We start from the raw sequence: 1,153,433 nt of genomic DNA, 5'->3' as shown, positions 1-1,153,433 counted from the left end.
TGTAATATTCGGTGTTCTCCGCATATAAGAGCGTGCTCTCTCAGTAATAATTTCTTTCCATTTTGTGACTTAATTCTGATTAAGAAACGAAAGATAAAATTGTTGCAAGTGAAACAACAAGCAATAACATTTATATTCCTTCTTGCCACAAATATTTGACCGCTTCTTCCCAATATGTCGCGATTTCCGTGGGTGTGTTTAGGCTGGAATCTAAGAGTACAGTTTAAATGTTTGCAAGTATAACGAGCATTAGTGATAAAATATCACCCATCACAAATATTGGGTTGTTTATTTTATGCTGTGTTTCGATTTCCAATGGTGTGTTTAGAAGCGAGTCTAAGAATACAGTTTAAATTTCTGCGGGCAAAACAAAGAACATTCATGTTTATAGTCTTTCTTGTCACCAATACTTTGCTGTTTATTCGGAATATGTCGCACTTTACGAGTACATTCTTAGGTAAGAAACTAAGAGCACAGTATAAATTGCTGCGAATGAAACAGGCAGCAATCGTATGTACAGTCTCACTCGTCACAAATATTTAATCAAATGAAAATATAGTTCCAGACACCTTTTCAAGTTTCGAGCACCTACGATATATACACGCAGACTGGAGCAACGAATGAAAATGTGTACGAAGGCTGGAATTCGAATGCGGGTCTTGTGCTCACTAGGCAGATGTCCTGGCCACTGTACCACTCTGTGTCAGCGACTTTACACAACTGCTTGGACTACCCTACCACACCTCACATCTCAACCCAAATTCCCATTCACATCTCAGCCCACTTGGTATTCCACTTAAACTCGAACAGCATTGTAGAGGCTCTCCAACTGTTTTGGAAACGCACCTCACCATCGAACGAAAAGGGGGAGCCTCGCGAAACCCAGGCGTTACGCCTTAATAAAATTAAACTATATTATATCACAGACGTTTTTAAGTCTCAGATCTCTGTGATGTTTATATGCAGACTCAAGCAATGAATGAAAATATGTGCACGTCCGGTATTCGAACCCAGGTCTCCTGGTCGCTATGTAGACCAGATGGCGCTATGGTTGTCCCGCTAGATGGCGCTCCCATAGGTCAAACGGATATCAACCGCGTTTTTTAAAATAGGAACCTATACTTTTTATTACATATTCGTGTAGTACGTAAAGAAATATGAATGTTTTAAATGGACTACTTTCTTCGATTTGTGATAGATGGCGCTGTAATAGTCACAAACATATGGCTCACAATTTTAGACGAACAGTTGGTAAAAGGTAGGTTCTTTAAATGAAAATACAGGTACGTTTGAAAATTTTATTTCGGTTGTTCCAATGTGATACATGTACCTTTGTGGACTTATCATTTCTGAGAACGCATGCTGTTACAGCGTGATTACCTGTAAATACCACATTAATGCAATAAATGCTCAAAATGGTGTCCGTCAACCTTAATGCATTTGGCAATACGTGTAACGACATTCCTCTCAACAGCGAGTAGTTCGCCTTCCGCACATGCATTGAAAATGCGCTGACGCATGTTGTTAGGCGTTGTCGGTGGATCACGATAGCAAATATACTTCAACATTACTCACAGAAAGGAATCCGTGGACGTCAGATCCGGTGAACGTGAGGGCCATGGTATGGTGCTTCGACGACCAATCCACCGGTCATGAAATATGCTATTCAATAGCGCTTCAACAGCGCGCGAGCTATGTGCCGGACATCTATCATGTTCGTTCAAAAATGGTTCAAATGGCTCTGAGCACTATGCGACTTAACTGCTGAGGTCATCAGTCGCCTAGAACTTAGAACTAATTAAACCTAACTAACCTAAGGACATCACACACATCCATGCCCGAGGCAGGATTCGAACCTGTGACCGTAGCGGTCGCCCGGCGCCAGACTGTAGCGCCCAGAACCGCACGGCCACTCCGGGCGGCATATCATGTTGGAAGTACATCGTCATTCTGCCATGCAGTGAAACATCTTGTAGTAACATCGGTAGAACATTACGTAGGTAATCAGCATATATTGCACTATTTAGATTGCCATCGATAAAATGGGGGCCAAATATCCTTCTTCCCATAATCCCGCACCACACATTAACTAGCCAAGGTCTCTGATGTTCCACTTGTCGCAGCCATCGTGGATTTTCCGTTGCCCAATAGTGTATATTATGCCAGTTTAAGTTACCGCTGTTGGTGAATGACACTTCGTTGCTAAATAGAACGCGTGCAAAAAATCTGTCATCGTCCCATAATTTCTCTTGTGCCCAGTGGCAGAATTGTACACGAGGTTCAAAGTCGTCGCCATGCAATTCCTGGTGCACAGAAATAATGTACGGATGCAATGGATGTTGATGTAGCATTCTCAACAGCGACTTTTTTGAGATTCCCGATTCTCGCGCAATTTTTGCATAGAAATATGGTACGGGTGCAATGGATGTTGATGTAGCATTCTCAACACCGACGTTTTTGAGATTCCCAATTCACGCGCAATTTGTCTGCTACTGATGTGCGGATTAGCCGCGACAACAGATAAAACACCTACTTGGGCATCATCATTTGTTGCAGGTCGTGGTTGACGTTTCACATATGGCTGAACACTTCCTGTTTCCGTAAATAACGTAACTATCTGGCGAACGGTCGGGACACTTGGATGATGTCGTCCAGGATACCGAGCAGCATACATAGCACACGCCCGTTGGGCATTTTGATCGCAACAGCCGTACATCAATAGGATATCGACCTTTTCCGCAATTGGTAAACGGTCCATTTTAACACGGATAATGTATCACGAAGCAAATACCGTCCTCACTGGCGGAATGTTACGTGATACCACGCACTTATACGTTTGTGACTATTACAGCCCCATTTATCACAAACCGAAAAAAGTGGTGCATCTAAAACATTGATATTTGTGTACGTACTACACGAATATGTAATAAAAAATGGGGGTTCCTATTTAAAAAAAAACGCAGCTGATATCCGTTCGACCTATGGCAGCGCCATCTAGCGGATCAACCACGGCGCCATCTAGTTTCCCCCTTCAAGCTAGACGAGTTTTTTCGTTTGACGCTAATTTCGTGAGATATTCGTTATATATATATATATATATATATATATATATATATATATATATATATATATATATATATATATATATATATATATATATATATAGGGTGAGTCACCTAACATTACCGCTGGATATATTTCGTAAACCACATCAAATACTGACGAATCGATTCCACAGACCAAACGTGAGAAGAGGGGCTAGTGTAATTGGTTAATACAAACCATAAAAAAATGCACGGAAGTATGTTTTTTAACACAAACTTACGTTTTTTTTTTAAATGGGACCCCGTTAGTTTTGTTAGCACGTCTGAACATATAAACAAATACGTAATCAGTGCCGTTTGTTGCATTGTAAAATGTTAATTACATCCGGAGATATTGTAACCTAAGGTTGACGCTTGAGTACCACTCCTTCGCTGTTCGATCGTGTGTATCGGAGAGCACCGAATTACGTAGGGATCCAAAGGGAACGGTGATGGACCTTAGGTACAGAAGAGACTGGAACAGCACATTACGTCCACATGCTAACACCTTTTTATTGCTCTTTTTCACTGACGCACATGTACATTACCATGAGAGGTGAGGTACGCGTACACACGTGGTTTCCGTTTTCAATTACGGAGTGGAATAGAGTGTGTCCCGACACGTCAGGCCAATAGATGTTCAATGTGGTGGCCATCATTTGCTGCACACAACTGCAATCTCTGGCGTAATGAATGTCGTACACGCCGCAGTACATCTGGTGTAATGTCGCCGCAGGCTGGCACAACACGTTGTTTCATATCCTCTGGGGTTGTAGGCACATCACGGTACACATTCTCCTTTAACGTACCCCACAGAAAGAAGTCCAGAAGTGTAAGGTCAGGAGAACGGGCTGGCCAATTTATGCGTCCTCCACGTCCTATGAAACGCCCTTCGAACATCCTGTCGAGGGTCAGCCAAGTGTTAATTGCGGAATGTGCAGGTGCACCATCATGCTGATACCACATACATCGACGCGTTTCCAGTGGGACATTTTCGAGCAACGTTGGCAGATCATTCTGTAGAAGCGCGATGCATGTTGCAGCTGTTTGGGCCCCTGCAATGAAGTGAGGAGCAATGAGGTGGTCGCCAATGATTCCACACCATACATTAACAGTCCACGGCCGCTGTCGCTCTACCTTTCTGAGCCAGCGAGGATTGTCCACGGACCAGTAATGCATGTTCCGTAGATTCACTGCCCCGTGGTTTGTGAGACCCGCTTCATCGGTAGACAGATAGAGCTGCAACGCTTTCTCTGCTAATGCCCATTGACAGAATTGCACTCGATGATTAAAGTCATCACCATGTAATTGCTGATGTAGCGACACATGAAACGGGTGAAAGCGGTGACGATGCAGTATGCGCATGACACTACTTTGACTCAGTCCACCGGCTCTCGCAATGTCCCGTGTACTCATGTGTGGGTTCATGGCAACAGCAGCTAACACACCAACTGCACCCGCTTCTCCTGTGACTGGCCTGTTACGGACCCGTTTGCGTGCTACGACCATACCTGTTGCGTACAGTTGGCGGTAGATGTTTTGTAATGTGCGGCACGTTGGATGCTCTCTGTCCGGGTACTGTTCTGCATACACCCTGCAGGCTTCAGCTGTATTTCGTCGACACTCGCCATAGGTGAGTATCATCTCCGCCTTTTCAGAGTTCGAGTACACCATGGTCACAGTTCCTACACCACTACACTATCACAGACGTCTGGTAACACGGTGCACTACAGTTGGTCTGCATGCGGAGACGAATGCAGAATAACAATAGCAGCAAGCGCTACATGCGGACACTGCGACAGCTAGACCAAACCACAACAGTGCACTACAGCCACACTCGTAAACACGGTCGTCATCGTAAACATGTCCCTGCAGATGCTGCTCGCCGACCGTGGCCCGTGTTTGTTACAACAAGCAACTGAACGTCGAAGGTTTCAAGCGTCAACTTTAGGTTACAATATCTCCGGATGTAATTAATATTTTACAATGCAACAAACGGCACTGATTACGTAATTGTTTATACGTTCAGATGTGCTAACAAAACTAACGTGGTTCCATTTGAAAAAACGTAGGTTTGTGTTAAAAAACATACTTGCGTGCATTTTTGTGTGTTTTGTATTAAACACTTACACTAGCCCCTCTCCTCACGTTCGGTCTGTGGAATCGGTTCGTCAGTATTTGATGTGGTTTACGAAATACATCCAGCGGTAACGTTAGGTGACTCACCCTGTATATACAGGAAGCGTTCCGGACAAATCCGAGTCCTCCCCCGGGCATGGGTATTTGTATTTTTCTTAGCATGAGTTAGTTTAAGTAGTGTGTAACTCTAGGGACCAATGACCTCCGCAGTTTGGTCCCTTAGGAATTCACACACACATTTGAACAATAAGGCAATAATTAAGTATACAACTCTAAAACCGGCAGTATATTTACGATGGGCAGCCGATGTTTTTGTATGACTGTACTTCGATATTTCCTCCATTCGAATGCCGATATACCGATACGTGTTTTCTCATATACACTACTGGCCATTGAAATTGCTACATCACGAAGTTGGCGTGCTACAGACGCGAAATTTAACCGACCGGAAGAAGATGCTGTGATATGCAAATGATTAGCTTTTCAGAGTATTCACACAAGGTTGGCACCGGTGGTGACTCCTACAACGTGCCGACATGAGGAAAGTTTCCAAGCGATTTCTCATACACCGGCGTTGCCTGGTGAAACGTTATTGTGATGCCTCGTGTAAGGTGCAGAAATGCGTACGATCACGTTTCCGACTTTGATAAAGGTCGGATTGTAGCCTATCGCCATTGCTGTTTATCGTATCGCGACATTGCTGCTCGCGTTGGTCGAGATCGGATGACTGTTAGCAGAATATGGAGTCGATGGGTTCAGGAGTGTAATACGGAACGCCGCGCTGGATCCCAACGGCCTCGTATCACTATCAGTCGAGATGACAGGCATCTTATCCGTATGGCTGTAACGGATCGTGCAGCCACGTCTCGATCCCTGAGTCAACAGATGGGGACGTTTGCAAGACAACAACCATCTGCACGAACAGTTCTACGATGTTTGCAGCAGCATGGACTATCAGCTAGGAGACCATAGCTGCGGTTACCCTTGACGGTGCATCACATACAGGAGCGCCTGCGATGGTGTACTCATCGACGAACCTGGGTGCACGAATGGCAAAACGTCATTTTATCGGATGAATCCAGGTTCTGTTTACAGCATCATGGTGATCGCATCGGTTTTTGGCGACATCGCGGTGAACGCACATTGGAAGAGTGAATTGTCATCGCGATACTGGCGTATCACCCGGCGTGATGGTATGGGGTGCCATTGGTTACACGGTTCGGTCACCTCTTGTTCGTATTAACAGCAGTTTGAACAGTGGACATTGCATTTCAGATGTGTTACGACCCGTGGCCCTACCCTTCATTCGACGCCTGCGAAACCCTACATTTCAGCAGGATAACCGGATGTTGCAGGTCCTGTACGGGCCTTTCTGGATACAGAAAATGTTCGACTGCTGCCCTGGCCAGCACATTCTCCAGATCTCTCACCAATTGAAAACGTCTGGTCAATGGTGGCCGAGCAACTGGCTTTGTCACAGTACGCCAGTCACTACTCATGATGAACTGTGGTATCATGTTGAAGCTGCATGGGCAGCTGTACCTGTACACGCCATCCAAGCTCTGTTTGACTCAATGCCCAGGCGTATCAAGGCCGATATTACGGCCAGAGGTGGTTGTTCTGGGTACTGATTTCTCAGGATCTATGCTCCGAAATTGCGTAAAAATGTAATCACATGTCAGTTCTAGTACAATATACACTCCTGGAAATTGAAATAAGAACACCGTGAATTCATTGTCCCAGGAAGGGGAAACTTTATTGACACATTCCTGGGGTCAGATACATCACATGATCACACTGACAGAACCACAGGCACATAGACACAGGCAACAGAGCATGCACAATGTCGGCACTAGTACAGTGTATATGCACCTTTCGCAGCAATGCAGGCTGCTATTCTCCCATGGAGACGATCGTAGAGATGCTGGATGTAGTCCTGTGGAACGGCTTGCCATGCCATTTCCTCCTGGCACCTCAGTTGGACCAGCGTTCGTGCTGGACGTGCAGACCGCGTGAGACGACGCTTCATCCAGTCCCAAACATGCTCAATGGGGGACAGATCCGGAGATCTTGCTGGCCAGGGTAGTTGACTTACACCTTCTAGAGCACGTTGGGTGGCACGGGATACATGCGGACGTGCATTGTCCTGTTGGAACAGCAAGTTCCCTTGCCGGTCTAGGAATGGTAGAACGATGGGTTCGATGACGGTTTGGATGTACCGTGCACTATTCAGTGTCCCCTCGACGATCACCAGTGGTGTACGGCCAGTGTAGGAGATCGCTCCCCACACCATGATGCCGGGTGTTGGCCCTGTGTGCCTCGGTCGTATGCAGTCCTGATTGTGGCGCTCACCTGCACGGCGCCAAACACGCATACGACCATCATTGGCACCAAGGCAGAAGCGACTCTCATCGCTGAAGACGACACGTCTCCATTCGTCCCTCCATTCACGCCTGTCGCGACACCACTGGAGGCGGGCTGCACGATGTTGGGGCGTGAGCGGAAGACGGCCTAACGGTGTGCGGGACCGTAGCCCAGCTTCATGGAGACGGTTGCGAATGGTCCTCGCCGATACCCCAGGAGCAACAGTGTCCCTAATTTGCTGGGAAGTGGCGGTGCGGTCCCCTACGGCACTGCGTAGGATCCTACGGTCTTGGCGTGCATCCGTGCGTCGCTGCGGTCCGGTCCCAGGTCGACGGGCACGTGCACCTTCCGCCGACCACTGGCTGTAACGGATCGTGCAGCCACGTCTCGATCCCTGAGTCAACAGATGGGGACGTTTGCAAGACATCAACTATCTGCACGAACAGTTCTACGATGTTTGCAGCAGCTTGGACTATCAGCTAGGAGACCATGGCTGCGGTTACCCTTGACGCTGCATCACATACAGGAGTGCCTGCGATGGTGTACTCAACGACGAACCTGGGTGCATGAATGGCAAAACGCCATTTTATCGGATGAATCCAGGTTCTGTTTACAGCATCATGGTGATCGCATCGGTGTTTGGCGACATCGCGGTGAACGCACATTGGAAGAGTGAATTGTCATCGCGATACTGGCGTATCACCCGGCGTGATGGTATGGGGTGCCATTAGTTACACGTCTCGGTCACCTCTTGTTCGTATTGACGGCAGTTTGAACAGTGGACATTGCATTTCAGATGTGTTACGACCCGTGGCCCTACCCTTCATTCGACGCCTGCGAAACCCTACATTTCAGCAGGATAACCGCATGTTGCAGGTCCTGTACGGGCCTTTCTGGACACAGAAAATGTTCGACTGCTGCCCTGACCAGCACATTCTGCAGATCTGTCACCAATTGAAAACGTCTGGTCAATGGTGGCCGAGCAACTGGCTTTGTCACAGTACGCCAGTCACTACTCTTGATGAACTGTGGTATCGTGTTGAAGCTGCATGGGCAGCTTTACCTGTACACGCCATCCAAGCTCTGTTTGACTCAATGCCCAGGCGTATCAAGGCCGATATTACGGCCAGAGGTGGTTGTTCTGGGTACTGATTTCTCAGGATCTATGCTCCGAAATTGCGTAAAAATGTTATCACATGTCAGTTCTAGTACAATATATTTGTCCAATGAATACCCGTATATCATCTGCATTTCTTCTTGGTATAGCAACTTTAATGGCCAGTAGTGTACGTAGTTACGATAAAGATATATATTTTTTTATATAGATATATCGGATTCCCGATGTTTTTAAAAAAATCAACAGTCCTAGTGCTAACCACTGGACCACCTTGTTCGGGGCTGCGATCGAGTCCTGAACTACGGTTTCCTAAAAATTTGTCAGTCAAGGTAAAGATCACACCACACGAGCGAGCACGCCACGTGATATTTTTCCAATTTCGACCGAGTGACAGACGAATTTCCAATTTTTAGTCACTCATTATGGCTGGATGGGGCAGTGGTGGTTGGAAAGGCAAAAGCGGCGTCGGCGGCGGCGCGCTGCGGCCCGAGGCGCACCCAGGCCAGGCGGCCGCGCGGCGCGCACACACCCCACCGATCCCCGCCGGCTGCGGCCCACTAACTTTATTAAACGGGGGAAGAAGGCGCGGGATTCCGGGGCCCCGGCCGGGGATGAATTCCGGCAAATAAATCTCTTAGCGGCAGAACAGAACGGAACGGAAAGAAGAAAATAACTTGCCGCTTTAAAAAGGCGCGGGGACAGCGAAAGAAAGGAGAGGCAATCTGCCGGCCTGCGCGCCGCGTTCCGTTCCGTTTCGCTCTTTCCGCGTCGCGCGGCCAACCAGCCAGGCCAGCGCCGCCGAATCTGGTTTGAGGCCCGTAACGCAATTATCTGTCATTTCAAAAATACATTACCGCGGAATATTTTGTTACGCGACTAAACAGATTAAACTGCCTAACTCCGCGGCCGGACCGGCGGAGGTGGGTTCAGCCGAATGCGTAATCCACTTTGTGCATCCCGTAACCGGCTACTCCACGCCGTCGCCCCCCACTCCTGCCTACGCCTGCTCGGTGGGCGCGTCTTCTCACACGCGTCAACACGCCGCAGCGTCAGGTTTCTGTTGCACGTTTCTCGCTCCCTCACACGGACACTTGTGCATTGCGAGAGGTACTAGTAAAATTTTATTTCTCACCTCGAAAGAAGTGACATTTGCGCATTTATGCAATATCGTCTCAGTTATGCGACTGGATTCGTGATTTCCTGCCAGATAGGTAGTAACTGGTGGAAACTCGTCGAGTAAAACAGAAGTCATTTCTGGCGTTCCCCAAGGCATTGTTGTAAATTCTCTTCTGTTCCTTATCTATATAAACGATGTAGGAGACAATCTGGGCGGCCGTCTCAAGTTATTTGGAGACGATGCTTTCGTCTATCGTCTAGTAAAGTCACCAGAAGATTAAAGCAAATTTCAAAACGATTTATAAAGGATATCTGTATGGTGCAAAAATTGGCAATTGACCCTAAATAATGAAAAGTGTGAGGTCATCCATATGAGTGCTAAAAGGTATCCGTTAAACTTCGGTTACACGATAAGTCAGTCAAACCTAAAGGCCGTGGCTCTAAGCACTATGGGACTTAACATCTGAGTTCATAAGTCCCCTAGACTTAGAATTACTTAAGCCTAACTAACCTAAGGACATCACACACATCCATGCCCGAGGCAGGATTCGAACCTGCGACCGTAGCAGCAGCGCGGTTCAAGACTCAAGCGCCTACAACAGCTCGGCCATCACGGCCGGCCTAACGGCCGTAATTTCAACGAAATTCCCAGGAATTCCAATTACGAGTAATTTAAATATTAAAAAAAAACACACACACAGAAAATGTTGTGGGGAAGGCGAACCAGAGACTGCGTTTTATTGGCACGCACTTAGAAAATGTAACAGATCTACTAAAGAGACTACCTACAATTCGATTTTCGAGTACTGCTGCGCTGTCTGATAGAATTTACGGAATACGTTGAGGAAATTCAAAAGAGAGCAGCACGTTTTGTATTATTGCGAAATAATGGAGGGAATGTCACTGACTGATACAGGATTCGGCGTGGAGATCATTAAAACAGAGGCGTTTTTCGTTGTGGTTGGAAATCTCAATCATCAGCTTTCTCCTACGATGGGAAAATATTTTCTTGACGCTGACCTACATAAGTAGAAACGATCATCATAATAAAATAAGGGAAACCAGAGCTCGCACAGTAAGATATAGGAGTTCGTTTCTTCTGCGAGCTGTTCCAGATTGGAATTATAGGGAACTGTGAAGGTGGTTCGATGAAACCTCTGCCAGGTACTTATGTGTGATTTGCAGAGTATACGTGTAGGTTTACATTGTGACACTTATTGAACTATATGAAATAAAATCGTCATTACTTCTGAAGGTTGGCGTTAGGACGTTCAAACTGCACTCTTGGCCGGAGGGCATGGTAGGAATTAGTTTGCGCATACATGGTTTGTTTTAGCAACGAAGCCCACTTTAATAGGATGCACAACTGGTCCATTTGGGGACAGACAATCCGCATTTCGCGACCGAGAAGTCTCTTCATTCTCAACGGGTGACTTTGTGGTGTGTAATATCCAGTCACGGAATAGTCGGTGAGACATTCCTTGCTGGCACGGTGACTACTGAACGGTACGTGAAGGTTTTAGAAGATGGTTTCATCCTAATTATACAAATGACCTTAATTTCGACAACATATGGTTCACACAAGGAAGAGCTCGATCCCATTGAAGCAGGAGACTATGTCCTGCAGGAGCACTTTAGGGACCGCATTCTGTCTCCGAGGTACCCAGAGGTCGCTGGCATGGGCCGGGATTGGCTGCCATATTTTCCGGATCTGAACACATGTGACTCCTTTTTGGGCTTTGTTGAAGATAAGGTGTACAGCAATAACACCAAAATCATTACCGAGCTGAGAACAGCCATTCAGAAGGTCATCGACAGCATCGGCGTTCCGACACTTCAGCGGGTCATGTAGAATTTCGCTATTCGTCTGCGCCACAACATCGCCAATGATGGCAGGCATATCGAACATGTCATAGCCTAAATCCGAATGTCTGTAGTGACGTTTAGATGTTGAAAAAACTGTGTGCACGCCGTAGTTTGTAACTATTTTACGTTTTTTTTTCATACGGTTCATGGTGTGGGTTCCTGTAGTCATGTCCTAGTTCATGAACCACGGGCAACGTATGAGTGGCCAAGTAAGTGGTCCCGACAGTCGGGATACCAGTTACTTTGGAATAAGGCTGGGCATCTCGGACATATTCTGAGTCGTGGTCACCTTTGTGCTCATACGGCAAAGACTACCAAATCCACCGGTTAGTCCCTCAGCCGTTAGGGGTAAAACCCAATGGGACTCGGGGCAAGTAAGGCTAGCAACCTGCTTCCCTGGTACTTTAAATATGATGCTGGCAACAATCAGAGCAAAATGCCTCGGACCTTTGGAGGTGACGGAGTCCCACCTCTAACTGACAAACCAGGGACTCCTAAGATACGACTTGGCAAACAAATGGTAATGAGATGGGGAGCTATTAATATCAATGGGGGCTACTCTGGGAAGAAGGTAGAGCTGGCAGAGGCTGCAAGTAAGATGAGGCTGGACGTTTTAGCTGTTAGTGACATTCGGGTAAGGGGTGAGAAAGAAGAGGAAGTGGGAGAATACAAGGTCTACCTGTCAGGAGTCAAAGCAGGAATAGCACAATGGGGTGTAGGGCTATACATCAGGAAAGAAATGGAACCCAGCATAGTTGCAATAAGGTATGTAAACGAACGACTGATGTGGATAGATTTGACAGTGTCTAGCAAGAAAATTAGGATTGTGTCAGTATATTCGCATTGTGAAGGGACAGATCAAGATAAGATGGATAGTTTTTATGAGGCATTCAGTGATGTAGTTGTTAGAGTAAAGGACAAGGACAGTGTTCTGCTCATGGGTGATTTTAACGCCAGGATTGGAAATCGAACAGAAGGGTATGAAAAGGTTATGGGTAAATTTGGAGAGGATATGGAGGCCAACAGGAACGGGAAACAACTCTTGGATTTTTCTGCCAGTATGGGCTTAGTAATCACAAACTCCTTTTTTAAACATAAGAACATTCACCGGTATACTTGGGAAGGCAGGGGAACCAGATCTGTCATTGACTATATAATAACAGATCAGGAATTCAGGAAGGCTGTGAGGGACACGCGCGTATTCAGGGGATTCTTTGATGACACTGATCATTATTTAATCTGCAGTGAAATTGGGATTGTGAGGCCGAAAGTGCAGGAGATCAGGTCCATATGTAGGAGGATAAGAGTGGAGAAACTTCAGGATAAGGAAATCAGGCACAAGTACATAACAGCGATCTGAGAAAAGTACCAGTTAGTTGAATGTTGTCAATTACAGTCATTGGAAAAGGAATGGACAAGGTTCAGGGACACAGTACTAGAAGTGGCTAAAGAATGTCTTGGAACAGTAGTGTGTAAAAGTAGGATGAAGCAAACAGCTTGGTGGAATGATACAGTCAAGGCAGCCTGTAAAAGGAAAAAGAAGGCGTATCAAAAATGGCTACACACCAGAACCCAGGTAGACAGAGGAAGTTATGTTGAAGAAAGAAACAAAGCCAAACAGATAATTGCAGCATCCAAGAAGAAATCGTGGGAAGACTATGGAAACAGGTTGGAGACTATGGGTCAAGCTGCTGGAAAACCATTCTGGAGCGTAATTAGCAGTCTTCGAAAGGGAGGTAAGAAGGAAATGACAAGTATTTTGGACAGGTCACGAAAACTGCTGGTGAATCCTGTGGATGCCTTGGGCAGATGGAGGGAATATTTTGAAGAGTTGCTCAATGTAGGTGAAAATGCGATCAGTAATGTTTCAGATTTCGAGGTAGAATAGTATAGGAATGATGATGGAAATAGGATCACATTTGAGGAAGTGGAAAAAATGGTAAATAGACTGCAGTGCAATAAAGCGGTTGGGGTGGATGAAATTAAGTCGGAATTCATCAAATACAGTGGAATGTCAGGTCTTAAATGGCTACACAGGATAATTGAAATGGCCTGGGAGTTGGGACAGGTTCCATCAGACTGGACAAAAGCAGTAATCACACCAATCTTTAAACATGGAAACAGAAAAGATTGTAACAACTACAGAGGTATCTCTTTAATCTGCGTTGTGGGTAAAATCTTCTCAGGTATTGTTGAAAGGAAAGTGCGAGAATTAGTTGAAGACCAATTGGATGAAAATCAGTGTGGGTTTAGTGCTCTTAGAGGTTGTCAGAACCAGATCTTTAGCTTACGGCAAATAATGGAGAAGTGTTATGAGTGGAACAGGGAATTGTATCTATGCTTTATAGATCTAGAAAAGGCATATGACCGGGTTCCTAGGAGGAAGTTATTGTCTGTTCTACAAGATTATGGAATAGGAGGCAAACTTTTGCAAGCAATTAAAGGTCTTTACATGGATAGTCAGGCAGCAGTTAGAGTTGACGGTAAATTGAGTTCATGTTTCAGAGTAGTTTCAGGGGTAAGACAAGGCTGCAACATGTCTCCACTGTTGTTCATATTATTTATGGATCATATGTTGAAAACAATAGACTGGCTGGGTGAGATGAAGATATGTGAACACAAAATAAGCAGTCTTGCATATGCGGATGACTTAGTTGTGATGGCAGATTCGATTGAAAGTTTGCAAAGTAATATTTCAGAGCTAGATCAGAAATGTAAGGACTATGGTATGAAGATTAGCATCGCCAAAACGAAAGTAATGTCAGTGGGAAAGAAATATAAACGGATTGAGTGCCAAATAGGAGGAACAAAGTTAGAACAGATGGACGGTTTCAAGTACTTGGGATGCATATTCTCACAGGATGGCAACATAGTGAAAGAACTGGAAGCGAGGTGTAGCAAAGCTAATGCAGTGAGCGCTCAGCTACGATCTACTCTCTTCTGCAAGAAGGAAGTCAGTACCAGGACTAAGTTATCTGTGCACCGTTCAATCTTTCGACCAACTTTGTTGTATGGGAGCGAAAGCTGGGTGGATTCAGGTTACCATATCAACAAGGTTGAGGTTACGGATATGAAAGTAGCTAGGATGATTGCAGGTACTAGTAGATGGGAACAATGGCAGGAGGGTATCCACAATGAGGAAATCAAAGAAAAACTGGGAATGAACTCTATAGATGTAGTAGTCAGGGCGAACAGGCTTAGATGGTGGGGTCATGTTACATGCATGGGAGAAGCAAGGTTACCCAAGAGACTCATGGATTCAGCAGTAGAGGGTAGGAGGAGTCGGGGCAGACCGAGGAGAAGGTACCTGGATGCGGTTAAGAATGATTTTGAAGTAATAGGTTTAACATCAGAAGAGGCACCAATGTTAGCACTGAATAGGGGATCATGGAGGAACTGTATAAGGGGGGCTATGCTCCAGACTGAACGCTGAAAGGCATAATCAGTCTTAAATGATGATGATGATGATAATGATGATGATGGTTCAAGAATTGTTGCCCTGTAGACGTATATGTTTGCAGGCACTTATCTGTAGGCCTGGTACATACAGGGGTTTTACGCTTCTTATTACACGCTGCGATGGGTTGTAGAGGGTGCTCAATTGATAGAGTTTTGGTAAGAAACCCACGTCCGCAATTGTGCGATTTATACGTAAAATAGCTTTAAAGATAGGATCACTTTCAAATCTCCTGCTTCACGGTATGGAAAGCCGTACAGCAGAGGCAATGATCTCTGAGCTGTGTGCTCTGCAGGAGCCGATCCACATGTCAGCTCTGCTGTTCGTTGCACCAGATGTATCTGCAACGCATGCTTTCGTTGACACGGTCCTCAAACTCTTGTGGGCGTCCGAGGAGCACCAATCAACCGTCCCAGCTGCTATCGAGCGAGGTGGTGCAGTGGCAAGCAAATGGGAGCCACTTTCGGGAGGACGACAGTTCAAATTCTCATTCGGCCACGCAGGCGAATGGTTCTTTTGAAAGTGCACGGCCGACTGTCTCTCCCAATCCGTAATCTGAGTTTGTGCTCCGTCTCTAATGAGCGCGCTGTCGACGGGACGTTAAACTCTAAACTTTCTTCCTTCCTTCCTTCGTTGCTAGCCGTAAACGCAGTTTCTCGCAGCCGCTGTAGTAGTCGTCGGGAGAAAAGGTATTTGATGTACTAAGGCAAAAGGGAAAACTATATCTAGGCCCGTGTTGTGCGTCTAAAATTACGTAGTGTACCATTAACCCTTTGAATACTAGTGATTTCAAACTGAAACTACCATTTTAATAATTTTTTTTGAAGCATCAATGTGTTAAGCACGAATCCGTCCGCGCTCTTGCAAGACAAGAGACATCTTTGTACACTTAGGTACTCCTACTAAACTAGTGCATCGTAGCAGCAACTAAGTGGCTCAAATAACAGTCGGTGCGGTGATTGTGCTACTGAGATCATTTCAGTTTGTACTGTTGCTTTTACGAGAGTTTTCGAAATGAAACCACTGGGGCAGGTTATATTTTCGATACAAAACGTATTAAATTTTAGGTCCATTTTTGCTTGTTATTTAGCACGATAATTTGCTCTAGACAACATGAATCCATGGAGGTTTCGAGATGTGGGATCGTACCCAGGAAAAATGTGAAATTGATGTTAACTATATGCCATGAAATGGTGGGTGGTTAAAAATAGTATGTCCTAGTAGAACTGATTGTTTCTTTTTGCCGACTTCAATTTGTGAAAAAAAATTAAAATTATATTCCCAACGAAACCACCTTCTTAAAGCAATTAATTTTTCAATTTTGCTCAAATGGCTCTGCGTACTATGGGACTTAACATCTGAGGTTATCAGTCCCCTAGACTTAGAACTACTTAAACCTAACTAACCTAAGGACATCACACACATTCATGCCCGAGCCAGGATTAGAACCTCCGACCGTAGCAGCAGCGCGGTTCCAGACTGAAGCGCCTGGAACCACGCGGCCACAGTGACCGGCTTACTTTTTACCCATTTCATCTTATGTTCGTTGCTTACTATGATAATAAAGATTGATTACCAGAAAAATTATAAAAATTATGTGTTTTTTCGTGTTGGGAAAGAAATATTTGAAAGAAATATTTGAATGTGATCCGATTTTCAACCTTATTTCTGGACATGTGTTCGTTATCAAAACTTCGTCTACTAAATCTCCTCTACAACCCCTAGAAGTGTTAATAGCAATTGCGTAACCCCCTTTATTGACATTCCCGTTTCAGAGTACTGTAGCATTTTGAAATAAAATGCCACAGCTCACAAATAAAGCGGGTATCGTGCTGTAATTTGTTTTCTCCATTTGAGCAGGAATCACTCTGCAACGAAATTGCATCATATGAGACAGCAGCTAGGTAGCGCTGACGTTTAAAGTGTGGTTAAACAATCTCGAATGACGAACAACAAAGTGGCTGGCCATCTCTCTGTGGAGAACCGGGAGTCTAATAAGATGTCCCTGGTGTTCAGAGACAGGCGTATCACACTCGTGGCGGTAGTAGAATATTTGAGAACCAATTATGGGTCAGTTTTCAACAATTTGTACGATATTTTTAACATGACAAAGATCGCCAAGCTCTGGGTTCCCGACTCCCGACATTCATTACACACCCTGACACAAAAACCCGACGCACAGAGAAGGAATTGTTGTTGTCGTCTTCAGTCCTGAGACTGGTTTGATGCAGCTCTCCATGCTACTCTATCCTGTGCAAACTACTTCATCTCCAAGTACCTACTGCAAACCTTCATTCCTTCTGAATCTGCTTAGTGTATTCATCTCTTGGTCTCCCTCTACGATTCTTACCCTCCGTGCTGCCCTCAAATACTAAATTTGTGATCCCTTGATGCCTTGGAACATGTCCTACCAACCGATCCCTGCTTCTAGTCCTCTTCTCCCCGATTCTATTCAATACCTCCTCATTAGTTATGTGATCTATCCATCTAATCTTCAGCATTCTTCTGTAGCACCACATTTCGAAACCTTCTATTCTCTTCTGATCCAAACTATTAATCGTCCATGTTTCACTTCCATACATGGCTACACTCCATACAAATACTTTCAGAAACATCTTCCTAACACTTAAATCTATACTCGATGTTAACAAATTTCTCTTCTTCAGAAACGCTTTCCTTTCCATTGCCAGTCTACATTATATATCAACTCTACTTCGACCATCATCAGTTATTTTGCTCCCCAAATAGCAAAACTCCTTTACTACTTTCAGTGTCTCATTTCCTAATCTAATTCCCTCAGCATCACCCGACTTAATTCGACTACATTCCATTATTCTCGTTTTGATTTTGTTGATGTTCATCTTATATCCTCCTTTCAAGACACTGTCCGTCGACTCTTACAACTGCCATCTGGTTTCTGTACAAATTGTAAATAGCCTTTCGCTCCCTGTATTTTACACCTGCCACCTTCAGAATTTGAAAGAGAGTATTCCAGTCAACATTGTCAAAAGCTTTCTCTAAGTCTACAAATGCTAGAAACCTAGGTTTGCCTTTCGTTAATCTATTTTCTTTAGGTAAGTCGTAGGGTCAGTATTGCCTCACGTGTTCCAACATTTCTACGGAATCCAAACTGATCTTACCCGAGGTCAGCTTCTACCAGTTTTTCCATTCGTCTGTAAAGAATTCGTGAATTTTCACATCTGTCAACACCTGCTTTCTTTGTGATTGGAATTATTATATTCTTCTTGAAGTCTGAGGGTATTTCGCCTCTGTCGTACATCTTGCTCACCAGATGGTAGAGTTTTGTCAGGACTGGCTCTCCCAAGGCTATCAGTAGTTCTAATGGAATGTTGTCTACTCCAAGGGTCTTGTTTCGGCTTAGGTCTTTCTAAGCTCTGTCAGACCCTTCACGCAGTATCATATATCCTATTTGATCTTCATCTACATCCTCTTCCATTTCCATAATATTGTCTACGTCCTTTCCCATTTCCATGATATTGTCTTCAAGTACATCGCCCTATTACAGGCCCTCTATATACTCCTTCCACCTTTCTGCTTTCCCTTCTTTGCTTAGTACTGGGTTTCCATCAGAGCTCTTGATATACGTACAAGTGGTTCTCTTTTATCCAAAGGTTTCTTCAGTTTTCCTGTAGGCAGTATCTATCTTACCCCTAGTGAGATAAGCCTCTACATCCTTACATTTATCCTCTAGCCATCCCTGATTAGCCATTTTGCACTTCCTGTCGATCTCATTTTTGAGACGTTTGTATTCGTTTTTGCCTGCTTCATGTACTGCATTTTTATATTTTCTCATTTCTTCAATTAAATTCAGTATATCTTCTGTTACCCAAGGATTTCTACTCGCCCTCGTCTTTTTACCTACTTGATCCTCTGCTGCCCTTACTATTCATTCCTCAAAGCTACCATTCTTCTTCTACTGAATTTTTTGCCCCATTTCTGTCAGTTGTTCCCTTATGCTCTCCCTGAAACTCTATACAACCTCTGGTTTAGTCAGTTTATCCAGGTCCTATGTCCCTAAATTCCCACCTTTTTCAGTTTCTTTTTCAGTTTTAATCTACAGTTCATAACCAATAGATTGTGGTTAGAGTCAACATCTGCACCTGGAAATGTCTTACAATTTAAAACCTGGTTCCTAAATCTGTGTCTTACCATTATATAATCTATCTGATACCTTCTAGTATCTCCAGGTGTCTTCCATGTATACAACCGTCCTTCATGATTCTTGAACCAAGTGTTAGATATGATTAAGTTAGGCCCTGTGCAAAATTCTACCAGGTGGCTTCCTCTTTCATTTCTTACCACCAATCCATATTCACCTACTACGTTTCCTTCTCTCCCTTTTCCTACTCTCGAATTCCAGTCACCCACGACTATTAAATTTTCGTTTCCCTTCACTACCTGAATAATTTCTTTTATCTCATCATACATTTCTTCAATTTCTTCATCATCTGCAGAGCTAGTTGGCAGATAAACTTGTACTACTGTAGTAGGCGTGGGCTTCGTGTCTATCTTGGCCACAATAACGAGTTCACTATGCTGTTTGTAGTAGTCTACCCTCAAACCTATTTTTGTATTCATTATTAAACCTACTCCTGCATTACCCCTATTTGATTTCGTGTTTATAACCCTGTATTCACCTGACCAAAAGTCTTGTTCCTCCTGCCACCGAACTTCGCTAATTCCCACTATATCTAACTTTAACCTATCCATTTCCCTTTTTAAATTTTCTAATCTACCTGCCCGGTCAAGGGATCTGACGTTCCACCCTCCAATCCGTAGAACGCCAGTTTTCTTTTTCCTGATAACGACATCCTCTTGAGTAGTTCCCGCCCGGAGATCCGAATGGGGGACTACTTTACCTCCGGAATATCATACCCGAGAGGACGCCATCATCATTTATACATACAGTAAAGCTGTATGCCCTCGGGAAAAATTACGGGCGTAGTTACCCCTCGTTTCAGACGTACGCAGTAGCAGTACAGCAAGGCCGTTTTGGTTAATGTTGCAAGGCCAGGTCAGTCAATCATCCAGACTGTTGCCCCTGCAACTACTGAAAAGGCTGCTACCCCTCTTCAGGAACCACACGTTTGTCTGGCCTCTCAACAGATACCCCTCCATTGTGGTTGCACCTACGGCCATCTGTATCGCTGGGGCACACAAGCCTCCCCACCAACGGCAAGGTCCATGGTTCATAGGGAAGAATCTGATGCGATAGATCATCTAAATTTGGAGATGCTTGCAGGGCCGTGCGCAGAATGCTCCAAACGTTCTCAATTCGGGAGAGATCCGGCGACCATGCTGGCCGACATAGATTTCCAAGCACAAAAAAAAAAAAAAAGGTAGAAACACCCATAGTGCACGGGTGGGCATTACCTTGCTGAAGTGTAAGCCTACGATGGCTTCTCATTGAGGGGAACGAAACAGGGAGTAGAGATTCGTCGACGCACCGCAGTTCTGTAAGGGTGCAGCAGATAGCAACCAAAGGGGTTCTGCTAGGAAAAGAAAAGGCACCCCAGACCACCAATCCTTGTTGTCGGGGCGTACGTAGGACGACAGTCAGTTTGATATCCCACCACTGTCTAGAGCGACTCCAGATACTTCTTCCCTGATCATCAGAGTCAACTGGAAGAGAGAATCAACACTGAAGATAATTCTACTCGAGACGATGAAATTCCAGGCCGTAGTCGTGCCTGGAGACGCCCTGGACGGCAGAGGGATACCGTTCTGACAGGCACCACATGGCCTGACAACCAGAAATGATTGTCTGACATTTCATTTCACAGCACCACCTGTTCGTTTGTCATTCGCTGCACCCTTACAGCACAGTGGTACGTCTACGATATTCTACGCCCCGTTTTGCCGCCCTTCACAAGCCATCCTGAGCTTACATTTCAGCAAGCTCCCACACGACGAGAGTTTCTACTGCTTTCTTAATGCTTGTTAAACCCTGTCTTCACCAGAAAGATCGTCAGATCACTTCTGAATTGAGAACGTTTGTGCCATTACGGACAGAGTCATCTGCCATGATATCGCTCAGGAGCATAGCCAAAAACTCTGCCAATCAATGCCAAGCCAAATAGCTGCTTGCGTAAGAACCAGAAGTAGAGGAACGAGTTTTTAACTCGTTCAATTTGTGAAGCTCTTTCTATTGAATAAATCGTCCAATTTTTCTGAAATTGTAATAATTTGTTTGTCTATATATGTACATCACGTCTTCCACTTTCCGCCCCATTTGGATCATTTCTTCGTGGTGATTCGTTTCTTTTGTCTCAGAGCAATTGATTGTCGTAGCTGCGCCAGACCAGTTCCGGTGACTACTGTAGCCGCGTAATCACAATGGATTAGCACTGGATATATCACTGTGGTACCCCAGACAATGGAGCAAAGGATGCAATGGAACCTTTAGTTTCACCACTGCCAAAGAAGGCGAAGGCGCAATCGTCGTCGGGAATGTTAAATATTTATTTATTATAATCATTATTTTTCTTTTGGAGTAGCATAGAGTTGCGATAGCGTATTATAGTCGTAAGGGGCAAACTAGCTGAGGAGCATACTACCGAAATCTACATCTATATCTACATGGATACACTGAAAATCACATTTAAGTGCCTGGCAGAGGGTTCATCGAACCACCTTTGTAATTTTCTACTATTCCAATCTCGTATAGCGCGGGGAAAAAAGAAGTACCTATATCTTTCCGTGCGAGATCTGATTTGCCTTATTTCATTGTGGTGATTGTTCCTCTCTATGCCTGTAGCCATCAACAAAATATTTTCGCATTCGGAGGAGAAAGTTGGTGATTGAAAGTTCGTGAGAAGATTTCACCGCAATGGAAAAGGGCATTGTTTTAATGATGTCTATTGTTTTAAATCAGAATAACACAATAACATCCAAAATACTTTTTTATGTTCACAACAATACAGGTTAACAATAGCACTTCACAATCCGTAGCAAGTACACAAACCAAGGAACTCCAGTTCACATCCGAGATAGTTGAGACAATATCCTAAGTTCCACAGGCTTCCTAGTACATGCGTTCACTGGTAACAAGTACGAGCGAGGCCAGGCGTAAGTCTGGCTCTACGATTTTTTTTAATTGGAGGGGGGTGGGGGGTGGGGTGGCTGACAGCAGCGTAATATGCCGCTCTTCAGCCAACAGAAGAGTTAAAAACATAATGAGGAAATAACAAAACAATAAAAACAGGCGATAAAACGGTGACTGTTTAAAACTGTAACATGGCGAAAAGTTGCGAAGTGAAAGTGTAAGAAAGAAGGACTGGTAATGCTGATGAAAACAAATAGTAACTAGACAGGCACAATTAAAAAACACGGCGACAGCCCGGTTTCATGTTCGCAAGAGTTAAAAGAAAACCACCGAGCGACAGCATGGTGTCTGTTCGCAACATTTAAAAAGGGGGTGCACAACACTGATCAGAGAGACGGCATCATCCAGGAGGGAGAGTTGACGGAAGCTACATTGGGAAAGGAGATGAAGGGTGTAGAGGTGGAGTAGGGGGGACACAACGGTGAAGGCGTGGCAGCGGGCGAGGTTGGAGGTGAGAGGAGCAACCAGGGGATGGGGGGATCAACTTGGCGGGAGGTGGACTCGGATATGTTCGAGGAAAGGGAGCACTTGGGGGAAAGGAATCAGGTCATAGAGGATCGTGGGCGACCAGAGGCGTATACGGAAGGCGAGGTGGAGTGCATGGCGCTTGGGGGGGGGGGGGGGGGCAGACGGAGGTGGTTGTGGGCTTTGCATTGGATAGAGCAGAGATGAGGGATCCAGGTGAGGTGACAGTCAATGCAATGGTGAGTCGAAGGTAGGTGAGGGAGGGGGATAGGCGGACAGGACGGGCGTAGATGGTAAGGGAGAAATCTAGGAACCGGAAGGAGTGAGTTGTACGACCTATAAGGATTGCCCGGGTCTTGGAAGGATTGATTTTGAGGAGCCAATGGTTACACCATGTGACAAAAAGTTCAAGGTGATTCTGGAGAAGGCCTTGGGACCATTGAAGGGTAGGAGCGACGGCAAGGAAGGTGTTGTAATCGGCATATTGCAAGAGGTGTACTGGACGGGGGGGGGGGGCATGTACAGGGGTAGAGGAGAGGGGAGAGGAAAGATCTCTGGGGCATACCCACGGAGGGTAGAAGGTGTGGGAATCAGCATTATCGGTGGTAAGAGGGGCGGCTGGAAGGAAAGGAGCTGTAGAGTGCCGTTGCAGCGGCCTACATTCCGCCCAGTACGGGAATACGGCGTGTGGTGGCGCCAGAGGCCGAGTTAAGACTCGCTTTCATCTCGCGACTCGCGTCCTCTAGTGCTCATCTCGAAATGGATTACGCGACCGGTCGGAGAATCCGCGCTTTGCGCACGTTGACGCCCGTTACTGTCGGCCTGTTTCTGAGTGATGGCGGATACCACAATGTTCACCCTAAATCCTGTATCATTTCAGTGACACTCTCTCCCCTATTTCGCGCAAGCTGCCCTTTTATGAACTTTTTCGATGTACTCCGTCAATTCTATCTGGTAAGGGACCCACACTGCCCAGCAGTATCTCTCTAGTAGATCTCACGTTTTCTAAGTGTACTGCTAATACAGCCACTCCCACAACATTTTATGTGTGTTCTTTCCAGTTTAAGTTGTTCGTAATTGTAATTCCTAGATATGCAGTTGAACTGAAGGCCTTTAGATTTGACTGATTTATCGTCTAACAGAAGTTTAACGGATTCCTTTCAGCACTCATGTCGATGAGTTCACTTTTTTAGTTATATGTCTGTTGCCAATTTTCGCACCATACAAATACCTTTTCTAAATCGTTTGGCAAATTGTTTTGATCTTCTGGTGACTTTACTAGTCGAGAAACAACACGGTCGTCGGCTAACAACCGAAGACGGCTGCTCCGATTGTCTCCCAAATCGTTTATGTAGATAAGGAACAGCAAAGGGCCAATAACACTCCCTTGGTGAACGCCAGAAATCACTTCTGTTTTACTCTATGGCTTTCCTTCAAGTACTACGAACTGTGACCTCCGACAGGAAATCACGAATCCAGTCACATAACCGAGACGATATTCCATAGGCATGCAATTTCACTACAAGTCACTCATGTGGTACAGTGACAAAAATCTTCCGGAAATCTAGAAATACGGAATCCGTTTGAAATCCCTTGTCAACAGCACTCAATACTTCGTACAAGTAAAGAGCTAGTTGTGTTTAACATCAACGATGTTTTCCAAATCCATGTTGACTGTGTGTCAATAGTCCGTATCTTCGAGGTAATTCATAATGTTCGAACACAATATATGTTCCAAAATCATGCTACATATCGACTTTAATGGTATGGGGCTGTAATTCAGTGGATTACTGCTACTACCATTTTGAATATTGGTGTGACTTGTGCCACTTTCCAGTGTTAAGTACGAGTCTTTCGTCGAGTGAACGGTTATGCTTTGTTGTTAAGTATGGAGCTATTGTATCAGCATACTCTGAAAGGAACCTAACTGGTATACAATCTGGACGGAAAGACTTACTTTTGTTAAGTGGTTTAAGTTGCTCCACTACTCTACGTTACTTACGTTGGCAGCTATTCTTGATTGGAATTCTGGAATATTTATTTCGCCTTCATTTGTGAAGGAATTGCGGAAGGCTGTGCATTGACAGTACTGTCTTCGATAGTGTCTCCATTGTTATCGCGCAGTTGAGGCACTGATTGTGTCTAGCCAGTAGCATACTTCACGTACGACCAGAATCTCTTTGGATTTTCTGACAGGTTTCGAGACAAAGTCTCGTCGTGGAAACTGTTATAAGCATCTCGCATTATAGTCCGCACTAAATTTCGAGCTTCTGTAAAAGATCGCTAATCTTGCAGATTTTGCTTCGGTTGAAATTTGGCATGTTTTTTTCGTGGCTTCTGCAACAGTGTTCTGAACTGTTTTGTGTACCTGGGAGGATCAGCTCCGTCATTTGTTAATTTATTTTGTATAAACCTCTCAATTGCTGCTGATACTATTTCTTTAAATTCAAGCCATATCTAGTCTACACTTGCATTGTTAATTTGGAAAGAGTGGAGATTGTCTCTCAGAAAGGTGTCAATTGAATTTTTTTCTGCTATTTGAATAGGTACATTTTTCGTTTATTTTTGGAGGATTTGGAGGTTACAATATTCAGTCTCGCTACGACAACCCTGCGTTCACCAGTCCCTGTATCCGTTTTGAACCTCATTATTAGCTCAGTATTATTTGTCGTTAAGAGGTCAAGGGTGGTAACATTAAGAGTGCAACGGAAATTTCGTTGTCAAATGCAGAGGAGAGAGCGGATAGACGGAAAGGGTACACGAAAGGCCTCTATGAGGGGGAAGATTAATGTGATGGGATAGAAGAAGAAGCAGGAGATCGATTTAGAAGTGATAGGGGATCCAGTATTAGAGTCAGTCTGTAAGAGAAGCTTTGGAGGACTTTAGATCAAATGAGGCAGAAGGGATCGACAACATTCCATCAGAATTCTAAAATCATTAGGGGAAGTGGCAACAAAACGGATATTCACATTGGTGTGTAGAACGTATGAGTCTGGCAATATGCCGTCTGACTTTGGGGATATTATCATCCACACAATTCCGAAGACTGCAAGAGCTGACAACTGCGAGAATTATTAAAATGGTTCAAATGGCTCTAAGCACTATGGGACTTAACATCTGAGGTCATCAGTCCCCTAGACTTAGAACTACTTAAACGTAACGAACCTAAGGACCTCACACACATCCATGCCCGAGGCAGGATTCGAACCAGCCGCGTGCTTCCGGACTGAAGCGCCTAGAACCGCTCGACCACAACGACCGGCCTGAGGATTATCGCACAATCAGCTTAACAGCTCATACATTCAAGTTGGTGACAAGAATAATTTACAGATTGATGGAAAAGAAAATTGAGGATGTGTTAGCTGATGATCAGTTTGGCTTTAGGAAAGGCAAAGGCACCAGAGATGCAATTCTGACGTAGCGGTTGATAATGGAAGCAAGAGTAAAAAAAACTAAGACACGTTCATCGGATTTGGCAACCTGGAAAAAGCGTTCGATAATGTAAGATGTGCGGAATTCTGAGAAAAATAAGTGTAAGCCATAGGGAGAGATGGATAATATACAATATGTACAAGAATAAAGAGGGATTAATGAGAGTGGACGACCAACAACGAAACATTCAGATTAAAAAGGTTGTAAAATAGGGGAGAAGAATTACATGATCTATTGAATGGATGAAACGTCTAATGAGTTCAGAATATGGACTGAGAGTAAATCGACGAAAGACGAAAGTAATGAGATGTGGCAGAAATGAGGATAACAAGAAACTTATCATGATTGATGGTCACGAAGTAAATGAGGTTAACGAATTCTGCTAACTCGGTGTTTTAATGTTGAAAACTTTTTACCAAGATGATACTATGGGAAAAACTCAAGTGTACGAGTGGTTTGCTCGATCTTTTATTTATTTATTTACATATCAAGTTCCGTAGGACCAAATTGAGAAGCAAGTCTCCAAGGGCATGGAACGTGTCAGTACATGAAATTGCAATATAAAAGTGATAGCAGATAAAACTAAACGCTTATGAACTATAAAAATGTCAGTCCATAAGTAAACGCAATCAACAATACAACAAGGATCGGCTTAAATTTTCCAGGAACTCCTCAACAGAATAGAAAGAGTGACCCATGAGGAAACTCTTCAATTTAGATTTGAAAGCGTGTGGATTACTGCTAAGATTTTTGAATTCCAGTGGTAGATTATTGAAAATGGATGCAGTAGTATACTGCACACCTGTCTGCACTAGAGCTAAGGAACTCCGATCCAAATGCTGGTTTGATTTTTGCTGAGAATTAACCGAGTGAAAGCTGCTTATTCTTGGGAATAAACTAATATTGTTAACAAGAAATGACAGCAAGGAATATATGTATTGAGAGGCCAATGTCAAAATACACAGACTCGTGGACAGCGGTCAACAAGAGGTTGGTGAACTTGCACCACTTATTGCCCGAACCGCCCGTTTCTGAGCCAAAAATATCCTTTTACAATGAGAAGAGTTTCCCCAAAATATAATACGGAAGAGAATGAAAATAATCAAATTAGACTAATTTTCGTGTCAGACTATCACTCGCTTCAGATACCGTTCAAATAGTAAAAATGGCAGCATTAAGTTTTTGAACAAGATCCTGAACATGGACTTTCCACGACAGCTTACTATCTATCTGAACACCTAGAAATTTGAACTGTTAAGTTTCACTAATCATATGCCCATTCTGTGAAACTGAAACGTCAGGTTTTGTTCAATTGTGTACTGAAGCTGTAAAAACGTAGTCTTACTGTGATTTAGCGTTAGTTTATTTACTACAAGCCACGAACTTAGGTCATGAACTGCATTATATAAAACCGAGCTAATGTTTCCCACAACATCCTTTACTACCAAGCTAGTGTCATCAACAAACAGAAATATTTTAGGGTTACCCATAATACTAGAGGGCATATCATTTATATAAAAAAGGAACAGGAGTGGCCCCAACACTTATCCCTGGGGCACCCCCCCCCCCCCACTACTTGACTGTACCCCACTCAAATCCCAGATCACAGCCATTCTCAATGTTGTGAATAATGACCTTTTGCTGTCTGTTGCTAAAGTAAGAAGTGAACCAATTGTGAGCTACATCACGTATTCCGTAATAGTCCAACTTCTGGAGCAATATTTTGTGATCAACACAATCAAATGCCTTAGTTAAATCAAAAAATATGGCAAGCGTACCAAACCTTTTGTTTAACTCATCCAGTACCTCACAGAGAAAAGAGAATATAGCATCTTTAGTTTTAAACGACTTCTAAAGCCTTTTCAATAACTTTTGCAACCACTGATGGCATAGGAATAGGTCTAAAATTATCTACATTATCCCTTTCTCCATTTTTATAAAGCGCGTTTACTACTGAGTACTTTAATCATTCAGGAACCTGACCATTCCTAAAGGAAAAATTAAAATGTCTCTGAACACTATGGGACTTAACTTCTGAGGTCATCAGTCCCCTAGAACGTAGAACTACTTAAACCTAACCAACCTAAGGACATCACACACACACATGCCCGAGGCAGGATTCGAACCTGCGACCGGAGCGGTCGCGCGGTTACAGACTGCAGTGCCTAAAACCGCTCGGCCACGCCGGCCGGCATATCACATACTCTTTGCCTTGCTAATGACATTTTTAAACACAATACCGTTTGTAATGGGCTACTGTAGCTTGATTGTGACTACTTCTAACATCTTAATATAATTCCCGCTTTGTTCCACATGATATCCTTATCCTAATACTCAGCCACCCGGGCTGCCTATTACTGATAGTAGCCGTTTAGAACGTTCTAATGGAAAGCAACCCTCATAGAGCACGAGAAATGTGTTAAAGATTGTGACATGGCGATTGATGAAAAACCTCGTTCTCGACGTCCATCTGCTGCTCGAACCGACGAATATATTGAAAAAGTTCGGGAGCTTGTGCTCATAGACCGTCCACAAAAGTTTTAAGAAGACTGCGCAACATTGGTCGTCGAAAAAGACCCGATTTGTGGCAGACAGGAGACTGGTTCTTCCACCACAAAAACGCACACAGCCATCTCTGTTAGACAGTGTTCGTGTAAAAATTGCTTTGTTCCGATGACCCACGCACCTTACACGCCTGATCTGACTCCGTGCAAGTTTTTCTTATTTCTACGCATGTAAAGGGGCGTGAAGTGACACCGATTTGACAACACTGAAGAGTCAAGAAAAAGACGAGGGATGAGCTATCAGCCATTCCTAAAGATGAAATGTTTCGAACAGTGAATTTGAAAATACATAGCTTTTAGAAATAAGTACTCCCTCGCAGTATGTCTTCTATTACTTCGTGCTTAGTGTAAATAAATTTATAGGGCTATTACAAATGATTGAAGCGATTTCAGAAATTCACTGTAGCTCCATTCATTGACATATGGTCACGACGCACTACAGATACGTAGAAAAACTCAAAAAGTTTTGTTCGGCTGAAGCCGCACTTCAGGTTTCTGCCGCCAGAGCGCTCGAGAGCGCAGTGAGACAAAATGGTGACAGGAGCCGAGAAAGCGTATGTCGTGCCTGAAATGCACTCACATCAGTCAGTCATAACAGTGCAACGACACTTCAGGACGAAGTTCAACAAAGATCCACCAACTGCTAACTCCATTCGGCGATGGTATGCGCAGTTTAAAGCTTCTGGATGCCTCTGTAAGGGGAAATCAACGGGTCGGCCTGCAGTGAGCGAAGAAACGGTTGAACGCGTGCGGGCAAGTTTCACGCGTAGCCCGCGGAAGTCGACGAATAAAGCAAGCAGGGAGCTTTCGTACCACAGCCGACGGTTTGGAAAATCTTACGGAAAAGGCTAAAGCAGAAGCCTTACCGTTTACAATTGCTACAAGCCCTGACACCCGATGACAAAGTCAAACGCTTTGAATTTTCGGCGCGGTTGCAACAGCTCATGGAAGAGGATGCGTTCAGTGCGAAACTTGTTTTCAGTGATGAAGCAACATTTTTTCTTAATGGTGAAGTGAACAGACACAATGTGCGAATCTGGGCGGTAGAGAATCCTCATGCATTCGTGCAGCAAATTCGCAATTCACTAAAAGTTAACGTGTTTTGTGCAATCTCACGGTTTAAAGTTTACGGCCCCATTTTCTTCTGCGAAAAAAACGTTACAGGACACGTGTATCTGGACATGCTGGAAAATTGGCTCATGCCACAACTGGAGAGCGACAGCGCCGACCTCATCATTCAACAGGATGGTGCTCCACCGCACTTCCATCATGATGTTCGGCATTTCTTAAACAGGAGATTGGAAAACCGATGGATCGGTCGTGGTGGAGATCATGATCAGCAATTCATGTCATGGCCTCCACACTCTCCCGACTTAACCCCATGCGATTTCTTTCTGTGGGGTTATGTGAAAGATTCAGTGTTTAAACCTCCTCTACCAAGAAATGTGCCAGAACTGCGAGCTCGCATCAACGATGCTTTCGATGTCATTGATGGGGACATGCTGCGCCGAGTGTGGGAGGAACTTGATTATCGGCTTGATGTCTGCCGAATCACTAAGGGGGCACATATCGAACATTTGTGAATGCCTAAAAAAACTTTTTGAGTTTTTGTATGTGTGTGCAATGCATTGTGAAAATATCTCAAATAATAAAGTTATTGTAGAGCTGTGAAATCGCTTCAATCATTTGTAATAACCCTGTACTTACGTTTCTTTCCATTTAATAAATATTTGGAGTTTCCCTGATTGACTACGCCATCTCTAACCAGCTACGGAGACAACAGAAAGATTAATATATGGAGAAGGTCTATACCGTCAGTAATTTTAAAGGTCATACATTGGTTTTTCCCTGAGGAGATTGTTAATAATGGTACGGTAACATTGCCTAATGACTGCAGTCACAGTGAAATCATTGCCATTATATTCCTCTGTCGATAAAAATACAAGGACGGGGAAAGAGGCATGTGTGTGTGTGTGTGTGTGTGTGTGTGTGTGTGTGTGTGTGTCTGTATGTGAACATTGGTAGAGGGTAAGCGACAAGTGACAGACGACCCATTGGATCGAGTTACCCTAGGTACGGAGTGACCAATAATTTTCTTACCACAATCAAACTTCTGAGATTCAATATTACCTGAATACCTCGTCCTCTTTGCAACGTAACATTCCAGTACTCGTGGTGGTATAAGACCACCTAAGTAGGTAGATTACCGTCGCTTTGACATGTCCTACCGCTCCTGCAAGCTACTGTCTGTAGTAAATGGTTTCTTAAATTCATGTGGTCCACGAAATTACTGGCCCCTGCGAGTTATTGCTGGGTATTAATAATTTATGGCGGAAGGTTTTAACGAACCGGTAGAAATTTGAACGCAACAGATAACTCATTTTTTTGAACCACTACAGAAGGCACCTATACAGGGCTTAATAGCTTTTAATTGCTTTCATGACCTAGAATTCGACTGTGGTACTGACTGCCACCTATTCTTTATGATGGAAGGAGTAAATAATCAGTCGAGGGTAGAGATTAATTGATATTTATTCAGTACCGATGGTATTTCAACAACCAGTCGTGTTTCTCTTGCAATGTACATCATCAAAACCGGTCTCTAGTTAACATGGTTCAGTTACGCCACGTAATTATGGAGTGGGACAGAGGAGCGCAGACCTGGCTTCAATGTAATTCTATACAACCGCACAATTATACCTAAACCATCGGTTATTATATTCAGTTACTATAGACTATTCAGAACAAGTTCCGCAAAGACAATACAAGCAAAACTAGGTCAGGGTGGAAGAGTATTGCGCAAATCTTTATCAAATCAGTGGGCATTAAAATCCGATACTTTTCCTAGTGGCACGAGTATTTTACTTAACGCACAACATCGCCAACAAATCAACTCGTTATGGGGGCGCACAAGAAACATCAATGTTGTTCAACCCACATGGCCAAGTTTCAGTAGCCAACAGAAACCCAGAAAAATATGAAAACACACGATTATTCCTTCCCTATTTTACACTCACTCACTATCGTATGATTTTTCATCGTGTACAGTATATTTTCAGACCGAAACTACAATTTATCAACGCGGCGGTTGCTCCATTCGACCACGTGGCGCGAAAGCAAGTTCACAAAGAAAACATATGGAAAATAAATAAAAACCCCCAAAATATTATTGTAAATGGGAGAGCAGATTAAAATACATTGAATGAGTGAATTTCCGTTAAGCACAGAGTAATAACGTGACTGTGAGCTTAACGCACATGGTGCGTTGCCTGAACAAGGCACTAACGCAAATTCGAGTAAATTAAGAAAATCAATTCCCTTTTGGGTTTCAGTGGTAATTTCGCGCCTGATTTCAACATCTGGACTTCACTACAGAGCAGATTTCAGACAATCTAATACCTATGTTAACTTTACCAAAACGAGAGCTGCGTCTCCATGTCTGTCCAGCACCACGACCCAGGAACAAGAGCTCCTCTAACCGAATTCGCCTAACCGTTCCGCTTACAAACGTGGTGGGGGTGGCGCGCCAACCTGACAGAGCCAATACGCGCGCCTTCGTGTCATCTTTGACCTGACCTGCAAACTTGGTCACTGCTAAACTTGTTCACGCTTGGGGGGTTGGTACAACCCTACCCCAGGACGACCATTCATGCAGTGTTACAATCTGTGCCTAAAGCTTTCTGCTAGTTCACACACTCACTCATTTATACCGTCCAGGCCGCGCAAAGGAAAGGAAAATGGGAAACATGGTACACAACAGAAAAAAATACGATAAATAACACTGTTTAGTCCATTCTCTCCTATGGACACCAGCTGAGGTATTACCTGCAAGAGAAGAAACTCTTGCTAATAATTTCTGCGTGCTAGCAATTTAATAAAACATTGGAACGGTACAACAAGTTCCGGAACGGCACAACAAGTTCCGTTTCATCTTTATCTAAAAGACCAGATTATTGTGAGTTTAGTTTACAAGATATTGTTATGTCGTTTACGTACGCATTAAAGTGGCGCTTTACATTTCCTTCAGGACCCAGATGACGTACATCACTGATGATTCTCCATATATTGAGACACTTTTCGTATTCACAGGGGAGAGAGCCGCTTTACATGCTGTCCACTTTTTACCACTATTTAGATAAATTTGCTGGCGGTATGAATGTAAATTATTTACCTGAGGTCTCCAGTCACACAGTAGATGCAGATTTATTCAGAATGGTAAAACTGATAGTTTCTAAACCAAATCTTCTGGATTACTGCTAAACACGACAACTCCATGCCCTACTACAGTATCGTTGGAGGCATCCGTAACTTGTTCATTAATCTTTAAGTTTGTGCTGATTCTGTGACTGACGGTAATGTGTCTTGTGGTTCAACACACGGATCTGTTCGGAGATTTCTTCAAAACAATACAACGTTGTAACCTGCTGTCGGAACTCCCCATTACCAGCGGATGAAGAATGTTAAAATACTGCCACCAAATGTAAATTTATTACATTATTACAATTCCTCAGCAAATAAAAAAAAATGAATGGCTGCACTTTTTGTCCTTTCATTGGAAATAAATACATAAAAGTTATTCACTGATGTAACAGAAGTTTCGGTAAAGTAGTTATAAGTTATAAGTGTTTTCAGACGTCTATGATCATTTTCTAGGCCATTTCAGTGTTTTTGCTCTGATGAGGTAAATTTTCTCCTCTTGGATAGTGTTCATGTTTATTGACATCTAGGGGTAGAAAATCTTCAGTATTTCTTCAATAGCTACAGATACGGAAGAGAATTACCTGTAATGGAATCACGGAAAAATTGTGTGATAAGTAGCATACAGATGTCGCTATATGTGTTAAAGATGAACGTTTTGTCTAATCCTTCTCTGAGAGGTGTGAAGTGGATTAGTTCAATTACCTTCCGCAACACTGTCTTCTGAAAATCGCCTATGAAAGTGCACCATAAGTAAATTGTGTCCTTCATAGAAATTATTATTTAATTCTTTTCTTGTGGGACTTATGCTGAAAAAGAGGCATACCGTTCCAAATCTACTTCCAAACTGCAACTCTCAATCTGCAACTGTCAATACTAGAATCATACTTCACTAGACATTTTCGAATATTTATGTTGTTTCATCAGAGGTCGGCCCTGGACTTAGACATTTAGTCTATATGTGACAGATGAAGCTCATATTGTCTCACGATACGCCCTTCTTTTTCGCAGTCCCAGCATGAACAGTTCCCCAATAGCATTTCGTCTCCTCACCACGTCGATGTGAATAGAAAAACCATTTTGTGCAGACACATATCCCTCTTAAATTTTTGTGCTCACTACTTACACTTACAAGTTTCTTTGTTGGTTCCTGCGACATCATCATTTCATATCACGCTTCTTAACTGCTCGCATAGAACTCAGAATTCAGCAATTCCAGGTCACTACCGCGTTCCTAGAATTACATATTCTGTCTGATGCATCTGAACGATCCGTCTAGAGTTATGTACGCAGTATTTCTTCTGGGCCCTATTTTATTCCGAGAATTCCCCGACGCGACAAGTGAATTATTACCAGCGTATCCGACCATTGCTATGCTTTCTCTCAGTCAGCGCAGAACTGCTGTATTGCTTCAATGGTCACGTCCCAGAAGATAGGTTCGGAAACTGAGGCCGTTAGGCTCTTTGCCGTTGAATTTACGTAATACGCGGTGTAGCCTGTCAGTCACGATTAACTGTCTGCAAATACTAGTCACTTGTACAGAGCTTAAAAATCGTCACGTTGCTTTAATCTATCGAAGATAGAGGGCCAAGAAGGATTACCAAATGAACAATCATTATTAAATAAGCTTGCTACCACTTATTTCAAAGTGTTGTAATTGTCATTAAACAGATGGCGGTATTTATAGGAACCACTAACTATTGATCGATGACGGCATGTGATTTTCTGTGCGTTTTAGTCTTCAAATGCGCTATGCAGTAACTTTTCTAATGAATGACTAAGGAAATGCATTACACATATTGACTAATAAATACGAGCCGCATTTTTAAGTTTTTAGAAAACTTGATACTTGAATTTTGTTAGTGAGGGTATTCTGATATTTGGAAGCAACCTCGAAAGACTTCAAAATCTTAAGAACTGCACTATCTAGGATTGGATATGGCTAATGCTTTTTCCATGACTTTCTTGTCGGGGACTAACATTCCTGTCGGGGGCTACACGTAAAAACACTCTAACAGCTCCGTTCCACAAAGTGAAAAAAGTGGTCCATCTAAAACATTCGTGTTTCTTTACGTACTACATGAATATGTAATAAAAAATGGGGGTCCCTATTTAAAAAAAACGCAGTTGATAACCGTTTTACCTATGACTGCGGCATCTAGCGGGCCAACCCTAGCGCCATCTGGTTCCCCCCTTCAAGCTAGACGAGTTTCGTTCTTTGTAGTTTTTTCGTTTTATGCATATTTCGTGAGATATTTGTGCGCGGTCACTATCAATGGACCACCCTGTGTAACGTTGCACTGTCGTGCATGACTCTGCAAGTCGGCAGCCCGGCTTTATAGGACCGTCCCTGTTGTTTATGACACTGATTAAACTTTAGCCTAGAGGCCAGACGGTGCATCTGCAGGCCGCAGTGTCCAGTTAAGAGCAAGGAAATCATTTAAGGATACATCTCTGATATTTTCGTATGATCACATTTTCTGTGCAACTTCGTACAAACGATTGCTAGAACTTAGGTGTGAATCATTTTGCTGCCTACCGGAAATGCTATAAGTAAGATAGCACTGATTAAAACGACAGGGGTATACCTGCAGCCTCTCTGAACCCTCGTCGAAGCAGGCGACACGTGGTGGGGGAGTAGTCGTTACCTATGAATGGCGTTGTTGCTGCTGACACAATAACTGCAACGTGGCAGCTGCTGAGGCCACATTTCAAGACACTTCGTATGCTTCTATTAGCACTAAATGCACGATAGGATCAGTTCCTGTCACTACATTTCTGTTCACTCCAAACACGAAAGAATACGAGGTGTGGCTATAAAGGGACGGGACAGATGCTGTCACAGAGTAAGTACGTATGCGCCAAAGATGAACGAGCAATAGCTCTGAAGCGCGAACGAAACTTTCTCAGTCGATTGCGGCATCTGTGGTACCTGTAGACAAATCAGTGTGACCGGGATCTCCGTTTGTGTAAGGGCTGCCTTTTTATTGTGCCAGAGAAAATAATAAGTGTAGAGAGTGTAGAGAGTAGCGAATTCTGGTGAAGTGTCACTGAAACTTACAAAAATTGCTACTGAAAAATATCTTCTAGTAAAAGAAGTGTATGACTTTACCACGTACGCAAGTTTCTGAGTGGCTGAAGCGTTTTCAAGAGAGCCGAGAAGACACTTAAGATGACTCACTCCTGAGACGCCGTTCAACATCAAAAACGAATGAAAATACCGAAAAAGTAGGTAATCTGATTCGATCTGACAGCCGATTGAATATTCGATCGATTGCTGAAACTACAGGAATTGACGAAGAATGCATAAGAAAAATTTTATGTAACCGGTTTAACATGAGAAAAGTGTGTGAGAAACTGGCGCCGAAAGTTCTCACGATCGAACAAAAAAAAAAAAAAAAAAAAAAAAAAAAAAAACTCGTGAAAACGTTTGAGTGACACTTTGAATACCAATGTAAATTATACTCATTTCTTGGAAATAATGATAACATGTGACAGATCTTGGAATTTTACGAGTGCTCCAGAAGCTAAGCGTCTGTGCATGCACTGGTAGGGCCCCAGCTTCACAGAGAGCGATAAAGCTCGAATGAGCAAATCAAGATTCAAAGCGATGATGACTGATTTCTTTTTCGATGTTCCTGGAATTTTGTATCTTAACCTTGTTCCTGAAGGGCAAAGTACTAACCAGCACTATTACCTAGAGGTCCTCGCTTAATTCCGTGAAAAGATAAGAGGAAATGCCACGACTTTTGGAAGAATAAATAATGGGTTCTGCATTAAGATAACGCACAGGCTGATACGACATTGCCTGTTGAGAAATTTCTAGCGAAGTATATCATTCCAGTGTTAGACCACCCACTTATACGCCTGACATAGAACCAAGTAACTTTCATCTATGCCTCAGGGTCAAATCTGCCTTAAAAGGATCAAGATCACAGTACGTTAAAGCAGTGAAAGGAACATCGGCACGCAGCATCAAAGAGCTCGCAGAGGAAAACTTCCAGCACTGTTTCCGTCAATAGAAAACTCGCATAGAGCGTTGTATGGATAGAGCAGGGGCGTATATTGAGTTGACAGTAACTAAATACGTATGTGTTTGAAATGTTTTACAGCAATAGCCTTGTGGTTTTATAGCTACAACTCGTAAGCCGTAAACGAGCAAGAATCACCTTTAACTGCGCATTGTACACATACCAACAGCGAAAACCAGACAGTCTAAAAACGAAAACTGAGTCATTGTAAGCGCAGCGATAATGCAGTACACTGAGCACTACATACGGAATGAACGAACCACCGGGCCGGCCGGGATGGCCGAGCGGTTCTAGGCGCTACAGTCTGGAACCGCGCGACCGCTACGGTCGCAGGTTCAAATCCTGCCTCGGGCATAGATGTGTGTGATGTCCTTAGGTTAGTTATGTTTAAGCATTTCTAAGTTCTAGCGGACTGATGACCTCAGAAGTTAAGTCCTATAGTGCTCAGAGCCATTTGAACCATTTGAACCAACTACCGGGGCTGTCCCTGTTAACGGCGTTACCCAAGTGATTCGCCACGCTCTCGTCTGCCAGCCAGGAGCGGCGGCTTCCCTGCAGCCAGCTTGTAGCCTCTCCGCGTCACCGTTATTATGGACACCTGCCATAGGCGGGCATATTAATCCGGGAGAACTGGAAAGAAAGAGAATCGTAATGCGTGAGATGTACTGTTACAGAAGGATGTTGAAAATTATGTTGACTTATAAGGCAGATGAGGAGGTGCATGAGTAGGCAAGGAAACAAATATATGGAAAGTACTGACTATACGATGATAGGATATGTCTTTAGACATTGAATAACTTTCATGACGTACAAGGGACCTTAAAAGGCAAAAAATGTAATGGAAACTAGAGATTGAGACACATCCGCCAATGAATCGAGGACGCTGGGTGTGGGTGCTACTTCGAACTGAAGAAGTTAGTGCAGGTGAGGAAATCTTGGCGTACCTCATCAGACCACTCATACGGCTGATGATACAAAAGGAAAAAATCTACTACAGGTATTTACTTTTGTGATCAGTGGCTTCTGGCTAGGAGCATGAACGTGGAAATCTGCAAGTCACCCGCCAACTGTTAGGAAACATTTTTTTTAATGACATTTGGATATGTGAGCTCGCAATATGTAACAGCGTCACGAATGTATTTAATAGTAGTGACATATAAACGTGTCAGCTCATTTTAAGTTGAAATGGCTTAAAGCCACAAAAATCTGCACTTGATAATGGCCTCAGGCCGAAATTGCAATCGTGAAATAAATAAAGTGTTACAGTCACTGGCGTAAATATGATGTCTTTTATAATGTTGGGAACAGATGTCAGCCATATATCACACAGCAAGTGTTACTGACTGTCGGCTTTCTCAGTTAGGGTTTTAGGTGTAGCATAGCAGTTGAAAGGTGGCTACACTGAGCCACAGCGCCAGAGATCGCGCCAGAGAGCATTGTTCCGCCGCCTCCACTGGCAGTGATTATTGAGAAGTAGCGGCAGGCAGTTCTTGCCGAGAAGTTGTGGTGGGCACTGCTTGTCGTGAAGTCGGAGTGAGATGTGGTAGTGGAGAGTGTTGTTCCATGTTTTATGCAGTGGTTTGATGGGAGAGATAGCAGATGTTGTTCCAATGGACATATTGTAATGATCTGAGTGCTTTTCGTCAATATATATGAAGGTAACAAATTCCCTGTTTTTTCTTTTTAATATTTCTGTATCTCAAATAATGCATCATTACAGGTTCAGTCAACAAAGCATCTGGCTTGTGTTCTTGTATTAGAGTGTAATTCTGCTTTCCTTACGCAATTATAGTATTTCTAATTTTCTTTTATCACGTCAGTATAATTGGTATTTAAAAATTCTTGTCTTGTTGAAGAAGAACCGTGCCAGATGTGCGTTGAGTCATACTACCACACACAGAACAGCTACACTTGTGCTTTGTTGGCTTCGTAGATTTTATAGTTGCTGGGGACTTAATTAATTAACTGTGTTAACGAAAATTTTGTTTCATTGTTTGTTGTTATTCTATGCAGTCAGATTGCGTAATAAAACTAGTCAGGGCCAGCCGTTTACGAGACTTGCGTAATCGGACTTACAGCTACTAAAAATATTTGCATTTTATTTAAATTAAGCACCCATGCACGTGGCGACCGCTGCTTCGGATCGTCCCTTGGAATTCTTCTGATTGTAAAAATAGTAGACAGTAGTATTGTTGTAGTAATTTGTAGTTTAGTAATTGTAGTCTATTTTGCATGTGTAGATATGGTAATTGGCATTCTTCTAATGGTATTTTTCAAAATTTAATTTTTATTGCCTTGTATACGCGTTTGACACTTTAGTGCAATTATTTCAATTGTTCGTTAATCGTGTTTGAAGGAAACATTTCGTGTGAATGGTATTGTTGGAGATAGAGAGTCATTGTGTGTAATTTTCGTACAGTGACGAGTTTTGTATATTTTGTAAATGATTACGCGATCAATGAAAAAGGCAAAAATGATGAATAGTGAGAATAACGAAATTGTTGACATGGCGAACTCGCCAACACAGGACAACAGTATGATGGATAATGAAGTGGAAAACAATGTAATAAGTCGGGAAAATAGTCCGGAACCATTTCAAAATTTTTCGCAATCAGAAAATTCACAGAATCCGAGATTAACGACAGAAGATTCTGGAACAGTATCGAACACAGATAGCTTTACGGCTATGACGAGGGAAACTGGTTTTGCGGGAAATGTTAGGGGCGAAAAGAATTTTGAACAAGTTAACACGGAGAAGTTGATGAGTGCAATATTAAATTTGGGATCTCGGTTAGACTCACAAATGGGAACAATGGAGCAGTTACGAACTGAATTAAAAACAGATATAGGAACAATTAAAACTGAGATAGGCACAATTAAAACTGATATGGGAACTTTGGGATCTGAATTAAAAACTGATATGGGAACACTGGAAACACGGTTAGACTCACGAATAGGGGCATGTTTCAAAAATATGAAAGATGAGTTAAAGAAAGAAATCAGAGAAGAAGTACAACCGATTTTGGATTCTCACAATAATAGATTAATTGCAGTAGAGATTAGACAAAGGGAACAGGATAGAGAACAGGAAGAAAGAGATCGCGTGATAGTACAAAAATTTTCAGAGTTAAATTTACAACGTGCACACGATAAGAAAGAAATATTTGAGAGAATCGAGGAATTCGTACCAAATGATAGAATAAATAATCTAACACAACAATATGAACAGTTAACTACCAAATGTGTCAATACTGAAACCCGAGTCGCGACACTTACGGAAGACGTAAATAAACAGAGAGAAAAAATAGGTGATTTAGCGGAAACAGTTGAGGAGATATCAGATAAATTGACAAATCTTAGTTTACATGGGGACAAAGATTCAGATGATACAGCACCATTGCCATTTGCAGAAACCGAAGAGTATCAGAACATAAATAAGCATGTTGAAAATCAGGGAAAATTTAATGAACGCGTGAAAAGGGAAGTTGAGGCATTAAAAAAGCAAGTCAAACAAATTGAAGGCGAAATCGTAGGAAAAGACAGCAGAAGAAATTTAGAATCACAGATAGCAGAGGGCTTTGAAGAAAGTAATTTATTTAATTTACAGGATGCAACAAGAGAGCGCCAGGCGCGCGAACTTGACAATAATCGACATTCGGGCTGGAACAGACGCGGTAGGTCTTTGTCGCCACGAGGCGAAAACTTTGACTATAAACACTTTTTGACTGTTAGGAAATTTAGGATCTTTCGCAAATCTAAGAATGACATACATCCATGTTCATGGTTAGCTCAATTTCTGTACGCACTTCCGCCAAATTTGCCACTAAGTCACAAACTGAAATTTATGTGCAGCTATTAATGTCCTCAGGGGATTCACTACTCTAAGTGAATATGTGCCGTAGCGAGCATAGGGCCCCGAGCTGTAGTAGTGCTATTTCCCCTTTAGTTTTCTGCACCGCTGCCTACTCTTTCACTATTCTTTGCATCTGTCAAAACAACTCTTCGACTATCAATCTATCTAGACAGTAGTAAACAATAACCTGATATGACTATTTTACCTAAGAGTGATTTCGTAAATTACCGTTTGGACTTAATGTACCTTCAGCAGCATTCATTCGTAGCTTAAATGAAATTATTACCTGTTTATCTTCGTGACAATATTACTTCATATGTTGACGATATTCTTATTGCTAAACGTTCTTGGAGTGAGCATAACAAAATTTTGTCTTCATTATTACGTATTTTTGCAAGAGTTGGCATTACTGTGAACTTAGAAAAATCTGAATTTGGTCGTTCTCAGGTGAAATTTCTCGGTCACATTATTTCTACAGAAGGTATTCTTCCTGATCCAGAAAAACTAGACACTATTCGTAATTATGCTGTTCCTACCACAAAACGTGATGTTCGTAGTTTTCTTGGTGTCTGTAATTTTCTTAGACGCTTTGTTAGATTGGACGATTTGGCCACACCTCGTTTATGTGAACTATCTGGAAAGAAATCTAATTGGTGTTGGGATGAGGAAGCTCAGTCAGAATTTGAACAACTTCGTGATGCTTTAGTTGCTGCTCCACTTCTTTCACACCCGGATTTATCTAAAGATTTTTGTTTGGCGACGGACTCATCATACAAAGGCCTAGGTGCACATTTATTTCAAGAGATAGAAGAAAACGGCGTTGTAGATCAGAAAACTATTGCATTTGGAAGTCGTGTTCTTTCTAAATCAGAAAAGAATTATTCGATTACGGAACTTGAAGCTTTGGCTGTTGTTTGGGCTTTTACAAAATTTCGCACATTTTTGTTTGGCAGACATACTAAGGTTTACACCGATCACCGAGCTCTGGAATTTCTTATGTCCACAAAATTAACTCATGGCAGATTGTCACGATGGGCGTTGTACCTACAGGAATTTGACTTTAGTATTGTTTACATACAGGGTTCTTCAAATATTGTTGCTGATGCTTTATCACGTGCACCTATGGGTTTGAAACAAAGTGCTGAAGAGGACTGCAAGGAAAACAATTATTGTTTGATGTATATTCAAGGTGTTGCGTTTGAGAACTTTATTTCGTCTTCGCTCCAGGACATCGCTAAGGAGCAAAATAAGGATCCAATCTGGAAGGACATTAAGGAGAAGTGGAGGAGAAAGGAAAGCGTAGCGATTAGACAGCATTATTTAGTTCGCAATGACATTCTTTTTAAACAAAAATCGGTCGACAACTCTGTTTGGTTAGTTTGTATTCCTGATGAGTGGGTTAATAAGCTGATTTGGTATACGCATTTCAGTTATGCACACTTTGGTCCCAGAAAATGCTTTCATAAATTACGAGAAAATTGCTACTTCAATAATATGGAAAAACGTATTCGATCTGTTCTTGCCAAATGCAAATTATGTCAAAAGGCTAAGCCGCCAACAGTTTCTCGCACAGCACCGTTGTTTCCTATCATTCCAGCGAAATTAAAGGACATGGCTCCAGTCGATTTGTTCGGTCCAGTGGTTCGATCTACTAATGGTTTTGCGTACATTTTCGTAGCAGTGGAGTTGACATCAAAATATGTGTGTTTTACACCGTTACGCAAAGCAACAGCTCGTTCCGTATCTAATGCTTCCATTAACCATTTCTTAAAGAAGTGGGTCATGTTGATAAGGTTATATCAGATAATGGATCACAGTTTCGTTCTAAAATTTGGCTTCGTACTCTACAGCGTCGTAAAATTAAACCAATTTTCATTTCACTTTTTCACCCCCAATCTAACGCTTCAGAGAGATGGATGAAGGAAATCAATAAATTGTGTCGTCTTTATTGTCATCAGAATCACAGAACGTGGGATCAGTATCTTCATTTTTTTCAAAACATTCTGAATGAACTCCCTAATGATTCAACTTCTTTACTGCCTACCGACAAATCGCATATCTGAAATTGTTCCTTTTCCGCCTACATGGAAACTGCGGCATTCTGAAGTTGTCAACCTGGCTCTGCAAAATATTGCATCTGCGGCTGCTAGAAGAGAGAAATCAGCGAAGCGTCCTGGTCGTTTAAAAATTTTGTCAGTTGGTCAAAAAGTGTTAATTAAGTCTCACCGTTTGTCTCACAAAGGAAAAGGCTTGTGTCGCAAATTTTTTCTGCTTTATAACGGTCCATATAGGATTTGCAGAATTATTCATGATAACACTGTTGAAGTAGAAACTCTTAAATCACGACGCTCTAAAGGAATACATCATATATCTAACGTTAAAATTTTTGTGGAATGATATACTTTTGAAAAATTTTTGTAGAATGACATACTTGTGAGAAACTAACAGCTACATGTAAACACGCAGAGAGTACAAGGATACCGCACTGTGTTTTGGCGGCGGCATATACTCAAAGCAACAGTCAAGTCTGCGCGCCGCACAGGGCAGTCGTTGACCGCAAACAATCACATCCTACGTCACGCGCCTACAGCTGATCGAGCGCTCAGTGCGAATGCACTGACAGCCGTAAACAAATACACAGTCTAATTTCTCCTATTAAATTCAGTATAAAGCTATAGTGACTTGATGAATTATGTTATTAACATTCAGTATTTTTCAGGATACGGTTCTATAAAATATTTAAGAACTTCAGGTAAATTCTGTGCGTGTCCGACGTTAAGAGGACTTGCTATCGAGAAAATTTCAGAAAGAATGTAATTTCCAAGAAGAAACTAATAAATTAAAAAGGTAACTATTAATTGAGTTCATTTTTCAGGTAACATATTTCCACTTAGGTACGTACTTTAGACGTAATTTGCTGCTCGCTATTACGTGATTCATACTTTGTGCTAATTTCATGTTCTATGAATTTACTTGTGAAGCGACGTGCTTGCGTACGTTAACTGATTTTGACAATGATTATTAATGAACGGGGTTGTAACTTGTGTATATTATGCATCGCTTGGCTGCACTGCTTTTTCACTGATGTCACTTTTTTTTTAATTATGTGCCTGCTGTGCTTATTTATTTAAATTATAATTGTCACCTGATTAGTCGTGCTCATATGGTTATGTATGTAAGATATACTTTGTGATTTATCTGCTTGCGCCTTCATGTTTACTTATTAAGATTACATATGAACATTTATTTGCTTATGCTGATATAATGCTAATGACCTGTTTATTACGTAAGATATATGTTTACTGCTATGCGTATGAATTGCATATTTATACATTTCTGTTTGTCGTCACAACTACTCTTTAATTTGGTATATAGCAATGCTGATGTACAGTGTACGGACATGGAGTTTGGGTTACGCTGTGGTATGGGTTATGGATTGTTCGCTTGGCGAAGCCTCGTTGTAGAAATTGTGCTGCATCCACTTGTTGACATTCTGTTCACTACTGGTATATTTACTCGCTGTTGCTTGTTTTGCTTACGCTCAGTGCTTTATATTTTAACATAAGAAAATGAACTGCAGTAATTCGACGAGCGACTTTAGTACAAGAAACGTCATAGAAGTCACATGAGCTGGAGGTTTTATGGAAGCTGTATAAATTTATGCTAATAGGAAGGAAGCTAACGATATGACATACCAAAACTAGGTTTAGACCATTGACAGTTATTACACTGCATTTTTCGTGAGCAACTGAAATAGGAAGTGACACTTGACACAAGAAATACTCCACATGTTTGCTTCTGTTTGCCATAATTCTTGAAGTGGTGTCCACACTGTGAAAAATTAGGATCATTCACACTCCGTAATTGTACTTAATTACTGAGAGTTATTCGAACTAAGTCTGTTAGAGGTCATATATGCATTTCTTTTGTTTATAATTCATAATGAGTAGAAGATTTTGGTCAGATGGATTACACAGAGGTTGTGTGTTGACATTGTGTCTTCAGATTGTATGGGATGATGAGGTTTGCATTAGGATTTTATCTGTACTTGTTCGAGGAGACTGACTAGAGGAAAGAGTTGTTATGGAAGTGAAATGATATTGGTAATAAGGTTTATATGTATTGATGATTGAAGAGGTATTATTGAGGTATTGAGATTGTATGAAGTTGATGATTATTGGAGTTTTGGTGGATAAGAGGTAAAGTAAGTGAGGTGCATATTTTTTTTTGTTGGTTTATATGGAACAAGGAAGATGAAGATGGCAGACTAGAACACTCAAGTAGAAAGAAGATTGTCTACACACACACTTTGTTAAATCACTAAGCAGTATATATTTTTTTTTGGAGAGAGGAAGTATTTGCATATCTTGGCACACTGACAGTTGTTAACGAAAATTTTGTTTCATTGTTTGTTGTTATTCTATGCAGTCAGATTGCGTAATAAAACTAGTCAGGGCCAGCCGTTTACGAGACTTGCGTAATCGGACTTACAGCTACTAAAAATATTTGCATTTTATTTAAATTAAGCCCCCATGCACAGTGAATGCATTTACTGTTTCTCTCGCGTTTTCATTTCGTTGTAACATGGCGAAAAGTGAGTATGGACACTCATAACAAATCTGAAATCTCTGTGACCGAATATCCAGATTTTTGGACCGACATGCCCCAATTTTCTTCTTTGCGCTCACGTACTCTCAGTCTGACGTCACACAGAACGCATTCAGTCGATTCTCGCAGATGTCTAATTGCAAAGTGTACGTTTTGAGATCTCCAATCACGGCAGTATCACAGTTTTCTTAGCTATATGTCTGTCTTGTCGTTTCTTTTCCACGCATTTACTGATTCGAAGCTCAGTGTTGTAACACAACGGAAAGTCTCTTTCCCGAGGTTGCCCGCAGCTTCCTATGTAGGAAATTGGTGACCCCAACGCGTACGTTTGACGTGACAGAGGCTTCTAGCAGAACTTTTAAGGGAAAAATTTACAGTTGTTGGTAATATTTCATAATGTGTCGGTAGCGTAGCAGAAAAATTTCAAGTAGCACGCTACAGTAATACTCTGTAGTGACAAAAGTCATGGAGTAACTCCATATATCGTGTCGGACTTCATTTTGCCCGGCATAGCGTAGAAACTCGACGTGGCACGGACGCAAGTCGTTGGTATTTTCCTGCAGAAATATTGAGCCAAGCTGCCTCTATAGCCGGAAATAACCACGAAATAACTACGAAAGTATCTTCGGTGCAAGATTTTATGTACGAACTCACTTATCGGTTATGTCCCATAAATGTTCGATACGGTTCATGCCGGGTGATCTTGGGTGACCAAATCATTTGCTCGAACTATCCATAATGTTCTCCAAACCAATCGTGATTAGTTGTAGTCTGGTGACATTGTGCAGTGTCATCCATAAAAATTCCGTCGTTGGCATCATGAACTCTATGAACGGTTGAAAATCGTCTCCAAGTAGCCGAATGTAACCAGAGGATCCAGTCAATTTCATGTAAACGCAGCCCACACCAGCATGGAGCCACCAGCACCTTGCACAATGCCTTGTTGACCAGTTGGGTCCGTGTCTTCGTGCGGTCTGCGTCTCATCGAATCATACCATCAGCTCTTACCAGCTGAAATCGCAACTCATAAGTCCAGGCCGTCGTTTTCCAATTGTCTAGGGTCCAACCGATATGGTCACGAGCCCAGGAGAGGCGCTGCCGGCGATGTTGTGCACTTAGCGAAGGCAGTCGCGTCGGTCTTCTGCTGCCACAGCTTATTAACACCAAATTTCGCAGCACTGTCCTAACGGATACGCTCGTCTTACATCTCATATCGATTTCTGAGGTTATTTCAAGCAGTGTTGCTTGTCTGGTAGCACTAACAACACTGCGTAAACAGCGCTGCTCCCAGGCGTTAAGTGAAGTCCGTCGACCACTACGTTGTCCGTAGTGGGAGGTAATGCCCGTAATTTGGTATTCTAGGAGCACTCTTGACACTGTGGATCCCGGAATACTATATTTCCTAACGATTTCCGAAGTGGAATGTCCCATGCGTCTAGCTCCAACCACCATTCGCGTTCAGTCAGTTAATGCCCGTCGTGTGTTGATAATGACGTATAATCACGTCACCTGTTCATGTGAATCCACTTAGTACAAATGACAATTTCGCAAATGTTCTGCCGTTTCACACCTTGTGTAGGCGATATTACCACCATCTGTGAAAAAGCGTATCGCTATCCTACTGGACGCCTCAGTGTAAGTAATAACTTACAGAGGCGATAATCGTATAGCTTAACGTGCAGCACATATCTTGTGGGGCGGATTAACGAGCGGTGGTCTGGTAGATAGTCCAGCTAGAGAGCGTTTTACAGGTGGTTTTCCACGCTAGTTAGTCAAATACTTGGCCGGTTCCCAATCCCCCCCCCCTCCACTACTACGATACACAAATAGTTCAAATACAATAACGTAGACAGCATTGTTTGCACGATGCGCTGACAAATGACGCAGCACGCTATTTTCCTCCCTTAGGTTATCGTGACGTCTGCGTCGGCAGCAAGCGAAGAGCTAAAATAAAAATAAAGTTGTCAAATCATGAAAACTGTGGGCCTCGTACTACGTAATAAATGCCAGGAAAAGAGGAGAATGACTTAGGAACGTTACGAAATATTTTGACGGCTGTGGATGGTAGAGAAGGGAGGTTGTGAGGGGGAGAGGGGTGTTGAACTTGGCCCTTGTACACTTGTTCGGTGTATTACCACTACATCGTTTCTTAATTTTTTTTAATTTGTGGTGCAGTGCCTAAGACGCTGTTGTCATACCGGTTGAAGACTGAATCTTCTTGTCCGGAAATCTAATTTTCTGTTTACAAGAGCTTCTAAGTCATTTACAATAAATGTCCCGACTGATTCCATCCGTAATTCTCATGCTGCTTAAATTCGTCTCTACTATCCTCGACATCTACGAATCATAAACCTTTAACCCTGAAGTCTTCCTGAACAGTCCCATTTTCCACGTGTGTACCAACAAAGTAGGCACTAATCTCACGTTTTATATACAACCCTGTTTAATATTCAAAAATATGGGCCGCAACGATACATAAAAGCATTGCACGTACCACACTACCGCTAGTACCAGCTAAGTTATTCATGTTTGTTTTGCAAACCAATGTAACTTTTCAGCAAGTTATTGTCTATATCTGACAGAATCTTCTCGTACCTGTTCCCTCTACGTTGTAGGACTAGGGCATCTAGTAAAACAGGCAGGGTGATGAATGACTTATGAAAAGTCTGTTTAGTGAGCCATTACCTGGCGTTTCACACTGTCCTTCGCTCGAGGTACACTATTCTTTTTTAATATCGTGAGTGAAGGTCTGCAGAATTTCAGTTTCTAAATGTAATCAAAAGTTGTAATTTTGCCAACCAAGCGAACTCAGTTAACTCATAGGGTTAAAATGTTACGTGCAAAGCGCCCAGTTACTGGCGCAGTTTTATTTTCTCATAAAACTTTGACGAACCAGCGTTCCCATCCAAGCGTCTCCGTCGAGTCTATTACGCTAAAAGTTAATTAATTTATATTGTTTATTAACTACTGTTTACTGCAAAATGCGCCCTCTAGCATTCAGAAGCGGATCGTAATAATTCACAATAGAACCACGCTAAAAGCCAATTTATTTATTTAAATCAATTATTACCAACTTTTAATTGCAAAATTCCATGCTGTAATGTTCTCAAGTGGTTCATAATGACTTTTAATAATTTTTTACTGCATGTACAAAAATTTCTCAAATTCTATATTAAATTTACTACCATTTTCAATTATAACTGTCCAACTACTCAGCGATATTGGTATCTGAATTTTCTGAGTCTGACTGACACCGTACTTGAACACAACACAGGTCAACCACATTCATTTGAAACAAATTAGGTCATACAGATATAAATAAGCTCTATTTCGAATGGTCCACGAGATAACATAGCCTAAACGTTTTCACAAATATGAAATGTTTTACTTGTTAACTATTATTCCTCACTTTTCAGCTGATAAATTTACAGCTCATCTTTACGACCAGGTCTTTGCTGCTGCCGTGTCCTCGCATATCCGATCCTCCGTGAACTCCGCCCAGGCGACTTCGTTAGTCTTCTGGACCTCACGTACGAAGTCTCGTGCTAGACACAGGAGAACACTTTCAGATCCGATCCTCGGTATGCTCTGCTATGAAAGCTATGTTACAAGAATTATATTACACAGTAATATTATGTGGAGGAAACTCGTTCGTTAGCATCTTCTTACTACTAACCCCAAGGGATGATTTCAGTTGTTTCAGAAGCCTTGATGCAAGGTAAGGTGCGTAGTGGCGTACTAGAATGCTCTGCCAATATTTCTTGCCCTTGAAAAGGATGCTTTTTAAGGAGACAGAAAGCAAATGAAACATTACATCTCCACATATTGAGGAAAGCTGCAGCTTCTTGTTCGTCACTTTTGTCCCGCTCTTTTAGCTTGCGATGTTGTGGTTCCGATGTTGTGGTCCCCCAGGATGCAGGCCCGCTATCTTCTAAATCTGCTCTGGAAACCACCGTGAGATGCATGGCAAAGGGTATGTCCCTTTGTACCAGTTGCTAGGATTTCTTCCTGTTCCTTTCACGTATGGAGCGCTGGAGGCGTGATTGTCTGCATGCCTCTGTACGTGCCATAATTACTGCAATCTTATCCTAACGACACCTGTGTGGTTGTAATAATTTGTAGAGTAATTATTTAAAGCCGGTTCTTGAAACTTTGTTAATAGACTTTCTCGGGAGAGTAAACGCCTATCTTTCAGACTCTGTGACACTTCCGAGGTGCCGGGGCAAGCAGTGTATTTAACACTAAATTCTTCTAGAATCTCCAAATGTAAATGATGCTCTAAGCCCCCCCTATTCTAACTCCGACTTTTGCTGTTGCACATGGATTAAAAAATATACGCGAACTGAATGTAATCAACCCTGCAAGTGGAGTAGAAAAGAGTTTGGCACCTGCAATAATTTAATTTGATAAATAAGTTAAATAAAGGAAGGTTTCATTTACGTAGTGAGAAATGATGGGTTGCTGTACCGATTAACAGAATGAAAGTTCTGTCCAAAATAACAATATGATTTATTAAGACTAAACACAAAATAATAAACAAAAACACATGAAACATTTACAATACATCAAATTGGCTCAAATTGGATTTTCAAACAAACGCTATGAAGGTGAAGTTGTCCCTAAACTAGATTGTGAGGTTTAAGACGAAGTGGTATGTGGAGCCAATTCCTTGCCACTCAAATCTTAAGAGAGACACACAGCTAACCCAACATTAATTGCTGCTACTCAAGACAGATCAAAGTTAGAAAAAGACGAACAGGCGCGCTCTGCTGAGCTCTGATTATCACCTAGGAAAATCCCTATCTGCCGGTGCTGCGGACATTCATTACCAAACTGTCTTCTTAACTGCCAGAACACGATCTGGCGTACCGGAGGCGCTGGCTGGTTGCTTCGACGTCCTCGACCGAAAGGCGAGAGCCGACTACCTAGAGCACCCATACAGGCCGAACACACAACATTCCCGCCCCCACGACAGTGGCCGTGGTTAAACGTTCCAATCAGCAACTCGAAAACTGGCGGAAAATTCCACTCTATTGCCAGAGCACTACCATTCCACCAATGGAGATTCTTGGCGCCAATTTCTGCGCTGATTTTGCTACGTCACGGAGCTATGCCCTGAGCAAGCCAATCACAGTTACTATTTTGCAGAAAGCGCGGGAATTTTCCCTCCACAACTGCCTGGGTACACAAGTCATTCCCACGCCTCGCTGGTAGCCCGCCAGAAAGTGTTTTCGCTAAGTTTCTGCAAAGTAACGGAACCTCTAGCCCAGCCGCTACTTCAGACCCCTCCGGGCGTGTCTTTTGACAATGTCGGCGTCTGCAAAGCATTCAATCGACTTCCTCACACCCATCGGCTTGACGCTTTCCAGATCAGCAGAGCCCGCCTGTTACCGGACCACCTGGGTGACGAGAGACGCTGCGTGGGAAGTCCGCGTGTGAAGGAATAGTGACTTTTCACTGCATGCAATTAGAGAGGAAAATCGTAAGATAGAAATATGAGAGGGGGCTCATGCCACCTCTCACACTCTCCCATGGATTAAAGAAACCTGTTGAGTCGTGGTGTTGCTGGCGCGCCAGCGTGTTTGCAAGTACCTCATCTTCACGCTCTTATCTTTGCTTGTGGCGCGTACTCAGTTTTGGTTGCCTTATACTTGCCGTACGAGTTAACTGGAGGGTCTCGCCAAGGACAGGAACAGTTGGCGTTCGATGCTACCTGAGGCTGGAGTGTGCTTATAGTGGACAGGGAACCGACCACGTGTGTGGGGCAGCTTGGTGGAGAGCCTTTCCCGTGGCCTGGGAGGAGGCTTGTCGCTGCCTTGGGTTGCGTGCTGCTGGTTCGGGACACCGCTGTCTACGGTCGTCCGCTGCCTTATTGCCGCCTGCTGTACGCGACGCAAGCCATATCGGACGTCCACCGAAAAGTTGAGTGAGATTGTACTTAGGGCATGTGTGTGTAGGTGTTGAGAGCTGCTACCTCACTTCTGGTAACTGTAAGCGCATGGATGTTACCATGGAAGTAAAGGTGTGCCCAAGAAGAGTTCATGGAATTTAAGACAGGTGTTAGAAATTAATATAATGCACGAGCGTGCCTCTTCGAAGCTCGTGGGAAATTGTTGTTTGTTGTAATACGTAATCAGCTGCAAGGGCGTAATATGTTTATCAAATATATGGCATTCGAGTGTTTGGTGGCCTTAGCACAGCGAGCCCCAGTAAAGCTTATAATGAAATTTTCAGAACTGTACTCCTTACGGTTTTCACTGAACAGTGGTGCATAAGAGTTCACATAATTTAATTGTGACTAAGAATGGAGTGCCCACTGGAGTTGTTAGTAACTGTAAGTATTTTTTAATATCTTAATAGCAGGCAATTCTCCTTAAGGTTATTGATAATATTTGCGCTGTTGGTTGTACCTTGCTTGTGTAGTTCATTCGTAGTGGGGCAAGGGCAGTGTAGCGTTTTATTAAAAAAATGGCTCTGAGCGCTATGGGACTTAACATCTGAGGTCATCAGTTCCCTAGAACCTAGAACTCCTGAAACCTAACTAACCTAAGGACGTAACACACATCCATGCCCGAGGCAGGATTCCACCCTGCGACCGTAGCGGTCACGCGTTTCCAGACTGAAGCGCCTAGAACCGCTCGGTCACTCCAGCCGGCCGCAGTTTTATAATTTAATCTGTTATTTAATAGCTTTTGGTGATTCTTTACACTATCCCTGCGTACCTGTTCTGTGCGCCTGTTAGATGTTACAGCTGGCTGGCTGGCTACCTTTCCACCTGTGGATACCGGGGCTGTGAAATCCTGGGTAGCGGGAGGTGACTCCGGGTCGAAGCTCGAGAAGTGGGTCTTGTACGAACTGCCGCTTTCCGCCTCTCGCCTTGGCTTCTCCAAGTTAAGTTTTGGTTCTGCCTTCGAACGACGTGGCGTCACTCCTCGCTAATTAATTCAGCTTCTAATCATATTTACTTGGGTATTTATTATTTTTATTTAAACTGGCCTCAAGAGCAACATGCAATTGTGAAGGGTTGTTGCTGTGCTACTCTTAGTAAGACACCGCGCTGACTAATTGTGTTACTGGGCCTTGGAACCGAAGTTCGAAATCATAGTAAGCCTTAGTGATACTGATTGACTGTTGTGGTCTAGCGGTTCTAGGCGCTCAGTCCGGAACCGCGCGGCTGCTACGGTCGCAGGTTCGAATCCTGCCTCGGGCATGGATGTGTGTGATGTCCTTAGGTTAGTTAGGTTTAAGTAGTTCTAACTTCTAGGGGACTGATGACCACACATGTTTAGTCCCTTAGTGCTCAGAGCCATTTCAACCATTTGATTGACTGTTGAGTATGAAACAAGTGCTTTGTATTAAATTCATCCTGCTATTTATTGGGTGCATCTCTGGCAGGTTGTTATTTAGGTAAATGTTTTTGAGGACATCAGTTCTCAGTGCCAGAAGACTAGTTAGAAATGTTGTGTGCCTTAATTTAAGCCGTCAGGTGCATAATTGTCAGTAGTTTTAAAATTTTCTTATATATGAGATAGATTTTGTTTCATAAAAAGATATTGGTAGCAGATTCAATAAATTCTTGTGACTTACTATACTTATTACTTAAATTAATCAGGATTAAGATATTGTTGTTTTAAAGGAATTTGTTGATATGATTGTTAAATAAAACGAGTCATAACGAAAGGGGTCCAGTCCTTCCTATTGTTTCCATATTCCCTAGTAGAAGAGCGTTTGACCAGTGATCAATCGTGCTGCGCTTCTATGTATACGTCCAATCTTCTCTGTTAGCCCTATTGTTACGGGTCCCACACACTTGAGCAATATTTTATGTGCGGTCGCACGCATAATTTGTAAGCAATCTCCTTTATACTGTAGATTGACTACACTTCCCCAGAATTCTACCGACAAATCGAAGTTTACCATGTGCTTTACTTGATGTCACTACGGTCGCAAGGTTCGAATCCTGCCTCGGGCATGGATGTGTGTGATGTCCTTAGGTTAGTTAGGTTTAACTAGTTCTAAGTTCTAGGGGACTGATGACCACAGATGTTAAGTCCCATAGTGCTCAGAGCCATTTGAACCATTTTTTTACTTCAGGTCTATGTGAAGGGAATCCAGTCGATTTCACAATAGGTCGTTTACTATCGACTTTCAACGGCAACCTGCAGTTTCCTATTGCACGAGGGGCCTTCAGAAACTAAGTTACACATTTTTATAACAGGCCAAGTATCTTTTATTGAATGCTGCACTACACTTCAAAGGGGCAGAGATACATGACACACTATTTTTCAACGTAGCCTGTCAACTACGATCGGAACGTTGTAACAGTCGCTTAGTTCCTTCAGGATAGAAATTCACTTCTTATACGTCTACGTACAGACTCCTGCAGCCACCATCGTGTGCTCGGCGGAGGGTACCCTATAGTACTACTTCCTTTCTTGTTCCACTCTTAAATAGAGCGAAGGAAAAACGACCATCTGCATGCCTCCGTATGAACCCTAATTTCTCGTATCTTATCTTCGTGGTCATTATGTGAAATGTATGTTGGTGGCAGTACATTTTATCTGCAGTCAGCCTCAGATGCCAGTTCTATAAATCTACTCAATAGTGTTGTTCGAAGAGAATTTCGCCTTCCCTCCGGCATTTCCATTTGAGTTTCCAAAGCATCTTCATAACACTTGCATATTGTTCGAACCTACCCGTAACAAATCTAGCAGCCGTCCTCTGAATTGTTTCTATGTTTCCCTCTAATCTGACCTCGTACAGATCCCAAACACTCGAGGAGTAATCAAGACTAGTTCGCACCGGCGTCGTATATGCCGTCTCTTTTAAAGATGAGTACTGTTTCCCAAAATTCTCCCAATAACTCGTAGTTCCCTACCACAATCCTCTCATGCTGTTTCCAATTTATATCGCTTTGCAGCGCTATGGCTAGATATTTAAACGACGTGACTGTGTCAAGCAGGACAGTACTAATGCTGTATCTGAACATCACGGTTTGGTTTTCCTTACTCATCTGCATTATCTTACATTTTTAGACATTTAGAGCTAGTTGTTATTCATCGAACCAACTACAAAATTTGTCTATGTCAATATGTATTCTCTAACAGTCACTCAACTTGGACACCTTACCATGCCTCGGGTTTCACATCTTAAGAGGAAGCAGCTGCGGTGTGAATCAAAGATTCTTGGCCTGCCTATAGAAGGTGGCCTCCCAAAATTTGTAGCCTCGTTGTGCGCAGCGGTCGACAGTCCATTCGGCCTTTCTTTGGACATCATTGGAGAGACAGGTGCCTCTCTTCCTATTACGAGGGTTGTCTAGAGAGTAAGTTCCGATCGGTCACGAAATGGAAACCATAGTGAAAACCAGAAACGTTTTATTTGCAACAGTTAGGTACACCTTCCACCTACTTCTCTACATAGTCGCCGCTCCAACTTCGAGTTCTGTCGTAGAGTTGTATCAACTATCCAATATCCTCGTCATAGAAAGAAGCCACCTGTGCTTTCGGCCAGTTATCAGCACTGGTCTGCAGATCGTTGTCTGTGGAAAAATTTTGTCTTCATAGCCAGCGGTTCTTGTGAGCAGAGATGAGACTCAGGGGGAGCCAATTACGGACTGTATTGTGGGTGATCAAACACTTCCCATTGGAAACGATGCAGGGGCGTCTTCATTGCCCCTGCAATGTGCGGCCGAGAATCGGCATGAAGAAGGAACTGCTCGACAGTTGTGTTATGTGGGCTGCATGACACAGGCCAAATCTCTCACCACGCCCTCATACTGGGTTGGAGACGCTATTCCCTACGCATCTTAACGTGCTCACTGTTCACTCAAAACTGAAAAGAGCGACGCGACACGATCGACGAGCCCAACACATCTGTTCAAAGCTTTACCGGATTTTCCTTGTGGTTTCCATTTCGTGACCGATCGGAACTTACTTTCCGGACAACCCTCGTATTTCAGCCGCGTTAGATGATGTTGCAACGTAGTGTTGAAAGGGTACAGTACCGCCCGACATTCACAATAGGTACAACATTTTTCGTTATTCTAGTCAATACAACATATTTTTTCTAATAATAACTCAATTTCAATTAATACAGCGAAGCCGGATACCAGTGTGGGAAAGAATGACAATTTATTTATTTAATTGATCACATGTGCACCCCCACAAAATAAATCCCTACATCCTGTTTGGTGAGATCTGTGAAATGAATGAATGTATCGTCGTCTGCTAACCGCAGATAGTGAATGTGAATATATGATCATCTTTGAGACGATCTTTTGGTCGCCTTTGGTGGAACCAAAGAGATGAAATTTACCGGAGCTTTGAGCGCCTGAAATGTAGCTGACCAATGGGTAGCATGGTCTTCCCCCACCTCGACGGAGGTGCGAGATGATCTGAAGAACGGCCATGTTTCAGCACTCTGCCGCTGGATCTAGTGTTGGTAAGACCTGTCTTAGGTGTGCTCCGTAAAGACAAAAGAGTGGAGACATGGTATGCATGTGAAATACTTAAGAGTAGTTTGGAATAATAATTTCTCTATTTCAGGAACTTTTGTAGGGAGAATTAAATGTCAGGCAGGTATTATTAAGGGGATCGTAGTAATCTTCGGCGTCCTAGCGATTGGGGCGAGTTAACACCGTTGACCGTTGGGCTACGTGGGCATGCATTTTCCTGCATCGATGACCATTGCTGTCGGCGACTTTCTTGGGCGAAGAGCGGCTCTCGTAGCGTGCGACCTGGCTGCGACGTGCATCAGTCAGTCATGGTGTGCTAAATACGCCGAGATGTACTCAACAACGTGTTAGCAGCAGGGCACTATTATCCGGTGCCTACCTGGAGTCCTGAAGCTACTGTCTTCCTTGGCATTTGTTTGAAGGTATCTATGAAGACTGTTAATACTGCCCGGTGTGATCTGGCCAGGAATTAGGACTGTTGATACTTTTAAAAGTATCAGGAATCCGATATATCGCTATTTAGAGAAACCCCATTATCTGCCCTCGAAATACCGAAAAGATATGAGTACATATGAGTATATCGACATATGATTGAAGAAATATCGGCGTACCTGCCTGTAAAAGTATTGGGTACACATTGTAAACATACTGCCAGTTTTAGAGCTATATATTTAAGTACTGATTTATTACTAGATATCCTGTACACCAACAAGCTAGGAGGATGCCTACCACCCTTAGAGAACGAATTGAAAGGAAAACGATGCACGTTCACGCTGGGCAACAACCACTTTGCCAACAATTGTAACTGTATGTAAGTGACTCAATAAAATGTTCCGATGGGTTCGTCGTTGGTTTCGTCACATATTGGATTTCCCCGGAACATTCATGTCGACTTCCCCATTTTTCATACCTGACAACGGCATTGACCTAGCAGGTAAACGTTCCAGTTTCTGCTGGTAGCACCGAGCGCCTATTACGTTACCATTTTCTCTCGCACTCTTCGCCCACCAGAAAGACCAGTAATGTCATTTAGATTTTTCTCGCTCATTTTCAGCAACTGTTTTTAAAGAATGCCGACGTGACGAAGTGGGACGCTAGTTGCTTTAATAACCGTTTCCTTTAATGCAACAGTAGTGTTATTTCTTCACATTTGATATCTTGTTATTCCATTCTCACTGCCAGACCTCCCCCCCGCCCCCCTCCTCCGCCATCCCCCTTCCCAGTGCGTTCGGACTTGATCTTCTTTTGTGGCCACATACACATACTTCACACAGTCAAAGTGAAAGATCGAACGTGATGAAAGCTCAAAACGTAGTAAGACTCCTACAAACAGTGAAAGTAAAATTACATTCTACCATTAATTCAAAGGAACATGATAAGTGATTCCTTAATCGTACCACACTATATCTTAATTACCATAAAAGAGTAAACGGGATGGAATCATGGTTGGTAGTCACAATTTGTAATTAAGACAGTTTATTGACAATACCTCTTTAAAAAATAGACAATTACAAATTGTGGACTAGCCACTGGATAAAACTTTGCAAATACAGTTTGAACCCATAGTACTCAGTCTCTAACAAACAATTCCAAATTAAGAGAATATGGTTTCTGACAACTTCAAACTCCTATATCGGACTTCCCTCAAAATAGATACAATGAGAACAATTACAGGTAAAGGGTGACTTAATAACACTTGAACACTAGTGCCAAGCTAAGATGCCATTACATGATAGAACCACTTAAATAAAAAAAACTACAACAGAAACACTGATCTTTAAAAATATAAATGTTCACGTGCTCAGACGTGTTAATAAAAAAAATGCGAAAAAAAAGCTGCACAAGGAATTCTGCAGATGCTATGCAGTTTAAGGTTTAGCCGGATGCCGGTCCCTAATATTTAAGAAAACAAGATCATATACAAACAGCTTACATACAATATGTACATCTACCAGCTTAACCTGCCTTGACGGAAGGAAGAAAAATACTAAACTTTGGAAGGCGATATGTGAACAACTCCGGTAGAGGTCAGGTTCTTAAACACTGCCAGGCCTAGACCTCGGATGACATTTCACTCCCCGCCAAGGCGCTGGCACAATCAAGAGTTTCTGCGCGAATCACAAACACATTCCAATAACTCTGAAACGTAGAAACACTCGGCAAAACCTTTGACTCACTTACATATGGTCAACGGTATTAATAGAGTGCAGGCTTTAAAAACGGAAACACAAATTCAATTGATGAGACATAAAGCACTAGTAAAACATCAGAGAAAATTTTCAAATAACTGCCACCATTTAAATAGGCCAACTGAACTCTTCCACACCGTCTTAAGGTTCGACTGTGAAAGTCTCACCATAATAATATAATTTAAAATCTCTGAGTGCGTCGGTGAACAAACACAATCACGACGACTTACTCCATATCAGGTACACGATACGAGGAATCAGGCTCCACAGCTTGACCGCTTCCTTGCAAATTTTGTTCTCACCGAAGTCGCAGAACTTGTATCTCCAAGCTGCCCATGTCGGCAAAACGCCCAACCGATTTCACACCACAACGGGCAACGGTCATCACGCTCGTTCGGCAGCCGTTGACACTCGTCTCCCCGCGAATGTCACGAGATCTCCAGGGTTACCCATCGAAGACTGCACCTTCCAGTGTGACAACAACGTGGATTATCCTTCCTGACCTTAAACTGCACCCAAAAACGAAGTGCAGCCCCGTGGCCTGGCTACTGGGACACACAGCCTGCGCCATTTTTGAATTACAACTCATTGACGCCGTGCAGTACATGGCCTACCTGTGGGAATGTCATCAACGATTACAAAGTTCACCGTAGTACCGCGAACATTTTGCCAACACTTTATCGGTTGCGTTACTGTACGGATATCAGAGGAACGCTTCACTTACAGCGAATACTCTCGCTAGAAGTATCCCTTTTGTTTCTCTTTTCTCATTAGAGTTTTCCATTTTCTCTTAGTTTCTTACCTGATACACTTAATTCAAATTTTGTTTATATTTCAGAACTCATATTGATTATTTTTAGAATTGTTACTAAAAGCTCTCTGTGAATGACTTGTCATACATTTCAGTTGTATTTATTTCTGTTCTTAAAGGATTTCGACTATGTGAAATATTGACTAACTATTCACAATTACATTTTTCTGTTCATGTATTGTTGTAACGATATTATGTTCATAAATAAATTAAAAAAAATGCGCGTCCCTCGGGCGCATAATTTTTGGTAGTCGGGATTGTGTTTGCGCTGCCCTGACTAAATCTAGAATTTTAAAAAAAGAAAAAAAAGCTAACAACTTACCCTGAAGATAAGACACGCGAAAGCGAAGATAGATCAACTATAATCGATCTCTACGATACATGAACAAAATAACACTGGCGCCAGCTCGCCACGGCACAGAACAACTTCAAATATTTACCGAAAATAGAAAAAAGAAATATAATATACAATAAGAAATATCGACACTCGGTATTATGACTTTGATATTGATGCACCGAGGAGATAGATAGCTGATACATATCGATATATTTTGGAAAAGATATCGATATAACCCATATCGTCATTTTGTTAACAGCTCCACCAGGAATACAGTTTCTTCATGTCTTTCGGTTACCCCTTTGGGGCTGTGTGTCTCAATGTGGAGGCTTCTGTATGCGCCGAATTAGTATTCTGTAATGTTAATCTGGTACCTGAAATCATGGTTTGTTATTATTGAGTCTTTGATACTAACTTATGTGTCGACAGAAGTGCCGACACAGTGTTATTTAGAAGGGCCGAATAGGCACGCTATCAGCTCACCCAGAATATCGTGAAGTCTGAAACAGGATGCTCAATGAATGCTAATAAGAAAAGTACGTTGCTTTGGGAATACTTAACTTTAATCCATCCTTTTTGGTATACATCGCTTATGGTGAATACAAGTAAGACTCTCTCCAGATATGGTTAACTGCGCCTTGCTAGGTCGTAGCTATGGACTTAGCTGAAGGCTATTCTAACTGTCTTTCAGCAAATGAGAGGAAGGCTTCGTACGTCTAGTCACTAGCAATGTCGTCCGTACAACTGGGGCGAGTGCTAGTCCGTCTTTCTAGACCTGCCATGTGGTGGCGCTAGGTCTGCAAGTGCTGACAGTGGCGACACGCGGGTCCGACACGTACTAATGGACCGCGGCCGATTTAAGCTACCACCTAGCAAGTGTGGTGTCTGGCAGTGACACCACACTAACGATTGCAATTTCTGTTTGTTGCAGACCTCATAGCCGTTCCTGGGGCGAGTTATTGGATTTGGCCTGTAACTAAAGTCGTGTGCAGTCAGCCTAGCGGCACGTATGTGTGGGTCATGTGCGTGTGCGTGCTTGGAAGTATTTGCAAACTCTCTTACTCCGTACTGAGGAGCCCTTCGTGGTATACTTGTAGAGTTTAACCAGTTACAGAGTTTAAGCAGCTCTTTACAGTGTTTATTAGCCCCTGATGTGATAGAAGAAGAAACAGGAGTCGATTTAGAAGAGATAGGGGATCCAGTATTAGAATCGGAATTTAAAAGAGCTTTGGAGGACTTACGGTCAAATAAGGCAAAAGGGATAGATAACATTCCATCAGAATTTCTAATATCATTTGGGGAAGTGGCAACAAAACGACTATTCACGTTGGTGTGTAGAATATATGAGTCTGGCGATATACCATCTGACTTTCGGAAAAGCATCATCCACACAATTCCGAAGACGGCAAGAGCTGACAAGTGCGAGAATATCGCACAATCAGCTTAACAGCTCATGGATCGAAGCTGCTTACAAGAATAATATACAGAAGAATGAAAAAGAAAATTGAGAATGCGCTAGGTGACGATCAGTTTGGCTTTAGGAAAAGTAAAGGGACGAGAGAGGCAATTCTGCCGTTACGGCTAATAATGGAAGCAAGGCTAAAGAAAAATCAAGACACTTTCATAGGATTTGTCGACCTGGAAAAAGCGTTCGACAATGTAAAATGGTGCAAGCTGTTCGAGATTCTGAAAAAAGTACGGGTAAGCTATAGGGAGAGACGGGTCATATACAATATGTACAACAACCAAGAGGGAATAATAAGAGTGGACGATCAAGAACGAAGTGCTCGTATTAAGAAGGGTGTAAGACAAGGCTGTAGCCTTTCACCCCTACTCTTCAATCTGTACATCGAGGAAGCAATGATGGAAATAAAAGAAAGGTTCAGGAGTGGAATTAAAATACAAGGTGAAAGGATATCAATGATACGATTCGCTGATGACATTGCTATCCTGAGTGAAAGTGAAGAAGAATTAAATGATCTGCTGAACGGAATGAACAGTCTAATGAGTACACAGTACGGTTTGAGAGTAAATCGGAGAAAGACGAAGGTAATGAGAAGTAGTAGAAATGAGAACAGCGAGAAACTTAACATCAGGATTGATGGTGACGAAGTCAATGAAGTTAAGGAATTCTGCTACCAAGGCAGTAAAATAACCAATTACGGACGGAGCAAGGAGGACATCAAAAGCAGACTCGCTATGGCAAAAAAGGCATTTCTGGCCAAGAGAAGTCTACTAATATCAAATACTGGCCTTAATTTGAGGAAGAAATTTCTGAGGATGTACGTCTGGAGTACAGCATTGTATGGTAGTGAAACATGGACTGTGGGAAAACCGGAACAGAAGAGAATCGAAGCATTTGAAATGTGGTGCTATAGACGAATGTTGAAAATTAGGTGGACTGATAAGGTAAGGAATGAGGTTCTACGCAGAATCGGAGAGGAAAGGAATATGTGGAAAACACTGATAAGGAGAAGGGACAGGATGATAGGACATCTGTTAAGACATGAGGGAATGACTTCCATGGTACTAGAGGGAGCTGTAGAGGGCAAAAACTGTAGAGGAAGATAGAGATTGGAATACGTCAAGCAAGGACGTAGGTTGCAAGTGCTACTCTGAGATGAAGAGGTCAGCACAGGAAAGGAATTCGTGGCGGGCCGCATCAAACCAGTCAGTAGACTGATGACAAAAAAAAAAAAAAAAAAAAATTTGCCCCCAGTAAAGGTATACCTTAATTTTTTAAATCTTGTTGGAATTATTATGTAATAATTTTTTAAGTGATCTTGTACATTGCTTCTTGTTATTGCTGCGAAGGTTAACTTGGAATGTTATGAGCGAGTCACTCCCGTACTGAAGTCTTAATAGTTGAATTTTCTGTTGCAAGTTTAAATATTACGGTGTATCTTAATTTTTATCAGACTTGTTTCGCTGCCTGTTGTCTGGTATATGTTGACAGTCTTGCATCGGCAGTGACTGACGCGTTGCTGTTCTGCTGGTCGCGGGCAGGGACGAGTTTTCCTTCTGCTTCTGCTGCCTTCCCGTCATCGCACTAGGCCTACGTGTTGGCAGGTCACACGCGATTCTGCGGCTCTTCCGAGCCAGCCTCAAGTTGAATAGTTCGTTGTTACGCTTTTGGTATCGTGCTACGGCGGGGGTGTCGCCGGCTTAGGAAGAAATTGACTCTGTATTTCTGTTATTGTTGTGAGGCTTTTGTGGGAGCGTGATGAAAGTCTCTTGGGAAAGTGAGCACTGAGTTTCTTGAATTCTTTAAAAAATTAAGGGCTTCATTGTCATTATCATTTTAATTGTGTTTTGGGTCCCGGTAGTTTATTCAAGTACTTAACGTGATTTATGTGGAACAGACTTGCGGCCAATCAGTGAAATACTGTACTACTGTTGCTTCGGTCTTACATGTGGGTGGCGTTTGGGCACAATAACTAGTCCAGATATATGAATTTTAATTTTTTTTATTTTATGTTTGTTGAACTTATATTCAAATCTAGTTGTGGGATGAGCCCATAGTTTATTTCATTAATTACCAGTCTGTAGTCGGGCCACCGTACACATTTCTTGAGTACTATTTGTAATTTTATGCATAATGCAAATGTCCTTATATATAGAGAATTTAATTTAAAAATCTTAACTATTTGTATGTGTTTCGCAAGAATATTGGTAACTGTCTGTTGACTCATGACTGAATTGTTATTAAATACAAATATTTGTTTGAGAATGATAAATGGCGCACCACGTTGAGCCACCCTTCGACGTATTCTCCTTATATTAATTCCAATCCTTGTTCTTGGTCTCAACTACTAGCCTGAGACGTGGCTACGTTCTGTTTGGCAGTGGGTGCTTGAGTTATCTACTCTTTGCGTCATTTGTCATTTCTTTGAGTTATTGTGCTAATACTTTTGTCATTTATTGACTTATTATATCAGCACTTTTGATTGTTTTTCAGAAAGTCACCTGTCATGGATTCCAGGGGATGTCTCGGGATTTCGCATCTTAAGAGGGTGCAGCTGCGGTGTGAAAGATTCTTGGCCGGCCTATAGAAGGTAACGCCCCAAAATTGGTAACCTCGTTGCGCGCGGCGGTGGACAGTTCATTCTGCCTTTCTTTGAACATCATTGGGAAGACAGGCGCCTCTCTTCCTATTATTTAGAGGGCCACTGTGGCCGAGTGGTTCTAGGGGCCTCATTCCGGAACCGCGCAGCTGCTACGGTTGCAGGTTCGAATCCTGCCTCGGGCTTGGATGTGCGTGATGTCCATGGGTTAGTTAGGTTATAGTAGTTCTAAGTTCTAGGGGACTCATGACGTCAGATGTTAAGTCCCATAGTGCTTAGAGCCATTTGAACCATTTTAACCTATTATTTCAGCCACGTTAGGTGCTGTGCAACGTATTGTGTCTTTCGTAGAGGGCAGCCAACCCACCTATAACCAGTTTTGTGAGATCCAGGCGCACCTAACTCATTGGGGGAATCGCTTAAAGTATTTTAGTCACGAAGGAGATTTTCACTCTGCAGCGGAGTGTGCGCTGGTATGAAACTTCCTGGCAGATTAAAACTGTGTGCCGGACCGAGACTCGAACTCGGGACCTTTGCCTATCGCAAAGTGCTCTACCAACTGAGCTACCCAAGCATGACTCACAACCCGTCCTCACAGTTTCAATTCTGCCAGTACCTCGTCTCCTACCTTCCAAACTTCACATAAGCTCATCTGCTAAACTTGCAGAACTAGCACTCCTGGAAGAAAGGATATTGCGGAAACGTGGCTTAGCTACAGCATTGGGGATGTTTCCAGAATGAGATTTTCACTGTGCAGCTGAGTGTGCGATGGTATTAAACTTCCTGGCACACTATTTTAGTCATACTGAAATTGAGTATTGTGAGAAGCAAGAGATTAAACAGTTACTTAATCGGGTACGGGCCTTAAGAGCAGCATCCCTTCGTGCAGAGAGCGAGGATGAGGGGTCAGAACAGGAAGTTTTAAGTCGTAATCAGCTCCTTGATGATAAGCGCTGCGGTGCACGAGGTCTTGGTAGTTTTGCCTCTGATCACTTCGCCAAATTGCGCAATCCGATTATGTGCCTCGTTACCGGTATATTTCCGTTGCCTATTGATGGACTGCATCAGGTACAACAAGTGCTGTGGCCGATTCTCCGGTTCGAGTCTCCTGTTAATGCCTTGCACATACCGAACCATGTGATCCTTTTGTTGTTTTATCTATTAACCAAATGGACACTGAGTATCTTGGTCTCTGAAACCATGGGACATCAGGATTCCGTAGGACAGCTCAGGGCTTCAATTATTCACAGAAAGTTATTGACGCGTATACGCAATGAGCCTGAGCGGAAGTATTATTGGTTCAAAATGGCTCTGAGCACTATGGGACTTAACATCTTAGGTCATCAGTCCCCTATAACAAGGGGAGGCCGCCAATTGTGAAATTCAGATTCGATTCATACTGCGCATAATAAAAGCTCATGGCCAGAGGTGTAATGTGGCAAAGCACCAAGATGCACTTCTCAGCCGTTGTCGAGCAAATCGACAGTTAAAAGAAACCGTTGCGGTGAAATACACTCTACGATTAATGATTTTGTACAGTCTTGTGGTGCAGCGGTAAGCGCTCGGGTTCGTAATCCGAAGGTCTCTGGATCGAATCTCGCGCCATACAACCCTTTTTTCAGTATTTGTTATATATATATATATATATATATCGAACATCATTATGTTTTCCGCAAACAAAGTTGTATTTCACAAATGTTATTAATTGTCTTCATAACGTTAACCACGTATAGTTAACGGAAGACGTAGAAACGATATTCCGAAACGAATACGTATAGCGTAAGTCACACGTTCGAATTAGAATAGAGACCCCACGAACACAAATTTGCTGTGGCAGGTATGAAATATAAACTACGTTACTCGCTCGTTACACTTGAAGGACAGATGTTGAATGGGCCGAAACGAGCCGCCGCATAACAGCGTAGTTGCCTGCTAACTTCGAAAGAAGGTAGATACGGTCCCTAGCGCAACTTGTAACATCATCGAAAATTAGTACGGACGGGAGAGCTTTGGTACACCCTGTTAAACAAACGGAAAAATGGAGGCGGTACAATTGGAGAGCGATCCGCCGTCACCAACATGCATAAGCAATTCATTAATAGTTTATACATATATATTTGAATTACAAAAAACTAATAATAAAAAAAAATTGCCTGGCGCGAGATTCGATCCGGAGACCTTCGGATTACGAACCCAAGCGCTTACCGCTGCGCCACGACGCTGTAGAAAATTATTAATCGTAGAGAGTATTTCACCGCAACGGTTTCTTTTAACTGTCGATTTTCTCGACAACGGCTGAGAAGTGCATCTTGGTGCTTTGCCACATTACATCTCTGGCCATGAGCTTTTATTATGCGCAATATGAATCGAATCTGAATTTCACAATTGGCGGCCTCCCCTTGTTAGAACTACTTAAACCTAACTAACCTAAGTACATCACACACATCCATGCCCGAGGCAGGATTCGAACCTGCGACCGTAGCAACCCCGCGGTTTCGGACTGCAGCGCCTAGAACCGCACGGCCACCGCGGCCGGCAAGTATTATTTGCGGGTGCAAGCCTCTTCCGAGACACTGAGCCAATATGTTGAACGAGTGCGTATGGCTGTCTCAGATCTCGATATGGGGGTAATCGAGTCTGACGGAATCTCCAATATTTTAGAAGGCATGCGCCCAGAGGATGGGTCTCGCTTGGTGTTTTAGCGGCGCCTGATTAATTTCGATGAATTTCGATGAATTTCGATGACTGCTAGAGTCAGTTGAAGCACTGACCTTTCCTGACGAGCATCGTGGCGAAGATGGAAGTGTATCTTCGATGCCTTTTATTCCGCGGGGCTACAAACTACGATTCGAATCTGACTAGTCCGGTCGCTAGCGTTTTATCGCTGCGGTGCCAGTGACAACCTTATGCACGAGCGCCTTGTTGTGAGAAGCCCCAGACCTAGTAGCTGACGCCATTGAGGAAGTATAATGTGTCACAAGAGGTGCCGGTTTCATTGTACGCGTATTTGTGCTGTGGAAATATCTTTCCTTCCTTACTTTTGTGCCTGGGTGGGCAGGAACCAGTTTGCGCGTTATTGATCTCTGGTAGTTCGGTCTCCTTATTTGATTACTAACGGTATCAGGTGTCTGGCCACTTGTGTAAACAGTCCCCCGTGCGCTCGTCTTCTCAGAGATGTCGCGCGGCCAACGAACAACAGTTGCCCCTGGTTGGCGAGGTACGCCGTGGTTTATCGTGGTTTATCCGTTTGTAACTTCTCATGACAGGTCACACTTCTAGTAGTTAAAGTCTTGGGCCTCACCTTATTGTTCGGCTGCTATTTTATTCGATGGACCGGGCTGGTCCTTGACTTTGGGAATGGTAGCTTGTCCTTTAAATTTTCTTCTTAGGAGAGCGCAGTCCTCAGCTCTTATTGCAGCCCGAACCTCATTAATTCTGAAAATTGCGAAACCGCGAAGTTTGCGGTCGGTCATCTTTATCTGGAACAGTCGAGACTGTTTTAGGACCCTTTGCGGGAGTTTCTGGATCTACTGTCTGACAAATATGATGTTATTAATTTTATGTAATATAATATTCGTCTTGCTGATGATGTTCCTAGTTGGTCAGGCTTCTTGTCGTCTTTTCCCACCAAAAACGAAAATTTTGAGGCAGAAGAACATTGCTGTGTAGCGAGATGGGGCAATCACGCCTTCCACTTCTCACTAAGCTTCAGCAGTACTCCTTGTCGCTTAAGTTCAGAGACAGGACTATACGCCGGAAGTTGATTACAGGTTCCTAAACGAGAAAGTCATTTTGGACTCTGTCCGCCGCTCGTGGTCTCGCGGTAGCGTTCTCGCTTCCCGAGCACGGGGTCCCGGGTTCGATTCCCGGCGGGTCAGGGATTTTCACCTGCTTCGAGATGACTGGGTGTTTGTGTTGTCCTCATCATTTCATCATCATTCAGGACAGTGGCGAAATTGGACTGAGCAATGGTTGAGAAATTGTACGGGCGCTGATAACCACGCAGTTGAGCGCCCCACAAACCAAACATCGTCATCATCATCACATTTTGGAATCAGTCCCCATATCTGATCTTCACAACTGTTTTACGAGGTTTCCTGGTTCTAGTTGCTTCACTGTGCTCAATTTGAATCAAGCGTATTGCCCGATTCTCTTGACCGAAGTATCTAGGCGTGTCACGGACTTTCGCACGGACTGGAATCTATAAGAGTTTAGTAGAGTGCCGTTCGGTTTGCCAACTGGAGACACTATTCTTTCTCGTTTACCGAATAATGGTTTGGTGGATATGAAATTTGTGTGTGTTTACAACTACCTTGATGATGTGGTTGTCTTTAGCCGTTTGTTCTAGAAACACCCTTCTCCCCTTGGTCAAGTGTTGTCCAGACTTCATTTTGCTGGATTAACAGTGAAGCCATTCAAAATTACCCTTGCCAGGTACCAGATCTGGTTTTTGGGTCACCTCGTTTCAGGTGACGACATTAGGATAGATAAACGGACCTGAAGAAATTTCTTCCATCTAGGAGCAAGACGGAGATGGCTAGGTTCATAGAAAAGGCACTAATCCTCGGCTACCGGCTGTGCCTAGTTTCGAAAAGAGATTTATTGTCCAGACTGACGCTTCGAACGCTGGCGTTGCCGCGGTTTTGGGATGTGGGTGGAAGATGTTCTTCAGCTTTTGCCTCAAGGAGATTGATGGGTCCGGAACTTATGTACTTGGTGTATGAGTTTGAAGCCCTAGCCGTTCTATGCGCCCTTGAAAAGTTCAAATTTTATTTTGAACACAGAGAATTTGATTTAGAAACCGACTATCAGGCGCTGGGTTGGGTTCTGGCTAGGACTAGGAAAACTGGCAGGATTGCGACATGGACTGTCCTCATATCGTTTTAAGGTACTCCATATTAAAGGCTCCGACAACCAGATAGCAGACGCGCTAAGTCGCATGTTTGCACAGGAGGATCCGGGAGCTGAAGAGGAGGCTAGGGAGCCTCATAATATTGAGTGCGGTGTGTCAGCCGAAGTATCGCAATTGTTTGGCAGCCTTAATGCCAAAAAGAATGAGGATCCATCGTGGGGACCTATTAGGAGGAAATTGTCTGGAGGCTGTGTCCCGAAGTATTTGTTAAAGGATGGGATTTTTTGTAAACAAACAGATGAACTCGGCGAGCCAAGGATTTGTCTCTCTGTTCAGTTACTTCCCTCCAACTTTCATTACTTCCATAACTCCCTGGTGGGTGGTTATTTAGGTCTTTAAAAAATGTTGGAGAAGGTACGCGCTCATCTCACGCGATCTTCGTTGTACAGTGGTATTCAAGGTTTGGTTAATGAGTGTAAGTCTTGTAAGAGGGGTAAATCGAACATTAACTCACCTATGGGACTGCTACAGTCTGAGCGAGAGCTGGATAAACTCTTTATCGTTTCGTAGGACACCTTCCCCATACTACGAGAGACAACCGTTACATCTAGGTTGTTGCCGATGCGCTCTCTATGCTTGTTTGGCTGCTCCCTAGCCAAGGGGTTACAGCCGCCATTACCATTCATCACCTAAATAACATCATTTTGTGGTTTGGCCCATCCAAGGCCCTTGTGAGCGATAACGCCCTCGCCTTTGTCTCCAGGTAGTTTAGACAAATCTGTTTCCACAAAGCCCTTAGGCATTTACCACCACGCCATATGATCTTCAGGCGTCCTTTGCGGAGAGGATCAATCATAATCTCAAAGCGGTCTTAATCACTACTCTGGCTTGACGACCATTTGTGGAGTCGAATAAACATTTTAACACCGTTGGGCTATACGGGTCAGCGTTTTCCTGCAGGGTTAACGGTTGCTATCGGTGTGTGTAATGGGCAAGTAGCGGCTGTCGTTGCGTGCGACCTGGTTACGACGTGCATCAGTCATTCGTAGTGTGCTAATACGCCCAGATATATTGAACAGCCTGTTAGCAGCCACGAGCAGCGGGGTAATACAGTATTATCCGCTGCCTACCTGGAGTCTTCAAGCTATTGGCCTCCTTGGTATTTGTTTGAAATTATCTACGAAGGCTGTTTAGTAAGTACCGTACTTGAAGACCGTTAATTCTGCCCGGTTTGAGCTGCTCAGGAATCCAGCTTCTTTATCCTTTTCTCTGATCCTTTGGGGCTGTGTGTCTCATTCTGGGTGTTTCTGTATGCGCCAAGTTAGTATTTTGTAATATTAATCTTGTACTTCAAACTTGGTTTGTTCTTATTGAGCGTTTGATAGTACTGATTGTAATTTATGTTTATTGTGGACCTCATAGCCCTTCCTGGAAAGAGTTATTGGATTTGGCCTGTAACTAAAGTTGTTGCGCTCGGCTTAAGGGTATGCAAGTGTGGGTCATGTGCGTGTGCATGCTTGGAAGTATTTGCACACTCTCTTACTCCGTATTGAGGAGCCCTGCGGGTTATAGTTGTACAGTATAACCGAATATTTGCAATTTGGTGCATATACCAATTACAGTGTCTATTAGCCCCTAAGAGGCCGCGGTATAGGTATAGCGTGATTTTAAAAATTTTGTTGGAATTATTATGTAATTATTCCTTTAAATGACTGTACATTGCTTCTTATTATTGCGGGGAAGATTAACTTGCAGTGAGCGGGCGGCTTCCACACTAAATTTTAATAGTTGAACTTTCAGTTGCCCGTTTAAATATTGTTGTTGTTGTGGTGGTCTTCAGTCCTGAGACTGGTTTGATGCAGCTCTCCATGCTACTCTATCCTGTGCAAGCTTCTTCATCTCACAGTACCTACTGCAACCTACATCCTTCTGAATCTGCTTAGTGTATTCATCCCTTGGTCTCCCTCTACGATTTTTACCCTCCACACTGCCCTCCAATACTAAATTGGTGATCCCTTGATGCCTCAGAACATGTCCTACCAACCGATCCCTTCTTCTGGTCAAGTTGTGCCACAAACTTCTCTTCTCCTCAATCCTATTCAATACTTCCTCATTAGTTATGTGATCTACCCATCTAATTTTCAGCATTCTTCTGTAGCACCACATTTCGAAAGCTTCTATTCTCTTCTTGTCCAGACTATTTATCGTCCATGTTTCACTTCCATACATGACTACACTCCATACAAATACTTTCAGAAATGACTTCCTGACACTTAAATCTATACTCGATGTTAACAAATTTCTCTTCTTCAGAAACGCTTTCCTCGCCATTGCCAGTCTACATTTTATATCTTCTCTACTTCGACCATCATCAGTTATTTTGCTCCCCAAATAGCAAAACTCCTTTACTACTTTAAGTGTCTCATTTCCTAATCTAATTCCCTCAGCATCACCCGACTTAATTCGACTACATTCCATTATCCTCGTTTTGCTTTTGTTGATGTTCATCTTATATCCTCGTTTCAAGACGCTATCCATTCCGTTCAACCGCTCTTCCAAGTCCTTTGCTGTCTCTGACAGAATTACAATGTCATCGGCGAACCTCAAAGTTTTTATTTCTTCTCCGTGGATTTTAATACCTACTCCGAATTTTTCTTTTGTTTCCTTTACTGCTTGCTCAATATACAGATTGAATAACATCGGGGAGAGGCTACAACCCTGTCTTACTCCCTTCCCAACAACTGCTTCCCTTTCATGTCCCTCGACTCTTATAACTGCCATCTGGTTTCTGTACAAATTGTAAATAGCCTTTCGCTCCCTGTATTTTACCCCTGCCACCTTCAGAATTTGAAAGAGAGCGGATTCCAGTCAACATTGTCAAAAGCTTTCTCTAAGTCTACAAATGCTAGAAACGTAGGTTTGCCTTTCCTTAATCTTTCTTCTAAGATAAGTCGTAAGGTCAGTATTGCCTCACGTATTCCAGTATTTCTACGGAATCCAAACTGATCTTCCCCGAGGTCGGCTTCTACTAGCTTTTCCATTCGTCTGTAAAGAATTCGTGTTAGTATTTTGCAGCAGTGACTTATTAAACTGATAGTTCGGTAATTTTCACATCTGTCGACACCTGCTTTCTTTGGGATTGGAATTATTATATTCTTCTTGAAGTCTGAGGGTATTTCGCCTGTTTCATACATCTTGCTTACCAGATGGTAGAGTTTTGTCAGGACTAGCTCTCCCACGGCCGTCAGTAGTTCCAATGGAATGTTGTCTACTCCGGGGGCCTTGTTTCGATTCAGGTCTTTCAGTGCTCTGTCAAACTCTTCACGCAGTATCGTATCTCCCATTTCATCTTCATCTACATCCTCTTCCATTCCCATAATATTGTCCTCAAGTACATCGCCCTTGTATAGACCCTCTATATACTCCTTCCACCTTTCTGCTTTCCCTTCTTTGCTTAGAACTGGGTTTCCATCTGAGCTCTTGATGTTCATACAAGTGGTTCTCTTATCTCCAAAGGTCTCTTTAATTTTGCTGCAGGCAGTATCTATCTTACCCCTAGTGAGATAAGCCTCTACATCCTTACATTTGTCCTCTATCCGTCCCTGCTTAGCCATTTTGCACTTCCTGTCGATCTCATTTTTGAGACGTTTGTATTCCTTTTTGCCTGCTTCATTTACTGCATTTTTATATTTTCTCCTTTCATCAATTAAATTCAATATTTCTTCTGTTACCCAAGGATTTCTAAGAGCCCTCGTCTTTTTACCTACTTGATCCTCTGCTGCCTTCACTACTTCATCCCTCAAAGCTACCCATTCTTCTTCTACTGTATTTCTTTCCCCCGTTCCTGTCAATTGTTCCCTTATGCTCTCCCTGAAACTCTGTACAACCTCTGGTTCTTTCAGTTTATCCAGGTCCCATCTCCTTAAGTTCCCACCTTTTTGCAGTTTCTTCAGTTTTAGTCTACAGGTCATAACCAATAGATTGTGGTCAGAGTCCACATCTGCCCCTGGAAATGTCTTACAATTTAAAACCTGGTTCCTAAATCTCTGTCTTACCATTATATAATCTATCTGATACCTTTTAGTATCTCCAGGGTTCTTTCATGTATACAACCTTCTTTCATGATTCTTAAACCAAGTGTTAGCTATGATTAAGTTATGCTCTGTGCAAAATTCTACCAGACGGCTTCCTCTTTCATTTCTCTCCCCCAATCCATATTCACCCACTACGTTTCCTTCTCTCCCTTTTCCTACTACCGAATTCCAGTCACCCATGACTATTAAATTATCGTCACCCTTCACTATCTGAATAATTTCTTTTATCTCATCATACATTTCTTCAATTTCTTCGTCATCTGCAGAGCTAGTTGGCATATAAACTTGTACTACTGTAGTAGGTGTGGGCTTCGTATCTATCTTGGCCACAATAATGCGTTCGCTATGCTGTTTGTAGTAGCTTACCCGCATTCCTATTTTCCTATTCATTATTAAACCTACTCCTGCATTACCCCTATTTGATTTTGTGTTTATAACCCTGTAGTCACCTGACCAGAAGTCTTGTTCCTCCTGCCACCGAACTTCACTAATTCCCACTATATCTAACTTTAACCTATCCATTTCCCTTTTTACATTTTCTAACCTACCTGCCCGATTAAGTGATCTGACATTCCACGCTCCGATCCGTAGAACGCCAGTTTTCTTTCTCCTGATAACGACGTCCACTTGAGTAGTCCCCGCCCGGAGATCCGAATGGGGGACTATTTTACCTCCGGAATATTTTACCCAAGAGGACGCCATCATCATTTAATCATACAGTAAAGCTGCATGCCCTCGGGAAAAATTACGGCCGTAGTTTCCCCTTGCTTTCAGCCGTTCGCAGTACCAGCACAGCAAGGCCGTTTTGGTTATTGTTACAAAGCCAGATCAGTCAATCATCCAGACTGTTGCCCTTGCAATTACTGAAAAGGCTGCTGCCCCTCTTTAGGAACCACACGTTTGTCTGGCGTCTCAACAGATACCCCTCCGTTGTGGTTGCACCTACGGTACGGCTATCTGTATCGCTGAGACACGCAAGCCTCCCCACCAACGCCAAGGTCCATGGTTCATGGGGGGAGGGTTTAAATATTAGTGGTATGTTTAAATATTAGTGCTATGTAAATTTTTATCAAACTAGTTTTGATATTTTGTGACCAGTGCTTCGGCTCGCGTTGGTGCTGTTTGTAGGTTTCCTTCCTCTGTTGGAGGCCAGACGGTATCGTTTAGTTGGCATGGTTGCGGTTGATTGTCTTCTTCTATGTACATTAGAAATAGATAACTCCATTACACATACACACATAATACATATGTATGTTTTATGAGGAAAGGACAAGTGGTCAGCTGTGGCCATACTGAAGTCTGAAATTATTTAGGAAAACCAAGGAAAATCTGAAGAAGGCTATCATGAATATCAGTACCTGACCTGTGTGCATATCAAAATGGGTGCGGGGTATAGGGTTATGCTCAACTCATCCAAAAGCCAAGTGGTACTGGTTGGCCATTCTAGACTCATTAGCCCAAAATATAGGTAGTCCCTACCATCTTTAACCCTGAATGGGATAGAAATCAACTTCTCTCCCTCAACAAAGAGTCTAGGAGTAATAATAACAATTGAAAATCTAAATTGGACTCAGCACAAATCCGCAATGTGCTAGAAGGCATCAATATCTTTCCTCGCTGTAGAAAAATATAAAAAGCTGTACCCTCTTGATCTGAAAAAGAAACTTGTACAAACACTCATACTTCTAATTCGCCGGCCGGAGTGGCCGAGCGGTTCTAGACACTACAGCCAGGAACCGCGTGACCGCTCTGGTCGCAGGTTCGAATCCTGCCTCGGGCATGGATGTGTGTGATGTCCTTAGGTTAGTTAGATTTAAGTATTTCTAAGTTCTAGGGGACTGATGATCTCAGAAGTTAAGTCCCATAGTGCTCAGAGCCGTTTGAACTTCTAATTCGGCACCAGGAAGTGGTCGCAAATGCCTTTGTTCATTATATCTCTGATATTCATATGTCACCATGATATGCACAGCTGCCCCAGCCATGTGCAGGCAAGGTGTGTAGAGATTTCCAGACCCTCTGCCTTCTATACTATATAAGCAACATACACTTGTCTGTCATATCTCTCCTTGATCTTAAAGCTCTTGTCTGAACAACATGGCAGAAACACCCTTTCCCTTCAGAGCAAAACCTTCTGTCCTCCTCCATCATTCAGTCACTTTCTCGAATTTCTTCTCAGTAAGAGGGACCTTACTCTGGAATAACCTCCTGCATTATATTAGAGAACTATATAAGTCTCTAGCTTCAGAAGACAGATATAACATATATCATCATCATCATCTTCTTCATCATCATCATCAGCAGCAGCATCAGGAGTAGTAGTAGTAGTAGTAGTAGTAGTAGTAGTAGTAGTATTGTCAATATTATCTTTAGTAGTTCTTAGCATTATTTACTTGCATTGTCACTACAGACACTCAAGTTAGTTTAATATTATTTGTCATGTTATAATTGTTATTTTTTAGGTAACTGCAATGTAAAAAAAGGTACTGTATGTGTGAAACTCTGGTCCAATGAAAGAGAGGGCCTGATGGCACTAATCAGATCAGGTTAAATAATATATAAATAAAAATTAACAATAATAAATACTAATAACAAAATAAATGAATAAATAAAAAATCAGGATACCAGACAGCTAAAACTCCATTCCCCTGAGTTGTCATCATAATAACTGCATTGCCACATTTGGTTGGCCGTTAGTGGCAGCAGCGTCGGTTATCGGTATGTAGTAACTGTTGCCCTATCTTTGGGGCGACGTCGTTGTTTTGCCGGATCGTGTAAGCGGCGAGTTCGGTTGGGGACTGAGGAAAAGCCAGGTAGGTGCAGTGCGCGAACACACCGGGACCGCTGGCAGCATGCATGGACTGTCGGATAGAAGGGCTGTGGTCACGAGGGTGCACGACTTCGTTGTAAACCGGATCCAGCAAGCTTTAAGATAAGTGCATTTCAATCCAAGTAGAGAAACCTTCACCATTGTGATATCCCACGATTCTCCAGTGACTTGGGTTCGTGTTGCTGTTCGTAGTGTCGCCAAGGCGAAGAGCAGCGAGTGGAGTGCTTGGGGAGGGCGGATCTGATTAGCTTTCCTATACTTCTTACTATTTACTGCGTTCAACTTGTTACAATTTGTTAAGTTCAATCAGCAGTAATATTTCTTGCCTGCTGCCCCAGTTACCTGCACTTTTGGTTAGTGTATGTAAGGGCAGTGTACATTTCCTCGCCTTGCCGCTGCTGTCCTGTAAGGGTTGTAGTTTTGACAGCTTTCTTGATTGTAGGTCAGTTGGTGATTACTCTGGTGGTAATAATTCCTTTCTCGTTGCAGGGGTTCTGAACACAGTATTCTGAACGTAGTGCAGACTGCCGGTTCCGTCTTTGGCGTGCTCTTCCATCGTTGCATTATGTTTATCGGATGTCAGGTAGCTTCAACAAGTTTATCATTAGTCATTCGTTAGACCGCCACTAGTCTGAGTTACCATCTTGAGAAATGAATGCAAATCTTGGGCCTATCTCATCGCTTGCGAACGTGTTTGTTGCCAGACCTACTCGGATGTCGATTCCTGGAGCACCGTCTGGATCAGTTGCTTGTTTTCTTAATTAACTTTCCTATTGTATTTGTTGTTTTACAGCAGGTTTCAAAATTTTTTATATTATTGTCGTTCCTGGCCTTCAGCCGTGATTGTGGTCAATTGCCTTAAAATTTTAATTTGGTATTTGTGTTTTAGCAGTAAGCCTTAAAACCTTATTTACTGCCATTCCTGGCGCCTGATGCCGTCTGCTGCGTTTGTGGCGTGTTTTTGGACTTGTAGTCCGGGGTGATATGTTACAATACAGCATCACCGCTCTATTGCGGTCTAACTGTGTTGGTGAGGCAGTAAATTTCCATTGGGCAGTGACTGCGTCACTGCAATTCACTTTGGAGGTGTGGCGGTGGGACTTGTAGTCCCGTACCACCCTCTGACGGTGATAGTACTACATGAGTCAGGCAGAAGATTGTGCCTAACATGGGCAGGTGAAGGTGTGGCGGTGGGACTTGTAGTCCCGTACCGTGGATGGCGACTTGCCTTTAGTATTTCAATACCTGTAATTTGTAAGTTGCAGCGAGTTTTAAACAATTCTTAATTTATTACCATTCCTGACGTGTAAGGCCTTGTGGCCAGATCACGGTGGCTTGTTTTTAAAACATTATCTGTTGTATCTGTATTTAATGGTGATTTGCTAAATTGTAACTCACTGGAAACACTATTATTTACACTGTTGTTTATTCCTTCATTAATAACGTGTGGTATTTTTTTATTTATTGTTGATTCTGGAAGTACTGGTTTAAAATAAATTGTGTGTAATTGTAAAAGGCAACCAATAGTAACTGATTAAGGCCCCGTCCACAATCGTAACCGAATCCAGTCTTCCCTTGACTACCACCAGGTTTCATTTTGTGTATGTTGACAGCCTTACATTGGCAGTAGTTGACGCGTTGCTTTGTGCTGGTCCGGGTAGGGACGCGTTTTCCTTCTGCTTAAGCAGTCTTTATCGCACGAGGCCTAGATGTTGGTAGGCCACATGCGATTCTGCAGACCTCCAGTTCCAACCTTAAGCTGACTAGTTTGATGTTATTCTTTTGGTTTCGTGCCACGGCAGGGGTGTCGCCGTCTTCGGAAGTTATTGACTCAGTATTTCTGTTATTATTGTAAGTTCTTTGTTCGAAGTGATGAAAAGTCTTTGAATTAATAGTCTGTTGTCGAGCCACCATTGTGTTGCACGGTGGTAATTTCTGGTATAATGTAAATTTTCTTATTCATTTAATTTATTTAAAAAATCTTAACTATTTGTATGTATTTCGCAAAAATCCTTGTAACTGTCAGTTGGCTCATGATTGAATTGTTATTAAATATGATTGAATTGATATTAAATAAAAATATTTGTTTGTGAATGGTGAATGACGCCTCAAGTTGGGCCACTCTTCCACGTGTTCTCCTTAATCTCAATCCTTATTCTTGACCTCACTGGGTTATATTACTTAAGAAGTCTTCGAGCCCCTTCAATATCTGAGAACCTGCTTCATGTGGTCGTACCTTCGTTAGCAGTCTGCAGTGGGGCAACGAGTCAAATACTTCTGGTACATCTAGAAATACCGAATCTGCTTGTTGCCCTTCATCCATAGTTCGCAGTATACCATGTGATAAAAGGGGCAAGCTGAGTTTCGCACGAGTGATGATTTCTAAAATAGTGCTGGATCGTGGTCGTACGCTTCCTTAGTCACGGAACCATCCGAGGGCCGCTGTACAAACATCCTCATCATTCTAAAATCAGCGATAATTGGAAATGATTTTCTCGACTGTCTGCGGTTGACGTCGACAGTCTTTATTCTACACTCATGCTCATAAATTAAGGATAATGCTGATACATTGTGAAACAACGCCCTGGTCGGGGGTTTCCGGGTTTAAATCACCTCGGGGTATGACCATGCGGTGCATTTGACCTATTTGACTTGTGGTCGTCGCATGGTGGCGCTGGCAGCAGACCACATACGCAAAGGTGTGTTGGTGCATCTCAGAGTACGGTGCAACGAGTAAGTGTGCAGACGTTTTGATACGTGTTAATGGTGACTGTGAGTTGAAAATGGCTCAAAGAACACATATTGATGACGTTATGAGGGGTAGAATACTAGGACGACTGGAGGATGGTCAAACACAGCAGGTCGTAGCACGGGCCCTACGTGTGCCACAAAGTGTGATATCAAGATTATGGCAACGGTTCCCAGAGGCAGGAAAAGTGTCCAGGCGCTACAGTACGGGACGTCCACCGTGTACAACACCACAAGAAGACCGATGTCTCACCATCAGTGCACGCAGACGGCCATGGAGTACTGCAGGTAGCCTTGTCCAGACACACAGTCTACAGAACACTGAACAGACATGGGTTATTTGCCCAGAGACCTACAAGGTGCATTCCACTGACTCCTGGTCACAGGAGAGGCCGTAAAGCCTGGTGTCAAGAAAACAGTACATGGTCATTGGAACAGTGGTCCCAGGTTATGTTCACGGACGAGTCCAGGTATAGTCTGAACAGTGATTCTCGCCGGGTTTTCGTCTGGCGTGAACCAGGAACCAGATAACAAACCCTTGATGTCCTTGAAAGGGACCTGTATGGAGGTAATGGTTTGATGGTGTGGGGTGGGATTATGATTGGTGCACATACACCCCTGCATGTCTTTGACAGAGAAACGGTAACAGGTCAGGTGTATCAGGACGTTATTTTGCACCAGGATGTCCGCCTTTTCAGGGGTGCAGTGGGTCCCACCTTCCTCCTGATGGCTGATAACGCACGGCTCCACCGAGCTGCATTGTGGAGGAGTACCTTTAAACAGAAGTTATCAGGTGAATGGAGTGGCCTCCCTGTTTTCCAGACCTAAACCCCATCGAGCACGTCTGGGATGCTCTCGGCCGACTTATCGCTATACGTCTTCAAGCCCCTACGACACTCCAGGAGTTCCGACAGGCACTGGTGCATGAATGGGAGGCCACCCCAACAGCTTCTCGACCACCTGATCGAGAGCATGCCAAACCGTTGTGCGGCCTGTGTACATTTGCATGGTGATCATATCCCATACCAATGTCGGGGTACATGCGCAGGAAACAGTGGCGTTGTGTAGCACATGTTTTTCGTGACGGTTTTCTCAACTTATCACCAATACCGTGGACTTACAGACCTGTGTCATGTCTGTTCCCTATGTGCCTATGCTATTAGCCCCAGTTTTGTGTAGTGTCATGTTGTGTGGCACCACATTCTGCAGTTACCCTTAATTTATGAGCATGAGTGTAGACCAGCATCACATGCGGCTATGTGGCTTCTGTCATACAGCTGGCACCTTTTCACTAGGTGAGGACGCGACATTGCATTTGGTCCGTATATCGCCAGAATTTCACTTTGAATATGTGTGCAATTTAGACATTTTGCCCACAAGAATCGTCCTGCTCCCCGCGTACTTGAACTTTGGGTTAAGCTTCCAGCTGCTCCGCCGATTCATTCGCAAACTGTCACGCATCTGTTAATCTTGCCACAGCAGAACTGTCTCTTCATGGAAACCACGTTGCGCAATGCTTTTACCTTTCGATGAGAAATGTAACATACTTTTCGGAGTCTGCTCGAAGTACCAGGTGGTTGTAATTACAGTGGAGCTACTCACAAAGATCCAGTGTCGCCAGTAATTATCGTACAGTAGGCAAATTTGGTGAACATGATGATGCGTCAATGAGGAGCTGATTAAAGCTGGAAAATAAATAAGTACTATTTTTGACTACCATGTATAAATCTGGTGCTGTAAGCTGTTTGCGCGAAGGCTATGACACCCACGCTGTCATTTGACAAATCATAACGTGAGTGATGACGATCAGTTTGGCTTTAGGAAAGGTAAAGACACGGGAGAGGCAATTTTGACGTTGCGGTTAATAATGGAAGCAAGACTAAAGAAAAATCAAGACACTTTCATATGATTTGTAGACGTGGGAAAAGCGTTCGACAATGTAAAATGGTGCAAGATGTACGAAATTCTGAGAAAAGTTGGGGTAAGCTATAGAGAGAGACAGATCATATACAATATGTACAACAGCCAAGAGGAAATAATAAGATTGGACGACCAAGAACGAAGTCCTCGTATTAAAAAGGGTGTAAGAGAAGGATGTAGCCTTTCGCTCCTACTGTTCAATCAGTACATCGAGGTAGCAATGACGGAAATAAAAGAAGGGTTCAGGAGTGGAATTAAAATTCAAGGTGAAAGGATATCAATGGTACGATTCGCTGATAACATTGCTATCCTTAGTGAAAGTGAAGAAGAATTACATGATCTAATGAACGGAATGAACAGTCTAATGAGTACACAGTATGGATTGAGAGTAAATCGAAGAAAGACGAAGAAATAGTAGAAATTAGAACAGCCAGAAACATAACATCAGAATTTATGGTCACGAAGTAGATGAAGTTAAGAAATTCTGCTACCTAGGCAGTAAAATAACCACTGACGAACGGATCAAGGAGGACATCAAAAGCAGATTAATACTGGCAAAAAGGGCATTCCTGGCCAAGAGAAGTCTACTAATATTTTTAAATATCGGCCCTAATTTGAGGAAGAAATTTCTGAGAATGTACGTCTGGAGAACAACATTGTATGGTTCAAATGGCTCTGAGCACTATGCGACTTTCTGAGGTCATCAGTCGCCTAGAACTTAGAACTAATTAAACCTATCTAACCTAAGGACATGACACACATCCATTCCCGAGGCAGGATTCGAACCTGCGACCGTAGCGGTCGCTCGGTTCCAGACTGCAGCGCCTAGAACCGCACGGCCATTCCGGCCGGCACAACATTGTATGGTAGTGAAACATGGACTGTGGGAAAACCGGAACGGAAGAGAATCAAAGCAAAAAACAGTGGTTCTACAGACGAATGTTGAAAATTAGGTGGACTGATGAGTTAAGGAATGAGAAGGTTCTGCGCAGAATCGGAGAGGAAAGGAATATGTGGAAAACACTGATAAGGAGAAGGGACAGGATGATAGGACATCTGTTAAGACATTAAGGAATGACAACCATGGTACTAGAGGGAGCTGTAGAGGGCAAAAACTGTGGAGGAAGACAGAGATCGGAATACATCCAGCAAATAATTGAAGACGTAGGTTGCAAGTGGTACTCTGAGATGAAGAGGTTAGCACAGGAGAGGAATTCGTGGCGGGCAGCATCAAACCAGTCACAAGACTGAAAAAAAAAAGAAAAGAAACAGGAGTGAATAGCATGGTAAGCGAGAAGAGAGACCATGCGCTCTGAGTGAAAATGTCTTACGTAAACGGCAGCAATTACATTGACAAACTGGCTGTTGGCTTCTGTGTCGGGGGTTTTTCGGCCGACGTTTGTTTCATGATTTTTCTGACGATTCGCCAGCACGAGTGGCTGGCATTGTTAAAGCTTCACCCTCCACGGGTAGTCGTGGACTGGAGCCGAGCTCGCCGCCGCAGACTGTGCCTGGCGCGCCTACGTCCAAGGGCTTTTCCACAGGCGTTCGACTTGGCAGGTAGCAAGAGGAAAACCGCACCAGAAACGACGGCGGAAAAGCCTTTGGACGTTGGCGCACCCAGGTACATCCAGTCCACCACCAGCAACCAAAGGTGAAGTTCTGGCAGTACCACCTAGCCGTGCTGGTGAAACGTCACAAAAATCGTCAGACAAACGTCGGCCGAAGAACTGGGACAGAAACCAACAGGCAGTTTGTCAACAAGTGGTCTCGAAGGTCTTAACATTTAGCAATTGCAGTGCTGCATTGGCAGAGTACCGCAGACTGAGAAGTCCGAGGGGAAGACCGATGTCAAAAAATGGTGAAAAGAAGACGGTAATGAAATTCGGAAACACGTGGCACCTGGAAGAGGTTCAAATGGCTCTGAGCACTATGGGACTTAACATCTGCGGTCATTAGTCCCCTAGAACTTAGATCTACTTAAAGCTAACTAACCTAAGGACATCGCATACATCCATGCCCGAGGCAGGATTCGAATCTGCGACCGTAGCGGTCGCGTGGTTCCAGACTGAAGCGTCTAGAACCGCTCGGCCACTTCGGTCGGCTCCTGGAAATTACAGATGTAACTGACCAAGCAACACTTGTCCCGGGTAGTGCAAGTGCTCGTGGAGTTTCATGAGAGTAGTCCATCCCGTGGTCAACAGTACATGAAGTTTTGCGGTCTATTTTACACTGGTAGCTGCACAAGATCCAGACAGTGCACCAACTGAAACCTCATGATCTGCAGCAAGGCTCTGAATATGCTCTCCGATTTCTCACACGTATCGTAGTTGACGACATGTGGGCAGGAAATATTCTAGGGAGTGACGAGGCATGTTTTACACTACAGGCTGCAGTGAGTACACATGCACGTAGGCTGTTTAGGTTTTTGTGTTGGTAACGCCAAGTAGCGCTCTGTTTGAAAACCACTGTGCTGTGTGCAGTCTGTGGTTAGTTGGACTCATTGTTGGAATATTCGCTTGTGTAGTGTTGGGCAGGAACAGCGCGTAGCGTCGGGCAGTTGGAGGTCAGCCGGCAGCAGTGGAGGATGTGGAGAGAGAGAGATGCCAGAGTTTAGAGAGGTTACTATAAGCGGACGATCTGGACGTGTGTCCGCCAGAAAAAGGAAATTTGTAAAGATGGATGTCATGAATTGATATATATATATATATATATATATATATATATATATATATATATATATATATTGACTTTTGAAAATTATTAAGGTAAACACATTGTTTGTTCTCTATCAAAATCTTTCATTTTGCTAACTATGCCTATCAGTAGTTAGTGCCTTCAGTAGTTAGAACATTTTCTTTAGCTGGCAATATTGGCCCTCGCTGTATTGCATTAGTTCGAGTAACGAAGATTTTTGTGAGGTAAGTGATGCATGAAAGGTATAGGTTATTTTTAGTCAGTGCCATTCTTTTGAATGGATTATTGAAAATCAGATTGCGTTGCGCTAAAAAATTTTGTGTGTCAGTTTAGTGATGATCAGAATAAATAAACAAAAAATGGTTGAAATGGCTCTGAGCACTATGCGACTTAACTTCTGAGGTCATCAGTCGCCTACAACGTAGAACTACTTAAACCTAACTAACCTAAGTACATCACACACATCCATGCCCAAGGCAGGATTCGAACCTGCGACTGTAGCGGTTGGGACGTTTAGCTCTGGGTATATCTGAAAGAACACATTGACCAGGGACGTTATCTGAAGTCCACTACAAAGGAAAACGTTGCTCACATTCCACGGGAATTGCTGTGAGCAACTGTTTAACACGTTGTCTTATGTATGCAGCGTCTAGTCGATGTCTCCGGTGCTCATAATGAACAAATTGTGTAAGTTGCAGTCAACAATAAAATCAATCTTACATCTTTCTCACTTTTATACCCACGTCTCATTTCCTAATGCATTACGTCTTCCTTGCATTCACAGCGCCACTTCTGCACCTGGTTGCCAAAATTGGAACTTTTTTTCAGCATTAATCGGTTCCGCATGGACACATCAGAATATCTTCAAAGTTTCTCTACCATACGATAGTTACCGCTCACAGACTAGACCTCAGTGAGTAGCGCGCTTAAAATACACTGAAGCGCCAAAGAAACTGGTATAGACATGTGTATTCAAATGCAGAGATATCTAAACAGGCAGAATACTGCGCTGCAGTCGGCAACGCCTTTATAAGACAGGTGTCTGGCATAGTTGGTAGATCGGCTGCTGCTGGTACAGTGGCAGGTTATCAAGATTTAAGTTAGTTTGAACGTGGTGTTATAGTCGGCCCACGAGCGATGGGACACAACGTTTCCGAGTTAGCGATCAGGCGGAGATTTGCCAGTACGATCATTCTACGAGTGTACCATGAATATTAGGAATTCGGTCAAACATCCAATCTCCGACATCGCTGCGGCCGGAAAAAGATACTGCAAGAACGGGGCCAACGACAACTGAAGAAAATCGTTCAACGTGACCGAAGCGCAACCCTTCCGCAAATGCTGGGCCATCAACAAGTGTCAGAGTGCGAACCGTTGAAGGTAACATCATAGATATGGTACCCTTGATGACTATACGATACAAAGCCTTACGTCTCACCTGGACCCGTCAATACCGACATTGGACTGTTGATGAATGGAAACAAAGTGCCTGGTCGGACGAGTCTCGTTTCAAATTGTATCGAGCGTATGGACATGTACGTGTATGGAGAAAACTTCATGAATCCGTGGATCCTGCATGTCATCAAGGGACTCTTCAACCTTCAAAATGGTTCAAATGGCTCCGAGCACTATGGGACTCAACTGCTGTGGTCATAAGTCCCCTAGAACTTAGAACTACTTAAACCTAACTAACCTAAGGACAGCACACAACACCCAACCATCACGAGGCAGAGAAAAACCCTGACCCCGCCGGGAATCGAACCCGGGAACCCGGGCGTGGGAAGCGAGAACGCTACCGCACGACCACGAGATGCGGGCTTCTTCAACCTGCTGGAGGATCTGTAATGGCGTGGGTCTTGTGCAGTTTGAGTGATATGGGACCTCTGATAAGTCCAGATACGACTCTGACAGGTGACACGTCAGATCACCTGCATCCATTCATTTCCATTGTGCGTTCCGATGGACTTGGGAAACTACAGCAGGACACTACGATATTGCACACGCCCAGAATTGCTACGAAGTGGCTCCGGAAACACTCTTCTGAGATTATACTCTTCCGCTGGCCACCAAACTGCCAGACATGAACATTATTGAGAATATCTGGGATGCCTTGCTACGTGGTGTTCAGAAGAGATCTCCACCCCCTCGTATTCTTATGAATTTATGGATAGCTGCGCAGGATTCATGGTGTCAATTCCCTCCAGCACCACTTCAGACATTAGTCGTGTCCATGCCACGTCGTGTTGCTCGCGGGGACCCTACACCATATTAGGCATGTGTACAAAGTTTCTTTGGCCATTCAGTGTATAATCACCTGGTACAAGAGTAGTTGACTTTCCCTCATCTCCTCAAGAATATGTGCCACTTCGTACTGGCTGGCTACTTCGTCATCAGTCACGTGATCACTAAGGGCGAAAAGAGCTATGGTGTTCCGTCTGTTCTGAAAACCTCTTAGGGCACTGAGCCCTGTGCGGCTCCCGTTCTTGCCGTTCTTAACTTGATGTCTTGTTATAGCGGTAGTGGCGTCTCGTTTCCTTCTTCTCTTATTGGCGCCACAGAGTTTGCTAGTATTGTTTGTCCGCGCATGGCAGCAGCAGCGGTTATCGATAGCCAGTACTATGGTACTATCTTTGATGCGACCGCGGGTATTTCCGGGTCGTCGTGTGTGTCAGGCTGTTCGGCTTCGGACGGAGCAGCGAGGAGTTCTGCAGCGCGAGGGCAGGCCGGGACCGCTGGTGGCGTGCAGGCACTGTCGGATCCAGGGGCTGTAGCCGACGACCGAACCCAGGACGTTTGAAGTTGAGTGAGCCTTATCCAGCAGTGAAACCTCCACTGTTTGAGATCTCGCTGTTGTTTGCATTTACTGCTCCCAGGGTTGGTGAGACCAACCGCAACATGTGGAGTCTGTCAGGTTAGCGGAACCTATTAGCCGCCTTTGGCTGCTTGATATTAGTTTGAATTTGGTGTTGTTTTTGGTGAAGTGCAACCAGCGGTATCTTACTGCCTAGTGGCTGCTGATACCCCAGATACCTGCCCTGTAGATTAGCGTAATTTGCAGTAGTGTACTTTTCCGCGTTTTGCCGATGCTGTCCGGCATGGTGTCTAATTTGACAGCTTCCTTGCTTGGGGTATGGATACTTGTTTTCCTTGTCTATCTTGGTTATAGTGGTTCCTTCTACCTTTTGGTGTTTTAAACACCGGATTCTGGAGACGCACTGCTGCCTCTTACTTCGACCTCGCCTGAATTATTCCATCGTTGTACTGGTTATCTGGCGTTAGGTGGATCTGGTAAGAGAGTTGATCGGCGTTTAAACAGTCTCTTGTTTAAGTTGCCCTCCTTAGGTGATCATTACTCTTGGCTGTCAGTCTCACCCTTTGCACAGCTGTAGTGACCTTCCTCAGGTCGATCCGTGGAGCAGTCTGTGGATCACTCCATCTTATTTGATCAAGTTGTTATAATTGTTTAAAATTTACCTTAATATTTTAACATGTAATTGCCTTCCTTACTTGTAATTCAGGCTTTCAGTCGTTAATTATTTGTAACATTGCTTGGGGCCTTCAGCCGACAAATAATTTTGAACTCTTTCTTAATCAGGCCTTCAGCTGTTTATTGTTTGTAACATTGCTTGTGGCTTTCAGATGACACATAGTTTTCAAGTCTGTTGATAAGGCCTTCAGCTGTCACTATAGCTTGTTACAGTTTGTTAAGATTGTTTACAAGGTTTTAGTATTTTCTACATGTAATTGCCGTCCTCACTTGTAATTCAGGCCTTCAGCCATTAATTATTTGTAATATTACTTGTGGCATGCAGCTGACAAGTAATTTTCAATGCTGTCTTAATAAGGCCTTCGACCGTCACTATAGCTTGTTACAGTTACTGAGATTGTTTTAAAAGGGTTTTAGTAGTTTAAGGTGTAATTGCCTACATTATTTGTAATTCAGACCTTCAGCCGCTCAGTATTTCTGAAATTGCTTGTGGCTTTCAGTTGACAAATAATCTTGAATTCCTTCTTAATCGCCGGCCAGGGTGGCTGAGCGGTTCTAGGCGCTACAGTCTGGAACCGTGCAACCCCAACGGTCGCAGGTTCGAATCCTGCCTCGGGCATGGATGTGTGTGATGTCCTTAGGTTAGTTAGGTTTAAGTAGTTCTAAGTTTTAGGGGACTGATGACCTAAGAAGTTAAGTCCCATGGTGCTCAGAGCCATTTGAACCATTTGAACCTTTCTTAATCAAGCTTTCAGCTCTTAATTGTTTGTAGCATTGCTTCTGGATTTCAGCCGACAAATAGTTTTCAGTTCTGTCTTGATAAGGCCTTCAGCCGTCACTGTAGCTTGTTACAGTTTGTTAAGATTGTTTAAAAATGTTTCAGTATTTTTAACGTGTAATTGCCTTCCTAACTCGTAATTCAGGCCTTCAGCCGTTGAGTATTCTGAAATTGCTTGTGGCCTTCAGCCGACAAATAATTTTGAATTTTTTCTTAATCAGGCCTTCAGCCGTTGATTATGTGTAACACTGCTTGTAGCCTTCAGCCGGAAAACAATTGGCAATTCTTTCTTAATAAGGCCTTCAGCCATTACTATAGCTTGTTACAGTTTTTTGATTGTTTAAGAAGAAAATATTTTAGCATTTGTTAACGTATAATTGCCGTCCTCACTTGTAATTCAGGCCTTCAGCTACTGAGTATTCTGAAGTTGCTTGTGGCCTTCAGCCGACAAATAATTTTGGATTCTTTCTTACTAAGGCATTCAGCCTTCAGTGTAGTAAATTCCTTTAAAATGATTGTTGAAAATTATTTCCTCAAATAAAGTGTATGTGTTTACTGTAGCCAGCTGTAGATGATTACAGCCCCATCCACAATCGTTGCCTTATCCTGTCTCTCCCTGACTAGCAGGTCACAGGCACCGCCGTACGATATCAGCTTTGTCGGCAGGACCAAACCGGCAAATTAATGTCAGTCTGCTGCGTCAACGTAGCTGCCCCCACCTCTCACCGCACGTCAGAGACAAGTCAGAGCGCGTATTTTGCAGCTAAATCAGTTGCAGCGTGGGGCAGTTTTTCTGCGTTGCATTACACGCTCCGTAAATTTTATTATGAGTTTAACTGCTCGTCCGTTTAATTCCTCTCACATTTTTATTTTTTATTTTGGGGGCGCGTGTGGCCAGTCTTGTTTGCAGTGGGCGTCGACGCGTGTAATCTCCGGTGACGTCTGCAGAGCGCACCACCTCTGCACCGAGCTTTCGCTCTTCCTTTTTTTTTCTCCTTTTTTTTTTTTTTTTTTTTGACGAGGACACACGCCGTCATTTTAAAAGCGTGCCGCTGCCGCAGCCGATGGATCGAAGCGAAATGTTTGCCAGTGCGATGTTTAATAGTCGGCGTAACATTGTGTGGCCACGTGCATAATGCATAGTGCATTTTCGCTTGTAAAAGAGACAAGAGATAACAGCCCGAGACCGGAGATAATCTGTGTTCCTTTTTTTGTGTGTGTTTCGCCCCTTTTTTTGTTAACCGTCGTCAGTGTCGGAATGAATTATGAGGAGCGGGCGCTTCAAAAAGCCGGCGCTCTTTGCCGCAGCCGGCAATTATTACGCTTAATGGCGCTGCCCGCCGGCAGCTCTTCTCGCAATTTATGTGCTGGGGCGGCCGCACGCACGCAGCACGCACCCCGCACGCAGCCCAGCGCTGTGTAGCCACACGCACTGCGGCGCGCGCCAGAAGCGTGAACTGCGGGCTGGGTGGTGCGAGAGCCACTGCAGGGGCGCACCGACTAATAAGGCTCTGCTTAGCTCTGTCGTTAAACGATAAAATGTTTGACCATGTCTACGTTTCTGTCTCAGCGTCGCCCCTAATAACACTCTTATACTACACTGAAGCTCCAAAGAAACTGGTATAGGCATGTCTTCAGTCCTGAGAATGGTTTGATGCAGCTCTCCATGCTACTCTATCCTGTTTAAGCTTCTTCATCTCCCAGTACTTACTGCAACCTACGTCCTTCTGAATCTGCTTAGTGTATTCATCTCTTGGTCTCCATGATTTTTACCCTCCACACTGCCCTCCAATGCTAAATTTGTTATTCCTTGATGCCTCAGAAAATGTCCTACCAACCGTTCCCTTCTTCTTGTCAAGTTGTACCACAAACTCCTCTTCTCCCCAATTCTCTTCAATACCTCCTCATTAGTTATGTGATCTACCCATCTAATCTTCAGCATTCTTCTGCAGGACCACATTTCGAAATCTTCTATTCTCTTTTTGTCCAAACTATTTATCGTCCATGTTTCACTTCCATACATGGCTACTCTCCATACAAATACTTTCAGAAACGACTTCCTGACACTTAAATCTATAGTCGATGTTAACAAATTTCTCTTGTTCAGAAACGCTTTTCTTGCTATTGCCAGTCTACATTTTATATCCTCTCTACTTCGACCATCATCAGTTATTTTGCTCCCCAAATAGCAAAACTCCTTTACTACTTTAGCAAAACTCCTTTACTACTTTAAGTGTCTCATTTCCTAATCTAATTCCTTCAGCATCACCCGACTTAATTCGACTACACTCCATTATCCTCGTTTTGCTTTTGTTGATGTTCATCTTATACCCTCCTTTCAAGACACTGTCCATTCCGTTCAACTGCTCTTCCAAGTCCTTTGCTGTCTCTGACAGAATTACAATGTCATCGGCGAACCTTAAAGTTTTTATTTCTTCTCCATGGATTTTAATACTTACTCCGAATTTCTCTTTTGTTTCCTTTACTGCTTGCTCAATATACAGATTGAATAACATCGGGGAGAGGCTACAACCCTGTCTCACTCCCTTCCCAACCGCTGCTTCCCTTTCATGTCCCTCGACTCTTATAACTGCCATCTGGTAGGCATGCGTAGTCAAATACAGAGATATGTAAACAGGCAGAATACTGCGCAACGCCTATATAAGACAACAAGTGTCTGGCCCAGTTGTTAGATCGCGTACTGTTGCTAAAATGGTAGGCTATCAAGATTTAAGTGAGTTTGAACGTGGTGTTATAGTCAGTACATGAGCGATGGGACACAGCATTTTCGAAGTAGCGATGAAGTGGGGATTCTCCCGTACAATCATTGCACGAGTGTACCATGAATATCAGGCCAATTATTGAAAATGACAGTCACAATCGCATTATTTATTTTGCCGCCAACCTGTTTCAACCTGCGATGGGGTCATCTTCAGGGCAATTTACAGCATTTGGTCGCTCGCTGGAGTCGTCACCCTGCCTATGCACAATTGGTAACTTCACAGGCAGGGTGACGACTCCTGCGAGTGACGAAATGGCGTAAATTGCCCTGAAGATGACCCCATCGCGGGTTGAAACCGGTTGGCGCCAAAATAAATAATGCGATTGTGACTGTCATTTTGAATAATTGATTATAAGTAAATTGATCGCTGTTATCTCCACACAACTATGTTGTCTAAAAATTTATGAATATCAGTATCCGGTAAAACATCAAATCTCCATCATCGCTGTGGCTGGAAAAAGATCCAGCAAGGACTGGGCCAACGACGACTGAGAGAATCGTTCAACGTGACAGGAGTGGAAGTCTTCCGTAAATTGCTGTAGATTTCAATGCTGGGCCGTCAACAAGTGTCACCGTGTGAACCGTTCAACGTAACATCATCGATATGGGTTTTCGAAGACGAGAGCCCACTAGTGTACCCTTGATGACTGCACGACACAGCTTTACGTCGCGCCTGGGTCCATCAACAACAACTTTCGGCTATTGATGAATGGAAACTTGTTGTCTGATCTGACGAGTCTGGTTTCAAATTTTATCGAACGGATGGTTGTGTACGGTATTGTGACAACCTCATGAATCCATGAACCCTGCATGTCAGCAGGGGACTTTTCAATCTAGTGGAGGCTCTCCAGTTGCTGTGTTATGGGACCCCTGATACGTCCAGATAAGACTCTGACAGGTGACACGTACGCAAGCATCCTGTCTGATGACCTGCATCCATTCATGTCCATTGCGCATTCCGACGGACTTGCGACACCCTACACGTACAGAATTGATACAGTGTGGCTCCAGGAACACTCTTCTGAGTTTAAACACTTCCGCTGGCGACCAAACTCCCTAGACAAGAGCATTATTGAGCATATTTGGGATGCCTTGCAATGAGCTGCTCAGAAGAGATCTCCACTTCCTCGTACTCTTACGGATTTATGGACAGCCCTGCAGGATTCATGGTGTTAATTCCCTCCAACGTAACTTCAGACATTATCCGAGTCCATGCCACGTCGTGATGCGGCACTTCTACGTCCTCGCGGGGGCGCTACATGATACGAGGTGCATTCAAGTTCTAAGGCCTCCGATTTTTTTTCTCCAGACTGGAAAGAGATAGAAACATGCGCATTGTTTTAAAATGAGGCCGTGTTCATTGTCAATACGTCCCAGATATGGCAGCACCTTGCGGCAGACGGAATTTTACCGCCAGCGACGAGAATGAGAACTGTTTTATATACTTAAAATGGCGATGTTTTCCTTACTTGAACAGCGTGCAATCATTCGTTTTCTGAATTTGCGTGGTGTGAAACCAACTGAAATTCATCGACAGTTGAAGGAGACATGTGGTGATGGAGTTATGGATGTGTCGAAAGTGCGTTCGTGGGTGCGACAGTTTAATGAAGGCAGAACATCGTGTGACAACAAGCCGAAACAACCTCGGGCTCGCACAAGCCGGTCTGACGACATGATCGAGAAAGTGGAGAGGATTGTTTTGGGGGATCGCCGAATGACTGTTGAACAGATAGCCTCCAGAGTTGGCATTTCTCTGGGTTCTGTGCACACAATCCTGCATGACGACCTGAAAATGCGAAAAGTGCCATCCAGGTGGGTGCCACGAATGCTGACGGACGACCACATGGCTGCCCGTGTGGCATGTTGCCAAGCAATGTTGACGCGCAATGACAGCATGAATGGGACTTTCTTTTCGTCGGTTGTGACAATGGATGAGACGTGGATGCCATTTTTCAATCCAGAGACAAAGCGCCAATCAGCTCAATGGAAGCACACAGATTCACTGCCACCAAAAAAATTTCGGGTAACCGCCAGTGCTGAAAAAATGATGGTGTCCATGTTCTGGGACAGCGAGGGCGTAATCCTTACCCATTGCGTTCCAAAGGGCACTACGGTAACAGGTGCATCCTACGAAAATGTTTTGAAGAACAAATTGCTTCCTGCACTGCAACAAAAACGTCCGGGAAGGGCTGCGCGTGTGCTGTTTCACCAAGACAACGCACCCGCACATGGAGCTAACGTTACGCAACAGTTTCTTCGTGATAACAACTTTGAAGTGATTTCTCATGCTCCCTACTCACCTGACCTGGCTCCTAGTGACTTTTGGCTTTTTCCAACAATGAAAGACACTCTCCGTGGCCGCACATTCACCAGCCGTGCTGCTATTGCCTCAGCGATTTTCCAGTGGTTAAAACAGACTCCTAAAGAAGCCTTCACCGCTGCCATGGAATCGTGGCGTCAGCGTTGTGAAAAATGTGTACGTCTGCAGGGCGATTACGTCGAGAAGTAACGCCAGTTTCATCGATTTCGGGTGAGTAGTTAATTAGAAAAAAAAAAATCGGAGGCCTTAGAACTTGAATGCACCTCGTATTAGGCAGGTGTACCAGATTCTTTGGCTTTTCTTTGTATAGCGAGACAGTGATATTTTAAGCTGCGCTTAATTTTGTTTTACATTGGTGAATTTGGCTGTGAACTATGTGAAATTACCGCTTATGCCAGGGGTGGAATGATACGTAGCAACGTTAATAAAAGCGAGAGGGGGAATATTTTCCCCTTTGTCTTCCAACACTGACAGCTCACGAGCGTGCGCTACTAGCACCGATCAGCTCTATGGTATAAATGTCATACAGAAGTATCGTGAATTCGTGAATGCGCGATATAGAGGCCTCCAACTCCAAATGTGATTCATGTTTATAGCATGTCATAGGTAATCAAATTAGGTCTGTTGAAATACAACGCAATAAGTGAAAGGAAAATGACGTTCAAAACATTTATTTAACATTTTTGATAGTGTCTCATATTGAAATTACTGTTATTAATTAATATACCTGAGACCTGATGCCAAGGAACCCAGGTTTGGGTTACGATTGTGGTCGGGGCCGTAATCAATTGCAGTTCGTTAGTTTATTTTTCAGTCACGTACACTTTATTTGGAAACAACAACAAATAATAGGTGATAATAAATTAACAAGTGTTCCACGGCTGAAAGCCTTAATGACAACAAGTTCAACTATTTCTCGGCTGAAGGCCCCTATAATAATAAGTTAAAAACTATTTCAAGGCTGAAAGCCTAAGTAGCAATCCTTTAAGAACCAGTTAAACATCTTGAAATAACTGTTATTAAAATTTAAAAAAAAGAAACAATCATCAAATCTGACCCAACCAAGGAGATGGGGGGAATGGGGGGAGGCGCAGACGTTGCTCCGAGAATCGACTTGGGAAAGTCCCTCAAAACTTCGCAAGCGATGAATCAGGCAGCCAAGAGTTGCATTCACTTCAAGAAATGGTAACTCAGACTAGCGGCAGTTTCAACGCATGACCAATAATCATTTGCCGAATCTACCTAACGGCCGATGGTCAATGCAACAAGCTGATAACACACCCAAGCTGGAACCGGCGGCCAGCACTACGTCTTCAGACTCCGGTGTTTAGAGCATCTGGAAGCACAAAGGAACCACTACTAACAGAGTAGGAAAAAAAAAAAAACACAGCACCCGTCCCACTCATCACGGAAGCTGTCGAACTACATGCCTTACCAGACAACAGCGGCAAGGTGAGGAAACGTACACTGTCGTAGCATACACTAAGCTCCAGGGCAGGCATTTGGGGCATTAGCGGCCACTAAGCAGGAAAAATGCCACTGGTTGAACTTAACAAATAATAACGTATAGAATGCAACAATTAATAATAAGAAGTGGAGGAGGGCTAATAAGGTTCGCCTTCCCCAAACGCTCCACTCGCTGCTCTTCGTCTGGGGCGCACCACTAGCAACAACACACCAGCAAATGGCGAGATCTCACAATGATGGAAGTTTCACTACTCGAATGAAGGTCCACTCAAACTTCCTGGGTCTGGTTGACAACGAGGTAGTACTCCTCGCGACTACAGCCCTTCCATCCGGCAGTGTAGGCGTGCCGCGAAGTTGTCCCGGCGTGTCCTCGCGCTGCGCCGACCTGGCTGCTCGCCCGTCCCCAACCGAACTGCCCACTCACACCACAACGTCGCCCCAAAGATAGTACCATCGTTACTAGATATGGATAACCGCCGCTGCTGCCACTAGCGGACAGACAACGCTTGCAAACGGAGTGGCGCCAATGAGCACTGGAAGACGACGACAACCGGAAGTATACCATCTAAATGATGCCAACCTAGCAACGGCACCAACGCGAGCCACAACACGCCTGAATACCATACGAATCTATGAAGGTTACCAATTAATAGTAAGATTAGTAGAGGACAACGTGGCAAAGTGGCTGGGAGAGGAAAAGTGGTCATTGCATAATTCTTGCCCTGTAAAGCGCTGCTGCCTGCCAAGAAGTGGTCAGACTATAATAGTCCTAATATACATGGTCATTGTTGTCAGAGAGATAATCAGATGAACCTTGTTCCGTTCTTTTCCAGCAGCAACTTTTTTGTTTTTGAGTTGTCTGATATAAGTTCAAATGGTTCTGAGCACTATGGGACTTAACATCTGTGGTCATCAGTTCCCTAGAACTTAGAACTACTTAAACCTAATTAACCTAAGGACGTCACACACATCCATGCCCGAGGCCGCAATCGAACCTGTGACTGTACCGGTCACGCAGTTACAGACTGAAGCGCCTAGAACCGCACGGCCACACCGGCCGGCTCTGATATAAGTGATTGATCTTATTCTTATAACCTCACTTCTAGGGAAAGCTACAAATTTTTTAAAAAATATCAGTGTTCAAAAACGTCGTTTGGCATACTAATGTACTTCGTTGTCATTTGTTTCAGTTTTGATAGTTTTTTCCGTGGATCAGAAAAAGTGGCCAGCCTGCTCGTCTTGAAATGTGGCCAAGGTGTTTACGCCAATAAGAGTTACTTCCAAAAAACACGCATAATACAACAGATAAAACTGACTTCCAAGCCCTTTTGCATGCAAAAATATCTTCCACAATTCTACCCCTTTGTGACAATGTTGAATTGATTTATATCGTTTAAAATCTCCTCTGTTATATTTGCCCTAATACAAAAGTTCGATTGAAAACGATTTGCTGCAGCCGCTTGGTGTTCTTTCAGATACTGGTGCCTGCAGATGCTTAGAAAATGTGCCTGGATATCAAAAAAAGAAACCTGGGATGCTGTTTCTATGGCACTGCTCACTGTACGCTCCTTGGTAAGGAGAATTGATCTTCAGGAAAATACTTATAGTTCCTGTATATTAATCCCTTTTTCCCTTAAAAACTGAATGTGTGTTTCATTGGCCACTGTCCCCAGACTTGTCTCCCTACAATTCCAATATGGGCTCTTAAGCAAATAAAGTTTGACGACCTCTAGTTTATAAGCATCGACGCAACGATGATTCGTGACGCCATCAGACTACTGGTTAAGATCGCGGAGTTGCGGTAACGTGTGTATTGGAGTATGCAGAGGAGAAGTGTTGGCACTGTCCATTTTATTTAGCACTAAGGCCTTCAATTTGTCTAATCTAAATCCTTGTGCTTTTCTGTTAAAATTGCTTCAGCAATTTTTAATTTCCATGACCCATCTGTAAATCCAGGAAATGTAGTGATTGGATCTTAATAAAAGTGATAGTAACGGAGGAACGAATTTTGTGGTTCCCTGGTTCCAGTGAACAAACTGCTACTGCCAATTTATTCACGTTTGCTCTTGTTCTCCTCATTGATCGTAAGTGCAACGTCAAGTGTGTCTCACGGGTGCACAGGGATAAGAGTGATCAAGTTTTAATATGTTAATTGTCAACGAACCACATCTGCTTCGATAGTAAGGGCAAAACGCAAAAGATACAGCTTCTCACTAGGTACTGGTACAGAGACTTTACAGAGCTGATATCACCTGACTGTTTCTAGTTTATAGTAACACCAGAAGGAGCTTTGTAAGAAAATATACCTGTAGGGAAGACCTGAAAATGCTGACCTGATTCAGTCCAACACAGGCACAAAACGTTAATCTTTAACACATTCAAAGTCCACAGCAGAAGCAAAGATGAAATCTCAGAACAGCGGCATTGGTCCCTGCGATGGGCCTGTAGAGTGTCCTGAGATGATGAGGTGAGTAGGACCAGCCCGCAGGCCAGCAGAGGCTCTTGAGACCGGAAGAACTGTCTTGTGTAGTCCTTGCGCCGTCCTTTATAGCTGACAGTGGTGGAATGCACTTGATGCTATTCTCATGTCACCTGTTGTGCACTGGCACTGCCACCTGATGTCCGGTCATGACTGCGAAATGGAGAGCTCACGATGCTGAAGCATGCAAGGACCATGTAGACTGCAAGAGTGCTCCAGGTGCCCGAGCGGATGCCACCTCCTTTTGTATGTTGTCGTTGTGGTCTTCAGTCCTGGGACTGGTTTGATGCAGCTCTCCATGCTACTCTATCCTGTTCAAGCTGCTTCATCTCCCAGTACCTACTGCAGCCTACATCCTTCTGAATCTGTTTCGTGTATTCATCTCTTGGTCTCCCTCTACGGTTTATACCCTCCACGCTGTCCTCCAGTACTAAATTGGTGATCCATTGATGCCTCAGAACATGTCCTACCAACCGATCCCTTCTTCTAGTCAAGTTCTGCCACAAACTCCTCTTCTCCCCAATTCTATTCAGTACCTCCTCATTAGTTATGTGGTCTACTCATCTAATCTTCATCATTCATTTGTTGCACCACATTTCGAAAGCTTCTATTCTCTTCTTGTCCAAACTATTTATCGTCCATGTTTCACTTCCATACATGGCTACACTCCATACAAATACTTTCAGAAAAGACTTCCTGACACTTAAATCAATACTCGATGTTAACAAATTTCTATTCTTTAGAAACGCTTTCCTTGCCATTACCAGTCTACATTTTATATCCTCTCTACTTCGACCATCATCAGTTATTTTGCTCCCCAAAGAGCAAAATTCCTTTACTACTTTAAGTGCCTCATTTCCTAATCTAATTCCCTCAGCATCACCCGACTTAATTCGACTACATTCCATTATCCTCGTTTTGCTTTTGTTGATGTCCATCTTATACCCTCCTTTCAAGACACTGTCCATTCCGTTCAACTGCTCTTCCAAGTCCTTTGCTGTCTCTGACAAATTTACAATGTCATCGGCAAACCTCAAAGTTTTTTACTTCTTCTCCATGGATTTTAATACGTATTCCGAACTTTTCTTTTGTTTCCTTTACTGCTTGCTCAATATACAGATTGAATAGCATCAGGGAGAGGCTACAGCCCTGTCTCACTTCCTTCCCAACAACTGCTTCGCTTTCATGTCCCTCGACTCTTATAACTGCCATCTGGTTTCTGTACAAATTGTAAATAGCCTTTCGCTCCCTGTATTTTACCCCTGCCACCTTCAGAATTTGAAAGAGAGTATTCCAGTCAACATTGTCAAAAGCTTTGTCTAAGTCTACAAATCCTAGAAACATAGGTTTGCCTTTCCTTAATCTTTTTCCTAAGATAAGTCGTAGGGTCAGTATTGCCTCACGTGTTTCAACATTTCTACGGAATCCAAACTGATCTTCCCCGAGGTCGGCTTCTACCAGTTTCTCGATTCGTCTGTAATGAATTCGCGTCAGTATTTTACAGCTGCGACTTGATAAACTGATTGTTCCGTAATTTTCACATCTGTCAATACCTGCTTTCTTTGGGATTGGAATTATTATATTCTTCTTGAGGTCTGAGGGAATTTCGCCTGTCTCATACATCTTGCTCACCAGATGGTAGAGTTTTGTCAGGATTGGCTTTCCCAAGGCTGTAATTAGTTGTAATGGAATGTTGTCTACTCCCAGGGCCCTGTTTCGACTCAGGTCTTTCAGTGTCCTGTCAGACTCATCACGTAGTGTCATATCTCCTATTTCATCTTCATCTACATGCTCTTCCATTTCCATAATATTATCCTCAAGAACATCGCCCCTGTATAGACCCTCTATATACTCCTTCCACCTTTCTGCTTTCAAATCTTTTCTTGAAACTGGGTTTCCATCTGAGCTCTTGATATTCAAACAAGTGGTTCTCTTTTCTCCAAAGGTCTCTCTAATTTTCCTTGTAGGCAGTATCTATCTTACCCCTCGTGAGATAAGCCTCTACATCCTTACATTTGTCCTCTAGCCATACCTGCTTAGCCATTTTGCACTTCCTGTCGATCTCATTTTTGAGGCTTTTGTATTCCTTTTTGCCTACTTCATTTACTGCATTTTTGTATTTTCTCCTTTCATCAATTAAATTCAGTATCTCTTCTGTTACCCAAGGATTTCTACTAGCCCTCGTCTTTTTACCTACTTGATCCTCTACTGCCTTCACTATCTCATCCCTCAAAGCCACCCATTCTTATTCTACTGTATTTCTTTCCCCCATTCCTTTTGTGTAGATCTATGGCAACACCCCCCACCCCCCCCCCCCCCAATCAGAAAGGGATGCAACGCTGCAGCCTATCTCGACGTCCATATCAAGCAGGTGGTGCAATATCCACATCCATGGGAATGACTTCTGGTGGCACTGTTATGGAGGTTGGGATCTTGCCCTGGGTCGCGATTCCATGTCCTGTACAGTGGCTTCGCTGTCGGTCATCTGTCCATGTGACAGCAGTGTGTTTGGAACAGAAGCTACAGTCGGCCCATCTGGACTGTGGCGATTTTAGAACTTGTTTATGTGCCTCTAGCACGCTACACCTCCAGCCAAAGTAACCTCTGCCATAGCCTGGCCAAGGAGTTGGGAGATTGTGACAGGGAGACATTGTCGTCGGCCTCAAGAAAATGTCAGGACACACACAAGGTCTCAAATGGCAAAGTTATGACGATGAGGGCGCTGAGCATCTTTGGTGGTGGTGTGAGGATGATGTGACAGAGAGAGCTGGGACTCGTGAGGACGTCCATACAGCTTGTCTGCAGGGGAGGAGTTCAAATGGTTCAAATGGCTCTGAGCACTATGGGACTTAACTTCTAAGGTCATCAGTCCCTTAGAACTTGGAACTACTTAAACCTAACTAACCTAAGGACATCACACACATCCATGCCCGAGGCAGGATTCGAACCTGCGACCGTAGTGGTCGCGCGGTTCCAGACTGTAGCGCCTAGAACCGCTCGGCCACTCCGACCAGCAGGGGAGGAGTCCCTCAGGGGTGTGAATCTATATTATTCCAGGAATAACAGTGTGTCTTCCAATGGATGGTGCATGCAGAGCTTGGTAATTTGGGTCCTGAAAGTCCTGACAAACCTCTCAGCCATGCCTTTGGAAGTAGACACTGCAGCGCGTTAGAAAAGCTTTCAGCACCCACCATGGCTGCACATCAGTACACTTCAACGGTCAACGTGTGATTCAGAAAAGGCAGCGAGCTTGTGCAGTGCGTCACAGATGAGACCAAAAATAAGTTTCAGTGATGAACGTTTATACCAACGTGTTGTGCTGTTTTATTCAGGCCCTGTACCAGTGCGTGTAATGGAAATAATTCTTAATCCCTTGCCTCCTTCTTTCTGTCGCGTTGTAATAAACGCTCTGGATGGCTCGTACATAAATAGTTAATTAAGCTCATCAATTTTACATGTGCCAATTACTACGTTTTTGTATAGCTTGTAAAAACGATTCTCAGTGATTTTACATCCAGCTTTAGGACTGGCAACAATAATGCAAGACTTACGAGCAATAAATTGTTTTATTGCAACATCGGACGAAATGAACTCTTTTCCACATTCCATTTCCTCTGTTTTATAGTAAGTGCTGTGTTATTGCAGCACCTCGTGCGCATTGTAAAGACAGGGTTTCCGGCGATCGATTGCAGCCCTTTACGCATCTAGTACTCTATTCAGAGCGAATGTTTTAGTGACCGTGGTCTTATGGCTCAAACCAAACAGTCAGGAAATTATAGTCCTGAGAATGGCTAGTAAAAAATAAAAAAGAATTGAATTAGAAGTTAACCCAAAAATCTGAAATGTGGTATCTTTCATCTTTATCCGAGTGCGGAATGCATACATTGAGGCACATTAATGTGAGTAATTTCATTTATTCGGTTCAGCACGAAAAGTAGGTTACACTGACATGTCAAAAATAGTAGGCAAATATTTGCTAACAAATAAAGATAATATCTGTGCCCACGTAATGGCGGAGGATAGTTAGTACAGCTGTTTGTCGCCCGCCTCTTCTGTTACAGTCGAGAATGGAGCGCGGGGGAAAGAAAACGGCTTCCTGTATTCTTGCGTGAGCAGTCTGATCTCTCTTATGGTCTTTACGCAAGATATACGACCGATACAGTAGAAAATCGTTCTGAGGTCTGGCTCGGCTGTTCATTCTCCAAACTTTGACAATGGCTTTTCGCGTAAAGAAATCCGTCTTTCCTCCAAAGATGTAGGTGTCTCACTCTTGCATTTCTTCTCATTTTCTCGAAACGAGAAAAACCGCAGAAAAAATATCGCTACAAAGAATAAAGGTCCAATGATTATTAAGCTAGAAATGTAGGGAAGCCATAGAAATTCAGAAAAATCAAAATAATTCAACAAAAATCAAAAATCGAGAAGGACTGAAATTAGATAAATTATTGGCCTTAGTGATGTGCAAAGGGTAAAGAGAAAACTCCACTTCGTTGCATTGTTGTGGCGATACTGTTGAGCAAATGTGTTTTTTCACGACTGCTGTACGTTTCCCATGTATTTTCTATCTTTTCCAAGCGACAAAAAGTTATAAAAGTGTATTTTGCATAATATCACTACAACAACTTATCATTCGGTATTATTTTTTTAATGGCATTGCACCAAACACAGTAACATAACTCTCCAGATTTTCGGACTGTCGAAACTGTTCACTGGAATATAAAAGGATCCTACAATTCATTTTTTCTCATAGATAGTGGCTAAGAACAATCGTCTTGTAAAGGGGGATGTTACAATGCTATTACCTCTTCATACTAACACTGAATTAAATTTTAGGTTTCATGACAGTAGAAGTATCCACACACCCCAGTGTAATGCGGAATTAGCTATTAGAGGCTGACTGGCCAACATAAAAGGAGGTGTGTGGTATTGCGTTGTCAGTACAGAAAGAGCAGCAGCAGAATGAGTCCGTCAGGAGAGTTCAGTGACTTCTACAGTGGTCTAGTCATTGGATGTCACCTGACATTAAGGACATTTTAAGCCCTTATGTACTGAAGGACAGGTAACGATCAGCAATGCGTAGAGTGGTTATAACAACCGTATAAAATCAGTGGAAGGAATAACTCCTGAGTTCCCAAGTGCTACCAGCAATGCAACACGAAATGAGTGTGCGCAGGGAATTAAAAGTAATGGCTCCAATGATCGAGAAACTCCTCGTAAGTCACACGTTTTTGTAGTCAACGCTAAGGGACAATTGTGGTGGCGTAAAGAGCGACGCCATTGGACAGTGGATGACTGGAAACAGGTGGCTTGGACCCAAGAATGAGGCTACATCCAGAGGCAACCCGATCGAAGAGTTTGGGCTTGAAGAATATCTAGAGAACGGTACCTGCCATGATAATGCCATCAGTACATTATAAAGGACGTGCTGTTACAGAATGAGGGACTTTTAAGTAGTTACCCTGCGGTCACCTTGTAGAACTTATAAAAACGCTTAATGCCGAAGGACATGAATACATTTTACAGCACTGCATATTTACAATAGAGGAACAGTTTGGAGACTATGACTGGATCACAATGCGTATTGCCATACCATAAGACAACGCAATGGAGCACCGTTAAGATGAGTCAAAACGTCGACTTCATTCCAGACTCCAGCGTCCAACATCACAACCTCTTGATTCGCCTTTGAGCAAGAATGGGCTTCCATTCCTCCAGACACATTCAGACATCTCATCGAAAGCGTCCTCAGGCGATTTCAAGCCACCACAAGGGCAAAGGTTGCACACATCCCATATTAATGTCAATTATTCAAAAACACTGTTAATGGCATTTATTATTATTATACCGCCAACCGGTTTCGACCCGACGTAGGGGTCATCTTCTGGGCGTTTACACTGTGAAATTATAGATATCCGTCAGAAAGAGTCAATTATACAACAGCTAAAATTACGTAAATTTAAAATATATTACCCATTGGTCGACTGCTGGTGGTGTCACTCCTGTCTACATAACGGCAGTAAACTATGCGAGGCTAACCCTTCGTATGGGCTTAAATAGCGTGCTGAGATCACGTGAGTAGACGGCAACACCCCCAGCGGCGATCAACGGCATTAAATACAGTTTATTTTATGTAATTACTAGTCACTTTCGTTTAACATAAATTTAAGTGACAGTAAATAAGAGAAAACGGAAACATTCCATTTAAAAAGAGCTACAATTATAGCGTTAATTATAAAATAAAAACAAATGTTCCGTAGCCATCTCGTAAAATTCGTAAAATTATATTACATTTGAAACGTCCCCTTAGAACAATTATACACGACCGTTTTTAGCGCAACGCAATCTGACTTTCAAAAAATCCCTACAAAAGAATGGCCCTGACTAACATTAACCTATACCTTTCACAAATCACTTACCTCACAAAAATCTTCGTTACTCAAGCTACAGCAATACAGCGAGCGCCACTACTGCCAGCTAAATAACAGATTCAAACTACGGAAGGCACTAACTACTAGTAGGCATAGTTAGCAAATGAAAGATTTTAATAGAGAACAAACAATGTATTTACCTTAATAGTCATCAAAAGTCATAATATATACAGCAGTTCATGACATCCATTTTTACAAATTTCAGAACTCCGCCATTTCTCTCCCCACATCCACCACTGCTGGCGGCTCACCTCCAACTGCGCAACGCTACGCGCTGTTAACATCCAGCTGCCGCTACCCAACACTACAATGGCAGACAACAATGCAAACTAGCCACAGACTGCACACAGCACAGCCAGTGATTTTCATACAGAGAGCGCTACGTGGCGGTGGCGTTACCAATATAAGAACCTAAACAGCCTACTTACACATTATGTGCCATAGTATAAAGTAAAACAATTCGTGACACACAAAAACTGGTGTCGTCTTGTATTGTAATATATCTGTTCGTACATTTACGCAGAAAACATTTGAGTGAATTTACTGAGACGGCTAATATGCAAGGACTACAAAGCCCTCTGCTCCTTATGGTGAGGACGCCGTTGCCGTGGATTATAAAGCGTATATCAGGCGCCCTCTAGTCTGTGTAGCGAGGACGCCGTCGTCATGGTAGCAGCTGGTGTGTTCGTATGGTGTTTTCTTTGCCGTTGATCACCGCTGAGGGTGTTGCCGTCTATTCACGTGATCTCAGGACGCTATTTAAGCCCATACGAAGGGTTAGTCTCGCAAAGTTTCCTGCCGTTATGTAGACAGGAGTGACAACGTCAGCAGTCGACCAATGGGTAACATATTTTAAATTTACGTAATTTTAGCTGGTGTATAATCGACTCTTTCTGACGGATATATACATAATTTCACAGGGTAAACGCCCAGAAGATGACCCCTACGTCGCCTTGAAACCGGTTGGCGGTATAATAATAATAAATGCGATTAAGACTGTTTTTGAATAATTGATTAATCATAGTAATCGCTGCTTCATCTCCGCAACCATGTTGTCCAAAAATCCATATTAATGTTCCTAATAGGTGTCCACATATTTTTGATCAGATAGTATGAAATCCTTTCTGCCACATCAGAGATCTATGCAAAAGGGAGCAGCAACCGTTCGGGCACCTCGGGCACGTCTGCAGTCTACAAGGCTCCTGCAGCCCTCACCATAGCAAGCTCTCCATGTCGCAATCGTGACTGGACACCAGCTGATGGTACGAGCGCTGGCAGACGCCACCACTGCCAACGGATCTGCACGTGAGAGCCGGCCGGAGTGGCCGTGCGGTTCTAGGCGCTACAGTCTGGAATTGCGAGACCGCTACGGTCGCAGGTTCGAATCCTGCCTCGGGCATGGATGTGTGTGATGTCCTTAGGTTAGTTAGGTTTAAGTAGTTCTAAGTTCTATGGGACTGATGACCACAGCAGTTGAGTCCCATAGTGCTCAGAGCCATTGAACCATTTTTTTTGCACGTGAGAACACGCGACAACAACACGTGACACGTGACAACAAAATAGTATCGCATGCAATCCGGCACCGGCAGCTACAAAGGGCAGCGCATGGACTACACCTACCAATTCTTCCAGCTTCGAGAGCCTCTCCTAACCTCCGTTTAGATACTACACACATCATCGTCGCAGGACGCTCTCGAAGCCCACGTGGGTACCGACGCCGCTGTTCTCAGCTTTCGCCTTTGCTTTCTGTAGTCAGTATTAAGGATACACTTTTTGTGCCTGTGTTGGACTTAATCGGGACAATATTCTTGGGACTTGTGTCCATTTCCCTGCAAATGTATTTTCCTATGATGCTGCTAGTTGTGTTACTACATAGTAACAGTCAGCAGTTCTCCAAAGCCTCTTTGCCAGGAACTAGTGAGACGCTCTATTTCGTGCATTTTGTTTTTACCGTCGAAGCAGCGTTATTTCGTTGTCAGTAAATGTGTTGAAACTGGATCGCTGTTTCCCCTGTATTCTCGTGAGGGACTCTTCAGCTGGCGACAAGGTGAAGTAAGAGATATTTAGTGTCGCTTGTTTCTTCCAATCCAGTGCTCACACGCTTCAACAGAGTCGCTATTGCACCTCCATCATGGCAGAACACCTAGATCTCTTACATAAACTTCCAGTTGTCCTCCAACAGATACAACGAAATGTGGAACTATTATATGAACGTGTAACTGTGGATGTCCTCACACAGCAATATTTCTGCAGTCACTTGACAGCTGCTTTGTCCACAGTCTCTGGACTTCGACCAGCGCCTACTGCTTTCCAACCATTTGATAATATGGTGGAGCCATAGCCAAACTACATTGTCAGGCTGGAACCGTGTTTCATAGCCTACGACATACTGGGGACGAACAACAGAGCGCTTATTTTCTCGCCTTTGTCAGACGAGACATTTTCCACTTACTCAAGCAGTTTAAACACTGTAGCATAGCCAATTCGCTCGGTTATTTGCAACTGAAGTCCATTGTTCCGGAATACTTCGACACACAAGTGGGAAGTTGCGGTCCATTCATCACAAATTATTTATTACTTCACAAAAGTTCAACAATATTTTATTACGCAGACAGACAGATCAACTGCCTGACAAAACACATTTCCACTGAATCTTACCTCAATACATTTAGAGCATTGTTCAAACAAATTAAAAGGGGAACTCTTCAACTCAGATTTAGAGGTAAACAGAAGAATAGATTCAATATAAATGAATAAAAAATTATTTGTAACTGTGGCCAAAGGTAACTCGCAATTAAGAAAACATTTGATCAATCAGAGAAGGCTACCTGGCAAAACACGTTTCTTCTGAATATTTTTACTCCATCTTACCAGCAAAAATATACAGCATTTCTCAAACATACGTTAAAAATGGAAACTACTGAATTCAGATTTACAGATAAATAGCGCACAATGGGTTCTATATAAATAAATAAAAAAGATAAATTTCCTACAACCCTGGCCAAAGTGGATCACTTAATTTGAGAACATATTTGATCGATCTGGGAAGGCTACCTGGAAACCACGTTTCTTCTGAATTCCTTTACTCCGCCCTACCACCATAAATAAGGAGCATTTCTCGAACATACATTAAAATGGAAACTGTTCTGTTCAGACTTACACATAAACAACGCACAATAGGTTCAATGTAAATAAATGAAAAAGATAAATTTCTTACAACACTGCCCAAAGTGAATCAATTCTGAGAAATTCAATGAATAATAATAAAATATCATTTAACACCTGAGCGTTACAACGACATTAAAATTACTACGTTAGAAAAACCAGACTCCAGACAGGGGAGGGTGATGTGCGGCAGACCAGGTCTGAAAAAAAAAAGAAGAAAAAAAAGAAAGGGCACAACTGGGTAAACTAATGGCCGTTAGCTACGAGATGTAAACCAACTTATAAAGGGTGCCGTAGCAAACCAAGAGGCCGTAACGTCTCAGAGGCTGCGGTGAGACGGGAAGCGGTACGCCGCCCTCGCCTACGCACACAGCCGACAAGGACAGGCAGCGCCCGGCGAGTAACGAATAAGACCCCAGAGGAGCGCCTCCAAACGCTACGAAGAGACCGGAAGGCCGAGAGAAAAAGAGCAAACACGTAAATCGTATACAACACTCATGGAACATATGAAAATGTTCACACCAACACCAAAGCTCAACGTGAGCGTGGCCCCAAGTCCCGATCAAACTTTAGATGTAACAATCAGAATTTTACCAAGAATTATTAATGATTAACCGGTTAATCTTACAATAAAATATAAAAATTTAATGTAATAATGACACACATCCCTTAGTGAAATTAACTGGCTTAGAAGGTAACCGACTAATCTTCAGTGCTAGCACTCAAATAACTACAATCGTAGTCATATTCGAAACAAATATTAATTTTTGAAATGGTAAATCTCACCAGAGTAAAGGAACCCAGTTACGCAAGGAGCCAAGATTCACTGGCCGGTAGCGTTTGCTTACCACAGCTGTAGGCAGTTTTATAGTCGCTACATCAGTCAGGGAAGCAACAACTTCCATTACAAATCAGACTAAATTTCGACCTCAGTGGTCACTAGCACAACATATGACGGTTTCAGATGCAGCTGACAAATAAGCAGACATTGAACAAGTTGTAATTAAAGGCAAATTTTAAACACACAAATGTGGCCGGCCGATGTGGCAGAGTGATTCTAGGCGCTTCAGACTGGAACCGCGCGACCGCTACGACCGCAGGTTCGAATCCTGCCTTGCGCATGGATGTGTGTGATGTCCTCAGGTTAGTTAGGTTTAAGTAATTCTAAGTTCTATTGGACTGATGATCTATGATGTTAAGTCCGATAGTGCTCAGAGCCATTTAAACCATATTTTTGAACACAAATGTGGCACTCAAATAATGTGAAACAGAGGCACCAAAAGGTAAATTCAGTTGTTGAAACAGAGTGATGGGGAAACACAGGCAATCCAGCGTAACGGTAGCAAGTTCAGCACAGGAGCGCCTGCGGCAGTCAAGTAATAACTACCTAACCCGCAAGGGCGGAACAGACGGCATTATAAAATTAACAGCACTCCAACGCCCATATCAGCAACAGTGCCTCCTTAATACAGGTTAGATCGGATGCGTCGACTTTATGCCCAAGTATTGCCGACTAACACGACTTTAATGACGACCAGCCGCTTAGACAATCGAGCGCCCGTGATCTCCTTGCACAGCTGGCCGTATGTCACACGTGCCACTACCACTCTACTTGACTGAGAAGTAGCGGCACAGGCCACGAAAACTGTCAACTGCTGTGAGAGCAGCACTTTCCTTCCGTATCCACAGTTGATGATGCCTAAGGGTGACACGGCGTTCGGTCAATACCGTTGGACTTTCAAGGCCTATTCGGACAGTGTCTGTTTCCTTTAATTGTACAATACAATTGAAAGGATTCATGCATGCCTAATGCCCTCTGTCACATGGGCTTTGGTATGTATTTGTTTATAAATAAGTACATCGATATAGCCTTATTTTCCCTCCTTAATTTTCCTACCCGCTTCCATCAGCCATTGCTAATTTTACTTCCCCCTCCCCCCAACCTCTCATTTTTACTTTTAATAGTTCTGCTTTTATGTTGTAACACCCCACCCATCACTTATCTGGTTTTGGCGTGTGTTCACCCCAGGCAATTGACTACAGATCAACAGAGAGTGCAAAACTGCCACTATGTTGGATAATGCAAAGAAAGTAATAAGGCCCTGTGACTCCTGATTGAACTGCGGTGGCAGTGTTGACATTAATTGTTTCAGAATTGATCCCTTTTAATTAAAAAGGGGTGCACATTGATGTTATATTCAGCTATTGAACACCGGATGCAAATGTTGAACGTATAATTAATTAAGAAAGTGACTTGGGATTTCGACTACTTGATAGAAAACAGATGCAGTCGATTAGCACAAATCTGTTTTAACTTACGACCTTCAATCATCGCATTACATGACTCTCCTAACAGGCAGTGGTAATAAATTGCGTTTGCGTGGAGTAAAGCGCGATAAATGAAAAGTAATTCCTATCAAATGACCCAGGCGTAATGCGAAGTGCGAGAAGAATTCTACAATACACGGCCCATGAAACCCTCGTGGAAACTTTGCCGACGTCATCCAACAAATTAATCAGTGGCCAGAGCGGGCGCAATATCACCGAATACAGCGTGGCGGGGCGGTGTTGTTGTGTGGACGTTGGTCAACCTCGTGGTGCTGCAAGGCTACGCTCGTCTATTTACTCCTAGATATCTTGCTCAGTACATAGTTGAACCAAAACTTTCTATCTCCAAGTTCAATCGTTCCGTTTGCTAAGTCCTAAACTGCAGAGATGCTCACGCTCTCTCAGGCAAGCTGAGTAAAGAACGCCACGTCCGCACTCTAGGCAAGCTGGGAACAGAAGACTTCTATGGAGAGTTCTGCCAGTCCGCTCTTCACCTCGGTTCTCCTCCAGCAAAATCACTTACTCCAATTGCAGCGCAAGTCGTGTTAATTATGCGTCGCTTCCCAGTGCTGACCAATGCCTGCTATGGGAAGTGAACAAAGTCCCACAAAATTTCCCTTCCTCTCAACTTCTGCTATTTAACTCCTCCCAGGCCACCCATCAAGGTTAGCGTCTGCACCTAACTCCAATTTTTCTGGAATTCTGACTCTCAGGAGAGTACTTCAAATTCCTTGGTCCTACATTCCCATCGGAGGCCGGCATATTTCATTCTGTCGCACTTCACCTGATTTACTTCAGACTCTGCGGACTGTGAATTCAGCGTGAAGTTGCTATAGTCACAAACGCACATATTTTGGCCTCTGTTGACCGCTCCACCGTTTCATTGCACGGCTTTCTCGCATGTTTCACTGAAAATAGGACAACAGACATTTATCAACAGGCGTACAAGTTCTCCGTCTGCTTCCCAGTACACCAGCATGGGGTCAACCACCGCCTTCACTGTCACTCATCTTAAGGCAGCTGGGGGTTGAGCCGTCCTAAGCTGCCTATTGACGCTTCCCTTCGCCACTCCCCAGCCTGACCGTGGTCAACTCTGAATACTTCCTTGGGATAAACTAGCCTCCAGTAAATCGACGCATTTCCACAAAGTTTTCATGTCATGTGAATTACTTTAAAACCATCACCCAATGTTAATTATTCCAATACCTCCATACTATAGCCTCTACAAGATGCATTGTGCCTTATCAGTCATTTTTGTTCAGCCCTACTGTTCACTCAACATGAGTTCGGTGATCTTTAATGACTTCATGTAAGGGGCATAGTTCTTGCCATCTTACAATGTTGAGCCGTGGCAAACTGGCGCCAGTGTTATTTTGTTCATGTATCGTTGAGATCGATTGTAGTTTACATAAGCTATCTTTGCTTTTCGTGTGTCATATCTTCTGGGTTGGCGGGCAAAGCAAGTTGCTAGTTAGTCTTCAACGGGTAACCCTGACTGCGACCAACTGACTGCCAATGTCATCAACAAACTGCCCAAGGAACTACAACCAAAGACTTTAAGAGAGGCCACCAAGGCGCCACCTGGCGTATAGCCAGAGGCAGACCGCGCCATCAGGCAAGGATGCAAGTCGTAGAAGAAGCCAACACAGCTCAAGCAGCAACATAAGATTGTCTTCCAAAGGTCTACGCCTCAACCGGACCGGTGGAATAATGCCTTGTCAGCAGCAGAAGGCTGGTGCACGCTCGTCTCGTAGCATCGCCAGTACAGCGAAGCGTCACTTGGCGTCTGTTTCGTCATGGAGGGCTGTCGACCCTCCAACTCCGGCAGCCTGCAGCTCTACGAATCGTTCTCCAAAGTGCACTAGTTGATGTCGAAGATTTTTACTCAGGACTTGAGCCCCAGGTCCACCTAAAGTACTCGTTGTCACACAGGTGTCGCCTCAGCTTCCGTTTAGGAAAGAGGGAAGGAGGAGCCAGCAGCATAGGTGTCTGCCACAGGAACGGAATGAGCAGCAGCGGCACTCAACCACTCGAGGCAAGACGACGGACACCATCCAGGTCACACAGGTCAAGCCTCCAGCAGGCCTGCAGTGTGACTGCGGCCTTCGTGCCCTGTCAGTGTCGCCTCCGAAGTTGGCAATTACTTACCCTCCCCTCTCACTGGGACTACACACCAGGCAGTTAGAAATCAGGAATCAGCAATGACATTTGTTAAAAAGGATGGGGTATTTGTGTTGACGGTGTGGATGGTTATGAGCTCACGTGTCCTGGTTTTTCCTTCGCTGTCAGCTATTCCTATGTCTTCACCTTTCATAACTTCACCTTTTATTATTCTGCTGGATCAATCACTAAATACTTATAGCTGCACTGTACTTAGCCTTTCTTACGAAACTCTTCTACTCTTTCACACTTCCACCCACTTCAGTGAGTGGAATGGCTAGGATGAAGTGGCTGTGACAGTCATTTAAGACAACATCCATTTATTACAATATTAAAAACCAACAAACATTTCGTTAAGATAATTTTAAAAATATCAGCTCTTAATTTCTGTGTTAGAGTTCTAAACTCTCAACGTTCCAAGCAGTTTATTTTAATGACCTCTCACGAAATAATAATAATAATAATAATAATAATAATTACAATGAATTTAAAAATACTTAAGATAATTTCTCACACAACAGTATCAGTAATAAGGCAGATTTTCAGAATGCTTAAGTACAAATAATTTCTCACGCAATTATAACGAGGCATAGCCCAAAACAAAACAAAACAAAAACTGATAGAAATTTATGCCCCAGGCTTGCAAGCAATGATTTTGAGAAAGCAACCCTTTTACAACATAAATTTTAACTGAACAGCACACAGCCATATACTCAATTTATGGGGTACGTGCCTGGATAACGATAGTGTGAGGCACGCACATAACAATACCTGTCTAATTTACCAAACGAGAAAACATTACAGCTCATCACCATTAGTAGTTACCAAAATATGTTTTTCTGTGGTAACTTCTAGCATCTAGAACTCAGTCAAGATTACTTGCTTCATGATAACATCAGCCTCTCTTTATGTTCCATAGCGAGTGCAGTGGCCACACATACACATCTCATGACATTTGGTATATTTATACTCAAGCACACTTGGTATAGTCTTATGTTCCCACCTTTAGTTATATTGTACAATTACTGCAGGTATAAAAAGTAGAATAGTCAAACATACTTTAATTGAACTAAATACACAAATTAAGTAGTTCATAAAAGGATTAAACTTGCTTTATACAGAACAAGAAAAAGTACAAAACATTATATCTCATATAATATGAATGTTAAAGTCATGTATGGGCATAGAAGGGGAGGGACAGGAGACGGATGGGTTGAGGGAAGGACAAGTAAAGTGTAGTATTATAGGGAAACATCATAAAATATGGAATGTGTGGTGAAGCATAAATTATCCACAATAATGACAGCAGTATAGCCAGGGAGAAACATGGTGAAAATAATAATTTAATAGAAGGAAGTATAAAATTACATAGTTCATGTAACAAAGTCATAATGCTATAGTATGGAAGCTTATCTCAAACATGGAAATATATACCGGTTCATCAGTACTACAATTTGCTACGTTATGAACTGCGTGACTTACATATTTAGTTCAAATAAAGTAAGTTTAACTGCTGCTTTACTTATTTTATGCCTTAAATAATTGGATGGGTCACTGTCTGGGCCTCCCGAGTGCTGTTGGCAAGCGGGTTGCATTCAGCATTTGTGTGGCCAGTTGAGGAGCTACTTGATTGAGAATAGCGGCACGGGTCACGAAAATCGTCAACTGATGGGAGACTGGTCTGCTGACCACTTGTCCTTCGTATCTGCACTTGATGATGCCTAAGGGTCATACGGCGGTCGGTCGGTATCGTTGGGCTTTCAAGGCCTTTTCAGACAGTGTTTGTTTTCTTTAATTGTACAATATAACCGAATGGATTGAAGTATGCATAATGCCCTCTGTCACATGGCATCTAGTATATATTTTTTTATATACAAGCACAGTTGATATAGCCTTGTGTTACCTCCTTAACTTTCCTACCCGCTTCCATCGGCCATTACTAATTTTACATCCGGTGCTTATCGAATAGTTCCAACTCCTGTAATTACTGCTTCCCTTTTATAATCATGTCGCTGCATTTTTGCCCCTCCTTCATCTTCCCCTCCCCCCTCCACCTCACCCAGTCGTTAGGTTTCATTTCTTTGACATCTTTTCCACCGCTTATCTGACATCTTTCACACCCATATCATGTCTGATTCTGTTTCAACCCCCCCTCCCCCTCGAACTCTCAGTTTTCCATTTAATAGTTCTACTTTTATGTAATTTACAACTTTCCCACCGCCTCCCTAGTCCCATTCCTACACGTTTTATTCCCGATTCCATTGCAACCCCGCCAGCTACTCCTCCCCTCTACCACCCTCCGTATTTATAAACACCCGATCACTATGTAAACCGAGCGAGGTGGCGCAGTGGTTAGACACTGGACTCGCATTCGGGAGGACGACGGTTCAGTCCCGCGTCCGGCCATCCTGATTTAGGTTTTCCGTGATTTCCCTAAATCGCTCCAGGCAAATACCGGGATGGCTCCTTTGAAAGGGCACGGCCGACTTCCTTCCCCGTCCTTCCCTAATCCGATGAGACCGATGACCTCGCTGTTTGGTCTCTTCCCCCAAACAAACCAACCCAACTCACTATGTAAGTTTTGCACTTAATATTTTATATTTTATGCATTTTGTTTACAACACATAATATATTAAGCCCAAACTTTGGTAATTTTGTTTACTATGTTCATATATGGCACATAGACCCATTTTATAGTATGATTCGACAGATGGTTGTTTTATCATGGTTATACACTGCAGTTATGTATGGCAGTTTCTCGTTTAAACTAGTATATGCTGTAGGGTTTTCGGAATGATGTCATATTTTCGTGCTATGAGCGTATTGCTTTCGCCTTGTATTCAGCCGCGCGCGCTAGCCGCGCGATCTTAGGCGCCTTGTCACGGTTCGCGCGGTTCCGCCCGTCGGAAGTTCGAATACTCCCTCGGGCACGGGTGAGTGTGTGTCGTCATTAGCGTAAGTTACTTTAAGTTAGATTAAGTAGAGTGCTGACTTCAGCAGTTTGGTCCCATAGAAGCTTACCACAAAGTTTTACCTCGTATTCACACATAACACTGGTTTCCAAATATCTATTCACAGGTAATACTGTTCTTTCAAAAATGTATCAATGAATTTAACTTTATGTACCATCTTCGTGTAATCATATAATATGCAACACAGACTTACAACCTACGCTATTCATCTTTGACCACCTGTCAATCAGTGACTTCGATAGTACATATTCAGACCAAATTCACATCAGATGTAACGACTGTATTGATGTTTATTTTGTGGCTCAGTTGTGCCATGGTTGGAAAACATCTTCGCTATCTGTTTTCCACATGTTATTATGAGTTTGTACTTATCTACCCCCAGGGACATTCAGGTCAATAGATCTTGTCGAAGACTTTACAAAGTCTAGTTCTACCCAACATGTAAACAGTATCACTCTGATAATTTTGAACCTGACACTGGAATGGCATAATGATATTAAGTTTTCGTCCTTCTCAATTACTATTCATTTCCACAAATATATTTTCAGTGTTGTACTTTATAATAGTTTAAGGCCGAAATCGTGATAATAATATAAAATAGAGAAATTTGCACAGTCAAATGGAAATATCATTCAGACAATATGTTTTTTTATAATGACTCTCTCTTACCAATCACGATTTTCTTTTATTTGTGTTTTACACGACGCGTTTCGGGAAATGATACTCATTTTCGAGTGTGTATTTTTTTGTATTATGCCATACGCACTTGAAAATGGGTATTATTTCCCGAAACGCGTCGTGTAAAGCATAAATAAAAGAAATTTGGCATATAAACTTGTACTAGTGTGGTAGGCTCGTGCTTCGTGTCTACTTTTGCTACAACAATGCGTTCGCTATGCTCTTCGCAGTAGCTTACCCGCGCTCCTATTTTTCTATTCATTATTAAACCTACACCTGCATTACCCCTATTTGATTTTGTATTTATAACCCTGTATTCACCTGACCAGAAGTCTTGTTCCTCCTGTCACCGAACTTCAGTAACACCCACTATATCTAGCTTTAACCTATCAATTTCCATTTTTAAATTTTCTAACCTACGTAACCGATTAAGGGATCTGACATTCGACGCTCCGATCCGTAGAACGCCAGTTTTCTTTCTCCTCATAATAAGGAAACCATAAGCCATGTATGTAGAAAAATGCATATACAAGCCATGTATACAGGGATGTGAATATACATACAAGTTTAAAGAGATCGTAACAGGCGACCGTCCATGGTTGTGCTAAAGGAACCATCTCGACACCTGCCTGAAGTGATTTAGGAAAACCACATCAAGCCTAAATCAGGTCAGCCAGACAGAGCGTCAACCTCCACCCTCAAGAATATGAGGTCAATCTATTTACAAATGTACTGCCTCAGTTTGTTGTATGTAACGTACAATGCTCTTACGTTTGTACATAACTGCAACAAGTTATCTTGACAACGCAGAAAATAATTATGCATTGTGCATTTAACCTAATAACATAATAAATAATAATGCAGTTTTCATTTAGACTTTTCGCCGTCCACAATGCCACACACATGTAACTCACTTTAGAAACGCGACCACCCTACTATGTCTCTTTTACCTGTCTCAACGTCTTCATTTCTACCAGCCTGGAAAACTGATTCAATATCTTTTTTATGTCCAGCCAGTATTAAAGTAAAATTTGATCTATCTGATCAATGGTTTCCGAACATTGGACATTGGACATTATTACGGGATCTGAATGTCTGTGGAGGAGTAGAAGCCCCTTGTTTCTGAAGAGCCGAAAGAGGAGAAGGTGGTGATGTTAGACACTGGGTCTGGAAGGAAGTCGACGTTCTAGCTCATCCCAAAGTTGTTCCATTGGGTTCAGATCAGGACTCTGGGAAGGCCGGTTCGTTATTGTCCACAAACCGTTGCCTCAGGATGCTGCTATGTGCCAGGGTGCATCTCCTGTGACAATTTCATCTCATAGTATCACTTGAAACCTACGTCCTCAATTATTTGCTGTATGTATTCTAATCTCTGTCTTCCTTTACAGTTTTTGTACTCTACAGCTCCCTTCAGTACCATGAAAGTCATTCCCTGATTTCTTAACAGATGTCCTATCATCCTATCCCTTCTCCTTGTCAGTGTTTTCCAAATATTCCTTTCCTCTCCGATTCTGTGCAAGACCTCCTCATTCCTTACCATATCATCTTACCTGATTTTCAACATTCGTCTGTAGCACCACATCTCGAATGCTTCGAACCTATTCGTTTCCGGTTTTCCCACAGTCCATTTTCGCTACCATAAAATGCTGTGCTCCAAACGCACATTCTCAGAAAATTCTTCCTCAAATTAAGTTCCATGTTTGTACTAGTAGACTTCCCTTGGACAGGAATTCTCTTTATGTCAGTGATAGTCTGCTTTCGATGTCCTCCTTGCACCATCCATGATTGGTTATTTTGCTGTCTCTCGCTGTTCTCATTTCTGCTACTTCTCTTTCTTCGATTTACTTCCAATGTTTATACTCTACTCATTAGACTGCTCATTCCATTCTTCTTGACTTTCGCTCAGTATAGCAATGTCGACAGCGGATCGTATGACTCATGTCCTTTCACCTTCAATTTTAATTTGACCCCCGACCGTTTCTTTTATTTCCACCGCTGTTTTTGCGATGTCAGATTGAACTGTAGGGACGAAAGACTACATCCCTGTCTTACATTCTATTAACCTGAGCACTTTTATTTGGTCATCCACTATTATTATTCCCTGTTGGCTCTTGTACATATTGAACAAAAAATCAAAAAAAGTTGTACGTCACCTTGGTTCCGAGATTTCCGGAACCTGTACAGAAAATTGGAATAGAGATCGACATAAACATCATTTACATCCTTTTTATTGCTCATGAAAACCACACATTGCATGTTGTACCACCATACAGCGAGACCTTCAGTATTGGTGGTCCAGACTGCTGTACAGACCGGCACCTGTAATACCCAGTAGCAAGTCCTCTTGCACTGATGCATGCCTTTATTCGTCGAGGCATACTAGCCACAAGTTCATCAAGGCACTGTTGGTCCAGATTGTCCCACTTCTCAACGGCGGGGCGTAGGTCCCTCAGAGTGGTTGGTGGGTCACGTCGTCCGCAAGCAGCCCTTTTCAATCTATCCCTCGCATGTTCGATAGGGTTCATTATGGAGAACATGCTGGCCTCTCTAGTCGAGCGATGTCGCTACCCTGAAGGAAATCATTCACGAGATGTGGACGATGGGGGCGCGAACTGTCGTCCATGAAGACGAATGTCTCGGCAATATGCTGCCGTTATGGTTGCACTATCGGTCAGAGGATGGCATTCACGTGTAGTACAGATGTTACAGCGCCTTCCTTGACCAGCACCCGCGTACGTCGGCCCCACATAATGCCACCCCACCCCTAAACAGCTGGGAACCGCCACCTTGCTGCACTCGCTGAACAGTGTGTCTAAGGTGTTCAGCCTGACCGGGTTGCCTCGAAACACATCTCCGACGATTGTCTAGTTGAAGGCATATGCGACACTTATCGGTGAAGAGAATGTGATGCCAATACTGAGCGGTCAATTCGGCATGTTGTTGGGCTCATCTGTACTGCGCTGCATGGTGTCGTGGTTGCAAAGATGCACCTCGCCATGGACATCGGCAGTGAAGCTGCGCATCATACAGCCTATTACGCATAGTTTCAGTCATCACACGACGTCCTGTGGTTGCACGAAAAGCATTATTCAACATGGTGGCGTTGCTGTCAGGTTTCCTCGGAGCCATAATCCGTAGGCAGCGGTCATCAACCGCAGTAGTAGCCCTTCGGCGGCCTGAGCGAGGTATATCATCGACAGTTCCTGTCCATCTGTATCTCCTCCAAGTCCGAACAACATCACATTGGTTCTCCTAGACGCCTGGACACTTCCCTTGTTGAGAGCTCTTCCTGGCACAAAGTAACAATGTGGACGCGATCGAACCTCGGTATTGACCGTCTAGGCACGGTTGAACTACAGACAACACGAGCCGTGTACCTCCTTCCTGGTGGAATGGCTGGAAATGATCGGCTAATAGGCGCTGCTCATGCATGATTGTTTACATCTTTGGGCTTGTTTAATGACATCTCTGAACAGTCAAAGTGACTGTGTCTGTATCTGTGATATAATATGCACAGTCAACGTCTATCTTCAGAAGTTCTGGGAACCGGGGTTATGCAATTTTTTTTATGTGGGTATATTAGCCGTCGCTCCCTATATCTTTCTGCTATTTTTCTCAGAATTTTGAACATTTTGCACCATTTGACAATGTCTAACGCTTTTTCCTGGTGGACAAATCCTATGAACGTCTTTTGATTTTTCTTGCTTCTACTATCAACAGCAGGGTTATCTTAAGCGCAATGACAGGGCTCAAACCACAGAAACACCGCCGGGCCCTGTGACCGAGCGGTTCTAGGCGCTTCAATCCCGAACCGCGGTGCTGCTACGGTCGCAGGTTCGAATCCTGCCTCGGGCATGGATGTGTGTGATGTCCTTAGGTTATTTAGGTTTAAATAGTTCAATGTCTAGGGGACTGATGACCTCAGATGTTAAGTCCCACAGTGCTTAGAGACATTTGAACAGAAACACCCCCATACTGTAACACCACCTCATGTGCACTTCTCTGTTGACAATCATCATGATGGCCACAAGCCCCAGGGCTTATCTCTTTACACCACCTCGAGCGTCGCTCAGAACTACAGAAATGTGTGTCTCATGAGGAGCTGCTCTACAGTTGTGCCCTATTCTTCTTAATTCCTACGTCCAGTCATTGTGCTAGCTGGACTACTGGTAGCACTTTGGAACAGAAGAGATTCCTTCCGTTGATTTAATGCGATTTTTTGCAACCAACCTCCTCAATGGTCGAGGGCCCCTTTCGATCAGCACATGAGTTCTGCCGGGTCGTGGTTTAGTTGTGAGAGTTCCTTTGCGTTCTCGTTTCAGGGTCAACTCACGAACAGTCGACTTGGGGAGTTTTAGAAGGGTTTAAATACCCCTGATAAATTTATTACTCAGGTAACATCCAATGACTAGTCCAATTTCAAAGTCAGTGAGCTCTCCTCACCGAGACATTCTGCTGTGTATAGGAAAGCCACAGAAATTCGGGAAAACTGTAATGGAAATTAAGCACGTCTGAAATTGGATAAGTAGTTAGTATTACTGCCGTATAAAATATCCAGAGCCAAAATCTTTGCCGTACGAGCTTGCAAAATTTCCCCTTGGTTATATTAATGTAGCGATTATATTGAACTAAGGTATGCTGTCACGACTACCATACTTAGACCATGTCTTTTCTAGATTCGACAAGGAATGAAATGCTACAAAACTTCTTGTTTTCGTAATAGCACTACAATAGTTTGTCAATCTGTCTCCCTTTTGCTATGGCAGACCACCAAATACAGTAACATAACTCTCTCTTGTTGTAGATTAAAAGCTTATTGAACAGATCAAGGCACGTTTTCTCTTATAGTCTGCCAGTGAAATTAAATTCCTTTATGTCTATATCTGTCCATCTGGATTTCCCAAACTGCATTCCGAGAAACGCTAGTGGTTCGTGGGAAGTGAATAAGTGCGCCGCAGAAAACTATTAATAATGTGGATTTCGTTTTTTGACTTTTTGACGATACTAAAATTATAATCACATTTTATTATTAGTTGTGATTTAGAATTGATGTAATCACTGATTAAAACAAGCTTGCCCCATTTTTAAAAATTTTATTAACCTTAAAACTAAACAAGGAGTCCCATGAACGATCCGCCAGAGGAAAATTTTTGAGCCCAGGCGTCTATCATATAACGGTAGCACACAGAAAATTGTCCCGTAATGGCGATAAGCCCACAGAAAACGTCTCTGACTCCTTTTAAATGTTCTGAGATGAGTGATGGAAGGTCTGCAATGGTAACCGCACAGACCCTTGCGGTTAACAGTGTAGAAGAAGAAAGGTCTAGGGAATCTTGAAACACGTATTCCAGCACTCAAGAAATATCAGACTGTCGCATTTAGTGGCCACCCCCAGGTAGCTGTTTATAAAGAGCTTGGCCGGGTCTTGGGAATTAAATTAACTTCTCCTCAGTGGCAACTCTTAAAGGCACCAGCTTTGTGCCTACTCGAAAGGGGATCCTGATTAATCAGGAGAATTAGGGAGGAAGGTAGGGATTACAATTCGAATTCAAAGGCAAGTTAAAAATTAACAATGAGATATATTCTAATAACAGAAAGTCACAAACAGGAACCGATAGCAGCCTCGTCTGACGTTTCACAATACAGAGTCTAACGGTGTACAGTGGATCTCAATCAGAGATTAAAAACATCTACATGAAAGACGGAAAGTCGTTTATAAACCGAACCAACACTAGTACCTGCTGTGCTTGGAACAGAATGCGTGAATGAATCCAGTGCTGCTAGAGAGAGAGAGATAGTACTTAATAATGCTATATCGACCGTGGTGACAAAGGGGACGGTCGCGGTGATTTCTTGCCACATGGATGGCGCTGTCGGTGCCCGGCAGAGGTGTGAGAAAGTAGCGCACACAGAATTTGAATGCGAGCGACATTACGATGTTCTGTTTAGTGCAATAAACAGGCAAAATGTGACTGGGTGGGAGGCGGCGCGTGCCAAGAGCAAAGCGCTTCCACGTCGCAGCGACTCGCGGCGGTCTTCGGGCCGGATGCAAGTAGAGTGAACTCTGAGTTATTGTGGCCTTGGAGTCAACGCATTTCGGAAGCTTCCGACCCCAAAAAATTGAACCGCTACCAACTACGCAGTGCAGCAGTGGTAAAGGACTATCTGCTGTCACACAGGGAACTGTTCACGTCATTTGGGGACAGAAATTTCACATTCCGCATGAGTTCCAATCGTCGAAAAACGGTCGTCGCTTTATTCCTGTGCCTCCACGAGGAAAAAGAAGGAACCATTTGAAAGTATGCACATTTTTAACAGTTGCGGCCACTTTGAAAAAGTTATAAACTTTTGTCAAAATGACAGTAACTGGAATGTAAATCCGGAATGCAGTTTCTAAGTACATCAGAGATCAGTTTATTTCGCAATTTGTGTTAAGGGATTGATGTGTAGTTGAAATTTAAGAAAGCTCTAAATAAAAATATCAGCTCAGAAACGGATTCACCCGTGGCTTGGTGACTAGGGAAGATCTCGGAATCTGTAATTAGATGGGTGGGTTATTAAGTGTCTCTCTCTTAGTTTGAGGCCTTCATGCTAGAGCACACTTACGCATTCTGAAAACTCTCGAGCTTTGGGAGGTCATCTTGGGCACCGACTTCGACACACTAGACAACAGCGCTGAAAGACAAATCTCAGCTTCTCAAGCAAAGTTTAGCTTTGTAAATATTAGCAGAAAAAACATTAAGTATTATTCATTGTTCTACTCAAGAGTATAACAGAATAACAGAAGCGACTCAGCAGTAAGTTAGAAAGTTAATGTGGTTGTTGGGTTTTGCTCGAATTACTGACGCTATTATTAGCTATATGCTAGGTCGACTGGTGGCTGTTGTTATTTGCTAAGCTGACAATTGGCAGTCGGATGCATTACTTACTTTCAGCCGTGGTCCCTTCGTTCCATTATATGAGGGTGGCTGGCATAACTGCAGAACAGAAAATAAGTGAGCACGAGAACAACGGCTTCAACATACTAACAAAATAAGAAACCAGACGTGTGGAAGACAACAGGACGGTTTATTGTTTAATAAATGATGAGACTGAAACGGAGAAGACATCGTTAAAAAGCTGCTGCATCATAATGGTTCACGGTAATCATCAACAGACAATGTAATGAATAGTTTGAAGTAGATTCTGTCACTAGCAAAAGCAAGGTATCTCGCACAACAATCGTGGATTTCGCCCCTAGCCCGCTACCGACTTGAACAACATACTTTAACACATTGTAAGACTAATACCGGAAGGCAAAGTATTGGTAAATGGTTGGAAAGAGCAAGAAGGTGCAGCAGGGATGAGAACTATTGTGGAGAAATGAACTGGATCGGCTGAAAATTCTAGAGAGGAAGCGGCGATATCTGGCGTAGCAGCAGATGCGCCGGCGGTTAATTGCTAATAACATAGCGATATGATTAGCGAAATTAATATTCTGTAACACACGACTTAATGCACAGAAGAGTATTTGACTTCCTCGGCTCGCCAACACTTGCTAATCATTTCTGCATCGGAAAGAGACCAAGATGGACGCCCTAAAATGGATCTGAGCACTATGGGACTTAACTGCTGTGGTCATCAGTCCCCTAGAACTTAGAACTACTTAAACCTAACTAACCTAAGGACATCACACACATCCATGCCCGAGGTAGGATTCGAACCTGCGACCGTAGCCGTCGCGCTGTTCCAGACTGTGACGGACGCCCTAAGCTAACGGCTGTTGTCCTAACGGTCCATCATCTCTCCCTATACACGACGACTAGCTTCACCAAGATTAGATCCCGACAAAACTTAGGCACAGAATAAGGGTGACGCGTGGTGAACTCGCAGATTTATTAACCCGGATTGTGATAAACAAGAGACTGCCTAAATCCGCATGTTACTGTTTAGCGAAGATGGTTCCTGCGCCCATACACATCCCCTGAACGCGGGAGCGACCAATGACATTCAGTTCGCATTTTTGATTAGTAAAAAAAACGTTCGGGGTCCCGCATTCCAATCCACCATTTTCTTTCATTTTGATTTAAAATTGTCAGCCTCAGAAGACTTCCGGCGTAAAAAGTACTCTCGTTCTGCCAACGACCTTGTCAAAGAGATTGGAAGAATTAACGTTGCTCAGACCATGGGATGGCTGCTTCTCATTCGCCACAATATTGCTAATTTTATTTAAACAATCAGTTGCTGAAGCCATCAATCTGAAATTTTGGGTACAGTGACTCCTGCACTTGGGGTTTTTATAGACAGCTCTGTTTCCTCGGACAAACGTAATTAAACACACAAAATTCGACCAAAGAATTTTAATAAATCTAAACCAGTCATAATACTAAAAATATATTGTCTACAGTAATTTCATTACTTAAATTATTACTAAATTAAATGATATGATTCTTTAAGGGAAGTTCTCGATATTTGATGTTCTACACTACTCTCCAACGACAAGTCAGTAGATTAGTTCTCTCTCACACTTTTCTAGTTGCAGTTCTGTGATGATATTAAACGTTACTAACTTCACGATATCTTCCCAGTCCAGTGCTTAGCGAGTCGACCCCACAAGACGACGCCCTCAAGATGTTGAAGTCTTTGATTTAAATCGGTAGTGTTAAACCTCTTCATAACGGTATAGCACTTGCAACCTACGTCCTCACTTATTTGCTGGAGGTACTGAAATATCTGTCTTTCTCTACAGTTTTTACCCTCTACAGCTCCCTCTAAAACCATGGAAGTTATTCCCTGATGTTTTAAAGGATGTCCTATCATCCCGTCTCTTATTCTTGTCAGTGTTTTTCATATATTCTTTTCCCCGCCGATTTTCTGGAGAATCTCCATTCCTCACTTACCAGTACACCTAATTTTCTGTAGCACCACGTCTGAAATACTTCGATTATATTCTCTTCCGGTTTCCCCACAGTCCACGTTTCACTACCATACAATGATGCGCTCCAAACATACATCCTCAGAAATTTCTTCTTCAAACTAAGACCTATGTTTAATCCGAGTATTCTTCTCTTGGTAATGAATGCCTTTTATGCCAGTGCTATTCTGCTTTTGATTAGCTCCTTGCTCCGTTGGTGATTGGTTATTTTGCTGCCTAGGTAACAGAATTCCTTAACTCCATCTACTTCGTGACCATCAACCCTGATGTTAAGTTTCTCGCTATTCTCATTTCTGCTACTTCTCATTTCTTTCGTCTTACTTCGAATTTGTCTCAAACCATATTCTGTACTTTACTGGACTGTTCGTTTCATTCAACTTATACTGTAATTTTTCTTCACTTTCACTGAGGATAGCAATGCCATCAGCTAATCTTATCATTGCCATCCTATCATCTTGAATTTTGATTCCACTATTGAAACTTTCTTTTATTATTCCCTCTAGGTTATTGTTCATCTGAATATGACCCGTCTTTCCTTGTAGCTTACCCCTACTTCTCTCAGAATTTCAAACATCTTGGACCATTTGACACTGTCGAACGCTTTTTCCAGGTCGACAAATCGTATGGACGTCACGATTTTTCCTTAGTTTTGCTGCCATTATTAACCGCATCTTCAGAACTACCTGTGTGATGCCTTAATATTTCCTGACGCCAAAATGATGGTCATCTAACACATAGTGAACTTTCTTTTCCATTCATTTGTATATTATTCTTGGCGGCAACTTGGATGCATAAGCTGTTAAGCTGATTGTGCGATAATTCTCGAGCATGTCGGCTCTTGTAATCTTTGGAATTGTGTAGACGATGTTTTTCTGAAAGCCAGACTTTATGTCGCCAGACTCGCACATCGTACACACCAACTAGAAAAACCGTTTTGTTGCCACCTCCCTCAATGACTTTAGAAATTCTGATGGAATGTTGTATATCTTTTTTTGCCTTATTTGATTTCAAGTCTTCCAAAGATCTTTCAAATTTTGATTCTAATAATAGATTCCCTATATCTTCCCTATAGAATCATGTTTCTTCTTAAATCACGTCATCGGCCATATCCTTCCCCGTCATAGAGGCCTTCAGTGTACTCTTTCTACCTATTAGCTCTCTCCTCTACATTTAACAGTGGAATTTCCATTGCATTGTTAATGTTACCATCCTTGCTTTTGGTTTCACCGAAGGCTTTATCCTCTTTTCTACATGCTTAGTCAGTCCTTTCGCGTATCATTTCTTATTCGACTTCTTCACATTTTTCATGTCTTGGATTCTCTACACTTCCTATTTATTTCATTCCTAAGTGACTTGTATTTCTGTATCTCTGAATTTTCTTCAACATTTTTGTACTTTCTTCTTTCTTCGATCAGCTGTAGTATTTCTCCTGTAACCCATGGTTTCTTCAGCGTTACCATTCTTGTACCTACGGTCCAGGTGATATAACCCTTGAGTATTAGTGAATGCTGCTGGAGTCTTGGAAAGGATCACCTGGCGTGACTGATTGCTGTTGGCACTATCAGCGGATGAGGCGAACTGTAGTATTGTCCCGCTACCTCGTGCTTCGTTCCGCTCTGAATGACGACATTCTGCCTTGTGACATAGATGGTTTCTGCTGCGTTAGTACCACCACTGCCCCCCTGAGAAGCGTTGTGATTGGTTACTTTTGGAACTGATCTTTCCTTTAATGAATTAATGTACGTTGTGGTTCATGTTCTAACAAAAGTCTTGTATGTTACTTCTTTCATAAATAAATCATTATATTATGGGGTTTCAGGTACTTCTATTATGCAAACAGCTGTTCTGTTTAATGCCCAAACATGCTTCAGCACCTTTGTACTCACCAACTGGTACTTTTATTTAGTCGTTATATTCTAGATGTTAGGTTCACGAGGATCAAATTGTTGTATAGCTTTCATCAGTAAAGTTATTTTCGTAGTCTCTGTTCTCATCTGCCTGCTCGTCTGTTGTGGAAATACAAGCAGATACAAGGTGCATGATTTTGGAGAGCTACACTCGCAACTATCACTGTTGAATTTCATAATTAACAAAATACACAACATTTATGTTGCAGCCACTGATTCTTATAGAATTCCTCATGAAATTTTTTAAAGTGATGGGGTGTGTCGTTATGGGGAAAACTCTGTTCTCGACCCACAGCGCAAAAAAAAAAAAAAAAACTGATCTTGACGTTTCAGGTGTTTTCTCACTTCACTCATCTTCACGAACAGTACCACACGACCTTAACCGGAAATTCTCAATCAGCTCATAACATTCATAAAACGAAATTTTGCTGATAGAAGTGTGAAGCCGGACGGTGTGGGAGAGCGGTTCTAGGCGCTTCATTCTGGAACCGCGCGACCGAATACTCATGACATTCCGCTGTCGAACACCTCATCTGTGGAATTGGAAGACGACCAACTGCAACTCCTCATTGAGTTTGCTTTGTTGAATTCTGCCTCGTATGTCTGAAGCAATGACCATGCCAGATGGGGAAACAGAGAAAGAGGACATTAGTTTCGGCTGTGAGGCTGCTACACCGTCTGCTGTAACAGAAGTCGCTCAATGCTCTGCAGAAGGACTCAGATACGTGGTCAGTTATACTGCACCTCGCGCTGCGAAATATGCTGACACACTGGGGACATCGTCGACTGAATTACTTCGCCCTCCTCCATCGTCCCTCTCAGAATACGGATGGACAGAAATTCCATTACAAGGTTTGTTAGTGTCGTCTAACAAATGGATGCGACGGATATCAGAATTTGAATTCCTTTTCAGCGAGGCTAAAGGAAAAATATTTCTTGGTGATTAGCCGACGTGATTTCTCAGAACTATCCTCAGGTGGTGTCAGAGACAATTAAAATATTCTTACGGACTGGAATTTTTATTAGAGCACGGTACCTCAAAATGAAATTCAATAGAGAGAAAGCAGCAGCTCCACACAGGTATAAATTTCCTCAGCGGTATTCCTCAGCAGTCGGAGGCATCTGACGAAGTAACCAGCTGCCAATAAACAATGCATAAATAGTAAATCTTGTATGTCGAGTAGCCTTGTTTGTGACGGAGCAATACAGCTTCGCGCCCCTCGCTCGCAGTTTGCTTCGACGCTGACGTTATTCCAGCGGCCAATAGATGGCCGTTTCGCTTCGGGCGCGACCGTTAGAGAATAACGTTGGCTGCAGCGACCTCGCGGCACCAGTGGCCGAAGCTGCGATACCTTTGGTGTTGTTAGCAATCCCTTAGGAATCCCCCTGTGGCTGAGACTTCCAATGCACGATATCTGACCAGTTTGTCCTTCCTAGAGGGTAAGTGGCGGATAGTGGTGGGTCTGCGTATCTCAGAGCGGTAGGCGAATGTGTAATTCGCCGCGAGGCTGCCCCCTTACGTCGTAGCAACAGGTACAAGCACTGCCCAGTGTTGATAACACAGCTGAGCCAGCACGGTGCGTCCTATGTGTTGTCAAGCACGGACAACTGCAAAGGGTGTGTATGCTTGTCATTAAGAGCTCCAAAGTTATCCTGGTAATGGTGCCCCGCAGAGATAGAGCACTCAGAAAATATAGCTCGGTATGCTTGCTTGGAGGTTACATCCGAGATGTCGAGGAGGTTCTGCTGCCTGCCGTGGAGGCCATAGGCTGCAAATCCTAGCTCATTTCGACATGACTGATGGGTGCCGCATGGGTTTTGAGACCATCCATGGTCCCTTTATGCGGTTGGATAAAATAGTGAAGGTAACAATAACTGCACTCGGAATGCAAGCTCCACTCACTGTCTGTGGCATCGTACCCAGAGTCCATTGCTTTTAGAGCCGAGTGGAATATCTAAACAAGATGCTTAGACGATTCTGCGACAGTCACGGAAGCAAATTTTTCGAGCTCCGCCGTCGGGTGGAATATTGTAGGACTGCGATACACAAAGGAGAGGAACAGAGTACATATAGTGGAAATGCGTGTTTTTGTAGGTTAGAGGAACTTCTCCTTGGTGTCAGTGATGAATTATCTGCCAAACTCGAAGACAGGCCAGCCACATAAGTACGAGGTGTATTCAAGTTCTAAGACCTCCGATTTTTTTTCTCTGGACTGGAGATAGAAGCATGTGCATTGCTTTGAAATGAGGCCGCGTTCATTGTCAATACGTCCCAGAGATGGCAGCACCGTACAGCAGATGGAATTTTACCACCAGCGGCGAGAATGAGAACTGTTTTAAATACTTAAAATGGCGACGTTTTCCTTACTTGAACAGCGTGCAATCATTCGTTTTCTGAATTTGTGTGGTGTGAAACCATTTGAAATTCATCGACAGTTGAAGGAGACATGTGGTGATGGAGTTATGGATGTGTCGAAAGTGCGTTCGTGGGTGCGACAGTTTAATGAAGGCAGAACATTGTGTGACAACAAACCGAAACAACCTCGGGCTCGCACAAGCCGGTCTGACGACATGGTCGAGAAAGTGGAGAGAATTGTTTTGGGGGATCGCCGAATGACTGTTGAACAGATCGCCTCCAGAGTTGGCATTTCTGTGGGTTCTGTGCACACAATCCTGCATGACGACCTGAAAATGCGAAAAGTGTCATCCAAGTGTTTGCCACGAATGCTGACGGACGACCACATGGCTGCCCATGTGGCATGTTGCCAAGCAATGTTGACGCGCAACAACAGCATGAATGGGACTTTCTTTTCGTCGGTTGTGATAATGGATGAGACGTGGATGCCATTTTTCAATCCAGAACAAAGTGCCAGTCAGTTCAATGGAAGCACACAGATTCACCGCCACCAAAAAAATTTCGGGTAACCGCCAGTGCTGAAAAAATGATGGTGTCCATGTTCTGGGACAGCGCGGGCGTAATCCTTAGCCATTGCGTTCCAAAGGGCACTACGGTAACAGGTGCATCCTACGGAAATGTTTTGAAGAACAAATTTCTTCCTGCACTGCAACAGAAACGTCCGGGAAGGGCTGCGCGTGTGGTGTTTCACCAAGACAGCGCACCTGCACATCGAGCTAACCTTACGCAACAGTTTCTTCGTGATAACAACTTTGAAGTGATTCCTCATGCTCCCTACTCGCCTGACCTGGCTCCTAGTGACTTTTGGCTTTTTTCAACAATGAAAGACACTCTCCATGGCCGCACATTCACCAGCCGTGCTGCTATTGCCTCAGCGATTTTCCAGTGGTCAAAACAGACTCCTAAAGAAGCCTTCGCCGCTGCCATGGAATCATGGCGTCAGCGTTGTGAAAAATGTGTATGTCTGCAGGGCGATTACGTCGAGAAGTAACGCCAGTTTCATCGATTTCGGGTGAGTAGTTAATTAGGAAAAAAATCGGAGGCCTTAGAACTTGAATGCACCTCGTATATCAACCTCCTTGCAATTTGAAAAGAGAATAGGTTAATCTAACATTGGAAACCCACAAAAGCATCCATCGTTAGGTCACGGCTTTTATTAAAGACGATAATGCCCAATAGTATCAGGAACAGAATGTTAGAGAGAACCGGAAGTAAACAGCAACGAAACCTTAAATTCAGATTGCAATATATATTGCAAGAATAGGTTAGACAGCAATGGCGAAGGCATATTTACCTCCGTAAGGAATTTGGTAATGCCTAGGGATGCTAAAGACGGACACCTAATGTGAAATAATCTGGGTGAAGTTATCAAGGGCGGATCATGCAAGGTAAAAGGAATGCTTTGTAGACCACGTGCGTCAAGACCTGTTGTAGCATAGTGCTCCAGAGACAACTTGCAGAATATCGTAAGTTTCCTGTTCATGCTACTGTTATTGGAGAACACTTCAATTTGAAGGGTTTACAATGGGAGAGTCATGTGATTGAAACTGCTGTCAGAGACAGGAATTCTGCCAGAGAGAGAATTTGAAGCAGATCGTACTGACTGTCGGAAAACTACTTAGAGCCAATAATAGGAGAACCAACTCGTGAGAGCAATACCGTGGACATCCCAATAACTAGCAGACTCGAATTTTTCGGATCATTTAGTGTAGAGTAGGGCTTTGATAGGAGCAATGACTACAGGTATTACAAGCAGTGTTTAAGGAGATACGAAAACATTTTAGCAAGAGTGACAGGTGACAGGATGCAAACTGCGGAGTATCTGAGTCGTCTACATCAAATATTCAACTCTGAGGGCGAAGAATGGACCAAAAATGGATAAAAATAAAAAGTGTAGCTCAATAAACCTTCGACCGTTTGTACTGAGCAAGGTTTTAAGGGGTAGGTATGGCCCACCATGGTTCAATAGCTGTTTTAGGTAAATCACTGCAGAAGCAAAGCGAGATTCATTACAGATTTAAGCGAAGTCAAAGATTAACCGACAAACAAAAGGAGGACGAAGAGAAAATTAGCGTGATGATGGAAATCAGAGGAACATTCAAAGTATATGAAAGTAAAATTTTGTCAACGATTTGATTAAAAACCATGATATCTTTAAATTTTACCTAAAATCAGTCGCTCAGTGACTATACTATCGTGAAAACAGAAGATGGCCGAGGCCGAAACTGTTCTACCGTGAGATAACGTAATATTGTTCCCCCTTCCATTCATTGGACGATTGCCAAAACAGCAAATATTGAGACAATCTATCGCGGAACAGAAAATTAAATAAAACAGTCAACAGCGGAAAGGCAGATGGACCGAAAGACAAACTTGTAACGATCCGTAGAAATGTTGCGAAATAAATTGCTCCTCATTTAGTAATCGTTTATCGTCGGTCACTGGAGCAACGAAGATTAGCAAGTGACTGGAAACAAGTGCAGGCCATTCCAGATTTCAAGAAGGGTCGTCGTACAGATGCACAACATTGTAGGCCTGTATCCCAAAATGTCGGAGATATGTGGACAACAGGGTTTGACGGAGATCTTCAGACAGTACCTGTGCCAGGTAGTTCAGGCACCATCATGTGACAGGGAAAGCCTTCCTCAAGCTGGGAGTTTCCACAAATCTCCGGTTTCAAGTTCTCTTGTCTGCGTCTTTCCCGACACCGTCAGGACATAAGGGGCCTCCTCGCATTCAGTACTTAGTAAAAATGCTATATTGTCAGTCCTTCAGTACATTGAAGCTGATATCAGCCGATCAATATTTTCATTAGGCAATGCCATTTCAAGATGCGAAGTTGTAGATTCAGTTTTTTTATATTTTAGACGTAATAACTATGTCTGTAAAAAAAAAAATAACGAAAGGAAAAGTGGGTACGTGAATGGTTGAGAATTAAGAACGAAATAGTCTATGTTAATTTGCTCGCTGAAATCCTATGCCTCCTGCGGCTTATGAAAAATTATTAGTGATGTCACGGAACACAATAGAGGTAGAAAACACGGTACTTTGATAAGAAATTGCATTTGAAGAAAGGTAATTGAAATTTCTGGCGACAGCAAGGTTATTTGACTGGTATGTCTGTAAACGTGAGGAGTACAGTCTGTCACAGAATTTGTAAGACCCCTCACCATATCTTTATGCTCAACTGCACAGCATTATTGTCTCTTACACAGTGTAACATGCAAGGAGCCGAAGTGCTACCGACATACTGTCCACAGGTGTGAAACTATTCGATGATTGTCAGACTGTTTTAAATAAAGTGGGAGACGATATTGCTCCAAATTAATTTATCTCGTATGTTTGTCTGTTGTGTTCCGTAAACAACAATGCACATATGCAGAAAATGAAGGCATCAACAAGTGTGCAAATTTTTCGCTTTTAGATATACAGGCTGCAGAATCAAGGTAGTGACAAAACTTATGGGTTAGATCGCTTTAGTGTTTGTCGATCTGCCTGCCAGCGGCTCCTTTATAGAAGAGGTAAACGTTTTGTCTCAGAGAGATTAGAGTCGGAAACTAACACAGTTTTTTCCTTGATGGACGAACACTTTACCGCTAAGCTAGCATGCAACTTAGCAACCACAGCTCCCTAGGTACCCCAATGATGGCTGTGACGGAAAATACGCAACGTATGTGGCGAAGTAAACTGCAGTTTCCGTTGAACGACATTCCTGGACTACGAAAATAAATAAATAAATAAATTTGCTACCTCTATATCATTCCTTAAGTTGAGGATGACATGAGGTGTTTGCTAGTAACTCTTCAACCCAATCACACAGCTAATCTGATACTCCGTACGCTAGTATTTTGTCTATCAGGCTGCAGGGTGGACCTGCTGTAATTAGGCAGTTTATGTTTTCTTATTGGCAACGTTACGTAGCGCTCTGTATGAAAATCACTGGCTGTGCTGTGTGCATCCTGTGGCTTGTTTACATTGTTGTCTGCCATTGTAGTGTTAGGCAGCGGCAGCTGGATGTGAACAGCGCGTAGCGTTGCACAGTTAGAGGTGAGCCGCCAGCAGTGGTGGATGTGAGGAGAGAGATGGCGGAGTTTTGAAATTACATATATTGTGACTTGTGACGATATTAAGGTAAATACACTGTTTGTTCTCTATTAATATCTTTCATTTGCTAACTATCTCTATCAGTAGTTAGTGCCTTCCGTAGTTTGAATCTTTTATTTAGCTGGCAGTAGTGGCGCTCGCTGTATTGCAGTAGTTCGAGTAATGGAGATTTTTGTGAGGTAAGCTATTTATTTCTACAAGGACTACAGTGGGTCTGCACCTCTGGTGGCCCACCAATACTCTCTACCAGGATTGCAGTGGGTCTGCTCTGTGATGACCTACCTACCAATATTCGTCAGAACTTCGAATGACTCTGCTGTGGGTTGGCTCTGTTGTGGCCCATTACCTGTCAGCATGTCAAGAGTCAGCACAGTCTTTCCGTTGGAAGGACAACACTACTTCTTCACGACTGCATGGAAATCCACTACTTCCGTGTGCATTGTCTTTTACTGCTCAGACTTTGATAAAAGAAACGGCAGTTTTACTGTGATGAATGATCAGGACTGTCTTTATGGACTGTGAGAAAATTTTAGCTTTTGACCAACATTGTATAAATAAATGTGTGCATTTGATATCTTTGTTATTGTAATTATGAAAAATTTTTTCAAATCATTATTGGCCACTGCCCAAAAATATTTTGTAAAATTTTTTGTGAGGAGCATGGGGGCTATGTAAGTAGGCTGTTTATGTTTTCTTATTGGCAACGTTACGTAGCGCTCTGTATGAAAATCACTGGCTGTGCTGTGTGCATCCTGTGGCTAGTTTGCATTGTTGTCTGCCATTGTAGTGTTAAGCAGCGGCAGCTGGATGTGAACAGCGCGTAGCGTTGCACAGTTAGAGGTGAACCGCCAGCAGTGGTGGATGTGAGGAGAGAGATGGCGGAGTTTTGAAATTACATATATTATGACTTGTAATGATATTAAGGTAAATACATTGTTTGTTCTCTATTAATATCTTTCATTTGCTAACTATCTCTATCAGTAGTTAGTGCCTTCCGTAGTTTGAATCTTTTATTTAGCTGGCAGTAGTGACGCTCGCTGTATTGCAGTAGTTCGAGTAATGAAGATTTTTGTGAGGTAAGTTATTTGTAAAAGGTATAGGTTAATGTTAGTCAGGGCCATTCTTTTGCAGGGATCTTTGATAGTCAGATTGCGTTGCGCTAAATAATATTGTGTGTCAGGTTAAGCACAGTCTTGTATAAATTTTTCAAAGGGGACATTTCACTGCGTCTAACGCCATCTGGAATGGGAATACATCTACCTGGGTCCCCGCTTTATGGGTCTCATGGACGAACAGAGCGAGCTAAGTTTCACACGATTGTTGCTTTCTGAACCCATGAATCCGGGAGAGGAGATGTTTGCTTTCTGAACCCATGAATCCTGAAGAGGAGATGTTTGGCCTCCACAAATTTTATAATACGCGAGCATAAAACATGTTTCAACAGAGCAACGTCAAAGATACAGGCCTATAGTTTCGTGCGTCTACTCAACGACCCTTTTTGAAAACAGCAATGGCCTGTGCTTTTTCCTAATAATTAGGAACGCTTCGCCTATCCAGAGACCTACGGTACGAGGTCTGTTCAAAAAATTCCGGAACTTTGCCCACAAAATTTTTTTACCATTACCTCTTACTTGTTGTGCATGGTCTTCTTCGAAATACCCTTCTCGACAATTGATACACCGCTCCCAATGCCATTTCCACTTCCGGAAGCAGTCTTGGTACACCACATGCTGGGTCGCGCGAAGTGCCGCCTGCACCTTTTATTCCGTCTGTCGTCGCCAATCTTCGTCCTTTCAACGGGGTGTCCAGCTTTGCAAATAAAAAGCGTCCCCAGGGGGCAGTTCTGGAGAGTACGGAGGACGACGCAGCACAATTATTTCGTTTTTTGTGCAATAGTCATGCACCAACAGGGATAAATGAGCGGGTGCGCAATCGTGATGCAAGAGCCATGCATTTCTCTCCACATTTCAGGCCGTTTCCTTCTCATATTTTCTCGCAGGCGTCGCAAACACGTCACGCTATTACCATCGATTAACAGTTAGTCAATGTGACACGAATTCGTCATACGCTAATCGTTCAAAGTCAAAGAAAACTATCATCATGGCTTTGACCTTTCACGTCATACGCTAATCGTTCAAAGTCAAAGAAAACTATCATCATGGCTTTGACCTTTCACGTGATCTGACGAACTTTTTTCGTCTTTGAGAACCTTTCCCGACCCACTGTGAAGACTGAACCTTGGTCTGAACATCACAGCCATAGTCACACGTCTCGTCACCAGTTATGAATCTCTTAAGGAACATGTAGTTCTCATTTGTGCGATTTAAAATCTCTCCACATATTACGAGCTGAAGGACATTCTGGTTTTTACTCATGAACCGTGGCAACTAGGTGGCAACACGATGCATTCCAAGATATTATGTCAGGATTTCATGACATGGTCCAACTGAAATGTTACATTTTTCTTCACAGTCTTCGATTGGCACGCACAATTTCGTTGACGTTCCTGACATGAGCGTTGCTGGTAGACGTCGAAGGGTCTCCTGAACGACGGTCATATTTAACTTCCGTCCAGCCCTTTTTTAAACGAGTGAACCATTCGTAACACCGAGTGTTGCTTAAGAACCCATCACCGTGGGTACCCTGCGTCATTCGGTGTATTTCTGTAAACGTTTGCTTGAATTTCACGCAAAATTTAATGCAGTCGCGTTGCTCCTCTAACTTTGCCATCCCGAAATTCGTAAACTGTGTAACACAAGGCTCTACTCAATACAGCACCGAACTATAGCTAACAGACATACGTCAATGATACTTCCAAGACTTACATATTATACACAGGCGTGTGCAGGGATGCCAATCGTATTACGCTCCATTACACCATTGGCGCGAAGTTACGAATATTCCGGAATTTTTTTAACAGGCCTCGTATTTTGCCACTAGAAGTTGGGCAAGCTCTTTCGCATGTTCTACATGGAATCCAACTGATATCCCGTCAGGTCCAGTGGCGACCCCTCTGTTGAGCGATTTAAGTAGTTTTTCTAACCATCAGTCGCTCATTTAGACGCCAGTCATTTTGTCGTTCGTACGACGATTTGAAGGAGGAATTAAGGTGCTATCTTTCTGTGTCAAAGAGTTCTGGAAAGATTCGTTTGGTATTTAGGACTTCTCTGTGTCACCCTCCGCTTCAAAGCCATTATATTCACAGAGCGTCTGGATCGATGGTTTGATCTGTTTACTCATTTAACGTAAAATACCCCAGAATTATCTGTCAAGTCAGTAGATAGAACTTTGCTTTCGTATTCGTTCAGCGCTTCACACACGAGCTTCCTTACGGTAACTTTAGTTTTTGTTTGTCAATGACGTCCTGGTTACGTTGAAAGTTGCAGTGAAGCTCTATTTGGTTTCGTAGCAGCTTTCTAACACGGACATTTTGCATCATTTAAAGCTTTGCTCTGCAGGCGATCAAGAGACAGAGCGATTCGCACTTCTGAGGACGAGGATGTAGACGGCAGGTACTAAAATGACGAGGAAAATGTTTGCAAGAAGTGCCCGTGCAAGGTGAAGCAGCGAACAAGCCTGATAAAATTTCAGTTTCTTGTCATTACTGTGCAACTGTGCTACTGTAAACAAGCAAATTTGTAGAACTAAAATTGATCAGATTTTCATGTTTTGGGGTTCAGGGTGACTGCATAGGGACTGGCGTCTGTCAAAAAGCGAAGTACAGTAATAAACCACAGTGCCTCAACAACTGTACCTCCTTCCCTTCAACCAGCAACTATTCTTAAGTACTGTTGCAGGATTTGGGATCCCTACAAAGTGACTCGAACAAATATGTATTGCTGTTGTTAAGGCCTATCGTGACGAAGTGTTCCATAGAAGCTAAAAATGAATAAATAAAACAAAAAATAAATAAATAATAAAAAAATTAAAATTCTCAGATATCAGCAACCAGTCACTTGCCTACGAGATGTTCCATAGAGGTGCAGCTTCACCATAAGGTGGATTTATTGAAAAGAAATAGCACAACAGATGATACGAATGTGGAAGTCTGAGTTATCTGTGAGTTGTAGGTGGCCACCGGCCGCTGGTCTGTGGTGTGCCCTCACTAAATCTTTCACTTTCTGTGAACTAGCCTATACAGCGCTTTGTTTTCTGTAAAAGTCAGTTAATGAGAAGTGAAGCGCGTAATACGGACACGATCTGCAAACGCAGCCTGTGACTACTGCTGACTGACATGTTTTCGGTTTACAGACGTCGAAGTTTTGTAAATCGATGCAATTTTCCAACACTTTAGCAAAGATATTGCATATCAGAACAAGCGAACGTGTTCGTATCACCTAACACCAGAATATTTATTCTATCGTAACTATTAAGGTAAATCATTGAAGAAAGCTAACGTAATGTTGTTTACATCACCTGTGCTCGATCCAGTTCAATAATTTACTGTCTCTGTCTTAGTAGCCTGCAGTTTTGTCAACATGAAAATGTGAAGCAATGAATAAAATGTGGCATCGTTTGCCACCTGCAGCAGAGCGCGTCTTAAAAATTGTATAGCTTTTTTGTTTTGATCAAATTATCTTTCATTAATTTCATTCTAACAAATGTTACCACTTTCCTTACCTGAGATCATAATGGCAATTAGCAAAGCGATTTCCTGCCAAGAGTGCTTGCACAATGAATCGCTTAAAACGTAAGTATCTCTGTATGGATTCAGAACATCATGTACATGAAAAGAAATGACATATGCAATTTTTTTATTTAAATTTGTTTTGACAGTTACCAAGTATGTAACAATTAGAAAGTTACAACATGCATTTGTATTCTTGAAGGGAACTACTTCTAAAAACTCTATAAAAGGATTTTTTTCTTGTGGTATCATGTATGAACTGTTATACCGGAGCCAAGTTAGCCACTGAGGTCCGGCAACCCATATTACACCTTAGAGGACGACGTTGTCTATGCCTAAGGTGTACCAAAAGCATCATGGTAAACACCGGATATTTACATACAAAATAATGGAAAGAGATATTTCGAGCACTACTTCCTGCAGAGGGAGCTCGAGCCACGGCCTGCAGGAAGTATCACTACCCCAAAACCTGATTGATTGAAGACAGCTATATAGGGGGCCAGAACCAGCCCTGAAGTTCAGTTCAGGCCTGATGCCGACCTCGTGTACTGCGACCGTTGAAGATTGCGTCTTCGTCTCGGAATTGGACTTTCACTAGCGTGTGAGTGTGTTACCATGAACCTTTGTCGAAAATTATAAGTGAAATTTTATTTGCCTCAATTAGGAGGCTTTTACTGGCATCGTTATTGTTACCTTTCGTTTGTATGTTCAGTCATCAGCCTTGTGAACTTACATCAATAAAAATTGTGTTCCTGAAAAATTGACAATTGTCAGTCACAACATGAACGATGACTTTTTTTCAGTATCTCGGTACTACAATACTACCTGAACTCAAACAACTGCTACAGACTCGGCACATGGGCTGAATGCCCAAGCCAATCTTACTGTGTACAACGCACTTGTAGTAACCACACAACTGTGGTAGCCGGTTTTACAAAAGTGACCCTACTCTTATCACGGCCCTTAATCCTTGACCCCATGATTGTCATCCGAAAGGAACAAAATAGTCTCACTCACCCCACTCACCATGCTGTAGGCTGGGGTTTGGGGTCGCGCTGCGGGGATTGTACACACTCTACTGTTCAATGTGGCGACGTCAGCACCTCTGATACCACTCTGATGAGTCAGAGGGGTGAGTGGTGGGGTGGACGATCTAGTGGAAACACTGTTGACAGTGAAGAATGATTTTGTTAACTCCAGTACATGAAGGGTCAAAAAGGAATAAATAATCTCATCGTAGTCTTTGTCAAGCATGTCAACTGGGAGAAGCCAGCTGTCACAGTGTACCAGGAAACCTCGCCTATATGCAATTCAATAAAGCAGAAAAAATATCACTAACTAAAATGAAGTAAAAAGTACTCTGCTCATCAGTACTGACAAGTCTTTATTGCTGAGCTGTTGTTTAACACAGTACAAATAACGTAACCTCTAGACGATGCGAGAGAGCCGCGAATACTAGCGTTCGAAATGAGTGTAACAGAGGGTTGTCTGATTATGTTTGCCCTTTCTGTGCGCACTTGCGGTGGTTGCGACCGATGGGCGATGTTACAGTATTTTCGCGATGTTCCTTCCTTAGTGATCGGTGTCGACAGTCTTGTATAAGAAAAGCCTATCATCATTCGAGAGCTGGAATACAGGAGCTGATACGTCCATTATCGTGCGCGCACTTATGCGTAGCAGTTAAATCTTGCTACAGTTCTTTCTCTATTTCAGTCATAAGACTCTCGAATAAACTGCCCGCTAACCTACGTTTGATCCAAAACCGCACCACATTCAAGAGGAGATTAAAATGTTCTATATTATTATCGGTGTAACTTTCCTCTTGGTGTACTTCAGACATTTTTCTTACATCGAACAGTAATCACTAATCTTCTTTCATATTTTGTCCGAGGTCTTTTCATCTCTATTGTTTCCTGTTTGGTTGCTTCCATATTATCTGTTACTTCAGTTCTATCTCCTTCTTTTTGAAATAGTCAACGTCTCTAGATTTGATTCTTTACTAACGCTCCGCGGTGGCCGAGCGGTTCTAGGCGCTTCAGTCCGGAACCGCGCGACTGCTACTATCGCAGGTTCGAATCCTGCCTTGGGCATGGATGTGTGTGATGTCCTTACATTAGTCAGGTTTGTTCTAAGTTCTAGGGGACTGATGACCACAGATGTTAAGTCCCTTAGTGCTCAGAGCCATTTGAACCATTTACTAACGCTGCTATGCGTTTGTGTTAATGTTGCATTGGACTACTTCTATTTGACAGGAAAGTTGCGACATGAGTAAATTACTTAACACAGTTCTCATAAACCAGACATTACTGTAATAACATGTATTCATTGTATACCTATTTTTATTGTATTACTGGTTTTTACCGGCCACACATTGCTGTGGCTCAGTCCGGTTAAATGGAAAAGAAAGAAAAGAGAAAGTACACAATTCTAACCTGTTCGGCAATTGGATATACGTCCTAATCTCCTTTTATCCACTGTCTCTGTCCATCTCCGCCTCCCCCGTCTTTTATCCGTCTTCTCATCCTACCTCTTCTCCCTGTCCTTCCCCTCCCCCTTCTTTCTCCGTCTCCTTCCACCTCTCTCTCCCCCTCCCTGTCCATCACCTCATCCCCCTTTTCTCTGTACATTTTCTCCGCCCTCCTGTTTTTCCACCATCTGCTGCTCCTGTCTGCCTCCCTCTCTCTATCACTTCTAGCCTTTCTACACCCATCTCACCTCACCCTCTCTCTCCATCTTCTCCTGCTCCCTCTCACTGTCCATCTCCTCCTTTCTGCTTCCTATCTGTATTTTCTCCCTCCTCTCTATCTCCTCCCTGGCATCCCCCCCCCCCCCCCCAGTCTCTTTGACCTCGAACCTTGTTTATTGATAATGCATATTCAGACTCCGTAGTGGTATTTTAATCAAAATCGACCACCTATAAATAAAACTTTTCTGTTTGATAATCACGTTTCTCTATTATAGTTATATTGGACAATTGTTGCAGCATTATCAATCAGAAGGAGAACAGTTTATGAAAAGGACTGTTGCACTTGTTGAAACTTGGGTACGAGATTTTGAGCCCGAATTGAAGTCTCGGTCTTCACAATGGAAATATACATATATATATATTGAAAATATGACGCCTATGTCTGTCCGAAAATTCATTAGAGTATTGCGTAAAATTTTTTAAGTATGTCGTTCAAGAGCTTTCTGAAAGTTTTTGCTAATAACATTTCCCATTTATATATTGTAGATTTAGTTATATATTATAAAGATCAAAAATAGATGTACAAAAACACACGCGTATTCGGTTGCAACGATTTGTCAAAATTTCAAAGCAATCGGTGAAGAACTTTCGCAGATTCAAGATTTTGAACGAACGAACTTGAGAGTTTTGCAAACAAGATTTGTATACCACATGGCGCTCCAGTAGGTATATAAAAACACTGCATAATCGAAAGCAAAGTTGTAACAAAATGTAAAAGCAATCGGTGAAGAACTTTCGGTGGTGTATGATTCTGAACAAACGAGCATTTCAATTTTTATTTACGTGTACAGATTCTGTACAGCTTGTATCAAGTATACAAAACGGTATAACACACTTGATGCGAAGGGATAAATGTAACAGAGGGCTTAGCATAAGAAATAAATACACAAATATCTTACGATAATGCATTTATAAATATTTGTTCTGCGTGAAGTTTATCGCTGACCTATTTTCCAGAGTATTCCATGCCGCATTTGTTTATAATTTTTCTTCCTAGTATCGTCATTTCTAAACAGGAATACACCTCTTACAAACGCTAGATGAGCCTGCGTCACCTGCTGCAATTCCTGTTGTAAAACCGGTGTTTTCGGAATCGGAAGAATTCTGCGAATCAATTATCGCGCTGTGTCGGTAAACTTTCTGCGCTGTGGCTGCAAACGTTTTTTGGTTGCTAAAGCAAGGCTGCACAGATCAAATTTGACTCGTTATAAACTTCATTGATTACATTGCCTTGTGGCGAAAGAAAAAAAAAGTGTATGTGCTGTGAAGCATCGCGCAAACTTGTCCGAACGTTTTAACAAAGTAGACACAACAGAGTGATCATCTGGCCGTTACTGGGTCGCCCCTAATGAACTCGCCGACACAGTGAGACTACCACGAAAGCAGACACACCTAAAGTTTGAGCAACAGTGTGCGCCCGACTACATGTCATGCAACGAACGTTAGAAGTTTGTCGTCATATCGGATAGGACGTTACACGCATGGCATCGTGACTTATTCGTGCATGTAGTACTGCAAATATTGTCCACGGCGCCTTACATATAAATTGCCACACATTTTCGCAAACGAAAATTTGTAGTATTAGCATTCCAATTATCGAAGTGATGGACGTTACTGCAATATGATATACGAGCACCGTAATATCACCGCATCGCAAGACAAAGCGGCGATATAGAGTTTCTGATCAGCAGACTGTACGCAAACGTTATCAGTTAAACAGCAAAGCTTCTTGAATAGTGTTGTGGAGTGGGATAGTAAAATATCGGAATCATTAGGTCTGATGAGATGCAAGTTCTCGAGTGATAACAGTAACACTGTGTCACCTTCGCTTTAGTATTAAAATTGCTCTGTGACAGACTCCTGCGGACATGTACTTTATCAGACAAATTAATAGATGCTGTTTACGAGCAATTTCTGTCTGACCAACTGACCGTGACTTTGGAGAACGTGGCCCTTGCAGAGAAACAAACGATGAAGTTTATGCAAGACTGCCTATTGCCCCATTTTCTACACTTTATAAGACTGTACCAAATATGGACGCGCAATGAGCTCTGCAGTAATACAGAAGGTCAGATCGCAAAGCCTTCCTTTCACCTGAGGTCAATACCTTACAAGGGGACCGCCCCTACTAGTAATCGTCGATTTCGTCCAAATTGTCTTGGCCAGAACTGACGGTGGCGGTAGTGCGAACTCCAGAATGTTTAGAAAAAATGCATTTTTGGGGTGGGGTCGGTAGTTTCCAGCGTTTAGTACAGTGGAACGAGTTCAGGGCGGTAATCTGTGCGTCGTACGGTCAACTCTCTCTGCGGACTTCAGTTTTTACGATACTTACTCTGCAAATAATCCTAAATGTCTCATTACACTGTATTTAGGAGGGTGGACCCAAAAGTAACCGGAATCGTAATGCTGCATATCGTGTACTTGTAGTAGCAGGTTGCGCCGCCAGAGGGTTGTAGTAGGAGCTCTGCTGAGTCATTCTGCCACGCGGCGTCGCCCAACAGTGAGAAGTGTGGTTTCTTTGGCAGTTCATTGAGTGTGCGTACAGTGCAGACGTGACACGAGGAAATGGCTAGTTCTAACGAACAACGTGCAGCAGTGAAGTTTCGTTTCTTGCTCGGCAAGAATGCAGCACAAAGTGTTGCGATGATTCAGACAGCGTACAAAGACCATGCTCTTAGTAAAACGCAAGTGTACGAATGGTTTTCTCGGTTTAAAAAGGGAGAAATGGTGGATGAAGATCAGCCCCGTTCCGGTCGACCTTCAACTACTCGAAGCGAAGACAACATCGACAAAATCCGTGATCTCATCAGTGAAGATCGACGTAGAACAATCGACCAGTTCGAGAACTTGTCCGAGTTGTCCTGGAGCTCAATTCAGCGCATCTTGACCATCGATTTGTGGATGCGAAGAGTGACAGCAAAATTCGTGCAGAAGCTTCTTACCGGAGATCAAAGGGAGCATCGCGTTCTAGCCGGTCCCGAAATGAAGGATGCGTTCAAAGATGATCCACATTTTTTCAACAAAATCATTACAGGTGATGAGTCATGGTGCTATGAGTACGATCCAGAAAGTAAACAACTGTCCGCGAAGACATCAAGCATGAAGGGGTGTAGGTGGTTGGCAGATGACACCGGGTCTATGATTATTACCATAGGTCCCATGCAAGCTCAGAATAATGTCTCTCATAGCATAATACTGTCCCACAAGCCCGCGTCCGAGGTGGGTTGCATGCATCGCGCCGCCTTTCACCTCGATGGCGGTGTTTCTGACGACGACCTAGTGTAGCAAAACTGTGATTCACCCGAGAAGTCGACACGTTTGTATTGATCGACGGTCGAATCCGGATGGCTCCGTGCCTATTACAATCGTAATTGACGACGTCATTGGGCCCACATGTGAACAGGTAGTATTGGTCTGCTGCGGAACGCCGGCCGGGGTGACCGAGCGGCTCTAGGCGCCACGGACTGGAACCGCGCGACCGCTACGGTCGCAGGTTCGAATCCTGCCTCGGGCATGGATCTGTGTGATGTCCTTAGATTAGTTAGGTTTAAGCAGTTCTAAGTTCTAGGGGACTGATGACCTCAGAAGCTAAGTCCCATAGTGCTCACAGCCATTTGAATCATTTTTTTGCTGCGGAGCTCCATGTTGAATAACGTACAATGAACTATGTGCTATGGAATAGTTGTTCGTTCACCAGCATTGTGCTGGCTCGGTAGAGATACCACAGATCACCATCTATCCTACTTTACAGAGCAGACAAGCCTCAGAACCCCACGTTCTGTGCTTGGACATCCAACCATTTAGCGCCTAGTGGTAATTTTACTGTCGTCCTATCTCTTTCCGTATAGATGCTCAGGGCAGTAACACGTGAACATTCGACTACCTTCGCCGTTTCCGAGATACTCGTTCGCATGGTCTGCATAATAATAATCTACCCTTTGTCAACGTTGTTTATCTCAAGCGATTTCTCCGTTTGCAGCCCATACTTCGCTAGGGTGATTTCCTGCCCGTCTCTGCTCCGCTCATGTACTTTTGTTTCAGCTTCACGTGCCCGCAGCGCCGTCAAGCGGCATCCAACGTCGTGATGGGCAGGGGTGATAATATTTTGGCTTATCAGACTATACTGAGCATTACTTCGGTTTGTTTGCAGTGTGAGTAATGTAAAAATTGAAAATAAAACGAGTTTCCAGATATGCACTCTGTGCCAGCCGCTGTCTTGAAACCATCATGACTTAAATGGTTCATGAATCGTCCGACCTGCGCCAAAAATGCTATTTTTTCGAAGCGCTTGATTATCTGGAGCTCCTGCTTCTGTCACTTTAATTTCTGGTCAAGCCCTTCATGTTGTTGTTGTTGTTGTTGCGGTCTTCAGTCCTGAGACTGGTTTGATGCAGCTCTCCATGCTACTCTATCCTGTGCAAACTTCTTCATCTCCCAGTATCTACTGCAACCTACATTCTTCTGAATCTGCTTAGTGTATTCATCTCTTGGTCTCCCTCTACGATTTTTACCCTCCACACTGCCCTCCAATTCTAAATTTGTGATCCCTTGATGCCTCAAAACATGTCCTACCAACCGATCCCTTCTTCTAGTCAAGTTGTGCCACAAACTTCTCTTCTCCCCAATCCTATTCAATACCTCCTCATTAGTTACGTGATCTAGCCACCTTATCTTCAGCATTCTTCTGTAGCACCACATTTCGAAAGCTTCTATTCTCTTCTTGTCCAACTAGTTATCGTCCATGTTTCACTTCCATACATGGCTACACTCCATACAAATACTTTCAGAAACGACTTCCTGACACTTAAATCTATACTCGATGTTAACAAATTCCTCTTCTTGAGAAACGCTTTCCTTGCCATTGCCAGTCTACATTTTATATCCTCTCTACTTCGACCATCATCGGTTATTTTACTCCCTAAATAGCAAAACTCCTTTACTACTTTAAGTGTCTCATTTCCTAATCTAATTCCCTCAGCATCACCCGACTTAATTTGACTACATTCCATTATCCTCGTTTTGCTTTTGTTGATGTTCATCTTATATCCTCCTTTCAAGACACTGTCCATTCCGTTCAACTGCTCTTCCAAGTCCTTTGCTGTCTCTGACAGAATTACAATGTCATCGGCGAACCTCAACGTTTTTACTTCTTCTCCATGAATTTTAATACCTATTCCGAATTTTTCTTTGTTTCCTTTACTGCTTGCTCAATATACAGATTGAATAACATCGGGGAGAAGCTACAACCCTGTCTTACTCCTTTCCCAACCACTGCTTCCCTTTCATGCCCCTCTATTCTTATAACTGCCATCTGGTTTCTGTACAAACTGTAAATAGCCTTTCGCTCCCAGTGTTTTACCCCTGCCACCTTCAGAATTTGAAAGAGAGTATTCCAGTTAACATTGTCAAAAGCTTTCTCTAAGTCTACAAATGCTAGAAACGTAGGTTTGCCTTTTCTTAATCTTTCTTCCAAGATAAGTCGTAAGGTCAGTATTGCCTCACGTGTTCCAACATTTCTACGGAATCCAAACTGATCTTCCCCGAGGTCGGCTTCTACCAGTTTTTCCATTCGTCTGTAAAGAATTTGCGTTAGTATTTTGCAGCTGTGACTTATTAAACTGATAGTTCAGTAATTTTCACATCTGTCAACACCTGCTTTCTTTGGGATTGGAATTATTATATTCTTCTTGAAGTCTGAGGGTATTTCGCCTGTCTCATACATCGTGCTCACCAGATGGTAGAGTTTTGTCATGACTGGCTCTCCCGAGGCCATCAGTAGTTCAAATGGAATGTTGTCTACTCCGGGGCCTTGTTTCGACTCAGATCTTTCAGTGCTTTGTCAAACTCTTCACGCAGTATCTTATCTCCCATTTCGTCTTCATCTACATCCTCTTCCATTTCCATAATATTGTCCTCAAGTACATCGCCCTTGTATAAACCCTCTATATACTCCTTCCACCTTTCTGCCTTCCCTTCTTTGCTTAGAACTGAGTTGCCATCTGAGCTCTTGATATTCATACAAGTGGTTCTCTTCTCCCCAAAGGTCTCTTTAATTTTCTTGTAGGCAGTATCTATCTTACCCCTAGTGAGCCAAGCCTCTACATCCTTACATTTGTCCTCTAGCCATCCCTGCTTAGCCATTTTGCACTTCCTGTCGATATCATTTTTGAGACGTTTGTATTCCTTTTTGCCTGCTTCATTTACTGCATTTTTATATTTTCTCCTTTCCTCAATTGATTTCAATATTTCTTCTGTTACCCAAGGATTTCTATTAGCCCTCGTCTTTTTACCTACTTGATCCTCTGCTGCCTTCACTACTTCATCCCTCACAGCTACCCATTCTTCTTCTACTGTATTTCTTTCCCCCATTCCTGTCAATTGTTCCCTTATGCTCGCCCTGAAACTCTCTCCAACCTCTGGTTCTTTCAGTTTATCCAGGTCCCATCTCCTTAAATTCCCACCTTTTTGCAGTTTCTTCAGTTTCAATCTACAGTTCATAACCAATAGATTGTGGTCAGAATCCACATCTGCCCCAGGAAATGTCTTACAATTTAAAACCTGGTTCCTAAATCTCTGTCTTACCATTATATAATCTATCTGATACCTTTTAGAATCTCCAGGATTCTTCCAGGTATACAACCTTCTTTTATGATTCTTGAACCAAGTGTTGGCTATGATTAAGTTATGCTCTGTGCAAAATTCTACAAGGCGGCTTCCTCTTTCATTTCTTACCCCCAATCCATATTCACCTACTACGTTTCCTTCTCTCCCTTTTCCTACTGACGAATTCCAGTCACCCATGACTATTAAATTTTCGTCTCCCTTCACTACCTGAATAATTTCTTTTATCTCGTCATACAATTCATCTATTTCTTTATCATCTGCAGAGATAGTTGACATATAAACTTGTACTACTGTAGTAGGCATGGGCTTTGTGTCTATCTTGGCCACTATAATGCGTTCACTATGCTGTGTGTAGTAGCTAACCCGCACTCCTATTTTTTTTATTCATTATTAAACCTACTCCTGCATTACCTCTATTTGATTTTGTATTTATAACCCTGTAATCACCTGACCCAAAGTCTTGTTCCTCCTGCCACCGAACTTCACTAATTCCCACTATATCTAACTTTAACCTATCCATTTCCCTTTTTAAATTTTCTAACCTACCTGCCCGATTAAGGGATCTGACATTCCACGCTCCGATCCCTAGAACGCCAGTTTTCTTTCTCCTGATAACGACATCCTCCTGAGTAGTCCCCGCCCGGAGATCCGAATGGGGGACTATTTTACCTCCGGAATATTTTACCCAAGAGGACGCCATCATCATTTAATCATACAGTAGAGCTGCATGTCCTCGGGAAAAATTACGGCCGTAGTTTCCCCTTGCTTTCAGCCGTTCGCAGTACCAGCACAGCAAGGCCGTTTTGGTTAATGTTACAAGGCCAGATTAGTCTATCATCCAGAATGTTGCCCCTGCAACTACTGAAAAGGCTGCTGCCCCTCTTCAGGAACCACATGTTTGTCTGGCCTCTCAACAGATACCCCTCCGTTGTGGTTGCACCTACGGTACGGTATCGCTGAGGCACGCAAGCCTCCCCACCAACGGCAAGGTCCATGGTTCATGGGGGGAGGAAGCCCGCCATATACTATAAAATTTGCACTAAATCAGTGATGAGGAACAGGCGCTGTCCTCTCGTTAGATTTCTGGGAATGGGGACATTAAAAGCACAAGTGTATTCTGCAGTGAGAAAGTGCACACGTTACAGTATTGCGGGTCCAAAAAATGACTCTGAGCACTATGGGACTTAACATTTGAGGGCATCAGTCCCCTAGAACTTAGAACTGCTTAAACCTAACTAACCTAAGGGCATCACACACATCCATGCCCGAGGTAGGATTCGAATCTTCGACCGTAGCGGTCGCGCGGTTCCAGATTGAAGCGCCTAGAACCGCTCGGCTACACAGGCCAGCCAGTGTGGGTCCCACGTATGTGAGGGATCTGCAGTATTTATGTCGACAGTACACGACGCTGCCATCTCCCCATTCCAAGGTCAGCAGAGTATAACAATACCAGACTGGCTGCCAGCGGGCGCTTTCGTACGCTCTAGAATCTCCGTCACTCTCCGCAGCTCTATAAGGGGATAGAGGTCCCTGGCACCGTCCTCAGTGCAGCTGACAGTATTCATCCGCAGCAGCCTCGGTCACTCAGGAATCAGTCGATCGCCGATCGGCGAGCTTGCTCCACCGTCATACCCATCGGCTGCTCAACTTATACGACCAGAGCAAAGCCGGGAGGAACCCCGAGTATGACAATCGGGCAACGGCCATAGTCTTTGAGAGGCCCACGACACACCCACATACGGCCGCCGCCGGCGCCCGTAACGATATTTCTCATCAACAAAACTATTTGAACACGAGCAGAGCAACATGCGTCCGAATCGGGCGGGTAAACAACTCAGATGCTAACCGCTGTTTCGTCGATCTAAGCCTCCCCATGGTGGAGGACAACACGACGCAACCCGAAAACGACAAAAGAATGGGCTTCACAACAGAGAATATGAGAGGCCTCGGTGCAATCCTCGAAACCATACTCTCTGCCACCTGCTGACTCCTTTCGAGAGCAGCTGCAGGAGGAACCGTTCCCTGATGATGACCACCAGTCACACACGAGGACCACTTTACCACTGTCCAGTACAAAAGGCTCCACAGGTGGAGCGCAGAAGAACCACAAAACCCACGCAAACGACGCCTTGACGAGATGATCACCAGTCGATTGCACCACTAGAGACACCGCCCAATTAGGTGGTACCATCGATGACCATTTACTATACACAGGATTGCCTTGAACTCAAAAGTACTCAGATCGCATCTCGACGTCGGTCTGAAGGCCGTTTTTCATTAGGACAGAATGGAACACCTCTTCGACACATTCGCAGACCAACAAAAACCCATGTCGCTAACCACAACATCAATTGCACCAACTTCCGGAGGATAAGGAGCTCAAATGTTGATCAGGGAACATGTTACACTCATACCTATTGTTACCAACACACAGTATAACTCGCCGGCCGCAGTGGCCGAGTGGTTCTAGGCGCTTCAGTCCGGAACCGAGCTGCGAACCGAGCTGCTGCTACGGTCGCAGGTTCGAATCCTGGCTCGAGTAGGGATGTATGCGATGTCCTTAGGTTAGTTAGGTTTAAGTAGTTCTAAGTCTAGCGGGCTGATGACCTCAGATGTTAAGTCGTCACACTTTGACAACGAACAACAAAATGAGTTGTAATCAGAATAAATGGAGAGGAGCCGTGTTGAAGTGTCTTCGAAAAACATTCAGAGCTGGAAAAACCGTCGACATGTAATACAACAACTGCCAAACAGATATTATCGAAATTGTGAGCGTTCTCTAACTTGAGCCTGTTACAATTTCTGCACAAAAGCGGACGAAAAGCGTATTGCGCGAGCAGAGCAGCGGATGATAGAAGCTGCCGAAGATGACCACCATGGCCACGAAGAAGATTATAGGAGCTAGTTATTATCGATCTGGAAGTATTTTAACTACAAAGGAACTACTGTAAGCTAAAACTTCAAAAGCGTTTTGTAGAAATTGAATTTTTCAGATTGGCTGGAAACAAAACTTGAAAACGGTACATACGGTTTTGACTGGAAATGGATGCCCTAACCTAAACTGGGTTCTGTATCACCGTACGCAGCCGTTTCACGTTATCTTCAAAAGTCTGTTTTCGGTGCACGCTTTTGTCTCGATTTTCTGGTCTTAGAAAATGAAATTTGTTTCAACACGTCACCATTTTGTTAGAATTTAATATTGTTTTCAATTATCCTCTCTCTGCTGATAGAAAAATATTGAAAATGACTTATACAAAGTTGTTTTGTCACAGGTGTAACATGACGGCTTCGGAAATTCCTGCCGATGAGCTATGTTCTGGCTGCAAGGGTCCTTCCACCTGTGGAGTCAGTTACAGGGATTGTCTGATGTCGACCAAGACGAATAAAACTATATCATCAAATTTAGCATTACTTTTGATTTAACTCGAAGAAAAAAAAAGTCACTGAAATCAACTATTTTTCTTGCGTTTCAAGAGGGATACTCCCTTAAGACGAAAAAAAAATGCGAATTATAATGATTGCAATACCTGGAGAAACAGCGGGGAACATAATCTCGCGTGGATTTGCCACTGCTCCGCTGCATATGGCAGCATCAGCCACATTATTCTGTCTTCAGTCTGCGTATAAATTTAAAAGCTATTACGCGAGATTGGATGTCGGCTACCTTTGAGTTCCGAAATAATATTCTCTTTAACTGAAGTCATTCTCAATTCTACTGCAATGAATTTTCTAAAACCATCTTGTGTTGTGGGATTCCATCAGTAGTGTTACAAGAGGCTAAACTGAAAACTGGTTCTACCTCATGCAGAGAGGCTACAGGGGTCAGTGGTAGTAAGTGGCCATATGCCCGATCAGTGAGGTCCGGACTAGCAAGGATACATGGGAAGTTCAGTCTTTCTTAGACGAGACGGACAACAATAGATGCACAAGGGACATCCTGGAGCCACAGCATCATCTTCAGTGAGCAATGGTGCATTGGATTCACTTCATGTACGATGCCATGGTAGTAGTAGCGAAATGCTATGAGTGAGGGAGATTTGGCCGATGTGATTGGAACTGCGCGGTAGCGGGTTGCTGATCAAAGGGACTACTTTTGACATAGTGAGACTAACATTCCACCTTCCAGAAACTATCACGACTCAGCCATTGTCGTACTGGCCAGATACGTCGTTAGGGACACTCCCAGCACGAAACCTGACCTGTGTCAACAGTACTTTAGAACTTGGCCGCATCTTCTCCTTGAACAAATTCATAGCAACCAAGGAGAAGTACAGGATGTTTATAAAGGAATATCGGGGTTTTAACTCTTTCTAATATTTATTATATTAAACTTACAGTTATAAATGATATGTCAAATGAAAGAGCAACTCAAACACTTTTACCAAGAACCTTATAAATGTTCATTGTGAGCACCATTAGTCACATGGCACACATCAAGTCCATAGCCGAGTTTTTTCCCCAAAGTTGATAAGCAACAGCTGCTTCAATCCGGTTTCTTAATTCAGGGAGGTCTGCTGGTAGTGGAGGCATGTACACACGATCCTTGATGAAGCCCCAAAGGAAAAATTCGCATGGCTTTAGGTCGGGTGAACGAGGAGGCCATGCAAAGCAAGCCCTGTCACTGGGCCCCTTGCGGCTTATCCAGCGCTTGGGTACAGTGAAGTTCAACCAATCGCGTATTGCGCTACACCAGTGAGGTGGCGCACCATCTTGCTGGAAAATGAAGTTCTCTGGCTGATCTTCTTCCAACTGAGGGAAGAGCCATTGCTCTAGTGTATCAAGGTAAGAAGTGCCAGTTACAGTAGGTTCACCAAAAAGAAAGGCCCATAAACTTTCTTCCGGGATGTGGCACAAGAAAAAGTCACTTTAGGGGAATCTCGTTGCATTTTCTGTGCCCCAGATGCGCCCATTGTGAGTGTTGACATGTCCACTAAGGTGAAAAGGTCAATTCATCTCTGAAGACAACATGATCCAGAAAATCTTCATCGTCATGAAACGACATTTCGTTTGCGAAGTTGGCACGTAATCCATGGTCTGCCGGCTTTAGAGCCTGCAATAAGTGTAAACGGTGATGATGTAGTTGTACGCGTTTTCTTAAAACTTCCCAAACAGTCGACTAGGCAACTTGTAATTCACGACCAGCCTTCTGGACTGCTTTTTTTGGGCTACGAGTGAACGACTCTCTCACTCGCTCAACAGTCTCTTCACTGACTCTTGGTCGTCCTTTGCTCTTCCCTTTACAATGGCAGCCGGTATCTTCAAATTACCGTCTACGAATGTTATCATCACGTGGAGGATCACAACGGAACATCAGCCGGAACGCACATTGCTCAGTAACTACAGATTCCGTCTTTGCAAACTGCAAAACACAAAACGCTTTGTGTTCACTAGTCCCCAAATTCGCTACTATCGCTGTGTAGAGGATTGCGGCGGATACATTGCGAGCTACGCATTTGCACTGGTGCCAGACACAACTGTTTGAGTTGCTCTTTCATTTGACATATCATTTATAACTGTAAGTTTAATGTATTAAATATTATAAAGTGTTAAAACCCCGATATTCATTTGTAAACACCCTGTATATTTCTGCAGAACAGAAACTTGGATAAACGAAGTCGTAATATCAACAGGCTACCGTCGAGCGTAGGGTACAAATAAGTGGGAAACGAGATGTTGCGAGTATTTGAGCAGATAGACAGGATTTTCCAGCGATGAATTCGTTTGTTATGTATTAACTGCGGTTGATGGCAGAAATATGTATATCTACGATTAAGGATAGTTTGCAGATGACTCTGCACATTATTTGGATATTCTCAGTGATTGGAAATTACACTGAGCAGTTTAATGGTTTAAGCGATTTTTTGTGCGATGCTTAGTAAGGGATGTAAGCAATTCAAGGCACTTCGAGTAGTTGCATGTGGTATGTGGAATAGTAGGTGTCAGTGCAACAGTTGCAGCTCGCTTTGTTTAATTTTATAGGGAATCTTTTATGACAGTTTACTGTTGAGTAGATATTAAGGGATGTTGAATTGGGGAGAAGAGTTTGTTAGTTGATAGGTAGTCAGTGCCAGACATTTTATAAGATTTCTAACTTATTTTGGTAATCGATGAGAGTGATGTGAGTTTTCTTTTTATTCGATGAGTCATACTTCGTACTTGTACACTGGACACTATTTCAGACAGAAATCTTTAATAGTAGATGTGTTACGCCAGAGAGGTTCTGAGAAGCAATGCGATCTTTCGTTGTCAGTATTTTGTCATTGCCTGTGTATTAAGTGAGAGAATCGGTGTTGGTTGTGCTCTTGGAAATAACTTCCACGACACAAAGGTGCATACGAAGAGGATGTTGATTTCTGGAAGAACGATTTTGTAAATACTGGTTTGAGAAGTGTGAAGATATCCTGATAATGGTGTCGCCGCACTGGTTGCTTTGAGTGATTTACGATCATTTTCAGAAAGATAAATTTTCGAGGTGATTTTTCTTTATTGATTCGGGTCAGTTAGTTCCATTCTCGAGACGACATTAAGCAAACATATGTGCCTGAATGGCTTGAAATCAGAGTTATAGGTTCACCAATCTTTACCATTCCATTAAAGAATTAGATAGCAAAGTAATATTTTTTTATAAGGAGTGAATTTTGAGAATATTCATAAATTTCTGTTTCATAATACAGTTCTTAAACGCGTCTTTTCTGTATCAATCAGCAAGTTTCTTGCATCATCTCCTTACTAAAGTTTTTGTGGTGTCACCGCCAGACACCACACTTGCTGGGTGGTAGCCTTTAAATCGGCCGCGGTCCGCTAGTATACGACGGACCCGCGTGTCACAACTGTCAGTGATTGCAGACCGAGCGCCGCCACACGGCAGGTCTAGAGAGACTTCCTAGCACTCGCCCCAGTTGTACAGCCGACTTTGCTAGAGATGGTTCACTGACAAATTACGCTCTCATTTGCCGAGACGATAGTTAGCATAGCCTTCAGCTACGTCATTTGCTACGACCTAGCAAGGCGCCATTATCATTTGCTATTTATCTTGTGATGCATGTACCGTCAGACCGATGTTCACCAATTATGGATTAAAGTTAAGTATTCCAGAAGCTACGTACTTTTCTTCCTACTATAAACTCCTATAACTGTTCCAGACCTCACACCAGCCTGTGTGAGCTTAGATGCGTGCCCTTCGGCTACCAATCATAGTGGCTTGGCTGTCTTGACAAGTCACAACAGTTTGGCGACGAGGATTTTGCGATCGTCTTGATTTTCCTGATTTACTTGTGTCATGGCTTCGCCATAATCTCCAGATGTACTGTCCGAATTTTATCGCTTGCAGCATCAGCAGACGCAGGCCTTATTGGATGCCCTTGGACAGCTCATCCAACGTGCACTGCAAAACGATGCGGCAGCCGCCGCTCCACTGCTCACGCAGCCACAACATGCAGTTGCACCACCTTTTCGTCCTTTTGATGCGGCACTGGAAAGCTGGACGGAGTGATCACGCCAATTTGGATTCCATCTTGCCGCCTACAGAATTCAAGGTAATGAGCGGCAGCCTTTTCACCTTTCCGCCGTAGGCGTCCAAACGTACCGTGTGATAGCGAAATTGTTTCCCCGACGCGACGTAGCAACTCTGTCCTACGACGAAATTTTGTCTGCATTAGATGCATATTTCAAAGAATCGGTCAATGTAGTTGCCAAATGGTATACATTCTTTCGTACAAAACGTACTGCCGGTCAGACTAATCGGGAGTGGGTTGCAACTTTGCAAGGCTCTACTAGGGATTGTGCTTTTGAGTGTGAATGTGGACTCCCTTATTCAGATACTGTGGTACGTGATGCTATTGCACAGAACGTTTCTGATGTTCGTATATGGGAACAGATTTTGAAACTAGTCAACCCCTCCCTTCAACAAGTGATGTACATATTGGATCGGCAGGACACACTTGACTTTGCTCAGGAATCATTTGAAACTTCGCCACCTGTGTGTCACGTTAAGCGGCCCGCCGGGCGAGCTGCACGGAACAGTGAACAGTCCTCGCGCCCGGCCACGCCAATGCCACCTGGCTCTCAGCCACGTGTCCTGCATCGGCAAACAAATGCAGCGAAATCATGCCCGCGGTGTGCTACTAGACATTTGCGTGAGAATTGCCCGTCACGCCAGGCTATTTGCTTTTCCTGTAATAAAAAAGGCCATGTTCAGAGTGTTTGCCAGAAAAAGCTCAGATCGGACACTCACAACCATTCCAGGCCCTTTGCTTCACGCCGGAATTGGAATAGAACCAAGGATTCTCTGGCTCGTGCAACTTAGCCTATGGAAATTCATGTAGTTCATTCCACTCTGCCCAGTGCTACTCTCTCTAACAGTGACTGTGTTCGTCTCACAAATAGTGTGCGTCGACATCGCCGGAAATCCCGTCAAGTCGCAAGTGATTCTGTACCAGTGTCAGTTCCCTTTGCACGAGACAGTCGCTCTTGTGGTCAGCAGGACAATAAAGTTTTTGTGGACTTGGACATTAACGGTAAAGTGATACTGTTCCAGCTCGATACCGGAGCTGCAGTTTCACTACTCAATCATGACACGTACAAACAGCTGGGCACACCTCCGTTGCGTGCCGCAAATGTTAAGCTAACTAGTTATTCCGGACAGGCGATCCCTGTGTTAGGACATTGCAGCCTTCTTGCAACATACAAGGGACAAACAAAACTTGTGTCATTTTACGTCCTTCGTTCTTCTGCTGCAGTGAACTTGTTTGGTTTCGATTTATTTCAGTTGTTTAACTTGTCTATAGTGAATCAGGTCCTATCACTGGACCAGACTGTGCCTTCAGACAGTGTTTCTCGTCTCTGTGAAGAATTTGCAGACATTTTTGCGCCGGACCTTGATTGCGCTAAGAACTATAAAGCACATTTGGAACTGAAAGTCAACGTGCAACCGAAATTTTTCAGAGCGCGCAATGTTCCCCACGCATTGCGTGATGAGGTCGCAAGAACATTACACGATATGGAATCACAAGGTGTACTTGAACGTGTGCAGGCTTCCCTCTGGGCATCACCCTTAGTAATTTTGCACAAACCTTCCGGAAAATTGAGACTTTGTGTGGACTTCAAGGCAACAGTGAATCCACAACTAGTGACTGCCACTTTTCCTTTACCCCGCCCGGAAGATAGCTTTGACAAACTGTGCCCGGGTAAATATTTTTCGAAGTTGGACCTAGCAGATGCGTACTTGCAAATACCGGTGGACGAAGAATCCCAGCGCGTATTGGTGGTTAACATGCATCTTGGTTTGTACCGATTCAAACGACTGTCATTCGGGTGTGCCTCCACCCCTGCATTGTTTCAGCAATATCTACAAACTGTTTGTGCGTCGGTCCCTACTGCAGCAAACTATCTGGACGATATTGTGATCTCCAGAAAGACGGAAGAAGAACATTTAGCCAATCTCAGAACATTATTTCAGATCTTGCGACAAAATGGTCTTCGCTTGCGGAAGGACAAATGTGTGTTTTTTGCTCGTGATTTGCCATATCTGGGACACGTACTCAATGCCCAAGGCATACATCCCAGTCCAGAGCACCTCCGTGCCATACAAGACTTGCCTTCGCCGCAGAATTTGACGCAGATACAGAGTGTGCTGGGAAAAATAAATTACTATCATCGCTATGTGCGCCACGCCTCTTCCATTTCAGCTCCGCTTCATCGCTTACGCCGTAAAGGTGTTCCGTTCGTCTGGACGACGGAATGCGAACGCGCCTTTCGCCAGTTGAAATCGGCGTTGCTTTCCAATACTTGCCTTACGCCGATCGATCCCCAGAAACCCCTTTTGTTGATGGTGGATGCATCGGATTTCGGGATCGGTGCTGTGCTTGCGCACAAAGATGGATCGCATGATCGCCCTATTGCCTTTGCGTCCAAATTGCTCTCGTGTGCGCAAAGAAATTATTCACAGATCGAGAAAGAAGCATTGGCTCTCGTATTTTGTGTTACTAAGTTTCATGGTTTCTTGTATGGTCGTCACTTTACCATCATCACAGACCACAAACCTTTGACATCGCTTTTTCATCCGAACAAGCCTGTACCTCCACGTACAGCGCAGAAATTCATTCGCTGGTCTATTCTCCTCTCGCAGTACCGCTACGATATCTTGTATCGGTCCACTGCTAAGCACGGAAACGCCGATGCGTTGTCCCGTTTGCCTGTTGCTGAGGATAGAGCATTCGATTCCTCCGAACTTGCTAGCATGTTCATTGATTCGGAAACCGATGACGTGGTCTAATCGTTTCCGATTGATTTTCGTCGTGTAGCTACAGCCACAGCTGCTGACCCTGTCCTTGCTACCGTTTTGCGTTTTGTTGCTACGCAATGGCCCTTGTCTAAGTCAAGGATAGGAAATCCGTTGGTTCGCCGATTTTTTGCTCACAAGGAGAGACTTTTTGTACAACGTGGTGTTTTGCTGTTGCGTTCTGATAATGATCAGTCCAGGGTCGTGGTCCCACGTTCGTTACAGTCCTCTGTCTTACAGCTTCTCCACCAAGGACATTGGGGTGTAGTGAGAACGAAACAGCTTGCTCGTCAGCACTGTACTTGGTTCGGAATCGATGCTGCGATTACGAATATGTGCTCTTCTTGCAGGGTGTGTGCCGAACAACAATCAGCACCTCCGCGGAAATTCTTTGCATGGCCAAAAGCCACTTCCCCTTGGCAACGCTTACACATCGATTTTGCTGGTCCATTCTGGAATGCTCGATGGTTGGTTGTGGTCGATTCCTTCAGTAATTTTCCTTTTGTTGTCCGGATGTCTTCCACGACGTCTTCTGCCACCATCCAAGCGTTATCCGCTATCTTTTGCATTGAAGGTCTTCCGCAGACTATTGTTTCCGACAATGGCCCACAATTCATATCCACCGAATTTCAGTCATTCTGCAAGGCCAATGGTATTCAACATCTGACGTCCGCGCCCTTTTCGCCACAGTCAAACGGTGCCGCTGAACGTTTGGTCAGGACTTTCAAGTCACAGATGTTGAAGTTGAAACAGTCGCATTCTCTGGAGGACGCGTTATTGCTCTTTTCGTCCTCGTATCGCTCTCAGCCCCGAGATGGTCGCTCGCCGGCTGAGCTGCTTCACAGTCGCCCTCATCGAACCTTGATGTCTTTGCTACATCCACCGCATCAGGTTCCTGTGCACCGGCAGACACCTGCTTTTGCCCCAGGCGACGTTGTATACTATCGCAACTATCGAGGTTCACGGCGTTAGCTCGCAGGGCGCATTCTCCGCTGCCTCGGCCGCGCTATGTATCTGGTTTTGGGGGCCTCTGGTGAGGTGCGTCGTCATCTCAATCAGCTGTGCCTCTGTCGTCGCACGGGATCTGCCGCTCCCCGTCTGCTTTCAGCGACGGTGCCGTCCGGTCAGCGCCCTGGGGACCCATCTACTGACGCGCCTCAGCCCCAAGTGTTACCGACGCTGCCTTCCATTTTTCCCCATGGCGACGCGCCGCCACCGCCGCCGCCGCCTGTTCTCTCGCCGGCGACGCCCGCAGTGGACGCGTCGCTGCAACCGCCGGGCGCCTCCCTGGGTCACGCGCCGCCGATCGCTTCCCGTGACCAGTGGTCCTCTGCCATGAAACTCTTGCCCGCTCCGGACCACATGGCGTCTTCGCCCGTCGGGTGCTCCGACCCGATGGAGGTCGACCCTTCGGCCGCTCCTGTCTCTCTACGGGCGCGTATACCGCATGTTGGCGTGCACCCTGGACTAGGTTTTCAAGCGTTTCCTAGCTCCCCTCGGACCGAATGGCAGGGTGCGTGTGGCACAGCCTCGCCTGTTGTTAGGCTCCCCACCTCGTCGCATACGTCAACATGGGGTCCTCCCCACGGCGGGCGGAAGCCTTATGCCACAACCGTCCGCCGATTTGCAGGGGGGGGGGGGGGATGTCGTGTCACCGCCAGACACCACACTAGCTAGGGGGTAGCCTTTAAATCGGCCGCGGTCCGCTAGTATACGACGGACCCGCGTGTCACAACTGTCAGTGATTGCAGACCGAGCGCCACCACACGGCAGGTCTAGAGAGACTTCCTAGCACTCGCCCCAGTTGTACAGCCGACTTGGCTAGAGATGGTTCACTGACAAATTACGCTCTCATTTGCCGAGACGATAGTTAGCATAGCCTTCAGCTTCATCATTTGCTACCACCTAGCAAGGCGCCATTATCATTTGCTATTTATCTTGTGATGCATATACCGTCAGACCGATGTTCACTAATTATGGATTAAAGTTAAGTATTCCCTAAGCTACGTACTTTTCTTCCTACTATAAACTCCTATAACTGTTCCAGACCTCACGCCAGCCTGCGTGAGCTTAGACGCGTGCCCTTCGGCTACCAATCATAGTGGCTTGGCTGTCTTGCCAAGTCACAACAGTTTTATTTTGTAATCCTGTGTCACCTCGTTGCACTTAGTGGTACACGGTTGCTCAAGCTTAAAGTATTATGAGTTTGGCACATTTGCTTTTCCTTGCAATGTACTTGAGCTACGTTTTTCTTTAAAACGTTTGCTACGGCGCTGCATTTTAACTTTCGTCACATTCAAGCAGTACCGAGTTTCCGTTGCCACAAGGAAAGTGACGAAGGTTTGTTAGGGCACTAACTTCATTGTTAGTACAGAATAAAATCATTTACAGGCAAGCATTGCATTTCAAAATTATCATCAGTGTGAGTTTACCTGAAGTTCAGTTCAGGCGTTGTTTCTTTTGTCCGATATTCTCACTCTTATAGTTCACCGGTACATGTTCGGAATTTTACCTCGTCAGTTTGGATATATAAATTTGCAGGGCATTTTAACAGGAGCATTTTGGGCATTTATTTTTTTAAAGTTAGGTTTGGAACTTTTTGCAGGATTTTATTCTGTGTTAATTTTGTATGCTGGAATAGCAAGACACTTAGGTGTGACGTCAAACATTGTAGCACTGTTCAATGCTCTGCACACTGCAGAATTTCATATGATACAAAATGAAATGATCGTATGGCATTGCTGGCCGGGAGGTCACATCCGTTGAAGATCGGCAGCCGAGTGCAAGTTTTCATTTATCGTTGCTTTTCTTGTCTGGTTGAGAATATGGAATAACAAACAAGTAATAATAAGTAATGATAATGATATGTGATCAGTTTATACAAACATTGGCCGCTTGACATTGACTTTTTGCGTAAGGTCCTTTCATTGTAAGTTTGACCGTGAGTGATTTTTCTGAAAGTATTTCTTTATCGGACTTCGTAAATTGAATAATTACAAATCCTTGGTTCGTACTGGACCTTTAATATAATTTGCAACACGGAACCTTTAGCCTTGCCAAGGCGCCGTTTAATTGGAACAATAGCTTGCAACATAAATGAAAAAAAAGATTAAATAATATCACTGTATTCACAAACTATTATACTAAATTAAATTACATAGACACTTACATTAATTCTGTTGCTGTGTGCAACTATGAGTGCGCCTGGTAAGATTGCGTCTCATAGGATAATGGTCGTGTGCCAAATAATTATCTGCAGCTGCGGCAGATTTGCGTCCGATGAGGGTGGTTTCCAGAACAAAAAGGTGTCCTCTTCTCGGCAAGACAACTGAACTGCGTAATTATTCTAATGTTACAGCGGTTTCACGCCACAGTCGATACAGCCGCTTAGACTAATTAATATCTTAAGTACTCCTTTATTTATATTCTGAACTTTATGTTTTTGCTGTGTATCCACGCCCCTCCTGCAAATGTGCCTTTTTCTGTCGACGCCACATTGGGTGACTTGCGTATCGGTGATGAAGATGAAATGATGTTAAGAAGAACACAACACCCAGTCCACGAATGGAGAAAATTGCCAGCCCGGCCAGGAATCGACCCCAGGCCAACTGCATGAGAGGCTAGCACATTACCACTCAGTTAAGCAGGCAGACTTCATATGATAGCTTCAGTTTTAGGTTTTCTAATTATTTTTATTAGGAGTTAATTGGAATACAGTTATACAATTACAGAGGGTGGAACGGTCTACTTAACATCTGTTTTGTTTAACCTTTAAATCTAAAGGGGGTGGAAGGGCTGACACAATAAAGTGAACATTTCAATTCCAAAGGTTTTGTTAACTACCCAAGACAATCTCGGATACAATTTGACAGGCGCCACTCGGGCAAGATTATTTAAGAGACATTCATAACATAAGTTATAAGCAAATTAATAAATAACGTTAACAAACAACTCTAGCTAAGACACATTATTTAATACCCTTTCAGTTAACATTACATGTAGCTCACGATTTTCCACCAAAATTGACAGAAGCCACTGAGGCTGAATTTAACCATAACTTCAACAAACAGTTCTAGTTAAGACACATTATTTAAGACCCTTTCAATTAAAACCTTACATTAAATGTAAAATAACATTTCACACACATCCTCACTTCAACAGGAATACTTAAAACATACTTATTACTTGGTCAATCTTACAGAGCGACATCGAAATTCTTCAAACGCCCATTGACTTGAACTTTTAGGGCATAGAAAGTTACAACCTTGTACAGTGATAAATATGTAATAACAGAAGCAAGGTCAAAGCTTGTAAGGTCGAAGTTTAACCACGAGCGGTGGAACCGATGGAGAGAAGTAACACTTAAATAGAAAGTTGTCGCTTTTCAAGGCGCGTCAATTCGAATAAAATCCTCGAGCTTTCGATGACCATCTCCGCCATCCTCGTCTGGAGTTCACAACGCCTGACGCCGATGCCGGAGACGGTCATCGAATGCTTGACGATTTTATTTGAATTGACGCGCCTTGAAAACCGAGAACGTTTTATTCATATATGCCGTCGTGAAAGACTCCGAGGACAGAAAGTAATACTTAACTTCGAACCGAGACATGGCTCCGTTTGCAACCCCACGTCGAGTAGACCAAAATGTGAACCAAACAAACGCTACTGGAGAGGAACATCCGAGCTCAAGCGAAGTCCACCATCCGAAATCCAAACCTGTAATCTATAGGGAACCCCTGCGCTTCGGTTGCCCGCTGCCGCAGCTCACTGAAACACAGACCATACCCGACAACAGAAGGCAGAAAAACCTTTCTTAACCTTAACATTTAAGATTGATCAGTAAATTAACTCTATAAAATCAAGGCTAAGCAATAACCACTTTCATGAGGAAGTGTTTCCATTAATTGAAACAGTACTTGATAAACAGACATTAAGAGTGGGAAATGATCTGGCTCACAAGAATCGGCACTCACTAGAACTTAGTGACACACATCTGGAAATACATCGCCGGCAAGAGTGGCCGAGCGGTTCTAGGCGCTACAGTCTGGAACCGCGCGACCGCTACGGTCGCAGGTTCGAATCCCGCATCGGGCATGGATGTGTGTTAATGTCCTTAGATTAGTTAGGTTTAAGTAGTTCTAAGTTCTAGGGGACTGATGACCTCAGAAGTTAAGTCCCATAGTGGTCAGAGCCATTTGAACCATTTTTTTTGCAAATACATAAATATTATGCGGAAACAGAGTACACGCTTAGTAGGAGGCGTCAAATGAAATGGAACAAACATAACATCACAAGTCGTGCAACGTCTTACTTTACCAAGATCGATCACAATCACAGTTAACTAAGCGGTCTTAGTAATTAGCGTACCTAACTGGGTGTCTTGATGCTGGGGCGATTTGCGAAGATGCCAGACTATAACTTCGAAAGACCATAACAGCGTGTCCCTCCAAGGAAGCAGGCAGATCCACAGCTCACGAGGTTGCCGGAGAATGCACAGCGCCGGCCAACTCCTGCCGACTCCAGTACCATCACGTGACAACCGCCGCCCGGCCTCAGGCACGCCGTCTTCGCTTCTGTCCACCAACCAATCGCCGACTCGCGCACCGCCGCGTTCCGTTCTCAAGTGTTGTGTCCTCTCTCTACTCGTGGTCGGCACTGCCTTATATCTCGAGCTGACCCAAGCCCAAAGACAAACATCTGCACTAGGAAATCGATCGTACTCATGTCAGCGATACTATTGGCGCCGGTCCCGCCACGGCTCAGATGGTTTTGGAGACTCACTTCATCACATCGCGTTTACGTAAGCATGCCACTTGCAATGTTCAATTTGTAGAGCGTCCACATTACAACACACACGCGAAAGTTAAGAATACACGACTAGTACAGAAAAAAACACTTACAATGTGCGAATGGGAATCCAGTGAGCTAGTGTTGTAGGTGGAATACGCAGTCGAGAAAACCTTTGACAGAATTACTCGACTTAAGAGCAATGTATTGTGCCCCATTATCAGTGTGGAAATGTATGTCAAGTCTTCGCAAAGTTGCCCTGAGGTAAGAAGCACGGACAGAATCTGCCAGAGGCGGGAGTTACGTTTATTCTTCGGCTCTACGGAGCGACCATGCTGCGCTGCCACTGTTGTTGTTGTAGTCTTCAGTCCTGAGACTGGTTTGATGCAGCTCTCCATGCTACTCTATCCTGCGCAAGCTTCTTCATCTCCCAGTACATACTGCAGCCTACATCCCTCTGAATCTGCTTAGTGTGTTCATCTCTTGGTCTCCCTTTACGATTTTTACCCTCCACGCTGCCCTCCGATACTAAATTTGTGATCCCTTGATGCCTCAGAACATGTCCTAGCAACCGATCCCTTCTTCTAGTCAAGTTGTGCCACAAACTCCTCTTCTCCCCAATCCTATTCATTACCTCCTCATTAGTTACGTGATCTACCCATCTAATCTTCAGCATTCTTCTGCAGCACCACATTTCGAAAGCTTCTATTCTCTTCTTGTCCAAACTAGTTATCGTCTGTGTTTCACTTCCATACATGGCTACACTCCATACATATACTTTCAGAAACGACTTCCTGACACTTAAATCTATACTTGGTGTTAACAAATTTCTCTTCTTCAGAAACGCTTTCCTTGCCTTTACAAGCCTACATTTTTCTACTTCGACCATCATCAGTTATTTTGCTCCCTAAATAGCAAAACTCCTTTACTACTTCAAGTGTCTCATTTCCTAATCTAACTCCCTCAGCATCACCCGACTTAATTCGACTACATTCCATTATCCTCGTTTTGCTTTTGTTGATGTTCATCTTATATCCTCCTTTCAAGACACTGTCCATTCCGTTCAACTGCTCTTCCAAGTCCTTTGCTGTCTCTGACAGAATTACAATGTCATCGGCGAACCTCAAAGTTTTTATTTCTTCTCCATGGATTTTAATGCCTACTCCGAATTTTTCTTTTGCTTGCTCAATATACAGATTGAACAACATCGGGGAGAGGCTACAACCCTGTCTCACTCCCTTCCTGACCACTGCTGCCCTTTCATGTCCCTCGACTCTTATAGCTGCATTCTGGTTTCTGTACAAATTGTAAATAGCCTTTCGCTCCCTGTTTTTTACCCCTGCCACCTTTAGAATTTGAAAGAGAGTATTCCAGTCAACATTGTCAAAAGCCTTCTCTAAGTCTACAAATGCTAGAAACGTAGGTTGGCCTTTTATTAATCTAGCTTGTGAAATAAGTCGTAGGGTCAGTATTGCCTCACGTGTTCCCATATTTCTACGGAATCCAAACTGATCTTCCACGAGGTCGGCTTCTACCAGTTTTTCCATTCGTCTGTAAAGAATTTGCGTTACTATTTTGCAGCCGTGACTTATTAAACTGATAGTTCGGTAATTTTCACATTTATCAATGCCTGCTTTCTTTGGGATTGGAATTGTTGTATTCTTCTTGAAGTCTGAGGGTATTTCGCCTGTCTCATACATGTTGCTCACCAGATGGTTGAGTTTTGTCAGGACTGGCTCTCCCTAGGCTGTCAGTAGTTCTGATGGAATGTTGTCTACTCCCGGGGCCTTGTTTCGGCTTTTGTCTTTCAGTGTTCTATCAAACTCTTCACGCAATACCATATCGCCCATTTCATCTTCATCTACCTCCTCTTCCATTTCTATAACATTGCCCTTAAGTACATCGCCCTTGTATAGACCCTCTATATACTCCTTCCACTTTTCTGCTTTCCCTTCTTTGCTTAGAACTGAGGTCCCATCCGAGCTCTTGATATTCATACAAGTCGTTCTCTTTTCTCCAAAGTTCTCTTTAATTTTCCTGTAGGCAGTATCTATCTTACCCCTAGTGAGATAAGCATCTACATCCTTACATTTGTCCTCTAGCCATGCCCGCTTAGCCATTTTGCACTTCCTGTCGATCTCACTTTTGAGACTTTCGTATTCCTTTTTGCCTGCTTCATTTATTGCATTTTTATATTTTCTCCTTTCGTCAATTACATTCAATATTTCTTCTGTCACCCAAGGATTTCTACTAGCCCTCATCTTTTTACCTACTTGATCCTTTGCTGGCTTCACTACTTCATCCCTCAAAGCTACCCATTCTTCTTCTACAGTAATTCTTTCCTCGATTCTTGTCAATTGTTCCCTTATGCTCTCCCTGAAACTCTGTAAAACCTCTGGTTTAGTCAGTTTATCCACATCCCATCTCCTTAAATTCCCACCTTTTTACATTTTTTTCAGTTTTAGTCTACAGTTCATAACCAATAGATTGTGGTCAGAGTCCACATCTGCCCCTGGAAATGTCTTACAAATTAAAACCTGGTTCCTAAATCTCTGTCTTACCATTATATAATCTATCTGACACCTGTTAGTATCTCCAGGGTTCTTCCATGTATACAACCTTCCTTTATGATTCTTGAACCAAGTGTTAGCTATGATTAAGTTGTGCTCTGTGCAAAATTCTACCAGGCGGCTTCCTCTTTTATTTCTTACCCCCAATCCATATTCACCTACTACGTTTCCTTCTCTCCCTTTTCCTACTACCGCATTCCAGTCACCCATGACTATTAAATTTTCGTTTCCCTTCTCTATCTGAATAATTTCTTTTATTTCATCATAAATTTCTTCAATTTCTTCGTCATCTGCAGAGCTAGTTGGCATATAAACTTGTACTACTGTCGTAGGCGTGGGCTTAGTTTCTATCTTGGCGACGGCAATGCGTTCGCTGTGCTGTTTGTAGTAGCTTACCCGCATTCCTATTGTTTTATTCATTATTAAACCTACTCCTGCATTACCCCTATTTGATTTTGTAGTTATAACCCTGTACTCACCTGACCAAAAGTCTTGTTCCTCCTCCCACCGAACTTCACTAATTCCCACTATATCTAACTTTAACCTATCCATTTCCCTTTTTAAATTTTCTAACCGACCTACCCGATTAAGGGATCTGATATTCCACGCTCCGATCCGTAGAACGCCAGTTTTCTTTCTTCTGATAACGACGTCCTCCTGAGTAGTCCCCGCCCGGAGATCCGAATGGGGGACTATTTTACCTCCGGAATATTTGACCCGAGAGGACGCCATCATCATTTATCCATACAGTAAAGCTGCATGCCCTCGGGAAAAATTACGGACGTAGTTCCCCTTGCTTTCAGCCGTTCACAGTACCAGCACAGCAAGGCCGTTTTGGTTAGTGTTACAAGGCCAGATCAGTCAATCATCGAGACTGTTGCCCCTGCAACTACTGAAAAGGCTGCTGCACCTCTTCAGGAACCATACGTTTGTCTGGCCTCTCAACAGATACCCCTCCGTTGTGGTTGCAGCTACGGTACGGCCATCTGTATCGCTGATGCACGCAAGCCTCCCCACCAACGGCAAGGTCCATGGTTCATGGGGGGCGGTGCACTGCCACGGCTGGTAGAAAAGGGCCGTGGAAGTAGGCGAGCGCAGAACTGACCAAAACATCAAATGCAGTAATACGACCGGCTTCTTTCCACACAACAGGCCGAAGGTTACACCCACAATACCGACGACGCACCAGAAAGGCAGGGTGACCAAGCAACGGCTGGCCAGTAGCCACAACGCACTTTTCTAACAATATGTGTGACTGTTAATGATGCTTTCTATTAGCCACCATTCATCTACATCCTGACGGCAACAGGGCACCCAATTCAACCTTGCTCCTGGAGAGGCCACCCATCTCGGGCCTCTACAGAACATTACAGGCTGGAAAAGGACATCGGCTGACCGCACATGCTGTAAGTAACAAGCCTGGCATGGTTTTTGAATCCACAGGGAGAACTGGCAAATCACTGGGAGGTGGGCAGGGAAAGACGGAAAAGTGAAAGACGCTTCACTAAGAAAAAAAAAAGCAGAAAATCTGGCTCCCCGAATGTAGGCGGCAATGAGTGAAATACCAGCTCACTTACATGGTCACGTAGCCACAGTCTGCAGATCTGTGTTCACATGGATAGTGCTAGTGAGATAATAATAATAATAATAATAATAATAATAACGACTGTGTTATAGTGCCTGTGCTATTATGGTTAGCATGTAACGTTTCTTTGGAAACGCATGCATGTCTAAAGGTCGTAGATGCGTGGCTGACGACATATAGAAGTGTGGGTGTGGCCTTTGAGTCCTACACGGATAGCGTCTGCAGTGTCTTCCTTAACCCATATAAATAAACGATGTTCATTGCGCCTCTGTCGCACGGTCCCTACGCCTTCCTTGGTTCCTGGAGGGTGGGAACGGGACATTGTGGCCAGGCCTCGGGTTGCGACCCCTGCCCACTTTGCTCTGACGCCTCCCTTTGGAGCTGAATGGTCTCTATCATAAAAATGGTTCAAATGGCTCTGAGCACTAGAACTTAGAACTACTTAAACCTAACTAACCTAAGGACATCACACACATCCATGTCCGAGGCAGGATTCGAACCTGCGACCATAGCGGTCGCCCGGTTCCAGACTGTAGTGCCTAGAACCGCTTGGCCACACCAGCCGGCCAGTCTCTATAATAATAATAATAATTACAATAATAATAAACTGAGTGAAAGGATCAACAACGAACTTTATCGGATGTCATGTGACATCCGCTTCGACCAAATACAACAAGCAATAAAACAATGATAAGGCGACTGCTTGCGATAAGCTTGAGATCCGGGTTCGAGCCCCAGTCCTGCACAAATTTTCATGGTCGTCATTCCGTCATTCCATTATACAGTTGATGGTAGTCCTTTCGCGTAATTGTGAGTTCATTTTGCGTGTTATAACAATAACTACATACGACCGTTTTATGTAGTATAAAGTAAGAGACGGTCTAAGTTGAGAGTTCAGTTGCATGATGCACGTACTTCTGTAATTATTTCAGATCAAGCTGTCGCTGAATAATACTTTTCTTGGAAGCAGCCGGATCCTCTAGTGAATATGAGGTAAAATTCCAGCTGTCCACCTGACCGTTATCTCCATCTGAGACGTTGGTTGAGCCATGGTCGGCTCGCGCTAATGCCGTTTTTCCTTTTGGGAATTTTGTCACTATCGAGTGGCGTCTTAATCCTCCCTCATTTACTATCTGAACGAGTTGCTCACTTGCCTCCGTCAGTGGCAGCAGCCGCGTTTATCGATACTAGTACTGCCGTAACTTCTCTCGTGTGGCAGTTATGTTTCCGTGTCATGGTGTGTGTGGGGCAGTTGGTCGGTTGCGGTGGAGCAGCGAGAAAGCTTCTGTGGCCTGTGATCAGGCCGAAGTTGTGTAGCACTAGCTGCGAGAACTGCTAAGTTCGTCGCCCACCGCGCCTGCATACTGGAGTTGAGTAATCTGTGAACCTGTCATGAAAGCTCAACCGTTATGACATCTCTTCGCTGATTGCTGGTTGTTGCATCCTGGGCTGTCCCCGCAAGCAGCAACGTGATGGTGTGTGGAGTCGGCAAAGTTCTGCAGCAGTCGCCCTGTATGGTGTTTAACCTTCCAAATGATCGTAACCTATTGCTGCATTGCACCAGCGATATCTTCTGCCTTGTGGCCGTTAACGTTCCTGTTACCAGCCCTAGTCGTTTGTGTAGTTTTGCGGCAGTGTGTTTTCTTCGTCGTGTTGATGCTGTCCGGCGCGGCGTGTAGTTCGACAGCTTCGTTGTTCTCCTTTTCTCTTTGAGTGTTTATTGTGCCTTTGTAACGCCGGAAATGCATATCCTCCTATTTCCATTTATTGTACTATAAATTTGTTTTCCTTATTTTTGATACCTGAATATATAACATTTCTGTGTCTTCGTATATTGTAATTGTTTTACTATTTGTATATATATATATTTATGCATTTATGTCGATGTATAATTGGTTTGTTTCGTAAATATTATTTGTATTTTTACGCTGGGTCTTGCCTAGGGAAAACTGCTATCGAACGATTACATCGATAGGTCGTGTGAAGAATCAAAGTGTGTAGGATCTTTGGTAGTGTTAACTCTGCCGCGTGGAGCGCGGGCAGAGCAGAGAGAGTCTGGCTGGAGTAGCGAGTGGAGCAGGTGTGTTGTGTGAAGCTCCCGAGAGTTGCCGCGCTTTCGGGGTTTGGCAGCATGTAATTGCGCTCGACTTGCGATGATAGTTTCTGACATGGTGTCGCGGACGGGAAGCATTAGCTGGCGCACATCAAGAGCCCGTTTCGTCTGGTGACCGTGTCGAGAAGAAGGCGCGCCAACATCCAGCTTCTGCAACAGCGACGGCCGACAATGAGTGACTGTCGCCACCTCCTCGATCGACGGCATCGAACCTTCAATCAACCAACAAGGAAGACTGGAAGCACGTAAAGTTTTAGAACTGTATGGCAGACCTCAGCTTTCCAAACTGTACCATTTTCGTAACTATAATTACAGCAACTTAGCGTGAACATTTGTTGCTCATTGTCCCAATTGCATTACCAATCAGGGTCCCTCCCTTTTCCGGAATGAACCCGAGTGTCGTTGAAATTCAAACGCCAGCATCATTAGATTTCTCTGCTTTAATTTCAATGTTCAGTTAAGGTATTCATAGCTGGCTAAAATATTTAGATTACACAAGCACGAATTAAGAGTGCGAGTTTTGTTACCGTATTTTAGCTTACCTGTGACTGCAGCTCAGCTTGGTACGTACTAAATTTTACTATTGTTAATTGTTCAGAATCGTTTAGTTCAGGTTCAAAATTAAATCTCTTCTTTCTAAATTGCGTAGATTCAAGTAGCTTTAGTGATGATTGTTGAGGTAGTCCAAGACTAACTGTATATTACTGAATTTCGATGTGCTTCAGAAAGAAAGCTCACTATTAACTTCAGTCACTAAATTAACTTTCAATTTTCCTGTTTTATTAATTCTTTTGCTAAATTAAGTCAGAGTGTAGCGAAATTTATTACTTCTGACAAACTTTCAGTTTTCACACTGCACGTGTCAACCTTTAGTTGCCACGCTTCTAGTGCTAATTATATGTGTAATAACCTTTTTTTTCAGTTACTATAGTAATTGTCCTTAGGACTGGCGACCGTAATTTCCCCCAAATCTCAAATATCTAATTACCGCTAATTGATTGTTAACGTAACGGCCGCACATTTACTTTCTTTATTAACTTTATCCCTTTTCCAAAATTAATTTCCACCAGTTCCATTTCCATTTTTCCTTTCATTTAGATGTAACCCTTTCCTCCCTCTTTACCGACAGATTGACTTCGGTGACGATTGCTTTTCCAAAATTCCCATTAGGTACACGCGGTTTCATTTTTCACTGTCATTAAGGTCGATAAGAGAGGGGGAGGTTACACCTTGACTGTGTTTATACGCCAATTATTAAGACATAATCCAGCTGCGATCCTCGTCTTCGCTGATACCTTTGGTTGTCGTGCTGATTGTCGGGTGGAAGGGAATTGATTAGGCGGTTGGTTTGTTCGTCAGCTGTCCGTAGGTCATGCTGTAACCCGATTGTTTAGGGTTACGCCTTGGCTATCTGTCTCACCTAAACTGTGGTTAGAGTTTCCTCCCCAGGCCGACCTTTGGAACACTTCTGAACACCACTGTTGTTGTTTCTGATTGTCATTTTATTGGGTCGCAGGTACTGTGCCAGACCTCCAGCCATGTATTAAAAATGGCTCTGAGCACTATGGGACTTAACAGCTATGGTCATCACTCCCGTAGAACTTAGAACTACTTAAACCTAACTAATCTAAGGACGTCACACAACACCCAGTCGTCACGAGGCAGAGAAACTTCCTGACTCCGCCGGGAATCGAACCCGGGAACCCGGGCGTGGGAAGCGAGAACGCTACCGCACGACCACGAGCTGCGGACCCATGTATTAATATTGTCTGTTTTATGTTTAGTATATGGCCTTTAGCCGAACTTCATAACAACTATGAGATTAGGCCTTCAGCCGTGTTTCATTTAAAATTCTTGTTTCTCTGTTTGTTTCAGAATCTGTGGCTTTGATATGTAAATCCTTGTCCGTAAGGTTTCTCTTTAATTATCTTGAATTCTTGAAACGGCCTTCAGCCGTGTTCTGTAAATATTTATCTTAAGGTTGTATTTAATTATTCTTGAGTAACTGTTTGGGCCTTCAGGCGACAAGATACTTCAAGTTTTCTTAAGATGTTTTTTGTTGTACTGTGTAAAAGCTTATCTTTAAAGCCTCTCTTTTATTATGTATAGAAATATTTTTAAATTGGACTTTCAGCCGAAGAATTAACTTGAATTTTCCTTAATATGACCTTTAGCCGGAATTTGTAAATGCTTGGCTTTTAAAGAATTTCGTTAACTGATCTGAAATATTATTTCGGCCGAGAAGATCTCGTAATTTTGCTTAAGTAAGGCCTCCAGCTGTTACTCTAAATCCTGGTGTTTTAAAAGTAATCATCCAAACTTATTCTGGGGAAGTTACTTGGGCCCTCATCCGTGAATTGATCTTTGTTGTTTTAAAGAGAAAACTGTGCATTGGTTTGAGCAATAAAGTTGTGTGTGTTCTTGAATAGCTAACACTAATTGACCTTGGCCCCTTTCCACAACCTGATCCACTCTGTCCTGCGAAACCAGATTCCATTGGTGTTGCTCACTCTCGTCGAACTGTGGAGGACAGGTCTATGGAACATCACTGCCACGACAAGATTAAACATCAACCTAACGCTGAGGAACGGACAGTGAAATATAACCAGGCGCAGGTGGATTCTGAAGTTTCTCGTTACTGGCATCCTGTTCCGAAAGAATCCATTACAATTATACTCGCATATTGTAGATTCCATGTTCCTAAACTTCTGAAAAGTTTTTGACATGGTGCCCCACTGCAGTCTGTTAACGAAGGTACGAACGTATGGAGCAGCTTCCCAAATATGGGGATGGCTCAATGAGTTTTTAAATAACAGAACACAGTACATTGTTCTCGATGGCGAATCTTTAGCAGTATTTTCAGGTGTCCCCCAACCTGGTGTGATAGGACCGATCTTATAATCTATATGGCAGGTGCCTGAGAAAAGTAATGAGACTTACTATCTATAAAACGTTTTGTGTTTTTCAAACCAAAATATTGTCCCCTTCAAAGTAGCTCTCTTTGGCATTCATAACCTTTAACACGTCGATTTTTACATTATTTTAAATGTTCTCCAGATTCCAAACCGAAGTCATTTTAAGACATTTTTCAATTTATGGAAAGGAATAAAACTAGCAAAGACACCGATCAAGTGAAGAGGGCCGCTGTGAAATAAAAGGAATGCTCTTTGAGATCAAAAATTCCGTGATGGAGGTGGCCGTGTGATATGGGGCATCGTCATGTTGCAGCATTCACGGGTCTTCCACGTCAAGTCTCACTCGTTTCACCCTTTTCTTGAGCCTTTCAAGGACATCTTTGTAAAACGCTTGGTTGACAGTTTGTCGTGGATGAACAATTTCTTTATGGACAATAGTCCTATCGCCAATAAGGCTAATCAGCATTGTTTTGATCTCTGATATGCTCATTCGAGCTTTTTACGGTCGAGGAGATGTCTCAGTGTTCCACTCCTGACTTTGCCGCTTTGTCTCAGGATCGTACTCAAAAGCCCAGCATTCATCACCTGTGATCATACGACTGAAACATTCGTAGTCATTGGCAGTCCTCTCAAGAAGACCAATGCACACCTTTCTTCGATTGCCCTCGTGCTCAGTTGGGAGGTTTTTCTGTTCCATTTTGGCACAAACATTTCGCATTTTGAAATCTCCGGGAAACATTTAATTTTCTTATTGTTAATCGTCGGCCTGATTTCACAAGGGCACTTACACGTTCGATGTCTGCGACGGTTTTTGATACTGAAAGTCTCCCTGAACGAGGTCCGTTTTCAACGTGTTCTTGGCCTTCCAAAACTGATTTGTGCCAGCGAAAAACTCGTCTTCTTGATAAGGAATGTTCCTAATAGTCCTGTTTCATCTTTTCAAAGCTCAGACTCACCAATCCCCCAAGGATAATAAAAAACTTCATTGTATATCTTTGCTGTAAATTCTGCTGTTCCATTTTCACAACACACAACAACAACACAACTTCCCTGATGGCGCTCTCAAAAATAACTTGGTGGCTCTACGGTGCTGAAACTTGGACTGAACACCTACACAGGCAAAATAACACAGCATTACCAGATCGCTCGCAGAGCTGTCAGTCTCATTATTTTTCTCACACACCTCGTACGTAAATGATCTGGCAGACACAATGGGCAGCAATGTGTGGCTTTTTGCTGAAGATACTGTGATGTAAGGGACGGTTACGTCGTTGAGTGACTGTATCAGGTTGCAAGATAACTTAGAAAAGATTTTTAGCATGTGTAATGAATGGCAGCTGGCTCTGAGTGTTGATAGATAGGAAAAAGGACCCCTTATTGTTAGAATACAGCATTAGTGTATTTCTCGACATGGTCACGCCGATTAACTATCTTGGTGTAACATTTCTAGTTGATGTGAAATGGAATGTCACATATGGATGGTAGAAGGGTAGGCAAAGTGTCGAATTCAGTTTATTGGGAGAATTTTAGGGAAGTGTGGATAATCTATAAAGGTGAGTCACGGTTTTTGGTGTGCAACTTGCCGAAGTCAACAGTTGTCCAATGATACCTGTTATAAATGTAGACTCGTCAGTAAATAAAATCAAATGAATAAATGTGTCATCCCTCTGAATCTGAAGTTGAGACCATCGGAAGAATTCAATGCGACGCATACAATCCGTACCAGTTACTTCTTGGTGGAGACTGATATTGTGAGGATGATATCTACGGCGATTCAGAACACGAACTACACTACTCTGGCTCATCCAAGATTCCCTTGAGATTTGACACGTACTAACACAAGGATCTCGAATCACAGTGGCAAGAGCACTAATTTCCGTTTCCTCGTTAGTAACTTTCCTTTCCCGGATATGTTTCCGCTGCGTTAAAAATTCAGTTGTTCTCAATTTATCAAACACAAATGTACGACGTGTAGGGTGAGTACGTTCGGATATCTTTCAGCGTATAAGTCTCTAGCTCTCACTGAATTTCGTTGGCATTCTCCGTAAATAAAAAGCATATCGACTTGTTCTTCGAAGGAATACAACATCCACATTCGCTTGATTCCACGATACTACTCTTACCGTTCCTATTACTGTCGGATTGCGAAACCGTCGAATGGTGTTTACATGTCAATGGCACGTTAGATCGAAACGCCGTACTCGGCGAGTATTTGCTACACTACTGGCCATTAAAATTCCTACACCACGAAGATGACGTGCTACAGACGCGAAATTTAACCGACAGAAAGAAGATGCTGAGATATGCAAATTAGGACACCCGGGGGCCACTTGAAAATACTGCTAAACATTCGCCATCGAGAACAATGTACTCATTGAGCCATCCCCATATTTGGGAAGCTGCTCCATACGCTCGTACCTTCGTTAACAAACTGCAGTGTGGCACCATGTCAAAAACTTTTCAGAAGTTTAGGAACATGGAATCTACAATAAGCGAGTATAATTTTCAGAGCATTCACACATGGTTGGCGCCGGTGGCGACACCTACAACGTGCTGACATGAGATTAGATTAGATAAGATTAGTTTTTCGTTCCATAGATCCGTGCTGAGGAGAACCTCGTGGATGTGGAACATGCAAAAAAAAAAAAAAAAAAAAAAATATATATATATATATATATATATATATATATATATATATATATATAAAGCTGAAATAACAATACTAATAGTACGAATATGTACAATACATCTTTTGTTTCTATTAAAAAATTCGTCAATGGAGTAGAAGGACTAGGCCACTTGTAAGTCTGTCAGGCTCCTTTTAAACTGATCTTTATTTGTAACTAAATTTTTTATTTTTGCTGAGGAAAGTTTCCTACCGAATTCTCATACAGAAACAGCAGTTGACCGGCGTTGCCTGGTGAAACGTTGTTGTGATGCCTCGTGTAAGGAGGAGAAATGCGTACCATCACGTTTCCGACTTTGATAAAGGTCTGTTTGCAGCCTATCGAGATTGCGGTTTATCGTATCGCGACACTGCTGCTCGCGTTGGTCGAGATCCTATGACTGTTAGCAGAATATGGAATCAGTGGGTTCAGGAGGGTAATACGGGACGCCGTGCTGGATCCCAGCGGTCTCGTATCACTAGCAGTCGAGATGACAGGCATCTTATCCGTATGGCTGTAACGATCGTGTAGCCACGTCTCGATCCCTGAGTCAACATATGAGGACGTTTACAAGACAACAACCATCTGCACGAACAGTTCGACGACGTTTGCAACAGCATGGACTATCAGCTTGGAGACCATGTCTGTGGTTACCCTTGACGCTGCATCACAGACAGGAGCACCTGCGATGGTGTACTCAACGACGAACCGGGGTGCACGAATGGCAAAACGTCATTTTTTCGGATGAATCCAGGTTCTGTTTATAGCATCATGATGGTCGCATCCGTGTTCAGCGACATCGCGGTGAACGCACATTAAAAGCGTGTATTCGTCATCGCCATACTGGCGTATCACCCGGCGTGATGGTATGGGATGCCATTGGTTACACGTCTCGGTCACCTCTTGTTCGCATTGACGGCACTTTGAACAGTGTACGTTACATTTCAGATGTGTTACGACCCGTGGTTCTACCCTTCATTCGATCCCTGCGAACCCCTACATTTCAGCAGGATAATGCATGACCGCATGTTGCAGGTCCTGTACGGGAATTCTGGATACAGAAAATGTTCGACTTCTGCCCTGGTCAGCCCATTCTCCAGATTTCTCACCAATTGAAAACGTCTGGTCAATGGTGGCTGAGCTACTGGCTCGTCACAATACGCCAGTCACTACTCTTGATGAACTGTGGTATCGTGTTGAAGCGGCATGGGCAGCTGTACCTGTAGAGGCCATCCAAGCTCTGTTTGATTCAGTGCCCATGTGTATCAAGGCCGTTATTACGGCCAGAGGTGGTTTGGGTACTGTTTTCTCAGTATCTATGCACCCAAATTGCGTGAAAATGTAATCACGTGTCACTTCTAGTATAATATATTTGTCCAATGAATACCCGTTTATCATCTGCATTTCTTCTTGGTGTAGCAATTTTAATGGTCAGTAGCGTATTTGTGCGATATACGAGAGAGAATAGTCAGAGCATGTGCTTAGATAAGTGCTGAAGTGATAAGGAATACCACTCAATCCATGATAAGAAGATTGCAGCACTGTACTGATACCAATGGTCATCACTTTCTGTAAATGGACATTCATGTCACCTTTGTGCCCATCGTTGACCTTCAAAGACCTTACTGTTACTCATTATTGGATTCGTCTCGATAGCCGCTATCAGAAAATAAGTACCAGACTACAGCATCCCATTTAAAAAAAAAAAACAAAGTGGACCTTCATATCTCTGAAGCGACTCCACCTAGCAACAAAAAACCGAAGTCACATTATGTCTCCCATTGTCCCATGAAACATCTGTCCCACAAACTTTTCAGCACGTATCGTACATACAGAGTTATTCTTTCCAAGAATCCAAAAAAAAAAAAAATATAGCCCAGCATTGCACGAAGCTGTGCCGAAAAGTTTTTACGTAAGAGCAGATATATTCGCAGTTTTTATTGAGGTAAGAATTTTTCCTTTTTTTATTCAGAATACAGGGCCGAGGCGCAGCGCTACTGTCGTCATAAAATTTACCAGGTTACTGAATTTTTTTTATGATTTCCTGGTTTAGGAATTGAATTTTGTGGTTACATTAAATTTGAATGCATTTTTGCACAGAGATTATAAATGGGAGCCAATTTTGTTCAGAGGTTACAACATATAAAATTCATTTAATTATTATTTTTGTGCGGAGGCTACACATGGTTCATTTAAAATAATTCTGTGCGGAGGTTACACTTGGTTCTTGGTTTCTAATTTAAAAATATTTCTGTGGGGAGGTTACCCTGTCTTAACGGACCGTTCGTCGTACGTCCCACATTCATTTCTTCGGTTATTTCGCCCAATATTGCTTTTCTGTTAGCACTGACAACTCTACAGAAATGCCGCTGCTCTCGGTCATTAAGTGAAAGCCGTCGGCCTCTGCGTTGTCCGTGGTGACAGGTAATGCCTGAAATTTGGTATTCTCGGTACACTGTCAACACCCTAGATCTCGGATTATTGAATTACTTAACGACTTCCGAAATGGAATGTCCCATGCGTCTTGCTCCATCTACCATTCCGCGTTCGAAGTCTGTTAATCTCGTCATGCGGCCATAATCACGTCGGAAACCTTTTCACATGGATCACTTGAGTACAAATGACAAGCTCCGCCATCTGTACATGTGCCTACCGCTATAGCGTGACTTGTCACCTCAGTGTTGATTGGCCAGTACACTGCTGCTATGGGCGAGAGTAAAATGACACATACGCCATTCACATCAGAACTGTCCACCACTCCAATAGCAATGGAACAGTGGGCGATAAAGCATAGCAGGTTCGTGTAAAATGTCTTTGTCCTACGAACTGAGACAATCGTTGAAACACGGCGGTTGTTTCGTCCCAATTTTAACAGCGCAGCTCCTAGTCACAGTGCAACCCTACGAAACCTTCGGCTTTTTAATGAGACAACCGCTACCTGTTTATGTAAGTTCAAATTATTTTCAGTTCAAATAATTTTCCTTTCATTTACGTAATGATTGTATTACACACTGTTTTTACAGCTGCTCATTGTCTGTTGTGATCCAGTGTGCTTGCAGGTGTAAACTAACGCGTTGTTTGATTTATTACTCTGAAACATTTGTTAGCTGCTGATTTTCTTTGACTGCTATAAATAACCACTGCCGTCTAACGATACCAAAATCATGTGTTAAGAAAATTCACGGTAACAGTTTGCACTTCATATATACATTTTTCTTTTGTGTGTAACATGTTATACTTTATGTGATCTGGCACCACACCACTCTCAGTTCCTTATTACTTACTATTTTCAGTTTAAAATGTTACTAAAAATTCCAAAAATATGTTAGCCCTCTGTAAGTTTTAGTGTAGAAAATGATGAAGTACTTTCCAAAAGAAAATTGTTACCATTCTTCAAAAAACATGAAAAGTAACATTAGAAGCATTTCAGCAAAGGATCTTTCGTTTTTACTTCTAGCTGAGGAAAAATAAAAGATATAGATGCGCTAACACATTTCGAGTTAATATATAAAGTTCTTATTTTCATGCAATACATAGGTTATAGAGAAAATATAAAAGTATTTCAAGATACAAAATAAAATACCGTAACCTTGGTGTTGTACCAAATATGTTTGTATTGTTTTGTGAAATTGGGGTTTCGTCCGTATGAACCACAGATCTGCAGTCCTTTACATGTACAAAATCAATAGTCCACAAAAATGTGACAAATGTGGAGGCAATTTATCTTAACAGATTTGCGTTCATTGTTAAAATTTATGAACGTATAATTGATGTGTTTTAGACGGAATGGACGTTTCCGTGCCCTCAGACTTAATTTTGTGTTTTAGCTGGACACAGACTTTAATGCCCATAAGATACTTTCCTCTATTGCACACTTCTAAAGAAGTTTGTTTGATTAAATCTGCTTTCCCATTTGTATCTCTGTGATGGCAAATGGAAGACATCACTCATACCTACAACCTCCGATGAAGTTAAGATGCTATTAATATGTTCCTCTGGTCCGTCTGTGACTCCACATATTTCTGTCATCAGTTTCTGTGCTTAGAGCGACGTTAATGTTCTGTCTAGCTTCTTCATCATGAGAAAATTTGTTGAAATATATTAGATATCATAAATTTAGTTTGCTTTCTAATGTCCATTCACTCTAGCACAAACTATCTGTAGAGCAAAGTAAGTTCATAGACCAAAGTGAAACCAACCACACAGAAGTTGCGAACTGGATCGACTGATCAGCTGGTGCCTGACATGGCAACATTTGTGAGCCAGTGGTGATGCATGTCAGTCATAAGGGGCTGGAAAGTGCATATGACTCCTGAACAACACTTTCGTGACAGCAGCTATAGTCGGAATAACGAAGGATGGCAATCCATGCAAGCAAAGGCGCACACGAGCTCTGTAGCTTTGCAGGTTCCACAGTTCTCTGCTTCGTGTTTGAAGAAAGCATATCCTGTAAATTATGTATAATTTATTAGATATAATTTGTCGCTTACTACCATCATCAGCCCTGACAACTCGCAACAAATGGAATGAAAATTCACTAAACAACTTACTACGATTATGTTAACGCTCGTATTGGTTACGACGTTCAGAGCCAAGCGCTCAGAAAGCTCTTGAACCTTGCTTTGCTGTCAGAGAATGCGTGATTTCAAGTGTGTAGAACGAGCATAAACTCGACCTTCGGTCGTTACAGTGACTCTACATCCAAGTGACCAAGATAGTTCGCACTATGACCAGGTTTAGAGTTGGTATGCCACGCAGAGTACATTTTACCCTACCGTCGTATTTTCGTGGCCTAACACCTAGGTCAAGTGCGGCCTTTGTTTCCGTGTTGGAACTCTGGTACCAGGATTCCCTATGAAAATCGTGGACCGTGCCTCCTTTCCTTTTCCTGATCAATTACTAAATAACAACAAATAACGTCAAGATAAGATCTGAAAGTAACATATGTACCCACTGACGTCATATTTCCTGACACTTTACCACAAAAACCATACTAAAATGATGCGTTTTTGATAGATATTAACTACAGTGTGTATTAGCTTTTGAGAAGCCATAACTTTCTTCGTATTTTCAACTCGGAACTAGAGATGTTTAATGTTTTTTCGTGTTACTTCATCTGTGGCATTTATGAGAATGCTTGACGAAAAAGTGATATTGTGTGATGATATAGATCCTGTACTGTGACTGACTGATGCAAATCGAACAGCTCCCATGCTGATTTAAATATTTGCGAAGCTGATATGCACTATTTCATAGTTTTATTATTTGTGCTTGCGTACTGCGATACTATGCTCTTTAAGTTATACACTGCAATAAAAGCTCTCTCCAAAACGCGTCGTTTTAGTAAGGTTTGCCATGCTACAGCGTTGAGAAATGTGACTTCAGCAGCTAAACATGCTGCCCTATATTACTCCATTGAAATTACCTGGGATGTTTTCGAACCCGGTTATTCACAAGCAAATAAGACTCACAAGAAATATGGCACAATACGTTCATAACTTGCTAATGATCTACATCTACATCATACTCCACAAGCCACCTAATGGTGTGTGGTAGAGTACTTTCGATACCACTATCTGGTACCTCCAATCCTGTTCCACTCGCGAATAGTGCGTGGGAAGAATGATTGTCGGTAAGCCTCTGAACGGGCTCTAATTTCTCGAATTTTCTCCTCGTGGTCAGTACGCGAGATGTATGTGGGGGAAAGCAATATGTTGTCCGACTCCTCCTGAAAAGTGCTGCCCCGAAATTTCAATAGTAAATCTCTCCGTGATGGACAACGCCTCTCTTGTATAGCCTGCCAGTGGAGTTTGTTTAGTATTTCCGTAACGCTCTCTCGCCAGCTAAACGATCCCGTGACGAAACGCTCTTATTCTGCAAACGTCGTCAGCAGGCTAGGAAGTTCTTACTAACTAAATGTGGCGCTCGCTGTATTATTCGGTGGTTTGGTATTTGACTAATTTGTAAATTGAAATGATAATCTTATTTTATTACATTGAGTAATTACTAAATAATTTTTCTCCCGGCTAAAGATTTGATCAAGTTGCTAAAGAACTCCAAGTTAACGTCGTGTTAAAGTGTTGTCTGTAAGTTGTGTAAGTGTCACTAAATCACAGTTCGTACAACAAAGTCTATACAACTATGGATTATGATGGACACAGTTATCTTCAGCAAAATGATCATTAAAACCAGAGAATATCAGCCGCGCACAACACTGACGTATGTTACCTGAAACAATATTCTTCGCAACTCGTACGTAATTAATTTCGGCTCCATACATTAGCTAGAAAAGTTTTGTTATATCGATCGTGCTATGAGCACTGTTTTTAAAGAACCAATCTGATTCGAATTATTTTCATTAAAATGAGTTCGGGACCCCCGGTGCACATTTATTTTTACACATTTGTATGTCTGCAGAGTTGCGTAATTTCAATTTGCCGCTGAGATAATTGTTAAGATGTCGGCAGACAATTGATAGAGACTTTCTATTGTTAGACCAAATAAGTAAGTATTTGAAATGATTATTAAATTCTATAAACTATACTTTCATATTGTGCACTATTTAGACCACATCAAGCAAACATTTGATTTGTTTCTAAGGAAAACACAGACAAGAACGTGATACAAATCGCTACATCAATGGCTGCGCTCCTTGCAGCGGAAAGAAACAATTAACACAGATAATGCTTACTGAGAGAGGAAGTACAGTTACAAATAATTATTCATTCATGTTTATAATAATAATGAACTCTATTTTCAAGTAATAATTAACAAATAATTACAATTTCTTAACAGACCTCAGTTTGAATGCGTCTTGCGTACTGAACCTACAAAAGCCAACCAACAAAAGGTAAAAACAAAGGAAGACAAACGCAGATCATAAAAGGAATTTACAATTATCTTACTCTTTGTATGATACTCATCGATATGTCTAATTACATCATAGAATATTATACAAATAATTAATTCACTATTTTTTCATATGCCGAATAGATAATGTTTATAACTGTTACAGGCATAATTTCCTCTCGTCGCACTGTAGCCCAAAATTTATCACGTGGATGTTACATAAAGTAACGGGACGTATTTCACCCGCTTTTTTCCTCCAATCATTCGTGAAACTGTTGCTAAGTGTTTCCGTATTCTAATGAACTCTAACGAGACATCGAAAGATTAGCATTACTTTCCTACAGTGAATTAAATTGCCAATGTCAGAAACAAAACAACTATTTTCAACACTATCAAAATAATAACTTAATTGTCGATTCATGAAGCGTTTAAAGTTCTTATTTTTATTTTCTCTATTATTTAATGAGCGTTTTATTAATATGATTGCGCATTATTATTAATAGATTTTTATTTATGTTTTGGTTTAGCGATTGCTTTTGTTGTTTGCTCCTTTTATTTAAGTTGGGTCCTTTTAATTATGTTTGTGGTAGTTATGAAGTCTATATTGCTTACTGTTCTCCGTAAGTTAAAGAATACGGCAATACCATATGCGTTTCGCAGCAGCAGATCTCGTTGTGTCTCCTTGCTGGAATTTTGGGTCTAGTTTAGCAGGGGATACAACCATAGAGTAAATATCTCTGGAGTGAGCATTGCGTTCTGCGCATGTTGTCAACAATTAAACCAGCATTGTCATGTGTTTTCGGGACTTCGCTGTGCGTGTGTACTTTCTGCAGCGTTTGAAGTTTATAATACCAAGAGTTTTTGTTGTGTTTCACCGTTTGTTGATAGTGTAATAGCGATGGTGAATTACTGTTGTTGCTACGGATGCAAAGAAAAATATGTGAAAGGAGGGATAGTTCCTTTTCATGGGTACATACCATGTAGCTCTATTTATAGTTATCATATTAATAAGAGACACTGTGTATGTTTAAAAATTTCGAGACGCATTGTAATTAAGGCTTGATTCTGTAGACCTATTTTTCTATGATTTTATGACTATGTAATAGATATTACGACACGCACAAAAGCTTACAAACAATCGCTTTCTCTCGTGAATTTGCTAGTGGAACAGGAAAGGGAATGATTAGTTGTTTCAGCAAATACTATCCTCCATGCATTTATCAGTGACTCGTCGATTATGTATATAGATTACTCACTCTACTATTTATTTAATAAACTGATAGCAAGTATGCAAAATGCGTTAAATAAATACACTCCTGGAAATGGAAAAAAGAACACATTGACACCGGTGTGTCAGACCCACCATACTTGCTCCGGACACTGCGAGAGGGCTGTACAAGCAATGATCACACGCACGGCACAGCGGACACACCAGGAACCGCGGTGTTGGCCGTCGAATGGCGCTAGCTGCGCAGCATTTGTGCACCGCCGCCGTCAGTGTCAGCCAGTTTGCCGTGGCATACGGAGCTCCATCGCAGTCTTTAACACTGGTAGCATGCCGCGACAGCGTGGACGTGAACCGTATGTGCAGTTGACGGACTTTGAGCGAGGGCGTATAGTGGGCATGCGGGAGGCCGGGTGGACGTACCGCCGAATTGCTCAACACGTGGGGCGTGAGGTCTCCACAGTACATCGATGTTGTCGCCAGTGGTCGGTGGAAGGTGCACGTGCCCGTCGACCTGGGACCGGACCGCAGCGACGCACGGATGCACGCCAAGACCGTAGGTTCCTACGCAGTGCCGTAGGGGACCGCACCGCCACTTCCCAGCAAATTAGGGACACTGTTGCTCCTGGGGTATCGGCGAGGACCATTCGCAACCGTCTCCATGAAGCTGGGCTACGGTCCCGCACACCGTTAGGCCGTCTTCCGCTCACACCCCAACATCGTGCAGCCCGCCTCCAGTGGTGTCGCGACAGGCGTGAATGGAGGGACGAATGGAGACGTGTCGTCTTCAGCGATGAGAGTCGCTTCTGCCTTGGTGCCAATGATGGTCGTATGCGTGTTTGGTGCCGTGCAGGTGAGCGCCACAATCAGGACTGCATACGACCGAGGCACACAGGGCCAACACCCGGCATCATGGTGTGGGGAGCGATCTCCTACACTGGCCGTACACCACTGGTGATCGTCGAGGGGACACTGAATAGTGCACGATACATCCAAACCGTCGTCGAACCCATCGTTCTACCATTCCTAGACCGGCAAGGGAACTTGCTGTTCCAACAGGACAATGCACGTCCGCATGTATCCCGTGCCACCCAACGTGCTCTAGAAGGTGTAAGTCAACTACCCTGGCCAGCAAGATCTCCGTATCTGTCCCTCATTGAGCATGTTTGGGACTGGATGAAGCGTCGTCTCACGCGGTCTGCACGTCCAGCACGAACGCTGGTCCAGCTGAGGCGCCAGGTGGAAATGGCATGGCAAGCCGTTCCACAGGACTACATCCAGCATCTCTACGATCGTCTCCATGGGAGAATAGCAGCCTGCATTGCTGCGAAAGGTGGATATACACTGTACTAGTGCCGACATTGTGCATGCTCTGTTACCTGTGTCTATGTGCCTGTGGTTCTGTCAGTGTGATCATGTGATGTATCTGACCCTAGTAATGTGTCAATAAAGTTTCCCCTTCCTGGGACAATGAATTCACGGTGTTCTTATTTCAATTTCCAGGAGTGTACTTCAAAGTGTCACCACTAAGAATAATTCTGCTTTAGGTCGCAAAAACGAGAAAATAAATACGCAGAAAAAAGGACAAATTAGCAGGGATATAATCGCTAATGTGTGGCAAATTCTGTGTTTTCCACACTGGCAAACGTACTAGCGTGCTGTCAAGTCGTTTTGCAAGACTATCACTGAAAAAATGTACGTCAGGCTCTGTAATACTATAAAGTGCCGTATCATACCGAAAACTACCAAAATTCGAGTGCATCTGAACTGTGACACCTATCGCAAAGAAGCAGGATGTAATATCACTTGCCCTTAAAAGTTACGTAGGTGGTTTATTCTCGGTATCAAATGGATACTGTTAAAATGTCTGTGCAACATATATAAATAATCCAAGACACGTACGAAAAGCATCCGTCTGTACTAGGGATGTAGTGACATTCTAAATATACAGGGCGCTATACGGACAAACACACGACGTCCTGTGAACACGTGACCAGGCCGGCAATGTATGTTGACAACACAAAATCTGTTCTGCGCATGTGAATGCTCACTCCAGAGATATTTACTCTATGGATACAACCACCACCACCGTGCCGGCGCGCTCTTGTGACGTCACGCAAAGCGGGCTAGGGTTGGCTTGGCGCTGCGCTTAAAGAATCGAGACGCACGGCCTGCAAATCTTTGTCTTTCTAGAACCTATTCCGTAAAAAATAATTAATTTCTGAAATACTTTTAGCTTTATATGGCAGCTTCATGATGAAGTGCCAATCATTTCGATAATGGTCATAACTATTGTGGTATTTCACAGATGAGTATCAAATTTGAGAACGTTGCCATCAAAATTAGGGATCGCTATGAATTTGTGTTTGATGCATATTACACATTATATTGCTGAGTATGAAATACAGATGCGATTTTGAAATTTTCGTAAAACTTTGGATCAATATCTGCTTCCAATCTCGAAAAAATTGAGCATCTGCAGCAACTTCACTTCCGATCGCAACGCGCGGGAATGAAATATTCATAACGCCTGTCATATCTCGTAAACCGCTGGAGATAACGAAACGAGATCTTGGCAAATGATACCACGCAAAGAGGAGAGTACTTTGCCGAATGGTTAAAATAAGTAACTTTATCAATCGCGATATAGCAGAAACTATAGTTTATAATTCTTTTTTACCGGTAATGTAATTGCATAAGACTTATCAATAGCCAGTGAAAACGTACGAGTGCGGGATGTAAATAATATTGCGATATACATGATAAAACAAGGTACATTTGTGAAAAATGCACTGTGATAAAGTACATTCTTTCTGGACCAGACAACTATTATTTACACTCACTTGAAAAATTCTGCACTAATACAGTGTATAATATTAAATTCCTCTGCCTTTAGTATCCTAAATACGTATTGTGTAGCTGTTTATAGAGCTCCCTCAGGAAAGCTGAGTACATTCCCCAAGCAAACAATCACTTTTAACTCACCTCACATAAACAATTATGCATTGTTATTGTAATGTAAATTTTCTTTCCTGTAAAGATATGGCAGATTTTGAGCATAAGTCAACAGTGAAAATCTACAAAACTTGAGCAGACATTTACAGCAGTTGGAATGAGACAATGTGTCAAGCTAAAAACGTCAATAACAAATTTAACCTATTTCTAGATTAATTTGTTCCATTGTTTGACACATCGAAAAATAAAACAGATATGCTTCATACAGAGAGATCGCTTTTAAACATGAAAACAGCACTTTCAACATTCGTTAGCACTCATGCTAACTAATGCGAGAGTGAAAAACAACACCCACTCACAAATAGAAAATAAAGCGTAACGGTAATGCGTAACAAAATACTAACTGCAGAGAAATTTAAACACGAATAAAAAGTAACACGAGCCACAAATTTATATTTTTTTTTTCAAAATCAAAATGAAGCCACTTGATAACGAATACTACGCCTATTTACTGCGAACTTTTGCTCACAATTTTAGTCAAATGTATCCAAAATGCAAGATATTCCACCAGAAAAAAATAATAATTGTACTAGGTATATAGTTTTTACGTACCTTCGTGTGCTCAGTGGGTTGGAAATTGCCCCGATGAATCGCCGAAAGACATTTCCAACGCAGATTCGCATCTTTCGGAAAGGAAAACAACATTACTTTCGGTCTAGTTCCGTAATTCCCACGACACCTTGGCACACTACACTTGTAAACCATGTTCACAGTAGCTTCACTACACGTAAACACTGTAATCGCTAGTTTTAAGCACGAATATAGCTCTCGATCCAACAAACGTGTAGATAAACAAACGCTTCGAAACACAACATGGTGGCCCGCTTGGAGTGACGTCACGACCTGCTATGAATTTCGCGCCGCGGCCTTGTCTCTAGGTGGTGGTGATACAACCCGTCGGCTTTGACCAATGACGTCAGAATTCGCCAGAGAGCATGCATTACAAAGATGAAGGAGCTAAGAAGAATGTTCAGAAACAAAGGAATGCGAGAGATAAAAACTGTATTTCACATATGTAAGGGCCAGTAGTATTTTCACGTTAGCGATATCGAGTATTTATATCTTAGTATTTCTCCGCAAAATACATGGAAAGAAATGAATGAAATATGTTACTAGCAAAGAATACGTCACGTGAGATGTATGTCAGTGGTATCCCGAAATTCTTTCGAACTATATTGCTTAAGTGCAGTACGGGATACAAGTTTAGCGTACGTCGATTTCTTAGTTTTAAGTAGCATTACTGTCCTGTTGTTCACCTGAACTATGTATCGCCTGTTTCACTAAACTGTAAATGAAACACCAGATACAAAATAAAAGCTCATTCGAAGTGTGTTGCCTAAGAACAGTACGGAATACGAGAGTGTTGTAAGTCGATTTATTCGTTTTCATTAGCAATACTGTTGTGTTCTTCACTTGAACGATGTATCCTCCGCTTCAGGAAGCCCTAAATGAAACACGGGATACAAATTTTAGTTGTGACGGGGGTTTCGCAAGTACACATTCGAAAATGTCGAACTGATACTAGAGCTGGAAAACGAAACAAGATCGACAGCTGTCAAATATCTGTTACGTACTTCACAACACGAAAATACACATATTGGTGGAATAAAACAGTGAAATATGGCAAAATAGTGAAATACATGGAAAGAAGCAAATGGAAAAGTGAACTTACCGCATGGAAATATCGAGGAATAACGGAAGCTCGTCTAGACAGACAGTAACGAAAATCGCATACCCACACTCACAACAAACACAACATTACGAAACCTCTCTCTCTCTCTCTCTCTCTTCCACACACACACACCAACACACACACACACACTCTGTCTCTCATTCACCAACCCCCTTCCCCCCCTCCCCCCCCCTCCCTGAAATTAACTGAGATGTTTGGGACGGTACATTTTGCCAACATGTTTAATGAAACATTTAAACGGGCAATATGTCCGCGGAATACTTTGTCTCCACGAATACTCATCTAGATGGCTTTGAAGAGTTGAAATCTGACGTTTCCCTTTCCCTATAAGAGATTTTACCGCTGACCAGTACCCTTCTGTGCTGTTAGTGCAGGCGCCTGTCGATAGAGATCTAAATTCAATGTTGTGGTTTACTACTAGATGTTGATAACCCTATCCCCTAAATCCGTATACGAAGAAAACCTGTCTGAAATAATAATAGAACCCTCTGCAACCTCATCTTCAATTAATCTAACCAAAATTTCCTCTCTTCTATTTGGTACTACTCTGAACACTACATCGTCACAATGCTGACCTGAAACTACTGCCCCCCACACCCATAATCCCACCGGAGGTTCCCCCCTATTGCATTTCCTTTTCCCAAAATGCGATTCGTAAGACCCGCCCCCCCCCCCAACGGCCCACTATATTTCATATATTCCCCACAAACTTCCCTATAAAACGAGTACCAGTCTACTACCGTACGATTACTCACACACAGAGCCACACAGGTAAACACCAATAGTATGCGATTTTCATTATGTCTCTCAGGGCGAGCTTAGATTTCTCGAACCACATTCCCCTCCTAATAGAGCGCCATAACCGGTCTCTGCTGCACCTCCATACAAATAAGTCGTGAGTACGGCTACTTGATACACTCGTGAGGAGCATATGTTCGCCGTACTCACGACATTGCAAGTATTCCGCAATGAGACCACACATTTGCAAGAAGCAAATTGTGGTCAACATGTCTTGGCCCATGGCTTCTCTTAAATCCTATAAATGAAAATAAAGCACTAAAAATTGTTCTACAATAAAAAACTAATAGTCCACATTACCTCAATATCATTACGAAAAATATTAAGTCCCGTCTGAATAAGAAACAAACAATTAACTTATTTAAATCATATGTCTAATAATTTAATGAATATCAAGCGATCGCTTTTAGATTCACATTCAATTATTTTAATGATAGCGCTTATTAGAACACAGAACTGTTTTATTATCTATGCCTCGAAGTGAAGACATTACTATCTATGACTAAGGTATGACGTCATTGGTCGAAGCCGACGGGTTGTATCCCCTGCTTCACTAGACCCGGAATTTTCTCCACCTGAAATCGCTGAAAATAATTTATAGCTCTACGAAAATCGATCGGTCGTAAAGCCAAGTGCTATGCTGTGTCATGTGTATGGAATGTGGCGTACTTTATTTCGTGAAGTTATTTAGGTCTTCGGAGAAATATTCTCGACGAATTCCAAAACAGTGTAAAACTGCAGGTTCGCGCCATCAAACAACACAACATTTCCGAACAACTTGCGTCTTTATAAGCACCGAATATTTCTTTTGAAATAATTATGGCCTATGAACTCTACACACCTGATACTCCTTCTGTGCTTTTATATGTAATTATCTTCTTCAATACCATAAAACATAGAATCCTACCTTAATGGCGGCTTCCAACAATCTCCTCTCAATCCGACATAGAACATCCAACATGGAATAATTATGTCTTCGGCTCTTTGCCGTAGCTTAATATAGTCTGTATGCCTTTGTTGTTGAGTTCGCAAGGGGATGCTTAAATTCCACAGAGTATTTATCTCTTGCGCAGGTATTTTACATTTATCGTCGTATTAATACTCAAATGGTTCAAGTATCTCTAAGCACTATAACACAGAAGCCACTAAAACAGCTCGGTAACAGCGGCAGGCATTAAGAGTCCGTCGCGCTTTATTTATGGGATTTTGCATCACGAAACGCTAGAAGCGTCAGGGTATAACAGAGATATGCAGACAGGGTTTTTTTTTTGTAAACGTCAGGTTAACACGAACGCAATCACGACTTCCAAAAATTATGCGCCTGAAGGACGCGCTTTTTTCGTAATTTATTTATTTATTAACATTACATCATTATAACTTCTTTAGAACAGTACATGAACAGAAATGTAATTATGAGTAGCAGGTAAATATTATACAGAATCGAAATCCTTTAAAGAAAACAGAGAGAAAACAAAATCATTTGAAATGTGTGACAAGTTATTCACAGAGTGATTTTGGTAACAATCCCAAAAGAAATGTGTATGAGTTGTGAAATTTCAACAAATTGAAATAATTGTATCATGTAATAAGGTAAAAGAAAATGGAAAAATTTAATGAAAAATAGGAAACAAATGGATACTTCTAGCAAAGATATCACTGTAATTGAAACATCCTCTGATAACCATACAATAACGCAACTGATAAACTGTTTGCAAAATGTTCGCTGTACTTCGGTGAACGGTTCAGTCGTTGATGACATTCCCACAGGTAGGCCATGTACTGCACGGCGTCACTCTGCTGTAACTCAAAAATAGCGTTGGTCTTCGTTCTTGGGTGCAGTTTGAAGTCAGGAAAGAGAATCCACGTTGGTGTCACACTGGAAGGTGCAGGTTGGTTGATAAGTCCCACCATAAATTGGCATAGCTCCCATACTTGCCACACGTAGCGGCACTCTATACGGTGGTCTCTAGTGACAGCATCCGCATCTCCACACTGGCTGCATTCGTTCGTCTGACTAAGACGAATGTCTGCCAGTCACTGCTTAGTCGGATAGGTGTATTTGACGACTCGGTACCACAACGAACTGATGTCCGATGGCAGGAATGGGTTGTTAATATTATCCCATACCTGCTTCCAGACGACCGTTGGCATCCGTATTTCCAGTTTGTGCGCTGGTGGACAGACTAGGAGAGCTTCATGTATCCGTCGAGTCGACGTATTCCGATTTGTAGCCGCCTCCAAGAGGTAACTGCGTGAGAGGTAAAATTCCCTGAAGTAGGACATCTTAAAAGGGATGCCCACTATTGAAATTGGAGCGTTTGATGTCAAAGGTTCAGCCTCTGCTGATTTCGTTTTGTTGCAAGAAGCGGAACGAGAAAATCGTATGAACAACTGGTAAACTGTAAAGCAGAGCCTTTTTCTCCTTAAAAGCCATGACCCAGACTACTAGCACTTCGGAAAACGTGAATCCATATCAACAGTTCCAAAAAAGTGTACTATAATTGTTGAACTCCCTATCGGAAATTTGTCAATTTAAATTCTGCAATCCATTTGCTGAGAAATATACGCTCGAAGACAAGAAACGATGCATGTAACAGAAACTGATATTGGTATATGTGATGTGCAATGTACAGACAAGGAAATGATTACAATTTAAGAAAAAGTGGATGAGTTATTGAAGAGAAAGCGCATCAAAAGTTGAGCAAGACATTATCACGTTGCTCCAGTTCCGATCGCTATGCAAGCAGTTCTTGGACTTGGTATTGAGTGGTGAAGTTGTTGGATGTGCTCATTAGGGATATCGTGCCATATTCTGTCCAAATGGCGCGTTAGATCGGCAGAATCCCCAGCTGGTTCGAGGGCTCTGTCCAAACATTCTCAATTGTGGAGAGAGCCGGCGACCATGTTGGCAAAGATAGGGTTTAGCAAGCACGAAGAAAATCAGCAAAAAATCTCGGCGTGAGCGTGAGGGCATTGTCGTGCTGAAATGTAAGCGCAGGGTGGCTTGCCACAAAATAGGACGTAGAATATTGTCAACGTACTGCTGTACTGTAAGGGTGCCGCGGATGACAACCAGAAAAGTCCTGCCTTGAGAAGAAATGGGACACCACACCATCGCTCCGGTTGTGGGGGTGTATGGTATCCCAACGCAGTCCGGAGTGTCTCCAGATTGGTCTTCGGCCTGGCATTCATTCACTGGAGTACAACAATTATCTTTAGTGATGCGTCACTAACTTCCTGCCTTACTTGCCCATGAGCAACAGCAGCAGCGCGTATCGATAAGTGCACTATCGTACCATCTGTGGAGCGACCGATAGTATTACCGGGTCGTCGTGTGGCTGGCAGTGAGTTCGGGGCGGAACAATAGTGCATTCGGGTCGCAGCAGCAGTGAAGTCGAGGAAGGAGCGTCGGTGAGGAACCGACAGCCAGTGCTCGCCGACCGCTGGTGACACACATGAGCTGTCCGACGGAGGGAGATTGGAGCGGGACGACCATTGGGTGGTTCGGTTGGTCGTCTCATCTGCCGGCGTGTATTTGGTCCTTTCGCCATTTCCGGCTCTGGAGAGTTGGTCGGATGGCGTGGAGCAGCGAGGACAACTCCGCGGCGCGTAGTTTGGCCGGGCCCGCTGCCTATGTGGTGTTGGAGTGTATGGTGCTGTTCCCATTGCTACGAGGCTCGTGGCTCACCGATCGTGGACATCAAAGTTGAGTTTTGACTTAATCTACCAGCAAGTTACGACTGTACAAATTGTGTCCTTTGAATTTAGTTCTGGGCTATTGGGATATTCCAGCGAGTAACAACGTGTGTTTTCAAGTTGGCAAATTTTAGCCACCCCCTAGTGGAGTTTAACTGCACTTGGTTATTTGAATTGAAGTGCACCAGCGGAATCTTCTGCCTCGTGGCCGCCAACGTTCCGGTTACCTGCCCTGGCCGTTGACGTAAATTCAGGCAGTGTATTTTCCTCATCGTCTTGTCGTTGTCCAGCACGGTGTGTAGAGCTCAATCTATAATTGGTTGTGGGCGCCAATACCTCCTACGTTGTTCCATTGAACTCCCTGTTGCGTGCTGGTCGGGTGAAGTGGAGGATAGCTTGTCGGTGGATCCCTTGACTGTCAGTCGGTGGGGTTGTCGTCGGATCGAGAATGGTTGGGCCGACTGCATGTCTCACCTAAGCGAGCGTTAGTGTTTGAATTCCAGACCGACCCTCGGAGCTTCTGAGCGCCCTTGGGTGTACTGCCTTTTCTTATTTGTTCTTGTTGTTGGCACTTGTATGGCTTCTATCCGATTATTAGATTAAGGTTATTTATCCCTTAAGGCGTCAGATGGTCTGGGGCTTCAGCCTAATTTAAAAACTGTTTTTCGTAAAGCCTTTGGCAATTTTAAAATTAATGTTACTGAGTCTTAAGTGTTGGGCCTTCAGCCGATTTTCAACTTAAGTTGTTTGCTCTTAAAGTGTCAGATTCTTTGAGCCTTCAGCCTAATTAAGGAACTGTTTTAAGATAAGGCTTTGCCTTTTAAATTTCTGAATTTGGTTGAGCTTTAAGTTTCTGGCTTTCGGCCGTTTTTAAAGTGGTTTTGCCCTTAAGGCATGAAATTGTACGTCCCATTCAGCCGCTAATTAAGTTCCAAAACTAAAGCGTTTTTTTTGTTAAATTTTCTGGGATCTCTTAATGTTTGGTCAAATAAAAGGTTGTATGTTCGAGTGTAACTGACAGTCGTTTATTTTGGCCCCTTTCCACAACTTAAACTGCCTGTCTTGCGGATTTAACAGGGCGTCTGAGACGATATTCTGCGTCCCATTTTGGTGAACATCATGCAAAGCAGTTCTGAGCTTCAGTTTAAGCAAGGTAATGGCGGCCCACAAACGGTGAAAGTTTCTGCTCCTTGTCTTCGTGGCTGCCAAAACCTAGCTAGTCCAACAAGGTCGCTGTACTCTTCCGAAGTGAGAACTTTCGTAGCATTATGGGCAGGACCCTCTAACCATCTCGGGAGTTTGATGATCTAACGCTCCAACTGGACAGAATTTGGCACGATGACCCTCAGGAGGGCGTCCATCAACTCTGTCAATTAATTCCAAGCCGAATAACTGCTTGCATTAGGGCCAAGGGTGGACCAACGCGTTATTGACTAGCTCAGTTCATATGTTCATATGTTCATATGTGTGTGAAATCTTATGGGACTTAACTGCTAAGGTCATCAGTCCCTAAGCTTACACACTACTTAACCTAAATTATCCTAAGGACAAACACACAAACCCATGCCCCAGGGAGGATTCGAACCTCCGCCGGGACCAACCACACAGTCCATGACTGTAGCGCCTTAGACCGCTCGGCTAATTCCGCGAGGCACTGGCTCTGTTTATAAAGCTATTTATCTTGATTGAATCATCGAATTCTTCTGAAATTGCTATCAATTGCTTTTCTTTACATGAACATCACCTCTACCGATTTCCAACGCATTCAGATGATTCCTTCGTGGTGCGTCGTGTCTTTGTCTTAGAGCGTATTTTAATACGTCTTTTGGGCAGCTGCACCTCGTCTCGTCTAACTGCAAGCCGCGACTCGCCACGATACAGGTTTGTTTCCCTCACTCCCGCTGCTTTGTGTCCTCTGCTGGCCAGTCCACGGCTCTTTCGAGCCCGCCCCCCTGCTTCTGCTGGGACGTACGGCGAGTGCTAACGGGCCGCTCCGCCCGCCTGGGACCGGCCGTCGGTCATAACTCAGCTGTTCACGGCCGGGGCTGGGTAGCTTACGGCCCGAAAAGGAAGACACACCGTCGACTTCAGCCACTGGCTGCCATACTGCTTCTTCCTGGCCCGCCGCAGTAGACGAGAAACAGGGCCATGCGTTCCCCAATCACCCAAATTTACCTTTTCTGAAAACCACCTGTCAAATTTAATATGGTTGCTCATAATATTTTCATTATTATCCTTTACAGACGAATGGAAAAACTAGTAGAAGCCGACTTCGGAGAAGATCAGTTTGGATTCCGTAGAAATACTGGAACACGTGAGGCAATACTGACCTTACGACTTATCTTAGAAGAAAGATTGAGGAATGGCAAACCTACGTTTCTAGCATTTGTAGACTTAGAGAAAGCTTTTGACAATGTTGACTGGAATACTCTCTTTCAAATTCTAAAGGTGGCAGGGGTCAAATACAGGGAGCGAAAGGCTATTTACAATTTGTACAGAAACCAGATGGCAGTTATAAGAGTCGAGGGACATAAAAGGGAAGAAGTTGTTGGGAAGGGAGTAAGACAGGGTTGTAGCCTCTCCCCGATGTTATTCAATCTGTATATTCAGCAAGCAGTAAAGGAAACAAGAGGAAAATTCGGACTAGATATTAAAATCCATGGAGAAGAAATAAAAACTTTGAGGTTCGCCGATGACATTGTAATTCCGTCAGAGACAGCAAAGGACTTGGAAGAGCAGTTGAATGGAATGGATAGCGTCTTGAAAGGAGGATATAAGATGAACATCAACAAAAGCAAAACGAGTATAATGGAATGTAGTCGAATTATGTCGGGTGATGCTGAGGGAATTAGATTAGGGAATGAGACACTTAAAGTAGTAAAGGAGTTTTGCTATTTGGGGAGCAAAATAACTGATGATGGTCGAAGTAGACAGGATATAAAATGTAGGCTGGTAATGGCAAGGAAAGCGTTTCTGAATAAGAGAAATTTCTTAACATTGAGTATTGATTTAAGTGTCAGGAAGTCGTTTCTGAAAGTATTTGTATGGAGTGTAGCCATGTATGGAAGTGAAATATGGACGATAAATAGTTTAGACAAGAAGAGAATAGAAGCTTTCGAAATGTGGTGCTACAGAAGAATGCTGAACATTAGATGGGTAGATCACATAACTGAAACGTCCCCTTAGAACAATTATACAAGACTGTGCTTAAACTGACACACACTATTTTTTAGCGCAACGCAATCTGACTTTCAGAAATCCCTACAAAGGAATGGCCCTAACTAACATTAAACTATACCTTTCACAAATAACTTACCTCACAAAAATCTTCATTACTCGAACTACTGCAATACAGCGAGCGCCACTATTGCCAGCTAAATAAAAGATTCAAACTACAGAGGGCACTAACTACTGATAGGGATAGTTAGCAAATCAAAGATATTAATAGAGAACAAACAATGTATTTACTTTAATAGTCATAATATATATAGCAGTTCATGACAAATTACAAAACACCGCCATCTCTCTCCCCACATCCACCACTGCTGGCGGCTCACCTCCAACTGCGCAACGCTACGCGCTGTTCACATCCAGCTGCCGCTGCCCAACACTACAATGGCAGACAACAATGCAAACTAGCCACAGGCTGCACACAGCACAGCCAGTGATTTTCATACAGAGCGCTACGTAACGTTGCCAATAAGAAAATATAAACAGCCTACTTACACAACTAATGAGGAAGTATTGAATAGGATTGGGGAGAAGAGAAGTTTGTAGCACAACTTGACCAGAAGAAGGGATCGGTTGGTAGGACATGTTCTGAGGCGTCAAGGAATCACCAATTTAGTATTGCAGCGCAGCGAGGAGGGTAAAAGTCGTAGAGGGAGACCAAGAGATGAATACACTAAGCAGATTCATAAGGATGTAGGTTGCAGTAGCTACTGGGAGATGAAGAAGCTTGCACAGGATAGAGTAGCATGGAGAGCTGCATCAAACCAGTCTCAGGACTGAAGACCAACACAACAATCCTGAAAAGGTAAAGTTGCAAAATTAATCTTTTGTTTCCAGAAAGAAATTTTCAGTCTGCAGCGGAGTTTGAGCTAATATGAAATTTCCTGGCACAGTAAATCTGTGCACCGGACAGAGACTCGAACTCGGAACTTTTACCTTTCGCAGGCTAGTGCTCTACCAATTGAGCTACCCCAACACGACCCAGGACACGACCTCACAGCCTTAATTCCGCAGTACGTCGTCTCCTACCTTCCAAACTTCACAGGTGCTCTCGTGCGAACCTTGCAGAACTAGCACTTCTGGAAGAAACGAGTTGCGGAGACAGGGCTCTGTCAGAGCCTGGGGAAGGTAGGAGACGAGGTACTGGCGAAATTAAAGCTGTGAGGACGGGTCGTGAGTTAGTAGCGCAGTTGGTAGCCGGCACGGTAGCTTAGCGTGTTTGGTCAGAGACCTGGATGGTCTCTGGAAAAAAAAAAAAAAAAAAAAAAAAAAAAAAAAAAAAAAAAAAAAAAAAAAAAAAAAAGCTCAGTGAAAGTATCAACAACGAACTTCAACAGATGTCATGTGACGTACACTACGACCAAACACAACGAACAATAACGAACAAAATGCGTGGACAAGAAAAAAAAGAGGGAAGTTGGTAGAGCACTTCCTCTTGAAAGCCAAAGGTCCCAAGTTCGAGTCTCGGTCAGACGCACAGATTTAATCTGCCAGGTTGCTTCGTATCAGCACACACACCGCTGATGAGTGAAAATCTCATTCGGGAAACATCCCAGTCACACTGAAGTAGTAATTTACTAAGAGAGAAGTGAAACGGTGAATTCCAATCGAGAGTACTGAACTAAAGGAGTAGATAACTACACCAGTAAATTTTTCACTTATTCCACAAGTAAATTTATTCCTGGATAACTGATAGAGACCACTGGCAAAGAGTAAGCTACTACGTTAGTAACTTAAGGACGAAATAAGGCAAAAATTTACTCCTAAGCAGTAGTAGGAGTAAAGCTAGAGAGTAAGATGTTTTATTTGCTTTCTGCATGTTAAATACCGAAATCTGTAGATTACCTGGATCTCGAAGAATATGTGGAGATAATCAAAGAGCGATTTGGGTTTCGTAAAGAGTCTTTTGAGTCGCTGCTTCCTATGCTGAAGCAGTTATTGCAAAAAAAATTCTCACAAGAACCATGCTGTGTCTCTTCGGCTGCAATTCTTTGCGGACCGCGAACATTTTGTACTGGCACTTTTCAAATCGTTGCAGCGGCTCTTAAAAACCCACCGTACTACTGCTAGAACAACTCTTAATAATGCGATAAACAGTTTAATTGCCTTAAGGTCACTGTATGTGTCTATGGCAGAGTACAAAGATAGTATAGCAAGGAAGAAAAGGAAATTATATCGAACTGGCGCATTTCCAAGTGTCATAGCGACCACAGATTGTGTGCATATACCTTTACTTGTCTTTCTGGATAACAAGCAGAACCAACACAGTAATCGCAGCAATTTCATTCTATGAAGCCACAAAGTTGGCCGGGTTCCACGCATGATGCACGTGTTTGTGGCTACAGTAGAGTTGCAGCAGAATTTGAAAATGGGTAACATGATGGGTTGCTTGTTTAAGATGGTGGATATGCTCTCTCCAAACTTCTTATGACTCGTGTATTTCGACCCCACACAGTAGCCGAAGGGCGTTACAATAGAGCCCATATTGCTACCAGATTTATAATAGAGCGTACATTCGGTGTTGAAGAGAACCGTTTCCAAATTCTCACTAAAACAATGCGGTACAAACAAAAAGTAGAAGTGTTACTGTGGCTGCTGCAGTTCTGCACAACTTTAGAATAGGAGATGTGTTTCAGCCTGATGCTGTGGAGGTGAATGACATCGACCAACATGACTTTCAGTCAAACACAGATGCTGCAGGCTAAGCATTCAGAAGTGCTATTATACATAATGATTTTAATTACAATTGCACCTAATTTACTACTAAAATAACAAGCTTTAGTGAGTAATTTTCCTTCTAAAATGAAGAAATAACGCACTAGGTCGTCACGAATGCAGTGAAATGTCATCCATTTTAGTTAAGGGTAATTTTATGGTAAGGTTCCTCTCTCTCTCTCTCTCTCTCTGTCTCTTTCTTTCGTTCCCTCTCTATGGTTCAACTTGAAGATTAACAATTTTTATTTTATTTCTTCCACCAGTAGACAAGTTATACAGTGAAGTTAATTTGATAATTTCTAAGAAAAGCAAGATGTCCAATTTTATAATTTTTCTAGAAAAAACAATTTTACAATATTATAATATTGCTGAAATAACAAATAGAAATTAAATGTACCGGTGCTGAAATAACAAACACAAATATTATGCCATGTAAAAAACAGGGATATGAACCAGTGGAAAAAAGTATCACGAAAGTAAAATATGTTTTATGCATACAGAATACGTTATATTCCTTTACAAAAACTTAAACTTCTCGAGCAATTTGCATTAGAATCGAAGCCTGAAATTTACTTCCTTTCGTTCTTGAACTTATTCATAATTCCCATTTTGAGGTTATGCTATTCTTCCACGATTTCTCTCTATCTTTCAGTTAACAACATTTTTGCATTATATTCCTCTCGTATTAAACTTATTTTTAATGGATGAAGCTCGTCTGTTTTCCAACAACTCCTTGTTCGTCTGTACAGCCGCATGTTCTCTGCCTTCTTTCATGGGTGCGTCTTCTGCTAAGCTCCCACCAGAGAATGAAAGCCAAGGTTCATGACTATGGGATAAAGTTTCACCTTCAGCACTGTAATTGCCATCTTCACAATAGTTATCATCATAGGTGTTGCTTAAAAGTACCACATTATCTTTATTTGTGTCACTGTCGCCAACTCCAGTTCCCTCCGAAAACTTTTGGGATCATTGTTCCGGCGTATCGATAAGCGCCAGCACGAAGACAAGAGATCGCAAGAGCAAAGAAGGCGGTGAGACGACGTCAGCCAATAGCCTACTGGCAAGGACCGCACCACAACTGGAGCGCCCTCTAGCCGAAGAGAATATAAGCGCAGCTCCTGCCAGCCTCGGCTGGACAGCATTAGTACAGTACTAAGAGAGCACCACTATAGCAGTAACGTGTGATCCATACCAGTTGCTTACATGGACCTTGTATGCAGCAAAAGACTTTTATTGTTTGCATGTCGCCCCTCGCTTGCGACACCACTATCGTCTTTTTTGTAATAAACTATTAATGTGATTTGCTTGAATTGTTGTATAGCATTCCGAGAACGCAGCATCCTGTACGATACAAGTGGGCAGGACGCCACAATCATATCAACAACGATTTGACTTATATCGTCTATTATCACCTCAACTACCCCAACACCACTTTGGAATTGTTGTCAACTACGTTTAGCTTTCATTTACTTTGTTTTCGCTTTCATGATCTTCCAAATTACTTTAAAATGTATTACAAATGTATCTACTCATAGTTACATGTCACGAACTATAAATCTTATTTCGTGGCAATATGTGCAAAATTGGAAATCTAAAGCTTTGAGGGCCCACCATGGCCTGCTAAATGGCTCACGAGTCTGGTATGTGGGCCGTGTGCGGGCTGAGGTGCGGCCTGTCTCGGCTTTTTCGATACTCCTCGGAAGTATCCACTACTGCACAATATTTCATGCAGTATTGCAGTGAGGCATCTTTCAGTCGGCACAACCTTCTTTAGTTCGGCAGAGTCATGGTGTCAGTGCATTTTACCCTTCGTTAATTGATTGTGGTATGAAGGACGTTCACAAGTCAAGTGGCTGTTTGCACAAAATGAGAAAGTGTAGCAACGTATCATCAGAAGCCTTTAAAACTGAATGGCAATGACAGAATAGGGAGATAAGAATATTTATTATGCAGTTGCGAATTTGCTATGAAACGACAGTACAGTACTGTGCAGAAAGAATTTAAAGATTTATTTGACAAAGAAAGAGCAAAAAGTTGTAACAGGATTCTTTTTTCTGTACATCAAGAAACACTTTATGCTAAATTTGCAGGCATGGAACATGTGATACTAATAGTATAATTTCTGAAGTTGCACGCATTATTCCACCGTCAGATGCAACAATTTTCTATGGAGTTGAACGAAGAGTATGCAGACTCTGATAATTTGCGTACTGCTTTGTACACGATGGTAAAGAGAGGTGAGCTACAGAATGGTGCAGCAGCTGTCATTGTAGGGAAGGTGGACCGGAACAGAAATGATCAGCAGACACGTAAATACAGTAAACAGAAGTTTTACAGTTTAAAACTGAACTTTACTGTTGTAAATAAACTTCACGAAAAGCACAATTGGCAATAAAGACCAACTATTAGAAGAGTGTCATTCACTGTGAGGTTCCCACTAGTATGGCACGAGCAAACTGTTGAAGGCTGACCATATCTGAAGACTGTCGAAAATTACGACTGAGACTGCTTTATGTGGCTACTGCCGGCCATCCTACCTTGTGGCAGCAGAGGGTGCTCGTAGTGGGAGTCTCTGAACCGTGGATCAGCGGGTGTGCGTCTTTGGGTGTGTCAGGTCCCCATCCCCCACTACGGACGTCTGTTGGAAACTTGCATTTCCATTGTCAACTGTGAGACGCTGGTTGAGGCTGTTTGGATCTATGATATCACAACCCTCCCCCCCCCCCTCCATCCCCCACCCATACCTCTTCACCATCGTTACGTAATGTGGGGAGGGGAGCTGCTGCAGGTGACAATGAGGAAACAGAACGAAGGCTGGTGCTGAGCTCTCGCTAACGCCCCTGCATAGGCCCTGAGTCTTCCAGGGACAGCCGAAGAGGGTGTGCGCATCCACATCTAGAGATGGGGCATCCAATGAAGATGACTGCAGAGGGACCCGACACGGAATGTTGGACAGTCACCAGAAAGAGGAGCTCATCCCTCAGCGAAGGTGGCTGTCGAGATGCCGACACCTGAGGTACTTCCTTCGGCTCCAGGACCAGATGCAGTTACGGTTGCTGTGTCCAGTCTGGCACAGAATCTGAAAGCATAAAGCCTGTGACAGGACTGTCCCATTCATACGGGCGAGTTGGATTGTGTTGGCGATGCAGCAAACCTCTCGATCCCTGCAGTAAAACCATAGAACATCCAAAAAGTCGTGCAATGGTACCTCACTTCCAATGCCTCCATCGACCATACAATCTGTAACAGACCGAATTGTTAGTGTGATACTTTGCTTGACTGGGTAAAGTGGACACCACCAGCCATGGTGGGTGCCGCAACTGAAGCAAGTTGAGGTTAGCTGGGAGTTGTAGGAAGACAAGAACAACAATGATCCCATGTGTGGGAGGCACATAAGTTCATCCATGTATCGCTTAAATGTTTGTACAAAGTGCTCAGTTTCGCTGTTGGATGGCAGATGGAACAGTGGCCTCAAGTTATCTTTGATGCTGGATGGAGTGCAAAACCATTCGAAGTCGCTGGTAACAAACTGAGGTCTGCTGTCTATCACAGTCACTTCAGGCACTTCCACAAGGAAGAAGATCGACAGTGACAAGGCAGGGACTGTGGAATGAGCCATTTAAGTGTGCGCAGGAACGACGAAGGGTCATTTTCTTAAAACATCAATGGCAAAGAGCCATTGCATATTCCAGTAAAGACCCATGAAACGAAGAACAGATTTTGGCCAGGTGCTTGAGGTTTTGGCCATTCGAAAGGAATATCACGAAGCAAAGCATCTTTCAGCTTATGGAAAGCATACTGACATTTTGCGATCAAACAAGAGGAACATTCTTCCTTAAAGAAGATTGGTAGTTACTGGCTGGTATGAGGCATTGTTGATGAATTATGTCTGTATGAAATCGTAAAAAAGTTATGCAAAAAATTTTCAAGATAAGTTTCCATTTTTTCACAACGCTGTTTCATTAAACGCTAACTGCAATCAAACTACATGCTCAGTTTCTGAACTACCAGTCTTCGGCAATAACAAGTGACGAATTTTAAAACGATAGTAATATCACATCTCAATATCGGCATTCTGGGGCTCTCGTTACAGGGGCGTCACTGCGATGCCGTTATAAGTTGCTTTTTTGTGTTGCCTGGAATTAATTTGGTTGGTGGATAATAACACCTTGCGGCGACAGCAATTTGCGTATCCATTATTCTGCAATAACATTGGAAATAATTAGTAATTCGATACTGGAAATTGCTAGGCGATACTTCATTATACTAAACTAGCTGGGACACATTATGCAGAAACCTACTACAGAGTTCTAATTAAGGGCACCAGGACTTTGAGGACTTGTTCATCAGCACATTCCATCGAAAATTAGCACCACGAAAGTATTTGGAGCGTGCAGAAAGCTCAAAATTGCTCTGAGCACTATGGGACTCAACATCTTAGGTCATAAGTCCCCTAGAACTTAGAACTACTTAAACCTAACTATCCTAAGGACATCACACACACCCATGCCCGAGGCAGGATTCGAACCTGCGACCGTAGCAGTCCCGCGGTTCCGGACTGCAGCGCCAGAACCGCTAGACCACCGCGGCCGGCGTGCAGAAAGCAAAGCCACTGTTAATCTGCACATTCCGTCAAAAATTAACATCTGCAAAAGAATTTGGAGCGTGCAGAAAGCAAAGCCAACATGTTTTCTGCAACTGGCTAGCTTGATTCTGTTGAAACATTCAACAAGACTAGCTTTCTATTAATAAATTGTCGCGCAAACTGTAGGTTGTATCTCGTAGTGCTGTAGTTGTGCGAAAGTTGAACCCTGTAGCTCTTGGTCAATATTGCCCTTCTTCCCAATACAAAGTCGCTACTCTATGACTTCTACTATCTACGACTAGTCTATGACTACTCTATGACGATGCAAAGTCGCTACTCACACTACCATACGAACACGCAGCCTTATGAGCAACAACACCCGGCATATTTATCTGAATGCACTCCCCGTTAACCCTAGTAAAGGACTGCATGAACGTTATCTCTAACGTGTAATTTAACTATGATAAAAATAGGTATATAGGTAGAACACCTAAGGGCTGTCTAAAGATGATAAATCAGTACCACCAATAAATAATACGCTACATCTACATGCATACTCCGCAACCTACCTTAAAATGCATGGCGGAGGGTACCCTGTATCTCTTCTAGACATTTCCTATCCATATTTGAAGATGGTATCTGTTCTTTCGGACATGTCCGAAAGAACAGATACCATTGCTCATCTTGCAGCTCTCGAAGAATGAAATGATAATGAATCCAAGCCACTAGCTGCTTACAGGTGTTGATAAATATCATCGGGGACAGTGAAAATGTGTGCTCAGACCGGGACTCGAACCCGAGAGGGGGGGAGTGCATACATGGGAGACGCTCTATCCGACTGAGTCATTGGGGACACAGAGGATAGTGCGACTGCAGGGACTTATCTCTGGCACGCTCCCCGTGAGACCCACATTTCCGACTTGCTGTCCACAAACTACATTTGTAGTGCTCCTGCCGACCACACTCATTACTCGCGGAAGTCAATCTACCGATTAACGTAAGGTGCAATGTGAGCGCATCCGCACTGTCGTGGTTGCAAAGATGGACCTCGCCATGGACGTCAGGAGAGGAGTTGCTCATCATGCAGCCTATTGCGCACAGTTTGAGTCGTAACACGACATCCTGTGGCTGGACGAAAAGCATTATTCAACATGGTGGCGTTGCTGTCGGGGTTCCTCCGAACCATAATTCGTAGATAGCCGTCATCCACTGCAGTAGCAGCCCTTGGGCGGTCTGAGGAAGGCAAGTCATCGGCAGTTCCTGTCTCTTTGTATCCGAACAACATCGCTTTGGTGCACTCCGAGACGCCTGGACTCTCCCCTCGTTGACAGCCCTTTCTGGCGCAAAAGTAACAATGCGGACGCAATCTACCCGCGGTTTTGACCGTCTAGGCTTGGTTGAACTACAGACAACACGAGCAGTATTAAAAAAAAAAATGGTTCAAATGGCTCTGAGCACTATGGGACTTAACATCTGAGGTCATCAGTCCCCTAGAACTTAGAACTACTTAAACCTAACTAACCTAAGGACGTCACACACATCCATGCCCGAGGCAGGATTCGAACCTGCGACCGTAGCGAGCAATATTCCACCTTCCTGGTGGAATGACTGGAACTGATCAGCTGTCGGACCCCCTCCGTCTAATAGGCGCTGCTCATGCATGGCTGCTTCCATCTTTGGGCGGGATTAGTGACATCTCTGAACAGTCAAATGAACTGTGTCTGTGATACAATATCCACAGTCAACGTCTACCTTCAGGAGTTCTGGGAACCGGGGCGATGCGAAACTTTTTTTGATGTGTATAGATAAGGATCACCGGCCAATGATCTTCTTCAGTGCGGATGCACTCATATGGCTGAAAATCTTACGGGAATCAGTAAACTGACTGCCGCTAGTAATGAGTATAGTGGGCAGGGGCACTACGAATGTAGTGTGTGGACAGCAAGTTGGAAGCGTGGGTCTCACGGGGAGCGTGTCAGAGATAAGTCCCTGCAGTCGCACTATCCTCTGTGTCCTCGATGGCTCAGTTCCTCTTCGAGTGCCGAGCGGGAAGGTTCTTGTTTATTTCACTTGCCGCAGCGTGGCTTGTGTGAAGTTCTCCTCGTTAGTGTTGCTTGCCGAGCAAGTCATAGCGCCTCTTCTCCGCCTTACTGATGTGTTCGTCTACTTGCGGCGGCGTCGGCCGTTCCGTTATGGCTACCGTGGTTTCCCCGTGTTTTCCACGAAAAGGTACTGTGAGCTTTACTTTCGATAAAACAACGCGACATGTGCAACCCGGGTCTCTAGAAATCCACGATTGGATTGTCGATACAATTCATGTGAACTCTGATCAGGTCCACACCGCTTATTTTGACGCAGACGAGTACGCGTTTTATGTGAAATTTATGGATCCCCTTCACGTTGATAGTTTACTGTCGGGACATCGTTCTCAAGTCCTGTTGAAGCATCGCGATAATTCCGTTAGTATGGTGTCACTCGCAGATGCTGAAATTGACTATACCAATGTTCGAGAGTTCAATCCCCCGCCGGATGTTGATGACAACTTTCTAAAGGACATGTTGACTCCTCATGGTAACGTGAAAAGCGTCCGTCGTAAACTTAAGGCTACTCAACACAAATTACAGTGTTATAGCGGAATTCGTTCCTTGGAAATGCATATCAAACGCAACATTCCATCACATTTACTGGTGTGTGGTTATTGCGTTGTTGTCATGTATACAGTCAAGAGGGAACCTGCTTTCTATGTAATGAAAGAGGACACGTTTGGTCTAATTGCGCGTGGACGGTTCTTGTATTAAAACCGTAATTAATTCAGCGTCGTAAATCGACGGTTGCTGGCCTTACTCCTTCCACTCCCGACGTGGGACCTGCTTCTGCTTCAGCTAATAATGAATAAAAATTCAGTTCTGATAATGATGTAACTGAATTTCCGCCTTTACCTCAGCGACAGGTTCAGAATCCTATTTCCCCCAGGATAGAACCCGTAACAGTGACAAACAAGCGACGTTGCACTCAAGATGGTGAGGATGAGGAATGGCTGTGCCTTCTGCCCCAACCTCCTCCACATAGATTGTGTCCCCTGCTCCTCTCGATGCTACGATACCTCCCATCCGTGGTACGGTGAGTGGCGAAGAAGTTATCTCCAGCATCCCTACTCCTCGCAAAGTGGTTCCTCCTGAGCTGCCTATGTGCTTAGAGGGAGCAAATTCCCCCCCTAACCTTGTGTCCTCCGTTACAGTCTGAGACAACGCAATGTCCTCCTGCTCCTTCGCCTTCAGACGCCGACGGTTTCCCGAATTTGCCGCCTACAACAACTCCTGAGGAGAATAACTGTTGTATTGGTAAATCCACAAAATGCTTCCGCCTTAGTGACAGGACCTGCAGTAAATGGCCCTTGTTCTGAGGGGCAGGAGGCTGTGCCTATAACCCCTCCCACACCTTCGTCTGCAAAGCCCGCCATGTCACGTAGCCGACAGAAACAGCGTATACAACCTGACCGTGCGGTGGCACGTAATAAATCCAAGAAAAGAGGTTGTGATGATGGGGGTTCTGGTCCCCCGATGTCTGATTCATCTGCGGACTCCGAAATGGACCTTGACGCTCCGTTGTCTACATAATTCTGCTCAACATATTTCGTACATCTCTGTAGAGCTGTGATTAATAACCCAAACCTACACGTTCCTTTCCTTAAATGTTAATCGCGTGGAATCAGAACTGCGTTTGGCTTCGATGAGTCCATTTATGATTCATGTGCGGACATTGTCTTCTTACTGGAGTGTTATTCAGTAATTTCTCCTTACCCGGTTTTCGTATGATCTATAATGAACACCCGAATATTCTACAGGGACCGCCTTATTCTTTCGCGAAGGAATTCCTATTGCTGAGATGGAAATGTTGGATTCTGGCCGGGGCAGAGGTTGTCAACTTCTTAATTTTACCTTGGTTCTTTTATATGCCCCTTTCTGGCACTGGTCACGCAATGGATCTTTCTCGTTTTTATTAAGAGAATATTGTTTATCTGTTTATTAAGAATCCTCCGGGTATTCTGGTTAGGTGGCGATTTTAACTGTGTATTGCGTCCTGCAGATCAATCTCCAAATTTTAATTTCTCTCGTGAATTACATGAATTGGTCCGTTCCTTGCGCCTAAAAGACGTCTGGATACGTAAATGCTCGACGTTAGTTAAATTTACCCACTTTACTTCGACTTCTAGTAGCAGGTTCAAATGGCTCTGAGCACTATGGGACTCAACTGCTGTGGTCATAAGTCCCCTAGAACTTAGAACTACTTAAACCTAACTAACCTAAGGACATCACACACATCCATGCCCGAGGCAGGATTCGAGCCTGCGACCGTAGCGGTCGTGCGGTTCCAGACTGTAGCGCCTTTAACCGCTCGGCCACTCCGGCCGGCAGTAGCAGGTTAGATAGGCGTTACTTATCAGACTGCCTGAGCGATAGTATTCTTAATGTAGAAGTCATCCCAACTTACTTCATGTATCACTGTGCTGTGTCCTTAACTTTCAACCTTGCATGGCAACCAGTCGAATTGTTTCGCCCTCCGTGGATGTTAAACGTCGCTCACCTAGCTGACACCTCTCTCGATGACGTGATGCGAGTCGTGTGGGAGCGTACTCTACGGTCCACTGGGAAATACTCTTCCACACTTGCCTGGTGGACTTAGCTAGCAAACCCGAGGCTCAGGCAAACTTTGATACTTTTCTGTGCTACCAAATCGCCTGACTTTCGGAGAACTTATGAATATTACTATTCCATTCTGCGTGAACTTTATGCTGCTTCGGATCACACCCCTCTGCAAATTGCGGATGTTAGGTGAGTAAAGGCAAAATTATTGACCTTGAAGAGAATACAAATGGAAGGTTTGAAAATCCGATCGAAGCCGCGTTCATTGGTGACGGAAGAACTGACTTCCTTATATCATTTGCTTCGGCACCAGACCGTCGCCATCGCGCTTGTATTCATTCTCTCACGACAAATGTTCTACGTATCGTAATGACGCAAGCTGTTATAGTGCGTATCTTACGCCAGTACTACGCCATCGATGAGTCCACTGAAATCTTTTTACGATCCACTTTTCAGCATCTTGGATACGATGATTACATTTGAACATAATGCAGCTGCCTTTCAGCCTGAGGAAGTTTACAAACTTATTATGGGATCGCCTTCTCAAAAGTCCCCGGGTCTGGATGGACTTCCCAAGGAATTTTATGTGCGATTTTGGCTTTGTTGTGTGCTACCTTCACCTTCCTTTTGATTGAAGTGTTACAGGGTAGAGTAGTGCCGACCTCGTTCAAAATGGGAAAAATTGTTTTAATCCCGAAACGCAATGGACCGGCTGCTCCTGATAGCTTTCGTCCACTTACTTTGTTAAACTTTGATTATAAGACTGAGGCGAGGGCAGTTTATAGTAGGATGTCGGCAGTGATGGAGACGATTGTTGCAAAACATCAAAGCTGCGTACCTGGTCGTACCATTCTACTCCTATAGTCGAGTGTCGTGAGGCAGTTGGTTTCACTGTTGACACACGGCGAGTGCTCTCAAATCTATTTACGGGTATTTCGGCTTCGGTGGTCGTTAATGGTCAACTGACGCCAGCAATAAATATCCGTAGTGGAGTGCCTCAAGGAAGCCCGCTGTCAATGACTTTGTTTATATTGTCCCTGGAGCCCCTACTTCGGATGCTAGCATATCAGGTTATCATTGATATCCCTTCACCCTGAATTTTAATCCCACTTTTGATCTTTCCTTTTGTTTCTGCCGTTGCTTGTTCTCTGTACAGACCGAACAATAAGGGTGATAAGACTATCCTTTTCACTCCAAGCACATTGTTCCTTGGTCTTCCAATATTACTGTTCCACTTTTTTTTGTGTATACTGTATGTTACCCGTTGTTCCTCGTAGCTTACTGCAATTTTCTCAGAATTTAGAACGTCCTGCACCATTTAACACTGAGGTACGCATTATCCAATCGACAAATCCTACGAACGTATCTTCATTTTCCTTCAATCTTAATTCCATTATCAAATGCAACGTCAGCAGTGCCTTTCTAGTGCTCTTAGCTTCCTTAAAGCCTAACTGATCGTCCTCTACTGGATGCTCAATTTTCTTTTCCGTTCTTCTGTTTATTACTCTTGTCAGCAACTGGGATGCAAGATCTGTTAAACTGATTGTGTCATAATTGTCGGACTTGTCAGCTTTTTCAGTCTTCAGAATGGTATGAACGATACTTTTCTAAAGTCAGATGGTATATCGCCAAATTTATAGGTCTTACACACCAACTCGAATGGCCGCTTCTTGCCAATTACCCCAAAGATTTTCGAAATTATAATGGAATGTTATCCATCCCCTCTACCTTCTTCGATCTCAATACTTTCATAGCTGGTTTAAATTCTGACTATTATACTGGATCCCCTATCTCTTCATAATAACTGCAATTTCTTCTTGTATCATGTCATCAGACAATTCCTGCCCCTCATATAGGCCTTCAATGTACTCTTTCCATGCATCCGCTTTCTCATCTGCTTTTAACAATGGGATTCCCATTGTATTCTTAACGCTGGGAATCGAACCCTCTCGCCATCTATGCACAGATATATTAGTTACATAATACACGCGTAAAACTTCTCTTGCGATTTTCTCTGAATTGCCAGAGTCGTGCGACCTACGACTTACACATTATGTTGTTATATTAGTCTACAAAATGTGTACAAAGTTTGAAATAAATGTAAGACCCCAGCATCATGGCCTACCCTTGTTAGATAACATCGTGGTTAGACAGATATTTCGAAATAAAATACTGGATGGTAATGCTTACCCAGGAGCAGATACAGACTCAGATCACAAATCAGTAATGATGAAAAGTAGGCTGAAGTTTAAGAGATATGTGAGAAATAATCAGTGCGCAAGGAATGAAGAGATGTTCTTGAGTACTCTTGAGGTTTCGGATACTGCGATAAGCATTAGCTCAGTAGGCAGTAAGAGGACTGCACATCTTAAAAAGGGAAATTACAGAAAATGGAAAGCAAACCACAGGTACAAAGAAGGTAACTGCGAAGAAACCATGGCTAACAGGAAAAATACTTCATACGATCGATGAAAGAGGGAAGTACAGAATTGTTCAGTGGAATTCAGGTTTACAGATAAGTAAATAATAAGTGCAAGGAAGTTAAGGTGAAACGGTTGGAAGAAAAATGCGGAGAAATGGAAAAAGAAATGACGTGGGAAAGACTGATTCAACAAGTAGAAATATTCGGTGAAATCAAAAGCAAGGGTGGTAACATTAATAGTTCAGTGGGAATGCAACTGTCAGACGGAGAGGAGAGAGCGGATAGGTGGAAAGACTACATTGAAGGCCTTCATGGAGTGGAAGATATATCTGAAGACGTGGTAGAAGAAGAAATAGGAATCGATATAGAAGATATAGGGGATCCACTACTAGAATCAGAATCTGAAAAGTCTTTGGAGGACTTAAGATCGAATACGAAGGAAGGGTTGGATAACATCCCATCATAAAGTCTAAAATCACCAAAATCACTGCGAGTTGTGTGTCAACAAAACTACTGTTCATGTTGGTGTTAGAATGCATGATTCAGACGATGAAGCCTCTGACTTTCGGGAAACATCATCCACACATTTCCGAGGATTGCAAGAGCCAACAAGTGCGAGAATTATCGCACAATCAGCTAACAGCTCATGCATCAAAGTTGCTGGCAAGAATAGCATACAGAAGAATGAAAAGAAAGTTGAGGATGTGCTAAATGACGAACATTTTGGCTTTTGGAAAGTACCAGAGAAGCAATTCTGACGTTGCGGTTAATAATGGAAGCAAGACTGAAGAAAAATCAAGACGCGTTCATAGGACTTGCCGACGTGGAAAAAATGTTCGAAAATGTCAAATTGTGCAAGATGTTTGAAGTTTTGGGAAAAAGAAGTGTAAGCTTTTGAGAAAAGACGTATGCTATACAATATGTACAAGAGCCAAGAGGGATCAATAAGAGTGGAAGACTAAGAACGAAGTGCTCAGTTTAAGAAAGGTATAGGACAGGGATGTGTGTACTGCGTGAGTGTATTGGACTGGGGACCTAGAAACGATGGAGAGGCTTCGTCCCCGCTGTAGCCCTCAGTGACCAACAGGCCACAGCAATCCACCTTCCACATCGCCGCCCCACACCGAACCCAGGGTTACTGTGCGGTCCTATGTGCTAAAGATCCCGCCGCGCAGCGGTAATCTAAAAGAGGACGGACAAGCGTAGACAGTCTCCTTAGTAGATCTGTTACATTTTCTGAGTATCCTGCCAATAAAACGCAGTTTTTGGGTAGCCATCCCCACAACATTATCTATGTGTTCCTTCAAATTTAAGGTATTCGTAATTGTAATTCCTAGGTATTTAGTTGAAATTACGGCCTTTCGATTTGACTGATTTATCGTGTAACCGAAGTTTAACGATTCCTTCTAGCACTCATGTGAATGACCTCACATTTTTCGTTATTTAGGGTCAACTGCCAATTTTCGCACCATTATGATATCTTTTCTAAATCGTTTTGCACTTTGTTTTGATCTTCTGATGACTTTATTAATCGATAAACGACAGCGTCATCTGCAAACAACCGAAGACGGCTGCTCAGATTGTCTCCCAGATCGTTTATATAGATACGGAACAGCAAAGGTCCATTAACACTACCTTGGGGAACGCCAGAAATCACTTCTGTTTTACTCGATGGCTTTCCGTCAGTTACTACGAACTGTGACCTCTCTGACAGGGAATCACAAATCCAGTCACATAACTGAGACGATATTCCATAAGCACGCAATTTCACTACAAGCCGCTTGTGTGGTACTGTGTCAAAAGCCTTCCGGAAATCCAGAAATACGTAATCGATCTAAAATCCCTTGTCAACAGCACTCAACATTTCATGCGAATAAGGAGCTAGTTATGTTTCACAAGATCAATGTTTTCCAAACCCATGTTGACTGAGTGTCAATAGACCATTTTCTTCGAGGTAATCCATAATGTTCGAACACAATATATGTTCCAAAATCCTGCTGCATATCGACGTTAATGATATGGATTACTCCTACAACCTTTCATGAATATTGGTGTGACCTGTGCAACTTTCCAGTCTTAGGTACGGATATTTCGTCGAGCGAACGGTTATGTATTGTTGTTAAGTATGGAGCTATTGTATCAGCATACTCTGAAAGGAATCTAACTAGTATACAATTTAGACGGGAAGACTTTCTTCTGTTAAGTGATTTCAGTTGCTTCACTACTCTACGCTATTCATGATGGCAGCTGTTCTTGATTCGAAATCTAGATTATTTACTTCGTCTTCGTTGGTTAAGGAATTGTGGAAGGCTGTGTTTAGAAACTCTGCTTTGGCAGCACTGTCTTCGATAGTATCTGCATTGCTATTGCGCAGTGGAGACGTTGTGCCTTGCCACTAGCACACTTTATGTACGACCAGAATCTCTTTCGATTTTCTGCCAGGTTTCGAGACAAAATTTCGTTGTGGAAACTGTCATAATCATCTCACATTGAAGTCCGCCATAAATTTCGAGCTTCTGTAAAAGATAACCAATTTTGGGGATTTTGCGTCTGTTTAAATTTGGCATGTTTTTTTCGTTGTTTCTGCAACAGTGTTCTGACCCGTTTTGTGTACCAAGGAGGGTTAGCTCCGTCGTTTGTTAATTTATTTCGTGTAATGTCTTAATTGCTGCCGATACTATTTTTTTGAATTCGAGCCACATCTGGTCTACAATTATATTATCAATTTGGAAAGAGTGGTGATTGCCTCTCAGGAAAGCGTCAAGTGAGGTTTTGGGGGTACAATATTCAGTGTCGCTACGACAACCCAGTGTTCACTAATCCCTGTATCCGTTTTGATGCTCGTTATTAACTCAGGATTATTTGTTGCTAAGAGGTAAAGTGTTTTTTCACAACCGTTTACTATTTGTGTGGGAACACGAACTAACTGCTTGAAATAATTTTCAGAGAATGCGTTTAGCACAATTTCGGATGACAATTTATGCCTACCTCCGGAATTAAACATGGATTTTACGGCAACATATCGAGGATACAGTCACCACCAACTACAATCGTGTGAGTCGGGTGCGCGTTTGAAATCAAACTCAAGTTTTCTTTGAACCTTTCAGCAACTGTATCATCTGAATTGGGAGGTCGGTAAAGTATCCAATTATTATTTTATTCTGGTTGCCAACAATGACCTCTGCCCATACTAACTCACAGGAAGTATCTACTTCAATTTCGCGACAGGTTAAACTACATCTAACAGCAAGAAACACGCCACCGCCAACTGTGTTTAGCCTATCCTCTCGGAACACCGTTAGATTCTCCGCAAAAATTTCGGCTGAGCTTATATCTGCCTTTAGCCAGCTTTCAGTGCGTACAACGATTTGAGCATCAGTGCTTTCCATTAGCGCTTGGAGGTCTGGTACGTCTCAACGCAGCTACGGCAATTTACAACTGTTATACCAATGGTTCCTGTATCTACGTTCTTCCTGTGTTCGTCCTGCACCATTTGTGACTCAGTCCTTCTTGTGTTTTCCCGAGACCCTCTAACCTAAAAAACTGCCCACTCCACGCTACACAGCCCCTGCTACCCGTGTAGCCGCCTCCTGAGTATAGTGGACACCTGACCTATTCAGCGGAACCCGAAACCCACGACCCTTTGGCACAATTCGAGGAACCTGTAGCCCACACGGTCGCAGAACAGTTTGAGACTCTGATTCAGACCCTCCACTCTGCTCTGTACCAAAGACCGCAATCGGTCCTGTCGACTATGCTGCAAATAGTCAGCTCTGCTTTCATCTTGCAAGCAAGCCTGGCACCCTTTACCACTTCTTTTATCCGCTCGAAACCAGAGAGAATCTCTTCTGATCCAAAGTGACACGCATCATTGGTACCGACGTGAGCAACCACCTGCATTTGGCTGCACCCTGTGCTCTTCATGACATCTGGGAGGACCCGTTTCACATCTGGAATGACCCTACCTGGTACGCACACGGGGTGCACATTGGTTTTCTTTCCCTTCTTCGCAGCCATGTACCTAGTGGGCCCCATAAAGCGCCTAACGTTGGATCTCCCAGCTAGCGATAGTCCCACCCTGTGTGATTATCCAGATCTTGCAGGCTAAGAGGTTTCCTCTGAAACAGAACAGGCGATAGCATCTGGTTCAGCGACAGTGTCAGCCACACACAGCACCTGGAGCTGTTTGTCAGACAAACTGCGGAAGCCTTACGTGCGGCCGCCTGCGAAGTCTTCCACCGTCTGCTACGCCCCTGGGCGACCTTCCACTCGACCCCGGGTGAGGGGTCAACCCCAGTGCGAGCGATAACTGGGCTGACCACCGGTGAGGGCCGATCGGAGGACTCGGACGTCGGGACGTCCGTTGGATCAAAATGGTTCAAATGGCTCTGAGCACTATGGGACGTAACATCTGATGTCATCAGTCCCCTAGACTTAGAACTACTTAAACCTAACTAACCTAAGGACATCACACACATTCATTCCCGAGGCAGGATTCGAGCTTGCTACCGCAGCAGCATTGCGATTCCGGACTGAAGCGCCTAGAACCGCTCGGTCACAACGGCCGGCTCCGTTGGATCCCCACGCCGGCCCATAACAATGGTGCCCATACAATGCATCCTCAAGCTGTGTAAACGAAGCCGTCACAGCCTGAAGCTGAGAGCAAAGTGTCACCAACTCGGATAGCATCTGCACACAACAATCGCAGCCCCTGTCCGTACTAAAGACCGTGGAAAACTAAACTATGCAGATAAACGGACTATCAGGACGTTCTGCGCAACTCTACTGTAGACCCTGACGAAAACGCAGGAACTGTATCTAATAAATTAGATTAATACGCAAAGATTCAAAAGCCTAGCTACCGAAGCACTCAGGTGAAACTTAATAATTCGCCCCTGATTAGGAACCTGTAATATGTCACAAAATGGAATGAAGAGTCTAATTGGTACAGGATATTCATTGAGAATAAATCGAAGAAAGACGAAAGTAATGAGTGGTAACAGAATGAAAAAGCTTAAGAAGCATTTACAGCCGAGAAAATAAACTGGTTTGGGATTGCATTTATCAGAAACGGGTCATTTTTAGGAAGCATCGAAAGAATGTGCGTGTTCTTCATAAGGTGGAAAACGGCTATGCTCTTGACTTGTTAGAATAGCGTGAAGTTTAGAAAACGAAAAAAAAACAAGAACTAGTAATGGGCAGGGTAATTTTGTACCTAATGCCTACGATGCTACCTTTAACAATGTTCTACTTCCGTCATCTTTTAATCTTTATGTTATTTCATCCCCCCACCCCCACCCCATATGAGCAGCGGCTGGGCTGTCAGCAGGCACAAGTTGCTGCTCTTCAATCACATGAGAGTCAAATATTGAAAAGCATCGTATAAAAACTGGACATGGCGTTTGTAAAAAATAAACGTTTTGTACGATGAAAAGACAGATCATCAGTTGCGTAAGTTAACTTATAAAAGGTTTAGTGAGTGATTAATTAAAATATAGTCGCAGATGAATGAAAAATGAGTGTTGCCGGCCGTTGGTGGCCGAGCGGTTCTAGGCGCTTCAGTCTGGAACCGCGCGACCGCTTCGGTCGCAGGTTCGAATCCTGCCTCGGGCTTGGATGTGTGTGATGTCCTTAGGTTAGTTAGGTTTACGTAGTTCTAAGTTCTAGGGGACTGATGGCCTGAGATGTTAAGTCCCATAGTGTTCAGAGCAATTTGAACCATTTGAACCAAAAATGAGTGTCACACGTAAAGACATAAAAACAGATAGGCAAATGCATAAAGTAAAACAGAAAGACCGATGTTTAACTTATTAATATACATGGATGAGGGAAGAGATGAATGGAAATATACCGCCAGGGAGATGGGCACCAGGAGAATGCAGCATTTAAAGGTAGTATGTCGGTGGGCGTCTGCAGGTGGATGTTTGGAGAAGGGATGAAGGAAGTGTGGAGAGGGATGCCAAACAAAGATTTAGGAAGAGAGTGGAGAGGATTGGAGGGGAAGGAAACCCTGCCAAGGGAAAGGTATATATCATGGTGGATTCCATGGTCAGGTAAGGCAAGGTGATTAAGGTTTCGTTGAGGACGATGTGCAGGGTGTGGAGATGTAGTGTTTGTTGAGTGTGGTGGTAGAGGAACAGCAGAGTACCAGGATTAGTAAGTCGTGGGAAAACTAGGGGATGGGTAACCGAGGATGTTTGATGATGTTCAAAGTGGAAGAGTAGGCTAGGGAAATTGATAGGTTGGTACAAAATACAGGTGAGGGAGAGTAAGGGGATCCGAAATTCTAGGTGAAGTGCCTGGTGTATGTGGATCTGTGGGGCATGATGAAACGAGGGAAGAGGGGAACATGTCGCATTGGCATAGCAGAGGATGGGTAGGGTTAGGGCTTTGTAGGTGTGGAGGATTGTGGAAGGGTGCAATCCTCATGTTCAGCCAGTTAGTAGTTTTGGTAATTTTAGAGCATTGCGGGCTTTCTGTTGTCTGGTTAGTAGACGAGGCTTCCATGTCAGTTGGCAGTGAAGTGTTAGTCTGAGATATTTTAGTGTGTTAGTTGAGTGGATAGGACAGCTATAAATGGTGAGGTAAAAGTCATAGGGGCAGAAGTTGGGGATGGCTTGGCCTACAATTATTGCCTGCATTTTGGTAAGATTGATTTTGAGGAGCCACTGCTTGCATCAGGAGGTAAATGGAAATGAGCATTTGGCGTCATTGGCCGAGAGGCCCATTACGGGGCAGGTCCAGGCGCTTTGGCGCAGGTCTTATTACATTCGACGCATTGGACGACGTGCGCGCAGGATGGAGATGAAATGATGATAACACAACACCCAGTCCCTGAGCAGAGAAAATCCTCGACCCAGCCGGGAATCAAACCTGGACCCCTTACGACGGCAGTCTGTAACGCTGACCATTCAGCTACCGGAGCAGACGTCATCAGGAGATGAACAGATTCAAATGGAGCTGTAAGGATCATCGGGATTTCTGGAGGGTAGGGCAGAGGGCGAGGAAAGCAGTGTCTCTGGTGTACTGGAGGAGATAAACAGGAGGAGGGGGTTGGGTGTTTCAGCCTCATAGAGGTCTTACAGCAGAGGAGAGAGGACAGAACCTTGTGGCACACCTGCAAAAGGGTGGAACATATGGGATTTGATGCTGTTGATAATGACAGAAGACAGGTGGCTAGAGAAAAAATAGGTGACAAGCAGGACATAATTTATTAAAAGTGCTTAGATATGGAGCTTAAAGAGGAGCCTAAATGCTATACATGGTTATAATATTTCTCAAGATGTAGGGACAGGAAAATGGCGAACTTACAGTTGTTGATTTGGTAGGACAGGAGATGAGTAAAGTACAGAAGCTGATCATCAGAGGAAAAATTGGGATGGAGGCCACATTGATGGTCAGGAATGGATAGGTGTTGTTGAAGATATTTGTGGATATGTCAGGATAGAATGGGCTCAAGGACTTCGCTAAACACAGAGGTACGAGTGATGGGACTGTAGGCGGAGTTGTCAGTGGCAGGTTTATTAGCTTTGAAGAAGAGGAAGATTCGACAGGATTCCATGGCCCAGGTTAGAAACCTGTGTGTAGGAGTACATTGTAAAGTGTGACTAGGAATTCCAGGAAGCAGAGGGGGAGTTCTTTCAGGTGTCTGTAGGTGACCCAGTCGTGACCAGGAACCATGTTGCGTTTGTGATAGACTGTCTGTTGAATGTCTTGTGCTGTTATTGGAGTATTGAGTTCTGTCTGTGGGATTGTCGAGGTACTGAAAGCTGGGAGCAAGGGACGAGAGGGAGGTATTGATATGCTCATGGACTGTAGGAAATAAGGAGTTATCGAAGTGGGGGTCATCTGCGATGGTGAATATGTCAGAGTGGTAAGACGCAAAGTAGTTGGCTTAGTTTTTCAGGTGCAGTATGGAGAGAAGTGAAGAGGGTTTTTACCAGTAAGGCGGTGAAATGTCTTCCAGTACCTGGAAGAGTTTGTTGGTAGTGTGGCAATGAGGTTTGTACATGTTTGAAGCCAAACGCGGCGTTTCTTTGTGTTCAGCATATTTTGGATGTGTCAGATATGCCATGTAAGTGTGGCTCGGTCATGGGCCTGCAGGAACGATCGGTAAGTCGATGGGATATATGAAGTAGGAGAGTATGTGGACGGAGTGTGGGACGGTGTGGAAAAATGGGTTTCGTCGGAATGTGGTGAGTTTTGGCGTTTGGCAAGGTCTGCTTTAGGAAGGTGGCAGCATGATGGATGTCATGGGTGTCTTCGAAGGATAAGAGATCGCTTCCGAGTTCATCAGGAATTAAGCCCATGTAGGCATTCCAGCTGGTATGAGAGTAATCCTGGATGTGTTTGGAAGAGGAGGAAGAGTGGATGCATCGGTAGGGTGTGTGGTCTGGGGGATAACGAGTAGGACAGGGAGATGGTTGCTTCTGATGGGATCGAGCACCACTGCTGTAACGCTCCGAAGGAGGTTAGGAAAGGTGTGGACTAGATCAGGAGTGGAATTCCTTTCAGGGTGGGTCTGTAGTGGGAGGGGGCCATATCATCACAGAGAGAGTAAACTGATGCCACTGCTGGAATTCATCATAGTAGTGGCTATCAATGTTAAGGTCGTCAGCAATAATATAGGCTGAAAGGATACGATCTGTGTGGATTAGGATGTAGTACAGAATGGTATGATGTGGTCAGGTATAGATAGTGGCAAAATTAACAGTTATGATATCGAGGAAGAGAGTGAGAATGAAGTGTTTGGTAGGAGTGTTGTAGAGGTGTTGGGCCGAATGGAGAGTTTCTTGGTTGGCCAAAAGCAACTCCACCTCAAGCCATGAAGAGCGAATTATCTTTTCAGTGGACTACGTATGATGAAATATGGATAGTGTGGTGAGGTTGGAAGAAGGTTTCATTCAGGATGAAGGAATCAGTATGGTTTTGAGAGAGGGTGTGCATGAAGAGGTCTTTGTTGGCTGAAAAGGAGCAGATATTGTGGAGAAGGATATTGTAGTGCTGTGGCACCATGATTTAGGGAGGGAAATGGTGGTGGGGATAGGTGGCTCCGGTGGATTTAAACTAGGATGTCGAGACAGGTGAAAAGAAAGTGGACCTGGTTGTGAGAATATCTGGTCTGCGTGTTTAGGTGGAAGACAGAGTAGGCAGCAACGGGAAATTTGGTGTAGGGTGTGTGGCGTTTGGAAAAGATGAATGTTTTGAAAAACTATGGTCATAAAGCGGATTGTGTCTTCAGGTGGAAGATGGATGGAGGAAGCCGTTGGGGTACAGGCCATTGTCAATAGGTTTGATGGGAAATGTCAGATCATGTTTCGAATGTGGAGGTTGAGCCTTGTACTTGGAAGAATAGGTCAGATGGGGCAGGTTACCAGTATTATATGAGAAAAATGTAGCGATGTTAGGATATTGCTTGAGAAAATGGCGGAATTTGCAATGGGTGTAGGTTGGATGGTTTTTGTAGTCAGCCACATGGGGTAGTCGTGCGGTCAGAGGCGCTTTGCCACGGTTCACCCGGCTCCCCCTGTCGGAGGCTCAATTTCTCCCTCGGGCATGGGCGTGTGTGTTGTCCTTAGCGTATGTTAGGTGAAGTAGTATATGAGCCTAGGGACCAATGACCTCAGCAGTTTGGTCCCATAGAAATTACCACAAATTTCCAGTTCAGAAGTCAGTTGTTAGGTGGTCATTATAGGTTAGGCATCTTTGGCAGCAATAGGACTGAGGATTCGGTATGGAAGGCTCAATGGTGAGTTGTCTTTTGTAGATCAGGGCCCCGTGGTGGAGAAAGTGGTCGAATGTGGATGGGGATTCAGTGAAGATGCGACATTGAAAGTCTGCTTCGGTCACTGTGTGTGTGTGTGTGTGTGTGGATGTGGGTGTCTGCGTGCGTGTCTTTACCTAGTAGAGAGTGCTTTACATAGCTACTTCGTTTTCTTACGCTAGTTGTGCACTGAAGAACCAAAGAAACTGGTACACATGCCCAATCCCATGTAGGGCCCCACGAGCACACAGAAGTGCCGAAGCACGACGTGGCATGGACCCGACTAATGTGTGAAGCAGTTCTGGAGGGAACTGACACCATGAATTCTGCAGGGCTGTACATAAATCCGTAAAAGTATGACGAGGTGCAGGTCTCTGAACAGCACGTTGCAAGGCATTCCAGATATGCTCAATAATACGTCTGGGAGTTTGGTGGCCAGCGGAAGTGTTTAAACACATAAGAGTGTTCCTGGAGCCACTCTGTAGCAATTATCGACGTGTGGGGTGCCACATTCTCCTTCTGGAATTGCACTAGTCCATCGGAATGCACAATGGACATGAATGGATGCAGGTGATCAGATGCTTTACGTACGTGTCACCTGACAAAGGTGTATCTAAACGTATCATGGATCCCCTATCACTCCAACTGCACACGCTCCACACCATTGCAAGGTCTCCATCAGCTTTAACAGTCCCCTGCTGACACGCAGAGTCCATTTATTCATGAGGTTGTCTGCATACCCATGCATGTTCAACCACTCCATACAATCTGAAACGAGACACATCCGACCAGGCAACATGTTTCCAGTCATCAATAGTCCAATGCCGGTGTTGACGGGCCCAGGCGAGGCGTAAAGCTTTGTGTTGTTCAGTCAACAAGGGTACAAGAGTGGGCCTTCGGCTCCCAAAGCCCATACCGATGTTGCTCCGTTGAATGGTGTGCATGCTGACACTTGTTGACGGCCCAACATTGAAATCTGCAGCCATTTGCGGAAGGGTTGCACTTCAGTCACGTTGAACGAGTCTGTGCAGTCGTCTATGGTACCGTTCTTGCAGGACCTTTTTCCGGCCGCAGCGATGTCGGAGATTTGTTGTTTTACCGATTCCTGATATTCAGTGTCCACTTGTGGAATGGTAGTACGGGAAAATCCCCACTTCATCACTACCTCAGAGATGGTGTGCCCCATTGCTCGTGCGCCGACTATAACACCACGTTCAGACTCACTTAAATCTTGACAACCTGCCATTGTAGCAGGAGTAACCGGTCTAACAACTGCCAAACACTTGTCTTATACCTATAGGCATTGAGGAGCGCAGCGCCGTATTTTGCTTGTTTACATATCTCTGTATTTGAATACGCGTGCCTGTACCAGTTTCTTTGGCGCTTTAGTGTATTACTCTCGTGTTCGTCCCTTCTCTGTGTAGAAATTATGTTTCATTTACTATATAATCGTGTTAACTGACTGGTACGGTGTTTTATCATTCTTTTCTTAGAATGACGCGTCGCAGTGTACGAGGGGTCCTCTGATGGTTAAGTTCCCATGATCACTTCTCACCTATGCGGCATTCTGGCAATCACGCCAACAGAAAGTGCTGATTACCTGCTACAGTCTGTTTTCATTCATTTGGGTTCATTCCCTATTTATTTGTCATTTTAAAGTTATTCTGTGTACTACGTAAACTCGTTCTTATGTATGACAGTATATTTTTATATAAGATTTGCAATAAGAGTGTACCCTTTTGAACAATTTTATTTTATAATGACTTTCACACCTGTTAAGCTGGCTACAGATTTTACCAACTGTGTTCTTCTTTTTATTCTATATCGTATAATAATATGACTGAAAAATACGTGTTCGTCTACATTAGTGACATCTAACGAACTTAGGACAGGCATTTCCGGCTACTGCAGAGCAGTTTGTTATGAACAGTAGCATTGTTAACAAAGGGACCATAGTGGGTACCGTATTTTATAAGGGTGATTCAAAAAGAATACCACAACTTTAGGAGTTTAAAACTCTGCAACGACAAAAGGCAGAGCTAAGCACTATCTGTCGGCGAATTAAGGGAGCTATAAAGTTTCATTTAGTTGTACATTTGTTCGCTTGAGGCACTGTTGACTAGGCGTCAGCGTCAGTTGATGCTAAGATGGCGACCGCTCAACAGAAAGCTTTTTGTGTTATTGAGTACGGCAGAAGTGAATCGACGAGAATCCGCGGGAAACAACTCAGTATGAACGTGACTCGCCTAAGGTGAACGTTTTATGTGACATTTCAGCCAATAAAGTTTTTGGTCCCTTTTTCTTCGAAGGTGCTACTGTAACTGGACTACAGTATCTGGAGATGTTAGAGAATTGGCTGTTCCCTCAGCTCGAACTCAGCTCGAACAAGAAGCACAACAATTCATATTTCAGCAGGATGGAGCGCCACCACATTGGCACTTATCTGTCCGTAACTACCTGAACGTCAATTACCCGAGGCGATGGATCGGCCGCCAGGCAGCCCGTGACAGAGCACTTCATCACTGGCCTCCAAGAGGCCCTGATCTTACCCCCTTCGATTTTTTCTTATGGGGGTATGTTAAGGATATGGTGTTTCGCCCACCCTGTTAACGCCTGATATGCTACAGAGAGTGTGGAACGAGTTGGAGTATCGGGTTGATATTGCTCGAGTGTCTGGAGGGGGCCATATTGAACATCTCTGAACTTGTTTTTGAGTGAAAAAAAAACTTTTTTAAATGTAATGATGTATAACAGAAGGTTATATTATGTTTCTTTCATTAATACACATTTTTAAAGTTGTGGTATTCTTTTTGAATCACCCTTTATATGTGAGACGATGCTAAGCTGATTTTGTGCTTATCTTTTAACGGTGTCAATATGGCTCTGTCATATTATGACATGTTTTTAAAACATGTAGCCTCCCCATATTTCAAGCACATAATTTTCACATGTATTTCAGTACTACTTTTTATTACGGTCTACTTTATTGTTTTAAGCTGCAGACAATCCACTAGTTGTATGTGCGTTATTTTTATGTTAGCTGCAGATGAGAAGATGATCATTGCTGACGAAAACCGGTGGCATGGGGACCAAAAAAATTTGTGATCATAGACGGAAATAAAAAAAAATTCATCCTATAAATGACATCAACCAGAATCGTAATATTAAAACTGGTGATCATGAAGTAGATGAACGCAAGGAATTCTGCTACCTAGGCAGAAGGATAACTCATGACGGACGGAACAAGGTGGACATTAAAAGCTGTCTAGCACAGGCAAAAAGGGCCCTCCTGGCTAAGAGAAGTCAACTGGCTTCAAACATAGACATTAATTTGAGGAAGAAATTTCTGAGAATGTACGAGGGTCGTTCAATAGGTAATTCTCCATGTTTTTAAAAAGCCGTTAATATATATAGACAAACGTCTTTCTTGGTGCTTCACGTTTGGTGTTTGTTCCGTGCGCCGGTGAAGTTTCAGACGGTTCGGTTGTACAGCGTCAAAATATCGTCAACATACGACTCGCGTTACAAGCAGCGTGCTGTAACTGAATTATTGTGTGCAGAAAAGGAAACCGTGGTGAACATCCATAAAGGTGTGTGTGCAGTGTATGGCGCTGCTGCAGTTGATAGATGTACAGTTGAACAATGGGTAAAGAAAGGTACAGCCTCAGGGAAGAAGAAATTCAAGGCAACCCAGCCCCCCTCATCATCTGCCGGAAAAGTCATGGCGACAGTCTTCTGGGATTGTGATGGCGTCATTCTCGTGGATGTGATGCCAAGCGAGTCAACCATCAATTCAGAGGCATATGTGAAGACTCTGAATAAACTCAAGAACCGTTTCCGACGTGTTCGACTGAACAAGAATCCAGCAAAAATGTTGCTCCAACATGATAATGCACGCCCACACACGAGTCTGAGAACCCAAGAACATATCGCCAAATTGGGTTGGACATCACCCACCGTACAGTCCAGACCTGCCATCTTCGGACTTCATCTCTTGGGGCCGCTTAAATATTCTCTATGGGGAACACACTTTGAAGATGACGGAAATGTCCATCATGCAGTGAAAACATGGCTACGCCTGCAGAACAAGAGCTTTTGCCAACAGAGAATACATGCTTTTCCAAAACTTTGGCGTACGGCCATAGAATGTGATGGAAACTACGTAGAAAAATAGGACACGGACAAGACATGTTGATGTATATTGACACCCAATTCTGGCTCTTAACAATAAATATGTTGTGAGAAAAAAATGTGGGGCATTACTTTTTGAACGACCCTCGTACTTTTAGAGTGCAGCATTCTCTGGCAGTGATACGGAACAGAAGAGAATAGAAGCAGTGGAGATGTCTTGCTACAAAATGTTCAAATGTGTGCGGACTTCTAAGGGACCAAACTGCAGAGGTCATGGGTCTCTAGACTTACACACTACTTAAACGAACTCAACTTATGCTAAGAACGATACACACACACACACACACACACACACACACACTCATGTCCGAGATAGGACTCGCACCTCCGGCGGGAGGGGCTGCGCAGCCCGTGCATGACGCCTCTAATCGCGCCGCCACTCCGCGCGGCTCGTGATACAAAAGAATCTTCAATAAAATTCTTCAGGGTATCAGACCACATCGACATGATTTAAAATGCGCCAACGTTTCGGCCAGCGTTGGCGCATTTGAAATCATGTCGATGCGGTCTGATACCCTGAAGAATTTTATTGAAGATGACAACGGCCGCGGAAGCCTACGCTTACACTACAAAAGAATGTTCAAAATTATGTGGACTGATAATTAAAGGAATGAGGAGGTTCTCCAGGGAATTGGTGAGGAATATGTGGAAAATACTAGCAACAAGAAGAGACAGGATGCTCGGACATTTCTTAAGACAGCACGGGATAACCCTAACGGTACTAAAGTGAGCTGTAGAGGATATAAACTGTAGATGAAGACAGAGATTGGCATATATCCATCAAATAATTCAGTATGAAGGTTGGAAGTGCTACTCTGAGATTAGAAGGTTAGCACAGGAGAGCGTGGCGGATCGCATCAAACCAGCCAGAACACTGATGAATGGAGGAAAAAAATACCATTATGTTGAATCAGTTCTTTCGAAGATCATTTCTTTTTCAGTTTCTTAACCTCTTCCCTACAGTCGTTTGGCCTTGGTTTCTCTGTAGTACCTATTTATTTCATTCATAAGTGACATATACACTCCTGGAAATGGAAAAAAGAACACATTGACACCGGTGTGTCAGACCCACCATACTTGCTCCGGACACTGCGAGAGGGCTGTACAAGCAATGATCACACGCACGGCACAGCGGACACACCAGGAACCGCGGTGTTGGCCGTCGAATGGCGCTAGCTGCGCAGCATTTGTGCACCGCCGCCGTCAGTGTCAGCCAGTGGCATACGGAGCTCCATCGCAGTCTTTCACACTGGTAGCATGCCGCGACAGCGTGGACGTGAACCGTATGTGCAGTTGACGGACTTTGAGCGAGGGCGTATAGTGGGCATGCGGGAGGCCGGGTGGACGTACCGCCGAATTGCTCAACACGTGGGGCGTGAGGTCTCCACAGTACATCGATGTTGTCGCCAGTGGTCGGCGGAAGGTGCACGTGCCCGTCGACCTGGGACCGGACCGCAGCGACGCACGGATGCACGCCAAGACCGTAGGATCCTACGCAGTGCCGTAGTGCCGTAGGGGACCGCACCGCCACTTCCCAGCAAATTAGGGACACTGTTACTCCTGGGGTATCGGCGAGGACCATTCGCAACCGTCTCCATGAAGCTGGGCTACGGTCCCGCACACCGTTAGGCCGTCTTCCGCTCACGCCCCAACATCGTGCAGCCCGCCTCCAGTGGTGTCGCGACAGGCGTGAATGGAGGGACGAATGGAGACGTGTCGTCTTCAGCGATGAGAGTCGCTTCTGCCTTGGTGCCAATGATGGTCGTATGCGTGTTTGGCGCCGTGCAGGTGACCGCCACAAGCAGGACTGCATACGACCGAGGCACACAGGGCCAACACCCGGCATCATGGTGTGGGGAGCGATCTCCTACACTGGCCGTACACCACTGGTGATCGTCGAGGGGACACTGAATAGTGCACGGTACATCCAAACCGTCATCGAACCCATCGTTCTACCATTCCTAGACCGGCAAGGGAACTTGCTGTTCCAACAGGACAATGTACGTCCGCATGTATCCCGTGCCACCCAACGTGCTCTAGAAGGTGTAAGTCAACTACCCTGGCCAGCAAGATCTCCGGATCTGTCCCCCATTGAGCATGTTTGGGACTGGATGAAGCGTCGTCTCACGCGGTCTGCACGTCCAGCACGAACGCGGGTCCAACTGAGGCGCCAGGTGGAAATGGCATGGCAAGCCGTTCCACAGGACTACATCCAGCATCTCTACGATCGTCTCCATGGGAGAATAGCAGCCTGCATTGCTGCGAAAGGTGGATATACACTGTACTAGTGTCGACATTGTGCATGCTCTGTTGCCTGTGTCTATGTGCCTGTGGTTCTGTCAGTGTGATCATGTGATGTATCTGACCCCAGGAATGTGTCAATAAAGTTTCCCCTTCCTGGGACAATGAATTCACGGTGTTCTTATTTCAATTTCTAGGAGTGTATTTCTGTATTCCTATCCTTCCTTGAGCATTTTTGTGCTTCCTTCTTTCGGCGATCAATTGAAGTATTTGCCAAGGTTTCTTAGACGCTACCGTCCCTGTATTAATGTTTGTCAGTCCAAAATCTGTGACTGGTCTTTTTAGGGATGTCCACGTCTGTTCAACATAACTGCCTAGTGTGGTTTTCTTATCGCAGTCTGCACATGTTAAGCGAAGTTCAAACGCATCACAGCGTTCTTCATTACCCCAGTGCTTCCACACTGGTTCTTCCGGATGATTCTCTTAAGCTTGAATTTACTTACCAATATTACTAAATTCTGATATGAGTCTGTTTCGTCTCCTGGGTACGCTTTTCAATCCAATATCTGATTTCGGATTCTTTGTCCCACCATGATGTAATACAGCTGGAATCTTGCAGTTTTTTCGGGGCTTTTCCAAGTATACATTTCCTTTTGTGAATCTTGAACAGATTATTCGTTATTACTAGCTGAAATCTATTGCAGAACTCAGTTAGTGTTTCTCTTCTCTCATTTCTGCTAACAGGCCCACATTCTCGTGTAACTGCCTCTTCTACTCTTTCCCCTACAGCTGCATTCCCAATCATCTCCTTTCGCATACTGAATTACATGTTCAGTATCTTAATATACTTTCTCTATCTCTTCATGTTCTACTCGCGACGTCGGCTTATAAACCTGAAATATGGTGTCAGTGTTGTTTTTCTATCGAATCTGATGACAACAATCCCATTACTGACGTGTTCACAAGCACTCAATCTCTGCTCTACCTTCCTATTCATAATGAGTTTCACTTCCGTTGTACCGTTTTGTGCTGCTGTTGATATTACCCTCTGTTCTTCTGATCACATAGATTTGTGTTCTTTCAGTTTCACTTCACCGATCCCCACTCTCTTCAGATTGAACATTTGCGTTTCCCCTTTCAGATATTCTACCTCCCCTACCACGTTCAAATATCTGACAGTCCACGCTCCGACATGTAGAACGTTATCATTTCGTTGGCTACTCCATATCCTTTCCTCATTGTCATCTCCCCTATGGCAGTCTCCTCCCGGAAATCCAAATGGGGAACTGATCCGGAATCCTCTGTCAATGGAGAGATCGTCATAACACTTTTTCAATTACAGGCCACATGTCCTTTCGCTACAGCTTATGCATCTTTAATCACTGGACTCGCATTCGGGAGGACGACGGTTCAATCCCGCGTCCGGTCATCCTGATTTAGGTTTTCCGTTATTTGTCTAAATCTACATCTACATCCACATCCACACTCCGCAAGCCACCTGACGGTGTGTGGCGGAGGGTACCTTGAGTACCTCTATCGGTTCTCTCTCCTATTCCAATCTAGTATTGTTCGTGGAAAGAAGGATTGTCGGTGGGCTCTAATCTCTCTGATTTTATCCTCATGGTCTCTTCGCGAGATATACGTAGGAGGGAGCTATATACTGCCTGACTCCTCGGTGAAGGTATGTTCTTGAAACTTCAACAAAAGCCTGTACCGAGCTACTGAGCGTCTCTCCTGCAGAGTCTTCCACTGGAGTTTATCTATCATCTCCGTAACGCTTTCGCGATTACTAAATGACATCGTAACGAAGCGCGCTGCTCTCCATTGGATCTTCTCTATCTCTTCTATCAAACCTATCTGGTACGGATCCCGCAGCGGTGAACAGTATTCAAGCAGTGAGCGAACAAGTGTACTGTAACCTACTTCCTTTGTTTTCGAAATTCATTTCCTTAGGATTCTTCCAATGAATCTCAGTCTGGCATTCTTTACCGACGATCAACTTTATATGATCATACCATCTTAAATCACTCATAATGCGTACTCTCAGATAATTTATGGAATTAACTGCTTCCAGTTGCTGACCTGCTATATTTTAGCTAAATGATAAGGGATCTTCCTTTCTATGAATTCGCAGCACATTACACTTGTCTACATTGAGAATCAAATGCCATTCCCTGCACCATGCGTCAATTCGCTGCAGATCCTCCTGCATTTCAGTACAATTTTCCATTGTTACAAACTCTCGATATACCACAGCATCATCCGCAAAAAGCCTCAGTGAACTTCCGATGTCATCCACAAGGTCATTTATATATATTGTGAATAGCAACGGTCCTACGACACTCCCCTGCGGCACACCTGAAATCACTCTCACTTCGGAAAACTCCTCTCCATTGAGAATGACATGCTGCGTTCTGTTATCTAGGAACTCTTCAATCCAATCACACAATTGGTCTGATATGCTCTTAATTGGTTCATTAAACGACTGTGGGGAACTGTATCGAACGCCTTGCGGAAGTCAAGAAACACGGCATCTGCCTGGGAACCCGTGTCTATGGTCCTCTGAGTCTCGTGGACGAATAGCGCGAGCTGGGTTTCACACGATCGTCTTTTTCGAAACCCATGCTGATTCCAACAGAGTAGATTTCTAGTCTCCAGAAAAGTCATTATACTCGAACATAATACGTGTTCCAAATTTCTACAACTGATCGACGTTAGAGATATAGGTCTATAGTTCTGCACATCTGTTCGACGTCCCTTTATGAATACGGGGATGACCCGAGCCCTTTTCCAATCCTTTGGAACGCTACGCTCTTCTAGAGAAGTACGGTACACCGCTGTAAGAAGGGGGGCAAGTTCCTTCGCGTACTCTGTGTAAAATCGAACTGGTATCCCATCAGGTCCAGCGGCCTTTTGAGCGAATTTAATTGTTTCTCTATCCCTCTGTCGTCTATTTCGATATCTACCATTTTGTCATCTGTGCGACAATCTAGAGAAAGAACTACAGTGCAGTCTTCCTCCGTGAAACAGCTTTGGAAAAAGACTTTTAGTATTTCGGCCTTTAGGCTGTCATCCTCTGTTTCAGTACCATTTTGGTCACAGAGTGTCTGGACATTTTGTTTTGATCGACCTACCGCTTTTGCATAAGACCAAAATTTCTTTGGATTTTCTGCCAAGTCAGTATATAGAACTTTACTTTCGAATTCATTGAACGCCTCTCGCATAGACCTTCTCACACTACATTTCGCTTCGCGTAATTTTTGTTTGTCTGCAAGGCTTTGACTATTTTTATGTTTGCTGTGAATTTCCCTTTGCTTCCGTAGCAGTTTTCTAAATCGGTTGTTGTACCACTGTGGCTCTTTTCGATCTCTTACGATTTTGCTGGGCACACACTCATCTAACACATATTGTACGATGGTTTTCAACTTTGTCCACTGATCCTCAACACTATCTGTACTTGAGACAAAACTTTTGTGTTGAGCCATCAGGTACTCTGAAATCTACTTTTTGTCACTTTTGCTAAAGAGAAAAATCTTCCCACCTTTTTTAATATTTCTATTTACGGCTGTAATCATCGATGCAGTAACCGCTTTATGATCGCTGGTTCCCTGCTCAGAGTTAACTCTTTCAAATAGTTCGGGTCTGTTTGTCACCCTAGCCCGCATCTCGTGGTCGTGCGGTAGCGTTCTCGCTTCCCACGCCCGGGTTCCCGGGTTCGATTCCCGGCGGGGTCAGGGATTTTCTCTGCCTCGTGATGGCTGGGTGTTGTGTGCTGTACTTAGGTTAGTTAGGTTTAAGTAGTTCTAAGTAGTAGGGGACTTATGACCACAGCAGTTGAGTCCCATAGTGCTCAGAGCCATTTGAACCATTTTTTTGTTTGTCACCAGAAGGTCTCTGTTTAACTGCTCAAGGTAGTTTTCAGATAAAGCACTTAAAAAAATTTCACTGGATTCTTTGTCCCTGCCACCCGTTAAGAACGTTTGAGTCTCCCAGTCTATATGCGGCAAATTAAAATCTCCACCCAGAACTATGACATGGTGGGGAAATCTACTCGAAGTATTTTCCAAATTATCCTTCAGGTGCTCAGCCACAACAGCTGCTGAGCCAGGGGGCCTATAGAGACATTCAATTACCATGTCTGAGCCTGATTTAATCGTGACCTTCACCCAAATTATTTCACATTTCGGATCTCCCTCAATTTCCTTCGATACTATTACACTTCTTATCGCTATAAACACGTCTCCCCCTCATTACTGTTTACATCTGGTTTCAGCCAACTTTCTGTCCCTAGTACTATGTGGGCATTATGACAGTTTATTAATGAGAGCAGTTCTGGGACGTTTCTATAGACGCTCCTGCAGTTTACTATTAGCAGATTAATATTGTTATTCCCTGTTGCATTTTGGATACTCCTACCTTGCCGCGTCTCAGGAGGCGTCTTGTTGGGCCTAGGGAGGGAATTCTCTAACCTAAAAAACCCACATGTGCACTCCACACGTACTACGCTACCCTTGTAGCCGCTTCCTGCGTGTAGTGCACGCCTGCCCTATTCAGGGGGACCGTACATTTCTCCACCCGATAGCGGAGGTCGAGAAATTTGCACCCCAGATCTCCGCAGAATCGTCTGAGCCTCTGGTTTAAGCCTTCCACTCGGCTCCAAACCAGAGGGTAACGATACTACAAATAGCTCATATTCCACCCCGCGAACGAGGCTTTCCGCCTTCACCAACTCCGCCAACCGCCTGTATGAACTAAGGATGACCTCTGAACCCAGACGCCAGGAGTCATTGGTGCCGACATGAGCAACAATTTGCAGTCGGGTGCACCCAGTGTTCCCTATCGCCGCCAGCAGGGCCTCCTCCACTCTCGGATGAGACCCCCCGGCAAGCAGACAGAATGAACACTGGCCTTCTTCCCCGACCTTCCCGTCAAATGCCAGGATGGTTCCTTTGAAAGGGCAGGGCCGTCTTCCTTCCCCATCCTTCCATAATCCGATGAGACCGATGACCTCGTTGTTTGGTCTCCTCCCCCAAAACAACCCACCCCATCTTTAAGCAGTTGTTTCCGTTGCTCTGCATCCTGGTGCCGTTGATCATGTTTGATTCTCCCACTTTTTAGTGGCAGTTTTCTTCCCCAAGGCCACTCCGCTGACCTCTTTGACAAGGCCTTTCGCAAAATGAGATTGACTTCCTATGCATGAGGTCTTCGGGTGCCATTGCTGACCCAGAACGTGACCCAGAACGTTTTTCTTAGCAGTCAAAGAGGCTACCTATATTATTGTGAGCTCAAATTATTATCTTTGAACCTAATCGTTATGGGAGTTACTAATATATTCCTTCATCTTAATGTTTTTCATTTAAGTACTGTTAGTACCAAAATTTTAAAATAAAATTAAACTTTGTGTATACTTCTCTTCCAACTTTGATTTGGACTTTAGTTATAGACAGTAAAGAAGTGGATATACTTGAACAGGTACTTGATGACAAGTCGTAATTTATTTTATATTTATTTAAGAAATGTATGTATTTTATTCAGCAGTAAAGTCGATTACACGTTGCCTGTAATAGAGTCCCGTGTTAATAGAGGTACTAAAGCCTTGCCTACATAAAGAAAAGCAATTACCACCGCCCCAAATTTCCTGGTGTTTAATTTTACAAACAAATCTTTTCCACTTCATCCGCTGGCAGCTAACTTTCTGCATCTATGGCAAATAATGAAATCTAGAATTCGATTAGTCAGAGCAAACAGGACTTGCCAAAAAAAAAACAACTATGGTTCCGGTAAAATTTGCCTAGTGCCTGTGTCGTAGCCATGAACTCAGTGCAGTTCAAACTAGCATACACAACACTCAACTGGCAACCACTTTTCTTCAGAAACTTATGCCATTTTCAAATAATCCTTAAACGCATCCATTTATCTAGTTAATGTCTCGTATGGATACGTCAACATGTCAACCCGTAAACATCTTTGGACTAACCAAGAACTCGAATCCAGTCATACACTAGGTAGTTAAACTGTATCTTCAACCCTCTATGTGAACTTCTACTAATTTCTTTAGAAACTCGTTAAACTACTGGTGGTGAGGCTTCCACGCTAACTTATCTATCATCCTCGTAACGTTAACCAGATTGTGCCCAGATCAAACGAACACTCACGATCTGACAATAATGCAATGCCATTAGGATCATATTATACTTGCAGGAACCATTATGTTTGAACCAACGAGAAGCGCTACCACTATTTTTTAACATTAAATATTGTGTAGTACTGCCCTTGGTGAATGTCTCACTGCACGGCTGGAAACAAACGACACCGACATCTTGTAGTATCTTTCCACTCTTCTTCTATTTATAACAATTTTTTCACAACAGTTCGTTTAAAGACATTACGGGTATACATAACCATAACTATCCTTTATCTTAGAGTACATTTGGTGTGCAAATATTCTGGGGCGACTCACTGGGATACAAACCATTTTGGCTCGTCACTGCGTCTCATTATGCAGTGTACAGTGTTTCTTAAGAAGACTAGCTTCTTTCAAATGTCTTGCTGAATGTAAACCTATTCAGGCTATTAGCTACGTCAAAAATTTTAGTGGAGCCACTGGTGAAAAACTGCATCGAAAAATGAATTTATCGGTTAAAAATGTGGAAGTTCGTAGAAAATGCATACCAACGGAGTCAGATACAAAACTAGAAGAGAAATTGAAAGTAGGGGACAGCATGAGGCTCACTGGAGATAAATGAAAAGTTTTAAACATGGAAATGACTGAGCGCTTTTTAAAACTTCATCATAAGTATCATAAAGTATGATACAGAAAAGTATTTTTCACTCCCTCAACAGCATAAACTAAGTCACCGGAAAAAATTATGTCTTATGCAGTTGACACAAGCGTTATGAGCTACCGTTATCGAATCACTGCCAATCTAAACAAAGGTACCATAGTTACTCTGAACCAAATGTGTCGTCTTTAAAAATGGGGAAAAACTTGCTGCAGCAGTAACAGTCGTAGTTCTCCAACTGCGTTCACAGCACATTCGAGAAATCGCAAGATGTGGGGAAAAATCGCATCTCTGTCTATTTACTGGAGCTGGGGTGAAAGAAGAAGTTTACATATCAAACCTGAACAGAAGAGTAAGAGTCGTCTTCTTCTTCTTCGTCCTTCTCTTTCCTTCCTAGACTGAAGCCTGTTTCCTTCATTATCCCTCAGTCTACCCTGAGCTTACCGCACCATCTTTTTCTTAGACGGCCAATATTTCTTTTCCCAGCTGGTAATTTATTTCTTACGACTTTCGCGACCTTAAGTTCATGCATCCTGTCTATGTGTTCTTTCCATTCACGCTACTCAATAATAGACACCACTTTACATCCTTTTGTAATGTTTTAACTTCCCTCTGTACCTCTCAGTGCCTTCCTGTAATCCTTTGCAGAATTTTCGTTTCCCTGCTTTCCAAAATTCTTTTTGTTATTCATGGTTCTAGCCTTGTCACAACTGTCTATGTGATAATTGGTCTTACTACTGTTTTGCATTTTCTTGTCTCTGCAGTTTTGCTGTATTCTTGTTTTTCCAAATAGTATAATTTAAGCCCCAGGATACTTTACATACTTTTGCTACTTGTTCTCTAACTTCAAGTTCAGTACCAAGATATTTAAATGTCATTACCTGATGAACAATTTTTCCATCCACGTCAAGTGTGCATTTAATTGGTTCCACGGAAGTGGTCATACATTTGGTTTTTCTTCTGGATAGTTTTTAGGTTTTCGGCTGCCACGTTAAATATGCGTAAAAGTTTCTGCAGGATATTTGCACTGTATGCCAGCAGAACTGTATCCTCAAGGTAGCAAATGATTTTTATTTCTTCATCCCCCATCATATAACCACTACCGACCAATACCTTCTTTATTAACACTCCATGACCATATTAAACAGTAGCGGGTTCCGAGGGTCACCTGGTCTCATACCACTATTAACTGCTCTGCAGTTAGTTAACCTGGAACCAATTTTTGCCTAAGTTTAAAGGAATCCCCGGTTTCTAAAGCAGGTTTACCGCATCTGTTAACTAAACCCTGTCCAAAGCCTTCTGTAAAACAACAAAACAGAGATAAGCTGGTCTGTTTTATACAATGGACTTCTACACAACCAATATAAGAATGAATACTGCATCTTTGCATGACCTACCGGATGTAAAACCGTACTGCTCCTCTGCAAGAGTTGTAATGCTTTTTATTTTATTTCCTATAATTTTTGTTATGAGTTTAAGAACTGGAATCATTAGACTTATCCCACTGTGGTTGGATGGGTCTTTCTTATATTCTTTTTTGTACGTGAGAATTACAACATTAGTTCTCGATTCAAATGGAATTTTACTACCAATTATATCATTGTTAACCCACTTGGTTAACTGTTCAGTTAATGGATATCCTCCAACTTCAGTAATTCGTAAGGGATCCTAACTTCCCGTTGACACTTCCTATTTTTTTACAAACTTACTGCCTCTTCCTACTCTGCATGTGAAACAGTTAAACGACATTTACGTGTATGCTGGTCTCTGATCTTTCTTCGTTTTCTGGTGATTTTTTACCTTTGTACAACTCTGTTTAATACTTATTGCACGAGCCCTCATTTATGTTGTAAACTTTCACAATTTCCTCTGCTGTCATATCATTTTTCAAATTTGCTCCTGCAATGCATAGAAGCCATGTTTTGAATTATTAGGGTAGAAGTAAATTACACAATACAAATAAATACAGGAGTGCAGGAAGTAGAAATAATTACGAAATTTGTTTCGACTGGAAAAGTCTCATATGGTCGAAACCTTCATTCTCTAACTGCCACGAACATAATTTGGAAACATGTATTGTCTGTAGATTACAATAAAGGATGATGCTACATTAACAAGCAGAAATTTTAGCAAAACTTAAATGTAAATGAAACTGTTCTATCTGTAGACTATACGAGGTAGCTGTGCAACCCCATGAATAAAACGTCAATACATTTATTTATTTAATAGGTGAGCACCCATAGTTGCCTGGAGATGTATGTATTACAACTCTGATAGGCAATCTGCTCCTTCCTCCTCTCTCTGGCTACTTCCTCTCCCCCCACCCTGACCATCTTCTTCTCTCCCTCCTCTCTTTCCACGTCCTTCACCCATCAATCACTGCCCATCTCCTCCTGCTCCTCTCTCTGTCCATCTCCCCTTCTTTCGTTTCTATGTCCATCTCCTCTTCCCCCCCCTCCCAACCCCCTTGTCGCTGTCCATCTCCTCCTCTTCTCTTTATCTGTCGATCATCTTCCCCCTCTCTCTGTGCTGTACAATGACGAAACTGTGTAAGTACGTTCAGCAACATTTGTTTGCTAAATGTATTACGAATAGAGTTAGTATCAGACGAGTACTAAATTCAAACGCCAAGGACGATGCGACAGTTTTCGAAGCATCTCAGTGTTTATGACGTCATGTATCTTGAATAATGTGTTGCACAATTATATAATTTTGCAAGTTGGAAATTAGCGTGTTTAAGGGAAGAGAAATCTTTAGGGAAACTTTAAATCACGATATCATTTTTTTCGCGATCCGATTTTGATGCACTGAAGTCTATGCTCCTGTTAGTTGCGAAAGCCTCATGAAAATTTGTATTTTACAGATTAATTATTAGTATAGATAATATGTACACCATAGTAGTATTGTACATATTTTTTGATTCACTGTGCCTCCGGGGTCAGGGATTTTCTCTGCCCCGTGATGGCTGGGTGTGGTGTGCTGTCCTTAGGTTAGTTAGGTTTAAGTAGTTCTAAGTTCTAGGGGACTGATGACCATAGATGTTAAGTCCCATAGTGCTCAGAGCCATTTGAACCACTGTGCCTCTGTACTCCACAATGCATCAAAAATATTTCTGTATGGTAGCTGAATGTTACTAACCTCGTACAATTTTCGTAGCTGTACCTCTGGGAGTCTACCGAGACATCATTTTGACGTCACACGCCGTATCGAAGACGGAAAGAAATGTCTATCGGGTTCCATGATCGTACAGTTCACAACGCGTGACGTGAACATGACATTCAAAACAATAACGAAATGGTTCAAATGGCTCTGAGCACTATGGGACTCAACATCTTAGGTCATAAGTCCCCTAGAACTTAGCACTACTTAAACCTAACTAACCTAAGGACATCACACACACCCATGCCCGAGGCAGGATTCGAACCTGCGACCGTAGCAGTCCCGCGGTTCCGGACTGCAGCGCCAGAACCGCTAGACCACCGCGGCCGGCAAAAAACAATAACGTTCACCTTAGACAGACAGAACTGTAAGTTACGCTTTTTCTTCACTGCAGTTGATTATAATATGTAAAGCTCTGCATTTATATGAACTGTGGGTAAGGGAGAGATTGAAGCATTTGCAAGAATTAATTCCGACAAAGTTGTACTACCTGTTTTTCCTAGTAAGCCTAAATCAACTCCCAGCGTGAGACGGCTTGCTGATTTACAAGCAAAAAAGCCGAAACCAGCCACCACTGAATTCATTTAACGTATATATTCCAAATTGTTCATTATGGTGTCTCGACAAGCTAACTTTATTTTTAGAAAATCTGAAACCTAGTTTCAGGAGTTGGTCTGTAATTAAAAAGGGTGGATAGCCAGTCTAGCAGACGAATTAAAGCTGAAGCTCATTTAAATTACGTTCTATGAATAAATTCTGTTTCGTAGCACCAGCACATAGATGGTCTCAAAAAACTCATCGGTACTGGTTCAATTTGTTTTAATAAACCGACGGAAAACGTCATATTGGTGGCTAAAGATGTACTTTATTTTAAGATATTCTTGTTTGCCAAACACGTGTCCTAAAGGAAGTATTTCGTAAATTTTCCTTTATACTTTACAGATGTCTCCGGCTAAGCTAGTTTTGAACTCTTTTTGCAATTGTGTCAATCTTACATTTCTTATTCTGAGTTGTGGTTTGTTTTACCAGATGAGCTCTTGTTTTAAATATTTACTCTCATTTTCGTATTTGTGGCTTAATTCTTGGTTCGTAAATTATTGACTATGACGATTCACGTCCGACAGAACATTCTGACGTGTATTTAACATCGAATATTACATAACAAACTTCCATTAAATCGATAAGGGAGGCATAGAATCATTTAAAAAGAGTTAAAAAAATGGAGATCGCCAGACGCAAATCAGCACTCTCTCACTTCACAATTTCAATCGTTTAACCATTACACCACGATGACATATCAGAATTCGGAAATCAGTATCGTAAAACTTATGAAAGCTTTATCCGCCGATACGTCATTATGTGACGTTTAATTATAATACACTGAAGAACCAAAAGAACAGGGACACCTGCCTAATATCGTGTAGGGCCCTCGTGAGCACGCAGAAGTGCCGCAACACGACGTGGCATGGACTCGGCTAATGTCTGAAGTAGTGCTGGAGGGATCTGACACCACGAATCCTGCAGGGCTGTCCTGAAATCCGTAACAGCACAAGGGGGAGGAGATCACCTCTGAACAGCACTTTGCGAGGCATTCCAGATATGCTCAATAATGTCCATGTCTAAGCAGTTTGGTGACTCTGTAGCAATTCTCGACGTTTGGGGTGCCGCATTGTTGCTCTGGAATTGCACAAGTCCGTCGTAATGCACGATGGACATGAATGGATACAGGTGATGGGACATGATGCTTACCTACATGTTACCTGACTGAGTCGTATCTAGATGTATCAGGGGTCCCGTATCACTCCAATTGCACACACCACACACCATTACAGAGCTTCCACCAGCTTGACCAGTCCACTGCTGACATGCGGGGTCCATAGTTTGATGAGGTCGTTTCCATACACGTACACGTCCATCCGCTCGATACAATTTGAAACGAGACTCATCTGATGGACGTGTACGGGTATGGAGACAATTTCATTAAACCATGGACTTTGCATGTCAGCAGGGAACTGTTCAAGCTGGTGGAGGATCTGTAATGGTGTGGAACGTGTGCAGTTGGAGTGACTTGCGACCCCTGATACGTCTAGATGGGCCTACGTCTCTGAGAGGTGCCACGTACGTAAGCATCCTGTCTGATCATCTGCATCCATTCCTGTCCATTGTCCGTTCCGACGGACTTGGGAAATTGTAGCAGGACAGTGCGACACCCCACATGGCCAGAATTTCTACAGAGCGGCTTTCAGGAATACTCTTCTGCGTTTAAACACTTTCGCTGCCCACCATACTCCCCAACCATGAACATTATTGAGCATATCTGGGATGCCTTTCAACGTGCTGTTGAGAATAGATCTCGACCCTCTCGTACACTTACGGATTTATGAACACCTCTGAAGGGTTCATGGAGTCAATTCGCTCCAGCACTATTTCGGACATTAGTCGAGTCCATGCCGAGTCGTGCTGCGGCACTTCTGCGAACTTGCTTGGGCCCTACACGATATTAGGAAGGTGTACCAGTTTCTTTATTGTAGAAGTGATAGGAATAATTTAGATGGCACGCAGACAGCTGTTTGGGCAATTTACTTCCACTAGCTGTTGTTCTATATGGCTGTGAGACATGGAGTATCAGGAAACAGGACTTCCATAAGCTCCTTGTTTTTTAGAGAAAAGTGCTTCGGAAGATGTTCGGTCCAGTTCTGGATACAGATACGGGGGAATGGAGGATCAGATACAACCAAGAGCTTGAGGAACTATACCAGCAGCCAACATAGCAGGAACTGTCAAAGCCAAACGAATGCAGTGGGCCGGTCATGTGGCCCAGATGGAGGATCACAGATGGCCTCGGAAGCCCCTGGATTCCACACCTACAGGAAGGAGACCCCCAGGGAGACACAAGAAGCGCTGGAGGGATGGACTCCATGAAGATTTAAACCAAGTGTCAATAGATGTGAACGGATGGCTGATAGCAGCTATGGACAGAATAAAGTTGAGGAGGAAACTTGTAAATGCGTGCTTCCCACTGGGCCTGATCACGTAGTAGTAGTAGTAGTAGTAGTAGTAGCTGTCTACAGATGATGAACCAATCCACAACCTGTGTTACACTGAATGGTGTAAATATCTCAATTGAAATTGGGAATATAAATTAGACATTTTGTCACACAAATGCTGATGTGCTTGCCACGAACCTGTGTTTCAAAGTCTTGCCCATCCAGAGCTGTTGAAGAAGTGTCTGAAATGGAAAACACAAAGTGCCACCGAATCTTTTAACAATGTTGTACGTTCAAGCATACCAAAAAATGTTTTTGTTGGAAGATCGGTCTTCAAACTTGGTGTTTTTGGCACTGTTCTTACTTTTAATGATGGTTGCTGCGGGAGACTACAGGTTTTGGAGCATCTTGGGATTCATAATGGGTAAAATACCACTAAAAGTGTCATGGACTTAAACTAAATGCGAATCATGAAAGTAGAGATTGCAGCAAGCAATATATGAAAGCTAGCCAGATCCAAGGAGAGAAGAGTAGCAGTAAGTGCGGAAAATGAAGAAGAAGATGAGTATTCTAACATATTTTGTATATATCAGTTGGCTGTGTACTATTTTTTTCTTTAAAACACAATTTCCTCGAAATGACATTTTTCAGTACAAATGCACTTTTTCTCAGAAACGTCTAAATCTATACCTATTATTTATATACCACATAACATAGATAATACACTGATGTTGTAGGTCTACTTTAGTAACACTTAATCTAATAGTTAAAATTCAAGAAATGAAAATTGTGATTATTTACATAAAAATATTATATGTTTAGGAAAAAATTCATAACTTTGTTCCGTAACTGTCATTTTAAAGTGATTGTAGAGTAGTACATTCACAAGATATGAGAGAACATCTGGTAAATATCTAATTTTTATATACTCGACTGTTCCTGAGAAAACGCTGCGTTTATATAGCCAATTAACATTGTAGGCATAGGGTGGTACGGCTTTCCTTAAGATGTCACTGCGAATACTCAGAATAAAACAGAGAGAACATACCGTATTTCAGATAGCGACTCACAACTATCAGGGTTCGGCAGCAGGGATAAAGTCTGTCTCTTCTTACTTTCTAACTCGACTCAGATAAAATAATAGGTTTAGTCACTTGCGATTGTTCCGTTTTCACTTTTCAGTGCCATCTCGTTCCTGATCTTTCTATGGGTCCCTCCTTCCTACTGGCTGGTACATGGACTCATGCGGGATATCCTCCACGCTAATTCCTTGTAGGTGATATTTCCTCGATGTTTTATTTTCTTCAGTTTTTTCAGTAACATTATAAATCTATAGCTGAGTTTTGATATCTTCATTTATTATATGGTCTTCGCTGGTAAAACCTCTAACTTTCCTGAGGACCTCCTTTCTGCTGCTTGTTATTTACTGTTATTATGTTTTTCAGGCATCCGTGACTTACATCCATATAACAATACATGTGTAACCACGGTTTTATAAAATCTGAATTTTTTTTACTTCCTTATTTTGTACTGGAATGTTTTGTTTGTCATTTAGTATATTGATTGGTTTGTTGATCATATTTTCTATGTCCTTCCCCTTGTCAGTCCGTCCCGATAGCTGAGTGGTCAGCGCGGTGGTCTGTCACGGCAAGGGGCTCGGGTTCGATTCCCGGCTGGGTCAGAGATTTTCTCCGCTCAGTGACTGGCTGTTGTGTTGTCCTCATTTTAATTTCATCATCATCAGTGGAAGGCAACGGGAAACCACCACAGGAATCACTTCCCTAGACGCTCACGCGGTGGACCTCTCTGCCAAGGCTTCCCCCATGACAAGACCGGCCGTAAGCCAGAACACAAAGTTTTTTCTCCTTATCATACGAGTAGCTTACGTTCCATCCTAAAAAATTAACTCTATCTAGAACACCTTCTCAAGTGATGTATTCCCTATTATTGTTTATGAGGGGGTGAGGTATTTCCCATGAGAAGCCATGATGTTAATTTTGTTTCCTTGCTGCTATTCGAAGGTTATATTCTCTTTTCGCTAGTTAATGTAATTTATACGCTGTTTTTGCAGCTCGTCTTCAATTTCATCCAAAATTATAACATTATCAACGAGCATGGGGATATAAACATATTTATTTTTATTGATCTGTATACCCATATATGCTTCCTGACTACAGTTATTAATCAAATCGCAATAGGCTAGCGTTTATAAAAGGCAATGTCCCGACTGACTGACTCACTCAATGACTCATCATTGCCCTGCCAGGTCGCAAAGGGCAGAAACTTGATATCTGGAGAGGGTATTAATCTTAAACTGTAGACCTTATTTAAGAAGAGATTTTCCGAGATTGCGCCCCTAGGAGGGTGAAATAGGGAATTAAATGTTTTTTGAAAATACATCGCTAGCACGGCAATTTTGAAGCCAGACCTACGAAAACTGATATTTGATTTTTCGGTCAGAATAAAAAGAAATATGTCTTTCAATATTTTTGGAAATGAAATCCCTAAGGGGTGAAATAGTACGTGAAAGTTTTTATGAAAATAAATCATTAAGAACCAACTACTAAGGTGTTTTTGAAGCTACATCTATGAAAACTGGTATTTGACTTTTCGGTACAAACTAAAAAGTAGGTGCTTCATTGCTTTTGGAGTTTCAACCCCTACAGGGCTGAAATAGGAGAAGAAATGTTTTATGAAATATTTCATTATGAACACATTTTCAAAGTTAAACTATTGAATATTTGCATTTGACTTCCCAGGTAGAAATAAAAAATACTTCTATTATTGTTTTTGGAAACTCAATCCACAAGGGGAAGTTTTATGAAATATTACATTGCATGAAAGCGTTTGTAAAGATAAATCTATGAATATTTGAATTTGTCTTCTTGGTAAGAAAATAAGTGTTTCACTGATTCTGGATAGTCAACCAATACATGGGTAAAATAGGGAATTAATGTCATTGTGGAAATATCTAATTATGCCAAATTTTTTGAACATACATCTACGTCAATTTGTATTTGGCTTCTCGGTTAGAAATAAAAAAGTACGCATTACATTGTTCTTGGATACTCAACCCCTCAGGAAGTGAAATAGGGGTGAAATATTTTATGAATGTATTTCGTTATGAAAGCATTTTTAAAGGTGTATCTATGACAGCTGGTATATGGCTTCTAGTTAGAAATTAAAAAAAAATATTTGTTTTACCGTTTCTGGAAATTCAACCTCTAAGGGGGTGGAATATCCCCAGACTGACTCATCATCGCCTAGTCCAAGCCACTAAGGATAAAAACTTTAAATTTGGAGAGAGTGTAGATCTTATTCCGTACACACCATGTCAGAAGTGATTGTTCAAAATTATATTCATAATGGTGTGAAGTGGTTCATGGTGTGGGTTCCTGTAGTCATGTCCTAGTTCATGAACCACGGGCAACGTATGAGTGGCCAAGTAAGTGGTCCCGACAGTCGGGATACCAATTACTTTGGAATAAGGCTGGGCATCTCGGACATATTCTGAGTCGTGGTCACCTTTGTGCTCATACGGCAAAGACTACCAAATCCACCGGTTAGTCCCCCAGCCGTTAGGGGTAAAACCCAATGGGATTCGGGGCAAGTAAGGCTAGCAACCTGCTTCCCTGGTACTTTAAATATGATGCTGGCAACAATCAGAGCAAAATGCCTCGGACCTTTGGAGGTGACGGAGTCCCACCTCTAACTGACAAACCAGGGACTCCTAAGATACGACTTGGCAAACAAATGGTAATGAGATGGGGAGCTATTAATATCAATGGGGGCTACTCTGGGAAGAAGGTAGAGCTGGCAGAGGCTGCAAGTAAGATGGGGCTGGACGTTTTAGCTGTTAGTGACATTCGGGTAAGGGGTGAGAAAGAAGAGGAAGTGGGAGAATACAAGGTCTACCTGTCAGGAGTCAAAGCTGGAATAGCACAATGGGGTGTAGGGCTTTACATCAGGAAAGAAATGGAACCCAGCGTAGTTGCAATAAGGTATGTAAACGAACGACTGATGTGGATAGATTTGACAGTGTCTAGCAAGAAAATTAGGATTGTGTCAGTATATTCGCATTGTGAAGGGACAGATCAAGATAAGATGGATAGTTTTTATGAGGCACTCAGTGATGTAGTTGTTAGAGTAAAGGACAAGGACAGTGTTCTGCTCATGGGTGATTTTAACGCCAGGATTGGAAATCGAACAGAAGGGTATGAAAAGGTTATGGGTAAATTTGGAGAGGATATGGAGGCCAAGAGGAACGGGAAACAACTCTTGGATTTCTGTGCCAGTATGGCCTTAGTAATCACAAACTCCTTTTTTAAACATAAGAACATTCACCGGTATACTTGGGAAGGCAGGGGAACCAGATCTGTCATTGACTATATAATAACTGATCAGGAATTCAGGAAGACTGTGAGGGACACGCGCGTATTCAGGGGATTCTTTGATGACACTGATCATTATTTAATCTGCAGTGAAATTGGGATTGTGTAGCCGAAAGTGCAAGAGGTCAGGTCCATACGTAGGAGGATGAGAGTGGAGAAACTTCAGGATAAGGAAATCAGGCACAAGTACATAACAGCGATCTCAGAAAGGTACCAGTTAGTTGAATGTAGCCAATTACAGTCATTGGAAAAGGAATGGACAAGGTACAGGGACACAGTACTAGAAGTGGCTAAAGAATGTCTTGGAACAGTAGTGTGTAAAAGTAGGAAGAAGCAAACAGCTTGGTGGAATGATACAGTCAAGGCAGCTTGAAAAGAGGAAAAAGAAGGCGTATCAAAAATGGCTACATACGAGAACCCAGGTAGACAGAGAAAGTTATGTAGCAGAAAGAAACAAAGCCAAACAGATAATTGCAGCATCCAAGAAGAAATCGTGGGAAGACTTTGGAAACAGGTTGGAGACTATGGGTCAAGCTGCTGGAAAACCATTCTGGAGTGTAATTAGCAGTCTTCGAAAGGGAGGTAAGAAGGAAATGACAAGTATTTTGGACAGGTCAGGAAAACTGCTGGTGAATCCTGTGGATGCCTTGGGAAGATGGAGGGAATATTTTGAAGAGTTGCTCAATGTAGGTGAAAATGCGATCAGTAATGTTTCAGATTTCGAGGTAGAATGGGATAGGAATGATGATGGAAATAGGATCACATTTGAGGAAGTGGAAAAAATGGTCAATAGATTGCAGTGCAATAAAGCGGCTGGGGTGGATGAAATTAAGTCGGAACTCATCAAATACAGTGGAATGTCAGGTCTTAAATGGCTACACAGGATAATTTAAATGGCCTGGGAGTCGGGACAGGTTCCATCAGACTGGACAAAAGCAGTAATCACACCAATCTTTAAACATGGAAACAGAAAAGATTGTAACAACTACAGAGGTATCTCTTTAATCAGCGTTGTGGGTAAAATCTTCTCAGGTATTGTTGAAAGGAAAGTGCGAGTATTAGTTGAGGACCAATTGGATGAAAATCAGTGTGGGTTTAGGCCTCTTAGAGGTTGTCAGGACCAGATCTTTAGCTTACGGCAACTAATGGAGAAGTGTTATGCGTGGAACAGGGAATTGTATCTATGCTTTATAGATCTAGAAAAGACATATGACCGGGTTCCTAGGAGGAAGTTATTGTCTGTTCTACAAGATTATGGAATAGGAGGCAAACTTTTGCAAGCAATTAAATGTCTTTACATGGATAGTCAGGCAGCAGTTAGAGTTGACGGTAAATTGAGTTCATGGTTCAGAGTAGTTTCAGGGGTAAGACAAGGCTGCAACCTGTCTCCACTGTTGTTCATATTATTCATGGATCATATGTTGAAAACAATAGACTGGCTGGGTGAGATTAAGGTATGTGAACACAAAATAAGCAGTCCTGCATATGCGGATGACTTAGTTGTGATGGCAGATTCGATTGAAAGTTTGCAAAGTAATATTTCAGAGCTAGATCAGAAATGTAAGGACTATGGTATGAAGATTAGCATCTCCAAAACGAAAGTAATGTCAGTGGGAAAGAAATATAAACGGATTGAGTGCCAAATAGGAGGAACAAAGTTAGAACAGGTGGACGGTTTCAAGTACTTAGGATGCATATTCTCACAGGATGGCAACATAGTGAAAGAACTGGAAGTGAGGTGTAGCAAAGCTAATGTAGTGAGTGCTCAGCTACGATCTACTCTCTTCTGCAAGAAGGAAGTCAGTACCAAGACTAAGTTATCTGTGCACCGTTCAATCTTTCGACCAACTTTGTTGTATGGGAGCGAAAGCTGGGTGGATTCAGGTTACCTTATCAACAAGGTTGAGGTTACGGATATGAAAGTAGCTAGGATGATTGCAGGTACTAGTAGATGGGAACAATGGCAGGAGGGTGTCCACAATGTGGAAATCAAAGAAAAACTGGGAATGAACTCTATAGATGTAGCAGTCAGGGCGAACAGGCTTAGATGGTGGGGTCATGTTACACGCATGGGAGAAGCAAGGTTACCCAAGAGACTCATGGATTCAGCAGTAGAGGGTAGGAGGAGTCGGGGCAGACCGAGGAGAAGGCACCTGGATTCGGTTAAGAATGATTTTGAAGTAATAGGTTTAACATCAGAAGAGGCATCAATGTTAGCACTGAATAGGGGATCATGGAGGAACTGTATAAGGGGTGCTATGCTCCAGACTGAACGCTGAAAGGCATAATCAGTCTTAAATGATGATGATGATGATGATGATGATGATGATGGTGTGAAGTAAGGGATGAAAAGCTTTTCGAAAATATGTTGCTGCTAAGGCAATTTTGAAGGTATAATTACGAGAACTGTTTTTTGGTTTACCAGTCAGAAATAAAAAGAGAAATACGTGTCTCAGCGTTTCTGGAGGTTCACCTCTAAGGGTATTAAATGGAGCATTGAAAATATTTGCGAAAATATTTCGTAATATTAAAATATTTTAAAGGCAAACCTATGAAAATTATTATTTCACTTCTCGGCTAGATGTAAAGAACACTTGTTAGGGGAAGAAATTTCTATGCAAACACCACCACAAGATCGCGGAAGACGTGATTAACAAAAATCTTGTAGCTACCAGAGTCGCTGTTTGGCCACAAGCTCATTCGGCAAAACCATGCTTCTATGACCTTAATTAGCCTTAAAAGTTTAGGTGTTGCAATTGGTGAACAAAACCAAAATTCGATCAAAGAATAAAAAAGAATAGTTCTGTCCAGACCATACAGTCTACGCGGATAAATCAGTGCGCCCTAAAGCTTTTTTTTGGTGACTTATTAGTCTTCCCACTAGTTTGAAGCGGTCCGCCACGAATTTTCCTCCTATGCCAACCTCTTCATCTCAGAGTGGTACATGCAAACTATGTCTTCAGTTGTTTGCTGGATGTATTCCATACTCTGCCTTCCTCTACAGTTTTTACCCTTTACAGCACCCTCTAGTACCAAGGAAGTTATGATTCTTCCAGTCAGTGTTTTCCATACATTACTTCCCTTGCCGATTCTGTGGAGGTCCTCCTCATCGCTTACCTTAAGAAACCACCTAGTTTTCAACATTCTTCTGTAGCATCACATCTCAGGTGCTTCGAATCTCTTCTTTTCCTGTTTTCGCACAGTGCATGTTTCACTACCGTACAGTGCTGTGCTTGAAACGTACGTTCTCAGAAATTTATTCCTCAAATTAAGGTCTGTGTGTAATACTAGTAGACTTCTCTTGGCTAGGAATGCCGTTTTGCTACGTCCATCATGGGTTATTTTGCGGCGTAGCTAGCAGAATTCCTTAACTTCATCTACTTCATGATAACCAATCCTGATGTGTAGTCTCACTGTTGTCATTTCTGCTACTTCTTTTTACTTTCATCTTTCTTCGATGTGCTCTCAATCCATACGTTGTACACATGAGACTGTTCACTCCATTCAGCAGGTCCTATAATTCTTCTTCACTTTCACTCAAGGTAGCAAAGTCATCTTTTCACTGCGCAGTGGTTTGCGCACTGGATTCGCATTCTGGAGGACGACGGTTCAATCCCACGTCCGGACATCCTGATTTAGGTTTTCCGTGATTTCCCTAAATCACTCCAGGCAAATGCCGGGATGGTTCCTTTAAAGGGGCACGGTCGACTTCCTTCCCAGTCCTTCCCTAATCCAATGAGACCGATGAGCTAGCTGTTTGGTCTCTGCCCCCAAAACAACCCAAACCCATCTTATCACTGATATCCTTTCACATTAAATTTTAGTTCCACTCTTCAACCTTTTCTTTCCGTCATACCTTCTTCGATGTATAGATTGAACATTAGGGGCGAAAGACTACAACCCTGCCTCACACCCTTTTTAATCCAAGCCCTTCCTTCGTTGTCTCCCACTTATTGTTCCCTGTTGGTTCTTGTACATACTGTATATTACCCGTCTTTTCCTCCATTTTACCCATATTTTTCTCAGCTTTCGAACATCTTGGTCCATTTTACATTTTACATTTTTCACGTCGACAAATCCTATGAACCTGTCTTGATTTTTCTGTAGTCTTGCTTCCATTGTCAACCCCAACACTAGAATTGCAGGAGGGCTTTTACCTCTACTACAATCAAACTGATCGTCATCTAACAAACCCTCACTTCTCTTTCCCATTCTTCTGTATGCTATTGTTGTCAGAAACTCGGATGCATGAGCTATTAACCTGATTGTGCGATGATTCTCACACCTCACACTTGTAGCCGTGAGCTTGCTATTGAAAAAAAAAAAAAAGTTCTTCTCATTCTATAACTTCCACTGAATTCTAAGCCGTCTATAGTCAAACATACATTAACTGAATTTGGTGCAATGTTCAATCACAAAGGAATAGCACAACGGAAATTTAATTACCAGACTGAAGTTCGATCGATCAGGGAATGAACTTTACTGAATGCTTCCTAGTGTCTCTCTGTTACATGACTCCAGGAGATGGGATGGCGTGCTGTTACCCGCACTGGAAAAACGGTTAACGAACTAAGTTGGTTCTTGATTGAAATTTATTCACAAAGTGGAGCGTATTCATCAACTTCAGAAAATTTTTAAATCGTATAAAGTCCAAAGACTATGTTTCCGTAATGCGAAAAGTTCGTCATTATATTAACATCAGTATTCAGAGACAAACTGTGATAGCATCTTCATTGTACATTTTAATATTTTCGTAAAATTCTCTTCTTCTTCTTCTTCTTCTTCGTCTTCTTGTACTTCGGCTTCGTATGGTTCAGGAGTCTTCAGGGTGAACCGAATGGCTGACGCTCCAGCACTCGCTCCGTCCAACATTGATCGACGGCAAGTACGACAATGAACTAGTTTGATCTGCAGCTGCATGGTCGATTCACGGTGGGAGATCGATGTATCACTGCGAGCAATACTGTGGCGACGTCTTTGTAAGTTTATTCCTATTGTGGGAAAATGTGCTCATCACATTTGTAGCTCTGCGGACTTCACTGCAAACGAAAATAGCTGAAACTGAACAGTTCTGGTATATTATTCAGTTTCGGTGTAGTGTCGTTATTTACTAGTGTTCACCGTTCAGACTCATTATTGACAAATTTCAACTTTGTTTAAACATGTCATGATCACAACATACTTTTTATTTAAAAATGTATTTTTTAAAAAGACTGAGGGTGTCGCCATGGGTAGCCGTTTGTCGCTCTTAGTAGGCAGCTTGTTTATGGAGGACAGAAGTCCGCTAGTTTAAAGCCCACAGTATTTTGGAGGTACGTTGATTACACTTTTGTAGTCTGGCTCCATGCTGATGATAAATTACAAGAATTTATAAATCATCTGAATTCAATCCATAGGCAAATCCTGATTACAATGGACATAAAAAAAGTGATGTTTTGGTACGATGTAAGGATGATGGCACTTTGGGACATACAGTTTATCGAAGAGCGACGCATGCTGGGAAGCGACGCATACGGATTTATATTTACGTGCAATAGCTGCCACCATCCTACCCAGACGATGGGCGTTCTCAGAATTCTGGTGCACAGAGCACACATCATTGCTGACTAGAAGAGTCTGGAGGACGAGCTCCTACACTTGAAGAGAGCTTTAGAAGTCAGCGGGTATTCCCCACAGCAGATACGTAAGGCACTACAAATGAAACCAACGGTGGGTATAAGGACTGCAGAAGAAGACACGTACAGTTTTAAATCCATGGCTTTCCTGCCATACGTGGGGAGCCTATTGGTCCAATATAGGACAGATTATGTATGTCTGCCAGCTTTCGTGGTCGTTGTCACTAAAGTTAAAATCTTCTGGATTGTTAAGCTGCGTCATATTTCCTCTAAAATAATTGACGTTTCGACTCCTCTCCTGAGATCTTCTTCAGGATCTTCCTGTGTCCACTATTGGCAGCATGATAACAATATGAGGAAACACAAGCAGTGTAAATGAATCAGCAGAACCTGATAAAACTACGAAATCATAAGGAAGATGGATTTTCTGTCACTTTCCAATGTTTACAAGAAATTAGCGTCAAAAGATGTCAGAATTAAAATATCAGAGTTGGAGATTTTATTGCAATCTGACATAGAAAGTTGACCGAGAACATTTTATCCAAAAGTGTCTGCCTCTACTGATCTATTTCCTCCACTATGTCAAACTGCACATGTAAACCATTAAGATCAAGTCAGGAGCTCTCTATTAGTTTATTTGAGATATAAACATGTTCACAGCTTTAATACATTTACAGCTCGGCGATTATAATAATTCTCGTTACACTACATTGACATCAAACCAGACCAACTTAACCAATACCAATTAAAAGAACACAATTAACATCGATTCCTGTAGTCAAATGACGCTACATACACAGCTGTAATGGTAGCTGTCCTCTTGTTTATCGTAGAGATTATTTACCTGATACGGATGAAATCTCTGTGGATGTTTCTTTTCTGTGTGGATCAGAGCGTACCACAAACTTCCAGAAATACTGGTTGGAGGACTCTACAGTCATGCTGGAGCATCATGTGGGACTGACGGATGACATCGCAAAAGCTCAAAGAAGGGCTGCTCCTTTTGTATTATCGCGATATAGGGGAGATAGTGTCACAGACATGATACGTGAATTGGTGTGGCAATCATTAAAACAAAGGGGGTTTTTCGTTGCGACGGGATTTCTCATGAAATTTCAATCACCAGTTTTCTCCTCCGATTGCGAAAACATTCTGTTAGCACCCACCTACATAGGGACAAATGATCATCACGATAAAATAAGAGAAATCAGGGCTCGCACAGAAACATTTAAATGCTCATTTTTCCCGCGCGTCGTTCGAGAGTGGAACGGTAGAGAGAGAGTTTGAAAGTGGTTCACTGAACCTTCTGCCAGGCACTTAATTGTAAATAGCAGAGTAGTCACGTAGATGTAGATGTAGAAGTAGCAGATTTATCTCAGGTCCAAAACGTTCTTTGTGTCACTTTTACAAACCAAAACTGCTAGGTCTCTCACATAAGGCAAAACATTTTAGCCAAAATAATTAGTTTATTTTTCAAAAGTTTAATTTGGATACCCTTAACAAGTATGTTTCCCAGACAGTAGCATATTGTGTTAGATGTTAATGATTCACTTAGAGATAACAAATAAAATCAAATATTCACTGGATCGCCACAACTTCTTTTTCATAACGAACTGTGAAAAAGTTAGTGATAAAAGTTTATTAAATGAAATCAAAGGAAGCACGTAGTTTTCGACCGTCAATAACTGGTATTTCTTCTTAATTTCTTCCTCCTAAGTGACACTACCAACCAGGGTAAATATTAGGCATCACTCTATAACCTACCTTTTGATAAAACGACGACGGCGAACTCTTCTGGCCTACCGGTGTGGCCGAGCGGTTCTAGGCGCTACAATCTGGAACCGCGCGACCGCTACGGTCGCAGGTTCGAATCCTGCCTCGGGCATGGATGTGTGTGATGTCCTTAGGTTAGTTAGGTGTAAGTAGTTCTAAGTTCTAGGGGACTGATGACCTCAGATGTTAAGTCCCATAGAGCTCAGAGCCATGTGAACTATTTTGCTTGATTGAATAGTCCTTTAGAGGCATGATAATAATACTAATGTCCGTTGATATTTCTGCTTGTAGTCTCCTAAGTGACAGTTATGATGTTATTTCAATTAAAATATTATCAAAATGGTGCTAACTGCATTGAGTGGACAGTAAGTAAATATGTCATTCAAATGTATTATAGAAGCGCAAATTCTTTTCGAAAATTAAAATCTGTAAGCCTCTGATGTTCTATTGTTCTTTGTTTTTCGAAGGCGTAATCACGTTATCTACGAAAAAAGCAACATTAGAGTGAACCCTTCTTTCCTTTCTGTCAGCGGCACGATACCGATGTAAGTGGATCTGTTGAAACGTTTTTACTAATAAGAATTAGATCAGTATATCTGAAAAATGGGTTTTATTTTGTAAAATGACAAGCTTACCAGTTTTCCTTCTTTAATTACATAATGCAAGTAATTTCTGGCCTTTTAAGTTAGGCTGTAAGCGACTTGCTTGATGACACAAAAATCGAGTTCCATAAATTCTCTGTCTTTAGCTGTTTTATGTTTTGAAAGTCGAACCTACATCTTAATCCGAAGTCCCATTAACTTTTTACAAGATAATTTCCTTGGTATGAACATTAAACACGTACACGGTTATTCGTCACCGTCAGCGAGAACGTCATTTAACGACAATGAACATTTCAATTTTAGAATGAGATTTTCACTCTGCAGCGGAGTGTGCGCTGATATGAAACTTCCTGGCAGATTAAAACTGTGTGCCCGACCGAGACTCGAACTCGGGACCTTTGCCTTTCGCGGGCAAGTGCTCTACCATCTGAGCTACCGAAGCACAACTCACGCCCGGTCTCTGCAAGGTTCGCAGGAGAGCTTCTGTAAAGTTTGGAAGGTAGGAGACGAGATACTGGCAGAAGTAAAGCTGTGAGACCGGTGTGGTCTTGGTGTTGGTCCACTCTTGGTCTTGATGATAGCTTCCACTCTCGTAGGCATACGTTAAATCAGGTGCTGGAAGGTTTCTTGGGCAATGGCAGCCCCTTTTTCACGGAGTGCTGCACTGGGGAGAGATATCAATGTCAGTCGGTGAGGCGTGGTACGACGTCAGCGCTCCAAACATCCCAGAGGCGTTCTATAGGATTCAGGTCAGGGCTCTGTACAGGCTAGTCCATTAAAGGGATGCTATTGACGTGTAACCACCCCGCCACAGGCCGTGCACTATTAACAGGTGTTCGATCGTGTTGAAAGGTGCAATTGCCAACCATGAACTGCTCTTCTGCAGTGGAAAGCAAGAAGGTGCTTAAAACATCGATGTAGGCCTGTGCTGTGATAGAGCCACTCAAAACAACAAGGGGTGCAAGCCCCCTCCATGAAAAACACGACCACACCGGGACACTACAGCCTTCGAATTTTACTCTTAGCACTACACACGCTAGCAGATGACGTTCACCGGGTATTCGCCACACCCACACCCTGCCATCGGATCGCCACATTGTGTACCGTGATTCGTCACTCCACACAACGTTTTTCCACCGTTCAGTCGTCCAACCTTTACGCTCGTTACACCAAGCGAGGCGTCGTTTGGCATTTACCGGCGTTATATTTAGCTTATGAGTAGCCTTTCGACCATAAAATCCAAGTTTTCTCACCTCCCGCCTAACTGTCATAGTACTTGCAGTGGATCCTCATGTACTTTGGACTACCTGTTTGATGGTCTAGATAGATGTCTGCCTATTACACATTACGACTCTCTTCAACTGTCGGCCGTCTCTGTCAGTCAACACACGAGGTCAGCCTGTACGCTTTTGTGCTGTACGTGTTCCTTCTTCACTATCACATCGGAAACAGTGGACCAAGGGGTGTTTAGGAGAGTGGAAATCTCGCCTACAGACGTATGACACAGTCAAAAATGGTTCAAATGGCTCTGAGCACTATGGGACTTAACATCTGAGGTCATCAGTCCCCTAGAACTTAGAACTACTTAAACCTTACTAACCTAAGGACATTACACACATAAATGCCCGAGGCAGGATTCGAACCTGCGGCCGTAGCGGCAGCGCGGTTTCGGACTGAAGCTACTAGAACCGCTCGGCTACACTGGCCGGCATGACGCAATCACCTGACCACGTTCGAAGTCCGTGAGTGCCGCAGAGCGTCCTATTCTGCTCTTTCACGATGTCTAAAGATTACTGAGGTCACTGATGTGGAGTACCTGGCAGTATATGGCAGCACAATCCGCCTAACATGAAAAACGTTTGTTTCTGGGGGTATTCTGATACTTTTTATCACATAGTGTATCGCGTTTTAAGTGTCTTAACGTAAATTGGTCTACAAATCACAGATGAATCGCAATACGACTGCTATGGTCTCAGTTTCACATTAAATGATCCATATTGTTCAGTGTGCATGACTTCACGAGTTCGGCAGTCAACAGTTTTGGCATCACTACGGCATGTCATACCTCATCGAACGGGAAAAATCTGTTGAGGGCAAAAAATGTACAAACATATAAATACGTCCGTTTTTAATTCTTCTGGGCCCAAAAGCGGCATAAAAAGCATAATGACATTGGATTCTAATTGTCGTCACATTGCTGCAAGACGTGCTCAATATGCTCTCCACCGTTCTCTGCTACTAGTTGAAATCGAGAAATAGCATGTTCCACTACAGATCGGAGTGTTTCGGCGGTCACTTTCAGAATGCGTTGCGCAATGCGTGTCTCAATTCAGCTTCGTTCGTAATTGGAGCAGTGAACACAACATCTGTCAGATAACTGCACAGCCAGAAGTCACACGGACTAAGATCAGCTGATGTGGACGACAAGACTATAGGGAAATGACGGCTGATATTTCTAGCACTTCCTAAATGCCTCTGTAACAGTCGCTTCACTGGCTGTGGAATCTTTGGAGGAGCGTAAAAATGATCCTACTGACACATACACGCTGTCAAAGAGTTGGAACGATGCGCAACAGACTCTGATGGAGTTTACAGTGACGGTACAGGTAACAGGACCCGCAAAACTCATCTCGAAAAAATGCTGCCCTACGTTAAATGATGACGTCAACTCGCATCACACATTCAACTTTGCAGAAGGAAGTGGTACCGGTTGGTGAGCGTGCGGATTTTCCGTTGCTCATATTCTGTGGCTCTGCGTCTTGACATGTCCTTGGAGATGGAAATGGGCTTCGTCTGTCCACAGAATGTTCCATGGCCATGCATGGTCCAGATCCATGCGACCAGGAGATCCTAGAGTGAATGTTTCTCTTTCTGGCAGGGCATCAGAAAGCATCTCCTGAACATGGGTGATTTTGTACGAATAGCAATGCAGGATGTTCCGTAGGATTTTACACACCTTGCTCGCAGTCATGTCCTGCATTCGGGTAATTCCCGTGCACTGCATATTTGCAAACTGCTGCTCGATTCGTCCTGCAATTCTGTGGCCACATCTTCGATAGACGTCTAATCAATTTCTTTCCTCATTCTGCCATATTTTACTTAAAAAGAACCTGTCGCTTCGAATTTTGTAATCATTTTCTCCAGACCCGTAGCAGACATCGACCAATGCCTGTTTTCCTACTCTTGCATGTTCGGAGAGTCTGCTAGACTACTGACGCATAGTCACCGTTCTTGTAAAAGGACTTGACCAGAAGCGTGCGATCCTGCCTCAGATGCAAGCTGAGGAACAGCCGTGTGTCACGCGGCTGTTGTTATGCGTAATCTGACGCTTACAGCGCCATCTACTGATCAAATTTTCGTTAATACCTTTCATTCCACGACCTTTCCATACATGTCAATTAATGCTATTCAAATTCGACGTCATTCGGAAAAGTGGTCTTCTTTCTGCAGTATTTTGAAACTGGAACTTTAATTATAGGTCCCTGTGTATAGAGAGAGAGAGACGGAGGTAGCCGACCAACCTACAGGACTAATAATGGCAAGCGGAGATGTACATAATGTGAGTGACACTATACCCTCCTGAGGAATTATTAGCTTCCTCGCCATACTATACCACACTGAAAAATTCAGTTTGGTTTTAACACAGACGTGCTTAAAAATCAGGGCACGATACGAAGCGATCTCCATATGATTTGGCAGAGGATTGAGTACAGGTCGAGCCCATTTCAGTGTAAATGGTAGCCCATACTTTAACCTGAATATTCAGAAAAGATCAGAAACTGTTGCTGCCACTGGCTTACCACTGACTTGACCATCTGTCAAGAAACGAACTTCAAACAAGTTAGTCTGCCAGCGTCATACAACAGCGCCATATGGGATAAAGCGTAATACGGCGACTGGACGAGAAAATAGTGACGATAAATTTTACTTCTAGAAGGATAAATTCAACACTTACACAGCCAGACATATTGGAGTATATACGTGAGCCGAGTAGTGAGAACTGTCAACTAAGACTGTTATTCCCAGCCACAGAAAATATACGTCACTATGAGAAGATGCCTGTAACAGCTCAACAAAACGCTTACGCAAAATTCACATAATCCTACTGAATCGACGGGACGTGATCTCAACAGATACTTACCTGGCCTAGTGACTTCATTATCAAGATTTGGAAACTGCTCTACAAAGGCAGAAGTTCGCATCGAGCTGACATTGCCTTCACTAGCAGCATACTGCGTTGTTACAGGGTTTTCCTGCTACGATTCGTGGCGGTATTTATTTCCTGATTTTTTGTATTGGCCCATTCAGAGTTCAGGACCGCAAAAAATATTCCTCTAATAGCATTATAAGACTGCGGTGTTTCAGTCAATGACACATGTAGTGACAGTGTCCATTTAATTATAAATAAATAATGAAGGTGAAATTGGTTTTTCATCATATACTCCAACTTCTTTGTCCTCTAATTGAATTCGGCGGAGTGTTATAGTTACAGGTATCTTAACAATATAATGGTGCGTGATAAAGCGACTTTTTCATCACGTAGTTAGATCTTCGGCACATTGCCATTTAAAAATTTACGTAGTGTCTTTTCTCCTTCTTCTTTTTCCTCTTCTGCCTTTGAAATATTCTGAAGACCACTTTATAATTATTATTATTATCATCGTTCTGTTGTGGTCTCTCACGTTTCCTCCAGTATTCCTTCATGAGTTAACTATTACTGTTTTTATTTTTGTTTTTCACTTTGATTTTAGTTTTTCTGTTTTGCTGTCTTATTGCGTTTCCGTCTGCGACACTCCTACTGTAAAACTGTTCTCCTGACCTTACTTGGTTTGTCTGTAAATCTTTCTAGGCATCCCGTATCAGGATTGTTGTTATTTCTTTTGCCGAAATCATCTGAAATTCTGTTTGATTCATTTCTTGTCTTATATCATATACAAATGACTAAAGAACAAACCCTCCTGTTGATTATTGCTTCCGCCATACTTCTTATGGTCGACATGCAAGTCTATACTTCGCCAGTTACTTTGTATATCATTGCCACTTCCCACCTTTACCGTTCTGATATGTTTCAAGATTACTTCTCCGGTTCCAGTCGTTTTTATTAGCCTCATAATTATTCTTTCCAGAATATCTCTTCACCTAACGTACAATTCAATAGTAAACCTTCTCGTACTTAAGGGTAATGATTTCACCACCATATTACGTACTTAATTTTAAGGCTCTCAGAAAGGTACGATACTGCAGTGCCTGTGTTATTCCAAATTACAATGCTACGTCCGAAGGAAGAGGCACTGCGGTTACTACGGCCTTTATGAAGTAAACGAAGTGTATTCGAAGTTGCAAATATGGACAACTATTAACTGTATAGTGGAATGAGGACAATGAAAATTTGTGCCGGACCAGGACTCGAACCCTGATTTCCCGCTTATCGCCAGCGGTCGCCCAACCACACACACACACACACACACACACACACACACACACACAAGGTGATTTTTGTCCACCGTGTACAAACTCCAGGGAACGACCAATAAGAGGATATGAAAAAAAAAGGTGTAATGAACTTACGTCAGGAAACGCATGGTTTCCGTGCTAGAGACCATTTATTCACTCATACTTTGTTGCACCCCCCATGAACCATGGACCTTGCCGTTGGTGGGGAGGCTTGCGTGCCTCAGCGATACAGATAGCCGTACCGTAGGTACAACCACAACGGAGGGGAATCTGTTGAGAGGCCAGACAAACATGTGGTTCCTGAAGAGGGGCAGCAGACTTTTCAGTAGTTGCAAGGGCAACAGTCTGGATGATTGACTGATCTGGCCTTGTAACAATAACCAAAACGGCCTTGCTGTGCTGGTACTGCGAACGGCTGAAAGCAAGGGGAAACTACGGCCGTAATTTTTCCCGAGGGCATGCAGCTTTACTGTATGATTAAATGATGATGGCGTCCTCTTGGGTAAAATATTCCGGAGGTAAAATAGTCCCCCATTCGGATCTCCGGGCGGGGACTACTCAAGAGGATGTCGTTATCAGGAGAAAGAAAACTGGCGTTATACGGATCGGAGCGTGGAATGTCAGATCCCTTAATCGGGCAGGTAGGTTAGAAAATGTAAAAAGGGAAATGGATAGGTTAAAGTTAGATATAGTGGGAATTAGTGAAGTTCGGTGGCAGGAGGAATAAGACTTCTGGTCATGTGACTACAGGGTTATAAACACAAAGTCAAATAGGGGTAATGCAGGAGTAGGTTTAATAATGAATAGGAAAATTGGAATGCGGGTAAGCTACTACAAACAGCATAGTGAACGCATTATTGTGGCCAAGATAGGTACGAAGCCCACGCCTACTACAGTAGTACAAGTTTATATGCCAACTAGCTCTGCAGATGGTGAAGAAATTGAAGAAATGTATGATGAAATAAAAGAAATTATTCAGATAGTGAAGGGAGACGAAAATTTAATAGTCATGGGTGACTGGAATTCGAGTGTAGGAAAAGGGATTGGGGCTAAGAAATGAAAGAGGAAGCCGCCTGGTAGAATTTTGCACAGAGCACAACTTAATCATAGCTAACACTTGGTATAAGAATGATGATAGAAGGTTGTATACATGGAAGAACCCTGGAGATACTAAAAGGTATCAGATAGATTATATAATGGTAAGACAGAGATTTAGGAACCAGGTTTTAAATTGTAAGACATTTCCATTGGTTATGACCTGTAGATTAAAACTGAAGAAACTGCAAAAAGGTGGGAAGTTAAGGAGATGGGACCTGGATAAACTGAAAGAACCAGAGGTTGTACAGAGTTTCAGGGAGAGCATAAGGGAACAATTGACAGGAATGGGGGAAAGAAATACAGTAGAAGAAGAATGGGTAGCTTTGAGGGATGAAGTAGTGAAGGCAGCAGAGGATCAAGTAGGTAAAAAGATGAGGGCTAGTAGAAATCCTTTGGTAACAGAAGAAATATTGAATTTAATTGATGAAAGGAGAAAATATAAAAATGCAGTAAATGAAGCAGGCAAAAAGGAATACAAACGTCTCAAAAATCAGATCGACAGGAAGTGCAAAATGGCTAAGCAGGGATGGCTAGAGGACAAATGTAAGGATGTAGAGGCTTCTCCCACCAAGGGTAAGATAGATACTGCCTACAGGAAAATTAAAGAGACCTTTGGAGATAAGAGAACTACTTGTATGAACATCAGGAGCTCAGATGGAAACCCAGTTCTAAGCAAAGAAGGGAAAGCAGAAAGGTGGAAGGAGTATATAGAGGGTCTATACAAGGGCGATGTACTTGAGGACAATATTATGGAAATGGAAGAGGATGTAGATGAAGATGAAATGGGAGATACGATACTGCGTGAAGAGTTTGACAGCGCACTGAAAGACCTGAGTCGAAACAAGGCCCCCGGAGTAGACAACATTCCATTGGAACTACTGACGGTCTTGGGAGAGCCAGTCCTGACAAAACTCTACCATATGGTGAGCAAGATGTATGATACAGGCGAAATACCCTCAGACTTCAAGAAGAATATAATAATTCCAATCCCAAAGAAAGCAGGTGTTGGCCGGCCTGGGTGGCCGAGCGGTTCTAGGCGCTGCAGTCTGGAACCACGCGACCGCTACGGTCGCAGGTTCGAATCCTGCCTCGGGCATGGATGTTTGTGATGTCCTTAGGTTAGTTAGGTTTAAGTAGTTCTAAGTTCTAGGGGACTGATGACCTCAGCAGTTAAGTCCCGTAGTGCTGAGAGCCATTTGAACCAAAGCAGGTGTTGACAGATGTGAAAATTACCGAACTATCCGTTTAATAAGCCACAGCTGCAAAATACTAATGTGAATTCTTTACAGACAAATGGAAAAATGGGTAGAAGCCGACCTCGGCGAAGATCAGTTTGGATTCCGCAGAAATGTTGGAACACGTGAGGCAATACTGACCTTACGACAAAGGCAAACCTACGTTTCTAGCATTTGTAAACTTAGAGAAAGCTTTTGACAACGTTGACTGGAATACTCTCTTTCAAATTCGAAAGGTGGCAGGGGTAAAATAGAGGGAGCGAAAGGCTATTTACAATTTGTACAGAAACCAGATGGCAATTATAAGAGTCGAGAGGCATGAAAGGGAAGCAGTGGTTGGGAAGGGAGTAAGACAGGATTGTAGCCTCTCCCCGATGTTATTCAATCTGTATATTGAGCAAACAGTAAAGGAAACAAAAGAAAAATTGGGAGTAGGTATTAAAATCCATGGAGAAGATATAAAAACTTTGAGGTTCACCGATGTCATTGTAATTCTGTCAGAGACAGCAAAGGAGTTGGAAGAGCAGTTGAACGGAATGGATGGTGTCTTGAAGGGAGGATATAAGATGAACATCAACAAAAGCAAAACGAGGATAATGGAATGTAGTCGAATTAAGTCGGGTGATGTTGAGGGTATTAGATTAGGAAACGAGACACTTAAAGTAGTAAAGGAGTTTTGCTATTTTGGCAGCAAAATAACTGATGATGGTCGAAGTAGAGAGGATATAAAATGTAGACTGGCAATGGCAAGGAAAGCGTTTCTGAAGAAGAGAAATTTGTTAACATCGAGTATAGATTTAAGTATCAGGAATTCATTTCTGAAAGTATTTGTATGGAGTGTAGCCATGTATGGCAGTGAAACATGGACGGTAAATAGTTTGGACAAGAAGAGAATAGAAGTTTTTGAAATGTGGTGCTACAGAAGAATGCTGAAGATTAGATGGGTAGATCACATAACTAATGAGGAAGTATTGAATAGGATTGGGGAGAAGAGAAGTTTGTGGCACAACTTGACGAGTAGAAGGGATCGGTTGGTAGGACATGTTCTGAGGCATCAAGGGATCACCAATTTAGTATTGGAGGGCAGCGTGGAGGGTAAAAATCGTAGGGGGAGACCAAGAGATGAATACACTAAGCAGGTTCAGAAGGATGAATGTTGCAGTAGGTACTGGGAGATGAAGAAGCTTGCACAGGATAGAGTAGCATGGAGAGCTGCATCAAACCAGACTCAGGACTGAAGACCACAACAACAACAACAACAACAACTTTGTTGCAGAGACTGCGGTCTAACACGCGCTGTACGATGCAAATGGTTCAAATGGCTCAAATGGCTCTGAGCACTATGGGACTCAACAGCTTAGGTCATAAGTCTCCTAGAACTTAGAACTACTTAAACCTAACTAACCTAAGGACATCACACACACCCATGCCCGAGGCAGGATGCGAACCTGCGACCGTAACAGTCCCGCGGTTCCGGACTGCAGCGCCAGAACTGCTAGACCACCGCGGCCGGCGCTGTACCATGCAGCCACAGCTATAGTGCGCATGGTTTTCTTCTATAGGGTGGTACTGTTCCCCATACGTCATGCCCTAGTGCACTCTCCTGGAATAGTAATTGTTAATGTTGTGTCCGATTCACTTTTCTTGCTGACTCACCTTGTAGTGGATGTCATACAGTGTTGTACACAATTGTTCCGTGTTCGAATCAAGAGCTTGCCGACATGGTGTTTACTTACGGAAAGGCAAATGGCAATGGGCAACGGGCTGCAAGGTTGTATCAAGAGACCTATCCGCGGTGACAGCAACCGCAGCATTCAATGTTTGCAACACTGTCTCGCCGTTTGTCTGAGACAGGATCTTTTCAGGAAGCAGGAAATCGGAAGGAAATGTTCGGACGCCAGACTTGGAGGAAAATGTGTGAGGCTTGCGTGGCTCGTGCTCCCGCCATCATGTGTTTTACACCCTGTTTTTAACGTTAATTCAAATTACTACTATCACTGAGTTGCTGCTTTGCCTAACCGAGACCGGCGCTAGCAGCGCGTATCGATATGTCCCCTCTCGTAGTATCTTTCCTCGAATGCTATTACTTCCCGGTGATTGTCGGTCGGCCAGTGATTTGCAACGCGTCTGGAGCGCAGCCCGGGCCAGCCAGTCGCCGGCTTGCAGCAGCGGTGAGCCCTGCGTGGACATCGCCCGCCCGCCCGTTGCCGCCACACGCATCACTTAAGCCGGGCCTGACCTTTGGTGGATTGTTGGTCGGTCGGTTTGTCCGAGGACATCTCCGTGCGGCGTATTCGACTGGGCCTCTGGCGGTCTCTGCGCAGTGTAGGAGTCTGTCTGGAGCTGTCCGATCGGTACGAGCATCGTCGCTCGCCGACCCGGGACGTGAACTTTGAGTGGTTTTGAGCATTACGTTGTTAGTTCCCGCGTCACTGCTGTGGAGGTTTTCCTGTGAGCAACAACGAGTGAAGTGTTCGAGATAGCCGTCGTCAGGTGGAAATGATAAAATTAATTTATCCATAGTCAAGTGCACCAGCGGAATTTTCTGCCATGTGGCCGTTAGTGTTCTGATTAACTGCTCTGGCCGCTAACGTAAATTCAGGCAGTATTCATTCTGGGTGAAGAAATATTACCGTATTTCAAGTTCAACTGTACCAGCGGAATTTTCTGCCTTGTGGCCGTTAGTGTTCCGGTTACCTGCCCTGGCCACTAACGTAATTTCAGGCAGCGTCCTTTCCTCACCTGTTGTCGCTGTCCAACATGATGTGTAATTTTGACAGCTAATACATACTTCATTGTGGATTATCACGTGCGAACCTTTTGTTCTCATCTACTCTGTCGTGGCAAGCAAGAGGTTGGTCGGTCGGTCCGTGACTGTCCCTTGGTTGGGTTCGTGCGAATTAAGTGTAGTTGAACTCACCACCTGTCTCGCCTAAGTGAACGAGGGCAGACCAATCCACTGGAGACTCCTGAATGCCGATCTTTTAATTATCGTTTTGGCAGTCTTAATGTTGTTGTAATTTAACTGTATTTTATACTTTCAATTTTGCAAGGTTAGTCGTGCGCCTTCATCCCGGAAGTCCTTCAAGTCCTTCAAGTCCAAACATTATCGCCTTCTGCTTTTGAAAGTTTATTGTAATTTCCTCTGAAAGATTTTACGCGTTATTGTGGGCCTTCCGCCGGTGGTGTTGCAAAAGGAAATTTTTAAACTTAATGTATTGTTTCACCGATTGTTGCAATATATATGTATTTCCTTAATTTTCAGAATTTAACTTTGCGGCCTTCAGCCATCTTATTGCGTTTTGTTTATCTTTTTCTGTGCGCCTTGTGGGCCATCAGCCCTGTTAGCATCTTAAAACATTGTGGCCTTCTGCCTTTAGTAATCATCATGGTATATTAGGAATTTTGAAGATTTAATCCGGCGGCCTTCAGGCGCTCCGCATGCTGATCTCATATATGTATACGATTTATCTTATTCGTAAATTTAAATGTGTGACACGTCTTTTCAAAATTTAACTTATTCTAAAGCACCTGTTTGGAGGCCTTCAGCCGCGAAGCACATTTAATTCTTTCAAAAGTATATTTGTGAACTAAATGATAATAAATTACAATTGTGAAATGAATCCGACCGAAACTCCCTTGGCCCTTTCCACAGTCCTAATTACCTGTTAGCCCTGCGTGATTTAGCGGGCGTTTCAATGTGATTAATACTGTGGAAGGCGAGCGCCGTGTCAGTATCGGACAGTTGGTCCGCCAGTATAGGGTAAGACAGACGACCGTGTGGAACATTCTCCAGGACAAGTGCTACTACCCTTATCACTTACAGCGTGTGCAAGGCCTACTAGCGGCAGGTTTCCCACGTCGGGACCATTTTATCACTGGTTTCTTCGCCAGGCAACCACGATTCCGTGATTTGTGTCGTCCATCCTATTCGCAGATGAGTAGTATCTTCAACTTTCGTAACAGTCATCTGTGGGATAGTATGCAGAACCTCCATAGTATGGTGAGAGCGAATCATCAGCACCGGTGCAGCCGGAATGTGTGGGCCGGGATAATTGGTTACCGTATTTTGTGACCAGCCTTCCTTCAGCGTCGCGTATCAGGCCGGAACTATCGGCGTTTCTTGCGGATGACTTTGCCTCTCCTGCCGGAAGAAATGCCCTTGATGATTCGAAGGGTTATGTGGCTGCTAAGTGATGGTGCTCCGGCGACTTCACCGTTAATGTCCGGACGCATCTCAATCGTGTCTTCCCTGGCCGATGAATCTGACGTGGGAGTCCAGTTGCATGAACTGCCCGTTCACCGGATCTCGACCTGTGCGATTTCTGGTTGTGGGACTATCTCAAACGTATCGTGCATGTAAAGCCCGTTCCAGATATGGAGACACTGGAGGAGTGTATTCATGCTGCCTATGACACTGTTCGGATGCAGTCTGGCCGATGTGAAAGTGTGAGACAGAACCTGCTACGGCGAGTATAAGTATGCGTCGTGACGCATGGAAACAACTTTCAATACCTACTGTAACTGTGGCTGCACCGTAAAGCGTGTCTTAGACTGTGGGTGTGGATTTTCTGTGAATCGATTGTTTTCATTTTGCTGTTTAAATTTCTTACTTTCAGAACTAAGGAAGGCTATAAATTCTTTTTTCTTAAATTTTGTACATGGCTGGAACACCAACAGTAGAATGAAGTCTTATTGAAATAGCGAACAGTCAATCAGTTGCAAACTGGAAGTTTTATTAAAACCCCATTACCAAGGATTTCAATGTTTATAAAAAAAGTCTTCCTCACAAGGAAATGTAGACAGTAGGATTACATATTGTGGCTGAAGTACGTTAAAATATATCCCATCAGTGAAGCATAAAATGTCAGCTCCATATTAAATTAAAACATGCTCAACGTGGTTGTTGTCATATGCTGCTAACTCATCAATGTACAGCTAGTGCACTCTGGTGAGGTACTGCCATACGATAACAACCATGTTGTGCATGTTGGAGCTGACATTTCATATTTGATTAACCCCTTTTGGCGGTATTTTAACGTATTTCTGACACACAATGTTGTCAGTATTTAATTCTGAAGAAGACGTTGAAAACTTGGTAAAGGAGTTTCAATAAACCTTCCAATTTGCAACAGATTACCTGTTTACTATTTATACGACAAAATTTCTGTTATGTTACTGATAAAAAAAAAAGAAGTCAACCCACAAAAGAAGTAACTGTTCACTGTGTTTTGACGGAATCGATCTACCTTGATCGGGGATAACTGTTTTCTGCAACAACTAATAGTAACAGAACTTGAAATCTTGTAAGTTGATAGATATACGTGCAGACGTATAAGACAGAAACAACTCCAACGTGTTACAGAGTCGAGTGTAATATGGGACCCGGGAGAGCGAGCGTGCTGCCATGATGGGACTACGTGCTTCCACTGCAGATATACAAAGCCTCGTTGGATACTACGTGAGTAACCGATGTCACAAAGACTAAATTGCTGCCCTAGAAAACTCGTGTGCTACTGATGTTTGGTTTGACACAGATGCCGAGCCGAAATCGTGACTCTTACGTTGTCCACTATCGCATCCACATTCGCATTTGCATACATATTCCATAAACCACTATACTACGTGCATGGCTTAGGGTACGCAAATGCAGCTAATTTGCTTAACGAGAATCTAAACCGTAATGGCAGTGGTAATTAACAAAGACGTTGACTGTTGAAGCTTGTCGGTTGACAGTGTGTGACGAAGTGATCCTAGTCGCAATGCTACGAGTCGTAACACAACGCAATTCACTGCATGTCTAAAAAGTAGAAGTAGGATTCCAGCTGTTTTAGTCGCTTTTGTAAGTCGTTTTAACGAGAAATTGCCACAGTTGTTCTTGGCTGATGGGAGAATGATGCTTGTGTTAATGTAATTTATTGAACTGAATGTAGAGGACAGATGACGCAAGGCAAAAGCAGGTACAGAAAGTAACAGTACGGTGGTGGTGGTAACAATTGTTATTTCATTTTCCTTGTGTCATTTATGCCGTTATAGTACACATGCAAAACACGTGCAAAAACAGTTATTTCTTCGCAGGAGCTGTAAAACTTTTTTCGAAATTGTGTTTCCACTACTTTTAGAATTATATTCATGTCTCTTTCTTTTTAGTGCGTCTTCATCAGGATGCAGTTTGTTCATTGCTGTTTAGAAGAGACCAAAACAGACAGATAGAGGCGTAAATTTTCCGGGTTAGAGTGTCAGAAGGATGAGCGTGTTGATTATGTTTTGTTTGATAGCGATTTTGACCTGAATGAAGTGGCGTCAGTGTTGATATGCGTCATGCTAGCGAAGAGTGCTGTTACTCGTTCTGAATTTGTGTAGCCTACTCCTCTCGTCTCCCAAGCAACTTATTCGAGTTCAAGCACAAGAGAGAGTCTGGCATATAAAAATAAACACTCTTACTCTAGTAAACGGAATCGGACGAAGGCAGGGTGACCGAGAGCGAGGACGGTGAGTCACCAAAACCACAGAAAGACAACAGGTACTGACAACAACAACAGCTACACTCCGATACGCCATTATGCAAGTCTGAAGAGTGAACCAAATTGGGAGCCTGCAACACGCAACGTTGTAAAGAGGCTACGTAGGTTACGCAGGTGGTCTTGGAGTGTAGTACCCATAATAATTAAGTTATCAAGGTAACTGATACAAGCTGGGATAGACATTAACTGTTGTAGGTATCGCTGGAGCAGAAGACATCCTTAAAGGCAAAAGCTTGTATTGGTAAAAACCAAAAGTCGTACTGATGACCCAGTGCGTTGCGATTCCTCGTCTAGTGGGATGTGTAAGTAAGCATCAGCAAGGTCGGTTTTAGAAATGTTCACGTCCAACATACTTTGAGAGGAGATCCTCTTTACGTGGTATGGGGTAGGTTCCACCAGAGCGTGGGAACTGATCGTTGACTTAAAATCTCCACGAAGCAGGAGGGAGCCATTTGGCTTCTGCACTATGGCCAGGGGTGTGGCGCAAGCACTAGTTTTGACCGTTTCAATGACCCCAGGGTCGAGTTCGAGCTTAACGGCCGTCCTTTAGAAGAGGACGTGCTTGACAGAAACGGGGCACCGCATCTGGAAGTAAAGAAATATCTGCCTCAAAATTGATGGCGCACCCCAAGCCAGGCTCAAACAGCGACGCGAAAGAGGCACAAAGGTCACCAAGTTACTGAAAGGGGACAGTGTCCGAGACAACTTGAACTTCATCCGTAATGAAGAGCCAAAACAGCGAGAAAGCATCAAGGCCGAAAACGTTGCCAGCTAAGTGACTGTTGACAACATACAGCGTTGGTGACCATGTAATCATCTTGTAGTGGCCGTATTGGTGAATTGACCTCTGAGGGGAATAGAGATGTTATCATGTGCAACCAACTCGCCAACGCCGGATAACCCAGTCGAGTTCATGTCGGGAGATAAACCAGGGAAACCGTTGACTCCGTGTCGACTTGTAAACCAACGTTCTGATGAGCAGTTGTGAGATCAATAAACAACTTGGGGGCGCAAGGATTTCCCTGGGGAACGCTGGTATGAAGCTCACGCTCCATCCTGTTACGCAGGTTGGAAGTAGGGGTAGACTGACTTGACGGCCGACGGTAGACAATTCGGAGACGTCCATCCTTGCCACAAAGGGCGCAGTACGCCCAACGATCAACGTTGGTGCGTCATGAAACAGTCAGGACAAGAAAGCAGAAAACCCGCTGGATTCGGCGGCGTGGCGGGACTGGCTGTTCAGAGGCCACTGACAAATAGAAAGTGATGAATCACAATGCCGCCGTCGGGAAGAAGACTTACGAGAATTCCGTCTTCGCGGCGATAGTTGAAACGCAACGACCTGGGGGGCGGACCATAAAACGTTCGTTTGCTGCCTGTGCGATCTCAAAAGAGTGATTTTCAGTATGTCGTCCAAGGAAGGATTGTCGAGCTTGAGGACTGTAGTGCGACCTGCTGGATCCGGAGCCATTTCGACCAACCCGTCACGGATCAGGAAATCGGCATATGAGGTTCTGCAAGACGGGTTGGCAGAAGTAAAATGGCAAATCTGTCGCCCACGAGCGATGCGACTGGCCCGCTTACTGCTGGTACTGATGGAACTCGAGGGGCGATGCGACCACGTGGAAACATCGCAAATAATAGGTCGACAGAAACGAACAGTATTCCTCGAAAGTGAGTGCAAGCGGGTTTGAAAGGGAAACCAATTTCTCAAGTAAGAAAAACGTCTCTGGTGAAGCCCAAGAAAGGAAGAGCGACCGCTGGAGAGCGTCATCAGAAACCCAAAAAGCGGGAAAGTGCTCTTTCAGCAGTTCCAAATACGTGTCTGCAATCCTCCCTGGAATAGTCAGTCGGCGGGAATGGGGGTGGGCAGCGCTCCATCTGGGAGGTGAGCACAGTCAAGACGGGTTGTGGATCTTGCATCTGGAATCAATCTGACAACAGCTGAATTCGATGACGGAAAAGGTCCGTTTGCTGATAGGACTGCTCTTCTACATCTACATTTACATTTATACTCCGCAAGCCACCCAACGGTGTGTGGCGGAGGGCACTTTACGTGCCACTGTCATTATCTCCCTTTCCTGTTCCAGTCGCGTATGGTTCGCGGGAAGAACGACTGTCTGAAAGCCTCTGTGCGCGCTCTAATCTCTCTAATTTTACATCCGTCATCTCCTCGGGAGGTATAAGTAGGGGGAAGCAATATATTCGATACCTCATCCAGAAACGCACCCTCTCGAAACCTGGCGAGCAAGCTACACCGCGATGCAGTGCGCCTCTCTTGCAGAGTCTGCCACTTGAGTTTGTTAAAAATTTCCGTAACGCTATCACGGTTACCAAATAACCCTGTGACGAAACGCGCCGCTCTTCTTTGGATCTTCTCTATCTCCTCCGTCAACCCGATCTGGTACGGATCCCACACTGATGAGCAATACTCAAGTATAGGTCGAACGAGTGTTTTGTAAGCCACCTCCTTTGTTGATGGACTACATTTTCTAAGGACTCTCCCAATGAATCTCAACCTGGTACCCGCCTTACCAACAATTAATTTTATATGATCATTCCACTTCAAATCGTTCCGCACGCATACTCCCAGATATTTTACAGAAGTAACTGCTACCAGTGTTTGTTCCGCTATCATATAATCATACAATAAAGGATCCTTCTTTCTATGTATTCGCAATACATTACATTTGTCTATGTTAAGGGTCAGTTGCCACTCCCTGCACCAAGTGCCTATCCGCTGCAGATCTTCCTGCATTTCGCTACAATTTTCTAATGCTGCAACTTCTCTGTATACTACAGCATCATCCGCGAAAAGCCGCATGGAACTTCCGACACTATCTACTAGGTCATTTATATATATTGTGAAAAGCAATGGTCCCATAACACTCCCCTGTGGCACGCCAGAGGTTACTTTAATGTCTGTAGACGTCTCTCCGTTGATAACAACATGCTGTGTTCTGTTTGCTAAAAACTCTTCAATCCAGCCACACAGCTGGTCTGATATTCCGTAGGCTCTTACTTTGTTTATCAGGCGACAGTGCGGAACTGTATCGAACGCCTTCCGGAAGTCAAGAAAAATAGCATCTACCTGGGAGCCTGTATCTAATATTTTCTGGGTCTCATGAACAAATAAAGCGAGTTGGGTTTCACACGATCGCTGTTTCCGGACTCCATGTTGATTCCTACATAGTAGATTCTGAGTTTCCAAAAACGACATGATACTCGAGTAAAACACATGTTCTAAAATTATACAACAGATCGACGTCAGAGATATAGGTCTATAGTTTTGCGCATCTGCTCGACGACCCTTCTTGAAGACTGGGACTACCTGTGCTCTTTTCCAATCATTTGGAACCTTCTGTTCCTCTAGAGACTTGCGGTACACGGCTGTTAGAATGGGGGCAAGTTCTTTCGCGTACTCTGTGTAGAATCGAATTGGTATCCCGTCAGGTCCAGTGGACTTTCCTCTGTTGAGTGATTCCAGTTGCTTTTCTATTCCTTGGACACTTATTTCGATGTCAGCCATTTTTTCGTTTGTGCGAGGATTTAGAGAAGGAACTGCAGTGCGGTCTTCCTCTGTGAAACAGCTTTGGAAAAAGGTGTTTAGTATTTCAGCTTTACGCTTGTCATCCTCTGTTTCAATGTCATCATCATCCCGGAGTGTCTGGACATGATGTTTCGAGCCACTTACTGATTTAACGCAAGACCAGAACTTCCTAGGATTTTCTGTCAAGTCGGTACCTAGTATTTTACTTTCGAATTCACTGAACGCTTCACGCATAGCCCTCCTTACGCTAACTTTGACATCGTTTAGCTTCTGTTTGTCTGAGAGGTTTTGGCTGCGTTTAAATTTGGAGTGAAGCTCTCTTTGCTTTCGCAGTAATTTCCTAACTTTGTTGTTGTACCACGGTGGGTTTTTCCCGTCCCTCACAGTTTTACTCAGCACGTACCTGTCTAAAACGCATTTTACGATTGCCTTGAACTTTTTCCATAAACACTCAACATTGTCAGTGTAGGAACAGAAATTTTCGTTTTGATCTGTTAGGTAGTCTGAAATCTGCCTTCTATTACTCTTGCTAAACAGATAAACCTTCCTCCCTTTTTTTATATTCCTATTAACTTCCATATTCAGGGATGCTGCAACGGCCTTATGATCACTGATTCCCTGTTCTGCACTTACAGAGTCGAAAAGTTCGGGTCTGTTTGTTATCAGTAGGTCCAAGATGTTATCTCCACGAGTCGGTTCTCTGTTTAATTGCTCGAGGTAATTTTCGGATAGTGCACTCAGTATAATGTCACTCGATGCTCTGTCCCTACCACCCGTCCTAAACATCTGAGTGTCCCAGTCTATATCTGGTAAATTGAAATCTCCACCTAAGACCATAACATGCTGAGAAAATTTATGTGAAATGTATTCCAAATTTTCTCTCAGTTGTTCTGCCACTAATGCTGCTGAGTCGGGGGGTCGGTAAAAGGAGCCAATTATTAACCTAGCTCGGTTGTTGAGTGTAACCTCCACCCATAATAATTCACAGGAACTATCCACTTCTACTTCACTACAGGATAAACTACCACTAACAGCGACGAACACTCCACCACCGGTTGCATGCAATCTATCTTTTCTAAACACCGTCTGTGCCTTTGTAAAAATTTCGGCAGAATTTATCTCTGGCTTCAGCCAGCTTTCTGTACCTATAACGATTTCAGCTTCGGTGCTTTCTATCAGCGCTTGAAGTTCCGGTACTTTACCAACGCAGCTTCGACAGTCTTGCAATTGCTGCTGCTGGACAGCTGTTGCTGTTCCACGAGCTGTACAAGTTTTGCGTCCATAATCCACCATTAACCTATCACCTCGTCGCCAATTCTAGCAAATGGAATCCGACACAACTGGGAGACACAGGCCGACTGACCGGGAGCGTAGACAGTGAGTTCCCAAAACCACTTGACAACAACAGCCGTGGACAGCAACGAAGCTGAAAATGACAGCTACAGAGTGATACACCAATATGCAAATCAAAAGAGTGAACGAAATCGAGAGTGAACGAAATCGAGAGCCTTGACGTAGCAAGACTAGGAACCGACAACGATGGATACAATGAACAACAAAAGAGCACAGTTGGAACACGACTGGCTTCTGAGCCTTTTCTTCCCTTTATTGTGATTTCATTCCCCTGCCCCACACAGGCAGGGGAGGGCTGGCAGCAACACAGCCAAAAGGCTTTACAACAAGAAATACACTTCCATATGTCATCGTCCATGTGCCATACCTGTACTCGTCTATCCTATTAATGTTATTCCCGTACATGGGATACATTTTTATTCGTGAGTCGCATGCCCGGTATGGCCCACAAACACGAAATTGCAGAGCCTGTGTTGTGAATAAGTACGGCGCATGCATGTTCGAAGGAACATTGCATCGCGGTTCTTTACGACACAGGAAAAGAAATTTCGTACAAACAACCAATACGTCACAAAAGATGTGAAAGTTCATATCATTGACTGGATTTTAGTAAAGCTGAGTAGTCGCAAACAAACCGGTACTAGTTGTTTTTTGGGGAATTTATTCCAAATGACATGTTTCGGTCTCTCACCACCATCAGATTTCCTTTTATAAACAACATAACAAATAATTAGTTACACATTTTTTTAAAAAATGCCATATGTTAACAAGAAAGCTTTCTTGTGTAAACAATATAACAAATAATTAGTTACACTTTTTTTTTAACGGCAAATGTTAATAAGAAAACGCAAAATCGAACTGTCAAAACCAATACATACCATTTCATAACAAAATAACTTTGACATTTGGTTCCTTACGCATACATTCACGAACCAGAAAGTGTGACATATAATTTACACTTGGAAAATGGGGATGTTGGTCGTGAGAAGGACTGCAAAAAAACTGCTTCTTCAGTGCGCTCGCACTTTCTAGGTAAAGTACGCGGTGCAGGAGGTCACCATCTTACGGCATTACCGCTGTGCAAATGTTTGCTAGAAATAAAACACTAACCAATAACAACTGAAGGTGCATTCTGTTTGCCTGCACATAGGCACATTAGAAACACACATCTCAGTATTCCAGAATGAGATTTTCACTCTGCAGTGGACTGTGCGCTGATATGAAACTTCCTGGCAGATTAAAACTGTGTGCCCGACCGAGACTGGAACTCGGGACCTTCGCCTTTCGCGGGCAAGTGCTCTACCATCTGAGCTACCGAAGCACGACTCACGCCCGGTCCTCACAGCTTTACTTCTGCCAGTATCTCGTCTCCTACCTCCTACCTTCAATGTTACAAAGTACAAGAAAGTACATTACAGAATTGTAGAGAAAATATTTTGTCTTGGAATGACATGGCTTGTCGGAGACTACAAAAGGAAATTATTTCGATTTGCTGTCACACTTCTTGACTGTTTGTCACACATAAAATCTTATGACATTTTCCCCAGCCTGTGGTTTACTATTGCGGCTATCCAATGCCAAAATGTTTACTGCCCATTAATACAGAATACGTCACCAAAATACATGTACTGCACCTGCAGATAAGCACAAGAAAAGAATCATCACTGTAGTACATGGGCACGAGGTTGCACATTTCAACATATCAAAATATTTATTTGCCTTGAACGGAAAACTATCAAAATTACACAAAAATTAGTCTCGATTCACTGATCAGAGCAGTACATAGGGAAGGGACTACACGTTTCAACGTTAAATTTGTATGTGTAAAAAAGATAAAGTTTCATAATTATAGAAGGACTTGTTTTGATTCGCCAGTGCACTTCCTGACTAAACGTTAAACGAGCAAACCGAAGACTCTTTCCTCCTGAACCACTGATGAACATAACTAGCGTAGGGCATAACAAATAGCAAAGGCAAATGTGGTAGTCTATATACCCAAATTCAGAAAAGTGGTTACGAAAGTTATCATAGTTTCCGTTATGAAATGGTATCTATTGGTTCTGACGCTTAGTTCGATTTTGTGTTTTATCGTTAGCATTTGGCGTTAAAAAAATATAAGTAATTATTTGTTGTATTATTTACACCAGGAAATCTGAAGATGGGCACAGCCCGAAAAATGTCATTTGGACTTAATTCACCAAAAAACAGCTAGCACCTGTTTGTTTACGACTACTCAGCTTTTCTAAAATCCAGTCAGTTATGTTAATAATGATGGTCGCATATCTCTACCGGCAGTTCCAGGCCGACATATGTGAGAGTTCACTTTTACCGTTTGGAACACAACAGAGTGAGCCCAAATGTCACTGTATTACAAAGACAGCTCTGGCCGTCTGGAGAACGCAGTTACCCTTGCCCGTGAACAATTTGACATATGTCGCTACAAAGAAATAATACTTTCTTTCCAGTGTTCGGGAAGAATGTAAAACAAATTAAAAGCGACTATCGACACGGCCCGGCTTCTATAAATAGCATTAAGTGTCTATTGCCGGACTTTTTGTGTAAATTAAATCATATTTAATTTGACAGTAAAGATTTCACCATATCATTTAGATATAATTTAAATGGTTTTACCAGTGCACGTTAGGAAATTCTCCGGAGGCACGACTTCACATACAAATATTAAAAAAAGAAATCCACGGTTTATTTATAAATTACATATAGAAACATTCTTGGTGAATCAGTCTATTTGTTAGTGGACACCGTATCATAACCCATACGATAGTTCCTGAAATTAGCCTTCACGAGTTCAGTGTAGATGTGTCAAGGAAGTTCTTTGCGAGAAAATGCGGCGGCAACATTCACGGGTATGACTGAACTCCGTAATGAACGGGGAAGTTTGTAGATGTCAATTGACTGTTTATAATGATCTGATATCGTTAAACAGTCCATTTCTCTCAGTTATGGTTCAATGGCACTTTGAAAATGGAATCTTTGTTCCTTAAAAATACCTGTAAATATATATTAGGGGTGACTGGCAAGAAATGTAAATAATCGTCTTCCTTACGTATGGAATCTATCTGTCTTTACATTTATCACTCACAAACCACAGGATGGAAGTATTAAGGGAGTACACAAAGGTAAAAACCATTGCAGTTTAACGTCGAATTGCTGCTGCTTTTCCTCCCTTTTCTTATCCCTGCAGACAACAGACGGTGATGTCCATATTTTCAACATGATACCGAATTACACAGATACGAAGTTTCTTCTAAATATGTATCCGTTCTCAACGCGGAGACGTACTTTATTCTTCATTTATTAAAGACACAAGTCAATGTGTTAACACTAATCGTTTTCAAAACGCTCGCTTACGTAACAATATCCCAGATTTCTAATAACATGTGACTGATACAGAAATTTTGACAAAATTTTTCGTATAGATTTAGGTTTCAAGAGATCTGATTCGAGGTTTTGACATTTGTTGCTTAGAGGTTTTAGCGTTTAACGTAATTCAGAATTACTTGAATGGTAAATAGGAGCAGCCGAGTTTCATTGATAAATAATGATTTTACTTAAAAACTGCGGCTAGTCGTCAGTATTTTAAAATTTAATCTACAGACATCTTATACATTGTTTCGTTACGAAATTATGATTCTTTCTTTCACAGTTGTTTTTCTTTTTGAAGATATAATAATCAAGAGTTTTAATCGTATGAAAATGATGTAACATCGAGATTGCTTTAGTGTAATATCACCTGATGGTAACGTGGGATTCCTGGCTTCGCATAACCTGTCTTTTTCGTCGTTTTTTCGTGTTACATCGGAAGTCTCGTTATTAGAGAAAAGAAACTTTACGCAGTGCGTGAGGAACAACAGACTTTTCGTCCTATTGACGGGCTTCAATTCAGCCTCAACTTTAAATTAATTAGATCACGGATCGAGCAACAAAGTTTATGGAGTATCGCACACAATGAAAAGAGGATAGAGACTGAAGTTTCACTCGATAAACAAACATATTTTGTCACTAGCAGTTTCAGTTCGCCGTATTCTTGTGTCACTGTAAGGGTGACAGACGTGTACAGAAACGAAATGAATGCAGTAACTGAAATCGGAGCTAATAATGGGGAACATGAACACCGAAACTTCCTAAAAGTATACCACATTGGCTGTCAGCGAGAGCTAGGTGTGGCTGGGGTTGTTATACACCCCGCAACAACAGTCAGTAGAGTATAGTAGATGGAAACAGGATTTTAAGATTTTACAACCAAATAAATAATCAGTTATTCAAAATTTTACGTAACACTCAATACTCATTTCGTCTAACGTCAATGCTTTTCACATATTACTTCCTAACTAAAAAGTGTGTTGTCGTTATTTCATCATACGGTACAACTGCAGGAGGTATATATTTAAGTTTGAGTTAACACCATTATTTTCACTAGTTTTGAACTCTTATATCAATTCATTTGTGGTGAAGCATACCTTCAAGTTTAATGAAAAAAATCACGCAAGCAATATGGAAACGAAATTTATCATAATTCGAAACTTGGAATTGCAATTATAAATAAAACGGTTTACCCCTCAATCGTGGCTTGTTGCCGCTTTCCCTTAAAAGTATCTGCTTTACGCTACGATCAAGGTACTCACGAAATATCATTATTGGACATAATAGTATTAAAGTAACTAATTGGCTTACAGATCAAGATTGGAAAATTTTTGTTTTAGAGGCTTGAATTTGTTCTTCGATTGTAGGTAATATGCAAATAAGTTTTTAGAACGAGACATCAAGAGGGGTTGGTCCAGTCACATGAATGGTATTGTGTTCTTTCTATATACGTATTGTCTGTTTCCTGCACTAAGCGTGTATGTGGTTACTTCACGTTGCCTCCGCAAGGAAATTCTCACGCTTAGAAGTGATTAAGACTACCTTGCCATCGACAGCATACACCTGGGGACTTCCATAAAATGAAGCGGTGGCTAAGTACTGTGACTCATTAGGATGTATGGTCCTCGTCTCTGTTGATGTTATTAATTGCAATTTTAAATTCAATGGATCCTTTAATGAATTTTTTCAACAGAATTAAAATTTCACTGGCTCTAACGACGTTATTCTAGAACACAGTTTCGACTTTATAGGATACCGCATTTCTATACTGCGCACCGTCTTTTCGGCATTCCGCTCCCACGCGATATTTTTTTAAACATCAGGCTTCCTGAATCTTACATCCTCTTTTCCGATCCTCAAACGACATGTCACACTAGACTGACTTTCTGGTAGCAACGAAGTCTCTATGAAACAAACGTCGTGAATATTTCACACCCATACAATTTTATTATCTAATGCTAATCTTACTATTCTCTATCAGTTGAAGAGGAAACCTCATTCTAACTTTCAGAGAGAAGAAAAGTCGAGAGGACATTGATGTTAAAGTTATCATGCATGTAATGCTACTTTAAGCAATATCAGATTATATTCAGTTTGAAGAAGGGGCATGGTGTTTGCCAAATTTTGGAGAAAGTACCTTGTGAGGGAAACTGTTTCCAAATAAAAAGCGTACTCCTTTCGAAGTTGTATGGTGCAATAATAGGTGCCGCTTACTGCACGCTTGCTACCGCTTGTAATGTTTCTATCTCTGGCATACTAGCTGTCATCCATGTATGTCGTTCGTTTGGGGTGCGCGAAAGATAGGTTAAGTAGAGGACAATGTAAGTCTTTTTCCGGTATTGTAATCACGCATGCCACTGTTGTATTTAAACTGGTCCATGTTGTTGGGAATAAATTTCATTATCGAGTAAATGTTCAGTGACGCTGTTGCAAGAATTCCTAATCTTTTAAGCAGATGCCTACAAGATGTGTGACTATGAGCCCCACACGTTTTTCTAACCACTTTCTTTTGAGCAGTGAATACTTTTTCCTAATTGTTGAGTTACCCCAAAATATTATTCAGTACGACATCAGAGAGTGAAAGTATGCGAAATATGTTGGCTTACTAATTTCTGTCTCCTCAAAATTGTCAATTATTCTGATTGCAACAGTTGCTGAACCTAGTCGCTTCACGAGATCCAAAATATGAATTTTCCAATTAAGATTCTCATCTATATGTACACCCCGAAACTCAGTACGCTCTACCATGGCTACTGCAGGAATTGCACTACATGCAGCAGAACATTGGATGTACTGTGTTTTTTCAAAGTTCAGAGGAAGCCCATTCGCAGGAAACCCATTAATAACTTCTCCAAAGACATTATTTGAATAATTTTCTATTGGAGTTTCTTCTACTGGATTAATAATGATGCTTGTATCACAAGTGTCAGCTTAGCTTCACGTTTCAGACAAGAAGGGAGGTCATTCACATATATCAAGAATGAAAGGGGACGCTTAATCAAACCCTTTGGAACACCTAACGTAATTTCACCCCAATTAGATGAAGTGGAAAATGACCTTAACTTCCTTAAGTTCCTTAAATCATATAAAGAAACTTTTTGCTTCCTGTTATGTAGGTATGACTAAAACGTTCATATGCTGTTCCATTTATACCACAGAATTGTAATTTCTGTAACACAGTGTCATGGCTCACACAATAAAATGCTTCGGATAAGTCACAGAAAATTCCTATAGGTGACATTTTACTATTTAAAGACTCTATTATGTATATTGCTGTCTCACTTGAAATCCGAACTGTGATATACTAAGTATCTTATTACTGTTGAGATGGCTAACCACACTTGAGTACATTACTTCCCCAACGATTTTTGAAAATACTGTAAGCAAGGATACTGACCGGTTATTATTGACATCTGTGGTGTCTCCTTTCTTGCAGAGAGGCTTGACAATGGCATATTTTAACCTGTCTGTGTTACCTTGAGTTAGAGATGCATTACATATGTGACTCAGAACATCACCTGTAACTGCTCCACATTGTTTTAATATCTTGCTAGAGATGTCATCTACTCCTACAGAATATTTATTTTTCAAATATGTAATGATTTTCCTTATTTCACAAGAGACTGTTACGTGAAAATTAATCTGACTAAGATTTCTCAAAACTTGCCCTGCGACCAGCATCCGTAACCATAGACAGTAGTGTGAAAAGGCATACAGTGGTGCGAAAAACCGATATTACCTGTATTTATCATTTGTAGCAATCTATTATCTGATTATATACTCTGGGTGGTCATAATGGTTCCTAGAAGGAATTAGCCACAATGTTTCCTGCGGCACAATCCACAGCTTCGTCCCATAATGTACTAGACTGGGTAGCTATATGATAGCGGTTACCCACTGCAGTATCAAAAGAAACGGCGATAGCACTGTTGTGTAGTGGATGTCCGAGCGCCACCCACGTTTCCTTTTACGGCAGGGCATCCATATAAAATAATAACGAACAACTCCAGGCAAAGAGTAAATAATAGCAACGTCTCTGCAATAATGCAACATTACTTGTAATCTGACATATTTTCCATCTTCTCGTAAGTTAAGAATATAGAAGTGTTGCTGTGATATCACCTACAATTATGTCTTAGTTTGTAGCATTTTATAATGTAATTCGAGAGTATGGAATGATATGCCGTGATCTCCTATGGATACCCGCCAAAACATTTGCGCTGCATGATATAAATCCTATCTCCTATGGATACCCACCAAAACGTTTGCGTTGTTCCAATGGTTCAAATGGCTCTGAGCACTATGCGGCTTAACTTCTCAGGTCATCAGTCCCCTAGAACTTAGAACTAATTAAACCTAACTAACCTAAGGACATCACACACATCCATGCCCGAGGCAGGATTCGAACCTGCGTCCGTAGTGGTCGCTCGGCTCCAGACTGTAGCGCCTAGAACCGCACGGCCACTCCGGCCGGCGTTTGCGTTGTATTATGTGAATTGTATGTAGTAGATTCCGTACATATGAGACTCTCTTTACAGCGGGAAATAGTCAAATAATTTCGTTACATGTAATTACGTGCCAAAATAAAGAGATTTTACAATATAAATGCTACTATGAGACACATTATAACAAAAAACATTGAAATTAGAAGTCAATGAAGGTGCCCATTAATGTGGTAGCATCTTCTGAGTAAAAGAAAGATTTTGCCGAATATTTACTGATGTCAGTCACGATTTGTATTTAGTTATTTCAATTATGTACTGAATGGCGCCCGTGCGGAACAACTCTCGTTACGAAGTATTTTATTAATGCATTATGGGATGTTAAATATTTTGTTGGCTATATATGAGCTGTGTGCCGTTGTAGAACTTCACTACCATTCAAACACAAATAGACTCATTGTTATTGATGTTTTTAATTCTGCAAGTACTACTGGGAAGAGTGAAAGTAATTGCTTATCCTTAAGTTTAAGATGTAATGTCGTAAAACTATATTCATCAATGTTGTATTGTTTACCGAAACATGACATCCCTTAAAGATGCAGTATTTTGCAGGTGTATAGTAATAATACAATAAATGTAAGTTTTGGGATTCATCCTCCAATTATCCTCTACATACAGAGCATTTAATGTGCTGTAGCAAGTTGTTGCCTATATTGATGTCTCTTTTATTTACTCATATTGAATCCCCGAAGTCTTTTCATTTAGTTCTAGTATTACTCTACTGCTTTCTACTTCTTTTGAGAAAAAAGAAAATGACGCGAAACAGCGTATATGTACTAAAATACTGCTCCAAATATCGCTTGTTTCAAAAAGTTTACAGCACGTTACAGGATCAACAAGAGATATTATTTTTGTAATAAATCTCTGTGTTCAGAAAATGTGATCTCTACAAATCCTGCCTACCAATAAATGATTCTCTCACTCATTAATGATAGGAAACATGCAGAGTAAACGAGTCTCCTCATTTTTAGATTACCTATAGCTCATATTATATGTGACGCAACCCATCCGATGTGCTTAAGTTAATAATGGTCAAATTTGTATTGTGTGTGACATGCATTGTCTGTGGCATTCAAACTGAGTCGCGTCGTGTACGATAATAGGAGACCCGAAGGGAACTGGTAACCTCACGATATGTATGCATGTATTCCAATATGCGGCAACAAACTGTTCGTTTGTTATGAAGCTATGATAAATATGTATACAATTCTTGGACCTCCATTAATTTTCAAACGATTAAGAACACTCCTTCTACATGCGTATGGGATTTTTTACAGGAAGTGTTGATATTTGTATTTGCCTAACGTGCTAATGAATTAAACGAATACGTATTACACGATTGGCTACCGGAGATAAATGTACATCACAAAATAAACTTTAAATAACGCGTCTGTGCACAGAGTAACACAAACATGTCTAATGGCCGCGGCAGCGTCTAAAGCACACGCCACTCAGTTAAACAATGACATAAGCAAAGTGGGAAAATAGATGATAGCAATGACAGAAACAAAAGCAAAGAGACAGAGAGTTGGGGCCCTGTTAGTAAAGTTGTTGATATTTAGGTCATTACGCTCCAAAGAACGTACCGAACGTTTCTTGCTGTGACTGTAGGGTCTATTGCCGTTACATACAGAGCGAGTCAGAAAGAAAGAACGGAGTTCAATTGTTTATTACAGACAAAGTATGAAAGATTATACTACGTGATTTTTAAGTGATTTTCATATCAGAAGTGATCGGTAAGATATCAATAACAAGACTCGCTGATGACATTGCTATCCTCGGTGAAAGTGAAGAAGTCTCATAAGCCATACGGCAAGGAATCAACTGTCAACTGAGCACAGAATTTAGATTGAGAGAAAACAGAAGAAAAGGGAATAGAACGAACGGCATTAGTGAGGAACTCATCATCAAAATTAGGGACCGCGAAGAAGACGAAGTGAAGAAATTCGGCTATCTTGAAGGCAAAACAACACATGATGGATGAAGCGAGAAGGACTTGAAAGCAGACTAGCACAGTCAAAGAACGCAGTCCTGTCCAACAGAAGTCTACTGATACCATCATCATTTCTTTGAGGAAACAGTTCCTGAGGAAGTACATATAGAGTACAGCATTGCGCGAAAGTGAATCATAGGTTATGATGAAAGCGTAAAAGAAGAGAATCGAAGCTTTTAAGATGTGGTACTATAAAAGAATATACAAAATACTGCTTACACAAGAAATACGGAGGTTCTTGCAGAAATGTCGGAGACAGAAATATGTGGTAAACATTGACAAGAAGAGACAGGATGATAGGACATGTGTTAAAACATTAAGGAAGCATTCTCACGCACTAGGAGTTGTAGTGGCTATAAGCTGCGAAAAAGACAGAAGTTGGAATATATCTAACAAATAAATGCGGAGGTTGGGACCAAGCGCTACTCTAAGATGAAGAGGTTGGCACAGGAGAGGAATTAAAAAGCCGGATGATCAAAAAAAAGTTATGACAGAAATTTGAACGTTTTTATTGCGCGTCGAAAGTTTTCAAATATTTGATCAGCTCGACTGAACTAGTAGTATAGAACCAAGGCACAATTTATAGGCCGGCCGCTGTGGCCGACCGGTTCTGAGTGCTTCAGTCCGGAACAGCGCGACTGCTACGGTTTCAGGTTCGAAACCTGCCTCGGGCTTGGATATGTGTGATGTCCTTAGGTTAGTAATGTTTAAGTAGTTCTAAGTTCTAGGGGACTGATGACCTCAGATGTTAAGGCCCATAGTGCTCAGAGCCATTTGAACTAATTACAGAAATGCGTATGTTCCGAAGAGAGAATTGCAATAACACTACTTTTGGATTCATTTAAGACTTGGAGATGTCTCTTCAAAGTATCCAAGCAAAGCAAAGCATGTGAGTTACGTGTGCATAGCTTTTAATGATAGACATATTTTCTTTATTCGAAATTTCCTTTATTACCCATACAACTTAGTGGGTGAAATTATTTAAAAATTCCTGCAAAGAGCCGCATTACTGACAGAAAACGCCCATCCCTCCTTGAAGAGACTGATGGCCTACTTGACATGAAGAATATATAGATGTAGAGATGAAGGAATCAGAGGAGGCTGGTGGCCCGCTGCTCGTTCAGGATTCTTTTCAAGAGGACTGTACATAGGAAAGAAAACTGTATTATCGTTAACGGACCAAATATCTCACGAAATAAGCATCAAACGAAAAAACTACAAAGATCGAAACTTGTCTAACATGAAGGGGGAAACCAGATGGCGCTATGGTTGGCCCTCTAGAAGGCGCTGCCATACGTCCGACGGATATCAACTGCGTTTTTTAAAAGAGGAACCCCCATTTTTTATCACATATTCGTGTAGTACGTAAAGAAATATGAATGTTTTAGTTGAACCACTTTTTTCGCTTTGTGATAGATGGAGCTGTAACAGTCACAAACATATGGCTCACAATTGTAGACGAACAGTTGGTAACAGGTAGGTTTCTTAAATTAAAATACAGAACGTAGGTACGTTTGGACATTTTATTTCGGTTGTTCCAATGTGATACATGTACTTTTGTGAACTTATCATTTCTGAGAACGCATGCTGTTACAGCGTGATTACCTGTAAATACCACATTAATGCAATAAATGCTGAAAATGATGTCCGTCAACATCAATACATTTGGCAATATGTGTAGCGACATTCCTCTCAACAGCGAGTAGTTCGCCTTCCGTAATGTTCGCATATGCATTGACAATGCGCTTACGCATGTTGTCATGCGTTGTCGGTGGATCACGACAGCACATATCTTTCAACTTCCCCCACAGAACGAAACCCGGGGACGCCAGATCCGGTGAACGTGCGGGCCGTGGTATGGTGCTTCGACGACCAATCCACCTGTCATGAAATATGCTATTCAAGACTGCTTCGACCGCAAGCGAACTATGTGCCGGACATCCATCATGTTGGAAGTACATCGCCATTCTGTCATGGAGTGAAACATCTTGTAGTAATATCGGTAGAACATTACCTAGGAAATCAGCATACATTGCACCATTTACATTGCCATCGATAAAATGGGAGCCAATTCTCCTTCCTCCCATAATGCCGCACCATACATTAACCCGCCAAGGTCGCTGATGTTCCACTTGTCGCAGCCATCGTGGATTTTCCGTTGCCCAGTAGTGCATATTATGCCGGTTTACGTTACCGCTGTTGGCGAATGACGCTTGGTCGCTAAATAGAACGCCTGCAAAAAATCTGTCATCGTTCCATAATTTCTCTTGTGCCCAGTGGTAGAAATGTACACGACGTTCAAGGTCTTCGCCATGCAATTCCTGGTGCATAGAAATATGGTACGGGTGCAATCGATGTTGATGTAGCATTCCAACACCGACGTTTTTGAGATTCCCGATTCTTGCGCAATTTGTCTGCTACTGATGTGCGGATTAGCCGCGACAGCAGCTAAAACTCCTACTTCGATATCGTCATTTGTTGCAGGTCGTGGTTGACGTTTCACATGTTTCTGAACACTTCCTGTTTCCATACATAATGTAGCTATCCGGCGAACGGTCTGGACACTTGGATGATGTCGTCCAGGATACCAAGCAGCTTACACAGCACACGTCCGTTCGACATTTTGATCACAATAGCCATACATCAACACGATAGCGATCTTTTCCGCAATTCGTAAACGGTCCATTTTAACACGGGTAATGTATCACGAAGCAAATACCGTCCGCACTGGAGGAATGTTACGTGACACTACGTACTTATACGTTTGTGATTATTACAGCGCCATCTATCACAAAGCGAGAAAAGAGGTCCAACTAAAACATTCATATTTCTTTTCGTACTACACGAATATGTAATAAAAATGGGGGTTCCTATTTTTAAAAAAGGCGGTTGATATCCGTTTGACCTATGAAAGCGTCATCTAGCGGGCCAACCATAGCGCCATCTGGTTTCCCCCTTCAAGCTAGACGAGTTTCGTTCTTAGTAGTTTTTCGTTTGATGCTTATTTCGGGAGATATTTGGCCCGGTCACTATGAATGGACCTCCTTGTATATACAGTATATTCCACAGTTCCGACCGTTCTCGGTACAGTTTTCTGTTTTCTGGCGATTACACTCGAAAGCTATACTGAGACAGAATTTACAGTCCTCTTGTCGGTACACTACAGTCTCGATCCGGTTTGGTAGCGAGAAACCCTGTCCAAACATAGCACACACGAGCGAACCGTTTCGTTCGATGTACCGTCACTGCGCGAAACTTGTTCGTTATTGTAAAAATGGCAGCATGTAGAACGCTAGGACGACCCATTCTTCCGTAATGCTCCAGCGCCTGTGATCCCCGACCAGGTTAGGTGAAGGGAAGACATCGAAGGAAGTCAGAGGTGCATAGTTATATTTCTTACTGAAAAGTTCGATCGATATGCAAGTATTACAGAGTCGCTGGATGGAAGACTACTTTCTTTTAGCGAGTATTGAGAAAATTTAGAGAACTGACACTTTCAGCTGACTGCAAAGACAACATGAGAGAAATTAGGGCTTGTTTGGAACATATAGACAGTCGTTTTTCCGTCGCACCGTGTTCGAAAGGAACAGCAAGTGAATGACTACTGGTGGTACACAGTACCCTGCATTGTACACCGTATGGTGGCTTCCGCAGCAAGGATGTAAATGTAAATGTAGATGCAGTATTCAGGGTACGCGTCGACGCAGTGCTCTTCCTGTCGTTGTCAGCTTCCCAGACTCGTACCCTCAATGTCTCACTGAAGGAGCTCTTTAGTTGGTATCATGAGACAGGGTGCGGCTCGCTCGTGTTCCCGCCAATCAAAAATCAGTAGACATACTGAGAAATTAAGCCACGCCCTCTGCATGGAAGTCAGAACAGTAATCAGGGCGAACAAACTGAACACAGTAGACGCTCATTAAAGGCTCCAGCTTCATCTGATCGAAGTGGCAGGATTGTCACACACAACAGTATCCTGATTATATTTCAGACCCTCTCGAGTCTTATCCATTTAGTTAATTAGTTGGCTGGCAAGTTAATCATATGTTCTGAGGTGTTTTGAGCTCAGAATGTGCCAAGTTCAGAACACTCCCAAAAGGAAACATAAGAAAAAATTTCTGTAAAGTTCTGTGTCCATTTATTATCGTAATTATTTTCCTCAACACAACGCAAATGGTCTCCTTTGAGTCGTACTGAAGCCCAACACAGACAAAGTGTGAAAAGGTAAATCACCTGATAGAAAGATCTTAAACTAAATGGAATTTCACTAAATGCTTGATAACACAGTCCTTCTGTTACTAAAACACCCAAAGATGTTCTCTATGATATGATACAGTCATCGCGTTTGACTGAAAACTAAGAGAACTCCCTAAGTCCACACTACTGGGAGGCGTAAGTCTGAACAGAATGAAACTTAAGGTTTCAGCAAGCCGGTATAATTTCAAAGTCCCTTCAGTCTCGTCAGAAGAGTAACGAATGAGACCAACAGTTTCAGTCCCCGAACTTAGCGCTATCCGCTGGACGCGAAGGCGGCGTGCGCTCGGAGACGAATCTGGGTCCGTGGCAGAAGACATCAACTGACTGATTGTGATTTAACTGCCTAGATCGGGGCCGGCGTGGTCCTAAATACTCGCATGGCTGGGATATAATGGCATTCGATTAGCCGCACTTGACACGGCGGCTCCAGCAAAAGGCCCGCAGCAGGAGCGACCCCTGTTACGGCTGTGCGCACCACCTGTTCTTCGTTTGTGGTACACGCGAAAGTCCTCTAAGGGGCGGACTGGAAATTTCTTGGCTCGCTGGACTGTGCGGTAGTTGAGTCGCAGGGGCTGTGCTTCCTGCAGTCTGCCTCGCAGAGGTGTGTTGCAGGTGGCGTCGGCGCCTGATGACTTCTGCGACGCGCCATGTTCCATAAATCATTTGAATGGTTCTGTTATCGAAATGATGTGGAACGAGCTAGATTACATATGAGCTTCTGGTTTTATAAGTTTTAAAATTCTATTAATTTCAGCGAAGGATGTTGGTGCTACTTCTAGTTGATTAAAGTTTTATATAATAACATTTTCAGTATACTCTCTTGAGTCTACAACTAAACTACTTAATCCTGTTTCTGCTGCTATATTTAGGAAGCGATTATGTCATTTTGCTGCAGGGAAGTTGGAAAATTCCCTACTGAAATCAGACTAAAACCACGAAATAATGTTTTCAGGTCATTTTTCCTGTCAGAATCTCTCAAGAAATCTATATTTATAATCTCACAAACTACTCCTCCTTTTTGTCTGACAGGAAGTTCAGCAACGCATCTAAATTTCTTACAAATACTTGTAAGTTTCCTAGAGCGTGATAGACTGTTACAACTACAAGAGAAGCGTTCTGCGATAACAACTCTCAAACACGTGCTCCCAGGTGCTGGCTCTGAGCACTATGGGACTTAACTGCTGAGGTCATCAGTCCCCTAGAACTACTTAAACCTAACTAACCTAAGGATGTTACACACATCCACGCCCGATGCAGGATTCGAACCTGCGACCGTAGTGGTAGCGCGGTTCCAGACTGTAGCGCCTAGGACCGCTCGGCCACCCCGGCCGCTCCCAGGTGCTTATCAGCACAAGAATTGCTTGTTTCAATATTTTTAACAATGTTTTCAACTGTTACATATGTAACAACACATCCTTTTACTATGTTAACTCTACATGAAAATGATGATACTCAATCTTTGATATTTAAGTTCTCTATCCCTGTATTTACATGATGTCAAGAGTGGCCACGAGCATCTACCACCTCGGAATCTTTCACGACTTCTAGACATACAACAACTTCATCTATCTCCCTTTTCTGTACAATGTTACCTATATTATCGTCCTGTTCTGTTCTACTTTCTTTCAAGACTGTTAACAACCTGACTAACCTAAAAAAATCTGTCCCTCTGACTCCAGCCAGCACAGAGATTTTGCCTCGTATACTTGTGTCTCCCCATACACTTTCTGCAAAATGCTCAGCTAACCTGTCATTATCCCTCCTAGTCATGTATCCCCATCTCCCAACTGCAGCAAGGGGTACAGCACAGATGTAAGACTTTGTTTCAGGCTGAACCAATCCCCGTAGATCTTTTTTTACCTGGAAAGCAACTATATTAACCAAGGGTTGGTCATGACACTGCAAAACGTCCACAAACAGAATACGAATGTGCGCTGCTGCTGCTCCTACTCGTATTTCCTCCACGTGACCTTTATTACTATAAGTTTCTAGCCAGTCTGTATCCTTCTCCACCTACAATAAGTATCTGACCTCTTCATCAAAATCTCTGCACAAAGCCGCCATATTCTTTGGCATTTGTCACCTGGCTAAGATTGGCACTAAATTTCACCATGCCTATTACCTAGTATTCTGCACCTAGCTTTTCCTGTTGCATTTGACCCATATCCCTCCCATTACTGCAACGTATATCAATACTCTTTTTTTGTACTTGACTTTTCTACCGATTTATCCTTAAAGTTTCCCTACGACTCTACTGCTCTCTATTTTGCCAAAAAACAGATTGCGGCTCTTCTATTTCAGCTAACAAGTCGAACTGATTGGTAGCCGTAATCTGAATAGTGATTATTGAAGTTTTGTTCTTTTGCTTATCTCTTGTTACTTTTTTCAGTTCCCTCTGCCTCTTTTCCTCTTCAACCTAATTCAAAGTATGCCATTTGTAATTCTGCCAGAAGGGCACAAATCTTTCTTCCCTGTCACATGATTCTGTTTTCTCGACAGCATAATCTTCATATTCATAGGAGGGCCTCATTGGATTCTTTACTGGGCTCTCCAATACAATCACCCAAATGAAACATTAGGCCACAATTGTGATTTGTTTCTCGTACACTTAAAAATCTACAATGACATCCACATTTATCATACATTACGTTACTTTTACAGTAAACGGAAAAAAAAGTAGCACACGTTTAAAATGAAGCAAAATGAGTTGAGCAACAAAATTCCAGATGGCGGGCAGAAGTAAACACCTAGTTTAGATTTTCGCCTGGACGCAAGAGCTTCGTCCTGTGTCATAAATCTGCGAGAAAAGTGCTACGTATCGCACTTAAGCGTTGCCAGATTCTGTGTGGTGTTGCTCTGCCTCCTGTCTCAATCAAACGTGAATGGTAGTGATGCCCTGGGCACGTACACCTTTTTTGTGTCCAGTTTGTTTCGAGGAACATAACTTTCCCATTTAATACAGGTTTCTCATATATAATTCTTTTGAGATCTTCCCTTAACGAACTCTACCTGCCGTTTCTGTATGGTGAACTGAACTTCCGTATGGAGAGACCTTAAAGTTTCATCAAATCTGTTAAAAAAGAAAAATCGTTTTGAATACCAATGGAGAACTGACTAATTTAATCTCATTCGGATTTAATTCAGGCAGCTGTTGAACAATTCATTTGAAGATACTTAATAATAGCACTAAACTCGTATTTCTCCTGGCAGGACACAGAAGATCACACAGAACTTTCAGGACATCTGGCAACTTACACCTTGTTTGTTTATTTACTTTGTTGCTTAAAGACTGCACATTATGTTGATGTAAAAAAACCGACAGGATATTGTTGAAAAGTATATACAGGATGTTAAGAAAGTGGCAAATGTTTTGAGAGGTGGTATCACTCATTGGGACAGGAAAAGCAAGTGCAACTGACGTGGGACGAGAAGTGCATATTTTTTAAAAACTTACTCATTATAGGTGTTCCACGCGACTTCAGTCCATGCCAGTACATCACTCTGACATCCGCTCTAATGAAGCACTCATCCTTCGAAGTCCTCCTGGTTGCTGTTGTGCGTGCTGTCATGATGCGTACTGTCATGCACCGAAGACAAGATTTTGTAATAGCTGCACATAGTCGACTTCAGTGGCGTGGACGAATTCTTTCAAGTGTTCCCTTAATAAATAGTCTTGTGGGTTGAGGTTGGAGAGACTAGGGGACTATGGAGTAGAGATTCTTTGACCAGTCCAGAGGTCTTGAAATCTCAGTGTCAGATGTTGAGCCATAATGCTGAGAAAATGTGCTGATGCGCCATCGAGCATGAATCACTTCTCTGGTCTTTCCCGTCATGGCACATCCTCCAGCGAGGCAGATAACACATTGAAAAGAAAGTGCCTATAGTAAGTCCCGTTTAATCTCTATGGCTGGACGTGTGGCCTTATTAATCTATCCCCAAAATGGTTGCTCAAGCTTAGCGTGAGGGCAGACTTAGTCTCCCCTGTATTCGTGCTTAAAAAAGATGCAGTATTAATTCATAACAAAAATATAAACAACTTTCTCATAAGAGCACTAAATGTGCGAAGACATCAGTTTTCCAGCCCGCGTCGCACCCTGAGTATTGGTGTGTTTGCCTGCTTGAGACTCGACTGCTCTCAGTCTCTGCATACCTTCCCTCAGCTGGCCGTGTGCGCCTGCGCGTTAGTGGTGTTCTCGGCTCCCCTCCTCTTCCCCTCTTCTACGAAACCTGTTGCGCTGCATTTGATAGCAGGTATCGAGACTAGTCTCGGCCGTTTCTGTACTGGCTTTTAACACGGAAGTGAACAGTAGCGCGGTGTGTTCATAGTCATTCATTGCGTGATTTTAGTTAATATCTTCGTTGTGTGACCAACATGAGTGAGCCAGTAACTGAACACCTTATAGAATTTTTATTAATAACGCCTTTTTCTACATTAACCTACGAAAAAAGTGTGAATTGAAGGACAATCGACCTACTCCTATACTCAGTGTAGTTTTAAGTGAAGCCAAACAAAAACGCACTTTTCAGACAGCCTGCTACGAAAAGTATACTTGGCTGACCGCGAATGCAGTTAATAACAGATTATATTGTTATATATGTCTTCTGTTTAGTGGTGAAAAGGGATGGTGCAATGAGGGCATTTGTACAATAAGACAGGAAAGCACAAAAGCATCAGATATCAAAACGTCACCTGCAGAACAAAGAATTATTTCGGTTATTTGGCAAAAGTAGAATTGAGCAGGCCCTTTCTGCAGCCGCTCGTCTGACAGCAATAAAATACAACGAACAAGTTGCATCCAACAGGAGAGTATTGCTTCGTCCTATTCAGGCAATTGCATTTCTTTGTAAACAAGAATTACCCTGTCGCGGCCATCAAGAACATGAATCCTCCAGCAACAAAGGTAACTATCTGCAATTGTTGGATTTACTAGCTCATGGAGAGCAGTTAGCCGGAGACCATCTGTCATCGTTTTCAACCTTTAAAGGAACTTCTACAGATATACAGAATGATGAAATAAAAATGATAACTGTGGCAGATAATGAGAAAATAAAAGCTGGAATTCAGGACTGCAATTTCATTTCGATTCAGGCTGATGAAACATTACACGTGTCATGCAAGAGTCAAATGAGTATAATGTTCAGATACTGCATTAGAGACAAATTTGAGGAATGATTCGTTGGATTTTACGATGCTTCTGGAGATAAAACTGTTGGAGGTTTGTCAAACATTATTCATGCAGTGTTGAAAGAATTGAATGTGGAAGGAAAAGTGGTTAGTCAGACATATGATGGCACTTCAGTAATTGCGGGCAGAGAAAGAGGACTACAACAATTGGTGAAGCAGTTCTGTCCCTATGCGCTGTTTACTCATTGTTACGCACACCAACTGAATTTGGTACTGTTCCATGCCTCCAAAACCATACGACAAGCACGCCTGTTTGTAAGTGAACTTACTGCATTCCATTCGTTTTTCAGCAAATCACCATAACGAGCTGTATTGTTAACTGAGAAAGGATTTTAACTGCCACATGCAAGCAATACTCGCTGGAACTTTCGTTCCAGGGCAGTTTCAACAATGTCTAGTCATTTCTCAGAGCTATATAGTGTTTTTAATTATATAATTGATTATACAGACTCTCAGTAGGACCCAGAATTTTCGAGCTGTGCTGTGGGAATGAAACAACGGATGTATCACGCAGTGTCCATTTTGCGATGTTTAAGAATAATGCGTGTGAAGTGTGTGTAAAAATATTGTACAAGACCAAAGAGAAAAATTATTTACAAAAAATATAACGTCGATACTACGCTAGGGAAAGACAATAACGATGATAAACAATATCGCGGTTAAAATATGGTGAAATACAACATTTATATCTTTGTATAACTAACTATAGAAGAGGAAAAAGATAAGTTATTACTCGCTCTTCGGCTGTTTCTGATTCTCATGGTACTATTGTTAGATAGATATTGTGTGTAGCGTTGAATGCTAGCAGACGGTCTTTGATAGAGCATATAAATGAACAGTTTGGAAAAGTACAGTTGCAGATAAATGAAATAAAACGAGCATACTCTGAATTGCCGAACATAGCACGGTTCATACCGTTATAAAAAACGAGGTCGAACAACTTACAAACCGTATGGAAAACCTTGAAGTAGTGCAAAAGAAACTATAGACCAACATTTATCCGAACAAGCTAAGAAAGTAGAACAGGAATTCCAAGATTGGCTAACGGAGAAGGGAAGTCAGATCTCGGAACAAATAGAGAATAAAGTAAAGACTGCTTTGCTGCAAATAGCTAACGGCGCAGCTGTTTGTAAACAGAGCTCAGTCTAAGCGTGTCAACTCGCAGGTGAAAAAACAGAAGCGAGCTATGCGCTCGGTCGCAGACGCCCAACACAATAAGACGAAAATACTTGCGAAAACGCAAATAGTGCGCTTGGATCATATCCGCCCGCAGCGAACTCGGATAGATTAGACATAAATGTACAGAGGAGTATGCCAGTACGCAATCATATGGGGGCAATCCCTACATCAAGTAACACTATTGACGAAAGCCTAATCAAACACCGTCAGTTTCAAACAACGCAGAAAAGAAATAGGTACAGCCTGTGATATTTATAAAGGGATTTATAAATGGTTTACCAAGTGCGTGGAACGAACAACAAAAGATTCAGTTTATAATAGCGCATATCCAGGGTGACGCTGCGCTGTGGACGATTGGAATTATAGATAACTGTCAGAGCGTTGCACAATTTGAATAGACATTCTTAGACTGATATTTGTCAAAGGAAATACAAGAAGGATTGAAGTATAGTCTAAAGGTGTACAATTCAAAACAAGGTACCCTGCGGAGATACTTTGAAAAATATATCAATAAAACAAGATATTGGGATGAACCCATATCTGCACGGGATGTGATACGTATTCTAAAACTGTGATTACCAGGTCACATTCGTGATAAATTAATTAATGTTGCAGAAGACGATGTGGAAATATATTTATCGGTGTTAGATGAAATAGATTCATCCCAAGGGGAATGCAGGACGAATCGTCACCGGAAAAACGGGAACTTTTCGCAGAGAAAATATGAGATCCGGAATAATAACCCCAACTTTGGGAACAACAACAGTAAAAGAATCTCATGACGAACAGAATAGGAGAAATAGAAATGGGCAGATGCAGTACATCATAAAACGTCGATGTGAAGATCGATACCATCCAGGATATAACAATAATAAAGGGTAATCAGAATAACAAGCGTAGGACGAATGAAGGGCAATGGCCTAATCAAAATTATAGTCCGAATAATCACAACTATCCGCTACAGCGGATGCAAACCTCAATGCCGCCACCACTGACAGTAAACCATGACAATTACCACGGTGACAATCGGAATCCGATGCCAAACGCAAATGTAATACCACAGCCGTGGGCGGATAGTAATAGTGGGGCGAGGATCGCTAAAATGACAGGTGAAGGGAGCAATAACATTTCGCGACCGTCAAACGACAATCGACCACAATAAACTCCCAATTGTCTGTCAACGGACGGAGCGGAGGCACATCTCAGAAACATTTACAAAACAATATCAGTCTGCTGAGATATCAAGAAGGCAATACCATGCAACAGGTTTTATTAACAGAACCGCATAATTGTGATAACAAGGAGGTAGAGATAGTGCAAACCATATTAAAAGCACGAATAAATAACATTCCTATAGAAGTATATGCAGACATTGGAGCTACAACTAATGAACTGAGCTATGATCTTTCTAAAACTTTAAGTCATAACCGCGAATTGCCTATATACCCAGTACAAAACTGTCTCGTTACTGGGACCAGTAGTGCACAGACAAGGAACATTCAATACCAGGTAAGGCTGGAATTATGCTTCGGAAAAGAAACCATAAAGTGTGCTTTTCTAGTGGTAAAAGGATTACGAGTGGCCTGCATCCTGGGGTGCGACTCTCTTAGCGAGAGAAAGGCACAAATTGACCTCTCAAGCGGAAAGGTTAGCATGTTGAATGAAAATAGACGGGTTGTACTAGATTTAGTACGAAAAGAAAATGTACAAGGTAAATATTGCCGAAGTATACAAATTAAATGCGGGGGTCTGCAGATACTACAAATACGCAGCGACTTAAAGGGACAAGAAAAATATTACTCAGACACAGTTTAAGATGACACACTTAGCTGGACAAAAATTATTGACAGCAAAGTGTGAGAGTCAGATTTTTTAATAATATCTCAGCGGCAACATCTCATTCGATGGAACACTAGCAGATGGTCTTTTTGTCCTTTCGACTAGACGATAAAAAACGTGTGTATCAGGTTATTGGTGGAAATATATGTATAAAAGTGAGTTCATTGTATTATTTCAAGAACATGCCAGTCTCTAATCGCAATGTTTTATTTGAAAAGAGACAATAATTAGTATTTTTGAGCTATCAAGAAGACGAAAGCAGTGATCGCTGACTAGCAACAATTGGCCGCCATTACGCGACGAACTTAAACTATTCTTCCAGCTTTCCACAAGAGCAGAAGTGATAAAATCATTTTAAAACATTATTTAATTTAAATCTGAATAGTTCCATAAGTTAATTTTGCGAGAGTTCAAATAATTTCAGATATACCATTTGCCGTAGATCTGTGAACTTAGGCCTTGACTGTATTTAGATGAAAATCAGTTATGATAATCTTGTAGAGAGTCTTTGCTCATTTAAATTGAAAACAAACATTTATTTTGGCCTCCTATAAGATACTCTGCTTCTAACGGTCTCACCAACGTAAAGAAAATAATTAATGCTAACCTCTTAACTTACGTAGCGTCAAAAAGCATAATACCGATATAGAATCTTAAAAGGGAACCGTCAGAATCATCCTAAGTTTGTCTACTTGCTTTGCTTCTACCGGGCGTGCTTTGTTTATGTTGGTCATCTCTTTATTGTGCTTCAGTCAAAAGCTGCCAGCTTAACTGCTTGCCACGACGAAATAAGTAAGAACTGTTTCGAGAAACTTACGACACCTAAGAAAGGAAACATTCTTTGATGAATGCATTAAATACTGCTTGGGTTTGAATGGCAACTTATCGTTCTGTGACAGTCAAAAATCTCTGAGATACTGGATCTGCAAATTGTTCAGATGGAAAGATGATTCCCCAAATTCAGTTTATTGAATTTTTAAACAAAAAGTGTTTCCCGAACTATAACAAAGAAAATTCCCAAAGTTGACACTGCTTCAGTTATTAGAATGGTACCCTTTTTTCAAACAATAACAACTTGAAAATGAACTGTGCAACATATACGCTGATGAGACAAAACACTTATCTCCAAGGATCCTCTTTAAGTACATTGTCATCAATTATTTAGCCACTGGTTGTGAAGAAACGACGAAGTTCCTGCGTTTGGTTTTGACCCCACCAGCAACTACAGCAAGCAGTGAACGAAGGATGAGCACTCTTAAACGAGTGAAGAATTATTTAAGGAATGCAATGTCCAACACCCGGCTGTCGTGTTTGAACACGTAAGCAATAGAAAAGACAATATTTGGAGAGCTATCCAGTGATAAGATCTTTGTAGACCGAGTTATAGACATATTCGTGGAAAGAAAAGACAGGCGCATTGCACTTGTGTAAAACAAAATATATGTGCTTCTTCTCTTGCTGCTGAAGTTCTCCAAATTTTTCATCGTCTTTTGAACATGTTAGTTATTATTATTATTTTTATTATTATTAGTGGTGGTAGTAGTGGTAGTGGTGGTGATAGTGGTAGTAGTAATAGTAGTAGTAGTAGTAGTTGTTGTTGTTGTTGTTGTTGTTGCTTTGTTTGATACGTTTTATTTCCTTTAAATTATTGTTTATTGTATTATTTTGCCTCCCTATAATAACGATACGGTCTCTCCAACCTTTACAACCACGCTACGCCATCGCTCATAAGTTGAATGAGAAACAATGCTGCTGGTCTGTTTCTACTACTGCGTGGTGGTTTTCATCTGTCTACACACGCTCAGTAGGAAAATTCACAACGACATGTCTTGTGAACCTCGCCTTCTTAGTAAATGAAATGTGAGATGTAAATGTGGGCCATCTGGTGTGGCTGAGGCGTTCTAGAAGCTTCAGTCTGAAATCGCGCGACCGCTACGGTCGCAGGTTCCAATCCTGCCTCGGGCATGGATGTGTGTGATGTCCTTGGATTAGTTAGGGTTTAAGAAGTTCTAAGTTCTAGGGGACTGATGACCTCAGATGTTAAGTCCCAGAGCCTTTTGAACCGAGAACATTTTTTTTTGTAAATGTGGATCTGCACCATATTTTTGCGAGAGCCGTTGATAGAACTGCAGAACGTCACTTTGATCTTATGGCTGTAGGGCCTGGACAAACTGAAGATGATACTGAAATGCCTGGGCTAGCAGAACAGAGCCGATTAGGTTGTGGAAAGGGGCCAAAATAAGTTCCTGCCAAGTTGCACTCAACATGCAAACTTTATTTATCAACACACAATATTACAACAAGGATGCAAAACACTCAAAACTTTAATCGACCTCCTTCGATTAGATCGGCTAAGGCCACACTCAAAATCCAAGACACAAGGCCTATGCAAGAAACTGAAATACAAGGTTCTTTTGAAGGTTTCACCTGAGAATATTTTCTAAGTCTTCAATCTAAACAGGCTGAAGGCCTTAGCAATTTAATTTTAATGGAACTTGGCTGGAGGCTGCATATTAAGCAATAAGAAGAGTTTCAATCAATACGCAGAAGGCCTTATCTTAAAACATCTCATGTCAAATTCGGTTGAAGGCCCCATATAAAAGAATAACAATCTCATGCGTTAAGGGCAAGACAAGAACATTAATTTAGGAGATATTGATTCTCGGCTGAAGGCCACACATCAACTAAATAACTAAAACCCAAATAGGGAAATTACAATGTAACACACAAGGAACGGTGGTCAGAAGATTCCAACGGTCAACCTGAGAAAGTAACACTAACGCCCGTTTAAATGTGACAGGCAGCCTGTCCAACGACTTCTTAATCTGAAGGCAACCCACAGACATCCGACCAACCAATCAACAAAATCAGTTCCGCTCCACGCAACCAGCAAAACGACCACAAGATTTCAATACAATAACACGAACAATATTGGCGTCCACAACGACCAACATCTCAGCTATCGAACTACAAGCCGCACTGGACAGCAACAACACGATGAGGAAAATACACTGCTGAAAATTACGTCAACGACCAGAAGGCAGAAGATACCGCTGGTCAACTTCAATAGTAGGGAATAAATGAAGTAAATCTCCACAGGAAGACTGCTGGAATCTTAGCCGACTTGAATACACACACGTTGTTGCTCGCGGGAATGTCCCAACAGCGGCAACCAGGATCAAACGAAGAAATGTAAACAGTTGAGGCTCGATAGTAGGTTAAGTGAGGATCCAACTTTCATGTCCAGGATCGGTGGGCGACGAACTTCGTAGCACTCGCAAGCAGCACCTCACACTCCAACCGCACGCGCACACTGCCAGCGGCCCCGGCCAGAGGACGCGCGATGGAGACTTCCTCGCTGCTCCACGCCAACCGACCGACTGCCCGGGCTCGGAAACGGTGAAAGGACCAAATATACGTCGGCCGATGAGACGACCAACCGAACGACCAAGCAACAGTCGTCCCGCTCCAGTTTCCCTCCGTCAGACAGTTCATGTGTGTCGCCAGCAGTCAGCGAGCACTGGCTGTCGGCGCCTCACCGGCGCTTCGTTCCCGACTTCACTGCTGCTGCGTCCCGACTGCACTGCTAGTACGTCTAGAACTGGTTCCCAAACACACGACGACCCGGAAATACTATCGGTCGCTCCAGAGATGGTACGACAGTGCATTTATCGATACGCGCTGCTGCTGCCACTCACGGGCAAGTAAGGCAGGAAGTTAGTGACGCCAGTTAATGCAATAAGAAAACGAGGCGGCAGTACCGTAATAGAAAACGACAAGCAATAAATGGCATGAGCGCACGGCTCAGATACGTGTATATCAGCTGTTCATGAATTATGCTCCCATATATTAGGTGTGTCGACTGGTGAGGCCTTCCAGTGTTTAATTTGTGGTGTGCCAGAGAACTTGTGTCCCCAACAAGTTGAAAAAGCAAAAAGTAGCCGAACAGCTTATCAGATTGTACTCTGTGTTGCTGTTTTTTGTTTCTGTGTAGAGGGCATGGGCTAGCAGGCTACTTGCTAAAGCAGAGAAGAAAATAATACCCGCTGTATCATTTGTGTAGCAGTTGGCTTTACTTCCTAAGGAGTGATGGAATAGGGAAAATAAAATGTACTGAAACAGACGTATGTGCTGAAACAGCACTACTTCCTTGTTTCACACTATACAAACCCATGGATCAAACGTTAGTCACTTGTGTCCTCATAGCACCTCGGTCGCTAGTGAATTAATCTGGTAGCGAGTAGTATCTTTGGACAGCGCTCCTTGGCGTATCTTTGTCGCTCGTAAAGCTTTGGCCAGTGTCAGTCAATCAGGAGGCTGGCCGCCAGAACAGCATGTTGGGGAACGAAGCCTCACTTTCGTGTGAACTCTTTCGTGCTTCGACCACTGTTCTGGATACTGTTTGCTACTTATCCATCCAAGCGTTTTAAGGCAGACGCTTTTCTTGAGTGTTAAGAGATGGGTGCATTCAATATATGGCTTAACCGATTTGGTGACGTAGCTGCTTGCGTTATGCATTCGCGTTATATTTACGTTCCTGGAATTTTAGCTGTGTGAAATCGAACTAACTTCTCATATCGCGTTTTTCATATCATTTTCTGAGGAACTTTAGTGTTCATTGTGATCCATTCGGTTTCACCTGCCCACATGGAAGCCAGTATCAAGTTTTCGTACATCTATCCGTGGATACAAGTTATTTATTGGATCTCTCTGTCTGTCTCTCTCTTTCTCATAAAATCACGATAACAAAATTTTGTAATACTATTACAAAGACCACACATGTTACGATAAAATATTGCAATTTTGAATACCATGTGTCTGGCATTTTACTCATTTTCATACATTGTGCTATTTTCATGGGTAACAGAATTTAATTATGTAGCGCTTTTTCTATTGTGTTATTTATAATTATAATTATTTAGGCGATTACGTGATGCGGTTTTCCGAGGTATGTAGTTCTAGAAACAGTCACTAGAATTCAGCCTCTTCACCACGTCAGCTGATGCCAGGCATAATGCTCGACGATAGTTAATTATGCAGTGTTCAAACCCAAATCTTTCAGAAACACTTCAGAATAGCCTCTTGTTGAACTTGCGGAAGTTCTGCCACATAGAAAATATTACTATTTAAGTTAGGTGGCATTGCCACGGAACTATGTTCTATAACATTTTCAAGACCAGCCATGTTCAAAATTTTTCATGAACATGCGGCTTAACCGACATAAAAGTTCTCTGGGTTTGCTACCGCGTCATAATGTAAAAACTACTGCTGCTATAGAAAAGCCAACGTTTCGGCCACGATTGCAGAGGCCTTCTTCTGGGTCCATTAGACCCAGAAGTAGGCCGCTGCAATCGTGGCCGAAACGTTGGCTTTTCTATAGCAGCAGTAGTTTTTACATTATGACGCGGTACCAAACCCAGAAAACTTTTATTTCGACTGACTCTGGCCGCGGAAGCCTACGAAATTATATGCGGCTTAACATTTTTAAAATGTGATAGGCCTTCAATATCAACCGCACACTAACAACAATAGCAGAAGTGGAATTATTAGTGCAATTAGGTATGTATCATGATATATACGCATAGTTCCAAGTAATTTACTATTAAGGAAAGAAATAAAGAAACTCCAAGCGAGATGGCACAGTGGACTCGAATTTGGGAGGACGACAGTCCAAAACTCAGTGCCGCAATCCAGCTTTAGGTTTCCCATGATTTCCTTAAATCGCTTAAGGAAAATGCTGGGAAGGTTCCTTTAATAGGGTGCTATCGATTTTCTTCCCCGACTCACACTAATCTGAGATTGTGCTCTGTCTCTAATGAATTCGATGTCGACGATATGTTTAAAAAATTCTTACCTTCCTTCCGACCTTGATACAAAAGAAATGAGAGACAAACACATACAGAAGAACACGACTTAAAGTACACAGTTGACTGCAGACTACCTCACGCTCGAAGTACTATGTACGTAAGGTGCTGTGATACGCATCGGAATACTCTGTTGACGCTATTGACCGATCACCAATGGAACGACTGTTCTCATATCCGCAATTAAATATCTTTCAGACCTACTATCAAAAAGTATTGAGTTCTTCGGAAAGTACGCTTTTCCTACTAAAAAAAAAATAATAAACGAAGGAAGAGAAGTGTTTAACGTGACGTCGACATTGAGGTCATTAGGGACGGGCTTCTGGACCTAGGTTTATTGGATTTGTTTGTTTCAGTGAGGAGTACCACCTCTCAAGGTATTCGACACTTTTGTTTTAAGATACTTAAACATTTAATACATTTCCGTTGTATTTACGAGGATCTTTCGAAAAGTAAGGAATGTTTTTACTACAGGATTTTTTTATCTGATGAAATTAAACTAAGCTGTATTTTACATACAGTAGATACCCAGAGATACTCTTCCGCGTCGTCGTCGTTCAAATTTAGGCACTTTTCGTGCCCTTGTAGCAGCTTTACTGTACCTTCTGCACACTCAGTCGATGCCAGTCTGTTGAAATACTGATTAACGGCTTCTTCAGGTTCATCGTAACTTCCCCAGCGATGTGCACGCAGAAAATCTTTCAATGTGGCGAGTAAGTGATAATCAGTTGAGACTAAGTCCGGACATTATGGCGGATGTTGAAACATATCGCTTGAATCCGGTAAAGCAAGTTATGTGTCACTCCCTCTGCATGCGGGCGTTCATTAGCGTGAACGAGGCTGCCTCCACTGGTTTGCATTCCGCGCCGCTTGTCTGTAATGGCGTGGAAAATTGTTTAAGCTTCTGACAGTAGGCCGCTGCACTTATGGTTTCCCCTCTAGGCATATAATCACTTCTGGCGCACAAAACTTTCTCTGTTTCGTTGGGATTGCGCCTGGCGCTTTATTTCTGGTGAGAAATGTGACATCCAAGTCTCATCTTCCGTGACAATTTGATTCGAAAATTCATCACCATCATTATCATAGTTTGCCTGAAAAAGTTCGAGGGACCCACGTGACACACACTTTTTGAAGCCCAGATCTGCACTAACAATCTTGTACAACACAGTTGGTGAAATTTCTGGAAAGAATGAGTGCAGTTCACTAATTGTGAAACGCCTACATTCTTGGGTTTTTGTTTCGGTCCTTGCTTTTAGTCCGTCAGTCACAACTGAATGCCATTGGGCACCGACCTATCGTCGTCGTGAACGTTCCTACGTCTGCCATTAAACATGATACGCCATTTCCGAATTGAAGCTTCTTTCATGCCATTACCGTAAACCTTAGTTATCTGTCTATAAATTTCCCTGGGACGGGCTTTCTGTTAATTTAAAAAGCGGATAACACTGTGCATCTCACACTTGGTGGAATCGTCAATTTTGTCGCACATCCTGAAGTCGCACAGCTACGCAGTAAGCAAACGTATTGGATCGTAGCTGCCACCGAACTGAAGCGGATGAGCACCAAGGTCAGTGACCGGTTGGCGGTGGTGGTGTAAGGTCGAGGTCACTTGTCGAAAAATGACATGCTTTACTTTCCGGATGATCCTCGTAAAATTTGATAATGTTTTTAAGCAAAATGATTTGGAGTATAAGGGTGAAATTAAGAAAGTTTAGTAAGAAGACGAAAGGAGAAAGTAATGGAGAGGAAACGAAAGAAAGTAGTTGATGATAGGAGAATTTCTTGCATAATACTCAGCCGTGTACACTTTTTCTCGTCGTATCCGTTTTGCAAAGTTTAAGAACAGCATTATAAGGCTACGAACAGGTGGCGGCAGTTTAACACGGTGCCACACTCTGTTATAGAATTTTAACAGTCTTGTCAGTCGATCCTTAACTCTCAGATCGTATCCTGATGTTTTACACACAAGATCTGGAATGAATGGCTTCACAAATTGTGAGAAGGGCAACTCACACAAAATATCAGAGAGATCACATAAAAGCATTGTTATTGATATATTTAAAAGAAAATTTATTTTTCAGTATGACGTGAAACAAAAGCGTTTTGTCATCGCAAGGACTGCGGACGCATGTGGTGCTGTGGGCACTACACGATTCGCCGTGTAGCCAGTCCGAATGCGCAGTGACCGTACATCTGCAACTTTTATTCTCGTCCTTTGAATTTTCATAGGGAACTGCTAGCTCCCTTCTCTCGAAACCTGTTGGCTTTTACGTTTGGCATAGCGTACTGTCATGTCAGACATTATTTGCATCTCTCTGCAAAATTCCTCGTTGCCGTGTCCCTTTAGTGCAACAGTATTGACATTTTGCACTGAGATTACGCTCTAAAACGGCATTTACTGACCGCTGAGGTGATAGCGCCGTTTTCCAACGTGCCCTGTTTACCTACACCGCGTTATTCTGTCTAACATTTTATGGCTCAATTTCCGACTAAAAGTTATGTCGTTTAGCGTTGCTCGCTTACAGACTGCAGGAGTAGACGCTCGTGGCTTAATTCTAGAGTTTGCTATACATGTCAGCATTGCCACTTGTCCAAAGGAAAAAATTAATAAATGTGTGGCTCTAAAACTACTGAATTTATTACCCCATAGTGGTACATTTTCTTGTCACTCTAAAATTTCCAGCGTCTGCCAATGTCTAAGAAGTACGGAATTTTATCGGTAATGTTGGCGAAAATATTTATAAAGACATTAGATGAGACATTAAAACACTGAGCGAAAAATTAAAATAGTTTCACATATTGTGTAGAATTACCAGTTACGCTGCTGGGATATCGATAATACAAGTCCTTCTAATGGAGGAAGGGAATGGAGAGTTTGGTGTAGAACAGTATGCAAGTCCTCAAAACCGTTTGAGGTTCCTAAAGAAAATGTGGGAGGCACATTGTGGAACCAACTCTTATTCTGGACAAATCGGGCTGTTGAAAGTTGCTTCCGCCATAAAGATCCCGGGTTCGATTCCCGGCGGGGTCAGGGATTTTCTCTGCCTCGTGATGGCTGGGTGTTGTGTGCTGTCCTTAGGTTAGTTAGGTTTAAGTAGTTCTAAGTTCTGGGGGACTTACGACCACAGCAGTTGAGTCCCATAGTGCTCAGAGCCATTTGAACCATTTTCACAAAAATGCTTGAACGACTCCGTATTGCCGTGTGTTGTCGACGTACGGTACCGGCCGAAATTTTGTCAATTTTGAAACGACTGAACATGAAGAAGCTTCGAAGCGCTATTGTGTGTAATTGAAAACTAAATATAGCAGCATTAGGGAGCCATCGACTGATTTTTGACCAGATGATGTGTATACGTCTGCAAAACAGGAGATGTACCTGGAATATACAGAGCTTATGATGGAAAATTAAAGCAAAGGAAACGTTTAGCTAAACACATTATTGTCCACTTATGTGCTTGGTGTGACGATGAAGTGATACTACTGGGACTACGATAGTAATGTATCAAAATGAAACACGAATACTGGTTGCACCCTGACATCTTTCAAAAGTGGTTACCGGAAATTATATGAAGAATGGTTACGAAGTAGAAACTTGCTTAAAAATGTCCTGAAAACTACGTTGCTATAGTTCTACACGTTTAAATGAATTTCGATAAGGAGGCAATAGTTACTCCTGTCGTAGTAACGCGTGACGAAGCAATAAAGTGTGTTAAAAGCCGCGATTCGTACTGGCAAAAGGAACCGACTGTCGAACCTTGACTTTCTAACTATTCTAACATCAAGAACACGCGCTGGTCGACTAGACTGCGTGTGTTTGGATACACACTAAAGTTTCTACGTCTACATCTACTACAGCTATGTGAATACTCCTCAAATCACGCTTAAGTGCCTGGCGGGGGGGGGGGGGGGGGAGGGGGTTCATTGAACTACTTTCACACTACTTCTCTACCGTTCCACTTGTAAGTAGGATGTTTAGGTTTTTATATTGGTAACGCCACGTAGCGCTCTGTATGAAAATCACTGGCTGTGCTGTGTGCAGTCTGTGGTTGGTTGCAGTGTTGTTCGCCATTGTAGTGTTGGGCAGCTGGATGTTAACAGCGCGTAGCGTTGCGCAGTTGGAGGTGAGCCGCCAGCAGTGGTGGATGTGGGGAGAGAAATGGCGGATTTTTGAAATTTGTAAGACTGGATGTCATGAACTGCTATATATATTATGACTTTTGAACACTATTAAGGTAAATACATTGTTTGTTCTCTATCAAAATCTTTCATTTGCTAACTATGCCTATCAGTAGTTAGTGCCTTCAGTAGTTTGAATCTTTTATTTAGCTGGCAGTAGTGGCGCTCGCTGTATTGCAGTAGCTTGAGTAACGAAGATTTTTGTGAGGTAAGTGATTTATGAAAGGTATAGGTTAATGTTAGTCAGGGCCATTCTTTTGTAGGGATTATTGAAAGTCAGACTGCGTTGCGCTAAAAATATTGGCTGTCAATTTAGTGTTGATCAGAATAAGGAAAGAGCGAAATGTCTGAGTATGTTCAGTTCTGCTCAGCTGTTTGAAAATAAAATAATGTAAGAGGTTTATCAGCGCAGTAATTCAACAATTTTTCTAAGGGGACGTTACATATGACGACCCTGCCAGGTTACCTCACTGGAATCTTCTGATTTTTTTCTTGTAGTTTGTGTAATTAGTGTAGCTATTGTTTATTGCTAGTGCATAATTATAGAGAGAATTTCCTTTGTATTGTACAGTAAAACAGTTGTGGCATGCATGTAGATTTGCACCAAGTATTGCGTAGTTGCACTAGCAATTAACGAGATTTTATTTTAAGTGCTATGTTAATGTGTTTTTTTTTTTATTTTGCTCTTCAAATTGTGCTTTTCTGTGTTGTCATGTGAAATACTGTGACAATAATGGCGGGTGAAAAACGTAATACTAGGCTGCAAATAATGGTGTGGACAGTGAAACAATTAGTGAACAGGGAAGCATTATCGATAGATCGTTCTGCAACAGTTCGCTTCAGGAATCCGAAATGACAGGACACAATCTTGCAAATACTGTAGATTCAGGTTTTGCGTCTTCACCGTTTTCTCAAATAAGTAAAGACACGTTTTCTGCTCGTCAAAATGTGAATGTTGCCGGTGCAAATGCACTGCCGAAAAGCATAGAGGAACAGATTCCAGACCCTAATACATTATTATTGCAATTAATGCAACAAATGAAACAAAATCAGAGACAAACACAGCAACAGTTAGACACAATGGAACAAAATCTTCAAAAGTTAGACACAATGGAACAACACCAGAGACAAACACAGCAACAGTTAGATGCAATGGAACAAAAGATTCACAGCACACTTGCACAAACACATGAAGATTTAACTACTGACTTACATAAAATCGAGTCGAAATGTCAAAAAGTCTGTAATGATGTAAAAACACAAATTTGTGAGCATTTCCAACCTATTTTTTCGCGGCATGTAAATACATTACAGAATCACGAAGCAGCAATAAAAGAACTGAAAATTATTGTTCACGAAAATCATGACACCTTGCAAGCTAAAATTGACTCAGTTGCATCTACTGATTCGGTTACGCAACTTGCAAAAACTCAGGAAAACTTAAAGGACATAGTAGATATGATTTCAACACAAATGGACACGCTGAAATTTGGTTCAGAAAAGCACACTGAGGAAATAAGTTCACTATCAGAGAAAGTAGCCGAACTTTTGGATCAGTTCACTAACTTATGATTTTGACGATAAGCTGTTCATTACTACACGTAAATTCAAAACATTTAAGAATTCTGGCAACGACATTCATCCACAAGCATGGCTTCATCAATCCTCTCATTGTATTCCTCCCAGCTGGTCATTGGAGCACAGGTTAGAATTTATGTGTGGCTACTTAGAGAATGAACCAGCTATAAGAATGCGATAGGTCATTCACGATTGTCACAGTGAAGGAGAATTTTATCATGCCTTCCTCTCAGCATATTGGTCTCAAGCTACTCAAGACCGAGTAAAACATAGCATCATAATGATGAAACATTTCGAACGATCTGAAATTTTCCAGTCTTGTCAAATATTTCGAAGACATGTTACATAAGAATCAGTATCTTTCAAACCCATACAGCCCCTCAGAACTCATCTGCATTTGCTTAATCAATTTGCCTGAACATTTACGACATATTATTTTGGCAGGACGTTGAAAAGACTACGTTGAAGCTTTTCAGGGACTCTTACAAGAATTGAAAATTGACACTGACAATCGCGGAACACGAAAACAAGAGCACAACAATTACAGATCACATCCGCGACAATTCCGCGATGAAAGGACACGATAACTGGACATGACAAGGCTATTCTTACAAAGTAAATCGTGACCAAAACAGACACCACTTATATGACAACCGTTGGCAGAGTAGTAATAATTACAGGGAAAGATCACCTCTCCACGGTAATGGCTATCACAGAGACAATGAGAGAAACAGACAATATGGGAACCAAAATAATTATTATCAAGGGAGACAGAATAACTTAAGATGCAACGGTCCACCGTGCAGTGACATTTCAGGGAGAAATTCTCCACCACTTAATTGACAAGAAAGAAACTACAGGAACTACCTACATGACGACAGACCTGAATTTCATCAGAACTGGCGGGAATCAAACATGACTGGGCCCTCTCAGTAAGGTGAATTTGTAGAAGTTAGGTCTCCAAATCCCAATAACGATGCTCGCCAACAAAGAGACAGAAAATGACGCACAACAGGCAGCCACATGCACCGGCTGGCTCAGAGAAAAATAACGTAGACGCTAACCTTGAGAAAAATTTTAGCATCCCTTACTGGCTTATACAACATGATAATTACTTTGAAGCTGAAACTCTGCGCACTAGAAAGGGTAAAGAATTGCACCACATTTCACATGTAAAACCGTTTATTGAAAGATAATCTGATTTTTAACTTAGTCTTTGCCATAAAATTTCTTACTTCATGCTACTAGTACAATTTGTCACACTGAGAAACTGTTAACATGCAACAATGTTTTGAAGTGAAATATCCAGTCAAGAACCAAGAGAACTTATTTAAACAGAAATTACGAATGCATTGTTCTAGTGAACAGAGGACGAAAAACTGCGACACTTCCACAGAATTATCTTACAGCAAGACGCACATTTAACGCTACAGGACACGCATTTGAATGATTAATTTTGCTCTTAAAACATTTATTTTTAAAGATTTTTGAATTACAAAGGTTTTCCGTAATACATTTCATTCCATTGCTGTGATTTGTAACACTTGATGGTATAATTACATTAATCCTCAGGGGGGTTCACGCTTACATTGTGTACCATGTGTTTGGCAAGCACAAGGAGCCTTAGCTAATATGGTATTTGCTTATACAACTTTACACATCGGTACCATATTTCCCTAACACATAAATTACACAGCTATCTGATCATTTAACTGAGGGACAAACATTTCTTTTACTACATCGATTACCCTTGTTTACACAATTACACAGTTGGATAACTTCACACTTATGAAACTGTATTTTGTATGTACTTTGTGAACTCTTCATATTTTTTCAGAACCATTGTGATACTATGAGAGCTTTGAATGATGTATGTGGTATGAGATCATGATTTTTAAAGTACGTTTGAGGTAGATGACACTATTGAAATGAGCAGAGAATTTTCTTTAGGTTTTGATAATATTGGAGGAAGCTACGACGATTTTGAGATTTGACTGAGGTGTTATGATGTTATTATTACGACGACGATGTGTATTTTGCTGTTGAGGTATGTTTATGATCAATAAGCTGATGCTATATGAGGAATTTGATTATGCTATGTATTTATTATGATGAAATATTGAAGAAGTGTTGACGAATATGTATATGTGTAATATGGTAAGTAATAATGAGTAGTGGTTAGGGACTCTGATTTGTGGAAAAGGATGTTGGAAACCAAGAATCGTACTTTAAGAATTATGAAATGTGTGTACATGCGTGAATGTATTACAATGTTGTCGAAAATTTTTTGGGCACTGTTATATTTACAGGATTTTGTTTCTGTGAAATTTTATATGAGACTGTCACTGTAATGCAAACTGGTGTCGTAAATATTTCGGCAAGGAAGTTGACGCACATTCTCGACCTGTGAAATTTTATATGAGACTGTCACTGTAGTGCAAACTGGTGTAAATATTTCGGCAAGAAAGTTAAGTGACATTCACGTAATGCGTCGCGGGCACGACGCATTACATGGGCAGCTGCGCGACAGTCGCCTGGAAAAAAGCCTTTAGTGTGTGCCTTTCAGAGGCACAGGTGGAGAAAAAAGGAGGCCATTATCCTCGCTATTGACATTCCTTTGTAGAAAGCATCACAAATACGTTACGCTCAAACTTGAAAATATATGATTACACTGTGGAGCTCGTAATTTATGATATTTACTAAAATGCCTAATGAAATGATGAGAAACATTTTATATCTATTGTTTTTTCTAGTTGAGAGATTGCTCATTTTGTTTGATATCTAGTTTCTAGCTGCACTGTAGCATTGGTTAAAATAAAATTTAATAGATGTGCTAATATAAATATTTTATGCCTACAGATCCAGTCAATTATAAATTTATGATCTACCTCGAAGAAAACGAGGGCACATAAATAGACTTGTGAAAAAGGATGTTGGAAACCAAGAATCGTACTTTAAGTGTTATGAAATGTGTGTAAATGCGAGAATGTATCACAATGCCAGCGAAATTTTTTTGGACACTGTTATATTTATAGGATTTTGTTTCTACAGATTTGTAATGCAAATATTTCGACCTGTGAAATTTTATTTGTATCAAACTGTCACTGTAGCGGAAACTGATGTAAATATTTCGTTACGGAAGGTAGGTCACTGTAAGCACCGAGCTGCGTGACAGTCGCCTGGAAAAAGCCATTAGTGTGTGCCTTTCAGAGGCACAGGTGGAGAAAAAAAAAGAGGCCATTATCCTCGCTATTGACATTCCTTTGCAGAAAGCATCGCAAATACGACGTGCTCATTACTGGGAAACATTGTACTTTGTGCTACTTACTGAAATGCTTATGAACTGATGGGAAATATTCTTACATCTGCACACTGATCATGACAAGTGTCTTTCTACAAGAGTTGAGAGAATTTCTACTAACTTGTGAAATGCCACATGACTATTGAATGATATTTTTATGCTTTGCTTTAGATAGTTGCTTATTTCATTTGATATCTGGTTTCCAGCTGTGTTACAGCATTGGTTTTATAAAACAAAATTAAATGCATTTGCTTATGTGAAAACTTTCTGTCAACAGATCTGTTAAATAATAATTTTATGATCCACATTCTTCGAAAAATGAGCACTTGGAATGGAAAAAACAATAAGAAGGGATTAATAACAGTAACTCCATACATAATTTTCTTTTCAACTACTTGGTAATTTTTTGGTAGAGGAAGTTATCGTGATGCATCACTCTAGTGTTAAGATGTGACATAGGTATTAAACATGGCCATTTTTCTGTAATATTTTTTCTGCTTGAGCTTTGTCATGTTTAGGTATAAGTTATGCATTTGCTGCTGCTGTTTGCCAGGCACAGTGTTACTGAATTTGACTTTGTATTGCTCTGTTAAGCCAGTTTTACTACGGATTTATTTTTCTTGTTGCTGCACATTGGCTCATATTAGGTGTAATGTCGCATTTGCTCTGTTAATTTAGATTTACTGCTGCTTGCTTTGCCACTTTGCATTTTTTTGTCATTGCTGTTTGTGTTAATTGTTTTGTGCTGCTGCATTGCTCGTCCCTTAGTTTATGCATCTGAGCTCAGTAGATTTATGTTAGCTTATGATGGGGTAGGCTATATAAGAGAACGAGTTGTGATGAATTGGAAGAAATGCATTGAGAAGCTATAAGAAAATGGTTTGACCAAAAAAGGATTTTGAAAGAGGATATGAACAAATAAGTAGGGTTTAGGGACAACAGGTTTAGGTAGGATTTTCTTGGAAATAAATGATGAGGTAAGATAATGGAAAATAAATAATGAGGTAAGAAATATGTGAACATATAAATACAGAAGCTTGATTGGATAGGAATTTTTTTGGTGGAAATAAATGTTGAAATAAGACGAAAGATCTATGGAATGAAGTTTTGGGTTGGACTGCAGTACCAAATGTTACACTGAAAACAAACCCTGCCCTTTCCCCTTGTGTTATCCCACTATGTGTTTGTGTACCCTTGGGTATTTGTGTTTTTCCTGTCTTTATGTGTCTAGCTGATGAGAGATATGTTGTAGAATTTTTCTAATAATGTGTTATTTACTTTGTAAAGATGTTTAGACATTATTTATTCCATTTTGTTTTAATGCTCATGTGTGAAGTTGATGTTTCAAAAGTTATTCTGATCTTTTATGTATGTACTTATGTCATAATTCTTATAACACTGATGTACATGTTTATTTCTATTCTTTTGTAAAGCCTGTTTTACTACAAATGTTATCTGTATTGTTATGTTATTTAATGATGTATTTTGTACCTTTGTTATTGTATTCTTATTTTATAAAATTGTAATTGACACCAGTGCATCATATTTAGTGACTTGTAAGTTACATTTCACTGCACACGTCTCTGTTGGTCATAGTATATGCACAATATGTGAAAAAAGAGGACTGTTAGTGCTCCCACGTCTGTTGATAATTCAGCAAGGGACTGGTTAACAGCATTGCTGATTCTAAGGACAATTCCAAAAACTTTGTGAGTGCACAAGTGTTGGTTTATGGACTTGCTATATTCTTGGCAAGACTCTTCAATGGTAATTGTGCACCTGCACAGTCACAACAGATGGCTGCTGGCCGTCTCTACAAGGACTACAGTGGGTCTGCACGTTTGATGATCCACCAATACCGTAATTTCTACAAGGACTGCAGTGGGTCTGCACCTCTGGTGGCCCAACAAACCGTAATCTCTACCCGGACTACAGTGGGTCTACTCTGTGATGACCTACCTATAATATTCTTCAAAACTTCGACTGACTCTGTGGTGGGTTTGCTCTGTTGTGGCCCATTACCTGTCTGCATGTCAAGAGTCAGCTCTCTCTTTCCATTGGAAGGACAACACTACTTCTTCAAGACTGCATGGAAATCCACTACTTCCATGTGCATTTTCCTTTACTGCTCAGACTTTGAGAAAAACACTGTTATTTTACTATGATGAACGATCGGGACTGTCTTTATGGACTGTGAGAAAATAAGTGTGTGCATTTGATATCTTTGTTATTGTAATTATGAAAAATTTATTCAAATCTGTATTGGCCACTGCCCAAAACAATTCGTAAAATTTTTTGTGGGGAGCATGGGGACTATGTAAGTAGGTTGTTTAGGTTTTTATATTGGTAACGCCACGTAGCGCTCTGTATGAAAATCACTGGCTGTGCTGTGTGCAGTCTGTGGTTGGTTGCAGTGTTGTTCGCCATTGTAGTGTTGGGCAGCTGGATGTTAACAGCGCGTAGCGTTGCGCAGTTGGAGGTGAGCCACCAGCAGTGGTGGATGTGGGGAGAGAAATGGCGGATTTTTGAAATTTGTAAGACTGGATGTCATGAAATGCTATATATATTATGACTTTTGAACACTATTAAGGTAAATACATTGTTTGTTCTCTATCAAAATCTTTCATTTGCTAACTATGTCTATCAGTAGTTAGTGCCTTCAGTAGTTTGAATCTTTTATTTAGCTGGCAGTAGTAGCGCTCGCTGTATTGTAGTAGCTTGAGTAACGAAGATTTTTGTGAGGTAAGTGATTTGCGAAAGGTATAGGTTAATGTTAATCAGGGCCATTCTTTTGTAGGGGTTATTGAAAGTCAGATTGCGTTGCGCTAAAAATATTGGCTGTCAATTTAGTGTTGATCAGAATAGGGAAAGAGCGAAATGTCTGACTAAGTTCAGTTCTGCTCAGCTGTTTGAAAATCAAATAATGTAAGAGGTTTATCAGCACAGTAATTCAATAATTTTTCTAAGGGGACGTTACACACTCTCTAACAGCGATCGAGAAAAAGAACACTTAAAATCTTTCTGTGCGAGCTCTGATTTCTCTTGATTTATAATGATGATCATTTCTCCCTTTGTGTGCATTTACAGAGCTGAGGTTCATAGAAACATTAATGACTCATTTACCTTCATACATGAATAAACATAGTATCTACATAAATATACACTGGCAACTTCTATAACCTACTTAGAAAAGATAAGGAAATTATGTTTACTGAGAGAGCTTTTACACTAACTTCTATCGCGTAAATGACTTTTTCTTAGTAGTTAAATTTTTTATCATAAAACCATTATTTTCTTCTTGGGGATTTACACTTCATAAATACTACAGTGCAAGTACTGACATGTAAGCTTACAGACTAGTACATATAAATTCATGAAATTACTTATGATGAAATTTTAACTATAACTACTATTTACATATTTACATTTGTGCGGTTGTGCATTTCCACTAGATATATTATTCTCTTTCAGAGACACATAAGTGGTTTCCTACTGCAAATAGTTCTTAATGTCCCTATGACAATACAGTGCCTTTAGATTCCCTGTATTGACATCTTCTAGTACATAACATCCGTCGTATGGGATTGAGTTTATTTTGAATGGTTCTTCGTACAATAATTGCCACTTTCGTTGTCCAGGGGACTGAGTATGAAATTCTACAACAGGTCTTATTGGGATAGACTTTCATATCATGAACATAACCTACTATGATACCTACAAATACTTCAAGGCATCTGGATAGCAATTTTAGTAATTGTCCGGCATGTGAAGCGTCAATGCAAGATGCCTCTTTCACCTTCTCCTCTATTGTTGCACCGATGTCACTCACGGCATTTGTTGCATCATTGTTTCGCTTAGTATGACACTTTCGTGGGTGATCATACTCTAACCAACAGTTTTTGTTTCCGACAAATACGTCTAATCCTCTTGTCAGCGGAAGGCTCGAACCGAACTCCCGATTTAGCTTCAACGTTATTGGCCGCGGCCGGTACTTAAGTACACATGTTCCCTGGGCGAGATCTATTATATCCTCTCTATCCGTAAAAACTCAAGGCCCAGTAACATCGGTATTGATAAGTTTTACATTAATAGTAAACGCTACCACTTCCAAAGGAAACCGCAACCTGTGTCTGGTACTTTATAATTTGTGCCTTCTTTCCCAGCGCTCCTATAACTTTCCAATTCGTAATAGGCAAAATCGGCATTTATTTGCGTTACCTTCTTGAAAAATTGTGCGTTCATCACCGATACACTCGCACCAGTGTGGAGAAGGTAATGATTGGGACACCATTGATAATTTTATTGACACTTGCCTGAATACTTTCTTTTCCTTTCTTATCAGCGACGGTAGATTCTTGATAGAGTTCATCTTCGATTTTCTTACCATCCTGAAAGTGACGTTCTCATGCATAGACCTTCATTCTTGGTCTCGGTCTCCTGGCGAAGGCCTACAGCAAGCGAGATTAGTTCGTTGACTTTGGTATATTCTGTTTCGGTTCTGAGGATCCCTCCACTATTTTCACATTTTGTGATTCCACAGTCAGAGGTGGGCTACTAGGGTCCCACCATTGTTTATACTGGTTATTCGGAATGGGTGTAGCCCGTACGTAATTTAGCGGCTGACCAGGATTCATAAATTTTTGTTGCGGCTGCCAATGACTTGGCACTGTTTGCTGCCTATTTCCAATGTCATCACGCATGTTTTTTGGTTTATCCTAATACGGACTGTACGATCTATTTTCATTTTGTCTTTTACGATTATAATTATTATCATTGTTGGTATTTCCATTACTATGTTTGATTACCATTCAAATGCTGGTAGTCATTGGTTTCCTCGTAGTTATTACTATTGCTGGGGTGATCAGATTTTTGGTTGGAATGAGTTTTACTATTATTATGCTTTCCATTACCATGGGTTTTGTTTTTGTTTTTCTTGGGATTGCCTTCGTCCCTATTTTGATTGCTTCCTTTCCAGGAATCTTATACGTTAGGACAATTGGCACTATTTGCTGCGTCAGAATTCTTTCTGGCGTCTTCTTGGACCAAGTCTAACGAGTCTATCACAGGTAAAAATTCCTTAAGATCAGTATCTGTGACGTTAAACAGTTTCTCTCTAATATACACACCTGGAAATGGAAAAAAGAACACATTGACACCGGTGTGTCAGACCCGCCATACTTGCTCCGGACACTGCGAGAGGGCTGTACAAGCAATGATCACACGCACGGCACAGCGGACACGCCAGGAACCGCGGTGTTGGCCGTCGAATGGCGCTAGCTGCGCAGCATTTGTGCACCGCCGCCGTCAGTTTCAGCCAGTTTGCCGTGGCATACGGAGCACCATCGCAGTGTTTAACACTGGTAGCATGCCGCGACAGCGTGGACGTGAACCGTATGTGCAGTTGACGGACTTTGAGCGAGGGCGTATAGTGGGCATGCGGGAGGCCGGGTGGACGTACCGCCGAATTGCTCAACACGTGGGGCGTGAGGTCTCCACAGTACATCGACGTTGTCGCCAGTGGTCGGCGGAAGGTGCACGTGCCCGTCGACCTGGGACCGGACCGCAGCGACGCACGGATGCACGCCAAGACCGTAGGATCCTACGCAGTGCCGTAGGGGACCGCAGCGCCACTTCCCAGCAAATTAGGGACACTGTTGCTCCTGGGGTATCGGCGAGGACCATTCGCAACCGTCTCCATGAAGCTGGGCTACGGTCCCGCACACCGTTAGGCCGTCTTCCGCTCACGCCCCAACATCGTGCAGCCCGCCTCCAGTGGTGTCGCGACAGGCGTGAATGGAGGGACGAATGGAGACGTGTCGTCTTCAGCGATGAGAGTCGCTTCTGCCTTGGTGCCAATGATGGTCATATGCGTGTTTGGCGCCGTGCAGGTGAGCGCCACCATCAGGACTGCATACGACCGAGGCACACAGGGCCAACACCCGGCATCATGGTGTGGGGAGCGATCTCCTACACTGGCCGTACACCACTGGTGATCGTCGAGGGGACACTGAATAGTGCACGGTACATCCAAACCGTCATCGAACCCATCGTTCTACCATTCCTAGACCGGCAAGGGAACTTGCTGTTCCAACAGGACAATGCACGTCCGCATGTATCCCGTGCCACCCAACGTGCTCTAGAAGGTGTAAGTCAACTACCCTGGCCAGCAAGATCTCCGGATCTGTCCCCCATTGAGCGTGTTTGGGACTGGATGAAGCGTCGTCTCACGCGGTCTGCACGTCCAGCACGAACGCTGGTCCAACTGAGGCGCCAGGTGGAAATGGCATGGCAAGCCGTTCCACAGGACTACATCCAGCATCTCTACGATCGTCTCCATGGGAGAATAGCAGCCTGCATTGCTGCGAAAGGTGGCTATACACTGTACTAGTGCCGACATTGTGCATGCTCTGTTGCCTGTGTCTATGTGCCTGTGGTTCTGTCAGTGTGATCATGTGATGTATCTGACCCCAGGAATGTGTCAATGAAGTTTCCCCTTCCTGGGACAATGAATTCACGGTGTTCTTATTTCAATTTCCAGGAGTGTACATAACCTTCAATACTCATAACTGGTCTCGTGCGGTTATTGGCTCATCCCAGTACTCTGTCATATTAACATATTTTTCAAAATATTTTCTCAAATAGCCTGTCTTCGGGTTGTATATCTCTGCGTTATAAACAATCTTCCCTAGTTGTTCTTGAGTCGACACTGAGCAGAACTGGTCGAGTAACGCCTTCTCAAATTCATTAAATGTTTTGCATGTTTCTGCTGCGTTCAACGCCCAGAGCAATGCGTCACTGGATACCTGTGAAACCACGAAATAGATTTTCTGTTACTCCGTCGAAAACTTTGGTAGAACAATTACAAAATTTCTAATAAAAACTCTCTTCGTTGAATACTTGGAACCGGCTGTATTTAATGAAGCTCTCTTCATTCATTAATATACTTAATGGCATGGAGTTGTTGTCAGTAGCAGGCGATGTACAGACTTTATTGCAGGTACACTCTCCTTCATAATTCTGGTTTCTTGGAGAAATAAATTGCTCGGGCAATACAGATTGATTACCGAAACTTGGCCTCATATGTCCTGCAGTAGAGGTTGTCGGTAAATTTTCAATTTTCTTTTGCCTGTCAGTACCAGCTGATTAATTCTGTGGACAAGCTCCGTATCTTCATGGATAAAGATATTGTTTATTTGTTCCATGAATTTCCTACCACGCTCCTACTCCCTGAGCTCACGTTGTTGTTCTTTCATAGCCTTTTCTTGCTGCTCCCTGAGCTCGCGTTGTTGCTCTTTTATAGCCTTTTCTTGCCTACGCTTTTCCTTTTCCCGTTCTGTGGTGTTGAACTTTTTCAAATAATAATGCTAGCAGTTTACCATCCGGTAGTGGCATTGCTCGAGAATTGCTTATTTCTGCCCCTTGCCCGATAGAAGTAATCATTCTAAAGATTTTACTGCAGGAACGTCCGTCTGTGTTGACAACTCCTCAACTTTCATTTTCCATCGGAATATCTGTTAATGAACCGTTATCATCAATATTTTCATTATCAAGGTCTTGCTCTGAAGTGTGCGAAAGTTGATCTATTTGAGGATCTGATGCCATTTTTGCATAAGCATGCTCACTCGACTTCACTTACTTCTTCGGTCTAACCATGTTTGACACTAATATTGCACAAAAATATATCACTCACAATAACAATAAATCTAACAAAATATCTTATAACTAACACATATACAATAACAAAGATGAAATGGATGAAATGAGTACACAAAATACCTACCAGAAAAGTCATATTTGAAGATATTACACTCGCAGGCGGTACTGAAGCACTGATATTTAAGACTGCTATCACATTTACTACTGCTTGCCAAGCAAATCACGGTACGGGACTACTAGTCTCACCGCCACACCTGCACCTGCCCATGTTAGGCAATAAATTCTGCCTGACTCATGTAATACTATCACCGTAAGAGGGTGGTACGGGACTACAAGTCCCACCGCCACACCTCCAAAGTGAATTGCAGTGACAAAGTCACTGCACAGTGGAAATTTACTGGCCCACCAACACAGTTAGACCGCAACAGACCGGTGATGCTGTATTGTAACCTATCACCTCGGACTACAAGTAAAAAAAACTACTGCTTGCCACTCCTCAGTTGCTTATATTTCCAAAGTATCTCCCCTCGTGTCAGATTCTCTCATGACAAGAGAATATCATACATGTTAATATTTTATTATAGTGCTCATGAAAAGAGAATAACATACGTATTAATATAATATTATAGTACACTACACCCGAAAACAATTACAATATTACAATAAATGTCGTGTAATGTGGCTCCGGGCTGCTTAGCCCTAATGTGACAAGTGGTTTTATTTAATACTGCTTTTCCCGGTTAATGAACGTTATTTTGCTAAAGAAATCTCCACCTGGGAACGTGTAGCAATGTTATATTGTAACAAATAAGCCCTCGGTCACAAATATTAAGTCAAAAATTGACCTGGTTTCGACACTACTATAACCGTCGTCTTCAGAATTAGACTAACTGTACTAAAATATTAGGTATATAGTATATTAATAAAATTAAAGTTTGTACTGACTCGAAAAGATGCAGTACTTACAAGTCACATATTAAAAAAGATCTCAGCCGGAAAGGCGACGTCATGAACACTTGTCAGATGGCGAGCCGCTAAGGGCTGCTCATACTATGGACAAGGTTTGCAACAAGACTGAGGTGCCCACTTCAGAAAGTGTGGGCAAGTAAACATGGTGTTGCTACGAGCGCCATCTAGTAGCCGCAGAAACAACTAGGCTACTGTACATTCAAAGTTAGACACATGAAATTGTGATGCAGCTGATTCAGGCATAACGTAAGCATTAATAATAACAGGATGAAGTTACATATTTATCTGCTTTAAATAGAGATACATGTTGTAACGTAAAAACGTTAATTATGAGATACAAGAAAACAGCAAAGATGTGACAGGAACACAACATTTCGGTAAACTGCAGGAGGAAATCTGAATCAAAGATCAAGCAATGGCTTTATACAGTCAAAACAGTTTTCATTTCGCAGCTACAGCTGTTCGTTGAGAATGAGGCCATCATGACGAGTGAGGTGTTTGAAAATCTCCAATTCCTCTAAGACATCTAACCTACGCCCATTCTTTTCGGTATGCAGAATATTTCTATCGCGTACGGCTTTAGGAACGTGTCCACTAATTAAGAGATGATCGGCAAAGGATGAATTTAGGGTACTGGTGCTGTTCTTTCTCAAAAGATGTTCTTTATATCTGACGGTGTAAGCACGTCCGGTTTGCCCTATATAATAGGAGGAGCAGGTATCGCAGATGATCTTATAAACGCCAGAACTTTCTGTAGAGGAGCGAATGGATTTCAAATTATGAATGAAATTGCTCTTTAGATTATTATTAGTAGAGAAGGAAACATTACAGTTGTATTTGTTGCGAAGCATGCGCTGAATCCGATAGGAAATGGGTCCTATGAAAGGAATAGAAAAACGATTTTTTGGGTTAATTTCAGTGCATGAGGTGTTGAGCGTGGTAGTTCTTGCAGTTTTCTTTTTTAGGATATCGTCCACTATGTTAGGCGTATACTCATTATTGACTGCTATGGTTTTAAGTAAATTAATCTCTTCACTAAACTTTTCTGTTGAAAGTAGTATGGAGGTGGCTCGGTGGACGGCAGAGTGAAAAACGGCCATTTTTTGACTGTGGATGAAAAGAGGAAGCAGGCACGATTTGGTCAGTATATGTTTCTTTTCGAAAGATATTGAAAGAGATGTTATTGTCTTCTATTGTAAGCGTCAAGTATAAATAATTTAATTGGCGGTTATCGTTTTCGAGTTCAATAGTGAAAGAAATTTTTTCATAGAGATCGTTAAAAAGTTTAAATATATGATCAACTCTATCGGCGGGTCCGTTATAGATGACTAGAATATCATCAACGTATCTTGTGTAAGAAAGGATACCCAGTGAAGCGGCTGAACACGGTTAAACAGCTTTTTTTCCAAGGAATTGATAAAGATGTCGATGAGGATGCCGGCTAAAGGGTTGCCCATAGCGAGCCCATCAGACTGCTGGTACAGTTGTCCGTCGAATTCAAAGTAGTTGTACTTGACAGCGACATTAATGAGATTCATAAAATCAGTAATCTGTTCATCTGATAGATCCTTTATAAATTGACGTAAGTTTTCTTCCACAATGATGAGCGTCTCATGTACTGGGACATTGGTATAAAATTTTTTAATATCTAAGGAAAAAAGCTTGGTGTCTGAACTGCATACTAAGTTTTTAATATTTTGGACCAAAGTGTGGCTGTTAGGAACGGAATAATTATTTTCGAAAACGAAAGATTTTTTCAAAGTTTCGTGTAGAAATCGGGTCAAATCGTGATATGCGCTATTCATGCTATTGGAGATTGGACGTATTGGATGATTAGGTTTATGAATTTTGAACTGGGACCGACGTTTATGGGGCTGAGGGTTCATATTGATGAGTAGTTTCTTTTGAAAAGGTTTTATATGTAATTTTGCGTTGTTAATGGCTGACCTTACTTCTTTCTGTAATTTAGGAATCGGATCATCATGCAGCTCCGATATGTTGTTTTCACTGAAGAAATTTTCAGTTTTAGAAATATACTCAGAAATATAAGCAATGACTAGACAACAACCTTTATCGGATTTAGTTATTAAAGCATTGGCTGTTTTAAGTTTATTATGAATGGAAGTTACTAAAATTCTGTCGTTATCCGTAGCATTAGACAAAGTAGCTGCATTTTTCTCTAGCAAGCGGGTTACATCATACGCATTTCTGGTTTGAGAAGCATTATCTATCTTATTATAATCGAGACCGATTTTTAAATCAACAAGCATATTTTCTCTTACATTTCTGTCTGACAGGTTAGGTTCAAAAATGGTTCTGAGCACTATGTAACTTAACATCTGAGGTCATCAGTCCCCTAGAACTTAGAACTACTTAAACCTAACTAACCTAAAGACAGCACACACATCCATGCCCGTGGCAGGGTTCGAACCTGCGACCGTAACGGTCCCGCTTTTCCAGACTGAAGCGCCTAGAACCCCTCGACCACACCAGCCGGCTGACAGGTTAAGCCTGACATTGTATTTTAGTCCTTTTCCTAACAGGACTTTTTCATTCTCAGTAAAGACGATGTTGGTTTTATTTAAAATTCTTTCATGAAAGACGTGACTGCTTTTTTGAAATGTATTCTGAGGGAATTTTTCATTAGAAAGCAGACAAAAAAGATTACTGAGCTTCTTCTCGTGTTTCTCCATTATACCTATTTTACAAATCTCTAGATGTTCGTTAATCTGCGTCCACATGTCGTCAATATTAAAATTATAGTTAACACGATAAGTGTTTGTGATATTTAAGTACAAATGGTATGCTTCTTCGTTAAGACGGTCTTTTTTAGCGTACAGCACTTTTATCCTATTACAAATAATATTCTTAATGATAGGTCTAAAGGACTTTGGATTTTTCTTACATACAGAAAAATTGATGTAGGCTTTTGTATCAGTCGGGAAAAGTCCCCTTTTTTCGCACTGCTTGTTAAAATAGACAGCCATAGGCCTACTTGTATTTAGAATTTTCTTTTTTAATTCTTTATATTTAGAAGCAGCCTTAGATACCAGGGCAGGTAAGAAACGTAAAACTTTGAACATAGCTGCTAAGGTTCAGTGACTGTGTCAGAACTATATTCTAACAAATAAGCCCTCGGTCACAAATATTAAGTCAAAAATTGACCTGGTTTCGACGCTACTATGAGCGTCGTCTTCATAATTAGACACGTAACAAATACGCCATCCGTCACAAATATTAAGTCAAAAATTGACCTAGTTTCGGCGCAACTATGAGCGTCGAAACCAGGTCAATTTTTAACTTAATATTTGTGACCGAGGGCTTATTTGTTAGAATATAGTTCTGACACAGTCACTGAACCTTAGCAGCTATGTTCAAAGTTTTGTGTAGCAATGTTGTCTATCAAGCAGCGTGAATGTCGCTAAGTTCATTTACAAAAGTAATCACTTATCATGAACAAACAAGCTAAATATATGATAATTAATCTGAACTAAACAAGATTAATGATTTTAGTCATTTCAGTGCTGTTATTTTTGCTAGTAGCAGATTGTTTATTAAAATTAACGTTGCTGTTATTCGAGCTCGTAACACTTTTCTTTAAGCAAAATGAACAGTTTTGTCACACAGTACCAGACTTACACAACACTAATGTATTTTCCTGTAAAAATATTTCATAAAAGTTGTTACGAAATTACCAGGCTTCATACATCAACAGGTAATAATTTAAATCAGCAGTTGAACCGCCAGCAGTGGTGGATGTGGGGAGAGAGATGGCAGAGTTTTGAGGGCGGACGATCTGCACGTGTGCCTGTCAGAAAAACGAAATTTGTAAGACTGGATGTCATGAACTGATATATATATGTAATTACATTGTTTGTTCTCTATCAAAATCTTTCACTTGCTAACTAAGCCTATCAGTAGTTAGTGCCTTCAGTAGTTAGACTCTTTTATTTAGCTGGCAGTTTTGGCATTCGCTGTATTGCACTAGTTCGAATAACGAATATTTTTGTGAGGTATGTGATTCATGAAAGGTGTAGGTTATTGTTAGTGAGGGCCATTCTTTTGTGGGGATTATTGAAAGTCAGACTGCGTTGTACTAAAAATATTGTGTGTTAGTTTAGTGTTGATCAGAGCAAGTGAAGAGAGAAATGTCTGAGTACGTTCAGTTTTGCTCAGCTGTTTAAAAATCAAATAACGTAGAAGTTTCCCAGCACAGTCATTTATAATTTTTCAAAGGGGACGTTTCACAATGAAATAAAACTCAAGACTGATTCATTTCAGTGACACATGATCACTATTTTCAAATATCGGTTACTAACATAGTACAGTTTTTTTACAGACCTCTGTGTTACGAGACGTCAATCACATCGTATGACTACAATACCTCGAACAAGAAGTAGGATTTTTCAACAAAATCGTAGATGTCAAAAGGTGAAGATATTCATTATATTTTTCCATGGGTATTGCCTGAGATAATTTTTTTTACAAAATATTAAATTATGTCGTGGAGAATAATTATTTATTATTTTACTGACGATGAAGTCCGTTTTGTTAGTATTACAAGAATAGGAACAAAGTTCAGTCGCATTCCACATACAATGCTGTCGCGATTATTATTTCAAATAAAATATAAGCGGGGATATTACATCGGACCCGTTGGACACCTTTTATTGTGTCACTTATGTGCAGTTACCGTTGTTACCAAAGTGGTTATCGCCAAGCGTGAACGTACATCGTTTTCCTTTCAAGTCTTGCTCTAGGGGTGATCGGCACGCTGCTAGCTTGTTGATGTATAGAATATCTAATAATATTTGAATATACTGCTCCAAAACCGGCAGAATATTTACAATGTTCAGCCGATATTTTATAGGGCAGTGTGACGATATCTTTTCCGTCGCTATATTGATGTATCGATACAATATCCAGATAGATCGAGCGGCAATAATGATAGTTTTTAAAGTATTGTTATATCGGATTCGCGATATTTTTAAAAACGTCAACATTTCGAGACACAACTCTTATCGGTGTACACACTAGGACGGTACGATGCGCAATAGAACAGGCGATGCGACTCGCCATACGACATGAAAACACGAATCACTATTCTGTTTCACTTTCAGTTGCAGTCATGTGCTCTTCTGAAGAGCCCGTTATTGTGGATTGTTATTTAAAGCTTAACCCTCCTAATACCGTGGGGTCTATAATGACCCCAGGCCGTAATTTTCTGTAAAATATACCTTACTTCCTATTCCTAAAAATTATGAAAAATTTTGACTTTTCCTGAATTAAGTACTGGGTTCGTAATATATTAATATAACTCTTTGAAAATATTTAGTTTTGCAGAAAATCAAGAGAGAACTACTGAATACCATTGGGGTTAAATGCGACCCCATTTCTCTCTTGCGGTGTTATTACCCAACAATGCTGCACTGAATCCGTAACTGTTGCTGTATTTCCTTTGTTTTATTCTTGTAAATATTGTTGTAACGTGTGATGTTGCCAATACTTAATAAGCCGACAGTTATTTGTTCCATACAAGTGGAGACTACTATTGTGTGTGTTGCATTTAGTGGAAAACGTCTCGTCACCTTTCCGAAGATGAAGTGCTTGAAATATTACTGCAGGATTATCCTCTATCTGGAGAATCAAATAGTGATATCAGCTTTATAGTTTCCGATGTCTCAAGCAGCAATGGAGAAATGGACGCCTTAGAAGAGAATACTCCTCAATCAGACGGAAGTTCAGAAGAAGATTTGGACAGCGCAGATGTCCAGCCTGAACAGGAAGCAACACATATTTCTGACCATTGTATGTAAGTACACATTGTATTTTTGTAAATGTGCGGTAGGGTCTAGCGCCAAGATATACCCTTTGTATTTTTTTATTTTGTGTAGATCTAAAAACAAAGAAGAATTGTGGCACAAACACGAGGTGAGAAGAGCTTGTGGAAGAGAAGTGATAGAACATAATGTGAGTAAAGCCAGGTCCAACAAAATACGCAGTGAAAAATGTAGACTCCATAGAATCAGCTTTTCAGTTGTTTCTTAGGAGAAACATTGTTGATGTAATTCTAAAGTGGACTAACAAAGAGGGAAGTCTTGTTTACGGTAGTAAATGGAAATCAGTAGATGCCATTGAACTGAAGGGCTTTATCGGTGTCTTGATCCTAGCAGATGCTTACAAGGCCCATAATGAAGCAGTTACACATCTGTGGAACAAAGAGGATGGTAGACCAATTTTTAGTGAAGCAAAGGCTAGAAATCGCTTTACGCAAATTTCAAGGTGCATCCAATTTGATAACGCAGATGTGAGACGTAACAACCGTGCTCCTGACAAGCTGGCTCCAATTAGAGAAATATTTGAAATGTTGGTACACACATTTCAAGAAGCAAATGTTCCTCACAGCATCGTATCAATTGATGAACAACTTGTGGCATTTCGTGGTAGATGTCCATTTTGGCATTATATTCCTTCAAAACCAGGAAAATATTGGTTGAAATTATGGGCTGTATGTGATAGTGGAACGTCTTAGGTTCTCAATCTCCAAGTTTACACTGGTTGACAAGAAAATGAATCTCGTGAAGTTGGTGAAGGCAAGAGAGTTGCTTTAGATATGGTGAAAGGCTTAGAAAACAGTGGCAGATACGTAACAACTGACAATTTTTTCACTAGCCTTAGTTTGGCGAGAGAACTTCTGAAAATCAATCTCACACTCTTAGGAACAATTAGAAAAAATAAAGGAGAACTACCACAAGCTTTCACTCAGACCAAAGGTCGAGTCAAATATTCATCTATTTTTGGATTCCAAGAGCATGCTTCAATTGTTCCATATTGTCCGAAAAAGGGAAAAGTTGTAACTTTGCTCAGTGCAATGCATTCAAGGAAGGAAGTGCAAGATCGTGAAGAATGCAAGCCAGTAATGATTCTAGATTATAATAAAACAAAATCAGGAGTAGATACCACGGACAAGCTGGTTAGAACGTGCACTACAAACAGGATGAGCAGAAGGTGGACAATGGTATTATTTTACAGCCGGCCGTATGTGGCCGAGCGGTTCTAGGGGCATCAGTCTGGAACCGCGCGACCGCTACGGTCGCAGGTTCTAATCCTGCCTCGGCATGGATGTGTGTGATGTCCTTAGGTTAGTTATGTTTAAGTTGTTCTAAGTTCTAGGGGACTGATAACCTCAGACATTAAGTCTCATAGTGCTCAGAGCCATTTGAACCATTTTTTATTATTTTACATGATTGATATCAGAGCACTGAATGCATTTATCATATGGCTACATCTTACATTAGACTGGGCAGAAAGACGAGCATTTCTCATAGAATTTGGAAAGCAGCTCGTCGGAAGAAAGCCAGACAAAATTATTTCCCCAGTACTTCCATCAACAGTACAGACAAAAAAAGAGGAAGGTGTCCGTTTTGTAAAAGGTCTGAGGATAGAAAATTCACCGATAAATGTTCAAAATATGGATGTTCTGAACGTAAAAATCGCTGTGCAATTTATTGCTGTAAGTGTAATGCGTCATAAATGTCAATTCTGAATTTAATCAAAAATGTTTGTAGTTTCATGAGAATAGTTTGTAAATTTTACAGAAATAAATAATTTTAAAAAATATGCATTTTAATTTAATGTAATGTCTCTGACATCATGTTTTAGATTGTGGAAAAAATAAGGAATGTGATTTTGTTCTACCATTATTAAACCTATCCTTAAACTGGTACTCAGTGTAAGAAAAAATACTCGGTATTAGAAGGGTTAAAAAACTGAAAAAGGAAAGGAAGTAATGGGTGGACCCTACAACGCTATAAATATCGCACATACTTCGGCACTCTTCTCTTGTGACGTTTTCCAGCACAAACAATTATACGAATTCTACAGAGAGAATCGGGATGGTTTCCATTTTTAGAGCAACTATTATCGGCTAATCTAACAAAGCAGTGAACGAATTTTCGACCTACAATAGTCCCTGCTGAGAATAAGGTAAGGCGATGTAAGTGTGTGAATGACATTAAAAAAAGTTACCATGAAGAGTTTATCTTTTTTTGAGACCACCTATCATGGTACTTTATTGAATACGGTGTGTGCGTGTGTGTGTGTGTGTATGTGTGTGTGTGTGTGTGTGTGTGTGTACACTACTGGCCTTTAAAATTGCTACACCACGAAGATGACGTGCTACAAACGCGAAATTTAACCGACAGGAAGAAGATGCTGTGATATGCGAATGATTACCTTTTGAGAGCATTCACACAAGGTTGGCGCTGATGGTGACACCTAGAACGTGCTGACATGAGGAAAGTTTCCAACCGATTTCTCATACACAAACAGCAGTTTAACCGGCGTTGCCTGGTGAAACGTTGTTGTGATGCAACGTGTAAGGAGGAGAAATGCGTACCATCACGGTTCCGACTTTAAGTAAGGTCGGATTGTAGCCTATCGCCATTACGGTTTATCGTATCGCGACATTGCTGCTCGCGTTCGTCGCGATCCAATGACTGTTGGCAGAATATGGAATCGGTGGGTTCAGGAGGGTAATACGGAACGCCGTGCTGGATCCCAACGGCCTTGTATCACTAGCAGTCGAGATGACTGTAACGGGTCGTGCAGCCACGTCTCAATTCCTGAGTCAACAGATGTGGACATTTGCAAGACAACAACCATCTGCACGATCAGTTCGACGATATTTGCAGTAGCGTCTACTATCAGCTCGGAGACCATGGCTGCGGTTACCCTTGACGCTGCATCACAGACAGGAGCGCCTGCGATTGTGTACTCATCGACGAACCTGGGTGCACGAATGGCAAAACGTCATTTTTTTCAGATGAATCCAGGTTCTTTTTACAGCATCATGATGGTCGCATCCGTGTTTGGCAACATCGCGGTGAACGCACATTGGAAGCGTGTATTCGTCATCGCCATACTGACGTATCAGCCGGCGTGATGGTATGGAGTGCCATTGGTTACACGTCTTGGTCACTTCTTGTTCGTATTGACGGCACCTTGAACAGTGGAGGCTACATTTCAGATGTGTTACGACCTGTAGCTCTACCCTTCATTCGATCCCTGCGAAATCCTACGTTTCAGCAGAATAATGCAAGACCGCATGTTGCAGGTCCTGTACGGGCCTTTCTGGATACAGAAAATGTTCGACTGCTGCCCTGGCCAGCACATTCTCCAGATCTATCACCAATTGAAAACGTCTGGTCAATGGTGGCCGAGCAACTGGCTCGTCACAATACGCCAGTCACTAATCTTGATGAAGTGTGGTATCGTGTTGAAGCTGCATGGGCAGCTGTACCTGTACACGCCATCCAAACTCTGTTTGACTCAATGCCCAGGCGTATCAAGGCCATTAATACGGCCAGAGGTGGTTGATCTAGGTACTGATTTCTCAGGATCCATGCACCCAAATTGCGTGAAAATGTAATTACATGTCAGTTCTAGTATAATATATTTGTCCAATGAATACCCGTTTTCATCTGCATTTGTTCTTGGTGTAGCAATTTTAATGGCCAGTAGTGTAAATACTGCCGTGGCGCGCACAGCCACACAAACGGAACCGCCGGCTACCGCGGCAGTGTTAAATGGCGCCTGCAACTCGCCAACGGCTGCCAATCATCACTCCAGAATCAGCGGAGGAAGACTGGAGGCACCGTGTTAAATAGCCAGAAGAAAGGGAAACAGGAGTCTTTTGTCCCGCCGTGGACTAGCGCCCGGAAGATACTTCGACGCAGCCGGAATGTCCAGGTGCCCCGTCTTCGCTAGGCCGGACATCGAGCCCGGACTTTGCACCCGTCTACTTCCTCGGCTTCCGCCGGAGAGCGTCGACAGAAAACCCTACAAAGGAACGTAAATTCAGTTCAGTTGCTGATATTTCAAATTCAATAGTGTGGCATATTACTTGGCTTGTTATAAAATTTTGGTACGAGAAGAAGCTTTTTGTTTTCGAAGAAAGTTTATCTTTTTGTAAAATTAAGCGGCGGGCCTGCTCCACCTAATAAAAGTTTTTGTTCGCACATGGGTGTTAATCTATGGATATAACATATAAAACGGTTACAAATTAATGAAGGTAGGATAGTGTTTCCACAGCTGCTCAGATTAATAAAATAGTTCATTAGTCACCTTGAGAAGTATTAAAATAAAAAACACCATTGGTTGTGTAGCAGTGGGCGGTGAACTCTGCAGAGGGGTAGACAATGTGTTTGAATTAATGGAAGAAGTCCATGACGAGGAAAATCCCAAAATTTCCATCTCGGATTTGTCCAGCTGCTCATTCTCAAATAAGAGGACTTTAAAGTGCTAGATCTCTTTCAGGCCTGACACAAAAATTTCATTAAATCAAGGAGCATAGACTGATAAAGCAACATCATCTGATAAATCCTCGTGTTTTTTCGATCCAGTAAATTTCTCATTTTCAGTTTCGGCTTGTACCGGCTGCGTATGAAAAAAATTGAAACCTGAGGCTGCTCCACCCTCTGCGTAGCAGACCAAAGCAGGTGGCAATAGCCTTTTGTGTGGAGCGTAGTTGCCAACCTCACCACATGTATTTTCTTGAGAATGGAAAGCGTGTGGCTCTCCTTGCTCCGTTAAAAGCAGTTTGGATATGTTAGCTGTATTTCGTACGCAGCAATGTACGGCCTAAAGCATATCAAATATAAACTGGCCATCGACAGAATTCTTCACTCCAAACTTTTCGAAATATGCCTGGTGGTATATATATTTGCAAAGTAGCACATTAACTTTGGGCAATAATGCAAAGAAATCCAGTTCGTTATCAAGCACTGATGTGGGACTGTAGGATACGAAAAACATTTTTTTTGTTACCAATTAGTTTCCTTAGACTCTAATGCAAAATCCTGCATTGTGGAGACCGCGTAGAAGCTTTATTGAGAAGCTAAATAGAGAGACAAAGTAGCTTTACTTCATTTACATATAACAACTTCTTTCGAGGCATGTCACGTCTCAAGAGTCGAGATTTTGATGCATTTTCTTGAGGCTCCGGTACTTGAATAAGGTCTGAAAGCACACTGCTTGTCAAAGACACTTGGCAGACCAGAACGGTCACCCGTCCAAGTGCTAACAAAGTCAAAGTGTTAAAGGGGAATTAGTTGTTTTCTCATTGAGCAATGGAGCAACGGTCATTGTTGACAGCGGCGCGCATTCTCCCTACTGCATCTAAAAAGAATGCAGTGATTTTAGAATAAAACTGTCTCCTGAAGCTATTAGAGGTTACGAGCCGTAGTAATTTAACACAACCATCACTTCATGTGGCCTGTATCTGACAGAAGCGAGAGTAGCAGATTCACAATTCGGAGACGATGGCCGGATCATACGTAATTTGTTCTTCCTCAAAATAATCGCAAGTCAGTTTTAAATTGTCTCAGGAACCTGTTTTGCTTATAGCAGAAGGAAATCAACGGCTGAACGCGAATTGCATTGGGCACATTGTGTGTCTTTGCCATGGTCTGCTGCTCTCGCGGTTCCAGCTAGCTTTCCTGAAACAAATACTTAAAAAAACTCCGTCCGAAAAGGCCTCGGAAGGACCGACAGTACCGACTGACCGTTGTGTCATCCTCAGCAGACGGGTGTCACCGGATGTGGTCAGCACACTGCTCTCCTGGTAGTTGTCAGCTTTTGTAACCGGAGCTGCTGCTTCTCAGTCAAGCAGCTCCTCAATTGGCCTCACGAGGTCTGAATGCACACTGTTCGTCAACGGCACTTGGCATATCCGAACGGTCACCCATCCAAGTGCTAACCAAGTCCGACAGCATTTTACTTCGGTGATCTGTTACCACTGCTGCAAGGCCGTAGGCCTGAAACAAGTTTTACAAAATCACAATTCATTTACAACTTAATCACTGTGGGGAGAACGTTTAGTTGTAAATGGTAACAATAATGTAAGTCATTTTAACATACCAATATAAATCAACATATCAACATAAATGAAATCTGGTTTCGCAGGACAGAGTGGATCAGGTTATGGTTGTGGCGGGGGCCGTAGTCAGTTACTGTTAGTTGCACAAAACACTCAGACTTTTATTTTCCTAAGGATCACTTAATCACACATTGCCTTAAAAGGATCAAATTAAAGCAATACGGCTGAAGGCCTTGTTAAGAAAACTTACAATACCTCCTGGGCTGAAGTCCCAAAATCACACCAAAAACAAGAACGGCTGAAGGCCTGAACACAAGTTATAAAAATTACTTTAAAGAATACAAGCGGCTGAAGGCCTTACTTAAAAAAAAATATTTCACGTAAATACTCGGCTGAAGGCCACACACAAGACATTGAACAACTCAGGTCTTAGGGCCTGGATGACAAGAATTTAAGATAGAACAAACTTTCAAAATTTTAGTTATTAAAGAAATCAATCTTCAAATTTTAATTTAAGTCGGCTGAACGCCTTACTCTAAAATTAAAACAAACTAAATTAATAGACAGCTGAAGGCCTCGCACAGTACATCAGACTAAAATGAAAATCAGAATCTAAAACTAACAGAACAATGGTGCTCAGAAGTTCTCCAAGGGTCGACCTGAAGAGGTAGCTCTAACGTAAAGTCAGGTGAGACAGGCAGCCAAGAGTAAGGTTAAATAATCAGATGGCAACCAGACCCAGGGATGGCTGAAGGATCGACCAACAACCTAATCAAATCCCTTCCGCCGACCATCTATAGAACAGCGGAAAATATCAGCTGAGGACGAAGATACCAGCCGAACTAAGTCTTGAAAATTGGCGTCTAAAAACAGCCAAGCCACAGTAACCACTCTTAAGAAAAAAATATGGACAAAAGAACTGAAAGGCTGTCGAACTACACACCGTGCCGGACAGCATCAACACGGCGAGGAAAAACACAGTGCCAGAAAACCACGCTAACGACCAGGGAAGTAACTGGGGCGTTAATGACCAAAAGGCAGAAAATACCGCTGGTGCACTTCACTGATAAGTAACAACCAATTTAACAGTTAAAGACCATACAGGAAGACGGCTACAAAATTTCGCCGACTCCAACACACCATATGTTGCTGCTAGCCGGACCGGCCCAGGAAGCCACAACCGGCAATGAACTAAGGGATGTCACAGTAGTTGAGGTTTCATAACAGGTTTACTGATCACTCAACTTCAGTGTCCAGGCTCAGTGCGCAACGAACTTCATAGCTCTCGCAGCCAGCGCCTCACAATCCAACTGCACGTGAACGCTGCCAGTGGTCCCAGCCTGACCTTGCACCGTGGAGACGTCCTCACTGCTCTGTCCCAACCGACCGACTGCCACAAACACCACCACATGGAACTATAGCGGTCACACCAAAGATGGTACAGTAGTACTAGTATCAATAAGCGCTGCTGCTGCCACTGACGGAGGCAAGTCAGCAACTAATCATGGTAGTAACTCAGGGAGAAATAAGACGCCACTCGATTGCGACAAAATGCCAAAGGACAAACGGCATCAACGTGAGATGGCCGCCGGCCGGTGTGGCCGTGCGGTTCTAGGCGCTTCAGTCTGGAACCGCGTGACCGCTACGGTCGCAGGTTCAAATCCTGCCTCAGGCATGGATGTGTGTGATGTCCTTAGGTTAGTTAGGTTTAAGTAGTTCTAAGTTCTAGGGGACTGATGACCATAGATGTTAAGTCCCATAGTGCTCAGAGCCATTTGAACCATTTTTTTGAGCTGGCCACGGATCAATAAATCAATCAATATCAATATAAATCAACATATCAATATAAATCAAATCTATATCTTCTACAGAGAGTCCTACACACAGTACATCTTCTCAGATGGAGACAAGAGAAGTGGGGAGATTCAGTTTGCTGAGAGGAGCTTCGCTCCTCGCTTTTTTCTTCAAACTTATGAAAATACAATTCCTCCGATTCGTTCCAGCCACAGGCTGATTTCTGTGGTATCTTTCATCTGAATTTACAGTTCATTCATTTCTATTACATTATTCGTAGGTAACTTGAAATATTTCTTTAATAAAAGAGGGCATGTGGGCGCAAGGAAAGAACTTTGAAACAATTTATTCAGAAAAAGAGATGATATTCTTCAAGCAACGCTTCCATTTGTATTGTACAATAAATTTTCGTGGAACTTGAGACACTTCCCACTATGCCGAGCGCTGCGTTAGAGGTATACACTATGTGATCCAAAGCATCTGGACACCCCCAAAAACATACGTTTCTAATATTATGTGCATTGTACTGCCACCTACTGCCAGGTACTCCATATCAGCGACCTCTTATTAGACATTGTGAGAGAGCAGAAAGGGGCGCTCTATGGAACTCACGGACTTCGAACGTGGTTAGGCGATTGGGTGTCGCCGGCCGGTGTGGCCAAGCGGTTAAAGGCGCTACAGTCTGGAACCGCGTGACCGCTACGGTCGCAGGTTCAAATCCTGCCTCGGGCATGGATGTGTGTGATGTCCTTAGGTTAGTTAGGTTTAAGTAGTTCTAAGTTCTCGGGGACTGATGACCTTAGAAGTTAAGTCCCATAGTGGTCAGAGCCATTTGTTTGGGTGTCACTTGTGTCATACGTCTGTGGGTGAGATTTCCACTCTCCTAAATATCCCTAGGTCTACTGTCTCCGGTCTGATACTGAAGTGGAAACATGAAGGGACACGTACAGCACGACCTAGACTGTTGACTGACAGAGACCACCGACAGTTGAAGAGGGTCATAATGTGTAATAGGCAGACATCTATCCAGACCATCACACAGGAATTCCAAACTGCATCAGTATCCACTGCAAGTATTATGACAGTTAGGTGGGAGATGAGAAATCATGAATTTCATGGTCGAGCGGCTGCTCATAAGCCGGTAAATGCCAATCGACGCTTCGCTCGGTGTAAGGAGCGTAAACATTGGACGACTGAACAGTGAAAAAACGTTATGTTATGGTGTGGTCATGTTTTTTATGGAGGGGGCTCGCACACCTTGATGTTTTGCGTGGAACTATCACAGCACAGTCCTACATTGATGTTTTGAGCACCTTCTTGCTTCACACTGCTTAAGAGCAATACGGGGATGCATCTTCCAACATGATCGAGGACTTGTTAATAATGCACGGCCTGTGGCTTAGTGGTTACACGACAGTAACATCCCTGTAATAGTCTGGCTTGCACAGAGTCCTGACCTGAATCCTATGAAACACCTTTGGGACGTTTTATAACGCCTACATTGTGCCAGGCCTAACCGACTGACATCGATACCTCCCCTCAGTCCGTCTCCTCAAGCTGCCATTCTCCAAGACACCTTGCAGCACCTGACTGAACGTATCCCTGCGAGAGTGGAAGCTGTCATCAAGGCTAATATGGGCCAACACCATATTGAATTCCAGCATTACCGATGTAGGGCGCCACGAACTTGTAAGTCATTTTCAGCCAAGTGTCGGAATACTTTTGATGACATAATGTATGTTGGTGTCGTATCACTGTCGTCCCACTGTGAATCTATTCAGTTGGTTCAACTACTTTCCTATGCGCACCACCAATGTAGACTGCTTCTGTATCATACTATTGCAAGTCACTCCCAGTATCGTAACGTTTCACTTATCGCATAGCGAATCTTATTGTGTTTATGAGAACTGTGCGTAAGAGTGTCACACATACATTTTCATACCTAAAGGCGAATGTGGACTCCATTAGCAGACAGATTTTGCGTGGTACACCTGGGTTCGAATTATAGGCAGTGGGTGGATGATGAAATACTATGAAGGGTAGTTGAGTAGTTGAGGGAATCGTGTGTTGTCTGCAGATATGTTCAGACGTTTGTGAAGCTGTCATTTCATAGATGGGCACTGTGAATACAACGGCTCTCCAACTTTCGGTCCGTAAACACACATCGTGGTGTAGTATGAGAATGCATAACGGGGTGGGGGGCAAAATGTGTCAGAACATGGCGCATATTGGAGCGAAGCGCTCATTTTCCGACCTTAAATTCGCTAAATGTGAGTTAACTCTGACGATTCAGTGACAGTTGGGTAACAAATATCAGATATAAGCTCCAGCATACAATCCGTGAGTAGTACAACACATACCGTGAGACTAGTTGCTTATTTGGTGCAGAGAAAACAAGCCAGCCGTGACTACGAGCAGAAAATCTCTGTTGGTCCAACATGGACATGGTCTGGTACCGAGCGCCACGGGTTTCGAATCCGCAACAGACGGCATGTACCTCGATTAGCACTAGAGGTTTCTCCAGCCGTCGCACCGTAAGCCGTGGCTGCGCGCGCTCCTGGCCCGCGTATAATGTGAGTGCGTCACAATGGAGCACGTGGTCCCAGCGGCCAATAGCCACGGACTCTATCATGTACTTAAGCGCCTGCCTCTAGCTTAGCAGATATCTCACCATTTATGGCAGTCCTATCCCCTCAACCCCACTCTTAAGTATCTTGCCGTCACCCTTGACCGTCGCCTCTCCTGGACCCCCCATCTCTGGACAAACCAAGCCAAGGCATGTTCCCGACTCCATCTCCTCAAGCTCCTTTCTGGCCGCACATGGGATCTGGATCCCTCCACCATCCTCCACACCTATAACTCCCTTATCCGCCCTATCATCTGCTACGCTCATCTTGCCTGGATCTCCGCCCCTCCTACCTTTTACAAATCCCTTCAAATCCTAGACTGCCATGCACTCTGCCTCGCCTATTGCATCCGTCTCCTCTCCCCCACGCGGATCCTCTATGACCTTATTCCGTTCCCACACCTACACTGGCCAGAGTGGCCATGCGTTTCTAGGCGCTACAGTCTGGAGCCGAGCGACCGCTCCGGTCGCAGGCTCCAATCCTGCCTCAGGCATGGATGTGTGTGATGTCCTTAGGTTAGTTAGGTTTAATTAGTTCTAAGTTCTAGGCGACTGATGACCTCAGAAGTTAAGTCGCATAGTGCTCAGAGCCATTTGAACCATTTGAACCCACACCTACTTCTTTTCCTCGAAAGGATATGGATCCTCTACACCTCCTGCAAACTGATCCCCCTCACCTGCTTGTCTCTCCCATCCTCTTCAACCGCCGTCTACTGCCGTGCCTGCATTCCCACAGCCCACCTGCTCTCCATCTCTCCACCCTCCATACCCTCGCACAAGGTGGCTTCCACCAACTCCCCCTCCCTGATGATGCCCTCCTCCCCTCCATCTACCCCTCCTACCAACTTTGATCCTCCTTTACTGCACCCTGTGTTTTTTCCCGAGGGCACCCTCTCTCCCTTCTCGCCCTCCTCCCTTCCTCCCTCCCTCCTCCCCCGGGCTTCCCCTACCCCTACCTTCTTTCCTTCCCCTCCCATCTCCTCTGCCACTGGCATCTACACACTCCCCTCTCCCTCCTCCCCCCCTTTTCACCTTTTGGCAGGTCCCCGGACTCGCACACGTATAGTGAACTTTCGCGCGCCAGAGATCATCGCCTAGTGTTTGTGTGTGCTGTCGTGTTCGTGCTCAAGTGTTCCCTTGTTTATTCGTTTGTGCTCCAACGTTCGCGTGTGCCATCTGTCATCTCTATGCGTGTCCACGTGTCTGCGTATTTTTATTTTGGACTCTGTGCCCCTGAACGGCTCCGTGTGTTTTAATTTTGTGTGTCTACGTTTGTATACCCACTCTGTCCTGCGATTGTCTTCTTTTGTATCTTTAGTTTTATCTGCGGCCGAAGAGCGGCGTCATATGCCGCTGCTGACCCACCTGTATCAGGTGTGAAATTAACAATAAAGAAAAAAGATAAAGCTCAGCAGACAGTCTGATATTTGCGTTAGTCTGTCGACATCTCGCCTACAGACAGCGTGTTTCCCTTACTTTGTTTCCGTGTATGAGTGGACGTTGTGGTTTCGTGAGGTATTGCTTGTGACCGCGTTGCTATTTGCGTGTTGTTGTTCGTTAGGTCTTTCTTCGTCGTCTGTCGTTGTTCGTGTCCATCCTTCCCCGTTCGTTATGTTTGTTCGTGGGGCGCTCCCGTTTGCTCCCATGCTTTCCTTCTCGGCAACACCGCGACCTTCCTTTCGCGGCTACAACACAGGGAATATCAACTGGTTAACTATTTGTCAATATCAGTGAAATCCTCGAACAGCCGTATAACTAAGATGTTATTTTATTTTAGTTTGACGACAACCAGTTTCAGCATTCCTCTATGCCATCTTCAAGCTCCATACGCATCACTTAAAATAAACGATAATGCCATACTGTGCCATGTATCCCTGGATTCTGTGAATTCAAACCGTTTCACAAGCGGTTAATTCGAAGGCTTGGTAACAATTGAGCACCCAAGTCTTCGAATGAAGCACTTGTGAAACGGATTGAATTCATGAAATCCAGGGCTACATGGCACTGTGTGGAATGCCGAAACTGGTGTTATCTAAATATCTTAGTTACAAGGTTGTTAGAAAATTTCATTGATGTTGACAAGGAGCAGAAAAGGTGGAGTGTGTGCAGGAATTATTCGTCAAGAGCCCGAAGAAATCAATGAGACGTGCGAGCAGATAATTGTAGATACCACAGGCAACTGCCTAGCGCATTATACGCAAACGTTCACACGTAAAACTATACCGGCTTCAGTTGTTACTTGTGCGGGCTGCTAGAGACCATGAGGCTAATTCTGACTTTTGCAATGGCGGGTATAAAGTATGATTGTAATTCACTTATCTCTGTGGTGTATATTTTTGTCTTCATATTGGGTATTATTCATTGCATAATTCGAGTTTCATTAGTTGATTCTTGTGATTCTTTATAGTTTGTGTCTGTGTGCCTAACGGAACTGACAGTTGTTTTCAACAGTCCTGCTTTGAGGGTCCGGATATGGGATCTGCAATCTACTGTGAAGCTGTTATAAAATTTGGATGTTCTAGAGGAATATTGTAAATGCCATATATGTGTAAATACCACAAAATTCACCAAGATGTAATTTTTTGCTATCAGCAGCTACATACATATAATAGGAATCGTCAGGTATGGGTTGTGGATTGGGAGATCGAGACTGAGTTTGGATGTGATTGTTATGTTGACTTATTATTTTTGTTGTCAGTCGTCTCTGAGGTATACTATGCATCGAACGGGGATTTGTGAAACAACTGTCATTGACTGCGGTTTTTGGGGAGGAGTTTAGGTAGTTTATTAATTATTTGGGCCGTTAGGGGGACTGGTGGTCATAGTGAAGGTAGACGGGTTGTGTTTCGGAAAGAGGAAGAGTGATAGGAGGTATCAGGTAGTGGGTCAATGGGTTTTCATGTTAGTTATTTGTGAGGAGGCTTGTGATGATGTTTTATGGTTGACAGGAAATGATACGAGTTGAATTTTGATGTCTTTAGTAGATGAGTATGTAGCAGAGGGAAGTACTATTGTCTATGACGGATTTGCCTCTTTCAAGACGTTGCATAGTAGGAGGTGTAATCATTTTGTTGTTAATCATAAACTGGAATTTAAGGATTATGAGACAGGGTATTGGAGGGTCGTAAAATCTGTAGTGGGAAAGGCGGTATTCGTTTCTGCAGTCTCATCTTGTTCAGTACTATTGGAGAAGGTATTCTGCAGTGATTTTGTGTGTGTTAGGTTTTTGGTGAGGTAACTGGGGAAATTTACAGGTTTGTTAATTATGTGGGGTGGGTTGTTTTTCTTTTATTATTACTTCCTTTTAGTTGATGTGGAAGGTTGGGTTGGTTTGGTTGGGTGGGAGACTTTTCATTGGCTTAAGTTGGATTGGGGTTGTGGTGAGGGCTTTTGGCTTGTGTTGCTGGAGGATGGGGGAAAGTGGTTGGGTTGGTGGAGTGTTTCTTTTTGGTTTAGGAGGGGGATTTGGGGCTTGGGAGGCAGGCGGTTGTTTCATACATGGCACTGTGTTTTAATTGTAAAATGATTTTTGAAATATGGTGTTCTGATGTCGTCCATTATTTGCTTCTTAATTTTTGTGTCACTACACCTCAACAGTATTAGTGCAGGCCCTGTCTCATAATCCTTAAAAGCAAATGTATGATTAACAACAAAATGATTACACCTGCAACTATGGGACGCCTTGTAAGAGGTATATCTGTCATACACAATGGATCCCCCTCTGCTACATACTCGTCTATTAAGGATGTCATAATCCACTTTGTACGATCAGCTTCATGTCTGAGTTACATACCGATTCTGCCTCTACGGCCTTCCAGCGGAAAGTTTTTAATCACCCCTTACATTTGATTGCCACAGGAAATACTTGCATTTGCTGATCGCCATCTTGAAATCTTGTGTAGGTTGCATCTCGTGGCGTAGTATCACGTCATGGGTCGATGCTAACAGTTGTATCGTGCCCCTTGGTTCATTTGACTTTTGTAGTGTCTTGCAGTGGTACTGGAGGAAGACAAGTTTTCACATAAGTCGGTTTTCAGTGACTGAAAAGATGAATAGTCATAGCTGACGTCTTCGGAGCACAGAATATTTATAGGATGCTGTGGAACACATCTGTGATTTCCCTTAAGTTAAAATATTTTGCACAACAACCTCTACAAAATTTTAATGACTGGTTTCGTGTACCTGGGTATGTTGCAACATTGGCTTATGCTACAGTTACGACAAGACAGTGAGGATTTCATTTTGGAACAATATAGTGCTGAGTCACACTGACCCTCAGACGCTTTCATGTTTATCTCAGTGCCGAACTGCCTCAGTATTGGAATGGATATGCGCCACATTACGACTCTTCACTTCTTCAGCGACCCCGACGTCCACGTGACTTCTATGTGACGTCGGTATGATTTCCTACTATGATCGTGCCTCCATTGCCACGCCGTTTGGAAGATTTTCAAGGAAGGATAATTAAAGAGGTCGCTGATATCGGCCAAGACGTGATGGGACGTGCACGGTAAGAATTTGACTATCGTTTCGACGTTCGCCATATCACAAACTAAGCCCGTTTTGAGCACCTGTAATGTGAGATATTGGACAGGTGCTCTATCCACTGATATGTTTTCTGTATGCCTTGTAGTTTTCTCTCAGTCTGCTGACTCCCTACTGGTGCTTATGAATAACCCTGTATAAACAACGTTATCTAAAATATTCTTGATCACTTAGTAAAAGGAAATGAAAGAAAACAACATTAGGCACGTAGTTGTTTCACGGCGCATGTCTGATGTTAACTATATGAAATAAATATGACCTATTATTGTGGCCAAGATAGACACAAAGCCCATGCCTACTACAGTAGTACAAGTTTATATGCCAACTAGCTCTGCAGATGATGAAGAAATAGATGAAATGTATGACGAGATAAAAGAAATTATTCAGGTAGTGAAGGGAGACGAAAATTTAATAGTGATGGGTGACTGGAATTCGTCAGTAGGAAAAGGGAGAGAAGGAAACATAGTAGGTGAATATGGATTGGAGGGAAGGAATGAAAGAGGAAGCCGCCTTGTAGAATTTTGCACAGAGCATAACTTAATCATAGCTAACACTTGGTTCAAGAATACTGACAGATTTCAGATAGATTATATAATGGTAAGACAGAGATTTAGGAACCAGGTTTTAAATTGTAAGACATTTCCTGGGGCAGATGTAAATTCTGACCACAATCTATTGGTTATGAACTGCAGACTGAAACTGAAGAAACTGCAAAAAGGTGGGAATTTAAGGAGATGGGACCTGGATAAACTGAAAGAACCAGAGGTTGTAGAATGTTTCAGGGAGAGCATTAGGGAACAATTGACAGGAATGGGGGAAAAAATACAGTAGAAGAAGAATGGGTAGCTCTGAGGGATGGAGTGGTGAAGGCAGCAGACGATCAAGTAGGTAAAAAGACGCGGGCTAATAGAAATCCTTGGGTAACAGAAGAAATATTGAATTTAATTGATGAAAGGAGAAAATATAAAAATGCAGTAAATGAAGCAGGCAAAAAGGAATACAAACGTCTCAAAATGAAATCGACAGAAAGTGCAAAATGGCTAAGCAGGGATGGCTAGAGGACAAATGTAAGGATGTAGAGGCTTGTCTCACTAGGGGTAAGATAGATACTGCCTACAGGAAAATTAAAGAGACCTTTGGAGAGAAGAGAACCACTTGTATGAATATCAAGAGCTCAGATGGCAACCCAGTTCTAAGCAAAGAAGGGAAAGCAGAAAGGTGGAAGGAGTATATAGAGGGTTTATACAAGGGCGATGTACTTGAGGACAATATTATGGAAATGGAAGAGGATGTAGATGAAGATGAAATGGGAGATAAGATACTGCGTGAAGAGTTTGACAGAGCACTGAAAGACCTGAGTCAAAACAAGGCCCCGGGAGTAGACAACATTCCATTAGAACTACTGACGGCCTCAGGAGAGCCAGTCATGACAAAACTCTACCATCTGGTGAGCACGATGTATGAGACAGGCGAAATACCCTCAGACTTTAAGAAGAATGTAATAATTCCAATCCCAAAGAAAGCAGTTGTTGACAGATGTGAAAATTACCGAACTATCAGTTTAATAAGTCACAGCTGCAAAATACTAACGCGAATTCTTTACAGACGAATGGAAAAACTGGTAGAAGCCGACCTCGGGGAAGATCAGTTTGGATTCCGTAGAAATGTTGGAACACGTGAGGCAATACTGACCTTACGACTTATCTTGGAAGAAAGATTTAGAAAAGGCAAACCTACGTTTCTAGCATTTGTAGACTTAGAGAAAGCTTTTGACAATGTTGACTGGAATACTCTCTTTCAAATTCTGAAGGTGGCAGGGGTAAAATACAGGGAGCGAAAGGCTATTTACAATTTGTACAGAAACCAGATGGCAGTTATAAGAGTCGAGGGACATGAAAGGGAAGCAGTGGTTGGGTAAGGAGTGAGACAGGGTTGTAGCCTCTCCCCGATGTTATTCAATCTGTATATTGAGCAAGCAGTAAAGGAAACAAAAGAAAAATTCGGAGTAGGTATTAAAATTCATGGAGAAGAAGTAAAAACTTTGAGGTTCGCCGATGACATTGTAATTCTGTCAGAGACAGCAAAGGACTTGGAAGAGCAGTTGAACGGAATGGACAGTGTCTTGAAAGGAGGATATAAGATGAACATCAACAAAAGCAAAACGAGGATAATGGAATGTAGTCAAATTAAGTCGGGTGATGCTGAGGGAATTAGATTAGGAAATGAGACACTTTAAGTAGTAAAGGAGTTTTGCTATTTAGGGAGTAAAATAACCGATGATGGTCGAAGTAGAGAGGATATAAAATGTAGACTGGCAATGGCAAGGAAAGCGTTTCTGAATAAGAGAAATTTGTTAACATCGAATATATATTTAGGTGTCAGGAAGTCGTTTCTGAAAGTATTTGTATGGAGTGTAGCCATGTATGGAAGTGAGACATGGACGATAACTAGTTTGGACAAGAAGAGAATAGAAGCTTTCGAAATGTGGTGCTACAGAAGAATGCTGAAGATAAGGTGGGTAGATCACGTAACTAATGAGGAGGTATTGAATAGGATTGGGGAGAAGAGAAGTTTGTGGCACAACTTGACTAGAAGAAGGGATCGGTTGGTAGGACATGTTCTGAGGCATCGAGGGATCACAAATTTAGCATTGGAGGGCAGCGTGGAGGGTAAAAATCGTAGAGGGAGACCAAGAGATCAATACACTAAGCAGATTCAGAAGGATGTAGGTTGCAGTAGGTACTGGGAGATGAAGAAGCTTGCACAGGATAAAGTAGCATGGAGAGCTGCATTAAACCAGTCTCAGGACTGAAGACCACAACAACAACAACATGACCTATTCAATGAATACTTCCTCCCGAACCGTCAGATTGCCTAGAATATTGTAGTTAAAGAGCTGGAATGATAAAGGTACCTGTCATCTCCACCGAAGAACCCATTTCTATGTACTGAAAGCATGAATTGAACATCGCATGAATTTCTCAATCTTGCATCACTCCTCAGAGGAAAGTAAACCGGAAAAGTTGTTGGAAATAACTTGATATGAACAGGCAAGTCGCCCCCTCCTTGACAGAAGAAGACGTAGAGGAACAAGAAAAAGAAGAAGAAGAAGAAGAAGAAGAAGAAGAAAATTATGATAATTATGATGGTGAGGATAAAATAGATTCGTTTTAAGAGACTGTAACAGACTGTTGTGCCCCAAGCACTGTTTGATTATTCATTCCACGATTCAGCTGCCCACAGATTGTTCATTTGTCACTCGAGATCCACAGTGGCCCAGGAGAGTGTTGTAGGACCTCTTGTTTTCTGTACATAAATGATCTGACAGATAAGGCGAGTAGCAGTCTGCGACTTTTAGATGATGAATGGCTGCTGGCTCTAAATGAAGATAAACGCAAGTTAATGCGGATGAGAACGAAAAACAATCCTGTAATATTCTAATACACCCCTAGTGGTATGCTGCTTGAAAGAGTCACGTCAATTAAATATCGAAACGTAACATTGCAAAGCTGTAAGCAATGTAACGACCACACAAGGTCGGTGAGAGACACATATAATTTAAACATTTTAAAGAACATAGTTCTTACTATAAGTAACAGCGATCTGTAATTATTACAAATAAACTGTAAACAGTCTTGATCGCAAGAATTTTTCTTTTTTTTAATGTGGCGACCGGTTTCGATCTCATTGTAAGATCATCTTCAGACATACAATAAACAGAAATGTTTATAAACAAACGAAGGACGAAATCGTATATTGATAAAATGGTAAATATCGCTGATATACCATAAATGTCTGCCGGAGGTGGTGACGCATGGCAACACTTTTGGTTATGGCTGGTGGTGTACTGCAACATGAAGGACGCCAGCCACTAATTAAATACTTAAAGCCCCGCCCACCATCTCTGGAATAACGTCGTCGATAGCCAATCACGTAAGTTGCATTTTTGCAGCTTAAGAAAGTAACGTGATAGTACTATTAAGTCATTATTACCGTCTATAGAAATTATAAAACAAGTTAAAATCTTATAGCTTATAAAATATAGTGTAAACCAGTAATTACTGCGGCCGAAACAGCGTATTCCTCTATCATGTACTGTTATCGACAAAAGCAAAGATGATAGCAAGGACGCCACTCTAGTAACCATGGCTACCTACTCATCTTACTAGGACCAAAGACGATAGCAACCATGGCTACCTAAGCATCCTACTATGGCCAAAGAGTCTACCTGTCGCTCTAAGGTTGCCAGGGAGACCAAACGAAGGTCGATAGCACATGATATGGGTAAGTGATGTGCGCATGAGTAACTGTTGGCATTAAAATTTTAATTAAAAGACATCTCGTCAAAATAACTTAAAAAAATGTTACATCTGAAATGGGATACCAGTAATGGAATGTTACAGAAAATTTTATAAATTAGGAGCTATATTAACGTTACGATCGTTGGTCTGCACAGGGTGCAACGTGATGGCTATTATGAGCATAAAATTAATGACATTATGCCAATAAAAAACAGATAAAACCATTGTCTGGACGGCCACGTCCTGTTCGGACGAAATAATGTCTGCGATAACCATAATGTTATATTGAAATATAGTGTTAATAAATATACCAATAACCGCTGGCATAGCAGGGTAAGGTGAACATACGGGAGAGTAAAAAAGACACGAGGTACGAAGGAGCTATACCATAAAATGTAAGTCCGATTTCTTCACAAAGAAGTGAAAATGTTATTCCATAACTCGGATCTGGTGGTACAAGTTAATGCCAGCTGATGAAATTTTCTCGTACTTGGTGTATGTGGATAGCAAATTGCCGTCCGCCTTTGGACAAATAGTCTGTCATGAAGTCCGATAGAAAATAGGAGAGAAATTACAGTTTACTCGTCGGTGGAAAGCGCGCGAGAAAGAACGTCAGCGCAAGCAATTAAAATTTATGAGACATCCCGTGACAGCCAAACAAATGAATTAGTAATTAACTCGGAACTCCGATCGGAACACCTGCTAAATAATTAAAGGAAAAATCGGCTTATGGCAAAAGAGAAAACATTTATTTTTAAACTGCCCCGCAGCTTTACGTATAGCAGGGGAAAAAAACTAAACAGAAAAATAAAGAATTGTTTGCTCTGTTTACATTCTGATTTGCAGGCTTACTAATTTACAATTGATTGAAAGCATTTGTAACCAACAAGCAAAGGTGTTGCACTTTAACAGAAACTGTGTTACGTTATTGCAACGTAACACGACTAGAAAACTCGTCCTGAATAATTCACTGTCTGTGTCGAAAGCTTCCGAAACTGGCGAATGAAGCACACACTTTGTCGTACAAACGCTAATACAACTTCCTACATAATCACTACTGCGTCGATATATGACTTAATTCGTCCTAGAAGTTACTTCAATTACAATGTCGTTTAGGTAATTGACTATTGTATTTTGAATGCTGGAAATGGACCGCCAACATATTTCTTTTGTAGGAAACCTTATTTGAAAAGAAGAACAAAAAAGGACAACATACTTTAGTTAAAGAAAGCCTCCGCCGTTCAAAAATCGGGCGACTGCTGGAATAGGGGAGGGCTGACTCTCCGCTATTAAAGCAAAAAATGGCCGACTATTGTCAAGGAAACATCCAGAACATTTTCATGCAGAATAAATCAGTCATTGCTTCGGTAACGGTACGGTGGCACGTATCAAACTTTTTTTTAAAGGACCATGCATCAAATTTTTTATTTCAAAAAATGGTTCAAATGGCTCTGAGCACTATGGGACTTAACATCTGAGGTTATCAGTCCCATAGAACTTAGAACTACTTAAACCTAACTAACCTAAAGACATCACACACATCCATGCCCGAGGCAGGATTCGAGCCTGCGACCGTAGCGGTCACGCGGTTCCAGACTGAAGCGCCTAGAACCGCTCGGCCACTCCGGCCGGCTTTAATTTCATTAGCAAATATCTGTCTGTCCTCCTGGCACAGAACATCTGTGGATGTCTTCATGCCAGTAGTCGAACACAATGAGAATTGCTGCAACACTGGAAAAAACATCTCTGATTTCGTCCAGTGACTCTTTTAGGGGTTTTATGCATAAACATCGAAGCAGCACATATCGTCCCCAGTGGTGATGGATATCCGAAAATGGCTCAAAATGGTTCAAATGGCTCTTAGCACTATGGTACTTAACTGCTGAGGTCATCAGTCCCCTAGAGCTTAGAACTACTTAAACCTAACTAACCTAAGGACATCACACACATCCATGCCCGAGGCAGACCGTAGTGGTCGCGCAGTTCCGGACTGTAGCACCTAGAACCGCGCGGCCACTCTGGCCGGCTCCGAAAATGGGGATTAACTATTGAAATCCTAACTCCAAAGCATTAGAAACAGTTTATTTACATTAATTTATTATAGATTAGTAAGCCAAGATTTGCAATAATCATGCTTCTGGAGTTAGACCTTGCAGGCGTGAAATTCTCTAATTTCTCTGATAGTGATTATTCCTTGTGCTTAGTATGAGGATAGGCGGTGGAAGACATGGAGAGACCTACGCAACGAAATAAAAATTATGCACACACAACACACACACACATACACACACACACACACGCACACACACACACACGCACACGCACACACACGCACGCACGCACAGACACACACACATACACACACAGACAGAATTGACACACCGCAAGTATATTATTTGCGGTGATAAATCTTTCAAATTACAGCACCCAATGTATAACATTGCACCTACGCAAAGGAACAGGGTGAATATAGTTCTCACGAGGGAACCTCCCCATCGCACCCCCCTCAGATTTAGTTATAAGTTAGCACAGTGGATAGTTCTTGAAACACTGAACACAGATCACTCGAGAAAACAGGAAGAAGTTGTATGGAACTATGAAAAAAATAAGCAAAATATACAAACTGACTAGTCCATCTGCAAAATAGGCAACATCAAGGAGATGTGAGCTCGGCATCGCCGTGGTCCCGTGGTCCCGTGGTCAGCGTGGGCAGCTGCGGAGCAAAAGGTTCATAGTTCAAGTCTTCCCTCGATGGAAAATTTTACATTCTTTATTTTCTCAAACTTATGATCTGTCCGTTCGTTCATTGACGTCTCTGTTCACTATAATAAGTTTAGTGTCTGTGTTTTGCGACCGCACCGCAAAACCGTGCGATTAGTAGACGAAAGTACGTGCCCCTCCAATGGGAACCGAAAACATTTGATCGCAGGGTCATAGGTCAACCGATTCCTCCACAGGAAAACACGTATGATATATTCTATACGACACTGGTGACGGCGTGTGCGTCACATGACAGGAATATGTTGTCGACCCACCTAACTTGTACACTTTGCGAATGGGTAAAAGGATTCTTCTACCTTGCCCGATTTAGGTTTTCTTGTGGATGTGATAATCACTCCCAAAAAAGTGATGAAAACATAAGAGTTTGTCACATAAACTGCAACAAATGAATGCAACAGTTTCACAGTCGCTCAGTTTTTCCTGTGCTCTGTCAAAACATATGTTTTTAACGTTTTGAAATTTTTCCGTGTGTAGACCGTCAAATCCTGCATGTGTCCAAGCAAATCTGAACATGTCCTGGAATTTTGGAGAGTGAAGTTGATTTTGTGTGAGTGCCTGCTCTTTGATAATTGTCTGAAAATTAAAATTTTCACTCTAGGGAAGGCTTGAACCAAAGACCTCTCTTTCCGCAGCTGCTCACGCTATCGACGGGACCACGGCGCTCCTGAGTTCGCACTATCCTCTATGATGCCTATCTTGCGCATGGACTACTCAATTTGTATATTATACTTATTTTTTTCCTAGTGCCACACAACTTCTTCCTGCTCTCTCCATTGATCTGTGTTCAGTTTTTCAAGGCCTATCCACTGTGCCAACTTATAACTAAATCTGCGGGGGGTGCGATGGGGAGGTTCCCTTGTCAGAACCAAACAAGACCTGGGATGATATTGCCAAATGAAGAACACCTCTGGCAAATAAAATTGCAGCAACATGAAGGCGCGATGCAACAAACGTCGAACTGACACCTAGTGAAAGCAGTGTGGCCTATCGAGACTGCGGTATGAAATCGACTTGTTCACGCAATGCCATGGAGGGTTTCAGTGACTTAGAAGAAACAAGCGCCCGACAGGACAGACATGTCATTTGCTCGACCTTGCAGGACCGTCTCTGCACTTCACACACCTTGAGTCACCGAGCGAGGTGGCGCAGTGGTTAGCACACTCGCACTCGGGAGGCCATCCTGATTTAGATTTCCTGTGATTTCCCTATATCGCTTCAGGAAAATTCCGGGATTATTCCTTCTAAAGGCTACGGTCGACTTCTATCCCCATCCTTCCCTAATCCAATGAGACCGATGCCCTCTCCATTTGGTCCCCTCCCCCCACATTAACCAACCAACCAGCACCGTGAGTCAAGATATGTGTACTTCCTCATTGTGGTCATTACGCGAGATGTGCGTGGGAGGAAGTAATATGTTCCCAAACACTTCTAGGAAAGTTCTCTCTCGAAATTTTAATAGTAAACCTATTTTAATGCACAACACCTCTATTGTAACTTATGCCACTGGAGTTCATTGGACATCTCGGCGACGCTCGGCGACGACCCCGTCACAAAACGGAACTCTCTTCTTTGGATCTTCTTTATCTCTTCTGTCAGTCCAGCAGAGAGAGTTGTATCGACAGGGCTGCACAGAACGTCGACGCAAGGTACAGGAATGACGCCACGTTCTGTCTTTCAGACAGTTCTGCGTGAGGCCTAATCTTTTTGAAAGTATCAGTGGGAGAAGGCTCCAAGGAGAACGAATGCCGTCAGGTTGCCATCGTCATTGTCATACATGTCCAGTACCTGGTGTAATGGCATGGGATGCCACTGGAAACCAAACATGATTATCTCACTACAACGGGCATTACACTGTGAAGTGGTATGGCCGGCGACTTTGCCCTATTTTCCGTACTGTTCTTACACACCTCGATACAAAAGGTGTTCGACTAGCGCCCTGACCAGCATATTCTCTAGGTATCTTACCTACCGAGACATCTGGTCATGGGTTGGCGAGAGACTAGCAGCCACCAGTCGTTAGTTACCAGGGTTCATGAACTCTTACAAAGTGTTGAAATAGCATGGAAAGACGTACCTGTATATGTTATTCAAGCTCAGTTTGGATCCAAGTCCATCTGATTTTAAGCCGTTGTTGCTTCAAGAGGTGGTAGCCCTGTTTACCAAGTTTCGCATCCTGTATGCCAGAAATCCACCAATAAATTTAATCTTATATTCTTTCTCTATAATATCCACTACCGGTCAAAAGTTTGCGACCACCTAACACAACTATGGACCTGTGGTTAAAACCGCCATTATGTTTTGAATATATTGTCATAGTCATGTTCTGATAACAAAACAGGAATTTATATAAATGGCTAAGCGCCTTTGATGTGTATTTGATAAGTATCCACTACTATACTGATGTGTCTTTACCTAAAACAATGCTTCAAGAAAACTGGTGCAAGTGTTTCGCGACCTGGAAGATCCCGAGTAACATCTTGCAGGGAAGATCAGTTCATATGTGTGCAAGGTAAACATCAGAGGACTCGTATTCCACCTAAAATTCGCTAAGAAGTAAATAGTATGCGAGCAGCTCCAATCTCTGTCTCAACAGTGCAACGACGTCTTCATGAACAATGTTTAAAGGGACCTATTGCGACCAAAAAGCCTATATTACGCAAGAAATATAAGATGAAAGAACTGTAATGGGCACAGCAACATAAACACTGGAGCATGTAGCAATGGTCCAAGGTATTATTCATTGACGAATCTAAGTCTGAAGTTTTTGTATGTTCATCCTTTGACAGGAGGCCTTGGGGGCCACGGCCGTTTACTATTGTATCAAAATGAAACGACGGCAGCAGTCCTTATGATTTCGTTTACTTTGCAGCCAGCAAAGCCGTATAAAGAGTCAGTATGAAACGTCAACTGTGAAGCTTGGCGGTGGGTCGGTCATCATGTGGGAGTGTTCTTTGGGTGATAAGGTCAGTGATATAATGAGAATTAATAGAATTATAAAGGAGGAAGGAGTAAACAGGATGCTAATCAACAATGTAGTTCTATCTGGCAGGAGACTTATTGGTTGTGGGTTTGTTATGCAGCAGAAGAATGATCCCAACATGTTTTAAATTGTGTAGATTGTATGTAAGTAGAAAATAGACATGTGGGGAAGTGAAGAATATGATTTGGCAAAGTCAGTCGACTTAAATCACCCAGAGCTCTTAAGGGATGACCTTAATGCGGAGGCCAGAGAACTGAGGACATCTAATGTAGATAATCATCAGTGTGCTGTAGATGATGGACACTTCTCACCCATAAGCATCCAAGATGTTGCTGTGCTGAGCTCTAACAATGACTTCCTAAATGTGTTTTGTCTTCCAATGAAGCGTGAAAGGTAAGATCTACTGTTAACACCTCACATCTCGCCAGTATCTCGTAGTGGCTGAAGGTAGTTTTCCAGACAGACAAAGGGGGCCACCTCCCCTGCACTCTCAAGCTAACCCTTCAAAGTTGGGCCAGTCCACTCCCATCCAAGGTCACTCCCTCAGAGACATTCCATCTTCCCTTCAAGGTTAGTCCTCAAGGTCACTCCCTGTTCCTCCTCTGACCATTCCTCTCTCCCTCTCCTTTCTCCATGCAACATATATTTCTTCCAAGATGGTGGGTCTGTTCCACATATGCAACCTTACAAAATTTTGAAATATGCCAGTTAAATGTTTGGAAGGTGGTTGGTGCAAAAAAATCGAAGATTCGGAAATGACAGTGTTTTGTGTATTGCCATGATGGAATTTGCGCACTTACATTATTTAAAATTCTAGAAGGTTGGTTGGTTGGTTGTTTTGGGGGAAGAGACCAAACAGCGAGGTCATCGGTCTCATAGGGTGAGGGAAGGATGGGGAAGGAAGTCGGCCGTGCCCTTTCAAAGGAACCATCCTGGCATTTTCCTTGAGCGATTTAGGGAAATCACGGAACACCTAAATCAGGATGGCCTGACGCAGAATTGATCAATCGTCCTCCCGAATGCGAGTCCAGTGTGCTAACCACTGCGCCACCTCGCTCGGTCGGTTTCGAGAAGGTTGAAATAGGTCAGTTCTCCTACATTAAAATGCCTGAATCGAAGCTTATATACCTACTACTATATCTGAGATAGCCCATTTACACTATTTAAAAGTGCTATGTGATGTTATTAACTTTTTAATAATAGTATTTGTCAAGGAGCACATAAAATCTAAGTGGTCTTTGTAGAACCATGTGTGATGAAGTACGTTTCTTCAGCTGAAGAGCATCGGAGGTATAGACATAATAAATTAAATATAGTGCAAGTAATGCACATATGATAAGCTGAAATAGTTGAAAAAATCTACACACATCAAAAGTAGTTTTACATCACTTCGTTTTCCGAGAGAAAAGTGGAATAGAAATCAACATAAACATCATTTCCGCTCTTTTTATTGCTCATGAAAACCACACATTGCATGTTGTACCACCATACAGTGAGACCTTCAGATCTGGTGGTCCAGATAACTTTACACACCGGTACCTCTAATACCCAGTAGCACTTCGTCTTGCATTGATGCGTGTCTGTATTCATCGTGGCATACTATCCACATGTTAATCAAGGTACTGTTGGTCCAGACTGTCTCACTCCTCAACAGCGATTCGGCGTAGATCCCTGAGAGTGGTTGGCAGGTAATGTCGTCCACAAACAGCCCTTTTCATTCTATCCCAGGCATGTTCGATAGGGTTCATGTCTGAAGAACATGCTGGACATTCTAATCGAGCGATGTCGTTACCCTGAAATCATTCACAAGATGTTCACAATGGGAGCGCGAATTGTCGTCTATGAAGACGAATGCCTCGCCAACATGCTGCCGATATGGTTTGACTATCGGTTGGAGGATGGGATTCAGGTATCGTACAGCCATTACGATGCCTTCCATGACCATTAGCGGCATATGTCAGCCCCATATAATGCCACTCCGAAACATTAGGAAACCTCAACCTTGCTGCACTCTCTGGACAGTGTGTCTAAGGCGTTCAGCCTGACCGGGTTGCCTCCAAACACGTCTCCAACGATTATCTGGTTAAAGGCATAAGCGACACAAATCGGTGAAGCGAATCCTGAGCGACAATGCGGCATGTTGTTGGGCCCACGTGTACCGCGCTACATGGTGTCGTGGTTGCAAAGATGGACCTCACCATGGACGTTGGGAGTGAATTTGTGCATCATACAGACTATTGCACGCAGTTTGAGTCGTAAAATTATGTCCTGTGGCTGCACATGGTGGCGTTGCTGTTAGGTTTCCTCCGAGCCATAATTCATAGGTAGCTGTCATCCACTGCAGTAATAGCCCTTGGGCGGCCTAAGCGAGGCATTTAATCGATAGTTACTGACTCTGTGTCTCCTCCATGTCCGAACAACATCGCTCTGGTTCACTCCGAGACCCCTGGACGCTTCCTTTGTTGAGAGCCCTTCCTGGCACAAAGTAACAATGCGGACGCGATCGAAGCGCGGTATCGACCGTCTAGGCATGGTTGTACTATAGACAACAAGAGCCGTATACCTGCTTCCTGGTGGAATGACGGAAACTGATTGGCTGTCAGAACCCCTCCGTCTAATAGGCGCTGCCCATGACTGTTTGTTTACATCTTTGGGGGGTTTTCAAAAATGGTTCAGATGGCTCTGAGCACTATGGGACTTAACATCTTAGGTCATCAGTACCCTAGAACTTAGAACTACTTAAACCTAACCAACCTAAGGACATAACACACATCCATGCCCGAGGCAGGATTCCAACCTGCACCCATAGCAGTCCCGCGGTTCCGGATTGCAGCGCCTAGAGCCGCACGGCCACCGCGGCCGGCTTTGGGGGGGTTTAGTGACATCTCTGAACAGTCAAAGGGTCTGTGTCTGTGGTACAATATGCACAGTGAACGTCTATCTTCAGGAGTTATTGGAACCGGGGTGATGCAAAACTTTTTTTGATGTGTGTATATGTGGGAACTAGGTTGCTCGCCTCATGTAGGACAGTATTTCTATCATCTAACTAACAGATCGAGCAACATCCTGCAGAATGTTTCGCCATTCCATTAGCCAAAAACTGACTGAATCTACATCTATATCAAAATACACACTCCATAAACCACCGTAATGTGCAGGGCGGAGGGTACCTTGTACCACGACTAGTCATTTCCTCTCCTGTTCTACACACAGAGCGAGGAAAAAACGACTGTGTAAAAGCCTCCACATGAGCCCTAATTTCTCGCATCTGATCTCCATGGTCCTCATCCGAAGTGTACACTGGAAGCAGTGCAACTGTTTTGCAGTCGGCTTCAAACGCCAGTTCTCTAAATTTGTGCCACAGTACGCTGTGGAACGAGTATCGCCTTCCACCTAGTGATTCCCATTTGAGTTCATGAATCCGAATCATGCTGGTCGAACCTGCTGGTAACAAATCTAGCAGCTTGTCTTTGAATTGCTTCAATATTTTCCTTTAAAACTATCTGGTGGATGACCCAAACTCTCAAAGTACTCAAGAATATGTTCTATAAACTGTCTTCTTTATGGATAAGCTACACCTTCACAAAATGTTTCTATTAAAACGAGATCGAGCATTTGCCTTTCCTTCTACCAAACTGACATGTTCATCCCATTTTATATCGCTTTGCAGCGTTACACCTAGATATTTGAAGGAGGTGACTATGTCAAGCTGTGCCCTGGTAATGCTGTATTCGAACGTGACCACATCAACTAGAAATTTTGTCTGAGTCTTCTCGAATATTCCTATAGTTACTCAACGACGACATGTCCCCGTGGACGACACCTTCCCCGTGGACCACAGCGTCATGAACAGCCTCAGACAGCAGTTTACCCTGTCCGTCAGATCATTTGCACACACAGGAAACAATAGCGATCTCAAGAGCGATCCTCTCACGTTTCCCTGGGGCACTCCTAACGTTAACCTTGTCGCTGATGAACACTCGCCATCCAGGACAAAATACTGGGTTTTTTTTACTTAAGAAGTCTTTGAGCTAATCACGTACCTGGGAACCTATTCTGTGTACCTGTACCTTCATTAACAGTTGGCAATGTAGCACCATGTCAAATGCTTCACGGAAGTCAATGAATATGGGTCTCTTACCCTTCATCCATGGTTCGCTGGTTCTCATATGAGAAAAGGACAAACTGAGTTTAGCATGAGCGATGCTTTCTAAAACCGTGCTGGTATAATGGCAGAATTTTTTTCGCCTCAAGTTAATTTATCACATAACACTCTCTCAGTTCCTTATTTACTCCACGGATGGCAGTTTCTATAGCCTCCACTTAGGAGTCTGTACGGCAGTAAACGATGGCATGTCTTTATGACCTCTTGCGTGTATGATTTCTTTGAAGTGAAATTTTAAACTTCAGTTTGCTTCTGCTATCTTGTATAGCCACCTCAGACAGGTCGACGAGTGACTGGATGGAAGCCTTCGTATAACTAGAATTTTCTCGGGTTCTCCGCAAGATCATTCGCACAGTGCTCGTTCTACAGATGCATGAGGTTCTACTAACTTTCGTCTTTCATCATTTGTGTGCTCTTTTTCAAGCAGATAGAGCAAGCAACTGTTTCCTCAGCATTTTCGGAATTTGATTATTAAGCCACGGAGGGTACTTTCCATCCTTAACTGACTTACTTGGCACATGCATCACCAGAGTGCAATTTCCAATGTTTAAACTTTGCCCATAACCCCTCTACGTCCATCATACTCGAGCTTAATAACGTCCATTCATTATCTAAGTCGGATGCTGACAACTGCTTACCTGCGTTTTCCTGCATAAACTTTTTCCTGGCCTTCTTGGCGGATTTATTAAGTTTAGTATACACAGTCGCCTGATGATATCATCATGTTAACTAAACCATATTTGACTGTTATACAAGGTCAGGGCTGATTGTAGCTGTTGTTGTTGTGACTTCCAGTCTGAACACTGGTTTGATGCAGTTCTTCATGCTACTCCATGCTGTGCCAGCTTCTTCATTTCCGAATAATTAATGACACTTAAATCCTTCTAAATCTATTTACTGTAGTTATCTTTTAGTCTCCCTTACAATTTTTACCCCTCACTCTTCACTCCAATATTGCATATTTGAGCTGTTCGTGTCGCAGAACGTGTCCTATTAACCGATTCCTTATTCTCGTCAGATTGTGCCACAACTTCTTTTCTCCCCATTTCTAGTCAGCTCCTCCTCATTAATTACGTAAACTACCCACCTAAACTTCAGCATTCTTCTGTAGATGTGACGCAGCATCTGAAAGTTGCTAGATTTGGACGGGTTACTCCTGTAACTGAAATATCAGATCTGAAGATGGTTCTGAATGAACCGAAACCGGTCATATGAATAAAAAAATTTGCAATCAAGACGGATTTTAAGTAACATTCTTCTGTAGCTCCTATAAGCTGTGGCGGGAATGCTGGCGTCCCCATTCGAATTCCTGATGCCAGTAGCTTGATCTGTCGTATGATGTCCCTCTGGTTTGAGGCCACTAAGATCTTTGCTCGAGGTGGCTCATGGGGATGAAGCGTGTTGTGGGGTGGCGAGTTGGGGATTGATAACGGAACGAGGAGGATGGTGTGTGGGATCCGCCTGGCGAGTAAGGCGAGTACTTGCGCAAGCGTCTTAGGCACGGAGTCCGGCGAGTGGTTGCTGGGCGTATTTGTGGGACGATTTGAATCCGTCGCTCACTTCGAGCGCCACCTTCATGCGTAGCGTGGCCAGCCAGCTCTGGAACATGACATATCGAAGAGACAGTTAAAGCCAGTTTCGCTGTGCTGAATTTCTGGCCCTCTTTGGAACCGGAAAGCTTCAGCTTCGATTGGTGAACTTCAGTTATGTTTGCATTTTGAGGTCTTTCTGATTAATATCTATAGGTTTTTTGCGATCATTGCGATTTCTTAGCTCATCTATTTCACCACAGTTCGTTCCTGGCCTTGCTTGCTTGTTTGTTAACAGGATATCTTAAACTGTGTGAGCCGATGGTGTTTCCTGAGCTGGAGCGATAACGTGTTTCTTCTCTGCTGTCGCCAGACGCGGTCCCCCCCCCCCCCCCCACCTAGCCCGCCCCCCCCCCCCCCCCTGTCGTCAAGCAATACATAGATTATTGGGTTTCAGCCGACCTCGTTGTGGTGTCACCGTCAGACACCACACTTGCTAGGTGGTAGCTTTTAAATCGACCACGGTCCGCTAGTATACGACGGACCCGCGTGTCGCCACTGTCAGTGATGGCAGACCGAGCGCCGCCACACGGCAGGTCGAGAGAGACGTACTAGCACTCGCCCCAGTTGTATAGCCGACTTAGCGAGCAATGGTTCACTGACAAATACGCTCTCATTTGCCGAGACGATAGTTAGCATAGCCTTCAGCTACGTCTGTTGCTACGACCTAGCAAGGCGCCATTACCAATTGATGCAGATTGCACTTACGTATAATCAAGACCTATGTTCTCCATTTATGGAATAAAGTTAAGTGTTACTTGAACGACGTACTTTATTTGCTATATTAATAACCTTGTAATGTTCCAGACCTCACGCCAGTCTGCGTGAGCTTATCGCGTGCATTTCGGCCTCCTCTAACTACAAGGTGTTGGCACTTCTGCCAACACTTCACTCGTTACCAAGCACCGTAGAAAACCAGATAGGTACCTTTCTCTTGTAATACGGCCGGGTGCCGGTTTTGAGATACCTTTGGAGATTGCGGACGTCATTGCTCTGTTAATTATGTTGGCTTAGGAGCTGTCTGGGTCTCAAAATTTGCAATTGCTGAGGCTGTGTAGTTGGGTTTAGCATCATAGTTTTCATTCCGACGTTTCACCCTCGTTGTAGAGGGGGTATGTTGCATTGACACGGGTATACCGTTTGGCTAGTTGTTGTTGCTTTCGCGTAGTTAACCTTGTGGTGTTAATATTTCTTTTGCCACTCTGTACCCAATAAAAAGAAGCTTCGAATGCCGGTCCTCCCGTTGTATCCTTTCTTGGCGTTCCTATTTGCTGTGGTCTTGTGCTCCTCGCGTATAGCCCTTCTGGTGCAATGCAGTCTCTTGATTATTTAACTGAAGCAGTTATTCATGAAGGCTCAGCTGATATCTGTTTGGTAGTCTTACTTAACTGGAGCTGTTATTAAAGAAGGCCTGCCTGTTTTTTGTTTTGTAACTTTACTTAAGTGAAGCTGTTATTATTGAATGCTTGCCTGTTTTGCCTTTGATAATTTTACTTCAGTGGAGTTGTTAACATTGAATGCCTCTCTGTTTTCTATTTGGTTTTATTTATTTAGCGTATGGCTCATAACATCAGAGTAAAATTTACAGATACAACACGATAAAAAAATCACATATGTATAAACAGAACAATAAATAACAGCTTGTATATAAGGACACCATGAATTGCAAGTTTACACTCACAGAAGAGCAATCACAAACATACGTCCAGCTTCGATAATATATTCTATTTGGTAATTTTATTTAACTGAAGTTGTTATTAAAGTAGGCCTGGCTGTTTCCTATTTGGTAATTTTACTTAACTGAATATGTTATTGAAGAAAAGTCTGCCTGTTTTTATTTTGGTAATTTTCCTTAACTGAACCTGCTATTATTGAAGGCCTGTCTGATTTGTATTTGGTAATTTTGCTTAACTGAAGCTGTTATTATTGAAGGGCTGCCTGTTTTTATTTGACAATTCTACTTAACTGAAGCTATTATCATTGAAGGCCTGTCTGTTTTCTATTTGGTAATTTTACTTAACTGAAGCTGTTATTATTTAAGGCATGTCTGTTCCCTTTTAATTAAATTAAGAGCTATTTCATAATTTGTGTGAGCTGAAACTCTTATTAATCAAGGCCTACTTGTTTTATTGCTCAATTATTGAGATCTGATATCTTACTTAATCTGTGCTGTAATTAACTGAAATTGTGACAGCCAAAGGCTTACTTGTTTCAGACGTATTTATGACAATTAGGTAGTAACAGGAAATGACACATGATGGTACATAGGCCCTAACATTTCCCCTTATAACCCTTTATCGATAACTGTAGGTTTCAACCACATTTCAAAAGCTTCTGTTCTTTTCTTGTCTATAGTGTTTATCATTTAAGTTTCATTTCCATAAGTGGCTATACCTTAATTGAGTAACACTTTGCTTGCCATAGTCTACCTTTTATATCTCTACTTTGGTCATCATCTGTTATTCCTCTACCCAGGTACCAAAACTCACCTTTTACTTTCAGTTTCTCGTTTCCTGATTTAATTCCTTCAACAACACCTCACTTGATTCGAGTACATTCCACTATACTTGTTTTGCAGCTGTTGGTGTTCACCTTGTAGCCTCCTTTCAAGCCAATGTCAATTCTGTTCAACTGCCCTTCCAAGTCTTTTTCTGTCTCTGATAGAATTAGCCATCGGCAAACCTCAAAGTTTTTATTTCTTCTTCCTAAACTTTAACTCCTACTCCAAATTTTTCTTTTGTTGTTTTTAGTGCTTGCTCAGTGTACAGACTGAAGGACACTGGTAATAGGCTACAATACTGTCTCCCTTCTCAAACACTGGTTTCCTTTCATGTCCCTCGACTTTTACAACGGTTATCTAGTTACTCTACAAACTGTAACTAGCATTTCGCCCTCTTTGTGTTACCCTGCAACAATCAGAATTGCGAAGCAAGTATTCCAACAAACATTTCAAATTCATTCTCTAAGCCTATGACATAATTGTGGATTTGCGTTTCCTAAGATTAATCTTAGGGTTAGTATTACCTCACATGTTCCCACATCTCTCTGGAACCCAAAATTATCATCTCCCAGGTCGGTTTATACCAGCTTTTCAATTCTTCTTTACAGAATTCGTGTTAGTATTTTGCAGCCATGACTTATTAAACTGATAATTCGGTAATATTTAAACGTGTCAGCATCTGCTGTCTTTGGAATTGGAATTACTACATTTTCTTGAAGTCTGAGCATATTTCGCATGTCTCATACATCTTACAAACCAACCTTTCCCAAGGCTGTCACCAGTTCTGACACAATGTCATCTACTCACGGGGTCTTGTTTCGACATAGGGGTATCAGTGCTCTGTCAAATTCTTCTCGCAATATTATATCTCCCATCTCATCTTCTCCTACGTCCTTTTCCATTTCTGTAATATTGTATTTAAGTTCATCTCCCTTGTATAGACCTCTGTATACTCCTTCTAACGTTAATCTGTTCCTTCTTTGCTTATGACTGGTTTTATATCTGAGCTCTTGATATTCGTAGGTCTGCTTCTATTTTCTCCAAAGGCCTGTTTATTTTTCCGGTAGGCAGTATCTGTCTTTCCCCTAATGAAATATTCTTCTAAATCCTTACATTTGCTCTTTAGCCATTCCTGTTAAGTCCTTTTGCACTTCCTGTCAATCCCTTTATTTAGACGTGTGTATTCTTGTTTGCTTGCTTCGTTTGCAGCATTTTTGTATTTTCTCCTTTCCTCAGTTAAATTCAATACTTCCTGTGTTATCCAAGGATTTATATTAGGCCTTCTCTTTTTACCTATGTGATCCGCTACTGCCTTCACTATTTCGTCTCTCAAAGCTACCCACTCATCTTTTACTTTTATCCTTTCCCTTTTTCTAGTCAATTGTTGCCTCATGCACTCTCGAAAACTCTCAGAAACCTGTGGTTCTTGCAACCTATCCAGGCCCTGTCCCTTAACTTCTTATCTTTTTGCAGTTTTTCTTTGGTTTTAATTTACAGTTGATAATTAATAAACTCTGGTCAGAGTCCACATCTGCCCCTGGAAATGTCTCACAGCTTAAAATATGGTTCCTAAATCTCTGTCTTACTATTATATAATCCATCTGAAGCCTTCTGTTGTCTCCACGCCTTTTGCTTGTATACATCCTTCTTTCATGCTACTTAAACCAATTGTTAACTATGATTAAATTATTCTCCATGCAATAGTTTACCAGACAGTTCCTCTTTCATCTCTTTCCCTACAGTCCATTTTCACCTACAATTTTTCCTTCTCTTTCTTTCACTACTATCGAATTTCAGTCCCTCATCACAATTCAATATTCGTCTCCCTTAAGCATCCGCATAATTTTTTTGGTTCATCAAACTTTTCATCAGTCTCCTCATCATCTGAAGAGCTAGTTGTCATACAAACTTGTACTACTGTGGTATCTTGGCTACAATAATGCATTCAGAATGCTGTTCATAGTAACTTATACGCATTCCTATTTTCTTAATCATTATTAGACCTACTCCTGCATAACCTCTATCTGATTTTTTATTTATAACCCTGTACCCATCTAAACAGAATTCTTTTGCCTCCTGCCATCGAACTTCACTAATTCCCACCGTACTTAACTGTAACCCATTAATATCCATTTTTAATCTTTCTATCCTACCTGCGCAAGTAAGGGGTCTAACATTCCAAGCTTCGATCCGTAGGAACAGTTTTGTAGCTACAAGATCTAAAATATTTCCATTGCATTTGCGTTGTCAAACTATTTGCTCAATTAAGTTTTTGGAAAACGTGTTCAGAAGTACTTAACGCGGATGTCTGTCTGTACCACTGGTATTGAGTCTATAACTTTCCAGTCTATACCCGGTAGGTTGAAGTCACTCCAACTCATATCATATGATGTGGGTATTCCTGCCATATGGATCGTAGACTTTCTGATACAGGCCTTGGTGTCCTTAGGATTTCGGGGTAATGACCCAGATGGAAGAACTGGATCCCAGGATTTTCCCCTTCCACAATATTCACCGTTTTGATAAAAATACAAACATTTCTTTATTACATAAACAAGAAGTGCTTGCAATTAACAAGAGCAACGGATTAAAAAGATAATTGAAAGGGCCCACTAAAATTGTTAACTGAGCCATATCTGATAACAAGGAAAAAATTTTAAGCCACACTCTCTTTTTCATTAAAACTAACAAGAAACTAGAGAAATAATCTATTATTTATAGCATAATATGTCTCAAAAGAGGTTAAAATAAATTAATAGTACAATACTGATGAAATTACTCCTTTTATCAGTGCACTGACATGAAAAGCGTTTACTTCCACAATTTCTTAAGGATTCAGTATTACTTCAGGAATTAAGTATCCCTCCCAAAAACAAACAAGTAATTCATCAGATAATCTGAAAACGAACTAAGAAAATTAAGTGGCACAAGCTTGCCAACAATAAAATATTTTTGAAACATTCGATATTAAAATTACAATTTTAAAGAAATTGACAATTCTAACAGTCTTTCAGTGATACATTATACATTTACATCTACATTTATAATCCGCAAGCCACCCAACGGTGTGTGGCGGAGGGCACTTTACGTGCCACTGTCATTACCTCCTTTTCCTGTTCCAGTCGCTTATGGTTCGCGGGAAGAACGACTGCTGGCAAGCCCCCGTGCGCGCTCGAATCTCTCTGATCTTACATTCATGATCTCCTCGGGAGGTGTAAGTAGGGGGAAGCAATATATTTGATACCTCATCCATTAACGCACCCTCTCGAAACCTAAACAGCAAGCTACACCGCGATGGAGAGCGCCTCTCTTGTAGAGTCTGCCACTTGAGTTTGCGAAACATCTCCGTAACGCTATCACGCTTACCAAATAACCCTGTGACGAAACGCGCCTCTCTTCTTTGAATCTTCTTTATTTCCTCTGTCAATCCGACCTGGTACGGATCCCACACTGATGAGTAATACTCAAGTATAGGTTGAACGAGTGTTTTGTAAGCCACCTCCTTTGTTGATGGGCTATATTTTCTAAGGACTCTCCCTGTGGTGTCACCGCCAGACACCCCACTTGCTAGGTGGTAGCTTTTAAATCGGCCGCAGTCCGCTAGTATACGACGGACCCGCGTATCGCCACTGTCAGTGATGGCAGACCGAGCCCCGTCAAACGGCAGGTCTAGTGAGACGTACTAGCACTCACCCCAGTTGTACAGCCGACTTAGCCAGAGATGAATCACTGACAACTACGCTCTCATTTTCCGAGACGATAGTTAGCATTGCCTTCAGCTACGTCATTTGCTACGACCTAGCAAGGCGCCATAGCATTTGATATTGAGATTATAACATGTACCGTCAAGAGCGATGTACACCAATTGTGGATTAAAGTTAAGTATTATATCAACTACGTACTTTATTTGCTACTATTAATTCCCTTAACTGTTCCAGACCTCACGCCAGTCAGCGTGTAATTAAATGCGTGCATTTCGGCCTCCTCTAGCAACACAGTGTTGGCTCTTCTGCCAACACTTCATATGGCGATGAGTATAAAAATGGTCTTGTTCTTTATACTTGCTTAACTTCCTTGTGTCATGGCTTCGCCACAATCTCCAGATGTACTGTCCGAATTTTATCGCTTGCAGAACCAGCAGACGCAGGCCTTATTGGATGCCCTTGGACAGCTCGTCCAGGGTCAACGTGCAATGCAACATGATGCGGCCGCCGCCGCTCCACCACTACAGCAGCCACAACACGCAGTTGCACCACCTTTTCGTCCGTTTGATGCGGCGTTGGAAAGCTGGACGGAGTGGTCACGCCAATTTGGATTTCATCTCGCTGCCTACAGAATTCAAGGTAATGGGCGGCAGCCTCATCTCCTTTCTTGTGTAGGTGTGTCCACCTACCGTTTGATAGTGAAATTGTTTCCCCAACGCGACGTAGCAACTCTGTCCTACGAAGAAATTTTGTCTGCTTTAGATGCCTATTTCAAAGAATCAGTCAATGTCGTTGCAAGAAGGTATACTTTCTTTCATACAAAACGTACGGCCGGTCAAACTAATCGGGAGTGGGTTGCAACATTGCAAGGCCTTACAAAGGATTGTGCTTTTGAGTATGAATGTGGACTCCCTTATTCAGATACTATGGTGCATGATGCAATTGCACAGAACGTTTCTCATGTTCGTATCAGGGAGCAAATTTTGAAACTAGTCAATCTCTCCCTTCAACAAGTGATGGACATATTGAATAGGCAAGACACACTTGACTTTGCTCAGGAATCATTTGAAACTTCACCAGCCGTGTGTCACATTAACCGGCCTGCCGGGCGAGCTGCACAGAACTGTAAACAGCCCTTGCGCCCGTCCTCGCAGCCGCGTGTGCCGCGTAAGCAAGCAAATGCAGTGCTAAAATCATGCCCGCGGTGTGCTACTAGACATTCGCATGAGAATTGCCCGTCACGTCAGGCTATTTGCTTTTTCTGTAATAAAAAAGGTCATGTTCAAAGTGTTTGCCAGAAAAAGCTCCGATCGGACACTCACAACCATTCCAGGCCCTTTGCTTCGTGCAGGAAACGAACCAAGAATACTCGGGCTCGTGAACCTTCGCCCATGGAAATTCATGTAGTTAATGCCACTCCGCCCAGTGCTACTCTCTCTAACAGTGACTGTGTTCGTCCCACAAACAGTGTGCGTCGACATCGACGGAAATCCCGTCACGTCGCAAGTGATTCTGTATCAGTGTCAGTTCCCGTTGCACGAGACAGTCGCTCTTGTCGTCAGCAGGACAATAAACTTTTTGTAGATTTGGACTTTGACAGAAACATGATACCATTCCAGCTCGATACCAGAGCTGCAGTTTCATTGATCAATAACGACACGTACAAACAACTGGGCACACCTCCGTTGCGTGCCGCAAATGTTAAGTTCACGAGTTATTCAGGACAGCATATCCCTGTGTTAGGACAGTGCAGCCTTCTTGCAACATACAAGGGACAAACAAAACTTGTGTCTTTTACGTCCTTCGTTCTTCTTCTGCAGTGAACTTGTTTGGTTTAGATTTATTTCAGTTGTTTAACTTGTCTACAGTCAATCAGGTCCTATCAGTGTACCAGACTGTGCCTTCAGCCAGTGTGTCTCGTCTATGTGAAGAATTTGCAGACATTTTTGCACTGGGCCTTGGTTGCGCTAAGAACTATGCAGCACATTTGGAACTGAAAGTAAACGCGCAACCGAAATTTTTCATAGCACGCACTGTTCCCCACGCATTGCGTGATGAGGTCGCAAACACATTAAACGATTTGGAATCACAAGGTGTAATTGAGCGTGTACAGGCTTCTCTCTGGGCTTCACCCTTAGTAATTTTGCAAAAACCTTCCGGAAAATTGAGACTTTGCGTGGACTTTAAGGAAACTGTGAATCCACAACTTGTGACTGCAACTTTACCCTTGCCCCGCCCGGAAGATCTTTTTGACAAACTGTGCCCGGGTAAATATTTTTCGAAGTTGGACCTAGCAGATGCGTACTTGCAACTACCGGTGGACGAAGAATCCCAGTGCGTATTGGTGGTTAACACGCATCTTGGTTTGTACCGATTCAAACGACTGCCATTCGGGTGTGCATCCGCCCCTGCATTGTTTCAGCAATATTTACAAACTGTTTGTGCGTCGGTCCCTACTGCTGCAAACTATCTGGACGATATTGTGATCTCCGGAAAGACGGAAGAAGAACATTTAGTCAACCTCTGAACATTATTTCAGGTCTTGCGACAAAATGGTCTTCGCTTGCGGAAGGACAAATGTGTGATTTTTGCTCGTGAATTGCCATATCTGGGACATGTACTCAATGCCCAAGGCATACATCCCAGTCCAGAGCACCTCCGTGCCATACAAGACTTGCCTTCGCCGCAGAATTTGAAGCAGCTACAGAGTGTGCTGGGAAAAATTAATTATTACCATCGCTATGTTCCCCATGCCTCTACCATTTCAGCTCCGCTTCATCGCTTACGCCGTAAAGGTGTCCCGTTCGTCTGGACGACGGAATGCGAACGCGCCTTTCGCCAGTTGAAATCGGCGTTGCTTTCTCATACTTGCATTACGCCATTCGATCCCCGGAAGCTCCTTTTGTTGATGGTAGATGCATCGGATTTCGGGATCGGTGTTGTGCTTGCGCACAAAGATGGTTCGCATGATCGCCCTGTTGCCTTTGCGTCCAAATTGCTCTCGTCAGCGCAAAGAAATTATTCACAGATCGAGAAAGAAGCTTTGGCTCTCGTATTTGGTGTTACCAAGTTTCATGATTTCTTGTATGGTCGTCACTTTACATCATCACAGACCACAAACCTTTGACGTCGCTTTTTCATCCGAACAAGCCTGTACCTCCACGTACAGCGCAAAAATGCATTCGCTGGTCTATTTTCCTCTCGCAGTACCGCTACGATATCTTGTATCGGTCCACTGCTAAGCACAGAAACGCCAATGCGTTGTCCCGTTTGCCTGTTACTGAGGATAGAGCATTCGATTCCTCCGAACTTGCTTGCATGTTCATTGATTCGGAAACCGATGACGTGGTCGAATCGTTTCCGATTGATTTTCGTCTTGTAGCTACAGCAACAGCTTCTGACCCTGTCCTTGCTACCGTTTTGCGTTTTGTTGCTACGCAATGGCCCTTGTCAAAGTCACGGATCGAGGATCCGTTGGTTCGCCGATTTTTTGCTCACAAGGAGAGACTTTTTGTACGACATGGTGTTTTGTTGTTGCGTTCTGATAATGATCAGTCCAGGGTCGTGGTCCCACGTTCGTTACAGTCCTCTGTCTTAAAGCTTCCCCACCAAGGACATTGGGGTATAGTGAGAACGAAACAACTTGCTCGTCAGCACTGTACTTGGTTCGGAATCGATGCTGCGATTACGCATATGTGCTCTTCTTGCATGGCGTGTGCCGAACAACAATCCGCGCCACCGCGGAAATTCTTTGCATGGCCAAAAGCCACTTCCCCTTGGCAACGCTTACACATCGATTTTGCTGGTCCCTTCTGGAATGCTCGATGGTTGGTTGTTGTCGATTCATTAAGTAATTTTCTTTTTATTGTCCGGATGTCTTCCATGACGTCTTCTGCCACCATCCAAGCGTTGTCCGCTATCTTTTGCATTGAAGGTCTTCCGCGGACTATTGTTTCCGACAATGGCCCACAATTCATGTCCGCAAAATTTCAGTCTTTCCGCAAGGCCAGTGGTGTTCAACATCTGACGTCCGAGCCGTTTTCGCCTCAGTCAAACGGTGCCGCTGAACGATTGGTCCGGACTTTCAAGTCACAGATTTTGAAGTTGAAAGAGTCGCATTCTCGGAAGGACGCGTTATTGCTCTTTTTGTCCTCGTATCGCTCTCAGCCCCGCGATGGTCGCTCGCCGGCTGAGTTGCTTCATGGTCGCCCTCATCGAACCTTGATGTTTTTGCTGCATCCGCCGCATCAGGTTCCTGTGCAGCGGCAGACACTTGCTTTTGCCCCTGGCGACGTTGTATACTATCGCAACTATCGCGGTTCACGGCGTTGGCTCGCAGGGCGCATTCTTCGCTGCCTTGGCCGCGCTTGGTATGTGGTTTTGGGGGCCTCTGGTGAGGTGCGTCGGCATCTCAATCAGCTGCGCCTCTGTCGTCGCACGGGTTCTGCCGCTCCCCGTCTGCTTTCAGCGACGGTGCCGTCCGGTCAGCGCCCTGGGGACCCATCTACTGGCTCGCCTCATCCGCAGGTGTTACCGACGCTGCCTTCCATTTTGCCCCATAGCGACGCGCCGCCGCCGCCGCCGCCTGTTCTCTCGCCGGCGCCGCCCGCAGTGGACGCGTTGCTGCAACCGCCGGGCGCCTCCCTGGGTCATGCGTCGCCGATCGCTTCTCGTGACCAGTTGTCCTCCGCCATGGAACTCTTGCCCGCTCCGGACCATCTGTCGTCTTCGCCAGTCGGGTGCTCCGACTCGATGGAGGTCGACCCTTCGGCCCCTCCTGACTATCTACGGGCGCATACACCGCATGTTGGCGTGCACCCTGGACTAGATTTTCAGGCGTTTCCTAGCTCCCCTCGGACCGAATGGCCGGGTGCGGGTGGCACAGCCTCGCTTGTTGTTAGGCTCCCCACCTCGTCGCATACGTCAACATGGGGTCCTCCCCACGGCGGGCGGAAGCCTTATAACACAACCGTTCGCCGATTTGCGGGGGAGGAAGGTGGTGTCACCGCCAGACACCACACTTGCTAGGTGGTAGCTTTTAAATCGGCCGCGGTCCGCTAGTATACGACGGACCCGCGTGTCGCCACTGTCAGTGATGGCAGACCGAGCGCCGCCACACGGCAGGTCTAGTGAGACGTACTAGCACTCGCCCCGGTTGTACAGCCGACTTAGCCAGAGATGGATCACTGACAACTACGCTCTCATTTGCCGAGACGATAGTTAGCATAGCCTTCAGCTACGTCATTTGCTACGACCTAGCAAGGTGCTATAGCATTTGATATTGAGATTATAACATGTACCGTCAAGAGCGATGTACACCAATTGTGGATTAAAGTTAAGTATTATATCAACTACGTACTTTATTTGCTACTATTAATTCCCTTAACTGTTCCAGACCTCACGCCAGTCAGCGTGTAATTAAACGCGTGCATTTCGGCCTCCTCTAGCAACACAGTGTTGGCTCTTCTGCCAACACTTCACTCCCAATGTATCTCAACCTGGCACCCGCCTTACCAACAATTAATTTTGTATGATCATTCCACTTCAAATCGTTCCGTACGCATACTCTCAGATATTTTACAGAAGTAACTGCTACCAGTGTTTGTTCCGCTATCATATAATCATACAATAAAGGATCCTTCTTTCTATGTATTCGCAATACATTACATTTGTCTATGTTAAGGGTCAGTTGCCACTCCCTGCACCAAGTACCTATCCGCTGCAGGTCTCCTGCATTTCGCTGCAATTTTCTAATGCTGCAACTTCGCTGTATACTACAGCATCATCCGCGAAAACCCCCATGGAACTTCCGACACTATCCGCTAGGTCATCGGTCGAAATATAAGGGCGCCTCCTATTCTATTACCTTAGTAGCAAGTGCCAGTTAACGAATATAACAAGACCCCTATAACAGGCGACAATTCATAATCTGACAAGAGAGGAAACACAACCATCAGATCGTATCTCAAAGCCACAGAGCCAAAAGTGTACACAATGGTTTTTGACAATAAACTTAATTTGTCTATGGGATCCGCAGATTGAGAGAGGCAGGCCCCATGTACAGACTGAGAAACCCTTGTGGCCGTCACACACACCGGCTAGCATTTCCGATGTGTATGTCACCTTATCGGAAACTAGGAAGCCAGTGGAACCCAATGAAAACTCCTAAGTTACCCAAGTTTTCTCCCGCGGCTGGTAGGGCCCAGCCGAACATAAATAACAAATTTGACAGGCACATCTGTGATACAGAAAATTTTATTAGTTAAGATACAAGTATCAGATCTTGACATGAAGCGCACAGAGCGGAGGAGCGAGATACTGAATACATCCTGGTACTATACTCTTACGCAAGTCTTTGTGCTTGGTATTTAAATCTAAGACGGACAGTTATCGGTCGAAATATAAGGGCGCCTCCAATTCTGTTGCCTTAGTAGCAAGTGCCAGTAAACAAATGTAAGATAACACGACCCTTTAAACGACCTTCGCCCTAGGTGACACAAGACGTATGAACAAATACAAAGGGCATTCAACTACAATTAAAATACCAGCTCCGTTAAATGGAATACTACAAGCAACTCAGGGACCCGAGCGGCGTCCTCAACTTATTAGCATCCAGTAAAATTTAGAAAGTTGGAGAAGTGGAAAGCTCTGCTAGCTTACTGTCTGTGTCTCTCCCGCCAGAACACACCTTAAACTTACCAGGCTCCGTAGACAATAGTAAAACATACTAAAATACACATCAGTATCTTACGCAAGCAGAGCATTTTAAGCGTTAAATTAAAGCCGCTCACATAAGACCTTAAGAACAACAGGACATCATACGCATAAATATTACAATTCCGCAAAGGCAGCATGGCTCTGATCGTAACTGAGAGGCTATCTTTCTTTCAAACCACCAAAACGTGATGGATCAGGATGAAGTGGTCACAAAGCATGGTTTGAGAGTGCGAGGACTTGTAACACATCTGATTCCAAAATAATAATCTCCATTCGTTTAGATTTCGGCCAGAGAAACCAAGAGTAAATAAATGCCAAAGAAAATAAAATCTTGCATGTAAGAAGACATGTGATAAACCTACCGGTCTAACTGAAGGTGACGACAGCATGCTCGAGCGTGTCGTCTCGATACGTAAGCGACTGGACAGAATTCACCCTGACGTTCTTGCAAAAGAACGGTTGTAACCGGAGAATTGGAAGCACATATTTGCACAACAAAAAGTAGTTCAAAATTTGGAATCGCTAAAGAGAGGCATTGCTAAGACTTACATTAATGGCATCAAAAGAGGTTTGGTGACTTTCACCCCAGCTAAAAACAGATCCGTATTTGCGCAAGCTATTAAGAGAAAACGCCAACTGGGCAAAATTGGGCACAAATTTGCAAAAAAAAAATTGTTCTTGGTAATAAACCTGGCCATCCTTTTTTATCATTCAGAGGAGGGCATTTTCGCAAATCTCAAGTTAGTTCCTGATCGAACTCCATCTGCCCGGATCAAGTGTCGTAAGAAGGAAATCATCCGGTCGACCAACGTAATTTGCGGTGGTTTAACCGTGAACCCAACCCCTCTAAGGCAGACCAAGACCTCTTTCAAACTCGGGAAATGCACTCGAAATATGGCACTATAAACTACATCATTCAAAGTAATTATAAATTGAGTTAAATTTGAGATCTCCCAACACATTGTCCAAGAGATGTGACAAAACAGCAACTCCACTCGACAAACGGAAGAAGCCCATTTGAATTTATACAGATTCCCAGTCCATGCAAAAGGCAGTAACGTGTTCAGAGTCCTCAGTTAACGATATCTGATAGTATTCTTGACTGAACTCAAGCACAGGTGCGTCAACAGCAGTAGCACAATTACGGGGGTCGTGAAGGGGAATAGATTCCGTAACAATTTTTTGGTTCATTGCCATGACTGGTCGCGAGTCCCCCACTTTGCCCGTTAGGGACAAAAAATATTGGGTAGGTATACAGTGACGTAGAAGGTCTAATGACCCCGTCACAGAGCATACTGTTCATTAATCCCCGCAACATTTTCACGCTGGAGGGGCGGGGGAGAGTGATGGGTAGAGCTTGCTGCAACAGGATCTCATCCGTTAGGTGGATCTTATATTTGACTTTGTTATCAGCCTCCAGTTTACTACACTACTGGCCATTAAAATTGCTACACCACGAAGATGACATGCTACAGACGCGAAATTTAACCGACAGGAAGAAGATGCTGTCATATGCAAATGATTAGCTTTTCAGAGCATTCACACAAGGTTGGCGCCGGTGGCGACACCTACAACGGCCTGACATGAGGAAAGTTTCCTAACCAATTTCTCATACACAAACAGCAGTTTACCGGCGTTGCCTGGTTAAATGTTGTTATGATGCCTCGTGTAAGGAGGAGAAATGCGTACCATCACGTTTCCGACTTTGATAAAGGTCGGATTGTAGCCTATCGCGATTCCGAATTATCATATCGAGGCATTGCTGCTCGCGTTGGTCTAGATCCAATGAATGTTAGCAGAATATGGAATCGGTGGGTTCAGGAGGGTAATACGGAACGCCATGCTGGATCCAAACGGCCTCGTATCACTAGCAGTCGAGATGACGGGCATCTTATCCGCTTGGCTGTAAAGAATCGTGCAGCCACGTCGCGATCCCTGAGTCAATAGATGGCGACGTTTGCTACACAACAACCATGTGCACGAACAGTTCGACGACGTTTGCAGCAGCATGGACTATCAGCTCGGAGATCATGGCTGCGGTTACCCTTGACGCTGCATTACAGACAGGAGCGCCTGAGATGGTGTACTCAACGACGAACCTGAGTGCACGAATGGCAAAACGTAACTTTTCCGGATGAATCCAGGTTCTGTTTACAGCATCATGATGGCTGCACCCGTGTTTTACGATATCGCGGTGAACGCACATTGGAAGCGTGTATCCATCATCGCCATACTGGCGTATCACCCGACGTGATGGTATGGGGTGCCATTGGTTACACGTCTCGGTCACCTCTTGTTCGCATTGACTGCTCTTTGAACAGTGGACGTTACATTTCAGATGTGTTATGACCTGTGCCTCTACCCTTCATTTGATTCCTGCAAAACCCTACATTTCAGCAGGATAATGGACGACCGCATGTTACAGGTCTTGTAAGGGCCTTTCTGGATACAGAAAATGTTCGACTGCTGCCATGGCCAGCACATTCTCCAGATCTATCATCAATTGAAAACGTCTGGTCAATGGTGGCCGAGCAACTGGCTCGTCACAATATGCCAGTCACTACTGTTGATGAACTGTGGTATCGTGTTGAAGCTGTATGGGCAGCTGTACCTGTACACGCCATCCAAGCTCTGTTTGACTCAATGCCCATGCGTATCAAGGCCGTTATTACGGCCAGATGTGGTTGTTCTCAGGATCTATGCAACCAAATTGAGTGAAAATATAATCACATGTCAGTTCTGGTATAATATATTTGTCCAATGAATACCCGTTTATCATCTCCATTTGTTCTTGGTGTAGCAATTTTAATGGCCAGTAAGTGTAATAAAGACGTCAGTGAACGGGCCCGGAACCTCCAGAAGTTGACTAACTTTCACGGTCCTGGATGACTAACATCAAAATCTGAGTGCAGAGGCTGAACAGTGTTCACTCTTTGGAAAACTTGACAAGAAAAGAAAGCTACTCTTTAACAAGGGAAAAATATAAAAAAGGAAACTGTGTCAGCACAACCAAACTATTGTATAAAGCTACATCCCAGACTAAGATTAACAGAAAAATTCTTAAGTCAATCAGCGACGAAAAGTCGTACCAGTTCCGTGGGAGAATCCTACAATTGTACTGAACTTAATTCTGACTGGTCGACACATTCGGGTGTTAGGTGTCGTTTTTAGTACGACAATCTCTCATGGCTACCCTACGACTGTATCATTTTTGTTTATTAAATTGCACTCGTTTTGAGAAACATAAGAGTAATAATATTGCAACCGAAGTGCTTTGGACACTTTCGGGTCACTTTGGCGGGCCTGGGAGAAGAAGTACTTCGGTTGCGCTAGTCACTCTGTTTCGGAAGTTCTTCACACCTGGATGTGTAACTCTGTTTCGAGCGGACAAATGGTTCAAATGGCTCTGAGCACTATGGGACTTAACTGCTGAGGGCATCAGTCCCCTAGAACTTAGAACTACTTAAACCTAACTAACCTAAGGGCATCACACTCATCCATGCCCGAGGCAGGATTCGAACCTGCGACCGTAGCGGTCGCACGGTTCCAGACTGTAGCGCCTAGAATCGCTCTCGAGCGGACATGTCGTACTCTATGTCGGAAGTGGATAGAAAAGTTACAGTACAACAGTACAGTTAAGAAAGCTATGTCGAGTGTTGTAAAAGGCAATGTAAAATGACTGAATATTTAAATAATAACCAAACAGGAAAGATTATGAGAAGTGTCGCCTATCATCGTTGTCAGTACTTGCCCTCTGTAGATATAGAGACTAACCCGGGCAAGTGGAATGCCGCAACGAGCACACTCACAGCTTCAAATTAACGGCGTAGCAGCCTCCGCCGGAGAAGATCCCAAGACCGACGAGCTGTCTTCTGCCCTGGGGACGCAACTTTAGAAGACAGGTTGGTGGAAAGAACGGTTGGGGTCTCTTATTCGCAGAATAATGCACACCAGGGAGTCATTGTGACAGTTTGGAAACTACCATCATTCGATCGAAAATAGACTCTTGTAACCTTCTTGACAAGCGATAACTATGGCAGGGAGAAATATCAGTGAATAAAATCTGAAGTGGCACTGACGTAGCGGGAAATACACTACCTGATAAGAAAAGTGAAGCGCCTAGAATATACGGTCGGATATCAATGTAACTTCGTCCACGTGCATTCCGCCTCCAGATACGCAGATGTTTAGGGTTGCAGTTCCCTGTGACAGGTAAAATGGTAACCAGAGTGCATTGGTGTTGTTTGTCTGAACTGTTCTTACTAGGCCTGGTATGTTATCTGAGGGGCATGAACGACGTGAGATGTTGAGTAATCTCTGTGAAGGGCACTGAGATACTGTGTACTCGTATGAGATAGCAGTATCACCAGCAGACAGAGTTTGAAACGGGTTTCATTGTGGCTCCCCATTTGGCTGACTGGCTGAACAATGCAAATACCGATTAGTGGAGCACTCAGATGTGACACTGGTCTAGTGTTGGACTCTATGGGAACTTGACATACCCTTCGTCAAGGTTCTGGTAGGTGACATCCGATCACCACAAGGTAGGATCGCTGTATTGTGTTCCAAGCACATCTGTGCTTGCCATCCTGCAACCAGTTATGGACTCTCTGCAAAATTCTGCGTCATCTCACACCATTCGGCGAAGGCTAGGATCAGCCGCTAAATTCTGTGTCATCTCACCCATTGAGTGAAGATAACTAGAATCAGCCGGATTAACGAACTATCGCCTAGTGTTCAGCTATTGTTAACACAACAACACAAACGGCTGCGTCTGGAGTGTTACTCGACCAGGAAGCATGGACTGCTTATGAATGGCTTCGCACTTTCAGCGATGAATATCGCTTCTGCACTACCCCAGACGACCATCATCGGCGAGTATTGTGGCTACCAGGAGAGAAATCTTATTCTTCCGATGGTTTGGAGAGGCACAGCGATGTTACTCCTGGCTTCACGGTGTGAGGAGCCATGGGGTACGACAACAGGTAACGGCTACTGGCGACTGTGGGAACTCGGACAGCACGACGGTACACCACGGGCGTTTTGCGTCTTCAAGTGTTACCTGTCATTTGATAGCACCGTGGTGCCATTTTTCAAGAGGACGTGTCTCTATGAACCGTCTATGTTCAGGTACTTCCATGGGCAGCACAATCACCAGATCTGTCTCCACAGAACATATGTGCGACCAGATTGTACGTCAAACCCATCCTTATGCCTGTACCCAGGAATTAAGAGTTTGGGGACAGCTTTCCTCAGGATGTAATACAACGGCATTATGACACAATTCCGAACCGAATCAGTACGTACATCACGGCCAGAGAGGGGAGCAAACTCATGTTGATACTTCCTGGCAGATTAAAACTATCTGCTGGACTGTCACTCGAATTCAGGACAAAGTGAGATACCCAAGCAGGACTCACGACCCGTCCTCGAAGGCAGAGCACTTTCCCACGAAAGGAAAAGGTCCGGACTTCGAGTCTCCGTTTAGCTGACAATTTTAATCTGCCGGGAAGTTTGCGCTGCAAAGCGGAAACCTCATTCTGGAGTCATGCTGATAATTGCACTCATCTGCGAACTTCATTGTAAATTTTACACGATTTTTTGATTAGTGAAGTAACATCACATTCCTTCTCAAACCGTGAGGATTCATTGCGTTTCTACTTCCCCTACTACTTGTAGCACTATCTTTGACAGGTGTTGTATATCATAAGGCTGAAGACCACTGTAAGGGGAGAATTCTTTCACTTTGAGTACTTTTGACGGCAGGGTAGCCAAAATAATACCGGATTAACAAGAACATAGTCGATAACAATGTAAACTCACCTCGAAGACCTCTGTTGCATATAGAAGAATCCATTCTTGGCCCTCGGAGAATACTCTAATACTGCTGTGACCGCAGGTGCTGTGCTGAGCCCCAACTAATTAACTGTTTGCTGCGTGAGTCATGTTGCCATTAGTAACAGCTGCCACAGACTGCTCGGGGGGAGCCCCCTTCCAAATGACAAAGTGTCCAGCTTCTGGCACTGCTGTGAAGAGGGGGGTGGGGGTGGGGGTGGCCGGGTGACGGCGTTCCTCGCGTAATGGACAAGGCATCGCCAGCAGCTACACATTCGTTAACCCCTCAATTCCTGAACAAAATTTCTTCATAGAAGGAAAACATAAACAGATTATCTCGGTCTAGAAGTACCCGAAACACTCAGGACCTGGCAGCACGCGTCAGAGGGGTTGGTAGCTTTGTGTAGAATTTTCATATGTCGGTACCAGCGCTCTGTAACGGTTTACCTTACATTTATATGAATGGCACAGGTATGACGCGAATTCCCGACGCCCGGTGTTAAGGGGTTAATCAACCACGTCACATTTATTTCTTATAGCCCAGTCAAGACGACCAGAAAAATTCGAATAGGGGGAGAAATCGTGTAGTCGTAGGTTTTTGTAAATTAGTAGGTTGGAGACTCATGAACAACATACCGAAAATGTTCTTCTAGTGAAAATGTTCCTCTAGCGAAAATGTTCTCCAGTAGTAAATGAAGCTACATTAAGGATTTTTGTTGGCTTAAAATATTCCTTAGATAAACTATTTTTAAGATTGATTGGCGTAAAGTGCATCGTAAAATTTTACTGCAAAGGGGTCTGGGACATCCGAGTGCTCGAATGCAACCGATTTAATACTATAATATTTATCGACGGAATAGGGGTCCTTGTTAGATTCTGATAGCATCACAGAGGGCATTAATATCAGCTAAAATATCATTCATAACTAAAATACCATTCACAGGATTTCTATCCATAACACGATTAAGGTAAACAGTCTGAAAGCACTTCTCTTGTCCGTTTAACTTTTCACTTCACTTGTTTTCTTTTTGCACAAACTAAAACTTAGGTATTTGACAATGATAAACAAAAGTATTTATATGGATATGAAAGGTTCGAAAAGTAATCTCAGTCGTGCAAAAAAAGCTTCGGTTGGTGAGCGGAAGCCAGCTAATCGATATAATTTCGTCAAAATGAGAGCTGGCGTTGTAGATTAAGCTTCAATATTAAAAAACATAAGTTGAAACATTAAACTCTTGTTTCGTCAAAACAACATTTTTCAGCTTGGCGGGAGCTACAACTGATGAAATACTTATGATGTTCCATTATACCTCTTTGTAACTTTGGAAACGGCGTTTTCTCTATTGTAGTGCGTAGAATTTTTGTGAAATATTTAAATTTCGATTTTTGGTTCACGTTTTTATAAAGACTTTTTTGTCGAAAAGATTGCCTTTTATTTTTACTAAGGGTTCCATTTCGCGACCGATCGGACCTTGAAATAAAATAGCACTCAAGTATACACAAATCGTTAGCGTACTGTAGCATGTTCATTCTCCTGGTGAAAATAAAGCACCTCAGAACTTAAATGTACGACCTGAGGAGATGGGCGGGCCTACTATAGACACTGCGCAACACGTCTGTGCAGAGCTTCAGCGGCTTTTAATTTCGCTCCCAATAGGAGACTGAAAAAAAGTAGCCATCATACACTCCTGGAAATTGAAATAAGAACACCGTGAATTCATTGTCCCAGGAAGGGGAAACTTTATTGACACATTCCTGGGGTCAGATACATCACATGATCACACTGACAGAACCACAGGCACATAGACACAGGCAACAGAGCATGCACAATGTCGGCACTAGTACAGTGTATATCCACCTTTCGCAGCAATGCAGGCTGCTATTCTCCCATGGAGACGATCGTAGAGATGCTGGATGTAGTCATGTGGAACGGCTTGCCATGCCATTTCCACCTGGCGCCTCAGTTGGACCAGCGTTCGTGCTGGACGTGCAGACCGCGTGAGACGACGCTTCATCCAGTCCCAAACATGCTCAATGGGGGACAGATCCGGAGATCTTGCTGGCCAGGGTAGTTGACTTACACCTTCTAGAGCACGTTGGGTGGCACGGGATACATGCGGACGTGCATTGTCCTGTTGGAACAGCAAGTTCCCTTGCCGGTCTAGGAATGGTAGAACGATGGGTTTGATGACGTTTTGGATGTACCGTGCACTATTCAGTGTCCCCTCGACGATCACCAGTGGTGTACAGCCAGTGTAGGAGATCGCTCCCCACACCATGATTCCGGGTGTTGGCCCTGTGTGCCTCGGTCGTATGCAGTCCTCATTGTGGCGCTCACCTGCACGGCGCCAAACACGCATACGACCATCATTGGCACCAAGGCAGAAGCGACTCACATCGCTGAAGACGACACGTCTCCATTCGTCCCTCCCTTCACGCCTGTCGCGACACCACTGGAGGCGGGCTGCACGATGTTGGGGCGTGAGCGGAAGACGGCCTAACGGTGTGCGGGACCGTAGCCCAGCTTCATGGAGACGGTTGCGAATGGTCCTCGCCGATACCCCAGGAGCAACAGTGTCCCTAATTTGCTGGGAAGTGGCGGTGCGGTCCCCTACGGCATTGCGTAGGATCCTACGGTCTTGGCGTGCATCCGTGCGTCGCTGCGGTCCGGTCCCAGGTCGACGGGCACGTGCACCTTCCGCCGACCACTGGCGACAACATCGATGTACTGTGGAGACCTCACGCCCCACGTGTTGAGCAATTCGGCGGTACGTCCACCCGGCCTCCCGCATGCCCACTATACGCCCTCGCTCAAAGTCTGTCAACTGCACATACGGTTCACGTCCACGCTGTCGCGGCATGCTACCAGTGATAAAGACTGCGATGGAGCTCCGTATGCCACGGCAAACTGGCTGACACTGACGGCGGCGGTGCACAAATGCTGCGCAGCTAGCGCCATTCGACGGCCAACACCGCGGTTCCTGGTGTGTCCGCTGTGTCGTGCGTGTGATCATTGCTTGTACAGCCCTCTCGCAGTGTCCGGAGCAAGTATGGTGGGTCTGACACACCGGTGTCAATGTGTTCTTTTTTCCGTTTCCAGCAGTGTACATAACAAGTGACAGTGTAGAAAAAGAACACAGTGGTCACAACTCTCGGCTAGTGCCTGGAGGAAAACGGACAAATAGTTTTACAGAACTTCTCTGGTGAGAGCGTGTATACAAGACAACGAATGTAAGAGATCCCTTGCATGACGCTCGGAACGTAAACTCTTCCAGAGAAGCAATTGGTACTTTTTATGGAGGTCATCAGCTTTCTGACTGGTTTCATGCTGCCCGCCGCGAATTCCTCTCTGTGCCAACCTCTTCATCTCAGAGTAGCCCTTGCAACCTACGTCCTCAACTATTTGTGTATGTATTACAATCTCCGCCTTCGTCTAGACTTTTTGCCCTATGCAGCTCCCTCTAGTACCATGGAAGTAATACCCTCGTCTCTGATGTCCTATCATCGTGTCCCTTCTCCTTATCAGTGTTTTCCACGTATTCCTTTCTTCTCCGACTCTGCGTAGAACCTCCTCATTCCTTATCAGTCCACCTAATTTTCAACATTTTTCTGTAGCACCACATCTCAAATGTTTCGATTCTCTTCTGTTCCGGTTTTCCCACAGTATCACTACCATACAATGCTGTACTCCAGACGTACATTCCCAGAAATTTCTTCCTCAAATTAAGGCCTACGTTTGATACAAATTGACTTCTTTCGGCCAGGAATGCCCTTTTTGTCGCCGTAGGATAAGCAGCTGCCAGCAGAAAGTCGTATACTCCTAGCTCACTTATTTGTACATAGTTTAATTCTTAATTTCTTTGCGTGTTTTTGGTACTTGCATTGTTTAATTCATAAATTCCTGGCGTATTATAGTATTTGAAAGTTGTAGCATCGCGTTTTAGTACCTGAATAGTATAAAATCGCGTAGTCTCCTTCCGCTGCCGAGCAGAGCGTCAGCAATGCGCAAGTAGCAGCATTACTGCATTTACTAGGCTATCTTGTATTTTAATAACCGTTTAAATTTTGTGTCGATTTGTTTGTGCTCTCAGTAGATTAGTTCAGACGTTCTTTGCACAACAGTTTTTTGAATGGATAGGGACTGCAACTGCTGTGTTCGGATGCAGGCTGAGTTGGCATCCCTTCGCTCCCAGCTTCAGGCAGTGTTGGCTTTGGTCACACAGCTTGAGGCTGTTGCCAATGGGCATCACTGTGGGGGTCTGGATGGGGGTTTGTCGGGGACGGCCAGCTCGTCCCACGCATCCCCCGATCGGACTACGACTGTGGCTGCCCAGGATAATGCTCACATTGAGGCTGATCCCTCACCTATGGTAGAGTGGGAGGTCTTCTCGAGGTGTGCCAGGGGGCGAAAGACATTCCAGAGGGCTGAATGGAAGGCCTCTCCAGTTTGTCTGACGAACCGGTTTCAGGCTCTGTCTCAGGCTGATACTGATCTTCGACCGGACATGCCAGCTTGTCCCGTTCCAGAGGTTGCCCCGGTGTCTGCAAGATCCGAACGGTCGCAGAGGGTGGGCTTACTGGTAGTTGGGAGCTCCAACGTCAGGCGCGTAATGGGGCCCCTTAGGGATATGGCAGCAAGAGAGGGGAAGAAAACCAATGTGCACTCCGTGTGCATACCGGGGGGAGTCATTCCAGATGTGGAACGGGTCCTTCCAGATGCCATGAAGGGTACAGGGTGCACCCATCTGCAGGTGGTCGCTCATGTCGGCACCAATGATGTGTGTCGCTATGGATCGGGGCAATCTTCTCTGGTTTCCGGCGGCTATCTGATTTGGGGAAGACTGCCAGTCTCGCTAGCGGGATGAAAGCCGAGCTCACCATCTGCAGCATCGTTGACAGACTGCGGACCTTTGGTACAGAGCCGAGTGGAGGGTCTGAATCAGAGGCTGAGACGGTTCAGCGACCGTGTGGGCTGCAGATTCCTCGACTTGCGCCATAGGGTGGTGGGGTTTCGGGTTCTGCTGGATAGGTCAAGAGTCCACTACACGCAGCAAGCGGCTACACGGGTAGCAGGGGTTGTGTGGCGTGGACTGAGCGGTTTTTTATGTTAGATGGCCTCGGGCAAGTACAGAAAGGGCAACAGCCTCAAAGGGTGCGGGGCAAAGTCAGGACACGCGGGGACCAAGCAGCAATCGGTATTGTAATTGTAAACTGTCGAAGCTGCATTGGTAAAGTACCGGAACTTCAAGCGCTGATAGAAAGCACCGAAGCTGAAATAGTTATAGGTACAGAAAGGTGGCTGAAGCCAGAGATAAATTCTGCCGACATTTTTACAAAGGCACAGACGGTGTTTAGAAAGGATAGATTGCATACAACCGGTGGTGGCGTGTTTGTCGCTGTTAGTAGCAGTTTATCCTGTAGTGAAGTAGAAGTGGATAGTTCCTGTGAATTATTATGGGTGGAGGTTACACTCAACAACCGAGCTAGGTTAATAATTGGCTCCTTTTACCGACCTCCCGACTCAGCAGCATTAGTGGCAGAACAACTGAGAGAAAATTTGGAATACATTTCACATAAATTTTCTCAGCATTTTATAGTCTTAGGTGGAGATTTCAATTTACCATATATAGACTGGGAAACTGAGATGTTTAGGAGAGGTGGTAGGGACAGAGCATGGAGTGACATTATACTGAGTGCACTATCCGAAAATTACCTCGAGAAATTAAACAAAAAAAAATGGTTCAAATGGCACGGAGCCCTATGGGACTCAACATCTGAGGTCATAAGTCCCCTAGAACTTAGAACTACTTAAACCTAACTAACCTAAGGACATCACTCACACCCATGCCCGAGGCAGGATTCGAACCTGCGACCGTAGCAGTCCCGCAATTCCGGACTGCAGCGCCAGAACCGCTAGACCACCGCGGCCGGCAGCAATTAAACAGAAAACCGACTCGTGGAGATAACATCTTGGACCTACTGATAACAAACAGACCCGAACTTTTCGACTCTGTAAGTGCAGAACAGGGAATCAGTGATCATAAGGCCGTTGCAGCATCCCTGAATATGGAAGTTAATAGGAATATAAAAAAAGGGAGGAGGGGTTTATCTGTTTAGCAAGAGTAATAGAAAGCAGATTCAGGCTACCTAACAGATCAAAACGAAAATTTCTGTTCCGACACTGACAATGTTGAGTGTTTATGGAAAAAGTTCAAGGCAATCGTAAAATGCGTTTTAGACAGGTACGTGTCAAGTAAAACAGTGAGGGACGGGAAAAACCCACCGTGGTACAACAACAAAGTATGGAAACTACTGCGAAAGCAAAGAGAGCTCTAAACGCAGCCAAAACCTCTCAGACAAACAAGCTGAACGATGTCAAAGTTAGCGTAAGGAGGGCTATGCGTGAAGCGTTCAGTGAAGTCGAAAGTAAAATTCTATGTACCGACTTGACAGAAAATCCTACGAAGTGTCTGGTCTTACGTTAAATCAGTAAGTGGCTCGAAACAGCATATCCAGATACTCCGGGATGATCATGGCATTGAAACAGAGGATGGCACGCGTAAAGCTGAAATACTAAACACCTTTTTCCAAAGCTGTTTCACAGAGGAAGATCGCACTGCAGTTCCTTCTCTAAATCCTCGCACAAACGAAAAAATGGCTGACATCGAAATAAGTGTCCAAGGAATAGAAAAGCAACTGGAATCACTCAACAAAGGAAAGTCCACTGGACCTAACGGGATACCAATTCGATTCTGCACAGTGTACGCGAAAGAACCTGCCCCCCTTCTAACAGCCGTGTACCGCAAGTCTCTAGAGAAACGCAAGGTTCCAAATGATTGGAAAAGAGCACAGGTAGTCCCAGTCTTCAAGAAGGATCGTCGAGCAGATGCGCAAAACTATAGACCTATATCTCTGACGTCGATCTGTTGTAGAATTTTAGTATCGAGTATCATTTCGTTTTTGCAAACCCAGAATCTACTCTGTAGGAATCAACATGGATTCCGGAAATAGCGTTCGTGTGAGACCCAACTCGCTTTATTTGTTCATGAGACCCAGAAAATATTAGATACAGGCTCCCAGGTAGATGCTATTTTCCATGACTTCCGGAAGGCGTTCGATACGGTTCCGCACTGTCGCCTGATAAACAAAGTAAGAGCCTACGGAATATCAGACCAGCTGTGTGGCCGGATTGAAGAGTTTTTAACAAACAGAACACAGCATGTTGTTATCAATGGAGATACGTCTACAGACGTTAAAGTAACCTCTGGCGTGCCACAGGGGAGTGTTATGGGACCATTGCTTTTCACAATATATATAAATGATCTAGTAGATAGTGTCGGAAGTTCCATGCGGCTTTCCGCGGATGAGGCTGTAGTATACAGAGAAGTTGCAGCATTAGAAAATTGTAGCGAAATGCAGGAAGATCAGCAGCGGATAGGCACTTGGTGCAGGGAGTGGCAACTGACCCTTTACATAGACAAATGTAATGTATTGCGTATACATAGAAAGAAGGATCCTTTATTGTTTGATTATATGATAGCGGGACAAACACTGGTAGCAGTTACTTCTGTAAAATATCTGAGAGTATGCCTACGGAACGATTTGAAGTGGAATGATCATATAAAATTAATTGTTGGTAAGGCGGGTACCAGGTTGAGATTCATTGGGAGAGTCCTTAGAAAATGTAGTCCATCAACAAAGGAGGTGGGTTACAAACCACTCGTTCGACCTGTACTTGAGTATTGCTCGTCAGTGTGGGATTCGTACCAGATAGGGTTGACGGAGGAGATAGAGAAGATCCAAAGAAGAGCGGCGCGTTTCGTCACAGGGTTATTTGGTAACCGTGATAGCGTTACGGAAATGTTTAGCAAACTCAAGTGGCAGACTCTGCAAGAGAGGCGCTCTGCATCGCGGTGTAGCTTGCTCGCCAGGTTTCAAGAGGGTGCATTTCTGGATGAGGTATCGAATATATTGCTTCCCCCTACTTATACCTCCCGAGGAGATCACGAATGTAAAATTAGAGAGATTCGAGCGCGCACGGAGGCTTTCAGAGAGTCGTTCTTCCCGCGAACCATACGCGACTGGAACAGAAAAGGGAGGTAATGACAGTGGCACGTAAAGTGCCCTCCGACCCACACCGTTGGGTGGCTTGCGGAGTGTAAATGTAGATGTAGATGTAGACTAGTCTGCTTTTGATGTCCTCCTTGCTCCGTCCGTCGGTGGTTATTTTACTACCTAGGTAGCAGACTTCCTTAACTTCATCTACTTCGTGACCATCAATCCTCACGTTAAGTTTCTCGCTGTTCTCATTTCTGCTACTTATTACTTTCGCCTTTCTTCGATTTACTCTCTATACTTATTCTGTACTGATTATACTGTTCATTCCATTCGGCATATCACATAATTCTTCTTCACTTTCATTCAGGATAGCGATGTCATCAGCCAATCGTATCATTGATATCCTTTCACTTCGAATTTTAATCCCACTCCTGAACCTATCGTTTATTTCTATCACTACTTCTTCGATGTACAGAGTGAACAGTACGGCTGAAAGACTACATCCCTATCTTACATCTCTTTTCATCCTAGCACTTCGTTCTTGGTCGTCCACTCTTATTAGTCCCTCTTGACACTTGTACATATTGTATATTACCCGTCTCTCCCTATAGTTTACCCCTATTTTTCCCAGAATTTTGAACGCTTCTTCCAGATCGGCAAATCCTATGAATGTATTTTGCTATTTCTTTAGTCTTCCTTCCATTATCAACCGCAATGTCAGAATTGCCTCTCCCGTGCCTTTATCTTTTCTAAAGCCAGACTGATCGTCATCTAGCACATCCTCGATTTTTACCCACTCTTTTGTATATTATTATTGTCAGCACTTCGGTACATGAACTGTTAAGCTGATTACGCGATAACTCTCGCAGTTGTCAGCTCTTGCAGTGTTAGGAATTGTGCGGATGGCATTTTCGCGACAGTCTGGTGGTATGTCGCCAGACTCATACATTCTACACATCAATGTGAATAGTAGTTTTGCTGCCACTTCCCCCAATTATTTTAGAAATTCTGAGCGAATTTATGCATCCCATCTGATTTATTTGGTCTTAAGACCTCCAAAGCTCTCTTAAATTCTAATACTGGATCCTCTATCTCTTCTAAATCGGCACCCATTTCTTCATCTCTCACATCAGACAAATCTGCCTGCTCGTAGAGGCTTTCAATGTATTCTTCCCACATATCCGCTCTCTCCTCTGCATTTAACAGTGGAATTCCCGTTGCACTCCTAATGTTACCGCCGTTGCTTTTAATGTCACCGAAGGTTGTTTTAACTTCCATTTATGCTGTGTCTGTTCTTCTGACAATCATTTCTTTTTCGATTTCTTCACATTTTTCATGCAGCCATTTCGTCTTAGCTTTCCTCCACGTCCTATTCATTTCATTCCTCAGCGACTTGTATTTCTGTATTCCTGAGTCTCCCAAAACATTTTTGTACTTCCTCCTTTCATCGATCACCATGGTTTTTTCCATATTCTCTGATGGCTCTTTTTAGAGATGTCCGTTCCCCTTCAACTGTACTGCCTACTGAGCTATTCCTTTTTGCTGTATCTATGGCCTTAGAGAACTTCAAGCGTACCTCCTCATTCCTTAGCACTTACTTTCATGTCCCACTTCCTCGTGTGTTGATTCTTCCTGACTAATGTCTTATGCTTCAATCTACTCTTAATCAGTACTACATTGTGATCTGAGTCAATATCAGTTCATGGGTACACCATACAATCCAGTATCTGATTTCGGAATCTCTAATCATGACGTAATCTAACTGAAATCTTCCCGTATCACCGGGCCGTTTTCAAGTATATCTCCTCCTCTTGTAGCTCTTCAACTGAGTATTCGCTATTACTAGCTGAAATTTATTACAGGACTAAGCCCATATTTCCAGTAATCTTTTCTTCTACTTCTTCCCCTACAACTGCATTCCAGTCCCCCCATTACTATTAGATCTTCATCTCCCTTTAAGTAGTGCATTACTCTTTTAATATCCTCATACACTTTATCTCTTCATCTTCAACTTACAAAACCTAGTGGCGCTAGTGAACACGAGAAGAAGAGAAACAACGCAACCATGCCAACTAAACGATATGGCCTGGCAGAAACCCACACGCGGCAACAACGCGAGAATCAGCACGGCTCACTGAAATGTTCACAGTAACACACTCTCTGCCCTGCCAACCTATTCATAACGAATCCCACTCCCGTTATACCATTTCCGGCTGCTGTTGATATTACCCTATACTCATCTGACCAGAAATCCTTGTTTTCTTCCCATTTCACTTCACTGACCCCTACTATATCTAGACTGAGGCTTTGTACTTCCCTTTTCAGATTTTCTAGTTTCCCTGTTACGTTCAAGCTTCTGACATTCCACGCCCCGACTCGTAGAAAGTTATCCTTTCGTTGATTATTGAATCTTTTTCTCATGGTCACGCGCCCTTCAGCAGTTCCCTCACGCGGGATCTGAATGTGGGATATTCCGGAATCTTTTGCCAATGCAGGGATCATCATAACACTTTTTCAGTTACAGGCCGCATGTCCTCTGGATACAGGTTACGTGTCTTTAATGCAGTGGTTTCCATTGCTTTCTGCATCCCCATGCCATTGAAAATTCCTGGTTCTTACGCCTTTAGGGGTACTTTCCCACCCCTAGTACAAGAAAGTGTTTCCAACATCGGTCCGCTCTTCCGCCCTCTTTGGCAAGGTCGTTGTCTGAATGAGGGTGACTTCTTATGCTGATTATTAATCTAACATATATATCGACTATAATCTAAGAGGGGCAGCACATATACATCAAGTAGTAGCAAAATGAGAGAGAAACTTCAACGTGTTAAGAGCAGTGGCAGGCGTGCAAGGGGTATGGAATACAGCACTCGCATGAACGTTTATCGTGGCCTAGTATGGACACAACGAGACAGCATAAGTACGTGGGGCGTTCAGCAAGTAATGTAACAACTTTTTTTCCAAAAAGAGGTTGGTTTTATTCAGGATTCAATATACCATATCGACGGTGTTACGCCACCTTACTGGGAGGGCTGGTATGCATGCATGGTACCACTCTATGGTTCGATGTCGGAGCCAACGTCCTGCTCGTTTAATAATCTCACCATGATTCACGTACATGTTCCCACGGAGTTCATCATTCACTAGGCCAAACAGATGGAAGTCGGAAGGTGCGAGATCCAGACTGGAGGGTGGATGAGGAAGAATAGTCGAATAAAATTTTGTGAGCTCCTCTCGGATGCGCAGACTTGTGCGAGGTCTTGCGTTGTCACGAAGAAAGGGAAGTGCGTTTGCATTATTGTGGTGACGAACGCGCTGAAGTCGTTTCTTCAGTTTCCTGAGTGTATCAAAACACACTTCACAGTTGATCGTTGCATCATGAGGGAGGACATCAGACAGAATAATCTCTGTAGAGTCCCAGAACGTCGTCACCATGACTTTACCGGTTGAGGGGCGGTTTTGAACTTTTTCTTCAGAGGAGAGGTGGTGTGATGCCGCTCCATGGATTGCCATTTTGTTTCGTGTTCGAAGTGAGGAAGCCATGTTGTGTAACCTGTGATGATGTCTGTAACGTGCAAGCTGCCCACACAGACGGTAGTTTGTTTCCCTTTGTGGCCATATTTGAACAAAGTTACTTCCATATTGTCGTTGAACTTGGCGTGCGATTTGATTTGTCAGTCACATTAACTACATTCCCTGATTTTTTTTAAAGAAAAAGGATAAAAAGTGAAGTGCCCAGACGACATCGTCGGATGTAGCTTCGTCCACGGACACACCATCGACTGGTGTGTGAATTATTAGAGTTACAATCCTCTGTGACAAGTCTGAGGTGCAATCAAGTTCTAAGGCCTCCGATTTTTTTTTCTCCAGACTGGAAAGAGATAGAAACATGCACATTGTTTTAAAATGAGGCCGCGTTCATTGCCAATACGTCCCAGAGATAGCAGCACCGTACGGCAGATGGAATTTTACCGCCAGCGGCGAGAATGAGAACTGTTTTAAATACTTAAAATGGCGACGTTTTCCTTACTTGAACAGCGTGCAATCATTCGTTTTCTGAATTTGCGTGGTGTGAAACCAATTGAAATTCATCGACAGTTGAAGGAGACATGTGGTGATGGAGTTATGGATGTGTCGAAAGTGCGTTCATGGGTACGACAGTTTAATGAAGACAGAACATCGTGTGACAACAAACCGAAACAACCCCGGGCTCGCACAAGCCGGTCTGACGACATGATCGAGAAAGTGGAGAGAATTGTTTTGGGGGATCGCCGAATGACTGTTGAACGGATCGCCTCCAGAGTTGGCATTTCTGTGGGTTCTGTGCACACAATCCTGCATGACGACCTGAAAATGCGAAAAGTGTCATCCAGGTGGGTGCCACGAATGCTGACAGACGACCACATGGCTGCCCGTGTGGCATGTTGCCAAGCAATGTTGACGCGCAACGACAGCATGAATGGGACTTTCTTTTCGTCGGTTGTGACAATGGATGAGACGTGGATGCCATTTTTCAATCCAGAAGCAAAGCGCCAGTCAGCTCAATGGAAGCACACAGATTCACCGCCACCAAAAAAATTTCGGGTAACCGCCAGTGCTGAAAAAATGGTGGTGTCCATGTTCTGGGACAGCGAGGGCGTAATCCTTACCCATTGCGTTCCAAAGGGCACTACGGTAACAGGTGCATCCTACGAAAATGTTTTGAAGAACAAGTTCCTTCCTGCACTGCAACAAAAACGTCCGGGAAGGGCTGCGCGTGTGCTGTTTCACCAAGACAACGCACCCGCACATCGAGCTAACGTTACGCAACAGTTTCTTCGTGATAACAGCTTTGAAGTGATTCCTCATGCTCCCTACTCACCTGACCTGGCTCCTAGTGATTTTTGGCTTTTCCAACAATGAAAGACAATCTCCGTGGCCGCACATTCACCACCCGTGCTGCTATTGCCTCAGCGATTTTCCAGTGGTCAAAACAGACTCCTAAAGAAGCCTTCGCCGCTGCCATGGAATCATGGCGTCAGCGTTGTGAAAAATGTGTACGTCTGCAGGGCGATTACGTCGAGAAGTAACGCCAGTTTCATCGATTTCGGTTGAGTAGATCATTAGAAAAAAAATCGGAGGCCGTAGAACTTTAATGCACCTCGTAAGACAGCCACCAGACTGCATTAGTGTTGTTCATGTTTAGTGTTGTTATCATCCCTGGCTGGGTACGTGAGAGACGTGAACAGGCTCAGATGATGAACGACCATTGTGAAGGACGCGGAGATGCCACATACTCGTCTGAGTTATCAGCGCCTGAGTGAATTAGAAAGTGTTCTCTTTTCTAGGCATCCATTTGATCGGCTGGTCGCATCGTGCAATATCGGATCTGTGGGGGATTAGGCTGTAAAGTGGTACGATGATGGAGTGCATGGAAATGTGAGGGCAGGCGGACTTGTCAAGTTTTGGTCGTCGAAATCTGATCATCTCGAGGAAAAAGGGTCACATCGTGCACCAAGATATCGGAATCCCTTCAGATGTGCGGCTGCCTTTCGAGAACAAGTAATTAATTCCATGCAACATTCAGTGCCATCCTGCAGCATTGACAGGAGACTATAACAGCAACAAGACTATCCGTCACATTTGTAGGCTGCCTTTTAATATCAGTACACAAACGGCTGCGTTTGGAGTGGTAGCAGGCAGCAAGGACAGCTGATGAATGCCGTCACATTGTGAGCAAAATTTCGTCGAAATCGGCGTTTTTATGAACGATTAAGGTACTAAATATTAGACTCAGAAACCTTACTTATGTGACACCAATATGCTACCTCTATTAGTTTTTAAGTGATTTACTAAAAACCAAATATGGGCAAAAAACTTCCTTGTTCATGATAGATCATGTACCATTTGTACTTTTACTAGGAAGTTACAATTGCAGCACTCGATTACATTCGTGCAATAGTACAACTGTGCCAAGATTCAAGGTGTAGTGCCCATTACTACGGTTATAAGGAGTCTTAAAGAGCCAGTTCAGAGATCATGTTCAGCTGCCAGTTCCTTTCTAAAAAGTCTAGCCCTAAAAGCTTAAATGCTGTCGAGCTAAATATTTTCAAGTAACTAAAGCAAACTTTATTTACATAAAAGTTAAGAAGATTGTAAATTGTCTTAATTGAGACGTGTCCGAGAAAGGAGTCAATTAGATGCTTCTACCTGTGCCTAGGGCGGTTGGTAACAGATGTTCGGTTTGGGGGTCCGCTCTGCCTATATGTAAATACAGCCAGGGAGGCAGGAGGAGAGACACTTTGCACCGACATATCAGTCTGTACAAGTCAGCCAAACGCCTCCATGCGCTGTACCTCGAATGACGTCAGAACTGGGCAGATAGCAAAAGCGTTTTCGTAAAAGTAGAAAGTGAGCTCCCGAGGACTATACACCAACCTGGATCGCTTAGATTTCATGGAAGTAGCTGTTAGCGTGCCGCCCATAATGTTGATAAAACACCGTGGCAAGTGGCGAGACTATTTTCCACTTTTAAGGAGAGCAATTAACTTCTGCTGATTAGAAGTCAGAGCTGCAGATCATTTTACTGGGAACTTCCCCTAGACGTCACCCCTGAACTGTTAAAGTGCTATTTCCAATAGGTGTATTACATAGAATACTAAGAATTATATTTTGGGTGTGTGAACTTTTACAGAATATATCAGTCAGTTACAACTCAAAACTTTTGTTAATAATCTTAGTTCCTGATCCTGCAAGTAGGAACACTTTCTTTCAGTGAACTCAGGGAGTAGTTTGGACTAGAAGGCTGGAAATTATGGTCAGTATGATCTCCTTCGCTTTCTGGCTGACCGTAAAAATGGTTTTGAGGGTCTTGTAAACGGCAAAGGTAGGTGTAAAGCACGTACAGACAGTTGGTCCTTTCATAAAGAAGTAACGACCATTTGAATGATTTAGCCGCCACCCCACAACTGCCTTGAGGTATGCATGGACGCTCAACTGACCTATCGGGACCCTGATTCATTACCCATAAAACATGCCAGGTATTACATATTCCTGACATATTGTCGCTAGAACAGCGACCAATGCAATACTAAAAAAGTATACGTTTTAGTCTATAGCTGCAGTTTATTTATTTTTCTGACTGGCTACCGATTTCGGGACACAGCACTATCTTCAGATCATTCTATGATCAAAGAATTCTGTTACATAGTCTGAACTGTAGTGCAAGACCAATTTACAAAAATATTATACTCTATGACAGCAAATGCATGGTATATAGTGACACTCAAAACGTGTAGGTAGCCCCTTACCCCTGGCATACAGTAGTCATACTCGCTTCCCAAGTAAGTGTATCAGCATTAAAAGAAGATGAATTTCAAGATGGTATGGTCACTGAAATCATGATATTTTAATGCACTTGATTTATTGTTTTAACTTGTGGATGCATAACGTAACTATGTACTTAAAATCGTCTCGTCACTTATAGATGTTATGAGATTCCTGGCTGTGGCCGCCAGTATTTTATCATGCTAGAAGCTCGCCTTGATAGAGATTGATACACGTGACGTAGCATATAGTACGAAAGTGGAGTGAGGTAGAAGCAGCAGATGATACAGCATGCACTATTCCCGTGGGACAGTCCGCCAATTGTTCTGAACTTGCTTCTGATTGGTCGGCACATTCGCGTGTTAGGCGCCAGAACGCTTAACTTCTCCTATTAATTATTTATATACTTTTCATTATATTTAACCCAGTTTTCAGTATGACAGTCTATCATGGCTACCTTACGAGTCTGCCATTTTGTTTATTAAATTTCACTAGTTATGAGAAACATAAGAGTAATGATATTGCAACCGAAGTGCTTCGGACACATTCGGGTTGCTTTGACGCACCTGCGAGACGAAGTAACTTCGGCTGCGCTAGTCAGTCTGTTTCGGGCGTTCTGAAGATCCGGTCACACAACTCTCTTTTGGGTGTTCTTCAGAGAATCGGAGGTTGTCAGAAAAGTTACCGTACGGTTGGGGTATATTTAGGGGAGACGGATCGGGATATTGCCAGTCTGAGTAATGGAACACGGTCGGTTCTAGCTCAGTAGGTGTTTGGGGAGGTGCTGTTTCGGATAGTACAGTTCTCGCCATAGATTGCACTGGAAATGCAATGTCTATGGAGATGCAGTTGACTCAGGTTTTCCACACAGTATTCCAGTCATATGAAGTTTTATTAGCGGCAGCTGTGTGGTCCTGATAATCTTGAGTGCATTGTCGGATGTTGTTCTTTGCTTGGTGTTTTCAGTAGGACCTAAGAAATGACGAATGAGGCTGTCCATCTCCATCAGTAGACAGCAAAGCCGCTAACTGGCGCACTCAGCCATGCGGTAGATAGTCTGAATATTGTCCGAGGAGGTAAGCGTAACTGAAGCGAGAGGCAAAACTGATCAGCAATCCAGAGTTGTTTTACACTGAGATAACGCCCATGCTGATCTCTAAGATATCAGTATCGTAATGAAATGAAGGAAAGAGACTGTTGACTGTTGTTAAATATTCCCAAACTGGTAGGAACCTAGGGTCTGGGACTAGTAGGGTGCTGAGAGCAAATAAAGTCATTTAAAAGCAAGTCGAGTGTTGTAGAACAGTGCAAAAACTGATATTTTAAAATATATCAAACAGGACACATAAATGAGAGGTGTAGCCTACCATAACTGTGAGTACTACAGATCTTGCCCTCTGTAGATACAGAGACTAACAGGGGCATCTCATAAAAAAAGGCACAAACACAGGTTCAAATTCTACATGACGGCATCGCAGCCTCCGGCGAAGAAGACCCCATGAACGATGAGCTGTCTTCGGCGCTGGGGACACAACTTTACAAGACGACAGGTTGGTGGAAAGGACGGTTAGTGACTCTTATTCAAGTTCTACAGATCTCTCCAGCTTCCAGATCTGACTTCCAACGCAACAACGTATAATTTATAATGTACACCACCGCCAGGTTCAGAACATAATTGTATTACAGTGCCACAGCAGTACAATTTTCACAGAGAGACCCGTTTTTTATGGTTCTTTGTGGTCGCCTGATATCAAAGCCCATGGATGCAGCCTTTCATAACCGCACCGTTACGTACGTGGGTGGCCTCCGCCGTCTATTGATGAGGTGCGTCATGGCTTCGAGAAACCACGATGCAGCGCCGCTGAGAGCTCCAGCGTACACGTGGTCACTGCTTGGACAAACATCAAACTGTAGACGCAGCCAAAGCCAGTCAACCGACGGTTGCAAAGCAATATATCGCCACAGTATGTCATTTTTCACTCTGTACGTTTGGTTACTTTGCAATAAAAATAATTTTACGTATGTTGGAACTTAAATAGTGGTAACTATTTATTCACAACCGATACAAAAGAGTTACATGTTTGCACCAGTTATTTTCCTTCAAAGTAGTCACCAGCGTTGTGTAGGACCCGTTGTAAGCGATGCTGAAGGCGTAGTATACCGTTAGCAGACCCTGTTCTGTTGATGGTGCGAATGGAGTAGTCGAAAGTTATGGTGATTCTCATGTACGGCTGTGATGGTGTTATACTAACGCATTACGTTCCTCCACGACAGACCGTCAATGCTCAATATTACTGTTCGTTTTTGCGCAACCCATCCATCAATTTTCACGACAATGCGCGGGCGCATACAGCACATGCTGTGGCTGTTGTGTTCTGTCGATGGGACTGGGAAACTGTACCATCCACCATACTCCTCAGATTTAAGTCCTTGTGACTTTGCTTTGATTCCGAAGCTGAAGGAACCACCTCGTGGCATTCGCTTCATAACTGTTCCAGAGATTCGACAGGCAGCAGACCGCTTCATTCGCACCATCAACTATACTAACGGTATACTACGCCTTCCACATCGCTGGCAATGGGTTCCACACAACGCTGGTGACTACGATGAGGACAGTAAAAGGTACAAACATGTAACTCTTTTGTAGCGGTTGTGAATAAATACACTCCTGGAAATGGAAAAAAGAACACATTGACACCGGTGTGTCAGACCCACCATACTTGCTCCGGACACTGCGAGAGGGCTGTACAAGCAATGATCACACGCACGGCACAGCGGACACACCAGGAACCGCGGTGTTGGCCGTCGAATGGCGCTAGCTGCGCAGCATTTGTGCACCGCCGCCGTCAGTGTCAGCCAGTTTGCCGTGGCATACGGAGCTCCATCGCAGTCTTTAACACTGGTAGCATGCCACGACAGCGTGGACGTGAACCGTATGTGCAGTTGACGGACTTTGAGCGAGGGCGTATAGTGGGCATGCGGGAGGCCGGGTGGACGTACCGCCGAATTGCTCAACACGTGGGGCGTGAGGTCTCCACAGTACATCGATGTTGTCGCCAGTGGTCGGCGGAAGGTGCACGTGCCCGTCGACCTGGGACCGGACCGCAGCGACGCACGGATGCACGCCAAGACCGTAGGATCCTACGCAGTGCCGTAGGGGACCGCACCGCCACTTCCCAGCAAATTAGGGACACTGTTGCTCCTGGGGTATCGGCGAGGACCATTCGCAACCGTCTCCATGAAGCTGGGCTACGGTCCCGCACACCGTTAGGCCGTCTTCCGCTCACGCCCCAACATCGTGCAGCCCGCCTCCAGTGGTGTCGCGACAGGCGTGAATGGAGGGACGAATGGAGACGTGTCGTCTTCAGCGATGAGAGTCGCTTCTGCCTTGGTGCCAATGATGGTCGTATGCGTGTTTGGCGCCGTGCAGGTGAGCGCCACAATCAGGACTGCATACGACCGAGGCACACAGGGCCAACACCCGGCATCATGGTGTGGGAAGCGATCTACTACACTGGCCGTACACCACTGGTGATCGTCGAGGGGACACTGAATAGTGCACGGTACATCCAAACCGTCATCGAACCCATCGTTCTACCATTCCTAGACCGGCAAGGGAACTTGCTGTTCCAACAGGACAATGCACGTCCGCATGTATCCCGTGCCACCCAACGTGCTCTAGAAGGTGTAAGTCAACTACCCTGGCCAGCAAGATCTCCGGATCTGTCCCCCATTGAGCATGTTTGGAACTGGATGAAGCGTCGTCTCACGCGGTCTGCACGTCCAGCACGAACGCTGGTCCAACTGAGGAGCCAGGTGGAAATGGCATGGCAAGCCGTTCCACAGGACTACATCCAGCATCTCTACGATCGACTCCATGGGAGAATAGCAGCCTGCATTGCTGCGAAAGGTGGATATACACTGTACTAGTGCCGACATTGTGCATGCTCTGTTGCCTGTGTCTATGTGCCTGTGGTTCTATCAGTGTGATCATGTGATGTATCTGACCCCAGGAATGTGTCAATAAAGTTTCCCCTTCCTGGGACAATGAATTCACGGTGTTCTTATTTCAATTTCCAGGAGTGTAGTTGCCACTTTTTAAGTTCCAAGCCTCGTATATTTTCAGTGTGTAATACTATTATCGCGACGACGCTTCCTTAAGTAAAGATTCATGTTGACATTGATGTTGTATAGTACTATACACTGTAGAAGGTGGGGCAAATGAAAGTGGCCCGGACGAGTGGATACTATTGGACGTGAATATGTAGAAGTAATACACCCAGTGACGCCCACTCCACGTGTACGTCTGCCACGTGATCCACACCGGTTCAGAGCGTAGTTCGAGCTGTGTCAATGTCAGTGGAGCATTGCAAAGTGGACGATTTTAGTGGAGCAGCGAGTGTTTGTTGTGGGAAGTTACGTGACAACAAAGTTGTGTAAACGGTGTGGTCAGTTGTTGCTGAGAAGTCTAGTGGTATCGAAGAGGCAGCAAAGAGTACCATGCAACACTTAGGTCCTAAAATGTTGTCAGACAGGATCTGTTTTGAACAAGTCAAAAAACATTCCAAAACATCTCCGCACACCAGAAAATACGGCTGCAGTTCACCAGAAAGTGCTTCAGAGTCCTACCAAATCAGCCCGATGCCTGTCGAAGGAGACCAGCGTATCACGTCGATGATGCGGACGAATACTCCAGCTGGACCTGCAGTCCACTCACGGCTTTACCTCCCATCCGTGTCACTTGATCTGTCAGCGTGTGATTACTCTGTGTGGGGAGCCCTCAAGTCTTAGGAATATCACAATAAGCCTCATAGTCTTCAAGAATTGGAGCACAGCATTTCGGATGAGATTGCTGCAATTACAGCGGTGCAACTTCGATCCGCCTTCAGCAACTTGCTGACTAGGGCCGAAAAGTGCCAAGAGATGAATGGTGTTCACTTTCAACATCCGCCGTTGTCAAATTAATACTGTATTTCCTTTCCTCTGCTGTGTTTCGTTGTACCCTAGTACTGTGAGCTCGGGGCCACTTTTATTTCCCCACCCAGTATATAACGGTAACTTGTAAATTGGACTAAACACATTTGGGATTTTGCTTTCTTTGTGTTATTACAGTGGAGACTGTTTTGTTATATAATTTCAAATGTTACGCTGTTTATAGATATCTTTGTTAAAAGGTAAAAAAATCCAAAACTACTGAAAACAATAAATTAAACTCTGTACATAAGAATCAATCTTATCACTACTGGCCGCAATTTACCTCTTTTTAAAGCTCAACATTGGTATATTGTTTTAGTATTTGACACACCTACTTTAGAAGCCAGTGTGACGGCTTTGTGCCAGGGGTATGAGGCTTCCTACACATTTTAGGGTTGACTATATGCCATACGTGTACTGTCATAGACTATAACAGTTTTGTAAGTTGTTCTTGCACTACTGTTCAGGCTATGTAATCGAATTTTTTGATCATAGAATAACCCGAAGGCGATACTATCCACCGAAGCCGGTGGCCAGTAGACAAAATAATTAACTGCGACTGTAGAATAAAACATCTTCTTTGTCATATCTGGCCAGCATCCTCATGGTCCGAGACACCATGTGTTTCAGGCATGGCAAGATATTCCTGAAGATAACGTTCGGAAACTGTTAACTTCCAAGCCAAGAGGAATACAAGAATGTATTCGTACTCATGGGGCTCACGCCTCGTATTTCTGTTGATGATAGACAGCAGATCCGTATATAATGGAAGTTTAATTAATAAAAACACGGGAAAGCACATTAAAAAACAGAGGCACAAATGGAATAAGCATGGGCCAAGGAAAGAACAAATTTGAAGTGAAATGTTTAGCCTTTGCGGATGATATGGCATTGATAACTGAAAACCGAACAGACACAACAGTTATGCTTGATCTGTTACATGAGTTTGCTGAAAAGACTGGGCTAAAAATATCCTATAAAAAAAACCGAGTATATAGAATACAAACATAATAGAGAAAAGTTTATGAAAAGAAAGTATGGAAAAATTAAAAGAGTTGATAGATTCAGATACCTGGGGGAGTGGATCCAAGTCAATTAACTGAATAACACAACAAACAAAGAAAGAATAAAAAAGTTAGAATTTGCATATAAATTAGCACAAAACTACTACAATAAGAAATCACTATCCATACAAGCGAAGATTAGACGTTATAATTCAGTTATTAGGACACAAGCAACGTATGGATCAGAGTGCCTAACATTGAATAAGAAAGGCGAATTAAGAGAACTAGAAAAAAAGAGAGAGAAAAATACTAAGAAAAATTCTAGGTCCTGAGAAAAACAAGGACTATAGGTGGATTAAAAGGAGAAATGTAGACTTACACAGAAATACAGAAAAGATCACAGATACAATGAGGAAGAGACGGAAAAAATCTTACGGATATTTAAAAAGAATGGAAGAAACACAGATTACAAAGAAAATTGTTAATTACGTTAGTAACCTGAAAAAATCTGCAGGATGCATAGAAGCAGTAAAGAAAGACGTCAACAAAATAGGTGTTACAGAAGGAATTATACGTGACAGGAATCACTTCAGGCTACTGATAGAAAAATCAAACTATGAAGAAGATGATCCAAAACCTCGACCCAAGAGAGTGTGGACAGATGAGCAGAGACGAGCAGTTGGCGGGAAAATGAAGAAGTACTGGGAAGAACGGAAGAAAAAGAAACACCATAAGTCTTAAGTTGTATGCGGTCCATAGCTGGCCAAATTCATAAATAAAAAAAATATCGGTATGATGACACATAGTGTAATACTAATCATTTGTGTCAGTGTAGTTTACGAATTCTGGTACCGTGTATGCAACTACTGAAATGGGTATTCTCGTCACGATTCAAGTTTCACTATATTCAGTTGAAGTGGTGCGGGAAGGAGTGTCCCCATTTGTTTCATGCTTAATGTGTGGGTGTGATCCTTGCATTTTAGTTGCAGCATGACTTCCCCGAGAGAAAACCCTTGTTATAGTAGAAGCAGGGAACACAATCCCTCGCAAGCAAGAAACAGAAGATACAACACGACCACTGACAGTTTTAAAGAATAAAAAGCAAAATTGTTAAGGCTTTCGTGGCCACTTGTTGACAAACTGCCTATTGGCTTCTGTCTCGGGTTATTCGGCTGACATTCATCTAATGATTTTTCTGACGTTTCGCCAGCACGAGTGGCTGGCATTGTCAAAGCTTCACCCTCCATTGCCGGTGGTGAACTGGAGCCGAGCTCGCGGCCGCAGACTATATGTACCTGGCGCGCCAACGTCCGAGGGCTTCTCCGCGGTCATTTCCGGTGCGGTTCGTATCTACGACAGAATGGAACGAGCTTTTCTTCGTGAGCGAATACATACAACACGGAGAGACTTGGCAAGAACGGATCAGGAACTTCTGGACATTTTCTATCAGCTAAGTAGCAGAATGCATCGAGACGACTGGGACAAGATCGACAGCATCACTCACAGGAGCATGCAGAACGAACTCGAACGCTGCACCGAGCGCCAGAAGAAAAAGTTTGAAAGATGCCGGAAGCAGACCAACAAGGCGATTCCCGACATGCCACACACAGTGGTCAACCTCACTGAACAATTGTCCGAAGAAGAAGTGTCTGTTCTTCAAAAAGGAGGGAATTTCGCTATCGTCCCGAGAACTATACCTATGGAGGACATCATTGCCGACACCGAAGCAGCCATTCGGACCCTTCCCTGTGAAAGGGCAGAGGAAATACCCACGGAAACAGCCAGGATACTGCGCCGAGCAAAACCACCAGCTTGCAACCTGAATAAAGAAGATGTACAAGCCATTAAGAATCTCAACGCCGACAAGAGTATATTGGTACTGCCTGCCGATAAGGGGAATGCGACCGTCGTAATGAAGACCGAAGATTATGAGCAAAAGATCCGAGACCTATTAGACCCGACGACGTACCGAAAACTAAGCGCAGATCCAACGCAGCGTATCACACGGAATACGAATCGATTAATCAAGGCGTCTTCTCTGCCGGCGGACATACAGAGAAACCTGCGCAACACAGAAGCCCTACCACCTCGGCTGTATGGATTACCCAAAATGCATAAGAACAACGTTCCACTGAGACCGATCGTTAGCGCTCCTAGCTCACCAACGTATAAACTGGCAAAACACTTGGCCTCTCTGCTCCAGCCACACGTTGGGAAGACCGACACATACATTAAGGACTCAGGACATTTCACTGAGAAGCTGAAGAAACTGAAACTTGCACCAAACGACATCCTGGTCAGCTCTGATGTTGTTTCGTTATTTACGAAAGTGCCACTCAGTGACGCTCTGGAGCACATCGGTTCCATGTTCCCGCAAGACATCAAAAAGCTCTTCCATGCATGTGTCACCACGAGCTATTTCACGTGGAACGACGATTTCTACGAACAGCTGGAAGGCGTCGCCATGGGTAGTCCTCTCAGTCCAGTGGTGGCCAACTTCTTCATGGAATAATTCGAAGCACAGGCACTGGACTCGGCGACTTGCAAACCTAAGGTGTGGTACAGGTACGTCGATGATACTTTCGTGGTGTGGAGCCATGGTGAAGAGCAGCTCGGTGACTTCCTAAGACACTTGAACAGCCTCCATGCCAACATAACATTTACCATGGAAGTAGAAAAGGACAAGAAACTGCCATTTCTAGATGTGCTGGTCACAAGGGAAGACGAAAACCTGGGACACAGCGTGTATCGAAAACCGACACACACGGACCGATACCTGCACAAACTGTCAAACCACCACCCGAGCCAGAAAAGAGGCATGATTAGTACGCTCGCAACGAGAGCAGGACGAATATGTGAGCCGCAACACCTCAAACGAGAAATGCAACACCTGAAAACTGTTCTGAGGAGCAATGGGTACTCCACAAATTACATTAGAAATGTAACAGAGCCAAACACTCGGCGAAGTAAGGAACCAGAAAAAGAAATGTCGGGTACGGCCTTTCTGCCATACATTCCCAGAGTGACGGACAGAATCGGCCGTATATTGCGCAAACATGGCGTAAAGACGATTTTCAAACCGACAAGGAAGATCAAAGAGTGTCTTAGATCGGCGAAGGAGAAAAGAGACCCACTTGCAAATTCGGGAATATACCGTATACCATGCACATGCGGAAAAGTTTATGTCGGAATGACTGGACGATCAATTAACACCAGGATCAATGAGCATTAGCGACATTGCACGTTGGGGCAGGTGGAGAAATCGGCCGTGGCAGAGCACGCACTGAATGAGAGCGACCACGTAATAAAATTCGCCGACACGGAAGTTCTGGCTGTAGAGAAACACTATCACACGCGCTTGTTCAGAGAAGCTGTGGAAATACAAAAACACGCGAACAGTTTCAACACGAAAGAGGAAAGCCTTAAGGTAAACAGATCCTGGCTTCCCGTACTGCAGCGAACGACCGTCGCAAGCAGCAAGAGGAGAACCGCACCGGGAATGACCGCGGAGAAGCCCTCGGACGTTGGCGCGCCAGGTACATATAGTCTGCGGCCGCGAGCTCGGCTCCAGCTCACCACCAGCAATGGAGGGTGAAGCTTTGACAATGCCAGCCACTCGTGTTGGCGAAACGTCAGAAAAATCATTAGATGAACGTTGGCCGAAGAACCCGAGACAGAATCCAATAGGCAGTTTGTCAATAAAAAGCAAGTTTTAGTGTTTTCTTTCAAGGTGAGAAACAGCGTGCATACGAAATGAATATTGGACATTGATACTATTTAGATAACAGTCTGGGACTCGCAGTAAAAATACAGCTCAGCCGTGTAGTTGAATCCACCGTATATTTTAGGTGATGGGTCTTTTGTGTACGCCGGTATCGCAGATACGTAAATTACACGGAAACACAATTAGGTGTGGAATCGATCGCCGGGCAGCAGTAATCAACCGTAGGATGACAGGCCATCGCTCACACATCACATTACGCAGATAGAGATGGACAGACCACAATTCGCACGGAGGATTGAGGGTCGTTTCCCGAGCTGAGGACTAAATTAACCTCTGATGTGAGGTAGATTATATGCCGATACGTTCAGCGGGAAGTAGCTCCTTGCGTCACCACAATACTACCCGATTTCTGAGTGACGGATGCGAATGCGGTGGTCTGAGAAGTTATCGTCACTTATCGACATGAATTTTAGATTAATCAGTAAGTGCTTACTGGCATTCTTTTCTAGAATTAACCTACCACTGCGCAAAAAGTGCTTCATTTCACCAGTCGCATAGGTGAAAGCTATGTTTTTGCAGTAAGAGAAGCTAGAAGCAACATTACACGTGAAACACTCGTGGTGGTGGTGGTGGTTAGTGTTTAACGTCCCGTCGACAACGAGGTCATTAGAGACGGAGCGCAAGCTCGGGTTAGGGAAGGATTGGGAAGGAAATCGGCCGTGCCCTTTCAAAGGAACCATCCCGGCATTTGCCTGAAACGATTTAGGGAAATCACGGAAAACCTAAATCAGGATGGCCGGAGACGGGATTGAACCGTCGTCCTCCCGAATGCGAGTCCAGTGTGCTAACCACTGCGCCACCTCGCTCGGTGTGAAACACTCGTCTGTAAGACGTACACAGCCTTAGCGTGGCACGGAAAGGAGTGAGGTATTTAGGCATGAAAATCCTCGAGCATCTACTCAATCGTGCAAAGAAACTGAAATGATGTCTCCGTGACAGCTCCTTCTACTCCATAGAAGAATTTCTGAGTGTAATAATACTGTATAGTGTGTGTACGTCCTCACGAAAGAGAGACAGAGAGAGAAAGAGAGAGAAAGAGACTGACTGTAGGTGAAGATAAATCACTACATGTAAGAAAAAATAGAAAAAGTGTGTGTGAGAGAGAGAGTACAATTTAGGACTACCATGTAAATGGTCAGTATCTTGCCATTTTTTTCACTGATATACGATACTACGACTGTATAGCCTCCTGGTACCAGAACATCTACATCTACGAGGCTACTCTGCCAGTCACACTTAAGTGCCTGGCGGGGTGTTCATCGAACCACTTTCATACTAATTCTCTATAGTTCCACTCTCGTACAGTGCGCTGTAAAAACGAACACTAATATCTTCCGTGCAAACTCTGATTTCCCTTATTTTATTATAGTGATCGTTTCTCCTTGTGTAGGTCGGCATCAACAAAATATTTTCGCATTCAGAGTAGAAATTTGGTGATTGAAAATTCGTGTGAAGTTCCCACCGCAACGAAAAACGTCTTTGCCTTAATGATTGCCACCCTGAACCCTGTATCATGTACGTGACGCTCTGTCCCCTATTTCTAGATCATTCAAAACCTGCTGCTCTTCTGTGAACTTTCTCGATGTACTCCGTTAATACTATCTAATAAGGATCTCACACAGAGCTGTAGTATTCAAAAAGAGTACCGACAAGCGCAGTGTAGGCAGCCTCTCCAGCTGCATCTTCTAGGTCCTCTGGCAATGAAATGCACTCTTCTGTTCGCCTTCCCCACAGCATTTTCCATGTGTTCCTTCCATTTTAAGTTGTTCGTAATTGTAATTCCTGGGCATTTAGGTGAATTTATAGCCTTCAGATTTGAATGATTTGCCGTGTAACTTAAGTTTATCGGATCCCTTGTAGCACTCACGTGGATGACCTCACACTTACCAATTTTCGTACCATACATATATCTAAATCGTTTTGCAGTTAATTTTGATCATCTGATGACTTTACTAGTCAATAAACGACAACATCATCTGCAAACAACCCTACCATGGCTGTATGAAACGGCATCAGTTCAGAGTAATTGATTACTACGATTATCCACAGTCTTCTTCGTCAGGAGCAAATGGATGTCAAAATTGCTGCTGTAGTGGCTTCTGATTGGTTATGTTAGTACTCATCCTAAGATGGCTGCCCAAATTGTCTCCTAAATCGTTTATGTAGATATGGAACAGCAGAGCCCCTGTAACACTGCCTTGAGGAACATCAGAAATCATTTCTATTTTACTCGACAACTTATCGTCAATTACTACGAACTTTGAGCTCTGTGACAGGAAATTACGAATTCAGTCGAAAAAGTGAAACGATATTCCATAAGCACACAATTTCATTACAAGCCTCTTGTGAGGTACGGTGTCAAAAGCCTTCTGAAAATCTAGAAATACGGAATCAATTTGAAATCCCTGTAGCACTCAACATTTCGTATGTAAAGAACTAGTTCTGTTTCCCAAGAACGATGTTTTCTAAATCCGTGTTGACTGTGTGTCAATAGACCATTCTCTTAGAAGTATTTCATAATGTTCGAACACAGTGTATGTTCCAAAATCCTGCTGCATATCGACGTTAATGATACGGGCCCGTAATTTAGTCAATTACTCGTGTTGTAAGTAGAGGTCACAATTAAGATGTGTTGAACACGGAAGTAACAAATAACTTCCCAGTAAAAGTCAAATAACTATGCACTCCGTACACTGCTGGGAATGTCATAGTTCACTGTATACAATATCCAGTTCGTACCTAAACACAACCATTCATCAAACAGTTACGTTTTTATTGAAGTATGCCAAAATCAACCACTGTCTTATACTGTCTTATAACTCCTGAAACCCCCCCCCCCCCATGTAAAATAACGAACAAAAACAGTCTTTTTCCTATATTGGCTATCAGATCTCTATACAGCCATCTAAATACTGGTACTACTTACTTCTTAAAATTTCTTACCGTATTTATTTGGTTTGAGTAGGTCAGGTACAACATTTATGCTTAACTACATGGAGAGAGGTAAATAGTTAGAACGTAGGTTCAGAATAAGGTCAGTTCATAAAATTTAAGAGTAAAATAGTGACAGACAGAACCGTAATGCAAGTAACATACTACACAGCAGGATAATTAATAGATTTACATTAGTGATAGACGTCCTTTCAGTAAAATGCTGTATATCTCCTAGAAGAGTCAGTCACGGAACTATGTTAATTCGTTTAAATTAACAGGCAAATTCAAATTTACAACTATCTTCTTCCTTATTTTAGCAGTGATTTCCATAATTTCTCTCTGACTGTATTCATCTGTGTTACATATTTAACTTTTCTGTGCATAGCAAGAAGGGTTCTGTGTACAAACAATAGTTTGTTGGCGCCACGAGTGTCAGAAAATATGTTGGAAGTAACCATTTTAACGCCACTATGCGACGAAACAACGTTGCAGATTGCTGGCATCCAAAGAATAAGAGTCTCACATCCTCCCTGATTCCTCATTCACAAAACGGTGATTCGACAGAGTGAATTCTGTGTGAATGCTGAATGAAGCATGCATGATTGAAGCTCATGCAAACATACAAACCTTCGTGTACCAAGATTTGCTTGGTATTACCGGTGCAATACCGACGTAAGGTCGACCTCTTATTTTCGCTGATTCTGCTCATTCTTTGTTCCATTCGTTTCTTTTGTAGAAGGTCGTTTTTCGATACTTCGAACTGTTCGTCATCTTGTATTGCCTGTTTGGCTAGATTGTCTACAGTTTCGTTTCCTCTCTCAATACGTCTACTATTCTATGCCGTACTGGGTGATTCATTTTGCCGGCGATGTTGTTCTTTAGCAAGGCAAGGGCTTATTTAGAATTGGATAGAATATTGTTATTTCTTTCGGTGCTATATTACAGAGAAAGAATCCTTTTGAGTAAGACTTTTTTCATACTATCGACATTGATAGTGGCGAGGTGTAGGTCCCAAGGATTCCAAGAGTTTCCAGAATGTTTTAATTTCAAATGATGAATTATTTTATTAATGTGATATGGTTACAAATTAACGAGTTCGCATTTTTCATTGTACTTCTACTGTAAAATCTTTCTTCCAGCCAAATTTCATCTTTCTATGTCAACGGGAATTATCCTATAGATTTTGATCAGTGAGCTTTCAAATGTCAAAATATTTAACATAAACAGCCATATCTTTTAATTCTATTGACGTATAAACCTACACTGTCAAGGAACCATCGACCTTAGTATGGGACACAAATTTGAACTTAATGCGCCAAATTGTTCCAGAGGAAAACCGTCTTAACACTGACGGACAGGCAAACAGAGAGATAATTAAATTCTCCCTTTGTGTGGCCATATTGTCCGTAGTTCCTTCACAATTCCTAGTGTATTTTTGTCCCATCGTCACAAAAAAACAATAACAACGCATTTTTTGGCACTTGTAACGACGGAACTAAAATACCCCAGAAAACAGCCAAACGAATAAAAAGTATTTCTTTCGTTTTATGTTATTACAAATTAACAGATATCGCATTTATTCCTTTACCTGTGCTGTGAAATTTTGCTTCTTGCCAAATTTCATGATTATAGGTCAATGGAAAGCGCCCTATAAGTTATGTGGAATGAATTTTCGAGTATCAAAACCTCTGGCAACAGTGATTGCATTGACTTACAAGCTTAAAATTTTTACACTGCCAAGGAATCATTGGCCTTAATATGTGACATACATTTGAGCTTGATACGTGCGCTCGTTTCTGAGAAAAAGGGTTCTTAACTGTCGGACAGACAGACAGACGACAAAGCAATATTGTAAGGCTCAATTTTTACAGACTAAGGCACGGGACCCTAAAAATTACTATAATGTTTATTTCTCAAGCTTAATGATAGTTTGTCTCCCTTCAACGAGAAATGCTTTAGTTGGTGTGGAATCAATTCGTACTGAATCCAAACATTCTATCTGCTAGTTACGTTTTCCTCTTTACTTAAGCAAAATACAACGGTAGTAACGTTAAAAGTTCTACTGTCGCCGTAGTATCATTTGACATGATCACTCTCTCGCTTTCCTTCATTTTCTCGTATATTTCAGCATTTATCGTGTGCGAGTTTCTCCTGCCGACCCCGCCGTAGCTGCCAGCCCAATAACTGTAAGAGCTGAACAGTCCAAACACGCTTTGCCACTCATTACACTGCCGTCTCGTCAATTAAGTGAGCGTCGTGTATATGCATCTGCCTCTGCAGCTCAACGGACAGCGTGTGTGGCCGACCAGGATATGATTTCCTGTACTGCAGGTGAGTTTACTTTGGAGGGTAAACTCGAACGGAGGGGCTTTCTCTCGTGATGCCAAATGAGAACCTACCTGAGAGAGGCAGTGGTTCCAAGATGTGGAAACTGGCAATGGTCGGCAGCGTGGCGTGCCTTCTCCCCCACCCCTCCCCCGCGAAACCCATACCTCACTTCCGTGGCCGAATAACATCATTGGCCGAAGATGACATGGCGGCTGACCGGAACCGTATTGCATGTCAGGGACAGTTCGCGGATATGTTCGTTTCTTGTCTATCTTGAAAAGTGCCTGTTCATTTCCTCGAAACATATTTCATATTTTTTGTGAATTGTAATACGCATCTTTGATTTCCTCGCAATATATTTTACCTTTCTGTGAATTATAACATTTATTTTACTAAAAACTGAACTAAACTCCTCCTGAACAGGTCGTGAAGGCCCAACGGTACCGACCGGCCTCCGTGTCATCCTCAGCCTACTATAGGCGTCACTGGATGCGGGTTGACGGAGGAGATAGAGAAGATTCAAAGAAGAGCGGCGCGTTTCGTCACAGGGTTATTTGGTAACCGTGATAGCGTTACGGAGATGTTTAACAAACTCAAGTGGCGGACTCTGCAAGAGAGGCGCTCTGCTTCGCGGTGTAGCTTGCTCGCCAGGTTTCGAGAGGGTGCGTTTCTGGATGAGGTATCGAATATATTGCTTCCCCCTACTTATACCTCCCGAGGAGATCACGAATGTAAAATTAGAGAGATTAGAGCGCGCACAGAGGCTTTCAGACAGTCGTTCTTCCCGCGAACCATACGCGACTGGAACAGGAAAGGGAGGTAATGACAGTGGCACGTTAAGTGCCCTCCGCCACACACCGTTGGGTGGCTTGCGGAGTATAAATGTAGATGTAGATGTAGATAAGATGTCTGGTAAGATCAGTTCATATTCAGTGCCGGACTATGCGCTGTGGTGACAGAAAAGTAATGGTAAAGAGATATGCACATATACAGATGGCGGTAGAATCGCGTACACAAGGTATGAAAGGTCAGTGCATTGGCGCAGCTGACGTTCGTGCTCAAATGATTCATGTGAAAAGGTTTCAAACGTGATTGCGGCCGCACGTCGGGAATTGACAGACTTTGAACGCGGAATGGTAGTTGTAGCTAGACGTGTGGGACATTTCATTTCTGAAAGCGTTACGGAATTCAATATTCCGTGATTCACAGTGTCAAGAGCGTGCCAAGAATATCAAATTACGGCCATTATCTCTCACCACGAACAACGCAGTGGCCGACACCCTCCACTTAACGACGGAGAGCAGCAGCGTTTGCGCAGATTTGTCAGTGTTAACAGACAAGCAACACTGCGTGAAATAACCGCAGAAATCAATGCGGATCGTACGACGATCGCATAGGTTAGGATGATGCCGCAAATTCACAAGTTAATGGGCTGTGGCAGAAGACGAAAGACGTCAGTGCCTTTGCTAACAGCGCGACATCGCTTGCGTCGCGTCCCCTTGGCTCGTGACCTTGTTCATTGGACACCAGACGACTGGGAAACCGTGGCGTCAGGTGGGGAGGACCAGCAGTATACCTTCTTTCCCCGCCTCCGGACGTTGGGGAGAGACGGACGTGGTAGTGCTTTTCCTTAATGTTGTTTTATTGACACTACACGTGTTAACGGATGCAGGCGTATACATTTCTAACCCTCAACGTTAATAGGATACGTTCCCAATTGCGGCTTGCTTCGTTACGCCAGTTTATTTATGATTCCCAAGCTGATATCGTGTGTTTACAAGAGGTATTATTTGATGTGTTTTGTCTTCCTGGATATTCTATGTTTTTCAATGTCGCGTCTGAAAATTCTACCGGTATGACTTTGCTTTATCGAGATGGAATTCCCCTGATGGACTTCGAAACGCTAGATGCTGGTCGCGGTGTAGGCTGTAGTTTTTATGACCTCACCTTCATTTTTCTTTACGCCCCGTCTGGATCCGGTCGTTCATCCGATCGCGAGCGGTTTTATAAGGAAGAAGTTGATTATTTATTCCGACGGAACCCTCGCAAGGTTTTGTTAGGGGGCGATTTGAACTGCGTCTTACGCCGTGTTGATCAGACACTCAGCCGGCCGGTGTGGCCGTGCGGTTAAAGGCGCTTCAGTCTGGAACCGCGTGACCGCTACGGTCGCAGGTTCGAATCCTGCCTCGGGCATGGATGTGTGTGATGTCCTTAGGTTAGTTAGGTTTAATTAGTTCTAAGTTCTAGGCGACTGATGCCCTCAGACGTTAAGTCGCATAGTGCTCAGAGCCATTTGATCAGACCCCCAATTATACATTTTGTCGTGAACTTAATGATATGGTGACGTCCTTGCATCTCCAGGATGCTTGGGTTTGCAGATATCCTACATTGGTGCTGTTCACGTTTTTTATAGGTACTTCAAGTAGCCTATTGGACCGCTTTTATTTATCTGCCCCCATGTGTAGTCAGCTTCTATCGATTGATGTAATTCCTGCCAGTTTCACTGATCACTGTGCTGTTTTAATGACATTTAACCACGTCCCGCAGCGGGTCCACCTTTCGCGCCCTTTTTGGAAGCTAAACACTCTACATCTCAGGGAACCCTCTCTGGAAGGCAGCATCGCAGACGTATGGAGGCGGACAACCCAGTCCCAGACGCGTTATTCCTCACTTCTCGAATGGTGGGTTGTTGTTGTTGTGGTCTTCAGTCCTGAGACTGGTTTGATGCAGCTCTCCATGCTGCTCTATCCTGTGCAAGCTTCTTCATCTCCCAGTACCTACTGCAACCTACATCCTTCTGAATCTGCCTAGTGTATTCATCTCTTGGTATCCCCCTACGATTTTTACCCTCCACGCTGCCCTCCAATACTAAATTGGTGATCCCTTGATGCCTCAGAACATGTCCTACCAACCGATCCCTTCTTCTGGTCAAGTTGTGCCACAAACTTCTCTTCTCCCCAATCCTAATCAATACTTCCTCATTACTTATGTGATCTACCCATCTAATCTTCAGCATTCTTCTGTAGCACCACATTTCGAAAGCTTCTATTCTCTTCTTGTCCAAACTATTTACCGTCCATGTTTCACTTCCATACATGGCTACACTCCATACAAATACTTTCAGAAATGACTTCCTGACACTTAAATCTATACTCGATGTTAACAAATTTCTCTTCTTCAGAAACGCTTTCCTTGCCATTGCCAGTCTACATTTTATATCCTCTCTACTTCGACCATCATCAGTTATTTTGCTCCCCAAATAGCAAAACTCCTTTACTACTTTAAGTGTCTCATTTCCTAATCTAATACCCTCAACATCACCCGACTGAATTCGACTACATTCCATTATCCTCGTTTTGCTTTTGTTGATGTTCATCTTATATCCTCCCTTCAAGACACCATCCACTCCGTTCAACTGCTCTTCCAAGTCCTTTGCTGTCTCTGACAGAATTACAATGTCATCGGCGAACCTCAAAGTTTTTATTTCTTCTCCATGGATTTTAATACCTACTCCGAATTTTTCTTTCGTTTCCTTTACTGCTTGCTCAATATACAGATTGAATAACATCGGGGAGAGGCTACAACCCTGTCTTACTCCCTTCCCAACCACTGCTTCGCTTTCATGTCCCTTTACTCTTATAACTGCCATCTGGTTTCTGTACAAATTGTAAATAGCCTTTCGCTCCCTGTATTTTACCCCTGCCACCTTTAGAATTTGAAAGAGAGTATTCCAGTCAACATTGTCAAAAGCTTTCTCTAAGTCTACAAATGCTAGAAACGTAGGTTTGCCTTTCCTTAATCTTTCTTCTAAGATGAGTCGTAAGGTCAGTATTGCCTCACGTGTTCCAGTATTTCTACGGAATCCAAACTGATCTTCCCCAAGGTCGGCTTCTACTAGTTTTTCCATTCGTCTGTAAAGAATTGGTGTTAGTATTTTGCAGCTGTGGCTTATTAAACTGATTGTTCGGTAATTTTCACATCTGTCAACACCTGCTTTCTTTGGGATTGGAATTATTATATTCTTCTTGAAGTCTGAGGGTATTTCGCCTGTTTCATACATCTTGCTCACCAGATGGTAGAGTTTCGTCAGGACTGGCTCTCCCAAGGCTGTCAGTAGTTCTAATGGAATGTTGTCCACTCCCGGAGCCTTGTTTCGACTCAGGTCTTTCAGTGCTCTGTCAAACTCTTCACGCAGTATCGTATCTCCCATTTCATATTCATCTACATCCTCTTCCATTTCCATAATATTGTCCTCAACTACATCGCCCTTGTACAGACCCTCTATATACTCCTTCCACCTTTCTGCTTTCCCTTCTTTGCTTAGAACTGGGTTTCCATCTGAGCTCTTGATGTTCATGCAAGTGGTTCTCTTAACTCCAAAGGTCTCTTTAATTTCCCTGTAGACAGTATCTATCTTACCCCTAGTGAGATAAACCTCTACATCCTTACATTTGTCCTCTAGCCATCCCTGCTTAGCCATTTTGCACTTCCTGTCGATCTCATTTTTGAGACGTTTGTATTCCTTTTTGCCTGCTTCATTTACTGCATTTTTATATTTTCTCCTTTCATCAATTAAATTCAATATTTCTTCTGTTACCCAAGGATTTCTACTAGCCCTCGTCTTTTTACCTACTTGGTCCTCTGCTGCCTTCACTACTTCATCCCTCAAAGCTACCCATTCTTCTTCTACTGGTAATTGTAGCTAGACGTGTGGGTTACCTTTGCTAAACCCCGGATTCGAAATACACTCAAGCATATCAGCGCTGAAAAAGCGGCTGAAATAAGGCGCACTAGGGAATTTTATTATGCAGTCCTTCGCGATCTTTAAGATAATTCTCGTGATGCCCCCTTGAGGGTCGTCGACGTCCAGCGTGTGAAGGCAAAACTTCTGCAACTCAAACGTAGGCAAATGGATGGGGTCCGACTGCGATCCCAGCCTCTTTCAATCGTACAGGATGAGTTCACCTCCCTCTATCATTCTTCTCGGTCTTCACAAGCGATCCCAAAGAACGTGTCTTTCTACCATTCGTTCTCTAGATGGGCGTGAGCGGTCTTCCCAATCTGATATCATGCGTGAACTTTACCAGTGCTATTCCGAGCTATATGCTGAAGTGGATTCAGACGGTCCACCGTCTGTTGATTTCACCTCCCTCCTTGATCGTGTTGTTACAGCAGCTCTTCAGGAATTTTTCTCTGTATTCCATCGCGATGATATATTTGATATTGTGGCTCGTTCTCCCTCCCATAAATCACCTGGCCACGATGGCCTTCCCAAAGAATTTTATATTCGATTTTGGCCCCTAATAGGAGATACGATAACTTCCATGGTGAATGAAGTGTTCCACTGACCTTCTCCCACCCAGCTTTAAGGTTGATAAAATGGTCCTGATTCCCAAAAAGCCGTGACGTTTGCGTGTGGGTCAGGTCCGCCCGATAACCCTCTTCAACTATGATTATAAAATAGTGGCGCGAGCGGTCAATAGCCGACTATCGGTATTGTTGACTACCATCATCTCGAGCCATCAAAGTTGTCTTCCGGGTCGTACTCTCCCGACTCCCGTTGCTGAATGTCGAGATTTAATTTCAATTGCTTCCACCATTCCCGTGCCAAGCGCTTTGCTTTTCATTGATTTTCACCAAGCGTTCGACCGCGTCAACCATGGATTCCTTATGCGAGTCTTGACGACTGTTCGTTTTAACAGTGCTGCACAACGGCTGTTTAGCTCTCTAATCACTGGTATTCGGGCGTCCATTGCCGTAAATGGCCGTCTTACTTCCCCCATCGCGGTGTGTCAGGGCGCCCTTCAAGGGAGTCCATTATCAATGTCGCTCTACGTGCTGTTCTTGGAACCATTATTGCGAACTATAGCTGCTCTTGTGAGTGGCTGGTCGCTGCTGCGAGAAAGGTTTACCGTTCGTGCATATGCTGATGACGTTATGGTTCTTCTCCGTACCCATGATGATATACCACTGGTGAAGGAAGTTTTTGATGCCTTTTGTCGTCTTACGGGAGCGCGGGTTAATGACCAGAAATGTCGTTTACTCAATTTGCGAGGATTTGACGCTGTTCAAATTCCGCGGGCTTCGAAGGTCACTCGATATCGATCATTGGGTGTTACAATTGACAGATGTCCGCTAAAGATGGCTACGATAAACTGGAAGTCTGTCACGGATAAGATTCAGGGTGCAATCATTGAGCACGAGATCTTCTTCATAAGCTTCGGGCCATGGAAACGCATGTGTTAAGTAAGGCTTATTTTATTGCACAAGTCTTTCCACTTCCTGCGATGATGTCCAGCAAGTTGCGAAGTTTAACTGTCAGGTTTATCTGGCGCCACTTTGTGTTTCTCGTGCGTTATGGGGTCATGGCGCGGCCCCGTTTGCAGGGAGGTCTGGGCCTCCCTGACATTCGGGTTAAGGCTTCTGCCTTATTCATCCGTCGCACCCTGTTAACGTGTCAGCGCGCCCCCCAGTCACTTAAAGCTCGCCTTTATAACTGTATCCGACCGGCGAGTTGAACACCTCCAGTAGATATTGGTAGGATTAGTTATAAATCACGGCACGTCAAGGAATTTTTTTCTTGAGGTCAGTTATTTAGGAGTAAATATCCTTTCCCAAGCGAATCTCTCCCTAAAAATGCTGTTAAGCCGCTGGCCAGTTCCTTATAGTCTTCCCTCTGCGGAAGCCCTATCGCCAGAAACGAATTAGAAGATTGTTTGATCTAACATCAGCCTCCCGATCTTCCCGATGGAAGTGGTGTCCTCGTGGTACCAAGTTGTTCATGATATACACTCCTGGAAATTGAAATAAGAACACCGTGAATTCATTGTCCCAGGAAGGGGAAACTTTATTGACACATTCCTGGGGTCAGATACATCACATGATCACACTGACAGAACCACAGGCACATAGACACAGGCAACAGAGCATGCACAATGTCGGCACTAGTACAGTGTATATCCACCTTTCGCAGCAATGCAGGCTGCTATTCTCCCATGGAGACGATCGTAGAGATGCTGGATGTAGTCCTGTGGAACGGCTTGCCATGCCATTTCCACCTGGCGCCTCAGTTGGACCAGCGTTCGTGCTGGACGTGCAGACCGCGTGAGATGACGCTTCATCCAGTCCCAAACATGCTCAATGGGGGACAGATCCGGAGATCTTGCTGGCCAGGGTAGTTGACTTACACCTTCTAGAGCACGTTGGGTGGCACGGGATACATGCGGACGTGCATTGTCCTGTTGGAACAGCAAGTTCCCTTGCCGGTCTAGGAATGGTAGAACGATGGGTTCGATGACGGTTTGGATGTACCGTGCACTATTCAGTGTCCCCTCGACGATCACCAGTGGTGTACGGCCAGTGTAGGAGATCGCTCCCCACACCATGATGCCGGGTGTTGGCCCTGTGTGCCTCGGTCGTATGCAGTCCTGATTGTGGCGCTCACCTGCACGGCGCCAAACACGCATACGACCATCATTGGCACCAAGGCAGAAGCGACTCTCATCGCTGAAGACGACACGTCTCCATTCGTCCCTCCATTCACGCCTGTCGCGACACCACTGGAGGCGGGCTGCACGATGTTGGGGCGTGAGCGGAAGACGGCCTAACGGTGTGCGGGACCGTAGCCCAGCTTCATGGAGACGGTTGCGAATGGTCCTCGCCGATACCCCAGGAGCAACAGTGTCCCTAATTTGCTGGGAAGTGGCGGTGCGGTCCCCTACGGCACTGCGTAGGATCCTACGGTCTTGGCGTGCATCCGTGCGTCGCTGCGGTCCGGTCCCAGGTCGACGGGCACGTGCACCTTCCGCCGACCACTGGCGACAACATCGATGTACTGTGGAGACCTCAGACTCCACGTGTTGAGCAATTCGGCGGTACGTCCACCCGGCCTCCCGCATGCCCACTATACGCCCTCGCTCAAAGTCCGTCAACTGCACATACGGTTCACGTCCACGCTGTCGCGGCATGCTACCAGTGTTAAAGACTGCGATGGAGCTCCGTATGCCACGGCAAACTGGCTGACACTGACGTCGGCGGTGCACAAATGCTGCGCAGCTAGCGCCATTCGACGGCCAACACCGCGGTTCCTGGTGTGTCCGCTGTGCCGTGCGTGTGATCATTGCTTGTACAGCCCTCTCGCAGTGTCCGGAGCAAGTATGGTGGGTCTGACACACCGGTGTCAATGTGTTCTTTTTTCCATTTCCAGGAGTGTAGTACCTACCAACGTGCGACTTTTTCGTATTGGCCTCAGTGTAACGGATCGCTGCAATCGTTGCCATGAAACTGATACATTATCTCATCGGTTGATTTCCTGCGGTCATGACCTTTGGAGCTGGCTTCGCCGACAACTAGCTTTTCTCCTCAGGACGTCGGAGGCGGCTATTTCGGGGGAGATTCTCGTGCGTCCCGATTCAACCTTCTTTCCTCGATCGAAGAACAATACCGTCATGTGGCTTGTTGGCCATTATGTCCGTGATGGTGAGTGGATATGACGCGGATCCGTGTGCCTTTCCCTACTATATGGCCACCGCACATTGGACGTGGCTCCAGATGCCCCGTTATCATGATATTTTTTCTAAAATGTTGTATCTTGTTTTTCATCACCAAGGCGTTGGCTGAGTTTCCATTCCCCCCTTTTTTATTTTTATTTTTTTATTTTTGTGGACACTTCTTTGGATTTAGATGTTCTACGATGTAGAAGTGACGGAAGAAAGAATGTGTGGCACGTTAAAATTGACGCCCCATTCCTTCCTATATGTTTTTCTAATTTCACCCTTTTGTTTTTGTCGAAATGACATGCCATTTGAGTGTATATTTCGGTGTGCTTCCTGTGTCAAAAAAAAAAAACAAAAAAACAAAAAAAAAACGGAATCGGCAGTGTGATAGATTGATAAATTATTGCATTTCATGGTTGGCTGGTTCATAATACAAAAATAATAAATAAAAAGCTAAAAATAAAAAACCTCCCTGGTTCAATATTATTTCTCTTTTTCCACTTTATTAAAAATTGTATCTGTGTCGTGGTATGGATCGCGCGCATGACACGTGTTTTCGTTTACGTATTCTGGCACACAGAGCGCAAAGAAAAAAAATGGCGCTAGGCGCTGCAGCCATGGACTTTGCGGCTGGTCCCGGAGGAGGTTCGAGTCCTCCCTCGGGCATTGGTGTATGTGTTTGTCCTTAGGATAATTTAGGTTAAGTTGTGTGTAAGCAAAAAAAAAAAAAAAAAAAAATGTGGCTAGCGCTGGTACCTCTGGATCACAGGGTCCCGGATTCGATTCCCGGCAGGGTTAGTGATTTTATGAAAAAAAAACACACACACACGGCTTTCTTGAGTGGGAAGCAGCGCCTGGTTCCCGGCACGAATCCGACCGGCGGACTTGTGTCGAGGTCCGGTGAGCCGGTCAGTCTGTGGATGGTTTTTAGGCGTTTTTCCAACTGCCTCGGCGAATGCGGACTTGTTCCCCTCATTCCGCCTCAGCTACACTATGTCGGCGATTACTGCGCAAACAAGTTCTCCACGTATGCGTACACCACCATTACTCTACCACGCAAACATAGGGGGTCCACCGGGGGCCGAACCGCACAATAACCCTGAAAGAGTGGTTCGATGTGTGACGGCGGAGGGCAGAAGTGGACTACGGTAGTCGTCGTTGGCTTGTGGACCGCTGCAGCTGCGGTGGAGACAGAGCCTCTTCGTCGTTTCTAGTCTCCCAGTTAACATACAATACAATACAATACATACAACTTCCAAGTAATCGGATTACTGTGTTATTTTTGTGGTGTTGTACAGATTGGTGCCAGAGCTAAGCAGGACGCCTGGCATGTACTTGGTTTCTGAGCTCCCTATCAGCAGTGCATGTCTGTTCCTAATCCATCTGCAGTTGTGTAAATAACCACAGCAAAGGAAACTGTGAAGAAGGTAATCAAGTAATTCATACGAGGGGCATTTATCCGTGTCACTAGATTCTATCTTGTAAGGCTTTCCGTTTGTTGCTGTGCTACTATGTTGATGTAACGTTCTGCTGCTAACCCTTAAGGGTTATGATTGTCCACGTGGCCTGTCAATCGATGGCTGGTTGCTTCTATTCGATACTGACTGATTTTTCGTCTTTTTCCGTTCACGTTAAAAATCTCACGTAATATACCAGCATGTAAATAACTGCATTGGCGATAGAATTCTCTAATTTGTTTTTGCTTGCGTCGATCAGTGACTGACTACTTCCTGGCCGCACTGTTTCCAAAAGTTTTTTTTTTTTTGTGATGTGACCTGGATTCTCATTCAGCAGTGTGTAATTCTCTTGAGGAACAACTCCGTTGCTTTTCTGTTTCTATGAACAGTTTCGAACCGACGAAACTTCTCAGATTTGCCCAGCATATCACATTACCGCTTGAATAATCTTGCATTCCATAATTATTTTATAATTAACGCCATTATCCCGTTACTTGCCCGCCCGGTTAGCCGTGCGATCTATCGGTCCCGTGCAAGAATCCGCTCGGCGGATTAGTGTTGAGGTCCGGTGTGTCGGCCAGTCTGTGGATGGTTTTTAAGGCGGTTTTCCATCTGCCTCGGTGAATGCGGGCTGGTTCCCCTTATTCCGCCTCAGTGTAACATGTCGGCGATTGCTGCGGAAACACTTTCTCCACGTACGCGTACGCCATAATTACTCTACCATGCCACATTGGGGTTACACTCGTCTGGCATGAGACGCTCCACTGGGGGCCGAACAGCACAATCCCCCTGGTTTCTGTGTGGGGCGGTGGAGGGGTGAGTGGACTGCTGTAGCCTGTTGTGGGGTTGTGTACCACCGAGGCTGCGGTGGGGACGAAGCCTCTCCGTCGTTTCTAGGTCCCCAGTACAATACAATACAATCCCGTTACTTTGCATTTTTGAAGACAGAGAGAACTGTCACATGTAGTATATTTTGTAGAAAAAACAAATTTTTACGATCCTAAATGTTTCCGATAGGTTCAAGAAACGCCATTTATTTCCCACAATTGCCCCTTGTATTACCATACACGTCGTATGGTTTGTTGCTGTGGCTTAAGCTTTCGTTGCTGGGGCGTGAGAAGACCAGAAAGGCCGTATACAGATACTGCATCAAAAAGTGTGTGACGACAAGATGAGGGGTATTTCAATGGGCAAGGAAACTGGAAATATAGTAACAAGTCGGCAAGAATTCGAAGAAAGGGTCGGCATTATCAGTAGACTACTTATCAGCAGATACAGCTGTAAAAAATAGTGACATCACTGGTGACGGTAGTTTGACGGATGCTGCCAGCGAAGCGTTGTGGGGACAATGGTTTCGTCTATTCTTGTTTTAAATAGTTCTTCATTCAGTTGCCTGCATAGACGTGACAGTGTATAGTGACAGTCTCTATACAAAGTAGACTGTGCATACTTTCGGAGTCAGTTGCACGGGAAATTATGTATAACATTTAGTCAGAATCGAACAATGTAATTTTCAGTCAAAATTGGAAATAACACATATGCATACATATATAATTAATATTTCTCATTATAGTGCAGGTAAAGGTCAATGTACCACACCGCATAAATTTCGAAATAAAATGAAACGTACTTACTTCGTTGCAAATCTGTCTTCATCTCTTTCTTCGCCGTCTGCACGCCGACATGCCCTGTATTCCATGCCTAACCACAGTATGAGTAGTTTGACTGTTTCAGAGAAGAACCGATCTTTTTAACTCGCTCACCTTCTTGTGTTCTCCACTGAATTGTGAGTTTAAATTATGTATTTTTGTTTTCCCATGTCGTGTTGTGACATTTCGTATGTTTCGGCCAAGTTCTCCATAGCACGTCCCCTTTCGCTTCTGTTTTTGTAGTCTTAGCATGTCACATTCCAAAGACATATAAGGGTCTGAAAATCTTCACTTGTTTTCCATGTTACCTCCATGGCAGGCAAGTAGAAACTGACTCAGCGAACGTACAGACTACAACAAATCACGTAACATTCTTGCATGTTCCCTGTTTCGGAGGGGGAAAACAAGACGTGCGACTTTGTACCGCAACAGTCTTAGAGCGTGAGAAAGATGGCGTGGAACAGCCCTGGAACGTGTCCCGTGACTGGCGTTCCGTGATTCTGGCGCTATGTGTGTACGAGGCTAATAAGGACACTTGAGTGAGCATTGTTACTACCGCCCGTCTGTGTCTGACGGATGTAAACGGAACGATTCTGCCACGCGGTCAAGTGTTCAGTTCGCTTTGCCTGGGTAATAACGTGGCGTACGAATGCTCCACTTACGGATCGTTAAGTTCAGCAATTTGCACTTTACCTGTTACGCTGGTAATCACCAGAGAGAGACGACACCATAACCTAAGCGTAACTGACTGACCTCGTAAAACAGCGACGGTAGCTTTGCGTTTGTTCTAGAAACAGGCGGCGTTGCGTACACAGCTATGCAGGTCAGCGGCGTGGGCCAGTGCGTTTGACACGAGGTCCGGAGCATCTAAACAACGGCGGTATGACAGCTGCCGCCTATCACAGCCACGCCACGCCGCCACTCAGCGCTCACAAAACATTACGATCGTTCGCTTCTCCCAAACGTAATAGAGGAAAATGAATTTATGACGAGTCCAGGACAGAGTCATTAACTGACGTATTGTTTAACACGTCACAAGCATTGCAATTTACTGATACAGTGTATTTCTAAGTTCTACAATTTTCAGGTCCTGTACGAGAGGCAGTCATAAAGTTTAAATTACCACCTCCAAAAAAATCTACATCTGCATACATTGCCCGGAAACCACTACTAGTCATTTTCTTTCCTGTTCCACCCGCAAATAAAGCGAAGGAAATATGACTATCTGTATGCTTCCGGATGAGCCCTAATTACTAGTATCATTTCTTCGTGGTCCTCATACAAAGATATGTTAGCAACAGTAGAATCGTTCTGCAATCAGCTTCAAATGCCTGTTCTCTAATTTTTCTCAATAGCATTCTTTGAAAAGAACGTCGCCTTCCCTCCAGGGATTCCCATTTGAGTTTTCGAAACGCATCCGTAACATTAGCGTGTTCTTCAAATCCACCAGTAACAAATCTACAGGGTGTTTCAAAAATGACCGGTATATTTGAAACGGCAATAAAAACTAAACGAGCAGCGATAGAAATACACCGTTTGTTGCAATATGCTTGGGACAACAGTACATTTTCAGGCGGACAAACTTTCGAAATTACAGTAGTTACAATTTTCAACAACAGATGGCGCTGCAAGTGATGTGAAAGATATAGAAGACAACGCAGTCTGTGGGTGCGCCATTCTGTACGTCGTCTTTCTGCTGTAAGCGTGTGCTGTTCACAACGTGCAAGTGTGCTGTAGACAACATGGTTTATTCCTTAGAACAGAGGATTTTTCTGGTGTTGGAATTCCACCGCCTAGAACACAGTGTTGTTGCAACAAGACGAAGTTTTCAACGGAGGTTTAATGTAACCAAAGGACCTAAAAGCGATACAATAAAGGATCTGTTTGAAAAATTTCAACGGACTGGGAACGTGACGGATGAACGTGCTGGAAAGGTAGGGCGACCGCGTACGGCAACCACAGAGGGCAATGCGCAGCTAGTGCAGCAGGTGATCCAACAGCGGCCTCGGGTTTCCGTTCGCCGTGTTGCAGCTGCGGTCCAAATGACGCCAACGTCCACGTATCGTCTCATGCGCCAGAGTTTACACCTCTATCCATACAAAATTCAAACGCGGCAACCCCTCAACGCCGCTACCATTGCTGCACGAGAGACATTTGCTAACGATATAGTGCACAGGATTGATGACGGCGATATGCATGTGGGCAGCATTTGGTTTACTGACGAAGCTTATTTTTACCTGGACGGCTTCGTCAATAAACAGAACTGGCGCATATGGGGAACCGAAAAGCCCCATGTTGCAGTCCCATCGTCCCTGCATCCTCAAAAAGTACATATTCTGGGCCGCCATTTCTTCCAAAGGAATCATTGGCCCATTTTTCAGATCCGAAACGATTACTGCATCACGCTATCTGGACATTCTTCGTGAATTTGTGGCGGTACAAACTGCCTTAGACGACACTGCGAACACCTCGTGGTTTATGCAAGATGGTGCCCGGCCACATCGCACGGCCGACGTCTTTAATTTCCTGAATGAATATTTCGATGATCGTGTGATTGCTTTGGGCTATCCGAAACATACAGGAGGCGGCGTGGATTGGCCTCCCTATTCGCCAGATATGAACCCCTGTGACTTCTTTCTGTGGGGACACTTGAAAGACCAGGTGTACCGCCAGAATCCAGAAACAATTGAACAGCTGAAGCAGTACATCTCATCTGCATGTGAAGCCATTCCGCCAGACACGTTGTCAAAGGTTTCGGGTTATTTCATTCAGAGACTACGCCATATTATTGTTACACATGGTGGATATGTGCAAAATATCGTACTATAGAGTTTCCCAGACCGCAGCGCCATCTGTTGTTGAAAATTGTAACTACTGTAATTTCGAAAGTTTGTCTGCCTGAAAATGTACTGTTGTCCCAAGCATATTGCAACAAACGGTGTATTTCTATCGCTGCTCGTTTAGTTTTTATTGCCGTTTCAAATATGCCGGTCATTTTTGAAACACCCTGTAGCAGCTGGCCTTTGAACTGCTTCGATATCCTTCTTTGATCCGATCTGGCACGGATCCCAGACGCTCGAACAGTAACCGATAACAGGTCACACTAGCAACCTATATGCTATCTCCTTTACAACGAACCACACCTGCCCAAAATTCTCTTGAAACATATACATTTAAAACATGATTGAAATTCCGTTAACTGACATTAGTCTGAAAAACAGCTGTTACAAAGGGAATGACATGTGAACGTATATTTTATGTCACCGCTTATGCGCTTTGCTCTGTACTGAACTTCTCTGACTGCGACAATGTAAATTCAGTTTAGTTGCGAGAATGTAAACTATCAATAACTTTAAACCAAACCAAAACTGCGTGAATTTACGTAACATAAAAACTAACTCTGATTCAACACTATGAATTTGAAATTGGCCATAGGTGTAAAACAAAACTTGATCAATTTGAAAAATTTCACCCTGTGCTTAATGAATGCTGTCCCTGAAATAATAAAATTTCTTACTTTATCTGCACGATGGTAAAGATCTTCGCACTGCTTTCTGTTAGTACTTTAAACTGTATAGTTAGCAAACAGCTAATGTGCAAGTCTGTTGCTTAGCATACATTTTAATTAAATCGAAAATGACTGAGACAATAACTTCTTGAGAAACATAGTTACACAAAAATGACATGGATTTGAGAACTGGTGTTCACTTGGGGTAAGTAACGATATGGTACCAACTTTAAAACTTGTATTTTGACTCCTTGAAAATTAGTAATGCTCAGAATTAACACAGTCAATAAACAGATTATACATTAACAATAGCTTTACAAAATCATTGCGTGTGAACGCTATACATTGTCTCCATCATCACATATGAATTAGTAACAAAACAACTTTATTCACCTTAATTATTTCCCAATTCTGCTGAGATTCCTTTACAGTTAGCAAACGTAGTAGTATTTCGCAAATAAAAAATCATTACTGCCCGCAGCGAATAAGTATAATATGCAGCAGACATCAGATAAAACACATCTTTACACTTGAGGGTCCTCCACACATCTCTCGATCTAAATTACTCTAACGCATTACCCATAAAACCTTGAATCAGTGATCGCTGTTGAGCAGAGATGCTACTACACAATCGATACCAAATTTGATCATCTCTGGTTCCATATAATACTTTGTAACAAGACTTAAATTAATTTACGCTGTGCATATTCCTTTCTACATCTACAGCTACATCCATACTCCGCAAGCCACCTGACGGTGTGTGGCGGAGGGTACCTTGAGTACCTCTATCGGTTCTCCCTTCTATTCCAGTCTCGTGTTGTTCGTGGAAAGAAGGATTGTCGGTATGCCTCTGTGTGGGCTCTAATCTCTCTTTTATCCTCATGGTCTCTTCGCGAGATATACGTAGGAGGGAGCAATATACTGCTTGACTCTTCGGTGAAGGTATGTTCTTGAAACTTTAACAAAAGCCCGTACCGAGCTACTGAGCGTCTCTCCTGCAGAGTCTTCCACTGGAGTTTATCTATCATCTCCGTAACGCTTTCGCGAATACTAAATGATCCTGTAACGAAGCGCGCTGCTCTCCGTTGGATCTTCTCTATATCTTCTATCAACCCTATCTGGTACGGATCCCACACTGCTGAGCAGTATTCAAGCAGTGGGCGAACAAGCGTTTTCGGATTGCATTTCCTTAGGATTCTTCCGATGAATCTCAGTCTGGCATCTGCTTTACCGACGATCAACATTATATGATCATTCCATTTTAAATCACTCCTAATGCGTACTCCCAGATAATTTATGGTATTAACTGCTTCCAGTTGCTGACCTGCTATTTTGTAGCTAAATGATAAAGGATCTATCTTTCTGTGTATTCGCAGCACATTACACTTGTCTACATTGAGATTCAATTGCCATTCTCTGCACCATGCGTCAATTCGCTGCAGATCGTCCTGCATTTCAGTACAATTTTCCATTGTTACAACCTCTCGATACACCACAGCATCATCTGCAAAAAGCCTCAGTGAACTTCCGATGTCATCCACCAGGTCATTTATGTATATTGTGAATAGCAACGGTCCTATGACACTCCCCTGCGGCACACCTGAAATCACTCTTACTTCGAAAGACTTCTCTCCATTGAGAATGACATGCTATCTAGGAACTCCTCAATCCAATCACACAATTGGTCTGATAGTCCATATGCTCTTACTTTGTTCATTAAACGACTGTGGGGAACTGTATCGACGCCTTGCGGAAGTCAAGAAACACGGCATCTACCTGTGAACCCGTGTCTATGGCCCTCTGAGTCTCGTGGACGAATAGCGCTAGCTGGGTTTCACATGACCGTCTTTTTCGAAACCCATGCTGATTCCTACAGAGTAGATTTCTAGTCTCCAGAAAAGTCATTATACTCGAACACAATACGTGTTCCAAAATTCTACAACTGATAGACTTTAGAGATATAGGTCTATAGTTCTGCACATCTGTTCGACATCCCCTCCTTGAAAACGGGGAAGACCTGTGCCCTTTTCCAATCCTTTGTAACGCTACGCTCTTCTAGAGACCTACGGTACACCGCTGCAAGAAAGGGGGCAAGTTCCTTCGCGTACTCTGTGTAAAATCGAACTGGTATCCCATCAGGTCCAGAGGCCTTTCCTCTTTTGAGCGATTTTAATTGTTTCTCTATCCCTCTGTCGTCTATTTCGATATCTACCATTTTGTCATCTGTGCGACAATCTAGAGAAGGACCTACAGTGCAGTCTTCCTCTGTGAAACAACTTTGGAAAAAGACATTTAGTATTTCGGCCTTTAGTCTGTCATCCTCTGTTTCAGTACCATTTTGGTCACAGAGTGTCTGGACATTTTGTTTTGATCCACCTACCGCTTTGACATAAGACCAAAATTTCTTAGGATTTTCTGCCAAGTCAGTGCATAGAACTTTACGTTCGAATTCATTGAACACCTCTCGCATAGCCCTCCTCACACTAAATTTCGCTTCGCGTAATTTTTGTTTGTCTGCAAGGCTTTGGCTATGTTTATGTTTGCTGTGAAGTTCCCTTTGCTTCCGCAGCAGTTTTCTAACTCGGTTGTTGTACCACAACAACAACAACAATCAGTAGCCTGAAGTGATTCCTGTCACGTATAATTCCTTCTGTAACACCTATTTTGTTGGCGTCTTTCTTTACTGCTTCCATCCATCCTACAGTTTTTTTCAGGTTACTAACGTAATTAACAATTTTCTTTGTAATCGTTTCTTCCATTCTTTTTAAATGTCCGTAAAATTTTTGCCGTCTCTTCCTCATTGTATCTGTGATCTTTTCTGTACTTTTGTGTAAGTCTACATTTCTCCTTTTAATCCATCTACACTCCTGGAAATGGAAAAAAGAACACATTGACACCGGTGTGTCAGACCCACCATACTTGCTCCGGACACTGCGAGAGGGCTGTACAAGCAATGATCACACGCACAGCACAGCGGACACACCAGGAAGCGCGGTGTTGGCCGTCGAATGGCGCTAGCTGCGCAGCATTTGTGCACCGCCGCCGTCAGTGTCAGCCAGTTTGCCGTGGCATACGGAGCTCCATCGCAGTCTTTAACACTGGTAGCATGCCGCGACAGCGTGGACGTGAACCGTATGTGCAGTTGACGGACTTTGAGCGAGGGCGTATAGTGGGCATGCGGGAGGCCGGGTGGACGTACCGCCGAATTGCTCAACACGTGGGGCGTGAGGTCTCCACAGTACATCGATGTTGTCGCCAGTGGTCGGCGGAAGGTGCACGTGCCCGTCGACCTGGGACCGGACCGCAGCGACGCACGGATGCACGCCAAGACCGTAGGATCCTACGCAGTGCCGTAGGGGACCGCACCGCCACTTCCCAGCAAATTAGGGACACTGTTGCTCCTGGGGTATCGGCGAGGACCATTCGCAACCGTCTCCATGAAGCTGGGCTACGGTCCCGCACACCGTTAGGCCGTCTTCCGCTCACGCCCCAACATCGTGCAGCCCACCTCCAGTGGTGTCGCGACAGGCGTGAATGGAGGGACGAGTGGAGACGTGTCGTCTTCAGCGATGAGAGTCGCTTCTGCCTTGGTGCCAACGATCGTCGTATGCGTGTTTGGCACCGTGCAGGTGAGCGCCACAATCAGGACTGCATACGACCGAGGCACACAGGGCCAACACCCGGCATCATGGTGTTGGGAGCGATCTCCTACACTGGCCGTACACCACTGGTGATCGTCGAGGGGACACTGAATAGTGCACGGTACATCCAAACCATCATCGAACCCATCGTTCTACCATTCCTAGACCGGCAAGGGAACTTGCTGTTCCAACAGGACAATGCACGTCCGCATGTATCCCGTGCCACCCAACGTGCTCTAGAAGGTGTAAGTCAACTACCCTGGCCAGCAAGATCTCCGGATCTGTCCCCCATTGAGCATGTTTGGGACTGGATGAAGCGTCGTCTCACGCGGTCTGCACGTCCAGGACGAACGCTGGTCCAACTGAGGCGCCAGGTGGAAATGGCATGGCATGCCGTTCCACAGGACTACATCCAGCATCTCTACGATCGTCTCCATGGGAGAATAGCAGCCTGCATTGCTGCGAAAGGTGGATATACACTGTACTAGTGCCGACATTGTGCATGCTCTGTTGCCTGTGTCTATGTGCCTGTGGTTCTGTCAGTGTGATCATGTGATGTATCTGACCCCAGGAATGTGTCAATAAAGTTTCCCCTTCCTGGGACAATGAATTCACGGTGTTCTTATTTCAATTTCCAGGAGTGTAGTTGCCACTTTTTAAGTTCCAAGCCTCGTATATTTTCAGTGTGTAATACTATTATCGCGACGACGCTTCCTTAAGTAAAGATTTATGTTGACATTGCACATACGGTTCACGTCCACGCTGTCGCGGCATGCTACCAGTGTTAAAGACTGCGATGGAGCTCCGTATGCCACGGCAAACTGGCTGACACTGACGGCGGCGGTGCACAAATGCTGCGCAGCTAGCGCCATTCGACGGCCAACACCGCGGTTCCTGGTGTGTCCGCTGTGCCGTGCGTGTGATCATTGCTCGTACAGCCCTCTCGCAGTGTCCGGAGCAAGTATGGTGGGTCTGACACACCGGTGTCAATGTGTTCTTTTTTCCATTTCCAGGAGTGTATTTACGGCTGAAATCTTCGATGCCGTAACTGCTTTATCATCGCTGATACCCTGTTCTGCGTTAACTTTTTCAAATAGTTCGGGTCTGTTTGTCAGCAGAAGGTCTAATATGTTATCGCCACGAGTCAGCTCTCTGTTTAACTGCTCAAGGTAGTTTTCAGATAAAGCACTTAAAAAAAAATTCACTGGATTCTTTGTCCCTGCCACCCGTTATGAACGTTTGAGTCTCCCAGTCTATATCGGGCAAATTAAAGGTTTTGACTCTTTACTCATCTGCATTAACTTCCATTTTTTTACATCTAGAGCTGGCTGCCATACATCACACCAACTAGAAATTGTGTCTAAGTCGTCTTATAGTGTCGTACAGCCACTGAACGTCAACATTTTATTGTGCAGCTCAGCATCATCAGAAAACAAGGGCAGATTGCTGCCCACGCTGCCCACCAGTTCATTTATGTTTATACAGAATAATATCAGTCCTATCACACTTCCCTAGGGGCACACCTTGTCTCTCATGAAAACTCGCTGTCAAAAACAATATACTGGGTTCTATTACTTAAGAAGTCTTCGAGCGAATCACATTTATGGGAACCTATTCCATACGCTCCTATCTTCGTTAACAGTCTGATAAGAGTGATAATAAAGTTATAAGCGTGACAATAAAGTTACGTAACTAATTTTTAGTTTTGTTGTGAGAATACGTTTCCAGTCCTGGAGCACACTGAAATCCCTGCACCACAGTACAGCAGTACGCCGATAGAGGATAGAAAAGAAATGGCGTGTTTCACAGATTAAGTCCGATGATTCGGTTTCTGCAATAGAAGGGGAACAAAGCAGCAACATCCTTTCTGATTTCGTAACCGTATACAGCAACAATATACCATCATTTGATACAGTGGTTCTGTGGTATAGATGCTTAGAGTGTGGTGAATGAAGTTGGGATGACGATGAAGCAGACCTGTGAAGAACAATGAACTGCAAGAGCAGTCAAAGGCGGCCTGTCAGAGTTGAGGTTGATAATGGAAAATGTGCACTCATGGATGAAGTATGTAATTCGCACTCATGAATGAAGTATGTAATTATCTTATTTGAATGTTGGATTTAACACTATGACCCCGACAGAAAGGAGCAAAACGAACAGTGGCTATGGTGCAAATGGCTCTGAGCACTATGGGACTTAACATCTGTGGTCATCAGTCCCCTTGAACTTAGAACTACTTAAACCTAACTACCCTAAGGACATCACACACACCCATGCCCGAGGCAGGATTCGAACCTGCGACCGTAGCAGTCCCGCGGTTCCGAACTGCAGCGCCAGAACCGCTAGACCACCGCGGCCGGCACGAACAGTGGAATTTGGGGTTTCATCACTGCATAAAGAGGCGAAGATATGTCCAGCATCGGTGATGCTGAATGTTTTTGGGACTCACTTGGGTTTTGCCGCTATAGGAACAGTGGCAGCTCGTGAGTATACATTCTGGGTGTTCAAAAGTTTTTAGATTCATATAAATGTGAGAGCGTAAAATTAATAGTATGTGCTGTATTACAGTCAGTTATACAACTACAGCCACTGTCAATAATAATAACAATAATAATAATATATGCATAACTTCTCAGAAAGAAGAAAGAATTGTTTTGTGCAATTTCGTTGTTTTGTACGTAATTAAGTACAGCTTACGTCAATGACGAAATAATATTGAAGCTTTCGCTAGTCTCTGTTCCTCATTTAGGCGTAAGTGGAAGTTTTCGTGCTCTTTTATTTCTTCGGACAAGTGTACAAGTTTCCTAACACATGTATTAGTTAACGAATTAACTTCTGGGTTGAACATCAGACATTTATACCTTGCACCCCCACAACAGCTTACGCTTATTATACACTGCTTTGTTAAATATTCGATTGTAGTCACGTTTATTTGACTTCGTCAATTTCTCAGTGAACGGATCTGGTCTGGAAGGCCGCAGTGACTTTGTGGCTAACTTTTTTGGTGATTTTCTTTTCTGTTAGCACTTAAAACAGGTTCAACAGAGTTCGTGTTGACACTACACACGAAATCCGGTTCCTGTACAGTAAAACATACACTGATTTTTGTGGAAATGATTAAATTCAAGTAGTACTACCTACCAACATGGTCACTTCATCAGAATACAAATGAGGCGCTGAGAACAATAAGGGCCAAAAGCATACCGTCGTCGACCCCATATGTAAGTGAATATCAGTAAAACCAGTGAATGTTAACATATACAATTTGGGCCTACAGCACAATATACCCGACGCACCATAACATCAACAGATGTCAAAAGCATGAATAAATACATAAGTCCCACACATTTATAGTTCTCAGCGCCTCAAATCCATTACTGTATGATAAAATCCAAAACTTAATATGCTATATCTAATTCAGTATACAACAAAATAGGTTTCTATATCAGTGTAACTAACACATATTGATGTCTGATCTACACTACTGGCCATTAAAATTGCTACACCAAGAAGAAATGCAGATGATAAACGGGTATTCGTTGGACAAATATATTATACTAGAACTGACATGTGATTACATTTTCACACAATTTGGGTGCATACATTCTGAGAAATCAGTACCCACAACAATCATCTCTGGCTGTAATAACGGCCTTGATGCGCCTGGACATTGAGTCAAACAGAGCTTGGATGGCGTGTACAGGTACAGCTGTCCATACAACTTCAACACGATACCACAGTTCATCAAAAGTAGTGACTGGGGTATTGTGACGAGCCAGTTGCTCGGCCACCATTGACCAGACGTTTTCAATTGGTGAGAGATCTGGAGAATGTGCTGGCCAGGGCAGCAGTCGAACATTTTCTGTATCCAGAAACGCCCATACAGGACCTGCAAAAAGCAGTCGTCCGTTATCCAGCTGAAATGTAGGGTTTCGCAGGGATCGAATAAAGGTTAGAGCCACGGGTCGTAACACATCTGAAATGTAACGTCCACTGTTCAAAATGCGGTCAAGTGCAGCAAGAGGTGACCGAGACATGTAACAAAGGGCACCCGATACCATCACGCCGGGTGATACGCCAGTATGGCGATGACGACTACACGCTTCCAATGTGCGTTCACGGCGATGTCGCCAAACACGGATGTGAATATCATGATGCTGGAAACAGAACCTGGATCCATTCGAAAAAAAATGACGTTTTACCATTCGTGCAACCAGGTTCGTCATTGAGTACACCATTACAGGTGCTCCTGTCTATGATACAGCGTCAAGGGTAACCGCAGCCATGGTCTCCGGGCTGATAGTCCATGCTGCTGAAAACGTCGTCGAACTGTTCGTGCAGCTGGTTGTTGTCATGCAAACGTCCCCATCTGTTGACTCAGGGATCGAGACGTGACTGCACGATCCGTTACAGCCATGCGGATAAGATGCCTGTCATCTCGACTGTTAGTGATACGAGGCCGTTGGGATCCAGCACGGCGTTCCGTATTCCCCTCCTGAACACACCGATTCCATATTCTGCTAACAGTCATTGGATCTCGACTAACGCGAGCAGCAATGTCGCAATAGGATAAACCACAATCGCGATAGGCTACAATCCGACCTTTATCAAAGTCGGAAACGTGATGGTGCGCATTTCTCCTCCTTACACGAGGCGTCACTACAACGTTTCACCAGGCAACGCCGATCAACTGCTGATTGTGTATGAGAAATCGATTGGAAACTTCCCTCATGCCAGCACGTTGTTAGGTGTCGCCACCGGCGTCAGCCTTGTGTGAATGCTCTGAAAAGCTAATCAATTGCGTATCACAGCAGCTTCTTCCTATCGGTTAAATTTCGCGTCTGTAGCACGTTATCTTCGTGGTGTAGCAATTTTAATGGCCAGTAGTGTAATTTTTCTATATAGTGAATGAACTGGCATATCTGCGGAGCGTGCTACCTTCTAGCGGAATTCACGCCAAGAGAACATGGAGAAAGGTCTGCTGTGGTGTTCTACCACCTGCTGGCATTGACGTAAGCTTATAGTTGAGTGGTAGGGGCTAGCTGTGCATGCCGTGAACCGTGCACATTGTTTATCAAATCCGTATGTATTTGATCCATAAGGGAATAACGTCACGTCAGTTGCGCATGCGCGAAAGCTCCTTGAGACGTGCAGAACTGAAGACGTGCTCACGGCCTGATGGCAAGTTTCACACACTCAAGAGGTGTAGCAATGTAGCATAGCATAGCGCGGTTTGACAACGTTCAGAGAAAATTAAGCAATACATCCGCAAGGTATCAAAAGTGAGGGTGTTCACGAGCTCTTTTGATCTTACGCAACAGCAGCCAATGCATAGGACCATACTAAAGAAATTGGTTATGGGAGGCTCTCAAGATGAAGCTCTGTTGGAACCTGTCCGAGGCGTTTTTTTTTCTCCTCCACAACGCCCCATCTCATTTTGCACAGGACACAGCCGGACATGCTGTTGTTTTGGGCTGTCCAGTTTTTCCTGACTATTAAACTTTCATGACGTGACACCGTGTGACCTTTTGCACTTCCCTCAGGTGAAGAAACTATCGCAGGTCACGCATTTCCAGGTGCAAGGTTTTCTGAACTGCCCAATGCCATCCATGGCTGGGAAACGGGTGTCGCCTTGAAATGTCAATACGTAGAGGAGAACCAACAGCGTCACGAACATTCATGGCCGCAGCTGCAATATTTCAAGGTGATAATTTAAAATTCAAGAGTACCGCTCATTGTAGCAAACCAGTAAGGGAACACTGAAACGAAGACGTTCTTTCTGTCCTCTTTATTTTTGTTACTACTTCTCTTCTAAAACACACAATTGCCTACTCATTTAGATGTAAACCAATAAACCCCAGGTTCTTTAAAGAATCTAAGAATAAAACAACTTCTAGAGTCTGATTACTTAACAAATGAGTTAATATGTTTTTATGTCTTACGCTAAGCCTGTAAACGAGAAAATGTTTAAAAAGAGTTCGAACTTACGCTGAACGATTGTTGGATGTCGCTTAGACATGGTGGACCGGGGGTTGAATACAGTTTGGGTGAAACTTCTTGGCAGCGACTTTTGTCTTTCGCGGGGAAGTGATCTACCAACTTTTTTTATCTCATTTTGTTCGGCACGGTTCGTTCTGTTTGTTCAGGGCGGATGTCCCTTGACGATTGTTCAAATTCATCAGTGACCCATTAACCCAGTTTTTATTACAGAGAGCAGCGAAACCTCTGACCGAACACGCTGAGCTACCGTGCCGGCAACAACTGAGCAACCCAAGCACGACCCACGGCCCGTCCTCACAGCTTCACTTCCGCCAGTACCTCGTCTTTTGATGTGTATATAGGCGCCAATTGTGGTAAAAGCATCCAGACATTGATTCGTTTACCGATTTATATTTGACTTTGCCAAATTAAAACCATTACCTCTATTTATTAAGCTATCGGTTAATATAATTTCTTTGACTTGCTTGAAAATAGACTCCCAAAACGAAGAGGTACCACACTGTAATTCATCCAATGACCTATATCTATACAATGTTATGCCACAACTGACCTGTCTGGCTATAGTAAGCGTGTTCCACGCACCTCTCATGAACGGTGCGTGTTGTCTGACCTATATATGACGTATCACAATTTCTGCAAGGAATCTGATACACACCCGCCTTACGAAGCAATAAATCACCGCCGGCCGGAGTGTCCATGCTGTTCTAGGCTCTACAGTCTGGAACCGAGCGACCGCTACGATCGCAGGTTCGAATCCTGCCTCGGGCATGGATGTGATGTCCTTAGGTTAGTTCGGTTTAATTAGTTCTAGGCGACTGATGACCTCAGAAGTTAAGTCGCATAGTGCTCAGAGCCATTTGAACCTATAAATCATCCCTCATAGAAAGGAGTAAGCCTGCAATCATCGTAGAGTTATCAATAATGTGGCTTCATCTTCGTGGCACGAGCATGCACACTCTTGATCTGAGGATGTTACATTCTTTTTCCAGATCACGTACTTGCATTCAAGGATTCACATTGAATGCGTTGCGGATTTGTTGATGGGAATATATATTCGCTTTAAAAATCCTCTTTAGGTGTGTGAGCTCTTCTTGGAAATCTTCATTATCGGATATATAGTGTGTCAGGTGATGGAAGCTACTGGTATGTAGCAACTGAGTAGTATGTGTTGGTTTACAATGTACAGCATGCCCTAATGTGCCATCAGCTTTATGATGAACGAAGACATCGAGAAAAGAGAGACAGCCATCTATTTTTGTTTTCACAGTAAATTTAATATTAGCCTGGATAAAATTCAGATGCTCAAAAAATCAATCTAATTCATCCTCCCCGTGAGGGAAAATACAAATGTGTCGTCCACGTCCGTCAAGCAGACTGTTGGCTTAAAATTTGCCCTAGTCCAGCGTCTTGTCCTTGAAGTTTTCCATGTATTTTCTCAATTTGTTGTGCTGCACTGTTGGCTATTTCATGAGCGAATACTTTGTGCCTTCTGTATTTCTTCATTACTTGCAATGTATACTTTCTTTTCTTGTTGTTATTTAAGCCGCCTCGCCCCATATGGGTGGGGTGGGCCATACTATGTTATGTTACGTTGTGTTATGTTAACCAGGGACCTAGAAACGACGAATAGGCTCCGTCCCCGTCGCTGCCGCAGTGGTCCGCAACCCCGCGACGACTATCGCAGTCCACTTCACCACACCGCTGCCCCACCCCGAACCCAGAGTTACTGTGCGGTTCGGCCCCCGGTAGACCTCCAAGGGAACGTCTCACACCAGACGAGTGTAACCCCTATGTTTGCGTGGTAGAGTAATGGTGGTGTACGCGTATGTGGAGAATCTGTTTGCGCAGCAATCGCCGACATAGTGTAGCTGAGACGGAATAAGCGGAACCAGCCCGCATTCGCCTATGCAGATGGAAAACCGCTGAAAAACCATCCACAGACTGGCCGGCTCACTGGACCTCGACACAAGTCCGCCAGGCGGATTCGTGCCGGGGACCGGCGCTCCTTCCCACCCGGAAAGCTGTGCATTAGACCGCACGGCCAACCGGGCCGGTGGGCCATACTATGTTCTGCTTTTCAGCCAAGAGCAGTTTTAAATACATATCGAAGTAGGGAAAAAGCATTAGGACTGTTTTTCTTTTTTAAATTAAAACTCGGAGATGGACAGCTAAAGCAGTAAAATATATTCATGTTAAAAACACATTGTGGAGTGGTGGAATTCTTATCAAAAGGGATCTCCACTTTCACTTGAAATCTGAAGGACTTACACTAGGCGAGGAGTACTTGAAAAGGAGAGCATATGTTCCTTAGAATTGAGGTGTCTAAGTGCAAAAAATAAGGGTCTGTTAGGTAGGAAAGCTACAAAGATTAATGTAGATATTGGGGTGGACAGTGACAAGACAGAAGGTGTGGTAGATAGAGGTGAGGAGATGAGGAGAAGTTCAGTATAGGGGTAGGGTAATAATAACAAGAGGAAAGGGATGGGGATGGATGGAGAAAGGAAAAGGAGAAAAGTGGGATTGGGGGAAGGGAGAGCAAGAGTTGAAGTTGCTAGGAGGGATGAATATTGAGCAGATCTTGTTTTATGGGAGTAGTTGTGTTGTGACAGGGTACAGAGTACGTGTAGCTGTAGGGAAGGTGGAATATGTTTGTGAAAGTGTGTGAGCATGCCAGTGTCGGTGATCGGTGGGGAGACAATGTGTTAAATGGAATCTATTTTGTGGATTGTATTGGAGATGCAGAGATATTTGATATGGTTCCGAAGGGGGTGGGAGTTTGATGAGATGGTAGAGGATCTAACTGACGGATGATAAGCAGATGCAGAAAGGGAAGAAGAGTGCATGGCGTTCGAAGGGACTTTTAGAACTTTGGTGGGAGGCAGATCATGCACAGTTTAGTAGGCATGGAGAATAGTGGAAGGGTGTAATCCCTGAATTCGGCCTGTTAGTAGTTTCAGCCTATTGTGAGCTTTTTGTTGGATTGTAACAGGGACCTTTGGGATTTATGGAGTGCAAGTCACAGGGCAAGGAAAGTGGTATCATCAGCATACTGAAGAAAATAGGCTGGTGGAGGGGTTTAGGCAATGTATGCAAAAACAAAGCGATATGTAGGATTACTGATGCCATGTTCTATATGAGCACTTAAGCCACTGTAAGACCAATAGACATGACATGTATTTTCACACCACTCAGTTGTAGATAAATTTGCATATCCTGTCCTCTTGTACCTTACAGCTACGTCATCACATAGAAATCAGTATGCTGTTAGCAGATGTAAAATGATTTATACAACTTTTATCGCTGGAATATACTATTTCTGATAAGTGGACAGGAAAATATTACTTATCGATATATTTTCGCACCAATGGCTTCAGTGAACATGTAAACAGTGTGGTAGAACATTTATTTATAAGACTACGTGTTAAGAATCACATCACAATTTACACATATAACGACATGCAGAGCTTTACGCTCGTTTGATATTACTATATTCCTACAGTGAAAAATCTCAGTTTTGACACTGACATGTATACATGTTAGAGGACTTTAAAGTCTGACATTGGCTGAATCAAAGTATAAGGGACGTGTTGTTTTCACATTTCTTGTGTAATATGCTACTATTTGAATGATACATTTGTGTGACCCTGTATATACACCCAGCTCTTCAATTTTTGTATCTTTTAGCTTTTACAGTACCACTTGGTAATGGCTCAAAGACCGAAATCATAATAGTGAAATAAATAACTTCTACAGGCAGTGAGAAATATGATTTCCTTAATAAATGCTGTTCATTGCTTTGGTTAAGTGTATGACCCTTTGAGTCTGTCACAGTTCCAGCCCATACATTGATGATTAAGTGAACCTCGTGCCTCCCCTTTATGATTGGTTGAGGATCTCCACCTGCCTTCATTTGTGAATTGTGGTAGTTTACTAAGCTATCTCTAGTGAATCTCGCCTCATTTGTAAGTAAAATACATAGTATGAATTGCAGATTTTCAGTGGGCCATATCTTGTTTCCAGATATATCATCAAGTGTATTTTTCTTATACTTTTGACCAATACTGTTTCCTATAGGAATATGTAACAATTTCTTAAGAAGAAAACACGCTATATATTGCAGCAGAACGAATTTTTAAGAATGGAAGCATACCGAGTTTCTTGCATTTTCCCAATACAAATAATTCTAGCTCAATTATTTTGCAACATCGATCATTGCAGAAGGTAATAAATGCTTTATATAAAAAAGATTCTCTGCATTATCATTTCTGCATTTTTTAGTGTGGTATAACCAAGAAAAAAACAATAATCCAAGAAAAAAAACTGACCATCTGTCATCCCAGTATATAACGTGCATCAGTTCTGTTAAGCCTAAGGTGTGATATTTATGAATGTGGTCTTTGAATACCACATCGAACAGATTGTGGGACTAACACATGAAAGCGTTCCCTGGGCCCAATACGGAGCTTGGTCTGGACACTCTGCTGCACACTGAGATTCTCATAGTATTATCAATATTTCTCTTATGGTATTTATTTACATATACTACTAGTAGATACACAGGAGGAGTGATCGACACGGGGTGTACATTTCTCTCAAACCAGAAGACAATTTTAAATAATGCCAAGCCAACAGTCTACAGCTCGTGGTCTTGCAGTAGCACTCTTGCTTCCTGAGCACGGGGTCCTGAGTTTGATTCCTGGAGGGGTCAGGGATTTTCACCTGCCCCGAGATGACAGGGTGTTGTTGTGTCGTCTTCTTCACCACCATTCACCCCCTTACGGTCGCAGGAAGGCAACGGCAAACCACCTTCATTAGGACCTGGCCTAGTACGGCAGTGTGGTCTCCCACATCATTCCACTACGCTCTGCCAAGAGGCATGGGACATAATTTCCATTTCCAATCCATCAGTCGCACATTAGTTTTATGAGGTGTTGATAAAAACAAGAGTTACATCATAATTTACCGAAATAACACTTTATTAATCCGACATATCAATATATTAGAAGGTATATCATATATAGTTAATTAATTTTGTTAACAATTATCAATATTCCAAGTATTACACCTAATCAGGAGCACACATCAAACAAACTTGGCACAAAATTCTCACTCACAGAAGACATTTGAATCTTAAGACACGTAGAGGAATGAGTATCTCTCGAAATGGACTATCAACAATATTTTGTAATCTGTACTGAAGTGTTAGTGGTGGAAAGTGAAGTGGTTAGTTTCACAATGTTGATAACGGCGAGGGAAATACGAGGAAGATCACGATCGTCTTTGCACAGCGGGTGGCAGGTGCCGCTCGCCACCGAACACGAGTTTATTGTCACTGGAACTACTGCGCAGGCCCCACGTTTCTGGAGCGCAGAGCGCCGTCATGCGCATGCGCCGGATACACCGCGCACCAGCAGTAACGCCGCCAACAGTGACGTCAGCAGCAGAGCGCGCAGCGGCGGCGGGCGAGCGCACCCCGCCGATCCCTGGGCTGCAACAACATTCCGAAAGAAGTTAAAAAAAGGCATTGGCAGAAATATGTCAGAAACAGTAGCGTAACTGGAATATATTGCTTTCAGAATACAACAATCACGTTTTATTCAAAAGTTATCAAATGTTGAACAATACTCTTCAAGGTTACAAAGATGGGCGATTAGAAGTCTTCATACGACACACAAAGAGAAAATTGGGCGAGTGACATTTCAGACAAGAAATTTATTTTTGTTGGGAAATTTGTGAGGCAAATTCAAGTTGGGAGACTTTTATACAGTATGTAAGTAATGTGTCTAATTTTGGTGACCACGAACCGTTCCAGCGATATCGCTGTGTAGGTGACTTGTGCACACTTGCCGAATAAGGCAAGAGGTGGCACGGAATACTATGATGCCAGTAGTCGTTCTGTGGCAATGCGGAGGAAGTCCGCCGGCCGAAGTGGCCGTGCGGTTAAAGGCGCTGCAGTCTCGAACCGGAAGTCCGCTACGGTCGCAGGTTCGAATCCTGCCTCGGGCATGGATGTTTGTGATGTCCTTAGGTAAGTTAGGTTTAACTAGTTCTAAGTTCTAGGGGACTAATTACCTCAGCAGTTGAGTCCCATAGTGCTCAGAGCCATTTGAACCATTTTTGGAGGAAGTCCGGTATAGGTCCACTAAGGGATCATTGCGGGCCAGATGAAACGCCTTGGTCTGGTGAGATGGTGAGTTGTCTTGTGACAGCGAGAGCGAGAGCACCAGCAGCAGCACAGTACTGTTTGTATAAAGCGTTTATTTTGCATTTTGTTTACGACCTTCCACTAAGGAAGGGATTCTATTTGTGTTTATCTGCTCTGCATAGTAACTAACAGTTCTTGATAAAACTTTACGTAGTTTTCGTGTTAGATTTCTTAGTGTTTTCTTGATCGTTTAGAACAGAAAGCGCCCTAAAACCGTCTTTGTTTGTTTCGCGGCCGTTAGCCACTAGTCACTTGAATCAGCAGTTGTCTTGTGACAGCGAGAGCGAGAGCACCAGCAGCAGCACAGTACTGTTTGTATAAAGCGTTTATTTTGCATTTTGTTTACGACCTTCCACTAAGGAAGGGATTCTATTTGTGTTTATCTGCTCTGCATAGTAACTAACAGTTCTTGATAAAACTTTACGTAGTTTTCGTGTTAGATTTCTTAGTGTTTTCTTGATCGTTTAGAACAAAAAGCGCCCTAAAACCGTCATTTGTTTGTTTCGCGGCCGTTAGCCACTAGTCACTTGAATCAGCAGTTGTCTTGTGACAGCCAGAGCGAGAGCACCAGCAGCAGCACAGTACTGTTTGTATAAAGCGTTTATTTTGCATTTTGTTTACGACCTTCCACTAAGGAAGGGATTCTATTTGTGTTTATCTGCTCTGCATAGTAACTAACAGTTCTTGATAAAACTTTACGTAGTTTTCGTGTTAGATTTCTTAGTGTTTTCTTGATCGTTTAGAACAGAAAGCGCCCTAAAACCGTCTTTGTTTGTTTCGCGGCCGTTAGCCACTAGTCACTTGAATCAGCAGTTGTCTTGTGACAGCCAGAGCGAGAGCACCAGCAGCAGCGAGTACTGTTTGTATAAAGCGTTTTTGTACTTATTTGCTGCGCTTAGCTTTTAAATAGTTTTTCTGGGAAAACCTAGCGTAGTTTTCGCGTCTCGTATTTCAGTGAGTGTTTCTTGATTATCAGAGTAGCTCATCAGAAGATTATCTTGGGAATTTGTCACCGTATAGGGTAGGGTAAACATAGTCATGTGTAGGGACTGTGGTTGTTGTGAGCGGACGCAAGGAGAATTGGCCACTCTTCGGGGGCAGGTGGAGGCTTTGTCTGTTAGGCTCATCGAGCTCGAGGCGCAGGCGTCGGCTCGTAGTGGCGTTGGGGCAACTGTGGTGAGACCTATGCCTACTTCGGTGGCCTTGGAATCACATGGAACCCCTGATGTCGCTGCGTCTTCCGGCAGTGAGCATCTTACCGGTCAGCCATCACTCCAGGGTGAATGGCGGACAGTGGTGGGCTCTCGCGTGCCTGGCCGAAAGGCGAAGGTGGGATCTGGCCGCGTGGCAGCTGCCTTACCCCTTTCCAACAGGTACGGGGTGCTTCCTAGTGGTGATGACATCGTTTCCGAGCCACCACAGGATGCCTCGCCTGTTGGGCCAGTGGCCGATTCTCCGGCAAGGTCCCGACAGTCACAGAGGGCGGGCCTATTAGTTATAGGGAGCTCCAACGTTAGGCGGGTTATGGAGCCCCTCAGGAAAATAGCGGGTAGGTCGGGGAAGAATGCCAGTGTGCACTCGGTGTGCTTGCCGGGTGGTCTCGTCCGTAATGTGGAGGAGGCCCTTCCGGCAGCTATTGAACGCACTGGGTGTGACCGGCTGCAGATAGTAGCACATGTCGGAACGAATGACGCCTGCCGCTTGGGTTCTGAGGCCATCCTTGGTTCCTTCCGGCGGCGGCTGATTTGGTGAAGACAACCAGCATCGCACGCGGAGTGCAAGCTGAGCTTAATATCTGCAGCATAGTGCCCAGAGTCGATCGCGGTCCTCTGGTTTGGAGCCGTGTGGAGGGTCTAAACCAGAGGCTCAGACGACTCTGCGACTATAATGGTTGCAAATTCATCGACCTCCGTTATTGGGTGGAGAACTGTAGGGCCCCCCCTAGACAGGTCAGGCGTGCACTACACACCGGAAGCAGCTACTAGGGTAGCAGAGTACGTGTGGCGTGCACACGGGGGTTTTTTAGGTTAGAGGGACCCCCCCTTGGGCGAAACGATAAAATACCTGACGGCTTACCAGAGAGGACATTATCATCGTTGATAAAGAACGTCCGTCCTCAGAGACCAAAAACAGGAAAAGTTAACGTAATATTGGTAAACTGCAGGAGTATCCAGGGCAAGGTTCCTGAATTAGTATCTCTTATTGAAGGAAATAGTGCGCATATAGTATTAGGAACGGAAAGTTGGTTAAAACCGGAAGTGAACAGTAACGAAATCCTAGACACAGAATGGAATATATACCGCAAGGATAGGATAAACGCCAATGGTGGAGGAGTATTTATAGCAGTAAAGAATTCAATAATATCCAGTGAAGTTATTAGCGAATGCGAATGTGAAATAATCTGGGTTAAGCTAAGTATCAAAGGTGGGTCAGATATGATAGTCGGATGCTTCTATAGACCACCTGCATCAGCAACCTGCAGAACGTCGTGAAGAAGTTTCGTGATCATACTATTGTAATAGGGGGAGACTTCAATCTACCAGGTATAGAATGGGATAGTCACACAATCAGAACTGGAGCCAGGGACAGAGACTCTTGTGACATTATCCTGACTGCCTTGTCCGAGAATTACTTCGAGCAGATAGTTAGAGAACCAACTCGTGAAGCTAACGTTTTAGACCTCATAGCAACAAATAGACCGGAACTTTTCGACTCCGTGAATGTAGAAGAGGGTATCAGTGATCATAAGTCAGTGGTTGCATCAATGACTACAAGTGTAATAAGAAATGCCAAGAAAGGAAGGAAAATATATTTGCTTAACAAGAGTGATAGGGCACAAATCGCAGAATATCTGAGTGACCACCATCAAACGTTCATTTCTGAGGAAGAGGATGTGGAACAAAAATGGAAAAAATTCAGAAACATCGTCCAGTACGCCTTAGATAAGTTCGTACCGACTAAGGTCCAAAGCGAGGGGAAAGATCCACCGTGGTATAACAATCATGTACGAAAGGTACTACGGAAACAAAGAAAGCTTCATCATAGGTTTAAGAGTAGTCGAATCATAGCTGATAAGGAAAAGCTGAACGAAGCGAAAAAGAGCGTAAAGAGAGCAATGAGAGAAGCATTCAACGAATTCGAACATAAAACATTGGCAAACAATCTAAACAAGAACCCTAAAAAGTTTTGGTCATATGTAAAATCGGTAAGCGGATCTAAATCCCCTATTCAGTCACTCGTTGACCACGATGGCACCGAAACAGAGGACGACCGAAGAAAGGCAGAAATACTGAATTCAGTGTTCCGAAACTGTTTCACTGCGGAAAATCGTAACACGGTCCCTGACTTCAGCCGTCGCACGGACGCCAAAATGGAAAATATTGAAATAAACGATATCGGAATTGAAAAACAACTGCTATCACTTAGTAGCGGAAAAGCATCCGGACCAGACGAGATACCCTTAAGATTCTACAGTGATTATGCTAAAGAACTTGCCCCCTTTCTATCAGCAATTTATCGTAGATCGCTGGAAGAACGTAAAGTACCTAGCGACTGGAAGAAAGCGCAGGTCGTTCCCATTTTCATCAGATGCGAATAATTATAGGCCTATTTCGCTTACGTCAATCTGTTGTAGAATAATGGAACATGTTTTGTGTTCTCGTATTATGACGTTCTTAGATAATACAAATCTCCTTCATCATAACCAACATGGATTCCGCAAACAGAGATCATGTGAAACTCAGCTCGCCCTATTTGCCCAAGAAATTCACAGTGCCGTAGACACTGGCGAGCAGATTGATGCCGTATTCCTGGACTTCAGGAAGGCATTTGATACGGTTCCGCACTTACGTTTAATGAAAAAAATACGAGCTTACGGAATATCGGACCAGGTTTGTGATTGGATTCAGGATTTCCTAGAAGAAAGAACACAACATGTCATTCTTAACGGTTCAAAATCTGCAGATGTAGAGGTAATTTCGGGAGTACCGCAAGGAAGCGTGATAGGACCTTTATTGTTTACAATATACATAAATGACTTAGTTGACAACATCGGTAGCTCCGTGAGGCTATTTGCAGATGACACGGTTGTCTACAAGAAAGTAGCAACATCAGAAGACTCGTACGTACTCCAGGAAGACCTGCAGAGGATTAATGCATGGTGCGACAGCTGGCAGCTTTCCCTAAACGTAGATAAATGTAATATAATGCGCATACATAGGGGCAGAAATCCATTCCAGTACGATTATGCCATAGGTGGTAAATCATTGGAAGCGGTAACGACCGTAAAATACTTAGGAGTTACTATCCGGAGCGATCTGAGGTGGAATGATCACATAAAACAAATAGTGGGAAAAGCAGGCGCCAGGTTGAGATTCATAGGAAGAATTCTAAGAAAATGTGACTCATCGACGAAAGAAGTAGCTTACAAAACGCTTGTTCGTCCGATTCTTGAGTATTGCTCATCAGTATGGGACCCTTACCAGGTTGGATTAATAGAAGAGATAGACATGATCCAGCGAAAAGCAGCGCGATTCGTCATGGGGACATTTAGTCAGCGCGAGAGCGTTACGGAGATGCTGAACAAGCTCCAGTGGCGGACACTTCAAGAAAGGCGTTACGCAATACGGAGAGGTTTATTATCGAAATTACGAGAGAGCACATTCCGGGAAGAGATGGGCAACATATTACTACCGCCCACATATATCTCGCGTAATGATCACAACGAAAAGATCCGAGAAATTAGAGCAAATACGGAGACTTACAAGCAGTCGTTCTTCCCACGCACAATTCGTGAATGGAACAGGGAAGGGGGGATCAGATAGTGGTACAATAAGTACCCTCCGCCACACACCGTAAGGTGGCTCGCGGAGTATAGATGTAGATGTAGATGTAGATGGACTGTGAGAATATACTTGTCAGGTGCGGGTCGTCCTGTAGCTGCTTTGGACTATGATTAATGTGGTGAGCTGGAATAACGAACTGTGGGGGACTGTGCTGCGGTTGCGGCTTATTAAAAATGTTATACAGTGTCCTCGCTGCAGCCGTCGAATTTTCAGTGTGTACTCCTTCTGGACATTCCAAGGTTTGAACTGATAGGTTTACTCTCACCGTACACTAAAGAGCCAAAGACGTTGGTACACCTGCCTAATACCGTGTAGGGCCCACGAGAGCACGCAGAAGTGCCGCAGCACGACGTGGTATGGACTCGAATAATGCCTGAAGTAGTGCTGGAGGAAATTGACACCATGAATCCTGCAGGGCTGTCCACAAATCCGTAAGAGTATGAGGGTGGAGATCTCTTCTGAACAGCATGTTGCAAGGCATCCCAGATGTGTCGAATAATGTTAATGTCTGGGTAGTTTGGTGGTCAGAGGAAGTGTTTAAACTCGGAAGAGTGTTCCTGGAGCCACTCTGTAAGTGTGAGGTATCGCATTGTTCTGCCGGAATTGCCCAAGTCCGTCGGAATGCACAATAGACATGAATGGATGCTAGTGATCAGACAGGATGCTTACATACGTCAACTGTCAGAGTCGTATCTAGACGTATCATGGGCTTCAACTGCACACTCCCTACATCATTACAGAGCCTCCACCAGCTTCAACAGTCATCAAAGGTACACGAGTGGACCCTCGGCTCCGGAAGCCATAGCGATGATGTTTCGTTGAATAATTCGGTCGCTGACACTTGTTTATGGCCCAGCTTTGAAATCTACTGCAATATGCGGCGGGGTTGTACTTCTGTCACGTTGAACGATTCTTTTAAGTCGTTCTTGCAGGATCTTTTTCCGGCAGCAGCGATGTCGGAGATTTGATGTTTTACCTGATTCCTGGCATTCATAGTACACTCGTGAAACGGTCGTGCAGGATAATCCCCACTTCATCACTACCTCGGAGATGCTATGTCCCATCGCTCGTTCGCCGACTATAACACCACTTTCAAACTCCCATAAATCTTGATAACCTGCCACTGTAGCAACAGTAACCAATCTAACAACTGCGCCATACACTTGTTGTCTTATACAGGCGTTGCTGACCGCAGTGACGTATTCTGTCTGTTTAAATATCTCTGTATTTGAATACGCGTGCCTATTCCAGTCTCTTTGGCACTTCAGTGTATTTACTGGGCAAGTTTAAATTTGAAAAAAATAGTTATAATACTGTTTTGGTTCCCTGTATTGTTATCCAGTGGGCACATTGTAGTACATAGTAAGTGCACATATGGAAGTTTATGTCATTCCAGTTATCTAATTTCACTTCTCTGTTTGTTGTAGAAACCTCGTTATACTCTCTGCATTGCTTACCGTGCTAGCATGGTATTGTTTCTAATTGCAGACACCCTCTTGTCGAGGTGACGGAATGGTGCGTTTTCTCGCTGCATTTCTATAATGGTGGTACACGAATTTTTCAGGATTAAAATTTCTGACAAGGATTTTTGCAGCTTTGTATTTCTTCAAAGTTACTGGAACTCTTTAGCAATGATTAGGAATGATTAGATACTATTCTTAGATACTATGCTTAGGTTGTTATTTATGTTTATTTTATTTTTTGTTTATTTATTTACAACATGATCCATTACAATATTTCCATTACAATATTTGTATGTATGTATGTGTGTGTGTGTGTGTGTGTGTGTGTGTGTGTGTGTGTGTGTGCATGTCAATGTGTGCGCACGCAGAGGGTACTGTAATATACTGTAATGTTTGTGTTTTATGATGATGATGATGATGATGATGATGATGATGATGAGAGAAGGGAGACGCAGCGAAAATTTTCTTCACCCCATGGAATTTTTCCACCACCTGAGTTGAGGCCCGCCATAGCATTAGCGACCTCCGCCGCGGAGGTGGATTATTGCTATTCCTGTGTTTTCTAAACTCTAATGCACAGTATTACTTAAAAGTTTATTGATGCTTATCTCGGAAGGTGTGGCTGGATGTATGCTAACGATAAAAATTTTCTGTCGAAAGCTTGAATTTCTGCTAGTAGTTTCACATTACACAGGTTCAATAAAAATTGTTTACTGTTACGATGTCTTATGTGATTTGATGCACAAGCAGATAAACGAAAAGCTCCTTCTTTATTAAGAAAGGAGGAAAGGTATCTGTAGGATATAGGCTTCTTTGATAATTTTATTGCCTTTTACAGTATTGTTAATGTTACTGTGATTTGATCCACTGTGTTCGCTTTAAATGAATGTTTTTATTGAGCTGAAGTTTTAGTAATGTATTTCTTAAGTACCAAAGAATGAAAGCTTTATTGCAATAAGCGCTGTGTTAATAACTCTAATATCTCGAGAGAAGGTTCAGCAGAATTCAACAAAGGAAACTTATTTCCTGATCAACCTGCTTAAGTGGGCTAAAGACTTTAACAGAGTTTCTGTTTAAGTAAATTCTTTCACTACCACAGTGTAATAGTTTAATTTAGATAAAGAGAATAACTAATGCACTTTTATAACGATTACCGACGAGAACATTCCTTGATGGGGGGAATAAAGTGGTGGAAGAGAAGCAGGGAACTTTTATTTTCATCTTGTAGATAAATACAGTGGACTCGACTTTTCCCATGAAGATGAAAATCCCATTCAGTACTGTAGACCTGAGAATTGTGTTCAGAGCTCCAGTTAATGGGGAATAGTGTAAGTAATAATTAAAAGAAATAGCTGATAGAAAATGGTGTGATAGTGGTCCTTGACTCAATAGGCTTTGGAGTCTTATCATATTGAATCCGACGTATGTTGTAATGGAAGAAATATCTCTTATAGCCGAAAAATTGGGTCACCGGAATAAAAGGAGTACCGCTGGCTGCATTATAAGGTTATGACTTATATATTCCATGCATTTGCGAATGTTACAAACTGAAGATTGTAAAAGATGGATTTTCGCTTTTCAGTTAATCGAGAGATGAATTATAAAAAGGCAAAGCTTTCATCAACCCCAATACATATTTGAACAGCGCGATGCTTTACTAGCTACCGTATTATTGGAGATGGAATGCCTTTCGGTCTAAGGCGCTGCAGTCATTGACTGTGCGGCTGATCCCGGCGGATGTTCGAGTCCTCCCTCGGGCATGGGTATGTGTGTTTGTCCTTAGGATGGTTTAGGTTAAGTAGTGTGTAAGCTTAGGGACTGATGATTTTAGCAGTTAAGCCCCATAAGGTTTCGCACACTATTTTCTTTCTTTCTTTCTTTCTTTTTCTTTTTTTCTTTTTTTTTTAATTCCTTTGCGGTACTCCGATCTTCGAATTGACTTACCCAGCCTGTTTTGAAGGGACCAACACTTTAACATGGAATCTGATCCCTGGTACCCCTCAGCATTACCCACATTACAAACAATTCCAGAGGTGATTCAAGTGATATAAATGACAGATAACAATCCTAGGACAGGCCAGGGATCAAAATCCGAAACGTTGGGTCCATAGTCTGGCAGCTAACCACAATTATTGTGGAATATTCTGAAATATCAGGTGAGTCATTATTCGTTTCCAATGTGAAATAGAAAAAATGAAAGATGAATGAAGAGAGCATCAAGAAATTAAATTCATGATTGTGTTTTCTAAACAACCAAATAATTTATCTATAAAGTATCTAATTAATAATAGAGAATTTGCAGCCATTAATAATTTGAGGATAACAAATTACTTTTATAAACATAAAAATACCCATAAATTCACTTTGTGTTCTAAAGGAAGCAGGTCAATCATCGATTACATCCTCAAAAATTACAAAACCAAATCCTTACTATAAGATACTAGTGTGTAACGAGGGTACAGTATATGTTGCCCTTGTATCCAGCTTTGCATACATAGTAGATTGTCAGCCACTTCATTCTGTATTGTTGGACGTTTTCTCCTATTCCTAGAACAAGGGGCAGCTCTCTTACACTGATTTCTTGTGATCTTCTGATATGTATCCTGCCAAATGTCTTAGAAGTCTCATTTCTGACGCTTCATTTCTCTGTAATTGTTTTTCCACAGAGTAGCATAGGTGCAGTCCTGGTATTATAAAATTTATCTACTGTGACTTTCCCTGTTTTATTCAGGGGCGTTATGTTAATCGTACCTAACATATGTAAGTACCTTTGTAGACTTTTTTCACGGTCATTATCGCAAGCTTAGAAGATATCACAGCCCAGATTTTTGAAAATATCGACTTGTTCCAAAACATTACCCTCTATTATGACTTTAGCTGCAAGATGTGCTTTTCTACAAAAGGCCATACATTTTGCTTTCTGTGTAGATATGTGTAGACTATATGTTTTGCCATTATATGCAAGGACCATACAATATGCTGAAGACTGTCTTCAGTGCCCTTGACTATAGCTTGGTCACCTGCAAAAAGGAGTGAGTTAAAAAGGATCTTCCATTTTCTTTTGCCATGTATTGAGAATGTCACTTACGTGTATTTTAAATAGTATGGGCGACAAAGAACACACTTGTCTGACTTCTTGTGTGATTGTTCCCGCTCATGTACTAGTGACTGTAACGTCGCATATCTTGATGTCATTAGCAGCATACAAACCCTGAGGTGACCTTATTAAATGTTGAGGAATGATATAATCTTCTAAAATTTCCGATGACTTACATCTCACCACCCGGTCGAAGGCATTTTTGTAATCCTCAAAAGCTGTATATGTTGGGAGATTAAATTTCCTGTGCTTTTATAATATATAGCTTATAGAGAAAGCACGATCAATACGTGATCTTCCTTGACAAAAACAATTTACTTCTTCTATCAGAAAGTATCTGTTAAAGTATTTAATATTTTGGAAAGTATGTTGGCATATATCATATTTCCACAGCTTGGTATAGCCGTTACTGTCATTATGGTCTCCTTTTTCAAATACAGGTAAGCCTACTAAGTTCTTCAAACCTTCTAGAATGTGCCCATTCTTCCAGTATGGATTTATGAAATTTAGAAGCATAATCTACTTTTTTTAATGCGCATATTTAATAAGCTCAGAATTTTATTTTATCGTCTCCTTGACACTTTCTGATCCTCGTATTGCTCGAGTTCTTTCAAGGAGATTGGATATAGGTTATGCGCTGTTACAATATTTTTTTCTCTCTCCCTATCCATAGGTTTTGAAAGTAGTCTAGCCATGTACCATCAGAGATATTACTTCACTGTAGAGGATGTTTCTCCTCTTTATGAGGAAAGCTTTTATTATTTTATAATACCTTCAACCTGGTATACTAAATTTCCAAGGGATGCCTGCAAAACATGGATTTTCACTCCTTTTAACAAATGATACAAGTCTTTTATTTTCGGCGTGATCTTGTACACTTCTGGTTTTGAGGTATTTTAAATAAACATCTGTCTTTCTTCTAATCAGCTTTGCTAGGTCTTCATTTCAGTCAAGAAGCCTTCTTTTGTTCGTATATTTCTTCCCTTTTTTCATGAGTGTTCAGCCGATTTTATTATTATATCACTAATTTCTATCCATTCTTCATTTAGGTTTTGATTTATTCCTGAATCTTTAAACTTTTCACCATTTCTTCTTTCATATTACTGCTTCACTCTGGAATCTTGGAGATGATGTATTTTGAAGACTTCTCCCGATGAATAACTTTTAAAGTCAACACTATACAGTTGCAATTTTAATGTAGATACCACCAGGAAACGGCCTACTGTACGGCATACTGTACACTTGCTGTACTTTAGTATATTGTACTGAAGCTCGTAATTTGTGAGGATATAATTAATGACGGATCTGCTTCCTCTTGCACACCAGGTGAATTTATGGACCCTTTTACGTTGCAAAGTTTCTACACTCCAGGGGAAACTTTATTGACACATTCCTGGGGTCAGATACATCAAATGATCACACTGACAGAACCACAGGCACATAGACACAGGCAACAGAGCATGCACAATGTCGGCACTAGTACAGTGTATATCCACCTTTCGCAGCAATGCAGGCTGCTATTCTCCCATGGAGACGATCGTAGAGATGCTGGATGTAGTCCTGTGGAACGGCTTGCCATGCCATTTCCACCTGGCGCCTCAATTGGACCAGCGTTCGTGCTGGACGTGCAGACCGCGTGAGACGACGCTTCATCCAGTCCCAAACATGCTCAATGGGGGACAGATCCGGAGATCTTGCTGGCCAGGGTAGTTGACTTACACCTTCTAGAGCACGTTGGGTGGCACGGGATACATGCGGACGTGCATTGTCCTGTTGGAACAGCAAGTTCCCTTGCCGGTCTAGGAATGGTAGAACGATGGGTTCGATGACGGTTTGGATGTACCGTGCACTATTCAGTGTCCCCTCGACGATCACCAGTGGTGTACGGCCAGTGTAGGAGATCGCTCCCCACACCATGATGCCGGGTGTTGGCCCTGTGTGCCTCGGTCGCATGCAGTCCTGATTGTGGCGCTCACCTGCACGGCGCCAAACACGCATACGACCACCATTGGCACCAAGACAGAAGCGACTCTCATCGCTGAAGACGACACGTCTCCATTCGTCCCTCCATTCACGCCTGTCGCGACACCACTGGAGGCGGGCTGCACGATGTTGGGGCGTGAGCGGAAGACGGCCTAACGGTGTGCGGGACCGTAGCCCAGCTTCATGGAGACGGTTGCGAATGGTCCTCGCCGATACCCCAGGAGCAACAGTGTCCCTAATTTGCTGGGAAGTGGCGGTGCTGTCCCCTACGGCACTGCGTAGGATCCTACGGTCTTGGCGTGCATCCGTGCGTCGCTGCGGTCCGGTCCCAGGTCGACGGGCACGTGCACCTTCCGCCGACCACTGGCGAGAACATCGATGTACTGTGGAGACCTCACGCCCCACGTGTTGAGCAATTCGGCGGTACGTCCACCCGGCCTCCCGCATGCCCACTATACGCCCTCGCTCAAAGTCCGTCAACTGCACATACGGTTCACGTCCACGCTGTCGCGGCATGCTACCAGTGTTAAAGACTGCGATGGAGCTCCGTATGCCACGGCGAACTGGCTGACACTGACGGCGGCGGTGCACAAATGCTGCGCAGCTAGCGCCATTCGACGGCCAACACCGCGGTTCCTGGTGTGTCCGCTGTGCCGTGCGTGTGATCATAGCTTGTACAGCCCTCTCGCAGTGTCCGGAGCAAGTATGGTGGGTCTGACACACCAGTGTCAATGTGTTCTTTTTTCCATTTCCAGGAGTGTAATTTCGAAATATTTCGTACACAATGTTGCAGCCTCTGGAAGTAACAATGCCTCTAACACCACTAGTCTTCTTAAAACAAGGACACCCACATACTGATAAGGTAAAATATTACGACTATGGCCCACTGCGAGACTGAATGCCACCTGGTGGCGTTGTGTGTACGCGACGCGGCGAGGAAAGCGCAAGGTAACTCAAAAGAATGGGAAATTTTGGAACTTGTTTTCGCAACGCTACGAGATTGGTGACGCCCAATGACATATAGAATGCTGCTCATACTGTCTTACCATTCGGTAAACAAAAACACCCAGTAATGGAACGGTGTGCAGCAAGCGTTTGCGGTAAAAGCCTATTACAAGAACAGAAGCGCGGAGGCGGCGTGTCGAGAATTTCGGCGTCATCGCAACATCGGACGGCATGTTCGCGTTCCCCCAGTGCATCCAATCAACACCTGGGTCCCTAATTTTGAAGCATCAAGTGCAAGAAGCAATGTGCACGGAGACCCAGAACCGCTCGTAGGGGAGACAATATCGAGGCTGTGCGAAATGCTTTCGCAAGAAGCCCACAGCGCTCTGTTCGACGCCGTGCAGAGTCTCTGCAGCGGTATCATCAGCTGTTCAACTAATACGGAAAGTGGATTTAAAGTTCCCTCCATACAAGCTGCAGATCGTTCAGCAGCTTCAGCCTAACGATCTGCTAAGGAGTAGACAGTATGCTAAACGCATGTTAACAAAAGTGCACTGTGACAACAATTTCATTAACAACCTGTGGATGTCGGACGATGCTCACTCCAACCTCAGTGGCTTTGTCAACAAACTACTGGTCTCAACAAAATCCACATCAGATGCATGAGCGTCCATTGCACAGCGCCGTGTCATCAAGTGGCGTCAAAAGTCCAAATGGTTCAAATGGCTCTGAAGACTGTGGGACTTAACAATTCAGGTCATCAGTCCCCTACAACTTAGAACTACTTAAACGTAACTAACCTAAGGACATCACACACATCCATGCCCGAGGCAGGATTCGAACCTGCGACCGTAGCGGTCGCATGGCTCCAGACTGAAGCGCCGAGAACCGCTCGGCCACAACGGCCGGCGTCAAAAATGCCTAATTTTTTGAAGATCATGGTGTGTGCGCAACCACTGTAACGTCTGTTCGGAACGTTGCCATGATTGAAATTTTTGCTGCGCATGAATTGCCCCATCTTCCTGCCAGCAGTTGGTTTCAACATGACGGAGCAACGGTACATGCGGCAAATGTATCGCTGGGAGCTGTACGACGATTGTTTGGTAATCGTGTCGTTTCAAATGACGTTGGCACTACATGGACCACAAGGTCGCCTGATATGACAGCATGTGGCTTGCTTGTGGGGCCACCTTAAGAGAACGGTTTACTGTACTCGACTTCCTACCATCGAAGAACTTAACGCAAGAACACGAACAAAACCCTGCCGGATTTCTACTGAAATGTTAGCTCACGTCATGCATAACCTTCCTATCAGGCTGTAGGATTGTGTGCTCCGAAGGGGATCTTGTCTATCGGACGTGGTATTCATGAAAAAGCTTGGTTGTGAAATCCATTAATGGGATAGCGTACTCTGTACTATACATTGACAGAAATAAATATGTGTATAGTATCTGTGCTCATACATTAATCTCCAATCCAAAATTTCTCGTTCTTTTGAGTCAGTGTGTACATGAGCGGAGCAGAGATGATCATTGACCACACGACATCGTCACATACAGTCTCAGTGGGCACGGATTCACTGATATTGGACAATGAATAAATGGAGGAGGAGGAGATTAGAGTTGAATGTCCCATCGACAAAAAAATGGTTCAAATGGCTCTGAGCACTGTAGCACCTAGAACCGCCGGCTGTCCCATCGACAGTGCGCCCATTGGAAAGGAAGCTCCGATATCGGAAGGATGGGGAAGGAAATATGCCTTCCCCTTTTCACAGCAACCATTCCGGCATTTGCCTGGAATGAGTTAGAAAAATCACGGAAAACCTAAATCTGGATGACCTGATGGGGATTTGAACCGTCGTCCTCCCGAATGCGAGTCCAGTGTGAAGACCACTCGAGATATGCACCGCACCATGGATGTAGGCTAATGGTGACAGTATTATTCCGAGGGGGACATACTTCTAAGTTTCCATGGGACTTGCGGTAGTAATCTAACAATGAGGCACCACTACAGCTGTCAAGTACTTGAATCTTAAACTGACTATCTACATCCCTTCATCCTCGATGTCTTCCAAAGCAAAGATGGTGTCTGTCACAGTCACAAGACCAGATTAGAGCCACAGCGGTCTGAGGAACATAATAGCAATTTCACGTTGATATCCTGGTCAATAAATTCACCTGATCTGAACCAAATGGAATACAGGTAGGACGCTAGAGGGTGCCGGCTCCGCTCCACAAACCACCGGCCCATAATTTACATAAATTGCGTAGCTTATACATAGACATCTGGTACCACGTATCTTCGAAAATCTACAAAGAACTAGTCCAATTATGCCGCACACAACCTCTGCTGTACTCTGCTCCGATGGTCGACTAACATCCCGTTAAGCGGGTACCCATCAGTGTATAAGGCATGGAAATTAAGTGACAAAAAGCAATATGGGACAAAGGCTGCCAATACTATAATCAAGAACCTATCCTCCACAGCAACTCCTAGTTTACGGATAGGACATGCGCTAAATTGCAACCGAGATACATAACAATGACCGCAACTTACTCAGTAATCTCCGCAGGTCAAGCGGCAGAGATCCCCAAATTTGTTCGCGTGGCTTAACGTCAAAAGGTGATTTACGTCATCCATTCCTCTCGTGTAAGCGGTACCACGACAGCAAGTCACTTTGGTGAAAGAACTAACAGTAACGATGCCTGCGACACAACTATACTCGAATCATAGAACTCAACAACAAACAGAATACAGTATCGTCATGAACTTTTTAAGCGATTGTAACCTTTACATATAACTCAGACTGTATTCCCAAGTACCATCTCATCAACAGTCATTACTACTGTACCTACGTATTGTTTAATCTTTGAGACGTAGTATAACGAGAGTAGCAATTGTATTTCTTATCAAATATGTGTATTGCTACTAGTCATCACGTTCTTTTCCCTCAGTAATCTAAAATGCTTGGATTGTTTTCCATTAGTTGTGTATCAGTGAACTGTATCAGTTATGTGCTCTGTTAGTGCTGACTCAACGTACCATCCGCTTGAGAACACTGCACGAAGTCCACATGAAAATTAGGTAATAAAACAAACTAAAACAGAAAGCAAACTTTCAAGTAATTTCATCCCAGGTTTTCTTTTTGCTAAATGAGGTTTAGCCCATGGTGTAAGACATGCTAATGTTCCTAACGTAGCAGATCATTAAGTGGCACAAGGGGACCCCAAATTCCTTTCTCCGATAGTTACTATAGTTTTATCAAGATCCAATCATTACTACGATAGAATGTACAGAGACGCAATCGTAACTGAAAATCCAAATAGTCTTGAGTTATTTGTGTACTTGGGATGTCTACCTTTCACAGTAAATTTTCCTATACAGCAAGTGAAATGTGTACCAAGTTTCGTGAGAGGGATTATCAGAAAGTGACGCACAATAATTTTATTACCAAAAAGTTTAATAGGTAACAAAATAAAAAAAATGAAATAGCTTACACCTTTTACCTACTTTTCTACATAGTCATCAACGTTCTCAGCACATTTTTCCCATCGTGGAACCAGTTTCAATATGACCTATTTTTAACAGTCCGTTTGGTTGGAGTATAGCTTTCACTTCCGCACCTATCGTAAGGCGTTGGCCAGCCAGGACTTTCTTCTTGGGACCCAACAGGCGAAAGTCCGATGGTGCAATGTCCGTACTGTATGGTGGATGCTGCTATATCCTCCCACACAAATTTCGCAATTTTCTCACAATCAGAAGCAGCAACAGGGGGCGAGAATTGCCATGATAAATTTTGACACCGTCAGGATTAATGCTTGTCACGAACAGCACGACGCAACCTAACCAAAATTTTAATGTGGGCTGCAGTATTCACAGTGGTCCCGTGTTCAGAAAAGCCCACAAATAACAAACCACGCATATCCCACAACATTGTCACAAGCGCTTTCCTAACAGGTTGAGTCACTTTGGATTCTTTTCGTACTGAGGAACCAGAGTGTTTTTACTCCATAGAAGCTTGCTTGGTTTCTGGCGTGTAGTAGTACGCCCATGACTCATCACCAATGACGGTTCCTTTCAGAAAGTCGTGCCCCTCTGCGGCGTAATGCATAAAGTGATCCTAGATTCTCATCATTCGATGACCATTGAGGTTGTCTGTCAGGTTCTTGGGCACCCAGCGAGTACTAACTTTACAAAGTTTCAACGTGTCATGAACAGTATCGTACACCGCACAATAGGAAATGTTGTAGTGCTGAGATAAAATTCGCAGTTGCACACGCCGGTCGTTCAAAATTGCTGCCCTAATGGCTTCGACATTCTGCCGGGTTTCAGCTGTTACCGGCCGCCCGGAGCGTGGAGAATCATTAAGGTTCACACGGCTCTCTTGGAAGAAATTACATCACTTCGAGACATTGCTACGGCACATACAGCACTCTCCATACACGCCACGCATGTACGTATCAATTTAACTCGATTGATGCCTTTTGGTCCAGAAATATCAAACAACACTTCGCTGTTCTTCACAGGTTGTTGACAGTAAGATGCGCGATATTCGTTTCGTAGTTCAGGCTTATCTCGCTAGAGATATACATGAAAACAAAATACTTTCTGTAGGGCAAACTTTAACATTCCAGCTGCAATACGAGTGAAGAAAGATATCATTGTGCTTCACTTTCTGGTCCTCCCTCGTAGAAATTACTTGAAACGTTACGGAGATATGCAGTTAAGTTATACCACTGTCTTTCCACCCCCCAATTCCCCTCCCCTTTTCTCTAGCGGACGAATGCCATTGGAACTGTCACCAACGGCCCTAGCGTCCCAGAAAACTATAAATTCGATACTAATACCAGTCGCTTTCGAATATTTTTTACATGGCATGGGTTCTCATCCCTACATTGGAGAGGTAGTAGGGGGATGGTTGTACTACCTCAGGAAGCTTCGCGGCTGCCCACACAGCAACTTAAGAAATTTTCATCGTAATCGTATGAATGATATAAGAACGCAGTAAGAACGCACAGAAGACCAATAAACCGGGAAGCAAGCTATTATTCATCTACAGGATGCCCGACCCCCCCCCCTAAAAAAAAAAAAAAAAACATGCCTTAGGAACAGGTTCCTTACACCAAAACAAGAAAAAAATCTAGTAAATATGGATGCTAATGTTTAGCATCTCATGACATATTTTCTTATGACATAGTTTAGTTTAAAAAGCTGGTGAAGTCACCTGCATGCACAAAATATTTGGCTAGTCAATCAATGAGTTAAATATCACAAGCTCACTTTCTTGTAACATACCTTATTTTAAGAAACAAAAGTTAAATCCTATCATAACTGTTGTAATTATAGTGTTCATTTTCTCTAATTTCCATCTAAATTCGTTTAAATCCGTATATAAACATGTTATCTAGATCGTATCTGAAAAAAAATTACTTTCTTTAATTGTTTTAAGAAGTATTATGTTCTTCTGAATATAAAATGTACACCACTATTGTCTGCCTTTTTTTTACATACTATCATTATCATTATTAATTCGTTGCCTTATGCAAATAATTTACTGGTAACGGTTAGGCTATGCATCATTTGTTAAACAGTGAAATTCATTGCATTTTGTCTATAAAAGTTTAGAAAATACTAATGTTTTTTACTTTTATTAACAAATGGAAAAGTTAATTAACATATATGAATTACAGCTTATTAATGAAAATATTTTCCTTTTCAGTATCACTAACAGAATGAGAATGTAAGTATTCAAGACATAATAAAAGTTAGTACAAAATGTGAAACATCAAACAGAAAGTGAATTAATTGAGTAGTGCTACTGATGTATATGATCTCTATTCATTTAACATTAAGGCATTTCGCACATCTACGCCAAATTTAAATTTATTTTCATGTGATTAATGTTTAAAAGCAAATGGTACTTTTTGAAATGATATTATTCAGTATTTGTTAATTGACATTTCCATTTCATAATATAAATACTGTTTAAATAAGATAAAAGATTTTATGATTGAATGGAACCAAGGACCTCACACATACAGCATCTATACGCTATACACCCATCTACCTGCGAGTCTTTGCATTTGATTCTACATAATAGCACTGATACATCTTTTGACCTTCAAAGACGATTTTTCGGTTATTTTTTGGAACTGCATCATATTGATTTATGGAACTGAGGGGTACTGTCCTTCAAACTGTCTAAGTATAAGGAAAATTCTAGTGATTTCTATGACTATAAGTTCGGTTGTAATATTGTGGCGTTCAGAACACCCAAGCAGCAAAAATCTTGGTTGTATTACCCAGAAGTGCAACTAGGCTAACTCAGCTGCTGCTGTTTATGAAATAAACATGACTGTGACGAAAATTATTTAACAGAATGCGGAATTGAGTCATAAACACGATAACAACATCGTTAGATAATCGATAGCTGCCACGCATTCTTCGTGTTGTTATCACAGAGCTTGAGCAACACATTGCAAGTAGAGCATTGTATCTCTGCATGAGCAGGGTACGGAATACAGTTTCAAAACAGGGGTAAAAGAAAGCAGCTGGGGAAACTGCACAGACAGCGATCCTCACCCACGACGAGGGCCTCCCGCGTCTCGACCAGCGGCTCTGCGTCCGGGCCGCCGCCCGCGGTCACCGTCGCCTGGCATCGAACCCGCAGCCGGCCGTCAGCGGAGAAGTGTCGCTCGGACACGACGAGGCGCAGCCCGGACACGGTGGCCGTCAGCCCGTGCTGCTGCACGGACGCCTCCAGCGCCGGCGGAACCTGCCGACACGCCTGCGTCACCAGGGGGTCCACTCTGCTGGCCAAACTGCACTCTTAAAACGGCCACCTCCTACAGCGGCGACATTCACAACAAAAAAAAAATGGCTCTGAGCACTATGGGACTTAACATCTATGGTCATCAGTCCCCTAGAACTTAGAACTACTTAAACCTAACTAACCTAAGGACATCACACAACACCCAGCCATCACGAGGCAGAGAAAATCCCCGACCCCGCCGGAAATCGAACCCGGGAACCCGGGCGCGGGAAGCGAGAACGCTACCGCACGACCACAAGCTGCGGGCGACATGCACAACAGTGCGACCACTACGCTGCTGGTTTCGTTCCTATATTGGTAAAAATCTGAAAGTCTAACAAAAAGAAAAGTTAATGTGTTGAAAGTTTGGCACAGTGCCACATTGTTTACTCTTAGCAAAGGTCCAAGTGTACGGAATAGGGTCTCAGATATCTGAACTGATCGAAGACTTAATAAGTAGCAGATGGTGTCCGGGAAGTAGGGGCTAAACAGCTATAGAATATACAAAAATGTTTGAAAATGTAATTTTTTTACAAACACTTTAACTAACTTCTCCCATTTATATATGAGAAACTATATCCTCCATATGACCAACAAGGACGCGCGGCAACGAGCAAAGCGTTCTTTGAACTTCTCGATGATACGTTCACAAACATCTGATAGGATGCCGTTAATAAACCTTTTAATTTCGTCCTTCAATTGGTGTATTATAGTGGTGTCTTCACGTACACTTTTGATTTCACAAATCGCTACAGAAAAAAGTCACAAGGCGTAAGATCACATGATCTGGCAGGCGATTCCTGGTTGCCACGCAATGAGGTAATTTTTTGAGGAAACTTTTCATTCAGCAGAGCAATTGCTTCGTGGGATGTGTGACATGTTGCACCATCTTGTTGACACAAAAAAATCAGAAAGCATATTTCGGTAACGGTCGCCGTTCACGTTGACGGCAGCTCCCTCATTATTTTCAGAAGAATTTGGGACGATCACTCCTCCTGCCCAGCACCCACACCACAAAGTCCTGCGTTGTGGCCGCATGTCATCTTCCACAGTCACTCGCGGATTTTCGTTACCCCATATTCCGCAGTTCTGTTTGTTGACTCCTGACGTGAAAGTGCGCCCACTCTGAGAAAATTATTCTTTTTGTAAAGCTTTCGTTCTCCGCTTGTCGAGACAAGACCCATTGAGTAAATCGATGTCTCTTTCCATGATCTGCAGGCTTCAACTCTTATGTGAATCGAATCTTCAGAACGTTGGAAAGGATTTCATGCAGTTAACTTCGTGATAAATTCAGTTACTGAGCTAGTCAGCGAACTGATTTTCTTTTCTTACGGTCACATTGTCAAGCACAAAAATGGTTCAAATGGCTCTGAGCACTATGGCACTTAACTTCTGAGGTCATCAGTCCCCTAGAACTTAGAACTACTTAAACCTAACCAACCTAAGGACAGCACACACATCCATGCCCGAGGCAGGATTCGAACCTGCGACCGTAGCAGTCGCGCGGTTCCAGACTGTAGCGCCTAGAACCGCTCGGCCACCCCGGCCGGCCATTGTCAAACATGACAGCAGTGTTTTCATGTGTTCGAACAGAACGCGGTCGTCCTATTTTCTAAAAGTTTGAAACTGAATCCGTGATCTCAAACTTCGGAATGATTCCTTTGGAGAAGTATTACGTCCGAGTGTCACGCGCAATTCACGATCGGTTGCCGTGGGACTTCCATTGTTTTTGTTACAGCTTTTTATCACTTGGATACATTGCTCACTAGTCATTTGCTCCATGACGAATATAACACCAAACAACGATGCTCATCTCACAAAAGCTATCTGGCTACTAATGGGAACGATCACAGATAACAAACATGAAAGAAACTACTTCTCGGACGCCCGTTAGAACCCAGTATTTTATCCTGAAACGAAGCTATCGTAAGGGGTGTCACACGAAAGTACGATAGGACAGTTCTCGTTCTATCTATACATCGTTAGTCCAAAATGTTTCGAGACTGACTTTATTCACGGCGTATAAACGAGATCAGTGCAGCTACTAAGCTGGCAGCTTTGAGCTAACAGCTGTAAACAACAGATGTGCATTCGTCACGAGCGTTGGTGTTCAGTAGTGGACGTGTGGCCATAGTGTGTAAATTTTGTTGTGTCACAAATCGTAGTGAGGCACATCTCTAAATCAAATGTTCAGCGCATCCTCCAGAATGTTATGAAGAAGAGGAAAGAGGATGCAAAGTATAACCTACGCTTCTTGTCTCCCAAATAAAATCAACGAAACATGGATGCCTGCCATAACTTGAATGAAATGGAAAACCTGGACAGTTACTTTCTGGACAAAATGTCATCATTGTTGACGAGTCTTTCACACAACGTCGAAGTCCAGAAAGTTACATGGAGGATGAATGCTTTGACGACATAACCAACACTGAAGCCAATACGCCGCGTCTTGAGCAACATCCCAAATAAGGACTGTTAGCGGTGTTTCACATAGTTATAAAAACGTTCTGTTCATTTTACTTCAACGCGTGAGACTTGAAGCATTAAAACCACCATCTTAAATTTTCTCCACTTTTGCCAATCTAGTTGCGAACGTTTTCGAATGACGGGGGTACGTCAACGAACCGAGTATTAGGATGAACAATAATCAGCGACTATTCCCTCATGTGCATGTAGTGTAAGGACAAGTGTCAGCGTTGAGTGCCTGTAGGCAGATACATGACGATTTAGACAGAAATTCTGTTTTATGTGATCAATTGTAGCTTGATCTCAATACAGAGGAATGTAATTCGATACAAACGGGCGGGAAAAGGAACCATGCGTTTTTCGAATATAGTATAAGTGATGTGCTGGCCGCTTGATAAAGTCACATCGATTAATAACTAGGCGTAGCGTTGCAAAGTGACTTGAAATGGAAGCAGCACCTTAAGTTGGTTGCTGAGAAGGCGAATGGTCGACTTTGGTTTATTAGCAGAATACTAGGATAATGTACGTCACCTAATATAAGGGCGACCGCGTACAGGGGCGCTATTAAATATGTTTGATCAACACGCGAGTACTACGGGAATGCTCTGTGAACTCAGATGCGAATCCCTGAGAGGAAGAAGATGTTCTTTTCGCGGAACAGTATTTCGAAAGTTTATCAAACCGGCATTTCGACCGAACACACAACGATCCTATTGCTATCAGAAAACATCACGCGTAAGGACCACGAAAACAAGAAAAGGTAAATTAGGGCTCGTACTGGATAGAGACAACCGTTTTCCCCCGCTCCATTTGCTACTGGAACAGGAGACGGAATGATCAACCACGCTCCAGTACCGTAACATCAGCTGCAACTAATAACGCCTAGCCGTATCCACCTGCTGGAACGGCTACTTGCTGCCTATCACAGCATACCTTGCTCACGTCCCGTGCTGGTTAAAATTCCGAAACTTTCGTCTGAATTTTATGTTGTTTGCAGTAGAATCATAAAATGAATTACATTTCCGGCAACACTGTGTATGGCTCACCTCAACATCTCACCAGAGCCATCTGCCTTTTATTTTTGTAATAGGTGTCGTCTTCCATCTCACATAGGTTGGTCACTGTACGAGGTGCATTCAAGTTCTAAGGCCTCCGATTTTTTTTTCTCCGGACTAGAAAGAGATAGAAACATGCGCATTGTTTTAAAATGAGGCCGCGTTCATTGTCAATACGTCCCAGAGATCGCAGCACCGTATGGCAGATGGAATTTTACCACCAGCGGCGAGAATGAGAACTGTTTTAAATACTTTAAATGGCGACGTTTTCCTTACTTGAACAGCGTGCAATCATTCGTTTTCTGAATTTGCGCGGTGTGAAACCAATTGAAATTCATCGACAGTTGAAGGAGACATGTGGTGATGGAGTTATGGATGTGTCGAAAGTGCGTTCGCGGGTGCGACAGTTTAATGAAGGCAGAACATCGTGTGACAACAAACCGAAACAACCTCGGCCTCCCATAAGCTGGTCTGACGACATGATGGAGAAAGTGGAGAGAATTGTTTTGGGGGATCGCCGAATGATTGTTGAACAGATCGCCTCCAGAGCTCGCATTTCTGTGTGTTCTGTGCGCACAATTCTGCATGACGACCTGAAAATGCGAAAAGTGTCATCCAGGTGGGTGCCAGGAATGCTGACGGACGACCACATGGCTGCCCGTGTGACATGTTGCCAAGCAATGTTGACGCGCAACGACAGCATGAATGGGACTTTCTTTTCGTCGGTTGTGACAATGGATGAGACGTGGATGCCATTTTTCAATCCAGAAACAAAGCGCCAGTGAGCTCAATGGAAGCACACAGATTCACCGCCACCAAAAAAATTTCGTGTAACCGCCAGTGCTGAAAAAATGATGGTGTTTACGTTCTGGGACAGCGAGGGCGTAATCCTTACCCATTGCGTTCCTAAGGGCACTACGGTAACAGATGCATCGTATGAAAATGTTTTGAAGAACAAATTCCTTCCTGCACTACAACAAAAACGTTCGAGAAGGGCTGCACGTGTGCTGTTTCACCAAGACAACGCACCCGCACATCGAGCTAACGTTACGCAACAGTTTCTTCGTGATAACAACTTTGAAGTGATTCCTTATGCTCCCTACTCACCTGACCTGGCTCCTAGTGACTTTTGGCTTTTCCCAACAGTGAAAAACACTCTCCGTGGCCGCACATTCACCAGCCGTGATGCTATTGCCTCAGCGATTTTCCAGTGGTCAAAACAGAATCCTAAATAAGCCCTCGCCGCTGCCATGGAATCATGGCGTCAGCGTTGTGAAAAATGTGTACGTCTGCAGGGCGATTACGTCGAGAAGTAACGCCAGTTTCATCGATTTCGGGTGAGTAGTTAATTAGAAAAAAAATCGGAGGCCTTAGAACTTGAATGCACCTCGTACATTTCCGCCAAACTGTGTACGGCTCACCTCAACGTCTCACCAGAGCCATCTACCTTTTCTTTTTGTAAAAGGTGTCGTCTTCCGTCTCACACAGATTGGCCGCTGTAGGTGACAACGGTCTACTTGTCTACTCATCGCCCCCCAGTAGGCCTGTTGGCAGTACTCTCGGCCAGACGGTACAGCGTGGCGCTCAGGAAGCACGTTTGCCGCTCCCAGCGGGGCTGGCCTGGCGGTGTCTGGGAAGATCCTCCTGGGAGCGTGTGAGGAGAAGGCGGGACGTGGCGGCAGCCGTAGCGCGGATTCCCGACGTGTTCTCGGTAGCCTTCAATTGAAGAACACTTCCCGCAGCACGCCGTCCCTCTGGTTCCCGGTCAGCATCCGAGGATAACGCTGCTAGTAATTCCATGTACGAGCATTGAATAACTAAGACACTCTAGCGAAGTACCAGGGTTGGTCAACAGGTAATGTCTCTTGAGTCATAAAAAATTTAATAATGAAGATGTGAGACCAGACATAGTACATACCTTCACCCGAACTGACCTCTACACAACACTACCCATCAACATACTCACCACTCATTTGTGCACATTTGCGTCGTCATTGAACGCAGGCATGAAAAGCAGCTCCTGGGTTTGCTTTTAGAGCTATGATTTTAGAGCTGCTTTAAGCGCAGCCAATAAAAAGTGTCTCAACCAGCCTCAGAGTATAAAAAACAAAACTTATCTGGTACACCCATTTAAACTGAACTTAAAGGGAGACAGACGGTGGCAGAAATAATGAAAAATTTACAAATTATTTGTTTTGCTTATTTGATAGTAAATACACTCCTGGAAACTGAAATAAGAACACCGTGAATTCATTGTCCCAGGAAGGGGAAACTTTATTGACACATTCCTGGGGTCAGATACATCACATGATCACACTGACAGAACCACAGGCACATAGACACAGGCAACAGAGCATGCACAATGTCGGCACTAGTACAGTGTATATCCACCTTTCGCAGCAATGCAGGCTGCTATTCTCCCATGGAGACGATCGTAGAGATGCTGGATGTAGTCCTGTGGAACGGCTTGCCATGCCATTTCCACCTGGCGCCTCAGTTGGACCAGCGTTCGTGCTGGACGTGCAGACCGCGTGAGACGACGCTTCATCCAGTCCCAAACATGCTCAATGGGGGACAGATCCGGAGATCTTGCTGGCCAGGGTAGTTGACTTACACCTTCTAGAGCACGTTGGGTGGCACGGGATACATGCGGACGTGCATTGTCCTGCTGGAACAGCAAGTTCCCTTGCCGGTCTAGGAATGGTAGAACGATGGGTTCGATGACGGTTTGGATGTACCGTGCACTATTCAGTGTCCCCTCGACGATCACCAGTGGTGTACGGCCAGTGTAGGAGATCGCTCCCCACACCATGATGCCAGGTGTTGGCCCTGTGTGCCTCGGTCGTATGCAGTCCTGATTGTGGCGCTCACCTGCACGGCGCCAAACACGCATACGACCATCATTGGCACCAAGGCAGAAGCGACTCTCATCGCTGAAGACGACACGTCTCCATTCGTCCCTCCATTCACGCCTGTCGCGACACCACTGGAGGCGGGCTGCACGATGTTGGGGCGTGAGCGGAAGACGGCCTAACGGTGTGCGGGACCGTAGCCCAGCTTCGTGGAGACGGTTGCGAATGGTCCTCGCCGATACCCCAGGAGCAACAGTGTCCCTAATTTGCTGGGAAGTGGCGGTGCGGTCCCCTACGGCACTGCGTAGGATCCTACGGTCTTGGCGTGCATCCGTGCGTCGCTGCGGTCCGGTCCCAGGTCGACGGGCACGTGCACCTTCCGCCGACCACTGGCGACAACATCGATGTACTGTGGAGACCTCACGCCCCACGGGTTGAGCAATTCGGCGGTACGTCCACCCGGCCTCCCGCATGCCCACTATACGCCCTCGCTCAAAGTCCGTCAACTGCACATACGGTTCACGTCCACGCTGTCGCGGCATGCTACCAGTGTTAAAGACTGCGATGGAGCTCCGTATGCCACGGCAAACTGGCTGACACTGATGGCGGCTGTGCACAAATGCTGCGCAGCTAGCGCCATTCGACGGCCAACACCGCGGTTCCTGGTGTGTCCGTTGTGCCGTGCGTGTGATCATTGCTTGTACAGCCCTCTCGCAGTGTCCGGAGCAAGTATGGTGGGTCTGACACACCGGTGTCAATGTGTTCTGTTTCCATTTCCAGGAGTGTATAATTTAGATTATTATCCCAATTTTTTTCCTTTAAATTCGAACTACAAATGGCATAAAAAAATTAAAACCCTAAGCAGTGTAATGTGCCAAGCCCGCTTTTCAATCTACCAAATGGAGGAAAAATTTTATTGCAGAATTTGGCCTGTGAACCTAGAAAATATAGCTTTACAAGGCTGTGATTTTTTTCTATACATAACAGCAGTGTTGTAAAGAAGGCTGTGGAGCCATTTTATGGTTCAATCAGTGTGGTAGAGAAGGCTGTGGAGTGTTGTAAACAAGTTTCGCGCTGTTCAGTGGAATTCGAGTGACACTTGATTTATTGTGCCATTCTTTGTGCAAGGTTGAATCTGTTGATCCCTTTTTATAATACCTAGGCCTGATAAAGTATTTAAAAATATAGTAAGTCCCATACTTCAAATATAAAGCGAAAAACTGACATTGAGGTTAGGGTCGGGCATGCAGATGCAAACGTTAGCTTGTCTCCAAGTGTACCTAAAATAAAACTTAGGACAGCGATTGTGTCAGAAGAAACAAACCATGACATAAATACAGGTTTCAGAATTGTGGATCTGGAAGTGATGGCAGAAGAACTTAGAAAATGATCTAAGTAAATAAATATATTTACTATATTGTAATGTAACAAATTATTTTTTCCTACACTCTTTTTGACCCATTGTTACAAAACTGTACAGGAGCCGATATACTTTTGTGTCTTCTGTTACTAAAAGGGTTTCAATGTTTGTAGGCAAAACATTCCCAGAGCTCATCAGAGGCTGTAGTAGTTTCTTAGTTTCTTGATATCCTATACGGCGTCCGAGGGAAATATGATTAACGTCTTCCTCACTGCAGCATTTACATGAAGAAGATGCGACCATATTGAGGTGGTAGAGATGTTGCCGGAATCTCCCGTGATTGAAGCGAAGTTTTGCCCTTGTCATTATAAAGCTTTTGCTGTATCTGCAAGTCTGGTACCAAGGACATGATGGGAGATTAGGTATTGCGGCATGGTGTCTCCGCTTAATTTTGTAAGATTGTACGAGATTACGGTTCCCACGGGCCCTAATACAGTTCTTGTGGTATGAAGGATATTGTCGGGTGGCACTTTATCTTATTTCACTGAACTAGTGTACACAGTTTCCTTAACCATAGTATGTACTTTTTCATTTCCTTTTAATCCGCTGTGAGCTCTCACCTGTAACATGACGGTCGTCTTATTTACATGGGAAAGCTATTGCACTGCTTCTATGATCCGAAATACCACCTTTTGGTGTTGTTGACGTCGTAGCATTGTAACAACAGCGTGAGTCTGATAAAATAATTGAAGTTCCTCTGAAACACGAGTTGTGCAGTGAGTATGGAAGCAACTTCCGGGAGCTTGAATTTCCCTCCTCGATTAGTCTTTCCGTCTACGAATGCACTTACTATAGCGTCTTCCGATCCAAATGTGTGGTTCTGTCTTGCGATGGCTGTGCTGTGAGGTTATCGGGTCAGTGAACCTTTCTGAATGGAAGGCACGTCTTAATACTCAGCTTCCTTGCTGAAGCAGTTCATGTTTTGAGAAGTGGCGACATATTCAAGGGGAGAAGAAACATGAAAGTAAAATTCTGCTGAGGCTGATATTTTTTCCTTAATACAATACCTACCTGCATAGCACACTGTAGTGAGATCAGTTATCTAAGTTTTTTAATAGAGAAACGGGCGTTGTAGGTAAACAGCTCAGTGGCTCGATGGCTGATAAAATGATTCAGGAATGTGGCGCGTTAGAGTTCACAACCTACAGCGGAACCTATGTGACCATACGTCATACGTCTAGAAACAAAACCCTAAATTTTTCCAAACAAGTTTTGATACGTGAGTTCAACGATGACGCAAATGTGCACAATGCATGGTGACTACCTGTATGTTGAACGGTAGTTTCAGGCTATGGTTTGTATTAATTCCGTTGTTATGTAAGCTCATTATCAATTTATTTATGACACGGGGGACATTAACTTGTCATGCATCTTCGTATTCTATTCAATGTAATTCCCGTAAATTCCGGGGAAGGGGAGGATGAACTATGATTCCACTTTTAATCACATCCCAGATGTGTTCGATCGGATTTAGATCTGCCGAGTTGAGTGGCGGGGGGCAGTGCATCAATTGAAAATAGCCACTGTCCTCCTGGAACCACTCCATCACACTCTTGGCCTTGTGACGTGGTGCGTTATCTTGCTGAAAAATGCCACTGCCGTCGAGAAATATGATCATGATACAGGGGTGCACGTAGTCTGGAACCAATTTACGATGCACCTTGGGCGTCCTGGTGCCTCGTGCGAGCCCCACTGGACACATGGACGCCCATGTGAATTTTCCTCAGTGCATAATGGAGCTGCTGCCAGCTTTTCCGTCCCGCAGTACAGGTGTCATGGAGCTGTTCGCCAGGAAGACGACGGATTCGCGCCACGAAACGCTCTGCCATTGCGTAGGTACCGATGTCGTGGTATTAACGTTGGCACATGCATGGGTCGTCGACTGCAGAGGTCCATCGTTAGCAGTCTTCGGCGCACTGTGTGTTCAGACACACTTGTACTCTGCCCAGCGTTAAAGTCTGATGTTAGTTCCGCTACAGTTCGCCGCCCGTTCTGTTTTACCAGTCTGCCCAGTCTATGACGACCGACGTCTGTAATGAAGGATGACCGCCCAATTCCACGACGTCTGGACGTGGTTGAACCTTGGTCCACGTGTTGAAGGCACTCCCCACAGCACTCCTCGGACATCCGACAAGTCATGCAGTATCCAAGCTTCCGGGCCATCACAAAATGTTCTCGATTAAACTCAGATAGATCGCGCGCCTTCTCCTTTCCACTCATGGACAGCACGCTCACTGCTACTGCTAGCACCGTGCATGTGTCTGAGTAGCAGTCATTCCTCGCCAGGTGATGCTGCTATCGCCTGGACGGGTTTCTATCGATAGTTGACTGCTGCAGCAGTCTGATGTTGTTCACTGCAAGGTATACGTACCCAACACTGGAACATCTACAGGGTGGTCCATTGATAGTGACCGAGCGAAATTTCTCACGAAATAAGCGTCAAACGAAAAAACTACAAAGAACGAAACTCGTCTAGCTTGAATTGGGAAACCAGATGGCGCTATGGTTGGCCCGCTAGATGGCGCTGCCATAGGTCAAACGGATATCAACTGGGTTTTCTTAAACAGGAACCCTTATTTTTATTACATATTCGTGTAGTACGTAAATAAATATGAATGTTTTAGTTGGACCACTTTTTTCGCTTAGTGATAGATGGCGCTGTAATAGTCACAAACGTATAAGTACGTGGTATCACGTAACATTCCACCAGTGCGGACAGTATTCAAAAAATGGCTCAAATGGCTCTGAGCAATATGGGACTTAACAGATGAGGTCATCAATCCCCTAGAACTTAGAACTACTTAAACCTAACGTCAACCACGACCTGCAACAAATGATTATGCCCAAGTAGGTGTTTTAGCTGCTGTCGCGGCTAATCCGCGCATCAGTAGCAGACAAATTGCGCGAGAATCGGGAATCTCAAAAACGTCGGTGTTGAGAATGCTTCATCAACATCGATTGCACCCGTACCATATTTGTATGCACCAGAAATTGCATGGCGACGACTTTGAACGTCGTGTACAGTTCTGCCACTGGGCACAAGAGAAATTTCTGGACGATGATAGAGTTTTGCACGCGTTCTATTTAGCGACGAAGCGTCATACGCCAACAGCGGTAACGTAAACCGGAATAATATGCACTATTGGGCAACGGAAAATCCACGATGACTGCGACAAGTGGAAAATCAGCGACCTTGCGGCATTATGGGAGGAAGGATAATTGGCCCCCATTTTATCGTGGCAATCTAAATGGTGCGATGTATGCTGATTTCCTACATAATGTTCTACCGATGTTACTACAAGATGTTTCACTGAATGACAGAATGGCGATGTACTTCCTACATGATGGATGTCCGGCACATTGCTCGCGTGCGGTTGAAGCGGTATTCAATAGCATATTACATGACAGATGGATTGGTCGTCGAAGCACCATACCATGGCCTGCACGTTCACCGGATCTGACGTCCCCGGATTTCTTTCTGTGGGGAAAGTTTCTATCGTGATCAACCAACGACGCCTGACAACATGCGTCAGCGCATTGTCAATGCATGTGCGAACATTACCGAAGGCCAACTACTCGCTGTTGAGAGGAATGTCGTTACACGTATTGCCAAATGCATTGAGGTGACGGACATCATTTTGAGACTTTATTGCATTAATGTGGTATTTACAGTTAATCACGCTGTAACAGCATACGTTCTCAGAAATGATAAGTTCACAAAAGTACATGTATCACATTGGAACAACCGAAATAAAATGTTCAAACGTACCTACGTTCTGTATATTAATTAAAAATCTACCTGTTACCAACTGTTCGTCTAAAATTGTGAGCCATATGTTTGTGACTATTACATCTACAACAAAGCGAAAATAGTGGTCCAACTAAAACATTCATATTTCTTACATACTACATGAATATGTAATAAAAATGGGGGTTCCTATTTAAAAAACGCAGTTAATATCCGTTTGACCTATGGCAGCGCTATCTAGCGGGCCAACCATAGCGCCATCTGGTTTCCCCCTTCAAGCTATACAAGTTTCGTTCTTTGTAGATTTTTCGTTTGACGCTTATTTCGTGAGATATTTGGCCAGGCCACGATCAGTGGACCACCCTGTATAATTTGGGCCTTGACCATGTGTGCTTGTAATTTTGGCTATTGCCTGCTCGTAAAGTAACTTTACACTTGCTAAATCTCTTTCCGATGAAGACATCCTCAGAGGTATCGTAATCTACATTAACATATTAAAAATTATTTTCGAACGACTGGCTGTGGTATTTCTCTATTGAAACTTATACACGGTTGCTGAGAGACAGCCGTGTTCAAAACTGTTACAGAACAATGTTTATACGATTCAGAGACAATTGGCAGAAACAACTTCCCTTCATAGGTTAATAGACGACTGTGGCGAATAGAAGGGCATCTGGTGACAAAGTTAGAACAAAATAAAATAAAAGTGGCATATCATGGAAAATGGAGTCCTCGAGCGATGAGACAAACGCTGAGAAAGCGAGATAATCAAAAGATTTTCTAGATTCTTGTATACTGTTTCTTTCCAGTTACATTTGTACTGTTCTTATCCAAAATACTGTTGGGTTCTTTTTGCAGAAGAGCGGATTTTTAACTTTTGTCAGCTGTATGTTAAGATGTCTAACAGAAATTGCAATCTCCAGTTTGCTATTACCTTCAGAACTTGTTTAGTTGCAAAACGCATCATTTATAGAAAATCCTAATGATAAATGAGTGTGCAACCTAGGGAGACAATGCCTAACTCTGAAAGCTAACGCTGAAAATCGACATATATGTGAAGCCTAGAAGAGGGTTCTACGTGCCACTGGGGTAAACTGGCTGATATTAACAACGATGATGACAAAGTTTCACAAATTTCTTATATTATGTGGTTCAGAATAATGACCACTGGAAGAGTTCGAAGTGAGACACCCACAGCTCAGTTCCAATAAAATCTGCTGGAGCAGTGAGGCGGAGGGGGGAGGGGTTTCATCATTAAAAAGAAGCTTGATTTTTTTAATTCACTTAAAAAGGATCAAATGCTGGCGCACTATGGAATAATAGCACCAACTTCTGCCTGTTGGTTCAAATGGCTCTAAGCACTATGGGACTTAACATCTGAGCTCATCAGTAGCCTAGACTTAGAACAACTTAAACGTAACTAACCTAAGGACATCACACATATCCATGCCCGAGACAGGATTCGAACCTGCGACCGTAGCAGCCTGTTGGTCTAGCCTCTTCTAAAGGTGTAGTTAACTCGCTGAGTAATTAAAAGTCACGTATCACTGGAAGAGAGGACTACTTCTGTAAATGAACGAAATGCGGCACTTCTTCAATCTGAGTAATTGGACACCAACAGAGGTTGGCGTTCCTACAGAGCCTCGCAGATATTTGTATCTTTCGACAAAGGAATGGAAGGTAGTGTGTGCCGTGATCTCGATGAAAGACTCCTGCGGGGTGGCCAGGAGAATACGCAGTACGCCCTGTGGGTGGTGAGCAGCCACAAGCTCAGTCAGATGCACCAGCACTCTCGCCCCCGGAAAGGCCTGAGCTGCGAGTACGCACTACACGTGTGTCGGACAACGCCCGGCCGCGTTTCGCAAGCTGGTCTTTCGTGTTTGTTCTCAGTTACGACTCATTTTTCTAAGAGGAAAACATACAAGGGACGCTGAATGTCGAATATGTTAGGTAAGAGGAAAACAGACAGAGTTTTCATCCTTTCAGGCAAATATTTGCCATGTTGGTAGCAGACAGCAGTGGAGTATACACACACCTCTCGTAACAATAACAGTTATTATTTATATTCAGCGGGAGGAGGTTCTATTTTTTACGATTCTGTTAATTTTGTCCTCCAGAAATTTATGAGAATCTGTAGGAGTAAACTCCGAGAACAGAGACTGTTATGATGTCGGACTAGGCCCAATTACAGAGTAAAAATGTTTGCATTCCGTTGTGGCAGGGTGCTACAGCAACCTGTCTTGAAATATTTCAGAATAAAAACAGTCTTGGTTGCAAAGTATTTAATATCAATAATGCGTTTCACCTTTTCGGCATCATCAGATTGACTGTAAAAACAAGAAACCAATGTAGACACAAACACACCAACAGAGGAACGAGCATGGTCCTGTTTTGTACGAACTATGCAGGTAAAATAAACTAAATATAAAATATAAAATGAAAAACGGACGCAAAAATCACTTTTGCGTCCATTTTCCATTTTATATGGCTTGATGACAGATGGGTTACATATCCAGTTACGTTTACTTATGGTTCTATTACTTTTGGTTTATTTTACCTACGTAGTTGGCACAAGATACGACCATTCCACGTCCTCTGTTTGTTTCTAATAGGTTGAGCTCGTTTTTATATGCAATCTGATGATGCCCCAAAAGGATGAAACGCATTATTAAATATCTTAGTAACTAATATTGATTTTGTTCTAAACTAACCACAAAGCCATTGTTAATGAGGTGGGTGTAATTTGTCCAAATTTTTGAAAACAACAGAACAAATGAATTATCCTCAAAACTCATTCTCTTCGTGTGGGGTACCGCAGCCGCATATTTGTTGAAAGACATCGTAAGGAGTCCACGTCACACAGATACATTATTTAAGTACGCACAATTGGTCAATTTGAGCCTTACAGTATACACATGTGAACAAAGCCGAGTTTGTACATTTACGACTATGTGTGAAAAGTCGAGAGGATATTGGAATTCATATATTTACAGGGATAACCTAATTTACAACCAATACAGGAACTTGTTTCAGATCGTTGCTAATAGAGTACAACAAAAATTTTAAATTATACAAATCACGTGGAAATAGTAAAGTAAAACTTGAAATACTCCGTCTGCATGTCCTGGTATGTTCATCAGTACCGACAGACCGCCGTGTCATCCTCTGCTAATGGCGTCATTCTATGCGGTATGGAGAAACGTATTTTGGAGCACTGCTCTCCCGGCTGTCAACAGTTTCCATGACTCGGTCAAGTATCTCATCAAGTGGCATCTTAAACCTGATTGCAACCAATTCCAGTCCCTCAATGAAGTAAAATTCGCGGGAATTTAACTTGGGCCCTCCCCAATGCAAACAGCCGCATTCTTTTTCGCCTTTTGTTTCCCCACCTGACGAAATTTCCTTGGGGTGGTGGTGCCCTACAACCAAAACAAGATGTGAGACAACGTGTTTTTAATTGTAGTTGTGTCTCGCAACGATTGCAAGTGATGTAAACCAATAATTATTATTAAAGAGAAGATTTTTCCATTACTTACGATGAAGAATCCGCGCCAATATATTCCAGTGCAGGTTTCTCATCATCTTGCAGCAGCGATAACTGGATTTTGCCCTTATTTGTGTTATTTATCCACATAACGTAAAGCACCACTCACAGACTAAGAAGTTTCATCACATGGAGGAATGTATACAAAGATGGCGATGTTACAACCATAACAATGCCAAAGACTTTCAGTCTCAGAGATATTTCATTATGTACATGTATGTGAGGGGTTGGGATGGTTGTTTGGGTGAAGAGACCAAACAGCGAGGTCATCGGTCTCATCGGATTAGGGAAGGACGTAGAAGGAAGTCGGCCGTGCCCTTTCAAAGGAACCATCCCGGCATTTGCCTGGAGCGATTTAGGGAAATCACGGAAAACCTAAATCAGGATGGCCGGACGCGGGATTGGACCGTCGTCCTCCCGAATGCGAGTCTAATGTGGTAACCACTGCGCCAGTTCGCTCGGTCATTTATGTGACAGTAGAAATTTACAGGTTGTTACGTTACTTGCTATTTACATTGACAGGGAACTGATTACAATTAAGATCAACAAACAAAGCAGTCAGCTATAAAGTGTTACTGCAGTGATCTTACGCAATTATTATGGAATATATTGGAACAAAATTAAATGATAATGGCCAGATGTATGCCGCCCTGTCAATTGTTTACCGGTGCCGTCTACGGAAGTTCAGAATCAACCGAAAAGTTGAGCTAAAACGAATAGGAGTCTTTCTACGAACAGAGATTTTTCCGATGTGACACGTAAACCAAGTACCGTATCCCACGCTTTCCTTACAGCTAAAAGGTCCGTGTTATCCGCCACTCTAAATACCGACCACCTACTTTGTTACAGTGTCCTAAAAATTCGTCGCCTTCTTCACGATGTAAGTATCTTCATATATAATTACATTCTAACAAGTGAAGCAGTGTTATGCGACAGCATATTTAATTAGCTACCCGAGTCGTGTGTAACGCTTGTGTTTACTACATTCTTGGTTCAAATGGCTCTGAGCACTATGGGACTCAACTGCTGTGGTCATAAGTCCCCTAGAACTTAGAACTACTTAAACCTAACTAACCTAACGACAGCACACAACACCCAGCCATCACGAGGCAGAGAAAATCCCTGACCCCGCCGGGACTCGAACCCGGGAACCCGGGCGTGGGAAGCGAGAACGCTACCGCACGACCACGAGATGCGGGCTACATTATTGTATTTGTTAAATATCACAGCGGACGTTTTCATTTCGGTAAAAGAGTCTATGTATATTTGAAGCCATAGTTTCCAAGTATTATCTCTGAATTCTTCTTCTTCATTCATTGGCATCGGTTTCCTGTGCGTGCGGCCCCGATTTACGCTGTGCAGGAGGCTCGACCTGTGTTCTGAGCACCGATTCTGTTAGGATCAATCCCTAAAGTGTTTGAGTACTTTGGCGAGGCTTCCTGCGCCGAAAAATGCAAGTGCTCTGTGGATCAGTGTTCTAAGCATGGAATTTCTCTGTGCTTGGAGCTGGTGGCTCGTGACATGCAGACAGGGATCGCTACTGATTGAGTCTCTGTAGACACTGTGCCCCTGAGATCCACCCACCCTTCTCGTAACCAGAAATACGAGAATAGGTAGCTGTCCCTCTCTTTCGATTTTCATCGCGAATCATATACATCGATAGATAAACTTGAGGTGCTGTAGGAATTCATGACGTTTGTCCTTCCCATTGTAAGTAGGCTGTTTATGTTTTCTTATTGGCAACGTTACGTAGCGCTCTGTATGAAAATCACTGGCTGTGCTGTGTGCAGTCTGTGGCTAGTTTGCATTGTTGTCTGCCATTGTAGTGTTGGGCAGCGGCAGCTGGATGTGAACAGCGCGTAGCGTTGCGCAGTTGGAGGTGAGCCGCCAGCAGTGGTGGATGTGGGGAGAGAGATGGCGGAGTTTTGAAATTTGTAATACTGCATGGCATGAACTGCTATATATATATTGATTATTAAGGTAAATACATTGTCTGTTCTCTATTAAAATCTTTCATTTGCTAACTATGCCTACTAGTAGTTAGTGCCTTCAGTAGTTTCAATCTTTTATTTAGCTGGCAGTAGTGGCGCTCGCTGTATTGCAGTAGTTCGAGTAACGAAGATTTTTGGTGAGGTAAGTGATTTGTGAAAGGTACAGGTTAATGTTAGTTAGGGCCATTCCTTTGTAGGGATTTCTGAAAGTCAGATTGCGTTGCGCTAAAAATATTGTGTGTCAGTTTAAGCACAGTCATGTATAAATTTTTCTAAGGGGACGTTTCATATGTCGACCCTTAGCCTAGGATACCTCACTGGAATCTTCTGATTTTTTTCTTGTAGTTTGTGTAATTAGTGTAGCTATTGTTTATTGCTAGCGCGTAATTGTGGAATCTCCTTTGTAGTTGCAGTCTTTCATTGTTGTACAGTAAAACAGTTGTGGCATGCATGTAGATTTGCACCAAGTATTTCGCAGCTGCGCTTGCAATTAACTACATATTATTTTCAGTGCTATGTTAATGTGTTCTCTTATTTTTGCTCTTCAAATTGTGCTTTTCTGTGTTATCGTGTGAAATTTTGTAACAATAATGGCGGGTGTAAAACGTAACACTAGGCTCCAAAGTAAACTGAGAAATAATAGTGACGACGAGCGTAGCTTATCAGCACCACTGTGTAGTGAATTAACAGACATTCGAAGTAGTAATTTGGTAATTGTGCATAGGGAAATGGAGCGGGCGGCAAATAATGGTGTAGACAGTGAAACAGGTAGTGAACAAGGAAGCATTATCGATCGATCGGTCGGCAACAGCTCGCCTCAGGAATCCGAAATGACAGAACACAATATTTTTTAGCGCAACGCAATCTGACTTTCAGAAATCCCTACAAAGGAATGGCCCTGACTAACATTAACCTGTACCTTTCACAAATCACTTACCTCACCAAAAATCTTCGTTACTCGAACTACTGCAATACAGCGAGCGCCACTACAGCCAGCTAAATAAAAGATTCAAACTACTGAAGGCACTAACTACTAGTAGGCATAGTTAGCAAATGAAAGATTTTAATAGAGAACAGACAATGTATTTACCTTAATAATCATAATATATTTAGCAGTTCATGCCATCCAGTATTACAAATTTCAAAACTCCGCCATCTCTCTCCCCACATCCACCACTGCTGGCGGCTCACCTCCAACTGCGCAACGCTACGCGCTGTTCACATCCAGCTGCCGCTGCCCAACACTACAATGGCAGACAACAATGCAAACTAGCCACAGACTGCACACAGCACAGCCAGTGATTTTCATACAGAGCGCTACGTAACGTTGCCAATAAGAAAACATAAACAGCCTACTTACACCATGTTGCTGGACTGGCCGGCTGGGGTGGCCGAGCGGTTCTAGGAGCTACAGTCTGGAACCACGCGACCGCTACTGTTGCAGGTTCGAATCCTGCCTCGGGCATGAATGTGTGTGATGTCTTTAGGTTAGTTAGGTTTAAGTAGTTCTAAGTACTAGGGGACTGATGACCTCAGAAGTTAAGTCCCACAGTGCTCAGACCCATTTTTTTGTGGCTGGACTGCAAACATATCGTCGACATACCGAAAGCATAATGTTGGCTTATGATTGGCAGATTATTATGTTCTGGCCTCTAAATGTTCCTTATGTAATTTGGCAACTACTGACTGCCTGTGGTCACGCCGCCTGTAGGTTCACAATATTTCTCACCAAAGACAAACTAGGCCGACGAGAGAACACGTCGAAATCGTGGTTTAACTGACTTGTCACCAATTTATTCCATAGAATATTTAAGCGTGCCTCGAGTAAAGAGAGAAATAACAAAAACGATATCTGCCTCCCGGAGCCGCGTTTCTTGGAGACTGTAAGAAATTGGTAGAGTTACGAATGTGTAGTACACATTTGGTATTCACATTTCCCCACGTACCGAATGGATGAATTTACGTTTGTCATAAACTGTCTAAATGAAAGAACTTTACGACGCAGCGGTATTCATGAACTGAAGGCATCAAGTCCACGATCGTATTTGCCACTTTATTCATGGTTCTTCGCCCTGATCGCACATCTACACATATAAATTAAACTGTCCAGGTGCGGCTGGTCCCGGCGGAGGTTCGAGTCCTCCCTCGGGCATGGATGTGTGTGTGTTTGTCCTTTGGACAATTTAGGTTAAGTAAACTTAGGGACTGATGACCTTTGCAATTAAGTCCCGTAAGATTTCATACACATTTGAAACTGTCCAGGCACCGAAAGAAAATTAGAGGAAAAATTGTGTAGTCGCAAATTTTTGTAGGGTGGTCGGAGGGAGTGCCATGAACAACGTATTAAAAGTCCTCACCTGCGGAGTGTTACGTTAGGTTGGGGTAGGATGTGAAGGGTTGAGGGTGGCGGAGGCCTTTAAAGCTAACCTTTTCTTTTTTACGTTTCCGTCGAACAATTCGTAAACCGCGGCTTGTAACGAAAATGTTTCCCGATGTACAATCAAACTAGATTAAATTTCCTACGAAAAGGTCCTGTTGATTATTTTTCTCTAGGACTAATAGTTTCCGTGTTGCAAAATATTGTAAAATAGCTGATTTTTTAACGAGAGTTTTATTTTTCAAATGAACTGTTTTAGAAACAAATATTAAATGTATTTACCACGTCCGTAGTACCACACGGAAATGTGATAGGAGCCTTGCTGTTTACAGTATATACAGGGTGTTAAAAAAGGTACGGCCAAACTTTCAGGAAACATACCTCACACACAAAGAAAGAAAATATGTTATGTGGACATGTGTCCGGAAACGCTTACTTTCCATGTTAGAGCTCATTTTATTACTTCTCTTCAAATCACATTAATCATGGAATGGAAACACACAGCAACAGAACGTACCAGCGTGACTTCAAACACTTTGTTACAGGAAATGTTCAAAATGTCCTCCGTCGCATGGAATCCCTGATGCGCTGATGCAGCCCTGGAGAATGGCATATTGTATCACAGCGGTCCACAATACGAGCACGAAGAGTCTCTACATTTGGCACCGGGGTTGCGTAGACAAGAGCTTTCAAATGCCCCCATAAATGATAGTCAAGAGGGTTGAGGTCAGGAGAGCGTGGAGGCCGTGGAATTGGTCCGCCTCTACCAATCCATCGGTCGCCGAATCTGTCGTTGAGAACCGTACGAACACTTCGACTGAAATGTGCAGGAGCTCCATCGTTCATGAACCACACGTTGTGTCGTACTTGTAAAGGAACATGTTCTAGCAGCACAGGTAGAGTATTCCGTATGAAATCTTGATAACGTGCTCCATTGAGCATAGGTGGACGAAACTAAAATGAGCTCTAACATGGAAATTGAGAGTTTCCGGACACATATCCACATAACATCTTTTCTTTATTTGTGTGTGAGGAATGTTTCCTGAAAGTTTGGCCGTACCTTTTTGTAACACCCTGTATAAACAATCTAGCAGAAAGAGTCGGATGCTCTTTAAGGCTATTAGCTGATGATGAAGTTGTCTATACCAAAGTAGCAACGCCAGAAAATGGTAAGAATTTGCAGAACGGTCTGCAGAGAATTGATAAATGGTGCAGGCTATGGCAGTTGACGTTGCGCATACATAGGAAAAGAAATCCACTGCTCTACACTCCACTATTGATGACAAAGCGAATGCCGTAAAATATCTTGAAGTAACTATCCAGAGCGATCTTAAGTGTAATGACCACATAAAACAGGTAGTGGGAAAAGCAGATACCACACTCAGATTCAACGGAAGAATCCTAAGGAAATGTAACTGATCCACGAAAGATGTGACTTATAAGGCGCTTGTTCGCCCCATTGTTTAGTATTGTTCATCCACCTGGGATCCCTGTCAGGTAGGGCTGATTGAGGAGATAGAGAAGATCCAATGAAGAGCGGCGCGTTTCGTCACGGGACCGTTTCTGTCCATGGAGCGTTACGGAGATACTAAACAAACGCCATTGGGCCGGCCGGTGTGGCCGTGCGGTTCTAAGCGCGTCAGTTTGGAACCGCGTGACCGCTACGGTTGCAGGTTCGAATCCTGCCTCGGGCATGGATGTGTGTGATGTCCTTAGGTTAGTTAGGTTTAAGTAGTTCTAAGTTCTAGGGGACTGATGACCTCAGTAGTTAAGTCCCATAGTGCTCAGAGCCATTTGAACCATTTGAAACTCCATTGGCAGAAGTTACAAGAGAGGCGTATTGCATCACGGAGAGATCTACTACTTAAATTTCGGGACAGCCCTTTTCAGGAGAAGTCGGACAACATATTACTTTGCCCAACATACATTTCGTGTATTGACCACGAGGAGAAAATTCAAGAAATTAGAGCCAATACAGAGGCTTGCCGACAATCAATCTTCCCACGCACTATTCGAGAGGGGAATAGGGTTGGAGGGATCAGATAGTGGTACCAAAAGTGCCCTCCACCACACACCATTAGGTGGCTTGTGGAGTATGACGTAGATGTAGACGGAAGTGCAGTAGAGCCGTGTTACGGGACAAATTGTGTTCTGGAGGTGCAACAAGGTGCAAGTAAAGAGGGGGGGAGGGGGAATCATGGGTTATAATATTACGGGGGTGGGTAGGTCACCTGGTCATGCTCTTTCCTCTTTCATAACTCTGAAAACTGAAGAGTAAGCAGGTGATTTCACACTCTATCTACACCAGTACATCACAAAAAGCAACTATAGGGCGTTTCACAAAGTTATACCGAACCCACGTAAATCTCTCCACGCTGTCCTACACTGCTAGATGGGACACCTGCTCTTATTGATGCCGTACGGCAGCTGTAGTGTTCTTCGGTAAAGGGCAACCCCCCTTACTCCCTCTACCTTAATAGGTGATCGCTTTTCAGTTTGCAGAGAGACTATACTTCCTCAGCATTTTTACACTACTGGCCATTAAAATTGCTACACCAAGAGGAAATGCAGATGATAAACGGGTATTCGTTGGATAAATATATTATACTATAACTGATATGTGATTACATATTCATTCAATTTGGGTGCGTAGATCCTGAGAAATCAGTACCCAGAACAACCACCTCTGGCCGTAATAACTGCCTTGATAGGCCTGGGCATTGAGTCAAACAGAGCTTGGATGGCGTGTACAGGTACAGCTGCACATGCAGCTTCAACACGATACCACCGTTCATCAGTAGTAGTGACTGGCGTATTGTGACGAGCCAGTTGCTTGGCCACCATTGACCAGACGGTTTCAATTGGTGAGAGATCTGGAGAATGTGCTGGCCAGGGCAGCAGTCGAACATTTTCTGTATCCAGAAAGGCCCATGCAGGACCAGCAACATGCGGTTGTAAATTATCCTGCTGAAATGTAGGGTTTCGCAGGGATCGAATGAAGGATAGAGTCACGGGTCGTAACACACCTGAAACGTAACGTCCACTGTTCAACCTGCCGTCAATGCGAACAAGAGGTGACCGAGACGTGTACAGTATGGCGATGACAAATACACGCTTCCAATGAGCGTTCACCGCGATGTCGCCAAACAGGGATGCGACCATCATGATTCTGTAAACAAAACCTGGATTCATCCAAAAAAATGACGTTTTGCTATTCGTGCACCCAGGTTCGTCGTTGAGTACGCCATCGCAGCCGCTCCTGTCTGTGATGCAGCGTCAAAGGTAACTGCAGCCATGGTCACCGAGCTGATAGTCTATGCTGCTTCAAACGTCATCGAACTGTTCGTGGAGATGGTTGTTGTCTAGCAAACGTCCCCATCTGTTGACTCAGGGATCGAGACTTGGCTGCACTATCCGTTACAGCCATGCGGATAAGATACCTGTCATCTCAACTGCTAGTGATACGAGGCCGTTGGGATCCAGCACGGCGTTCCGCTTTACCCTCCTGAACACACCGATTCCATATTCTGTTAACAGTCATTGGATCTCGACCAACGCCAACAGCAATGTCGCCATACGACAAACCGCAACCGCGATAGGCTACAATCCGACCTTTATCAAAGTCAGAAACGTGATGGTACGCATTTCTCCTCCTTACACGTGGTATCACAACAACGTTTCACCAGGCAACGCCGGTCAACTGCTGTTTGCGTATGAGAAATCGGTTGGAAACTTTCCTCATGTCAGCACGTTGTAGGTGTCGCTACCGGCGCCAACCTTGTGTGAATGCTTTGTAAAGCTAATCATTTGCATATCACAGCATCTTCTTCCTGTCGATTAAATTTCGCGTCTGTAGCATGTCATCTTCGTGGTATAGCAGTTTTAATGGTCAGTAGTGTATTTCTCTTACGTGAACTGACAAAATAACTTCACGATCACGTGGTTTATGTAGTGGAGTTACTTTCATTTTATTAAATGAGCACTTATTTGGATTTTTTAAGAGAGCTTTTATATAAAACATGTACCTCTAAACTATGGCTGAATATTGTTTAATTTGTAAGTGTGATGTTGTCTGTAACATATGTAGTTTTGCGGGGAAAGGGTGTGGAATCGCAAATGTGACACCTTGCTGCAGTCTGTAGTTGACAGCATATTGAAAGCTATGCATCTGTGTTGCAGTCAGGTGGTGATGAATTAATGGATGGCGCAGAAAGTTACTGCAGTTCTCTCACCATTAACTGTGTTACCGGTAGACCGCATAAATATCTTCAATTCAAGAACTTCTGGCACTTGTAGAGGGAGCCAATTTAAGTCTCCGGGGCTCAGACACTGAGGCTGTGGTGATGCGTTTGGTACTTGTCATGCTGCGAAAAATATTCCAGGCAGTAATAATGGAAACAATTAAATCTTCTTGTCGAATATATTGTGACACCAAGCTACATATGGGGCAGCATTTCAATGTGGCACGCTGTTGACAGTTCCAGTTGTTGAGCTTTCTTGCTTAATACCTCACTTAACTTCTGCAAATAGGTGCTCACTTTCCAAACAAGTACTACTCCACTGTATAAAATTATGAGTCAGTGAAGTAATTTTGTCTACTAATGTAAGAGAACCGCCAACGGCCTTGCCGCAGTGCTGAAAGTTGCTGTCAGGTCACTGACATTAAGCGCTGTGGGGCTTGGCTAGCACCTGGATTGGTCACCGTTCGGCTCTGCCACGTTCTGTTGGTAAGCAGGGTGCACTCAGCCCTTGTGAGGCGAACTGAGGAGCTACTTGACTGAGAAGTAGCGGCACCGGTCACGAAAAGTGACAATGGCCGGCAGAGCAGTGAGCTGACCATATGCCCCTCTGAATCCGCATCTGGTGGCAACTAAGGGCTGAGGATGACACGATGGCCGGTCGGACATTTGAACTTTCAAGGTCTGTTAGGACGGTGTTTGTTTGCGTATAAGAAAAGTGGACAGGAAATGTTGGGGAGACGTAATATGTCTGTAAACTGAAAAGCGACTAGTGCGTCCGATAGGGAAAGTTGCCTATCCCTGAACAATGCTACAGGTGCCGTATAAGACGACTAAGAACTGGTTTCTCGCGTACCAGTGTATAACAGTCTACAGAGATGAACGTAGATTCTGTCCAAATTGCGTTTCTTGCGTTAGTATTATTGGTATCTCACTGCTGCATACCATGTAGTGTTAACGCACTCTGTGCACTGCGTCGCCAGCGATTCATAAAGTGCGATGCGGAAGTTCGGTGTAACTTTCTGAGACACCCTGTAGTTGCCTCCTGTGACGTAGTGGAGGAGACAGAGTCGGGACTCACCTGCTCGCTCTTCAGTCTGCAGACGTACGGAGGAGGAAAGTGCATCGCCATAATCCGGCAACCTACCTTCCTTAGAATTACTATCCACCCCACCACCCCTTGCAACCTGTTACATCTCATGAACACAATTCATATCTTTATACGCCTCTAACGTACTTACACGTGGTACAAACATTTAATATATGTTTTTAATCAATTTGATTTGAAATTAAATATTGGTTTTATACAGTCAAAACAACATGTTCATCGTGATTCTTCAGTTTCTCCCGGCGCATTTCTTGCTCGAACAGTCCACGGGTGTACTGACAGTCCATAGTGTGCAACGGGTACAAAATTTTGGCGATCAGACATGTCGCCATCGTCAGGTGCGCTGACGAAATGAGCTCCCGAGGGTGGGCGGTCGTCTTAAATCCCCTCCCCTCGCGAGGGGTTCTCTCTGCAGTCCGCGCCTGCGCGTCAGCGGTAGGTGAGACGCTGGCATCGGCGTCTGTGGTGGCGTCGGTGTAACCGCCTCGTCCGCCCTAGTCGCCCGTTCGTTTCCTTAGTTGAGTGTCTTTTTAATTAGACTCAATACTGGTTCCCGTGCCCTGCTGAGGTTGTAGCCGCAATCTCGGTTGATGAGTCCGTCCTTGGTACGAATTTTGATAGCCTCTCTAACGACGCTGTCCCAGTGTTTAGATGTCTGTGCCAGGACACTGGTATGTTGGTAGTCCATTTCGTGATTTTCGGACAAACAGTGTTCTGCGACCGCCGACTTGTTGGGGTGCCCAAGTCGAGTGTGCCTCTGATGTTCTCGGCAACGATCTTCCATGGTGCGCACTGTATGTCCAATATAAGTCTTCCCACATTGACATGGAATCTGGTTCGCACGCACGCATTCGAGTTAGAGATGGTGAGCAAGGAAGACGAATGTCACGCGCGCGCGGCCGAGGCTGTCGGCGCCGGAGCTGTCGGATCGCCGTTCGGCGGTACATGCCCCATCTGACGCTCCACCTATGACGACCCGGCAGTCCCAGGTGAACACCGATTACACGGCGACTACGCATGGACGGCGATATGGATTATTCTACTCACCCCCCACCTCACCCCCCAGCGCAGAAATGACGGATGGTGCACCGCAGAGGGTGCTTCTTCGCAAGATGTACTCCAGGGTCGGACGACGCCTCCTCCTGCCCATGCTGCACAGCCTGAGAGACAAATTTGAAGACAGACCTGCTCCTCCTGCTTCTGCCGGCGACTTCACTGCGATCTTCAAGGAAGTTCAGGCCACCCTAGTGGCTGTCTCCACCATTCTGGCCCAGCTGCCAAACACAATTACCACACGCACGGCGATCATCACCACTGGACATGGATCACAACCGTAGACGCCTCCAGAGCTTCACTGCTGCCATGTGGAACGCAAATGGCTTGTTTCCTGCACTTCTTGAATTTCAGCAGTTTCTCCATGACAACAACGTTCATATGTGTCTCCTCACAGAGACCCATCTCAAACCTGGTCTTCAAACAAACGCCCCCAACTACGTCTGCTATCGCAACTACAGGCCGACGGCTCGTGGTGGGACAGCCATATATGTTAAGTGAACGCTCCAACATTATCACGTCCCACTACTGCCACTGATTCCTGCAAAGCTACAACCATTGCAATAGAGACATCCCTTGGGACACTCATCTTTCTCTCTGTCTACAGACGACCACGAGGGCACCTCAGTGTCCATGATGCTGACACCCTCCTCTGTGTTGGGGGCAAGCTGTTGCTTGCTGGGGACATGAACACGAAGCACCAGATGTGAAACTCGCATACCCGGAACACCAGTGGGAGGTGACTGTATAACGCTGCTGAGGAAGCGCGAGCCTTCATCTATGGACACAATGAGCCGACACACTATCCTTGGAATGGTCAGGCTCCAAACATTCTAGACATCTGTCTCATCAAAGGTGTCAACTGGTTCGTCACTCCAGAAGTGCTCTATACTTTGGACTCTGACCACATGCCAGTCCTCCTCTTCTGGCTCCATGTCAATCCACTTCCTCCAGCAGCCAAGCTCGGCACCAGCAGGAAGACCAACTGGCCACGTTTCCAGCAGCTTGTTATGGACCACCTCCCAGATGAACCTCCTGTAGTGCCATGGAATAGTAGAGAGTTGGAAAGGTGAAATATTGTCAAAGTTTCGTTGCCTATGCTGAGTTCCAGAGGCAATAGGTTAGCCAAGAGGTAAGAGGATTGCACATATATCGGAATGTGTCATCACACAGGGGCAGTGACCTGGTTACACACAACAGGCGAGAGAGAATTGCTTAGCACACGGGTTTGTATTAGACGGAGACTTTCGTAGAGTGCAAGACAGCTGTACTGCATTTCACAACTTCGCGTAAGTCTGTCGTAACAACACGTAACTCTGTCACAAGAACATCTAAGGGGCGAGTACGACAGATAAATCAGCAGTATGAGTGGAACAAATGCGTTCATTACAAACGAGCATGACGTCAGGACGTCGCTTGTGCTTCCTTTAAATACGCCAGATTTGATAGCAACAAGGCACTCACAGTTGGACTTGCACTGAGATGTGTACTGGGTCGCTGCGTAGCACTCAGCTCTGTGATCGACATGTTAATCTTTATTAAGGTGATGTTGCAGTAAGGGTGGCCCATCCAGCAGCACACGTGAGGGGACAGTACCAGCTCTGGTCCTCTCTGCTGCCGCTGTCAATCGTCAACCCAGCAGACATCGCGGCAGACTCGCTCGCCGCCAATGCTGACCACATCAGTGAGCCGTCGTCGAGATCGTGTGGGGCCGGGACTCCAACCCGGAGCCTCCCGTCCGCCGCCGGCCGGCCAGCCGGGCGCCACCAGCCACGCGCGGCCGAAGTCCGAAGTAAGGGCATTCCTCCGCTACGCCACGGCACGCGGCGCTGGGCTAGCAAGACGTGCGGCCAGGAGCTGGTGTCATCGCTACGAGTCAGCGAGGACTCGGGGAAGGTCGTTGATATCACCAAGCTCAGCCAGCCTGTGTTACGCAGGCCACATTGTACTCGGCAGGCATAAAGATGTTATGAATTAATAATGTTTCTTTGGCGTTTCTGACGCGTTCACTTTCATTTGCTAGAGTCCTGACAACTGGAGAGGTCACCACTCGGCCTCCAGTCCACCGTAGGTGACTGGGACCACTGGGGCGCCTACAGATTTGGTGTCAGAAGTCCTCGCGCGCACCGCCGATGGATTTGGTATCAGAAGTGTTCGAACCGCCCACTACAGCACTGGCCAGCAGATCTGGCATCTGGAGTCGTCGACACCGCCACTGCAGGACTGACACCACAGAGTTGCGGTCAGAACTGTCGACTCTATAGAGCCTTGTGGAAAGTGCACGAGGCGATTTTTGTTAATAACAATGGATGCACGTTCTTTGTTGGGAGTGCACTTTGTGAGACCTGCGGAAACAGCTGATTTATCTGAGTTTAAGGGAAACAGTTGGGAAACGTACTTGGTGCCAGTCAGATGTACTGTGTGTAATTTAACGGGGCATGGGGAGCCATGCACGAAGTTTGTACCAGTAGAATGTTCAATTTGTAGACGGTTTGGTCACGCAGCACACAGTTGTAGAGAGTGTCGCTGGGCAATAACAAGGTGGAAGGATTAATTTTGTTTAGTTGTGCATTGTGAGTCTTGTTTGTCTTCTTGTGTGTAGTGCTTAACTGTGACAAAGGAGTTGAGTAGCTAGTGTAGTTATTGTTCTGAGCAGTAAATTCACTATAGGGTAAGTTGTCGGTAATTTGCACAAATCATGCTGGAAACAAGATCCGTTAGTACTGAAGTGAGTGTAGCTGCTCTGACGGAACAAGTCTCAAAATTGTTAGAAGAGAATGCGCAGCATAAGTTACGTCATGTAGAATTAATGAAGCAAATGGAGACCTTGCGTTCGGCGCCAGAGTCGCAAACGGGTTCAAGTGAGTGCAAGTCAGTACCAATGTCCATCCTTGCAATATATCCTTCAGTAGCTAACCTGATCATGCCTTTCTCGGGTAAGACAACAGAGGATGTCACAGCGTTCATTAACGATGTTCTGGCAACAGCTGCAATGAGCAATTGGTTCGACGTAACTACGTTACGTATGGCAAATTTGCGACTTGCAGGGGAAGCCAAGACGTTCGTGATGTACCTTGAGACGCTTAGTAAGGCGAGCACGTTTGAAGAATTGGCAGATGCGTTACGACAAAGATATCTTAAGCAGAATAGTGCAAGAATTTTTAGGGAGAAGTTAGCTAATTTGACACAGAAGGTCAATGAGACAGTGGAGTCTTTTTCAGATAGGATACGGAAAATTAATTCGCAGACCTATGAATTATCAGGTAATCCTGATGCGGATCGTGTATTATTACGAGAGGCAGAAAACAGAGCCCTCAATGTATTCCTCAGGAGAATTCCTGCAGAATGTTCTCGTAGGGTTAGGATGGAGAATCCTCGGGATTTAGCTGCAACACTGCGTATTGCAACGCATCTGCAGGAGATAGACATTGCAACAAGGATTCGCAATGATGAACGCATCTTTGCGTCGGAGAGGAACTGTTACCGTTGTGGGAGGAAAGGTCACGTGAAGGTTCAATGCAGACATCCGCAGTGCTAAGCTTGAAAACGCTACGATCACAAGGCGAATAAGTGTGGTAGTAAGCAGAATGGTAACGGGAATAAACAGGAAAAAGCGTTAAACGGGAACGGGAGTATTTCGTCCGTCGGAAGACATTCCTGGTAAGCAGAAGTACGGTGAAAACTAGTACAGAGACGGATTGTTGCTTGATCGGTGTTGTAAGGAATAACAGATGTAAGTTTTTGATTGATACAGGGGCACATGTATCTGTTGCTAGTCTAGACCTCGTGAGTAGGAGAAGATTAGGTATTCCTAGGTATAGATTACGTGGAGTGGGGAATAATGAGTTGCAATCATTGGGTACAACACAGCTCGTTTTTATGATTGGAACTGTAGAGTTCGGAGAGCAAATGGAAGTGTTGCCAACTGTGGGACAAGGGTATTCTGTGATTCTCGGGCTGGACTTCCTCGATAAACACCATGCCAAAATTAGTCTTTCACAGCGTACAGTTGAACTTAGTGGAAACTTGTTTTCAATGGGTACAACAGCTGTAAATGTTTCTACGTCGCGAGGTGCATCCATTGCTAACAAGGGAACCTCCCCATCGCACTCCCCTCAGATTTAGTTATAAGTTAGCACAGTGGATAGGCCCTGTAAAACTGAACACAGATCAATCGAGAAAACAGGAAGAAGTTGTGTGGAACTACGAAAAAATTAGCAAAATATACAAACTGAGTAGTCCATGTGCAAGATAGGCAACATCTAGAACAACATGAGCTGAGGGGCGCCCTAGTCCCGTGGTTTGCGTGAGCAGCTGCCGAATGAGAGGTCCTTGGTTCAAGTCTTCCTTCAAGTGAAAATTTTAATTTTTTTCTTTTCGCAAAGTTATGATCTGTCCGTTCGTTCATTGACGTCTCTGTTCACTGTAATAAGTTTAGTGTCTGTTTTTTGCGACCGCACCGCAAAACCGTGCGATTACTAGACGAAAGGACGTGCCTCTCCAACGGGAACCGGAAACATTTGATTGCAAGGTCATAGGTCAACCGATTCCTCCACAAGAAACTCCGTCTGGTATATTCTATACGACACTGGTGACGCCATGTGCGTCACATGACAGGAATATGTTGTCGACCCACCTAACTTGTACACTTGGCGAATGAGTAAAATGATTCTTCTACCTTACCCGATTTAGGTTTTCTTGTGGATGTGATAATCACTCCCAAAAAAGTGATGAAAACATAAGAGTTTGTCACATAAACTGCAACAAATGAATACAACAGTTTCACAGTCGCACAGTTTTCCCTGTGCTCCGTCAAAACATATGTTTTTAACGTTTTCATATTTTTCCTTGTGTAGACCGTCAAATCCTGTATATGTCCAAGCAAATCTGAACATGTCCTGGAATTATGGAGAGCGAAGTTAATTATGTGTGATTGCCTGATCTTTGATAATTGTCGAAAAATAAAGAATTAAACTTTTTACTCGAGGGAAGACTTGAACCAAGGACCTCTCGTTCCGCAGATGCTAACGCTAACCACGGGACCACGGCGCTCTTGAGCTCACACTTTCCTTGATGTTGCCTATTTTACGCATGGACTACTCCGTTTGTATATTTTGCTTATATTTTTCATAGTTCCACACAACTTCTTCCTGTTTTCTCGATTGATCTGTGTTTTGTTTTTCAGGGCCTATCTACTGTGACAACTTACAACTAAATCTGAGGGGGGGTGCGATGGGGAGGTGCCCTTGTAAGATGTCACCAATTGAACCGCGTACAAGGGCATTAAAGATGATTACGCATGTCAAAGTGCTTCGGGTGCAGGGAAGTTAGTTTGGTTGTCAGTAGGTACCGATGTACCACAGCAGAGACTATGTGTGGTGGAGCCACTGCAGAGCAATGAAGCATTGGATGAAATGCATTGTTTTATTAGGAGGAGCGTTGCGCGCTTAACGGATATAAATGGGGAACTGATGCTTCCGGTCAGTGTAGATAATTTTGGGGCAGATGAAGTGGATCTCCCAAAGGGTTTAGTGGTAGCAAGTTTGGAAATACTCGACGATGAGGATATAGGTGAATCCCAAGGTGATTATAACGTCAAGCAAACCGTCAAGGCATCTGTACTACGTGATAAGATTCGTCATTTGGAGAATGGTGATCGGAAAGCTATGGAAGCTTTGTTATTAGAGTTTTTGAATTTGCTTGATTCAGAAGGCCCATTACCAGCAACTCCTATTACACAGCACCGTATACCGACTGACGATAGTCCGCCAGTCTATAGAAAACCATACAGGATAGCGAAACACCTACAACCACTAGTAGAAGAATTTATTAATCAACAGCTAAGGGACGGTATTATAGAGGACAGTGAGAGCCCGTGGTCTGCCAACATGGTGGTAGTTCCTAAGAAGTCATTGGACGGTACTAAAAAGTATAGGTTTTGTTGTGACTGTCGTTTTTTGAACGCACGAACTACGTATCCAATACCGAACATCAGGGAAATACTGGACAACCTAGGTCGGTGTAGATATTTTTCGACACCAGATCTAAAGAGTGGGTACCATCAGATAGAAGTAAGTCCGGAGGATAGACCGAAGACGGCCTTTACAACAAGCCTTGGTCACTCAGTATCGCAGAATGCCATTTGGGTTGAAAAACGCTCCTGCTACTTTCCAGAGTCTGTTAGATGGTGTGCTTCGGGGACTGAAACCGAAGATTGCTATGGTATACCTCGATGATATTGTTACTTTTTCGTGTAATATAGAAGAGCATGTGGAACGACTGAACGAAGTATTTAGTAGGCTAAGAGCGGCAAATCTTACGCTTACTGTCGAGAAATGTCAGTTTGCTCAGACGCAAGTGCCTTGTCTTGGGCATATTATCAGTCAGGATGGGGTAAGAACGGATCCTCGTCTAACGTCGGCTGTGCGTGGTTCTCCAGTACCACAGACCACTAAACAAGTTCAGCAATATGTTGGTTTATGTAATTACTACAGACGATATGTAAAGGGGTTCGCGGAAATTGCACATCCATTAACGAGATTTTTAAAGAAATGTGTTAAGTTTTAATGGGCAGCACAGTGTCAGGAGGCATTCGAGAAGCTCAAACAGATACTAACATCAGACTTCCTGATTTCGAACAAGAGTTCATACTATCTTGTGATGCTAGTAATAGTGCTGTAGGTTGTATTCTTTCTCAGAGGGTTAATGGACAGGAACATCCAGTGGCTTACGCTTCCAGGCAACTGAATAAGGCAGAGAAGAATTATTCAACTACAGAGAATGAAATGATAGCAGTGATTTACGGTATCTCGTTTTTTCGCTGTTATTTATATGGGCGTAAGTTCAAGGTGATTACAGATCACGCAGCATTGAAGTGGTTGCTGGGGTTGAAAGATCCTTCGAGTCGTTTAACGAGATGGGCACTGAAACTAAGTGAATTTGACTACGAGGTAATTTACAAACCAGGGGTAAAACATACGAATGCAGATACGCTTAGTAGAAAAATAGCAGCTGTACAAGTTGTGGGCATAAGTGAGAAGGAGTGGATAAATGCGCAAGCCACTGACAGAGAGTGTCAATTGTTCCGAACGCAACCGCAGTTTGAAATGCAGGATGGGTTGCTTTGCAGGAAGACAAAGTGCGGACAACGCGTCGTAGTACCGGAGTCGCTGAGGGAAGAAGTGTTGAAACAAGATCACGACCATGTATTGTCGGGTCGTGGTGGTAAACGAACGATGACAGACGGGTAGCTGAAAGGTTTTGGTGGAAGACACGTCGCAATGATGTAGAGCAGTGTGTGCAAAATTGTGCGCAGAGAGCAGATTTAAGTCATCAGAAAATTCAGTTACAGAGACTAGCTGAAGCGGATCGTCCTTTAGCATTCATCGGAATAGACGTAATCGGAGCATTTAACAAGACCAAGCGGGTAATCGATACGTATTAACAATATTAGATCATTTTTCCCGATACCTAGTACTGGTAGCTATTCCAGATCAGAAAGCAAGCACTGTTGCGCAAGCCTTAGTAAATAACTGGTTGCTGAAGTATGGTGTGCCTGATACTATAATTACAGATCAGGGTTGTAACTTAATATCGGAGCTGATGAAGCAGTTATGCCGTTTATTGAAAGTTAAGAAATTGCGGACAAGCCCATTTCATCCTCAGTCGAATGGACGAAAAGAACGGGTTCATAGGACGTTAGTTAAGATGATTAGTCATTACGTAAATTCAGAACACATGGATTGGGACGTGTATTTATATCTGTTGACAAGCGCATATAACGCGAAAGTTCATACAGGAACGGGGCTCTCTCCGTATGAGGTAATTTATGGTCGGAAAATGCCATCACCATTTGATGTGCTCAAACCTCAGGTAGGTTCACAGGATGAGTCAGTGAAGAATTTCGCCAAGAAATTGAGAGAGATATGGCAAAGGGTACGGCATGCTAATACTTTAGCTTTGGAGAAACAAAAGAGTATTGGGCAAAGAACAAGTAAACTGCCGCAATACAGAATTGGGTCAATGGGTATTGTTGGCTAATCCTTATGTTCCGAAGGGTAAAACAAAGAAGTTTTTGACGAAATATTCTGGACCGTATCAGGTAAATGAAATAGTGTCTCCAGTGAACGTAAAGTTGTAGTTACCAACCAAGTCGTCAGTAGCTCACGTGAGTAGGATTCAGCCGTTTAAGGGCGCAGTGGATGCGTTACCGCAGATTCCTCCAGCAGTAACAAAGGGTATGAGCGTACCGAAGCTAACAGAACAGCAGAGGAACGTTCCTTATGCACTTAGGTCTAGGGATAAGTAGATTAAGTGTCCTCGAGGAGGAACATATCGCATTTATTGTCATTAGGTAATAGGGTATGTGTAGTTTTTACTTGTCATTTGTGTGTTTTAGACGTGGTAAGGAAGGGAGCGATTGTCATGGCTTCCTTTTCCTTCAGGTGCCGTGCCAGGATGTGGCCCGGGAAACTTTTTGTCGGTCTGGTATTGCTACACTGTTGCAGAGGAGAGGTGATGCAGGTGCAACCACTAGATAAGGGAATTTTGTTTGCAAGGCAATTAGATGTGGTATTGCCAAGCCGCAGGTGGACAATTGTGTTCACGTATAATATATGGGGAGTGAGGAATGATGTACGGACACTACAGGATAGGTTTACGGCGCTACAAGCGGCCACGAAGAAGGAGGGTTTTTTCCAAGACATACGGAACGAGTATCTGGAATTGAAGCACTCATACCAAAAGCTGAGAAGGCAGCTGCAACAGGTAACGGAAGTGGTCCCGCAAACGCTAGTTCCCAGGAAACGAGGGTGGTTGGATGCAGGGGGAAATTGCTGAAAACAGTGTTTGGAACCGCGGACGAGCAAGATACAAGGAGGCGACTGTATCACGCTGCTGAGAGGGCGCGAGCCTTCCTCTATGGACACAATGAGCCGACACACTTTCCTTGGAATGGTCAGGCTCCAAACATTCTAGACATCTGTCTCATCAAAGGTGTCAACTGGTTCGTCACTCCAGAAGTGCTCCATACTTTGGACTCTGACCACATACCAGTCCTCCTCTTCTGGCTCCACGTCAATCCACTTCCTCCAGCAGCCAAGCTCGACACCAGCAGGAAGACCAACTGGCCACGTTTCCAGCATCTTGTTATGGACCACCTCCCAGATCAACCTCCATTGTGAGATACGGATGTCAACGCTGCTGTTGGCACCCTGACAGCAGCTCTTACCACAGCTGTCGTTGCCTCTATGCCATCTCCACAGACCTCCACTTTGGCAGCTCCAGCTCTCCCTGGAGACATCCAGGATCTCATGTGGGAACGAAATTGCCTCAGCAGAGACTGGCACGGAACACACCAGCCCCAGCTGAAGCATCGAATCAGCCAGCTCTGCCATACCATCAAAGCTGCGCTCACTGCCCATCACATATGTCAATGGAGGAGAAGCTTGCCTTGGTTGATCCTGGGGCCTCCACATGGGAGATTATTTGTACACTCACCCCGCATCACCCACAACTGCCGTCACTCACTACCACAGATGGACCTTCCTACACACCTGTAGCTGAGGCAGAGGCCTTGGCAACGACATTCGAGGCAAACTTCAAACCGCCTGAGGCACCAGTCGACCAGGAGAATGTCTACCACGTCGACACCAGACTTGCTGCCTTCCTTGCTGGAGATCATGGGGAAGACACCATAGTATCGACGATTGAACAAAGAGGTCACTGAATACATCCGACGGCTGCCCCAGAAGAAGGCCCCAGGACACGACAATGTTGATGGACGAGTCCTTCGCATGCTGCACCATCTCGCTATCTACATAATGTGGGCCTCCTCAACGCCATCTTCGAGCAACAGCGGTTTTCTGATGCTTGGAAGCGGACTGTCGTTGTGGCGGTTCCCAAGCCGGGCAAAAACAGCACTCTACCATCGAATTATCGCCCCATCAGTCTCCTCCCGACGTTGAGTAAAGTGTCTGAGCGCATCCTACTCTCCAGATTTGGCCGACTGCTTCACCAGGACAACATCATTCCACAGGATTAGTTTGGATTCCGCCAGCATCATTAAAGCATCCCGCAGTTGCTCCGTGTCGTTGGGGAGGCGACACTGGCTTTCAACAATCGGGAGTTCTGTGGACTTGTCCTGCTCGACGTGTCGAAAGCCTTTGACAGCGTTTGGCATCGTGGGCTTCTCTATAAGCCGTTCCATTTTGGCATCTCATCGTGCTTCGTACTCCTTCTTGCCAACTACTTCGAGGGGCGTACTTTCGTCGTCCATGTCAGTACTACAATGTCCTCCAATCGCCCTGTCCTCCCTCGAGTACCTCAAGGGAGTGTTCTCGGTCCGATCCTATACAATGTCTACACCTCCGACCTGCCTGTTTCCCCGAGAGTTGGACGAGCCATCTACGCTGAAGACATGGCACCCTTCTCACGACATCGTAATACTGATGAAGTCCTCCGACGTTTACAATCGGCTCTGCAAGATCTTGAGCATTGGGCCGCTGACCGGAGGATCGGGTTCAACGCCACCAAGACGCGGGGGATGATCCTTACCCGACGTCGCCCATCCGATGCGCAACCACTGGTTCTTTTTAAGCAGCCCATTGCGTGGACGACTATGGCCACCTACCTTGGAGTCCTCCTCGACCGCCAGCTGACCTGGAAGGCTCACATCGTCGCCGTTCGCCAGAAGACGTCACAAAGGGCGGGGCGTTATACCCCATGCTCAAAGCAACCTCCTCGTTCCCTGTAGACAGTGGTCTGCACCTCTACCGCACTTGTATCAGCCCAGTCATGGGTTTAGCGTGGTAAGTCTGGGGAAATGCTGCCCCCACGGACATACAAAATTTCCAACAACTGCAAAAAAAGATTCTGCGTCGAGTCTACCACGTTCCAAACGACTTTCCACAACGCCTCCTTCACGAAGCTGTAGAAGAACCCCTAGTTAAGGAGCGTTTTCAGCAGGCGGCGCGACTGTTTTATGCCACCACCCGCACTTCTGACAATCCCCTCGTACAGCAAACTGGGACGACCAAATGACATTCATGACCATTACAGGCGGCCCATTGCCCTGATCGACTAATGACAGGTCAACACCGCAGTTTGACCACTACCACTTCCTCTCCACGACTCATACCATCCACCAAGATGCCCAACGCCACTCACAGTCATTCGCAGTGGTTGGAAATGCTCGCCTAGGTAAGCCCTCACTATCAAGATAGACTTGGACTACCCAGCGGAATCTGGTATATGCCGGCCTTCTGCAAACCGAGATCGTCTTTGACACTTCCCAATAATCCTCGCGTTTTATTTGGTGGGAGAAAGACAGTTCCTATTCGGTGTTGGTGGACAAATAGTTTCTACTCGGTGTTACCTCAATAATCGTTCTATTTTCCCCGATTGTGCGCCAGTATACGGTATATAGGCAGTGGCTAGCTCTTCCTCCGTGACTACGTCCGTCTCCACATGCTGTACTGTAGAGGTGGGGCGGAGAGCGTGTCTGATCTGCCATTCCGAGTACCCGTTTTTCCGGAATACAGACGGAAGAAGTCACGGAGAAAAAGATAGCCACTGCCTATGTACCGTATACTGGCGCATTATAGGGGAAAATACGACGAATATTGAGGAACCACCGAGTAGGAACTGTCATTTGCCCACTAAATAAAACGCGAGAATTATTGGGAAGTGTCAAAGACGATCTCGGCTTGCGGAAGGCTGGCATATACCAGATTCCATGTCAATGTGAGAAGACTTATACTGGACAGACAGTGCGCACCATCGAAGATCGTTGCCGAGAACATCAGAGGCACACTCGACTACACTCGACTTGGTCACCCCAACAAGTCGGCGGTCGCAGAACACTGTTTTTCCGAAAATCACGAAATGGACTACCAACATACCAGGGTCTTCGCACAGGCATCTAAATACTGGGACAGCGTCGTTAGTGAGGCTATCGAAATTCGTACCAGGGACGGTCACATCAACCGAGATTGCGGCTACAACCTTAGCAGGGCATGGGAACCAGCATTTAGTCTAATTAAAAAGACACTCAGCAAAGGAAACGAACGGGCGACTAGGGCAGACTAGGCAATTACACCGACGGCACCACAGACGCCGATGCCAGCGTCTCACCGACCGCTGACGCGCGGGCGCGGACTGCGGAGAGAACGCCTCGCGAGGGGAGGGGATTTAAGACGGCCGCCCACCCTCAGGAGCTCATTTCGTCAGCGCACCTGACGATGGCGAAATGCCTGATCGCCGAAATATTGTGCCCGTTGGTCACTATGGACCGGCAGTACACCCGTGGACTGTTGAAACATTTTAATCATCTGCGGTTTTTCCATCCCCAGTAACACAGAAACTATTAGTAGTACAGTGGATATCTTTGGTACAGAATTTAATGTACATGGACGTTATAATTAAAGTTAAACTTTCAAAGTGCTGTAGGAATAACACCACTGGTCAGAATGACGGTAAATTGCAACGGAATATTATCGGAGAAGGGGGAAAACGTATGGCAGAAGAGAAAAAATAGTGTGAAAATTAATCAATAGATGGGGCTGCATGTGTCAGAAAACGTAACTGAAAACACCTGTCATGCGCACGACGTATTGAAGTTGGTATAAACATGTCTGGTGCACGGCTTTTCCTCCTTTCGCGTCTGCGACGTTCGCCATGAGTGTCTCAATGCAAGATCGCGCTCTGCTTGTAAAGCGGTATTACAAGAATGATGAGTGTGCACATGTCGCTCTGCAGAAGTTCCTGACACAGAAGGGTTTGAAAAAAACGTTGGTCCGATGACTGCCGTGGGTCTGGAGAAAACAGTTCGGAAGTTAGAGAAGCCGGGTTCTTTTGGTGTGAAACGAATTGATTCGACGTCAGTGGAAGCAGTGGCCACAGCAATGCAGGAGGAGACGAGTGGTGGTGTGCAAACGTGTAGTGCACGGAGAATTGCCCGAACATTGGACGTACATCTGATCACGGTGCGTAAAATCCTACGAAACATCCTTCTTTGCTTTCCATTCAAAATTGCCCACGTGCACGAGTTGCTTGCTGTTGACCTGCCAACAAGAGAGACCTTTGCTTTAGAATTTCTTGCTGGCATGTAAGTGGACAATGATTGGCCGTGGAAAATTTTGTGGACAGACGAAGCCTGCTTCCATCTGACAGGATATGTCAGTACACATAATTGTCGAATATGGGCAACGGAAAATCCACACGCAAATCTACCAGTACCACTTCATCCTGGAAAGGTCACTGTGTGGTGCGGGTTTACGGCATCATTTATCATAGGACCATAATTTTTCGGAGAGACAGTTGCTTCCGTTCCTGTTACCTGTACCGTCACTGGTAAGCGCTATGAGTGTCTTTTGCGCAACTATGTCATTCCAGCTCTCCAACACGATGGACGTGTGGATGGGATCATTTTTATGCAAGATGGTGCACCTCCGCACTTTGCAAATCCAGTTAAACAGCTGCTGAAGAGCCATTTCGGAAATGCTAGAACTATCAGCTGCCATTTCCCTATAGCCTGGCCGTCCCGATCACCTGATCTCAATCCGTGTGACTTCCGGCTGTGGGGCTATCTGAAGGATATTGCGTTCAGTGTTCCCATTGCAAATTTCGCTGCATTGAAGGCACGCATTGTGCAACACATTCTGAACATGACCCCAGAAACACTTCGATCAGTTGTGGAACATGCTGTTTCTCGATTTCAACTTGTTGCAGAAAACGGTGGACAGCATATTGAACGTGTTTTGCACCAGTCACACAGAAATTAATACTCCGGTTTGATTTTTATTGATTCTTTTTATGAGGGTTTTGGCCTCAGGACAATTAAAAAACGATGTGATTGATCTTCTAATAATTTCCGGGTATGCAGCCGGATCCCGTCGACATTCTGCCACGATATTTCGGCCCAGAGACGTCCGGCCATCATCAGGTGAGTACACAACTACTGAAGAGCCCAGGTGCAGTCGCGGTATTTATGCCGAATCTCGCGCATGTGAAATGTACTGGCATCCTACAGCGCATGCGTCAGGTGTTGACATGCGCAGCATAGCCGAGTTGTACGTGCTGCCCTCGGTGGTGGAAATAAAGGTTCATCTAGTCATTGAGTATCGAATGACACTGTCGATTCCGCTGTGATTGTATAATTTTAATAACAGGATTCCAATTTTTATCCAGCTGAAACTACTGAACGATTTATAAGATTATTGGCAAGACGTATTTCCACTGATTCCTTGATTACGGAATCCCAAAAACCGGAAACCGGGGATAAAATTTTTGTTACATTGTATTCCATTGAATGTCCCAAGGAAATACAGTGCTCTGCTACTGCCGATTTTGACGGTTGCCGCAGACGGGTGTATCTTTCATGTTCTATACATCGTTCATGGACAGTTCTTGTCGTCTGGCCAATATATGCAGCGCCACATTCACAGGGAATTTTGTAGACGCCTGCCTTCTTCAGTTGTAAATCGTCTTTAACGGATCCAACCAGGGCCCGGTTCTTTGCTGGTGGACGAAAGATAACCTTGATTTTATTTTTCTTCAGTAATCGGCCTATTTTCGACGACACATTCCCGGCGTATGGAAGGAACGCAGTTGATTTAAAGTCATCATCTGCGTCCTCAGTGCGTTGCTTCTTGTTATGATAGTTGCGCATGGCCTTCCTTATTTGGCGAGAAGTGTAGCCATTCTCTTTGAAAACCTTCTCCAAGTGTTCTAGTTCTGCGTGGAGGTTTTCATCATCCGATATTATATGCGCTCGATGTATTAAGGTACTGAGAACACCGGCTGTTTGTGCTGGGTGATGGCAGCTTGACGCCTGGAGATACAGATCTGTGTGAGTCGCTTTCCTGTACACAGAATGTCCTAATGACCCATCATTTTTACGGCGTACTAGCACGTCTAGAAATGGTAAAGTGCCCTCTTTTTCAATCTCCATCGTAAATTTGATGTTCTCATGTAATGAGTTTAAGTGATGAAGGAATTTCTCCAGTTCCTGTCTGCCATGAGGCCATACAGCAAAAGTATCATCTACGTACCGCCAGAAGACCGTAGGCTTTAAAACAGCAGACTCAAGTGCTTTCTCCTCAAAGTCCTCCATAAAGAGATTAGCTACCACAGGCGATGCTTTTTATGCGATTTTAGGCCTCAGAAAATTAAAAACCGATGTGATTGAAGCTTTTCATTCAGTTTTTGGTCTCATGTCAATTAAAAACCGATGAGAGTGATGCTTTTCATGCTGTTTTTGGCCTCAGGACAATTAAAAACCGGTTTTTCCCATCATATGTGATATGACCTTGCCGTGGTGGATGGGCTTACGTAACTAGCAGTATCACACCTGTACACCCATGCACACTGAGTAGTACAGTTTGTTTCACGTCAAACGCACACCTTAGGCATTGTTGTACGATTCATTTGTCATTTGTAGTCGATCACTAATAAATTATGAATCTTCAACGCCATCTATTGTTACATTTTGTAACTATTTATTTTTCTTCTGCCATACTGTTTACCCCTTCTGCGATAATATTCCGTTGCAATTTGACGTCATCCTGACCAGTAGCGTTATTTCTACAGCGGTTTGAAAGCTTAACTTTAATTATAACCACACAGTAGTTTAAATTTATTCTTGGCAACATTTTCGCTAGAAGCCGCGGTTTGCGAGCTATTCAAGAGAAACAGTAAAAGTGGTCTTTTAAACCAATGCCGGCCCCCCTCCCATGTTCTTCATGGCACTCCCTTCTATCACTGTACGGAAATTTGCAACTACACGAATTTTTTCCGCTAATCGACCTTTTTTGGTCCTCGTTGACTGGTCTATAAGGCTCCACCGGTGGTTTTCTGTCTGTATGTGTAAGCTAATCTCAGGAACTACACTGGTGAATCTGATAAAATTTTCAGTCACAGAGAGATTGATTCACGAGGAAAGTTCAATTGGTTGTAGGCCAAGTCTACAGAAAATATCGAAAACTACATAAGAAGTATAACGTGGCTAACAGCGGTAACTTACCATTAAAAGTATTCTGATACGTCAAATGCTTTGTGTTCGCAGGTACATCAGCAAGTGCTAACGATGTGCTGAGCGCATCCTGTACTAATACAAATACCAGCTATAACCGGTGCGCTAGTGGTGAATTAACGTAATTGCCCCCCATTAAAGATTCAGTAGTTTAAATTGGGATATTCACAGGCACTGATTAAAATGTTATCATGTGGCTAAATTGTGCTCAACAGTAAGACATATAATAGAATAAAATCCGCAGTACACACTAAAATATGAGAGAATAGTAGACAATACACTTATAAAAATATTTCAGCACAACAAAGTAAATAAAACAAGGCGTTGTGTGACATGTGATTAAACGGAAAAGTAGCTATTTAAATTACAAATCTCGATGGTCGACAGCGCTTTCAGCACCACTGTAATTAATCATATATTCTACCTTAAATTACTGAATCTATCATGCTGGACACTCACGCTATCTTAACACTAACGCCCTCTACCGCCTACAGCTCGTGCTGCGTAAGTATGCCCTCAGGCCATCGCTAGCACTTGTTCATGTACCTGCGTGTCTGAAGAATTTGACGCTGAAACTCGTATTACAATGATCTCAGTGGTATGTTGTGGCTGTCAGCCATGTTGTCCCTCATATGTACTCTCAGATTTTTTGTGTGATTTCGTCTTCAGACAGTTGAACCGATAATTATTATATTAGTGTTTGTTCCCATTTTGTTTTAAGAGATCTCACGACGTCAGCAAGCCGAAACCTCTCAAATTGTGAACTATATAGAGTGTTAAGAAAAAATATTTTGTGGCCGAGCGGTTCTAGGCGCTTCAGTACGGAACCGCATTGCTGCTACGGTCGGAGATTTGAATCTTGCCTCGGTCATGGACGTGTGTGATGTCTTTAGGTTAGTTCTAAGTCTAGGGGAGTGATGACCTCAGATGTTAAGTCCTATAGTGCTTACAGCCATTTGAACAGACGGTAGTGTGCATCAAAACAAGATAAATGTGAACTAAACATGGGCTCTAAAATGCCTGCCTTGAAAGCTCTGAGCACTATCTTTGCTACTGTGAAACGCATGTCTTCTATGGCAGAAACATTGCTGTTGTGAAGGATCTACATAAAATACTAAAAAAGTGACGTCACATTATTCTGTTAGTATGTAACAGCAGAGCTTCTAAAGCAATCTGCTAGCTATTACATACGACCTGCATTTGCGAGCCATCGCCAAAGGAAGTGCTGAACACGGCGCCCATTCATAGTAAGCAGAGTATCACGCATTATCTGAAAAACTCCATGTTGGTCAAAAATGCACTGGCAGTCTTTGATGACGCATTCACGTCGTGTTTGTAAATCATTACTGGTGCTTGCGAACACCAAAGATTTCAAGTGTCCGCACAACCAAAAATCCAATGCTTAAGGTCGGGATAAGGACTTGGCTAACGTACTGAACCTACTCGTACTGTCTGTCCTCTCGGACAGTTCGGAGAAAATAGGCCGATCCTGTATTATGCATGAACCATTTCTCCAGCTGTTATTATTATGGTACATCCTCTTGCAAGATACGCGAGTCTTTTGATACGAACTGACATTGCACCAGTCCAACTGTCTGGTAGTATGTAAGGCCCTTTTAGTTCATTGCCAAAAATTCCAGCCCTACATTCTAACATTCTGCGTGGTGTCTGTTTGTTCTATATCGTGTCTCCCTACCACTTTCGCGCAACGACGCTCTGAGCGTGTTTTTTAGGGAATTGACTAGTTTGAACCTGGGACCTGTTGCTGGTAAGGAGACGCCAGACCACACATGACATGTAGAGTTCAGAAGAGTTCAGTGAGACTAGCGATGATATAACCAAATACTTAATGATTTCAGCGTCAGCTCCACTGCACTCCCTGTAAAAGAATCTTAATACTAACTAAATTTAGTGGAAGTGGTTCAAGGCTTTCCTATTTTTAGTTAGCTGGAAAAATAACGTCGAAAATGCAGTTAAGTTTACCATTGGAAATTTTATTCTACTCACAAAACATTGTTTATAAATTGCACTATTGATAAAAGGAAATGTTTTAATACAGCATGGTAAAAACCAACTGCGTTCAACAAAAATGTGAACGAATATTCCCTGAATGGGTTTCCAAGTTCTACAATGGATCGAAGGATGACCTATGCCATATCACATCTATAATCTAGGTTTAAATTAAATTTTACAAAAGAGAAAACTATCAAAATGATCTACAGTGACCCTCAATTATCTTTAATTACTTATCTAAATTGTCGTAAATTACAGTGGCTGATGTGGCTTCTCAATAACTATATAACAGAAAAATCATCGCGTTTCAGATTTTTACTTCAAGTGGCAAATGTGAACACCATGAGCTTTAATTGACGATCGACACTAGTATTACGCAAAAAGGGGGTGTAACAGATGAGACTTCTGCAGTTCTGAGTGAAGCTTTATGCACTGTTATGCAGCATCGCGTGCGTTCATTACCTTGTCGGTGTTCGTCAGGGGGCGGCGGGCAGCACAGCTCTGCTCACCTCGCCGTCTCGGAAGCAACTCTCTAGCCACACTCTCCTAATTTCTCCTTACTGCAATTTACCGAAGTTGGTTTAAAAAAACTATCTGGCTGTGTTTTCATCTGACCAATCAAGGTCTCAATGTTAACCTTAAGCTCTGCCTACAAAAATTCTGTCTATCCAATGAGAAACGTTATACTTTTCGTGGTGGGGCAATGTTTTTAAAGTTTGCAACGTAACAGAGACGCGAAAAAGTCTCACGCTAAAACTTGCAGCTGGTGTGGTCTTTTTAGTGTTACCGTAAGATCTATACTGTTCTTCTAGAGGGCTCTATCTTTTAACATGGGCTGGGGGGTGGTCCTGACGTAACAGAGACGTGAAAAAGTCTCACGCTAAAACTTGCAGCTGGTGCGGCCCTTTTTGTGTTATCGTAAGATCTATACCGTTCTTCTGGAGGGCTCTAGCTTTTAACGTGGGCTGGGGGGTGGTCCTAGAGGTTAGCTGGCGACGTGGGTGTCCGTCCCTTATCGTAGGGCCTTCCAGCTTAACATGGTTCTGCTCTCGGCTTCTGTTCTCGTTTCTCCCCTCGGAACTGCGTCTGTCTTACGGTGGGAAGGTATGACATGCATTTAGGCATTTTTTTGTTAGTCTGTGGTATTCCTTTTGCTCACTCATTACTCATATTACTTTGATTAATTTAATGTCACGATTTATTCGGAGCTATGTGACATACTACTGGATTTGCTTATCATGTCAGGGTTTTCATGGAAGGTGTTGGATTTGCCTGACACCTTACAACATGAACTGAAAATCGACATTGATTGATGCGTTGCTTCTTTGACTGCGAGTGGATTCGCATCAGCCCACACAGGTTGGTTATGAAAATTGATAATCCCATCTCGTGCGAAATCAGCCTCGTCCGTGAAGAATACTTTTGCAATAAAAACTGGATCTTCACGGCATCTTTGCAACAGCCATTGGCAGTACTGCATTCTGGCAGGCCGATCTCGTGCTCGAAGGACTTGGAAATGCTGTGCACGTCGTGGGTATAACAGCTGTTCATGAAGGATCGCCCGGACTAGAGGTTGACTAACAGCGATAGACGCTGAAATTCTACGTAGACTAGTTCTATAAGCTTCTTCCTGTCGTTGCAATACTCGGGCCGGCCGCTGTGACCGAGCGGTTCTAGGCGCTTCAGTCCGCAACCACGCTGCTGCTACGGTCGCAGGTTCGAATCCTGCCTCGGGGTTCGGTGTGTGTGATGTCCTTAGGTTAGTTAGGTTTAAGTAGTTCTAAGTTCTAGGGGACTGATGACCATAGATGTTAAGTCCCATAGTGCTCAGAGCCATTTGAACCATTTTGCAATACTCGCTCCTTCAGGACAGGAGTGCGAATGGTCTGAGGTTTGCCACGATCCGCCGTTGTTGGAGCTGTGGAGCCGGAGACAGACGAATAATTGCGCAGATGGCACCCTGCGGCGGGATATTTTTCAGCATACAGGACACAGCCTTAACGATCACTTCAGTTTGCTGAACCATGCTACTTCCCATGTGGAATAACAGGCTTATAAACAAGGATGTGTAGGGTTTGAAGTCCAACCGACATAGAGGTCATTAACGACGGAGCAAAAGCTCAGTTTCATTTAAGGATGAAGTAGGAACTTTGTCGCGCCCTTTTAAAGGAACCATCCCGGCATTTGCCTCGAGCGATTTACAGAAATCACGGAAAACCTAAATCAGGATGGTCGGACGCAGGTCTGAACCGTTGTCCTCCCGACCGCGGGTCCAGTGTGCCAACCACTGCGGCACCTCGCTGGGTAGTAAGTTTCCATTATGCTGGTAAGTGCCAATATAAAATCGCAGTGCAAAAGCATTTCACACACTTGGCAAGCCACAAACCGGTTAAAAATAATGTGTGCGCAGCATTTACCGTTAACTGTGAACACAGTTTACAGTAACAACGCTACAAGTAAAACTTCCTGGCAGAATAAAACTGTGTGCCTGACCGAGACTCGCACTCGGTACCTTTGCCTTTCGCGGGAAAGTGCTATGCAAGGTTCGCAGGAGAGCTTCTGTAAAGTTTGGAAGGTAGGAGACGAGATACTGGCAGATGTACAGTTGTGAGGACGGGGCGTGAGCGGTGTTTGTGTAGCTCGGAAGTCAGCCTTCAGCGACGCAACGATTCGGACGGTGTTTACGTCCCTGCCGCACGTCTGCGCGACAGGTGTTTACGTTCAGTGTGTAGCGGTGTGTCACGGTATACATAGAACGAATCGTGGCCTTGTCGTTCCGCAAATCGACACTGAAATTTGGTTTTGTTAACGAATATGCTCGACCGAAGGCTTACGAGATCGAACGTTATTTACGGGACGAGGTGAAAATCGAACCTGACGTTCTAGTTGGAGTACACTTATCTATAGTTAGCGGCGTGGTCTATGTCAAGCTCATAAATGAAGCGGCATGTGACGAACTACTACTCCGACACCGACAAGGACTTCGTTTTTGTCATTCAGACGGGAATGTAGGAGCGGTAACAGTTGAACACGCCGGCATGGGACTCCGAACGATCCGCGTCTTTGAGCTTCCATTCGGAGTGCCAGAAGAATTAGACGCCCTGCGTCCTTACGGAACTGTCCTATCCCACGTGGCTGAAAAATGGGCCAGTTTCAAGACGTATCCGGTCCTCAATGGCGTCAGAGACAAATACGGATCTAACTCCGAAAACACGTCCTGTCATACTTGTACATCGCCGGTTGTTGGGCGATTGTCATCTACGACGGACAACCAAGGACGTACTCTGGGTGTGGGAAGGAGGGACACGTCCTTTCTGAGTGTGTTCAACGAAGGTTGCTACAGCTGCCACGGGATGATCCACCCCTCACACCTCATCTGACTGTGCTCCCCATGACTTATGTCGCCGCATTACGCGACGACGTGAGCCGCGAGACAGAAGCGTACCAGAACACACAGACAGAGGCAGATCGTGGCGAGCCACGGAAGGACGATGTTTCGCTGGGCCACCTGCAGCAGTCACAGGACGCTCTCACGTCGGTGCCGCTTGCGGCCCCTTCAGATAAGGCACTTGCAGACGTCGATAACAAGACGGCGCACGAGTCCGACGTCCCCCACGAACAACCGGAGACAATGCTGACCTCTGATTACGAAAGCCCGTCAACGCAAACAGCGACCACCAAAACGCCGGAAGAAGCGCCGCCTCACGGTGGAGAACGACCAATCTGATTTAGCAGGCAATTCTGTGACCTTTTCGTGTACAGAACAGACGGCCATGGATACAGAAGAACTGCCTAGCGTGGATGCAACGGTGGCCAGCGGGACGGCGACGCGCCCTACCGCTGACGATGCTCCAGACACAGCGAAGGAGTTCGATCGATGGCAACGACTACCGAGGAGGCTACGGCGCCTGCAACGCACGTCACCGATGGAACGCTAGGTGACTGGTCAGAAGACCCATCCCCGTGGGGAACAGATGATGCCGGAGGAACTGCTCCCACACACTCTCCCGGTGTAAGACCGGAAGAGTGCACGGAATAACGGCAGACCATATGAGGGGACGGCGGGGGACGTTAGTACAAAAGCAGCCTGCGTACGGAAAAATCAGCGACTGTACGGTGCCCTGTCTACGATGACAGCCATTCAACAAGCTTATCATATAGGGTCTGTTAACATTAATAGCATTTGGACGCCGGTAAAAATCAAGATGCTCAGTGACATAATAAAGGCTGCAGATTTAGAAGTAGTACTATTACAGGAAGTTCGGGTACTTCCCCCCTCGGACTTTTACGGTTACGACATTTACTGTTCCCCGTGTGACGAGAGAGGCGTCGGCACAGCGATACTATTAAAGGAAGGGATACGTGCAGACGAAGTAGAGTATTTACCTTCTGCCCGTGGTACGGCCGTGACCGTAGGTGGAATACGTTTGATCTATATATACGCACCGTCAGGCTCGGATAAGAGAAGGGACAGAGCAGATTTTTACACCTTTGTTCCAGGGACATTACGATGCTAGCATTATTTTTTTTTTTTTTGTCGTCAGTCTACTGACTGGTTTGATGCGGCCCGCCACGAATTCCTTTCCTGTGCTAACCTCTTCATCTCAGAGTAGCACTTGCAACCTACGTCCTCAATTATTTGCTTGACGTATTCCAATCTCTGTCTTCCTCTACAGTTTTTGCCCTCTACAGCTCCCTCTAGTACCATGGAAGTCATTCCCTCATGTCTTAGCAGATGTCCTATCATTCTGTCCCTTCTCCTTATCAGTGTTTTCCACATATTCCTTTCCTCTCCGATTCTGCGTAGAACCTCCTCATTCCTTACCTTATCAGTCCACATAATTTTCAACATTCGTCTATAGCACCACATCTCAAATGCTTCGATTCTCCTCTGTTCCGGTTTTCCCACAGTCCATGTTTCACTACCACTCCAAACGTACATCCTCAGAAATTTTTTCCTCAAATTAAGGCCGGTATTTGATATTAGTAGACTTCTCTTGGCCATAAATGCCTTTTTTGCCATAGCGAGTCTGCTTTTGATGTCCTCCTTGCTCCGTCCGTCATTGGTTATTTTACTGCCTAGGTAGCAGAATTGCTTAACTTCATTGACTTCGTGACCATCAATCCTGATGTTAAGTTTCTCGCTGTACTCATTTCTACTACTTCTCATTACCTTCGTCTTTCTCCGATTTACTCTCAAACCATACTGTGTACTCATTAGACTGTTCATTCCGTTCAGCAGATCATTTAATTCTTCTTCACTTTCACTCAGGATAGCAATGTCATCAGCGAATCGTATCATTGATATCCTTTCACCTCGTATTTTAATTCCACTCCTGAACCTTTCTTTTTTTATTTCCATCATTGCTTCCTCGATGTACAGATTGAAGAGCAGGGGCGAAAGGCTACAGCCTTGTCTTACACCCTTCTTAATACGAGCACTTCGTTCTTGATCGTCCACTCTTATTATTCCCTCTTGGTTGTTGTACATATTGTATATGACCAGTCTCTCCCTATAGCTTACCCCTACTTTTTTCAGTATCTTGAACAGCTTGCACCATTTTATATTGTCGAACGCTTTTTCCAGGTCGACAAATCCTATGAAAGTGTCTTGATTTTTCCTTAGCCTTGCTTCCATTATTAACCCTAGCGTCAGAATTGCCTCTCTCGACCCTTTACTTTTCCTAAAGCCAAACTGATCGTCACCTAGCGCATTCTCAATTTTATTTTCCATTCTTCTGTATATTATTCTTGTAAGCAGCTTCGATGCGTGAGCTGTTAAGCTGATTGTGCGATAATTCTCGCACTTGTCAGCTCTTGCTGTCTTCGGAATTGTGTGGATGATGATTTTCCGAAAGTCAGATGGTTTATCGCCAGACTAATATATTCTACACACCAACGTGAATAGTCGTTTTGTTGCCACTTCCCCTCAATGATTTTAGAAATTCTGATAGAATGTTATCTATCCCTTCTGCCTTATTTGACCGTAAGTCCTCCAAAGCTCTTTTAAATTCCGATTCTAATACTGGATCCCCTATCTCTTCTAAATCGACTCCTGTTTCTTCTTCTATCACATCATACAAATCTTCACCCTCATAGAGGCTTTCAATGTATTCTTTCCACCTATCTGCTCTCTCCTCTGCATTTAACAGTGGAATTCCCGTTGCACTCTTAATGTTACCACCGTTGCTTTTAATGTCACCAAAGGTTGTTTTGACTTTCCTGTATGCTGAGTCTGTCCTTCCGACAATCATATCTTTTTCGATATCTTCACATTTTTCCTACAGCCATTTCGTCTTAGCTTCCCTGCACTTCCTATTTATTTCATTCGCCGGCCGCGGTGGCCATGCGGTTCTAGGTGCTCAGTCCGGAACCGCGCGACTGCTACGGTCGCAGGTTCGAATCCTGCCTCGGGCATGGATGTGTGTGATGTCCTTAGGTTAGTTAGGTTTAAGTAGTTCTAAGTTCTAGGGGACTGATGACCACAGATGTTAAGTCCCATACTGCTCAGAGCCATTTATTTCATTCCTCAGCGACTTGTATTTCTGTATTCCTGATTTTCCCGGAACATGTTTGTACTTCCTCCTTTCATCAATCAACTGAAGTATTTCTTCTGTTACCCATGGTTTCTTCGCAACTAACTTCTTTGTAGCTATGTTTTCCTTCCCAACTTCTGTGATGGCCCTTTTTAGAGATGTCCATTCATCTTCAACTGTACTGCCTACTGCGCTATTCCTTATTGCTGTATCTATAGCGTTAGAGAACTTCAAACGTATCTCGTCATTCCTTAGTACTTCCGTATCCCACTTCTTTGCATATTGATTCTTCCTGACTAATGTCTTGAACTCCAGCCTACTCTTCATCACTACTATATTGTGATGCTAGCATAGCCGGTGTGTATTTTAATTGTGTGCTCGACAGAAAGGACCAACATCCTAACTATACTACTAGCCAAGAACTTAAGGAGCTAGTCACCGGGATGGAATTAGTCGATATGTGGTACCGAAAGTACCACAACCAACCAGGATATACATTTTTTACTAGTCACTCCGCAAGCCGTTTGGATCGGATCCACGTTTCAAGGGCGTTAGCAGTGTCGAAGGTGGATGCAGAAATATGGCCTACAGCGTTTACAGAAAACGAGGCATATATTTGTATGGTGAACCTTGCTACACAGCAGATATGGAGACAGAGGGGTAATTGGAAGATGAACGTCTCGCACCTGCATGATGCAGAATGTCGACTAATGGTGGAGGACGCGTGGCATGGCTGCCTCCGTCGACGAAATTCTTTCGGTTCTGTCCTGCAGTGGTGGAAGCCAGCTATACGGAGGACGTTAGTAGATTACGGGAAGGAGGTTTCTCAATGGCAGCGCACGACCACTGAGTTTTACTTTACGGCTCTCTGGGAACTGTTAGCTCACTCACCTACACCAGAACGCCAGACGTTCGTCCACAGAGTCAAGGCGAAGCTGGTACAACATGCGACGCTTAGAATGGCGGGTACGATGATACGCGCGACTCGCAGGATTGCCTGCCCGACGAGGTTCCCTCGATGCATTATGTGATAAAAGGAAGAAGACGAAGGGCGTTAATACATGAGATCGACCTCGGCGATAGCCGTCGTCTTACAACACATAGCAGAGGCGTTCACGGATCATTTTAGTAGAGTCTATGCGAGCAACGGGGAGGGTCAGGGGGAGCTGGGCAACGTCCTGGAAGAGATCCCAGAAGCGACGAGTGTGAACGGGGAAGCGGACGGGTTATCTGAAATTACGTGTGACGAGCTGGAGGAAGCGATTACACGAGGTGCCTGCAACAAGTCCCTAGGTCTAGACGGATTCCCTTTGGAATTTTACCGTGCTTTTCTGACCATTATGACACCGATGTGGCTATGCATGTTTAATGAGCCTCTGCGGCAAGAAGTACCGGTTCACATTCAACTCACTGAAGGGCTCATGGTACCGATACCAAAGCATCGTGGCGGCAAACGGCCTTGTGATTATCGCCCCTTGACCCTCCTTAATAGTGACTACAATACCTTCATGCGCAAACTGGGCAGTCGTGTTCCTCGTACGGAGTGAGGGGGAGAGTCACAACAGCACTGGATTTGCTACAGACGTATGGGATGGCAGCTGGAAGTGAGGTCAACTACCGAAAATCACAATTAATGCATGTGGGGCGTGGACTAGATCCAGGAACGGAAGGATCGTTACCAGCAATGCAAATCCTCCGCTGTTTGGGTATCACCTTTAGTAAGAAGACAGCGGGAACGGCTGCGGACAATTACCGAAGGCTGTTACTCAGAGTCCGCACGGCAGTACGACTAAACGCCCTACGGTCGATGGATATGCTGCAGCGAGTGTTACTCGCCAACCTTTATGTCGCGCCCATGATGTGCCACCTGACACACCTACTCTCTCGTCCGCCGCTCGTGGTCTCGCGGTAGCGTTCTCGCTTCCCGAGCCCGGGGTCCCGGGTTCGATTCCCGGCGTGGTCAGGGATTTTCACCTGCCTCGAGATGACTGGGTGTTTGTGTTGTCCTCATCATTTCATCATCATCCAGGAAAGTGGCGCAATTGGACTGAGCAAAGATTGGGTAATTGTACGGGCGCTGATAACCACGCTGTTGAGCGCCCCACAAACCAAACATCATCATCATCATCACACCTACTCTCCTAGGCGCGCTCGATGGCTATGAGGATTCAGGCGGCTTTCGGGTACTACGTAATCCTGGGACAGCTCTTTAAAGTACAGTACAACACGCTTACCCTCCCGACGCGAGATGGGGGGGGGGGGGGGGGGGGGGTTGATTTAGTGAACGTGCTCGAGAAGGCGCGTGCCATGTGTATTAATACTATGCTAAAACGGTGGCACAACAGGAATCACTCGCTTACGGGGACGATCATCGAAGAACTAGTACCAACATCACATCTTCCTCCAATCAGTGTCGGCCATATATCGCTCTCGTTAACGTGTGTGCGCACGTTCATCGTGGAACACAGCTACATTCGAGAGCGTTTACCGACGACCCGACAGTCGACATCGAAAGACGTGTACCATCTGCTCCTGCGACAGATCGCCCGGAATAGGATGGAACGGAAACATCCAGCCGTTCATTGGCGCACGGTACACCACCCCCACCTCCCTACAACAGCCAGATCAACTTGGTACATTTTAGTGAACCGAAAATACCCCACGAATGATAAAAAGTACGCAATACATTTGGTGGATTCGCCCATGTGTCAGCAATGCGGCGTGCCGGCCGAAGTGGCCGAGCGGTTCTAGGCGCTACAATCTGGAACCGCGCGACCGTTACGGTCGCAGGTTCGAATCCTGCCTCGGGCTTGGATGTGTGTGATGTCCTTAGGTTAGTTAGGTTTAAGTAGTTCTAAGTTCTGGGGGACTGATGACCTCTGATGTTAAGTCCCAAAGTGCTCAGAGCCATTTGAACCATTTTGAGCAATGCGGCGTGCTTGATACGGACGACCATCGACTGGTCGGTGGCGAGGCATTGGCTGTCTGGACTCTCGCAAGGAAGATAATAGCGTTCATGGGCGCACTATCTATACAGCAGTCTCTTCTCACATAGTATTTTTTCCAGAGGAAACGTATTTTCCGCGTCATAAGACGAACGCAGTGGCGTAGATCACAGGTATGATCGTCCATTACATCCATAGAGACACACGTCTGAACGTACTGAACGTGCTGGATTACTGGCAATACTTGCAAGATGTACACACAAAACTGTTACGGCTACAAAAGTACAAGGATTGGTATGCTAATTTCCTAGTAACGGTTTTTGCGGACCCGCCATATACTTGGGGTGTGCCGGGTGCGCAAAGATGAGCGGCGGTGCTGTTGTTGTGAAACCGACTAAGTAAAGTGATCAGCTAAGAACAACTACGTGAGTATGCGACCTAGGAAAAACTGACGCTTGTGCAGTTAGCAATGGGATGTACTTCAAATATTGTTTTCATTCTGTAAATACTTTTCTTTAGGGTGCCGGAGGTAGCCCCACTCTACTATGTTTATTTTGTGAATAATAAAGGCTTCTGTTTCTCCTACCTTCCTTAAAATAATAAAAATCAATAAAAAATAAAAGATGGAAAAGCACTTGCTCGCGGAAGGCAAACGTCCCGAGTTCGAGTCTCGGTCCGGCACACAGTTTTAATCTGCCAGGAAGTTTCATATCAGCGCACACTCCGCTGCAGACTGAAAATCTCATTCTGAAAACGCTACAAGTATTTACTGCATGCTGTATCGACAGCAATGTTTCCTCACTTGTTTCCTGTATTCTGTAGATCGTCCGTAATAGCAAAGAGCTTGTAGTTGAATTGATTTATTTCACAATATTCAACATTACCAAATGCTAAAAGCTCTTAAGGCATGCATTTAAGTGCATATGTTTTCTGGATGTATTGTCTAGTTTTGGCCCATACTACCACCTCTCAAAATTTGGAATACTTTTCTTTTAAGTTTCTGTATAATAATGTGCGATCAATACGGGCACATATCAATGAAGCACAATAAATCGTACTGAACACGAAAAAGTTTCAGAAACAAAATTGTTGTGCAGATCAAACCTACATATGAATTACACTACAATTTGTATTAGGATATAATAAAACTGGACAAGTGCGAGCAGGATTCACGCACTGGGGTTCTGTACACATTTAATTAAATATAGACACAGGTCGTCCAGTCCGAGAATCGAGAATCTCTACCATTTTTGGCTGTTATCGATATTGACACTGGAAAGATATCGGTCCCAGAGATTCCCCAAGGTTCCCGAGAATGTTTCAATTTCAGTAATCTAAATGTGACAAAGTCATGCAGGAGACAGGAGACCATTATCATAAGCCGTTCTCCAGTCAGGCTAATTGGGTCTAAACGGTAAAATTAAAAAAAATCGAGCAAGAAATTACTTTTCTGTTCATACGACGCGTTTCGACATTTATCGATCATCAGACTCATCTGCGAATATTTGTTTCACAAACAACTTGAAACGCCATATCTACGTGCATTATCGCTATTGGATATTTCTCGATGGATAAATCTCCGAAACTTATCATATCAACAGAAAAGTCACACCTTGCCTGATGTTTGGCTTTTACCATTGCGACCACGTCCGCCATCAAAAAAAGTTTTGCATCACCTCGTTTCCCAGGACTCCTGAAGATAGACGTTGACTGTGGATACTGTATCGCAGACACAGTCCCTTTGACTGTTCAGAGATGTCACTAAACCCGCCCAGAGATGTGAACAACCATGCATGAGCAGCGTGTATTAGACGGAGGGGGTCCGACAGCCGATCAGTTCCAGTCGTTCCACCAGGAAGGAGGTACACGGCTCTTGTTGTCTGTAGATCAACCATGCCCAGACGGTCAACACCGCGGTTCAGTCGCGTCCGCATTGTTATTTTGTGCCAGGATGGGCTCTCAACAAGGGATGTGTCCAGGCGTCTCAGACTGAACCAAAGCGGTGTTGTTCGGACGTGGAGGACATACAGAGAGACAGAAACTGTGAATGACATGCCTCGCTGAGGTCGCCGAAGGTCCACTAATGCTGTGGATGACCGCTACCTACGGATTATGGCTCGGAGGAACCCTGACAGCAACGCCACCATGATCAATAATACTTTCCTTGCAACCACAGGACGTCGCGTCACTACTCAAACTGTGCGCAATAGGCTACATGATGTCCAAATTCACTCCCGGCGTCCATGGCGAGGTCCATATTTGCAACCACGACACCATGCAGCGCGGTAGAGATGGGCCCAACATCCCGAATGGACCGCTCAGGATTGACATCACGTTCTCTTCACCGATGAGTGTCGCATACGCCTTCAATTAGACAACCGTCGGAGACGTGTTTGGAGGCAACCCGGTCAGGCCGAATGCCTTAGACACACTGTCCAGCGAGTGCAGCAAGGTGGAGGTTCCCTGATGTTTTGGGGTGGCATAATGTGGGACCGACGTACGCCGCTGGTGGTTATGGAAGGCGCTGTAACAGCTGTACGATACGTGAATGCCATCCTCCGGCCGATGGTGCAACCATATCGGCAGCATATTGGTGAGGCGTTCGTCTTCAATGGAAGACAATTCGCGTCCCCAACGTGCACATCTTGTGAATGACGTCCTTCAGAATAACGACATCGCTCGAGTAGAGTGGCAAGCGTGTTCTCCAGACATCGAACATGCCTGGGATGGGTTGAAAAGGGTCGTTTATGGACGACGTGACCCACCAATCACTATCAGGGATCGCCGTTGAGGAGAGGGACAATCTGGACCAACTGTGCCTTGATGAACGTGTGGATAATATGCCACGACGAATAAAGGCATGCATCAGTGCAAGAGAACGTGCTACTTGGTATTGGAGGTACAGGTGTGTACAGGAATCTGGACCACCACCTCTGAAGGGCTCGCTGTATGGTGGTTCAACAGGCAATGTGTGGTTTTCTTGAACAATGGAAAGGGCGGAAATGTTGATCTCTATTCCCGTTTTCTGTACAGGTTTCGGAACTCTCGGAACCTAGGTGATGCAAAACTGTTTTTGATGTGTGTAGAAGTTTCAAGTTAAATGGCGGATAATAAATGACGAAAGAAATATTTTTTCTTGTGATATCATTGAAATTTTACAGTTTTCGGGTTTTTCGCTTTACTTGTACTGTAAAACTGGTTCTGTAGACTTCAGTAAGTGACGTGTGTTTCAACTTGATACGTCACCCGTTTCTGAGAAAAAGGGGTCTTAGACGGACGAACAGACATGCAGATAAGAATTGTCAAAAAACGTTTTTTCGTGTGATGTAATTAAGAGTATGCGGACTTTTTCCTTTGGTTCCACTGTAAGGCCTTCCTTTCATTGCAAATTTCATGGTTCTAGGCCAACGGAAAGTATCCAATAGGTTTCGATGACTGAGTTTGCGAGAGTCAAAATATGTGACACAAATGGCCGTATGTTTTGATTGCATTGAGTTAGAAGCTGACATCTATTATATCGCCAAGGAACGGTAGACCCTAGTAACTGATAAAAATTTCAGGTAGAGGAAAACACAGTGAGATAACAAATCACAAAAACAATGTCATGCGATTTCATAACAAATTCAGAATTTACGTACATTTTCCTTTATTTGTACAATGAAGCCATGCTTCTAGCAAAATTTCATGAATCTAGGCCAACGGGAAGGAGGGTGTAGGTTGTTTTGACGAGTGAGTTAGTGAGTATCAAAATGTTTGACATATATGGCAGTATCTTTACATTGCGATCGACATTGAAGCTTCAATGTCTTACAGCACCAAGCGACCGTGGCATCAGTTTTCAGCTTTACGCCTACGACTTCCTAAAAAAAAAAAAATAAAGAAAAGGTTTTTAACAGTCGGACGTCAGACAGACAACAACGTGATCATATAAGGGATCCGTTTTTACAGACTGAGGCACGGAACCCTAAAAATCAACATTTCTTTGACACCTTAATCATCTGAGCTTCCGCCATAGTAGCTGCTCCTCGTCCAAGCAATGGCATCTCAGGAGGGCCTTGATTATAAGCTGGGAGCGACGCAGCAGCTCCTAGCTAGTTTTGCCGCTACGCCAGCGCCAGTGTGGTAAGGGCGGCACTGCCGAGGCGAGGCGGCCACAGCGCCGTAGCGCAGACAAGTTTGCCGGCATACCTCGGCGGGCGCCTCAGGAATTCAGCCGCGTCTCGCCGGCACCTGAAAACCTCGCGGGTCATCTGATAACACCTGCCGGGATGCAGCGCGGCAACACTCTCTCCCCAAAGCAGGTGGAGAAGCGGGGTGCTCGACACGGGGCTAGCGACGCCGTGCTGCGCGGTTTGAAACTTGACACTCACTTATTTAATATTCACTACTGGCCATTAAAATTGCTACACCAAGAAGAAATGCAGATGATAAACGTGTATTCATTGGACAGATATATTATACCAGAACTGACATGTGATTACATTTTTACGCAATTTGTGTGCATAGATCCTGAGAAATCAGTAGCCAGAACAACCACCTCAGGCCGTAATAACGGCCTTGATACGCCTGAGCATTGAGTCAAACAGAGCTTGGATGGCGTGTACAGGTACAGCTGCCCATGCAGCTTCAACACGATACCACAGTTCATCAAGAGTAGTGACTGGCGTATTGTGACGAGCCAGTTGCTTGGCCACCATTGATCAGACAGTTTCAGTTGGTGATAGAGCTGGAGAATGTGCTGGCCAGGGCAGCAGTCGAACATTTTCTGTATCCAGAAAGGCCCGTACAGGACCTGCAACATGCGGTCGTGCATTATCCTGCTGAAATGTATGGTTTCGCAGGGATCGAATGAAGGGTAGAGCCACGGGTCGTAACACATCTGAAATGTAGCGTCCACTGTTCAAAGTGCCGTCAATGCCAACAAGAGGTGACCGAGACTTGTAACCAATGGCATCCCATACCATAACGCCGTGTGATACGCCAGTATGGCGATGACGAATACACGCTTTCAATGTACGTTCACCGCAATGTTGCCAAACACGGATTCGACCATAATGATGCTGGAAACATAACCTGGATTCATCCGAAAAAATGATGTTTTGCCATTCGTGCACCCAGGTTCGTCGTTGAGTATACTATCGCAGGCGCTCTTGTCAGTGATGCAGCGTCAAGGGTAACCGTAGCCATGGTCTCCGAGCTGATAGTCCATGCTGCTGCAAACGTCGTCGAACTGTTCGTGCAGATGGTTGTTGTCTTGCAAATAACCCCATCCGCTGACTTAGGGATCGAGACGTGGCTGCACGATCCGCTACAGCCATGCGGATAAGATGCCTCTCATCTCGACTGCTGGTGATACGTGGCCGTTGGGATCCAGCACGGCGTTCCGTATTACACTCCTGAACCCACCGATTCCATATTCTGCTAACAGTCATTGGATCTCGACCAACGGGAGCAGCAATGTCGCGATACAATAAACCGTGCGATAGGCTACAATCCGACCTTTATCAAAGTCGGAAACGTGATGGTGCGCATTTCTCCTCCTTACACGAAGCATCACGACAACGTTTCACCAGGTAACGCTGGTCAAATGCTGTTTGTGTATGAGAAATCAGTTCGAAACTTTCCTCATGTCAGCACGTTGTAGGTGTCGCCACCGGCGCCAACCTTGTGTGAATGCTCTGAAAAGCTAATCATTTGCATATCACAGCATCTTCTTCCTGTCTGTTAAATTGCACAACTGTACCACATCATCTTCGTGGTGTAGCATTTTTTATGGCCAGTAGTGTACAGTGTGTACCATGTCATCTGACCTGTAAGTTCAAAAGTTCATTATATCCATACAGAGTCCTCGACGGCTATAAACATGTGCCGTGGGAAGTATTCTCAGCGCTGCATGGTGTGATATCAAATGTCAAAGTATGAGGGGCGCCCAACAAGTAATGCAACAATCTCTTATTTTGAAAGCAGGTTGGTTTAATTCGGCATTCCAATACACCAAATTATTCCCCAGACAACAAAACCCTGTTTTCTTTAAAAAATAACCTTGGTTCAATGCGACGGCCTTACGGCACCTTACTTGGAGGGCCTTCATGCCTGCATGGTACCACTTTACTAGTTAAAAGGAATGTGGTACTGTGGTCGAGCAGCTCCTCATAAGCCACACTTTTGTGTAGCCAAAGTTAACCGACGCTTTCAGGGGTGTCAACAGCGATGCCAGAGGACAATGGATGTCTGGAAAAGAGTGATTTGAGGGATGAATCTCGCTGTACACTGTGGCAATCCGATGGAAGAGATCGGGTTTGGAGAATGACTGGAGAGCATTAACTGTCATCATGAGTAGTGCCGACAGTAAAGTATTAAGGAGGAGGTGTTACGCTAGGGAGGTGTTTTTCTTCGTCAAGGTATGGTTCGTTATTGCTTTTAAGAAAACTCTAATTCCGGTAAAATATGAAAACGTCATATAGCATTGTGTACTGCGCACAGTAGAAAAAAATTTGGGAGACGTTGATTCTTTGCATCACCATGACAATTCACCCTGTCATAATGGAGCAATGGATTATAACATTCCTTAAAGGAACTGGCGTGCCCAGAGTCCCTACCTAATCCGCTGATGGAACCCTTTTAGGATGAGTTTGAACTTTGACTTCGCTCCAGAACCCAAAGTTCAACATGACTACCTTCTCCAGTTTTGACTCTTGAGGAAGAATGAACTTCCATTCCAGCGCAGACATCGAAAGTGTCTCCAGCAGAATTCAAGCCGTCATAAATTCGAACGAGGGAGACACCCCACACTCATCAACATCATCATCATCATCATCTTGGACAGTTTCCAGTCTCTGGCCGGGTCTGTTTGCAACATAAGCCTCTCCATCGTCTTCTGTCTTGCCACCTTGGTCCAGTCTTCTCCTTTTTTCTGGACGAATTCCTCCACTCCTTTCAGCCATCTGTCTCTCGATCTTCCTCTTGGTCTCTTCCCTTCCAGTTTCATCTCGTGTATCCTCCTGCGTATCCTTTTCTCCTCCATTCGCTTAACACGGCCATACCATTTCAGCCTTGATTTCCCTATCTCCTCCTGTAATGGTTCTACCTTCATTAACTCTCTGATCCTCTCATTTCTTAACATGTCTATCTTTGACACTCCAATACTGTTCCCCGCTCTTTTATTTCTCTTTTTTTTCAACTTCCTGTATCAAGCTTCCTACGTACTTGAAACTCTCTACTCTCCTCAATCGTTCCACACTAACTGTTATTCCAGTTGTTCCTCTCTCCTTCGTTCTTGTAATAATTCGTAATAAATGTTCAGATACTTTTGATCAGATAGTATATAAGGAATTTTTCATACGTTTGGAAAATATGCATCATCTTATCGCTACATTTAAAAATTCTTTTCAGTAAATGTTATTGCATCAGTAAGAAAGAATTAATTTAGAATATTATCATAAGTACAGTTTTAATAAATTTAAAGATTTTTAACAGTTGGTTCCAACAACTGTAAACTTAATCATCCTATTATTTGCAGATTATACTAAGGCACGTCACAGAAGAAATAGTGAGGAAATACTATCAATAAATAGGGCAGTTTTATTTTTTAGCCGTTTGACGTATGAAGCACGTACCTAAATTACTTACGATTTTTTTCTTTTTTGTGGTTGGATGCTGTGTGAAGTTGGGTTTACACACTTTTATTTATAATCTTTTTTATGTTTAATTTTTCAACGTTTACCTTAGTCAAAATTATCTCAGTACTTCCCTTATTACGATTCAGTAACACTGGTATAGGTAATTCTAGAGATACTGAAATTTTTCGCCTTATCAGCAGTTCCAACATGTAAGAAAGAATCCGTAAAGAGAAGATCCTATTGTGAAGTGTAAATTTCATTTTTTGAGATTTTCCTTTTCTGACTGCAATAATCACTCATCTTCAACGTGAAGATTTGAAGTTTGTCTCAGATGATAAAACTGAGGGCGCCATTCTGTTGATACTCATTACTCCCGGTGTTGTAGATCCGTCACAAAATAGTCCAGAAGACCGTATACATGATCCGCCAAATGTTATTGTCATTCGAAGTACATTTTTCATGACAGCAGTGCTGGTACTAAAATTGGATGAAACTGCTATCAATTTCGAAAGAATAAATTTTATTAAAATTTTTCACACTTGCAACTCTACTGTCCGCACAAACATTTCGGAGACATATTCTTTTCTAACACTCATAATGTCAAAAATAAATCCGATACGCATTAAGGAAACCGTACTGATGTCTCGACGAAAGAAACATCTTTTAGAATCTTGTGCATGAAATGTGGAACACTGTTCCGTTACAAGTCGCTGGAATAAATTTCCACCATCTGAAGTCTTCTTTCCGCCGTGCCGTGACGTAAGATTCTATGACACGAGCTCTGAAGTTGGAATGAAAGAAGCCGATACCGAATTCTTCGAACGCCGCCGGCTCCCCAATTTCCTCCCAGGCAGCTTGCACCGTGTAAAAGATTCAGCGCTATCCTGTTCTGTTGAATCACTGTGCACGCTGTCGCAGGACGCCAGTAAAAGCAAGTAATGGACTAGTAGTCAGAAAAGCGGTCAGGATATGCAAACATGCCTTCTGAAACGGAATACGGAAGAGCAACAAGTATTTCGTAGTTCTTTGTGGACTTTTAGCCCGTGTAAACTATGTTTAAAAGTCGTCCGAAGGGCCCTGGATGATTTAATTGAACGAGGCTAAGTCAATTTTTTGATGTGTGTTCGTATTTTCCAGGAAACAATGAAACTGTTTAACAGCTATTCTGCCGTAAAACGCTGTTAAACGCCAAATGTTTATATCGCATGAACAGGATTCAGCGAGTGGAAAGTCACTAACGTAAAGTTTAAATGATGCGTATAATTGCTCTACAAATTTGAAATCGGCACTGTAATTAAAGTTTTAATGACGTGCTCTCATTTAGCGCGCCCATCGAATGATTGCTGAAAGCCCTCTGAATAGAATGTCACGGGTCAGGGACTAAAATGTTGAGTTCGAGATAGAGGATACGCGGTCAGCACTCCACTTCCAATGATACCGACGTCAATTGGAAGCTAAATCCAATCATTTAATTTTTATTGTAGCTGTTCTGTAGCTGACTCAGTACTATATTGAGTAGGCACGGAAATCTGACTGCAAAATACAGTAGAAATAATGAAGTACAGTTACATCGCATTAACTGACTTGAATATTCACAAGCAATAAGTTGGTAAGGAGCAAGTAGCACACAGATACCCGTTATTCATAAATAAAAATACCAAACCACTGTCCGCCTGTCATGTAATAGATCAAACTTTGTATAACTTGGCTTCAGGGAGGTACACTGAATCACAATTTAGAAATATGGAGTTTGATTTATGTTCATGACGTGATTTATATCAGACTTGTGTACAAGAAAAGACGGTCTGACACTAGCGGCGGGACAAATAAGACTGTTGAGTAGAAATAATGTTTTGGACATTAAAATTTGTGCAGAGAAGAAAAAAAATCACAGGTCGAAGGGGTTATCGTTCTATAGAGTTTTGACCGACTAATCACTAATCGCTTCGAGCCAGATTTCCTGATTGAAGTACTGTGTCACGATTCGAGCAAAGTTCTCGAAATTTCATGTGGGAACTTCGAGATTCAGTGGCATCACTGGCGTGGTGAAACCTTCTGCCCTACCAATAAAAACTGAAGTCGTTTTAACTGTTTGATGCCATTTACAGTTCCCAGCTATGGATTATCGCTTAACATCTGCTTTCGTCTGTTTAAGTTTTCGGCAGGTAGTGCATCAAATACGTGAAATAACGAGTGGTACACTTACACGCATAACTTACTACGCTTTCAGAAATGCCAATGTCTCTCTTTTTCATTAATGTTTATTACGGAATTATTATAACGCGATAGCGGTAATTTGTGTTAGATAACCATTTAATTCTTTGTCACTATACTCGCAACCAATATAACATTAGGTATGATAACGACCAGGCATATAAACATTAGGTATGATAACGACCTGGCATTAAGTAAACAAATTAATAGTCTGTAAACAGAAACATGACACGGCCTTTCAGCACCTTCTTTACTAACTGGATGAAGTTACAATATCAGCTCTATGCTCTGAATTTTTGCGAGCTTCATCCAACTGATACTTGGGTAAGTCGTTTGTATATAAATCGCATTGGACATAAACGAGTGTAATTGATGTATTAATAACACAAGGTTGTTTGCAGTTATCCACGGGTTCAGTTCCTGCTGAAATAGTGATCTTTTATTCATATTCTGATAAACGTAGCTTAATATGGCCCTAAGTTCTCTTAAAAATCTGGAAATGGGAGACACAAAACTTCTTTATGTAGGCTAGAAGCATAATAATTTAGATGTCGAAAACTCACATAACTGGGATATGAAAATATAAACGTCAAAGTTATGTGTTACTGGATTCTAAATGAAACAGTTCAAATAGTTCAAATGGCTCTGAGTACTATAGAACTTAACATCTGAGTTCTTCAGTCCCCTAGACTTAGAACTACTTAAACCTAACTAACCTAAGGCCATAACACATATCCATGCCCGAGGCAGGATTCGAACCTGCGACCGTAGCTGTCACGCGGCTCCAGGCTGAAGTACCTACAACCGCTCGGCCACACCAGCCGGCTGAATGAAACAGTTAATGACGCGAGGTTAAGGCTCAAAATTTGGTCAGGGTAACGAACGGATCCATGCATTTATCGGTGTACTTTATACAAACTTGAAATTACTGCATGTTGTTCACTTTGGGATCAGGCATGCCGTGTATCTGTTCCTCTTATTTAATCTTTGGTCCTCATACGCGTCAATGTGAGTTCATTTGACGCCAAATCGGAAGCACTGCAACAGGGATTTTAATTGTGACGAGTGAAAATGGCAGCTCACGACCGTCATGCTTCATGCTAGGGTGTCACTTTAGTTGCATCGTCTGCGTAAGTTTCGATGTTATGGAGAACTGAGCACTTTGTAGACTAGTGGTCAGCAAAACTATCTGTCAGCCGTCTGTGTGTGTGTCTGTTTTAGCCAATGTCTCTAATTCTCTAGCAAGAAGCTTCTCTGTTGCCTTTCCGGATCTAGTCATTCTCGTAGCAATGAAGTTCTATAGTGGCAAAAAGGGCAGCAACGTAGTCGCTATGTGACAGCCAGGTAAAAAGGTATGCTAGAACTAAATGACGCTTTTGTTGTTGTTGTTGTGTTCAGCCTGCAGACTGTCTATCCTATGCAAACTTCATCTCTGTATAATTTCTGCAATACACATCCATTTGAACCAGCTAAACTGTGCTGTCAACCGATGCGTTATAACATAAATTTCTTTACTCCGCAGTTCCAATCAGTACCTCCTCAACAGTTATGCTATTCACCCAGCATTCTTCTGTAGCACTGCCTTTCAAAAGCTTCTATTCTTGCCTGAATTGTTTATCGTTCACGTTTCATTTCCATATACTCGTTACATTCCAGAGCACTACCTTCGTCTGTACCTACTCCTACGGAGATACTCTGAAAGCCACCGGACTGTGCGTGGCCTATACCCTGTACCGCTGCTAGTAATTTCCTTTCCTGTTATACTCCCAAGCAGTTCAAGGGAAAAGCGACTGTCTATATACGTCCGTATGGGCCCTAATCTCTCGTATTTTATCTTCGTAGTCCTTACGCCCAGTATACAGGGCACATCATAAGTAATGGCGCAAACGCATAAAGCTGAAAGTACACGATACTAGAAGTGAAAGAGTCTCAGTAAACACAGGGTCGAAAATGCATACCTTACGAAGTACGAGCAAATTTTCATCTTCGATACTGTGAAACAAATCTGTTCTACTGCAAGCTCTTTGCTTTCCATATTTTGGGAAGTGGTAGTACGGACCAAAATAAGAAAAAAAGTCCAGTAAATATGTGCTCTAAAATGCATTCCTTAAGCGCTATAAGCACTTGTTCATCTTTGCTACTTTCAAACACAACTCTTCTAATGATCAAGTGCTCTTAACTTTTAAGGTATGCGTTTTAGAGCACATCTTTGTTGGACACATTTTTCTTATTTTGGTCCATGCTACCACTTCCCAAAATATGGAAAGCAAAGAACTTGCAGTAGAAGAGATTTGTTTCAGAGTATCGAAGCTGAAAAATTGCTTGTAGCTCTTAAGGTATGCATTTTCGGCTCTATGTTTACTGACACTATTTTGCTTCTAGTATCGTGTTCTTTCAACTTTATACCTTTACGCCATTAATTATGATACACTCTGTATATCCTGCTGTTACTGCTTCTTTTTTTTTTTTTTCTAGCTTCTTTTATACAGGTGAGTCCGCCTCTAATGACATCTAGTGGTCCATTCCGCATTCTACTGATCGGATCGTGTAGAGGACGAAATCCTCGGGATACGTCTACGGTTGGATGGGAAGTGTTGAATTGGATTTGATTAAAAGTAGCACGTAACGAGGAATGAGAGATTACAGGAGCGGCAGTTGTACATATTTATTGAAAGTGAGTAGATTTTGTATCAATTATAAGACAGCCCATTCACTATTTCACCTATCGCAAAGCAGGATTAGTGTTGATTATATACTGAGATGACAAAAGTCATGTGATACCCCCTAATATCGTGTCCTACCTCCTTTCGCGCGGCGTAGTGCAGCAGTTCGACGTGGCATGGACTCAACAGGTCGTTGGAAATTCCCTGCAGGAATACTGAGCTATGTTGCCTCTATAGCCGTCCAAAATTTCGAAAGTGTTGCAGGTGCAGAATTTCGGGCACGAACTGAGCACTCGATTATGTCACATAAATTTTCGATGTGATTCGTGTCGTCGATCTGGGCAGCAAATCATTCGCGCGAATCGTCCAGAATGTTCTACATATCAGTCGCTAACAAATGTGGCTTTCTGACATGGTGCATTACCATTCATAGAAATTCCATCGTTGTCTGGGTTCTTGAGGTCCATGAACGGCTGCCAACGTGCTTCTAGCAGCCGGACATGACCATTTCCAGTCAATGATCGGTGTAAACGCGGTCCACACCATTATGGAGCCACCATCAGTTTGAACAGTGCGTTGTTGATAAGTTGTGTCCATGGCTTCGTGGAGTCTGCGCCACACTCGAGCTCTACTATCAGCTCTTACCAACTGAAATCGGAACTTATCGGACTAGGCCATGGTTTTCCAGTCGTTTGGAGTTCGCCGCTCGCCGCACGGTCTCGGGCGAAGTGTCCGGTTCGCGAACCCCCCCCCCTTCCCCCGCCCCCTCCCCTCACCCCATCAGAGGGTCAGAGGTTCGAGTCCTCCCTCGGGCGTAGGTGTGTGTGTGTTGTCTTTAGTTTAAGTTAGATTAAGTAGTGTGTAAGCGTAGGGACGTCCGCCCCTCGTGGTCTCGCGGTAGCGTTCTCGCTTCCTGAGCACGGGGTCCCGGGTTCGATTCCCGGTGGGGTCAGGAATTTTTCCTGTCTCGAGATGACTGGGTGTTGTTGTGTCGTCTTCATCATCATCATTCATTCCCATTACGGTCAGAGGAAGGCAACGGCAAACCACCTCCATTAGGACCTTGCCTAGTAAGGCAGTGCAGGTCTCCCGCATCGTTCCCCTACGCTCTGTAAAGAAGCATGGGACTTCATTTCCATTTCCAAGCGTAGGGACCAATGACCTCAGGAGTTTGGTCCCATAAGATCTTATCACAAATTTCCAATTTTCCGTTTAGAGTTCCTCAGTTATATACACATGTAGATTGTTCTTTTGAACATGTCCGAAAGTACGGATACCATCGGTGACCATGCAGCTCGTTCGAATGAAATTACATTGAAATGAATACCACTAGCTGCATACAGGCGTTGATATAAGTCAACGGGGACAGCTGAAAATCTGTGCCATGACCGAAAAAACAGATACCATCTTAATATATATATATATATATATATATATATATATATATATATATATATATATATATATATATATATATAAAGCTCACTGGCTAATTGACCATCTTCTTCCATGTGGATGCACAAACAGTGCACGAACTCTTACGGGAATTGGCAAAAAGCCGCGAGTAATGAGTACAATGGACAGGGGCACTGTGAATATAGTGCGGGACAATACGTTGGGAAATTGGGTCTCATGGGAGGCATGCCAGAGGTAAGTCCCTGCAATCGCACTATCCTCTGTGTCCTCGGTGGCTCAGATGGGTAGAGCGTCTGCCATGTAAGCAGGAGATCCCGGGTTCGAGTCCCGGTCAGGGCACACATTTTCAAATGTCCCCGTTGACTTGTATCAATGCCTGTATGAGGCTAGGGGTATTCATTTCAATGTAATTTGATTCCACAGTTTTCGTCACGAACCAGGAGAGGCTCTGTGGAAGATGTCATGTCAGTAAAGGGAGTCACGTCGGTTGTCTGCGGCCATAGACAAATGTCGCCTCGTTTTCCCAACGGATGCGTTCGACGTAAGTCCCACATTGATTTCTGCACTTGCTTCACGCACTGTTGTTTGTCTCTTACCCCTGACAACTCTTCGTCACTAAGTGAAGGCCATTGGCACTGTCCGTTGTGAGAGATAACTCCTGAAATATGGTGTCCCTGGCATCTGTTGACACTATGGATCTCGGAATATTGAATTGCGTAATGATTTCCGAAATGGAATGTCTCATGCGTCTAGCACCATATCGCATTCAAAGTCTGTTAATTCCCGTCGTGCAGCTATAATCATGTCGGACACCTTTTCACATAAATCGCCTGAGTATAAATGACAGCTCTGATATTTTTTTTCTTTATTGTGATTTCATTCCCCTGCCCCATATGGGCAGGGGAGGGCTGTCAGCGGCACAATCCGCCGCTCTTCAGGCGAGTGACACGACAACTAAAACAAGAATAAAATGATACATACATAACGAGATAAAAAAGGGGAACATAAAACAGAGTAAGGGGAGAAAATGGAGGTAAAAATACACTGACATGTAGACGTTCATAAGGGACAGCTAAAAAAGTCACCAGAAAGTTAAAAAAACACAGTTGGCGATTCTTAAAACACAGAGAAGACACTGAATGCACATGCACAGGTTAAAAGTTGGCCACAGTATTAAAAACTCTCCGAAACAACACATTTAAAACCCACTTGGAGCACACACGACGAAGAATAAAACTACCAGGTGGGACCTGCTGAGGGAAAGGTCAGAGAGGATGGGAAAGGAGGGGAGAGCATGGGGCAACCGTGGGTTCACGAAGAGGCAGGAGACACGTGGGGTGGAAGAGGAAAAGGGAAGACAGGGCAGGAGGGAGTGCAAGGACACTGAAAGGAGGCACAAGATATGGAGGGGGAGTAGGAGGGGAAAGCCGCTCAGAACGTGGGAGGGGGAGGAGAGGGAGCCCTGAGGAGGAGGCAGGAAGAGGGGGTTAGAATTGGTAGGAAGGGTAGATGTCAGGGCGAAGCTCATCATCCGGGAGGGGTAGACGGTGGAAGTTGTGTTGGGAAAGAAGATGGAGGGTGTGGAGATGGAGAGAGGGAGGCACACAACGGTAAAGGCGCGGCAACTGGTTGGGGGTGGAGAGGAAGGGAGACACCAGGGGGTGAGGGGGATCAAGGCGGCGGACATTATATAGTGTGCGGATGTGTTCAAGGAAAAGGAGAAGGTGGGGGAACAGCTCTGATAATGCATTGCCCTTTTATATCTTGCGTGCGCGACACTACCGCCTTCTGTATATGAGCACGTTGCTGTCCTATGTCTTTTGTCACCTAAGCGTACTACGGCCAGCTACCAGTACAAGGCAGTACTCTACAGACAGCTGCAGATGAGACCCACCTGGCGGTCGTTGACGAACCAGCGGATCCTGGCCGGCGGCGAGGACCGCCCGGAGGTGCAGTTGAGGGCGAGCACGTCGCCCTGCCGGAACACGCCCCCCACCTCTCCGGAGATCTCTGGGCCCTCGTGCGGCAGCGCTGCAACAAGGCGCACAGTAAGGCGGGCTGCTGCCGACAGCGTAGTCTCTAGCGCAGGGCTTCACAACATACGTGCTCGCGGAGCAAGCTGTGAGCAGCAAGGTGCGAGCACGCTACCCCTACTACCAGACCAGAGCGGAGAGTGGGGAGAGTCACGTGGGGCACACAACAGCTGCCGCCAGTCAATGTAAATCCGCGGCCACCTGCAGCGATATCACTCACGAATTATTACTGCGACAAATGAAACAACTAAAGGAGAATGTACACATGCCACATAATTTTATTAGCTTAGTGTATGCCTCTACATTCGCATTAATTTGTGAACTGTTACACAATAAAAGGTGTCACTGAAGTGTGGGATTCTCGGTTATCTTGTACTTTTTGCCCTTTACAATTGCGTCTATGTTCGGAGTAATTGTTCTTGTGCATTTTAGGTGCAGCGTGCAGTTTAAATTTCGATCAGACAATGCGTTTCTCAGGCGCATCTTGTTACATTTCATTGCAGAGAACAGTTGTTCACAAACATACGTGGAACCTAACATTGATATTATTGTAGCCGCCAGTTTGTGCAAACGAGGAAATCAATCCTCAGGGAAGTGTCTGTAGAACTCCAAAATGTTTTTCTTGTTCTGAAATTTGTCTCTGTATTCTCTGTCATACTGCAGGTCAATAATTTCTTGCTGCAGCTCAGGTCGAATCTCTTAATTATACGCTGAATATGGAGAGAACAGATCAAAATCACTCTCTAATGCTGTCAGATCTTGAAACCGTTGATCAACTAAACTATGTGAATAACGTTCACAGTCTTTGTGACCATCTTGCATGGATGATAATTTAGGAAAATGAGCTAGGTTTCCTGTTTCCAGCTGGCTCACCCAAAGTGTCAATTTCATTTTAAAAGCTCATATTCGATCTATGAAATGAGTAATTAGCAGATCTTTACCTTGTAGTAAAATGTTCAAAGCATTCAGATGGCTAATTAAATCTGCTAAGAACGCGAGATCACATTCAAACGTGCGCGCGCATTTCCCCTCCCTCTCTACTCCGCGACCTTGCACCTGCTCGCGGGCACGTGCCTGAGCAGATGCGAGTACTCGCGCTCAAAACCGGCCAGTTGTTAAGCCCTGCTCTAGCGTAATATCTAACCGGAACTAGGCCAGAGCACAAATGCGTTTTGTCACCCTCGTCATTGCGTCCTTACCACACCAGTCTTATAATAATAATAGTAATAATAATATTAGTAATAATAATATATATAATTAATATTATTATAGCTATAGATAAATTAATCCCAAAACTCGGTAAAAAATGTAAATTAGCAAATACACACTACTGGCCATTAAAACTGATACACCACGAACATGACATGCTACAGACGCGAAATTTAACTGACAGGAAGAAGATGCTGTGATTTGTAAATGATTAGCTTTTCAGAGCATTCACACAAGTTTGGCGCCGGTGGCGACACCTACAACGTGCTGACATGAGGAAAAGTTTCGAACCGATTTCTCATACACAAACAGCAGTTGACCGGCGTTGCCTCGTGAAACGTTGTTGTGATGCCTCGTGTAAGGAGGAGAAATGCGTACCATCACGTTTCCGACTTTGATAAAGGACGGATTGTAGCCTATCGCGATTGCGGTTTATCGTATCGCGACATTGCTGCTCGCTTTGGTCGAGATCCAATTACTGTTAGCAGAATATGGAATCGGAGTGTTCAGGAGGGTAATACAGAACGCCAGGCTGGATCCCAACGGCCTCGTATCACTAGCAGTCGAGATGACAGGCATCTTATCCGCATGGCTGTAACGGATCGTGCAGCAACGTCTCGATCCCTGAGTCAACAGATGGGGACGTTTGAAGGACAACAACCATCTGCACGAACAGTTCGAGGATGTTTGCAGCAGCATGGACTATCAGCTCGGAGACCATGGCTTCAGTTACCCTTGACGCTGCATCACAGACAGGAGCGCCTGCGATGTTGTACTCAACGACGACCCTGGCAAACGTCATTTCTTCGGATAAATCCAGGTTCTGTTTACAGCATCATGATGGTCGCTTCCGCGTTTGGTGACATCGCGGTGAACGCACATTCGAAGCGTGTACTTGTCATCGCCATACTGGCGTATCACCCAGCGTGATGGTATGGGGTGCCATTGGTTACACGTCTCGGTCACCTTTTGTTCGCATTGACGGCAGTTTCAGATGTGTTACGACCCGTGGCTCTACGCTTCATTCGATCCCTGCGAAACCCTACATTTCAGCAGGATAATATACAACCGCATGTTGCAGGTCCTGTACGGGCCTTTCTGGATACAGAAAATGTTCGACTGCTGCCCTGGCCAGCACATTCTCCATACCTCTCACCAACTGAAAACGTCTGGTCAGTGGTGGCCGAGCAACTGGCTCGTCACAATACGCCAGTCACTACGCTTGATGAACCGTGGTATCGTGTTGAAGCTGCATGGGCAGCTGTACCTGTACACGCCATCCAAGCTCTGTTTGACTCAATGCCCAGGCGTATTGTAAGGTTGTAACTCTAATTTTCTTAGCTGATATCGGTGCTAATTGACAATGAAAGTGGGTTAAAAGCCGTGATCTGTCTGGGGACGTTAACCGTGGATTACTGGGCAACTGTTTCATCAGATATTTAGTCTAGGTTTACCAAGCAGACTAACATTAATGATAATCTTTTAATAGTCAAACAAAACCGGTAATATATATATATATATATATATATATATATATATAAAGGAGAATTTAAATAAAAAGAAAGAAATCAGTTTATATTTGGAAATTTATTTTAAGGTTGTTCCTTGAAATTTCAGCATATTATACGTGAGTTATAACTGAGCTGGTGCCTTATTTACGATTAAAAAAATGTGAGATTGTAATCTTACGGAACACATAAAATATGGAGCCAAGATTGGGAGACTGCACACAACACTGCATTCATAAAGTAACACACGAAGAACATTGAAACATAAACAAGAAGAAATTAACCACAACCAACTGATTCAGTTTTTACCCAAAGAAATTACGTTCATACCACAATCCTGTCCATCATCTAATTACCACACACTGGTATACTAAATTCATATTAACTCTTTGTGAAATCTTCGCAAAAAGAATAGCTGAGGGCTACTTTGATGATTACACCACATGCTTCACGTGGTCAACTTGGTTTACACAAAGCGTACAACTCCACAATAATTTTGATAATTAAAATAAATTAGATCGAAAAGCAATTGTCCAAAGAAAAACCTTGAACTGGTTACTAACGTCTTACTATTAACCTGATGGGTCAAACAGTTATATAAGCACGTGGTAGTGGTCTCGCAAAGTACACCCCACGTGGGCTGAACATAAAGAAAAGTTGCTATATTGAAAATATAGTCAAGACGAGACGTTATAATCACACAAGCATTCGCATTTAAGATTGATCTTAGTTAGAGTTACTGATCAACACGTAGTTCCACTTTACTCACAAAGTAGTAACAAAGCAACTACCGGAAAATAATGTGAAATTCCCACGAGAATTATATTGCGCTGCAATTTAAGCTAACATCGGATATTTTAGGCCTAAACCCGAAATAAAGGTGATTAAATTTTCAGTTAGGCTGAACTTAAGAAATCCATTGTCCTACGGACTTAACAGACACGCGCTTAGCCGGAGATCTTACCACTTCAGACGCTCACCACGGCCACACTGCAACTGCCCTACTGCCGAGCGTGCTTCCTGAGGGTGGCTCACAAAGACCAACGGAAGTGGCCAGAGGGGCAGCTTCCTATACCAACATGACAACGGACGGACAGGACCATACTAAGGATAGAAACCTCTTTGCTTTTAGGAAGCGTAGCTACCTGTTCCGACGTTGGTCCTACTGTTCTCTAGCAGACAGCCTTGTCTGCTACCCTCAAGCATGCAACTAGAAATACATATGCTCATTCATCCTCTCACACAAAAGGGAAGGGGGATGACAGTATCTTATCATATACAGTATATAAAAGAAAGCGGATGTAGGTTCCGTATGAGACTGTGTGACATGAATTACATATAAGAATTGCATATAAACTGTGCTTTAAAGTGTAGTAGTGTGACAGATCGTTCTTGTTTATGTGTAAAAGTAACACGTTCCACTGCTCAGTCTCCTCCCAGATAGTCAGAAACGCCACAGTACATTTAGAAGAGGAATTTATTCCATAAATGGCAACAGATTTAAGAAATTAAACATGAAAGGAATCCAACAGAGACCTTTCAAAACCCCAACGCTCCGGGAAAAGACTGTGCAGGGAATTTTCTGGCTATGCTAGGACATTCCCAAGCAGGCTTCTCACACCCTACTTAAACCAAAAGTGTAAAAGAAAAGGCAAAAGGACACCAGCTACTTGCTAAAACACAATAATTTCAACACATCTTTAGAATCTACCAATTTCAAACAGAAAAAAAAGAACACAATCTGTGACACCTATTTAAAAGGTAGTGTAGACCTAATTCGGTCAGCAAGTAAAAACAATGGTTCCTGTGTCATTAATATGAAAACAATTTCTGGTTGTTACCCTTATGGAGTTCACCAGTATTTGCTCATTGCAAGAGCCAACTGATCACAGGAAAATTTATGACTGTTTATTAACAAGCAAAATTTATGAAAATAGCAAAGGTGCCACAGCAATTAAAAAAAAGAACATCAAATAACATCGGTATTAAAAAGCAGAACATAACAATGCACAATCTGCAAAACCAACAAAATGATAAGAGAAAAAACATATTTTACAAAGTGGTTATCGCAAAAAAATTCTATATCGTATAAAACTAATAATTTGTAGAATTAAAATAACTATGTGGCACTCATTTAATCACTCTACTATATTTCAATTAGCTAGCAAACAATGAGCACTGTCATTATACTGAAACTACAATAATTAATTGATTGTTACCCTTAAGGGGTTCCTCACAGTAAATATGCCCCATGCAAAGGCTAATCGATCACAGTTCAATGAGAATAGAAAGCTATCTGACTGATAAACGAAGCAAGGCCACAGCAATGAATTTACGAAACAAAATATCACAAATCTAATACATCACACAAAAACAAACATTGATAAATAAAACAGTACAATAGTCAACATCTAAAACAAAAAAAAACACGTATAAATAAAACACCTGCAAAATACAAGAGTCAAAGTCTAAAAGAGATAAATAGAACACCTGCAAAATACAAGAGTCAGTCTAATAAACACTAATAAATCGAACTCCTGCAAAACACACGAGTCAGAGTTTCTCTGACAGAAACACACGTATATGCACTGGACTAAGAACCGTATAATCACTGTTCACTGACACACTCAGTACTTCCACTGTTCCGAGGCACAATATAGGGGAAAGAGGGGGGGTTCGTCGCTGCAGCTGTCAGTAGGGATTTTTTTTTTTTGTCCATCTGTTGCGTGCGATCCCGCCGTCTCTGCCCTCTCATGAAGTTTCTCCCGTGTCACGTCATCTCGATTTGGTTCCATGTTTGTGTTGTCATATTCGTGCGGTATCCTCGTTTGACACGCCAGGTTGATATTCCTGGGCAAGGATGACACTTAATGGCTCTTCTTTTGTGCCACCCTTAGCGACCAGAGAACATCGAACCATGATTTACTGTCGCTTGACAGTGGGCATCCGTCAGGAGATGTTGATAGGCGTCATTGAAGTCTGCCAGTTACTCTGGACAGTATGTGTCAAAAGGCTCCACGCCCTTTGTGTTGTTACATTCTTGGGTTATCCTCAATTGGCTCGCCGGTTTGATATTCCTGGGCAAGGATGACACTTAATGGCTCTTCTTTTGTGCCACCCATAGCGACCAGATAACATCTAACCATGATTTACTGTCGCTTGACAGTAGGCATCCATCAGGAAATGTCGATAGGCGTCGTTGACGTCTGCAAGTTTCTCTGGGCAGTACCTGTCAAAAGGCTCCACGCCCCTTGTGTTGTTTCACCGCGGCCGTCTCGTCACGGTCGCGTGCATGTGGTGCGTTGCCAGCAGATGGATTTCCGCGCGGTGGACCGCTCGCCCATCTCAGGTCATCGCCTCGAGGAAGGGTCGCCCGGGGCGGCCGCCCATTAGCTCCAGGTACCAGGGAAAGTGTTTGCCGCGTACCTTCTTTTGTTGTCGGCCGCGCTCCCAAAGTGGCCTGGCTGACAGCGTGTCCTGCTGGGAAACCCGCCAGTTTACAACTAGTCCGGCTGCTCCCGCTGTCTCTTAAGAGTTTTGCCGGTTCGCTTTGGCTCTGAGCACTATGGGACTCAACTCCGGTTCGCTTTCATGTTCTCAACTGCATTCACAGAAATTTTTCATCATCCTTATGTGATTACACAATGTAATACATAATACCACTTAGTATTGTCTTTCACAATTTTTAAGAACAAAGTGAGACTTAATATTTTTTTTAAATAAAAAAATTAGATGAATCGACAATATAAAATAAAATTTAAATGACTTGACAATCTAAAAAAAATAAAAGTGAAATGACTTGACAGTATAAAAATAAAAATTTAAATGAACTGACATTATAATATTTAAATCCACATCACTAATGTGGTTCACTTACGTTTTAATAAATCAAATGCTATTTATTAATTCACTAAAATGAATAGGATTATGCCTTGTGCAAGTATAGGTCAGGACAGCATAGGGTTCACATGTTATTTACACACACATACATGCACACCTGTTGTCTATTCTACAAACTAACTACCCATAAACATGCATTACTCAATATTCTACTTCTATCCACTACTAGTTCAGCCAATAAGCTACTTCAATGCTATTTCAACACCGTGTATATACCACTACAACATTGTTCTAATTCGTCCTCTTCTTGACGCTCGCGGCATACGTCTTGTCACATGATAAATAAGGAGAACTTTCCTTAAACATACACATTAAAAAGAACAATGGTTATTTACACGCCAAAACATTTATACCAGTTCGCACACCTGAAAAGAGACTCGCAATTATACATTTATCATACTCATATATTCACACATAAAACAGTAAGAAAATTTCACCTAAAATTACGTTATCACAACAATTAATCACGCAGATGACTCTGAGAAGGTTAAAAATATTTGCATTATACAGGTTATATTACATTTTCTTACCCATTTTGCTGCGATTTCGTTCCTTCTTTACGTTACCTTTCGCTTCCAAATCAGTTATTTCGCCTGTGGTGGTTATTCTGGATTCATTTCTCATGAATGGCAAAATTGTGGTCACCTCTATTCTGTAAAACAGTATCATCTTAACATATTGAACTTACAACAGACACAAAAGATCCGAATCCTCCTGTAGTTTAAATGACAAATGTTTTGCTTTATCCTTATTACCTTAAACCAAGCTTTCCTTCGTTCCCATAATCAAAATTATTTAATCATCCTCTACCTTCAAGAGGGAAATTTCCTCAGTACAAATCATATAGGCTGCAGTGCATCCCGCACCAGCGAAAACAGTAAGCTGTAATGCTCACAGCATCAGCAAAACACATAAACGTCGCTTTTCTAGGACAAGTATTAACGCAGAATATTTTTTTTTTTTAGGCTTTGGCTCAACATCAATCAAGACTACAAAAAGGATCCATATTTCCGTTCCATTCTCCATTTGCTGAAAAGCTGCTCGTATTTGACTACCACAATAACATTTCAGAGCCACGTAAATTACACAAACCACAATTCTTCTTTCACCTTGAAGGGAATCAATATACTTACGAAATCCACAGACAGCACTTTACGTACTCAGCTATAAAGAACAAAAAAGACATATATCATCAATATTAACATATCATCGCATATTGGAAGCCAATGGTTCAACAATCGTATTATCGCATCCTGTTTTCAAGATTCCAAACTTACTCATTCCTTTCTCAGAGTTCTCCTATCTTAAAATATTCATACAGCACGCATACTATAGTAAGAGATCCTCATTTATACTGACAGATATAGAATAGTAATAGATAGATAGTAGCACTGAAAGCAGAAAATCGTAAACAAGGCTACTAACAGCTGGGGACCTGGGTTTGCCAGACCCATAATACCCACAGATCGGATATTCCCCTGAGTTTATGCACTAATTTAGCAACGATCTTGCTTTCCTCAGGAGCGACTCTTTTCAATTTACACACAAAAAAAACATAAACAGCATTTTACTCGTTCACAAAGAAACCTTTTATCTTCACGTTTGAATCAAACTAAATCCTAATTGCACAAGGAAAGAAAAATAACTAAAAACGTCACTTCAATCAATCACATAGAAACAGCTTTATCATTATTTTTACTAACATATTATTCAAAATGCATACGTCACAAATTTAAACTAATCAATTATTTCTCCTCACCGTCCTCTCTACTTCTCACTGTCCTTTCTACTCATTTGCCATGTCGCTCATTTGTTCCGATTGGGCGCCTTCTGCGCTGATCGTTTGTCATTGCCGGTTTCGTTCATTTCCATTTGCTGGATTATGTCTAGGGTTAGCCGGCCGAATTTCAACATCATGAGGTGCTCCGCCTACAGTCCTATTCCCACCGTATTCATCATAGTGTCGATTCTGGTTGCCGTACCTGTAGCGTTCACGATCCTGTCTACGTCCTCGATCATTTCTGTTGTTCCACCTGTGTTCGCGACTGTCACCCCAGTTTCTATACGGCCGGTCCCCATTATTGTTCCGTTCGCGTCGCGACGATCAGTCACGCCGTTGATTAGTAATACGGCCACGATTGCGGTCGCGCTGCTGTGCCCCGTAATAACTTTGTGCCTGATTAGGCGGGCATTCTCCTGTATTGTATTCCAACTCTTGGAGAAGCGTCTTAAACGTTTCCACGTCCTCTTTGCATCGTCCCGCAAGAATGACGTGCCGCAAGTGCATCGGCAATTTGGTGATGCATATCCTAATTAGTTCTGCAGGCCCGTATGGGTCTTATAGGAATTGATTTTCCTGCAGCATGTGGTCGAATAGGCGTGCAGGGCTGCCGAAACCAGACTGGTTCAAATTTGGCAGCATAATTATGCCATGTTTGACCCTATCTTGTGCCGCTTCCGACCAATAGGCGGACAGAAAGGCTTGTCGAAACTCCCGAGTGGAGTTGCAGTGACGCGCTGCCGACCTCATGCGAATCGCCGGTTCGCCTTCCAAATAGCCACACATATATTCTATCTTATGTGAACTTGCCCAGTCGGGGGAAGACAAAACTCAAATTGCTCGAGCCATGCTCGTGGATGTATTCCTTTTTGCGAATTTCGGAATATCTCATTCTTTCTCACCGTAAGGAAATGTTTGAAATCAAATCCCCACATTTCCTCCTGGCGAGGCCCTTGAATGTTTCTGTTTCTCTCATGTCTGCCCCTTAAATTACATTCTTCCCTGTCGTCAAAATCTCCCTCGTGGCTGGAGTCCCTCTCTGCACTGTTCGTACGGCTATTTTTAGTGCTATTGGCGAGTTCGGAATCACACGCCATGCAGTTTTCCAGATGCGCCACGCGTTCTTGTAATTCGCCTGTTACAGCTTTGTGTTGTCTGTTCACTTCAAACTGTCCCTTCTGAAATCTAAGAAACGAACGCACTTCTTCGGTCTCTGCGGCCGCTACCGGTGTAATATTGTTCTCGCTTTCCGTCAGCTTCATCGTGCCTACAGTGTCCGCTAATGCCGCAATCTTATCTTCAATTTGTCTCTTGTCCTCCGCCCCAGTCTGCTTCAATTGTTCTATTTGCTGTTCCAACGCGTGGATCGCTAAACTGTTGTCCGCTATTGTGTTGCTAACGGACGTGGGACAATGCGTTTCTGCCTCTTGGACCCTCGAGATTACCTGCTGGTGTTCCCTTTGGCATTCTTCCCTCAGCTCTTGGAAATTCCTAAGCAGCCGTTCTTCGCTTTCTTTAGATTCGGTATCGCCCCTCCGCTTGCTCTGTTCTAAAGCTTGCAGACGATCATCGATTTGTTCAAATGTACGGCCTAATTCTTTCATAATATCACTTTTTATCTCACTTGCCAGATTGTTTATTCTTTGTGAGATATCATCGGACACTCTCTGCATCGACTTGTCGACTTTATTTGTCTGCTGGATTAGTTTTTCGTCTATTTGTTCGCCTAGCTCTCGGATCGATTTTTCAGATGATTCTTTTTGTTCTCGGAACGATTTTTCTGATGATTCTTTTTGTTCTCGGAACGATTTTTCAAATGATTCTTTATTTTGTTGCAATAAGGCTTTCATGAGTTCTGCCAAATCAATTTGGTTAGTTGAAGGCAAATTAATTTGTGGCTCTGATGTGAGCCCATTCGTCCTGTCTTGCATTTCGTCTGAAGTATTCCCCATTGCATTTTCGGAACCGCCCGACGCGTTAACATTCGAAATTAAATTATCCCCTTGGTCCATGTTGCTTAGGTTGTCGGACCGCTTACTTTTAGTTTGGTTACGTGTCTGCATTAGTGCAATTTGTAACCGGTATGCGACACACTAATCAAAATAAATGTGTCCCACAAAAATTACGACAGTCACACGAAAGATACCCAACCTAGTACGCACTTTTTCACACGCAAAACAAATTTTTTATCTTAGATCGAAACAGTGGAATTTACAAGCGAGAATAAAAAACACACAGACATATAAAACACACAAGTATAAAAAACAAAACAAGACAAACAACGCAACGCCGATCAACAACGCCGTGAATCTTTTGAAAGTATGCTCGGAAACAACACAGAAGTTGTTTGAGCGCTGTAGGAAAAAAAATTAAGATTATAACACGCTCGCAATCTAACGTTTCAGAGATTCCAGAGTCTCGCGGAATCACAGAACAGGGTCGCCATGTGTAACGTTGTAGCTTTAATTTGCTATACTGGATTCGGTGCTAATTGACAATGAAAGTGGGTTAAAAGCCGTGATCTGTCTGGGGACGTTAACCGTGGATTACTGGGCAACTGTTTCATCAGATATTTAGTCTAGGTTTACCAAGCAGACTAACATTAATGATAATCTTTTAATAGTCATACAAAACCGGTATATATATATATATATATATATATATATATATATATATATATATATATATATATATATATAAAGGAGAATTTAAATAAAAAGAAAGAAATCAGTTTATATTTGGAAATTTATTTTAAGGTTGTTCCTTGAAATTTCAGCATATTATACGTGAGTTATAACTGAGCTGGTGCCTTATTTACGATTAAAAAAATGTGAGATTGTAATCTTACGGAACACATAAAATATGGAGCCAAGATTGGGAGACTGCACACAACACTGCATTCATAAAATAACACACGAAGAACATTGAAACATAAACAAGAAGAAATTAACCACAACCAACTGATTCAGTTTTTACCCAAAGAAATTACGTTCATACCACAATCCTGTCCATCATCTAATTACCACACACTGGTATACTAAATTCATATTAACTCTTTGTGAAATCTTTGCAAAAAGAATAGCTGAGGGCTACTTTGATGATTACACCACATGCTTCACGTGGTCAACTTGGTTTACACAAAGCGTACAACTCCACAATAATTTTGATAATTAAAATAAATTAGATCGAAAAGCAATTGACCAAAGAAAAACCTTGAACTGGTTACTAACATCTTACTATTAACCTGATGGGTCAAACAGTTATATAAGCACGTGGTAGTGGTCTTGCAAAGTACACCCCACGTGGGCTGAACATAAAGAAAAGTTGCTATATTGAAAATATAATCAAGACGAGACGTTATAATCACACAAGCATTCGCATTTAAGATTGATCTTAGTTAGAGTTACTGATCAACACGTAGTTCCACTTTACTCACAAAGTAGTAACAAAGCAACTACCGGAAAATAATGTGAACTTCCCACGAGAATTATATTGCGCTGCAATTTAAGATAACATCGCATATTTTAGGCCTAAACCCGAAATAAAGGTGATTAAATTTTCAGTTAGGCTGAACTTAAGAAATCCATTGTCCTACGGACTTAACAGACACGCGCTTAGCCGGAGATCTTACCACTTCAGACGCTCGCCACGGCCACACTGCAACTGCCCTACTGCCGAGCGTGCTTCCTGAGGGTGGCTCACAAAGACCAACGGAAGTGGCCAGAGGGGCAGCTTCCTATACCAACATGACAACGGACGGACAGGACCATACTAAGGATAGAAACCTCTTTGCTTTTAGGAAGCGTAGCTACCTGTTCCGACGTTGGTCCTACTGTTCTCTGCAGACAGCCTTGTCTGCTACCCTCAAGCATGCAACTAGAAATACATATGCTCATTCATCCTCTCACACAAAAGGGAAGGGGGATGACAGTATCTTATCATATACAGTATATAAAAGAAAGCGGATGTAGGTTCCGTATGAGACTGTGTGACATGAATTACATATAAGAATTACATATAAACTGTGCTTTAAAGTGTAGTAGTGTGACAGATCGTTCTTGTTTATGTGTAAAAGTAACACGTTCCACTGCTCAGTCTCCTCCCAGATAGTCAGAAACGCCACAGTACATTTAGAAGAGGAATTTATTCCATAAATGGCAACAGATTTAAGAAATTAAACATGAAAGGAATCCAACAGAGACCTTTCAGTATCAAGGCCGTTATTACGGCGAGAGGTGGTTGTTCTGAGTACTGATTTCTTAGGATCTATGCACCCAAATTGCGGGAAAATGTAATCACATGTCAGTTCTAGTATAATATATTTGTCCGATGAATAACCGCTTATCATCTGCATTTCTTCTTGGTGTAGCAATTTTAATGGCCAGTAGTGTAGTTCGGCAAACACTTACACACACAGTATCTAATGTTATATTTGTGGAGAAGTATGTCAGAGCTTCGAACTAAACACAGGTGTACTGCAAGGCGATGGACTACCCTCAATTGTTTTTACCTGTGTTCTATAAGAAAACACCGAGAATTTGAAATAGTACAATTCTTGACATATGACTGGGAAGAGGAAGCAAATATATTGGAATATATTGTCTTGTATTTGCAAATGACTTTGCTGCACATTCTGATAATATAGCATCTGCTGTAATACAAGAAGTAGTCATGATGACTGCCTTACGAATTTCTGCAGAAAACAAAAAAATTTTAACGAACACTAGAAAGTACAGAAATTTCTGAAGAAAGGTACTGAGCAAACAGAGAAGGCTAAAGAATTTAAATATCTTGGAGATGTAATCCAAGAATACCGTTCTGAAGAAGCTGCTGTGGAGGAATGGATACACAAAATTGGAGGTTCATATGATTTACCTAATGACCTTCAGAGTAAAAAATGACTGTCTTATATGCAAGACTAAGGCATTACAATACAGCAGTGAAGTCCGTATGTCTACAGGTGAGCGAATGTTTAGCATTGAACTATAAGTTAGATAAAAGAAAAATAAGGAAATGCGAATTATCAGGAAAATATTAGGTCCAAAAGAACTATGGTAGACTGAAAATTACGAAGCAACGATGAAAAATTATCGATGCGTAGAAACCACTTACAAAGTAATAATAAGAGGAGAGTACGACTTTTTTGACGTTTATATCGACTGCAACGCAGTAGATTAAACAAAAAGATCTTCAAATATTTGTGGAATAAAACGTCAACGAGAATCCGTACCCACGACGTAAAATAGGATTAAGGAAAAAAATACAGAGGCTGAAGAAGGAACTGATAGATAAAATGTTCAGGAAAATGGTATTGAATACGAATTGATGCCAAGAGAAGAGATCGGTGAAATATGGTCTGTAGTGCTTGGAAAATACGAAGGGAAACATAGTGAACAGATGAAAGCGTACCGGAAGGAAAGGAATGAGCGACGAATAAGGAATTAGATTTGCCACGTCGTCTTATTTGTCTCTACCGAGAAGAGAAGAAATAATAATAAGAGGAGGAACACATTATGTATCTACCTTCGTAGCTTTTAGAAAGTTATATGACTAAATCGATTGTGATGTGCTACGTATCTTACTGTCTGAAACTCTTGGCTGGCACAAAGTCTAGCATAACACTTTAAATTTAAAGGGCAGTCAAATCAAAACAAAAAAGGTGGGAAAAAGTCAGTAAACTGTTTATTATTTCAAATGTAATCGCCATTACTGTTAATACATTCATTCAAATGTCAGAAAACATGAGCTCTGGTCTACTTGATGCCAGAAGAACTACGCTGCAGAAGCTGCGCTGAGAGGCCCTTATACATTCTCGATAAAGTCTCGATTTCTCCGCATGCGATTTATATATTTTTGGAGCCCTGAACAAGTTCGTGGCAGTCGATTTCCTTCCGACGAAGAGATGCACGCCTGGGTACAAGCGCAAACATTTTTCCATGAAGGCAATGACTACCTTGTCTCACAGTGGGATAAATGTATTAACAGTATAGGTGATTACTTTCGAAATAATAAACGGTAAACAACCGTTCAATTCACCGCAACCGCCTACCATCATGGTATGAGGAAGGAGGATGGTCAAATACTGACTGAAACTAGTTGTCATCGAAATAAATGTGTTAGCGGTCGTGACTGTGTGTGGTCCATTTTTTATGAGAGGAAATCTTATTCAATATTCTGGATACAAATTATAAAAATGCCGTTTGCATAAAAAAACGAAGCATGAAAGTATTCTAAAATACACTCCTGGAAATGGAAAAAAGAACACATTGACACCGGTGTGTCAGACCCACCATACTTGCTCCGGACACTGCGAGAGGGCTGTACAAGCAATGATCACACGCACGGCACAGCGGACACACCAGGAACCGCGGTGTTGGCCGTCGAATGGCGCTAGCTGCGCAGCATTTGTGCACCGCCGCCGTCAGTGTCAGCCAGTTTGCCGTGGCATACGGAGCTCCATCGCAGTCTTTAACACTGGTATCATGCCGCGACAGCGTGGACGTGAACCGTATGTGCAGTTGACGGACTTTGAGCGAGGCCGTATAGTGGGCATGCGGGAGGCCGGGTGGACGTAACGCCGAATTGCTCAACACGTGGGGCGTGAGGTCTCCACAGTACATCGATGTTGTCGCCAGTGGTCGGCGGAAGGTGCACGTGCCCGTCGACCTGGGACCGGACCGCAGCGACGCACGGATGCACGCCAAGGCCGTAGGATCCTACGCAGTGGCGTAGGGGACCGCACCGCCACTTCTCAGCAAATTAGGGACACTGTTGCTCCTGGGGTATCGGCGAGGACCATTCGCAACCGTCTCCATGAAGCTGGGCTACGGTCCCGCACACCGTTAGGCCGTCTTCCGCTCACGCCCCAACATCGTGCAGCCCGCCTCCAGTGGTGTCGCGACAGGCGTGATTGGAGGGACGAATGGAGACGTGTCGTCTTCAGCGATGAGAGTCGCTTCTGCCTTGGTGCCAATGATGGTCGTATGCGTGTTTGGCGCCGTGCAGGTGAGCGCCACAATCAGGACTGCATACGACCGGGGCACACAGGGCCAACACCCGGCATCATGGTGTGGGGAGCGATCTCCTACATTGGCCGTACACCACTGGTGATCGTCGAGGGGACACTGAATAGTGCACGGTACATCCAAACCGTCATCGAACCCATCGTTCTACCATTCCTAGACCGGCAAGGGAACTTGCTGTTCCAACAGGACAATGCACGTCCGCATGTATCCCGTGCCACCCAACGTGCTCTAGAAGGTGTAAGTCAACTACCCTGGCCAGCAAGATCTCCGGATCTGTCCCCCATTGAGCATGTTTGGGACTGGATGAAGCGTCGTCTCACGCTGTCTGCACGTCCAGCACGAACGCTGGTCCAACTGAGGCGCCAGGTGGAAATGGCATGGCAAGCCGTTCCACAGGACTACATCCAGCATCTCTACGATCGTCTCCATGGGAGACTAGCAGCCTGCATTGCTGCAAAAGGTGGATATACACTGTACTAGTGCCGACATTTTGCATGCTCTGTTGCCTGTGTCTATGTGCCTGTGGTTCTGTCAGTGTGATCATGTGATGTATCTGACCCCAGGAATGTGTCAATAAAGTTTCCCCTTCCTGGGACAATGAATTCACGGTGTTCTTATTTCAATTTCCAGGAGTGTATAAAAAAATGCAGACACAGTGCGCTATCCCAGAGTTTGGTTTTGTGACCATGTGAGAAGTGCGAGCGATTCCAAATCGTTGAAAGACATCTTCAGTATCCTTGGCTCAAAACTGGAAACAAAAATGGAGTGGTACATGAACGTCACACAAGATCCGGAGGAAATAGATATACAACCGGACGACACTCCAATATGAAACTTCAGAACAGCTGTAATGACGGTTCGGACTCTCCGGGACGAGATAGTGGTTTAACGTCCCGTCGACAGCGAGGTCATTATAGAGCACTAAACGATGGGGAATAAAGTCGGCCGTTCCATTCTCTATGGAAACATCCCAGTGTTTGCCACAAGTGATTTAGGGAAACCACGGAAACATAAATCTGGATGACGAGACCGGGATTTGAACCCTCGTCCTCCCATTGTGTACCCGGTGTGCTGGCCTCTGCGTCACGCCGCTTGGTCTCCCCGAGATGAGAAACGAATAACTGGCTCCAAATGATCAGATGAAAGTCGTGATAGACACAATGCGTTGATGAAAAACTTCTAGCGTAAGTAGAAACTGGGAAACTGAGGACTGTCGTAATGGTTGCATAGTTATCGTGATACTTTAAGACGACCAAGTAGCGAAATAAATTAAACAATAATAATAGTAATAATAACTCGACTTAGCCGACGGCCTTGCCGCAGTGGCAACATCGGTTCCCGTCAGATCACCGAAGTTAAGCGCTGTCTGGTTGGGCTATCACTTGGATAGGTGACCATCCCGTCTGCCGAGCGCTGTTGGCAAGCGGGGTGCACTCAGCCCTTGTGAGGCAAACTAAGGAGTTACTTGATTGAGAAGTAGCGGCTCCTGTCTCGTAAACTGACATACGGCCAGGAGAACGGTGTGCTGGCGAAATGCGCTTCCATATCCGCATCCAGTGACGCCTGTGAGTGAGGATGACACGGCGGCCGGTCGGTACCCTCGGGCCTTCCAAGGCCTGTTCGTATGGAGAGAGAGATAATTGGGCTTCGTGGGTATGTGCCCCAATATGTGAATGATCTATCAATGCATCAAATAATGCAGAGACGTCGGATGGAAACAAAGAAATTAAAGTCAAGGTTGCAAGAAAATTTTCACAAAGTGAAAAATGTAATGATACTGATTCACTCCTCCAGAGCAGCCTGAAAATGGAAACACAACAAGCTAAAGTAACCTGGAGACAGAGATTTCTACATGTTCATTACCCCTACCACCTGGAGGAATTAAATACTGATAGAGATCAGATGAGTCCCTGGGTTAAAAGACGAAAAAGAAAAGTCGGAAGCTAGAGTTGAACCAAATTAGGCAAAATGGATGAAGATCTATGAAAAAATTATAATGAAAATAATTCAAGACGATAAATGTCGACATTGGGGAGTGCACTCATATACCACACACCACCAGGCTATCCTAATCTTGGTAAGGCACAATATGTGTCACACATCTTCACTGAAAAAATTGTAGCGCTCCAGGAGTACCAGATCTCTCCAATAAATGGTAAAAACACCCACCTGAAGCGCTCACGACAGCTATACATAACATTATCCTGTAAGACAAATACTTACCTACTGAATGGTTGCACGTCAACGAGGTAAAAGACTGTGCTACTTAGGGGAACATTAATGAAAAGGTGGCTGAGAAGAAATTGAAATACATAGCCTAACAAAAAACGTGAAGCACCCAGAAGAAATGGTTGGACGTCAATTTAAATTCGTACGCGACAATACTGTGGATGATTAAATAAACTATTAGAGTTACGTTTCTCGGTGACAGGTAACTCAGTCACCAAATCGCATTAGTGTTCCTCGTGTTTAGTGTTATTAGCGGGCCTGGTGGGTACTTAAAGGACGTGAACAGCTGCAGATGTTAACTGATACCTGTGAAGGACACGAAGATGCCGCACACTCTTTCGAGACAGCGTAATCAGCACTTGACAGTGTGTGGGAGAGGGCTCACTGTGGTTTCCCATTTGGCTGGTTAGCTGATTCGTTAACTATCCAGACTTTTAAGGCATTTAGTGTCAGTGTCGTCGTAACTGCCGTCTGCATCACGTCTGCTGTGCAGCGAGCTACGTTAATTTAAGTATTAACTGCATTTTTCTTACTTGTCACTTCTTCTTCCGTGTGTTTTTGCTTTTAGGAAGCTTTAATTGTCGAGTGCTAGTAATAGTGTTGCATAGATTTCGTGTTTGTTTTGAATGCAGAGTCCCTTTAGTCAGCCATAGTGTTAGTAGTGCAAGTGTTTGTTTTGAATACAGTCCAGAGACAGGTTGTGCTATTTTCATTGTTTTCTACAAGAAGTGTCTAGTAACCACAGTTTAGTCAACTATCAGCCGCCTTTAGTGATTTAGCAGTCTAGTTAAAAGTTGAATAACTCTCTACAGTAAATTGATTTCTTAGGATGTGTGACTGCTGTGTACGGACGCAGGAGGAGCTGGCCACTGTTCGCGAACAGCTGGGCGTGTTGATTGCCGCGGTCAGCCGTCTTCAGGCTGCTGCCTCGGAGTGTAGCGGCTGTGGGGAGTCTGGTGCGTCGCATGGTACACCCCAGGTGTTACATGCTTCACCCACTGTCCCTGCTGTCGAGACTTCTTCGAAGGTACCGGGCGCGGTTGGGCCACCCCTCCCCAAGGGGAGTGGCGGGTTCAGCGGCGTTCGCGGCGCACGAGGCGGATGGTCAATGTGGAGGCTGGCCGTGTGGCATCGCCCGCTCTGCCTGTGAGTGGACATGTGGCCGCTCCTTCAACAGGGTCCGAGCAGGCACACGGGGGAGGGCTTTATTAGTGATTGGGAGCTCCAGCGTTAGGCGCGTGATGGAGCCCCTTAGGGAAATAGCGGAAAGGTCGAGGAAGAAGGCCAGTGTTCACTCTGTCTGCTTGCCGGGGGGTCTCATCCGAGATGTGGAGGAGGCCCTACCGGCGGCGATAGAGAGCACTGGGTGCACCCGACTGCAAATTGTTGCTCATGTCGGTACCAATAACTCCTGCCGTCAGAGTTCAGAGGTCATCCTCAGTTCATACAGGCGGTTGGCGGAGTTGGTGAAGGCGGAAAGCTTCGCTCGCGGGGTGGAATCTGAGCTAACTATTTGTAGTTTCGTTTCCAGAACCGATCGCGTTCCTCTGATTTGGAGCCGAGTGGAAGGCTTAAACCAGAGGTTCAGACGATTCTGCGGAGATCTGGGGTGCAAATTTCTCGACCTCCGCTATCAGGTGGAGAATAGGTCAGGCGTGCACTACACGCAGGAAGCGCCTACAACGGTAGCAGAGTACATCTTGAGTGCACATACGGGTTTTTTAGTTTAGAGAATTCCCTCCCTAGGCCCGTCAAGACGCCTCCTGAGATGCGGCAAGGTAGGAGTAGAAAAAATGCAACAGGGAATAACGATATTAATGTGCTAATACTAAACTGCAGGAGCGTCTATAGAAAGGTCCCCGAACTTCTCTCATTAATAAACGGTCACAATGCTCTAGGGACAGAAAGTTGGCTGAAACCAGATGTAAATAATAATGAAATTCTGAACTCAGATTGGACTGTATACCGCAGAGACAGGCTGGACAGTGAAGGGGGAGGCGTGTTTATAGCGATAAAAAGTGCAATAGTATCGAAGGAAATTGACGGAGATCCGAAATGTGAAATAATTCGGGTGAAGGTCACGATTAAAGCAGGCTCAGACATGGTAATTGGATGTCTCTATAAGCCCCCTGGCTCAGCAGCTGTTGTGGCTGAGCACCTGAAGGATAATTTGGAAAATATTTCGAGTAGATTTCCCCACCATGTTATAGTTCTGGGTGGAGATTTGAATTTTCCGGATATAAGCTGGGAGACTCAAACGTTCATAACGGGTGGCAGGGACAAAGAATCCAGTGAATTTTTTTTAAGTGCTTTATCTGAAAACTACCTTGAGCAGTTAAACAGAGAACCGACTCGTGGCGATAACATACTAGGACCTTCTGGTGACAAACAGATCCGAACTATTTGAAACAGTTAACGCAGAACAGGGAATCAGCGATCATAAAGCGGTTACTGCATCGATAATTTCTGCCGTAAATAGAGATATTAAAAAAAGGTAGGAAGATGTTCCTGTTTATCAAGAGTGACAAAAATCAGATTTCAGAGTCTCAAGTACAGACAGTGTTGAGGATCAATGGACAAAGTTCAAAACCATCGTACAATATGCAATAGATGAGTATGTGCCAAGCAAGATCGTAAGAGAGGAAAAAGAGCCACCATGGTACAACAACCGAGTTAGGAAACTGCTACGGAAGCAAATGGAACTTCATAGCAAACATAAACATAGCCAAAGCCCTGCAGACAAACAAAAATTACACGAAGCGAAATGTAGTGTGAGGAGGGATATGCGAGAGGCGTTCAATGAATTCGAAAGTAAAGTTCTATGTACTGACTCGGCAGAAAATCCTAAGAAATTTTGGTCTTATGTCAAAGCGATAGGTGGTTCAAAACAAAATGTCCAGACACTCTGTGACCAAAATGGTACTGAAACAGAGGATGGCAGACTAAAGGCCAAAATACTAAATGTCTTTTTCCAAAGCTGTTTCACAGAGGAAGACTGCACTGTAGTTCCTTCTTTAGATTGTCGCACAGATGACAAAATGGTAGATATCGAAATAGACGACAGAGGGATAGAGAAACAATTAAAATTGCTCAAAAGAGGAAAGGCCTCTGGACCTGATGGGATACCAGTTCGATTTTACACAGAGTACGCGAAGGAACTTGCCCCCCTTCTTGCAGCGGTGTACCGTAGGTCTCTAGAAGAGCGCAGCGTTCCAAAGGATTGGAAAAAGGCACAGGTCATCCCTGTTTTCAAGAAGGGACGTCGAAGAGATGTGTAGAACTATAGACCTATATCTCTAACGTCGATCAGTTGCAGAATTTTGGAACACGTATTATATTCGAGTATAATGACTTTTCTGGAGACTAGAAATCTACTCTGTAGGAATCAGCATGGGTTTCGAAAAAAACGGTCGTGTAAAACCTAGGTCGCGCTATTCGTCCAAGAGACTCGGAGGGCCATAGACACGGGTTCCCAGGTAGATGCCGTGTTTCTTGACTTCCGGAAAGCGTTCGATACAGTTCCCCACAGTCGTTTAATGAACAAAGTAAGAGCATATGAACTATCAGACCAATTGTGTGATTGGATTGAAGTGTTCCTAGATAACAGAACGCAGCATGTCATTCTCAATGGAGAGAAGTTTTCCGAAGTAAGAGTGTGCCGCAGGCGAGTGTCGTAGGAGCGTTGCTATTCCCAATATACATAATGACCTGGTGGATGACATCGGAAGTACACTGAGGGTTTTTGCGGATGATGCTGTGGTATATCGAGAGGTTGTAACAATGGAAAATTGTACTGAAATGCAGGAGGATCTGCAGCGAATTGACGCATGGTGCAGGGAATGGCCATTGAATCTCAGTGCAGACAAGTGTAATGTGCTGTGAATACATAGAAAGAAGGATCCCTTATTATTTAGCTACAATATGGCAGGTCAGCAACTGGAAGCAGTTAATTCCATAAATTATTTGGGAGTACGCATTAGGAGTGATTTAAAATGGAATGATCATATAAATTTGATCGTCGGTAAAGCAGATGCCAGACTGAGATTCGTTGGAAGAATCCTAAGGAAAACAAAGGGAGTAGGTTACAGCACGCTTGTTCGCCCACTGCTTGAATACTGCTCAGCAGTGTGGGATCCGCACCAGATAGGGTTGATAGAAGAGATAGAGAAGATCCAACGGAGAGCAGCGCGCTTCGTTACAGGATCATTAAGTAATCGCGAAAGCGTTACGGATATGATAGTTAAACTCCAGTGGAAGACTCTGCAGGAGAGACGCTCAGTAGCTCGGTACGGGCTTTTGTTGAAGTTTCGAGAACATACCTTCATCGAGGAGTCAAGCAGTATATTGCTCCCTCCTACGTATATCTCGCGAAGAGACCATGAGGATAAAATCAGAGAGATTAGAACCAACATAGAGGCATACCGACAATCCTTCTTTCCACGAACAATACGAGACTGGAATAGAAGGAAGAACCGATAGAGGTACCCAAGGTACCCTCTGCCACACACCGTCAGCTGGCTTGCGGAGTATGGATGTAGATGTAGATGCAGAAATGACAATTGTCCGATGTTAGACTGCATGGGAACACGAAGGCAGGCATATTCGACGTCAAGGTTACGGTCGACCACATCCAACCAGCATAAGGGAATACCACCGAAATGCGCACTAAGCATATCGTAACCCCTTCACATCTGCGACTGCTATCCGGGAATAAGTAATAGACTTATTGCAACATTCTGTGTCATCAAATACCATTGGTCGTAGACTTTCATCAACACGACTAGGAAATTATCGTTCTGTGCGTAAGCTGCCGTTAACATCACAACCCAAACGGATGCCTTTGGAGTGGTGCCACACCTGGGAAGCGTATGGACTGTTGATAAATGACGTCGCACTGTGTTCAGTGACGAATCACGTTTTTGCCTTACACTGGATGAACATCGTCGGCAGGTATGGCGGCGACCTGGGGCGAGGTCCCATTATTACAGTGTTTTGGAGAGGCACAGCAGTGTTACTGCTGACGTCATGACGTGGAGGGATATCTTGTATGACTGGTACGTAACGGACATCCTGCGTTGCCTCTCATCACGATGCCATTTTCCAACAGGACAATGGTCATCTACACACGTACGAGCTTCTATGAACTGTCTGCGTGATGCTGAGGTACTCACCTGATCAAAATTATCGTCTGTCCCCGACAGAATATGCGTGGAACCAGCTCGGACGCGAACTCCACCCGTAAGCCAGTATTCAGGAAATCAACGACGGTTGCAACAGTTGTCAACCAGCTTAGCTCAGGGAGAGGGTACAATGGCCGTAAGATTCCTTTCGCAAGTGAATCAATGCATGCAGCCAGCCTAGAGGGGCTGCAACGTCATGCTGATAAGTCAGCCCGTAGTGGCCAGTTCTCTGTAAATTTACGTCCGCAGCTCGTGGTCGTTCTCGCTTCCCGCGCCCGGGTTCCCAGGTTCGATTCCCGGCGGTATCAGGGATTTTCTCTGCCTCGTGATGACTGGGTGTTGTGTGATGTCCTTGGGTTAGTTAGGTTTAAGTAGTTCTTAGTTCTAGGGGACAGATGACCATAGATGGTTCAAATGGCTCTGAGCACTATGGGACTTAACATCTATGGTCATCAGTCCCCTAGAACTCAGAACTACTTAAACCTAACTAACCTAAGGACAGAACACAACACCCAGCCATCACGAGGCAGAGAAAATCCCTGACCCCGCCGGGAATCGAACCCGGGAACCCGGGCGTGGGAAGCGAGAACGCTACCGCACGACCACGAGATGCGGGCGATGACCATAGATGTTAAGCCCCAAAGTGCTCAGAGCCATTTGAACCATTTTTTTCTGTAAATTTACGAGGTGCATTCAAGTTCTAAGGCCTCCGATTTTTTGTTCTAATTAACTACTCACCCGAAATCGATGAAGCTGGCGTTACTTCTCGACGTAATCGCCCTGCAGACGTACACATTTTTCACAACGCTGACGCCATGATTCCATGGCAGCGGCGAAGGCTTCTTTAGGAGTCTGTTTTGACCACTGGAAAATCGCTGAGGCAATAGCAGCATTGCTGGTGAATGTGCGGCCACGGAGAGTGTCTTTCATTGTTGGAAAAAGCCAAAAGTCACTAGCAGCCAGGTCAGGTGAGTAGCGAGCATGAGGTATCACTTCAAAGTTGTTATCATGAAAAAACTGTTGCGTAACGTTAGCTCGATGTGCGGGTGCGTTGTCTGGGTGAAACAGCACACGTGCAGCCCTTCCTGGACGTTGTTGTTGCAGTGCAGGAAGGAATTTGTTCTTCAAAACATTTTCGTAGGATGCACCTGTTACCGTAGTGCCCTTTGGAACGCAATGGGTAAGGATTACGCCCTCGCTGTCCCAGAACATGGACACCATCATTTTTTCAGCACTGGCGGTTACCCGAAATTTTTTTGGTGGCGGTGAATCTGTGTGCTTCCATTGAGCTGACTGGCGCTTTGTTTCTGGATTGAAAAATGGCATCCACGTCTCATCCATTGTCACAACCGACGAAAAGAAAGTCCCATTCATGCTGTCGTTGCACGTCAACATTGCTTGGCAACATGCCACATGGGCAGCCATGTGGTCGTCCGTCAGCATTCGTGGCACCCACCTGGATGACACTTTTCGCATTTTCAGGTCATCATGCAGGATTGTGTGTACAGAACCCACAGAAATGCCAACTCTGGAGACGATCTGTTCAACAGTTATTCGGCGATCCCCCAAAACAATTCTCTCCACTTTCTCGATCATATCGTCCTACTGGCTTGTGCGAGCCCGAGGTTGTTTCGGTTTGTTGTTACATGATGTTCTGCCTTCATTAAACTGTCGCACCCACGAACGCACTTTCGACACATCCATAACTCCATCACCACATGTCTCCTTCAACTGTCGATGAATTTCAATTGGTTTCACGCCACGGAAATTCAGAAAACGAATGATTGCACGCTGTTCAAGTAAGGAAAACGTCGCCATTTTAAGTATTTAAAACAGTTCTCATTCTCGCCGCTGGCGGTAAAATTCCATCTTCCGTACGGTGCTGCCATCTCTGGGACGTATTGAGAATGAATGCGGCCTCCTTTTAAAACAATGCGCATGTTTCTATCTCTTTCCAGTCCGGAGAAAAAAAATCGGAGGCCTTAGAACTTGAATGCACCTCGTAAAGCGATTTTCTACACAATGTGTCTCAGTTTCTTTAAGACTGCTTGTGTGGAGTTCCAAACTGCGGCCAGCTGCGGTGGTACGATCTTTGAAGTTTCAAAAGCATCTGTGCAGAAAGTCAAAGCGCTAGCACTTGTGCAGCAAGTATTATGGCTGTGAACGTAACAGTACGTATCTGCCACCCATCGGAAAATGACAGTGAGGCAAAATCGAGTTTTTTGAGTCCTCCAGAATTTGTGGGCGAGAATTCGTCGATCTCGACCGGAATACCGAGAGGCAGGTTCCTGGTTGCTGCTGTATGACGACACCCTAGCTCCAAAAGTGAAGGTCGTGCACAAAGTTTTGGCAAGCAAATGGTTCACAGTCCTGCATCAACCACCGTGGTCGCCGGATTTGCCCGCAGCCGACTTCTGGTTGTTCCCTGAATTGAAGCTGGCTACGAAAGAACACCGTCACGACGCAATTCTGGACATTTAAGAAAACTGTACTGCAGTTGTAAATGCAACTCCCAAAAAGGACTGTTTCAAAACGCTTTTAAACCGATTTCAGCTGTGTTTTGACTCGGGGAGAGACTATTTTGAATAAATAGAGCGATTTCGTGAACATAATCCAGGACTTTCATTTATCATAGCGACATTCCTAACGGAACTGGGACACATTGCGTAAGCACTGAAATAATATTACGAGTACATACCCTTTCAACCTACAAAGTTTCATTTCGTTTCTTCCTCCGCTTCTGAGCACTTCACTATTTTACCACCCAGTGCATACGGGTCTGAACATAGAAATCAGCTGAATATGGAACGTCAAAACCGATGGTATCCCCATCATCATTGGTACCCTGAAATCAGTACCACATAACCTGAAGAGTGCTGTGTCCCAGGGATGTTGTAAAGACAAATACAGGATGCAGCACTGTTCGGAACAACACATATCTTCCTGGGGTAGGTTTGACTGTATTTCACAACGTACTCTCTGTTGTCAATAATAATAATAATGATAATAATAATAAACTAGAACGGACTGGGAAGTGCAATGATACAACCACTACATGGAAAAGGTCATAAGGCAAACGCAAACATTTACGTAGAGTACATTTAAAATTTGTTCAGACGCCCTTCTAGACTGCCGGGAAAACAGACTAAACACCTAATTGGTGGCTATGAAGGGTTTATTATGTGCATAACAGATGTAGAACATGAAGAGGGACACTAAAAGGTGCATATTAGACAGGAAGACCTGGGGACTAATATTCCAGACTCTTACAAATATAGCATAAGATATAACATTCCTTATTGAAATCTAAGAGCCTTTTAATGCAAGTTCAACGAGAAACTAGTGTCTCACGCACATTGCTTACCTTCGTACTCAACGGAGTTACAACAAAATGGTAAAAATACAACACAGTTGTAAACATAGAAAATACTGGAAGGAGAATCAGTGTCAATGCCTCCCTGATAGTTTACCACTGATCACTTAGATAAAAGAAGAAAATATGCCTTAGGATGGCTGTGCAGTATAGCGACAAAGGAAGACCATATATCTCACAGCAAAACTCATTACATCAAGAATCTGCATTAAAACTGCAGAAATGTTCTACTAAAGATGGAATCTGGGACGATTTTACAGGAATTCTTCTTCAAATGCTTAGGAAAGTTGGGACAGCAGCGCAATCGTAGAAATATGTATTCAGCGGCAGGTGAAATTATTATAAGTAAAACAGTAACACGGCGTAGGATGAGAAATTGCGACATTACAAGATAGTCATTTTACCGAAAGCACTGCATGCATCAGACAACATAGCGTTGCAGGGCACTTCAAAGTTGCAGAGACTGATAAACAGAAGCCAAAAAATCTTATGGAAACATATGGCCTCCTACTAGGCTTTGGATTTTGGATGAAAAGTAGGTCATTTGAGCTCTACACGCTACTAGGCAAGTCCACTAACATGGAATGCAAGAGACGCCTAAATTCTATGGTCACTTATTTATAATGGACAACGAAAGGCACACCGAAAGAGTAATCAACATTATTAATAAAAAGAAGTTGCTTAAAAGAAGCTGCGGATGATTTACAAAACATGAACTTCGCAGAATAAATAATAAATCGACAGATGTTTAGAACACTAGTAACAGATGTGATCAGAAGAACAGAAGGGAAGACGGTGTGAATTCACGAAGAGATTTTGGGAACAAAACCACCAAGCCTACTACCAACTTCAAACTTACTTCTTAAAAGGACAAAACGAAGAATGAACAGTAATAACAACAGTTATTATTATTATTATTATTATTATTATTATTATTATTATTATACTCTCTGACAGATTAAATCTGTGTACCGGGCAGTGACCCGAACTCAGACATTTGTCTTGTAATAGCTATGCTCTTACTGACCTACTCTTGTCTCTACAGTATTGTAATTGCAGTATTTTTGTACAAGACTTTTAAACACAGCACAGATAATGAGGTTGATAAATCATGCAAAAGTGTCCTCTCAAATATAATTACGATTGCACAAGTAACAATCTGGGGTAATATGAACAGAAAGGAATTTGTCATACAACACACTGAATAAAAAAGGAACACAGAAGTCACGTAGTCCTATGTATTTATTTCCTGTGGATGAAATGTGGTGCGTCAAGCGCAAAAATATCTTAGTTTTAAGTGCTGCTGGTCAGTTTTTGTATTATTTGTTGCAAAATTAGTGTTTTGGTTTGAGAGATTTATCTTATTCCTTTCTTGTGAAATAACGTAGTACGCATTCACAAAATTCTTACTGCAAACTTTTGGTCAGTCCTTACATTACTCCTCTTCAATGGAAGGTTTATATTGCTTGCAGCTGTCCTCTATTCTTTTAAGGATGACGTATTTTACGGAATTTATTGTTAGCCACATAGTTACAAGAAATGGCTGGTTGTGGAGCCATGTGGCAGGCGACAGTCAGTCTGGTATCCCACCACGGTCCGGAGAGTCTCCAGACACGTCTTCGGCCTGGAGTCTCATTGATAGTGTAGAATGATCTTCAGTGATGACTCCGGTTTCGAACTGAGCCCTGACGACCAACCTTGGCTCAGTTCGGCCAGTTATATCCATCCTTCCTTGAACTAGTTTTTAAATTAATCTTTTAGTGATTCGGTTATTCAATCAGTAAATACGCTATATACCATACGATAATAATTAATCTTGGCTCGAATAATATTTTCTCGTGCAAGGTTACGTGGTTTCCTGAGAATTTTACGATGTAGATTTACATTTTCGGGAAATTTGCTAAGACTTTGTATTGATTTGATTTTTAATGCATTTAGAGTTTTCTGTAAAACGACTGTTTTCCCATGTAGCAACTACCTATAGCGCGTTATTACTTTTTTACAGTTGTTTTTAAGCTTTAGCTCATTGACTCAGTAAGCTCCAGGCTTCCAATCAATAAAATTAGGTGTGCATTCCTAGTAATTCCCAGGAGTCTTTCTTTCATCGCTGCCAGTAACTTGTTAATGCGAAAGTTGCCGGGTTGCTTCGTGAATGATAGTCAACGATAAACTGTAGGTTTCCTTATAACTTTCCGGGTAAGTCAATTGCAACGTCGCAAGAAGGTAACGGCGTACAGTCCCAAATAGGACAGTGTCAAGTAGAGTACTGCATAGTCTAACCAACCTTCAGATCGGACACAACTTTACTTTCGTTTTAGGAATGTTGTGACTGAATTCTTTGGCTCCTTTGTCCAGTCACGATGACAGACGGACGTCTTTAAATTATGTGATGGAAGAAGCCAGTGGACTTATCCCATACACCATCCATAAGCAGACCTTCTCACTTCTGCATGTTTACCACATAATGAATTTTCACACTTGTCAATCTGTTACGGTTGGAAAGACCAGCTGGTGTGTGATTAAGTCGTCCCTAGGACTGCAAGTTTAACAAGGTACGTGAGAGAGAGGCGTTGTGAGGAATGCAGAAATTAGGGGCAGAAATGGTGTAGCGCCGCGTAAGGGAAATGAGAAAATGATAAAGCAACCAGCAGCGGAACATGAGGCACCTAAAACTATAAAGGATTTAGCATCACATTAAGGCGAAAGTCAGAAGACAAATTAGTGAGATACGAAAATAATACAAGAGAGTCTTCGGCAACTCGTATATCAGTCAGAAAAGACTTATGCGATGGAAACGTAGCTTCTCTCATCACAAGTAAAGAAACAGTTTGGAGACTGTATCAATCTAAAAAGAAGCGAATTTATGAATCTTTGAACAAATGGTAACTGCGGTAACAAATTAAGAAGAGAGCGTCTGTACGTTTTGTCTAGGTTCCATGGGTTAAAAAATGAAAAAGAGTTCTGTAGAATATGAAATTGATGAAGATTACTAAGTGAGTAGTTACTGTCATAAAAGGAATCGTGAAAACAGAAGAATCCGCTTAAGGCGGTACAAGGAAAATGACCCAAGCTTAAAAAGTTTATTAAACTTACACTATCTCCTCCGACAGGAGGAAGATTCGGACACACTAATTTCAGCAAAGTTAATTCTTGGATATTTAATGAAAAGAAAAATAAGTTAAACCTGAAGGCAAATAATATTTATCTGACACAGACTGCCACGTATCTAGGAACGTTGGAACTCTATGTGTAGGGATGTTGATTATCAATATTATAATGCCACAGGCAGTAAATGGCTCTGAGCACTATGGGACTTAACTTCTGAGGTCATCAGTCCCCCAGAACATAGAACTACTTAAACCTAACTAACCTAAGGACAGAACACACATCCATGCCCGAGGCAGAGTTCGAACTTGCGACCGTAGCGGTCGCGCGGTTCCATACTGTAGCGCCTAAAACCGCTCGGCCACCCCGGCCGGCCCACAGGCAGTAAGAGACATACACAAGGACCAGAGAAAACTTAACCGTGGTGACACACCAGAAAGAATGTGGAGCAGGGTAAGTCAACGTGTGTCAGTAATTACCAAGGGAAGTGTTACAGAGTCCATTGGATGGTAACTGAGACGGAGTCCACGTCCTCTCCAAGGTCCAGCCACGTTGGAAGTTCTAGGATGCGAAGACTGCGGTCGGCGTGTGGCCCAGGAAGCACACAGTGAACTGAGGTGTCAGGGTCCGAGGGCCGTCCTAAATGCAGCCCCAAGCGCCAGAATACACCTGGTAATACTACCTGTCACGTAGCCGGCGCGGCGTAAGGAAAAGGTTGTAGCGTACGTTGCTAGCAGAGTAGGCGTAGGCCCATGACACAGCAGAGACTTTCAGCACAGTGTCTTTATCAACATTTTTCGAAATCCACTGACAATAGCCGAACCGATAGAAATTCTATAAAATTCTTATAACAGTATCGGTGTGGTACAGGGTGTACTGTTTCTAATTTAATTTTAAAGTGGCAGTAGTAAATCACTATGGACCTGCAAATTTTTTGGAAAGACAGTAGACCTAAAGTGAATATTTCACTAACATAGAATAAACAATTCTACAATGTTTTTGATGCGTATTTAGTACCCGTTTATGCATGAAGAGAATAATGCTGAAATACCTGGGGTGGAAGTGAAAGAACTCAAATACGAAAGGAAAATTAAGAAAAATTATAATGAAGAAGTGAAACTGCTTGATAATTCCGAAAGGTTAGGAGCTGTAGTCTGAACGTCATAGGAGATGTGTGATTTTATTGAGAAATTAAGCTGAAAGATGCTTTGCTTGATTTATGTAACAACTGCCACATTTACATTTAACACAAATATCGCAGCAAATAAATCACATACAATTTACCTAGAAGTGTCGTGTCTCTGCCAGCCACAGTACATGACGGTAGCCTCAGAGGGTGCGACACAACAGGCAGTCTCAACGTGGCGGCCCCAAATTAATAGTGTAATCAGCCGCCTCCTATACGGCGCCCATACCAGAAACTATTTTGTGCTACTTCGCAAGACATTGAAACAGGCCATTCATCCGTCTGTCGCCACACAGACTGCAGCAATCGTGAACTATTTTGATGCATCCGCCAAATAGTTCGTAGGATGGGATTCATACACCGAGAGCGAGACTGAAGTGACCGCACGCCGACGCTCAGTTATCGCCTAGCCACATTCCATTTACAGCCGCTATCGGCCAGTTCCGACAGTTTGTCAGTTCTACAGTTGCCTACGAGTGATCTACAGTGCCGACCAGTTCTGGTCATCGGACGCCTCACACCGAGTGTCGAACAAATGTAAAAGTGATAGACAAAGTGTTTACCTACTGAGAGACTGAACTTAAACTCTTTAAACATCAGTTAGATTATTTAGTAATCATCTACGTTGTTAGCTTAGCTTAGGTGCAGAACTTTACATTACTATCACACATGATCTGGAAGCCAAACCTGAGTCTGTTTTAATGTTTAGTCCGGTAAATGCGCGCGCGCACACACATACACACACACACACACACACACACACACACACACACAGAGGCACGCTTTTATTTAGCTTTTTCTACTGGGGCAATGGGCAACTTCGTCCCATAAATGAAATAGTTCTAGTCCGTCAGTTCCGTCCAAGGTTTTCGGAATATTTCTCCTGACTTTAACGACTTCGTTGTCGACGTAACATTAAACACTAATCTTCTTTCCTTCTGAAGATTTCAGTTGGTAATCTAGCTGGTTAGTGTTGATCGAGAATGAGAAATAAGTGAAGCAGAAGGTAATTATATTTGTGTGAGAGAGATATGTAATCGGCAAGTTTAATTTGATTCACACTGTACAAAAATAAGAAAAATAAAAGTAATTCTAAGACAGTAGAAGAAGTAACATCCAGGTTGAAATCAAGACGGACGTAAGATAATATTGGCGAACAGGGTAACAAGATTATACGCAAAAAATGAAGGCCCCTGCTCCAGATATTTAGAAGCAGTGGCGACATCTTAAAGAAAAGGATAGAATCTCAGTTTGTTACAGTAAACTGTTGCTGAAGCAATGACGATAATATGGTTCATTTCTTAAACAGAATGATACGGAAAAGGTAGCTTAACGTTCGAATATCCAGGCGATACAAACTAACATACATAATATGTAAAGTACTAGTCAGTTTACGATAACATTTTCTCATTGGAACATACGGGAACATGCTGACAATTTTATGTTTTTCAACTATTTTATATGCGAGTGATTTACAATTACCTATGTTCGATCTCTCTCTCTCTCCCTCTCTCTCTCTCTCTCTCTCTCTCACACACACACACACATATATATATATATACACTCCTGGAAATTGAAATAAGAACACCGTGAATTCATTGTCCCAGGAAGGGGAAACTTTATTGACACATTCCTGGGGTCAGATACATCACATGATCACACTGACAGAACCACAGGCACATAGACACAGGCAACAGAGCATGCACAATGTAGGCACTAGTACAGTGTATATCCACCTTTCGCAGCAATGCAGGCTGCTATTCTCCCATGGAGACGATCGTAGAGATGCTGGATGTAGTCCTGTGGAACGGCTTGCCATGCCATTTCCACCTGGCGCCTCAGTTGGACCAGCGTTCGTGCTGGACGTGCAGACCGCGTGAGACGACGCTTCATCCAGTCCCAAACATGCTCAATGGGGGACAGATCCGGAGATCTTGCTGGCCAGGGTAGTTGACTTACACCTTCTAGAGCACGTTGGGTGGCACGGGATACATGCGGACGTGCATTGTCCTGTTGGAACAGCAAGTTCCCTTGCCGGTCTAGGAATGGTAGAACGATGGGTTCGATGACGGTTTGGATGTACCGTGCACTATTCAGTGTCCCCTCGACGATCACCAGTGGTGTACGGCCAGTGTAGGAGATCGCTCCCCACACCATGATGCCGGGTGTTGGCCCTGTGTGCCTCGGTCGTATGCAGTCCTGATTGTGGCGCTCACCTGCACGGCGCCAAACACGCATACGACCATCATTGGCACCAAGGCAGAAGCGACTCTCATCGCTGAAGACGACACGTCTCCATTCGTCCCTCCATTCACGCCTGTCGCGACACCACTGGAGGCGGGCTGCACGATGTTGGGGCGTGAGCGGAAGACGGCCTAACGGTGTGCGGGACCGTAGCCCAGCTTCATGGAGACGGTTGCGAATGGTCCTCGCCGATACCCCAGGACCAACAGTGTCCCTAATTTGCTGGGAAGTGGCGGTGCGGTCCCCTACGGCACTGCGTAGGATCCTACGGTCTTGGCGTGCATCCGTGCGTCGCTGCGGTCCGGTCCCAGGTCGACGGGCACGTGCACCTTCCGCCGACCACTGGCGACAACATCGATGTACTGTGGAGACCTCACGCCCCACGTGTTGAGCAATTCGGCGGTACGTCCACCCGGCCTCCCGCATGCCCACTATACGCCCTCGCTCAAAGTCCGTCAACTGCACATACGGTTCACGTCCACGCTGTCGCGGCATGCTACCAGTGTTAAAGACTGCGATGGAGCTCCGTATGCCACGGCAAACTGGCTGACACTGACGGCGGCGGTGCACAAATGCTGCGCAGCTAGCGCCATTCGACGGCCTAACACCGCGGTTCCTGGTGTGTCCGCTGTGCCGTGCGTGTGATCATTGCTCGTACAGCCCTCTCGCAGTGTCCGGAGCAAGTATGGTGGGTCTGACACACCGGTGTCAATGTGTTCTTTTTTCCATTTGCAGGAGTGTATATACGAAGACCATGTCAAGCAGATATGATTTCAGATTGCGTTCGAAGTTGATTTTATTATCTATTACATTCTTTTTATTCCCAGGACAGTGATCAAAGAATGTTGTCGCCGAATCCTACTTCCTTCTGTGCCACCCTAAGCCTGGATGCGTCATAGTGTAAGTAATTTCTCCTTCTAGTGTTGTACATCTTAGTGTTGCCATTGTAGAACTGCAACTGATTGTTGACAACTAACTTCATCATGGCGTTAAGTGTTCTCTGCTGCCTTATAAATGGCATAGGTTTTTTAACATTAGTAACGAAGTTATGATTTTGGAGTAAATGAGAAAGACTCATATATGAAACTAAGCTGGAGAAATTTCTGATGGAGGAAATAGGATACTACTTACGGAAATATGCCGGAATACATCTAGTTTAGTTATGGGATGAATCCAGGCTGGAATCTGAACTCTACTCCACATCCCTACCCTCCCCCCTCACCATACCCTAAATACGAGGTGCATTCAAGTTCTAAGGCCTCCGATTTTTTTTCTGATTAACTACTCACCCGAAATCGATGAAACTGGCGTTACTTCTCGACGTAATCGCCCTGCAGACGTACACATTTTTCACAACGCTGACGCCATGATTCCATGGCAGCGGCGAAGGCTTCTTTAGGAGTCTGTTTTGACCACTGGAAAATCGCTGAGGCTGGTAAATGTGCGGCCACGGAGAGTGTCTTTCATTGTTGGAAAAAGCCAAAAGTCACTAGGAGCCAGGTCAGGTGAGTAGGGAGCATGAGGGATCACTTCAAAGTTGTTATCACGAAGAAACTGTTGCGTAACGTTGGCTCGATGTGCGGGTGCGTTGTCTTGGTGAAACAGCACACGCGCAGCCCTTCCCGGACGTTTTTGTTGTAGTGCAGGAAGGAATTTGTTCTTCAACACATTTTCGTAGGATGCACCTGTTACCGTAATGCCCTTTGGAACGCAATGGGTAAGGATTACGCCCTCGCTGTCCCAGAACATGGACACCATCATTTTTTCAGCACTGGTGGTTACCCGAAATTTTTTTGGTGGCGGTGAATCTGTGTGCTTCCATTGAGCTGACTGGCGCTTTGTTTCTGGATTGAAAAATGGCATCCACGTCTGATCGATTGTCACAACCGACGAAAAGAATGTCCCATTCATGCTGTCGTTGCGCGTCAACATTGCTTGGCAACATGCCTCACGGGCAGCCATGTGGTCGTCCGTCAGCATTCGTGGCACCCACCAGGATGACACTTTTCGCATTTTCAGGTCGTCATGCAGGATTGTGTGCACAGAACCCACAGAAATGCCAACTCTGGAGGCGATCTGTTCAACAGTCATTCGGCGATCCCCCAAAACAATTCTCTCCACTTTCTCGGTCATGTCGTCAGACCGGCTTGTGCGAGCCCGAGGTTGTTTCGGTTTGTTGTCACACGATGTTCTGCCTTCATTAAACTGTCGCACCCACGAGCGCACTTTCGACACTTCCATAACTCCATCACCACATGTCTCCTTCAACTGTCGATGAATTTCAATTGGTTTCACACCACGCAAATTCAGAAAATGAATGATTGCACACTGTTCAAGTAAGGAAAACGTCGCCATTTTAAGTATTTAAAACAGTTCTCACTCTCGCCGCTGGCGGTAACATTCCATCTGCCGTACGGTGCTGCCATCTCTGGGACGTATTGACAATGAACGCGGCCTCATTTTAAAACAATGCGCATGTTTCTATCTCTTTCCAGTCCGGAGAAAAAAAATCGGAGGCCTTAGAACTTGAATGCACCTCGTATTAGTCCTGAATAAACGGTACCAGAACTTGTGTTATTTTCCTGAGCAGCAGAGGGTAGCCGCTGCCTCACTAATTGAAACGGAGTGGCCTTCAGTCTGCCCCTTTTACAGGTTTCGTGGAAGTGGTTCTACATCTACACCTACATCTACACAGAAAATCCGCAGGCCACTGTACGGTGTGTGGCGGCCATCTACCACTGCTAGTCATTTCCTTTTCTGTTCCACTCGCAAATAGAGCGAGGGAAAGCGACTGTCTACATGCCCACGTATGAGCCCTAATTCCTCCTGTCTTATCTTCGCGGTCCTTACGTGCAATATATATGTCGGCGGCAGTAGAAACGTTCGGCAGTCAGCTTCAAATGTCGCTTCTCTAAAATTTCTCAATACTGTTTCTCGAAAATAACGTCGCCTTGCCTCCAGGGAGTCCCATTTGAGTTCCTGAAGCATCTCCGCAACAATGTTGTTCGACCCTGCCGGGAACAAATCCAGCAGCCCGCTTCTGAAGTGGTCTTCCTTCAATCCGGCCTGGTACGGATCCCAAACACTATTGCAGTACTGAGGAGTAGGTCACACCAGCGTGCTGCATGCGGTCTCCTTTACAGGTCCACCACTCTTTCCTAAAATTCTACCAATAAACAGAAGTCGAGCGTTCACCTTCCCTACCACAGTTCTCACATGCTCGCTTCATTTCATGTCGCATTGCAACGTTACGCTCTGATATTTAAACGGCTGCACTACTAATACTGTATCCAAGCTTTACAGATTTCTTCTTCCTATTCAAGCGCGTTATAGAAAATGCAGGGAAGCTAAGACGAAATGGCTGCAGGAAAAATGTGAAGACATCGAAAGAGATATGATTGTCGGAAGGACAGACTCAGCATACACGAAAGTCAAAACAACCTTTGGTGACATTAAAAGCAACGGTGGTAACATTAAGAGTGCAACGGGAAGCCCACTGTTAAATGCAGAGGAGAGAGCAGATAGGTGGAAAGAATACATTGAAAGCTTCTATGAGGGTGAAGAAACAGGAGTCGATTTAGAAGAGATAGGGGATCCAGTATTAGAATCGGAATTTAAAAGAGGTTTGGAGGACTTACGGTCAAATAAGGCAGATGGTATAGATAACATTCCATCAGAATTTCTAAAATCATTGGGGGAAGTGGCAACAAAACAACTATTCACGTTGGTGTGTAGAATATATGAGTCTGGCGATATACCATCTGACCTTCGGAAAAGCATCATCCACACAATTCCGAAGACGGTAAGAGTTGACAAGTGCGAGAATTATCGCACAATCAGCTTAACAGCTCATGCATCGAAGCTGCTTACAAGAATAATATACAGAAGAATGGAAAAGAAAATTGAGAATGCGCTAGGTGACGATCAGTTTGGCTTTAGGAAAAGTAAAGGGACGAGAGAGGCAATTCTGACGTTACGGCTAATAATGGAAGCAAGGCTAAAGAAAAATCAAGACACTTCCATAGGATTTGTCGACCTGGAAAAAGCGTTCGACAATATAAAATGGTGCAAGCTGTTCGAGATTCTGAAAAAAGTAGGGGTAAGCTATAGGGAGAGACGGGTCATATACAATATGTACAACAACCAAGAGGGAATAATAAGAGCGGACGATCAAGAACGAAGTGCTCGTATTAAGAAGGGTGTAAGACAAGGCTGTAGCCTTTCGCCCCTACTCTTCAATCTGTACATCGAGGAAGCAATGATGGAAATAAAAGAAAGATTCAGGAGTGGAATTAAAATACAAGGTGAAAGGATGTCAATGATACGATTCGCTGATGACATTGCTATCCTGTGTGAAAGTGAAGTAGAATTAAATGATCTGCTGAACGGAATGAACAGTCTAATGAGTACACAGTATGGTTTGAGAGTAAATCAGAGAAAGACGAAGGTAATGAGATGTAGTAGAAACGAGAACAGCGAGAAACTTAACATGAGGATTGGTGGTCACGAAGTCAATGAAGCTAAGGAATTCTGCTACCTAGGCAGTAAAATAACCAATGACGGACGGAGCAAGGAGGACATCAAAAGAAGACTCGCTATGGCAAAAAAAGTCATTTCTGGCCAAGAGAAGTCTACTAATATCAAATACCGGCCTTAATTTGAGGAAGAAATTTCTGACGATGTACGTCTGGAGTACAGCATTGTATGGTAGTGAAACATGGACTGTGGGAAAACCGGAACAGAAGAGAATCGAAGCATTTGAGATGTGGTGCTATAGACGAATGTTGAAAATTAGGTGGGCTGATAAGGTAAGGAATGAGGAGGTTCTACGCAGAATCGGAGAGGAAAGGAATACGTGGAAAACACTGATAAGGAGAAGGGACAGATGATAGGACATCTGCTAAGTCATGAGGGAATGACTTCCATGGTACTAGAGGGAGCTGTAGAGGGCAAAAACTGTAGAGGAAGACAGAGATTGGAATACGTTAAGCAAATAATTGAGGACGTAGGTTGCAAGTGCTACTCTGAGATGAAGAGGTTAGCACAGGAAAGGAATTCGTGGCGGGCCGCATCAAACCAGTCAATAGACTGATGATCAAAAAAAAAAAAAAACTACATTTTTCCACATTTAGAGCTAGCTCCTATTCGTCACATCAACTGGAAATTTTGTCTAAGTCGCCTTGTATCTTCCTATAGTCACTCTACTTCGACACCTTACCGTATGCCACGGCATCGTCAGCAAACAACTGCAGATTGATGCCCACCCCGCCCGCCAAATCATTTATGTACCGTGTATGGAGAACAACAGCAGTCCTATAACACGTCCCTGCTGCGCTCCTGACGATACCCTTGTCTCTGATGAACACTCGCCGTCGAGTACAATATACTGGGTTCCATTACTTAAGAAGTCTTCAAGCCACTCACATATCTGCGAACGTATTCTCGTACCTTCGTTAACAGCCTGTAATGGTGCACCGTGTCAAATGCTTTCCGGAAATCTAGAAATATAGAATCTACCTGGTGCCCTTCAGCCATTGTTCGCAGTATGTCATGTGAAGAAAGGGCAAGGTGAGTTTTGCAAGAGCGATGCTTTCTAAAACCATGCTGATTCGTGGACATTAGCTTCTCAGTCCGTGGTCATAATGCTATGATAGCATCAGTAACTTGGGGTGACCGGCCGGAGTGGCCGAGCGGTTCTAGGCGCTTCAGTATGGAACCACGCGACCGCTACGGTCGCAGGTTTGAATCCTGCCTCGGGCATGGATGTGTGTCATGTCCTTAGGTTAGTTAGGTTTAAGTAGTTCTAAGTTCTAGGGGACTGATGACCTCAGATGTTAAGTCCCATAGTGCTCAGAGACATTTGAACCATTAAAAAAATTAAAAAAAATTAAAAAAACTTGGGGCGTTACAACCAATGTTAAGAAAGGTAGGAAAATACTTTTTCGTAGCAAGAGTGACGGGATGCATAGTGTAGGGTATATGAGTAGTGCACATCAAATATTCAGCTCTGACACCGGAGTAGAAGACGTCACTTACTAATGTAACAGTGCTGCAAATGAAGTGATGTAGTTTCGTGACATTCGAACTTTCATCTTCTTACACCATGATCTCCGTACACCGCACGAAATCTGCCGAGCAAACTATTTGCACAGGAGTTGTGCTTAAAAAAGAATTACTTGGCACTTCGTTAGGCAGTAGCTACCACCAACAGTTCCCTCTCTTTTATTGTTCGGCGTCAGCTCTGTTATTTTTTGCAGCCTGCCTGCGCATGACAACATGACAGGTAGGAATAATGTATATTGATTATGGAACACTCAATTTGTTCGGCACCGCACCTTGTACGAATATCCATAAAAGTTCATACTCCAGTGGCAATGTTAAATGAGTAATGCGCAATTTTCAAAATTACAATAAATTCAACAATATTCTAGGTATGACGCTGAAGTGTAACTTGTTACTGGTAATGCTCGTAGCGTTGCTTACTGCCCTACATGTTACTATCGAGGAAAGCCGGCCCAGTATGTAACAGGTCGTTCATTACCATTCCAGTTACAGAATCCGACGATCACGTGATCACGTGAAATTCAAGATTAGTGTGAGGTTGTTTTGAATGTATTGTTTTGTTACTTCGAGATAACAGAGAACCGACGAGTGAGGGTAAAGTCCTATACTACCTAGTAACTGAGAGACCCAAACTTTTAGAAGAAGGAAGGACGAAAGAAAAGACTATTGGGTTTAAAGTCCTGTCGACATCGAGATCATTAGGGACGGACACAAGCTCGGATTGTGTCAAGGATGGGGAAGGAACTCGGCCGTGCCCTTTCAAAGGAACCAACCAGGAATTTTCCTGGGGCGAGTTAGGGGAATCATGGAAAACCCAAATCTGTATGGCCAGACGCAGGTTTGAATTGTCGTGCCTCCGAATGCGAGTCCAGTACATTAACCACTGCGCCACCTCGCTCGGTCCGAACTTTTAGAATCAGTTTAGCTAGAGGAGTGGTCATTAGGCTAAGATAGCATCAGTGACTAGGGGCGTTGCAAGCAGTGCTAAGAAAGATATGAAAATATTTTTTCGTAGCAAGATTGACAGGATGCATGTTGCAAGTATATGAGTACTTGACATCAAATTTTCATTTCTGACAACGAAGATGTCGGGCACTAATCGATAATACTCGAAACCATTATACAACATGTCTTACAACGCGACGTCCTCAACGTCGGGATCGATTTTTTGAAAACAAATATACGGTCATGAAGGTTAAGATCCCAGGTATTACACCCTGCACACACAGGGGCGGTGCATCTTTTATTTTTAAATTTTTGTCGAAATGACTTTGATCATTATTCTTGTTCAATTAAATGGTTTAAATGTAATTTTTATTTCTGCTCCTTTCTCACATTATTTTAACCACGTTAGGAAATTTTTTATTTGTTCCATTTTTTCTTTATTTCTTTCTTTTACCAGTCTGAATTTTTGTGAATATGAATTCTTATTAGATTTATCTGTCATAATATTGAATTATTTGAAAATTCCGCGACATCGGTTAAAAAACAAAACACGAAATAATCTGTTTATGTTAACTGTACAGTGCTGTGAAAAATATATTTTTCGTTCCCATTTTTTTAAACCGTAAACGTCATAGAAACATTTAAAGCATAACCTAAATACCTATTACACAATGGACAAAATAACGCAGATGAAGATTTAAATGAAAGAAGAGTTTATAAGCGTAACGAAATTCAAACAAAATGAGAAATAGATATAATGAACGCAATAATGTGGAAGAAAAAATAGGGTGATAAAACGAAAGAAATAATAGGAAGAAAAATGAGATCAAATGAAGGAGTTGATATGATTAAAATGAGGCGACAAAGGAATGGAAATAAAAAATTACATTTAAATCAATTAATTGAATAAAAATAGTGATGAATGTCAATTCGATAAAAATTTAAAAATGAATGAAAAAAAAAATTCTGTGCAAACTGTTCGTCAGAGAGATGACTTTACGAACCACTTATAATGATAACGAAGCATTTTATGTTCGCTGCATCTGGGTGCCGGCCGGTGTGGCCGAGCGGTTCTAGGCGCTACAGTCTGGAACAGCGCGACCGCAAAACGGGAGTTTGGGGGGTTGCGAAAATCTCCATTTATGTGAAGCGAAAGCACTGTATTGCCTCAAAGTTAGTGTTCGAGCTGCGGTATGCAGCAGAGTCATTATTGGCCCTTTTCCATGCGACAATCGATCACTATTGAACTTTGCGTTGTAATTTTGGAAACAACCCTCGCCACGCAGCTACCATTGGAGGATGGACCTGGCACCGAGGAGTCCATGCAAGATGGATCCAGTCCACATCGCACCGAAGAGCTATTTCTTGATGGATACTTCTGGAAAAGAGTAATTTTGTTGGATTATTGCAAATTTACTGGAGCCGTGATAAACGGCTCCATATTCGCGACCGATATCGTGACTACTTTTTGTGAGGCAGAATGACACTGTCTACCGGAACCATGCTGTACCATGCTGATCGAGCTTCAAACGGCTGTCTGTGTGGAATCTGAATCCGTCTCCGTTGAGACACTACAAGATGTCACTGCAAATTTTGTTGTTCGTTTGCTCCAACTCCATACTACGAGTGGTGGACATTTCGAATAGACTGTGATATGACTGTAATTTCTGCTTGCAGAGGACGAGATTAATTATGCACGCTGATTCTGTGCAAGCTGCACAGCGTATAGAGCCCTCTGTTAACAGCTTTTCAAACTATTAAGAAACTTCTGTATAGCTTGTGTATGAAATTCTTATAGCTTTCATAATAACGTACCTTTTCACCTACCGACCTTAGTTTTCGAGAAATTTAATTTTCAATTCAGGTGCACTCACACGCGTATACCCTGTGCGTATACCTACGTACACTAAAATAGGTTTTCCGTGTGATCCATGAATATATTAACCACTGTGCCAGTTAAAGAGCATCCCACCTCTAATAATTCATTTACCTTGCAGATTTTCTTATGGAATGAGATGCACTTATGTGATGAGGCTAGAGTCAGCAACTCAGTAAGATCTACTATTTCAGCTTGTCCTACTTTTCCATCTCTAAGGAAATTTTTCTATAAGTGGGTGGGTATAGCTTACAGGGGCTAATATCGTATTAGCGCCAGGGCACGACCATGAAGCACCAAAATAGGAAAGAACCACAGTGATGCAGTAAAGGTGTTGTTTTCCATCTACAGCCGTTTGTGCTTTCACAGCTGAAAGCTGCCGAAAGCGCTACCAGGAGGCAGGGGTTTTCTTGCGTTCTGTAGACTGTCTCAGTACCAAACAATAAATTTATTAAAACTTCATGCATGATGTGGCATTTTTTACTCATCTCTCTGTTTATGACGTCATTATCTCCTGAACTATGATTGTTAGGTGGCTTTTACTCCCACAACGATTGTTGCCAGACAGTAAGCGGTATGTATACCTAGTTTGGTTGAAATCGGTCCAGTAGCTTAGGAGGAAATGTGGAAGACACGCACACAAAAACACAAACGCAAGCGCGCACACACACACACACACACACACACACACACACGCATACACATTTGTATAACATGTGTGGATATATTTTCTGTATCTTCATACTTTCAAAACACAGATAAGTATTTAAAATAAAAACATCCAATGTCAAATGATGAAACCAAATTTAAAAGAGAATAGTTGCATACTCGTCAAATTAACTTTCCAGCTGTTGTAATTATGCATGGTTGATAAATGAAAAACCTGTACCTTATGAACGAAAACGTAGCCAAAGAACATATTAAAATTGTACACTTCTAAAAAGCGATATAAAGAATAAAGCAGACAGTTTATTACATTAAAACATCTTGGAAGACCACTCCATCTTGCAGAAGAACCAGCAATGGCTGGTCCGCCAGCCTAACAGACACAGTTAAAAATAAATCGCAAAAAAATTATTTTTATCTACTGGTTATTTGACGTTATCTGTTATCTGGGATTTCATTGCAATGACAAAGATAATGTGTGCTTGTTAAGTGACGCTTGTAATGTCAAAGATTCCTTCCTTCTAGTATTCGCTTCCTGAAGCTCAGTGAAACTAGTCTCCGACGTCTTGTTGCTAGTTTCGTCATAAGCTACAACTCCAAAAGAAATTAGACTTCTCATAATAGAACGTTCGGAAGTTGTCTAAGCACTGACTCCACTCTACACTGGAAACTGGTAAGAGTTATCTGTCCAAGCAAAGCCTCAAAAAGGAGGAAAACACTTCTACGTGAATAAAATTTCTTCCAGAAAAGTTCTGACCGTGCACAGGCTCGAGAATTTGCTGCCAAAGTCCATTCGTCCGAACGTCTATTCCGATAGACTACACATCGGCATTTATATAAATTTGAAATAAAATCGCAGTTACCTTTTTAAATTAAACAATGATGCATTTTTCTATAGTGTTCTTATATAGCAGGAGTTAGCATTCGTATTTAACTTATTTCGACCTTATCAATTCGTCAACTACTAGAATTCGAAAATTCGCAAGATGACCGACTTTCAACAACACATGCAGTTTGCTTCGTATAAAATTCAGTACACGCCTTGTCCGTCGTGTAATTAACACCAGAATTTCACTATTGACTTATTCTTTAAGTCCAGAGATAAACGCTAGCCGCCACAGAGCGCATAGATTCTCTTTCGCAGTCACAAATACAAATCATGGATTGTCCCTTACGTAGCATTTTTTTTTTGTTAAATTTTTCGCGACTCTCCCGTCATCGTGTGCTCATACACTGTCATAACTTTCACACTGAGCCTCAGCCATTTTATTCATTGTATTGTAAACATAAGCATTTCACTGGTGGAACAAATATTAAGAAACGATGTTACACCACACAACTGTAGGACAGCATGCCACAGCCAGCTCTCATGGCACAGACACGCGTAATTATAATAACAACTTCTGTTTTTATTCTTGCAATATCTTGTCAAAGCAAAGTGTATTTAATGTTGACGTTCTTGCAGCTGTTATACAGGTATTATTGAGTACCAGATTCAGTGAATACTTGTTAGGTTAGTGAACTCTACAGCTAACTGGTATTAATTTGATAAGTAAGGAACGGTTGTTGTTGTTGTGGTCTTCAGTCCTGAGACTGGTTTGATGCAGCTCTCCATGCTACTCTATCCTGTGCAATCATCTTCATCTCCCAGTACCTACTGCAACCTACATCCTTCTGAATCTGTTTCGTGTATTCATCTCTTGGTCTCCCTCTACGATTTTTACCCTCCACGCTGCCCTCCAATAGTAAAGTTGTGATCCTTTGATGCCTCAGAACATGTCCTACCAACCGATCCCTTCTCCTAGTGAAGTTGTGCCACAAACTTCTCTTCTCCCCAATCCTATTCAATACCTCCTCATTAGTTATATGATCTACGCATCTAATCTTCAGCATTCTTCTGTAGCACCACATTTCGAAAGCTTCTATTCGCTTCTTGTCCAAACTATTTATCGTCCATGTTTCACTTCCATGTATGGCTACACTCCATGCAAATACTTTCAGAAATGACTTCCTGACACTTAAATCTATACATGATGTTAAGAAATTTCTCTTCTTCAGAAACGCTTTCCTTGCCAGTGCCAGTCTACATTTTATATCCTCTCTACTTCGACCATCATCAGTTAGTTTGCTCTCCAAAAAGCAAAACTCCTTTACTACTTTAATTGTTTCATTTCCTAATCTAATTCCCTCAGCATCACCCGATTTAATTCGAATACATTCCATTATCCTCGTTTTGCTTTTGTTGATGTTAATCTTATATTCTCCTTTCAAGACACTATCCATTCCGTAAGTAAGAAACTACACTCGTTTAAATTGTGTTTTATAATTTGACTTTGTAGATCACGCTTTAATAACTTTGTCTTTTTACGAGAATGAAGCGGGATAAAAACGTAAACAATGAAATAAAATTCGAAAGCGATGTCCCCCACACTAGTGTCACCTAGTGACTAGAACTTACATCTTTGTACAGATTTTTAAACCAACTGTTAGTTGACTATCAAATTATTCACTGATTTCAGTAGCGACATTGAACCTACTTCTGCAAGTTCTAAACTTTTTAGTGAGTGTACTTTTAAAAATATGTTTAACTTTTTTTAATTTTGTAATTTTTAATCTTTTGTAGTTTGTTATGGTATAAAAAAATGCCAGCCGTTCTTTATGTTGCGCTAATCTTAACCTCAGGAATCTCACGATGACAGTAGCCAAAGGGGCGTAGCGAATAAAGAAAAAATTAATAGCAGTCTAGACGGTTTTATTCACAAAAAAAGAAGACTACTGGGTCCGTGCCTGGGGTAGCAGTGGAGAGTTTCACAAGGAATGGTTTGTGGTCTCCCATCACACGTCCCGCCACCCAGGTGTGATGATATGAGGAGCATGTCGTATGGTTCCCTTTCGCCGTCAGTGTTCCTAACGGACTCCGTGACAGCTGGACAGTACTCGTACGTGGTGGAGGTGCAGGATCCGGTTGCTCTGCTGTTCGTAAAGCCCACACCCCATGTCCTATTTCAACAGGACAACGCTCGTCTCCATACCGCTGCCGCCTTCCGAGCGTGCCTCGCACCTTTAGATACTCTTCCATGGCCAGCCTCAACGCTCGATTTCTGCCCGGTACGGAAGTGCCATGGAGCGTGTGATCAGGACTCCACCAGCACCCACCAGTTTGCGGAAACTGCGCAAACAGGTGCAAGCGGCATGCGGTGGGCTGTCACAGGACTACATCCGACACCTGTGCAACTCCGTCTGGACCCTCTCATTCACGACCACTGAGGCCCGATGCCATGCTAACACATAAACTCTGTAGCATTGTAGCGCAATAAATGTCGTCCTACAGAGTAGGCAGTGTAATCAGTTGGTATGTGTGCTACCATTTACGTGCATGCAAATAAAGATTCTGATCCGCCTTGTTCTTCTGGGTGCAGCTCTATTTATGACGATCAGTTTATTTCACTTAGTGAGGAAAGAAATAAATGTGTACCAAGGCGTTATTCAGTCTCGTGAAAGCTCGAAAAGGTTGACAAAAGCTAGAAAAGTGAAGAAGACCAGAAACACACAAAATGAGAAAGTTATAAGATCTCAAAAAAGCTGCATCAAATAATATTTCTTACAATACGAAAAAAAACCTATTTTGCAATTTTAGTTGTATATCTTTGAAACGACAGTGTGGTTTCAGCTCTCTGAGACTTCAGACGTGTGTGCAAGTTGCATTTGCGTGTGCGTGTGTGTGTGCGTGTGTGCGTGTGTGTGTGTGTGTGTGCGTGTGTGTATGTGTGTCTGCTGCTGACAAAGGCCTTAAATGGCCGAAAGCTATGAGGATGTGAATCTTTTTATTGTGCCTATCGCGACTCAGCATCTCTGATATATGGTGAGTAGCAACTTTCTTCTCTGGTATTGTTTTGAAACGAAACTGTTACTTAATAGTACGGAAGTACTAGAGGATGTTCTGGAACAAATAAGACGTCACAGTTATCAATGACACGTTGCCAACGTTGTTTCGACTGCACTGCAGAAGACCTTACATATCCTCTAAACACTCTCGGTCTCTCCCCATGAGATTTCCATTTTTTGGAGTCCTGAAGTAAGGCATTCGTTGTGGTGTCACCGCCAGACACCACACCTGTTAGGTGGTAGCTTTAAATCGGCCGCGGTCCATTAGTACATGTCGGACCCGCGTGTCGCCACTGTCAGTACTTGCAGACCTAGCGCCACCACATGGCAGGTCTAGAAAGACGGACTAGCACTCGCCCCAGTTGTACGACGACTTTGCTAGCGACTACACTGACGAAGCCTTACTCTTATTTGCCGAGAGACAAAATAGCCTTCAGCTGAGTCCATGACTACGACCTAGCAAGGCGCCATTAACCGTATCTGAAGATAGTCTCACTTGTATCGTCAATAGCGATGTACCACAAGGATAATAAAGTTAAGTAAACAGACGATACATTCTTTTCTTATTAGCATTCATAGAGCGTCCTGTTTCAGACTTCACGATATTCTGGGTGAGCTTATAGCGTGCATATCGGCCCCCTCAAAATAACACTGTGTCGGCACTTCTGTCGACACATCATCGGTGATAGTCGATTTGCTTCGGATAAAGATGTGCACGCGTGGGTACAATCATGGTCACTAGGCAACCGCAAACAGTTTTCCATGCAGGCACTGACCCTCTTGTCTCACAGTGCGATAAACGTATTAAGAATTATCGCGATTACTTTTGAAATAATTAACAGTTTGCTTACTTTTCTTCCTTTTGTCCGTTTCCATTTGTGTTGATGTACGAGGAGACTTCAAAAAGTAAGTTATACATTATTAGGGCAGGCAGAGTAGCTTTTACTGAATGGTGCATTACGCTTCAAATTGACGGAGATGAGAAACATTTTTTTTAATATAGTCACCAGGTCCGCGCAGATAAGGGTCGGAGCTTTCTACACTACTGGCCATTAAAATTGCTACACCACGAAGATGACGTGCTACAGACGCGAAATTTACCGACAGGAAGAAGATGCTGTGATATGCAAATGATTAGCTTTTCAGAGTATTCATACAAGGATGGCGCCGGTGGCTACAACTACAACGTGCTGACATGAGGAAAATTTCCAACCGATTTCTCATACACAAACAGCAGTTGACCGGCGTTGCCTGGTGAAACGTTGTTGTGATGCCTCGCGTAAGGAGAAGAAATACGTACCATCACGTTTCTGACTTTGATAGAGGTCATATTGTAGCCTATCGCAATTGCGGTTTATCGTATCGCGACATTGCTACTCGCGTTGGTTGAGATCCAATGACTGTTAGCAGAATATGGAATCAGTGGGTTCAGGGGGGTAATACGGAACGCCGTGCTGGATCCCAACGGCCTCGTATCACTATCAGTCGAGATGACAGGCATCTTATCCGCATGGCTGTAACGGATCGTATAGCCACGTCTCGATCCCTGAGTCAACAGATGGGGACGTCAACTGCACAACAGTTCGACGACGTTTGCAGCAGCAAGGACTATCAGCTCGGAGACCAAGACTGCGGTTACCCTTGACGCTGCATTACACACAGGAACGCCTGCGATGGTGTAGTCAACGACGAACCTGGGTGCACGAATGGCAAAACGTCATTTTTTCACAGCATCACGATGGTCGCATCCGCGTTTGGCGACATCGCGTTGAACGCACATTGGAAGCGTGTATTCGTCATCGCCATACTGGCGTATCACCCGACGTGATGCTATGGGGTGCCATTGGTTACACGTCTCGGTCACCTCTTGTTCGCATTGACGGCACTTTGAACAGTGGACGTTACATTTCAGATGTGTTAACGACCCATGGCTCTACCCTTCATTCGATCCCTGCGAAACCCTACATTTCAGCAGGATAATGCACGACCGCATGTTGCACGTCCTGTATGGGCTATTCTGGAAACAGAAAATGTTCGACTGTTGCCCTGGCCAGCACATTCTCCAGATCTCTCACCAATTGAAAACGTCTGGTCAATGGTGGCCGAGCAACTGGTTCAACACAATACGCCATTCACTACCCGTGATGAACTGTGGTATCGCGTTGAAGCTGCATGTGCAGCTGTACCTATACACGCCATCCAAGCTCTGTTTGACTCAATGCCCAAGCGTATCAAGGCCATTATTACGGCCGGAGGTGGTTGTTCTGGGTACTGATTTCTCAGGATCTATGCACCCAAACTCTGTGAAAATGTAATCACAAGTCAGTTCTAGTATAATATATTTGTCCAATGAATAATCGTTTATCATCTCATTTCTTCTTGGTTTAGCAATTTTAATGGCCAGTGGTGTATTTGTGTTTATGTGCGAGGAGACCTCACAAAGTAAGTTATACAGTATTATGGCAGGCAGAGCAACTTTTACTGAATGGTGCACTACGCTTCAAAGTGACAGAGATTACTTTTTTTTCATATAGTCACCAAGTCTGCGCAAATAAGGGTCGGAACTTTCTATCAGTCGTTCAGTCCCTCGACGATAGATATCTGCTCAACCATTCTAGAACCACGGTTTGAATGTTCTCATCGTTGGAAGTTACAGTTCCGCCCCCCCCCCCCCCTTGTTATTTCAAGCCGAGTACACAGGCATAACCGACTGTGGCGTATGCCGCTGGCCTTTCTTCCCACACCACCCACGTCGGTGCGGAATTGGTGAAATTGATGGCACAGTTTGACTGTGACTGGACGCAACACTCCTTTTGGTCCATACAGAATTTCACGCTGAAACTCTGTAATTAACAGGTTGTGTCCACAAGCATCGTACTGTCCCGCGTACTTCAACATTGGTGTATGTTTCCAGTTGCCACGCGCCAATTCATTCCCACACTGTGATGCACCAGCTATCCACACAGCAGCAAAACTGTGTCTGCGGGAACATGGTGCGTATTCTCTCTTCCGACAATGCAGCACTCTTGTCGCGCAGTGGTGTTAGCGAGGGACGATGTGTATTACTTACTTTCTGTATTTCCTGCGGATCTCTATAGACTTTCACAAAAGGTACGAAGAGGAAAAACAAAGACCAGAAACAGATTTGATTGTACGGCTAAAGCGTCAACGTAGGCGCTCCCGACATATCACGAAAATCAGGTTTCCGAACAGGACGAGAGGTAGAGGTGCCGGAGCACTGCAGTCGCCCGCGCACGTGCGCTGTCGCCACCGGACCGGCGCGCAGGTCCGTGCGTGCGCGGCCGCCGCCGGCCGACTACCTCGCCGTTAATTTCCTGTGTGTCGCCCCTCCTTACGCGCTCTTTTTAACAGATCTGGGTGAAATATGAACGCGCTCCTGGCGGCCAGCGCCGGTACTATTAAAACCGCCCGTAGAGGTCAGCAGCATTAATCAAGGCGGGCGTGCTTTGCCCGCGGTCACATTACTCGCATATCCGCTGCCAGCCTTTTTGTACCCCGCCTGCAGCCGTACTCCATTTTTTCTTATTACCGAGGGGCGGATTTCCCGTCCGGCTTCCGAAGCTTTTCTAAGAAATGTCGTTTAAAAGATCGTTGTTGACCTGTGCCACATACCTATAGAGACGGGAGTATGAAATTTCGAGCCGAACAGAGAGAGAGAGAGAGAGAGAGAAATTTCAATAAAACGGTGACAACATATTGTAATTGAACTTTAATTTTGACATGTCATTCAAATATATCTGTTATTATGATATTAGACCATCCAAATAGTAGAAATGTACGGTCTTGTGGAATTGCTAGGTACACTGTGATCAACAGTATCTAGACACATAGCGGAAAATGATTTACAAGTTACTGGAAATCTCCATCGGTACCTGGAATTCAGTATGGTGTCGGCCCACCCTTAGCCTTGATGACAGCTTCCACTCTCGCAGGCATACGTTCAATCAGGTGCTGGAAGGTTTCTTGGGGAATGGCAGCCCATTCTTCACGGAGTGCTGCACTGAGGAGAAGTGAGACCTATATGATTCAGGTCAGGACTCTGTGCAGGGCAGTCCATTACAGGGATGTTGTGGTCCTGGAACCACTCCGCCACAGGCAGTGCATTATGAACAGGTGCTCGATCTTGTTGAAAGATGCAATCGCCATCCCCGAATTGCTCTTCACCAGTGGGAAGCAAGAAAGTACTTAAAATATCAATGTAGCCCTATGCTGTGATAGTACCACGCAAAACAACAAGTGGTGCAAACCCCCTCCACGAAAAACACGACCGCACCATAAGATCACCGCCTCCGAATTTTACTGTTGGCACTAAACACGCTGGCAGATGACGTTCACCGGGCATTCGCCATACCCACACCCTACCATCGGATAGCCACATTGTGATTCGTCACTCAACACAATGTACACTCCTGGAAATTGAAATAAGAACACCGTGAATTCATTGTCCCAGGAAGGGGAAACTTTATTGACACATTCCTGGGGTCAGATACATCACATGATCACACTGGCAGAACCACAGGCACACAGACACAGGCAACAGAGCATGCACAATGTCGACACTAGTACAGTGTATATCCACCTTTCGCAGCAATGCAGGCTGCTATTCTCCCATGGAGACGATCGTAGATATGCTGGATGTAGTCCTGTGGAACGGCTTGCCATGCCATTTCCACCTGGCGCCTCAGTTGGACCAGCGTTCGTGCTGGACGTGCAGACCGCGTGAGACGACGCTTCATCCAGTCCCAAACATGCTCAATGGGGGACAGATCCGGAGATCTTGCTGGCCAGGGTAGTTGACTTACACCTTCTAGAGCACGTTGGGTGGCACGGGATACATGCGGACGTGCATTTTCCTGTTGGAACAGCAAGTTCCCTTGCCGGTCTAGGAATGGTAGAACGATGGGTTCGATGACGGTTTGGATGTACCGTGCACTATTCAGTGTCCCCTCGACGATCACCAGTGGTGTACGGCCAGTGTAGGAGATCGCTCCCCACACCATGATGCCGGGTGTTGGCCCTGTGTGCCTCGGTCGTATGCAGTCCTGATTGTGGCGCTCACCTGCACGGCGCCAAACACGCATACGACCATCATTGGCACCAAGGCAGAAGCGACTCTCATCGCTGAAGACGACACGTCTCTATTCGTCCCTCCATTCACGCCTGTCGTGACACCACTGGAGGCGGGCTGCACGATGTTGGGGCGTGAGCGGAAGACGGCCTAACGGTGTGCGGGACCGTAGCCCAGCTTCATGGAGACGGTTGCGAATGGTCCTCGCCGATACCCCAGGAGCAACAGTGTCCCTAATTTGCTGGGAAGTGGCGGTGCGGTCCCCTACGGCACTGCGTAGGATCCTACGGTCTTGGCGTGCATCCGTGCGTCGCTGCGGTCCGGTCCCAGGTCGACGGGCACGTGCACCTTCCGCCGACCACTGGCGACAACATCGATGTACTGTGGAGATCTCACGCCCCACGTGTTGAGCAATTCGGCGGTACGTCCACCCGGCCTCCCGCATGCCCACTATACGCCCTCGCTCAAAGTCCGTCAACTGCACATACGGTTCACGTCCACGCTGTCGCGGCATGCTACCAGTGTTAAAGACTGCGATGGAGCTCCGTATGCCACGGCAAACTGGCTGACACTGACGGCGGCGGTGCACAAATGCTGCGCAGCTAGCGCCATTCGACGGCCAACACCGCGGTTCCTGGTGTGTCCGCTGTGCCGTGCGTGTCATCATTGCTTGTACAGCCCTCTCGCAGTGTCCGGAGCAAGTATGGTGGGTCTGACACACCGGTGTCAATGTGTTCTTTTTTCCATTTCCAGGAGTGCATTTCCGCTGTTCAATCGCCCAATGTTTGCGCACCTTATACGAAGCGAGACGTCGATTGGCATTTACTGGCGTGATGTGTGGCTCATGAGCAGCCGATCGACCATGAAATCTAAGTTTCCTCACCTCCCGCGTAACTGTCATAGTACTTGCAGTGGATCCTGATGCTGTTTGGAATCCCTGTGTGATGTTCAAAAGTCCGTGAATTCCTAAGGGAACAAACAGCTCAGGCCATCGGTCTGTAGACTTACACACTACTTAAACTAACCCATGCTAAGAACACACCCATGCCCAAGGGAGGACTCGAACCTATGGAGGGAGGGGGCCGACACTCTTCAAAGGTTGGCGGTCTCTGTCAGTCAACAGACGAGGTCGGCCTGTACGCTTTTGTGCAGTTCATGTCCCCATATCGGAAACAGTGGACGTAGGGATATTTAGGAGTGTGGAAATCTCGCGTACAGACGTCTGACACAAGGGACGTCCAATCACCTGACCACGTTCGAAGTCCGTGAGTTCCGCGGAGCGCCCCATTCTGCTCTCTCACGATAACTAATGACTACTGAGGTCGCTGATATGGAGTACCTGGCAGTAAGTGGCAGCACAATGCAGCTATTAAGAAAAACGTATGTTTTTGGGTGTGTCCGGATACTTTTCATCACATAGTGTATATAACTTCTTGAAAGACAAATTATATTGTTAACAATTTAATGGTTAAAAATATATGTAATTCATGGTTTCGCTTTGTGCCATTCTCTAGTCATTCCTTTCTGTGGCTGGTTTATGGATTTCCCCCATACCCTACTACACTGAATTTTGTCAAAAATCGGTATTAAGTGAACTGTGCTCACTCCCAACTATGCGTTTCCGTGAATTTTGCTGTATATCTATGTTTGGTTTTCCGCCCTTTTTGCGGTTACGTCGTGGTTCTTCTTCCTTCTACGTGTGGCAGCAGTGATGTGTATCGATATTTGCGTCGTGTACCATCTTTGGTTATGGGCAGATACTTTCAGCTAGAGGGTCCGCAGGCAGACAGTCATTTGTTGTGGACGAGGGAAGTTAATTCCGCGCCGTGCTGCCGGTTGGGGCCGCTGGCAGCCCCTGCGCAGTGTCGGAGAGTGTGTGGAGCTGTCCGATTGCTGCGAGCTTCGTGGTTCAGCGATCCAGGGCGTCAAAGTTGAGTAGTGGTTTTAACTACCAAAGCCACGTGCATTCATGTTTTGGTGGTTCTTTTCGCTGATTTGCCATTGGGAAGATTTTCCTGTGAGCAACACCGAGTGTTTCTCCTGCTGAAATTCAGCCGCCATGTGGTGCAATTAACTATTTTGGTCGACTACAATTTCAGTGCACCAGTGTAATTTTCTGCCTAGTGGCCGTTAGTGTTCCGGTTACCTGCCCTGGCCACTAACGTAATTTCAGGCAGAGTCCTTTCCTCACCTGTTGTCGCTTTCCAACGTGGTGTGTAATTTTGACAGCTAATACATACTCCATTGTGGATTATCACGTTTGTAACCTGTTGTGTTTGAGTTCTCATGTACAGCTTGATGGCAAGCAAGTCGCTGTGTCGGTTGGTCCATGGCTGTCCCCTGGTTGGGTTCCGACGGATGAAGTATAGTTGGGCTCACCACCTGTCTCGCCTAAGTGAACGAGGGCAGACCGACCTCCCTGGAGGCTTCGGAGTGCCACCGGTGTTTAATTATATGTTGTCAGCTACTTTAAATTCAATGCTTATAGCTATTTTGTTATTTTCTTAAAAATTTTCCAAAATTAATTTTTAAATTTATCTTTTTAAGCTTAAACACTGCGTCCTTCTGCCTTTAAAAGATTATGGTACTATATTTTAAAATTTTGAAATTTTATTGTGGCCTTCAGCCATCGGTGTTGCACCTTTGATATGTATGTTCTATCTGCTTAGCCTTATGGCTTTGCACCTAGCTGTGATACGTTTTTTTTATTTATTTGATTTGCCTCTTTAACTGCATTTTAATCTTGTTGATTTTTAAGATTTCTTGTTATTAAACATTCTGGCCTTCTGCCTTTAAACTTATATGGTAATATATTCTAAAATTTTGAAGTCTGATTGTGGCCCTCAGCCATTTGTATTTCACTTTGCATATGTTTGTTGTTTTTTTTAATTATTGTATTGCTATCTTAATTGGATTTTAATCTTGTTGATTTGTTAAGATTTCTTGTTTGGAGGCCTTCAGCCGTGAAAGAGTTGCATTCGGTAAAGGTCCGGCTATGTGCTGCTTTGGTTGTAAAGGTTTTAAATTACAATAAATGACAATTAGTAGGAGAAACTGACCTAAACCTTTGGCCCTTTCCACAATCCTATTACCTGTTCTGCCCAGCGGGCTTAGCGGGCTTATCATTACGTATTTTTATCTTTGTTTGCAACTGCAGCTGCTCCCCCTCAGCAGTTTGCTACAATGTAAAGAAATGATACAAACAATATTTGTGTCTAAATACAAAATTAAAAGTAACTGATGTATACAGGCAGACTGAAATGCCAATGAAAATTCATATCAAGGTCGGGATTTGTACTTCGGTCTCCTGCTCACTAGATAGATCCGCTTAACATTACGTCACCCTGGCACAGTGGCTTTGCACAACTCCACGCATTACCCTAGCACGACTCCTTCCTCAATGAAAATTCCCATTCGCCCCCCTGAACTCGAACCGCATTGCAGAGGTTCTCCAACTGTATTGGGATAACACCCCAGCCTGGAACGAAAAGGGGGGATCTTGTCTGAAACTAATTCATAGGTGCTCTAATCAGATTAAACTATATTGTTCCAGAGACCTTTTCAAACCTCAGATATTTATGATGTATATATACAAACTGAAGTGACGAATGAAAATTTGTACCAAGTCCAGGATTAGAATCCACTTACTAGGCAGATGCTGTAATTACTGTGCCACTCACGCCTCCTTATCAGAGTAAAGATGCAGGTAATCGGGAGACTCAGAAAATGTAAAGAAGTGTAGAAAATCAGTGAGTATGATCTGGAAACCTTGAACAAAGATAAGAGGCATTTCAGGATCAAACTCACCAATTGTTTTGAAATATTGGATGATGAAGAGGACGGAAACACCGTGATAGACCAATATTGGAGGATAATTTCAGATGCAACTAAATAAACAGCCCAAGAAATAATTACAAAGCGAATTAAGGGAAAGTGAGGATAATTTCAGGGGATATGTGAGGAACCAAGCAGAGAGAGTCATCGGTACAAAATAACACGCAGGAAAAGAAAAATCTGTGTTCTAAAGAATACGACGGCGTAAAACAGACTACACAAAGTAAAGTTAAGTGAAGATATGTAAAAAAAAAAAAAAATCATCGACGAAGCTCAGCAAGAATTTCGTGGAAGTATGTGCAAAGATCTAAATAGTAACAAACAACGAAATCACAAAGGATGCCGATGTAAGAGTGCTAACGGAAGATCGAAGGATTGGAAAGAGATGGATGGAATGCTTCGGAGACCTATTACATTACGAAGAACCAAGTCAATTACACAGTAACGGCGGAATATGAACAACCTCCACCCCCCATCGAGGATACAGAAACAGGTTAGAAACCATAAGACCGGTAAGAGTCCATCAGCGGATGGAATTTGCGCTGAACTTATCAAGGCTGGAGACGAAGTCACATGCTGCAAAATCTACAAGGTAACTGAGCAAATGTGGACAAACCAGGCATTACGACAGGAATGAAAGGTAGATGTGATATGCCCCACACATAAAACCGAATATAAATCAGTGTGTGACAACTGTAGGGGCAAAGTGCTGCTCGACATTCGCTGCAAGATCTTGTCCAGCTGTCCACCAGAAAGGGTCAAATTTCTGGTAAAAGAGACAATTGGAGAGTACCGACGAGGTTTCTAAAATGGACGCTCAACCACGGACGAGATATTTCTCTTGAAACCGTTTGTGAGAAAATGTACGAAAGCGAACAAGAATTGCATCTCCTCTTCGCAGACTGCAGGAAGGCTTACGATAGTGCACATAGACTGAGATAGCAAATAAAACGACAGAAAGTCTTAAAGTGCAAACAAGATTACGACAAGGAGATAGTTTGTCAACTGTTCTTTTCCAAGTGGCGCACAAAAAGGTAATGTAGAAACTTCCTGGCAGATTAAAACTGTGTGCCCGACCGAGACTCGAACTCGGGACCTTTGCCTTTCACGAGCAAGTGCTCTACGAACTGAGCTGTCCAAGCACGACTCACGCCCCGTCCTCACACCTTTAATTCCGCCAGTACCTCGTCTCCTACCCTCCAAACTTCGCAGAAGCTCTCCTGCGCAGGAGAGCTTCTGTTTTCGAAGTGATGAATCTATGTCTCATCGCCTGCGACTATGTTCGACAAAAATTTGTCACGGTCAGCCTCATAACGCGCACGTAATTCCGCACAGATGGTCATTCGATGCTGTTTATGATTGCGGGCTTTCAAAACAATATTAATGAAATGAGGTGGGTGGCCTTCAACTACGTACCGTCCGACTCAGAGTTTGCAATATTAAAAGTTTTGCCTGATTTCGTTGTCTAGGGGCTGGGATACGTAGTTACCGCATTACAGGCCGCATTACAGGCCAGATTGCTGAGTCTACAGTATACGATAAGAATACACACATGAATCGAATGGTCGAAGGTTTCTATCACTCTGCAACTGCGAATTATGAAAGTAACATATACATGTATATATGAAAGATTGCAATTAAATAGATATTCGCTTCTGAACGCATACTACGACTTCACTGCAGAAGCCACGGAAATCACACAAGAGCACAGGTCGGCACTCCGAAAAATTTCTATCCTCCGCGACCACGCGCAAACTGCTCCACTGTCGAAGTCTTTCCACCTACTGTGCGTCCGTTGCGGCATACTGTACGCGTCCAGTACTCACTCCCGTGCCCTGTGCCGTACTGTCCAGGACTGCCACCCTGCCAGAAGTTCGGTAGTCGCCTACCTTAGTAACGAGCGCTGAGATTGGCTAGAGCGCTCCCTCCACGCTTCCAAACGAACGCACACTCACAAACAAACATAAAACACATACGAAATACTGGATTTACATTTAAATACTTGAAATTAAATAAATATTCCTACGGCTGGACCATAAACACGCTCTAACACACATTATTAGATACATAAACAAATTAAATAAACACATATCAAAGGAATTGAACAAAGGGTAGGCCAGTAGCCTAATGTATCTGAGCTTTCTTAAATACAGTAAATATTTAACCAGTTTCTTCATGAATAGAGTCTATCGGATATAAACAAAGACATAGATGAATAAATTTATTTATAAGCATGCCGCTACCGTTTTTTCGTGTGGAGTAATTATGGCCTGACACGATCGATAGTAATCGGCCACTTTGACCTACAATAACTCATGTGTTATTTCAGTTACATGTTTGTAATTCATATCAGTTTAGTTTTACACTAATATCTTTCTAAAAACACGGCGATCGACGAAATCGGATGAAGCGTTTAGGTTTTGGACATTCGTTGCGGGGTGTTACTTGCATAATTTAAAGTCAGATACTAAACTTTAAACTAATAAAGATATTGAACATCTGATTACACCATCAGAATCGTCGTGCACATTATAGAAAAGTACATGTTTCTTTTTGTGGTACCATGATTCATCTGCTACTATTAATTTCTATACGAACTGTGAAATGTCTGCCATGATGGCTTATAAAACACTAATACGACCTATTCGGATTGAGGGAGGACATAGAAGCAATTCAGAGGCGGGCTGCTAGACTTGTTACTGGTAGGTTTTATCATCACACAAGTGTTACAGAGATGCTTGAGGAACTCGGGTGGGAGTCTATGGAGGAAAGGAGGCGTTCTTTTCGTGAATCGCTACTGAGGAAATTTAGAGAACCAACATTTGAGGCTGACTGCAGTACAATTTTACTGCCGCCAACTTATACACTCCTGGAAATGGAAAAAAGAACACATTGACACCGGTGTGTCAGACCCACCATACTTGCTCCGGACACTGCGAGAGGGCTGTACAAGCAATGATCACACGCACGTCACAGCGGACACACCAGGAACCGCGGTGTTGGCCGTCGAATGGCGCTAGCTGCGCAGCATTTGTGCACCGCCGCCGTCAGTGTCAGCCAGTTTGCCGTGGCATACGGAGCTCCATCGCAGTCTTTAACACTGATAGCATGCCACGACAGCGTGGACGTGAACCGTATGTGCAGTTGACGGACTTTGAGCGAGGGCGTATAGTGGGCATGCGGGAGGCCGGGTGGACGTACCGCCGAATTGTTCAACACGTGGGGCGTGAGGTCTCCACAGTACATCGATGTTGTCGCCAGTGGTCGGCGGAAGGTGCACGTGCCAGTCGACCTGGGACCGGACCGCAGCGACGCACGGATGCACGCCAAGACCGTAGGATCCTACGCAGTGCCGTAGGGGACCGCACCGCCACTTCCCAGCAAATTAGGGACACTGTTGCTCCTGGGGTATCGGCGAGGACCATTCGCAACCGTCTCCATGAAGCTGGGCTACGGTCCCGCACACCGTTAGGCCGTCTTCCGCTCACGCCCCAACATCGTGCAGCCCGCCTCCAGTGGTGTCGCGACAGGCGTGAATGGAGGGACGAATGGAGACGTGTCGTCTTCAGCGATGAGAGTCGCTTCTGCCTTGGTGCCAATGATGGTCGTATGCGTGTTTGGCGCCGTGCAGGTGAGCGCCACAATCAGGACTGCATACGACCGAGGCACACAGGGCCAACACCCGGCATCATGGTGTGGGGAGCGATCTCCTACACTGGCCGTACACCACTGGTGATCGTCGAGGGGACACTGAATAGTGCACGGTACATCCAAACCGTCATCGAACCCATCGTTCTACCATTCCTAGACCGGCAAGGGAACTTCCTGTTCCAACAGGACAATGCACGTCCGCATGTATCCCGTGCCACCCAACGTGCTCTAGAAGGTGTAAGTCAACTACCCTGGCCAGCAAGATCTCCGGATCTGTCCCCCATTGAGCATGTTTGGGACTGGATGAAGCGTCGTCTCACGCGGTCTGCACGTCCAGCACGAACGCTGGTCCAACTGAGGCGCCAGGTGGAAATGGCATGGCAAGCCGTTTCACAGGACTACCTCCAGCATCTCTACGATCGTCTCCATGGGAGAATAGCAGCCTGCATTGCTGCGAAAGGTGGATATACCCTGTACTAGTGCCGACATTGTGCATGCTCTGTTGCCTGTGTCTATGTGCCTGTGGTTCTGTCAGTGTGATCATGTGATGTATCTGACCCCAGGAATGTGTCAATAAAGTTTCCCCTTCCTGGGACAATGAATTCACGGTGTTCTTATTTCAATTTCCAGGAGGGTATTTCGCGGGAAGACCACAAAGATAAGAGAGATTAGGGCTCGTACAGAGGCACATAGGCAGTCATTTTTCCCTCGTTCTGTTTGGGAGTGGAACAGGGAGAGAAGATGCTAGTTGTGGTACGAGGTACCCTCCGCCACGCGGATTGCGGAGTATGTATGTAGATGTAGATGGTTTCACAAAGTCCGCCATCTTTGGCACTCTCGGTGTGTCTCCTTCACCGACACAGCGTCGCTATGGAATTCCCAGCCAGGCAGCCGATGGACCACTTGGTCCGGTCGTTGTGCGGCATCACACAGTTGAAAAGAGAGATGGGGCCCCTCCACGCCCGCACCAACGTGGTGACCAAACCAAAAGTTCTACTGTCACCTCCGTAAACATGTTAGTTATCTAGTGGGTGGATCACAGGATGCTGGGCTGTGATGTTGTCCGTGCGTCTGGGTAAGGCTACGCATTAACACGGTCCATCAGGTGATAGATAGTGGACGAAACGCGAGTGAGGGTAGCGATTTGAAGAGCAGAGGGAAAAAAGTGCCATGGCTCGTGCCGTGGGAAAAAAAACCTCTGCGACAGTGGGATGGGTAGTAAGAGCAGTAGTGGCTTACTAGCTGCGATAGTTCATGCAAGGTTGGATTTGTTAGTATAGGTATCATGCATCATTACCGTGACAGGCGATGGCGATGTGTCCCAGTTGCTGCGGCTGCTACTTTCCTGGAACAATCAATATCGTTATACAGTAGTGGGAGATCGGCCATAGATCATCTCACTGTGTGGGGGATGTGTGGAGCTTGTTTGCGTGCAGTGTACGGTACGGCTTCCCTGTATGGTGCCAGTTATTCGGCAGTGTATTTCAGCTGGATATCCAGTATATGCGTCTGATTAACAGGGGCTCGCCTGTGCCGTTATGTTTGCGTAAGCTTGGCCATAGATGTTATGTCCTTGCAAGTATGTCTTTTGGTCTTTTATGTTTCCATCTATGGTTGTGGTCGTAGTTCCCCAGATTCAGAATAAACGGGTTTTCTGTATAGTCTTGTGGTGAGTTTGTTGATAAAGAGCCGCGGCTTGCCCAGCGACCCGAGCGGTGGCCGCCGACTCCGAACTCAGAATATTTCCAGGGCGCCGCAACTTGCCCGTTACCTCAGATGATCTCCGGCTAGGCGGCCACACCTTTGAATACAACTGACGCACGAGTGTGTCAGCACTGCCAAAACAGACGTTCAGTTGTGCAGCGAAGTGTTTTATTCTCATCATCGATCATCTCGAATGGGAATATCTACAAACATTGCAGGTGTCACAGGTATATGCAGCCAGCTGGCACGTATCGGAACTTCATGAAATTATAGGGGTTGAACCGGGAATACTCCACGATCCTCCGCAACAAGTTCTGCATTTTTTCACCCGAAATTGGGCGAGAAAGAAATGTATGGCATTAGTTATTGCGGTGGATACACCGGTTCCCGTCAGATCACCGAAGTTAAGCGCTGTCGAGCGTGACCGGCACTTGGATGGGTGACCGTCATGCGCTGTTGCCATTTTTCGGGGTGCACTCAGCCTCGTGACGCCAATTGAGGAGCTACTCGACCGAATATTAGCGGCTCTGGTCAAAGAAAACCATAATAAGGACTGGGAGAGCGATGTGCTGACCACACGCCCCTTCTATCCACAGCCTCAGCTGAGAATGATACGGCGGTCGGATGGTCCTGATGGGGCACTTTTGGCGTAAAGACATAGTGCGTTACTTATTGAATGCCGCTCTTCAATTAAGTTCTGCTGTCCGTTCATCTTCCAGGTCTTCATTGATTGCTGTGATCCATCTCGTTGTTGCACTCTTAACTTTACCAAGAGTATGGTATAACTTCTTCACCTGTCTAGTTAATCTGGCCGGTTTTATGGTCTAAATATTGGCCCGCAACTTAAGCTCACCATTTTTTATAGCAGAATAAATGTTGGTATATTTTTTAAGTTTGTTATTAATTCTTCGTCCGTTCGTTATTGGAAATAATTCTTCCCGTGAGGTAAGCCATTTTCGGTCTCTCGAAAGGTAAGATGTAAGTTGTCCTCCGTTAGTGCATCGCTAGTGTTAGGATTGGTTTGCTGCAGCCTGGTTGGCACTATCTCTCCGTCCTCACGCATTCTTATTTCTTTGTAGAATTAGATTAAAAACAGCCGACCAGTTGCAAAGGATAAAGTAATCTTTACCTAGGTTTCGATAGATTTAAATCTATCTTCTTCAGAAGGCGGCAGTATTACATTAAGATGGAGTGATATGTCATTGCCATTTTTACAAACATCTGCATAGCTCCATCAGTCCCAATAAAATATAGCCCTGAGAATAGGGTTTGTCAGATATGCGCTCTCCAACTTCCATGTACTTAATTTTATTTATCTGACAAACCCTATTCTCAGGGCTATATTTTATTTGGACTAATGGAGCTATGCAGATGTTTGTAAAAATGGCAATGACATATCACTCCATCTTAATGTAATACTGCCGCCTTCTGAAGAAGATAGATTTAAATCTATCGAAACCTAGGTAAAGATTACTTTATCCTTTGCAACTGGTCGGCTGTTTTTAATCTAATTACGTGGAACCGTTGCTGTTGCGCAGCTATGTTTACAATAATGAAATTTTTTGTAGAAGTTAAAATCGACATATTTTATAATTTGATCTTCAGTGTGTACTTGTTACTCCTCTACTTCTTTTTCCGTTAACGTATCTCTCTGTTGTTGGGTATAGGAGCCGCTCATGGTTCAATAGGTGATCGTTAATCTTAATTCTTCCTTTTACAATGAAAATGGAAATGAGAGTTTGGCGTCATTGTCTGGGAGGCCCCTTACGGGGCAGGTCTTATTGCATTCGATGCCATATTGGGCGACCTGCGCGGGATGAAATGATGATGAAGACAACACAACACCCAGTCCCTGAGCGGAGAAAATCCTCGATCCAGCCGGGAATAAAACCCGGGCCCCTTAGGACGGCAATCCGTCAGGCTGACCATTCACTGTTCCATAAACTTCCCTCGTGCTCTTTTGAAGAATTCATCAGTCACGATATTATCAGTCCGTTTGATTTTCTGTAAGACACTTTAACACCAGATCACCAAAACAATTCAACATGTTCTTTAAGTAAATAAAACTCCAGAAATGAGGAGAGCGTTTCCGCTCTGCATGGTAAGTGTGTGTGTGTGTGTGTCAGAGCGTGCGCTGGTACTCACAGACGACCTGCATGTGGCCCTCGCCGTGCACCGAGGTGAAGGAGGGCGCCTCGGCAGACACCTCGCAGCGGTAGACGCCGGTGGCCCGCAGGCTGACGCTGCGCAGGATCACCTGCTGACTGTCCGACAGCTCGTCCTGCAACACGGCACAGCACAGCGCACAGTGCGGCCGCTTCACGTGTATCACAACAGCAACATCGTGACTGACAGCTGTTTTTTTTACAGGGCAGTTACCTCAGCGACAACCAACGTGGGAACGGGTTCGATCAAGCCGCCGCCCGTTGCGCCCAAAATGGCTCAACTGGCTCTGAGCACTATGGGACTTCTGAGGTCATCAGTCCCCTAGACTTAGAACTACTTAAACCTGACTAACCTAAGGACATTACACACATCCGTGCCCGAGGCAGGATTCGAACCTGCGACTGTAGCAGCAGCGCTGTTCCCGAATGAAGCACCTAGAACCGCTCGGCTACAGCGGCCGGCCGTTGAGTTCACCGTTACCATACTGCTCGGCTACTCCTGGTAAATACTTCAAAATTATTCGAATTTATTTATTTATTTAGCGTATGGCTCATAACATCACAGTAAAAATTACAGAAACAACACGATTTAAAAAAAAATCACATATGTATAAACAGAGCAATAAATAACAGTTTGTATATAAGGACACCGCCAATTGTAAAGTTACACTCACAGAAGACCAGTCACAAGCAGACGTCCAGCTTAGATAGTAAATAGTCGATTGCCTCTTGGGTCGCCATTAGGAAATCTTGTGGGTCACCCTCGTATGCCCTTAGTGGGCATTCCTGCACGATGTGTTTGACCGTCTGTCTCTCAGCACCACAGTCGCAAGCGGCCGAAGGAAGTTTACCCCATCTGTGTAAGGAGTCGGCGCATCTCCCACAGTTGGTTCTGATGCGATTAAGAGTTGACCAAACTTTGCGAGGGCAATCAAATCCTTTTGGTTTACTAAAGATGCATGGCATACTGTGGCAGTTTACTACTGTTCTGCTCTCCCATTCCTCTTTCCATCGGTCATTTATTTTGAAGTCGGTTTGGTGCAGAGCCTGTGCGGTCTTTAGTGGAGGATGCCTGGACCGGAGTCGGTTTCCTTGGATGTCGTGAGTATCTTCCTGGATTTGTAATTGAGGGTTGGTCATGATTTTTTGAAATTCTCTAACCAGAGCGTGTTCACGGCGCAGGTTAGGAGGGGCTATGTTACTGAGAACGGGCAGCCACACTGTAGGAGTTGGCCTGATTGTGCCTGATATAATACGCATTGTTGCATTAAGTTGGCTATCTACCATGTGTGTGTGTTTGCTGTTGAGCCACACTGGGGCACAGTATTCTGCCACTGGATACACCAAGCCAAGTGCAGATGTTCTTAAGGTAGATGCTGTGGAGCCCCAAGTGGTGCCACAGAGCTTCTGCAATATGTTGTTGCGTGTTTTAAGTTTCGCTGCAGTTTTCGTCAGGTGTTCTTTGAATGTTAGTGTCCTATCTAGGGTAACCCCAAGGTACTTTGGGTGTTTGTTGTGATTTAGTAATTTCCCGTCTAGATAGACTTGTAATTCTCTGTTGGCCATTTTGTTGTTCAAATGGAAGGCACATACTTCCGTCTTTGTAGCACTAGGTACAAAGACGGAAGTATCTGCCTTCCATTTGAACAACAAAATGGCCAACAGAGAACTACAAGTCTATCTAGACGGGAAGTATCGAAGTATCGATTTTTCGACAAATCCTTCTGTTATGCCTATATACAGGCTGCTCGGAAAATCCCGTCACAATCGTCTAGGACTTGTAATGGGGAGTGAGTACATAATATTTTGAACAGGAACCCATGTTCAGAAACGAACCATTTCCGTGCTACAACCATTTGAAAACGTGTTGCTAATGCAACCATTTTTACAAGTAGTTGACCGGACGTGATTCAGTAACTCACATGTTTTACAGTTCCACTCATTAATAGACAATGAGACTGCCCGTGTACTTGTTGACGGGTTCTCATCAGCGTTATGCACTAACGCCTATTCCATTTAGGGCGTGTGGGGCCTCCCTGGACCGCCAGAGTCACGCCTGCTGCACGTGAAGGTATCCTCTCTCGAAACAGCTGCGTGACTGTGGCGAAAAGGGTACGCGAGGTACTCTAAAGTTGTGCAGAACTATCTTGATAAAGGCGACGAGTAGCTCATCCATTGTCGGGAGCTTCGCCATTCAGGAAGATCATGTCGCTGTTTTCTGCAAACTTGTACTCAACAATGTTACTCCAACACTGACAGACGTGTGTATGAGATTCAGCCAGGTCAGTGAGATAGTATAGGATGTCAAATGACATCAGCCGATCTGACGTAAGCACCCATCACTATGACTACCCTGTTGCAAGCTTACCTAGCAAACATGTTTTCAAGCGGATGTAGCACGAAAACGGTACGTTTCCGGACATGTGTTCCTATTCAAAATATTACGTACTCCCTCCCCTCTACAAGTCCTAGAAGTTTGGTGCGGGAATTTCCGACCACCCTGTAGATGATAAATTGGACATACAAATGTATTGGTGATTTTTATAATTCAAAATGAATGAAATTGTAATAATTGGAAATGGAAATTTTACTATTAACATTTTTCCTACAAGAAAGCCATTATTATTGATTAAACCCAGCAAGGCCGAGGCATTTTCCAAAACGCGCACTACCAACGGGGGTTACATTATGCCAACCCTAAAACAATTTTAAAAAAGAAAAATTCGTTAACTATTGTTAAATTATGTTAACAACATACTTTTTCAAGAGGCACAGATGTGTATAAGTAGGACAGAGACCCTCAATATATCTCTTAGCGTACTTGTAGCAGTATCAACCCACTTTCTCTGCTATGTACTACCGACTTTTGACCACCACAGAAAATTAAATAATTGCAAATTTCGTTCATGGTTAGTGTCCCTCACTCTCAAATACTTTCCAAACATGTACTGAAATGAACATCAGGCCCTGAATATCGAAATGTTAAATATGACGTTCATTCCGGGACGTGACATTTACTACTGGGGCTAAAATTTTTGGATTAAGTTTAACTAAAAAATTTAAATGACTCTGAGCACTATGGGACTTAACATCTATGGTCATCAGTCCCCTAGAACTTAGAACTACTTAAACCTAACTAACCTAAGGACATCAAACACATCCATGTCCAAGGCAGGATTCGAACCTGCGACCGTACCAGTCGCGCGGTCCCGGACTGAGCGCCTAGAACCGCTAGACCACCGCGACCGGCCTAAAAAATTTAAAAGATATGGGGAATCTGATAGAAGTATTCATTAATAGCAACAAATACTTTTTTCCAAAATTTTAAAATCTAAGGTAACTGATTAGATTACAATATCCCTCACTCCCCCCTTAGTACTGAGTGGGGTAATACAAAACTTACGTTGAGAAATTTGTTTAACTTACACAAAAAAGACTTTTAACGACTCATTTTGCACCTTCTAACTACTCTTAACCCATACTAACTGATGGAACTTATGCTTACACCCTTAAGTAATGCGGAACTGATTACTAGATATAACAAAAGGTGAACCCGCTACTGTAAAAGGAGGTGGCGAGTACTTTTTTGTCAGTAAAAATGCAGTAAAGCAGAATGGGTCCCGTCAGCAGAGGTCAGTGATTTCGAACGTAGTCATTGGATGTCACTTGAGTAACAAATCCATCTTCTTAAAGCTGCACAAATCGTCTGTTGGTGTGAAGTTGTGAAGTGAAAGGCGAAGGAACAACTACATTTAAACCAAGACCAGTCAGGCATCATGTATTGATGGACAGGGCCGCCGAGCGTTGTGAAGGGCGGTTGAAAGAAATCGTATGAAAACAGAGATGATTATGATGATAACGATGATGATGATATTATCAGGAGCCATACATAGTCCCAATTTTTGACGCTCTCCAGTCTCGCCACGTTCCCAAATGATGATGAAATAAGCAGGACAATACAACCACCCAGTCCCCAGGCGGAGAAAATGCTCCACTCGGCCGGGAATCGAACCCGGAACTGCGCTATCCAGAGGCAGCAACTCTAGCCACTGAAATGAAAACAGTGGGAACTTAAAAACAGCCGGATACAATGGTACAGCAGCTCTTCATGAGCCACGGGTTTGTGTGGTCGCTGCTAAGCGATGCTTGAGGTGGTGTAAACAGTGAAGCCACTGGACAGTAGAAGGCTAGTCTCGAGTGATTTTAAGTGATGAATCACGCTAGATTAGATTAGATAAGATTAATTATTCATTCCATAAATCCACAAAAGAGGGGATCCTCCTGGGTGTGGAACATGTCAGATAAACACATTACAAAAATGTAATTAGAATAACTTGAGTTTCATTAATTTTAATGATCTTCTGTCAATAAACAGTAAAATTATGTACATGAATTAAAATTAAACTTCCAATATTTACAGGTTTAATACTTACATCTGCTTTCATTAAATCCATCATTCACACAGTGGCTATTACAACCAAATATTGTCAAAAATTAAAGTAAATTATTCATTTCAATGATCCTCAGTTAAGAACAGTCAAATTAAGTACAAGATTTAAAATTAAACTTCCACCACTTACAGACTTAAGACTTACATCTGCTTTCCATACATCCATCATTCACACAGTAGGTAGTTACTTGGCTGTTACAACCAAGTATTGTCGAAAACTAAAGTATAATAAATTTTCATTAAAATGGTCTACTGCACTTGTTAAGAAATTCATGAACAGAATTGAAGGAATCGGCCACAAAAAATTCTGTTAAATTATGTTTAAATTGTGCCTTGTCTGAAACTTAACTCTTAATGGTTGCTGGTAACTTATTGAAAATATGCATTGCTGAATACTGGACTCCTTTCTGGACAAGAGTAAGTGATTTTAAATATTTATGTATATTGTTCGTATTCCTAGTATTGGTACTGTGTACTAAGCAGTTAGTTGGAAAAAGAGATGTATTATTTACAACAAACTTCATTGCGGAATAAATATACTAAGAAGCTGTGGTTGGTATACCACATTGTTTGAATAGGTTTCGACATGATGTTCTTGGATTTACACTACACATTACTCTTATTATATGCTTCTGTACTCTAAAAATTTTTTCTCAGTTTGTGGAGTTAACCCAAAATATGATACCATATGACATAATGGAGTCAACATAAGCAAAATGTGCCAGTTTTTTTTATATTTATGTCTTCTATGTCTGACATCATTCGCATTGCAAACACAGACTTGTTTAGGTGCTTTAGCAGTTAGTCGCTCCCAACGGAAATTATCATCAAGTTGTAATCCCAAGAATTTTACACTCTAAACTTCACCTCTTTCCATGTCATCATATTTTATACACACACTAGAAGGAAATGTCTTGGAAGTTCTGAACTGCATATAGTGTGTCTTTTCAAAGTTTAATGACAGTTAATTGGCTATGAACCACTTTTTAATGTAGTAAAAATTTGATTAGCTGCCCTTTCTAAATTTATATTTGATTTGCTATTTTTTGTGATGGTTGTATCATCTACAAATAAAACAAACTTGGCATCTGGTAATGTAACAGATGACAGGTAATTAATATAGACACGAAAAAGTAGTGGACCTAGGATGGAACCTTGGGGAACACCACATTTAATTTCTTCCCAGTCAGATGACGTCTGATTGCCTACTGCTAAAGTGTTACGTAATAACACCTTTTGCTTTCTATTAGTAAGATATGGCTGAAACCACTTAGCAGCACTACTAATGATGCCATAATACTTTAATTTACTTAAAAGAATGCTGTGATTCACACAGTCAAAAGCCTTTGACAGGTCACAGAATATGCCAGTTGCCTCTAATTTGTTGTCTAATGAATTAAGGACATTTTCACTGTAAGTGTAAATACCCTTCTCAATATCAGAACCCTTAAGAATCCCAAACTGTGACTTTGACAGTAGGTTATTTTCACTAAGGTGCTTAAGTAGACACTTGAACACAATCTTTCCCAAAAGTGTGGAAAAAGCTGGAAAAAGTGAGATGGGTCGGTAATTTGACGACATTTCTTTGTCTCCTTTTTTGTGGAAAGGAGTAACTTCAGCATATTTAAGCCAGTCTGTGGTGAGCCTACATTAGGGTTTGGGTATGGCGAATGCCTGCAGAATTTTACAATGCATTACGGAAGGCATTGTGTATGCATGAGGTTATTTCTTGTGGTTGGCATGTGGTCTCCTATTGTGCTTAACAAAACGGTAATTGCGAAAGGATAAAAACAGAACATACAGTGCAGTAGATCAGCAGTCGCAAGTCTAAGATAGTTTGCATCAGCATGGCACTGTACCCTGTCATCTATGGGACAATGGTTTCAGGACAACAACATTTCTAAAATGGACTGAACTACCAAGAGTCTCCACAAGAACCCAAAGGAACCCATTTGGGATGAGTTAAAAAGGCAACTTCGCTCCAGACCGCAGTGTCGGACAGGATTACCCTCTCTGGTTTAGGCTCTTGAGGAACAATGGGTAGCCATTAATCCACAGAAAATCCGACACGTCACTCAAAGTGTGCCCAGAAGAAGTAAACCCGTCATAAGAGAGAAGGTTCGACACATCTTATGTTAATCTCCACTGATAGATGCCCAGACATTTTAGATCTGGTAGTGTATATTAATACAGTTTTGGGAGAGAAAACAGTTCCGAAGATCTGAAAAAGGTTGGAGTTTACAACGCTAAGGTGCTACTTTCCTAAGGTGTAGATCGTTGGTTACATATGGTTAAGATTGCTGCATATCTCTGATCTACTAAGTATCTGACAGCTACAGATAATGACGAGTAAAGGGTTATTTTGGCCAGCTCAGGGCACACAGCATCGGATAATACCGCTCCCATATGTTTGATGATGTTCCGTGCAAACCATTTGTTGTACCCATATAAATGAAGGATTTCGTTTTGGCACGAAAGTTAAGCTAGCCATTGACCCGTTTTCTTTTCTAATGAGTCTCATCATATCCTTTTTACGAATCATGTCCAATAAAATTATACAGAAATTAAATTATGAAATTTAAAAATGAACAGTCGAAATCGCAATATAATATTTCTTTATAAACCGGTTTCGGCTTATCTACAGGCCATCTTCAGAATATTTAGGCCCCCTATGGCCCGCCAAGAACTCCTTTCCTGTGCTAACCTCTTCATCTCAGAGTAGCACTTGCAACCTACGTCCTCAATTATTTGCTTGACGTATTCCAATCTCTGTCTTCCTCTACAGTTTTTGTCCTCTACAGCTCCCTCTAGGACCCTGGAAGTCATTCCCTCATGTCTTAGCAGATGTCCTATCATCATGTCCCTTCTCCTTATCAGTGTTTTCCACATATTCCTTTCCTCTCCGATTCTGCGTAGAATCTCCTCATTCCTTACCTTATCAGTCCACCTAATGTTCAACATTCGTCTATAGCACCACATCTCAAATGCTTCGATTCTCTTCTGTTCCGGTTTTACCACAGTCCATGTTTCACTACCATACAATGCTGTACTCCAGACGTACATCCTCAGAAATTTCTTCCTCAAATTAAGGCCGGTATTTGATATTAGTAGTAGACTTCTCTTGGCCAGAAATGCCTTTTTTGCCATAGCGAGTCTGCTTTTGATGTCCTCCTTGCTCCGTCCGTCATTGGTTATTTTACTGCCTAGATAGCAGAATTCCTTAATTTCATTGACTTCGTGACCATCAATCCTGATGTTAAGTTTCTCGCTGTTAACTTTTCTACTACTTCTCATTACCTTCGTCTTTCTCCGATTTACTCTCAAACCATACTGTGTACTCATTAGACTGTTCATTCCGTTCAGCAGATCATTTAATTCTTCTTCACTTTCACTCAGGATAGCAATGTCATCAGCGAATCGTATCATTGATATCCTTTCACCTTGTATTTTAATTCCACTCCTGAACCTTTCTTTTATTTCCATCATTGCTTCCTCGATGTACAGATTCAAGAGTAGGGGCGAAAGGCTACAGCCTTGTCTTACACCCTTCTTAATACGAGCACTTCGTTCTTGATCGTCCACTCTTATTATTCCCTCTTGGTTGTTGTACATATTGTATATGACCCGTCTCTCCCTATAGCTTACCCCTACTTTTTTTCAGAATCTCGAACAGCTTGCACCATTTTATATTGTCGAACGCTTTTTCCAGGTCGACAGATCCTATGAAAGTGTCTCGATTTTTCTTTAGCCTTGCTTCCATTATTAGCCGTAACGTCAGAATTGCCTCTCTCGTCCCTTTACTTTTCCTAAAGCCATTCTCAATTTTCTTTTCCATTCTTCTGTGTATTATTCTTGTAAGCAGCTTCGATGCATGAGCTGTTAAGCTGATTGTGCGATAATTCTCGCACTTGTCAGCTCTTGCTGTCTTCGGAATTTTGCGGATGATGCTTTTCCGAAAGTCAGATGGTATATCGCCAGACTCATATATTCTACACACCAACGTGAATAGTCGTTTGGTTGCCACTTCCCCCAATGATTTTAGAAATTCTGATGGAATGTTATCTATCCCTTCTGCCTTATTTGACCGTAAGTCCTCCAAAGCTCTTTTAAATTCCGATTCTAATACTGGATCCCCTATCTCTTCGAAATCGACTCCTGTTTCTTCTTCTATCACATCAGACAAATCTTCACCCTCATAGAGGCTTTCAATGTATTCTTTCCACCTATCTGCTCTCTCCTCTGCATTTAACAGTGGAATTCCCGTTGCGCTCTTAATGTTACCACCGTTGCTTTTAATGTCACCAAAGGTTGTTTTGACTTTCCTGTATGCTGAGTCTGTCCTTCCGACATTCATATCTTTTTCGATGTCTTCACATTTTTCCTGCAGCCATTTCGTCTTAGCTTCCCTGCACTTCCTATTTATTTCATTCCTCAGCGACTTGTATTTCTGTATTACTGATTTTCCCGGAACATGTTTGTACTTCCTCCTTTCATCAATCAACTGAAGTATTTCTTCTGTTACCCATGGTTTCTTCGCAGCTACCTTCTTTGTACCTATGTTTTCCTTCCCAACTTCTGTGATGGCCCTTTTTAGGGTTGTCCATTCCTCTTCATCTGTACTGCCTACTGCGCTATTCCTTATTGCTGTATCTATAGCGTCAGAGAACTTCAAACGTATCTTCTCATTCCTTAGTACTTCCGTATTGCGGACTGATTCTTCCTGACTAATGTCTTGAATGTCAGCCTACTCTTCATCACTACTATATTGTGATCTGAGTCTATATCTGCTCCTGGGTACGTCTTACAATCCAGTATCTGATTTCGGAATCTCTGTCTGACCATGATGTAATCTAATTGAAATCTTCCCGTATCACCCGGCCTTTTCCAAGTATATCTCCTCCTCTTGTGATTCTTGAACAGGGTATTCGCTATTTACTAGCTGAAACTTGTTACAGAACTCAATTAGTCTTTCTCCTCTCTCATTCCTTGTCCCAAGCCCATATTCTCCTGTAACCTTTTCTTCTACTCCTTCCCCTACAACTGCATTCCAGTCGCCCATGACTATTAGATTTTCGTCCCCCTTTACAACGGCATTACGCTTTCAATATCCTCATACACTTTCTCTATCTGTTCATCTTCAGCTTGCGACGTCGGCATGTATACCTGAACTATCGTTGTCCGTGTACACTACTGTAAGGAGCCGCCAGCACCAGCCATAGGGGGCCAAAATATTCTGAAGATGGCTTGTAGATAAGCCGAAACCGGTTAATAAAGAAATTTTATTGCGATCACGTCTATTCATTTTTAAATATAGAATCAGGTCGCTGCTCTCCGTGGACTATGTTGTCAAAATTTATGAAAATTAGGAAAGCCCATTACATCGGAGAAATCTGTCAAATTTGTCGATATATCGACAGTACTATATCGACGTATGACTTTCGATATTCTTTCTAGAAATACCAATACTTCCGATATGTTGATACATCGTTAATCGTCTTTGTTCGTCTGTGCTGCGTTTTGGATAATGCAATATAATGTCTCAGACTAGATGCAATGGTGTACAGAATTTGAAGAGTGTTCATTAGCAGAGGATCGTGCTAATGAATTCAGTATGAAAGCTGACAGCATGTTGCGTTTCGATGGTAACGGTGTACTGGCATCGTAGCACCCTTCTAACCTCGACTGTTCTCAACTGTCAGTCAATTTCTTGTTCTAATTTAGGATAACTTCAGTTTAGTGCATGAAGTAAGCTGTTTGGCGTTTGTGTCGCTGAACAATGTTTTCTTGTGAGAATAGGGACAACTATGAGAGAAACGAATACGCAGATGTTAAGGCAAATGTCCTTTCTTTGTACTTTACTTTGCTGCCCAAAGGTAAAGTAACTTGAAACAGAATCTTGAACGACTGGAAGTCACCACCCTCGCTGGCCGGAGTGGCCGTGCGGTTCTAGGCGCTGCAGTCTGGAGCCGAGCGACCACTACGGTTGCAGGTTCGAATCCTGCCTCGGGCATGGATGTATGTGATGTCCTTAGGTTAGTTTAGGTTTAATTAGTTCTAAGTTCTAGGTGACTGATGACCTCAGGAGTTAAGTCGCATAGTGCTCAGCGCCATCTGAATCACCACCCTCCGCTATTTAACGTTCAGTTTCCGCAACTGGGTAGATTCTCTTCTCCTTTTCTGCATACGTCCAATCTTACGGTTCACTGTTGATTTTATCCCTCTGCTACTACCTTCCGTGAACTAGTACCTTTTCTACGTTTGGTTCAATTGTAACTTGAAATTTCTTAAATACTACACGAGTTTGTCTAGAGTAAGTTTCCATAGCACACTATATAAGGCACAATTTTCCATTTACCGCTAGTAGTCATTTTTAAATTGACGCAACACAAACTAAATTATGTTGCATATACATTTTAAAAAAAAACTGGATGTACAGAGAGTCCAAAAAATAAAGATTAACTGTCACTAAAACATTAATGTACTCAATTCTTCTTGCAGAGGGCTTTCAGATGCTCTAGGTAAAAGGAAGGTGATAAAACTTTCGAAGAGGCGTCAGTGTTGTCCCAACGAATAAATGGAAAACAGCCTCCAACAAGGACCAAACGCTACCAGGCTTCTTGTCAACTAATTCAGTCGAAGAGGGCGCGTGTTTAATGAGAAATATCCTGGACTACTATCACCATCTGTCAACCTAGTCCGGACCCTAGAGGAGGGCACACGCTTCCGTTCTTCGACTCGCCGGCTGAGGCATGAGTTGAACATTCCACGATCCATATTACGAAGAAGACGACGTATGAGATGCAGGTAAAGTAGGAGGAAGATTACTCCTACTGCATGGAAATATTTTCTGACTCTTTGAAATTGGAAACCTATTAGATAATCTCCTCTGCTTATATGAGGCCACATGTCACACATGTGGTTATGTGAACAGTCACAACTGTCGGATATAGACCGACAATAGTCCTCAGAGAGTGCAAAAATAGGAGAGAAATATACGTAAACTGGGCATATATCTAGCGATGACCTAGAGGAACATTTATGGACCAGAGCAAATGATAACACATACCATTTAGATAGAATTAAATTTTTACTCTACAGCGAAACGTGGACTGATATGAAACTTCCTGGCAGATTAAAATTGTGTGCAGGAATAAGACTTGAACTCGGGACCTTTTACGAATTACCTTGACATGCTTGATATTTTCCTGGAAGCGCAGTTGAAGTATGATGGAGTTCTGAATTCCGTTGTATACCAGAAGGACGGAACTCCTCCCCATTTTCCTCTGACTTTTCAATATTACGTCAGTGGTTCGTTCTCTGGACGGTGAATCGGTAGAGGTCCACAGCGTAAGGGGACTTCAAAGTCAGCTACACTTGTTCCTTTATACTCTTGATGGAGGGGGGTGGGAGGGGGGTGGTAAGGGGGGCAGGGGTTACATAAAATAGTACGACTAAAGGCGCAGTACTCTGCATCAGATGCATGATTAGATTCTGGTGGCAGTTAACAGAATCACACCTGATCAACTACGGAATGTGTTCTGAGCCACAACTGAAAAATGGTCCAGTGTGTTGACATTCAGAGTGGCCAACTGCACCTTAATGTCTGACATGTGCCTTTGTTAAAATATGTATGGACTCAAATAAATGGTTGTAGCATCTCCTAAGTTTCACTGAGAAGTAACTATTTCTTATGTCTTGGTGGTGACTAGTTCCGGTCGCAGGTTCGAATCCTGCCTCGGGCATGGATGTGTGTGATGTCCTTAGGTTAGTTAGGTTTAAGTAGTTCTAAGTTCTAGGTGACTGATGACCACAGATGTTAAGTCCCATAGTGCTCAGAGCCATTTTTTTTTACTAGTTCCGGACACGTGTGTCCATTTTCAAACCATCCTACAAAAAAGACTACAGTTGATATGACAGCTTTATGAAAACTGTCAAGTCAACTATAATCTTCTTTGTACAAAATGGTTCAAATGGCTGTAACCACTATGGGACTTAACATCTGAGGTCACCAGTCCCCCAGACTTAGAACTACTTAAACCTAACTAACCTAAGGACATCACACATATCCATGCCCGAGGCAGTATTTGAACCTGAAACCGTAGCAGCAGCGCGGTTCCGAACTGAAGCGCCCAGAACCCCTCGGCCACAGCGGCTGGCAATCTCCTTTGTAGGATGGTTTCAAAATGGACACAGGTGTCCAGAACTAGTTACCATCAAGAAATAAAAAAAAATACATGCTTCTCAATGCAACTTATGACGGAGCTACAACCATTTCAAGTTTTAAATTGTAAGACATTTCCAGGGGCAGATGTGGACTCTGACCACAATCTATTGGTTATGAACTGTAGATTTAAACTGAAGAAAATGCAAAAAGGTGGCAATTTAAGGAGATGGGACCTGGATAACTGACTAAACCAGAGGTTGTACAGAGTTTCAGGGACAGCTTAAGGGAACAATTCACAGGAATGGGGGAAAGAAATACAATAGAAGACGAATGGGTAGCTCTGAAGGATGTAGTGAAGACAGCAGAGGATCAAATAGGTAAAAAGACGAGGGCTAGTAGAAATCCTTGGGTAACAGAAGAAGTATTGAATTTAATTGATGAAAGGAGAAAATATAAAAATGCAGTAAATGAAGCAGGCAAAAAGGAATACAAACGTCTCAAAAACGAGATCGACCGGAAGTGCAACATGGCTAAGCAGGGATGGCTAGAGGATAAATGTAAGGATGTAGAGGCTTATCTCACTAGGGGTAAGATAGATACTGCCTACAGGAAAATTAGAGAGACCTTTGGAGAAAAGAGAACCACTTGTATGAATATCAAGAGCTGAGATGGAAACCCAGTTCTAAGCAAAGAAGGGAAAGCAGAAAGGTGTAAGGAGTATATAGAGGGTCTATACAAGGGCGATGTACTTGAGGACAATATTATGGAAATGGAAGAGGATGTAGATGAAGATGAAATGGGACATATGATACTGCGTGAAGAGTTCGACAGAGCACTGAAAGACCTGAGTCGAAACAAGCCCCGGGAGTGGACAACATTCCATTAGAACTACTGACGGCCTTGGGAAAGCCAGTCCTGACAAAACTCTACCATCTCTGGTGAGCAAGATGTATGAGACAGGCGAAATACCCTCAGACTTCAAGAAGAATATAATAATTCCAATCCCAAAGAAAGCAGGTGTTGACATATGTGAAAATTACCGAACTATCAGTTTAAGAAGTCACGGCTGCAAAATACTAACACGAATTCTTTACAGACGAACGGAAAAAGTATTAGAAGCCGATCTTGGGGAAGATCAGTTTGGATTCCGTAGAAATATTGGAACACGTGAGGCAATACTGACCCTACGAGTTATCTTAGAAGCTAGATTAAGGAAAGGCAAAGCTACGTTTCTAGCATTTGTAGACTTAGAGAAAGCTTTTGACAATGTTGATTGGAATACTCTCTTTCAAATTCTGAAGGTGACATGGGTAAAATATAGGGAGCGAAAGGCTATTTACAATTTGTATAGAAACCAAATGGCAGTTATAAGAGTTGAGGGGCATGAAAGGGAAGCGGTTGTTGGGAAGGGAGTGAGACAGGGTTGTAGCCTATCCCCGATGTTATTCAATCTGTGTATTGAGCAAGCAGTGAAGGAAACAAAAGAAAAATTCGGAGTAGGTATTAAAATCCATGGAGAAGAAATAAAAACTTTGAGGTTCGCCAATGACATTGTAATTCTGTCAGAGACAGCAAAAGACTTGGAAGAGCAGTTGAACGGAATGGAAAGTGTCTTGAAGGGAGGATATGAACATCAACAAAAGCAAAACGAGGATAATGGAATGTAGTCGAATTAAGTCAGGTGATGTTGAGGCTATTACATTAAGAAATGAGACACTTAAAGTAGTAAAGGAGTTTTGCTATTTGGGGAGCAAAATAAATGATGATGGTCGAAGTAGAGAGGATATAAAATATAGCCTGGCAATGACAAGGAAAGTATTTGTATGGAGTGTAGCCATGTATGGAAGAGAAACGTGGACGATAAATAGTTTGGACAAGAAAAGAATAGAAGCTTTGGAAATTTGGTGTTACAGAAGAATGCTGAAGATTAGATGGGTAGATCACATAACTAATGAGGAGGTATTGAATAGGATTGGGGAGAAGAGAAGTTTGTGGCACAACTTCACTAGAAGAAGGGATCGGTTGGTAGGACATGTTCTGAGGCATCAAGGGATCACCAATTTAGTACTGGAGGGCAGTGTGGAGGGTAAAAGCCGCAGAGGGAGACCAAGATATGAATACACTAAGCAGATCCAGAAGGATGCAGGTTGCAGTAGGTACTGGGAGATGAAGAAGCTTGCACAGGATAGAGTAGCCTGGAGAGCTGCATCAAACCAGTCTCAGGACTGAAGACCACAACAGCAACAACACAACCAGTTATTTCAATTACACTGAAGCGCAGAAGAAACTGGTATAGGCATGCGTATTTAAATACAGAGATTTGTAAACAGGCAGAAGACGGCGCTGCGATCGTCAACGCCTATATAAGACAACAAGTGTCTGCTGCAGTTGTCAGATCGGTTACTGCTGCTACAATGGCAGGTTATCAAGATTTAAGTGAGTTTGAACGAGGTGTTATAGTCGGAGCACGAGCGGTGGGACACAGCATCTCCGAGGTAGCGATGAAGTGGGGATTTTCCCGCACGACCATTTCACGAGTGTACCGTGAATATCAGGAATACTGTAAAACATCAAAACTCCGACATCACTGCGACCGGAAAAAGATAATGCAAGAAAGGAACCAACGACGACTGAAGAGAATCGTTCAATGTGACAGAAGTGGAAACTTTCCGCCAATTGCTACAGATTTCAATGCTGTTCCATCAGCAAGTGTCTGCGTGCGAACCATTCAACGAAACATCGTCGATGAGGGCTTTCGGAGCCGAAGGCCCGCTCGTGTACCCTTGATGACTGCACGACACAATGATGACTGCCTCGCCTGGGCCCGTCGACACCGACATTGGACTGTTGATGACAGGAAACATGTTGCCCGGTCGGAAGCGTACGAGTGTGGAGACTCTCTCATGAATCCATGGACTCTGCATGTCAGTAGGGGACTGTTCAAGCTGGTGGAGGCTCTGTAATGGAATGATACTTTGACAATTCCAGCAAGACAATGCGACACCTCACACGTCCAGAATTGTTAGAGTGGCTCCAGGAACATTCTTCTGTGTTTAAACACCAAACTTCCCAAACATGAACATTATTGATCCTATCTGGGATGCCATGTAACGTGCTGTTCAGAAGAGATTTACACCCCATAGTACTCTTAAGGATTTATGGACAGCCCTGCAGGATTCATGGTGTCAGTTCGCTCGAGCACTACTTCAGACATTAGTCGAGTCCATGTCACTTTGTTTTGCATCACTTCTGCGTTTTCTGGGGGGGGGGGGTGAGGGGGGGGGGGGGAGGGCTACACGGTATTACGCAGGTGTACCAGTTTCTTTGGCTCTTCAGTGTATAAGACAAGTTCCGGACCTATTTTTCACCTGCAGCTTGTTGCAAGTTTGTGAAAGATATATATTTTCTATATTAAAAACGTGTTTCATGAAAATGATTCGTTGCTTTTGGCGCACTCTAATACGGGGTGATTTATTAGACTTTAAATCAGCCTCCAGCAGAAACTGGCCAATAGTAGTTTAAGTAAACATTGTTCTATGAAAATATACCCTCCCTTGGCGAAAAATACTTTTTTAGTGTAGTAGTAACTACACGTTTAGCACTTGTCCTGTTAATCGGACCCTACATCTTTTCCGGAGGCTTTGTGTCCTCCCTGTTTTACGATCTCTTTACTCCAAGTTTTACCTAGACATTTAGTTTTTCACATACTTCTGAATAGCAATTAATTAAGGAATTTAGGATTTAGCGTACAGCCGACGACCAGGTCACTACTAATGGAGCACAAGTTCGCGGATACAAGTTTCGTGAAGTCAACCGTCTGTGACTTATTCAAATGCACCATCATGTCTTTCTCCTTAAATAATTTCGGAAAACTACTAAAAACCTCTGTCAGTGCTTCTGAACACATACACGATCACAGCCTCTTCCCAATGCGAATCCAGTGTTTTAGTCATTCCGCCTCTTCGATCTGACTCAAATGCACAAATTTTACACAGCTTTGTCTTTCTATTTTATACACACCACTTGGCTTTCTACTCCATAAAGCAGAACAGTCTGTCACCTGACTAATTCCCAACTACTGCACGTACTCACCAGATGAGTATTGTTGGAAACATTTTGATCCAACTTACATAATTTTTCTTTTTTTCTGGTTCAAAAATGTTCAAATGTGTGTAATCTTATGGGACTTAACTGCTAAGGTCATCAGTCCCTAAGCTTACACACTACTTAACCTAAATTATCCTAAGGGCAAACACACACACCCATGCCCGAGGGAGGACTCGAACCTCCGCCAGGACCAGCCGCACAGTCCAGGACTGCAGCGCCTTAGACCGCTCGGCTAATCCCTCGCGGCTTTTTTTTTCTAGTATTACCTTGCTATTGTAGATTCCACACTTGACATTATTTAGCTCATACTGGATGTTGTTTTTGTTGTCTTCATTCTGAAGACACACCACGGTATCTATCGTATGCAAGTCTCCCCATCTGTGCACTACTCACTTGGGCGTGCTTACTATTTGTAATTTTCCCATCTTACACATTTCTCTCTTACCAACCTGACCACTCCTTGGTGTCCCAGAATGTGCCCTATCAACTGATTCCTCCTTTTTGTTAAGTTGTACCGTAAATTTCCTTTCTACCTGATTGGATGAGTACCTCTTCATTAGTTATCGGAACTACCCATCTGATCTTGGGTATGAAACTTATTTCCGTACCGAAAGTCTGTCGTGTTGGCACCGAGCGAAGCAACATAGTTGTTAATTCACTCAACTCTCATAAGGGAGGACGCTGTTTCAAATGACCCTTCGGTTATCCAGATTTTGACATCTCGTTGTTTCCTGAGGTTACTTAAGGCACGTGACAGGAATGTTCAAAAAAATGGCTCTGAGCACTATGGGACTTAACATCTGAGGTCGTCAGTGCCCTAGAACTTAGAACTATTTAAACTGAACTAACCTAAGGAGATCACACATATCCATGCCCGAGGCAGGATTCGAACCTGCGACCGTAGCGGTCGTGCTGTTCCAGACTGAAGTGCCTAGAACCGCTCGGCCATACCGGCCGGCCAGGAATGTTCCTTTGAAAACTATACTTTGATTTCCTCCCACAATGAGAGATTGTGCTCCTTCTCTTCGTAAACTGGTCGTTGGGCACTTCCGTCCTTTCTTCTGCCTTGATGGCACGATATCTTATCAATTTAAGGGGAGAAATGTCACGAGGGTCGCTCCAAAAGGGATGCCCAATAAATTTTTAAACATTCAGTTTCTTTTCAATACCTTTCATAATTTTTACAGTATGTCGACAAATCCATGTGAAGAAAAATGTCACTTTTTTCGCGCAGTCTTCGTCATTTCTGATGTATCGGTCACATCGGCCAGGGAAAACGGTGATAAAAATTTACAAATGTTTATTGACCAAGGAAAGAAACGTCTGCTTCGGCGATAATAACAAAATCACACACCGAGCGAGGTGGCGCAGTGGTTAGACACTGGACTCGCATTCGGGAGGACGACGGTTCAATCCCGCGTCCGGCCATCCTGATTTAGGTTTTCCGTGATTTCCCTATATCGCTCCAGGCAAATGCCGGGATGGTTCCTTTCAAAGGGCACGGCCGACTTCCTTCCTTCCCCGTCCTTCCCTCATTCGATGAGACCGATGACCTCGCTGTCTGGTCTCCTTCCCCAACACAACCAACCAATCAACAAAATCACAATTACAGTGGCTCACACGTATGAAGACTTGACATTATGGTGATTCCAGACTCCGACAAAGTAACACAATTAGGATCTTCATAGATAAATACCTTGTATCGAAATTATTCCAAGTCCGATGAAGCTGTCCTGAATAGCACCATCACAGGAACAGCAAAGTCTGTCCTGGATACAGTCCGACTGCACCAAGGGAAACAACGACGAATTATGCATACAGCGGTGTCGATTTCTACGATGGACTTCGAGAGTGTCCTAAGACGGTGGGGTGAGCAGCACCTGCCGGAGGCTGGGTGAGCCTCTCGCGGCCGGAAGAACAGAATTCTTCATTTCTGGCGCCGACCTTTAGAGCGGCCGGTGGCGGAATAGTCGTGGCATTATTTGCTGATCACGTGTCTCGCGGACGCGAACAGGACCCTTGTAAGTGGCGGCCTCTAATAGCGCTGGTACCGCCGCCTGGTGTCCGTTACTGCGACAGGGAGAGTGAGGCTGAGGCCCGCAGGGGGCGTGTAGGCTGCACGCGTCCCTGAAGTGGCAGAAGGGTTGCCGGTTGCTCAGGCGCCATGCAGCCAACGCCTGTACGACAGGAGTAAGAACTAGGACGCTTGGAGAACTGTTTAGAAGCCTTCACAAGGGAGTCATCATCTTCAAATCTCGTTCTGCAAATGGAATCCTTCAGTTTACCGCAGAGTTGGTAATCACACGGTACAAGATTAGGGATGCACGGTAGGTGTCTCAGTGTTTCGCACCCAAGGTTTGTGATCTCTGAGGCGGTTTTCTCACTGCGTATTGCCGGGCGTTATTATGCAACAATTGTCGATGTTGACCAATGCAACACATTCCAAGACGAAATATGTTAAGGCTTACCATACGCATGGCAGAATTAATATGCCTATAAGCAACAGTCCTCTGAATAAAAAAATATAAACAGTAGCCATCACTTGTCCTGCTGTAGATGCAATTTGGAATTTCTTCTTCTTTGGCAAATTTGCAGAATGTTATTCCACTGATTATCTTTTCGTCTACTGTTCAAATAGATGCAACAATGTTTCATCTTCCACCATAATTCTTGGGAAGAAATCATCTCCAGAATTCCCATATTGTTCAAACATTTTGCTCCACCCTGTCTTCCGTGTTTCTTTTTGTCAACATTCTCAGCACCCAACTGGCGCAAACTTAATTTCAACTTTCAATATTTTGCACTCACTTGCTTGTCTCCCTTCTACTCTCATTGACAGTTCGTTCACTGTTACGTGTTTGTCAGCCAAATGAGGCTATGAATACGCTGCACAGTATCAGATTTTGGATTTTTGAAAGAATGTTGTGGATTTCTTTTGGAGTGACATTCATATGTACAGCATCTGTCTGTGATCTGCGTAAATTATTTCCTGTTGCTGTCTCGAGGAGGACATGAGAAAAATGCCTGTCATTTTCCTCAACTTACTTGGGGCACTTGCCTGAAAATCAAGTAACTGTGTCTGGTGACCCAGACAGACTATCGTCACTTCAGCAACAGTCTTCATTCAAGGTGTGAGTGACACCCTCATCTCTCTAAACTGTGCTCTTGCGCTATCCTGCAAGAACAGGATGTTCTCATCTATTGTAAACAAGACACGTAGTGTCGTATCTAGACAATGAAGACCCTGACGAAGCACTTTTGGAATCTACAGAAATTTTTGATTTCCACATGACGCCCAGAAGTTGGTAGGCATTGTACCACTACTCCATGGATTTGGGTCATTATGCAGGGTGAGTCACTAGCTATTGCCACCTAGAGTAACTCCGAAAGTATGATAGTAGCTAAAAAGTTTGTGGGACAAATATTGCATGGGACAACGGGAGCCATAATATGAGTTGGGTTTTTTGTTGCTACGATGGGTCACGTCACGGGTATGAAGGTCAAATTTGTTTTTTTTAATAGGATACTATAGTTTCCTGGCCAAGAGAAGTATATTAATATCAAATATCGGCTTAAATTGAGGAAGAAATTTCTAAAAAAGTACGTCTGGAGTACAGCATTATATGGTAGTGAAACATGCACTGTGGGAAAACCGGAACAGAAGAGAATTGAAGCATTTGAGATGTGGTGCTATAGGCGAATTTTGAAAATTAGGTGGAGTGATAAGGTAAGGAATGAGGAGGTTCTACGAAGAATCGGAGAGGAAAGGAATATGTGGAAAACACTGACAATAAGATGGGACAGGATGATAGGACATCTGTCACGACATGAGAGAATGATTTCCGTGGTATTAGAGGGAGCTGTAGAGGGCAAAAACTGTAAAGGAAGACATTGACTGGAATACGTTGGAATACATCCAGCAAATAATTGAAGACGTAGTTAGCAAGTGCTACTCTGAGATTAAGAGGTTGGCACAGGAGAGGAATTCGTGGCGGGCCGCGTCAAACAAGCCAGAAGACTGATGACAAAAAAAAACAAGTTTGGTACTTATTTGCTGATAGTTGCTATCGAGAGCCGGTCGGTGTGGCCGAGTGGTTCTAGGCGCTCCAGTCTGGAACCGGGCCACCGCTACGGTCGCAGGTTCAAATCCTGCCTCGGGAATGGATGTGCGTGACGTCCTTATGTTAGTTAGGTTTAAATATTGCTACGTTCTATGGGACTGATGACCTCTGATGTTAGGTCCCATAGTGCTCAGAGCCATTTGAACCATTTCATCTTCTATCGAGACGAATCCAATGATGTGTAACAGTAAGGTCTTTGAAGATCAACGAAGGTCAAAAAGGTGACTTGAAAGTCCATTTACAGAAGGTGTTCGAAGTGATGAACATTTGTATCGATGCACTGCTGCAATCTTCTTATCATCGGTTGAGTGGTATTTCTTATCAAAAAAATGGTTCAAATGGCTCTGAGCACTATGGGACTCAACTTCTGAAGTCATCAGGCCCCTAGAACTTAGAACTAATTAAACCTAACTAAACTAAGGACATCACACACATCCATGCCCGAGGCAGGATTCGAATCTGCTACCGTAGCGGTCGCGCGGTTCCAGACTGAAGCGCCTAGAACCGCTCGGCCACATCGGCCGGCATTTCTTATCACTTCAGCACTTGTCGAAGCACATGTTCTGACAATTCTCTCTCGTATATAGTGCAAATAATAAACTTTTGCCAAATACGACGTATCCATCTAACATGCCATTGGCATGTAAACACCATTCGACAGTTTCGCATCACAATACTAATGGGCCCAACTTCGGATTCAGAGGGATGACACATTTATTAATTTGATTTTATTTACTGACGAGGCTGCACTCACGAACCATGGAAATGTTAATTTGCATAACATGCATTACTAGGCAACTGAAAATCCATGCTGGCTGGGGCACGTTGCACATCAAAAACCGTGGTCGGTGAATGTATGGTTGGGGATTCTGGAGGACAGAATTATAGACCTCTATTTCATCGAAGCAAATCGTAATGGTAGGAAATACACTTCATTCCTGCAAGAAACGTTAGGTCTGTTATTGGAAGAAATACCTTTAGGAACACGGGACAGAATGTGGTATCAACAAGATGGGTTGAAATGGTTCAAATGGCTCTGTGCACTATGGGACTTAACATCTGTGGTCATCAGTCCCCTAGAACTTAGAACTACTTAAACCTAACTAACCTAAGGACATCACACAACACCCAGTCATCACGAGGCAGAGAAAATCCCTGACCCCGCCGGGAATCGAACCCGGGAACCCGGGCGCGGGAAGCGAGAACGCTACCGCACGACCACGAGCTGCGGACAACAAGATGGGTATACGTCACGTTTTTCACTTATGGATAGAAATGAGTTGCAGAGACAATTCCTAAATCGTTGATCTGGATGCGGAGGAGATGTGTCGTGGTCAGCTCGTTCGCCAGACTTGAAGCTTCTGGATTTTTTCTTGTGGGGTTTCGTAAAAGACATTGTTTGTAAAGACGTCCCAACCACACCTCAAGATATGCGACAGAGAAATGTCAGAGCATGTCCTTCGGTAAGTGCTGATGTGATAAGGAATACAATTCAATCCATAATAAGAAGAATGCTGCACTGCATTGCACCAATGGTCATAACGTCGAACTCCTTCCGTAAATGGACGTCCATGCCACCTTTGTGACCTTCGTTGAACTTCAAAGACATTACTGTTACACATCATTGGATTAGTCTCAAGAGCCGCTATGAGAAAATAAGTACCAAACTACAGCATCCCATTTTAAAATAAAACAAAAAAAAAACAAGTTGACCTTCATATCTCTGTAGCGTCCCCACCTAGCAACAAGAAACCAACGTCACATTATGGCCCCCGTTGTCTCATGCAACTTTTGTCCCACAAAATTTTCAGCTCCTATCATACTTTCGGAGTTATTCTTGGTGGCAGTAGTTAGTGACTCACACTGCAGAATATAGCAAGAAGCGTTGTTCCGAGCAAATCTCTCTCTCTTTCTCTCTCTCTCTCTCTCTCTCTCTCACTCTCTCTCTCTCTCTCTCTCTCTCTCTCACACACTCACACACACACACTTTCTTGTTTTCCTTCTCTGCGCTTACATTGGCGGTAGTTAGTGTGATTAATCGTTTTATATCACAGATTATTATAGACACTAGTCTGGTTCTAGTCTGGTTTTACACCACATTTGTAATACTATATATTTGGATATACTTTGGTCCTACTGCTCAGCAGTGTACTTACGTCTCTGTCTCTATCTCCGTGTGTGTGTGTGTGTGTGTGTGTGTGTGTGTGTGTAGTGTCGCTGGTTTTGTCCGCTTGTGTACAGGGCTGCCAGAAAGTCTCTTTATACCTGCAATTATTTCACTATAACTTCAATAACACTTACAGTTATTTGTCATAAACTTCCGTATGTGTATCAGGATTATTCCTATACGGCTTGATATATCTGTAGCAGTATATGTCATCCTTATTTAGTTCATTGATTGCCTTTGGTCGGAATGCTTTCAAGCCAAAGTGAGTTTTCGTGTGGGCTTGCTTTGTGCTTCTTTAAATTTCGCATTCTGTACACAATTTCTTGTCGACTTGCAGGATGAACGCATCACTGACACACTTCAGCACATATTTCCATTCGGGTTGATGGACGACCAGAGTGGGGTGGGGTGTGGGGGGGGGGGGGGTGATATGGTGGTGGTCGGGATCTGGAACACTGTCATGTGGTCAAAAGTCTGATATCTTGGTAGCTCCTTACCGAACCGTTCACGAAACCTGTCCGTCACAAACATAACATTTTCGTTGTTGCTGCTGTTTCATTGATGGAGCCATGTATTTGTCACTAGGCACTCTTCCACAGTGAAGTCACTGGTATCTGCTTCTGTTGTTCTCCAAACACAGAAAGGCAAACATTAGAGCGGTCATCACACAGAGTTTATTCTCCTTCATGGGCAGTCACGTGACAGTCACGTAGCAAATGGTTCAAATGGCTCTGAGCACTATGGGACTTAACTTCTGAGGTCATCAGTCCTCTAGAACTTAGAACTACTTAAACCTAACTCACCTACGGACATCACACACATCCATGCTCGAGGCAGGATTGGAACCTGCGACCGTAGCTGTCGCGCGGTTCCAGAGTGTAGCGCCTAGAATCACCCGGCCACCCCGGCCGGCAGTCACGTAGCAGTTTCACGGTAGTCACGTTGCATATCGCGTGAGAAGCACTGCTGCCACATTGGTGATCAGGACGGAAATTCAAAACTTTGATGCCTCACCATCTTACACAGTAACACGTTTAGTTCAGCTGTAAAGCGATTTTGTAGTCGTCCTGTACTACGCCTGTAAAAGGTAATAAAATTTCCCCTGAGAGAGACACAAAAACGTGTTATTGGTATGATTTATTGCACAGGTATAGGTTACTTTTAAGCTATATTAATCCTGAAGAAGGAAGAGCTGGTAGGTTGACACATGCAGTGTTGCATCATAGCGTGTTTTGCATAAGAGGTACTCACGACTACTCGGACGCCCTCGAGGCGGTAGCTGTGCTGCGGCGTGGGCGCGCGCGGCACGTATCGGTAGAACTCCTCGTGGTCCTTGTACCACGTGACCGAGTAGAGGCGGTCCCGCTGCAGCTCGAAGCGGCACTCGAGCCGCGCCGTCATCCCGCGAGCCACCAGCGGCGGGACGCGCACGCGCACCAGCCGCAGCGCCCGCGCGCCGCCTGTCGGCAGACACGAGAACTCAGTACGACGCGACGACATGTCTCAGCTGAAGCTGAGGTCAATCATTTGTCGTGCAAAGCTGAGTGCTGTGGAGCAAACTAGCACGTACTAATGAGCGTCCTATTAATGAGAGGTTGTTGTTGTTGTTGTTGTGGTCTTCAGTCCTGAGACTGGTTTGATGCAGCTCTCCATGCTACTCTATCCTGTGCAAGCTTCTTCATCTCCCAGTACCTACTGCAACCTACATCCTTCATCTCTTGGTCTCCCTCTACGATTTTTTCCCTCCACGCTGCCCTCCAATACTTAATTGGTGATCCCTTGACGCCTCAGAACATGTCCTACCAATCTATCCATTCTTCTAGTGAAGTTTTGCCACAAACACCTCCCCAATTCTATTCAATACCTCCTCATTAGTTATGTGATCTACCCATCTAATCTTCAGCATTCTTCTGTAGCACCACATTTCGAAAGCTTCTATTCTCTTCTTGTCCAAATTATTTATAGTCGATGCTTCACTTCCATACATGGCTACACTCCATACAAATACTTTCACAGACGACTTCCTGATACTTAAATCTATACTCGATGTTAACAAATTTCTCTTCTTCAGAAACGCTTTCCTTGCCATTGCCAGTCTACGTTTTATATCCTCTCTACTTCGACCATCATCAGTTATTCTGCTCCCCAAATAGCGGAACTCATCTACAACTTTAAGTGTCTCATTTCCTCATCTAATTCCCTCAGCATCGCCCGACTTAATTCGACTACATTCCATTATCCTCGTTTTGCTTTTGTTGATGTTCATCTTATATCCTCCTTTCAAGACACTGTCCATTCCGTTCAACTGCTCTTCCAAGTCCTTTGCTGTCTCTGACAGAATTACAATGTCATCGGCGAAGCTCAAAGTTTTTACTTCTTCTCCCTGGATTTTAATACCTACTCCGAATTTTTCTTTTGTTTCCTTTACTGCTTGCTCAATATACAGATTGAATAACATCGGGGATAGGCTACAGCCCTGTCTCACTCCCTTCCCAACCACTGCTTCCCTTTCGTGCCCCTCGGGTCTTATAACTACCATCTGGTTTCTGTACAAATTGTAAATAGACTTCCGCTCACTGTATTTTACTCCTGCCACCTTCAGAATTTGAAAGAGAGTATTCCAGTCAACATTGTCAAAAGCTTTCTCTTTGTCTACAAATACCAGAAAGGTAGGTTTTCCTTTCCTTAATCTATCTTCTAAGATAAGATAAGTCGTAGGGTCAGTAATGAGAGATTAATGATGCAAAATATCTTGTTCGGAATTCTTAAGTATTTATTGTTACGGTTTTCAGCCTGAAGACTGGTTTGACGCAGTTCTCGATGTTGCGCTATCAATTATAAGTCTCTTGATCTCCGAGTAACTACTGCCACCCACATCCGTCTGAATCAGCTAGCTGTATTCATCACTGGGTCTCCTTCTACGATTTTTACCTCCTACACTTCCGTCCAGTACTAAATTGGCGATCCGTTGACGTCCCAGAAAACGTCCTATCAACCTATCTCTTCTGTTCTAGTCAGGCTTCGCACCGATTTCGTTTCTCCCCAATTCTGTTCAGTACCTCGTCATTACTTACATAATTTACCCATCCAATCTTTAGCTGTCTTCTGTGGCACCACATTTCAAAATCTTCTATTCTCTTTTTGTCTAACCTCTTTACCGTCCATATTCCACTACCATACATGGCTACACTCCACGCAAATACATTCAGAAAAAACTTCCTGAAACTTACATTTGCGCTCTTATAATAATAAGTTTTGGTTCTTTAGAAACACTTTTCTTGTTATTGCCAGTCGACATTTTATATCCTCTCTGCTGCCTAAATAATAAAACTCATCTACTACTTCAAGTTCCTCATTTCCTAATCTAATTCTCTCAACGTCTCCTGTTTTAATTCGACTACATTCCATTATCCTTGTTTTGCTTTGTTGGTGTTCATCTTATTTCATCCTTTCAAGACATTCTCCATTTTCTTCAACCGCTCTTCCACGTCCTGTAAGTAGGCTGTTTAGGTTCTTATATTGGTAACGCCGCCGCCACGTAGCGCTCTCTGTATGAAAATCACTGGCTGTGCTGTGTGCAGTCTGTGGCTAGTTTGCATTGTTGTCTGCCATTGTAGTGTTGGGCAGCTGGACGTGAACAGCGCGTAGCGTTGCGCAGTTGGAGGTGAGCCGACAGCAGTGGTGGATGTGAGGAGAGAGATGGCGAAGTTTTGCAATTTGTAATACTGGATATCATGAACTGCTATATACATTATGACTTTTGAACACTATTGAGGTAAATACATTGTTTGTTCTCTATTAAAATCTTTCATTTGCTAACTATCCCTATCAGTAGTTAGTGCCTTCAGTAGTTTGAATCTTTTATTTAGCTGGCAGTAGTGGCGCTCGCTGTATTGCAGTAGTTCGAGTAACGAAGATTTTTGGTGAGGTAAGTGATTTGTGAAAGGTATAGGTTAATGTTAGTCAGGGCCATTCTTTTGTAGGGATTTTTGAAAGTCAGATTGCGTTGCGCTAAAAATTGTGTGTCAGTTTAAGCACAGTCTTGTATAATTTTTCAAAGGGGACGTTTCAGTCCTCAGCTGACTCTGACAGAATTACAACGCCACCAACAAAACTCAAAGTTTTACTTCTTCTCCCTGGACTTTAATTCCTGCTCCAAATTTTTCTTTGCTATCCTTTACTGCTTGCTCAATGTACAGTTTGAATAACGTCGTGGATACGCTACAACCCTGTCTCACTCCTTTCTCAAGCACTGCTTCCCTTTCATGTCATTCAACTTTTACAACTGCCATCTGGTTTCTGTACAAGTTGTAAGCACCTTTTCGCTCCCTGTTTATTACCTCTTCACCTTCACAGTTTCAAAGAGAGTGTTCCAATCAATACTATCCGAAGTTTCCTCTAAGTCTACAAACGCTATAAATGTATGTTTGCATTTCCTTTACCTATCTCCTATGATACGTCATAGGGTCTGTATCGCCTCACATGTTCCTACATTTCTCTGCAACCCAAACTGATTTTTTTCGAGGTCATGTTATACCTATTTTTCCTTCCTTCCATAGTATTTTGCAACTATGACTTGTTAAACTGGTAGTTCTGTTATATTCACACTTGTGAGCACCTTCTTTCTTTGGAATTGGAATTATTATATTTTTCTTGAAGTCCTAGGGTCTCATACCTATTGCACATCAAATGGAAGAGTTTGTTCATGGTTGGTTTTCCCAAGGCTATGAGTACCTTGGGCCTTGTTTCGACTAAAGCTATCAGTGATAAAATCAGGGAACGAAAGGTTATTTGTAACTTGCACAGAAACCAAACTGCAGAAAATAGACTAAGGTCATTCTAAAAGAAACGCACATTTTCTTAAAAAATCCTAATTTTTTTCTATACTGTTGCTATTCACGGAGGTCATAGCAACATTCTTCCTGCGCGCATTCAAATGAAATTCAACCTGTTTCCGCAAGTCGCACTGTCGTTGCACTCCGTCCATGTGGCAGCTGCACTTGGTATTTGTGTGAAGCAGCGCGCTGTTACAGGGTTTCTGAGTCTTGAGAACGAGCCAAAAACGAACACTGGCGAGAGATGGAAGAAGGTGTGTGGAGATGAGGCCGGTGATCGGAGCTCTGCTAGTCGTCTGACAAGCAGGTTATTTGGTGAAAGTGTGCACGCCAGTACTCGCGACCTCGCACGCAGCGGCATACCTATCACTGCACAGACTCATCTCAACGTGCAGCGTATTCACTATCTGATTTTGGCCGACAAACGTGTGACAGTGAACGGACTGTCAATCTGAGTGTGTACAGAATACTGAGAGAGTTGAAAGGTTTGTGTCAGAAGGTTGACTGATGCCCACAATGATATACACTCCTGGAAATTGAAATAAGAACACCGTGAATTCATTGTGCCAGGAAGGGGTAACTTTATTGACACGTTCCTGGGGTCAGATACATCACATGATCACACTGACAGAACCACAGGCACATAGACACAGGCAACAGAGCATGCACAATGTCGGCACTAGTACAGTGTATATCCACCTTTCGCAGCAATGCAGGCTGCTATTCTCCCATGGAGACGATCCTAGAGATGCTGGATGTAGTCCTGTGGAACGGCGTGCCATGCCATTTCCACCTGGCGCCTCAGTTGGACCAGCGTTCGTGCTGGACGTGCAGACCGCGTGAGACGACGCTTCATCCAGTCCCAAACATGCTCAATGGGGGACAGATCCGGAGATCTTGCTGGCCAGGGTAGTTAACTTACACCTTCTAGAGCACGTTGGGTGGCACGGGATACATGCGGACGTGCATTGTCCTGTTGGAATAGCAAGTTCCCTTGCCGGTCTAGGAATGGTAGAACGATGGGTTCGATGACGGTTTGGATGTACCGTGCACTATTCAGTGTCCCCTCGACGATCACCAGTGGTGTACGGCCAGTGTAGGAGATCGCTCCCCACACCATGATGCCGGCTGTTGGCCCTGTGTGCCTCGGTCGTATGCAGTCCTGATTGTGGCGCTCACCTGCACGGCGCCAAACACGCATACGACCATCATTGGCACCAAGGCAGAAGCGACTCTCATCGCTGAAGACGACACGTCTCCATTCGTCCCTCCATTCACGCCTGTCGCGACACCACTGGAGGCGGGCTGCACGATGTTGGGGCGTGAGCGGAAGACGGCCTAACGGTGTGCGGGACCGTAGCCCAGCTTCATGGAGACGGTTGCGAATGGTCCTCGCCGATACCCCAGGAGCAACAGTGTCCCTAATTTGCTGGGAAGTGGCGGTGCGGTCCCCTACGGCACTGCGTAGGATCCTACGGTCTTGGCGTGCATCCGTGCGTCGCTGCGGTCCGGTCCCAGGTCGATGGGCACGTGCACCTTCCGCCGACCACTGGCGACAACATCGATGTACTGTGGAGACCTCACGCACCACGTGTTGAGCAATTCGGCGGTACGTCCACCCGGCCTCCCGCATGCCCACTATACGCCCTCGCTCAAAGTCCGTCAACTGCACATACGGTTCACGTCCACGCTGTCGCGGCATGCTACCAGTGTTAAAGACTGCGATGGAGCTCCGTATGCCACGGCAAACTGGCTGACACTGACGGCGGCGGTGCACAAATGCTGCGCAGCTAGCGCCATTCGACGGCCAACACCGCGGTTCCTGGTGTGTCCGCTGTGCCGTGCGTGTGATCATTGCTTGTACAGCCCTCTCGCAGTGTCCGGAGCAAGTATGGTGGGTCTGACACACAGGTGTCAATGTGTTCTTTTTTCCATTTCCAGGTGTGTACCTAGGACAATGTGCAGTAAACGTTGGAACAATATGATAATTCTGGAGATGATTTCTCTGTAAGAATTGTGATGCGAGATAAAAAATGGCTGCAGTACTTTTAACCGGAGATGAAAAGGCGATTGATGGAATAACATCACCAAAACCTGCCGAAGAAGAAGAAATTCAGATCTGCATCTTACAGCAGGAAAAGTGGTTACTACTGTGTTTTTTGATTCAAGAACACTGTTGTTTATGTACATCATGCCCTGCTCAACCCAATCAGTTTCTGACACGTATGTAACGATCATGAAAAATACTTCACGAGTGTGTCATATTCGATAGCGTTGGAAAATATGATTATTTGCTGTTGCATGCTAACGCCCGGCCACCACGATCGCAGAGCTTGGGTGGACAGCATTGGAACACCTACCCTACAAACCTGATGTGGTACCATGTTACTGCTAACTCTTTGATATACTCAAAGAATCGCTTCACACAACGAGATTTGAAGCTGCTAAACAGTGCTTCAAACGTCCCATTTCCGACTTTTACCATGCAGATATACAGCCCTTAGTAAGACGGATAGAGAGACAGAGACTGGTTGGAGAAATTATAATGAATTCTACTGTAATTGATGAAAGTATGTGAATGCAGCTTGCCGCTAACTTGGTGTAATGTTTTGTCTGTACAGAGGTGTATCTGTCGCCTTTATTACCCCTTCACTCTCACACACAAATCGGTACAATACAGTTAGGGCCTCCTGTTTTATCTTGAGGCTGATCCGTGATAAGACAGGCAAACAATTATGCTAATGGAGGATTCTGAGTATTTTCTCGAATTTTATTCGCTCTCTCTCTCTCTCTCTCTCTCTCTCTCTCTCTCTCTCTCTCTCTGTCCTTTATCTGTGTACAGTTTTAAATATATTATTTCATTTACGTGGAATCAGCCCAATAGAATCTCTGGTGGAGCCCTTCGTCTTAATATTCAGCGGCTGGTTTGCTGGAAAAGATCTTTACATTTGTTATTATTGTTAAGCGCTGCATTCAGTTGGGAAAAATCGATCGTTTGAACAATTCGTTCATTTTTACGACAGATTTAGAATTTCAGATGTGGACGAAGCCTTTTTGGACGATTTTATCAAAACTCGGTGACTGCAGGCTCTCTTCGTCACAGCTGAAACTTCCCCACTAATTACAGGGCCAAGGCAATCATCAATGATTCAGACAGAGAACTCATTCGTCATTCACTCTAGAATAAAAGGGTCACAAACCTTATTTCTGAGGAAAATTGTATATTCAATCCATCTCCATTACATGTTCCGTTTTCTGTTGATTCCAAGTCTTACTTAATTTTCGTTTACCGTTTTTCTCTATCCACCAATAACCCTCTAGTGGCACAAACTTTAATAGCTCGCTTTAGCGAGAAGAAGAGCAAATATGTCTCTTTTAGCAACCCGACAATCTTCCAACAGATACTTCCGAAGCTGTACTCCTTCTCCCTCTATAATAACCATGGAGAATACATCTATGTATCTCTGTTATTCCAAAGAATAATCTTACTAGAAAATAAATCAAGCGGTATAAGAAACTAAGGAAGATTTGCAATGAGCGTTAAAGTTTAAGGATAAAAAATAAACGGTTTAAGATTTGCCAATGCCGTAGCAACTCTTTCAGAGACAGCAAAAGACTGAAAGATCCATAAAAGGGAATGGTCATTGTTTTGTGAATTACTTTGAAGAAATTCAGCATCCTGAAACGTTTCACGTAGCTTTATTTAAGCAAAGAGGGGTTTTGGACTTTCACTTATCTCCATTTCACGTCATACATTTATTCTTCATCACCATGACCACAATGTTAACTTTGGTATAATGTTTTTGTCTACTGCGTTTTGTATGCTGCAGCTGACTTTTGATCGGTAACTTGTAGCTGCTTGTTCCGCCTTTATAGGCGTAGAACAAACACGAACAGACTCTTAGCTTCACCGATGCGCTGAAGAACCACAGCATTGACAGCGTAACCAGCTAGTGAACTTTTTATATACTCCGAAAGGCAGGTTACAATTTTCTTACAGATCCCAAAACTACGCGGAGGTAGGTTTGCTCATATACTTAATACTGCAGACCTTAAAACTTGTTATGCACATCTCTATGATCTAAAAAAAAAAAATTTAATATACAATGTATGTGCTGTAATGAGATGCCCTAAGTTACTTTACAGGTACTTTTATAATGATATAAAATGACTACATTACGTTTTTTGAAAGGATGTTGCAAGAAGAATACCAGTGAATCAAATAGATGGGAGCGTATTGTGCTCAAATTCAATAAAATGATGTTGAGTGAACTTAATCGGGAAGTGAGACACTAAAAAGAATACAAAATTCACACTGGCAGAAGCAATAAATACTTTTCAGAGTAAGATAAATCTGTTCAAATATAAATTTAAAGTTTAGGAAGTCTTTCTTTTTTAAATATTTGATTGGAGCGTAACATGTTATGGTGTTATGGAAGTGAAATATGGACGATAAAGAGTACAGGCGAGAACAAAATAGAAACTTTCGGTGTTTGCTCATTAGTTTGGTACATTAAGTGATTAATTAAGAGATACTGAGTCGAATTAGACAAAAAAAAAATCTTTATGGCAGAACTTTCGTTAAAGAGGGTATTGTTCCAATAGACGCATACTGAGGATCAAAGAACATGTAATTTGGTAATGGAGGAGAGAGGGCTATGTTAATCAAATAGGAAGATGAAAGAGTCAAGGAGGATAAGCAGATTCATATAAATGTATGATGCAGTAGTTACTGAGAGCGAATGAGACTTGCACTGGATGGAGTAACATTAGTCTTCAGACTAATGACTGTGCCAACAATAATATTAGATCGTTGCTTCCGTAGCTACAAAATAAAAGTATTAGAAACTGTCTACTTTGTTGGTCTCCTCCTGCAAATGTTTGCATAATTCTGACATATAAATTAGTTTCAAACCTCTGCTATCATAGTATAATAGTTTTCCATCCTGTTTTCTGCTGAAAGACACTGTGAACCTCGTTTGCTTTCACGCAGGCGTCTGTAAGAGTAACAGCTGTTGAAGCCTTTATAGTCATGGCTGGAAGCCACAATTGCAGGTCTACTTGCATATAAATAGTTGCAGAAACAGTGGATTAAAGTAGTTTATAATGAACTGAATCGTATTTTAAAGTATTTCAGCAGCCGATTCCTTTTGACCTGTAATGATAGAGCTAGAATGAACTAAACATAAATAAATACATAATTTGGTGACTGGCACACCACAGAGCACTTCAGATTCACAAATGCAAGTTATACGGTAAAATTCACAGTGTGATACAACTAACGTAAATCTCCTGCTATCAGTATTCATGGGAGAATAGAGAACAGCAGAATGGAATTGCATTGACTTTTTCAGACTAAAATACCTTTGTTCTTTAACCAAAATTTTGACATGTTAAAAATTGGTTCTAATGTGACATGACATTGACTTCTGAGCTGTGGTTACAACAAAAAATTACTTGAAACTTTCTGTTTCTGTAATACCTAAGATAACAGATATAATTATTCAGCCAGAGGTCAACATAGAATTCAATGTTCTAGCTTCAGTTTCTTTTTTAAAAAATATTTAAATTTACTAATATTTACTGATACAAACAATTTTAACTGCAGAAAAGCAAACTTGATAGGACAGTACTGAATCACAATGTTTTCACTTTGTCCCTTAAGCTATATGTAAAATACTTCAGTTCACTCCAATTTATAACTGTATTTTAAGTAACATTAATCAGTGAAAAATTAATACAGATTTATAGATCTGATTTAATTCTGTCATTAACATAGATTATTTTTCATACAAGTTGCCTTCATTTCATTTTTTTATGTTGTAGCATTACCATCCTCATGTCTATGTGGTTCAGTCACAATGTAATAAAAATGGTTTTCATGAGTCAGGAATGGACATTGCAGTGGAGTGGACACCATTTAATTATGACCCACTGAAATACACAATAAATAAGCTTACAGGCTAAATTAACACATTAATAAATGATAAATGGCATAAAGTCATGTTGTGATTTACATTCTATGACATCATAGACCTCAGGTTGTATTGATAATTTTTGTAATAGTACATATAACAGATGACTTTGCTGTATACAAAAAAGTAGTAACATATAGACTAGTAAATTGAATTTCTTATATTACTATATTTTATTTTAATTTAATGTTTGATTCGGAGACCTCCAATCACCGTATGGCATGGTGCGAGATGACTGATACCCAGATTTTTATGTAGTTACATGTTCTTTTTCTTCGCTGCTACACATAGGGGAGGTGTAAATGTTCATAAATTATGTAGCAAGTGTTGATATATTTCATTTTGTCCTTACATATTTTACATAAACGTAGCAAGTGTTGATATATTTAATTTTGTCCTTACACATTTTACATAAACTGACTATAATCACACGGTTCTACATACTTCAGCTTTATGCTGCATTATATTGTAGTTTTGCCCTTCTTCATATTTCCGTACACTGTCGGTAGGCCACTCAAGAGAAACATGTCTGAGTCTCACCTACCATGAGACTTGAAGACCTCAAGTAAATTATCTCTAAAAACCACATTTTTGTGCTATAACACGTGGTTAGTTGCACTTTAAGTTGGATTAAAAAAGACATACCGCTAATTAATTTCAAAATTGGTTCTAAAAAGCAAAGTTGATACAATAACAATACTGTGTGTGTCATCTAAGTAGTCATTACTGTGATTAATAGTGCGCTTATTTGCTGTTGAGATTGGCAGTGGCACAAGACTGGTGGCCCGAATTATTCCGACTACTACCGACACGTACCGAACTAAACAGTGTGTGCGTGATAAAAGTTTGTCATACAGTACTTCTTGAGAAACCATGACCGTCTGTTTACATGATGCCTCATATTGCATCAAAATTATTATATAAACTAAGGTCTTGGGTTACTATGCACGTTGCTTTCACTGTTGAAGGAGAGAATTTTTTACTGTGTGAAATAAGGAGATCTATCCTCCATGAAGTCATAACAACAGAAATATATGCATAGTGATCCACACAAGTAGAAAGAAGTGTAATCGTCTTAGAAGCAAATGTTATTGATGCAGATGCAAAACACTCCAAACACCACAAACACATTTTCCCATGATATGTACTCTAATAAGATTGCAGCAGAACTTCCCTTGTACAAGCTTCAAGTGCCTGAACATCGTGGGTTTCTACAAAAGTAATGTACCCAACACAGAAATTGAGAAAAAAGTTGTTTAGATTTTTGTTACCAGGAGACAACGGAATGTGATCATCATTGTGTAACTTTCCACCACATATGGATAGCCATTGAGGAAACAAAGGAAGTATGTGGATCTTTCTTTAGCAGTCTCATTGTCGGCAAATGTCCCCAAATCCTTTATTGACATCCTGTAAAGTGTTTGAACGTGCAAAATATTCAACAGTAGTTCGTTTTGTTAGTGACGGTTTTAAAGTGCTGTGACCAGAGAGCATTTAAGAAGAAAAAGTTTCATTTATGCGTTCAGATGCTGTGGCCTACATGGTGCAGTTGCAATTTCCCTACAAGTATTCTACTCTCATTAGTCAATGTCATTTGTCAGGCCCACGCACTGCAACATGTCGTTGAAGAAATGCACGACAGCCACCCAGAAGTAAATAAAATAAATTCATATACGAAAGAAAGTGTTTGTTAAAGCCCTGCATCGGGTGTCACTCTATAAGGAAATCTGTTCACACCTAGTCTCTCACAACATGGGTTTCTTCTATTGAAGATATCAGTTTTTATAATGAATGTTTTCAAGCTGCGAACTCTTTGATGGATTTATTTTTAAGAGAATCTTCAGTTTCAGTACACGCACAAAATACACTCACCGAACCTCAATTTGAAAGTTTTGATGTTTACATGCATAGGAACTGCAGTTTCCTTGCCAGCAACATCAAAGGACTACAGTTTATCGGGTTTACAGTGCAGAAATCTTTATAAAGTTTTGAGACTGACATGGGAAGCGTGGACGAGGTTACATACGTTTTTGACTTAAAAAGACATACAAAATTCATTAATTTCCTAAGAGACAGAACAACAGTCTTCAGAATTCGTTCTAGTTGGTTTATAAGCAGCTCGTGCTGTGGATACAAACTGACGATGCTTTCCTAGGATGCCGGAATAGTGTAGATGGAAGTAGTTTTATCATTTTAAAATTTGTCACCGTAGTGAATGGGGTAACATACCTGCGGAGTGGTTGTATGATGTTTGTAAGGGGTCCGTAGGCCCTTACTATAAATTTGCACTCGGCACAGGTCGATCCGTAGGCCCTTACTATAAATTTGCACTCGGCACAGGTCGATAGGGCGAACAATCGATTGTGTCGTGTTGCGAGAGCGAGTGTGAGTTGAGTCCCATGTTGCGGGTAGAGGTGTGTGGGGGCCAGTTGTTGTAATGCAAGGCTTTAACGACAAAGGAAGTTGCCATCGCCGTGGTTTAACCCCTTTATACTAGAATAATATCGGGAAGGTGAAGAAGTATTATTACGAAAGTGATTAGTGACTTTCTAGTGCCGATATTTTGGTTTCGCGTCTACCGCGCCGGCATCTCCTTGGATTGCAGTGTTGGATTGCAGTGATGGATTAGCGTGTGACGATAATGAAAAACGAAGAAGCCTGTGCTGAGATTAGCCGTAATTAGATATGTATGACGAAGGCAGTGGCTGTCTCCTCCTTTCTGTGTTTTTGAGACGAATATAGGTCCGTAATTAGTGAAGCTGTGTTGGTGTTTTTCTTGTTACCAGACATTTCATTATTACAGCATTTGAGAAGGACGAACTGGAAAGTAATAACTTCCGTAGCAGTCAATTCCGATTGCCAGCCCCATTAGGTACACGGTCACGTTAATAATAATTATTGGGCTGCTATTCGATCAGATCAAGTCGGGACGAAATAAACGGAGGTGTTACATGTTGCACAAATATATGCTTCTTTAGAGTATTAAGAGCGCTGCATTCTGCGTGTCTAATACTTCGGAAACGTATGGCTTTAACAGTAAAGCATTTTTAGGTGCAGAGCCGTGCATTTATCGGAGTGTGCGTTTATGCTCTATGATCACTTCTCTCATGCCGCTACCTTCTTGGTATTGTCCTTGGACAGTGGAATGATGCTTCAGAATTGATTGCACGGTTGATTTACGTGAAATGTTTCAAACTCCATACGTCGGGACCGCCATCCATGTATAAACCATCTGTTGTAGCAAAGCATCACTACCACGCCTACTATACACTGATAAGAGGTGCGACCATCCTCGACCCACACACACCTGAGGAGATCTTGTGCTTTTGGACGGGTGCCGCGGGTAAGATTAGTGTTGCAGGAAGGATTGGTCAAGGACAATGTGGGAGGAATCTGTCAATCTACGAATGCGACAATAGTCTGTGGCGCCCATCCACACTAAGACATCCGCAACACTGTCGATGGGGAAGATGAAATTCTCCACTATGATCGATGTGCTGTAAATATGTAGATAACCTCTTTGCATCGGTATAGGACGCTGTCTGGTATACTTTGGTGTATGTGCTTGACTGGCTGTATTGCACAATCATCCAACTGTATTCGGAAACTATTATGTGGTACTTGCAAAGCAGTGGAGGAGTGATTTAGCGATGATGTAGAAATTGGGAAGCATTCTACCATGTCACTAAATAGCGTTGAAATTACGGAACAACAGGAAAAATTCCTAAAACTGATCTCGCTATCAAGTGCAATGTGTATTACAGTACGTAGCCTCATATCATTGGTGTCTTTCCCATTACGACCGTCCACTGGGTATGCTGTTGATTACTGCATAGTGACTGACTGACGCCACTTGGTTAAGATGGAGGGAGCCTTGTTGGAACACTGGATATCTGCTACTTGGGATTAAATATAGAGGTCATCTTCTTCATACAGATGTTTGGAGGCGTTCTTCAATGTTGCAAACTCGTCCTATTTCCATATGTCATCCACATGTTTTTTATTTTTTTTTTCACCAATAAGATAACAGTGCCTCTTTTGATTTGTACTACCCAGTGTGTGTTGTGAACAGCAACTTCCGGCGATGGTCAACACTGGAACAGTAATCATGTACATGACTGCAAAATGAAGGAACAATGCTTTTCGAAGTGGAACACCAAGACATCCCCCAACCTGTCGATGGGGAGGATGAAATTAACTGTACAGGTCATCAACTTCGAATAGCTTTTGGAATCGCTGTACAATACCGCAATCTCTTCCAGTTTCCATATGTTCCGATGTTTTCCATATTTTTGTTAATGAGAAACATCGCCTCTGCGTTTTATTTCTACCAGTCTGTGTTGTAGTAGCTGTATAGTTTACGCCATGCAATGTTCAGCTTACTGTGAGAGCCAAAGGATCGAAACGTGTTAATGTCGATTTAGCAACAGCTGACATGGACCTCTAAGTCATGGTAGAAAAAACGGAGTGTATGGCGTTGTACACTGATTGGACATGTTACAGCCGAAGAAACAATGTATTAAACTGCTTATGAAGGAGCAATACACGAACCCTCTCGTGTGATTGATAGCCTGTTGAGTACGGTCCTCTTACAGAAAAGATGACAAAACTTTACACCGGTCTGTGGAAGTGACTTCGAACATAAGCCACCTGCTCCATTGAACGAATATCTGTATATTTAATACTATCGCCAGATATGGTTAATGGCGGAAAGCAGACTGTATTTGTTTCAGATATATCAGAAGACAGGGACACGGTAATATCTTATCGAATTCTTTATTAGATGACGTTAGCAGAGTTATTATAGTTCGTAGATATTCCCCTGTTGGATGGTACAAATTATAGAGGTGAGAGAGAATGTTTGGGTGATAGACATGAATGCACCCTGAGAGATTCAGGTCTCCTTCGGACTGCAGTACCTGTTTGTACGAGGTACATTCAAGTTCTAAGGCCTCCGATTTTTTTTCTCCGGACTGGAAAGAGATAGAAACATGCGCAGTGTTTTAAAATGAGGCCACGTTCATTGTCAATACGTCCCAGAGATGGCAGCACCGTACGGCAGATGGAATTTTACCGCCAGCGGCGAGAATGAGAACTGTTATAAATACTTAAAATGGGGACGATTTCCTTACTTGAACAGCGTGCAATCATTCGTTTTCTGAATTTGCGTGGTGTGAAACCAATTGAAATTCATCGACAGTTGAAGGAGACATGTGGAGATGGAGTTATGGATGTGTCGAAAGTGCATTCATGGGTGCGACAGTTTAATGAAGGCAGAACATCGTGTGACAACAAACCGAAACAACCTCGGGCTCGCACAAGCCGGTCTGACGACATGATCGAGAAAGTGGAGAGAATTGTTTTGGGGGATCACCGAATGACTGTTTAACAGATCGCCTCCAGAGTTGGCATTTCTGTGGGTTCTGTGCACACAATCCTGCATGACGACCTGAAAATGCGAAAAGTGTCATCCAGGTGGGTGCCACAAATGCTGCCGGACGACCACATGGCTGCCCGTGCGGCATGTTGCCAAGCAATGTTGACGCGCAACGACAGCATGAATTGGACTTTCTTTTCGTCGGTTGTGACAGTGGATAAGACGTGGATGCCATTTTTCAATCCAGAAACAAAGCGCCAGTCAGCTCAATGGAAGCACACAGATTCACCGCCACCAAAAAAATTTCGGGTAATCGGCAGTGCTGAAAAAATGATGGTGTCCATGTTCTGGGACAGCAAGGGCGTAATCCTTGCCCATTGCGTTGCAAAGGGCACTACGGTAACAGGTGCATCCTACGAAAATGTTTTGAAGAACAAATTCCTTCCTGCACTGCAACAAAAACGTTCAGGAAGGGCTGTGCGTGTGCTGTTTCACCAAGACAACGCACCTGCACATCGAGCTAACGTTACGCAACAGTTTCTTCGTGATAACAACTTTGAAGTGGTTCCTCATGCTCCCTACTCACCTGACATGGCTCCTAGTGACTTTTGGCTTTTTCCAACAATGAAAGGCACTCTCCGTGGCCGCACATTCACCAGCCGTGCTGCTATTGCCTCAGCGATTTTCCAGTGGTCAAAACAGACTCCTAAAGAAGCCTTCGCCGCTGTCATGGAATCATGGCGTCAGCGTTGTGAAAAATGTGTACGTCTGCAGGGCGATTGCGTCGAGAAGTAACGCCAGTTTCATCGATTTCGGGTGAGTAGTTAATTAGAAAAAAAATCGGCGGCCTTAGAACTTGAATGCACCTCGTAGTTTGGAGATGTGTCACAATACAGTAGCAAAATGCACTTTCTTCCTCCATGCCCTGTGTGATGTGGAGTCTTCCTAATTTTCTGAGCAAGAAACAACACCATAATTGCTCGCACTATCTTTTCTACTACCTTCTGTTTCAGGGGAAAGCTTAGTTTGGGGTTGGCCTTGCGCATTGTACACAGCTCGTGGAGCTATGAAAACGTGTTTCTATTTCCACCAATTGGTCAAAATGCGTTCCTGTCGCACTTACTCAGCTCGTCCTGTTTCTCCACGAGATACAGGAGGTCTTAGATATAGTGCTCTCCAACTTACCTTCAGGTCCTACTTAAATGGTCGCTTCAAATGTCGGTTCTCAATATTGTTTCTCGAAAAGAATACTTTCTTCCCTCTACCGATTCCCATTTGAACTACCTGGTAAGTGTAATGCGACTACTGAAAAAAATATTACTCGCCATGCAAACTTACTCTCATGATCAATTTAATTACATAGTCTATCAAATTTATATCAATTACGCGCTGCCTGCTGGTGGTGGAGATGATTAGGGCACAACAGAATGGTTCTTGACATGCGTTTATTTTTTCTTTTTCTTACGTTGCGGCGATATCTTTTAACGAAATTTCAATCTCTCACCTACACAAGGCGAGACAGGCTCTCAGGATTTGTTTCGTAAATGCTAGTATGATATAGCATCGCGCTGGTAAAACGGGACCTGCCACAGTATACAAAACAGGTATATTCTCTTGAATTATAGCTTATTGTTGTCGAACGTAAAATCACTGTGTTTTCTTTTCCGACATTCGAGCCAATGGCATGGAAGATTGTATTCTCTAATGTTATTTCATGTGTATGAAATTTTTGTAATACATATGTGCATGACAGTTTATTTACAGACACTGAACGCAAGAGATGCTCTCAGGTCGTCGATCAAGCAGAGAGAAATCGTTTAACATAGAGGATTTTTCCTTTGGAGTTTAAATTCTCGCTTTTTCTATACGCTGACGATGGTTTCGAGATAACATGGGCATTCTGCGGTGGTTGTTAATTTTCGCAGCAAAACAGACGAAGTTTTTTCTTGATGTTACGCAGGATGAACACGACTCTCCGGATCATTTGTGATCTGTGGCGTTGCACTTCATTAAGCGTCACAAAATAATGAGATGCGAATTGTGTACTGCAATCGAACATACAAAACAATATCGATTTTGGACACATCCGCGGTCCGACCAGGGGCACGGCGGTGCTGCTAAATTTCTCTTTTGTGTTGGCAAATTGCCATCGCCTCAAGGCAGGCCCCATACCGTGAGCGACCGTGGAGGATTGCAGAAGGCCAGGTGAGACAAGTGGCTGCAGAGGGGTGACAGTGGGCCACAAAAAAAAAGCGCTCAGCAGAGCAGCTAACCATTTGAAAAAGCGAGATGGCTCGTTCTCCAGAATTTTGTTGCTGCGATTCTGACGATCGAAACACAGACCGTTGTTTTTCAATGTCAGATAACACCGGGTCCCAAGTCTTACTTAAAAGATAACCCTTGTCTCTATTAATAAGATTGTCAGATTTTTGAATTTTTGACAGCAATATCTCGATTTCGCCTATTTCCACCACTGGCGGCGCGGTATGTTTACTGCGCTAGAGGGCAATTACGGCACCTTCTCGCGCACGCGTTGTGGGTCTTCTGCTGCCTATATAGGGGCCGCCGCTTGCGCTAGGAAGTCAGTACCGGCGAGATCGTGCACCAGCACTCTCACCTAAAGATGGCGGCCAGTTGGACCGCGGAAATATTGTGTCATGAAGACGTTATAATCCGGCTGCATACCCGAGAAGAATATTATCAATTATTACGCCGGAAAAGCCTTCGTATCCACTGCTATTGTTCAGTTGGCTATACATGCTATTGTGTTGGTGAAGGAGCATCGGTGCAAGGTGGTTAGTGACCACACAAAGCATGGTGGAGCAACTGGCCATTTGAAAAAGCCTGTGTCCTCCCTGTAGGTGGATGGATGCAAGGGAGGGGAGGGATGAGAGGAGGTAAGAGGGCCCCGATTTTTGCCAGTTTTCGGACACCTATCGAGGAGAAAACACGTTCAACTACCAACCCCTCTGCGGGTTTTTTGGGATGACGATTTTCCCCAGTACATATGCTACATTATGACCCATTCATTATGAGTGCAAATTTTTTCATGACAGTTTTGAAATGTAATTAGAACTGTGATGCATGTTTTCCATCAGTTGCGGTAGCGTGTATTGGCTTTGGTTACCTGGGCTGAAGAGTGGTTTTTGAGGAGGCATCTGTAGCGAACTGCGACATCAAACAACGATACATACTGTCCTCATTTGCATGCTTACAGGTAATAGACTTTTTATACTCCTCTCTGTCCAGCACCAGCATCTCATCAGTTGAACATATTTCCAGCCAAAAAGAATAAATATAGTAACTAACACACGTACCTTTTTTCCCGCCAGCTTGTAGCTGAAGGGTAAAGTTCGAGTGTGTCTGTCACTAGTTTCGAGTGGTATTGCGAAATTTTTTCCCAGCAGAATAACATCATTTGTATGGTATCATCAGTTTTCGAGCTATATTACGATTTTAGGCTGTCCTTGTGTAGCGCTATGCATATAGTTGTGTAATTAGGCCCGATCTTTATGATTAATTACGTAATTAGGACCTATCTTTACTTCATTTTTCTGACCAAAATAAAGTACACTAACCTTACCTTCCTTTCCTGCATCTGAACAGTTTCCTGAGTTCGGGGTGCACTTGGGCTTTACATCCAGTAGAACCAGGGTTCAAGTCCCAGATAGAGCACTGCCATTTTCAATTTCCCTCAATTCCAAGCACTTCCGGTGATATAATTGTGTTAGGAGGATGCACTTGGGCTTTCCATTGAGAAGGACCTGGGTTCGAATCCCGAGAAAAGCCACCGCCAATTTTATTTTCCCACCAATTTCTAGGGGGGGGGGGGGGAGGGGATGTCTGCAAAGCTCTGGGACAAAGAAATTCCCACTAAAATTTAAAATTTCCGCCAAAAAACGAAATTTCCACCAATAGGATAGGTTGAGGGAGGGGGAGGGTGGGGAGGGGGGGGCATACTCGGGGCAGGGTTGGGTGTAGTCGGGGGCAGTGGGGGGATGAATTGATCAATTTAATTAATTTGAATATCAATTTGATATGAAAATTAGGGTGATACCGCCATTACACTACTACTGCTATGAAGCCACAACCAGCTTGTACAGTGCCTTCTTGACAATTTGGGTCAATGGCTTCATGCAGTCTGTGCAACACTCGGAACCTACTATCACTTCTTACCAACTCAAATCGAGACTCATCTGATAGTGCACAGTTTTCCAGTCGTCTAGGGTCCAGTCGATATGGTCGCCAGCCCAAGAGAGGCACTGTAGATGGTGTCGTCTGCTGCCATAATTCAGTATATCCAAATTTCGCCGCACTGTCCTAATGAATACGTTCGTCGTTCATCCCACATTAATTTCTGCGGTTGTTTCACGTAGTGTTGCTTGTCTGTTAGCTCTGACAACTCTACTCAAACGCCGCTGCTGTCACTCGTTAAGCGAAGGCCGTCGGCCACTACATTTTCCGTGGTGAAAAGTTACCCCTGAAATTTGATATTCTTGGCATATTCTTGACACTACGGACCTCCCTAACGATTTCCGAAATTTAATGCCCCATGCGTCTAGTTCCAAGCACTTTTCCGCATCAAAGTCTGTTAATTCCCGTCGTACGGCGACAATCACATTTTCACATTAATTACCTGAGTACAAATGTCAACTCCGCCAGTGCACTGCCCTTTTATGCTTTGTGTACGCGGTACTACCGCTATCTGTGTACATGTACATCGGTATGCCATGACTTTTGTTATCCGAGTATCCACGATTAAGTATTGGAAAACTTATACAATCAGTATTACAATCTTATGAATTTTTGAAAATACACTCCTGGAAATTGAAATAAGAACACCGTGAACTCATTGTCCCAGGAAGGGGAAACTTTATTGACACATTCCTGGGGTCAGATACATCACATGATCACACTGACAGAACCACAGGCACATAGACACAGGCAACAGAGCATGCACAATGTCGGCACTAGTACAGTGTATATCCACCTTTCGCAGCAATGCAGGCTGCTATTCTCCCATGGAGACGATCGTAGAGATGCTGGATGTAGTCCTGTGGAACGGCTTGCCATGCCATTTCCACCTGGCGCCTCAGTTGGACCAGCGTTCGTGCTGGACGTGCAGACCGCGTGAGACGACGCTTCATCCAGTCCCAAACATGCTCAATGGGGGACAGATCCGGAGATCTTGCTGGCCAGGGTAGTTGACTTACACCTTCTAGAGCACGTTGGGTGGCACGGGATACATGAGGACGTGCATTGTCCTGTTGGAACAGCAAGTTCCCTTGCCGGTCTAGGAATGGTAGAACGATGGGTTCGATGACGGTTTGGATGTACCGTGCACTATTCAGTGTCCCCTCGATGATCACCAGTGGTGTACGGCCAGTGTAGGAGATCGCTCCCCACACCATGATGCCGGGTGTTGGCCCTGTGTGCCTCGGTCGTATGCAGTCCTGATTGTGGCGCTCACCTGCACGGCGCCAAACACGCATACGACCATCATTGGCACCAAGGCAGAAGCGACTCTCATCGCTGAAGACGACACGTCTCCATTCGTCCCTCCATTCACGCCTGTCGCGACACCACTGGAGGCGGGCTGCACGATGTTGGGGCGTGAGCGGAAGACGGCCTAACGGTGTGCGGGACCGTAGCCCAGCTTCATGGAGACGGTTGCGAATGGTCCTCGCCGATACCCCAGGAGCAACAGTGTCCCTAATTTGCTGGGAAGTGGCGGTGCGGTCCCCTACGGCACTGCGTAGGATCCTACGATCTTGGCGTGCATCCGTGCGTCGCTGCTGTCCGGTCCCAGGTCGACGGGCACGTGCACCTTCCGCCTACCACTGGCGACAACATCGATGTACTGTGGAGACCTCACGCCCCACGTGTTGAGCAATTCGGCGGTACATCCACCCGGCCTCACGCATGCCCACTATACGCCCTCGCTCAAAGTCCATCAACTGCACATACGGTTCACGTCCACGCTGTCGCGGCATGCTACCAGTGTTAAAGACTGCGATGGAGCTCCGTATGCCACGGCAAACTGGCTGACACTGACGGCGGCGGTGCACAAATGCTGCGCAGCTAGCGCCATTCGACGGCCAACACCGCGGTTCCTGGTGTGTCCGCTGTGCCGTGCGTGTGATCATTGCTTGTACAGCCCTCTCGCAGTGTCCGGAGCAAGTATGGTGGGTCTGACACACCGGTGTCAATGTGTTCTTTTTTCCATTTCCAGGAGTGTAATTTAGTTTCGTGACCGAAAACACGATCGAAACTTTTGATCCCCTGAGAAAATTTCATTTTACCCTTTAAGTGGTAATTACCCCCAGGCTGGAATCCATTGGTCTACTGCATGAGCTGTTTCATAGACGTTTAATTGCCGAACGTCCGGTACAGTACACAGTATAGCACACTCTACGATGTTTCCATTTGTGACTGTCGCTTTAGGGTGTTATTCACTTGGAACACCTTCAATGGAAACACAGCTTGTTGGAGTTCCTGTGCCCGTTTATTAACAGTTGGAAATGGAGGAAATGGTTCTGAGCACTATGGGACTTAACATCTGAGATCGTCAGTCCCCTAGAACTTCGGACTACTTAAACCTAACTAACCGAAGGACATCACACACATCCATGCCCGAGGCAGGATTCGAACCTGCGACCGCAGCAGTCGCGCGGTTCCGGACCGAAGCGCCCAGAACCGCTCGGTCACAGCGGCCGGTGGAGCTGACTCCTTATAAACCATTATCAGCTACAAAAGAATTCGAACTGAGAAACTATTTAAAACAAAGTTATTTCAAAATATTACAGTCTTCCTGGTCATCCATTTTAACGCAACGCACCGAAAATTACCAAAAATGTCGTATCAAGAACACTATTTCGTATATGAAGTTGAGAACTTAACTACGCTATTGCATTATACGTACGAAGATAAGGAAACAAAAATTTTACTAATACCAGCGCCATCTCTTCCCCATGTCAATACTTTTCCTCCTTGCCACGACATTCCACTCGACTGTTTTATTACTAGATTCATTGATGCCATTTAATATTGCACACTAACAATATTAGTGAGAAAATCCTCACCAATTTTCGATTGCTTCAGCAGCATCATCACCATTTTTAAGCGGCGCTCGGTGGTGTATTTTGTCTTCTGTTTGTCTGGTGTTATCATTTGATAATAATTACTCTGAAGTCCAAGGAGGCTGCAAAAGCGGTTAAGACAGGCGTCTAGTATTCTGGCAGAGTTTAGTTCACATTCACTTCCGCTAATAATGTCTCTCTGACGTTTTCTTATGCCACTTCAAGCGGGTATCTGAACATTCATTTCAACCAAGGTACAATTGCATTAGAATGATTAATCACAAGGTTCTAATTATCACATTGAAAAAGCAAAGTTACGTAACTTGCTTTTTGTTCATTTGCAGGTACATGTATGCAGTCCTAGTACACGCTGAAATACCAGCAGCACAATATCGTAGGAAGCCGCTGGAGGGGACAGAACAAAATGTGACAGCCCATCTCCTTTTCATCCGTCATCTTCATAAGAAACTAATAAGGCACTGTCTTGTTGACGTAACCACCCTTTACTGTCGCTCGCCGATTATGTCATTTGGTTGTAGTTGCTGCTGTTAATTTCATTTAAGGCACTTTTTAATACAGATCTTCAATACCTACCTCTTGATATTTCTCTCCAGGATTTTTTCTTGAACAATGATTTTCATGAAGCTGTTACGTCGAATTAAGGGGAGGTTTACTATGTTTTGGTACAGAAACAAAAATTTTTTTAAATTGCATTTTTGGATCCATAAAAGTGTTTAGAATCCACCCCTGAAATGGTTTTTCCGAAAACGAAACGGAAATGTTTGCTATTCGCGGTTGAACAAAAAAATGCACCTGCCTGAAATCGACCTTTTTCACGGACCAGTTTTTTCGTTCGGAGGACGAGTTATTGTACCGGTGCTTTGGGGGAAACACACAAAATTCAAATGAAACTTTGAACGCGTGTGTTTGGAAGTTAGCCCCCAAGCATTTATATTCTGGTGTGAAAACGGTGGAGATTGCGACTTTCCTGGCAGTGAGCAGCTTCAACGAAGGGTATTGAGCAATTCTGAAGATCATGATAACAATGGACGTCACCCTGTGACTCCATTCGACGCAGTTCGCGAAGCATTCGGATGACCACCGGATTCAAGCGGCCGAAAACCGCTTGTCACCGGCCGTACGAGAGGCTCTGGAGCAGCGCAGGATGGCCCACAGCGAGCAGAACGCCCTCTATGAGGAAGAGAAAGGACTAGTGTATGGACCCGGAATCGCAGATTGAACGTAAATTACATAATATTGCATTTCCATGTAGTCAAATCTTCAAACGCATTTTTCTCAAAATGCCTTTTTTTTATCGCGCGGTATAGTAACTTCAAATCTACTGAACCGATTGATATGATCCTTTGTTTCCGGTGAAGCTAACTAAACTGTCTAGGAGCTGTACCACTTTTATTACGGTCCACCAACTATAAATTTTTTACTTGACCGACGAAGTCGAAAAATCGATGAAAAACCCCTATTTTTTTCGAATGGCCGCCATTTTATTTCATATGGTCGAAATAACATAAGCGAGGTACAATTCCTAAAGAATCTTATATACTTCGCTAACGTCAGCTCAGTTTTGATTTCAGACGAGCCGGCTAACCTGTGATACACCGCGCGTGGAGGTCTACATCGAAATTTTGTTTCTTTCTGTAGCCCTTCCGCCTTTGTTCTTCGACATTTGCAGTCGAAAAAATTCCAGTTTGTAGATGAAATATCAATAAACATTTTGACCAAATTTGACATTGATATCTATAATACATTCAGAGAAAAAAATAATCAAAGAACATGCTTTTTTCGGGACAAAGATAGTAAACCTCTCCATAAGTGTCCAATTAGTTTACTTTTCCTTTCAGTATTCAATAATAATTTTTTTTTCCGATCGAGGATGTTTTTGTGGCTCTTCTCTGTACCTACATATCTGTTGGTTGTAATTTTTTTCTTTTTTTGTTTCCCCAGGATCCACCCTTCTCAATCGTAGCTTAAAATGTTCGAAATAAACGTTTTGATGTGTTTCTTTCTTATTTCTGTATTAAGGTCTTCAATAAATTACTTTCACACCGTCCAACCACATCACTGTGACCACCTGTCAAAAGCCTGAATAAAAACACATTTTGCAGTGCGAGAAGTGCAGGAACAAAGTCAATGAAGTTCTAGAAGATAGCGGCAGGGATGTGGAGCCATGCCGACTTAAGCGCTAGGTTTCTTGGCTGAGCGAACAGCCCGATCGAGGTGTTCCCACAGATTCTCAATTGGGTTCAAATCCGGGGAGTTTGGTGGCTAGAAGAGTACTGCAAATTCATCCTGATGCTCTTTGAACCACACACGTTCTCTGAGAGCTGTGTGACATGTTGCATTGTCCGGCTGGTGGATGCCATCGTCCGAGGAAAAACAACTGCATATAGGGGTGAAAATGGCCCCCAAGGATAGATGCAAATTTGCGTTGACCCACGTTGCCTTAATGAATGACGAGATCACCCACGGAACGCCATGGAAACTTTGCCCAGACAATAACGCTCCCTCAAAGTTGCAGCGCATTTTTTTTTTTCCGGACGTTTCATGCCGTACTCGTCAACGCCAATCTGTCCGATGGAGCGTAAAATGTGATTCATCCGAAAATGCCACATACGGCCCTTCTTTCAGTGGACGTCCAGTTCTGGTACTGGTGTACGAATTCCAGCTTTCGTCGCCGATGCACGGGAGACAGTTGACGCCTGCTGCGAAGACCCTAACGCAGCAAAGGTCGCTAAACGGTCATTGAGGAGATACTGTTGGTAGCCCCTTGGTCGTTCAACAGTTGCACATCTACCCCCCTGTACACATATCCGCAGCCATCTTTCACCCCTGTCATCTACGGCTCGTGGTGCAACACACTTGTCTCGAAGCCAGTTTTGGACAGTACCTTTTTCCCACGCACGGTATACTTTGACCATAACGGCAGGCGTGCTGTTTACAGACTTAGCCGTTTCGGAAATACACTCCTGGAAATTGAAATAAGAACACCGTGAATTCATTGTCCCAGGAAGGGTAAACTTTATTGACACATTCCTGGGGTCAGATACATCACATGATCACACTGACAGAACCACAGGCACATAGACACAGGCAACAGAGCATGCACAATGTCGGCACTAGTACAGTGTATATCCACCTTTCGCAGCAATGCAGGCTGCTATTCTCCCATGGAGACGATCGTAGAGATGCTGGATGTAGTCCTGTGGAACGGCTTGCCTTGCCATTTCCACCTGGCGCCTCAGTTGGACCAGCGTTCGTGCTGGACGTGCAGACCGCGTGAGACGACGCTTCATCCAGTCCCAAACATGCTCAATGGGGGACAGATCTGGAGATCTTGCTGGCCAGGGTAGTTGACTTACACCTTCTAGAGCACGTTGGGTGGCACGGGATACATGCGGACGTGCATTGTCCTGTTGGAACAGCAAGTTCCCTTGCCGGTCTAGGAATGGTAGAACGATGGGTTCGATGACGGTTTGGATGTACCGTGCACTATTCAGTGTCCCCTCGACGATCACCAGTGGTGTGCGGCCAGTGTAGGAGATCGCTCCCCACACCATGATGCCGGGTGTTGGCCCTGTGTGCCTCGGTCGTATGCAGTCCTGATTGTGGCGCTCACCTGCACGGCGCCAAACACGCATACGACCATCATTGGCACCAAGGCAGAAGCGACTCTCATCGCTGAAGACGACACGTCTCCATTCGTCCCTCCATTCACGCCTGTCGCGACACCACTGGAGGCGGGCTGCACGATGTTGGGGCGTGAGCGGAAGACGGCCTAACGGTGTGCGGGACCGTAGCCCAGCTTCATGGAGACGGTTGCGAATGGTCCTCGCCGATACCCCAGGAGCAACAGCGTCCCTAATTTGCTGGGAAGTGGCGGTGCGGTCCCCTACGGCACTGCGTAGGATCCTACGGTCTTGGCGTGCATCCGTGCGTCGCTGCGGTCCGGTCCTAGGTCGACGGGCACGTGCACCTTCCGCCTACCACTGGCGACAACATCGATGTACTGTGGAGACCTCACGCCCCACGTGTTGAGCAATTCGGCGGTACGTCCACCCGGCCTCCCGCATGCCCACTATACGCCCTCGCTCAAAGTCCGTCAACTGCACATACGGTTCACGTCCACGCTGTCGCGGCAAGCTACCAGTGTTAAAGACTGCGATGGAGCTCCGTATGCCACGGCAAACTGGCTGACACTGACGGCGGCGGTGCACAAATGCTGCGCAGCTAGCGCCATTCGACGGCCAACACCGCGGTTCCTGGTGTGTCCGCTGTGCCGTGCGTGTGATCATTGCTTGTACAGCCCTCTCGCAGTGTCCGGAGCAAGTATGGTGGGTCTGACACACCGGTGTCAATGTGTTCTTTTTTCCATTTCCAGGAGTGTACTTCCACGCTTGGCCCGAAAGTTAATGATCATGACCTTTCGGACGTCACATAAATCGCTCAGTTTCCGCATTTCAACGAGTGCACTGTTTTCCGTTCTACCCGGCGTCTTTACATACCTTCCATTGCTAGTGATGCTACCTGCCGTCTGTGAGTGGTTATTGCACGTTGTCGTTGAACATACGCGGTGGTCACGTTAATCTCACTGGACCGTGTATCTCTGAAGGCTTGTTTGGTCATTGCAGTTCTTCTTTTAATATGCATTATTACGCAATGTAAGCTCACAGGACAAAATATTGGTCACCTTCTTAAAACTGCACACTGATCACTTTGGAGCGCTGTAGGTTGCTTGTATTCGTGCCAGGTGGTCTTGTGACACTCCGCCGCTGACATAAGTTGAAAGTGGACTGTTTTATTTGCCACTAAAATTTTCAGGTAGTTTTGGTCATTAATGTGAATGTAATTGTAAACTTGATCTATGTATTCAACGTCCGTTGCATCGATATAACCACATTCTTCGTAGTCTGTTCCAGAGAAATTACCTTTACTATGTCAGATTAGCAGACAGTGTGTGTTAGACAGTCAGACGATGTACCTGCTTTGAAAATGATGGAATCTGACCTGCCGCGTAGTGGAGGTAACATTATTTATAAAGGATTTTATGATAATCTATTCTGAGGAAAAATTTTGTGGAACTGAGATGATATGAATGCAAGTTCTCTAAGGCAATCTAGCTCATATATATATATATATATATATATATATAACGAAATTACGTCTTTGCATGCATATATATACAATACATATGCAAGCGAAGACGTAATTTCGTAAATTTTTTAGTTTATTAACTGCTTGACCCAATTTGTTTTTTAAATTGAACACAATTGCACAAAGTTTTCAACAGAAATTGTTGAGAATTTATTTTGGAAGAGTGATTGCATAACGTTAACTGCAACTGTATGTATATGTCAGATAATCTGCTTTTGTTAATACTACAACAGTTACTATGAGGTTTCACTAAAATACACTGTTGTTATTATGTTCTTTCACTGAACAACACAGAAAAGTAATTCGTTTCAAGGTTAGGAAAGGACTGAAACAATTCACTAGCGGTTGCCAACAATGATATAAACGTTTCTAAATTGCTAATAAAAGTAAACAAATTTACTTGTATATAAATATTTGCTTTTCAGTATGTCCTGGAAAACTACTGCACATACACGTCTGGGACATTTTTATTAGATTCACCCGACCAGTAACAACGAAACAAATGGAAATCGTGCTTTACTTTAACCTCGTACGGTTTTGCGATGGCTTCATATTAGCAAAATTGCAAAATTTCAACAAAATCTTTTATTAGCCGTAACTCCGTAACTAAACATTTACGGACCTATATTTACGTGAAATTCTTTCTTTATTTTTATTCAAAGAGTAAATATTAAAATATTTGCATATATTCGTGAATCACCCTGTACAGGGCGTAAGTTTTAAGTTGACCAACCAGAATAACTCGAAAAATAAGCTTTCCCATCTGTGAAAAAAATTAATATTTGGGTCAAAATTTGTAATTTCCTCTCTCTCTCAAACCCCACCCTATCGGGAGAGAGAGAGAGAGAGAGAGTTTAAGTTTAAGCGAATCAAAAATTATGAAGTAAATAAGTATTTTTTATTTATCAGTAACCATTTTCCACGCAGAAATGAGAACATGGATTCCAAGAATCAAAACAAATGTTTAAGACAAAATTTACGTAGATTTTCATGTAGAATCTGATTCTGCAATAAAAAATGCGAGGTCCCAATTGAAATTTTAAAGTTGCCTCCCACCCCACCCCAATCGGGCTGTGATGGCTGTGATGGCACTTTGGATTCTATACATTTTTTCGTGTGAAGCTTATTTTTCGAGTTAAAGTTAGATACAGTGGGAATTAGGGAAGTTCGGTGGCAGAAGGAACAAGACTTTTGGTCAGGTGAATACAGGGTTATAAATACAAAATCAAATAGGGGTAACGCAGGAGTAGGCTTAATAATGAATAAAACATAGGAGTGCGGGTAAGCTACTACAAACAGCATAGCGAACGCATTATTGTGGCCAAGATATACACGAATCCCATGCCTACTACAGTAGTACACGTTTATATGGCAACTAGCTCTGCAGATGATGAAGAAATTGAAGAAATGTATGATGAGATAAAAGAAATTATTCAGGTAGTGAAGGGAGACGAACATTTAATAGTCATGGGTGACTGGAATTCAACAGTAGCAAAAGGAAGAGAAGGAAACGTAGTAGGTGAATATGGATTAGGGCTAAGAAATGAAAGAGGAAGCCGCGTGGTAGACGTTTGCACAGAGCATAATCATAGCTAACACTTGGTTCAAGAATCATGAAAGAAGGTTGTATACATGGAAGAACCCTGGAGATACTAGAAAGTTTCAGATAGATTATATAATGGTAAGACAAAGATTTAGGAACCAGGTTTTAAATTGTAAAACATTTCCAGGGGCAGATGTGGACTCTGACCACAATCTGTTGGTTATGAACTGTAGATTAAAACTGAAGAAACTGCAAAAAGGTGGCAATTTAAGGAGATGGGACCTGGATAAACTGGAAGAACCAGAGGTTGTACAGAGTTTCAGGGAGAGCATAAGGGAACAATGGCAGGAATGGGGGAAAGAAATACAGTAGAAGAAGAATGGGTAGCTTTGAGGAATGAAATAGTGAAGGCAGCAGACGAGGGCTAGTAGAAATCCTTAGGTAACAGAAGAGATACCGAATTTAATTGATGAAAGGAGAGAATACAAAACTGCAGTAAATGAAGCAGGCAAAAAAGAATAGAAACGTCTCAAAAATGAGATTGACAGGAAGTGCAAAATGGCCAAGAACGGATGACTAGGGGACAAATGTAAGGATGTAGAGGCTTATCTCACGAGGGGTAAGATAGATACTGCCTACAGGAAAATTAAAGAGATCTTTGGAGAAAAGAGGACCACTTGCATGAATATCAAGCGCTCAGATGGAAACTCAGTTCTAAGCAAAGAAGGGAAAGCAGAAAGGTGGAAGGAGTATATAGAGGGTCTATACAGGGGCGATGTTCTTGAGGACAATATTATGAAAATGGAAGAGGATGTAGATGAAGATGAAATGGGAGATATGATACTGCGTGAAGAGTTTGACAGAGCGCTGAAAGATCTAAGTCGAAACAAGGCCCCGGGAGTAGACAATATTCCATTAGAACTACTAACAGCCTTGGGAGAGCCAGTCCTGACAAAACTCTACCATCTGGTGAGCAAGATGTATGAGACAGGCGAAATACCCGCAGACTTCAAGAAGAATATAATAATTCCAATCCCAAAGAAAGCAGGTGTTGACAGATGTGAAAATTACCAAACTATCAGTTTAATAAGTTACAGCTGCAAAATACTAACGCGAATTCTTTACAGACGAATGGAAAAACTGGTGGAAGCTGACCTCGGGGAAGATCAGTTTGGATTCCGTAGAAATGTTGGAACACGAGAGGCAATACTGACCCTACGACTTATCTTAGAAGAAAGGTTAAGGAAAGGCAAACCTAGGTTTCTAGCATTTGTAGACTTAGAGAAAGCTTTTGACAATGTTGACTGGAATACTCTCTTTCAAATTCTGAAGGTGGCAGGGGTAAAATACAGGGAGTGAAAGGCTATTTACAATTTGTACAGAAACCAGATGGCAGTTATAAGAGTCGAAGGACATGAAAGGGAAGCAGTTGTTGGGAAGGGAGTGAGACAGGGTTTTAGCCTCTCCCCGACGGAGTAGGCATTAAAATCCATGGAGAAGAAATAAAAACTTTGAGGTTCGCCGATGACGTAATTATGTCAGAGACGGCAAAGGAGTTGGAAGAGCAGTTGAACGGAATGGACAGTGTCATGAAAGGAGGATATAAGATGAACATCAACAAAAGCAAACCCGGGTTCCCGGGTTCGATTCCCGGCGGGGTCAGGGATTTTCTCTGTCTCGTGATGACTGGGTGTTGTGTGATTTCCTTCGGTTAGTTAGGTTTAAGTAGTTCTAAGTTCTAGGGGACTGATGACCATAGATGTTAAGTCCCATAGTGCTCAGAGCCATTTGAACCATTTTTGAACGAAAGCAAAACGAGGATAATGGAATGCAGTCGAATTAAGTCGGGTGATGCTGAGGGAATTAGATTAGGAAATGAGACACTTAAAGTAGTAAAGGGGTTTTGCTACTTAGGGAGTAAAATAACCGATGATGGTCGAAGCAGAGAGGATATAAAATGTAGACTGGCAATGGCAAGGAAAGCGTTTCTCAAGAAGAGGAATTTGTTAACATCGAGTATAGATTTAAGTGTCAGGAAGTCGTTTCTGAAAGTATTTGTATGGAGTGTAGCCATATATGGAAGTGAAACATGGACGACAAATAGTTTGGACAAGAAGAGAATAGAAGCTTTTGAAATGTGGTGCTACAGAAGAACGCTGAAGATTAGATGGGTTGATCACATAACTAATGAGGAGGTATTGAATAGAATTGGAGAAAAGAGAAATTTGTGGCACAACTTGACTAGAAGAAGGGATCGGTTGGTAGGGCATATTCTGAGGCATCAAGGGATCACCAATTTGGTATTGGAGGGCAGCTTGGAGGGTAAAAATCTTAGATGGAGACCAAGAGATGAATACAGTAAGCAGATTCAGAAGGACGTAGGTTGCAGTACGTACTGGGACATGAAGAACCTTGCACAGGACAGAGTGGCATGGAGAGCTGCATCAAACCAGTCTCAGGACGGAAGACCACAACAACAACAACAACAACAAAATTTTATAAATTCTTTGCGGGTGATAAGTGTTTTACCCGTGTGTGTGTGTGTGTGATTGTGTGGTCTCTTATTGTTAGAACACTGCGTATGATTGAAGTTCGGTGCAGAAATTTTATACTGCAGCATATGGTTTTGTCTTAAAATTGAAACAAGTGTTAAGGAAAAAAATTGTGCACAGGAAAATTAAGAAAAATTTTGCCAAGAACTTTATGAAACGGTGTACTGTTGTTATGGTTTAATGAATCCTATTTATACATGGAATCTGTGTTCTCACTTATCAGTCGTTAATTTTAGTTCCTCAGTTTTCATTCTTTACCCTTATGAATTTGTTTTGTATACTCTCATTGCATTTAGCGAGTTGTGTGCTGCAGAAGCATTTTTGTGAAAATTGATGGGACACCATCTTGCATTGTACATCGCAAGTACGGTAAATGAAAATTGATTTTGGTTAGGCAGATCAATATTTCTAACAGCAACAGGTTGCAAGACAGACGAGCGCTCCACGCGCACACGTAGTGCAGCAAAATTCATGTTGACTGTAAGGCGCAGTGATTGTCAGAACATGTTTGTAAAAATATCATGCCATTTCACAGGTTTCAAATCGGTAAGGGATTTCAGAAAAGTTCTATCTTGTAAGTTTTCAAGTAATTTTATCAGAAAGTCAGAAGAGTTAAATTTTTTCTTCATTTGCCGTATAGATAAATTAAAAGTTCTGGTAGTCGTTGTTTGTAAGGCTAAAGATAAAGATTAATAATATTCAGGGCCAACATTTTAATTTGTGTAATTTGTTTCGCAGCCAAATGGCGTATGTAAATTTCATTGAAAACGGTTTCCTCTCTCGCAGGCGAATTGTTTTATGTAAAGCTATCCTGGATCTCGCATCGTGTTCCGTGACCGCGTATTTCCGTTCAAAATTTAATTTTAACACAGTTTTGGTGTCCTGCGCCGCAATTTACACATTTCAATATTAGAATAAGTTTTAATCAATTATCAGACATCAGACAGACGCATACACAAGTTTAGAAGTTTTTTACAATATCGTTTCAAAGTCATGGCACTGAGTAAGGTAGGGAGTGAGGGCAGAAATTTAGGTATGAATGTAATCGTGACACAATGGCAGAAAAGAGCTGTAAGGTTGGTATGTGCCCATGGTCACAACGTGTGTAAATATCCTCAATTGTCTGGTGTGTCAAAGTAGACTAGTCAACAAGTCTACAAGGAACGATTAGTTACTCGCGGCCATGTGCAATGGCTTAAAAAGAGTGGTCATAAAAGTATCCTAACCGACTGCAACCGGAGACAAGTTTCATTGCTTGTCAATGACAACTGGTTTCAAACCAAACGGTAATTAGTGCTGCCTGTGAATGTAGGTCCTTCTCAATCAGTTCCCATTGCGAAGGGAATTGCTGGAAATGGGCATTTGGGGCAGGTACCTTGCAAAAGACCCCAATGAGACAAATAACACAGAAACGGAACTGTAGCCGACATGAGTCATGTACACTCATGCCCAGATAAAAACAGAACACCTCGAACGACTAGAGACAGGACGTTCATCAATAGAGCAATACCATCTACCAGTAAAATGCGCCTGCGGACCTCGTTGTCGCTAGGTAATGGATCAGAGTGACTCGTGCAGACGTGCAGGATGCCTCCCAGACGTATGCGCGAACCGTACCGTCGAATCAGAGAGTTTGAAAGACGACGCATTATTGGCGTGAGAGAACGTGATGCACCGATCTGGGAAACTGCCTCTCGTGTGGGACAGAGTGTTTAGGGAGAGCAAAGGTTGTGTGCCGAATGGTTCACGGAAGGCCGTGGAACACGACGAGGTGGGTCAGGTCGCACCACCAAGACCAACCCCAGAGAAGATCGACGCCTCATCCGAATGGCACTTGTGATGTTACAAAATAAAAGTGATATTGTTATTCAATGGAAATTGAGATTTAGCCTACTGTTTTATCAATCACAATTGGCGTAAGAATCATGGATTGACCATTGTCATAAAATATTGCATTATGAGATGTGAATAGTTTTTACTTGCAGTTTCGCGTGGCTTGAGGCAGTGAAACCTCCACGCAAAAATGTTAAAATATTAACTGAAGTGTAACCTCCCCGCAAAAATGTTTAAATATTTAAATGAAATGGGAGCCTTATGCTGTCTTCCCACAAAACTGAATAATAAAAATGAGCCAAGCGTAACCTCCCCGTGAAAATTTCATATTATTAACTGAATAACAAATGAGCCAGTATGTTAACTCCCCACAAAATTAACGTTAAGAAATGAAGATTGCTCATTAAACCCACAATAATGTTAATTAGATAACGAACCATGAACTGACTGTAAGATCTCAACACAAATAATTAAAACTGACAAATTTTATAGGTACAGCAGCGCTGACCTACGGCCCTGTGAAATAATTAAACCTGATAAATTTTTACTTCAGTAAAACTCCATCTGCTCTTATTTTTGGCACAGCTTCGTGCAACGTTGGCGTATATTTAATTCTGATTCTTGGAGGAAATGCATAGGAAATGATCTTTAAATTGAAATGAATCTTTTTCTTCAAAAGGGTGGAAAAATTCTTTAAATTGAAATGATTACTTTCTTTAAAAGATTTACTTTATAAATAATTATTATTGGGGCATCTCTTGAACAAATTAACTACAATTAACAGATGTTATTAGCTGAGCGCAATGCTGCTTCATTACCTTCTATAACAAAATACCTCGTCGCGAACCATGACCAGAGATGGAATGGAGGGAGAGCACGCCGCCGACCCATGTCGAGCCCGCTCAGTACAACCGTCCACTCGCTACAACTACTGCCGACAGAGTGCAACTCGCAACTGCTCTTGCCGACTCGCAACATGCTACTTCTACTGTCTCCCGCGCGCTACTACTCTCGAACTGAACTCTCGCGCGGTCAAGCGCAGACTAGCAACGATAAATAACTCTCTGGTCAGAGATTCTGTCATGCCTCGCCATCGCTGGTAATGAATACATATGAAACGTACGCGTTTCAGCAGTCACAATTAGCGTGCTATTGAGTAAGAAATTGCGTTATCGTCTTTCTAATTACTTCATGATCGTAGATACGATCATACCCGGTTGTGAAGTTATTGTTATGTCAAAACAATTTCCTAAGGGACCAGAAAGTTCTTAAGGGCGCAAAAACAACTGTAACATCACACAAAAGGGAAATTCAATATTAAAGCTGATGCAAGAAGACGATAAAACAGTTTTCTTTTTATCAATGTAACACGCACATTGGACTGCTGATCTTGGTGTCTGTAATATTAGCAAAATGCATAATTAAAATTAAAATAATACTGAGGAGATAATAGGGATGAGCACTGCTAAATGATTCAGTATTCCCGGATAAAATATTTATTGTAACTAAAACCTATACCGTACCTTAAGCTTAGTACTACAATGACGGTAGATTTTTATGTCCGTATCATGTCCATTGAGCGCTCTTTTATATAGCCATTGTCTTCTTTGAGTCGCTCGTGCGTCGTCACGGTAAGTTATAACAGTTCTTTACACTTCACTCAAACTTAGACATAACACGTTTTTATACATTTAGTAAAAATTCGATCAGACTGCCACAAATCTGCGTCCGTCTTACTTGAGAAAAACAGGACAAGTCTTTTTAGCGCTCAAGGCTTCATTTGTTCTCCAGCGAACAAAATAGTGAAGGATCGCATATCTATCCGTATTTTTCTGTTTATATTGCCACCCAAAGACGACGAATTACATTATTTAGAAAATTCCACCGTCGCCATGCAACGCCTCATTATACATTAATCATTATTTATAAACAACTATTTGCCTTCTGGCTGAAAGTATTAACTACTCGTATTTGCTGTTTCAATGAAGTCAAAAATAGCGAATATCACACACTGCAGGGCAGATCTCCGTCCTCCTCGCCTCTGGCGCAAGAGTGGAACAGCGTATCACATACACTATCAGGGGTGACAGTCCGTTACCATTTATTACAGCATGGTTCACGGGCTACGCGCGTGTCGTCCACTTCTCCCCCTAGCTTTCACGAATGTGCAGAAACATGCTAGACGGCAATTATGTATGAAACGACGTCAACGGCAATAGGAAAGGCATCAGACATTGTTTTCGGACGAATGCAGGTTCCCTTTCTTTGAAAGTGATCGCCGCATTTTGGCTCACCACAGACAGGAGGAGCGGCATCGCGGTGACTCCATTCATACAACATGTTATATACTGCGCCAACTCAAGGCCTTATGGTGTGGAGTGTTATTTCTTACTACCACAAATCACAGTTGGTGCGTGTCCAGGGCATTGCGACCAGTTTGACCCACGTGAATGAGACCCTGAGACCCTTAACCACACCGCTACTGCACAATACCCCAGACGCCATTTTTCAGCAAGACAATGCATGACCACATTTTGCTCACGAACTGGTGTCTTCTTGGTCGGCCTTTTGCCTTGGGCCGCCAGATTACCAGCCTTGCCGCCAAACGAAAATGTGCGTGGTATGGTGAAATGACAGGTGCAGTGCAGTGAGCCAATGCGAACCGCCACAGATGGACTTTGGAACCTGGTGGTTCAGCATGGATGGCTATACCACAGGACGTCATTTGTGCCTTATAAGCGTCGATGACATCACGCATAGAATAAGTTATCAGGGCCCATGGCGGACCCCATGCCCACTACGCAACAGGACACCTGCTGAGCTGAGGTCACTGAAATGCTAATCATTTCTGCAGAACATGCTAACGTACATGTCCTGTGAATATGAATGTCCTATCTCCAGTCGTTCAAGGTGTTCCGTTTTTTTTCTGAACATGAGTATAGTATGGTACAATGAGTCATAATTTTGTTCGTTTTCAAATCATACAAGGAGTCGAGTACAATGACAGTCCAATTAAGCATTTAATGTATTCAACGCTGCTATCTCTCCTCCTCGATTTTGTAGGTGAACTGACGATTTTCTAGCAAATTTAATGAATATTTAAGCAATTGTGGAGCAGCTTAGAGGCACACTGTTAGTCTCATTTTAAACACGATAAATCTGCCCTCCTCCCCCCACACCCCGAAAAAAGTCTTGCATCTGCTCGCAAATAAAAACAGAAAATAACTTCATAAGTCAATATTTATTTCATATTTTACGACAAAAGATAATTACATACATTTTATATGTAATTTGCTTCTAAATAATCCTCTTGAACATATAATGGTTCAAATGGCTCTGAGCACTATGGGACTTAACATCTGAGGTCATGAGTCCCGTAGACTTAGAACTACTTAAAGCTAACTAACCTAAGGACGCCACACACATCTATGCCCGAGGCAGGATTCGAACCTGCGGCAGTAGCGGTTGCGCGGTTCCAGACTGTAGCGCCTAGAACTGCTCGGCCACCCCGGCCGGCGAAGATATAATGGTACAGAAAGTCCAACACTACAGTCTTTGTACACCCATCTGCTTTCTTTCGTCATGAACTTGCCAGTCACTTTCTTTACTTTGTTAGAACAAACTTTAGAGTAGCACGTGGCATTTACTTTCTTGGCAGTAGCTGGTACCTTTTCTCGAAAATTGCATCCAAATTATCTATCTAGGCTCTTCGTTTGTGTTAGTTACACTGATCGAATACCTCGTCCTGCAACTAACAGGTCCATATTACCTTTTTTTTTTATAAATTCCACTAGCGATATTTGTTGCTTGGTAACACTCTTGTATAAAAACCATTCACAACAGACATTAGGAAAACGGCAAAGAAAAGCCTTTTTCCATCACGTCATTGTTTTACTTGCGACTGGGTAGTAGCTGTAAATCTGACTGACGTGCTCTAAACCTGTCTTGTTCATGTTAGATTATGATAATCTTTGGCTTAACTGACATTTGACAATAGCGCGTGTGGCTAGGCCGTCAGCCCCACCTGCAGGCTGCCCAGCCACCTGTTGGAAATCTTTTTAGTTGACGCCACTTCAGCGACTTACGTGCTGATGAGAATGAAGTAATGACGAAGACAGCACAATAAACTGTCCCCGAGTGGAGAAAATCTCCAACCCGGCAGGGAATCAAACCCGTGCCCCTCGCATGGCATTCCGTCGCACTGTCGCACAGGCACTCAGCTGTGGAGGCGGACATTTTTTCTTGTAAAACCTCATACTGAACGTATTGAAACCTCTTTGCTGGTTCCCTAACGTTTTGCGAAGAGCCACAATAAATAACTTTTTTATTTTTCCATTCAAGTGCTACAATAGGACCCTCAAAATAAAGTTTTGAAATTTTTTGGCAGGCACTTTCTGTTCTTCATGACAGTTCCCACAGATAGTATCTTATGTGCCTACTAAATCTTCAGTAAAAGACGCTTGTAAATCGGCTTTTCCTGCATCTATCAGACAAAATATGAACTACTGTGGTTATCCTACAGCTGACTGTCATGGAACATGCGGGAAAACATATTTCAGCGAATGGAAAATATGTATCCATATGCGATACGGACGATGTTCACACAGCCGATACATGCGTGCCTATGAGGCGTACTGGCATAGTGGTTCAAAATGGTTCAAATGGCTCTGAGCACTATGGGACTCAACTGCTGAGGTCATTAGTCCCCTAGAACTTAGAACCAGTTAAACCTAACTAACCTAAAGACATAACAAACATCCATGCCCGAGGCAGGATTCGAACCTGCGACAGTAGCGGTCTTGCGGTTCCAGACTGCAGCGCCTTTAACCGCACGGCCACTTCGGCCGGCCTGGCATAGTGCTTAAAGTGTTAACCGACAGTGCACGGATAGTATGATTCATACCGTAGGTGGTTCGTTAATGTTTACAGCGTGTATTTCGTTCCGTAGCATGCGCCTACTCAATCAGGTTATTACTAACTACAGCCGGCCAGAATGGCCGAGCGGTTCTGGCGCGACAGTTTGGAACCGCGTGAAAGCTACGGTTGCAGGTTCGAATCCTACCTCGGGCATGGATGTGTGTGATGCCCTTAGGTTAGTTAGGTTTAAATAGTTCTAAGTTCTAGGGGACTGATGACCTCAGCAGTTAAGTCCCATAGTGCTCAGAGCCATTTGAACCATTTTTTTTAAGGTTCATAACTATACTTGCCCATTGTTGTACGCAGGAGCTCAAACATTTTTATGCATATTGGTACAGTTCAACGTGGGAACCGTTTGTAGCTCGACATATACTGAAACGATGCTTCACTTCTCGCCACATGTCCATAAGCATGAAAGGTAGTATGGAGTCTACTGCAGCGTAGATGCGTTGTCTCAAGTCTACCAGATCTCGAAACGTTGTTCTGTGAACATAAACCACCATGCACTGAAACTCAGTCACATCGGGAGACCGTGAGGACCAGACAATCAGGCAGTGGACCCCCCACCCCCCTCACCGCCCCCTCTCCACCATCACCGTGACGTCGGCAGCTACGACTAAAATGGACACGTGACCACCGGCACTGAACGCTGGTGCAATGGAAGAGCGTTGCAAGGTCTGACGCGTCTCGACTCATCGATATCCTTTTCATTATGCCGATGGGAGGGCGCGAATCTCTCTTCTTCCAGGGACACAGCTCCTTGACACCTGTACCGCTTGGCGGAGACAGCTGGCGGCGGCTCCATTATGCTCTGGAACATTCACGTGGGTATACATGGGTGCAGCGCAACTGGAGTATCGTACATAGGTTGCAGGCCACGTACACCTAGCACTATCATGTTCCCGATGACAGTGGCAATTTTCAACAGCATTATGCGACACATCACAAGGACAGGTATGTTGTGAAGTGATGGAGGGGTGCAAGGAAAACAGTGGGGAGTTCCAGTTGATGCGCTGGCCCACCAACTCGCCAGATCTGAACCCGATCGAACACATCTGGGATGTAACTGAACGTGGCGTCAGAGTTCATCGCCCTCCTCCCCGGAATCGCCGTTAGGTGAAGCCAACTCCTTTTGGCTTCTATGCCACGATGCGTCACCGCTGTTATCAGTGCCAAAGCTGGACACACCGGCTATTAGGTAGGTGGTCACAATGTAGTGGCTGATCACTGTAGGTGTGCCCTTTCGCTAGCGCGCATACACCATGCGACTCAGCGCTGGTCATAAAATGGCGAGGACCAGATTTTGGTGACAGGTGTGAAGTGGTGGAGGGGTGCAAGGAAAACAGTGGGGAGTTCCAGTTGATGCGCTGGCCCAGCAACTTGCCAGATCTGAACCCGATCGAACACATCTGGGATGTAACTGAACGTGGCGTCAGAGTTCATCGCCCTCCTCCCCGGAATCGCCGTTAGGTGAAGCCAACTCCTTTTGGCTTCTATGCCACGATGTGTCACCACTGTTATCAGTGCCAAAGGTAGACACACCGGCTCTTAGGTAGGTGGTGGTAATGTAGTGGCTGATCACTGTAGGTGTGCCCTTTCGCTAGCGCGTACACCATGCGACTCAGCGCTGGTCATGAAATGGCGAGGACCAGATTTTGGTGACAGGTGTGAAGTGGTGGAGGGGTGCAAGGAAAACAGTGGGGAGTTCCAGTTGATGCGCTGGCCCAGCAACTTGCCAGATCTGAACCCGATCTAACCCATCTGGGATGTAACTGAACGTGGCATCAGTGATCATCGCCCTCCTCCCCGGAATCGCCGTTAGGTGAAGCCAACTCCTTTTGGCTTCTAATCCACGATGCGTCACAGCTGTTATCAGTGCCAAAGCTGGACACACCGGCTATTAGGTAGGTGGTCATAATGTAGTGGCTGATCACTGTAGGTGTGCCCTTTCGCTAGCGCGCATACACGATGCGACTCAGCGCTGGTCATAAAATGGCGAGGACCAGATTTTGGTGACAGGTGTGAAGTGGTGGAGAGGTGCAAGGAAAACAGTGGGGAGTTCCAGTTGATGCGCTGGCCCAGCAACTCGCCAGATCTGAACCCGATCGAACACATCAGGGATGTAACTGAAAGTGATGTCGGAGTTCATCGCCCTCCTCCCGGGAATCGCCGTTAGGTGAAGTCAACTCCTTATGGCTTCTATGCCACGATGCGTCACAGCTGTTATCAGTGCCAAAGCTGGACACACCGGCTATTAGGTAGGTGGTCATAATGTAGTGGCTGATCACTGTAGGTGTGCCCTTTCGCTAGCGCGCATACACGATGCGACTCAGCGCTGGTCATAAAATGGCGAGGACCAGATTTTGGTGACAGGTGTGAAGTGGTGGAGGGGTGCAAGGAAAACAGTGGGGAGTTCCAGTTGATGCGCTGGCCCAGCAACTTGCCAGATGTGAACCCGATCGAACACATCTGGGATGTAACTGAACGTGGCGTCAGAGTTCATCGCCCTTCTCCCCGGAATCGGCGTTAGGTGAAGCCAACTCCTTTTGGCTTCTATGCCACGATGTGTCACCGCTGTTATCAGTGCCAAAGGTAGACACACCGGCTCTAAGGCAGGTGGTGATAATGTAGTAGCTGATCACTGTAGGTGTGCCCTTTCGCCAGCGCGTACACCATGCGACTCAGCGCTGGTCATGAAATGGCGAGGACCAGAATTTGGTGACAGGTGTGAAGTGGTGGAGGGGTGCAAGGAGAACAGTGGGGAGTTCCAGTTGATGCGCTGGCCCAGCAACTCGCCAGATCTGAACCCGATCGAACACATCTGGGATGTAACTGAATGTGGCATCAGAGTTCATCGCCCTCCTCCCGGGAATCGCCGTTAGGTGAAGCCAACTCCTTTTGGCCTCTATGCCACGATGCGTCACCGCTGTTATCAGTGCCAAAGGTAGACACACTGGCTATTAGGTAGGTGGTCATAATGTTGTGGCTGATCACTGTAGGTGTGCCCTTTCGCTAGCGCGCATACACCATGCGACTCAGCACTGGTCGTAAAATGGCGAGGACCAGATTTTGGTGACAGGTGTGAAGTGGTGGAGGGGTGCAAGGAAAACAGTGGGGAGTTCCAGTTGATGCGCTGGCCCAGCAACTTGCCAGATCTGAACCCGATCTAACCCATCTGAGATGTAACTGAACGTGGCATCAGTGTTCATCGCCCTCCTCCCCGGAATCGCCGTTAGGTGAAGCCAACTCCTTTTGGCTTCTAATCCACGATGTGTCACCGCTGTTATCAGTGCCAAAGGTAGACACACCGGCTATTAGGTAGGTGGTCATAATGTAGTGGCTCATCATTGTAGGTGTGCCCTTTCGCTAGCGCGCATACACCATGCGACTCAGTGCCGGTCATAAAATGGCGAGGACCAGATTTTGGTGACAGGTGTGAAGTGGCGGAGGGATGCAAGGAAAACAGTGGGGAGTTCCAGTTGTTGCGCTGGCCCAGCAACTCGCCAGATCTGAACCCGATCGAACACATCAGGGATGTAACTGAACGCGGTGTCAGAGTTCATCGCCCTCCTCCCGGGAATCGCCGTTAGGTGGGGCCAACTCCTTTTGGCCTCTATGCCACGATGCGTCACCGCTGTTATCAGTGCCAAAGGTAGACACACCGGCTATTAGGTAGGTGGTCATAATGTAGTGGCTGATCACTGTAGGTGTGCCCTTTCGCTAGTGCGCATACAACATGCGACTCAGCGCTGGTCATAAAATGGCGAGGAACAGATTTTGGTGACAGGTGTGAAGTGGTGGAGGGGTGCAAAGAAAACAGTGGGGAGTTCCAGTTGATGCGCTGGCCCAGCAACTTGCCAGATCTGAACCCGATCTAACCCATCTGGGATGTAACTGAACGTGGCATCAGTGTTCATCGCCCTCCTCCCCGGAATCGCCGTTAGGTGAAGCCAACTCCTTTTGGCTTATAATCCACGATGCGTCACAGCTGTTATCAGTGCCAAAGCTGGACACACCGGCTATTAGGTGGGTGGTCATAATGTAGTGGCTGATCACTGTAGGTGTGCCCTTTCGCTAGCGTGCATACACGATGCGACTCAGTGCGGGTCATAAAATGGCGAGGACCTGATTTTGGTGACAGGTGTGAAGTGGTGGAGGGGTGCAAGGAAAACAGTGGGGAGTTCCAGTTGATGCGCTGGCCCAGCAACTCGCCAGATCTGAACCCGATCGAACACATCAGGGATGTAACTGAAAGTGATGTCGGAGTTCATCGCCCTCCTCCCGGGAATCGCCGTTAGGTGAAGTCAACTCCTTATGGCTTCTATGCCACGATGCGTCACAGCTGTTATCAGTGCCAAAGCTGGACACACCGGCTATTAGGTAGGTGGTCATAATGTAGTGGCTGATCACTGTAGGTGTGCCCTTTCGCTAGCGCGCATACACGATGCGACTCAGCGCTGGTCATAAAATGGCGAGGACCAGATTTTGGTGACAGGTGTGAAGTGGTGGAGGGGTGCAAGGAAAACAGTGGGGAGTTCCAGTTGATGCGCTGGCCCAGCAACTTGCCAGATCTGAACCCGATCGAACACATCTGGGATGTAACTGAACGTGGCGTCAGAGTTCATCGCCCTTCTCCCCGGAATCGGCGTTAGGTGAAGCCAACTCCTTTTGGCTTCTATGCCACGATGTGTCACCGCTGTTATCAGTGCCAAAGGTAGACACACCAGCTCTAAGGCAGGTGGTGATAATGTAGTCGCTGATCACTGTAGGTGTGCCCTTTCGCCAGCGCGTACACCATGCGACTCAGCGCTGGTCATGAAATGGCGAGGACCAGAATTTGGTGACAGGTGTGAAGTGGTGGAGGGGTGCAAGGAGAACAGTGGGGAGTTCCAGTTGATGCGCTGGCCCAGCAACTCGCCAGATCTGAACCCGATCTAACACATCTGGGATGTAACTGAATGTGGCATCAGAGTTCATCGCCCTCCTCCCGGGAATCGCCGTTAGGTGAAGCCAACTCCTTTTGGCCTCTATGCCACGATGCGTCACCGCTGTTATCAGTGCCAAAGAAAGACACACTGGCTATTAGGTAGGTGGTCATAATGTAGTGGCTGATCACTGTAGGTGTGCCCTTTCGCTAGCGCGCATACACCATGCGACTCAGCGCTGGTCGTAAAATGGCGAGGACCAGATTTTGGTGACAGGTGTGAAGTGGTGGAGGGGTGCAAGGAAAACAGTGGGGAGTTCCAGTTGATGCGCTGGCCCAGCAACTTGCCAGATCTGAACCCGATCTAACCCATCTGGGATGTAACTGAACGTGGCATCAGTGTTCATCGCCCTCCTCCCCGGAATCGCCGTTAGGTGAAGCCAACTCCTTTTGGCTTCTAATCCACGATGTGTCACCGCTGTTATCAGTGCCAAAGGTAGACACACCGGCTATTAGGTAGGTGGTCATAATGTAGTGGCTGATCATTGTAGGTGTGCCCTTTCGCTAGCGCGCATACACCATGCGACTCAGTGCCGGTCATAAAATGGCGAGGACCAGATTTTGGTGACAGGTGTGAAGTGGCGGAGGGATGCAAGGAAAACAGTGGGGAGTTCCAGTTGATGCGCTGGCCCAGCAACTCGCCAGATCTGAACCCGATCGAACACATCAGGGATGTAACTGAACGCGGTGTCAGAGTTCATCGCCCTCCTCCCGGAAATCGCCGTTAGGTGAAGCCAACTCCTTTTGGCCTCTATGCCACGATGCGTCACCGCTGTTATCAGTGCCAAAGGTAGACACACCGGCTATTAGGTAGGTGGTGATAATGTAGTGGCTGATCACTGTAGGAGTGCCCTTTCGCTACCGCGCATACACCATGCGACTCAGCGCTGGTCATAAAATGGCGAGGACCAGATTTTGGTGACAGGTGTGAAGTGGTGGAGGGGTGCAAGGAAAACAGTGGGGAGTTCCAGTTGATGCGCTGGCCCAGCAACTCGCCAGATCTGAACCCGATCGAACACATCAGGGATGTAACTGAAAGTGGTGTCGGAGTTCATCGCCCCCCTCCCGGGAATCGCCGTTAGGTGAAGCCAACTCCTTTTGGCTTCTGTGCCACGATGCGTCACCGCTGTTATCAGTGCCAAAGCTGGACACACCGGCTATGAGGTAGGTGGTCATAATGTAGTGGCTGATCACTGTAGGTGTGCCCTTTCGCTAGCTTGCATACACGATGCGACTCAGCGCTGGTCATAAAATGGCAAGGACTAGATTTTGGTGACAGGTATGTTGTGATGTGGTGTAGGGGTGCAAGGAAAACAGTGGGGAGCTCCAGTTGATGCGTTGGCCCAGCAACTCGCCAGATCTGAACCCGATCGAACACATCTGGGATGTAACTAAACGTGGCGTCAGAGTTCATCGCCCTCCTCCCCGGAATCGCCGTTAGGTGAAGCCAACTCCTTTTGGCTTCTATGCCACGATGTGTCACCGCTGTTATCAGTGCCAAAGGTAGACACACCGGCTCTAAGGCAGGTGGTGATAATGTAGTAGCTGATCACTGTAGGTGTGCCCTTTCGCCAGCGCGTACACCATGCGACTCAGCGCTGGTCATGAAATGGCGAGGACCAGAATTTGGTGACAGGTGTGAAGTGGTGGAGGGGTGCAAGGAGAACAGTGGGGAGTTCCAGTTGATGCGCTGGCCCAGCAACTCGCCAGATCTGAACCCGATCTAACACATCTGGGATGTAACTGAATGTGGCATCAGAGTTCATCGCCCTCCTCCCGGGAATCGCCGTTAGGTGAAGCCAACTCCTTTTGGCCTCTATGCCACGATGCGTCACCGCTGTTATCAGTGCCAAAGAAAGACACACTGGCTATTAGGTAGGTGGTCATAATGTAGTGGCTGATCACTGTAGGTGTGCCCTTTCGCTAGCGCGCATACACCATGCGACTCAGCGCTGGTCGTAAAATGGCGAGGACCAGATTTTGGTGACAGGTGTGAAGTGGTGGAGGGGTGCAAGGAAAACAGTGGGGAGTTCCAGTTGATGCGCTGGCCCAGCAACTTGCCAGATCTGAACCCGATCTAACCCATCTGGGATGTAACTGAACGTGGCATCAGTGTTCATCGCCCTCCTCCCCGGAATCGCCGTTAGGTGAAGCCAACTCCTTTTGGCTTCTAATCCACGATGTGTCACCGCTGTTATCAGTGCCAAAGGTAGACACACCGGCTATTAGGTAGGTGGTCATAATGTAGTGGCTGATCATTGTAGGTGTGCCCTTTCGCTAGCGCGCATACACCATGCGACTCAGTGCCGGTCATAAAATGGCGAGGACCAGATTTTGGTGACAGGTGTGAAGTGGCGGAGGGATGCAAGGAAAACAGTGGGGAGTTCCAGTTGATGCGCTGGCCCAGCAACTCGCCAGATCTGAACCCGATCGAACACATCAGGGATGTAACTGAACGCGGTGTCAGAGTTCATCGCCCTCCTCCCGGGAATCGCCGTTAGGTGAAGCCAACTCCTTTTGGCCTCTATGCCACGATGCGTCACCGCTGTTATCAGTGCCAAAGGTAGACACACCGGCTATTAGGTAGGTGGTGATAATGTAGTGGCTGATCACCGTAGGAGTGCCCTTTCGCTACCGCGCATACACCATGCGACTCAGCGCTGGTCATAAAATGGCGAGGACCAGATTTTGGTGACAGGTGTGAAGTGGTGGAGGGGTGCAAGGAAAACAGTGGGGAGTTCCAGTTGATGCGCTGGCCCAGCAACTCGCCAGATCTGAACCCGATCGAACACATCAGGGATGTAACTGAAAGTGGTGTCGGAGTTCATCGCCCCCCTCCCGGGAATCGCCGTTAGGTGAAGCCAACTCCTTTTGGCTTCTGTGCCACGATGCGTCACCGCTGTTATCAGTGCCAAAGCTGGACACACCGGCTATGAGGTAGGTGGTCATAATGTAGTGGCTGATCACTGTAGGTGTGCCCTTTCGCTAGCTTGCATACACGATGCGACTCAGCGCTGGTCATAAAATGGCAAGGACTAGATTTTGGTGACAGGTATGTTGTGATGTGGTGTAGGGGTGCAAGGAAAACAGTGGGGAGCTCCAGTTGATGCGTTGGCCCAGCAACTCGCCAGATCTGAACCCGATCGAACACATCTGGGATGTAACTAAACGTGGCGTCAGAGTTCATCGCCCTCCTCCCCGGAATCGCCGTTAGGTGAAGCCAACTCCTTTTGGCTTCTATGCCACGATGTTCACCGCTGTTATCAGTGCCAAAGGTAGACACACCGGCTCTAAGGCAGGTGGTGATAATGTAGTAGCTGATCACTGTAGGTGTGCCCTTTCGCCAGCGCGTACACCATGCGACTCAGCGCTGGTCATGAAATGGCGAGGACCAGATTTTGGTGACAGGTGTGAAGTTGTGGAGGGGTGCAAGGAAAACACTGGGGAGTTCCAGTTGATGCGCTGGCCCAGCAATTCGCCAGATCTGAACCCGATCAAACATATCTGGGATGTAACTGAATGTGGCATCAGAGTTCATCGCCCTCCTCCCGGGAATCGCCGTTAGGTGAAGCCAACTCCTTTTGGCCTCTATGCCACGATGCGTCACCGCTGTTATCAGTGCCAAAGGTAGACACACTGGCTATTAGGTAGGTGGTCATAATGTAGTGGCTGATCACTGTAGGTGTGCCCTTTCGCTAGCGCGCATACACCATGCGACTCAGCGCTGGTCGTAAAATGGCGAGGACCAGATTTTGGTGACAGGTGTGAAGTGGTGGAGGGGTGCAAGGAAAACAGTGGGGAGTTCCAGTTGATGCGCTGGCCCAGCAACTTGCCAGATCTGAACCCGATCTAACCCATCTGGGATGTAACTGAACGTGGCATCAGTGTTCATCGCCCTCCTCCCCGGAATCGCCGTTAGGTGAAGCCAACTCCTTTTGGCTTCTAATCCACGATGTGTCACCGCTGTTATCAGTGCCAAAGGTAGACACACCGGCTATTAGGTAGGTGGTCATAATGTAGTGGCTGAACATTGTAGGTGTGCCCTTTCGCTAGCGCGCATACACCATGCGACTCAGTGCCGGTCATAAAATGGCGAGGACCAGATTTTGGTGACAGGTGTGAAGTGGCGGAGGGATGCAAGGAAAACAGTGGGGAGTTCCAGTTGATGCGCTGGCCCAGCAACTCGCCAGATCTGAACCCGATCGAACACATCAGGGATGTAACTGAACGTGGTGTCAGAGTTCATCGCCCTCCTCCCGGGAATCGCCGTTAGGTGAAGCCAACTCCTTTTGGCCTCTATGCCACGATGCGTCACCGCTGTTATCAGTGCCAAAGGTAGACACACCGGCTATTAGGTAGGTGGTGATAATGTAGTGGCTGATCACTGTAGGTGTGCCCTTTCGCTAGCGCGCATACACCATGCGACTCAGCGCTGGTCATAAAATGGCGAGGAAAAGATTTTGGTGACAGGTGTGAAGTGGTGGAGGGGTGCAAGGAAAACAGTGGGGAGTTCCAGTTGACGCGCTGGCCCATCAACACGCCAGATCTGAACCCGATCGAACACATCAGGTATGTAACTGAAAGTGGTGTCGGAGTTCATCGCCCTCCTCCCGGGAATCGCCGTTAGGTGAAGCCAACTCCTTTTGGCTTCTGTGCCACGATGCGTCACCGCTGTTGTCAGTGCCAAAGCTGGACACACCGGCTATGAGGTAGGTGGTCATAATGTAGTGGCTGATCACTGTAGGTGTGCCCTTTCGCTAGCTTGCATACACGATGCGACTCAGCGCTGGTCATAAAATGGCAAGGACTAGATTTTGGTGACAGGTATGTTGTGATGTGGTGTAGGGGTGCAAGGAAAACAGTGGGGAGCTCCAGTTGATGCGTTGGCCCAGCAACTCGCCAGATCTGAACCCGATCGAACACATCTGGGATGTAACTAAACGTGGCGTCAGAGTTCATCGCCCTCCTCCCCGGAATCGCCGTTAGGTGAAGCCAACTCCTTTTGGCTTCTATGCCACGATGTGTCACCGCTGTTATCAGTGCCAAAGGTAGACACACCGGCTCTTAGGTAGGTGGTGATAATGTAGTGGCTGATCACTGTAGGTGTGCCCTTTCGCCAGCGCGTACACCATGCGATTTCAGCGCTGGTCATGAAATGGCGAGGACCAGATTTTGGTGACAGGTGTGAAGTTATGGAGGGGTGCAAGGAAAACAGTGGGGAGTTCCAGTTGATGTGCTGGTCCAGCAACTCGCCAGATCTGAACCCGATCTAACACATCTGGGATGTAACTGAACGCGGCATCAGAGTTCATCGCCCTCCTCCCGGGAATCGCCATTAGGTGAAGCCAACTCCTTTTGGCCTCTATGCCACAATGCGTCACCGCTGTTATCAGTGCCAAAGGTAGACACACCGGCTATTAGGTAGGTGGTCATAATGTAGTGGCTGATCACTGTAGGTGTGCCCTTTCACTAGCGCGCATACACCATGGGACTCAGCGCTGGTCATAAAATGGCGAGGAACAGATTTTGGTGACAGGTGTGAAGTGGTGGAGGGGTGCAAGGAAAACAGTGGGGAGTTCCAGTTGATGTGCTGGCCCAGCAACTTGCCAGATCTGAACCCGATCGAACACATCTGGGATGTAACTGAACGTGGCGTCAGAGTTCATCGCCCTCCTCCCCGGAATCGGCGTTAGGTGAAGCCAACTCCTTTTGGCTTCTATGCCACGAGGTGTCACCGCTGTTATCAGTGCCAAAGGTAGACACACCGGCTCTTAGGTAGGTGGTGATAATGTAGTAGCTGATCACTGTAGGTGTGCCCTTTCGCCAGCGCGTACACCATGCGACTCAGCGCTGGTCATGAAATGGCGAGGACCAGATTTTGGTGACAGGTGTGAAGTTGTGGAGGGGTGCAAGGAAAACAGTGGGGAGTTCCAGTTGATGCGCTGGCCCAGCAACTCGCCAGATCTGAACCCGATCTAACACATCTGGGAAGTAACTGAACGTGGCATCAGAGTTCATCGCCCTCCTCTCGGGAATCGCCGTTAGGTGAAGCCAACTCCTTTTGGCCTCAATGCCACGATGCGTCACCGCTGTTATCAGTGCCAAAGGTAGACACACCGGCTATTAGGTAGGTCGTCATAATGTAGTGGCTGATCACTGTAGGTGTGCCCTTTCGCTAGCGCGCATACACCATGCGACTCAGCGCTGGTCATAAAATGGCGAGGACCAGATTTTGGTGACAGGTGTGAAGTGGTGGAGGGGTGCAAGGAAAACAGTGGGGAGTTCCAGTTGATGCGCTGGCCCAGCAACTCGCCAGATCTGAACCCGATCTAACACATCTGGGATGTAACTGAACGTGGCATCAGTGTTCATCGCCCTCCTCCCCGGAATCGCCGTTAGGTGAAGCCAACTCCTTTTGGCTTCTAATCCACGATGTGTCACCGCTGTTATCAGTGCCAAAGGTAGACACACCGGCTATTAGGTAGGTGGTCATAATGTAGTGGGTGATCATTGTAGGTGTGCTCTTTCGCTAGCGCGCTTACACCATGCGACTCAGTGCTGGTCATAAAATGGCGAGGACCAGATTTTGGTGACTGGTGTGAAGTGGTGGAGGGATGCAAGGAAAACAGTGGGGAGTTCCAGTTGATGCGCTGGCCCAGCAACTCGCCAGATCTGAACCCGATCTAACACATCTGGGATGTAACTGAACGTGGCATCAGTGTTCATCGCCCTCCTCCCCGGAATCGCCGTTAGGTGAAGCCAACTCCTTTTGGCTTCTAATCCACGATGTGTCACCGCTGTTATCAGTGCCAAAGGTAGACACACTGGCTATTAGGTAGGTGGTCATAATGTAGTGGCTGATCACTGTAGGTGTGCCCTTTCGCTAGCGCGCATACACCATGCGACTCAGCGCTGGTCATAAAATGGCGAAGACCAGATTTTGGTGACAGGTATGTTGTGATGTGGTGTAGGGGTGCAAGGAAAACAGTGGGGAGCTCCAGTTGATGCGTTGGCCCAGCAACTCGCCAGATCTGTACCCGATCGAACACATCTGGGATGTAACTGAACGTGGCGTCAGAGTTCATCGCCCTCCTCCGCGGAATCACCGTTAGGTGAAGCCAACTCCTTTTGGCTTCTAATCCACGATGCGTCACCGCGGTTATCAGTGCCAAAGGTGGACAGACCGGCCATTAGGTAGGTGGTCATAATGTAGTGGCTGATCACTGTAGGTGTGCCCATTCGCTAGTGCGCATACACGATGCGACTCAGCGCTGGTTATAAATGGCGCGGACCAGATTTTGGTGAGTGTCTCTGTCGGTCGCGTATTTACGCAACAACAAAAATATCGAGTTTCTTCGTTATAAGGATTTGTTTGCGTGTAGCTTTAGCCCGTACATCCTGTGTACTACGATCGGGGACATCTACATGAAAACAAGTAAAATTAATTATATATTTATTTTTCGAGGAATTAATAGAAACTTTGTAGTTAATATATTCCGCACGAAGAGAGAATGTCCTTGACAGCTGGCGGTGCATTTGCCAGCTTGCAGCTGCCAAGTGCTAAAGGTTACTGCAATACTGACAGGAAGCCATGGTTACCTACAACTGCAACACAGACGCGTTGGCACAGTAACGTAACAAAATGGCATTATATAATTGGTCGTTGCAGACGCACGAAGCAGCGGCGACAAGACCGCTTTAATTTTCAGGAATATTCTCTCGCTAAACGTACAATATCATCCGTATTCTAAAGACCCCAGTGTCGCAGCCGTATGTAAGACTATCATATCCACTATATATTTCACAATAGTGGCATGGTGTAAGGTGGTATACATTGCAGATGGTGAATTAAGGAAAAGGGGAAAATTTGTACATTGGTGAAATGAAACGCAGAACCACGAAAACGTTCTTTTATTTAAAATCTTATCGTATACGGTATATATAAATTATATACGACCTCAGCATTTTTTACATATTATTTTGTCATAATTTGACTTCGATCTAACCCATAAAATTAGCAAAATACATGCAGTTCGAATGAAATGTAATTTAATTCTTCAATGTGGCAAGATTTGTGTGAGTAAAAAAAAAATGCAGACACGTCTTTATTACCTAGAGTGACGTGTCAGTTGCGTTATCTATTTATTTACTCCCTACTTCTTAACCGCCGAAAATAGGCTAGTCTTCGACGAACTACCTGTTATACACCTCGGTGAAGTCACCAACAACGGTCTCCCCACATGTTGGAATTCCAGCGAACCTTACACAATCTTTCCATCTCTTTGATATCTTGGCGAAAGCGCTTCTCTCGTTTTCAGTTACGTAATCCAAATTTGCAGAGATAAAACATAGAGCTGACTTTTCAAAAAGTGAATCTTGTGGTTTATCAAACAGCTTTAATTTTTGAACTTTCCAGCACGTTGATTACAACAGAAATATAAGGCGAACTTAAGAAGAAACTCATTGGCTTATACTTAAAGCCTCTCTATCACTCACAGCCATTCATTGTTCAAAGCTGGGATCGTGTCCAAAGTCGTCTCCAGAAAACATGATTTCTTTCAGTTACACCCGTGCTGACACAGATATTTGAAACGTTCTGTGACTGAGGCTTGCACAAACTGTTTCACTGGGACAGACTTAATAAGCAGATTGATTTTTTTTTTCGGATCCATGATGTTGAGCAAAATTAAGAGACAAAGAGCTTGTCGTAGTAGTTATAATACATGGATCTCTCAAAGATATAGAATTGTTTTGTACCATGAATGGCAGTTTAAAAACATATAAAAATGTCAAACCAGTTCATTTAACCAGTTTATTTAAAAATTTGCTCAAATGACATGGCATTATCTGGACCCTACTCTGTACACCTCAAAAGTTAATTTTGAATGTTGGGCTCCATAATGTTCCCTTTCTGTGCAGCGACCATGGAATATAAAATTATAAAAAATGTAGCGACCAGTTGCGGAAACATAATTTATTTATCTTGTTGCAAATCGATTTCGACTGATATCAGTCATCGTCGGTGTGTTTTTCTAACCGATACATGTCTTAAGTATAAGTACTGTCCTTGGCAGATTTCTATTACTCTTCATAATAGAAATGATTCCGCGACTGGTTGCTACATTCTGTATAATTTCAAAAGTTAATGTTTTGTCAGTTACATCCTTTTCTGTCTGAAAATAACTGTGATCAGCACACAGGTTTAGGAGCAGTTTTCATAATGCAAGTAAAGGCAGTTATTTTACCGTAACTTAAATGTCGAATAACTACACGAAAGAAAACTTCAGAAAAGAAACGAAACAGGAAATACAAAAGGTATCAATGTTAAAGTTCTCAAATGAGGTAGCCCAACTGACCGAAATTGAGTGACATTTATATTATCTGTTAGAGGTATTGACAGCCTCCTTAGCACATTATTATGGATAGGTGAAAGGAAGGGCAGGCCGGTGTGACCATGCGGTTCTAGGCGCTTCAGTCTGGAACCGCGTGACCGCTACGGTCGCAGGTTCGAATCCTGCCTCGGGCATGGATGTGTGTGATGTCCTTAGGTTAGTTAGGTTTAAGTAGTTCTAAGTTCTAGGGGACTGATGACCACAGATGTTAAGTCCCATAGTGGTCAGCGCCATTTGAACCATTTTTTTTGAAAGGAAGGCTTGGTTCAAATGGCTCTGAGCACTATGGGACTTAACATCTATGGTCATCAGTCCCCTAGAACTTAGAACTACTTAAACCTAACTAACCTAAGGACAGCACACAACACCCAGCCATCACGAGGCAGAGAAAATCCCTGACCACGCCGGGAATCGAACCCGGGAACCCGGGCGTGGGAAGCGAGAACGCTACCGCACGACCACGAGATGCGGGCTTTGAAAGGAAGGGGAAATGATAAGAAAGAAAATTGAGTGATAGAGGATGGAAGTGAGAGTATTCGAAATGTGCAAGTGAACTATATTGAAGATTACACAGAAAAACACTCCAGGAAATGCAAAAGTGTTCAGGGAATGAGTCAGAATCCGTGCGGAGTGGGCTGGCGGTTAGGGGCGCCATGTCACGGATAGCGTGGCCCCGACCGTCGGAGGTTGGAGTTCTCCCTCGGGCATGTGTGTGTGTGTGTGTGTGTGTGTGTGTGTGTGTTTTGTTCTTAGCATAAATTAGTTTGAGTAGTGTGTAAGTCTAGGGACCGATGACCCCAGAATTTTGGTTCCTTAGGAATTCACACATATTTGAACATTTTTTGAAAGAGTGAGGAAGGGAGTGTATAGAAAACGCTTACTTCTGTGGTGTCATCATTAAAATTGCTAAAATACACATTTTTTTGGAAGTCGCATATTCGACTTGTGTATTGGTGGAAGTTTCCTTTCCCAAAGCCAAGCTGATCGTCATGTAACAGATGGTCAATTATCTTTTCCATTCTTTAGTATATTATTCTTGTCGGCAACTTGGATGCATGAGCTGTTAAGCTGGTTGTGCGATAGTTGTTGCACTTGTCAGCTCTTGCAGTCTTCGAAATTGTGTAGATGATGCTTTTTTCCGAAAATCTGATATTATGTCGCCAGTCTCATACATTCTACACACCAATTTGAATAATTGTTTTGTTGCCCATTCCTCCAATGATTTTAGAAACTCTAATGCAATGTTGTCTATGCCATCTGCCTTATTCGATCTTAAGTCTTGCAAAGCTCTTTTAAATTGTGGTTCTAAAAATGTTCAAATGTGTGTGAAATCTTATGGGACTTAACTGCTAAGGTCATCAGTCCCTAAGCTTACATACTTAACCTAAATTATCCTAAGGACAAACACACACACCCATGCCCGAGGGAAGACTCGAACCTCCGCCGGGACCAGCTGCACAGTCCATGACTGCAGCGCCCTAGACCACTTTTTTTTAAATCTCATTTTGTTCGTTTTCGTTTGTTGTATCTGCTTCTGGGCGGACGTCGAAAGACACCCGTTGCAGTTCGTTGTTGATCCATTAACTCAATTTTTTTATTCCAGAGGGCAGCTAGCCCTCTGACCGAACACGCTGAGCTACCGTGCCCTCGATCGGCTAATCCCGCGCGCTCTGTTTCTATCACTGGAGCCCCTATCTCTTCTGTACCGACTCGTGTTTCTTCTTCTATCACGACAGCCATGTCTTCCATCTCACAGACGCCTTCAACGTAGTCTTTCAACCTAACTGCTCCCACCTCTGCATTTAACAATGGAATTCCCCTTGCACTCTTCATGTAACCTTCTTTGCTTTACATTTCATCAAAGATTGTCTTGACTTTCCTGTCAGTGCTCCCGACAATCATTTCGTCCACATTACTGGCACAATACTACGAGTGAATTACGCCGTTGACCGGTAAGAGACAGTCGGTAGGTGTGGGCGGCGGGCAGCTAGCCGGCTGGCTTGTGACGCTTGGCCCCGGTAACTCTGCCGGCCGTCGCAGCGGCTGCGGCAGGAGAGATGGTCGCCTGGAGAGGGCTTTACGGCCGGCGCGGCCCTATTGTACCGCCGCCGGCCGTTCGATCGACAGTCTGCAGCAAGAAATGTGTCATTAGGGGGCGATTCTGCGCCGCACTCTCTCACAGATGGCCGACGACGCGACCCGCGGACGGCAGCGCCGCTCCTATGCCTGACACCCCCGCGACAGCAGCGCGGCCTGCAGCCGTTAGCACTGGCTGCAGTGCAGGAGGGGGCGGTGGGAAACATTTCCACTTCCTCCGTCCCCGTTTTTTTTTTTTTTCATCCATCTACTGGAGCGACCTGTTGAGAGAGGGCGTGAAGTGGTCTGAGCTACTGCCGAGTCGCGGCACCTAACCGAACGCTCATGCGGGGAACTTCTCACCTCGTGACCGAGGGCGCCATGTTTCAGTATCACGCCAGTTTGTTTTCATAGATTGGGCTACTGATAATTAACAGATAAAGGGAAGAACTGTTAATTTTAAGTGTTCCCGCTACCATCTGATTTACATTCTCTGAATACGAAGTCCATCTACGATTAAAATCAACATGTTGGAGATGGAATTCATTATATCACCGAACTTATAACGATATGTCGCGAAAAATTAAAAATTATGCCAAACCGGGGCTCGAATCCGTTTTCCTGCTTACCGCAACCAGGCGCCTTAACCATTAGGCTATTTCTATTTTTCGTTTTTGTTGTTATCTCTACAGGGTCTCTTCCCTCGCCTCACTGCCCTTCCTTTTTCTTGCTATTTTAGGCTTCATCAGACCAAGATAGTTTTATTTGTGTTGTTGCCGGCCGCGGTGGTCTAGCGATTCTGGCGCTGCAGTCCGGAACCGCGGGACTGCTACGGTCGCAGATTCGAATCCTGCCTCGGGGATGGGTGTGTGTGATGTCTTTAGGTTAGTTAGGTTTAAGTAGTTCTAAGTTCTAGGGGACTTATGACCTAAGATGTTGAGTCCCATAGTGCTGAGAGCCATTTGAACCATTTTTTTTTATTTGTGTTGTGATTTCCTAAAGAAATTTTTCATAGAAAAGCGCAGAAATGTTAAAAGCGGGTCTTCTATAACAGAATTCCGCCCTTGAACATGAATTTCTGGAAGTAATAAATTACAGGTAGGGAAGGAGATAACTGTTTTCACGAAACAAAATGAAAACTTTCTTGGCCCTCTCCTTTGTTGCAAAATAAAAGTAACTAAAGATAAACAATTAAACTGAAAATCTGAGAAGCAAAATAACTACAAATAAGGCGATGGCAAGATGTAACACTACCTAAAACAATAAAACATTTTTACAAGCCCAACGTGAACTAAAAGGATAGTCTTTGAATGAACGAGAAACGTATCATACATTAACGAGCATGCCATTGGATGTTCTGAGCCAAGGACCTTGCCGCAGTGGTAACTCCGTTTCCCCTTCAGATCACCGAAGTTAAGCGCCGTCGGGCTGGGCCAGTACTTGGATGGGTGACCATCCGGTCAGCCGAGCGCTGTTGGCCAGCGAGGTGCACTCAGCCCTTGTGAGGCAAACTGAGGAGCTACTTGACTGAGAAGTAGCTTCACCGGTCACGGAAACTGACATACAGCCTGGAGAGCGGTTTGCTGACCACATGCCCCTCCATTTCCGCATCCAGTGACGCCTGTGGGCTGAGGATGGCACGGCGGCCAGTCGCTACCTTCGGGCATTCATGGCCTGTGTGGGAGGAGTATTGGATGTGCTGTTACTTTCACGTTAGTATAAAACTATAGTAACACTACATAAGATATAACGCTCGTGGTCCCTCGGCTTCAACAAACTACTGACATTAGTCCTACTGCCTTGCCGAATTAATGTTCCCGAGATTAACTGGTTCCTAAGGCTTATAGGTGTGTTATTTCAGACTAAGAAACATGAAGATATTTCTCAAACAGATGGTCGTTTTTTGCCGCATTTTTGCTTTAGGCTGGTATGCTATCTCACTGAATGTTACCAGAAATCTTGTTGCTCCGGTGCAGTACTTGTCACTACGTACTGTACACGGTGTGCTGATAACCAGTTATAAGTTCTATATTTAGCCGGTGGGAACAAATATCAATCTGGATACACCGCATCGTCGAGTTGTATTTCGCATTCCGATATACGTTGACTGACTGCGCATACTCCCAATTCTTATTTTTATCGGCGCATAGTACATAGTGATCAACAGTTCTCTACTAGGCAGATGGCGCGTAGTGGGTCAGGGGGCTAGATTTTCCCGGAATAACCTTTCCCTAGTAGCGTATCGAATTGGCTCTTACGTCGTACTAAGTTGGTCTTACACTTTCAGGAGGTCAATATAAATTGTTCGTATGGAATGTAAGAAGCCTGAACGTGGTAGGGAAGCTAGAAAAGCTGATAAGGGAAATGCAAAGACCCAATCTATACATATTAGGTGTCAGTAAAGTGAAATGGAAAGAAGACTTTAGTGATAGGATTGTTATTATCAGCATCGACAGGAAACCGATACTGACAACGATAGTTAAGGTGATGATGATGATGATGATGATGTTTGGTTTGTGGGGCGCTCAACTGCGTGGTTATCAGCGCCCGTAGAATGACCCAATCTTTGCTCAGTCCAATTTCGCCACTTTCCTGGATGATGATGAAATGATGAGGACAACACAAACACCCAGTCATCTCGAGGCAGGTGAAAATCCCTGACCCCGCCGGGAATCGAACCCGGGACCCCGTGCTCGGGAAGCGAGAACGCTACCGCGAGACCACGAGCGGCGGACGATAGTTTAGTTTAGGTATACATGCCGACGTCGCAAGCTGAAGATGAAGAGATAGAGAAAGTATATTAGAATATGAAAAGGGTAATAGAGTACGTAAAGGCAGATAAAAATCTCATAGTCATGGGGAACCGAATACATTGTAGGGGAAGGAGTAGAAGAAACGGTTACAGGAGAATATAGGCTTGGGACAAGGAATGAGAGTGCAGAAAGACTAATTGAGTTCTGTAATAAATTTCAGCTAGTAATAGCGAATACTCTGTTCAAGAATCACAAGAGAAGGAGGTGTCCTTGGAAACGCCCGCTAGTATGGGAAGATTTCAGTTAATTAACAACATGGCCAGACAGAGATTTGAAATCAGATGCTGGACTTCAAGGCGTACCCCGGAGCAGCTGAGACTCAGAGCACAATATACGAGGGCAGTTCAATAAGTAATGCAACACATTTTTTTTCTCGGCCAATTTTAGTTGAAAAAACCGGAAATTTCTTGTAGAATATTTTCAAACATTCCCGCTTCGTCTCGTATAGTTTCATTGACTTCCGACAGGTGGGAGCGCTGTACGAACCTGTTAAAATGGCGTCTGTAACGGATGTGCGTTGCAAACAATGGGCAGTGATCGAGTTTCTTTTGGCGGAAAACCAGGGCATCTCAGATATTCATAGGCGCTTGCAGAATGTCTACGGTGATCTGGCAGTGGACAAAAGCACGGTGAGTCGTTGGGCAAAGCGTGTGTCATCATCGCCGCAAGGTCAAGCAAGACTGTCTGATCTCCCGCGTGCGGGCCGGCCGTGCACAGCTGTGACTCTTGCAATGGCGGAGCGTGCGAACTAGAGATGGGGGATCCGCTCTTGAACTAATTCATAGAGTTGAATCTTTCAAAGGAGTGAACAATCAGTGATTCAGAAAAAAAGAACGGTAGCTCCAAACGTTTCCCACGGCAGAGAGAGAGAGAGAGAGAGAGAGAGAGAGAGAGAGAGAGAGAGACGGAGCATATCAGCAGCGCCTCTGCTGGTCAGAGCACAGTGCACGCCACACAACACAGCCAGCACCAGCCTCTGCCCTGCTTCTACCTTGGCTGCCTGCATTGTGCAGTGCCCCATTGGATTTTGTGTTTCACATATGCCGTGCCGTCTCTGTACGTCGTCTGCCGCGTGCAGTGTCTGGCGGCGATCGTTTCAGTCGCACGTCCTGCCCTCTGGGCAGTTGATGCGAGCAACAGGACAGAGAGCCACCTAGCGGATAACAAAGGAACTACTTGCAACAACCTACTCGCAAGAGAACGGACGATTTGTCTCGGAGCGGGTGAGTTCACCGCTCCCCCCACCCTCGGAACTCGCCCGCTCAACGCTCACCCCACCGTCTCAACTCTAGCCAGAGCGTTGAGCAAAGCGACTCAGGTGTCACTCTGGTCTTTGCGGTCTCAGCTCACGCAGTAATACAGCTCGCGGCTCGACCTGCTCGACTCAGCGCCTCTGCATCGGAGTTCGTCCCTACTGGATATTGTTCTTCGTAGTAATACCGCTATGTATATTACATTATTATGTTATGTATTCATCAATTGTTTTTACTTTATTTTTATTTGTTTAAACTGATTAGATTAGGTTCCTGATGACTCCTCTTACTATAGGATTTTTATTATGGACACTCGAATTTACGCTTTAATTACGAGCGAACCGATAAACGTATCGCAAAATGTGATACACCAATATTCTCCTTGTTTTATTCTGCGTAAGGCTATATGCAGCACTTTCGTTTTACAGTCAAATTTATATATATTTTTTTTTCTTATTCTGGTACGGATTTTGCGATTTTAGGCGTCTTCGGAAGGAAACGTTCACTTTAAAAATATATGGCTTGTGATGTATTTGTATGAGGTTAATGAAATTTTAATACATTATAGCCAAATATATTGTTAATGTAAATCTCAAGTTACAACATTTTCCGATCACCCAAAAAACCACGATAGTGCAAAATAAATCAATAATCAAAAACTTTGTCATATCGTGGAAATTTCAATAAACAATACAAAATTCTTACTCATTATCTGTGTTACTTGAAAATAGGATCAAATAAGATTAAAATACAGGTATAGTACTGGAATAAACCAAGTTTAAAGGGCAATATGCCTTCCATTTATTTTCTATTGTAAATGAGTGGTGAGTCATGAAAAAGAGCTAATTCATTTCAGGGAGTAAACAGTTCTGATCCAATCTCTGAAAAGAACAGTTTTGCCCATCTCTAGTGCGAACACACTCGTTCGAGATGATCGACGGATCACCATCAAACAACTCAGTGCTCAACTTGACATCTCTGTTGGTAGTGCTGTCACAATTGTTCACCAGTTGGGATATTCAAAGGTTTGTTCCCGCTGGGTCCCTCGTTGTATAACCGAACACCATAAAGAGCAAAGGAGAACCATCTGTGCGGAATTGCTTGGTCGTCATGTGGCTGAGGGTGACAATTTCTTGTCAAAGATTGTTACAGGCGATGAAACATGGGTTCATCACTTCGAACCTGAAACAAAACGGCAATCAATGGAGTGGCGCCACACCCACTCCCCTACCAAGAAAAAGTTTGAAGCCATACCCTCAGCCGGTAAAGTCATGGTTACAGTCTTCTGGGACGCTGAAGGGGTTATTCTGTTCGATGTCCTTCCCCATGGTCAAACGATCAACTCTGAAGTGCATTGTGCTACTCTTCAAAAATTGAAGAAACGACTTCAGCGTGTTCGTAGGCACAAAAATCTGAACGAACTTCTCCTTCTTCATGACAACACAAGACCTCACACAAGTCTTCGCACCCGAGAGCAGCTCACAAAACTTCAGTGGACTGTTCTTCCTCATGCACCCTACAGCCCCGATCTCGCACCGTCGGATTTCCATATGTTTGGCCCAATGAAGGACGCAATCCGTGGGAGGCGGATGATGAAGAAGTTATTGATGCAGTACGACGTTGGCTCCGACATCGACCAGTGGAATGGTACCGTGCAGGCATACAGGCCCTCATTTCAAGGTGGCGTAAGGCCTTAGCATTGAATGGACATTACGTTGAAAAATAGTGTTGTGTAGCTAAAAGATTGGGGAATAACCTGGTGTATTTCAATGCTGAATAAAACAACCCCTGTTTCAGAAAAAAAATGTGTTGCATTACTTATTGAACTGCCCTCGTAGTAGTGATCAAGAGTAGGTTGAACTTTAACAAATTAGTCAGGATGAATCGGTACGCAGAGATGTGGGATACGGAAGTACTAAGGAATGGCGAGATACGCTTGAAGTTCTCTGAGCCTAGAGATAAAGCAATAAGGAATAGCTCCGTAGGCAATAAAGTTGAGGAGGAATAGACATTTCTAAAAAAGGGCAAGCACAGAAGTTGGAAAGAAAAACATAGGTACAAAGAAGGTAACTGTGAAGAAATCACGGGTAATAGAAAAAAATATTTAAGTTGTTCGATGAAAGAAGGAAGTACAAAAGTGTTCAGGAAAATTTAGGAATACAGAAATATAAGCTGCTGTGGAATGAAATAAATAGGATGTGCAGGGAAGCTAAGACGAAATGGCTGCATGAAAAATGTGAAGAAATCGAAAAAGAAATGGTTGTCGGAAGGACTGACTTAGCATATAGGACAGTTAAAACAATGTTCGGTGAAATTAAAAGCAAGGGTTGTAACATTAAGAATGCAACAGGATTCCACTGTTAACACAGAGAAGTAGCGGATAAGCTCAAACACTACATTGAAGACCTCTATAAGGGGAAAGATTTGCCTGATGAGATAGAAGAAGAAACAGGACGCGATTTAAAAGAGATAGGAGATCAAGTATTAGAATTAGAATTTAAAAGAGCTTTGGAGGACTTAAGATCAAATAAAGTATAAGGGATATATAACATTCCATCAGAATTTCTAAAATCATTGGGGGAAGTGGCAACAAAACGACTATTCTCGTTGGTGTGTAGAACATATGAGTTTGGCGGCATACCATCTGACTTTCGGAAAAATATCCTCCACACAATTCCGGAGACTGAGTAGACAAGTGTTCGAATTATCGCTCAATCAGCTTAACAGCTCATGTGTCCAAGTTGCTGACAAGAATAATATACAGGAGAATGATAAAGAAAGCTGACGATGTATTGGATGACGATCAGTTTGGCTTTAGGTAAGGTATAGGCACCAGAGAGACAATTATGTCGTTGCGGTTGATAATAGAAGCAAGATTAAAGGAAAATCAAGACACGCTCGTAGGATTCGTCGTCCTGGAAAATGCGTTCGACAGTGTAAAATGCTGCAAGATATTCGAAACTCAGAGAAAAAAATAGGGCTAAGTTGTAGAGAGAAACGGGTAATATATGTAAAGAGCCAAGAAGGAATAATAGGAGTGTAAGACTAAGAACGAACTGCTTGGACTACAAAAGGTGTAGGACAGTCTTTCGCCCTTACTGTTCAATCTGTACATCTAAGAAGCAATGACAAAATAAAAGAAAGTGAAACTCATGGTGAAAGGATATCAAAGAAAAGATTCGCTGATGACATTGCTATCCTGATTGAAAGTGAAGAAGAATTACAGGATATGCTGAAAGGAATGAACAGTGTGTTGAGTACAGAATATGGACTAAGTGAAAATCGAAGAAAGACGGAAGTAATGAGAAGTGGCAGGAATGAGAACAGAGAGAAACTTGACATCAGGATTGGTGATAACGACGTAGATGATGTTAAGGAATTCTGTTACCTAGGCAGCGAAACAACCCATGACGGACGGAGCAAAGGGGGCGTAAAAAGCGGACTGACACTGGCAAAAAGAGCACTCCTGGTACGGAGAAGTATACTAATATCAAACCTAAGCTTTAATTAAAGGAAGAAATTTCGGAGAATATACTTTTGGATCACAGCTGTGTATGGTAGTGAAATATGGAGTTTGGGAAAACTGGAGCAGAAGCGAATCGAAGTATTCGAGATGTGGTGCTACAGAAAAAGTTGATTATTTGATGGACTGATAATGTAAGGAATGAAGAGGTTCTTCGCAGGATTGTCAGGGATAGGAGTATACGGGAACCCTGACAAGAAAAAAGGACAGGATGGTAGGGCATCTGTTGAGACACCAGGGAATAATGTCCGTGGTACTAGAGGGAGCTGCAGAGGGTAAAAACTGTAAAGAAAGACAGAGACTGGAAAACATCGCACAATTAACTGAGAACTTTGGATGCAAGTGCTACTCAGGGATGAGGAGGTTGGCACAGGTGAGGAATTCGTGGCGGACCGCATCAAACCAGTCACATGACTGAAGATCAACAAAAAAAAATGGTGGTCTCTGAGTTTTTACCGACGTGAGTGAAAAATCGTACGTTGAAAGTATGCTACTTGCTCCAAAAAACCCTATCATCTGTCAGTAGATGAAAGTTAACTGCTGCTTTCTCGTCCTTGCTGTCTGCCTTGTTTCATTCAAGGCGCTTGTAATGGTTGAGCATTATCATTAACAGAATGAGATTTTCACTCTGCAGCGGAGTGTGCGCTGATATGAAACTTCCTGGCAGATTAAAACTGTGTGCCCGACCGAGACTCGAACTCGGGACCTTTGCCTTTCGCGGGCAAGTGCTCCACCATCTGAGCTACCGCAGCACGACTCACGCCCGGTACTCACAGCTTTACTTCTGCCAGTACCTCGTCTCCTACCTTCCAAACTTTACAGAAGCTCTCCTGCAAATCTTGCAGAACTAGCACTCCTGAAAGTAAGGATATTGCGGAGACATGGCTTAGCCACAGCCTGGGGGATGTTTCCAGAATGAGTTTTTCACTCTGCAGCGGAGTGTGCGCTGATATGAAACTTCCTGGCAGATTAAAACTGTGTGCCCGACCGAGACTCGAACTCGGGACGTTTGCCTTTCACGGGCAAGTGCTCTACCATCTGAGCTACCGAAGCACGACCCACGCCCGGTACTCACAGCTTTACTTCTGCCAGTACCTCGTCTCCTACCTTCCAAACTTTACAGAGGCTCTCCTGCGAACCTTGCAGAACTAGCACTCCTGAAGGAAAGGCAAATGTGCCGAGTTCGAGTCTCGGTCGGGCACACAGTTTTAATCTGCCAGGAAGTTTCATATCAGCGCACACTCCGCTGCAGAGTGAAAATCTCATTCTGGAAACATCCCCCAGGCTGTGGCTAAGCCATGTCTCCGCAATATCCCTTCTTTCAGGAGCGCTAGTTCTGCAAGGTTCGTAAGAGAGCTTCTGTATAGTTTGGAAGGTAGGAGACGAGGTACTGGCAGAAGTAAAGCTGTGAGTACCGGGCGTGAGTCGTGCTTCGGTAGCTCAGATGGTAGAGCACTTGCCCGCGAAAGGCAAAGGTCCCGAGTTCGAGTCTCGGTCGGGCACACAGTTTTAATCTGCCAGGAAGTTTCATTATCATTAACAATTTATCGTTAACATTCAATATTTGTTGTCCACAATGAAATTTTGCTACGATCAAGTTTCTGTGGTAAAACTGTCCCTACCTATGGGTTTTATGCACACCGCAACGCTTTCAGATACCAGGAGCAAGATTTTCATATACTCTCCCTCGCTGTGCACAAACTACTAGCCCTACAGAAAAAAATGAACATGGCCTTTTTGCAGGGAATTTTGTACGAGATACGTTTTCGCTTGAGGCCATAGTTGTCGAATTACTCAAGTAGAACGTTGAAAAGTAACTTTAAAAAGCGTTTTTCTTTAATAACTCGAAAACAGCGGCCTCCAGCGAAATTGAAATACATTAAATTTCATACAAAAAGCTCATGTTCATTTTTTCTGTAGGATTAATAGTATGCATGTAGTGAACGAGATAGTACAAAAATCTCAAGCGTGGATTTTTAAGGTGTTTAGGATTGCGTAAAACCCTTACGTAGGGGCAGCTAAATCACCCTGTGTAGGCTTGCAGTAAGTGTTTCTGCTGCAAGGGTGCACAACGGATAACACTGGGACTGAACATGATTGAAGGAGTGGCGTTATCGGCAGTAGCACGTAGTTTCAGTGGGGGCTTTGACCAGAGATGTGGTACTGAAAACAAATACGAGGGTTGGAACTTAAATAGTGGCAACTATTTATTTACAGCTCGTACAAAATAGATACGTGTTTCACGGTTTTACTGACTTTCAATGTAGTCACCAACATTGTGTATAACCCTTTGCCAACGATGTGGAAGTCATAGGATACTCTTAGCAGTGCCAGTTGTGTTGAAAGTTCGAGCGGCGCGGTCTATTGTCCGACGAATTTATAGCAGTTCTAAAGCGAGTGCCGTGAAGTGTTTCCTTCAGTTTAGAAATAGAGCTGAACTCACGAGGGCTTACGTCAGGGGAGTGCAGTAGGTGGTATAGCACTTAGCAGCCCCATCAGTCAAACAAATCAGTAATACTTGAAAAAAGAGACAGCATTGGTCGTATATTTTTTTACTATCGCAAAATCGATTTCCTATGAAATAAGGTCAACTTGTGGTCAATTGTCATAATTAGCAATTCATAGTCAGCTGCTTGTTATCCCTTACATACAACGCCTCAGTCATAGTCGCTACGAGAACACGTATAATGGCCGCTATTTCAACCATCTCAACACATTGACACACATGTTTTCAGTTTGTTTTAATAACATTACTAATTTCGGTTTTTTAAAAGATGCTTCTTCCTTCTTTGTTCTGTAATTTGCAGAACTTATGGACGCCTACTGAACATAATTTTACTACAGTCGACATCTCGTAGGTGTTGACACAAAGTAATACAAACCGGTTATCACTTTACGTAATTATTTTTAATGTATGTTAATAATTCCTTTGCTATTTGAATAAGTGCTGGATATCGTACATAGTCTATGTTTAATTTCTCTAAAGTACGATGTATATTTTGGTATAAGTGACACTATTACTTGTCCTTCCTCATGATGGTTTCTCGATGATTGATGTATACTACTTGTTCGCACCCTATATTTGCACGGCATTTTAATTATTAAGTAACGGCAGTTTCGTACTGTTATTATTTTTTATATATTTGACTCCTTGGTATTAACGTTATTATTTTTTATATATTTGACTCCTTGGTATTAACGTTTGTTACATAAATTACGAACGTTGTACTTTTGACTTCCCACGCCAGATGGTGGGTATTATGTTTCTTAAAAAACCTGTGTTACGCCTCTTTTTATGTTATTCATTTATTTATTATTCTTTTGCATTACTTTTGCTTTTCATATGTTCTGCACTCTAACAACTTATCATCGATCTATTTTATATTTTATAGTTTATAAAAAACAATATGCCAACGTATTTTAGATATTCCCCTGCGTCTGCTATGTGTTGTACGTACATTTTAAATTTGTATTACTACACCATTCACAAAAGTACAAGAGTTATTTAGTGTTAATAATTCGCAAAAACAGTAATACTATGTCTTCACGTGACACATGTCACATAGAGGGCGTGTCAAGCCCCGTCACACCGAGGTCTGCTGAACAAGTGCAGGTAAACAGCGACCTCAGTCTATGTGATTGCCGTAAGCTTAGTGACAACAGTGCATCCTAATTTAAGTTATACAATATAGGTTTGTTTCTAACAAGTGTTATGTTCATATGCAGATGTAATTGTGATTTTCTATGTTGTACTCTCTGATCGTAATTTGAAAAAAATTTTTAACTTCTAGCACTGAAGATGGTCACTCAGTGACAGAAAATCGATTTTGCGATAGTAAAAAAATATACGACCAATGCTGTCTCTTTTTTCAAGTATACCTGTTATCTGGTCGTAGTGCACAAGACAACATGGAGTCGCCAATCAATGAAATCAGTAATAGCTTGCACTGTACGTGCTTGAGCATTGTCCTGCAAAATGATGGTGAGGTCCTGCAGAAAGTGTCATCAGTTCTGTCTCTAAGCTGGTCGTAGGTTGTGTTCCAAAAATGAACAGTTCAGGACACGTGTGTAGGAACTGCGACTATTAGCTCAGGGAAGACAAATGTGTGTATGTCTCCACTAGAGACGGTCTGAGCGATCTGACACCCGACAGCTATCCTCCACAGGAATAAGGAGCGACCCCTTTCATAAACAGCGCCTCTTTCCCTCACAACCAGCTTACAAGCAGTCGCTGTATCAGCGCAAGTGATTCATAAGCTGACAATGTATTCCCTCTACCTGCCTCCATATGAAGTCTAAATAAAAAAGCTCTCTCTTAACTCATAATTTAGCTCACCCAAACCTTCGTCGTACGTGTAGATTTCAATGCACCTACACCAGAAGTAGGCTGTTGAGAGCATCGTAATGAAATCGTACACCAGTCTGCTGAACATGGGGCAGACCACGCAATCAGCACTTCTACATGATCCTTCAATGCTGTCAATGCTGTCATTGTCTCGATGTACCCTCGCTCGCACTGCTCATTCGGAAGTTGTCGATGACTTGCTGTCACGTGATCCCTTTACGTATTAGAAAGAGGTGCTGGAAGGCAATACGCCATGATGTGAGCTCAGGGTGTCAGAAAGAAATACGCCACGATGGGTGCTCAGTGGAGTAGACTGGACGTATTACACCCAATTTGCTGTGTTTGAACTCTGTGAGAGTGTACAGAAATGGGTGGATCATGTGACAAAAATGATCCACCAACGCGAGGTTCTCTGCATTTGGCCGACTCTTGAACCTACGCAGCCAACCGCCTGGCCTGACTGCAGACATCCGTCGCTCAACCAAGGAACAGGCTGGCTTCCTTTTTACCTGCCTTGAGGACTATGGATGGATGCTTCAGCAGTGTGATGGGTCATTTTTGTAATATGATCCACCCATTTATGTACACTGTCACAGAGTTCAAACACAGCAAACTGTTTTAATAGGTATATTTTTTCACATCGAGAAGGTCCATGATACTACTTGGAGCCACAATCCTCAGACAGCACCATGAGAAGGGCTTTTGAAGATATTTTCCCATCTTCATACTGTCTTTCTGCTCGCTACATAGTTTTAATTGTTGAGTCAGTGAAGTCCTCTCTCACCACTTAGAAGCAGAGAACGATATCCCTCAAAGTAGCGTTTTAAGTGTTTGTCTCTGCCATAGCTATCGACAGTTAAAAGTAGTTGTCCCTGTTCTTTGTTCTGGACCACTGCTCTCTCTTTCGTCCCATCTTTAGTCTTGTACCAAGACGTCTTCAGTTTCGGCTGGCTATTAGAAGGTTTAAGGAATGGGCAGAGAGGAGTTTAGTTTCTCAAACAAGAAGTCAGGGTGTATTCGTTCAGCTGTCTTAAAATTCCCTCAGCTGAGGATGTGAGACATTGTTCTGAATTTTAAAGAAACTTTGTGGGCTCTGGGCTCCACATTTGATTTTAAGCTTAAGTGGTTACCACGTCTTAAGGAACTGAAAGCCCAGTCCCCAAAAAGCACAAAATATATTTGAATGTGTTAGCGATCGTTCATTTGGAGCAGCTCCTTTTTTACTGAATCTTCACGCGATGTCGGCTTGACTATTCGTACACGGTGTATAGCTCTGCAGACCTTCCTGTTTAAAAATGTTGGACGTGGTACACGACGCGTGAATAACGCTAGCCGCCAGTGCCTTTAGAACAGGTCTTTTGTGTTGACGCTGATGAGCTATTCGACCGAACAGTAGCGGCTCCGTTCACAGAAAACCATCATACCGACCGGGAGAACAGTGACTCCTCGTGGTGCAGCAGGCCTATAAGACATTATCCACGCCACAGAAACTAGCATGTCAGTTGGCTGATCGACTCCCCAGTGGAAAAACTTTTTAATAATCGGGAGGGAGCAACGAGGGACTATGGAATCTGCACAATGGACTACTGTTTAGGAATGACTGTCGCTGATTTTAAAGTTTTAAAGCAAGATTACAGCAGATCTTCAACACGTTAGCAGCACTCCGTCTTCAGGCCACAAGTGCCCCATCGGGAGCATCCGGCCGCCGTGTCATCCTCAGATGAGGATGTGGATAGGAGTAGTGTGTGGGCAGCACACTGCTCTCCCGGTCGGTATGATGGTTTTCTGTGAACAGAGCCGCTACTATTCGGTCGAGTAGCTCCTCAATTGGCATCACGAGGCTGAGTGCACCCCGAAAATTTGCAGCAGCACATGGCGGCCCGGATGGTCACCCATCCAAGTGCCGGCCACGCCAGACAGCGCTTAACTTCGGTTCAACACGTTCCTAAAGATTTAACGTATTTTAAGGAAGACCACACTCTAGAGCTTACCTTTCAGTCTATGTTATATGACCACTATTTGAAAACAAGGTTGCCCCAGTGGCTGTTCAGTCGCGTTCCTCATTATCTTTAGGATTTGCCTTCTCAGCGAACACACTGTATTTACTGTAGAGCTCCACGGGATCCTAATGGCACTGCACCGGATGATATGTCTTCAGAGCAGAAAATTTATCTCCTCTGAGACCTTAATGGCCTATTAGCACTTCTCTGTTATAGCCAGTGGTGAGATGGTTGTGGAACAGATTTCTAAATTTTGTGTAGTGTCCGAAATCCTGCCTAAACTTTTAGGTATGCATAATTTTTCTGTTTCATTGTGTGTGTGTGTGTGTGTGTGTGTGTGTGTGTATGTGTGTATAAAACATTTATACATTTTAACTGTCGCTGAAATTTTATTATTCTGCTATTTTTGTCCACATTCATTTCATAGAATTTTAGTACGGGAGCTACAGACCTTGCTGTCGTGCACCCACACCAACATATTATCATTACCCTCTTCCTCCTCCATCTCATTATCATCCTCATCATCATACTCATCATCATCATCAACAGCTCTCCTTCAACGATTTTCTTTTTTTTTTTTACAATTCAAATATAGGCCTCATACCCAGAGATATGATGGACCCATATTTTTATAGGAACTGAATGTTTCATTCCGTTATGCCGTTTAAGGCCAATTAGATGGAAAAACTTCCTACTGCTAGCTTACTTATCCGCAACGATTTGTCATCTACTCATCTTCGTACAGGATATCCACCGGCCAGAAACTCCCCATTCGATTCCATGAAGAGCTCTCACTCTACAGCAGTGTGTACGCTGACCTGCAACTTCCCGGCAGATTAAACCTGTGGGCCGGTCTGGAATTCGAAATTAGGGACTTTGCCCACTAAAGTTAGAAGTCCAAGGTCCGAATCCCTGTCCGACACGCAGCTTTAATGAGCTAGTAAGTTGCTCAATCATTACCTTTAGTTACCTTGTGTTTCAGTGGGAAGCCACAACTCTTACTCCTGCTTGATAGTCTGTGGCTAACATTACTGTGCTTTAGTTACGCGCTCTATTGGCGTAGTTCTGTGGCTGTCTCTCTCGTAATCTTCGTAGAAATTTTACTATCTATCCCTCCCTCAGTTTTTGTGTTTATACAGTGACACAATTCCAGTTACCTGTTGACTTTCGCTTACGAAAGATCGACTGCAATTCTAAGGACTGTACCTTACAGACGCCAACGGATTGAACTGCCTTTGGATTAGAACCTCCATCTGCATTTAGACTGAATTTAGACTGTGCACAACATGTAGTTCTGACGTAACCATAATTTTGCCCATATTTTGCTGACTTGTTTGAAATCACTAAACTAATTTATATTTGTGGATATTCGTAAGCAAACCCAGTATACACTTTTCATTCTCTGTTTTGTGTTCGTACCCAGTTATGCTAGTATTTGCGAAAAGAGGGAGAGGGATACACATTTTTCTTGACGACATAATAGTCTTTTTAGGAGACTACTTTATTAAGCTAGAACATCACATCCCGTATTCGGTGATCTCCATACTCTTAATCGTTATACTATTTATCACAGAGGTTGGCTATTGCGGAGGTTGCATGGAATCAAAGAACCTCGTTACCTGCATCCGGATGCAATTAAAAGATCTGTGTTTTAATTATTCCGAAACAAATTAATAGAGCTATATTAAATTATTAATTCTATCTGAAAATTTATCACACGAAAAATTCAGCACCACAAGCGGTATTTACCTGCATAAAACCCATTTCTGTTAAATAATTAGAAATAGTGAATCGAAAGAACTGCTATTTAGCAAGGAACTCCATTTAAATTTGTAACGTGTTTATGAATGTCTGAGTCTGGCCGTCGCCCAACAAGAAAATAGCTTGAAGTACCTATTCATTGCGTATTATGACGTAGTTATTAGTTATTTTAAACAAAAAGGGTTTAGATACACTGAATTGGGGGTGAGATCCTTCCAAACAAACGCAAGTTAGTATAATTGAGAAATAAACTCTCTTAGCAGACAGGTGAACATGATTATATTATAATGTAGCCCGAATTAGAACTGAATAGGTCGCTTCAAAAAGTCGCACAACGTTTCTAAATGACTTTACCACTGAAATTACTCAGTTTACACGTTTCTGATTTATTTCTATCACCAGATGTCTGTTACGTGAGCGTAATGCTTGGATTGATATACCAACCGAATTTCACTTTTTAAGCAACTTATAAACGTTCACACTTGACCGTATCACTGTTTGCACAGGATGCTAAAGATTTAAAATCATGCTTGGCGTAGTTAGGAACCACACCATTAACTAAGCACTTTTGACTTGCTAGCACTTTTCTTCTAACAGCCCAGCTTGGGATGAAGCAATTTACAGTGCCGGAAAAAAAATTAGTACACCTGGGAAGACGACGTCGATTTTGATCCGACGGTGGTAAATGCCATCTGGATGGTATTAGCACCCTGTCTGCAGGAGTGGCCCATCGGGACCATCCGACCGCCGTGTCATCCTCAGTTGAGGATGCGGACAGGAGGGGCGTGTGGTCAGCACGCCGCTCTCCCAGTCGTTATGATGGTTATCTGTGACCGGATCCGCTACTATTTGGTCGAGTAGCTCCTCAATTGGTATCACGAGGCTGAGTTCACCTCCAAAAATGGCAACAGCGCATGGCGGCCTGGATGGTCACCCCTCCAAGAGCCGGGCACGCCCGACAGCGCTTTACAACGGTGATCTCACGGAAACCGATGTATCCACTGCGGCAAGGCCGTTGCTGGGTGGTAGTAGATATACTGATATTGGTGTCACCATCGTCCGTCAACAGATAGCGTAGTGGCATAGCTACCAGAGCATCCTCAGTGTATACCCTGTAATAGGGCATGTTCACAGTCAGAAGGCTCAGTCTGATGCAGCAGTGTGAACCAAGCAGACAATCAGGCCACAGAGAAGCACTCAAGCTTCCTACGACTGAGCGAGTTTGAAACGGGTAAAATTGTGGGCTTCCAAGTGGCAGGATGGTCATTTCGGAGAATTTCCACACAGATTGGACGTGAACGTCAGTTGTGTAACGATGCTGGTTTCAGTGGTCACGTGAACATTGTCACACTCCTAGGCGAGGTTCTGGTCATTTACACAGCCCAGACGCTCGCCAGTATCGTCGTACTGCAAGGGCACAGTGGCAGATTGTACGGTTACCACAGCAAAGATAATGTGGCTTGCGAGTCCAGACGTGTCAACACGAACTGTAGTGAACCGGTTGTTAGCAGTGGGACTACAGGCACACACACCTCTAGCCCATCTTCCAGTCATGCCACAGCATTGACGTGCACGACTCGACTCGTGCCGTCAGAGGATCACTTAGAAGGTACAATGGCGTGCTGTGGTCTTCAGAGATGTAAGCAGGTTCTACCTGAACACAAGTAATGGTCGTTCGAGCCCACCCAGTTAGCTCTGCAGTCTAAGTGTTGTGTACATAGTTCCGCGTAGTCAGCGCGTACACAACTTTCCCACTAGAGCGCGCCCCGCTAAGCAAAACAGCGCAGGCGCAGCGCTCGTCCGTCTCTGCACTACGAGATGGCGCTGTCTTAGAGACGGACCAAATTCTGCTCCCACCGATCCACGTATTAATATGTAACGCAGTCAATGAGATTATTGCTAATGTAGAACCTTTTCTCCTCGCGTGTCACGCTCGCGCAGTGATACCTGAATACTTGAGGTATTATAACGTATGTACAGACCTCCGATTAATCAGTCTGCATTAGTCTGTACCAGTCTATAGTCAAGTTTCAGTTTGCTCCTAATAAGATTATCATATTCCTGTACATATCCATGAAGAGAAATGTATAGAAGACACTTTGTCAAGTATCAGAGATATGTGAGAATAAGATTAACGTACCAAGACCAAAGGAACTTCAGATTGTCAATTGTAAACACCATCCAGAATCAAGTTACGCAATATCTATGCTTTTTTATTATTTTAATAAATGTGTGTGAAGATTAATCAAGTTCTGTTTAAAGTTGATCACCGTCAATCTGCTACTCTAAGCGTGCAAGTGGCATTTCTATTGCCTGACCTAATGGCAGAAGATAAACACGCCACGATAAGACCACGAGACATATTGCTGACACTCGCCTACTTCGCTAGAGCGACAAGTCAAATAATCTGATGGTGTGTGTACCGAAGGCCTTACAGTACGCGCATCACACTAACGCACTGATTTCCGGGCGAGATGGTGTGCCGGTCCCCGGCACGAATCCGCCCAGCTGATTAGGCTGTGTCCTACGTGAGTGACAGAAGCGAGCGACTTCTGGATACGTGACACCCCTGGGACAAGCAGCAGCATCGGGCGAAAAGCTTTGGTGTCATGCGTGCGAGCAACCATGTCGCGCTACAAGATGACTGCTTAGAGCCAACCAGCTGTTTCAATAAAACGGCGTTCCTAACCTGTAGAATACTGTAGCTGGAGAGTAAGGTTACAGAATTGGATTTACTTAAGAAAACAAAGCGAAAAGGAATGCTGTGTATGAAATTTACAAAGGGAGGAATCTTCATGAAGAATTTCATAAGTATCATCAACTATGCAGATCACCAGTTAAGTTCTTCGAATGCACGTGAATGAGCAGAGAAGCATTGAACTATCTCATCAATAACTGAGAATGTTTTTTTACATGATAAAGAACTTTTAACAGTCAATAAATGCTGAGGAATGACTATTACATTGAGTAACTACGCTAAACACAAACATAAACACACAGATTGGCATGAGGAACTAGTGGGAGCTGTGGTGTAGTGGTAGTGTGTACACTTTGTAACTGTGGGAGGAAAAGGTCCTCGGTTCGATTCCTGGCTATTGTTACATTTTTACTGACTCAGTTACAATTCTGTATACTAAGTTTTATGTACACTGTTTACACTGCATCGCTAAGTGTATTTTTAAGGTCTTGCGAAAGAAATAGATCTTCACACCTATCCCAGTGTATCACACACATTTAGTTCCTAATAAATTACAATGAATCATGAAATTTTACAGATATTTGATGTTGCGAACGTAATTCATCAGCAATCTGTGTTAAGGCCAAGCGTTTCAATTTAAATAGTCTGTAAAAATATAGCGTACAAAATTTTTGAAAAGAAAGTCGAATGTTTTGTGTAGTAATTTGACTAAAAGTATGAAATAAGAAATATTAGGGAAACGTTTGGTGCACCTCATTCTTTGTTCATGATTTCGAGCATCATTCAAAGGCACGTAGAACGTTTCTCTGATCTACTTATTTCTTTTAGGCAAGTCATTTCATAAAATATTTGAATGGTATCTTCCATTTTGGAATTTCGAGTTTTATTCAGAAAGCATGATCTTACTGACTCCTCGTTTGCCTTCCTGATGCACTTGATTAGAAGGAAGCCTTTTTGATATTTAAATACCACACCAATCTATCTTTTTATGTTCAAAATAGCTAAGTCTTGAACAAATGACATTTTTGACACTTCATTTACAGCACCTTCTCGTGAAATATTTCAGTTTTTCCTCAGCTTATTAATTAAGTTTTCGTCCATTACCATGATTACTTTCAAGCAGTTAAATATTTTAAGGTCAAACTATACTTCATGCTGGTCACTTTGATACTCTGTCTACCCGTTTCTCTCCCTTCGTTTTCCTATGAAAATTTGGACAAATCTCATGGTGTAAGTTTTACGGAGTCTTGTTTTCGCTCTGCTCACGCGTTTACAAAAACGTATCGAGTGTTAGTCATATGATAAAATAGTCTTTTCTGCGTGCTGTCATTTGCAAAATTCGTCGTTTCGATATCTTGAACCTTTTTTTATAAGATGAGACGATTTTTACGATCACTCGATTCCCGAAGCGCAGGAAAGTTTCGGACGTGCCGTGAGCGAGCCCTCAGCGGATATAACAACCAATATCTCAAGAATGAAAAGAGATATCATTCTGGTCTCAACTTCAAATATAATTTAGATATATTGGTTACATTTCATACGCAATAATGTATGGCCTTAAATGAACTATATGGAAAGTCTACACAATGTGATTTTTACTTCTGCAAATTCTTAAAAATTTCTTGCAGCCATGTACTCAATTTCGTGCAGCACAATAACTAAGACGAATAACAAAAATTTATTTATTTATTTATGCATTTATTTTACCTGGCAAGATTAGGGCCTTGAGGCCCTCTCTTACACCTAACCAGGCATACTCAAATTGAACGAATTTCAGTTTGTACAGAACATTAAGGACATATAACATGTTATACAGTATTAATGTTAAAGAAGAAAAAATAGAGACTATAACAGTAGTAAAATGATAATTATAACAATCAATAAATAATTATAACAATCAAAAATAATATTAATAATGGTAATGACTACGTATATGAAAGTAAACATATTTTTCTTTTATGAATGTCAGTCCTATTGCCAGTTGAGAATTTTCTCGTTATGTTCTTGCAGCTTGTGAGTTATTCTAATCGAGCAGAAACATAAGACGATAGAATGGGGTGAAAGAGATGTAGAAGAGGTAGCTAGGTTAGAGGAAGAGAAATAGAATGATAAAATTCGAAGCTATGATGGAGAGGAGAAAGAAAGAGATGAGAGGGGCACAACAATGTTGGCTATACCGTCCCTAATATGTAAGTTTTGAGTTCCCTCTTGAATGTTGAGTGGTTCTGGATAAGATGCAGATCACAGGGGAGCGCGTTCCATAGTCGTATGGCTGAGATGGAAAATGACACGGAGAAAGATTTTGTGTTATGTAAAGGTACAGCCAAGATGCTAGAGTTATCCGATGTGGTATGCGGTTGTGGAATGATGGTAGGTGTTTACTGTGAGAAGATAAGTATTGGGGGCACCAGTGGCTAAGAAATCGATTAAGTAAGCACATCGTGTGGAGATCGCGTGCCTTATGTGGGCGTATCCAACCTAGCTGGGAGTATGAAGGACTGTTATAATCATACAACCCTATATTGCACACGTATCTAACGCGAGCATTCATCACTGGCTCGAGGCATCTCGAATTTTCACTATTTCTGCCGTGTTGAACTACATCACAGTAGTAAAGATTAGGCAAGACTAGTGTTTGGATTAATTTTTGTTTAACATGGGTTGGAAATATTTTTCTAAATTTTTGGATTGCATGTAGGGAGGAGAGCGATTTCCGGCAAGCTGTGACTGTTTGTTCTTCCGAGTTTAGGTGTTCATCCAAGATTATCCAAAGGTCTTTTACTGTTTTTTGGTATGGTAGTTGGGTACCATTGAGGAGTATTTTAGGGACTGTTTCGCGAAAGTACCGGCTGCTTAACTTTGGATGAGATATAAGATTGACCTGGGATTTCTTGGGCTTTAGTTTCAGACCTAGGTTCTGTGCCCATCGAGAAACAGAGCAAAGATCTGCGTTCATACTCGCTACTGCGTCAGCAATGTTCTTGGGGCTTGCACTTATGTATAGTTGGATGTCGTCGGCATATAGATGGTAGTTGCAGGAGTGAATCACTGAAGAAATATAATTAATGTACTGTGAGAAGAGTAATGGATCAAGGACGGAGCCTTGGGGAACTCCAGAGCGCACGTTTTTCCATGATGACTTCTCCGACCCACAAATGACTTGTTGACTTCTGTTTTTGAGGTAGCTGTCGAACCAGTGTATTGCGCTGTTTGAGAAATTCAGCTGTTTCGTTTTAATTAGTAATATATCAAAGACAACTGTATCAAAAGCCTTGCTTAAGTCAAGCAGTGTTAGGATGGTAGCTTCACGTCTGTCCATAGAATGTTTAATGTCATCAGTTAATTTGATTAATGCAGTTGCTGTACCATTGTTCTTTCGAAAGCCTGACTGATATTTATCATGGGTGTTATGAGTTACGAGGTAATCCATCAGCTGTTCATGGACGATAAAATACGAGGTGCATTCAAGTTCTAAGGCCTCCGATTTTTTTTTTCTCCGGACTGGAAAGAGATAGAAATATGTGCATTGTTTTAAAATGAGGCCGCATTCATTGTCAATACGTCCCAGAGATGGCAGCACCGTACGGCAGATGGAATTTTACCGCCAGGGGCGAGAATGAGAACTGTTTTAAATACTTAAAATCGCGACGTTTTCCTTACTTGAACAGCGTGCAATCATTCGTTTTCTGAATTTGCGTGGCGTGAAACCAATTGAAATTCATCGACAGTTGAAGGAGACATGTGGTGATGGAGTTATGGATGTGTCGAAAGTGCGTTCGTGGGTGCGACAGTTTAATGAAGGCAGAACATCGTGTGACAACAAACCGAAACATCCTTGGCCTCACACAAGCCGGTCTGACGACATGATCGAGAAAGTGGAGAGAATTGTTTTGGGGGATCACCCAATGACTGTTGAACAGATCGCCTCCAGAGTTAGCATTTATGTGGGTTCTGTGCACACAATCCTGCATGACGACCTGAAAATGCGAAAAGTGTCATCCAGGTGGGTGCCACCAATGATGACGGACGACCACACAGCTGCCTGTGTGGCATGTTGCCAAGCAATGTTGACGTGCAACGACAGCATGGATGGGACTATCTTTTCGTCGGTTGTGACAATGGATGAAACGTGGATGCCATTTTTCAATCCAGAAACAAAGCGCCAGTCAGCTCAATGGAAGCACACAGATTCACCACCACCAAAGAAATTTCGGATAACCGCCAGTGCTGAAAAAATTATGGTGACCATGTTCTGGGACAGCGAGGGCGTAAACCTTACCCATTGCGTTCCAAAGGGCACTACGGTAACAGGTGCATCCTACGAAAATGTTTTGAAGAACAAATTCCTTCCTGCACTGCAACAAAAACGTCCGGGAAGGGCTGCGCGTGTGCTGTTTCACCAAGACAACGCACCCGCACATCGAGCTAACGTTACGCAACAGTTTCTTCGTGATAACAACTTTGAAGTGATTCCTCATGCTCCCTACTCACCTGACCTGGCTCCTAGTGAGTTTTGGCTTTTTCCAACAATGAAAGACACTCTCCGTGGCCGCACATTCACCAGCTGTGCTGCTATTGCCTCAGCGATTTTCCAGTGGTCAAAACAGACTCTGAAAGAAGCCTTCGCCGCTGCCGTGGAATCATGGCGTGAGCGTTGTGAAAAATGTGTACGTCTGCAGGGCGATTACGTCGAGAAGTAACGCCAGTTTCATCGATTTCGGGTGAGTAGTTAATTAGAAAAAAAATCGGAGGCCTTAGAACTTGAATGCACCTCGTACATCCTCCAGTCACAATAACGAGACCACTTGTGAAAAGCTTATACAATGATCTCTTGCAGCGCGAACCTCTGCGAGACGCAGGTTCTGGAAGGCACCGACAGAGGTGACGAGCCGTGCCAGTCAGCTGCGAAACGTTTCTTGGTTGAGAATACATGGCGTGAATAGCCCGATTGACGCTGTCCCACAGATTCTCGAGTTAGTTTTAATGTGGGGAGTTTGAAGGCAGCGTTGTAAGGTAAACTCGTTCTGACGCCCTTCGTACCACGCACGTACGCTGCGAACTGTGTGACACGTTTCACTGCCCTGCTGTTATGTGCTGCCATCGTGCCGAGAAAAAACAAACTGCATCTAGGGGTTAACAAGGTCCCCAAGGATATTTGGGTTGACCCGCTGTGACGTCCAGAAATCACCCAGGGAATGCCACGAAACCAGTCTCAAGAGCACAACGCTTCCTCCTGGTGACACGATTTCAGACGAGGGTTCATGAACGACGGGATCACCCAGGGAATGCTACGAAAAGTTTTCCCAGACAATAACTCTCCGTCCTAGCTGCAGGATGTATACGCCAACGGCCATAAAACGTGATTCGTCGGAAAAGACAACCTTTCATCAGTCAGTGGATATCCAGTTGCTGTTTTGAGTGCAAATCTTAGACTTCGTCACCGATGAACAGCAGTCAGCGTGCGTGAATGAATTAGGCGCCTGCTGCGGAGGCCGATTACGCAGCAGCGATCTCTGAAAAGTCGTTGAGGAGACACTGTGCGGTAGCCCCTTGATTCGTCTTTCGATTAGTTGCTCAACAGTCGCCCGTCTATTCGCTTGTATACTTCTTCGCCACCGTCATATACCCCTGTCATCTACAGTCCGTTTTGCGCCACAGAAGGCTTTTGATACCGTTCCTCACAAGCGACTACTAATCAAGTTGCGTGCATGTGGATTATCGTCTCAGTTGTGTGACTGGTTTCGTGATATCCTCTCAGAGACGTCACACGTCGCAGTGATAGACTGTAAATCATAGAGCAGAAGTGATATCTAGTGTTCCACAAGGTAGTGTCATAGACCCTCTGCTGTTGCTGATTTATGTAAATGATCTAGCTGATAATCTAAGCAGCCCCCTCAGATTGTTTGCAGATGACGCTGTAATTTACCGTCTAATAAAATCATCAGACGATCAGTTCCAATTACAAAATGATGTAGAGAGAATTTCTGTATGGTGCGAAAAGCGGCAATTAGCACTAAACAAAGAAACGTGCGAGGTCATTCACATGGATACTAAAAGAAATCCAATAAATTTTGGGTATACGATAAATCGCACAAATCTAAGTGCTGTCAATTCGACTGAATACCTAGGAATTATAATTACGAGCAACTTAAACTGGAAGGACCACATAGATAATATTGTAGGGAAGGCGAAACAAAGACTGCGCTTTGTTGGCAGAGCACTTAGAAGACGCGAAAAACCCACTAAAGAGACAGCCTACACTAGACTTGTCCGTCCTCTGCTGGAATATTGCTGCGCCTTATGGGATCCTTACCGGGTAGGATTAACGGAGGACATCGAAAAAGTGCAAAGAAGGGCAGCTCGTTTCGCGTTATCGCGCAATAGGGGTGAGAGTGTCACTGATATGATACACGAGTTGGGGTGGCAGACACTGAAACAAAGGCGGTTTTCTTTGCGGCGAGATCTATTTACGAAATTTAAATCACCTACTTTCTCTTCCGAATGCATAAATATTTTGTTGATTCCCACCTACGTAGGCAGAAATGATCATCATAATAAAATAAGAGAAATCAGAGCTCGAACGGAAAGATTTAGATGTTCCTTTTTCCCACGTTCCATTCGTGAGTGGAATGGTAGAGAAGTGATATGAAAATGGTTCGATAAACCCTCTGCCAGGCACTTAAGTGTGAATTGCAGAGTAACGATGTAGATGTAGATTTAGATGTAGACAGCTGCTTCGGCTCCGTCTTTGGATAGCGTCATTTTGTCAACCGCGGTATACTTAACCACGCCGGCACTCGAGTTGTTTGTAAAATGCGAAAAGCTTCCATCCTTGGCCCAAAAGCCAATGATGATGCCCTTCTGGTCTTTTTACGACAACGACTGCACTGTTTCCTGCGTCCTCCAGACCGCGTTTATATACCCTCCACTTCTAGTGCTGCCACCTGCCATCTGCGAGTGCTTATTGCACGTTGATTTCGAACTAAGGCGGTGGTCACCTTCGTGTGACCGGACTGTGTAAAAAGACGTCTAGCGTTGCCAGGACGAAGTAGCGAACATTTGGTCTCTAATAAAGGTTGTTCTTCATCGCGTAACCTGTCACTCCCTGTCGTTTGATGCAAAGACTTTGAAACGCCTTGTATATGCTCGAAACTGTGTCAGACAGGTCAATAATTTCACAAGACACTGGTTTCGAATGTAGTTAGAATTTGTTTTGATATTGCATCAGTGTGTCATGTGGTCTCCTATACTGATCTGTGGTATATACACCTAATTTTGTGATGATTTTTTAGGCTCATTCGACATATTTGCGTACTGTTTCTAAATGATAATCACTTGTAAAGACAGAGAAACCTGCTGTCTTTTGAAAGTCGTATTCCATCTCCTAGATAAAATTATTTTCTTAAATATATATCGTTGTTGTTGTTGTTGTTGTTTTCATTGTCAGGGCGACGACTGGTTCGATGCACTCCTCACACTGCTCTTCTTTGTGCAAGTCTAATCATATCTACATAGCTGCTTCACTTAACACCCAGCTGAACCCGTTTACTGAATCAATCCTTGCTCTCTATCTACATCCTTAAGCACACGTACGTCCCTGTTTTCAAATGTGCTATTCTTTCATGCTTAAGAAGTGTTCTATCAATATTTCTAGCCCGACAGTTCAAAAGCTTCTACTCTCTTTGAACATGCTCTAAACCTCCATATAAGGCGACTATGGAAACAAATACCATCAGAAAAGACTTCCCAATTCTTACATTTAAATTCCATTCCTTATTCCCCACGGTTTCAGTTCTGACGGCTTAGATCATAATACATTTTGAGCAGATCGCATGTCTTGCTTAAATACAAAAGTGCGTCTCCTTAATTAGGCTGTCCAGAAAACGTGAATCCAGCATCAGGTTAGTGACCTTGTAACGCATTTCACTACATTGCTATGTTCGTGGTTGTCATCGGAAAGAAGTGATTTGCTTGTTCATTTCGATTGTGATGCTGATGAGACACATATTATGCATCTAGTACTAGTTATTTTTCAAATGGGCTAGTTTTAAACGTTGATAAAACACAGTTCCTCAAAGATATCCCACCCATTATTAACCTAGTATACTAACAATAAACGGAGTAAAAAATGAGAGTCCTTAGTTATGCACATCGATGAAAACTTAAAAAGGAAAAACCATGTAGTAGACCTGCCAAAATGCTTATACTTAGCTATTTTGTCTTAAAAATAGTTGCCAACATTCAGGATACAGAAGTCAGTAAGTTAACGTATTTTGCATATTTCCGTTCACTGATGTCTTATGGGGTAACTCCTCGCTTAGACAAAACTTATTCTCTGCACAAAAGGAAATAATTAGAATTACGTGCTGAGTTCACTCATATATATCTTGCAGGTTTCTCTATAAGCAACTGGGAATAATAACCACGGCCTCATACTACATTTATTCAGTTATGAAATTTGTAGTCAACAACCAATCAACGTTTGAGAGTTAGGGGGATACTCACAAATACAACACTAGAAGGAAAAATGATCTGCAGTACTCTTCAGTGAACCTAACTTTGGCACAGAGAAGCGTGAAATGTGCAACTGTAAAATTCTTTGACATTATATGCATGGAAATAAAATGTCTGACAGATAGCACACGTTTTTTCATACGTAAATTAAACACCCTTCTCGTAAGTAACTCCTTCTATACCATAGAGAATATCTTAAGATAATTAGTCATTTTAAAAGAGAAATCTATAAATGGCCAGCGTATTTCCCTGTACACATTATGTTATTATGACTTTTTAATTGTATGTAAGTATTCTATGCTTGCTTTGTTGACACATTCTACATCATACTGTTTATCATGAATTTGACTATGGAACTAGTAACTAATTAACTGTTAACAATTGGAATACTCGATTGCATATAGCTTTTCGCGAGCACACATCCATTTCCTCCTCTACTTCCCAAGTTCACATAGTTCTTGACTTTTATCCTTTCCTTTTTAGAATATAAGTGGTACTAATATTTTATTCCAAAAAGATAGTTACATTTTGACAACCACAACTAAACATTGCTTCTTACCGATTCTTGTTTGGTTTTTCTTATTTAACTGCATTTTTAGCAGTACCAAAAGACTGCAGATAACCCAAATAATTTTGAAAGGAAGAAAGACATTGTCCTCCTCCTGAAGTCTGATTTCCAACATCGAAACTACCTGTCTTTACCCTGGGCAATGAACTGCAGTAACCTTTTCAGCGTCGTGCAGCACCCCTCACGACTGGGGTGTGGCGCACTCTACAATGTGTGTGAAATCTTATGGGACTTAACTGCTAAGGTCATCAGTCCCTAAGCTTACACACTACTTAACCTAAATTATCCTAAGGACAAACACTCACACCCATGCCCGAGGGATGACTCGAACCTCCGCCGGGACCAGCCGCACAGTCTATGACTACAGCACTCTATAAGGTGGGAAAAGTGCGGGAAAGTGTTCTGACTAGGGATGTACTAAATAAACTATTAATTAAGAGTAATAGGTTACAGTGTTCAATTCCAACGAGATTGCAGAAGCGCACAATGATTTAATAGGTTACGCATGGACCATGAACCACACTGAAAACAGTGAAACACGAAAGCAAAAGACTATGACGTCCCATGATCCAGATTAGGAGAAGTATAAATTATTAAATACTTTCCACGATATTAAGCAATTATATTCGTGATAAGTAAAAGAAGCTCTACTGAAAGTCAAGGAATAATGCGATTATAAAGAAAGTCTATTATCTGTAACACAAGTGTTATTATCATCTTTGTTCTTTTTGGTATCGGCATGAAACAAGAATCGCCTGACTCTCTCTTGCTTGGTCTTGTTCGGATAGGACACCATTGTGCGCAGTCTACATAATAATGTATGTACATGTTTTATTATTTGAGCAATGAGGTCAAATATGTGTCTAAAGTACTTCTGTTATTAATTTTAAGTGTAACCTGCACCACATATCCCGTTTGCTTGTCCCATCATTTTTAAAAGAATTTCAGACGCCGCGCCGGAAAAAAGCTGAACATCGCTGGACGGTGACAACTGGCCGCCATTAAGTGACAATTTAAAATTATCGTAATTATTATCCCGTTCTTTCCGCGATGCTGGAGATAGTTGATATTATTTCATTCATTCATAATCTATAGGAAACCGACATTTTCAAAGTACTTAACGATTTATTCAGACAATTTATGTTACGTGCAATAGCCACAGACTTGGCCTGTACTAAGACGTAATTAAATCACACGTAGGTCCTTACGCATTAAAAATGGTGAAATACTTTTTTGTGTGTGTATATACCATATAATGATTAACTGTTTTTGAGCACAGATTCGTCTAAATAACTTCGATAATTATACAGGATCCCACGGTACATTTTTGTGTCAGTAAAATCTAAGAACGATCCGTGCCTTCGCATATCTTTGCAGTGAAACCAAAATCAAATTTAAAAAAATAAAATATAAATTAGATTAAGTAATGAAACCCCACATTCACAGTCCATCCAACAACACCCACATCAATAGGTATATGCACCACAAGACAAAAAGTACGTTGAAAGAAGACTCTTTATTATAGATGTAAATGTCTGCTTGATTGCAGATACATGGACGTCTAAAAAGAATGAATGTAACGTAGCTGTGACAACATACTTCTTAGCTGGTTAACACTGTTGTTTTGAAACGTAATGTTTGATCACAAATATCACACTGTACAAATATTTTCTTTCCTGTACTTCATTTCCTTCGAACGAAAGAGTACTGGACTGCAGTCAAGACGTAAAACATACTTGACGGCGTAAAAGAGTCATGATTTCCACGTTGAACGGTGGCATTGTGTAAGCAATGGAACGATTGTACTGTTGCCGTAGTGACGCTTGCACTGAGGTGACTAAAGTCGTGGGATAGCGATATGTGTATACACAGATGGCGGTAGTATCACGTGCACAACTATAAAAGGTGGGGCTGCCATTTGTACTCAGGTGATTCATATGGAAAAGTATACGAGGAGGTTATAACCGAACGACGGAAATTAACAGACTTCGAACGCGGTATGGTAGTTGGAGCTAGACGCAAGGGACATTTCATTTCGGAAATCGTTAAGGATTTCAATACTCCGAGATCAATAGTATCAAGAGTGTCCCTAGAATACCAAGTTTCAAGGTGATGATGATGTTTGGTTTGTGGAGCCCTTAACTATGCGGTCATCAGCGCCCGTACGAAGTCCCTATATTTTCACAGTCCAGTTTTTTTCACAGTCCAATCTAGCCACTTTCACGAATGATGAGGATGATGATGAAATGATGAGGACAACACGAGCACCCAGTCCCCAGGCAGAGAAAATTCCCAACCCAGCCGGGAATAGAGCCCAGGACCCCGTGATTGTCTTGTTAGGCACAACTCACTAACTTAGTTTAATAGTTTTCAGAAATATTGCCGACCCCTAATTCTGTGCGATGTCCATACACTGCCCATCCCAACGCATGCACCTGCTTTACGCACATCTCGCGTTCTGAAGTCATAAATGGGCCCAAGGGGAGTGATTTCAAGGGACCTAGAGAGAGATAGAAAAACAGATGCATCACCATCTCCGGGGAGTGTTCTCCCAAACGATTCTAATGCTGTCAGTGTACCATGGAGTGATGAATTGTCTTGCTGAAGGCAAGGTCTACTGCAGGATTCTATACAGGAGTAAACAAACGTATATGATGTTTAAGGGCGAGAGTGTCAGAGAACTCATTTCACCCCATCTGAATAACCCTCACACGATAACCTGGTTGAGCGGTGACCACTATAATAGCGGGTTAACTCTGTTCATATAGTTTTCTACTTATTTGTACCTCGTCACTGGTGTGCAGTAGCATACATCGTTACACATCCATCAGGCGCAACAGTAGCCTGGTTTGAAATTTTGTTCATACAGCTTCCTATACAAAGGCGCGAATTAATCCGATGTAACTGACTCAGTCGCTTGCTGCTTAGATACCGACGAACGAAACAGAGAGCTGACTCATGGTACGTGACCTTCAAAGTATTCTTACACGACGTTACACGCAATTTGTTTATTTTTAAAAGCCCATCAGAGGTTAATACCTAAATAGCACTCGTACAAGGCTTGGATAAAAATATGGAAACACCAAAAACACAACACATTGTCGGTGTAAGAAAACCGTCGGCATTCGAAACACTTTGCAATCGTCTAGGAGTGGATAAATACAGGTCCTCTATGGCTCTCAAAGAAATCTTACACCATTCTTCCCGAAAAATGGTAGCAAATTCAGGTTACGTTGGTGCAGGTGGATAGCGATCATGCATCCTTCTCTCCAGAAGCTTAATAATATTGAGATCTAGTGACTGTGGTGGCCAGGAGAGTTGTGACAAATCATCCTCATGCTCACACAACTGGTTCTTGACGTTGCGAGCTGTGATCAGATGCCCAGTTGTCTCTGAGCCGCGCACGGCTCGTGTTCGTGGCGTTATTGCTTGACATCTTGTCTTGGCGGTACTCCCGCCTCGTTTCTTATTCGATTTACTGGTGTCACTAAGTTTCTGGCTTGTCTGCCCATGAGTGGCAGCAGCAGTGCATATTGGTAAGAGCACTGTCGTTCTGTTTTTGGAGCGACCACTAGTATTTCCAGGTGGTCGTGTGTTGGGAGTTCATTGGGGATGGAGCAGCAGTGAGGTCCGGTCAGACATGACTCGCCCGACAGTTGCCGGCACACATGACTTCAGTGGGGACGACCTTGGTTGGTCGTTCGGTCGGTCGTCTCATCGGGCGACGTGTAAGTGTCCAAGGAATAGAAAAGCAACTGGAATCACTCAACAGAGGAAAGTCCACTGGACCTGACGGGATACCAATTCGATTCTACACAGAGTACGCGAAAGAACTTGCCCCCCTTCTAACAGCCGTGTACCGCAAGTCTCTAGAGGAACGGAAGGTTCCAAGTGATTGGAAAAGAGCACAGGTAGTCCCAGTCTTCAAGAAGGGCCGTCGAGCAGATGCGCAAAACTATAGACCTATATCTCTGACGTCGATCTGTTGTAGAATTTTAGAACATGTGTTTTGCTCGAGTATCATGTCGTTTTTGGAAACTCAGAATCTACTATGTAGGAATCAACATGGATTCCGGAAATAGCGATCGTGTGAGACCCAACTCGCTTTATTTGTTCATGAGACCCAGAAAATATTAGACACAGGCTCCCAGGTAGATGCTATTTTTCTTGATTTCCGGAAGGCGTTCGATACAGTTCCGCACTGTCGCCTGATAAACAAAGGAAGAGCCTACGGAATATCAGACCAGCTGTGTGGCTGGATTGAAGAGTTTTTAGCAAACAGAACACAGCATGTTGTTATCAACGGAGAGACGTCTACAGACGTTAAAGTAACCTCTGGCGTTCCACAGGGGAGTGTTATGGGACGATTGCTTTTCACAATATGTATAAATGACCTAGTAGATAGTGTCGGAGGTTCCATGCGGCTTTTCGCGGATGATGCTGTAGTATACAGAGAAGTTGCAGCATTAGAAAATTGTAGCGAAATGCAGGAAGATCTGCAACGGATAGGCACTTGGTGCAGGGAGTGGCAACTGGCCCTTAACATAGACAAATGTAATGTATTGCGAATACATAGAAAGAAGGATCCTTCTTTGTATGATTATATGATAGCGGAACAAACACTGGTAGCAGTTACTTCTGTAAAATATCTGGGAGTATGCGTGCGGAACGATTTGAAGTGGAATGATCATATAAAATTAATTGTTGGTAAGGCGGGTACCAGGTTGAGATTCATTGGGAGAGTCCTTAGAAAATGTAGTCCATCAACAAAGGAGGTGGCTTACAAAACACTCGTTCGACCTATACTTGAGTATTGCTCATCAGTGTGGGATCCGTACGAGATCGGGTTGACGGAGGAATAGAGAAGATCCAAAGAAGAGCGGCGCGTTTCGTCACAGGGTTATTTGGTAACCGTGATAGCGTTACGGAGATGTTTAACAAACTCAAGTGGCAGACTCTACAAGAGAGGCGCTCTGCATCGCGGTGTAGCTTGCTCGCCAGGTTTCGAGAGGGTGCGTTTCTGGATGAGGTATCGAATATATTGCTTCCCCCTACTTATACCTCCCGAGGAGATCACTAATGTAAAATTAGAGAGATTAGAGCGCACACAGAGGCTTTCAGACAGTCGTTCTTCCCGCGAACCATACGCGACTGGAACAGGAAAGGGAGGTAATGACAGTGGCACGTAAAGTGCCCTCCGCCACACACCGTTGGGTGGCTTGCGGAGTATAAATGTAGATGTAGATGTATTTGGTCGCTGACCGCTTCTGGGTTCTCTGTGTGTGTCGACTTGTGATTCCTCTAGTTGTTCCACAGCGACTGGTTATAGTATTGTTCGAGTTGTTTGTGGAAATGTTTCGTGGAAACATGTGTAGCTTGTGTGGTTTTTACTGAGCAGTTATTTTAATCCTGTCTGCGTGCTGGATTCAGTGAGTCGATTGGGACGGAGCAGCGAGGAAATCTCCGCGGTGCGTCGCCAGGCAGGGACCGCTGGTGGCGTGCACACAATGTCGGATTGTGAGGCGCTATCTGCGAGCGACAAAGTCCGTTGCCCACCGAACCTGGACGCTGAAGTTGAGTGATCAGTTAACCTGTTATGAAACCTCAACTATTGTGACATCTGTTTGTTCATTTGCGGGTTGTTGCTCCCTGGGCCATTAGGGTTAGTAGCAAAATATGATGTTTTGGAGTCAGTGAAATCTAGCAGCCATCTTCCTGTATTTTGATTAATTATCAAATTGACTGTTACTTTCCAGTGAATTGCACCAGCGGTATTTTCTGCCCTGTGACCGTTAATGCCTCAGTTACCTGCCCTGGTCGTTAGCGTAGTTTTCCGGTAGTGTGCTTTCTCTCGTCGTGTTGATGCTGTCCAGCATGGCGTGTAGATCGACAACCTTTTAAGTTGTTTGGTACATATTTTGCTTAGAGTTAATATTGTTCCCTTGGCTGTTTTTAGACGCCAATTTCTGAAGATGTACTGCTGTTTGCATCCTCATCCTCGTCCGCTATTTTCCATCGATGTTCCGTTGGTCGGTCGGAAGGTAATTGGTTATATTGTTGGTCGGTCCTTGGGCCGTAACTAGTTTGGGTCGCCACCCGATTATTTAACTTCATCTCTTGGCTGCCTGTCTCACCTCACCTTACGTTTCAGCTACCTTCTCAGGGTGACCCTTGGAACGCTTCTGAGCACCATTTATTGTGTTTGTTTCAGATTGTGATTTTCATTTTAGTGTGAGGGCTTCGGCCATGTATGAATTGAGTTCTTTTAAGTTTTACATAAAGGTCTTCAGCTGTGTTAAATTAAAATTTTGTGCATTGATTTTATTTTTTAAAATAAAAAGTTTTTTTCTTTGAAATTGGTTCTATCTGAAATTATTTGTAATCTAGGCCCTAAGCCATCACTTGTTCTATGTGTTTTGTGTGGCTTTTAGCCGAATATTTACGTGAACCCTTTTTAATAAGGCCTTCAGCCGTGTATATTCTTTAAAGGAAAAATTTTTTGTAAGAAGGAAGGGTTTTATTTTAAATTGTTTGCTGACTTGTTGTTCAGGTCTTCAGCCGTTGTTTCAGATTTGTTTGTGGCCTTCAGCCATGCAATAAGTTAATATTTCTTTAATTAGGCTTTCGGTCGTTCTGTTGTAAGTTTAAAAGGAAATTTCTTGGTTAGACAAATTGTTTATTAATTTGTTTTAATCACAGTTGTCCTTTAGACGCGTAGTGTAGGCCTTCAGCCGCTAATTGTTTCAATTGCATGTTTTTTTAAAGAAAGAAAAACTTTTACCTTCTATTTTTAATTGCTTTTGATTTCTAAATCAGGCTTTCAGCAGTTCTTGTTTTTGGTGAGGTTTTGGGCCTTCAGCCCAGAAGCATCTCAAGTTTTCTTTAACTAGGCCTTCAGCCGTATTGTTTAATTGTGATCTTTTAAAGCAATGTGTAAATAAGTGGTCTTTAGAAAAATAAAGTTGTGTGTTTGCTTGTGCAACTCACAGTAACTGTTTACGGCCCCTTCCACAATCGTAACCTTATCCTGTGCGCTCTCTGACTACCTACCAACCAGGTATCAGTCTCGGAACACATTGGGGAACAAATACTGTATCATGTAATGGATCTAACCAGCCAAAATAGTCGTACAGTCACTTGCAACAATGCGAGCTTGCCGGAATACCACTATATGGCTGTCCAGATCGTCACCCAACCCCTGCCGTGTTTTATTCTTGGGACACAGTCGTGCCCATTTCGAAGCCGTGTGAAACATGAAACATCCGAGCAAATGAGTTTCTTCCACTGCTCCGCATTCCAGTATTTTTTCTTCGGCGGCGCGTTTTCCTGTTACAGGCTTTTGCATCACTGGTGACTGGTTTCGGAATTCCAGTTCGCCATGCATTTTCATGCATCTGGAGTCCCGCCTGATGCTTTGGTGTTGCCAAGGTGCGAGTGTGCGACATTCAGTTCTGCAGTGACGTTTGCAGCTGTCGTTCCCTTGTTTATCGTCACAATAGTCTTCAATGACCGCCTGCCACAATCACTCAAAACACTTATCCGTACGCGTTGTGACTTAGTGAATGATATTTTTCTGATTTCCCTGCATGCGGTATAAATGTTCGATACGGTGTCGTTTAAAACACCCAAAATCTCGGCTACTTGGTTACAGAAGCACGCACCGTACAAGCATCAACAATTTGCACACATTAGAATTCACTTAGCTTTGACGTAATACATGCACAACTACACAGAACACTGAGCCGTGCAAGGCTCGTGTTCATGCCATTTTTTGTTTTTCATCTTCAATTACGGTACTGGCGCCTCGTTTATTTATTCCGTTTACTGGCGTCACCAACTTCCTGCTTTACTTTCCCATGAGCGACAGCAGCAGTACGTATCGATAAGTGCACTGTCGTACCATCTCTGGAGCGACCGATAGCATTTCCGGGTCGTCGCGTGTCTGCCAGTCAGTTCGGAACGGACCAGCAGTGCAGTCGGGACGGAGCAGCAGTGAAGTCGGGGACGGAGCGCCGGTGAGGCGCCGACAGGCAGAGCTCGCCGACCGCTGGCGACACACATGTACTGTCCGATGGAGGGAGACTGGAGCGGGACGACCGTTGGTTGGTCGTTCGGTTGGTCCTTTCACCGTTTCCGGGCCTGGGCAGTTGGTTGGTTGGCGTGGAACAGCGAGCAAATCTCTGCGGCGCGTATTTTGGCCGGGCCTGCTGGCGACCTCTATGCTGTGTCAGAGTGTCTGGTGCTGCTCCCATTGCTAGGAGGTTCATGGCTCACCAATCCAAATTGAGTTTTGACTTAATCAATGTTGAGTTTTGACTTAATCTACAAGCAAGTCACGACTGTTCGCATTGTGTTGTTTGGAGTTCGTTGTCGACTTTTGGGATACTCGCACGAGAAACAATGTGTGTTTTCTAGTTGGCAAATTTTAGCCACCCTCTGGTGGAGTTTAACTGTACTTGATTATTTGAATTAAAGTGCACCAGCGGAATCTTCTGCCTTGTGGCCGTTAACGTTCCGGTTACCTGCCCTGGCCGTTGACGTAAATTCAGGCACTGTATTTTCCTCATCGTGTTGTCACTGTCCAGCACGGTGTGTAGTTTGATAGCTCAATGTATAATTGGTTGCGGGCGCCAATACTTTCTATATTGTCCCATTGAACTCCCTGTTGTGTGCTGGTCGGGTGAAGCTGACGTTATCTTCTCGGTGGGCCCATTGACTGTCTGTCGGTTGGGTTGTCGTCGGATCTAGAATGGTTGGGCCGACTGCCTGTCTCTCCTAAGCGAGCGTTAGGCTTTCAATTCCAGGCCGACCTGAGCGCCCTTGGGTATACTGCCTTTTCTTGTTTGTTCTTGTTGTTTGTACTTGTATGGCTTCTCGCCGATTTTTAGATTAAGGTTGTTTTGCTCTTAAGGCATCTAATGTAAGAACTGTTTTACGAAACGCTTTGGCATTTTTAAAATTTATGTTCATGAGTCTTCAGTGTTGGGCCTTCAGCCGATTTTGAATTTACGTTATTTGCTCTTAAGGTGTCAGATTCTTTGGGCCTTCAGCGTAATTAAGGAACTGTTTTAAGATAAGCCTTTGCCATTTAAATTTCTGATTTTGGTTGAGCTTTAAGTTATTGGCTTTCAGCCGTTTTTAAATTAAAGTGGTCTTGCCCTTCAAGCATGAGACTGTAAGGCGCATTCAGCTGCTAATTAAGTTCCAAAACTAAAGCTGTGTCTATTTTTTTTAAACTTTTCTTGGCTCTAGTAATGTTTCTTAAAATAAATGAAGTTGTATGCTCGAGTGTAACTGACAGCCGCTTATTTTGGCCCCTTTCCACAGTTTAAACTACCTGTCCTGTCCTGTGTGTTTAGCAGGGCGCCTCAAACACTTTTCTGACTGCGACTGACACTTGCAATGTATTGAGAACATTGTACACATGCCATTCGTCTACTGATATAACAGTGCAACTCTCAGGCTTGGCTAGCATCTGCTTCTATGTTCAAGCATGACATTTGGGCGGTGTTTCTACGTTTTTGTCCATCCCCTCTATAATGACTTCGTGTCCAAGCCATGCAGTGACGACCAAGGTGTCGAAATTAGCTAATTGCTAAATAATGAGAAACTGTTTATTTTTGGATGAAAGAACCGGGTAGACAGGGAAACGTGCAGGCTGGTACACACCTTTTGGGGTGGGCGCCCAGAGCGCGGCGAACAGCAGCAGCTGCAGCAACAGCTGCGTCAGCAGGGGGGCACACCTCGTCCGGCAGCCCGCCGCGGCCATCGCGCCCCCCTCACCACCAGCTGGCGCCCGTCCCAGCCTCCTCCATCTGGAACACAAACGTGCGTACCCTCGTGAAGTCATCTCAATGAATGCCAGACATTTGCCACGCCGGACATTTGCCACGCCGGACATTTGCCACGCCGGACATTTGCCACGCCGGACATTTGCCACGCCGGACATTTGCCACGCCGGACATTTGCCACGCCGGACATTTGCCACGCCGGACATTTGCCACGCCGGACATTTGCAACGCCGGACATTTGCCACGCCGGACATTTGCCACACTTGCCTCTTCACCAGGTAATTTGAGAAGCGATCCCTCAGGTATGGACGCCCTTCCTCGTACTACTTCTGTCCGCTATCAAACCGCCGTCTCCACATCTTACTCGGCACAACCAGTATGTAAGGGACCTTCTTCTTCGACATCTTCGCCAAATACAGAGCTTCTTTTCCGAAATCGAAATATTTATAACTTTTGGGAAACGAAAGCAATACTGACGATTATGTCAGTATGTAATTAGTTGTGCCAAGTATAAATATGGGTCCCTCTCTCTGTACGGTAGCTTCATTTCACGCTTACTGATTGCGATAGAAACAGTCCACCGCCATGGAAGCAACAAGAAAGGAACTATGTAAAGAGATTGCGAATGTGCGCTAATCATTTCTTTTTGACCACTGCATTTGTGCCTACTTTAATGACTACAACTATATGCCCAAAAGACAATAAGGAAAGAAGAAATGGGTATATGAATGTCTGAAAAGAAGAACGACATACTCCATATTAATTTACTCTCTAAAATGCGATATTCCTTGCGGCGAAACATTAGTTAATAAAGTGTAGAGGGACAATGTTCAAAACATGACTGAAAATACGTTCACTAAATAGAGATAAGAACATCTATGATTGACATGTCATCTAAAGTCGACTTACAATGTTAAAATGTTAGAAATAAGAAAATGAAGTATTACAGAATGCTATGCTTGTACCGTACGTTGTTTTTTCTGCATTGTTTAGCTCTGGTATTTACAGGGTCACAGTGAAAGCATCCTAGGTTTTGGAGGGAGAAGCCGTAATGGTAATGATCTGCACTACAACAGAAACAAGAAGCACAACTTAATGTGTGTTCCAGCTCACAAGTGGCATCGAAGCAGATAGTTGCTGTGACTTAGTATGGGCAGAGGTTATATTCGACAACCGGAATAAATTAATAGCTGGCTGCTTTTACCGACCCCCGGTCTCAGAGGAAGCAGTTGCTGAACAGTGCAAAGAAAACTTGAGTCACATCACAAATAGGTACCCTACTCATACAATTATAGTTGTCAGTGACTTCAATCTACCTTCCGCACGTTGACAAAAATATATTTTCAGACCCTACTGCAGATAGAAAACGACTTCCGTAATTGCTGTAAATTGTTTAAAATGATTTTGAACAATTAGTTCACGAGGCCATTCAAATTGTAAATGGTTACGAAAACACACTTGACCTCTTAGCCACAAATAATCCTGAGCATCACGACGGATACAGGGATTAGTGAACAAATAGTCGTAGCGAGGCTCAGTTCAGTAACAAAGAAATTCACCAAAGCTAAACGCGAAATATATCTAACGGGTGATCAAGAAGTCAGTATAAATTTGAAAACATGATAAACCGCGGATAAAATTGACACACATGCTTGGAATGACATGGGGCTTTATTAGAACCAAACAAAAACATCCTATATTGCTAGACGCGTGAAAGATCTCTTGCGCGCGTCGTTTGGTGATGATCGTGGGCACAGCCGCCACTTTCGTCATGCTTGGCCTCCCAGGTCCCCAGACCTCAGTCCGTGCGATTATTGGCTTTGTGGTTACCTGAAGTCGCAAGTGTATCGTGATCGACCGACATTTCTAGGGATGCTGAAAGACGACATCCGACACTAATGCCTCACTATAACTCTGGACATGCTTTACAGTGCTGTTCACAACATTATTCCTCGACTAGAGCTATTGTTGAGGAATGATTTCCTGTAAAGAACGTCATCTTTGCTTTGTCTTACTTTGTTATGCTAATTATTGCTATTCTGATCAGATGAAGCGCCATCTGTCGGACATTTTTTGAACTTTTGTATTTTTTTTTTTTTGTTCTAATAAAATCCCGTGTCATTCCAAGTATATGTGTCAATTTGTACCTCTCTATCTACATTATTCCGTGATTTATTCAGTTTTCAAATTTATACTGACTTTTTGATCACCCGGTATTTATAAAAGCAACTAAAAATTCGGTTCACGTCTTTCGAAGAGACAGTCTCCAATCCTTCCAAACTATGTAAGTGAAGACCATATGTGGCTTAAGTTCAAAGAAATAGTAACAACAGCACTCGAGAGATTCATACCAAATAATACGGGACGGAACTGATCCCCCATGGTACACAACACACTACAGAAAGTTGCTGCAAGAGCACCGAAAAAGGCAAGTATAATTTAGACGAACGCAAAATCTCCAAGATTGGCGAAGTTTTGAGGCTCGAAATTTGGTGCGGATTTCAATTCGAGATGCATTTTATAGTTTCCACAACGAAACTCTCTCTACAAATGTGGCGGACAATCCAAAGAGATTCTGGTTCTATGTTAAGTAAACCAGCGGAAAGGCTCAGTAAGCGATGAGGAGGAGGAGGGGGGGGGGAGACAAGGGACCCAACCATTTTGAGCAGGTAAAATCGTGGCAAATGTACGGCGTGGCAAATGTCCAGCGTGGCAAATGTCCGTACACCACCTCAATACAGGCGTTATAACACGACAGTTCTACTTTCCTCTGCATGCCGAACTTGACGTCAGAAATAACTGACTGACGTCGTTTTGGTACCTAAAAATTTCCGCTAAAAACGCTGGAAATCATCAAATGGTTCTCACCTGACTTCTTAGTCTCTCTGTTTTTATTCTATCATCCTTTAGCAACTTTTTCGTCTTACCGCGGTATCGTCCAAAGATCGCGGTGTCACGTCAATGTTAGCAATGTGAATTGATACCACAGACATTAGCGAAGGCAAACTGCAGACCACAACGACGTACAGGAGGCGCTCCAGAAGACTACGCCTCCCTTTCAACAACAGCCGCACCCTCACTCTGATGTCAATGTAGTGTCGAGGATACAAGAGCTCTGCCCATTTCCAGACCTCATCTTCACAAGTAAGCATCCTCAACGAGTAGCTAAAGTTTAAGATGAACTTATGGTGTTTTTTATGTTGACTGTTGTACCTCAAGAGAACAGTTGGTTAATTAGTGCATCAAGTGATGCACTACTAGTTAATAATCGTTGTAATTTTTACAGCACTCCTGCGGCAAAGAAGAGTGTCAAAGTTATGTAAATCTTTTATTCATTTATGTAGTAAAGTGAACTGATATTTCATGTGCTCTAGTTTGAAGAGCCTTCCCTGGGAACAATCAAAGAACTCACATTTGTGGAGGGATGAAATTATTTTTGCCTAGTCACAAAGCTAAAACTCAAAGTTAGCTTTGACTAACTAAGCACTCATCTAATTTTTCTGCAGCCACTTGTCAAACCCTGGTATCACACATTGTGTCCTCATCGCTTAGAATATTCTGACAACAAGTTGATTTCTTATACTTATTTCGGATAGTTTGCGTTTGTTTCATATCAAGTGCATGCACGAATCTCTACTAATCTTCGCTTGTCGTCATTTGTACCTTCTCTTTTGAACTGAGGGTGCAACAGCCTCTGCTTCCTCAGCATCTTTCGAATTTCGTTATTAAACCATTGTGTATCTTTTCTATCCTTTATACACTTACTACGTACAACCTGCTTAAACTTTGCTCGTAATGTCTCTGCATCTATCTTTACTGGTACAGAGTGATGTGTTCACTGTCTAAGTGACATACTAACCTGCTTATCGGCTCTGTCTAGTAGAAACACTTTCCTAGCCTTTTTGATTGATTTATTAACTTTCGGAATCGTAGTTGCTATAATGACATCATAATCGTTAATCGCCGTTTCTGACATTGTCGATAACGTCCAACGTATTTGTAGCTACAACGTCTGAGATTACGTGTGGGCTGCCGAGCCAGTTGCTCAAGACAGTTTTCAGAAAACGTGTTCAAAAGTATTTCGCATCACTGTCTGTACCCCTCGCAATGAATCCAGAAACATCCCAGTCTATACTCAACAGGTTGAAATAGCCTTCAATTATTGCACGAGCTGAGTATTTAGGTGCTACTGACCTTAGACTTTTATTGTATGGCTCTAGAACTGCCACAGTGGAATCAGGTGGCCGGTAAACACATCCAGAGATTAACTTGGTTTCACGTACATCTGTTATACGCCACTAGATAACTTCACTGTTACACTCAACATCGAGTTCAATAGAGACAATATTTTTATCAACTGCAATGAGCACTCCCCATCCTATGGCCTCTAATCTGTCTTTCCGATATTCGTTCCGTGATACGCTAAATACCTCAGAGCCTTCCACCTCAGGTTTCAGCCAGCTCTCGGTCCCAGGAATAATTTGAGCGCGAGAGCTTTCCTGGAGGGCAGTAAATTCAGGAATTTTACTAACAATACTTGGACAGTATACTGATGAAATTTTGACATTTGAAGTGTGTTTATTCCGAACGCGGTCTGACTTCCCTTACTGCCTATAGACTGATGAGTGTTCATCAGAGCACCTCACAATAGTGTCTACATCTACATCTACATTTATACTCCGCAAGCCACCCAACGGTGTGTGGCGGAGGGCACTTTACGTGCCACTGTCATTACCTCCCTTTCCTGTTCCACTCGCGTATGGTTCGCGGGAAGACGACTGTCTGAAAGCCTCCGTGCGCGCTCTAATCTCTCTAATTTTACATTCGTGATCTGCTCGGGAGGTATAAGTAGGGGGAAGCAATATATTTTACATTCGTGATAAGTAGGTGGTATAAGTAGGTATAAGTAGGTATAAGTAGGGGGAAGCAATATATTCGATACCTCATCCAGAAACGCACCCTCACGAAACCCGGCGAGCAAGCTACACCGCGATGCAGAGCGTCTCTCTTGCAGAGCCTGCCACTTGAGTTTGTTAAACATCTCCGTAACGCTATCACGGTTACCAAATAACCCTGTGACGAAACGCGCCGCTCTTCTTTGGATCTTCTCTATCTCCTCCGTCAACCCGATCTGGTACGGATCCCACACTGATGAGCAATACTCAAGTATAGGTCGAACGAGTGTTTTGTAAGCCACCTCCTTTGTTGATGGACTACATTTTCTAAGGACTCTCCCAATGAGTCTCAACCCGGTACCCGCCTTACCAACAATTAATTTTATATGATCATTCCACTTCAAATCGTTCCGCACGCATACTCCCAGATATTTTACAGAAGTATCATATAATCATACAATAAGGGATCCTTCTTTCTATGTATTCGCAATACATTGCATTTGTCCATGTTAAGGGTCAGTTTCCACTCCCTGCACCAAGTGCCTATCCGCTGCAGATCTTCCTACATTTCGCTACAATTTTCTAATGCTGCTACTTCTGTGTATACTACAGAATCATCCGCTGCATGGAACTTCCGACACTATCTACTAGGTCATTTATATATATTGTGAAAAGCAATGGTCCCATAACACTCCCCTGTGGCACGCCAGAGGTTACTTTAACGTCTGTAGACGTCTCTCCATTGATAACAACATGCTGTGTTCTGTTTGCTAAAAACTCTTCAATCCAGCCACACAGCTGATCTGATATTCCGTAGGCTCTTACTTTGTTTATCAGGCGACAGTGCGGAACTGTATCGAACGCCTTCCGGAAGTCAAGAAAAATAGCATCTACCTGGGAGCCTGTATCTAATATTTTCTGGGTCTCATGAACAAATAAAGCGAGTTGGGTCTCACACGATCGCTGTTTTCGGAATCCATGTTGATTCCTACATAGTAGATTCTGGGTTTCCAAAAACGACATGATACTCGACCAAAAACATGTTCTAAAATTCTACAACAGATCGACGTCAGAGATATAGGTCTATAGTTTTGCGCATCTGCTCGACGGACCTTCTTGAAGACTGGGACTACCTGTGCTCTTTTCCAATCATTTGGAACCTTCCGTTCCTCTAGAGACTTGCGGTACACGGCTGTTAGAAGGGGGGCAAGTTCTTTCGCGTACTCTGTGTAGAATCGAATTGGTATCCCGTCAGGTCCAGTGGACTATCCTCTGTTGAGTGATTCCAGTTGCTTTTCTATTCCTTGGACACTTATTTCGATGTCAGCCATTTTTTCGTTTGTGCGAGGATTTAGAGAAGGAACTGCAGTGCGGTATTCCTCTGTGAAACAGCTTTGGAAAAAGGTGTTTAGTATTTCAGCCTTACGCGTGTCATCCTCTGTTTCAATGCCATCATCATCCCGGAGTGTCTGGATATGCTGTTTCGAGCCACTTACTGATTTAACGTAAGACCAGAACTTCCTAGCCTCAAAGACCCTCACGTGCTCACTACAAGACTCTGCTACACGAGTAACTGCTTTCTTTGTGTTGTGCGCCACTGGCCTATCAAGGGGAGTCCAACAAATCCCCACATGATAACGCAGATCTAGAAAACTGCAGCCAAGACAGTCGACGAAGCCATTGGTTGAGACCCTCCACTCGGCTCCGAACCAAAGAGACCCGATCAACTCTGGAAACAGTGCTGCATATCGTGATCTCTGCCTCCAACCCACTCACCAGGCTAGCAGTCTCCACCACCTCTGCCAGTGCCCATATGATCTCAGGATGGTCTCAGAACCAAAGTGACAGGAGTCGTTGCTGCCGACGTGAGCCACAACTTTGAGATAACTGTACCCTGCACCTTGCACACTGGACAGCCCCAGACAAGGCCATATCCCCCCCTCCCCCAGCCCTTCTCGCCCCCTCCCAGATATACCGAGTGCATATTGGCTTTCTTCCCAGCCATGAACGCTGTCTGTCTAAGGAGCTCCATAACATGCGTAACGTTGGAGCTCCTGGTAACTAGTAAGCCCCTCCCCTTGTGTGCCTGCTAGGACCCTGCTGAAGAAGCGGCCACTTATCCACGCAGAGGGAGAATGGGTGAGCTGAGGCGGCCAATCTCCACATTGGCCCTCCGCCTCAGGCCACACGTACGCATTACCACCAACCACTCACGCTGCAGTGAGGGCGGATCTACTGCGTCGGGTACACTAGGAGGTGCCTCGGAAGCAGAGCCCGTGGGCAAAACAAGCGACATCTGTGGTGCCCCATGCGACGCGCCAGATTCTCTGCCACCACTATACCCCGAGGCAGCAGCGTGAAGTGACTGGCCGTAAGTGAAAGCGCATTCAGGTGTTTGCGGATTGCGGCCATCTCCTCCTGCGACCGCACACAGCATGTACACTTCCTGACCATCCTAGCAAGACTAACTGAGGAAGTAAACTATGCGAGGATCATTCAAGTTCTAAGGCCTCCGATTATTTTTCTAATTAACTACTCACCCGAAATCGATGAAACTGGCGTTACTTCTCGACGTAATCGCCCTGCAGACGTACACATTTTTCACAATGCTGACGCCATGATTCCACGGCAGCGGCGAAAGCTTCTTTAGGAGTCTGTTTTGACCACTGGAAAATCGCTGAGGCAATAGCAGCACGGTTGGTGAATGTGCGGCCACGGAGAGTGTCTTTCATTGTTGGAAAAAGCCAAAAGTCACTAGGAGCCAGGTCAGGTGAGTAGGGAGCATGAGGAATCACTTCAAAGTTGTTATCACGAAGAAACTGTTGCGTAACGTTAGCTCGATGTGCGGGTGCGTTGTCTGGGTGAAACAGCACATGCGCAGCCCTTCCCGGACGTTTTTGTTGCAGTGCAGGAAGGAATTAGTTCTTCAAAACGTTTTCGTAGGATGCACCTGTTACCGTAGTGCCCTTTGGAATGCAATGGGTAAGGATTACGCCCTCGCTGTCCCTGAACATGGACACCATCATTTTTTCAGCACAGGCGGTTACCCGAAATTTTTTTGGTGGCGGTGAATCTGCGTGCTTCCATTGAGCTGACTGGCGCTTTGTTTCTGGATTGAAAAATGGCATCCACGTCTCATCCATTGTCACAACCGACGAAAAGATAGTCCCATTCATGCTGTCGTTGCGCGTCAACATTGCTTGGCAACATGCCACACGGGCAGCCATGTGGTCGTCCGTCAGCATTCGTGGCACCCACCTGGATGACACTTTTCGCATTTTCAGGTCGTCATGCAGGATTGTGTGCACAGAACCCACAGAAATGCCAACTCTGGAGGCGATCTGTTCAACAGTCATTCGGCAATCCCCCAAAACAATTCTCTCCACTTTCTCGATCATGTCGTCAGACCGGCTTGTGCGAGCCCGAGGTTGTTTCGGTTTGTTGTCACACGATGTTCTGCCTTCATTAAACTGTCGCACCCACGAACGAACTTTCGACACATCCATAACTCCATCACCACATGTCTCCTTCAACTGTCGATGAATTTCAATTGGTTTCCCACCACGCAAATTCAGAAAGCGTATGATTGCACGCTGTTCAAGTAAGGAAAACGTCGCGATTTTAAGTATTTAAAACAGTTCTCATTCTCGCCGCTGGCGGTAAAATTCCATCTGCCGTACGGTGCTGCCATCTCTGGGACGTATTGACAATGTACGTGGCCTCATTTTAAAACAATGCGCATGTTTCTATCTCTTTCCAGTCCGGAGAAAAAAAGTCGGATGCCTTAGAACTTGAATGCACCTCGTACAAGCAGATATAATCCTAGATATGCAACTTGCTACCCTCCTAATGTGTCGTCAATGAACGCTGATGTGTTATTGAGCTATGCAGCTTGCTGTTCTGTGAGGAACTACTGTGCTATAGAGTGAATTAATTTACACTTACAAAATCGTGACATTAAACCTCTTAAACATAAAAACACGCATGAAATGTAATAAGTGTAGTATAAGGAAAACATAGATAAAGATAACTTGCCGATCTGCAGACGTATATCAACCAAGAGCTGGAGCCTACTTTCGACCATATTCTGCTTAACTGCAGATAATATTCGTGGCTGAAGTACAGGTATTTACAACGCCCGTGATGTGTGGAATTCAGTTAACACAGGAATAAAATCACATGCCCTGAACTTGTGGGTGACACCCTACATGCACAGTGCTTCCGCTAAAGACGTCCTCTCATGGGACGTAAACACGGGTGTGGATGCGGAGCTGGTGACGTCACAGAGTGGAATTTCACGTTCCACCACATTGAGGAGCCTGAAATAAAGAATTTGGTATGTCACATGTTTGCCACCTCGCGAGAAACATGGCCAATGAAATGCGATGTCGTCTTACGTCACAAGTTCGATAGGACCCGCCATATTTTATGACGTTAAACATCGTATTTGATGGATTTCGTTTCTCATAGTGAATGTGAAATACATGTAAGCTGTTTCCAAATATCAGCAAATTGAGGCTCTCTCGAAAACGCGTCATTTTAGCTACGATTTGTTATAATAGAATGACAGCCCAGGCTACATATTAGTAGGTAAAGGCTTCCTGTAGTTGACGTTTTTAGTTTTATAACTTTCGTGCTACGAACATATACTGTTCCAATGTTACGGAACAATGATGATCTATCAAATAGGTACAGTTTGCTTACTGAATATCAAATAATGACGTTTCCAGATACAGTCTTTAGGAAGCGTGTGTCATATACCGAGGCATTGTTCATATTTTGAAGTAGTAGCGCAGTCGTTGGCGTCGCCAGTTGTGCATTAGTGATAAGGAAGGTAACAGGTTCGCGGCTATATCTTAACATTCTTTTTACCTTTTGCTTTCTGAAAGATTCTAGGTCTTTCTTATTTATTTAGTATTAGTATTACCTCAAAAGTCGATGTACTATATTATAAATAATATATTTGCTACAATTCCTGTTGTAAAGGCCAACAATTTGAATGTTTCCCCAGTGGCTAGAAATCTTAACGTGACTGCCAATATATCTCTGAAAGGAAACACAAGTTACGCGGTGGAAGGTTTCATTGTTATGAAACTTCCCGTGAGATATGTATTTACCTGTCTCTCGGTTTATGGACTGGCTCAAGTTTGTATCTGGCTGCTAAATACCTTTCCAGTGATGGTGAGTAGCTTCGAAAAAAAGCTCCTCTCTTATTCGAAGGAAATTACGAAACGAATTTCAGTCTTGAAATTTAAGCGATGATGTAGTTTATTTCAGAGTGTTGTTACTCAAAGCAACATTGAGACGATAATATGCATTCGCAAACTGTCATTAGACCAGTGGCGGCCGCTGAGGCATTCCATTGGCGGTGCCAAAAAAACTTAGTTTGGTAGCATCGAATGTATTACGCAATTTTGTCAATAATTCATATATTCATTATGTCAAACAAAACGTATAGGGTAATAGAAATAACTCCTATTACAACAGCGCCCTTCTTGTGCACCGTAAGAGTTTGATGTATTCCGGAGAACGTGAAATACAAGAGAGGGAGAGGGGAAGGGGGGGTGAGAGCTTAAGCTACCTTTTTCGCATGTCTGCACGAGATATAAAATGTAACACTAACTCCGAAAATCTCTCTCGCACTCACACAAATGCACGATCGCGCACACTTATCAACAGCACAATTCTCCACTGCTCACCGGGTATGTGCGGACACTTTTATGTGACAGTCGTAAGTAGGGAGTGTTTTGATATACGGTTGCGTAAAGATACCGGTGGAGATCGAGCCTGAACTACCACGTTAACGACACTGCCAACCTCAGCTAGCAATTGCGTTCCAGCAGTTACCGAATGATTTGTGTGCTCCACTTTGCTCTGAGTTGTTCTTGCTAGTTGTTTCCTATTCTTATTTTGAAAAGAGTGCAGAGAGCAATCTTGGTCTGTCACAGGGTTCGAATACAACTCCCACAGCACCAGGTGGAATCAGCGACCCATATGTCTATTATTACGTCGGTTCTGCCTTCTCAGTAGCACAGAATACGAACGTAGGCTGCCAGCTCTGTGACAGGGAGGCGTGGCTTGTCCCCCCTCTCCGTTCTTCTACCCTTGACAGTGAAAACTCCTCGTTCGTTTTACGTTCGCGGCCGACTGCCAGAAAAGTGTCGGCTACAACATGAGTGCCAGTACGACACATAATAGAGCATGTATAAATCATTCGAACTTGTAATCTGGGCCTGCTGCTGTGGCCGAGCGGTTCTAGGAGTTTCAGTCCGGAACCGCGCTGCTGCTACGGTCGCAGGTTCGAATCCTGCCTCGGGCATGGATGTGTATAATGTCCTTAGGTTAGTTAGGTTTAAGTAGTTCTAAGTTCTAGGGCACCGATGACCTCAGATGTTAAGCCCCACAGTGCTTAGAGCCATTTGAACCATTTTGTAATCTGGATTTTGCGACGCAAATTCTATCAAATCACCAACATTTAAACTAAAAGCATTGTACTCACCAAAAGCAGGAACACTATTACTTTGGGAAGACAGCTTTAAAATAATTAGTAGGAACGGTATTAGAAATACATTCGTAGCTCCTTCTTGTTGGCAAATAAATCTATCACTCTTGAACGGAAATCTTCAGTTTTACAAACGAATTACATTTCACAGGATAGCATCCCTAAGGCACTCAGTCAATCGTCTTTCATGATGTTTCGTAGGAATGTTTTACTTCTCTAGAGCATTGAAAAGCACCGCTCAGCTTCTGCTGTCGAGATAGGCATCGTGATTAGCAGTTTCAAAACTTTAACAGTCTCTTCGAATGTGTCACAAAGCCCATCCTTTAGAATCAGAGAAAGAAACGCTACTGCACCAGAAACTGCTCTCAACTCAGGCCTAGCATGGAAGACTTGAAGCTCATTCTTCAACTTCCTTTTTTCCTGTAATGTCTATGTGTCTGTAATTTCAAGGTATTTGCCTGGAAAATTTTTGATATATTTATCAACTGATTTACATTAAATACGTTGGCTCCAATGAGGTGTCCAGTGAGCTGAAAACGTAATTTTATTTCAGAAAGGATGGCATCACTCACTTCCAAAGCATCTCTCTTTTTATGTTCGTCAAGAATCAGTGGCTTCTTGGCAGCAATTGTTTCCTCGTTTAAAAAACTAATCTCGTTAAGGATGGAGTCAACATCATCTCTGATGTTTTCATTACCGCTTCAAAGTTCTGGGTGTATTGTTTTGCTTTGGTCGGTTCGATTATCTTCTTCTGAAACTGATTAAAAAGTACGTCTGCATGAGGCATTATCACATAGAAAAATGATAGCCAGAAATAAATTCGTTATCTTGCAGTCTTTGTTTGTATGAACCAGCTTTTTCAATAGTAGAAGATATTTTTATGCTCTCATTTCTTTCAATGACTTCCATAACAGTAATGAGATCTTCCTTGTTTTCAAAAACATCTTTTACTACTCGCGAATGGTAATTCCACCTCGTGACACACACACACACGCGACATGCTTTTAGGAACAATGCTATGCTACACTTCTGATCTCTGTGGCGAGCTGAAAGATGTGCAAAAAAAGATGCGGGCTTTGCGATTTACAGAGGCGGCTATAGACACAGTAAGGCGAAACTGATGCGCATGACAATGGTTGTAGTTCGCATTTGGGTATTTGTCTAAAATTAATTTCTGAACTCCATTCGACTTGCCACTCATAACGTCTGCACCGTCGTAGCTCTGAGCTATTACATTTTCTCGGTCATCCCCAATTAATGGTTCAATTTCTTTCAGAATACTCTCAGCTATAGTATGAGCATTCCGAGTTTATGGATTAACAAAGTTCCAAAATCTTTCAAAAGGTTTGCCCTGAACAACATAACGCAAAACAATAATCAATCGAAATTCGGAAGACACATCTGTGGTCTCATCCGCGATTATTGCAACATAATCGCAACGTTTTATTTTTTACGAACTTCATCGTGGTACACTTCCAACAAAAATTGCAGTAGTTCGTTCTGAACAGTCTTAGAAATGCTTTTGAAAACTGATGCTTGACTGAAATGAACTTGAAGATCTTTATCCAGTTCCGCACTGAATTGAATTAGCTCACAAAAAACTCCCTTATTTTCAGAGGCATCAGATTCATCGTGGCCTCTGAGAGCCAGTTCCAAAGCATCACAATTAAATTCAATATATAGCTATTCTTTTCTAAACGTTTGTTGTGGCTGTCAATTGTTAGTCTACATTGTGAATCTAATTTCTGCTGGATGTTGGTTTTGCCTAGAAATGAAAGACTAATCACATAATTCATGTGTCGTTGTGACATATCATGTACTTTCATTTTAGACCATATATGCCCAATACCAGTTATTCCGGTTTTACACCAATGGACATCTCTCCCAAAGGAAAACAAAAAAAGAACATTGCCTTCTTCGCAGACACAAATCCATTTGTTCTTTTGGCAGATTTCTGGATTGAGCTACGGCTGCTTCAGATTCAGTTTCGGTAGTGGCCTACCTAGTGTTTTTATCTGATTTTTTCACTGAGAGTCCTGTCGCTAAATGGCGTTTTTAATAACTCACTTATTTTGTTCATGTTTGCTATTTTCACAGTCAACTGAATTTTCCCTTACAGGTAACACTTTGCACACATCTACACTCCTGGAAATTGAAATAAGAACACCATGAATTCATTGTCCCAGGAAGGGGAAACTTTATTGACACATTCCTGGGGTCAGATACATCACATGATCACACTGACAGAACCACAGGCACATAGACACAGGCAACAGAGCATGCACAATGTCGGCACTAGTACAGTGTATATCCACCTTTCGCAGCAATGCAGGCTGCTATTCTCCCATGGAGACGATCGTAGAGATGCTGGATGTAGTCCTGTGGAACGGCTTGCCATGCCATTTCCACCTGGCGCCTCAGTTGGACCAGCGTTCGTGCTGGACGTGCAGACCGCGTGAGACGACGCTTCATCCAGTCCCAAACATGCTCAATGGGGGACAGATCCGGAGATCTTGCTGGCCAGGGTAGTTAACTTACACCTTCTAGAGCACGTTGGGTGGCACGGGATACATGCGGACGTGCATTGTCCTGTTGGAACAGCAAGTTCCCTTGCCGGTCTAGGAATGGTAGAACGATGGGTTCGATGACGGTTTGGATGTACCGTGCACTATTCAGTGTCCCCTCGACGATCACCAGTGGTGTACGGCCAGTGTAGGAGATCGCTCCCCACACCATGATGCCGGGTGTTGGCCCTGTGTGCCTCGGTCGTATGCAGTCATGATTGTGGCGCTCACCTGCATGGCGCCAAACACGCATACGACCATCATTGGCACCAAGGCAGAAGCGACTCTCATCGCTGAAGACGACACGTCTCCATTCGTCCCTCCATTCACGCCTGTCGCGACACCACTGGAGGCAGGCTGCACGATGTTGGGGCGTGAACGGAAGACGGCCTAACGGTGTGCGGGACCGTAGCCCAGCTTCATGGAGACGGTTGCGAATGGTCCTCGCCGATACCCCAGGAACAACAGTGTCCCTAATTTGCTGGGAAGTGGCGGTTCGGTCCCTTACGGCACTGCGTAGGATCCTACGGTCTTGGCGTGCATCCGTGCGTCGCTGCGGTCCGGTCCCAGGTCGACGGGCACGTGCACCTTCCGCCGACCACTGGCGACAACATCGATGTACTGTGGAGACCTCACGCCCCACGTGTTGAGCAATTCGGCGGTACGTCCACCCGGCCTCCCGCATGCCCACTATACGCCCTCGCTCAAAGTCCGTCAACTGCACATACGGTTCACGTCCACGCTGTCGCGGCATGCTACCAGTGTTAAAGACTGCGATGGAGCTCCGTATGCCACGGCAAACTGGCTGACACTGACGGCGGCGGTGCACAAATGCTGCGCAGCTAGCGCCATTCGACGGCCAACACCGCGGTTCCTGGTGTGTCCGCTGTGCCGTGCGTGTGATCATTGCTTGTACAGCCCTCTCGCAGTGTCCGGAGCAAGTATGGTGGGTCTGACACACCGGTGTCAATGTGTTCTTTTTCCAATTTCCAGGAGTGTATATACGGTCAGTTACCTGATCTCATAATAAATACAATGTGTTTGTAAAGAACTGTATTACACGAAAGTAACGAGTAGAAACAGAAGTGCTACACTGTTCTTTGGAAAGCAGATGCTCAACGGGTGGTGAATATGTTAGTCTTTTTATTCGGTACCAACATCTCTGCTGTGTGAAATATACGAATCTTGACATAATGCCTCTTAGTTCCACAATCTAAGGGCATAATTATATTTATAATACATGCAAGTGTATTATTTCTATATTCGATTTTATTGAGCATTAATTTGTATTTACAAATGCATTAGCATTAACTTGCAGAAAGATTGTAATACTGGATTACAGGAAGTTTTCGCCCCGATGTATTCATCATGATCGGTAGATGGTAGAGCGTGCTTATATAGGTTCTGCACTTTATTACTTTCTGGTGGTTCCACTTTCACCATAAGGATCGTGTACAAACCGACAGCCGAGCCTTTAACACAGTGCTTATGAGGCCAGACGGTGCCAATCTGCAGTTGGCTCCAAGCTTCAACAAACTGCCAGGAGAGCGCGCGCAGCGAAATGCGCATCTTCAAATCAGAATATACATACTCCTAAATAATGTTTTATGCGCAATTCGCTTAGATTTCTCTTTCTTTCTTTTTCGGACAAGTAGTGCCACGGCACAGCGGCACAAGCTCAGAAGCCGCCCCTGCATTAGACACTATAACTTAACTACATCCAATTTAAAACGAAAAGAGGATCAATAATTCGCTGTTCAGGGCACTGACAAGTTAAGAATCTTCTTCGTAATTTTCTCCTCTCTTCTTCGACAATCGCTAAAAGAGTTAACGTAGCTATTTTACAAGCTTCCATTCACATGAAGAAAGTGTGTGGTTTACGAGACAAAGAAAGCCGACAACGGCCGCTGGAGATTGCTGTCTCTCGTGAAGTCGTATGTCCCATCCACGTCCACGTCAACTTTGGCTGTCTTGTCCTGTATGAGGATGGCTTAACAGATGGTACCCAATGAGGATGATGCAACACTGTGTGGCCTTGGAAGTATCTTACTCCATCCTACTGGCAGGTACGACTCAAGCAGTCACTTTGAACAGCGATTAACTGAAGTTAATCAAGGGGATGAAGGTGGACAGAAAGTGCAGTACCAGTATTGTAACAATGGGAAAGTAGCAAGTTCGACTCTTTAATTACCATACATTCTGCGTTCAGGATTTACACAGTGACAGATAAATAAAGATACATCAAGCACTGAAGACGTTAAGAAAAAGTGTCCTAGTGTTCAACATCAAGTTCACACGTTTCAAGCGTCAGTTAAATAAAAGCACAAAAATGTAATCTGTGGAGCCCTGTAAGGTTGAGACGAGAAACAGAATGAATGCTAACAGTGAAGAGCAACAGTGCAGTATGAGGGCGCATTAACTAGCCTGTAGGCCATAGCATATCGCCATGTTGTAACGACGGCGACTAACAGGTTGTCAACGAGCTCCTCTGTGATGGACACAGATGGTACCTGTTGACTGCTCCTAGGACACTGTCAAAAATGAGGCTGGATGACTGATGGATCCTGTTTAGAAGCTCGGTCCTAGCAGGAAAACCAAAAGGCAGTTTGGGTAGGCTGTATTTAGCGTTGCCACCCTAAACGTTCATTCCTACAGAAAAGCTATGCCTGTCTTATGAGCGAGTTCTGAGGCAACTCCCCAAATCTGTTAGGTTGCCATTATCTGGCTCTTCTCAATCGCCAAATATCTCCCAGAAATGTATCCCTGATCTCCTAGTGCTCTTCTTCAACCAAAGAGCTTGTAACGGGCTTATTTGACGAAGATTATTGTATGTACGTCTACTACCAATCGCTTAGGATTCTGTAAAAACATTAATGAAGTCTGTATGTATCTTTTTTCCCTTCATTCGTTTTTTTCTGTTTTTCTTGTTAACCCTGCTTATCTTTGCACTGCAGTGACTTTGTGTGTACTGATGCAAAGTAATGTGTTATGTTGTTTACTATGTATTATTATTTCGATGTATGTGTATAATTATCTTGTAATTTTAGAAGCTTCGGCCACATGGAGGTATAATAAGGGGAGTTTTTATGACGTCAGAAAGTTGAAGCCGACTTCCGCTATGTTTGTATGGTCAAACATTACCTGCTGATTGATGTATTTTGATAAAAAAAATGCCAGCTTGCGTCACTTACATGTGTATTAGTCGTTCTGATAATAGTCTTAAGTGTAAAGGAATCATATTTCATTCGTAAGTGGACTCGTCCAAGCGATACTTGCTTTTATACACGTTCACAGCATTTTTGGGAAAAGGATATCGACCGAACATCAGCGGCCTTTTCGTACACATACTTCTCTTCTTAGTTACTGCAAACGTATAGCGAAAAGAAAGAAGAGAGTATAGGGGGAATACCAAGTGGGCTGAGGTATTAATGGGAATTTTGATCGAGGAAGGACTCGTGCTAGGTTAGTCCACGCCGTTGTGGAAAGCCACCGTGCCAGGTTGTCGTAATGGTTAGCGCATCTGGCTATATGTGCGAATCCCAGCATTGGCACAAATTTTCATTTCTTGCTTCAGTCTGCATATATTATAGATGTCTAAGACCTGAAAGCGTCTCTGGAACCACATAACTGCATTTGAAAAAGAAAATTACACTAACGAATCGAAATGCCTCGTATTACTAGATAAGGTAGGTACATTACACCACAAAATCGTCTGAAAAGGCCTTCCTGATGCTGTATTACTCACAAGAGTAATATAACATTTATCTAAAACAAATATTGCGTGCACACGATAGAAATTAAGAAAAAGAAGCAATCGTCTGCTAATGTTTTGGGCAAACTAACTTGGCGGCGCCGGCTTCAAATCAACGTACAGCTTAAGGCTGTAGCACCGTCTCCCCTTTTTTACCTCCATGTTCGGCTCGTTAGGGAAACTAATATCTGTGAATAATGGTACGGGGAAAGAGCCAGTTGAGGAGCGATGGTGAGCTATGGTGTGTTGCAACTAGGAGCAGATGTGAATACTACGAGTGAAACGTTCTGTCGCCATTTAGTGCAATGAACTGTCTGTGGTCTGGTTTAGTATGCACAAAACAGTGTCGGAATCTGTGAGAGAGCCAAGCTCGTAATCAGTTTAACTTTGATGACGTGGAAAATAAGCGCGCGGACTATGTGTCAGGGGTGATATTCGGTCCACTGTTGCTTCTGCAAGACGTTTCATTATAGTTAAACTAACTCGATTGACCCTGTCCTGTTTCGCTTTTGAGCCTGAGAAAGTTTATTTATAGTGATTCTGACAGACCAGCGATCAACGAGACAACGGAGCCGTCGTCACCAGAGATCTAGCAGCAGTCGTTCCTGGTAAGAAGCTGCAGAATGCACATCTCTGCAATCAAAACGGCGACCGATATTTCACTGATTCTGGGCATCAATACAACAAACTCCTATAGACAAATACTATTTAAGAGTGGTACATAGGTTGAAGTCAATATACGATTTACATTTAAATAATACTCCTTCAATAACACGTCAAATTAAAATTACACTATTTCAAGGTTAGAAATTTACGAAATTGTTACGTAAAAAGTGTACTGATATAACAGTTATGCTGAGGACACTAGCTGTCTAGTACTTTGGTAATGTGTGGTAATATCAAAGCCATAGATTAACTAACGATATTTTTTTGAAGAGTTGGGTTGTTTCGGGGAGAAGACCAGACAGCGAGATCATCGGTTTCATCGGATTAGGGAAGGACGGGGAAGGAAGTCGGCCGTGCCCTTTCAAAGGAACCATCCCGGCATTTGCCTAGAGCGATTTTAGGGAAATCACGGAAAACCCAAATCAGGATGGCCGGACGCGGGATTGAACCGTCGTCCTCCCGAATGCGAGTCCAGTGTGCTAGCCACTGCGCCACCTCGCTCGGTTTTTTTTTAAGACATTTGGGATAAATACTGAACAATTTTCCCATATTGATACTGTGAACACACGTTATTACAGATAGTACTCTTGATGCCATACAGATATTTCTAACCAGTTAACAACGACTTGAAGTCGAAACTGTTAACAATTTCTCACCAAGGACATTCTGAATGCTAACATACCCTAAGTTGCTAACATTAATAAGCCAATTCCAGTCAAGTTTGCTAGCTTGATGAAAGACGATTTGATGTAACAAAGTTGTACTGCTTTCCCGCATTCATTAGCACATTTATTAGCAAACCGTCACCTAGAGTTATTTATTGTTACAGCAACACTTACGCAAATAATACTTGTGAATATTTTATCAGTTTATGTGTCTCACTTACATGTATTAATTTGTATGTGACACAAGTGTGCTTGTGAGTCCTATCAGTGATCTCAGTTTTCCTTAGAGATAGGCGCTGTGACGTATTAGTCCAGGACTGGATTAAATGGACAGATACGTAGCCCTTTAATCGTAACGGTTTGCGAGGTGGTTTTTTGGTGAACATTTTGCCACTGAATCCTTTTGTGTTACGTGCAGTAAAGAGCTTTCAGGTACTACAAGCTAAATTGCGAGGGGGGAAACACCATCAGCGTGTATATTTGTAGGACATTGTGGAAACCATTATAGAACACATAGCTGAATGACAGTTCAGCCTTTCATAAAATTATCGGTGGGAAATCGGAGTCAGTCAAAGTAAAGAAAAAGAATTGAAGACCGTTTAAGCTTCCCTAACTGTCAAAAGTGGCCCAAAACCACTTCTGCACATAGCGAACAATGTTAAGTAGTTTCCATTCACTCTCGGCTTCACAGAAAATCTGCAGGCAAGGTCTATTTATTATAACTTTTAACTTAACTCTCAATAAAATGAATGTAGTATCGAAAACTTTGCATATTCTGTTTGAGTGATATTTTACAACTCCTTAACTTAGCAATACGCTTTACATTTAATTCAACTCTGAGGTGAAGCACATATGAGTAGGGTAAGCCAACATACTGAAGAATGCTACAGGCTAATTAAAGGATGTCTTTAGGATTGCGTGTGCGCAATACGATTATGTACAACAAGGTGCTAAGAATGGTTCCTTGCGGTGGACGCTTTCCAAGATACACTTCCTGTTAACTGCTCTCCATAATGTACTTGAGTAATTATCTTGTTATACGCGTAAGTTGAAATTCCGAATATCTAGATTTTGGCGCTATCATTTCGATCTCAACTAGAGTAGGCAGTCATCCCGGTCGTAGTACTGTCTTCACTTTAGATCTACATCTACACCCACACTCTGCAAACCACTGTTAAGTGCATGGTAGAGGGTACTTCCTATTGTACAGTGCCACTAAAGCAGAGTTATTAAACACGGTTTTCCGAAACTCCTTCACCAAAGAAGACTAAGTAAATATTCCTGAATTCCAATCAAGAACAACTGCCAAGATGAGAAACATAGAAGTATATATCCTCGGTGTAACAAAGCAGCTTAAATCAATAAAGGCAAGGCCTCCGATCCAGATTGTATACCAGTCAGGTTCCTCTCAGAGTATGCTGATAAAATAGCTGCATATTTAGCAATTATATACAACCACTCGCTCACAGAAAGATACGCACCTGAAGATTGGAAAATTGCTCAAGTTACACTAATACCCATAAAGGGAAGTAGGAGTAATCCGCTGAATTACAGGCCTATATCACTAACGTCGATTTGCAGTAGGGTTTTAGAACAGGTACTGTGTTCGAACTTTATGAAGTACCTCGAAAAAACGATTTAATGACATATAGTCAGCACGGATTCAGAAAATATCGCTCTTGTAAAACACAACTAGCTCTTTATACTAATGAGATAAGTGCTATCGACAGAGGATGTCAAATTGATTCCATATTTTTACATTTCCAGAAGGCTTTCGACACCGTTCCTCACAAGCGTCTTCTAATCACACTGCGTGCCTACGGAGTATCGCCTCAGTTGTGCGACTGGATTCGTGATTTCCTGTCAGAAAGGTCACAGTTCGTAGTAATAGACGGAAAGTCATCGAGTAAAACGGAAGTAATATCCGGCGTTCCCCAAGGAAGTGCTATAGGCCCTCTATTGTTCCTGATCTATATTAACGACATAAGAGACAATCTGAGTAGCCGTCTTAGATTGTTTGCAGATGATGCTGTCATTTTTTGTCTTGTAAATTGTCAGATGATCAAAACAACTTTCAAAATGATTTAGATAAGATATCTGTATGGTGCGAAAAGTGGCAATTGACCCTGAATAAAGAAAAGTGCGAAGTTATTACCATGAGTACTAAAAGTTTTCAGCTAAATTTCGATTACGCGATAAGTCACACAAATCCGCGGGCTGTAAATTCAACTAAATACTTAGGGATTACAACTACAAATAACCTAAATTGGAACGATCACATAGATAATATTGTGGGTAGAGCAAACCAAAGACTGCGATTCATTGGCAGAACACTTATAAGGTGCAACAGGTCTACCAAAGAGACTGCTTACACTACGCTTGTCCGCCCTATTCTGGAGTACGGTGTGGGATCCGCATCAGGTGGGACTGATGGATGAACCGGCCGGAGTGGCCGTGCGGTTCTAGGCGCTACAGTCTGGAGCCGAGCGACCGCTCCTGTCGCAGGTTCGAATCCTGCCACGGGCATGGATGTGTGTGATGTCCTTAGGTTAGTTAGGTTTAATTAGTTCTATGTTCTAGGCGACTGATGACCTCAGAAGTTAAGTCGCATACTGCTCAGAGCCATTTGAACTGATGGATGACATCGAAAAAGTACAAAGAATGGCAGCTCGTTTTGTATTATCGCGAAATAGAGGAGATAGTGTGACAGACATGATACGTGAATTGGAGTGGCACTCATTGAAACAAAGGCGTTTTTCGTTGTCACGGGATCTTCTCATGAAATTTCAATCACCAGTTTTCTCCTACGATTGCGAAAACATTCTATGGCACCCACCTACATAGGGAGAAATGATCATCACGATAAAATAACAGAAATCAGGGCTCGCACGGAAAAATTTAAGTGCTCGTTTTTCCCGCGTGCCGTTCGAGAGTGGAACGGTAGATAGACAGCATGAAGGTGGTTCATTAAACCCTCTGCCCGGCACTTTATTGTAAATAGCAGAGTAATCACGTAGATGTAGATGTAGATGTACAATGGATTCTCCTGTTCCTGTCGCATACGGAGCGTGGGGAGAATCTACTCACACAGGTATCCAAAAATTACTGCAACCAGTCGCCATTTTTATTCTTCACTTTTTATTTTCCATTACCGGTTTCGAACAGCTTGGCGATTTATCATCAGATAGTACATATTTATTGCACGTTTGCAGCGTTTTGGGAGTTGCGTCTCAGTGGCATGATGTAACAACGAAACATATAAGCACTGAATGGGCATGAATTATTCACATTATAAGATCGATTTACTTGCATTATTTGCATCTTTTGGTTTTTTCCTGGTGCACATATTACTCTGGAAAACATAAACATGTGTGTTTTACAATCACATTAATTTTACAGCAATTAGCAAACTTAGCCACAGGTAGAAACATCAACGTGGTTTGAAAAACGGAAATAAACCAAAGAGTATGACTAAAGTTATGTTCAAAGATTTTGTGTTAGTGCAGATAGTTTTTTTGTTTAGCACTTAAAGCGCAAAATATTTTTTAATTATTGTTTTTAAAGTTGTGTGGCCGAGCTGGGAGAGGCGGGGGCGATTGTGTGTGCGCCAACATAACTTTAAAAAAAACTTTCATGGAGAGCTGTAAGATAAGTAAGATAAGCAATCAACGAAGTATATTAAACATAATATAAATGTAACGTAATTTCAGGACTAAATTGTAGATGGTATATCATCCAAACTCATTGTTTAACAGATGTTGTAAATAGCACATGTCAATTATGTAAGTAAATATACATTAATTTCGAAACTTTGAGTATAACGTAAATAGATATATAGTTGCTGTCGCCAACGCGTAATACAAGAGCTGAACAAAGAAACTCTCTGCCCCAACACAAACTCTTTGAACATAACGTTAGCCAAGCATTGTTTATTTACGTTTTGTAACGCTAGTGGAAGTTGTTACCTGTGGCTAAATTTGTGAAGTGTTACATAATTAACAGTACCAAAAACGAACGTTACGTTTTCCAGAATAAAGTGTGCACCAGGAACAACAGACACTAATAACTGTAATTATTGGCACTAAATCGATCTCATAATGTGAATAATTATTGCCATATTTAGTGCTTACACGTTTCATTTTCACATCTTACCACAGCAACACGACGCCCACAATGCTGCAAACAGGCCATTAATATCTACCATCCGATGATATCGCAATGTTCCACATCCAAAATGGATAAATATTTTATCTACATGTGCATCTACAGGCCTACTTAAACGCCACGCCGGCCGGGGTGGTCGAGCGGTTCTAGGCGCTACAGTCTGGAACCACGCGACCGCTACGGTCGCAGGTTCGAATCCTGCCTCGGGCATGGGTGTGTGATGTCTTTAGGTTAGTTAGGTTTAAGTAGTTCTAAGTTCTAGGGGACTGATGACCTCAGATGTTAAGTCCCATAGTGCTCAGAGCCATTTAAACGCCACGTGCACACTGAAATTAGTCCAACTTTGTCTTCGTGGTCCCTACAGGAGCGATACGTAGGGACTCGTGTGCAATCCTACATTTGTCACTTACATCTGGTTCTTGGAACTTTGTAAGTAGGCTGTGAAATTTGCGTCTATCTGCAAGCGTGTGCCAGTTCATCCGTTTTTCAGAAACTCCGAGACATGATTCAAATAAACCTGTGGCCATTGATGTTGGATTTTTTTTTGTACATTCAACATCCCCCACTATTCCTATTTCGTAGGAGTGCCACACATCTGAGCAATATTGTAGGATGTGTCTCACAATTGTTTTGTTAGCAATCTCCTTTATAGAATGACTGTATTTTCCCAGTATCCTACCAGTGAGCCGAACTCTTGCTTTAGCTACAATGAGCCTATGTGGTCGTTCTATTTCTTGGCTGCACAAATTGTTTCACTCCAGTATTTGCATGAGCTGACTGATTACAATTGCGATTCGCTGATATTGTGACAGCATGGTACAACGTTTTGGGATTTACGAGGTATACAAATTTTACATTCCTGAACATTTAAGGCAAGGTACTAGATTCACATCTTAGCAACAAGGCACTGGATATTCATACGTATTTTCTAGATAGTACTCCTTGACAGATAACTTCATCATCTGCAAAAAGTCTACTGTTAATATAAATACTGTTTACAATTATGTACAATAGATTCCCTTGGTACACACCTGAACTTCCTTCACCCAAGATACGTGGTACGTCCTCACTCCACTCAAAAAATTTCGTCTGCTGGGCCGTATGATCGTACTTTCGTCAACAATAGTTCTGGTAGGAGTCAAATTTTTTTTCAGAAGTCCAGAAACACTGCCGACGTCAGCATGAGAAGAACGTTAGTTGAATTTCGCATGACCGATTGTTTTCTGAATCCACTCTGATTGACATCGAGGCGGTCATTCTGTTGGAGACACCTCTGAACGTGTTGTAAGATTCTGCAGGAACATACTAAGGCTAGCTTAGTGTCCACTGCCTCGCTTGCGCAGACTGTACGATCTGCACAGATTTTTTGTTTTCATTTGATATAATTTTTACGTCGTTTTCAAACTGCAATACTTTCCAAATGTTTCACGCTAATTAAGTTCATGATCTTTTCTGAACGTACTTTGACCAAAAAGCGATTCTGATACCTGGAGTCCAAAGCTTTTCGTTAATCACGCATTTTGCGTCCTTGTGGTGACATTTCCATACAGTCTTTCATCCTCTAACACATATTTCTTTATCTCTAACCGGGACATGAAATAACATTCCTCATAAATTTACTTTTATAATGTTTTTTATATAACGCAAAATTTAAATTTTCGACCCCTATTTCATTCCCTTTTGAAATTTCTAAAAACCCTGACATATGTATTTTTTTATTTACAACCAGGAAATCAAATACCGTGTAACATCCACGTGATAAATTTTTGGCTACAATGCGACGAGAGGAAATTATGCCTCTAACAGTTATAAACATTGTGTATTCGACGAATAAAAAAAAACAGTGAAAACTTATAAATATTAATTATTTATATAATATTCTATGATGTAATTAGACATATCGATGTCTATCATACAAAGACAATGATAATTGTAAATTCCTTTTATGATCTGCGTTTGTCTTCCTTTGTTTTTACCTTTTGTTGGTTGGCTTTTGTAAGTTGCGGACGCATATCAAACTGAGGTCTGTTAAGAAATTGTAATTATTTGTTAATTATTACTTGAAAATAGAGTTCATTATTATTATAAACATGAGTGAATAATTATTTGTAACTTTAATTCCTCTCTCAGTAAGCATTATCTGTGTTAAGTATTTCTTTCCGCTGCAACGAGTGCAGCCATTGATGATAGCGATTTGTATCGCGTTTTTGTCTGTGTTTTCCTTAGAAACAAATCAAATGTTTGCTTTATGAAGTCTAAATAGTGCACAATACGAAAGTAGAGCTTCTGTTAAGTTTAATAAGCATTTAATATACTTATTTGCTCTAACAATAGAAAGTCTCTATCAATTGTCTGCCGACATCTTAACAATTATCTCAGCGGCAAATTCAAATTTAAATTACGCAACTCTGCAGACATAAATGCCAAACGTAATACATATGTGTAAAAATAAATGTGCACTGGTGGTTCCGAACTCATTTTAATGAAAATGATTCGAATCAGATTGGTTCTTAAAAAACAGTGCTCATAGCACGAACGTTATAACAAACTTTTCTAGCTGATGTATGGAGCAGAAATTAATTACGCACGAGTTGCGAAGAATATTGTTTCAGGTAAAATACGTCATTGTTGTGCGCGGCTGATATTCGGTGGTTTTAATGATCATTTTGCTGAAGATAACTGCTTCCATCTTAATCAATAGTTGTATAGAATCTGTTGTATGAACTGTGATTTAGTGACATTTACACAACTTACAGACAACACTTTAACACGACGTTAACTTGGAGTTCTTTAGCAACTTGATCAAATCTTTAGCCGGGAGAAAAATTATTTAGTAATTACTCAATGTAATAAAATAAGATTATCATTTCCATTTACAAATTAGTTAAATACCAAACCACTGAATAACACAGCGAACGCCACAACCGATTTTCATAGACACAGCTTTAAAAATCCTTTAGTATTTCATTAATAATGATATATTTAAAGCAAAAAATATCACCCACTATTTCATCCCCACAGGGTTAAATTTCCAAAAATGCTGAAACACGTATTTCTTTATTTCTGACCGCGAAACCATATACCAATTTTCCTAGGAGTCGTTTCAAATTTTCTTTAACAGCAACATATTTTCAAATCTAATCACACCCCTATTTTACCTCCTTAGGGGTGGAATTTCTAAAAATCTCTTCTTAAACTAGACCTACCGTGTAAGATCAACACCCTTTCCAAACTTTAACTTTCTGTACTTAGCAGTTTCGCCCGGACGATGATGAGTCAGTTAATCAGGTATTGCCTTTTATATATTTCTTACGGCAGTGCTTCGATCTGTTCCTAAAGATTTCCTCTCACTGTTAATTCCAGTAGCTTTATAAGTGTAGACAAAAGTGCATTATGTGCCAAGGAGAGCACTGAAATAGAAAGGCGCTATTTTGTCCGTATCTCCTGTTTGCGTTGTTTTATTGTGCCTTTCACCAAACATTTTACACGTTTCTGTATTTTATAAGCGCCGTCCGGACACCCATATTGCAGAGTGCCAGACAGCGAGTGCAGCAGAAAGGAACGCACGCAGATGGCCTCCCTGTGGGGGAGGGGTCTCTTCTGCTGTGAGTAAGCAGGAGCGCAGGAGAGCAAGGCTGCGGTGGCGCCGATGAGTCCCCAGGCGGCCACACATATCCACAACGTGACACCCCGGCTACCCCCTCGACACCACCAGTTTTCTCGCCACAACCATGAAGTTCGCATTTTACCTGCGCCACGGCTCGGTTACATGTACGCCAGATCTTGCATATTCTATGCCACATTTTCGGTCTACGTCATGTACACCAGGCAGCTAAGCTGCATAAGAAATTTTAATCGCATTATTAAGACTCTATTCATTTCTCATAATCATCCGCAATTTTTTTTTTAGTACGAGGTATCTGTGACTGGTACACTAAGTGATACAGCAGTTTTCTAGAAACAGCAGTTCCACAGCAGTACTTTATTACACTACTGGCCATTAAAATTGCTGCACCACAAAGATGACGTGCTACAGACAGGAAATTTAACCGACAGGGAGAAGATGCTGTGATATGCAAATTATTAGCTTTTCAGAGCATTCACACAAGACTGGCGCCGGTGGCGACACCTACAACGTGCTGACATGAGGAAAGTTTCCAACCGATTTCTCATACACAAACAGCAGTTGACAGGCGTTGCTTGGTGAAACGTTGTTGTGATGCCTCGCGTAAGGAGGAGAAATGCGTACCATCGCGTTTCCGACTTTGATAAAGGACTGATTGTAGCCTATCAAGATTGCGGTTTATCGTATCGCGACATTGCTGCTCGCGTTGGTCGAGATCCAATGACTGTTAGCAGAATATGGAATCGGTGGGTTCAGAAAGGTAATACAGAACGCCGTGCTGGATCCCAACGGCCTCGTATCAGTAGCAGTCGAGATGACAGGCATCTTATCCGCATGGCTGTAACGGATCGTGCAGCCACGTCTCGATCCCTGAGTCAACAGATGGGGACGTTTGCAAGACAACAATCATCTGCACGAACAGTTCGACGACGTTTGCAGCAGCTTGGATAGTCAGCTCGGAGATCATGACTGCGGTTACCCTTGACGCTTCATCACAGACAGGAGCGCCTGCGATGGTGTACTCAACGACGAACCTGGGTGCACGAATGGCAAAACGTCATTTTTTCGGATGAATCCACGTTCTGTTTACAGCATCATGATGGTCGCATCAGTGTTTGGCGACATCGCGGTGAACGCACGTTGGAAGCGTCTATTCGTCATCGCCATACTGGCGTATCACAAGGCGTGATGGTATGGGGTGCCACTGGTTACAAGTCTCGGTCACCTCTTGTTCGCATTGACCGCACTTTGAACAGTAGACGTTACATTTCAGATGTGTGACGACCCGTGGCTCTACCCTTCATTCGATCCCTGCGAAACCCTACATTTCAGCAGGATAATGCACGGCCGCATGTTGCAGGTCCTGTACGGGCCTTTCTGGATACAGAAAATGTTCGACTGATGCCCTGGCCAGCACAGTCTCCAAATCTTGCACCGATTGAAAATGTCTGGTCAATGGTGGCCGAGCAACTGGCTCGTCACAATACCCCAGACACTACACTTCGTGAACTGTGGTATCGTGTTGGAGCTGCATGGGCAGCTGTATCTGTACACGCCATCCAAGCTCTGTTTGACTCAATGCCCAGGTGTATCAAGGCCGTTATTATAGCCAAAGGTGGTTGTTCTGGGTACTGATTTCTCAGGATCTATGCACCCAAATTGCGTGAAAATGTAATTACATGTCAGTTCTAGTATAATATATTTGTCCAATGAATACCCGTTTATCATCTGCATTTCTTCTTGGTGTATTGATTTTAATGGCCAGTAGTGTATTTCTTATATTTACATTGCCTGACAATAAAAGTGAAGCAGTACAATATCAGATGTCAATTTAACTTCATACACATACATGTCGTCACCGGTCATGTAAATCTTTAGAGTCACATTTCTCCGTGACAGGTACAACCAGAGTGCATTAGTCTTGTTACCAGGCCTGGTAGGGCATACATTGAGATGATAGAAGTCGTAAGATAGCGATATGCCCAAATATAGATAGCAGTTGTATCGCGTAAACAAGATACAAAAGGGTACTGCATTAGCGTAGCTATCACTTGTACTCAGCTGATTTCTGTGAAAAAGTGTCCAACGTGATTATGGCCTCACGAAGGCAATTAACAGAGTTTCAACGGTAGTTGGTGCTAGACGCACGGGACATGCCATCTCGAAAAAAAGTTAGGACATTCAATATTCCGGTGTCGACAGCCTCAGTAGTGTGCCGAGAACACCAAATTTTAGGCATTATCTCTCACCATGGACAACGCAGTGATTGACGGCCTTCACTTAACGACCATCAGCAGCGGCGTTTACGTCGAGTTGTCAGTCTTAACAGGCAAGCAGAACTGCGTGAAATAACAGCAGAAATCGATGTGGGATGTAACTTATTCGTCTGGAAAGTGCGGCGAAATTTGGCGGTAAATGGAAATGCCGTGTGGCTAGGGCCTGCCGTCGGGTAGACCGTTCGCCTGGTGTAATCTTTCGAGTTGACGCCACTTCGGCAACTTGGGTGTCGATGGGAATCAAATGATGATGATAAGGGCAACGCAGCACCCAGTCCCTGAGCGGAGAAAATCTCCGACGCAGCCGGGAATCGAACCCTGGCCGTTAGGTAAGACATTCCGTCGCGCTGACCACTCAGCTACCAAAGGCGGACATTCGCCGGTAATGGTCTATGGCAGCAGACTACCGACGCATATTCCTTTGCTAACAACGCGACGTCGCCTGCAGCGACTCTCCTGGGCTAGTGACCATATGGGTTGGATCCTAGACGACTGGAGTCCGTGGCGTGATAAGATGAGCCGGTTCCAGTTGATAGGAGGTGATGGTAGGGTTCGAGCGCCACGCAACCCCACGAAGCCATGGGCCGATGTTGTCAATAAGGCACTATGCAAGCTGGTGGTTTGGGCTGTGTTTACTTGGAACGGACTGGGTCCTCTTGTTCAACTGAAACGATCATTGACTGGAAATGGTTATGTTCTGCTACTTGGAAACCATCTGCAGCCATTCTACATCTACATCTACATTTATACTCCGCAAGCCACCCAACGGTGTGTGGCGGAGGGCACTTTACGTGCCACTGTCATTACCTCCCTTTCCTGTTCGAGTCGCGTATGGTTCGCGGGAAGAACGACTGTCTGAAAGGCTCCGTGCGCGCTCTAATCTCTCTAATTTTACATTCGTGATCTCCTCGGGAGGTATAAGTAGGGGGAAGCAATATATTCGATACCTCATCCAGAAACGCACCCTCTCGAAACCTGGCGAGCAAGCTACACCGCGATGGAGAGCGCCTCTCTTGCAGAGTCTGCCACTTGAGTTTGTTAAACATCTCCGTAACGCTATCACGGTTACCAAATAACCCTGTGACAAAACGCGCCGCTCTCCTTTGGATCTTCTCTATCTCCTCCGTCAACCCGATCTGGTACGGATCCCACACTGATGAGCAATACTCAAGTATAGGTCGAACGAGTGTTTTGTATGCCACCTCCTTTGTTGATGGACTACATTTTCTAAGGACTCTCCCAATGAATCTCAACCTGGTACCCGCCTTACCAACAATTAATTTTATATGATCATTCCACTTCAAATCGTTCCGCACGCATACTCCCAGATATTTTACAGAAGTAACTGCTGCCAGTGTTTGTTCCGCTATCATATAATCATACAATAAAGGATCCTTCTTTCTATGTATTCGCAATACATTACATTTGTCTATGTTAAGGGTCAGTTGCCACTCCCTGCACCAAGTGCCTATCCGCTGCAGATCTTCCTGCATTTCGCTACAATTTTCTAATGCTGCAACTTCTCTGTATACTACATCATCATCCGCGAAAAGCCGCATGGAACTTCCGACACTGTCTACTAGGTCATTTATATATATTGTGAAAAGCAATGGTCCCATAACACTCCCCTGTGGCACGCCAGATGTTACTTTAACGTCTGTAGACGTCTCTCCATTGATAACAACATGCTGTGTTCTGTTTGCTAAAAACGCTTCAATCCAGCCACACAACTGGTCTGGTATTCCGTAGGCTCTTACTTTGTTTATCAGGCGACAGTGCGGAACTGTATCGAACGCCTTCCGGAAGTCAAGAAAAATAGCATCTACCTGGGAGCCTGTATCTAATATTTTCTGGGTCTCATGACCAAATAAAGCGAGTTGGGTCTCACACGATCGCTGTTTCCGGAATCCATGACGATTCCTACATAGTAGATTCTGAGTTTCGAAAAACGACATGATACTTGAGCAAAAAACATGTTCTAAAATTCTACAACAGATCGACGTCAGAGATATAGGTCTATAGTTTTGCGCATCTGCTCGACGACCTTTCTTGTAGACTGGGACTACCTGTGCTCTTTTCCAATCATTTGGAACCTTCCGTTCCTCTAGAGACTTGCGATACACGGCTGTTAAAAGGGGGGTAATTTCTTTCGCGTACTCTGTGTAGAATCGAATTGGTATCCCGTCAGGTCCAGTGGACTTTCCTCTGTTGAGTGATTCGAGTTGCTTTTCTATTCCTTGGACACTTATTTCGATGTCAGCCATTTTTTCGTTTGTGCGAGGATTTAGAGAAGGAACTGCAGTGCGGTCTTCCTCTGTGAAACAGCTTTGGAAAAAGGTGTTTAGTATTTCAGCTTTACGCGTGTCGTCCTCTGTTTCAGTGCCATCATCGTCCCAGAGTGTCTGGATATTCTGTTTCGATCCACTTACTGATTTAACGTAAGACCAGAACTTCCTGGGGTTTTCTGTCAAGTCGGTACATAGAATTTTACTTTCGAATTCACATTGATGGGCTTCACGTTCCCAATTACATTACTGGACCACGATTCCTCGCGATTGGTTTGAGGAACGTCCTGGGCAGTTCGAGCTAATGATTTGGTTGCCTAGATCGCCCGACAAGTATCTCATCGAACGTTTACGGGCCATAATCGACAAGTCAGTTCCTGCTCAAAATCTTGCACCGGCAACACTTTCGCCATTATGGACGGCTATGGAGGCAGCATGGCTCAGTATTCCTGCAGGTGACTTCCAGCGACTTGTTGACGCCATGCTACGTCGAGCTGCTGCACTACGCCGGGCGAAACTCGGTCCGACTCGATGTTAGGAGGTATCCCAACTTTTGCCACCTCAGGGGAAGGAGAGTGATCAGCCTCAGACGTTGTGTGAAGGATACAGAGATACTGTACTCGTTTCAGACATCGTTGTTGGTACCTGACAGAGTCTGAAAATTCCATTATTGTGCGCCTCCATTCTGCGAATCTAATCGTGGAGTATTCATATTTGTGGAGCATTTCGATGCGACAGTGGCCAGATGTTGGAGTGGTTGGGAACATGAAGGCAAGCATACTCATCGTCAAGGCTCCAGTTGACCACTTTTAAAGCACCACAAAGGAGGACCAGCTTATTGAGCACCAATCACATCGTAACTCCCCGTCTGCGCCGTCTATTCGAGAACAGGTAATGGATTCGCTGCCACATTCCGTCTCATGTCGCATAAGTGGTCGAAGACCAGCTGCAGCCAACTAGGAAATTACGGTCCCATGCGTAGGATGCCGTTGACACCACAGATGAAACGGTTGAGTATAGAATGGTGCTGTGAGTGACTGGGAAGATGGAAGTCCTGAAGAACGTGCTCAGTGATGAATCACGGCTCTGCACTATCCCAGATGACCATCATGAGCGCATATGGGGGCGACTTGTGCAGATGACCCACTTTTCCAATGTGCCAGAGAAACACAGTGCTATTAGTGCGGGGAACTCTGATGGAACAACAGTACGCCACGGTCGTCTTACATCCTCAGGTGTTACTTCTCAAGCGGCAGTATCTTGTTGCCGTGTTTCAATAAGAGAACGCTCTTCCACACACGACAGTGACTCTGTGAACTGTCTGTGTGATGTTGAGGTTCCCCTACGGCCAGGAAGATCCCCAGATCTATCCTCAATAGAACATGTCTGGAACCATCTCAACTCCATTCCAATGCCAGTACCCAGAATATCAAAGACCATTTACAGCAGTTATGGACCAGCGTGCTTCAGGAGATACAACGACCTTGTGACACCCTTTCTAATAGAATTGGTTCACGCATCCGGGCCAGAGAGAGTGCAACGTGATACTGATAAGTGGGTTCATACTGCCAAGTTCTTTAAAAATTTGACTCGATTTTGTCCTGACTGAAATAACATCACATACCCTCTCTGCCCGCGGTCTTTCATTTTGATTCGTCCTACGCTTCTGTGTGCTTGACTATCTCTTTTTTGTATCAGATACTACAATTCCTGAGAGCGCAACAATAATAGAAAATGCGTCTAACGTCGAAGCTTAAAATCAAGTTTAAAATACGATAGTGTGAAAAACGTCGTGGTTAACACATTACGAGTTGTTACATCCTGGTGTACCTTTCACTAACAGTAAGCTGCCATTATCTTTATATGTTCATACCGAGACTCACTCTTAATGTATTATTTCGATGCAAAAGCACTTCAGAATGGGTGTGCTACCCAGAAACAAGTAGAAAAACAGAAATATAAATAAAAAATGTATTTCAGCTGTGCTACTGATATTTCCTGAAAAAAAGTTCTGCTTATGGTTACTTACTGTGTAATTCACTTCTTAACATCAATTCTAGTTATCTGACAGACCACGTTACATATACATTTCTCCATTATCGTTGACAAAATTTAACAGAATGTTCGAAAAGAAAAACCTCAAACTCTTGATATGAAATATTTTTAGGTAACTGTAAAAGGAATAGCCGTGCGACAGTTACTATATGGTCACTACGAGCGCTTAAGATCGACAGCATCACCCACAGCAGCATGAAGGACGAACTCGTGCGCTGCACTGAGCGACAGAAGAAAAAGTTTGCAAGATGCCGGAAGCAGACTGACGTGGTGATTCCCGACATGTCACGCACAGTGGTCAACTTCACTGAACGACAACTGACGGAAGAGGAAAGGTCCTACCGAATTGGCCATTCGGACCCTTCCTCGTGAAAGAGCAGAGGAAATACGCACTGAAACTGCCGGGATACTGCGCCGAGCAAAACCACCAGCTTGCAACATGAAGAAAGAAGAGGTACAAGCCATTAAGAACCTTAACGCCGACAAGAGTATATTGGTACTGCCTGCCGATAAGGGAAATGTGACCATCGTAATGAAGACTGAACATTATGAGCAGAAGATCCGGAACCTATTAGATCCGACGACGTACCGAAAGCTAAGCGCAGATCGGTTAATCAAGACGTCTTCTCTGCCGACGGACGTACAGAGGAACCTGTGCAACACAGAAGCCCTACCACCTCGGCTGTATCGATTACCTAAGATCCACAGGAATAACTTTTCACTAAAACCGATTGTTAGCGCTCCTGGCTCAAAGACGTATAAATTGGCAAAACAGTTGGCCTCTCTGCTCCAGCCGCAAGTGGGAAAGACTAACACATATATTAAGAACTCAGGACATTTCAATGAGACGCTGACGAAACTAAAACTTGCACCAAACGACATCCTGATCAGATATGATGTTGCTTCTTAGTTTACAAAAGTGCCACATAGGGACTCTCTGGAGCACATCGGTTCCATCTTCCCGCATGACACCACAAAGCTCTTCCATGCAAGTCTCACCACGAGCTATTTGACGTGGAATGGAAACTTCTAGGAACAGGTGGAAGGCGTCGTCATGGGTAGTCCTTTTAGTCCAGTGGTGGGCAACTTCTTCATGGAACACTTGGAAGCACAGGCACTGGACTTGCTACCTTGTAACCCTAAGTGTGGTACGAATACGTCGATGATACTTTCGGTTGTGTGGAGCCATGGTGAAGAACAGCTCGATAACTTCCTAAGACACTTTAACAGTCTCCATGACAACATAAAATTTACTGTGGAAGTAGAGAAGGACAAAAAACTACCATTTCTAGATATGCTGGTCACAAGGGATGGTGAAAACCTGGGACACAGCGTGTATCGAAAACTGACCCACGCGGACCGATACCTGCACAAACTATCGGATCACCACCCGAGCCAAAAAAGAGGCATGAATAAGACGCCTGTAACGCGGGCAAGACGGATAAATAGGACACAGCACCTCACACGCGAAATACAACGCTTGAGGATCATAGGGTACTCCGCAAGTGATATTAGGAGCACAACAGAGCCAAACCCTCGGCGAAGTGAGAAATCAGAAAAAGAAATGTCGGATACTGACTTTCGGCAGTTCATTCCCAGAGTGACGGACAAAATCGGCCGTATATTGCGCAAACACGGCGTAAAGACTATTTACAAACTGACAAAGAAAATCAAAAAGTGTCTCAGATCGGCAAAGGAGAAAAGAGATCCACTTGTAATGCCAGGAATATACCGTATACCATGCACATACGGAAAAGTTTATGTCGGAATGACTGGACAAACGATCAACACCATGATCACAGAACATAAGCGACATTGCAGGCTGGGGCAGGTGGAGAGATCGGCAGTGGCAGAGCACGCGCTGTGTGAGACCGACCACGTAATAAAATTCGCCGACCCAGAAGTTCTGGCTGTAGAGAAGAACTATCACACTCACTTGTTCAGAGAATCTGTAGAAATACACAGACACGAGAACGGCTTCAAAAAGAAAGAGGGTAGCCTCAAGGTAAACGGATTCTGATTTCCCGTGCTGCAGCGAATGCCCGTCGTAGGTAGCAAGAGGAGAACCTCACCGAAATGACCGCGGAGAAGCCCTCGCACGTTGGCACGCCAGGTACATATAGTCTGCAGCCGCGAGCTCGGCTCCTGTCCACCACCGGCAATGGAGGGTGAAACTTGGACAATGCCAGCCGCTCGCGCTGGCGAAACGTCAGAAAAACCACCAGACGAACGTCGGCCGAAGAACCCGAGACAGAAGCCAACAGGCAATTTGTCAACAAGTGGCCACGAAAGCCTTAACAATTTTGCATAATACGGTGACTTGGAGAGAGAAAGGGGGGGGGGGGGTGTCCCTGTTGTAACAGCTTTGTAATTAATTTTAGTCGCGTCTATTTAACTAACGTAAAGTATTGTAATAAAATGTTGCGAATATAAACTTTGTAGCCCTTGGGTGATGTCCCTAGCATTCCCGAGTTTGAATAATTTCGTCATTTCTCTTCTGTTCATAATGGTTCTTCGACCATAGTTCACTTGGTTGAAATTCAGTGCTAAATTAATAGATATAGACAGCTTAGTCTCAAGAAGTCTTGCATTTCAGTATTTCATTTTGCTGATGAAAAGAGGAAGGAAGGAAGATTGGATTTTAACGTCCTGTCGAAATCAAGGTCATTGGAGACAGAGCACAAACTCGGACAGCGTCAAGGATGGGAAGGAAATCGGCCGTGCCATTTCAAAGGCATTAGCATGGAGTTATTTAGGGAAATCACGGAAAACCTAAATCTGGACGGCCGGACGCTGGTTTGACACGTCGTCCTCCCGAATGCGCACGTCCAGTGTGCTAATCACTGCACCAACTCGCTCGGTAATTCATAGTGCTGCCACTGTCGTCTCTTAGTAGTTATTGCATGTTGACGTCAAACATACCCGCTTTGCTATGTTAAGCAGGGACCTAGAAACGACGGAGAGGCTCCGTCCCCGCCGCAGCCGCAGTAGTCCGCAACCCCACGACGACTATCGCAGTCCACTTCAACCCTTCGCCGCCCCACACCGAAACCAGGGTTATTGTGCGGTTCGGCCCCCGGTGGAGCCCCCAGGGAACGTCTCACGCCAGACGAGTGTAACCCCTATGTTTGCGTGGTAGAGTAACGGTGGTGTACGCGTACGTGAAGAACTTGTTTGCGCAGCAATCGCCGACGTAGTGTAGCTGAGGCGGAATAAGGGGAACCAGTCCGCATTCGCCGAGGCAGAAGGAAAACCGCCTAAAAACGATCCACAACCTGGCCGGCTTACCGGACCTCGACACAAATCCGCCGGGCGGATTCGTGCCGGGGACCGGCGCTCTTTCCCGCCCGGAAAGCGGTGCATTAGACCGCAAGGCCAACCGAGCGGGCAGCATACTCGGTCACATTAATGTGATTCGACGTAAATCAACGTACGGTTCCGAGTGATGGTATCTTCCTTATTATTTACCAAGTTTAAAGACAGTTGTTTCTCATGTGCCTTTATCATTTCTTAAAGGGATCTAATGTTTTCCATTCAGGAAATCTTCTCGTATTATGGACCGAGTCGTGAACTCTGCAGCAAGTTCCACCGACTTTCGGGGTCACGCCTACAGACCATACACACTAGTCATGCAAGGAATATTAACAGTTGACAAGAAATAAGTTAGACGAGGCTACGCATGCGTGGTGGAAAAAGGTCTGAATTTTGCACTGGTTCCTAGAACATTACCAAAACGAGAGACCATCAGCAGCGTCCAGCAAGCCATCCGTGGCATCCCTATAATATCGCCAAAGGAGTGAGCGAGGTGAAGTGCGGGCTCATTGAGAAAGCCAAAATGTCGAAGATTGTTTCTGCAGCAGAACGCAGGACTATACATGGCCTCCGTGAGTACAACGTCACATTCGACCTAACAACTGATAAGGCAATGCGAAGGTCCTGATTATTGGGTTTCATCAACATCCTGAGTGCTAAATTCGTCGAAATTGTACGACGGTACGACGCCGTGACTCGACTGATGATTCGAGAAGACTTCGTCACCGAAATGTGACTAGAGAGCTTGAATTCCCGTACAATACTTTTCAGTTTTTCTTTTCGAATTTTGTATATTATTTTAGTAATCACGTTAAAGGCGTGATATATCATCGTTAACACACGGTAGTTTTGACTTTTGTGATGATAACGATTCTCTGAAATCTGGGCTATAAGTCTCAACGTATGATAGGGATTCAACGCGGTATCTGCCAATGGTTGAGAAGACTCAGCACAGCGCTTATACTGAAATAGGGGTTCTCATTTACATTCTCCCTGCGTGGTAACAATAAATTACCTGCTGTCATTTCTCGGCACACATTTATAGTACTGTTTGTACTTCGGCGTTCAGAACGCACTACACGCTTCATAGAGGATGCAAGACCGGCTGGCCAGGAATGACTGGTCTGTCCGTCAGACTACTAAACCAACTGCGCATTCTGAGTTGCATCTCCATCTCACCCGTCGTCATCCGAGGAAACCGAAATCAGAATGTGGGTTATTTTGGAGGGTCTCATTTACGACTACCTAAATCCATTCCTAATTTTTGATATTATGGTACGGCTACTGACAATCCCGCTGTCAGTCTCTGTTTCCAGTGTAAGCCCAAGGATACAACTGGGGCACAATAGGCGGCGGAATGGTGGCGGATCGGGGACACCACTTAACACAAGTGGGTAGCTGTGAATACTTATGTAGCCTTCAACTTCGTGATCGTGCCTGAAAGGTAGAACGTCAGTTTCTAGGACTATGGAGCATATGTCGTGTGGGGCACAGACCAGTTCATTCAGACGAGCTGGAAGCGTGGAGATAGTGTAACCCATGCTCATGCAGTGTTTCTTGAGTTCCCGAACGTTTTTCGCGGCTTCTAATAAGCACGTGGATAAACGGAACCTACAGGTATATGCTGTTGTACTGAAGACATCGTGGTGAAAAAAAAACATCACGTCTCTCTTGATGATGAAACATTGCCTGAAGTGAAATTAGGATTCGGTGTATCTCAATGAAAATAATAGGCTAATGCCCTGGATTAAAACAAATATAAATGCCCAGGTGTACATCTCACTTTGAGTTTTTCATTTGTGTTCCCACATTGTCTATAATAGATATATTTTAAAACCGTCAGTGGAACTACAAGGAAATGCGTATATTTTGTCACCAAACGCGTTTCATTGTGCGGAACGTGACAGATAAACGGGCTATTTTCAGTTAAACTGAAACCGCCACGAAGGCCAGAAGTTGTCGCTCACAGGAACGAATACAGGAGATGCGAAAAGTTGTAATCAACAGATCAAAGCGTTCTGTGAGACAAATTGTGGCCGTAGAGGGAATGTCAAGTCGTGGTGTGCACCGAATTTTACCAAATGATTAAAAGTTGCAACGGAACAAGTTGAAGGTCGTGCAACAATTAAATGAAGGCGATAGACTGTCCGTTGAACAGTTGACTGAAATAGTCATGAAAGCATCTTAGGATTGCTATGGATGAATGACCAGGTACATTTTCATATTAGTGATTATTTCAAAAAAAAACAAAACCTTCGTTACAGATGCGAATGTAATCCTCAAGAACTGCATCAAGTCTCCTTACACAGCCTGAAAGTCACAGTGTGTTCCGTCGTCTCTTCAATGGGCGTGATAGGCCCTTTCTTTTTTGAGGATGAACATGGATGAGCAACCACAGTCACATCTCAGCGGTATGTTTCCACGGCTGACACATTCCTCACACATGAACTTGTTCAGTTTCCAGCAGTCTCAGTATTGGTCCCAGCAAGATGGTGTTACCCTGTACTTCTCATTGCGCTGAATTTTAGATGACAGCAGTGCGTAGAGTGTTCAGTAACCACACCTTTTCAACGACTGGGAACATTTTCTGGCCTTCCAGAACTCCTTATTTATAGGTCTGTGATTACTTCCTTTGGGGGTTCCTGAAACGCAGGAAGTATGCTAGACGTCTACACACAACTGCGCAACCTGAAAGACACCATTCGTACTGAAATGGGAAACATTTCCGACATCGATGCTTGCACGTGCCGTGAAAGATCTACTTCGCACATTGTCTGATTCTCAACGGAACGATGGTGCCCATGTGCAAGACAACATTTTCAGAATTTTGTTACTAAAATCACTTTTTTTGTTGTGACGCTAAATTCTCTGTACTGCATCGACAGTTGGGTTCCTACTCCTGCAGTACCGGTGCGCGGCAGGCGCCTAGAAACCGCAGGGAACTGCTCCGGAGCGGCAGTTGCCCGCACTGCTTTTCCCAATTCCGAGCAAGCCAGACGGATCGCAGGACCCGACCGGCAGCGCCCGCTTATCCTCGTGGATTACCCGACTGCGCCCGCCGCGTGTAGTCCGGATAATTCGCAGCAGACCGTGTTCTCCGCTTAAGCCGCGCCGTGATTAATTCGCCTTTTTCTCCCCATTCCCATTCCGTCTCTTTACGCAGATACGTCGGCCCCATTCTAGCGAATACACATAAATAATACAGACGCAAATCGGTCGTAAGGCTCCACTTTATGAGGGATGCGTTCGTGCTCTGTACGCACAATGTAAGCGCTCGCCAACTGTGCGCCGTAAGTCACTAGCTAGACTAGCCGTTTGTAGGAACTTACTTCGCTCGCAACACAGTACTGGTAATGCGATTCTAGTGTATTAGGTATCTCTACCGCCAGCACACGGTGTTCGAGATATGCGCGGCCACGAGAGGAATAAATCAATCGGAATAAATCCTGCAAGAGAACACAGCGAAGAGAAAGCGAAATGGGCGTTCATAAACGCTCCTTCTTCGAGTCAAACAGTATTCTTTGTTCTACTTCCAGCAGTTTAGTAGCAAAAGCATCAGGCTTCGCACATACCGAGTAAGGCGAAATTCGCGCACTCGGGCTTCGCAGCGCGGCTCTTCACATGCCAGTGATAAAAAAAAATGTCTATCACAAAATTTAGTCGGGCGAGTACATGCTGCATAAAAATGAAGTTAAAGAGTGACAATCTGGAACACTGTAACCACATGTATGGTAACTACCTCTGTCAGCTCAAATTAGTCGTGTTGTGCAGTTGATGCAGTGGATGGAGTTTTGGTTTAGCATGCAGGAAATCGAAAGTTCGATCCTCGGTTGCAGCGCATCTTTTTTATTTGATAATTCTGACATTTCATACTGTAATATACACCGTTTCTTAGGTCACATGTTTCCTAAATTTACAACATTTTGTAACGCTGAACATAACAAATACGTGGTTAGGCAAATAAGAAATAGGCTGTTGAAACAAATGACCTATCGTAGGACAGAATAACTACAAAAACAATATCAATTTCGAGATGATAAAGATGATAGCACAGTACAGCAACACAACATCTACTTGTCATTTATACTACATGTAATATGAGCGCTCAGATGTTGCACATCAGGTGTAAAAGGTGCAGGAAATTTAAGTAACAGTGTTACAGTTGCTGCTCCTAAGTGTGAATCCTCAGTATTCCCTTTGTGACATACCGTAGTGCCAATATCTTCTGGCAGAAGCCAGTGGAAAGCCATACACCTACAAAAATGGTATGCCACCTGCTGTTTTAGATGTCATGTAACCAACTTTTAGGTACCTAGCCAATCCTGAACTGCTGAAAAAGTGTGTACATGGGAAAACACAGAATACAAATAAGAGCTACAATCACCTTATATGAATGCGTTGTCCAAAAACAGTATTTGTGTCCTCAGTTATTGTGAAGATACCTGCATGTGATGCCTGTTTAGCGTTCAGCAGGGGAAATGTAGGTAGGATTAAGTGCCTGCAGAAACTAGGCTTCCATTCAGCTGCATTGACACTGAAGATACTGAAAAGCATCGATGAAACGCGATTGGACAAAGCTCAGGCAGTAGAAGAAAAAATGCAAAATTTGGCTAGGCAAAGGAGGCAGGGAAGAGATTACTCCAGGAAGATGACGAACTGAATAAAGATTATGGATATGGACAGCATAGTCACTAGAGGCATAGCAATATTGTCGGAAATTGAAATAAACATTGTAAATGCGGATTTCTCTAAACTGACTTTTTCGAGCTATACTGTACCTTTTCTCGGGAACTACAAAAGCTAACATCATGAAATTTGGCATAGTTATTACGAATAACTCACTAGATAATCCTGCGCAGCACTTTTCCGTTCTCTCTTCTCTGAGAAAGGTTCTCCTTTAAAATTTGAGAAAAATAGAGCAGTCTCGGATAACACAAAACTGAAAAATTAATTTGAAAGCAATTGTGACTTTAAACAAAAATCTGTTGCATACGTTTTATCAGCGTCTTATGCAGATGCAAACTGTGTAATTCCAGTTTTAGTGCTTGATTAATTTACGAGAAAAGGTACATTATAGAAACAATGGTAATTAAAAATTTAAATCTCAATAAAATGTATGTCGATGCTCATTTTCAATCAAACATTGCACAGAATATCAAGCATTATGTCGTACATAATAGTCTCAACTTTTACTATTGTATCTGTAATGTGTTTGGAAATATATATGTTCAAGTGCAAGAATGCATTTTCCTCAACGTCTGTCCTCAAGGAAACCAAAATTATTTGCCGTCTGAGCAACTGGGATATATGAGGGGTAGCAGATCATACACTAAGACTAGGAAACGGCTAAACTTGATTATTTAATGCTATAGTTTGAAAGCCTATCACTACTTTGTACTTTAACCTGTAAATTCATGACAGACTATGATCCCGGTTTTCAATGCCCTGGAACATTCCTTTTCATGTGAAATCTGATTCATAAGTGACAAAAGCAACCTGACTATCTTTGTTTTAGATTTCAGAATGACAATGAAATTTCTCATATGGAAACGGAATAATTAAAGGGGGCGTTTAGGACAAGGCAGGACTGAAACCATGATACTCCACATCATGTGTCGTGTACCTACTCGCTGCTTGGGAGTACAGTGAAAACGAAACGCAATTAGTTCGAGAACGTCGTTCTCAAGTGGACACATGTAAAGATATGACTAAAGGTCAGAGGAGTGAAAAATAAATTCGCAAGAACCCCAATTAAATAAGTACTGAATGTATGTTGGTCAGAAAATGAACACAATATTTCATGTTTCACATACAAGTGCCCTTCAGTGCACCACTTGACTTTACATGACCATATTTAATGAGTGGGAAAGCAATGAGATATTCAACTTGCAAATCCAGATGTCTGAACCGAAGTTAGATATTGATTTCCACGTGTTCAACCGAAACTGTGATCTCGAACAAAGAATTAATTTTACCGTCTTCGAATACAACTGCAAATTATCTCTCCTAAATAAATGTGCTGTTTCAAAAAGCATAACTAGCCTAATGCAGCGCAAGCAAGTAACCATCGCATCATAATTCAGAATGATGTACCTTCAACATGCTTAATTCTTTGTCACAGCACAATGCGTGTATATTAAACAAATCGGAACGTCCTCACAGAAAAACTCAGAAGAAAAAAGTGTGTCGCTTAGTTCACCGACGATGCAGCCTCCACTAACCAATTCTGCCCGCCAAGTATTTCGATCGGCTGGCTCACCTCAGAGATTAGGCGACTTTCTTAATACATGCCTTCATCAACATCTACATCACACTCTGCAAGTCACCTAATGGTGTGTGGCGGAGGGTACTTTTGGTACCACTATCTGATCTCTCCAACCCTGTTCCACTCGCGAATAGTGCGCGGGCAGAATGGTTGTCGGTAATCCTCTGTATTGGCTCTAACTCCTCGTGGTCAGTACTCGAGATGTATGTGGGGGGAAATACGACTAATATGTTGTCCGACTCCTGGAAAGTGCTGTCCTGAAATTTCAACAGTAAATCTCTCCGTGATGCACAACGCCTCTCTTCTAACGGCTGCCAGTGGAGTTTGTGTAACATCTTCTAAACGCTCTCTCGCCAGCTGAACGATACCGTGAAGAAACGCGCCGCTCTTCGTTGGACCTTCTCTATCTCCTCCATCAGTCCTACCTGATAGGAATCCCAGATAGATGAACACCACTCAAGAATCTGGCGAACAAGCACCTTATAAGCCACTTCTTTCGTGGTTGAGTTATACAGGGTGATTCAAAAAGAATACCACAACTTTAAAAATGTGTATTTAATGAAAGAAACATAATATAACCTTCTGTTATACATCATTACAAAGAGTATTTAAAAAGGTTTTTTAACTCAAAAACAAGTTCAGAGATGTTCAATATGGCCCCCTCCAGACACTCGAGCAATATCAAGCCGATACTCCAACTCGTTCCACACTCTCTGTAGCATATCAGGCGTAACAGTTTGGATAGCTGCTGTTATTTCTCGTTTCAAATCATCAATGGTGGCTGGGAGAGGTGGCCGAAACACCATATCCTTAACATACCCCCATAAGAAAAAATCGCAGGGGGTAAGATCAGGGCTTCTTGGAGGCCAGTGATGAAGTGCTCTGTCACGGGCTGCCCGGCGGCCGATCCATCGCCTCGGGTAGTTGACGTTCAGGTAGTTACGGACAGATAAGTGCCAATGTGATGGCGCTCCATCCTGCTGAAATATGAATTGTTGTGCTTCTTGTTCGAGCTGAGGGAACAGCCAATTCTCTAACATCTCCAGATACTGTAGTCCAGTTACAGTAGCACCTTCGAAGAAAAAGGGACCAAAAACTTTATTGGCTGAAATGGCACAGAAAACGTTTAATACACCACCTATCAGGAGGTTTAACACCATACTTCGTTCGAAATGCACGCTGAACAACTGTCGTCGATTCACTTCTGCCGTACTCAATAACACAAAAAGCTTTCTGTTGAGCGGTCGCCATCTTAGCATCAACTGACGCTGACGCCTAGTCAACAGCGCCTCAAGCGAACAAATGTACAACTAAATGAAACTTTATAGCTCCCTTAATTCGCCGACAGATAGTGCATAGCTCTGCCTTTTGTCGTTGCAGAGTTTTAAATTCCTAAAGTTGTGGTATTCTTTTTGAATCACCCTGTATTTCCTTAAGATTCTTCCCATGAATCTGAGTCTGGTATCTGCTTTTCCCACTATCTGCTTTAGGTGGTCATTCCAGTGAAGCTTGCTATGGATAGTTATGCCTAGGTATTTTACGACAGATGCTGTGTCCAGCTGTTTCTAATCAGTAGTGTAGCAGTACAGTAGCGTATTTCTTTTCCTAAGTATGCGCAATATGTTACATTACTTACGTTCCGGTTCAACTGGCATAGCCTGCACCAATCATCAATTCTCTGCAGGCCGTTCCGCAAATTCTTACCATTTTCTGGCGTTGCTACTTTGGCATAGACAACTACATCCTCTGCGAATAGCTTAAAGAGCATCCGACGCTTTCTACTAGACCATATATATATATATATATATATATCCTTTGGTAGTCCGGATATTACCTTTACAATTGTCGATTTTGTTCCGTTAAGAGCACCGTGCCGACCAGTGTGGCCGAGCGGTTCTAGGCGCTTCAGTCTGGAACCGCGAGACCGCTACAGTCGCAGGTTCGAATCCTGCCTCGGGCATGGATGTGTGTGATGACCTTAGGTTAGTTAGGTTTAAGTAGTTCTAAGTTCCAGGGGACTGATGACCACAGATCTTAAATCCCATAGCGCTCAGAGCCATGAGAACGAAGAGCACCGTGTTGAGTTCTATCTGCAACAAAGTCTTGAATCCTATCGCAAGTCTGCTCCGATACTCCGTATGTTCGTACTTTTTTCATTAAAAGGCAATGGGGGACGGTGTCAATTGCCTTACTGAAATCAAGGAACACGGCATCAACCTGAGTGCCGTTGTCCACTGCGCTGTGGATCTCATGGAGGAACAGAGCGAGTTGAGTTTCGCAGGATCTCTGTTTACGAAACCCATATTGATTTTTATAGAGAAGATGTTAATTTTCCAAAAACGTCATAATTCTTCACCATAAAACATATTCCATAATTCTACAACAGATTGACGTCAGCGACATACGTCTATAATTGTGTGAATCTGTCTTATGGCCTTTCTTATAAACGAGAATGCCCTGCGCTTTTTCCCAGTCGTTAGGTACCCTTCGTTGCTCAAGCGATCTACGATAAATTATCTGCTAGAAGGGGTGCAAGATCTTTCACATAATCTTTATAGAATCTTATAGGTATCTCATCTAGTCCTTATGCCTTTACATTACTAAGCGATTGTAGCTGCCTTTCACTTCTTCGATCGGTTATCTCAATATCTGCTATTTCGACGTTCGTACGACGATTGAAAGGAGGAACAGTGTTACGATCTTCCGCTGTGAAACAACTTCGGAAGACGGAATTCGACATTTCAGCCTACTCTCTGTTATCTTCCGTTTCGGTGCCGGTGTGGTCGCTGAGAAAATGAATAGATGATTTTGGCCCACTTACTTATATTACATACAACAAAAATCTCCGAGGGTTTTTACGCAAGTCGGTTGACAACTTCTTACTTTCAAAATCATTGAACGCTTCTCTCATGGCTTGTAGTTTCGTTCCAAAGAGTACCCTCCGCCACACACCGTCAGGTGGCTTGCGTAGTATGGATGTAGATGTAGACGGATAAGTGGCTAACGTTAAACAGACCAGTGCTTATCGATGTCCCCATGAGTAAATGACATGCCAGATGTGAAACAGCAGATAAGTTTCAACTTTTATGAAGCTCGAGTCATGCACAGAGAGACCACACAAAGTCAAAAACACAGAAATAACTTCAACAGAAAGAAGAAGTATTGGTGTGAGACTCGTTATTGACCTTAGTGCCAAATACAGCAATAGCGGCGCTAACTGTTCAGCTGTGAAAGCTCTGTGAAACGTACACACTACTGCACCGTCCCGTAACACAGGTCGAATTGTATCGCGAGCCGAACGGTGCGTCTTTGCAGAATCTGAGGGAATCCCCAGAATTATGTGACGAAGTGTTAGGCACAGAACCATGAAGTACCCCACGGCATGATGGTCATAAAACAAAAAGCACCAAAGATGTAAATACGACTATTGTTTTTCGGTAGAAGGTGAACTGTGAAAAATGAAGGAGGGAACTGTAGCAGAAAAGTAATCTCGATCGCCATAGTTCTTCTTTATTACACTTTTCAAAAAATAAATAAATAAGTAAATAAAGAAATAAATAAATGGTGCCCTCTACCTCCCATTCTGTCGTGTATTTCACTTATATTTAGCTTCCTTCTGGTAGCTTCATCACTATAACCATTGGTGAACATTTCTCTCTGCACAGAGTGTTTTCATTTGCGTTGAATATCATTATAATAAATAAATTCTTCTCAATGAGATTGTGTCTTCCTTACAGTGCATTTATATGCGTGGAGAATAAAGGTTGGTTGGTTGGTTGGTTTGGGGAAGGAGACCAGACAGCGTGGTCATCGGTCTCATCGGATTAGGGAAGGATGGGGAAGGAAGTCGGCCGTGCCCTTTCAGAGGAACCATCCCGGCATTTGCCTGGAGTGATTTAGGGAAATCAAGGAAAACCTAAATCAGGATGGCCGGACGCGGGATTGAACCGTCGTCCTTCCGAATGCGAGTCCAGTGTCTAACCACTGCGCCACCTCGCTCGGTAGAGAATAAAGAAATAAGTGAATAAATAATCAGATTTAACGAAAATGTTCTTGCTTAAAGAAAAGGAAGGGTTTCTTTCACTTTGTGTTTATTCATGATTAGAAGTAAACTTCAATATGAAAAACTATGTTCTTTCTGGCCAAGTCTGTGTCGTTACCGTCGTGTTAAACGTATTTTACTCAACAAAATTACATTTTGATTAAATAAACTTCTCTTGTATTCAAAAAAAGATTCTTAATTTCCGGTAAACTGTCTTGGCGGATAATTTGTTGGAATACTTCTCATACTATAAATTAAATGTATTAGCAATTGCCGATATGAATAACTATCAACTGCAGAATGGAATCAGGACAGTGAAAATTTGTCCCGGAGCGGGATTCGAACCCGTATTTCCCCCTTATCAAGAGCGGTCGTCTTAACATTTGGCTCACCGACGCACGGCCACCCCCAAACTTCTATATGTTGCCAAAATGTATCTGCGACGTGTACTTGTGCATCCATTATGTATATTCCCGTATAGGCGACACATTTTAATTAAAAGCCGCTTGCCCGGTGTCGGCGTATAAATATGATATTACGGTGCCTGTGTTATTCTGAATGACGATGCAAAGTTCCTTTTGACATGTGGGCATGTCCCAAGGTGACTGCAGACGTCATGCAATACATGAAATGTATTCACAGTTGCGAATATGGACGGCCATCATCTGTACAACGAATCTACATCTACATCATACTCCTCGAGCCACCTAATGGTGGGTGGCGGAGGGTACTTTTTGTACCACTAACTAAGCCCTCCAACCCTGTTCCAGTCGCGAGTAGTGCTGGCTAAACGGTCTCATGACGAAACTTGCCGCTCTTCGTTGGATATTCTCTATCTCTCCTATCAGATGGACAATACTCAAGAATCGGTTGAACAAATGCCTTCTAAGCCGCTTTCTTCGTCGATGAGTTACATTTCCTTAAGATTCTTCCTATGAATCTGAGTCTGGCATCTGCTTTTCCCACTACTTGTTTTATGTGGCCGTTCCACTTAACTCTCTGTGAATATTTACTTCTAGATACTTCACGGCAGATACTATTCCCAGCCGTTTGTCATCAACAGTGTAGCTATACGGAAGTGAGTTTCTTTTCTATACATGCGCAATATGTTATATACACTCATGCTCATAAATTAAGGATAATTGCAGAATGTGGTGCTACACAATGTGGCACTACACAAAACTGGCGCTAATAGAATAGGCACATAGGGAACACACACGACACAGATCTGTGAGTCCACAGTATTGGTGATAAGTTGAGAAAACCGTCCCGAAACACATATGCTACAGAACGCCACTGTTTCCTGCGTATGTACCCTGACATCAATATGGGATATGATCACCATGCACACTTACACAAGCCCCACAATGTATTGTCCGCAGCTCGTGGTCGTACGGTAGCGTTCTCGCTTCCCGCGCCCGGGTTCCCGGGTTCGGTTCCCGGCGGGGTCAGGGATTTTCTCTGCCTCGTGATGACTGGGTGTTGTGTGATGTCCTTAGGTTAGTTAGGTTTAAGTAGTTCTAAGTTCTAGGGGACTGATGACCATAGCTGTTAAGTCCCATAGTGCTCAGAGCCAGAGCCACAACGGATTAGCATACTCTGGATCAGGTGTTCGAGCAGCTGCTAGGGTATAGCCTCACATTCTTGCACCAGTGCCTGTCGGAGCTCCTAAAGTGTCGCAGGGGTTTGAAGACGTGCAGCGAGACGTCGACCGAGAGCATCCCAGATGTGCACGATGGGGTTTAAGTCTGGAGAACAGGCAGGCCACTCCTGATATCATCTGTTTCAATGTACTCCTCCATTTCGGTGGAACCGTGCGTTATCATCCATCAGGAGGATGGGACCCACTGCACCCCTGAAAAGGCGGACATACTAGTTCAAAATGACGTCCCAATACACGTGACCTGTTACAGTTCCTCTGTCAAAGACATGCAGGGGTGTACATGTACTAATTATAATCCCACCCCACACCATCAAACCACGACCTCCATACAGGCCTCTCTCAACGACAGTAAGGGGTTGATATCTGGGTTCTGGTTGATGCCAGATGAAAACCCGGCGAGAATCACTGTTCAGCCTATACGTGGACTCGTCCGAAAACATAACCTGGGACCACTGTTCCAATGACCATGTACTGTGTTCTTGCCACCAGGCTTTACGGGCTCTCCTGTGACCAGGGGTCAGTGGAATGCACCTTGCAGGTCTCCGGGCGAATAAACCATGTCTGTTCAGTCGACTGTAGACTGCGTGTCTTGAGACAACTGTTCCAGTGGCTGCGCTAAGGTCCCGGGCAAGGCTACCTGCAGTACTCCGTGGCCGTCTGCGGGCACTGATGGTGAGATATCTGTCTTCTTGTGATGTTGTACACTATGGACGTCCCGTACTGCAGCGCCTGGACACGTTTCCTGTCTGCTGGAATCGTTGCCATAATTCTGAAATCACACTTTGTGTCACACGGAGGGCCCGTGCTACGACCTGCTGTGTTTGACCAGCCTCCAGTCGCCCTAGTATTCTACCCCACATAACGTCATCAATATGTATTCTTTGAGCCATTTCCAACACACAGTGACCATTAGCACGTCAGAAAACGTCTGCACACTTACTCGCTGCACCGTACTCTGACATGCACCAACACACCTCTGAGTATGTGGACTGCTGCCAGCGCCACTGTGCGACGACTACAGGTCAAATGCACCGCATGATCATACCCTGAGGTGATTTAAACCCACAATCCGCCCACCAGAGCGTTATTTCACCATGTATCAGCATTATCCTTAATTTATGAGCATGAGTGTATATTTCCGTTCATGACCAATGCCAGAGCCTGCATCGTTCATCAATTCTCCGAAGATCACTCTCCAAATCGTTACTATCTTCTGGAATGACGCAATGAAAACTTGTGCCCGACTGGGACTCGAAACCGTATTTCCCGCTTATTAAAGCGGTCGTCTTATTTGGCTACCGTGCACGATTCACGGCCAGATCAAAACTTCCATATGCCGTCAAACATGAGTCTACAACCTGTACTCATACATGCCTTGTGTATATTCCCGTACAGGTGAGACGTTTCACTTGAAAGGCGCTTGACCGGTGTCGGCGGTTAAATGCGATATTTCAGTGTCTATGTTATGCTGAATTACGATGCAAACTTCCTTTGCACATGAATGCAAAAAAAAGTATCAGAAAGACAGAGAGAGTCAAATGTTGGATTAAAAGGCAGATGATGGAGGAGAGGGATGAGGTAAATTTATTTGGTTAGAATCCTACCAACACCTAGGTTACCAGGCATGGGATAACTGATGCACGCAGATGGGAAGAGGAATCCACTGTGCATGAAAATCGCATTCTCTGTGCGTCGTCCAAGAAGAACGCCTGAGACCGAAAATGGCGGCGGCGCGCTGGCTCGGGCTCTTCTCGCATGCGAGCCCGCAGACTTAGCGACGGCCATGCCTCGCTCTTTCGCATTCAGGAGTTTCGATCCATACAAACATGAGGCGGTGTGAGCGGTCAGCTCTGGAGAGATGCGGTAAAGAATTCAGAAAAGCGGCGCTGTTCTTGTCACTCAAGGCAGTCCGCAAGTCGACTCAGTGTCTCGCCGACTTTTAACGCAGCCTGCTCCTGGTAACCTGGTTACTAGACGGGCAGGCCGTTAGCTGGCGCCGATCTATCCACGCCTTCTACCGGTACGGTCCATTATTATTTAGGGAGGAAAGAGCACGTAGGTTCACTATATACCAAAGTCGGTAATATGTCCTTGTTGCTTCTATTATTCAGTGGAACTTCGAACTGGTGGTTGGGAGTATTAAGCGAATACGACCTTTGGGGGAAAAAGATGGAAACGAGCCGTGTACTGTAGCAACAAGTACCACTATTAACAAGCTGATTCCATTCAAAGGCGTTGGAAAGATAAAAAAGAACCTCACTGCTTGTCCACGAATACTCTGTAACTTTTATCTTGTTTACCGACTTTCATTATCCTCTTCTTGCAGTGTTAGTTCATTTTTATACATACAATACCACCACATGAAAACGATATAGACCGTAACAGCATAATAAATTAAAACGTCTCGCAATGATTTTAGGACCAGGGGTGATTATTTTGTAGCGGATTGACCTCTTCCTAAGTAATATGGATATGGCGTCTGTTCATTCGGACATGTCCGAAAGAACAGATACCATATCCATACAGGTATATAGTTCTGGCAATACCGGCCATGACTTTCCTCTTCTGTGCGGATGCACACATATTACCCGAACTCTTACGGGACTTGGTAAGAATGTCTTCCACGCGTAATGAGTGTGTTGGGTAGGGACACTACCAATGTAGTGTGTGAACATATAAGATGAGAGAGTGGATCTCGCGGGAGGCGTGCGCGAGATAGTCCCTGCAGTCGCACTGTCCTCTGTGCCCTCGGTGGCTAAGAAGGATAGAACGTCTGCCATGATCGCAGGAGATCCCGGGTTCGAGTCCCAGTCGGGGCACACATTTTCACCTGTCCCCGTTAATATATATCAAAACCCGTCAGCAGCTGAAGGTATTAATATATAATTCTAATTCCTTCCTAAGTAGTCGCAACGTGGTATCAATAAATTCATTTTGTCATTTTTGTGACGAAGCGTTCAGCTTAAAGTAATATTCGTGTAGCAACGCTTGTGCGTATGTGCCATTTACGTCAAAACCCATTATAAACGTAATCTTTTATTTATCTCTTGATTACAATATACAATTATCATTTCGTCAAACATTATTTCAATGTTATTTATATCCATCTGAGTTCTGGTTATTGACATACAACAATTTAAAAGTAATAATGATGTACAGACTTGCTGCGAATATCTGAATTGTATAAAAACCTCTATATAGTACGCCATCTTTGGATTAGGTGTTAGTTGTGAGATTTAGTATGTGAATAGAAAAAAATTTGTAATAAAATGCAAATAAATTACTGTGTCAGATTAACAAGGGAGATATTAATTACAGGACAACAAAAGTTACCAGTTCCATTTACGAAGTAAATGAAGTTCAGGAAAAGAATGTGTCGGGCCATCATGACGACTACAATAAACTTTCATGGGGGGAACAATACGTCAAATAAAATATTGTACCTCCCTTTTGCTTAATAAACTTTTTAATTGAAGCTGTACTTCCATTGCACATCTGGATGCTGCGTAAAATCCATTAGCGTGCAACGAAGTAAGCTGTCAACCTCCATTCAATCCGACGGTGTGTCACAGTTTAGCAGAGATCGGCATACAGCAGTGTCCATAACATGTCCTCGTCGCGTCTGTTCTTTAATGGAACTGTGGAGTGGTGGCCCGAAGCACGAAGTGAAGATAATTTTGGAAAATATCATGGGAAACCAAAATCTTACGTTTCCAGGTCTGGAGGGCGTGGAGGGCAGCGCGTGCGAGACTAGTTTCGATAGTACGTATGCTAGGTATGCCTCTGGTCTGTTGGTGCAAGACCAGAGGACGCTCCGCTACAAGAGTGCTCGCATAAAGAGGAAACTAGTCCGTCCTTGGCTGGCTGATGATCATGTCTGGCTCTCAGCAGTGGCAGGTGGAAGTCCGTGTCGATTGATGATGGGTGACGACTGATGACGTGTGCCCGCATCTCGTGGTCGTGCGGTAGCGTTCTCGCTTCCCACGCCCGGGTTCCCGGGTTCGATTCCCGGCGGGGTCAGGGATTTTCTCTGCCTCGTGATGGCTGGGTGTTGTGTGCTGTCCTTAGGTTAGTTAGGTTTAAGTAGTTCTAAGTTCTAGGGGACTGATGACCATAGATGTTAAGTCCCATAGTGCTCAGAGCCATTTTTTTGACTGATGACGTGTGAGCGCTCCGCATTGACCGAACACTGCTGGAAGGCGGCGGCCTCTCCTGTGGACAGATACTGTCGCCACCACTCCAGTTGGGACCTTGGTGTCATCCGCCAGACCGTTGAATAAACGATCTTTTTTGGGGAACTGTTGCCTGCCCATGCTGTAGACTGTGGTGGAAACGTTTGGTAACTGATGTTTGTTTCGTACTTAACACTGCATCGTGGCTTCCTCGGCGCTACTTGATGTTGATGTCATTAATCCGATCTGGTGTTGTAAGCTAAGGGTGCTACCTTGTGTATCGATACTAAGTGTGGAGAACGTGAGTTAAATTAAGTATTTGTTACCTATTCGCCACGATAATGAACATAGTAACAGACTTGCGGTGTGTGCAATGGGGGCTTTCTGTTATATAATTTTTTAGATTACCTGCCTTGTCTCATGTTTACCAGTGATTTTAATGTGTTTGATATTTTCTCAGGAACCTGTAACTTGCTTGCCTCTCACGTTACTAGTTCAAATGGCTCTGAGCACTATGGGACTTAACATCTGAGGTCATCAGTCCCCTAGAACTTACAACTACTTAAACCTAACTAACCTAAGGACATCACACACATCCATGTCCGAGGCAGGATTCGAACTTGCGACAGTAGCAGTCGCTCGGTTCTGGGCAGAAGGGCTAGAACCGCTCGGCCACCGCGGCCGGCCACATTACTAGTATCTTCCATTTTGTGGAAATAGTGTTTATTCAGTTTATTTTGCTAGTGCGCTCAGTATTTGTTTTATTTTACACACTGGCGTTTAATTTAATAGTGTTTAATTCTGTCTATATGTGCACTTAATGCTTTATAATTAGAAACCTTACTGTACAGTCACCGAATAGATTTTGTAATTCATCCGTGAAAAAGAGATCTATTTTGCTGTTTTTTGAACTAGTCTTCCGTCTGTTTACTATTTTTCAGTTTTTTCTGTTCCTATGATGATCGCTGGACCCTGCCAACTCAGTCTGCGTATCCGAGCGACTGCTGCCGTTGTTCCACTGCACCTGACATTAAGGGTTAGTTTCGCTAAATATTCTTAAAAATTCAGTTTATGCTTGGTTAGTTTTGAAAGGTGTTGTTAAACCTTTGTGTAAATCTTCGAAACATCTCCTAAAAGCGTACTTTAGTTTAAGCTGTTAGTGCAGTTGCTCAGAATAACGTAGGTAACTGCTTATACTGCATCTACCAGTAATATTACAGGTTTTAACTTGCTGATGAAACATGCACAATGGCCTTATGCCAGTTTGCAGTCTCTAAGTTTGTCATTCAATTTTTTTTTAATTTTTTTCAATGGACCAAACCGCAAAATTTAATTTTTTGTATCTGTAGCAATTAAAGATCTTGAGTTTTTGTGTAGGACACTTGTACTTTGACCTCAATCCGTTTCATTTGGTTGTTTTTATATAACCGCTTGTTTACGATTTGTGCTTCATTTTTTTAACTTCTTTTTTTTTCGCGCTGAGATTTCGGAAAATTTAGCCAATGTCTGAACTGCTGTATTAAAGTGAACATTTGTGATAAAGCCGCAAACTAGGCACAGTGGTTGAAATTTTTGCATTGTTCTGCGTCATTTCGGTTCACAATATTTGCACCATGTGGCACTCATAACTGCGAAACTTGGGAAGATGGTTGATTAGTTTGCATTGAAGACAGTGTGTAAATACTACACCATTTGATTCACAATATTTGCCCCAAGCGGCACTCAAACCTGAAAAACTTGGCAAGATGGTTGAAAAGTTCTCATTGTACACATTCTGTAAACACTACGTCTTTTTGTTCACAACATTTGCTCCAAGCGGCGTTCAAAGTCCTCAAAAAATCTTTTCGCAACAATATCCCCCCCTCCCCCAAGCTTAAGTAGCGTGATTTCTCCATGTAGTTCGTTCAGGAAGCTCTCCTTTTTTGAACATACGCGACTGTAGTCTATTGAATGCGCATGACTGATATAGAGTACACACACACACACACACACACACACACACACACTCGCACACACTCGTATACACTCCCACACAAACCACACGCTCATTCACTTTTTAATTTTGCCTGCAACAGTGGCTAACGTTATCTGCCAAACAAATGAAAAATTACTTCCAATTCCCCCGTTCCGATCGATGTTTCGGGATGTTTGCCTTGGTCATCGGGCGAGAAATAAAGCAGACAGCCACTTCTTATAACTTCATTTATGCGGTGGCGCGTTTCGGGCTTTCGTACATCTTCAATTGGAGTAATACTTTTGTACCTTCATCAGCACATCGTTTTCGTCGACTGCATTGTCAATGCTGCAGCTGCCCTGTGCAGCATATACTAGTTGCTTAGCTAGTGTGTTTCCAGGGTTCTATATTTACATTTAGTTAGTAGTTTGGTGTTAAGTGGTTCAAATGGCTCTAAGCACCATGGGGCTTAACATCTGAGGTCATCAGACCCCTAGACTTAGAACTACTTAAGCCTAACTAACCTAAGGACATCACACACAGCATTGTCCGAGGCAGAATTCGAACCTACGACCGAAGGACATCACACACAGCATTGTCTGAGGCAGGATTCGAACCTGCGACCGTAGCAGCAGGGCAGTTCCGGACTGAAGCGCCTAGAACCTCTCGGCCACAGCGGCCGGCAGTTAGGTGCTAGAAAGTAATATTTGTAGCTCATATTACTGATGGCATATTGGTCTGACTGCAGGTAGAGTGCACTTTCCTTCGCCGCGGCACTGGGAGGAGTTGAGTGGCCGGGACCATCGTCCCGGCCGCCTTTTACGCCTAGGAAAGATTGCCGGTACTCTTGATAGCAGGCTGAGAGGACCTGCGGCCAGCTTGGAGGGACTGGGACGAGTAAAAGTCTCGACCGCTATCTGGGATTGAACCCAGGACCTCGAGAGCCGCTCTTTAAAGCTGTACCCGGCAGATGAAGACAACCACCTTAACTATCAATTAAATATAAATATACAACCGGGAAAGATGGTAGCTAAACAGTTTATTTACGCCGAGGAGGTGCAGTGCTGAAACATTATACTGATGAAGGCGCAAAGGTATGACAACAGTTTATTCTTAAAAGCCAGAAACACATATGGGCATAAATAGAGCTGTATAGGAAGTGGATTGTATAAATTGCAGATGACGGGTAATCTGGCAGATTATGTAGTATGATATGCAGCCAGCCGCTTGTGGAATTTGATACTGGTTACTATTTCATCGCCGTTTTTTTCGAATGACTACAGACTTATCATCTGTTGGGCCTGCAGTACTTGGAAAAGCATTTAATTTTATCAGACATATCAAATTTAAAAGCGACTATTTCTACATGGAGTGCAAAATTCACGCTCTCTGACGCCTTGTCTACTAGCGGTACAGAGTAATGCCCCTAACAACGTTGCGTCCCGTGGATATTTTCGGTAGAACATAAACGTTAAAAGCATTCAATTTGGATACACACTAAGTACCTATACGACAATTATTTTCAATCAATATTGCTTAGGCGTGCTGCACAGGTAGTTCAATGCTAGACTTTTCCTCCAGAATGCTCTAGTTAGAATGTTCGTTTCCGGATTTAGGTCTAAACCTATTTCTTATTTTCTAATTTTGACCAGCGCAGTAATGCTGTAGTAGACTGTTTCTTAAACCATCCATATCAGTCAACTACACCTTTTTTTTTTTTAGATTTTGGGCATTACAGTCTTTGGTCAACCACGTTAGACATCTTCATGATCAGTTACAATTGAATTACCTGTCATAGCAAAGAAATAACTATAAAACTTATGAATGTTAGATGGCATCATCAACACTCCATCTTCAACAGTTCAGAGTTGGTGGCCCATCTAACAATGCGCTTAACACTCTGTCTCCAATTTTACCTGTAGTAACTACAACCAACAGCGGGAACGCCTTGGGCTGCGGATCGGAGCCTCCAGGCGGGGAAGCCGCCGGCGGTGGGGCACGCACCACCGGGTAAACACAGGACGAGTCGGACGACCGACCAACGACAACTGAAAACAACCGACCACGACCGACTATGAGCGACACAACAAGGAAGAGATAAACAACGGAGGCTTGTGGAACCAAAACACCAAACACCAAACGTAAATCCACTCGGAACCAGAACCAGGCAAATGTCAACAACGAGCAACGACCAGAACGCAGTACCGCCGAGATAGAAACGAATCCAGAGCGAGTACCAGACTGGCTGGACTAGGTTTTTCTTTTCCTTTATTGTATTTCAATTCCCCATCGGGGCGGGCTGGTAGCAGCATATGCGCTGCTCTTCAGCCGAAAGACATAGAACAAACAATAAAAGACATTTAAAAATAACAAAGGAGAGAATATGGTGAACATAGATATAAAAAAGGGCGAACATCATGGAAGGCAATAGACAAAAAATGGGGTGACCGTAAAATGGAGATAAAAAACTGTTAAAACTGTTTAAAAGTAGCACACACAAAAAGCCACACACTGCAACAATTAAAAGAACACAAGGCACAGTATGACTGGAGCATAAAAGGTATCGACGGATGGCGTAGCACATGACAAACACTGACGGCGAACCTCAAGGCAGTACACAATTAAAATCACACCTCTTGATGCACAGGAGAAACAGCACTAAACACAACACTGATGTGGCACACTGACGATGATCAAAATGGAGGATCTGCTAGGCGCAAGAAGATGAGGGAAACTGGAAAAAGGGAGAGGGGGGGAAGAGACAGGGGAGATGAGTGGGGGGCGCGCTGAAAAGGGCCAGGTAGGGAGGGATGTGGGAAGGAAAGAGGCAAGTATGGGGTGCAGGGTCTCAGGGGAGGGAGGGGAGGAGGAAAATCCGCTCTGGGAGAAGGAGGGAAGACGAAAAAAGGGGGCCCTGGGGAGGGGGGGGGGAACAAGGCCAGGTTATAGTTGGAAGGAAGGGTAGATGTCACGGCGAAGTTCGTCATCTGGGAGGGGGAGGTGTTGGAAATTGCCCTGATGAAGGAGATGGAGGGTGTGGAGGTGGAGAGAGGGAGGGATACAGCGATAGAGGCGCGGCAACGGGCGGGGGGTGGAGTGAAGGAGGAAACCAGAGGGTGGGGGGGATCAAGCCTGCAGACAATGTAAAGGATGCGGAGATGTTGGAGGAACAGGAGGAGGTGGGGAAAGGGGATCAGTTCACACAGGAGCCGTGTGGGGGAAGGAAGGCGGATACGGAAGGCAAGGTGGAGCGCATGGCGCTCAAGGATATGGAGGGCCTTGTAAAAGCGGGTGGGGGTGGAGATCCAGGCAACGCTGGCATAACGATAGGACGGATGAGGCATTTGTAGGTGTGGAGGATGGTAGAAGGATGCAATCCCCATGTCCGGCCAGACAGGAGTTTCAGAAGGCGGAGGTGGGAATGGGCTTTCTGCTGGATGGTCTGGTGATGAGGGGTCCAGGTTAGGTGTCGGTCGAGGGTGAGGCCAAGGTATTTCAGGGTGGGGGTGAGCTGGATGGGACGACCATAAAGGGTGAGGTAGAAATCATGGAGGCGAAAGGAGCGAGTGGTGCGGCCTATGATGATTGCCTGGGTTTTGGAGGGGTTGAGACGGAGGAACCACTAGTTACACCAAGTGGTGAACTGGTTAATGTGGGTTTGGAGGGTACGTTGAGACCGTTGAAGGGTAGGATAGAGAGCCAGGAAGGCGGTGTCATCAGCATACTGGAGAAGGTGGACTGGTGGGCGTGGCTTGGGCATATCAGCAGCATACAAGAGATAAAGGAGAGGGGAGAGGACAGAACGCTGGGAGACGCCAGCCGTGGGATAAAAGATACGGGAGTTGGTGTTGTGGAGGGTGACATAGGAAGGACGGTGCGAGCGGAAGGAAGCGACCAGATGGACAAAATTGATAGGCAGGGCGTAGGTTTGGAGTTTAAAGAGGAGACCGGGATGCCATACACGGTCATAGGCATTTTGGAGGTCAAGGGAAACAAAAATGGCGGAGCGACGGGAGTTGAGCTGGAGGGACAGAAGGTGAACAAGGTTGAGGAGTTGGTCTTCAGCAGAGAAGGAGGGTCGGAAGCCACACTGGGTAAGAGGGAGGAGGTGGTGTTGAGCAAGGTGCTCGGACTAGGGCAGAGCGGGTCCTTATATACGAAACCGGAGGGAGCGGCCATTGGCCGCTGTCTGCACGTGGCTTAGCGGTGGCGCCCTCGCTGCGCGAGAGCCGCTGCGCGGAATAGCCGCCGCGGAGGCGGTGCCCTCTATGGGCTGACCACGTCCATTTGTTCTGCCGCGTGTTCGACTTCCGCAGCGGAAGGTACTAGATTACCGGTCGAAGTAGCTCGCCCCATGTTTGGTGTGTCTTCTTCTTGATATGGTCTTCCCTGCAATGTTTTCCCTTCGACTTTGTCTTGGATGATCATTTTTTCCAAGTTATCCTCCTGTCGTCGAAGTATGTGAACAGAGAATTGTAGGATTCGCTGGAAATAAATACTGGAGGAGCTCTTTTCCACCCAGAGTTCTTAAACAAAGGATTTGTTGGCTCGTTTATCGATCCATGGTATACTGAGCACCCTCTAATATGTCTGCATCTCGAAAGCATGAATTCTTTCGCCGTCCCCTTCAGTTAGCGTCCATGTTTCAGCACCCTAATATGTCTGGTTAGGGCTCGGTAATTCTAATCACTGCCAGCTTCGATGCGGCATCACTACCCAGAACAAGTCTATATCGTATTTTCTGTGTAGAGCCGTCTTCTCTCTGAAACACTGATTCCAAGTAGACAATGTGATCACCTTTGATATTCCGATAGTAGATCAGTTGCTGATAGTGACTCGCCTCTGTCAGTTATCTTGATATTGGTCTTTTTCTTATTGCTTGACAATCCAAGTTTCTCTCTTTCTCTCTTAACGCTACCCAGAAGTTTCCTCATTTCCACGTGATATTCTGCGCACAGGTGTGGCATCATCGGCAAATCTTAAATGACTGATTCTTCTCCCTCCAATTCGAACCCCACAAGTGCAGCCATGAACACTTTCTCATACCATATTCTCCACCGATGTTAAGTAGAACTGGTGATAGAATGCTTCCCTGTCAACAACCTTTACATGAGTCAAAAGGACTTGAAATAGAACAAGAAACCAGTCCAAGTTGAAAATATTTTATTTTTCGCTCTGTGACTGGGTTTGGGTCGACGCCCATTTTCAAATCATCGTAACAAAGCTGAAAATGTCATTTCCGAACATGTAAAAAATGTGTAATGTACATTTACAGTGCAGATACTTGAAATAGTTTTATCCAGTCTGATTATTGTCTTAGCATCAGAGTTGAGATTTCTGACAATAAGATGATCAAGAAACGCCCATTTCTGCTAGCACGCACCACAGTTATTTCTATCGAACACAGTCGAAAGCCTCCAGTTGCTTTGATCATTTCAGCAGTAACGAGATCAGATCCGGTCGCTTTGCTATTTTTCAATGTACGTATAGCTTTTCGGACTTCTTTTAAGATTTTGGTTGCCTTGTCTACCGGAATGTTTGCACTATGAAGTTTTCCATATTTATTCATGTACTCCTTGATGCAGTATGTTCTCCACCGATCAGCAGCTAGTTCTATTATGGTCAGAGGTGTGCCGTCTTCATCTTCTTGGTGCGAAGGATCTTTTTAGTTTCTTTATTTAGTTCAACACGTACATGGTCTCACTGCAGTCCAGGAATTTCTCAGTTCTCTCACATGTTTCATTGATGTAGTTACTTTTTATCTTCGGCAGCTTCTCTGCATTCATTCCGATAATTTGCAGTACTTCTGAGTGCCCTATAATCCTTTCATCATCAATACTTGTCTCTGTCATCAATGATTTGTGTGGTTTCGTTGGTAAGCCATTGAGATTTTTTTTTTTTTTTTTTTTTTTTTGAAGGGCTCTGTGGTCAACATCCTTGCTACAGTGGTAACACCGGTTCCCCCATCAGATCACCGAAGTTAAGCTCTGTTGGGCTGGGCTAGCGTCCGCAGCTCGTGGTCGTGTGGTAGCGTTCTCGCTTCCCGCGCCCGGGTTCCCGGGTTCGATTCACGGCGGGACTGGGTGTTGTGTGATGTCCTTAGGTTAGTTAGGTTTAAGTAGTTCTAAGTCCATAGATGTTAAGTTCCATAGTGCTCAGAGCCATTTGAACCATTTTTTTTTGCTGGGCTAGCACTTGGATGGGTGATCATCCGGTCTGCCGAGCATTGTTGGTAAGCGGGGTGCACTCAGCCCTTGTGAGGCGAACTGAGGAGCTACTTGATTGAGAAGTAGCGGCTCCGCTCTCGGAAACTGACATACGGCCGGGAGAGCGGTGTGCTGACCACATGCCCCTCCATAACCGCATCCAGTGACGCCTATAGTAGGCTGAGGATGACACGGAGGCCGGTCGTCGGTACCCTTGGGCCTTCATGGCCTGTGCGGGAGGAGTATTTTTTTTTAAGGGCTCTGTAACTGAAGGAAAAGGAAGCAATTCTGACAATGGTCTAGAAAGCACTGATTGAGGGAAGTAGTGCGTGACAGAGAACAGGGTTAACTTCTAAAGGCCAAATACAAGTTTAAAAGTGGAATTATAAAAACGATAGTACTTTCATTTCTGTGTTTGTATTAAATAACTGAAGTAATTGCTAGTATTTTGTATAATTGCCACATAACAACTATGAAGTCGGAAACCAGATCTTGCAGTCTATAATTAGATAATGCAAACGTACATACGACACCCGGAATCGAACTCTAGTATTCTGATGTAAAACTATACCCATTGCACTTAATTTTTTTCAGTGTTAGTATTAAATGACTGCCTATGTTTTGTATAAGAGCTACTGTAACTGCTGTATTGTAATTAAGAAGCCAGATATTATATCACGGAAGTTAATATTAGGAAAAAATAAATAAAATATTACGCTAAGAGCGAGAATCGAGCTCGAGTAATCTACTGAAACACCCTGCTAACTGCTGAACACAGCTGCAGAGTAGTAAATTAAGATACTTGTCGTACACGTGATTTCAGTTTTGCCACATTGTATTTGTTGACTTTTATGATGTAGCGAAAGTATGCACACGAAGAGATTTTGTTAGTTATTTTTCTGCAAGAAGTCGCGTCGGCACCCGAGTGCGCGAATTTCGGCTCAGGGGCCTGTCTAAGCTACACAAACAGTCTATGTAGTAAACAGGTCATTGTGTTTAGTTACGTAAGACTGCAGGAGTAAATTCTAAATTTCGTTTCATTTTCAGTCGTCTGGTTCTCAAGTCAGACGTTTCTCCGAGCACTTGTTCTCCAAAAGGGAATTATACATGCATTTTTCTTTCCTGAAGGACAAAAGAAGAGAGTTTTTCACAAGATGAGACAGACAGAAAATGAGACGAAAAAGAAAAGGATCTTGTGTTGCTAATTCCAGCTGTAGCGCATTCCGGAATAAAGAGGCGAGGCGAGCAGCGAAGACGGGAAGAGTGCAGCTGACGCCCGCCGTCCTTTGGCGACAGAACCGCCTCGCGTTTGCTCCCTTTCAGGTACGAGTCGGGAAGCGAGCCGGCGCGTATACACGAACGGCATATTGAAAACGCCGGCCCGCGCAGCTGCCGGTACCGCTGGCACTCGCGGACCTCTCCAATAAGCCGCTGTTCCGCCAAGGGGCCGGTGACGTCGCACGGTCTGCACCGGCGGCAGGTAATCGGATTGGCGCCGCACGGAGCCGCTCGCCGTAGAGACGCGTCCCTCCTCATTGGCTGCTGACACGAAACGGCGGTGTCGCCGGCTCTGGACGCTGTGTTCCGCATTTCCCTACTCGCGGCACGGCCGGCATCGCTCAATTGACGCCCGTTAGCGTTGGACGTGAACGGAACGAAGGAAAGGCGATTTCGCAGTCCAACGGTGGTGCATTCACACTAGAGTAGCGGTTCCCAAACTTCCTGAGACCATTACCCCTCACACTGATTGGCAAAAGCCATACGATACCAATCTGTTCACACACTGATGGCAGTAATATCGCCTGCACAAGGTGTAAAAGGGCCGTGCATTGGTAGACCTGTCATATGAGCTCAGGTACGCCAATTAACAGACTTTGGACGTGAAATGGCAGTTGGAACTAGACGCATTGGACATTCCATTTCGGAAATCGTTAGGGCATTCACTACTGCGAAATCCACAGTGCCAAGAGTGTGCCGAGAATACCAAAGGTCACGCATTTCCTCTCACCACCGACAACTCAGTGGTCGAGGCGCTTCACATAACGATCAAGAGCAGCGGCGTTTCCATAGAGTTGTCACTGCTAACAGATAAGCGAAACTGCGTCAAGTAACCGCATAAATCAATGTGGGACGTCGAAGAATGTGTCTTTTAGGACAGTGTGGCAGTATTTGGCCGTTAATGGGCTGTGGCAGCAGGCGACCAGTGCAAGTGCCTTTGCTAAAAGCACGAAATCGCCTGCAGCAACTCTCATGGCTCCAAACGACTGGAAAAGAGTCACCTGGTCAGATGAGTCCCGATTTCGGTTTGTAAGAGTTGATGGTAAAGTTCGAGTGTGGTGCAGCAATGGATCCAAGTTGTTAACAAGGCATTGTGCAATTTGGTGGTGGCTTCGTAATAGTGTGTACCGTGTTTACATGGAATGGACTGGGTCCTTTGGTTCAACTGAGCCGATCACTGACTCTAAATGTTTATGTTCGGCTAATAGGACACCATTTTCACCCATTCATGGACTTCACGTTTCCAAACAACAATTGAATTTTTATCTATGACAAAACGACAACGCACCATGTCACCGGCCCACGATTTTTCGACTTTGGTTGGAAGAACATTCTGGACATTTTGAGCAAATGATTGGGCCGTCCACATCGCCCGACATGAACCCATCGAACTTTTATGGGACATAATCGAAAAGAAACTTTCTGCACAAAATCCTGCACCGGCAACACCTTCGCAATTGTGCATGTTTACAGAGGCGGCACGGCTGAATATTTCTTCAGGGCACTTCCAACGACTTGTTGAGTCTACGTCACATCGATTTGCTGCACGTTTCGGGCTAAAGGAGGTCCGACACGATGTTAGGATTTGTCTTATGACTTTTGTCGCCTCATTGTATTGCAATGAAACATTAGGTAGCCCCCGCTCCCTTCTTCCCACACTATCTTCAACATAGAGCGTAATCAAACATTACAATGACAAAGAATTTTCTTGGAACACTTTCATTTTTAAAATTATGAAACATAAATGATATTTGGTTGAGGCACACAGCAATCAATTGCAGTCCCATCAGTTTTTGTTACACATGGATATCTAGATTTTGGCTATGAATAGCCATCTTCAGTGCATTTGAGTTACAATGCAACTAATTCGCCGCAATACATCTCACAAACATGACGTATGGTGACATGTACTGCTGAGAATTTGCTGGATTCTGAAGATGACTACTTATAGCTGAAATCTATAGACGCAAGAGTATTATATTGAAGGTACGTGGATGACATTTTCATAGTGTGGCCCCACGGAGAAGATAAGTTAATGGACTTTTTACGCCACCTTAACTCCACTCATGAGAACATTCGATTTATTATGGAATTACAGAAGCCCACTCACACTGATTTGTACTTACACTCTTCTAGTTGCCATCACCTATCTCAAGGCATGAGTGTGCTTAAAACCTGGGTAAACCGAGGCCATTCCATGTTCGACGCAAATAGTTGCTTAAAGAGCTTCTACAGTTAAAGGCAGAGTCGATGGATACTCTACTTGGAAAATTAATAGGGCATTCTCAGCTAAAACCAAGAACCGGGAAGTGGATAAAGAGGAAAACGCGCCAGCAAATTCCCTAGCTTTTTTCTCCACTCGTTGGAAATATTTCCTTAAAAATAGCAAGAAGCCTCAGTAATTTTCGGGTGAAAGTGATTTTCCGCCCATAATTTAAGATTTCGGACCTGCTGGGATCAGTGATGGATAATTTTTTTATTGGAAGGCGGGAATTTACAAATGACTTTGCAGTGTGGTACGGCCTATGTAAGGCAAATAACACGCACAGTGAACAACGCTGCACAGAACATAAACGCTGCACGCATCTTTTGCAACCCACCAAGTCAGCAATTGCGGAACATTGTATCTCCAACGGACATTCAGTGGAATATGACAAAACATTAATTGTGGCCACAGAAACATCGGTTTGGGACTCCATTGTAAAAGAATCCGTTGAAATACGTATCGCGGAGAATTTAAAGGACTGTGACAACAGCTATGAGTTACGTAATTTGTGGAATACCGTCATCTCCGAGATTTGCTCCAGACGGAGACACCAGAATACTCTGATGACTTCGGCGAGCGGCAACGCCGCAGACAACTGATCTTGGCAGTTTCACCAGCGAGGGCCCTGCCGCGGGCCGGTGTGGTCCACCTGACACTTTTTTTTTTTTTTGTCATCAGTCTACTGACTGGTTTGATGCGGCCCGCCACGAATTCCTTTCCTGGGCTAACCTCTTCATCTCAGAGTAGCACTTGCAACCTACGTCCTCAATTATTTGCTTGACGTATTGCAATCTCTGTCTTCCTCTATAGTTTTTGCCCTCTACAGCTCCCTCTAGTACCATGGAAGTCATTCCCTCATGTCTTAGCAGATGTCCTATCATCCTGTCCCTTCTCCTTATCAGTGTTTTCCACACATACCTTTCCTCTCCGATTCTGCGTAGCACCTCCTCATTCCTTACCTTATCAGTCCACCTAATTTTCAACATTCGTCTACAGCACCACATCTCAAATGCTTCGATTCTCTTCTGTTCCGGTTTTCCCACAATCCATGTTTCAATACCATACAATGCTGTACTCCAGACGTACATCCTCAGTAATTTCTTCCTCAAATTAAGGCCGGTATTTGATATTAGTAGACTTCTCTTGGCCAGAAATGCCTTTTTTGCCATAGCGAGTCTGCTTTTGATGTCCTCCATGCTCCGTCCGTCATTGGTTATTTTACTGCCTAGGTAGCAGAATTCCTTAACTTCATTGACTTCGTGACCATCAATCCTGATGTTAAGTTTCTCGCTGTTCTCATTTCTACTACTTCTCATTACCTTCGTCTATCTCCGATTTACTCTCAAACCATACATTACACTGTTCATTCCGTTCAGCAGATCATTTAATTCTTCTTCACTTTCACTCAGGATAGCAATGTCATCAGCGAATCGTATCATTGATATCCTTTCACTTTGTATTTTAATTCCACTCCTGAACCTTTCTTTTATTTCCATCATTGCTTCCTCGATGTACAGATTGAAGAGTAGGCGCAGTCACAGTGACTATGAATCATGTGCAACAACACTCTCGGCGCGCTATACAGTGCGGAGCGGAGAGCGTCTTCCTTTGGCTTCGTTCATTCACCGGAAGATCACCGGCAGGAGTCCAGTCGAAATATCGTGGAGTGAAGTTTACGACGACCGGCTGCATTCCCGAAATCTCTTCGAACACGCATGCTTCTGTTACTGACCGACCTAGACCTTTCTGTTTCGAAGAGCTGCAGAGAGCGATTAACAAATGTAAAACAGGAAAGGCTGCAGGGTTGAACCAGCCTATAAAGCGTTTTGGTCCTGCAACATTAAAATGGGTTTTAGAACTGTTTAATAACTGCTTGTGTTGTGGAACGATTCCTATAGTCTGGAAGAAAGCTCATGTCGTTACTGCCCTTAATCCCGGCAAAGAGAACAATGACGTTCAAGATTACGGTCCGGTAACTCTTTTTGCCACTTGCGTAATATCCCGGAGAGAATCATTCTGAACCGCTTGACGGAAGCAATTACTTCTGCGGTCATCCTTCAACAGTCATACTTCAACAGTCTGGTGTCAGACCCGGTAAAAGCTGCACTTCATAGATTCTCAATCTTACCCGGTATCGAAGATGGTTTTTGAATCACTTATGATCACCGGCGTGACGTTTGTTTGCCTGTCTGCTGCGTACTACACTGTCAACCATAAATTACTACTGAAAAAATTCTACATCACTACTGAATCTGTTTTAACCACCTTAATTGCCAAGATGGGGCCTACAGAAACGGACCCTGAGAGCACTGTGCTGCCCCCTACGGTCTTTAATATATTTTTAGTATGACCAACCACTATACTCCAAGAGATTTCTACATGCAGATGATGTCACGTTGGCCCTCTACGGAAATGATTCCCATGAAGTTGAAAATTACCTGTCTGAAGCACTGGAAGAACTGGGACAGTTCTATAAAAATAATATCTTAAGGCACAATCCTACCAAAACCGAAGTCTCTGCTTTCCACTTAAAAAGCAGACAGTCTAGCCAACAACTAAATAGTTCGTACACTTTCATTCAATTCGAACATTCCTTTTCCCCAAAATACCTTGTGGTGACCTTAGAACACACGCTGACCTTTAAAATGCGTTGCCATAACAGCAAAATGTAAATATCTGCAAGGAATAGTACCATATGGAAACTAAGGGGGTCTAATTGGGGCACACCACCAGTCACTATCAGGAATCCTACATTAGCGTTGTGCTATTCTGTAGGTGAATATGCAGCAACTGTCTGGTATCATTCCTGCAGGTGGAACCCGCTGTGAATGAGACGTGTCGCATAATTACTGGATACTTGAGATCACTAAAGTGGAGCAGCTGTGTGTGCTAGCAGGCATAGCTCCGCCTGACATCACGTGTGAAGCAGCTGACCAAGCAGAAGGACGTAGAGCTTTGACCTGTCATATTCACACGCTGTTTGGGCTCTCTCCAGCACCGTCACATTTGAGGTCCAGAAAAAGTATTGTAAGAATCTATGGAAATAACAACAATACAGCCAAAAGGCTAGACATCTGGTAAAAGAAAATAGAGAATTCCTGTGGGCAGCAGATAACCTAATGAAGAACAACCCACTGGTAACAATGAGAATTGTTGTGCCCGGAAGTCCCTCAGCAGATTGCGAACTAGTGTTGGGCGGTGTAAAGTAAATCTTGAAAAACTGAGGGAACGCTAGTGGACCCTCAGCTTGTAAGTGTGGAGGAGTACAGACAATGTCTCACCTACGCAACTGCCATTTGTGCTCTTCATCATGCACCGCAGATGGTCTAATGTTGGTAAACTCTAATACGTCGGACGTAGCCCATTTTTGGGAGAAAACAGTTTAACTTAATGTTTGTTAGTTGATCTAACTTTAAACGTATTTACGACTGTTTACTCAAGTACAATACGTACATACGTATGCTAACTGTAATGCCTTGGGCGTAACCTACTTGTGGGTGAAAGCGAAACGTCCCCTTCGAAAAATTATGAATGACTTTGCTGGTAAACTTCTACGTTATTTGATTTTCAAACAGATCAGCAAAACTGAACGTACTCAAACAGTTTTACCTTTACTTATTCTGATCATCACTAAACTGACACACAATATTTTTTGCGCAACGCAATCTGACTTTAAAAAATCTCTAAAAACGAATGACCTTGACTAACAATAACCTATACCTTTCATGAATCACTTACCTCACAAAAATCTTCGTTACTCAAACTACTGCAATACAGCGAGCGCCAATACTTCCAGATAAATAAAAGATTCTAACTACTGAAGGCACTAACTACTAATAGTCATAGTTATCAAATGAAAGATTTTGATAGAGAACAAACAATGTACTTATCTTAATACTGTTCAAAAGTCATAATATATATATCTACCAATTGATGACATCCATCTTTACAAATTGCCTTTTTCTGGCGGACACACGTCCAGATCGTCCGCTTATAGTAACCTCTCAAAACTCTGGGATCTCTCTCTCCACATCCACCACTGCTGGCGGCTCACCTCCAACTGCCAAACGCTACGCGCTGTTCACATCCAACAGGCTAACACTACTCAAGCGAATATTCCAACAATGAGTCCAAGCAGCCACAGACTGCACATGGCGCAGTCAGTGATTTTCATACAGTGCACTACGTGGTGTTACCAACATATAAACATAAACAGCTTACTTACAAAAGTCGTTTAATTTCTGTCATGTTTGTTTTCATGTTTAAATCTCTTAATGTCTGTGGTTCATGCACATATATTTTCCTCGTAGTTGATGCCTTTGACACAAATTAAAAAATATTACACACTGCATATCAGTGTGCAGTTTTAATTAACTCCACCACTCATATTTGCTGTTTACTGACAGATAAAGGATACATTACACTTCCTACAAAACCTCCTCATAAAAGAAAGCTAATGGTCCTCATTGGAGGAAGAAAAATGATTCAAATGGCTCTAAGCACTATGGGACTTAACATCTGAGGGCATCAGTCCCCTAGACTTAGAACTACTTAAACCTAACTAACCTAAGGGCATCACACACATCTTTGCCCGAGGCAGGATTCGAACCTGCGACCGTAGCAGCAGCGCGGTTCCGGACTGAAGCGCCTAGAATCGCTCGGCCACAGCGGCCGGATTAGAGGAAGACACTTGTTACAAAACACCACTTCTCTCGCTAGTGGCACTTGCTTCACCCACACCTGCAGCCCAGTTTAAAATCAAGCGAATTAAAATGCGAGCACTACACTTACTGATTGCAAATCACTTGAATGCTGAACACGTTACTTTTGAACTGACAGAAATTGGAAGACTTCAGGCTGTCACTGCTACCAATAGTTATGATAAGACTTTACAGGCTGTCAGCAGTGAATTAATAATTAGATACTTACTGTTGTGTTGTGCTTTCAATTAGTTCGTATATCTCTTGCGAATTGAATAATTAAAGAAGTTCTGGTCCGTTCTGGAACTACCTACAACTCCGTACAGGCGTTGTCATGAGATATTGACGCACATATGTCTCATTTTTACTGTCATATAAGCACGCCACAAAACACAAAGCATGTGTGTAGTGGGTGAATTATGTGAGAAAGAAGGAAGATGTTATTCAAATATTCATTTCTGACCTACAGCACATTGTGTCAAACATGAATGCTGTAACTTGGGAAAAATATAATTATTGGTAACTTATGCAATGAGACTTAGGAAATAGTGATAGTAGTAAAGCTCTTTTGAAAATAACTCAGTTTCGTGACCAGAACACAATCGAACTCTTTCGATTTCATCCGTTACAAAATTTCATTTTATTCCTCTGTTTGGCAACCATTGTACTAGACGAAACGTCAACACGTCACTCAGCCCAACCCAATACTGATCGATGAAACAGAATATGACCTATCATCCGAGATAGTAAAAGAAAATGGTTTCAGGATGAAGAACAATGAGAACTTTTACTAATTACCAAAGCAAACGTCATATTGGTAGTTCGTGACAAATTTTATGTGGTAAACTGCTGCGAAATAATAAGGTAAGTGTGGTGTCACCGCCAGACACCACACTTGCTAGGTGGTAACCTTTAAATCGGCCGCGGTCCGTTAGTATACGTCGGACCCACGTGTCGCCACTATCAGTGCAGACCGAGCGCCGCCACACGGTAGGTCTAGTCTAGAGAGACTCCCTAGCACTCGCCCCAGTTGTACAGCCGACTTTGCTAGCGATGGTTCACTGCCTACATACGCTCTCATTTGCAGAGACGACAGTTTAGCATAGCCTTCAGCTACGTCATTTGCTACGACCTAGCAAGGCGCCATATTCAGTTACTATAATTACTATCCTAAAGAACGTATTCTGAACAGATAATATTGTGAATCAGGTGCCGTCAAGAGCTACGTTCATCATTAATGGATTAAAGTTAAGTATCAAACTAATTACGTCCGCTTTCTGAATTCTCATTCCTTGTCATGTTCCAGACCTCATGTCAGTATAGTTCTTCCCTCCTCACGCCAGCCTGCGTGAGCGAAAACGCGTGCATTTCGGCCTCCACTCGTAACACGGTGTTGGCTCTTCTGCTAACACAAAAATAAGTGTCGTCCACGCATTTCAAAACATCGACATTGATTTGCTAGGAAAAATGTACACACACAAAGACATTAGACAATATTTATCAGCAATACATACAGCCATTTTACCGTATCCATTGAAGTTTGCTTAAAAAGAAGGAAAAAATCTATTCGCTCATCGGTCAAACGTTCTTGTGTGACAAAATACCATCACATTTTGATCGCTAACTACTATGAGGGTAATAATGCGTAAAAATGTTTGAGCTCACCAAGTCTGCACTGATTATCTCCCACGGGCTGTGTCAGTTTAATATTTGAATGCTGAGGTCAGACAAAGTTAGTGCAGTCAGATACTTAGAGCTTCGAGCATCGGACCACAAGGGAGATTCTTTCAAAAGGGAAAGATAAATAAGTGTGCCTGAAATTGATAATCTCCACCCTTTCCAAGCTAACGATGTAAGAGTGAACACGATATAGTTAAATTCAAAAAAATAGTATCGGCAGCAGCTACAGATTCATATCAAATAAATGGTACTAATTCCCAAGGTACACAAAAGGGGTTAGAACAACGTTACAGAACCGACTAAAAATACATGGCAAATTGAAAGAACGCAAAACCTACAAGATTGGCGAGGTTTTAATGAAGCTCGAAACTTGGCAGAGACCCCAATGCGAGATGCTTTCAGTAGTTAATACAACGAAACTTTATCTCGAAATCTGGCGGAAAATCCAAAGAGATTTTCGTTATTTGTAAAGTACGTGCATACCAGTGCCAAAACACAGTCACTACCTTGGCTGCACGATACCAATGGGAATGTTACCGATGACACTGCCACTGGAGTGGACTCATTAAACACAGTTTTTCGAAATTCTTTCACGAAACAAGAGGAAATAAAATTCTAGAATTCGACTCAAGAACAGCTACCAATATAATTAAATTCAAAGTAGACTTCCTCGGTGTTGTAAAGTAGCTTAACTCACTCAGTAAAGACATGTCTTCATGTCCATATTTATACCAGTTAGGTTCCTTTCAGCGTAAACTGATACGATAGCTCTTTACTTAGGAGTTGTATACAGCCTCTCGTTCGACAAAATATCCATAGCTAAAGAGTGGAAAGTTGCACAGGTCACACCAATACTCAAAACAGAAAATAGGAGTAATCCAATGCGTTGCACACCAGGTCACTGACAGCGATCTGCAGTTCGAGCATTACGAATTACCTCGAAGAAAACGGTCTGTTGATACAAAGTCAGCACGGATTCAGAAAACACCGTTTCTGTGAAACACAAAGATTTCCAGAAGGCTTTTGACACACTTCCTCAAGAGAGACTTCTAATCATATTACGTGCCTGCATAGTATCGTCTCAACCGTACGACTTCCCTTTCAGAAAGGTCACAGTCCGTAGTAATCGACGAAAATTCATGGATTGAAACAGAAGTGATATCTGGCGTTCCCAAAGGAAGTGTTACAGGTCCTCCGCCGATCCTATCTATATAAACGATTAAGGAAACAATCTGAGCAGCCCTATTAGATTTTTTTCAGACGATTCTGTCATTTACCGTCTTCTAAAGTCATTAGGTGATCAAAAGAGTGGCAAAATGATTTAGACAAGCTATTTGCATGGTGTGAAAAGTGACAACTGACTCAAAATATGGAAAGGTGTGAATTCATCCACATGAGTAGTAAAAGGAATCCATTAGTGCAATGTCTGTATTGGATAGTATGTGTAATGATCGATGCAATATTCCTTCGAACATGCATGCATGTCGGAACTTTACTCACACTGCCCTGATGTGTTTTACACTCCTGGAAATGGAAAAAAGAACACATTGACACCGGTGTGTCAGACCCACCATACTTGCTCCGGACACTGCGAGAGGGCTGTACAAGCAATGATCACACGCACGGCACAGCGGACACACCAGGAACCGCGGTGTTGGCCGTCGAATGGCGCTAGCTGCGCAGCATTTGTGCACCGCCGCCGTCAGTGTCAGCCAGTTTGCCGTGGCATACGGAGCTCCATCGCAGTCTTTAACACTGGTAGCATGCCGCGACAGCGTGGACGTGAATCGTATGTGCAGTTGACGGACTTTGAGCGAGGGCGTATAGTGGGCATGCTGGAGGCCGGGTGGACGTACCGCCGAATTGCTCAACACGTGGGGCGTGAGGTCTCCACAGTACATCGATGTTGTCGCCAGTGGTCGGCGGAAGGTGCACGTGCCCGTCGACCTGGGACCGGACCGCAGCGACGCACGGATGCACGCCAAGACCGTAGGATCCTACGCAGTGCCGTAGGGGACCGCACCGCCACTTCCCAGCAAATTAGGGACACTGTTGCTCCTGGGGTATCGGCGAGGACCATTCGCAACCGTCTCCATGAAGCTGGGCTACGGTCCCGCACACCGTTAGGCCGTCTTCCGCTCACGCCCCAACATCGTGCAGCCCGCCTCCAGTGGTGTCGCGACAGGCGTGAATGGAGGGACGAATGGAGACGTGTCGTCTTCAGCGATGAGAGTCGCTTCTGCCTTGGTGCCAATGATGGTCGTATGCGTGTTTGGCGCCGTGCAGGTGAGCGCCACAATCAGGACTGCATACGACCGAGGCACACAGGGCCAACACCCGGCATCATGGTGTGGGGAGCGATCTCCTACACTGGCCGTACACCACTGGTGAACGTCGAGGGGACACTGAATAGTGCACGGTACATCCAAACCGTCATCGAACCCATCGTTCTACCATTCCTAGACCGGCAAGGGAACTTGCTGTTCCAACAGGACAATGCACGTCCGCATGTATCCCGTGCCACCCAACGTGCTCTAGAAGGTGTAAGTCAACTACCCTGGCCAGCAAGATCTCCGGATCTGTCCCCCATTGAGCATGTTTGGGACTGGATGAAGCGTCGTCTCACGCGGTCTGCACGTCCAGCACGAACGCTGGTCCAACTGAGGCGCCAGGTGGAAATGGCATGACAAGCCGTTCCACAGGACTACATCCAGCATCTCTGCGATCGTCTCCATGGGAGAATAGCAGCCTGCATTGCTGCGAAAGGTGGATATACACTGTACTAGTGCCGACATTGTGCATGCTCTGTTGCCTGTGTCTATGTGCCTGTGGTTCTGTCAGTGTGATCATGTGATGTATCTGACCCCAGGAATGTGTCAATAAAGTTTCCCCTTCCTGGGACAATGAATTCACGGTGTTCTTATTTCAATTTCCAGGAGTGTATATCAAAGTCAAGGCAGTCTCAGGAGGAAACAAAATAAGTCTCTCCTCTTTCGGGAATAACATAACTGTGCGTGCACTATGGGAATTAGACACTGGGACATATGGAAGTTCGGGTGCATAGTATCGCTCAGTGGCCGGCGACACCACAGTGGTGTCGTAAGCACAGCATCGCGCAGTGGCCGGTGACAGTATTTTAGAGTCTTTTGCATTCTGTTGGTGTTTTGTTTAGGTAACAATAAGCTACTCACGACAACAATTTTTTGTTTTTGTTTTTATGAGTACTTATGCCCTTTCATCATGGCGAACGAAAGAGACAGTTGGATTATCTACGATGAATGCACGGACGTCTTGTGTGACGTTCCGGACGACTTGGCCGATTGGGAAGATGACAATGGATATCAAAAAAATGAAAGTGAAGCAGCATCTTAGGAAGATAGTGAAATACGACCAATAAGAATTCGGCGAACGCTGCGGTTGCCAACTGATTCGGCTGAATCAGACGAAGACGACAGTGCACAGTGGCCAGACTTTGATTTACCGAGGACCAATAATAAATTTGAAGGATCCCCGGGTCCAAACAGATTTCCCAAAGATACACAGAGCGTCGAGGATATCGTAGAATTATATATTGGGAACGATCTAATTGAATGTATTAGCAACGAAACCAACAAGTACTACAGTCAAAATTGCAATAGAAGGAAATTGGATTTAAAAAATGCCAAATTTGTCGACGTTACGGGACAAGCTGTTCGAGAATCTGAAAAAAGTAGCGGTAAGCTATAGGGAGAGACGGGTCATATACAATATGTACAACAACCAAGAGGGAATAATAAGAGTGGACGATCAAGAACGAAGTACTCGTATTAAGAAGGGTGTAAGACAAGGCTGTAGCCTTTTGCCCCTACTACTCAATCTGTACATCGAGGAAGCAATGATGGAAATAAAAGAAAGGTTCAGGAGTGGAATTAAAATACAAGGTGAAAGGATATCAATGATGATACGATTCGCTGATGACATTGCTGCCCTGAGTGAAAGTGAAGAAGAATTAAATGATCTGCTGAACGGAATGAACAGTCTAATGAGTACACAGTATGGTTTGAGAGTAAATCGGAGAAAGACGAAGGTAATGAGAAGTAGTAGAAATGAGAACAGCGAGAAACTTAACGTCAGGATTGATGGTCACGAAGTCAATGAAGTTAAGGAATTATGCTACCTAGGCAGTAAAATAATCAATGACGGACGGAGCAAGGAGGACATCAAAAGCAGACTCGCTATGGCAAAAAAGGCATTTCTGGCCAAGAGAAGTCTACTAATATCAAATACCGGCCTTAATTTGAGGAAGAAATTTCTGAGGATGTACGTCTGGAGCACAGCATTGTATGGTAGTGAAACATGGATTGTGGGAAAACCGGAACAGAAGAGAATCGAAGCATTTGAGATGTGGTGCTATAGACGAATGTTGAAAATTAGGTGGACTGATAAGGTAAGGAATGAGGAGGTTCTACGCAGAATCGGAGAGGAAAGGAATATGTGGAAAACACTGATAAGGAGGATGATAGGACATCTGCTAAGACATGAGGGAATGACTTCCATGGTACTAGAGGGAGCTGTAGAGGGCAAAAACTGTAGAGGAAGACAGAGATTGGAATACGTCAAGCAAATAATTGAGGACGTAGGTTGCAAGTGCTACTCTGAGATGAAGAGGTTAGCACAGGAAAGGAATTTGTGGCGGGCCGCATCAAACCAGTCAGTAGACTGATGACAAAAAAAAAAACTTAGAAAATGATTTGGGCTTGCTATCGTTACTGGAACTGTAAAAAAAGCATGGATCGATGTTTTTGGTCAACGAATCCATTGATAGACGCACCGATATTTCGCAAAACGATGTCCTGCAATCGATCCAGACACATATAATCATTTTTACATTTTTCCGACTGCAACAATAAACCGGGTAACACCAACCGGCTTGTCAAAGTGCAACTGGTAATTGATAATTTTTTAAAAAAGTTTAAAGAAACGTTTAATCTAAGTCAAAACATCTCAACTGATCAAGGAATAATACCGTGGCGTGGACGGTTAAATTTTAAAGTTTACAATCCGTCGAAAATTACGAAATACGTCATTCTCATTCCGATGCTAAGTGATTCGAGTACGGGATACCTTTCTTCATTCAAGATATATTCCGGCGCTGGACAGCCTTTAGCAAAAGCAGTGATGGAACTATTGACACCTCGTGATGGAAAGTGGCATCACCTGTGTATGGATGATTATTATAACAGTGTAGAACTTGCAGAGAAGTTACTTGAAAAGAAAATTCGAGTTCGTGGAACGATACGGCAAAATACAGGATTTCAGGAAAATTAAAGCGCGCAAAAGTCAATGCATTTGAAGCTTGTCATCAACGTAAAGGTGACAAGCGGCCGGTGACAAGCCAAGTAATCCGAATTAGCGCTGCCGGCGCCAAGCGAATAAATCTGTACGAGATGTGCGGACGGCAAAGTGTTAATATGGCTGCTCGGGTAAAGCAGGAAATCCGGATCTCAGTTCCGGTCCGGCACAAATTTTCATTTGTTTCCTCTAAACTGTGTATCTGTGGTGATACCGTATTCGCAATCTGCGAATACATTTCATGACGAAAGGAATCTGCTACATTCGGTTACACGATAAATCTAAGGGCTCTCAATTCGATTAAATATTTGGGAATTACAATTAACGTTTGGAATAATGACGTAAATGATATTGCGGGAAAGGTAAACCGGAGACTGAGTTTTAGAGGATGCAACAGGTCTGGTATTCAGACTTCCTGCACTACGCTTGTCCGTTGTGTGCTAGAGTATTGCTTCAAGCAATGGGAAATGTACACGGCTTGCCGAATTATGAGGTCTTTGAAGTAGTATTCGCCATTCTTGTCTATGTTCTGTTCCGCGTTCTGTTGGATGCTGGCCGGTGAAGCCGTGTTTAGAGATCAGATTGCCTTTGTCTGGTGGAGATCCACTCTGTTGTGGAGATTCGGCAATGAATAAAGAATTGTGTTAGACCGTTTCAATTAACTTGCTGTGATGAAGCTTAGTTAAAGTGGTGGGGCTATACTGGCATCGCTTGGCTGCGATTATTCTGCGAGCAGGAATGGGGCTGTATGCTTGCGCGTAGTAAAATGGAAGCTCATAGGTTGCCCATAATGAAGTTCGATAGAAGCTGATTATTGCTCCGTGCATTACCTTTTCACTTCTTCGTGCTGTAAATACAAAGTTGTTAACCTCTCGTGAATAATATAGATTTTGCTTTGTTCGAAACGTCGAGATGAGAACATGATGTTCCGATTGCCTTTTGTGTATCTGAATCTTGTACTTTAGTTTGAGTAGCCATGCGGGCTTGTAAAATCATTTCTCTATGTTCGGTTACAATAAACTGTGTTATAAATCAACTTCTTCCGGATTTACTTTTGATCTATACCGTATTATTCTTCGTATTAAGCCAGTAGATTGTGCCACGTCGATCGGCCGCAATCTTGTTGAAGCTTGTGACCGCGCTTCCCGATTCACAAATGTTCAGGTCGTATAGAAAATCACTGAATTCCGACCGCGAATTATGCAGCTTTTCCTTCTGTGCTATTAGGTTCGAGATCTAGCGATGGTATGTCGACGGTTGCTGTTCCGCCGATTGTTGTTTGCCGCATATCGGCGTGACAGATTTTTTTTTGTTATGTTAATACTGTATTTAGGATTTATTTTATTGGTTCCTTATATTAAGGATCAGTGCTTACAAAACTAAGGACACAAGCTCATAGCTCAGGTGGTTGCTATAAGCAGAAAGCTAATAGATATTCAACCTGGTTCACAGCCTTTACGAAACAGCACTAACGAAAGTATTAGCTATGTAAGCCCATTTCTTCTAAGTGCCACTGAATTACGGAAGTGTGTGTGAGTGTGTGTTTGTGTGTGTGTATTACACTTCACGATTCACACAGCGTTTCCAAACTGTTTTTCTGGAGTATAAGAATTATACATTTTGCGTAACTTGAGTGTGTCAGAGCTTGATTATTCTTGCTTATGGGAGTAGTCTTTGATTTTCATCAAAAAACACGTCTTTCTAGGTCTAGCGTGATTTTCGTGCGGATGAATAATTTTTTCCTGGGTGATAACATAAAGTGAGTGGCAAAAATTTACAAGGAGAGTGTCCCATTTGAAGAAGCACCTTAAAAGACGCCCAAGGCGAATGCAGACAGCGTACCTGAGCTCTCCGTTGCAGGCAGGTGTGTGGTGCTTGCAAATGCAATCCGAAAACAAAGGAAGTAGGTTACACTACACCTGTTCGTCCACTGCTTGAATACTCTCACCGGTGTGGGATCCGTACCAGATATGGTTGATAGAACAGATAGAGACGATCCAACGGAGAGTAGCGCGCTTCGTTACAGGATCATTTAGTAATCGCAAAAGCGTTACGGAGATGATAGGTGAACTCCAGTGGAAGACTCTGCAAGAGAGACGCTCAGTAGCTCGGTACGGGCTTTTGTTGAAGTTTCGAGAACATACCTTCACCGAGGAGTCAAGCAGTTTATTGCTCCCTCCTATGTATATCTCGCGAAGAGACCATGAGGATAAAATCAGAGAGATTAGAGCCCACACAGAGGCATACCGACAATCTTTCTTTCCACGAACAATACGAGACTGTAATAGAAGGGAGAACCGATAGATGTATTCAAAGTACCCTCCGGCACACACCGTCAGGTGGCTTGCGGAGTGTGGATGTAGATGTAGATGCAGATGGTGAACACGGCAGCTCTTCGCGAGCTCCCCCACTATGAGCGTGGGATGACGACGCGCCAGACACGTGGATCGTAGCATATCGGGGACTACACAAGGGTGCGGGTTTCCTAGATCAAAATCTTCTAGGGTGGATATTCAGTATCGCGCAGACAATGTTTTCACATGCGGAAATCTCCGTACAGGACGACACAGCTGTTTAACGAACAGACGGGACGTGGCGTACACGGAGGAGTACTGGGCGATCGACGCACTTCTGAGTCAGATCGCCGAATATTTTGATGTGCGCAGTCAGGAACCCGTTTCTACTGCACAGAGACAAAGGCATCGCAGACGATCGAATATCCAGAGCCTTCGCGTGAGTTTTTGCTACTCGATGTACATTAATGTCTTTTGAAGTGATATACAGGTTTTTCATTATACTGATATAGGTTTTATTATTGGCTAATTCCGCAAACGCTGATAGTTCAGGTATTTTTGAAACTGACTCAGAAGCCAAGTCATATCCATAACGTAAAAAACTACAGTGTTATCAGCTTTCTCTCTATACTGTCAAAAATTTTCTCCAAAATCCTTTTCAATCGAACTAGCTCCAATTCTGTTTCGGCTCAGCCTTTCGAGCAAGTGGGTTTCCTGAGAGGTATTAGCGAAATAGACTATATTTTTGTCGCGCGCGATATCGTTGGTCGTACCAGTGGATAACATATGCCTCACTAGAGAGCTGAAAAGGCATTCCATTCAGTTAGACTGCGGTAATGCGAGCCTTGATTGACCCAGCCCAGCCTACACGCGAATACTGCGCATCGTCTACCTCGCAACCTCAATCTTCCTAAGGGTTGGACAATGGAACTTTCCTACAGAGAGAATTTCAAATAAGGCGGCCCCACTTAAAAAAAAGAATTGCTGTGCTCGAAATAGCGATCTCGAAGACAAACTGTAGAGACTCGAAATACAGGATAAATGGGAGAGTGTTCAGCACGGACGACATTCTACTATTTTCTAACGACATTGACGAACCTTTGGCTCCCAATCTTGCTTCCAGGCGCCCATCAGTTGACCTCACCATAAACCTTCCCAAAACCAAAATTATTTTCAACAAATGAGTCACAGCAGAAACAGTCTGCAGCGACAACAAGCCTCTGGAAGACGTCCGTGAATATGTCTGACCTGGTCAACTCGTAAATATGAAGACCTAATAAGTTTCGTAGCTTCTGACATAGGTTTATGTCAAACATTGAGTGGTCTTCAGATAAAAGATGCAAGTACAACTGAGCTACCGGAGGAACGCTCCTGTCGGAGGACAAGAAAGGCGAATATGTTCCCCTTTAAAATACTCTGACGGAAAAGGGTGGGATCAGTTCGCCTCAATCCTTAAATCCTTATTCAGACTTCCTCACCAATACTTTGGCATGCTGGCAGATTCTAAATATTTTTATTCAGTATCTTTTTGTAGCTAAGCCTTCAAACTCAGCATAAAAATGTTCTCAGCGGCTTTAGACACTACTTCTAGACCACTAAACTGGTAAAATTAAGAAGAAATGCATGTTAATGAGACGAACTTGGTCCACCTTTGTTTTCCTGACTGAGCTTGTCCACTTTAGTGGCAAACGCGACTGTTTTAACAACTAACGGAAAACTTGTTACAATAAGAATAACAAAAGGCCTGAAGGTTTATTAAGATAAGACTAAAATACAGTGCAACAAACACTTCTAAAACAAAATTGCTGAAACTAGTAACGAATTTATAGCACTGAACCATAGGTTTCTGTATTTTGATAGCTCAACACATCGGCTGTACACTGATCAGTCAAAAGATTGTGACAGGTACCCACCACAAGGTTGGATGCTCCCTGGTGGCGTTGCAAGCTGGTGACGCATGAGAAAAGTATATAAGCCGAGCAGAGACTGATGGGGGATTACCCTAGCGAAGATATGCGCTGCAAAAGGAGTAATCCACTGAGATGTGACTTTGCCATAGGGCACTGTTGAATCCTGCCTTGACGTCGAATATGGGGTGTCTAGAAAACCTGTTTTCTCTGATCGCTAGACAAACAATGCAAGCAAGTCGCATTAATGAGTTTTACGAGATAAATCCCAAAAGTAAGGTCTCCTATTTTTTTTATAAGTACATAGACCTGTTTATTTCTACAAGGGTTTACATCAGTTTACAGCTTGAACATTTAGCTATTCTTCGACATAATCATCATTTATGTCGATGCATTTTTGTAGACGCTGTGGCAGTTTTTGTATGCCCATGTCGTACCGGCTCGCCGCCATGCTGTTCAGAAAGTTATGCACCTCTTCTTTCACCTCGTCGTCGGAGCTGAATAGTTTTCAGGCCAAATGTTCTTTTAACTTAGGGAACAGGTGATAGTCACTTGGCGCCAAGTCAGGACTATAGGGTGGGTTGGTGATTATGTTCCACTGAAACTGTTGCAGGAGAGCAACGGTTTGCCGAGCGATGTGTGGGCGAGCGTTGACATGGAGAATGTGTACACCCTTGCTCAAAATTCCTCTTCTCCGGTTCTGAATTGCCGGTTTGAGTTTTTTCAGAGTCTCACAGTACCTGTCAGAGTTAATTTTGGCCCCAGTGGGCGTAAAGTCGACCAACAATACTCCTTTCCGATCCCAAAAAACGGTTGTCATGACTTTACCGGCAGACTGTGTTTGTTTGAATTTTCGCAGCTTTGGCGAAGAAGGATGCCGCCACTGGCGTGATTGTTTCTTGGTCTCAGGTGTAAAGTGGTATGTCCAGATTTCGTCACCCGTGACAATTGAGTCCGGAAAGTTGTTCTGTTCGGCTGCAAGGCTGTGAAGAAATGCGCGGGAAGCATCAACTCGTTGCCGCATGTGGTCCTCAGTCAGCAAGCGAGGCAGGCTTCTTGCGCACACCTTCCTGAATTTCAATGTTTCCGTTAAAATTCTGTAAGCGGTGCTTCGGGAAACCTCAGGAACCAACGCGCAGAGATCATCCAGGGTGATCCACCGATCTTCACGCATGCTTGGCTCAACCTTCAACATTGTCTCCTCAGAAATTGGCGGTCTCCCGCTCCTTTGTTCGTCGTGAATTTCGGTCCGACCTGCTGCAAACTCTCTACACCGCTTACGAACGTTTTTGACATCCATGCACGACTCACCATACACTTCCGGCAATTGGCGATGAATTTAAAATGGCGCAGTGCCCTTTGCGTTCGAAAACCGAATAACTGCGCCCAATTCGCACCTGGCGGTAGCATCCAATGGGAGCTGCATTCTCAACGGCTGCCAAGCCAAGACTGAGCGCCTCAGCGCGACGTGCGCATGTTTACACACAGCGCGTGAAGCACTCTTCGCAACAGTGTGACCAACTGCCACACAAATAGAGTTCTGCAGTTATAAAAAAATAGGAGACCTTACTTTTGGGATTACCCTCGTATTATGAAATGAACAATGACAATACTTAACATTGTATTTACACAGATGTGTCGCAAGCGATTCGGGTCGCTAGTCTCGAAGCGTCTGCAGAACTGGGCCGCGACCAGTCGGGCGCGGCGCTTATATCCTCTGGGGGCCGCTGCTGTTGCGTTGTCGTCCTGGAGAGGGGTCTCTCAGCGTGCGATTGGCTGATGTCTTCTCACAGCCCTCTCTGCACTCTCGTTCCCGACTGGCGTGCCAGGGCTTGACTTAATGAATAACAGGCACATTATTATTACAAAGAGCCAATGAACGAGTATCTCGAAAAAGGCGAAGCTGGTCGAATGTCCATGAGCTACTGCCGTGAGCGTTTACAGAAAGAGTTAGGACAGTGAAACTACCACTAGGCGCTTAGTGTTTGGACGTCCACGACTCTTCACAGAACGTTCGGCATGGAGGCTTTTCTGCTCTGTAAAGTAGGATAGATGGCGATCTGTGGCACCTATGGGGAATGAGCACAATGCCGGTGGTCGTACATGTATTTCGGAGCACATCATTCAGCGCACATTGTTGAATAAGGTGCTTCACAGCAGACAATCTCTGTGTGTTAACATATTGTCCCAACGACATTGTCAATTATTATAATGGGCTCGGGATCCTCGAGGGTGGACCGCGTATCACTGGAAACGTGTCGGCTCGACGGATGAATCAGGGTTTTGCTACACTAGGTCAATGGTCGTCTCCATAAACGCCGTCACCCGGGCTCGAAACGTACACCGCGCAACGGATGCAGGCTGGTGGGAGCAGTATTATGCTATAACAGACATAAAATCATTGGGGGAAGTGGCAACAAAACGACTATTCACGTTGGTGTGCAGAATATATGAGTCTGGAGTTATACCATCTCACTTTCGGAAAAGCATCATCCACACAATTCCGAAGACGGCAAGAGCTGACAAGTGCGAGAAATATCGCACAATCAGCTTAACAGCTCATGCATCGAAGCTGCTTACAAGAATAATATACAGAAGAATGGAAAAGAAAATTGACAATGCGCTAGGTGACGATCAGTTTGGCTTTAGGAAAAGTAAAGGGACGAGAGAGGCAATTCTGACGTTACGGCTAATAATGGAAGCAAGGCTAAAGAAAAATCAAGACACTTTCATAGGATTTGTCTACCTGGAAAAAGCGTTCGACAATATAAAATGGTGCAAGCTGTTCAAGATTCTGAAAAAAGTAGGGGTAAGCTATAGGGAGAGACGGGTCATATACAATATGTACAACAACCTAGAGGGAATAATAAGAGTGGACGATCAAGAACGAAGTGCTCGTATTAAGAAGGGTGTAAGACAAGGCTGTAGCCTTTCGCCCCTACTCTTCAATCTGAACATCGAGGAAGCAATGATGGAAATAAAAGAAAGGTTCAGGAGTGGAATTAAAATACAAGGTGAAAGGATATCAATGATACGATTCGCTGATGACATTGCTATCCTGAGTGAAAGTGAAGAAGAATTAAATGATCTGCTGAATGGAATGAACAGTGTAATGTATGGTTTGAGAGTAAATCGGAGAAAGACGAAGGTAATGAGAAGTAGTAGAAATGAGAACAGCGAGAAACTTAACATCAGGATTGATGGTCACGAAGTCAATGAAGTTAAGGAATTCTGCTACCAAGGCAGTAAAATAACCAATGACGGACGGAGCAAGGAGGACATCAAAAGCAGACTCGCTATGGCAAAAAAGGCATTTCTGGCCAAGAGAAATCTACTAATATCAAATACCGGCCTTAATTTGAGGAAGAAATTTCTGAGGATGTACGTCTGGAGTACAGCATTGTATGGTAGTGAAACATGGACTGTGGGAAGACCGGAACAGAAGAGAATCGATGCATTTGAGATGTGGTGCTATAGACGAATGTTGAAAATTAGGTGGACTGATAAGGTAAGGAATGAGGAGGTTCTACGCAGAATCGGAGAGGAAAGGAATATGTGGCAAACACTGATAAGGGGAAGGGACAGGATGCTACGACATCTGCTAAGACATGAGGAAATGACTTCCATGGTACTAGAAGGAGCTGTAGAGGGCAAAACCTGTAGAGGAAGACAGAGATTGGAATACGTCAAGCAAAAAATTGAGGACGTAGGTTGCAGGTGCTACTCTGAGATGAAGAGGTTAGCACAGGAAAGGAATTCGTGGCGGGCCGCATCAAACCAGTCAGTGGCCTGATGACCAAAAGAAAATAAAAAAAACATTATCCTGGACTTGCATGGGACCTGTGGTAGTAATCGGAGACACCACGTCAGCGGCGTACCAACTGCATCCCTCCATGCCTGATGTCTTCCCTGACGACGATATCATCTGTCAGCAGTATAATTGTCCACGTCTCGAAGCAAGAATTGTGCTACAGTGGTTCGACAAGCATGACAGGGAACTTACGTTAATGTCTTGGCCACCAAATTCGCCTTATGTGAATCCGATGGTTCCTATCTGGTTTGCTATCGAGCGCCATCAACGTGCACACAAATCACCAGCCAATTATTTACGAGAATTAGATGGTTCAAATGGCTCTGAGCACTATGGGACTTAACTTCTGTGGTCATCAGTCCCCTAGAACTTAGAACTACTTAAACCTAACTAACCTAAGGACATCACACACATCCACGCCCGAGGCAGGATTCGAACCTGCGACCGAGAATTAGATAAATTGTGTGTTGAGGGCTTTCTAAAAAAATTAATAAATGATGGTGGTGTGGTGGCCCTCAACTACGTACTCTCCGACTCAGAGATGAAATATTAAAAGTTTTGGCTGGTTTCGTTGTCTAGGGGCTGGGATACGTAGTTGCCGCATTACAAGCCAAATACTGCTGAGTCTACAGTATACACTATGAATACACACACGAATCGAATGGTCGAAGGTTCTTATCACTCGGCAGTTGCGAATTAACATAGAAAGTTATAAATGAAAGATTGAAATTAAATAAAATCTGTAGGTACTATTTTAACGACTATAAATGATGAGTACGATAGTAGAAGTACTTTTGAGAATGTGTTATATTTCTGCCAAACACTTATTGGTGTCGGTGGTCCAGCAATTAAATAAAATTCAAGTTGAATAACAGGGAAACAATAGATTCCTACTTCACGTAATTACTGATGAACAACAACATAGCTCACTATATATTCACTTCCAAATGCGTACTACGTCTTCACAGCAGAAGCCACGGAAATCTCACAAGTACACAAGTCGACACTCCGAAGTATTTGTAACTCTCACGATCACGCACAAACTGCTCCACTCCCAGTCTTTCTCGCGACTGTGCGTCCATCACGCCGTCACGTCTAGCCCTCCCCATGTCCTGTCCCATACTCCCAGAACTCCTCTCCCACTTCCATCTAGTCTCCCCATTCGCGAGCGTTGTGACTGGCTAGAGCGCTTGCACCATGTCTTCAAGCCAACACACCCACACAAACATAATGAAACATATTCTAAATACTGGATTTATATTTAAATAACTTGAAATTAAATAAATATTCCTATGGCTGGGCTATAAACACGCTCTAACACACATTATTAGATACATAAACAAATTAAATAAACATATATCAAAGGAATAGAACAAAAGGTAGGCCAGTAGACTTATGTCTCGGTGCTTTCTAAAACACAGTAAATAATTAACCAATTTCTTCATGAATATCATATATCCGATATAAACAAAGACGTAGATGAGTAAAGCATGCTGTTACCGTTTTTTTTTTTTGTGTGTGACTGTGGAGTACTTATGGCCTGACGCGCTCGATAGTTCAAATGGTTCAAATGGCTCTGAGCACTACGGGACTAACTTCTGAGGTCATCAGTCCCCTAGAACTTAGAACTACTTAAACTTAACTAACATAAGGACATCACACACATCCATGCCCGAGGCAGGATTCGAGCCTGTGACCATAGCGGTCGCGCGGTTCCAGACTGAAGCGCCTAGAACCACTCGGCCACTACGGCCGGCGCGCTCGATAGTAATCGGCCACTCTGACCTCCAATAACTCACGTACTATTCAAATTACATACACTAATAGCTTTCTAAAGACATATCGATCGACGAAATCGGATGAAGCGTTTAAATTATGGAAATTCGTTTCTTGGTGTTACTTGTATAATTTACTGTCAGACTCTAAACTTTAAAATAATAAAGATATTGAAAATATGATTAAACCATCAGAATCGTCATGCAAGTAATAGTAATGTACATGTTTCTTTTTGAGGTATCATAATTCATCTGGCCACTATTAATTTATATACGAACTGTGAAATGTCTGTCATTAACGTTTCACAAAGTCTACCATCTTTGGCGCTCCGACCACGTCTCCTTCATCGACACAGCGTCACCATGGAATTGCCAGCCACGTGGCTGGAGCTGGACCCCTCTAAAGTTCGGCTCCATGTGGCCGCCCACGAGCCACGGCCGGCCCGCCGAGAGGCCCCAGCGCGGCCACGCCAACTCCGAACTTAGAATATTTTCAGGGCGCCACAACTCGCTCGTTACCTCACAGTGCAGAGACCTGGTACCTCACAACTTCCACCAAAGAACTGTAGAATCGATGATACGCAGAATCGGCGATATACTGCGTTACAAAAACGACCCTATTAAGCAGGTGGTCATACAGTTTAGGCTCTTCAGTGAATCAACAACCAGAGAAATAAACAAATGAATAAATGTGACCTGGACGCTTTTGATGGTAGGTGTTTTCAAAACTACGATTATGATCTGTCTGAAACGGAAAGTTTACTATGAGTGTGTATTACCAGCTTTGAACTGAAGCAGAAAGACACAGGCTTTTAATGGGAAGGTTATCTAGAAACTGACAATTGCCCACGCACGAATAAAGAGATGCGTGATGGAAACTATTAGTAGAGACAAGAAAGGAGAGTCAGGGAAGAGAGCGGAGCGTAAGATGTAATTATGGCTGTAATGAAAGTGAAATCAGGATGGGGGAACATGAAGTCTTGGTAAATGGATGGTTCAAGCAAATTCTCTGTCAGTATTCCGCGAGATAGAATACCGAAACAATCAATCAGATAATGGGATGTGGGTGGATGACACTAGGGAACTCGGGACAACAACGTAAATGCGCATAGCTGTAGACTGTAAATCATGTAGAAGTCAAAAGGAGGTAGTAGCTTTTAAATGGCTGCGTATGTACATTGTCACATAGTGTTCTTTAGTGTTGTGTAAAATATAATGAGTTTCGTTTTTGTAATGTGTGTATGATAACTGCTCTTTTCATGAGAATCCGAATGTCAAAGCAAAACGCTGCAGCTGAAGTCATAAAATGTTGTTTCCTGCGTGCACTGTCCTCAATAAGATCGGAAACACCAACTGATTCAGGGCAATGGAAAGGAAATACACGGTAAAATTACATTTTATTCCTTTCTAAATTTTTGATAAGCTCAGGCATTACGTAGGTAAATGCAACAAAAATTTTAGGTTCCTCAAAATAGCCACCCTTGCTTTAATCACTGCCTTGCATACTCTAGGTTTGCGACAGGTCTATTTTGACAGGATTTCAATTGGAATTAGTCTCCATTCTTACAGCAGGACCTCCCACAAGTGCGTCCCACTCATGATTCCCCGTTTCCGGATCCTCTTGTCCAACTCACAGCATAGAAGCTCGATTGGGTTAAAATCAGGGGACAAGGCAGGTCACTCCATGAATTTCTAAATTTTCTGAACCTCTAGAGACTTCAAATAGTCCTGACACAAGCGAGAGTCGTTGTTCTGCTGCAAGACAAACCCCTTCCCGATCGGACGCAAACCAGACGTTTTAGCATGTCGCAGTATAATGGAGTTATATTACCTCCGAAAGATCTCCGTACCATCACAGAACACCCCACATGCTTCGCAATTACAATTACGCACCGAGGATTCAGCCGCTCATGGGGTAAACGGCGTACGAATTCATGGCGTTTACTTAAAAATACACTAATGGCCATTAAAATTGCTACGCCATGAAGAAATGCAGATGATAAACGGGTATTCATTGGACAAATATATTGTACTAGAACTGACATGTGATTATATTTTCACGAAATTTGGGTGCATACATCCTGAGAAATCAGTACCCAAAACAACCATCTCTGGCCGTAATAACGGCCTTGATACGCCTGGGCATTGAGTCAAACAGATCTTGGATGGTATGTACAGGTACGGTTGCCCATGCAGCTTCAACACGATACCACAGTTCATCAAGAGTAGTGACTGACGTATTGTGACGAGCCAGTTACTCGGCCACCATTGACCGGACGTTTTCGTTTGGTGAGAGATATGAAGTATGGTGTCGCCAGGACAACAGTCGAACGTTTTCTGTATCCATAAAGGCCCATACAGGACCTGCAACATGCGGTCGTGCATTATCCTGCTGAAATGTAGGGTTTCGCTGGGATCGAATGAAAGGTAGAGCCACGGGTCGTAACACATCTGAAATGTAACGTCCACTGTTCAAAGTGCCGTCAATGCGAACAAGAGGTGACCGAGACGTGTAACCAATGGTACTCCATACCATCACGCCGGGTGATACGCCAGTATGGCGATGAAGAATACACGCTTCCAATGTGCGTTCATCGCGATGTCGCCAAACACGGATGCGATCTCATGATGTGTAAACAGAACCTGGATTCATCCGAAAATATGATGTTTTGCCATTCGTGCACCCAGGTTCGTCATTGAGTACATCCACAATCGCAGGCGCTCCTGTCTGTGATGCAGCGTCAAGGGTAACTGCAGCCATGGTCTCCGAGCTGATAGTCCATGCTGCTGCAAACGTGGTCGAACTGTTCATGCAGATGGTTGTTGTATTGCAAACGTCCACATCTGTTGACTCAGGGATAGAGACGTAGCTGCACGATCCGTTACAGCCACGCGGATAACATGCCTGTCGTCTCGACTGCTAGTGATACGACGCCGTTGGGATGCAGCACGGCGTTCCGTATTACTCTCCCGATACCCATCGATTCCATATTCTGCTAACAGTCATTGGATCTCGACCAACGCGACCAACGCGCTTCAGTCCGGAACCGCGCTGCTGCTACGGTGGCAGGTTCGAATCTTGCCGCGGGCATGCATGTGTGTGTTGTCCTTAGGTTAGTTAGGTTTAATTAGTTCTAAGTCTAGGGGACTGATGACCTCAGATGTTAAGTCCCATAGTGCTTAGAGCCATTTGAACCATTTGATAAAAGGCAGAATAGGAAAGTCCCAAAGTGGCCTCACCACCGAAAACCAAGTAACTCGAATATCCGTCATAGCAACATTGTTTTAAGCGAAGAAAATAAAATCACGGGGAGGCTAAGAGGTTGCTGTGGAAATAGCAGGACGAAAGACCAACCGCTCGCCACGTGGTGGCGTGTTGTAGCACAGAGGACCATGAGTCCATTTCGCGAAGTTACAATCCAGAAACTTAACTCCACACGCGTGTCACAAGAAAAAAACTAAGGAAGAGTTGTTGAAGGCGTTACTGCAACTGTGAGGACAATAATTACCCTGATATGGCACATAGCTGACCTCTCGCTCGTAACGGACAAAGGTCAGATGCCAAGTACAACATTGCTCACCAATAATCGAATTTACGAAACAAAAGTGATGAGCAACGAAAAGAATATAGTGCTCTCTCACTAACGAATCCCTAGTGGTTGAGTGCAACTAAGTTGGCTTTCACTGAGTACATACATGCTTACCGATATCAGCACGGCGACCTCAAACCTCCACCAGCGAACAGGAACAGGGCAGAACTGACCGAGGTTCCACGTCTCCAAAGGATAGCTGAGGGAGCGTTGGGTCGCAATAATTGGCGCGCTCCTAACCCGGCCAATCAGAGGCCACGGGATTGCCGTGGAACGCCATGCCGTAATGGCTAGCCGCCCGAACACCGGAAAATGGCTCTTGATTCGTCAGAAGACGGTCACAGTTATGTCAGAGAGGCTACTTTGCAGTGTTAAAGACGAGTGAGAATTTAAGCTTCAGGACTGGTACTACAACTGAAACTTCTTTATTTAAGTGAGTGTGTCTGTACTTAAATTGCAGAGTGACTGCGAAGATGAAACTTCTACGTTATTTGATTCTGAAACAGCTGAGTAAAACTGAACGTACTGAGCTTACTTTCCCTTTTTTTCTTTTTCTTATCATGTGAACACTGACCCACGATATTCTAGCGTAACGCAATCTGACTGTTCAAAAACATTACAACCTGACTTCAAATAATTAATTCAAAAGAATGGACCTGACTAAAAATAAATCTTAACGATAACCTATACATTTCGCTAAGCACTTGTCTCTAAAAAATCTTCATTACGCGAACTGCTGCAATACAGCGAGCGTCAATAGTGGCAGCTAAATAAGGTTCTAACTACTAAAGCCACGAACTACTAATATGCATTTGGATAGGAAAGGAAAGGTTTTGTTGCAAACCAAATAATGTATTTTTTTACCTTAATAATGTGACACCCAGTTCAAACACGAATATAAATCGTCATTGACATCTAGTACAAAGGTATATAATCGTGAATAATATTCAATCTCCAAGTCGAACATGTACAGATCGTTAGCCTACGCTAACACTTCAGACCTCTACCCTCCATCCATGCTAACTTCTCACAACTAACATCCATCACTGCTGGCCGTTCACTTCCAGCTGCGCAACAGTACTTCCATCACTGCTGGCGACTAATTTCCAACAACGAGTCCAACCAACCACAGAGTCTCTTACAAAGAAAGCTCAGTTAGAGATCCAATGCAAAGCGCTAAACAGCGCTGCCAACACGGAAGCAGTTCACTTAAAACAACTCGTGAGGCTAGGAAGCGGCACAATTTTGTCCAATGCGTACCATTCAAACCGGTCCCACATCCTCCCTACGGCAACGATCAACTAGGCGAAGGGGAATCATTCATGGCCACTCCAGGGAGACTGCTAAATTGGGTTCACACATAACTAAAAATATCCTGCGTGCATCCTCTCCCACTGACCTGCGTAATATTGCCATAGAAAATTGTCTAGGTATATAGGCACCCCACTGCAATTGTAAAATTATGATAGAATTGCAAAAGAATACGGAGTGAAAGCCGTTGCATAGTGAATGAGAATCAAATACACGGCTTTCAAAATTTTGATTTTCTGTCTTCATAACGTTTGGTTTCAGTATGACCACTGTACATGATATTTTTTGTGTGACATGATTCACCGTAATTTTTAATAAAGGATCTCCTAATTACTACAATATAGCAATCCGTACTGTTGAAAGGGTACATTACCGCCCGACATAAAAAAGATGTACAACAACATACTTTGTTGTTCTTGTCAGAACAGCGTCTTTGTAAAGTAACACCATTTTTATTTAATACTCCAAAGCCGGACACCAGTGTAGGAAAGAAGGGCAATTTGTATGTTTAATTACTCAGATGTGCACTTCCTTAAAATAGATCTCTGAATCCAGTTTGGTAATGTTTCTGAATTGAATAAATGGCTGGTCGTCTGCTGACCACAGATAGTGAAGGTAGATTCTGTAATCATCTTTGAGACGGTTCTAATGTGGCTGACCAGTACGGTGGCAAGGTCCTCCACCACTACTGCGGAAGTGTGGGATGACCGGATGAGAGGCCATGTTCCAGCACTCTGTCGCTGGTTCCTCAGGTGTGAAGACGTGCTCCGTGTATGCTCCAGAAAACCAAAGCTCAATGAAAATGGTATGCACGTAGAATGTTTAGGAGTACATGAACTAATAATTTCTCTTTTCAGTAACATTTGGTGGGAGGCTGAGGTAAATTGTTGTGAAAAAGATAGGCAGGTAAAAATTCATGGGGAACATAGGATTCTTCGGAAGCGACAAAGAAACCACGTGTTGTAATCATAAGATGAAATACTAGCGTGTGGTAGTATTAAGATGAAATACTTGCGTGTGTAAATTTGAGTTGAAAATAATTAAGATTTCCGTGTGCAGAACTTGAATTAGAGACAAGCACTTCCACGTGGTGAGTCCAGTGTGAGTCTCAACCTGACTATGAGACAATAAAAAGAGTTAGAAGTCCTTGTCCTAGCATTCAGTTGAGGTTCCAAGTGTGAAATAAATAAGATACCAAAACTTCCATTATGAGATACATTCGTGTGACGCCATCTTGATATTCAGATGTTCTGAGAGTGAATTAAGGTGAGTCAGCCATCTACCCGGCAACTCCATGAGGGTTGCATTGCACAGGGAGATGTGCATAAATCCTCCTGAGTTTGTGGTAGGAGAATTATTACGTGGGTCAGTGACATGTGAATATGGGATGACTATTACCTGATGTGGGAAAGCAGAATGAGTAGAAAACCAAACATTTTGTTTTTAGAGATGTGTTTTATACTGTCAGTGTGATTTATTATGTGTATTTAATCTGTGTGATTTGCATGAGACAGTAGCGAATTTAGTGGGTCAAGCATGATTTTTCCTAGTACAGCATGAAAGTCAGTAAATTCGATATGTTGCTAATGAATGAGATTAGTAGAGTGAGGGAGAGAATGAAGTAGCAAAAGATTCCTTACCAATCCATAATGTGCACAGTAGCAATAGACAGAAACATTGCGAGACCATAGGCTAGTAAAATGCTTAAGTTATATCATGCCCATTGGGTGGAGACTCACTTGTTTAACTATTGTGTTTACGTGTAATGCTAGGAATTTTTCAACATTAGCGTGAAAGAATTTATTGTAATAAAAGTGGAGATATATGAGTTAACTAGTGGTCTTCATTATTGAGTTGTGGGTAGCCATTTTGTTGAGTTATTTTAACCTAACCTCTATTTTCTTGCTGGGTTATCCAAGGTTTGGATAAAATATAAACGACCGGAAGGAAATGTGGCCTTGTCAGGGTGGAGTGAGTCCATCAGAAATGTGCACTAGCTATTAGTCAGATGCGTTATCCATTCCGTTGCATTAAAAAGTAAGGACGAGAATAAATTATAGGCACTAGGGCTCATATTTCAAGCATCGTTGCAGTGGGTATGATAATCATGAAAATATTTCTGATGTACGAATAATAATTGCACTCGCTTGGCAGGCCACTCATCTTGTAGGCCTGACTACTAGATGCCACAGAATGGGGTAGGAAACTCCCACTGTATTTCTTATTTTGTGTTAATATTGTGTTATCACGTATCTGTACCACCCCATAGGTGTCATGGCAACAGAATTGCTAGTTCCCGTGTAACGCCGATCGTGTTCGCGCGGCACCTGGCGGATCCAATCGTGCGCGCCCACGAAGCCAAGCCCTCCATCGGCTCCGTACCACGGGCGGCCTCTGCCACCGCAATACCGTAGGACTGCCGGGGGCAGCTGCCCACCCCACTCAGGGCTGGAGCCACAAAACACCGACACTATAGTTCGTGGCTAGTACGGCGAGCTTCAATTTCGTTGACATTGTAATAGCTGGACATTACTTCTTGCTATATATTTACAACGAGTCTTCGATTGCTTGGCGAAAAAAGTGAAGGAAATCTTTTGTATTCTGCACTACCGGTACTTGTTCACTTATCATTTCTGCTCCTGTCCAGCTTTCTTACGACGACAGCTGCTGCACCACTCTCCTTACCGTTGTGTACAAAGTGGTACACTACAAATATTGTATTTTAAAATGTTGAACAGGGCTGCGATTCAACAACTGCATAAATTTGAAGAGGTTGAAAAAAGCACCCAAACAGTTGCAAACTAAAGGTTTATTTACCCCTTGACCTAGGTTTCGATATTTTTAAAAATATCTTCTTCAAAAAGAGTGGACCCTAAAAAGGTATATAAACGACTACAGATTATTTGTACATACATCATAATATAATAACAGAAAAATATTTGTGAGGTAAGCGTATTCACTTGTTGTATCACTGGATGGTAAATTAGATTTGCTGAAGCCGAACGGCTCTTGCCACAAATAAAACTGATATAAAAAGCAGAAGCATCACATGCCATGGCTTAAGACAACAGTCAGATTACACTCAGCGTACCTCAGAATAAATACTTTGAACAACTGGCCTTTCTCTCTGGTATGCCGGCCGCGGTGGCCGTGCGGTTCTGGCGCTGCAGTCCGGAACCGCGGGGCTGCTACGGTCGCAGGTTCGAATCCTGCCTCGGGCATGGATGTTTCTGATGTCTTTAGGTTAGTTAGGTTTAAGTAGTTCTAAGTTCTAGGGGACTGATGACCTAAGATGTTAAGTCCCATAGTGCTCAGAGCCATTTGAACCATTTTTTTCTCTGGTATGGTGGATACTTACTTTATGCACATATTTTATTCTTTCAACTCCTGTTATAATTTTACGTAGCGAAGAGGCTTTACCAGTGGGCGAATACTTTTATTCTGACGTACGCTGAGTGTAATTTGGCTGTTGTCTTAAGCCACGGCATGTGTTGTTTCTGGTTTTTATATCAATTTTATATACGATCTATATATATGACAAGAGCCGCTCGGCTTCAGCTAATGTTATTTATCACCATATGGTGTAACAAGTAAGTACGCTTACGTAAAAAATATTTTTCTGTTATTTGTATTTAGTTATGTATGTAACAATGCACACATCACAAAAAGTTTTGCATCACTTCGGTTCCGAGAGTTCCGGAACCTGTACAGAAAACTGGAATAGAGATCAACATAAACATCATTTCCATCTTTGGGCGGGTTTAGTGGCATCTCTGAACAGTCAAAGGAACTATGTCTGTAATACAATATCCACAGTCAACGTCTATCTTCAGGAGTTCTGGGCACCAGGGTGATGCAAAACTTTTTTTGATGTGTATATGTGACAAGCTATTGTAATTTATCACAATATGATGTGACAAGTAGGTACGCTTACCTCAAAAATATTTTTCTGTTGTTTTTATTTTGTGATGTATGTAAAAAGTGGTTCAGATGGCTCTAAGCACTATGGGGCTTAACATCTTGGGTCATCAGTCCCCTAGAACTTAGAACTACTTAGACCTAACTAACCTAAGGACATCAGAAACATCCATGCCCGAGGCAGGATTCGAGCTTGCGACCGTAGCTGCAACGCGGTTCCGGACTGAAGCGCCTAGAACTGCTCGGCCACAGCGGCCGGCCGATGTATGTAAAAATAGTTTGTATCTGTTTATATACCTTTTAGGGTCCACTCCTTCTGAAGAAGATACTTTTATCAACATTGAAACGTAGGTCTACATAAATCTTTTGTTTGCAACTAGTTGGCTGCTTTTTTCAACCTCTTAATACTCTATTTTGTTTAAGAGGTTTGTATTAATACAGTTAGTATGTACATGACACTCCACAGTGATCAGCGTTTGTATGTCATGCATTTTATCTTACCGTCTTAATGCTTCACATCTCTCTTTTTACACTTTTTACTTATGTATATGAATTGTGAATTTATTCTAAATAATGACAATCGATGTCGCTTAATAGATTTGTATTCAGTCGAAAGGTTGAAGACTGTTTCTGCAGGGGCCTGAAGATGGTCTCAATGAGGCACCGAAACCGGTAGCATAATTTACATCTACATGTCTAAATCTACATGGATACTCTGCAAATCACATTCAAGTGCCTGGCAGAGGGTTCATCGAACCATCTTCACAATTCCCTATTATTCCAACTGCATGGGGGCTTAATAAAATGAAATGCAATTACTTTTTAGTTACTGTATGTCCGTTTACGCAAGTCTCGTAAACGGCTGGCCCTGACAACTAATTGTTACGCTATCTGACTGCATAGAATGACAACAAAGAATGTAAGAAAATTTTCTGTTAACACAATTAATTAATTAAGTCCCCAGCAACTATAAAACCTACGAAACCAATAAAGCACAAGTGTAGTTGTTCTGTGTGTGGTCGTGTGACTCAACGCACATCTGGCACGGTTCTTCTTCAACAAGACAAGAATTTTTAAATATCATTTATACTGACGTGATAAAAGAAAATTAGAAATACTATAATTGTCCAAGAAAATCAAAATTACATTCTAATACGAGAACACACGCCAGATGCTTTGTTGACTGAACCTGTAATGAAGCATTATTCAGGACACACAATAATAATAAAATAAAGAACAGTAGTTAGTTACCTTAATTTATATTGACGAAAAGCACTCAGATCATTACAATATCTCCATTCGATCAACATCTGCTATCTCTCCCATCAAACCACTGCATAAAACATGGAACAACACTCTGCACTATCTCATCTCAACTTCCGCTACAAGCAGTGTCCACCACAACTGCTCGGCAAGAACTCTCGGCTAGAACTCCCGGCAAGAACTGTCTGCCACTACCTCTCAACACGCACTGCCAGTGGAGGCGGCGGAACAATACTCTCTCTGGCGCGATTTTTGGCGCTGTGGCTCAGTGTAGCCACCTTTCATATGCCCTTCCTCCACGGGCTAGAATTTGATGGTATTTTTGCCAGCATTGGTGGTGAAAATACCACCAAATTCGTCAAAAAAAAATACAGACAAAAATAAAAGATAATATTAATACGTAAACTAGATAAAATTTTGGCTTTGCACTGACCTTACAATAGCCTAATACATAAAATACACTAAGCAATACAAATTCTTTCATACATGTGACTTTACATAATAGTTTACAGAAATATCATGTGGTTAAACAATTCAATCGATAGCGTCAGCAATGACGAATATGAGCAGGTAAGAGTCTTATAACTTTTCACAAACAGTAATACACAAAAAATCAGTTTATACAATATTCACAACAAGTAGTTCACAGTTCCAGCAATAGCACCCAGCACTGTTGAATAGGTGCTGACAGCAACAAGTGACATCATCTCAGTAGAAGCAGTCCATCAGTGGCACCCAGCATTGTGGAACAGGTGCAGACTCCAACAGGTGACATTATTTCAATAGATGCAGTCCATCAGTGGCACCCAGTAATGTTGAACAGGTGCAAACAGCAACAGGTGACATCATCTCAGTAGAATCAGTCCATCAGTGGCACCCAGCAATGTTGAGCAGGTGCAGACACCAAGAAGTGACTTCATTTCAGTAGAAGCAGTCCATCAGTGGCACCCAGCATTGTGGCACAGGTGCAAACAGCAACAGGTGACATCATTTCAGTAGAAGCAGTCCATCAGTGGCACCCAGCATTGTGGAACAGGTGCAGACTCCAACAGGTGACATTATTTCAATAGATGTAGTCCATCAGTGCCACCCAGCAATGTTGAGTAGGTGCAGACACCATCAAGTGACATTATGTCAGTAGAAGCAGTTCCATCAGTGGCACCCAGCATTGTGGAACAGGTGCAGACTCCAACAGGTGACATTATTTCAATAGATGTAGTCCATCAGTGGCACCCAGCAATGTTGAGCAGGTGCAGACATCAGTCCATAATATTCACTATCACTAATCACACTGTTGATCAGAGTTTATCAGCAGAAATGAAACATGTCCTAGTGGCACCAATCACGTAGAAAAAGTGCAAGTAACAGTCCATAATATTCACTATCACTAATTAGACAGTTCATCAGCAGTAATTAAACATTTCCAGGTGGCACCCATTATGTTGAACAAGTGCAGGTAACAGTCCATAATATTCACTATCACTAATCAGACAGTTCATCAGTAGAAATTAAACATTTCTAAGTGTCACACATCAATTTGAACAGGTGCAGGTGTGAACAACAGTTTGAATGCACACACAATTGCTTTTACAAAATTATTATCAATGCTCTTACACTAAACACACAAATCATAACAAACACACAAATGATGTCAGATAATTGTCATATTAACTATTACAAGTACACAAACATCAGTAAACCTATAATATTTATGGGGGTCAGTGCAAGCCACTACAAACAAATAAAATAATATTTAGGAGATAGGTGGGTAGGATTAGGAAAGGAAAACACACAAAACACACTCACTCATCTTTCATCCACATTAAGTACTACTGTGTAATTGAATAGTGTTAACTGTGTACATGCACTTCTGTCAAAATTTCATGTTCATCACGTGTATCAAGTAATAGTGGCAGCAATGTATAACAGTCAATAATAGTTAAGTCAACGTCATAGTCATCATGTCAAGACCAATGTTTGCCAAGCCAGATCAAAATATACGGTTGCTGAACAACTGTCAGTGTGCCAAGATATGCAACTTCCTCTCTCCAAAAAAAAATTACCTACTGCTTAGTGATTTAACAAAGTGTGTGTAGACAATCCTTCTTCCATTTTAGTGTTCTAGTCTGCTATCTTCATCCTCCTTGTTCCATATAGACCAACAACAAAAAAAATATGCACCTCACTTACTTTACCTCTTATCCACAAAAACTCCAATCAACTTCATATAATCTCAATAATACCTCAATAATACCTCTTCAATACGTCGATACATATAAACCTTATTGCCAGTATCATTTCACTTCCATAACAACTCTTTCCTCTAGTCAGTCTCCTCGATCGAGTACAGATAAAATCCTAATGCAAACCTCCTCATCCCATACAATGCGAAGACACACTGTCAACACACAACCTCTGTGTAATCCATCTGACCAAAATCTTCTACTCATTATGAATTATAAACAAAGAATGCATACATGACCTCTAACAGACTTAGTTCGAATAACTCTCAGTAATTAAGTACGATTACGGAGTGTGAATGATGCTAATATTTCACAGTGTGTACACCACTTCAAGAATTATGGCAAACAGAAGCAAACATGTGGAGTATTTCTTATGTCAAGTGTCACATCCTCTTTCAATTGCTCACGAAAACTGCAGTGTAATAACTGTGTTGGTATGTCATGTCGTTAGCTTCCTTCCTATTAGCATAAATTTATACAGCTTTCATAAAACCTCCAGCTCATGTGACTTCTATAACGTTTCTTGTACTAAAGTCGCTCGTCGAATTATTGCAGTTCATTTTCTTATGTTAAAATATAAAGCACTGAGCGTAAGCGAAACAAGCAACAGCGAGTAAATATACCAGTAGAGAACAGAATGTCAACAAGTGGATGCAGCACAAATCTTACAACGAGGCTCTGCCAAGCGAACAATGTGTAAATAGTACCATAGTGTAACCTAAACTCTATGTTTGTACACTGTACATCAGCATTGCTATATACCAAATTAAAGTATAGTTATGACAACAAGCAGAAATGTGTAAATGTGCAATCCATACGCATAGCAGTAAACATATATCTTACGTACTAAACAGGTCATTAGGATCGTATCTTAATAAGTAAACATGAAGGCGCAAGCAGATAAATCACAAAGTATAACTTACATACCTAACCACATCAGCACAATTAATCAGGTGACAATTATAATTTAAATAAATAGGCACAGCAGGCACATAATAAAAAATATGACATCAGTGAAAAAGCAGTGCAGCCAAGCGATGCATAATATACACAAGTTACAACTCAATTCATGGATAATCATTGTCAAAATCAGTTAACGTACGCAAGCACGTCGCTTCACAAGCAAATTCATAGAACATGTAATTAGCACAAAGTATGAATCACGTAATCGCGCAGCAAATTACGTCTAAGGTACGTACCTAAGTGGAAATATGTTACCTGAAAAATAAACTCAATTAATAATTACCTTTTTTAGTTTATTACTTTCTTCTTCAAAATGACATTTTTCCTGAAATTTTCTCGATAGCAAGTCGTCTTAACGTCGGACACGCACAGAATTTACCTGAAGTTCTTAAACACCTTATAGAACCGTATCCTGAAAAATACTGAATGTTAATAACAGAATTTATCAAGTCACTATAGCTTTATACTGATTTTATTCGGAGAAATTAGACTGTGTATTTATTTACGGCTGTCAGTGCATTCGCACTGAGCGCTCGATCAGCTGTAGGCGCGTGACGTAGGAAGTGATTGTTTGCGGTCAACGACTGCCTTTAGCGGCGCGCAGACTTGACTGTTGCTTTGAGTATGTGCCACCGCCAAAACACAGCGCGGTGTTCTTGTACTCTCCGCATGTTTACATGTAGCTGTTAGTTTCTCACCTGTATGTCATTCTACAAAAAATTTTTCAAAAGTATATCATTCCACAAAAATTTTAACGTTTGATATATGATGTATTCCTTTAGAGCGTCGTGATTTAAGGGTTTCTACTTCGACAGTGTTATCATGAATAATTTTGCGAATTCTATATGGGCCGTTATAAAGCAGAAAAAATTTGCGACACAAGCCTTTTCCTTTGTGAGACAAACGATGGGACTTAATTAACACCTTCTGACCAACTGACAAAATTTTTAAACGACCAGGACGCTTTGCTGATTTCACTCTTCTAGCAGCCGCAGATGCAATATTTTGTAGAGCCAGGTTGACAACTTCAGAATGCCGCAGTTTCCGTGTAGGCGGAAAAGGAACGATTTCAGAAATGCGATTTGTCGGTGCTTTGTTTTTTAATATCAGTATAGGTGGTAAAGAAGTTGAATCATTAGGGAGTTCATTCAGAATGTTTTGAAAAATATGAAGATACTGATCCCACGTTCTGTGATTCTGATGACAATAAAGACGACACAATTTATTGATTTCCTTCATCCATCTCTCTGAAGCGTTAGATTGGGGGTGAAAAAGTGAAATGAAAATTGGTTTAATTTTACGACGCCGTAGAGTACGAAGCCAAATTTTAGAACGAAACTGTGATCCATTATCTGATATAACCTTATCAACATGACCAACTTCTTTAAGAAAATGGTTAATGAAAGCATTAGATACTGAACGAGCTGTTGCTTTGCGTAACGGTGTAAAACACACATATTTTGATGTCAATTCCACTGCTACGAAAATGTACGCAAAACCATTAGTAGATCGAACCACTGGACCGAACAAATCGACTGCAGCCATGTCCTTTAATTTTGCTGGAATGATAGGAAACAACGGTGCTCTGTGAGAAACTGTCGGCGGTTTTTGACATAATTTGCATAAACGAGGTGTGGCCAAATCGTCCAATCTAACAGAACGTCTAAGAAAATTACAGACACCAAGGAAACTACGAACATCACGTTTTGTGGTAGGAACAGCATAATTACGAATAGCGTCAAGTTTTTCTGGATCAGGAAGAATACCTTCTGTAGAAATAATGTGACCGAGAAATCTCACCTGAGAACGACCAAATTCAGATTTTTCTAAGTTCACTGTAATGCCAACTCTTGCAAAGATACGTAACAATGAATCCAAAATTTTGTTGTGCTCACTCCAAGAATGTTTAGCAATAAGAATGTCGTCAACATATGAAGTAATATTGTCACGAAGATAAACAGGTAAAATTTCATTTAAACTACGAACGAATGCTGCTGAAGATACAGTAAGTCCAAACGGTAATTTACGAAATCACATTTAGGTAAATAGTCATATCCGGTTATTGTTTACTTACTCACTAGATAGATTGATAGTCGAAGAGTTGTTTCGATAGATGCAAAGAATAGTAAAAGAGTAGGCAGCGGTACAGAAAACTAAAAGAGAAATAGCACCACTACAGCTCGAGGCCCTGTGCACGCTACGGCACATATTCACTTAGAGTAGTGAATCCCCTGAGGACCTTAATAGCTGCACATTAATTTTAGTTTGTGACTTAATGGCAAATTTAGCGGAAGTGCGTACATAAATTGATCTAACCATGAACATAGATGTATCTCATTCTTAGAATTGCGGAAGATCTTAAATTTCCGAACAGTCAAAAAGTGTTTATAATCAATGTTTTCTCCTCGTGGCGACAAAGACCTACCGCGTCTGTCCCAGTCCCAATGCCGATTATTGTCAAGTTCGCGCGCCTGGCGCTCTCTTGTTACATCCCGTAAATGAAACAAATTATTTTCTTCAAACCCCTCTGGTATCTGTGATTCTAAATTTCCTTTGCCGTCTTTTCCTACGATTTCGCCTTCAATTTGTTTGACTTGCTTTTTTAATGCCTCAAATTCCCTTTTCACGCGTTCATAAAATTTTCCCTGATTTTCAACATGTTTATTTATGTTCTGGTACTCTTCGGTTTCTGAAAATGGCAATGGAGCTGTGTCATCTGAATCTCTGTCCCCATTTAAACTAAGATTTGTCAATTTATCTGAAATCTCCTCCACTCTTTCCGATAAGTCACCAATTTGTTCTTTCTGTTTATTTACGTCTTCCGTAAGTGTCGCGACTCGCGTTTCAGTATTAACGCATTTAGTAGTTAACTGTTCATATTGTTGTGTTAGATTATTTATTCTGTCATTTGGTACGGATTCCTCGATTCTCTCAAATATTTCTTCCTTATCTTGTGCACGTGATAAATTTAACTCTGAAAATTTCTGTACTATCACGCGATCTCTTTCTTCCTGTTCTCTATCCTGTTCCCTTTGTCTAATCTCCACTGCAACTAATCTATTATTGTGAGAATTCAGAATCGGTTGTACTTCTTCTCTGATTTCTTTCTTTAATTCATCTTTCATATTTTTGAAACATGTCCCTATTCGTGAATCTAACCGTGTTTCCAAAGTTCCCATATCAGTTTTTAATTCAGATCCCAAAGTTTCCATCTCTGTTTTAATTGTTCCTATTTGTGTTCCCATATCTGTTTTTAGTTCAGATCGTAAAGTTCCCATCTCTGTTTTAATTGTTCCTATCTCTGTTTTTAATTCAGATCCAAACCGTGTTTCCATATTTAATATAGCACTCATCAACTGCTCCAAAGTAACTGTTTCAAAATTCTTTTCACCCCTCACATTTCCCACAAAACCAACTTCCTTCTGCATAGCCATAAGGCCATCTGTGTTCGATACTATTCCAGAATCTTCTATCGTTACTCTCGTATTCTGTGAATTTTCTGATTGAGAAAAACCTTGAACTGGTTCCGGACTGTCTTCCCGACTTATTAAATTGTTTTCAACTCCATTATTCATCACACTGTTTTCCTCTGTTGGCGAGTTCGCCATGTTAACAATTTCGCCATTCTCACTATCCATCATTTTTGCCTTTTTCATCGATCGTGTAATCATTTACAAAACAAAAAAAATTCGTCACTGTACGAAAATTACACACAACGACTCCTCATCTTCAACAATACCATTCACACGAAATGTTTCCCTCAAACACGATTAACGAACAATTGAAATAATTGCACTAAATTGTCAAACGCGTATACAAGACGACAAAGAAAAAATTATGAGAAAAAAATACCATTAGAAGAATGACAATTACCAAATCTACACATGCAAAATAGACTACAATTACTAAACTACAAATTACTACAACAATACTACTGTCTACTATTTTTACAATCAGAAGAATTCCAAGGGACGATCCGAAGCAGCGGTCGCCACGTGCATGGGGGCTTAATAAAATGAAATGCAATTACTTTTTAGTTACTGTATGTCCGTTTACGCAAGTCTCGTAAACGGCTGGCCCTGACAACTAATTGTTACGCTATCTGACTGCATAGAATGACAACAAAGAATGTAAGAAAATTTTCTGTTAACACAATTAATTAATTAAGTCCCCAGCAACTATAAAACCTACGAAACCAATAAAGCACAAGTGTAGTTGTTCTGTGTGTGGTCGTGTGACTCAACGCACATCTGGCACGGTTCTTCTTCAACAAGACAAGAATTTTTAAATATCATTTATACTGACGTGATAAAAGAAAATTAGAAATACTATAATTGTCCAAGAAAATCAAAATTACATTCTAATACGAGAACACACGCCAGATGCTTTGTTGACTGAACCTGTAATGAAGCATTATTCAGGACACACAATAATAAGAAAATAAAGAACAGTAGTTAGTTACCTTAATTTATATTGACGAAAAGCACTCAGATCATTACAATATCTCCATTCGATCAACATCTGCTATCTCTCCCATCAAACCACTGCATAAAACATGGAACAACACTCTGCACTATCTCATCTCAACTTCCGCTACAAGCAGTGTCCACCACAACTGCTCGGCAAGAACTCTCGGCTAGAACTCCCGGCAAGAACTGTCTGCCACTACCTCTCAACACGCACTGCCAGTGGAGGCGGCGGAACAATACTCTCTCTGGCGCGATTTTTGGCGCTGTGGCTCAGTGTAGCCACCTTTCACAACCCCGTATAGAGGGTGGAAAGAATGAACAACTATATCTTTCTCTACGATCTCTGATTTCCCTTATTTTATCGTGGTGATCGTTCTTCCCTGTGTAGGTCGGTGTCAACAAAATATTTTCGCATTCGGAGGAGAAGGTTGGTGATTGGAATTTCGTGAGAAGATTCCGTCGCAATGAAAAACGTCTGTCTTTTAATGATTTCCAGCTCAAATCCAGTATCATTTCTGTGACACTCTCTGGCATATTTCGCGATAATACAAAACGTGCTGCCTTTCTTTGAGCTTTTAGATGTAATGAAGCTCTAACATTCTGCGTGGTGTCTGTTTGTTCTAAGTCGTGTCTCCCTACCACTTTCGCGCAACGATGCTCTGAGCGTGTTTTTTAGGGAATTGACTAGTCTGAACATGGGACCTGTTGCTGGTAAGGAGACGCCAGACCACACGTGACATGTAGAGCTCAGAAGAGTTCAGTGAGACTAGTGATGATATAATCAAATAATTAATGATTTCAGCGTCAGCTCCACTGCACTCCCTGTAAAAGAATCTTAATACTAACTAAATTTAGTGGAAGGGATTCAAGGCTTTCCTATTTTTAGTTAGCTGGTAAAATAACGTCGAAAAAGCAGTTAAGTTTACCATTGGAAATTTTATACTACTCACAAAACATTGTTTATAATTTGCACTATTGATAAAAGGAAATATTTTAATACAGGATGATAAAAACCAACTGCGTTCAACAAAAATGTGAACGAATATTGCCTGAATGGGTTTCCAAGTTCTACAATGGATCGAAGGGTGACATACGCCGTATCACATCTACAATCTAGACTTAAGTTAAGTTTCGTAAAAGAGAAAACTATCAAAATGGTCTACAGTGATTCTCAATTATCTTTAGTTACTTATTTAACTTGTCGTAAATTACAGTGGCTGAGGTGGCTTCTCAATAATTATATAACAGAAAAATCATCGCGTTTCAGATGTTAACTTCTAGTAGCAAATGTGAATACCACGAAGTTTAATTGACGATCGACACGAGTATTACGTAAAAAGGGGATGTAACAGATGAGACATCTGCAGTTCTGGGTGAAGCCTTATGCGCTATTATGCGGCATCGCGTGCGTTCATTAGCTTGTTGTCGGTTAGGCTGCGTCAGGGGGCGGCGGGTGGCGCAGCTCCGCACATCTCGCCATCTCGGAAGCTACTCCCTCCTAACTTCCACTTACTACAATTTACCAAAGTTGGTTTTAGAAAAGTTATCTGGCTGTGTTTTCAACTGACCAATCAGAGTCTCAATGTTAACCTTAAGCTCCACCTACAAAAATTTTGTCTATCCAATGAGGAACGTCATACTTTTCGTGGTGGGGCAATGTTTTTAAAGTTTGCAACGTAACAGAGACGCGAAAAAGTCTCACGCTAAAACTTGCGGCTGGTGTGGTACTGTTAGTGTTATCGTAAGATCGATACTGTTCTTCTGGAGGGCTCTAGCTTTTAACATGGGCTGGGGGGTGGTCCTGGTCGTTAGCTGGCGACGTGGGTGTCCGTCCCTTATCGTAGGGCCTTCTAGCCTAGACGATTCTGCTCTCGGCTTCTCGTTTAGCCCCTCAGAACTGCGTCTGTTTCAGGGTGGGAAGGTATGACATTCATTTAGGCGTTCTTGTGTTAGTCTGTAGTATTCCATTTGCTCACTCGTTGATCGTATTACTTCGATTAATTTAATGTCAAGATTTATTCGGAGCTATGTGACATTCTGCCGTATTTGCTCATCATGACAGGGTTTTCATGGAAGGTGTTGGATTTGCCTCACACCTTACAAAGCTATTCCACACGTTTACGCCTGTTGGAGTTCTGTTTTCTGAATGCCATTTAATGGCCGGCAGTGTGCGCTGTAACAGCTTTTGTGACTGAGTTACCCTGAGATGAGGGGCGCTGTGACGTTGTTTAGGCTGTCACGTCTGCTTTTGAGAGGCACAAAAATTATGTCCCGCGCAGAGCGACTGCTTAAATAACCCTCGACGGACTGCAAATTTTCCGCACCGCGCCGCGCCACCCTGCTCGGTGACGTCACCTGGCGGCGCCCTCTGACAGAGACGCGCAATGGTGGGGTGCGACACACGGCCGCCCCCGGTGTCGGCAGCTTTGCGCCGCAGCAGCCGCCACCCTGGAGCCGGCTTCCGCTAATAGACGCGCCGTCCCCAGGCGGCGCGCGGGGAGCGTGTCGCGCGTCCCAGGGTGACCATTACCACGACAGGCCCAGCCGCCGCGACAGATGCGCCGGGCACCCCTCGCGTCCGCACCCTCGCGAGGGCAGGTCAAAGCAGCAGCAGTCGCCGCCCGCCGCGCGCTACGGTAGCGCTATTGTTGTGCGAGGGGGTGCTCTGCTCTGTGAATAACCGCCGACCGGCTACCTTAGGGAACTGCCAAAACACTTCTACGTAATAATACAGACGCTTCGCTTACAGCATATAATCTCCGTCGGAGCAATCAACAACAATATCAAGTATCCGGCCACTCTCGTAAGACGATAGCGAAGCAAAGTTTTTTTTTTTTTTCTTTTCACTTTAAAGAGTAGCCAGTGCCAGGTTACTTCGTGCAATAGGTCCCGCGCATTAGGAGGCTTCGCAGATGCGTGAAAAACATCTGTCAAGTTACACTGTTGGCCATTAAAATTGCTACACCAAGAAGAAATGCAGATGATAAACGGGTATTCATTGGAGATATATATTATACTAGAACTAACATGTGCAAATTTCATGCAATTTGGGTGAATAGATCCTGGGAAATCAGTACCCAGAACAACTACCTCTGGCCGTAATAACGGCCTTGATATGTCTGGGCATTGAGTCAGAGCTTGGATGGCGTCTACAGGTACAGCTACCCATGCAGCTTCAACACGATACCACAGTTCATCAAGAATGGTGACTGGCGTATTCTGACGAGCCAGTTGCTCGGCCGCCATTGACCAGACGTTTTCAATGGGTGACAGATCTGGAGAATGTGCTGGCCAGGGCAGCAGTCGAACGTTTTCTGTATCCAGAAAGGCCCATACAGGACCTGCAACATGCGGTCGTGCATTATCCTGCTGAAATTTAGGCTTTCGCAGGGATCGAATGAAGGATGCAGCTTCAACACGATACCACAGTTCATCAAGAGTAGTGACTGGAGTATTGTGACGAGCCAGCTGCTCGGCCGCCATTGACCAGACGTTTTCAATTGGTGGCAGATCTGGAGAATGTGCTGGCCAGGGCAGCAGTCGAACATTTTCTGTATCCAGTAAGGCCCGTACAAGACCTGCATCATGCGGTCGTGCATTATCCTGCTGAAATGTGGGGTTTCGCAGGGATTGAATGAAGGATAGAGCCATGTATCGTAACACATCTGAACTGTAACGTCCACTGATCTAAGTGCTGTCAGTGCGAACAAGGGGTGACCGACACGTGTAACCAATGGCACCACATACCATCACGCCGGGTGATACACCAGTATGGCGATGACGAATACACGCTTCCAATGTGCGTTCACCACGATGTCACCAAAAACGGATGCAAGCATCATGACGCTGTAAACAGAACCTGGATTCATCCGAAAAAATGACGTTTTGCCATTCGTGCACCCAGGTTGGTCGTTGAGTACAGCAGCACAGGCGCTCCTGTCTGTGATGCAGCGTCAAGGGTAACCGCAGCTACGGTCTCCGAGCTGATAGTCCATGCTGCTGCAAACGTCGTCAAACTGTTCGTGGAGATGGTTGATGTGTTGCAAACGTCCCTATGTGTTGACTCAGGGATCGAGACGTGGCTGCACGATCCGTTACAGCCATGCGGATAAGATGCCTGTCATCTCGACTGCTAGCGATACGAGACCGTTGGGATCCAGCACGGCGTTCCGTATTACCCTCCTGAAACCACCGAGTCCATATCTGCTAACAGTCATTGGATCTCGACCAATGCGGGCAGCAGTTTCGCGATACGATAAACCGCAATCGCGATAGGCTTCAATCCGACCTTTATCAAAGTCGGAAGCGTGATGGTACGCATTTCTACTCCTTACACGAGGCATCACAACAACGTTTCACCAGACAACGCCGGTAAACTGCAGTTTGTGTATGAGAAATCGGTAGGAAACTTTCTTCATGTCAGCAAGTTGTAGGTGTCGCCACCGGCGCCAACCTTTATGTGTGCTCTGAAAAGCTAAGCATTTGCATATCACAGCATCTTCTTCCTGTCGGTTAAATTTCGCGTCTGTAGCACGTCATCTTCGTGGTGTAGGAATTTTAATGTCCAGTAGTGTAGATATGAATGATATTCCACTTACAATGCAATTGGAAGACGGTGGTGCCCAAATCCACAACGGGTAGTTACAATTTTAGGTCATTTCTAAAAGTGAGCGGTGGTCACACCTTACAGTATATACTGAGGTGACAAGTCGTTGGATAGTGATATGCACGTACGAGTATACAGATGGCGGCAGTAACGCGTACAGAAAACATAAATGGACAGTGAATTGGCAGAGCTTTCATTTGTACTCATGTGATTCTTTTGAAAAGTTTTCCGACGTGATTATGGCCACAGGACGAGAATTAACAGAACTTGAAAGTGGGATGGTAGTTGGAGCTAGACGTTTGAGACTTTCCACTTCGGAAATGGTTAGAGAATTCAGTATCCCCAGGTGCACAGCGTCAGGAGTGTGCCGAGAATACCAAATATCAGGCATCACCTCGCACCACGGACAACGCAGCGGTTGACGGCCTTAGCTTAACGACTGAAGGCAACGGTGTTTCCGTAGGGTTGACAGTGCGTCCAATTATCACACAAATCAGAGTGGGTCTACCGATAACGTATCCGTGAGTACAGTGGGACGAAATCTGGCGAGTGCCTTTTGCTAACACACCGATATCACCAATAGTGCCTCTCCAGCGCCAGTGACCTCATGGGTTGGACCCTAGACGACTGGAATACCGTGGCCTGGTCAGACGAGCCCCGATTTCATTTGGTAAGAGCTGGCGGTAGGGCTCGAGTGTACCGTAGACTCCACGAAGCCATGGACCCAAGTCCTCAAGCAGGCACTGTGCAAGCTCGTGGTGACTCTATAATGGTGAGATCCAATGACTGCTAGAAGAATGTGGAATCGGTGGGTTCAGGACGGTAATACGGAACGCCGAGCTGGATCCCAACGGCCTCGTATCACTAGCAGTCGAGATGACAGCCATCTTATCCGCAGGGCTGTAACGGATCGTGCAGCTACGTCTCGATCCCTGAGTCAACAGATGGGGACGTTTCCAAGACAACAACCATCTACACAAACAGTTCGACGACTTTGCAGCAGCATGGACCATCAGCTCGGAGACCATGGCTGCGGTTATCCTTGACGCTGCATCACATACAGGAGCGCCTGCGATGGTGTACACAACGACGAACCTGCGCGCACGAATGGCAAAACGTCATTTTTTCGGATGAATCCAGGTTCTGTTTACAGCATCATGATGGTCGCATCCGTTTTTGGTGACATCGCGGTGAACGCACATTGGAAGCGTGTATTCGTCATCGCCAACTGGCGTATCACCCGGCGTGATGCTATGGTGTGCCATTGTTTACACGCCTCGGTTACCTCTTGTTCGCATTGACGGCACTTTGAACAGTGGACGTTACTTTTCAGATGTGTTACGACCCGTGGCTCTACCCTTCATTTGATCCCTGTGCAACCCTACATGTCAGCAGGATAATGCACGACCGCATGTTGCAGGTCCTGTACGGGCCTTTCTGGATACAGAAAATTTTCGACTGCTGCCCTAGCCAGCTCATTCCCCAGATCTCTCATCAACTGAAAACGTCTGTTCAATGGTGGCGGAGCAACTGGCTCGTCACAATACTCCAGTCACTACTCTTGATGAACTGTGGTATCGTATTGAAGCTGCATGGGCAGTTATACCTGAACACGCCATCCAAACTCCGTTTGACTCAATGCCCAGGCAGGTCAAGGCCGTTATTACGGCGAGAGGTGGTTGTTCTGTGTACTGATTTCTCAGGATCTATGCAACCAAATTCCGGGAAAATGCAATCACATGTCAGTTCTAGTATAATATATTTGTCCAACGAATACCCGTTTATCATCTGCAGTTGTTCGTGGTGTAGCAATTTTAATGGCCAGTAGTGTACTTCAAGTTCCCAAACAAGGATGAAATTTTTATAGATGACGGTGCGCCGTATCACCGGGCAACAATTGTCGACAATTGGTTTGAAGAACATTCTGGAGAATTAGAGCAAATGATTTGGTCGCTCAGGTCACCCGATATGAATACAATCGAACATTTATTATGTACACAAAATCCAACACCGGCTACAGTTTCGCAATTATGGACTGGTATAGAGGAAGCATGGCTCAATATACCTGCTGCAGACTTCCAACAACTTGCTGAGTCCATGTCACGTCGACATGCTGCACTATGCCTGACTCCACATTAGGAGGTATCCCATGAATTTTTCCATTTAAGTGTATAATTTGCATGGGGAGTAATCAACAGTTATACCAGCAAGTACCTGGCCTTCAGGCAGGCAGAGTTTGGAGGTACCTCGAGTTAGTGAGTTCTAAGTACACAGTCCGGTCACATTTATGTGACCACTGCCTATGTTCGACATCAACGTTGCAATAACCACTCCCAGACGGCGGGTGGCAGCACTAACTGTGGAGGCTATATAAAGCGTGTAGAGGGGACACGGAAAACACTGCAGTCATTTTCCTGATGATGAAACGGAGATTATGCTGACGTCCAAAACGCATGATCGTTGGCTTTCGGGCCAAAAAAAAAAAAAAAAAGTGGCTCTGGGCACTATGAGACTTAACTGCTGAGGTTATCAGTCCCCTAGAACTTAGAACTACTTAAACCTAACTAACCTAAGGACATCACACACATCCATGCCCGAGGCACGATTCGAACCTGCGACCGTAGCGGTCGCGCGGTTCCAGACTGTAGCGCCTAGAACCGCTCGGCCAAACCGGCCGGTTTCGGGCCAAAGGCATGGCAAAATGGCATTATTCAAAACGGCAGCGAGGCAGTTGTGGTGCATCACAGGCAATAGATGGCAGGCGTGAAGGACGGTTGGAGAGACGTGCACCTGCGAGTAGACGCGCTACTGTTGAGTAACTGGTCGTCCAGGTGAACCAAGGGGCTACCAACAGCGAACCTTATTGCGTATGTTCCTCTGCAGCAGGCATCTAGTTTACGCACCCATGCTGACTGCGGTTCATTGGCGACGAAGGCTGGAATTTGCACTCCAGAGCCGCAACTGGATTCCACTGAGTGACAACTCGTGACCTTTTCTTCGGATAGATGACCGTTTTCATGTACGACCTCAAACGTCTGAAAACAAAATCCCTGGAAGTGTTAAGGTCTTGAGGACTATTTCCTTGGCATTCCCTTGGTCATCTCGTTATTCTGGAAGGCACAAAGACCCCACAGAGGTATGCATCTACCCTTGTGGAGCTAGTACACACCTACGTCCAGTTCATTTTTCATTGGTGCAATTGCATCTACCAACAGATCAATGCAATGTGTCACACAGCTCGCAGTGTACGTGCGTGGTTCGAAAACCACCAGGATCAGTTTACTGTACTGTTCTCGGCACCAAATTCCCCAAATTTAAACCCAATCGAGAATCTGCGGGACAGCCTCGATTGGGCTGGGTCTCCAAGTGAGGAACTTAGTGCAGCTGGCCACGACACTGGAGTCGCCATGGATCCACAACCCCGTCGGTACCTTCAAGAAACTCACTGGCCCTCTTCCTGCACGTCTGCCACGCGGGATAGCTGTGCGGTTCGAGGCGCCTTGCCACAGTTCAGAGGTTCGAGTCCTCTTTCGGGCATGGGTGTGTGTGTTATCCTTAGAGTAAGTTAGTTTAAGTTAGATAAAGTAGTGTGTAAGCTATAGGGAGAGCCGGGTCATATACAGTATCTACAATAGCCAAGAGGGAATATTAAGGGTGGACGACCAAGAACGAAGTGCTGCTATTCAAACGGGTGTAAGACAAGGATGTAGCCTTTCGCCCCTGCTGTTCAATCTGTACATCGAGAAAGCAATTATGGAAATAAAAGATAAATTCAGAAGTGGAATTAAAACTCAAGGTGAAAGGATATCAATGACACGATTCGCTGATGACATTGTTATCCTGAGTGAAAGTGAAGAAGAATTACATGATCTGCTGAGTGGACTGAACAGTCTAATGAGTACAGAGTATGGACTGAGAGTAAATCGAAGAAATACGGAGGTAATGAAAAGTAGCAGAAATGAGAACAGCGAGAAACTTAACATCAGGATTGATGGTCACGAAGTAGATAAAATAAAGGAATTCTGCTACCTAAGCATGATGGAGGGAGCAAGGAGGACATCAAAAGTAGACTAGCAATGGCTAAAAGGACACTGCTGGCCAGGAGAAGTCTATTAATATTGGTCTTAATTTGAGGAAGAAATTTCTGAGAATGTACGTCTGGAGTACAGCATTGTGTGGTAGTGAAAGATGGACTGTGGGAAAACGGGAACAGAGGAGAATCGAAACATTTCACAATTTTGGTAAACATTTTTGGAAACAGTGATCAATAGAGTATTATATTTTAGCTAAAGTTCAGTCTTGATCACAACACTTATGTCTCAATAACGTAGGTGACCGGTTTCGGTTATATTTATATAACCATCTTCATATATATATATATAACCGAAACCGGTCACCTATGTTATTGAGACATAAGTGTTGTGATCAACACTGAACTTTAGCTAAAATACGAAGCATTTGCAATGTGGTGCTACAGACGAATGTTGAAAATTACGTGGAGTGATAAGGAGGTTCTGCGCAGAATGGGAGAGGAAAGGAACATGTGGAAACCAGTGATAAGAAGAAGGAACAGGATGATAGGACATCTGTTAAGACATCAAGGAATGACTTCCATGGTACTAGAGGGAGCTGTAGAGGGCAAAAACTGTAGAGGAAGACAGAGAATGGAATACGTCCAGCAAGTAATTGAGGAAACAAGTGCTACTCTGAGCGGGCCGCATCAAACCAGTCAGAAGACTCAGCAGTTTGGTCCTATAGGAACTTACCACCTCTACCACCACCACCTGCTCGCCTCTCAGCAGTCTGCGTTATTTACACCTCTGTCAGGTCACGTTAATGTGATTGGATAATGTATTACAATGTATATGCTGTGAAAATGGTACGCGAAGTCTCCAGAAAATGAAAAGTTTCTCAAGCGTACACAAAGACTTTACACGAACCAATGAACTACCACACTCAACAGGACTTGAGACAGATCGGTCACGAGGCGCTTAAGACTAAACTACAAGAAGTAAACTACAATCAAGTTCGAGATTTTTCGTCAAATCCTTCGCTGGTCGAAGTGAGTTATAAATGGGAACGTCAAATTAGAGTCCAGTTAGCGTAGTCACCTTGCTACTTGGCACATTGGTAACGCACTAGACTCACCTCTGTGAGGACTGTGGTGCAAAGTCCGTCCGAACATCCAGATTTAAGTCTCCCTCTTTTACCTAAATCGTTATATGCAAATGCCAGATTAGTTAATTTGAAAGGACAATGTGTAATTCCTCCCTCATTCTTCTTTTGCTCCGGTTCTCTAATGCTCTCATCGGTGACGTGTTTCCTTACCTCCCTCCTTTTCGAGATACTCATAGATGGCTGTGCACTTTCACTAAACTGCGCACTCGCGTGTGATTAGTTTCATATACGGTCGCGAAAACAGATGACAAACCAAGAGGCCAACAACGTAGTTCAAACCGCGCTGTGTCAACGTATCCGAAAGTTTGTGTACACACGATATTAGAGTCGCCACACTGGAACAGAGGTGTTAGTTCACTGATTTATGTTTAGCATTAAAACAAATTTGTCACTGCCTGAGAGACGAGGGAGGGGTAGGGAGGGCGTGAATATTTAACGTCCCAGTGACATCGAGAACATTGCCTTCGCAGAAGCAGCTAAGTAGTTAGTTAGTAACATATTCCATGGACCATTTTGCACGATAGATCGTAATGAAGTAAAAAGAGTCATTATGCATTCACATCTCAAATTAATTCGGACATACGATTACAAGCTGAACATTTCAAATATTTTTATAGAAAAAGAATATATATATATATATATATATATATATATATATATAGTTGTTAGTGATTTATACGCTCCGCTTTTACGTATTAGATTAATAGAAAATCTTCTACGGAATAGAAGAAATTGTCAAGGAGAAACTTTCTCAGTTTGTTACCAAATTTTACTTTGTTGTTTGTCAGACATTTTATAACACTGGGAAACGGTTAAAAATTTCTGTTGCAGTATTGTGCCCTCATTTTTGTGCTAAAGACAAACTTGTTGTAAAGTAATGAACTTCATTTTTCCTTCTGATATTGTAATTATATACCTTACTCTTCCTCTTGAACTGTAGTGGATTATTTACAACAAACTTCATGAGGGAATAAATATACTGTGAAGCAGTAGTCAGAATGCCCAACTCCTTAAACAGATGTCTACAAGATGATCGTGGGTGAGCACCACATATTATTTTCACAGCACGTTTTTGCGCAGTGAAGACTATCTTTCTTAAAGATGAGTTACGCCAGAACATTATTCCATATGACATTATTGAACGAAAATATGTAAAATACGTCACCTTACTGATTTGTCTCTCCTCAAGACTTGCAATGAATCTAAGTGCAAATATGACTGAACTAAGTTGTTTTAGGAGTTACAAAATGTGTATTTTTCCATTTTAAATTCTCATTAGTATGGACCCCTGATAATTTTGAAGTTTCCACCATATGTATTATTTCCTCACAATATGTTACACTTATTATTGGTGTAGTACGTCTAGATAAGCAGAAGTGAATATGTTGGGTCTTTTTAAAATCCAGGGTGAGACTATTCGCAGAAAACCAGTCAATGATACTTTTAACAATTTTGTTTACCTTTTGTTCTGTTTCTATACATGTGCTTGGATTGATTACAATACTACTGTCATCTGCAAAAAGAACTAATTGTGCTTGTTGTATACAAGACGGAAGATCGTTTACATATCTGAGGAACAGTAGTGGACCTAAGACCGAACCTTGGGAAAATCCATACGTGATTCCTCGCCAGTCAAAAATATGTCCCTGAACTGTAATGCTTGAATTACTAAGTACAACTCTCAATATTCTTTTGGTTAGACATGACATTATTCATACGTTGGTTACACCATCAATCCCATAAAATGTTAATTTACCTAGAAGAATACTGTGATTCACAGTCCAGTGCCTTAGAGGAGTCGCAGAAAATACCAACTGGTGTTTTTTTCATTATTTAATGTTCGTAAAATCTGTTTAGTGAACGTGTAAATGGTATTCTTAGTAGAGCAACCCTTCTGAAGCCCAAACTCTTATTTGTTAGGGATGATATTGATGATAAGGTGAGATACTCGTACTGTTCTAGAATACAATGAAAAATTTTGGAGAACGGTGTAAGTAGTAAAATAGATCGGTAATTATTGATATCTCTCTTATCACCTTCCCCCAAGAGGGGTTAAACAACGGCATATTTTAGGCTCTCTGGAAAAATGCCGTGAGTCTGTGATGCATTACATTATTCAGATAAGACTGGGCTCATTACATGAGAACAGATTTTTAGTACTCCATTGGAAACACCATGAAAACCAGATGAGCTTTTATTTTTGAGAGAACGTATATTTTTCTTGATTTCAGAAGAAGTTGATGATACTTTCATGTGATTGAATTTTATGAAAGTTACGTTTTCAACATACTGTTGTGATTTTGCTCTTGAACTGTTTGTCCCTATGCTTTCTCCTAGAATTAACAAATGGTTATCAGATAGTTTTGCTACCTGTGACTCATCATTTATAGCCTTTCCATTCAGTTCAACAGTGTTGTGTTGTTCTGTGGATGGTTGTCCTGTCTTTCGCTACACTACATTCCATATTGTCTTAAATCTGTTGTCGGAAGTACTGATTTCTGTTCAAATGGTTCAAATGGCTCTGAGCACTATGGGACTTAACATCTGAGGTCATCAGTCCCCTAGAACTTAGAACTACTTAAACCTAACTAACCTAAGGACATCACACACATCGATGCCCGAGGCAGGATTCGAACCTGCGACCGTAGCAGTCGCGCGGTTCCGTACTGAAGCGCCTAGAACCGCTCGGCCACCGCGGCCGGCTACTGATTTCTGTCATTATGTGTATGTTCTCTAATTTTTTTAATAACCTTTCTTAGTAATTTTGAGTATGTTTTGTAGTTTTAGTGTACTTTCTGATTACTGATGCGGAAAGCTAGGATGGAGAAAGGAAAGGAAACAAAATCGACCGTGGATTCGTTAATGGAACTAACCCGTCCTTAGGTGAATTAACTAAGAGAAACAAAGTAAAAGCATAAATCAGAGTTAAAGAACATTGATTTGAATGCTGCTAATCCAGAAAACTACGGATTTCATTTTGGGATCCAAACAGCATGGTCATCATCGACATTTTATAATACAGTGGCATGAGTTATTACATTTGTCGTCTTCTTCTTTTGCTTCTTCTTCTTCTTCTTCCATTCAGTATTATACGTTTTAGCCTGCTACGTTCTTATCAGGCAGTTCTCCTGCCATTTTTTCATTGGCCAACCTAGCGATCTTACTCCGTTGGGATGACAGTGTGGCACGGATTCTCGAATCTTCTTTGAGCTCACTCGTTGTAGAGGTTTTCTCCACTTGTTTTGATGGTTCTTTAAATAGTGAGTGATGATTTCTATTTTTAGGTTCCTTCAACACAGCTTCATTCTTTTTGTGATCCCATTTGGGGTAACCAGCTGTTCGTCTCAAGAATTTCATTTTACATGCTGTTAGTCGTTTCGGATCTTTCGCCTTTATTGTCGAGGCTTCGCTCTCAAATCACTGCACATGTCTCGCTGAGGTCTTATAAAGGCCTATTCTGCTGTGTTTCTAGACTGGGAAAGGCGACGTTACGGTATTAATGGTTCCCATTGTTGTCGTATGCTTGGTGGTTCTTTCAGTAAGATCTGTTCACTCCAGAAAGGATAGTTTATTGACTAAATTTGTGCCGGCCGCGGTGGTCTAGCGGTTCTGGCGCTGCAGTCCGGAACCGCGGAACTGCTACGGTCGCGGGTTCGAATCCTGCCTCGGGCATGGGTGTGTGTGATGTCCTTAGGTTAGTTAGGTTTAAGTAGTTCTAAGTTCTAGGGGACTTATGACCTAAGATGTTGAGTCCCATAGTGCTCAGAGCTATTTGAACCATTTTTGACTAAATTTGTGAATGTGTTCACTCTTCCTCGAATTTTATTTTTCAGAAAGCTCTTACTTTGAATTTAGAATTTTCTACAGAAGACCATTGTTTTTGTTTCTCCGGTGCTAAGTTCCATGCTGTATTTGTTGGTTATAATACAGAACGCTGCAAGTCATCCTCTGAAGGTGCTACAAGAGCAACTCAGCTACAAAAAGAAAGGCGTCTAGCTTTGTGTTTCTGTTGACTTGAATAGGTCCGTGTGGTATTTGTTCGCACTAATGGATCATTTTATTCACACAAATAATAAACGTAATAGCAAACACGCCGAAAATGAATTCACAGAATCCAGATATTGAGGGCTCCAGTTATGCAAGCATCGATATACTGTATCTGTGTAAACATGGAGTGCATAGGGGCCTGAAAATGTCATTAATGAGATGTCGAAACTGCTCGTCTGAATAAAATAGCTTCTGAAAACATGCGGCTGTTTGGCGATCTTTCTTTGATAAATATTTGACCTGCCGCTGTCCCGTATCTACTATGGTTCAACAGAGATTGACTGGTGAAACGCCGCATACTTGACATACTCAAGAATGGATTCTGCGCCAGTCTGATCACTTATCCCCTCTCTGGACACAGATTCAATTTGTTCTGTAAAATTTGTTTATATTTTCGATAAGTTGCTGCGGAACATGATTACCTGCAAGTATCTGTAATAATTTGTTTCTGCTGACGTTATCAAAAAGTTTTTTCGAAGTCGACTAAGTTTTGGGTTGTATCTTGGAGCAATTTGTTACGTTTGGAGTAACGTTACTTCTCTGGAGTACTTTCATTTCAAAATGGAATAAGAAGATGCATTAAACTACTGTTAGATGGCAGGCTAGAGGCGAAAATCTGTGAATTTTTCCTAGGTACAGTGCCCTATATGTCTGTTTCGTGGTTAACGGGAGTTATACTTGAGTACAATATCTTTCCGCTCAGGTTTATCTCTGATCACTCAGCCACAAAGAGTCGCTGTCAGAGGTGATTACACTCCTTATCAAATCAAATCTGAGTGAAATCTTATGGGACTTAACTGCTAAGGTCATCATTCCCTAAGCTTACACACTACTTAACCTAAATTATCCTAAGCACAAGCACACACACCCATGCCCGAGGGAGGACTCGAACCTCCGCCGGGAGCAGCCGCACAGTCCGTGACTGCAGCGCCCTAGACTGCTCGGCTAATCCCGCGCGGCATTACTCTCTTAAACTAGTGACTAAGCTGCAGTGTGGTGTTGTAATAATACCTTGTGCAATTATTGTTTTCGTAACACCTAGATTATGCTGGTCTCCTGTAACGTAGTTAAATACTTTATCGATTGGTATCCTCTTTTCCTATATACTTAGCACAATTAACTTTACCTGATCCGTGTCAATTTTATTACATATCAGGTCAGCCACGCTCTGCTTTTAAAAACTGCGTGACGCAAACAAGTATGCTGACAGCAACCAATGTGCGGGAGTTTTTAGTGGGTAATACTCCTTAAGTTCTCTAATACTCCGAAAGTTCCATTTTTATTGAGTGGAGTAAATTTTGCTTTGTGCTTTGTTTTTCAATTGTATTAGACGTGCCATGTATTGCAGACACTTCGGAAAGACTACACGGCATAAAATACGTAACAGTGACCAATACAAAATAAGAGGATGTTTTAATCCTAATAATAACAGCAGTGCAGAAAATTGATACGACTCAAGAAATGGATCGCTCTCATTGCGGCACATAATTATATGGAACACGTAACAGTAGCAGGGGAATCCCATCTCTAGATTTGTTAACGAACAGCCTAAGCCATGCACTCGAACACACAAAGTTATACGTAGTTCGTAGTTCGAGAAATACACTCCTGGAAATGGAAAAAAGAACACATTGACACCGGTGTGTCAGACCCACCATACTTGCTCCGGACACTGCGAGAGGGCTGTACAAGCAATGATCACACGCACGGCACAGCGGAGACACCAGGAACCGCGGTGTTGGCCGTCGAATGGCGCTAGCTGCGCAGCATTTGTGCACCGCCGCCGTCAGTGTCAGCCAGTTTGCCGTGGCATACGGAGCTCCATCGCAGTCTTTAACACTGGTAGCATGCCGCGACAGCGTGGACGTGAACCGTATGTGCAGTTGACGGACTTTGAGCGAGGGCGTATAGTGGGCATGCGGGAGGCCGGGTGGACGTACCGCCGAATTGCTCAACACGTGGGGCGTGAGGTCTTCACAGTACATCGATGTTGTCGCTAGTGGTCGGCGGAAGGTGCACGTGCCCGTCGACCTGGGACCGGACCGCAGCGACGCACGGATGCACGCCAAGACCGTAGGATCCTACGCAGTGCCGTAGGGGACCGCACCGCCACTTCCCAGCAAATTAGGGACACTGTTGCTCCTGGGGTTTCGGCGAGGACCATTCGCAACCGTCTCCATGAAGCTGGGCTACGGTCCCGCACAGCGTTAGGCCGTCTTCCGCTCACGCCCCAACATCGTGCAGCCCGCCTCCAGTGGTGTCGCGACAGGCGAGAATGGAGGGACGAATGGAGACGTGTCGTCTTCAGCGATGAGAGTCGCTTCTGCCTTGGTGCCAATGATGGTCGTATGCGTGTTTGGCGCCGTGCAGGTGAGCGCCACAATCAGGACTGCATACGACCGAGGCACACAGGGCCAACACCCGGCATCATGGTGTGGGGAGCGATCTCCTACACTGGCCGTACACCACTGGTGATCGTCGAGGGGACACTGAATAGTGCACGGTACATCCAAACCGTCATCGAACCCATCGTTCTACCATTCCTAGACCGGCAAGGGAACTTGCTGTTCCAACAGGACAATGCACGTCCGCATGTATCCCGTGCCACCCAACGTGCTCTAGAAGGTGTAAGTCAACTACCCTGGCCAGCAAGATCTCCGGATCTGTCCCCCATTGAGCATGTTTGGGACTGGATGAAGCGTCGTCTCACGCGGTCTGCACGTCCAGCACGAACGCTGGTCCAACTGAGGCGCCAGGTGGAAATGGCATGGCAAGCCGTTCCACAGGACTACATCCAGCATCTCTACGATCGTCTCCATGGGAGAATAGCCGCCTGCATTGCTGCGAAAGGTGGATATACACTGTACTAGTGCCGACATTGTGCATGCTCTGTTGCCTGTGTCTATGTGCCTGTGGTTCTGTCAGTGTGATCATGTGATGTATCTGACCCCAGGAATGTGTCAATAAAGTTTCCCCTTCCTGGGACAATGAATTCACGGTGTTCTTATTTCAATTTCCAGGAGTGTATAATAGTTTACTTGGAGCAACATTGCACATAGCAGAATGAACTATTACATGGGCGATCAGCGTGGCCAAATGGCCAAATAGCCCTTGGAAACAATATGGATTCTGTGCACGGCGCAGAACAAGGTGCACGAACAATCCATTCCAATAATATTATAAATATGCACCTTTCAATTTACATCTTCATTGAATAATAATGGCTACTCCGCTTTTCATTTGCATCTGTTAGGCAACTAGCTTTCTCTCTCTCTCCCTCCATCTTTGTCTCTCTCTCTCACCCTCTCTTCATAGAATAATGTTGGCTACTCCATTTTCCATTTACATCTATTAGCCGATTAGTTCTCTCTCTCCCTCTTTCACTCTTTCTCTCTCTCTCTCTCACACACACACACACACACACACACACACACACACTCACACGAGTGCGCGCTTCGCGATGTAGCATAGCCAGAGTGCTCTATAGTACATTGGAAAGACGACCCCAGTGCATCATTGCCTGGTAAAACGTGACGGTCATTAACGGAACCCCCAAATCGGGCGAGGATGGAGGGCATTGTCAGTAATAATTAGTATTTGTGACTTTCGAGGCACGCTTTCTCTTCTATTTCGTACTCAAATCTTCAGGAACTGTGTTGTTTACTGATCTAGTAATCGATGGCCGACTGGAAGAGGCATTTAGCTCCAAATTAAGTTATGTATGATATATAAATGACAGAAATGATGTTAGAGAAACAGAAATAATACTAGTGAGAAACGTAAACCCTTTTTAAGGTCCTCATTCATGCCCAGGATCTGTATAAAATGTGTGCACGATGTACACATGGAGTGCAGGACACCATCGCAGTATACCTACGGCAGGAACTAATGCACAGTTGCTGAAATACAACCATGTTCAGAATTTAGTTTTCCAGACCTTTCGTAGTAGAAAATAAACAAGGGAAACAAATTACGTTTCCTAAATATTTATGCGTTGTAATAAAATAAAAAAGTGAATACAATGTGCTACAGGAAATGTTACAGATTTGATAGCCTCCTTCGTACTCGAAAGTGTTTCAATGCAAACTGTTAATACAACTTTACCTGTTCTGTGATTACTAGTAATGTTAAAACGTATCTTCTCTCTTTGTAGTTACTTTGATATAATATCTAGAGTGAAGAACAGCGTAAGCAACCACTGAATACTTTTACCTAATGATGGCTGCAGAACAGTGTTTATATTGAACGTAATTAGCAGAATCCAATGTTCAGGAAACCAACACGGAATTCACAACTACTTAGTATCCAATACAATCCCGAATCCGACTAAAACTACAAATTGGCCGTACCTCCAACTCGTGTATAAGAGATGATCAAAAAGTTTCATTTCGAAGTTTGTACAGTCTTGAACCGGTGTGTCAATCAGGCAAAATCACCGTGGGAATTGAGACATTCATACCGATGATGCACCAGAGAGAAGATACCCGTTTCATAAACTACTCCGTTCTGCTGCGTCCAGAAGTCCATAATTTCCTGCTGCACATCCTCGTCTACCCGTCAAGGACATTTCTGAGGGTCCGATAGCGTGACAATCGTATGGGGAAAGATCAGAACTATAGCATGGGTACTCGAAAGCCTCCCACTTCCGTTGGTGTACCTTCTGCGTAGCGACGTTTGCAATATGGGGCGTCTTGTGTTGAATCGCGACTTGGCGGACCATTCCTCAACGGTGATTTTCGACAGACATGCTGCCCCATACACACTCCGGTGTATGTCTACCGGTGTTTGTCCTTCGACAGCCAAGAAAAGAAATACAGCATGGTGATGCTGTTAAGAAAAATTTCGTTAAAATGTCGCCATAATTCGTGTTTCCGCATTTACTGCACGCATGTCGAAAAGACGCGAATTCCATACTAATGCCTTTCCTACATTTTGGAGCCTATAAACCCGCATCGTATCACGCTGCGTTACATATAAGCTGCAGCAATGACCTAAAACAGAAACTTTTTGATCGTCCCTTATCCTCCCAACACTTTCTTTTCTTTTTTCATGACGTTCGGACCCAATAAATTAATTATAGTTGCGGCATCCAGTTCCTAACCAATGATCACGAATCCAGGTACCGCTTTGCGGCACTATACATCCGAATCCCAACTTCCAAACATCTTCACGTCTTATTCATTCTGTCACGCCGTGATGTAGATCAGGTAAATAAATAAATGTCGTGTGACTAGGGCCTCCCGTCGGGTAGACCGTTCGCTGGGTGCAAGTCTTTCGATTTGACGCCACTACGGCGACTTGCCCGGCGATGGAGATGAAATGATGCTGATTAGGACAATACAGCACCCAGTCCCTGAGCGGAGAAAATCTCCGACCCAGCCGGGAATCGAATACGGGTCATTAGGATTGACATCCTGTCGCGCTGACCACTTTTTTTTTGCATTTTGTTCGTTGTGGTTGGTCGTTGCGGACGTCACATGAGATCCATTCAAGTTCGTTGTTGATCCTTTCACTCAGTTTTTTTTATTACACAGGCCAACCAACTCTCTGACCGAACACGCTGAGCTACCGTGCCGGCTACTACTCACCTACCGGGGGCGGACACGTCAATCAGGTTCCAGTACCTAACGATGAAATCCATCCCGAGGTATACCCTTCTTTCCAGCACCAGTCATAACGCCCCGCCTGATACCACCTTCCATTTCCCTCCATTTCTCTCCGTTTCCCTTTGTCCCTATTAATGACTCTGATTCTCTACCTGCGGTTGCACAAGGCCCCATAGGCACATCCATCATTCCACCTCCATCATGAATGTTATCATTTTCACGCACACCATTCCCGGCATCTTTAAATCTTGACATCAACGACGGTTTTTAAATATAATAAAAAGTCATTTTGTTGGGAACTGAAATAGGGAAAAAGGGTAAAAATTGCATTCAAGACAGTTCGCTGCAATATGTCATTTCGCTCCATATTTCGTTTGCTGGATACGACCTGCTGTTACTTTGCACTTCGCACCCCATCTGTTTGGACTACTTTCGGTAGCTCACGACGACTTCGAATTTTCTGAACTTCGTTGACGTACGAGATTCGAACTTTTCTGTTTTTCCCACTTTCTTTGAGAGTATGAATGCAGAGCTTAGTGACAGTTCCGTCGCACTTAATGGCTCGTTCGCTTCGAGCAGTGTTTTTGCATGAGATTATATTGCCAATATGTGGAAGGATTAGCAGATACTATCTAAAACTGAAAGTGAATTGGAAGTGAGACACAGACAACATTGAGTGCTATACGTAAACGGTAATCGCATTTTTCCTGACCATCAGAAAAATTTGGCAGCTTACTGTGACCTGTTAGGGGGCTGTGACATCATGTGTCACGGCCTGGTCTCATGGAGCAGTCTATCCGGCTTAGTTTTGAAATCACTCATCACGGAAGAGTACAGTCCAGATGTCTGGCCACACACATCATTCAGCTAAGCTACACTCCTGGAAATTGAAATAAGAACACCGTGAATTCATTGTCCCAGGAAGGTGAAACTTTATTGACACATTCCTGGGGTCAGATACATAACATGATCACACTGACAGAACCACAGGCACATAGACACAGGCAACAGAGCATGCACAATGTCGGCACTAGTACAGTGTATTTCCACCTTTCGCAGCAATGCAGGCTGCTATTCTCCCATGGAGACGATCGTAGAGATGCTGGATGTAGTCCTGTGGAACGGCTTGCCATGCCATTTCCACCTAGCGCCTCAGTTGGACCAGCAGACCAAGGCAGAAGCGACTCTCATCGCTGAAGACGACACGTCTCCATTCGTCCCTCCATTCACGCCTGTCGCGACACCACTGGAGGCGGGCTGCACCATGTTGGGGCGTGAGCGGAAGACGGCCTAACGGTGTGCGGGACCGTAGCCCAGCTTCATGGAGACGGTTGCGAATGGTCCTCGCCGATACCCCAGGAGCAACAGTGTCCCTAATTTGCTGGGAAGTGGCGGTGCGGTCCCCTACGGCACTGCGTAGGATCCTACGGTCTTGGCGTGCATCCGTGCGTCGCTGCGGTCCGGTCCCAGGTCGACGGGCACGTGCACCTTCCGCCGACCACTGGCGACAACATCGATGTACTGTGGAGACCTCACGCCCCACGTGTTGAGCAATTCGGCGGTACGTCTACCCGGCCTCCCGCATGCCCACTATACGCCCTCGCTCAAAGTCCGTCAACTGCACATACGGTTCACGTCCACGCTGTCGCGGCATGCTACCAGTGTTAAAGACTGCGATGGAGCTCCGTGTGCCACGGCAAACTGGCTGACACTGACGGCGGCGGTGCACAAATGCTGCGCAGCTAGCGCCATTCGACGGCCAACACCGCGGTTCCTGGTGTGTCCGCTGTGCCGTGCGTGTGATCATTGCTTGTACAGCCCTCTCGCAGTGTCCGGAGCAAGTATGGTGGGTTTGACACACCGGTGTCAATGTGTTCTTTTTTCCATTTCCAGGAGTGTATAAGCTCTCCGCGCGAGAGTATAAAGATCGCACAGATGTTGCGTGACGAAGGCAAAAGTTCTAGCATTCCAATGACAATAACGTTTGCAGTGCACGAAGTATTGGTGTATGCCCTCCGTCTGTTGCTGGCGAAGTGTTGAAGTGCCGGCAGGCAGGAGGGATGGCAGGGAACGCTCCTCGTCTCCTTAATGGACGTGGAGGAAGCAAAGTGCGTCACCGTTTGCCAAGCCGGAAGAGGGTGTGTTTGCACGGCTCAGGGGGCGGACCGTCTTCCAGCGACGTCGGCGTCACGGAGTTGGCCCACTCCTTGATCCTGTAACTTATAAACTGGCGCCTACCGAGGTACGGTGACGTTAGCCGAGACGCATCTAACACCCGATGAAGAAAGCTACAAGCATTGCGCACTGCTGATCGCAGACGACGCTCAGATACAAGCGAATGATACTTATTATTCAGCTACGCAATATCAGCCTCTTATCTCTGTGATTTCATACTGGTAACATCGTCAAGCCGTTAGGATTTGTTGGATATACGAAAGGAATAAACCGCGTAAAAGTAGGTATGAGATTTCGTAACAGTTTTCTGAAGTCGTACACGCAGCTGTATAGTCCGCAAACACCCTCGCTGTGCTGCTAACATCATGCGACGAGCTGTTTGTGTTCAGGGTGAGTCGCGTAAGAGGTAACAGCCATTTCACGTCACGAACGAGGTTGCCGACAAATGTCAGTAAGCATCGACTACTATTGGTTTCATTCTGTGGGGAACATTCGAAGATGCAGTCCACCATGAAGACTGTGAACTTCCCACTCTTTTTAGACTAATAAAATTAATGTTAAAAGTCCTGTTTATTAATTGGGGAATTCCATTTAATTACATTTTCTACAGCTACATCTACATTTATACTCCGCAAGCCACCCAACGGTGTGTGGCGCAGGGCACTTTACGTGCCACTGTCATTACTTCCCTATCCTGTTCCAGTCGCGTATGGTTCGCGGGAAGAACGACTGCCGGAAAGCCTCCGTGCGACCTCGAATTTTACATTCGTGATCTCCTCGGGAGGTATAAGTAGGGGGGAGCAATATATTCGATACCTCATCCAGAAACGAACCCTCTCGAAACCTGGACAGCAATCGATGCAGAGCGCCTCTCTTGCAGAGTCTGCCACCTGAGTTTGCTAAACATCTCCGTAACGCTATCACGGTTACCAAATAACCCTGTGACGAAACTCGCCGCTCTTCTTCGGATCTTCTCTACCTCCTCTGTCAACCCGACCTCGTGCGGATCCCACACTGATGAGCAATACCCAAGTATAGGTCGAACGAGTGTTTTGTAAGCCACCTCCTTTGTTGATGGACTACTTTCTATAAGGACTCTCTCAATGAATCTCAACCTGGCACCCGCCTTACCAACATTTAATTTTATATGATCATTCCGCTTCAAATCGTTCCGTACGCATACTCCCAGATATTTTACAGAAGTAACTGCTAGCAGTGTTTGTTGCGCTGTCATATAATCATACAATAAAGGATCCTTCTTTCTATGTATTCGCAATACATTCCATTTGTCTATGTTAAGGGTCAGTTGCCACGCCCTGCACCAAGTGCCTATCCGCTGCAGATCTTCCTACATTTCGCTACAATTTTCTAATGCTGCAACTTCTCTGTATACTACAGGATCATCCGCGAAAAGCTGCATGGAACTTCCGACACTATCTACTACGTCATTTATATATGTTGTGAAAAGCAATGGTCCCATAACACTCCCCTGTGGCACGCCAGACGTTATTTTAACGTTTGTAGACGTCTCTCCATCGAGAACAACATGCTGTGTTCTGAAACTTCCTGGCAGATTAAAACTGTGTCCCGGAGCGAGTCTCGAAATCGGGACCTTTCCCTTTCGCGGGCAAATGCTCTACCAACTGAGCTACCCAAGCACGACTCATCCCCGTCCTCACAGCTTTACTTCTGCCAGTACCTCGTCTCCTACCTTCAAAACTATAGAAGCTCTCCTGCGAACCTTGCAGAACTAGCACTCCTGAAAGAAAGGATATTGCGGAGGCATGGCCTAGCCACAGCCTGGGGCATGTTTCCAGAATGAGATTTTCACTCTGCAGCGGAGTGTGCGATGATATGAAACTTCCTGGTAGATTAGAACTGTGTGCCGGACCGAGACTCGCACTCGGGACCGTTGCCTGCCGCGGGCAAGTGCTCTACCAACTGAGCTACCCAAGCACGACTCACGCGCCGTTCTCACAGCTTTACTTCTGCCACTACCTCCTCTCCAACCTTCCAAACTTTACAGAAGCTCTCCTGCGAACCTTGCAGAACTAGCACTCCTGAAAGAAAGGATATTGCGGAGACATGGCTTAGCCACAGGCTGGGCGATGTTTCCAGAATGAGATTTTCATCTGCAGTGGAGTGTGCGCTGATATGAAACTTCCCCGCACATTAAAACTGTTTGCCGGACCAAGACTCGAACTCGGGACCTTTGCCTTTCGCGGGCAAGTGCTCTACCAACTGAGCTAACTAAGCACGACTAACGCCCCGTCCTCACAGCTTTACTTCTGCCATTCTGGAAACATCCCCCAGGCTGTGGCTAAGCCATGTCTCCGCAATATCCTTTCTTTCAGGTGTGCTAGTTCTGCAAGGTTCGCAGGAGAGCTTCTGTAAAGTTTTGAAGGTAGGAGACGAGGTACTGGCAGCAGTAAAGCTGTGAGCACGGGGCGTGAGTCGTGCTTGGGTAGCTCAGATGGTAGAGCACTTGCCCGCGGCAGGCAAAGTTCCCGAGTTCGACTCTCGGTCCGGCACACAGTTTTAATCTTCCAGGAAGTTTCATATCAGCGCACACTCCGCTGCAGAGTGAAAATCTCACTATGCTATGTTCTGTTTGCTAAAAACTCTCCAATCCAGCCACACAGCTGGTCTGATATTCCGTAGGCTCTCACTTTTTTTATCAGGCGACATTGCGGAACTGTATCGAACGCCTACCCGAAGTCGAGGAAAATGGCATCTACCTGAGAGCCTGTATCTAATATTTTCTGGGTCTCATGAACAAATAAAGCGAGTTGGGTCTCACACGATCGCTGTTTCCGGAATCCATGTTGATTCCTACATAGTAGATTCTGTGTTTCCAGAAATGACATGATACGCGAGCAAAAAAGATGATCTAAAATTCTACAACAGATCGATGTCAGAGATATAGGCCTATAGTTTTGCGCATCTGCTCGACGACCCTTCTTGGAAACTGGAGCTTCCTGTGCTCTTTTCCAATAATTTGGAACCTTCCGTTCCTCTAGAGACTTGCGGTACACGGCTGTTAGAAGCGGGGCAATTTCTTTCGCGTACTCTGTGTTGAATCGAATTGGTATCCCGTCAGGTCCAGTGGACTTTCCTCTGTTGAGTGATTTTAGTTGCTTTTCTATCCTTTGGACACTTATTTCGATGTCAGCCATTTTTTAGTTCGTGCGAGGATTTAGAGAAGGAACTGCAGTGCGGTCTTCCTCTGTGAAACAGCTTAGGGAAAAGGTGTTTAGTATTTCAGCTTTACGTGTGTCATCCTCTGTTTCAATGCCATTATCATCCCAGAGTGTCTGGATATACTATTTCGATCCACTTACTGATTTAACGTAAGACCAGAATTTCCTAGGATTTTCTGTCAAGTCGGTACATAGAATTTTACTTTAGAATTTACTGAACGCTTCACGCATAGCCCTTCTTACGCTAACTTTGACATCGTTTAGCTTCTGTTTGTCTGAGAGGTTTCGGCTGCGTTTAAATTTGCAGTGAAGCTCTCTTTGCTTTCGCAGTAGTTTCCTAACTTTGTTGTTGAACCACGGTGGATTTTTCCCGTCCCTCACAGTTTTACTCGGCACGTACATGTCTAAAACGGATTTTACAGTTGCCTTGAACTTTTTCCATTAACACTCAACATTGTCAGTGTCGGCACAGAAATTTTCGTTTTAATGTGTTAGGTAGTCTGAAATCTGCCTCTTATTACTCTTGCTAAAGAGATAAACCTTCCTCCCTTTTTCTATATTCCTATTTACTTCCATATTCAGGGATGCTGCAACGGCCTTATGATCACTGATTCCCTGTTCTGCGCTTACAGAGTCGAAAAGTTCAGGTCTGTGTGTTATCAGTAGGTCCAAGATGTTATCTCCACGTGTCAGTTCTTTGTTTAATTGCTCGAGATAATTTTCGGATAGTGCACTCCTTTTTCCCGAGTACAAGGTCCTTTTTCATGGTGGAGAATGGATAATATCATTAATAATCCAAGCATATATTGGAGCAGGCCTGTGTGTTCGAGGTCTGTGTTGTGGCCGCTGATGTGATACTACAGGAGTGGCCACCAAAATAGTCGGAATCGATACCATGCGAGATATTGCTTTAGTCTGATTCAAATTACATGACAGTTGACGCCTGTTGCTTACAGTTACAATGTTGCCACATCTGCTGTCGCTCAGTTAAACGCGACACCCGTACATGGCGGGTCACTTGTCCTGAAGTGCTCTTCATGTATCGCAGAGAAACGTTGGAAGCGGCTGCCATCACATTTGGTGCGAAGGCATGGAACTCTGTCCGCAGCTGATTGTAATTGACCAATGACTGAACTGTGCAGACGACACGTTTTGTAGCCCTGAATTTACACTTATGTCCTAACCTAACCGCAACGTAGTGATGTGCAATGTATCTCAGAAAACAGCGGTCAACAACCTGTGGCAGAACTATTAATCACGCTCGCTTTGTTCATGGCAGTTGTTTAAAGCAGACCTTTATGAGCAAAAAAGAGACAGGAAAATATAAGTTTCAGCACTAAAAGTGAACTGTAACTTCCCGTTTTCATCGGTTATCTGAAACTGCCCTCGTACTGTAAGAGCTGATGCGATATCGACCGATGCGTAATGGCACTTGGTTACAGGTTATAGGCGACACAGGCAGATTCCAAATGAAAAAATAATGATAGGAAGAAAATAAGAGTAAATAAAAAAGTCTACCCGATGATTAAAATGGTGCAACAAATGATTAAAAATAAAGAAATTACCTTTAAACCACCTGATTGAAAGTAATAATAATCAGATTCAATTGTATAAAAATCTACAAATAAAAAAAATTATATCAACTAACAAGAGTCGAACCCAATACCTTCTGCATCTCACGATTATAACTTAACCATTGCGCTACTGCATAACTTAACTTGACAGTGTTACAATAATTCCCCTATAGAACCAGTCACAACAATCATTTGCTGCCTTCAAAAAGTTCGGCCTCACGCAATGTCGTATAAAGTTTATCTATTGTAGGCCAATCTGTGTGATGATAATAATTGCGCCTTCTGCGAAAGTATTCAGCAGCATTCGACTAATGCTGTGTACGATTCGTGCGTATTTCGTTAGTGTTGTTTTTGGGGTGATAATCATGTCTGATGAAATATGAAATAAAGGGGGCAGACCCAGGACTTAGGATCCAAACACAAAGAAGAAAATCCAGACACGGAATTGGAAGTGAAGCGACCATTTGCTGTGGCAGTTTGGCCACAGCGAACCTTTCGGGCTGGTCTTGAGCGCTCTGACAAGAGGAAGACAGCTCCAACACGTCAAGTGTCAACTATCAAGTAATTTTAATCGGACTATAGTTTGTTGAAAGAGCTTACAACGGAAGCGCGATCTCGAACGTACAGACGCACACAAATATGTGCTTAGAATATAAAACACTCGCCCCAAAAGTACTCGTATGAGCCACTCCCATGTAATGCTGCGCCTCTCACCACGATGGACATACCAATGATCAACTATTCGAGGTCTGAGAGGGGAACTTTGATAAGAAGGAGAAACATTATGTCGATATAACAAGACCAAAAACACACCGAAGACAACAAATAATATTGATGGTGTTGAGACAGCAACCAGCCACACATTTATTTTCAGTTCCTTTATTCAAAAGGTACCGTAAATAAATAAAGGAATTGAAAATAAATGTGTAGCTGGTTGCTGTCTCAACACCATCAACATTTGTCTTCAAATAACAGCCACAGTCTCCAACCATGTAATCATATGATAAAATTGCAATAAATAATAGCCAGTTTCTTCATGTGCACAACTTTGGGCTACATAATCTATACATAAGAAGGATTGTTGATTTTGTAAGACTACAATGTGAAAAACCAAGTAAGGTTACAAGATCACCAGTTCATCATTTGAGTTCACTTTGTGCTATACGAACAGAAAGCTTTGTGCACGCACGTACAAGACTATGTTAACAATATGCTTGGCATAATGCAGGTTATGACACTGACGTATCAAAATCAATATCAAGTATCAATATCAACGTTTGGAAGCCTAACTAGTGTGTCGTTTGATACTGGACTGCTTGAATGCAGAAGTGATGTTGAATATGAAAAATTTGCCTTAGTCACAAGTACATTCTCTTGCGTTCCACTTTGGTTAGACCCCTGCTCTGAAATCTCGTATTTCCACGTGAAATCCCCATACATGAAAGTCAATGTCCTGACTGATTAACTGACTTAATGACTCATCATCACCTGGCCAAAGGTTAGAAACTTGAAATTATGAGAAGTGCCGATCTTACACTGTAGGAATAGTTTAAGAAGGAATTTTTCAAAATTCGAACACTAGTGGGTGAAAGGGTGACGAAGGTTTTCTTTTCTTTTTCTGAAAAATGCCGCTATTACGGCCGTTTTGAAGCAAGACGTAGAAAAAAAGGTATTTGGTTTCTTGGTCAGAAATAAAGAAATTCGTTTTTTTGAAATTTAACTCTATGGTGGTGAAAAAGTGGGTGAAAGCTTTATTTGTAAATGTGTCATTATTAAAGTATGAACACTGATATTTCATTTCTCGGTTACAAAAAAAAAAAAAAGTAAAAAAAATAATAATAATTTTGTTTCAGTGTTTTTAGAAACTGAAACCCTAAGGGAATGAAAAAGGGGATGAGATTTTTTATGAAAACATTTTATTGTGAAAGCATTTTTAAAGCTAAATCTATGAACATTTAAATTTGGCTTCTTAGTCAGAAATAAAAAAATACCTGTCTTGCTATTTTTGTAAATTCAACCCCTATGGGAGTAACACAGAGATGAAAGTTTGTATGGAAATGTTTCATTGTGCATGCATTTTTGAAGCTAAATCTATGAAAACTTGTATTTGGCTTCTCTGTTAGAAATAAAACATACACATGTTACTGTTTTGGACATTCAACCCCTAAGGGCGTGAAATAGGGTCAGACTGATTCACTGACTCATCATCGCCCAGGACAAACCGCTAAGGATAGGAACTTGAAGTTTGAAGAGGATGTGGAACTTACACTGTAGGCATCGTTTAAGAAGGAATTGTCCGAAATTCGACTCTTAATGTGATGAAATGCTTTCTGAAAATGTGTCTCTATTAAGGTAATTTTGGAGCTAGAAGTACGAAAACTGATATTTGTTTTCCCATAAAAAGTATATGTTTCAGCATTTCTGGAAATTCAACCACTGCGGGGGTAAAACAGAGTGTGAAAGTTTCATTGAAAACAAATAATTACTAAAAAACTACTACAGGATTTTTAATGCTACATCCATAACAACTGATATCTCACTTCACGTGTTTCAGTGTTTCTGGAAATTCAACCCCTAAGGGAGTAGAGTAGCTGATGAAAATTTTTGAGAAAATATTTCGTTACATTAAAAAATTTTAAAGCTACTATATTTATGAAAATTGTGCTTTCACTTCTCGGTTAGACTCAAAGAAATATTTGTTGGGGGATGAAAGTTGCTACAGAAATATCGTCACAAGAACGCAAAAATCATGATTAACAAAACATTGCACTTCAGCTACCACAATCGCTTTTCAGTCACAAGTTTATACGGAAAAGGGTATGCTTATGTGGCCTTAATTAGCGTGAAAAGCTTAGAAGGTGTTGCAATTTGTGAGCGTAAAATTTGATTAAATAAAAACAAAAAAAGTCTCTGCAGGCCGTAAACTCTACACGAGCGAAGCAGCAGGCGCTAAGCTAGAACTAAATAACTGTGCAGCACTATGAGGTCAGTAGACAGAGTGTTTTGTTCAGATATGTGGCGTGCTGAGGTACCACGCAAGAAGAGCTTTCGACCAGAAGGCCCGTGGCGTCCGTCCGCAGTAGGGACTTCGCTGTGTGCAAGCCAATCACGCTGTCCGCGAGTATCACAGCTCCTGGAGTGGCAGCTCCACCAGGAAGAGGGACGCGCATTTAAGTAACCGTGCACGAGCAGAAGTAGCCAGATGCAAGTTGTAAGCCAGTCCGAGTCTTGCTAGGGAGCTTCTGCAAGATCTTCGTCGTGTCTTCAAGTCTTCAAATCGTCAAGTCAGACGGAAACAGTGGCCGGTAGTTAGACAACAGAAACAGAACAGTGAACAGAACTGTATTGTACGGACAAAGACCGCCTGCCTAGAAATTTAACTGAGTGCTGTGAGTGTGGAACTGTTCTTCGAATACTACGTCAAGGGAGATTACTTTTCTTCTAGCTTTGGTTCAGAGAACATTATTTAGTCTGTGTTCAGGGAACTCAGTCAGGACGCTTAGGCTAAACCTGCATTCTATAATTGCTGTAAGCAGCGTGAGCAATGTTTAGTAATGTATTGTACTTGTGGTGTCACCGCCAGACAGCACACGTGCTAGGTGGTAGCCTTTAAATCGGCCGCGGTCCGCTAGTATACGTCAGACCCGCGTGTCGCCACTGTCAGTGATTGCAAACCGAGCGCCGCCACATGGCAGGTCTAGAGAGACGTCCTAGCACTCGCCCCAGTTGTACAGCTGACTTTGCTAGCGAAGCTACACTGACAAATTACGCTCTCATTTGCCGAGACGATAGTTAGCATAGCCTTCAGCTACGTCATTTGCTACGACCTAGCAAGGCGCCATGACCAGTTTATATTGAGATTGTACTTAATGTATCATCAAGAGCGATGTCCTCCAATTATGGATTAAAATTAAGTATTACACCAACTACGTACTTTATTTGCTACTATCAAGTCCCTTAACTGTTCCAGACCTCACGCCAGTCTGCGTGAGCTAAGCGCGTGCATTTCGGCCTCCTTTAGCAACACGGTGTTGGCTCTTCTGCCAACATATCAGTACTGTTCACTACTATGTGTTATTTCCGTTGGGTGTGTGCCGCCATAAAACCCACACATCCGTTCTAAAGGGACGTCTTTATTAGTCTTTTTTGTATCTTGTTTCTTAATCTTACCAAAGTTCCTCTTTTAGATCTTTAATAGATAATTATTCTAATTGTTCACGTAGTAAGATGCATAGTTCTGCTTGGGATTGGCTCATAGCACTGTTTTTTGGGAGGAGCGATTTATTTTCTAAGCACATTTCCGTGCTGTTTTTTAGCGTCCAAGATACCGTGTTTCTTTTGTTAGAAGCATGATTGCTGAGGTTATAATATGTCCCTCTCAAAAAGAGCACCGAAGGAGCTACATGAATGAGACAGGTGATTACTCATAAGAAACATTAAGGGTAAGCCTCGAATAAGAGAATCTAAAATTAGAATCCAGGCGCTGAAAGAGAGTGGTAAGTACGTGAATCAAATCTTCGGAGGGTTGTCAAGAAGGATGGCTAGAACGAAAGAGCGAGAAGGGGAAAGACACGCCTGAGCCAAGTGAGTCAAGGCACAAGGCTCTAGCTCGCAAGGGGGTCACATTAACAAAGCGTCACAATGGTGGAATGATGTCATTCTTTCTGACGACAGAAAATCTCCATCGTGGTTTCAATAGATGGCAGAACGGCGGTGCAGTGAAAGCCAAATGACGATATTCTGGTTAAGTAATTGCTACCCTCTCTAGAATGAGGTGAAAGATGGGTTTTGATATGGGTATGCAATCAACTGGAGTGAGGAGATGACTTGCATTGACAGAACTTAAGTAATAAATTGAAGAAAAATTTACACAAAAGTGCAGAAAATTTTGGGATTAGTGCTACATTCGATTTTTTTCCTAAGATAATGCTGGGTGACTGGAATTCGAGTGTAGGAAAAGGGAGAGAAGGAAACATAGTAGGTGAATATGGATTGGGGCTAAGAAATGAAAGAGGAAGCCGCCTGGTAGAATTTTGCACAGAGCACAACTTAATCATAGCTAACACTTGGTTTAAGAATCATGATAGAAGGTTGTATACATGGAAGAACAATGAAGACACTAAAAGGTATCAGATAGATTATATAATGGTAAGACAGAGATTTAGGAACCAGGTTTTAAATTGTAAGACATTTCCAGGGGCAGATGTGGACTCTGACCACAATCTATTGGTTATGACCTGTAGATTAAAACTGAAGAAACTGCAAAAAGGTGGGAATTTAAGGAGATGGGACCTGGATAAACTGACTAAACCAGAGGTTGTACAGAGTTTCAGGGAGAGCATAAGGGAACAATTGACAGGAATGGGGGAAAGAAATACAGTAGAAGAAGAATGGGTAGCTTTGAGGGATGAAGTAGTGAAGGCAGCAGAGGATCAAGTAGGTAAAAAGACGAGGGCTAGTAGAAATCCTTGGGTAACAGAAGAAATATTGAATTTAATTGATGAAAGGAGAAAATATAAAAATGCAGTAAATGAAGCAGGGAAAAAGGAATACAAACGTCTCAAAAATGAGATCGACAGGAAGTGCAAAATGGCTAAGCAGGGATGGCTAGAGGACAAATGTAAGGATGTAGAGGCTTATCTCACTAGGGGTAAGATAGATACTGCCTACAGGAAAATTAAAGAGACCTTTGGAGATAAGAGAACCACTTGTATGAATATCAAGAGCTCAGATGGAAAGCCAGTTCTAAGCAAAGAAGGGAAAGCAGAAAGGTGGAAGGAGTATATAGAGGGTCTATACAAGGGCGATGTACTTCAGTACAATATTATGGAAATGTAAGAGGATGTAGATGAAGATGAAATGGGAGATACGATACTGCGTGAAGAGTTTGACAGAGCACTGAAAGACCTGAGCCGAAACAAGGCCCCCGGAGTAGACAACATTCCATTGGAACTACTGACGGCCTTGGGAGAGCCAGTCCTGACAAAACTCTACCATCTGGTGAGCAAGATGTATGAAACAGGCGAAATAACCTCAGACTTCAAGAAGAATATAATAATTCCAATCCCAAAGAAAGCAGGTGTTGACAGATGTGAAAATTATCGAACAATCAGTTTAATAAGCCACAGCTGCAAAATACTAACACGTATTCTTTACAGACGAATGGAAACACTAGTAGAAGCCGACCTCGGGGAAGATCAGTTTTGATTCCGTAGAAATACTGGAACACGTGAGGCAATACTGACCTTACGACTTACCTTAGAAGGAAGATTAAGGAAAGACAAACCTACGTTTCTAGCATTTGTGGACTTAGAGAAAGCTTTTGACAATGTTGACTGGAATACTGTCTTTCAAATTCTAAAGGTGGCAGGGGTAAAATACAGGGAGCGAAAGGCTATTTACAATTTGTACAGAAACCAGATGGCAGTTATAAGAGTCGAGGGGTATGAAAGGGAAGCAGCGGTTGGGAAGGGAGTAAGACAGGGTTGTAGCCTCTCCCCGATGTTATTCAATCTGTATATTGAGCAAGCAGTAAAGGAAACAAAAGAAAAATTCGGAGTAGGTATTAAAATCCATGGAGAAGAAATAAAAACTTTGAGATTCGCCGATGACATTGTAATTCTGTCAGAGACAGCAAAGGACTTGGAAGAGCAGTTGAATGGAATGGATAGTGTCTTGAAAGGAGGATGTAAGATGAACATCAACAAAAGCAAAACGAGGATAATGGAATGTAGTCGAATTATGTCGGGTGATGCTGAGGGAATTAGATTAGGAAATGAGACACTTAAAGTAGTAAAGGAGTTTTGCTATTTGGGGAGCAAAATAACTGATGATGGTCGAAGTAGAGAGGATATAAAATGTAGACTGGCAATGGCAAGGAAAGCGTTTCTGAAGAAGAGAAATTTGTTAACATGGAGTATAGATTTAAGTGTCAGGAAGTCATTTCTGAAAGTATTTGTATGGAGTGTAGCCATGTATGGAAGTGAAACATGGACGGTAAACAGTTTGGACAAGAAGAGAATAGAAGCTTTCGAAATGTGGTGCTACAGAAGAATGCTGAAGATTAGATGGGTAGATCACGTAACTAATGAGGAAGTATTGAATAGGATTGGGGAGAAGAGAAGTTTGTGGCACAACTTGACCAGAAGAAGGGATCGGCTGGTAGGACATGTTCAGAGGCATCAAGGGATCACCAATTTAGTATTTGAGGGCAGCGTGGAGGGTAAAAATCGTAGGGGGAGACCAAGAGATGAATACACTAAACAGATTCAGAAGGATGTAGGTTGCAGTAGGTACTGGGAGATGAAGAAGCTTGCACAGGATAGAGTAGCATGGAGAGCTGCATCAAACCAGTCTCAGGACTGAAGACCACAACAACAACAACAATGCTTGAAGCACGATTTACACCTTGTACAAGAAGAGCTTCATTGCGGCTGTGCGAAAAGTTGTTAGAAATCACCTCTGCCGCTAGATCTTAGCTCTAGAGTGAATTTGTGTGAGGAATTCGATAGACAGCTCAGACGAGCTAGTGTACCCTCAAAAGTATATCCATTCAAAAGGCTGAAGAAGGAATGGTAACTAAGTGAGTTGCGCAGAACAGAGTTTGAAATCGGTTACGAAGTTGAAGGGATAGTTCACGAAGTGTAGCGTTGTAATATTTTGCTATATTTGATAACAATCATGCTGTGACCGAATATTGAAGACACAATGATGTTATGCTGTGAAATACTGAAATTTTGATGTAACTGTGTTCGATGTTTCTGCACTATTCGCAAATAAATCAAATATAGAAACGATAAATTATTTACAAAGGACTTTTTACAATAACTGAGTAAAAAGCCAGAAAGATTTGAACTGCTGGACACTGGAACTGTGTAGCGATAGCGGAAAATCGGATGCTTAACTAACTTTTCACTGCCGTGCGGAGTGGCCGTTCAGTTTGCGGCGCTATGCACGGATTGCGCGGCTCCTACCGCCGGAGATTCGGGCATGGGTGTATCTGTTGTTCTTAGCATAAGTTCAAAATGGCTCTGTGCACTATGGGACTCAACATCTGTGGTCATCAGTCCCCTAGAACTTCGAACTACTTAAACCTAACTAACCTAAGGACATCACACACATCCACGCCCGAAGCAGGATTCGAACCTGCGACCGTAGCAGTCGCGCGGTTCCGGACTGTGCACCTAAAACCGCTAGACCATAGCATAAGTTTAAGTTAGTTTAAATGCTGTTAAGTCTAGGAACCGATGACCTCAGCAGTTTGGTCCCTCAGGAGTTCACGCACACTAACTTTTCACTAGAGCTGAATGATATCCGAGCCGTTTTTGAGCTGTAGTCAACAATCATGGCAATTACAGATTATGCAGAACTTCCTTCAGGATACCCTGTTTTCGTGCAGGTGGGAAAACTCACGAATCTTAATGTGGTGGCCTTGCTCTTCGATACCGTTATTTTATTCGGAATTTCGTCGGGAAGAAACCTCTGTCGGCACCCGAAATGTTTCATATGTTGTAATCTATCTATAACAAATAAAGCCTATGTTCGTCTGTGAAAATGGACTCCATAATCAACCTGAGCTATCAGTAATCGGAACCTAACCTGCGTAAACTGTGTGCGTGTTGTATGGGTGTCAGTTTCACTGTCATTTAAGCCCTCAACAGATTGTTGCACGAAAAACTTAAAACTAACATTTGGATAAGCTATCAGACTGCGTATTTGAATAAGAATTTACAAGTGATCTAGAACCTGGCTTTTGCAACGGAATTCACGGGGTTACAGTACATGACATGGTGTGGTGTGTTAATGTCTCTCTTTTGGCCCTAAATTTTGCACTCACCTTACAGAAATTCGTAGCAGCATGCAGCATGACTTGGACTGTCTCTTGCATCTGACTCGCGCGGTGAGGGTGCAAGGGCTGTGCAAGAAACTACGAATTAGCCACAACAATGTGCTATGGATTTGCTTAAAATTTAAATTGTCTGAAACAGTGGCGGCGGTTGTCTAAGAGCAGAAGAGCACGTGAACATCCTTAACTTATGACACCTTGCAGATTTATTGGTTTCCTTTGAATGCTGTTAAACGTAATGCACATGCGGTAATATGTAACAAACGACACTAAATCGATCGCGCTGTGCTACATTGCTCCTCTAGACGCGGTGGAACTTGGCCACGTGATCGTGTGAGCGTTGAGCGTGCCGAGTTTCTGATGTCATTGCGTGGAACAGCACGTTCGGGAATCTTCTCGAAAGTGCAGAGCACTGTCTAGCATGTCAGATATTCTGAGCGTGAGTTTGAGCGTTGACCAATCAGATGGCACAAAGCCGCCTACGTCACATGCACGCCATCTGCCTTCAGCATTGAGCTGTGAGACACCATATTGGCATTCAGTTCAAACTTATACGTGTATATGTCGTTTCTGAGCACCAGCAAATTGAGAATCACTCTAAAACCCGTTGTTAACTGCGGGATTCGTTGCAATAAAATAATGAGACATCATATTCGTGGCAATAGAATTATTGTAACTTGTGTATTATGAGAGTATGTCATTTGAAGGTAGCGACACACTGAGGATCCACCAAAAACGCATTGTTCTTGGTACAATTTGTTATAATTAAATTTCACGTAGTAACATAGGATTTAGGAAGTGGCAACATATTAGAATTGGCAACAAACTGAATTGTTGTCACTATAGCGTAGCAAGTAGCATTGATGATGGTTCGCGTCTCGCGAAGTGTACATATTTTTTTCCTAACATTTGCGTATATAATAGGTTCTGATACTTGATTATTAGTTTAATGTAAGTATATACTACAATATTTGATGTAATGTAAGTATATGTTCACCTTTTTTTTTTTTTGAGGAGTGAGTTTGTTCGATTGGTTTAATCTACAGGACAGCTTGCGCTACTTGTATAAAGATATTTTGTTTCTTTTTCTTTTGAGTTCGTAATTTACATGTTGTAAAGATTCTGCTACTGGATAGGAACAGTGATCAAGTACGTATGACCTTAGGGTTTTACTAAAACGTGGGAATGATAAAATAGTGTTTATCATATGTGGAGAACTATCGCAAATTTGTGTCGCACTGTTTATAATAGAACTTTTATAATCCTGTGTCCTTATTAATAGGACATGGAACTCTCCTTTTTGTCTTAAAACATGTACATCGATATTGAAGTTTTTATTTGTGTATATTACATATGGAACAACGTTACTAGGATATGAACAATGGAGGATATGTTCGTTTTAATAGAGCTAACGGAATTTTACGCGCGCCTGTTAGGTAAACAGTGTGATTTGCGAGCTAGAAACATCTCACAACTGCCGCTTGAGTGCGCTGCGATCGTGTATACCACGTTGGGGTCCTCGTACCGTACGCCCAAGTCGCATCGTTCCTGAGCGTTCAGCAGCACGTTGAACTTGGCCCGCTCAACGTTAACGTTCGACAGCACGGTTCGTGTGCCAACGGCTTAACCGATTTGTAACAGTTAGTTGCGTCACGGTGGTGCCTACTGCTGCTCAGATTGCAGCTGCAGATGCAGAACGATGTGACAAAAAAATGGTTCAGATGGCTCTGAGCACTATGGGACTTAACTTCTGAGGCCATCAGTCCCCTTGAACTTAGAACTACTTAAACCTAACTAACCTGAGGACATCACACACATCCATGCCCGAAGCAGGATTCGAACCTGCGACTGTAGCGGTCGCGCGGCTCCAGACTGAAGCGCCTAGAACGATGCGACAGAGCCATACGCTGAACACGATGGTCTTCCCATTCGGTAGCGCCACGTGGCCGTCCGGAGCCCGGTCTCCTTGCAGGCGTACATTCTGTGATTACCATAGCTGGCAATCAAGTACACTGGCTTCATTCCCGCCAGGTATTTCTGCAGTATCGCAGAAGGAACATCCAGCTTCTCGTAGCCCTATTACACACCCTCGTTCAAACTCAGAGAGGTGTTAATAACGGCGTTTATGTCGCGTTAAAGGGTTCTTGACTAACATCAACTCACCACGTCCAATCTCAAAGGTAACTATCGCTCACGACCGTTACAGCGTGTATTTAAAGCAAACATTTTTTGCATCCTCAAAGTTGCGCTACTAGCGCCACTCCTATGCGACTAGCACAGAATTTGAATAGACATTATCTCTGAAATAGTCAATTAAAATTCGGACATGCTGCCGCGCAAATAAAATTTCCTCCAGTAATCTTTCGGCCGTGTATCGTCCGGCCATCCTCAGAGTGAGTCACAGTACTGACGACAAGATGCCAACCGCGGCCTTATATGCTCCACCGCGGCAGTACTGCGCAGGCGGGTCACAGATGCTGGTCGGCGGCAAAGAAATACGCTTACACATGCGCCGCCCGTGGCGAATGCGTACAGACATTCGATTCGTTTATCGATGCATGATCGGCGGCGGTGACACCATGACGACTCCTCTGCAGATTAATTACCCGAAGAGCCGAATTCCATGCTTTGTCCAAGTTAAAACCATGTGAAAGCAACACACGCAAATCTATGTCTTCATGCCAGTACGAGGTGCATTCAAGTTCTAAGCCCTCCGATTTTTTTTCTCCGGACTGGAAAGAGATAGAAACATGCGCATTGTTTTAAAATGAGGCCGCGTTCATTGTCAATACGTCCCAGAGATGGCAGCACCGTACGGCAGATGGAATTTTAACGCCAGCGGCGAGAATGAGAACTGTTTTCAATACTTAAAATGGCGACGTTTTCCTTACTTGAACAGCGTGCAGTCATTCGTTTTCTGAATTTGCGTCGAGTGAAACCAATTGAAGTTCATCTACAGTTGAAGGAGACATGTGGTGATGGAGTTATGGATGTGTCGAAAGTGCGTTCGTGGGTGCGACAGTTTAATGAAGGCAGAACATCATGTGACAACAAACCGAAACAACCTCGGGCTCGCAAAAGCCGGTCTGACGACATGATCGAGAAAGTGGAGAGAATTGGTTTGGGGGATCGCCGAATGACTGTTGAACAGATCGCCACCAGAGGTGGCATTTCTGTGGGTTCTGTGCACACAATCCTGCATGACGACCTGAAAATGCGAAAAGTGTCATCCAGGTGGGTGCCACGGATGCTGACGGACAACCACATGGCTGCCCGTGTGGCATGTTGCCAAGCAATGTTGACGCGCAACGACAGCATGAATGGGACTTTCTTTTCGTCGGTTGTGACAATGGATGAGACGTCGATGCCATTTTTCAACCCAGAAACAAAGCGCCAGTCAGCTCAACGGAAGCACACAGATTCACCGTCACCAAGAAAATTTCGGGTAACCGCCAGTGCTGAAAAAATTATGGTGTCCATGTTCTGGGACAGCGAGGGCGTAATCCTTACCCACTGCGTTCCAAGTGGCACTACGGTAACAGGTGCATCCTACGAAAATGTTTTGAAGAACAAATTCCTTCCTGCACTGCAACAAAAACGTCCGGGAAGGGCTGCGCGTGTGCTGTTTCACCAAGACAACGCACCCGCACATCGAGCTAACGTTACGCAACAGTTTCTTCGTGATAACAACTTTGAAGTGATTCCTCATGCTCCCTACTCACCTGACCTGGCTCCGAGTGACTTTCGGCTTTTTCCAACAATGAAAGACACTCCCCGTGGCCGCACATTCACCAGCCGTGCTGCTATTGCCTAGGCGATTTTCCAGTGGTCAAAACAGATTCCTAAAGAAGCCTTCGCCGCTGCCATGGAATCATGGCGTCAGCGTTGTGAAAAATCTGTACGTCTGCAGGGCGATTACGTCGAGAAGTAACGCCAGTCTCATCGATTTCGGGTGAGTAGTTAATTAGAAAAAAAATCGGTGGCCTTAGAACTTGAATGCACCTCGTAGCAGCTATCACCCTTCCTTAAGACCTTAGTGCATTGGGCGCACCATATATCCGATAAAGACAATTTGCAAGAAGAGCTCACATACTTCAGGAGCATTTTTTAATCGAATGTATTTTGTCTGCAACAAATTCGTAGAGCATTCTATGCAAAACCTAGAATGCAGGTATGTGATGGGGAAGAAGATAGTAATTCCTTCAGATCAATTGCTTTTTTGCCCTATGTGGGTGCTCTTTCCCCGAAGATAGGCCGTTTTCTTGAGAAGCACAGTGTTAAGGTGATCTTCCGGCCCCCCAGGAAGATTTCAGCTTTACTCGGCTCTGTGAAGGACGATTTACGGCTTCGTTAAACGAGTGTGTATCGGATTCCTTGCGGAAATTGTGAGAAGTCGTACACAGGTCAATGAACACGCACCGTTCATGAGAAATGTGTGGAGCATCGAAGATACACACGCTTATTACAGCCAGACAAGTCAGCTGTGGCCGAATTGTGTTGATACAGGGCATTCCATGAATTACAGTGATGTGAAGATTTTTACATACACCTCTTCCTTTTGGTTATCTGTCTTCAAGGAAGCTATAGACATTACATTAGCTAATAATTTAATAAATAGAGATAATGGTTTTAATTTGGACAAAGCATGGAATCCTGCTCTTCGGGTAATTAAAGTGCATAAAAGTCGTCATGGTGTCGCCGCCGCAGACCATACATCGATAAGCGAATCGAATGTCTGTACGCCTTCGCCACAGGTGGCTCATGTGTAAACGTATTTCTTTGCCGCCGATCAGCATCTGTGACCCGCCTGCGCAGTACCGCCGCTCTGCAGCATATAAGGCCAAGCTTAGCATCTTGTCGTCAGTGTTGTGACTCACTCTAAAGATGGCCGGACGGTAGGAGGCCAAAATATCAATGCAGGAAATTTTGTTTGAGCGGATGCATGCACGAAATTTAATGGACTATTCATTACGCTGCGAGAAGTTGAAAATACACATCATCTTTGAAATGTTGAAACGTGCCTACCAACTTTCATTAATGTCCCACATCTCCTTGGTGATGTTGCGACTTTCTCTCCGTCAATGTACAAGCACATCGGATTCACGTTGCCTTGCATATACCAGCAGAAATGCCCTCAAACATAAATTTTTGATCGCCCCTTATATTTTCGGAAAATTATAGTGAATGTTCACACACTTCTATTTCTCAAGAGACCTTTTCAAGCTGTTAGAAGCGAAACTGACAGTTTCGTCAACTTCCACGTTATCGGTATCTAGCGTATTCCTTTATTTCTATTAAAGATTATCCGACAGTGATTGCCAACACATGAAATACTTGTGGACGTTTTTGTTATTGAGAATTATATTTGGCGGGGATGACAAAATAATGTTCAAATGTGTGTGAAATCTTAAGGGTCTTAACTGCTACGGTCGTCAGTCCCTAAGCTTACACACTACTTAACCTTAATTATCCTAAGGACAGAGACACACACTCATGCCCGAGGGAGGACTCGAACATCCGCCGGGACCAGCTACACAGTCCATGACTGCAGCGCCCTAGACCGCTCGGTTAACGGGGATGACAGTTTAATAAACAGACAACAGATCAAACTGAGCCGAAGGCTACCATTAACTTACGGCAGGTTGTAAAAGGTGACGACGACAGCAGGTAGGACAGCATTCGCAGAAGCCTGTTGCGCGTACTGGACAGGATGAAGGGATGCCCGTCGCGAGTCGACACAATACAGATATCAGGTAACGCCGCGGCGGTACAGACGGGCGAAGAGGAGTTGTAGGAATCCAGCACGAGATGAAGCCCGCTCCCAACTTTTTAAAGCGTTTTCCTGTGGTGATGGTGTTGTAAAGTGCTGTGAAGGTCCCGAAGGCGGGCAACAATGAACCGTGGCGGAGAACGCTGAAAAGACGGCGCCAGTCTGCCGATAGAGCAGCAAATATACCGGTGGGCACTATGCAAGCTCTGTGAAAGCTACAGGTGGTTATTGCTCGATGCTCTCGGCAGACCATGGCAGGCGAGACGTTAAGTATGAGATTGCAACTTACTCGTTCCAAATACACCTGCACCTGCTCCGTCATATATACTGAAGCGCCAAAGACACTGCAATAGGCATGCCTGTTCAGATACAGAGATTGTACTCGTAAATAGGCATAATACGGCGCAGCAGTCGGCAACGCTTATATAAGACAAGTTGTGTCTGCCGCAGTCGTTAGATCGATTACTGCTGCTACAATGACAGGTTATCATGATTTGAGTAAGTTTGAACGTGATGTTATAGTCGGCGCACGAGCGATGGGTAACAGCATCTCCGAGGTAGCGACGAAGTGTGGATTTTCCTGTACTACCATTTCACGAATGTACCGTGAATATCTTCCCATGAACCATGGACCTTGCCGTTGGTGGGGAGGCTTGCGTGCCTCAGCGATGCAGATAGCCGTACCGTAGGTGCAACCACAACGGAGGGGTATCTGTTGAGAAGCCAGACAACTGTGTGGTTCCTAAAGAAGGCCAGCAGCCTTTTCAGTAGTTGCAGGGGCAACACTCTGGATGATTGAGTGATCTGGCCTTGTGACATTAACCAAAACGGCCTTGCTGTGCTGGTACGGTGAACGGCTGAAGGCAAGGGGAAACTACACTCGTAATTTTTCCCGAGGGCATGCAGCTTTACTTTATGGATAAAATATTCCGGAGGTCAAATAACCCCCCATTCGGATCACCTGGCGGGGACGTCATTATTAGGATAAACAAAATTGATGTTCTACGGAACGGAGCGAGAAATGTCAGATCCCTTAATCGGGTAGGTAGGTTAGAAAATTTAAAAAGGGAAATGGATAGGCTAATGTTAGATATAGTGGGAATTCGTGAAGTTCGGTGGCAGGAGAACAACACTTCAGGTCAGATGAATACAGGGTTACATATACGAAATCAAGTAGGAGTAATGCAGGAGTAGGTTTAGCAATGAATAAAAACAGGAACGCAGGTAAGCTATTACAAGCAACATAGTAAACGCATTATTGTAGCCAAGATCGGCAGGAAGCCTACACCTGCCACAGTAGTACAAATTTATATGCCAACTAGCTCCGCAGATGACGAAGGGTTTGAAGAAATGTATGATGATATATAAGAAATTATTGACACAGTAAAGGGAGACGAAAATTTAATTGTCATGGGGGACTGGAATCCGATAGTAGGAAAAGGAAGAGAAGGAATTTGGATTGGGGCTAAGACATGAAAGAGGAAGCCGCCTGGTAGAATTTTTCACGGAGAATAACTTAATTATAGCTAACACCTGGTTTAAGAATCATGAAAGAAAGTTGTATACGTGGAAGAAGCCTGGAGATACTGGAAGGTTTCAGATAGATTATATAATGGTAAGACAAATGAACCAGGTTTTAAATTGTAAGACATTTCCAGGGGCAGATGTGGACTCTGACCACAATCTATTGGTTATGATCCGTAGATTAAAACTGGAGGAACTGCAAAAAGGTGGGAATTTATGGAGATGGGATCAGGATACGCTGACAGAACCAGAGGTTGTAGGGAGTTGCAGAGAGAGCATTAGGGAACGATTGACAAAAACGGGGGAAAGAAATACAGTGGAAGAAGAATGGGTAGCCTTGAGAGATCAAATAGAGAAGGCAGCAGAGGATGAAGTAGGTAAAAAGACGAGGGCTAGGAGAAATCCTTGGGTTACAGAAGAAATATTGAATTTAACTGATGAAAGGAGGAAATATAAAAATGCATTAAATGAAGTAGGCGCAAAGGAACACAATCGTCTCAAAAATGAGATCGACAAGAAGTGCATACAGGCTAAGCAGGAATGGCTAGAGGACAAATGTAAGGATGTAGATGCATATATCATTAGGGGTAAGATAGATACTGCCTACACGAAAATTATAGAGACCTTTGGACAAAAGAGAACTACTTGTGTGAATATAAAGAGCTCAGATGGAAAACTAGTTCTAAGCAAAGAAAGGAAGCAGAAAGGTGGAAGGAGTATATAGAGGGTCTATACAAGGGCGATGTACTTGAGGGCAATATTATGGAAATGGAAGAGGACGTAGATGAAGATGAAATGGGAGATATGGTACTGCGTGAAGAATTTGACGGAGCACTGACAGGTCTAAGTCAAAACAAGGCCCCGGAAGTAGACAACATTCCATTAGAACTACTGATAGCCTTGGGTGAGCTAGCCCTGACAAAACTCTACGATTTGGAGAGCAACATGTATGATATAGGTGAAATACCCTCAGACTTCAAGAAAATGTAATAATTCCAACCCTAATGAAAGCGGGTGTTGACAGATGTGAAAATTACCGAACTATCAGTTTAATAAGTCACGAGTGCAGAATACTAACACGAATTCTTTACAGATGAATGGAAAAGCTAATAGAAGCCAACCTTGTGGAAGATCAGTTTGGATTCCGTAGAAATGTTGGAACACGTGAGGCAATACTGACCCTACGACTTATCTTAGAAGATAGGTTAAGGAAAGGCAAACCTATGATGTAGACTTAGAAATACCTTTTGACAATGTTGACTGAAATACTCTCTTTCAAATTCTGAAGTTGGCAGGGGTAAAATGCAAGGACCGAAATGCTATTTACAAATTGCACAGAAACTAGATGACAATTATAAGAGTTGAGAGGCATGAAGGGAAAGTAGTGGTTGAGAAGGGAGTGAGACAGGGTTGTGGCCTATCGATGCTGAGGGAATTAGATTAGGAAATGAGACACTTAAAGTAGTAAATGAGTTTTGCTATTTGGGAAGCAAAATAACTGATGATGGTCGAAGTAGGGAGGATATAAAATGTAGACTGGCAGTGGCAAGGAAAGCGTTTCTGAAGAAGAGAAATTTGTTAACAGTGAGTATAGAATTAATTGTCAGGAAGTCTTTTCTGAAAGTATTGGTATGGAGTGTAGCCATGTATGGAAGATGAACATGGACGATAAATAGTTTAGACAAGAAGAGAATAGAAGCTTTCAAAACGTGGTGTTCAGAAGAATGCTGAAGATTAGATGGGCAGATCACGTAACTAATGAGGTGGTACAGAATAGAATTGGATTGAAAAGTAATTTGTGGCACAGCTTGAATACAAGAAGGGATCGGTTGGTAAGCCATGTTCTGAGGCATCAATGTATCTCCAATTTAGTATTGGAGGACAGTGTGGAGGGTAAAATTCGTAGAGGGAGACCGAGAGATGAATGCAGTAAGCAGATTCAGAAGGATGTAGGTTGCAGTAGTTACTTGGAGATGAACAAGCTTGCACAGGATAGGGTAGCATGGAGAGATGCTTAAAAGCAGTCTCTGGACTGAAGACCAAAACAACAAAAACAACAACGGTGAATATCAGGAACCCGATAAAACGTCAAATCTCCGCCATCGCTGCGGGCAAAAGAATATCCTGCAAGAAGGGGACTGACGACGACTGAAGAGAAATTTCAGTGCTGAGCAATCAAAAAGTGTCAGCTTGTGAACCATTCAACGAAACATAATCGACATGGGCTTTCGGAGCCAAAGGCCCACTCGTATATCCTTGATGACCGCACGACACAAAGCTTTACGCAACGCCTGGGCCCGTCAACACCGGTATTGGACTGTTGATGACTGAAAACATGTTGTCTGGTCGGACGGGTCTCGTTTCAAATTGTGTCGAGCTGATGAACGTGTACGCGTATGGACACAACTTTATGAATCCATCAACTGGAGCAGAGGACTGTTCAAGCTGGTAGAGGTTCTGTAATTGTGTGGAGCGTGTACAGCTGGATTGATATAGGACTCTTGATACGTCTAGATACGGCTCTGACAAGTGACACGTACGTAAGCATCCCGTCTGATCACCTGCATCCATTAATGTCCATTGTGTATTCCGATGGACTTGGGCAATTCCAACAGGACAATGCGCTCCCTCCCACCCCCCCACCCCCCCAAACGTCCAGAATTTCTACAGAGTGGCTCCAGGAACACTCATCTGAGTTTAAATACTTCCACTGGCCACCAAACTTCCCAGACATGAACATTATTGAGCATATCTGGGATGTCTTGCGAAGTGCTATTGAGAAGAGATCTCCGCCCCCTCGTACTATTACGGATGTATGGGCGACCCTGCAGAATTCATGTTGTCATTCCGTTCAGATATTAGTCGAGTCTATACCACGTCGTACTGCAGCACTTCTGCGTGCGCGCGTGGGCCCTACACGATATTAGGCAGATGTACCAGTTTCTTCGGCTCTTCAGTGTATATAAAGCAGGTAGGAATCTCAGTAGGATTGTAGGATTTCTTAGAGGCCACAACAGTACAGAGCCAAAACACATCCCTTTCTTTAGCTCTGGGCACGAAAATTCGGGAATTTCGTTGGTCGGCCTGGTCTGACATAGTGGTTTTGGGAAATTATTAAAATGTGGTGGGGCGCTCCAGGAGAATAGACACTTGTCGTTGGATGACTGCTTGTGAGTGGCTAGACCTGACTCTCGGAGAGGGGGTGAATATTACGAGAGAAGACTGGGGGAACTAAGAGAACACTTCATTCACTGCTTGTAGAATTCGATGTAAGAAGTAGTCATCTCATTTAGCAGTTCCAACTGGAGCATGATGTAAAGTTTGAATTAGGTGGCTTTTCTGGATTAACAGGCATCGTCCGACACAGTGACTGCCGACAGCCGCATTGGCGGACAACACAGTTACTCTGTTAAAGAAAAATGGTAAGATATGCGATCGGCTTCGGCATGTATAGGTCGGACCGTACTCAGTAAACGTTAGAGTGTTAATGAGTAGGAGGAAGACACCATTCTGGCATGAATAATTTTGGCCGTCATCGTCATCAGATCGTGAAAACGGATCAGTGTGCTAATAATGTAGTAACCTAACTATCGGTTCCTTGTCTCGAATCTATGCCATTATTACTTATTTGTAACTGTTTTGTGTTCTTGTGATAATTTGTCAATGAGTAAGATGTTATTAAACATGTTTGTGTTATACTTCATTGCAAATACCGCACTCGTTTTGAGTGACGACTAATAACAAGCCACTCCCGCTGGAGGTTCGAGTCCTCCCTCGTACATGGGTGTGTGTGCTGTTCATAGCATAAGTTAGTTTAAGTAGAGTGTAAGCCTAGGGACCGATGACCTCAGCAGTTTGGTCCCTCAGGAATTCACACACATTTGAACATTTTGAACTTATAGTAAACAACAGAACTTATGGTAACTTTTACCTTCATTACATACGTATCTCATGTGGTCGCAAAATTAAATTACAGTGTCACTATTCCGCCACACCTATGAAGCCTGCAGGACCGTTATTTAGCGTTAGTATAGGATCCTTGCGTGACATATTCATTGGGCATCTACTTACCGGTACAGGTTAATTACCTAACGGCGTGGGTGGTGGGGTGCTACAAGTAGTATTTATTTAACATTCTCTTTACATCTGCGTTCGTCAACTATTCTCCTGTCCAAATTGCGTTCCATTCCGTAATCTTATTCCCTTATCACCATCTGATTTGAATCGACTTTGCTGCATTACAGCTGTTGAACTTTTATCATTATCTTTTAACCTCTTTTCAGGGCACTATCCATTACGTTTAACTGATCTCCCAAGTCCTTCCATGTGTTCGACAGAACTACTGCGTCATCAGCAGAGCTATTTATTCTCCCTGATCTTGAAAAATAGGAGTGCGTGTAAGCTACTACGAACAGCATAATGAACGCATTATTGTGGCCAAGATAGACACGAAGCCGACGCCTACTAAAGTAGTACAAGATTATATGCCACCTAGCTCTGCCGATGACGAAGAAATGTATGATGAAATAAAAGAAATTATTCAGATAGTGGAGGGAGACGAAAATTTAATAGTCATGGGTGACTGGAAGTCGGTAGTAGGAAAAGGGAGGATGGAAACGTAGTAGGTTACTATGGATTGGAAGTAAGAAAAGAAAGAGGAAGCCGCCTGGTAGAATTTTGCACGGAGCACAACTTAATCATAGCTAACACTTGGTTCAAGAATCATAAAAGGAGGTTGTATACTTGGAAGAAGCCTTGAGATACTGACAGGTTTCAGATAGATTATATAATGGTAAGACAGAGATTTAGGAAAAAGGCTTTAAATTGTATGACATTTCCAGGGGCAGATGTGGACTCTGACTGCAAAAAGGTGGGAATTTATGGAGATGGGACCTGGATAAACTGAAAGAACGAGAGGTTGTACAGAGTTTCAGAGCGAGCATAAGGGAACAATTGACAGGAATGGGGGAAAGAAATACAATAGAAGAAGAATGGGTAGCTTTGAGGGATGAAGTAGTGAAGGCAGCAGAGGATCATGTAGGTAAAAAGACGAGGACTAGTAGAAATCCTTGGGTAACAGAAGATATATTAAATTTAACTGATGAAAGGAGAAAATATAAAAATGCAGTAAATGAAGCAGGGAAAAAGGAATACAAACGTCTCAAAAATGAGATCGATAGGAAGTGCAAAATGGCTAAGCAGACATGGCTAGAGGACAAACGTAAGGATGTAGAGGCTGATCTCACTGGGGGTAATATAGATACCGCCTACAGGAAAATTAAAGAAACCTTTGGAGAAAAGAGAACCCCTTGTACGAATACCAAGAGCTCAGATGGAAACCCAGTTCTAAGCAAGGAAGGGAAAGCAGAAAGGTGGAAGGAGTATACAGAGGGTCTATACAAGGGCGATGTACTTGAGGACAATATGATGGAAATGGAAGAGGATGTAGATGAAGATGAAATGGGAGATATGATTCTGCGTGAAGAGTTTGACAGAGCACTGAAAGACCTGAGTCGAAACGAGGCCCCGGAAGTAGACAACATTCCCTTAGAACTACTGACAGCCTTGGAAGAGCCAGTCCTGACAAAACTCTAGCATCTGGTGAGCAAGATGTATGAGACAGACTTCAAGAAGAATGTAATAATTCCAATCCCAAAGAAACCAGGTGTTGACAGATGTGAAAATTACCGAACTATCAGTTTAATAAGTCACTGCTGCAAAAAAATAACGCGAATTCCTTACAGATGAATGGAAAAACTAGTAGAAGCCGACCTCGGGGAAGATCAGTTTGGATTCCATAAAAATATTGGAACACGTGAGGCAATACTGACCCTACGAGTTATCTTAGAAGCTAGATTAAGGAAAGGCAAACCTACGTTTCTAGCATTTGTAGACTTATAGAAAGCTTTTGACAATGTTGACTAGAATACTCTCTTTCAAATTCTGAAGGTGGCAGGGGTAAAATACAGGGAGCGAAATGCTATTTACAATTTGTACAGAAACCAGATGGCAGTTGTAAGAGTCGAGGGACATGAAAGGGAAGCAGTGGTTGGGAAGGGAGTGAGACAGGGTTGTAGCCTCTCCCCGATGTTATTCAATCTGTATATTGAGCAAGCAGTGAAGGAAACAAAAGAAAAATTCGGAGTAGGAATTAAAATCCATGGAGAAGAAATAAAAATTTTGAGGTTCGCCGATGACATTGTAACTCTGTCAGAGACAGCAAAGGACTTGGAAGAGCAGTTGAACGGAATGGATAATGTCTTGAAAGGAGGATATAAGATGAACATAAAAAAAAGGAAAACGAGGATAATGGAATGTAGTCGAATTAAGTCGGGTGATGCTGAGGGAATTAGATTAGGAAATGAGACACTTAAAGTAGTAAAGGAGTTTTGCTATTTGGGGAGTAAAATAACTGATGTTGGTCGAAGTAGAGAGGATATAAAATGTAGACTATCAATGGCAAGGAAAGCCTTTCAGATGAAGAGAAATTTGTTAACATCGAGTATAGATTTAAGTGTCAGGAAGTCGTTTCTGAAAGTATTTGTATGGAGTGTAGCCATGTATGGAAGTGAAACATGGACGATAAATAGTTTAGACAAGAAGATATTAGAAGCTTTCGAAATGTGGTGCTACAGAAGAATGTTGAAGATTAGATGGGTGGATCACATAACTAATGAGGAAGTATTGAATAGGGTTGGGGAGAAGAGAAGTTTGTGGCACAACTTGACCAGAAGAAGGGATCGGTTGGTAGGACATGTTCTGAGGCATCTAGGGATCACCAATTTAGTATTGGAAGGCAGCGTGGAGGGTAAAAATCGTAGGGGGAGACCAAGAGATGAATACACTAAGCAATTTCAGAAGGATGTAGGTTGCAGTAGGTACTGGGAGATGAAGAAGCTTGCACAGGATAGAGTAGCATGGAGAGCTGCATCAAACCAGTCTCAGGACTGAAGACCACAACAACACTATATTCAACTGCCTTCCCAAAATTTCCATTAGTTACTCACTGTGCAGATTGACTAACATGGGGAACAGGGAGACAGTCTAAAAAACTGTCCTACTGTTCCCTTTTCATGTGATTCAACTACGAGTATTTTTTCTGGTAATTTCAAAATTTCATAAAATATGTCCAGCCCATGCCGTTAACAGCTCTTTCTGACTCTACAAGTGCTATTAATTTGGTGTCATTTTGCTTCCATCAAGCTACTAAGGTCAGTCATGGGCTGAATATTGCTTTGTGTGTTCCTATATTTCTGTGGAACCCAACGTGGTATTCCCTGAGATTTGCTTCTACCAGTCTTCCCATACTTCCATAGAGAATTCGTTTCCAACCATGATTTATCAACCTGAAAAGTGTCGCATCCATACAATACCTATGATTATGCACAGATAGCGATTTAAAGTGGAACGACCTTATGGAAATATGTGTAGCCCACTTGTAAAGGAAGTAGCATACAGAACCCTCCTTCGATCAGTACTTGATTAGTGCTAGCCAGTCTCGGATCCGTACTAGATGAGTTGGAAGAGGACATAGAAAAGATCAAAAAAAGAGCATCGCGTTTCGTTGCAGGTTCATTTAGTAAGGACGGAAGCGTCTCTGCGATTCTCAGTCCAGTGGAAGACGTTGCAAGAGAGGCGTCCTGCACCACACTGTATTTTGCTATAATTGTGCCTAGAGTGTAGTGAAGGCAGCAGAGGATCAAGTAGGTAAAAAGACGAGGGCTAGTAGAAATCCTTGGGTAACAGAAGATATATTAAATTTAATTGATGAAAGGAGAAAATATAAAAATGCAGTAAATGAAGCAGGCAAAAAGGAAGACCATGAAGGCAAGATCAGAAAGAGTCGAGTTCACAAGGAGACAATTAATCTCTTTGGGCACCATTCGCGATTGGAACAACAAAGGAAGGGGGGGGGAGAGGGGGGGGGAGTGACAGTGGTATACAATGAACTCTAAGCACCCTGAGTGACATTCCATTAGACAGCTTGCAGAGTACTGAAGTAGATGTACATATGAATTATGTATCCACTGGCTACCCTAATCGCTCAAGTACAGAGATGGTCCCTTTGAAAAGAGCATGGCCTATATCCTTTCTCCATCCTTCGGGGTGCTCCGTCTCTGAAGACCCAGTCGTCGACGGATCGCTAAACCTTATTCTTCCTGTCGTTTTCCCTCAAGGTGGCGAATGGTCATGGTTAAAATGAGCACATCTACATGTCCTTTGCAAACAATAATTGCACCAAGACGCAGTCTTCTTGACAATACATTTGCCAGTCATGTCACCAGTACAGGAAATATTGAAACTCCTGTTATGTCGAAGAGGCAGTGTGCTGCATGATATGTATCGAAGTCTCTTCTTCTTATGTTAACTCTAGGCCTACTCAGATTGGCCAGCTGTTGTCTACGAGGCAGTACGAGAAACGATCTGCGATCGTGGGACATGTGATCAGTGTGACGTCAATCATTTCAGCTGTTATTGCGAGTAGCTTAATCCTGGTTGATGCTACCACTTCTTTATTCAAGCAACTCCTCATTTGGCCTTATGAGGCCGTGTGGAACCACTTCCAAACCTCCCTACCTCAGAGTAAACTGAGGAGGTAGAGTACAATGGATGGTAGATACTCAGTTGGCAGGGCAAGCGTGATCAGAGCGGTAGTGGTGGGGGTTGCGAGCAAGCACTGTGGGGGGAGACGTCGAGCGCTGGAGGGGAAGCGCCATTCTAAACTGAAACCTATGCTCATATTTTTTTGTAAATATTAAGTAGAGTACCTCCACACCCAAGATCTACTGTCACCTCTAACTACTAAAAAGAATTTCTCTGAAAATGCAGCAAAAGCATTAGCTTATTTTTGCCTGACTTGTTAACCATTTGTAACTTTCAGAGAAGTTTCATGAGTGGCGAATTTTGTGTAAAACCTCAATTTCTCTTGTTGTCATGTTAAAATTTGCTTCTTTTCACAAAACACAGTGGAATTTACACAATGCCACCTCACTAACATGTTGTGCACTCGCAGCTCCAAGAGAATTCTGAAACAGTGGTTTACAAAGTGAGGAACTCAGGACAAGTAATATCAATAGCCTATGAAAAATCACAGCCTCGGTACACAGATAAATATGTAACGTCTTCACTTATGTTCCAAAATCCATAGCATTCCTCGTTCAACCAGGCAATTACATTCTTTCATCGAAAAAGTCTGCAGTTAATAACCACATGGGAAAATATTCTCCTCCTTGTGTGCTATCATGTGCCAAAATCTCATTTCGATATCTCAAACCATTTATGAGATATGAAGAATTTTATGGACATTTCATTCTGACTTTATAGCAAATGAGTGAGCTACGTAAGTTTCTTCGATGTTAGTAACGGACGCCTCCAGCCATGTCTTAAGAACTATTCAATATGTCATCTAAATTTTATACGCAGCAACATACGCTACTGGCAATTAAAATTGCTACACCAAGAAGAAATGTAGATGATAAACGGGTATTCATTGGACAGATATATCATGCTAGAACAGACATGTGATTATATTTTAACGCAATTCGGGTGCATAGATCCTGAGAAATCAGTACCCAGAACAATCACCTCTGGCCGTAATAACGGCCTTGATACGCCTGGGCATTGAGTCGAACAGAGCTTGCATGGCGTGTACAGGTACAGCTGCCCATGAAGCTTCAACACGATACCACAGTTGATCAAGAGTAGTGACTGGCGTATTGTGACGTGCCAGTTGCTCGGCCACCATTGACCAGACGTTTTCAATTGGTGAGAGCTCTGGAGAATGCGCTGGCCAGGGCAACAGTCGAACATTTTCTGTATCCAGATAGGCCTGTACAGGACCTGCAACATGCGGTCGTGCATTATCCTGCTGAAATGACTGGTTGCACAGAAATCTAATGAAGGGTAGAGCCACGGGTCGTAACACATCTGAATTGTAACTTCCACTGTTCAAAGTGCTGTCAATGCGAACAAGGGGTGACCGAGACGTACACGGGTGCGACCATCATGATGCTGTAAACAGAATCTGGATTCGTCCGAAAAAATGACGTTGTGCCATTCGTTGCTCCCAGGTTTGTCGTTGAGTACACCATCGCAGGCGCTCCTGTCTGTGACGCAGCGTCAAGGGTAACCGCAGCCATGGTCTCCGAGCTGATACTCCATGCTGCTGCAAACGTCGTCTAACTGTTCGTGCAGATGGTTGTTGTCTTGCAAACGTCCCCATCTGTTGCCTCAGGGATCGAGATGTGGCTGCACGATCCGTTAGAGCCATGCGGATAAGCTACCTGTCATCTCGACTGGTAGTGATATGAGGCCGTTGGGATCCAGCACGGCGTTCCGTATTACCCTCCTGAACTCACCGATTCCATATTCTTCTAACAGTCATTGGATCTCGACCAACGCGAGCAGCAATGTCGCGATACGATAAATCGCAATCGCGATAGCTACAATCCGACCTATATCAATGTCGGAAACGTGATGGTACTTATTTCTCCTCCTTACACGAGGTACCACAGCCCACGTTTCACCAGGCAACGACGGTTAACTGCTGTTTGTGTCTAAGAAATCGGTTGGAAACTTTCCTCATGTCAGCACGTTGTAGGTGTCGCCACCGGCGCCAACCTTGTGTGAATGCTCTTTAACTAACTAATCATTTGCATATCACAGCATCTTCTTCCTGTCGGTTAAATTTCGCGTCTGTAGCATGTCATCCTCGTGGTGTAGCAATTTTAATGGGCAGTGCACCAAACACGAAATCATAGCGTCCCCTACTTGTCATTGCAAACTTTTTCGAATTTCGCGCAGTGCCTTACTTATATGCATGTATCACAATAGCTATGACCACTAACGAAATGATGGGCATTTCATCACGAAGCCGACATATATAGATATAAGTAACACAAAAATGGTTTTTTTTTACCGAGTGCGTCCTGTAAAGTCGTGTGAGAAAGACTGCAGGGTATAATCCTTGGTTCTATAGTCGCAGCCAGCAGGAAGAGGACAAAAAAGTCGGTGTCCCATTCCGAAAAAAGAAATAAAGTTGCCCAGCGCTTCGGACGAAAACTGGTCATTGCGCACCGCCTACCGTATCCTGTGTGGACTCAATCACGAAGCGAAGCTGCGTCTTTCCGCACCGAAGGCAGCAACGCTGACAATTCGGCGCAGATTCAAAAAACACCGTGCGATAATTTGATACTCTGCATGAAAACATCAGACGATGAACAATGATATGCGAAGGTGGTTATTATGATGATGATGATGATGATGATGATAATGTTTGGTTTGTGGGGCGCTCAACTGCGCGGTTATCAGCGCCCGTACAAATTCCCAACCTTTGTTCAGTCCAAACTCGCCACATTCATGAATGATGATGGAATGATGAGGACAACAAAAAACCCAATCATCTCGAGGCAGGTGAAAGAAGGTGGTTATTAGTCAAATGGGAGAAGGTATATTATTTGCTCATGCGCTTCACTTTACAACAGGCTGATGAACCTAATGGTTCAAATTGCTCTGAGCACTATGGGACTTAACATCTATGGTCATCAGTCCCCTAGAATTCAGAACTACTTAAACCTAACTAACCTAAGGACGTCACACAACACCCAGTGATGAACCTAATGTCCACGCTGTATTTTATACTGATAAATGACCCCTAAACTGCTCACCAATGGAGTCCCATAAAAAATGTTGCGTTCTACATTTGTTCGTTGAGGGAATTATTTGCTTATATAAGGAACTATTTTCTTACATTATAGTTCTGAAACTGTAAAAATATAGAAACTTGAGCCGGGTGGGGCCGTCTAAAGGCTGCATTATTCGAAGTTAATTAAAACAACTTTGCACCGTATAATGAGAAGCTATTAGCTACAATTTATGCAAACAGAATGAGCGACGGAACGATGCCGGGTAATTCTCTTAATGTTTTGGGCCAAACGTCGCTTAATGTGAGGTAACTTCGACAAAGGAAAGAGAAGATAAGCTGTCAACGACATTATCACGAACATTTTAAATAGAGGAGAAATTCACTTAGTTGGGTGGAACTTGAACGTAAAACAGTACTGGAAAGTTCGTAATACTTGCAAAAGCCACCTCTAAGTATAATTTTGCTTTTCGTATAGTCTGCGTTATTAATAGCCGGTTCGTCACATTGTCAATATTACACACAGATATTGGCGACCGCTAGAAGCTCAGTATTATAAATTGATCATATTGCGGTAACCGATGACAGGAAGCTCACGTCAAGATGCGTAGTAGACAATTAACAGTCTGATACGTTAACTCCTTCTGTGTTCTATAAAAATTTGTTTGGCTTGCACTGACCCTTTCTCGACTCAATGTTTTATGTAACAGTTTTTGTTTTGTTGCAAAATACATAATTCATAGAACAGTGGTACAAACTTTGGAGGATGATCTAAATACCAAGTGAAGAAGAAAAGTCCATGGACATACGGCTCAAAACCCGTTCACATAGAGATAACAATCCTTGATACGTTCGTAGGTACCCATTCCATACTACTTTCGTTCTCACAACATTAACACATGATTGCAGTGCCTGTAGTATTCCCAGTTACCATATACAGTTCCTCCGGACAGGAATGCATGTCGTAATAACACGGGCTCTGTAATACCGTATTTATCCGTCGACATCGGACAAGCGACTTTCACGTCAAATGTCTCCACTGTACGGGAATATACACTCCTGGAAATGGAAAAAAGAACACATTGACACCGGTGTGTCAGACCCACCATACTTGCTCCGGACACTGCGAGAGGGCTGTACAAGCAATGATCACACGCACGGCACAGCGGACACACCAGGAATCGCGGTGTTGGCCGTCGAATGGCACTAGCTGCGCAGCATTTGTGCACCGCCGCCGTCAGTGTCAGCCAGTTTGCCGTGGCATACGGAGCTCCATCGCAGTCTTTAACACTGGTAGCATGCCGCGACAGCGTGGACGTGAACCGTATGTGCAGTTGACGGACTTTGAGCGAGGGCGTATAGTGGGCATGCGGGAGGCCGGGTGGACGTACCGCCGAATTGCTCAACACGTGGGGCGTGAGGTCTCCACAGTACATCGATGTTGTCGCCAGTGGTCGGCGGAAGGTGCACGTGCCCGTCGACCTGGGACCGGACCGCAGCGACGCACGGATGCACGCCAAGACCGTAGGATCCTACGCAGTGCCGTAGGGGACCGCACCGCCACTTCCCAGCAAATTTGGGACACTGTTGTTCCTTGGGTATCGGCGAGGACCATTCGCAACCGTCTCCATGAAGCTGGGCTACGGTCCCGCACACCGTTAGGCCGTCTTCCGCTCACGCCCCAACATCGTGCAGCCCGCCTCCAGTGGTGTCGCGACAGGCGTGAATGGAGGGACGAATGGAGACGTGTCGTCTTCAGCGATGAGAGTCGCTTCTGCCTTGGTGCCAATGATGGTCGTATGCGTGTTTGGCGCCGTGCAGGTGAGCGCCACAATCAGGACTGCATACGACCGAGGCACACAGGGCCAACACCCGGCATCATGGTGTGGGGAGCGATCTCCTACACTGGCCGTACACCACTGGTGATCGTCGAGGGGACACTGAATAGTGCACGGTACATCCAAACCGTCATCGAACGCATCGTTCTACCATTCCTAGACCGGCAAGGGAACTTGCTGTTCCAACAGGACAATGCACGTCCGCATGTATGCCGTGCCACCCAACGTGCTCTAGAAGGTGTAAGTCAACTACCCTGGCCAGCAAGATCTCCGGATCTGTACCCCATTGAGCATTTTTGGGACTGGATGAAGCGTCGTCTCACGCGGTCTGCACGTCCAGCACGAACGCTGGTCCAACTGAGGCGCCAGGTGGAAATGGCATGGCAAGCCGTTCCACAGGACTACATCCAGCATCTCTGCGATCGTCTCCATGGGAGAATAGCAGCCTGCATTGCTGCGAAAGGTGGATATACACTGTACTAGTGCCGACATTGTGCATGCTCTGTTGCCTGTGTCTATGTGGCTGTGGTTCTGTCAGTGTGATCATGTGATGTATCTGACCCCAGGAATGTGTCAATAAAGTTTCCCCTTCCTCTGACAATGAATTCACGGTGTTCTTATTTCAATTTCCAGAAGTGTACATAATGGATGTACAAGTACAAATTGTAGACATATGACTGACGACATGTAGAAATTTAGGTCTGGCTGTGAGTTATGGCCAGATGGTAAGACGACCGCTCGCGATATGCGGGAAATAGGTTAGAGTCCTGATCCGGCACAAATTTTCATGGTCGTCACTCCATTATAAAGCTGATGGTAGTCCATATTCGCAACTGCGAATACATTTCACTACATTGAAATGTGTTATTTGATGATGAGTTTTCCGGTCTTTAAGGCCTTGACAAAGAAACTTTTCGCTTCCTGACGTTTCATCCAGAGCTGCGCTGGACGTCTTCGGAGGTGCTACTGGCGACGTTGAGTCTTGCCGTCTGACGAGTAGGATGTCGGAGAGCGACATAAATAGCGTGTAAAGTGGGCGTGGTCGAGTTTACACGTGATCAGCAGACATAACCATTGTCAGATTTTGCTGGTCACTTGTAAAATCCACCACGCCCACTTTACACACTATTTATGTTGCTCTCCAACGTCCTACTCGTCAGTCGGCAAGACTCAATGTCGGCAGGAATACCTCCGGAGATGTCCAGCGGAGTTCTGGACAGAACGTCAGGAACCGAAAAGTTTCTTCGACGACGGCCATACAGGCCGGAAGACTCATCAGCAAATATGACACCCGGTCGTCAATGCCTTCACTTTATGATTCAAGTGTCTGTTTGAAAAGTATTTCACTTATCTCGGTAAAAGATGCGCAACGATACTGAATGGGTTGCATTATTCTACCATCCTGCCGAACGCAGTACAAGAAGCCGCCAGCAAGTCCGTACCAGTCGCTACTCTCCTCGCCCTATGACAACGCACATCATCATCGTCATCATCATCATCATCATCATCATCATCATAATCATCGTCATGATCATCACCATCATCATCATCATTGTCGTTATAGAAGGAAGGAAGATCAATGTTTAACGTCTCATTCAAGACAAGGTCGTTAGAGGGCAAGCGCCCGTAATGGGGATGAATCCAGTAGCCCTATAAAAGAATCATCCAGATATTTTCCTAACGAGATTAAAGAAAACCACGGAAATCTTGAATCTGGATGTCCTGATGGAGATATGAGCTGCCAGTCTTCTCAATGCGAGGTCAGTATTTTCACCAGTGGGCCATATCTCTCGGTATAATCTCTGCACACTGAATTGACAGAAATCGTGGGGTAATGATACATACTTATGCAGATGGCGGTAGTATCGTGTACACAAGGTGTAAAAGGGCAGTGCATTGGCGCATCTGTCATTTGTACGGTGGTTCACGCGAAAAGGTTTCCCACGTGACTATGGCAGCGCGAAGGAAATTAACATACTTTGAACGCGGAGTGGTGGTTGGAGCAAAACGCATTGTAAGAGGTCCGAGCAGATGTAATTTCGATGTATTGCTCATGCGCTGCCTGCGATATGCAAGCTATAAGAGAATCGCTGACCAGAGAGCACTGTTGACTCAGTAGGAACTCTGTAGCTGTAGCAGTAAGTTGTTGCTAGTCTGCGCTAGTCTGCTCTGGTCTGGTATGGTGTATCGTGTTGGCTGGGCCGGTCGCGGTGCAGCGATGCCGGAGCCTGAGTATTATTGTATAAGGTAAAAAGCAGCCTCGCGCATATCTAGTAATGTTATCTGAACTCCCATGCAAATGTTTTAAAGATGTCCTAATAATAATCTTTCTCATATAAAGTAATTTTTTTACAAGCATTCATTTCAGTTTAAAGAATTTACTAATTTCTCCAATCCATGATCATTCCGATTGTTGCAAAAGAAAAATCAGTTGCTTCTTTTCATAAATGACAAATCTATCGGCCAGCATTGCACAGAGCTGTGCCGGAAAAATTTATTGTAAGAGCAGATATTTGGCGACTTTATTGAGGTAAGAATTTTTGCTTTTTTATTCAGAATGATCTTACAGGGCCATGACGCAGCACTGCTGTCGTCCAAAATTTACCAGGTTACTGAATTTATTTTTTTATTACGAGGTTTAGGAATTTTTCTGTTTCGAGCTTACATTAAATGAGAAAAAAATTTTGTGGGTACATTAAATGGGAAACAAATTTTGTGTGGAGGTTAAATGTGAAAGAATGAATTTTGTGGGGAGGTTACGCTATAATTAGAATCACTATCCATAATATTATTTATATTCAATTTTCTGGGGAGGTTGCACTGTGAAAGAATGAATTTTGTCGGGAGCTTACACTAAAATTAGAATCATTAACCAAATAATATTTATTTTATTTTGTGGGGAGGTTACACTTGGCTACAACCGGCCAGGATCGTATTTCTTTGTGAATTTCTGAGAAGCAGTCATATATCTGCTCTTATTTACTTAAATGTAGTTTGCTTCTGGCGCAACGCATTTACTAATTTGTCACTCTTTCTTTCACAGATCATCGGCAATTTATTGCTCTTTGTTGTAATTGTGTTTGTGCCATTTTTGCTTTGTCTTTGTTTCATTTTTATGCTTAATTTTGATTTGTGAAAAATGCCGCGAAAAACTGTTAACAGTACATCGCGATGTGCAATGAGTGAAATAGCCGACTCGAATAATTTGACCGATAATACTTGCGACACTCAGAGTAATAGTGATAATCCTCTAATTACAGATAATCAGTGCCTGCCGATCACTAGTCTTGAGTTAAATCCTAATGATGAACAAACATATTCAATTATGTCCACAGTAAATGTAACAATTGATGGCGCGGCACGTTACAGTACAATGAACGCTGCCCAGTTTGACACGGCTGATTTGCAAAATTTGCATAGTGAACAGACAAATTTTTCTCACGAAGATGAACAATGCAGTCAAAATACGTCAGATTCATTTGATTCCGAGGTAGTAACCCACAGTGCACATCCAATTGGCGAACCTTTTCAAGAATCAGAGAATGACCAAATGGTTACACAAAACGTGACAAATGCAGATACACCAACACACAGCATAGAAAATGGTGTCGCTACTTTTGGCACGGATCAAGTTATGGCAGTATTGCTACAACTTAATGAAAATCTCAAACAGTCTAAGAACAAGACGACAATTTCAAACGACTTAATGAATCGAACAAACAACTTAATGAAAAACAAGACAACCTTAATGAACAGAACAAACAACTTAGTGAACAGATTACAGCCGTTGCCGTGCAATGTCACGATACTAAAGAACAATTACGTGAGGAAATTAAGGCTTGTGCTAGGAACAGTAGTAAAGAAATTAGATCTGTTGCACAAGAATTAAGTAATGCACATGCAGCCACAGCTAAATTATTTAGAGATGAAATTAGTGCAGTCGCTAAACAATGCTCTGAAAACGCAACACAGTTACGCGACGAGTTTAAATTAATGTCAGCAGAACTTTCACGCACACTGGATGCGAAAGTAGACACGAAATTTGACCAACAGAACAGCCGAATTGACGAACGTTTGAATAACCACCTACAAAAAAGTGAAACGCGTTACCGTAAATTTATACAGGAACAGAATAAAGTAAAGCGACAAGCCATGGAAACAATTACTGCACAGAGACAGGAAGATAAACGTAAATTGTTTACGAAAGCAAAAACATAGATAGACAACAATATTGCTACAGTATCAGACGAAATCAAACAGTTGAACACCGAATTGCATGATGAAATTTCCGATCTTAAATCAAAAACAGACTTTCAGACAATGACCAACAGACTTGAAAAGTTGGAACTAATACAGGATCTCGATGCCATCAAAGCAGACGTTAAAAAATTGAACGAAACCACACGTAAAGTACAAAAACAAATTAATGCTTGTGATAATAAAAGCGATGATCAGGTAAAAGCACTGACTGAAAAATATGATGAATTGGCCAGTCGTATTGACGTTATCGAAAGTAATAATGACACCAAATCAGACGATACGTCACCAGTTTCGTTTAATCAAACACCCGAATTCCAAAATTTACAGCAGACGATCAGTGAGATAGGTTCGTCCAATAATACATTACGTACAAAATTGTCATCTTTACAGCACGAAGTGACGGAGATGAAAAATATTTCAGCCTTTAACACATCACAGCATACGCCACTTTCCGAACATTTGTCAGACTCACACAGCCAGTATAATTTAGGTAATTTACAGAGAGTACGTGACTTAGATTCCGAACAGTCACAGACAAACAGATTATCATACAATCCTGAAGCTGTTCAGACATACAGAAACGATAATTTTGATTACAAGCACTTTCTATCCGTGACAAAATTTAAAGTATTTAAAAATGACAGAACGCAGATTCACCCCCTGGATTGGATACAACAATTTAGCTTTGCTTTTCCACCAACTTGGCCCGTAACACACAAACTTGAATTTATTTGCAGTTTTTTGGAAGGCGAACCGGCAACTCGTATGAGACCGATCGCGAGACAATGCTATTCGGTAGAAGAATTTCAGAATGCTTTTTTGTCAGCGTATTGGTCGAAGACGACACAGCGCGGAATCAAGGATCAACTAATTAGTTTACCGAATTATGAGAACTCAAATTTTCCCACTGTCACGCAATTTTTTGAACACATGGTCCAACAAAACCATACAGCCATACAGTGAATCTGCACCTATCCAATTGTGTATTTCTAAATTACCACGATCGTTAAGAGTATCACTTTTAACAGGACAGCAGAAAGAAAATATTTCGGCATTTAGAGATCTGCTACAGCTTTTGGAAGTACAGCAATCAGATTATTCCTTCATAAACAAAAGTTTTTCACATCACAACCAAGGCCAACCAACATTCAGTAATTACGATCAGCCACGCTATTTCAATAGCAAAGGTAATAGACGCTCCAGGAACGACAACCACCACAACTTCAAAAACAGACAAAATTTTAATTATCAGTATCGTCAAAATTATCGGCAACAGGAACCACATTTTGGTAACAATAGAGTTTTTCCCAACAACAGCAACAAAACCAACCGGTTAGCATACCTAACCAACAATGTAATGTGCAAGGTCAACCAAGCTTTAATGTTTCGCCGCCTACACGTATAGCATTGGCTCCGCCAAATAGTAACGCACAGCAACAAAGAAATAACTACGTACAGAAAACACACCATTTCAACTCATATCGCAATGCACCGTATAGAAATGACTATCATGACAGACGTAAAAGTAATGAGCACAATTTTCAGCGTACGTTTAATAACAGTCGGTCTTTCCAGCAGCATAATCAACCACAACAGATTATCATGAATGAACCAGACAGTAGGTATCATCCCCAACCTAATACGTCAGGAAGAAATAACAGAACAGTACAAATAGTTGAAATGCCACAGCATCCTCCCGCAGATAATAGCACGTCAGATAGAATTTGAGTAGATACAGTACAGGTTGCATCTTCCAGCAACGCAAACAATACTTTTGACACAGAGAATTTTGTTCACGAAAATGTTATTACTTTTGACGATATCCGAGACACTCTTTTGCAGGAAAAACCAGTTATTCAAAAAACCATTTCCCACCCTGTCATTGAAGTAAAGATTGGGTCATCCAAATTTTCAGCAGTAATCGATTCTGGGTCACCTATGTCAGTTATAAATGAGGAAACTTTCAACGAATGTAACAAAGAGAATACCTATCCTACGTTACCATTAGGCAAAACTAAAGAAAAAGGAGCAGTATCTGGCAAAGGAGTAGATGTAAAATTACAGACACATTTATCATTTTGTATTGCAGGTCATACATTTCACTCAAATTTTTGGATTGTTCCCTTATTGACAACAGACGTTATTTTAGGTACGAATTTTCTGGTACAACATGACGCAATTATTGACTTTCAAAACTCCTATTTAATGTTAAAGGATGAAAATGTACAACTGGCATTAGAATTTCAGCACTCTTTATCTGTAGAAGAACAAACAATTAATCGTACAGAGGTTATTTATGCTTCACGTAACATAGACTGTCATTCCACACTATTCACAGATACGTACGTACACAACTATAATACTCCAGACGAAGCCGACTATGACGTTATACAGATGATTTCTGATAAAGTTAAACAGAGCAGTGCAAATACAGACGACCAACGCACGCAACTACTCAAAATTCTTTTACAGCAAGCTCGAGTTTTTGACAACGTCCCTGGTACTATGTCCGGTTTTATGTATGAATTTCAAGTTAAACAGCACGATACATTAAAAGCCAAACATTATCCCATTCCGTATATTCACAGAGAACAAGAGAGAATTGCAAGCTATGCTTGACCAAGGAATTATTGAACCGGCAGTTAGTCCGTACATAAACCCACTCCATATTGTTAAGAAAAAGGATGGTTCACTTCGTCTCGTACCTGATTCGCGTCACATCAATGACATCATTATTAATGAAACAGATCGCCCTCAAACACTAGAAGAACTTCTACAGAAATTTCATGGTACTGCTATTTATTCCACATTAGATTTGAAATCGGGATTTTGGCAAATTCAGCTCCATCCGGACTGCAGAAAGTACACGGCTTTTCTCTGTTTTGGTGACTGTTATCAATTTTGTAAATTACCGTTCGGTTTAACTATTTCTTCAGTAGCATTTATTCGCGGTTTGAATACTATACTTCCGACAGAATTAAAATACAGAATCACAACGTATGTAGACGACATTCTTATTGCAGAAGCTAACTGGTCCGAACACAATCTGATTCTTGAACAACTGTTACGAACTTTTCGTGCACAAGAGCTCACAGTTAATCTCAGTAAATCGCACTTTGGCAAAACTTCTATAAAATTTCTTGGACATGTAATTTCAGCAGAGGGCATTGCGCCTGACCCGAAAAAACTTCAAGCTTTACGTGACATTACTGTTCCTACGGCGAAGAAACAACTACGCAGCTTTTTGGGTTTAATTAACTATTTTCGTAAGTTTATTCATTACTCTGCTTTAGACACCCCTAGATTATGTCAATTGACAGGTAAAAACACTATTTGGTCCTGGGATAGCCAAGCACATTCTGAATTTGTCAATCTGAAACAAGTTTTGTTGAATGCACCACTTTTATCACATCCAGATCTTACTAGAAATTTTTCCATTGCCACCGACAGTTCTAACACCGCTTTAGGCGTACACATTTTTCAGGAAATTGAAGAAGATGGTTGTACAGTAATTAAAAACATCGCCTTTGCGAGCCGCATTCTGTCACCTGCTGAACGCAATTATTCTGTTACAGAACTTGAAACATTATGTGTTGTATGGGAGTTTACGAGATTTAGGCATTTTCTTTATGGAAGACACACTACCGTTTACACAGATCATAGAGCTATACAGTTTTTACTTTCAGCAAAATTTACACACGACAGGTTAAGCAGATGGAAACTTTATTTACAGGAATTTAATTTTACAATTGTTCACATTCCCGGTACACAAAATGTTGTCGCAGACGCACTATCCCGTTCTCTCAGCAACAATCAGCAAGACATCGCAACCAACTTCTGCCAAGCAAATTTTAGCGTCATGTATATTCAACAAGTTGCATTTGAAAATTTCATTTCGTCGTCATTACGAGACATAGCACAAGAGCAGAGTAAAGACAACGTATGGAAAGAAATTAAACACCTTTGGCAAGATAGGAATAATGTTACCATTAGAAACCATTACACTGTACGCAATAATATTCTGTTTCGCCGCTCTCACCCTGACAGCAACAATTGGTTATTATGTATTCCTGACGAGCTTGTTAACAAATTAATTTGGTATTCTCATTTAAGTTACACACATTATGGAGCCAGAAAATGTTTTCTTATACTGAGACAGAACTGTTATTTTGCCAACATGGAGAAACGTATTCGACGAGTTTTAGCGTCATGTAAAATCTGCCAGAAAGCTAAGTCAGATACGACTTCACATATTCCTCCATTACATCCCATTGTACGTGTTAAATTGAGACACATGGTCGCTGTAGATATTTTTGGTCCGACTCCCAGAACTAATAGAGGTTTATGCTACATCTTTGTCGCTATTGAACTCACTTCGAAATTTGTTACCTTCACTCCGTTACGCAAAACTACTGCTAAATCTGTTTCGAAAGCATTTGTAAAACATTTTCTATTTCATGTAGGACATGTATTGAAAGTAATTTCCGACAATGGACCACAGTTTCGATCTGCTATATGGACACGTATGTCACGAGCTAGAAACATTTCTCCGATCTATATATCCAGGTACCACGCTTCTTCGAACACTTGTGAACGACTAATGAAAGAAATTGGTAAACTATGTAGAATATACTGCCATAAAAAACATATTGATTGGGATACACACATACTGTCATTCCAGGATGTAATTAATTCCATACCAAATGAATCTACTATGCTATCTCCGACTGTTATATTGAAAAATGTTGAACCACCCAACAAAATTAAAGAATTAGTATCCTTCCCTACATCTCGTCGACTACGACACCATGAAATAATTGAAATTGCGCTGAACAACATCAAACGTGCCGCAGAGCGCCGGAGAAGACACCAAAAACAGATTTGTACACGCCGTGACTTTCACCTTGGACACAATATTTATCCAGCAGAGGAAAGAGTAGATGTAGTAAATTTGAGCTTCTATACGCAGGTCCATATAGAATTCGCAGCATTCCTCACCCTAATGTAGTACACGTCGAAACTCTGAGAACCAGAAAAGGTAAAGGCAATCACCATGTGTCCAATATTAAACCCTTTATTGAATGAACATACTTTATGATTTATCACACTGTAATGCCATTTTCTGATTTTTATGTGATCAATGATGCAATTATATTTATGTGACTACTTACTGATGATTATCATAATTTTTCTTGGCAAGTGCCCGGCAAGGTAAGGTTAGCAGGTCGCTTTTCTTGTCGTTATACATCAGACCGTGCACATTTTTTCAGATAAACTTACATATTTTATGACCACTTAAGCAATTATATTTATGTGACTACTTACTGATGATTATCATATTTTTTCTTGGCAAGTGCCCGGTAAAGTAAGGTTAGCAGGTCGCTTTCCTTGTCGTTGTATATCAGACCGTGCACATTTTCCATTTTTCGTGTATGTATGATTGTTTTCCTGTATGCACTATGAAATGTTTAAGATATAACAAACTCCAGTTGACTTTGACATTTTGCCTTATGATATCTCAACATCGTGACTATTTTAAATTTTTTTTTTTTTGCTACTACATTATGATACTCTGTGTACATTGTTGGACCTGAACGCTGTCTATGTTTTTGACATAATACGTTTTCTGTCATGCTATGCTGTATGCTTAATTATATCACTAGAAACCAGTTTTTATTTAATGGGTATATGATTTAAATGCAAGATATTAATCCTTATTCATCATTTTCAGAAAGCAATAACGTGTAAAAGAAATAAATTAAACAACCCACAGTGGAGTAATATGAAATCGGAATTTCACCTTCGGAATCAACGAAAGAAGATGCAGTACCTCGGCATGAAGAGTAAATGGATCAGAATTAACAAGCATTAACAAGAATATATTATACACATCATATGATAGCAGTCTTAACTAATTATTTTTCTTTCAGTATACGTGGCGATTGATGCAGGCTGTCAGACAGAACTACACATCTTAGTTTTAGTGATGAAATATGCTAGAAATAAGAAACTCTATACTATGAATAGTTGTGTGAGTAAATGGTAATATGAATAATGAAGTGTCTATTTTTTGCAGATGATAATAAATGATGATGAATAGTTATATGAAGAATATGCAAATATGAATAATGAAGTTTTTCTTTGCAGGTGATGATAGTGATGAATTTTATATGGCCACTTAACGCACCACTTTTATGTTTTTCTTTGCAGATGAGAATAATGATGAAGTTTATATATTTACTGTTAGTTAAGAGATGCTATGTAGTTATTTAAGTATTTGTTACAGTTCGTTTTCACAAAATGTCTTATGTCACATGGTATAATGACTGAATGTTTTGGAAAGGACAGCTAGAGTACATACATATTGAGTACACGTTTCATTACCGGTTAATTCAAAATTCACTACTTTTCAGCATAATATGCGTTTCTTTTCTCAGCTTAATAATCCATTTTGTATTTTTTCCAGGAGAAGCTATTCATGAAATTAATGTGTTGTAAGCAGTTAGTTATTAAACCTGTTCTACTACTTGCATTTTTTTTACCCATTTGTGTGTGTCATTCATGAATGTGATCACATATACTCTACTTGTATCATAACCTTGCTATAGCTGACTCATGACGAATGACGTTACTAATCCTTATTTGCAGCAATAAGTCAAAAGCAAATATTTTCATGCCCCAGCAATTAATTATCGATCCCAACGCAATGCATTGCTAGCACAAAAAATGTATTACCAGTCCCTAATAATGCTACTAGTTTAAGAGAGTTCTGAGTAATACTGAATGATGTTTTCTAACCGCAGACCTTGAGTAATAGTTGCAGTGTGTTACATTTTAAATATGTCCTATGTCACTTGAATGATGAGTTCTGAGTGATACTGAATGATGGTTTGTAACTGGCCAATGAGTGCCAATGATTACTATAACTAGATGAATTATGTGAATGCTATGCCATTAATTAACTCTTGTTTTGAATGATGACTTCTGAACAATGCATAAAAATGTTCAGTAACTGGCCAATGAGTACCAATGTTCACTGTAATCAGATGACTTATGAATAATATTCTGTAATACTTCATACATAGTACAGAAATGTTTAGTAACTAGGCAATGAGTGCCAACAATTACTCAAATCGGTTGATAGACTAGTGTAATTCTCAATGATGACTAGCATAAGACTTAATGCCCTTCACCTTCTGACCTAATTACCAGAAATTACTGCAATATCCGTTTGTCCTGTCCATCCTCACGATCATGAAGCACTATACTTGGTTTTTTGCACTAATTCTACGTTGGTGAAAGAGTATGGATTCTGCAAGAGTGTGGTGTTGACACATCATGCTGTCCACCACCTTGAACAATGGAGACGTTATTATGGTCCCACTGTTTGGTGTACCTAATGTACTACCAAAATGATAACATTGAATATTAATACGACGTTTCAGTGTCTTGGCTACACTGATTAATACTTCAGGGAAGAGAACTTCAGATTGTCTCACTTGGTGCTGTGCTTCTGTAGAAAGATATGGACTTTCAGTGCAGCTACGTGCAACCTAGTGTGCTACAACCATGATGCAATCCTTCCCTTTCCTATACTAGTTCTTGTAAAATGGTAAAAAAGTATACAGCGCGCGTGCACTTTATGTCATTTGTTAATATGTTTTGTACTCATTGCGTATACTAGTTCTTGTAAAATGGTAAAAATATATACAGTGTGTGTGCACTTTATGTCATTTGTTAATATGTTTTGTACTCATCGCGTATACATTTTGTGATTTCTTGATATGTTCTGCACTCAGTGCATGTGCACTCTATTTCACTTTATGTTCTGCACTTATATATATATATATGTGTATATACTCTGTGACTATAAACTTAGTTAATTAAGAAAAATTTGTTGCTCAGGGCAAGTCCAATAGACTCACCATCGCTGCCAAATTTTTGCCCCCCCCCCACCCAGTGGAGGGTTATGTAAGAGGTCCGAGCAGATGTAATTTCGATGTATTGCTCATGCGCTGCCTGCGATATGCAAGCTATAAGAGAATCGCTGACCAGAGAGCACTGTTGACTCAGTAGGAACTCTGTAGCTGTAGCAGTAAGTTGTTGCTAGTCTGCAGTCTGCTCTGGTCTGGTATGGTGTATCGTGTTGGCTGGCCAGTCGCGGTGCAGCGATGCCGGAGCCAGAGTATTATTGTATAAGGTAAAAAGCAGCCTCGCGCATATCAAGTAATGTTATCTGAACTCCGATGTAAATGTTTTAAAAATGTCCTAATAATAATCTTTCTCATATAAAGTAATTTTTTACAAGCATTCATTTCAATTTAAAGAATTTACTAATATCTCCAATCCATGATCATTCCGATTGTTGCAAAAGAAAAATCAGTTGCTTCTTTTCATAAATGACAAATCTATCGGCCAGCATTGCACAGAGCTGTGCCGGAAAAATTTATTGTAAGAGCAGATATTTGGCGACTTTATTGAGGTAAGAATTTTTGCTTTTTTATTCAGAATGATCTTACAGGGCCATGACGCAGCACTGCCGTCGTCCAAAATTTACCAGGTTACTGAATTTATTTTTTATTACGAGGTTTAGGAATTTTTCTGTTTCGAGCTTACATTAAATGAGAAATGAATTTTGTGGGTACATTAAATGGGAAACAAATTTTGTGTGGAAGTTAAATGTGAAAGAATGAATTTTGTGGGGAGGTTACGCTAAAATTAGAATCACTATCCATAATATTATTTATATTCAATTTTCTGGGGAGGTTACACTGTGAAAGAATGAATTTTGTGGGGAGCTTACACTAAAATTAGAATCATTCACCAAATAATATTTATTTTATTTTGTGGGGAGGTTACAGTATGAGACATTCCATTTCGGAAATCGTTAGAGAATTCTATATTCCAGGCTTCAAGACTGTGGCGAGAATACCATATTTCAGGCACTACCCCTCAGTACGAACAATGCAGTGGCTGACGGCCTTTAATCAACGACATAGAGCAGACGTGTTTAGGTAGAGTTGACAGTACTAACAGACAAGAAACACTGCGTGAAATAACCGCAGAAATCAATGTGGGACGCAAGGCGAACGTATTCGTTATGACAGTGCGGTGAAATTTGACGTTAATGGGCTGTGGCTGCAGGCAACCGACACAAGTGCCTTTGCTAACAGCACGACATCGCTTGCGTTCGTGACCCTAGACGGCTGGAAAATTGTGGCCTGTTCAGATGAGTCCCCATTTCAGTTGATAAGAGCTGATGGTAGGGGTCGAGTGTGGCGCAGATCCCACGAAGCCATGGACCCAAGTTGTCAAAAAAGTACTGTGCAAGTTGCTGGTGGGTCCGTAACAGTGTGGGCTGTATTTACATGTAATGGACCGGGTCCTCTGGTCAAAATGAACCGATCATGGTTATGTTCGACTACTTGGAGACCACTGCAGTTATTCATTGACTTTGTGTTCCCAAACAACGATGGAATTATTATAAGTGAGAACGTGACATGTTACTGGGTCACAATTATTGATGGCAACTGGCTTAGGGAACAATTCGAGCAAATGATTTGGCCACCCAATCGCCCGACGTGAATCCCATCGAAAATTAATGGTACATAATCGACAGCGTCCACGAAATTCAGCGTCGGCAACACTTCCTCAACTATGGACGGCTATAGAGGCTACAGGCTGCATGGTTCAGTACACAGGGGATTGCCAACGACTTTTGAGCCCATGCCACATCGATAAGGTATTATGAGATATCGTATTACTTTCGTCAGTTCAGCGTAGAGACCTCAAATACATTATAACAGAATACTACTTCCCTGCTAGTTTATCCTCAGGGTTAAGTACTACGAACTTGAATAAGATTCCAGACAGTCTTAGTAATACAGTGCTTATCGTGATTATAGCCAAAACTGACACGCGAAGATGGGTACTTGACAGAAAAGTTTACATTTCAGTATGAGTTAACCATGGTACTCAAGTGAGTAGTGGCTCATGTCCTCACATTCGCAATCATTTCGCGAACGTCTCATTTTCGGACTCGTGTTTATTGGAACGTTTTGCTTCCGTTAAACTATACTTTCACCTATACATACGTATGTAGTACGTGGATCTTATGAAAACTAGGCTCTTCTTCTTCTGCACTTCATGGATTAGGTATTCTTGCGCATTCCGTCCTAACAGCGGTCTTCAGTGGACCTTAGGTCGCTGTCGATCTCTTCTTGCCCTCGACATGTAATCCATTCTTTGTAAGTAATCAGTACAATTATGGTTATTATTTAATATTCTATAATGAACTGGTTCTGTACTTAATTCTTTCCTAATGTCCTCATTTCGTATGCTATTCATTCTCGTACATCCTTTAATGCTCCTTAAAAATATCATTGTTCCCGATTGTATTCTACTAAATTGATTTTCAGTCCGCACCCAGGTTGCGCTGCCATAAATTGATAAGGGTAAATCCATTACATTAATAAAAAATTCCATTTTGGTTGTTTTGTAGCTTTTTTTTGGTCCCACATACAGTTTGAAATGTGATAGCTTTTGCTCAATTATAAAACATTTTGACACAGCAGAGATACAATATTTAACATTCAATACGTGTTCTAAAATGTTTTCTAGCAGTCTTTGACTGTTGCCCCAAACATTCCGTATCATAGCTCTGTGTGTGTGTGTGTGTGTGTGTGTGCGCGAATTCTCCCAGTCTTTCAGCAGCGTACTTCCGATCCCAGCCCTGTGTTTGCTAATCGTCTTTCGTGAAATAAATAACACCGCTTAAGAGGCACTGGTGGATCTTATAAATAACGTCCTTAACGTGCTAAGAGAGGCTTTAAAATCTTCTCGTCTGAACATATTTATTGGAATCGTACAAAATTTTGGTGGGAAAATAGAGAACAATTAAAATAATGAATATCGCCATACTGCGGTGTGCCTACGGGTGTGCTTACATCTGTGTGTGTGGGGGGGGGGGGGGGGGAGAGGTTGGTGAGCGTGTGTGAGAGGAAGAGAGAGAGAGAGAGAGAGAGAGAGAGGGAGAGAGAGACGCAAAGAGGGTGGGTGATGTTAAGTTGTGGCGATATTCAAATCTCTTTCAGATAAAATTAGGAGAATTTCGTCTGTTAGATTTTGTGGCGTTCCTCGAGTAGTCTTGAAGAAAACGTGAACCTGAGCACCATTATTTGTTTATATTGTCTGTTGGTATCTAACTTTAACATGGGTTGAGCCTTGCGGTATTTCACCCCTGTGAAAGGAGTCTCGATAGTGAGAGCTGATTCTGGAAAGAGAGGATTTAATTCTTCCTGAACGAAACAAAGCCATGGCTTGATTACACAGATGGGCATATTTGTGTGAATTCCCTTCTGTGCTGACCATTAAATTGTTACAATTCGTGTAGCATGCGATCTGAAGCAAGCTGTTCTGGTCTGCCTGGATTCGTTAGCGAGCGTTTGAGGCGTGTTAAGGAAACCAGCTGCTGTAGGTCAGTGATCATCTGCTTTTTTCTACTCAGCGTCATCTTGTTGCCTGTGAATGGTGGCCAGCTACCTCAGTAAAACACTTCCTCGACCTCCATCGCCATCACTAGTCTTACTAGTTTAAATGCGGCCAAATTTTAATTTTTATACAAATCATCCTATGTACAAAGTACAGCCTTAATGATAGCTAGAAAAAACATGAAAGTTTTTATACATAATAACTCCATACAAACATAAACTAAATGTACTCTTATTGAAAAAAAATATTTCTTACTAACAAACATGAGTTAAAAAAACGCAACTATTTAACACATAAAACTTCCTGACGGATTAAAACTGTGTGCGGGACCGAGACTCGGACTCGGGACCTTTGCCTTTCGCGGGCAAGTGCTCTACCATCTGAGCTACCCAAGCACGACTCATGCCCCGTCTTCACAGCTTTACTTCTGCCAGTACCTCGTCTCCTATTTAAAACATAATTGACACAATAAATCGGTATCAGTTAGGACGGAAACAACACAACAGACCGTATGACAAATGCGAGAATCACTAAAGCCATAAAACAATACAAACCAAGAGGCAAAAGATCAATAGAAAGACCAATGAAGAGATTGCTTGACCAATTTTGAAGGAGACCGAACAAGCAAAAAGCTCCAATCCTTGATATAGACGACGATGATGATGACGTTTTAAAGTTTACATTTTAAAACCAAATCACACTACTGACACAGTTTTGTACAATTTAAGAACTAATACTTGAAACGTTAATTATTATCTAATGGAAACGTAGAATGTTTGCAGTAATAGTTACTATATAGTAATGCTAAAAGGTAGAATGTTTGCAGTAATAGTTAATATATAGTAATGCTAAAAGGTATCAGATAGATTATACAATGGTAAGACAGAGATTTAGGAACCAGGTTTTAAATTGTAAGACATTTCCTGGGGCAGATGTGGATTCTGACCACAATCTATTGGTTATGAACTGCAGATTGAAACTGAAGAAACTGCAAAAAGGTGGGAATTTAAGGAGATGGGACCTGGATAAACTGAAAGAACCAGAGGTTGTAGAGAGTTTCATGGAGAGCATAAAGGAACAATTGACAGGAATGGGGGAAAGAAATACAGTAGAAGAAGAATGGGTAGCTCTGGGGGATGAAGTAGTGAAGGCAGCAGAGGACCAAGTAGGTAAAAAGACGAGGGCTAATAGAAATCCTTGGGTAACACAAGAAATATTGAATTTAATTGATGAAAGGAGAAAATATAAAAATGCAGTAAATGAAGCAGGCAAAAAGGAATACAAACGTCTCAAAAATGATATCGACAGGAAGTGCAAAATGGCTAAGCAGGGATGGCTAGAGGACAAATGTAACGATGTAGAGGCTTGTCTCACTAGGGGTAAGATAGATACTGCCTACAGGAAAGTTAAAGAGACCTTTGGAGAGAAGAGAACCACTTGTATGAATATCAAGCGCTCAGATGGCAACCCAGTTCTAAGCAAAGAAGGGAAGGCAGAAAGGTGGAAGGAGTATATAGAGGGTTTATACAAGGGCGATGTACTTGAGGAAAATATTATGGAAATGGAAGAGGATGTAGATGAAGACGAAATGGGAGATAAGATACTGCGTGAAGAGTTTGACAGAGCACTGAAAGGCCTGAGTCGAAACAAGGCCCCGGGAGTAGACAACATTCCATTTGAACTACTGATGGCCTCGGGAGAGCCAGTCATGACAAAACTCTACCATCTGGTGAGCCAGATGTATGAAACAGGCGAAATAGCCTCAGACTTCAAGAAGAATATAATAATTCCAATCCCAAAGAAAGCAGGTGTTGACAGATGTGAAAATTACCGAACTATCAGTTTAATAAGTCACAGCTGAAAAATACTAACGCGAATTCTTTACAGACGAATGGAAAAACTGGTAGAAGCCGACCTCGGGGAAGATCAGTTTGGATTCCGTAGAAATGTTGGAACACGTGAGGCAATACTGACCTTACGACTTATCTTAGAAGAAAGATTAAGAAAAGGCAAACCTACGTTTCTAGCATTTGTAGACTTAGAGAAAGCTTTTGACAATCTTAACTGGAATACTCTCTTTCAAATTCTGAAGGTGGCAGGGGTAAAATACAGGGAGCGAAAGGCTATTTACAGTTTGTACAGAAACCAGATGGCAGTTATAAGAGACGAGGGGCATGAAAGAGAAGCAGTGGTTGGGAAAGGAGTAAGACAGGGTTGTAGCCTCTCCCCGATGTTATTCAATCTGTATATTGAGCAAGCAGTAAAGGAAACAAAAGAAAAATTCGGAGTAGGTATTAAAATTCATGGAGAAGAAGTAAAAACTTTGAGGTTCGCCGATGACATTGTAATTCTGTCAGAGACAGCAAAGGACTTGGAAGAGCAGTTGAACGGAATGGACAGTGTCTTGAAAGGAGGATATAAGATGAACATCAATAAAAGCAAAACGAGGATAATGGAATGTAGTCAAATTAAGTCGGGTGATGCTGAAGGAATTAGATTAGGAAATGAGACACTTAAAGTAGTAAAGGAGTTTTGCTATTTAGGGAGTAAAATAACTGATGATGGTCGAAGTAGAGAGGATATAAAATGTAGACTGGCAAAGGCAAGGAAAGCGTTTCTCAAGAAGAGGAATTTGTTAACATCGAGTATAGATTTAAGTGTCAGGAAGTCGTATCTGAAAGTATTTGTGTGGAGTGTAGCCTTGTATGGAAGTGAAACATGGACGATAACTAGTTTGGACAAGAAGAGAATAGAAGCTTTCGAAATGTGGTGCTACAGAAGAATGCTGAAGATAAGGTGGGTAGATCACGTAACTAATGAGGAGGTATTGAATAGGATTGGGGAGAAGAGAAGTTTGTAGCACAACTTGACTAGAAGAAGGGATCGTTTGGTAAGACATGTTTTGAGGCATCAAGGGATCACAAATTTAGCATTGGAGGGCAGCGTGGAGGGAAAAAATCGTAGAGGGAGACCAAGAGATGAATACACTAAGCAGATTCAGAAGGATGTAGGTTGCAGTAGATACTGGGAGATGAAGAAGCTTGCACAGGATAGAGTAGCTTGGAGAGCTGCATCAAACCAGTCTCAGGACTGAAGACCACAACAACAACAACATAGTAATGCTAACGACTCGATGTCATTGGTGGGCTCCCTTGAGCCTGATGATCGCCTATCTGGTTCCATCTTCGTATTCATAGGTCCTTTTCAATTTTTGTGGCCTCAGTTTTAAAGTGACTTCACGGGAGCTTACTTTTCATCAATGGTAGTGGATTCTGCTGTCATTTATTAAGGTACCACGATTATTAAATCAAATCCATGTACATTTTGTGTTTTAATAACTAAACTAACCATCGCCGCAACAAACACGAACTCCGTGGCTGCCTCCAGCTCCCCCTTTTCGCCATAAGCCCCTTGTCGATCCGCCACTCCCTCGAGAAGTGAAACCACGCACCAGAGGGCGATACGTTGGGAACAACCAGTGCAGGTGGTTGTGTCAGTAGAGCACAAAATGTTGAATTGTGTTCACTTGGTTGTTGACAACATTACGAGTGAAGACAGGCGGAAGACGCGATCTCGCCTCACGGCCTGCTCCTCCTGAACGGCGCAGAGGAGGCCGCCGAGTATTGTGCCTCCATCAGACGAGCAATCATCGTCAACGGTGCCACAGCGCACAGCGCGAGCCATTGTGGGGGCTTTTGGCACATAGCCCAGGACACTGGCGCGCCAGCTGGCGGTTCGGACCTTCATGCCGACACCTCCGCTATCCTGGCCAGCCAAGTACTGTTTACGATAATTCTCCCATCACTCGTTTTTTAAGTTTAGCTTCCAGACATGCGTCGCCACACTGAAAATTCTTTATTGAAATTATTTTCTGCTTCTATTACTGAATGAAATGGGAAGTTGAACCTTCTACGTTATTTAATTCTGAAACAGTAGAGTAAAACTGAACGTACTGAGCCTACTTTCTCTTCTGTACTGTGTATTGATTTGATTCTGATTTTGTTTGAATTTCCTAAATTGTTCGTACTCTTCTGTGTGAGTAAAGGCTACCGGTCTTGTATCATTCGGATCACAATTAGTGCATGACTAGAAATTAGGTATTGTTACTGCTAGCGCGTAATTGTATAGAGAATTTCCTTTGTAGTTGTAGTTTTTCATTGTTGTACAGTATTGTAATGAGCAAAGCAGTTGTGGCATGCATATGGATTTGCAGTAAGTATTATGCAGTCGCTATTGCAGTTAATTAGATATTATTTTCAGTGCTATTTATAATGTGTTTTCTTATTTTTGCTCTTCTAATTGTGTTTTTCTGTGTTATCGTGTGAAATTCTGTGATAATCATGGCGTGTGAAAAGAGCAACACTGTTCATTGATCTGTCTCGTTTTCAGCTGTCATATAGACATTTTATCTTTCATAAGTAATTTATAGGTTGCCACATTCAAGGTATTACGCTATATTAATTGTTCCCCGTAAATGCACCATAAAAAAGGATCGGACCTATACTCTTCAGATATTTTCCTTTTAAAAATTTAACATGGGTAATTGCATTCATTTTTTAATGTATCACAATTCGTTTCTATGATAGTCATCAATTTTAGTAAGTCTGCTACATGCATTTTATCTAATATGCTTTTATCAGATTATGTTTTTGCGTAAATGATGACTACATATAAGCAAGCCCACAGTAGCGGCATCTAGGGAGGGTGTAGGCAAACAAGTTTCTGGATGCTACTGTACCTCAGCAGCTAGTTGGCAATAATCACTACGTGGACGATGTGGCCTATTCTACACCATATTTTAAATCTATGTGACGATGCTGTGCTGATTATATGTTTTGACGATGCCATTATGGCCGTATCACTTTAGGACATGGTGTAAAAAAGGTACGTTATACCACATTTTATCTGTACATTTCCCTGGTGTATGGCAGTATATTGTGATACATATTGCTGACTTATGTTAAAAGACACACTTGTTATTAGATGTATATGTTCATATATTTTAGATCTGAAGATGGTCACTACAGACTCAAAGCGGTCATCGTCTAAGAATTTATTTGTGATCAGAGACTGGAATAAAAAAGTTAAACAATACGTGAACAGGAAATTATTGCCGATCCATCAGTCGGCAACAGCTAGCCTCAAGAATGCGAAATGACAGAACAAAATCTTGCAAATACTGTAGATTTAGGTTCTGCGTCCTTACCCTTTTCTCAATTAAGTCAAGGCTCACACTCTACTTTTCAAAATGCGAATGTTGCCGGTGCAAATGCACTGCCGAAAAGCATAAAGGAACATGTTCCAGACACTAATATATTGTTATTACAATTAATGCAACAAATGGTACAAAAGCTTCAAAAGTTAGACATAATGGAACAAAATCAGGAACGAACACAGCAACAGCTACAAAAGTTAGACACAATGGAACAAAATCTTCCAAAGTTAGACACAATGCTTGAACAAACACGTGAAGGTTTAACTGCTGAGTTACTTAAAATCGAATCTAAAGGTCAAAAAGTTTGTAAAGACGTAAAAACGCAAATTTATGAGCATTTTCAGCCTATTTTTTCGCGACATGAAAACACATTACAGTATCTTGAAGCCGCAGACTATTGTTCACGAAAATCACGACACCTTTTGCAGGCTAAAATTGACTCAGTTGCGTCTACCGATACGGTCATGCAACTTGTTCAGACTCAGGAAAACTTAAAGGACACAGTAGATAAGCTTTCGCCACAAATGGACATATTAAAACTCGGTTCAGAAAAACATACGGAGGAAATCATCACATTATCGGGAAAAGTAGTCGAACTTTCGGATCAGCTAACTAATTTATCTACAAAGGTAGACGATGAGCTGAATGATAAAAGACCGGTAGGCTTTGCTGACACAGAAGAGTACGAACAAATTAGGAAATTCAAACAAAATCAGACTCAAATCAGTACACAGTACAAAAGATAAAGTAGGCTCAGTACGTTCAGTTTTACTCAGCTGTTTCAGAATTACATAACGTAGAAGCTCAAATTCCCAGTTCATTCAGCAATAAAACCAGAAAAGAATTTTAGTAATGAAGTTTCAACACAAGTGAGTGATATTCAAGTCAGTTACGGTGCCGTTTGCAGTTAGGTCATCTCACAGTTAGAATAAGCATAACATTTACTTAACTAGGGTTGCTGCTGCTTGTACTGAAAGGGAATAGATAAGAATAAAATAGTATTTGAATGAGGGATCGCCGAACAAAACAGTATTTGGATGAGGGATCGATAAGAATAAAATAGTACTTGGATGAGGGGTTGCCCCCAGACGCAGACGACACAACCCGACACATCACCGCCAGCGACCGCCAAACCGATTGCCCCGTCCCCGATCCCAACCAGTGGCAATGGCTCCCAAGACACCCCAAAAACACGATCGCCCCCTGCCACGGAATAGACACCAAGCATTTGGATGAGGCACTGGCAATCTACATCATCCTTAGATGCCGAAGACACAACTCCATCCACCATCTCCAGCAGCTATGCGACACTGTAAACTGACCGCCCCCAGCCCCCTCCCCTCCTCCCTTGCGGCCATGCCATGCCATGTCAAACCAAATTGTGTGCTAAGCTACCATCGCCCCCACCACGGAATAGAATCCATGCATATGGATGAGGCACTGCTAAACTACAATCGCCTTAGATGTGGAAGACACAACTGCACCCACCAACTCCAACGGCCATGCGACACGGCTAAACCAACTGCCCCCAGCCCCCCAAATCCGCCTCTCCAGCGGTCATGCTACGCCAAACCAATTTGGTGCTACAGGTACTACAAAACTACAATCGCCTCTAGCTATGAACACAACCGTTGCTAACCCTCATCAGTGGCTATGTTAAATTTAAACGTGTCTTCAGAAATACTTTTTTGGATAGTAATTTTTGGGTGAGGTACTGTAAAACTACGATCACCTTTAGCCATGGGTACAACTTTTCCTTATCCACATAAGTGGCTATGTTGAACTAAAGCCTTCATTAGTGGCTATGCTAAACCAAAATGTGGCTTAAAATAATTTTTTATGGTATAAAATGTAATATTGTCAGTAACAACAACGTTACTAAATGCACCTCCGAATTGCGCTTACTAATATCACCTACATCAGCAGGTTTGCAATGGAATGCATGGAAACGGGTAATCAGGGCCGATAAAGTTAACTTTGGCTGGATTACTGCAAAACTACGGCCGTTTTTAGTTATGGCCACAACTTTTCCTTACCTTCATCAGCGGCCGTGTTAAACAAAAATGTGGCTTAGAAAGAACTTTCTTTGTGGTACACAATGTAATGTTGGCCATAACAACAAGTTTACAAAGTGCACCTCAGGATTATGCTTTCTAAAAGCCTGAAGATATCGAAAGAAACCATTTATCACCAAATTTTAATCCTCCGTTTTATTTCCATCAAGACTAGCAAAAAATTAACAAATAAATCAGATAGCAGTATCTACGTCACCCAACGATGTCAAGAATTACACTTTAAACTGCTCTGTGAGCATCCTCCCAGACGTTGAATAGATGTGATCGTGTAAGCAAACAACGGGCCTTTCTCCTTGCTTATGCGCATTACGTTACATTTACGAGTATTTATGCTAATTAGGTGGACTGATAAGGAAAGGAATGAGGAGGTTCTGCGCAGAATCGCAAAGTAAAGGAGTATGTGGAAAACACTGGTAAGGAGAACGGACAGGATGATAGGACATCTGTTAAGACATGAGGGAATGACTTCCATGGTACTAGAGGGGACTGTATAGGGCAAAAACTGTAGTGGAGGACAGAGATCGGAATACATCCACCAAGTAACTGAGGGTGTGGGTTACAAGTGCTACTCTGAGGTGAAGAGGTTGACACTGGAGAGTCCGCATCAAACCAGTCAGAAGACTGATGACCTCCCCCCCCATCCAAAAAAAAAGAAAAAAAAGTGCTCAACTTAACTGCCAATCTCTCGACCCTCGACCAAGCATCGACCCTCTATAGTTTCAAGCATTTCGCTACAGTTTTAAACCATTATGATTTCAGGATATACAACAGCTACATCCACGAAAAGCTTTATGGGGCTTCCTTCATTATCCACTAGGTCATTTACATATACCGTGAACCATTGCCACTCCGTTGGGTAGCCACAAGTTACTTTTAAGTCCGAAGATTTCTCTCCGTTAAGAATGACTTGCTGTGTTCTATTTCCAGTCACAAAGCTCGACTAATATTCCGCATGCTCCCATCTTGTTCATTAGGTGACAGCGCGGATCTATACTGCACAGGTTGCAGAAGTCACGGATCACGGTGTGAACATGAGCGCTAGCATCTATTAAATTTTGGTTTTAATGGACGAACAGAGTCATCTGAGTTTCACACGATCATTGTTCGCGGAATCCGTGTTAGTTCCTACAGCCGAGATTTCCTGAGACCGGAAATATCACTATACATGAGCATAGAACGTGTTCTGAAAATGTTACAACAGACTGTCGTCATCATTCCAAGCATTTGCTGTTTGCACCTCTTCGATGACACCTCTTGGAAATGGGAACGATCTGAGCTTTGTTTCCTAATGACTAGTAACGCTCTGCTCTAAACCAACCTATGGTACACTGCTTATAGAAGATGTGCAAATTCTTTCGGGTATTCTGTAAAGAGTCATATAGGTATCCCATAAGATGTTCAGCGTAATTTTCAGATCCTGCTGCTCTAGTCTTGATGTGGATTAAGTTTCCACTTGACACGATTTTTCACAACTTTTCCCATAGCAAAACGTTAATTCTATTCTGTACTTGAAGCTCGCTTTGCACCACAATGATTCGACTGTTTCGCGGTAACGGGAACTTCCACTTGGCTCATAAAGTACCAGCCGTCTAGATAAGTATTAGACCCTTGCATAAGTTCCTAGCGTCTTTCCATAAGTTTAATAACCACAGCCACAACATATACACATAACTGACACTCTAGTCATCAATAATATATTCTCCTCCGGTACCTACAATAGTCTGCCAACGCTGGGATAACTTTTCGATTCCGCAACTGTAAAAATGACGTCGTTTTGAGACGAAAACTCGTCGAGTCTTGTTCGGAGTGCATTTTCTTCGGAAAGGAAGTTCCTTGAAGCTTGTTCGATAGAGAGTGGAAAAGGTGAATATCTGAGGGCACAAAAAAAAAAAAAAAAAAAACACTCCGTCTTCAGGTCACATGTGGCCCATCGGGACCATCCGACCGCCATGTCATCTTCAGATGAGGATGCAGATAGGAGGGGCGTGTGGCCAGCGCACCGCTCTCCCGGTCGTTATGATGGTTTTCTTAGACCGGAGCCGCTACTATTCGGTCGAGTAGCTCCTCAATTGGCATCACGAGGCTGAGTGCACCCCAATGAACGGCAACAGCGCACGGCAGCCCGTATGGTCACCCATCCAAGTGCCGGCCACGCCCGACAGCACTTCGGTGATCTGACGGGAACCGGTGTATCCACTGCGGCAATGTGACGTGAATAAGGTGGGCGCGGAATAACCCCTCAACCCAACGCCTGAGAAGTTTTCTTTCTAGTCTAGAAAGATGCGGGTGGCCGTTATCATGGAGTAGCATCACGTCAAGCAATATTCCTGGCCGTTGTTCTTGGATTGCGTCTGGGAGACGTCTCACTTTTTGACAATAAATCTCTGCAGTGATGGGTACACCTCGGGGAAGCAATTCGTAGTACGCCACACCATTGTTGTTCCACCAAATGCATAATACTGGAATTAACTTTTGTGTACGGACGCAGGTCTTTGTACTGCGAGTTGCTGCTTGGTTTTGGCACAACAGTTCCATTCTGTTCGTTATGTTAGCACAAAGACACTATTTCTCGACATCAGTAACTATACAGGACAGAAACGGTAGGTGTTGTTCACGAGCCAATTGATGACGAGCAAGCAGAGATGCACATATGGGCATCTGCTGACTTGGTGTTTTATGTTTAGAGCACGTGGTACCTACACACCAGATTTTTGAACCATCTCCACTGTATGACAACGTCGGACGATGGTGGAATGATCACAGTTTGATCACATTTGCCAGTTCTTGAGTACACTGATTTCGGTCATTGCGGATTAATGCGTTTTAACGATCTTCATCGACCCTCGAAGGTCTTCCTGAGGGGGTGCTGTCACACCTCTAATGAACTGAAACAGAAGAATGTGTTGGAAATTTTCCAATTTCTCCATTTGGCACTCCATTTTACCATCGTCCTCAGCTGTATTCCCTATCTCCAAATGAGAAAATGACAGATGTAAACAGAAATAAACTACTGACCTTTAAAATTGCTACACCACGAAGATGACGTGCTACACACGCGAAATTTAACCGACAGGAAGAAGATGCTGTGATATGCAAATGATTAGCTTTTCAGAGCATTCACAAAAGGCTGGAGCCGGTGGCAACACCTACAACGTGCTGACATGAGGAAAGTTTCCTACCGACTTCTCATACGCAAACAGCAGTTGACCGGCGTTGCCTGGTGAAACGTTGTTGTGATGCCTCGTGTAAGGAGGAGAAATGCGTACCATCACGTTTCCGACTTTGATAAAGGTCGGATTGTAGCCTATCGCGATTGCGGTTTATCGTATCGCGACATTGCTGCTCGCGTTGGTCGAGATCCAATGACTGTTAGCAGAATATGGAATCGGTGGGTTAAGGAGGGTAATACGGAACGCCGTGCTGGATGCTATCGGCCTCGTATCACTAGCAGTCGAGATGACAGGCATCTTATCCGCATGGCTGTAACGGATCGTGCAGCCACGTCTCGATCCCTGAGTCAGTAGATGGGGACGTTTGCAAGACAATAACCATCTGCACGAACAGTTCGACGACGTTTGCAGCAGCATGGACTATCAGCTCTGAGACCATATCTGCGGTTACCCTTGACGCTGCATCACAGAAAGGAGCGCCTGCGATGGTGTACTCACCGACGAAATTCAGTGCACGAATGGAAAAACTTCATTTTTTCGGATGAATCCAGGTTCTGTTTACAGCATCATGATGGTCGCATCCGTGTTTGGCGACATCGCGGTGAACGCACATTGGAAGCGTGTATTCGTCATCGCCATACTGGCGTATCACCCGGCGTGATGTTGTGGGGTGCCATTGGTTACACGTCTCGGTCACGTCTTGTTCGCACTGGCGGCACTTTGAACAGTGGACGTTACATTTCAGATGTGTTACGACCCGTGGCCCTACCCTTGATTCGATCCCTGCGAAACCCTACATTTCAGCAGGATAATGCATGACCGCATGTTGCAGGTCCTGTACAGGCGTTTCTGGATACAGAATATGTTCGACTGCTGCCTGGCCAGCACATTCTCCAGTTCTCTCACCAATTGAAAACGTTTGGTCAATGGTGGCCGAGCAACAGGCTTCGTCTCAATACGCCAGTCACTACTCTTGATGAACTGTGGTATTGTGTTGAGGCTGCATGGGCAGCTGTACCTGTACACGCCATCCAAGCTCTGTTTGACTCAATGCCCAGATGTATCAAGGCCGTTATTACGACCAGAGGTGGTTGTTCTGGGTACTGATTTCTCAGGATGTGTGCACCCAAATTGCGTGAAAATGTAATCACATATCAGTTCTAGTATAATACATTTGTCCAATGAATACCCGTTTATCATCTGCACTTCTTCTTGGTGCAGCAATTTTAATGGCCAGTAATGTAGCAGCAATGAACTGCAAATAAAAAATGGAAATCGATAAATAAACCTATAGCAGGCGTAATACCAACATTCAAATAAATTAACACTACGAACTTGTGCACCAAACCAATATTTTCGGTGTCTCTCAGCACAGAAATATTCCCACACGGTGAGGAGTGTCTTAATGCTGACTGTTCCCTTGTGAGTCGTGAGTCCGTCGCCGCCGCTTGCGCGCCTTGCGCACGCGTCCTCCGGCTTAGCACGTGGCATTAGGGAGTCGCTAAACCTCCCACAGGCTGCAGCCAGTCGCCCGCGATCGCCTTATCTCTGCCAATATCCGCCCGCGTAAACAAAATCTGAACAGAGGGCTCCAACAATACGCAATCAGCGCGCGTAACGACTTGCGCCCCACTGCGCCGACCTCCGGGGAAATCACCCGCCGCATTGTTGCCAACGTACGTCGAGCGAGCCAAAGAAATAAAAGGGCGGTGCGCTCACATGACTTCATTTCGTTCTTTCGGTTCTGTTAATCCTTCAGAGCCATTTTTACCACCCGTTTCCCTTCTCCTGGAGCCTTACTCGTCGGATAAGTGCAAAGAAAATGAAGTATTAAAATACCTCCCATGTGTGGGAGAGTCCCGATGGACTTCCTAAAGGTAGACATATGATTGCGTAATGGAACACATCGGAGATTCTGTTCCCCCATACTCAAATTTTTTTCTCGGTGAACGGCGGATTTATGGAGATGGCACAAATTGTGGTTGGACGGGGGTTGAAATTTATATAAACTCCAGATTCAAGTAAAAACTAATGAGGATTTTGACATAGGCTCCAACATATAGTATGTGAACTGGGAGTTACATCTGTCCGAAGGATAATGTATAAGGGACATCGACAGTTACAAATATCTGAGAATAACTCTGGAAAGAATTACCACATCGAAATTATCATATAGACCACCTCTGCTTCTGAAAGAAGCACAAAGCGAGCACCAGTTATTTTCGTTGAACTGACAGGTAAAGACGAGATTGTAATGTAAACTGCTTAAGGAGTCCTGCTGTGATGCTGTGTGTAACAGAGAAGACTACTGTCAGTGTTGATCCTGAAGATAACAAGGGCAGATATCTGCGAGAACTATCGCACGATGAGCTTAACAACTCATGGATCGAAGTTACTGTCAAGAATTATATACAGAAGACTCAAAAACAAAATTCAGGATCTGTTTTGGACGATCAGTTTGGCTTTCGGAAAGTTCAAGACACCAGAAAGACAATTCTGATGTTAGCGGTTGACAGTAGAAGCAAGACTTAAGAAAACTCAAGACGCGTTCATAAGAAAAAGCTTTCGACAATGTTGCATGGTACAAAATGTTCCACGTTGTGACAAAAATGGGAGTAAGCTGTAGGGAAAATGGATAATACACAAAAATATTGTAGCGAAGAAGAATTTTGGGAAATCACTTGGACCTAAGGTAGTGTTACTGTACTCAAAGTAATCGTCGCATCTACGAAGACTGGGATTAAAGAATGATAAATAAGCTCACACCTTTCCCCTACCAACAGAGTGATAGTCACTTATCTGCTGATCTACTGCCAGTTGTCTGCATATGCTGTCTGATTCTTCGCCCACCGGCAGGGGATGTTGTTAATTCTTTATTTAAATTTCTGTCACAGTTGTGTGAATTTATACTCGTGATAAGGGCTCTTTATAAAACATCGACATATCACTTTTTTCCAAAAACGTATCGATATATATCGGCAATTGCTGTTAGCTCAGCCACATCAATATATCAATTCGGTAATTCGAGTACCGATATTTTTATATTATATTATTTTTTCACAATTTCCTGAAAATATTTGAAGTTGTTCTTTTGAAATTGTAGTAGAATACAATTTTACTTTCAGTGTGTGAAGGAGTCTTGCTACTTTTTGAGCCTTCATCACATCCAATCGTTCTCTTTGGCTGTGTGAAGCAAGTATATGTCGCACTAAAGGAGAACTCCAATTGCACTGCCGGCTGGCGGTGTGAATGGATTAACAAGATTTCCGATGTGAAGAAACAGCACAGCAATTCTATTAAAAAACAGTTTTAACGCAACTAGTGTGCTGTTTCTTCACATAGACATTCTTCGTAAATAGTTGTCGAATATGATGAACAAAAATCTAAATGACGAGACCGGTCGTTGCGGTGGGCGGAGACATTTTGGGGCAAATGCTGACGTAATCGGCGATCAGCGCTACCAACAGAAACTGGAACATTTAGCTTCACCACGCAATTTTGACAATACAACTGCTAGGTCGCTGGTGTTAGCAGAAATGAAAAACAGGAAAGTCGACATGAAGCGTTTCGGACATTTCCTATATGTGACAAAACCGAACAACGGACCCATCAGACACCTTGCATTGCACCACTTGTAACAACAATGACGCTGTACTATAATACATATAAATAACATTTTTCCATCTGATTTTTCGATAAACTTGTGTAATTGATGTTCTGATTTCATTTTTTTTTTTTTTTTTTTGCCATTGTGTTACGAAAACTGTAGACAAGTTTCAATGTGAATATTAATGTTTATGTCAAATGTCAAGCAATATTGTTGTAGAATTGAAAGGTAACAAATGTTGAAACTGTTGTAAGATGTTTAAAATTGTAACTGTGCGTCTGTTCCATACGTAGGCAATGTGTTAGGATATGTAGAAATGCAGATGAATACCCGGTCTGTCAGGGAGCGGTAAAAGGTGGATGGCAGGCGACCGCGGGAAAATGCACGCGGGCACTGCACGGCACAACGGGCTCAGTAGTAGTAGTTGGAGTTTGGCAGTGGTTTGAGCAACACCTTCTGGAGCGAGGAGGCTCTCCTGGAAGACGTAGCTTCATTGAACCTCGGGTATGCCGTTCCAACGCCCACACAGCATGGCAAAATTCCATAGGCACTAAATGGAAAAGTATTGCGACTCTAAGAAGAATTAAAGTGCCGATACGTCAAAAGCCATAGCTGTGGTTGTACGTGTGCTCTATGCCTCATCATCTCGCCGCCCGCCAACCGACGCATCGATACAAGCAGGTTGAAACTTTTAGTACTGTATTCGTATGGACCAGAGAGTGAACTGTGCAATAATAACCTAAATTTTACTAGAACTTTCCCATCATTTAATTATCCTCACAACTAACCTAGACAGGGTCCTTTCCAAATGTTGTGCAATCCGAGTGTCCCAAAATGAAAATTAAAATTTTTGTTAATAATAATTATTTGCAGAACTAGCTATGTTCGAATGGTGTTTAAAGAAATGAAGAAATGTTTTGTTAATGAACCAGTAAATGAATAACGAAGGTCTAACGAAGTTGAAAGATAACTTTAATATTGGTATAGTAATGAAGTTTATTATTTCGAGACAGATGTAAAAGTATTTAAATGAGCAGTAAATAAGATGAAAAGAGTAGTAACTTATATACTGGAAATCTTGAACGCATAATAAATTCAGTAATCATTTTTTTTAATACAGCGACCATAACAGTTTCAAGGTCCCCCCTCCCCCCCCCCCTTTTTATTCATTTGAATTCTGAAGTGTTCTATATTGGTTTGACCAGCGAAAGTTAAAGTCAATATAAAAGTCAAAATTTATCAGTGTTTTATCTTTATCAAAATTGACATTTTGTGTTTGACACGAAAGTACAATTTCTAGGGTAACCTATGCCCGATTTTAATCAGATTAATAGACAGTATAAAGTGTTGTAGTAAACATTATAGTGTAGTGTTATGTATTCATGGTTTTCCATATCAGTACAGAACGTGAAACTATCAGTTCAACAGATTTTCTGGTTCTAAAATTCTACTATATTATGCAGTGTTACTACTTATTGTTTTGCATGAATATATACCAACTTGTACAGGGAAGAAAGTCAGTTAATGCCTAATTAGGCTGGCGACCGTATTATTAACAAATTCGTAGCACCTTCAGAGTTGCTTTTGGTCCATCCTGACGTGTAATTGCATTTCGAACGTGCTTGACGGATCATTGTTATTACAGAGTGGGTGTAAGTCTGATTTGCCACCATTCAGGTACACGCGGTCGATATCTATACGCAAATCCTTTCTCATAAGGTGAACCCCGCTCACTTACCTTAGTACAGGCTTTAACGAGTACTGTGTCACGCGGAGGTTACACACTTACATGCAATTACCATTGTTAGGAAACTGGTTATCGCCGAGCGTGAACGTGCAATGTTTTACTTTCTAAGGGGCATAGGCTGCTAGCTTGTTGGTTTACAGAATATCCAATAATAAATCAATACTTAAGTACACAACTCTAAAACTGGCAGTATATTTACAATGCGCAGCCGATATTTTTTGTAGGCAGGTTCTCGATTCTTTTCTCTCGCTACATCGATACATTTTTGATATATCGAGAGCAGATACTGAAACATTTTTAAGTATCGGTGTATCGGATTCCCGATATTTTTAAAATAAAAGTCTTCCTAGTTACTAGTTTCGAACGTAGCCGATTATTTTCAAACTAGACCTGCACGAAATGTGCCTGTCAGGACAATATTCCACTAATATACTTGGGTAACGTCCACAACAGCACATTAGTCATACAAGAGATATGGAGTGATCTTATTACATGCGTGATACTTTCAACACATGACACTGTACCAGCCTGTCTACCCCTACGTCCGCTGCAACCATTAAAGTAGTTAAATCTACTGCAACAGAGACTCAAAAGTACGTGTGAACTGAAGCTCGTGGTTAAAGCCGGTCGGCTAGGATTTGCGCAAGTCTGGTAAGCTTCACGGAACCCATTCAGTCTACCGCATCTGCCGACATCCGACGTGACTAGCCAGGTATATGTCTGCGTAGGTAGTTTCTCTATAGCTCACTTATTACGGCGATGGGAGTATCAAAATGAACGAACCAAATTTAAAGGTGATTGGGGAGAAATTAAGAACTGGGATATATACACAGGTCATTAGACAGGGCCCAAGTCCAGAAGGGTAAAAGTTTTCTTGCGTTTATGAGACAGCTTCAAATAAAGTGGTAATTGTCTCACAATGCAAATTGTGTAAAAAGTTACTAAACACTCAATCAGGAATCTCGAGTATGGTACGACATGTTCGCAGATTTCACCAGCAATTTGTCAGTCCATAAATATTTTGAATGAAGGCAAAGACTTAGGGGCTGACAAGTGTGGGGAAATGAGTACTAAGAAGTTGAGGCCACTTAGCAGAATATAAACTTCTTAAATTTATTGCAAGCATTGACTGAAATAGAAAAAAATACATCTGAGTGCCTGTTAAAAATCACTTTCTGGTGGCACGCAACGTGTTGATAAGTAAACTTATATGAAAGAAAAGCTTCTTCTTTGAGATATGTATCTTTTAGATTATCATAATATGAAAAATGAACTTCGTGTTTGCTAATATGCATTTCGGGAATTTAGCATGAACTGTTTCGGCCACTTAGAATGAATTCTTCGTACATCCATAGATGAAATGGAGGACAGTGGGACGTCAGCTGGTATAAATTTATACTAAAATTAAGAAATTCCTCCAGCTTTATTTAAGGTGTCGATTTTATTTTGGCAGCTAGTTTCAACGTTGTAACAACGTCATCTTCAGGCCCATACACTTGTTGACGTCAGTAAGTGTATGGGGCTGAAGATGACGTTGTTGCAACGTTGCAACTTGTTGACGTCAGCAAGTGTATGGGGCTGAAGATGACGTTGTTGCAACGTTGAAACTAGTTGCAAAAATCAAATCGACACCTTCAATAGAGCTGGAGGAATTTCTTCATTTTTAATATGGTATGAATTCAGCGAACCCGCAACAAAATTTAGTGTAAATGGAGTCAAACTGCCCGCAACACACTAAGATTACAGAAACTAGACTTCTGAAACTTTACGTTAGTTGGTGTTACAGTATAATGGACGTCCACTTTCAGAGATGGTTGGGGTTGTCATAACGATGGTTCTAACTGAGAATAGCCAGTATTGTTCGAGAGATGCTGAAGCTGCAGAGGAAACCATCCATATCGAAATAAATAAGCCCGAAATACGCCAAAAAGGACAAAAAGAATCCACCATTTTCTGGCCTACAGTGACCCAAAATGAATATTGTTTCATTGAACCTCGTCTTGTGATACTCTGATAAAAAAAAAGACTTTTCATCAGATTCCGAAACATACTCCTAACACTAAGATGAAAGCATCCAGAATAAACTTCTAGTCCAGGTCTGGTTTGAAGATGAACGGCTACGTTCGAAACTAATCACCAATATAAATTACACGCAAATGTGACTGAAATTTAAATAACTAATTATCAGATCTAATTTGCTGGTCTTTCTCCAGTTGGAAGTATATGAAGGGATGTAGTTGTCTAGATGTTGATGAATTAACAGAAAGCGGACACGGGAATGCTGCAGTAAGAGCGCTTTTCATATGTTAATTTGAAATATATTGAAACCAAACTGAGCACAAAACCGAGGTAGATCGCTACAGAAATATGACAGTACCATCACGAATATTGACGAAAAAGGCGAGCTTTCAACCTGCTGTAGACCAAAGGATAAACACATGTTTTGTTAACCCGAGCATCTGTCTACAGTCCATTTCCAAGATACGTGAAAAGGTGCCAGATACCATCAAACGAGGGGCGTTCAGTAAGTAACGCAACACATTGTTCCTTGAAAGCAGATTGATTTTATTCAGGATTCCAACGCATCATATTGCTCCCCATTCTTTTCTATACAAAACCCTACTTTCAACATAATTACCGTCCAGTGCGACAGCCTTATGCCATCTTAGTGGGAAGCCCTGTATGCCTGCATGGTTCCACTGTACTGGTCTATGTGTGAACCAACGTCTTGCTGCATCAATAAACTCCCTATCATCCACGTACTGCTTCCTGCAGCGTCCTTAGGCCAGACAGGAGGAAGTCGGAAGGTGTGTCACCCGGACTGTAGGGTGAATGAGGAAGAACAGTCAAATGGTTCAAATGGCTCTGAGCACTATGGAACTTAACATCTGAGGTCATCAATCCCCTATAACTTAACTACGTAAACCTAACTAACCTAACGACATCACGAACCTGCGAACGTAGCGGTTCTACGGTTCCAGACGGAAGCGCCTAGAACCGCTCGGTGAAAGCGGCCGGCTGAAGAACAGTCCAATGAAGTTTTGTGAGCTCCTCTCGGGTGTCTAGACTTGCGTGAGTCTTGCGTTGTCTTGGAGAAGGAGAAGTTTGTTGGCAATTTTGCGGCGACTAACACGCTGAAGTTGTTTCTTCAGTTTCCTGAGGGCACACAATACACTAGAGATGATCGTTGCATCGTGAAGAAGGACGTCAAACAGAATAACCTCTTCAGAGTCTCAGAGGACCGTCGCCAGACATTACTGGCTGAGGGTGCGGTGCGGCTTAGATGTGGTGTGTCGACATTTCACAAGGTTACCATTCCGTTTCAGGTTTGAAGTGATGAAACCGTGTTTCATCGGCGGTGACAATGCCCTACAAAATAACTGCCACGATCACCCTCGCATGGCGCAAGCAATTCCGCAGAGATGGTTCTTCGTTGCTCTTTACGGTCTTGCGTTAGGCTGCTAGGAACCCAGTGGACAAAGACTAAGTACACTACACCTACTGATGGACGAGTGTCTCAGCACTGCCAACAGAGACGTCCAGCGAGGTGTTTGATTGTGATCCGTCGATCACCTCGAATCAGAGTGTCCGTGCGTTCCAACACTGCAGGAGTCACAGCTGTCTGCGGCCGGTTGGTGATCTTGTTGCGATGATGGCCGACGTCTCGCCCAACGACTCAGCGTGCTTTTGTTCACTGCTAGGTCTCCGTAGGTATTCTGCAAATGACTATGTATTTCTCGAGGCTCTGTTTTCCATAGACGGAAACTCAGTGACAGCCTTCTGGTTGGAACGCACCTCCATTTCAGACGCCATGTTGAAGGCACGTATAGGATCGCCACCTATGGGAACTTCATGAAACTATAGCGATTACGGCGGGAATATTCCACGGTGTCCCAAAGAAATTCTGCGTTTTCTGAAGCGAAATTGTCTGAGAGGAAAAGGAGGAGCTAACGGTTCTTGTATCCCGGTCTGGAGGAGAGACTTGGCGCTTGACGATTACATTGCCGGTCCTCTTTGGACGCCAGCTCTGCAAAGAGCGCGAAGAATTTATGTCCGTACGCGATCCGCTCCTCGTATTTAAACACAAACCCTACTGGCTTTAAGACAATCCACTTCCACCAAATAGTCCGCATTGAAGGCGTAACATCCGTATGGTTTGATCGTCACAGAAAAATAGTTTTTAATAGTCAAAGCTAACGATTTAATTAAGGAACTTTTAATGAGTCAACTGATTGGTTCGTGATCAGTGCCAATCACATCGTTATCTCACCAGCAATGTGAGCCGGCGACAAGATGATCTAGAACAGCTCCACATTACTCTCTCTCTCTCTCTTTTTGTTTCTGGTACTGCGAAGAGCACTCTTCGTGGTGACATCGAGTGCTGTGCCTGCCCACGAAAAGTCTATTGATTATAGTATGTACAAGGATTAAGACACAACAGAAAGAATGGAACAACGAAGTCCCCAAATTAATAACGCTATAAGACTGGAAGGCAATCTTCCAGTCAGTGCGCCGGCCGGTGTGGCAGAGCGGTTCTAGGCGCTACAATCTGGAACCACGCGACCGCTACTGTCGCAGGTTCGAATGTGTGTGTAATGTCCTTAGGTTAGTTAGGTTTGAGTAGTTCTAAGTTCTAGGGGACTGATCACCTCAGAAGTTAAGTCCCATAGTGCTCAGAGCCATTTGAACCATTTTTGAGCCAGTCAGTGCCCTACATAGCAAAACAGAGAAATGTAGACGGGCACTATTGTTTGGACATCAGTTTACCACCATTTACTTACAGAATCCACGTTTCGTCTACGTAAACCACTGGTCAATTTAATTGTAATCTCTCAAATCTTTGTCAAAATTAAATATACTTTGCACTTGTTGAGGGTACGACATCTTGCTGGTGTATGTAATAACTCTTTTATTGAGACATAGCTTAAAAATAAATTTCATAGGGAGGGTAATTTATAATTTATAGTGCATTTGTCTGAGGAGATGGATCCCATAAAGGTTTTCGCAGACCAAACGATTTGCTGTAAAACAGTCCCCGGCTGCAGTCTTTCCGGCTCGTCTACTTGCGGTGGGTGATCGATGATGGCAGCGCCACCTGTTGCGTGCAGTGTCTCGCCCACTTGGCTGTGCCCACTGTGGCGTTCCTCCCCCACTCCCCCGCTAAATGGGGTGAGGCGCGATGCAAACACTTGCACAAGCTCACCCAGCCATATTAGTGGGTGAAATTGATGTGTTTCGCAGATAAATATGCGCACTGAGGTCACAAAAGTCATGGGATAGCAACATAGACAATGTAGAAGGAGCAGTGTGAAGCTGACATACGTATCAGCTGATTCATGTGAAAAGGTTTCCAACGTGATTATGATCCACCCCCGTCTCCTCGGCCATTGGCATCCTTTCTCTCCCCTCTCCCCCACCTCACCCCTGTTCCCCTCTTGGCAGGTCCCCGGACTCGCACACGCTACGTGGACATTCGCGCGCCGGAGATCACCGCCATCAGTGTTTCGTGTGTGCCGTCGTGTTTAGTGCTCAGTGTTCACCGTCACACTCCATCGTTCACCAGTGCCATCGTCATCTTCAGTGTTTGTGTGTCGTCTCATCAGTTAGCAGTGTGGCTTATCGACGAGTGTGAACGGCTCCGTGTCTGTGTCTATGTGTGTCTCCTGTTTTATTGCCCACCGTTCTGTCACTTATGTGTCTTCTCACTGTTTTTTTGCTCCTTGTATATTCTATGGCTGAAGAGCAGCATAGTGTGCTGCTGACAGCCTGCCTGTTGTACAAGCTTAAAATAACAATAAAGTAAAAAAAAAATTATGATCCACGACGGGGATTAGTAGATTCTGAACGTACAATGGTAGTTGGAGGTTGACACATGGGACATGGGTCACTCACTTTCGTAAAGTTTTGGGGAATTCAATATTCCGAGATTCACAGTTAGTGTGCCGAGAATAAAACGCATCAGGCATTCTCACCACGCACGGCCTTAGCTCAACGATCGAGAGCAGCAACATTTGCGTAGAGTTGTCAGTGTAAACAGACAAGCAACATGCGAGAAATAACCTCAGAAATCAATGCGGGGCGTGCGACGAACAAAGGCGTTACGAGAGCGCGGCGAAATTTGGCGTTAATGCGCTATAGTAGGATCGAAGCAAGTGCCTTTTCCAGCAGCACAACATCGCCTGCAGCGCCTCTGCTGAGTTCTTGACCATTTCGATTGGAGCCCAGACGACTGGAAAACAGTGCCCTGGTGAGCTGACACCCCATTTCTGTTGGTAAGAGCTAATGGTAGGATTCGAGTGTGGCGCAGACCCCCCCCCCCCCTCTAAGAAGCCATAGACCAAAGTAGCTAACAAGACATGTGCAATTTGATGGTGACTCCGTAATGGTGTGGGCTGTGTTTGCATGGAATGGACTGGGGTCTCTCGTCATACCGAATCGATCATTGACTGGATATGGTTATGCTTGCCTACTTAGAGATCATCTGCACCCATTCATGGACTTCATCTACCCAACAACGATGCACAATGTCACTGGGCCACAATCGTTCGCAATTGGTTTGAAGGATATTCTGGATAGTTCAAGTTCCCGACTAAAGCGCCTAGAACCGCTCGACCAACGCAGCCGGCGTAGCAGATATGTTGCACCTTCTACACATTCTGCCAATGAAACGCAGTCTTTGATTCGCCTTCCCCACAACATTTTCTAAGTGTTCTTTCCAGTTTAAGTTGTTCGTAATTGTAATTCCTAGGTATTTAGTTGAATTTATGGCCTTTAGATGTGGTTGATTTCTCGAGTAACCGAAGTTTAACGGATCCCTTTTAGCACTCATGTGGATGACCTCACACTTTTCCTTACTTAGGGTCAAAAGCCAATTGTTGCATTAATTTTCTACTAAATAAGTGTTGGCAAATAGCGCTGCAATGAATACCGTCCAGCCAGACTGACGATTATGTCTGAATTGGGTGATACAAACTAATGGGGCTACTTCCGAATCTGCTAATACAGACTGAGGGACATTCCCAGCTTCCCGACTTTTAGAACTTTTATCTTTTTCTCGGCCGAGCGTAGCAATCCGAGTACAAAACTGATGCTTACTTTACTGTGTACTACAAAAGGCAACAACTTGATAATGAGAAAATCCTATCTTATTAGAGAGCGTGAGGTGTTATAGTAGTAACACACTGGAGGTTTCGCCTGTTGGTTTTTGGCTGTTCTGAGGGAATCGGTTAAATCCTCGCAATGGCATACATGGTTTAAGTGTTCCGTGATTGCGTTCAGTCGCTTCCGGCGATTCCAGGGTCGATAACATTAAAAGGGCATGGCCTAATTCGTTCCCGGTCCATCGCCATACCGAGCTTGTTCATCATCTCTGTTGACTCGAGCGTTGTCGTGTCCAATCTGCATATTCACGTAGTACAACAGTTAGTGCCCACATAGCAACCATTTTGGTACGTCGCTTTATAGGGAGCAAATGTCTTTAAAGGTATCAACCCTCACAGCAGAAAGTCTGCTGAGACGATGTCAGATACCCTCTAAATCTGCTACAGGGACATGATGATTGACTGACTGGTAATGAAGGTTCTGACTGGAGCTTGAGTGTCAGGAGCCTCAAGGTTTGGGCTGACTGCAGCTCTGCCGGGCTGTAGCATGTGCGTAATCAAACACTTCTAGTCGTGATGGATTTTTGCAGCACGTGCAGGCTTTACGGAGGCCCTACAGCCAAGTGCAAGTTCCTTGGACGTCGATATTCCAATCCAGGTAAAGAATATTGATAATACTGGACTGAGAAAACTGCTTCTGGATAGAGAGTATCTCTAGCAAATGTGTGGGACCCCAGCCTTGATTCAACCGATTACAAAATGAATCTTGGAAACCCAATATGTGGTGTAACTCTTTTCAAGAAAAAATACAGAATTTGAGCCGTGTGCAGCACTCGTAGGTGTTGTTGGTAGGTTTCTTCTTGTGTTTACTATCGCCACTACATTTGCTAGCGTTGCCTGTCTGCGAGTGACAGCAGCAGCAGCGTTTATTTATATCTAGTACGGTGGTACTATCTTTGGAAGGACGTCAAGTGTTTCCCGGGTCAGGTATGTCGGTAGTTCGATTGGGACGGAGCAGCAGTGAGGACCGGCAGTGCGGGGCATGCTGGGACCGCTGGCGGATCGAGGGGCTGTAGTTGGGAGGGCCACAATCTCGTTGTCCACCGGACTCAGGACGTTTGAGTTTACTGAACACTAACCCAGTAGTGAAACCTCCATTATCTTGAGATCTCGCCGTTTTAAACATGGCTGCTGGGTTCAGTGACCATTTTTAAATTAAATTTGAAACAAATGAGCCCTCGATCACAATTACTTAAGTCTTATTGACCTGGGCTCAACACTTCTAAGAGTGCCTTCATCAAAATTAAACAATTAAAATGGCCTATAACGTAGTTACACATTTATAGGAAAAGACTTTTTTGTATGTAAAAAGTGTAACTACTGACTAACAATTAAAGACAGAGTCAGTACTTACATGTCACATACAGAATAATTAATAGGCCAGAAGGACTTATATATAAATATATAAAAAAGGAAAGTGTGAAAGGGAGCCACTATGGGCTGCTCGTACTTGTACAGCCACAGGTTGTAACGGACTGAGGCCCGCATTAACAAGTGCCGGCAGGTGAACATGGCATTGCATCGAGAGTGCCATCTGGTAGCCACAGGTACAATTTGGCTACTTAATATTAAAGTGTAGACAGACGAAAATTATAATGAATATTGTTCAGTACATAATGTAAAAACTAATATTTTGTTTAACGGTGACAGATAAAGTAACATTTTGTCGGCGTCAGAGGAGGGCAGTACAGTTTTAAGCATAAAAACGTCATTATGGAAAATACAGGAAGGGCTGAATGACACAGCTCTTAGAAGCGATATAACATGATATGCAGCCAATAAACCATTTAATAAATGAAAAATTATGAGTTAACTTAGAAGGAAAAAAACATTTCGGTAAACTGCACAAGGAGATCCGAAATTAAATGTCAAGTGATGGCTTTACACCGATGAAGAAATTTTTATTAGAAAACTGCAGCTGTTCATTGAGAATGAGAAGAATGAGACTACCTCTTCGAGAAAAATGCTTAAATTTCTCTAATTCTTCCAGAATGTCTAATTTACGTCCTTTCTTCTCGGTGTGCAAAATGTTGATCTCGCAAATAGCTTTAGGCGCGTGACCTGTAATTAGAAGATGGTCGGCAAAAGACGAATTTTGGGGGCTAGTGTCATTTTTTCTTAAAAGGTGTTCTTTATATCTGGTTGTAAAGGCACGTCCTGTTTGTCCTATGTAGTAAGAAGAGCAGTTATCGCAGACAATCTTATAGACGCCAGAACTTTCTAAAGAGGAACGAATCGATTTTAACTTATGAATGAAGATTTTTTTTTTCAAATTATTATTGGTAGAAAATGCAACGTTGCTGTTGTATTTATTACGAAGAAGGTGGTTGGATATGACAGGAAATGGGCCCCACGAAAGGAATAGATAAATATTTTTTGGGCTGGACGAGCGTTGTAACTCTTTTAGTAATTTTCTTTTTAAAGATGTCATCTACTATGCTAGCTTCATACTCTTTATTAACTGCTATCGTTTTGAGTAAATTGATGTAGTCGTTGAACTTTTCTTTGAAAGTGGAATGGAAGTAGCTCGGTGACTGGCAGAATGAAAGAAAGCGTTTTTATGAGACTGTGTATGAATGTAAGACGCAGATACGATCTGATCTTTATATGTTTCTTTACGAAAAATATTGAATGAGATTTTATTATCTTCTATTGTAAGAGTCAAGTCAAGAAAGTTTAATTGGCGGGCCTCGTTTTCAAGTTCGGTGGTGAAAGATATTTTCTCACGAAGATCATTGAAGAGAGTAAAAATTTTTTTCAATGCCATCAGCAGGTCCCCTGTAGATGATTAAAATATCATCAACGTATCTGAAATAGGGGAGAACGCCTAGTGATGTAGCTGAAAAACAGTTAAAAAACTTTTGTTCTACAGAGTTGGTGAAAATATCGGCAAGGATACCAGCTAAGGGATTTCCCATAGCGAGACCGTCGGATTATTGGTACAAATGTTCATTAAATTCAAAATAGTTGTAACTGACTACGACTGTGATGAGATTCATGAAGTCAGTGATTTGTTCATCTGAAATATCTTTTTTGAAATAACGTAATTTTTTTTTCTACGATTGTAAGCGTTTTCTGTACAGGGACATTAGTATAAGGATTTTTGATGACTAATGAAAACAACTTGTTGTCTGAACTGCATTCTAAATCTTTTATTTTTTGGACTAAGGCGTGGCTATTGGGGACGGAATAAATATTCTCCAAAACGAATGACTTTTTTCAGAATTTCATGTAGAAATTTGGTCAAATCATGGTATGCGCTATTCATACTATTAGACATCGGGCGTATCGGATGGTTAGGTTTGTGGATTTTAAATTGAGAAAAATTTTGGGGCCTCGGGGTTCATGTTAATGAGCAATTTCTTCTGAAAAGGTGACTAGAAATTTTGCGTTATTGAAGGCTGATCTGATTTCTTTTTGTAATTCTGGAGTCGGATCTTCGTACTGTTCCGAAATATTATTTTTGCTAAAGAAATCTAAGGTTTTGAAAATATATTCAGAATTGTAGGCGATAACTAAAGAGCAACATTTGTCAGATTTAGTTATTAGAGCATCTGCTTCTTTAAGTTTATTATTAATGAAATTAACCAATTTTCTATCGTTATGTAACATTATGAAGAGCGGCTGTATTTTTGCTGAGAATGTTAGCTACAACATAAGCAATTCTAGTTTGACATGCATTATCTATCTTTTTACAATGAAGACCAATTTTTAGGTCGACAAGCAATTTTTCTCTGGCAAGTTGGGCATGACATTCTACTTCAGCCCTTTTTCCAGCAAGACAGTTTCATTCTGTGTAAAATTAATGTTAGTTTTGTTTATAATTCCGTTATAAAAAACATGACTTTTTTTAAACGTACTCTGAGGAGACTTTTCACCAGGAAACAGACAAAAAAACTTACTAAGTTTCTTTTCGTGCTTACGCATTATGCTCTGTTTACAAATTTCTAGATGTTCATTAATCTATATCCAGAGATCGTCAATATTAAAATTATAATTAATACGAAAAATATTTGTGAGTTCTAAATACAGGTAATATGCCTCTTCGTTAAGAAGGTCTTTTTTAGCATATCTCTTTTTAACATTATGAGAAATGAGATTTTTAATGATAGGTCTGAAGAACTTGGGATCTTTATTACAAGTAGCGAAATTAATATAGGCTTTCACGTAAGTAGGGACTAGTCCCCTTTTTTCACATTGCTTATCAAAGTGAATGGCCATACTTGTACTTAGTAGTTTCTTCTTTAAATATTTATATTTAGATGCAGCCTTGGATGTTTGGGCAGGAAAGAATCGCAAAGTTTTCAACATGGCTGCTTGGTTCAGTGACCGTTTCTAAATTAGAACTGAAACAAATGAGCCCTCGGTCACAGTTATTTTAGTCTTATTGACCAGGTTTCAACATTTCTAAGAGTGCCTTCATCAGAATTAAACAATTAAAATGGCCTATAACGTAGTTAAAAATTTATAGAAAAAGACATTTTGTGACTAAAGCCCTTTTGGCCTGTTAATTATTCTATATGTGACATGTAAGTACTGCCTTTGTATTTTATTGTTAGTCAGTACTTACACTTTTTCATATAAAAAAATGTCTTTTCCTATAAATCTTCTGGTTAAGGACAACCATGCCGGTAAGCAATACCGGGTCCATCTTAATCAAATTCAGTTTGGTTAGGCCACTTGTTGGGTCATCCCCGGGTTGGTGTTTGAGGGGGGAGGTTGAGCTGTGTGTGGCTCGCGTAGATGCCGTTGGTAGGTTGGCATCCTGTAATAGGGATAGTGGTGTCTCGTTTTCTACTTATGTTTACTGGCGCCACTACTTTTGCTAGTGTTGACCCAGTAGTGAAACCTCCACTATTTTGAGATCACGCCGTTTGTTCGCACATTACTGTTCGCAAGGTCAGTGAGACGAAGAGCAACGAGTGGAGTGTTTGGACTTGGCGAATTTAGTTAGCCGTCCTCCGCTTCTTATTATTAATCATTGATTTCCTTGTGTTTATTGGTGAAGTTCAAACAGCGGTACTTTTCTGCCTAGTGGTCGTTAGCGCCCCAGTTACCTGCCTAGGTCGTGTACCTTTCCTCGCCTTGCCACTGCTGTCTGGTAAGGCGTGCAGTTCGACGTCTTCCTTGATTGTGGTCCGGATATGTTGTTTCTTTTGCACTACTTTGGTCGTAGTGGTTCCTTCCGCTTCTGGATGTTCTAAACATCGGATTCAGAAGTTCCGCCTTGCCTGGGTTATTCCATCGTTGTGTTGGTTATCAGACGTTAGGTAGATGTTGCAAGAGTGTTGGCCGGCGTTTAAACTGTCACTAGTTTGAGTTGCCGGTTAAGTGAATACAACTGTTGGCTGCCTGTTTCATCGTTTACGAAGTTGAGCAACTTTCCCAGGTCGATCCTTGAAGCACTGTCTGAGGCCCACTTCTCTCTTGATTTGGTCAGATTGTGATGCTTTTCAATAAGGCCTTCAGCTATGAATGCAATTTGTCTTAAGAATTTTTAATTAGATATTATCTTCTAGTATTATTGTCCTTTTTTATAATATTTTAGTAAAAAATTTCTATCTAAGCCTTCAGCCATCAAATTATTTTTGAGTAATTACTATTGGAGCCTTCAGCCAACAACTAATTTGAATTGCTTGTCAATAAGGCCTTCAGCCATGGTTGCAATTCGTGTAAAGAATTTTTTAATAGGTATTGTCTCAATTGTCAAATTTGATAATTGTTCCTTATTGTCAATGTTATATGCAACTGATTCCAAATAAAGTGTATGTGATTTTTTTTTAAAAAGGAAACTGAGCAGCCAACTGTAAATGAGTAAGGCCCCGTCCACACCAAAATCCCTAAGTATCCACATCTCAGAATTCTTGCACACAGAGATTGGTTTCTGGAGTTCGAAGAGTAACTGCATAGGATTAAATAGGGTAAGTAACTTCAGGTGTGCTTCAGGGAAATATAATTTAGTCCCTTGCTGTCACGTTGTATATCAATAATGTTGCAGGCAACATTTGTATTAACTTTAGACTTTTCACAAATTATGCAGTTATCAAAAGTAAAGAACCCTCTGAAAAAACTTGCACAATTATTCACTCAGGTCTCGATAAGATATCAAAGTGAACAAGAATTGGCAACTCGTTTTAAATGTTCAGATATGTAAATCCAAGCACATTATAAAAGAAAGAAACATGGCAGGCTATGTCTACAACATCAAGGAGTCACAGATGGGATGGTTGGTTGGTTGATTGATTTGAGGAGGTTGAAGGAAACAGAGGACAAACACCATGGGTCCCTTTGTCCACGATCATGAAACACCCACAAGGAACAAAAACAAGCAATGGAGATGACAAGGGATGACACAGAACAAGAAAGGCATAGACAAAGACCAGAAAAGAGGAATTAAAATCACACAGAGTGTTATAGTGGTTAGCCGACCATGGAAACAAAAAAAGGAAAAGCCAACTACCAAGAACACACTAAAAAGCCCCCATCTAGAACCGTAGGCCAAAGGCCAGATTCAACACAAAAGAAAGAGACAAACCCTCAGGTCGAGCGATAAAAGCCCCATGCACGAATAAAGCTCAAAACTAAGCCTGTCATGGCAGCGTCATCCGTTAAAAGTGCAGGGAGCGTATCAGGCAACGCAAACGTCTGCCTGACAGCAGTTAAAATGTGGACCACTGTCAATGCTGAACCACAGCGACAGAGACGTGGGTCCTCGTGGCGCAATAAATAACCGTGCGTCATCCAGGTGTGGCCAATGCGCAGCCGGCAGAGGACAACAGAGTCCCTGCAAGGGGGAGTGCCACACACCGGTTGTCTCCTTGACGATCCGAAGTTTGTTGGGTGAGGGCAGGGTGCGCCATTCATCACCCGAGGTACGAAGGACCTTCTGCCGCAAAACTGAACGGAGATCACACTCCAAAAGGCCAAGCTTTAAAGCCGGTGCACCGTCAGACTGTTTGGCTAGCGTGTCAACACGTTCATTACCCGGGATGCCGACATGATCCGGGTCCACATAAAAACCACGGAGCGGCCGCAACGGGCAAGAGTATGGATGGACTCCTGGATTGCCCTCACCAGACGAGGAGTAGGAAAACACTGGTCGATGGCTCGTAAACCGCTCAGGGAGTCACTACAGATAACGAAGGGCTCACCTGAGCAGGAGCGTATATACTCTAGGGCGCAAGAGATGGCGACCAGCTCGGCAGTGAAAACACTGCAGCCAGCCGGCAATGATCGTTGTTTAGAATGATCCCCACAGCTGTAAGCGTCCAGAGTCTGGTGTGGGCTTGGGAAAAGAGAAGGAACGATGAAACACATGAGAGAGGTGGTTCCGCCACGTTTATCAAGATGTGGTAACAAGTTACACCGTGTGGTCAGCATTGTCTCCTGATCAAGCAACATGTTATATCCGGCACACAGCATGGTCGACGGCTGCTTGCAGCATATCCGGTGTAATCAGAATGATTTATCGTCGTATGCTATATTTCAGATTACGAGGAGCCCGGATACATTCCTGATAGACACGATCTTTCAGACATCCCCACACAGATGTCAGATGGATTTATGTCGGAGAATCTGGAAGACCACACATCGTGAAATTGCCTGGAGATGATGTGAAAGTTACCAAAGGTTTTTCGAAGCAAATCTTTCATCTGGGAAACTCTATGTGGTGGCACCCCATTTTTCATGGAAACGGTGGTATAGACATAGTCGCAGTTTCTAAAGCTGCAATCACGTGTTGCACAAGAAGGTCTTTATAACGTACGGATGTCACTGCACACCTAACAGGTCCGTGAAGTGGTATCTCCTCGAAGAAAAATGGATCAAGAATGAAGGAATTTGTGGAACCAAAGAACACACTCACAAAAGCTGAGTGCAGTGGATATTTCCGCACTATATATGGCGGAGTAGGACTTCATATGCGACCGTTCTGTTCCATAGAGAGATATTTATTTCTGTAATGTATAAAACGTGATGAATAAAAATTACTAACTCAGCACTGTAGAAAGAATAACGGTCAACATGTATATTTACGTATTAATGTGTGATGTGAGTGTAAAATGACACATTCCACATCATTATCGTTAATTGTACACATGATCCATAGAACATGAAACTAAGTAACGCTCAAGAGTATGCATCAACTTGCTTGGATTCCAAAAAAGAGAATAGTGCACGTATACAACGAGTTAAAAGTCTCTTAAATGAAAGCATATCCCGCCTCAAGAAGTTAATGGCGAATTTTAATGCTTATGTAAGGCTAAAAGCTAAGGAATGCTTCTACAATGAGTAACTCTGGCTATTGTACCGTCAGGATCATAAGTACATAGCATTAAATTAGAAAAACAATATCTGCCTTTTACATGTTCTTCCAGTAGACAAGTAATACAATACGTTCCTCGCAAGTACAAAATGGAACTAAAAATAAAATTGATTTTGTTGCATGAAGCCTTGCAGAAACTGTGCAAGACATGAACGTCTTGAAACGCTTTCGAATTGTAAGTGATCTTATAGTCTTAAAATGAAGACTAAAATACACACTATGCCAGAAAGTGCATAAAATTCTGAGACGTGGATTATAATAATTTATTTGAGAATGGTGTTGTATACCAGATTAAATTAAGCAACAAGTTCAGTATCTAGAAATATAGAGACGTAGACGAAAGGTGCAATTCTTTAATAATTGTAGTTGTGCTAACGAAGTCCAAAAATGTTGTAGGTATGAAGAAAGCAAAAGAAATAAAAACTCAAACTGAACAAGGCAGCTATTAAAGTAAACATGAGAGTTTCAAGCAAACTGTAATTGGAACACGACAGAATATGCCGAATTAAACAAAAATGTTCAGAAGTGTTTTCAATAGGATATTATCTGATATGGGACAGTCTTATACCTTGATATATTTCTCAGACGTTCTCCTTTAGGCAGCTCTTTAATAGAAGTTTCATAAATTTTCTTATTCTATTTTAAATGTTGGCATTCACTTTATACGCGTTGCAGTCTTCCCTGAAACTAAAATAATTACTCTATGAATTAAGTTATCTCCAAGTCTCAAAAACTGGTCATGTACCAGAGAAAAATATTTTATTTAAGTTTAAAAGTGTTAGAAATGATAAAGTCTTGCCAGTGCTATATTTAATCGTCTGCCTGTTACATTATTACTCTACCACAAACGAACAATCAGTAAGTGAAATCAAACTAAGCAGAAGAATTATCAGAAACCAGTTACAAGCTAAATACGTTTTGAAATAGAAGCTGTTGAAAACTAACATACATTTCCACTTTCCAGACAGGTAAAACTGTTAAGGCATTAAAGATGCTCACTCTAGTTGCAAGTACGCAGAATGACAGACGACCTACGATGTACATCGTAACTGTCCATGTTACTTAAATAGCATCGTAACCGAAGAAATAACAATATATTCCAAAGAGCTTTAATTTATTATACAGCACTTAAAAGTATAGAACGCAAAATATTTACGAATCCAGCATAACACACAACCGCATGTCCAACAACAAAAACTGTAGAAAATTAAAGAAAATGTTGATGGCGGTCTCTAATACGGATATCTTCGTGTTCTCTAAAATTAGTCATTAGACTGAAGTATTGACCACAAAATATCGTGTATTACTGGGAGAGATAAGAATCACTGACTGGTTAAAACCGAAACCGGTATTTTAGTTCTGAGTAACCTCTATTTTTCGCTATTGGTCCCGTTTATAACAGGCTTTATTTTATTTTTTACTAATCACCAGGTAGAAAACCACTACATCAGTTTGTCGTAGCACTAGTGTGAAAATTTTAGGTTTTTATATAATTTTTTTAAAATATTGTTTTTAAATGTTGGATTATTAAAGAAACTGGAAAAATGACCAGTGCTATTTGTATAACAACGCCGACTGTTAGGAACTAAAGCAACAACACGACATCGATACAGCATTGTTTTATTGTTTTGCCTCTCTTTAACACTGATAGCAACAGATGGCATAGAGGAAATTAATAATGAAATTTTAACAAGCCTAAGAAGCTAAATAAAAGCATTCGCCTCAATTGCAAGGTAGAGTAATGAATTTATGGAGAGATTGAAGATGGAGTAAGAATGGGAGGGCACAGTAGATGAAAACGTAATGCCGTTTGTTGAGTCAGTACAAACAAAGCGGAATATCACTTACCACATACTGAAAAGCTTCGTAAAACGGACACCATTAATTGTTCAAATGTTAGCCAATCCGTTCATAAAAAATACACCAAGGATCATTTCTGGTGCAGACGTGAATTGTTGCCAGAAATATAGGATATTTTAATGGCTTCCGGTGAGGACACGAAGGAGATTACTGGAACTAAGTACATTACAGAAAGTCTTGTCATTCTCCTAGTGACCATTCGCGAAAAAGCATTAAAAAGGCTGGATCCTGAATAAAGTGCAACCAAAGTCCTATCTCAAAAGCTTGTGATCAGCCTTAAACATGGAAATGCAAAAGCTTAAATAACTCTCTATTGTACAGTTCTATGTTATCATGAACCTAGTTTAAAAAAATGCACATGAACCTTCTCATTGTCAGTATTACAAAATTGACTTAAGGGGTGAATAACTACTTGGACGAAGTCCGTAAAATTTCGCCTTTACTTCAAAGAAAAGAGGTGAGAACAACTGCAAACCCTCTTTGGTCATCACATGATCTGGAAGTAGTCTAGAGTCGTCTATACGAGCCTGAGGGTTTGTTTCCGAACGAAACAGAGCTTTACTTTCAGCATCCTTTACTACACAAAAGCAGTGATCCCTTCGGTTTTTGGGAGCAGTGTAAAAGGTGTATGACAGGCTTGTCATTAGTAGCACAAAAATATTTATGTTTGAAATGAAGTTTTATCGTTCCTGAAAGATTCATATCGTCGTCTAACGACAGTGCACCTGATGAAAGAAGTCGTCTTGCAGATTAACGCATTATAGAACGAGTATTTATGAACAGATAGAACACTAAATACCATCCAGTGGGTTAATTAAATATAGAAATGTTAATTGCTGTCATGTAATTTTTCCTGTAAGTGCTACATTTTGCTTACTATATAAATTGTCCATTTGAAGTTTTTAAAAAAGCATTTTTAATTTTGTCAGACAAAATCCGTCGTATTCAAATTCCTGTTGAAAAGTGAATAAATATATTTGACATCAAAAAGGGGTTTTTAACTTGAAATAATTAAAGAAAAACACGGCCATAAATTTTACACGAAAGCTTACTGTTTTTCTAACATTTCTACGAAATAATAAAAGATAAACGAAGTTATGGCAACTGCAGTAAATTAGAAACTTAGCAATTCAATCATTGTTCGTAATAAAAGAAGAAAATTGCTGAATTGCTACCTGCGTCTGCATAATATGCCTACATCTGCTTTTAGACACTGGAAACGGACGACTTAACACGAAAAATAGAGTTCTCCAACCTCAGTTTTCACCCTTTGGCACTAACTATCTTAATGCCCAAATAGTGGTGCGAGCATTGATTACAACATGATTTTTAAGCAAAGTTTCAAAAAAATTAAAATAAATAGAATACTGGTGATTTTTTGTAGCACTCAACCACTCATTAATTTTTGAGAAAAGCAGCGAATGGTGGACGAACTAAGTTTTCTTTTATTTACCTATTGCATTTGATGCTTTGACTTTGCATATCTTGAAAAAAATAATGAAAAACTCTGAGCGAGAATTAGAATTTTTCAATCATTGTTTGATGTCTACATTTATTGCTTTTGGGAAACTAAAATCAGTTTTCAAAAGTGAGTGTGCCAAGTGTTTGCAACAGAAATTATACAGTCATTGCATATTATCAGGCTTAACAAATGACAGCGAGATATATACCTTTAATGCGAAAAACGCAAAGACTGAGACATCGTCGATGAGCAATGGAATGACGGGTGGAAACTTTAGAAGATGATGGGAAAACATGCAAATGAATTAAGAGACTATAGTGAAAGGTACAAAAAAGAGGTGGACGGGGCGCGTAACTAAGAGAATGGATTAAACTGAATGATATTTACGTCTATCACCTCTGGCGCGAATCTTTCACTCGACTAGATTATGCAGTTTCTTTTTCTTTGTTGTTGTTGTTGACTGATTCGATGCTGGTTTAGTCACAAACTGAAAACCTCTTGATGCTTCCTGACGTGTTCTTTCTACAGATCCTTTCTTTTAGTCATATATTTTCATATCTTCGCTTTCCAATTCAGTGCAGTACCTTCTCACTAGTTACACGATCTATCCGTGTAATCTTCAGCCTGCAAACACCTGTCGAAAGTTATTTTCTCGCTGTCTAAAGTGTTCATCGTTCACGTTTCACTATCCTAGGTGGCTACACTCCAGATAAACAACTCCAGAAGGGATTTCCAAACATGAAATTTTTATTCTATGTTAACAAAATTTATCTTTTTCATAAATTTAGTTTTTCTACTGTCAGTCTGCGTTTTATGTCCTCTCTAGTTCAGCCATCATCAGGTATTTTCCTGCAAAAATAACAAACACATCTTTTATTTTCTAATCTATATCTCTCAGAATCGCGTGGTTTAATTTGACTATATTCTACCAGACATGTTTTACTTTTGTTGGTATGTATCTAATAACCTCATTTCAAGACCCTATCCATTCCGTTCACCTGCTCTTCCAACTTCTGTCTTTTCAAACAGAATTTTGTCACCAGAAAACGCTGAAGTTATGAATTAACTTTCGATATTTATGCTCTTTTTTATCACATTGACAATTTTTCAAATTACTTCTCACTGATACGAACCAATCTCCTTACCTTCGACGTATGTCAAGAGAACTTCTATAATGCGTCATAATGTAGCAACTTAACCAGTTTACACAAATTTTGATGTGAGATTATGACATACTATGGTACAAGCTGAATAGAAACAGCGCACCAGAGTGAAAACTAGAAAGGACACAGGCGAAGTGCGACAGTTATTTTCTGAGACACCAGGATAACAACCGATCCGTTATACTTGACAGAGGCTTGAGAGGTAATTACGATTTTGAAGCTACATCTCTTATTCCTGACCTGTTGTTTTGTTGTTGTCGTCGTCGTTGTGAACTTCAGTGCGAAGACTGGTTTGATGCAACTTTCCATGCTACTCTATCTTGTACGAACTTCTTCATCTCCCAGTAATAAATACTGCAACCTTCATCTTTCTGAATCTGCTTGCTGTGTTCATCTCTTGGTCTCCCTCTATGTTTATTACCATACACATCTCCCTCAAATACTATATTGATGATCTCTTGATGTCTCACAACTCAGATTGTGTCCTGTTAAACGATCCTTTCTTTAGGTGAAGTTGTGCCACAAATTCTCCCCAATTCTATTTAGTACTTCCTCATTAGCTACGTCATCGACCTACCGTATGTTCAGAATTTTTCTGTAGCACCACATTTCGGAAGCTTCTTTCTCTTTTTATCTAAACTGTTTATCATCCATGTTTGACTTCCATACATGGTTACACTCCAGACAAATAACTTCGGCAAAGGCGTCCTAGCACTTAAATTTACATTCAATGTTAACAAATTTCTCACCTTCAGAAATGCTTTTCTCGCCATTGTCAGTCTACATTTTTTATCCGCTCTTCTTCGGCCACTTGATGCCTAAATAACAAAACTCATCTACTAGTTTAATTGTCTCGTTTCCTAATCTAATTCCCTTAGCATCAACTGTTTTAATTCGGCTACACACTTGCTTTTGATTAAGTCCATCTTAAGTCTTCCTTTGAAGACGCTATCCAATCGGTTGGAGTACACTGCTAAGTCCTTTGCTGCTTCGGACAGAACTGAAATGTTATTGGCAAACTTCAAAGCTTTTTTCTTCTTCTCACTGAACTTTAATTCCTACTCAAAATTTTCCTTTGGTTTCCTTTTCTGCTTCTTCAATGTCCGTATTGAGTAACATGGGGGATAGGCTATCCATCGGTTCCCTTTCATGCCCCTCGACTCTTATAACTGCCGTCTGGTTTCTGTACAAATTGAAAGTAGCGTTCCGTTCCCTGTATTTTACTCCTGCTACCTTCAGAATTTCCAAGTGAGTAACACTAAGTCCACAAATGCTATAGATGTAGGTTTGCCTTCCCTTAACCTATCTTCTACGATAAGTTGTGAGGTCAGTATTGCCTCGCGTGCTCCTAAATTTCTCCGGAATCCAAACTAATCTTTCCCGAAGATACTTCTGCAAGTTTTTCCTTTCTTCTGTAGAGAATACTTGTTAGTATTTTGCAGCCATGACTTATTAAGCTTCGGTGAGAAAGCTGGGTGCTCTCTGTAATAAACAAAATTTAGTGAAGGATATGACGATAAACCTGAAGGGGTGTCTTCTGACGTACTACAAGACAAAATGACGAGGAGGGGAAGAGAGAGAGAGAGAGAGAGAGAGGAGCGGGAGGGGGGGGGAGGTAAAGCGCATTCCTGGAAACCGAGAGATCGCGCTGTCGAATCTTGGTCACATCACTCATTTTTCAGCCTTCGCATCAACCAAGCCTTCTCCTGTCAAGGATGTGAGGAGTCGCCAGAAACAACATACGTGGCTCGAATTCCACCTTAAACTATAAGTCCCGTTTCTCTGGTCGGCTCACTGTGGCAGTTTAGCGAAATGCAAGTCGCCCAACTGGGGTCGAATACAGAGATTAATCAGGCCATAATCAACACGAAATTATTATTTACACACACATTTAAGTTTGTACTGAGCCTTCAGAGCCTGAGTCCTATTCGCACTTCCTTCAGTTTTTCTGTTACTTCCTCTTTTCCTTTCTTTTTACACTTACGCTTACTGCTGGAAGCAAGAATACCTTAATGGAATACGGAAGCCATGAGAAAGCCATCGTCAACTTAAGAAAAAATAACGAGTTTCACATCTTGAAAAGAGTGAGGCTAATGTAAAAAACAGATGACGAATCTACAGCAGCTAAATATCAGCTTTGGCTCATTAACTGTGGAAAACTGCCTGTATTGGAAGGACGTAACGCAGTGTCGCAGATTACCGCTACTGTTGTTTAACGTACGCTTACGAGGCAAAACATTACGTCTAGTGCCCACCGTGAGATGAATGCCACCTGGTGGTATTACGGGCACATTACGTGGTGAGGAATGTATATAAGCGGGGCAGAGATAAATGGGGAATCATCTAACAACGATAAAGGCCGAAAATGGGGAAATCCATTGAGACAAACGACGTCGGAAAGGGCAGATCGTTGTGGCCCGGCGCCAGAGAACGAATATCTAGGTCACAGTGGTTCCCATCGTGTGGGTAATTACACCCTGAGGGGTAAAATGAAATTTTCTGACGGTTAAAAACTAATCGATTCGATTCTGTTTCAGTCACGAAATTAAATTAGTTTCTAAATATCATTACTATTATCACGATTTAGAAAGACTCTAATACTGATTATATAAGTCATCAATAATTACTTTTTCTGAATTAGTAGCATTAATAGGTCACCCATTGAACACATATGTTGTGCTTTGGTTTGTACGTTACTGATGATAAAAGTGATACATATGCTAAATATCCTAAGAAAATGTCTTTTACAAGTTGAAGATAGTCCAAAAATTTCTTCATTAATGAAGAATTTCTTCATGAATTAATCGACAGCACGACACAATAGTAAATACATAAGGGCTACTATAGTGCTGTACAAATTATTATTATTATTGGCGAGTTCTCCCCAAAAGTGGAAGACGTTATGCAAATAACTCGATCAATTTTTCTTTGAGTTCTTCTTGTTCTTCCAATAGGCTTTCATTCTTTCCGAAAAGGCTTGTTTACGCTCATCCGACCACTTTGATCTGTACTGTTTTTCTTTTGGTTGCTTTGATATAACTTTCCATTTGTCTACTTTGTATCTGAAGGTGTCTCTTTCTAGAATGTCAGCTGGTCTTACGTTTGCATTATTTAGGTCCTTTCGAATTTCATCTAGCCAAGGTGTGGAATTCTTAAGTGAGGTTACATAATCTATTATTCTCTGCATCAATCGAATTTCTTGTAGTCGACTGAGATGGCCAAAGAATTTCATTCACCTTTTCCTAACATCAATTTTGAGGCTTAAAAACTTTTCTGTTGTTTTAATTGATGGTAGCCTATAACCGTCTTGGGTATGTCTTCCTCCTAGAGTTTACCTGATGATCTTTCTCTCTTCTGTTTTGACTTCAAGTTGTTGTTTTCTGTTAAGGGTTAGTGTTTCAGTTGCGTAGAGGATTGCTGGTTTTATGACAGTATTGTAGAGTCGAATTTTTGCCCCTCTTCACATTGAGTTTTTGTTGTAGCGGTTTTGCGTTAACCCTAATCCTTTTTTAGTATCTTGGAGGCGATGTTGCTGTGAGGGTTTTCAATACCTGTCGGTTCAATTAATTCTCCAAGGTATTTAAAGTACGGGACACTGTTAATTTTACCATCTTTTGTTTTCAAGCTTGCAATTTATGCTCTTGAACAAAAAAATTCTGTTCTCTCAAATGAAATTTGTAAACCTGTTGTTCCTGCACATTCTTTGAACGTTTCCAGCAGTTTGACTGCAGTCTGCTCATCGTCTGTTAGTATCGCCAGGTCGTCCGCAAATGCAAGATATGGTATGTAGAGGTTGTTTTTGGCAACGCCCAGTCGGATTAGCTTCCAAACCCCATATTTCTTGAGTTCTTTCTCCAATTCTTCCATAACTTTCTCTAGAACTGCGTTGAATAGGATAGGAGAGAGTCCATCTTGTATCAGAACTGATTGAATGTCGAAGGGTTCTGAGATCTCCCCCATAAATGTAGATTTCATACCAATTAGTGTTTGTTTTGTTATTTCTCTCTTCTAAAATTTGGAATAGTGAGGGCCTGTCTATTGAATCGTATGCTCGCACTTTCAGTATGGTTTTGAGGTTGAAACTATGCTCCGGACATGATCTGTTCCGTCTGAATCCTGCTTGCAGTTCTGCTACTTCGGGTTCTAATTGCTGTCGTGTTCTGTTCAAGAGACAAGCTGATAGAATTTTGTAGGTGACTGGTAATAGAGAGATCCCCTTATAGCTCTTTACATCTGATTTATTACCTTTTTATGTATTGGATGTATCAGAGCAATCTCCCAGTCATCTGGGATTTTTTCGGTTTGCCAATTGTTTTGGATTATTTGCGTAATTTGCGACTGAATTCTTCAAGAGTTCTGCTACAATTCCGTCCTCCCCTGATGCTTTATTGTTTTTAAGTTTCTTGATGTGAGCACAAATTACTTCTTGTGTGGTGGTGACGAGTTCTGTGTTAAGATTTCTGGCAGCACGTTCGGGAATGTCTCTGTGGCTTCTAGACAATTTAAAAGCTGTGAAAAATATGTGGCTAATACTTGGAAATTTTCTTTATTTTACAAGTCCAATTTACCATCTTGTTTTCGAAAGTAAAGGTTTTGTGGTGAATACCCTTTGACCTGGATTGCGAAGCTCTTAAACAAATTGTGTGTATTGTAGTTATGAAGTCTTCTTTGATTGACTGCTGTTACTCACTGACATATTTTCATTTGATTTGTCTTAAAATCTTGGAAGTCTGTTTGCGCATTTCGAAAAATTCCTTCTGTGTTTCTTCTCATTTGCTGCAATTGTAATTTTGAAATGCCTTTCTTCTTTCTGCTAGTGCGTTCTCGCAATCTTGATTCCACCAAGGGTGTTTTGGTTGTTTGTGATGAGGGATCAGATCTTTTGCTGTTCTGACGATTTTAGTTTGAAATTTTTCCCAATCTTCTGCGTGTTGTTCTTCCCATTTTTCAGTGATTTTGGAGTCTTTGATTTTGTGTAGATCAAATTTTGGGATCAGCGGTGTTTTCCTTTTGAATTGACTCTTGGGTGTGAATTTAATTTTTATTCTGGTTAAATAATGATCCTAATCGATATTTGCACCTCTGCGTATTTCCACATCGTGAATTTCTTCTTCTTCTTCTTATTATTATTATTATTACTACTGTTACTATTAATAGCTGTGTTAAGACGCAAAGCATTAACAGCCTAAGGTCTTCCAATTTCTGCCAGTTCAGAAGTAATGAGTGCACCAACCAAGTGATTTAAGAATAGTAAGTACAGTGCACAGATCTAAATTTGCTTGATTTTAAATGGGGTTGCAGTGTGAAGCTCACACAAGCGCCGCAAAAGGAGAGGAGTAATGCAGGGGAAGTATGTTTTGTAACAAGTCGCTACACTCATTGTGGATAGTTAGCTTTCTTATCTAAGAAGTAGTTGTGGGCAGCACTTGCGATGCACCACGAATTTCTTCGTCATTCATTCTAACACACACACACACACACACACACACACAGACACACACACACACACACACCAAACTAAATATCATTCATCTTTTATCATTTTAAAAATAAAAGTGTTCCATGAAAAGTCTTTCATTTTACAGTTTATGCAGGTGCTGAAGTTGATGATAATATGGAAGAGTACAAGTTAATTTCTAATTGCACTGAGGGGTAATGGTCTAAGAAAGGTTAGGAACCACTGATCTGGGGAATAGCGAATCTAGTTAGTTGTTCTCGTACTACTATCAAGGGTATCTATAGAAAGTGGCTGAGGGACGGCGAAACCAGAAGAAGGTGACAAGATTTTGGACGTGCACACCTCGTCACAGAACGGGGAAGTCGGAAGCTTTTCCCCCTCTGTAAGACAGGACACGCGGCGAACTATGGCTGATCTGGCGACAGGTGCAGGCACAAATGTTTCGGATCACACCGTTCGGCGCACACTATTGAACAGAGGCTTCGTAGTAGACGACACTACGTGTTACTAAGGTGACACAATAACATCGTCATTTAGGACTGCAGCAGATACATCATCATCGAGATTGGACCGAAGTGGAAACGTGTCACCAGTTCGAGCGAATCAATTTCTTGTTGCACGAGCCCGATGGTCTATCCAGGTACGTCGTCATTCAGGCTATCAATAGGTCAGAATGCTGCTGCAGTGGTTTGAGTATCATGAGAGTGGACTCTAGTTGATGTCTTGACGACCATATTCTCCTGTTCTGAAACAGATGGTGCATTCAAACCACCTGTGCCACGTACCTCCGGAAACATACTAAGCACTTGCCGAATTCATTCCGGGCAGAATCGTTCGTGTATTGCTTTCCAAAGTTGGACCAACACGCTATTAAACAGCTGATTATAATGTTTTAGATCTCTAAGAGACAAAAAATGTTTATGGTACAAATAGAAAAGCTGGCTGGAAAATACGCTAATGTCAAACTTCGGCTACAACACTGCCTTTCACATAGCAAGTAAAAAGAGAAACAGTAGATTTCTTATGCTGAAGATACTTTTTCACAATAATCGCGTCTTGGAAAAACGTACAATAATAGTAGCAGAAACGAGACTTGCAGCTTGATAAATATCATTTCAAAAGCCCTACACACTGCGCATGAGTGACCAGTACGGTGGCGCGATGAAGTTGAAATTCATGGCAGCTGTGAGCGAGTGACGGTCGTATTTGTGTTTGTAGATTCGTTTGGTTGTGTCGTGAGTAATTCAGTTTTAAAATGGAATCTGAAACGGAGTCATGTCGGATTACACCTACTGACCAGCACTCCTATATCAAAATCGAATGCCTACGTGGAAGGAACCCAGCGGATATTAAGAGTGCTCTGAGAGAGGTGTGTGGGAATAGCGTGATGGACCGTAACTCAGCGTCGCAGTGGTGTGGCTCGTTTCGTGAATGTCGGAAAAGCACTGAGGACAACCCAGGAAGTGGACGGCCCTCATCTGCAGCTGACTAAACCACACACGTTATTCTTAATGACATTCTGAGGGGGAGACCGACGAAAGACATGTGAGGGAATAGTATATGTTGCCAGAGTATCTTTCCCTTGAGATTACAGAATCATAACTCAGAAGTTAAAGATGAGAAAAGTTGCTGCCAGATGGGTTCCACATGATCTGAGTGAAGACAGAAAGCAGGTAGCAAAAAAATCGCAGAAGAATTGCTTCAGCATCATCGAACAGAAATATGCATAAGAGATTTTGAGCTAGAACTGAAGTCTCAGTCGTCACAATTGAAAAGTTCCGACTCTCTACGCCCGAAAAAATTCCGCCGCCAACATTCAAAGGAGAAACTGATGATGACCGCCGCGCGGGATTAGCCGAGCGGTCTAGGGCGCTGCAGTCATGGACTGTGCGGCTGGTCCCGGCGGAGGTTCGAGTCCTTCCTCGGGCATGGGTGTATGTGTTTGTCCTTAGGATAATTTAGGTTATGTAGTGTGTAAGCTTAGGGACTGATGACCTTAGCAGCTTTTCACACACATTTGAATATTTTTTTGACGATGGTCTTTGCGTATGCCACGAGTGGAGTCATAAACGGACGTCTGTAACAGCCGCGTGCTACAGATTGTTTCGGGATAATGTTTCGCCCCCGAAAATTCGTCAAAAAAGGCCTAATATGCATGCAGCTGGTGTCCTCATTTTGCAACACTGTTGCATGTTGCTCTACCAGTGAGAGAAAATCTCGACGAATATTGCTGGGAGATACTTCCCCACCCAGCACACAATCCTGATATCAGCCCACCAGACTTATTTGTTTCCCAAATTGAAGGGAAAACTCCTTGGAAAACGTTTTGGTACAATTGATAAAGCTTCCAGTCAGGTGCCCTGAGCAATCAGACAACTTAACAATAGAAGTGCCCTATACGGAATACAGATATTGCCAAAACACTGGGAAGCTGTTACAAGCAAGTATGGAGATTATACTGAAGGACTATAAAGGTGCTTCCTATAACAAATTATTTCCTTCCATTTTATCTCACAGTGTGCAGTACTTTTAAAATGACCCTCGTACATAAAAACATGCCAACTCAGAGTAAATGGACAATAAAGTCAGACTTTAGGGTCAGAGTAGCTCGTCTGACAAAGATGTCCATCACCAAAAAGGTTTACTGGCATCAAATATTTGTAAACAGTTAATAACTTTATAAGTTTATGCATTTGAAACCACAACGTTACATGAAAGTAAAAAATACATTGCGAAGAAACCAAAAAAGAATGAGCTACAAGTAAACATAATACGGTTATACATATTACAGTGGCACAAGTTAACTCGTTTCTGGATAGAGGTGCTACGATACATGCAACTCATTTATATAACAACGTTTTAACTGATTCTTCTCATAGGTGAAATTATAATATATGCATAGTCAAAAGTGACGAAGTCAAAGAAGTGTTGCAGTGACAATAAAGAGAAATTTTACGAGGTACGTCAACGAAACTTAACATTGGTTAAACCGTCTTTAACTTATAATGCAAAAGCGAATGAAGAAAAAAGAAATGTAAGATACACTACTAACGACTAATTTTAGGGGTACTGATATGGGTCATTTGCATATTTATTCATAAAACATCATGGGCAAATTTATCAGAAAATGAGGATGCAAAATGATACTGTTGTCAAAAGTATCTAGAACACAGTTACAGACAGTCCTTTTTACTTCCACCAGGATAGAAATGTACAGGAGATCCCATTAACAGCCGTTTTACGATCTGTAACACGACGCAAATGAGGAGAAATTCATCTGCAGATAGTTGTTTGTATTCATTCTTGTTTCGGATCAGCACAAATTCAGCTACTTCATTTTCTGTTCCACTACAGTTCCGGTTACGGTATTGACAATACAGAAAACCAAGTCCCGTAAGCTTTCAGCACGGAACCTCTGAACTCATTTGCTTTGGATAAACATTGAGTATTCCAGCAATGCATGTTTTTGTTCCATTTCGGCCTCTCTCTTTTGTATCATCTGGTACTTTGTTCGGTACAAATATTAGGATATGTTTGAAATATCCCTCTCTTCGCTTTCGTCACATTTTGCAGGGGTGCAAGAGATGACGTCTGTTACTAAGCGAACATTAAACTCATACAGTGTTTGTACAGTTACTTTGTAGCTACCCCTTTCTTGTTTTAAAAGTTCGTGAAGATAATTTTAGTTATTTCTGTATTTGCTTTTCGTCAGACTGTCTGTACGTCAGACACAATTTCCAAAAGTAAATTCGTACCGACTTGCACAGAACTTCGGTTCTTCGTGATCCAACTACTGTTTCCAGAGAATTCTATAGCGATAAATACAGCTTTACAAATTACAAGAAAATATAGTTCTGTCTTCTTACCGGCTGTTTTGTCTGCTATAGGCTGTTACACACAGATACTTAGAAAGCAACAAATATTTGCAAATAAGGTGTAGTCACGCAGTAACGCAGCCAGTGATTTCTTTAGTCTCAAGTACAATATCACCTTGCGCTGCATTATTTCGTGTCTCTGACTAGCTGGCTGTTGTGTCTCAAAATAACATTCGCATCGTAAAAGAAAGGTCCAAGAAAAGTTTTCCGTCCCTTCCAGCGACTAGGTGTTGGAGGCAGCGACACAATGACTGAGCACCCGACATTCACAACAGACGTAGGGTCGGAGGAAGGGTGAGGGAAGCGGATTCTGGTCTTACCCCCACCCCTTTTGCCCGGTGTTAATTACTTCATTAAGCCAACTTCGAGTCTACGGTTCTCGTCTCCTTCTGTCTTTTTACCTCCGGTGGAATACATTGCTCATTCAGCTAAAATCTCCTTCATCCCCAATAGTTATTATTGCTTAACGAACTTCTCCTTGCGCTAAAGAGAGCCGCAAGACTGGATAGTTAATTTCTTGCCATGAATGAAATGGCACAAATCTATCCTCCAGAGGAGGGTTCCGTGCGTCAATCTGTAAAAACAGAAACCTTATACGATCGCTTTGTTGTCCACGTGTCTTTGTGTCTGTCCGACTGTTACGAATCCATTTTCTCAAGAATGGGTAGACATATCAAGCTTCAAATTAAGTCAACGTGTAAAAATTTTAAGCTTCTAAGGTACTTCAGTCAAAAGACACGGCCATTTACGTCACATATTTTGATACTCGAAAACTCACTGATCAAAACGAATAGGGTGCTTCCCGTTAACATAGAATCACGGAATTTGGCAAGAAGGAAAATTTTGCAATATAAGAAAGGGGAAAAATCAGAAAATGATTTGTAATTATTTAACACGAAAAAATTATTTTTTTAATAATTTTTTTATTCGTGTCTGTCTCTTTGCTCTTCTGTTAAGCCTCTTTTTCTCTGGAACAGTTTGGCGTATCGAGTTCAAATTTATGTAACGTACTGTAGTTTATGGTCTCTTGCCGATGTAAAAATTGTAAGCGTCTGAGTCAATGGAATGAAAATTTGCGGCCAATTAAGACAGGTATTTTGGAACTCAAAAACTAACTCATCAAAAGCTATAGGGTGCTTCTTCTCACCTAGAACCACGAAATTTGGGTAGAATCAAGTAAAGGCAAAATCCGAATATTTTTCATTTGTAATTATATCAGATGAAAAAATATTTTTCTTCTCATTTTTATCTGTCTTTACCTGTCTGTATTTTAATACATTTTTTTCTTTCTAACATGGCGGATCAAGTTCAAATGTATGTACTAAAGTCTATTATCCCTTTTCAGAGTAAAGCATTCAAGCTTCTAAGTCAATGCAATCAAATGGTTTGGTCGTTTGTGTTACGTATTATGATACTCGAAAACTCACTCGTCAAAAACTAAAATGTACTTCACGTTGACCTGCAATCCTGAAATTCGGCAAGAAGCAATGTTTTTCATAAGAAGGACGTAAAAAATCTGATAATTGTTACATTGTAATCATATTACATGAAGACATATTTCACCCTTTGAGCATACATTGCGTTCACCATTCTTCAAAACTATAGCAGAAGAACATTGCTACATGCAAACGTAAAAGGTAAGTTGTAGTCATGCTTCAGTACGTAAATAAGAAACTTTTTATGAAATACTCTCTTTTCACATATATAAAATGTAGTGTTCTGGTCTCTTTTTGTTGCATGTCTGGGCTAGTCTGAGAAAGTACTGTAGAGATTTTGATACGATCTTGGAATTTCCAGGACCAATATGTTACCACTATCGATATCGATAACAGGCAAAAACCATTGAGGTTCTCGATTCCCAGGATGGACGATTAAGTCTGTAAGGAACCCTTAGTCAGAGATTCCTCCTTGCACTTGGCCAATTTCATTTTTTTTTTTTTTTACTTATCAAACACGATGGACGCTGTAATGTTGCAAATGAATTCCGGTACAATTAACAAATTCAGCCTCCTTAACGACTAGTTTTCTAACAAGGAATACTTCGTATAGTTAAGAGAAAATTAAGTGTGACAACCATATCCAGCTGGGTTAATGTCTTTGGAAGCTACGTATTTCGTCTCCTACAACTAATCATTGTTGTTGTTGTGGTAACGCTCAGTCTAAAGAGTAGTTTGATGCAGCTCTCCATGCTACTCTACCCTTGTGCAAGCCTCTACATCTCCTACATCCATTTGAACCTGCTTACTGTATTCATCCCTTGGCATCCCTCTACCATTTTGAAACGCACACTTCCCTCCATTGCCAAACTGACGATTCTGTGATGGCTCGCCGGCCGCGGTGGTCTAGCGGTTCTACGCACGCAATCCGGAACCGCGCGACTGCTACGGTCGCAGGTTCGAATGCTGCCTCGGGCATGGATGTATGTGATGTCCTTAGGTTAGTTAGGTTTAAGTAGTTCTAAGTTCTAGGGGACTGATGACCACAGATGTTAAGTCCCGTAGTGCTCAGAGCTATTTTTTTGTGATGCCTCAAGGCGTTTGCCATCAAATGATCGCTTCTCTTAGTCAAGTTCTGCCATAAATTTCGTTTTTCCCAATTTTTCTCAATACCTCCTCTTTGATGTATAGATTGAACAATAGGGTTGAAACGCTACATTCCTTTCTAATACGAAAACTTCGTTCTTGGTCTTCCACTCCTATTTTTCCCTCTTGACTCTTGTAAGTATTGTAAATTACCCGCCTTTCTCTATAGCTTACCCCTATTTTTCTCACAATTTCGAATATATGGCCAATTTTCAATTGTTGCTCTTTATTCAACCCATCTAATCTTCCCAGCCTTATATAGCAACACATTTCAAAACCCTCTATTCTCTTCTTGTATACACTGTTGATCGTACACGTTTCACTTCTTTACATCGGTACACTACAGACAAATTTTTATTACTGGACGTATAAAAGGTCCCCCAGTCCCAGATGGTGGTCTCTGTCTTCCACTTGATTTGACGCAGCCCGCCATGAATTCCTCTACTGTGCCAACTTCCTCAGCTGAGAGATGCACTTGCAACCTACTTCCTCAATTATTTGTTGGATGTATTCCATTCTCTGTCTTCCCCTACAGTTCTTATCCCCTACAGATTCATTTGGTACCATGGAGGCTGTTCCCTCATCCTGGCCCTTATTCTTGTCAATGTTTATCATATGTTTCTTTCTTCACCGATCCTGCGAAGAACCCCTCATTCCTTATCAGTCCACCTGATTCTTAACATTCTTGCGTAGCACTATATCTCAAACGCTTCCAGAGAAAATTAAGTGTGGTTTTCGCACTGTCCATGACTCACTACCATACAGTGGTATGCTCTAAACGTGCATCCTGACAAATTTCTTACTCTAATTTAGAACTATGTTTGATAATGGTAGACTTCTCTTGGCCAGGAATGCCAGCTTCCCTGTGCTAATCTGCTTCTCGTGTCGTCCTTGCTGTGTCCGTCATTCGTTCATTTGCTTCCAAGATAGCAGAATTCCTTAACTTCGCCTACTTCTTGGTCACCAATTTAGATGTTAACTTTCTCGCTATTCTCATTTCTGCCTTTTCTTATGACCTTTATCTTTTTACGTTTTATTCTCAATCCACATTTTGTGTTCATTAGGTTGTTGATTCCATTCAACATAACCAGTAGCTCTTCTTCACTTTCACTGAGAATAGCAACGTCAGCAGAAAATCTTATCATTGTTATCCTTTAACCCTGAATTTTAATGCCATTATCGAACCGTTAATTTATTTCTGTCACGCTTATTCGATTTATAGCTTTAATACTAAGGGCGGAAGTTGCATCCCTGTCTTACACGCTTTGCAATCCGAACACTTCGTTCTTAGTCTTCCAGTGTTGTTGTTCCTTCTTGGTTCTTGTACGTATTGTATATCACTCGTCTTTCCCTGCAGCTTACTCCTATTTTACTCAGAATTTCGAAGATATTCACAATTTTCCTTTTTCATATTTCCTAAAGCCAAACTGTTCTTCGTCTAACACATCCTCAGTTTTCTTTTCCACTCTTCGGTATATTATTTTGTCAGACGCTTGGATGCACGAGCTATTGAGGTGACTGTGCGTTGGTTTTGCACTTTTAAGCTCTTGCTTTCATTGGAGCCGTGAGGATGAAATTTTTCCACAATTCAAATGGTATATGCCCAGACACATGCATTATACAAATCAGCCTGATAGTCGTTTGGGTGTCACTTTCCCCATTGATTTTAGAAATTCCTATGATGTGTTATTTATCTCTGCTATCTCATTTGACTTCAAATCTTCCACAGGTTATTAAGATTCTGACTCTAAATCTGGGTTCCTTACCTCTTCCATATCGATTCCAGTATCTTCTTCTATCGCGTCTCCCACATACGAGGTGCATTCAAGTTCTAAGGCCTCCGATTTTTTTTCTCCGGACTGGAAAGAGATAGAAACATGCGCATTGTTTTAAAATGAGGCCGCGTTCATTGTCAATACGTCCCAGAGACGGCAGCACCGTACGGCAGACGGAATTTTACTGCCAGCGGCGACAATGAGAACTGTTTTAAATACTTAAAATGGCGACGTTTTCCATACTTGAACAGCGTGCAATCATTCGTTTTCTGAATTTGCGTGGTGTGAAACCAATTGAAATTCATCGACAGTTGAAGGAGACATGTGGTGATGGAGTTATGGATGTGTCAAAAGTGTGTTCGTGGGTGCGACAGTTTAATGAAGGCAGAACATTGTGTGACAACAAACCGAAACAACCTTGGGCTCGCACAAGCCGGTCCGACGACATGATCGAGAAAGTGGAGAGAATTGTTTTGGGGGATCGCCGAATGACTGTTGAACAGATCGCCTCCAGAGTTGGCATTTCTGTGGGTTCTGTGCACACAATCCTGCATGACGACCTGAAAATGCGAAAAGTGTCATCCAGGTGGATGCCACGAATGCTGACGGACGACCACATGGCTGCCCATGTAGCATGTTGCCAAGCAATGTTGACGTACAATGACAGCATGAATGGGACTTTCTTTTCGACGGTTGTGACAATGGATGAGACGTGGATGCCATTTTTCAATCCAGAAACAAAGCGCCAGTCAGCTCAATGGAAGCACACAGATTCACCGCCACCAAAAAAATTTCGGGTAACCGCCAGTGCTGAAAAAATGATGGTGTCCATGTTCTCGGACAGCGAGGGCGTAATCCTTACCCATTGCGTTCCAAAGGGCACTACGGTAACAGGTGCGTCCTACTAAAATGTTTTGAAGAACAAATTCCTTCCTGCACTGCAACAAAAACGTCCGGGAAGGGCTGCGCGTGTGCTGTTTCACCAAGACAATGCACCCGCACATCGAGCCAACGTTACGCAACAGTTTCTTCGTGATAACAACTTTGAAGTGATTCCTCATGCTCCCTACTCACCTGACCTGGCTCTTAGTGACTTTTGGCTTTTTCCAACAATGAAAGACACTCTCCGTGGCCGCACATTCACCAGCCGTGCTGCTATTGCCTCAGCGATTTTCCAGTGGTCAAAACAGACTCCTAAAGAAGCCTTCGCCGCTGCCATGGAATCATGGCGTCAGCGTTGTGAAAAATGTGTACGTCTGCAGGGCGATTACGTCGAGAAGTAACGCCAGTTTCATCGATTTTGGATGAGTAGTTAATTAGAAAAAAAATCGGAGGCCTTAGAACTTGAATGCACCTCGTACAAGCCTTCAGTGGACTCTTTCCACCTATTACCTCACTACTATGCGTTTAACACTGATATTCCCACTGAATCATTTAAGTCACCATTGCTTTTAATCTCACCAAAGGTTGTTTTGACTTTTCTATATGCTGAGTCAGTTCTTCCTACTATCATTTCTTTTTGCATTTCTTCACGTTCTTCATGAAGCTATTCCGACATAGCTTCCCTGCAATTCCCATTTATTTCATTCCGAAGTGACTTGTATTTCTGTATTTCATAACTTCCATGAACATTTTTGTACCTCCTTTTTTCTTCGGTCAGCTAAATATTTCTTCTCCTACCTATGGTTTCTTCTCAATTACCTTCTTTGTACCTATGTTTCCAACTTATGTGATTGCCCTTTTTAGAGATGTCCATTCCTCTTCAGCTGAACTCCCTACTGAGCTATTTCTTATTGCAATAACTGTAGCATCAGAGAACTTCAAGCGTATCTCTTTATCCCATAGTGCTGCCATATTCCATTTCTTCGCGCATTGTTTATTTCTGACTAGTCTCTTAAACTTCAGCCTGTTATTCATCACTATTAAATTGGGATTAATCTACATCTTCTCCTGGCTACGCCTTATAATTCGGTATCTGATTTCAGAATCGCTACCTGAGCATGATATAATCTAACTGAAATCTTCCTGCATCTCCCGGCCTTTTCCAAGTGTAGCTCCTCCTCTTATGATAGCTGAACAGCGTATTCACAATTACCATCTGAAATTTATTGAAGAAATCAGTCTTCCTTCTCTGTCATTCCTACTACCAAGCTCGTATTCTGCTGTTCTTACAGCATTCTCCATTCCCTACAGCCGCATTCCAATCCCCAATAACTAGTAGTTTTTCATCTCCCTTTATGTACTGAATTACGCGTTCAATATCCTCATATACTTTTCCTGTTTCTTCATCTTCGGCTTGCGATGCCGGCATGTATACTGAAATATTGTTGTCAGTGTTGGTTTGCTGTAGATTCTGATGAGAGCGCGCCCATTACTGAACTGAAAACAGTAACTCAGTCTCTGCCCTACATTCCTATTCCTAACGAATCCTACTCCCGTTACACTATTTTCTGCTACTGTTGGTATTAGCCTATACTCGTCTGACCATAAATTCTTTTCTTCTTTCCATTTCAGCCTTCTCGTAGAACGTTATCCTTTCGTAGATTATTTAATGCTTTTTTCATGTTCACGTTCCCCCCGGCAGTCTTCTCCCAGTAACCCGAATGGGGGGACTATTCTGGAATCTTTCGTCAGTGGGGAGATCATCTTGACACTTTTTCAATCAAAGGTCACAGGTCCTCTGAATATGTATTGTCTGTCCTTAATGTATTGGTTTCCATTACCTTCTGCATCCTTACGCCGTTGATCATTCTGATTCTCCTGTCTTTAGGGGCAAGAGAGTGCCCTGAACCTCTGTTCACTCCTCCGCCCTCTTTGACGAGGTAGTTGGCTGGATAAGGACGACTTCTTATGCCGAAAATCTTCAGCGGCCATTGCCGACGATTTTTATTCATAATTTAAGTGATGATGGGGTTCTAACTCGGGACTGGGGTCATTTTTGACCACTAATCAAAGATGCTCTCTCTAGATCACGAAGGTTCGAGTCCTCCCTCGGGCATGGGTGTGTGTATTGTCCTTTACGTAAGTTAGTTTAAGTTAGATTAAGTAGTGTGTAAGCCTAGGGACCGATGACCTCAGCAGTTTTGTCCCATGGTCGTTACCACAAATTTCCAATCTCCTAGATCACGGGAAACTGAGGATCACTTTTCCGGCCTTCGAGGCTGACTGGACATTTATTGGCTGAGGGAACGCAGGATGCCGCAACTCCATGCTCGTCCTTTTGGAGGCCGGGCAGAAGTGCTGCCATCACGTTTCATCACATACCACAGTCTTAGAAATGAAATCCGTTCCTTTATTGACGTAGCTCAACAGATCGGCCAGGGAAACACCCATTATTGCCACTGTGCACAAAATTTACCATAACGAAGCTTCCCGTGGGCTATATGAATACATCATAGCGTGTAGGCTTTCACGGCCGGCGTCTTCAGTAATTAAAACTTCCGGGCTAAGAGGCCGTGGTCCAATAGTAGAAATACTTCTCCCTGACGTTTCGTTGCCAGCTGCGGGCAACATCATCTGAGGTAAGTCTACGACTGGCTGCTAGGCCGTGGAGGTCCTGTTTATATAGAGCGTGTAGAGGCCGCCACCGCTCGTCACGTGTTGTCAACAGTAAAACTATCTCTGGCTGGCGTCATTACTCTCGCTCGAAGGTAATCGAGTGTCACATCTTTGGTACAAAGTCGATCGCCATATCTTATCTAACTTCAAGCCTTCTTCTTTCCTGGTAAAATTATTGTGGTGTTTAAAACGGGTGACCCTGAAATAAAATTTAGTGAGCCGAGTGTGCTAGCTAAGACATCGCATTATTATGCACGTATGTGTAGAGAGGCTGTAGAGATTTTTAAACACCACAATAATTTTAACAGGAAAGAAGAAGGCTTGAAGTTAGATAAGATATGGCGATCGACTTTGTACCAAAGATGTGACAATCGATTACCTTCGATCGAGAGTAATGACGCCAGCCAGAGATAGTTTTACTGTTGACAACACGTGACGAGTGGTGGCGCCCTCTACACGCTCTATATAAACAGAACCTCCACGGCCTAGCAGCCAGTCGTAGACTCACCTCAGATGATGTTGCCCGCAGCTGGCAACGAAACGTCAGGGAGAAGTATTTCTACTATTGGACCACGGCCTCTTACCCCGGAAGTTTTAATTACTATATGAATACAGTTCCTTTGCATACCGACAATGCAACAGCAATGTCACGTGTGGGATGGTCCCAAGATTCATCTGTGCCGATACAACCGGAATATTGTGCACCTTGCGAGAAGCTGCACTCCGTATGTCTCTTGCACCCTGCGATAAATTTGTGAAGCATGCTCCCTTTCTGCGCGAAGGAATTGGATAACCGCTCTTTGAGCCGATAGGGAGGAACCGATCAAGCGACGAAGTGCGGGAACAACTCTCCAGAAATGAGGAAATTGCTGCGAAGTCGTTAACCCCGCTTGTGCAAGTGGGGATACCACCGCGCCATCTTCCGCAAATACATTCACCCACTGGGATTACACATAACGCCGCTACAGCGAAAAGCTCTCCTTTCTCAACTGGACATGCGTTATACAAGGTTTTTAAAATGGAACTGTATTCGCAGTTTTGTAGTCCCTTTGGGTAAATACTTGATAGTCTCAAGCAGACACCACCTTAAATTTTTGTAAAGCTGCCTACTCACGGAAACGCTTTTGTGGGTTTAATGAGGTCACGTTCCATTTCATCCTGCACAACGAAATTTGTGGGCAGTAATAGAGACCCAAATCTTGGCTGTTTACTTTATTAATCGTAATCCAAATCACTAGTCTAGGTGGGAAACAAGCCCCTGAGCTGTCACTAAGAAATTTCTCCGCAATATCTTTTCTTCCAAGAGCGTTACTCCACCATAGTATTTTGGAGAACGTCTGTGAAGTTTGGGAAACAGGAACGTTGTTCTGGCAGGAATGACGCTGTGATAACGGGTCGTGACTAAAGCCTGGATACTCAGTCGATAAGGGCTTTGGCTGTGAGAGACTAAGTTTCGCGTTTGAGTACCAGTCTGGCACACTACTTTAATCTGGAAGGTACTTTCAACTACGGTTATCGATCCCGACGTCAACATCTTTAAACAACTTTACTGCTCACGTAGTAGTTCCATAGATCTATAAGTAAACTCTGCCTATCATTTTACCTGCCTCAGGAGAAAACTGGATGGCACATACGAGTGTGCGTGTGTAGGGGTGACGAGGTGTGGGTGGGAGGAGAGGTCGTAGACGGCAGGACATCTCGCTATTCTCATTGATGTCTTCCCTCATGGTGCAACGATCAACTCGGAATTGTATTGTGCTACTCTCAGGAAGTTAAGAAATGACATCAGTGTGTTCGTCGCCACAAAAATGGTAACGAACTTCTCCTCCTTCATGTCAACGCAAGGCCTCACAAGAGTCTTGGCACACTAGAGGAGCTCACAAAATTCATTGCCCTGCTCTTCCTCATCAACCCTACAGCCCGGATCGCGCAACTTCCGACGTCCATTTATTTGGCCCAATGAAGGATACACTCCGCGGGAAACAGTGTGTGGAAGATGGGGAGGTTATGATGCAGCTAAACGTCGGCTCCGATGTCGACTTGTAGAGTGGTACCATGCTAGCACACAGGCCGTCGCAGTAAGGTGGCCTGAAGCCGTCGCACAGAACGGGGATATGCTGAAAACCACGGTTTTGTAACCAAGACTGGTGAATAATACGGTGTTTTGGAATCTTGAATAAAACCAATCTGCTTGAAAAAATAAACAAATGTGTTGCATTACTTAACATAAAATAACTGAGTTCTTTAAAATTCGTGTAAACTCGTTTGCGGTTTCAAAACTTAGTGAGACGATTTCAGATACTGTTCTTTAAAACAGATAAGACGACTTAAGTCGATTTTGTGATAATGGTAATGAGGGCTTGCCCCCTAAATGTAGACAGACTGTAATGGTAGAGTGATTTTATAGGTTTCGAATGTTTGTTTTTATGCCGCTGTTGGTTTGATGATTGGGAAAATATAACAGCTGTGACATGGGGGCCGGCCGGAGTGGCCGAGTGGTTCTAGGCGCTACAGTCCGGAACCGCGCGACCGCTACGGTCGCAGGTTCGAATACTGCCTCGGGCATGGATGTGTGTGCTGTCCTTAGGTTAGTTAGGTTTAAGTAGTTCTAAGTTATAGGGGACTGATGACCTCAGGAGTTAAGTCCCATAGTGCTCAGAGCCATTTTTTTGTGACATGGGACGAATTACTTGGGAGCGGATGGAGATAGGGAAGTTTGAAAACATCCGTATTGAAACTGCTGAGAAATAATGGAGGAAAGTGGAAAGGTACTTTAAATGGAAGGGGAAGAACAGGGAACCATAAACTCTAAAAGGATGTAGATAATGCGACAGACTTAGGCCTAATCGCGAGGGAGAGAGATGCAGTTGATTTTTTTTTTTTATGTATTGGGTTTCGGAACATGCCTATACACCCATGTCAACACTGGAAACGTTATACCGTGATTTGCTTTTGACAATTCATGGCATACATTAGCTGAAATTTTACCCTGGTATGAAGCTACACACGCTTCAAAAACGACAGCACAGAAACTGTCACATCCACAGTACGAGGTGCATTCAAGTTCTAAGGCCTCCGATTTTTTTTCTCGGGACTGGAAAGAGATAGAAACATGTGCATTGTTTTAAAATGAGGGCGCGTTCATTGTCAATACGTCCCAGAGATGGCAGCACCGTACGGCAGATGGAATTTTACCGCCAGCGGCGAGAATGAGAACTGTTTTAAATACTTAAAATGGCGACGTTTTCCTTACTTGAACAGCGTGCAGTCATTCGTTTTCTGAATTTGCGTGGTGTGAAAACAATTCAAATTCATCGACAGTTGAAGGAGACATGTGGTGATGGAGTTATGGATGTGTCGAAAGTGCGTTCGTGGGTGCGATAGTTTAATGAAGGCAGAATATCGTGTGACAACAAACCGAAACAACCTCGGTCTCGCACAAGCCGGTCTGACGACATGATCGAGAAAGTGGAGAGAATTGTTTTGGGGGATCGCCGAATGACTGTTGGACAGATCGCCTCCAGACTTGGCATTTCTGTGGGTTCTGTGCACACAATCCTGCATGACGACCTGAAAATGCGAAAAGTGTCATCCAGGTGGGTGCCACGAATGCTGACGGACGACCACATGGCTGCCGGTGTGGCATGTTGCCAAGCAATGTTGACGCACAACGACAGCATGAATGGGACTTTCTTTTCGTCAGTTGTGACAATGGATGAGACGTGGATGCCATTTTTCAATCCAGAAACAAAGCGCCAGTCAGCTCAATGGAAGCACACAGATTCACCGCCACCAACAAAATTTCGGGTAACCGCCAGTGCTGAAAAAATGATGGTGTCCATGTTCTCGGACAGCGAGGGCGTAATCCTTACCCATTGCGTTCCAAAGGGCACTACGGTAACAGGTGCATCCTACGAAAATGTTTTGAAGAACAAATTCCTTCCTGCACTGCAACAAAAACGTCCGGGAAGGGCTGCGTGTGTGCTGTTTCACCAAGACAACGCACCCGCACATCGAGCTAACGTTACGCAACAGTTTCTTCGTGATAATAACTTTGAAGTGATTCCTCATGCTCCCTACTCACCTGACCTGGCTCCTAGTGACTTTTGGCTTTTTCCAACAATGAAAGACACTCTCCGTGCCCGCACATTCACCAGCCGTGCTGCTATTGCCTCAGTGATTTTCCAGTGGTCAAAACAGACTCTTAAAGAAGCCTTCGCCGCTGCCATGGAATCATGGCGTGAGCGTTGTGAAAAATCTGTACGTCTGCAGGGCGATTACGTCGAGAAGTAACGCCAGTTTCATCGATTTCGGGTGAGTAGTTAATTAGAAAAAAAAATCGGTGGCCTTAGATTTTGAATGCACCTCGTATACTGAAACGAGTTAACAAGACGAAAATGTGACACGAGATAAACAGAGATAGTGTGGTAACACAATAGGAAGTGATACACTTAAAACTTTAATGAGGAAGATAGTGAATAATGTACCTGTGTTACACACGAGGGATGCAGTGGTATAGATGTGTCAGTGTCAGTATCAGAACGCAACATTTTTATTACTCGTCAAAGTAAATTGCTTGGGCAGTTGTGCTGTGCTACGATCGAGAACTTTATCTGGAATAGTTCATGCTTGAAATGTTCGCCCATATATAGTTGAGTCGTCTTACTACCACGCGGCAATGTTTCAGTGAGTAGGTGTAATCCTTCCGCAACATGCAAGTGCCACTTAACAATCATCAAATAAAACTACTTCCGATGCTTTTACCGTTTGTCACCAGTTGATGTTCCCCTGGTTCCCAATGGACTGCTTTCCAGTCAACTGAAGGAAGGCCCATTTATAAATTCCGCTGAATGCTCAAACGATGAACAAGCCGACTTTTGGCGTGTCAGTAACTTGTAAAAACATCCTTAAATGCCAAGATTGTCACAGATAAATGTCTGTATTACGAAATTGGCAGGTTACACAGTAACCTAACAGTTACCGCTATTCTTTACTCACAATTTTGATACATGCACTTTCCAAATAATGTAGTTGAAATACGCTGCCTGACAAGAAAAGTGAAGCATCTACAAGGAGAGGAGAGAAATTAAACTGCACAGGTGGAGAGGAATGTCATGGTATTTCAGCGTTCACAAAGTCGAGTCAGATTTACAAAGAACTTCGCATTATGATCCCACTTACCAGTATGACGTAGCATCCCCTCTACCTTGAATGCATGCTCTAATTCCACTAATTCAGCAAGAAGCGGAGGGGTGATAGAGCCACTTTATCCTCTCATGAGGGAAGCTGGCCCACAACTGTTGTAAGTGCTCCTTGGTATCGTGGATATTGACACGGGGACAGATTTGACGTCCGAGATGGTCCCATACGTGTTCTGTTGGGAATATATCTGTGGATTTTGGTGGCCCCACGAGTCGTCTGCATAACGCAAGACAGTTCATAGAGGCACGTGCCGTGCGTTGACAAGGAATATCATGTTGAAAAATGTCACCAAAATGCTGTCGCCTGAGAAGTAAGGCGTGAGGTGAGGATCGACGATATCTGCGGCGAACAGCTGAGCCGTCAGACCCCTCAGTCACTACCAGCCGTAACCTGAGGTCGTTTACCACACCAAGACACCAGGAGTAACACCACTGTGTCTCTCCAAAACATTCGAAGAATGAAACTTTTCTCCAAACAGCCTCTATACACGCCGATAGTCATCTGGGGTAGTGCAGAAACGCAATTTATCACTCAACACAGTGCGACGCATTTCATGATCAGTCCCTGCCTCCAAGGTCACCGCACCTCTGAAACGCAGCCGTTTTTGGTGTGGTATTAAGAACAGCCAACGCATAGGTCGGTAACCCCCTAGCCCGACTGCTGCTAGTCTCCGACAAATGGTTCGGGATGACACAGAACTTTGCGGGGATTTCATTGCCTGTTCTCGGATGGCAGGTGCAGGCGGAAAGAGGTCACTATGTGCTTGGCGCACAAAACGATTATCCCCCTTTATGTTGGTCACACGTGGTCCACTGAAATTCTGTCAACGATTATGCCTGCCCTCACGTTCCAATGCAGTCCGCTATCGAGCCACGGTCAGACGCAAATACCCTGCAAATCTGGATATGCCACAACTGGACCAGCTGGTGACATGGAGAAACACAACGACGCACCTTTCAGACTCTGTAAGGTACTGATAACGCTGCCTCAAAAGAAAAGGCTCCATCTCCGTGTCTTTCACAGTGACTGTTCAAGATCCAACATTGTTTAAGCACCAGGCGCGATAACAACACTAAACATGAACAACGCTGATGCACTCTGTTGGCCGTTCTGCTTATTACAGAAAACTAATGCTAATCATTTATATACCAGCCGATGATGTGTCGGCGTACGAAGTTAGATTGATATGCGACCATGTTTCCTGAGGGCTTCACTTTTTTTTTAATCAAGCAGTGTATGACCTGTATTGTAATTGTAAATTGGTATCTTCGAGGAGATAACGCTTCTATTGGGCTAAGTAGAGACTTGCAGCATTTACTGAGTGAGTAATTTTCATTTTCCAACATCAGCAGGAGAGCCGAAAAAACGAATAGTCAATATAGCGAGTATTAATCACAAACTTTACGTCTGCCAAAAGACACTGTCCTCACTTGTTTATACACTACTGGCCAATAAAATTGCTACATCACGAAGATGAGGTGCTACAGACGCGAAATTTAACCGACAGGAAGAAGATGCTGTGATATGCAAATGACTAGCTTTTCAGAGCATTCACACAAGGTTGGTGCCGGTGGCGACACCTACAACGTGCTGACATGAGGAAATTTTCCAAAAGATTTCTCATACACAAACAGCAGTTGACCGGCGCTGCGTGGTGAATCGTTGTTGTGATGCCTCGTCTAAGGAGGAGAAATGTGTACCATCACGTTTCCAATTTTGATAAAAGTCGGATTGTACCCAATCGCGATTGCGGTTTATCGTATCGCGACACTGCTGCTCGCGTTGGTCGAGATCCAATGACTGTAAGCAGAATATGGAATCGTTGGGTTCAGGAGGGTAATACGGAACGCCGTGATGGATCCCAACGGCGTAGAATCACTAGCATTCGAGATGACAGGCACCTTATCCGCATGGCTGTAACGGATCGTGCAGCCACGTCTCGATCCCTGAGTCAACAGATGGGGACGTTTGCAAGACAAAAACTATCTGCACGAACAGTTCGACGACGTTTGCAGCACTATGGACAATCAGCTCGGAGACCATGGCTGCTGATACCCTTGACGCTGCATCACAGACAGGAGCACCTGCGATGCTGTACTCAACGACGAACCTGGGTGCACGAATGGCATAACGTTACTTTTTCGGATGAATCCAGGTTCTGTTTACAGCATCATGATGGTCGCATCCGTGTTTGGCGACATCGCGGTGACCGTACATCGGAATCGTGTATTCGTCATCGCCATACTGGCGTATCACCCGGTGTGATGGTATGGGGTGCCATTTGTTACACGTCTCGGTCACCTCTTGTTTGCATTAACGGTACTTTGAACGGTGGACGTTACATTCAGATGTGTTACGACCCGTGGCTCTGCTCTTCATTCGATCCCTGCGAAACCCAACATTTCAGGAGCATAATGCACGACCGCAGTTTGCAGGTCTTGTACGGGCCTTTCTGGAGACAGAAAATGTTCGACTGCTGCCCTGGCCAGCAAGTTCTCCAGATCTCTCACCAATTGAAAACGTGTGGTCAGTGGTGGCCGAGCAACTGGCTCGTCACAATACGTCAGTCACTACTCTCGATGAACTGTGGTATCGTGTTGAAGCTGCATGGGCAGCTGTACCTGTACACGCCATCCAAGCGCAGGCGTATCAAGGCTGTTATTATGGCCAGAGGTGGTTGTACTGGGTACTGATTTCTCAGGATCTATGCACCCAAATTGCGTGAAAATGTAATCACATGTCAGTTTTGTTGTTGTTGTTGTGGTCTTCAGTCCTGAGACTGGTTTGATGCAGCTCTCCATGCTACTCTATCCTGTGCAAGCTGCTTCATCTCCCAGTACCTACTGCAATCTACATCCTTCTGAAATTGCTTAGTGTATTCATCTCTTGGTCTCCCCCTACGATTTTTACCCTCCACGCTGCCCTCCAATACTAAATTGGTGATCCCTTGATGCCTCAGAACATGTCCTACCAACCGATCCCTTCTTCTGGTCAAGTTGTGCCACAAACTTCTCTTCTCCCCAACCCTATTCAAAACTTCCTCATTAGTTATGTGATCTACCCATCTAATCTTCAGCATTCTTCTGTAGCACCACATTTCGAAAGCTTCTATTCTCTTCTTGTCCAAACTATTTACCGTCCATGTTTCACTTCCATACATGGCTACACTCCATACAAATACCTTCAGAAATGACTTCCTGACACTTAAATCTATACTCGATGTTAACAAATTTCTCTTCTTCAGAAACGCTTTCCTTGCCATTGCCAGTCTACATTTTATATCCTCTCTACTTCGACCATCATCAGTTATTTTGCTCCCCAAATAGCAAAACTCCTTTACTATTTTAAGTGTCTCATTTCCTAATCTAATTCCCTCAGCATCACCCGACTTAATTCTACTACATTCCATTATCCTCGTTTTGCTTTTGTTGATGTTCATCTTATATCTTCCTTTCAAGACACTGTCCATTCCATTCAACTGTTCTTCCAAGTCCTTTGCTGTCTCTGACAGAATTACAATGTCATCGGCGAACCTCAAAATTTTTATTTCTTCTCCATGGATTTTAATACCTACTCCGAATTTTTCTTTTGTTTCCTTTACTGCTTGCTCAATATACAGATTGAATAACATCGGGGAGAGGCTACAACCCTGTCTTACTCCCTTCCAAACAACTGCTTCCCTTTCATGTCCCTCGATTCTTATAACTGCCATCTGGTTTCTGTACAAATTGTAAATAGCTTTTCGCTCCCTGTATTTTACCCCTGCCACCTTTAGAATTTGAAAGAGAGAATTCCAGTCAACATTGTCAAAAGCTTTCTCTAAGTCTACAAATGCTAGAAACGTAGGTTTGCTTTTCCTTAATCTTTCTTCTAAGGTAAGTCGTAAGGTCAGTATTGCCTCACGTGTTCCAGTATTTCTACGGAATCCAAACTGATCTTCCCCGAGGTTGGCTTCTACTAGTTTTTTCCATTCGTCTGTAAAGAATTCGTGTTAGTATTTTGCAACTGTGGCTTATTAAACGGATAGTTCGGTAATTTTCACATCTGTCAACACCTGCTTTCTTTGAGATTGGAATTATTATATTCTTCTTGAAGTCTGAGGGTATTTCGCCTGTTTCATACATCTTGCTCACCAGACGGTAGAGTTTTGTCAGGACTGGCTCTCCCAAGGCCGTCAGTAGTTCCAATGGAATGTTGTCTACTCCGGGGGCCTTGTTTTGACTCAGGTCTTTCAGTGCTCTGTCAAACTCTTCACGCAGTATCGTATCTCCCATTTCATCTTCATCTACATCCTCTTCCATTTCCATAATATTGTCCTCAAGTACATCACCCTTGTATAGACCCTCTATATACTCCTTCCACCTTTCTGCTTTCCCTTCTTTGCTTAGAACTGGGTTTCCATCTGAGCTCTTGATGTTCATACAAGTGGTTCTCTTATCTCCAAAAGTCTCTTTAATTTTCCTGTAGGCAGTATCTATCTTACCCCTAGTGAGATAAGCCTCTACATCCTTACATTTGTCCTCTAGCCATCCCTGCTTAGCCATTTTGCACTTCCTGTCGATCTCATTTTTGAGACGTTTGTATTCCTTTTTGCCTGCTTCATTTACTGCATTTTTATATTTTCTCCTTTCATCAATTAAATTCAATATTTCTTCTGTTACCCAAGAATTTCTACTAGCCATCGTCTTTTTACCTACTTGGTCCTCTGCTGCCTTCACTACTTCATCCCTCAAAGCTACCCATTCTTCTTCTACTGTATTTCTTTCCCCCATCCCTGTCAATTGTTCCCTTATGCTCTCCCTGAAACTCTGTACAACCTCTGGTTCTTTCAGTTTATCCAGGTCCCATCTCCTTAAATTCCCACCTTTTTGCAGTTTCTTCAGTTTTAATCTACAGGTCAAAAACCAATAGATTGTGGTCAGAGTCCACATTTGCCCCTGGAAATGTCTTACAATTTAGAACCTGGTTCCTAAATCTCTGTCTTACCATTATATAATCTATCTGATACCTTTTAGTATCTCCGGGGTTCTTCCATGTATACAACCTTCTATCATGATTCTTAAACCAAGTGTTAGCTATGATTAAGTTGTGCTCTGTGCAAAATTCTACCAGGCGGCTTCCTCTTTCATTTCTTAGCCCCAATCCATATTCACCTACTATGTTTCCTTCTCTCCCTTTTCCTACACTCGAATTCCAGTCACCCATGACTATTAAATTTTCGTCTTCCTTCACTATCTGAATAATTTCTTTTATTTCATCATACATTTCTTCAATTTCTTCGTCATCTGCAGAGCTAGTTGGCATATAAACTTGTAATACTGTGGTAGGTGTGGGCTTCGTATCTATCTTGGCCACAATAATGCGTTCACTATGCTGTTTGTAGTAGCTTACCCGCATTTCTATTTTCCTATTCATTATTAAACCTACTCCTGCATTACCCCTATTTGACTTTGTGTTTATAACCCTGTAGTCACCTGACCAGAAGTCTTGTTCCTCCTGCCACCGAACTTCACTAATTCCCACTATATCTAACTTTAACCTATCCATTTCCCTTTTTAAATTTTCTAACCTTCCTGCCCGATTAAGGGATCTGACATTCCACGCTCCGATCCGTAGAATGCCAGTTTTCTTTCTCCTGATAACGACGTCCTCCTGAGTAGTCCCCGCCCGGAGATCCGAATGGGGGACTATTTTACCTCCGGAATATTTTATCCAAGAGGACGCCATCATCATTTGATCATACAGTAGAGCTGCATGCCCTCGGGAAAAATTAAGGCCGTAGTTTCCCCTTGCTTTCAGCCGTTCGCAGTACCAGCACAGCAAGGCCGTTTTGGTTATTGTTACAAGGCCAGATCAGTCAATCACCCAGACTGTTGCCCTTGCAACTACTGAAAAGGCTGCTGCCCCTCTTCAGGAACCACACGTTTGTCTGGCCTCTCACCAGATACCCCTCCGTTGTGGGTACGGTACGGCTATCTGTATCGCTGAGGCACGCAAGCCTCCCCACCAACGGCAAGGTCCATGGTTCATGGGGGGGTATGTCAGTTTTAGTATAATATATTTGTCCAATGAATACCCGTTTATCATCTGCATTTCTTTTTGTTGTAGCAATTTTAATGGCCAGTAGTGTATATGGAAATTTTGTGAATCGACATTACAAATAAATATGATCTGAAATATTACTTGATATTCCATAACATGAAGTGGCTATATTATTTTGTCATAGGCATTATAGGATGTTGAGATTTGGCTAAATAATATTTCAGACCTATGAGACTGATTGATATTTCGTAACAGAAAGTGGGTAAATTTTTTAGGCAGTATAGGACGTTGAGAATTGGTTAAAAAATTCAGACCTGTGGGACTGATGATTGTCTATAAATTTCATTTTCATAAAGATATATCTTTCTCAAAACATTGTTTCTCTGGTTTGTGCCATTGTGCCTCTATTGATTGTTTACTTTTGCCAATTTCTTCGTTGCCTCCTGTAATACTAGAGCTATTTAAATAACAGTCGTGCGTTGCATAATATTCTTTATTAACTTAATGCCAACGTGTTTCGCCCGGATAGAGCATTGTCACGTTATCTGAAAATACGAGGACGACATTACTATAAATACGGCATGGTCCTATCCTGGACTACTATAAAAGCAAAACATACTTCAAAAACCGACCAAATAAGTTTATATAGAGAAACGTAATATAACTCACGATAAGCGATCAGAAATTTTGCACCAAAAAGCATCCTTCAACATGGCACCATACCGAATAAAACGTACCAAAGAGCAAGGATTTATTTTAATGTTGTCGTCATCTTATATTTTCAGAAACCTGATGATGCCCTATCACGGCGAAACGCGTTGTTCTTGACTTCATAAAGAATACTGTGCAACATACGACTGTTTTTTAAATACTGGCAATAGAAGGTTGCTGTTTCACCACGCCAAGATGCAATGAAATAATTTTTACAATAATAAAGCTTAGCCTGCCAAAATTTTCAAAATTTTATCCCAAAGTGAAACCAAATTCTTGAAACAATTGATTGTTTACTTTTTGAGAATTTCATCTTGTATACATTGCTTACGATGATAATAAAGTTTAATTTTCTGAACAGTTTTAAAATAATATTTTTTTATAATTTTGTTGTGACACAAGGGTCAAGAGCGCCATAGTGGCTGCTCACAGTTAACAGCGTGAAATGAGGAAATGCGTATTACTGCCGACGCACTTCCTGCCTTCATGACATTTCCCATACTTTGATACTGGCTGCAGACTCGGCTCCACTGCGCTGCTACCAGGCTTTGGCTTTCCCTATGGACTGACAGCTACATCGTAGGTCGCAAAATATTTAACGAACAGTTGGCCGCAGCTTCGACCGCAGTGCACTGTTGTCTCCCAAGAGAGGTGCCACCAGGAAACGTTGTGAGTATTACACATCCGCAGTGCGTCAGTGTCCACGCCTCCAGATGCTCAATAGTAAACAACGCCACTCGCGGGTCAGCTCACTTCCCCACGGATGCTGGAAGGACTGCGCTTACGGACTAACTATCGACGTTGACTTGGCATCTCTCTGTGCCTCCGACGAGGTGGATACTTGGGTTTGCGTTTCGGTTGGGAATCCTGGCTGTTGACTGGACTGTTATCGCAGGTTTAAAAGACTGTCAGAGACGGAGCTTCTGTAATAAAGTTCTAACTGCCAAAATTCAGATTTGGCGACGACATGGCGAGCTCTGTTGTGCGGCGTACGATTTTCACCGTTTTTGAACGTATCACCATGAGTCAGCAGCATTTTCAATATTTTGAGAAGCAAGCGGATCGTTAGCAAGAACATGTGGCACTTATTTTTAAACATTACCAGGAGTAGCTTCAGGCGCCATAGGCATTCCTGCAACGGCATCAGCCGATGCAAGTCGTCCCATCCACGTCACTCATATCCTTTCGGGAGGACGAGAGGAAATGGTATGTGTTGTGAAGTGGCAAGACAGCCAATCTACTAGGAGGAAGCCGAAAGGCACGCGTTTAAGCTCACGCAGGCTGGCGTGAGGTCTGGAACAGGTCAGGGATATGAGACTAGCAAAAATAATACGTAGCTGCTGCAATACTTAACTTTAATCCATAATTGGTAAACATCGCTCTTGACGGTACATGTTTTACAGCATCAATAGTAACTGGTAATGGCGCCTTGCTAGGTCGTAGCAAATGACGTAGCTGAAGGCTATGCTAACTATCGTCTCGGCAAATGAGAGCGTAATTTGTCAGTGAACCATCGCTAGCAAAGTCGGCTGTACAACTGGGCGAGTGCTAGAAAGTCTCTCTAGACCTGCCGTGTGGCGGCGCTCGGCCTGCAATCACAGATAGTGGCGACACGCGGGTCCGACGTATACTAACGGACCGCGGCCGATTTAAAGGCTACCACTTAGCAAGTGTGGTTTCTGGCGGTGACACCACAGTATGGTTATGAGAAATGGCTTTATCAGTACTTTCAAGGGTACCAGGTGCTTGACCCACAAGTTCAAATGCATGAAAGGAATCTTTTAAATACGTACGATATAGTAGTACCTGTGTTATTCTGAATGACGATCGATGCATGTCCGAAGGAACTTTGCATCGTCATTCGGAATAACACAGGCACTGAAATACCGTATTCATCTCTCAACATCAGGAAAGCGACTTCAAGTAAAATGTCTCCCCTGTACGGAATATAAGAGGGCTGGAACTTAAATAGTGGCAACTATTTATTCACAACCGATACAAAAGAGTTACATGTTTGCACCTGTTACTATCCTTCAAAGTAGTCACCAGCGATGTGGAGAACCAGTTGTCACCGATGTGGAAGACGTAGTATACCGTTAGCAGAGACTGTTCTGTTGATGGTGCGAATGGAGCGGTCTACTGCCAGTCGAATCTCTGGAACAGTTCTGAAGCGAATGGCACGAAGTGGTTCCTTCATTTTCGGAAGAAGTAGAACATTAAATCCTGCATTTATTTGACACCAAATCTTTGCTATTTTATTAAACTGAGTCAGAAAATAGCAGTTGTTCACACTTTTCGAAAAACACTCGTTTTGTCTGTATAAACCGTATAGCATCTGAGAACTGACCACTTTTACACAAAATGTTGTAGGATAGAAGCTGAACAGCATTAAATTGTGTTTCCAAAAAGACAAAGAAAGTGACAAAAAAACCTAGCTGGTAAGTAATTATCACCAGTATTGAAGTATATATAAATCACATAGGTTTCAGCTGAAACGTTTGTTCTAGTGTCCACTCTTGTTCGTTCACTTTTCAGTACACCACTTCTCCAACTACGTAAGTTTGTAGGAAACGCATCCAGCTGCGTTTTACAAGTCGTTTGATGCCTTTGAAGACCCAGTTGACTTCGAAAAGGCAGAGTTCGTTGTAGATGGATTTCTCTTCCATAAAGTGGCGTGGGAGGCAAAAGAACTATTTTCTTTCATAACTAGAAAGTATGTAGATTACTTCAAGCATTGGTATGACAGAAACGTCACGATTGTGTTTGATGGATACCACGACGTTACAACTGACAAGAGCACGAAATCAGGTGAGTGACTGCGGAGAACTATCAAAAGAACTGCACCAACCGTAATGCTTAATGAAACGAATTCAGTAACCGTGGCAAAAGATTTTTTTCTGTCTAAAGAACAAAATAAACAGCGCGTTGCCCGCATCTCGTGGTCATGCGGTAGCGTTCTCGCTTCCCACGCCCGGGTTCCCGGGTTCGATTCCCGGCGGGGTCAGGGATTTTCTCTGCCTCGTGATCACTGGGTGTTGTGTGCTGTCCTTAGGTTAGTTAGGTTTAAGTAGTTCTAAGTTCTAGGGGACTGATGACCATAGATGTTAAGTCCCATAGTGCTCAGAGCCATTTGAACCATTTGAAACAGCGCGTCATTTCTTGAATGCTTGCACACCTTGAGGGTGATCAACATTACGCAAGCTACTGAGGACGCCGATACATGTAGGAACGGATACTGCTATCGACGTTCCCCAGCACTTTGCGTTGTTGCCGCTGGTGGGGGTGGGGGACCGACTTCTTGTGATCCTGACCGCTTCAGCGCCATTTTTCGACTGAAGTCAGGATTTTGAAGAAGGAAGAATACATCCCACTGAGGATATGAATGGCGAAGAAATGGAAGAATTAGAGTTAACGTTATTTGGACTCGTCCTCCAAGCGTGTAAAGAAGTAGTGATGTCAAATTAAGAAAAAACGGATTGTCTATAGCTAAACAGTAATTATTTATTCTAAGTTACTTTGTTTTATTGTATTACTTAACAGAATTATGTATAATATTATGTAATTCAATTTACGGTTAACTGAATTGAGTTTTAGGGATCCTAAAAAGAAATAAGAAACCTTCCGTAATTCTTTTCATTAGTTATCTTGCAAACAAATTTTTTGGTTTATATACAATGTATTAACATTGTTCTATTAATTTCATAGTTTTTAAAAATATTATCTCGATAAAGTGTAGGTTAGGGATTATGTACCAGTAACAATAACAAAAAAAGCGAATGTTGGAAAAATTCATTCAATGGGAAATAGAAAAGTTTGTCATTACCCATGATATTTATCTGTAGTTGAATAATGGTGATATTTAGTTACCAGCTAAATTTTTTGACACTGAGTTTTTGAAAACACAGCCGGCCCGAGCCGCCGTGCGGTTCTAGGCGCTACAGTCTGGAGCCGAGCGACCGCTACGGTCGCAGGTTCGAATCCTGCCTCGGGCATGGATGTGTGTGATGTCCTTAGGTTAGTTAGGTTTAATTAGTTCTAAGTTCTAGGTGACTGATGACCTCAGAAGTTAAGTCGCATAGTGCTCAGAGCCATTTGAACCATATTTTTTTTTTTTTTTTTTTTGAAAACACAATTTACGAGTCAGTGGTGATACGGTAAAAGGGTGTTCTTCGTGGTCCTCTAATTCATATCCTTCCGCTAAGTGCGGAAGGATATGAATTCATTTTAAGACACTGTGTACTGTATGCAGTAGAGGAACATTATTTGAATTAATATGACAATACACCCTGTCATAATACAGCAACGGTGAGGTAATGTTTTGTGGTCAATAACGTTCCTGGAACAGCCTGGCCTGAACACACTGGAAGCCCTTGGGATGTGTTACTACGTCCAACATCACTACCTCTCTTGTTTCGGCTCTAGAGCAAGGAAAGACTGCCATTCCTCCACAGACATTCCAACACCTCATCAAAAGTGATCGCAACAGATTTCGAACCATCATATTAATGTCCACTAATATTTGTCCTTATACTTTTAAACAGGCGCTGTAATCTCTCTGTTACACATACGACGACAAGCTCATCACATGAAACTATTCCCGTACACGGCATGATTACTGCACGATGGTGTAGCAACAACTGGAACGCTACCTGGACTTAATAGTCCTCCGGACAACGTCAGCTGCCAACATGTTTGACTAGACATCTCTCCGCTCTTTGATTTCTCTGCCTATGACCCTGTCAGTTTGATGCCTGAAACCATACTGTTTATGAATCTTCGATAGCCCTTTCGAAAATATGCATACTTTTTTGACTCTGTGTTACGTTGCGCCAACAACGTCGTAGCACACGCCTCTCTCAAACCTGCAGTAGCTCCCGAAGTATTAAGCCTGCAGACAGTAACTTTCGAGCCGGCCGCGGTGGTCTAGCGGTTCTGGCGCTGCAGTCCGGAACCGCGGGACTGCTACGGTCGCAGGTTCGCATCCTGCCTCGGGCATGGGTGTGTGTGATGTCCTTAGGTTAGTTAGGTTTAATAGTTCTAAGTTCTAGGGGACTTATGACCTAAGATGTTGAGTCCCATAGTGCTCAGAGCCATTTGAACAGTAACTTTCGAGCTTAAACGTGCTGTTACAGCCGAACTTTATCAATTCCAGAAGCTTGGAGTAATTCAGCCCTACAAAAAAATTAGGGTAAGCTGTGTATCTACAGGGGCAATGTCATATCGTTACTTCCCGTAGTGTTCTGCGACCCCAAGGATCTACATTCTGAACTGGCATCTTGGCACCACTTTCATAAAACTGACTTGGTATATGCTTACCTACAAGTAACATTGAATTTACGGTTTAAACAGTTTTTCTGGATACAGCTTTTGGATTTTGTCGCTATAAGCCCCAGCCATTTTCAACGTTATCTGCAAGAACTAAATGGCTGATATACATGAAATGTGTACGCAGTTGCGCACATGGACAACCATCAGCTGTGTAATGGAATGACGACATTGGAAACATGTCGCGCATCGGGAATCGAACCCGGACTTCTCGCTTATCGTGAGCAGTCACCTTTCCATTTGACTATCCGAGCACGACTCACGGCCAGATACAAACTTCCACATGACGTCAGCTATGTGACTACAACCCGCACTGCCAGCCGGGGTGGCCGAGCTGTTCTAGGCGCTACAGTCTCGAACCGCGCGACCGTTACGGTCGCGGGTTCGAATCCTGCCTCGGGCATGGATGTGTGTGATGTCCTTAGGTTAGTTAGGTTTCAGTAGTTCTATGTTCTGGGGACTGATGACCACAGAAGTTAAGTCGCATAGTGCTTAGAGCCATTTGAACCAACCCGCACTCGTACATCAATTTTGTATATTCCCTTATTTTTTACTTGAAAGTTGCTTGCCCGATGTCGACGAATAATAAGCATTTCAGAACCTGCGTTATTCCGAATTACAATGCAATGTTCCTTCGACCGTGCATGCAAGTCTGAAGGAACAGGCACCGTGGCGACTACAGCCGTTATGAAATACACGAAATGTATTCGCAGTTAAGAACATGGACAACCATCAGCTGTGTAATGAAATGACGATCATGTCCGAAGGAACGTTGCCTCGTAATTCGGAGTAACACAGGCACAGCAATATCGGACGAATGGCTGATATGCCATACTGTACAAATTTCTTGGCTGGTGTTACCGTTCCGAGCAAAACTCTGCAGTAACTTCTAGACAATCTTCACCTTCTGTATTCTACTCTGCAAGCTTCTGGCTGTAACGTATCCTTTGCGAAGATAGCTATATGTCGATAGAATATCATTTCCACGCCATGGACCACATACAGTGAGCTATCTACATTATCGAGCAGCAATTCCTTTTTGGGGGAGGATGATTATTGTGATACATTTATTTCCAATGTAGCTAAAAATTGCATTGCTGTTAAAGCCTCTGAGCTAAAAACGTTTTCCCTTGAAGTGGGCTGCGGAGCGTCTCAGCAAGCTTTCCAAGCGCTAAAACAAAATCTGTATTCTGCTCTGTCCTTAGTATCTTTCATTCTGTGTTCCCTCATTGTGGTGGCGGGAGAAGCTCCAGTACGTTCTTTATGATTCTCCGCCGTCACTGCCAAAGCTACGAAGTCTGACCCCCTTTCAGTTCTAATTGCGTCACGTGACCGCACAACACTAGGCGACATTAGATCTCGCCGTAGGTGTGGTCATAATGTTTTTGCTTATCAGTGTATACAGGGTGTTACAAAAAGGTACGGCCAAACTTTCAGGAAACATTCCTCACTCACAAATAAAGAAAAGATGTTATGTGGACATGTGTCCGGAAACGCTTAATTTCCATGTTAGATCTCATTTTAGTTTCGTCCACCAACGCTCAATGGAGCACGTTATCATGATTTCATACGGGATACTCTACCTGTGCTGCTAGAACATGTGCCTTTACAAGTACGACACAACATGTGGTTCATGCGCGATTGAGCTCCTGCACATTTCAGTCGAAGTGTTCGTACGCATCTCAACAACAGATTCGGTGACCGATGGATTGGTAGAGGCGGACCAATTCCATGGCCTCCACGCTCTCCTGACCTCAACCCTCTTGACTTTCTTTTATGGGGGCATTTGAAAGCTCTTGTCTACGCAACCCCGGCACTAAATGTAGAGACTCTTCGTGCTCGTATTGTGGACGGCTGTGATACAATACGCCATTCTCCTGGGCCGCATCAGCGCATCTGGAATTCCATGCGACGGAGGGTGGATGCATGTATCCTCGCTAACGGAGGATGTTTTGAACATTTCTTGTAACAAAGTGTTTGAAATCACACTGGTACGTTCTGTTGCTGTGTGTTTCCATTCCATGATTAATGTGATTTGAAGAGAAGTAATAAAATGAGGTCTAACATGGAAAGCGTTTCCGGACACATGTCCACATAACATATTTTCTTTCTTTGTATGTGAGGAATGTTTCCTGAAAGTTTGGCCGTACCGTTTTGTAACACCCTGTATACAGCGCGAGTACCCTTGCTTCAGGGTATTCTCCTTTGCACCATGCAAGCGGACGTCGCGCGTGTAATGGTTGCTGCGGCGCTATGACAAATATTCTGGAACTTTTACATCAAGATATCCTGATCATTGGTCACATCAGGTAATAACTTTCACGTCTACTGCACTACCTTGGACAGGGATATAAAAGCCAGTGTAGCGCGCATCAGGCCATACGGCCTTGGTATTTCACCCAGTGACCCACACAGCGTCACTCTGAGAACGTATCCATCTTGACTCTGATGAGTCTTTTCTCAAACGCAAGCGGCTGATCATTATCAATGTTCTCTCATATATCACATATATTAGTGAAATGTCATATCCAACTGCCAAAATTACGGTGAAGGCTCTGACCACATTACAATACATCAAAGATCTTCCAAAAAGTTTCAGCAATAAGAATGATGACAATAACAATACGAACCCCATCAAAGACACTATATATCTGCCCTTCCAGTTATTTGACAGTGTTGTGACTTTAGTTACTCGCACTCTGATAGCATCGTATTTTTGGTATGATATAGGTAGACGCCATCCCCTCCTCTCCCCGTGAACCAACGACCTTATCGTTGGTGGGGAAGCTTGCATCCCTCAGCGATACAGATAACCGTACCGAAGTTGCAATCACAATGGAGGGTTAACTCTTGTGAGGCCAGTCAAACGTGTGATTCCTGAAGAGGAGCTGCAGCCTTTTCAGTAGTTGCAGGAGCCTTGTAATATCAACCAGAACGACCTTGAGAATGGCTGAAAGCAAGGGGAAACCGCAGCCTCAGTGTATACCAATGGAATGTTGCTCAATTTTAGAGTTAAATGCCGATGGAATCCTCTTGCGAAAAATACTCGTGAGATAAAATAGTCCCGCATTCGCATATCCGGGCTGAGATTAATCAGGAGGATGTCACTATCAGGAGAAACAAAACTGGCGCCCTACGGATCTGAGCCTGGAACGTCAGATCCCTTATTCGGGCAGATGGGTTAGAAAATAAAAAAGGGAAATGGATAGGTTGAAGTTAGATATAGTGGGAGTTAATGAAGTTACGCGGCAGGAGGAACAGCACTTCTGGTTAGATGCATGCAGGATTATAAATACAGATCAAACAGTATGTTTAAGAATGAATAAAAAATTGGAAGACGGATAAGTTACTGTGACCGGCATCGTGAACACATTATTGTAGCAAAGAAAGACCCGAAGCCCACACCCATCACAGTAGTACAAGATTATATTCCAACTAGCACCGCAGATGATGAAGAGATCGAAGAAGTGTATGAAGAAATAAAAGAAATCATTTAGATAGTTAAGGATGATAAAAATTTAATAGTCTTGGGGGACTGGAATTCTACAGCAGGAAAAGATAGAGAAGGACAAATGTAAATGAATATCGACTGGGAGAAAGGACTGAAAGAGGAAACCGTCTGGCAGAATTTTGCTCAGGGCATAATTTAATCACAACTAATAATTGGTTTAAGAATCATGAAAGAAGTTTGTTTACGTGGAAGAGACCTAAAGAATACGGAAGGTTTCAGATTGATTATACAATGGTAAGACAGAGATTTGGGAACAATATTTTAAACTGTAAGACATTTCCAGGGACAGATTAGGACTCTGACCACAATTTATTAGTTGCGAACTGTAGATTAAAACGGAAGAAACTGCCAAAAGGTAGAAATTTAAGGAGATGGGACCCGTACAAACTGAAAGAACCAGAGGTTGTAGAGAGTTTAAGAGGGAGTGTTGGGGGACAATTGACAAAAACAGGGGACAGCAATACAGTAGAAAAGGAAATGGTAGCCTTGAGAGATAAAGTAGTGAAGGCAGCAGAGAACCAAGTAGATGAAAAGACAAGGGCTAGTAGAAATCCTCGGGTACCACAAGAGATTGTTGTTGTTGATGTTGTTGCGATCATCAGTCCACAGACTGGTTTGATGCACCTCTGCACGCTATGCTACCCTTCATCTACAAGTACCTACTGCAACCTACATCCTTCTGAATCTACTTAGTGTATTCATCTCTGGGTCTACCTCTACGATTTTTACCCTCCACGCTGCCCTCTGATACTAAATTGGCGATCCCTTGATGCCTCAGAACGCGTTCCTTCTTCTAGTCAAGTTGTGCCACCAATTCCTCTTCTCCCCAGTTCTATTCAGTCCCTCCTCATTAGTTACGTTATCAACACATCTAATTTTCAGCAGTCTTCTGTAGCACCCCATTTCGAAAGTTTCACTTCTCCTCTTGTCTAAACTATTTATCGCCCATGTTTCACGTCCATACATGGCTACTCTCCATAAAAGTACTTTCACAAAAGACTTCTTGAAACTTAAATGTATACTCGATGTTAACAAACTTCTCTTGTTCAGAAACGCTTTCCTTGCGTTGCCAGTCTACATTTTATATCCTCTCTACTTCGACCATCATCAGTTATTTTACTGTCCAAATAGCACAACTCATCTACTACTTTAAGTGTCTCATTTCATAACCTAATTCTGTCAGGATCACGTGATTTAATTCGACGACATTCTATAATCCTCGTTTAGCTTTTGTTGATGTTCATCTTATATCCTGCTTTCAAAACATTGTACATTGCGGTCAACTGCTCTTCCAGGTCTTTCTCTGTCTCTGATAGAATTGCAGTGTCATCTTCAAACCTCGAAGTTTTTATTTCTTCCCTATGAATTTTAATTCCTATTCCAAATTTTTCTTTTATTTCCTTTACTGCTTGCTCAATATATAGATTAAGTAACATCGCGGATACACTACAACCCTGTCTCACTTCCCTCTCAATCATTGCTTTCCTTTCCTGCCCTTCGACTCTTATAATTGCTATCTGGTTTCTGTGAAAATTTTAAATAGCCTTTCGCTCCCTGTATTTGACCCCTGCCATCTTCAGAATTTGGAAGAGACTATTCCAGTCAACATTGTCAAAAGCTTTCTCTAAGTCTACAAATGCTACAAACGTAGGTTTGCCTTTCCTTAATCTATCTTCTAAGATAAGTCGTAGGGTCAGTATTGCCTCATGTGATCCAACATTTCTACGGGATCCAAACTGATCTTCCCCGAGGTTGACTTCTACCAGTTGTTCCATTCCTCTGTAAAGAATTCGTGTTAGTATTTTTAAGCCGTGATTTATTAAACTGATAGTTCGGTAATTTTCACATCGGTCAGCACCTGCTTTCTTTGATATTGCAGTTATTATATTTTCCTTGAAGTATAAGGATATTTCGCTGTATTCCTGCGTCTTGCTCACCAGACGGTAGAGCTTTATCATGGCTGGCTCTCCCAAGGCTATCAGTAGTTGTAATGAAATGTTTTCTACTACTACGCCCTTGTTACGACTTAGATCTTTCAGTGCTCTGTCAAATTCTTCACGCAATATCATATCTCCCATTTCATCTTTATCTACGTCCTCTTCCATTTCCATAATATTGCCCTCAAGTACATCGCCCTTGAGTTGGCCCTCTATATACTCCTTCCATCTTTCTGTTTTCCCTTCTTTGCATAGGACTGGTTTTCCATCTGAGCTCTTTAAATTCATACAATTGGTTCTCTGTTTTCCAAAGGTCTATTTAATTTTCCTGTAGGCAGTATCTTTCTTACCCCTAGTAATATGTGCCTCTACATCCTTACATTTGTCCTCTACCCATCCCTGCTTAGCCATTTTGCACTTTCTGTAGATCTGATTTTTGAGACGTTTGTGTTTCTTTGTGCTTGCCTCATTTACTGCATTTTTTATATTTTCTCCTTTCATCAGTTAAATTCAATATTTCTTCCGTTACCCAAGAATTTCTACTATCCCTCGTCTTTATACCTACTTGACCCTCTACTGCCACCACTATTTCATCTCTGATAGATACCCATTCTTCTGTTACTGCATCTCTTTCCCTCGTTATTGTCAATCGTTCCCCAATGCTCTCTCCAAAACTCTCTACAAAAAGCTGGTTCTTTCAGTTTATCCATGTTCCATATCCTAAAATTCCCGCCTTTTTGCAGTTTCTAACAGTTCATAACCAATAGATTGTGGTCAATGTCCACATCTGCCTCTGGAAACGTCTTACAATTTAAAACCTGGTTCCTAAATCTCTGTCGTACCACTATATAATCTATCTGAAACCTTCCAGTGTCCCAAGGACTCTTCCACGTATATACCCTTCTTCCATGATTCGTGAACCAAGTGTTAGCTATGATTAAATCATGCAAAATTCTACCAGGCGCCTTCCTCTTTCATTTGTTACCCCCATTGCATATTCATCTATTACTTTTCCTTCTCTTCCTTTTCCTACTATCGAATTCCATTCACCCATGACTATTAAATTTTCGTCTCCCTTCACTATCGGAATAATTTATTTTATGTCATCATACGTTTCTTCAATCTCTTCGTCATCTGCGAACTAGTTGGCATATTGACTTGTACTACTGTCGTAGGCGTGGGCGTTGTGTCTATCTTGGCTACAATAATGCGTTCACTATTCTATTCGTAGTAGCTTACCCGCACTCACATTTTTATTCATTATTAAACCTACTACTGTATTACCCCTATTTAATTTCGTATTTGTAACCCTGTATTCACCTGACGAGAAGACTAGTTCCTCCTGCCACCGAACTTCACTAATTCCCCCTATACCGTACTCTAATCTATCCATATCCCTTTTTAAATTTTCTAAACTACCTGCCCGATTAAAGAATCTGACATTCCATGCTTCGATCTGCAGAACGTCAGGTTTGTTTCTCCTTATAACTACGTCCTTCTGAGTAATCCCTGCCCGGAGATCCGAATGGGGGACTATTTTACCTCTGGAATATTTTACTCAAGAGAACGCCATCATCATTTAACACTACAGTAAAGCTTCATGGCCTCGGGGAAAGTTACAGTTGTAGTTTCCCCTTTCTATCTGCCGTTCGCAGTACCAGCACAGCAAGGCCGTTTTGGTTAGTGTTACAAGGCCAGATCACTCAATCATCCAGACTGTTGCCCCTGCAACTACTGAAAAGGCTGCTGCCTCTCTTGAGGAACTAGACGTTTGTCTGACCTCTGAACAGATAACCGTCCGTTGTGGTTGCATCTACGGTACGGCTATCTGTATCGCTGAGGCACGCAAGTCTCCCCTCCAACGGCGAGGTCCATGGCACGGGGGGGGGGGGGGGCAAGAGATATTAAATTTAATTCATGAAAGGAGAACATATAAAAATACAATAAATATAGTAAATAAAGCAGGCGAAAGAGAATACAAGATAAATCAGACTAATGAGTGCAAAAAGGCTAAGCAGGAATGCCTAGAGGACAAATGAAGGGTTTAGAAGCATATATCAAAAGGGGAAAGATGATACCACCTACAGCAAAAGTACAGAGACATTTGGAGAAAATAGAACCATCTGTATGAATATCTAGAGCTCAGATAGCAAACCAATCCTAAACCAAGAAGGGAAAGCAGAAAGGTGGAAGGAATATACAGAGTGTCTATGCAAGGGAGATGTATTTGAGGGCAATATAATGGAAACAGAAGTGGACGAAGATAAAGATGAGATGCGAGATATGACACTATGTGAAGAATGTGACAGAACTTTGAAAGACCTAAGTCGAGGCTAGGCCCCGGGAGCAGAAAACATTATGTTCATGTGATAGCTTTGGGAGAGCCAGCCATGACAAAACTTTTCCATGTATTGTGCATGATGTATGAGACAGGTGAAATACCCTCAAAATGAATACAGTGATGGACGTTAGAATTTCCGAACTATCAGTTTAATAAGTCAAGGTGGCAAAATACTAACACGAATCCTTTACAAACGAATGCAAAAACCGGTAGAAGCTGAGCTCGGAGAAGACCAGATTGGATTACAGAGAAATATAGGAACACGTGAGGCAGTACTGATCCTACGACTCATCTTAAAAGATAGGCTAACGAAAGGTAAACCTACGTTTCTAGCATTTGTAGACTTAGAGAAAGCTTTCGACAATGTTGGCTGGAATATTCCGAAATTCTAAAGATGGCAGGGGTAAAATAAGGGGAGCGAAACGCTATTAACAGTTTTTATAGAAACCGGATGGCAGTTATAAGAGTCGGGGGCCTGAAAGAGAAGCATTGGTTGACAAGGGAGTGAGACAGGTCTCTCTGTACACTGAACAAGAAGTAAAGGAAACCAAAGAATACTAGTAGGAATTAGTCCTCGTAGAAGAAATAAAAACTTTGAGGTTTGCCGACGACATTGCAATTCTGAATTCTGTCAGAGACAGCAAAGGACCTGGAAGAGCAATTGAACGAAAAGGACAGTGTCTTCAAAGGAGGAAATAAGATGAATATCAACAAAAGCAAAACGAGGACAATGGAATGTAATCGAATCAAATGATGCTGACGGAATTAGATTATTAAATGAGACACTGAGAGTAGTATATGTGATTTGCTGTTTGGGCCGATTCCGAGCGCATACTTTCAAAGAGGAGTAGAGAACCCTATTTCTGCCTTGCAGACATGTCTCGCGAAATGACCACGTTGGTAATATCGGTGAAATTACAGCTCGTATGGAGACAGTAGTTCTACCCGTGAAGTCAGCCGCTATGGCCGAGTGGTTCTAGGCGCTACAGTTTGGAACCGCGCGACCGCTACGGTCGCAGGTTCAAATCCTTCCTCGGGCATGGATGTGTGTGATGTCCTTAGGTTAGTTAGGTTTAATAGTTCTAAGTTCTAGGGGACTGATGACCTCAGAAGTTAAGTCCCATAGTGCTCAGAGCCATTTGAACCATTTGCTGTTTTGGTCGAAGTATAGATAATGTAGAATGTAGACTGGCAATTGCAAGGGAAGCGTTTCTGAAGAAGAGAAATTTGTTAACGTCGAGTACAGACTTCAGTGTCAGGAAGTCGTGAAAGTATTTGTATGGAGTGTAGCCACGTATGGAGGTTCAGACAAGAAGAGAACAGAACCTTTTGAAATGGGGTGCTACAGAAGAGTGCTGAAGATTAGATGGGTAGATCATGTAACCAATGAAGAGGTACCAAATAGAATTGGGGAGAAAAGAAATTTTTGACACAACCTGACTAGAAGAAGGGATCGGTTGGTAGAACACTTTCTGAGACACCAAGGGATCACCAATTTTGTACAGGAGGGAAGCGTGGGGGTTAAAAATCGTAGAGGGAGATCCATAGATGAATACAGTAAGCAGATTCAGTAGGAAGTACATTGCAGTAGTTACTCGGAGATGAAGAGTCTTTCACAGGATAGAGTAACATGGAGAGCTGCATCAAACCAGTGTTCGGACTGAGGACCACAACAACAACAACAACAACAAAAGACGGACGGCGTCACGATGGGTAGCCCATTATCTCGTTGACTGGTCTTACAAACGTGAAAAGGTGGAAGAATTTTTGGACTCCATCAACAATGTAGCAAGAAAATCGCCGCTGCTCTTGCCTGCCGCTTGCCTTGGCACCTTTTTTCCCTTCTGCCCTTGAAACTGCTACCCTTCGTTCTCTTTTTTTGTCTACTACCTGCGTCCTTCGTATTAGTGAGTAATCCTACCCAGACGTACGGATAACACCACGGCCCCACATCCCAAGACGTCCTCGATTAGTAAATAACAAAAACGGAGTCGACAGTAGAACTTTTTTTATGGTCACCACGTCGGTGTGGCTGTAGAGGGGTTCCACCCTTTTATACAGAGTGTTACAAAAAGGTACGGCCAAACTTTCAGTAACATTCCTCACACACAAAGAAAGAAAATATGTTATGTGGACATGTGTCCGGAAACGCTTAGATTCCATGTTAGAAAAAAAATGGCTCTGAGCACTATGGGATTCAACATCTGAGGTCATCAGTCCCCTAGAACTTAGAACTAATTAAACCTAACTAACCTAAGGACATCACACACATCCATGCCCGAGGCAGGATTCGAACCTGCGACCGTAGCAGTCACGCGGTTCCGGACTGACGTACCTAGAACTGCACGGCCACCGCGGCCGGCAGTTTCCATGTTAGAGCTCATTTTATTACTTCTCTTCAAATAACATTAATCATGGAATGGAAGCACACAGCAACAGAACGTACCAGCGTGACTTCAAACACTTTGTGACAGGAAATGTTCAAAATGTCCTCCGTTAGCGAGGATACATGCATCCACCCTCCGTCGCATGGAATCCCTGATGCGCTGATGCAGCCCTGGAGAATGGCGTATTGCATCACAGCCGTCCACAATACGAGCACGAAGAGTCTCTACATTTGGTACCGGGGTTACGTAGACAAGAGCTTTCAAATGCCCCCATAAATGAAAGTCAAGAGGGTTGAGGTCAGGAGAGCGTGGAGGCCACGTAATTGGTCCGCCTCTACCAATCCATCGGTCACCGAATATGTTGTTGAGATGCGTACGAACACTTCGACTGAAATGTGCAGGGGCTCCATCGTGCTTGAACGACATGTTGTGTCGTAGTTGTAAAGGCACACGTTCTAGCAGCACAGGTAGAGTATCCCGTATGAAATCATGATAATGTGCTCCACTGAGCGTAGGTGGAAGAAACTAAAATGAGCTTTAACATGGAAATTAAGCGTTTCCGGACACATGTCCACATAACATCTTTTCTTTATTTGTGAGTGAGGAATTTTTCCTGAAAGTTTGGCTGTACCTTTTTGTAACACCCTGTATATCAGCTCCTAGTCTCGCTCAGATCGTATCGCTGCTCCTCTCTCGCTAACGGAAATGTCGGGACGGAATAGGGAAGCAAGTTGGCAGTCGTGTTCCTGCTAAAAGCTGTCGCGAACGATCGCGATCGCGGCGGCAACATGAAGTCGAAGAAGAAAGCGCAGCAGTGCTACAAGTGCCAAAGACGCATGTAGTCAGGACCAGCAGAGGCATAGTTTCTCGTTTGAAATGCGCGAATGCTGCCTGAAGCAAAAGAAGACCCTCGCATGTGAAGAGGCGATCCGAGGCCACTCGGCGGCCGCTCCGTCCCCCGCCCCCACCCCCTTCCCAATCAAGAGATGGAAGCGGGACGCGCTGACACGAAGGTGAGGTAAGTGAGGTAAGTGACACGACACGCACTGTCAAAGTCGACGAAGCCATTGCGAAAGAGAGAGCCGCCATGAGGAAGGAACTCTTCGCTGTCCACCGACAGCTGCAAGAGCTGGGGGAAGAGTTAAGGGCCGCCAAGAAGGTCATGTGCGTTCCTGCCACTCCCTCCCCGTCGGGGTGGAAGGAAGGAGTTGATGCAGCGACGCAGACAGACACACTTCCTCTCTCCCCCCCCCCTTCCGCCCACCGACGCCCTCAGAAATGCAGGAGGCCGAGGTGGCGCCCATGAAATTCGGAAACCCTGCTCCTCCTCGCAACTGGGAGGTCGACAGCAACAAAGGCAAGTCGACGCCTACCGTCGCAGCCCCACAAGAAGAGGCTATGGCAACGGAGGGCTCTTGCTTGCGACTCCAAGACGAGCACAGCGTGGATACGGTGCTGAAGAAGATCGCCGACTCGCTCAAAGACAGGACTTACCTTGACAATCCCTAATCCTTTACCCCTCCTCACGTTCCCATAGCCATACGATCTCGCCAGGCATCACGGAATCATGCTTGACGTCATCTCCAGGAAGGAGCTCTTGAGTTATCTATATCCTGTCTTCACCCCCGCTAACTGGGACCATATCATCGGAATACCGTATGGGAAGGAAGAGGCCTTCACCTGACGACAACCTTGCTGTTCCTGAATCGTTTAAGAGGGGTAGGACGTCAAACGGGCCGACTTGGAGCAGGAGAGGCACCACAGGACATTTTATTTTCTACTGTCTATACTTTTACAAATAAATTCATACAACTTTGTCAGCATGACCAGGAAGGATTCAAGATTCACAGTCATTGCAGTGGAAGTGCAAAAACATAACAAAATAATTTTTTTTTTAGATATGAAATTTCATCATTTTTTCACTTACTGTTGGCTGCATTTGTTGCTATAGGTACATTTTTCTTCACAAGTAAGAGAGATTCTTTGATGAATTTTGCACAGCATACAAACCATACGTACAGGTGTTTGAAACTCTAGAATTTTCCAAATCTATTAAATACTGTGGTAAACATTGAGATAATTAACTACAAAATTTGATTTTTTTTCTAAACATAAAGTTTAAAACGTAACAGCTCATTCATTTTTCCATAAATTAAATAGATTCTAGAGTTTCAGACACCTGTAAGTATGGTTTGTATGCTGTGCAAAATTCATCGAACAGTCTCTCTTACTCATGAAGAAAAGAGTACCTATAGCAATAAATGCAGCCAATAGTAAGTGAAAAAATGATGAAATTTCACACACAAAAAAATATTTTGTTATGTTTTTGAACTTCCGCTGCTGCGAGTGTGAATCCTGAATCCTTCCTGTTCATGCTGACAGAGTTTTATGAATTTACTTGTAAAAGTATAGACAGCGGAAATTAAAATGTCCTGTGGTGCCTCTCCTGCTCCAAATCGGTCCGTTTGAGGCCCTACCCCCTTTAAGAAACTTTTCCAACCCCTAGCTTCCTATCAGTTCTCGTTCTTGTGTTCCAGTTTCACTTTCAGGCCAGTCCATGAAGAGACGTGCTTTACACCCAACCAGCAAGCAATTTGGAGGAATAGTAATCCCTGCTTAGCCTCCGCCCACAGTGGACCGAGGTCAAGTCCATCTGGTTCTTGTAGTCGTAGTCCACAGGACAGTCACCACTTGACAATAGCCGAGGAGTACTCTGCCAAAAGCTCGTGCATTTTAAACCACTTGGCGCCCCTGGTTGCTCGAGAGAATGTTATCAATGCACATCGGCACCAAACCAACACATTGACGTTGAACACATTACCTTGGTCCATTCTACCGTCAAGCTAATGACGAGACCAAACATGTGGTGCGCACATTGAGTAGCCATGTGCTTAAAGTAGCTTCTGCCTTATCAGCGGAAGGAATACTCGTCATTATTCCTCAGCAGCGCCATTCAACTTATGTAAATGCTCAATGACCACTAAGCACATTCGGTCTGACACCTCTTACACATAGAACCTGCACCACTTAGAAACCTCCAGCATGGCATTTTACTCCTGGCCCAGAAGTTGAACGCTCAGCTGCTTGGAAGCTGCCAATCTTCACACAGAAGCAGGGAAATTTTCTCTATATGGAGGGAATGCCCGGCAGCTATTGGACTCACCATTAGAATCAGGTTTGCCTACTGCTGCCACCTTTCTGGGATCGTCCTCCATTCAACAACGCATGGACAAGGCCGACACCTCGCTGCAGTCTAGCCAAGCAACACCCACATGTCATATTCAATAGCTGTACCAACAATCTTGGGGGCGGGGGGAGGTATGTTACTGAGTGTGCGCTCCTCGCGTTTATCACATTTATTGCTTGTCATCTTCTATTACAGTACTGCCGCCTTATTCCATTTACTGGCATCACTAACTTCCTGCCTTACTTGCTCATGAGCGGCAGCAGCAGTGTGTGTCTATAAGTACACTGTGGCACCATCTCTGGAGCGACCAGTAGTATTTCCAGGTCATCATATGTCTGGCAGTCAGTTGGAGATGGACCAACAGTCCAGTCCGGACGCAGCAGCAGTGAAATTGGGATGGAGCGCCAGTGTTGCGCAGACAGGCACTGCTCGCCGACCGCTGGCGACTCACATCAACTGTCTGACGGAGGGAGATTGGAGGAGGACACCCGTTGGTTGGTCGTTTGGTTGGTCATCTCATCGGCCGCCGTATATTTGGTCCTTTTACCGTTTCCGGGCCTGGCAAATGGGCCGTTGGCGTGGAGCAGCGAGGAAATTTTCGCGGCGCATAGTTTGACCAGGCCTGCTGGCCGCCTCCATGCGGTGTCGGAGTGTGTGGTGCTGCTCCCATTGCTACGAGGTTCATGGCTCACCGATTCTGGACATGAAAGTTGAGATTTGACTTAATCTACCAGGAAGTCATGACTGTTCACATAGTGTCATTTGGAGTTCGCTGTCGGCTGTTGGGATATTCTCATTAGCAACAACGTGTGTTTTCAAGTTGGCAAATTTTAGCCAGCCTTCGGTGGAGTTTAACTGTACTTGTTAATTTTGAATTGAAGTGCACCAGCAGAATCTTCTAGCTTGTTGCCGCTAATGTTCCAGTTACCTGCCCTGGCCGTTGACGTAAATTCAGGCAGTGTATTTTCCTCATCATGTTGTCGCTGTCCGGCATGGTGTGTAGATTGACAGCTCAGTGTATAATTGGTTGTGTGCGCCAATACCTCCTACATTGTTCCATTGAACTCCCTACTGTGTGCTTGTCAGGTGAAGTGGAGGTTATCTTGTTTGTGGGTCTGTTGACTGTCTGTCGGTTGTGTTGTCGTCGGATCGACAATGGATGGGTCGACTGCCTGTTTCACCTAAGCGAGTGTTAGTGTTTGAATTCCGGGCCGACCCTCGGAACTTCTGAGCGCCCATGGGTGACAATGATTTTGTATATTTTTATTTTTTTATAGATATGTTTTGTCGAGATGCTGTGAGCTAAGTAGTGACTCGTTCCAAAATCGAGGCCAAAAGTCTACTGGAGCACGGGACGAGTTACTACTTAATACACAAGATATGTTTGTGTGAGAAACACATCATTGTAGACTTTTCTGGAAGAACTTAGGCATGCATCGTGAAATATTCTCATCCGTTTCTCTGAGGATCATTTATCTTTCTATACATATACACGGGAAAAGAGCATTAATAAATAACTTATGAGATAAGAGTTTCCAGTACAGTTCGCGCTCTGGATCATGATTACCATGTTACAAAAGCTAATCTATTGAGAACTGTGGAGAGGGTCTAAGAACACCAGACTTCTCTAGTGGACAATTTGATGTAACTTGCTCCAGGAATTTTTAATCTTACTGCTAGAAGGAAAACAAAACTGTTTTTATTCTCAAGTTTTTATTTGAATTTTTGATATGACATAGTGAATCTCTGAAAGAAGTTACCTAATAATTTTTGATACTATAAGTGCATTGTTTCTAGTACTTTTTAGTAGGGGCAATAAATTGCTAAAATCTAGACTCCAGTAATTGATTAATAGTATTGGAATGGTAAATAGATAATATAAAAATGGGTTATCGTAGGGTTATTGCAATGGAAGCGAAAGATGGAAACAAAATGGAATGAACAAAAGTGCTTATGTCTTGCTATGATGGAACATAGCGGAAATGGAATTTGGATATAGGCTTTTTTGTAAACATGGAAAAAATTTCACGGACATTTAAGTAACATCAAACATTACAGAAATATTTGTTTTAAAAATACTATGTAAAAATCATTCAAGTGAATTTATTAACGTGCTCATACTGTCGTAGGGAGGTGGGAGACCTCTACGAAGAGTTAAATAAGCTGGTAACGGCCAGCAAATCTTACTACAGGAGAATATTGAACCTTTAATGGGGATGTTTTCGGAAACAAACAAATAAAATTGAGTCCAAAATGAAGAGAGAACAGTATTATACGACCATGAAGATGTAGTAGGAAGATGGAAACAATACCTTAGAAAACTGTATTTAGGAAATAACGAAGATCTGGAACTGGAGAACGCTGGAGAAATCGATCCGGAAGAAGAGGGAGGTTATATCTAGTGGAATAAGTCAGGTAGCTAAAACCTGGGAAAGCTACTGGAGTTGATGATATGCCAACATAGCCCTTCAAGGCCGCTGGGGAACAGCTACTTGAGGAACTGTTTCATCTTATGTAAACCAGGGAGCTCCCATCACACTTTAGAAACGTACACAGTGCCAATACTAAAGAACGCCTTTGCAAAGAGATGTGAACAATATAGGACCCTCCGTCTGGTAACAGACGCCTCTAAGATCTTGACCTCCGTTATTGTAAGGAGGATAGAAGTCAGGAAAGATACAGTGATCAAAAAATGGCTCTGAGCACTATGGGACTCAACTGCTGTGGTCATAAGTCCCCTAGAACTTAGAACTACTTAAACCTAACTAACCTAAGGACATCACACACATCCATGCCCGAGGCAGGATTCGAACCTGCGACCGTAGCGGTCGCGCGGTTCCAGACTGTAGCGCCTTTAATCGCGCGGCCACTCCGGCCGGCGATACAGTGATCACGGACGATCAGTTTCACTTTAGATGAGGTGTATGTACACGAGAAGCAATACTCAGCTTACGACTAAAGAAGGATCGAGACACATATATTCGCTTTTGAAGATGCTGAGAGAGATTGAAATAAAGTACAACGACAGAAGAGTAATGCAGAGACTGTATACAAACAGGGTGAAGACAGGGTGCTCACCTCCTCCTGTCTGTTTCATGGATACATTCAAACGGCAGTAGAGGAAGCTAGGTAGAAACTAGGAACAATTAACGAGCAAGAATTAAAATTCATGGTAAAAAAAAATAAACATGATATCACGGTGTTAGGGGAAAATGCAGAACAATTAGATGCGTTTCTGGCCCAAATGGAAACCACCCTCAGCTCTTCCTGTAATATGGAAATTAATAAAGGTAAAACAGAAATCTTAGTGGTGAACAGACAAAACACCATTGCCCAATGTTCACTTAACGATGAGTGACTGGAGACCATCGGATCCTTTGTCTACCTAGGGAGTAAAATAACATTAGACAGAAGTCAAGGAAGGATACTGTAAGCCGACTCCATCGGGCAAAAGCTGCTTTTAACAAGAGATTCCACATCCAGCATCACAGACAAACATCTCAGGCAAAACATGTGCTGCTACACGGGATTGAAACATGGACAATCGGAGAAACGGAAAAACATAAAATAACAACCTTCTAGGTGTGGTGCTACAGCATAATGCTCAAGATTTCCTGGGTAGAAAAGATATCAAACGAAGAAGTGTTACACAGAGTAGAGGAAGAGAATCCTTGTCTCCCGAAGAAAATCAAATGCAAAATGGACACGTGGGTTGGCCATTTGCTGAGACATGATGGTGTATTTAAAAGTATCATTGAAGGTACAGCAGAAGGGAGAAATACAAGAGGCAGACCAAGACTAGAATACACCAACCAGCTCATGGAGGATACCAGTTGCACCATCTATAGCTGAGCCGTGGTAAAATTTGCTCTTTTGAAGAGCACGCCGCAGCGCGTAGTATAAAGCAGTCGCCTTCCGTTTCTGGCGGTGGCGCCGCTGTGGCAATCGCGGTTTTGGTGTGTCCCTTTGGTGGAAAAGGGGAAAAGTTGCCTGTTCACGTGCGTTTAAGGGGCGCTATGAGCTCTGCAGGAGGTCAGTTTGAGTCGGTCAGTCGGAGTGAGTCTGGGGTCAGTCTGTCAGTCTTGGCGACTCTGCTCAGTTGGTCAGCCGGGTCAGTGTGGGGCAGTCAGTGTCTGTCTGTCGTCCGGAGTGCTAGTATGTGTTACGCCGCCAGTCTTCTCGAGTTTGTTTAGGCAATGGTCATTGGCGGTTGGATCAATCGGTTGGTCGGTCGCATATTGGGACACAAGATGACTTGTCCGTCTTGAACGTCGGCGCATGTGAGGTCACCACTTCAGTGCAGTGGCCCGCGCCGTATAGCGAGGGGTAGTGGCTTCGCGGCCGACACGAGAGCAACAGGAGTCAACCCACGACATCGGTCTAGCCAGTGCGAGCTGCGACGCCGTGAGACGGGAGATCGGCGCGCCTTCCTGCGTCCGTTGAAGCGGCTGGCAGCGGACGGCTCGGGAGAGCGTTGGGGTGCTGCGCCAGGTTTTCGCCAGAAATCGCAGTTATTATAAGTTAAGTGATTAGTGACGTGTTGTTTCAGGTACTTGTTAAATTCTACTTGTGTTCTTGGTCAGTCTCTCGTCCCCAGCTTGCTAGTCTGTCTCTCGTCCGCATTTGTTAGGCAGTTAGTGTCTGTCGGTCTGTCTGTCGGTCTGCCGTACGTTAATAGCCGCCTCTGTCATGTTTGTCGGATTCAGTGTTAACGAATTTATTGCTTAAAGGTCGAATTCTTGAAATATGTTTTTATCTTGCCTATCATTTTGCGAGGTGGTATATATGTAATGTACTGCATGTTGTACATTTTGTATAAATCTTCATTTAATAGTCATTTTAGGTTATAAGGTTGCCACCCTTCTACAGGAAGAGTCCTTTAAAAAAAATTGCACTTTCGGTGGCAAATAATTTGAGTGTTGTACCATTTCCTCTTACGGGGTGCATAGCTTACGTGTTGTGTGAGTTGTTAAAAATTTTTTACTTTAAAGTAATCTGGTGTGTTGCAGATTTGCACCAGTGTACTCTTTCAGAGGTTGTTGTGAGCGGTCATGACTACGGCCGTGTTGAAAGGGAGCAGGCAAGCTCCTCAGCCCGAGGGCTCAAACTGTTAATATTGTTCTTTCTGTCTCTAAATAAAATTGTAACTTGATATTTCGAGGGTGCTTTTCTGCTTATCATTTTAAATCTGTTTTTGAAAAGCTTTTAGGAATAAAATTCACATTTGCTAAAGGTATTTCATTTTCCATTAGTTGCTTCCTGGCAACTACTTCCACGCTCAGCTAGTGTGATTAAATGTGTTAATGTTCTTGATGACTCGCTAGTAAACAAAGTAATTTCTCTAAGAAAATATTTTGAAAGTAAATTTACGGTTCAATAGCGCACTCAAGAGGAAAGCCGAAGACGGAAATTCCACGCATACTGCTGCTAACCAACCTGACTGTTAGAGACCTAAGACGAATAAGAAGAATGTGAATGTAGATGAAGATTAAGGAAGAATTCTTCAGTGGATAATTTCGGATGTGACGGCAGAAATGATAGAGGCTATACATTACCACAATTTCTTGGATGTGTTGGCTTTAACACATTCTTCAAGAAGAACAATTAGAAAATGGACTTGAAAGGGCCAAATTTTATAAAATAATAAAGAATTCGCTGAGAATGTGCGGTCCTAAAACATTTTATAACTTATAGTGGACTAGGTGTAGCCTCTTTGACCAGTAAACAAAACGTTCATGGTCCGAGGATCTAAACCAGCCACTCGTTAAATTCTGAATGAAAATAATCAGTAATGGCGACCAAAGATTTCCGGTATAAGAAGTCTCAATCATCCTGGCAACGGCCTTGTCCAAGAGGACGGAGGAGCGGACAGGAGTTCGAGGCACTCTCTTGCCCTTGTGGTGGGAAAAGGCCCCTGAAAGGGGGAAGAATCAGCAGTGATCAACGGCATGGGCCGCCGCAGCTGACGACCCATGCATGTGCCAACGTTAATACCACGACATCATCAATTACGACTGAAATGGACACGTGACCATTGGCACTGGACGATGGCGCAGTGACAGAGCGTTGCATGGTCTGCTGAATCCCGATACCATCTTAATTACGCCAATTGGAGGGCGCGAATCCGTAGTCTTCCAAGGGGAAGAGACTCTTTATAACTGTACTACGGGACAGACACAAGATGGCGGCGGCTACATTATGCTCTGGGATACATTCACGTGGACACGCATGGGTCCAGTGGCGCTCGTGCAGGCAACCATGATGAAAAGGTGTGTCGTACACTGGTTGCAGACCACTTACACCCGTTCATGACGATCTTGTGTACCGACAGCACTAGGATTTTTCAACAAGATACTGCGGCGTGTTGTAAATCCAGGAGTGTGGTGGAGTAGTTTGAGGAACACAGTGGCGAGCTAGAACTGATGTTCTGACCTCCCAGTTCGGCAGATCTGAGCCCGGTCAGACACATCTGGGATGTGTGGCCCACTCCCTGGAATTTACAGAAATTAGGTGACGTGTGTGTGTGTGTGTGTGTGTGTGTGTGTGTGTGTGCAGACATGGTGCCTACTCCCTCCAGCGACCCACCAACGCCTCACTGATTCCACGCCACGATGCGTCGCTGCTGTTATCTGTGCCAAAAGTGGAGATAACGGCAATTAGGTAGGTGGTCATAATGCCCTGGCTGATCAGTGTAAGAGGATGATGAAGAAGAAAAAAAAACTTGTGTAGACGTCATACACTCCTGGAAATGGAAAAAAGAACACATTGACACCGGTGTGTCAGACCCACCATACTTGCTCCGGACACTGCGAGAGGGCTGTACAAGCAATGATCACACGCACGGCACAGCGGACACACCAGGAACCGCGGTGTTGGCCGTCGAATGGCGCTAGCTGCGCAGCATTTGTGCACCGCCGCCGTCAGTGTCAGCCAGTTTGCCGTGGCATACGGAGCTCCATCGCAGTCTTTAACACTGGTAGCATGCCGCGACAGCGTGGACGTGAACCGTATGTGCAGCTGACGGACTTTGAGCGAGGGCGTATAGCGGGCAAGCGGGAGGCCGGGTGGACGTACCGCCGAATTGCTCAACACGTGGGGCGTGAGGTCTCCACAGTACATCGATGTTGTCGCCAGTGGTCGGCGGAAGGTGCACGTGCCCGTCGACCTGGGACCGGACCGCAGCGACGCACGGATGCACGCCAAGACCGTAGGATCCTACGCAGTGCCGTAGGGGACCGCACCACCACTTCCCAGCAAATTAGGGACACTGTTGCTCCTGGGGTATCGGCAAGGACCATTCGCAACCGTCTCCATGAAGCTGGGCTACGGTCCCGCACACCGTTAGGCCGTCTTCCGCTCACGCCCCAACATCGTGCAGCCCGCCTCCAGTGGTGTCGCGACAGGCGTGAATGGAGGGACGAATGGAGACGTGTCGTCTTCAGCGATGAGAGTCGCTTCTGCCTTGTTGCCAATGATGGTCGTATGCGTGTTTGGCGCCGTGCAGGTGAGCGCCACAATCAGGACTGCATACGACCGAGGCACACAGGGCCAACACCCGGCATCATGGTGTGGGGAGCGATCTCCTACACTGGCCGTACACCACTGGTGATCGTCGAGGGGACACTGAATAGTGCACGGTACATCCAAACCGTCATCGAACCCATCGTTCTACCATTCCTAGACCGGCAAGGGAACTTGCTGTTCCAACAGGACAATGCACGTCCGCATGTATCCCGTGCCACCCAACGTGCTCTAGAAGGTGTAAGTCAACTACCCTGTCCAGCAAGATCTCCGGATCTGTCCCCCATTGAGCATGTTTGGGACTGGATGAAGCGTCGTCTCACGCGGTCTGCACGTCCAGCACGAACGCTGGTCCAACTGAGGCGCCAGGTGGAAATGGCATGGCAAGCCGTTCCACAGGACTACATCCAGAATCTCTACGACCGTCTCCATGGGAGAACAGCAGCCTGCATTGCTGCGAAAGGTGGATATACACTGTACTAGTGCCGACATTGTGCATGCTCTGTTGCCTGTGTCTATGTGCCTGTGGTTCTGTCAGTGTGATCATGTGATGTATCTGACCCCAGGAATGTGTCAATAAAGTTTCCCCTTCCTGGGACAATGAATTCACGGTGTTCTTATTTCAATTTCCAGGAGTGTATATCAAGTGACAGACGTCGCTGTTACAACAAATTAGAAAGCTCTGCGCGCATTCCGAGATTGCTTTAGATACTTGCATAGTTCACAAGATGAATAAGGAACAAAAAATGGCCCTGAGGACTATGGGACTTACCTGCTGAGGTCATTAGTCCCCCAGAACGTAGAACTACTTAAACCTAACTAACGTAAGGACATCACACACATCCATTGTGGTGTCACCGCTAGACACCACACTTGCTAGGTGGTAGCCTTTAAATCGGCCGCGGTCCGCTAGTATACGTCGGACCCGCGTGTCGCCACTGTCAGTGATTGCAGACCGTGCGTCGCCACACGGCAGGTCTAGAGACACTTCCTAGCACTCGCCCCAGTTGTACAGCAGACTTTGCTAGGAAGGGTTCACTGACAATTACTCTCTCATTTGCCGAGACGATAGTTAGCATAGCCTTCAGCTACGTCATTTGCTACGACCTAGCAAGGCGCCATTACCGGTTTATATTGAGATTGTAATTATGTATCATCAAGAGCGATGTTCTCCAATTATGGATTAAAGTTAAGTATTTCAGAAGCTATGTACTATTTTTGGCTACTATAGTTCCTTGTCATTTTCCAGACCTCACGCCAGTCCGCGTGAGCTTAAACGCGTGCCTTTCGGCTTCCTCCAAACCCCGTGAATTGGCCCCTGCCAATTCACAACATCCATGCCCGAGGCAGGATTCGAACCTGCGACCGTAGCGGTCGTGCAGTTCCAGACTGTAGCGCCTGGAACCGCTCGGCCACTCCAGCCGGCAGGAACAGAAATACTTAATAATGAAAATAACGACATTCTGGAAGCATTTTCTATTCATTGTATGAGGAAAGGAGAAGCTCCTGAAGCTGAGTTGATTTAACGAAATTATTTATAGCTGGAGACAAAATAATACCATAGTAACTTACAAACTAGAAGAAGACAGTTCCCTAAAACTCGAACAATGATCATTATTAAATTTCACACGGAAAGAAATGAGCAAGATCCTAAAAAACATAGACCCACCAGCCTACACTTTGTAGTACACCGTCCAGCCGCATTAATGTTACCACTTGTCAAACGCCTGAATAACCATCTTTTGCAGCGCTTTCCACTGCGAGACGTGCAGGAGGCGAGTCAATAAGATTGGTGGAAGGTACCGACAGGAACGTGGAGCTATGCCGCCTCCAGTGGCTTGGCCAGTTGCCCTATGTTTCGCGGATGAGGATCCACAGCGCAAATAACTTGATCGACGTGGTCGTAAAAACTCTCGATTGTGTTTAAATCTGTGGGGTCTGGTGGCCAGGAGAATGCGGTAAACTGATCCTCTTCGAACGTACATGCAAGCTGTGTGGGATGGTGTAGTTTGTGCTGTTGGTAAACGCCAACGTGTCGAAGAAAAAAACAAGCTGCGTATATGGGTGGAAATGGAAATGAGCGTTTGGTGTCATTGGGCGGGAGGCCACTTGCGTGCCAGGTCCGGCCACCTTCTCCCTGAGCGGAGAGAGTCACAGACCCAGCCGGGAATAGAACCCGGACTCGTAGGACGGCAATCGGTCACGCTTATCACTCAGCTATCTGGGCGGACTGGGTGGACATGATCCCCAAGGATAGGTGCATACTTGTGTCGATTCACAATGACGAGGTTATCTATGGAATGCCCTAGAAACATTCACCAGAGCATAACGCTCCCTCCTCCGGCCTGGGTCCTGCCTACTACTGTTGCACTGTGTTGGCTTTCAGACATTTCAAGCCCGACGGAGGATAAAACGTGGTTCATACGAAATGGCCATCCGTCGCCACATAGTGGATCCCAGTTGCAGTACTGGCGGCCTTCGTCACCGACGTACAGCAGTCAGCATGGGTGCATGAACCAGGCGTCTGCTATTCAGGCTCATACTCAGCAACGTTGGCTCAACGGTCGTTGAGGAGTCATTGTTGGTAGTCCCTGTGTTCATCTGGCCTGACAGTTTCTGAACAGGTGCACATCTGTTCGCCCGTAAAAATCTCCGTAGCCGTCTTTCACCCCCGACATCTATGGCCCATGGTTGCCTCGACGCCGAATTTAGATAGTGCCATTTTGCCACGCATGGTATACTTTAACGACGGCGCCACGAGAACAGTTTACACACTTAACTGTTCCCGAAATGCTTCTAGGCCTGACCCTAAAGCCAATGATAATGCCCTTTTGGACTTCCGATAAATCGCTCCGTTTCCGCCACATTACCACAACGATTGCATCGTTTTACAAACGCCCCCCCTCCCACACCATCCGCCCGCCACCATCCCCGTCCCGCCCCCGCCAGGATGAATGTATTCTCCGTTGTTAGTGTTACCAGCTGCCGCCTGCAAGTGATTATCACATTTTGATGTCGAACATAGGAGGTTGTCACATTATGTTTCTCGACAGTTTGCGTGAAATACTGATTGCTAAGCGCTTAGAAGAAACATTGCATTTTATTAACGTAAGGAAACAAGGTGGCTTTACAAGTGGACATAGCTCGATAGACTGTTTGTGTACATACCACATTGGTCCTTTCTGTAACAAAATTACAGAAAAGACTGATCTTAATTATCAATTGGACAATAATTCACAGACTTTAAGGTTCAAATGGCTCTGAGCACTATGAGACTTAACATCTGAGGTCATCAGTCCCCTACAACTTAGAGCTACTTAAATCTAACTAACATCACAGACATCCTAGCCCGAGACGGGATTCGAATCTGCGACCGTAGCGGTCGCTCGGTTCCAGACTGTAGGGCCTAGAACCGCTCGGCCACAGCGGCCGGCTAGACTTTATGAAAGCTTGTCGTTGAAGACTAGGCATTGATTAAATGAGGTAGAAAGTACAGACACTATATCGTTACTAAAACTCCCACTGAACTTCATCAGTATAGTAAGAAGTTTCTAATTGAAAGAGGAGTCAGACTGAAAGATTCTTTATTAACAAAATTATTCTCGACGTTCCTAGAAGAGGTTTTCGAGTCCCCAAACTGGAAAAACAAGGAAGAAATATGTCTTAATAGTGCATAATTGATCCTCCTTAGTTTTCTTAATGCCAGTCCACTGTTTACATTTAATCGAGCTAAATATCAACACTGACTGGGAAAACTTAATAGAACACGTCTGAAAATTGATTACTATGATCCTAAAATGGTATATAACAAACCTACCGAACAAAATTAGTAAAAGAGCCAAGGAACCAAAGGATGAGTTTTGGTATTTACAGAAAGACTGGACTGAACACGAATAGAAATAAACGGAAATGTGAAAATCACACTAATAATTCTCATAATCTAAATAGCGGTTTGAAAGGTATGTTTGCCGGTGTGTCTGAAACTGAATATTCAATATCAGTATGTGCTACTAATCGCACACTTTAACTTGGGCCCTCTCTGACGCGAAAGTCGGTTGACTTCGTGCTGCTATTGAATGTTTACGTTCGTTGCCAGCCTTAGCTACGTAACAGTACTGTGCGCCGTAAAGGTAAGTAGTCACTGTGAGTTGATCTGTGGTTGTGCAGTGGTTGTTAAAATTAATTTACAAATATGATCGACGAAGCTCTAACTCGTGCTTCTAGCGACTCGCCATCAAATTTCGTGTCTGCTCTGCAATGTGTGAATGTATCAAATGTTCGTTCCACTTATAATCTATAATAAACTGGCAGCCGGCCGCTGTGGAAGAGCGGTTCTAGTCGCTTCTGTCCGCAACCGCGCTACTGCTACGGTCGCAGGTTCGAATCCTGGCTCTTGCATGGATGTGTGTGATGTCCTTAGGTTAGTTTGGTTTAAGTAGTTCTACGTTCTAGGGGACTGATGACCTCAGATCTTAAGACCCATAGTGATTGGAACCATTTAAATAAGCTAGCTGCCCTGGTAGGAGGAGACAGGGAATGTCCTAGCGCCCATTACGCTGTGAGCTGATCACAAGTTTCCGCTCCCAGGATTCTATGCAAAAGGGCCATGTTAAAGTGTGCGATTATTCCAGTTCTGACGTACGGCAGTGAGCCATGACCTGTCAAAGCGGAAACCATACAAAAACTGACGGTTGTTCAGCAATCAAGGGAGGGATGAATGTTCTGAATTACTAGAAAGACGGTATAAAGAAAATAGTTCAGGAGACACACTGGAGTGCAAGACGTTATTACGACTGTAATGAAAATGAAATGGTGCCGGGGAAGACGTACAGCTAGCTGAATGTACAGCAGATGGACCGAGGAGGTTCTTTGTTGGGTTTCAAAAGATAAGAAAACACCGAGAAAACATAATTGAAGGAGCTTGGAGAAAAAAAAACACGCATGAGCAGCATTGATCTGTACAGCTGAAGATAGTAATGCACGGAAATATCTAGAGAAGGTATCAAATGACTCATGACACTGATCACAAAAAAGACAGCTGTCCACGAATCTTCACATTCACAATAATTCATAGACTTTAAGGAAGCTCGGTTTCCACGAAAAAATGAAAAAACGAATTCTTTGTCGTTACAGTATAAATGCAGTTGATTCAATTTATTGTCTAATTGGAATTCCAATATGTCTATGTAAAACAGTTACTTCGATATTTCAGAATAAATGGAGATGACTCAATTTATTATGTAATTGGTATTCCCATAAGTCTATGGAAATATGTAAATGGAACGCCATTAATCAGCTAGTGAATTAACAGCTAAGACCAAAGCACACAGCACTAGAGCACACAGGTCTTACTAGCAGAGAAGCTAACAGTGACATTTTCAGCTTCGGATTGCGACTGTGCAGATAAAAAGATTTGCGTAACTGCAGGTACCGAAATGAAATTTATATTCGTTCTGCATATACCACGTGAGGAAAATATGAAGATTTAATTCCTTTGTAGTTTTTCATTGAAATAACAGCCATGGAGCCAACGTAACGCGTGTGATTATTTACTGTAGAAATTGCGTGTCTCAAGCAATGAAAATACTGAATGGACCTGATACAGACATCGCGCTAGAGACCCTATACACTGCGTTTACGATGTTTAGCATGCAGCCCGATATTTTGCTACTTTATTTGTCTTACGGTTTTAAAAAGGAAGCACTAACTGTTTAGTAAAATACGATGAAGGCTTATTGTGGTGTGTAAGAATATTGGAAACAAATATTAATCATAGCATAGCGCGTATAAACTGTAACAACAGTATGTAGGAAAGGCGGAATATTCGGTGAGGTAAACATTAGCACGCACGTCATTACAACCCCTGCCTTCGTAGCTCACGTTGTTAATGTTCCCTAGACCAGTACCGCTCGAGCCAGGAGTGGAATGTTGGATTCCTGGTGGTTAATTGAAGTATCTTCACCAGTATTTGGCAGGCAAGATAAGAATGAATGTGTTGTTTATGATCACTAGACTGCGCGCCTGTTTAAATCTCAAACCGCTCAAGAGCGGTTCTTGTAGGGAGGGCATATGACGCTGTTACTGATGACTATTCCGTAGCATGGTGATGTTTTTTACACAACACCTAAAATACGAAATTGTGCTGTCCAAACAGTTTTGCTTAGTTCAGCAGATACTTGTGACAGCTTTACATAGATGACGTATAAACTATTAATAAATTCTTTAAAGCGTTGAGGTCAACAAAGATTGAGAACTTCCACTTTAATCTCCGAAGATGGGCAGACAGTGTCTCTTTATCGATAGTCATCTGGGTTCAGGTTCAAACACTCAACTTACACGTCGGGCAATTATTACGATATCAGGGATGACAGTGCTGTCTCTGATATTGAATGAAGTGGTATGCGAAATCGTGTGCCGACGTCATTACAGATAAGCAATCATTCCCGTGTTCTTTCTGTACGATGTGTTGCCCCATTGCCAGCAACACGAATAGTGACGTAAATTCTGCTCAGCATCAACAAATAAATCAGTTATTCCTTTGATGGAGATGATGTGTTTTGAACCGAGTAGCTGGAATCCAGAATAAATATAGCACTTATGATATTCTAACTTAGCTTTTTTTCTCAAGACACCTGATGTCAGTTAGCATTTCATTTAGATTTTATACGTAAACACGCTTGGGTAAATCGTTCTAAAGACAGTCTCATTCCAATAACATCATGGAATACGATGTGTAAGCACAGACTGATATTTCTTTTAAAGTTCGGAGAGCATATTCGCAAGCTAATTACTTTCTTTGACGAGTAAGCTAGCTACACACAGGTGAATGCATCCGAAAACTCATTTAGCTCTCAGACAACTGAACACTGGAATTTTCATCTGTCCAGTGCAATCGAATTACATGAACAGGAAAGTTATTGTAATAAATCTACGAAGACAGAAAATTTTGATTTCTGTTTCGTCCGAATTAGGCCAGATGAAACAGGAGAGTTTCTACCACGGCACCAGTTGGGGCTCGTAGTTACAATTCAAACGACACGAAACAGCTCCCATCCCAATTCTGTTTTTATATCTGAAAATGGTCTCATTCTGCTTAAACCAATAATTACATTTATAAAAAACGTGACCTAGGGTGTTTTATTCGTAACGTGTTACTAGTTATGCTAGCCTACGGATCCAGAGAGTCAGCTTTCTCCAGGCGAATAAGCCACGTTCAGAAATGGATTTTAAGATATACGAAATGGCAAACAATTTTCTTCGCCAGCATGATAACTTATTAAAACACAAGCAGAGTCCATGGCAAATGGTGGGCATTACTTACCATTTGCTACCTCCAGCAAATATAAGAGAAGGTTCTATCAACATACGTTGATAAAAGATTTTTAAAACCGTCATAGTTCCATCGCCAAGTGCTACTAATAATAGTTCTATACCACAGCCGGTTTCAATCCTCTGACCATTATCAGGTGTCTTAAAGTGAGCTACAACTTACATGGAAATACCTAATCTGTGGCGTCAAATACCATAAAATGCATCCTACGTCGTTACTACCGAGTTATAAAATACGTCGCATTACCAATAATGAAATGTACCTGCCAGTGTCATTTTTCGTTCTGTACAGGGTGGTCAGAAACAACCTGAAAAGCTTGTAAAGTGTTGCAGGATAGATTGTGCTGAGAAATAATTATTACGAAAAATTAGATACGTAGCGCCATTTCCGAGTTAATTAGTATTGAAGTTAGCCAATTAGTCCTTCGCGAGCGCAAATTCAAGCGGCCCGCCATGTATAGCGTCAGTTGTTCTTATAGCGCTAATGGCAGTGCACGAGTCTGCTCAACCTTTAGCACAGGTTCGGTCCTTAATACCATATCTTGTCCAACTTTTGTATCGCTCTCTTGTTCTGTCTTAGGAAAACAGTCGTAGGACACGTTTCGCGACACCGTCTTTGGCGGACCGATTGAATTTGCGAGCCCAACAGTGTGATTGGCTAACTTCAGTGCTAATTAACTCAGAAACGTCGCTACGAATCGAATATTTTTCGTAAGAGTTATCTCTCAGCACAATCTAACCTGCAATACCCATACAAGATTTTCAGACTGTTTCTGACTATCCTGTATAAAGACAGATTGGCTCCACTATTTCGCGTGGAGACACACCACACAAGTGCCACTACACAAAGGATTTATGTTTACAAGATGATACATCTGCACTCATCAATATTTACACGAGGATTCCAGGGACTAGCCGGCCACTGTCGCCGAGCCGTTCTAGGCGCTTCAGTCCTGAACCGCGCTGCTGCTGTGGTCGCCGATTGGAATCCTGCCTCGGTCATTGCTGTGTGTGATGTCCTCAGGTTAGTTAGGTTTAAGGAGTTCTAAGTCTAGGGGACTGATGACCTCAGATGTTAAGTCCCATAGTGCTTAGAGACATTTGAACTTTTTTTTATTTTTATTTATTTCAGGGACTAATAGACTTACAGCTACACATCTCTATCACAAACTTAATTATGAACATTTGTGACAGTCTCATGTAAAAAATTAAGAACCTATACGGTGTGTACAATAGCATGTTTTTTGTCTTAAAACAACATTAGAAATGACAGTAATGAAATACAGTCAACGGCGACATATATTTACGAAGTTTCATCTAGATGAAACAATTCCCACCTTATGTTTGTATCCACATTGTTTCTGTTTTACAACGTCCTCTGAGAGATACAATACACATCAATTTAGCATAGGTAGAGTACGAGAAAGTAGGTTTGTCTGCATGAGATAATCAACTTATATCTGTATTGACATTTATATTGCAGTTCCTTAAGAGGCATGACATTCATAGTATATTTATAATATGTTTGCTGACAATATGGAGGAATATATACATGCACAGTATTTTATTAATCGTAAGCGTGTGCATGTGCACAAAATAGTGTTATATTTCCAGTTAAATGTGAAACGATGCCAAGATGATGATGATGATGTTTGGTTTGTGGGGCGCTCAACTGCGTGGTTATCAGCGCCCGTACAATTACCCAATCTTTGCTCAGTCCAATTTCGCCACTTTCCTGGATGATGATGAAATGATGAGGACAACACAAACACCCAGTCATCTCGAGGCAGGTGAAAATCCCTGACCCCGCCGGGAATCGAACCCGGGACCCCGTGCTCGGTAAGCGAGAACGCTACCGCGAGACCACGAGCGGCGGACATGATGCCAAGATGGTCTGAGGACTGAAACCGGTCGTAATGAAGAAGTTTTTACTAGCAGCTCTTGGCGGCGAACTATGACTTTTTCTAAACCTGAGGGAAATTGAGGAAATTACACATTTCGTCACACCAAGTGTGCCCCATTGTCAGAAGAGAGTAAATATTCTATATTTCCTGAAGATACAGTTCTGCTGCGGTACGGATAACAGGTGAATCACAGTATGAGAGCGAAATGGTGCGACGACTGGAAACGTGGGTATGCCTACTCCAAAGCTAGAGTCCGCGAGACAGTGCCTTTCTGTGGTCAAAACGCAAAAATTACACACAATTTCACTGCTAAGTTCTGGTGATGTATCGACCGAAAACAATGTGGGGTCCAGCAGTAGTGAAATGGTAGCAGTTTGACCAAAGCCGTACTGATGTGGATGATGCTGATGAGGAAGGAAGACCATCGACATCAACCACAGACGCCAGAGTCCAGACGCTCGAGGAACTGATTCGAAGCAGTCGCAAATTTTGTGACGAGGAAGATGTTCGAAAAGTGTGTCTGTGACCAAGGAACGGATTTCTATCGTCGATGACTTGAACGACTGATAGAATAGGTCTAATAAAGACCAGAGGTACAGGCAGGGTTTGGCCGGAGTGGCCATGCGGTTCTAGCACTACAGTCTGGAACCGCGCGACCGCTACGGTCGCAGGTTCGAATCCTGCCTCGGGCATGGATGTGTGTGATGTCCTTAGGTTAGTTAGGTTTAAGTAGTTCTAAGTTCTAGGGGACTGATGACCTAAGAAGTTAAGTCCCATAGTGCTCAGAGCCATTTGACCATTTTTACAGGCAGGGTTTCCCCATTACTTCCAACGATGGGGTGCTATTCCAGTACCGAAGAGTCTCAGCAACAGTCGCGAAGAAGAGGAAAATAAGATGAAGATGTGAAATGTGTTCTAGGGAGGGCTTTCGAGTAGGGTTTTCCACGCTGCTGTATTATCCATAATGCTGCCCTGATGTAATGATTAGCATAACTGCCTAGTAAGCAAGGAGACTTGGGTTTGAATCCCGGCCATGGCACAAATTTTAATTCATTTCTTCTCTTCCATCATTATCGTAGATTAGTAGAATGTTCGAGTGTCGGTCCAACACACAGTTTTAATCTGCCAGGAGGTTTCATTCCGACCGCTGTTTACAGAGTCTTGGTGACGATGATAAAAAAAATAGTGTCATGTATCATAGTCACTCTGAAGTGCAGTGGAACATTCAACAACATTATTTGTACTGTCATAGTAATATGTAACTTACTGTTTGAAGTTCCCTCGTACTTATGGACTGCGGGGCATCACCTACACGAAATGTATAGTTTGGTATAGGCTTACTTATGAGACTGACGCAGCCATGATGTCGGATGAAGCAGACGATCATCAAACTTATCATTTACTGCGTGTTACGAATGGTTCGCAACAACAGACATAACGTGTTCCACCTGATGTAGGCATCAGGTCCCCACCGCAGTGACGTCCAAACACAACCTAGTACACCTTGCACAGAGTGTACTGTGTCACCCGCTACCACAGCTCATACAACAAATGCTTCATCATTTACAAGTGTTATTTAAGCCTTTGACTTGACAACCATTAACGAAAGATATAAATATATTCGGTGTACACCAGGCGCGAATAAGGATTTGGCCACTCTCAGCTATTCATGGCTTTAAGCACTATGAGACTTAATATCTGAGGTCATCAGTCCCCTAGACTTAGAACTACTTAAGCCTAACTAACCTAAGGACGTCACACACATCCATGCCCGAGACAGGATTCGAACCGGCGACCGTAGCAGTAGCGCGGTTCCGGACTGAAGGGCCTAGAACCGCTCGGCCACACTGGCCGGCCTCAACTATTCACTATACATGGAATTTTTGGGGTAAGATGCGTTCCGGCATGCGCACTGAAATGTGCAGCGGGATATCGTGTACTGAGTACATGTTCAACGAACTGTTACATGTAAGTCGTCCACGTAATCAGTCAACGTGTTCTGGAAGAACTGTTTTGTACTTTTCCCTATGAGCCAGATTAAAACATACATCAAGAACTGTGAACGCAAGTTCGAATGTGAGTAATCTAACCTCTAGTTACTGACCCAGTTTTGAATACCAGATGAATGTCTCAGTGGTCGAATGGCGTTGAAGATTTTTTGTTCTTTCTTTTTTTTTTGCGGGTCATTCACACCTACTGACCTAATCGTCTGTCAGATGGTGCGAGTTTTGGTCCAACGTGGCACATTAGTGTCTGGATTTCTCCTGCGAATCCTGAGGACTCACGCAATCAGTTATTATAAAAATCTCCCTCTGAGTGTCTTTCCGGTCCTTTAGAACATTTCTCGACTTAAGCATTCCAATGTTTAAAATTACAGCTCCGAAATTGGAGGGCAAGATAGAGATCCATGGAAAATGATAAATTTAATGTAATGTAAATATAGTATACAATACAAAAATATCAAGCTCATTGAACGCCAAAAATAACTGGCATTCTTGCACCCGACCATGCGAACATAGCGAGATCAGTCGAATAACGCTTTTTGACAGTGGAAACACGAACAGGGTAGTTTTTTGTATGTCTATATTTATATGTATATTGTGAACGAATATACTGATTAAAAAGTCATCGTCAGACAATAAATGATATAATAAGCCGAAAACCGGCTGCTGACGGACAAAATGTAGAAAATAAACGGTACTTGTTTCCGTTGCTAACCGGAAACTTGGGTGAAAACACGGTGACTGTTTTGTATTACTGTGGAAGCGATAGGAGCAAACCATGACTTTTTTTATCAAATTTAGTTCATAGTTTATTTCCGGTTTCGGGTGTTTCTTCACCCATCTAGGGAATGTGCACAGTTAACTCTATTATTTGTGCTTAATACTGGCATTCTTGCGTCTTTTTGGTAAATACGGGTACCGAAATCGAGTACAGTGCTAGTGTTAACGAAAAATAGTAAACCTTCTATTTGTATTCCGTAATTGTCTAAATACAGCACCTTCTTCATATGCGAATAAAAACAATCCAAACTTGATAAACGACAATAAAATAGATTTTATAACATAAATAGTCACTTGTTGCTGCTACCCTGTCCTGAGGGATAAAGACAAAAATGTTCTTACTTGAAGAAATATGGCAATTAGCCAATTTATGTACAGCTTTATTTATACGAAGACTCATTTTAGGTTTTAACCAATCTTCATCTGGCATCTGATGGGGAATAGTGCGCTGCATCAGTGCGATAGTGAAGTGTGTGTTCGTCTGGTATACATATAAATGCGAATAAAAGCGCTACTTATTACAGGACAAAGAGCGGCAACGGCACCTATTAAGATGGAATAAACAAAAATTTTGTACTGTTGAGTATGTGTTACTCCAACTGAAGTTGGATCAAAACCCGGGAAGTAACTTGATATAAATAAAAACTCTATAGTAAGTGTATGGCTGCTGTATTGCTTCAGAGTAATTTTATGCACAGTCACGGAGCTGAACTACCGTTATCGCGTATAAATTAATGAAACGTCGAAATAGTTCACGAGTTCACGGGTGAACTGGAGAATGTCATTGTTCAACGGGCACAGTATTTCGACAAACGACCACATTCCTGTCATGAGGTGCGCTCATTGCCGAAATATTGTGCCCGGCGGACACTGACAACTGGCAGTTCGCCCGTCAACTATTTCGACGTGAAGTACGCCGGGAGAATCATAATTAATGAAACAGTTGTAGCAAGCAGTAACGGGATAATCCATTAATATGTCGTCTGCCGGTAAGATGGATCTGGAGCCACGATGACAATCTTCTCTGACTTTAGCCGAAAAGTTGTGCGAACGCGTAGATCATTAGACCGTAGTTCCCATGTGGCGACCCATCAATGGCAGCTGCGCGGTCGTAGAGGGACGGCGCCGCTGTGCCCGCGGCTTGGCGCGCGCGCCTACCTCGTGTGCCGGCAGCTCCCTCGCCGCCCCCACTGTGCAGGATGCGTCGCGCCGCCTGGCGTCCGGAGGCGCACTGCACTGGCCGCGACGGCCGCGGACTCGGAACACCGTCGACGCGGCGGCAACTGCGCATGCGCGCCAGTCTGATGCACGCCGCTACTCTGCGACCGCGTCCTCCAGCTTCGCGCGCAGCAAGTGTGTCCATCTCGCACATCGCCGACGCCAGACCATATGCGGTGTCTTGGTAGGTAGCGTTTTAGACAAAGAGGCGCAGTCCCTCCACGCCCACGCCTGCATGATGATCACGACAAAAGTCAGCTCTGCGTTTGTTACTACTGCACTACTGGTCATTAAAATTGTTACACCAAGAAGAAATGCAAATGATAAACGTGTATTCATTGGACAAGTATATTATACTAGAACTGATATGTGATTACGTTTTCACGCAATTTGGGTGCACAGATCCTGAGAAATCAGTATCTCAGGTAGTAATAACGGCCTTGATACGCCTGGGCATTGAGTCAAACCGAGCTTGGATGGCGTGTACACCTACAGCAGCCCATGCAGCTTCAACACGATACCACAGTTCATCAAGAGTAGTGACTACCGTATTGTGACGAGCCAGTTGCTCGGCCACCATTGACCAGACGTTTTCAATTGGTGAGAGATCTGGAGAATGTGCTGGACAGGGCAGCAGTCGAACATTTTCCGTATCCAGAAAGACCCGTACAGTACCTGCAACATGCGGTCGTGCATTATCCTGCTGAAATGTAGGGTTTTGCAGGGATCGAATGAAGGGCAGAGCCACGGGTCGTAACACATCTGAAATGTAACGTCCACTGTTCAAAGTGCCGTCAATGCGAGCAAGAGGTGACCGAGACGTGTAACCAATGGGAACCCATACCATCACGCCGGGTGATACGCCAGTATGGCGATGACGAATACACGCGTTCAATGTGCGTTCACGGCGATGTTTCCAAACACGGATGCGACCATCATGATGCTGTAAACAGAACCTGGATTCATCCGAAAAAATGACGTTTCGCCATTCGTGCACCCAGGTTCGTCGTTTTCCACACCATCGCAGGCGCTCCTGTCTGTGATGCAGCGTCAAGGGTTACCGCAGCCATGGTCTCCCTGCTGCAAACATCGTCGAACCGTTCGTGCAGATGGTTGTTGTCTTGCAAACGTCCCCATCTGTTGACTCATGGATCGAGACGTGGCTGCATTATCCGTTACATCCATGCGGATAAGATGCCTGTCATCTCGACTGCTAGTGATACGAGGCCGTTGGGATCCAGCACGGCGTTCCGTATTACGCTCCTGAACCCACCGATTCCATATTCTGCTAACAGCTATAGGATCTCGACCAACGCGAGCAGCAATGTCGCGATACGATTAACCGCAATCTCGATAGGCTACAATCGGACCTTTATCAAAGTCGGAAACGTGATGGTACGCATTTCTCCTCCTTAGACGAGGCATCACAACAACGTTTCACCGGACAACGCCGGTTAACTGCTGTTTGTGTATGAGAAATCGGTCAGAAACTTTCCTCATATCAGCACGTTGTAGGTGTCGCCACGGGCGCCAACTGTGTGAATGCTCTGAAAAGTTAATCTTTTGCATATCACAGCATCTTCTTCCTGCCGGTTCAACTTCGCGTCTGTAGCACGTCATCTTCGTGGTGTACGAATTTTAATGGCCAGTAGTGTATATTTATCAAGGAGTTCACACGATGCGAATCTGTGATGTTTTCCGTGCGTCCGGATAGGATTAACCACTAACACGGGCCCATCGATTAGGTACAAGGTGGACGAAAAGCGATTGAAGGGTAGCAGGTTTACGGGCAGAAGGAAAAAACTGCTAAGGCAAGCGCCAAGGGTAAAAAACCTCTGCGGCCGTCTGGACGGTTAGTAGAGGGTTCCTTTGGTTGCTGCCACAGATCATGCAGGCGTAAGGTTATTGGATATCATGCAATGCTCGGTTCCCTGCGTCATAAAGAGTTCGTACCGACATGAGATAAAGCTGATGCTGGGCACCACCAATGTCTCCTGGGCCAGTGGAGCGTGTGCGTACCTGTAACATGCCATAGTCATCATATGAGTGGTCGATTTCTCATAAAGTCGATTTCACTTGGTAGTGTTCGGAGCGTCTGTGCAGCGAGGACTCGAGCGCTAGTCATAAAGAGGCACCCAGTCCATATGGACTTGTGGTAGGTGGACGAGCTGGGGGTATCGTGGAGTGGGAAAAAATGAAGTTTAGAGAGTGTAACGTCATGTCCTCGACGACATCAGAGACGGACCGTACGCTAGAGAAGCTCGGCGAAGTTTCTAAAGTGATTTTCGTCATTGTTTTTCTCTCAAACTTTATTGACGAAACCAATCACACCATTTCATCATAAACTATACAGCTGATACTATTTTTCGATATACTCGCCACCGACGTTGGTCGTAGTGCGTAACGTTTGAAGAAACAACTCTAGTAAAACTCGGTATCCTGCGATGCCAGGAACTGTCACACAGCCTGCTCCACCTCAGCATTGGTTTGGAATTGACGTCACGAAGTGCCACTTTCAGTGCAAGGGAAGTCCTATGGGACATCATCACTCGCCACCGACATTGGTTGTTGCATGCAATCGATCTGAAGAAACCACTCTAGTAAAACACGGTGCCCTGCAATCCGAGGAACTGCTGCACAGCCTGCTCCACCTCAGCACTGCTTTGGAAGTGATGTCACGAGAGTGCGGCTTTCAGTGCAGGGTAAGAGCGATAAGGCAAGATCGAGCTGCAGACCGTGTGATCCAACGTTCCATCCGAAGAGAGACATAACGTCTTCATCATACATGGTCTGTAGGCGTTCATGGATGACGGGCACTCTAGTCCCACATGCCCATTCATACTTGGTATGGGCTTCCATTGGCGGCCACGTTGTCAGTAAACATTCGTCTGCCATCGTCATTTCTTTTCGGACAACCTTGGGTACAGCCGTCTGCTGCTATTATTTCTTCTTCGGCTCTCCGCCCATGAGTTATTCAACCTCTGCTAACGCACCTTTATTCCTTACATCAGAACAGGTGTGGATTCCTATGGCGTTTGTTTGTGTCACCATGTGAACCATCTTCTCTTCCACAAACAATCGGGAAACTTATTTTCGGAACCTCCGTCGTGCAAGAGACAGTAAGTCATAAAATTTTAATTATCACCTTGAAGAGAGAAAAAAAAAGTCCTGCGAGCTTGAAACTTGATGATGATGTCGGCCGTTCTCTTCATACTACCCAGAAGTCGGAAAGACTTTTCCCAGTGATTATGACTTGTGCGAAGAGCTTGCTTGTACATGTCTGCATTTTAGCTGCTTAGGAAATGTTCTACCTCGTAAATCAAGTCATCATCATTCTGGAAATGTCTGCCTCGCAAATGTCATGTGAGGAAAGAAGAAGTCAGTGTGTGCCGTGTCAGGAGAATACAGGGGTAATGCAAAAGGTGATAGCCCCAAAAAGTTGCACGTCTGCAGAATAAGCTAGAGGGCTCTTGTGGAATAAAAACACCAACTTGGACATCTTACCGCCACGCTTACCTACGGCAACCTGTAATTGGTAGTATGTTCTTGTGACAATGTGCACCTACGAGCGTAATCTGTTAGCACCACCCACGGCAGTCCCAAAAAGCACTCATCATCGCCTGGGGACCTAGAAACGACGGAGAGGCTTCGTCCTAGCCGTAGCCCTCAGTGGCCCACAACCCCACAACAGCCTACAGCAGTAATATCACCCCACCGCCGCCCCACACCGAACCCAGGGTTATTGTGCGGTTCGGCCTCCAGTGGACACCCCTGGGAAAGTCTCACACCAGAGGAGTGTAACCCCAATGTTTGCGTGGTAGAGTAATTACGGTGTACGCGTACATGGAGGCAGTGTTTGTGCAGCAATCGCCGACATAGTGTAACTGAGGCGGAATAAGGGGAACCAGACCGCATTCGCCGAGGTAGATGGAAAACTGCATTAGAAACCATCCATTGGCTGGCCGGCACACCGGACCTCGACACTAATCCGCCTGAAGATTCGTGCCGAGGTCCGGCACACCTTCCCGCTCGGGAAGCAGCGCGTTATATCGCACGGCTGGCTCGATATTGGTTGCGTCTTCGTCATTTTCGGCGATGATGAATCCACCATCCACCTGTTTCCACTGCTTGCTTTGCTGTTTTGCCTGCGATTCGTAGTAGTACATCCGACTCTCATCTGGTGTGATTATGCGGCAAAAGAGATCATCTGGGTGGACACGACGTACCTGCAGTGTTTCCACTGCTGCCTGCCTCATTCGGTGGGCTTTTAGAATGGTTGTTACGTACTCGCGGAGCCCAGCGATCAAAATATTGTGCAAAATATTGAAAACCAGTACACGACTTATTTTTTCCGCAGCCGCCTCAATTGTGATATGCCGCACTTCGAGCACCAGGATTCGTCTTCTCCTGCAACTCGCGGTTCTTCACGGAGAGAAGGTCTGCCGTTTCGTTTTCCTCACTCACACTTGTTTCACCACGCTGGAAAAAATGCCCGACCTCACCACTTTTTCATACGCTTGTGCGTTTTTGCCTTACTGTTGCATCAACTCAGCACAGATTATTGAGCATTGTTTCCCTTCAAATACAGAAAACGAGCCAACAAAGAGCTGAAAATAATTAAGTTGCCAGGTCCGGAAGGAATCCCAATTCGGTATTACAGGAAGCGCACTGACTCCTTACTTACCCTGGAGTTATCGCAAATCTCTCGCCCAGTGGAAAATAAGCAACTGGATAAAAAGTTCAAGTGACTCCCATATAAGAAGTGTAGAAGAACTGATGTGAAAAATTACAGACCAATATCATTAACATTGGTCTCATGCAGAATTAATGAACATACTCTCGGTTCGAATTTAGTAAAGTTCCTTGAGAAGGAAAAGCACCACGTGTGCGAAACTCGGCTTACCCTTTTTTCACATGATATCTTGCGAACTATACGTAAGGGCAATGGTGGATTCCATTATCTGATTTCAGAAAATCATTTGACACGGCGTCCCACTACAGACTGTTAAGGAAGATACAAGCATTCGAAATAGGTTAATAGGTTCCCAGATACGCGAGTGCCTGCAAGACTTCTTAAATAATAGGGGCCAGCAACCGAACACCTTGTCCTCGACGGCGAGTGTTCATGAGACACAAGTGTATCGTCAGGAGCGCCCGAGAGAAGAGTGATGGGACCGCTTTTATTGTCTGTAAACATAAATGATCTGACGGACAGGACGATTAGCAATCTGCCGCTATATACCGACGATGCTATTGTGTATGGGAATGTGTCGTCGTTGAACGAATGTAGGAAGGTAGAAAATTTCTAATTTGCGTGATGAATGGCAGATAGCTATAAACGTACAGAAATGTAAGTTAATACGTATGAGTAGGAAAAATGATCCCATAATGTTCCAGTGCAGCATTAGTAGTTTGCTACTTAACACGATCAAGCAGGCTGAACATGTAGGTGCGACGATGCAATATGAAACGGGACGAGCAAGTAAGGATTGTCGTCGGAGAAAACGAATGCCGACTTCAGTTTACTGGGAAAGTTTTGGGAGAGTCTGGTTCATCTGTAAAGGAGATTCTTGAGTACTGCTTTAGTGTTAAGGACCTGCATCAGGTCGGGTTAAAGGAAGACATCAAAGCATTTCAGAGGCTGGCTCTTAGGTTTGTTGCTTGTAGGTATGCCCCGTGAACTCAAATGGGAATTGCTGGAGGTGAAGCGGCGTTCGTTTGAAGCTCACAGAAGACCAATTCTACAACGGCGAATGTACATTTCGCATAAGGATCACGAACATAAGGTAACAGAAATTAGTTCCCGTACGGAGACACGTAGTCAGCCATTTTTACCAGTGGACCAGCAAAGGAAATGACTTGTAGTGGTACAACGCACACTCACACTCCCACACGCACCTTACGGTGGCTTATGTAGTATATACAGGGTGTTTCAAAAATGACCGGTATATTTGAAACGGCAATAAAAACTAAACGAGCAGCGATAGAAATACACCGTTTGTTGCAATATGCTTGGGACAACAGTACATTTTCAGGCAGACAAACTTTCGAAATTACAGTAGTTACAATTTTCAACAACAGATGGCGCTGCGGTCTGGGAAACTCTATAGTACGATATTTTCCACATATCCACCATGCGTAGCAATAATATGGCGTAGTCTCTGAATGAACTTACCCGAAACCTTTGACAACGTGTCTGGCGGAATGGCTTCACATGCAGATGAGATGTACTGCTTCAGCTGTTCAATTGTTTCTGGATTCTGGCGGTACACCTGGTCTTTCAAGTGTCCCCACAGAAAGAAGTCACAGGGGTTCATGTCTGGCGAATAGGGAGGCCAATCCACGCCGCCTCCTGTATGTTTCGGATAGCCCAAAGCAATCACACGATCATCGAAATATTCATTCAGGAAATTAAAGACGTCGGCCGTGCGATGTGGCCGGGCACCATCTTGCATAAACCACAAGGTGTTCGCAGTGTCGTCTAAGGCAGTTTGTACCGCCACAAATTCACGAAGAATGTCCAGATAGCGTGATGCAGTAATCGTTTCGGATCTGAAAAATGGGCCAATGATTCCTTTGGAAGAAATGGCAGCCCAGACCAGTACTTTTTGAGGATGCAGGGACGATGGTACTGCAACATGGGGCTTTTCGGTTCCCCATATGCGCCAGTTCTGCTTATTGACGAAGCCGTCCAGGTAAAAATAAGCTTCGTCAGTAAACCAAATGCTGCCCACATGCATATCGCCGTCCTCAATCCTGTGCATTATATCGTTAGCGAATGTCTCTCGTGCAGCAATGGTAGCGGCGCTGAGGGGTTGCCGCGTTTGAATTTTGTATGGATAGAGGTGTAAACTCTGGCGCATGAGACGATACGTGGACGTTGGCGTCATTTGGACCGCAGCTGCAACACGGCGAACGGAAACCCGAGGCCGCTGTTGGATCACCTGCTGCACTAGCTGCGCGTTGCCCTCTGTGGTTGCCGTACGCGGTCGCCCTACCTTTCCAGCAAGTTCATCCGTCAAGTTCCCAGTCCGTTGAAATTTTTCAAACAGATCCTTTATTGTATCGCTTTTCGGTCCTTTGGTTACATTAAACCTCCGTTGAAAACTTCGTCTTGTTGCAACAACACTGTGTTCTAGGCGGTGGAATTCCAACACCAGAAAAATCCTCTGTTCTAAGGAATAAACCATGTTGTCTACAGCACACTTGCACGTTGTGAACAGCACACGGTTACAGCAGAAAGACGACGTACAGAATGGCGCACCCACAGACTGCGTTGTCTTCTATATCTTTCACATCACTTGCAGCGCCATCTGTTGTTGAAAATTGTAACTACTGTAATTTCGAAAGTTTGTCCGCCTGAAAATGTACTGTTGTCCCAAGCATATTGCAACAAACGGTGTATTTCTATCGCTGCTCGTTTAGTTTTTATTGCCGTTTCAAATATACCGGTCATTTTTGAAACACCCCGTAAATGTGGATGCAGAACGAAGAGAAACGCGTCTCGTGACGGACTCGGTTAGTAAGTGCTAGATCATTACGGAATACCCAACCAAGTCCAGTGCCAAACACTGTAAGAGAGGCGTTGTGTATCACTGAATAGATTATTGTTCAAATTCCGAGCGCATTCTTTCAAAGAGTAGTAGAGAACCCTATTTCTGCCTTGCAGACATGTCTCGCGAAATGACCACGTTGGTAATATCGGTGAAATTACAGCTCGTATGGAGACAGTCGTTCTACCCGTGAAGTCGGCCGCTATGGCCGAACGGTTCTAGGTGCTTCAGTCCGGAACAGCGCTGCTGCTACGGTTCCAATCCTGCCTCGGACATGGATGTGTGTGATGTCAGGTTAGTTAGGTTTAAGTAGTTCTAAGTCTAGGGGACTTATGACCTCGGATGTTAAGTCCCATAGTGCTTAGAGCCATCTGAACCAGCCTTCCCATGAACCATTCGTGAATGGGCAGTCCAGAGGGCTTCAGAACTAACCTAGATTTTTCTGACACAACTGCAGCATTTCAGCTCTGCAGAAAACGAATTACCACACGATTCTCCACTTTATCAATGTGCTGTGTGACTTCGTTTCTCCTGTTTTAGTGGCGTGTTACGTACTGTGGCGCGGGTATTAAATTGTGTACTAAGACGCCAGACATCTACCTGCAAACAAACAAAACATTTAATTACGTAACTTTAAGTATTCGAGGTGATAGTTAAAGCTTTATGACGGGCCTCATACGATCAACCGTGTCCTGTAAACCGTTCCTGATAGAACTGGCTCCCCGGAAGGGACAAGAAAGGTCCGCTAATCCCTCCACCCGAACCCCGAAACTTGCCCTATGAATTGAAGAACCGAAGGCTCTTGCTTGGTGTTATAATAATTATCGTTGACGAGTATTGGACATGTTCGAACAAGAAATATAATGCCAAAATTTTAACAATCGGAAGAGATCAGAATTTAAATTGCTATTTATGACTGAGTCGTACGAAACTACGATGGGAGACATAAAAACAAAGTTACGAACTGGGAATTTGAGAATCAAATCTCTTCTACCTGAAAAAGGGTACTATAAACTAAATACAGTATAAAATAGAATATGGTCCATACTCGTGGATCAGTATATGATACATGCAATATACATAAGACGTGCTGTCACACTTTCTAAATGACCAGAATTATACACATATATAGGGGACATAAGTTGTACGTAGCTTTTCCTCCCACCTGTAGCCCTACATACGAGCGTTCTCTACACGTGACTTCAAAACATTACTTTAGAATTGCAATTCTTCATCTCATTGTCAATATTGCCTTGTGGTAAATACGCTGTCCAGTGACATGAATGTGACCACGTCCGCCACCATAGCTGAGTGGACAGCGCGAAGGCTTGTCATGCTGGGGGTCCCGGGTTCGATTCCCGGCTGGGTTGGAGATTTTCTCGGCTGAGGGGATAGGTGTTTGTGTCGTCGTCTTTTTCATCATCATCATTTCATTCTCGTCGATGCGTAAGTCGCCGAAGTGGCGTCACCTCAAAAGACTCGCACCACGTGATCAGGTCTACCCGCCAGCAGGCTCTCGCCACGCGAAATTTCACGGCCTACGTTCGACTCCAACGTGCAATAACCAGTTAACACGTCAGGTGTCAGCACTAGCAGCGGTCTAGTATATGAAGCGTATCGGAGGGACGCCAAAAATAGTGCAGTCGTTGTCGCAATGCGGAAACGGAGTGATTTATCTGTGCATTATGCTAACTAATTAAGCCCCATCCCATTCTATTATATGCTCCTTAGAACGTGAACGCGTTATGCAGGTCTTGGAGTCACTCGTGTCCATCTAGAAAGTATTTACTGAGGTTAACGAAGGCGATGTTGGCCTGACGTACTAGACGATGTCCTTTAGCTACACTGTCTAAAAGATCGTACTAAGAAATACCAAATTCAGCCTGAAAATGCCTAAATAAGGTGAAATGCGTGGTTGATAAATAAAAAACTGAAATTGCAAACAAGGCTGTTTTCAACTAATACTACTAAACAGTGGTTTGCTGAGTCACGCCCCAGATGAATTGGAAAATTTTCGATTTATCTGACGTCCATGGGCCATAGATGACAGGGTTGAACAACGATCATTCGCTCTCGGATCAAGGATGGAAGTTTGCAATCTGTTCTCCCGCCGCAGTGGTTATAGTACACTGTGCATGGCAAAATGGCACTACCAAAAACCGGGTCCGAGGCAACTGTGGTGTACCATGGGCCATAGATGACAGGGTTGAACAACGGCTGTGGAGGTAGATACGAGGGAATAGGTGTGCATCAATAGAGAAACTGAGCTACCAGATGAACCAGGGGGCTACAATCGTGTCTCCTGAAGGAACAGTCAGAGTACTGAGAGGCACCTGTTTCGTGCACTCATAACCACCGACGTTCATCAGCGACGAGCGCCGGCATTTGCACACTACTTCCGCAACTGGAATCCACTCAGTGCGGACAGGTGGTCTTTCCAGATGCCTCATGCTGCATGCCCCATCGGGCAGACGGCCGTTGGCGTGTACAGTGTGCACGTCTGAAAGCAAACGCCCTGCATGCGTTATTATCTGAGGAATGTTTTCGTATCATTCCCGAGGTGATCCCGTCATTGTGGAGGACACAGTGGATCTACCCGAGTATGTATCTGTCCACACCTACATGTAGTTTGTTTTTCTCGGTGCAATGGCATCTACCAGCAGGACAACGCAACATGTCTTGCAGCTCGTAATGAACATGCGTGGTCCGAAGAGCACCATGACGAGTTTCCCTATTCCTCTGGCCACGAAATCCCCCGGATTTAAACCTAATCGTGAATCTGTGGGACCATCTCGACTGGGCTGTTCGCGCCATGGATCGGCAACCGAGGGTCTCATGCAGATGGCCACGGTTTTGAAAGCTGCATGGTTCCACATTCCTATCGGTATCTCTGATGTCCTCGATGACTGTCTTCCTGCACGTTTAGAGCTGCGAATGATCTTGACTAAGGCTCTTAACAAGTTGTCACAATAATGTAACTAAACAGTGTATATGAGCATTGTAAAATAGTATAATAAGTAAGATGTATTTTTAAATGACAAAGCATACATCCAAAGAGTTGTTGTTGTTGTTATTGTCTTCAGTCCAGAGACTGGTGTGATGCAGTTCTCCATGCTACTCTATCCTGTGCAAGCTTTTTCATCTCGAAGTACCTACTGCAACCTACATCCTTCTGAATCTGTTTAATATATTCATCTCTTGGATTACCTCTACGATTTTTACCCTCCACGCTGCCCTCCAATACTAAATTTGTGATCCCTCGATGCCTCAGAACATGTCCTACCAAGCAATCCCTTCTTCTAATAAAGTTGTGCCACAAATTCTCTTCTGCCCAATTCTATTCAATACCTCCTCATTAGGTATATGATCTACCAACCTAATCTTCAGCATTCTTCTGTAGCACCACATTTCGAAAGCTTCTATTCTCTTCTTGTCTAAACTATTTATCGTCCACGTTTCACTTCCATACATGGCTACACTCCATACAAATACTTTCAGAAATGACTTCCTGAAACTTAAATCTATACTCGATGTTAACAAATTTCTCTTCTTCAGAAACGCTTTCCTTGCCACTGCCAGTCTACATTTTATATCCTCTCTACTTCGACCATTATCGATTATTTTGCTCCCCAAATAGCAAAACTCCTTTACTACTTTAACTGTCTTATTTCCTAATCTGATTCCCTCAGCGTCACCCGACTTAATTCGGCTACATTCCATTATCCTCGTTTTGCTTTTGTTGATGTTCATCTTATATCCTCCTTTCAAGACACGGTTCATTCCCTTCAGCTGCTCTTCCACGTCCTTTGCTGTCTCTGACAGAATTACATCGGCAAAGTTTTTTTTTCTTCTCCATGGATTTTAATTCCTACTCCGAATTTTTCTTTTGTTTCGTTTACTGCTTGCTCAATATACAGATTGAATAACATCGGGGATAGGCTACAAACCTTTCTCACTCCCTTTCCAACCACTGCTTCCCTTTCATACCCCTCGACTCTTATAGCTGCCATCTGGTTTCTGTACAAATTGTAAATAGCCTTTCGCTCCCTGTGTTTTACCCCTCGCACCTTCAGAATTTGAAATAGATTATTCATCCGAAGAGTATGCAGCACAAATGAAGGAAAAGCGGGGTTTAAACGTTAAAAGAACTAGAACCAGTGCAATATACCTACGTAACAGGGCACAGGGAAGAACGTTACGTGGCCCATTGGTGGCGCTCTTCTTCCGGAATCAGGACGTCTACTTTGCCGGCTTGCGCAGGGCACCACAGCAGCTCACTGATGGCATACGCAGCGTTTCCTGGAATTAGGATTCTCGGGCTGCAGGTATTGACTTAGCGAGCAGGTAGTTTCCAAGAACATTGGGCGCAAATTTCACAGCTTTTTTTTAATGGACCGAAATTTCACTGGGTGCAGTTTTCATATATTCTACGCAGTAAGCGTGTATACCTCACGCAGCGCTGACTCCCGACAACCTGCGGTGACCTGGTAGGGTCAGAGACCACGTGGAAGCTGCTGGTCTTCATTTGCAACGTAGAATCAAGCACTCCTCGTAAAGAAACAACTACAACCTGCGCATTTGCTGCAGGTAAGATGAGCCGGGAGTGTTGTTGTGGTTTGCGAAGAGCATAAGAAAATTAGAACTTAGTTTCAAATGGCGACAAGTTCATTAAAGACGCGGAACCTTTCGGAAAGTTTGACAAATTATTTACTGCCACTGTCGACAGGAAGCTGACGCGCACATGCTTGCACAGGAATGGAGAGGAAAGGTGAATACTAATCTGCACTAGCTGTATCCACTACTGAACACGACGTCTCCAGTTGAGCGAGGTGACACAGTGATCGGCACAAACGGGGTGGACACACCGTCCAGCCATATTGAGCTAGATCTTTCCGGCTCACACGAGCTCCGTAGTTTTAACTTGCTCAACATCCGAACTCGTAACTTGCGCGAAATTGCCCTTGCTACCAGCATCTGAACTCCGCAACTGGCAAGACACAAGATTTCGCTTGGCAACTATGTGTAATACGAGGGTTGTCCAGAAAGTAAGTTCCGATCGTTCGCGAAATTGACGACTACGGCCATTACGTTGGCTTCCGAGAGATGTTGCTACTAGTTCCGGTCGCTACAGCTCACTGACTGCCCTCCGCTGTCCTTCTCGAGGCACACCCTAAGCCGCCACCTGCGGCTACTACCACAGCCCTCCGTGCCCTGTCTTGACTGCCGACGACATGCCGACGGCACGTCCAAGGAACAGGGTGCCGGCTTCCGGGATATGTTGCTCGGTCCAGTGACTCCAGCTGATCGGCATTGCCGTCCGCCTATGTCTCCAGCACGGCCAAGGCGGTGCTCACGTCCTTCACGTGATCAGTGCGTACCTCGTCTAAAATGAGTGCCACACCTCTCGTATCCCAGGCGGCTTGAATAATAAGAGCTTGCCCCAGCTAGTGAGCGAGATAAATTTTGACAAACCGTCGGGATGTCATATTAATATTCTACCTAGTAACATACCCTGGAAAGGAATGGACTACGACTCTACTTGCAGGGAACCACTGACCCGAACGGATCCTGAGAAATAAAATTTTGCTAAAAACGTTCTTGATCGCATAAATATTTTGTATAAACTGGTGACCAGTTTCGATCTATTGTACTGAGATCATCTTCAGACCTTGTATTCCATGATGGTAACAGGACCTAGGCTGGCTGAACAGGCTGTTCTAGAAAGATGTAACAGTAATCGATTACATCTCTCTAGAGCTGCCTGCTCAGCCAACCCGGCTCCTATCGCAGTCATGGAGTTCAAGGTCTGAAGATGATCGAAGAACAATAGAGCGAAACTGGTCACCAGTTTATACAAAATATTTATGTGATCAAGATCATTTTAGCAAATTTTACTGACGTAACTGAGAACTCTGCTTTCCTAGAACAATGTTCCAGAAAATACTGAATAATGTGGGGTAGAAATCGCAACACAAATAAATAAAAGGTTTAGAAAATAAACAGAGAGATATATTTTGAAATCAGTATAATACGAGGTACTCTTAACTGACGGCAGCCTCCACTGACATAAAAACATTCACAGAACGATGTGTATATAAGACACGTCCAAGGAACACAGTGCCGGCTTCCGGAATATGTTGCTCGTTGCAGTGACTTCAGCTGACTCCGCATTGCCGTCTGCCTATGTCTCCAGTCCGGCCACGGCGGTGCTCACACGTCCTTCACGTGACCAGTGCTTACCTCGTCTAAAATGAGTGCCACAGCTCCAAGTACACAAGATTAACTCGATCACAGCTTGGTGAGAGAATACTGAACCATGAGAACTAGACTTAGGAAAGGAAAAGTGTTGTAACCACGACAGGAACGGTCGTGGGGTTGCCGCAAACGAAAACGCGGAGGGACCGAACGGGAGCGGCCCGCGAACAAACAAGACGGACGAAGGGGGATGGAAGGACAAGCACGACGACGGACAGCCAAGCAAGACACCAAGATCAACAACAAAGTATTAGGCAACGGGGTCACAAGAGATAACCTCACGAAATCAAAACGGAAAGTAAGCGCACGCAACGTAAACACGATGTCTGTAAGCGAGATATCAACCGACTCATCGCGAATACCAGACTGCCTCACTGAGTTTTTTTTCCTTTATTGTTATTTTCATACCTTTACAATCAGGTAGGCTGTCAGCGGCATGCTACGCCGCTCTTCAGCCAAAGAGTTGACAATGATAGAACACAGAATGGAGATCCAGAATAAACACAGTGACGGGCAAAAAATAGTGGACACAGAAATACAAAAAAAACACGGTGCCGTTCACACTCGACGATAACGATACTGAAAAACATGTTGACACGGCGCACATAACACTGATGAATCCGACGGCACAAGTGAACGTATGAGCGTGACGGCGGACACTAAAAACACAAAACGACGGCACACACACGCGAAACTGATGGCAATGATCTCCGGCGCGCGAATGTCCACAGAGCGTGTACGAGTCCGGGGACTTGCCAAGAGGGGAAGAAGGGGGAGTGGGAGGGAGAGGAATGAGCAAGGATGCCAATGGCGGAGGAGACGGAAGTAGAAGATGGAGGAAGGGCTGGAGGGGAAGAAAGGGAGGAGGGAGGGAAAGGGGAGAGAAGGGAGGGAGGGTGCCCAAAGGAACAAACACAGGAAGAGGGAGGGAGGATCAAAGTTGGTAGGAGGGACAGATGGAGGGGAGGAGGGCATCATCAGGGAAGGGGAGCTGGCGGAAACGACCTTGGAAGAGGGTAAGGAGGGTGGAGAGATGGAGAGCAGGTGGGACGTGGGAATACAGGCGCAGCAGCGGGTGGGGGTGGGAGAGGATGGGGGAGACAAGCAGGTGAGGAGGATCGAGTTTATGGGAGGTGTAGAGGATCCATATCCTTTCAAGGAAAAGGAGGAGGTGGGGGAACGGAATGAGGTCGTACAGGATCCGCGTGGGGAGATGTATGCGATAGGTGAGGCAGAGAGCATGGCGTTCAAGGATCTGAAGGGATTTGTAAAAGGTAGGGGGGGGGGGCGGAGATCCAGGCAGGATGGGCGTAATAGAAGATAGGGCGATGAGGGATTTATAGGTGTGGAGGATGGTGGAGGGGTCCAGACCCCATGTACGGCCGGAAAGGAGCTTGAGGAGACGGAGGCGGGAGCGTGCCTTGGTTTGGATTGTCCGGAGATGGGGGTCCAGGAGAGGCGACGGTCGAGGGTGACGCCAAGGTACTTGTGGGGGTGAGGGCGATAGAACGGCCATAGATGGTTAGATAGAAATCGAGGAGGCGGAAGGAAGGGGTGGTTTTGCCTACAATGATCGCCTGCCTCGCTGAGTAAGAGGCAGCCTCCTAAATACATGACACGGTATGTCGCTATTGGCTGCTGGGACTACGTGCTCTACAGTGGCGCCATCATGTTAGACTCGCGGCCAGGAGTGCACTCAGCCACGCCGTACGACGCGACTGCTGCAGAAACCTCTAGAGGCCATCAAGTTCCATGCTCTCTGGAGCGATTTCGAAACCCGCGGCGCTCGGTACCAGTAAAAAGGGGGAGGCAAACTCCAGCAAACCATACTGCATGCCTGGTCCTGCTGTTCTCACGTAGTATCACGAAATACTCGTGATCGCTAAACGACCATTCCGAAAGTGCAATACTACTGTCTATGTTTTACTTAATGAAGCGAGTAGAAGTTCTTTCTGCAAATAATTTTTACACAGGATGCAATTACGATGCGTTTTTATGAGAAACACCGAAAACGAACTTGTTCAGACTGATTTTGAGTTAACCATTAACGGCGCGAGAGCACGGTCTACCGCACCACTAGGTCGAAAGGCATCCTATCGACGAGTGCTGACTTTGGCGCACAGTCTGTAACATAAGCATGCAAACGATATAGTTCGAATAAGATCGTAAATCTTCAGTTATGCCAAAGTTATTCATTTATTTATTAATGTTAACGTTTCGTGATATTGTAAATTTTTTTTTAAGGAAGTCCCATGCTTCTTGACAGGGCGTAGGGCAATGATGTGGGAGACCCGCACTGCCGTACTAGGCAAGGTCCTAATGGAGGTGGTTTGCTGTTGCCTTCCTCTGACCGTAATTGGGACGAATGACCACACAAAAACACCCAGTCATCTCGGGGCAGGTGAAAAAACCCTGACACCGCCGGGAATCGAACCCGTAACCGCATGCTCGATAAGTGAGAATTTTACCGAGAGACCACGAGCTGCGGACATTGTAAAATCACTGAAAGATAATATTTATGACCCGCAGATTCCTCCTAATGTGTGAGTGGCAAAACGCAACATTTCTTAGCAAATGTTTATTAATAACAATTCTTTGTTTCACGCCAGAATAAATGTACTTTCCCTACGTCTCTCTTTGCTGACGTGAGTAGTCATTAGACATCGTGAGAGAGCAGAATGGGGCGCTCCGAGGAACGAACAGACTTCGAACCTCGTCAGGTGATTGGGTGTCACTTGTGTCATACGTCTGTATGAGAGATTTCCACACTCCTAAACATCCCTAGGTCCACTGTTTCAGAAGTGATAGTGAAATGGAAACGTGAATGGACACGTACAGCACAAACTGACAAAGACCGCCGACAGTTGAAGAGGGTCGTAATGTGTAATAGGCAGACATCTATCCAGACCATCACACAGGAATTCAAACTGCATCAGGATCCACTGAAAGTCCTATGACGTTTAGGCGTGAGGTGAGAAAACTTGGATGTTATGGTCGAATGGCTGCTCGTAAGCCACATATCACACTATTAAATGCCAAACGACGCCTGGCATGGTGTAAGAAGCGTAAACATTGGACGACTGAACAGTGGAAAAGCGTTGTGTAGAGAGATGAGTCATGGTACAAAATGTGGCAATCCGATGGCAGAGTGTGGGTATGGCGAATGCCCGGTGAAGTTCATCAGCCAGAGTGTGTAGTGCCATCAGTAAAAATTCGGAGGCGGTGGTGTTATGGTGTGGTAGTGTTTTTTATGGATAGGGCTTGCACCCCTTGTTGTTTTGCATGGTACTATCACAGCACAGGCCTACAATAATGTTTCAAACACCTTTTTGCTTCCCACAGTTGAAGAGAAATTCGGGGAAGGCGATTGTATCCTTCATCACGATCGAGCACCTATTCATAACTCACGGCCTGTGGCAGGGTGTTTACACGACAATAACATCCCTGTAATGCACTAGCCTGCGCAGAGTCCTGGCCTGAATCCTACAGAACACATTATGGATGTTTTCGAACGCCGACTTCGTGCCAGGCCTCACCGATCGACATCGATACCTTTCCTCAGTGCAGCACTCCGTGAAGAATGGGCTGCCATTCCTCAAGAAACCTTCAGCACCTGATTGAACCTAGCCGGCCGCGGTGGCCGAGCGGTTCTAAGCGCTTCAGTCTGGAACCGCGCGACCGCTACGGTCGCAGGTTCGAATCCTGCTTCGGGCATGGATGTGTGTGATCTCCTTAGGTTGGTTAGGTTTAAGTAGTTCTAAGTTCTAGGGGACTCATGACCTCAGATGTTAAGTTCCATAGTGCTCAGAGCCATTTGAGCCATTTGATTGAACCTATGCCTGCAAGAGTGGAAGCTGTTATCTAAGCTGAGGGTGGGCCAACACCATATTGAATTACAGCATTATCGATGGAGGGTGCCACGAACTTGTAAGTCATTTTCAGTAAAGTGTCAAATGGCTCAAATGACTCTGAGTACTATGGGATTTAACTTCTGAGGTCATCAGTCCCCTAGAACTTAGAACTACTTAAACCTAACTAACCTAAGGACATCACACACATCCATGCCCGAGGCAGGATTCGAACCTGTGACCGTAGTGGTCATGCGGTTCCAGACTGTAGCACTTAGAACCGCTCGGCCACCCCGGCCGGCAGTAAAGTGTCCAGATACATTTGATCACAAAGTGTAGCAGCATGAGCCTGAATTGTTTCGATGTCTTCCTTTTATACGACCTGGCACGGATCCCAAGCACTCGAGCAATAGGTTTCACTAGCGTCCGGTACACGGCCTCTTTTACAGATGATACATACTTTCCAAAATTCTCCCAATAAACCGAAATCATACATTCGCCTTCCCTACAACAATCCTTACATGCTCGTTCAATTTCATATCGCTCTGGAACGTTACGCCAAAATATTTACACTATGTGACGTGACCTATTCATTCCTTGCTAAAGTCTCCCAGGGCCAATACGGGTGTGAACGCTAGGGTTTTCTTTGTAGCCTCAAACGACACTTGCTGGGATGGACATCATTCGAATTTCCTTCTTTCCTTCTAAAGGTTAATTGATGGTGCTGCTAGTAGTGCAAAATTAGGAATAAAATTACGTATTAATTTATCAGCCCAATAAAACGAGCCACCTCCTTTTCATATTTCTGTGTAGGATAAGAGTAAATAGCCTTCATCTGGCTCTGATAATTTCTAATAACTTGATAAAAAATAGTATGACCTAAGAATGAAATTTCAGGCTGAAAAATTTAGCTTTTTAAGGTTGGCGTAAATCTCGGCGCCATAAATCCGCTGAAGCACCTACCTAACCTGGCCTAAACGTTTCTGAAAGTTCTCATTGAAGATCACCAAATCATCAATTCGAATTTAAGGACAGAGAACTCTAATATACCAGACAATACGGCTGCTCTTTTAGACAACCCGAATGGAATTCTACTTGACAGTAAGCTTGATTTAGGCCAAAGGTTGTAAAGATCTTCGTTCCTTAGGATCGCGAGAAGCACGAGTAAAATGAAGAAGGGATTTATATTGAAGAACTACCTTCTTACTCCAGGCCTGTTAGTCAACAAACAGTCTCAATCTCCAATCAGTCTCATCGCCCCTGCCTGTTGTTTAGGCACCACAAATATAGGAGAGGAGTATGGGGTTTGGATGGTCCAATCACTCTCTCATGTGACATCTCATCTATTGTCACCTTCAACTGATTCATCCTAGGTGGGGACAATCTGCGTGGGGAGATGTCTCACGAGACTATTGTCCGTTAATGGAGTTTTATACTCTGCTCCTTCAGCCTCAGCTAATGTGTCAGTAAACACACCCCTACATTTTCCAAATAAATAAACAACCTTGCTCATCTGTTAAGCTGGTAAATGTACGTCATAAGTCAGATGTTCGATATCGATTAAAATGGTAACCTGATTTGACGTCCTGTCCTTCCATTACCACATAGTTACAAAACTTGAAGACCTTCCAACCAGCAAACTCAAAAGAAAATTTTCTGTATTTCCACTATTGTGTGCGACCTTAACTGGAAATTTCCACGTAAAATCACCAGTTCGGATCATAACTTTAATAGTTCCCAAAATCCGCATCTCTGCAGAATTGGCCAACTTACAAGACTCAGCCCCAGTGACAATCCCGCTCACGGCAAGTAAAATGCCTATCTTCACAGATAAATAAAACAGAAGTTCCAATATCGAGATGGACACAAACAGGTTACTCACTTATAATCAAACATATAAAGGACATATAAAGGACACGCGACCACTGCGATTAGCAAATAATGATACTGCAAGGGGGGGGGGGGGGCGCTTCGTTATTACACCTTGATATAAAGCCATCTATTGCTTAAGCTTCCCTGTTTTTATGCAATTTCTTGCGATGAGACCAATCTTTTAACATAGTTTTTATTGTTAACAAGTCTCGTCGCCAGTCTAGCTTACCAGATTCACCTTTTTGCCATCTAGGACCACAATCGTCCTCCTGTTTTTGATCAGTATGCTCCACAGCTTGCACACAAATCAGCAGCACTTCTAGCTGACAGGATCTCTGTGGCTGATCGCAAAAAAAACAACAACCTTGAGCGGTAAATACGAAACATACCTTCAAGGATATTTTCAAACATCTGTGCTTCACTATAATCCAAACTTCAAGCACTAGCTGGTATTCTCTTAATAGACTTCCATAACGGTTCATCATATTGTTGTACGCTAAAATAGCCTTTGCTGATTAGCTCATGTCGAACACCAGCTCTCGGGTAATTTCGACAAATTAGCTCCTGGAATTCATTGAAAGACACTCTCTGCTGCTTGGCCTCACACTGCTTGGAGCAACTGTCCTCCCACCGTGGGGCTCAACAGATAGCAATGTTCAGCACTTAACCCAAATAATTCCCCTCGATCCTGCAATTAACAAAAAAAAAAAAAAAAAGTGCCCTCGGCACTTAGTAGAGTCTACCGACAATACAACTCCATCACGCTGCAGTCCCGCCAACAGATTAGGTAACTTCGCAAACAGATTAGCCGTAGCTATAGAAGGGATTCTGCTAAACCTAGGCTAATTCTGAAGACGATATCACCCACCTCTGCTTCCCGCAGACCTATCAGGGCCAAGGGCTGAGGAACAACATCCCGTAGACCGTGCACTAAGTCGTTCGCGCTGCCCTATCTGTCAGCACTGCGAACATTCAGCTCACGCACAAGGTTTTCTTTCCCCAGATCTGCCCCAGGTATCTCCCTTGCTCCCCTGCTGAGACAGAACTGTAGTAAGTAATATCCACTAAGCGAATCACAAGTCAAAATATATTAATCAACAAAATAAGGGATGTTCCCTCACACCAAAATTTTTTATGTGACACACATCTCACCACACCCTAACCATACTCTGCTACTACAGCTGCTACTTAACAAGTGAGTAGAAGGGCTAGGCTGAGTTGGGTGTGATACTTTTCTTCAAAATACGTTACAAAGAAATGGTTCAAATGGCTCTGAGCACTATGGGACTTAACTGCTAAGGTCATCAGTCCCCTAAAACTTAGAACTACTTAAACCTAACTAACCTAAGGACATCACACACATCCATGCCCGAGGCAGGATTCGAACCTGCGAGCAAAATACGTTACACCTTTAATTTATGTGGTAGGTCAAATGGATTGCAACAGTGGTGACTTTTAGAGCAGGCACAAAAATGACTCAGATCGTCGTATATAAATCTTATTCATAGTTGAAGACTACTCAAAAAGTGCACATGGTCAAGGGACTGACTGGCAACAAACCTCCACACTATGAGAATTCATCCAGCCTTTGTCTCGTAAGTATGTGACCATACAGACTTATAAATTACTCATATGACATGAACTCTGTGTTACATTGTATATTGATATTAATGTGCACGTAATGGCACTCTTCCTGTTTTCCTGTTATTGTAACTGGAATTACACCTTTATCGTACTTACTTACGAAAATTAACATTTTCTTTAACATATGTTTTTTTGTGGGGCCCGCCTTTAGCAAAACACAGTTTTGTTTTTTGTCCCAGACATGTTTCACTGCAGTTGCAGCACGATTAGTGGGTTTTTATTACTATGTCTGTCAAACACAAGGAATGTTCTTTACTGTTAAATAGTAATTACAGATTTATGAAGAGCACATAAAATTGTGCATTAGTACGTTGTTACAACATGCTGTGGTTTTCCTGCTGTATTACGTTTTTACAATGTCTGTTTTTATATACAGTTTGTCACCTGCAACTGTATACAACTTAATGTAGGAAAAATATTTACGCAAAAATTACGATTTCTAAACTGTTATGCCTGGGCCTGATATTAATAATTAATGTGAAAGGTTGTTTGCATGTGTATCTGTGCTTGTGTTTGTGTGTGTGTGTCTATTGACAATATGTTTCATTTACGATTGCTTTTTTCGTCATCTTCTTCATTGTCAAGTTCTGTGAACTGAGTTTTCACTGTCACTGTCAGTGTCACTGTTCACCAGCTGTAATAAGAAGATGGCGGACAGTGGAACAGTTGAAGGTGTGAAAACAAGATGGCGGACAGTGGAATAGTTGAAGATGTCATTGGCAGTTGTTTTGAATTTCTCAGAGGTGTGTGTGTGTGTGTGTGCGTGTGTCTGCATGTGCGTGTGTGTGGGGGGGGGGGGGGAGGAGTTCTATAGGTTGGTATTATCTAACAATTATTTGAGGACAGTAAACAGAGTTCCATTGCAGAGAGGTATGTATTCATTTATTACTTGCTTTCCTTCAACTATGGCTTTTTGTATTTGGTAATTTTCTTCAATTATTAATTTTTATGTCGGGTTGTTGCTGCATTTGAGAATTTTCAAATCAGTGTTGTGTCTGTTGGTCTATGTTTATTGTCCATGTGGAATGACAGCTGTTACTTTGTAATGTTCTTCTGTGTTCTGTGTATCTGGTACTAAAGTATCTGCTTGTATGTCCCATATAAACTGATTTGCAGTTCTGACACGTTACCCAATGTGTTGTGTTTGTCTGTGCTTGTGTTGGTTGCCCTTAGTTTCCCCTGTGGTGAGTTGTGTGTCCTGTAGGCTGTTTTTAGCCCTTGTTTTTTGAGTATTTTGCCTATTCTGTGGGCTACTTTGTTGTTATACATGAGAGTGAACCACTTGTTTGTTGTTGTAGGTGTTTCTTGTTCATGTGTGCTCCTTTGTGCGCTGTGTGTGTTTGTAAGTTGGTGAGAAGGCTGTTGTGTGTTGGGTGCCTTTTTTTAATTTTGTGGTTCAGTTTATCTATAGTGTTTGTGTCACATCCATCCTCTACAGCTATATGTCTGATTGTTTGTAATTCATTGTTTTAGTTGCTTTCAGTGATAGGAGTTTTTTTCAGTCTGTGTAGCATATAACCAGCTAGTTTGTGTGTAATTGGATGATTGGGATGTTTGTGTATGGCTGTGCTGGTGGTGGCTACTTTTCTGAATATGGAGAATTGGTATTGGTTGTTGTGTCTATATATTGTGAGGTCAAGGAAATTTAACGTTTTGTTGTTTTCTGTTTCTAAGGTGAATTTTATTTTTGGGTGGACTTTGTTCATATCACTATGGAGTTGTTGTATGCAACTGGGTGTTTCATCTAGAAGGTATATGATGTCATCTGCATAACGGTAGCAATATATTATCCGGTATTCTTTGGGTCCTACTATTGTTTAAAATATTTTATTTTCAATGTAATTAAGAAAAATGTTGGCTAGAAGTCCACTGACTGGTGACCCCATTGGAAGTTCGTCTTCTTGTGAGTAAAACTGATTGTTAAATGTGAAATAGTTTTGCTCTGTGATTAGTTTTAGGAAACAAGCTATTTCTTTTATGTGGGGTATGGGAATTTCTATATGTTCTTCTAATTGTTGTTTGATGATGATGATGATGATTTCTGTGGTAGTGATATTGGTGTACATGGATGTGATGTCAAATGATGTGAGTGTGGCTGTTGTGGGTACATTGATGACTTTGATATTTTTAAATCAGCTCTTCAGTGTTGTGTATGCTTCTGTTATTTGTGTATATGTAACGTTTCTGTCGATATGTGTGCATTTCTCTGCCTAAGTGATATGTGGGTGCACTTCTGAAACCGACAATGGGGTGTATTGGAATGCCCTCCTTGAGGAGCTTTAGTAGGTTGTTCTTTGTGTATGCTTGGGGGCTCTTTTCTTTCAGCTACTTCGCTTTCTCTTTTGTGAATAGGTGTGAGACATTTTTAGAAGTGTTTGTTTTCCTGGTATCGTTGTGTTGGGTCTCTGGTTAGCTTTGTTATGCTGTTTTCATCCAGAAACTTTAAGGTTTTATAGTTGTATTTATCCCGTTTTATTGTTATCATGGTGCTGCCCTTGTCTGATCTCGTAATAAGTGCCTCGTTGTTTTTAAGTTTGTTTTTTTATTTCTCTGTATATTTTTTCTTCTTCAGTTTTTGTTCCTGTCAATATGTTGTTCTTGTTTTCCTTTATTATGTATCTTATTCTTCTGTATCTAACTCTCTTGTCAGACCTGCATTGAAGTTTGGGTTACTGTTTCTTTCTGTTTGTTTTATGATGTATTCACTTTCTGTGATGAGATTCTCCACCATCTTGTGTGTAATTTGTGTGGTGTCATTGTATATTGGGCCTTTTTCTAGAAAATTTATAGTTTGGCTGATTAGATGTATGTCAGTAAGGTTGATCAGACGTTTGTGGAATGTGTGGTTTCTTTGCTTTCTATTTTTATGTGTAATGATTTCCTTTTGTTTTAAAAGGCCGTTTAGTTTTTGTTGTTGTTTATTCCATTTTGTTTTTATTTGTGTTTCTATGTTTTGTTTGACTTTATTCATGATATCATTAATACACTCCTGGAAATTGAAATAAGAACACCGTGAATTCATTGTCCCAGGAAGGGGAAACTTTATTGACACATTCCTGGGGTCAGATACATCACATGATCACACTGACAGAACCACAGGCACATAGACACAGGCAACAGAGCATGCACAATGTCGGCACTAGTACAGTGTGTATCCACCTTTCGCAGCAATGCAGGCTGCTATTCTCCCATGGAGACGATCGTAGAGATGCTGGATGTAGTCCTGTGGGACGGCTTGCCATGCCATATCCACCTGGCGCCTCAGTTGGACCAGCGTTCGTGCTGGACGCGCAGACCGCGTGAGACGACGCTTCATCCAGTCCCAAATATGCTCATGGGGGACAGATCCGGAGATCTTGCTGGCCAGGGTAGTTGACTTACACCTTCTAGAGCACGTTGGGTGGCACGGGATACATGCGGACGTGCATTGTCCTGTTGGAACAGCAAGTTCCCTTGCCGGTCTAGGAATGGTAGAACGATGGGTTCGATGACGGTTTGGATGTACCGTGCACTATTCAGTGTCCCCTCGACGATCACCAGTGGTGTACGGCCAGTGTAGGAGATCGCTCCCCACACCATGAGCCGGGTGTTGGCCCTGTGTGCCTCGGTCGTATGCAGTCCTGATTGTGGCGCTCACCTGCACGGCGCCAAACACGCATACGACCATCATTGGCACCAAGGCAGAAGCGACTCTCATCGCTGAAGACGACACGTCTCCATTCGTCCCTCCATTCACGCCTGTCGCGACACCACTGGAGGCGGGCTGCACGTTGTTGGGGCGTGAGCGGAAGACGGCCTAACGGTGTGCGGGACCGTAGCCCAGCTTCATGGAGACGGTTGCGAATGGTCCTCGCCGATACCCCAGGAGCAACAGTGTCCCTAATTTGCTGGGAAGTGGCGGTGCGGTCCCCTACGGCACTGCGTAGGATCCTACGGTCTTGGCGTGCACCCGTGCGTCGCTGCGGTCCGGTCCCAGGTCGACGGGCACGTGCACCTTCCGCCGACCACTGGCGACAACATCGATGTACTGTGGAGACCTCACGCCCCACGTGTTGAGCAATTCGGTGGTACGTCCACCCGGCCTCCCGCATGCCCACTATACGCACTCGCTCAAAGTCCGTCAACTGCACATACGGTTCACGTCCACGCTGTCGCGGCATGCTACCAGTGTTAAAGACTGCGATGAAGCTCCGTACGCCACGGCAAACTGGCTGACACTGACGGCGGCGGTGCACAAATGCTGCGCAGGTAGCGCCATTCGACGGCCAACACCGCGGTTGCTGGTGTGTCCGCTGTGCCGTGCGTGTGATCGTTGCTTGTACAGCCCTCTCGCAGTGTCCGGAGCAAGTATGGTGGGTCTGACACACCGGTGTCAATGTGTTCTTTTTTCCATTTCCAGGAGTGTATATTTTTCTGAGATTTTGATGTGATTTCCTAGTTCCAAGTGAATTTTGAATAGTTCAACATTGAGTTCCTTCTTTCTTGTACGTAGGTACCTAATTTCTTGCTTCATCCACTCAATTTCAGCTTTGTACTTGGCACGTTGGGCTGAAGGTGACATACTGCTTACATTTACATGTATATAGTTAGGTATTACATTATGTGAAAGACAGATCCTGTTAAATTTTATATTTAAAATAGTTTGACGTAACTTTGTTGTGGTGTTCCGGAATTTGTTGTAGAGCCTGCCTGGAAATGCCTGGCAGAGCGTCGAGATATTCATCTTGAGGTTGAAGCTCTTTTGTCTGTGTTTGCTTTAACATTAACAAAGGTTTTGGGTGGGGTCCGCCTTTAGCAAAACACAATTTTGTTTTGTGTCCCAGACATGTTTCACTGCAGTTGCAGCATCATCAGTGAGTTTTTTATTAGTGTGGCTGTTAAACGTAAGGAATGTTCTTTAATGTTTACATATATATAAATATTAGTTTCTAAATAGTAATTACAGATTTTTGAAGAGCACATAAAATTGTGTATTACGTTTTTACAGTGTCTGTTTTTCTATACAGTTTGTCACCTGCAACTATACAGGGTGGTCCATTGATCGTGAACGGGCCAAATATCTCACGAAATAAGCATCAAACGAAAAAACTACACAGAACGAAACTTGTCTAGCTTGAAGGGGGAAACCAGGTGGCGCTATGGTTGGCCCGCTAGACGGCGCTGCCATAGGTCAAACTGATATCAACTGCGTTTTTCTAAATAAGAACCCCCATTTTTTATTACATATTCGTGTAGTACGTAAATAAATATGAATGTTTTAGTTGGACCACTTTTTTCGCTTTGTGATGGATGGTGCTGTAATAGTCACAAACATATGGATCACAATTTTAGACGAACAGTTGGTAACAGATAGGTGTTTTATATTAAAATACAGAACGTAGGTACGTTTGAACATTTTATTTCGGTTGTTCCAATGTGATACATGTACCTTTGTAAACTTATCATTTCTGAGAACGCATGCTGTGATTACCTGTAAATACCACGTTAATCCAATAAATGCTCAAAATGATGTCCGTCAACCTCAATGCATTTGGTAATACCTGTAACGACATTCCTCTCAACAGCGAGTAGTTCGCCTTCCTTAATGTTCGCACTTGCATTGTCAATGCGCTGATGCATGTTGTCAGGCGTTGTCGGTGGATCACGAGTACAAATATCCTTCAACTTACCCCACAGAATAAATCCGGGAACGTCGGTTCCGGTGAACGTGCGGGCCATGGTATGGTGCTTCGACGACCAATCCACCTGTCATGAAATACGCTATTCAATACCGCTTCAACAGCACGCGAGCAATGTTCCGGAAATCCATAAAGTTGAAGGTACATCGCCATTTTGTCATGCAGTTAAACATCTTGTAGTAACTTCGGTAGACCATTACGTAAGAAATCAGCATACATTGCACCATTTAGATTTCCATCGATAAAATCGGACCAATTACGCTTCCTCCCATAATGCCGCACCATACATTAACCCATCAAGGTCACTGATGTTCCATTTGTCGCAGCCATCGTGGATTTTCCGTTGCCCAATAGTGCATATTATGCCGTTTTACGTTACCACTGCTGGTAAATGACGCTTCGTAGCTAAATACAACGCGTGCAGAAAATCTGTCATCGTCCCGTAATTTCTCTTGTGACCAGTGGCAGAACCGTACACGGCGTTCAAAGTCGTCGCCATGCAATTCCTGGTGCATAGAAATATGGTAGGGTGCAGTCGATGTTGATGTAGCATTCTCAACACTGACATTTTTGGGATTCCCGATTCACACGCAATTTGTCTGTTACTGATGTGCGGATTAGCCGCGACAGCAGCTAAAACACCTACTTGTGTATCATCATTAGTTGCACGTCGTAGTTGACGTTTCACATGTGGCTGAACACTTCCTGTTTACTTAAATAACGTAACTATCCGGCGAACGGTCCGGACACTTGGATGATGTCCGGGATACCGAGCAGCATACATAGCACACGCCCGTTGGGCATTTTGATCACAATAGCCATACATCAACACGATATCGACCTTTCCTGCAATTGGTAAACGGTCCATTTTAACACGGGTAATGTATCACGAAGCAAATACCGTCCGCACTGGCGGAATGTTACGTGATAGCACTTACTTATACGTTTGTGACTATCACAAAGCAAAAAAGTGGACCAACTAAAACATTCATATTTCTTTACGAACTACACGAATATCTAATAAGAAATGGGGGTTCCTATATTAAAAAGTGCAGTTGATATCCGTTTGACCTATGGCAGTGCCATCTAGCGGGCCAACCATAGCGTTATCTGGTTTCCCCCTTCAAGCTAGACAAGTTTCGTTCTTTGTAGTTTATTCGTTTGACGCTTATTTCGTGAGATATTTGGCCCGGTCATTATCAATGGAGCACCCTGTATACAGTTTGATGTAGGCAAAATATGTACGCAAAAATTACGATTTCTAAACTGTTACGGCTATGCCTGAGATTAATAATTCATGTGAAAGGTTGTGTGTTATTCACCGAATTTGATTTGCGGCAATAGGAGCAGCACTTTTTCACCGCTGCTGTTGTTTTTAAATACAGGGCGAATAAGTGCACTACTTAAGTCTGAGTCTTAGCCCGAGATGTGTGCAAACAGTGTTATGCACAAGTGATGTGACTATTTGTATGTGATTTTGACCACATGCACTGTGTGCTACGCTCACTTCATACTAATTCCTGCTCTAAGACAGTAAGAGCAGCAAAAAGAGTTGTCAGATAACTCAACAATTCAAAACCCAGCGATATGGTGCTGTGCATAGCTCATTGGACTCTTATTCTAGCAGAGTGAGTTTATAAGCTTTGTCGAGTCATTACATCAGGGTGAATCACTAACTATTGCCACCTGTAATAGCTCCGAAAGTATGATAGTAGCTGAAAAGCTTGGGGACAAATGTTGCGTGGGGCAATGGGGGCCACAATAAGACGTTGGTCTTTTGTTGCTAGGTGGGGTCGCGTCAGAGATAAGAAGGTCAACTTTTTTTTTTAAATGGGCGTTATAGTTTGGTACTTATTTCTGACAGAGGCTATCGAGACGAATCCAATGATTTGTAACAGTAAGATCTTTGAAGGTCAACGAAGGTCACAAAGGTGACATGAACAGAAGGTGTTCGAATTGATGACCATTGGTATCTTCTTATCGTGGATTGAGTAGTATTCCTTACCACTTCGGCACTTATCGAAGCAAATGGTCTGACAATTCTCTCTCTTATATCGCGCAAATAGTAAATATTCGCCGAATACGGCGTATCCATCTAACGTGCCACTGACATGTAAACACCATTCGACGGCTTCGCAGTAAAACACAGGAGCGGTAAGACTAGTATCGTAGAATCAAGCGAATGTGAATGATGTATTCCTTCGAAGAACATGTCGATATGCTTCTTATTTACAGAGAATGCCAACGAAATTCAGTGAGAACTAGATATCAGAAACATACTCACCGTACACGTCGTACATTTAAATACGTGTATGATAAATTGAGATCGTCTGGATCTTTAACGCATCGGAAACATATCCGACAAAGAAAAGTTACTAACGAGGAAACGGGAATAGGTACTCTTGCCACTGTGGTTCCAGATGCTTGTGGTAGTTCGCGTCAAATCGCAAGGAAATCTGGCATGAGCCAGAGTAGTGTTGTTCGTGTTCTGCATACCATTCTTACCATACCAGTCTCCACCAAGAATTAACTGGTACGAATGTGTCACATTGAATTCTGCCGATGGTTTCAACTTCAGATTCATAGAGTTGACACATTTATTAATTTGATTTTATATACTGACGAGGCTACATTACGAACCATGGAAATGTTAATTTGCATAACATGCATTATTGGGCAACTGAAAATCCATGTTGGCTGCGGAAAGCTCCACGCAAAAAACCATGGTCGGTGAATGTATGGTGTTGAGTTCAGGAGAACAGAATATAAGGCCGCTATTTCATCGAAGGAAATCTTAATTGTAGAAAGTACACCACATTCCTGCAAGAACCATTAGGTTTGTTATTGGAAGAAATACCGTTAGGAACAAGGAACAGAATGTAGCATAAACACGATCAGTGCCCGGCACATTTTTCTCTGGTGGCTAGAAATGAGTTGCAGAGACAATTCCCTAATAGTTGGATTGGACGCAGAGGCGATGTGTCGTGGCCAGCTCGTTCACCAGACTTCACGCCTCTGGATTTTTTCTAGTAGGGATTCGTAAAAGACATTGTTTATAAAGACGTTCTAACCACACCTGAAGATATGCGAGAGAGAATTGTCAGAGCATGTGCTGCGATAAGTGCCGATGTGATAAGGAATACCACTCAATCCACGATAAGAAGATTGCAGCACTGCACTGATATCAATGGTCATCACTTCGAACACCTTCTGTAAATGGACATTCATGCCACCTTTGTGACCTTCGTTGACCTTCAAATACCTTATTGTTACACATCATTGGATTTATATCGATAGCCGCTATCAGAAAATAAGTACCAAACTATAGCATCCCATTAAAAAAAATTGACCTTCATATCTCTAACGCGACCCCATCTATCAACAAAAAACCAACGTCATATTATGGCACCCCTTGTCCTATGCCACAAACGTTTCAGCTCCTATCATACTTTCGGCGTTATTCTTGGTGGCAATAGTTAGTGACTCACCCTGTACAGCTTTTCTGTGGTCTAATGAGTCAGGGAGTGGAGGAGGTAGAAACTATTACTACAAATGAGAGCCGATATCATACAGCATTGCTGAGTGTAACATTACAGAAGAAACAATCACCCAAGGTTCTTCAGGAAATGCACATAAATCAGAACAGGGAGAAAGAGAGAGGGGAGGCATTAGATGTCTTTACTCACTGCTGGTGCTACTAAAAATTTAGAAAACTTTAAAATGTTTTGAACTGCTCCCAGTTGGATTCGAGACGTTATACCTTGGCAACCATGGAGCTAGGACTGACCTCCACCCAACTTCTTTTTCTTTGAGGCCATGCGTGGAAGCAATTTCTGGCGCAAATATTTCTTAGTTTTTGAGTCAGCTAACGTGACGTTCTGGGCACTTCCGCACTCTTGTGCAAGGAACAGAAAGAGGACACTCTCCCATAGATCTTCCAACGAGACGACACGGTCGAGAGTCGAGAGGGGACTCCGGCATGCGTCTTGAATTTTGGTAATCTGTTTCCGTCACCTGCAGCTATGGAGTTCGCTGAGCAAAACTGAAATCAGGGAAGGATTTATTCAACTTTATTCCCACTTTCTCATTTTCAGATTGGTTTGTGGAACTGTGGTAATATTCCGTGCGGCAGGGTTTGATGCTTTCCACTTGTCTTTGAATGACTCAACGGTAGTCCTTATCGTGTTTTAGGTAATAGTCGTTAATGATTAAAATTTTTAATATTTAAATTATGTCGTATATAAAACCAACTATTAAATGTTAGCGTCAAAAGGTGTGAGTCATTAAATGAAAGCAACGGCTGTAGAGAATTATCCTGTTACGTCAGATAGCGGATTCACCGTTGGACAAAGAAAACTATGCTATACGCCTTTTCGTTATTTGTTCTGCCCTACGTAAAAGTTCCTTATGTGAACATTTGAGTACAGATGGGTTAAGTCTCGGTAAACTGTGTAAAAATGCTACTTTTGGAATCGACGTGTATATAGCAACTGTGCATTGTTGTGTCAAGGTAAATTGTCCCTGCTTCTACAAGTATTTAGAAACCACTATTGCAGCGATGAGATGGACATCGTAATGTATCTTGTGGATGGTTCCTGGCTATTGGTACAAAGGATTCAGCAGCTTACGTGGACTGGAAGCCGCTGTATTGAACCAAATACGTGAAACTCCGTAGCATTTCCAACAAAATCAACTGCTCACTGAAGCAACTACGGATTTGAGTATTTTTTATCATATGTATTGTGCAAGCAATAGACATGTTCTCAAGAAGCCATTATGTAAATTTAAGTTTCGGTTTTGTTAAGCCAGTCTCTCTCTAGCGTGGTGCTTTGTTTTGAACAATTATTGTTTTGTTCAGTGGCAATGGCTTTATGTCTAGTTGTGACTGCTTGCCAATCCTATGTTCCATGTATCTAAAGTTTCTTGCATATTCAACAGTTAGGGAAGAAAGCAGTTACAACATCAAATGAATATGTTCTAAAATCAACTGAAGAAAGGTAATCACCAATATAATAATACACCTTCATGCAGAAATTGTGTCATCTGTCTGTGGAATAAAAATCGGACCAGGCTTCGAAAGGTAATGTGCCAGAGGAGAATCAGCACTGCGGTGACTGAAGCTCAGTGAAACATTACTTTCATTGCTTGTGACGCAATTAACGTATTATTCAGTAGCAGCATCACAATTTTGGCATCACCTTCAGTTAAATATTGTCTTTCACTTACAATAACGGGAAAAAATCGCAGCACCAAAAAGAAATTAATGTAGAGTAATAAAATTTAGTGAATACATTTGTCTAGGTAAAATTGTAAGTGACTAACATAGCAAGATCACAGTTAATGTAAGCACGAGATAATACATTCCAAATTTGACACTCTGGTACATTAATAACCGGCGTGACGGCCAGAATTTGAACACGAGCTTGCAAACGTGCGCGCATTGTGTTCTACAGGTGTCAGATATCAGTTTGTGGGATGGAGTTCCATGTCTGTTGCACCTGTCCGGTCAGTACAGGGTCGGTTTATGCTATTTGTGGATGATGCTGGGTAATGTGTCCAGACTAAGCGCCTGCAACTCTCGCTTCCCGCGAAGCCGACGGGTACAGCGGACCCCGGACCGATTAGGGGTCAGCCTGGCCGGTCGTTCCGGAAACACAGACGCTTCCCAGAGACCACCAGGAGGCGTCCACGGCGCCGCAAGAGGTGGCTACAGCCGCGGACCTCTTTCCTTCCGCTCGACACGTGACTGCAAATAGAGCCAGCCATATCCATGCGCCAAGCAGTATTTAGGCTGGCGCCGGAGCCTGGAGAGGCAGCTCTTTCAGTGTCTCTGCACTCCCTCCTGTCCTGTCTTCCCTCTTCATCTCCCACCCCACGTGTCTCCTGCCTCTCCGTGTACCAGCTGACGCCCCTACTCTCTTCATCCCGCCGCTTCCCCTGCTACCCTTTGCTCTCCCCTCCTTTTCCATCCTCTCTGACCTTTCCCTCGGCTGGTCCCACCTGGCAGTTTTATTCTTCGTCGTGTGTGCTACAAGTGGGTTTTAAGTGTGTTGTTCTGGAGTATTTTTAATACTGTGGCCGACTTTTAACCTGTGCATGTCCATTCAGTGTCTTCTCTGTGTTTCAAGAATCGCCAGCTGTGTTTTTTAACTTTCTGGTGACGTTTTTAACTGTCCCTCATGAACGTCTCCATGGCAGTCTATTTCTACCTCCATTTTCTCCCTTTACTCTGTTTTATGTTCCCCTTTTTATCGCCTTATGTATGTAACATTTTATTCTTATTTTAGTTGACATGTCACTCGGCTGAAGAGCGGCGGATTGTGCCGCTGACAGCCCTCCCCCTGCCTATATTGGGCAGGGGAGTGAAATTACAATAAAGAAAAAAAAAACCTGGAGAGGCAGTTCACTCCGAGCAAGCCCACTGGTGTTATCGTAGCCGCCGCGTCATCGTCCTCCGCCGCCAACGCACCGGAGCCATCCTCGCGGGGCCTCTACTCGTCCTCGGACTCAGGTCACGGCAACGTGGACTCCGCGTTGCTCTTCACGAGACCCCGGGGCTTGATTTGGTAAGGTTGTATGGTTACTACAGACAGTCTGTGTTTGGAAGAATCTCTGATTTAGTTATTGGTAGGCTTGGAGAATCTGTCCTACCTCACGAATATTGTTTTGCAAAATTTCAAGAAAGACTTTACTTTAAATAAAAACGCTATAACTCACTCTGAGATTTTCCTATCCACGGACGGCGGATATTTTACTGGGGTTGTCGTCCGATGATGTCCCATATGTACTCGATTGAAGACAGATTTGGCGATCGAGCAGTCAGTGTTCTTTAAATAATCAGGTCAGTGTTCCTGCTGTCATACGGAAAGGCAGCCCAGACCATAATTCCAGCTATAGATCTAGTATGTCTAGCACACAGACAGGTGGGTTAAAAGCCTTCACTGGGACCGAGACAGCATCAGCTTCTTCCCCCCCAACGAACTCTCGGTTAAGACTACTAAAATCGAAAATGGCGGTGGGTTTGCGTCAGTGACGTTAGTGCAATGCACGCTATAGGCGGCTCACTCGGAGCTGTACTTGAATTAATCGATTTCTAACAGTTCTTTGTATCACTATGCTGCCAACTGCTGCTAATATTGGTGCTACAGTTGCAGTACGATGCGCCAGGGCCATACGCCGAAAACGATGGCCGTTCCTCGTAGCAGTGCTATGTGGCCATCCGGAGTCTGGTCTTCTTGCAACCATGTATTCTCGTGACCACCACTGCCAGCAATCATGTACAGGGTTATTACAAATGATTGAAGCGATTTCACAGCTCTACAATAACTTTATTATTTGAGATATTTTCACAATGCTTTGCACACACATACAAAAACTCAAACAGTTTTTTTAGGCATTCACAAATGTTCGATATGTGCCCCTTTAGTGATTCGGCAGACATCAATCCGATAATCAAGTTCCACCCACACTCGGCGCAGCATGTCCCCATCAATGAGTTCGAAAGCATCGTTGATGCGAGCTCGCAGTTCTGGCACGTTTATTGGTAGAGGAGGTTTAAACACTGAATCTTTCACATAACCCCACAGAAAGAAATCACATGGCGTTAAGTCGAGAGAGCGTGGAGGCCATGACATGAATTGCTGATCATGATCTCCACCACGACTGATCCATCGGTTTTCCAATGTCCTGTTTAAGAAATGCCAAACATCATGGTGGAAGTGCGGTGGAGCACCATCCTGTTGATAGATGAAGTCGGCGCTGTCGGTCTCCAGTTGTGGCATGAGCCAATTTTCCAGCATGTCCAGATACACGTGTCCTGTAACGTTTATCGCAGAAGAAAAAGGGGCCGTAAACTTTAAACCGTGAGATTGCACAAAACACGTTAACCTTTGGTGAATTGCGAATTTGCTGCACGAATTCGTGAGGATTCTCTACCGCCCAGATTCACACATGACTGACTGATGTGCGTGCATTTCAAGCATGACATACGCTTTCTCGGCTCCTGTCACCATTTTGTCTCACTGCGCTCTCGAGCGCTCTGGCGGCAGAAACTTGAAGTGCGGCTTCAGCCGAACAAAACTTTATGAGTTTTTCTACGTATCTGTAGTGTGTCGTGACCATATATCAATGAATGGAGCTACAGTGAATTTATGAAATCGCTTCAGTCATTTGTAATAGCCCTGTACAGTGGCTGCATTCCTGCCAAGTCTTTCTGCTATATCACAGAAGGAACATGCAGCTTCTCATAGCCCTATTACACGAGCACATTCAAACTCAATGACATGTTGATAATGGCGACTTTGTCGCCTAATCTCAAAGGCGACCAACGCTCACCAGTCGCACAATTCCTTCTTGCTACTTTTTTCGGTCAGTGTATTTAGTACACAACGAACTTCTGTACGCTGTCACGTATCAAAAATAGATGTTTCTTATACTTATAGTTAAGACGCCGTCCACTACAGTGCGCATTGTGCCAAAAGTATAAATCATGTCAGTCATACAGGTAATTACTGAATATTAGTTACTTACATACTGTTTAATCTGATGGGTTTCATTTGTTACTACCGTCTACGATCGCAAATGAAAATAGTTTCAAGTGTTCCTGCTGATGTGTTCCATGTGCTGTGTTACTGTTCCACAAACAGTCATCTCAAAGGTTGAAAGCAATTATAAGTTCGATTAGCAACTTACCCTTTCTTGACCTCAAAATTCTAACTAATCAGTTCACATATAGTAGATTGCTTGCGCTATTCTTTGGTGAACTGTATCGCGTATGAATAATTACTGAGCAGCTTTACCCACGATTGGTACTGTTGTATACATAGTTCTGTGTAGTCAGCGTGTACACAACTTTCCCACTAGAGCGCGCCCCGCTAAGCACAACAGCGCAGGCGCAGCGCTCGTCCATCTCTGCACTACGAGATGGCGCTGCCTTAGAGATGGACCAAATTCTGCTTCCACCGATCTGCGTATTAATATGTAATTCAGCCAATGAGATTGCTGCTAACGTAGAACCTTTTCTCCTCGCGGATCACACTCGCACAGTGATACCTGAACGCTCAAGGTATTATAACGAGTGTACAGACCTCCGATTAGTCAGTCTGCAATAGTCTGCATTAGTGTATAGTCAAGTTTCAGTGTGCGCCTAATAAGATTACCATATTCCTGTACATAGCCATGAAGACAAATGTGTAGACACTTTTGTCAAGTATCAGAGATACATGTGAGAATAAGATTAACGTACCAATATCAAAGGAATTTCAGATTGTCAGTTGTAAATAGCATCCAGAACGAAGTTAAGTAATTTTTATGCTTGTCATTATTTTAATAAATGTGTGTGAAAATTAATCAAGTTCTGTTTAAAGTTGGTCACCATCAATCTGCTACTCTAAGTGTGCACGTGGCATTTCTATCGTCTGACCTACTGGCAGAAGATAAACATGCCACGATAAGACCATGAGACATATTGCTGACACTCGCCTACTTCGTTAGAGCGACAAGTCAAATAATCTGATGGTGTGTGTACCGAAGGTCTTACAGTACGCACACCACAAAACCCTCATGGAGACTTGGCAAAAGGCTCACTTCTGGAGGATTCCAGCTAGAAACAGCATGACGGGATGATTTGTTCACAGTCAGTTTTGATTCTCGGTGTCGATCCCACATAAACCCCTCCTGGATTACACCTGTCTAGAAGGTTGTGGACTACCACAAATCGCATATGAACCATGTACGGAGGAAGCCAGGACTTGAACACAAGTGGGGGAATCGCTGAAAATGCCAAGTGTGACTGCGAGCATCAGCGACAAACAATTACTCCATATAGTCACAGAATGTCCTGTGGAGAAAAAAAATGGCTCTGAGCACTATGGGACTTAACTTCTAAGGTCATCAGTCCCCGAGAACTTAGAACTACTCAAACCTAACTAACCTAAGGACATCACACACATCCATGCCCGAGGCAGGATTCGAACTTGCGACCGTAGCGGACACGCGGTTCCAGACTGTAGCGCCTTTAACCGCTTGGCCACACCGGCCGGCTCCTGTGCAGAAACATGCTGAAACTATGGCTAGCATACATGTGGTCTGTGAGGATGCAGTACCCTGGATGGTAAGTTCAGATATCCACGTATAGCCAACTGCTTGCAAATATTTAAAGAACTTTCCTATCTATTACGATCTTAAACTTGGTATACTTATTCTGTTCATAAAAATTATCTTTTTTCTTTTATGTTTAATTCATCCTTGGTTTTTTTATTAATTTACTCTACTCACATGGATAATGTTGTCTAGCACACTTTCTGAAATCACAAGTATCGTCTGCACGTGAGATGCAGGGCACCCCTCTCTGACGGGCGACGGCTCCCACCCCCCCCCCCCCCCCTCGCTCCCGCTGCCCCCTCAGGCCACAAGCCGTCCAGCGCGCCGAGGTCGCGAGGTAAGCCAGGTGGATCGACGTCGCAGATTAGCGCCATAACGATGACGTACGGGGCGCAGCGGCGGCCCGCCTTTTGATAGCGATTAATTAACACTGTATCACGCGCAGCAAGGACATCTTGATTACTGCTAATTTATACTAAAGCGGCACGGCGCCGATCGGACATTAGTGCCACCAAATGAGGGAGTGGGGTGAGGTAGGGGAGGTGGGAGAGGGGAGGGGAGGGGAGGGGGCCTATGGCGTGGAGGGGACGCAGCAGACAGAGGGCGCAGCCCCTGCCACAGCTGCTGTGCTCAGCCACCCCACACACGTAGTACGCTGGTCGTTGCTCACCGCTGTGTCATGCTTGACGTTGCTGCAGAATGAAAGCAATACAGAGATACTGTGAGCATTTCAGACACGCGATATTTGCGCATAAAAATTAATAAATATAATTCGATTTGCGCGCACGCTGAGTTATATGGTTTTTGTGTGTCCATCATTCTGATTGACGGTCTGCAGGACTTCGGCTATTCTTTTATCGTAGTAAAATGAAACGCCTGCAGCCGTCGTTTTGATGTTTTATTGTATTGCAACCAGTTTCAGTGATTCAGTACACCATCTTCACGCCTAAACAGACGCTGAGGTTGTGAAGTCCTATCGTATACACGATCCCATTAGCGGCCAACATCTATGAACCGGCTTCCGTAGAATACTCTAACAGTGATGTTGTGTATGCAAATATCGTCATTGTTTTATAGTATTCTACGGAAGCCAATTCATACATGGTGGCCTTTGTCTGGATCGTGATTTCAATTAGAGTTCACTCCCTCAGAGTCAGTTAAGGCTGAAGATGGTGTACTGAATCACTGAAACTGGTTGCAATACAATAATTTATTTATTTATTTATTGCTCCGTGGGACCAAATTAAGGAGAAGTCTCCATGGTCATGGAACGAGTCAATACATGAAATTATAACACGATAGTAGAAACAGATAAAATGAAATATAAGTAACATATTCACGCGACAATTCGTAAGTTTAAATAAAGAAAATCAACAATGTAACACTCGAATTTGCTTAATTTTTCAGCTCTTCCAGGAGCTCCTCGACAGAATAGAAGGAGTAAGCCATGAGGAAACTCTTCAGTTTAGACTTAAAAGTGTTTGGGCTACTGCTAAGATTTTTGAGTTCTTGTGGTAGCTTATTGAAAATGGATGCAGCAGAATACTGCACTCCTTTCTGCACAAGAGTCAAGGAAGTGCATTCCATATGCAGATTTGATTTCGGCCTAGTATTAACTGAGTGAAAGCTGCTAACTCTTGGGAATAAGCTAATATTGCTAACAACAAACGACATTAAAGAGGGAAATAGAATTCCCAGACTATTGAATAGGGGTCGACAAGAAGTTCTCGAACTTGTAACATTATGTGATTGCCTTATTATTTTAAATCATTCACTAATCGAGCAGTCGCTCGGCAACAGCTACAGTTAGCAAATAATGTTGCGAGAATGTAAAAGGTGAACGACCTGTGACGTAACTTGTTTATTGTCGAAGCGCCGTCAGAGATGCAGTGAGTTATTGACTTTGAAAAACCGCGGCGCGAAAAACGGACAGAAGAAGAACACATTTACACTTTTTTTTTTTTTTTTTTATGTACGAGATATTCTTGATGAACAGTTACTCATTCTTCTCTTGTCTCCTGTAACTTGTGTCGGACGCGCATGTCTTGCCACCGTATTTTTATCGTTAAAAATAATATTGTTTTAGTGTAAAGTAAATGTGTACTACTAAAAGTGCCTAGCAGTAGATTTATTGTGCGACGTGTATGTGAAAACGTCAAAGGAATTGTTTTCATTACGAGAAATGCCAGTCAAAACGGCATCCATGTTAAATCCTTCATTGCAGTGTAAGTTCGTCTATTAATTGCCATAAATTCAGAGTTAAATGGAACTGGTGTATGGACTATTTATTTAATATAGAATCTATGTCTCACTCCTTCATGAAGTTATTTAATTTTCTTTATGTTTCTGCCAAATAGAGAGTTCACAGTCACGAATTCTTTCGTCGAGTTCGGACGGAAGTTGCATGCGGCGAAATATTTTCTCCGCGCCATATTCTACTGGTAAATGCATGATAAACTACGGTCCCTTAGGAAATTCATGTTGAGCTATCCCAAAATAATTATATTTTGAATAGGCATTTTCTCTCCTCTGCTATGCAACTTCCGACTGATCAGACGATCAAACAAGAAACAGCCGCACGCGGTCGGCGTTCGCAAATATGTTTCCACCGCTGATTATAGCTATATGTTACAGCACAAAAGTAAACATATTGTTATAATTAGCGACTACGAACGGGGACATTTATGACTGTATGTTTATGTATACACATTACGTAAACATATCGTTATAAACTTACACCACACATAGCTCGAACAGCCCGTTTTTGAGCCAAAAATACCCTTTTTGAAACAGAAGAATTACCCCAAAAAATAATACCATATGACATAAGCGTATGAAAATGTGCGAAGTAGACTACTTTTCGTGTTGAACTGTCACTTATTTCAGATACTGGTAAATAAAACAGCATTTAGTTTCTGAACAAGATCCTGAACATGGGCTTTCCACAACAGCTTACTATCTATCCGAACGCCTAGGAACTTGAACTGTTCCGTCTCGCTTATAATATGCCCATTCTGTCTGATCAAAATATCGGTTCTTGTTGAATTGTGAGTTAGAGACTGTAAAAACTGAGTCTTACTGTGATTTAGCATCAAATTATTTTCCACAAGCCACGAACTTATTTCATGAACTACATTATTTGATACTGTTTCAATATTACACACAAGATCCTTCACTACCAAGCTGGTGTCATCAGCAAACAGAAATATTTTGAATCACCTGTAATACTAGAAGGCATACCATTTATATAAATAAGAAACAGCAGTGGCCCCAGCACCGACCCTTGGGGAACGCCCCACTTAACAGTGCCCCATTGGGACTGAACATAACTACCACTCTCAATATTGCGGAGAATTACCTTCTGCTTTCTGTTCTTAAAGTAAGAGGCGAACCAACTGTAAGTTACTCCCCTTACTCCATAATGGTCCAACTTCTGCAGTAATATTTTGTGGTCAACACAGTCAAAAGCCTTCGTTGAATCAAAGAAAACACCTAGCGTTCGCGTTCGCGTTATTTAATCCGTCCAGAACCTCTCAGAGAAAAGAGAATATATCATTTTCAGTTGTTAAACCATTTCTAAAACCAAACTGTACATTTGACAGCAAATTATGTGAATTTAAATGCTCCAGTAACATTGTATATACAACCCTCGATAACCTTAGCAAACACCGATGGCACAGAAATAGGTCTATAATTGTCAACATTATCCCTGTCTCCCTTTTTATAAAGTGGCTTCACTACCGAGTACTTTAATCGGTCAGGAAACCGATCACTCCTAAAGGAAAAGTTACAGATATGGCTAAGTACTGGGCTAACATACATAGAAAAAATACTTCAGTATTCTGCTAGATACCCCGTCATATCCATGAGAGTTTTTGGTCTTTAGTGATTTAATTATTAACTCAATCTCCCTCTTGTCAGTATCATGGAGGAGCATTTCAGGTAACAGTCTCGGAACACTTTTTTCTACGAGCTCTATATGATTCCCTGTTGGGACTATGTTTCTATTTAGTTTACCTGCTATATTCAGAAAGTGATTATTAAATACTGTACATACGTATATGCGACTTATCAGTAACACAGACATTCCCACTACGCACTGATTCTATATCCTCGACCTGTCTCTGCGGACCAGTCACTTCCTTTACGACTGACCATATGGTTTTAATTTTATCCTGAGACTTAGCTATTCTACCTGCATACCACATACTTTTTACCTTCCTAATAACTTTTTAAGCTCCTTACAATACTGTTTGTAATGGACTGCTGCATTTAGATTTTGACTATTTCTAACATTTTGATATAATTGCTAATTTGTTCTACAGGATATTCTTATCCCCCTAGTCAGCCACCCAGGCTGCCTGTTTGTGCTAGTAGCCTGTTTTGAACGTTCTAACGGAAAGCAGCTTTCAAAGAGCACGAGAAAAGTCTTGAGGAAAGCATTATATTTGTCGTCTACTGTATCAGCACTATAAACATCTTGCCACTCTTGTTCCTTGATAAGGTTTACAAAGGTCTCTACAGCAACTGGATCAGCTTTCCTAAAAAGTTGATAACTATATTTAACATGTGTTGCAGCACAAAAATCTTTTAGAGTTAAAATTTGTGCATCATGATCTGAAAGACCATTCACCTCTTTGCTAGCAGAATGCCCTTCTAGTAACGAGGAATGAACAAAAATGTTGTCTATGGTTGTTCTACTGTTCCCTTGCACTCTCGATGGAAAGAATACGGTTTGCATAAGATTATATGAATTAAGGAGGTCTGCTAGCATCCTTTTCCTTGCACAATCACTTATAAAATTAATATTGAAGTCACCACATATAACTAACTTTTTGTATTTCCTATAAAGTGAACCAAGAACCTCCTCTAGCTTTAGCAAAAATGTTGTGAAATCGGAGTCTGGGTATCTATAAATGAAAAGAGTTAGAAGTTTAGCTCCACTAAATTTAACCACACCTGCACAACATTCAAACACCTTTTCAGTGCAGAACTTTGAAACATCAGTTGACTCAAATGGGATACCGTTTTTCACATACTTGGCTACTCCCCCACACCGCAAAGAGCTCCTAGAAAAGCTGCCAGCCAAACTGTATCCTGGTAAAGGAAGCCTCTGAATTATCTCCTTTTTTAAGAAGTGTTCAGATATACCAATAATTTCAGAGTCAACATCTATAAGCAGTTCACTAACTTTGTCTCTAATACCTTGTATATTTTGATGAAATATACTAATCCCCCCATTAATCGGATACCTAACCTTTGTCGAAAGTGGTTTCTTTGTTAGAGAGACTTCCCTTAAGCAGGAATACCTGTCAGCTGACTTCAATCTAAAAAAGGTACAGCTGTAACACCCACTACCACAGGAATTTTCCCATGAGTGATCCCACCACCCCCACCTATGCTGTCACCTATAAGCTTTGCCAACCTCCCCTTTCCATACCTGTTGAGGTGCAGGCCATGTCTAGTGAAACCCGTCCTGCTGGTGGACTCCACCGACACCACTGAAATGTGACTCATGCCTTCTGTCATCAGCGCACCCCCAAGTCTCATGTTATTACGCCTGACGGCTGTATTAAGATGAGACCGATCGTGACGCTGAAACAGTTCCACGAAACGCACATTCGTGTTGCCAGTCTGAGTGGCTATCTTTTCCAGGTCACCATGTATGTCATACTCCCCATCCCTGTCAATACTATTACCAACCCCACCCACAATCACTACCTGATCCTTTTTAGTAAAATCCCTACATAACCCCCCTATGTTAACAGTCACCTGAGCCAATCCTGCGTTAGGCTTCACAATGCTGGTGACCTGGTACTCACTCCCCAACACTTCCTGCAACTGCTGGCCCACACCTCTACCATGAGAACTACCTAACAGCAGAACCTTCTTCTTTCTCTTAGACTTTGCAACTGTCCTAGCCACCGTAACTGCTGAGGTCTGCTGCATACTTCCTACATCTACAGCTACTAGAGATTCCTCTCCACTAGACTCTGACAGTTGGTCATATCTACCGCAAACACCAATAGTAAAACTATCTCAAAATCTCCTTCTCCTAGCAGATCTCTTGCCAACAGCCAACGACGGCTGCAGGTGTTCCATTTTGTTACGTACCTGAATTACATGGCGGTTATAATAAAACTTCCGCTATTTCAGCCATTGTAGACCGAAAACTACGCTCTAAGACAAAAGCAAACGAGAGAACTATCCGAATGGGACGGAATTCGGTAGATGTAACGTGCACGTGCGGATGAACAAATGATTCCAATTTCAGTAAAGAAATTGAACCATTTGTTCAAGAGAAAGAGATTCACAAATTGAGCAAGTTAATAAAGCGTTGGTCCACCTCTGGCCCTTGTGCAAGCAATTATTCGGCTTGGTATTCATTGATAGAGTTCTTGGATGTCCTCTTGAGGTGTATCATTCCAAATTCTGTCCAGTTGGCACGTTACACCGTGAAAATCCCGGACTAGTTGGACTGGGGAGACATCTGATGGCCTTGTTGGCGAAAGCGGTGTTCGGCAAGCACGAAGACAAACAGTAGAAACTCTCACCATGTGAAACGTGAAAGTTAAGCCCAACATGGCTGGCCATGAAGGGAAACAAAACAGGCTTTAGAATATCATCGACGTCCTTCTGTGCTGTAAGGGTGCCGCGGATGACAACCAAAGGGGTCCTCTTACTAAATTTAATGCAATCCCAGACTATCACTCCTGGTTGTGGGGTCTTATGGCGGCTGACAGTCAATTCCACCGCTGTCCCGGGCGTCTCCACATACGTCTTCACCGGTCATAGGGGCTGAGTTCGAGGTGGGACTGATCACTGCAGTAAAATTGTCTTCAATGAGATTCCAGGTTGAACGTGCCCGGCACCATTTCAAACAGGCTCGTTGGTGTACAGAGGTCAATGGTAGTCAACGCAAGGGCCGCCGTGAGCTCAGCCCACTGTCTGTGAGCCACCAGTTAGTGGTCTATGTGGTGACTGAAGCACAGTTGATGATAATGACGAATCCGGATGTCTGAGTGCCTCTCTGACGATTACAGGGTCCTCAGGCTTCTTCTTGACGCTGTGTTCGGCCATGGTTCACCTATCCCTGCCATTATCATCGAAGAGTAGCATCGCTCCTATTCAAATGTCGAGCGATCCGCTATTACTCCAAATGGCTTCTTTGAGCTCAACAACTAGTCCTCTCTGAGATGGTGACATCTGCATGTGTAGTTCATGCGCCTGTCTGTGAGGCATAGTTAGTGTCAATCTGAGTACACGGAATAAAATACGGGAAAGCTTTATACCCTCGTATCGACATGTCCCTCTGCTTACTATCCGTGCCACTTGTGTGGTGAATCTGCGCGGCAGCATCACATATTCATCCATCGCCGCCAAAGTATGCAGCCTTACATTTTCCATTGATACGTGCATGAATATAAATACGTTACCAGTTTGCATAAGTCCTTTGTGGTGCGTCACTTTTCTTTTCTCTCTCTCTCTCTCTCTCTCTCTCTCTCTCTCTCTCTCCCCTTGTTTTAAGACTATTTAACGCATTAGTACCCTTTATAGGAATGATGTACACTGTGTGTTTCTGGATTAGTATTGTTACCAGTGTTAGTATCATAACTTGCCGTTAGGTGCCACAGCGGTTACGGTGACATAGCATCAGTGTACATTACAGTTGCTGACAGTCAACGTGAGTCTGGGCGAGGTGTACAGGGCATTGTTCATAAAGCTGTTTTATCAAAACAACAGCAATAGTGTTCCCAGAATGAGATTTTCACTCTGCAGCGGAGTGTGCGCTGATATGAAACTTCCTGGCAGATTAAAACTGTGTGCCCGACCGAGGCTCGAACTCAGGACCTTTGCCTTTCGCGGGCAAGTGCTCTCTCTATCATCTGAGCTACCGAAGCACGACTCACGCCCGGTCCTCACAGCTTTACTTCTGCCAGTATCTCGTCTCCTACCTTCCAAGCTTTACAGAAGCTCGTCTGCGAACTTTGCAGAACTAGCACTCCTGAAAGAAAGGATACTGCGGAGACATGGCTTAGCCACAGCCTGGGGGATGTTTACAGAATGAGATTTTCACTCTGCAGCTACCCGAGGTCTAGGGGTAGCGTCTTTGATTCATAATCAAAACGTCTTCGGTCCCGGGTTCGATCCCCGCCACTGCCTAAATTTTCCGCTGCAGAGTGAAAATCTCATTCTGGAAACATCCCCCAGGCTGTGGCTAAGCCATGTCTCCGCAGTATCCTTTCTTTCAGGAGTGCTAGTTCTGCAAGATTCGCAGAAGAGCTTCTGTAAAGCTTGGAAGGTAGGAGACGAGATACTGGCAGAAGTAAAGCTGTGAGGACCGGGCGTGAGTCGTGCTTCGGTAGCTCAGATGGTAGAGCACTTGCCCGCGAAAGGCCAAGGTCCCGAGTTCGAGTCTCGGTCGGGCATACAGTTTTAATCTGCCAGGAAGTTTCTTAGCAATATTGTTAATGTTCTTCGCGAGTATCGACGCATTAAAGGGATATGGAGAGATCCTCTTTTCACACCGGTGTTGATGAACATGATTCGCACGTTCGAATTACGTGACGCTTTGGGACATGCATTGTGACATGCCGACGCCGAACTGCGCCACAAACTGTTAAAGAAGCTACGGTTGCTGTGGCCGAGAATGCTGGACGTAATGCGCGATCTTCAAGCAATGCATGAGCTGCGTTACAACAGCTGAACATTATTCCATGATCCACCGTTCGAAAAGTGCTGCGAACAATTATGAAACAGTATCCATACAACTTAGACATTCGATTAGACTTTGCTCTTAGGTTTCTAGCAAGGGTTGAAGTTGACGACACCTGGCCTTGCAACATTTTGGACTGATGATGAAACTTTACGCTCCAACATCCCACCTAAGACGTTTCGGACAGCACAAGTGCAGTCCCTAGTGCCATTTCAGGCTGTCGTGGATGTTGATGGTCGTCACATTGAACAACGTTTGTAACCTGAAACGTAAATTTGCTACGCAGTTAATAAATGTTATCCTCTCATGTGGAAATTAAAATGTGTTTCTTTCAATGATTTATTCGTTATTTCTCTTCCGCATAGAACCGTTCAAGGCTCGCCGTCCCACCATTTGGTATTTTACACTGTGTTTTAACGTATTTCCATCTCACCACGTTGATTTAACTTGCTGGCGTTACTGAGTTGCTGTTTTGCCCGACCGTCATAGGCGCTAGTAGCGCGTATCGATATATCCTCTCTGATATGGTCTTTGCTCTGCTGCTATGACTTCCTGGTTGTCATCTGCCTTGGAGAGAGTCGGAACGTGCGAGGAGGAGAGTTCACGGCGGCAGTTCGGGTCGTGAGTTGGGCCCTGGCAGGCAGTTGCAACGCGTCTGGAGCGCAGCCCGGGCCTGCCAGTCGCCGGCTTGCAGCATGTTCTCACAGTTTCCTTCAAGTCCAAACATTATTGCCTTCTGCTCTTGAAAGGTTGTTGCAATTTCCTCTGAAAGATTTTACAAGTTATTGTGGGCCTTTCCGCCGTTGATGTTGCGAAAGGAATTTTGTAAACTTAATGTTTTGTTTTACCGATTGTTGCAATATGTATATTTCCTTAATGTTCAGAATTTAACTTCGCGGCCTTCAGCCACCTTATTGCGTTTGTTCATCTCCTTCTGCCCACTTTGCAGGACATCAGCCCTTTTAGCATCTTAAAACATTGTGGTCCTCTGCCTTCAATAATCATCATAGTACATCTGTAATTTTAAAGATTTAATCTGGTGGACTTCAGCCGCTCCGCATATGTATACGATTGATCTTATGCGTAAATTTAACTGTGTGTCATGTCTTTTCAAAATTGAACTTATTCTAAAGCATCTGTTTGGAGGCCTTCAGCCGCGAAACAAATTTAATTCTTCCAAAAGTATATTTGTGAACTAAATGATAATAAATTACAATTGTGAAATGAATCCGACCGCAATTCCCTTGGCCCTTTCCACAACCCCTTCACGCATGTCCTTACAAACGTTTCCACAAAATTTCATTGTCCTACGATCAGTGGTTCTTCATGGAACCGTCTCAAGTAGCAAACGTTTAATTATAACCACCCTGTAGGTTGAACAAAATATTTCACAGGGAACTACGTAAATGGTATTTTTCAGTTTCAATATTTTTTCGACAGTGTGGAACTCGGGAATCTATTAATTATTCTTTGTCGTTGTAATAAATTGTATTACTATGTATGTTGTTACTAGACAAACCTGGTCAACCACCAGACACGCATACTGAGCGTCATGGATAGGAAACTCCGCTACTGCTCTGCAGATTCCGTGATCTACACTCCGTCGTCTACCCTCACGTGAAGAGTCCTGAGACTGCACACTGTACTTACTGTTTGTGATGTACAGTCAAATGGTTCAAATGGCTCTGAGCACTATGGGACTTAACATCTTAGGTCATAAGTCCCCTAGAACTTAGAACTACTTAAACCTAACTAACCTAAGGACATCACACACACCCATGCCCGAGGCAGGATTCGAACCTGCGACCGTAGCAGTCCCGCGGTTCCGGACTGCAGCACCAGAACCGTACGGCCACCGCGGCCGGCGATGTACAGTCAATCGGCAGTAGTTACAAAGTACAGTACCGTGTTTCGGTGTTACGACGAGCAGTAATAAGCTTTTAATTATCACCTCGAGGGAAATAAACTTTATTTACGAGTTGTATGAGCAGTCTATATCGGTCCATATATGACAGAGCACGGTACCAATATGTTCCAAACAGCCAGGAGCAAAAATGCGACTTTTTATATCGCCGTACCTCGGGTTCTATTGATCACAGAGATAAGGGGTCATTGAACAGGCCGTGGCCTAGGAACCATTTGTATACCTGTCGGAAGACCGGGCATATTGCAGCCATCATGCAGTACAGAGTCCGCAGCTCATGGTCTTGCGGTAGGGGGTCAGGGATTTTTTTCTACCTCGAGATGACTGGGTGTTGTTGTCTGTATCATCATCATTCATCCCCATTACGGTCGGAGGAAGGCAATGGCAAACCACCTCCACTAGGACCTTGCCCAGTACGAGGGTGCGGGTCTCCCGCATCGTCCCCTATGCTCCTAGAAGTATGGGACCTCATCATCATCACAGTGCAGAGTCAAAATTTAAACATCACACACTCCAAACATCACATCACAGGCAAATTGAGCAAATCATTTATTTCTTTTACAGTAGATGTGTCTTAGTGTAGACCTTAAGCAGCTTACAAAAGCATCATTTGTTCAGGGGTGGTTCACGAGAAAAGATTTCTGGATACGAAAAGTGAAGATCGCCAGTTCTATTATTTCTGTTCATGACGGATGGTCGAAATTTCTACCACATGTTAGTAAGATGATATTTTCTGGGAAATTCGACTCTTTTTCCATATTTATCCATATCTCCGAAGGAACAGACACCATTTCCATGTCGAATCCCGCAGCTGGACATAATGTTCAGAAAGGAGACGTACCGATCTCTGCTGCATTCGGATAGTGAAAGAATTCATTGTCGATAACTGAAAATTTCTAAAAATACCGGGAGTTGAACCCGGGTGTTCTGTTTATTAGGCAGATGCAGTAACCAGCTACACCATATTGGCACGAAGGTTATCCGTAACTGTACGTACTACCCAAGCACGTCCCCGTCTCCGAAGGAACACACACCACCCATATACCTATTCACTGCGAAGGTTACTATGATCATTCAGTGCGGAGCACTGTCTAACCGCTGTGCCAAGGTGACATAGATGTTTAACTCATCTGCTTAGTAAGCTGATACGAGTTTTATTTGTCGCCAATGAATTCTGAAACGCCCGGTAAACACGCTGGGCAGAACAGGTAACAAGGATTGTGGAAAGGCCAAATAAGTTTTGGGTCAGTTTCACCTTCTAATTGTAATTTATTGTAATTTAATAACACATTTACAAGTGGCACATAGCCGACCTTTAACAAATGCACCTCTTTCACAGCTGAAGGCCTCCAAACAAGAAACCTTAAATCAACAAGATAAAATGCAATTCAAGTAGCAAATAAAATAATTTTACAAACATATATCTCAGCTAGGTGGAAAGCCTCAAGGCAAGGTAGATAGAACAAACATATGCAAGGTGCAATACCAATGGCTGAAGGCTACAAATAAGTTTCAAAATTTTAAAATACACTCCTGGAAATTGAAATAAGAACACCGTGAATTCATTGTCCCAGGAAGGGGAAACTTTATTGACATATTCCTGGGGTCAGATACATCACATGATCACACTGACAGAACCACAGGCACATAGACACAGGCAACAGAGCATGCACAATGTCGGCACTAGTACAGTGTATATCCACCTTTCGCAGCAATGCAGGCTGCTATTCTCCCATGGAGACGATCGTAGAGATGCTGGATGTAGTCCTGTGGAATGGCTTGCCATGCCATTTCCACCTGGCGCCTCAGTTGGACCAGCGTTCGTGCTGGACGTGCAGACCGCGTGAGACGACGCTTCATCCAGTCCCAAACATGCTCAATGGGGGACAGATCCGGAGATCTTGCTGGCCAGGGTAGTTGACTTACACCTTCTAGAGCACGTTGGGTGGCACGGGATACATGCGGACGTGCATTGTCCTGTTGGAACAGCAACTTCCCTTGCCGGTCTAGGAATAGTAGAACGATGGGTTCGATGACGGTTTGGATGTACCGTGCACTATTCATTGTCCTCTCGACGATCACCAGTGGTGTACGGCCAGTGTAGGAGATCGCTCCCCACACCATGATGCCGGGTGTTGGCCCTGTGTGCCTCGGTCGTATGCAGTCCTGATTGTGGCGCTCACCTGCACGGCGCCAAACACGCAGGCTGCACGATGTTGGGGCGTGAGCGGAAGACGGCCTAACGGTGTGCGGGACCGTAGCCCAGCTTCATGGAGACGGTTGCGAATGGTCCTCGCCGATACGCCAGGAGCAACAGTGTCTCTAATTTGCTGGGAAGTGGCGGTGCGGTCCCCTACGGCACTGCGTAGGATCCTACTGTCTTGGCGTGCATCCGTGCGTCGCTGCGGTCCGGTCCCAGGTCGACGGGCACGTGCACCTTCCGCCGACCACTGGCGACAACATCGATGTACTGTGGAGACCTCACGCCCCACGTGTTGAGCAATTCGGCGGTACGTCCACCCGGCCTCCCGCATGCCCACTATACGCCCTCGCTCAAAGTCCGTCAACTGCACATACGGTTCACGTCCACGCTGTCGCGGCATGCTACCAGTGTTAAAGACTGCGATGGAGCTCCGTATGCCACGGCAAACTGGCTGACACTGACGGCGGCGGTGCACAAATGCTGCGCAGCTAGCGCCATTCGACGGCCAACACCGCGGTTCCTGGTGTGTCCGCCGTGCCGTGCGTGTGATCATTGCTTGTATAGCCCTCGAGCAAGTATGGTGGGTCTGACACACCCATGTCAATGTGTTCTTTTTTCCATTTCCAGGAGTGTATATTACCATAATCTTTTAAAGGCAGAAGTCCGCAGTGTTTAAGCTTGAAAGATAATTTTAAGAATAGGGTTGCAAGACTGAAAGCCCACAATTAATTTTGCAAAAATTTTAAGGAAAAAAGAAAAAATAACCACAAGCCTTAAATTTTAAATAGCTGAAAACGGATAATTAAACACCGGTGGAAAAGACAATAAAGACAACGGCACTCAGAAGCCTCTAGGGAGACCAGTCTGCCGTCGTTCACCTAGGCGAGTCAGATGGTGAGCCCAACTACACTTGATCCATCGGAACCAAAACAGGAGACAGCCACGGTCCGACCGACACAACGACTTGCTTCCCATCAACCAGTACACGACAACTCAGCCACAAAAGGTTAAAAACGTGATAATCCAGAATGGAGTATGTATTAGCTGTCAAAATTACACATCATGTTGGACAGTGACAACAGGTGAGGAAATGACACTGCCTGAAATTACGTTAGTGGCCAGGGCAGGTAACCGGAACACTAACGGTCACAAGGTAGAAAATTCCACTGGTGCACTCGAACTGTAGTCAACCAAAGTAGTTAATTGCACCGCATGGCGGCTAAATTTTAGCAGTAGAAACACTCGGTGTTGCTCACAGGAAAACCTTCCCAACAGAAAACCACCGAAACGAACCACGACAACATGAATGGACGTGGCTTGTTGAAGCCACTACTCAAATTTAACGTCCTGGGTCGGTGAACCAGGAAGCTCGTTGCCATCGGACAGCTCTACACACGCTCCACACTGCCAGAGGACCCAGCCGACTGCACCGCGCGGAGATAATTTCCCTGGTCGGCAGCAACCGACCGACTCCTCTCAGAATGCAGACAACATCTAAAATAGTCGTCAGTGGAAAGTGGAAATAACACCGACTACACACACAACCTAACAAACACTTGCACGAAGACCTGAACGATACCCAACATTAGCTAAGTACACACGAAGACAAATCAGGAGTCGATGCACAGACACATACAGCCGACTCATGAACGATCGGCGAGCCAAAACGCGTCGTCCGGTAGGACGACCGACCGACTATCCACCAAAACCGTGGCCCGGCTCAAGTGATGCGTGGCGGCAATGGTCGGGCGAGTCACGTTGACGCAGACCTCAGTGCTGCTCCAACCCGACTGCACTAGTGCCGCATTGTAACTCCCCGACTGCCAGGTCCGGACTGAGTTCCAGACGCGTTCCAACTGACTGGCGCCGGCCGCAGTGGCCGAGCGGTTCTAGGCACTTCAGTCCGGAACCGTGCGACCGCTACGGTCGCAGGTTCGAATCCTGCCTCGGGCATGGATGTGTCTGATGTCCTTCGGTTAGTTAGGTTTAAGTAGTTCTAGGGGACTGATGACCTCAGAAGTTATGTCCCATAGTGCTCAGAGCCATTTAAACCAACTGACCTGCAGACCCGAACTCGCAACCCGAACACTCTGTCCGAACTGGCTTACGACAGACAACCACTGGGGAGTAATAGCAGTCGAGCAAAGATACTTCGAGAGGGGATATATCGATACGCGCTGCTAGCGCCGCTCAGGGTCAGGCAAAGCGGCAACTCAGTGACTGTAATTTAAATTAACGTAGTGAAGTGGAAGTACGTTAAAAACAGGGTGTAAAATATATGATGTAGGGAACACGAGCCATGGATGGCCCAAATTCTTTCAGAGCCCTTATGGAGCCTGTTTAGGAATTTTTTCTGAAGATTTTTTCCATATAATTATCCGTTACCGTCATCCAGATGTTCAAAGCTACTGTACTTACGTAGAAAACAGAAAAACCGGTTTTAGCTGTTTTTGCACTGTGAGCCACAATATTTAAATAACTAATCATAGCAAATGGTTCAAATTTTGACTGTACATTGCCGGCCGCGGTGGTCTAGCGGCTCTGGCGCTGCAGTCCGGAACCGCGGGACTGCTACCGTCGCAGGTTCGAATCCTGCCTCGGGCATGGGTGTGTGTGATGTCCTTAGGTTAGTTAGGTTTAAGTAGTTCTAAGTTCTAGGGGACTTATGACCTAAGATGTTGAGTCCCATAGTGCTCAGAGCCATTTGAACCATTTTTTTGACTGTACATTGTTTGGACACTCGTATAGAAGCACCGTTTTCACGTTTTCGAAAATCTGTATCCATTAGGAAGACACGTCCAAAAAACCACGAATTTTGGATACTAAAAGTGCCAGTTGCGAAGATGACCACTTCACTTCCGTTCATGACAAATCGTAGAAAGTTTTCCCATATGTTCTTAAGATGACGTTGTGGGGAGAATTTCGAAACTTTTTCGTTATCATTATCCGTTACCAAGATCCAAAGGTTCAAAATTAGCGAACTTATGCACGTAAAATTTGCATGTAACACACGGTCTCAGTCATAAATGCAGTTTTAACTGGCGTACTGAACTCATGACAAGGGTTGTAGATTCATCGCAAGAGCTCTGGGGACACCACAATATATTTTTAGTCAGCATTATTGTAATAATAAAACTTTATAACGTGCCCTCTCAGTATAATGGGCACTTCATGCCTAATAAGTAGGCCCAAATTGGTACTGTAGTGACAAAGAAGTGGCTAAAAAGAGTCTTAACATTCTTATGACATCCATGATTTCTTCGCAGCTATCCTCCTTGTGCCTATATGTCTCTTTCCAGTTTTTGTGCTTGTCCTGTTTAGAGCTGACTATTCCTCTTCAAATCTGTCTACTGAGCCATTCATTATCGCAGCATCTCTAGCCTCAGAGAAATTGAAGCGTTACTTAGTAGTTCTATATCCCACTTGTTTGCGCATTGCTACTTTCTGACTAGCCTCTTCAGCCTGCTCTTCATCATTTCTAAATTGTGATCTGTTTCTATAGCTGCTCCTGTGTACACCTTACAATCCAGTATCTGTTTTCGGAGTCTCTGCCTGACCATGATGTAATCTGAAATATTCTCGTATCTCCTGGCCTTTTCCAAGTGTACCTCCTCGACTTATGATCCTTGAACAGAGTATTTGATATAACTATCTGAAATTTATTGCGTAACTCAGTTAGTCTTTCTCCTCTATCATTCCCACAACCGAGCCCATATTCGCCCTTGACACTTTGTTCTACTCCTTCCCCTACAACCGCATTCCAACCCCCCATGATTAGTAGATTGTTCCCTTTACGTGCTGAATTTTTCGTTCAATATCCTCACATACTTCCTCTCTCTCTTCATCGTCTACTTGCGACTTCGGCATGTATACCTGAGCGACTGTTGCCGGTGTTGTTTTGCTGTCGGTTTTGACAGGAACAAGCATACTATTGAATCATAGGTACGCGGTTGACCGTCGTACATTATGATTGCACGACAGCCACCGATGTTCAAATAGGACGGCACATGTTTCTTCAGCTCAAGTTTAATTTGGAGCACACCATTGTAGACATTATACGCCGAAAAAGTTTGCCACTTTTCTGTAACGTGGCTGATGACTTTGCCGTATGGTCGGAAGGCGTCCTTGACAACTTCCTCTGGAACCTCGAAGGGGAGCTCAAAAACCGTGTCCTTAGGCCCATGCCTGTATGATCCATCTTCACTGCACCGATATGCCCGTCAGAATGTTTGAATCTGAGTGAGTTCGAGTATTTAGACACCACTGTCGCGCAGACCTCTGCACTGGTCATTTCAACATAAACCACGCTCGCCGTTATAGAAAAATGTATTCCGACGACAGTCGCCGGATCTGAACGTAGATCGTCGCGAATGAACTGTTCTATTTCATAGGCTCGAGGACGCGCGTGATCTGGTTGGAAGGTAATTCTGATCGTATCGTGGCGCCATGTGTGTGCCATAGTCGCACTGGACTTGGAACAAATACAACTCGCGCCGCGAGAAGGTAAACACAAGCAAGCGCTCACTGTCGCGCACGGCGGGGCGCAGCGGACGTCCTCGCCCCACCGCAGTCGAAAGCAGACTGTGTATCCCTAGACTAAGTATTCTGGAGCAGCACAGAAAGGCTAAACGAAGCAGTGGATGGCAAGTTGCTGTGTGTGTTATGTGCAATTTTTAGGAAAATAAAAGACGTGGAAGAATGATACCGTTAAATCGATACAGGCTTTGCAACGATTTCAAATTACTTGGGATCAAATGACATCATCAGCTGCTCTTTCATCTTTAGTTTTGATTACCACGACTACTTTCTGTCACTATGTTTATTTTCCAGTGGTTATCTGAATAAAACTGAAAAACAAAGTACAAATCGAATAACCCATATGACAAAGAAAGTAACAAAGAGCACAATCAAAACAAGACAGCGTAGTAAAATAAATAACGCCTTACAACTCCTTAGAAATTTAAAAAAGTCACGTGCAGGGTATTTCAGGTTTGCATCAAACGTCTATGGATGATAGACCACATAAAGTACATCAACTTTAGTTGCAGACAGAATGTTCGCTAACACTTCCCAGCGACAGGGGGCATCCCTCAGTACTGGTTATGCCCGTTGCAACTGGCAGGGCATAGGCACTCTGCAACGTGCATGTGCCTTGGGTGTTGCCTATAATTCAGCCACCTGCTACGTATGGAACGGACTAAGCCCATGCACATAAAAATTCCTGAATCGTTTCTAAAATATTTCTCTCCACTTATAGTTTTTCTTTTTGAAAATCACTATTAGTCTACTTGGGTAAGCAGTGTGCAAGTGTGCAGCATATGGTCATAAACAGAGATAGGGACTATTTTTAGTTCAAACTTGCGACTTAATACGAGGGGCCTTCAATTAATAAAATGGTTCAAATGGTTCTGAGCACTATGCGACTTAACTTCTGAGGTCATCAGTCGCCTAGAACTTAGAACTAATTAAACCTAACTAACCTAAGGACATCACACACATCCATGCCCGAGGCAGGATTCGAACCTGCGACCGTAACGGTCACGCGGGTCCAGACTAAAGCGTATAAACCGCACGGCCACACCGGCCGGCCTTTCAATTAATAACGCAACATATTATTTTGTGGAAACAATTTGGCTTCATCCAGTATTCCAACCCTTTTGGCTACAAAACTCTATTTCTCAACATAATCGCCCTTCAATGCGACAGCCTTCCTCCACCTTACTGGGAGTACCTGCGTGCCCACACGGTAACGCTCCACGTCTTGCTGCATCAATAACCTCCCCTTCCTCCCCATACTGAGTGCGGTGTGCTGACCACACGCCCCTCCTATCCGCATCCTCAACATGAGGATGACACGGCGGTCGGATGGTTCCGATGGGCCACTTGTGGCCTGAAGACGGAGTGCTTGCCTCCCCATACTGCTTCCCGCGATGTGCATCCTTCATAGAGCGAAACAGATGCAAGTTGGAAGGTGAGGGATCCGGTCTGTGGGGTGGATGGGGAAGAAGGGTCCGATCAAGTTTCGTGAGCTCCACCCGTGTGCCTTCAGGAAGAAGGAGAAGTTCGATTGCATTTTTGTGGAGACGAATACGCTGAAGTCGTTTCTTCAGTTTCCTAAGGTTAGTAGAATACATTTCCGGGTAGATCGTTGCACCATGAGGGAGCACTTCAAACAGGATAACCCATTCAGAGTCCCAGAATATTATCCACATGACTTTACTGGCTGTGGGTGTGGCTTTGAACTTCTCTTTAGAAGAGAGGTGGTGTGGTGCTACCATAAACCGTCGTTTTGTTTCCGGTTCGAAGTGATGAACCAATTTTTTACTACATGTGATGATGATCGACAAAAAATTGTCACCATCAGTCTCGTAACGTGCAAAGAATTCTGGACAGATGTGAAACGTCCCCTTTGAACAATTATACAAGACTGTGCTTAAACTGACACACAATATTTTTAGCGCAACGCAATCTGACTATCAAAGATCCCTGCAAAAGAATGGCCCTGAGTAACATTAAACTATACCTTTCAGAAATCACTTACCTCACAAAAATCTTCGTTACTCGAACTACTGCAATACAGCGAGCGCCACTACTGCCAGCTAAATAAAAGATTCAAACTACAGAAGGCACTAACTACTGATAGGGATAGTTAGCAAATGAAAGATATTAATAGAGAACAAACAATGTATTTACCTTAATAGTCATAATATATATAGCAGTCATGACAAATTTCAAAACTCCGCCATCCCTCTCCCCACATCCACCACTGCTGGCGGCTCACCTCCAACTGCGCAACGCTACGCGCTGTTCACATCCAGCTGCCGCTGCCCAACACTACAATGGCAGACAACAATGCAAACTAGCCACAGACTGCACACAGCACAGCCAGTGATTTTCACACAGAGCGCTACGTGGCGTTACCAATAAGAAAACCTAAACAGCCTACTTACAGATGGACCTTCGTTGCCTTTTATGGTCTTCTGTTAGACTTCGAGGAACCCAATGGACAAACACATTTAAATACCCCAACTGCTGGACGACTTTGTCAGCCCTACGAACAGAAAAGTCCAATTAAGCAGCGAGGTGCTTGACAGAAATCCTTCGATAACGTCGAATGAGAGTGTCCGCACGTTACAATATTGCGGGAGTCACAGCTGTGTGCGGCCGGCCGGCGCGCGGGAGACAAGGTAGGTTTGCGCGACCCTTGTTTCATTGATGACAGCGGCTCAACGTGCTTTCCTTCACTGCAAGGTCTTCGTAGGCATTATGCAAGCTCCTATGAACATCTGTGATGCTCTGGCTTTCCGCCAAAAGAAAATCAATGACATTGGGATTTTTTGTGATCTCTCAAAGGCTTTTGATTGTGTAAATCATGAAATTCTGCTAGACAAGCTCAAGTATTGTGGCATGAGTGGGACAGTGCACAAATGGTTTAATTCGTACCTAACTGGAAGAGTGCAGAAAGTTGAAATAAGTAGTTCTCGTAAGATGCAAAGATCAGCACATTCCTCAAACTGGGGAACTATCAAGAATGGGGTTCCACAAGGGTCAGTCTTGGGTCCTTTGTTGTTCTTATTATATATTAATGACTTGCCATTCTATATTCATGAAGAGGCAAAGTTAGTTCTCTTTGCTGATGATACAAGTATAGTAATCACACCTGAGAAACAAGAATTATCTGATGAAATTGTCAATATTGTCTTTCAGAAAATTACTAAGTGGTTCCTTGTAAACGGACTCTCACTGAATTTTGATAAGACACAGTGCATACAGTTCCGTACAGTGAATGGTATGACGCCATTAATAAATATAGACCTTAATCAGAATCATATAGCTAAGGTAGAATATTCCAAATTTTTAGGTATGTCCATTGATGAGAGATTAAATTGGAAGAAACACATTGATGATCTGCTGAAACGTTTGAGTTCAGCTACTTATGCAATAAGGGTCATTGCAAATTTTGGTGATAAACATCTTAGTAAATTAGCTTACTACGCCTATTTTCACTCATTGCTTTCATATGGCATCATATTTTGGGGTAATTCATCACTGAGGAATAAAGTCTTTATTGCACAAAAGCGTGTGATCAGAATAATAGCTGGAGTCCACCCAAGATCATCCTGCAGACATTTATTTAAGGATCTAGGGATATTCACAGTAGCTTCTCAGTAAATATACTCTCTTATGAAATTTGTTATCAACAACCAAACCCAATTCAAAAGTAATAGCAGTGTGCATAACTACAATACTAGGAGAAAGGACGATCTTCACTATTCAAGATTAAATCTAACTTTGGCACAGAAAGGGGTGAATTATACTGGCACTAAAGTCTTTGGTCACTTACCAAATAGTATCAAAAGTCTGACAGATAACCAACAAGTATTTAAGAAGAAATTAAAAGAATTTCTGAATGACAACTCCTTCTACTCCATAGAGGAATTTTTAGATATAAATTAAGAAAAAAATTATTAAAAAAAATTTAAAAAAATAAAAATAAATAAATAAAAATAAAAAAACACACAAAAAATAAAGTTGTTATATTAACTTAAGTATGTTGTTAAATTAACCTAATTATGTCATGTATTGGAAAATTCGACTCATTCCACATCATTACGAAATATCGTATTCATGATCCATGGAACTAGTATTAATCTAATCTAATCTAATCTAATCTAATCTAATCTAATCTTTCTGTTTGAAACGCAACTCCGTTACAGACGCCATTTTGAAAGCTACGTATAGCGCCGCCATCTGTCGAAACTTCAAACTATAGGGCTGAAGCAGGAATGTTCCGTGATGTCCCACAACAGATCTGAAATTTTTTCAAGCGATAGTGGTCAAAAAATATGTTGCATTACTTGTTGAACGCCCGTCACATCCCAGACAAAAAATATGAAAGAAAAAGAAAAATTAAACGTACCATATGTGCTACATAAAAACAGAGGAAGTTAACTTCAAGACATGCATCGGACCAGATCAGCATCCTGATGAATGCCTCATTATCTTGTTATATAATCGGAAACCATTCATGGTACTTTGTTTATATTGTTTTAAATGTCTTCCTGTCTACTTATGTCTCTCGGCTGAAGAGCAGCGCTTATGCTGCTGCCAGCCCGCCCGTGATGGGGAATGGAAATTACAATAAAGGAAAAATATATATATCATGATACTATCGTTCAATTCTAGTCTGAGCCATTTTCATACAATGCATACAGAGGTCTTGGAATGTAACACATAAATCATGTATGAAGAATAGAAAATTTTCTGGTAATCATACTGGTAAGTGGAGAACGCTCGATAAACTTTTGGAAACAGTGTGCAAAAGTTTGCAACAAAATAGCCGAGAAAGCAGATTTCGTTGCTGCACAACCTCTTACAGATATTTTGCTACACACCTCATACAAGGCACGACGAGTACCTCTAGCATCTCTGTAAGGCGCTAAATCTACAGCAGCATTGTTCTACATACATCCCATGTGTCACCAAATTTCAGTAAAGTTGTACTTCATTGCTGCATAACAAATCGGTATTTAAATGACAGAACATTAAAGCTAGAAATTATACAACAGACTGGTGTATTTCGACGTTGATTCTAAAATCATGTCAGCTGTTTAATAGTGTATAGGACCAGTTGCAGAGTGTATCGAGTTGTTCGATCGATTATTACTTCGCTACGTTAAATGTATGTACGAGCTATGACTTTCACTTCGAAAGTAAATGTAGGGAGTGAAAGTCAGCACAGGTAGCTGAATACAACAGGACTCGTGTAGCTGTGTAATTTATCCAGGTCTGCAGATCATACATAATTACAGAAATCAATACGCTACGGATAAATCAGATTGCTTTAATGTACGGATTTGCGTATGATTGTTTGGGGGCAAGCAATCTACCAACCATATACTATTACACTGCGTTTGATTCCATTTCTCTGGCGCACGTAGTGTTGGTCTTCTCATTACCGTATGCCCTTTAGTAGCACTAAAAAATTACCCACAAGCCCTCTGTTTCCCCAGACGGCTGTGCGAGTGGTAGAATTTCTGAACATATCTGCACTGTGCAAACACCCGGCGTGATAACCCAGCGTTAATTAGGAAGTTTAATGAATACCTCGTGTGCACGGGGAAACAGAAATTAGAAATGCTGCGAGCGGTTTCCGACTACAGCGTAGGATCACTTATTCAAAGAACGAATATTTGCTTTTTTACAGCTTTAACTTACCGGTACTGATTATTGTAGTCTCTGGCAGTAATTTCAAATTAAATTTCTATCTACAGCTAAAGAGCTTACAAACACTTCTTTCGCCGTGTAGTCATGTTTTTTTTTTTATTTCAGGAAATACTGTTGAGGTAAATAAGATGTCCTCGTTGTAGTCTCTTTCTACAGAATCTGCTTGCAAAGTCCAACTTTTCAAGGCTTGTTTACTTACTTGCAGAGAATTCGGTGGGCGAGGGGCTGGCGGACATCCTGGTGTCTTCTTGTGTGCCTGACAGCTTACTCATCCACGCTAGTGGGTCCACTTATTTCCCATAGACACGTTAACTACGCTATCTGATCAAAAGTATCCTATTGGTGGACATTAACATAATGATGGTTCCAACTCTGTTAGGGATGGTGAGGTGTCTGAGTGCCTCTGCAGGAATAGTAGCCCTTTCTTCCTCATGAGAAGTTATGGATGTTGGATGTTGTAACTAATCCAAAATCAGTGTATTCAAAACGGCACTCTGGGCATGACAGCCCACTTCAAGAATGTTATTGTCCACAAACCATTGCTTCACAGATGCTGCTTTATCACAGGGTACATCGTCATGCTCATTTTATCATGGCCTTCGAACTGTTCCTCTACTGCACGCACTGCACAATGCTGTAAAATGTGAAACTTCCTGGCAGATTAAAACTGTGTGCCGGACCGAGACACCAACTCGGGACCTTCTGCAAGGTTCGCAGGACAGCTTCTGTGAAGTTTGGAAGGTAAGAGACGAGGTACTGGTGGAATTAATGTTGTGAAGACGGGGCGTGAGTAGTGCTTGGGTAGCTCAGTTGGTAGAGCACTTGGCCACGAAAGGCAAAGGTCCCGAGTTCGAGTCTCGGTCCGGTACACAGTTTTAATCTGCCAGGAAGTTTCGTATCAGCGCACACTCCGCTGTAGAGTGAAAATTTCATTCTAGCTGTAAAATGTGGTCAGATCCTTCCACATCCAGATTTTTCTTAAATGAAATAAGGGGACGAGACCATAAACTCGACAAACACAAGAATATAGTAACACCAACTGTTTCATACTTCACTGTTAGCACTACACGTGGTGGCAAGTAGCATTCCCAGGCATTCGTCAAACCAAAACCCTCCCATCGTTTGCCACTGGATGAAGCGTGATTCACCGCTGTAAGACAATTGTAGCTACCCAATGTCCTGTGGCATCACTCTTTATATGGTCTCGAATGTCACTTAGCACTGACTAAGGAAATGTGTATTTCATGAGGAGCTGCCCGACCACTGTAGCCCATTCTTTTTAAAGCCCCGTACTGTCATTGTGTCAGTTGGACAGCTGTTAGCGCATTTGATCTCACCAGTATTCTTTCTGCTGTTTCATGCGATATTTTACAACCACTCTCTACATTGGTCGACGAGACCTGCTTGTAAGTGCATGGTGTCTTGCTTGTACTCCAGAAATGTCTCATTTTAGCCAGTGAGTACGTAGAGGATGGTATAAAAACCGTATAGCATGACTGGTCGTGGTCTTCCATCCAATTCCTGCGGAGATTAAGACAGTCTGTCCTCGGAGAATCTTAGCGAAGCGCCGTACAGGATTATTTCTAGCTGTTTGCGAAAGCCTCTCGTAGTTTGTACCCTGGCAGAGGAAGTATCAGCGCCGTCGGGTTGTCTATAAAGTGCAGTTCTTCCAGTGATTCTGCGATGAAGCAGGAAGCTATTTGTTCGGAATAACGTTCAGAAGGGATGCCATCACGATATACACTCCTAGAAATGGAAAAAAGAACGCATTGACACCGGTGTGTCAGACCCACCATACTTGCTCCGGACACTGCGAGAGGGCTGTACAAGCAATGATCACACGCACGGCACAGCGGACACACCAGGAACCGCGGTGTTGGCCGTCGAATGGCGCTAGCTGCACAGCATTTGTGCACCGCCGCCGTCAGTGTCAGCCAGTTTGCCGTGGCATACGGAGCTCCATCGCAGTCTTTAACACTGGTAGCATGCCGCGACAGCGTAGACGTGAACCGTATGTGCAGTTGACGGACTTTGAGCGAGGGCGTATAGTGGGCATGCGGGAGGCCGGGTGGACGTACCGCCAAATTGCTCAACACGTGGGGCGTGAGGTCTCCACAGTACATCGATGTTGTCGCCAGTGGTCGGCGGAAGGTGCACGTGCCCGTCTACCTGGGACCGGACCGCAGCGACGCACGGATGCACGCCAAGACCGCAGGATCCTACGCAGTGCCGTAGGGGACCGCACTGCCACTTCCCAGCAAATTAGGGACACTGTTGCTCCTGGGGTATCGGCGAGGACCATTCGCAACCGTCTCCATGAAGCTGGGCTACGGTCCCGCACACCGTTAGGCCGTCTTCCGCTCACGCCCCAACATCGTGCAGCCCGCCTCCAGTGGTGTCGCGACAGGCGTGAATGGAGGGACGAATGGAGACGTGTCGTCTTCAGCGATGAGAGTCGCTTCTGCCTTGGTGCCAATGATGGTCGTATGCGTGTTTGGCGCCGTGCAGGTGAGCGCCACAATCAGGACTGCATACGACCGAGGCACACAGGGTCAACACCCGGCATCATGGTGTGGGGAGCGATCTCCTACACTGGCCGTACACCACTGGTGATCGTCGAGGGGACACTGAATAGTGCACGGTACATCCAAACCGTCATCGAAGCCATCGTTCTACCATTCCTAGACCGGCAAGGGAACTTGCTGTTCCAACAGGACAATGCACGTCCGCATGTATCCCGTGCCACCCAACGTGCTCTAGAAGGTGTAAGTCAACTACCCTGGCCAGCAAGATCTCCGGATCTGTCCCCCATTGAGCATGTTTGGGACTGGATGAAGCGTCGTCTTACGCGGTCTGCACGAACGCTGGTCCAACTGAGGCGCCAGGTGGAAATGGCATGGCAAGCCGTTCCACAGGACTACATCCAGCATCTCTACGATCGTCTCCATGGGAGAATAGCAGCCTGCATTGCTGCGAAAGGTGGATATACACTGTACTAGTGCCGACATTGTGCATGCTCTGTTGCCTGTGTCTATGTGCCTGTGGTTCTGTCAGTGTGATCATGTGATGTATCTGACCCCAGGAATGTGTCAATAAAGTTTCCCCTTCCTGGGACAATGAATTCATGGTGTTCTTATTTCAATTTCCAGGAGTGTATTTTGATGCGCTCGCTAAACCCGCTGGGCGGAACAGCTGATTAAGATTGTGGAAAGGGCCAAATAATATGGCGGTCAATTTCACTTCAAAACTGTAATTTATTGTAATTTAATAACACATTTAAACCAAAACGGCACATAGCCGAACCTTTACAACTACGAGTTTCAAAATCCAATTCTTTCACGGCTGAAGGCCTCCAAACAAGAAATCTTAAAAATCAACAATTTCAAGTGACTGAAGACACGCAGTTAAAATTGTAAACAAAATTATTAAAAATGTATGTATCACAGCTAGACTCAATCATTCGGGAAACATTAACTGACACAGTCTCCAAGGTTACATTTATGGGGGATATCTCGGAACCATTTGAAATCCAAACTGGAGTGCGACAGGGTGACGGACTTTCACCATTACTCTTTAATATCATTCTTGAAAAAATTATCAGGACGTGGGAAAAAGAAGTCAAAGGAATCCAAATTGGCATTAGAAAAGATAATAGATTCAATTTGAAGTGTTTAGCTTTTGCGGATGACCTTGCAATCCTCACAAATAGTAGAAAAGAAGCCACTAATGCCATAGAGAAGCTACACGAAATTGCACAAAGAACTGGTCTGCAAATCTCATATGAGAAAACCCAGTACATAGAAATAGTGCCACAAGACAAATTGCCTATTGTGACAACCCATGGGAAAATCGTACAAGTACCACATTTTAAGTACCTGGGAGAAATCATCCAGCCATCAGCGATCAAACTAAAGGCCAATGAGGAAAGAATAAAAGAAACTACAGAAAGCATATAAACTCACGTGGAACTATTATAACAAAAAGTCCATATCCATTAACGCAAAATTGAGGCACTACAACACTGTCGTACTTCCGGAGGCACTGTATGCATCTGAAACAATACAAATAGGTGGACAAACTAAAATCAAAGAAATAGAGAAACAAAAAAGGAAAATTCTCAGGAAAATTTTTGGCCCGATACAAGAATAAGGAATCTGGATGAAGAGATCAACATCAGAATTATACAAATACACAAACAAGATTACGGATACAATAAGGAAAAGAAGAATGCAGTTCTACGGACATATCCACAGGATGAATGAAAACAGAATTTCAAAGCGAATTCTTAAAGTCATCAACTCAGGCAGAGGAAAAACAAAATGGATAAAAGAAGTTGAAGACGACCTCAGACAAGCACACATAACAGTAAACGACGCAGAAAATAGTACTGAATTCAGGAACATCATCAAAAAACATCAATTTGACACCACAACACAGAAGAGACCAGGATGCAAATGGACAGCGGAGCGAAAGAAACAACGCGGTGAACACATGAAGAAAGTTTGGGCTCAGAAAAACATAAACAATCATCATAAAGGAATTCAAGTTCAAACGCTCTCTTAAATGGGAATAATCGAAAATAATAATAACCACAGCTAGACTGAAAGCCTCAAGGCAAAAGTGGATAGAACAAACATATACAAGGTGCAATACAAACGGCTCAACGCCGCAATTAAATTTCTAAATTTTAAAATATATTAGCATAATATTTTAAGGCAGAAGGCCGCAGTGTTTTCGCTTAAGGGAAAATTTTGAGAACAAGGCTTTAAGCGGCTGAAGGCCCACAGTTGATTTTCCAAAAATTCAAAAAATACCTTAACCTTTAAATTTTAAGAGGCCGAAAGCACACTATATGAGAAAGCAACGCACGACAATAACTAAATTTAAGAATAAGGTTTTAAAAGGCTGAAGGCCCACAATTGATTTTCCAAAAATACAAAATACCTTAAACCTTTAAGTTTTAAGTGGCTGACAGCGCACTGAATGAAAAGATAGCACAACAACAGTAACCTTCAACAAATTTTCCACTTGCCTGAATTCAAACTTACTTACACGGGCTGAAGGCCCTTGATTTACATAAAACACAATAAAAAAATTTCTTTTAAAGCATTGGCTATATTCGATTACCAACAGACCATTAAACACCCATGAAAAGGACAGTACAGACAACGGCACTCAGACGCTTCCAGGGAAGGGGGAGGGGGAGGGGGACCTCCCTCGAAACATTAACGTGGTGGGCCCAACTACACTTGATCCGTCAGTAACCCAAGCAAGAGACAGTAACGGACCGACCGACCAAACGACTTGCTAGACACTGAAAGGTACATGAACTCAAGGACCAAACTGTTATGGGCGTGATTATCCACAATGAAATATGTATTAAGCTGTCAAAACTACACACCATGTTGGACAGCGATAACAGGTGAGGAAAGGACACTGCCTGAAATTACGTCAGGGCTGATAACCAGAACACTAAGGCCACAAGGTAGAAAATTCCGCTGGTGCACTGGAATTGTAGTGAACCAATATAGTTAATTCCATCGCACAGCGGCTCGATTTCACCACTCGGTGTTGCTCACAGGAAAACCTCCACAACAGCGAACCACCGAAAGGAACGACACAACATGAACGGAAGTGGCTTGGGTACTTAAGACACCACTCAACTTTGACGTCCTAGGTCGGTGAGCCATGAAGCTGATAATATCAACGCAATTAATAATGATTTAACTGAAAACTATCAATTTCTTGAGAACGTTGTCTGACGACTGTACTAGATGGGGAGGCATGCTATCGGCAACTGACGAATATGGCTCGCAGTCTGCACCCCGTACTTACACTCATGATATTCCGCAGTCGTTCGTACATTCTCGTTAGCTTGAATATTATCCACTTATTTGTTAAGGTGATCGATTTCTGGCGTTGTAATATTGTTGTAAAAATGCTGTAGGCTACTCCTAATATCTGTGTTGGAAAGGTGACTTTAATTAGCAAATACTTATTGAACAAGATTGCTTGTTTCGAGCCAGAATAACTGTGCTAAGTACCCAGGTGCGACCTAATGGGCGTTCTCAGGTATAGCAGCGGTGCCTCACACACCATCTTACACTGGCAACGTCACATGGTCCACCGACTCCTTGCGTGCACTCTGCAGTACAGCTTTACTCACTGAATGCTCCATCACATCTGCAGACGCGACACAAAATTTTAAAAGTTGAAAATAAGGAAGTAAAATGTGACTTGATTAGAAAGGGTACCTTGCAGTCTGCCTGGCCTCGGTTTCGCTATCGTTGTTCCTCCGTATCTGTACTTCACAATCACATTACCAACAGTCGGCATGGGCAGCTTTAAATGGGTTGTAATGTCCCAGACGAATTTGTTACCGAATGAGTACACGTCCGAAGGCACTGAGCTCTCCTCTCCTCTCCGATGTTCCTGCTTCTCTACTGACAAAACAATACTCCACGCCCGCTTTTACACCCGCGGGGCCGCGGGAGATAGCCGCGCGGACTAAGGCCGTCTTGCCACGGTTCGCTCGGATCCCCCCGTCAGAGGTTCGAGTCCTCTATCGGACATAGGTGTGTGTGTTGTCCTTAGCGTAAGTTAGTTTAAGTTAGCTTAAGTAGTGTGTAAGCCTAGGGACCGATGACAGCGCCGGCCGGAATGGCTGAGCGGTTCTAGGCGCTTCGGTCTGGAACCGCGCGACCACTACGGTCGCAGGTTCGAACCCTGCCTCGGGCATGGCTGTGTGTGATGTCCTTAGGTTAGTTAGGTTTAAGTAGTTCTAAGTTCTAGGGGACTGATGACCTCAGCTGTTAAGTCCCATAGTACTCAGAACCATTTTGATGACCTCAGCAGTTTGATCCCATGAGAACTTACCATAAACTTCCATTTCTACACTCGCGGGTCTGCCTGACATGACATATATTGGTCAAATGCTCATTACATAGTGGTGCCTGGATACTTTTGATCAGATAGTGCCTGTCACTCTTTTTACGAATAAAGTAGGGCGGCCTGATTGGAAAATATACGAAGGAGTCACACCACTCCATGCCAGAGGTGGCTGACCAACTCATGTGCGATATATTTATCTTTGTAGGTGGGGATATTCAGTTACCAAATAATTGTTTGAATTCGTGGTGAAACCTTCAGCTGTTATCTACTTAGCACAATTTCGATCAATGACCACTATCAAGCTTAGCTGGCATAAACGGCAGGAAAGTTACATCATAATTTGAACAAAAGTATTTGCTCTTTTAAGCCCACCATAGTATGCAAAAATTTCCTGTGTACGATAATGTTTTTAAAGAAGCACGTCCACATCGACAGCTAGTAACACACTTCACCTGTCGGTGTGCACTTGCTTCTTAAAAAAAAATTGTCATACACAGATATTATTGAGCGGAAATTTTTTCCTATTATGGTGCGCTTAAAAGAATAAATTACTCTTGTTCAAATTATGGTGTAACTTTCCTGCCGCTTATGCCAGCTAAGCTTGATAACGATCATTAACCGAAAGTAGTAGCGATTTGCGCAAAATAAATAACAGTCAAAGGTTTCACCATGAATTTTAACAACCCTGTGCGGTTGTCCAACGACCGGTAAGAAGCCAACACCCAGCTACAATGGTGGTCATCGATATTTGGCTGGGAAGGGGAAAGAGCGACTGCCACGTACAGTTCCTGATCACCAGACTTTGCGCCAAAGTCCTGGATTAAATTTCAAACCTTTCCGGATTTTATTAAACCTTTGTTTTTCTGTAATAAAGTCTACGTCATAGCTTCAAATTTCTTAATTTTGTTACAATGAAGTAGACGTCAAGTTATGACGAACCAGAATATAGGGACCTTTGATCAGTAGTAGATTACGATACTAAGCATTTTCGACGAAATTCGCGACTCTAGCCCTCTTTCAACTGTGTTTTACCTACAATTGCAAGTATAAGTTCAAAAAACCATGGGGCTGTTGTATTGTGAAGACACATTTGTTTAAAGTTCACATCTTTTCAGGTTTTTCTGTAATACTTTGGAATATTAAATGTATTTTTTTATTTTAAAAGACATTTCATTTGTTCATTTTGTCCGGAAGCAGCTTGTATTCGCACTCTACAATATTTAGGTGTCGGAATTTCTTATAACATTTTATCATCTATTACATCAAGAACTGTTTTAATTTTTCGAAAGAAAGCTCAATTTTTTAAAATAAAATCAGCCTTATAGAAGGAAACATAAAATATTTATTATTTTGTTGGTGTGACGTACAGTGTAATTTTTACAAAACCTCTATTTCAATATTATGTCCAATAATTACAATTATTTTTATTTTTATACATTTTACAGACTTCAAGAGGCTTGTTTTCATTGCAACTGTTCACTCGTTTACGCAGAAAACGATGTACAAAAGTTAATTTGACTAGTTACTCGTTCTGGAAGAATCTACAATTTCATGCTGTAATGTATCGTTTGTCATTCGCGTCAAAGGTTAATCTTTGGTCCGAACTAGAGTGGGGCAGTCTTTATACAGATGCAGAGTCGTGTGTTTCCCTCTGTGGTGTAGACAGCGTGTACATCAAGTACAACTTTCATGTTGAGAATTATAATCAGTACAGAAAATGAATTCAAAATGTCTGACGAATTTGTTAAATGAAGACAGTGATTAGTTTGAAATCTGTATATGCTGGAAAGAAGACTCATTAGCAGTTTGCAGAAAGCTGATGTTTCAATTTTAATGTTTTCCACGTCAATCATTTTCATAAAAATGGTATTTTATAGCACATTTCTGTATATGCTTTCGCAGCGAAGCTACTGGTAAGACAGAAATCCTTCACTTTTTGTTGCGGTCTGCAACTAGGATGGGTGTGTCTCACTGTGACACACAACGCACACTTTATTGATGTTCCCTATGCAGGTATATGTGCTGCTTCATTTCATTGGCCCGTTTAGCTTTTGGAAGGTACAGTTTGTAACGGCTCATATGTAGTGATTTATCTGCTGATGTGGTTAGCGAACACATCGATGACCCAACAGGCCCTGAAATGACGTCAGCTCTAAAACCCGACACAGTCATTCTATCTTCTGCGTTCATTTCGCATTGACTACAGCCACATCAAGAAAAGACTTAACCATTAACAGAAAATGAAACTCAAATGCATGCAGAACTCACCGTGTCTGCCTTTTTCTGACCTAATTTCAATCTTTACGTCCCGCATGCTACACGGAATCACTATTTTTACTCTGATATCATTTCGGCCTCAGCACTGTATGTACGTATTAGCTGGTGTTGGAGATAATACTAACGGAGTGATTGTCACGACATTCATCATCGTTAGTGAGCGGGAAATGAAATTCGACAGAAAACATCCTGTGCCCCCAAAAACTGGACATTCTCGACAGAAGCAAAATGCCTCCTACCTCAACAGGGATATTTTTGTGGACGTACATTTTATAGTCCTATATATTTATTATCTTTCTTTTTGTTTGCTTCGTGGATTCTTTTTATTCTTTCTTCAGTCCACTCTCTCCCTGTCTGGAGGTGACTGCATTATCTGGCAGTACTTCCTTAAGCTAATTTTCGTCTGTATGAATTTTTGTTGAAAACGTCTGTTGGACTTCCTCGAGCCTTTTGTAAATACTTTCTGACCTGTTGGAGCCAGGGGATGGTTTTGACTTTTTGCTGTGTCGCTGTGGGTGACACGAACCTATAAACCGATTCACGATCCTTCAACCAGTCAATCCACTGTTTAAGTCGTGATTGTTATATCAAGCGAGCCACGTATGAACAGGGATCGGTACCAATAAAGGCCTATGGTGTCACAATACTAATATCGCTTGAGAACGCAAGCCATATTAGGTACATTATACAGGACAACCACATTAATATTATACGCATCATCGTTCACAAAGCTTTCGTTCGGGGTTTTTCTAGACGTCAACGTGATTTCTAAGCGCTGGTAATATTGAATGTCAGTCGTCGATTAAACTAGGTACCTATTTGGCAATAAATATCAAATTTTCGTACCCTGTAGTAATGCGCACTTTGATCACCCTACGCAACACACTACTAACGACAGAACGTAACTGCAGCACAATTATTAAATGTAATATGACTACAAAGAGTAATTTCTTTCAGATAGGATAAAGTTCGGATAAAGTACTGAAGCTACCGATTACGTACTGGTCGGTGGTAAAAGCGCTTACCGCTCGGAATTATTTTTTGTTGTTGTTACTAAGTCTTTAAGATACGTCAAAGTGGTCGAGACTAGCAAGATGTACCGTTCAGTCTACCACGCCAGCATTAATTAATCACACATTGGCTTCCATAAGAACCATTTTTCTAAGTTTGCTACACGTTGTCTTATAACTAATAAACTGGAACAACCTTCGTTAATCAAGGTAAAATATACTACTGCACTGGAGGAGAAAACCCAGTTTAACGCTGGACATTTGTTTCGTATATCGCACACAGCAAAGTTCAAAGAGGCAAGACTTTACTTTACCTTAGAACCGTGCTAACAAGCCAGATTCCACCAATATTCTATGAGTCCGGTTGCAATAGGCCTTACAAAACCGTTTAATCAGTATTTCCTTTGCTGTTCTTTGCAAATTTTACACCGCAAAAGGCGTGTACAAGATATTCTTTTATCTCATTAATAAAGTTACGTTTAATCAAAGACCATTACACCAGTTGTCAAGATAGAGTTACTCTCGTATATGTCAATGTTTACAAAACAGCGAACATCTCGTTAATAAAGTAATGTTTATTTAAAGACATTTTACATTGCCAAACTTATCTCCGTAATGAATGTTCTTTGATAAGATTATTATTCACCGATACCAGTAATACCATCTTTTACTTTACCTCAAAGACGAGAACGGTAAAATGTAGCGGCTTTCCCTCTTTTCTTCGTTACTGAAATTTGCTACTCTATCGAAGTAACACCAAGTTCATGAATACTAATTCGTTACCGTTGCCTTTAATATTCCTACTTTTCATACTAGCTTCTTTATTTATACTCGTAATACTTTCGAGTTCTCCTTAATTGTAACTTCTGTGGTAGCAACACTTTCGTCGTTATCTGTTTCTTTCACTTACTACGCAGCTACCCCCGGCCCACCCCCTACTCAAAAAAAAAAAAAAACTACACAGGAATCTAATGAAACTCAATTTAAAAAAATAAAGGAAAGGCAGTCACAAAGTCACTACCACCATTTTATACCTTAACCTTAATCAATGATGTCACAAAACTGGACCTCTTGAGGCGTGCAGCTCGTGGCCATGCGGTAGCATTCTCGCTTCCCACGCTCGGGTTCCCGGGTTCGATTCCCGGCGGGGTCAGGGATTTTCTCTGCCTCGTGATGACTGGGTGTTGTGTGATATCCTTAGCTTAGTTAGGTTTAAGTAGTTCTAAGTTCTAGGGGACTGATGACCATAGATGGTAAGTCCCATAGTGCTCAGAGCCATTTGAACCAACTCTTGAGGCGTTAGTTTACTTTAAGTAGTGGCTCTGTTCGCCAGTCGTCACAATGGTTCCAAATAAAGTTATCTGTCTCTACGTTGGAAATGGCCAGATCACAAAATGGTTCTATATTACAATTCGAATAATTACAAATAAAATTAGAAGTCTGGTATCACTCACCTTGACTCTGTTGTTCTCAATAGCAAATTCTGCGATTAACGTCGTACTCCTGACAGTCTCTCACCACAACTCTAGAGGGACATTAAAAATACGAATAATAAACAACAACCCAGCAGCAACTCAATAGCCACTGTATGCTTGGCCGTAGCACTCGGCGCGAGCCAGGACAGTGCTGTCGCTGGTGGAGTACTGTTTAGAGTTTTACTGCCCTGTTAATACGTATCGCTAAACAGATATCGCACTAGACTAACTTGGAACCGCTCTATCGAGTGGGCCCGTAAAATTCCTCTTTAAAAATCATTTTGTTTGTAAAGGGAAACAAGCCGACACTTTTCTTCGACACTGGGCCTCGTGTGGAAGACGTGATGAGCAGCATTTTCTTGGGCTGTCTCCAGCTACAGTACGCAAAAACGGAATAGCAAATATCTGTTGAAACACTCTATAAAATACACCTGACGACTTTTAAGAGAGACACCATATATAGTAAGGCAGCTAAACCAGGCCTTCCAGAATGAATAAATATATCGAAGTGCGTTCATCGATAAGTCACAGCGGACGTGGCGAATTTCCTGATGTGTCTGTAAATAATTTTTATCGTAACAGTGTCCGAACTACGACTCCGACTGTTTTTTTTTCGAATGCAACTATATGCTTTTCACTGTGCGTTTGAAAGAAGGTTGTAAGACATAACGTCTAATGAGACTTGATCTAATAGTATCAAACCACTGCCCCGCCGTCAGGAGAAAAGGTTCCACAAACATCTGCCCTTTTACACCAAATGTGGGCAAACACGTACCTCTAGTATGATTCTTGTGTTTTCCTGTGCGCTAGAAGCCCATAAGTCTGTTTTCTGCTGTCGTACCAATCAGCTAACTTGCTCGTAAATCTGTTTAGATATTCAACAATGTATACGACACTCGAAAAAGTGAATATCCTTTGCAATATATGACGCCAAACTATTAAAGCAGCGGTGAGGTTATACGCTGAAAAATTTCCAGATCGTGCCAAACACTCACGAACCGTATCTGCAAACATTATTAAAATAAATTTTACAAACTGTAAGTGTGGAGAATAAAATAAGCCAAGGAAATCGGAAAGCAATTGATGAAATAAATGAAACCAGTTTCTTAGAGTCAGCAACATTCAATGCAAATGTCATTAAGAATCGTCTCGGAAGTAAGACAGGGATCAACCAGACGAGTGAATTTCATGAACTTTACATTCCGCTGCATCTACAGCTTCATCGTCATGACTTCCAGAGTGGTTAAAGTTCTCCAAATGTTATCTACGAAGATGCGGCATACGCATGCAAAAATTTTTAAGGAACATGCTTCGTTTACAGCCATTGGATAGGCCAATCTTCGCAATATGCACTAATCGTCAGTTGAAAATCGGCGCTAACTCAAAGAAGTGGATAAAAACCACGCTCTCGATCCATCAACGTTTGGCGCGTGTTTTTCAGATCCGCATCCTTCGTCCCTGTTTATCTGATGGTAATCTAAATACACTAAGGTATCTGGAGTTCCTAAAACATGCTGCTGCCGCTGTTATTGGAAGACTCCTAATGGACATAAGGCAATCAATGTGATACCAAAATTATGGGTCTCCCTCCAGTTCTGCACATGTAACGACAGACTTTCTTAAGAGAACATTTGGAGGACATTGAAACCGTCGTTCAGGAAACGCAAATGGTCTGCACATTTACCAGACTTAGCATTCCTATACTTTCACCTGTGTCCAAAATGAAAACAAGAGTTTTATTGAGAAACACCGAAGATTCCCGAAGGCATGAAATGGCTTCTAACACGGACCTGTGCTGCCGTTAACTCCAAATGAATTTCAACGTGCAGTATTGTTTCTCCAAGTGACTCGCTATAGCGAGTAGCAATTCTCAAGGCCAACATTTTCAGCATACGGTATGACAACCGTAATAATAAACACACGAACAGTAGACGAGTTGTGTGTCTGCTGACGTGTGGTGTACAATGGCAGCCATTTATGGAGCCTCTTCTGCCGATGGCGATCATATTTAATGTGTTCCCATACGTGATTTTAACCAACATTGTTGGGAGTGCCAGTGATCTTTCATCTTGTGATAGTTACTTATGAAGAAACAATCACGATCGTGACTGTTTCTTCATAAGTAATTCGCATACAAGTTATCTGGTTGAAGTTCTCGTAGAAGCTGCTTTCAAATGGCACAGAAAAAAGTATATAGTTCTATGGTATCGATAGCTACGATGCCACAACATAGGTGCACTGTGCTAAGTTGACAATACGACACCGACGACAGCGCCCTCTAGCCCGCGCTGTGCAACTCTACGAGCGCCGCTCCAGACTCAGCCCATTTGATTCCGAGCCGACGACCAAGAAATTTAGCTTCTACTTCATAGGGGTAGCCATTACAGACTTTGTTACTTCAGTTACTTCAATGATAGTTTGTCCAACTACTAGTAGCTGTTAGCGTTGATACCTGTACGCCTTCGCACCTACGTGCTCATCTCTAAGTAACCAGTATGTAATCATAATTTTGACTATAGTAAACTTGTAAAATCTACAAGCAGTACCGAAGTACTTCACCTTTCCTCCTCCTATTCGCTGCTTACATTCGGCCTACCCTTCAGTTTACAGGAGCAGACCCACGCGCTGCCTATCCCGGCAGGATAAAAAAGGTTCCATTACAAAAAATGAAGATAGTTTCTTTATTAGGCGACTATACCCCAGAAAAACTACGTGCGAGCATCAGGAATTTTGAAACTTCCTGTCAGATGAAAACTGTGTGCTGGGCCGAGACTCGAACTCGGGAAGAGCTTCTGTGAACTTTGGAAGGCAGGAGAAGAGGTACTTGCAGAATTGAAGCTGTCAGGACGGGTCGTGAGTCGTGCTTCGGTAGTTCAGATGGTGGAGCACTTGCCCACGAAAGGCAAAGGTCTCGAGTTAGTCTCTGTCCGCATACAGTTTTAATCTACCAGGAAGTTTCATATCAGTGCACATTCCACTGCAAAGTGAAAATTTCATTCTGGATCAGGAAATTTCCTTATTGTCCGATATAACTTGGCCAAACTGCAGCTTCGTTTCGTTTACGAACGCCGTATCTGTGGCGACTGGCCAGAACTCTGTGGCGCTACATTAGAAACTGCCTGCCTACTGTCGCCCTCTATAGCGACTTTTGTGTAATGTGTGAGACAGCGTGCACTGCAAAAAGACTGACGAAAATAAAATTAAAAAAAAAATCTCTTCACCTGTGCAGCCTTAAGGCACTGCCTGTACGCGGACCAGTGGAGCGCCACGAAGCTGCGTGAAGGAGGCGCTGACCTGCGCGTCAGTGGAAGGAACCTCCAGGAAGACAAGAGTTCAGCGCCACCTGTCGACGCTGATTTCACCAGCGGCCCATCGCTGGCCGTCCCAGCTCGATCGCAGACTTCGAGAGCATTAGTACTGAGTAATGGGAAGACGTTGCTTAGCATGCATTCTGCGAGTAGTAATAGTAAAATGCTTCTATGTAGGAGGCACAGGAAGTAATGTTTCTTTCCTTAGTAGAAATAAAGTTTTCTATTTATTAGAAATGCTATGCACAGATGATTCTGGATTCCTGCCATAGACTATAGCAACTTCTCTCATTCCTTGTTTATTGTCGGTGCTGGCCCTCACAGTAGCCGACACAACATCACCTATGACCTAAAAGATCCTAAATTAATGCATTGGTATGATGGCTTTCATTGAAGATGAAATATTTAATGAAACAAGCATTGTATACAGCATGATCCTTACTAATGTTTAAAAAACCACGAAGCTACATAAATGACGCTGAGACAAGTGATTTAATATCGCACACATGGGGCTGCAAATGTCAGGAAATACCCCAAAGTGGATGACAAGTGTTGAACGTGTGACGTTGCCAGATGACGTACGTCACAGCAAGTGCAGCGGTTGAGCCTGTCTGTCTGTTGCACTAGATCATCCCAAAGCATTTACGTCAGTGTGAGTTTGGGCCTGCTTGCGTGACTTCAGCGCCTGTGGCAGAGTGTTCGAGTCTTGCGTGTGACAGGAAGTATTTTCTTATTTATTTTTGCATTGTCTTAGAGAATTGTGTGTTTAGATTAAGATAAGATTCAATTGAAATAAAACAGCCCTCGGTCACTATTTTTAACGAATTAACCGGGTTTCAACACTGCTAGGAGTGTTGAATGGTTGATTTAAATTCTGAGGAAGACACTCCTAGCAGTGTTGAAACCCGGTTAATTCATTAAAAATAGTGACCGAGGTCTGTTTTCTTTCAATTGTAACTATTCACGGTCTCTGAACGTGCAGCCATGTACAAAATTTTAAGGTAAGATTCATTATTTTAATTACTAGCCTCCCGGTCTCCACTTGTTTATTGCAGAGAACAAGCAAAAAAAGAAAAAAAAACATAAAGCACTGCGTCACAAGCAAAAGTGTGTCAGCTTTCGAATTGCGTCACAACAAGTCAACGAGTAAATGACTAACTTTTTCTTTAGTACATAAAGTCTGTAAACAAGTAAAGGAGAAACCGACACAAAACAAAACAAAAACATCTTTTGCTTGGTTACAGTGAAGACAATAACTTTGTAACTTTTAAATTTACAAAGGATCAGAGCGACCTAGCAGAGCGATGTGGAGTACAGCCCCCTACCCGCAAGCGTGGGATCAACAAGCCCAACAGCTGCAAAGTACGTCGCCTGGTGCCGCCACATTTCTCATCCATGTTTCGGCTATTTGCCCACATTTGCGTCCGCATGTGTCGTACATTAAATTACTTGTCGCAGTGTCGTCTTCGTCGCTTAGGGGGCTTTTAAACGTTAATAAGGATCATGCAGTATACAATGTACGTTTCATTAAATCTCTTCGCCGGCCAGAGTGGCCGAGCGGTTCTAGGCGCTACAGTCTGGAACCGCGCGACCGCTACGGTCGCAGGTTCGAATCCTGCCTCGGGCATGGATGTGTGTGATGTCCTTAGGTTAGTTAGGTTTAAGTAGTTCTAAGTTCTAGGGGACTTATGACCTCAGCGGTTGAGTCCCATTGTGCTCAGAGCCATTTGAACCATTTGAACCATTAAATCTCTTCCTCTTCGATGGTAGCTACCATAATGATCCATTAATTTTGCATTTTCTGCGTCATACGTGAAGTGATTTTTTTCCCATCAGGCTCCTTCAGTGCACGCCGTTTCACACGTTTATACACAGAAACACTACACCGGGCACGCAGTGTCTAGAGTGGCGCCACATAGTTCCGACCAGTCGCCACCGACATGGCGCTCATATACGGAACGGAAAGCTATTTATATACGCGGCAGTCAAATGAAAACTAGGCAGATGGATAAAAGTAAGTGAACTGTTTATTATTTCCAAACCAGTCGCCTTACCTGTTTATTTTCCATTGTGAGACAAGATGGTCAGTGCCATCACACAAAAGTTTTTTTGGTTGCCTGCGGAATCATAATCGTACCCAGGTGTGAACTTCTTCGACCGAAGCAAATCGACGGACCCGAATTACTTTCTTTAGGGCTCCAAAAATATTGAAATTGCATGAGGAGAGATGGGGGCTGTATTGAGGATATCTGAGGGCTAGGTCACTGCCAGATCCACCTGCAGGTATTTCGCACTCTCCGACCAGTTCCAGTTGCCACCGTCATACCCCAGCCGCTATCAACGAGTGACCGCTGGACAGGAAACGCCGAGTGTCAAAGTGTTATGCAGAATTTAAAGTCGGAATGCAAAGATATGTATTCGCATATTGAAAATACGGTACCACCAAAGCTGTTCATTTTATAGGAGACAAATTAAAATTTGTCCTGGACTGGGATTCGAAACCGGATTTCCCGCTTTAAGCCTTAACCACTTTGGCTATTCGAGCGTGCTTCAAAGACAGATCCAGACTTCCATATGTCCCAGAGTCTCTGCTCGTGTAATTATCTCATTCCCGCACAGGGAGAACTTGTTTAGATTTCTCGTCAGACTGCCTGGTGGTTGGCTTGAAATACATTAGTGTACTGTCTGTGTTTGACAGAGTTTGTGCAGTTCGATGCAATGTTTCTTTGGACTTGCTGAAGGAACACTGCATCGAGCTACACAAAAACCGTCAAATACAGATATTGCACTAATGTGCACTGTGTCTGTGGTGTCACCGCCAGACACCACACTTGCTAGGTGGTAGCCTTTAAATCGGCCGCGGTCCGTTAGTATACGTCGGACCCGCGTGTCGCCACTATCAGTGATTGCAGACCGAGCGCCGCCACACGGCAGGTCTAGAGAGACTTCTTAGCACTCGCCCCAGTTGTTCAGCCGACTTTGCTAGCGATGGTTCACTGACAAATTACGCTCTCATTTGCCGAGACGATAGTTAGCATAGCCTTCAGCTCCGTCATTTACTACGACCTAGCAAGGCGCCATTACCAGTTACTATTGATGTGTAAAACATGTACTGTCAAGAGCGATGTTCACCAATTATGGATTAAAGTTACAGGGTGTTTCAAAAATGACCGGTATATTTGAAACGGCAATAAAAACTAAACGAGCAGCGATAGAAATACACCGTTTGTTGCAATATGCTTGGGACAACAGTACATTTTCAGGCAGACAAACGTTCGAAATTACAGTAGTTACAATTTTCAACAACAGATGGCGCTGCGGTCTGGGAAACTCTATAGTACGATATTTTCCACATATCCACCATGCGTAGCAATAATATGGCGTAGTCTATGAATGAAATTACCCGAAACCTTTGACAACGTGTCTGGCGGAATGGCATCACATGCAGATGAGATGTACTGCTTCAGCTGTTCAATTGTTTCTGGATTCTGGCGGTACACCTGGTCTTTCAAGTGTCCCCACAGAAAGAAGTCACAGGGGTTCATGTCTGGCGAATAGGGAGGCCAATCCACGCCGCCTCCTGTATGTTTCGGATAGCCCAAAGCAATCAGACGATCATCGAAATATTCATTCAGGAAATTAAAGACATCGGCCGTGCGATGTGGCCGGGCACCATCTTGCATAAACCACGAGGTGTTCGCAGTGTCGTCTAAGGCAGTTTGTACCGCCACAAATTCACGAAGGATGTCCAGATAGCTTGATGCAGTAATCGTTTCGGATCTGAAAAATGGGCCAATGATTCCTTTGGAAGAAATGGCGGCCCAGACCAGTACTTTTTGAGGATGCAGGGACGAAGGGACTGCAACATGGGGCTTTTCGGTTCCCCATATGCGCCAGTTCTGTTTATTGACGAAGCCGTCCAGGTAAAAATAAGCTTCGTCAGTAAACCAAATGCTGCCCACATGCATATCGCCGTCATCAATCCTGTGCACTATATCGTTAGCGAATGTCTCTCGTGCAGCAATGGTAGCGGCGCTGAGGGGTTGCCGCGTTTGAATTTTGTATGGTTAGAGGTGTAAACTCTGGCGCATGAGACGATACGTGGACGTTGGCGTCATTTGGACCGCAGCTGCAACACGGCGAACGGAAACCCGAGGCCGCTGTTGGATCACCTGCTGCACTAGCTGCGCGTTGCCCTCTGTGGTTGCCGTACGCGGTCGCCCTACCTTTCCAGCACGTTCATCCGTCACGTTCCCAGTCCGTTGAAATTTTTCAAACAGATCCTTTATTGTATCGCTTTTCTGTCCTTTGGTTACATTAAACCTCCGTTGAAAACTTCGTCTTGTTGCAACAACACTGTGTTCTAGGCGGTGGAATTCCAACACCAGAAAAATCCTCTGTTCTAAGGAATAAACCATGTTGTCTACAGCACACGCTTACAGCAGAAAGACGACGTACAGAATGGCGCACCCACAGACTGCGTTGTCTTCTATATCTTTCACATCACTTGCAGCGCCATCTGTTGTTGAAAATTGTAACTACTGTAATTTCGAAAGTTTGTCCGCCTGAAAATGTACTGTTGTCCCAAGCATATTGCAACAAACGGTGTATTTCTATCGCTGCTCGTTTAGTTTTTATTGCCGTTTCAAATATACCGGTCATTTTTGAAACACCCTGTAAGTATTCCAGCAGCTACGTACTTTTTTTACTAGTCTCAATTCCTTTAACTGTTCCAGACCTCACGCCAGCCTGCGTGAGCTAAAACGCGTGCCTTTCGGCTTCCTGTCATAGTGGGTTGGCTGTCTTGCCAATCCACAACAGTGCCAACCTCTTCATCTCACAGTAGCACGTACAAGAAAAGCACTCAGTTATTTGTTGTATATATTCGAAACTCCGTCTATCCTCTATAGCTCCCTCTAGCACAACAGTAGCTATTTTCTGAAGTCATAGCACATGCTGTATCATCCCGTCCCTGCTTCTTACCGTGTTTTTCCGATATTCCTTTCCACGCCGATTCTGCGATGAAGCTCCTCATTTCTTGTCACGTTCACATAATTTTCAACTTCGTTGTGTAACAGCTCATCTCAAACTCTCCGATTCTCTTCAGTTCCGGTTTTCGTGTAGTCCCTTATTCATTTCCACACAAAGCTCTGCTGTAGGCGCACATTCTCATAAATTTCTTCTTCATATTAATTCCTACGTTCAATACTAGTAGATTCGTTTTACCAAAGGTTGCCCTCCTTGTGCTATTCCCTGTAGCAATATCCACTGTTCACATGCCAGTTTTGTGCACACGATGAGCGAGTAGCGCACGCCTACTGTCTTGGACAGAATGTAGCCCACACAGTAGGTATGTGCTAAATTGTGACTTTCCGAAATCATTGATTCCTGTGAATATTACGTTGCGGTAACTGTGATTCTTAGCTGACATTTGTCACACTCTAAAATCTCATTTTATGAATTCACAACTTGTATCTCTCCACACTCCATCAACATTAAAAAGTGATTTCTGCAATTTAGCACGGTAGATGTTACACTGTGACTGATCACAAGTAAGAACTAACAGGCGTTGGTAGGCAAATCTGCTAACTGGTACGTCTGAACTGTATCACTGCAACGGAAGTGATACAGTTCAGACGCTGTCTGCAACGGAAGTGATATGTTCTCGCCTGTAAAGTGTGCAATATGAATATTCAGAAGCGTTTCATTGAAGCAATTATGCGATTTCAAAGGAATGATAACTAAATGTAAAGTATACTGTGAGTGAATAATCAACTCTAAATATTCTGTTATGTAGTTACTGATAAAAGCTTGGTTGTGTGTGTCAAGGTTGATGCTATGCAAATGGAGAAAGTGGGAAGTATAGATGTCCCAGTCAAAAGTGGATACTGGAAAAAGTTTAAGTGCAATACCTGAAGATAGACATCAAGGTTTACCTATTGTGGTGTTGAAGAAAATATCCATCGTGTGAGTACACTACTGTTAAACATTTGGTACAAGTTACATAACAGATCTCCCTTGTAATTTTTGTAGTTTATGTACGTAACAAAATCAGCATTGCAACCTTATTCATTATCTAATTTGCGTTTCTGAATTTATCTTGCAGGTCTAGTTCTCATGATGAGAAGTGCGTTAAGTTTGTCTGAATATGGCGCAAACGTATAAACATGAGGCTACAGGTCAATCTCTTACTACTTGGCATTCACATCAGTTGGCTTCAACTCCCAACCGATGTATCACTTTTCAACCTAACCTAGACCTCGGGCTACGCTACAAAACCAAGATATCAGGGGGAGAGAGGAGGCTGGTCCAATATAACACCGCAGCCAAACGTTTAAGTGCTACTGCCAGGTGAAACACTGAGTTTAAATTTTTTTCCCGGAGCAAATTAGCTTCTTGGTTCATGTCTTCACCTTAGGTAGGTTGTAGTGATTGTTGGCTGCTGTAGTCGACGGAGTGAATATTAATAAAGGTTAATTTGAACAGAAATAACAAAATAATAAATTGTGCAGACGATTTCTCTGTTTCCCTCCAGACAGAGAGGCTTGTTATTCACCTTCCTGCCGGCTGCTGTCCCGACCATGGCTGGCAACGAACTAACAGGGCTTCAGCTGATGGTTAGTTAACACAATAGACAGGAAAAGAGAGGGAAGCTATAGAAGAGAGAAAATGCGTCAGTTCCCCATTGCATCCACTCCCCATTGCATCCCACTGAGATTTAGTGATAAGAGGGCCCAGTGGACAGCCCGTCAAAAACTGAACACATATCGAACATGAAGACAGGAAAGAGGCGTACTGAACTGTGAAAAAAAAACAGTGAACGGTCCAAAGACAAGGAGTGCAATATAGATCAACCTGAAATACAACTACTGTATGAGCAGCCGAAAGGAAGTGGCTTTCGAATGGGAACCGCAAATGTTTAATGACAAGGCGATAAGTCAACCGAATCCCTCCTCCGAAAAACACGTCTGGTGTGTCATACACTGTATTAGTGACAGTACGTGTGTCATATGTGTTGAGTGGTACTTAAGTAAATATATTAGTGAAATCAAAGTGAAGTAGAAATTAGAATATAAATGAAAAACTTGGTTTAGTTTAGAGAGTTACATACTGGCAAACAGGGGACAGAACAGAAGAGACAATGACCGTGAAGTCAGCAAGTTCCACATAAGCGGGCGCTGTCGATTCAGCCGTCAGGGCATCGCCCGACCGGCTCACGTGTTTCTCAGTTGTCGCATGTGAGCAAAGGCCCTCGCCTACATCCCAAGAGCCAATGACCGACGTTAAGAAGATTCTTCGAGAAGCTTCTCAACGTGACAGAAGAGGCAATGACCGGCTCACGTGTTTCTCAGTTGTCACATGTGAGCAAAGGCCCTCGCCTACATCCCAAGAGCCAATGACCGACGTTCAGAAGATTCTTCGAGAAGCTTCTCAACGTGACAGAAGAGGCAATGGCCGTGAAGTCGTTCACCTCCAGTGAACTGAAGTGAATAAATACGCGAGACGCGGTGGGCCCGACAGACGGAGACGGAGACGGAGACGAGAGACGAAGAAGACGAAGAAGCGTAGCAGTTGTTTTCAGTCAGTTTCGGTGCTGAAGACCGTCATGCAAGAAGAGACTGCATCATGCACAGACGCACCAAGTCCGCCGCTGTAATGGAATAGCAAGCAGCAGCCTCGGCGCCAGAAGACAGAAGTTAAAAGGTATTTGAAGTCTGGTTTTTACGTACCCGGGGGACTCGTGAGGACGGGAAGGAGACGGCCTCACATCAGCAGTCACCTGTGAGCTGGGATGAAGATCTGACAGCCGAAGACTGGCAAGCGGGAGTCCGTTGTTCGAGTCCGGTACACTGGCCTTCCCCCACCGCGACGCTGCGCTGGCCGACGCACAACACACGCGGCCGCTTAGAGAAGAGAAACACTGGTACGCCACATCCAAGGTATCACCATCCGATGCACGACTTCGCTCGCAATAATTAAACGGGCCACCTCGCGCTGCGCGTCTCCAGTCAGCTGGGCGAGACGGCGACACGAGATACACACCGCTACGCGTAATCAGACGCCGCCGCCGCCGCCGCCGCCGCCGCTGCCGCAGCAGAAGGCTACGCAAACGACACGGCTGCCGTTCTCCGAACCAGAACATCCAGTAAGATACAGTTGTACGAAACTTTCAATAAAAGTTATCTTATGTAAAAATGCTGTTTCATTCTACCTCATACCCGAGCCAAGGAACAACCCACCCTGCCCACACGTTGTTAAGAGAGAAAAGTTAATTTATTTAATATTTTCACCCTGACAGAATGCTTTAGAATGCTCATCCTGACAATTGACTTGCATCAAAAGAGAAAACCCAGTTACATTTAGTATCAGAACTGTTACATATGATAGGAGTATCTTACCGACGCACCTAATTTGTACGCCTGGTAAGTGAGTGAGATATGTCTCCTTGCCCGATTTAGGTGTTCGTATGAATGTGAATGTGATCACTCGCAAGGAAATGATAAAAACAGTTGCTTGTCACTTAAGCTGCAACAAATGAAAGCAACAGTTTCACAATCACACAGTGTCTCTGTGCTCCATCAAAACACATCTTTTTAAAGTTTTTGAATTTGTGTTCCGTTTTGGAAGTTTAGGCTCTTGAATTCCTTTGTTGTAACATATTTAACATCCACTTATTTGTTGTTTTCATTTCTGTGAGACTACTATGTGGTATCTCATCTGCTCTCACTATTCATCAAGTTTCCTTGCGTCGTCAACGTATTCTTACCACATGACTATAACCGATGTGTAGTATGGCAACTCCCAAGACTACGGAGAGAGAAGAAACATTTCAACGATCGGATGGACAGTTCATAATATTGTGAAAAAAATAAATAAATGGGACGAGGGAGTTTTGAACAAGGCTCATCCGGTTTACAATCCTACACCATTACCACTTAACTGCAAGGTCAGAATTATGTAACTCTTCTCTGTATTGCACTTATTTTTGCTTTTTTTTCACAGTTCAGTACACCCTCTTCCTGTTTTCATGCTTGATCTGTGTTCAGGTTTTGAAGGGCTATACACTGGGCCATCTTACCATTAAATCTGAAGGAGGTGTAATGTGGAATTTCCCTTGTTAGAAAGAAGTACGAATGTCGGTCAAAATTATGACATCCAATAGGAATTCAACCTTTTAATCCTATACAAATTCCATTACATAATACAGCTATTCTTCTAGCGTCGAATATTACAATGCTCAAATACTACTTTCAGTTGCTACTGACAGTTGTGACAAATTGCAACCAGACTTCACAGCGCGGCGCAACGTACTTAGAAAGATGGCGAGAGGTGGCACAAGGCGTTGAACGTCGACTGCTACTTTTAATTGCTATTTGTAACTTCCAGTTGTGACTGAAATCGCAGCCACATACTGTGAAGTTATTGTGAGAATTGAGCCGAATCTGATCACCGTCAGCGGTCTACTAGTTTATCTTTCCTATTGACGGCTAAAGTGCGCGTCATTTATGACGGCGGCCGAGTTTAGGTTCGTCCTGCGCATCTGACGTCACAAAACACAGTCAGCCAATGAACAGAGAACGACGTTGCCAGAGCTCGACTGCAGTGCAGAGCACGGACGAGTGGCTTCAGTTTTAGAAACGTTCAGTCATAAAGATAGTATAGGGTGTTTCAAAAATGACCGGTATATTTGAAACGGCAATAGAAACTAAACGAGCAGCGATAGAAATACACCGTTTGTTGCAATATGCTTGGGACAACAGTACATTTTCAGGCAGACAAACTTTCGAAATTACAGTAGTTACAATTTTCAACAACAGATGGCGCTGCGGTCTGGGAAACTCTAAGAACGCGAAAGAACTTGCCCCCCTTCTAACAGCCGTGTACCGCAAGTCTCTAGAGGAACAGAAGGTTCCAAATGATTGGAAAAGAGCACAGGTAGTCCCAGTCTTCAAGAAGGGTCGTCGAGCAGATGCGCAAAACTATAGACCTATCTCTCTGACGTCGATCTGTTGTAGAATTTTAGAACATGTCTTTTGCTCGAGTATCATGTCGTTTTTGGAAACTCAGAATCTACTATGTAGGAATCAACATGGATTCCGGAAACAGCGATCGTGTGAAACCCAACTCGTTTTATTTGTTCATGAGACCCAGAAAATATTAGATACAGGCTCCCAGGTAGATGCCATTTTCCTTGACTTCCGGAAGGCGTTCGATACAGTTCCGCACTGTCGCCTGATAAACAAAGTAAGAGCCTACGGAATATCAGACCAGCTGTGTGGCTGGATTGAAGAGTTTTTAGCAAACAGAACACAGCATGTTGTTCTCAATGGAGAGACATCTACAGACGTTAAAGTAACCTCTGGCGTGCCACAGGGGAGTGTTATGGGACCATTGCTTTTCACAATATATATAAATGACCTAGTAGATAGTGTCGGAAGTTCCATGCGGCTTTTCGCGGATGATGCTGTAGTATACAGAGAAGTTGCAGCATTAGAAAATTGTAGCGAAATGCAGGAAGATCTGCAGCGGATAGGCACTTGGTGCAGGGAGTGGCAACTGACCCTTAACATAGACAAATGTAATGTATTGCGAATACATAGAAAGAAGGATCCTTTATTGTATGATTATATGATAGCGGAACAAACACTGGTAGCAGTTACTTCTGTAAAATATCTGGGAGTATGCGTGCGGAACGATTTGAAGTGGAATGATCATATAAAATTAATTGTTGGTAAGGCGGGTACCAGGTTGAGATTCATTGGGAGAGTCCTTAGAAAATGTAGTCCATCAACAAAGGAGGTGGCTTACAAAACACTCGTTCGACCTATACTTGAGTATTGCTCATCAGTGTGGGATCCGTACCAGATCGGGTTGACGGAGGAGATAGAGAAGATCCAAAGAAGAGCGGCGCGTTTCGTCACAGGGTTATTTGGTAACCGTGATAGCGTTACGGAGATGTTTAACAAACTCAAGTGGTAGACTCTGCAAGAGAGGCGCTCTGCATCGCGGTGTAGCTTGCTCGCCAGGTTTCGAGAGGGTGCGTTTCTGGATGAGGTATCGAATATATTGCTTCCCCCTACTTATACCTCCCGAGGAGATCACGAATGTAAAATTAGAGAGATTAGAGCGCGCACAGAGGCTTTCAGACAGTCGTTCTTCCCGCGAACCATACGCGACTGGAACAGGAAAGGGAGATAATGACAGTGGCACGTAAAGTGCCCTCCGCCACACACCGTTGGGTGGCTTGCGGAGTATAAATGTAGATGTAGATGTAGTACGATATTTTCCACATATCCACCATGCGTAGCAATGATATGGCGTAGTCTCTGAATGAAATTACCCGAAAACTTTGAAAACGTGTCTGGCGGAATGGCTTCACATGCAGATGAGATGTACTGCTTCAGCTGTTCAATTGTTTCTGGATTCTGGCGGTACACCTGGTCTTTCAAGTGTCCCCACAGAAAGAAGTCACAGGGGTTCATGTCTGGCGAATAGGGAGGCCAATCCACGCCGCCTCCTGTATGTTTCGGATAGCCCAAAGCAATAACACGATCATTGAAATATTCATTCAGGAAATTAAAGACGTCGGCCGTGCGATGTGGCCGGGCACCATCTTGCATAAACCACGAGGTGTTCGCAGTGTCGTCTAAGGCAGTTTGCACCGCCACAAATTCACGAAGAATGTCCAGATAGCGTGATGCAGTAATCGTTTCGGATCTGAAAAATGGGCCAATGATTCCTTTGGAAGAAATGGCGGCCCAGACCAGTACTTTTTGAGGATGCAGGGACGATGGGACTGCAGCATGGGGCTTTTCGGTTCCCCATATGCGCCAGTTCTGTTTATTGACAAAGCCGTCCAGGTAAAAATAAGCTTCGTCAGTAAACCAAATGCTGCCCACATGCATATCGCCGTCATCAATCCTGTGCACTATATCGTTAGCGAATGTCTCTCGTGCAGCTATGGTAGCGGCGCTGAGGGGTTGCCGCGTTTGAATTTTGTATGGATAGAGGTGTAAACTCTGGCGCATGAGACGATACGTGGATGTTGGCGTCATTTGGACCGCAGCTGCAACACGGCGAACGGAAACCCGAGGCCGCTGTTGGATCACCTGCTGCACTAGCTGCGCGTTGCCCTCTGTGGTTGCCGTACGCGGTCGCCCTATCTTTCCAGCACGTTCATCCATCACGTTCCCAGTCCGTTGAAATTTTTCAAACAGATACTTTATTGTATCGCTTTTCGGTCCTTTGGTTACATTAAACCTCCGTTGAAAACTTCGTCTTGTACAACACTGTGTTCTAGGCGGTGGAATTCCAACACCAGAAAAATCCTCTGTTCTAAGGAATAAACCATGTTGTCTACAGCACACGCTTACAGCAGAAAGACGACGTACAGAATGGCGCACCCACAGACTGCGTTGTCTTCTATATCTTTCACATCACTTGCAGCGCCATCTGTTGTTGAAAATTGTAACTACTGTAATTTCGAAAGTTTGTCCGCCTGAAAATGTACTGTTGTCCCAAGCATATTGCAACAAACGGTGTATTTCTATCGCTGCTCGTTTAGTTTTTATTGCCGTTTCAAATATACCGGTCATTTTTGAAACACCCTGTAACTGAACAAAAGCAATGTCTTGGTAGCAGACTTTCTTTTATAGAAAGTTTGGAAAAAGCATTCTTTATACCAACTGCTTCATATTCTATTGATTAATTAAACCAAACAAGCAATAAGCCTCCTAATTCAGGAAGGAAAGGTCTTTGTATCATTCTCACTAACCGCTTTTTCGCAATAAAGAACAGCGGTAATTGTTTATTTCCTATTGTACTTCGACGAAACGTGAGTAATTCATAATCATACCAACAGTGTTCGTCGGTATTTTGCATAAGATTTTAAAACCCCGTCGTGAATAAAGTTCAACAACGAGCTGTGTTAGCGTAATGGTTAAAGTGTATGACTGCTAAGCGAAAGGTTCTGAGTTCAAACCTTGAACGGTGCTAAATACTTTCTTTATTTTAAAAACAACATCGAAGTGTCTTACTTCATGAATTTTATTCGTTTGAATGTAATTTTTTGAAATTTCTAGTGGCAACTAAAATCGACCATACAGGAAGTATACGCTATTGCCTTTTTACCTCTGCAAACTCTCAAAAATTTCGTGCAATGGTTTACTACATCTAATGCTGCACAATAACTACATTGAACATCGAAACAAAATTAAGTCATTTATGGGGGAAGGTATCAGTCAAGAAGATGTGTAAAAATCAAATTTTTGGGCCAAATAGTTTTTGTGAAATCGAATGATAAAGTGTGTCAAAGCAGTCGGAACACCATGTGTCTGCACAGGCGAGCAGTGCAATGGTGCCAAAATCGCGCACATCACGGAATGCGGGGAGCACGTCTCTGTAGCAGCGAAAGGGTTAATGCGGCAGTGGTGGCTTTACTTCATAAACTGCGCGCTCCCCCCTAAACGTAAGTTTGCGAACTATACTATACTATGGCGCTGCTTCTCTTGGCGCGTACAACTGGCAACGCAGCAACCCCCCGCGTCTGGGCGAGCATGCGCGAACCGCCAATATAAAAGAATTCAACTATAGTGATCTTTGTCAGAGAGGTTGGTGAGTGCAGGGGGAGAGTCTTTTTGAGAGGGGTGCAGTAGAGAGTGCCGCCTTGGCTGTCAATGCGAAAGGTCATGCAGGGAGTTCTGCATTGGCTTGGCACGTCATAGTGTGTGGTTGCCCGTTGTGTGCTTTTAGTGGAAAGTAGTGGCCTGTATGAGGAAGCAAACACGCCCGGCCTTGCTGGAGAGGAACGAGGACGCCGTAAGCCGCTGCTTGTGGAGGTTTGAGAACGGGCCGTTGGCACGGCGCGACGTGCTGATTGCAACCTGTAAGAAATTATGGCGGGATTCGTCAGAGGCTATGCATTCCGTTTCGCTAGATCAGAATTGAAATCAGCAGCTTGCTGCTACGGTGAGCATAACTATTATTTGCTTGTGCAAACTACTACAAAAGTGTTTGCCTCCTCGTGAAGATTCTTCCGCTATAGCCAGCCGTTTTAGTTAGTCGTTACGCAGTTTGAATTGCCTGAATATACTTACTGATCTGATCTCTCTGCCGGCTCAATCTGCCCCTCCCTATATTAAGATATTTTATGGTTCAAATGGCTCTGAGTACTATGGGACTTAACATCTATGGTCATCAGTCCCCTAAAACTTAGAACTACTTAAACCTAACTAACGTAAGGACATCACACAACACCCAGTCATCACGAGGCAGAGAAAATCCCTTACCCCGCCGGGAATCGAACCCGGGAACCAGGGCGCGGGAAGCGAGAACGCTACCGCACGACCACGAGTTGCGGACAAGATATTTTATGCTCTGTTTCTTTAACAACTTTACGGAGAGAGTGTTTGCTGCGTACGATTTGTCTAGCGTGTTTGTATCTCACGTGTTTCTGTTTAACTGACGGCTGGGGCCGCGAACTTGTATTTCAGTAACAAAATGGTTCCTTGCGGCGCTTATTAACACGGAGGCAGCATAATTCAGTTTAGGTTCTCATTTATGTTATTATTGTATTTAATGGTCAGTACCGGCTGGTAGATGAATCTTTTAGTCTGTTGTAGACTTGTGGACACTCCCACCCTAAACTGGCGGTTTGCGAGCCGGTTGTAGTGTACCGGCCAGGCCATGTATGAGCGAAATGTGAAGCACCTCGCACTAATTTAGAGTTGAGAAGTAAATCTTCAGATATTTTATTGTCGATTGTAATTATCATCTGTGGAAATTTTAAATTCTGCCTATTACTGTGATTCCTTTGTTAAACCTTTTGATTTTGTTTAAGGTGTCTTTTTAATTATTCAATTAAATATTTTGTTGTCAAATAGCGTGTGTTTACGATAGTCCTCCAGGCCTATTACAAACTTAACTTTTCAAGTACTAGTTAATTATTGATTTTTAATCGCATTTCTTTAATTAGCCCTTCAGGTATTCTTGGTTGTTGTTGATATTTCTTAAAATCAGCCCTTCAGGGGTTATCGGTTCTCAGTTGAAATTCTTTTTTTCAATTGGCCCATCAGGCGTTGTTGGTTGTAGTAGTGGCAGTTTCTTTAAACCAGCCGTTCAGTCGTTATTGGTTGTTGTTTGCTATTGCTTAAACTCAGCCTTTCTGGCGTTTTGCTTTGGGAATTTGTTGTATTTCCGTCTTAGTTTGTTTTTAATATTAGCCCTTCAGGCTCTGTGTGAAAAATTTTATCTGGCTAGGTTTTTACCAGTGTTTTTAAAATAACTCATAAATTGTTAAAGATCATCAGCTTGTACTGTCAAGGCTAACTTAATGTTAAATAAAGTCTGTGTTAGACGGCCAAGGTGGCCGAGCAGTTCTAGGCGCTTCGGTCTGGAACCGCGCGACCGCTACGGTCGCAGGTTCGAATCCTGCCTCGGGCATGGATGTGTGTGACGTCCTTAGGTTAGTTAGGTTTAAGTAGTTCTAAGTTCTAGGGGACTGATGACCTCAGATGTTAAGTCCCATAGTGCTCAGAGCCATTTGAACCAAAGTCTGTGTTACCTACCCATGAACTATGTGCAAATGAACGAAAACCGGCCCAGTCCTTCGTTTGGTTATTTGGTCGCGTGGGACAGGGTTGGATACCAGTACGCGTCTATCAAAAATCACTACGAGTCTTAAGAGATGCGGTTTCTTGTTCGCGCCTGCCACACGGCACCTAAAGCTGTCGGCCGACGCAGAGCGGAGTGAGCGGTGGTGGTGTGGTGGATGTGGTGCGTGGCCAGCCAGCCGTGGCCCGGAGACGCGGCTGGCTCGCTCTTCAAGTTGCGCGGCGTGGCTGCTTCGCGAGTACAGTTTACTTATCTCTCTTCCACTCCTGCGGTTCACGCGGGTCATTTCTCTGCAAATGTGCCGGCCGCCCGGCCCTCCCGACGTCTGCGAAAGCCCGCGAATATCCCCAGGAGAGCGCCGAACTGCTACTGTAGTCCGCTTTGTTCATTTGTCTCTACTTAAGCGCACCGTCTGCGTGTCAAATAATCGGCTGTCGCTGCGCTATCCGGCGTGACGCATAACATCACACTGCTTGTCCCTTTGCCGAATCTTAGTGGTGACTCATCCGGCCACGAATGCCAAAAATTTGCAAAATAAGGGTCAAGGGGAAAAACAAGGTAAGCCACATTTTTTTCCGAAATTGCGTTATTGCAGCAGCTCGATTCATACTTGTCATTACACCTGTTAAGAGGCTAAAACTGGAAAAGCACTAAACGAGTTCACACATAGTAGCATTCAAAGTTTTTCTGTAAAGGGAAAGAAGCAGGTAAGTCAGTTTTTTCCGGGAAAAGGAGCAGGCATGTTAGTTGTGACTCATCCGGCCATGAGAGGGCAGAGTAAACAGACTGATGCGATCTCTCCTCCAGTAAATTCGATACGAAGGAAAACGAAAAGAAGGTGGGTATCTACACAGGCTTAGGAAAGAATGTATCCCTGCCAAATACAAAACCAACCTCGTCTACTTCGTTTACTTTAAGCTTCAACTTCCTGTACAGGGTCGTCCATTGATAGTGACCGGGCCAAATAACTCACGAAATAAGCATCAAACGAAAAAACTACAAAGAACGAAACTTGTCTAGCTTGAAGGGGGAAACCAGATGACACTATGGTTGGCCCGCAAGATGGCGTTGCCATAGGTCAAACGGATATCAACTCCGTTTTTTAAAATAGGAACCCCCATTTTTATTACATATTCATGTAGTATGAAAAGAAATATGAATGTTTCAGTTGGACCACTTTTTTCGCTTTTGGTAGATGCCCCTGTAATAAACGTTTAAGTACATGGTATCACGTAACATTCCGCCAGTGCGGACGTTATTTGCTTCGTGATATATTACCCGTGTTAAAATGGATCGTTTACCAATTGTTGAAAAGGTGGTTATCGTGTTTATGTATGGCTATTGTGATCAAGATGCCCAACGGGAGTGTGCTATGTATGCAACTCGGTATCCTGGACGACATCATCCAAGTGTCCGGACCGTTCGCCGGATAGTTACGTTATTTAAGGAAACAAGAAGTGTTTAGCCAAATGTGAAACATCAACCACGACCTGCAACAAATAATGATGCCCAAGTAGGTGTTTTAGCTGCTATCGCGGCTAATCCGCACATCAGTAGCAGACAAATTGCGGGAGAATCGGGAATCTCAAAAACGTCGGTGTTGAGAATGCTACATCAATATCTATTGCACGCATACCATATTTCTATGCACCAGGAATTGCATGGCGACGACTTTGAACGTCATGCACAGATCTGCCACTGGGCACAAGAGATATTACGGGTCGATGACAGATTTTTTGCACGCGTTCTATTTAGCGACGAAGCGTCATTCCCCAATAGCGGTAACGTAAATCGGCATAATATGCACTATTGGGCAACAAAAAACCCACGATGGCTGCGACAAATGGATCGTCAGCAACCTTGGCGGGTTAATGTATGGTGAGGCATTACGGGGGGAAGGATAATTGGCCCCCATTTTATTGATGGCAATCTAAATGTTACAATGTATGCTCATTTCCTACGTAATGTTCTGCCGATGTTATTACAAGATGTTTCACTGTGTGACAGAATGGCGATGTACTTCCAACATGAGAATGTCCTGCACATAGCTCGCGTACGGTTCAAGCGGTATTGAAAAGCATATTTCATGACAGGTGGATTGGTCGTCGGAGCACCATACCATGGCCTGCACGTTCACCGGATCTGACGTCCCCGGATTTATTCCTGTGGGGAAAGTTGAAGGATAATTGCTATCGTGATCCACCGACAACGCCTGACAACATGCGTCAGCGCATTGTCAATGCATGTGCGAACATTACGGAAGGCAAACTACTGGCTGTTGAGAGGAATGTCGTTACACGTATTGCCAAATGCGTTGAGGTTGACGGACATCATTTTGAGCATTTATTGTATTAATGTGGTTTTTACAAGTAATCACGCTGTAACAGTATGTGCCGGCCGGAGTGACCGAGAGGTTCTAGGCGCTACAGTCTGCAACCGCGAGACCGCTACGGTCGCAGGTTCGAATCCTGCCTCGGGCATGGATGTGTGTGATGTCCTTAGGTTAGTTAGGTTTAAGTATTTCTAAGCTCTATGGGACTGATGACCTCAGATGTTAAGTCCCGTAGTGCTCAGAGCCATTTGAACCATTTTTGTAACAGTATGCGTTCTCAGAAATTATAAGTTAACGAAGTTACGTGTATCACACTGGAACAACCGAAATAAAATGTTCAAACATACCTACGTTCTGTATTTTAATTTAAAAAAACGTACCTGTTACCACCTGCTCGTATAAAATTGTGAGCCATATGTTTGTGACTATTACAGCGCCATCTATCACAAAGCGAAAAAAGTGGTCCAACTAAAACATTCATATTTCTTTACATACTAAACGAATATGTAATAAAAATGGGGGTTCCTATTTTTAAAAAATGCAGTTGATGTCCGTTTGACCTATGGCAGCGCCATCTAGCGGGCCAACCATAGCGCCATCTGGTTTCCCCCCCTTCAAGCTAGACAAGTTTCGTTCTTTGTAGTTTTTTCGTTTGACGCTTATTTCGTGAGATATTTGGCCCGGTCACGATCAATGGACCACCCTGTATATTTGTTCAATATCTGTTTTCTTGCAACAGGTAAATCCTTTATTTAATGTTTATCCTGAATGCATTTCGAAAAATGGCGCAAATGAAGTAATGTCTTTTCTTTTTCACTCCCATCTCTAATGACAGCGCTGTCGACGGGAAGTTAAACTCCAATTTTTCTTCCTTTTTCTCATCACCACACACGATTTGGATGGTGGCACTGAAGAGCTCTATACACGGTGACCGTGAAGGAGTCGACAGATATATGACAGAAACGGTCACTAAAAATGATTAATAAGCAGAGGCTCTAAAACGTATATCGGTACCTTAAGAACTACAAGCACTTCCTTATCTTCGATACTAAAACTAACCTATTCTGTGTTAAAAACTGACTTATTTGTGATTCCTCCTGGTCCTTCAAATATTCACTCTTGGGTCAACGTAGTTTCTTCATGCTTCCAACGCTGAAGAGTGATTCTTAAAAGTTCACAGTGGCGCAGAAGAATGGGAGAAAGATTTTCCCAGATGCGGATCTAATTGGAGGGGCGGAGCGGGGTGAGGGGGAGGGAGGGGGTGGAGGAGGGTCAATCGTGAGGATGAAAAAACGCTTTAGTAGAGAAGTTTATATTTTTGCACTTATAAATTTCCAAATCTCACAAAATTAGTCTTTGGAGAATGAACTAACATGAAAATAAAGCCGGCCGGTGTGGCCGTGCGGTCTAGGCGCTTCAGTCTGAAACCGCTTGACCGCTCCGGTCGCAGGTTGGAATCCTGCCTCGGGCATGGATGTGTGTGATGTCCTTAGGTTAGTTAGGTTTAAGTAGTTCTAAGTTCTAGGGGACTGATGACCACAGCAGTTAAGTCCCATAGTGCTCAGAGCCAAGCCATTTGAAAATAAAGGGTTTCAGATCGGAAACGAATTTCAGAAATTAAAAGATCCCTTTAACACTCGATATCTTTCAGTTGCTTGTTTCAAGGTGTGCCCACGTGGATGTGGTTATTCACAGCCTGACGATACCAGCTGCCAACAACAAATTCGATACATTTCATGTGTTCAGAAGTAGAAGTCGTGAACTACACAGTTAACTAACAGAGGACAGAAAGGGAAATGTTCTGCGCTAAACAAAAGAAGAAGAGGAAGAAGAAGAAACAGAAGAAGAGAGAGTGACTTCTCGAAGGAACTGAGAGAAACAGTATTGTCCCCAATTAAACACTTGCGTAGCCAATATTTGTTTCAAATCACAATGCTTTGTCAAATAACAATAACAGCGAGCAGACACTCATATCTTATACGCTTTTTGATCAAAAGTATACGTACAGCTCTCTGTAATGCGGAACCGACCAGTAATGCGGATCAGCCAGTATGAAAAGAGGCAGAGAGCGTTGTGTTTTCAGTAGAGAAGCATAAACAGCGAGATGGATCGGCAAACAGGGCACAGAGCCTTCGAACGTCGATCAGTCAAAAAATGGCTCTCAGCACTATGGATCTTAATTTCTGAGGTCATCAGTCCCCTAGAACTTTTTTTTTTTTTAAATTCTTTATTTCCATATGATAATAATTATAACAATGTAGCCCACTACCTTATCTAATTAGTGGGCCGAAGGTCTCATACATTTTTACATTTGCAGCTTTTCTAAATATAAGTTAGTAAGTAGTTAGTGATAAGTAACAAGTACATGGAAACTACAATGGGCAATTAGTATGTTGGTTAAGGACTAAGTAGTAACCTAAGTAACTAACTATATACTACTTACTAAGCCTGCAGCGTTACAAAGGTGTCAGCTACTAATATAAACCTACTATTTGGCCTTGCTCATTGAGCTAACCCCAATGAGCGTGCCCCTGACACTGGGCAGGCCATGGAGTTGGTCGCTGCAGGTTCCTAAAAGAAGTATCTATTTCTAAGTCTACAACAAAAAACTAAACTTAATCTAATGTCACAATCGGGTGCATTGTCTAGATAGGTGGGGTTGCACTCCATTCCCCCTGATCCCGGGGCTCGGCGGATTCTAGACTGAAGAGTCGACCTTTCCGTACCCGGGCGGATTGGGAATAGGGTGCTGTCTTTATCGGTGTTCTAATAAGTCTCTAATCATGAGCTAATTTGGTTCATTCAGGTAGTCCCTTAAGACTTTCTGTGATACCGCGTTAGCCAGCTTGTTTATGATCTGAAAGGTGTCTTGATGTCTTAGCAGTCTATATGTGTTGTTATGAGGTAGTTGTCCGCGTAAGTCTGAGGCCACATCATTGAAGAGTGGGCACTCGTAGACCACATGGTCAGGAGTACCCTCCAGAGCACCACAGTCACACGCAGGTGTCGCCTTTTTCCCAAATCGACATAGATATGTCGAATAGGGTCCATGCCCAGTGAGAAAATGGATGAGCCCTCTGGTTGGTTCAAAATATGTCATTTTTATTCTTTCTCTGACATCTGGTAGTAAATTAAAAGTCCTGCGCCCTGTTTCTTCGTTTTCCCATGAAAGTTGCCAAAGCTGTTCCCCTCTTAACCTGATTTCTACTTTGTTTTCAGTCCTACTCCCTAGAATTTCCTCTATTTTATCCAAGTTCCCCTTTTTTGCCCAATACCAGGCGGCCTGCTCCCGAATTTTGATATCCAGTGGGCAGAGTCCCATTATGACCAACAGGGCTCCTCCCGGTGTGGTCCTGTAAGCCCCCATTGATCTCATAATCATATTCCTTTGAACTCTTCTCACTGTCATGGCGGGCACCACCCTTGTGAGCCTGTGTGCCCAGACTCCTGAACCGTAACCCACTATGGAGGTGAGTATGCTGTTATGATATAACTTGATGAGATGTGGTGGGAGGTGGAAGCGTTTATGTCCAATGGAGATGAGGTTGTTTAGTGCTTGTAAAGCTCTTTGTGTTATGGTTTCAATGTGTCAGCCAAATGACCACCTCTCATCAATGATGATGCCCAGGTATCGAGTCTCATGTCGCCTAAGAACAGGTGAGCCCTCTATCCTAACTGTTGGATTCCTGACTAGTTGTCCCTTTAGAAGGAGGTAAGTTGATTTGATTGGTGAAATTGTCATTTTAGTTTTCCGGCACCAAAGTTGTAGTGTTGCTATTGCTCGTTCTATTTTAGGTTCTATGTCTTCTCGGCTTCGGCCGCCAACCAGTAGAAGGAGGTCATCTGCGTAGGCTATTACCTCTAGCACTTCATCAGTTTGCTGTAAATTATCTAGTAGGGGTTCCATGTGGATGTCCCAGAACAGGGGACCTAAAACGGAGCCCTGGGGACATCCCTTCGTGATTGTTTTTCTTACCCTTGTGCTAGGAGATGATAGCCAGACCTCCCGATCCTCACAGTAGCTCCTCAGACACCCATACAGCGGCCCTGGACACTCCTTCTCCCGTAAGCAGGAGAAGAGCGAAGGCCACCACAGGTTGTCGAAGGCGCCACTTATGTCCACCATGATGCCGACTACATACTTGTACGGGGTAGAGCCACAGACCTCAGCCGCCAGGGCGATTGCATCAGATGCCGAACGCCCAGGCCTGAAGCCGAATTGCCTGCTGCTCATCCCGCACAGCACTCGGTGCGCAGCCAGTCTGTCAGCCAGCAGTCTCTCCAGAACCTTCCCAAACAGATCAAGCAGGCAGATTGGACGGTAAGATTTTGTTTCTGCTGGGTCTTTCTCGGCTCCTTTTTTAATAATAACTACATTTGCCCTCTTCCAAATTTGAGGGAACTTTTGCTGCCTCAGACATTCGTTATATAGTTGAGTTAGTGGAGCGACTATCTGGGGAGCCAGGAATTGCACCACCTCCGCCACAATGCCATCTGGCCCAGGAGCTTTCCCTATCTTCAGGGTTTTTATGTGGGCAGCTACCTCCTCTTCAGAGAATGGGTAGACTGCTGTATCATTTACGTATACATTGCTTGTGTAGTTCTCTCGCAGCTGCCATTGTTCATTGGTCTCTCCATCCGCTGTATCATCAGGCAGCAGGGACTGGAGAAGAACCTCGGCAGTTTCCTGCCAGGACTCTGTCATCCCGTCCCCCCGCCTGACAGTTGAGAGCTCCATCGGAGAGCGGATTTTTTCCCGGACAAGCTTATAGGGAATTCCCCAGGGGTCGAGAGCAAGTTGGTTGAGTACAAAGTGTTCCCAACTTTGGGATCGTACTTCACATAAGTGTTTGTGAAAATTTTCTTTTGCTTCCCGGTATAGTTGCAGCCATCTTTGCCTTTCAAGCCAGACGACACTGCGCTGGTAGTGCCTCCTGAGCCTTCTGACAGACCGACGCATCTCCTCCAGTTCAGCTGACCATGGTGACGGAGAGGCCGCCATGGCCTTCCTCCTAGTAGGTACGGCAGCCTTCACCGCTCGAGTTATTGCTGTAGTCAGTTCTTCAGCTCTTTTGTCAATGTCAATGTCCAAAAGTCCATCACCTTCTGGCAGTGCAGGAATGTCGCACTCCCTGGCAAGTTTTTCCCAGTCGGCTCTTTTATAATTATATTGCACCTCCCACCCCATGGCCCAGCGGCTCTCCCTGTTTCCCACGCTGAAAGTGATAAGATTATGGTCACTGGTGGTGACGTTCTCTATCACTTCCCACTGCTGAATTAGGTGCACCATGTTGGGTGTAGCCAAGGTCACGTCAATGTTTGTGCCTTGGCCACCTCCCGCCACATAGGTCGGAGGATTTCCAGGTTTATTTACCACCACCAGCTGCAAGGCCATAATGGCCTCTTCTGCCTTCTCCCCATTTGGGTCCCTGGTGCCGCTGTACCATAGGGGGGATTTAGCATTTATATCAGCAGTCACAATTACTTTTCGCCCCCGCAACGCCGTGATGACTGTGGAGAGATGTAACAAATGTCTTTCGATGTCGTCACCATACTGAAAGTACATATTTATAAGAATGACAGTGCCAGATGGAGATTGCAGCTCCACGATGTTGCAGTGGTTAGTTGAGAATTGCGTCAGAACTATGGCTCTCAGAATTTTGTTGGTTATGATTATTGCCGATTTTGGGTTTTCTCCATTGCTTATAACTTGCCATGTCGTAGCTGTGAATACTATTTTCCCATTTAGAGAGTACGGCTCTTGCAGACAGATCAGATCCAGTCTCCTCTCCTCCACTTCCTTACGTAGCTCCTGCATCACCAGTCTACTGTTATGGGCGTTTAGTTGTCCAATGGTGATTTTTGTCATTTAATTTATGGATAGTATGTGTGTATTCTGTCATTTGGCCAGGTCTTATTCCAGTCAAATGTAATGCGTCCATTTGCTAGAACTGCTTGTTCGTATATGTCATCCAAGTCAAATTTTTCCCCGCGTCTTTCAAACAGTTTCTTGAGTAAGTCTCGCAGGGCTCCGAAGTCGGTGGGGAGATTCACTGACTTGAGCTGGATTCTGTCTACGGCCTCCATTGCCGAGAAGGTGACTCTCCTACCATTCTCATGTCCCATCCGGACCACGTGTCTTAAGGCAGTGGTCAGGGTAGTCGGCTGCTCTAGTCTCGCTAATTGCATGGTGAACTCAAGATTTGGATAGACCCTGACTGGGTCGATGGGTGGCAATCTCACGATTGGATCTTTCATAGCTTGTTCACTCGAACTAGTTATTTTGTTCTACTGTAGTGGTTGTTTTATGTTACTGTACTCTTTCGTTGAGATTGCCACCGTCTCTGTTACAGGATGCCCTTGCCGTTGATCTTTCGTCGGCATTGTCCTCCGGCTTTGGGAGGAGGGAGACTTGATTGTAAGAGGTTCAGTTTGAGTTCCTCTATCAGTAGTGGTAGATTCCGTTTGGGTACTCGCGTCCTTCATAATGACTGAGGCGTCAGTGAGCGACCTCAAAAACATCTTAAAGGCACTTGCCCTCATGGCATCCCTCCTCCTTTTGCTCGGGGATTTTCTTTTTGTCATCCTGTTTGCTTTGGCTTGTTCAGCCATAGTCTATCCTTGAGATCAACCTTTGCTCCAAGAGTCTGTAAGTGGGGCAATTCCGCCCAGTGGCGCCACAAGGTTTTTTGCCCCTTCTTTTACATGGGATACAGACTGCTGTAGCCCTACAGTCTTTGCGGACATGTCCATCCTCGCCACATTTCGAGCAGGCCGACCCCCTGGTACAGTGCCTCAAAACGTGGTCGAGATCTCCGCAATTGTGGCAACGCGGTACCACAAGATAGTCACGTGTATTTACGGCGTGGAAGCCGATGTAGAGTTTGCCCATTGCAGTTATTTTCTTCCTCATTTGAGCAGACACCTCTGCGACGTGGTGAACCACGTCACGGTCCCGAGGTCCTGTCTTAAATTTCAATTTGAAATTTTCTTTAAATTCATCCTCTGTCATGTCTTCAAAGTTTTGTGCCTTTATGGTTTCGTGTATCTCCTCATTGGTCATAATAGTCGGTACATCATATAGAATGACCAACGGGTTTCTCTTCCTTGGCGGCTCACATTTTACCACCGAGTTTAACTTAGTATTATTTAATAATTTTACTTTGTCCTCTTCAGAGGCCACTTCTACTATTACTGAGTTCCTACTTGGTTTAACCCTATTTATCTTAATCTTATCTTTTACTGGGTTTATTGTGGTAGTGAGTAACTCCTGTATTTTCTTTACGCTAGTGTCCTGACCGGGTAAGGTCCTTAGGAACACCGTTGTGTCAGTTCTCTTTGTTATTTTTGCTATTGTGTCTCTGGTTGTATTTGGTTTTGGTGGTGCTTGTGCTGCCACCCCTGCCCAGGTCTTGGCCGGTTGTTTCCTCAATCTTTCATTCTCCTTCTCAAGTTCTTCAACACGGCCCTCAAGCTTGGCGTTTGCTATGGCCCACGCCGCAAGCTCGTTTTTAATTGTTGTTAATGCTGCCTGGCTAATCTTTCCATTTTTGATATTTTTTGTTCAAGGAACAAAGTAATTCTCGTATGTCTTTGCAATACATTCTCCTCGTTTGCCTGCCCTGACTCGTCCTGGGGAGCAGGTACAGGCATCACAGAAGCTCGCGATAGCGCACTCGAATCACTCGTTTCGGGCGTCTCCATATTTAACGAGTGATAAAAAGAGGTGGGAGCCCGTCTCTTGCCCCGGACCGGCTCCTCTGGCATGGGGGGGGGGGGGGGGGGGGACTTCTGCAGCTCGCCCACCGACCTCGCCCCTAGGTCAAGGGCACTCCAGAGCTGCCGGGTTCAGCACGCCGTCGCCAGCGCACTGGTCCCCATCGATGGCCTCGTCGCCGACGATTTCACACGGCGCTCCTCGGCAACTGCACCCCGCACTCCGGAGAGGCGGATGCACCTCTCGCCCTTCGCCGCCTACTTGCCCGAGTTTCCACCTGAAGGCCAAGGACCCACTCCTACTCAGGTGGTGGGTCGGTCCCCCAGTCGTTCGGCGGTCTGGGCCCATCTAACCTGGCCCAGGCGATGTCACCACCACCTGGGTTTGGCAGAACACGCCCCGGTTACCCAGGGGCGCGGCGAAGCACCCTTGCCGACTCGCGCCGTGATCCCACGCCGACAAACGAGGTCGCCGGCATGCAGAGCACCTGCTGGTCTGTGCCCTGCGAACAGAAAGGGACTGGTCGGTCCCTCGACACAGCTCCCCCTGTGCCACGCACCCTTCGCTTTCGCATCGGGTTGGGTCGCAGCTCTCCCTTTTGACGCAAGGCAGAATGCCAAGCTTGACGTCTGGCACCACGGGAAGGCGGAAAGAGCCACTTGGGAAGGAGAGGCTGTTTGAGACGCGTCACTTCCCCAAGTGAGGACTGCCGCGGCACGCTCGACGTAAAGCGACACGCTCCAGTGCGAGCTTCCGTGCCTTACGGCGCGCCGGCAACGGGCGGGCCCGTACCGAAACGCGCCGTCAAGCGACTGACCTACTTAAACATAACTAACCTGAGGACATCACACACGTCCATGACCGAGGCAGGATTCGAACCTGCGACCGTAGCGGTCTCGCGGTTCCAGACAGAAGCGCCTAGAACCGCTCGGCCACTCTGGCCGGCGCGTGGATCACTCATTGGATGTCAACAGAGTAACAAACCTATGAAGCACATATCAGCACTTCTAAGCCCACACCTGTCGAGTGTTGGTGATGTGATTATGATGTGTGAACAGGAAGGAACAGCCCCAGCTAAACCAAGACCTGGTAGACTTCACGTGTTGACGGAAGCGGATCGTCGAGCACTGCAGAAATTGATCAAAACTCGCACGAAATCATCGGAAGGAATTACTCGAGAGTTCTACAGAGCTAAAAACCATTCAAAAGCCAAGAACACACAACTGTTTTTTATTGAAGACAACCGGTTTCAACAGTCTTCACATCTTAAACATTTTTTTTTAGTAAAACATGTTCATTTTACGCTAAACCTCGTGCACAATATGTCATGTGGATAAAACTCAGCACATTATAAACGTTTGCCAACGCTAAAAGATTTAAAAATAATAGCACTTTGTCCAAAAGGGCACGTTCATACACATATTGCTCACAAAAGGTTGTTACATGATATAAATACGGTACACAATAGCACATCCGTGTACATATGCTGAACACATACTGAACAGTGCGATTGAAGGTGGATGACAGCTAAGACTGTAGGAACCGGTTGTCCTGAATAAAAAATAGTTTGTACAATCTTGGCTTTTGAATGGTATCTAAAGACTGAAACAGATCGCCCTTCAATACTCCCATAACGAGAAAATTCAGTTGTGAGGTCCTGCCAGCAGTCCAGTGAGGACAATGATTGTATGAAGCGGTTATAATGAATGGGATGCAATGGCAGAGTAGCTCGTCATAGTCGATCCTAGACGACGCTTGAGGTGACGTACAGAACAACGGCACTTGACAGTAGATGACGGGAAATGAGTGACTTGGAGTGATGAATTACGGTATGATGATGATGATGAAGTCCCATGCTTCTTTACAGAGCGTAGGGGAACGATGCGGGAAACCCGCACCACCTTACTAGGCAAGGTCCTAATGGAGGTGGTTTGCCGTTGCCTTCCTCCGACCGTAATGGGGATGAATGATGATGATGAAGACGACACAACAACACCCAGTCATCTCGAGGCAGGAAAAATCCCTGACCCCACCGGGACCCCGTGCTCGGGAAGCGAGAACGCTACCGCGAGACCACGAGGGCGGACGAATTACGGTATACCATGTGGCAATCCGATGCAAGTGTTTGGGTTTGGTGAATGCATCGGAATGTTACCTACCATTACGTGTAGTGCCGATAGTAAAGTAATGAAGAGATGGTGATACGGTATGGTGTTGTTTTTCGTGGTTAGGGTGTAGACAGTAGTACGCTTTACAATAAAATTCCTGAATTGGACTGACCTATCCACAGCTACGACCTGAGCCTAACGGAACGTCGAACCCCAATGGCCAGCATCACTACCTTGGCTGGTTTCACTTCTAATAACTTTTCTTAGCCTTGATCACACTTTTATTTCTCAACAACCTTATGCGTTTCGACTTTCCGACATTTTCAAAGGCTATCTTATGTCAGTCATATAAAATTATTCATAAGATGCATTGTATCACTTAAACATTCTCGATCACGGGACAAGTGCAAACTTTATCCAAATGGCCGCGGCGTCCCTCAACATTTTCAAGCAGATTGACTGGTTTCGCCTCTTGAGGAAGAATAGGCTCCAATCATCCATAGGCATTTGAACACCTTCCCAGCATAGTTCAAACCGTGGAAATGGTCAAAAGCCGACACACACAGTACTAACTTCCAGTAACAGGTGTCGAAATACTTTTGATGAGGTAGTGCATTGAGTAAATTATGACGATGTCATAGTTGGGAGTCGGTTTTACAGTTAATTCCGAAACTTAAATACTTAAGGGCTATACTAAGCACTGGGACAACAAATGATTGTTATTATTATAACATTTTATACACTTTATTATTATTACTAGGAATATAGGTGCTTGTGGCACGTTCCAACTCGGTGTGAAGGCAAGCTACTTTTTCACAGAACGTGAAGACACAGTAACAAGCTCTACGCCCATTCCCCGAAACCGAACACTGAACCCTGACCTGGAAGTTGGCAGACCTGCACCCATATTACCATATCAGAAGTGAGGTAAGGGCGTCAAACTGTGTAGCAGTAACGTATAATCATTTACTATGTGTCATTGGAGCGGTGCAGCACGAGGGGTTACCTACACGGAGACAGCTGCACGATGAGAGTTTGGGCGGTACTATCAGATCCCGAATCGTCGTTACATGCAATCGCAATGTGTGTTCGAAATTTTGAAGAGGAAGAAAGGTTTAAGTTTAAGTAGCTGATGAGTCTTCCAGGCTGTATGGCCGTAGTCGAAAAAACTTCTCGCTTCCTGACGTTTCCCGCGCGACTGCTACGGTCGCAGGTTCGAATCCTGCCTCGGGCATGGACGTGTGTGATGTCACTAGGTTAGTTAGGTTTTATTAGTTCTAAGTTCTAGGCGACTGATGACCCCAGAAGTTAAGTCGCATAGTGCTCAGAGCCATTTGAACCATTTTGAACCTGACGTTTCGTCCAGAGTTGCGCTAGGCATCTTCGGAGGTGCTCCAGGAGACGCTGAGACTTGCCGACTGACGATTCGGACGTCGCAGAGCGACACTGATACTGTTTAAATTGGGCGCGGCCGAATTTCGACCTGGTCAGCAGAGATAACCTTTCTGAAACATAAACCTTCGCTATCGGTTGCCGCCTGTCAAGAATAGAAACTTATATATTGATCTGTAAAAACTTACCTATCGAACAAATGATCCTCACAATACATATTTTTGCTAATGAAATTCATCAAAAATAAATCACAATTTAACAAAATGGTTCAAATGGCTCTGAGCACTATGGGACTTAACATCTATGTTCATCAGTCCCCTAGAACTTAGAACTACTTAAACCTAACTAACCTAAGGACAGCACACACATCCATGCCCGAGTCAGGATTCGAACCTGCGACCGTAGCAGTCGCGCGGCTCCGGACTGAACGCCTAGAACCGCTAGACCACCGCGGCCGGCAATTTAACAAGAAGAGTGATGTACATACCTACAACATTAGAGGGAAAAATGACATTTATTACCCAATGTTAAAGCTGTTAAGTGGTTCAGAGAGGAGTTCAATATGCAGCAATAAAATTTTTTGATAATTTGCCCAGTAACATAAAATATCTGACAGATAGCGATGCCTAATTCAAAATCATTTCTTCTGGCCAACTACTTCTATTCCGTCGACGAATTTCTACTTAAAAACGGCTAACCAGTAAAAAAAGCACATCTTTTAAGTGTAGTTGCTTGTTAATGTGCTCTTCAGTGTTAACATTAATCATGTTCACATACTCTGTAAAGCGACTCGGTCCACATAATTTCGAGGAAAGAATCGTTGAAATTATCGATGGAGCATGTAACTAATTAACTACCAATGAGTTAAATGTCCCCGAAGCTGAAGAAGCCATGAAACTCCATGATATGTGGACATTGGCTCTGCGGAATGGATAGGTAAGTTTTTATCCTTGACAGGCGATATTCTGTCGTTAAGTGTTATCTCTAACAAAGATGTTCTCTAGAGGTCACGTGTGAGCTCGCCCACGCCCACTGTTGATAGTATTTACGACGCTCTCCGATGTCTGATTTGCCAGTCGGCAAGACTCAGCGTCGCCAGGAGTTCCTCCGAAGACGTTCAGCACAGTTCTAGACGAAACGTCAGGAAGCGAAAAGTTTCTTCGACCACGACCATAGATCCCGAAAGACTCATCAGCAACCATGACATCTATTCGTGTTAAGCTTTAACATTCCGTCGACAACGAGGTCATTAGAGACGGAGCACAAGCTCGCACCGTTTTAAGGATGGTTAAGGAATTCGGCTGTTTCAAAGGAACCATCCTGGCATTTAGTATAATAACCGTTAAAAGATTGTATGAAGAACATCTTTTCTATCTCAAAAACGATACGCCGTAAGCTTTCTAGCAGAGGAATGTTTTGGCGCAGAGATGTGTTACTGTTTTGGTTCTGCCTTGATGTGGCATGGGAATGAGCCACCAATTTAGTGTGTGCCAAATGCTTGTAATTCCTTTACTACCGAATACTTAAGTAATTGTGTTTGTTGACGGTCTTATCTTCAATGACATTCGAGGCCTTTGAAAAGAAGAATATAGTGATATTACTGTGGTGTCACCGCCAGACACCACACTTGCTAGGTGGTAGCCTTTAAATCGGCCGCGGTCCATTAGTATACGACGGACTCGCGTGTCGCCACTGTCAGTGATTGCAGACCGAGCGCCGCCACACGGCAGATCTAGAGAGACGTCCTACCACTCAGCCCAGTTGTACAGCCGACTTTGCTAGCGAAGCTACACTGACAAATACGCTCTCATTTGCCGAGACGATAGTTAGCATAGCCTTCAGCTACGTCATTTGCTAGGACCTAGCAAGGCGCCATTACCAGTTTATATTGAGATTGTAAAACATGTACCGTCAAGAGCGCTGTACACCAATTATGGATTAAAGTTAAGTATTCCAGCAGCAACGTACCTTATTGGCTACATTAATTACATATTCCTGTTCCAGACCTCACGCCAGTTTGCGTGAGCGTAAACGCGTGCATTTCGGCCTCCTCTAGCTACACGGTGTTGGCTCTTCTGCCAACACAGCAATTACAAATGTTATAATTTGAAATAAGATGTGAACTTGCAAAATATATAAAGGTTTCGCGGACTTGCTGGTACACCCACGTTTCACTTGACTGGCCACATAAAAATCTAATAAAGGGACAGGACTGCTGACTGAAAATCATAAGAAGCATCATACCACAATACACCTACTTCAATGGTTTCGTGTATGCCATAGAAGTATCCTGTCACAGCAAAACGGAATAACAATACCAAAAATAAATTTACACTCTACAAAGGCGTGTATGGTGATGTGAAACTTCCTGGGTTGCGATTCGAAGCCAGAGCTTTTGCCTTTCGCAGGCCATCGCTACCGCCTGAGCTATGCCGGAGGTTAGGGAAAAAGTGCTAGCGAGGCAGAGCTCTGAGGGCGCGTTTTCAGTCATTCCTGGGTAGCTCAGTCGGCGAAGCATTTGTCTCTAGAAATCAAAAGTGCTGGGTTCGAACTGCAAGCTAACATGCCATAGATGTTCGGGCTCACATGCGGTTACTCTTCGTCGAAATGTCCTTGCTCAAACTCGTCTAGGGGTTGAACCGCACGCATCGCATTACACGACCTAAATTAGATACCTGTGACCCTTTGGTTAATTTGTCTGTCTGATGGCAAGTCTGCGAAATTGTATGAAACATACAAAGTTGATGTAACATATAATAACAGTAATAATAATATCGGGAGCTAAATTAACTACCTATAATGATGTAGGCCACACGCGATTTGGTTAGAATAATGTCTATTCAGAAACAAAACTAACAGCGAAAGTGATCGTATTTAGAATTACTGTTACACTCGAGCGCATATCCCTTTGACACAATTCGATCATTTACAATCTCATCGCGAATTACAAGTTCGATATTCCACCTCACTAACTGTGCGAAAAGTTAGAGTTCACACCAGGTGCACGGCTGTTCACCGCTCAGAGACTAAGTCCCGCAATACCACACAAGGCGAACTTTTCTAAGTCGTTTCACTTCCTAGCTGCCTAAAGACTGACCGTCCGCTTTCGCGTCTCCACCAGCACTGTACCCTTTGGTGTCTAGCCCAGAACTGACCTGTCCCCTATCATGTCTCCACCAGCACTGCCCTCTGCCCGTCTCCGGCCGCGTTCCCCGTGCACCGAACATCTTCGCTCAGCTGAGTAGCGCAGTTCCCTGTCCTGAAACCGTCCATCTGATTGGCTACAGCTTATTCTACATTACTTTACATTTTAACATATTAAAACAATCGAAGTTTGACCACTTTCTCGTTCGAAACAAAGTAACAATAGTATCCATTACATAATAAACGTTAAATTCTTTTACATAAAACTAATACAATGACAAGGTCTCAACTGGAGGATTTGCACATTTCAGAATTTTTTTTTATACAATGCACCATATATATCAGCAAGCACTCTGTGGGAAGGTCTTGCGTATTTCTCACGCACTGACACCAGACTTCTCTACTGTGAAATTCATTAAGGAAAATGCGTTCATTCGCCTCTGGTTAGGGCTTTTCTCCAAGAAATTTATTGTGAATTCTCTGACTTGCCTTATGACACAGCACTGGGGTGGCTCAGCTGCTAGTTAGTGCCGTTTAGTTTTCAATCGCTCCGAAGCGAAATAGATGTTTTTCTCAATGAAAAATATATATCTAACCCATAGTTATCAGATCTTACTTGGCTGTAAAGGTCAATTTTGATCGACATCACATCGCACGTGTATGAACTGAACTTAAAACTTCAGGGAAAGGATAACCTCGTCTGTGGCCCAACTTCGTCTGTAGCCTCGACAGGGTCGTCAGATTGTACCACAGAAAGCTGTCATTGTTTAAGCACAACTGTAAGGAGAAAACTAATCTCGTTCTTTTTGCTATAAAAAATTTTTGCTATATACTGACAGAAGCCATGGGGTATCTCCTAATATCATGTCGGACCTCCTTTTTTCCGGCATATTGCAGCATCTCAACGTGGCATGTACTCAGTAAGTCGTTGGAAGTCCCCTGCAGAAATACAGAGCCATGCAGCCTCTATAGCCATCCATAATTACGAAAGTGTTGCTGGAGCAGAATTTTGTACAAGCTCTCTAATGTTCGATGAAGATCATGTCGGGCAATCTGGGTGGCCAAATCATAGGCTCATATTGTCAATAATGTTCTTCAAACCATTTGCGAACAACTGTGACCTGGTGACATAGCGTGTTGTCATCCTTCGAAGCCGGCCAGTATGACCGAGCGGTTCTAGGCGCTTCAGTCTGGAACCGCGCGACAGCTACGGTCGCAGGTTCGAATCCTGCTTCGGGCATGGAAGTGTGTGATGTCCTTAGGTTACTCAGGTTTAAGTAGTTCTAAGTTCTAGGGACTGATGACCTCAGATGTTAAGTCCCATAGTGCTCAGAGCCATTTGAACCACTTTTTCGTCCATCAGAATTCCATCGTTGATTGGGAACATGAAGTCCTTGAAAGTCTGCAGATGGTCTGCAATTAGCCGAACTTAGCCGAGGAGCCAATCGTTCCACGTAACCAAAGCCCACACCGTTATGAAGCCGTCACCAGAATGCACGAAGCGTTGTTGACAACCTGGGTCAATCGCTTCGTGTGGTATATACCACACTAGAATCCTACCATCAGCTTTTACCAACTGAAATGAAGACTCATCTGACCAGGCCACAGTTCTCCAGTCGTCTAGAGTCTAACCAATATGGTCACGAGCCCAGGAGAGGCGCTGCAGGCCACGTCGTGGTGTTAGCAAAGGCTCTCCCGACGGTCATCTGCTGTTTGATGCGGTTTGATGCGGCCCGCCACGAATTCCTTTCCTGTGCTAACCTCTTCATTCAGAGTAGCACTTGCAACCTACGTTCTCAATTATTTGCTTGACGTATTCCAATCTCTGTCTTCCTCTACAGTTTTTGCCCTCTACAGCTCCCTCTAGTACCATGGAAGTCATTCCCTCATGTCTTAGCAGATGTCCTATCATCCTGTCCCTTCTCCTTATCAGTGTTTTCCACATATTCCTTTCCTCTCCGATTCTGCATAGAACCTCCTCATTCCTTACCTTATCAGTCCACCTAATTTTCAATATTCGTCTATAGCACCACATCTCAAATGCTTCGATTCTCTTCTGTTCCGTTTTTCCCACAGTCCATGTTTCACTACCATACAATGCTCTACTCCAGACGTAAATCCTCAGAAATTTCTTCCTCAAATTAAGACCGGTATTTGATATTAGTAGACTTCTCTTGGCCAGAAATGCCTTTTTTGCCATAGCGAGTCTGCTTTTGATGTCCTCCTTGCTCCGTCCGTCATTGGTTATTTTACTGCCTAGGTAGCAGAATTCCTTAACTTCATTGACTTCGTGACCATCAATCCAGATGTTAAGTTTCTCGCTGTTCTCATTTCTGCTACTTCTCATTACCTTCGTCTTTCTCCGATTTACTCTCGAACCATACTGTGTACTCATTAGACTGTTCATTCCGTTCAGCAGATCATTTAATTCTTCTTCACTTTCACTCAGGATAGCAATGTCATCAGCGAATCGTATCATTGATATCCTTTCACCTTGTATTTTAATCCCACTCCTGAACCTTTCTTTTATTTCCATCAGTGCTTCCTCGATGTAGAGATTGAAGAGTAGGGGCGAAAGGCTACAGCCTTGTCTTACACCCTTCTTAATACGAGCACTTCGTTCTTGATCGTCCACTCTTATTATTCCCTCTTGGTTGTTGTACATATTGTATATGACCCGTCTCTCCCTATAGCTTACCCCTACTTTTTTCAGAATCTCGAACAGCTTGCACCATTCTATATTGTCGAACGCTTTTTCCAGGTCGACAAATCCTATGAAAGTGTCTTGATTTTTCTTTAGCCTTGCTTCCATTATTAGCCGTAACGTCACAATTGCCTCTCTCGTCCCTTTACTTTTCCTAAAGCCAAACTGATCGTCACCTAGCGCATTCTCAATTTTCTTTTCCATTCTTCTGTATATTATTCTTGTAAGCAGCTTCGATGCATGAGCTGTTAAGCTGATTGTGCGATAATTCTCGCACTTGTCAGCTCTTGCCGTCTTCGGAATTGTGTGGATGATGCTTTTCCGAAAGTCAGATGGTATATCGCCAGACTCATATATTCTACACACCAACGTGAATAGTCGTTTTGTTGCCACTTCCCCCAATGATTTTAGAAATTCTGATGGAATGTTATCTATTCCCTATCTCTTCTAAATCGACTCCTGTTTCTTCTTCTATCACATCAGACAAAACTTCACCCTCATAGAGGCTTTCAGTGTATTCTTTCCACCTATCTGCTCTCTCCTCTGCATTTAACAGTGGAATTTCCGTTGCACTCTTAAAGTTACCACCGTTGCTTTTAATTTCACCGCCCGCATCTCGTGGTCGTGCGGTAGCGTTCTCGCTTCCCACGCCCGGGTTCCCGGGTTCGATTCCCGGCGGGGTCAGGGATTTTCTCTGCCTCGAGATGGCTGGGTGTTGTGTGCTGTCCTTAGGTTAGTTAGGTTTAAGTAGTTCTAAGTTCTAGGGGACTGATGACTATAGATGTTAAGTTCCATAGTGCTCAGAGCCATTTGAACCATTTTTCAATGTCACCAAAGGTTGTTTTGACTTTCCTGTATGCTAAGTCTGTTCTTCCGACAATCATATCTTTTTCGATGTCTTCACATTTTTCCTGCAGCCATTTCGTCTTAGCTTCCCTGCACTTCCTATTTATTTCATTCCTCAGCGACTTGTATTTCTGTATTCCTGATTTTCCCGGAACATGTTTGTACTTCCTCCTTTCATCAATCAACTGATTTATTTCTTCTTTTACCCATGGTTTCTTCGCAGCTACCTTCTTTGTACCTATGTTTTCCTTCCCAACTTCTGTGATGGCCCTTTTTAGAGATGTCCATTCCTCTTCAACTGTACTGCCTACTGCGCTATTCCTTATTGCTGTATCTATAGCGTTAGAGAACTTCAAACGTATCTTGTCATTCCTTAGTACTTCCGTATCCCACTTCTTTGCGTATTGATTCTCCCTGACTAATGTCTTTAACTTCAGCCTACTCTTCATCACTACTATATTGTGATCTGTGTCTATATCTGCTCCTGGGTACGCCTTACAATCCAGTATCTGCTGCTAGAGCCCATTAACGCAACATTTCGCCGCATTTACGGATATGTTCGTCGTACGATCCACATTGATTTGTGCGGTTATTTCACGCGATGTTGCTTGTCTATTACCACTGACAAAACTACGCAAACGCCGCTGTTCTCGCTTCTTAAGTGAAGACCGTCGGCCACTGTGTTACCCGTGGTGAGAGTTAATGCCGGATATTTGCTATTCTTGGCACAGTCTTGATACTGTGCATCTCGGAATACTGAATACCCTAAAAATTACAGAAATTGAATATACCATGCTTCTAGCTCCCATTCCCTGTCCAAAGTCTGGTAATTCCCATCGCCCATCGTGCGGCCATAATCACGTCGAAAATCTCACATTAAACACCTGATAGCGGTAGTATCGCGTACACAAGGTACAAATGGACAATGCATTGGAGGATCTGTCATTCGTATTCAGGTGACTCATGTGAAATGGTTTCCGACGTGATTATGACATCAATCTCATCGAACATTTATGGGACGTAATAGATAGGTCAGTTCGTGTACAAAATCCTGCACCGGCAACACTCTCGCATTTACGGACGGCTATAAAGGAGTCGTGAACTGCGGCATGATAGCTAAGGCATTTTTGTATTGAAAGGTTCTGGCTTCGACTCTCTGTTCAGCTCTCAGTTTTAATCTGCCAGGAAGTTTCAGTACGGCAGGTGCTTCAATAGCTCAGTGATTTAACCAGTTACGAACATAGATCATACACATAAAACGTCACTGTACATTGTGGCAGCCAGTCAAGGACTATTTTAGGGAATTGGTTTAAAAAAATTTATTTCAAAGGCCCAGTGAAATCTTTACAAGTTTTCTCCCAGAGTGACTTAGCTGTGCCTACCCGACACAAGTCGCCTGTCTTGCAAAACCGAGGCAGTTCTGTCCAGTTAAAGCTGCTGACAAGAGACGCCCTGAGTCCTCTACTGAAACTGCTAGCGGACTCACGCCATTGGTTTTAGCCAATTGCGTGCATGTGATACACCTCACGTGTGTGGACGCTGGGGTATTCTGCAGTGCGGAACACAGTTGCCTCTCTTTCTTGTAATCCAGACCTCGAGCAGAACAGAAGTCTTTTCGGAAGGCACAGTCTCTGGCTCACGACCGGCCACCAACGTAAGTTAACATGAACCCTTCCTCTTCCGTTGCCCATTTCAATTAATTGTTCGACCTCCTAGACTGGCCTAAACCCGTATATTCCGACCCTTGTACACAGTACATTGAAATAAACCCTCTTTATTGTACCTAATTTCCTGTTTCGTCATTTAAAGGCAGCCCTGGATGCCCACTCCCAAAACCTGACCGCTCGACCTCCTGCACACTGTCGTCACGAGGCATATGTAACAACCTTCTCTCCCCTTCCCTGCCCTTATACCGGGTGATCAAAAAGTCAGTATAAATTTTGAATAAATCACGGAATAATGTAGATAGAGAGGTACAAATTGACACATATGCTTGGAATGACATGGGGTTTTATTAGAACCAAAAAAATACAAAAGTTCACAAAATGTCCGACAGATGTCGCTTCATCTGAACAGAGTAGCAATAATTAGCATAACAAACTAAGACAAAGCAAAGATGATGTTCTTTACAGGAAATGCTCAATATGTCCACCATCATTCCTGAACAATAGCTGTAGTCGAGGAATAATGTTGTGAACAGCACTGTAAAGCATGTCCGGAGTTATGGTGAGGCATTGGCGTCGGATGTTGTCCTTCAGCATCCCTAGAGATCTCGGTCGATCACGATACACTTGCGACTTCACGTAACCCCAAAGCCAATAATCGCACGGACTAAGGTCTGGGGACCTGGGAGGCCAAGCATGACGAAAGTGGCGGCTGAGCACACGATCATCACCAAACGACGCGCGCAAGAGATCTTTCACGCGTCTAGCAATATGGGGTGGTTCTAATAAAACCCCATGTCATTCCAAGCATGTGTGTCAATTTTTACCTATGTATCTACATTATTCCGTGGTTTATTAACTTTTCAAATTTACACCGACTTTTTGATCACCCGGTACATTAACACTGGTGACCAGAAGTGGGACCCTATATATTAACAGCCACTTTTAGCGTTCTGTTAGTCGGAGAATGCCTAGTTTCGATATCTTGAACCATTAAAGAAATACTAGCGACCCGTTTTATCTGCGTACCGATATCTACAGGCGAAAGACTTGTCTGGCGCAGTGGTAAAATATTATAGAGGGTGCCCTAGGTGGACTGGTCACTGTTCAGAGATATGACAGGAACGGTCATTCGAAACATATGCTCTCTTCCGAATGGTATCCGCGGCAGAACACATTTAATGTACTCGTCATTATTATTTATATTCTGTTTTATTCAAAACATAGTCAGGTTTACACATGTACAACGGTTAGTAAACGTTACAATATGCGTTTCACAAAGTAACAATAGAATAACAAGCATTTTTAATAAATTCATCTCTAAGCATTATCATGTTCGTAACATTACAGCTGTTGTAAAGTTTTCAATATATGTTCAACTATCCCACCAGTACCTTCAGTGCACTTGAGCACTCTTGAGGTACAAGTTGTGTTGCTCGTCTGAGTTCCTCTACATGTTCCCTAATGACGGCAGCCGTGATGAGCCCCTGCCCAAAAACATATGTGTTTCAAATGTGTTCTAACTTGGAAACCATTCGGAATAGTGCGTGTGCCCACATGAAGTTTTTTGCCTCAAATGAGTGTTCTTGTCATATCCCTCTACACTGACCATCCCTCCTAGAACACAAATCCTTCTCGCGAATCAGTCTGTTAGTAAAAACATTATTAAATTCCTGCAGTAGTTTCGGACATCAGCCTTCACATACAAACAGAAAAACGCGGCAGGCGACTTTAAATTAAAGATATTCAGTTAATAACTTAGCTTACTTCCCTGTGTAATACCTCTTACTCACCAGTGCTTATATGGTCTACCACTGCAACAGTCAGGTGTCGTCCGGTGATAACCTTGCGCCGAGACCTGAGCCTTTGAGAAATAAACTGTTACACTACACCCAGAAAGGATGTTCCTCGTGGCCTCCTCTCCTAAGCTGGTGAAGAAATATTCTGATACTGAAGTCGTAGAGGTATTTGAAAACCTCAGACGGATAAGGTTAAAGGATAGCAACTAACGCGTAGTATGTCCAATATGTACAGAAACAAAAGGGGATTTACGAGAGTGAGTGAAATGAAAACCTTTAATTTATAATAACAATTCGAAATTTCGCGGCGCTGTCCTGTAAGTTGGTAAGCGTGCTACAAACAGCGTGCAGAATGGCCTGTAGTTGGCAGCATAGTGCAGATGCACACATACCGTCGCAGTATCAGTATGAAGATGGCCGCCCCACTTGCGACTTGCACCAGGGAGAACAGCGTTTGTTATTCGGTTTTTGCTTAGTGGCGGCTGGTCGCGGCGGAGGTTCGAGTCCTCCATCGGGCATGGGTGTGCGTGCTCGTCCTTAGGATAATTTGGTTTAAGTAGTGTGTAAGCTTAGGGACTGATGACCTTAGCAGTTAAGTCCTATAAGATTTCACATACATTTCTCATTTGCTTAGTGAACGTGTGAAACATATTGAAATTCATCTACCAATAAAGGTTCAGTACGGTGATGCATGTTTGTCACAGCAGCAAGTCTACGAATGGAGTAGGAAGTTCGCAAATGGCTCTGAGCACTATGGGACTTAACATCTATGGTCATCAGTCCCCTAGAACTTAGAACTACTTAAACCTAACTAACCTAAGAACAGCACACAACACCCAGCCATCACGAGGCAGAGAAAATCCCTGACCCCGCCGGGAATCGAACCCGGGAACCCGGGCGTGGGAAGCGAGAACGCTACCGCACGATCACGAGAAGTTCGCAAATGACGTGACTTCAGTGGAAGATGCTCCTCGTCCAGGTCAGGCACAACGAGTTGTGACTCCACAGAACATTGCAGCAGTTGAAGCCACAGTGAAGGAAAACTGCCGTGTGACACTGAATGACATTGCAGCTTGTTTACAGATTAGTCATGGGTCAGCACACCACATTGTGCATGATGTGCTCCAGTTTCACGAAGTGTCTGCAAGATGGGTGCAACGGCAGCTGACTCCTGAAATGAGATAACGACGTGTTGATGCTTGTGAAGAACTTTTTCGACGCTGTGAACGAGAAGGTGATGGCTTCCTTGCAAGAATCATTACTGGCAACGTAACCTGGGTTCACTTCCACCAACCGGAAACGACAAGAGCGAGCAAGGAATGACACCATTCCTCATCACCAAAACCAAAGAAATTTCGAACAGAACCATTAGCATGGAAAGTTATCCTGACACTCTTTTGGGACGAAAAAGGAATCATTTTGGAGCATTACATGCCTAGAGGGACCACTGTCATCAGTGCATCATACATAGATTTCCTAAATAATCATCTGCGGCCTGCAATCAAATAAAAGCGACGTGGATTGCTGTCGGCAGGTGCGCTTTTGTAACACGACAATGCAAGGCCCCACACTGCCCGTACGACAATTGCAACAATCACAGACCTGCATTTTGAGTGTCTTCCTCATCCACCATACTCACCAGACCTTTCCCCAAGTGATTTCCATGTGTTTGGACCACTCAGAGACGCAATGTGAGGAAAGAAGTTCCGTTCTGATGAAAAGGTACGCCACACGGTGCATGAGTGGTTGCGCGGACTACCAAAAGAATTTTTTTCTAAAGGAATTTATGCACTTTGTAAGCGCTGGAGGACTTGCATTGAGCGTGGAGGAGATTATGTTGAAAAGTGATACAGCTTTGTACCACTTCTGCACAGTAAATAATATTTAAAAAATATTTAAGCTCTTCATTTGACTCACCCTCATACAAAAGTGGAAGGTAAAGAAAGTCAAAATTGTGTTACTAAATATGTATGTTAGTGTAGGTGATGATCATCACTGTTGCTTGATCCGAATATTATAGAAATAACCAGGGAAATGAAGCAAAATTGTGTAGTAGGAAATAGACTGTACCAGTGCTAGTATCCAATGACATTACACTTCTGACCAAACGCAGTGAACTCTTGGAAGACCAGTTGATTGAAATGGACAGTATACTTTGCACAAAATGTTGATGAAGGATGAAGACGAAAGTATGATAGCAGCAGAAAGGAGTGATGAAGATATTGATGTAATTGTGATTGTGACTGCTGATAGCGAGAACACACTCCAAACAGCTTCTCATAACTTATCCACAACAGCTACGTTGTACAGGATGTAAACCATAACTGTGTGTGGTATACCACAGTGGTGTAGGGGAAGTCAAGACGGAGAGGTTGATATCAGACTCTTGTGGTCCATCAAGCTCTGAAAGAACATCAGTTTGACCTACGAAAGCCACTTAAATTAAGGAGTATGCGCGCCGAGTGATATAACGAGTATCCTTTTGCTCTCTTATGCCACCGGTTTTTGTTAATATTAGTAAGTTACCATGTCCTATGAGGGTAGAGAAAGGAAAAGATTTTTGAGCACGTTATGTAAAAACTACTTTTCTAATTTGATCTAAATTTTACACTCATAAATACTGTTCTCTCTTAGTAATAAGTTCAGAGACACAAAGCGATGTAATTATTAAATTTATGTTTTTCAGATTCATAAAATTGCAAAGAAATATTTAAACGAACATCAGCTTTATGTTTTATAAAAGCACGTACAAGTATTTTGTAATATTCAAGGACGATTTTAGACAAAATACTGTGTCAGATTAATTCGCTTTTGTACGAAAGTTTTGAGTGTTTCCCGGCCTGACAGACCACAAGTGGTCTACATCAAATTGTTCGTCTCCGTTTCCCCTATGGCATCTTCAAAGAAAAGAAAATTCGTGTTTTTCAGGAACCAGGGATCAGTTCCCAGCAAAGTTTCAGTGAATGATGAAGTAGAAAGAGTAAATTCATCGAACTTCTTAGGAGTAACTCGTTGAACGTCTTACGAAATACCATTTCGTTCAAAACAGAAATTGTCATAACAAAAGAAACTAGAAAGGTTTAATTGCATTAGCGGAACAACCTATAGAACCGTTCGAACAGAAGTAAGAAAGGAAACTCTACGTAAGTTCTACAAAACTATATCAGTACCAACTATGACATGGGGGATTGCACATCTACGTCTACATCTACATGCCTACTCTGCAAATCACACTTAGAGCCTGGGTGCCTGGCAATAATTCTCTATTATTCCACTCTTGGACAGCGCGCGGAAAAAACGAACACCTACATACTTCAGTGCGAACTCTGACTTCCCTTATTTTATTATGATGATCGTTTCTCCCTGTGTAGGTCGGCGTCAACAAAATATTTTCGCATCCGGAGGAGGAAGTTGGTGATTGAAATTTCGTGAGAAGATTCCACCCCAACGAGAAACGCATTTGTTTTAAAGATATCCACCCCAAGTCCTGTATCATGTCCATGACACTCTCTCCCCAATTTCTCGATAACATAAAACGTGCTGTTCTCCTTTGAGCTTTCTCGATGTACTCCTTTAATCCTATCTGGCAAGTATCCCACACCGCGCAGCAGTATTCTAAAAGAGGACGGACAAGCGTAGTATATCTGGTGCATCTTGAAAGTGTGCTGTCTTTGGCTCACGTCCCCCACATTTCTTATGTGTTCTTCCCAATTTAAGTTCTTCGTAATTATATTTCCTAAGTATTTAGCTAAGTTTACGGCCTTTAGATTTGACTGATTTATCGTGTGACCGAAGTTTAACGGACTCTTTAGTACTCACGCGTATGACCAGAACTTTTCATTATTTAGAATCAATTGCCAATTTTCGCGCCATGAAGATGTCTTTTCTACATTTTACATTTTGTTTTGATCTTATGATGACTTTAATAGACGACAAACGACAGCATCATCCGCAAACAACCTAAGACGGGTGCTCAGATTGTCTCCTAAATCGTTTATATGGAAAAGGAACTGCAGAGGGTCTACAACACTATCTTGTGAAACACCAGAAATCACCTCTGTTTTACTCGATGACTTTCCGTCAGTTACTACGAACTGTGACCTCTCTGACAGGCAAACACGAATCCAGTCGCATAACTCAGACGATATTCCATAAGCACGCAATTTGATTGCAAGCCGCTTAGGAGGTACAGTGTCAAAAGCCTTCTGAAAATTTAGAGATCTTGAATACCGTAACAAAAAGAAATGAGCGTCGGAGAAGCGATTCTTAAGAAGATTAGCTGTGTACGCACTATATGGCAGGAGAGGAGAATGAATTAACGAATACAGAAATGGCTGCAAGAACCATGTCACAAGACTGAAAGACGATAGTATGCCAAAAGTAATGGCGAATTATTATCGAGAGGGCAGAAGATCCTTAACAATACTAAGAAAGAAGTGGAAAGACCGATAGTTTCCACCAAGAGGGCGTAACAGACAAGTACCTAATAAGTGTAGAAAGAAGAAGAAGAAGAAGAAGAAGAAAGGAGAAGTAAGAAGAAAAGCGACTTGCTTAGCGTCAGAATTTAGAACACCTGAGTAGAAGAAGAGGTTAAAGGGCTCCCCTGGGTATGAAGGAAGATTGAAAAGCATAACAAAAGCAGAGAAGCTATAGGAAGCAGACTCATGTCAGAGGAAAGTTACATTCAACATAAGAGCTCCAGTGTCATTACATGTTAAAATCGAGCTGAAGAAGTTTATGAAAATGTGCGTCTGAAGGACAGAAGTGGGAAGAAGTGATAAGTAGAAGTAGAAAATGGAAGTGCCAGATATACACTACTGACCATTAAAGTTGCTACACCAAGAAGAAAAGCAGATGATAAACTGTTATTGATGGGACAAATATATTATACTAGAACTGACATGTGATTACATTTTCACGCAATTTTGGTGCATAGATCCTGAGAAATCAGTACCCAGAAAAACCACCTCTGGCCGTAATAACTGCCTTGATACGCCTGAGCATTTAGCCAAACAGAGCTTGGATGGCGTGTACAGATACAGCTGCCCATGCAGCAACAACGCGATACCACAGTTCATCAACAGAGGTGACTGGAGTATTGTGACGAGCCAGTTGCTCGGCCACCATTGACCAGACGTTTTCAATTGGTGAGAGATCTGGAAAGTGTGCTGGCAAAGGCAGCAGTCGAACATTTTCTGTATCCAGAAAGGCCTGTACAGGACCCTCAACATGCGGTCTCGCATTATCCTGCTGAAATGTAGGGTTTCGCAGAGATCGAATGAAGGGTAGAGCCACGGGTCGTAACACATCTGAAAAGTAACGTCCACTGTTCAAAGTGCCGTCAATGCGAACAAGAGGTGACCGAGACGTGTAACCAATGGTACCCCATATCATCACGCCGGGTGATACGCCAGTATGGCGATGAAGAATACACGCTTCCAATGTGCGTTCACCGCGATGTCGCCAAACACGGATGCGACCATCATGATGCTGTAAAGAGAACCTGGATTCATCCGAAAAAATGACGTTTTGCCATTCGTGCACCCAGGTTCGTCGTCGTGTGGACCATCGCAGGCGCTCCTGTCTGTGATACAGCGTCAAGGGTAACCGCAGCCACGTCTCCGAGCTGATAGTCCATGCTGCTGCAAACGACGTCGAACTGTTCGTACAGCTGGTTGTTGTCTTACAAACGTCCCCATCTGTTGACTCATGGATCGAGACGTGGCTGTACGATCCGTTACAGCCTTGCGGATAAGATGCCAGTCATCTCGACTGCTAGTGATACAAGGCCGTTGGGATCCAGCACGGCGTTCCGTATTACCTTTATGAACCCACCGATTCCATATTCTGCTAACAGTCATTGGATCTCAACCAACGCGAGCAGCAATCGCGATAGGCTACAATCCGACCTTTATCAAAGTCGGAAACATGATGGTACGCATTTCTCCTCCTTACACGAGGCATCACAACAACGTTTCACCACGCAACGCCGGTCAACTGCTGTTTGTGTATTTGAAATCGGTTGGAAAATTTCCTCATGTCAGCACGTTGTAGGTGTCGCCACCGGCGCCAACCTTGTGTGAATGCTCTGAAAAGCTAATCATTTGCATATCACAGCATCTTCTTCCTGGCGGTTAAATTTAGAGTCTGTAGCACGTCATCTTGATGGTGTAGCAATTTTAGTGGCCAGTAGTGTATGATGCTGTGGAGTAATGTTAAAAATGGATAATTAAGGTAAGAAATGAGTAGGTATGGAAAGACATCTAGGAAGATCGAGAAGAGTCTGGTTGCTGGAGTATTTGCTAAGGCGTCAAACGCTGGCACCAAAAAGCAGCAGTAGAGGAGAATATCTGAAAGAACCCACAAAGGCTAGAATTTACAAAACACCGAGGATGTGGTGGCTTGTACGTGGAACTTTGAAAATAGATAGAAAGAACCAAGGTTGGCATCAAACCAGAAATATCGAAGATATAATATCGATGATATAATATCGAAGATATAATAGGTTCTGATTGTTTCCACGAGCTAAAAAAAGAAATAATTCGTATACATAAATGAACTTTCTGTAAAAGCAAAGTCTGTGTTCCAAAAGTAGGCGGTAGATAAGACAGAGAAATAGCTGTGATTTTTTTGAACTTTAATACTTTAATGCTTCATGTGAGCGGAAAAGCTGTGCATTTCACGTGGAACAGTTAGCTGGTTATTATGATTACGGTCAGGTCAGCTACAGGGAAACTGAATTGGAACCTGAACGAGCCGAACGCATTGTGCCTAACGCATGGGCCGAGGGCTTGTTCGTCGTAATTAACCTTGCTGGTCAGCGTCGCTGCCCGCGTGTGTGTGGAGTGGTTTGCGAGCGCTCGCTCGTGTCCGGCACGAGGCGGCAGTGTTTGAGAGGCAGATAACGCACACGCGTCTGCCGAGCTCGGCCGCGTGTTATTCAGCGCTGTTGCGTGTAATATGCGGCGAAATTAATGTAAACAATATATTTAATTTGGCCGCGCGGCCTGATGCTGTGAAAATAGGATACGGGCGCTGTGTAACTTCGCTTTGTAAAGCCAGCCTCAGTGCCAAATTTAATCTGGCGTTTTCGCGGAAAACCGACAATGCAACCCGACACGTTTCGTTACAAATGCGGTACAGGACTGGACAGAGAAAAATTTGAAAAATCTTTTCAGAGTAGGGCAGTATAGTGGAAGTATCAGCTGTCTTCAAAAATATTCGTAAATAATTGGTTAACTACACAATGAAAACAGTAATTTTTCCTGTACACACTGCTGATATTAAACCGATCTTAAAATTACACATAGAGGTTGAGCCAGGCATCGCAATAATACAGTTACTTTTACACAGTTTTAAACATGGCTGCGAGTCAGCAATCGTACAATGATAAGATTTGTATAACACAGCCAACCAGTTGCAACTAGAATTTCTTCACCCTGGCTTCATAAATACCTTAGAAGAAACATTCTCTAAATACTTTTCGATCGACACCCTAACTGTTCTTTCATACTCCACATATGTAGATGACATTTTGATTATTTACAAATGGCCGAATAAATACACTCATCACCTCTTCAAAATCTTTAACGAAATACACGAAACAATTGCTTTCACATGTGAGGTCGAAAACGAATTCCATCAGTTGATTTACTTGATTTTAACATTAACAACAGCTGATAAAGTTTCTTTCAAGGTTTTCGGAAAGGAACTTGCACTGATCAAATAGTACAGTCCTGTTCAACACACCCCCAATCTCACTAAAAAGCCTTTTTTCATTCTTCCAACCGTAGAACTGCTACCATTCCTTTGTTTCGTGAAAATCTAGACGCTAAGATTAATTTGATTACAACTTTCTCAGTTATTTATGGATACGAACCAACCATAGCAGACAATATTTCCAAAAATAAAAACAATAGAACCACTACACTTAGCACTTCTAATAACCAACGTAATGAAATGTCTGGGACCAGTATGTTACAGGATTCAGCGTCCACTTGAAATCAAATATGACTGTAAACGGGCGTTTTCTACTATCAATACCGTTTTCTACTATTCTTCTCTTTTCTGCTGCCATTACTATTACAATTATTATTAGTTTGAAAAATAACTAGTGCATTCTCCCTTACAATCAGGCGTCTTTAAAATTAGCTGTGGCACATGTTCAGCCCATTACACAGGACAAAAAGGACGAGTAATTGCTCTTAGATACATAGAACATTTCTTAGGAAAAAACGGTAAAAACATACAGCGTGATTTTTTCCACCGTGTACAAAGTCTAGGGACTGATCGATGAGAGGATACGAAACAAGAAAGGTCTAAGGAACTTACGTCCGGAAATGCATGGTTTCCATGCTGGAGACTATTTATTCAGTCATACTTGTTACAGAGACTGCGGTTTAATACGCGCTGAACCATGCAGCTACAGTTACAGTATGAGTTTAAAATGGTTTCCATGTGCCTCAACGCATGCACATTCTGTCACACACGTTCACATTTTTCGTAACAAATGAATTCCTACTAGTTTTCGTTTCATTATTAATTTCGATTATTATTTCATAAATAAATCCAGAAATAAACGTAGTAAACAGTACAGGATTGCCTAATTAATAATAGTAATTTTAAGTGTGCAAATAATTCTTAATTTCAAATGTTTCTAAAAAAATAATTTCAACTGTACTTTCAGAACTAGTACTTATCGAATATAACATCGAAACTAAAATATTTTATAAAGTAATTCCTTTTAAAGAATTTTCGCTAGAAATATAACATACTATGTATAAAACTATATGAAAGTTTTCAAAACAGAAACGGAGATAATACTGACTTGTCCAAAATTCGAAAAATAGTACTGGTATCGACAACTACTGTTGAGGAAAAGTAATGCTACAGGCGGATGTCCCATTACAACCTGAAGTTGTCGGCGCTCATTTCATGCCGAAAATAAGGAGAACAACTCTATCATTAAATTGTTAACAGTAACTCACTCTCTGCCCTACCTTCATACTGATAACGAATTGTGGTCTTGTTACACCATTTTCTACTGCTGTTGGTTTTACCCTGTATTTGTCCTTCCATGCATCAACGTTTTCTTTCTATTTCACTCCCACTATATGTAGATTCACCCTAAGCATTTCCTTTTTCAAATTTTATAGCTTCCCTGCCACGTTCAGACTTCTGACATTCCACGCCCCGACTCTTAGAATGTCGCCTTTTTGTTGGTTGCTTCATCTTTTTTCTCATGGTCATCTCCCCCTAGGCACTCCTCTCCCGGAGATCCGAATGGGTGACTTATCCGGAATTGTTTGCCGACGGAGAGATTTTCCATGACACTTTCAGCTACAGGCCACATGTCCTGTAAATTCAACTTCTGCCGCCTCATGCCGCTGTTCATTGTCCATTTTTCCGTTTTCAGGGGCAGTTTCCCACTCGAAGGTCAAGAGTGTGCCCTGAACCTCTGTCCACTTCCCCGTCCTCTTTGAAGGTCGTTGGCAGAACGAGGGTGACTTCTTATGTAGCGCGTAATTTCTGATGAAATTTATTGAAAATATATACCGTGGCTAAGTTCGAACCAGGGGCTGAGGACGTTTTTATTACACTACAAGAGGTGTAAATCCACAAAAACCGCGATTTTGTCTATCATTACTTGGGACAGTGGCGGGGGAAGTGGGTGTTGAGAGGTGAATGTCATGCTAGTCATGAATTCATGCCACAGTGAGCAGATATATAAACGTCACCCGGGTAAAGGATCAGGCGTATTTCAATACACTGATACGCCTTAGCGAAAAGAATGTATCATTTAAAAAAATAGTTCAAATAGCTTTGAGCACTATGGGACTTAACATCTGAGCTCATCAGTCCCCTAGAACTTAGAACTACTTAAACCTATCTAACCTAAGGACATCACACACATCCATTCCCGAGGCAGGATTCGAACCTGCGACCGTAGCAATCACGCGGTTCCAGACTGAAGCGCCTAGAACCGCTCGGCCACTGCGGCCAGCATTGTATCATGTACTAGTGACTGCAGATTAATACTATTGTTTATCAAGTGGAGACTGACGTGAAAATCATTAGGTAGAACGAAATCTGAAAATTTCACGAAGTTTTCCAACAACGGAACCCATATACATGGCACGACTGTACTTGTGCCGTCGTGCCCTTTGGGATCCTCAGGTATGACGTTTGTACAGTTCTTTCACACTAACGACCCTAAATCTAACAATAATAAATTTCTCCGCCATAGGAAAAGAAAATATGTTTCAGATATCTTTTGACCTGGTCAGACGATTGTTTGTTAGATTTCTATGCTGTCACAAGGACATTTAGGGTTTCAAAAAGAGATACGCGAATATTCGGTCCAAACTCACCATTACTTTCTGTCAAATCTTCGGAAAGACCGATGGTCAGTGTGAAAATTCCGTTTCTATCGTCGTACCGAAGGACAAGAAACTTGTTCATCCAGTGATCCCAAAGGGGTCAACGTCACCGGTACAGTCGTGAGACGTGGGAAGAACTTTGTGAGAAGATTTTCGGATCTAATTCTGTTGAACGATTTTGAGTCGGTCTCCACTTGAGAAACATTATAATTAAGTTCCTGTCACTAGTAAATAATCAATTCTTTTCGCCAAGGCTTACCAATGTATCGAAATGTGTCTGATACAAAGAAGTGTATTTAGAAAATCGCCTGCAACAATTTGAAATCCTTCTGAATTTTTTTATATTGTGTTCTCCATCATGTATATTATGCGGAAAAATTTCGTTGCTTTTATGTGCAAGGTGTAAGAAAGCGCCGTTACCGAGCGAGGTGGCGCAGTGGTTAGCACACTGATTCGGAAGGACGACGGTTCAATCCCATCCCATCCTGATTTAGGTTTTCCGTGATTTCCCTAAATCGCTTCAGGCAAATTCCGGGACGGTTCCTTTGAAAGAGCACGGCCGATTTCCTTTCCCGTCCTTCCCTAATCCAATGAGACCAATGACCTCGTTGTTTCGTCTGCTCACCAAATCAAAGCAATCCCATCCCAAAGCGCTGTTTTAAGCACTTATTTAGAGATTGCCATTATTTTAATGATTTCGTATCATAATAATGAATTACTTTCTACTTTCAGTTAACAAAAACACGTAAGTAAAATGGTAACTAAAATAAAAAAAAACATGTAAGACGTAAAAGAACAATTTAAAACCTAAAAAATATAAGTAAAGTGAATAATTAGACTAATAATGAACGTTTCGATATTTTAATTTGGTATGTTGAAAATACTCTGAGAGCGCATTGTGTACTATTATTTTCAAAAAATGGCATTTCAGAAATCGGCTTTAATACACATGGATACACGTACCTTGAAAGCTTTTTTTAATTTATGTTGTAATGAAGGTTTTCAGAATTAATTAATGATGGAGGGGTGTTTTTCAAAATATGAAATTATTACAAATATCGATAACACAGTTTTCAAAAAGGTTAATTACATATCAACAATTATATGAGAAACATTTTTTAAATATCATAGTTTCGAAGGTATTCCCTCCAAGCCTAATATGCCAAATTAACTTTCGGGTGTGTTTTACCCCTTAGAAGTGAATTTGGCACAAAGAAAAAAAATAGGTATTTCATTATTTCACCGCCTCTGCACATCTGTCAGGCTTCATCAAGATCGTTTACTGACACTTTGGAATGTCACCCTGCAATGGCATGCCTAATAGTAGTAGTAGTAGTAGTAGTAGTAGTAGTAATAGTGGTGGAGGGTTTTTATGATGTCTAATTCATCTGAGGATCATGTTTACAAGGATATTGGACACGTCCTGGTATTACAGTTTAATAACGGAAATCACAATTCGTATATTATGGATTTAAAAAAAAAAGAAAAATTAGTATTGACAGCAGATGAAAAGAAGCACTTTATGTGACAAAAAGTCACAGGAATACCTTTTCCCTGCATGAGCCCATGCAGTTTTTGACGAGAATGGTGCTCAGAAACTGTGTTCATACTGTCGTGTGCTCAATACTGTTTTAGTGACGTCACTGGATATGTCGTTCATTTCCATTAATGCACGACTAGAACTGTGTGTCTAACACGCTCAGAACAACCAGGTGTTTCACGGATAACGATTGCAAATTCAGCTAAACGGGCAATCTACGCTTTTGGAGTGTGTGTTGACAGCTTGTCCATCAAATGCATCAATCAATCCCCATACCCTCGCAGAGAGAAATCCATAGCAGTCATGTTGGGAGAACAGCGTAAAGCCGGTACGGGCCCACCCCTCCCAATCCAACAACTGAGAAAAATATTGTGTAAATGTTTTCTGACGTCAATAGAAAAGTTAATTTCGCTTCATTTCTTGTGCAAGTCGAATTCCATAGGCCCAAAGGTACACAGTTTCTTTCAGAATTCGTTGCACGCTGGTTTTGAGAACATTCGATTATTGTGAACGTCGGCGAATAGATTTCACTGGGCTTAAAGTAACATTATCACTCAGTATGGTGATGTTTACCGCAGAACGACTAAAATGAAGACCCATAGAGGATCTAATATCCACAACCGAACTGGTGTTCTCAAATTCAATAATCAATCTCATCGTCCGCAGCTCGTGGTCGTGCGGTAGCGTTCTCGCTTCCCACGCCCGGGTTCCCGGGTTCGATTCCCGGCGGGGTCAGGGATTTTCTCTGCCTCGTGATGACTGAGTGTTGTGTGCTGTCCTTAGGTTAGTTAGGTTTAAGTAGTTCTAAGTTCTAGGGGACTGATGACCATAGATGTTAAGTCCCATAGTGCTCAGAGCCATTTGAACCAGCCAATCAATCTCATCACTGTGTTAAACCTATTATTTACATCTACAGCGGCATAGATATCCGCAAGCCACAGTACGGTGCGTGGTGGAGGGTACCCTGTACCACTACTTGTAATTTCCTTTCCTGCTCCAATCGCAAATAGAGCGAGGGAAAACGACTGTCTGTATGCCTTAATACGAGCCCTAATTTCTCGTATCTTATCTTCGCGGTCCTTACACGCGATGTATGTTGGCTTCAGTAGAATCGTTCATCAGTCAGCTTCAAATGCCGGTTCTCTAAATTTTCTCTGTTGTATTTCTCGAAAAGAATGTCGCCTTCTCTCCAGGGATCCCATTTGAGTTCCTGAAGCATCTCAATAACACTTACGTGTCGTTCAAACCTACCAGTAGCAAATCTAGCAGCCCGTCTCTGAACTGCTTCGACGTCTTCTTTCAATCCGACCTGGTACACTCGAGCAGTACTCAAGAATGGGTCGCACCGGCGTCCTATATGCGGTCTCCTTTCACACTTCCCTGGGGCGCTCCTTACGATACCCTTGTCTCTGATGAATGCTCGCAGTCGGGGACAACATACTGGTTTCTATTTTTCAAAAAAGTCTTCCAGCCACTCTCATATCTGTGAACTTATTCCATATGCTCATACTTCGTCAACAGACTATATGTTAAGCAACGAACGCACTTGCGACCTCGCGCCAGGAGACAGCTGCAGGGCCGGCCCGAGTGGCCGAGCGGTTCTAGGCGCTACAGTCTGGAACCGCGCGACCGCTACGGTCGCAGGTTCGAATCCTGCCTCGGGTATGGATGTGTGTGATGTCCTTAGGTTAGTCAGGTTTAAGTAGTTCTAAGTTCTAGGGGACTGATGACCTCAGAAGTTAAGTCCCATAGTGCTCAGAGGCATTTGAACCATTTGAACCAGCTGCTGGCCCGGGAGGGAACGCCAGTGAACAGGGTTTCACGACCGCCATTCCAGGCAAAACGACTTCAAATCCTTGCGATAAATTGTAGGAGTTATTATCTGAGAGTAAAGAGCAGGAAGCAACCGAACAGAGTCCCTCAAAATGCTGAAGTGACGCGCTCAAGTAACTCACTTGCAGCTACTGTGGTACTAGGTGCTCCAATAAGGAAACAAAGCGATCAAGTAAGGCCGGAACAAAGCAGAAGCTACAACGGACAAGAAAGGTTCCTAAAAAGGCAGTAGTGACATTACGGACGCTCAGAATGAAAACGAAGACATTTTCATACTAAAGAAATAGACGTTGGAGTAGATATCGATAAGCAGGTAGCAAAACTAATGGAAACTGATCGCCACACACTCCTGACAAGACGATAGTTTGGTCTGAAAATACCGAATAATAAAAGATTTCTATTTATCCATGCACGCCTATGATGAATCTACTCCCAATACGAATATAATTATACCGGTCACAAAATTACAGTGCCCGAAAGATTACCTATGTATCGCTGACATAGAGAGCAATGCTTCATGAAGTAGATACGCTAAAGATAGTAGACATCCCTCGAAATGATACAATTCCTAATACTGATAATTAATCTGGAACGGCAGTCTTATTTAAGGTGGCAAAAAAGCGGTTCTGGGCAATGGAGGAATCACTGAGTAACTCAGTGATTTGCATTTAGTCAACACGTACACTCCGTCAGATACCAACGGCGAAAGTGGTCGTTGGGATTTGTTTAGAGGTGGAATTGCAAACCTCTTAACAAATGTCGGATTGTGGCGATACGCCACTCAGAGTGATAAAAATTATGTTATTTAACATAACTTCGCAAATATACCAAAACTGACGTCGTAACGAAATATGTTATTGTATGAACTTTCGAAGATATAAATATTATCTCTTCTCAGAAAAATGACAAAGATTCTCCAATCAATTAATATGAGCTGCGAATGCAATTGCAAATTTTTTTTTTTTTGCAAAAGATTCCCTTTCTTCCCGTTTTTTCCTTGTGTAAGAAGCCGTTTTGTGATGAGGCACGAAAATGTGTAAGTTTCATGTAATATTTAGCCTAAATACAAATCTAATATTACTTAAAAGTGTTGTCAATTTTTATATGCACCACCTCCTATATTTGTGAAGTGGAAAATTATAAGGGAACGTTGCTGCTGAGGTCAGCGCCATTTTTCTAAATGATGATGACCCAGAGTCATAATAAGTACCTTAATATTCTCTAATTTTGACAAGTGAAAATAAATGTAAATGTACGAGAGTTCTCTTCATTAGCGGTTCTTTCTTTACAATCAAAGTAATCAATATTTTCAACATTGAATCGTATTTGAGTACATGGGCGTACCCTGCGAGGAGCAGGGAGGGGGGGCAGCTGCGCCCCCCCCCCCCCACCTAGAAGATATTCTCAGTTTTTCACTAGTTTACTGTTTTATTTAATAAGAAATGCTGCATGTTTTCTCGGATTGTACAAGTGCATTCTTATATTTAAAATGTTTATTAAAAGCAGTTTTTCACTGGTTTACTGTTTTATTTAATAAGAAGTGCTGCACTCCTTAGCCTTGCATTTTCACGAAAGCAGAAATAATTACCAAAATCAATTTCAGCAACAAATAGTCATACATCTGGAATTATGTCTGCATACTGGACCACAAATTTAACGCCCTGTAATAGAAAAAAGTCGTACGCTTCAGCCAAACGCGTTATAAAGTCCTTCATTCCGATACAGAGATAGTGGCTCGTAAATTTAAAGTAATAGTAAGTGCTTTTCTTTATCATATTTTTTTTATATGTTACAATACAGCATCACCGGTCTCTATTGCGGTCTAACTCTGTTGGTGAGGCAGTAAATTTATCCACAGGGCAGTGACTGCGTCACTGCAATTCACTTTGGAGGTGTGGCGGTGGGACTTGTAGTCCCGTACCACCCTCTGACGGTGACAGTACTACATGAGTCAGGCAGAAAAATTTAGCCTAACGTGGGCAGGTATGATTGGAAAGTATTGGACGTAGAATGGGGGCTAGTCCCGCCAAATGATGCGTCCGTGGTGGGCGTGCCAGGCCTATCGTTAGCCATGGTCGGAATCCGATTCCTCTAGGATGGTTAGGGGAACCGGATGTCGATGCCAGCGGCGTGGAAGTGTGGTCCCAACGTGGCATAACCCATGGACAGTGTCCCGCAAGGCATCCACTTTCTCATAGAGCCGCCGCGCGTTGTTGCGTATGGTCGTCTTTAGGGGGACGATATCAGCTTCCTCGTGGAGAGTGACAATTCTCGTGAGTGGCGGGGCGTGCAGACTCCACCTGAGCACCTTGTTCTGTAGGCGCTGCAATGTCCGCATCCGGGTGACACTAATCGTGGCCCATGCAGCAGATCCATACGTGAGGGCAGGCAGGATAACTGTTCGGTAAATGCGGAACTTGGTATGCAGGTTAAGTTCCCTACTGCGAAAGAGCGGGTACAAAGTCCTGGTTAGCTTTTGCCCCTTGTTGGTGACATACTCCGCATGACAGTGGAAGAGCAACTTGTGGTCCATCTGGACCCCGAGATAGGTGGTTGTCGGGGACCAGGGCACCTGCACACCTGCAATCGAGATATTGCGGCGGAGGACTGGGCGCCGTTTCGTGAAGTAAACTGCCGTAGTTTTGGCGGCATTGAGAGCTATTTTGTTTGTCCGGCACCAGGTGATAGTGGCGTCCACCTGTCGCTGGAGGCGGGCGACGACGGCCTCAGTAATGCGGCCAGTGGTGTATAGTGCTGTGTCGTCAGCGTATTGTGCAAGGTGGCACTCGGGGATGACCGGCATATCATTGACATAGATATTAAAAAGGATGGGAGATAGCACCGATCCTTGCGGAGTGCCTGCCGACAATTGGCGAATGCCAGAACGCATTCCCCGTTGAGCCACTAGGAAGGTCCTGCCACGAAGAAAGTCATCCACGATCTTGACATAAATATCCGGTATAGGGGTCTGTGTCAGCATCTTGTGTACGAGGTTGTCTTGCCAGATCTTGTCGTAGGCGTTTTGCAAGTCCAGAAAAACGGCAGCTGTCGACTTGGCAGTGTTGAAGCCTTTGCTGATGTGTTCAGTGATCCGTAGGACCTGAAGTTCAGCAGAGAGGTGCGAAGTGAATCCAAACTGTTCAGGACGGATCGTCCCAGCTGCCGCAAGAGGTTGGGAAAGTCGGTGAAGGATCACAGATTCAAGGACCTTCGCCATAGTGTTTAGGAGGCTGATGGGCCTGTTGTTGGTGGGGACTGTAGGTCCTTGAACCTCTTGGGGATCGCAATCAGCTTGGCTTGTTTCCACTGAGGGGGGAAGAGGCCAGATGTGAGACAACAGTTTAAAATCTTGGTGAACAAGATGAGTGGTGTGTGGGGAAGGTGGCAAAGATGTTCATTTAAAATTCCGTCTAATCCAGGGGCCGACCGGCCACGTTTCCGTCGAAGGATGCGCTGAATTTCTGCCATGGACGTAAGACGGGGAGCAGACTGGGGTGGGTGGTTGCGGAAAGCAGCAACAGCTGTCAGGACTTCATGTTCTTCCTGTAGTTCGTTCGGAGAAAGGTCCTGGACCAGAGGGCGGTTTTGGGCCTCGAACGCATCTGCCAGCGTTTCCACAATTTGCAGGGTATCATAAGACAAGCCCGCTGCTGTGCGAATAGGATGAGCAGTCGCTGGCTTAGAACGCCGCAGGGTGCGAATGACAGCCCAGTCAGATTTTTGGTGGAGTAGGAAAGTGGACATCCTGTCCTCCCACTGTTCAGACCTCCATTCGGCGAGCCGGTGGCTGAATTCGCGTTGGAGGCGTCTCATTTGGCGTTTGTCCTGAGGGTCACGAAACTGCTTCCACCTCCGGCGGTAGCGGTTCTTCTGCACCTTCAGCTCTCGTAACAGAGGGGGCAAGTCGTCCAGGGGTGTTAAATTTCGAGGTGCAGTGGAGGTGGAGAGTTTCACTGCTTTCTGTATTTTGGCAGTAAGGTAGTCCACAGCACGGACTATATTGGCCGGTGTTGTCAAATTGAGGTCGTGTCGAGTGGTGTTATTTAGTACCCTGGCAAACTTGTCCCAATTGGTGAGGGTCGCAGTGGAACGAACATCAAATGAAAGGGCAGCATTGGTGAGGTGCAAGAGTACTGGCTCATGGTCAGAGGCCAGTTCGTGGAGAACTTCCAGTGAAAACTGAGCGGTGATGTTTTTGAAGATGGCCACATCCAGAACGTCTGGCTGGCAGTTAGTACGGACTGGGATATGGGTAGGTTCGTGGGGGCCATAGACTGATAGTGATAAAGTATCCTCCAGGTCAAGGAGGAGCCGGCCTTTGGGGTTAGACACTCGAGAATGCCAAGCTGGGTGCTTGGCATTGAGATCTGCCCCAATGATGAGCCTGTCGAAGGATGACAATGTGCGGAGGTCTGCTTCCAGCAGCGGCTTGTTTGGGCTCAAATACGCTGCTGCAAAGGTAATGGCACCAAGGCGTGTGGAGATGGTAACTGCTGTGGCCTCTATGTGTTCCATTGGCTGGAGGGGCTCTTGGGTATGGACAAGAGCTTTGTTGAGGAATACAGCTGTGCCTCCACCACGGCGGTCGTGGCGGTCAGAGCGGTAACATACCATGTTGCGAAGGCGGAAATCGTCTGCCGGTTTCAGGTGTGTTTCTGTGACCAGTAAAACATCCACACGATAGTCATGGAGGAAGGTGTTCAATTCCGTCTTCATACGTTTTATGCCATTGGCATTAAAAATGCAAGTGACAAGATCCCGAGGGGGCTGGTGGTGGTGTGGAGGTCCATTCGCCATTACAACAATATTTGACTAAGCCCTTCCACTAGGGCGATTACCTTGGAGAGCCCGTCCTCCGACTGACGGATTTTTTGTGCAGTGTCACGAATAACAGCCCGGATGTGGGGTTTCGTGAAAAAGGAGATGACCTGGAGGATTTCGCGCATGTCCGCCCGAAAAGACGCATCAGTCTCCACCACTGGGGGAGGGTCCCGGGTGGTCTGCTTGCCCCTTCGGCGCGCAGGTGCAGGTGTAGTAGTAGGCAGAGTGGAGGTAGGGGCCGAGGGCTGAGATAGAGCCACAGATGGACTGGAGGGAGCTGCAGCTGGCTCCTGTAGTTGGTGAGTAGTGGGAGCTGTCACGGAAGACAGACAATGAGGAGGAGACCGGGCTGCAGCAGCAAAGGATGTCGTGGCAGTCCGGGCAGGAAGCGGCGCAGGAGCCATCGAGCCATCTGGTGCCTGAGTGGCTGGTACCAGAGTGGCTGCTGAGGACAGTGCACTAGGCTGACCCCGCAAAACAGGATAGTTGGTTATGTCCCGTAGCGGTGGGGGAGGTCGATTTGATCTCGGTTTCTTTTTGGGCGGACGAGAAGACTTTAGTGCCTTCTGGTAAACAGGGCACCCCCTCCAGGATGCCATGTGGTGGGGATCGTGCGTCGTTCCCAAACATCTGGCACAGGTAGGTTTCTCCAAAGCAGGGAGTGTGCAGTTCTCCACTAAATGTGGGCCAGCACACTTAACACACCGCAACGGCAGGGAGCAGTAATTCCCAGTATGTCGTAAACGTTGGCATTTGCGACAGATGGCTGGCCCGTTGCGGCCCTCGTACGATTCAATCCGGACTTTCGTGTATAGAAGATACCGGATTTGGTAAATCCGCTCTATGTCCTCCCTCCGGGAAAGGGAGACGACGTGGGTAGGGCAGGGGATCAATGCCCTGGTCTCAGGATTCCTCTTGCTATACTGGTTGACCAAAGGATCTTCGAAATCGAGTCGAAGCAGTTCCTCCTTGACCTCCTCTGCCGTAACCTCTGGTGGCAAGTCCTTGATCACGATTTTGGTGCGGCGATTACCCGACGTCTGGTGTGTAAAGTAAGGCATCGCCTTTGATTTTACGAAATCGAGAATGGTAAGATAGTCGTCCCTACTGTCAAGCAGGTATTTCACATGATCTTTTTGGTAAACAGCTCTCAATTGGCCGACAATGAGCCGCTGGAGCTCAGTGTTCAGTTTCGTATAATTAGTGACATTATATACCACAATTGGGGGTATCTTCTCTTTCTTCAGAGGACTTGACGGGATCTCTTGAGAAGGACGGTCGGGAGCATGAGCCATTTCCTCATCCACAGGACCATCCGGTGCGGCGTCCCCCGGCAGGGGTGTATCGGAACACGATCCGCTGCCACCACAGCCCGCGTGGGCGGAGGGGCGTCTGGAGCGACGGCCAGAGGACTTTCCGACTGGGTCGGGGTGACCAGAAGGCTCGCTACGGTGGCGGGACGGCGTAGAGCGAGGTGCAGGTACAGCCGGGTGGTGGTCAGACAGAGCTGATGTGTTCGTCGCCTCACTACGAGAGAGGTCAATTACTAGGCGGTCAGGTGAATCGTCGGACGACGACGACGACGACGCGGATGAACGGACCCTGACACGCGACGGAGGACAGTCTTCATGATGATCGGTTTCAGTGCCGGTGGTATCAACCGGCGATTTGTGGCGGTTGGCGCGATTCAAGCGATCCTTCGCCCGTTGTGAAGTGGGCGGACCATTGTGCGCGACGGAAGGCCGGGACGAGCGGCGTATCCGACGCGGTTCTCCCCGAAGGGCGGCGGTACAAGGGTCGGAGGGTCGCGAAGGCTGCTCCGCGAGCCTCTCCATAGTAGACTCGGGTCCGCCTGACATGGCCAGGGGCCCGGCACGAGAGGACTACGCACACCTAAAATCTCCCAGCTATCCTGGGGTAATAACTATTAAGACACCAACGCCGAAATATCTATATACCAACGCTGTTACGCGGTGTAAAACTGTAACGATACGACACGGTAACGCACTCGTATTAAATAACACTTTCAGGGATCCAACCTGAAGCACGAAACTGAACGGTTTTTTTTTTTTGTTTTTAATGGACTTGTAGTCCGAGGTGATAGGTTACAATACAGCATCACCGGTCTGTTGCGGTCTAACTGTGTTGGTGGGCCAGTAAATTTCCACTGTGCAGCGACTTTGTCACTGCAGTTCACTTTGGCGGTGGTTTTTTTTTTTTTTTTTTTTTTTTTTTTTTTTTTTTTTTTTTTTTTTTTTTTGTGATATGTTACAATACAGCATCACCGGTCTATTGCGGTCTAACTGTGTTGGTGAAGCAGTAAATTTATCTACAGGGCAGTGACTGCGTCACTGCAATTCACTTTGGAGGTGTGGCGGTGGGACTTGTAGTCCCGTACCACCCTCTGACGGTGACAGTACTCCATGAGTCAGGCAGAAAAATTTAGCCTAACGTGGGCAGGTATGATTGGAAAGTATTGGACGTAGAATGGGGGCTAGTCCCGCCAAATGATGCGTCCGTGGTGGGCGTGCCAGACCTATCGTTAGCCATGGTCGGAATCCGATTCCTCTAGGATGGTTAGGGGAACCGGATGTCGATGCCAGCGGCGTGGAAGTGTGGTCCCAACGTGGCGTAACCCATGGACAGTGTCCCGCAAGGCATCCACTTTCTCATAGAGCCGCCGCGCGTTGTTGCGTATGGTCGTCTTTAGGGGGACGATATCAGCTTCCTCGTGGAGAGTGACAATTCTCGTGAGTGGCGGGGCGTGCAGACTCCACCTGAGCACCTTGTTCTGTAGGCGCTGCAATGTCCGCATCCTGGTGACACTAATCGTGGCCCATGCAGCAGATCCATACGTGAGGGCAGGCAGGATAACTGTTCGGTAAATGCGGAGTTTGGTCTGCAGGTTAAGTTCCCTACTACGAAAGAGCGGGTACAAAGCCCTGGTTAGCTTTTGCCCCTTGTTGTTGACATACTCCGCATGACAGTGGAAGAGCAACTTGTGGTCCATCTGGACCCCGAGATAGGTGGTTGTCGGGGACCAGGGCACCTGTACACCTGCAATCGAGATATTGCGGCGGAGGACTGGGCGCCGTTTCGTGAAGTAAACTGCCGTAGTTTTGGCGGCATTGAGAGCTATTTTGTTTGTCCGGCACCAGGTGATAGTGGCGTCCACCTGTCGCTGGAGGCGGGCGACGACGGCGTCAGTAATACGGCCAGTGGTGTATAGTGCTGTGTCGTCAGCGTATTGTGCAAGGTGGCACTCGGGGATGACCGGCATATCATTGACATAGATATTAAAAAGGATGGGAGATAGCACCGATCCTTGCGGAGTGCCAGCCGACAATTGGCGAATGCCAGAACGCATTCCCCGTTGAGCCACTAGAAAAGTCCTGCCACGGAGGAAGTCATCAACGATCTTGGCATAAATATCCGGAATAGGGGTCTGTGTCAGCATCTTGTGTACGAGGTTGTCTTGCCAGATTTTGTCGTAGGCGTTTTGCAAGTCCAGAAAAACGGCAGCTGTCGACTTGGCAGTGTTGAAGCCTTTGCTGATGTGTTCAGTGATCCGTAGGACCTGAAGTTCAGCAGAGAGGTGAGAAGTGAATCCAAACTGTTCAGGACGGATCGTCCCAGCTGCTGCAAGAGGTTGGGAAAGTCGGTGAAGGATCACAGATTCAAGGACCTTCGCCATAGTGTTTAGGAGGCTGATGGGCCTGTTGTTGGTGGGGACTGTAGGGTCCTTCAACCTCTTGGGGATCGCAATCAGCTTGGCTTGTTTCCACTGAGGGGGGAAAAGGCCAGATGTGAGACAACAGTTTAAAATCTTGGTGAACAAGATGAGTGGTGTGCGGGGAAGGTGGCAAAGATGTTCATTTAAAATTCCGTCTAATCCAGGGGCCGACCGGCCACGTTTCCGTCGAAGGATGCGCTGTATTTCTGCCATGGACGTAAGACGGGGAGCAGACTGGGGTGGGTGGTTGCGGAAAGCAGCAACAGCTGTCAGGACTTCATGTTCTTCCTGTAATTCGTTCGGAGAAAGGTCCTGGACCAGAGGGCGGTTTTGGGCCTCGAACGCATCTGCCAGCGTTTCCACAATTTGCAGGGTATCATAAGACAAGCCCGCTGCTGTGCGAATAGGATGAGCAGTCGCTGGCTTAGAACGCCGCAGGGTGCGAATGACAGCCCAGTCAGATTTTTGGTGGAGTAGGAAAGTGGACATCCTGTCCTCCCACTGTTCAGACCTCCATTCGGCGAGCCGGTGGCTGAATTCGCGTTGGAGGCGTCTCATTTGGCGTTTGTCCTGAGGGTCACGAAACTGCTTCCACCTCCGGCGGTAGCGGTTCTTCTGCACCTTCAGCTCTCGTAACAGAGGGGGCAAGTCGTCCAGGGGTGTTAAATTTCGAGGTGCAGTGGAGGTGGAGAGTTTCACTGCTTTCTGTATTTTGGCAGTAAGGTAGTCCACAGCACGGACTATATTGGCCGGTGTTGTCAAATTGAGGTCGTGTCGAGTGGTGTTATTTAGTACCCTGGCAAACTTGTCCCAATTGGTGAGGGTCGCAGTGGAACGAACATCAAATGAAAGGGCAGCATTGGTGAGGTGCAAGAGTACTGGCTCATGGTCAGAGGCCAGTTCGTGGAGAACTTCCAGTGAAAACTGAGCGGTGATGTTTTTGAAGATGGCCACATCCAGAACGTCTGGCTGGCAGTTAGTACGGACTGGGATATGGGTAGGTTCGTGGGGGCCATAGACTGATAGTGATAAAGTATCCTCCAGGTCAAGGAGGAGCCGGCCTTTGGGGTTAGACACTCGAGAATGCCAAGCTGGGTGCTTGGCATTGAGATCTGCCCCAATGATGAGCCTGTCGAAGGATGACAATGTGCGGAGGTCTGCTTCCAGCAGCGGCTTGTTTGGGCTCAAATACGCTGCTGCAAAGGTAATGGCACCAAGGCGTGTGGAGATGGTAACTGCTGTGGCCTCTATGTGTTCCATTGGCTGGAGGGGCTCTTGGGTATGGACAAGAGCTTTGTTGAGGAATACAGCTGTGCCTCCACCACGGCGGTCGTGGCGGTCAGAGCGGTAACACACCATGTTGCGAAGGCGGAAATCGTCTGCCGGTTTCAGGTGTGTTTCTGTGACCAGTAAAACATCCACACGATAGTCATGGAGGAAGGTGTTCAATTCTGTCTTCATACGTTTTATGCCATTGGCATTAAAAATGCAAGTGACAAGATCCCGAGGGGGCTGGTGGTGGTGTGGAGGTCCATTCGCCATTACAACAATATTTGACTAAGCCCTTCCACTAGGGCGATTACCTTGGAGAGCCCGTCCTCCGACTGACGGATTTTTTGTGCAGTGTCGCGAATAACAGCCCGGATGTGGGGTTTCGTGAAAAAGGTGATGACCTGGAGGATTTCGCGCATGTCCGCCCGAAAAGACGCATCAGTCTCCACCACTGGGGGAGGGTCCCGGGTGGTCTGCTTGCCCCTTCGGCGCGCAGGTGCAGGTGTAGTAGTAGGCAGAGTGGAGGTAGGGGCCGAGGGCTGAGATAGAGCCACAGATGGACTGGAGGGAGCTGCAGCTGGCTCCTGTAGTTGGTGAGTAGTGGGAGCTGTCACGGAAGACAGACAAAGAGGAGGAGACCGGGCTGCAGCAGCAAAGGATGTCGTGGCAGTCCGGGCAGGAAGCGGCGCAGGAGCCATCGAGCCATCTGGTGCCTGAGTGGCTGGTACCAGAGTGGCGGCTGAGGACAGTGCACTAGGCTGACCCCGCAAAACAGGATAGTTGGTTATGTCCCGTAGCGGTGGGGGAGGTCGATTTGATCTCGGTTTCTTTTTGGGCGGACGAGAAGACTTTAGTGCCTTCTGGTAAACAGGGCACCCCCTCCAGGATGCCATGTGGTGGGGATCGTGCGTCGTTCCCAAACATCTGGCACAGGTAGGTTTCTCCAAAGCAGGGAGTGTGCAGTTCTCCACTAAATGTGGGCCAGCACACTTAACACACCGCAACGGCAGGGAGCAGTAATTCCCAGTATGTCGTAAACGTTGGCATTTGCGACAGATGGCTGGCCCGTTGCGGCCCTCGTACGATTCAATCCGGACTTTCGTGTATAGAAGATACCGGATTTGGTAAATCCGCTCTATGTCCTCCCTCCGGGAAAGGGAGACGACGTGGGTAGGGCAGGGGATCAATGCCCTGGTCTCAGGATTCCTCTTGCTATACTGGTTGACCAAAGGATCTTCGAAATCGAGTCGAAGCAGTTCCTCCTTGACCTCCTCTGCCGTAACCTCTGGTGGCAAGTCCTTGATCACGATTTTGGTGCGGCGATTACCCGACGTCTGGTGTGTAAAGTAAGGCATCGCCTTTGATTTTACGAAATCGAGAATGGTAAGATAGTCGTCCCTACTGTCAAGCAGGTATTTCACATGATCTTTTTGGTAAACAGCTCTCAATTGGCCGACAATGAGCCGCTGGAGCTCAGTGTTCAGTTTCGTATAATTAGTGACATTATATACCACAATGGGGGGTATCCTCTTTCTTCAAAGGGCTTGACGGGATCTCTTGAGAAGGACGGTCGGGAGCATGAGCCATTTCCTCATCCACAGGACCATCCGGTGCGGCGTCCCCCGGCAGGGGTGTATCGGAACACGATCCGCTGCCACCACAGCCCGCGTGGGCGGAGGGGCGTCTGGAGCGACGGCCAGAGGACTTTCCGACTGGGTCGGTGTGACCAGAAGGCTCGCTACGGTGGCGGGACGGCGTAGAGCGAGGTGCAGGTACAGCCGGGTGGTGGTCAGACAGAGCTGATGTGTTCGTCGCCTCACTACGAGAGAGGTCAATTACTAGGCGGTCAGGTGAATCGTCGGACGACGACGACGACGACGCGGATGAACGGACCCTGACACGCGACGGAGGACAGTCTTCATGATGATCGGTTTCAGTGCCGGTGGTATCAACCGGCGATTTGTGGCGGTTGGCGCGATTCAAGCGATCCTTCGCCCGTTGTGAAGTGGGCGGACCATTGTGCGCGACGGAAGGCCGGGACGAGCGGCGTATCCGACGCGGTTCTCCCCGAAGGGCGGCGGTACAAGGGTCGGAGGGTCGCGAAGGCTGCTCCGCGAGCCTCTCCATAGTAGACTCGGGTCCGCCTGACATGGCCAGGGGCCCGGCACGAGAGGACTACGCACACCTAAAATCTCCCAGCTATCCTGGGGTAATAACTATTAAGACACCAACGCCGAAATATCTATATACCAACGCTGTTACGCGGTGTAAAACTGTAACGATACGACACGGTAACGCACTCGTATTAAATAACACTTTCAGGGATCCAACCTGAAGCACGAAACTGAACGGTTTTTTTTTTTTTGTTTTTAATGGACTTGTAGTCCGAGGTGATAGGTTACAATACAGCATCACCGGTCTGTTGCGGTCTAACTGTGTTGGTGGGCCAGTAAATTTCCACTGTGCAGCGACTTTGTCACTGCAGTTCACTTTGGCGGTGGGGCCGTCTTTTAATATAAAAACAGCGTCTCGGGCAAATTAACTGCGAGAAGCACCACAACAGAGTCACTGACGTAAATAATTTTCCAGTTGTGAAGCAGGCACAATAACATTAACTTCAACTTTTCATAATATATAAAAACCATTACATCAGCACGACCACAGGATCCAACATTATTCTATATGTATATTTTATTTATGTATTGCGAAAAGAAGACCTGCGTCCAAATTTTAACTTTTCTGAAGAGTTGCAAGTTTTAACATATGATTTGGATTTGATAGATACTTTGGTTCAGCTACGCTCACATGCTTCCAGTTACACACATGCGTGTAGTGTATCGACTAATAGACAGGGCACATTAATACCTGTAGTCGATTGCGACATTTGACCTCTTACTTTTTCACACCACTGAGCATTCCAATTAACGGCTCTACACAGTCCACGAAATACGTTCCTAGGACGCGGGGTATTCCAACTATTTGTATCATTGTTACACGATTCTGAATTGAAGCAAGAGCTCAGAAAAATTTGCGGTAGATGCCGTCAGCAGTTACCGAGATAGTCAAAATGTGTAATGTGGTGGACGGAGTATGCCGAACCCCAGGTCCGGAGATCTACAGTAACCTCGCATCAAAGCTTATTGGCGACAGACCACACGGGAACATTACTTCACGTGGCTCCACGAATTGTATAACAAACCGGCAGAGCTCAGAGACAACATCTTTAGGGTCAAAAGCATCAAAGCCAAGACAATTGCATTAATTCTGGACCTCTGTACGGCAAGCGAGTGCGTGCACACAACACGAATGACATTGGACATGGACACGCTTCGACGTACCGTACTCCTGTGGAAAGTAAGCTCCGAATCATCAATAGGTGAGATAACAAAAGATGACTTCCTGCGCAACTTCCAGACTGCTGTCAATCATGATTACAATGCAGGACTATTAGTGATTACTGGAGATGAGAAAATGAAAAGTACAAGCGGCGAGACCACACGCAAGAAATCTGCGGGGCCTATGCCGTGATGACTTTTACATAAATGTTTGGAATATGATTGGTCACGAGCTTACGTTCTTATGTATACGAGTACAATTAAGTGCTGTTAAGAAGAGTGTGTTTAAAATTGAAGTTACAGTTTTAAAAAGATGCAGAAAGAGAACCATTGCTCAGAATGATGTCATATTTGAACAACATATTATTGACCCAGTGGGAAACGTCATGGAACAAAAAAAATCAAACGAAAATACGACCAGTAGATTGCGCTGTGCACACCACCAGACGCGTGACACACGCCTGTCCCTTAGTTTGCGTCCGAGACGTCCAACGTGACTGAATCCGTGAAGGATCGCACGTTGCTGGTAAACTCTTAACATAACGGAGACTGTGCGCCAGTAGCCTTGCAGAAGTCCTGGACACTCAAACGCTTGAATAAAGGCATTCGTCCGATGACTGCCAAGACGTAGAGAAAATGATTACTAAATTCGAAAGCACAGGTTCTTTCGAAGTACAATGTGGAAGAGGAAGTAAAGCCGTTGATTCGGCGTCTGTCTAAGGTGTAGCCACAGAATTGCAGGAGTCGAGCGGTGGTATGCAATAATGCAGTGCACGGGGAATTGTCTGAACGTTGGACATGCCTACGACCACAGTGGCAAAAATCTTATGAAACAATCTGCATTGTTAGCAATACGGAATCACCCCAGCTCACCAGTTGCCTCCTGCTGACCTGCCAACAAGACAAACGTTCGCTCTGGAACTTCTTGCTCGCGTGAAGTGGACCACGAATGGCCGTGGAACATTCTGGGGACAGACGAAGCCCACTTACATCTCCATGTCAATACACAGAATTGTAGAATATAGGCAACGGAAAATCCACACGCACATGAACCTGCACGGCTTGATTCTGCAAAGCGGAGTGTGTGGTGAGGATTGATGATATCGTATTTTTCTTAGGAGATGAAACCTGCGGGTCCTGTTACATGTGCCGTCATTGGTAAACGCTATGAGAGTCTTGCGCACCAACGTCATTCCATCCCTGTCAATGTCTGTCTGGGCAGGATATTTTTCATGCGAGATGGCGCTCCTCCTTACATTGCTCAGCCAATGAAGCGAATTCTCCAGAGGCATTTCGGAAACCTTAATCTGTGTAACTTTCGGCTGTGGGGTTATCTCAAAGATGTTCTACATTCTATATTTATACTCCGCAAGCGGCGGAGGGCACTTTGCGTGCCACTGTCATTACCTCCCTTTCCTGATCCAGTTATGGTTCGTGGGAAGAACGACTGCCGGAAAGCCCCCGTGCGCCCTCGAATCTCTCTAATTTTACATTCGTGATCTCCTCGGGAGGTATAAGTAGGGGGAAGCAATATATGCGATACCTCATCCAGAAACACACCCTCTCGAAACCTGGACAGGAAGCTACACCTCAACGCAGAACGCCTCTCTTGCAGTCTGCCACTTGAGTTTGCTAAACATCTCCGTAACGCTATCACGCTTACCAAATAACCCTGTGACGAAACGCGCCGCTCTTCTTTGGATCTTCTCTATGTCCTGTGTCAACCCGACCTGGTACGGATCCCACACTGATGAGCAATACTCAAGTACAGGTCGAACGAGTGTTTTGTAAGTCACCTCCTTTGTTGATGGACTACAATTTCTAAGGACTCTCCCAATTAATCTCAACCTGGCAGCCGGTCGGAGTGGCCGTGCGGTTCTAGGCGCAACAGCCTGGAACCGAGCGACCGCTACGGTCGCAGGTTCGAATCCTGCCTCGGGCATGGATGTGTGTGATGTCCTTAGGTTAGTTAGGTTTAATTAGTTCTAATTTCTAGGCGACTGATGACCTCAGAAGTTAAGTCGCATAGTGCTCAGAGCCATTTGAACCATTTCAACCTGGCACCCGCCTTACCAACAATTAATTTTATATAATCATTCCACTTCAGATCGTTCCGTACGCATACTCCTGTCCGCAGCTCGTGGTAGTGCGGTAGCGTTCTCACTTCCCACGCCCGGGTTCCCGGGTTCGATTCCCGGCGGGTCAGGGATTTTGTCTGCCTCGTGATGACTGGGTGTTGTCTGATGTTTAAGTAGTTCTAAGTTCTAGGCGACTGATGACCATCGATGTTAAGTCCCATAGTGCTCTGAGCCATTTTTGAACGCATACTCCCAGATATTTTACAGAAGTAACTGCTACCAGTGTTTGTTCCGCTATCATTTAATCATACAATAAAGGATTCTTCTTTCTATGTATTCGCAGTACATTACATTTGTCTATGTTAAGGGTCAGTTGCCGCTCCTTGCACCAAGTGCCTATCCGCTGCAGATCTTCCTGCATTTCGCTGCAATTTTCTAATGCTGCAACTTCTCTGTATACTACAGCATCATCCGCGAAAAGCCGCATGGAACTTCCGACACTATCTACTAGGTCATTTATATATATTGTGAAAAGCAATGGTCCCATAACACCCCCCTGTGGCACGCCAGAGGTTACCTTAACGGCTGTAGACGTCTCTCCATCGAGAACAACATGCTGTGTTCTGTTTGCTAAAAACTCTTCAATCCAGCCACACAGCTGGTCTGATATTCCATAGGCAATCTTGCCTTCGCATGTTGCGTTCACTGCTCCAAGTACGTACGTAGTCGAATTGAAGGCACGCATTGCGAAACGCATTCTGAAGGGGACTCCCGAGGCACTCCGATCTGTTGTGGGACAGGGTTTTTCTCAACTTAAACTAGTGGCAGAAAACGGTTGACAGCGTGCTGACCATGCGGTGTTTGGTTCCAGGACAATTAAAAACCTATGTCACTTTGATTTTTATGAGTTTTTGGTCTCAGGACAAAATATCATTTTACCTCTGATACAATTTGTGGCGCCAGTGAAATTAAAAACTGATGTCATTTTGCTTTTTACGTGGATTTCGGCCTCAGGACAGTTAAAAAACGGTTTTTCCCATCCGATGTGGTACGGCCCCGCCGTGGTCGACAAGCTTACCTAACCGTGCCGCAACTGTTGACTGCCGAACTCGTACAGTCATGCATATGGAACAGTACGGATGGTGTGATGTGGAACTCAAACCACAGACGTCGTGTTGCGGTTCATCTATCAGTCGTAGCCGACCTCATTCACGTTAAGACTCTTAAAGCACCATTTATCGTTAAAATTTTCAAATTGAAACAAATGAGCCTTCGGTCACTATTATTTTTAGTCTTATTGACCAGGTTTCAACAATTCTGAGAGTGAGAACGAAGTTTTTCGCGGCGGCACTTATGTATAAAATATTCTCGGTATTCTTGCCGCGTCAGGCAAGAGAATATTTTATACAATTCTGAGAGTGCCTTCATCAGATTTAAAACAATTAAAATGGCCTATAACATAGTTGCAAATTTATAGGAAAAGACATTTTTATATGAAAAGTTTAAGTACTGACAATAACAGACAGAGGCAGTACTTATATGTCATTTATATTTTGTGAGTACAGCTCTTCTGGCCTGTCAGTTATGTTATATGGGACATGTAAGTATCTTTTGTTGTTAGTCAGTACTTACACTTTTTGTATAAAAAATATCTTTTCCTATAAATTTGTGACTATGTTATAGGCCATTTCAATTGTTTTAATTCCGATGAAGGCACTCTTAGAAGTGTTGAAACCTCGTCAATAAGACTGAAAATAATAGTGATGTTTACACCAAAGTCACGGGTAATGTGTCGATTAAAAGTGGAATCAGAAACTCAATCTGTACAAGCTACGTTCAAAGATCATAATATAAGGTCACTATACAGACTGCACTGTTTTCGTCAACTGTTTTGTCAGCAGCAAGACCTGTGACATCGCTGCATGGTACTAATCCCCACAGTCGTCGAGCTGGCGGTTGCAAGCTGGTATGTTGGTGAAAGCGATGTATTTAACGTATCTTCTCAAACTGCCACATTACTTCGATGAAATAGAGGACTGGCTTTTAAAGATATCCCGTCTCAATGTAGGACGATGTCTCTCAATTGCGCATAGAAATTGTTGCACAGTAATCGGTTAGCATATCACGAAACCTGTATATCGTTGTAGCCCTTAATGACCGATGTGCTTCAATACATGTCGGGCTAATAAGTGCAGAACTGGACTATTTAAAAAAATAACACGTTGAACTTAAGTTACATAGACTCTATATCAAAATATTCAAAATCTTAATACTTGTCAATTACGATGTGCATTTAAGAACGGTTACCACAGAGCTACAGTTGAGATGAAATATAAAGAACTGGATATAGATTTAGCGAAATATTAATCACCATATTTTACGATCTCTCTCTGGTAAGATGCTGTTAATGAGAAAGCCCTCACAGGAGACAAGCTACATAAAATAAACATACGGTTCACGCCTGTCACCTGGTGAAGACTCTAACATATACTCAAAGAAAAATGGGGATCTGGATTCGTGGAGGAAAAAACTGGTCATGATCATAGAACCTCGGAGGACAACAGTCCAATAGCAGATGTACTTCAGCCACATTATAATTTATATCACAGTTCAAAACATAAGTTATAATCGGCTCACTGAACAATGTTTATTTTACGTGATTACGAAGACAAAAACTACGCAGAAGGCTACATACAACATTTCAACGAAGAGCATTTTTACTTAAAGAAGTGTCCTAAAAGTAAACAGAATTTTCAGAGATATTTAAGTTTTTTAAAATCAAGAATGCTATTTCAGTTATGAATTCATAAATTACCTTCCATTTCGCCTTCATGAGTAAACTAAATTTTATATATTAAGGTACAAGAAAAGTATTCCATTTGATTTCACGAACTAGTACTAGTGCTGTTTCTCATGAAGAAGGAAAAAGCAGAGCAGCAATTACATGTCCAGAGGAACAACGGCAGTAACATATGTGCCATTGAAGCCGTTACGAAGAATCCTTCAATGTATTTAATTGTGAAGCGACAAACTATTTCTGTGTTGGTAGTAAATACAGGGTGAGTTGCCGATTATTTATAAGACATTAATATCATGTCTTTCACTATTTGGTTATCATTTATAAAGTAACAATTACACAATTGTAAAACAATAAACATGTTCTTTAAAAACATGGTGCGGAGATAGCGTCATTGCCTAGTTATCAAACGTCCTGTGTCCCGTGTTCACTGCTTAAATTTTGATTAAAAATCATCAGAAACGGCGGCCGAAGACTTTCGGCAAAAGACGTCAACCTCGTTCTGACAACGGCCCTGTCAAAGTGGGCGAAATAGTGGGCAGAGATTCAGGGCACTCTTTTGTCTTTGGGGTGGGAAATAGTCCCTAAAAGGCGAATCAAACTGCAATGATAAACGGCATGACGATGCAGAACGCAATGGAAATCACAGAGCGTGTGATCTGTAACTGAAAAGTGTGGGGTGATGATCTCTCTATTGAAAAGCATTTGCAGATTAGTCCCCAATCGGATCTCCGGAACGGGCTGCCAAGTGGAAGCCGACCATGACCAACAGATGGAATAACCAACAAAAGGTTAACATTCTACGAGTAGGAGCGTGGATGTCAGAAGTTTGAAAGTGTTAGCGAAGTTATGAAATCTAGAAAGGGATATGCAGTGGTTCAGTGGGACTCAATGGAAGTCAATGAAGTCAAATGGAAAAAAGACCAGGATTCCTGGTCAGAAGAAAATAGGGTAGCGCCAACAGCGAAAGAAAATAGTAAAACGGGAGTTAGGTTCATTTCGAACAGGAAGGTATTGCAGAGAATGAATTACTGTGAATAATTCAGTAATAAGGTTGTTACTAGAATCGACAACAAATCGACACCGGCAACAATAGTTCAGGTATACATGCCGATGTCGCTAGGAGGATACGAAGCGATAGAGTACACATGTGAGGATACTGAACGGTTAATTTAGCAAGTAAATAGAGACGAAAATATAACAGTAATGGGAAATTAAATGCCGTTGTAGGGGAAGAAGTAGAAAATAGGATTACGGGAGAATAATATGGGCTTGGTAGTACGAATGAGAGAGAGAGAGGAGGAGGACCTCCGATCGTTTCATCTTCTCCCCCCCTCCCTCCCTCCCCCCATCCCTCTCTCTCTATGACTTTGAGCCTTGTTTACTGTTGTTGCAACTTTAGATTCTATAGTAGTATCCTGATCACAAACCGATAAGCCGTAAATACAACTTCTCTTTACTAACATCATTTAGCTGTTATGTATTTATATATTAAAATATATAGAGTGTGTGTGTCCAAATACTTAATACAGTAACATGTAAAAATTTGACCAGTCAAGCGCTTTTTGGAATTTTAGGTAAGAGTGTTTCCCCTTTATATATTACATATACTGTATATTACATATTAAAAAAATGTACAGCCTATGTCTGTCTGAATGTTCGTTCGACTATTGTCTATAATTTTAAGAATATCTCTTAAGACCATATCGAGATTTTTGGTTACAATGTTTCCCTTCATACATAGCGTATATATTTATGTATTACATATACAGAACTGTATAGACTATGTCCATCCGAATGGTCGTTAGAGTACCGTATAAAAATTTGAAGCAAATCGGTCAAAATCTTTTAGAGATTTTTTGTAATCACGTTACTTTGGTAATCAGTTACCCCTTTATATATTACATATTTGTTTATATTTGACATATATTAAAGCAGCTTATAGAAACACGCGCGTGTTTGAATGAAACGATGCGTCAAAATTTTCGGTCCACTTCTTTTCGACTTTTGTGAGTACAAACATACGCAGGCTGAATTTTATACATACAGATTATTATGATTATTATTACTATTATTGTTACTCAGAACTTGCTGCTCATTTTATATTTATGTGTCTAGCTGCCTGAGAGGTAAACTGCTAGACGGTCCATCGAAAGGTATCGTGTTTGTTTAATCCGAGTACTTAGTTCTTGGTCTTGCACTAATATTTTCCTCTCTTGGTTCTTGCACATATTGTACAATATCCGGCATTCCGTACTGCTTACTCCCACTTTTCTCAGAAATTCGAACCTTTTGCTCTATTTTACACTGTAGAATGCATTTTCCAGGTCAAAAAATCCTTAGAATCTGTCTTTATTTTTCTTCAGTCTTTCCATCATTAAGCGCAATGTCAGGACTGCCTTTACCTTTCTTAAAGTCAAACTGATCGTCGTATAACAGATCATCAAGTTTCTTTTCCGTTCTTCTGTGTGTTTTTATGGTCACTAATTTGAATACATGAACTGTCAAGCTGATTGTACGACACTTCGCATAGCTATCTGCTCTTGCTGTGGGAATTGTGTGGATAATATTTCTCCGAAAGTCTTATAGCAGGTCGAGTGTCTGAATAGATCGTACTACATACCAACTTCAATAGTCGATTGGTTGCCAATTCCCCCAGTGATTTCGGATGTTCTGACAGAATGGTATCTACCCCTTCTACCTTACATGATCCCATGTCTTACACAGCCCTTAACTATGATATTCCCACTGCATTGTTCCTTGTATTCTTTGCCGCAGAATCCACATCTTTACCGAACTTCGAACGCGTCTTATTATTAACACACACACGCGACGCAAGGTTTTATTTAAGGTGCAGTTGATTTACACATAGGAAATGCCGGGTAGCATGCATCTTTCAGTCATATATCTCCACTTGCTGTATCTGGTGGTTCCAGTCCTCAGTATGTTTATTTTGAGAATCACACACAATTTCATTACATACCAGAGCACACAACCATCACCGTCGTCACTGAAAATCTTAATGTATAATGCATGCACTGCCTCTACAGAGGTGTTGGGTAAAACCAGTTGTTCTAAACAAGTTCAAGATGACGGATGTGTTACGGCTGTTTGCAAGCTTGAAGAATATTAACATACTTTGGTTATATCTTCAGGAGCGGCAAATGTAAAAAGTAATTTACTGTAGGTGAACGTGTGTTAAGAAACGGCGTCCATGAGTCAAACGTTTATGAACAAATGAATTAATAGTGAAGGAAAGGAGCTGAATCAGTAAAACGGTGGTTACAATACGATCGGCCAACCACGGTATATCCACAGATGAAAAAATCTTTCTCGAAGAACGTGAATAAACTTTGAGAAATATTCCATGAAGTGGATATTCCGTGATTAATAAAATCAATCAAAATATGCCTAGTCATTTCTTCAAAGAGACATAAAATAAAGTTCTTGGTGGCTATTAAATGGTTTGCCAAGTCGCTCTCCCTAGTTCAGCAGAGTCCTGTTTATGCAAATTACTTTCTTCTGCTTTTAAGGAATTACAGGAAGCGTGCTGAATGTTTTGCTTAAAGCAAGAAGACACCCGACCCCCCAACAGCTGTGTAATGAATTTTCATATTTCTACCGTCTCTTCCTCAAAACATATAACAAGATGCTAAATTTTGTTCATTTCGTTATCACTACACTCATTTTAATCATGTGTCAGCGGAAAGAACTGCGCTGCTCCCTGTTGCTGCAGCTCTAGTGCAATCTGGAACTACGGTATGTCAACATGCAGTACCATACCTCAGTAACCTACAAAAAGTCCTGCTAAACCTTGGGTCGAACCAGTGGCGAATTAATGACATTCTGTGAGTGGGGGCGGTTGCTTGGAAAGATAATGAAAAACGTTCATAAACTGCTACTTTAACCTATTTTGATACCTAGACATATCAAACAAGTTCAAAGACTTGCTTTATTTTAGGTAAAAGAGTTTTAAGTATGTTGAAATTTGTACCATTCACAACTTTTAAGTTACCTTATAGTAGAGCTTTTGTCTACACAGGGTATCTAAACAAATTAAAAGTGAATAAACTAAAATTACAATACATTTCCTGTAAGATTATAGTTTTAATTTGTTGACAGTTAAAAACATGTTTGAAGTCTTGAATAGACACTCAAATATTTTTTTCTAATTTTTATTTTCAATACAATTTACAGTGATACTCGTTTTTACATGAACATAGTAGGAATAAAAATCCAATATCCACATTAAGTATGTTCATAAAACAATGTATTGGAGACTAATGCCTCAAAAGCAGTGCAGTGTAAACAGTCAGAATATTAGACCGTTATAGTAACTCAAATCTTACTTGAAAGTACATAAAACCGTAGTTTTGAATGTAATTTTTTTAATACACTTGGTGATTAAATTCTTGCGGACAAGACCTTTTAACAAAAAATAATCATGTTCATGTTGTCTTGTTTGTTTTTTGGTCTCTTTTTTTCGCAGTTGCACATTTATAAGTCATTTAAGTCTACCGTCTTTAGTAACTGTAATAAATATCTTCTTTATTTTAAAGCATCTTCAGTGTCCAGGTTTTTTTTTATCTTTGTTGCGTCCTGGCCATGGGATGAGAACAGCAATATTTCCCAACACACAAGCGTAAATGTGTGTAAGTGCAGTGAAAGTTCTGTGTGCAAATACTTAACACATACACGTGGAAGGCAAAGGAGAATGCAATAAACAAGAAAGAACCTGATCACTAAAGATGCTTTAAATTAATGAGAAATACCTGTGATCTTAATGAGACTTTCATTATAGTTGCTAAAGACGGCAATTAACCCATACAACTTGTAAAAAATAATCATGTTCATATTTTTCATTTTAGTTCTCTACACATACAGTCTATACTTGCTTTGCTTCTTTCACATTAGCATCTGATTTGCACTTATTTCAGTTTTATATAAAATTGTAAAGGATAATCTAAGTGTGTGAATGCTAGTTCTTCTTTTCTACATCACAGAAGAACAACTGGCATTATGTTACATATTATTTGTACTTCAGAAAACATTTTTTACGTTGCTTCCGCCCTACTCAGTATACCTATCTATAATTTTATCTTTCTTAATAATGATGTCTCTTTGCACATACAACAAAGCAAGTCCTGTTAGGCTCTTTTCCTCATAATGGTTTCTCAACCAAGTCTTAATGAGTCTGAGTGTCGAGAAAGATTTTTCTGCTGCTGCAGTCGACACAGGAAGAGAAGAAAGGATCAACAATAAAGATGTAGTTCAAGGTAAAATTTCCAGTTTGCAAATCTGCAAACATTCAGGTACATAGCCTGTGATAAAAGCTTTCTTTGCACCTTGACGTTTGTATTTTGCCTCCCACAGCTTGGTCTTTGTCGGTAGATTAATAATACTGTCACTTTCATCCTCTCTATTTACTTTGTAGTACTTTGGAGCTAGAGTTTCTGCATCTCTAATAACTGACTTCATGGACCTTGTTGAACGTGAGTCGATTTTTGGTAGAAGAACGTTGAGATTGTACAGACTAAGTGAATATGGTTTCTAGATCGGTATTGATAAAGACATTTACCCTGAAATAACTTTCCATACTCGATGGAGCATCGTTAGACCTACTAACTTTTCGAGATGTCATCTTTGGTCTTTGGATGGCGCTTCTTGCAATACCTGCCAGTTTTTGGCTTAATCGCACATCAGGCTGTATTCTCGAAACATATTTTCTCGCTTTGTTTTCAAAACTTAGGAAGTATCCTTTTAGATATCAGTTGCTTTGCTAACCGGTACGCAGATACTGCGTGGTGTTGTCTAGGAGGGGGAGGACTTGGCTCAAGTAAGGGCTCAACATCATTCGCGATTGAAATATTTATTGAACAACGTATGCTCAAAAGATCAATCAAATCTATTAAGAAAAATTTGCAAGTAGGCTTTCAAAAGTTAATTAAAAACAACCTTAAGAACAACAACGACAAGTCCCAAAAGTGATTAAATTTCATGAACGTGGACATCCCCGAACATCTCCTACAATGTTTACTTTGCATTGAAGTAAGACTTTAACACACTGTCACACTGAACTACATTGTACTGTTAAAAACATGGGAAACCCAAAATGTTGTACATGGTTACGAAAATATCTATGTTCAAGGACAATATATAAGCTTTGCACTTAACTATTGCACTTATAGAAGCAAATACTTTCTACATCACAGAGGCATAGAAACTTGTCGCAGTTCCTAGAAATTAATCAATACTCACTATGTTTCAATTCGTATAATGACATACCATGAAATTATTAGGACACAGGAAAATTTGTAGTACTAGCTTTTGTTACAGAGAAATGATCCAAAACTTTAATACAGTATCTATGCACAACTTTAAACATAGCTGTGTGCAGCAACCGTGAAAATATTTTTTATGGTAAAGACTGCCCACTGGTTGCAACGGATTTTATAGTCGAATTGACCATGGTTTCGACTCGTAAATTAAAAAGGAGTCTTCATCAGAATTTATATTACCTAACGAAGGGGGGTACAAAGTTAGTCATTAATAAGAAAAATACAAGACAGTCATCATCATCATCATCATCATTTAAGACTGATTATGCCTTTCAGCGTTCAGTCTGGAGCGTAGCCCCCCTTATACAGTTCCTCCATGATCCCCTATTCAGTGCTAACATTGATGCCTCTTCTGATGTTAAACCTATTACTTCAAAATCATTCTTAACCGAATCCAGGTACCTTCTCCTCGGTCTGCCCCGACTCCTCCTACCCTCTACTGCTGAATCCATGAGTCTCTTGGGTAACCTTGCTTCTCCCATGCGTGTAACATGACCCCACCATCTAAGCCTGTTCGCCCTGACTGCTACATCTATAGAGTTCATTCCCAGTTTTTCTTTGATTTCCTCACTGTGGACACCCTCCTGCCATTGTTCCCATCTACTAGTACCTGCAATCATCCTAGATACTTTCATATCCATAACCTCAACCTTGTTGATAAGGTAACCTGAATCCACCCAGCTTTCGCTCCCATACAACAAAGTTGGTCGAAAGATTGAACGGTGCACAGATAACTTAGCCTTGGTACTGACTTCCTTCTTGCAGAATAGAGTAGATCGTAGCTGAGCACTCACTACATTAGCTTTGCTACACCTCGCTTCCAGTTCTTTCGCTATGTTGCCATCCTGTGAGAATATGCATCCTAAGTACTTGAAACCGTCCTCCTGTTCTAACTTTGTTCCTCCTATTTGGCACTCAATCCGTTTATATTTCTTTCCCACTGACATTACTTTCGTTTTGGAGATGCTAATCTTCATACCATAGTCCTTACATTTCTGATCTAGCTCTGAAATATTACTTTGCAAACTTTCAATCGAATCTGCCATCACAACTAAGTCATCCGCATATGCAAGACTGCTTACTTTGTGTTCACATATCTTAATCTCACCCAGCCAGTCTATTGTTTTCAACATATGATCCATGAATAATATGAACAACAGTGGAGACAGGTTGCAGCCTTGTCTTACCCCTGAAACTACTCTGAACCATGAACTCAATTTACCGTCAACTCTAACTGCTGCCTGACTATCCATGTAAAGACATTTAATTGCTTGCAAAAGTTTGCCTCGTATTCCATAATCTTGTAGAACAGACAATAACTTCCTCCTAGGAACCCGGTCATATGCCTTTTCTAGATCTATAAAGCATAGATACGATTTCCTGTTCCACTCATAACACCTCTCCATTATTTGCCGTAAGCTAAAGATCTGGTCCTGACAACCTCTAAGAGGCCTAAACCCACACTGATTTTCATCCAATTGGTCCTCAACTAATACTCGCACTTTCCTTTCAACAATACCTGAGAAGATTTTACCCACAACGCTGATTAAAGAGATACCTCTGTAATTGTTACAATCTTTTCTGTTTCCATGTTTAAAGATTGGTGTGATTACTGCTTTTGTCCAGTCTGATGGAACCTGTCCCGACTCCCAGGCCATTTCAATTATCCTGTGTAGCCATTTAAGACCTGACATTCCACTGTATTTGATGAGTTCCGACTTAATTTCATCCACCCCAGCCGCTTTATTGCACTGCAATCTATTGACCATTTTTTCCACTTCCTCAAATGTGATCCTATTTCCATCATCATTCCTATCCCATTCTGCCTCGAAATCTGAAACATTACTGATCGCATTTTCACCTACATTGAGCAACTCTTCAAAATATTCCCTCCATCTTCCCAAGGCATCCACAGGATTCACCAGCAGTTTTCCTGACCTGTCCAAAATACTTGTCATTTCCTTCTTACCTCCCTTTCGAAGACTGCTAATTACACTCCAGAATGGTTTCCCAGCAGCTTGACCCATAGTCTCCAACCTGTTTCCAAAGTCTTCCCAAGATTTCTTCTTGGATGCTGCAATTATCTGTTTGGCTTTGTTTCTTTCTTCAACATAACTTTCTCTGTCTACCTGGGTTCTGGTATGTAGCCATTTTTGATACGCCTTCTTTTTCCTTTTACAGGCTGCCTTGACTGTATCATTCCACCAAGCTGTTTGCTTCTTCCTACTTTTACACACTACTGTTCCAAGACATCCTTTAGCCACTTCTAGTACTGTGTCCCTGTACCTTGTCCATTCCTTTTCCAATGACTGTAATTGGCTACATTCACCTAACTGGTACCTTTCTGAGATCGCTGTTATGTACTTGTGCCTGATTTCCTTATCCTGAAGTTTCTCCACTCTTATCCTCCTACATATGGATCTGACCTCCTGCACTTTCGGCCTCACAATCCCAATTTCACTGCAGATTAAATAATCATCAGTGTCATCAAAGAATCCCCTGAATACACGTGTGTCCCTCACAGCCTTCCTGAATTCCTGATCTGTTATTATATAGTCAATGACAGATCTGGTTCCCCTGCCTTCCCAAGTATACCGGTGAATGTTCTTATGTTTAAAAAAGGAGTTTGTGATCACTAAGCCCATACTGGCACAGAAATCCAAGAGTTGTTTCCCGTTCCTGTTGGCCTTCATATCCTCTCCAAATTTACAAGACAGTAATAATTAATATTCGTATATAAAGATTTACTTACATACGTAAAAAGTTGAGCATAACAGCTCTCGTCATACAGTTTAACGCCAAAAAGGCCACGTCACATAATACAACATCCTACGTAAAAGTTTTACTGTCATTTCTAGTTAAAAATTAAAGATTGCCGCTAAGGGCTGCTTGTGTATACTGAAACAGGTGGCATCAGACTGGGTGGGGCGTCCGCCGGCTATACTACGATGTGGACATGAGGTGTCACGACATCTAGTGGTGAAAATTAGTAACATCTGCTTTACGTGATAGAAAGGTTACAGCAGTTTGTATAGCATCTTCATTAACTCCTTAGAGGAAAAAGTTTTCAAAAATTTCTCAGCTGCAACCTTAGGCATCCTTTCATATTCCCGATACGTTGATGACATTTTAATTCTTTACAAAGGACATACTAACGGGATACACAATATAGTTAAGATCTTCAATGAACTTCACGAGAAAATCAGTTTTACAGTTGAACTAGAAAATGAACACCGTCAATAAAATTATCTGGATTTAACTTTAACCTTAATTGACAAAAAATTTCTTTCAACATTTTCCGAAAAGAAACTTGCACAGATCAAATCGTACCAGCTAGTTCTACAAACCCACAATCTCATAAAAATGCCTTTTTTCATTCCTCCATACACAGAGCTGTTTCTATGCTCTTATTGTTGAAAACCTCAATGCTGAGATAAACTTGATTAAAACTATCGCAGTTAATAATGGATACGAACCCACTATAGTAGATGATATCTTCAAGTAGAAAACTAACAACAGAGTTACTATTCTCGGTTCCTCCAACACCGAACAGCAAGAAAAGAAATATTTTTCCATTCCGTTTTTAGGGCCTATCTCGTACAGAATCCAGCTCCTCCTCAAAAACAGTTATAACTGCAATGTTACATTCCCCACTAATAATAGCCTGAAAACCAATCTCCTTCACAATTTAAAATCAGTACGTTCCCCTTTGTACATTCAGGAGTCTATAAAATCATTTGCGACACATGTCCTTCATATTATATAGGACAAACAGGGCGAGCTTTTTCAGTGAGATATAAAGAGCATCTATTGGGGAAAAAAAGGCACTAACATTCATAATTCTTCTTTCGCTGATCATTTGCTGATCACAGGCCACAAACCTAAGGAAATTAACGAAATTAATATTCTGCATACAGAGAAAAAAAGGTCATAGACTCGATGTTCTTGAAGAAATGGAAATATTCAAACCCTTCTCTCTCTATGATAACCTTATTCATAATGAACAGTTACAGTTACGTAACAAGAATTTTTTTGCAATGGCTTCAAACCTCTACTGAAGGATCCTTAAAAAATATTTTTCATCATGTCAATTTTTCCTCGTGTTTTTTTCTGAAATGTTGTTTTCCTCCCCATACTATTATTTCAGTTTAATCACTTACTGTATTTTACTGTTAACAAATTACTGAAAAAAATTTCATAATTTTTTACTGCTTTTAAATTATAATATGTCTTCATACTATAAAATGTTTAAGAGTTGTAGACACATTTGCTATACAAACTGCTGTAACCTTTTTTTATCACGTAAAGCAGATGTTACCAATTTTCATCACTAGATGGCGTGACACCTCACGTCCACATCGTAGTATAGCCGGCGCACGCGCCACCCAGTCTGATGCCACCTGTTTCAGTATACACAAGCAGCCCTTAGCGGCAATCTTTAATTTTTAACTAGAAATGACAGTAAAACTTTTGCGTAGGATGTTTTATTATGTGACGTGGCCTTTTTGGTGTTAAAACTGTATGACAAGAGGTGTTATGCTCAACTTTTTACGTATGTAAGTACATCTTTATATACGAATATTAATTATTACTGTCTTGTGTTTTTCTTATTAACGACTAACTTTGTATCCTCTGTATTCTGATGAAGATTCCCTTTTAGCCGGCCGAAGTGTCCAAGCGGTTTTAGACGCTACGGTCGCAGGTTCGAATCCTGCCTCGGGCATGGATGTGTGTGATGTCCTTAGGTTAGTTAGGTTTAAATAGTTCTAAGTTCTAGGGGACTGGTGATCTCAGTAGTTAAGTCCCATAGCGCTGCTCCAGGATAATCGAAACAATTCTGCGCACGGCGCTAATAACTGCTGGTAGTACCTGGCAAGGAACAGCATCTACAGAGGAGCCGAGCGGATGTCGCCACTGCACTATGTCAGGAATCGTCTGGAAGCTCGCTTGGCGCTAAGAAAACATGATTATCAGTGAATCGTTTATTGTGACAATTTTAAGAAGTGTTGTGCACTGTTGGCCGTAGTTGCCTCCTTGCGTGGTCACGGACAGACACTGTGTCGTGCGCTGCGCCAGTCCTTCCGTCTGCGTCCCACCGAGTCGTCGCTTCTCTTGCGTACACACGGACGCTTAGCCCAGCCTGGTACAGCATGGATGGTTGTTACCGGCTGAGGGAGTGTACTCGATCCCACTCCGTGCCTCTTCTTCCCTGAAACACCGCATCCGCGGTGTGGTGTAGGCGGCAGGCGTTGAACCCAGTACTGCCGGCCTGGCCGATGTCTTCCGTCCCACACTCGGAGAGTACAGCACCTGGTACTGCACTGCTGCTGGTGGTTCTTCACCTGTCCCATCAGTAGTGGTTGGTGTGACGTAGCATAAAGTTCGTCAGTGGAACTTAGCTCTGCGGCAATCCACGGCTGGCGGGTACTGCGCTGGTTTATCTAATGAAATCTCTGAATTTGACTGACTTACTAAAGCAATATGGTCATGGAACGTCTAAACATTCAGCGTGGTGTCTGTCTGTTCTATATCGTGTCTCCATACCACTTTCGCACAACGACGCTCTGAGCGTGTTTTTTAGGGAATTGCTAGTTTGAACCTGGGACCTGTTGCTGGTAAGGAGACGTCAGACCACACGTGACATGTAGAATTCAGAAGAGTTAAGAGAGACTAGCGATGATATAACCAAATACTTAATGAATCAGCGTCACCTCCACTGCACTCCCTGTAAAGGAATCTTAATATTAACTAAATTTAGTGGAAGGGTTCAAGGCTTTCCTATTTTTAGTTAGCTGGTAAAATAACGTCGAAAAAGCAGTTAAGTTTACTATTGAAAATTTTATTCTACTCACAAAACATCGTTTATAAATTGCACTATTGATAAAAGGAAATGTTTTAATACAGGATGGTAAAAACCAACTGCGTTCAATAAAAATCTGAACGAATATTCCCTGAATGGGTTTCCAAGTTCTACAATGGATCGAAGGATGACCTATGCCATATCACACCTATAATCTAGGTTTAAATTAAGTTTTGAAACGTCCCCTTTGAAAAATTATATACACGACTGTGCTTAAACTGACACACAATATTTTTTGCGCAACGCAATCTGACTTTCAAAAATCCCTACAAAAGAATGGCCCTGACTAACATTAACCTATACCTTTCACAAATCACTTACCTCACAAAAATCTTCGTTACTCGAACTACTGCAATACAGCGAGCGCCACTACTGCCAGCTAAATAAGATTCAAACTACGGAAGGCACTAACTACTAGTAGGCATAGTTAGCAAATGAAAGATTTTAATAGAGAACAATGTATTTACCTTAATAGTGTTGAAAAAGCATAATATACATAGCAGTTCATAATATCCATTCTGTACTCAAAAATCCGCCATCTCATTTCCCCACATCCACCACTGCTGGCGGCTCACCTCCAACTGCGCAACGCTACGCGCTGTTAACATCCAGCTGCCCCTCTACAATGGCAGACAACAATGCAAACTAGCCACAGACTGCACACAGCACAGCCAGTGATTTTCATACAGAGAGCTACGTAACGTTGCCAATAAGAAAACATAAACAGCCTACTTACAGTTTCACAAAAGAGAAAACTATCAAAATGGTCTACAGTGACCCTCAATTATCTTTAATTACTTATCTAACTTGCGGTAAATTACAGTGGCTGATGTGGCTTCTCAATAACTATATAACAGAAAAATCATCGCGTTTCAGATTTTTACTTCAAGTTGCAAATGTGAACACCATGAGCTTTAATTGACGATCGACACTAGTATTACGCAAAAAGGAATTGTAACAGATGAGACTTCTGCAGTTCTGAGTGAAGCCTTATGCGCTCAAAAATGCGGCATCGCGTGCGTTCATTACTTTGTCGGTGTTCGTCAGGGGGCGGCGGCTGGCGCAGCTCCATCCAGCTCGCCCTCTCGGAAGCAACTCTCTAGCCACACTCTCCTAACTTCGCCTTACTACTATTTACCGAAGTCGGTTTAGAAAAACTATCTGGCTGTGTTTTCGTCTCACCAATCAGGGTCTCAATGTTAACATTAAGCTCCACCTACAAAAACTCTGTCTATCCAATGAGAAACGTTTACTTTTCGTGGAGGGTCAATGTTTTTAAAGTTTGCAACGTAACAGAGAAGCGAAAAAGTCTCACGCTAAAACTTGCAGCTGGTGTGGTCCTAGCAGTTAGCTGGCGACGTGGGTGTCCGTCCCTCCCTTATCGTAGGGCCTTCCAGCTTAACACGGTTCTGCTCTCGGTTTCTGTTCTCGTTTCTCCCCTCGGAACTGCGTCTGTCTCACGGTGGGAAGGTATGGCATGCATTTAGGCATTCTTGTGTTAGTCTGTGGTATTCCATTTGATCACTCGTTACTCGTATTACTTTGGTTAATTTAATGTCACGATTTATTCAGAGCTATGTGACATACTACTGGATTTGCTTATCTTGTCAGGGTTTTCATGGAAGGTGTTGGATTTGCCTGACACCTTACAAACGGAATGTCGTCGACACAGACTCCATCGTTACCATTGGCATGAACCATTCTCTCTTACTTGGAGCTGGGGCTCCAGTACTTAAGAGCTCTCCGTAGTTCTGTGGCGTGCTGTTTACTAATGAAGACCGCATGTGGCCTCGTTATTCTGCTTCCCTTACTTTAATTCTCTCTTAGCAGCTAGTTAAATTAGTCTACGAGTGTTTTCCCTAGCTGTGGCTAGTGCTTCTTGCGGCATTCCGCCGCGCGAACGAGCGTGCGTGTTAATTTGCTTAGTCGCTGTCCTCCTCTGTTTTCCTGCTGCGTGTGCTCTCCCTCACTCACCTACCGCAGAGTTGCAGACTGTGCTGCCCTTCTGTCTTGGATCGCCGTGCTTCCTGGTCCGCCGTAAATCGTGGCGTAACCAGCCTATCTTACGACAAGGTAGTTGAATTCCGCTAAAAATGTTATAACTTGGTACCCATACTACTCTGTGCCGTAACAGATCTTTAAGTTCGGCAAATAATCAAATTATAAATGGTCTTTAAACTCTCGATCATATAACTGAACACAATATGGCTATGAGGTTAATAACACACCTTCATACCAATAAAGGGGCAGAAACCAAACCCACCAATTCTATTCTATTCTATTGCTTGAGCCTTGTCCCGCAGTTACGCAGGGTCAGACATCATGTAAGATGTCCGAGCAGATGTAATTTCGATGTATTGCTCATGCGCTGCCTGCGATATGCAAGATATAAGAGAATCGCTGACCAGAGAGCAATGCTGACTGAGTAAGAACTGTGTAGCTGTAGCAGTAAGTTGTTGCTAGTCTGCGCTAGCCTGGAGTCTGCTCTGGTCTGGTATGGTGTATCGTGTTGGTTGGGCCGGTTGCGGTGCAGCGATGCCAGAGCCTCAGTGTTATTGTATAAGGTAAAAAGCAGCCTCGCGCTTATCTAGTAATGTTATCTGAACTCCCATGTAAATGTTTTAAAAATGTCCTAATAATAATCTTTGTCATATAAAGTAATTTTTTAACAAGCATTCATTTCAATTTAAAGAATTTACTAATTTCTCCAATCCATGATCATTCCGATTGTTGCAAAAAAAAAAATCAGTTGCTTCCTTTCATAAATGACAAATCTATCGGCCAGCGTTGCACAGAGCTGTGCCGGAAAAATTTATTGTAATAGCAGATATATTCCCTTTTTTTATTCAGAATCATCTTACAGGGCCATGGCGCAGCACTGCTGTCGTCCAAAATTTACTAGGTTAAATTAACAGTGAGTTATTGAAAAGTCATAACTGAGCGACAATTTAATTGAGAGGTTACGCTAAATGTGAATGAGTTTTGAGCTTAGATCAAATCAGAAAGAATTTTGTGTCGAGGTTAATGTGCAAAGAATTTCTGTACGGAGGTTACAAAGGTGAAAGAAAGAATTTTGTGGAGAGGTTATACTAAACTAGAATCATTATCCATAATAACTATTATTATTTTTGTGGGGAGGTTACAATCGTTAATCTGATTTGGCATGTTAATGTTTAAGGGGTGGCCGGATGCCATTCCTGCCGCCACCCCGTACCTCCCGGAACGGAATTAGTGTACCCCATATGTCTGCGTCGAGTGTAATCCATGGAATAGTGCGAATGTGTCCCGATGTCTGCGAGCCGTGTAACTGAGGCGGAACACGGGGACCAGCCCGGTATTCACCTAGCAGGATGTGGAAAACCGCCTAAAAACCACATCCAGGTTGGCCAGCACATCGGCCCTCGTCGGTAATCCGCCGGGCGGATTCGATCCGGGGCCGGCGCCTACCCGACTCCAGGAAGCAGCGCGTTAGCGCTCTCGGCTACCCTGGCGGGCAAACCAAACACACCAATATTTAAAGCAAAAAAAAATAATCGCGGTCCTGTTACTGAACAAATAGCAATATCTCAACAACGAGAGAAGAAGATTCGCCCGCCGCAAGAGGCCGCCAAGTTGGACGGAAAATCATCCTTGATTTGCATGGATTCGCAAGGTTGGCAAACGAACTTCAATTACATTAGCAGACAGTACCTTAAATAAAAATCAGTTAGGGCGAATCCTTTTCTCCCAGAATCAACAAGTTAACTAGCAAGCTTCAAAGCCACTCGCAGCAGTACACGAGGTAACTTAAATCGAAATTCCATAAAGCTACTATATACACTGAAGAGCCAAAGCAACTGGTACAACTGTTTATATCGTGTAAGGTCCCGCAAGAACGCGGAAGTGCCGCAACATGACGTTGCATGGGCTCGACTAATGTCTGAAGTAGTGCTGGAGGGAATGGGCACCATGAATTCTGAAGGTCTGTCCATAAATCCGTAAGAGTACGAGGGGGTACAGATCTCTTCTGAACAGCACGTTGCAAGGCATCCCAGATATGCTCAATAATGTTAATATCTTGGGAGTCGTGGTTAGAGGAAGTGTTTAAACTCAGAAGAGTGTTCCTGGAGCCATTCTGTAGCAATTCTGGACGTGTGGGGTGTTGCACTGACCTGCTGTAATTGCCCAAGTCCGTGAAAATGCTCAATGAACATGAATGGATGCAGGTGATCAGACAGGATGCTTACGTACGTGTCACCTGTCAGAGTCGTATCTGGACGTATCAGGGGTCCCCTATCGCTCCAACTGCACACTCCCCACACCATTACAGAGCCACCATCAGCTTGAACAGTCCGCTGCTGAGATGCAGGGCCAATGGATTCATGCAAAAAAAAAATGGTTCAAATGGCTCCAAGCACTATGGGACTTAACATCTGAGGTCATCAGTCCCCTAGACTTATATCTACTTATCCTAACTAACCTAAGGACATCACACACATCCATGCCCGAGGCAGGATTCGAACCTGCGACCATAGCAGCCGTGTGGTTCCGGACTGAAGCGCCTAAAACCGTTCGACCACATCCATGGATTCATGAGGTTGTCACCATACCTGTACACTTCCATCCGCTCGATACAATCTGGAATGATACTAGTCCGACCATGCAACAAGTTTTCAGTCCAATGTCGGTGTTGATGGACCAAGGCGAGGCGTAAAGCTTTGCGTCCTGCAGTCATCAAGGGTACATGAGTGGACCTTCGGCTCCGAAACCCCATATCTATGATGTTACGTTGAATGGTTCACACGTTGACACTTACTGATGTCCCTGTGTTGAAACCTGCAGCAGTTTGCGGATGGGTTGCACTTCTGTCACACTGAATGAGTCTCTTCACTCGCCGTTGGCCCCGTTCTTGCAGGATCGTTTTCCGGCCGCAGCGATGTTGGAGATTTGATATTTTACTGGATTCCTGATATTCACGGTACACTCATGAAATGGTCGTACGGGAAAGTCTCCACTTCACTGCTACGTCGAAGATGCTGTGTCCTATTGCTCGTGCGCCTGCTATAACATTACGTTCAAACTTACTTAAATCTTGATAACCTGCCATTGTAGCAGCAGTAACCGACGTAACTGCGCCAGACACTTGTTGTCTTATATAGGCGTTGCCGACAGCAGCGCCATATTCTGCCTGTTTACGTATCTGTATTTGATTACACATGCCTATACCAAATTGTTTGTCGCCTCAGTGAATAAGAAGGTAAAAACGTAGTATGTCTTAATAACAGAAAGTCACCAATTTACGCTGGTATAATAATCAGTCGGTACGAACATGTGCAGGTCTCTTGATCCCACGCTCAACATACTTACGACTGGGGCGTAAGCAAGCAAGGTGATTGAGCCGGTATTTTTAGTGTAGTAATAGCCTTGAAGGCGGGTACGGCGCATCAGCACACGGCGACGCACTGGGGAAGACAATAAATACACTCCTGGAAATTGAAATAAGAACACCGTGAATTCATTGTCCCAGGAAGGGGAAACTTTATTGACACATTCCTGGGGTCAGATACATCACATGATCACACTGGCAGAACCATAGGCACATAGACACAGGCAACAGAGCATGCACAATGTCGGCACTAGTACAGTGTATATCCACCTTTCGCAGCAATGCAGGCTGCTATTCTCCCATGGAGACGATCGTAGAGATGCTGGATGTAGTCCTGTGGAACGGCTTGCCATGCCATTTCCACCTGGCGCCTCAGTTGGACCAGCGTTCGTGCTGGACGTGCAGACCGCGTGAGACGACGCTTCATCCAGTCCCAAACATGCTCAATGGGGGACAGATCCGGAGATCTTGCTGGCCAGGGTAGTTGACTTACACCTTCTAGAGCACGTTGGGTGGCACGGGATACATGCGGACGTGCATTGTCCTGTTGGAACAGCAAGTTCCCTTGCCGGTCTAGGAATGGTAGAACGATGGGTTCGATGACGGTTTGGATGTACCGTGCACTATTCAGTGTCCCCTCGACGATCACCAGTGGTGTACGGCCAGTGTAGGAGATCGCTCCCCACACCATGATGCCGGGTGTTGGCCCTGTGTGCCTCGGTCGTATGCAGTCCTGATTGTGGCGCTCACCTGCACGGTGCCAAACACGCATACGACCATCATTGGCACCAAGGCAGAAGCGACTCTCATCGCTGAAGACGACACGTCTCCATTCGTCCCTCCATTCACGCCTGTCGCGACACCACTGGAGGAGGGCTGCACGATGTTGGGGCGTGAGCGGAAGACGGCCTAACGGTGTGCGGGACCGTAGCCCAGCTTCATGGAGACGGTTGCGAATGGTCCTCGCCGATACCCCAGGAGCAACAGTGTCCCTAATTTGCTGGGAAGTGGCGGTGCGGTCCCCTACGGCACTGCGTAGGATCCTACGGTCTTGGCGTGCATCCGTGCGTCGCTGCGGTCCGGTCCCAGGTCGACGGGCACGTGCACCTTCCGCCGACCACTGGCGACAACATCGATGTACTGTGGAGACCTCACGCCCCACGTGTTGAGCAATTCGGCGGTACGTCCACCCGGCCTCCCGCATGCCCACTATACGCCCTCGCTCAAAGTCCGTCAACTGCACATACGGTTCACGTCCACGCTGTCGCGGCATGCTACCAGTGTTAAAGACTGCGATGGAGCTCCGTATGCCACGGCAAACTGGCTGACACTGACGGCGGCGGTGCACAAATGCTGCGCAGCTAGCGCCATTCGACGGCCAACACCGCGGTTCCTGGTGTGTCCGCTGTGCCGTGCGTGTGATCATTGCTTGTACAGCCCTCTCGCAGTGTCCGGAGCAAGTATGGTGGGTCTGACACACCGGTGTCAATGTGTTCTTTTTTCCATTTCCAGGAGTGTAGGAACGATCTGCGAGCGTCACGCTGTATCCAAATGCACTCAGCAGACGTATCTACCTCACCATGGTTCTAAGACGGCACGCTTTCCTCTTAACCAAAGTGCCGCAACCACGGACTTCCGCAGCAGAAATAGCTTCGGCGTCCTCGCTAGCTGCCAGGATGAAAACTTATTCTGAGACACTCGGCTCCAAAGCAGGTCGCCGTCCGAGTCACTCCTCAATCTGCCTCATGCTTACGTCAGAACGGCACGTCCCCCTCTAGAGAGGCAAAGATGGCTTGCGGAAGACGTACAGCGACCTATCGCCACCGTATGGCTCACCATTATCAATAGTCTCTTTTTGGAAAAAAGCTACTGAGTGGTGATGTTTCGCTTAGCACGTGTGCAAGGCACACGAGAGTTACTATGAATTCTCCATTACTGATTGCATATAAAAGGGTACTAGCTGTTGCACTAGAAGTGTCACTTGAAAAAAATTTGACCATTTCGAAATTTCCTCGAGCCATGACACGATTTTTTCAGTGTTTTTTTTTTCTTTTTTTCTTTTTAGAAACAGCGCTGCAGACGGAATTACTCAAGGCGACTAGCTGATTCTCTAAATGGTTTATGATTACAGCACTTCTTTCTGGCGAAGCCCCAAAAAAAAAGATACTGTTGTGGATTGGCAGGAGAACCAACACCGGTTTTGAGAGGAAGCCGAAAGGCACGCGTTTTAGCTCACGCAGGCTGGCGTGAGGTCTGGAACACGACAAGGAAATTAGACTTTACAAAAAACTGAAGTAGCTGGTGGAATACTTAACTTTAACCCATAAATGGTGAACGTCGCTCTTGACGGTACATGTTTTACAGTATCAATAGTAACTGGTAATGGCGCCTTGCTAGGTCGTAGCAAATGACGTAGCTGAAGACTATGCTAACTATAGTCTCGGCATATGAGAGCGTATTTTGTCAGTGAACCATCGCAAGCAAAGTCGGTTGTACCACTGGGGCGAGTGCTAGGGAGTCTCTCTAGACCTGCCTTATGGCGGCGCTCGGTCTGCAATCACTGATAGTGGCGACACGCGGGTCCGACGTATACTAACGGACCGCGACCGATTTAAAGGCTACCACCTAGCAAGTGTGGTGTCTGGCGGTTCAAATGGCTCTGAGCACTATGGGACTCAACATCTTAGGTCATAAGTCCCCTAGAACTTAGAACTACTTAAACCTAACTAACCTAAGGACATCACACACACCCATGCCCGAGGCAGGATTCGAACCTGCGACCGTAGCAGTCCCGCGGTTCCGGACTGCAGCGCCAGAACCGCTAGACCACCGCGGCCGGCTGTCTGGCGGTGACACCACAGATACCACCTCTTTAATGATCCTAATTGAGTTCCGCTATGATTACACATCAGGGTACTTAGAATGAGACAAGCTCATAGAATGATTAAAATAAGGGGCTTGGCTAACACTTGATTTTTTCTATATTGTAGTGACTGGTCCCACAAACTCGGAACTCATAACAGAGAATCCATATGTTGAATACCAATACAGTTCCTAACAACGAGCTTAGGCCTTCTCATAGAGTTTAACCCAGTTTTACCTTATTTTACTCCAGTCATTCGGGTATCTTTATTCTCTGTCTTATCTTTGTCATAAATATGGGCATCTTTGTCATCCTCAAAAGACTCCAGTGTCACTTTCAATAGTTGAAGAGAAACCTTCGTGTATTTTACGTTTGAGGTTACCTTTGAGAGCTAATGATCACAGACTTTCACTGGCTCTCGCGGACTGATAAAACATAAGAAATCATTTCTGATTGCCTCTTGGTCAATGTACTTAAGAAAAATTTTCGTCTGAGTCTTGTGACTAATATCCGTGGTCTCATCGATCTCAGTATTTTAGAATCCATTTTCTTGGATTCTGTATTATATTTGGGTAATAATTTCTTCGCCATAGCAGTAAACAAAATTGTTGTATACAATTTTCCTAGGAAATGTACCTGTTTTGCTGCCGGAGCTATACTGTGACGCTAATTCAGCATCTCCACATTCTCCGACATGAAATATCACGTTATTTAAAAGTTACCTTCATTTGACAGTCTAGGGTCTTTTGAGAAAACAGCCATCATCACGATGGCCTCTAAAAGATGTTTTCTGCCTCCCAAGGAATATTAACATTTTGTAAAGAAAATGAAAAATAAAATTCGGTTTCGTTTTGCACTTTTCAACCTGTGTGCGTGTCCACTTGATTTTCAAAAGATTTAGCGGAGTTTTCGTAAGAAATCAGAAAGGCGTTATCACGTTCTTGGACTCTCTGATAAAGCGATTTGCTGTCGTATTCCAAATAACCATTTCTTCCCAATAACTTAGATAATTTGGTTAGGGTATGATCATTAGTGTGTGTAGCTTCATTCCCTCATGATGACTACCTTTAAGGCAGGCGCAAGAAAAGGACATAATTTGTTTTTGATGGTGGCAAAGCTAACCATGAATTGTATTTATCTAATTGCTCTTTTTTCAAATATCGTTTTTCATCCTGAAGTGTAGCCTGTAGGCAATGAAAGTGTAGAGCAGCTGATCTGACCGATATGCGAAGTGTCGTTCACTTTAGGGTTTTAAACCCCAACATGTTTTCTGGTCTGGAACCTGGAAAGCACACATAGCAACAAAGTCATTAGTATTATGTGTTGATGCTTTCACTATACAGGCATACATGTACTAGAAGCGCTAAGTAAGTAATGTAACACAATTTCTTCCTAAAAGCAGATTAGTTTTAATCGAGTTTCCAATACACAGTATTATTCCCCCCTTTTTTGGCTACAAAACCCTATTTTTCAACGTAATCTCCGTCCAGTACGCCACCTTACTGTGGAGGCAGTAGTATAAAAAGCACCACATAATGTGCAATCTTTGTCGTCTTCCTCGAGAGCTGAGAGAGAGGAACCTGTGACGTAGCATTATATGAATGAGTAGACTTCTTTTGTCTGTATCTATCTTTAGCCGCCATTAGAGGAGAAATTGTAAAGTTGTGTAATATTAATTATTGTTATGGTCTAAATACATTATAATTTATCAAAATTGTGTATTACTAATGCAAATTAGCTTGCCCATGTCATCTATAATATTTCTTTAAAGAATTTTCAGCATTTTTAGCGATTATCGTTGGTGTTGCTGGGCTGTGCCGCGACCGAACGATTTGCAGCTGCGGCACATTTAAAAAATTGTTCCGCTATAAAATTAACCAAACCCGTAAATCGGGAGCAGGTAAAATTAGCAGTGAATTACGGAATATTTTTCTTTTACAGCGATCCTGAGGCTGACGGAATTTATTACTGGTTTTACATTTGTGCATTCATAGACGGATAATTAACGTTGAAGTTGTTAATCTATTGGTTCTTTCAATTTCTAAAGCAAATAACTTAAGCGTATAGTGAAGTGTGTTTTGTCAATGATAATTAAACGTTCAGGTCGGCTTGGTAATATTTAACCATTTTATGCTAACAGAGGCAGTCTTGTGTTCCATAGCTAACGCCGGGAAAGAATTCAGTAAATATTTAAAAAACCACTGCATTCATAAAATGTGTGCCAAGGCCGAAATACGTAAAAAATTTAATTTCTACAATTTTCAAAGTCATAAATGTTATTAATCAGTTAGTATGAATTTATCAGCATGAGAGGGTTGCTAAGGTTCACGTAATTTTAAATGTGCTTAATTCTGTCTAAATGAATTTTTATTACCACACGTAAATAAGGGGTTCTACAACGAAGTTCGTACTGAAAGAGTAAATAACAAAAATATTTACAGCCATTTCATCCTCATTTTCATCAATTCATTTTTATACATAATAAATGTATATATTTTTTTTTCATTAAAGTTTCCATTTTTATGGTGTTAAACAAGGCGAAGTCGTTTCTTGAATTTCCTGGGAGGGAGGGGGGAGGGGGCACAATACACTTCAGAATTAATCGTTGCACCATGACGAAGGACATTAAACAGACTAACCCCTTCAGAGTGCCCGAAGTCTGTCGCCATGAGTTGTTTGCCGCCTCAGGGTGTGGCTTTGAACTTTTTCTTCGGAAGGGAGGAGGTGTGGCGCCAATCCATTGATTGCCGTTTTGTTTCCGGTTCGAAGTGAAGATCCTTGCGACGATGTTCGACAAAATATTGTCATGGTCAGCCTCGTAACGCGCATGTAATTCCGATCAGATGGTAGTTCGTTGCTCTTTATAATCTTACGTTAGGCAGTAAGGAACCCAGGGGGGCACTCATCATTGAGTACCGCACCTGGTGGACGAGCGTGTCAGCACTACGAGCAGAGACGTCCAGTTGAGCAGCGAGGTGTTTTATTGGGATCCGTCGATCAACTCAAATGAGAGTGTCCACACGTTCCAACAGTGCAGGAGTCACAGCAGCGGTGATGACAGACGCCTCGCACAACGGATCACCATGCTTTTGTTCACTGCTAGGTGTCCGCAGATATTCCACAAGCGCCTAAGAATGTCTATGATGCTTTAGTTTTTCGCCAAAAGAAGCTCAATGTCAGCTCTCTACACGGAATGCGCCTCCCTTACCGACGCCGTTTTGAAGCTACTTAGAGCTTCGCCGCCTATCCGAACTTAGTGTAACTATAGATGCTGAAACGAGAATATTTCGCGATGTCCCACAATAAATTCCGCATATTTTAAGCCGAAATTTGACGAGAAAACGAAAAGGTAGCATTACTTATTTAACGCTCCTCGTGCATCACAGTTAGTACGCTTAAATAGTTATTGGTATAAATGAACGCTGAGATACTCGCCTTGATAGATTGGCAGAAGTTGGAGATCCTGATGGCCAATCGTTCAGAAAAATACCATTTCTGACGAGGCCGGGAGAGACGCGTACGGTGTACAGAACGGTAATCCGACGGTTGTTGACTTATTTTCAGTCTCTACTTAACCGAAATAATGCTCAATATACTTGTTAAAGTTTCGAGAACATAGCTTCACCGAAGAGTCCAGCAGTATTATTGCTCCCTCCTACGTATATCTCGCGAAGAGACCATGAGGATAAAATCAGAGAGATTAGAGCCCGCACAGAAGCATACACACAAGCCTCCTTTCCACGAACAATACGAGACTGGAATAGAAGGGAGAACCGATAGAGGTAGTCAGGGTACCCTCCGCCACACACCGTCAGGTGGCTTCCAGAGTATGGATGTAGATGTAGATGTATTAGCGTAGTTTCGAGGCTGCGTTTGGCGCAGCGTTAAGTGTACAGAAAGTTATCCGACGGTCGTTGACTATTTTCAGTCTCTACTTACCCGAAATAATGCTCAATATACTGTATTTAATAATACTTTCATAGAAGACATGGAAAGCAAAGGCTAAGTAAAATTTGGAGTTGCAAGTTAGTTTCCAGGAAAGGACTGTACTTACAACATCCTCGAGGACACTGAAAATAACTTTCCAAGAATGTACAGTAATCAAAGCGTTAAGAACTTCGAATTCCGTTAGTTTCATTTTGATTTTCAAGCAGCCCCCGACATCTGATGCAACACTGCGAAGTATATTTTTATCATTAGGTAAGGAATTTGGTCAAGAAGTTTCAAAACTGTTGTTATCTCGTCGAGAGAGAAAAATAAATTGCATGCCAAGAAGAATGCATCGAAATACGTTCCATTGCACATCACCGGCTATCCTCTCCAGTATTTAGCAAATGATGCGCTACTTTTGGTTTCCTGTCAAATTGTACGATGACAGAGACCGTTTCATGAATGGAAACCAACTTTCTTTCTGCAGAAACTTTAAACAACCACGTAATTGTCAAAATGCGGCTTTTACAACGTGTGCAAGATGACGAAAAAACTACTGCCTTCCCTACTTCATTACATTTCGGGTGTGCAGACACATTAATTCAGCTTCTTCTTCTAAAATTTCGGTTGCATATCGTTCAGCCGTCTTTAGATTGAACCAAAAGACTGACGCTCCGGCACCCACTCCAACCTTTTAAACTCGTGGACCTCACCACTGCGCATGCGGCCATAGAAACACAGTTACCAAAGACGTTGATCGGTGGCAAAGAAGAACAATTTGAATGAATTATATCTGTAGCTGCGCAGTCTGTCCACGCTGGAGTGTCGACATAACTCTCCGAACTGCAGTGTCACCACGTGTTTGTAAGTTTACTACAGAGAGCGCCGGATTCCATGAGTTATCTAAACTGAACAATATGTAGCTAAATATTAGAAGAAGCTGCATTTTGCGGCTCATCATCATCATCATCAGTGTTCTGCCTAAAGGCAGGTTTTCACATGGTAGTTCTCCAGGCTGTCCCGTCTTCTGCCATCCTCTTCAGGTCTGCATAATTTCCTCTTCCCTTTATGTCGTCTATCACCTTGTATCTCCTTCTTCCTCTCAGTCTTCTCCCACAAACCAATCCTTCCAAAGCATCTACTAGCAAACTTTCCCGTCTCAGTGAATGTCCTAACCAGTTCTTTTTCCTTTCTCTTACAACCTTCAGCAGACATCTTCTCTCACCAACCCTTTCCAATACTTTTTCATTACTCACTCTTTCCAACCAGCTTATTCTCTCCATTCTCCTCCACATCCACATCTCAAATGCTTCTAACCTTTTTTCATCCTCTCGTCTCAGTGTCCATGTTTCTGCCCCATATAGTGCCACACTCCAGACAAAATATTTGCCAAGCCTTTTCCTTAGTCCTTTATCAAATTTGCCACATAAGAGTCTCCTCTTTCTGTTGAATGCCTCCTTCGCCATGGCAATTCGAGTTTTCACCTCCTCAGTTGTTGTGCTTCCGAGATATTTAAATTCACTTACTTGGCTAATGGTAGATTGTCCTATTTTGATATTGGACAGTCTGCGTCTTGTACTGATGACCAGACTCTTTGCTTTTGCTGTGTTTATTTGCATCCTATATTCCACACAAGCTTCATTCAGATCTTTGAGCATGTTATTCACTGTCCGCTCACTTTCTGCCACTAATACCATGTCATCAGCAAAACTTATACATTCTATTCTCTTTCCACCAATACATATTCCTCTTTTCCCGTCTAAGCTTTTCGCAATAATCTCATCCAGGTATACGTTAAACAACAGTGGGGAAAGGCAACCTTGTCTAACACCTCGTCCAATGCTGCTTCCTTCTGACATTTCATTTCCAATCCTTATCCTTACTTTCTGGTGCAAATATAGATTCTGTATCAGTCGTCTCTCTTTCCAATCTACTCCTTTCCTCTTCAAGATATCCATCAGCTTGTTCCACTGAACTCTGTCAAACGCCTTTTCTAAATCTATAAAAACAGCAAAGATTTCTCTATCCGTTTCCATATATCTTTCCCCTATAGTTCTTAGCAGGCCAATAACATCTCTTGTTCCTCTTCTAAATCCGAACTGCTCCTCTGCAATACCTCTATCCAGCTTGCCATATAACCTATTCAACACTCTCAGCAAGACTTTAGCTGCATGAGAAATCAGACTGATGGCCAGGTGCTCTTCAGATTTTTTAGTATTTGTCTTTTTCTCTATTGGTATCATAACTGTTGCAGCGAAGTCCTCAGGCCACTCCCCTTTGTCATATATCTCGTTACAGAGGTAGACTATTTCTTTTCTTGCCTTGTTTCCCAGACTCTTCAACAGTTCTGCTGACAAATCATCTATTCCACATGCTTTCCTATTCTTCATCTCCTTCAGCGCCTTTTCTACTTCTGCTTCCAAGATGGTAAATCCCTTTCCATCTTCCGGCACATATTGCCCCGCTTCAACCTTAATTTCGTTTTGCATTTCATCCCCCTTATACAGACATTCAGTATATTCTTACCATCTGTTCAAAACCTCCTGTGGTTCTTCTGCTAGAGTACCACCCGCTCTTTCTATTTCCATGTTATTCCTCTTTCTTTTATGTTCAAAAACTATCTCACTAGACAGTCTATACATCACTTCATACTTTCCCTCTCTCTCCATTTTATCTGTTTCGTCGCATTTCTGCTTCATCCATTTTTCTCTTGCCTCTTCAGTTTCTCTTCTTAATTCATTATTCAGTTTCCTGTACCTCTTTTTGCCTTCTTCAGTTTCTACACTTTTCCACTTTCTGCGCTCTTCCATCTTTTTCAACATGTTTTCTGTTATCCATTATTTCCTGGTGCTTTGGGATACTCTAATTCCTAGTACTTCTTTGGCAGAGTCCATGATTCCTTCCCTCATTTTTATCCACTTGTCATTAACACTTTCATCAACACTACCTCTTTGCAATTTTTCCATAAATCTGTTCTCCAAATCTGATGCCTTTCCTACCTCTTTGAGTCTTTCTGTGGTTAGTCTTTCCTTCGCTTTACCTCTCCAGACTTTTTTCAACTTCACTTGTATTTCTCCCATCACTAGGTTGTGGTCCGAATTTATATCCGCTCCTGAATAAGCTTTAGCATTCTTAAAACAGTTCCTGAACCTTTTTTGCATCAGGATGTAGTCCAGCTAAAATCTTTCCCTATGCAAATTTGATATCCATGTGTAACGTCTCCTTTTGTGGTGTTCAAATAATGTGTTACCCACTGCTAATGAATTTTCTTTACAGAAACTAATTAGTCGTTCACCTCTCTCATTTCTTATTCCTAATCCAAATTTTCCTACTGCATCTTCATCTCTTCCTTCACCCACCACTGCATTCAAGTCCCCCATGATGATAATGCAGGCATTTCTACTTTCTTTCTCGATGAATTCTTGTATTTTCTCATAATATTCTTCCACTTCCTCATCTCTGTGCTGGCTGGTTGGGATATATACCTATATTAATAGCAAATCTTTTGAACTACCCTTCAGTCGTATCATCATCAATCTTCCGTCAATACATTGTACCTTCATTACCTTATTTTTCAGCTTTTGCCCTATCAATATTCCTACTCCTTTTTCACCAGTCTTGATTTCCCTTAGTAAAAGAGTTTATAATCTCATTTCACACAAACCGAGGGCATCTAAGCTGTTCCTTTTCGTCTCCTGTTTTGCATTCTCTAGCTTTCCTGCTTGCAGAAGTGTCCTCACATTACATGTTATTAGAAGAAGCTGTATTTTACGGTTGCACACCCGAAATTTAATGAAGCAGTCGTTGCACCACGGAAATACACTGAAGCGCCAAAGAAACTGGTATAGGCATTCATATTAAAATACAGAGATATGTAAACAGACGGAATGCCACGCTGCGGTCGGCAACGCCTATTCAGTGTCTTTGGAGAGGAAAGGTCAATATTTTACACAGTGATCGTATAAGTACTTCTGAACAAAAAGTGTTATATGAGCATAGGTCCTCAAATGCTTCGTTAAGGAGGTATGGGTATTGAAAGGATCTTTAATTCTGCAAAACTGATGTGCACAACGTGAACGTATACGCAATACAACTCTGTCTTCCTTTACAGCTTTTTTCAGGTCCACAAATCCTATGAGCGTGTCTTGATTTTTCTTTAGTCTTGCTTCCATTATCTACTGCAACGTCAGAATTGTCTCTCTCGTGCGTTTACGTTGTCTAAAGCTAATCTGATCGTCATATAGCAAATCCTCAATTTTCTTTTCCTTGTCAGCAACTTGGATGCATGAGCTGATAAGTTGATTCTGCGATAATTCTCGCACTTGTCAACACTTGCAGTCTTCGGAATCATGTGGACTATATTTTTCCGAAAGTCAGATGGTGTGCCTCCAGACTGATACTTTCTAAATGGCTCTGAGAATTATGGGACTTAACATCTATGGTCATCAGTCCCCTAGAACTTAGAACTACTTAAACCTAACTAACCTAAGGACATCACACAACACCCAGTCATCACGTCGTACTTTCTACACACCGACATGAACAGTCGTTTTGTTGCCACTTCCCCTAATTATTTCTGAAATTCTGAGGGAATGTTATCTATCCCTTCTACATTATTTTATCTTAAACCTTCCAAATCTTTTTTTAAATTCTGGTTGTAATACTGGATCCCCTACCTCTTCTAAATAGACTCCTGTTTCCTCTTTTATCGTATCATACAAATCTTGCCCCTCATAGAGGATTTCAATGTACTCTTTCGACCTACATGCTCTCTCCTCTGCATGTAGCAGTGAAATTCCCGTTGCACTCTTAATATTACCACCCTTTCTTTTAATGTCACCGGAGACACTTTTGACTTTCCTATATGCTGAGTCTGTCCTTCCGACAATCATTTCTTTTTCGATTTCTTCACATATTTCATGCATCCATT

General features: G+C 43.5%; 1 protein-coding gene and 1 non-coding gene across 2 annotated transcripts; one reads left to right on the top strand and one right to left on the bottom strand.

The window, feature by feature from the left end:
• Nucleotides 1–429,712: 429,712 nt before the first annotated feature.
• On the bottom strand, nt 429,713–978,058 carry LOC126177000 (uncharacterized). Its single transcript, XM_049924215.1, has 7 exons — nt 978,000–978,058; nt 697,895–698,040; nt 606,270–606,478; nt 581,990–582,125; nt 519,254–519,390; nt 449,843–450,035; nt 429,713–430,211 (listed from the first exon to the last, which is right to left on the bottom strand). The coding sequence occupies exons 2-7, from the start codon at nt 697,992–697,994 to the stop codon at nt 430,102–430,104; spliced, it is 885 nt and encodes a 294-aa protein (XP_049780172.1). The 5' UTR covers nt 697,995–698,040; nt 978,000–978,058; the 3' UTR covers nt 429,713–430,101.
• Trnat-ugu (transfer RNA threonine (anticodon UGU)) lies at nt 517,624–517,698 on the top strand. Its single transcript has one exon. It is a non-coding gene; the product is annotated as a tRNA-Thr (tRNA).
• Nucleotides 978,059–1,153,433: the final 175,375 nt, after the last annotated feature.

The sequence above is a fragment of the Schistocerca cancellata genome, chromosome 3 (assembly GCF_023864275.1).
Source record: "Schistocerca cancellata isolate TAMUIC-IGC-003103 chromosome 3, iqSchCanc2.1, whole genome shotgun sequence".
NCBI lineage: Eukaryota > Metazoa > Arthropoda > Insecta > Orthoptera > Acrididae > Schistocerca > Schistocerca cancellata.
This window is presented reverse-complemented; position numbering and strand designations above follow the sequence as displayed.

Coding starts and splice junctions, on each gene's coding strand:
- LOC126177000 (XM_049924215.1), bottom strand. CDS start 697,994: ATGGCCGCGGCGGGCTGCCGGACGAGGTGTGCCCCCCTGCTGACGCAG. Junction 519,391..581,989: donor GGGCCACATGCAGGTCGTCT/GTGAGTACCAGC, acceptor GCCTTGTTGCAG/CGCTGCCGCACGAGGGCCCA. Junction 430,212..449,842: donor GCGGGAGGCCCTCGTCGTGG/GTGAGGATCGCT, acceptor ATGTTGTTGCAG/CCCAGGGATCGGCGGGGTGC.